The 1,153,433-nt window shown below is 38.4% G+C and overlaps 13 protein-coding genes across 24 annotated transcripts; 6 read left to right on the top strand and 7 right to left on the bottom strand.

Moving 5' to 3' along the window:
• The first annotated feature begins 11,613 nt into the window (after positions 1-11,613).
• Positions 11,614-99,138, top strand: LOC146001287 (dolichyl-diphosphooligosaccharide--protein glycosyltransferase subunit 4-like). 2 transcript variants are annotated; one of them, XM_083138588.1, is made up of 5 exons: positions 11,614-11,845; positions 14,190-14,344; positions 47,566-47,621; positions 97,120-97,259; positions 99,041-99,138. In XM_083138588.1, the coding sequence occupies exons 3-4, from the start codon at positions 47,614-47,616 to the stop codon at positions 97,235-97,237; spliced, it is 126 nt and encodes a 41-aa protein (XP_082994714.1). In that variant the 5' UTR covers positions 11,614-11,845; positions 14,190-14,344; positions 47,566-47,613; the 3' UTR covers positions 97,238-97,259; positions 99,041-99,138. The 2 variants fall into 2 exon arrangements, 1 of the variants encoding a protein (XP_082994714.1); XR_014443559.1 differs by lacking the exons at positions 11,614-11,845; positions 14,190-14,344; positions 47,566-47,621; positions 99,041-99,138 and adding an exon at positions 86,100-86,330 and having other exon boundaries at positions 97,120-97,257.
• An 18,748-nt stretch (positions 99,139-117,886) lies between these two features.
• On the bottom strand, positions 117,887-281,655 carry Src42A (Tyrosine-protein kinase Src42A). 3 transcript variants are annotated; one of them, XM_083139362.1, is made up of 8 exons: positions 281,063-281,655; positions 154,495-154,616; positions 146,331-146,494; positions 128,196-128,364; positions 125,575-125,733; positions 123,867-124,045; positions 121,540-121,696; positions 117,887-119,814 (listed from the first exon to the last, which is right to left on the bottom strand). In XM_083139362.1, exons 1-8 carry the CDS (start codon positions 281,461-281,463, stop codon positions 119,606-119,608), a joined length of 1,560 nt encoding a protein of 519 aa, XP_082995488.1. In that variant the 5' UTR covers positions 281,464-281,655; the 3' UTR covers positions 117,887-119,605. The 3 variants fall into 3 exon arrangements, with proteins under 3 accessions (XP_082995488.1, XP_082995489.1, XP_082995487.1); XM_083139363.1 differs by lacking the exon at positions 281,063-281,655 and adding an exon at positions 253,647-253,741; XM_083139361.1 differs by lacking the exon at positions 281,063-281,655 and adding an exon at positions 191,482-192,543.
• A 19,975-nt stretch (positions 281,656-301,630) lies between these two features.
• LOC146001703 (BAG family molecular chaperone regulator 2) lies at positions 301,631-330,563 on the bottom strand. Its single transcript, XM_083139364.1, has 3 exons — positions 330,118-330,563; positions 319,044-319,390; positions 301,631-303,129 (listed from the first exon to the last, which is right to left on the bottom strand). The coding sequence occupies exons 1-2, from the start codon at positions 330,326-330,328 to the stop codon at positions 319,056-319,058; spliced, it is 546 nt and encodes a 181-aa protein (XP_082995490.1). The 5' UTR covers positions 330,329-330,563; the 3' UTR covers positions 301,631-303,129; positions 319,044-319,055.
• Positions 330,564-346,226: 15,663 nt separating this feature from the next.
• On the bottom strand, positions 346,227-700,103 carry Rab23 (RAS oncogene family member Rab23). 4 transcript variants are annotated; one of them, XM_083139367.1, is made up of 8 exons: positions 699,867-700,103; positions 603,587-603,674; positions 526,820-526,944; positions 429,343-429,464; positions 380,163-380,325; positions 371,920-371,999; positions 353,992-354,167; positions 346,227-349,487 (listed from the first exon to the last, which is right to left on the bottom strand). In XM_083139367.1, exons 3-8 carry the CDS (start codon positions 526,850-526,852, stop codon positions 349,357-349,359), a joined length of 705 nt encoding a protein of 234 aa, XP_082995493.1. In that variant the 5' UTR covers positions 526,853-526,944; positions 603,587-603,674; positions 699,867-700,103; the 3' UTR covers positions 346,227-349,356. The 4 variants fall into 4 exon arrangements, with proteins under 4 accessions (XP_082995493.1, XP_082995494.1, XP_082995496.1 ...); XM_083139368.1 differs by lacking the exon at positions 699,867-700,103 and adding an exon at positions 699,803-699,823; XM_083139370.1 differs by lacking the exon at positions 603,587-603,674.
• LOC146001706 (10 kDa heat shock protein, mitochondrial-like) lies at positions 368,183-369,477 on the bottom strand. The gene has a single exon (XM_083139371.1). It carries the CDS (start codon positions 369,283-369,285, stop codon positions 368,965-368,967), a length of 321 nt encoding a protein of 106 aa, XP_082995497.1. The 5' UTR covers positions 369,286-369,477; the 3' UTR covers positions 368,183-368,964.
• Positions 668,680-715,989, top strand: LOC146001704 (acid sphingomyelinase-like phosphodiesterase 3b). Its single transcript, XM_083139365.1, has 9 exons — positions 668,680-668,767; positions 703,536-703,664; positions 707,012-707,080; positions 707,919-708,078; positions 709,401-709,663; positions 712,195-712,358; positions 713,556-713,742; positions 714,876-715,003; positions 715,558-715,989. Exons 2-9 carry the CDS (start codon positions 703,565-703,567, stop codon positions 715,933-715,935), a joined length of 1,449 nt encoding a protein of 482 aa, XP_082995491.1. The 5' UTR covers positions 668,680-668,767; positions 703,536-703,564; the 3' UTR covers positions 715,936-715,989.
• Positions 715,990-719,147: 3,158 nt separating this feature from the next.
• Usp14 (ubiquitin specific protease 14) lies at positions 719,148-808,983 on the bottom strand. The gene is made up of 12 exons (XM_083139372.1): positions 808,850-808,983; positions 795,531-795,709; positions 768,225-768,332; positions 763,290-763,404; positions 760,105-760,277; positions 759,084-759,175; positions 750,544-750,700; positions 746,577-746,642; positions 745,616-745,798; positions 728,586-728,703; positions 721,414-721,596; positions 719,148-719,429 (listed from the first exon to the last, which is right to left on the bottom strand). The coding sequence occupies exons 1-12, from the start codon at positions 808,863-808,865 to the stop codon at positions 719,329-719,331; spliced, it is 1,491 nt and encodes a 496-aa protein (XP_082995498.1). The 5' UTR covers positions 808,866-808,983; the 3' UTR covers positions 719,148-719,328.
• LOC146001764 (uncharacterized) lies at positions 799,938-802,328 on the top strand. The gene is made up of 2 exons (XM_083139482.1): positions 799,938-799,974; positions 801,496-802,328. The coding sequence occupies exons 1-2, from the start codon at positions 799,938-799,940 to the stop codon at positions 802,326-802,328; spliced, it is 870 nt and encodes a 289-aa protein (XP_082995608.1).
• A 695-nt stretch (positions 808,984-809,678) lies between the features above and the next one.
• Cdc2rk (cyclin-dependent kinase 10) lies at positions 809,679-858,612 on the top strand. Of its 5 annotated transcripts, none has more exons than XM_083138591.1 (9): positions 809,710-809,764; positions 815,861-815,886; positions 818,816-818,955; positions 825,817-825,889; positions 849,650-849,824; positions 851,167-851,369; positions 852,735-853,181; positions 854,762-854,898; positions 858,456-858,612. In XM_083138591.1, the coding sequence occupies exons 3-9, from the start codon at positions 818,839-818,841 to the stop codon at positions 858,489-858,491; spliced, it is 1,188 nt and encodes a 395-aa protein (XP_082994717.1). In that variant the 5' UTR covers positions 809,710-809,764; positions 815,861-815,886; positions 818,816-818,838; the 3' UTR covers positions 858,492-858,612. The 5 variants fall into 5 exon arrangements, with proteins under 5 accessions (XP_082994718.1, XP_082994716.1, XP_082994717.1 ...); XM_083138589.1 differs by having other exon boundaries at positions 809,711-809,764; positions 818,793-818,955; XM_083138592.1 differs by lacking the exon at positions 815,861-815,886 and having other exon boundaries at positions 809,679-809,764.
• A 6,640-nt stretch (positions 858,613-865,252) lies between these two features.
• Positions 865,253-866,094, bottom strand: mRpL42 (mitochondrial ribosomal protein L42). The gene has a single exon (XM_083138595.1). It carries the CDS (start codon positions 865,861-865,863, stop codon positions 865,438-865,440), a length of 426 nt encoding a protein of 141 aa, XP_082994721.1. The 5' UTR covers positions 865,864-866,094; the 3' UTR covers positions 865,253-865,437.
• A 35,010-nt stretch (positions 866,095-901,104) lies between these two features.
• Positions 901,105-975,673, bottom strand: LOC146001708 (uncharacterized). The gene is made up of 8 exons (XM_083139373.1): positions 975,613-975,673; positions 939,268-955,978; positions 936,747-936,939; positions 935,580-935,763; positions 934,083-934,219; positions 927,558-927,935; positions 918,103-918,195; positions 901,105-910,512 (listed from the first exon to the last, which is right to left on the bottom strand). Exons 2-8 carry the CDS (start codon positions 955,713-955,715, stop codon positions 910,303-910,305), a joined length of 17,643 nt encoding a protein of 5,880 aa, XP_082995499.1. The 5' UTR covers positions 955,716-955,978; positions 975,613-975,673; the 3' UTR covers positions 901,105-910,302.
• Positions 975,674-975,696: 23 nt separating this feature from the next.
• Positions 975,697-1,005,911, top strand: LOC146001709 (lipid scramblase CLPTM1L). The gene is made up of 12 exons (XM_083139374.1): positions 975,697-975,779; positions 976,426-976,607; positions 985,211-985,311; positions 986,410-986,611; positions 988,196-988,332; positions 989,884-990,027; positions 990,628-990,769; positions 993,518-993,706; positions 997,948-998,144; positions 1,000,359-1,000,494; positions 1,001,180-1,001,295; positions 1,004,855-1,005,911. Exons 2-12 carry the CDS (start codon positions 976,452-976,454, stop codon positions 1,004,934-1,004,936), a joined length of 1,602 nt encoding a protein of 533 aa, XP_082995500.1. The 5' UTR covers positions 975,697-975,779; positions 976,426-976,451; the 3' UTR covers positions 1,004,937-1,005,911.
• Positions 1,005,912-1,012,397: 6,486 nt separating this feature from the next.
• LOC146001291 (rifampicin phosphotransferase-like) lies at positions 1,012,398-1,093,893 on the top strand. 2 transcript variants are annotated; one of them, XM_083138596.1, is made up of 29 exons: positions 1,012,398-1,012,499; positions 1,023,954-1,024,097; positions 1,028,148-1,028,311; positions 1,029,725-1,029,863; positions 1,030,482-1,030,599; positions 1,032,774-1,032,839; positions 1,033,891-1,033,998; positions 1,034,615-1,034,839; positions 1,036,306-1,036,430; positions 1,038,227-1,038,380; positions 1,043,022-1,043,205; positions 1,047,416-1,047,561; positions 1,053,912-1,054,175; positions 1,057,093-1,057,240; positions 1,058,336-1,058,453; positions 1,060,842-1,060,993; positions 1,061,264-1,061,391; positions 1,064,173-1,064,341; positions 1,068,384-1,068,554; positions 1,069,312-1,069,446; positions 1,071,209-1,071,293; positions 1,072,292-1,072,380; positions 1,073,617-1,073,772; positions 1,075,420-1,075,580; positions 1,077,708-1,077,935; positions 1,079,701-1,079,782; positions 1,089,650-1,089,878; positions 1,091,151-1,091,225; positions 1,093,760-1,093,893. In XM_083138596.1, exons 2-29 carry the CDS (start codon positions 1,023,968-1,023,970, stop codon positions 1,093,807-1,093,809), a joined length of 3,999 nt encoding a protein of 1,332 aa, XP_082994722.1. In that variant the 5' UTR covers positions 1,012,398-1,012,499; positions 1,023,954-1,023,967; the 3' UTR covers positions 1,093,810-1,093,893. The 2 variants fall into 2 exon arrangements, with proteins under 2 accessions (XP_082994722.1, XP_082994723.1); XM_083138597.1 differs by lacking the exon at positions 1,012,398-1,012,499 and adding an exon at positions 1,017,754-1,017,816.
• The last annotated feature ends 59,540 nt before the right edge of the window (positions 1,093,894-1,153,433 follow it).

The following is a 1,153,433-nucleotide window of genomic DNA, read 5'->3' on the forward strand; positions in this document are numbered from 1 at the left end:
CTAAATATTCGTGATTTAATCATCAATCTAATAATATTTTGCAAACAAATATAAATTATGTACTTCTAAATTATGTAACCTTCACCATTCACTTGTTTCTTTATCCGTTTTAGGCTAAAATATCTTCCTAAGGATCTTATTTTCAAATACTCTCAATGTCAATGCAAGGGATCAAGTTTTCGCATTCACAGGCAAAATTACTGTTATTGTATATTTTAACTTTTAATTTCTTAGATATTAAACGAGAAGACAGAGAAAAATAACATGCATTAAGCTTTCTTTTTTCATTTCTTCTTTAATATCATTTTCATTTGTAAGTATTACTTAAATTTAAAAACTAGATTAAACAAGTTAGTTTCGACCTGTACTTTTCTCTTTACTAACTTTCTTACCTGCTTTTAAAAAATATTTTAGCATTATTCTTAATTATATTTACATCATCTGCATATGCTAAACAGTTAAGTCACATTACTTCGTTAGTTTTTACCTTCCCAACAGCATATTCTAAAGCAAAATTAAAAAGCAATAAATATGATGCATCTTTGTTTTATAACCTTTCATAAATTGTACATTTGTCAGACATATTAACAAGATTCTTAGGTATTCCAAATTCAAATAATTTATCTTTTTAGCATCTTTAAATTCAATCAAGTTAGTTTCTGGGACTATAAGTTCTGCTTCATTTATTTCTGATTTATCTCCTATATGAACATTTAAAAAATCATTAAAACAATTCTTCCATCTATTTAAAATAGTCAGCCATTTTTCATCAAGTTTACTTTAGTTTTATAATACTGCAGATTATAAAAATGTACAATGCTATAGGTTAAAGTTCATTATGTAGAAATACATTTCATTTTTTAAAAAGTTTATTCTATGCCAGAAATTGTATTTTTTTTTATAGTGCCATGTGATTTCATAACTAACTAACTCTCTAGTCTTCTTAAACCCAAAAGTTCGTAGCTGCAGCAACACAGGCCTTCCATCTATATATTCTTAACCATCCCTACCAATTTCTTTTAGATCCATCTCAATATTGTCCTTCTATCTTCGTCTAGAATTTTTTAACTAAACAAAATAAGTTGTTTGTTATTTCATGTGATGCATGTTTGTCGTCCGTGTTGATGTTTTTTTTTTTGTTTTTTTTAATCGGATTCGATTTCTTGAAGAGAGGTTACATTTTTCGAGAATATCATGCATTCCATGTTTATAAGTAATTACATTTTTAATAGAAAGCATATCTTTTATCAATATTTCATAAGATTTGGTTGCGTGCAAAAATTAATCCGTTTATCTCCTTGTTAGTAATAGTATTTTATTTATATATCATGTTAGGTTAGAAAAAAAGTTCGCGCCTCAGTCAATGCGATAAGTTGTGTAATAATATTATCTGTTTCCGCATTTGACTCATACCAATCGTCCGTATATCGTCTCCTTCCTTCCCTCATCTCATGAAGCTCGTCCATCCTATCAGCTAACTTTTTGCCTGCAGCCCGAAAAAGAGACTCGGGATTCTGTAAGTTTTTCATACCACTTATTTTGCGTAGATTATCCATAAAAATCATCTTGCACGGTGGATAAAATTCAGGCACTATTTTGCTTAATTCAACGAGCCTCGCAACATCCTCACCTGTATATTCAAAAATCTTGTACAGCAGTTCAAGTGGTAAGTCAGTTATACAAGTTGTCATTTTTACAAGATATTATTTAAATAGAAGTTTCTCGGTATTTATATATAAATTTTCTCGGGAAGAAATTCAAAATTCAAGAATACAATTTAAAATCACTAATGTAATCACATTTTTAGAACCTTTTTTTTACCCTTTCCCTATACTTATCAACATCTAAAACCAACACATAAGCATACATCTGATAGCAAATTTCCTATAACTATTCTATGATAAAAACTATGCTGTGCTGTATTAGGAGCCCCACAGATAATTACTCCCCAACTAATCCGAGATCTGGGTTCATGCGCGTGGAAGTGTGTTAGACCCTTTCTTGAGAGTAATCCTCGAAAACTACATGTTACGCATTTGCATCTCTTATTATTATTATATCTTCATGTTTGTAATTTTGTTATTTTACGTCACCTTTCTTTCGATTTTGGCTAATCGCGACAATAAGAATAAAAATAAAATTGGATAAAAAACACTTATAAAAATCTCCCATGCAGGGATTCGAACCCGGAAACTTCAGTATATCAAACCAAACAGAGGTATAATATGAGGAGCACTGGAACAACACTTCTATACACTTCAACTATTCTCACAATATTAACTGATCTGTAATACGAAAACCCTTTAAGTAGCCTAAGCGCGGACCATATTTGAAACAGTGAGCCAATCAGAAAACACCACAGTTACCCACAAGTGTCTGTCAAGTAAACCGGAAGTAGACCGGAAGTAAACCGGAAGTGGACCGGAAGTGGACCGGAAGTGAATATGTGTGGGTAAGTATGTGTGGGTGGGTGGGTGTGGGTGTTCAGATCTGAACCGAATAGATGCTGGGGTATTTTGCTAAAATTTGTAATAATTTATAATATTTTTAACTTAGCACTTCGCTTTAATTATTGAAAAATAAAATTTTAGCAAAAGTTATAGAGGGATTTTCGAAAATTAGCAATTTTGCACTATGAAAATTGGAATTTGAGCTTTGACTTTTTTTTTGCGCTTGTATTGTATCACTTTTGTAACAGTCAAAGTTCGATTTTGAGTATATTACTGTATAGGTGTACACAATAAAAGTAAACCAAAATTTTGGGGGTGGCCCAGAACGAAGAGTTTACCCTACTTTTATTCATATATGCGTGGTTTCTTTCTTCTATAGTGAGAAGGTGTTTAAAAGTGAGAAAACAATTTCTTTTCCCGCGATCGTAAACCATGTTGCGGAATGTGTGAAAATTAATTTGAAAGAGCAAATTTCTTTCATATTTCTATAATTAATAACGTGCTGTGTTATATAAACTGCACGCCGAGTCATGTGTGTGTTGTTCACGGAAAACAAGAGTGGCACATACAGTCGATGTTTGATAATTTTAGTTTCAAAGCAACTTTTGTTGCATTCCTCACTTGTGTTGGCGCTGCAGTCGAAGTGCAGTTCGAAAGCTTTCCGCTTCCAGGCTTCAAGACCGCACTGCGAGTATGCTCTCGAAGTATGCTCGCTTCAAGTATGGTCTTCCAGCATTCTGACACAGCCTAAATATCTCTGGATCTTAAGAAAGTATTGACATTCCATTAAATTAATATTCTTGAAAGCCTGCAAAGGAATGGATTTAAAGATTTTCTTGCTCGCTTCGATCACAATGATATGTTACTATAGTGCGCGTCAAATCTCCTGCATATGGCGATAGCCAACAGCAGCGCACTGCAGCGGTGCCATGTCGAAATCTCACACGGAAAGAGACAGCGTGGTCGAGCGAAACGCCTTGTCACGGAGAGCACGGAACATTAGATAATATAACATATAATAAACTTAATGGGAGAAAAGAACATACCTGATTAGGGACTGCATAATTCTTTCAATATTCTCAAGGTGGAAGTTGTAGAGCCTTTGTAAGATATTTTGTCCCGTAAAGAGTACGTTATCTTTTTGGTAGTAGAAAATTTGCCACGATCGTAAATTTCAAAGACTGTTCTACGAACTACGTCTTTTTTCAAAGTCATCTAAATTTGTCGTTCTTTTCGGTATGTTAATGTGCTTTCTAGTCTAGGTTATTGAAACAATGGAGCAGGCCCCGATCCACATTGTTTTGCCCCCGAACATATCCGAGAAAAGGTAACTTGATTCACACCACACGCTTGAGCTGTTAGATCCTGGCACTGCTTAAAGTCAATTTTACTTCTTTGTTCGTCACTCGAACACTTTTTTTTTTTTTTTTTTAATTGTACACCTGAAAAATCACCTGTCGTGCCTGGCTTCGTACAACACTGTATTTTTCCCTCTTCTCTCGCCATCACTACCACTTGGTTTACTCAACGACATGCTGCACACACCCACTAAACACATGAAAAAAATAAAAAAAAAACGAACAATGACGGTATCCTCTTCGTCAACTTCTTCTGCCATCACTGGGAACGAACGTGCCCTGTTCCCTTAGCTAATCGGAAAGTTTCAGAATGCAACAGGAAAGAAGGGAGAGCAAAAAGGATACAATGCAAATACGTTTATAATAACATTGCTTCTACAGAGGGAACGGTATAAGCTACAATCACGCTTGTTTTTCGTACATACTCGCAAATTCATTATCTTTCCATCTGTTGAACTATTGACACTTGAAATAATCTATTTATATCCGAGCGCCAGGTACACGATTTAGTAGCGAGGTGAAACAGCTTCTGAACTAGGCAACGCCGCACGTCCGTGATTCGCTGGTGCTGTTCAGTCGTTCAAGGCCATATGCAGGAGATTTGACGCGCACTCTAGGATGCGTGTTTGACGCTTGAATGAGGTGAATGTGAAGTTTATATACTATAGTTGCATTACAAGACAAGATATATTCTCGATTATGATGAACAATTTTAGGGGTGGTCTTGAGTGATGGGCACCCCTGTTTAGGAAGGAGGTGCAGATCAAGTATAGTGTTCAGTAAAGCTAAGAAAGAAGTTACTTTCAGTAGACACGCTGTCGTAATTTAATGCGTTGTGGGGATTACGATATGGTTTAAAGGCACAAATTATATGATTTAGACGGGATGCGCCATTGGCCTTGGGGGGGGGGCACGCCTGTATTTAGTTCATTTCAATAAGAGTTGAATTTTACTTGATCTATTGTATTATATTACGATGGGTATGGGAGGGGGGTGTCACCTGTTCCCCTGTCTGATTTAGCACCGCACGCCACTGGTCTTGATACATTTAGCACCAGATATAGTGTAAGTTGATTTGTCGCTCCGGATTCCACCCACAGACGCACAGTTTCTTTCATTACTTCAGACGAGGAATGCTTACAAGGTTAGGTTAGGCCTGTTAGGTTAGGTTCCAATAGCATAAATACAATGAAAAATGTTTTTCCTGCTACTAAAAGCAATGCATTTCTCCATTCGTTCGTGTCCATATTGTTTACGCACAGTTTCTTTCATTATTTCTGCGAGGAATGCCTACAAGGTTAGGTTAGGCCTGTTAGGTTAGGTTTCATTAGCATAAATACAATGACTAATTATTATTTAGGCTAAGTGAACTAAACCTAGCTACCTAACCACATAGGCATTTTTTGCTTTCGCTAGATTTGTGCAGGAATATGCCTTTTCCTTCGTTGCTACGATTTCAATACCGCTCAACCTGGACACGTTTTTCTGTTTTTTTTAAAGAAAAAGAATTTTCCGCACCTTAAAACTTACTTTCCCCGATTACTAACTACAAAACGTTACCAACAAATTATGAATCGCATTCCTCCTAAGCAGCCCATATTCTGCAGTCTTACCATAAACCCCTCGGTAAAGGCATTTCAGTCCTCATAGACACATAATTATTTTAGTTACAGTAAAAGTTTGGCCTTATACAATTTCTCAAATGCAAATAGTTGAAATGTTAAACATTCCGTGTACTTTATCCAGTAAGCCTTAGCTAAAAATACAATAACAATGTTACAGACATAAAAATTAAGCAAGCTTTGATATTCTAGTGGCACATAATAATTATAAAATATCCTTTAAAACACTCTTGACAGATAGTTGTGGGTTATCTGAGAACGAAAATTTCAAGCCCTCTCTCCTGCATAAATAGGCTCAATAAAATTGGGTACATGGAGTAAAAAGCAGTTGGAGAGTGGTGCTGATCTCATAGGGTAAACATGCCAGTGAATGAACAGCCCCCAGTGCAAGGAATATAGAGATTAGGTAAAGCCATCCGAAGATTGCCGATCTTGCACGAACGCGTGACGTCACCGGAGAAGCAGTGAGCTCGGCTGAAGCAGACGGCCCCTAGCATTTATATGGGAGATTCAGAGAGCCAAAGTATATTATTACTTTTAGGAGGGGGAAAATGAAAATTGTCATCCCCAAGATGGTATTGAGGCATCCTTTTAATGATTAGTAACATAATTGAAAACGCGCTACTTTTAAAAGGGGGCAAAGTACATGTGAAAATATGTATTTTGAAAATCCATATTCCTGAAACTTTCTGACCGATGCGCTACAAAGAAAGTTGCGTGTTCTCCTTTAGAATTTCGTCATTTTACAAATCGTAATATAATTTTAACAAAAACGTAGCATGCTAAAGAAGAATTAAAGAGTTTAAAAAAATAATTGATTAATAGACTTAGTTTATTTTACTTCGCTTATCTGTCACATATGGCTAAACGCAAAGATGAGGATGCGTGATGATATGATGAAATTGAAGAAAGGAAAGTAGACCCATGCCCGGGCGGGGATTCGAACCTGGGGGCCCTTGGCATCGTAAAGCGTTGTGCTAACCACTTCGCCACGGAGGTCAGCATTACAAGGAAATAAACAGAAATTGGCATCTATGTTTTAATATGCGAGAAACATTTGCGAGGAGGTTATTGAAGTAACAAATAATTATTACAAGACGTTGTGATAAAAATTATTAATATATCTGAAATATCGAGAGTTGACCTTGCAGTCTCTAAATGTACTTTTAGAGTTACGCAAAACCTTTACTCAAAATTGCTAGTGTAAATTTATAAGCTATTAAAATTTAAAACTTATTCCTGTTCGAAAAGAGAAACTGCCAAGTCAAATTAATATTTCGTAGAAATACATATATTTGTCTTTCATGAGGCCAAGAGAGTATTTGGAGGGGACAGGGGCTGGGGAAGGCTATAGCCCCGGATCTCGATCTGCAAAGGGACTTCCAGTGGGAAAACATTCCTATGAAATAGTCCAGAAGAAGGGGTGAAATGATTTTTTTTTAAATGGCTCAAGAATACAAAGATATAAGTGGATATTTGACAAGCTTAGTCTAAAACTTACAACTGAAGTCGTACGTGTGCGTGTGTGTGTGTGTGTGTGGGGGGGGGGTTTGGCTACGTGAGGTACCACAGTGGAATATGATTCACAATACTAAAATTAAAATAAATATGTGGGAACAATAGAAATCAAAATATGTTGTAGCTAGTGACAGCGCAATAGTAAGAATGGAGGGGTAAATCATATTTTCCCGGGGCAATCATTTTTATTATTCCGTTACACACGACACAAAAATGCATATTTTGGCTAAAAGAGCATTCATTCATTTATTTATTTTGTCGTTTTACTGGGGGCAGATAAGAGAGAGAGAGAGAAATTGTCGAACGAGAATTGGGGGGCGTTCCTGTCCCCCCCCCCCCCCCCCGTAGTGTGGTCACTGCCTATAGCTATGCTGGAGAAGAATGCACCAATTAATACGCTATTAAATAAAACAGATACTTTTAAAACTTTTAATCAAATTATTTGTGAACTATGATTTAAATTTAGAGAGAGCACATATCTGTTTAATTTAATTTGGATGAGTTAACTTCTGAAGCCTGCCATTTCCGAGCCTTCTTCCGGTGTAACTGCACTGCCCTTTGAGCCCTAGCTGCTGCGTTCAGGTGGCGGAACGAGCAGAATATTAATTAAAACAAATATGTGACAAATATATATAAGAAAACAACGTTTTGAAGCTATTGACGGCGCCAAAGAAAAGACAGAAGAAGAAGAACGTGGAGAGTGCAGTTATATTTTACGGGAAGCAGCAGGCACGTATCCAGGAATTCCTTTCGGGGCAGCGGCTGAACACCATTTTTTAAAGGGGTATCACAATTGTATGTTTAAGGCCAGTGGTGGCAATTGGGTTCCAAAATGGGGGGGGGGGGGGGATGGACAAGCATTAAGAGGCCATGGTGTGATAGTGTGGAGGCAAAAGAATGGGGAGCAACTATCTCCTAAATCGTCGCCACTTTTTAAGGTTGTCATTTTAATCAGAACGTGCAATCGGGACATTTTCTACCACTCAACTCCTCTGTTTCCATGCATTAATATTGTGTGCCGGAACCATCTCAGTATGTGTGTTTGTCCATTTCTTCTCATCAGGCATCAAAACATCTGTGTACCAGAAGTGTTTTTACGAAGGTGTTACACATGCACGGAATGCACAATCCACTCGACAACGCAAGATTCAAACTGTGTGCTGGGAACTGGAATCAGACAGTTCACGAATATTTCTCTCTCATTTGAGCCTGAACACCACTAATGTGTCTTGTCCTCCCATGTTTGCAGCTCTTATAAAAGCCGAAACCCACCAAATTGTTCATATTCATGTCTAAGCACTCGCAAGTGTCCAAAATTGTCTGTTGAGTGTGTGTCGAACCCAGTAGCCTTAAACAAAAGTATTTTTTTATGCCATGAAATTCTCGGACTGAATACACAAAATTTGGTCCTGGCACAACCAAATCATCACTCAAAACTTTGATTTTCAGTTGATCTGTGCAGCTTATTTCTTTTTTAATAAATCGCTCCAATGCCCAGCCCGATACTGCCGAAATATTCACTTTAGAGAGAGAGAGAGGCCTTCGATCTCTTCGTCTTTCGACCCGAACTACTCGTAGCACTACTCGAAGTTCTGCTGTTGTCAATGTCTTTAGCTTTGGGACCGAACTGGAACTAGTGGTAGACTTCGTTACTTTACGGTATTTAGTCCATTTCATTTTCGAATCACTAGATCTTATAAAGCAACCAATGGACACTGACTGATCACTAATCGACTGTATGAATTGTCACTTACCTCTGAAGTCTCCACCTATTCTGTTGTACAGATCAACCGGGAAATTGAAGCCGCGTATTAATATCCTCATTATATTCTAGAACGTTTCGCAGATAAAACGATTCGTAAATATTGCCAGTAGTTCGACTCCTTCTCTTTTTCAAGAACGTTCCCTCTCGCGCTTTCCAGAGATTAAAAAATTACAATGAATCCGAATCGCCCTACCTGCGGCGCTACCTTTGTTGGGCAGCTTCCAAATGCTGACAAGTCTCTTCTACATAGTGTTCAAGTTCGTCGAAAAGCAGTCACGTTTATTACACCCTTACATTTACATACAATATTATAAAGTTCTGCTTTTAGATCTCACACAATGCCTTTTTCACAAAAATGGGCAATCTCGCATTTTTTTATATCAATCAAGCTGTGATATTTTAGATTTCTTCCGTTAGGTTTCTGATAATAGTTTTCACAGCTTTCCATAGCATTTAGGCATGATTTCAGTTGACAAGAACAAAATAATCTTATTTCAAAACATAGAGCAAAAAGAAATCCAACGCGCTTAAGTTAAAACTCCCTTACATTGGAAGCCTGGAGAGATCAAAACAGGGGTTCCTTCGTAACACGATTTCTTGAAAACCATTTTACACATTTGGATCAACTTTGTGATAAATTGATTAGAAAGGATGAATCTTAACAGTAAAAGTTGTAACTTTTCCCTTGCTACTATATTTTAGAAGATATTCGTTGTCAAATTTCTCAATATTTGCATAAGGAACCAGCCTTTTTCGTGCCGACTGTTTCGATGATGACGTCATGCATCCACGGACAACTGCGCATATGATCTGCGCCGCCGAACGAGCACCCCCTGCCCCCAGTGAACGAACGTGACACATATTTCTGTAAATAATAAGGTATTACAAACCCTCCAATCAAAAGGAACAACATATGTCCTTTCGGTAGCCTATCAGAAGTGAGATTATCCCTGATTGGCTGTTCTCGTCAAATGATCTCAGAAGAAGAAAATGGTCTACTTAAAAGTTTTATGGAACAGCAACACTTTATTGTTTTTGGCATGAACGCAGCTTTCAAAATGTGATAAATATATACAACTGCATACTGAGTATCTTGTATACCATTCATCTCAAGTTGGCCTTTAATTTGTTGCAGTGTTTGCAAATTATCTTAATCTGTTCAGTTACTGGGTCATCCTGTGTTTATTAACTGGGATGTCGTGTTCATTTACTTGTGTTTTTTAATACTCTATGTTTTTGTACATAAACCATTTCCAGCAGATCCATGGGAAGAAAGTCTCTATTATTTAAAATAAAGGTGGTATTTGGAATGTCAGAAACAAATTTCACTAAAATTTCTACCATTCCCATTACAGTTATACACATTTTTTTTCCTTCAGTGTGCTTAATTGTTCATTCACTGGCATGTTTACCCTATATGGAACCCTACCTCATATATTTAGGAAACATTACCTAGTATAAAAGTAACAAAATACTCAGCAAACTCTAAAATAAACAAACTTTTCTATGTAGCAGACATAACCTGCCCTAAATTGTTATAGAAATACAAAACCACAAATATCATAGTAGAAATCGGTAAACCCTAATAATAATAATGTATGCAGTGCAGTAATCTTTTTTCGCTTGGCATGCATGCAAAAAGCACATGTAAGGTAAAGCCTAGTTCTTCACATAATCTGATAACAGTTTCTATTCCATGTGCAGGCTTTACTCCTTTAGACTTAATATATACGTTACGCGTATAACGTAGAGAAATTGATAGAATACATTGCATCAATGCACGCGTATAACGTAGAGAAATTGATAGAATACATTCCATCAATGCAAGCTCCGACTGGCTACCTTTTATGAATCTAGTGCAATTTTCTCTATGCACTAATCATTCTTTGATTGATCTTTTATTCAGGGGCGGCCGCTCATAAGGACGATACGGACGCCGCACTGCCGTGTGTAATCACAAGTGAACAAACATTACTTTAACATTTATATATTATCTTTTACATTGTCTGAATTACAAATATTCCGTTGCTTATAGATCGTTGGTTAGTCGGTTCTGTATTAATTCTTCCGCGACAATTGCGAAGTTTGCAGGCCACCGTGCGGGGGAATACGGAACTTCGAGAGAAATCTGGCAGGGCGGCGTCCTCCCACCTTACGAGACGTAGAGCATTTTCAGGCGCTGCCGCGAGGGGTAAGAAGCGAGGGAACTGGCGGAATAACACGCGCGGGATCTGTGGCTGGGAATGGGCTGGGAGGACGGAGGGTTTGTCGTCCGAAACCAACCCCCTAGGCGAAACTGGCCCTCTCTCCGGAGAACGGTAAACAATGAAGAGTTGCCAGAAGCAATGAAGTTAACGTAAGAAAGAAAATTACCAACCGTCGAAAGAAATCATTCTGTATTCCATAGAGCAATAAATAATGCAATTTCCAATGAGGAAAGGAAATATCGGTAACTGAAAAAGTACAGACAGGTGCTTGATATTTGTTATTTACCGTCGCTTTCTGCTACTTTTCGGTAATCACGACGATGAGGATAAGTGATAATTAAATGATGGAAGGGCACTCACAAAGAACACCCATGTCCAGGCCGGGATTCGAACCCAGGATCCATGGCTTTTTATAGCCACGGAAGTCGGCTACAGCTTCGTGTTACTCACTAAATTAGATTTAATTACATGTTTTGATTAGCACGTTTTGAAAAAACCCTGATAGTGTGACAAAGTTTCACAATTTCTTTTCAAGCCGGCTGTTAAATAAATTAGAAACTAGTCATCTAAACTCACCAAGAGCCGCTACAGGAACCTGTGTACTACGAATTTCTGAAAATTTGGCAAAATTGTCTGGCAACCCCGAGGCAATAAAATGACTGCATGGGAAGACGATAGCATTGACACTTGTTGCAAAGAGAATACTCGATTCTCTTTGCTTGTTGTTTCTTCGTTTTCCATGGAAAAGTGAAGCTTTTTCGGTAGTGTGCTGTAGTTGTGCGTTTGTTGCGATGATCTATGTGGAGAACTTGTTGGTGCGAAGTTTTTCTCCCAGAAGTCTAGATGAATAAAATAAACATAAAAAACCTAGGCCGGCCTAGACCGAATTTGAATCTAGAACAAGCATGTCTGAAGAAGATTTCTGGTAAGTTTGAAGTTTTTACTGTAGAGCTTGAGCTTCTGGTAACGCAGATATCACCTTTCCAGTGAGATATTTACTTTGCTGCCCTATTTCATATATCAATTAGTCATGTTGGACAGGAAACGTTTTTTGTGTAACATTTTTACTAGAAATTTTCATGCTCAATGCACGTAAATATTCGTCATTGTGCTTATCAATTTTCCCCTCTGTTAAGTTAAAAAACAAACAACTAAATCTGTTAGAACTCTATTTCTTCTTCCATCTTTCGTAATCTTCGCATTACTGTTAAATAATTATTAATTTATCATAATATGTGCAAACGTGCAAAGCATGATATTCGGTAAAGACGAATATATCAATTTCTTATCATGTTGGCTGTTATATACGAAATTAATCAATTAAACTCACAGTACAAGTAGAGCAAGTTTATGAGCTGTCGCCCCTCCACTTTGGTTCACCACGAGCCGCCACTGCTTTTATTACGTGCCTCAGCCCAGGTATCAATTGTCATTCTGGTATGTTCACGATGCATTTGGGTTATCGAAGTAAACAAAATTCTATGCATCTGTATTACCACATACTGAACAGGTTTCTTGATTATTTTGTTTCGTATACAGAACAATTATTAAAATTTCAATCTCCGCGAAACGTCTCAAATTTGTTTATTTTGTTATTTATCACATTCATACTTCTGTATTCTGCATTGCTAAGGATTCTTGAAGGTGGAATTTCGCTTTTTTTCACGAAAACAATTTCAATTTTCCACATATCGAGTAATTATTGATCGTCTGTTTTCGCTTGCAATCTTGACTAGAGTTGTCTATCATCAGTGGGTATGCAGTCTTTCCAACCTTCTTCACCGAAAAATACCTACTTTCCACATACACCATTTACGGATAGCCCCACGAACCATTCACAGATAGCCCCACGAACCATCCATGGCAAGGTTAGGTTAGGTTAGGCAAACATAGTTAAAATTGTCATCTTCAAAATTGTCATGTTCTTGCAAAAGAACAGCGTGGTTGGAAACACTGACCGGGGTTACATCATCAAACGCATGCAACATTTGGTTATGTAGTGGAAGGACATAGAGGCAACAGTTTTTGTGCATCGGAGAGACATTAATCTTGAAAAATACATGATTTACCAGCCAAATAAATTAAACAATGGGAAAAAACACTTTCACGACCTTTCAAAAGTCTACAGAAACTCAGTTCGGTAAGTACTTTCTCCTGTAAATTTGAAGAAATATGTTTCCTGGAGATCAAAATTTTACCGTTCACAATCAAAAATTATTTAATATTTTCTGTTAACATAGTTAAGAATTGACAATCAAGGTCTCACCTCACACCTTTGAAATGATTAAACTAAAAACATTCATAACCCGTAGCGCAACAAACCATTGAGGACCTAGACCTACCTACCTACTATCATCTGCACTCCCACCTGATCCTACTCTTGAGGTGGGATATCATCCGACCAGTTACGGGGTGATGTGTGGTCAGCACAACAAACCCCCAGTCATTGTTCTAGGTTTTCATGATCGGGCTATGCTACTCGTTAGTAGCTCCCCAATTTTTTCACTATGGTGGGTGGCCACCTGTCTTATACACAGGCCAAAATCTCAGGAGAAAAGCTGTTACGTTTCCCCCAGGAGACTCAAACCTGCACGTGTTCCATAGCCGGAGCCCAAAGACCACACAGCCACAGTGCAGGACAAGTGATTAAACTAAATAAAATATTTGTGATCAGTTTTCAGAGTTGCATTGCAAAACTATACTAATACTTGAGAGCTGCGGTGGTCTAGTCAACCTCCATGGCAGGGTGGTTAGCACAGCACGTGTTTGTGTTTGTCCCAATGAGAATACAGAGAAAATTGAGAAAATAGAAAATTGGGGATACTGCTGCTTAGGGCTATTACTTCTATTTAAAATGTAAGAGAAAAGTCTGCAGGCTGTCTGACTGCCATACGGGAGATGATATATTTTTTTCAGATTCAGACCACCCTGATTTATTTTCGTTTGGGTGCTATATTCGCTTGTGTGTAGTCTTCAGGCTGTTCAGTTTCATTGTAAGGAAACACTTGAGGTAACAAGATGTACTTTACTTCACAATAACACATTTCTGTGAGCTGAAAGCAACTGAAAACGTTTATAAACGAAGCAACATATTTCACTTTCTTGAGGGGGTACCTTATCAGTTACTTTCATAGTTTATTAATGATCTTTTATTGGTGGAACATAAGTAGTGTTTCAAATTACCAGAATTCTTGATCCATATGAAATATGCATTGATTGTGAATTTGTTTTTGCAATAATAAGTAATTGCTTTTTAAAAAATTTCCCAGAGGATCCGAATTGACAACTTTGCAATAGAAGGATGACTGCAGTGAGGAAATGGATGAACCTGCCAACGAGCATCTCCTACATGGCCTCTGTGATGGGAACATAAGTTTGATTGACAAGGTGAAGGGACTGTGCAACTTCAAAGAAAATGAAATTGGTAAGTTTTGCATTTGCATAATATAGATGCAGGGTATGTTAGTGATTATAGCTGTCACTGTTCTCTGCAAAAATAGGAAAAGTGAACAACCATACAAAACGAAGGACAAACATTTCATGTGATGATATTTCTGCAAATAGTCTATGGGTTGCTTGCATAACTGCCAATTTGTTAACTGTCCTAAATTCGAATAACTTTCTATAGGAACCAACTTGTGGTAGTGGTGGCGAGAAGTTGACTAAGCAGCAGGAAATTTTGTGCAAGATTTGAACCTTCCAGAACTTTTCCATATGGATAGTCAGTGAGGCTAAATGAACGATTGGTTGCACACCATGTTCTTGAACTTACACCAAAGACAGTGCCACAGAAATTAAGGTTTTGTAAATAATGAGGTGGGCCACATGTACCATACAGAGTAGAAAGCACACCTGCTGAATACAGTACATTCTAGCATAATGGATGTAACGTTAGAAAAGACACTTTCACTTTAGTTAGTTCTCCATGCAGTCAATGATAATTTGAAACAAAAATTTACTCATCTGTACACCATGACAGGATGTTTATTTCGTGATAGATAAGTGGTTACAACTTGGCAACAACAAACAGATTGAAATTTGTCAACTCGGAAGTTGATAACAGTCACCTTTTTTCTGAGCCTTGAAAACAATGCTAACTCTGATGTCAGATTTATTTTTATTTATTTTATATATATTTTATTATACATTATTTTTATTTTGCATTTTTTGGCTTTTAGGTTATTTTTCAGTATTTTTGCTGTTTTTATAGCATTTTTCTTAATTTTTGAAGCTTTTCTTCTCCTCCCTTGTTTTTGTGAATTTTAAATGCATTTGCTAACATAACTTATATATTTAAATCTCCTGACATGATTCTTTTAGCAAGTTCGCCATTAATGGAAAATGCAGGACCTCCCCGATGGTGCAGTGGTAGCGTTGTCGCCTTGTAATCAAGGGATCCCAGGTTTGATACCCAATGGAGGCACAAGTGATTCGGATCCCACTTTAAACCCTAGGTCCAGTCCCAATTAGCCTTACTGTGCATAAAGTGGACTTAAAACAACAAATCAATCGAAAATGCGCTCAATGGAAAAGTTTGACAATGCACTTCAGTTGTTTAAACCACCAAACAACAGGTTTTATCGAAATTCAACTACTCTTGCAATTTATGAAAAAATGAAGCTACTTTTGACACATGTAACGATTAGAAATTATTAAATTTCCTGTGAAAATGTATCATGGTTTTATGCCTTAATCCAATGTGGCCCCCTTGGCAGAGTGGTTAGCACATCGCGCTACAACACCAGGGGTCTCAGGTTTGAATTCCAACCTGGGCATGGATGTTTGTGAGTGTCCATTCATCTTCGCAAATTAGCCAAAACTGGCACAAAAAGCGAAGTAAAATAAAAAATCAATCATCCAATGTGAGTGTGTAAGATCCATGGATACAACATAGCAATGTCTACTGCAGCAGCTTATCTACATGGTTCTTTCAACAAATCATGTATCTGGCCAATCATATAATAATAATAATAATAATATATCTTTATTGAGCGGGCGAGGTTCAGCGTACGCTGTTCTCCCACCTAACCCTTGTCAGAATACAGTCTAGTTACAAAAGGTATATATATCCAATAAGAAAAAGAAACAAAACCAAAAATAATAATAATAATATAAGTAAGAAAGATGAAAGAAAAACTTATGGACAATTTGAAATCAAATAAGAACTGTAAAGATATAATTAATGAGTATATGTATACACATAAAACTAAATTCTAAATACAATTTTAAGTATATATATATATATATATATATATATATATATACATATACATATATACACACACACACACACACATATATATATATATATATTTATGTACACGTAAATGCATATTTGTTAATCTTTGGTGGTGCAAAAATAGAAATATTTGACATGAAGTAATATCAAATTCTTACATTGACATTAATACATTGTGGGATGTATTTTTATTCGTGTGTGCTTCTAGATTCAAACTGTTTACATAGTAGATAGTCCTTTGCTGTGGATTTAAGAGCATGCAGTGTTGATTGGTTAGTTATTGTTATGGGTAATTTATTCCAGGTTGAAACTGCATTTACCGAGAATGATGATTTGAAGGAGGCGGTACTGTAATGACATGTAAAAAGTTTGTTATGTCCTCGCGTGAAGTGTGAGTGTATTTGAGTGCCTATTTTAAGTTTTCTAAATAGATAATCTGGTTTACTTACTTTCAAAATTTTGTTTATGAAGGTGATATAGTGCAGATGCCTTCTTCTGTCCATTGTTAATATTTTCTTTGTGTTCAAATGAGGCAGGATATGTTCATATTTTCTTATGTTCAATGCAAATCGTATACAAGAATTTGCATCACCTGAATTTTCCTTTTATCTCTGACTGAGACCCCAGGACCATAAACTACATCACAGTAATCAAAGAGTGACCATAATAAGAGCTCAACGACCTTCAGTTTAACTTTTCCTGTTAGATAATTTTGAGACCTATATAAATTTCTGAGAATGTAGAATGATTTTCTACACAGTCCATTGATGTGTTCTGTCCAAGTAAGAGAACTATCAATCACCAAACCCAGGTTTTTAGATGTTGTTTTATGTGGTATGCACGTCCCACGTATCTTCAAGACTATGTCATTATACTTGTCGTTCGTAATTGTTTGTCTGTTCCCCAGTAACATGTATGTGGATTTTTTGGGATTTAAAATCAGTGCATTGGAATCACACCAGGTGGAAATTCTTTTTAATTCATCGTTGAGGACCATAACATCACTAAAAGTAGATCATGCCGTACACTATCGAAGGCTTTGCTGAGGTCTAAGAGGACTAGTATGACTGCACTCCGTCCATCCATGAAATGAAGGAAGTCATCTACTACTTTTGTGAGTGCAGTGGCAGTACTATGTTTACTGCGAAAACCTGACTGTAATTCTGGTAATATATTGTTCACATCAACAAATTTGGTGAGTTGCTGACACACTACTTTTTCAATAATTTTGGAGACAACAGGCAGCAAGCTTATTGGTCTAAGGTCATCAAGACTTTGAATATTCTTCTTCTTTGCTAGTGGGATTACGTGAGCTTCCTTCCATATGGAGGGAAATTCTCCAGTGCAGATCAGTGGCGTAGCATGAGCATTTCGGATGGGAACGCCAAGTTAGAAGGAAGGGTAGGCCTTTTTTTTTTTGCTTAAGAGTTTACTTATGGAATTAGCCGACATATGTATTGTCTATTTAAAATCACAATCTCATTGTGTTTATTACATTAAGTCAGCCGGGTTCCGATAAAACATGATACATGCTTGTTTTATCTAGAAAATAAGATGCCTCAGTGTGCAATAAATGCTTGGAGCACTGGTGTTTTATACCATTTTTAATTAGATTGCTCAAGTCAGAAACACCGTACACCATTCGGAGTATTTTGCTCCACACGTAACACATGTGTAGCAAAACAGTATTTTATAATCAAGGAAACCTTTCGGCATGACGCAAGTAATTAAAAAACCTACCTGAATCACAAGCGCCTCTAGAACAGCAGTAGACTTCATTGTTGTGGATGATACAACATGGCCGTCCCCAGGATTTTTTCCAGGGAGGGCCAAGAAAGGTATTTTTTTCCAAGGGGGCAAACAAGTCTCATTTTCCCCCAAAAGAGTGTTGTTCCCTAAAAAAACATTGCTTAAATTTGAATTTATGGTGTTCATGCAATAATTAACGCATATTATTGTGGTTAAAATGAAATTTTATGTGTGAAGTACATAATTTTTGGTTGACTTTCATTTTCCGGGAGGGGGGCACACCCCCCCCCCCTTCCGGACGCCCATGGATACAAATTTTGATTGATTTGATTTATTTTACTTCGCTTTCTACCACTTTTAGCTAATCACAAATATGAATATGAGTGATGATATTGATGAAGTTGATGAAGAGACACTCACAAAGAACAAACATGCGTAGGCCGGAATTCGAACCGGAAACCTCTGGTGTCTTAGCGCGATGTGAAAAACACTGACACGAAGGTGGGTGGATGATCCACCAATCGTACACTCTACTGACGTAACAGTGCCTATTAGTAGTAATTCAGAGTTTCAGACCACTGTTTATTGTATCTTGAGAATGCTGATAAACATTTTAAAATAATTTTGTCAAGAGATCATACGATGTTAAGAGTTTTGAAACGAATGCTAAACATTTCCACTGGCACAATATTAGGCAGTTAGATACTAACGAAAAAATATTTTTTTAAATAGATAGTTTTGTGGGTTAGGTGGTAGAGCAGCCACAGGCTGAACTTCTACCACGAGGACTTTATCAACTTGTTTGACAAAAACTTTTTTCTTCTTTTAGTTTTTAATGCACTTCACTGTTCTTGGGATAAATTAATTACACGATGCAGTGGTCATTAAAGATACGTCAGTCAATATTGCGTACTGTAGCATCACACAGCACGAGCAGAGGCACGAGCGCGAAAAAACGGGTAGGAATTCTACTTCTGTCGTCTGCATCGGAAGTACAGCGCCTTGAATCGGAAGGCAGGAAAGTTCACATGGCCCCTAGAACCAATCAGGTGCTCCGTACGCCCGCGTATGGCGAGAGCATTTCGCCCGTGCTGTAGAGATCCAAGCCACAAGCTTTCCCTCCTTCTCTCTGCCTACAGGCAGGCATGGTCCTGTACGCCAAACCTAGCCGGCGTCCGGCAAGCAAAGACATTAGAGAAATGCTACAAGGAAAGCTGTTAGTGGAACATTGTAGACGGATCGCGAAAAATAGCTTTTATAATGCCATTATGCTCAAACATGTATATAATTAGTCACGTTTTACTTTATATTTACAGCATTTACGCATTTTTAAAATTTTAAATCAGGGAACGCCGGGCGTATGGGCGTATTAGGACGCTACGCCACTGGTGCAGATACAGAAATTGATGATTTGTGTTAGTGCAGGCAGTACAAAGGGAAGCGATAACTTTAACATTTTAACTGTGATTTTATCAGCTCCATGAACCATACTTATGCAATGTGTTATTATGACCAGTAGTAAGTTTAATTTTTTCATGTCCGCTCTCAGTGGCGCAGGAACGTTTTTCATTTGGGGGGGTACAAAATTCAACCTCCTATATTATATAGGTACCTCTACCTAGCAGGCACGTATCTAGAAATACATTTCGGAGGGGTCCAACCACGTGTCACAATAATAATCAAAATAAATAATAATAATAATAATTAGAATACTTATATTTAATTAAATTAAAATATTAATTAAATATGTAAATTAATTCATATTGTTTTGTTATTATTACATGACTAGGTAAAAGATAGTAAAAGAATAGAGCAGCACACCCTCATTATCTAGCTTACGTGTAGTTAATATCGCCAAGATATGCATAAAAACAAGAAACCCACGAATGTCCTGTTATTTAATGCAAAATTTGCATAAATATTTTTTCTTTGTTTTCTTAGATTTTTTTAAACATATTTTAAACCAGATAACAATTCTGAAATATATAAAGCTCTGGGCCTCGTTCTGGGTTTATCAGGAACGGAAAATCAGGAGTTCGAAATGTAAAAATTGCGAACAATGATAACAGTTGGGCTGAAAAGTTCATAGGCTGACTCATAGATGGCGTTACTAGAATTAAATCCATGTGATTTTTACTTAGTACTAACCTTCAAAAGATACGTGTATAAATTTCACAGCTGCCGGATAATTAGTTCGTGAGATATAGCATTGTGAGTGAAGCAGCTTTTGTTATTGTGAAAAAATGGATAAAAAAGAATTTCGTGTGTTAATAAAGCATTGCTTTTTGGCGAAAAAAAATACTGTTGAAGCCAAGGCTTGGCTTGATAAACATTATTCGGACTCTGCACCAGGAAAATCAACCGTTGAGAAGTGGTTTGCTAAATTTAAACGAGGCGAAATGAGCATCGAAGACGATGCACGCAGTGGACGCCCCAAAGAGGCTGTTACCGACGAAAACATCAAAAAAGTCCACAAAATAATTTTAAATGATCGTAAGGTGAAGTTGATCGAGATAGCTGAGACTTTAAAAATATCAAAGGAACGTGTTGGACATATTGTGCATGAATATTTGAACATGCGAAAGCTGTGTGCAAAATGGGTGCCGCGCGTGCTCACAATCGATCAAAAGCAACAACGTTTTGATGATTCGGAGCAATGTTTAGCGATATTCAACCGTAATAAACACGAATTTTTCCGTCGATATATTACAATGGATGAAACATGGCTCCATAAGACACTCCAGAGTCCAATCGACAGTCAGCCGAGTGGACTGCACGTGATGAACCGAATCCAAAGCGCAAGGTACCTTTATAAGGTATGCCATTCTCGAGGTTCCGAGATTTTCTCCCATGATTCTGTGCGCGCTATGACGTCATTAAGAGGACAGAATGGAACTTACTTCGTTATCGTATACGGAAGCTTGAGATAAATGGGTCGATTATTTACTTATACACACTTTTTCTTGAATGCCGGTAGAATGAGAACAAATCACCCTGTTTGTGCTCTTGCCACGTGCAATAATAATAGAAGAAAATCGCCTGGAATAAAGTGATCATCGCTTCCCAAAACGTTGCTGTAGCAGGATTGATTCAATTTGTTCCTCCAAATTTCGGACTTACTCAGTGGTGCAACCACAGGGGAGGGCAGGGGCATTGTCCCCCAACCTTCGACGGAAGTCAATTCTAAGGGGGGCATACATTGATGGCCAAAGGCACCTACAGGGGGCACAGAGGAGAAATTGCCCCCTTCTATTTCAAATTTTATACAAATAAAAATACATTTCGTAAAATTTTGTTGCTCGCTTCGCTTGCAGTGCCAGCTTTTCTCAGTCTCGTCAAGTTCAGAGACGTAGCTAGCAGTGGCGTCTCCTGACGCTGAACTTCAGGCGTTGGCAAAGAAGGAATGTTAACCCCTCCCCCTCTCATTTCTGTGAACCAATATTACAAATTTTCTCCGTACCTTTTTGGTGTAATTTTATAAATATTTAGAAAAACATTAAATTACATAAATTATTTTAAATGAAGTAAATACTTCATTTAAAGTATTAATATATTTGAAGGGTAAGGAGAAAATTAATATACTATGTTCAATACTTCGCCATACAATCAATTTTTAAAGCACGAGTTTGCAACCAGAGGGGTTGGTGGAACTCCTACCTATCACCCCTAAAAAACACCGTGGACATAAGAATGACCCGTTCATTGAAAAATCGCTAAAATGCACATTTCCGGTTTTTCCCCTTACCTTCATTTATCCTTCCAAAAAGTAAATTTTGAAAAATCAACTGCTCATTACTTATAGTTACTTGAATTCCAGTCTATTCTTCTTTTTTGAGAGAGAAATGCGCTGATCACCGCCTCATAAAATTTCGATTTATCCCCTTCTCGCAGCTTAGAAAGTAATTCTTTCTGGATGGAGATAAGACTTAAATTCGTCATCCGGTTCTGAGTTTGAGTAGATCGGCAGAGTGTGTGGATCCTCTTCAGTGATGTGAACGATCTCTCGACAGATGACGTCGTGGAAGGAATTGTTGCGATCAACATTGCTAATTTATACATTTCTGTAAACTCACCCACTAGATTCGTGTCCAGTAGATAATTTACAATCTCAATTGGTGTTTTCTCTGATCCTTCAGTGGAAGCATACCAAACATAAAGTTCATTCTTCTGCAGTTTGGTTAAATTAAACACCCTGCCATAAATTTCCTGCAATTTATGTACGAGATGGTGAGGAAAGTTTTCTCTTTTATTCAAGTAGCCCCGTTTTGTGGGATTTAGTAAATCAAAATATTGCAATTTTTCAAATGATGCGAATCTAATTGTTATCTGGTTGCTGATATTATCAATGATTTCTAAGTAAAGCCTCCGGCAGTGGTCTTTCTGTGATTTGATGTTCAGGCGCCTCCTTTTCATTTCAACAATCTCTTCCTCTTCTACTGCACCAGTTATAGAATTCCATAGTGTTTCGAAATTCTCACTTTCCTTTTTCAGCTGTTGTTGAAATTCAGTTATTTTATTACTGCAATACAAAATATCAACATTTTTAGACTGCAATACACTGAATAATACGTCAGAAAAGGCAAGCAAGTTGGATAAAGCCTTTTTTAAAAATATATTTTCGAAATCCTTCAGGAAGCTAGAAAATCCTCTTGGAGTCATTGCAGTCAAATGATCGAAGTCTCCACTTTCACTAACATGTTCAAAAAACGTAAGCAGTGCTTCTCTGTTGTCATTGACTGTCCACACTAGCCTAGAGGTAAAATTCCATCTTGTAGGAGCTAATAACGGGAGCTTTCTGGACATGAAAGCAGAAAGTTCGTGTAACCTCTTTGGAGAATGAGGTTTAAGTGATTTAAGACCACAAAATAACACCTTAAGCTCCTTGTTACATTCTAACGATTGTTGCAGCACCAAGTTCATGACATGAACATAACAATGCGTAAAAAAAGGCTTTCGGATAATTTTCCAAAACTTTACTTTGAAGGCCATTCAAATGAACACTCATTACAGAATATCCATCGTATGTCTGGGCAATTAATTTATCCCCACACTTATATTTATCCATTATTTCAGTCACGTGACTAAAATGAGCTCCTGCAGTTTCATCGGCGCTCATGTCATGAAATCCAAGAAATCTTTCAATGACTTTTTTCTGTGAGGCCGAAAAAAATCGTAACACGGTTGACACCTGAGATTTATTGCTAATGTCTGATGTTTCATCGTCCATGATAGCCACAAAGTCTGTGTTTTGAATTTCATTGTAGATTTCATCTCTCAGAACATCCAAAAACTGAATTTATTAAATCATTTTGAATGCCTGCCGAAGTACCGCGAAAAACTGTAGAATTTAATAAATGTTCTTTTAATGAGGGATCGAACTCGGAACTTGCAATAAGGAATTCAATGTAATTGCCCTTATTTAGAGAGGCTGCATTTTCCTCATGGCCTCGGAATGGCAGTTCTTGCTTTGCTAAATAGCAGACGGCGTTAATCAACCTCTTTAATATTTCCCTGTTCTCTTTTACTTTTCCATTTTGTAGCTCTATTTCAGCTTTTCGTTGAGTATCCAAAAGAACGTCAATTCTAGTAGGGGTGGCAACAAAACTACTAAATTTAAAGAAACTATAAAGACGCAATTCACACTCGCTGTGTTTTCTCACTGCAGTATTGAGATGATTCAAATCCGCATACCCTTGATAATTCCCAATACCTTTTTTAGTCTAGAATAATAAACATGTCTCACACCCGCAAAGCCAGTCTCAAATTTCATAGAGTTCTTTACGAAAATGTCTCTCAAAATCTTTTCCAGCACCACTTTTTCCTTTAACACATGTTGACATCGTGCGATTCGGACATGGTCTACCATTGTCAATCACTTGTTTCTTCTCTGAATAGGAAAGCCAAGAAAATGAATTATTTAAATATTTTTGCACAACACTTTCACTATTCTCCATCTTAAAATAATCACATCACTTCACACCACACGTTTAAAAAATAATGCACAACAACCACGAGCAAAACAACGCGGAACGCGTGATGAATGAAAGCCAAAGCGTTGGAAACAAATACAACGCCTTGAGAAGCTAACCATGGTGGTGGGTGGCAGGGTGCGCATGCGCGGTCATCCTATGTTTTGGCAGTGGTAAGACGTTGTATTTCCTCTCCAACGCCCTGGCAGTGCGGGACCGATCTGCCTGCCTGACAAGCACTGCGCGCTGCGCCGCGTTCGAAAACTACCGGGCGCTCGAGACTGACAATTGAAGAAAAACGTTCAAAATCATAATTTATAAAAGTACAGATACTTTCTTCTTTATTTCATTTTCCTTTGGCCGTTGACACACGACTTACACACCCAGAGAAATCGCCACTGGTAGCTAGGGAGCGTCGGGAGTCGGCCATGGGTGCCAAATAATCTAATTTTAAAAAAAATGTGAAAGAGAGAATGCCTTGGCGCCATGTGATATTATTTGTTCCTTATTAAATCAATATTTTTTTAAATTGCAAAAATTGGATCAAAAAATTTTCTTTCTCGCTTCGCTCGCAATATAATTGTTTTTTGTAATGTGATGTATTTAAATAATATGTCTTGTATATATATGTAATGAAAAAACTTTGAATACGTACATAATTTAGTGTTAGCATCTTGCATATGTATTTTCTTATTTTATGTCGCTCCATGTTGCATATGTGTAAAACGTATGAAAGTTATACATGTTATATGTACAAAAAAATATCTTCGGCATGCATTTATCATTCATTTTCTGCCATTCAAAAATACAGTTTGTGTGCTTGTTTTCAATTATTAGCTAATGTAAAATTCCTGGTGTTGAAAAAATATTTCAAATCGTTTGTTCCAAATAAATGCTTTAGCACAGACATCTACCTCCCTTTTGCGTAATTTATGAGGATAATAACGTCTTTGATACTACTACTACTACCACTAGTAATAATAATGCCATTATTAATGTTATTATTATTACTATTATTATTATTGGTACGTTTATCCTGGTACTTTCTCCCTCAAGATAAAAATTCATGGTTGCGCCTCTGGCCTTATCTTCCACACTCGCCTTCCGTATCATCACGTATGCAACTTTCAAAAACCTTTACACAATCGGAACTCAGTTTCTAAGTATTGCTTCATTGAATATTGAGTGCAAGATAAGATTTATTAGCTTTGAAGTTGAAACATCGTCCGCGAAAATAATACTTTGAACATCTCGTAGGTAGCGAACACTAATTAACAATTGCACTGTTACTTTACTTTATGTGCGTTTGTTGAGAAATTGTGCTGAAAATATAATGTACGACTTACAGGACAGGCGTTTCTCCCCTGCACATTCTTTCAATCTTCTTGTCAATCAATGAGAAGAGCTGTCATGTAAATAATGACCAAAGAAGCTATTCAATCAGGCCCGTAGCCAGGAATTCTTTGTGGATGGGGGGGGGGGGGGGCGAAGTCAATCCTAGAGGGGGCAAATTTTTAATATATTTTGTCGCATTGGCACATATTATGGTAGGGTACACAGAGGCACTTGTCCCCCTCCCCCAAAAGCTATAAGTAACAGAAAAGGGATGCTATCTTGAAACAGCAACGAACAAAAAAAAACCTTCGAGCAACATCAAATAGCAATATTTCGATAATGACCTTTCCAGGTTGCCAAAGAATATAAAGTTTAACATAAATAGGCTAATAGGGACTGTACATACTTGATATTGTAATTGATTTATTTGGTGTTTTAAGTCCACTTTATGCACACTAAGGCTAATTGGGACTGGACCTACAGTTTAAAGTGGGATCCGAACCATTATGTGCCTTCACCCTACTTCATATTTACAGGTCGATAATGTTAATTGATGACTAACAACAGCTTTGGGCCTCTCTGCAGAACTGATTAAGGGAGCGATTTATAAATCATGCTTCATAATGATTCCATCTAGTTTCCAGTATGCAAGATTTTTTACGCACAAAGGAATCTATCGAGAATCCAACAACACCATTGTGTTGTGTTGTACAAGCAAAATTGGATTAATTACATAATAATGATTAGGATCTGCACTTTGATGAATTGTGGAAAAAAATGTAATACTTTTTTTGACCTTGCTAAAACGTTAAAACATGGGTCCCTTAGTCCACCATGGACTCTATTTCCTTCAAAGGGGAGACTCTTGTATCACTACAGACAATGTTTGCCTACTGGTTACGTTAACCATTTTGCAAAATATTGTGTGAATTGTATTATATTATAGTTGAAATACATGTTTCGACACCTGACAAAAAATAGGAATCCCTTGATTGACCAATGACTTCTTGGATTACAATGTCATCATTAATATTTGATATTAAGTTTCATAGAAAGAAATTGTTTTAATAGCGCACAAATAATTTTACGGGGGCTCCCAGGTCCGACTCCCGCCGCCCCATATAGCTATGGATCTGAACTTGGACTATAAGAATAGGAGAAATTGTGAGCGAAGCGAGCAAGATAATTTTACGAAATGTATTTTTATTTGTATAAAATTTTAAATCGAAGGGTGCAATTGTCCTCTGTGCCCCTTGCAAGTACCCTTGGCCGTCTGGAAGAAAAATGCAAGGAACACGTCCTCCCCGATGGCGCAGTGGTAGCGTCATCGACTTGAAATCAAGGGGTCCCGGGTTCGATACCCGGTGGAGGCACAAAGTGGTTCGGATCCCACTTTAAACTGTGGGTCCAGTCCCAATTAGCCTTACTGTGCATAAAGTAGACTTAAAAAAACAACTCAAACCAAACCTACCTGTATTATTAGTAAAACACATTTTATGTGTGTGTTGAATATGGTATGAGATTTAATTAGGAAAAGCGATGGAAAATGTAATATTTATACAAAGTAAATTAATGTATTATGTTCTTACAACAAATGTAACTATTACAGAAAAGGAAGCCAGTGACGAAATTAGCCGTAAGTTTTTTTTAATTCCTCGCAGTAGTAAATATTGTTACAAATAAAATCCAAAAATTTAGATCCTCAACTCAGGTGGATAAGAGATCAAATTATAATTCTCAGCTTGCATTTACCTCCGATTATTAGAAGTATCATTCGACCGAAAAGCAATCTCTGACTGTTGGCTGATAAATGCGACGTGCCTAAAATACAGGAAAACGTAACAGCATAATCGTTCCATTATTTTTGTTTTGAATTTGTATTGCTTTTGTTTTATTTCAAGTATAATTTACCCCTTGGCTAATCGCAAAGATGAAAATGAATGGTGAGTAGATGAAATGGATGATCACAAATCCATGTGGATCACAAACAGTACAGAGTACTACACAGATTGTTGGCCCACATGCCAGAACCTAGTAAGCCCGCAAGATTGAAGTCCCTAGGATATATTACCTGGAAGAAATATTGCTATTTGAATGTTTCCCGAAAAGACACCATTTATGCAATAGCCATTATCTAATTCATTCACCGGCTCAGTAGCCGATGGCGTTAAGTGCTCAACTTTCGATTTCGCCTCCGAAGTTCCCAGTTCAAGTCCCAGCATGGACATAGTTGTTCTCTGCGAGTCAGGCACGTATCCAGGAATTCCTTTCGTGGGGAGGGGGGGTGTAAACACCATATTTTTAAGGGGTATAGATAGAACCTCACAATTGTATGTTTAAGGCCAATGGTGGCAATTGGGTTCAAAACGGGAGTGGGGGGTGCAAGAAAAGTTTTCTTTCTCTTCCCTTGGTATACAAGGGTTAGCATAAAGAGGTCATAGTGTGAAGGCACAAAAATGGGGAGCAACTATCCCCAAAATCGTCGCCACTGTTCAAGGCTGCCAAATTATTCAGAACGTGAAATCGGAACATTTTTTACCACTCAACTCCTCTGTTTCCATGCATTAACACTGTGTGCCGGAACCATCTCAGTATGTGTGTTTGTCCATTTCTTATCATCAGACATCAAAACACCTATGGCGTCTTCGAATGTTTTTACGAAGCTGTTACACACGCACGGGATGGACAATCCACTCGACAACGCGAGACTCAAACTGTGGGCTGCGAACTGGACGCAGAAATTTCTCGAATATTTCTCTCTGATTCGAGCCTGAACAGCACTACTGTGTCTTGTCCTTGCATGTTTACAGTTCTTATAAAAGCCGAAACCCACCAAATTATTCATATTGAGGCCTAAGCACTCGCAAGTGTTCACAATTGTCTGTCACAACTTCCGCAGTCTTGTCATATATTGGCACAAAACAAAGTAGGTCTTCTCGATTACAGTTCAAAACAATTAATTCACAATGAAAACCCTTCCGATCCCAACACATCTAGTGTTTCTTCTCCCAATATGATTAAATGCTTACTCATTTATCTCTAGTGACGTGCCCAAGGGAAGGTTGGTGATGTCATAACCCAATTTGACCAAGTATTCCTTAAAAAAAATGAACGTCAAAGAGAGGAAAAGATGGCAAAATGAGGACTGACCACCAAAAATAGTATGCATAACCCTCCACTTCTAAAATTCTGGTAAAATTTGGTCCGGGTACAACTAACTCATCACTCAAAGCTTTGATTTTCAGTTGATCTGTGCAGCTTATTTCTTTTTTAATTAATCTCTCCAATACCCGTTACTGCTTAAATATTCACTTTAGAGAGAGACCTTCGATCTCTTCGGCCCTCTACCCGAACTAGCACTACACTGAGGCTCCGAAATTCCGCTGTCGTTAATGTCTTCTGCTTTGAACCCGAACTGGAACTAGTAGCAGACTTCGTTACTTTATGGTATTTAGTCCTTTTCATTTTCGAATCACTAGATCTTATAAAGCCACCAATAGACACTGACTGATCACTAATCGACTGTATGAACTATCACCCTTACCTTTAAATACTCATTAACCGATTCTGTTGTACAGATCAACCTGGAAATTGAAGCTGCGTATTTTAACCTCATTATATTCTAGAACGTTCCACAGATAAAACGATTCGTTAATGTTGCCAGTAGTTCGATTCCTTCTCTTATTCAAGAACGTTTCCTCTCGCGCTTTCCAGAGATTAAAAAATTGCAATGTGTACAATTACAAAATTACGTGTGGCGCTACGTTTGCAGCTTCCAAATGCTGACAAGTCTTTGCATAGTGTTGCGACAACACCGAAAGCGCAAGAAAAGTTTTAATGCAATATTATCAACAACAGGGTTATAGAACATTCTCCGTGTTGCCTTGGTAAGTATTTCTCTCCTTATATATTATCGGCACACTATTCAAGAAAACAAAAACCTAATTTTGCAGGACCCTGTGGCTGAGTGGTTAGCACATCGCGCTGCGACGCCAAGGGTTCCGGGTTCGAATCCCGCTCGGCCATGGTTGTGTGTGAATATCAATTTATCATTTTCATCATTTCATCACTCATTCCCATCTTCGTAAATTAGCTAAGAGGAACAAAACGCAAAATAAAATAAATCAAATAAAAAGAAACTAATTTTATGTAGTGTAAACTGAAAAAATTAAGGGGGGGGCTCCAGCCCCCTGATCCCACCTTGGGTGCGCGCTATTAACAATAACAGGGTTGTAGAACATTCTGTGTCTTGGCTCGAAAATTATTTATCTCAAATTAGCATCACATTATTTAAGAAGCCATGAACCTAATTTTATGTAGCGTAATTTCCTGAATGGGGTGCCGGAGCCCCCTGATTCCCACCTTGCATACGTGCTTGACTCGATAATTATTTCTGTCCTTAAATTATCGTCACGTTATTTTATTTCACACCACAAGAAACCAAAAACCTCATTTTAACTATTGTAAACCGCAAACTTTCGGGAGGGCTCGAACCGCCTAAGCTCCCCCTTGGATACGTGCCTGCTGCGAGTGTCCCTTCATCAATTTAAACTAATCATCACTCATCCTGTTCGTCGCGATTAGCCAAAAGTGGAAGAAGACGCTAAATAACAAAAACAAATTTATCCTCATCGTGGGGATCAACTGGAGAATCTGAAAAGTAGCGTAAAAAGTATTAAAGGGAAATTCCAGGACATTCAGTAAAAGTTCATATCAGAATATGTCCGGACAAGAACTTTCCTTAGAATTAGACATTTAAAATAAATGCAATAGGTTAGCTGGAAAGAAAAGCTGGCAGTGGACTACAGCCTACAGGGACAAGATATCACGCATATAATGTATGAAAAATAAACTATGCATTGTTTCGGAATAATTGTATTCTTCTATCGCGTATTTGATCTCTTGTTGTCAAATTAAATTAACAGCTTTGGTGTATAATATCAAAAGATGCATGAAAACACAGCGTTTCATGGGCTTTCTGCTACATTCTACGCATAGCTTTCTTCCGCTCGTGTCCGCTTGGTGACGTCACAAGTTCTAGCCAATAACGTGCAAGTTGTTGGAGCGTTTAAAGGATGAAATCACGAAAAAACGGCCCCATTTGAAGAAGAAAAAAGTGGTTTCATCAAGACAATGCACCGTGTCATAAATCAATGAAAACGATGGCAAAATTATATGAATTAGACTACGAATTGCTTCCCCATCCACCATATTCTCCAGATCTGGCCCCCAGTGACTTTTTCCTGTTTGCAGACCTTAAAAGAATGCTCGCTGGAAAGAAATTTAGCACTGATGAAGAGGTAATCGCCGAAACTAAGGCCTATTTTGAGGCTAAAGAGAAATCGTACTATAAAAATGGCATCGAAAAATTGTATGACCGCTATAATCGTTGTATCGCCCTCAAAGGCAACTATATTGAATAATAAAATCGAATTTTGTCAAAAAAATATTTTTTACTATGTTAGCCTACGAACTTTTCAGCCCAACTGTTACATCTATTCATTTTAATGCAGGTTGAGATTAAAGGGTTTGATTGATTGATTGAGTTGATGATTTAAGTCCACTTTAGGCACAGTAAGGCTAATCGGGACTGGACCTACAGTTTAAAGTGGGATCCGAACCACTATGTGCCTCCACCGGGTATCGAACCCGGGACCCCTTGATTACAAGGCGACGACAGAGATTAAAGGGGGTGAGGAGGATCTTGAGTCACCCCAACCAGGAATAATCATCTCCCACCCACTGGATATAGAAACCACATTATTGAATATATCATAATTAATAGAGTTCCAGTTCAGTTCATTCTGTTTTTAAAGTCCCATAGCTACGCATAAAAATATCTTTAAACAATTTATGGCAGATGTGTACCACATCCAATGCCTTTTAGAAGCCATGTATTTGGTATTTTCTCAGACATCTATAGGGCGTGGTATTAAAAAATAAAAATAAAAAACTAAGTTGAGATGGTTCCCGATCAACAAATAGGATGTCTAACTTTGAAATATTTGTGAAACATTTGACAAAGGATTTATTTGTTATGTAATTACCTGTACCTAATGGCACTCAGAGGAAGCAATGAAAGCCATACGCTCAAAAGTTGTTTTTTTCCTTCTCAATCTTTGGTGGACAATGTGAAGACCCGACTAAGGTAATTTTTTTTGTGTATAGTGGTATCAAATGCAGATACATGCGTGTGTTTTAGAGTGACATGTCAATTTCTCGTTTATGTGAAAAGGTAAACTATAGTCGGTAACGCGTCTGACTACCATGCTAAAGGTCCCGGGTTCGATCCCCGGCCGGTTCAAATCCGGGAACTTTTCTAACGATGGAAGCGGCCCCGGCGCCCACCCAGCGTCGAATAACATGGGTACCTGGGGGAAACCCTGGGGGGTAAAGGCGGTCAGGGGCGTGATGCTGATCACATCACCCCCACTCACGACCGGATCAAGAAAGTGTGGGTCGTTACCCCCACACCCCCTATACGCCTTCATGGCGTGGTGCTAAGCACAGGGGAGCACTTTACCTTTTTTTATAATATAAGCAAAAGCATGTGCGCGTCACAGTTAAAGATTTTCGCATCTACAAAGAAAATCCAAAACACATTCCCACCTCGCCGGCCTCTGTGGCGGAGGGGTTAGCATAGCACGCTATGACGCCAGAGGCCCTGGCATGAGTGTTATTTGTGAGTGTCCATCAATTTCATCATATCATCACTCATCCTCATCTTCGCGAAGAGCCAAAAGTGGCAGAAAAACAAAGTAAAATAAACCAAATAAATCAATCAAACCTTCCCATCTCATTCAAAGACCATCCAATCCAAAATCTACCAATAGTTCCTGCAATGCATTTATCTCGTGCATTCATCTGACTAATGTAATTTTCTTACAGTTTGACTTGAGGGTTTTACTTAAAATGGTGTTGTGCTTGTGTTGCATTCGATATCAGAATTAGAGTTTAAGCAATTTATGTCCAATTATAAGTATACCTAATACATACGTAGGTAAAAATAAAAAAAAATCGCAAATTGCACCTTTTGTAAATGTCTAGGAAAAATTTCATTTCACCTAGGAATGATATCGCGATGCGATGAGTCGAGAATTGTCGCAGCCTCATCTCGTCTCCTGTGAGGTGAGGTCTTTCTCATCTTTGTTTGTGCTTATTTTTGTTTCGGTTTCCACTCTGAAGTTATTAAAACTTATTATAGATGCACTTCATGCTCAGATAGGCTATTCGAGACTCTATTTTTAAAAAAATGTCTTAATATGTAGATTTAAGTATAGTTTTCCGAACACCATTTTACAAAGTTATTAAAAATATGTGTGTGAGGTACAGGAATACATTGTCTCGTTCGTGTAAGTATTTCGTTTCGGAAAATTCCATTTTAAATATTCAAAAGATAATGGGATCAGTCATATACTCTTGTCATGAAGATTTGTATCTTATCTTCGAATCAACGCGACCACTTCATTACAATAGTGTACCCCCCTTACCCAAAGGAGCATTCGTCTGCAGCGTGATTTTCTGATGGCAAATCTGATTCAATCGTTCCACACACATTTTAAACCATTTTTATCTCCATAAAGAGGTTTCCAAGAACATAGATCAATGAACTAACTAATAGCAAGCACAATGTAGTAGAATAAGTTTACAATGGTTTGAATTTCTGTGGTAAGGAAGATAAACAAAACACGCTTTTTTTATTGGGCGAATTGAAAATATGTTCTTTTAACAGTAGCACCTTGCGTCTGCTATCAAATTACCAAAGGTGGGGGAGGGGGTACAGGGGGTACAACTCGATTTACGGATTTAGGGGGATACAGTAACCCCCTTCAAAAATTTGAGGGGGTACAACGTACCCCTGTCGTACCCCCCCCCCCCCCCCCCCGTTCCTGCGCCACTGTCCGCTCTCATAAGTGAGAGATCATAGTTCTGCTCTGCCAGGTCATTTTTTTCTGTCCTCCATAGGCCGAAAGCTATTTTTCTACACCCATGTAAGTAACTAACTAACTAACTCCCTAGCCTTCTTAAACCCGAAGGTTCATGGCTGCAGCAACACAGGCCTTCCATCTTTCCCTATCTTGAGCAAGTTCTATATACTCTTTTCCATCCCTACCGATTTCCCTTAGGTCCATCTCAACGTTGTCCCTCCATCTTCGTCTTGGCCTTCCTACAGGTCTCTTACCATCAGGTTTCCCAACAAGAATCCTGTAAACTCCTCTTTCCTCTCCCATTCGTGCCACATGGCCTGCCCACATAAGTCTTCTTGATTTAATTATTCTAATAATATCTGGACATGAATACAAATTATGTAGTTCTAAATTATGTAACCTTCTCCACTCACCTATCTCCTCATCCCTTTTAGGTCCAAAGATTTTCCTAAGGATCTTATTTTCAAATACTCTCAATTTATGTTCCTCTTTCAATGTAAGGGACCAAGTTTCACATCCATATAATAGTACAGGCAAAATTACGGTTTTGTATATTTTAACTTTTAGTTTCTTAGATATTAAACGAGAAGACAAAAGTTTATGAAGAGAGAAGTAACATGCATTTCCTGAATTAAGCCTACTTTTTATTTCTTCTTTAATATAATTTTCATTTGTTAATATTACTCCTAAGTATTTGAATTTGGAAACTGGTTCAAACGAGTTGTTATCAATAATTAGATTTTGTTTATTACCTAACACTTGTTTTCGGCCTGTAAGCATATATTTAGTTTTCTCTTTGTTAACTTCCAAACCTATCTCTTTAGCAGTTTTGAAAAATATTTTAGCATTATTCTTAATTTTATTCACATCATCCCCCAGTAAGTCTACATCATCTGCATATGCTAACAACTGAGTCACACCATTTAATTTTTGTCCTTCTTTAGTTTCTTTTACCTTCCTTACAGCATATTCTAAGGCAAAATTAAAGAGCAATGGAGATAATGAATCTCCTTGTTTTAACCCATCATGAATTGTAAATTTGTCAGACATATTAATACCCACACGAATTTTACTTTCTGTTTCACTGGTGCATACTTTTATCATACTAACAAGCTTCTTAGGTATTCCAAACTCTACTAATATATTATATAATTTATCTCTTTTGACCGAATCATATGCTTTTTTGAAATCAATGAATAGCTGATGGACATTTTGATTATATTCCCACTTTTTTTCAAGTGTCTGTCTGATGTGAAAAATTTGATCTGTAGTTGATCTGTTACGTTTAAATCCACATTGATAATCACCTATAATTTCATTAGCATATGGGGTTAGTCTTGTTAAAATAATGTTAGATAATATTTTATATGTTGTTGAGAGTAGAGAAATTCCACGGTAATTATTGCAGTTCATTTTATCACCTTTTTTAAACACAGGAACAATTATGGATTCTTTCCACTGTTGAGGGATTTCTTCTTTATTCCATATTAAACAAATTAATTTATGAATTTGACATATTAATGAATTTCCAACTCAGCTGGTATTAAATCAATGCCAGGTGCTTTGTTATTCTTTAGCCTTTTAATAGCATCTTTAACTTCAGTCAAGTTAGGTTCTGGAACTAAAGGTTCTGCTGTTTGGACTTCATTTACTTCTGATTTGTCTCCTACATGAACATTTAAAAGGTCATTAAAGTAGTTCTTCCATCTATTTAGAATATCGCTTGGGTCAGCTAGAAAATCACCGTCTTTATCTTTTATCAAGTTTACTTTAGTTTGCCACCTCTTTCTAAACTCATTTACACCTTTATATAAATCTCTGATATTTTTATTTTTGCTGTTTGTTTCAATTTCGTTAATTTTGCTTTTCAAGTAATCTCTTTTTTTACTTCTAAACGTGCGGTTAACTTCTCGCTTTATTCTATTATAATTGTTTAGATTTGTATCATCAGAGTTATTTAACCAACTAAGTCTAGCCTGATTTCTCATTTCTATTAGATTATGACATTCATTATCAAACCATGGCTTACTTTTTCTCAGTTTATGGTATCCTATACTGTCTTTAGCTGCTGATTCTATTGCATTACGTATGTGCGCCCAATTCTTATTTACGTCTGTTTAATTTAAATTTTCATCATCATTTAAATCCTGCAAAACATCAAATCTGTTTGACAGTTTAATTTGGTAATCTTTCTTAATTCTTTCATCAGTAAACTTTCCTGTATCAAATTTTAGAACTTTTAGATTTTGTTGCTTATGATTTATCACTGAGAGTCTTTCTCTTAAGTTAGCAATTACTAAATAATGGTCACTGGCACAGTCAGCACCTCTATGTGTACAAACGTCAATTATACTAGTATGCCTTCTCTTATCAATGAGAATATGATCTATCTGATTATGAGTTTTACCATCTGGAGAAGACCAGGTATATTTATGGATATCTTTATGTTTAAAAGTGGTACTTTTCACAATTAAATTCTTTGAGGTTGCAAAAGTAATCAATCTTATACCATTATCATTACTTAATTCATGAAGACTTTCTTTACCAATCGTGGGTTTAAATGTCTCTTCTTTGCCAATCTGTACATTACAGTCACCTAACAGAATTTTCATATCATACTGAGAAAATTTATCAAAGACCTGATCTAACTCTGTATAAAAATCATCTTTAGTATTATCATCTTTATCTTCCGTTGGTGCATGTATGTTTATTAAAATAATTTTACACCACCTACCCTGTAAAACTGCATATGATATCCTATCATTAATAAATTCTACTGTTTTAAGAGCCGAGATAATTCTATTATTTATGAAAAAGCCTATTCCAAAATTATGATTTTCAGTACCACCATAGAAAAAAGTATAATTTTTAGTTTTACAATTCCCTTCTCCTGGCCACCTAACTTCCTGGACAGCAACTACATCTAATTTATACTTAACTATCTCATTAACTGTACACTGAAATGCCCCAGGCCGGTAAAGGCTCAGAACATTCCAGGTGCCTAATTTAATATCCTTATTCCTAATGTAGATCTTATCCTTAGTCCAGGGACCTCCCAAAGTAGTCCCCACCCGGAGATCCGAATGGGGGACTATTTTACCTCCGGAATATTTTACCTTGGGAACATCCATGGCCTTATATTGCTGTTTCTTGACATTTTTTTTACAGTGCAGAGTTGTCAGCTCTACGCCTAACCCCCAATATGAATGGAGGAACTACTACACAAGACAAACACAAACACATTAGACAGCACAATTACTACACAAGAAATATAGCCTTTTCAAAATGAATGAATCATTTATGCTAGCCCTGTATTTAGAATCCTCCTAAAATGTTGTTTGTGTATTGATTGTTGCCACAAGATGATATGTGCATTGTGGAAAGGATATAATATCAAGTGTAACATGTTCTGTAGGCTGATTTTCACTTAGTGTATATGAGGCACATGTCAATTATTTCTCATCTATAGATTTAGGTAATGCCTTTTGGCAAATTGCTTTGGATGAACAAAGTAGAAAATACACAGTATTTTCATTCGAAGGCGTGTTATATTAATTTAAACGTGTTGTATTTGGATCAGTGAATGGCACCGCTGTCTTTGTAGATGCAATGAATAGAGTTTTGGCTGATTGTAAGGATTTTGTAGTGGTGTATGTGGATGATATCATTATAAGATCCAAAGACTTTGATTCTCATCTGACACATGTTGAAAGTGTATTTAATTGTCTACTGAAAGCAGGCATGACCCTTAAAATAGAGAAATGTAAATTTTGCTGCAGGGAGATAAAGTTTTTGGGTCACATCATTACCCCAGAAGGGTATCATAAAGATCCAGTTTTTGTCAAGTCTATAATAGAGTTACCGGAACCTATCTCAATTAAACAATTGCAAAAGATATTAGGTTCCTTAAATTGAATTAGTAAATACATAAAAAATTATGCAATGTTTGCCCAACCCATGTATGAGCTTCTCATAGCTAAACAAAAATGGTGTTGGAATAAAGAGGCATCTGAAGCATTTCAGCTTTTGAAGGAAAAAATTGCTGAACAAGTAATGCTTGCATTTCCCGATTTTGAACATAATTTCTTTGTTCAAACTGATGCTTCGATTATTGGAGTAGCAGGTTATTGTTTCCAGATCATAGAAGGAGGGTTCAAGCCTCTTGGATTTGTCAGCAGATTGTTAAAAGATTATGAGAAATCTTATACATCTACTGAAATGGAGGTGTTGGCGATCCTATATACTATAGACAAATTTGCTTCTATACTAAAAGGGAGGCATTTTGTCATTATTACAGATCATAAAGCCCTCACGTGGTTGGAAACTGCCCACACGTGGAATGCTCGTCTCACTCGCTGGATCATCCAGTTACAGATGTATTCATTTGATGTTCAATATTGCAAAGGCAAGGAAAATGTAATCGCTGATTTGCTAAGTCGATCTTTTCCTTGGCAGTTGGACATGCATTATCATGTCAACTACTCCGAGTTGGAATTAATGCTGCAACCTTTGTGTGTTTCTACACCCATGTTGACAACATAATTGGGAATGAAAAGATTCTCACGGGAATAATCTTTTCCGTAACTCACCTGGTTGGTAGCCCGAGAGAATCATTACGAGCTAAGGTTCTGTCCCAGGGCTGGTCCCTGGAGACACAATTGGGGGCGTTAAAACCTTAGTCGTGCATTTGAGGGTAGGACCCATTGACCAACGAGCGACAAGTCAGAGGTAGACCAGTTAATAAAGAAACACAAATTGAATAGTTAAGTGACAGAGTTTTATTTGGCAAGCACTCCAATAGATTATTAAGAGGGAGAAGTTAGGGGCGAAGGATTAGCACCATAAGGGACAGATATTTATCTCCAGATCGGCTGGGTGCTGGTCCCGCTGGCTGGCCTGAAGCATCTCGCCTCTGGACAGGCCCCGGCTTGGGCCCCACAGCTTCTGGGTGGCCCTGTAGACTATCTCCCCATCTGGCACTGTCATGCTCTCGCGACCCGATCTCGATCCTTGGCGTGCTCGTTGGCTTCTCCTGAGGCAGGTTGTTATTTCCATTTATAGTGGTCTTGGAAGTTGGGAAATGCTTACGATAGGTTTTCCGTTTATGGCCGGTAACGGAATCTTTTCATTATTCGTTGTCAGGAAAGCTTCAAGACTTACTTCATAATTTGGAATATAATTATCTGTTAGGTTTGTGTTAGTTCCTTCTTCCATTTCATACAGTTATTTTCATCACTGTTAGCCAAACCTTGTAGAAAAGCAACACCCCTGTTAAGCTTGGATTCTAATAAGCACCCTAGTGTAGTGGTATCAACTGAAACCTTGATTTGAATCTTCCATCAGATAGATTGGATTTTTGTAAAATTATTGGACGTATACAATTAATTTCCAGTTCTGAGAAGGGTTTAGATTGCTAAACAGTGAGTGGGGTGGGTGGAAATTTAGTAGGAATAGCTCCAGTGATCACAGATAAAGTTTTCACAGCATTGCTTCTTGAAATCAAACAGTTCTTTTACTAACGTTAAATAGTTTGTGTGTGTACAATGCAATAACCTCCTCAGACCCAGAAAATAAGTTTTCATAATTTGAATCAATTGAGTAAAATATACCTTGAATGTCAAAAACAGCATTTTTGGGGTCAAAATTTTTAGTGAACATCAGCCCCGGCCCTAGATAATTTTGCCGCCCCATGCAATTTTACTTCTTGCCGACCCACCCCAAAATACGTACAAAGAAAACGTAATGTATGAACAATTACTATCCGCGGCAATTTCACATGGTATAACCTTTTTTAACATAATAAAATGAAAGAATACATAATATGAGAAGATAAGTTATTCATAACTAAAGAAAATAATATATATTTAAGCCTAATAATAATAAAATATCTGTTGCATTTACTCACCATAGTTTCTGCTGATGTGCAGAACTCTCAGCTCTCCTGTTTTGTTTAACTATTTCTATGGCTATCAGTCATTCTATGACACTCCTCCAGTGCTGGCCCTCTACATCGAGCAATTTTTGTTTCACGGAATCAATCATTTAAGACGTGACAAAAATTCAACCCATTTCCTGTGGCATTCTAAATGATTTGTAGATCTTTTGTGTTTATTAAGGTACACATACAAGTGTCCTCAATCGTTATAGCCCTCAGTTATGAGTGAGAATTTGATATTACAGAACAACTTACAACAAAAGCAGAAGACAGAATTGTTTTCTATTGAACAAACCATCCACGTTCTGTCAATGTGTTCTTCATTACTTAATTTGCGAGTGAAATGTGTCCTACCATTAGAGCTGCGAGGGAAAATAAAATGAATTTTCGGTCTCTGAGGTGGACCTTTTTTAACGATCTCCACTCTTTTGGCATCACTCAAATGTGGATTCCATTTTGCTGGATCTGTATATTCTGCATACAGTTCCACTACATCCTGAGCACCGACAAAAGGAGATTCTGTTTCACTTTTTTGCTGAAATATACCATTATCATCATGATCGCAATTAGAACAACCTACCACGAGTTCAGAATCACCGGATTCGAATTCTTCGGCTTTCACTACATCGCTTGCCTCAAGTTTCAGAAATTTGTGCAAGGCTCCACTTTGTTTTTCTATATTGCACTCTTTTTCTCGTTTGTGTTTACGATATTCTGCACCCGAGAGTTTCTTCATTTTATCAGACATACCTTAGTTTACAATTACAAATGCAACAAATAATTCTTAAATCTCTTACGACGACCTGCCAAAGGAGTTGTTTTAATGACAGCACAAATACACAAGTCTCTCAATACGTTGTCACACTCAAATGCATGCACGTTCTAACACACGACATACACTAACTGCACTATCGTTACACCGTCAAGATCATAAATGAGGTGCAACCAGCAATGACAAAAACAGCGGATATTCATACTGCCTCTTTTTGCGCGATTCGGCAATACCTATCATCACCAACCACCTTTAGCGATCAGCACGTCAAAGAACAATGCAGCTCTTATTTTTAACTACCGAATGCGACATGTCAGTTTAATTCAAACCTCGATAACAGGGGGCGGGGGCAGAGGACTAGATAGGGTTGTAACTTGGCACTGCACACGCACAGTAGATGTTGCTTATCATTTTCACAGACAAAACAATAATAGCTGCTTCTGTATGAGGGCAACTAATATAAACTTTCAGCACCGCTTTCTTTCCCAGTTACTCTTTGCTTTTCTTATCAGTTTCTGCTTTATACTGCATATGCAAATAGATTTAATTTGAATTTTCTCTGCCCCAAGAAGACCAAACTGCCTCAAATAATGCAGCTTCCATTTTTTATACATTTTGCCGCCCCGTGCAAATGCACGTGTTGCACATACATTAGAGCCGGCCCTGGTGACCATTGATCTTGGAAAATAATGTCCCCTAGGGGACATTGGGTTCAAAGCTAAATAAAAGTACGGAAAATCCAGATATTTGGTATATTGCACTTTTTCTAAAAGAACAATACTTGATCATAGATAGTTACCTAACATTGCATATTTCCATAATAGTGTAGAAGACAGAGTAACTGGTTTATGTAGTGTGTTTTTTAAATATAATGCACATGGTATTTTGCGTGAAAAACATAGCTTTTTCCTTTTTAAGCAGAATTAACAAAATAACATAAATCAAATGTTATGTAGAAAAACACTTGTTTTGGACCCTTGAAATTGTTGAATGCTTAAAAAGAAATAATGACACAATTGGAAATAATTCCTGCTATCTTGCAAACAAAGGAAGACCTTGCACGTTCAATATCTAATGTGGGCTTTGCAACCTTGTAACTGACATCAGGTTTTGGTTGAAGAAGTGAACTCTGGTAAACATAGCACATTTTTTGTTCTTAAAGCATCAGGTGGAAGCGTAACTCTTGATTGTTTACATTTAGGTGCTGGATCCCTCAATTCATAATCAGGATTGTCACTGGACTCCATATATCCTGTTCCAGTGTGCAAAAGGGAATCTGCAAGTTGAACTCTAAATTGTAGATAGTCTGTTGAGTTTTGAGAGCTGCATAATCATGCAAACAGTCAATTTCCTTGTCCTTGTACTGATCCTACAGAAACTAATCTCATGATCCAAGAGATTGACCCACCCATGTGCTTGTATGATTTGCCTGTAGCTGGTTGAGTCACCTGATGTATTTACCATCCTTTTTGGACCACTGGGATGATGGACCATAGTAGTGTGACATCACACTTGAAGACTGAGTCTACACAAATCCGCATGTGTTTTTTTTCCTATTAAAATCCATTGAGTTTAGCATTGGAAAGGTAATTTTAAGAATTGTCACAGCAGTTAAAAAACAAAACTGTGATGTGTATCGTATGTCGATGTAAAGATGAGATTTCAGAGAATAGGTCTATATATTATAAAACAGAGGAGAATAAGAACAATAACTGAATTAGAAAATCGAGTAAGCGAATGCTCCTACAGGCTTCCGATCCAAAACATCAGCCAGTAGGCAGCATGACTGAAGTCACATGAGGCTCCTGGCCTTCCATCATCCTCAGCAGCAGCCTCACTCTTGTTGGCTACAAGTCGAGCTCGATTGTGTTCGGAAGCAGAATGGCTGAACTGTCTTTAAAAATGCATGATTTCCATTTTCCAGTTAATCTTTACCTTATGCTCTGTAAGGTAATATAATATATTAACGTATTCTCCTAAATCTATCTTTACATTGATGTATGATACGCATCACAATTTTGTTACTGCTGTCATAATAATTAAAGCTATCCCTTCTCATGAAAAATTCAATGGATTTGAATTGGAGAAAAACACGTTACCTCTTTGTTTAGACTCAACACGTACTCTGTTGTCTGCTGTGACGTCTTCACTAATATGGTCCATTGGTGTACCATTTCACAATAGCTATATACACATCACTTCTAAGGATCCAAAGGATGTCCATTGGTAGCTGCTGCAACAAAATTCTTGATACCACATGGATTGGGTGTGAATTGCTGTGCAGAGACATTGCTCATGAATGGCAACTTCCTTTGATCTTGGATTCAGCCTGCATCCATTTTGTAGTGTCTGAATCAATGGCTGTATCTTCCAAAATGTATTAGCTCTTCTTTGATCTTCGTGAACTGCCACATCGTTACATAATTTCAAATTTTCTCTGATCACAAAATATCTATTTTGAGCTATATTATCTGCAATTGTGAGTATTCAGGTAGTTTCTGACAATACATTATAACTAGGGTCCAGAACTTCGTCCTACCTAGGTATATAAACCTGTAAAATATGTATGTAATTGTCATAAACATTTAAAAATATATCATAAAAAATTTAAAGTGTCAGAAAAATGCAGAAATATTCCCAGTAAAGATAGAAATATGCACAACAGTGATTTTGAATTTCTCATTATACGGGAAGTCTGTATCTTCCAGAGAAGATCAACTAGCGTGTGCATGGGGTATTAAATGAAGTCAAAATCCCTTTAACCAAAGAATGTATTGGGGAAATACTGAAAATATCGTGAGGTTAACTGCAATTATCCTAAGTTTTATTTACTATTACACCATTCTGTAGTGGTGGCGATTGGGTCTCAAAACTTGTGGGGTGGCAGGACAGTTTACTTTCCCTTGGTATATTAGGTTTAGTATAGTGCGGGAGAAAAAGTGGCAGGGGGGGGGGGTAAGCCCCCTCCTATTCGCTGCAACTGCCATTCTGGAAACTAAAGCATAATTGGCAACTGGTATATCTAAGCAATCAATCCACAAACACAACTTTTTTAGGCAGATTTTAACTATATAGAATCTGAAAAACTGCCTACAATATTTTTGTCAGAACATGTATGCTTAATATTATTTCCGTTCCATCTTGTGGCAGCAATCAATACACAAGCAGTATTTTAGGGAGATTTTAACTATAGAATTTGAAAAACAGCCTACAAAACTTTTTTCAGAATAAGTTATAAGTTACCCTAAATACATTTTCGTTCCCAAAATACACTTGATATTAAAACTCCCATACTCGATTGCAGATAGAGTAGGAGTTGTAATGTGCTGAATGCTATTTTTACTTTTGACTGCTTGTTGTTAGAGGCAAAAAAAGGTAAAGAAATGAGAACAATTGAAACTTGTTTACTTAGGGCTACCATATTTTGAAATGCTAAAAAGAGGACATTTTCTTCGAAAACCACACACACCATCAATTTATTCACAAACACGAAAACATTACATAAATCACACAATTTATCACCATTAAATAAAATATTATTCTCCATGATATTATACTGCCACTAACCTAACCTGACTTTATAGTATTGACGTCCACCCTGTTATATTGAACTAACCTATTCTTATGATTGTGTATTCTGGATTAGTCTTTTTATATATAGAAACACAGTACCTCGTTATTTGTTTCCTTCCAACTGCTCCTTGTTCACATTAGCCCAAGCATACTTTTCTGTAGAACTTATCTTTTTCAACACTTCTTTTTCATTCATCAGGTAGGCATGGAATTCTTTACAGCTGATGTCCTTGTAATTGTACTGCACTTGCAAAATTCCTCGAAGTGACTCCACAGACAAACTGTTTCTTTCTTTTGTCCACTGACTCTGCATTAGGGAGAAGAGTCTTTCTACATTTGCATTGTGGGATGGAATGGCGAAGAAAAACTGAGCAATTTTCAGCAGTTCCAAATGCCAGGAAGAATGTTTGGACTTCTCAAAATACACAGTACACTTTTTATGAGCTTGAAGGTTAAGAAAATCATGGCCATGTTCAAGTTCTTTGCTTACAAATTTCTTGAGGTTGCATATTTGATCAAAACATTTTTCATCATCTATAGGTACACCTCTATCCAAAAGGTACTTAATAGTTGATTCCACATCCTTCCACTCAGGTGATTTTTCAAGAGACATCCACATAAAACCAGTAAAACCTTGCATGGGTGCCATCCATTTTTCCAGATATTCTATGCAGCTGTCATACAGTCCAACTGCTGCTGCCATGAATTCGTCACATTCAGCATCCAGTCCATTTTTACGCCTTTCTTCCAGCAGAATTTTCACCTTTATTGACATGAATTCACTGGCTTTATGTTCAGCGAGCATACGCTTAATGGACAACAATATTCCAAGAACTTCCACAAGTGAATTTGTTTCTCTCTCAAGTTCTTCTGTATGTGAATGAAACATACTCACCAGTGTTTTTAGGTGGTACAAATAAATTTCACTGAATTCATTTTCAAAGAATTTTCTTGATCACTGTAGGTGGCTTAGGTTGCGAAAGAAAGAAAGATTTGATAGCTGGGATCATATGGATGAGTCTGGTTATGCCTGAGAGTAATGACAACCATCTTGTCTTGCTATGTGACAACAACTTCTTATATTCAACATCAACAAATTCTGAGAACTCTTTACGTTGCTCAGTCCGGACTGTGTAGATGTTAAAATACTGATACAATTTGAAGATGATGCCTTCAATATCAAAATCCAATGTGTCTACAGCTTGATGTACACAATCATTCAAGATGTGTGCAGGACACCCCACACCAATTAATGTCTTGTTTCCTAACAATTTCTTCATTTTTGAGAAAACATTTTTCCCTTCTACATCCTGGTGTAGTCCTCCAAACATGGTATTGCAATTATCTCCAGTAAATGCTATGCACTTATCAAGCAGCCCCTTACCCTCAAGTGCATTCCTTAAAAAGTAAGAAATAGTGTCTGCAGTCTCATTAGGTTGCTGATCTAGTTCAATTAATTTGGATTGCAAGCCATCAATTTCCCAATCAAAATACTGAATAATGATTGGGAAGATTTTTACTGAACCATGATTACTGCCGTCATTCCACTCTTGGGTAATCGTGACTAGGAATGTGGGATGGGTACACAAAATGGATGGACAATCAGTTATAAACACACCCCACAGAGGAGGAGGGTAGATGTCTGTTCATCCAGACATAATGGCCTCGTTAGCCTGCAACAATGCAGTTTCCAGGGTGTGCTAAGTGGAAGAGATTTACATTATTTGAGTACCTTTGGGAAAAGGTCACCCGATCAGAAGAAATATGAATGTATCAGTTAATATACAGGGTTAGTCAAAATTGTTAACAATTAAATGGGACAAACCAATCTGTTAGTGTTAACATAATTTTGACTAACCCTATATTTAATCTACAAGCATTTTGAAAACTCATTCAGGTGGATATTGAAATATATTCTCAAATACATGTTAGAACAATGAGCGTACGGTGGGAAGGAAAAAAGAAGCAATGTTGCAGAGCAGAGATTTGAACCTATCATATGTGTTTGTGTACAATATAAAAATACATGAAAAGGTGACTATTCCATGGAGCCACTGACTGAACTATACAAATACGTTTTTCAAGAGACCAAGCTGAAAAAACTTGAAATCCACAGGCTTCCATGCACATGATCAGTCTACTATATCATTTTACTGAAATAACCTGTCTGCTCTTAGCAGTTCTTATCAATACAACTTTAACAGGGTGGCTACTCACCGAGAATTCCTTGAATTCCGGGAATTATGCGTGAATTCTACTTGAATTTTTCTTCGTAGACGTGGAAGATTACAACTTTTTATATACAAATCCTATTCACATTTTGTGCAAATAAAAATTATTTTCGTAAAATTTTCTTGCTCGCTTCGCTTCAATTACTCCTTTTCTTAGTCTTATCAAGTTTATAACCATAGCTAGGGGGCGGCGGGAGTTTGCCCTGGGCACCGAATTATCTAAATGAAAGAAATGTTGTAAAATTGATTGATTTGTGGTTTTAAGTCTACTTTATGAACAGAAAGGATAATCGGGACTGGACCTAGAGTTTAAAGTGGAATCCAAACTATTGTGCCAGGTGTTGAAAAAATAATTGAAATAGTTTGTTTGAACACAAATGCTTTAGCACAAACTTCTACCCCCCTTTTTGCATAATTTACGAGGATAATAACGTCTTTGATACTACTACTACTACTACTAATAATAACAACAACAACAACAATAATGTTGGTCCTGCCGGGTTCGAACACACTTATAGAAAATTGAAAGACATGCTGCTTCAGTGATAAATTGACATGTTGTTCTTCCATTATACATGTGATAACAGCAACAAATTAGGCTAAACAAAGATTCTGACCCACAACACTTGTAAAAGTGATAAACAAACAAAACATTGTTGAAATCGACTTAGTTGATCAAAAGATTGCTCATTTTTCCAATTGCATTATACACACATAAGAATAACCATGGAAATTCCATATTGCATAAAACAAGAACTAATATGAACATTTATTCCAACTACTAGCTGCTTTAAGGTTGAGTTGGTTCTTAAGAAAGAGTTCTTCGTAGGTATTTATTAAGATAAATCTGACTTCAGTAGTATGCATTAGAGTTCAGAAGAAATTCAGTTAAAAATGTGCTGTTTTTTCAATGAACTTCTAAATCACAGGAATTAAGAATTAAACTATCTATGCTTTGAGTCAATAAATGCATTTATGACATAATGGTTCCACAATATATGCAAACTTACAATTGGATACAATTCACCAATTGGAAATTGTCTTGATTTTCCAATTTGTTTCAGTTGAGATTCCAATTGAAACCAATACATTCTGATACCTAACTTATATTAGGCATCCGATAGAATCGGATTCATTCCAATTGAAATCAATTGGAATCAATAGAAAAATCCAGCTGGGCACCCAAGGGGGTTATGAGGGTTACCCCAACCCCTTTTGAATTTCATTTTACTGTAGAAATAATACAATATAATTATTCCGCACTGAAAACCACCATTTTCAGAAATTGCACTCCCATTTAAAGTTTTGTGGCTGAGCCTATGCTTAACATATCCAGCTATACCTTCATGGTATAACTCTTTCCAGAACCCATTCATACGCAACTATTTGAATTTCTTGAGCGAACACAGTTATTTGGCAACAAAAAATATATATATATTCTTGCGACGTTGCTTGTATAATTAGAAGTAATTTTCTACCCTAACTCTGCTCTTTTCCAACTTTTTTTTTTATGATCACACAGAAATAGGTGGTTTTCACCATGATTTAGGGAATGGGAATACATATGTGAAACATAACTCAAGTTATTGTTAGCCAGAAATAGTTGGATTAGCAGCAAAGTGGTAGTGGAAGCATCTGTGTTCCAAGCCTTCTGGTTGGATACCATTCCACAAAGGGTAAACTGAACAAAGGGGGTTTACTTTGTTATTGCTGATAACCACCTTATTATACTACCTATCTTTAGATGGATATATTGCATGAATAAAAATTATCAGCAGTTTTAGTAATAAATTCACGTTGAATGCCATATCAGTTGATATTCTTGAGTACGGATATAATCAGAACTACATGTTATATTAATAACAATTTTCAGTTGATAATCCCTTATTTAGTTGTGCTTTCCTTCCTCCACAGTTCTTCCATGGTTCCTGCACCTGCACTGGATGAGTGAATAGGACTCTAATGCTGCTGTAAGTTTGAAAATTTTGTCTTCACCATAATGCTTCAGATTCATGTTTTGAAAAACTAAAAAGTATTTGTGAAACACATACACAGTCCGACAATTAAATAAAGAGACTGATTTAATATTGCAAAAAGGAAACAAAATAATTAAACCTTGCCTGTTTATTACTCAAAGTACATCCCTCCTGCATCAATACAGTAATTGGCACTGTTGGCCAACGGTCGATACGACATCTGCAAGTCATCATGTGGTATGACTTGAAGATTGGATGGTCCTGTGTTCATTAAAACTGCGTAATGTCAGCAGCAGCTTCACTTTCAGGAACAGAAATTAATCACAGGGGGATAAATCTGAAGAGTAGAGAGGAAGATTCAACATATTCACTTGTTTTTGGACCAGGAATATCCAGACAAACAATGCTCCCTGGCACAGTACATTATCGTGGAGCATGAGTCAACTGCTCATGTCAGGAAACTGAGCTCGGAGAGGATCAGTTATCTTTCATGATCATTGAGCATGATAGCAACAGCCAATTACAGTTTCATCCTCGAACAAATATATTATGAATAATGGCTTTACTGTCGTAAAAACCACAATATTGTCTTCACCTTTGATTTTTCGAGCTGCATTTTCTCCCCTCTTGGGAAATTTAGTGACTTCTATCCTGCGATTAGTCGGTGTAGTAGTAGTGAATATGATCGGTTTTGTCCTCCGCAACAATAGAATTCAAGAAATGTTTATTCCCGCAAGCAGTTTTCAGACTTGTCAAGCGTGTGAAGTAGAAAAAATTGTCGTAGAGAGATGTAATCACCCAGGAACCCACACACCTGGAAATCTCGGGGAATTTGAAAAAGATAAAATTATCAGGGAAAATCATCTAGTTGGTTATTGAGTCCCAATGAAGGGCATCTGAAGAACTAAAATATAGTCTTATGCTAATAATTACAACTTCTGTAACTTGCATCATACAAACTATTTTGATATATGTTAATTGTGCATCACAGATTAATTGATATTGTAAACTTCTGTTGTCAAAAGTGTTCTATATACACACACCCAGTCTTACCATAGATACTGTCACGAGGTTTTGAATTATATGAAAGAAGATACTTTTAAGATATTGCAATATCCCATGCATATGTGTTACATGGATCTATTGTGAACACAAAACATTAATCATTGTTCAAAATGACCACATTTAATCCTTACACATGCTGTAAGTCTTTGTGTGGCCACTCATCACTTGCATTATACCAGTGGCATTTTCTCCATGTTACCACGTTTACCGCCAGTAAACAAACTTTTTCACATTTTTATACATATAGCTTTAGCACACAAGTGATTACTCATTAGATATTATGTAAACTATTAAAACAAGCTTCTAAACCAGAATTTATGTAAATTATTTAAAGAACTTGAACTGGTTTATTATTTCTCTTGTAGTCTATGGTTATTACAAGGATAAAAACACAGTTTTTCGTTGTTGTTTTTATGCTTGTAATAACCATAGACAACAAGAGAAATAATTATACAATGCAAGCAATGCGTACACACAAGAAAAATTGGTTTATGTATGTATGCCTGATTCTTCTCCATGGTGCTCTTCTGGCCACCTGGGTTCCTCCCCGATTGTATGCAGGGAAGGCAAGTAAGCCAAAGAGAGGGCTATTTAAAAACACACGGCCTGCATGGGATATTGCAATGCTTGTACCTTCCTCCCTCTGTGTCACACTTGGGTTGCTATGAAGAGATATTTCCCTTGGGGCAGGTAAATATAGGCCCAATTTTAGGTAAAAAGAGGAGACTTTATGAAAAATTTAGAAATTGCTGGAAAATTTGAAGATGTCAGACTTCTGTTATTGTTTTACTTGCATGTCTGCGTTGATGTTACCTTTATGTTAATCTTGATGCTTGAAGTTAATTAATATTGACGCAGTGTATAATATATACAATAAATAAGAATAGCTGTGGTAAACCAGGTCAATTTTTCAGAATACGCCAGTGGATTGCACACTGTATTGAGAGGGAAATCTACCACTGTCCTCACAAGAGAACACTTAAACTGGCAATACTTGAGTGTTGAGATCTGGACTGCCAGATGGCCAATCTGACACTCCAGAAGTCTGGCATATTTGTCTTAAGCCACTGCTGGGTTGCTCAATCCTTTTGAGCTGATGCAGAATCCTGCTGAAAACCCCACTCCTGAACATGAAAAAGAGAGTAATTATATGTAAGCAAGTTATCATTTTAATCCGCAAAACTTTCTTGTAGGGGGTTCTGTTAATTTTGGTGGTCTCTGCCTGTTGTTTCCCAACATGCCGTAAGGAGCGCTAGTATAGCCAGTTCGTCTGCTGCATGCAATGGGTTTAAGTTGCTGCAATAGCAGGAACCAGACCCCTGTCGATGTTTAGATTGTGCATAATTGCATGCATCTCTTTGATTTTGGTGTAAATCAGTGTGTGCAATGTATGCGTGACTGAAACTTTTTTCATGTGTTTCTTTAACTTGAGGTGCTTTGCTAGTCTGGTAGTGGATTGGGATTTTTTTGCTTAGGTTATAACTCACAAACAGGAAATTTCGATGCATCTGATCGGCACGGGGTTCAATCAGCCGAAAGTCCACCTTGTAAACTGGCTAAAAAAGAAAATCTCGGCACACAACCACAAACTAATGTACTTTTTCCATAACAGCACCAACGCCAAAGAACTAGTAACCCCCATAGTGCAAGCCAACCATGCCAAACTTGCAAGCCTTGATATAGTTGACACGTACAACTCCATCCCCATTGACCTAGCCCTCACCTCAGTTGAAAGATGGCTTGCTATCAACAAAATCATACCCCAGAAGTAACTGAGGTATCCAAGTTATTGGAAATCTGCCTCAGACACAATTACTTTCAGTTTGATGGTAAATACTTCACACAAACAGAGGGATTAGCCATGGGCAACCTTCTGTCTGCACCCATAGCCAATATTGTGATGCACTTAGCTGAGAAGGATAATCTTCGCTCACCAGAATTCCAGTACATAAGATATGGCAGATATGCTGATGACACCATCATTGTGTACAAAAAGGATGAAGAAATAGACCCACTTATGAAAAGCTAAGCAACATACTGGAAAGCCAAGGCAGCACCAACTTTCTAGATCCAGTATCAATGAAACGTTGGATAGTACGATACATGAACCACTTGGGAATTCAAAACTTCTGGAGGATCTTGAAAATTTCACCAGCTGACTTTCCTATCTTACAGGGTGCTATAGCAGTCACATGGTTTTGTAATCTCCATCATGAAAGCTAAACACAATTGTTCCATTACTTCTGTAGCTCAATTAGCACTCAATCACGTGTTCATTCTCTCTGGGAGAAGTTGTTGACTTTGAACACCATTTGAGGACCCATCCTCCAAATTTGTGACATAATTGATGGTCAGGCATGGTCAGATGTGATGTGCTTGAAATTTATTTTGTGTGCTATAATACAGTGTAAAACTCCCCACAAAAACGTTAGTCCTTCATTACATGCACAATTTTTTTTTTATTTGTGAATTAGTTTCTTGTTTTTGACTGATACTGATATATTAATGCATAAAATTAACTAATGTGCATATTGTTAACACAGTGCAATAAATTTGAAATTTGTGTCTTGCTGCAAGATGAAAGAAGGTGTTCTTTAAATCAAATACGCTGATTACAGAAATGAAATCAGAAATGTTCCATCACTTACCAATTTTTCTGGGAAAGATATGCCACATGTAACACTTAGCCTATTTCATATAGTTAGCAATATATTGTAATTAATGAAAAACAAAGTAGCAACTTTCGTGACACTTGGAAACGACTCCATTACAGTACAAGAGGAACCTGTAGCTGGATAAAATACAGATCATGGAACAAAATTAATTGTTTGTATTACAAAACATAATTAAAGGTTACGAGAAAGCTGCAAAAAGCTTGAAATGTACTTACAAGTAGAAACTTGTCCTGGAAACTTTCTGTTTGTGTGTGGATGGTAAAACTTCTTGGAGTGTCCAGCAGTAATCTGCCAAAAGGTTTGGTGACCATCTTCCCTTATATTGTCTTTCCATGGTAGCGATATCTTGGTGAAATCGCTCACCATGTTCTTCACTCACATCTCCGAGATTAGGTGGGAAAAAATCCAAATGAGAATGCAGGAAATGTATTTTCAAAGACATGTTTCAACCCATAGCTTTGTAACAGTCCAGCATGTGTTCTGTTAGCTCCCTGTAATTGTCAGACCTGACGTTACCCAAGAAATTGTTGCATACATCTTTGAAGGCAAGCCAAGCTGCCTTCTCAGTATCTATCAGCAACTCTTCAAAGGATGTGTCTTTCATCAAGTCACGAATCTGAGGCCCAATGAAAATACCTTCTTTAATTTTTACGGTACTAATCGCAGGAAATTTGGACAGTAAAAATTGAAAACCCCAGCCATCTTTGTCCATTGCTTTCACAAAATTCTCAATGAAGCCCAATTTCACATGGAGCGGTTGTAACAGCACACTGTCTTTGTCAACAAGGGGTTAAAGCAACATATTTTTTTAACCCGGATTGAAGCTTTCTCTCGAAGGCCACTGTTTCACTACATAATGGTCTTTCCTTGCCCCACTGTCCCAGTGACACAAGAAACAGCAATATTTGTTGTAACCAGTTTGCATTCCCAGCACAAGCCCCAGAACTTTGAGATCACCACAGATTTTTCATTTGTGGTTCAAATAGCCAATATACGTCAGAAGTAGTCTCATGTTCTCGTAGGTTTCTTTTAACTGAACGGAATGGGCCACTGGTATCGAAGGTTTCTCGCTTCCGTTATGCAAGAGAACAGCTTTGAGACTAGTTTTTGAGGAATCTATGAATAGGCGCCATTCTTCCGGATTGTGAATTATTCCAAATTCTGTAAGCAGCCCATTTATGGCATTACAATATACCAGACTCTCTGCCATTGAGAAAAAATGTCGAAAGACCAAGTTGTTGTTTACGGAATGATATACTAGTGTTTGGTTTTAGCAGGTTATTTTCTTGAAGACGAGACCCAAGTAATTCTGCTTGCCTTTTTGAAAGATTTAGATCTCTTACAAGATTGTTCAATTCTGCCTTTGACAATGGCTGTGGTTGGGGCTGTGATATAGATGGAGTGTAATCAAGATCTTCGTGATCTATTGCTTGGTCACTACCATTGTCTGTTTCATCTTCCAGTGTCCATTCCGCTGGTGGTTTTGAAACTGGGAGAAAATCAGAATGTGGAACTGGGCGCATTGCAAATGCCAAATTTGGATATGAAACTGTGTGTTTTGATTTACTTGAGATTCCTGTTACTTTCGTTAAACAAAAGTAGCAATCTGTTATGTGGTCTCTAGGTTCCCTCCACAACTGTGGTACGGCAAATGGCATAGATGGGTGGGTTCCATGCAACCAGCCTCTTAAATAGCAGGAGCAACAAGAGCAACAGTTCTGTGGTGCCCAACACTTAACCTCATCTACCTTTGATTCAAAATACAACCCGTATGCCTTTTTGATGAGTGGGGAAATGGGATGTCTTTGGGACTTCGTCGTAAACTCACCACACACATAACAGAAGAGGTTTGGTGAATTAACACTATTAAAACTATCGTAATCAGGGCACTGAACTCCATAGGAATTGCATGTTTTTGTTCTGCGGTAATTTTCATTGTCGATCAGTGTAATCAATATTCTACTATCTGATACAAAATTGCAAATATTCCTCGAATGTTCGATGAATGGTTCATTCATCTTCTTACTGAATGTGTGTAACTGGCTGATTGTGGTAGGTTTTTACCTTTGAAAAGGAATTGCCTATTTAGTAATTTACTTTACAAACCATGACATGATGTGTGTTTTTATTCATAAAAATAATAAAGTGGCAGAATATTTAACTAAATTACAGACTTTATAAATATATCAGATTGGCAACATTAGTGATAAAACGGATACACCAAACTTTATCGTTTCAAGATTTTTCCACAGCACCCATGTCAGAATGTAGGCCTATATAACACTTGCAACGCTCAGTGTTGTTAGGTGCTTGTATTAAGTTTAAAAAAAATAACATATTTCTCTGTGTAAAAAGTACTAAATAAGCACATATTTGGAATAAGTCATTTCAGTGAAAATATTGGAACATTTTGTGTTGGAAAAAATATCAGGATTCTGGAAAACTCAGGGAAAATGCAGTTTGAGTTCATGTGGGAGCCCTGTATACTGTACCTCCCAATAATAAAAGTTACAGGAAAGATGAAATTTGTAATTTTACAAAAAAAAAATGTTTGGCACATCCCTGTGGCCATCACAATAGAACAAAGTGAATGAAAAATGCAGCTGTGCATTCCTACAAAGTTGTGTTGGAAAAAGACAATGCTTCTTGAGGAAAAGAATTAACAATTCATAAGGAGAGTGGTGTTGCTAGCTTATAAAAAAATATCCGGCGTTTGCCCTATGGCTGTGCGATGGACCAAATTGAGGACTTTTAGTGCCCATCCCTCCAATTTTTTGAGAAAAAAACTGAAAATATGCAAAAAAAAAAATATTTAAAAACTTAATTTTTGGTAAATTTTCAAAATTAGATATTTCCTGCTGTACCCCTAATTATCCTAGTTGTGAACATGTTATTTTTGAGTCATTCCATGCCAAATCAACACAGATATGTGCAATTTTTAACCTGACCATCTCCGATTTTCATGAAATTTAGGGAGTTGAAACTATGCATAGAACTTAGTAACTATGAAAATTTTTAGTTTCGTGCGTCTTGTAATTGTTAAATTATTCAAGGTCAAAATTAGCATAAATTGCCCTTTTTGAGCCGGCTTAGCTATACTAAATCTGCTGTAACTCCGCCCCTATTTTGTCTAGGAAGCTCAAATAAAGCTTATTGTACAGTGAATTGAACAAGCTTTCCAGTGATATATAACAAGCCTACCTTTGGATAAAAATATAATTTTGTCACATGACCTTGACTTTTGACCTTGAATATCTCAAAACATGTCATCACCAAAAATCGTGAAAAAAATATATTTGGTCCCTCATTCCATACTATAAAACATATCAAAAAATCATTCTGGGACTGCAATGGGATCAGAAGATACAAAATAATATGTGTAACTATGTGACTGATAAAAGCCCCATTACATGAACTGTGAAGAGTCAAATGTCCCTTAACACTCCCTACAAAATGTGAAGGAGTTATCCTGGGTATAATTGGTCATAAAAGAAATAGGTTAGGCACAGGGAGATCTCTAGCTGTGTGTGTCAAGCGCAGATCCGGCATATTGTTGACCGCCATATTGAATTCAACGCAAAAATTTCAATGGAAAGGGGGTGATGTGATATATCAAATCAGGCTAGAATTTCACGAGAAATGAAGTGACGAAGGTTTATCCAACATATATTTAACCAGCAAAAATGTATTACTGCATGCTTGTAACCATTTTCTCCTTTTCGAGGTGTTAAAAACAAAGCATTGGAATGCTCCTAACGTGTTAGGAACTCATCGAGATCACGCTGACATCTTGGGAGAGAAAGAAGAATACGCACCATTGCATATGATTTTAATCAGCTACATTCACCAAATAGTTGAATAGTGAAGAATATTGGGAAAAGTATCTCAAACAATTACGCGACACTTCCTTCGGAATGAAAAATTCTTCAGTGACGAGGCAAATTTTATGTTCACGGTGAAGTTAATAAAATTAATATGCAATACCTGTGATTTGCTCAGTCGAATGGTTGTTGCTGGTAAGCTAATTATGTGGTATAATGTATGGCGAACGGAAATGGTTGGTCCATATTCAACAACGGAACCTTAAAAGGTGAGGGCACCCTTGCTTACGGGATATGGCACTTTTCGAGAGTTTTGAAACAGGACAGAGTGTGACCACACTATGTGGACATTTTCGCAATTTCTTTATGGTAATTTTCTAGGTAGATTGATGGGCACACGGGGATCTATTAAAAGGCCTGCACATTCCCCAGATCTAACATCTCAGGAGAACTTTTACCTTCAGAAACATTTGAAGAGAATGGTGCATGCACTAAAAGTCCCTGATATTGACCATCTGAGAGAAGGCATAGTTGCTGCTTGCGATGTTGTTGCACATGCTACATTACCAAATGTTCTATGCGAGTGTGAGAGACGTCAACGAGTGTGCTCACAGGAACATTGACAACATTATAATGTTAATATATCGTAAGTGAAAGATATGTGTATAACTTTTTGCTGGTTAAATATATGTTGGATAAACCGTCGTCACTTCATTTCTAGTGAAATTCTAGCCTGATTTGATATATCACATCACCCCCTTTCCATTGAAATTTTTGCGTTGAATTCAATATGGCAGTCAACAATATGCCGGATCTACGCTTGACACACACAGCTAGAGATCTCCCTGTGCCTAACCTATTTCTTTTATGACCAATTATACCCAGGATAACTTCTTCACATTTTGTAGGGAGTGTTAAGGGACATTGGCTCTTCATAGTTCATGTAATGGGGCTTTTATCAGTCACATAGTTACACATATTATTTTGTATCTTCTGATCCCATTGCAATCCCAGAATGATTTTTTGATATGTTTTAGAGTATGGTATGAGGGACCAAATATATTTTTTTCACAATTTTTGGTGATGACATGTTTTGAGATATTCAAGGTCAAAAGTCAAGGTCACGTGACAAAATTATATTTTTATCCAAAGGTAGGCTTGTTATATATCACTGGAAAGCTTGTTCAATTCACTGTACAATAAGCTTTATTTGAGCTTCCTAGACAAAATAGGGGCGGAGTTACAGCAGATTTAGTATAGCTAAGCGGGCTCAAAAAGGGCAATTTATGCTAACTTTGACCTTGAATAACACTGATAAACAATGAAATACTCCTTTAAATAAAACTAAGTGATCTTTATGTATTCAGATGTGCTGATAACGAATATCGCATCCGTTTTCCTGTATCACCTAAATTTTTTGCAGAACACCCACATTTTATAGTGTTATGGTTTCAGGTCTCCGCAGCCTGCTCCGTATCCAGCTTAACGTTTCGTTCCTAACAAATGGATAAGAACCTTTTATGGACCTTGTGTGTTTATGACTGACACTTAATATTTCATGAAGGAAACATGTGGCAGTAGAGTAATTTCCTGTTTCTCTGTTAAAATTTGTTCTTTTGTGGGTTAGTTGAGTCTTAACTTCCTTTCCGATAACTTCGCGAGTAGCCGTATTTTATGTTTGTGTATGTTCGTGAAATTGTGAATGTAATATTGTGTATAGTGAAGTGAAGTGTAAGTTGTATTTTAACAAAACGATCAGAGCATTCATAATTGTTTTTTAAAGAAATATATTATAACTCAATTAATGAGTTCGCCATGTCACACAAATGTGTGAATAACCCGAACTTGTTTTGTTATGTTTGCGGGGAATTTACTCCGAAGTCACAGAGAAATACTATCACTCCTATAGTGAAAAAAGCATACGAGTTGTATTTTGGAAGTAAAGTAGACGAGGGAAAAAGCTGGGCACCAGGTAAAATTTGTTGTAATTGTTCACGAACTTTACGTGGTTGGCTTAATGGCACTCACAAATAAATGCCATTCGGAGACCCTGTAATATGGACAGAACAGATGGATCATACTACGAATTGTTACTTCTGTTTAACAAAAATAGTGGGATAAAACATTCTATATTTTATCCTGATGTTCCTTCAGCTAAGAAACCTATGTGTCATGATTTTATACCAATTCCTAAGCCTCCTAAAGAATGGACAGTGGATGAAACAGAACCAAGCAGTGCTTCTCCAGATGACGAACCTGGACTATTTCTTCAAACACCGATCCAAATTTTCCTGATCCAAATATACCGCACTTTATTTCCGAATCCGAACTAAATGATCTAGTCAGAGACCTCAACCTTTCTAAAGTTCAAGCTGAATTATTAGGTTCTCGTCTCCGAGGGTGGAATTTATTACAAGATGGTGTTAAGGTGTCATATCGGAAACGCCAAAAATCACTGACACATTTTCTTTCTGTTAGTAATGAAGTGTTATCAGCGCATGGGGTGCAATATGTCCTTGGAAATTCACTTTTTACATTCGCATTTGGACTTTTTCCCCCTTAACTTGGACGCGGTTAGTGACGAATGCGGCGAGAGATTTCACCAGAATATTTCTATCATGAAGAAACTATATGCAGGAAAATCGGTACAGAACATGTTAGCAGACTACTGTTGGAACCTCAAGGAAGAGGTTTCTGGTGGCAGTTACAAACAGCAGAGTTCAAGAAAGAAATTTTGAAAATGTGAGTAAAAATGTGTTTTTTTTTTCCTTTTTTTGCATGAAATTTCTTCATTGAAAAGTCAAAATCAGTACTATATATATTTTTTAATTTTTTCATATTTCATAGTTATTCACTACAATATTTAAATCTTATTTCATGAGCAAACAAACAAAAATAATTTCAAATTTCGATGTATTATTACAAAGGGAATTAAATTTTCATTAAAAACAAAAAATGAAAATCCAGGGAAAACGATAGGTGATACAGCATTTCTACTTTCAGATTTGGATTCAGCGGGGTCGAATTATAAATAATCACCTACTTTCGTTCAAAGGAGCAAAAAAAAGTTTGAATTTGTTCATCAGTGTAATTTAACAATTACAAGATGCATGAAACTAAAAATTTTCATAGTTACTAAGTTCTATGCATAGTTTCAACTCCTCATATTTCATGAAAATCGGAGATGGTCAGGTCAAAGGCTGTGTTGATTTCGCATGGAATGACTCTTTTGTTTTTTTATTATTGCACATACGAGTAAATTATATCATCACAAGGTGGTGGTGGGTGTAGAGCAATGGATCTCAACCTTTTTCAGTCTGGGACCCACCTTGAAGGATATTACATTTCATGGGACCCACAAGCATGGGTGCCAGCAGAATTACTTGTAGGGGCATGCATCCAGTTTATAATCATATTTCTGCTAACATCGAGTACTTTAAGAAGTCCTCTTTTACTCTTGCTTAAACAAATTACACATACACAGTGTGTCTACTAAGTTTTTAGACTGGCAACACGGTAACAAGATAAATGCTGCAATGTGGCATTTGGTTCATGTATTACGTAGTGTCACATGTAGTGAGTGTGTAATGAAATTGGTGTCTGATTCAGTGCAATATTGAGCGAGTTATACTTTAAAACTAGTGCAGTGTTTTGTACCATCATCATGCATTTGAAAACAGAACAGAGTGACAATTAAGTATTGTGTAAAACTCAGTAAAAACCCTTCAGAAACCGTTGAAATGCTGAAAACTGCTTACAGCAATGAAGCCTTTTGTCATTCCAATGTTTTCATTTGGCATCGTCGATTCCATGTTGGTCTGGAAGATGTGGTGGATGATCCCAGTGAGGGTTGTCCCTCCACCAGTCGAACTCATGTTGAAGAAGTTCGACAAAAACAATGAAAACCAGGCTCAGCCACAGAGGATGATTTCAGCTGTGTGTAGATTTATTTTAGAGCTATTGCTAAAGAGATTATGACGAGTGAGACCAGAGGTTGTTGAATCTGGTGCTTGGTTCCTGTAGTACGGCAATGCATCAAGTCACAAGGCAATTATTTTCCAAAAGTTTTTGGCACTGGCTGATTACATTTTATTCCCCAAATTGAAATTCCACCTGAAGGGCCAACGTTATGACACCATTTTAGAAATTGAAGCTGTGATGAGGCACCTTAACACAATCCCAAAAGAAGATATCTGCAGGGGCATCCAGCAATTGTACACCCATGTCACTAAGTGTGTGGAATTAGGAGGGATGTACATCAAAGACTAACCAAGGCTTATGGCAAATTTCACGTATTTACATTTTTTATTAAGCCAGTCTAAAAATTTTGTAGACACATCGTGTACTTCTTTCTAGAAAACTAAATATGTAATTTAAAAGACTAATTTACTCTAGTACACACATGATGTAATTGAAAACATTTTTTTTAGTGATGAGCCGATACCACTTTGAACTGATACCGATGTCGATACTCTCACCGATAACGATACTTGTATAATTCCAAATTTAGAATAATAAAGGTTATATATATATATTATATGTGTGTGTGTGTGTAATTATTATTATTATTATTACATTTTATACACACGCATTTCTGACGAGGGGCGATGAATAAATTAATCCACGTCCTTAAAAGAAAATTATTCCCCTGCCACGTTCCTTGTGCTGAAACCCAGTCGGGACAAACAAAAGTCTAAAATGGGAAAGGAAAAGGTGGATTAGCCCAGGTATATGAATTTCCAGGAATATGCTATGCATTAATGTCTGAGATCCGTTCACCACTTTCATGGGCCTTTTGATTGTGGGAGTCACTAAAGAGAGGGATGTCTACAAACGCCAAAGAAAGTGGAAGGATTACCAACAGGTGCATCATTGGCTTTCGGGACCTCATTGGGGTTATTGTTACACAAGACCACATCTGTACGAACAAAGTCTGCTAGACTTCGAAGAGAACTGAACAGAAGCAGGGAACTCCTATGGGGACAGTGACGTGCACTGAGGAGTAGCTAGTCTAACAGACATAGATCAATCAATCTCACATGGTGAATTATATTCAAATCACAATATTTATTGTCTTGTTAAAGCCACCACAGCTCATAAGCAACACCTATTTTTCCACGCTCTCCTCGTCCATCGGTGTTCTCCGCGGGCAAAGCTGGCTGGATACCCTAGCTCGCTCTTCTTCCGCCTGACCAGTTTCCAGGTAGAAACGGCCGCCCAAAGGAAAGGGGAAGATTTTTACCTCTACCTCCCTTGCCCCCTCGCCCCCTGCTGCAATGGTTGAAAGCCCAGGCTTTCAGGTCCCCTAGTCTATCTACTATAGAACAGATAGGGGATTGGTTTCTCATAGATTTTTTTGTAAATCCTCTAAAAAACTCAGGGTAAAATTTTCTGCAGTACTTTTGTTCACTGTATTTCCACAACATTTTACACGTTGTACAATATGTATGTATAATATGGGATATAGTTTTATTATTTATGAAATGGGAACGTGTTATGTGCAGACAATAATGTTATGCTTTCTATCTTTTTTTTTTCAAGTATGGAATATATAATGATTAAATTACAAATATGTGATCGGGCTCTCTCTCACTCTCGTTTTAGTAGTGTTTTATTTTAATATACTATTCTTGGCCTCTAACAGTCATAAACACGGATGTATTTATTTGGGCAAGAGAATGCACGTTCATATTGTTGTTGGTTTGGTTTATTTTACTTCGCTTTTCTGTCAAATTTGGTTATCGCGAAAATGAGGATGAGTGATAATATGATGAAATTGATGAAGGGACCTCATATGAACAATCCAGGTCAAGATTCGAACCCGTGATGAGTGCGCATTCTTGTCCTATGTGTTGTACTCTGCAGTGAATAATGAAATAATTTGGAATGAAAAATGTATCTCTGAACTCAAAAAGCCAAATGAATATTATTGAAGAAATTACAAAAAAGTGTGTTTTGTTACCTGTTTTGTTTCTGTGCATAAAGTGTGCTTAAAACACCAAATCAACCAACCGTGGGGGAGTGGTTATTACAGCACGTTACGACACCAGGAGTTCCGGGTTCGAACCCCGTCCTGGGCATGGGTGTTCTTTTTGTTTGTCCTTTCATTAATTTTATCGTATCATCTTCGCAATTAACCAAATGTGACAAAAAAGCGATGCTAAGTAACAAAAATGAAATCAAATCATTGATTGATTGCTTGATTTGGTTTATTTTACTTCGCTTTTCCGCCACTTTTGGCTAATCGTGAAGATGATACGATAAAATTGATGAAGGGACACACACAAAGAATACCTATGGCCAAGCTGAGATTCGAACCCAGGATCTCTGGCTTAGTAGTCAAATCAAATCGTTTTTTGTTTTCGAATGAGGGTGGGGTTTACGTGTACTTTTTTTTAGTACTCATTCATCATTTTGCAATCTTTTCCTGTTATTGACATTCTTTTTTAGGAATACTGGGCCCTAAAGGGGAAGGGGTGTGACCCACACCAAACCCCACCCCCCTTTGAGCATGCCACTAACTGCTACCCCAAGTGTCGACGTCACCGCACGTCACTGTATGGGGATAATTTCACGTTACGCTTGATTTGCAAGATACTTGACTGTGAGTCTTATCTGCGTACAGATCTTTGTGTCTCACACTTGCTGTTCCCGGAAACTTGAGTACAGGTTCATTTAACAAATGCACAACTATTTTTCATTTTTTTTCAAAACCAAAGGTAAGGTGGAAAGGTGAATGAAACTTTGAAAGACAATTGGTTTTGGCCGCACCTCTAGCGACTCAAAAACAATGGTATCAGCTAGTATCGGTACAAAAATATCAACCGATACGTACCGATACCCCCGGCGGTATCAGCTCAGCCCTATTTTTTTGTTAGCTTTGTAATACAAGTAGTCTCGATAGAAATGTGAAATAATGACAGTTCAAACCTCTATACAACCGCCAAATGACACCTTTAAGTCTACATGCATTTGAAACACATAATTAAGAACGCATTGCTGGGACCGAAACGAAAATGACAGGAATTCAATTTCCTTGAGTTAAACATCAGAGATATGCCGGCAATAAGCAATGATAGAGCACCAATAAAAGAACTGTAGTGTTTAGACAACATACAGTGTGGGTTGAAATTAAAATGTTAAAACAATATATCTTAGTAATTTAAATGTAATAGGTTTCTAAGACAGAGTAAATACATTTTCGAGTCCGGCTTCATGACCCACCAAACCCATGCCACTGAGTTACTGAGCTGCCCTGGCTTTGCCTGATATTTTGCTTTCTGTTTTACCTGCATGGAATTGTCTGTCAGTGTTACTGCAACGGAATCTATCTGTAATGTTCCTGGGAAGGTGTAAATGCAAATTTAGAGCATGGTGAGGGCATTTGGGGAGATGTTATGGGAGTGTTGGGATGTGCATATATATAGTAGTGTCGATAGCAAAATACATCAAGGATGTGCATATATAGTAGTGTCGATGGCAAAATATGTCAAGAGTTTGAAAAATGTAACACAACAAATCAAGTGATAATAACGCATACAAACGAAATACTGTTCTGCATGTTTCTACCTAACTTCCCTGCTGCATGTAGGTCCGTCCTCTAAACCTAGTCTTGGCTTCCACAGTTGGAAAGTATCCCAAGTGTCCACCAAAGGTTAAAGTGCATATTTAGGGATAAAGTCTGATGAATTAATTACAAATGAAAGTTAAACAAAACAAAAAATACAACTTTTATCAATCTAAATCCCATTGAATGTATGCATATTTATTAATGACCCGAGGAAACTTTTTCATAGTTTTAGCTTTTAGTTTTATCGTGGGAGGAATAGAAAAGACAGCTGTATGGAAAATGAAACAGAATTTTCTCAATTCGTTTGCTTTGTTATTGCGTAAGCCACAGAAGGATCATAGCAGGCTTTGGTTAGTGTCCTTTGCTAAACAATCTATCTGACAGATGGAAGATTATTGCATTTGAAGTTGATTAGGTAAATTTCAGTTTGAAATTCTTATGCAATTAACTTTTTTTTCGCAGATTATATCCAGTAACATTTGTGACTTGTGTTTCTAAATGTATTTTAGCCTGAGTATGTGAAATGGCAAGTGTAAACTCCGCACCTTAAAATAAATATAGTATATACCGTTCAATTGAATTGAATTAGAATTTTTTGGATACATTGAAATCGCACAGACTGTGTATATTGTTAATATATTTGTGTGTGGTGAGAGGCAGTAATATTTAAGGTTGAAATGGAGAAAACATCTGCTTGTGCCCTTGAATTTTTGAAAGTTTTTTCCTTGGAAACCGGGAATTATACTTGAATCTTATCACGACCCTAGAGTGGCTGCCCTGAAAAAATAATAAGTTATCGAAGAGTGGTCATATGTTGTACAGGGTGGGAAATAACCTTTTGCTAGGGGTCCACAGTAAAAAGTAACAACAATTAAGAAATTATGGTAATACCAAATGTTTACTACGACAATTGTGGTTACAAAAACAAAATTAAAAGTTAGTATGTCCACCGTTTGCTTCTCTCACAGCACGAAGACGATCAGGGTAGGAGCTCAGAAGATTCACAAACAGTCTGTATTCCATTCCATGTCATGGAGGACTTGTTCCAGATGTGCAAGGAGTGTTGGCCGGGAATAGCGGTCCGGTCCGCGTTCCACTATCATCAAGGACTCAACTGCATCCTTCAGAATAGCCAAAAAGTGCTCCGCTGCATTCAGGTCCGGTGATGTACCCGGCCATTCAGAACTGCTGAAGAAGTCAATGCCACCTCGCCGAAGAAGGTCTTGGTTTTAGCATTTGCCTTGAAGCAAGGGGCTTTGTCGTGAACTAACTTTTAATTTTGTTTTTGTAACCACAATTGTCGTAGTAAACATTTGGTATTACCATAATTTCTTAATTGTTGTTACTTTTTCCTGCAGACCCCTAGCAAAAGGTTATTTCCCACCCTGTATGTGGCATTCAAATAACTAGATTGCATCACCATTGCTAGAACTACAACCTGCTGACAAGTAGTTAGCAACATTACTTTTTTGCTATTCCATAATACATTTTAATTGTTCTACGATAAACTGTGGACCAGTTTTCAACAATGCTTAGCCTAGTTTTTACGTACATTGCTGTCCCAAGTTTTGGAATTTCTCTCTTCACTTCAATTTAATGTGGGACTGCAGGAGTCCCCAAAAAAGTGATTTTCCCCTTTCCTTCCTATTATACCTGTTTGAAATGGAATGTCAGGATTGTATCTACTGTGAAAGCCCTAGCAGTTCCGTCCAAAATAAACCTAATTTATGATTTTTTAAAACATTTCTGTGCACTTGAAAATCCCACTCTTCAGAAACTCCCAATACTTGCATTACGTTGTAATTCCAGCAGGACTCGCTCCAGACAGGAATGGGGCCAGGGCATACAATATACAAGGGGACCAAAATTTTTCAGTTCTGAAAGAATTTGAGATTTTTGTTCCTTGGTCTGAAGTACAGGTGTTGTACACAAAGTGAAGTTGATTGCAATCAATAAACAATTTATTTATATACAACTAGCTGATTACCCGGTGTTGCCCCATTATTTATTTATCCCAATCTTGTATTAGACAGGAAAATAACTATAGTGTAAAATGTAACTAATTTAAATATGATCGTGAATGTCACCAATTAGCTTAGCGACTCCGAAAACTATGGATTCAACACTAATCTAGGTCATTTGTGGCATTTTATTTTTCACCCCCTCTCGCTCCCCATGTCGATAGGTGATGAAATTGGAGTTGAACCCCATTGGGAGTGTCACGAAAACTATGGATACCATTCGCAACACAGCCTGAATGTTAGACAACCCAAGAAACACTATCGTTGTGCGGATTGCATAGAGTGACGGATATCTGTTTGTGCGAAATTTAATATCGGTGGTTCTCAATTATTTTTACATGTCACCCCTTCCCACCCCACCTCTATGAGTGCCAGGTGTGTCTTACCCCAAAATATTATTTCCAGATTACAAATGATACATGTACGTACCAAGTTTGGTTGAAATTGCTCCAGGCGTTTGAGAGTTATGCCGGAACAAACAAAAATACACCTACACACCCACACATACATCCATTTATATATATATTTCGTGTAAGCAGAACATGTTGTAGGTTAAAAACCAAGGGTAATGGGAACCTAATAAAAGTTTCTAAATCAGAGTTTCTGATGCACCACTTATGCTACGTTTATTACCAGTATATTTAATTGCAAAACTGGGAATTCAATATCAAACTATTTTTTTATGTATAAAACTGACAATTTTTAACATATCCAATAACTCTTACCATAATTACTTTTTGTTTACTTTCATTGAATTTTAACATTGTACTGAATTTACATTGATTTATGTAAAACAATATTTTTGCTTGACTTCACTACAAACAGTACATATTAATTATTTTTATGAAAATTTTTGAACACAATTTTTATTTAATACTTTGTTTAAAATATTATTTCAGAAATATTTAATATCTTTAAGTATGTCACAGCAATACATTGTTTTATGTAAAACAATATTTTTGCTTGACTTCACTACAAACAGTACATATTAATTATTTTTATGAAAATGTTTGAACACAATTTTTATTTAATACCTTGTTTAAAATATTATTACAGAAATATTTAATATATTTAAGTATGTCACAGCAATACATGAAGTCAGAAAAAAGTCATGAATTGCTACAACCTTGTTATAAACCATACACAAAAAGTAATCTGGCAGGGGGCCTGGAGTACCTTCATATATGAATGAACAAGGTCGTCTTTAGTTTCGCAGAAATAACATAAGTTTTATCCAGCAATTTGTCTGACTATTTTCATTAAAATTTACTCTTGCATCATACATGCCCTTAAGGAGTGTATTTTTATGTATGCTGCTACAGAGGTTGCAGGCATGTTTGGCATGTTGTTTGTATTATTGAAGCCCTTGTTGCACGAAACAGAATAAACATGGTGGTGGATAATTTGCTTTGTAATACTCGTGCATTCCATTCTACTTAAAAAGGTATATACTGGAACCCAGATTTTCCATTTTCCCACATTTTAAGTGTTTTCATCTTGGTCCCCTGAAAAACATAAAATCGATGTTCCACTGTACTTTCATAAGCACCCATGTAAGATTCAAGCTTTTATCCAATGACACACATTCTCCCCCACTTGATTTTTTGTAATTTTATAAAGAAATCTTAAATTGTAAAACAAATAAAAGGGCCATTGAATCAGATTTAGTAGACAATATTGTACATTGCCTCCCTTTTCTTTTCAAAATTTCAAAGTCTAAATTAAAATATGGTAATACTAAGAAGAGTTACAATTGTGGGGATTGTGTTCATCTGTTTATTACTATCTCAGAAACTATCTTTGGTAGACGGATCCTCGCACACGTGTCTAGCCTCTCCAGATGGGACTACCTCAAATGTGTGCTTTTCAAACTTGAGGGGTTGTAGCTTGAAAACTAATTTTCGTAGAGATACTTTTTTTATTTTTTCCGGGATGACAGGACTTTTATAACAACCCCTGGCACTACTTCCCATTGAGAGCCTGGGCTTACCTACCAACTGCCAGCCTCACTCTTACCTGACCCTACTCACTCAACTCACCTGAGGTGAGATCATTCAACCAGTTAGGAGGTGATGTGTTGTCAGCATGATGAACCCCAGTCTTTGTTGTAGGTATATACAGTGATTTATCCACACACACACTCTGTAGGGGAGGGGGTGTAAATATGGCTTCTTCTTCTTCATGCCCCTATCACGCCATTGTAATTTTGGACATATGTACTGTAGGAATGTATCTGTCACAGATAACATCCTGCGCGACATCAACCTCTTCCTCCTATTTATAGAAATAAATAGGTTCTTCGGAATTAACACCACTCAAGACCACACCAACACCACATATGGCCGCCCCACACAGAAGCACAAGGCATATCTTTTACACTTGTGATAACACACTGAACACTGGTATCCCAACTATGGTAGTTTTTTTTTGGTTGTTGTTGTAATATATGTGTAGGAGTATGCATGTGGGTATGTAAAAAAAAATGATAAAGATATTGGTGGGTGTGAGAAAAGAGCAATGTTTAAAGGAGTATTCTACATCTCCTGGCATATCCATAGAGGATCCACATTATATGTATTGATGGATCGGAAATTAGTAAGATGATAGAAGTAGGGAATGGGACCTGACAATTGCGTAATCCTCTGTATAATTGATTGTTGGTGTTGAAATTCAGAACACTGAAAGAAGAAGTGATTAGTGACTTGATGTTTTGCCCCACAAATACATTGTGTTTTGGGTAGTATGTTCAGACGAGCTAGATGAGAATTAGTACGGACATGACCTGTCCTCTAGCGAATGATGAATGTCAAAACCGCTCATGGGAGGTTATATGCATAAAACCAGGGACGTGTGCATGTGACATCAGCCACCCATTTGTATGTGTGACCGACAGTCTGATGGCTTTTTATATTAACAATAGAATGACAATACTTCAACAATAACAGAGAGGAACTATTTATAGCTCTACATGAAGCGTAGTCCAATGGACCTTTCGATCAACTAAAACCAAAGTGTCAACGAAGGAGGGTGGAATGTGCATATAGGCATTTCCTGGGAACACTAGCTCCCTTCGGTCAGCTCTAGGGAAGGGACACTGCCATCTGGAAAATGTCAAACTGACCTCTCGCCGTCCTTACAGGAAGCACATACCGCACACAGTGTGACAGTTTAGCATTTGAATACCTAAATAAATATTTCTTAAATATGTTACAGATTTGTAAATTTAACCCCTGACTTCAATGAAATTTACATTTTGTTGCATTTTCCTTTCGATTCTTTCATGTGAAAAATGTACGATAAAAGTAAGGGAAGAAATTGAAAGATACAGGTTTAACTCCTTACAGTGAATTCTGTTAATATGGATAGCAACGTTAGCCCTGTTCGGCGGACCAGACAACTTCAAGTCGGCTTGAAGATCTAGCACGTTTACAGCCATCTTGCAGCCGGAGCAAGTTAAGGAAAAGTTGGCTTGTTTCATCTGCACAAGATCTTGCAAGATGGCGGCGTCCATGGAGACATATGTGATTTGGGATAATGTTATTGCGGGGATGGCTATACTTAAACATGGTGATGTCTGACAACATTATTTGTACTCAAGATAAATAAATGATCTTTGAAAATTTTGAAATATTGGTTTGAAGTGAGAAGTTCATTGTTTTATATGAACACCACGTTCACTGAATATCTCGTCTGCTTCAAAGAATGAAGAGCGTTACTTCGACACAAGATTTGAACAATACAATCTACTTTAATTAATGCTAAATATATATCCATAATGAGACCTAACGTGGTAACATTTTTTTCTTTTTAGAACAAATATTTTGATTGAACTTGGAATATTATGAAGCTGAATATGAAAATAAACTCAACATTGATTTTAATTACTTAAGTAAAATTAATTGTATGACCAAAGATGACATACCACATTTACCCCCTTTCCGATGATAGTAGCTACTTTTTTAAATTATTTCCTAAATATATTTATTCTCCATAATTTTCCCCTTTGCAGCTTGTATGTTAGTTGTTGCACTGACTAGTTTCAATGCAGACCACGTATGTCAGCCGGTGATTCAGCTAAGATGATCTTAAGCTGGAAGTTGGTAGTCACGTGTTTCCTCTCAGATACATCTTGCAGTTTCTGGCTCGCCGAATGCGGCTATCATCTTTCTGTAACTTTGGCGAGATGGATGATTTTGCAGTGGTGGAGAAAAGAACAGTCAAATGTCTTAGGTCCAGACCCGTACCCAAGGGAGGGGAGGGCCCTCCCTACAAAAATTTTGTTGATGGCTTTTCAAATTTTGCATGAATTTTGATTTTGTCCTTGCAGAAATGGATAGGTTGTTTCTGGACAGAGGCAGGCTGTAGAAGTCTGTAGTCTGCAATATTGGGCTATTTTAGTTCTATAACCATTGATGCAAGGCTATCAGACGTTCCGATTTAGTCGGGATAGTCCATTCCTTTTAATCCATGTCCTGACCTTTTCACCTCGGTTCGGTCACAAATGTTTCACATAATTAGAATAGAGGGGAATTTTCTATACTCTTTACATTATGGAAGAAAGGTTCCTCAATGACTGCAATACAAAACCAACCTATAAGGGTCATCCCACATCCACACCAGAAAGTCTGTGATCCCCTTTTGCCACCACTGAGCAGAAGGATAAAAATAACTTTGTTTCTTTCTCCGACATCAGAGTTTTTTCTGCAACTGATGTCCATTCTGCCACTCAATCGATGGCTTAGAGTTAATGAATATTATGTAAATACTAGAATCCACTTCACAGCAGAATCGTTGCTAGATTTTTGGGGCAAAATATTGCCTGAAGTACTTTTAACATATATTGTTATTTGTCCAAAACACTCAAGATATTAAGTACATTATTATTTACAAAATTCTGTCGATCGGAATTTGTTTTGCTGCAGCTTTTCTTCCTTTCTACATGTAATTGTCTTGCACATAAATACACGGTGGTGTGACCGTACAACAGACCACTTTCACAGTGTGCAGCAGTAGGTAAGCAGGATTTCGTCAAGGGGGGGGGGGGGGGTTATTTCTAAAACTTTCTCCAAATTCACATTACCTTTGATTTATTATACTTTAATTAAATAATAATAATCACAATTAATTAATAATACTTATAGTTAATTAATTAGCTGAATTACTACTAATAATACTACTAATATTACTACTAATACCACTACTACTATTATGTAGTAGAGATCTACATAAATATACCATTTATGAAAACAATAGAAAGAAATTACTTTCTAATCATTCAATTTTTATCAAATCCTGGGAGCATTTTTTTGTTTTTGTTTTTGTTTTTTGTCTGGTCAACGAGGTGAGACATTTTAAATGTGAAGAAAATCCATAAAACAAGAAAATATATTAAAATAAATTGAAATAATTAAAGTATGGAACTCATCCAAGAAGCTGCGGTGGTTTGGTCGGTAGAGCATCTGACAATTACGCGGGAGATCCGGATTCGATTCCCGAAATTGGTTGTAATTTTTCCGGCTTCTTCCCCGCATAAATGTCCCCGATAATTCACATCTGGATTGTCTCACTTTTCTTACCAACAAAACATTTTCCAATAGTTAAGCTTATTGTCGTTTGAATAATTGTCTAGTCAACAAGGTGAGACATTTTAAAGAGAGACATTCAAACGTGCTGCGGTAAATAATACAATGGGAAGGCAGACTGGTGACTGTATTCTTGTCCGCCTAGTCTTTGTCTATACATTAGCCTCTATAACAACGAACCAAGAACTTTCTTTAGTTAATTCTCATTGTTCACACAAAAAAAAGACATGTTCGTTGAACACTGGCGTACGTAGAGGCATGGCCAATGGTTAGAGGCACATACTTTTGGTAAATAAAAAAACAAAATTTCAGTATAAAAACAGAGTCAATTTTGGGTTCAAAAGCTGTAAATAAAATGAAATTTCGCTGTCATAGCGGTGAAAAAGCGGTATATAAAATTACATTTTGGTTTTAAAAATGTGAATATAATCCCAATTGATTTAAAAACTGCACTATTACACAAAATAAACATATCCCTTGTAATAGCACATTAAATCATTACCAGAATATTAAGTTTATTCCTGTATAGAGGAGTCCATTTTTGCTTTTCAAATATTTACAGCAAAATTAATCAATTTTCCGTGAATTGCATAACACACAGGATACTTCAGACTTCAGAAAGTGTCGCGTAGGTATATAAACGGTAAATTTCGTGTTTAAGAGTCTATTTCGCATTTTGCAGTTCATTTCGCATCATTTCGTGACAAAACAGGGTAGGAAAATACACCTCACACCTTTCAGAAACCTTAAAAATTAACATTGCAATGTGTTATTTCAAATTTCGTTTTCTTTTTGTCAAAAACGAAATATGCTGCCTCTACCGATGATGCTACAGCCCCTATCAAAATTTTGAGAAAATCAGAATTTTCAAATAAAAATCCGTTAAGAACTTTAAAAAATCAAAATGTGTAAATATGAAACCTCTTTTTAAGTGAGTCCCGATTACCATTTTTGTCTTTGAATACAATTTTAATAGATTGAAAAGCTCCAAAAATACGAAATATTTTATTATGCATCCTGCCCTCCAAAACGAAGCCATGTGTTATCCACATTTACTATTCCGGCCCCTCCCCCCCCCAAAAAAAAACTGCGTACGCCAGAGTATTGAACATTGTTGCAACTGAAATACAAAACATTTTATTTATCTTTTAAATCATAGTTACCCTCATATTTCACTTTCAAGAACTTGTGCAAGGCATCACTCTGAAAGACGCATGTGCTTAGAATGCTGTGCTTTTCTCCATGCTACATGGAAATAATAATTCAAATTATTATTATTATTATTATTATTATTATTATTATTATTATTATTAGTGGTAGTAGTAGTAGTAGTAGATGTAGTAATAGTAATAGTATTGTCCCAGATCTTTGACTGGTAAATTGGCCATTTAATTTTTTTTCCACAGCATTTTTCATAATATTTTACAATCTCAAGGGGGGGGGGGGTTAAACCCCGTAACCCCCCCCCTTGCGTACGCCACTGGTGTGCAGAGGACATCAAGGCCAAAAAATTTGATGCTACGATCAGTTGATAATGGCATTTTCTATCCCACATGTATGCATCCCCATTTAATAGCTTCTTGGTTGCCACTGGCTTTTATTTTTACTGTTGAAGAGATTCTAAGAACAAAAATACACAATATTATGCCAGCAGACACACTGCCAGGGTGAAGTCACTTAGCCATTCCCTTCAGATAATTTATTTACAGGGTTAGAACTGACTCCAAAGTCCTTGACAACTGGAGGAGTCAGGAAAACAAGGCTAGGACTGAGATCATTGGAAACAAATTATTTTTTAAAAAAACTATCAAAACCTGGAAAAGTCAGGGGAATTAAATGATTTTTGCTTGGCAGAATTTGTAACCAGAAACACTTTTCATTTTATCTTCCCAACAATCTTCTTTTTTGGGTAATATTGCTTATAAAAAGGTTCTTTCATTTTATTTGTCATTTATTTTCAAAAATGTTCAATGAACTTGATTCATTTGATTAACTTACAAAGTTGAAGTGTAACTCTTATTTTTTAGCATGTTAAATCATTACACAGTTATGTAAAATACCTGGAAAAGTCAGGGACGTTGCAAAGTGGGTGGAACCCTCATCTATCAACCCCACACAAACATATGTTGCTTTTCATAGGATATTTTAATTGTTTCCATTATGCAATTGTTTTTTTCGTTTTCTGACAGAAACAAATGTCAGTGTCAACTGCAAATATTTGTCACGTGGTTGCATACATATAGGTTAGAAAATGCTGTTCTTCAACATTACGTAACAAAATGAGCAAATTTCTACCCACACACACACACACAAACATACATACATACATATATGTATACACACATACACATACACACAGTGTATATGAGAGAAAATTTATTTAAAATTTGCCTATGGGTCTGCCCCCCCCCCCCTCAAAAAAATCCTGGGTTCGAGCCTGCTTAGGTCAATCTCAGTGTAGCATCTCAGTTCGTGTGTTGTCGTTCTGCTTAGTGTAACAATGTCTGAAACTTTACTGCAAAACTGGCTGAAGAAAGTAGAGAAAATTAAGCCAGACAGAAAGAAACCGAAAGTGGTGAGTAGAACAGCAGTGACACTATATGTAGGTATAATTTCTTCCAATGATATTCATATAGTACCAATATAAAATTTACTGGCTGAGTATTTGATATAAAATCGCAAGTATTTCATAAAGAACCTAAGTGATTCATTCACGTCTATAGTTGAAGTATGTGACCATTTTGTGGCTCTAAGATTTCTTACCTTTGTAAAAAAAATTATATATTAGAAAGAGAGTTGTAAAAGGGGGGGGGGGTCCGCATGGGATAGTTGCCTGGTCCCTAAGGACAAAATGGGGTGCCGAATAAGGAAAACAGATAAAAATAGAAAAGCGTTAACGTTGTAGTGCCCTGTAAAATTACTAGTACCCTATTAAATTAAAGTTATTGTCAGTTTGCAAAGATATAGATTTAGTAAAAATTGTCTTCCTCTTGTTATCTAGTCGGTTACCTGACATAATGACATATTTAATTTTTTCCAACTTTTCAGAAGAAGCAAGGAAGTATAAGGCATTAAACAAAAAAAAAAAAAACATTTAATTTATGTTAAGTTCCAAATTTACATCTGACCATAGTAGGGTTACCACACATCCGGTTTTTCCCAGACATGTCCTACATTTTAGCCTTATGTCCGGCGTCCGGGAGGAATTTGAAAAATATCATAAATGTCCTACATTTTGAGTATCACATAATATTAATTAGGAAAATATGTAACAGAAAAAATCATGCAATTTACAAGTCTATGGGCCGCGCTTCCAAATGCAATAGTGAAATTTATTTTGATTGTCCTGCTATTAAACAAATGGGAAAATGTAAGCAATTAATGAACAAAGTTTTGGGACCACTTTCTGATAACGTCACTGTTCAATGCCTGAGCAGAATTTCTTGCCTTAGAGTTTATACTGATGGAACAAGGTGTTGCCCATTCTTATTCAATATAATTTGATTGTAAATCAGGGGTATAGAGAACAAAGTTATTCAGGATGTCTGCCAGTCAAGAAAGACATGGCAGTCAAGAAAAAGTAAAAAATCAACAAGTAGGTCAAGAAGTCAATAAAAAGGCAATAAATTATTCTTGTGATCAATAATTTTTGCTATTGATTGGTTGATTTAGTTCATTTTACTTCATTTTTCTGTCCCTTTGGCTAATCACGAAGATGAGGATGAATGGTAGTAAGATAAGATGGATGAATGGATAGTCATAAACATATAGGGACGGCCGACACAAGCCCCACATAGGAGTATACTGGCTGCGAGTCCAGATGCCAAAGCCTCGCTTATCTGCCAAACACAGTTCAGGATGCATTAATACGAAATAGCAGATCTAATTCTCTTCTTAAATTCAGCTTCAGTTTTCATCTTAACTATCCCTTTGGTAGGGATTTTCATTAAATAAATATTTATTTTCTTAATTACTAATTTCCAACTTTACCTAAGTAGGGGTCTTAAAAGTCCAGAATAAGGTCAAGATTTCTGGATGTATTATTTTGGTATACACCCTGTTATTGAACTAAAAACTACCCAAGATGAAACTTCTGGAACCATTTTAAATTACGGTAATTGCTGAATATTTGTTTGCCATTACAGGTCATAATTCAAATGTTGAGAGAGTACTTTCATTACCATCAGCACAACAGACTCACGAGAGAAATTATTTTTTTCATAAAGTCTGTAAAATGTTTGGTATTGGTCCCTATAATTTCAAGGTGTTTGACTGTCCACTCTAACATAAATATATATTTTGACTAAACCTGAAATTTTGATAAAAATTGCCTCCTCTGAGAAGTACCACCTCAAGTAGTAAGAGGTGCATTGATTAGTATGATTGCAAGTTTTGAAATTTTGCATTTAAAAATTCATTGAGAATTATTTTTTTTTAAAACTGAAAAGTGTCATTTTTCAACTACTTTCTAACGTGTTCTATAGAAATATGTATTATTTATTGAGAATATGTTGTGTCCTACATTTTGGGACAGCATGTCCTACATTTCCCTTACAGTGAACTGGTAACCCTAGATCATAGGCGCACCAGTTTGGGCATGACGTTGCTTGCCACTGCCTGCTGGAAAATGTGGAGAAGAAAGGATTCGTTTTGTTCATTGTGCTCTTTGTGTTGAAAAGTGAAAGAAATGCTATTCAATATTTAAATAATTGAAAATAGAGTATTACCTCAATTTAGAAGTGAAAATTACTTGCCTTTCCTTTGCAGTTAACATGCCATGTGTTTATTTGCACATGTTATTTAGTTTTCTTTTAAGGCAAAGAGGCACATGACTCCTAATTCCCTAGTCTCTTGTTCAGCATTTGAAAGATACACTCTCAATAGCACCAAGCGTATTTTCCAAAGTTTTGTAAGGGTATAAGACTTCAATATGAAATTCCTTGACCGATTTCGTTCAAAAGCAATAGCAGGTATCTTATCAAACGTACATCCCAAGTTCCCACTATATTTTAAAGTCTTCATGGCCATGCTCAAAATATATAGAGAGTTTCATTACTTTATTTCAGTTTGTGAATCATTGTTTAAACATAGATTTGAAAACACCAGCGGAATTTGGAACTCACTCGCTACATGGAACTATTAAAATTATATATATGCATATTTTCTAACTGAAGCTAGAACAGGAGGGGGCAGGGGGCATGTGCTGAGGTAAAGAGGATGCTGAACGAGCAAAGCAAGATTGTAAAGAGTCAACATCATGTGATACTCTCTGTATGTTTAATTAATAATATGCATAATCAGTTTGCAAGGAAATACTTCTAAAAATTTTCTTGCTCGCTTTGCTCACAGTAGGATATTTTATTCAAGAGTCATATTATATCTGTACTTATTACTACTACTTCAGATAGGCGAGCGCGCACACATCCATGCACTGATATTTCATCGATGAATTGGACACCCCCCCCAAGATAAATCTGAGTTACACCTACGACAAGAACCATACAAATACAGTTAAAAAATATTGCGCAAATGTTTTTAATTTCTTTATAACTAGCTTAAGAATTGCGTGAAATGATTCCTGGTAATAATATTTTAAACTATGTGTTTTTGAATGTCATCTGTTGCGTTTTATCTAACAATTGATTAAATCAAGTACTGAACATTATCGAAAAGCAATATTTGAAACGTTAGCATTTAACATATTTTTTCTTCTGAAATGTTACATGAAGGGAAGGGGGAGGGGGTTAATCTCTGGAAACATCTATGAACAAATTGAATTAGGGCAAACATTTTAAAAATTGTCCAAAGTATGCACTTAACATCCCCAAACTTACACCCCCCAAAAGTTTCCAACACCCCCCAAGGGAAAAATCCTGGATAAACCCCTGGGTATACATCGAAGAGCTTATATAACAATCGGGCTCGAGAAGCATCGTACGTAAATCCCTAGTAGTTTGGCATTTACCCAACAGATGTCTCTCTCTTAGACAAAATAACCTTTCTGAGCGGGACCTCAAAAATGGGTGATTGAATTCACCTACTGCTTCTTTTATCATTGGGTGTAAAATTACGATACATGTTTCGAACCAGTTTTGAGCACCAAAAACATACGAGGGGGTATCCAAAAGTTTTAATTATCACCATGAAATAAAAAACATACAATAGTCACTTGCAGTGGTCAAAGTTAGTTCTTCTTCACGTAGTCTCCCTGCAGAGTCACACATTTTTGCCAGCGTTTCTTCACTTGTTTTAAGCTCTCTTTGTAGAAGTCCTCCGCTTTGCTCGAAAACCACTGTTCCACTTCGAAAATAACATCCTCTCTGTCGTCAAATCGCCGACCACGAAGTGGTTTCTTTATCTCGGGAAAGAGGAAGAAGTCGCTTGGTGCAAGATCAGGTGAATAAGGTGGATGCTGCAAAAGTTCATAGCCTAACCGGTGGGCGGCGACAACGGATGCTTGGGCCGTATGGACGCGTGCATTGTTGGTCAGGAGACGGACGCCTTTGCTGATCATGCCACGATGTTTTTGTTTCAATGCATCACGCAGTTTCTCCAGAAGGTTGCAGTAGTAATCGCTGTTGAGGGTCTCGCCCTTCGGAAGGTAATCTGTTAAGATTACCCCGCAGCTATCCCAAAAAACGGACCGCATCACCTTCCCGGCAGATTTCTGGACCTTCACCTTCTTGGGAGGGGGGAGGATGGATGTTTCCACTCCTTGCTCATTTCTTTGGTCTCCGGATCGTAGAGGTATACCCAGCACTCGTCCATAGTGACGAGACAAGCAAAAAAATCGTCTTCATTCCGCTCCAACAGAGTCAAATTCTGCTGGGAAAAGTCATGGCGAGTTTGCTTTTGAAGAGGTGTCAACAAGCAAGGTACCCAGCGTACCAGACACCTTATTCATGTGCAGTTCCTCATGAATAATCCTCCACGCACTTCCGTAACTTAGTCCAGTCTCCGCCATCACCCTTTCCATGGTCGATCTTCTGTAGTCGAGGATAACGGCCTCCACTTTCTTCACCATGGCAAGATCATCCTTGATTGAGGGTCTACCCGCTCGTGGCTCGTCTGTCAGGGACATGTGACCACTTTGAAAGTTCCTCTTCCACCTCACAACCGTGTCATATGATGGGCTTTCATCCCCATACATAGCTTTCATTTCATCGTGGATTTGGCGTGCGTTGTTGCCCTTCAAATGGAGGAACTTTATGACACTTCGGGCTTCAATTTTGTTCATCATGCAGATTGATGTCTTCTACAGCCTTTGGAAAGAAAACTACGTTAGACAAAGATTTGATATTTGCACAAGTATGCATGGCAATGACACTGATTATGCACAAAAAGTTTCATGTAAATATCTCTATAACTTCTTTATTATACAGTAGAGCGTCGATTATCCGAACGTCGGTCAACCGAACGACCGCTTAACCGAACTGTGTACTCGCTCGCACCTGTTACTCTCCCACCCTACCGTCCATCATCCCCCTCACTCCCAAACCAAGTTTCCCACAGTAGTCGCCGCACTGAGCCACCGCTGGCGGAACATTGCTTCTAATGGGGCCTTCATAAGGCGCTGCTGACCGGCCAAGCCGCCAGTCGCTGTGTTTCAACAATCAGCACACTTCTGTCGGTGTATGTATTGTTCATGCAAAATGCGTATGTAATATGTACATACGTATTTTTGTTTAATAAACTGTACCACATACTATATATTCCTACTAAAGTTGCCTTTGTACGTTACTTTGTAATACTTAAAGAGATGCCTGTTTTTATGAATAAATTTACTGTACAGTACTTCTTTTTGGCAAATAAACATGTACAGTTCGATTATCCGAACAAACCAGTTTTCCGAACACCCATGTCCCCCAATTACTTCGGATAATCGACGCTCTACTGTAATTAAAACTTTTGGATACCCCCTCGTATATTGTCAATCTGCTGCACCTGCTAATAAACTACGCAAACACAGCTCTCCTTTTGCAGCAGCGACGATTGTGACCAGCGGCAGTTGGTGGTTCTGAATTAGATGAAGGGCTAGTAGGAATCAATTGGGGTAATAGAGAAAATTAAATCAATAGTTATACATACGAGGGGTGGCTAGAAAAAAACTGGATTGATGTTGCTGTCGACAAATGGCAAGCGCTTCAAGGTCAAGCATGATATCTTGCCTATCGACTGTGTGATTGCCCAGGGTGCACGGCACTCAGTTCCTCTGTAGCTTGTGGACAAAGTGATCCCTACATCTGGGCTCCGTCGAAAAAAAAATTAAGTGTAAAAGTGGAACAGCGTATCAATCTGAAGTTTCTTATGAAACTCAGAATATCCACCACAGAAACTTATGATTTGTTGAAGGAAGTGTACGGAGATGAGTGTTTATCATACACTCAAGTGTTTGAGTGGTTTCAAAGGCTTAAAGAGGGACGAGAAGTGATCGCGGACGACTAGCGTCCTATACGATCTTGTACGTCAAAAACGGAATCAAACATTGCAAATGTCGGTGAATGAATTCGAATTGTGTACCCGAAGGTCAAACTGTCAACCAACATTATTTCATTACGGTGCTGACGATCCTTCGTAGGCGAGTAAGATGACGATGACCTGATTTGTGGAAAAGCAAGTCATGGATTCTTCATCAGGACAATGTTCCTGCCCATGTGGCATTGTCAGTCAAGGCTTTATTGGCAAAGTATGGGATCCCAGTGTTAGAACATCCACCCTATTTGCCGGATCTCATTCCGTGCAACATATTTTATTCCCAAAGGTCAAATCAGCACTGAAAGGAACCAGATTTAAGATTGTAGAATCTGTGAAAACAAAAGCGACGGAGGTGATGAACATGGTTTCAGAAAATGATTTCCAGCAGTTTCCAGCAATGGAAGATTCGTATGGAGCGGTGTATCGATAGTGCAGAGGAGTACTTTGAAGGGGATAATGTTCATATTGTACAAAATAACCAATAAAAGATTTTGTAGCAACAGTCCGGGTTTTTTTCTAGCCACACCTCGTATGTATTAGAAAATGGGGTTTCTAACAAAAAAACACAAACAATTTTTTATTAAGTGCTATGTATAACTATTGATCTAATTTTCTCTATTACCACACCTTACTACTAGCCCTTCACTTAATTCAGAACCACCATCTGCTGCTGATTACCAGACTCTCCGGTAGGTGCCATTTTGAAGAAAAAGGTATCAGCCAATCGCATTTGAAAGTTTAGAGCCAATCAGAAGCAGCCTCCCGCATACTACTGGAAGTAGTTTGGCACTTTACCGAAGGTGGCAGGACTGTGCACATGATATGATTTGATATATGTTTTTTTTTTTGGCAAATGAGGACTTGTTATATGCGCTCTTTGGTATACATGACAAGGTTACGCTATTCATTCGTAGCTTCTCAATTTCCTCACAATGATGGGTGGCCACTAGTTCCATCACAGGAGAAAAGTTGTTATGCTTCTCCCAGGATACTCGAACTTGCATGCCCGAAGCATGCAGTCTAACTGCATGGCCACAGTGAAGGTGAAATTTAAACATTGTGCCCCCAGTAATGAGTGTGGTGCTCTCCAGGCCTGGAGGAAGAAGAGTGGCGAGAAGCATGGAGGGACACCTACAGGCAACGACCTGATGGATGAGCATGACCACTAACTACAAGACCTGAAGAAAGGAGAAATTCCAAGTGAAAGAACTGTGGATATGGAATGCAAAGTGCATAGACATTCTACAGACAGCATTATTTCTACTTATGTGGATAACTTGATGTTGCTAAAACTTCCATTGTCATCAGATTTTGTACAAGAATTCTTGCAGTGCCTACTTTGGAACTATGCAAATGCATTATTGTCTTTTTTTCATTGTGTGTGTGTGTGTGCACGTGCACACTGTTCAAATAAAATGACACTGGGGAAAGTTCAAGTCCAGGTTTGGCAATGATTGTGTGTGGTGGTGCGCCAAAGTAAAAGTTCTGCATGCAGAACATTTACTTTGAATGTACTATCACACTCAATCATTGCTATAACTGGACTTTAACTCTTCCAAGTGTCACTTTATTTGAAGAGAAGTTCACACTCCTTGATCAGTCTTGTATGTTTCTTTGAATTGCTCATAAAGTGTTCCTTCTGTACTTGACTCTCTTATTAAGATTTAGCAAAAAGTGTTTAGGTGGGGGAAGGTTCAGATTTTTCTTAAATTGGACTTAGGGTGATTTTAGGCATGTGGTGAGTGTATGCATAAAATGTCTACAGTTATGAATCCAGTATAGAAAGATTCAGTTACTCAACCAGTTGTTGCCTTGTTGCTGCACAATATAAAGAATTAAATTTGATCAATCATGAACTTTTATCACTAATTTTAATTTTATGTGTGGTATTTGAATGTAACTTCACATCAAATATTTTCAAGATGGCTTTTTTTTATATTCAAATAAGAGCTGAAAAAAATTCTCAAATACTTTACACCTGTTCCATGTTACTTCAAAGTAGTCCCAAAACTCAGTAGGATGTGGAGTAGAATTATTCCTTTGCCCTAAGGGTTCACAGCGTATGGGTTAACTGTTACCATTATTTGGGGGCATTTTGTGAAGTTCATTTTTCTTCCATATTGAAATTCTGCGGACATTTCCTTCTTTCCAGTGTGTTTTTATTTTATGCGTATGATCTACAGTGCTCGAAGTGGAAACTCCTATAGCTGGTATGCTTGGTTGAGGAGGATCTTTGTGTAGATCAGCATGGAGACAATGAAGAAGTGGGGGATGCTTATGCAAATTATCCTAGCAAGAGGGGATGGTTAATGAAAATTTACTTAACTGGGGGAAAAGCACCTCTCTGCAGTCCTTCTCCACACCCACAACTCCAGCACTGATGATCTATTAATATAAAAAAGTCTTGTTTCATGAAATATATCGAAAAGAAATGCTATTGTTGAAATTATTATTAATAATGTCGACTATTATTAAAATTGAAATCCTTTTCGGAATTCAGTCTTTCCAATCGACTTTCATTGAGTGACGAATTTTCAGTGAATGAAGTCCCATCACCGCCATATTACCCGTCTCTCAAAGCTGGAGTCCACCATATTTCCTTCTACTAGATTCCAATTGATCTTGTGATGCTGGGTTAACACTGGAAATCTAGAGGTCCAGTTCAACCCCCAAAACAGAAATGGGAACTTTGTTGAATACATTAGTTACTATTAGTATTAGAAGGCTAATGTGAGGGGATTACTTTTTATCATACATTTTAGTCCGATGAGAAGGTCCGGAAAAAATGCAGATAGATACCTCAAAAATTTTTAGATCCAATTTTTGCAATTGAAAACAATATTGATTTAATAGTGCACAATTAATTTCACTGGATGCCATGGCATTCTCTCTTTTACAACTTTTTTTAGATCATTCTCCCTCCGCCCCTACCTACAGCTCTGAACTTGACGAAAACAAGAAAAGCAGATAATGCAAGCAAAGCAAGCAAGAAAATTTTACAAAATGAATTTTTATTTGCATAAAATTTGAAATCGAAGGGGTAATTGCTTACAATGATCCCCTGCACCCCCCTGTAGCTGCGTCACTGTATAATACAGACATATTTAAGCAATATATGTTTACTTTGGATACTTTAGGCTCACTGCCATTGTTAGTCAACCTTATTCTGCACAGTTGTTCGACTAACCTTGTATTAATGCGAATACCACGCACCCTCCCCCCCTTCCATCCAAACCGATTCTAAAGGCATAAGAGGTAATGTTTTATTTCAACCCTATTGCCGCGATCACCCACAGGTAGGTAGAAAAACTATACATAATAACCAAAACTAAAAATCAATAAGTCAATCAAACGATAGTTTAAAGTGGGATCCCAACCACTATGTGGCTCCACCAGGTATCGAACCCGGCTCTCCTTGATTACAAGGCGAAAACTTATTCACTGCGCAATCGATAAGGCAATTATAAATATCTGATACATAAAATAATATCAAATAAATTCCCTTGTATGAATTTAATACTAATGTATTTTTACATATTTAGTAATTTACTTTTATATTTAATAACATTATAAATATTAATCATATAGGCAATCTTCTCAGTTGCTTGGTAGAAAATTTGAAAAAATATAACCTGTTTAACTCTACTATTCTCTAATTATCATGCACATACATAATATATGTATACATGGACGTCCGCAGGATTTTTTCCAGGGAGGGGCAAGGAAAGTATTTTTTTCCAGGGGGGGCAAACAAGGCACATATTCCCCCATAAAAGTGTTGTTCCCTAAAAAAACATTGCTTAATTCATGCAATAATTAACACATATTAATGTGGCTAAAATGAAATTATAAGTGTGAAATACATAATTTTTGGTTGACTTTCATTTTCCAGGGGGGGCCACGGCCCCCCTTGCCCCCCTTCCGGACGCCCATGTATGTATAGTTTGTGTGTGTCTGTCAGTGATTTATCCACACACCCCTAACACCCTCCCAAATTTTGACGAACACCCCCCCAAGCAGAAAAGTGGAACACCCCCCCTGCAGGGGGGGTGTAAATATGGATTTTTATATGAACAATAGAATGACAATACTTCAACATAAAGGAACCATTTGTAGAGCTACAAGAAGGGAAGTCCAATTAAATGAAGGAGGGTGGAATGTTAAGCATGGTCATTTTCTGGAAACACCAGGCTCCCTTGACAAGGCTTCGGTCAGCTTTAGGGAAGGGGCACTGCCATCTGGAAAATGTCAAACTGACCTCTCGCCCTCCTTCCAGGGAGACATACCGCACACAGTGTTGACAGTTCAGCGTTTGAATACCTAAATAAGTATTTCTTAAATACGTTACAGATTTGTAAATTCAACCTCCGAGTGAATGAAATTTACATTTCGTTGCATTTTCCTTTCGATTTCGTCATGTGAAAAATGTACGCTAAAAGTAAGGGAAGAAATTCAAATATAAAGGTTTGACTACTTGTAGTGAATTGTGTTACTATGGTTAGCAACACTATTTTCTGTAACTTGGGCGAGATGGATGATTTTGGAGTGGTAAAGAAGAGAACAGTCAAATGCCTTAGAACTTAGGTCAGTCTTAGTGTAGCATGTCAGTTCGTGTGTTGTCGTTCTGCTTAGTGTAACAATGTCTGAAACTTTACTACATAACTGGATGAAGAAGGTAGAGAAAATGAAACCAGACAGAAAGAAACCGAAAGTGGAGAGTAGCAGTGACACTATATGTAGGTAGAATTTCTTTCAACGGATATTCATAAAGTACGAATATAAAATTTACTGACCGAGTATTCGATATAAAACGGCAAGTATTTCATGAAGAACCTAAGTGATGCATTCACGTCTATAGTTGATGCATGTAACCATTTTTGTGGCTCTAAGAGTTCTTACCTTTGTAAAAGAAATTATATATTAGAAAGAGAGTTGAAAAAAGGGGGGACGGTTGGTCGCGTGGGGTTTGCCTGGTCGCAAAGGACAAATGGGCTTCCGAACAAGCAAAACAGATATAAATAGAAAAGCGTAGTGTCCTGTGAAATTACAGGCACCCTATTGAATTAAAGTTATTGTCAGTTTGCAAAGATATTGTAAAAATTGTCTTCCTCTTTTAATCTAGTCTGTTCCCTGACATAATGACATATTTAATTTTTTCCAACTTTGCAGAAGAACAAAGGAAGTATAAGGAAGTAAATATAAAAATAAATTTTATTTACATTAAGTCCCAAATTTGTATTAGACCACAGGCGCACCAGTGGGGGCACGACGGTGCTTGCCACTGCCTGCTGGAAAACGTGGAGAGAAAAAAATAGCTTGTTTCATTGTGCTCTTTGTGTTGCAAAGTGAAGTTTTTAAATAATTGAAAATACAAGCATTACATCAAATTAGAAGTGAAAATTCCTTGTCCTCCCTTTGCAGCTAACATCCCATGCGTTTATTTGCACATGTTATTTCGTTTTCTTTTAAGGCCCTAGAGTCTCTCGTTCAGTATTTGAAAGATAAACTCTCAACAGCGCCAAACGTATTTTCAAAAGTTTTGTAAGGGTATAAGACTTCAATATCAAATTCCTTGACCGATTCCATTCAAAAGCAATACCAGATGTCTATCAAACGTACATCCAAACTTCCCACGATATTTTAGTCTTTATGGCCGTGCTAGAGTTTCATTACTTTATTTTAGTTTTGTGAATCATTGTTTAAACAGAGATTTGAACACACCAGCAGAATCTGGAACACACTCGCAACATAGAATTATTATTATTATTGTTTTATTATTATATATTCATATTTTCTAACTGAAGCTGGCCTCTCCGATGGCGCAGTGGTAGCACCGTCACCTTGTAATCAAGGGGTCCCGCGTTCGATACCTGGTGGAGGCACAAAGTGGTTCGAATCCCACTTTAAACTGTAGGTCCAGTCTCGATTAGCCTTACTGTGCATAAAGTGGTCTTAAAACACCAACTCAATCACTCAATCAATCTAACTGAAGCTAGAACAAGAGGGGGCATGTGCTGAGGTAAAGAGGACGCCGAACGAGCAAAGCAAGATTCTAAAGAGTAATAATACTGTGAAATGAAAGTATTGTCGCTATGCTTAATTAATAATATGCCTTATCAGTTTGCAAATAAATAGTTCTAAAAATTTTCTTGCTCGCTTCGCTTGCAGTGTTGTAATTTATTTAAGAGTCATATTATATCTGCAGATAAATGCACTTATTACTACTACTTCAGACAGGCAGGAGCACACGCACCCATGCAATGCATTCTCACCGATATTTCATCAATGAATTGGGCACCCCCAAGATAATATCTGAGTTGCACCTACGATAAGAAGCATACAAATACAGTTAAAAAATATTGTGCAAGTGTTCCTAATTTCTTTATAACCAGCTTAAGAATTGCATGAAATAATCCCTGGTAATAATATGTTTAAATATGGTATTTGTCTAAGGATTGATTAAATCAAGTACATTATTGAACATTATAGGAAAGCAATACTTGAAAAGTTAGACTGAAATGTTAACATTACAACAAAAAATCTATTTTCCATCTTTTCCAGCATTTGACATTTTTTTTCTTCTGAAATGTTACATGAAGGGAAGGGAGGGGGTTAATCTCTGGAAACATCTATGGACAAATTGAATTAGGGCGAACATTTTAAAAATAGTCCAAAATATGCACTTAACATCCCCAAACTTACACCCCCCCAAAAGTTTCCAACACCCCCCCAAGGAAAAAATCCTGGATAAACCCCTGGACTGTCTGTGTAGACCACAATCTTTTTGCCCCCCCCAAAAACATCAATCTTCAATGATTTCGCACCCTGGTAGGGTATGTAGCTGCCTAGCAAAGTCTTCACTCCGTAAATTCACGAACTGCATGAAATCAGAAAACGAAATATATTCCCCCCTCGTTTTCAGAAAACCTGTTTCACAACCCAGCCCCGTCCTTCTGTGGTGAAGAAAACTCCAGTTGGTCAATGAATCTCCCTCCCTATTTTCTGTGAGCAGCAAAAGAAGACGGCCGCGCCATCTATTGTCCGCCGACGGAAATGCAATTTCCAAGCGCAGTGACGTTTAAATATAGCTTCCCCTTCTATAATCTAACTATTCTATGGTACAGGTCAACGAATTTACTAAATCGGTATCTTTTATACAGCGTATATTGATGCACTTTTTCTTTTCACTAATTTTTGCTCACAGTTAGAAGCTTTTTCATCTTCACTAATCATAATGAAAATAGATTGAAGGGAGGTAGAGAAGTGTGGCTTTATCCCAGTCCAACCATGAAGGTTGCAAATATGTTGTATAATGTTAATGTATATAAATCAACAAACCTGCCGAATCCGCGAAATGAACGTGGCGCGGTAGAAGAAAAAGAAGAAAGTGCTGGCGTGTAATGGATGAATGAGAAGAGAAACACCGGGCTAGATTTTGTTGATTGTAGTAGCAGATTACTTGTTTAATTTCACACTGGGAGCTTAATTTCTGAGGTGAGATAATGCTCTGTGATATTTTGTAGATCCTATTAGGTGTCGAAAAAAATAATTGGCTGTAATTACATAGAGCCAGATAGTTTGAAGTAAAACGACGATAAAAATCTTACTTTTGAAACCACTAAAAGAAAAAACTAGCAGGTGTTCTTTTTTAGATTCATATTCATCACATATATATAGGAATGAGCATACTTTCCACCTGCATGATATATAAATTAGTGTGTAGGATTCCGATTCGGTACTACTTTACTATACCGGAGACACCTATCAATGATTTATTTTGCCATTTTATACATTGCTAACGTACTATTCTGCATTGCGGAACATTTTTTTAGGTGCAATAATGAATTTCTAACGAAAATAATGTATATTTCTTACATTAACGAGTACTTACTGTTCCTTATTTCCCACAAACCATCCACGGGTAGCCCCAAAAACCATTGACGTCAGCCCAAAAATTCACGATTGCCTCCCGAACCATTATGGGGACGAGGTATGCCTACTAGGTTAGGTTAGGCCTGTTAGGTTTGGTTCCATTAGCACTCCTTTCGTTCAATTTAGCATATACGGACAACATCGGCTTGTAGCAGCACAACAATAGCGCGTCGGAAATAGATTTTCGTAGAAAACCACATGCATTCGCATTAAAATGGATCAAAACTACATTCCCGAACATCAACAACGCTACAGGAAATGATTTGTGTAAGTAAGTAAGTTTGTGCGGCATTTATCGGTTCATAAGTTTGGAGACAACGTGAGTCAAGATTTGCCCGCCGAATTAGCAACGACCAATAAATAATTATGATGTTAAAAATAACGCTTTTTTCATGGAAAAAAAAGTGATCCAAAGTTGAAAAATGTTCCGCTATGCATATGAGGTAAGTAGAAATGAATTTTATTTGAAAATAAACGAGTTAAATGTGTCTCCGGCATATCTAACTGGTAACAAAATTGATCCACAAACCATCCACGGAAGGTTAGGTTAGGCAAACAGAAAATTTATTGGAAAAGAAAAACCGCTCACACGTGTGGTTGTTACACTAACACTTCTTAACCGAAAAATGATTATTATTAATCCACAAACCATTCACGGAAGGTTAGGTTAGATTCCAGTTTACCGTAGCGGTGGTTTTAACGTGTTTTATTGTGAGTTTTAAGGGTTTTTAACAAAGGTAGTTTTAATTCTGTAGATGTCAAGCACTATGAAGTGTTTTCAATCCAAACCTTTCACCCAGTATCCTTACACTTCTCTGACGTGGCTTGATATTCCGAGCCGAAAACGACAACCTGAGGAAGGAAGCAGTAAAGCTTCCGAAACGTCGTTCACATAAGAATACATACTCACTTGCGTAAGTAGACCAATTTGAATACTCTAACGTATTTTTGTTTATTGTTAGTGAGTAACATGCACGTAACCAATATGCTATAGGTTAGACAAACATAGAAAATTAAATTGGAAAAAAAATCCCGCTCACACGTCATCTTGTAAAACTACTGCGTGGTTGCTACACGGAGGGAGGGGGGGTTACGTAATCGAACGCACGGAACATTTGATTCACGTAGTCGACGGTAATGGTGGCACGAGCTATCGTGCAACGGAGATACATGAATATCGAAAAATACCTTATTTACAGGCCGAATAAGTTGCACGATTCGAAAGAGTACTTTCCCCAGCTTCAGAAAGTCCACAAGAACTAAATTCCGTATGTACTTTCTCGTCTTTTCTCCTGTAAATTTCAAGAAATGTGTTTCCGGTTTATCTAATCGTTACCGAAATCTTGACTAGCGTTGTCCATGATCAGTGGTTTTGCAGTGTTGCAACCTTCTTCATCGAAAAATACCTACTTTCGTGTTACTAATTTTGTATTTTTTCCAGGTTCGAAAACCCCACGAACCATTCATAAAAAGGGTAAGAGTCTAGTTTACGTCCTTTTCCTAAGGAATATGTGTCATATATTGTTGGAAAGGTGATTGTATAAGGAATTCAACAAAGTAAATTCCAAGGCGAATAAAGATTTCGTGGAGGAGAAAATCGAGAAAAACTGATCTTGTCCGGATATGCATGATTGAACGTACTGAGGACATTTTTCGATGATGAAGCACATATTTAGGAGTGAAATGAGTGCTAATGGAATGTAACCTGACAGGCCTAACCTAACCTCGTAGCCATACCTCGTTCCCGTGAATGGTTAGTGGAGCTATCGTGAACAGAAAGTGTAAAAAGAAAAACTTACTTACCCTAAGAGATGCCGGAGCGCCGGCTGTCTGCTAGCACGGTTTTGAACGATGCACTGAATGATCACTGGGGGTAAACATATTTTACACTATCTAGAAGTTTTTGGAACCTGTTCTTCTTTAACACGCATTCACAACGCGGAAACAAAGACGAGCATGCCGTGTTGTTAACTCCCATCGTTTACCACCAAAAGGCAAGAAGGACACAAACTAGACTCTAGCCATAAAAAGCCCCGCGAACCATTTCCGGTAAGGTTAGGTTAGGTAGGGTCACGTATAGGTTACAATAGTTAAAAATTGGTTTCGAAAAAAAATATACGTATCCCAACACAACATTCTCGCAGAGCTCCACACACCATTCTCGCATAGCTCCACGAACCACTGACACATAGCCCCACAAACCATTTGCAGAAACGTACCTTCTTCAGTTACAAAAACACATGTTTGGAAATACTGACCGGGATTGACCGTGATTACGTCATCACACACAGGCTACATCCACCTGGAAGTAAATGGATGCAAGACCTTTCGTGCATCGGTCACACATTTATATCGAAAAATAGATGATTCACCGGCAAAATTCAATGAACGATGCGAGAAAACCCATCCCCGAACTTCCACAATTATAAAGAAACTGCATTCGGTAAGTAATTTCTCCTGTAAAGTTGAAGAAATACGTTTTGCGGATACGAAAATTTTACCAAATTAAAAATCTTGCATACTGGAATCTCTAGGGAATCATTATGAAGCATGATTTATAAAGGGCTCCCTTAATCAGATCCGCAGAGAGGCCCAAAGCTGTTGGTACATATTAATCATCTATTAACATTATCGACCTGTAAATATCAAGTAGATACAGTCCCTATTAGCTTATTTTTGTTAAACTTTATATTCTTTGGCAATCTGGGAAGATCATTATCGAAATATTGCTATTTCATGTTGCTGGAAGTTTCTTTTGTTTGTTGCATTTTCAAGATATCATCCCTTTTCTGTTACTTATCTCTTTTGGGGGAGGGGGTAAGTGTCTCTGTGTACCCTGCTATATCTGCCAATGCGACACAATATATTAAAAATTTGCCCCCTCTAGGATTGACTCCCCCCCCCTTTACAAAGAATTCCTGGCTACGGGCCTGTGTAGCAAGTAGATATTCTGCCACGTTTGTGGGAATTTCAGGCGTAATCACACATTCCCAGCAACTACAACCTTGGTGACAATGAAGTTCGACCAGAAAGGAATACGTGATTAAATGCACAGAGGCATAGGCGGTGGAATGGGTGACCCGCAGAAGTGACGCATGTGTGTAAGAGGAGGCGTGTGAGCAGGCAAGAATCGTGATCCCAGCATGTTGCACCCAAGGTCACGTAAAGAACGAAAACGGGGAACTATACGCGTGACATTGAACTTCGACCAGGCACCAGACCCATACGGAAAATTATAGATAGTGGCGCATTCGACGGAAGCATGACGTCCCGGACACCATAAGGGAGTCCGCCGTATATAAGCGGGTGCTGTGCACCGAGGAACCGCTGTGCATCATCACCATGGCCAGGGACAAACCTATTGACAACACCGTGAGGAGAAGAGTGGTGGAGTTGCAACGGGATGGAATCAGTGAACGGGAAATAGGGCGCCAACTGAATTTACCCAAGTCAACCATCCACTGCATCATCAAACACCACCAAAATACGGGTACTACAGAGTCAGGTAAGGCCCCCGGTCGAAAACGCCTGCTGAGCGTACGTGACCTATGGATATTTAGGCGCTATATCCAGACCAACAATCATGTTTCTGTGGCCGAATTACGACTGTGGACTCGAGAACGCTTTCACATTGAAGTGTCAACCAGAACCATTCGCCGTTACCTACAGCGATGCGGTTACCGAGTGTACAAGGCGAAACGTAAACCCTTCCTTTGCATGTTGAACAAAGGCAATCGACTACGGTGGGCACGAATGCACCGGGGATGGACATTTAGGCAGTGGAACAGGGTTTTGTGGACGGACGAATCCATTTTCAATGTTGTGTACGGGAAAATACGGAAAACAGTCATTTGTCGGAAGGAGGAACAGAATGAAGCAAAATGTTATGCTCGTCGGGTACAGAAACCTGCGTCAGTGATGGTATGGGGATGCATGACGGTATCTGAGGTTGGCCCACTACAGGTCCGTGAGGGCATTGTGAATGCACACGCCTATACACGCATACTGTAGCGGCATCTTCCCACACTGCGAAGGCACCTGTTCCACAGGCGGCGTATCATCTTTCAACACGACAATGCCAGGCCTCATACAGCGCGGCTGACAAGAGGATGGTTGACTCACCATCACGTGCGAACTCTGTCATGGCCACCATCGAGTCCCGACCTCTCGCCCATTGAGAATGTGTGGCGTGTTCTTAAGCGACGTGTGCAACAGAGGGGACCCACGACAGTGGCTGCTCTTATCGCCTGCCTGCAGGAGGAATGGCACCGCATCGATGTGGAATACCTTGAACGACTCGTCCGCAGCATGCCCCGACACATTGCCACAGTTATTCGCCGACGGGGCGGCGTCACACCATGGTAAACAGGATCCCCTCTAACAGTGGTCGAACTTCAATGTCACGTGTAGATGGACGAAAATGTTTTATTTTGTGTGGACACCATACATTGCTGCGTTGCAGCGGAAATTTATGTTTTCCTTTGTTCCATGTAGCCTGCTGAATAAAATATGTTCAGCATATGCATGTGTTCTCCTTCTTTCACCACGCACTCCTATATTTGTGACTGGTCGAACTTCATTGTCACTAAGGTTGTACTAATGTCTGCTCTCACAGTAGGGTCAATCCATATGAAGTCATACAACCTGGTTGCTTGACCATTTTTAAAAAAGTTTATTTTTTGTGTGGTGTGAGCCTCATATGTTGACAGTTCAGAACCACTGTTATTTTATTTTTACTATCACTGATTTGAAGATGGGGGGATTTCTTTTATCATGGCGCACGTCATTTTCTCCATTCGTAAGCATCAGCAGCAACTTTTTTTTCTCAGCTCTGGTAAGTCCTACGACAATGAGACAAAATCTGTGATGCTAAGCACATTATAGGCTACAATTATATTTCTGTGTAATTTTCTAAATATTATTCCTTCATAATAAATTTGAAGGTTAAAATTGTGTATTTTAATCGCTCAAAATGACATTTTCGGACTTTTTTTTTAGGGGGAAGGCAGTTTGTTTGACACTTGAATTTTTTTGTGCAAGTACCTGTGTACCAATAGTGTGTGTCAAAATTATTTGAAGCTTGAGACTTTAATCCTTTTTCTTCTACAGCGTCATAAACATGTACTTTTTGTTAAAAAATTCCAAGTTCAGGGTTAAATATATCTGGTGGGCAGTTGTTTAAAAATCTGAAATTCGTACACAATACAGTACTCCATAATAAGTAACTTCAGTAAAAATTTTGAGTTTGAGATTCAATTGGTTTAAGAGATACAAAACTCGTGAAAAATTCAATATTTTGCATTAAATATGGCATGCCTAATTTCATTTCTTATTAACATTTTGTGTTGAAATTCTGCAAACTGTAATTTGGAATGTCAATCAACAACATTACAATCCTGAAATGGATCTACAATAAAGTATATATACGAGGGCGTGCTGAAAAGTAAAGCTTCCTACGTTTTTATTTTCATTGTCACCTTGTAAATTTGGGTTTTGAGAAACCACACATTGCACTTATACGACTTTCCCACTTCTCCGTTGAAGGTTTCAAACTACTATCGCCAGGGGGTGCTGAACTATTGCGAGGAAAATGGCAGCATGTAACCATGCAATATTGGTGAAGCACCTGAAGTAGCGTGCAGTGATCAAGTTTCTAACCGCAGAAAATGTGCTACAAATTGACATTCATCTGAGACTCAAGACATTTTATGGGGATGAATGTGTAGACATCAGTACTGTGCGATCTTGAGTTTATCATGCTCTTAAAGAAAAGCTGAAGAAATCTCAGCTATGTGAGAGAATGGAGTGAAAGGCCACGAACTGCAACTGATGGAGATCATCGGAATCTTGTTCAGCTTGGGTTTTCTTTACGAACATGAACAGTGTTCAAGTGTCAAACAAACTGCCTTCCCCCTAAAAAAAATTTCTGAAAATGTCATTTTGAGTGATTAAAATACACAATTTTAACCTTAAAATTTATTATGAAGGAATAATATTTAGAAAATTACACAGAAATATAATTGTAGCCTATAATGTGCTTAGCATCACAGATTTTGTCTCATTGTCGTAGGACTTACCAGAGCTGAGAAAAAAAAGTTGCTGCTGATGCTTACGAATGGAGAAAATGACGTGCGCCATGATAAAAGAAATCCCGCCATCTTCAAATCAGTGATAGTAAAAATAAAATAACAGTGGTTCTGAACTGTCAACATATGAGGCTCACACCACACAAAAAATAAACTTTTTTAAAAATGGTCAAGCAACCAGGTTGTATGACTTCATATGGATTGACCCAGTAGCATTATAAGCAACACTTTTATGATGCAAAATTTTTCCAATTTAAAATTCTACAATAATAGTTATGTGGACTTCTTTTGGGTTCTATATATGGTTGCATTGATTCTAGTAATCTCTTGGAAGTTGTATAAAAGAAACCAAGCAAGTTCTGTCGGTTGTGACAGTCAATGTCTCATAACCTCACACTGAGAGTTCCAAGGTTAAACAAATAAGACGATAGTCAGTTGTTGGTAACAGTTAGATATAGTGAAAACAGATTTCTTCAAATTTACAGGAGAAATGACGGGAAAGTTCGTACGGAATTGAGTTCCTGTGGACTTTGGAAGCTGGGAATAGTGTTTTTTCCATTTGTGCAACTTATTCTGCAGGTAAATAATGTCATTTTCGACATTCATGTATCTCCATTGCACGATAGCTCGTGCCACCATTACCGTCGACTACGTGAATAAAATGTTCCGTGCGTTCAAATATGTAACCCCCTGTCAGTGTAGCAACCACACGGTAGTTTTACAAGATGACGTGTGAGCATTTTTTTTTTCAATTTAATTTTCTGTTTGTCTAACCTAACTGAACCTAACCTAACCTTCCGTGAATGGTTTGTGGATCAATTTTCGCTTAAAAACCTTTTGTTAATAGTTTGTGCGGCATTTTGCGGTTCATAAGTTTGGAAACACTGCATATCAGCTGACGATAGACAACATGAGTCAAGATTTGCCCGCTATATTGTGTGTAACGAAAGCGAATTAGCAACTACCAATAAATACTTGTAATGTGAAAAATTACGCTTTTTTCAGTGAAAAAAACATAATCCCAAGTTGAAAAATGTTCCGCTATGCATACATAAGTACAAATGTAAATAATTCAGAAATAAACGAGTTAAAAGTGTTTTTTCTGTATCTAACTGGTACCCCTTAAATTGTGTGCATAAAATGTCACATGTAACTCTGGAATGGTCCTTCTGTATTAATGCAGTTGGTCACCCATCATCAGGGCGGCGCTATTCATTTTGCCACCCTTGGCGGTGGCGGCAGATGTCAATCTCTTTTGAACCCTCCACCCCGTCATTACGCAGCAACAGGAAATTGAAAATCAATATATTCCTAAGTAAAACATCAAACTATAAAATAAATAATGAGACCTGTTACGCTATTTCAATACTATTAAGCACAAAAGGATATCTCGCTCGACCACAGTTAAACTTTAAAAATTGCGACACTAATTTTATATTACGTTAATGTTGACTTTTATAAGAATAAATTTATTTTTGTTTTGGTAAAAGTTCGGTGTATCGGAGACACATTAAAATCGGATATTTTGTGTTTTGCATGATTCATACTTACCTATTGTGTATGCGGAACATAGTTCAAGGTGCCATTATACTTTTTACATGAAAACAAACACAATTTTTCACATTTACAGTGATTTTTTTATTCCTTCTTAGCTTCCATGACACAATATGGCAGGCACATTTTTACTCACGTTGTGGGAATGCCGTGTTTGAAACCTTCTTCACCGAAAAATACCTACTACGGTGTTCGTCATGTGTACAAATTGTACATTATGCACGGGTAGCTGACAGATAGCCCCACGAACCATTCACGGATAGGCCCATGAACCGTTATGCACTATAGTCGACGGTGAGCCCCACAAACCATTTCCGATAAGGTTAGGTTTGGTTTGGTTAGGTTAGGCAAGCATAGTGAAAAAAAGGGGGCAGCATGCAGTTCATGTAGGCGAAGCAAATGAAAGCAATGGCAATTGTGTGTCGGTGAGATATTTCTTTTGAAAAATACATGATTTCCCGGTCAAATATATTCCACGATGAAAGAAAACACCTCGACGAATGTTGTAAACCTTGTAGAAACTCATTTCCGTAAGTAGTTTCTTCTGTAAAATTGAAGAAATGTGTCTCTGATATACCAAACTTTTACCTTTGTTTTATTTATTTTTTGAGGGATTATGTTGATTGTTTGGTTTAGAAATTAATGGAATAAATTAAATTAAATTAATTTACTCTCTCTTAAACTTATCTTAAATGTAACAAGTATTAGAAAAGAAATGAAGACTTGACTTCATATGTTTACCATTGTAGGTCTGTAATATATGATTGGATTTTTAAAAGAATTACAAGTAATATTCCCAGGTCTCCTGCGTGGGTGTTCTGAGGTCTGAATTCTTTCCTAAGTTGTACCTGCATAAAGCGGCTCTGGGGTTCACCCAGCTTCAAATTAATAGGTACCTGGGGGCAACCCTGGGAGGTAAAGGCGGTCGGAGAGTGGTTCTGATCTCATCACCTCCAAAATGGCCTAGATCGAGAATGTGTGTGGCCCTACCCCCACATCCCCTAAGTGTGCCTTCATGACATGGTGCACAGGGAACTTTACCTTTGTATGTAATATTCCTCTTCGTATAATGCTATCTTGCATAAAATGGAAACAAGCATGTTTCAGACATAATTGATCCAAGATAGTATTTTTATTAGCCTTAATTTCCAAAAAAAAACTTTGTTCGCCACTTTCCACAGGTAAATTAAAGTTTGAAGGTCTACACTCACATTAGGTGGAAAACCATGACTCTTTTATCAGTTTAAGGTCTCCTTTGGTGTAATTGTTTTACTATAGCCAAAAGCACTTTTAGTTCATCTTTTAATTCAGTAGCCTTCATGTGTTAACATTCCGGGAGTTTTCTACACTTTTCAGACAAAGATCAAATGACATATCTTTATGCTTACTAATATAAAATAAATTGAAAATTCACTATGATTGATTTATTTTACTTCGCCTTTTGTGCCACTTTTGGCTAATTTACGAAGATGGGGATGAGTGATGACATGATGAATTTGATGAATGGACACTCACAAACATCTATGCCCAGGCCAGGATTCGAACTTGGGACCCCTGGAAATTCACTGTGATGTAAGCTGCTTAAATCTTTCTCTTAGAGCTAAAATAATCGTCTAGGACCTGGTAATAAAGTCAACTTTGTACCTTTTTTGTGGATCTTCAACAGTTTCATCGTACTGAAACTGCTTCTTCTTTCGATTTCGGCTCTGTACAGTGTTGCCTGTCTTTGGATCGTCTATATCTAAATTCGATGCCAATTCTTTCTCATCAACCGGGACTCACAGGTTGCCGCCCCAACCGGGACTCACAGGTTGCCGCCCCCCGACACTTCCACGAGTGGAGGTAGGGATATCCTGCCAGGCTGCCAGGTGGCGTCTAAGAAACTTTGAAATTTTTCATCACTCCTGCTTTTTTTCAAAGCGCTGATATATTTACAAGAAATCTAAGAGCATCTAACAAATCGTAGATTAATGTTTTGAGGACATTTGCTCATTACATTACGTGGAGTAAAAAGTCACACCAGATAACTAGTGAGCACAAGAATGAAAAGCCACACAACTGGTTTGGAATAGACTGAGCCTCAAATGCACCATTTGGACAGTTTTACTGTTGCCAATTATTTGAAGGAACGCATGATAGATATCGAATCTGCTACCAACCTTGTGACACTCAGTGGTTTTAAAGTGAGACTACTGATATGTTCATTTAAAATGGTGGGTTGGCATATATTAACTCCCAAGTTATATATTATTATAACTTTCAAGTTTTCAATAGGTTTATTTTTTTCTTCTCTTCAAATTTTGCCACCCTGAAAATTTGCCACTCTGGGTGGTGGCACGGTTCGACCCTCCCTCATGCAGGCCCTGCCCCATCATTCATATGTTCTCAATCTTTCAGCATTCAATTAGCACAAAGATCTGTAAATAATGCACACCCTGCACATACTCAATTTCTTCTTTCTCAAATTATGCATTCACAATATTGGTATTTTGTTTGACTTTTTTTTTTTTTAAATCTAAATTAATGATTCGGGGATAATGTTTTGTGAATTAATCGATAACAGGTTTTATTCATATGCTATATTTTAACCGGTCAAGGTCATTTCGTTGTCTTAGTTTTGTTAAATTGCATTCACATCTTGGTCATTGTATGGATGAAATGTGTTCCATTTATATTTGTATTAACATGGAAATTTTATTCTCCAATTGCAGAATGATTACAGACATACAGTTGGCAGTTTTCTCAAATGTCCTGGGGGTGACGCTGTTTCTTCTGGTGGTCCTCTACCATTACATTTCAGCAAACTATTCAAAAGGGAAATTGGATTGAGCAGCTTCTGGATGAGTGTGTGGTTAGTATTCAGTATAATAATGTTGTTATGTTTTATATCATTCATTCTCTTCATCACAATTAGCCAAAAGTTTCAGCAGAGTGATGATAAAAGAGGGGGAGAAATTGTGGAAACCACTTCATTTTGCATGGAAGTAGAATTCAATTTTTTTAAAATTATTTTATTGTCATTAAGTTTGTACAGCAATGGACAATGTCAAGAGTGGTTTTTAAAGTAGGTGATATTGTGTAGGTCCTTTTCCATCGCTGTTCCACCAGCAGTGGTTCTTAGGCTCACCCAGCCTCTTGTTAAAAAACTGTACAAGCCCAAAGATATGTGTACACAAATGGTCCATTATCATTTTCATACAGTTTACATGAATTGAATGATGGTTTTGTTTCAATTCTTACATTATGCAAAACAAACAAGACTGCTTGTGGTGATAGGACAATTTGGGTACACATACCTTTGACTTTTATTTTACTGGTAGAGTAAAAGTGGTCAGAGCACAGTGTGAATTACATTGAAAATGTGTTGGGACATAATTGCCATCATAGGAGTGTTTCCAGACATCTTATTTAAAACAGCTCCTTTCTTGTTAAGGTTTGTTCCAACAAAAAAAAAGTCATCAGGACAGGTTTTTGGCCCATGTTTCTGTGTCTGGAATTGAATCAACTCTGCCTGTATCTAGAGAAGGTACAATGTATATATTCCATAATCAAAATTTGAAGACAGCCGTGCGTTTCACAGACAGAATGTTATCTCAATAGTTGTACTACAAGGCTAGTTTTTGTGTGACTGAATTTTTATAATTCAACTCATAATTAAGATAATTCATCATTTTTTTCTTTTTACATTTCAGTACCTAGGAATTATAGTTTTTGAATAGTTTCAAGGTAAACATTAATTATGAATTTCGTCCGTAGCACTCAGTCTCGATAAAAATATTTATGTAAAACCTAGTGTGATTACATTGAAATTTAAGTTTTTGCTTGTTAAATTCTCAAATGGTAAAATATTGGAGTAGGAATTATGAATGTACAGTATACGCCAAAATATACAGTACTGAAATTAAAAGACGAACATTACATTGTTGCCATCTGTGAGTTTATTTATCCTGAAAGAAACACTAACATAGAGTCCAACACAGATATTTCTGCTGTGCGATGCGCGACACAACTCAAGAAGCAGTGTTGCTAATGGAGCAGATAGAAAAATTGCTGTAGTGCGCCGATGCACAGCTGTTACGTACAACAAGAAAATTAGAGAATTTAGGTGTAACGTTGAGTTTTAAACATCATGCATTATACCAGGACTAGGATTAATATGTACTAACTAGTGGCTTTGTATGTAGCTCCATACATATGGACTAAAAATTCACAAAATATGAACTAACACATACAATGATGTTTGCGTGAGTGTGTCTAGGAATGGAATGACAATATGGCAAGAATAGCGAAGGTTGGCAAGCAGGGTAGAACACGTGATGCTAAGAGAGAGGGAGACGAAAGGAAAATTGGTATCTACGCAACGGCAAAGATATGTGTGTTGTACTCTACACACTATTAGCGAGTTTACAACTTTCTTTTCACTACTGAGAACACGAGCGGCATGAGCTATGCCCCATCGACAAATGCACATGCACGTTCGAAGTCCGCGAGTTTCAGTACTGTATATTTTGGCGCATACCGTATGTAGTTTTCACACTTCGTTGTCAGATATATATACATTGCCTGCTGTTAGTGTAATGTAACAGATGCATTGTTAACATTTGAATTGATATTGAATGTTTTCCTTTTCAGATGCTGTTGCGGATGAACTGATGAGTGAAAACCAAGATGTATAAATTGTATTTAAAATTTTACACTTAAAAAAGACCAAAATAAATATGTAACTAGAACTTTGCATGATTTTTTTGTACAAATTCAAAACAATTAAGTAGGAATTGAATCTTCCTAGATGATTTAACTCAAACAGGTGTACTTGCATGATCTGTCATGAAACATTTTGAGAATTGATATAATTCTCAACTTGATGGAATGGAAAATTACTTGGTTATTGTAAAATACGAGGTTTGTCCAAAAAGAAACCGAACTTTTTCAAAATAAATTTATTTACTTTGTGTACAGCCTTTTCAGTTTTATCACTTTCAAAGTACTGTCCTCCGCTGCTAATACAGCGCTTCTTCCACTGTTGGAATGCATTCTGGAACTCATTTTGGGAAATAACCTACAGCTCTGCAGCTGTATTCTGGTAAACTCAACAACATAATACTTCTAAAGGATCCCTAAACGCAGTGCTAGTAAGTTAACAAAATTGCCAACATTGTTGGGCAAATTTGAAAGTTTGGTTTCTTTCTGGACAAACCTCGTATGTATGGTGCAAACCAACCTCCATGGCAGAGTGGTCAGTGCAGCAGGAGTTCTCGGTTTGAATCCCAACCTGGTGTTTGTGAGTGTCCTTTCATCATATCATCACGCGCCTTCATGTTCGGAATTATCAATGTGTGGTGTGTGTATGTTGACCTGAAATCTGAAGTCTTGTTGGCTGGACATTTTTTTAATTTGAACATGTAAGTCCATTTTATGCACAGATAGGCTAATTTTGACTGGACTTACAGTTTAAATGAGATCCAAATCACTATGTACACTTCGCAACATCTTATTTGATCGCCCCGAAAGAATTCTAAGTTCCGAAATCGTAAACTTAGCAACATTGCACTTCAGCTCCAGGTGAGAGTAGCCAACTTTGAGTAGGTCCTTCCACTAAACGAAAAACGCTGCGGTGATAGGTTTTCAATTTAACACTTTCCATGAACTTAGAAACTATAAACAGCTATTATAATACACAAACAGAAATAATAAATTGGAAAAAGAACCTTGAAGGATATTTACGGTTCTGCTTGCTCGACTTGAAATTTTGGGGGTTTGAAACACTGAATAGAGTTTTTCTCCACCTGGAGGAAATTGCCATCAAGTTTGTGCAGAAAGAAGCAAATTTGTGAGGAGTTTATGCGACATTTTATTTACAATACCTTGCATAATATCGAACAGTTCTCAAAAACACATATTTTACATGACTTGTCGAGAAAATGTGCTTGAAACACAGGAAGGTGGGAGTCTTCATAAACGTCAACATGTTTTTAAGGGTATAACGTCATTAAGTTAACGTAGAGTTGTTGGTTAGGCACTGCTATTCTTATTTTTCATCAAGTGTGAAAGGTCGCGGGTTCAAATCCCACCCTCTCCTCTTTCTTATTTTTCTTTTTTTTGTTTGCTGAACAGATACCGTTGATATTAGAATATTTAAAAAATGAATCCGATGCACACTTCTGCGCATATTTCCCCTTAGAAGTTGCAGATTTCCAGGATTTATAGTTAAAACTTTTAGTTTTAGTTATTGTTCATAAGTTGTGTTAACACACACATCATGATTAATTCACAAATCACATATATGTATTCAGGATGCAAAATGTAATGTTATTTAAATTATGTATTATTTGATCTTCACTGACACCTAAAATATTGATTATTTGATTTCGATATACTAAAAAAAGATACAGTTATGTTAAGTAGTGATGTAGTGCAGTACTGTAACGAAGGAGAGCGTTTAATGAGTTCAAATTCCTAACATTGGTAATTTTATGTCCGTTCCTTCGTAATGACTGTTGTCAATCCCCTCACCACAGTCTTACCATGCGTCTAAAACTAATAGTAAATCGCTAATTAACATAAATAAATTGTTATTGCGACGAAGGCCGATTCGATAAGAAACTACTAATAAGTATTTATATAGTGAGTGACAAACAAAAAATTCAAAACCTCATAATGATCGTTGTATCTAAAATGTTTGTCTTCTTTGAACAGAAAGTACGAGAATCAGATATAAGAAACTTTCCCCACTAACTTTGCCATATTCGAAACCACCATTACAGACTTAGATCTATGTAACTTGATTCTGCGCATTCCACGTGGCATGTGACTTCCTCCTATCATCGAAATAACTTTCTCTTACTATTTCCTTTCCTCTCATGAAATACAGAGACCAATGTTAACTTCTTAGCACGGTGGATAAACTTTACACCCAACGATATACTCCTGAAAAAAATCCTGCCTAGGTGTAGAATCGAACCTATTACCTTCCTCGTAAGAATCAAGCACGCTACCTCTCCTCCATGTAGCTCATGTTAAATTTTGCTACCAGTTTGAAGAAACCAATTCACACATAATGTCATATCTATAATTTCCTCATGGCAATTTTCATGAGGAAACGAATTCAGATAAAATCGAGAAACGCTGAAAGGGAAAAATGATGAACATGTCTATTGGCGTTTTGTCATATTTTGTAAATTGTGTAAAAATTACGTGTTTTGAACAAGCAGTCGTTTAGTTACGAAGTATTTTGTTGTTTGTTTAAAGTAGGAACAGGAGAGCGAAAAGGAGTCATTTGAACCAGACCCTCTTGACAAGAAACATCATCTTTTTTCCAAAGACTGTATGAAGAGAGAGAGAGGAACGCATGAAATATAAAATATGTGTGAAATTAAAACAATGGAAACCTTGAAAGATAATACTAAGGAACTTCAAACTATGAAAAACATATTTTCGTGGTGGAAAACTCCCAAGTCATTTTCGAAATATGAACTTGATGTTTTTCTTTATTATGAAGTGGAGATATGGGAGGATACGATCCCTCAGCAAGAAAATTTTAAGTAAGCTACCTCCAACTTCTTCAATGGTCATAATTACTAATTAGGGTCCGGAAGTTGATGAAAAATCAACTTTTTTTCTGACCCTTAAAAACAATGCTAAACCTGATTTCAAGTCCGTTTCTCTTCAGTTAGAGCCGCAAAACAGTTTATTTTACATTTTTCGGCCTTTTTTTGGCTTTTAGTTTATTTGTCAGTATTTTTAACAGTTTTTATTGCATTTTTACTTATTTTTGAGGGTTATTTTTCTCCTCCCCTGTTGTTTCGTGCATTTTAAATGCATTTACTAGTAAAACTTACATATTTAGATTTCTTGACATGGTCCTTTTAGCAAATTCACCATGAATCGAAAATACGGTCAATGGAAAAGCATAATATTATTCTTAACTGAAATGTTTGGCAATGGATTAAAATACTTTGTGTGAAGATCTTCTTTGAGGTTCTTTTTCTGGACACTATTATCGCTTTAATCTGTAGTTTTAAAGTAAAATTAGTCACAATATTAAATGCAATTACACTCTGGTATACGCGAAGCAGAACTGTATTTTCGGATGCTGGCCGACTACAGTATCACAGAGACTGGACCTACAGTTTAAAGTGGGATCCGAACCGAGTGCATAAAATAACGTGAACCGTGTGGTGTAGGGTAATCGTTTGCTTATGGAATGCAAGGTCATGGGTTCAAACTTACTTCTTTGCAAAATCTTTTTCGGGAAGTAAACGGCTTTGGACGAGAATGCTTATCTACGTTTCTTGGATGTTACCGTTGATATTTATGCGATTTATGTCCAGCATTTCCGGATGCAGAAAGTTGACATGCAAGTTCTTAATATGTGTTAACTTATAACAGCTGAATGAAAGGAAAAGTATTTCCTAAAATCCTGCCAATCACTGAAAGATTAAAAACATTAGTAGAAGCATTACTTGAGGCATGCACAGTGGCGACGATTATGGAGTGTGGAGGGGCAGATGACCCAGCACTATGCTAAACATTATCTACCAAGGGAAAGAAACTGTCCTTTCCCTCACCCCTCACCCCTCCCCCCACCTTGCCTCATCAGTTTTGAAACCCAATCGCCGCCACTGAGCATGAATCGCATAAATATTTACAGTAATATCATATAATCTTATAATACGTTATTAGAACACTTCGTACTCGGTAAATAAAAAGGAAAAAATAATAAGGAAAGGGTGGGATTTGAACCTACGATGTTTCGATCTTCACGAAAACAGTAAAAAAACGAAAGTGCTGTCATCTAACCAACTACTCCAGGAAATTGCTAACAGAAAGCTCTGTAAAACATGTTAATCTCAGTTGAAGCAACATTGTGCCGGAGTTTCGAACCATTTTTCGCCAAGAACCAAGGAAAAGACACACTTTGCAGAATCGTTTGGTGTTGTGCAAGGTATCTTTACTGAACATTTTGCATAAAATCATCATAAATTTGCCTTCTTGCATTCAAATGTGACAGCAATTCTTTCCAGGTGGATGAGAACCTGTTCAGTGTTTCACAATGCACATACATTTTCCTATTTTCAAATTCAGAACGAAGAATCTTGAAATATTTTCAACATTCGTATTTCTACTTAACATTTTTTTGTCTACTCATATATTTTACTACTGCTTTAGGGTATCTTTACTTTATAGAATGTGAAAGAATGAAAAAAAAAATCACGAGTGTTTTCATTCAGGAAGAAGAAATGTTGCAAAGTTGGCTACTCTTAGTTGGCTCTGAAGCGCTGTGCTGCCAAATTTACAAATTCCGGACTTTGAAATTTTTCAGGGCGGTCAAATAAGATGTTGCGAAGTGTACCTTGCAATTACAAGGAATCCCGAGAACATCTTGAGAAAAAATTAAATTGTAGTTTTTTAGTAGTGACAGTAGTATGGTCGTGTGTGCAAAGACCATAGGAGGCAAATTGTACATCACAAAGTTCATGAATTTGATACATGCAAAGCTCAAATAGTATTAATTCAATGCTATTACAAAAAGTTAGTATTTGAAGCCACATGTCACCAGCATGATGAATACTTAGATATAAATCAGAATGCATATTGATAGCTGATACACCGCTATATTTGTATCTCCGCCTGCAAGAAGATGCTTCTCAACCATCACTCTTGGTCAAGCTGCTACTATTTAATTTTTTTCTGTTCTCAGGCTTCCTTGTAATCAAAAGGTTCAACGTACATAGGAATTCAGATATCTCAGCTGCTCCATTTGTTCCATGTTAAACCTTGTAAAACTTAAAGGCCCTTATCATGCTGAACTGTACAAGCCATAACCTACTGGTTGAACATGAATAAGTCAAACAACAACTGACTATAGTCTTATTTGTCTAACCTTGGAACTCTCAGTGTGAGGTTATGAAACATTGACTGTCACAACCGACAGAACTTGCTTGGTTTCTTTTATACAACTTCCAAGAGATTACTAGAATCAATGCAACCATATATAGAACCCAAAAGAAGTCCACATAACTATTATTGTAGAATTTTAAATTGGAAAAATTTTGCATCATAAAAGTGTTGCTTATAATGCTACTGTGAGAGCAGACATTAGTAGTTGATGGGGATGTGTGATTACACCTGAAATTCCCACAAACGTGGCAGAATATCTACTTGCTACACAGTACCATAGCTAGGAATTCTTTGTAGGGGGGCGAAGTCAATCCTAGAGGGGGCAAATTTTTAATATATTGTGTTGCATTGGCAGATATAGCAGGGTACACAGAAACACTTGCCCACACCCCCAAAAGAGATAAGTAACAGAAAAGGGATGATATCTTGAAAGAAACTTCGAGCAACATGAAATCATAAATAAGCTAATAGGGACTGTATCTACTTGATATTTACAGGTTGATAATGTTAATAGACGATTCATATGTACCAACAGCTTTGGGCCTCTCTGCAGAACTGATTAAGGTAGCCCTTTATAAATCATGCTTCATAATAATTCCCACGAGTTTCCAGTATGCAAGATATTTACGCACAAAGGAAGCTAACGAGAATCCAACAACACCATTGTGTTGTGTTATGCAAGAACATCGAATTAATTAAATAATAATGGTTCCATGTTATCTACACTTGGATGAATTGTGTAAAAATTTGTAATACATTTTTTTGTACTTGCCAAAACATTAAAACATGGTTCCCTTAGTCCACCATGAACTCTATTTCCTATTTCCTCCGTAGACTTGCATTACTACAGACAATGTTTGCCTGCTGGTTACGTTGACAATTTTGCAACCAGTTGCCCTGTAGTTTCTAATAATTTTTGACACCGCTGATTTCCCAACACCAGCCACTTCAGCGATTTGTCGCACAGTCATGGATGTGTTCTCACTCAATGTAATAATTCTAGAACGTTTTCTGGGTGTTATACCCATACTGAAAACACGTAGGAACACGGAGCATAACAAATGCATGTTTACTACAGCCAAGCACTCACAGAAGTCTGTTGGTTAACAATTGGCATTGCACCACAATGACAGTAATGAAACAACAAAAATGCTTCAAACCTTGCAATTGTTGTAAACATTATCAAGTAGGCATCAAAAAGTTAGCTGATACTACTAGTATAAGTGTATGTTACGTATTTATTCGATTATCTCACATAAAGAGTAAAAAACTAAAAAAATGATTTTTCTCTCTTTGTCCGCATTAATTTGCAAAGCACTGTATATTATAGTTGAAATAAATGTTTTGACACCTGATAAACAAATAGGAATCCCTTGATTGATCAATGACATTTCATATTAAGTTTCATACAAAGAAATTGTTTTAATAGGGGGCAAATATTTTTACGGGGCGCCATGGCATTCTCTTTAATATATATATTTTTTTCATATAGATTGTTTGACTCCCGCCGCCCCATAGCTATGGCTCTGAACTTGGACTATAAGAATAGCAGAGCGAAGCGAGCAAGAAAATTTTGCGAAATGTATTTTCATTTGTATTTGAATTGGGGGGAAGGGTCAATTGCCCCTCTGTGCCTCTTTCAAGTGCCTTTGGCCATCTGAAAGAAAAATGCAAGGAATACGTGAAAACTAATTTCATCATGAGTATCGAATTATCCTGCTATTCTTAGATTCTCCTAGTCTTGTTTTTTTACTTCAATGTTTGCTTCCCCTAGAATGGACTTCCGCCCAAGGGGGGGGGGGGACAATGTGGTTGCGGCACTGTTTATGAGGGTCTCTTCATCAATTTCACATCACTCATTGAGACGATTAGCTAGAAGTGGCAGAAAAGCAATGCTAAGTAAGTAAAATCAAATATCCACTCCCTCTCTCTCCCACATGAATCACTATTAACTAAAGGTAGGAAACAAAAATTTAAGCAGTTCAAACTTCATAGCAACACATCCAAGAAAAAACATCCGTACAAATTAGGCACCTTTAATACAAGACTACTCAAAATGTCACAACTATTCTAGATACTGAAAATTGCAAAAAATATTTCCCGAAGTTTGAATCTGGATGGGAATTTTTTCCTGATTCGACATTATACGGAATCCCACAGACCTTCATAAATCACAAAATCAATGTGTCATTGTTACGTTGCTAGAGTAACACATGATATAATTGTAAAAATTAGTGAGAATTCCAGGTAGGAATGTGTTCTGTATTTTTCACAGGGGGGTGGGGCCGTTGCCCCCCTGCCTGCCTTCTAGCTACGGGCCTGTTGCTACACATCATCATCATCATCCTTCGCCATTTCCTGCCCTTGGTTGTGTCAGCATAAAAGTCAAGCTTCTCCATTTACTTCAGGTCTTCCACTCTCTTTCCATAGTGTTCCAATCTTGCCCTCTTCTCCTAACACTCTCCACTATCTGCTCTTTCCACCAACATCTTGGCCTTATTCCCACTCCTTGCGCATTGTAAGCTCTTACTGGTAGTCTTTCTGCATCCATCCTCTTAATGTGTCCGAACCATCTCCAGGCCTGTAGCCAGGAATTCTTTGTAGGGGGAGGCAAAGTCAATCCTAGAGGGGGCAAATTTTTAATATATTGTGTCGCATTGGCAGATATAGCAGGGTACACAGAGGCACTTGCCCACTCCCCCAAAAGAGATAAGTAACAGAAAAGGAATGATATCTTGAAACTGCAACGAACAAAAAAATCTTCGATCAACATCAAATAGCAATATTTCGATAATTACCTTTCCAGATTGCCAAAGAATATAAAGTTTAACATAAATAGGCTAATAGGGACTGTATCTACTTGATATTTACAGGTCGATAAAGTTAATAGACGATTAATATGTACCAACAGCTTTGGGCCTCTCTGCAGATCTGATTAAGGGAGCCCTTTATAAATCATGCTCTAGTTTCCAGTATGAAAGATTTTTACGCACAAAGGAATCTTAACGAGAATCCAACAGCACCATTGTGTTGTTATGCAAGAAAAGTCAAATTAATTAAATAATAATGGTTACATATAGACCAGGGTGCAAAATTTCCGGTTGCCAGGTTGCCATTGGCGACCAAAAGTTTGGGGCTTGCGACTAAAATTTTGTTGTTTCAAATATGTGTCAAACGTGCCCGAACATCTCAATCCAACGTTCGTACATGGTTTTGGAAAGCAAGCCGATTGAAAATCCTGTGTCCACTCAACGCCTCCACCATCTAATCGGACCTCCGTGTCCCCCATTGGAGGCAAAACCACAACTATAAATCTTGGGGTGCAGAACGCACCGACAAAGAAAGGCTAGTTAAGAGTTGCCAAGCATCTGCCCACCCACTCTCCCCCCACTTAAACAGAACAGGGAGGAGAGCGTTCTTCCCTGGTTCGTTCGACTGCTTCTTAATTTTTTTTTTCCAAACGTAGCAAAATGTTTATTTCGGCTTTCATTACGTCTATTGATTATAATCATTATTATTATGCATATTCAAACTTACATGTAAAAAATGTAAACCAATATCAAGTTCAACGAAAGATTGTTTTTATAAAGTTCACTTTATGCCCAAAAAGGCTAATCGGGGTTGAACCTACAGCTTAAAGTGGGATTCGAACTACATTGTACCCCCACCGGGTAAGGAATTCTGCTCCCCTTGATTTCAGAGTGAGGTTATCACTACATCCTGGAGGAGGCCCAGTTCAATTAGAGAGATTCCAAAATATAAAACTTAGGTTTCTCAGTGGTTTGATTGATTGATTTGCTTTATTTTACTTCGCTTCTTGTGCCACTTTTGGCTAATTTGCGAAGATGGGGATGAGTGGTGATATGATGGAATTGATGAATGGACACTCACAAACATCCATACCCATGTCAGGATTCGAACCTGGAACCCGTGGCATTGTAGCGCGATATGTCAACCAAACCGCCATGTTGCCGGCTGGTTTCTCAGTGGGTTAACACTTTTAACTGTGAAGAGTACTGGATCCCTATTTCGATATGCAGTGGAGATGCACTACATGCTGGTTCATATATTAAATTGATTGATATTGTTTTGGCATTTTAAGTGCACAGTAGGTTAATCGGGACTGGACCTACAGTTTAAAGTGGGATCCGAAGCACTATGTGCCTCGGTGCCACCATCATATATATATATATATATGGGTAACCAGGGCAAGAGTGAACATCGGGGCAAGAGTAAACATGGCATTTTTGTAGATTTGGCAACACCGCAAAGCAAATGAATAGCCTAAACCAGGAAGTCAACATGGCTACCGAGTGTTAACAGCATCAGAACGGTCAGCCTGAACTGTGATGCCGAGGAAAGTGGTATAGTGTTGAAAACTCCCACCCGAGCAAAGTTTTTGCAGGTATGTGTTACATCTGATAGCGTAGTATATACGACAAGTGGAAGGTTGTAAATGTTCGTGCGAAAGGCATCATTCCTAAGTATTATTTGGACATGGTGTAGAAAGAAAACACGTGCCCAGCCAAGAGCTGGCATCCGCGATTGTAAAGGACGACAATTCCGGGGCAAGAGTGAATGGGGTAAGAAGGAACGTTCACTCTTGCCCCTCCTCGTGAGATGTTGACATGCTTACATAGTAAACTCTTGAAACAGGGTATAGAAATGCGATATTTTTATTGTCGTCGAACCATGGACGAACCCAAGAGGCAGGGCTATGGGGGGTCGGGAAACTGCATTACCCTGTAAACATGGTAATAAAAGTATTGAAATTCCAATTTCCTATCGTGAATCGAAATTCTATAATGTCAATGACTTTTCAGCAGTTGAACCACTTTCACAATGTTCTGGTTACGCCGATGCATAAAACAATACTGATTCTCATTTCTTTCACATTCTATCAGGAATTCTCAAATATGGTGCGAAACTACAAGAAAAAGACAACCAGAGGTGTCTACGGAGAAGACAATATGGAGGCAGCGATTGCTGCAGTGAAATCGAAGGAGATGACTCACAGGAAAGCAGCAGATAAGTATCATGTGCCGATATCAACAATAGTGAAAAGGATTCCAGAGGCAGCTTGTCGACAAGATGATATCTCAGATGGCCAAGTAACACAACAGGTAGTCCGCCAGGGAAGCAATGAACCAGTTCCATCCACTTCAGCGCAAAGTATTTTAGATATTTCTCCACTTCCTCTCTTACAGGCATCTAACACAATGGCGAGGGGGAAAATCAACTGTTCTTACATCGTCATCACATAAAAATATGCTTATAGAAAGAGCAAGGAAACGAAACTGTGCCGGTCGCGCCAAGAGAAGGTCATCACTGGAGCCAGCAGTGCCAGGTAAACATTCCAAGAACATACCTTCGTTTCATGGATCCGATAATGAGATATCTTCTGTGCAAGCGGACGAAACAACACCTCATGCTTCCAACACCAGTCACAATGCACCTTGCCAGTTCTGTGGTGAATTGTTTGCTGAAACTCCCGAAGGTGAAATGTGGGTACGCTGTGCCATTTGCCAGCAATGGTCTCACGAGCAGTGCTCAAACTTTGATCCTGCACAGCCTCTGTATGTGTGAGACTACTGCAAGTGATTTTGTTAGTGTTTCATTTGTGTTTCATAGTTATTTTCTGCATCACAGTTTCTTTCACATATGTTCCAACTACAATATTTGAGCTCTTATGGTGTAATAGTTTTGTATTCCATTAAATGTATATTGTTTACTTGTGTGTTCCTTCTTGCCCCGTGCTCTGTTTACTCTTACCCCACCCACCGGGGCAAGAGTGAATTTTTGCAGAGTTTGGAAATATTCCTTGTGGCACATTTGTAGTTTGCCTAAGTACATAAATGTGACATTCCTATGATACTAGAAACTTGTACTTTTCATGTAATACCATTGTCATATCTTTACTCTATGTGTTTCACTTCAAATATGTGTTCCGAAAAAAAATGTTCACTCTTGCCCTGGTTACCCATATAACTTAATTTCTGCTTTGCTCAAAATGCTACCTTTTACCGACCTTCTTGGCGAAGTCGTTAGTACAGTGTGCTAGGATGCCAGAGTTTCTGGGTTCAGATACCAGCCTGGGTGTCCCTTCCTAACTTTCATACCATCACCGTGCATCCACATCATCGCGGTTGAATAAAAATAACAGAAACATTTATTAACGTCGCCCAAGAGCTAAGACTATGAAAAGTCTACTGAACAGAAATAAAATTATTAAATATATTATTATTATACACGTCCTCCTCCGTAGTCGAGCGGGTTAAGGCGTTCACTCGTCTTGAGATCGTTCGCTGCGGGACGGCGTAGGTTCGAATCCAGCTCTGGTCGGAATTTATTCGGCCTGCGTATAGGGCCGGTGGCAACCCACCATCATGAGAAAATTGGGGAGCTCCGAGTGAGTGAGCGTAATCCGGTCGAGAAGACCTACTATAACGGCTGGGGATACGTCGGGCTGACCCCCCGACTATTCCAATACTGGTTGAAGATCTCCACGCTTAGAGGTGATGCACGTCAAGCGTGGGAGGGAGACTGGCAGTCGGTAGGTATGCCTTGGCCCTTCATGGGCTGTTGCGCAATGGATTATTATTATTATTTATTATTATACACTGAAAAAGTAATTCGCGGATGTTACTTTTTTAAAATGTGTCAGCCATAAATGTGTTTGATTACATCGATTTTAAGAATAATTTTTAAAAATATTGTTATTTTAACGTACTTGTGTTTATTACGCGTATAAAGCTAAGTGAAAGAGAATGTAGGGTAGCGGCAATCTTTAATTATTTATTATCGCAGATTTTCACCTTCTGCAGGTGTTTTTTTTTTTTTTTTCCAAAACGATGTTAAGTAAATTATTCCGCAGGGCAGGGCACATTTTTAAAAACAAAAACAATACTATTCCCTTAAAAAAAATGACTGCGCAAATTTAAAGTTATCTTGTTCCAGTGCCAGCCTGCACTGCTCTAAAACCCAAAGTTCTGTGATTTGAATAAGACTGTGTATGTGTTGTGTGTGAAATACATACTTTATACATTGATGTTTAATTTATCTGGGATGAGCATGGGTCCAAGGGTTTTTCTCAAGGGTTTTTCTCAAGGGGCCAGCAGAGCTTCAGTCGTAATTCTTTACAAATCATAAAATTGAAATTTAAATTAAAATAACAATACCTACATTACTGCTAATTTGGGAAACAACATTTTAACAGTGTGTAACTAGAATATACATCTCCTAATTGTAAATATCCCTCGCATAACCCTACTCCTCGCTACGGGCCTGTCTTCATCCCTCCCCCAACATGTCGCTGGGCGATCCAGTGACCATAGCCAGAGGAGGGCTGGCTGCTGACACCAGAGAAACGCGGAAAGATGTGGCAACGTTTCGACTGTCAACGGAGATACGCGTTGAGATTTTGGCAGCAAGAGGGGTGAGTGAGGTAAGGTTGTGAAGATGTGGCGAACAGAATATGCATCGTGCACCGTGCGGACTTGAGGGGTAGAGTGGAGCAGACCGTGGCTCCTTGCTTCTGCGTGGAAAAAAAAACTCAGTTTTCACAGTTGTGAACTGCTCTCGCGCGCTTAGTGTCCAGTCTTAGTTTCGTTGAAAAAAAGAATGCTATAAATGCACTCGTGAGTGTGTGAGTGTTAGTTGACGTGGTAGTAACGTTCGTTCTGTTTACCTCGTTCTTTTTGGTTCGGTGGTAGTTGCCTGTGAGTGAAGTGGTTCCAGATAATTAGTTTTAAGTAGTTCAATTACTGCTATGGAGAAGAAGCAAACAAACATAGGATCCTTTTTCGTTACGGGTGATGTATCAAAATTGGCTAGTAAAGTAGTAAAAGGAAATGTGATAGTGATTTAGTGTCATTTCCAGTTAAAAGGAAATTTAATAAAGAGTGGTTAAACCATTTTGAGTGGTTGTTGTATGACGAAGCAACAAATGTCGCATCTTGCAAATATTGTAAACAGGTGCCTACCAGTAATGTTGATAAAAAATGGCTCAATGGGTTTTCTGTACCTTTTAAAAAGGAGTCCTTTTTAAAGCATAGTCAGAGTAAAGTCCATAGTGAAAATGTTGCCAGTACAAAGGCAAAAGAATGCCCCGACAGAAACACAGATGGCAAAATGCATTAAATAAATGGATCACCAGATGTTTTCTCATCTTACAAATTTATTTAATGTAGCATACTATGTAGCTAAACATGAGAAACCATTTAAAGACTTTGTAGATCTGCTGTGTTTGGCAGGGAAATTAAGTGTGAGTGTTCTACATAAGTATGGCAATGAAAAGCAATGCAGAGAATTTATTCATTTCATAGCTGAAACTTTGAAGTTAGATCTAGTGGAGAAAATAAAGAAAAGTACATACATCAGCCTTCTGATTGATGGATCCACAGATAGATCATCAGTCGAGCATGCAAATGTGTATGTTCGATACGTGGATGCAAATGATGGTCACATCAAAGAGGACATTTTAGGAGTAATAGAGCTCCCGAACTCTACTTCTGCTGGTTACTTCACTGCCGTAACTGATTATTTAGATAAGACAATAGGTCCAAATAAATACAGAAACAAGTGTTACATTGTAGGCTTGTGTACTGATGGTGCAGCAAATATGGTCGGGCACAAATCAGGATTGGCTGTGCAAATGAAAGCTATTTGTAATAAAATGGTAAATATTCATTGCCTTGAACACCGTTTGCAGTTAGCTGTGTTGGATGCGTGTGGTGAAGTTGAATATCTTAGAGCATTTGATTCCGTGATTAGGAATATTTTTCAGTTTTATCATGGCTCTGCTAAAAGACTTCACCTCTTGAGAGAAACGGCAGAAGTTATTGGAGACGAAATTCTAAAACTGAGTGATATCCACACTATTAGGTGGTTAGCCAGCAAAGAAAGTGCTGTAAGAGCTCTATTGCAATCATGGAAAGTGTTGTGACCCATCTTGAACAGGTGGCCCATGGAAAAGACAATGATGGCGCTAAAGCTAAGAGTTTACTGAAAAGTTCGAAGCAATTCAAATTTGTTAAGCTTGGATTTCTACAGGAAATTGGACCCTTTAAGCGTGGCACTACAAAATAAGAATCTTTTGACTTCATCTCTGAAAATAAGAATTGAACACTGTATTTCAGTTTGGGCTGACCTGGAATCTAATGTTGGACCAAGCGAACATTTCTTGGACCATGTATCCATTTCAGGGCAGATCAGGGATGTGCAGATCACAAACATTCAAAATGGAGAGCGAGAGTTTCAGACTGTTAGAGGAAACTTAATTAACAATGAGAAGGTGTACATCACAGAAAGACTGCAATCTATATCAACAGATTTGATTGCATCTCTGCATGTTTTCGACACCTTGGGTTGGCCTCCTGAAGAAAATATTCTTGTTTGGGATAGAAGAAATAAAGAAGCTCTACATGTACTTGAACCCGAGCCTTTATAATGAGAAATTGGATGTTCTGTTAGCAGAGTGGGATGAATACAAACTTTGTTTCCTTCTCTGACTTTGAATCAGATGCTGGAGAAGATTCACAGTGAGGAGTGTTCAGCAAGATTCCCCAATTTGCTCCAGATTTTGACATTTTGTGCTGTTCTACCAGTGAGCACAGCTTCATGTGAGAGAGGTTTCAGTTGTCACAACATCCTTAAGACTGCTTACAGGAACTCACTGAAGACTGAGACCACTAGATGATTTGCTCAGAGTTTCTGTAAATGGACCCCTTCTGTCAGAGTTTGACCCAGCAGTTGCGATTGATAAGTGGTACTTTAGTGCAGAACGACAGCGCTACACAAACATTAATTCCTAAGGTATGTTCTTTTTAATAATCGCTCATATTTGTATTATTTATCAATATAAAATAGTGGCGACCAAAGATTTTAGACTGGCGACTGACTTCAAACTTGAAATTTCATGGTCTGATATAGACACTTTGATGAATTGTGTAAAAATTTGTAATACATTTTTTTGTACTTGCTAAAAGATTAAAACATGGGTCCCTAGTCTAGTCCAGTACGGACTCTTTATTTCTTTCAGAGGGGAGACTCTTGCATGACTACAGACAATGTTTGCCTACTGGTTACGTTGACCATTTTGCAAAATATTGTGTGAATTATATTATATTATACAGGGTGGCTCAAAAAGTCACTTAACACCCCCGATACAAGGCCACTGCAGCGCGCAACATGGAAATGGTGATGACCAATCGTTATCAGGCCAAGGGGGAACCAGATTGACGCCACCCGCATGGTCGATGGCCATCTAGATGTCAGCCATCTTGAATTCAACTTCAGAATTTTAAATGGGAAGGTGGTGATATGATACATCAAATCAGGATAGAATTTTGCGAGAAATGCAATGGTGAAGGTTTTTTCGATGTATCTTTAACCAGTAAAAAGTTATGACTGAATTCTTGAACCAATTTGCTCTTTTCGAGGTGTTAGAAAAATGGCTTAAAATTTGTTTATGCATAGAGATCAAAGTGATGTCTAGGGAGAGAAGTTCGCATGCCATTGCACAACATTTTAATCGGATACATCTATAAAGAGCTGTGCATTATGAATGGTTGTCACAAATAATTACAGTGTGACGCTTCCATTAAATGAAAAGTCCTTCACAGTGAAAAGGCTAATGTTTATGTTGATAAGGAAGTTTATAAACAGAATATTCGATGCTTTTTATCTGATAACCCATTTTCGACAGATCAAAGCTGAATGGTTAGTGCTGGTAAGTTAATGGTGTGTCGTGCTGTGTGGAACACGATTGGTTAGTTAATTTTTCATCATGGACAAACAAATAGGAATCCCTTGATTGATCAATGACTTCTTCTATTACAGTGTCATCATTAATATTTCATATTATGTTTCATAGAAAGAAATTGTTTTAATAGGGTGCAAATATTTTTACAGCATTCCCGACTCCCTACTTCAATGCTTACTTCCCCTAGAATGGACTTCCATCCAAGGTCAGGGGGGGAGACAATGCCCCCTGTGGTTGCGGCACTGTTTACGAGTGTCTCTTCATCAATTTCACGTCATTACTCATTGTTGTGATTAGCTAGAAGTGGCAGAAAAGCAACACTAAGTAACAAAAATCAAGTATCCATTCCCTCTCTCTACTACATGAATCATGATTACCAAAAGATAGACTTGGGAAACAAAAGTGTAAGCAGTTCCAAGTTCATAGTAACATATCCAAGAAAAACATCCGAACACATTAGGCACATTTCATACAAGACTACTCAAAATGTCACAACTGTTCTAGATACTGAAAATTGCAAAATCATTTGCCGAAGTCTGAATCTGGAAGGGAATTTTCCCCCAATCCTCAAATGACATTATACGGAATCCACACACCCTAATAAATCACAAAATCAATAACTGTCTTTGTTATGTTCCTAGAGTAACACATGATATAATTGTAAAGATTAGTGAGAATTCCAGGGAATGTGTTCTGTATTTTTTCACAGGGGGGGGGGGGGCAGTTGCCCTCCTCTAGCTACGGGCCTGACCATCTCATCTGTGCCTGATCTATCCTCTCCTGAAGATTCACCACACTCTCTGTTGTATCTCCTCATTCTAACCCTTCTAGTCTTACCCAATATACTCCTCAAGAATTTCATCTCCACTGCCTGCACCTTTCTTTCATCTCTCTCTGTCGTTGTCAAAGTCTCTGCTACATACATAATTATTGGCACATAGTATGTTATATATATTACTAGGGTCATTGCATTTTCGCGATGCGCGAAATTGCGAAAAGTGAAAAAAAGATGCAATTTTGAACATTCTGCATGTAACTACACCCCCAATGATGAAATATGCATGAGCTTTATTCGCGAAGTAATGCGAAATGTGTGCTTTTCCAACAAATTAACGCTTTTTCGTGTAATAACAGTGAACTATCATCAAATTAAGTAGAAAACACGCAAAAACCAGCAATCAAAACCTGGGATGGAAATCATACGCGATAACGACATAGCTACCGTGGCTCACACAATGTGCATACACAATACTTTTTACCATGTGATGTGTCTACTTGTACTCATCTAGTTGGTATGCGTAGTCATTTATATTGAAAATACTTGTTCATGGGCTTCATGCCTGAATGTTTTATTCTCTGTATGACGATCACATGCCATGTCATCTACATCTGCACTCTTAGTCAAACTATTGTCAGCTGGGCTGAATCTTCTGGTTCCCCTGGTGTGTGAATCCAGGCATGGAAGGCAGACAGTGCCTGATTAACCTGCCATCCACAGCAGACCTTCCCAAGCACTTGGAAGTGAAAAATTATAGTTGGAGGGATGCTTTGCGAAAATTTTGCTAGCTGGGGGGTTATACCATCCCCTCTCACATCGAGCACTGCCCCGCTCACATAAAATACATAAAACTAAGGTTTACGCATAATAATCAATGGTGATGAGAAGACGTTAGCTCTTCTTGAAAGCTCAGAAGCATACTTAGAACTGATATGGCTGATATCCTGACAGAATCTATTCACTTTCTGCCAGAAAAGATTCAAGTACATTCATGACCAAAAAATTTCAACCTTTTAATTTTTTTACCATTGACCTAAGCTTTAGACAGCCGAGCAGGTTTACAAAAGTAACCCCCCATTCTGGCCCAGGCTTCTCGGTGGGAATTTTAAATTCGAACACTCTTGGGAGGAAAATTGTTATAACTCTGGCACTATGGGAGCAATCTACTTCGGATAACTTTTGTTTTGCAGCTAAGACATCAGCACATGTAACAGTGTACAATTCAGAACACCGGACCGAGGAAGGGGGGCACGATCCCCAAATTTCAATGGAAAAAAAAATTCTGGAGTTTGCCCCCTCTTCTCCTGCTATTTTGGGGAGAAGGCTCAAACCTTAGTATTCTTTTAAAAGAATGGACGTTTCCAAAGATAATGAAACATGTTTCATGTTCCTGGGTGCCATACAAGTTGAATAATAAGCCAAAATGTGAAACTCTGTTTTTACGAAAAATAGGTAATTTGCATATGCACAGAAAATTGTTATAACTCTGGCACTATGGGAGCAATCTACTTCGGATAAGTTTCTTTTTGCAGCTAAAACATCAGAGCATGCAACCGTGTTCAATTCAGAACGCTGAACCGAGGAAGGGGGGTTGGGGTGGTGCCCCCCCAATTTCAATGGAAAAGAAACAAAAATTTGGAGTTTGTACCCTCTTCTCCTGCTATTTTGGGGAGAAGGCGCAAACCTTAGTATTCTTTTCAAAGAATGGACGTTTCCAAAGAGAATGAAACATGTTTCATGTTCCTGGGTGCCATACAAGTTGAATAATGAGCCAAAATGTGAAACTCTGTTTGGAAATGTGGCATGGATATTTTGCGGGAAGGGGGGGTCATCAATGTGAATTTCCCAGGCTTGCTCCAGAACTGTGTCAGAGTTTCCATCCAAACATAAGAGTATGAAGGTCCAAAAAGCACATCCATTTCATAATCAGCACCATGGTACCATATGGTATCATCGGGCCAGTAAAGGTTAAGACCTAAAGTACATGTGGCACATTGAAAAAAAATAACCACTGAAAATGAAGTCCATTAAAACCAACTTGATGAAATAATTGTTTTAATAGAATCAATACTCAAAATCAAATCTACACTAGGAATTTTGGCTATTGAATAAACATGGTATTGAACAAAAGTGCCCAAAACAAATTGCATACAGGGTGATCTTGGAACTGTCCAAGAAAGAAACATGTTTGGCATTACATAAATCATGTAGATACTCTACATGTCACATGCTTATTAAATTAAGCTATTTACACAAACATTTACACAGTATAAACAATGGAATCAAGTTCACAGGAAATTAAACTGTAAAATGATCTCAAAAAAAGAAAATACATGACAGTCACGTAAAAACGTTACATGTTGTATTTAATACTATGCAAAATAAGCACACGTATATTTTACAATCCCAAAAAGGATCTCTCACTCTCTCTCTCTCTCTCTCTCTCTCACACACACACACATAAACATTCTTCATGCACCCAATCAAACTTAGAAATTATTTCATTGTAAAAATTGCAGTATAATGGGAAAACAAGAGTGGAGTTTACTTTCAAAATCAGGTAAGTCATTGTACATTACCAAAATGTGGTAATTCTCGAAAGAAAGTCACCACATTTATGTGTCCTTTTTCCTATATTACTTTCGAAATTATGCACCCTGTTTCTTACGTACAAAAAATATTATGGATCAACATAAGACGATATAATATTAAGCGTATCACTGAATCATGATTTCACTGAACAGAAAATTGCATACCACCACCATAATATATATAATATGCTAAAAGTGAAAAACAAGTTTCAAAGAGCACAAATAACTACATTTATATGTATATGTATATAAATGTGACCATTTTTTTTTAAACAAATATGTAAAATGTCATGCATAATATGTCACAATCAATATACATCGTTTTTATACACGTTTCTTTCACTAAAAGAAGATTATGGAATCGTTGCATTGTACTGGATACATGCTATGGCTAGAGATTTTTTTTTCCACTATCAAATATTGTATGTAACAAACGTTGCATGTTTAAGGAGCTGAAAAAAATGCTGTCTTATCTACAAGCATGTGCAGTGTCCACACAGCATACATGCACACACACAAACACAAGTGCACCTAGTGAGATATGTCCTGGAAAAACATTCATAATAAAAACTAACAAAAATATGGGAATGTTTTCTTCGTAGCTTTACGTCAAAGAATGCAACATCGTTATAACAAAAGTTGAAATACATTGCAAAAGTATTACCTCAACAGAGAGCAGAACATTCCCAAAAAAAAAGAAACGAAGTAGGATTCCTTGTGACTTAACAGGCAGTATTTACTGTACAGAGAAACGCAAGAAACTACTGGTTCTTCACCGATAAGAACTGGATGGTAAAGAGAACCAACCAGTCTTATTCTTGTTTTAATTCACTGGTACAAGACATGGGTCATACCATTGCAAATGAATCCCACCATACCCGAAATCTTCCTCTTTGACATGGTTTATTATGCTAAGCGTAACAATAGCACATTTCACTTCACTTCATCTTCCAGCTGGCTTCTGCACCGTCGATTTGCACTCGCACACACGCTCTCACGCTGAAAATGCAAATTGTCCATCAAAAAAAGATGTCTCCGTGCGCTACATGCCAACTATCTACTCTGCACAAGCTTGTCAGATTCAACAGACACTACACTGGTATCGGTGGCAGAGGAAGGTGGAAGTGAATGGATGTAAGAGGCCATTCCGGGAGGTGGGTCTCCACTCAGTATGCCGAAGCCTCTTTGTACTCAGATCCTTCCATGGTGAAGAAATCTTCCAGCTTCCACTGCAGAGTTTCGAACGTCGGCCGCTTCATCGGGTCCTTGTGCCAACATTCGAGCATGATGTCGTACAGTGTGCCTGGACAACCTGGTGGACAGGGCATCCTGTAACCGTGTTCCACTTGATGCAGCACCTCGGCATTTGTCATCCCTGAAAAATTTAACATACACTTTTGTAGATATTTACACTGGAACATTATTGTTGCAATTTATTTAATTACAATTTATTCAACAACTACAGCAGTGACTGCTTTGATAACATGATTCAAAAACCAACCATAAAATATATTTAGCATATTTTCTGCAAAAATAGATTTGTTATTAACAGGAGTTGAAAAATGCAGGGTAGTCAGTCATCAAGGTCCCTGCCAATTTGCACCTGGCACCTGAATTTTCAAATTCAGTTCTTAAAAAATATATATTTTAATATTTTGAGGTCACATATTGAAATGTCCATTCCCTTTTTTAAAAATAACTAGTACAATATGCGTTTTTAATGTTTGTGTGTTTTTTGAATAATTAAATCGGAATAATGAACATGACATTTACATTTTTGCACTGTTGCCAGCCGAATTTTAAAATCTGCGACAATATGGTAGAGTCGGTTATATATAAAACTTCAAAGGAGCAAAGTTTCATTTTAACAACAGGCCAAAGTATTTCTGAAACCTCCAATAGTTCTTTGCATGCTGTGTGGCACTTTGTATTTGGGTCTTGATTAACATAGGTAATTTAATAATAATTTTATGTAAGGCTTACGATATTGTGAACAGTTCACACAACAAAGACAAGTTATATTTTTCATGACTTGCATTATTTGGGGGGGGAGGGGGTTAGAAGCAGAAGCATGGTTAGCATTCACATTGTAATTTCCACAAGACTACACTGATGAGTCATTACATTATGATATTTAGTGTGCCTGGAGCATGGAGAGTAGCACGTGACATGCTGGCAGCATGGTATATATTTGGCAAGTCTACAGGCTTGCTGTTAGTAGTGTGTCTGGCGTCAGAATGGGAAAAGCAGCTGATCTCTCCCAGTTTGATAGAGGTCAAATTGTGATGGCACGGCACCTTGGTACCAGCATTTCTGAAACGGCGTGGCTTGTTGGCTGCTGTCGTGCCGCTGTTGTGAGCACGTATCGAAAGTGGTGCAACAATGGGCAAACAACGACGTCCTACAGCCGTGAGTCGACATCCGCTCATTGATGCCAGAAGCCAACGGAGGCTGTCACACATTGTTCGGAGCAACCTCAGGGCCACAGTGCGAGAAATCGCCCACAGGTAAAACAGTGGTGACCAGGACAATGTTCCACAGCACACTGTTCATTGAACACTGCAACACATGGGACTACGGACATAATGTGATAGCTCATTAGTAGGTGGTCATAATGTAAGGCATATTGGTGTAAATGAACATTCAGTATTACAAGTGTGATCTGAATTACTTAATTAGAACTCTTAATTTGTAACACACTGTTTCCTATTGATCAATCATGCAAGTTGCATCAAGTGTATATTGGCCACAATTATTCGCCTATTGCTGGTGCTTGAAATTACATGTGAATTCTTCATGAAAAAATTGCACAGTAGCTACTGTACACAAATCCTACAAAAAGTACATATTTATGAAGATTTGAAGATATTCCACTGAAGTAACCCTATAAAAACAGCTTATGACACATGCCAGCATGATTCCTCATTGAACGACAATTTTCATATAACGTTTCATCTTTATCGCAGTTGTGGAAAACCTTTGTTGCCAAGAAAATATGAGAATGAACAGTGAAGTGATGTGAATAACTGGAAACAAGCGAGTTCGACAATATATGTATTTAGAAGACTTAATAGCATAAAAACTGAAAGGCATTCATTACCTGGATATGGAATCCTGCCATATGTGACCAGCTCCGTAAGCAGGATACCAAATGACCAAACATCAGATTTAATGGAGAACTTGCTGTAGTTAGCTGCTTCTGGAGCCGTCCACTTGATTGGGAACCTAGCACCCACTCGAGCTTCATATTCATCCTCCTGCAAGAAAAAAAAATGTCAAACATTACAAATGGTTCTTTAGTACTCACGGCACAGTGTCATTTTTTTACATGATTTGATAGCTGAGCTGCATTTAAAAATGTATGTACCTACTATATTTTATTTCCTACAAGTAACTATGGTGCTTCCCAAACATTTCTCTTTTGATATAACATTTACATATATGCAATGACCCTTTTCACACACAACAAACACAAAGCAGTAGTAGTTTGGCAGCACCTCTTAATGTGGTAACTAGAGCATACGTTATTTTACTTTCCTTTTAGCATAGGCTCTATGTATAGAGAAGTTCCAAGCTTGCTTTTGTGTATGTAATATAAATCGTATATTTGGCACAATCATCTAGCACGTTACCATATGAAGGATGATCAATAAGTTCAAATTATGAGGTGTAAGGAATCAATTTAAGAAAATATATTTTTCATAATTTTCTTTCACTTTTAAGTGAACCTACTCAATTGTTAATGGAACATAAAGGCACTAACCACACAGAACACCCTAAGGAAGTGATCTACACCATCAAAAATACAAACATTCCTGGGAAGACTATGAATGTCAAACTCAAGTAATTACCATACCTGCAAGTGCCGAAATTAGGACTACTGAATTGGGACGTTGGAGGAGCCTGGGTTTGTTTTTACTTGAAATAAGCTGAGTTTCATTCAAATAGAATGCCCCTGCACCAGATGGTACATAATGTATTTCGATTCTTGTGTAGTAACGTTTATAATGAGATAAGTGTATCTAATCTAATGGGAGACAGGGCTTGGTTGGCTCACGATCTAAACCATTACAATTAAGCAATTATTTCACATATTTTTCTTTTATGAGTAGCGAACACTTTAGGGCTCTCACGGAAATTTCATAAGACAAGTTTGAGTTTTATGCAAAGATAAGCTAAATGGGACTGGTCCTACATTTTGATGTGGGATCTGAACCCCTATGTGCCTCCATTGGGTATTGAACCTGGGACCCCATGATTACAAGGTGAGGATGTTACCACCAACACCATCAAGGGAGTCCCTCTCTCCAGACTAGTATACATATATGGAAGATGTAATTTTTTGATGGCTCCTAGCATCAAAACAAGGACTCAACAAGCACACTGTTACCAAGAAAAGTTGGTTGTCTTGATGCCATCTGAGAGATGTGAAACTTTACCACTGTTATAGTGACCAGAGCCTTGAATTTGGACCAGTTTTGCTTACTATGCCCACCTGGTCTGCAAGACGAGTTTCCCTCCTTCTCCCACCTTGCACATAGGCGAGTAAGGACTATGTGCCTGGGTTTTGAGGTTGCAAGCATCGAAAGCCCACAGGTAACTGGCAGGCCTTGCAAACCCTCAAGACCCTTTTCTACAGCGAACACTAATTCCAGTTTTGCACCGTCTCCAGATGCACAAGTCATGCAGTCACTGTTGCCAACTCTTAGATTCTAAACTGTTCAAGGAGCACTTGGAATGTTCATCACGTTTATCAATTTCAAATTGCAGAGATTCTTCTGTGGTAGAAAAAAATTGTATTACCGACACCTGTAACCGAGTACAAACCAACTCAAGCAAAAAGTGCAATTGTAAATACATTTTTGGAACATTGTGTGGCTGATGGTTCTTCTACATTACACTATTTTTCAAAGTACTTTGAAAAATGTTCCTACAGATTCTCTCTCTGGAGCAATTTTGCCAATTCAATACTCGAATTAGATGCTCAAAATATCTCCTCCGCTTTCTGAAAAGTCTTCCGGGTCTTGCGCAAGCCTCTGATAGTAACACACTGTACATCCAACTTAATTCAAATCAACAATCTTCTTCAATTATAAAAACACACAATATTAAGAAGCATGATATACCAACATGAGACATTTGTTTCTGCATGCTTGTAAAAATGAAGTCGCATGACAGTGATTCAAGAGGAACCTTGAAAACTTCTAAATTTCTAAAACTAGAAATTTCAGCGAAAAATGCAGGCTTGAAAAGGACTCGAACCTGGGTCTAAGGCATACCATGCCACTGCTCTACCTGGATTCACCTGTTTTTTAGCTCTCAGTGTTTTGATCAGGTGGAATTTCTGCATAGTACATCTCTTAAGTGTGCCATTTCTCTTTCTCTCTCTCACACACACACAGACACTGAAGGAAGTGAGGTTCGTACCTTAATAAGGCGAGCCAAACCAAAGTCGGCTATTTTGACAATATTGTTGTCACCAACCAGGACATTTCGTGCAGCCAGATCCCTGTGAATATAGTTCTGCGACTCCAAATACGCCATCCCTGCTGCTATCTGGGCTGCCATGTCTATCAACTGTGGCAGTTTTAGAGTTCGGCCCTTTCCTGAAATTGTTGGTATACATAAACTAAAGTTCAGACCACGTTCAACAGAAAAATTATGCAAGAACAAAAACCAAATAAATATAGAAATTAGGGCTGAGCCGATACTGATGTATCAGTATCAGCCGATACCACAGGTATTGGTATCGGAAAGCATTGGTTGGAATTTATTTACCGATATTGACCAATACTTTTCCGGCATTTTGGTTTTTCACGAGCTCCGCAAAAATGCCTCTTGACACTTTCGCGGAATCTAATTACCCTGCAAAATATGCAAAATTAAAAGTTTCTCTTCATTTTGAACAAGTTGTGCATGAAAAAACTTAATTTTGTGATGACGTAACATGTAATTTAATATTCTATTGCATATTTTAAGCAAAAATAAATTGGTGCATCTAATTACAGTGGAATTGAACTTACACACTATTGATAATGTTTTGAATAACTTTTAATTATTACAATTTTCAAGTATCGGTATCGGTTCAAAGTGGTATCAGCACAGCCCTAGTAGAAATGTATATTTTCAGACTGTCTACTAGGAATGAGATGATTCATTGACGGTAGTGAAAATCTGTCAATACTGGTGTAACAGTAAATTAACAAAGAACATTACCAATCAGGTAATTCTATAAATAGCGCATTACATTTACCCGCGATACTTGTGTCATCTTGAATTCTTCATGAATATGAAACCAAAACTGGGAGTATACCAACTGAACGCGTTTAAGATTTTTGGCAGTGTTAAATTGCTCACACAAACAATTCAGCTTCATGAAAAGCCCAAAAAGGAATATATTTCATGAATAATTCCACAGAGAACTTTAATTCTTCCATTTGATTAATAACATGTACTCTGCCAGCTATGCCAAAAAGCCTCAACTTTATTTCAATAAATTTTGAGAAAAAGAGCGAAATACGTTTCACCTTTGGTTGCACCATGATCGGTTTAGACCTTCCTAAATTTTATTTGAAGGTGCAACTAAGGAAAAATGTAATTATCACTATGGAAGGGATTTTATGGTTCAAAATTATGACCAGGAAAGTGAGGTTTTGCCACATTATCTTGGGAACTAATGGGGCTGCAGTACCATTTTATAGCTCTTGTTCTCCTGTACAAAATGAGACAATAGGATTTTATGTAGCTCAAGAAGAGTGGACATCATTTATTTTTCTATCCACTTTTTTAACAAAACATGAAAGAAAAGGAAGGAAAAAGATGCTGAAGCATCAAAGAGAGGGTAAAATGGTGCACAAAAAGGTGCACCAAAGTGTGTTCACTTTACTTGATTCCATGTCCTAAAGCAATCGATTGGAAAACAGCTATATTTTGGGGAAAGTGCTGCACCTTAAAATCCATCCCCTAATTATCACCTTTTCTCAACATTTTCTGAAATAAAGTTGAGCATTTCTTGCTTAGCTGATCAATATTATACACTGCAAAAGAACTGTCTTTCTATCTTGAAAATAAAAAAGTTGTTGGCATTAATTTTCTCATTTTGTCATACTGTCAACAGAGAATGTAAAGGACTTACCTTGCAAAAATTCCAACAAGCTACCGTTCTTCATTAATTCTGTAATTATATAGATAGGCTCTTCCATGGTGCAAACAGCATAGAGTTGGATTAACTTTGTATGTCTTAATTTCTTCATAATCTGGGCTTCTGCTAGAAAATCTTTGGGATCCATTGTACCTTGAAAGAATATTATGACATAAATGTACATCAGAAGGATTAACAACCATTAATTATTATTTCCTACTTTGCTTAGATTGTTGAAATTGTAAATAAAATACAGAAAAGCAATACTGTGCTGGCCTCCTCCTATTAAAAAATTAAAAATACAGTTGAGACTGCTTTATACGTAATTCAGTTCTGCACAATTCTGTTTTATGTGTAAATTACTGTAGGTAACTAAACCTTATTTGTACGTAATGCATTCATACATGATTTGGTGTTTTACATACTAATTTTCATAAAATACAGTTGATTTGTGTGTAACCAAGTCACAAGAATGTCACAGAAGTGACGGTTTTCATGAGCTACTGGTCGGCCATAAAGAACAGAAAGAGGAAAAGTTACATGCTTGACCAGAAAGTAAAATTTATACACGAAGTGATGCTAATTCACATAAAAATAAAACTGAAATAGCTGTAGATTTAGGTATTGCTTATGCCACACTTTGCACATTAGTAAAGAAATGCTATTCTAGACGATTTTTTAAAATTGGGTAGTAAAACTATAAACTACAGTGTTTACTATAGTATTTCAGTGTCAAAGTGTGCACTAATAAAGTGGCAAATGTAATGTATTTAATTTACCACTTTATGACAGAAATAACCTGTATCACACATATCTTGTTCCTCAAAATAGATACAATTACAGTATTATAATAATGATATGACATGGTATCTAAATCTGATCTGTAAGTAATTCTCAGTTATATACTGACATACGTATAATTCAGGTTCAACTGTAATTGTACACAATATAAAACAAAGAAATAAGTAAGCCTAAGCACAATAAAAAAGGTAAAGTGCTCCCCTGTGCTATGCACCACACCATGAATGCATATAGGGGGTGTGGAGTTAGGACCCCCACACTTTCTTGATCTGCTTGAACAGGTAGAAAAAATCCTGGTTCTCCCCTGCCGGGATCGAACCTGGGTCTCTTGCATGGTAGTCAGACACCCTAACGACTGAGCTACCGCTGTTAATAGTAACTGATCTTCACAATTATGATCTAAAAAAAATAACCATTTAAAAATCAATAGGTTAAAATAATTAATATATACTAAGTATACCACAATTAATATTAATATAAAGGTATAACTTCTCATGGAAGATCATAAAAAAAGAAATTACTCCTAAAAATAGATATGAATGGACATGGCTGTATATAAAGAGAAATAATTGGGATTGGTTTCAACTTTCATAACCAAAAGATAGTAACATTTTAATAGTTACAGACCATTAATGAAAACAGTAATAACTATTGTTTGATGTTAATGATTATATTTGTAAAAGGGTTACTAATTATTATTATATGCATTGAAACAGTTTACAATGAATCAATAAAATATTTCTATTTAAACAATTTAATTGTATATATGAATCAAGATTATTATTCTTCATCATGTTTATTGTAGGAGTGAGTGCACTGATATTTCTATTGACAACTTTTTAAAAAAATGTATCAAAACATGTCTGAATTTTCACTTCTTGAGACTACATACAAATAATTCTTTGCCAATAGAAGGGTTTGCTGCAATTTGATAAATTATTGGCAAAGTGAAAAAAACGTTTAGAAATCTGAAATGGAGAGTTATTTGAACAGAAGTTATATCAATATATTCTGTAGGTCTTCTTTCAGAATGGGGACAATATCTTCACCCAAAACATATGTTCTAGATGACCTGGCACATGTTTTTTTTGGTGGAGCTACCTCTTTTTTTTTTTTTTTGCCACAAAACGGATGATCTGCTGATTTCTAGGGAAAAGATTGGTGCAAACAAGTGATACCATGTGTAATGTTGTATTGGAAATAGATAAGAATACAGTTGTATAATGAAGTCAGAACAGAAAATAACTATTTTCAGTCATCCAATTCCCCTTCTGTAATATCTGGCTCATCTGGTGCATTGTCCGATTCTTCTTTACCAAATGAACAAGACAGTCAACTCCTTCTTGTGAGTAACGTGAGAACTACCGCTTGGAGCTACATCTTTCTTGCACCAACTGAAAGCGGCAGTTTTATTGGACACAATAAGGTACAGAACACTAAAACCTCCAAAAGTGGAGATACCTCCTTTTTTGCAGCAAACCCTTCAATTACAGAATATGTTTTCCATAAATTTTGAAACATGCTTAGGTTATTAAGACAGTAACATTATTGTAACTTAAGAACATGTGACAATCCATCATCAATTATTTGTTTTGCAAAATTCCTCCAAGAAATATTATGAAATGATTAATTGTTAATTTCATAATATAATTAATGCAAAATGTTCACTTAACATTGAACCCGTTCAACTCTCCCATTGAATGGTGACTGAAAATACACGATGTATTTCTAATGCTTTTAACATTTTAATTGCCTTGTGGATGGTTACACAAAAATTATCCACATCCCCCGTTTGAAATGCACAAATAAATTACCTGGTTTAAGTGTTTTAATAGCCACTGGTGTTGTGTTATTCCATAAGCCTTCCCACACCTCTCCGAACTGTCCATGACCTAATTTGCGTACAAACTTGAGAGATGATCGATCAATCTCCCATTGGTCCCTTGTGCTATGCGATAGGCCTCCAGTTACAGGCTTCTCAACCTAGAGGAAAATTTTCTTGTGGTAATAAATATTTTACTCACGCACAGAAGGAAACAACACACAAACAGTAATCCACACATTTAACAGAAACATACTAGAAAGGTAGAAAGCTGGGTTTTGAACTGTAGATACCAGAACAAGCATTACTAGTGAAAGCATAAGCAAAATACATTTGGCAATAGTGACATTCAAAGCATTGGGTTACATCTACAACAGATATAGGATATTTAAAGTATATATTACACAGCATCTACTTAAAATTTATACTTATTCATTTCTATGTTGGGCTAAAAATATAGTGTGATGGAATAGTAGATATCATTTAATATATACTTTCTTCTAATAGAAATGTAATGAATAATTGTAATATTACACAAATTCTACACATGAAACTTTTGCACTAAAGTATTTTTTATTGTGTTTTAATTTCCAAAAATGCTCAATATTGCACATGTCAATGGTTTACTATTTGTAATTCACTAATGAACACAGCATGGTTAAAATAATTATTTTATTGGTCCTAATTGAATAAAAATATCTTCAATGGCACGACTGTATATGCATAGATGAAATTAACTTCATATCAGAAACAAAAGTTCTGATAACGAACAAATATATTTATGATAATAGGAAGGTTTTTATTTTTTAAAATGAACTTATGAAGTTATCATCTTCCCTCCACTCATGATGTTATATTAAAATGCAAAGATGTTAATGTACTCAAGTGTACTGATCTACACTCATTCTCACATCGAACACTAATACATTCCTGATAATAAACGGTAATGTAACTGTTTTACAGGTTGTGGACTCTATCAAGAACGTTACTAATGCAACATGACTAACTGTAAAGTGATTAACTATAACGTATCTTTCAACAGATGAAATTAGGCTTGAAGGTATAAAACAACTTTACTAGTACATTGATCATGGGACATTCATTACAATGCAAGCAAGTTGTTATTTGTCATTTTTAAATTGAAGCACTGAAAAATAGTTCTGAACCATGGAAAATTAAATGGCATTAACAGTGAATAATAGAATGCACACAGCAATGCCTGTAACAATTCTTAGCATACAAATAATAATAATAATAATAATAATAATAATAATAATAAGTGTACCCTTACTGTTTAGTACATTCAAGCCCAATTACACTGGCAGTAATTTATCTTCTGTTATTCAACAAATTACAAGAGAAAATTGACGTAACTCTTGGGAGTGGAGAAGGAGAGCATATTTCAAGTGAGAATATTATAAGAGTAACGCAGTATATCACTGAACTACATCTAAATTCTGACAAAGCTTTTGACTGCTGGAATACCATATTAACATCGCAAAAGTATATATTATTCTGTTATCAATAAGATTCTTAGGGTAAAATGTAAGCTGTATACTTTTACATGCTATTTTAACCCCAAATACTTACCTGAACTTACTGCAATGCAATAAGATTGAGAAACATGCCTTGTCAGTCTTAAACTGTTGTTAACAAAAACTGGCAATGTACACTTATGTCAATAATCAGTTCAATATATTAATGGAACAACATATCTTACTATACATATTCATTAGTAATTAAATATAGGATTGCTTTCCATTACACAATTATTCTCTTAAACTGAATGCTATTTGTAAGAATATGCACAAGTTGTCTTTTACACCTGAAAACACAAACATGCAGACACAAAGGAATGACTCTCCTCTGGTACTTCATAATGTGTGCTTTCAAAGGCATATTCTACCATTTATAGTATAAGCTTTATGAAACATAGTCTTGTGCTCTTTTTATTTGTACAAAAAAAATCATGCAGTCTGGCACTGCCAATCACAATAAAGTGTAACATTCACTGCTCCCCATATTAAACAAGAAATAGAGAAAAAATAAACACGAAAGACATCATAAGCAATGTATGCAGGTAACATTGATGCAGTAGTCCACAGTTGGCTTCTCACAATAGAGAAAACACAAGCAATGAGGGGAAAAAACATTCTTATAAGACTTACCTTGTAATATTCATACAACACTAAAAACAACCTTTTAACTATATTATGTTTGAGATGTATACATACACAAAAATATAATAACAACAGTAATGAATCTGAAGGAGAAATATATTTCGTAGAGCCATTCATTTTAACTGTACTGTAAAGACACACACACGCATGAAACTACTTACATTAAACTAAAAATTACATGTAAGATTGCATACAATCAAGACACCTGTCATCTGTTTTATCAGAGGAGAAGTTCATGAAAATATTGTTCTTTGAGAGATTTAAAAATTCTGAAGGCTAATAAATGTTACACTTTATATGAGAAGTACCCCAACGCATGCTGTATAGAGAAAGGATGACAGGAAAGGGCACTTTCAATTATATCTATATCCGTTGCACACGTACTTTGCAATACTATAAAGATGATACATTGTAAAAAATATATGAATAATTTAGTCCAAAAAAGTGGCGATTTCCTTATCCAACAAAAATAAAAATAGTCTACATTTCATAAAGCAGACAGACAATATGAAATGATGAACACAGTGTTCTGATATATCAATTGTGCTTTCAGAAACGTCAACCTCAAGTCATTTAACTGTGTTACCCATTTTGTGATTGTATCTGTGAAGCTAAAATTTAATCTACGAAGTTTCATTTTCTGAGCACATTTGTAATGTACAATTTATATCTATATATTGAACACATTTTTAACTCTGCATCTTCACAAACAAAAAAAATAATTAAAAAATAAATAAATAAAAACCAACTTTAGACTTGGAAAGTTCAATTGCTGAAGATGTACAAATAGTATATTCAATCGCATTCTAGAATGTGTTCTTTTATGAAAGTACCTTCATGCATCATCCTAGATAGGCTCAAACCATTTAATTATCAAGACTGTTTTTAGACTAACAAAACACCACCCACACACATATGAAGATACATGCATTCATTTATTTAATCATTTTATAATTTGTTAATGTGTACAAGATTAAAACTGTTGTGGAGACTTATATGAATACAAATAAAAATAGGTTAGCAAAATGTGCTACAATGTCAGGGGTTCTGGGTTTGAAGCCCAGCCATTGCATTTTTTGAGGGTGTCCCTACATCAATCTCATCACATCATCACTCATCTCATTAGCCAAAAATGGCAGAAAAGTGAAGTAAAATGAACTGATATAAATGTTACTGTAGTGGTGATGTAACAGCTATCCCTTTTAATAATTGAGCAGCTTGGGAGTAAAACTTGATAACCCACATCAAATGACACAAATTACATATGAGCTAAAGGCTAAAAATACTCAGACAAACTCTAATAAACCACCTGTTCCTCCAAAAGTATGAAACCGAAAAAAACGCAGGTGAATGTTCATCCATTACATTGTGGCTTATGGGTTAACCAGATGTTTCTGCACGTTTCTGACCATGACCAGCTACCAGCGGCGTATACTCTGGGTCATCTAGGTAATCGCAGATGACCCGGCTGTATTTCTTTTTTTAAATATATATATATATATATACACACACACACACACATTTCTTCGCAATATTCTTCCAAACCAATTTCGATGCATACATTTCTTTGCTTCCAGCGCGCGAATGCTTCCAACCGTTTGCCGCGGAACGTCGGGAAATTTCTCCAGCCGGTGGAATGACTTCAGGGAATCTCACCCTGATGTCATTCCTCCCGCTTCCCTTACAACCCTTGGCGAGGAGCGAGGAGAGAGGAAAGAGGAGGAGGAAACACTGCTTCTCAGGCACGGTGATTCTGTGCCCAGGGTAACCTCCTCCTTGTGAGAGTCCACTGGTCCCACTCTCAACCTTCAGAGACTTTTCCGTTCCCTCCGCTGAACTAGGGAAAACATACCCGGTAGAGTGCGAAGAACAGGAAAATTGAATAACATGGGCAAACCAATTCTACGCTAATTTTCACTTTACATTTGCTTCTGTCTTGCTGATTTCTGTTACTTGAACATAAATTTATCAAAAGGAAAAAGCTTAAATATTGAAGATGAAGCAAACTAAATTAAAATTCAAAGCTTAAGCAATTAAAGCACCTATATGCTGACTCCCCCCATCCTTGTATTTACAAAAATAGTGATTGTTTCTTCTCTTTAATCTTCAAAAGCAGCGAGAATACTTCTTTCACGGAACTGAATATTTTTTTAAAGGGAAAGATATCAAAAATAAATTATATAAAAACAATCAGGCAAGTAGCCAGGTGGAGGACTCGGGGGGGCTGAAACCCCCCTCCCCGAAATCCTACAAATATCTAATTTAAAAAGTGTATAGTGGTAATTAATTTTACTTCATTAGCAGGATTAAACACCTTGCATAATACGTTGTAATAATCTGAGATTCATCTTCAGGACTTCTAACCCCACTGTTTCAACTTTATGTGGCGGCTGCTAATAAGGGATAGTCCCCATCCGGAAATAAAATTCTGGCTCTGGCCTGCAATGATTCGCACTTGTAAAACCTGTCATTTCGAGCTTGGAAAGGGATTTTTTTTATCATTCATAGGGAATTTCATTCTGAGCCAGGAAAACAACAACTGAAGTTTGGCATGTGAAAATGAATGCGTGTAGTCGTTGGCCTCGTGCTGTGCTTCGTGTTTATTATTTATTTAGGTGTTAGTGTTTGTCGTGATAGTGCTGTGTTAAAGGGTAATGGATGTGATACAAGATTTGCTGGTGAAACCTTTTGGAACAAGATCTTTTCTGGAGAAGTTGCAAATTGTTAATACATGTAGACCAGTGTCATCGCTTGAACTTATTTCTACACACAAAGACAAAAATCGGGAATATGTGAGGCATTTTCGCAAGCAAATTATGACAAAACACCATGGTTGACAGGAAGTGAAAGTGTTAATAAGCTTTGCTATTTTGTTGGCCGTGCTTACTTTTCGGGGCTGAAAAGAATGTATGGATGCGTGGCGGATACTGTAATCTTTGCAACGCTTGTGCCAAACATGAAAAATCCAAAAGTCACATAACTTCCTATGTTAAGCTGCAATCTTTTGCACAGACACATATTGACGTGCAACTGGACAAACAGCGTGCCTTGGATGTGCTACAGCACAAGTAATCGGGTCCTGGAGTAAGTTGAATTTTGCACTTAAATTAATATTGCGGGTTTTTATTTCACTAGTGCACGTCTTTCATTTTATATTTCACAGGTTGTTTTTTTATAGCTTTATAATACTGTCTTGTTTTATTATTTGAAATTCTACACGTATATTAAACTGCAATAATGAGAATTAATTGATTGTGGTCGTAGCAATAAGACAAACATCCCGACACAATATTCCTAAATCCAATATGGATCCTGACATAAATTGCACGGAAACTTTTGGAGTTTGAGGATCAAGGGTCGGATATTACCCACTTGTTAGAACCAGCATACGCCACTGCCAGTTACTGAAGGAACTTCTTTCACTATTGTACGGCAACTGAATCCCATGTTAACTTAATTTTGAACAGAGTGTGGTTATCAAGTTTTACTCCCGAGCCACTCAATTATTCACAGGTAATGTAACAGTAATTTACTGTTATTTTGCTGCTTTAAGTTACACAAGGTGCAGAATTCATCATATCAAGGTACAGTAGAAACAATTGAACATTACAAACTTGGTGCCACTTTTATATTGCACACTCCAACAAAGAGTATATAAAGAGTACAGCTATTCATACATTACTATATTTTTCACTTCTTTTCATCAGAAGGGAAAATGATGTGAAATTCCCTTACACCAGTAGAATATTGAGGAATAAAACCTAAGTGAAATTTCTAGTATCCTCAAATTGTGCAAAAGAATAGGAGTGTAGTGCAGTGAAGAGTGCTATCTTCAAAAGGTAACAATAAAATTCAATAATTCATTGTATAGCTTGATTTGATACATAAATATCTGTGATTTATATAATGTTATTGATGAACTCTGTGTAAATAGCAAGAGCTCTAAAGTGATATATGGAATGCATTATGTGATTTCATTTTAACACATACAATTTCCTATATCTATTTAACACATTAAATAAATTGGTAGTATTTACTTTTTATACAAGTATTCATAAGTATATCGGAACTTTATTTCTTTCACATGGGAATATCAAATAAATATTTGTCAGAACTACGCGTGGCTACCTTGTTGGCTGAGCATGTTGCTCTCACCACTGAATGTGCCAGGTTTGAATCCTAGCATGGGCTGTAGGAGTTTCATTGTGAATGCTCCACTGATTTAATAAAATCATCATTCATCATCATCATGATCAGCTTGGGTAGAAGAAAAATATTTGGCTTTACATATGCATGCAAAACACAGAATTCAATGGTTAATAAATGGTTAAGGTTCCTGTATTACAAATATACTTCTCATGAAAAAGCATTGCAAAAAGCTCTATGCATATTACACACACACACACACACATCAAGAATTAACAGAAATGAAAGTGACAGCATACCCTAGCATATGGGGTAAAGATAACACCTGTGCCATTAAGATGGTATCATTATGTGAACTCTACATTCCCTATAATTTTTCAAGATGCACGAGAACATTTGCTTTGCATGAAAATAGCAAAGTATCCTCAGAACATATACACAACTGCAGTATTTACATGGTGAAGACTGATAGAAGTTGAGAAAAAGATAAAGAATTTAAGAAGATATACTGTGAACAAGGCTAGTTGGAGATAGATTGTCTTTGTTGAATGTCTTTCATGTAGTTTTTTAACATGAAGTTATAAGTTAAATAAATGTTGTTTTTTCTGTTAACGTTTTGCCTAATTGAAGATCATTACAATTGGTAACAAGGATAAAAATGGAGAGAAGGTAACAAGAATAATGTGTATAAGAAGATTAGTCTTATTATGAATAATGGAGGTTAGTAATCATGTACAGTTTTTTGAACAGTTCGATGTGGAACGTGGCAATATTCAAACATACATTGAAAGGTTTGACCAATTCTGTTTGGCAAATAATATTGCAGCAGATAAAAGAGTTTGTAGACTAATTTCCAGAGCTGGCGGAAGAGTGTACAATATACTAAGTGATTTAGTAGCACCAGCAAAGTGCCACACGAGACATATGAAGAATTATGTACTTTGTTACCAACTCATTTTAAGCCTAAAAGAAATGTCATAGCTGAAAGGTATAAGTTTCATTTATTGAGACAGGAGGAAGAGCAAACAGTATCTGAATATGAAGTTTGAAGCATCAAGCAGCTAATTGTTCATTTGGTACATTTCTTAATGAAATGATGAGACCAATTAGTTTTTGGCATACGTAGTGAAGTAACAAGAAATAAATTATTAGCTGATTTTGTGAAAGCAGTATCCTTATCATCAACCATGGAAATGGTAGAGCAAGATGTGAGGTTGTTTTATCAAAAAGATAAGACTGTATTTAGTAATGTACATCATGTACATAAAGATAGAACAGTTATTCAGCAAAGTAAGAAAGTGGCTTTTTAATGTACAAGGTGTAATAACGTTCATGATAAATAAAAATGTCCAGCTTGGAATGTACATTGTTTTAAATGTGGATTAAAAGGTAATTTTCAACAGTGCTGTAAGAATAAAAATAGCAACGTTATTAGAAATGAATCTGCAACTAGGGTTAAATCAGATGATGATACATCTATGAAAAGTTTATTATTGAACGTTGTAAATGTGGAAGCTGATCAACCAGAGTACATTAATGAGAAAAGTAGATTAGACATTGTGAAGTTTAATAATAATTGAAGTGAACCTTCAAATGAGATTAAGGTTCATAAAAATCAATTATATGTACAGAAATTTGATATTGAAATGAGTAGCTCTAGAAGTGAAGCTGATATTTGTTTGGTTAGGTTGATGTGCAATGGCAAAGAGGTCCAATTCGAAGTGCATACAGGTGCAGCAGTTTCTGTTTGGGATGAGGAATTCCATACAATGAATTTTAGGAACATTCCAGTTATAAAGAGTGTTCTCACTTTACGGAATGCAGGTGGGAGACCACTACCAATAGTAGGGAGAGTTATGCTAGATGTGCAGTTAGAAAATAGAGGATTAAAAATGCCCTTGTACATTTCTCGAAATAAATTGAAAACACCTATTTTAGGAAGGGCCTGGTTGGATGGATTATGCCCAGATTGGAAATCTTTGTTTCAGTTAACGATTTCTAGGGACAGTTGTTTGTTAACAGTATCTAAGCAACCAACTTTTACTAATCAGAAAGTTGAATACTTAATAAATAAGTACAAAGAAGTTTTTTCTGGTAATATTTGTGAGCCTATTAAGCACTTTAAGGCTACAATACCAATGAAGGATGGAGCAGTTCCAATATTCAAAAAGGCATACGATGTTCTATACAGTTTACAACCGAAAGTAAAGGCTGAATTTGATAATTTAGTTCAATTGGGAGTTTTGTCACCTATTCAGTATTCTGATTGGGGTACACCTTTAGTGGTAGTAAAAAACATTAAGGTGATCTACGGCTGTGTTCCGATTTTAAGGTAACCGTCAATAAAATGGTAGAAAAAAGTAACTTATCCTTTGCCACGAGTGGATGATTTACTTAATTATTTAGTGAATGCAGACATGTATGTAGTGTTGGACCTGACTAAAGCATATCTTCAACTATTACTCGACGAGAGTGCTAAATGGAGATTGTTTACTTATAACAGGTTACAAATGGGTTAACAAACGTTAAAGGGTTGAAGTCATATTTAGAAATGATTTCATTTTATCATAGAAGTATGCCAAAGTTCGCTATGAAGATAACACATCTTTATGAATTGCTAAAGAAAGGAGCAGTGTGGTCGTGGAATCCAACGAAGCATTGAGAAAAGCTGAGATATTAACTCCATACAATCCAGATCAAGATATTGTACTGATAGTAGATGGAAGTGGTGTAGGAGTTTGGGCTCAGTTGTATAATAAGACGGAGGGTGAATTGAAAACAATTGCCTGCACTTTGGTGACACTAGCACCTTCAGAGAGAAATTACAGCCAATTTGAAAGGGAAGCATTAGCTTTAGTGACGTGCATAAAGAAATTTCATAAATATCTTTATGGAAAACATTTTATAGTTTATAGTGATTCTTTACCTGTAAAATATATTTTTGGCGAGGCAGCAGCAATTCCATCGTTAGCATGTTCACGTTTACAGAGATGGGCCTTGTTATTATCCCAATATTCATACACAATTGTTTACACAAAACGTGTTGATGTAGCAGATTTTTTATCGAGATTGCCAATAGAGGAAGACACAGGGGATGCTGAGGAATCTTTAAATTATATTGACACCTTTGAAATACCAGGTGTAGAAGTATGAAACCGGAATTTGTTTGCAAGAAGTAAATGGCTGGTGTTTGCAACTGAGAAACAATATTTTATTCAAAGTAAGCTCCATTGCTAGTTACACATTTCTCCCACCATTCCGGCAGGTTATGAATGCCACGCCAAAAAAAACGTTCTTCTTTGAAGCGAACCAGTCCGCGAGCCATGTTCGTACATCTTCATACGAATTGAAGCGCTGTTCTGCAAGAGCGTGTCCCAGTGAGGCAAATAGATGATAATCTGAAGGAACCAAGTCGGGAGAATATGCCGCATGCCCTAGTATCTCCCATTTGAACGCCTCGATCGTTTCCCAGACCCGTTTTGCTGTGTGTGGTGAGGCGTTGTCATGGAGCAGGATGACCTTGTGTTGCCTTGCTTCATATTCCGGCCGTTTGTCACGTAATGCTCGATGTAAATTGATCATTTGCTGTTGGTAGCGATCTGCGTTAACGGTTTCACCGGGTTTTAGCTTGCAATTCGTTGTCTTCGAACTTTTTCGGAGGTTTCGCACGTTCCTCGTTTCGCAAGTCAAAATCGCCACTTTTGAATTTCTTGAACCACTCGAAACACTGTGTTTTCCCTAGAGCATGTTCGCCGTAAGCTTCGGCGCGCATTCGATGCGATTCTGCGGCGGTTTTCTTCAAATGATAACAGAACACCAATGCTGTCCGCAAATCGTAATTCGTAGGCACAAAACTCGACATGTTCCGGGTGTGCAACACCTTCCTCTGTCTGGCACTCGCGTTACTGTGTTCCGATATAACGTCCTCGGGAGTGGCGGGCATCAGCTGGCGCTGCTTACGCGATCTTCCGGGAACTCCACTGCCGGCTAGCACCATCTATCGGCCAATTCCGGTTTCATACTTCTACACCTGGTAGAACCTCTATTGTTAGATAACATAGTAAAGAAGACAAAAGAAGATGACATTTTACAAAATGTTGTACAATGGGTTGATGTTGGGTGGCCTGATTCACTTCCAAAAGAGTTTCAAAATATTGTGATCTTACATTATTATAGAAGGAAGGATGAAATAACAATTAATAAAGGATGTCTTATGTGGGGAAGACGTATAATAATTCCGAAAGAATGCAGAGAAACAGTGTTGAAGCTGTTACATGCAGAACATGTGGGTACACCTAAAATTAAAATGATGGCTAGAGTGTTTTACTGGTGGCCTTTAAAAGATGAAGATTTTGACAGATTGGGAAATCAATGTCTAAAATGCAATAGTTTTCAAAGAGATGCCTCCAGAAACAAATATGTCGGATGGAAACAAACAGAGATTCCTTTTCAGAGAATATATGTTGATTTTTTTAATTACGGAGGAAGGAAATTTTTGCTATTCATTGATAGTTGCTCTAGGTGGACAGAAATATGGCAGGTGCGATCGACAACTGGAGAAGAAACTATAGAATGTTTAAAGAGAAATTTCCAAATCTTTGGGTATCCTTCTGTTGTGTCAGATAATGGACCACCTTTCAGGAGTAATCAATTTGAGAAATTTTGTGAAAAGCATGGAATAAGATTGGTACATTCACCGCCTGGGAATCCGGAAAGTAATGGTTTAGCGGAAAGGTGGGTGCAGACTGTTAAAGGCTTATTAAGAAAAAAATATTTTCAAAGTGGAAATGAGGGACATAGAATTGACTGGGAAAAAATGATAGATAGTATCTTATACTATTTAAGATTTTCGAAGTGGCGACGATTAGGAATGTCTCCAGCAGAAAGAGTTATGAGTTATCAGCCGAGAAGTATATTCAACTTACCAAATTGCCAAATAGATGAAAAGATAGATATTAATAAATATGAGGCAGAATCTTGGATGCCTAGGTCAGGAGAGATAGTTTGGATAAAAAATTTCCATCCTTAGTGCCTAAATTTATAAAAGCTCAGGTGATGAAGAGAGTAGGAGCAAGGCTTTTAGAAGTGAAACTCAGAAATGGATTGACAAAAAGAGTGCACAGACATCAAGTGGGAAAGCTTAAGAACAACTATAAAGGTCACAGAGTGGAGGTTGAGAAGGAAGAAGAGGAGTTGGATGATTTTTGGACGTTTCCAATGTATACAGAGGCAGCACCAGGAAATGGGGAACCAGAGGCAGTAAATACACAAACGAGGAACATAGAGAATAGAGAATTTCGAAGATCTTCTAGATACAAGAAAGAACCAGTTAGACTACAACTTACCTTTGGTAACAAGACCTATGAATGATTTTTTTTTGTTAGAGGGGGAGAATTGATAGAAGTTGAGAAAAAATAAAGTATTTAAGAAGATATGCTGTGAACAAGGCTAGTTGGAGATAGATTGTGTTTTGTCTTTCTTGAATGTCTTTGATGTAGTTTTTTAACATGAAGTTATAAGTTAAATAAATGTTGTTTTTCTGTTAACATTTTGCCTAATTGAAGATCATTACAAAGACTAGGAAGTTGATTAGCAGAAAGATTCCTGTGTAATCATGTGGAAAAGAAGTGAATAGTAGTAGAGCCCTATTGTTAGTTTCTCATTTAGGAGAGAGGGTTAACAATGACAACCCAGTCATATTCTTGGCTTGTTCTCGAGGCCTGAGGAAGCAGCAATCAGCAGATGACAGAATTCTGTGAATGTTGAATAGGCAACAGCATGCCAAATGTAGGGAAGAAGGTTCAACCATTTTCTAAGTTGACGAGAGTTGTGGGTTTAATTCACAAGTAAAATCGGTTTAGAAAGAATACTGGACAAGAGTTGTACATGATAAATCGAAAGTATAATCATGGAGACTTCTATGTTGTAATGATTCCAATGAAAGTTAATGGGATTGTTACAACCCAAAAATGTTTGCGTTATTACAAGAACAAGCTACGGACATTTTTCCGCATCTTAAATGATTGGCACAGGCATCCTCCCTGCGCCTACAAATTGTGGTGAATAATAAAACTTTAGGGTATTCATTACATTAAAGCAGACACTGTTAGGTCCCCTGCCCCAAAATCAAGCTTCAGGCAGAATACCCCCAATTTAAACATGAAATTAAAAAAAAAATCACAACAAATCTGGCAAAGGAACAATATTCAATACGGCAAAATGTATCAAATGAGAAACAAAGAAGTCGTCATATCACACTGGCATTCTATGAAAACCTAAGGAAGATAATGAAGAAAATATTCTTTCTACGTCCTTACAACACAAATCAGAAAGAACTCATGACATATTTCTTAGTTGCTGGCTATGATGTGCATTTACTTCATGTAACTTTGAAGGTCCATCTTCAGGTCTTTGCGAGAAATAATTACTCCCCCCCCCCTAAAAGAAACAACATTGTCGACAATCACTGACATACACTGTTTTTTTCTTCTTCTTTTTTTAAGGCAGGGTTTCAGTTACCACTTTGGTTTTTCCTGAGTTTTTACTGCCTTCATTTGAAAATTTTGATTTTCTCAAAATTTCGGGACACACCAATGTAGACAACTACTACTGACTTTAATCAAGTTTTATAACATCTTAGTAGACAAAAACACATTTTTTGGGTATATTTTACAATATGAAAAGCTTCTAACCATATATGTATATGTAATACTCAAATGGAAATAGTGCATAACAAGTATCATGCTACCTTGAACACTGCATTTGTAAAACAACCAACCAAGAGCAAAAAACGAATGGCACTACAGAACATAATTTCTTGATTGTAATATACATTATTTGAAAGTAACAACTGTGTAAGAAGCAGGGTTTGTGAGAACATTTCCTTTCTCAGCTGAAAGTTTTTACCATGTCAAAAGTCTTATGTTCATGATTATAAAATATTCGGAGAATGAATGTGCCCAAGAAAATAAATTTGTACCATGAAGAATACATCTGAATGCACAAATTGTGACTGAAATTTTCTCAACTCACCAGTGTGGGCATTTTAATAGGCAGAGGTGTAAAGAAAAAAAAATGATAATGTTTCATCACCACCATTATGGACACCAACATTTTACATTGTATGATGTATGACAACCTTTCTTTTTCGTAAAGAAAAAAATCCTTAGCATGTAATGCTGAAAAAGGAAAAGTTTCTCGAGAGCAAATGCTAGTTAAAAATATTCTCTAACTTGAAAAGAAGAAAAGGATCAAAATGGTATAAATTCACCTTCTGGTTCCACAGCCACATTATCACTATATGAACTTGGGTTTTCAGGGGGTTACATGCAAGTAATGAAAAAACAGTCTCTACACATCACAGCAAGATGCCATATAAAACATGTCTACACTAAATACACAATCATTTACCAAAATATCCATTTAGGGAAGCAGTGAAAAAATAAAGATGATTGGCCAATCAGCACCGAGTAGCAAAAAAACACTCACACGATCACTATGTGTTTCATTTAGCTCATGTTTGGTATGATTACAATGTAAAAACTCTTCTCCCCTTCCTTCAATTTGTACCAACAACATTTTATCTATCAACTATGCATGAAACTGCTCTCCTGCCTACCATGAAATTCCTTACCACCACGTACTCAAGTAACCAATGTTTACCTGCTATTGGGAAGAAACTGCAAAAAGCTGCATGTATTAAGGTACAAACACCATCTTCTACAATGTACCAATATCAGACCAATCAAAACAAATTCTAATGTTATGTCCAGTACTTGAAACAAGAGAATATGTGCATAACAAAATTTGCATAAAGCATCTCCTCCCATTCAAGAGCAGGTGAAACTCATGAAACTGAGGAGCTCAGTACAACAATAATTTCTAAAGTTTGAACAGTGACCTCCACAGAGTGCTAATAGGCCTCTTTATTTCTATTTTTGCATGCCATTTCTCTACCTCCGAGGTTAATTACAACAATGAGGACGAATGAAGTACAGATGCTGGACCTCTGGTACTGCACCCACATGTTACGCTGAGCAGTTCACCATGGAGGCCAGTAATATAGTTTTGTAACTTTCTTACATATGAATTTGAGCGTTAATTTATTCAAAATGAGTTTCCTTTTAATGAATTTATGGTACTAACTTGGACAATGAAGGAGAAAAGTCCATGGAGTGCAAAGATGCAAGTAATAGAGATGAAATTTCTTAGGGGAAGGGGAAAGACAAGATAGAAACATAATAAGGATGCCAAGAAAATGTCAAGATTAGAAAAATCGCAAAGAAAGAATGGAGTGCACAGGAAAGAGGTTGGTCTGGACATGGGAAAATGGAAACTGAAAGATGAAGATCATGGAGTTCCAAGGGACTGGTGGCATCTTATTCCACTAAATGCCTTCATCGAGTATTTAACCAAGGACACGTTGATTACAAGGCAACATTACCACTACACCATCAGGGAGGTCACGAAGACCATGGGAAAGAAAATGGAAAGGACATTACATGAGAACCATAGGAATGTGCTCTAAAAATGCAGTGCTCAATTCTTATAAATGTATCTACTCACTTTGAACAGGCTTATTTCGAACCAGAATGACATATCTCCAAAAAAAATACATGACTCTATTGCAAAGATTGTTGATCTGACTCGCTTCAGAGCGAGTAGATATGTTAAAAAAATTGAACACTGCATTGTTGGAGTTATGTTCCTCTGGGTCTCACACCATGAGGAGCAGGGAAACGTGAAACCAGAAGAATGGTGGGGAGATTGGGGGAGGGGGAGTCTGACCTCAATGTTGAGTGACAAATCAGTTTGTGCGTGCATGTGTGAGCAACAATACTGCCAAGTTACAACCAATGACTTGGATTATACGATTATATTTAACAGCAGATATGTACTCTACTTTCATTGTCTACATTCTCCTTGACATCTTACTCTGGCACAGCACTTGCAGCCATTTTCTGGATATCTGATGTTGGTACACCAAAACAAACAATATCAGTATACAATTCAGCATGTACAAAATAACAATGATCACCATACAAAAAATATACAGAAAGCATATAAATATGTCACTTAATAACCGCATTTACACTGAATGTATTACTTCAATCTTGATTTTCCGCTAACGTGCATTTGTATAACTATTTGGACTAATTGGTAATGTGTCCAGGGCAGATGATAAGAGGTTGTAATAAATCCTCCATCAGTTCTACAGAAGAAAATATAAAAAAGGCTGACAAATATTGGCTGATGGACTCTTATTTCCTTATGATTTGGGCACAAATGAGCTTCATCTGCCTAAGACACAACTATGCCCAGTAATACACATTTTGAAAAATCCAAACACAGTCATTATACAGACAATGGCCACACGATAGTCATATCAGTCAATCAACATAAGAACATTGGAATAAGTTACGCACTAGGACTGCAGAAATATGCACATTTGATATTAACAAAGTTAACCCCTGAAAAAATGCCCCCCCGTCTTCTTTCTCCTTCAAACAAATAAAAATAAAAGAACAAAATTTATGAAGAAAGCTAAAAATGTATTAAATATTTTATCACAGCAGGAAAAGTAACATGGAAGAAACTTTTGGAATTGAAATTTTGATTACATCCTGATTTATTTATTACTTTTACGCCTACAATTTGAGTACTGCAGATTAGGGAATATATTTATATACTTGATATGTTCGATGCAAAAAATATTTTGAAGAATTTTGTAATGTGGTGCTTTTTCCTACTTTAGAAACTGTCTAATTACCTCATTCACTTAACAATGTATTTGTTTCTTTTCTTAATTTTTGAACTATAAGAAATTTGTAAAGTTGTGCACAGGTACACAATTCATCAAATATATAATTCACTTTGGAAATGCACAAAAATAGAAATGCATGCTTTCATCTTGAATGTTATCTAAGATCATAAAACTCAGATGATCATACATGCAATAAGTAGTGGTGATTGGGTGACAAAATTGGGGGAGGGGGGAGAACAGTTTACTTTCTCTTGGTAGACAAACCTTAGCATTATGAGGCCATGGTGCGAGGTGGTGGGGGCGCCTGCCCCCTAATCGCCGCAGCTGCATGCAATGACTGCAATGGTGAAGATGAAAGTACAACTGAACCACAACAGAAAATTAACGAAAAATGTTAATTAAAAAAAAATGCCCCAAATATGCATTTTCCATGCAATAAGAATGTTTATATCAAATGAGACCACCTCCAAATATTTCTACCCCTCTCCCATTATATTACCCCGTTCGGTTATCTCCACCCACCCCCTTTTCCACCAAACTAAGTGACTTCAAAACGGAACAGCATCAAGAGGCTAAACACGTTGAGCATGCCTTAAAAACGAGCCTCTTAAATCAGCATTTTAACGTTACTTTTTTTTCCGCACTGGAATACCTAACCGAGAAAACTTGTCGTGATTCTAATTATTCCTGAAACAACCGTTATCATCAATTTGCCATAAAATGTTAGTGGGTAACCTTGAAGTTGTAACCGAACGTTTTCCTGTTCCTACATACACGACCAGAAAGCGAAGGGAGGACTACCCGCCAAACAAAGATACCCTGACACCTGACTACAAACGAACAGGATTGCATTGATAAATCTAATCTCGACATATCTTGCTCATACAACAGTTTCACTCGCTTCCTTTGTTAAAAGCAAAACAAGATTTAACCTACTTTTCTCAAAGCTAAAACAGTGTACAGTAAACATTACACATTCCATTTTGCTTTTGTCCATCACCACAGGACTGACGTATCATTTATATGAAAAGTACGATTCCCAAATTACATTATCTTGCCTTACTTAATTGCTAAAAACGTAGCCAATGTTTGCCCAAACTATGGCCCGCGAGTCACATCAGGGTTTCTTATATGGCCTGCCTCAGTACTAATAAAACCTATAATTTTTATTACGAGCCGTTATTTTTGATAAAATATACACGGTTTGCTAAAAATGGCTGAAGTAGCAGGTTAGCCCTGTATATACAAAAGTTTGAGAATCTCAGATATAACATAACCAGCTTCTCAGTTGAGGTACTTCTTTGTCTACAACTGAAGTGGTGGGTTAACGATTTCTTTTTAGTTGTCATCCAATGATCTTCAAAGAAGATTTAGTGGTTTTTAGACAATACTTAACGACCTCGAATGCCTTCTGGGAGAGCATTTTATTTTTCCTTCTTCGTTTGTAGTAGGCAGTGAGGGGGCGGCTCCCTCCCTCACATCGCCTCAACCGATATTCCTAAATGAATATAATGGGATCTGTTAAAAAGATGGAATGGACCCTCCAGAGAAGGTTGCTATTTCGTCACTATTATCGCATATGACGTAGCCATAAAAAACACTCTCTCAAGATCACCCCCCCCCCCTTCCGCACCGACTCTTTTCTCCACTACTACCTGTATCAAGCAAACATTGAATCCCGGACTCCTAGTGGCCGCGCATAACGGCTGAGAAGGGGAGAAAGAGAGTGGCTCGAGCAAAGTAGTGCACGCTAAGTAGCTGCAGCCGCGTTTTGTCCTCCATGCACTCACTCCCCTCTTACGAGTCACTACTTGCGCAGACATGTTTTCGTTATCTTGCACCAGAGATTCCCAGGACATAGTGTACACGTAAATATGTGGCTAGAAATTGAGTAAGCGGACCTTTCTTCATGGCTTTACCTAGCATACAGGAGACCGCAACAACTCAAGGCAAGAAGAGCCTGGAATCATTCCTGTTCAAACAAAAGTTTCGTGAAATAAATAAGAATAGAAAGTAAGCTTTATGTTTTTGTACTAACCTGCACGCAAGGCTTTCGAAGATTAACGCACAAACCGTCAGCATCTTTACTGTAATGCTCCACCAATTCCTGGAGTGTCCTAAATGTTGTTCGCCGAGCAATGAAGAAGCCACCTTCGTCCAGCTGGCGAATCCTGTAGTGCTTCACCGTGTCGCCATCTCGAACTGCCGAGAGAACGAAGGAACACAATGTAAGAAAGATTCACATGCCACAAGACGTTAACAGTTTTCTTTATAATAAATATATAAAACAAAAAACACACAATTGCTGCAAGTTGGCATGGTAAACGTTTTTCTTCAATCAATCTTCAAACAATAACATTTACATAAATACAGGGTGGTCCAAATAAAACTGTGTCCATAGTGGTCCAAATGCAAATGGGGCCTACTTGTGCCTTCGAACTGAGGGCCGTTATTTCGAACACCTGCTGTAGGCAATGTCTTGGACACTATTGCAGTAAATAAACTGTGCTTACTTGCTCTTTATATTTGGTATAGTTTTGCTTGAGCCAGTATGGATATACTTTTATTTGAGCCACCCTGACGAAATATAGCAGACTCTTTCTAATACGGCCATTACTTATCCAGTGGGGCGTCAGATTACCGAGACCGCCGGATTACTGACTATGCTTAAAGATTTTGGTTTAGTTTTTTATTAAATTTCATATTACAATAAACCTTCACACGTGACACAGAGACAACTGGTCTAAAAATAACCCTTGTCCAACCTCCGCGGATTGCGCCCTTTTCGCGATACTCTCTCGTGACGTCACTCCATTGCTCTCACATGGGAGATACCGGATTAGCAAGTGTCTACTGTACATCAAAATCAGTCCATTTTCAAATTATCTTCTTGACTCATCTACGAGATAAAGTATAAATTAATTCCTGTGTATTCTTTATTCGCAAGTTGCCAATCTCCTTTTACGTCTAAGTGACCACATAACTAATATTTTATTTTTTACCTCCCTTATTATTATTTTTTTTTAAAAAAAGCTTTTCTCGCCATCAAGTGGGAGTCAAACTACGATGAGAGTTCCTTGGTCGACCCAGTCGCGAAAGGGTCAAACGTGCTTGGTTCCGGGGCCTATAAACTTGACTCCCTCCCTTCGCGTTCAGCGTTCGTGTCTGAATAAGCATGACCTCAGGCAAGATAATGACCAGTTTCACCTTTCGACCACCGCTTTCCTTGGTTTTCGACACTGAAGCTGTTGGTAGATCAAGTTCTATTCAAGCCGGACATATTCCATTATTTCTTTGTTGCTTGTTGCAGTCACCGAGTAGAATGCACGAATTATTTGCCAGACATACATGTATTGTCTTTAACGATGCGACCTAGTTCGTGTGTGTGTCAACATTGAACTACAGCGCTAAAACTATGAGCTTATGTACAGATTTGGATTATTGTATATTTCACGTAGGAACCTGAGTAACCATCCGTACGGGCTATATTTCGCTTTCTTGTGCATAGGAGAGGATATATAATAATAATAATAATAATAATAATAATAAATAATAATAATAATAATAACAACAACAACAACTCCTCATGGCTCTCCAGCCCTGGAAGGGCCTTGGCCTATCTCCCGACTGCCAGTATCCCTCCCACAATCTTATCAGGTGTAGAGATCTTCCACCGGTAATGAGGTGACGTGGGGTCAGCACGTCGAACCCTCAGCCGTTACAGGAGATTTCAGACACCGGGTTACGCTACGCACTCGTAGCTCCCCAATTTCCTCACGATCGTGGGTTGCCACCGGTCCTTTACACAGGCCGAGAACCCAGGCGGACTCGAACCCATGCCGTCCCTCAGTCGGGGTCCAAAGCACAGCGCCTTAGACCGAACGGCCACGGAGGAGGATCATAGGAGAGGATGGATGGCGATATTCCATGCTGGCTCTCTTTCTTTCAGGACGAAAATATCACATACAAGACTCATTCCAAGAGATTTTTCAATAAAGCGATCCCATCCGCTTTGTATCGTTCCAGATCATGTTAATGCAAGGGTCTCAAGCAGAACACGCATGTGGATATATATTGAACACGCCTCGTAGATGAAGACCACCGTTTTTACAGTCCGTTATATAAGCTCTCATTCACCCCGCCTAATTAAAAACAGTTGACTACTGAATGAAACATGTGCACTAATAAAGAAAAAAACAAGTTCTGCTAAAAATAAATGGAACTTTCGTGACCGCGGAAAGCAATGGTCATAACTCGGAAGAAAGTGGACTGCCAAAGTATGTCGCCTGTTTATTGTTTCGCAATACGCTTTAACCAAAATACCTAGCAAGGGTCAGCATCGTTTTCACCTTTGTGCCGTGCATTTAATCGTGACCAAACCCTCAGTTCATTCCATGTCGTGTAGCGTTGGGCGGATACGGACGTATCGGTCGATAGTTTTTTTCTCAGGCTCGGTCATCCAGTGGTTTGATATAAAAAATGCCGATGGAAACTTTTTGACAGGCTAAATATCCTGGGAATTACGCAAATTGCGAAACTTTTAATTAAATCTGTGCTGATATGGTTTGGCCATCCCATCTCATAATCCCTGAAAATTCTCAAAGCAAAATGCCGATCGACTGATATGGCATAGTTAGCAACACCGAAATTTACTAACAAGCATCTGCATATAGGAAAACTTGGAACAGTCTCGTGGCATCCTGTCTCCTAGTTCGAAGCCGGCCCTCGTGGCGGAGTGGTTAGCACGATACCAAGGGTCCCGGGTTCGAATCCCGGCCTGGGCATGGGTGTTCTTTGTGAGTGTCCCTTCGTCAATCATATCATCACTCATCATCTTCTTCGAAACGAGCCAAATGTGGCATAAATGCAAAGTAAAATCAATCAATCAAAATCCTAGCTTGAAATAACAGATGTAAAATTAAAAACAAAAACTTGTAAAGAGGTGTTCTAGGTATATCAACCAAGTGATTTCTGAGCTTTCGAGTGCTAACGTCACTCATCTTCAAGAGAAAACCTCTTCGCATTATTCGCCGCAGTAAAACTTCCAAGAAAAAAAAGTATTTTATTACGTGAAGATGATTTTTTGATTTGCTTTATTTTACTTCGCCTTTTGTGCCACTTTTGGCTAATATGCGAAGACGGGGATGAGTGATGATATGATGAAATTGATGAACGGACACTCACAAACATCCATGCCCAGGTCGGGATTCGAACCCGGGACCCCTGGTGTCGTAGCGGGATGTGCTAACCACTCCGCCACGGGGGAACTTTTGACGAGATGGTCCCGACACCACGAATCTGGTATTAGAATAATGCTTATTTTACCTAACTACGTGATTATTTATAGATATATTAATTGTAAATTAAGTCCATTAGTGCTAATTGTGAACCTGTGTTGCGTGGTTGAATATATCTTGAAGGAAAAAGTTCCGTCTATCGAGAGCACATAGTGTTGAAACAAAGCGCAGAACAGGAAAACTTTATTAAGAGAAGTTGTTCGCCTTGCCGACCTCTATACGCTGTGAGAGTTTCTACAGACGCGAATGGGAGATTTACATCTATAGAGACTGAGAGGTCTCGTCTTGTTTCTGCCTCTTTACGCTAACCACGACGATGAAAGATGATTATACCGAACTTACGGAGCACTTACAAAGGATCACCCATTCCCAGGGCGGGACCCAAATCCGGAACCGTCCATGGCGAGAAAGGGGCTAAAAATTACTTACTGGAAAAAAAAAACTCAACGTAAGTTTGGGCACATAACACCAATATAGCCAGGCAGTCTTGTTTGTTTCAAATGAGACGCATAGTAAAACGATTTTGACAAAACGTTTACATAATTAGCATATTTCATAGCCTAGTTTCGAGCGAGTACTCAAGACTGTACGTCTCAATTTTTGAATGTGGGTCTCTGTACCATTGGCTCGGCTCAGCTCTGGCATCTTCCTTTGTCACGATTTCCATTGCACAGCCAACAGGCTCAAACTTGTCTCACCACTCGTTAGGATAGAAATTTGGCGTCTCAACGCTACAACACGGAAGATTACACTTGCAATGATATTCATTACATTGAAGACAGTTCGGATCAAAGCTGGAGAGGAAATTCTCGACGAAGAGAAATTATAACAAACGCATCCACTCCACCACCCGAAGCAAAAGAGAAAGGCTGCATCTTTCTTCCTTGTTTGAAAGTCCCCGCTGCATTTTATGATTGTGATAACCTCATTCAGCCAACTACGCTGCCGAGTACAGACATCGAGAAATTAACTAGAAAAGTGCCTTTCTCTAGTGCACACCCTTGTACAGATAGCTACCATCTTGACACAAGCACAGGATTAGCGACGCTCCAGTCCAACTGTTACATTTAAGCAGCAGAGAGAATTATATAACAGGTGAAAATCATGCCATGGATACTCGTAAGTGCACGTACAATAGCACTTGCACGATACACCAATAAAAGCAATCCGTAAAACATAAAGTGCACTGTTACAAGTTGCCGTCAAAAATTTAACAATATGCCCGTTAATAATAATAATAATAATAATAGTAACAAAACCCCGAACCTATCTGTGTGAGTGTGAATATTTTATCATGCGTACACACAGATAATAATTATAAATTACTGTTGCATACATCATAAATGTGCTAGTTTTTTTAAAAAAAAACTTAATAATTAAAATTACATATGTAATGGCTTGGATAGTAGCGAAAATTCGACGGCCTTAGACAGCTATTTTTCCAGTCCTCTTTACAGTGCGATAGACCTACGTGTATCGACAATACCTTTTCACTTGTGTGACTGAGTACTTTTTACATCTATCTGTTATAGTATTAATTATTGAAATATTTAGTAGAAGAGAAAAATATAATTGAATACTTGTATCTATCACAGTCGTCGTAGTGTACCTTTTTGTTTGATACAAGGAAACTCATGGTCATTGCTAATTGAGGAATTTTTCTTTCTCTAGATTGAAAAACGCGGGTATACAGTGCCAAAAAAGTAGTTGATAAATTGAAAGTTAAGGTGAAAGAGAGTGGGTCAGGTCAAGTTTTGCGGGTTACGTGGTACAGTGGTTACAGCAAAAGACGAATGTTCAGATGGTGAGACTGGACATACAGTTTGAAGTATGGTGCTGAAACGTGAATCTAACTCAGGATTTCTTGATTAACACGATGATGTATACCAGGTGGTTATAATTAAAGTGACGGTGTTCAGAGTGGTACAGCACGGGCTGTAATGAGAGTAGCAGTCTGAAACTTCGTAGATATGCTAATGAAGCAATGCGGTCGCGAATTATGCAAGAAAAAAAATAGTTCCAATTCTCGCCACCAGGGTAAAAAATGGCGCTGTAAGCAGTCAAAACGTGGAATTTTCCGTAACTCTGACGTCGAAGTCGGTGACATTGCCTAACCATTGTGTGAGCTCCCTGGTTGTTCTTGGTGATGCTTGTTGCTTTTTCCTTTAGTAGTGTTCATGTAATTTGAATAGTGAAATTGTAGCGATATTTTATTACAAAGAGTATTGTTTTCTGCGATTTATAGTGTTTTTCCTGTAACTATACCAAGTTTTGACTGCTTACAGCGCCATTTTTTACCCTGGTGGCGAGAATTGGAACTTTTCCTTTTTTGCATAATTCGCGAGCGCATTGCTTCATTAGCATATCTACAAAGTTTCAGACTGCTACTCTTATTACAGCCCGTGCTGTACCACTCTGGACACCGTCACTTTATTTATAACCACCTGGTATATACAGTGTGTCCGAGAAAAAATATACCAATAAAGAATTGAAATAACTCAACAATCGTTAACGATAGAAATGTCAAATAACGTTTATTTGGAAGAGAAAACCATAGAATTTTTTTAAACCAAAGAACAAGAAAAAAAATTCACCTTAGTACATCTCAATGTGTGCTCCTTTGGTGGCGCGACAAACATCAAGGCGGTACTCAACCTCCATCCAAGTGTCCTTCAACATTTGATGAGTGACGGAGCCACATGCATCGATAATTATTTCACGGAGATCATTGAGGTTTTGCACAGGTGTTTGGTGAACCATAGTCTTCACATAACCCCAAAGGAAAAAGTCTAAAGGAGACAAGTCTGGTGACCGTGGTGGCCATTTAATGGGTCCACCCCTCCCAATCAAATTACCAGCGAAATTGTTATTAAGGAAGTTAGTAACACAACGGGCATAATGTGAGGGGGGTATCCTGCTGAAACATGTACCCATGAGGTATACGAGGTACAGCATACTGTTGCAACATTTGCAGGTAACTTGCACCTGTAACTGTAGCTTCCTCAAAGAAAAAGGGCCCAATTACGGAATCTAGTGTCAAACCACACCACACATTCAACTTTCGACTGTCGCGTTCATGTTCAATAACTGCATGGGGATTCTGCTCACCCCATATTCTACAGTTATGCCTATGCACTTTTCCGGAATTGTGGAAGGTAGCCTCATCTGAAAATGTTACGGGTGTCAGGAATTCATTGTCATCATCAATGCGTGATAGCACTTCACTAGCATAATCAAACCTAGTGGGTTTATCACTGCACTTTAGTTTCTGAACAAGCTGAATCTTGTAGGCTCTAAGCCTTAACCTTTTATGTACCATATCATGCACAGTAGAACGTGGAATTTGAAGTTGAGAACTAGCACGTCTCACAGATTTACGCGGGCTTCTCTGGAAAGCTTCCTGAACTGCAACCACTTTATCCTCGCTCACACGCTTCCGACCACTACCTTTCTTCCTCAACAAAGACCCTGTTTCCAGCAATGGTTTATGCCATTTAACAATGTAATGACGTTCTGGTGCTTCCTGTCCATATTGTTCCCGGAATCTTCTTTGTACCGTTACAGGAGACTTCAATTCTGCAAACTAAAAGCAGCACTCAACTTTCTGATGAACAGTAAACGGCGCCCTTGTACAGACTACTCATGAACAAAGCCGCGCATGCGCTTATCTATGTTACGATTTTTTCCATTCTGGTGGTAAAAAAAATTCCTTTCTTCCCTCTTCCAAATAAACGTTATTTGACATTTCTATCGTTAACGATTGTTGAGTTATTTAAATTCTTTATTGGTATATTTTTTCTCGGACACACTGTATTCAAATAAAAGTCCATAAACAAAAGCGTGTATTGTGCAAGTCTATCCTTTTAACGAAAAATCTAACCAGTCAGAAATTCAATTACGTAGAGTACATGTAGATTTGAGTTCCCTCTTGTTTACCTGCACGAGTCATTAATTAATATCTTCATTACTAATCTCTGGTAATTACTCGTTCAGACAGAAAAAAAAGCCTTAACATGATTACTTTTCCTGAGTGTCTAACAAAGTGGAAAAGCTGATCTGCATCAGGCTACATGGATTACATGAACTTACTACATGCAGATTATGCTTTGAGGCCCCCGCAGGAAATCGCGTAAAGTATTAGTTAGTAATTACAGTTTTTGTTTCGTCAAACTATCAACAGCAAGAGAACCAGATAAGCTTTCCGACGATGTATGTAATATCATCATTTTTAAAAAAAACACAACGACTATATTTTAATATTCTTTTTAAAAATGTCCATCCTAGTGTTCGACCCAAGAACCTTCGAAGTAGAGACCGTTGAGCAGAAAACACGAAATCTAGTGGCATGAGTATGTTTAAAACGAGAACAACGAATACTGGTAACAGCGTTGCATATACTGTGTTTTCACCATTACATACACATGCAGAAACTGTCAGAAAACACGTGAGAGTGATCTACCACTGACTACATTTCAGATTCCTCACTAAGTTTTCACCAATCCAACATAACCATATTTTGACAATATAAACACACCACTAACAATGCTCTTGTAAGTAATCCTCTGTGCGATCCCTGCTGTGTCCTGTCCATGCATGCTTGTGACTGTCCTATCATTAATTTCATCTTCTCACCACTCATCCTCGTCTTCGCGATTAGCTAAAGTGACAGAAAAGCGAAGTGAAATAAAACAAATCAACGACAAGTGTGACGGTTTTACAAAATATAGTTCTATTAAAGTAACATGTCACGAAACAGCATTTGGAGGTACCTGCTGAAAACTTCACTACTGTCAAAATGAATTCGCCTGTCGAAAGGTTCTGGGGTAACTGCGTAGCCAGGAGAAAGTAAAAAAAATCACTTGTAATTTTGCGAATTATAAATAAATAAGCAATGCGTAAAATTACCTGACAGGGAGTAATCGTTTCGCCTGCTCTCGGAGTCCCTGATGAGGAAGGCCCCGTGCTCGTTTTCTGGCAACAGCAGTTTCTTCTCCGCTTCGATCCTCTTGATTTTGCCGAAGTACCATCTGGAAAATGAGGAAAAACTCCATTACATATTGCAAAAATAAACTTTTCCTCTCACAATTACATTCGTAAACTACCCAGTTCTATGTATAGAAAATACGACATTATAGTATCTACTACCACTTCTACCTATAATCAGTACTGTGTACTGGAAGGCTATACACAACGTCACAAACGTATCTTCAATATTCAGATCAAGCTCGTATTTGAATTTTTATTTAGGGTTGCTTTTCTTCAACTTTTGGCTAATCGCGACGATGAGGATCAATTATGATATGATGAAGAGACGCTCATGAAGAACAAATGCCCAGGCCATGATTCGAACCTGAGACTCCTGGCGTCGTAACGCGCTAACCACTCCACCACGGAAGATCACGCTCGCGAAAACGACAGAAAATAAATGTCTAGTGTAGTTAGTCCTTGTGAACCAGTCTAAATGTGAGCGATAAAACCTTGTCCGGTGCTGAAGTTTAATTACCGAAAATTTTCATATCGCGGAAAACTGTCTTTTATACATATTGAAGCTTTGGTGGCGAACGACTGAAGAGATTTTCTCCTCAGGATATCTATACTCCATCCCAGCAATCTCTGGAGTAAGCGTACGAAAACAAGTCTCTGCGCTCGACCAATTAACGCGTGAGAGGGGTAGTGAGTGCACCAAGAGGAAAATGCGGCTGCAGCTACCAGCTGTTGGCAACAGCGCGTACTGCCTCGCTCCACCCACTGACATTCTCCCCGTCTCTACATTTATGCGCGGCCTTACTCCACATATTCCCGGGACAGAGTATAGGACGCGAGTTGTGGAGAGCTTCGGAGATCTGACGCCACTCTCGTCTTCAATCTCTGAATTTGAAAGTGGCGCTAGCTCTCGGAAGCCTTACCCCACCCGCCCGACATCCCTAGAAAAAGTTATGGTTATCACTTTCACGTGAATGTAACTCTCTTTTTAAGTTGCCAGCCTCTGTAATGGTAGATATTACAGGGTGGCTACAAACAAGCAGAAATTAAATTCCCTGACTTTTCCAGGTTTTCCAGGACAAAATTTACATTTTTCCCTGACAATTACAAACTAAACTAAATCGATGTTTTTGCAAATGGAAATAATAAACTCATATAGATCCACGTATGGTTTTGCCAAGTACCAATATTATCTTCTATTAAATTGACTTAATTTCTCTATTCTCTATGATTTGAATTCAAACTGCAAAATAGTGAATTTGGAAAATTATTAAAATTCACAAGCTAAGAAAGGATTATGGAATTTTGTCATACACAGTAAGTTTAAAATAAAATACTTGATTATTTTTAAAGTTACGACTAAATGAGATAAGAGTGAAGAATGATTGATTAAGAAAAAAAATTTGTAATTTATCATTCTCCTTATACATTCTCGGTATTATATGTTGATATTTCCACTGAGGTTTGGAACCCTCTGCTTGCAAAAACTATGAGTGCGGACTCATTTTTCAATGCATAAAGCTACTTCTCTCTTCTCTGTAAAGCAAACAACTTAACTCTTGCATATAAGTGAAACAACTGAATCGAACAAAAGAAAGTGTCATATTTCCTTGCATTATCGATGGGATTTCTGCTTCAGTACAGTATATCCAAGTGAAGTGCTGTGAAACTGACAACATGCAGTTATACCAATAATGCTGACGAAAAGGGTATGTAAGTATTAGAAATTGAACGCAAGGAATTTATAGAATTGCATTGTATAGGTACTTGATTTAGCTAACCACACACATTAAAACAGGAACACTCTAATAATAAAAGCTTCTGAAAGTTCATATACGAGGGGCATCCTGAAAAAAGCTCCAATGGTGCCTATACGCAGCACTAGTGGTCGGAGAGCGACACACACACATATGCAGGCAGGAAGAAGTGGCATGTAGCTGTAATCTTGTACAGTTGCAATATAGCCGGTTTAGGACAGTTCTAGGTTAAAGTTTGCAGCTCTCATCAAGTCTCCCACCGACTGCGGTGTAGCCTACATTGCACGCTCTGAATTTGGCACAGAGCCACCAGCAATCGTGTGAGTTGTGCAGACCGGACGTCGTGAGTGATAGTATGGTCAGACGATGGTGCAGACAATTCACGGAAGGCCAATCAAATGTGCCCAAACCCCTAACAGCTGAGTACACACGGGCCCTTGGCATCACTTCAGGTGAGAGATCTTAGACCACTCCCTGTACAGCCCTGGCCTTGAATGTACCGACTTTCATCTCTTTGTTTAACTGAAGAGGTTTCTGGCAGGGCAAGGATTTGACAGCTACACTGATATAGATATAGTTCCAGTCTTTGCTGTCAGACATATACCATGAGCATACAAAATTTAGTGCCATGCTACGACAAATGACAGAACACGGTGGTGATTATGCCGAAAATTAGGTTAGGACTCACTGTTACTAATGCAATAAATTACAACTGATATTCTGTTTTATTTATGCCTAATCGGTAGGGACCTTGATATTTTGTTATTTTTTTTTTCAAATTGGTGTATTTTCTTATTTTTTATTTTTTACTTTACGGTGTTATTTTTCCCAAAATTCACATTTTCATTTTAGCGCATTTTCTGGCGAATATCTGAAATTATACCTTCATGGTGTTTTTAAACTACCGTTTCAAATTGTAAGTCACATGGCTTACGCCTCTTCGCGAGAGTTTGATATCTTGAAAGTTATTTTGGGAAAGTTATTTTCCATACCCCTTTATTAATTTTTAGGTAAGGATTTTAGATAATGGAATTTTGGTGTGGAGTTAGGGCCCCACACTTTCTTGATCACGGCTGAAGGTGGGAGTGATGTGATCAGCACCACACTCCTGACTACCTTTATCCCTCAAAGTTTCCTCAAGGTACCAGCTTCATATGATGCTGGGTGGGCGCCGGAGCAGTTTGAGTAGGTGGAAAACATCCCGGTTCTCCAACGCAGGGGATCGACCCCGGGTCTCTGGCATAGTGCGCACTTAGCTTGGTAATTCAAAACATATCTCGTGCGACAAATATGAAGATGTGGCTCCAGTGTGACGGTAGATACGCAGTCGATCTCCTGTTAGAACCCTGCCACTTTGCTCTGTGATGCAAATGGTTTTGATAGAAGTTGAAGAAATCGTGGGAAATAAATGATTTAATGTGGCTGTCGGAATTATTCCACGTACGTATAACTCTATAGTTTAGTCTTGAGTAAAATGTTGGAAAACTTGCATGATCTATGTACACAAACATGGCCTACAAAAGACAAGGATGTTGAATTTCATGGAATTTTGTTTTAGGACATTTCTTTAAAAAAAAAATCGCTAAAAACGCCAACAATTCGCATTTTTTGCCAAATTGGCATTATTTCGGTATTTCGAACGGGCGAACAATGTGTCCAGATATCCCTGCACATTCCTAAATATAATTTCGCAGCAATTACCATTTTTCACGGTTTTGGCGTTTGCGAAAAATCAATGTACCTACTAATTGGAAATTACTTTCTGGCCACCCCTCGTATAAATCAGTAGATGGAAAGTGAAAATTTAGCAGGGCTGGCAGAGAAAAGTCAATTCTTGACGGAAGTGATTTGCTGTTATGATTGAATGATTCGAGAAAATATGATATTAAAATATTTACGTATTTATTATTAGTATTGTATTTCATAATATTGGACATTAACTTCACTCAGTGAGAGATTTAAGACCATCTCTCACGAGATTAAACAGACAGGACAGAGAGTGGCGTTAATTTCATTGCAATACTAGTGCTGCAGTAAATTTGAGGTTGGGAGCATGCACTTGCCAATTTTTATAACGTTCACCAATGCAGATTTATGTTTCACTTTTTCGTGATAGTATTCAATATATATCCCGTTTGGTTGAATTCTTCTTGATATCTAAGAATAGTGCAATGCCATTGTAAACGTATGTTAACTTGTGTGAAACCAGTAATACGTCAGGATGATGAAAGAAAACCTTCGTAAGCACTGCTACATTAAATAAGGTGAAGTGAGTCAGAAGAGTAATAAAATTCCAGCAGCTCTTCTTGTTTATGCATGCGATTTTTGTTGGATGTTGCAGTCCATGCAATTTCTGTCGCATGTTGTAGTGACATACTTTGTCGGGTGGCGATATTCGACAAAAATCGTATGTATCAATGGAACCTATTTGTTTCCATGTTCCTTCAGTTTGCCCAACAAAATGCCTTACTACGACGTCCGACAACTATCGGACGGCGCCACCCGCTCTTATCCCCTCTATCTGTTGACAAGTCCCCTTACTATTCCCATACGGACAAGAAAAAATGATAATTCAATGCATTTTGCACGTAATATTTAGAGGCTTAACCTTTACTCCTCCGATGATACCAACCATATGGTATCATCAGAGTAAGATCGTACTGGCCCGATGATACCATATGGTATCATGGTGCTGATTACGAAATGAATGTGCTTTTTGGACCTTCATACTCTTATGTTTGGGTGGAAACTCTGACACAGGTCTGGAGCAAGCCTGGGAAATTCATATTGATGACCAACCTCCCCCCCCCGCAACATATCCATGCCACATTTCCGAACAGAGTTTCACATTTTGGCTCATTATTCAATTTGTATGGCACCCAGGAACATGAAACATGTTTCAATCTCTTTGGAAACGTCCATTCTTTGAAGAGAATACTAAGGTTTGCGCCTTCTCCCAAAAATAGCGGGAGAAGAGGAGGTAAACTCCAGATTTTTATGTTGTATTTTTCATTGAAATTCGGTGGTCACGCCCCCAACCCCCCCCCCTTCCTCGGTTCGGTGTTCTGAATTGTACACGGTTGCATGCTATGATGTTCTAGGTGAAAACCAAAACTTATCCGAAGTAGATTGTCCCATAATACCAGAGTTATAACAATTTTCCTCCAAACATGCAAATGACCTATTTTTTGTAAAAAAAAAAAAAAAAAAAAAAAAAATCACATTTTGGCATATTATTCAACTTGTATGGCACCAAAGAACATGAAACATGTTTCATTCTCTTCAGAAATGTCCATTCTTTCAAAGGAATACTAAGGTTTGCGCCTTCTCCCAAAAATAGCGGGAGAAGAGGAGGTAAACTCCAGATTTTTATGTTGTTTTTTCATTGAAGTTCGGTGGTCGCGCCCCCGAACCCCCCTTCCTCGGTTCGGCGTTCTGAATTGTACACGGTTGTATGCTCTGATGTTTTAGCTGAAAAACAAAACTTATCCGAAGTAGATTGCTCCCATAGTGCCCAAGTTATAACAATTTTCCTTCAAAAATGCAAATTACCTATTTTTCGTAAAAAACAGTTTCACATTTTGGCTTATTATTCAACTTGTATGGCACCCAAGAACATGAAACATGTTTCATTCTCTTGAGAAATGACCATTCTTTGAAAATAATACTAAAGTTCGCGCCTTCTCCCCAAAATAGCGGGAGAAGAGGAGGCAAACTCCAGATTTTTGTTTTTTCCATTAAAATTCGGGGGACGTGCCCCCCAAAGCCCCCCTTCCTCGGTCCGGTGTTCTAAATTGTACACCGTTGCATGCGCTGATGTTTTAGCTGCGAAATGAAAGTTATCCGAAGTAGATTGCTCCCATAGTGCCCGAGTTATAACAATTTTCGTCAAAAGAGTGTTCGAAGTCAATGAAGACGAAATTCCCTGACATTTCCCTGACTTTTTTTGATACCTCAAATTCCCTGACTTTTCCCGGTTTTCCAGGTTTTCCAGGTCTGTCGCCACCCTGTATTAATATTATGATCAGCTGAATTCCACTCTTAACTATTTGATTAAAAATGCAAACCACACGTAAATAACTGAACTCACCGCACACAATCACGGATGTAAACTTCCTGCTTATAACCCCTTAAATTACTTCCTATTAGTGGCAACCGCACGATTTCTTACAGGGGGAAGTAGCATGGAACGCAGTAACAGTTTTGCCGCTCGACTCACTGGAAGCTCCGAGATCGATCCTTGTTTCTTCCTCCGCCAATTTTATCTAATTGTCATTCATCCACAGCTTCGTGAGAATTTGGCAGACTACCCCCATACATCGCCAGTAACTCCGATGGATCCAAGTCGATATCCTTGAATCACGAAATAGTCGCTGCATCCAGATGGTTGCAAGCGAAAGCCATTCCAACACGGGCCGATGCAGGTCTCGTCACGCTTTCTCAAGGGGCAAAAGTTGTTTACGTCTGAAGGATTCATCAACCGCTGAATACATAGTCGAATCGAAACTAACATGTTCTGCCTCTGTCTGGCATCCGGTTCACCGAGAATAGCAAGTAATTTTCAATCTGCTGTATCCGACCGATCCAAATTAATCGTAATATTGCCACTGCACGCCAAGTGACGCAAAACGAAGGAGTGTGCGGTCCAGATACTGGACAGACGCACATAAACAGAAGTTTTTGCAGGAAGAAAATCAAAATGGAGAAATAGTTGCTGTCGACACAGGAGGTCGTCGAACATGATATTCACATCGTTATTGCATCCATACAAGAGACGTTACATTCATGTCCATCATTACGTATGATTTTATTTAATTTTTACCATGAAATTTGCCCATAACATTTTACCAGGATGAATCCGATAGTTCGATAAAACCAGCCTTGCCGACGCCCCTGAGGCAATTGGTGTTTCTGTCATTCGTCAAATCCTGCTTTACATTTTCCCCACTTGATATTATAAAACCTTTTCCGCAATTTCTAAAATACTGTACCAGGAAACCCATTCTTTTTGCAAAGTTTAATGACTGTTAAGTCTACATGTTAATGTGGTAGTCCAAACACATTATTGTAGTATTGCTGCTTGCCATAAATGATCAGTCACATTAAACATGTATGGAAAAATAACAAGTTTTTTTTTTTTTTTTTTTTTTTTTTTTTTTGCTATTAAATAAAATAGGCGAAGGTATGAACACGCATGGATTAATAAACGGAACAATAAACATCTTTCCAAGCTTCTGGGAAAACGCCACTAGCTAATGATATGTTGTAGAAGGTTGGTTGTAAGTGATGGAAACAGAACTTCTTGATTGGAGATCTCTTTTTACAAATTGTCTTTGACACATCATCTAAAATTAGTGGTGTATCAATGTAAAAAAAGTAAAGTACAGTGTTCCCCTGTGCATAGCACCACGCCATGAAGGCGTATAGGGGGTGTGGGGGTAACACCCCACACTTTCATGATCCGGTCGTGAGTGGGGGTGATGTGATCAGCATCACGCCCCTGACCGCCTTTACCCCCCAGGGTTTCCCTCAGGTACCCATGTTATTCGATGCTGGGTGGGCGCCGGGGCCGCCTCCATCGTTAGAAAAGTTCCCGGATTTAAACCGGCCGGCGATCGAACCCGGGACCTATAACATGGTAGTCAGATGCGTTACCGACTGAGCCACAGTGTATCAATGTAGTTAAAAAATGTATTAATCCTAACATTACTTACACCTACCTTGGATTTTGTTGTAAATGCTTTATGAAAAATATCTTTGAAAGCATTGGCTATATAATACTCTTTGTGGAGTAATTCATCCCCATAAAGTATCTTGTTAAGGTATTTCGTCTTTTTTACTTGTTAAAGTGTACCCAGAAGAAATTTATACTTTCTTCAATGCTTTCTTCTAAAGAGAGAGTAAGTATTGTTTCTTTGTTGTAATGTATTCATTTTTTACATCTCCTTTGATTAGAAAAAATATTCAAATTCATCAGTTTCTGTATATTTGTTTTTGTTCATCATTAATTTAAGTATCTTGGTCATCCAAGGGAAACTCTCCGATTCTCGTCTAACTTTTAGAGGTGTATTATTTTCTAAAATTAATTTAACAGCATATAAAAATTCTGAAAAGATTCATCAACATCAGTATAATTTAAAAACATATCAGAAATATTTTTAAAAATCCGGATAAAGACTATGATAATAACCTATTGCATATCTCAAATCATTGCTTGTATTACCTTTATCCAGTATGTTACCCTTCTTGTTTCTTTGAACAATGTTGAAAATGAATAAGAAAAGTTGATGACTAAGATAATAATAATTTGGAATAAAATTTGTTTATTTTTATTAGTTATAATATCTATTATTATATAATTATATTTCTTCTTATTATTATTATTTGTACTATTCACGTTTTATCATTGGACTGACGCCCTCGCAAAAAATTCTGGCAACGACCATGATTGGACGTTATCTTCTAAGAAATGTTGAGCCAAAGGAGAGGTTGGTTAAATCTTTACCAAGCCCCTTTGGGCATGACATTGCTCTTGCTTCTCTGACAAAATATTACGTAGAAGAATAAATCTTGAATACAGCACCGTACTACAGCGATTTCACACAAATCGAACAAGCAATTCTGGATTATATAGGGTGGGCATATAAAGTCTAGAACAACGGCGGAATTGTTCTCGGATTACATGCGAGCTGTAACACTAACGAAAAACGAGAGTGGAGATGGTTCTTGTGGACGAGAGGTGTCATCTGATCACCTTAAAATTTAAGGTGTATGCTGTTACAATATGAGAGCTGGACAATTTCAGGGAAAGGACAACAACTACAACGGCTGTTCCCTTTGAAGAGAATTCAAGGAAACATGCTGAAACAGGGTGTCTACCAAAATTATTGACTTTTCATAGCCTTTTCTTGACCTTTTTTTCCGTTTTCTTGACCTCCCCCCTTTTCTTAACATTATTTAATCGCCCGCTGCTTAGGTATAATTGCAAATTAAGAAAAATGGATATGTACGAGGTGTGGCTAGAAAAAACCCGGATTGATGTTGCTCTCGACAAACGGCAAGCACGTCAAGGATAAGCGGTGCATGGGTGTATAACGTGATATCTTGCCTACCGGCTGTGTGATTGCCCAGGGTGCGCGGCGCTCAGTTCTTCTGTAGTTTGTGGACGAAGTGAACCGTACATCTGTGCTCCGTCAGAAAAGAAATTAAGTGTGAAAGTGGAACACCGTATCAATCTGAAGTTTCTTATCAAACTCGGAATATCCGCCACAGTAACTTATGGTTTGTTGAAGGAAGTGTACGGAGATGTGTGTTTATCACGGACTCAAGTATTTGAGTGATTTCAAAAGTTTAGAGAGGGACGAGAAGTGATTGCGAATGACAAGCGTCCTGGACGGCCTTGCACGTCAAAAACGGAATCAAACATTGCAAATGTACAACAATATTTCAGTACGATGCTGACGACCCTTCGTGGGCGAGTAAGATTTGTGGAAAAGCAAGTCATGGATTCTTCATCAGGACAATGTTTCTGCCCACACGGAATTGTCAGTCAAAGCTTTTTCGGCCAAGTATGGGATCCCAGTGTTAGAACATCCACCCTATTCGCCGGATCTTGCTCCGTGCGACTTTTTTTTATTCCCAAAGGTCAAATCAGCACTAAAAGGAACCAGATTTAAGACCGTAGAATGTGTGAAAACAAAAGCGACGGAGGTCATGAACATGGTTTCGGAAAATAATTTCCAGCACTGTCTCCAGCAATGCAAGATTCGTATAGAGCGGTGTATCGATAGTGCAGGGGAGTACTTTGAAGGGGATAATGTTCATATTGTTCAAAATAACCAATAAAAGATTTTGTAGCAACAGTCCGGTCTTTTTCTAGCCACACCTCGTATATCCTATGAAAACCCCCAACCACAAGACCGGTTAAGATGAAAACTGAAGCTGTACTTTAACAAGAATTTTAGACTTGCTTCAATTTTTAATGGATGTAAAAGTTAATGCTTCAAATTTCATCCTACATGGAGAATGGCCACATTACGTTATTTAATATTTTTACAAAACTTCACGCATAGAAGAACGTAATTCTTGAACAAATTTTAACCACGACTCAATACAATTTTATATTTCCAAATATTCAATTTTATCATGTCCCAGTGCAGGTATATAACAATGAAAACTCACTATACTGTAAAAAGCAGCAAAATTCTTGACCACAAGCATAATTTCTTGACTTTCTTGACCTACCGGTTGATTCTTGACTTTTTCTTGACTGGAAGACACCCTTTGAAACGTTTGAGTAAGTGTCTTCGGAGTGGTGGCGGACATGAGGAGCATGTTTTGCATTGAGGAAATGTGCTGTTTTTCATAAGACTTCCCACTGGATAGACTTTATGAGCAGCCTGCACGTGAAAGAAAACTACAGCTCTCCTTGACCCGGTCGTGTAGTATAGTGTCCTATGCTATGCTACGCATTTCACCGTCAAACTTCTGATAATTTAAGTGAAAGCACCCTAATTAATTGTAGAAAAGCATGAACAAAAAAAACCACTCTTCCCGGGCAAATTATGCATTAAGTGACTAACTGGGTGTGGGCAGCTCACGGGTTAAAGTGAAGGCAAAAGAAAGTTAAAAGAGGAAAGTATAATGGAAGGTCTCCATTTGCGTCCATCTGTGCGCTGACAGATAAAAATTACTGCCGTAGAAAAATTACACAAAATGAATATCTTTCCTGGGGTAGGCAAGGAAAGACTGCAGGCTGCGCTATGGAGGGGTCTGTGTGTGCGAGATGGGGTAATTTCCATTTTCAATAAAAGAAGGTTGATGATCGGCGACACACTGACTCGTTACCGCTATTATCTTCCGTATTAACAAAAACGAGGGCGTGTTCCATTTTCGTATGAATAGAGTCCTAGCTCGAGTGGTTTCCAACCTAGCGACTTGTCATAGACAAAACAAGTTTCCTTTTAACGTTTGTCCAAGCGCAGTAATTTGAAATGTTGAGTTGTTCAAAAACAGTAATTTCACTCCTTGCTTTAACAATTTGGGATATGCAAGGCTCAGTAAAGGAGTGGTTAGCACAACGGACTACGAATCTAGGGGTCCCGGATTCGAATCTCGGCCTGGGCATGACTATCTTAACGACTAGCCAAATATAGCAAAAAAAAAAAAAAAAAAAAAAAGGAAGTAAAATAAACCAAATAAATCAATCAATTTGAGATAATTTGATATATCATTAACATGTTTTAACCAAGCAGTGCTTGGCACCTTTTCTCATGAAAAGGATAACAATTAATAACAGTTTGTGTTAATGAATGAAATATAAATAATCAAGTACAAGCGTGTAATTATCAAGATGAATTTAACTTTGAATGTTATCATTTTTATCGTCAAACTTATCAACACCTTTCTACAAAATAAAACAGTAACAAGGAAACGCTACTTGCAAGTTTGATGAAAAGCAACAGTTCAATCCATTTGTACTAAGAGGTCACAGAGAAATGCGATATATGAACTTACCTGAAAAGAAATGTTCACCACATCGCTCTGTACTGTTGGCAAGATTTATTCTCGACCATGACGGCATATTCTAATCAACAATCGGAAAATTCTGTGCCGTGAATTGTGATTAGCACCACGCTCCGACCGGCTTTACCCCCCACCGGGTACCATTTGATTTGACGCTGGGAGGGCCTGTAGCCGCTTTATGCGGGACAAAGCCGGAAAAATTCAGACCTTTGATCACCCACCCCAGATTTCCCGAGTGGCAGTCTGACTAGAATCAAATCAGGCTAGAATTTCACGAGAAATGCAGTGGTGAAGGTTTCTTCAACCTATCTGTAATCAGGAAAAAGTTATGACTGTAACAAATGTATCATTTTCCAGGTCTGAGAATTCAATATGGTCCGCTTGGAACACACCAATATGGTTCTCCCTAAGCCTACCTAACCAGTCTCTATCATGACCAATTGTACCCAGCCTAACTCGTTTGCTTCTTATAAGAATCACCCTGTAGGCCCTTGTATGTGACTTTGTCAACATTAGATCAAGAATTACACACGCATACATTATATATGTGTAATATATACATTGTAGCGTGATTTCTACTTTCATGCTCCCAATTCCTTCATCAACATATAAAATGTGTGTGTGAAGGTAGGTGGGGGTAGAGGGGACACTTTGGTAATATTTTACGGGGGGGGGGCAAGATTTATAGATCTGGGACTGTGGGCAAGCGAGCGGTTCTTAACATTTGGCACAATCCCCATAAAATTTCTCCTTTTGCTGTGAACCCTCTCAGGAGCTTACTCAACATTTGAAGCCATAAATTACATCCTCTCTCTCTCTCTCTCTCTCCTCATTATATTTACTGCAATAACAACAGTACTGAATAATGAGTGAATATGCCAACCTTCGTGGCGGAGTGGCTAGCAGAGCGCGCTACGACAGCAGGGATCCCGGGTTCGCATCCCGGCATGGGTGTTCTTTGTGAGCGTCCCTTCAATTTCAACATATCGTCACTCATCTTCATTTTCGCAATTAGCCAAAAGTGGCAGAAAAGCGAAGTAAAATAAACCAAATGAATCAATAATGAGTGAATAATGTATTTGTATTTTTGCTATTTACGTCACTTTTCTATCACTTTGAGCTAATCGCGACGATGAGAATGTGTGGTGTGAAATTGAAGACACAAGGAACATTCATGCCGAGGCCAGGACTCGAACCCGAGAACTTCGGTGACGAAATCGAAAGTTGACCACTTAAGGCGAGGAGGGACAATTACGCACTTGTTGTGCATTTATTTTAATATCGTCGGATTGGGCAGTGCTATTTAAAAAAGGGTTTAGTATGCAAGAGAGTATGAATTTCTCTCCATGTTGCAAGTGGAAACTGTTTTTCAAGTTGATTAGTGAGCTAGACACGATGTTTGAAAAATATGATTAATAAGTATTTACGGAACCCCATGTATTCCTTATGGGAAATCGTGAAGTTACGTCTAATCAAATGGGAGTTTCGACTTTTCCTACTACTATGCCATAGTTCAACGTGTCCTTTTCCCGTCCATCTACTTTTCTACGTCATTGGATGTTTGATATTCCCGAGAGAGAGAACGAATAAAATAATGGTCCCATAAACCTAATGCATTTCTCCTTGCCTCATATGTAGGGTGACCAGACGTCCTCTTTTATCCGGACATGTCCATCTTTTTAGGTGTCTGTCCGGCGTCCGGGCGGATTTTTTAGAAATCCGTAAATGTCCTCCTTTTTTGGAAAGAGTATACTGCATCGGCATGTGCTACACAAAGAATGTATCCCTTCATAAGGATTATCATTTGTTTTTTTCACATCAAAAGCTTGGATGTTTTACATCGCTTGGAGCCCGTTAAATATTCGAGCAATGCTCACTGAGCATCTGAGAGCTGATCTACCATCACTTTATCCAAACATGTCATCAGTATCATAAGAGATCATACTGTTATACAGTCTCTACGTTTCCGTTATGAGTCATACATACGCGATATATGCCGCGCTTTCCAGAATCCACTGGTGGACGCGCTGGTACACCGATGATGCACGCATTGGCTTTCCGTATTTCACCGGGGCTCGCCAAAGCTTTCACCAGGTTAAACATGACGTCATCAATTTACACCAGGCTCAAGAGCTGGTGCGGCTGGTGAATCAAATTGGCGTCGTCTGCACAAAGAAGCTTCTTCTGATTCGTGATATGCTTTCTGTAGGCAATAGTATGAAATGTTTCGCCGATCTTGTTGCACGGATGGCGAGTAAACTGGATGCATGCATAAACTGTCGACATTTTAAATACTACTACTTTTTCACTTCGACGCAAAGTGAAATCAAGTATGCCGATGCATCAAAACATGCGTCCATCTTCTGCTGCAACATGCAGGAAAGCATCCATTTGCAAAATTCGATATCATTACAAAAGAATACTGCATATGCAAAATAAGATGTTAAGTTAAAATATATAATATTTAAAAAACTCAATATGCTGACCAAGGCAGAAATTGATTTTATTATAAAACAAACGTTTAGTTTATGTTTTATAATAAAATAAATTTCTGCCTTGGTCATCATATTGAGTTTTTCATATCATGGAAACAAGGCTTAATGGTGTTATAATATAATATTTATTAAATATCTTCTGTGATTTAGTCACAATCAGTGATTTTTTCCCTAATAAACGTGAATATCCCTAATAAACGTGAATATGCGCGCGTAATCTGAATTTAGCATGCATGAAGCTTTCCGTATTTCACCGAAATTGACGTCATTTTTGATGCACCAGTCTGATGCACGTTGGTGAAATCTGAAATGCGCGGTAAGGTTTTAAAGATGGGAGAAATTAATGTGAGACAGGATGTAAAGTAGTCAGTCACTTTCCCCTGTTAATGAAAGAGTGCCAGAAATGTTCATGGCAATAAAATTATATTTTTTGTCCCAACCTAAACCCCATAAAATATTAGTTCAGTTTTGGAAATAGGTTAAACAATCCCTAACAGTCAGGATTCCAAATGGACATTTTAAAAAGTGATAAATTATTGGTGGTTTCTGAACTGTAAGTGTCTGAAACTTCTTAGAATTTAATATTTATTTCAGAAAGAAAGAAACAAAAGAAAAGAAGAAAAACAAAAACAATCACTCAATGGGAAATGACGTGTAGAAATTGAGATTTCCGCAGTGTCGGAAATTTTGAACATTTTCCGTCACGACCGCAGGGATTTAAAAACATTTCCCGTGCCGATCCCGACCCGACCCGACCGACCACAGTTCACAGTCAAACGAGTGCACAAGAGCCAGATCTGGCTCCAAAAGAGCGAAGTTGGCAACAGTGATCGGCAGCTGCCCCAGCGAGAAAGACCTAGGGAATGATGTGTCGAAGGCTGTGGCTAATGCAGAGGGATTGTACTTGGCTTATTGGCGATCTGGAAATGTGGATTTCTATATTAAGAAGTTTTGCATTTCTGCTGTCAACGAAAACAATAAACAATATTGTCATGTTTTTATCTCCAGGAAGCCGTGAAACATACTAATTCTTAAATAGATTTATTTAATAAATGAAAGTCTTTTCTCTCTCGAACATTTCTTCAAGCTTTGAAGGCACCATCGCGGCTCCGCGAATCATGCTTTGTTTAAAAGCTTGTTTTGAGCTCACCTTGTGTTAAGGTGGGCTAATCGGAACTGGATCTGAGTTGTAAAGTGGGATACGAACCACTGTGTAATGTGCCTCCATCGACAATCGAACCTCCTCGATTATAAGGACTCCACAACAACACAAAAATGAAAATGAAAAAGTGAGCATACGCTCTACAGTGGTGGAGGTGGTCTGTACGTGAGCATATTTCCAGTGCTTTCATTCACATGAAATGGAGTAAGAGTTCTGTATTTCGTTGATTAAATTAATTCTAGGCCTATTCAGGCTCCATATCATGAGGTGGAAGAAACAAAAAGGAGGGTTCCTATTGTGAGGGCCAATAGGATATTTTGGGGGGGGGGTTGTGAGCATTAGAGGGGGGAAGGATTGATTATAAACCTTCCTCATATGTGGGATATGAGCCCTCTAGCTTAATTATCTTACCTTTCTATACTATATTTTGATTTACGATGTACTATAGGGTTTGATACCATTTAATTCTTTCAATTATAGTATAATAAGAACATATTAGGTTTTCATGTATATTTTACCCTATCATGGTAATCCTTTTTCAGGTATCCTATTTACATATTAGTTATAACATCCTGTACGCGCCAGCCGTTGTGACTGGACCACAAATTCAACCTAACTGATAAATTCATGAACTATCAATATTCCTTGGACATATCCGTTGTCTAGTGCTTAAACTATACTTATTCTAGCACTACTTTTCAAGAGAGCACCTCTTCTCTCGTCTTCAGACGAAATTTCTTTTGCCGGTGGTGGGAATCGAATCTACGACAGACCTGCTGTCATTTTACTACAAATCTCTAACCACCTACACAAAAAGCCCACCGCTCAGGAGAAGATCCCTGACGGAAGTCAAGTGACGTAGCGGCAGGCGACTGCACTATTAGGGTTGGGGGAGTGCACCCTGGGTCAGAAACTAGCGATGTGGTCTCGCTGTAAGCTTTAAGGCTTGATTCACATCTACGCTCAAATCACTATCCGCGCACGGTCAGGGGGTATCCACATTAGCGGTGAAGATATGATCATCGTCAATCTGGTGTTGATTGTACACAGATTTTTCTATTTTTTAAAAAATAAAGAGCCTGCAGATTGTACTAACTACAATGTTTAAGATATTTTCAACGACGGAATTGGCTGTTACAGTACTGGCGTTCGAAGCAAATGGCAAAGAGAAAAAGATCAAAAGAGTTGCGAAAGCGGAGAACGTTTATTTGCACTTACAATGTGCAAAGCTACAAATGTCAACAATGGTAAACATTACTTGGTTTGGTATGAAAATTCTCGGGATGATTGTTTAATATCGACACTGTAGATCATTTATTTTATTCGAACGTTTCCGACACAACACGGCTAAATAATGTACAACTACCATAACTCTTACAACACCACGAAAACCACGAAAAATCCCAAAGAAATCACAATTAAACACCCGCGCTGAAGCACTTTTCAACGACAATGACCGCAGCGGAAGACTTCCTTCTACCTAAAATCTGCAAATAGACCGGTCCTCCCCTTGTCCCTCTGCACGCCCTCTACCCGCATTTGGAGATCATCTAGTGAGCGGTGAGCTGTACTTCACTAGAGCACCGGATTTGTAGTAAAATCACGGCATAGTGCGGTATGACGCCAGAGGTGTCGGGTTCGAATCCCGGCCTGGGCATTGGTGTTATTTGTGAGTGTACGTCAATTTAATCATATCATCACTCATCCTTATCTTCGCGATTAGCCAAAAGTTGCAGAAATACGAAGCAAAATAAACCAAATAAATCAAGACATTCCCATTTCACTCCAAATATCTTGTGAATCCAATCCAAAATCTACCAATAGAACCTGCAGTGAGTCTCATTTACCTCGTGCTATTCATCTGACTAATGTAATTTTCTTACAGTTTTACTTTAGAGTTTAACTTAAATGGCGTTGTGTTTGTGTCGCGTACGATATTAAAATTCGACTTTAAGCAATTAATGTCCAATTATAAGTATACCTAAACCATAGGTAAAAATAAGCCCCCTCCCCGCTCTGATAATATCGAAAATTGCACCCTGTTTAAATGTCTAGGAAAAATTTCATTTCACCTAGGAATGATATCGCGATGCAATGAGTCGAGAATTGTCACAGCCTCATTTCGTCTCCAGTGTGGTGAGGTCCTCTCGTTCTTGTTTGTGCTTATTTTTGTTTCGGTTTCCACTCGGAAGTTATTAAAACACATTCTAGATTCACTTCATGCTCACATAGGCTAATCGGGACTCTAAATCTCTTAATATATAGGTTTAAGTAGAGTTTTCCGAACACCCTCTTACAAAGTTATGAAATATATGGGTGAGGTACAGGAGTACATTGTACCCCCAAGTTGGTCTGTCGTGTCTCGTCTCGTTCGTGTAATTATTTCGTTTCGGACAATTCCATTTTAAATATTCAAAAGAAAATGAATGGGATGAGTTATATACTATTCTGATGAAGATTTGTATCTTATCTTTGAATCGACGCGACCACTTCTTTAGAAACTCCCGTTATGCAAAGGAGCATTCGTCTGCACCGTGATTTTCTGAGAGCAAATCTGATTCCATCGTTCCACACACATTTTAAACAATTTTCATCTTCTTACCGAGGTTTCCAAGAACATAGGTCAATGAACGAACTAGTAGCAAGAACAATGTAGTAGAATACGTTTGCAATGGATTGAATTTCTGTGGTAAGGAAGATAATGTTTATAAGTTATAAACAATATGCATTTTTTATTGGGCGAACTGAGAATAGGTTCTTTTAACTGTAGCCTTCTAACAGTAGCACCTTGCGTCTGCTGTCAAATTACCAAAAAAGGGGGATTGTACAGGGGGTATAACTCGATTTACGGATTTAGTGGGTACATTGTACCCCTGTACCTTCCGTTCCTGCGCCACTGCTTCCAGATGTGTAAAAAAGAAAGAAACGAAAATAGAGTCTTGGGGTTGCGAGTTGCCCTTTTGCCAGTCGCTTTCTGTTACCAACACCCACTGCAAAACATGTGTAAGAAACAAACACTGCTAAATGCAATAGTGACATTCTCACATTTCAGAAGCAAGCACTTATGGTTACTGGCCGTCTGCGAACCAGCGGCAACTAATGATTTTCAATTTTCCTCCCCGCCTGGCAATGGAACCCCCTGCAACCCCCTTTTTTGAACTCGACCTCCGCAACCCAGACTGACACAGAAAGCTGCGCTAAAAGATAAATCAATGTAACGCAGCGAAATTCTCTAATTGTCCTCAAACCAGGAAAACAGCATATTGCTTCTCTCCCGTCTGATTCTGGCAGGTTGGAAATTCACCTGCTCGTCACAGAACGATTTCGAGTTAGCGTTTTCCAACACGACCTGCAGCTCTTCTGACGGAATAATTTAGCGTCTTTGCTGAACGCTCGAGAGCTCTTTGGCTCTTGTAAAGTTTTAAAGCTCGTGAATTTTTGAAGGCGAGAGGAGGAAATGCAGTGGAGTGATTGAAGAATGCAAGAAAACGCTTCGCAAACAATTAAATTGTCGCTGTGGGAGATCTACGTTGAATATCGAACTCGCAGTCAACAGTATGGTTTGAAAACAACTTGCTCCAGATCGGGGGGAACCCCCATTCATTTATTACAAAAAAGCAGAACGCCAGTTATTTTTATTTTTAATAACCCAATTAAAGCATTCGAACAGAATAGCCAAAGTGAAAAAAAAACCTATGATCGAAAAATACAGTGTAAAATACAATAACCAGGTTGTGTTCGCAAATTCTATTATTTAATCCAAAGAATAAATTGTTCCACAGTTTTCAAAATTCAAAAAATTAAAGTTTAATGTGAAAAGCCTAACAACACAAATTTATGGCTAAATTTCCCCCCTAACATTTAAAGCTCTTTCTCGATGTGTAGAAGTTAATAAATAACAGTATAGAATAGCTGTGCATTTCAGTATACTGTAAAAGAGACAGTAACAAACAAATGTGCTAGATTATTCACTCATCTGGCGAAACGAAACGTTGACCTCCGCGGGAGTGGTTAGCACTCAGGGGTTCCGGTTTCGAATCTCGGCCTGGTCGTGAATGTTTTCTGTGAGGGTCCCTTCATCAATGCCATCATATCGCTCATCCTCATTGTCGCGATTATCCAAAAGTGGAAGAAAATCGACGCTAAATAACATAATCAAGTAATCATCTGGTAAATCGAGCACAGACGTTTCCACAAGAATATAGTCATAATGAATTTGGAATAAAATTGGTTTATTTATTTTAATAATTTGTAATAATAATTAATCATAACCACGATACTAATTGTAAGCATTAGTGCTATTATTTCTACTATTCATGTTTCATAGTTGGTCTGAACCGCGCCCATCTTTACATGTCCCAGACCTTGTATCATTCGTAAAAGTGGACTTAAAACACCAAATCATTCCATTCCATTGCATCATTCGTGGTACAATGAATGCAGAACGACACTCGGATGTGATGCAGTGATATACATGTACGGAATATGGAAATCCTACATTTTACAAAGGCTAAAAAACATTCTTCACTGCGCTTGGAATATACGAGTGTAACTCAGCTATAAATTTCCCAAGGGCAGAGTCCACACCTTGCGAGGCGGGCGCAAGAAGAGGTTTAGAGAAAATAAAAAACTTTCAAAATCTGCATGCATTGGATGAATCCCGTACCCCTCAATATGCTGATGGCATAGCTAAAAGGCTTCAAAAGTGTGAAAAATGGGGAACACTGTGTTGAAAATTCAACCTCGCAGCAAAGATCACTAAAGATATTTTTAAAAAAATCAAAGCAGAGAGTGACTTATTATACATACACTGTATATAACCAGTTTTAAAAAGGCAAAACAAATTCGTGTTCCCGACTGAGCATTGGCAACTAAGTCGACTTTTAATCAAGGTGATCCGGGTTCGATTCCCGATGGGTTGATTAATTTGGCTTGTTTTACTTCGCTTTTCTGTCACTTTTGGCTAATCGCGAAGATGAGACTGAAATTGATGAAGGGACACTCATAAAGAGCATGGATGCCCAGGTCTGAATTCGAACCCGGGACAAAAATCAGTAGTTTGGATCTCATTTTAGTATCGATGGGTCCAATACCGGTTAGCCTACCTATCTATTCAAAGAATTAAGCAATTTTCTCTTAGAAGTAGAACGTCAGGTTAAGTATATCAGCGATTTTCCGGATATGGCTTTTTCTGCAATTATTCTGCCCAACGATTTTGGAGGGACATCTTAAACTTGCGAAACTTGAACTGTGACTGTTTCTCCGTTCCTTCTAGCCTCTTGCACGGCTTGCTGCACCCGAGGAATGTGGCCAGATTTTCTCCTGACCAAGACAATTGCTAGGATGTGCAAGCCTTTGTTTCGCTTTTTTCTTAAACCTCCCACTCATTTCCTTTGCCTGAGGCTTTCCCACAACACAGGGTTCGTTGTCACAACCCATTAGCGGCGGAACAGGGTATTTGCGCCGGGATGTGTGTAATTTACAAAGCGGAAATCAATTACACTCCTTTCATTGATTGTCCGTACGAAAACAATTCGCACACGGTTAGGAGAGGTATAATGAATGTGTATCAGAACCACCTTATGCAACATGGTATTGAAGAATGTGAATCAATTAGACGAAAAAAAATCTCGAAATTCAGGCTGTAGTCCATTCTTTATAATTCTACACGTTTAAGAATCTTAAGAACTATTATTGAACATTTACACATGAAAGGCCTAACCTTACGTGGAGGTGACACCTACAGTATATGTGTCGGACATTTATTGATTAGCAGTTTTTATTCTAGAAGTGATGGAAAAGATTTTTTATTTTTATTTTTGTTATTTCGCGTCGCTTCTTTTCTGCCACTTTTGGCTATTCGCGACGATGAGGATGAGTGATATGAAATTGGGGGATACTTATAAAGAACACCCATGTCCAGGCAGGGACCCCTGGGGTTGTAGCTAACCACTCCGCCACGTAGGTCGGCAAATGATCGATTGATTGATTTGCTTTTTTTTACTTAGCTTTTTGTGTCACTTTTGGCTAATTTGCGAAGCTGGGGATGAGTGATGATATGATGAATGGACACTCACAAACATCCATACCCAGGCCAGGATTCGAACCCGGGACCGTTGGCGTCGTAGTGCGATGTGCTAACCACTCCGCCACGGAGGCCGGCAAATGAGGAGGAACAGTGTGCAGAATTCGAGATTTCTACCTTGGCGGGAAATTTCGAAAAATTCCCGTTCCCCAAATATCCCGGCTTCATCTGGAAATTGTGAATTATTCGTCGGAATTAAAAAAAAAAAAATTACGTTCCTATCCCGTCACACACAGCCCTAGTATTTTTAATTACGAAAAGTAAATTTTAAGACACAGTTTTATAACTTCATATTGTGATACTTTTGATTAGTGTGTCCCAATGGTTTATATTCGTTAACCAATTGAATAAACTTTTTAATGTCCACTATTTTCACCCAAACGCCGCAAGAAATCAAGCGCAATCATTTGGGTGGTAGGTGACACACGGCCGTCCACGACAGAGTAGTTAGGTGCCAGTGTGAACGCTCACATTACATTTATTTATATTGTGTTCTTCGTTCTGCTGAAACCGGACCCAAATGTGACCATACTCTATCTCGTTGTAGATTTCATTTGATTTGCTTTATTTTACATCGCTTTATGTGCCACTTTTGGCTAATTTGCGAATATGGGGATGAATGAAGAGCGATGACATGATTAAATTGATGAATTGACTCACAAACATCCGTGCCCAGGCCGGGATTCGAACCCGGGACCCCTGGTGTCGTAGCGCGATGTGCTAACCACTCCGCCACGGGAGCAGGCTATCTATCTCGCTGTAGAATAATTCAATCAAAAAGACTTTGGTGGGCAGGCCATGTGGCGCGTATGTGAGAAAGAAGATTTTACAGGATTCTTGTTGGGAAACCTGATGGTAAGAGACCTATAGGAAGGCCAAGACGAAGATGGAGGGATAACGCTGAGATGAACCTAAAGGAAATCGGTAAGGATGGAAAAGATTGAATTGGTCTTCCGCAGGATAGGGACACATGGAAGGCATGTGTTGCTGCAGCCATAAACCTTCGGGTTTAAGAAGGCCAGAGAGTAAGTAGCGTGACGCTCGCAGTGCCAAGATCAAAGTGTGGCAGAACTCGACTGTCTAGTTCGTGAGGAGGAAGTTGGAGCAAGGGAGTAAGACGGGAGCTCAACATCCTCACGAAGAGTTTACATCCGGAACTGTCACATAATACAAGGAAGCAACTGGTGCTCCATAAAATTTCCTCCTCCTCACTGCAAAAAACGCATATGACGCACAGGCTTGTGTTTAAAGAAGAGGAGCATCCGCGGCTTTGCATTCTTAATGATCCATCAAGGGGTCTCCTGACGCAGTTCTGCCGAACTACAGAAGTCAGATTCTCAATGTGATCACCGGACCGGGTATTGTACTCGTACAGTCACGGACACTTCTGGGTTGTAACAATTCCATTGTAAGTTAAAAAGTAATCGCCACAACCCAGAAGTGTCCGTGACTGTACAGGCTGAAAATGTATGAACCTACACGATTTCTACGCAACTAAGAAAATTAACTGAAGCTATTCTGTTCCCCTTAGCAATGATGTATCTTCCAGACAGTGCTGAACAACTACCTGTCGTTCAAAAGATGAAGCCATTGAAGAGTAAAGATTCGTGTCGCAAAATATAAACGGAGATAAATTGAAAGCCATTAATATGACAGTATTTGTAGTTAAATTATATTTTTGTTATTTAGCGTCGCTTTTCTGCCACTTTGGTTAATCGCGGCGATGAATGAAAAAATTACTTTTGGAAAGCAAAATCGGAACAGTCAAGAAGTATATGCCGAACACTTAAAATGGCATTACAGACGGACACATCGCTCTTGTACAATCAAGAAATCTAGCAGAAGGCATGCATGTACTGTCGTATTACGGGCTATCCACATATTGTTTTATACGTCACGTTCATATTTCACTGTACAGATTTCCTAGAAATCCTCCATCAAATCTGTACTACCCGGATATCCGAGTTTTGTGGCCATCTCGAGTGCAAACACATTTTCCCGCATAATAATGTTGCCCCCTCAAAAAATACTCCTTCAGCTTGGAATTTTCGTGTTCCTGCAATGTCCTTATAGTAATTTACAAAAATTACTGTGACTGTAATGAAATTATTCGTGTGAATATATAATTTAACTTTCATTTTCCCCGGGAGGGAGGGAGTCTTGCCACCCCTTCCAGACGTCCAGGGGAAAACACTTTTCAATCAGCTATATATGCACGTTCTATCATGCGAGACATTACGCTTTTGCCCTCTGGCATGCAACTGACTTATCAATTTATGACCTGAGCTCAACAAAAACTGAAGTACGCAAGATTTACACAATGAGAATCCAAGACATGCAAGAAGTGAATTTTTAAACTTCCCCCCGTGCTACATACATAATACCTACTCAAATAGCCGCCCCGACCTTAGCACATTTTTGACCTGTTGTCGATCACGAAACTAGAGCAGGTCAAATCAATACTCACCATCTGGGTCACCCTGTTATTTACGGCTAGATACAGCTACCTTCCATTGCAAGATACTTACCTAGAAAGAGAGAAAAAAGAATATTATTCTTTTGAATAATCACACACCGCATCATGCTTAACTTATTACATTAGCATATTGTACTTGATTTATATTACAAATTGCAATCTCAAATTTTCCACTATCATGTTGGGTGTTATTACAATAAGTGTAGTGTAAAACTGTGCACATACGCAAATATTTTACAAGTAACTGTAATTATGATAAAGAGGATATACCGCATTGCTACTATTTCACAATGGACCGTTCAGTACTTATGGGTTAAGTTGTCAATAGCAACAGCATCAATGAGAGATACGCCTAAGAAAGCTATTAATTTGCTTATTGCAAGTGAAAGATACGTTCCCCAAATCTCCACATATTGGCCATTCATCTCACAACTAAAGTGTAATCCATAATAACTAACATTGTAGATAAAATACGCAAAACAAAGCTTTTTCTACACATTTAGAATGGTACTCAGTATAACATACCGAAGTCTTCAACAATCAGAATTATTTTTGGACTCCATATTGGAAAATAGAAGGACAAATATGTACATTACCGCTGCCGATATGGAGGAAAAAGTTTCAAACAAAAACGGTTCCACTTGACGAAATGGAGTTTCTTTTGTTCCCAAGAACAAAGTTCATGTTTAGCTTCTTTCAGATCTTTCCACAATAGCGTGACCCGATTATACCAAATTGTTGGAGTGCAAGATTTAGTCACGTGGCAGGTACTGCATGCATAGTATGAGAATACAATAAATTTTGGGAATTAAGTCAGGTAAGTGATTGGCTGATTGATTTGCTTTATTTTTGAAAGTCTTGCATACCGGAACAAGAGGTATTATCCTGTTTTGATTGATACTGATTATTTCGACATCAGAGAGCAACTGGCCACCATACGCTGTAGCACATTAAAATTACACAGCTAGATAGCTGTCACAAAATGAAAATTATGCCACTGAATGAAAAAAGTTAAAACAAATGGAAAATAACAGCACGTGATCGTTAAAATAAATTTTCCAAACTTTATTAAAATCACTCGTCAAAAGGAAGCATTAGGACCATGTAGTAACAAAGATCTTAATTTTATTTATATTCTTTAATTTAATTACGGTCTACGTTGTCTTATTAAAAAAAATAACGAATATCTGAGCGATAGTATACATATATATGGTAGAACAACAAAGCAGCTACGAGTAGAAAACGAAAAATTACATGCATCTGTCAAAAACTGAGGGCCGAAAAGAACAGCTCCACTTGAATGTACTGTTATGTGCATCGGTTGGCAACATTCCACCGAAGGCCACAGGCGAGAAGCTGATTTCAAAACTAGATGTTTGCCTAGTCAACATCTCTTGCCAAGTTTATCTACCGCTCCAAGTTTCCGTCTTTCAAATCGTCTCTTTTCGGTACGGTATGTCTCTCCGAATCCCTCCCCCATTCTCAAGTTATTTGACTATATCAATCAGCTCTACCACGTGAAAGGGAATTCAATATCAAGGCTGGTATGGAGTTCCTTTGCCAAAGTATGAAAAACACTTTTGCCCTATTTTACGTAGGATTCTCGATACTCAACTCAAACTTCGACAACATTAGCATGCCCAGGAATTTTGCTAGGATGGGTATGACCGTGAGGAGGTTGTGTTTCTGCGTCTTCTTTATGTTTAGTAGTTAGCCCCCATATCTTGCAATGTTTTTCTGAACTGGGCTTTTTATTTATGTATAGATGGGACAGCCTCACCAACCCCATACCCTGAGTCACTGGCAACGAAGTTGGTATTTGTAAAGTTCGCACGCAAGTCCAGTCGTCAAAGTTTGTTGGCAATGCTCTGTTCGAAGTTATCCATACTAAGAACTAATAATGTCTATGTATAAAATATTTTGAAATTGCTATAAATCGACATTACTAGAGTGTTATTGTAATTGTTGTTGTTGTTATCGTCACTGCAAATTTCACACTTGTCAAAGGAAAATTGCTCCCTCAGATTCTGAGCATATAGAGTGAGCGCACGAGAAAGAATCTTCGGCCAGAAGCCATCGCGCATCTTCTCCTCCATCCATCCAACTCGGGCCATAAGGAAGCCTGCTCCATTGTACAGTGGGATCCATGAGTATTACCGTGCAAATTGTCCATCAGCATGTTCGTGCACTTCATTTGATCCAATAAGAGCTTCCGGAATTAAAAGAAAACTCAAAACAAGCTGTTGACAACTTCTGCACCAGCGTACATAAACATCCATCGCTTAGAAACACACAGGATGTAAGAGAAAAATTAATGAAAATAGTCATGGACAATTTGTACGGTAATACTCATGGATCCCACTGTACCCGTCCCCTCCCGCGCGAGTACCATGCACTGGATAAGCGGTTCTGGTGCAAGCTCTTAATCGTAATTAATAAGAATTAGATTAAGGAAAGCTATGAGGCCAAATGTGAAACACAAATGGACGTTCCAAGTCGCAGTTTCAATGTGGAAATAGGAAAACCAAAATATTAATCATACATCTAAGAGGAAGACATCTACGAAAACAACAAATGTTGTTTATAAATAAGGTGTGGATTCTATTGTAGCAAAAAGAAGCGAAAAATGTACATAAATATGTGAGGAAAATCACTGAAATATACGTATATTAAAATGTAATAACATTTTTCGTAGTTTTCGGTAATAAAATGATTATAATTTGTTTTAATAAGTCATTTTGGAACAATTACATTGTAATGTGCTAAATAACATTGTAAAATTCATGATCGTGAAAATTTAAAAAAATGAATGACAACAATTCTGGATACAGTTCAGTAGGAGTGCGGAACCAGTGTTCACTTCCATAGATGGATCTGAACTTCTACAATACACAAAAATATTTTTATGAATGAAAAATGTGGCAGCAGTGAAGGAAAAAGTAGACTCATATGTAACACGAAATTCACGTGTATCATTCCTAACGTTGCAATTCACCGAAGTTGTCATCTTTCCTTGGTTGCATACAAAGTAGAAAAAAAGTGCACAAATCAGGGCTCTATTTATAACTAACACCGCAGGATACTTTCAATATCCGTGTTGAAAGCCATTAAGACCGGCATGCGAAGCACATACGCACAAAAGGAAAGTGACACTAGGAAAAGAAGGAAAGAAAATATCATGCAAGGATTCGAATATTCCAAGAAATGAAGAAAGTTCCATCACCGCCGACGACAAGTGCGATTTTATGGTTCTTCCTCATTAGACGTTTGCACTACAGGACAAGTTATGTTTCGCTTACCTTCCCTTGCTCTGAGGTTGCTATTACTAAGATTTAAGGTTTCACAATGAGCAACGCACTCCGAATCTCAGACAGGAGAAAGTCAGCTCAAGGCGTAAGTGACGTAAAAAAAGAAGCACTGGCGTCAAACTAGAAACTAACCTTATTTCTGAGTTATTTTTAGATGGACATTTTTTATTTCTGCACGATTTTATATTATACGTATAAAATGAACCGGACATCGCAACAACTTTTTCTCCTAATCATAAATCCACCAGACACGCATATCCAGAGCAATAATATAAATATAATATTTTTATTATGATGATTTTAATAGGACTACAATTAAACCATACAGTATTTCTTTTAAACAATATTAATGTAAAGTAATGACCCTGTATGGTAAAAAGTAAACTATTTCCAATAAAAGATAGATGAATTCTAAAGTACATGAATGCACAGAATGTTATTTTGTAGCAAAGTTAAAACATGTTTTCAGATGAGAAAAGGAGGTGTACGGGATAACCCTTACCGAAGAAAGACACCCAAATGTCAACTTTCATTCCACGTAGTACACTCTGGTAAAGGCAATATTGAGGTCCTGGCCTCTAAACTCTCAGGCAGTATAATCACAGATAAACGTATTAGCTGTGAGGCTCATGTGTCGCCCCTGCACAGGGTGCCTCAAAAGTAATAGCGCAAAATGGCGTAAAATGGCACGTGAAAGTACACGATAATAGAAGCAACAAAGTCTCAGTAAACATGGGTCTGCACACGAGCCGTTGTTGAGATAATTGCGAATGTGTGGTTACAAGCCGCTACTGGCTTCATTGTTTGTAAACGTCGTCCTAGTTCGTAAAATGCTTCCGTACACCCCCGGTCCATTTCGGAATTGGTCACAAGCATGTACAATTCTCCGTACGGATTGTATCCATCCTGTTTGATTGCAACGTCACCTCTCGGGAATGTTCTGCTTTGCAAACAAAGAGCAAACCTCGGAACGCAAGGAGTAAAGCACTCTGTGTTTACAAAATGCAATCAATGACGGCTTGTAACCACACATTCGCAATTATCTCGAAAACGGCTCGTTTGCAGACCCATGTTTACTGAGACTTTGTTGCTTCTATTATCGTGTACTTTCACCTGTGTCAGTTTGCGCTATTACTTATGAGACACCCTGTATATTTGTGATTGTCCCTTCATTCATCCCATCTTATCACCATTCATCCTCATCTTCGCGATTAACCAATAGTGGAAGGAAAACGAAGTAAAATTAACTAAATCAATCAGATGAGAAAAGATTCATTACAGTCTCAAAACATTGTTGCGTAGCACAAAAACCTAAGAATCAAATTATTAAAGACATTAACGGAACACCTTCGCTCCAAAATAAGCTGGTAAATTGGAAAACTGACATTAAAGAGAGCGGGGGTAAGGGAGGAAGATATTTAAGATATTTATGTCTTAGGCATAGTGAGCTTTATAAGTAACAAACTTCCAACCTTAAGGCGCGACTGGATCTTTGGCAGCCGAATGGGCGAATTTTTAAATTTTTTTCCCTCTATTCGAAAAACCGCTGTGATATTCCAAAATATGAAAAATCACTTAGAATTCTTTCTAGAGCATTGACATGAATTTCCATGTAGTTTTCTTTCACTATTGTCTAGATATTATCAAAAGTTTAGCGATTATGTAAGTCTATTAAACTTTTGATATCATCTAGACAACAGTGAAAGAAAACTACACGAAAATTCACGTCAATGCTCTAGAAGCAATTCTAAGCGTATATCATTTTTCATATTTTGAAATATTCAAGAGATTTTTCTAATGGAGGAAAATTTTTTAAAAAATCGCCCATTCGGCTGCCAGAAAGCCCTTTCTGATCCCCTCGGCAAATATTCACTCAGTTTACATTTATTGCAAACGAATTGAGAGAAATGTACACACATATTTTTCTTTTTTTAAAAATTAAGATGTTTCTGTACAGCACGTATCCGTGTAGGATCTCAACGAACTTACACATCAGAGGTTGATTACAACGTAATACTGTCTGAGAAAAAAAAAACGGAAAATTTAATACGTTCAGGAGGCTCATTTTTTAGTAACTGTAATTGCCATACTGTTGTAGGTTCTATATAATGCCGAACATGCATACATACATAGATTTTGTCAATCTTCGCTCTCACCTTTAACTAAAAATAATATAAATTAACGAATGTGAAAGAAAAAAATACTTTGTATTCGGCCAATTCAAGTACCAATGACTCTAACCAATTGGAAGCAAAATATCACATAAGGAAATCTTTGGTGGCCGAAATTTTTACCTCATCACACGAATAACAATGACATCCACTTTATCGGCACATCTCAGAGATAAGTATAGACTATATTACGATTAGGTACAGATATGTATAAATCAAACAACAAATTTAAGTACTGTGAATACAGACACCCACATCGAAACCCGCAGCTTCTCGGCACTAAGAATGACACATTTTAGCACGCGAATCACATCCTTGTCCACAGAACCTCCCAATCGCCATCCGTGAGTTCTCCTACGCTATATTGTTTGTTAATGAGTCGGCGGCACGGATTTTGACCTCATATCATGGCGAAGGTCAAATACATCCAAGGCAGTCATAAGAACAAAACGTCACCTCCTTAATCAGGCGGTACCACTGGCGAAATAGACTACTTGCTCAGCTCGACTAAAGCAGGAGGTATTTCTGCAAATCACTTGCATGCAATAAGCTTGCAGTCACATTGAGTGTATCTGTCGAGTAGTTTACAGGTTTCTTCCCCAGGTTTAGAAATTAGGTATACAAAAAATATCACGGTGACATTAATCTAAATAAGAAGGCACTGAAGTGTCAGCCTCACTTCTGCGTAGTGTCTAGATTCACAGCCAATATAATCATTCTCTGTAGGGTTTGTGTTGAGTTGTCCACATGTTTGTGATTGTCCCTTCATTACTTTCAGTTTATCACCATTCATCCTCATCTTCGCGATTACCCGTAAGTAGCAGAAAAGCGAACTAAATTAATTAATCGATTACTTGCAAGTTTTATCGTCATACGCACAGCAACCACTTAAGTTTCAATGTCTAAATACGTGTGCAGTAAGACGTTGAAGACCAGCAATCAGAAGTGCAATATCAAACTAACATATTTGGTAATTTTGTTATTCTCCGTCGCTTTTATGATTTTCTGAAGTTGAAGATGAATAATGATTATATGCAACAAATTATATCCATCCCTACACTAGGACTTGAGCCCGTCACTTGGTCGAGAGTTCAACCCTTAACGAGCTCGGCTTGGCCATCGAGCATAATGGAAACAAACATGTACTGAACTCCAAAGAAGTTTTGGCCCAAAACATCAATATGACATCTTTCCTCATCAACAATGACCATTCACATCCGATGGTACAATCATCAATTATGGGATAAAAGATCGAACGTCAGCCTTACTTGGGAAAGTTCTTCGAATGCAAAGTATTTCTTCACAAAAGGGAATGCCGGATGCGCGACCAATTCCGAAATACCCCCAACATTCCTAGGTCACAGAATTTCCAACAGCTGGATACGCGAACATAACCGAATTCCAACGCAAACGCCGTAAATTGCGCAATGACCCGGCGAGAATTTTAAAACCATCCGCTTCAGCAAGTGGTGTTACACAACTACCGCGTCTAGCCCATTGAGCCAGAACTTCCTAGAAGAAATTCCAGCTGATAACAGCGCGACAAGGATGTGGAGTGGCTCCACACAGATACTCCATTATCTGAAAAAAGCCCTAGAGACGACCAGACGAATGAGTTTTTAATGTGAAGAGGAAACACATTTTCTGTGCCTCAACTGAATGGAACGAGACGTGACAACAGTATCTACTTCAGCATGTAGGCAGACCATACCTTAGAATGTCTTTGTTGATCCAATCCAGTTTTCAAAACTAACACCGATATTTTGAAGATGCATCATTCACAGAAGTGTAAGAGATCTGTATTTATTTTCGGTATTCAGAGAATTCGTCTACAGAAATATTATTCGCCTTCTTGTAGAGTGTGGTATCGGAGACAACTTGAGGAACCGCGTCAAATGTTGTAGACACCTTACTATGTGATGGTTGAGAGCAACAGAGCACTTTAATCACACCGTGTTATTTAATTTGCTTCTTTGTTGTAAAATATCGCACTGTGTAGGCTAGAAAAAGCAGAAACTTTGTCGTTGACAGATGCTCTTAAACCACTGGGATATAAAACAATGATATGTATGGGTCTGAGCCTCCCCGATGGCGTAGTGATAACATCGTCGCATTGTAATCAAAGAGTCCTGGGTTCGATATCCCGTGGTGGCACGTTGCACAGTGGTTCGGACCCCACTTTAAACTGTAGGTTCAGTCCCTAGTAGGACAACCACAAACACACAACCACAGCACACAACACGAGCACCACGAAAGATTATACTGGCCGCGAGTCCAGACGCCAGAGCCTCGCTAGTCTGCAAAATGAGGGCCAAGCTGTACTACGTGGAAGGGAGGCTGACGCTTGGGTGTGTTTTGGAAAGAGTCACCCATGGCTGGGACATGTGGAGTGAATGGTAGAGAACTTGGTACCTAAAATATTACAACAAGGAAGTACGAGGGTGTTTCCAAAATAAGAGGGATGGATAACGTAGTTAACGATTTGAAGGAAAGCAAGTTTCATTGCGGACCGTAGCGCCTGATACAGAGGGGATGGAAGTATACACGTAAAATTTTAAGAACTTTATCACATTTCACCAAATTAAACAACTCTTCAAGGCCAAGACTACGACACAGGAAAAAGCACACACCCTTTCTATTACACAAAATTCTCTTAAAAGCACTTGACCAGTAATGAAAGAAAACACGTGCATCTATTCTGCACAACAAATAAGTAACGTAGTAAAACATGACTTTGGGAATTTGAACGAACAACCTTAAAAAGCCAGACCGCATTAATGACAAACGTTTGCCTGTACAGAAGAAAAAAAATCGCACTGGACTAGACTACAAATGACAAAGCTAAATGTAAAACATTTAATTTAAAATGGCACTTCCCGAAGTTTTAGAATTATTTTAACCTATCCCCAGGGGTTCCTGAAATGCCATCAACCTCCGAACCTTTACCTTTCACGAGTTTGATACCGACTTAACCATGAGATCGAGTATAATTACCTGGAAAGTAGCACGAATTTAGAAAATATGCGTTAATTGCTGTTCTTGGTCTACAAGTAATTCCGAAAATCCGCTCGCAGCTGTGTAGGAAAGGGGAAAATGACGGAAAACCACTAACAAATTCAGTAATGGCAATGACACGAAAATGTACTCGTCCTTGCTTTGTGCCGATGCTTGCTGAACGTCAAGCAAGCGATTTCCTTCTGTCGCCTCGCATTATAATTATAGTGAATGTGAATCTATAAATCACCCGACCGGTGTACCCGGTACCCTGACGTAATCCAAGGTTGACGGCAAGGAGAAAGTCTGGCGTGAAATTCGGTTTCCGTTCCTTATTTCGACAACCGAATTTGGTACAGATATCCCGATTCTGCACCACCTACCTACCGGGTACACTACAAAAAATAAAAAAGTTTCAAATTGCAAATTTGAGTTACGACAAGCTATGTAGATTAGCGCAGTCCTATTCAGTATTTCCGGATTTTTGGCAGTTAATTCGAATCTGTACATATTCGCAATAAACGAATGTTTCTTGATCGGTAAGACTTTCACGATAAAATATCAATTATTCCACTCACAGATTAATTTTCCAGAATGTTTACTTTGCAACCAAAACAATCCTGTTAACAACAAAAAGTTCACGATGAAGAAATACACATAATTTTAGCCTATTTCGCATTCATGAGTTTAGCATGAGCACAAAACAGTAATTCACATTAATAATAAAGATAATTTGAAATTATTACTGAACCTACTTCCTTCTACTTCTTTTTAATTTTGACCATTTATATGTATACTGTTACGCTTGTTAATGTAGTTTAAATGTCTGTAATTATTCTAATTAATGTACGAACGTTATCGAGGTTTGTGTGGTTCCCTTGTTTGTTAATATATTTGATGTGGAGTACCAACCGTATAATTAATGTTATGAGCGCTCAATTTCAGAAAATTTTGTTAACAATGGCGGCGATTAGGGAGAGAGTGGGGAGAGCAGTTGCCCCCGCACTGTCCTTGTCCCCCTCCCCCCTGTTTTGGTACAAAAATCGCCGCTAATGTCTGCAAACGTAACCTCACCGTAACTAATTATAATACTAGTACTACCAACAGCATCTCGAGAGCCGCTGTGGTCCAGCCTGACTGGTACACCAAGGGTTTTAGGTTCGATTGGGGAGGGTGATTTCAGGTGGCAATTCTTCATGCAATGATGCTGTACGAAGCGACTCTGGGGTTTACCAAGATTCTACTACATGAGTACCTGGGGGAAGGAGGTAAGGGCGACCAGAGCGTGGTGCTGATCACTCCCCATATGCCTTCACGGCATATTGCAAGGTGCACACGGTAGCTTCACCTTTTTGCTACCAGTATCTTAATTTATGTTTCTAACATCACAAAATATATCGCGTTTATATATGCGAACAACTAACTTGGTTACTAAATAAGTGTCTACTCCCACGTCATGAAAATACGATGCCACCACATTCCATAACAAAAGGCAAAGAGTTAAAGATACGAGTGTGTTGCAAACGATGAGGATGAGTGGCACTATGATGAAATTGAACTCACAAAGAACACCCATGCCCAGGCTGGGATTCGAACCCAGGACCCACGGCGTCAGCACGCTGTGCTAACCACTCCACCACGAAGGAATGCACCTGAATCACTCGGGGGGGTAAAGGCGGTCAGGGGCGTGATGCCACAACACTCCGTAACTCGATAATAAATACAAGAAGGTGAACAGTTTTGAAAATTCAAAATAGCCATTACTGGACGACTGTTTATTGTGCCACGTGCCCTCGATTTATTTCACGAATTGTGCACAATTCTTTATTGATGGAAACAAATCATTGAAGGAGGGTATGTGCCCGAAGGTACAAGCGTGAAATAAAGAGAAACCTCCTTGAACCTCCAGAATTGGAACCCTCGAAATTAATAGGCACACATCTAGGGCAGTATGGCAAAGAATCAGAAATAACGATCAATATTCAAATTTTGGCAGTGTCTGCTGTAACCGGTATTCAACAATGCTTCGTTCCCACCCTCATCGTGATTTACATTACATCCATATCCATCGCCTCAAGAAATTTAGCGAGATAGCAAGCCGTGGCACACTGGATACGAGTGGAAGCTAAAGGACCACAATTATGCAGTGATACGCATATAAATCTACGTATCTGGCTATCTGATTATACGTCGTCCTCCCCAGACTAAAAATTACACGTTGGACCGATCTGCATGCAGAAGCAAAAACACAACTCCTGGTTTCCGGCGCTATGGTTATTGCTAGTTCACGAAAGCATCCGGATGCTATTAAAAGAAAAACAAGGCAGGTCGGCCGACGTGACGACTCGAAATTAAAAATCAGCTTGTTTCCAAGACGTTCCTCGATCGTTTCCTTCTCGTCTCATGGTCCACTTTCTTAGGCGGAGGAAAAAAAAAAGTGTGCGTTGACTTTTCACACGAAATAATAATCAAATACTAAACAAGGACTACCAAGATTAAACGCACGCTAATAGCAGTTATTTATGGATCTTTGCATGCTTAATATGTAGAGCATTGGCCTCTTTTTCAAATACAGTTAAATTGTGGCAGTCCTTTTGGTCTCAAAGTAAGGTGGATGGCTGTAATAGGGACAACCTGGATTGGATCCCACAACAGCCGGGGACATTATTAGGCTGCTTATTGAAATCTGCTTTAGGCAAGGGGGATGGGAGTAAATAGTGACTTATTCAATCGCCACCCGTGAATGTCAAGTTCTGAAATGGTTGTAGGTCCATTTTCAAAAGCAAGTAATAACTAAAGCTTCTATTTATTTTACTTCTATAGGTTGCATATGTCAATGGGGGTGTGGGGGAGGGGGAGCTGATAGAATATCGTACTTGAAGGAAAGAGTCTTCAGCCGACTCGGTGGTTGAGAGCGTTAAGTGGTCGACTTTCGGTCTTGCCACCGAAGTCACAGGGTTCAAATCCCGGCCTGTGTGTTATCTGCGAGTGTCATCAATTTTATCACTCGTCCCTCTCGTCGCGATTAGCTAAAAATGGAAGAAAAGCGACGCTAAATATAAAAAAAATACAAAAAAGAGTTTCTCATTTGGGACTCTGTTTTCGTATAGTTGAATTCTAAGTTTGCAGCGGAAGCCATCAATAGAAGGCTGACAATTCTCTCCCGTGCAAATCTACGTTTGATTCGTTACATAAGCTTGGCGCCAACTTCTGATCAGTAAACGTTCACCTAACGCAGGAGGCATATTGGATTCCACCCATCGTATTTCTCCAGTAAATTAAAAACGTTACATAAGTAAAATAAGATATTATTAGGAAATAAACGGAGTTATATGCATCTAATAGATTTGGTATTAGTGAGACACACATCAATCGGAAAATGAAACTGTGTAAAGATCATTACAAGCAGGCGATAATTAACAAAGTCGTTCTATATGTAAGTCCTTGCTGGACAACTATGTGTAAACAGTACGTTAAGATTTCTACTTGTGCAACATTTTCGATGCCTTTAAAGCTTCTAGTGCAATAAAATACAGCTGGAAGAAAAGAAATACAGGCTTTCGCCCATCCCAGGTACTTCTGTCTCCCAATCTGTTAAATAATAATTACGTAATTACCTTCTTTCCTTAACAATGCTTCGCTTACAAATCACAAATTCAACCGCTCAAGTTGCAAGTAATTCTGTTGAAATCTTGGTTGCAAGAAAGTAAAAAATACCAGTTATAATTAATAATAATAATAATGCAAGCCGACTGCATGCGTTTCAATGCACATAAATCATAGGGAATCTACAGAATGACACATTCAGAACGATGAGCCTACGAGTATGTTAATGGAGTGAAAGAGATTTTGTATTGCGAAACACGCATGACGCGCTTACAATAACTAAGCTAGTCTCGTCTATCGTAACGTGCTACTGTGCTAAATGTCCTAGGTTCGAATTATATGTAAGACACTTATGTTTCATTGTCCTTGTCTAGTAATCTAATTCAACAATGCACCTCTCTTGTCTCTATTAACCTAGAATTGTAGAATAAATCAAGTAAAATAACTAAATATACAAATACCAGCATGATGTCAAGTAATTCGAATGAATTTGAATTTGAATTAAATATTTTGGGTGCGTCACCACTTAGGCAATTTGCACCCGTCACGTTATACGGGGTCCAGACCCTTACCATAACTAAAATAACGTAACCGTAATGCCGTACGACAACTAAAATCTTAAAATATTCTGACTTCGGTTAAAAGCTGGGCACTCAGCACACACAAGGACAAAACACAGGACAACACACACAGAGTCCTACGAAGATTATACTGGCCGTAAGTCCAGACGCCAGAGCCTCGTTAGTCTGCAAATGCAGTCCAGGGTGTACTACGTGGAAGTGAGGTTGTCAATTGGGTGAACTACGTGAAAAGGTCACCCCTCAGACCCCTAATTCCCATGAAAAACTAGTACTGAAGCTATTGCTTACTAAAAAATTAAACGTTACGAGTGGATAATTAGAAATATATCGTGAAATATTTACCTACGCACTAATCTTAATAGGAAAAAGTAAATTGAGATATAGGTCGACTCGAACTTCATGTGAGCTTCCACAAGCAAAGTACAGTCTTCCGATGGTGTAGTGGTAACGTTATTTCCTTGTAATCAAGGTTCGATAGCCGGTGGAGGCACATAGTGGTTCGGATCTAGTCCGGTGTAGATCTAGTCCGGATTCGCCTATCTATCCATAAAACGGACTTAAAACAACAACTCAACAAGAAACCATGAGCAAAGTACCAAATTGCCGTTTTCTGTCAAGAGTGCATTACTTAGATGGGACAATGCATTAGTCAAACAAAAATACCAAGTACGGATTTAGAAACAATTGAAAACTTCACTAAGGGAATCTGTAAAAGCAATATCAAAATACTCGAAATAAAGTATACTCACTGGAAAGCCGATAAAATACAGTAAGAGCTGCTAGAACCGCTGCTTAGCTTCCTGGTGTGAGTAGGTTCTTTTACGTCCTCCTGCGTGTGTTGTTTTAGGTATCTTTGTTGTTGCAACGACAACTTGCGGTGACGCGGTTGTTGGTCCACTTGCTGGCGATGGTCCAGCTGGAGAGAGAATTTTCTCAAACGTATAGGTTTCCTTCTTGTAAACGGTTCATGAGTGTATACGCGCAGGTCATCGTCACCCGACGAGTTTACCACACAATTACTACTATTATTATTACTACCACTACACAAAGTAGGTTCTTGTTTCTGTTCCCTATTACATAGCCTTCCTTGTTCACTGTCTTCTATATTTTTCGTAGAGGATTCTTCTGGTTGGGGAGATCGGCTAACGTGTTCTTGCCGATCTTTCGGTGTTTGGGACACATTGTGATCATTGTCTACAAGATTACTTGTCTGTAATTGTCTTTCTCGCAACAAAAGCTGCAATTCTTGCCTCTGGCGCAGGTCGTATTCTTTTGGGGAGTTGCTACACAGCTGCTCGCTTGACACCAGTGCTTTTTCTTCGCTGTCCGTTAATTTAGCTGGAAGTTGCGTTGACCCGTCGTTGAGTACCACTTGACTACCCGCCACGTGACTGCCGCACACCGTGTGCTGAAATATTAACTGTTCTCGAGGACTAGTTTCTAACGAGACACCTTTTAAGCCGTCGTTTATCTGCGTTAATAACTGTTCACTCGGATTATTTCGCGGAGACTCCTGGCACTTTGAGAGAGCTTCTTCTTCGCTGGAATGCGTCCGGAGCTTCTGCTGGAGGAACAGCAACTCCTGCTGCTGCTGGAGCGAGATAGGCTGCTGGTCCTGGATGCCCTCCCGAAGAACAAGCCTCTGGGACGTCACCAACGCCAAGAACTCGCTGACGGCATCCCAGTGGGCTTTGGTCAGATTCCCGAAGAGTTTGATGGACGATAGCCGAAGGGGCACCCACTGGCCGTCTCGCAAGCACCACACCAAAGAACCCGCAACCATCGCGGTCCGCAGACACCAACTGAGAGATCGCTTCGACGGTAACCACGGCAACGTCCTCTTTTTGCTCTCTTCTCCCGGAGCGATGGACTTCCCAGAAGAAATACGTAAGTGCCGGCCGCTGCCGAACAAGACATCGACCACGAAGTAGGTTAGGTAACGTTGCACTGTCGCCAAGGTGTCGGCAACCGTTCTGCCATAATGGTAGGTAGCAGTGGTCTTGAAATGGAGAAAGAGGGAGGCGGCAGAGGGGGGCGATGCCCACGGGAGGAAGGAGAAGGGGGACATGGCTGCGAAACAGAGAAGTCGCACTGATTTATTTGTTATTTTTCGAGCGACGATACAGGGATCCTCTCGGCTACCGTTGGCCCAGTTTCCTCATAGGATAACCTCCAGCCACTGTTATAATTACTTAACTTGTGATTCCCTTACTATTGCTAAAACGGTCCAGATAGGTCAATTACAAGGTTGCCGTCGCAGGTGTACACAGGGAAGCCAAGGATCTTTCTACCACGTGAGATTCACGTGACGTGACGTACTCCCTAGAAGGCGGATGAGAGTTTCTAGAAACTTTAGGATCTTTGAGGAACTCGACCATTTCTCAATTTTTCCTCCTTTATTTCAGAGAAGTGTTGTCAGCTTAGGCAGTTTCCAATATGCAAAAAATTCAGAAATTTCTATTTGCATGTTTTAAGCCTATGACCACCTAATATAATTAAATTGAAAGTCTCATTAGAATGAAAATAGCAACACAATGTACAGTCACTGACACTTCTGGGTTGTAGCAATTACACTGAAAGTCTTAGAAATCGCAGATCATTTTTATTTAAATAATCTTGTATAACTTACAGTTAAAAAAAATTTCAATAGGGTTCCTACTAATTTTGGGGAACCAGTTTCCCCAGTTTTCCAGTTTCTTTTGAATAATAAATTCCCAGACTATTTTCAAATAACAAAGTGGCTACGTAAGCCTATTAGACTATTGCAAATCTCTAAACAAAGGCGAAAGCAAGCCACACGAAGATTCACGTGAATGCTTAAGAAGGAATTCAAAGTAGATTTAAATTTTCAGAATTTCAAATATCTTATCGGTTTTCTAAACAAGAGAAAAAATTCGAAAACGGCTTCCATGGTGTAAACAAAAGGTTTAATGAAGCGAATGAAGTTTATTCAATAGCATTGAAAATAAATAATGAAAAAAAAAATTTACAAAATATATTCCCAGATAAACCAACTGGAAAGGAAAAGTAAAACATGTTTTCAGCTTCCAATTCTGGAAGAAAAAAAATCCCGAACTTTTTTATGACCTAAGTTGATTTCCCTGACTTATCCAGTTTTTCCAGACCAGTGGGAAGGAGCTGTATACTGCAAGCTGAGGGAAAATGTTTATAAAATTCATGTATCAAGTGAGGTTTGCAATAATTTTCTGCCTCCACAATTGAAACCAATGCGCCACCTAACACACTACATATCCGATATCAATTCGGCCGAAAGTAGCAAAATTGCCTTAAAAAAATGTCAGGCCGTAAGGGATACGAAAGCGTGTCCGAGACAGGAAAGGACAAACACAGGAAACGGAGGAACGAGTAAACAAGAGTTAAGTGCGGTCATATCGTGATGAAGAAACAGGCGAGTAGAAAAGAACGGTACTTTTACAGGCACGTCACAGGAATACACTTTCTCCCTCTGGACATGGCAATCAGAGTTTCCAACTTCACGTATAGGTAAAAAACACAACTGACACCGATCGAAATTTCGGTGCTTTATTACGCATCGTATCTGCGGGAAATACTCTTTCTAATAAAATGTGACACTGAATGGTACACACGAAGACATTGCAATAATTACATTGCTTCTGTGACTATGGAGACAAGCTCCGTGAAAACGAAACATTTTGACCATGATCCAGCGAAAATTAAAAACATTAAGGGTGACAACAGGGCATTAAATAAATTACAATGTTTTAGTGGCCAAGGTGTAATATGAGAAGTTCTGGGTTTCGCATGCTTTTGGAACAGAACGCACTTTACCCTTCACAAGATTGCTTACTCGATACCAGAAGATTGGATTTCATTAACATATCTGATGGATTCCAGAGCTACTACATTTGTATTATTTTACGTCATTTTACGTCGCTTTTCAGCATTTTAAGGCTAATCGCGACGAAGAGGATGATACTTAAATAGATTAAATTTGAAAAACATTCGCTAGGACACACCCATTCCAGGGGATTCGAACCAGGAATCTTTAGTAGCAACAACGTTAGCCGACCACCCTTGTGTTACTCACAGTTTAAAATTGTTCAACCGTGACAGGACCAACAACTTAAAAGTGGTGAATATTATTCATAAATTATGCTTGTACAATACGATGGGGTCAACAAAATATTCCTTAAAGGAACTGATTGATTTGGTTGTTTTCCGTGCCTTTTCTGCCACTTTTGGCTAATCGTGCCGACAAGGATGAATGGTGATAAAATGTAATTGATGAAAGGACAATCACAAACACACATGCACAGAGGATTATAGTGGCTGGCTGTGAGTCCAGACGCCAGAGCCTCGCTAGTCCACAACAATTCAGTAGAGGGTGTACTATGTGGAAGAGAGGTTGACATTTGGGTGTCGAGTGGAGACCGCTTATTTACCAGGGATCACATTAATGTGTTATACTCTCTAAGATTGGGCTGGATGTTCAAATAGACCAGAGTACCTGGCTTACCAGGGCTGGGGATGACATTACCTGTAGCACGTTAGATACGGGGGCCAGTGGCGCAGTGGTAGCGTCGTCGCCTTGAAATCAAGGGGTCCCGGGTTCGATACCCGGTGGAGACAAGTGGTTCGGATCCCACTTTAAACAGTAGGTCCAGTCCCGATTAGCCTTACTGTGCATAAAGTGGACTTAAAATAACAAATCAATCAATCTTAGCGCCACTGCTTTGCGCTTGGCAACGCTGCTTGGAGTACTATCACATGCAGACTTTGGAAACAACACTCACGGAAGTTGTGCTAGTACATATGCATGCGCGCGCATAAAAATAGGAGGATGCAGAGAGAAAGAAACGCTTTTACGAAGATGGCCCGGAGGACCGTTATTAAAAATAGTTTCCCTTCTTTGAAATGACCAATTAACGTTCCTCGTGGTGACGCTGATGAAATGGCCAGTTTCTCTCGCCGCTCTCACGAACAGTCGAGAAACACCGCAAGTAGAAACGATCGGAGCAAAGTCAATGACACTGTTCTACCGTCCCGCAGTCGATGACTCTGCTTGTTCGTGACTGATATTCAAAGAGTGCCTATTGTGATAATGGGATTACTTCATGCTAGAGACTGGTCATTTACAATCTGATGGGTTCAAGTGACACCATACTTGTACCTTTATGTCGCTCTTCAGCCTCTTTGAGCTAGTCGCGACGATGAGAATAAAAGATAATTAGATTAAATAGTTGAGACATACTCACGCTTATTCCCGGCCGAGACTCGAACCAGGAACCTGCAGTAGTTACATCGTGAGTCGGACGCCGATGCATTGTGTATCCCTCACACCAAAGTTTATAAGCCCAATTTTTTGTTCGGATAAGCTACTTGTACTTGACCTACAGTTTAGTGAGATCATAAGAGATTTACAATGTGACTTTGGGTCCCGGGTACGAATCGTGGCATGGGTATTATTTGAGTGTCCCTTCACCAATGTCATCATATCATCACTCATCCTCATAAACCAAATCAATCAATCAATAAATGTGCCTACCTCGGGGATCGAACCTGGGACCTCATCATTACAAGGCGACAGGGTTGCTGCTACGCCATAGAGGATATGGGTTAATCGGATCTGGTAGCCCTTGAAATGGGCCAACAACGAAATAAAAGGTAGTTTCGACACGGCCAAGTATATTATGCTCGATATCATGTATAAACGTTAAGTTTTGTGATGATAACAACGGTAACACACTAATATTGAGGGGAAAAAACGGTCGATAAGCGTGTAACGAGTCCCGAGGTTCAATTTTCAGACTGCAGCTCTTTACATAGACGCTGGTGGCCGTATTTTTACTGTCGTTCTTTACGTAGACATTGGAGAACGAATGAATGGATCCATTCTACTTCGCTTTTCTGCTATTTTTGACTAATTGCGAAGATGAGAATGAATGGTGATAGGATAAAATACATAAATGGACAAACACAACTAAGCAGCACACAACAGAAATCACACAGGATTATAGGTGTGTTTCACCTACGTCACAAACTGTTGCATTGTGGGATTAAGCAGCCATGATTGTGGGGGGTTCTATTAAACATTCGGAATTCAAGCGGGCGGGGGGATTTGAACCTTGTCTAAGATGGTATACTTTGTGCAATATTAGTTGTTTAGGTCTAACAGGAACACACGTTTATTCTACAATTTTCCGAGAAAGAACAGAAGGTGCAATTCACGGCACAGAATTTTCCGATTGATTAGAATATGCCGTCATGGCGAGAATAAATCGTGCCAACATTAATGAACAAAACAAACAGTACAGAGCGGTGGGGTGAACATTTCTTTTCAGGTAAGTTCATATATCGTATTTCTCTGTGACTTTTTAGTACAAATGGATTGAACTGGTGCTTTTTATCATACTTACAAGTAGCGTTTCCTTGTTATTGTTTCATTTGGTAGAAAGGTGTTGATAAATCTGACGATAAAAATGATAACATTCAAAGTTAAAATCATCTTGATAATTGCACGCTTGTACTTGATTATTTATTTCATTCATTAACACAAACTGTTATTAATTGTTATCCTATGCATGAGGAAAGGTGCCGGTAGTAGGTTTTGTGTACTGTCAGAAAAAAAGCACTGCTTGGTTAAAACATGTTAATCATATATCAAAGTATCTCAAATTGATTAATTTATTTGGTTTATTTTACTTCGTTTTTCTGCTACATTTGGCTGGTCGTTAAGATCAGTCATGCCCAGGTCGAGATTCTAATCCAGGACCCGTAGCATCGTAGTGTGTTGTGCTAACCACTCCGTCACTGAGGCCTGCATATCCCAAATTGTTAAAGCAAGGAGTGAAATTACTGTTTTTGAACAACTCAACATTTCAAATTACTGCGCTTGAACAAACGTTAAAAGGAAACATAGAACATAATGGCTGAGTCTTGGAATTTTCAGCTAATCTGTACTCAAGGTCGATGACCACTTTCTCCCACCCCGAGCGGGAAACATAGGTTACTTACTGGATGTAAATATTTCAAGCAGAATCCGAACCACTAATAAATATGAAAACAAACTGATTCCATGTAGCTGGTTCAAGTAAATAAACACAGGTGAACTAGAGTTGGCCTTTTCGTTGCATTTTTATGCAATGTTACCGACATTTTACACAGTACTACCAACAAACGTGCACTTGGCGCATGTGTAACGAACGCTGCGTTGTGGGTATTTCCTTGCAGACGACAAACAGCTTTGCCATAAACATGGCAGCGGTGCGAATCCTGACGTCAAATGAAACCTACCTATACTGGCATGGGTCCAGATGCCACAGCCTCGTTAGTCTGCAAAATGCAGTCCAGACGTTGACACTGGTGCAGCCAGTAGAAGAAAAAAAATAGTTGCGAATTTACGCTCAGAGTTTTGTATTCACGCATTTTCAAGAAACAGATATTTCGCTATGGTTGCTGGCCATCGAAGATCGTACTGGTTTATTTATTTGTAGATTTCTTTATGATGAGAAAAAACTGTTACAAGCATCATAAAGCAGCGTTAAGATTTCACCATGCAACCATAAACACTATCAATTTGACATCAAAATGCAACAATACTAGACATTTTGTTTGTAAAATGTCACCAACCTCGAAAACTTGAGATGCAGAGAAACATTTTTCATGCAAATTCTTTTCGGGAACGCCTTGTCCCAATATTTTCCAACATTCTTAACATTAAGGATTGTAGCAGTTCTGGATAATTCGCTGGATCGAACAAAAAGTTACACCTTGAAAATGTACTTGTTACATACTGACCAACCAACGGCACTGACTACACTCTCATTAGAGATTCCGATCTTGCAGCCTCCCCTCTGTAGCTCGATGGACATCTTTATGATTATTTTCTTCAAGGCGAACATTGTTTCCTGACGATTTAAGCCTAATGTAATCCAGACCTTGTTCTCAATCTATTCTAGAAAAAAAAATCTGACATTCTTCTCTGTTAGTTTATGTAGAAGGTGGCTACATACGTGGACTTGCAACCGATCAGTTAAAAACAAGTCTTTCTGATGTTGAAATACGAAAATAAGACAGGGACGTCCCGAAGGGGGAGACAAGGGGGGCCGCGGCCCTACCCTGGAAAATGAATGTCCACCTGAAAATTATATATTTCACACATAATCTCATTTCAGCCACAGTAATTTATGTTAATTATTATAATACCTTGAAGGAACATCATAATTTCAGACTGAAATAGTGTCTTTAGAGGGGGCATCACTATAATGGGGAAAAATATGCCTCTTTTGCTCACCCTGGAAAAAAATTACCTTGCTTGCCCCTCCCTGGAAAAAATCCTGCGGACGTCCATGAATAGAAAACATACGAACGTGTGTTTCGCAGTCGGATTATAGTGATAGACTGGACCTACAGTTTAAAGTGGGATCCGAACTACTATGTGCCTCCACCGGGTATCGAACCCGGGACCCCTTGATTACAAGGCGACGACGCTACCACTGCGCCATCGGGTAAGCCCTGGCATTCAAATCTCAACCTCTCTTCCACGTAGTACGCCCGGAGCTGCATTTTTGCAGGCTAACGAGGCTCTGGTACCTGGTCTCACAAGCAGCATAATCCTCTGTGGGGATTTGTGTGTGTATCGTCCAAATGTCTTGGTAATTGCCTTCTCATCCATTTCATCTTATCACCATTCATTTCCATCGTGGCGATTAGCCAATAAATGATAGAACAAGCGACGTAAAATACAATCATCATCAAACATTTATTCTCCCTTTTCAGCAAGTATGAAGTTCATGTAAACAAAGCCACGGGACCTGTGAACAATTCTATTAGTTCATTTTGACAACTGTTCAGCAGAAACAGTCACTAACTCTATGGACGAGCTGCGTTGAGGATTAACCAATGAAGCAGCTCCCAAGTCACGTGCTTTTGTTTATAGACTTCGCTCTTGTTCTTGACAGAGAATAGTATTTGTTTCATTCTGTTCCACAATTCAATTTAACACATTTTCTCCTAAGGTTTTCTCGTACTTTGGATATTGAATGCCTCGTTTCCATCTCTCTGTATTAATTTACACGATGAGGTTGAATGACAAATAGATGAAACACAAGTCATCACGATTCTATGCCCACGCCTGGATTAAAACTCACGTCTTCTTAGGGTAGGACAGTAACTATGAAAGCGCTTGGCCACCGAAGCAAATATTCGGTACGTGCTTTCCAATCTGTAAATGTAAATAGCAAAAACCAGAAAGTTTATTTGTTGTTAAAAATATTCTCGACAGATATTCGTTCCAATTTAACATTTACTTCTATTTATAACATAGGACGGCGTTTCTTACGTCTACAGATAAGCTAATTATTACTATTTTAAAGTGTTACATATTTATATTACGTCATCAAAGACTGCAAATACGTAACTGTCAGCAATTATACACATTTCGAAACTTAAGACAATCACGTGACATGAAGTGATTGGATATCTCGAGGGAATAATTTCCACAAGACCGGTGTAGAAGTAATTATGCACCCTATTTGGAACATTGAAGGTACTGCGACTATCTCTATTCCTTGAACCCGCAATCAATGCTGCGGACATTTTCAATATCAACTCGTTTCAACGATGAAGACCTTTTGCTTCATATGGAAATATCGCCAAGCGCCGGTCAATGACGTAGCCATTATGTAATGGAAAGAGCCCTTGGTCCGTGCAGTCTCTTTTAGGTCCTCGCATGCTCACCCTCCATTGGAAGCAGCATAATGGCTGCTTTAATTATCAACATCGAAGAAGTGGACCCAGAACACCTCGTCGTGACCCTTACGGGGCAGCCTTGCAAGAACTTCGAACTTGTACAGCACCGTCTAATTTGCGCAGGAGGACGGGGAGATAATGCAGCGAAGTAATTTCTCGTTGACCGGATTCAAGGCTGGTCGCTGCTACAACTCATGTTCGTTGTAATTTAAATCAAACTCTCTTTTCGAAAAGCAAGGCTGGCAACGCTCTGCCTTCTGGTTTTGAGTCATTGCAACTATTAGCGACACGCTAAAGAGACATCAGCTTTTGCAATTGCTGTGACAATTCAAACTGACCGAACAGTGTTTCCAACGTTCGGAATTATTGTTCGACATGCCAAAAAATGTGACTGTAATTTTTAGTTTGTCCCCATATGTGTCACCCAGTAATGGTAGTGGTAATGGTAGCTAGAGGGTGATACTTGAATTGATCAATATTGATTGAGCTGGTGTTTAAGTCCACTTTATGCACAGTAAGTCTAATCGGGACTGGACTTGCAGTTTTAAGTGGGATCCGAACCACTAAGTGCCTCCACCGGGTATCGAACTCGAGACCCCTTGATTACAAGGCGACGACGGAATTGATCAATATAGAGAGAGTTTTAGTTTTCTTTATAGTCCACTTTATGCGCATAAAGTCTAATCGGAACTAGATCTACAATTCAAAATGGGATCCGAACCACTATGTGGGTGTATGCCTTTGCAAATTATCTTAGCTGGTGGGATGATATATTAAAATTTTCTAACTCTCGACCACTTATAGTGTCTGCTCTTATGCTTACAACATGACGGGAACTAACAGCTTGTTTGGATCTTTTCAATCCAGGTGTTTCTGATGAATGGATAGTAATTTTACATAAGTTTCTTTGGTCAAGCAATTTGCATTAGGTTCTTTGTATTTCGGTTATTTTCTGTCGACTTTCTCTGCTTAACGCAAAAGAAAGAATGAGAACGAAATGATAGATGAAAGGACGAGGTGTCCACTGGAGTCACAGCCGTTTTACTCGTCTGACCTGGCACCCGCGAACTTTTTTTGTTGTTTCTATTCTCACGGTCAGTGGAGGCGATTAGGAGGGGGTGGCAGTTGCCCCCCCCCCACTTTTTTCCACTTCTGCCCCTTCACTATGCTAAGCCTTATCTACCAAGGGAAAGTAAACTGTCCTTGAGTCCCTAGTTTTGGAACATAATCGCCGCCACTGCTCAGGGTGAACGGTTCTATCAAGCGAATGCGATAGCTAGTTTGCAGTCAATATAAAATAAGTCGTTCCAAATGCTTCCAGCAATAGTAAGGTCGTTGGAGTAAGTGTGTGAACGGACAATACTTTTTACGTTTGAAGGGTGAATTAAGGGGAAGTATTGATACCAATCAAGAAAATAAAGCATTTCTAACTCTCTACATAATTGCAACGATGAATATGAATGAACCATGGTGATGCCATAAAATATAGAAAACACGCACTAAAAAGCAACGAACTTTACGTCTCTTTGAAATTGGAAGTAATGACTCCAATCTTTACAGCATATGACGTTCACTGCTGCATTCTAGTCTAGTCAGTCAGTGCACAATCTACTTTGCTTGGTATCTGCTAATTGCTTCAATGATAAACTACAATGCACATTGTGGACCAAAAGTCACGATTGGATACTATTTATAGTGCACGAACGTGACGTGAAGAGTTGTCGTACATTGAGAGAAATGTTTATCTTGCTCACATATGTTGTGTGGTAATAAATCGTCTGTTTTCCGATAGAGGTTTCCCGCCTTGTTTCCTCCACTGACATCAATCTTACAGGTATTCTTGTCTTTAATGTATCTTATCAATACTGAACGGATTTTAAGGTGCAGAACTTTTCCAAAAATATAGCTGTTTTTATACAAAGAAATGTATTTTAGGACATGAAATTAACTAAAACGACCACACTTTGTTGCGCCTCTTCGTGAGATTAGCACCTTTTTACCCCCTCTTTGATGCTTCAGCACCTTTTCCCTTCTTTTCCTGTTAAAAAAATTGGACAGAAAAATAAATGATTTTCACTCTTCTTGAGCAGCTACATAAATTCCTACAGTCTCATTTTGTAGAGCAGAACGAGAGCTATAAAATGGTATAATCCAAATTATAGCATGTTTACCATAAATTATATTATTTTCTACAACAAAGAATGTAAATGTAACTGGTTCAGACTTAAATAAAGGCATTTTATCAGCACCTTTTTGAAAACCTGAACCTTCTTTTCCCTTTCCCGACCATAACTTATCAGTTCAGTAGTATCTGCAATGAATACAGCATTTTCTTTCACAATAATAATGTTGTATCTATATCCGACCCTGACCTTTGGTTCACCCTGTACATTCATTATACGTGAGCTGTGAATGAAGTCATGAAATGGCCAAGCACATGGTGTCACGCAACTAACTTCTTCATTCAAAAAGGAAATATTATCACTCAGTGGCGGCTCGTGGTCTGACTTTATGGGTGTGCACTTCAGACTCGTGCCCACTCAAATACTCGCACTCGTTTTTGTGTACATTATGATGCTAAATGTATTGGCAACCCAAGTTATGACCATCTTTTACTGAAAATGAGGCTATGGGAGAGTTTTATTTCATGAAAAATATAAAAAAATATTAATATATATAAATTGGAAATACTTCGGTGAATTTTCCGTCAATCACGAGAAGAGCGATGATATTGGGTATAGATAATTCAACATTCGATTAACCTGACAAAATCACTATAAACATAGAATTACCGATCTGTAGGTATTAAATAAACATATGCCTACAATAAACGTGTTCTTGAACATTATTAAAGTATTTTTAAAATAAGGCTATTATTTTTCGTCATTAAAACCGTAAATATATAACATGGCTATGATTTATATTGGGAGAAATTCCAAAATTCCACCTCGCCCGGGTGAAAATTTTATCTCGAGCCACTCCTGCAACCGATCAGAACGACCACATGCACAAAATCAGTTGTAATCTATCTATTGGTGAGCCCAACTTAAGAGTTCAGTATGGGGCTTATGGGGACAGTGTTGCCGCATGGTGCGCAGTGGAAGAAGGCTCCGGCGTGCATCGAACTTCTGCTGTAGTACACGCCGCAACAAAAGTTAGTGATTAACGGAACGGGTACTGTTCAATACAAGAATGCAAATCCTATCGCCATGATTTGATGGGAAGCTGTTCTTTCATGCGGCTGTGGTACAGAGTAATGACGGTCCATGGAGGGAGATTTGCAAATAACTGTTCCCGAATATACTTGTCATACGTCTTGCTGTCCATTTCATCGTGTACGTTGGCCGTGTTTTTTCCCTTTAAGTCCACTTTTTGCACAGAAAGGCTAATCGGGACTGGACCTACAGTTTAAACTGGGATCCGAACCACTATATGCCTCCAAAGGTTATCAAACCAGGACGTTACCACTGTGCCATCGGGGAGGCCTGTTTCACATTTATCGGCACACTGTCTTGTTTGAGACAAAACCGTGTTCATTACCGGCATGCACCAAAGCAAATCTCTCCCCCCGACCTGTAAGTGCTCGCAAACAACTCGTAAGGCCGCACAGAAAGTCTTGTTGTGTCTTTATTGTTTTGTCCCTCTATTCGTTTTGCACAGCAGCAGCTCGACAGTCATAGGCGGGTCTAGATTATTTTTTTCTGGGACGTGCACAGAATATGCTGTAAGCATTACGTAATATTGGAAATATAATGTGCAGATTTGCAACTTATTCGACACATCAAAGAGTGCCCTTATATCAATGTTGTGCCCATCGTTTTCGAAGGGGGAGGGGGGTATTACGTATTCTTTTTAGTAGCTGGTCCTCATATGCCATCTTCTCCTGCTGTTGATCCTCTTCTTTTAGGAATACTTATCCAAGGGGGAGTTATGACCAGCATATACGCCCATTGGACACGTCACGTCATTCACATCAATATAATTGCAAGGGTTCGTTCTAGGTGTAATTTGTGGTCAGATGAACTAATCGGAACTGAGCCTTCAATGTATAATTCATCCTAGAATGTACCTCCGCCAGGAAACTGAACCCAGGGTTCTTTGATTATAAGGGGATAACATTAGCAGAATTTCCGTCGTCGCATTATAATCAAGTGATCCAGGGTTCGATACCTGCTGGAGGCACATAGTACTTCGTATCTCACATAAACTGTAGATCCAGTCCCAACTAACCTATCTGCGCATAAAATTGGACTTAAAACTCAATCAATCAATTATTAGTAGAGGTATGAAATAAAAGAAGTTCTATTGTATTTTTACTCATATGAAGGATAATTACAGAAAGGAGACTGACATTCTTTTAACTATCTAGGAAAAATGGCTCGATCATTTTTTTTATCTTTTAATATAACGCTCTCAATACTTTTCATAATACTTAGTCATCATTTTGGGAGGGGCAAGTGAACCTCCTCCCGAAAAATCCGGCAATGTATTATATACAATGTGCCTGGGAAGTTTCGCCGCACATCGCCTCGTATTAAAGTTATATTCGAAGTCGTTGGATTTTGCGTACCTCTTGACGTTTTTTCTGCTCGTTTGGTGTTGCAAGAGGACCTTTAATCGCTTCGCTATTAATTTTGTAAACAGTTTTGAACGAAATTCCAGTCGTTTCAGCATTTTCGCTTGCAGTCCAACTAACATTTTTACCGGGATTTTTCTGCTTGAAGTATATTTATATTTATTACAATTTGTCTCTCTTTACTTGTAAGACTCTGGACACTTTTATGCTTGATAATACCACCCCTTGCCATTTTGCTGTTGTAGAATAATTATAATAATAAATTCCTTCAAGAAATACCCAAAATGAGAAAGCGCGCACGCAAACAACAAACCACTTGACCCCCGACAGAAGCCTATTCACGAACTTTTGCCTGGCTATTCCCCGCCCCCTTCCCTCTTCCCAACACGTGTTTGCAGCAAGTGGCAACCGTCGGACGGTTGTTAGTTTTAACTCCCCAAATCGCGGTAAACACAAGAAAGGAAAACGTCTTGTTTTGATCGTCCAAATTGCAAAAGAAGGTGTAAACCATCAAAGCCTTACATTTCCTCTGGTTTCTGCTTATTTATTATTTTCTCTTCGAATGATAACGACTTTTGTTTCTGACAGAAACACACTTGTTTAGGGGTGGTGATCTCAAAAGTAAAAGCCCATAAGGGCCCATACTGAACTCTTAACTTGGGCTCCGCTATAGAAGTTGTTTACTTCTAATGACCGACAGAAGCAAGCGAAATCAATATGATACTAATACATATTAAGGAAAATAACAGTACTCAGTCAGTCCACTGCCCTCTTCGTAGTTCAAACTCTTCCTTTCTCTTCCACCGTATCCGTATTATTACTGCAGTCGCTACACGCTTTGTAGCTAACTTACCTCCAAAATTCAACAACGTTAAATATTACAACTCTGCTTTCGCTATGTACAGTTTCTCCTTTCATTAAGAAAGCAAACACTTCCCACTGAAACAGGAAGGAGCTTTTGACAGTGCAACAATTTTGCAACGCACTACCAGGCGCAGCTGATTGATCCACGGTTCCCCATGCGCGGGTTGATATGATAATTAGACTACAGCGCCACAAGGGCAGTTCATTTTGACCAAGCTGCACTAAGCAAAGACAATGCAAGACATAGTTTAAAGCACGCCTTTCGCTTTCAGTTGCCCTCCTCCCATTCCGTCTTCCCTTCTTTCTTTCCCTTTCATGCTCGGAACAGTGTGGGCGAAGATACCATAGAAATTCCCTTTTCCAAAAAAAAATCCCTCGATTTACGACGATGTGTGGGTTGCCTCTACTCCGCTACACGATCTCAAATGGAACAGGATTGCAACACTGCTGTATCGTGAACACACCGCTAGCAGTGTGCGTGAAGCCCATAATACCGCGATCTAGAAAAGGGAATCCCTTCTCTTTTCTTACGTCCTGCAAACAGCGGCAAACGAGCACAGGGCGACTTGTGTTCCGAGCGAACATATCTCAGCGGCAGGCGCTGGTAATGCGAACTCGATGGGGCGATTGGGCTTCGGAACGTTTGATATTTTGAAGGAGATAAGTGTCTAGTGAATAAGTATAAAAAGAATTAATGCATTGCAGATTTATTTGGGTGTGCACATGCGAATAGGCAGAAGCCGCTACTGTTATCACTAAACCTCAGATTTTTAGGTTCTAAAAGTGCTTTTAGGTTCCTAAAAGTGCTTTTAGGTTCCTAAAATAGGCTCTAAGAATCATAAAATAGGTTCAAAAAACCGTAAAACAGGTTCTAAAAATCCTAAAAATCATGAAGTAGGTTCAAAAAACTTAAAACAGTTCAACATTGCTGAAAAATGTTGATTAGGTATAGTCACCGTCAATGAAAATGGGACACACATATCGAAATACGCACTATCTTGCGTAACGTTGTGTGTGTTGCCTAACCCTACGGCAATGGCAGAACTTATCATTGGAAATTTGCTACTAAAATTCACTCTTCGCAAAAATATTTTATCATGTTACTCACAGTCAAACTCCGCAATTTTGTCTGTGAGGATCATCTTATCTTATATGCTGAAAATAATCTTTCAACAAAAACAGTCAGTGGTGCAAACTTCAATGCTGAAATGTTAGTTTGGAAGGAGTGAATGCCACAAAGCACCGGAGTGACGCAAAAGTGAGCAAGATTACACAGATCAGATCGCTTTGGATTGCACAGGTAAGAGTGGCATCAGACATTTTGCTTTGTTTAGAGCTTTGAAAAATCACCATGGACTTGGAGGAAGGGAAATCGACAGAGTACGTTTCAAACACGTTCGTCATTGAATTTTTTCGTGACCAAACAAAGCAAATGCCTCTGTGTGACATAAAAATTCTGTAAAACCTTTAAAAATATATAAAAACCTAAAAAAAGGCTTGATTTAAGCGCATAAACCTCAAATAGGTTCTAACAAGCGAAATAGGTTCTTTTAGGCACTATAAAACTTCCATCAGTTGTTGCGTTTTTTAATGAAACGCTGACATAACTTATTATTTCCTACATACCTGTAAAGGGAAAAATCCGAGGTCTAATTATCACACTAAAAAAATGAAGAAGTCTTTGACTTCACAAAGAAATTTCTTCTTCCTGCCATATTTCACACGAACAGAAAGGAAGAGTAGAATAAGTAGGAGTACGGTGAATGTATAATGGAAAAACAGAGCTTTACAAATAGAAAGCGCAAACATTGCTTCTTTCACTTTCTTAAGTGTAAAAGTAGTCTCCTTTTGTCACTTCTGAAGGCGACAAATCTAAATAGCTTCTAGTATTTGCCGGACCGACGTAATTTGGAAATTCTTGAGTGTTCTTAGAAACTACTCCGGGCAAGCATATTGTACAGAGTGTCCACATGAAACCTCCCTGATTTCAAATTATAATTGTGAGGAAACTATTCGACATAGAACCTTGAGGTTTGCGGCATCATGTAAAGCAATTCAATTTTTTTTTAGGGGCTGAGTAATTAGCAACGATGACTACAGCACAAGAGAGAGCGCAGTGCGTGGTGTGGTATGCGGAAGCGAAATCGCCAAAATCAGTCCAGACATTTCAGACGTGATTTTGAACGGGAGACACCAGACGTAAAGACAATTAATTAAGGCTTGGTATGACAAGTTCCTAGTGACTCAAAAACTTTATTATGAGTTGCTTTACACGATGCCGCAAACCGCAAGGCTCTATTTCGAAGCGTTTCCTCACAATTGCGATTTGAAATCAGGGTGGTTTCATGTGGACACCCTGTATTTTATAACGAACAGGTGCACTGTTTTTGTTATTATACGTACATACACGTACCTTGCTTTTCTAGATATCTACATTAATCGCGACGATGATGGACAGTTCACACACAACCACACACATACACATCCACGTCGTAGTATTCGAACCTGGACATCTGACTCGTTTGGCATTATTACTCTAAGCAGGGGTTCATCCAGTTTTCTAACTGGAGGCGGGGGTGTAAGTGCATATTTAGAGGGTGAAAGGGTAAATTTATAGCTGAAATGAACATAAGTTCGTCCTTTGTCAAAAAATTTAGGGTGCTGAGGAAATGTGGAGCGTGTGTGGAAAAGTCACAGACTCTAACCACTACCACAGAGCCCGGAAGCAACATTATCAGAAAGAAAGGTTTCCTTGTTGCCTGCCTGACTAGTTTTGTTTGAGTTAGAAGTCCTCTTTTATGCACATATTGGCTAATCGGGACTGGTGGATCTACAGTATAATATGGGATCAGAACCACCACTAAGTACTTCCACTGGGACCCCTTGATTCCGAGTTTTATTTAGCATTGTCGCGTTCGTCAATTGATGTAAATATTTACTGGGAAAAGACAGTAACATTAATCACACAAGCAATCACTACTTGGCGATGCGTTACGCTACCACTCCGCCAAAACGGCCCAAGGAATCTCCGTCGATGATTCGAATCAGTTCGGTGTGAATGTGAAAGTTGAGGTAGATCTTTTCATTTCTCTGAATCATGGTGAATGTGTAATTGTTGTTTTGAAGTCGTATTACATACAAAAGTATAAGTGCAAATCGCGAAGAAGAAAATTCTAATTTCCCAGTTCCTGCAGAGCAATTCAGACATATCTAGCTATCCGGAACCGGAAATAACAATAGGCAAAGCCTTTCTCCTTTCTCCAAAGAGGGAGCACAAAACACAACGAAATAAAAACGTCTCTCAATCTCCGAACAGAACTTACTACAAGCAGGCGACAGATGTCAGCACCGATCGGTGCAGTAGCTCGGGCACAGAGTAAGGACGAGAACGAACGCCTTGGCGAAAGTCAGCTTGATCCTACGAAATCAGGGACAAATTAAAGTTCTGGTAAGTAATTAATCAAGTGCAAGATGCCCTCGGGTTAAGCTGAACTAGTTTAGCATTTACCAAAGGAAATTACCCTGAATGAACGTAAATTTGTTTCCGAGGGGAAAAAAAACACAATGTTTTCATTTTCGAATTCTTAGAAATGAAACTTTCACACCACAAGAAAAACCAAACAAGGGAGTAAAATGGTAAAAACAGCAAATATTAAAGATAGACTCAGAGCACTGATAAGCTATAAAAAAGATAAAAGGAGGGATGACATATATATAATCTTTATGAGGAAAATGATAATGAGGGAAAACAGTCTACACACACAATTGGACGCAACTAAAAAGGAAACCTTACATCTGCATTCAAATAACAATCACATTATAATAATATTGCATTTCCACTAATTGCAGCAACTTCGGCACATGGTTAGCAAATTTAACCGTCGTCATTCGAAGGATTATTTTATGGAATTGCCCGACCCTTTGGCCGAGTGGTTAGCACATCGCGCTGCGACGCCAAGGGTCCCGGGTTCGAAACCCGGTCGGGCTTGGTTGTTTGTGAATGTCCATTCATCAATTTCATCCTTTCATCACTCATCCCCATCTTCGCAAATTAGCCAAGAGGCACAAAACGCGAAGTAAAATAAACTAAATCAATCAATCAATCAATTTTATGGAATTACACAATACTGAGACGCCTACTGATCTATCCGGTAAGGATCTTTCCCATTAAGTCCCTCCCTGTGAATTTCATAATTCTCAAAAGAAAGAAAAAAGGGGGAGGCGACTTATTACCTATCTTTTGATTGTTTTATTTGGTTTATTTTACTTCTCAGCTAATTGCGAAGATGAGAATGAGTGATGATATGATGAATTGATGAAGGGACACTCACGAAGATTGATTAATTTTGCTTCGCTTTTCTGACACTTTTGGCTAATCGTGAAGTTGATTAACGATGGACACTCACAAAGAGTACCCTCAACCAGGCCGGGATTCGAACCCGGGACCTCCGCTACTGATGTCGGCACATATCTATCTACAGTTACGAAACTCGGTAGAAATTACAACATAACAACTGCACACAAACTCGTAACAAAGCTATATGTAAAAAAAACTGTCGGGTAAATAAGTCTTGTGAAGCAGATAAATCACTAACATTTTAAAATTTCCATTAACAAATATCATTTTTGTAAGAGTGGAATACACGAAAACTAGGGAAAATACAGGACTGACAAGCTAAAAACTAGCGAAAGTTAATTCTACATCTATATTGGGACCCATCATTGGTTCCACCAGTACACCTCTGAGAATAGTAAAATCCAGATGATACAACTCTCACACAAATATCAAGTCAGTGGTACGTTTATGTTCTAATGGGCCAATCGGGACTGGACATAAAGTTTACAGTGTAATCTGAACCTATTAAAATGCGCCTTCCACAAGAACTGATTACAAAGCGACCATTTTGACCACTATATCATTCATCAGGGGAGACTCCGAAAGCACAACTGATACTTATAGGTAGAGCCATTCACGTATAAATTCAAGTATTGATTGCCTTGTGAAAAATCATCATGCAAATACACACACACGTAAATCACTGAAATATCTGCTTCTCATTACATTACAAAAATTGAACGATGTAAGGTGCTTAACCGGTTGGGTTATTTAAGTTTCTATGATGCATTCTGTTAATGGGGTAGGCTACACACTTGTCCTGTGTTGCGCGCGAAAAGTTCTCACGATTACGGTGTACGGAGTCTCTGGCTTCTACGGTTAAGACAAGAGAGGGAGTGGGGTGGGAGATCTTGACCTAACAGAAACGCGGCTCATCAACATGCATTACGCACGCAAAGGGCGTGGATTCTCGGCTGGACGTGAATGACTTTCACGACAGACGCGCAGCGCCATTCAGCGGCGGAAATCCAAACTACCATGACGAGAAGGCATTGCAAACATACTCTCAGGTTCTCAGGACTACAGAATTTGCGTACGAAGGCACGCTGAATTTCGTGAGTAATGGCAGAAGAAACAAATATATGACGAAACGAGATTCTACGCAAACTACTGCGTGTAATACAAATTTACTCAATGGAGTAATTCTGCGAACGAGTGAGGTAGTGTTTGTAGACGAGCAACGTGCCAACAATGTTGACACACACTCACAAAACTCCACAACGCTCAAACCACTAGTGCTTCAGAAAGGAATTTAATTTTCAGGCACTTTCTTGGCTCCAAATTCAAGCCTAGCAGGGAATGTTTCCGTGCTGGCGTCCACACTGTATACAGCGGATGTTACATTTTTATTATTTCCTCAAAGAAGGAAAAGGAAATAGAATTCCTTTCTGTCTTCCCCTGTACGATACAGGAAGATACATTTTCCGGTAGAATAAAACGTTGTATTTCCAACACATTGTTACACACCACCAATTTCTTGGGAAAGGTGCATTGTTCTACTCTCTTCCAATGACTTTCCCATGAACCAAAATAGCCGCGTTGAGTGGTCGACTCACGATCTTGCTTGGTCCCGAAGTTTCCGGGCTCGAGTCCTGGCACGGATGTTGACGTAATTCTACAACAATGTCATCCAATCATTGCTCATCCTCATCGATGTAATTAGCCTATAGTGGCAGAAAATGACAAAACAGGACAAACACAAATGATACTGGGGTGTAAGGGATAATCCTATCTGAAGACACTCAAGTGTCAACCTCCCTTCCACATTGGACTAGCGAGGATCTGGCGCCTGGAATCACTCTCTGTGGGGATTTTGTGCTGTCCTTATGTTTGTGATTGTCTCTTCATGTATTTAATTTTATAACCATTCATCGTCATCTTTTGCTAGGGGAGAGGGGGATTTTTTATTTTTGCCTTGCAGTTAGCTGGGATTCCACCGTCCCATGCACTCTCTTATCGAGCGGTATCGTCAAATGTGTTTGAAATAAATACCCCCCACCAACACACACACGGGTTGCGATCATACAGCCCAGTTATCCATTAGGAAAAAACAATTTGTGCAATTTACTAATCTTTGCTCCAACACCTTCTAAAACACTTGGCAGCCGCTATCAGGCGAATACCGACAAGAAAAAAATCTATCTATAATACCCAATCAGCGACGTTCATTATCTTTTATCGGCTTCTGTCACGGAATCATTTGCGTTGTACACCATAAAAAAAAAGGGCAACTCTAGTCCCAAATTTAAGGCGGTACTGCAAAGCTATCAACAGCCAAGAAACAATTTTTGGAGAACATTTTACGCTCTTTCGATCACGGGATAGGAGAGAAGACAACGAACGCACTATTCTTTTGTACTAATGAAAGCTGGTAATAATCAGCACATTGAAAATATGTCACGCGCTGAACATATCAGGAAGAGCATTGTTTTTTAATTATCTCTTAACTTGAAGCACTGTCGATACTTCACTTCACCACGTTCAATGTCATTAATCCTAGCCTACCTGACGGGGGAGAGGAGGCGCCAGCCCACCTCCTCTTCTTTATTTTACTTTTCAATTGTGAACACTTTTATTAAAAAAAATTAAAAATAAATTACATTGTTCCCTAGGGCGTTTCAAATGTTTCTGTACCATCTTTGTTCACAAAATCATAAAGGTAACGTACGTAAAAGGTAAAAATCATGCGGTGGGCCTATAATATAGGTATATATGCTATACCGGGTGTCCCACGTAAACCCGGCCCGCCTGTTCTGCAAGGACACCCGGTATATAATATTATGTTCTGATAAGTCATTTCAGTACACGTCTCGCCAATAATGGACGAAAGCAATACAAATAATATTTACACATCAATATTGATCAATATTTTGAACAAATTTTAATTATTGCAATTTTCAAGTGCCGGTACCAGTGGGTATTGGCAAGAGTATCGGAATCGGCTCAGCCCTAGTTTTTATCATTTATAATAAAAGTTCCCTTGCCACACGAACCAGATGATAATACGAAGTGACACCAAAAAAGCGGGAAATTTAAGCTCCCGGAGTTTGTATTCCGGAATCTTACGAAATAAGATTATACCGCATTCAACACTATTCCACCAATGGGAAAGGCTTAATTGCCAAGACCTTCCACACTCCCCTTCTTCAGCTATTATTTTCGAACTGTAAACGTCGAACGTCCATCTGTACGAAACGACATAGCGTTTGCTATGTCACGACAACACAATTCTGAACTTATACGAAGCGACATTAAATTAACTTCCTGGATGTAATCGTGGGGAACTCCATCGATAGCAATGATCTACAGGGGAAATTAAGCACAGTCACGACAACGTCCATAAAGTTAATAGGAAAGATACATCGACCTTCGACTTCATTATGATGAAAGTTCCCTCAACCCATGCCTTTCATCTTTCCGTACAATTTAAGTCCAGCGAACGGGAAAAATCAAATCTGGACGCACGCATTAATTGAATTTTCCAATTTACTTCTCACATGCTACTAAGGGCTTCCGCTCTCGTCACTGAACGAGTGTTCGAGGTTCGATCTGTGGTGACGAGCCCACACTTTCGTTATTGACACAGGTCGATTGGGAACGAAGCTAGAGGTCTCTGTTTCGAACTCTGGGTAAAGTATGGGCGTATCATTGTGTTTGTCCCCTCATCCTTTTAGTATATATTCATCATCATCGTCGAGATTAGGCCAATAAGTAGAAAAGCGATGTAAGTAACCGAAATATAAAGAATGAAAAGGCAATTAGGGAACTATCTGAAAAGAAGTAGAGCCCTCCAGTCCAGAAAAGCAGAAAAAGCGGCGATGGGAGGGGACACTCAGCGCTGACCACGCGTCACCCAATGAGAACGTCACTCTGCAGACTGGCTCTTCCTATGCTCTTGCCCTACGAAGTTCAGCCTTTACTAACGTTTTGTAGACTCGATCAAATCAGGTACACCCCTGTTCAGATAAAGAGTGCCACTTTAAGGATTTTCAACATCTCCTCAAAAAATTAAAGTTTGGTGTAGAATAAAAAAGGAACGGTGCAAAAAAATATAACAGTTGCGAACTGATTGATTGACTGGATTTATTTTAGTTCACTTTTCTGCCACTTGTGACTAATCGCGAGGATAGGATGGATGCCGATTACTAGGGCTCGAATATTTAGGTAAATATTTTTTTTCTGCGAGTAGATATGACCTCATAAGTGAGTTACAAATTCCGATCATGTTAACTGGAGCCTATATACCAAATTTTATTTCACATAAAAACACATATTTTCTATTTTTTTTTAATGCAAATACACATTTCTTAATAAATGTATAAAATGCATGTTTTGTCGCAGAAATTCCACATAAAATTTCATTATTATTATTATTTTTTTTTTTTTTAAGGATTTCCCAGAAAGAAATCAAGTCATTTTTTTAGTCGCTGTACTTATTTTCGCATCTTATAGACGGAAAAATTTCTGTAAACTTAATGTACTGTGAACAGGAAGAGAATATTGGATATTTAAGTGTGAATGAAGTTGACTTCGTGTGACGTGCAACGAATATTTTCGCAGTATAAGGCACTGTTTCAGGACAATCGTCAGTCCACTGTGATGGACAATTTAAGGATGACAGTTGTGGTGTTCACCATTATTCACCAAAACACGCTAATTTCATCTGGTGAGTAGAGCTGTTTTAAGCAGAAATTGTCATTTTTAGCACATAAAAATTCATATTTTCCATATTTTGAGCACATAAAAAATAAATATTTTTCTGATGATCACATGAAAAGGATGAAAGAAAAATCACAAACATAAACGGACAGCAGAAAAATCAGGTTCAATGGAGGATTATACTGGCGATGTATCCAGACGTCACAGCCGCGTTATTCTGCAAAATGCAGTCCATGGTGTACTACGTGGAAGTGAGGTTGACATTTGGGTGTACTACGTAACCCCTTACACCCCAAAAGTTGCGAACTGTCTATGTGTAACCAACAGTGAGAAGATATGCTAATAATGACATTAAAACTATATCCAGGGGTACGTAAACCTTGGGACAGTGTGAAGTTTTGGGAAAAATTACAAATCTAATAAAACTTCATGGTACAGGAGCCTTTTGAGGGCCAATGGCTACCATGGAGCTTGTCAGTAATTTTAGCACCAAGGTTAAATTTTCTTATTTTCACTTGAAAATCACTCAATAATAAATGTACATTAGTTTCGAATTTCGAGTTAATCGACACCTTCACACAACCACTTTCCCCGAGTCATTCTTATTGAAACCATTCGTGAGGTGGAGACCACAAGCAACAGATATTAAGTCAACTAATGGTTCACGCACGCGATAAAACCTATTTGAAAACAAGGTTAGGACAGCTTCCGGGTATGGCTGCGTTACTTCTTCACAAAAACAAGCCTCCAAGTAAACAGGCCACGCCCCCAGCAGCAGCTGCCATGGTTCCCCGAACTCTTCTTGAGAAGACCGATATCAAACCGCCTCCTTTTGACAATCGCAGATGTGGAGCCGGAGTCTTGACCATAGCAACGCCGCTGTCATGGTAACGGGGCGCCTTACGGACACAAACAAGTGCGAAAGTCAGGAGATAATTACTAACACACAAATGCTAATCTCTAAAAACGCTATCCACTTTACACGAAATATCGATTCGCTTCGCGGGTTCCAAAGGAAGGAAACTGAAGCTATAATATTGCTAAACAAACTCAACTAATAGGAATAGAAATTATAAGCGCTTGTGCGACAAACAATTCATTATTTGACGCTTAAAAAGTATCTGACATGACTTTAAGCCTGGTAATACATGTACATTAAGCTTTGTGAGAGAACTGGAGGGCATACTAAAATGGAAGGTGTGCTAACAAGAGTTGCGGTAATGTTTCAGCGTTCACTGTTGAAAATAATGACATTAGTACTAAGTTTATTGCAAAGTTAAACAGAAAAAGAGGGGGTGGAATGGAAACTATGTTCTATTGGCAAAATAAAACTTTGTATTTGTAATATGTACGTAGGAAGTTAATAGAAATGCTTCCTGTTCTTGTGGCTAACAATCTCCGACGTTCTCAAACTAAGATGGCTCTAATCCAATATACGGTCACCGGTAGTAAAATGGGACACCTAGATTCTGAAACACTCGCTTCCCTGCCTAATTCTAAGGCGAGAAGTGACCTTCAATAGCAAATATTCAATGGCAACTTCTACCACCGCCGTAGAGTTAGGCAACACACATAACGTCTTGCAGAGAAGTGAGCATTTCAGGATATAGGTGTCATATTTCTATTGCCAGTGACTGTACACTCCTTCTGTGTTCATTCCGTGCCAGGCCAGGATTTGAAAAGAGACACAAAATGAAAATAGATATTTCAAATGTCACACAAATATAATCCTCTGACATAACTTGGCCTAGTTATAACTAGGGCTAGGAATTTTATGGCCTAAAAATCACCAAAATATGCAAAATAAAATATGCTCTTATGTAAAGTAAAAGTAAAGTGTTCCCCTGTGCTTAGCACCACGCCATGAAGGCGTATAGGGGGTGTGGGGGTAAGCCCCACACTTTCTTGATCTGGTCGTGAGTGGGGGTGATGTGATCAGCATCACGCCCCTGACCGCCTTTACCCCCCAGGGTTTCCCCCAGGTACCCATGTTATTCGACGCTGAGTGGGCGCCGGGGCCGCTTCCAACGTTAGAAAAGTTCCCGGATTTGAACCGGCCGGGGATCGAACCCGGGACCTTTAGCATGGTAGTCAGACGCGTTACCGACTGAGCCACCGCGGCCACAAAATGCTCTTATGACCTAAAATTTTACAAAATATGCACTATAACTTGAAAAATATGCCCTTATAACTGGACTGTTTCAAACAATATCTAAATGCTGAGATATTTTCACATATGAACTATTTTTTGTTCACTTTATAGGCTCTGAGTTGCTAACCACAATGAATACTTTCTCTAAATTTTCAAATAAAAATGTGAGTAACAAGAATCCACTTCGAAAATGTCTGACTGTATATTTCTTGAAAAAGCGAAAATATGCTGGATATGACCGAAAATCCATCAAAATATGCTCATCACGCAGAAATGGCTAAATATGCCAAAATATGCCCTTAATTTAATTAGTTTCTTCATAATATGTATTTCTATATATTCAGGGAACACATCACCCTTACCAAAATAAATATGTTAAGTCATGAAAATCATAGCTCTAGTTATAAGTAATATATAAGAGCTCCATAAGTGAGCTCACGATGATACCCTGAGGGTAACCACATGGCCTATTCAGTATCAGAAATTAAAACAAAACAAAGAAACATGGATGCGAACTGTCAGCTATCCTTCACTCGGCGCATCCGAGTCGCAGGGAGTGCCCAGAGGTGAAGAATGCATCACGTTACGCATGCCTGGGCAAGCAGGCAGTCATAAAATCCACAAGCTTGACAAACCCGGTCACCTACAGACCGATCTGAAACATCAAAGTAGTAAAGCGTGTGTGTACAGTTTTCACATTTGCATTTTAAACAACGTTTCAGTATTTTCACCTGCGTATAAAACAGAAGAGAGACATGAAAAAACTTGTTTACTAAGGCTTGAGTAACGGAGAACGACTGGATTTGTGGAGTATTCCTCATAAAAAATCTCTTTTCCTGCGCATTACAAAAAAAAATGTACCAGTATACTTCTGACAGCAATTCTGAATTCGAATGTCTTGTGTACCGGGTCCTGGACCAAATTTACAATTACTGTTCGGCCAGGAAACTACACACACATTTGTATGTACTGCCTTATCTACTTGCTTACCTTAGTACAGAACAAATATAGAAAGGTTTGTTTCTGAATTCGTACCAAAGACCTCTAGTTTTGCGAATAAGAACTTCAAATATATGTTTTTTTGCATGGTGCTCCAATGTTACGACAATAAATTCAAACCCAAGAAGATACAGCTACTGTTAGGGGTCATTTCGTCCACTTATCAATGTTGCACCTCTTAAATTGAGGCGAGCACTGTAATGCCCTTTGTAATTGTTTTCAAATTTCAAAGCTCATAGAATCGATTGATTGATTGATTTAGTTTATTTTACTTCGCGTTTTGTGCCTCTTGGCTAATTTGCGAAGATGGGGATGAGTGATGAAATGATGAAATTGATGAATGGACATTCACAAACAACCAAGCCCGACCGGGATTCGAACCCGGGACCCTTGGCGTCGCAGCGCGATGTGCTAACGACTCGGCAAAGCTCATAGAATCGATTGATTGATTGGTTATTTTACGTCGAATTTCTGCAACCTTCGGGTAATCGAGAGATGATGGGAATGAGTAATGATAGCATAAAATTGATGAACACTCACAAAGATTTGCGATCGATTTGGTGTTTTAAGTCCACTTTATGCACAGTAAGGCTAATCGGGACTGGATCCGAGCCACTATGTGCCTCCACCGGGTATCGAACCCGAGACCCCTTGATTACAAAGAGAAGACCACTGCGCCATCGGGGAGACCACAAACACTCACAAAAAACATCCATCCCCAGGCCGGGGTTCGAACCTGGAAACCCTAGCATCGTGGTCCGCTGTGCTAACCACTCCACCACGGAAGTTGTCTTCCTCAAAGAATCGGTATAAGATGAAATTTCACTGGTATTGCTTACACTTGTGACTACGATAAGAAAGATATCTTCCGAAAGCTGAAATATTAATGAAATGTGTCCTTTACAACCGCGCCCGTACATATACGAAAACAACAAAACGCCTCCACGATGGTTTAGTAGTAACGTCGTCGACTTGTAATCAAGGGGTCTCGGGTTCGATACCCGGTGAAGGCACATTGTGGTTCGGATCCCACTATAAACTGTATGAACAGTCCCGATTAGTCTTACTGTGCATAAAGTGGACCTGAAACAAAATCAATCAACCTAAATCAACAATAATAAAAAAAAAACAAGGTTTTGAACTTGTTCGTACACAATGAACTTTATGAAGGGAAGAACAAACATTTCAAGTTTCTTTCTATGAATAATCTCGATCTAAGAGTCATATGCAACTTGTGTATTATTAAATTCAACTCTCCTTTTACAAATGTAGGATGCGCTGTAGGATGCTTCAAACAAACGTTTGCCAAGTAAGCGAATTCTTTCATATTCCAGACTGCGCCAACAGAAAAACTTCAGACATGACATGCCGGAGCAATCGCCGTTTATTACATTCCAATCGATGAGAAGCACTCAAGCACGTGTGAAAGGCAATGTAGCTGTCAGTGCTCTTCCGGTATTCAAATCGTTAATTCAAGGCTGGCGATTAACTTTTCTACTCTGTTCCTATCTGCATAGAAACTTGCGAAATTGTTTTTTTTTCCCCCAAGGACACGAAAGCAGAGGGCAACCTCCTTTACGTATATGCAGCTAATTACTTAGCTTAATCGGATTCGTTTGTCCTGTTCTCATTCGTGTGTTCCTAGGTGCCTGGGCTTGCCCATGATACATGTTTCAGAAAGTTGTTATGTTCGTTTATGTGTGTTACGATCGACTGTTACTCTTGGAATTATAAACCATTAGCATTGCATACTATTAAGGAACTCATGACTGACTAACAGAATTGTGACTGTGCTATAGTGCAAATAGTCCGTATCTACTAACTCTACTTTCAATATTTTTTTGTCATGTATCCAACTTATTTTTAAGTATTGTATTTTTACTTACACTGATGCAAGTTGCAAACAACTTGTTTGGCGTTTTGTTTGAATTCTTGAAGCTTTCATTGCTTCAAGAGAATAAAAACAGTAATGTACAATTTGCTTGATAATACTTATGAATCCCACTGTACTATACGGGCGTGCAACGTAGTCACTTACTCTAACAGACATACATAAAATAAGGAGTTGATTGAGCATATCATCTTTGGTTTACGTCGGTTTTCTGTCACTTTTAGCAAATCGCGATGACCAGGATGAGTGATGAGATGATGAAATTGATGAAGGGACACTCACAACGAACACCCATACCCAGGCCGGGATTCGAACCAGGAACACCTGGGGTCATAGCGCGCTATGCTAACTACTCCGCCACAGAGGTTGACTCAACTCAAAAGGGATAAAGAATAAGGTGACGTGGAAGGGTACATAATACGATATTCGCTTGAGTTTAATTGACTTGGTAGTTTAAATAGAAAATTAAGTTGTGGACTTGCAGGTGGTATAAATATAATTTATCCTTGATTTTAAATTAGTATTACAATTGTAAGTTCGGCAGCATTCATCTTATTATTAATAGCAGAATTAAATTAGGAAAACTTCGATGAGCAGGCATGGGCGACGAATGATTGATTTGGTTTATTTTACTTCGCATTTCTTCCACTTTCTGGCTAATCGCGAAGATGACGATGAGTGGTTATATGATGAAATCGATGAAGGGACACTCACAAAGAACACCCATTTCCCAGGACAGGATTCGAACCCGGGACCCCTCCACGGAGGCCGGCACATGCACGAACAGTTCACCGGATCCTACTTGAGTAGGTAGGAGACCTGTAGGAGCGGTATTTTCATTAATTTAGATCGATGAACATCTTGGTGCAAATAAAAACCATTCAAAGGGCGAAGCGTTTCTGTCCGGGTTTCGTTTGATGGCCATACCTTTGGGCTTTCAAGACCGGAGCCGGGCTACAATTTCGTTCATAGACAGCTCCACAACTGGCCTCAAAATGCTGGGTCGATACCGACATCTGGGCCTCGTCTGGACGTACTACAGCTTACAGTTCATTCACTTAGACTGGGTTCACTCGCAAGGAGCGGGGAAGAGCATCTTCTGCTCGGTCATGTGGTCGACGCACCAATGATTCAGCTGTAGTTAGCAGAATTTCATTCATATCCTTCCAACTTGTTATCGGAAAGAGCCAGCAAACTGTTAGCACAAAACTTTATCGCAATATGACATCAGCCTTTATATCGTTCCCCGCTTCCGGGACTAATGGTTAAAATAAAACACTAGTTCTGTTTTCAGCGGCCACATCAACGCGCATATCATAAAATCAAGGCAAAAGGAAAACTGGACCAGAAAAATTAGTTATCATCTCTATTTCTAAAGTATACATGGCCCTGGTAAAACCAGAGGTCCTAGATCTGAATCCCGACTAATATAAGACATGGTTGATTGACTGGTTTCGTTTATTTTACTTCGCTTTTCTGCCATGTCTGGCTAATCGCGAAGATGAGGATGTGTGATGATGATATGACATTGATGAAGCTAAACACTCATGCCCAGGCCGGGATTCGAACCAGGGACTCCTGGCGTCGTAACTCGATGTGCTAACTACTCTGCCACGGAGGCCGGCTATAAGGCACGGTGTTCCGATCCATTTCGTCCGTTTATCATTAACTGATATTGTCATGATTAAGTTAAAAAAGCAAAATAAATACTTTTTTTTCTTGTGCATTTTCTTGATATTTTTGCCCTTTAAATAACTCGAGCAAGAAACTAAGTTTTCAATTCTGGCACATATGTGCTACATTTTGTATACTTAGTTCTGTCTAAATGTAACAGTCCAATTTCGACCCCTGGTTTGACATACATGTCTGTAAGAATTGTTTAATTCGGTTTATTTTACTTCGTTTTTTTTGCCACTTTTGGCTAATCGCGATGAGGATAAGCGATGATATGATGCAGTTGATGAAGGGACACGCAGGAAGAACATCCATGCCCAGTCCGGATTTCGAACGCGGGATCCTTGGTGTCGTAACGTGCTGTGTAAACCACTCCGCTAAAGAGGTCGGCATGTATGTGGAAACTTTGCGCCCTCAATAATGTCAACAACCTTGCTTAGCATGAGTTAACTCGTCACGATTACCCCAAGAGGAAGAAAAGTGACGCACAGTAACAAATAGAGATCAGATACTGAAAATTGAATCATTCAAAATATAATATCTTTACAGCAAAAACAATGCGAAATTATGTTTTGTGTAACACACAAAGTCAATTAAAACAATATTCTACTGTTTTTTTTAACATAGAAATATATTTAGAATAAAAAAAACTGATGTTGGTGAGGCGACAAACAATTATTCATCAGGGACAATGCACTTTTGATTATGTTTAACGAAGAAGCGTAATCGAATGTTTCTGTTTCAAAACACATCAGATTTCTGTGTATGGGCCATACGACAGTCTTAACTAAATTCTCTGCGAGTGTTAGAACTCCCCTCAATCACGAACACCATGTGTAAGCTCATGAATCGATGTTCCTACCATAGCTTTAGTGCTGCATATTGATCTTTCCAAGTTTCTTGGAATCATCCCAGAATGCACAACCAGACCAACCACTTCCGGCAACAAGACAGTGACTGTCGGAGGTGATGTGATTCAACATAAACTGGAGAATCGGAGCCATGGTACATATTCCGGCGAGCAGATAGGCTACATCGGGACTAATTTTACAGGTTCTTCTTGAAGCATAAATACAGCCGTTATCTTCGTAAAAATCGTGAAAAGCTGCTCTGGTTGCGTTGTCCTTGCTACGTGCAGTTACCTTGGAATGTTTCAGTCTGCTGGTCATACTACTGACACATTTCACGGACATAGTATTAATTCCAATTCTACGTAGGATCTCTCTCTCCCCAACTTTCTTTTGAGGATTTGTGACTTACAATTCTGCACTAGGGATGACCAGATTCAGATCCTGGCGGATCCGGATCCTAAATTTTTTCGGATCCGGATCCGTTTTGCCATCCCACATGCGCTTCTTTGGAAAGTAAGAATGTGTTTATAACATATTGTTACCTGCTAATATACATATATATATATATATATATATATATATATATATATATATATATAATATACATACATACATACACACATATATATAGTGTGTGTGCTCGCGTGCGCGATTTGTAATTAATTAATACGCTTACAAGGGAGGTCTAAGTATCCCCCTCCGATTTCCATGAAACTTGGCAGGTGTATAGAGCCCCCTCCCAAATGTCAAGATGAGGAGAAATTGAAGTGACCCCAAAACCATGTAAATATGGCATAGGAAGAAACAGGGGGGATAGGGCCTCTCTATACACCTGCCAAATTTCATGGAAATCGGAGGGGGACACAGGGGTCAGATCCTTACTTCAATTTGTCCTCATCTTGACATTTGAGGGGATTTTGCCCCCTAAAACAGTTTTTAGCTGAAACAAAAAAAAAAAAAAAAAGTATTTCTTCCTTTGGGCCCCTCTATACACCTGCCACGTTTCATGGAAATTGGAGGGGAACACAGGGGTCAGATCCCCACTTCAAAATCGGAGGAGGACACAGGGGTCAAATGCCCACTTAAATTTGTCCTCATCTTGACATTTGAGGGGGGTTGCCCCCTAAAACAGTTTTTTAGCTGAAACAAAAAAACACGTATTTCTTCCATTTGGCCCCACTATACACCTGCCAAGTTTCATGGAAATCGGAGGGGGACACTTACGTAACCTCCCTTGTTAGTCTTACACTTTGTAATTATGTAACACTGCATATATTATAATGTTTTATTTTAATTTGTAAAACTGTAACTGTAGAACAATTGTATAATTTTTGTATAACATTTCTATCTTGTTATATGTGTTAAAGGTTTCATCCTGGAATGAAATGTCTCACATTTATGTGTGTTTATTCCGTTTGGCCATCCCTATTCTGCACTAACCTATAAAATAATCTTGCAATTATTTTTAAAAATTACCTATAAAGTTATTTATTAAGGTTAGATTTTTATGACATAACATCGGACTGGTTGACTTCCATACCCCCTGAGGCACAGAGCTAAAGGATGCCCCAAAAGTAATGCAGCATTTAAAATGTGCGCCACTTTTTTCCCGCAGGGTTGGTTCTGCGGTGTCACGTTGTAGTAAAAACGTTGCGGTTAGTCAAATGGAGCGCTACATGACGGAGGAGCGAGTGACGAACTTCCTCCTTCCATGACGTCCATCACTAATCGCAACAGCTTCAAAGACAAACTAAAAACTATCGTTAAATGAACAATATCTGTGTTCCAGCACTCACGAATAATAGCTCTCATTTCTGAACCAACTTCCTAAAAACAAGTATCTTCATTTTGCTTGTTTACTTTCCCCCTTACATGTTGCCAACCCTTGACGATATTTTGTCCTTTCTCGTATATTAAGAACATTTCTATGTTTTTATATAATTTGTATTAATCTTAATCACACCAAGCAGAATTGTATCTATTAATTTGTGTATCCTTTGTGTATTTGTTTTCAATCTCTTTATTTTTTTAGTGTGTAGACGAGCCTTTGTTCTCAATTTTGTATTGTTATTTTTGTGTCTTCTTTATGGTTTTCTTCTTTCTTTGTTATTGTACAAACATTTAGTATGTAGAATATGTTTAGTATGCATATGTATCCATCGGGGTTAGGTGGTAGAACAGCCGCAGGCTGAACCTCGCCCTTTAAAAAAGGAAAATTGAATTGAAAATTCATTACAAGTGCGGAGACTGTGGGTAAATTACCTGACATTTTCGGTAGGACAATTCCTGAATTGAAAGCAGAAATTCAAAGAGTTATCGACGGCAATGAGCCGCAGTTATGCGAAAAAGTGATTCAGAAATTTGTCAAAAGAATTCGAGTGTGTCAAATGCGTCGTGGAGGACATTTGTCAGATATCCTCTTCAACATTTAATGGCAGTGTTTACCCTTTCAAATAATGTAATAACTTTGTCAACTAATAAATATATAAAATGTTTTTTCTCAAATTAAATCATGCGTTTCACTTGGGACACCCGTTATTTTCCACATATGAAAATATATACCAATGGTGGTCCCAATTTTTTATAATAATTTCTTGGGTCATGAAAAGTTTATCCCTTGTTATAACTTTTAATACATATTAAAACACTATGCAGTAGTTATCCATGTTCTTATGTCTGTTTCTCCTCTTTGCACTTGAGCAGAATTAACATATGTATTTTCCATTTTAAAATCTGAAAAAAGCAAATACGACCGAAAGGCACTGAACAACCAAGTGGTAAAATGCAGTAAAGAAACATGACTGGCGATTTTAAAAAATGCAATAGAACTACAAAAGTAGTAAAAACTGCAAAAACCCAAGGCTTCCTGTTTTTTCCCCTTTGGACTTTGGGATCCGAACCACTACATGCCTCCACCGGGTATCGACCCCGGGACCCTTTGATTACAAAGTGACGACGTTACCACTACGCCACCGGCGTGGCCAAGGTTTCTTCCCTGTTCTAACTGAAGGGAAACTGAATATAATTACGTTCAGCGTCATCTTCAAGGCCCCGAAGATGAAAGATAAATATGACTTTCCAACTTCCGATTTACTTAGATTAGCTCAAGAGGAGGTGTCACACGATAACCTCATCTAAATGCGAGTTTCGTGCTCACTTTCTTGAATCCAACCCACACACATCCACGATAACAGAGAGCACATGTGAAGAGAACGAAGGAATGCATTGTTAGAACATGATAAAAGCAATTTATTTCTGTTCACGTGAAAGGAAACGTTCTTAGGGAAAATGCTTGAAGAGCATTGAGCTACACAGCATCACCCAGAGAAAATTATTTTCATCCTTTATCTTTCATCTCCTTTCCTCATTCCGTTTCCTTTCAGCTAAGATTGCCCTTTTAGATAAATTTCTGTCGGGAAATCCAACGGTAAGGTTTGCGCGATACAAGTAGGAAATATGGTCTTCGTATTCCTCTAAGAAACGTTCATAAAAAACTTCACAAGAGCTAGGTTTACCTTTTCAAAGAAGGTTGCTCTCAGTATCTGCCTAACGCATTAAGGTTTCATATCACATGTGGGATGGTTCCATGTTCTCTTTCTCTGATCGAAATTGAATATGCTTTCCGGAAGGTAAAAGGAACACACGTCATTAGACGGGTGAAGCACATGACATATCACGAACGTTTGTTTGCATCAAATGTATGCCATGACACGTACATTTTCGTTGACAACAACGGGAAATGAATGATCCACGCAGTGTTTCAACTCATGTGAGTGGGTCGTGCTTCAATCATGCAATTCTTAATTTACATAATACATGGCTTTTATCGAAGTTTCCAAAAAGCAAAGTAGGGGGAGGGGCAACGGAAAATTTTAGCTACATTTCCAATAATATTTACCTATGTCCCTGTCAAACGTCCAACAGTTCAAAATCTTTATTCCAGGTCAGAACTTTGAACTAGGGATGGTTCCGGAACCGAAAACCTAGTAACTGATACAGTATAACCAGGGATCTGAGAATACTTTCCTGACAAAGCAATTATGCAGATGGGCGGTTGTACACACACATTTTAAATGTGTTTAATGTATGCTTTACAGTTGTACACACTAACTTCAATATGAAACCATTTAGAACACGGGAGGCAGTGGTGTGCGCACCACACATAATACAAGCTTGCGGGCTTCCCCGATGGCGTTCGATACCGGGTGGTGGCACATAGTGGTTCGGATTTCACTTTAAACTGTAGGTCCAGTCCCACTTAGCATTACTGTGCATAAAGTGGACTTAAAACGCCAACTAAATCAATCAACCAAGCTTCAGTTTGTTTTTAAGCCCACTTATGCACAGAAAAGATAATGAACTCTGGACCTACAGTTTAAAGTTGGATCCGAACCACTATGTGCCTCCACCGGGACCACCACCCGAGAACCCTTGATTACAAGGCGATGACATTAGCACTAAGTCATCGGGGAGGTCATTATCCAAGCCTGGGTTTAAAAAATGATCGGATGAAGAATCGGGGGTGGATTCAAAAATGCATTAATGGCTGGAAAAGAGCTGGAAAAGAGAAATTTCCCCAAGAAGCATGCAAAAAAGGCACCTGAATTTTTATTCATTCGAAAGGAAAACATTCGTGAATTCAGTTCATAAATCATGCGATATTCATAAAGAACGGGGGGAAATGAGCACAGGTCTTTAGAACAGAGTGAATATTTGAACGCATCTGTTCGAACATGCATAAAAGTTGCCTGCCGATACGGCTAGCATGTTCGTATCTTCACAAACACTGGCTTCTAGCTCCCCCCCCCCCCCGTAACGGCCCCCACGTGATCCTAATGCGCACGAACGCCGGATATAAGCATGCACACAAAAGAACGCTGCGAGAAATAAAAGGTACATGCTAAGTATGGGAAACCTGTGTAAGTGCACGATTCTACCGTTATCTCTTCCTAATGACATACGAAGTCTGCATATTAACAACGAGTGTGGAGACCTGCGACCTCAAACTCGAGGGAGGTTGTCATATATTTCACTGTATACGCCCTGAGGAATTATCGAGAACGATTTTTCCGTCACGCATTACTCAATTTAGTGATCTTTTGGCGACCATGCGTCGCAGCGTTTCTTAATGAACAGGTAATGGAGTAGGGGAGACCGGGGTAATTAGAACAGGAAACAACCTGTAGAAGTTCCACTGTAAATTACTCAGAAAGTTACTGATGGATTTTTTAAAAAATTCTACCATTTAAAAGGACATCTTTTGCATATTTTTGAAAAAAATAATGACCATACCTGCATTGCAAATACTCGTCCAAAAAAAAAAAAAATTGTCATGACACCATAAAATTGTTCCAATTACCCCATTTGGGGTTAATGGAACATAAGTTAGAAATTTCAACTGAATAGCTTTAGATTGCTGTTGGGGTAATACAAACATCATATATAAATGTCCCATTTACCCTGCAAATTTGAACACAATAGCTCTACTTCTTCTGGAGTTATCAATGCTTGTTTAAATAAAATCCCAAGTTAACGTCTTTTTTTTCATAAAGTTCAATTTCCCAGCTGTGAAGCAAATATGTGTGAATGAAAATCAGTGTTCTATGATTTATTTGAAAGGTTACAGGCCATTCTACAATGTAGTAATGAAAAAACTTCTGATAGTTACATGTACAATCTAGTATACCCAAGCGAAATCAAGCAAATTACGCAATGTTCTAATAACCCATTTGCAGAAATTTTTGGGGTAATAAGAACTTTGCTTATAAAAACCAGGCAAATTGCCCATAGACAACCGAACTCACATGAAATTATGTGTGCCTTTATGTTTTATTATAGGGGTGAAGAAAATTTTGAAAGGGTTCTTTCATTCACATCCAGTATATGCAGAAGCAGAGAAACACCAAGCATGCGTCACATCATTTTTGCAGGTGTATAATAAAAGTCAAATAAAACTTACTTTTGTGTAGTTATTCCAATAACAAATTTTCTGCATGTAGGTTTAGTGTAGGTACATAGGTATGAAATGTTATTACACCAGTCTTTTTGTTTTAAATTATTCTACATTAACATGTTCCAATAACCCCATGTTCTAATTACCCCGGTCTCCCCTATCATGTTTGCTAATTTCGTTCCGGGTTGCATAGTTTCAAAGCCTAAAATGTTGCATGTCAAAACAGTGGATTTGTAATTTCGGTCCTTGATTGATTGATTTGCTTCATTTTACTTCGCTTGTCTGCCAGTTTTGGCTAATACCGAAGATGAGGATGAGTGATGATATTGATAAAGGGACACTCACAAAGAACACCCATTCCGGGATTCGAACCCGGAACCCTGTTTGGTTACAAAGACTAGATAGGGTTCTTAGCAACCAATTTTCACGACGTATTCCAAGTTGCGTGTGTACGTAGACGGACCCAATCCTGTTTTTACGTTGCCACAATGTGGGACACTCTTCAACCCATGATCGTCATCTTTATGCACTGCCATCATGAAGGCGAAAAACCATACACAACGAAAGTAGAGACGCGACATTTAACAATGTTGACATTTTTGTTTTGAAACAAATGAGGGAAGTTGTCTCCTTATCTTGTGAACAGATGCACTTTTGTCCTTGCAGAATATCATCATCAATGATACAGTGGAAAAGTTATTGCGATGGTCAGGGTTCCCCAAGAGAAATACGTTCTAAATATCTCTCGAGATTTATGTGCGAAAATGCTGGTTCGTTTCACAGATTCTATGCAGAAAATAGGTACATCAGTTTTATTTTCTCAGCTACGACTTCCATATATCAATCACGATGCCCCTCAACACCGTCAAAGACGTTACCAACAGTTTACCCTTGGATCTTTTGGCTCCCAGAAAATCCTGATAACACCTGACAAGAGCAGATGAAAGAGATCTCACGTTTTCTCCGTAACGCAACGTACTGTGGCTGCATCAAACGGCACGATAATGAACCCGAGTCAAAGCCACCGTTACGATAAGATAATGGAATCCTGGTGGGGTATGCTGAGACGGGCAATTTCTGCACCGAACGCCGGAAGATCACAGAATACTTTCAATTTTCCATCTTTGTCTCCGATGCCATTCACAGTGGTTTCCTCCCCATGATGGGAATTCCGACTCTCTCTGCATCTCAGGATGCTTAGGCGCTCATGAGCAGCGAAGAAAGCGAGCGACCCAGATAAGGAAGACATGGATCGCGCGTTCTGAAAAATGGCTGTAAATGATATTACAACGGCAGTGTCACGAAGCCACTGATATCAGACCGATATGAACTTCCACAACAACGACTGAGAGGAGAGAAAAACTTCTCTCTCTCTTTCTTAAACAAACGTAGGGTTAAGGACACGCACCACCAACACACACACACATAAGCCACGGTGGTTCAGTAGGTAGACCGACTAGTGGTCATGCGAGAGACCTGGCTTCATATTCCTGTCGTGGCTCCCTGCATTAAGAATTAATGCCAATGTTACTTTATTTTTCTTCTCTGATGACACCTGCTACTTTATTCTCAGAAAACTGAAACTTAATGACAACTGCAAAAAATGCTAGACTTTCAGCTCGGAAAGAAATTGCTTCATTTTTGGTCTGAAAGTATATTTAGTTGAAATTGAATTAGCCAAAGAGCTAGTCCAAAGAGAAACCAGATATTTTCTAACTGTAAGCTGTATTAAGTAACACTTCTACGCAGTGAACACTCCCTCCGAAACAGGGGTGGTCGGTGCGACAAAACACCTACCCACCCCTTCATATTTCAAGTATGTACGTGTGCATGGAAGGGTGGATATACGTATGGATGACAAAAATGTTCAATATCCCACCCCACGGAGTGTTCGCCACTGCTTTGACTGATTTATTTAATGAGGGTATTTTATGTCGCTCTGGCTATTCGCGGATATGAGGATCAACGATGATCAGACGAAACTGATAAAGAACACCAACGTTAAAGGTGGGGCATGAAACCTGGACCTTCGGTGTCGAGATCGAAAGTGAACGCACACAGGCACGAACACTCCTACGCAATTTAATGAACACACATCCAGCAACTTTCATCTTGCGATTAATGCAAAACTCGATTAAAAGATACCTGGTTGTTTGCCGGAATCTCCCACTCGTGTCACGAGTAGCCTCTTCTGTGCAGAAAATGAACGTCAGCTCAAATTACACAGCGACATCTGGCCTAATCAGATTCTGTTTCCCCACGACACTACGGTAGTTGGATGAAAAGGGGGGGGGGGTGTTGAATAGAGCTACGCAAATCATATTTCACATTGAGATCGCAAAAAGGCTAACGCCCAACGAGGCATTAAACACAGGAAAGCCTTCGAATCAGCCTGACAGAACAAACAGCTGCCACCCACAGGAGGACCTTTCACTTGTTACGTGCACGCTTAGCAAGGTCTCATGCAAACCGCCCGCGTGGAGGCTGCGACTGAAAGTAGCCTGTCCAGTGGCGACTTCCTTCGAGTGAGCGGAGAGGATAATTGATCTTATCCTGCCGCAATTTTTTAGCATTCCACGAAAATTCCACTCTGATGAATGCCTAAACGGAGTGACTGGTACATCTCATCCCAGGATAGAATGTAAGCTTGCATAACGTATGAGTTGAATACGCTCACATTCCGTAGCTACTCGGGGAAATGCAGGAAAAGAACCCCTTCAATGAACTTGACTGATAACACAATAACGACGAACCTCGTTTTCATTGATCATAAAATAAAGTACCTTAGGTCTATGTGGTGGCATCAACAGCATAATTATTTCCTTGTGGGCCCACACACTCACACGAGGTGTTTTAAAAAGAACATTTACTTTCCAAGTTACCTCCTGAAAAGTTCTATATTACGGTTCAGCCAATCACTTTAAACCGATACCGATGCTTGAATATTGTAATACAGTAAAACCTCGTTAATCCGGACTAATGGGGTAATAAGTTGGCCGGTTTAACGAAAGTCCGGATTAACTGAAATAACCTAAAAGAACAGAAGAAAATGCATTAAAACTCAGTTTAATTAAGCGGATTTTACTGTAATTCAAACTTGTTCAAAATTTTCAATACTAGCGTGTAAATATTCTACTTCAAATATATGATCAAATTACCAGGAATTTTCTTTAAAATATTCGAGAATTTAATCAGAATATTAAAATACATGTTATGTAATCACAAAATCCAGTTTTTCACGCAAAATTGGTGCAAACTAAAAAGAATGTTCGAATTCTGCATCATTTCCAGAATATTACATTCGGCGAAAGTGTAGCACGGCATTATTTGTGAACCCCTGGAAAGACCAAAATGTCGCTTAACCCCTGGTATAAGTATGTGATTGATTGATTTGGTGTTTTAAGTCCACCTTATGCACAATAAGTTTATTCGGGACTGGACGTACAGTTTAAAGTGGAATCCGAACCACTATGTGCATAAACCGAGTATCGGACCCAGGACCCCTTGATTACAAGGCGACCACGCTACCACTGTACCATCGGGGAGGCCCTACTATTAAAAATACATGTATGTATGTATATGTGTGAGGGGTTGTGGGTGGGCGTGGTGGTCCAATCGGTAGAGTACCTGACTGTGACACAGTCGTATGGTGGACACACACTGACCCACATTTGTTCATTCACCAAGAATTAAGTTGTATTCCTTTTGGTACTTCAATGTCTTGTACACTATCTACACTTGTCGCCGTTCGAGGTATAGAAGAGTGAAAGCACTTGAACCACACGTGGAAGATAACGTGCTGATTGGACAGGCCGAACACTAGATGCATCCTGGTACCGTATGTACGCATCCACGTGTTCGGATAATTATCAAAGGGGAAGAACTGGATTTCAAATTTACTTTAGCGTAAGCGACAATTAAATATTACATAAGCTCGCGTGGCGGCAGAACCTGAAATGTGGCACTACCACAATAAAAATAGATCCACGCACTTGAAATTAAAGAATTTGGTAAATAATGCAAAGAAAAAAATCAAATATGCCTGACAATCATCAAATGAAGAATAATACTAATTTTTATATTCTCATATATCTTATTTTACGTAACATATTTACGCTAATTGAGGCGGTGACGTTGAATGGTGATCAGAAAAACAATCAATAAATGGATACTCGCAAAGGCTATGGAAATCATTCTTGAGGTGGCATTTGATTTCTGATTCTGATTTGGTTTATTTCACTTCGCCTTTCTGCCACTTTAAGCTAAACGAGATACATAGATTGGTTGACTGATTGATTTGCTTAATTTACTTCGCTTCTTGTGCAACGTTTGACTAATTTGCGAAGATAAGGATGAGTGATATGATGAATGGACATTCACAAATATCCATGCCCAGGCCAGGATTCGAACCCAAGGACCTCTGGCGTCGTAGCGCGATGTGCAACGTGGGCCGGCAGGCTAAACGAGAATATGTGGGTGAGTGATATGATGAAATTGATGAAAGGCCACTCACAAGGAACACCCATGCCCAGGCCGGGATTCGAACTCGGGACTTCTGGTGTTGTAGCGGGCTGTGATAACCGCTTCGCTACGGCATTTGAATTCACAAAATTATAATAAATGATTAAAAATTACATTTAAAATCACACAATCTGAGCATTTCATGGCTACTTATTTGTAAATAATTCCAGTTCCGTTGAAAAATCACGCAAGCACACACTGATACAGTTGCATACTTGACTCGAAGTTTCTGGATTTATTGAAAATATGAAATTCGTGGAGAGAACAAGGAGACGGTTTCACTGGCATTGAAGGAAACAAGTAATAACACTCCGGAAAGACGCCTGACCTACTTTCTCAACATTGCCTTCAGCGCCCTGCTAAATGCACTTCCATATGTGCGAAGAGAAACTGCTTGTAATGTAAGCCCACGAGCATTTCCACGCTTCAAATGATACTAGTACAAACATAAGATATCTCGCTAATCTTTCGCGGAGAGGTTTATATTATATTACTAGCCTAACACTGCCTGTCGAATAAAAAGCTGAAAAGATTAAATGTAACGCCCATTTTTATTAAAATGACAATGACCCAATAGATACAATGAGGTTATGGTAGGTAAAGTTCCCCGTGCACATTGCACCATTCCATGAAGGTATGCATGTAGAGGGATGTGGAGTTAGGGTCCCATCTAAGCCATTTTTGAGGTGGTGATCAGCACCACGCTCCGGCCGTCTCTATCGTCCCGGGAACCAATTTATTTGAAACAGCTTTATGCAGGAACAACGTCCGAAGAATTCCCAACCTTTGGATTATACACTCCGGGGATCGCGGGTAGCAGACGCCCTACCCACTGGACTACCGCGGCCTCTCTCTATTGGTATGTATCACTCCATTTCCTTTGTCACGTTTTCTAGCTTCTTCAAAACCTCTGGAAATACAAATTTCGATGTGCCTGGTATGTTAACTCGTTATATTTTCCTTATCAGATGCTCCATAATATCGAAATAAAAGTATTAAGGAAAAAAATGTTCAAGAATAAACAAACTACAAAAAAATAAAAAGTACGAGTTTGTAGCACGAAGAGAACAAAAATAAGTTTCAGTTTAACTTCTTCCAATAACTAACTAATTAACTCTCTAACCTTCTTGAACCCATAGGTTCATGGCTGCAGCAACATAGGCCTTCCATCTGTCCCTATCCTGAGCAAGATCTATATACTCTTTTCCATCCCTAATTCAAGAAGATTTAAAATCTCAAATGAACTCAATATCAATGACTTAATATATAATAATAATACTAATAATAACCCGTGGCTCGACAGCCCTTGAAGGGCCTAGGCCGATCTCCCGACTGCCAGTCTCCCTCCCATAGCCACAAAGCAAGATTGTCATACATTCCTGTTCTAATTTAAAACAGATATATCAGCACTTCTACATGAAAAAAAAATACCTCACATTCACATTCATATGATATGTTGGATTTTGCACGAAAACTGCTTTGTCTCTTATACTGAGGAATCATTGAAATTTATTTTGCCACTTCCAACAATCATCTTGTTTCATGTACTTTGGTAGCTTCACTTCGGCCACACACCATTATGGCCTTCCTTCCATTCCATGGATTTTCTTGAATACGTTGAAATAACTAACTGCCGTTCTCCCATCATGACTAAGCGTTATGAAATTTGCTACTTTCTTCCTTGATGGTTTCAGGCCACGTTCTCGCTTTCGTGTTACGTGGAAGGTATGGCAACTACGACACTTGCCTTTTGACACAATAAGCTTTAAATTTAAAGCCGACGGTTGAAGTTTTTCTGGCGATAAATGCCGACGAGATTTCAATCATGTGATTACTGGAGATTAATGCTACTCTCTTTTCTCTGACCTAAAAATTATGAATTCATATTGTACACTGATTTGTATTTTATGGAGATCTGATGAACCTAAATGTGATTACCAAATGGCAGCTCCGATCTCCGTAACGGAACGAAGCCAGGTTCGAACCCTGGTTATGCATGAATGTTCGGTTGAATGTATTTGTCCTGTCCCATCACCAGCTTTATCATTCATCCCCATCGTCACAATTAACACACGGGATAGAAAAGCGACGATAGAAACCACGAGCTAGCACTCTGCACCCTTACAGACAGACAATCCACACTATAGTGGAACCACAAGGGGGTGGGGGGGAACTGCGCAGACCCGCGACTCCTGTCCTATGCACCGTACTCCCGCGTGAAGGGGGAGTGTGGAGCATGCTTTCTGATGACCCGAGCTGAAAGGAGGAAGCGAAAGCTGCGCGGAGACTTTTCGCTGAAGGTTCTTTTCCTTGTGGTCGCTCTATACACTGTCACTATGCAGGTTTTCTATCATTCAAGATTGATTGAGTTGGTGTTTTAAGTCCACTTTATGCACAGAAAGGCTAATTGGGACCTGACCTACAGTTTAAAGTGGGATCCGAACCACAGTGACATGTGCCTCCACCGGGTATCGAACGCGGGACCCCTTGAGTACAAGGCGACGACGTTACCACTACGCCATCGGGGAAGCCCTAATATAGTTAATGAGAAAACTGATTTGATTTTTCTACTGCTTAACTACCAAAAGTGTAAAACGATTTTCCTAAAGTTGGTTGGTTGGTTGATATCGTTTATTTTACTTGGTTTTCAAGCACTTTTGGCCAAAAGCGAAGATGAAGTGATGATATGATGAAATTGATGAAGGGGCACCCTCAAAGAACATCCATGCCTAGGCCGGGATTAGAAAGCCAGTATCCCTGACGTTCCAGCGCGCTGTGCTAACCATTTTCTTAAGTTGCTTAACAGAAACTGGGCCTAAAGTAGAAAATGAAAATACATCGTGCAATGCGTTATACAGAAAAGAAAGTGACGAACATCGCACTACGACGCTAGGGGGTTCAAATCCTGCTGTGGGTATGCGTGGTATTTGTGAGTGTCTCTCTATTAATTTCATATTATCCCTCATTCTCATTGTCGCGATTAGTCAAAAGTAGAAGAAAAGCAAGCTAAATAACAAAATCAAAATGAAAGCAAAGTAACCCACACTTCGTGGCAACATCTTCCAGCCCAAGAACGCAATAATAATTCACCGTCTAGCTCAAGAAAGTCGTACACAACACACGTGTACCCATAAAAAACCCAGCCCTGATTACAAGTGTGTTTTCAAGCGCTTACATCGTACTTAATAATACCTTAGAAATCTCGGATGCCATCAGCAATTTACAGCTCTCGGCTATCACGCACGAATCGGGCGATGCTTACACTATAAACAGCTTCCTCGAATACATTCCTCGGTGCATAAAGTATGCCGTTCCCTTAGCATACATTCCATGGAGGAGCGGGAAACGAATAAAAATTAACTTACCGAGCGTTAATACCCGCTCTCGAGGCGGGAGTGTGAACACGTAAATGCTGCTCTTTGAATTTGATTTTAAAAAATTTGGGTGCGTCAGCACTGAGGCTATTTTGCACCCATCACACTGTACGGGGTCCAGCCCCTTATCATAACAAAAATAAAAGCGTGTCTGAAAACTAAAATTTCCTTACCTTGGTTAAAAGCTGAGGCTAAGAAGGGCGCTCAGCACAAATAAAGACAAAACACAGGACGCCACAGAATTATGCAGTCCAGGGTGTACTATGTGGAAGTGAGGTTGACTATTGGGTGCACTAAGTGGAAGGAGCACCCCCTTACACCCCGGTAAATGCTGTTCTGAATGAATGTTGTGTACTACTAGACAACGCACTACACGCGAGATGTCTGCCGTCTCATCCACGAGTCTCCCTTGTCGCACAACAGTTTTGCTACCTTTGTTCTGACATCAGACGAGGTATGCCTACGAGCTTAGGTTTGGTTCCATTAGCATAAATTCAATGAAAAATAATTATTTAGGCTAAGAGAACTAAACTTAGCTAGCCTAACCTAACAACGTAGGCATTTAGCCTAAAATGAAAAAGCTTTCTCCCGTGACGTCAGAACACAAGGTTGCTAAAGTGTTGTGCGATAAGTGAGACCCTCCATCAACATGCGTATAAAACTAACTTATCACAATTGTGAGGGACTCCCCGATGGCATAGTGGTAACGTCATCGCCTTGTAATCAAGGGGTCCCGGCTTCGATACCCGGTGGAGGCACAATGTTTCAGATCCTCCCTTTAAACTGTAGGTGCAGTCCTGGTTTGACTATCTGTGCAAATCTTTAACAAATCAATTCTATCACAATTGTGTTCTAACAGAATCTCGAATTGTGACTTTTAGTTGTGAGGTGTATACGAGAAAGAGGAAGGTTCATATTTAGCTTTACAATTACTGCAAAACTGCACGAGAGACTACCTGAAGAAAGATGATTAATATATTAACCTGGAAAACTCGATTGGAAAATTAAGCAATAGGTTTGTAAGTTTGAGTTTTTGTTTGAAGTCGTTTTATGCACAGATAGGCAATCGGGACTGAACCTACTGTGTAAACTGTGCCTAGATCGGGTATCGAGGTCCCTTGATTACAAGGCGAAGACGTTACCACTACGCCATCGGGGAAGCCTGAAGAAATATGTCTCTTAGGGGAAGAAAAATATTTTTAATTTTCTTGCAGGTCATTAATTTTGTAATCTGTTTTAGGTTGCTGATTTTCGACAATGATTTATACACTAACCTCTACGCTCCTAGCAGTGGTCTCAAACATATTGTTGATGGTCTACAACTTCTCGGCTCTTTCCTGAAGGATAACTATGTGCATTTAGTTTTTAAATACCTCTGGAATATGTACAGTGGGATGCACAAGTATTACCAATTAAATTGTGCATCACCACGTTTACTCCCTATGTTTTATGCAATGAGAACTTCAAGAACTGACACAAAACACCACGCAATCTGCTTACAACCTCTGAACCAGAATAGGCTATGTAAAAACACAGTCCTTAAAAATACGTACGATGAAGATAAAAACCAACGAAAATAGTCATGGACAATTTGTTGAGCAATACTTATGGATCACTCTGTACAACATACTTAGTAATGTCATGCTTTTTCTCTGTGTATAATTTATTTTGACTGGATTCATTAGGTATTTTATTCTTCTTCGTAAAGCTGACGATTTATCTATCAAGTTTGGATATAAATAAAGATGACAATAAATCACAAACTACTTCGAAATTGTTTTACTTTATTGTTCCTTGATTTGATTGGCAACACGCTGCGGACATCTAAATACGGACTTCGGGAAAGCGGGTTAAACGGATCAGCTTGGCTCAACAGGGTATCGTGGAGCCAAGATTCGCTGCGCCTGTTTTCGTTGTTTCGTTGTATAACAGCACATCGCTTTTATCAGGTTTTCTAGACCCGAGTCCCGAGGGTCCGCCACTAATTCCCTGAAGTAATCCCTCAACCTAACATCGAAGTTCTTGGACATCGCACCGTGCAACGAATCCGGGACCGCTCATAAAAGGGCATAAACGCTAACCACTCAGCTAAGCGGGATTTGTTGGGGGAACCGAAATACGCATTAGAGAATAAACATGTTGTTAAAGTAAAGTTCAAGTGGGTTTTGTCAGGGCATGGCGTTCAATGCTCCCTTCTGAGAAAGAGATGTTGCAAGTGTAACTCCCCACAACACGCATTGTTAAGCGATAAGGTACGATAGCCTAGGCAAATACACTTCTGTTTCAAGGTCTCACAGAAAAATTGACATATTTATCAAATATCTACTGCGTTACAAGTAGTATTCAATTATTAGGCGATAAAACACTTTTTTTATCTTCGCTGAAACCACGAGTAGGCTATCTGTTCGAAATAGGTTTCTTTCTCTCTGCTCAATGCATGGCCAACCTTTAACCAGAGGCGGTTTACGTAAACCCACAGAAAAACACACTGAATCCATGCTTTGGTTATATAATCCCGGAAGATCTGAAAAATTCAAGAAGCAACTCCCGTTTCATTCTCCGTGGACTATTTATAGGATCTCCACATGAAGCGCACGGACTGTGCCTCCCTTTTAACTCAAACACATTACATCATGCATGGACCTCCAGTTATAGCTTCAACCGAGACCCAGAACCACACATTCGCCCACCACTGCTACTGTCAGCGCAGAAAAAAGGGTGGGGTGAAATCGATGACGTCCTCATTTCTGTTAGGGGTTTTCTCTCTCTTGGGTCAATCGAGACTATGAGGATGAACTGATGCAGGGGCTCAGCCAGGATTCTTTCTTAGGGAGGGCTTCACGGATCTAGTTCAAATCCAGCATCCAATCTACCAGAGTTGTTAAAGGTCCATGAATTGCAAATAAATTCAATTCCGGACCGGGAGAGAAAATCAGGAAGCGTAAATGGGTTCTGGATCGTAAAGAACCTTTTTGTCTGCAAAGTATTCAAATTCGGTCCAGGAACCTTTTTTCAGGATCAATTTAAATACGATTCAGGAACCTTTTTTTCCGGGGCAATTTAAATACGGTCCAAGTTCGGTATTGAAATGAAACAATACACAACTTGGACCGAATATAAATTGAGCGAGAAAAAAAGGTTCCGACCCAATAGAATTTATGGGTTCCTGAACCTTTAAAAACCCCTGCAATCTACCCCTAACTCTATCTTACACTAAAACATTATTTGACATAAAAAGAACATGAAAAAATTAAATAATTATATCTGCGTTGCCAAACTGATTGAGAAAACTGGCTTTACTTTACGAGACTATCCTTGATATATTAGTATGGTAGAATCTGAAGTGTTTATTTTTCAAAAATTGTTTAACATTCCTCTTTTGGATTCTCGCAAGGGCTTCAGCCCCAAAAGGCAACCCTATGGCTGCGCCTATGAACTGATGAAGTGGGTGATGAGACAAACACAATATTACATTAATGCTTGACCAAAGTTCGAACCTGGGGTTCTGGCTTCAAAGAGGGATCGAAGTGGAAACTGTTAGGTGGGGAATGTTTTCTTGAGTCTTGGGGCTAGCTTGGGGGATTAATATGGTGGCACTGAGATTACTGGAAGATATCCTCCCTCACATCGAGCATTGGGCTTCGAGGGAAGTATCAGGCATGGTACAAAATTATCTTTGCGGAAATTCTTACCAAAATCAAATATTAAAAAAACAACAAAAAACAGCAGCAACACAGTTTGTAATAAGAAACTGTTGCTTATGAAGAATCTAAAGTTTACCATCGTTGCTATTCACACACACATTGTAAAAAGATCAATGCGTGTCTATACATTGTTTGGAAACATTTACAAACACACACAGAACCTCTTGCTTGTTAGATAAATTTCGCTAACATGCACGTTACATGTGAGAATGACCGGTAATTGCTGGCTACCGATAACCATGCAAATTACAGCTGTAGGCCCGACGAGAGTACCGTGAGCGAAGTGAAAATGTGAGCAGAGAAGTGGAAGCTTATGAATTAGGTTAAGTTGTGCCTTACCCAAACACCCAATATATTGTAAGCCAACAAGAGTTAATTTCAGGTACAGCGTAAGTCTCTACGGATGATAGCAGTGTATCTCCTGAGTCCTGATCGTTTTGGGAGAAGAGATATCCACAGTTTCCCAAGTATATGACAATGAACTGTTGTAATGTGCGTGGCTGAAGTGTGATAGGGAGAAGTTTTGGAAAATAAGTAGCAAGTCATCATGTAAAAATGAAGACGCCAGGAAAATAAGATTGAAAAGAGACTGTGGTGCAGTGTAGTGTTTATGTTACCATTATATAAATGCCAGGTGTTGATATATCATATGGTTATTTGATCTAAATAATATTTGAGCCGACCTCCGTGGCGGAGTGGTTATCATAACGCGCTACGACGCCAGGGATCCCGGGTTCGAATCCCGGCTGGGCATGGGTGTTCCTTGTAAGTGTCCTATCATCAATTTCATCACTCATCCTTATCTTCGCTACTAGTCAAAACGTGGCAGTAAAGAGAAGCAAAATAAACCAATCAATCAAATGTAATATTTGCGAGAGAATTTGGCACCATGGCGGAGTTGTTATCACAGTTGTCTGGGTTCGAATACCCGCCTAGGCATGGGTCTTTGTGAGCGTCCCTCAATCAATTTCAACATATCCATCATCCTCATCTCCTCGATTAGCCAAAAGTGGCAGAAAAGCGAAGTAAAATAAACGAAATCAATCAATAGTGAAGTGGTCTCAAAGTAACTCAACATCCAAAGGCCTATAGTGTAATTTCAGTTTCATTTACTTGACATAACTGCACCAAACTTCTGATTTAGTTCAACTGACATCAAGAAATGACGAAAAGCGAAAACCAGATCAGCACAAAAGGTAAATGAGACAGAACAAGACACTTTTAACTGTTCCTACCGTTGCAGGAAAGTTTTCTTTTCAACTGGTAATAAATAACTCGGCAATATTTTATCCTCAAGCAGATGCAAGAAGCAATCTGAATAGTAAACACTTAACTACTTTCCATTACCTCCTTAGAAGAGCTCCCGTGAGCTCAACTTAGAAGTTTCATCTTGCAATTCAGCTTCTACCATGATGACTACAGGATCATTGGCGTGCCCAAAGGGGGTTTGGTGGGCCATACTCAAATAAGCAACCCGCATTTCGAAAATACTGGGCACGCCACTGTATAGGAAAATAGATCAATGACACTAATCCTCATAAATCGAGACGAATTGGTTTCTGAAGTCCAGTGGTTAGTGCCAAACACTGCGAAATCGAGTTTTAGTCTATTATTATCAGATATAGCAAGGTGGCACTGGTTCTCGGATAAATTTCATCATTCCCATCGTTACTACAACTAAAACAGAACAACTAAAAGACAAATGTAGACGAGGCTTAGGCTATAACCGTTGTTCCAATCAAGACTTCAGATTTTCTCGATAGCGTACAGTCATGGACACTTCTGGGTTGTAACGATTCCATTGAAAGTTAATGGAATTGTTATAACCCAGAAGTGTCCGTGACTGTACAATGGGTGCCAGTTAGATTAGCAGCGAGAGTCACATTTCAGTGGTTCAAAGTCTGCATTAAACTGTCAATCCAGTTCTGGGTAGAACATCCGTGCATGACACGAGTTCACGGAGCTTGAACAAGCATTTTCCAAATCTAGATCAGGTATGTTACAATTTATAGCCACAGCATAAGCTCTTATGTATAAAAAAAAAAAAAAAAAAAAAAAAAAAAAAAAAAAAAAAAAAAAAAAAAAAAAAAAAAACTTAATCATGGTTGTTTTAGTATTGAGTATAATATTCATTATTTCCATATTGCGTAAATATGTTGGTTATTTTTTAATATTTTCATGTATCTGTGAACGTATGGTTGGTATACAACATGATCAAGTTCTTTCTCAATCCGATTGTGTCACTTATATCTTCTGTACTTTAAAATTTTCTTTGTAGTCCATTTTGCAATTTCACTGTTATGTTGCATATTGACAATGATCACATTTAAGGGAGGGTTCAATTTGAAAATATTTGGCACAAATTTTGCAATAACATAATCAATCACACGAAAACTGAATAGCGATAAACATAGCAATGTTCAAGATTTAGATGACCAACATACACAAGGCGAGCATAATTCCTTCTAATTAGAGTTAATGCAGCATGATTTTGATGCCAAATCTACAATTTGCACACAATGAAATTCATTTTTGAAGTGCTTCTTCTTTCAATTTTAATTTGGCAATTTTCGTCAAAACCTCATAAATATATATGTCTAAATGCTAATGTATTTTGATAGATATTTTTTATAATCCAAAAAGAACAATAAATAATATTAAATTTAGAAAGAAAAATTGTTATGTATATTAAAATTGATATACATCAAAATTCAATGTTTAGAGTGTTTGGCATTATATTATTTAATTGTAACCTCATTAATAGTAATAACGACAATAACTTTTAACATTTTAGCATTTCTGGACAACAGAAAACTGAATATCTCTCTCATTCTTTATGTATATAAGTATATGTAACCATGATATTGACTTGTGTTTATATCTAAACTGCAATTACTCAAGCGCTCACATAAGTTTGATTTACTAGAAAATTGTTGTAGCCTAATTTGAATGCAATTTAGAATTCAAATTATGGTTAATTTGAAAGAATGTAAAGTAGTTTTGCTTTCACAGCGCAGATGTTGAATTAACAAATCATTTAAGTCAAATCAAGGCCTGGGATTTGCATTACAATACTCTGTGGAAACATCCTTAAATGTGAATTATACGTAATACGCTGGACAATGACAGGATTTACAACACAATCGTTCCAGCAAAGTGTTCGGGCCTTATAAAAATCCGCGTGACCGCATGCAAGTAGGTGACTTTGCATTCCTTTCAGACATTTTCTCGCAGATCCGACCCCGCACTGCTCGAGAAAGTTTGGTCTCGAAACTTTCACTCGCACATCAGGAATCCCGACATCAACCATCCAAGAGAAATTTCCAGTTTTATTACGGCATAAAGTGCAGGGCCGACAGTCAATGAATCTGAATGTATGCACAGAAAAACTACATAATACGAACTCGGTAAGGCTATGAAATCGGCATGTGACCCTATAAAGCAACGCGTTATTTATAGTGGGCACCCACATTAACGTGATGCAGTTTTGATTATCTTAGGCTATCGCAATAGCCGAATAGAGCTCAGCTACTCTTGGTCTATCAAAATAATGGCAGCCTAAACAGGAAATAAAACAGTCATTACTCTCTCTCCCTTATTCCTAATGATCTCGGATGGTTATAATTAGGGCTCAGAAGTTGAAGACCTATAAATTGCCAAAAAAAATACCTAAAAACGGAAAAAGGACGTATAAATGTGATCCAAATTAATTAATAACTTCAGTTTTAATTACATATTTAATGAATAAAAAAATACAAAATTCTGGTGGTATGGAACACACAGTGCGAAAAAACTGAAAGCTTCAAAAACAAGAGAAAGTTGCCACTTACAGCGCGACCTTCCAGACAAGTTACGGTTAAAGGACCTTGTACCATACCTGCTTCAGTCGTCCAAAAATGTTTTTCTCTCGTTTCAGGGATGGTTCAAATATATTTATTTATTTCTTTACTACAGAAAGGATGTTTAAGAAGTGGTGAACTGATGATGATTCGAATTGAGAATGGGCAGTAAAAACGTAGTCGAATAAAGTTGAAGTTGCAAAAAAAAAAAAAAACCGTTAAGACCTTAAAAAAGGCTAAAAAAGGACCAATAAGCCAAAAAACGCCGGAAAAACAAAAAAGGGCAAATAAAACCCACCTTTTTCTGGCCTACAATGACCCAAAATGAACATATATTATGTTGGGCCTAGTCTTCGGACACTAGGAAAAAAAAGGATTTTTCCTCAAATTCCGAGCCCTAGTTATAATTAACTAGACGGCTCTAATTTATACGCACTACAAATTACAGAAATAGGCACAAATCTGGCATTAACCCTTCTAGTCCCGCTGTTCCCAATTGGAACTTTTGAAGAAAAAAAAGTAAAAGTAAAGTGCTCCCCTGTGCTTTGCACCACGCCATGAAGGTGTGTAGCGGGTGTGGGGATAGGGCCCACGCTTTCTTGATCACGGCCGTAGGTGAGGGTGATGTGATCAGCGCCACGCCCCAGGCTGCCTTAACCCCCCCACACCCCCCAGAGTTTCATCCAGGTACTTTTATAGGACGATGGGTGAGCGCCGGACCCGCTTGAAGAGGTGGAAAAAATTCCGGTTCTCCCCCGCCGGGGATCGAAAACGGGTCTCTCGCACGGTAGTCAGACGCCCTAACGACTGAGCTACCGCGGCTCGGGAACTTTTCAAAAACAATATTTAAAAAAAAAAAAAAAAAAAATCACATAGGGAATCTTGCGCTAAACCTAGATCGAGTTGATAATGTACATGTCTCAGAAGTGCAAAGGTTTGTTGTAGTAACGTAATGTAATTGTCATTGTTTATAATTATATCAAAATAAATACTAAAAACTAATATATGACTAGGAAACCCTGGACAAAATAAGTTAAAATGTAAAGTAACACTAATTGGCACTAAAACAAAAAATTACCCCCCCCCCCAACAGGATTCAACTTGTTATTTGCGAGTATGAGCCTCTCCGATGACGTAGTGGTAACGTCGTCACCTTGCAATCGAGGCATACGGGAGTAGGCATACAGTGGACTTCAAAGCTGAAACAAACTCGATATTGCAAATAATAGGAATCTTTCATCTCGTTCATCAGAAATTTTTCTCCATAACAGGTGGCTGAATATTGTGAGACTTTTTTTTTTAAACAGAAACAATACCTATACACAGTGCTCGAAAAATTTTCTTCAAAGCTAGGCGCCAGCTCTGAAAATCAGGCGCCAGAAAACTACCTACTACCAATTGTGCATACTACATTGTGTTTCAAAGTCGCACAACCCAAACTTTGGAAAACCTCTTGCACATGAGTGTAAGAATGAGTAGTAAAATACTCTTCAGCAATGCACACGTGCTGCTCCAAAGAATATGCCATGCTGAATCAATTAAAAGAACAGGCATAGTAGCTTCGAAAGTGAGCGAAGAGAATTCAGTGTAACCAGAGGCAGACTAGGAGTCCAATTTTGGCACAAAATTTTGGTTTATGATTTTTCACGTAAATGTATAGCCAATACTTAGGCACATGTGGCGTGCGTCTGTTGGCAATATTTCGACCTGCTAGCATTGCCATATATGTCCCAAAAATGGCACTTTTTCACTCAACCCATAAAATCGCCAATAAAAAATCCATCAAATGTTGCACATGATCAATATTGGTCGCAAATGACAGATTGACATGGCATCAGTCATGTAATTATGACCCTTCGATAATTTCTTACGTATTTTTCTCATTCGAAAGTGTATTTCTGGAAAAATTTTAACGCTGCCTTCCGCCAGTTATTAATTTATCTAAATTTTCTGTATGGAGAAAACTGATATGTTTAAGCATTGAAATAAATCTCAATGGATGAGACTTTATATTGGAGAAAACCCGGTGTAAATATATCTTACGGTTTTCATGATATACATTTTCAAAGTTTGGGTTGTGCAACTTTTGAAACACTCTGCATAAGAAGCTGAGCATCACGGTATTGAAAACATCGCTAAATCATTCGAGAAAACAGGAAATGGGGTGTTGGGAGACAAAGAGTAAGAAATTATTACTGACCCTCCGGAATGTTCACAACGTTGATTAAAAAAAAATCATTTGCTAACTTACGCTGTACTGCAATTTGAACTTAGAATCGTCAACATTTCGTACATATTACAGCATAAGATCACAGTCGCCAGGCTGAAATTTTTAGTCCCCCTGGCGACCGGGATTTTTCGAACCCTGCCTATACACAATATCTGTTGATGAACATACTCCTCCCTAACTTCCTGAAATATTAAAAGTTACAGTGTACAATAAACAAGTGCTTGACGTTATCAAGAATGAAGTCCATTGAAAATTTTCTTTCACGTCGATTAAGAAATTAGGTACGAAAGATCGAAATAGTAATTTCTACGAACATAACCATGAAACATGCTTATGTACCGATCGGTCCACAATAACCAAATTGGGTTTTACGCAAAATTCAAGCCCTAACATAATGAACTACATAAACCAATAATTCTCATTATCGCCTAAACGGTCCAACCCGTCTCCCGCATGAACTGAATTAGGCAGCCAAAGTCATACAAGAACGCATTTAACCACGGTGGAAATCCTAGTGCTGTGGTGAACAGCTGTGCAGATAGTTTGTTTTAAATGTTTTATCATATCTAAATAAGACTTCAGATATCAAAATGGCGCATTTGCAATCCCGTTGCGACTCCCAATGCGGTGTCGGGAATCTCTAGCGGAAAGGGTAATTTGCAGCTGCACAAGCTGATGGCTACAGACAGAGTTATTTCGCTTCTAGCAGAAATACAGAGCACGGCGTTGTCCTCAATTTGCTTCAACAAAAGCCTGTGATTTCCATCTTTTCGCCGCTATCCTATTCACCCAAGAGCTAATTAATTGGTTGATTTATGTTATCTCGCTTTTCTGCCAGTTTTGACTAATCGCGAAGATGAAATGGATGAAAGGATAATCACAAACACAGCACACAACACGAAGTCAGCATTATGCTGGCAGTAAGTCCAGACGCCAGAGCCTCGTTAGTTTGCAAAATGCAGTCCAAGGTGTACTACGTGGAAGAGAAGTTGACATTTGGGTGTCTTCGGAAACGTTCACCCCTTTCAGCCTATGTTCTTCCAAGAATAGACGAACTGAACAACGTTATCAGTCAATTACAAAAGCTATTTACTCTTTTGGCAAGAACCAAATACCTAGCGACATTGTGCATATAATAAGCCTTGATTTTAACTGTACCTAACACAGGTGACACGGAAATCTTTCAATCTGGCTTGGAAAGAAACACAACACAAACGTAATATTTGGAAAGCTTGTGTGACAAATGTGAAAAACTCTTAAGGAATAGTTCCATGATTAAAAATTTAAATCACCGCGATACTGAAGGGAGACTATTAAACAACAATAAGTCCTCCACTTTCGCTTTTACATGTTTCAAAATATGCAGCTTAAAGTAAACAACCCTTTCCCCTGATCAAATTTACTAGCCATCCGCTGCACGCAAAGTACACATTTCCCCAGAAGAATTCGCATAAGCATAGAAGGATTGCACAATTGCCAAATGGCGACTTAAAATATCATGAAGTTGCGACCGACCACATTGATGCTGTGGGTAAAGCTCTTCCGAAGAAGCTCAACACAATCGCCAATTCTATAAAAGCAAGTAATCTTTCTCTCGCTCTCAATATCTGAACTCATTTGCCGTTATGACTTTCATATTTAATTCGTTTCCGTCGCCTTTCACTAGCAAGTTCTGCAGGGAAACCTCACTAATGAGGTTACACTTGCTTATCCCATCCAGATTTATGGGAATAATGAGTCTACGCCTCCAATTGTATGAAATCAATCATGTATGCTTTCGAATCAAAATAAAAATTGCAATTATTAATTAACTAATATTAGGAAGTTTGGGAATTAAATATACAAAAAACGCACATTGGTAGGTGTATCAACTGATGGAAATTGCTATGACAGGAGGAAATATAATATACATCCTCATAGGAACTTTGTAATACTTCGTAAATCTCACGCTTTAAGAATCTTAATTTGAAATTGAACGAATTTGGCATTCAAGATTAGTTTGATTTCATGTATTGTCTTATGGGTCATTACATGCCATTTCAACGAGGTCATGTCACCCACCAACTCCGATTTCGATTAAATTTGGTATACATTCTTCCTTTATGGTTGAAAGAAACCCCCTAATTTTTTTTTCACTCTATCTCAAACGGTTTTCATTTTACAGCACTTTGAAGTGTCATAGATCAGTTTTGTCTGTCACTCTCGAGACCCTCGACACAAGATACCTTTGCTTATATTTTATTTATTTTCTCCTTAACCAATGATCAGATCTCTTTGAAATTTTACACATAGTTCAATGAAATAATGAGGATTTCAGAAAAAAAATCATCAGCACTGAAAATTCTTTTACAAATGCCTATAAAAGGCTAATAATGGACTTTTTGCCTAAGTTTTGAGGTGGGAAAACTAGGTTACGAAAATCTGAATTTTCATCATGTGGGTATGATGGAACCAAAAGCTTTTGATGTTGAAAATCATTGCAAAGACATGCTCTTTCTCTACAAAAAATATTTTTTTTTTTTATTCCTTCTAATGACAATTTTACATTTTTCGAACATTGCCTAAAATTTCAGGGTGAATCCGTACTAAATGCTCCAGCACTGGTCGCTCGACCATTTTTAAAACTTTTCATTTGTTTGTCGTTGTAACCCCTGTACAAGGGTAGTTCAAAACATGCATAATTTTTCTAAAACTAGACTTAGTTTGAAAATGGCGGCCATTTTTGTTTCATGACTTGCAACATTTTTGGACTATGCAGACAGTTGGGATAATTATGATAACTAAGCTAAGAAAAATTATAGAAATCTGTGGTAAAAAAACATTGTTTTCAGTATATATATATATCAGGCTACATTTTATGTTCCCTATATTTTTTCACCACATCTAATGCAAATGGCTGAAACTTAGGGGCCAAAACTGACTGATATTCAATTTTGAAGGGAAATCAATGTATAGAATATATATTTTTCTAGTAGGTAGGCAATGAAATATCAGAGGTATAATCTTTTTAGAGGAAACATATACATCCAAAATTTTAACCGAAAATATTTCCGCTCGTTACTGGTTTCCTAATTGAGTTAAAGGTCTTTGAAATGCTCATTTCTCTCAAAATTTTGGCCCCAAATATAGTATGTCTGGTTGGAAGGGTCTTCCCGATGACATAGTGGTTACGTCGTCCTTTTGTAATCAAAGGGTGCCGGGTTCGATACCCAGTGGAGGCACATACTGGTTCGGATCCCACTTTAATGAACTGTAAGTCCAGTCTTGATTAAACTTCCGTGCATCAAGTGGACTTAAAACTGAAATCAAGCCAAAATCTGGTTGGGAACCTAATAAAATTTGTTATTTACAGCATAAAAAGGTACCTGTAAAAAATCGAGATTGATATTACATTGATAACAAAGTTACAACAGCGGGAATTTTGGAAAAAAAAGATAAATTTACGTCTTTAGTTACAATTATAAATATTTACTTTTAATGAACTAACATGCAATTACAATTATTGTGCGTATTAATTAATTGCAAGATATGAATGGCATAGTAAGCCCGTTAGTAGCTATTATCAGTGAAAAGGTGTGTCAAATATTTTCTGCTAACGCTTTGGATGTATATGTTTCCTCTAAAAAAATTATAGCTCTGATATTTCATTGCTTACCTACTAAAAAAATATATATATCATATACATTGATTTCCCTTCAAAATTGAATATCAGTCAGTTTTGGCCCTAAATTTCAGCCATTTGCATTAGATGTGGTGAAAAAATATACGGAACATAAAATGTAGCTTGACATGTACTGAATACAATGTTTCTTACCACAATTTCTATATTTTTTCTTAGCTGAGTTATCATAATTATCACAACTGTCTGCATAGGCCAAAAATGTTGCATGTCATGAAACAAAAATGGCCGCCATTTTCAAACTAAGTCTGGTTTTAGAAGTAATGCATGTTTTGAACTTTTGTACAGGGGTTACGACAAACAAATGAACATTTTTGAAAATGGTCGAGCTACCAGTGCCGGACCATTTTGTACTGATTGACCCTGAAATTTTAAGCAATATCCAAAAAACATAAAATTGTCATTAGAAGGAATAAAAAAACAAATTTTTTGTGTGTAGTGAAAGAGCATGTAACCAAAAATTTTATTTTTTGTAGAGAAAGAGCATGTCTTTGCAATGATTTTCAACATCAAAAGCTTTTGGTTCCATCGTACTCACATGATGAAAATTCAGATTTTCGTAACCTACTTTTCCCACCACAAAACTTAGGTTAAAAGTCCATTATCAGCCTTTTATAGGCAATTGTAAAAAAAAATGAGTGCTGATAATTTTTTTCTGAAATCTTCATTATTTCATTGAACTTAGTGTAAAATTTCAAAGAGATCTGATCATTGGTTAAGGAGAAAAGAAATAAAATTTTAGCAAAGGTATCTTGTGTCGAGGGTCTCAAGAGTGACAGAGAACACTAATTTAATGAAATTTCAAAGTGCTGTAAAATGAAAACCGTTATAGATAGAGTGAAAGAAAATTAGGGGGGTTTATTTCAACCATAAAGGAAGGGTGTATACCAAATTTCATCAAAATCGGAGATGGTGGGTGAGAAAAGCTTAGTTTTTTGCGTTTATTTATTTATTGAAATTTCCAGTAGAGCAGAAGCCATTTTAAACCAGAAAGAAACAACAGTAAAACAATAGACTTAGATTAAAAAAAAACACAAAAGAAAGGATAACATAAAATAAACAAAAATAAAACAAGCCAAAAAAAGTACCACGGTAAATAGATCAGTTTCACAAAAGCATTACTTATGTACAATTGTTTCTATGTTGCTGATAAAAAATTGATATGAAGTGAATATATCTATTTGGTTTGAGATCATATTGAACTGATTCGGTAGCTTATGGAATAGTGAAAGTTGTATGAGTGAGAGTTCGTGGAGTGGGATGCTGGCTGCATCTTACGTTTCCATTTATGATATTATATAGCAATTACATATCTGCAATGTATCTACGAGTTTCTGGAGCATTAATATGCAGATTTACAAGCAGATCTCTCTTAGGCAGGTGTTTCAGGGCAGGCACTCTATATCGAACGATTGAGAGGAAAAAGCTGAGAACACTGTCGATCTTGGAGGTATGAGAATGGGCAGCCATGTTCCAGATTGGTGAACAATATTCTAGAATGGGGGACACAAATGTCTTGAAGTAAATGGAAAGTGTTTTCGGGTTATTGATTTCGTTGAATCTGTAAAGTAGGCCTAGCATACGCATTGCCTTTTTTGTGATTGTTGATATATGATTATCGAAATTTAGTTTTGAATCTATGAGGATACCTAGATCTCGGTATTGTGCTTCTTTTGCTAGAGGGAGGTCGGTGAGCGTATAGGGTCAAGTGCCCATATTTCGAATAGGTTCCTAATTTCGGATACCAAGAAATTTCCACCTTACAACAGCAGCGTCGAAGTGCAGATAGTGCCAACTAATACGCTACTTCGTCCAAAGTTTCGTCCCTTGTGCGTGACCTTGAGCAATGTTTCTTTAGTGTGTGGCTGATATTTCTAACTTTTCCGGAGTTTTGATGTAATATTTCACCATCCAAACTTAAGGCCTACAACTGGAAGGTTAGTATTTACTCACTTCTGTCTAAATTTTATATAATCTTGAGAGATTCAGCAAACATTATTACGTAGTTTCAGTCACATTATTTCAGAGGGGGAACGCACAGAATCGCCATATTAAATATGCAACTGGGTTTCCTAATTTCGGATGCTGCACGGGCACCTAATTTCCACTATCCGAAATTGTGCACCCTTTCCAAATACTCATTAGTAACCCTATCCGAAATTAGGAAATACCCTATCCGACATTAGGCAACCTTTTTGTCACACAAAAAATATGCATACAATTCTTTGTTTCATAAAATATACCAAGTATTTCTTATAAATGTTAATATAACTTTCAGAAACATTAATAAATTTATGTTCAATGTTTATAAACACATTTATGGCTTATTTTGTTTACATTTAGGTACTGAAAATCTAATTTGAAATTAAGTATCCGAAATATGGGCACTTGACCCTAATTGCCTTCAAGAATATTTTGTTTCAATGAAATTATTATGTAAGAGCATTTAGAAGGGTTTGTGGACATTTCCATCGCTTACACCATTCAGAGAATCTGTTAATGTCATTTTGGAGAATTTGCATGTCTGATGGCTGTTTTATTTCTCTCATAATCTTGCAATCATCGGCAAACATTAGAATTGTGCTTGAGATGGGGGAATTAAAGAGGTCTGTGAGATCATCCAGATATAATACAAATAACAGAGGGCCAAGAACGCTTCCTTGCGGCACACCAGATATAACAGGAAGCCAGGAAGTATAACGCGTTGTTGTCTATTTCTTACGTCTTTCACTAATTTTAACGTGTTTCCAGTGATGTTAAATCTGTTAGATAATTTATGCAGTAAATAATGGTGATCCACTGAATCAAAAACTTTGGACAGATAATAGTAAACAACATCTAACTGATTACGATTAGTAATTGCGTTTATGGCACAGGATTGCATACAAGACAGATTGGTAAGAATTTGGAAGAAAGCCGTGTTGTACTGGGTTAATGTAAGGGGATGTGCATTATTTGATGTGGATTATGATTAAATACTAAACTGCGTGGCGCAACAGTTCTCTGATGACTAGGGCCTGCCAAGTCGCTGTTTCCATTAGGTACTGCGTGGTCAGAGCGTCGAGTCGCATGGCCCACGATTTCTGGCTTTAGAGAACGGTGCCCGCTAGCTCAAGTCGCTCTTCAATGGTGCTCACGGTTCTGGTTCAACACAGACATTTTTCTGGGAATCGAACCCGGGGCTGCTCGCAAAAAAAAAAAAAAAACATGAGCGCTAACCATCTGGCTAATCCGGAGCCCTACGTGATTACACAATTTTAAAACATCACACTTCAGATGAAGTTACATACGGTACTACTGGGGGAGAGGAGGCTGGGTCAGTAAACAGTTTGGTACTTCCTCGAGGCGCCGGGCATCGTGACAAAACGCAGGGCATGTCCGGGAAAGGAGAAGGTCTGCTAGCCCTAATAAATATGTATGACATGTAATAAACTTAAAACACTAAAATCGACCCAAAACGAAGATGGACACTGCATAACGTGATCTATGTGGAAAGAGGAAATAAATCACTTAAGCATCAATGTGTATCTTGGCTACAGAGTGAGTTCTTTACATTCACCTTTCAAGGCGCAAAAAAGTACTTGAAAACAATGTTAAGATGAGAATTCTGCGAAAAATGCATGGTATTTGTAGAGCTTAGAAGCACTAAGCATTCCAACTGTAGACACATACACGAACGTCTTACAACACAACCCCTACGTAATCATTTCTGTCGTACTTAGCACAGCACAACTTGCGATGAAGTGATTACACACACATGCACCTACTGTTAGATAAGAAAAAATGGTCTTAATATAATACAGAAATAAACGTTACTAACTTGGGTACACTTCGAGATGCATCGACAAACATTCTACCATAGCTCCCAAATCCGCACAATTCGTCACATTTTCAATTTCACTACGCGAACACCGGGAACACTTTCCTAAAGTTACGACACGACACTGTCTTTCTACATACTGACAGATTTTATCAAGTAATCTATGGAATAAAAAGAACAAAAGCAGATAAAGCTACGATCACTGACTCGCATGAAGACGAATTGAAAGTGATTACTCTCCAACGCCGTATCATATCATCTTCATATCTTGTGACCTAACAACTGTTAACATTCAACCGTTAAATAAACAGCAAAAATTAACTCGACAGCAATTAAAAGCAAGGCCAGTGTAACTCTCTACTGGGGAAAAATACTGCGTTAATATTTTTAATTGTTTTACAAAATAAAAGCTGTGGAAATAGGGAAATTTAGTGTATTTCATTTATTGTATGCACCAAATGATTATTCACAATCAAGCTTTCAGTGCAGCCTTATAGCCGCGTTTACACCGGGGTTGCTAACACATAAATTCGCTTGTGAATTTGTTATCAACATCTCATGCTAGCAACAGATTTCCCGTGTTGGCAACAGAAATTTTGTTTTCCACGAGAAGTCGGTAAAGATCAAGGAATGTTAGCAACATTTGTTACAAAAACATGCTAACAGAGCCTTTTCGATAATAGCAACATTTTCCCCGCCCCCTTCCGTCACCATCACACCAGTGACAGCCAGCCAGCGAATGCGAAAGCGTCGTTTCGTACAACACATCGCGAGGTGTGTTTTCTTTTGTAATTTATTTATGATGGGAAAACCTTTTGAGTGAGAGGGAGTGGTCAAAGGATCAAGTGCTGAACTTAGTTGAATTGTTCCGCGAGAAGCCTGTCCTTTGGGACCAAACTTGTCCACAATTTGAAGACAAAAAATAACAGGTCACTTCCGCTATAATTAGTTCTTGCCCGCAGTGAAGGGCTCACCCACAATCTTCTTGGTCTTTTCTCTTGCGGCAAAATGACACATAATGCCACAGAGAGTACAACTTCCTCCACAGTCGGAATCTTGCAGCCAAAATGTTAACAAAAGTTATTAACGAAAACAAAGTCAAACTAGTGTTCTGGTTACCAACATTTGTTGACAACATCTGTTGTTAATCGTGTTGGTAACAAAAAGTTGATAACATTCGGTGTAAACGCGGCTTAATAAAGTCTCACTACTTGTAACGTTTATGTAACATAACTGCACCCAGCTTGAAAACAAACACTGCCACAACAAAGTTTCATAATCCAAGACACATACAAAACCCACCTGTTTCCTCACTAACCGCATAGTACTAATAGTAATTCAAATTGCCCACGTTTCTTGACTTCAAATTGTTCAGTGATACCACTGAACAATAAAAATTCCACAGTGCCTAAGGCCTGGGCATTTGTCCTGCGGCAACAAAGTCGTATTCGAAAATTCCTTCCTTTCGATAAACCTTTATGGTATTCGACATTCTGGAAAATTACATCCGTTTAGAATTCCTCCTAGAGCCTTCAAGATAATCTTTGTGTGGTTTTCTTTTCTGTTGTTTAGATACCTGATGGAAAATATCTAAACAGAAAGCAAACAAGAAGATTAGCTTGAATGCTCTGGGAGGAATTCAAAGCAGATGCATTTTCTTCTAAATTTTGATTACTAAAGTGGCATATCGAAAGGAGGGGATTTCGAAAACGAATTCGCTGCTGAAGGGCAAAGGTCCTTCCTGATCACCGGATTCCCCACACCCTAAAAACACGATTGATTATTTTACTTCGCTCTTCTGCCACTTCTGGCTAATCGCGAAGATAAGGATGAGTGATATGATGAAATTGATGAAGGGACACTAACAAAGGACACTCATGCCCAACCATGGATTCGAACCAGGGATCCCCTGGCGTCTAGCGCACTGTGCTAACCACTCCGCCACGGAGGTTGGCCTACAAGCAAGATGATATCTTCTTGGTTTGAGCAATAGTTGCAACCTGATTCGTGAGGCAACTTTGATCAACCGCTTCTTACAAATAATTATTTATAACATACCTTAAAATGACCGAAATTAAATGAAATGCTGTTCATCTCAACATCAACATCAGAGGTGCCGTACAAGGAGGTCTTAGATTGAAGGAAGAATGGAAGTTTTCAAGTAAGTGTTCTTTATCAAGGTGACTATTCACTGGGAATTTTTTGAATTTACATAATTTATAAATGACCTGAGGCAAGTTTTTCAGTTTAGCTTTTATTTAACAAAAAATTAACGTTAAAATGTGTTATTTCACGGAGCTTACCGTAGGCTTCATGCCTGTGTGAAGGCAAAAAGTGGGCATTTGAAAACTAATTGGTGTTATTTGTGCGCAATATATGTAAGTGTAACATACTAAAAGAAATTTTAAAAATCTGCTGTCTAATGTGTTTCTATTTGTCTTGTGTAGTATCGTTGGTGTGTATGTATGTGTCTTGTGTTGTAGTTGTGCTGTCTAGTATGTTTGTGTAGTAGCTGTGCTGTCTAGTATGTTTGTTTTGCGTAGTAGTTGTGCTGTCTAATTTGTTTGTGTTTGTCTTGTGTAGTAGTTGTGGTGTGTTTGTGTTTATATTTTGTTATAGTTGTGATGTGTTTGTGTGTGTCTTGTGTAGTAGTTGTGCTGTCTAATGTGTTTGTGTTCGTCTTGTGTAGTAGTTCCTCCATTCATATTGGGGGTTAGGCGTAGAGCTGACAACTCTGCACTGTAAAAAGCCATGTCAAGAATCAGCAATATAAGGCCATGGATGTTCCCAAGGTAAAATATTCCGGAGGTAAAATAGTCCCCCGTTCGGATCTCCGGGTGGGGACTACTTTGGGAGGTCCCTGGACTAAGAATAAGATCTACGTTAGGAATAAGGATATTAAATTAGGCACCTGGAATGTTCTGAGCCTTTACCGGCCTGGGGCATTTCAGTGTACAGTTAATGAGATAGTCAAGTATAAATTAGATGTAGTAGCTGTCCAGGAAGTTAGGTGGCCAGGAGAAGGGAATTGTAAAACTAAAAATTATACTTTTTTCTATGGTGGTACTGAAAATCATAATTTTGGAACAGGCTTTTTCATAAATAATAGAATTATCTCAGATCTTAAGACAGTAGAATTTATTAATGATAGGATATCATATGCAGTTTTACAGGGTAGGTGGTGTAAAATTATTTTAATAAACATACATGCACCAACGGAAGATAAAGATGATAATACTAAAGATGATTTTTATACAGAGTTAGAACAGGTCTTTGATAAATTTTCTCAGTATGATATGAAAATTCTGTTAGGTGACTGTAATGCACAGATTGGCAAAGAAGAGACATTTAAACCCACGATTGGTAAAGAAAGTCTTCATGAATTAAGTAATGATAATGGTATAAGATTGATTACTTTTGCAACCTCAAAGAATTTAATTGTGAAAAGTACCACTTTTAAACATAAAGATATCCATAAATATACCTGGTCTTCTCCAGATGGTAAAACTCATAATCAGATAGATCATATTCTCATTGATAAGAGAAGGCATACTAGTATAATTGACGTTCGTACACATAGAGGTGCTGACTGTGCCAGTGACCATTATTTAGTAATTGCTAAATTAAGAGAAAGACTTTCAGTGATAAATCATAAGCAACAAAATCTAAAAGTTCTAAAATTTGATACAGGAAAGTTTACTGATGAAAGAATTAAGAAAGATTACCAAATTAAACTGTCAAATAGATTTGATGTTTTGCAGGATTTAAATGATGATGAAAATATAAATAAAACAGACGTAAATAAGAATTGGGAGCACATACGTAATGCAATAGAATCAGCAGCTAAAGAAAGTATAGGATACCATAAACCGAGAAAAAGTAAGCCATGGTTTGATAATGAATGTCATAATCTAATAGAAATAAGAAATCAGGCTAGACTTAGGTGGTTAAATAACTCTGATGATACAAATCTAAACAATTATAATAGAATAAAGCGAGAAGTTAACCGCACGTTTAGAAGTAAAAAAAGAGATTACTTGAAAACCAAAATTAACGAAATTGAAACAAACAGCAAAAATAAAAATATCAGAGATTTATATAAAGGTGTAAATGAGTTTAGAAAGGGGTGGCAACCTAAAGTAAACTTGATAAAAGATAAAGATGGTGATTTTCTTGCTGACCCAAGCGATATTTTAAATAGATGGAAGAACTACTTTAATGACCTTTTAAATGTCCATGTAGGAGATAAATCAGAAGTGAATGAAGTACACACAGCAGAACCTTTAGTTCCAGAACCTAACTTGACTGAAGTTAAAGATGCTATTAAAAGGCTAAAGAATAACAAAGCACCTGGCATTGATTTAATACCAGCTGAGTTAATTAAATATGGTGGAAATTCATTAATATGTCAAATTCATAAATTAATTTGTTTAATATGGAATAAAGAAGAAATCCCTCAACAGTGGAAAGAATCCATAATTGTTCCTGTGTTTAAAAAAGGTGATAAAATGAACTGCAATAATTACCGTGGAATTTCTCTACTCTCAACAACATATAAAATATTATCTAACATTCTTTTAACAAGACTAACCCCATATGCTAATGAAATTATAGGTGATTATCAATGTGGATTTAAACGTAACAGATCAACTACAGATCAAATTTTTCACATCAGACAGACACTTGAAAATAAGTGGGAATATAATCAAAATGTCCATCAGCTATTCATTGATTTCAAAAAAGCATATGATTCGGTCAAAAGAGATAAATTATATAATATATTAGTAGAGTTTGGAATACCTAAGAAGCTTGTTAGTATGATAAAAGTATGCACCAGTGAAACAGAAAGTAAAATTCGTGTGGGTATTAATATGTCTGACAAATTTACAATTCATGATGGGTTAAAACAAGGAGATGCATTATCTCCATTTCTCTTTAATTTTGCCTTAGAATATGCTGTTAGGAAGGTAAACGAAACTAAAGAAGGACTAAAATTAAATGGTGTGACTCAGTTGTTAGCATATGCAGATGATGTAGACTTACTGGGGGATGATGTGAATACAATTAAGAATAATGGTAAAATATTTTTCAAAACTGCTAAAGAGATAGGTTTGGAAGTTAACAAAGAGAAAACTAAATATATGCTTACAGGCCGAAACCAAGTGTTAGGTAATAATCAAAATCTAATTATTGATAACAACTCGTTTGAAACAGTTTCCAAATTCAAATACTTAGGAGTAATATTAACAAATGAAAATTATATTAAAGAGGAAATAAAAAGTAGGCTTAATTCAGGAAATGCATGTTACTTCTCTCTTCATAAACTTTTGTCTTCTCGTTTAATATCTAAGAAACTAAAAGTTAAAATATACAAAACAGTAATTTTGCCTGTAGTATTATATGGGTGTGAAACTTGGTCCCTTACATTGAAAGAGGAACATAAATTAAGAGTATTTGAAAATAAGATCCTTAGGAAAATCTTTGGACCTAAAAGGGATGAGGAGACAGGTGAGTGGAGAAGGTTACATAATTTAGAACTACATAATTTGTATTCATGTCCAGACATTATTAAAATAATTAAATCAAGAAGACTTAGGTGGGCAGGCCATGTGGCACGAATGGGAGAGGAAAGAGGAGTTTACAGGATTCTTGTTGGGAAACCTGATGGTAAGAGACCAGTAGGAAGGCCAAGACGAAGATGGAGGGACAACGTTGAGATGGACCTAAGGGAAATCGGTAGGGATGGAAAAGAGTATATAGATCTTGCTCAAGATAGGGACAGATGGAAGGCCTGTGTTGCTGCAGCCATGAACCTTCGGGTTTAAGAAGGCTAGAGAGTTAGTTAGTTATGATCCATTAATGGAACGACGTACTTTGTATGTATGTTTCTTTTAGGTTGGCCACGACGTTGATGTTACGATTAGACGGAAGAGATGAAAGAACAGAACACTGAAAATGAGCATAATTACTCAGACAACATACAGTGATAGCAAATAAAACCGCATTATCGTCTAGCTTAGCAGGATAAAGAAAAATTCACTGGACGCACCCAAGGTCAACCGGTCCGTTGAATGCTCCAGGCAAAGAATCCTTACGTGCCACTAAACCAGAGAGGTTTACGATATGCTTGGACTCGATTTGCGGATTTCAAGTTACCCACGACAGGTGCTGGCATTCACCATACACCGGCTTCATTCGAGGAACCGTTTGATGGTAGGATCGGGCCGAAAAACCTGTAGCTTCTTATGACCTTTTGGTAGGAACATGTTCTTTCTTGCCACCCACTGCTACTTTTTTCATTCTGGCTGCACTTCTCTTGTGTGTGACTAAGTACCTTAAATACTATCCTCGTAGCCAGCAAATTAACTCCCCCGTGCCAATCTGGAATAATCGCGCGTGCATAAAAGCAACAGAGTTGAGAAAGCAAGTGATGTTTAACCATATTAGTACCGCTATAGCGGCATATGACATTAAACCATACTCTCGTATGTAGTCTATACTGTTTCTGGACAATTACGAACAATAAAAAATGGGAAAGATGTATTTCTTCCCCCAACATTATGAAAACAGTCTCTAATTACTGTCCCGAAGTGAGAGTAACTTTTCACCTACTTCACTAAATTTTATGTCGAAATTGAGCTAATATGGTTATTTTAGGTTTGATTCAAGTTCAAAATAATAGAACTGCTTCATGAAAGATGCGAACCACATGTCATTCTTGGAAAGTCTACTTGGAAGAAGAGTCTCTTTTGTATCGTTGATAGAACGCTGATAAATCCCTAAAGGCTCGCAATTCAACTAGTTGTCTATCCATAAAATATAGCCATAACGCTCTAATCTATGTCAATAAACGAAAAAAATAGCGTGATGCCACCATTCTCCAAACACGCCTGACCAAATACCAACTGATTAACCGTTATCGCGAGCTCTTTATCAGAGAGAGGATGAAAAGAATCTAAGACGGCAGTAAAATTTCTGGATTTAATATGACAGATGACGCAGATTGTGCGGTGATTATGCATCGTATTTCTTTCACTCAGTGGCGTATTCAAGTTGGGGACAGCAAACATTCGTTTTAAACGTCCACTTTTTGCTCAGATGGGCTATTCGGAAAGGACATGCCGATTCAAGTTGAATTCAAACGACTTTCCTGCTCCAGCAGGAATGGAACCCGGGAACTACTGATTACAAGGCGACAACGGTAGACACTACGTCAAAAGGAAGGCGGCTGTAAAGCTTGAGTCACTTGAAATGCCCTCGCACACAACAAAAAACCGTAACTAAATGTTGAATTCACATGCGCTGAAAATAGAAAAATAAGCACTTACAAAGACAGAACATACACTTAAATATAATATCATGGCATATTTTCGAAATAGGGTACATGGGGTGTGTGGAGGCAAGGCCTCACACATTGTAAAGGAAGCAAATGTTAATAGTTAAGATGTGAAGAGTGTTATGATAATCATTGAGTAAACGTCTTGCAGGGTATTATTATCCTCTCTAACTGGTAGAATAAAGTTGAATTCTTATGGTTCGAAATTTTATTAAAGAACTCATTCCTTCCATAGAAAAAAAATAGAAACAAAGAAACTTAGATTATAAAACTCATCCCTTCCACAGAAGAAAAAAATAGAAACAATCTCATAGCTAACCGGTACAAACTGTTAGGGTGGAAATAATTTCCAAAAATATTTCTTTTTGCAGGGCTATCGTCCTCAGAAATTAACAACAAAATTAGATAGAATTTCAATACGATGCAAAGTCGACAGCACCGCTAAAACGAAACCTAATTAGCCCCGAAATAATACCGTAAATACGCCACTGCTCGCACTTGTTCTGTGTCCATGGGTACATTTTCAATTCAACCTGTGGTTTCATACGCAACTTTGCACAAATGAATATTTCAGCTTTAACATTTGGAAAGCAGTTTGGCGTGTGCATTAGAATCAAAATAAAACTACCAGTGCAGTATAACTGCAACTCGAATAGAATTCCCGTCCGTATAGTTGCGACATTTCCCAAGTTACGTCTTCAAAGCGGGTAAATATCCACATGGATTAAATATTACGATCGCTCTTGTCGGTTACTGGTAAAAAAGATTGGCACAATATATACGTTTCTCTTTTTGTTTATGCAAGAATATTTATGAGGTAGCGAGCATCGGACGATATGGAAGGTGCTAATTGCTCAATAAAGAGGAAGAAACTCCGTCATTCCAACATTACTTGAAAGTTTTCTTAGCCGGGACAATTCAAATTTAACGTCGTGACTACAATTTTATTGCATATTTTAACAATAATGCGATGAACAAATGCCTGATATAAAACTTAAACACGTAAATCATTACTCAATATGCAAATCTCACATAACTCTGCATATTCAGGATATTGCTGGATCTCTATTTACTTTTAAAACGTATCAGCATTCGGTACTTTTACCACAGGCTTGATTCCGATCAAGTTCTTCGTCATCAAGAATACTTTTCTGATTATAAGACCTGACAGATCTCAAGAGAGTGAGAAAAATAATCATTATTCCAAGAATATTCGAAAAGTGAAAGTAGCTGGAAAAGGGTTTGGAGTGGTATAAAACTGCCACTTTTAGTATCATGTGAATATAACGGACTATAAACAGAATTACGAATAGGCCATAACATATGAAGGTGTAATCTGCGACCAAACTGGAAATTCGATACCGGCTCCTCAGTCTTACACAGTGTGTTGGAAAACAAATTTTATCCATTATTTATGTAATATTGTAATCGGTACATTAGCCTATTCTTAGTTTACGTTTCACCAACTTTTTGTTTGTGTGTGTGTGTATTATCAGCAGAGCCCGAATTTCTAGGCACTTAATACTGCCCAAGTAGGAACGCAAAAAGGCAGTACAATTTTGGGAAAACAAAAAGCGCGACAACATGTATTAAAGGATATAATTAGGTTAAAATCTCGAAAGAGAAAAAAAAAAAATAAATAAATAAATAAAAATTAAAATCTCTCATCCAAAATGCAATACTTATATAAAGTAATAATTATAAGTTTCGCTTTAACAGAAACAGTATTATACCTATATTATTTATTGAAATTCGAAGCGCTTTTCTTCTTCTTTCAACTGAATTACCTCCTGTAAAAAGGAGGAATATGCTGTTCCCGATGTTACATAGTGAATAAAAAGGCTGGGAAATTTTTGTAACATACACCCGTTACGAATATTTAAAGAAATAATCATACATGACCCATTTAACATAAAAAATATAAAAACAGGAATGTCCAATGCGTATAATGATCTGAAATTTTCCATGCAATTGTTGTATTTTATCAATAATTATTAGAATATTCATGGAAATGCAATGTTTCTGCTTTGCACGATGAACATACTGTGAGAGACTCAATATGTATTCAAGCCAGCGAAATAATGGGTGATGGAAATGTGTTCAATAAGCTCCGAAGATCTCGAACCTCACGGATTTTTTGATTACTAGATTACAGCCATAATCCATCTGGCTACAACGTAGATGGCCAGCCAAACAACAGCACTTTGTAAACAACTGTAACAAAGCTCCCAACGTAGTTTAAGGATTTGATGAATAGGGCTACAGCCAACATATCTACAACGGTTTATTTTTACTTCGACTGACACAAGATGTTTTTTTACTAATTAAAAAAGCTAAAATATGCTTAACGTAACCGAAAAATGGTTAAATATGAAGTATCCCTTCACTAGATTTTTATAACAATTACTCATTTCAGGAACATATGACACTGACCAAAAAAAAAAAAGTCATGAAAATCTACACCTACTGATGAATGTTCTTCGTCCTGTCACACAAAACGGGGGGGGGAGGGAGTGCAAATTCGCTAACTGCATTAGGAAGGGAAAATCCCGGGATTGTTTCGCTGAAGGTCAACAAGGGAGTTACCCTAGAATTTCCATCGCAATGGCACAGTTATCAATATGACTGAAGGCGAGAAGTGCGTCAATAGCATTGAGTACTGTCAATCTCATCCACTTTTTGTTTTCTGGATAACTTCGCCAACTGGATAGAAAATCGTTTCTCTCTATGTTATGCACTACTTTCATTGATACTGTAAAGGCTTCAGGCTTCCATGTAATAATGAAGTTAACAGAATGTCATGCGATTATAATCGGAATTTTAGTCACCAAATATGTAGTGTCCTCATTGTTATTCACAGCTCAGAGCCTCCTCAATGGTTCCGGGTTCGATACTCGGTGGAAGCACATATTGGTTCGGATCTAACTTTAAACTGTAGGTCCAGTCCCGATTAGCCTGTGTGCGAAGTGGACCCAAAACAAACACCCACCCACTCACTTATTCTCAGTTCTATTTGGAAAACATATTACCTTCGAATTGTCACTCTTCTCGTTAGGTAAATATTCATTGCCTCAACTTTGTAATTTCCGCAGTCATAAAGCTAATAAACAAACTTTACATCAGTCACACGAACACTTGCTACTTTATCATGATCATTTTAGGCCGCTTCTATACGTCTCTATGTTAATCTTGGCAATTAGGGTGAAGAGTTCTGTTCATATCGGTTATTTTATGTTACCTATCTACATCCTGGTTAACGATGAGGGCAAATTATCATCTGATGAAATGTATAATGAGACAATCATGTCTTGCCCAAAGTTCGAAGTGCGTTGCGCTGACCACTCCGCCACGCAGGTTGGCCCAGGACGAAATAAACATTCATTGCGCGTCACGCTAAGAACAGTATTGGTCAAATTATTGGGCTCATTGTAAAAAAAATAATTAAAAAATCCATTGTTTTGAAAGTGTTCTAACTAAATATATCTGACGATTGTTATAACTTTTGTGGGATTAAACTGTTTGTCAGCTTCGATATAATCTTGTTTCCCACAATCCTCTACTGTGTACCAAGAATAGATGGCAGGACGATTCTTGCATAATCGCAAAAATGCCTGGAACAATACGTTTATTGTTTACCGTTTTATTTATGCTACTTTTTTGTTATGACAAAGAAAATAATATAAATTCTGGTTGTTGAAAGGGTGTTCTTTCGGGGGAACGCGTTATTTCATAAACCACGTCATTTGAAGTTTAGAAAAAAGAGCCAAAGGTGGTCATACGAAGTACTGACAGTATTTGTAGTGTGTATAACAATGCAATGTGCATCACAAAACATTAAATCTATCAAATTTCGCTACATAAAGTGAGTTAATCTGCGTTTCATTTTTTCAACTAATGAGTCCAATAATATGGCAAATACTGTATATCTCATAAAATAAACTGAAGAAAAAGACGAGAGTGAATATAAATAACGATGCATTTTTGTTTCTTTAGGTAGTTGTACGTGTACGGTGCAAAGTGCATTTCAAGTCCTGTTTTCGGAATCCGATGCATAATTTTCTCGATCTCGGTGAATAAAAATCGCATCTCCACTTCTCGCACGACAGGAATACTCTACTGCCATCTTGATCTCCGCATCAACGGCAGAGAAGACGAGAGAAGCGAGGGCAACTTGATTATTCATTCGCCACATGACGTGAGCTGCATAGGCATCCGACAGATGGCACCAGTCACGCTACCTGCGACGTCAAGGGGCAGAGCAGCGCCCGCTACACATATTCAGGGCGTGGGGATCGAGACTCCAGCTTGGCTACCAGCCATGACCCGCCGACCTCATTCTGCTCACGTGAAAAAATGGACAAAATTCGCACGCCGGGCCACCCAGGACATTCTGCCCCGCGAGATTAATCCGACGCGAGAACAAGAATATGCTGCGCGTTAATCTCCCCGAGAGATATATATTCCCCGCATCGCATTCCACACACCATGCGAACTGTAAATGTTTAGTATCCGTTACGCTTATTTGCACAAACCAACGCTCGCTCTGGCAACAGGCAACTGCTATGCATATGAATTGCCAGGCATACTTTCGCAAACCACCGCCGCTACTTAGACCAAATTGGCCGTGTCCAAAATTGTGATAAAGCGTGTTTTATTTTAACTCAAATGTATCCATGTAGGACGACGCTGGTTCAGTATCACTGGCATATGGCCCCAAAGGGAATTCAATTATGAACGTAGGAAGCCGGAATAGCACGTGAGACCCCCGGATGATTGTCAAGTCCAAAATTTCTGGCCAATGGTCATACACTAAGCGGCTCTGCATTGGAGTGTAAGGGATAACTTTTCCTTAAGCACTCAAATGCAAAGCTTCCTTCCTATGTAGTACACCCTTGACTCCATTTTGCAGACTAGCGAGGCTCTGGCATCTGAACGTTGTATGCTGTCCATTTGTGTTTGTACTTCTCCTTTCATCCTCATCTTCGCGATTAGTCAAAAGTGGCAGAAAAGGGAACCAAGTCAATCAATCATTCGAAACTGCTCTGCCGCCCACCCAGCCTCTAATCACTGGAGCGCATGGAGATAAAGGTCGCTGGAATATGGTACTGATCACATCTTGACCATGACCAAGATTGAAAATTTGTAGGGCCAGTACATCGGTGGATCCCGAATATTTATAGCATACCAATATTGGTGATGATTATTGTGTTATGCGTATTACGTTTATTTTACCTCTACAAGCTACCTGCGACCATGAGAATGAATCATGAAATGCTGTTCTTTAAAATGCAGTAACCGGGAATCCAACCACGAACCTTCAGCAGCGATTCGCTTTCTACTAACCAACAGTAACTAAAATGCCATTGGTTGTCACTATTCAAATCTCAGCAAAGCATACTGACTGAATTATGTTAAGTCCATTTTAAGCACAGAAAGGTTAATCGGGACTGGACCTACAGTTTAAAATTGGATCCGAACCACTGTGCCATGTGCCTCCACAGGGTATCGAACCCGGGACCCTTTGAGGGCCTCCCCCATGGCGCAGTGGTAGCGTCATTGCCTTGTAATCAAGGGGTCCCGGGTTCGATACCCGGTGGAGGCACAAGTGGTTCGGATCCCACTTTAAACTGTAGGTCCAGTCCCGATTAGCCTTACTGTGCATAAAGTGGACTTAAAACACCAACTCAAACCAAACCAAACCGGGACCCTTTGATTAGACAGTGACGACGGAAAAGCATACTGAAAACATACAAAGTTTAGAACTTTACCCCAGCATGCCATATATGGAATACATATATATTATATGTTCCAAAACAGATTCTAAACTGCGTTGCGAATGCTCTACGAGACTACATGCCGCGAAACTTGCACAGAAAACAGAGTTGTTGACCCCTGGATTAAAGCATCAAATACATTACATGTTTGCCCGATCTCTGTCGTCGGCTTGTTGATGGCCAATGTGCAGAACTTGTTTCAGGAAAACAGCGTGTGGTTTGGTAATGAGACTAAAAAGTCCACTTTCGGACGACAATTTCCAGTTGAAGAATGAATAAATTTCCTGGAAAGGCTGGCTTTCAATAAAACAACGAAGGCATACGTGTACACGCGACTCATCTTCCAGAACACGATAGTTGGAATCGAATCAGAAATTCAGGTCATGGGAATGCCGTGTGTTGAAAGGTTAGCAACCGCGAGTAACACAGGTTACGGCAAAAAGACGCCCAAAACTTAAAAGAAAAATGCAACGATAGCGTTCAGATTATACAGACGTCGAAAACGAAATATGCACCTGGTATCAGCTGGCATCTATCATTTATCATCCTTGAACGCAAACATGACTAAATTTATGTGCAGTAAGGCTAATCAGGAGTGGACCTACAATTTGCCGAACCATTCTGCGACATGCGAAAAACCCTTGATTATAGGCCGGCAGCGTTGGAATATCAGTGACGTAAACGACAAAACGTTATTGTTTATTGATTTAGTTTGTTTTACTTCGCTTCACTTTTCTGCCACTTTTGACTAATCCCGAAGATGAGGATTAATGAAGGGTCACTAATAAACACCCATGCCCTAGACGGAATTCAAATCCGGTACCCCTGGGCAACAAAACCTGGCGAATATACAATGCGACTTGTATCTCACTGTTTTGCAATAACATTCGATCCGATGACTTCGGAATTTCACTGGGTCTGAAATTCACGCCAAACAGAAATAAAAGTCACAAAAAATATTCCTAGATTTCCTCGTCCATCACAGGGAAACAAACCTTGGTTTGTGCGCAACATGAATAACACCAAGCAAGACGGTATTTCAGGATCTATTTTATTGCGTACAACTGTACACTAACATTTTCTACTCCACAGTATGAGGTTACTTTACCACTGAGCTGCTACGTAATTAAGCGTTAGCGTTAGCGCTCTTGCATATGCTCCGATCAGGGGTTCGATGCCGGGTTGGAGAGGCAAAAATTTCGGTGGTGACAATTATGCGGTCTTGGAGAGCTACATGAAATAATTAGCGGATTCCGGTCTCGAAGGGTAGAAAACAGCAGCGGTGGGAATCGATTCTCCCAATCGAAAATTACTTGGAAAGCCTTTGTTGGCCCTCAACGCATTCTAATTACTTTAGGTATTAAAGTTAAAGCTTGAATTTTTCATATGTAACGAAATACTTACTTGCTGGTGAATATTCGAATAATTCGACACAACTACTAATTACGTGCCATTGTAGCTTTATATCTGCAGCCTACAACGTAAAGTTTACCCCTCCCATGTCTGTCGTAACCTGCGAGAGATTCATCTCTCTGCACTTTAGTAGCAGTTAAAAGATGGACTTTCCAATGTCGTAGAATTTTGGGATGAGAATGGACAATGCGTTCGCGAAGGGGCAAAATGTGGTTACGAAAGAATTGAAAAATTCCCAATAAGCAAATAGAGTGAAAATGCACAAAAGTGAAAATTTAAAACCAGGTCTTCCTGGTTCTAACTGAAGTCCGAAGTTTGTTTCAGGTCACAGATAAGGTAATCGGGACCGAACCAGCGCGTCCTTTCACAGAACCTGGGGCCCTTGATTAAGAAGCGACGATGTTACCACCAACGAAGCAGAACTACTGTCATGTTTCACTGACTATACCGATTCTGATAATTTGAAACTGCATACACTGTTCATGAAGAACTAACACTCTGTGGTAATTGGAGATTTATAATCGCTTTTAGACTATTGCCTTATCAAAAATACAGCGTTGATATTTCCTTCTGAAGGAATATAAAGGAAGGGGTGGGGACCCACTGTTTCCTTACTAGCACCACATATCTCGTGCCTTATGAAATCCAAATCCAGGAAAAAATTTCTCCTTTTGCCAGGAAGGCGAAATGGATTGAAGGTTTCTATATATATAATATTTTCTGCCAATGTACTGTGCTGATGCTTCTTAACTATGCATTTAAAACAGGACTTCACTGAAGAATGCGCTTTCACCATAGGAAGCCGGGAGCGAATGTCTACCCGTACACCCTACTACCGTTACTGTCGGTATGAAGAATCCAGCATAATAAACACTGATATGGGTAAAAATGCACATATTATGTTTAACGTTTCCACAAAATCCGCCATTATAATACACTAGACCTGTTTTCGCGAACAAGCCTTTTGAGGTCGCAAGATGGAATTACTCGAAAAGAAAAGAACAATTGTGAACCTTTTCCCACAAAACGATGTTCTGCTTGCAAAGAAAAGACATGTAAACGAAGAAAATGTCGCTGACGCCGTGTACTACATTTCTTCTCATAACCTTTTCCAACTCAACTCTAGCACAAGAGCACTTTAACAACGTTTCTGAACCCATTCTCTGGAAAACAAAAAAAATCTGTCTATTCTCTTACAGCCAATGACCTACAATGACCTGAACCATCTGCTGAAATATCGATCTCGCGTTATGATCATGTGACATACGACAAAAAAAAAAAAAAAAAAAAAAAACATTTTGCCCTCATTACACGCCTTCTCGCCTCGAGCAAAGGCAACGGTGTTTAATTCGATTATGTCACCACACCACCAAACTCACACAACGCAGCGTGACACAGTGACTGATTTCTGAGCAAGGCTGATCTCTGGGTTGTCTGTCGTATCCCAACACCACGTAAACCAAATCCCGAATCTAAACTGTATTCGATATATGTTCAGTGAAGCTATAAAATTATTTGACCTTTTTTCACTGGATACTGGGTGTATTTATAAAATGCATATTAACGGTGGTTGTTGACTTAAACCACTGAAATCGAGAACAAGCTAACATCGCATGTATGTACACTCAGGTCACTTGTACTCCAGCAGTCTGTTTCTTTATACAGCATATTTGCAGAAGATACAATTAAACCTACCAGTGTATCAATATACGCTGTATAAAACTCACCTTGTTGTCCGTACAAGTGCATGATCATCTTTCGCAAAAGTTACGAGAAAAATCATCCTTTAATGTCACCATTAAGAAAGCCAAATCCACATTCGATATTTTCTAGATATTTCCGCCATAACTCTCGAACGCCTAGCGCGATTTTAACCTAACTTGGTATACATATCACTTGCAATATGGAAAGAAATACTGTGGGGGTAAGACACCCCTGGCACCCCTAGGGATGGGGGTGGGAAGGGGTGACGTAAAGAAATCGAAAACGACCGATATTAGTGTGGAATCCATAGTTTTCGGAGTCGCTAAGATGAATAGTGACACTCCCAATACCGTTCAACTCCAAGACACCTCTGGCACCCCTAGGAGTGGGGTTGGAAAGGGGGTGACATGTAAAAATAATAAAAAACGACCGATATTAGTGTGGAATCCACAGTTTTCGGGGTCGCTAAGATGAATAGTGACACTCCCAATGCCGTTCAACTCTAAGTTCATTATTTTCCTGTCTATTAGAAGATTGGGATAAATAAATACCCGGGCAACGCCAGGCAATCAGCTAGTTGGTTCAATAAATGAAGGCTCTGATGAGGGGATGTAAGGGGAGTCCCTTCACAAGACGCCCAAATGTCAATCTCACTTCCATGTAATACATCCTGCACTAAATTTTGCAGACTGACGAGGATCTGACATCTCGACCCACAGCCAGTATAATCTTCCGTGGGACTTGTATTGTTGGTGATGGTCCTTTCATTTATTTCATATTATCGCCGTCCATCATCTTCGCGATTAGACAAAAAGTGGCAGAAAAGCGAAGTAGAGTAAAACAAATCAATCAACTACACTGATGAAATTATTGGAATTGTTGTTCTAATGATGTGATCACATACTTCACGAAAAGTGGAATCATTGATTCACTGAACATTCATTTAGATCAATAGCATTCACAGGAATGTTTCCCCTATGAATTGAATTGTAAAGGTGGATATTACAAAACTGCGTTCTAGAATGTAGGCGTTAGACATAAAATATTACTTAATTGCCGTTTTAACCGTTGCTTCGAAAGTTGTTTAAAAAAATGCAAACGGGGTTATTTTAAGGTGGGTTTGCATTTCCAACTTTGGTTTTACCCGAGATCTTTACTGCTTTCATTTGACAATTTTGATTTTATCAAAATTTCGCGAAGGGCTGTAACCCCATCATCTCCCCCCTGCATACGCCAGTGATTTACATGACGGTTTTTCCCTTACATATGGAAATGCCTTCGCAACTTTTCTGTTTAAAACACAAACCCTCCTGAAGCTCAATACAATCCTCAATCAGACGATCGACAATGCTTTCGTATACGTACAGTAGGATCCATGAGTATTACCGTGCAAACTGTTCATGCTATTTTCAATATTTTTTCTCTTACATCCTATGTTTCTTTAAGCGATGGATTTTTATGTATGCTGGTGCAGAAGTTGTCAACAGCTTGTTTTGAGTTTCCTTTTAATTCTTGAAGCTCTTATTGGGTCAAATAAAGTGCACGAACATAGTGATGGACAATTTCCACAGCAATACTCGTGGATCCCACTGTACATATAATTGCACATGTTTTCACTGTCATGCTGCTTACGAACCTAGCTTGCCACGAAAAAGGGATATCTCGCAAATTATCCACATGGAACTACTAGGATCAATTACTGGCAAGAGAACGGCCCAAAGCTGTATAACTTTTTTTTTTTTTTTTTAAATAGAAGTGTCCATAAAAATATTTCCGATGAACAGCAACGCCTACAATGTGCTAACCTACATGCACGGCAGCTAATTGTATGTTCAAATGTAGTTTGTTCTACTTTTCTTGAGTATCCTACGCCCGCAAGGAATATATTAAATCACACACGGCCCACATTGACTGCACGCCTCGAGGTGCTCTTGGCGTTACTAACTACACGCAAAAGAAAACCCGTCATAACTTCAGAACAAAAGAACTGCCAGACTTGAATCCTCGACTCCGCACAGCATACGCAAAAGAATGCTAAGTGTGACTTGTTCTTATTTTACGTCACTTTCTTGACGTGATAACAACAAAATGAAACTAATGAAGGGACAGCCATACAAGAACGTCCATGTTTAGGTCAGGTACTCTTAAACATCTTAATTAGCAGGGAACGGGTTTATATGTAGTAAAAATGTGCTATTTCACCAAAACATGGACTTAAAATATACACACTACTAGAGTTGCATAAAATACATTGATTGATTTGCTTTATTTTACTTCGCTTTTTGTGCCAGTTTTGGCTAATTTGCGAAGATGGGGATGAGTGATGATATGATGAAATTGATGGACACTCGTAAACATCCAAGCCCAGGCCGGGATTCGAACCCGTGACCCCTGGCGTGGTAGCGCGATGTGCTAACCACTCCGCCACGGGGGCCGGCTTACATAAAATTGAGTATGGTTACATTGACATTAATTGTAAAAATCACAATTTCTTTTTCATTTTCTGTTTCTAAAACAATGAATAACAAACTTTTGTAAGTGTTCGAACGTGAATTTCCTTCTGTTGTATCTTTAAGATTGTTTTATATTGACAAAAACTGCGTTCAATATCGCAAGAAGTAATGGGAGTGTATTTCAAATTTGTCACTTATTCGCAAGAAATATACCCACGGGAGTTATTGCACGAACAAGGAGAATAACTTGAAGAATGTTTTTAAATATGGAAAGCATAAGCAAAAGTAACTATGTGAAATATGAGGACAAACCTCATATGTACAAATACGGAAAACAAAAACTGAATTTTTCGAGTCTACATACCAAGGTGCGCAAAGATATTACAAAATATAACTGATTTCAGCTTCATACATGAATATGTATTTGCTTATAAATCCGTTCCCTGTTAATTAGGAATGAATACTCGCGCTGATAGTTAGTGACATTTCAATTTCGGTTATTTGCCGTGGCTATTGTTCAATTAAATGTAGGTGATACATTAGACCACATTTCAAATCTCGGATCTCTGGCTATTAGTCCTAGCTTACCCGAGGGATAATATTCAACTGTGAATATTTTTGAATAAATTTGAAAATAAATTTACATTCTTCCCTAGATTTGATTGGTTTAGTTTGTTTCGCTTTTCTGCCACTTTTGGCTAATCGCAAACATGAGGATGAGTGATGACATAATGAAATTGAGGAAGGGACACCCACAAAGAACCCAGGACATTTGACATTCTTTCCTAGTGTGTTTCCAATGTTTATGCATTACTTTTGTTCATAAAATCATAAAGGTAACATACAAACTTCATTCACGTGGTGGGCCCTTCCCCATTGGGATGTGTATTACAACGTACATGTCTGTAACAGTTTTACAATCGGTTGGTTATAATGGTAACTATTGTCATTAATACAATTACTATACAACTGCACATATATGAACAAAAAAAGCCCTGATGCAACATTAATAACAATGATTTTTTTTAGGTTTAGTGAATGATAAAAAGTGTGTGTGACAATAGTTGGTTCTTATTTTTATTAATGATTGTATTTTTTATATAAATGTTATATAACTGCACATATATAAACAACAAAGGATGCAGTGATTCAATAACAAAATAATTTCTTGAATTTTAGTCATAAAAATGTATGGGCCTCTGAGCAACCCCACCCCTTCCCACAGTAAGTACCTTGCATGGATGGGTAAGCTAGGGTTAATATTGCATGTAAATAATCTAAACACATCAAGTTTCTTATAAATGTAGAGAAACAAATCTGCATTGCTTACAAATGGCCTATCTATATTTGCACCAAACTCTTTAATGTGATATGCTGTACCGGAAATATGATAATATGCATAAAACATTCCTCATCTGCTTCACTGTATGCACATTGAACCCCACAAGCAACCAAAAACTAACGTTTTCCACTTTACATACTTTTACACACACACACACAGCACTATTGTTACTTTTCCAAAAGTAGATACTCAGCTGTTGATTATTTATTAAAAAATTTTGCCTATCTTTTCAAGGTTTTCAGAAAATTTTGAGCAAACAAATTACATTCTTTCACAGTAAACTGATTGGAACTTTTATTATTAAGCATGTTCCCCATAAGCAAACCTGACATAAGGCGGAGGATGGGTTAATCCATAGCTGTAAACTGGAAAAGGGAATTATCCTCTACATCCAAGTGATACAATTGTATCACATACTTGTCATAAACCAAATAGAAAGACAGCATGACATTTGCTATGCAATGACTGTACAGTCTAATGTCCCTTCACAATTCCTAGATCAATGATTTCCTGTAGTTACTATTTTCTTACATATTATTAGAACTTCCTATACACATCGAATGTTTACTTGTCTCACCACTCCCTATCCATATTTAACATCAACTGTTGGCTAAATAAAAATGGCTTTGGTTGTGCTATCAGTGTGGATTAAAAGTTATACAACATAACTTGTTTTTATTCATATGCATTAACAAGATTTGATAACTTTTATTATATAGATGGGTTAATCTACTGCTGGATAAGTACATGGTTATCCAGTGTATTATTGGCACTGCTGATGACCAGGCCTTGGATTCTATGGGCCAGAAACTACGAAAATATGCATGCACTCATGGTCTAAAATAACAAAATTTCACCTTAATAAATTATATCTATTAGAGAAATCAAGAATTGCATAGTAACCAAAAGAGCCAACTTAAGAGATTGATATAGGTTCCAAATTGAAAATGGTAGATTTTGGTACAAAGCCATTTGCGTAACAACAAGCATATTACTGGTGTCTAACAAGACAAATCCCATCATAAGAGATAATAAATTATAGGTTTTAAAATTTTTACTTGCCTCCTGGTAGCTCTACAATAAATTGAAGGAACTTGTGGTTATGTATGTTGTGTTTGTGTGATAATTCTTAAATGTTTATTTCACAAATTTTAAATTTCTCTTATCACCCATTCCTGAGGCAGATAAAAGAATTACTAGTGTGGTTATGATGCACACAGAATATGTGAACGACTGTATAAGAGACATACAGTAGGCTGGCATAGAAACATCTGTCGTTCGGTGAATATGAATACAAATAAATTGAACAGGTCCATCACTTCAACATTACACTATTTTTCTGTTTGGATGGTTTTGTAAGATGCTTCTCTACATATTCTAAACTGTGACATAAATTATAGCAATGTAGTTTCCATTAACTACCAAATAATTCATTGCTGCATGCCAAATTTAAATGGTAACTCACAGGCTATATTCATTATCAAGCATTTTTTTAATGCTACGCAAATTTATAACCTAAATTATACCACAATTATAGTAATCTATATAAAAAAAAATCAGGTCAAATCAACCTTGCTCATGTATATGCATTATTCATTTCAAACATATACTAAATTTGTATAGTAATCGGGGCCGTTTACCCACTGTACCCCCCTTGAAAATTACGTTGATTTTTTTTAAATCGACAGATTTCAATGTTTTACGTAATGTAAAAATGGTTCCAGCATTAGGAAAGCACAAACAACGGAGATATTTGATCCCAAAGAATGGCCCACGTTAGTTAAAACCTGCAATTTCGGAGTATTTTCGCCGCTTTTTGTTAGTAAAAACTTTGTATGCACTCTAAAATAGCGAAAGAACACATCGAAAATAATTATCAGTACCAAACCTAACAATCCTAACCTAACTATGTAAAATTATAGCTGCTGTTGTGGAAAGTCGTTTGGGTGCTATATTCACTTGCGTGAAGCCTTCGTGCTGTTCTACTACACAGTAGAGTAATACACTAAAACAACAGACGTACACTACTTCACAATAACACATTTCCTACAGCTAAAATCAACAGAAAACATTCATAAACAACAAAATCTTCATAAACCATGCAAAAATATTTCACTTTCTCCAGGGGGTACAGAGGGTCAAGGGTAGTGCTTGAAAAATTTTCTTCAAAGCTAGGCGCCAGCTCCGAAAATTAGGCGCCAGGAAACTACCTACTAGCAATTGTGCATACTACAGTGTGTTTCAAAAGTCGCACAACCCAAACTTTGAAAATGTATATCATGAAAACCTTAAGAGGTATTTACGCCAGGTTTTCCGCACTAAACTAATCATGTATGGTATCACTGGGTTAATAAATTTATGTTAGCATGTATCCAAATAAAAGCAATTACATTATTTTAAAAAAATATTGTTAATTTGCTGAAAACATCTGAGAATTGATTTTCAACAATATATACCAACGTAGAAATTTTCAGCGAAAAATGCACATTCGACCAGGACTCGAACACCGGTCTCTGATATACCGTACCATTGCTCTAACCACTGAGCTACTGCGCTGCCCTGGCCTCGCCTGATTTTTTGCTGTCGCTGTTTTACTTGCGTGGAATCTTCGACGTTGCCTGGTTCCTCCCAGTGTAGAGATGTTAATTATTGAATATCAGGCACACACAGGAAATGTACTACGTAGAAATTTTTAGCGAAAAATTCATTAACATCTCTACACTGGAAGGAACCAGGCAATGTCGAAGTCTACTGTATTTCAAAGGCAACAGATTCCGTTGCGGTAGCACTGGCAGAGACGATTCCACACAGGTAAAAGCGACAGCAAGAAATCAGGCGAGGCCAGGCTGGCTCAGTAGCTCAGTGGTTAGAGAAATTGTATGGTATGCCAGAGACCCAGGTTCGAGTTCTGGTCTAGCCTGCATTTTTCACTGAAAATTTCTACGTAGTACATCTTCTGTGTGTTCCTAATCTTCAATAATAATACCAATAATACCAACAATTTGTGGGATCATTTGTTGGTGTTTGACTAGTCGTAAAACAGTTGCTTTGTGAGGTACAACAGAAGCAGGGGATTTTTCTTGGAAAACCTCTTGCACATGAGTGTAAGAATGAGTAGTAAAATACTCTTCAGCAATGCACACGCGCTGCTCCAAAGAATACGCCATGCTGAATCAATTAAAAGAACAGGCATAGTAGCGTCGAAAGTGAGCGAAGAGAATTCAGTGTAACCAGAGGCAGACTACGAGTCCAATTTTGGCACAAAATCTTGGTTTATGATTTTTCACATAAATGTATAGCCAATACTTAGGCACATGTGGCGTGCGTCTGTTGGCAATATTTCGACCTGCTAGCATTGCCATATATGTCCCAAAAATGGCACTTTTTCACTCAACCCATAAAATCGCCAATAAAAAATCCATCAAATGTTGCACATGACCAATATTGGTCGCAAGTGACAGATTGACATGGCATCAGTCATCAGACATCTAATTATTGACCCTTCGATAATTTCTTATGTATTTTTCTCACTCAAAAGTGCATTTCTGGAAAAAAAATAATTAATGCTGCCTTCCACCAGTTATTAATTTATCTAAATTTTCTGTATGGAGAAAACTGATAATTTTAAGCATTGAAAAATATCTCAATGGATGGGACTTTATAATGCAGAAAACCCAGTATAAATATCTCTTACGGTTTTCATGATACACATTTTCAAAGTTTGGGTTGTGCACACTGTATAAGAAGCTGAGCATCACCGTATTCAAAACATCGCTAAATCATTCGAGAAAACAGGAAATGGGGCATTGGGGGACAAAGAGTACGAAATTATTATTGACACACTGGAATGTTCACAACATTGATTTTTTTAAAAAAAAATCATTTGCTAACTTACGCTGTACTGCAATTTGAACTTAGAATCATCAAAATTTCGTACATATTACAGCATATGATCACAGTTGCCGGGTTGAAATTTTTAGTCGCCATGGCGACCGGGATTTCTCGAGCCCTGGTCAAGGGTACCTAGTAATGTACTGAAATGCAATATTGAAGTTTGTAAGGTCACAACGAACAGGTGTTCACTATTATGACAGACCTTTAACGTAATGTTTAAGTACTTGTTCAGATTCTGAGCCATGGCTGTATCTGGTGTAATGAGCCAAATATGTTAATAGACCCAACAGATATAATATAAGATTTATGTTCTAGGTTACTCACCAAGAACGGGGTTAAGTAAAACTTGAAGTCGTCATAAACAACTTTACATTGCTCCACCACTATTGGCTATTTGTGACAATGTAGACGAATGGCTGCGATGAGATGGTGAATGGGCCATCACAAACACAAGCTGGCCTCCCCAAATTTGAAAATTACTAGTTTTATTATTATTGTTACGATTTTATAACTATTATGGCATAGTAGTAGCATTGTCACCTTGTAATCAAGAGGTCCCCAGTACAATATCCTTTGGATACACATAGTGGTTTGGATCCCACTTGTGATGGTCCTGTGGATCCACACAATATAATTATATGTTTATTGAAATTATTAATTTCAACTTTTACAGGTCACCTTCTTTTAACGGTTTAAAAAAATGAATAATGACTTTGTACAATATTAATGTTTTATGTTATTTATTGCGCTAAACGCTGTATAAATGAGATAATATTTAGAATTCTAACGTTACTATAGCAACGAGATTCAATGGTCGTATGTAGCAAGGGATGTAATGGAATTGGAAATACAAGTAATCATGCAAATGATTGACCAGTGATCGTCACACACTGTAGGTGCAGTCCCAATTAGCCTGTCTGTGCATAAAGTAGACTAAGAACTCAAACATAAGCTCTAAAAAGTATTTTCCTGACCGTTTGGCCCACACAGAAGTCTCTTCAAATTAAAAAAAATTCAACACAGGGAGTACTACTTGGAACAGAGGTTGATATTTGAGTATATACCACCTATATTGTGTATTAATGCATAATAGCTTTGAAATACTTCCATTGCTTTATTTCTCAATATTGTTTTCTTCAATAAGAAATTCAAAAAAGCTGATACACCAATGGTGGACAGAAGTACCATTGACCTCAACTGCTGTGTAAAATTCAACATCCCCTTTCCCTTAAAGACCGATAGCAAGAAATCTTAGATTATATAACTATTCTTAGTTGGACCTTGTCTCAGCTATGTGTGTAGACAGTTTGAAAAAATATATATAAATTTGATTCAAACCTGATAAGCAAGCATTACCAACATTTGTAACAGAATTTCATATTACCACCATTTTCGTCTGTGAATGTGTGACACATACTAGCCCCGTCTAGTTGGTTAGTGTGTTAACTAATCAAATGAACATTTAAAGAAGCAGACACGCATTTGTTGAATCTTCTGAACTTGAACATCGCTATTTGTCTACTTGGTTGAACGTCATTTCCTTGCACCAGACTGACATCGGGGTATACCTGCACTACACCAAGTGTCAACAAAAGTGCAGCGAACTAGATGGGGCTACTGTACTCTTATATGCCATGGCTAGGGTTATGGCCATAAATACAGAAATAATGGGAGCAGCCCAAGGATAGTAATATTTTTATAATACCATTAATAATAATAGTAATAATGTAACATGACTACATGTCATGTAATTAATATCCTCTGATCACACAGCTCAACATCACCTACATTTTCTCACAATGGTCCAATAACTAATATGTGATGTTACTGATTATGTTTTAAAAGGATTACTAATTATTATTATCCTTAAACAGTTTACGATTAATCAATAACTCAATTTTTACTATCTCATTGTTTACATGAGATTGTGCACCTATCAACAGCATTACTATTCTTCAATATGTTGATTGTAAAAGTGCATTATATGTTTCTATTTTAAACTTTTGAAAAATCTGCCAAAATATGTCTGAATTTTCACTTTTTGAGACTACATACAATAAAATATTGCCAATGACAGTATATTTTTCCACAACTAATTCTGAAACATACTCTGGTTTATGAAGACAATAACATTATTGTAATTTTAAAATGTGGCCATCCATTACATATGAACTATAAATATTTTTTAAAAAATCTTCCAATTAATACAATGAAATGTCAATTTGATTTGCAAAATGTTTACTTCCCTTGTATACAACCATGATTATTGATTGATTGATTAATTTTACTTCGCCACTTTTGTCTAATTGCAAAGATGAGGATGAGTGATGATATGATGAAGGGACACTCACTTAGACAGGCATGCCCAGGCCGGGATTCAAACCCGGGACCCCTGGCAACGTAGCACGCTGTGCTAACCACTCTTCCATGGATGCCACATCTATGGTTATGACGTTGGGAAGTAATTCTACTTGTTGGTTATCATTTCAACTGCTACAAAGTGTGGCAAAATATATTAATTAATCTTTAATTCAGCATTTCAATAATTTACTTCATTTGCTAACCAAATTTTGATACTTATATTTGTTTTAACATTTATCTTAAATAGCAATGATTATGAATTGTTAACATATTAGAAAGGCTGAGAATTAAATACACCTCAAAAAGGCTTTTCCCAACTGCTTGTACAGTGTTTGGGAGGAAAAATTAGGCCAAACGCAGAACCTACAAGATACTGCCACCATAGTAGAATTAAAACTTGCGTGCACTCTCGTTGGGCAGTAAAAAATTATTAGGATGACAATTAACCTACGCATACATTTTTCGATTACCATGACTCATGGTTTGGTGACATTGTTCCATGTCTACATAAAGCAAATTTTACAAGTAATTTATATCCTCTGGTCATTCCGCATTTTGGTTCCAAATTTACCCATACTCCCCCTCCCCAGATGGAAATTTGGAGATAAATCCCTGGGTTCGCTGTCTTACAAAATCGTATATTCTGGAGGAAACATATCCGAAGTTTCTCAGAGGATCTTAAGACAACTTAAAATATGTGGAGACGGGCACGAAAGAAATCTGTCACAAAATAAAATCTCCATCTATATTAAAATTACCACTAGAAAAATGTTTGCATACATCCTACATCCTACTATTAAAACTAATTCTACTAGTCTTTCACGCATAATAGGAACAAATGCGAAAACTTACTCTATCACCGTATTTTGCAGTGAAAATTGTAATGCTGGAATATTTTCTACAATGCAGATCATCATTTTGTAATTAAACCCAACATGTATTCGCGAATAGCTACAGTCTGATATCATATAATCCATCACCTATTTATATTGTAATACCACGCCTACTTCTAAGATCATGTTCGACTGATTTCACCACCACTTAACATGTAACTTGACATATACGTTTAGTAGCCCATATATCCATGACAATAGCAACTTATGTATGGATTTTCGAAAGTAAACAAATATTGTACTTACGGTTCTGCTTCTATAGATTTCAATTTCGCGACATAATTCGACGGAATATATCCTTCTTGTTTAGTAGCCTTGCTGCGAGCTAACCACCAGTCCCCTTGAGTGTCATTAAGAATTTCTAAATGTTCTCCTTTCCGGAAACTTAAGTCTTCATCTGTGCGAGCATCATAATCGTACAATGCAACAAATATTTTCGCACTTGAGCTCCCCGATCCTTCAGGATCTGGTAGAGGTGGTAGGTTTGGTCCATTTCTAATTTCTCTACTGTGTCCAGAAGGATCGTGAGGTGGTAATGATAACGAAGGAATTGGAGTACTAGCTGTCTGTGTATCCTTGAGAGTTGGTGCTGGAATTCCTTCCTTCTTTGTCGTATTGTTCCTTGAGCGACTAAAGCAATTCCCCATCGTGACAACACACTGAGCACAAAACAAAACTACTACACACTCGACGAAAACATGAGATATTCATCTACAAGATAAACAACTCTTAAAACACATCACAGTTGACAATACCGCAACGATTCAAAATAAACTAACAAGGCTACACACAACATCTTCTGGGCAATCATACCCGCGCTTTGATTTACACGAGCCAGCCATATCAGTTTTAAGCCTATTTGCCCCGTTATGTCGCTCAACGAAATAGTCCGCAATTTGATTAAATTTCTGCTCGTACATCATGTGAAATTAGCATAAATATTGCATTCTCATCTCTGAAACGTAATTACAAAAGTATTTAGACGCAAGGTATTTACAGGGACCAAAATATTTTGCAATCTATAATGTATAGAAAATAGTTCCTGACGTAAGAAATTCCCAGCCTACGGGAACGAGCATGATTCTGCCATCTAACAAGAAAAAAAGAAATTAAAAGCAAAGATACTTTCTGGTGAGGTTATGAGAAATTTCTAAAATGCAAAGCGAACGAAAATAAACCATTTGCATTTCAATCAAATGTTAGAAATTTTATTCGAACTATTCTACAAATACAACAAAATAATATTATATTTTATTAGGTTGATTTGTGTAATGAAAAGGTCCTTATTGTCTCTCAAATCTGTTTCAAAAAGATATCTTTACAGACATTTGATTCATATATTTTTCATATTCTCCAAGTAGGTTCAACCAAGGAATATAGAGATTAGGTAAAGCCATCCGAAGATTGCCGATCTTGCACGAACGCGTGACGTCACCGGAGAAGCAGTGAGCTCGGCTGAAGCAGACGGCCCCTAGCATTTATATGGGAGATTCAGAAAGCGAAAGTATATTATTACTTTTAGGAGGGGGAAAATATTAATTGTCATCCTCCAAGATGGTATTGAGGCATCCTTTTAAAGATTAGTAACATAATTGAAAACGCGCTACTTTTGAAAGGGGGCAAAGTACATGTGAAATAATGTATTCTGAAAATCCATTGAAACTTTCTGACCGATGCGCTACAAAGAAAGTTGCGTGTTCTCCTTTAGAATTTCGTCATATTACAAATTGTAATATAATTTTAACAAAAACGTTGCATGCTAAAGAAGAATTAAAGAGTTAAAAAAATAATTGATTAATAGACTTAGTTTATTTTACTTCGCTTATCTGTCACATATGGCTAATCGCAAAGATGAGGATGCGTGATGAAATGATGAAATTGAAGAAAGGAAAGACCCATGCCGTGAAATCGGGACATTTTCTACCACTCAACTCCTCTGTTTCCATGCATTAACATTGTGTGCCGGAACCATCTCAGTGTGTGTGTTTGTCCATTTCTTCTCCTCAGGCATCAAAACATCTATGTACCAGAAGTATTTTTACGAAGGTGTTACACATGCACGGAATGCACAATCCACTCGACAACTCGAGATGTGTCTTGTCCTCCCATGTTTGCAGCTCTTATAAAAGCTGAATCCCACCAAATTGTTCATATTCAGGCCTAAGCACTCGCAAGTGTTCAACATTGTCTGTTGAGTGTGTGTCGAACACAATAGCCTTAAACAAAAGTATTTTTTATGCCATGAAATTCTCGGACTGCATACACAAAATTTGGTCTTGGAGCAACCAAATCATCACTCAAAACTTTAATTTTTAGTTGATCTGTGCAGCTTATTTCTTTTTTAATAAATCGCTCCAATGCCCAGCCCGATACTGCCGAAATATTCACTTTAGAGAGAGACCTTCGATCTCTTCGTCTTTCGACCCGAACTACTCGTAGCACTACTCGACGTTCCGCTGTCGTCAATGTCTTTAGTAGTAGACTTCGTTACTTTACGGTATTTAGTCCATTTCATTTTCGAATCACTAGAACTTATAAAGCAACCAATGGACACTGACTGATCACTAATCGACTGTATGAATTGTCATACTTACCTCAGAAGTCTCCACCTATTCTGTTGTACAGATCAACCGGGAAATTGAAGCCGCGTATTAATATCCTCATTATATTCTAGAACGTTCCGCAGATAAAACGATTCGTAAATATTGCCAGTAGTTCGACTCCTTCTCTTTTTCAAGAACGTTCCTCTCGCGCTTTATAGAGATTAAAAAATTACAATGAATCCGAATCGCCCTACGTGTGGCGTTACATTTGTTGTGCAGCTTGCAAATGCTGACAAGTCTGTACATAGAGTTCAAGTTCGCTACAACACCGAAAGCGTAAGAAAAGTTTACGTGCAATTTTATCAACAGCAGGGTTATAGAACATTCAATTATCGTCACATTATTCAAGAAGACAACAACCTAATTTATCTAGTGTAAACTGAAACATTTCCTTAGGGAGCGGGGGGGGGGGGGGCTCGAGCCACCTGATCCCTACCTTGGATACGCGCTATTATTAATAACAGGCTTATAGAACATTCTCCGTCTTGCCTAGATAATTATCTCTCAAATTATCACCATATTATTCAAGAAGCCAAAACTAATTTTACCTAGCGTAAACTGAAAATTTTCTAAAGGGGGGTTTGAGCCCCCTGATTCCCACCTTGGATACGAGCTGTTACCAATAACAGGGTTATGGAATATTCTCCGTCTTGCCTCGATAATTATTTCTCTCCTTAAATTAACGTCATATTATTTTATTTGACACCACAAGAAACAAAAAATCTCATTTTATCTAGTGTAAACCGAAAACTTTTGGGGGGCTCGAGCCCCCTAAGCCCCCCCTTGGATACTTGCCTGGGAAGCAGTCACGTTTATTACACCCTTACATTTATATACAATATTAAAAAGTTCTGCTTTTAGATCTCGCACAAAGCCTTTTTCACAAAAATGGGCAATATTGCATTTTTTATATCAGTGAAGCTGTGATATTTTAGATTTATTCCGTTAGTTTTCTGATAATAGTTTTCACACCTTTCCATAGCATTTAGGCATGATTTCAGTTGACAAGAACAAAATAATCTTAATTCAAAACATAGAGCAAAAATAAATTCAACGCGCTTAAGTTAAAACTCCCTTACATTCGAAGCCTGGAGAGAACAAAACAGGGGTTCCTTCGTAACACGATTTCTTGAAAACTATTTTACACATTTGAATCAACTTTGTGATAAATTGATTAGAAAGGATGAATCTTAACAGTAAAAGTTGTAACTTTCCCCCTGCTACTATATTTTAGAAGATATTCGTTGTCAAATTTCTCAATATTTGCATAAGGAACCAGCCTTTTCCGTGCCGAGTGTTTCGATGATGACGTCATGCATCCACGGACAACTGCGCATACGATCTGCGCCGCCGAACGAGCACCCCCTGGGTTCAACATCTGTAACTGTTACTGTCGGCAGCTGTAAACCCTTCCAGATGGTGGTGGCACGCCCATTTTTTGTAGTACTGAATCTTTTGATTCATTGAGCAAAAAAATAAATTAAAAATGCTCCGAAACCCACTTATTGCACGTTCTTGACTTGATTAAATCCAACGGATACAACTTTTATCGGAGCACCTACTCTGCTCAATTTTAATAAAGGGTTTAAGTTGCCCGTTAGGAATTTTATCACGGAGGAGCACGTATTTTTTCTAAAACAAAAAGAAATCTCCACCAAAACTCTGAATTTTAAACTCTGGCAAACTTGTGACGAAAAATCAGTGTTTTTCCTAATCTTTCTTTATTTAACGTCGCTTGTTTTTCTAACATCGGGTTCATCGTGACTATGAGGATGAATGTAGGGTTACCAGATGACAAACTTTAAAAAAGAGAACATTTTAAGATTTCGCAAGAGATTTTACAGAAACGCTATACTACATAAATATACATGGACGTCTGCAGGATTTTTTTCCAGAGAGGGTCAAGGAAGGTATTTTTTTTTCCAGGGGGGCAAACAATCCGCATTTTCCCTAATAATAGTGTTGTTCCCTCAAAAAACATTGCTTAAATTTGAATTTGTCATGTTCGTGCATTAATTAACGCATAATATTATGGCTGAAATGAAATGATATGTGTGAAATATATAATTTTTGTTTGATTTTCATTTTCCAGGGGGTAGAGATGGACGCCCATGTAAATATACAGAATACAGATAATATTGCAGAATTCTGATGTCATGATTTATTGATTTGCTTTATTTTACTTCGCTCCTTGTGCCACTTTTGGCTGAATTGCGAAGATGGAGATGAGTGATGATATGTTGAAATTGAGGTATGGACACTCACAGGGCCGGATTAACCTATGGGCAACTGGGGCAATTGCCCCGGGCCCCCCACCAAAAGGAAGCTGTGAAGGGCCTCCACCAAAAAAAAAGATAACCAGCTGGCTATGCTTGTGAAAAATTACATAAGAAGTTGTATTTGAAAAATAAAAAATCAATATTGTCGTATGTCTACACTCTTCTGGATCCAATTGCAGCACAGCTCTCAGTCGATCTTTTGTAGATATCTGAAGCTCAATATACTTTATACCATGCAGGGGTGCCCATCCCTCCAAAGGCCAATGGCGCAATCCCCCCCCCCAAATCGTGTCATGCGTCCCCCTCCAAATCATATCATTCGCGCCCTCAAACCATATCGTAAATCCCACGAAGTATTAAATTACGACATCATGTCTACCGGAAGTAACTTTTTCCTTAGTTTTATTGAACACTATACTTGATCTGCCCTTCCTCCCTAAACAGAAGTGTTACACAACTTAAGAAAATTCAACCTTGGCAAACCAAATAACATGCTCCAGCCGAATGACCGATTAAATTATTGTTTCACGGGACATTACAGAACCCTAGCTAGAAATTCTTAAGCTCAGGGCGATTATACAGGGTGTCATTTTAATGGCGCCCACGGACCACAGATTCGTATAGAGGACATCAAAACAAACAACTTTTCCCAGTAACATTTTTCTCGTTGGTGCATCGATTCGACGCTACAGCCGTTCAAAAAATACCGTTTTGCCGCCTGAATGCTGGCAACCACACACAACCTTTTATAGTACCTGTGACGTCATATCTGCGGCGAAACAGCGCACGGTAGGGTTGCAAGGAACACACAAATTTTGTGAAAAATGACAAACTACCAACCGCTTTATTAGCTGTAAAACGAAGCGAGAAACGCGTCCAGCAGACCGAACATCATAGCCTACCAGCCAGAAGATCAGCAGTCATCTCAGGGGAGGGCGAAGTGAACCAATGATATGAGAAATGGTAAAAAACGTATTCAAAATGAAATGTCAATGTCGGATTTTGTCTCAGCCTACATCTAAAATATCAACAACAATAAATTTTATTGGACTTACAGCTTACACGTGGCTGTTTACGCCCAACTACATGTCAAATATTTGCAAATTTCGTTGCAAGGTTGATATCTACAGGTTTGTGTCCAGATGCCATGCGGTACTTTTGTGCTGATAACGGAAGTATCCGAGGTTCACGTTGTTACATTACGGCTAAAACACGTACAACCACAGTAACAACGTAATGATGAATCAGTAACGAATATACTGCCCTGTTCACATTTGCTAACTATTACATGTGTATCCGGTGCATAGATAAACACATAGTCGTCTCAGAGCTTGTATTACTACTAGTTATATCCCTGTATTTTCAATCATTTTTGCCACTTGCCTCATAATGCTCTGAATATACATTATATTATGTGTTGCTTATCTTTGGAATTTTGAGTTCTTTCATTTCTATTTTGTCATCTGTTCAGTGTGTCACAGACAATTACCATCAGAAGGACGAAGTGGATAGACTAAATTGTAGATACCAACTTGGTAACTAGATTTGCAAATATTTGACATGTAAGCTGAGACAAAATTCGATATGACCACTTCCACTTGAATTCTATTTTCTTTCTACTATTTTTCGTATCGTTTGTTTACTTCCTGTTAGGTTACAGAACGTGTTTTTTCCTTTAAGTTTTACGGTACATAATGTGGCTGATTGTAGCTATGTCATTTTTCACAGAATATGTGTGTTCCTGGCAACCCTGGAACGCATCGCTTCACGACGGGATATGACGTCACCAATGCAATCAAATGTTGTGTGTGGTTGCCAGCATTCAGGCGGCAAAACGGGCTTTTTTGAACGACTGTAGCGCCGGCACAACGCACCAACGAGAAAAATGTTACTGAGAAAAGTTGTTTGTTTCGATGTCCTCTATACGTTTCCGTGGTCCGTGGGCGCCATTAAAATGACACCCTGTATTTGCTATTTCAAAGATCTCCTCCCCGTTTTCTTGGGGTAAATATAATTATTTTATTATCCCATAACAATAATTACGTGGATTTTACCTTCAGTGCAAATTTAACTTGTTAAAGTAAAATTTTCCTGTGACAAGAAGTTAGAAATTCAGATTCGATATATTTTTGTTCCAAATGATGCACCTGCTTTAAATTAAGCAGTATATTTTAAGAAGTGATGTTATTAATGAATATCAAGAATATCGCTTATGTCTTGTAATGCAAGTGTAGTATAAAACTTCACATTCACCTCAGTAAAGCGCCAACCATCTCGCAACAGATTATTTCGAGCGAAGCGAGCAAGAAAATTTTAACATTTATTTCCTTGTACGCTTTCAAGAATATTTATTTAATGGAGTGTCAATACCTTCTTAGGATCCCGAGATATTTAATCTTTTCCAGCTTCTCTTTTGTCATGTTCGAGGTCGAAAACGTGTGGATTCCATATCGCTAAATACAGTCTCCAAAATTTAATGTCCGAACTCTCTCTCCACTACAGAAATCCCTTGACAATCTAAGATCTATTTAACACTCTATCAAGAGCTTCCTATCTCCCCCTTTAAATTTACGACCACCAAAATTTCCATGCCTTTTAGACTTACTGTTGATATTGAAGAGTGAATATTACCTACTACTACTAAAAAAAACAAAAAAAAACAACAGAATTTTCGCAACAGCCTAAGACAATACAAGAATTGGATCCCCCCCTCAATTTAATTTTTAATCCTCCTCTAACTAAATTACTCGCCATAATCTAAAAACCTAGAGTTGGATACTGTCCACCCCGACGTTTAATTCAGATTCCCCCCTAAGAACCCACGTGTCAATTAATGCCTAAAATGTAATAGTTGGATATTTAACCCCCCCCTCGATAATACCCTTAAACACATTCTTTTCTTCATCTAATAGATTAAATTCGGTGCATTTAAGGTGTAAAATTTGCACATATATTTTGGAGAAATATATAATGTTGAATTTTATATTATTTAAAGGGGAAATCCCCCCCAAATCTCGATGTCGCAACCTGCGCCATAATCCCCCTGTGGGCACCGCTGATACCATGGATTGATTTGGCTGTGGTGTGGAAATAAGGCACACTTATTCAAACTTGTGAGCATCTACGGGGAGTATCTGGAACCCTCGCTAGAGAATGAGCTGATACAGTTTGCACACCTAGTAAGCAGTAGCAATGTCAAACATCAGGAAGACATCCCAATGGAACGGTCTATGTATACTATTGTACGTAAGGATCCGTTCCGCAGTACATTTCCTAATGTTGAAATTCTCTTAAGAATGTATTTGGTCTTAATGGTAACAAACTGCAGCGGAGAAGGATCTTTCTCAAAAATTAAATTAGTGAAAAACAGGCTTGGTGCTGCCATGGGACAGGATCGCTTATCCAATCTTTGTTTACTAAGCATTGAACATGAACTTCGTGAATTGGACTTCGGCGAAAAAGGCAAGAAAAGGGTGTCTTTAAGTGTTACGCCTTTGGGAATTTTCTTGAAGAAAGTGTAGTTACTACAATTTACACAATTAACCTGTCGGTAATTGTCCAGTAGATGGACCGTGCATATGTAGTGACATATTTACTCTTAATTGTAAATAATATGATTTATAATAAATTATGTACGTAAGTACAGTCTACTGCTCAGTTCTCTGTTTCCGTCTGAACCAAGGACGTATTTAGGGGGTCCATGGGGTCCGGACCCCCCAAAAGATTTATCAAGTACTAAAATTAAGTAATGAATAATTTATACGTTTAGCCGTTGTTATATAAAATTCCTCTGAACTTATTGTAAGACAAGGATTATATTGGGATCTTACGGCTTTGAAGGACACGAAGGATGTATTTCGGGGGTCCGGACCCCCCCCCCCCCACCCAATAGACTTATTAAGTACGAAAATGAAATTCGGAAAATATACTCGTTTAGCATTTGTTATATAATTTCTTCTGAACTTATTGGAAGACAAGGATTACATTGGGATCATACGGCTTTGAAGGACAGGAAGGACGTATTTAGGGGGGTCCAGGGATCCAGACTCCCCGAAAGACTTACCAAGTACTAAAATTAAGTAATGAAAATATTAGCATTTGTTGCATAATCGATGGTTATTAATTTCCTCTGAAGTTTTTAGAAGGCAAGAATTATATTGGGATCATACGGCTTTGAATCACATTACAAAGAAGATTTATATACACTACTAATCAAATACGCATACAATTTTAATCAGAAACTTACATTTGTCCAAGTACATGTAACATTATTTTTGTTATTCGATAAATATTTAATTATTCATCTATTTGACATTAATTTCATTGCCAGGGCACTTGTTTTTATGTAAGTTATTCCGATCATAACTACAGGTAAGCTACGTAATGAATATGCACTGTTATATCTCTATTCTTATACAGTCTTTTTACCTAATCGTGTGATAATATAATTTTAATTTATGTATTGTAATTAGTATTAATTTGATTTAATATAATTATTTTAATTTAAACATTATTTTTTTATTATTTATTATTACTATTTTATTATTATTGTTATTATTCCTGAGACACTTGGTTCGAACCCCCCTCCCCCGAAACATATTTCTAGATACGTGCCTGGTCTGAACCCCCTAGTATTTACTATGTATTGTAGTTACGGTGTTCACTCTTCATAATATACTGTAGACATTTAGACGCAGAATTTTACTGCTGCTATAGCGCTACAATTTTTGTCCTGTAACTTTATTTTACTGCGCTATTCTCCCTGCAAACCTATCTGCGATATGTTTCTATTGTGAATAACTACTGATTCTAAAATCAGGCCTACCATTTTAACTGCTGAAAATTGGTGGTTAACATATTGAGCTAATAAAGCTCATAGTAAAAAATAATTTTAAAAAATTGGGGGCCCCACCAAACATTTTGCCCAGGGGCCTCCACCAACCTTGATACGACCCTGGACACTCACAAACATCCATGCTCAGGCCAGGATTCGAACCCAGTACCTCTGGCTTCGTAGCGCGATGTGCTAACCACTCCGCCACGGGGTCGGCTTCTGATGTTATGAAACTCGCATATTATTACCTATTGTCAGGAAGCTGCGGCTCACCTCGAGCCACGGTAGATGTCGCAAATACTTTGAAATCAAAACCTCTTGCGTCGCGCCGGCGACAACAGAAGATACGCAAAAGTCCAACAATTTTTCTCTGTTGGAAGAAAAGTTTCTTGTCTTTGCGCTTGCAACCGAGTGTGTTGTATTTCCTTACTTTGAAATTCACCACGGAAACAATATTAACAATTATTTACGAATATAAAACAACACACGTTTTTTCCGAGAATGGGGCACTCACAAAAAACATCCATGCCCAGGCCGAGATTCAAACCCAAAACCTTCGGTGGCATGATTGTGAGTGGGGATGGACGATATCGAAAATTTCATATCGCGATATATCAAGAAAATATCGTCACGGACGATACGATACGATATTTTTCTGTATCGTTATATCGGCGATATATCGCAGACGCGATATATATCGCTAAAATATCATGATGATATATCGTCGACACGATATATATCGTCAAAATATCGTGACAATATATCGTCTAGTTGATATTGCTTGGACTATATTTTTTCAATATTGCGATATATCGCCCAGCACTAGTTGTGAGTCGATCACACAAAATGCTCAGCTACCGAGGTGGCAATTAAACATTAAATGTTCATATTGCAACAGTTTTGCAGTTATATTTTTATTATACAGGGTGTCATTTTAATGGCGCCCACGGACCACGGAAACGTATAGAGGACATCAAAACAAACAACTTTTTTCAGTAACATTTTTCTCGTTGGAGCGTCGTTTCGGCGCTACAGTCGTTCAAAAAAGCCCGTTTTGCCGCCTGAATGCTGGCAACCACACAAAACATTTGATTGCATTTGTGACGTCATATCCCGTCGTGAAGCGATGCGTTACAGGGTTTCCAGGATCACACATATTCTGTTAAAAATGACATAGCTACAATCAGCCACATTATGTACCGTAAAACAAAACCAGAAAACACGTTCTGTAACCTAACAGGAGTAAACAAACGATACGAAAAATGGTAGAAAAAAAATAGAATTCAAGTGGAAGTGGTCATATCGAATTTTGTATCAGCTTGCATGTCAAATATTTGCAAATCTAGTTACCAAGTTGGCATCTACAATTTAGTCTATCCACTTCGTCCTTCTGATACTAGTTGTCTGTGACACACTGAACAGATGTGAAAATAGAAATGGAAGAACTCAAAATTCAAAAGGTTCACATAATATAATGTATATTCAGGGCATTATGAGGCAAGTGACAAATATGGCTGAAAATACAGGGATATAAATAGTAGTAAAACAAACACTCCGACGACTGTGTTTATCTACGCACCGGATACACATGTAATAGTTTGCAACTCTGAACAGGGCAGTATATTCGCTACTGATTCATCATTAGATTGTTACTGTGGTTGTACGTGTTTTAGCCGTAATGTAACAACGTGAACCTCAGATACTTCCGTTATCAGCACAAAAGTACCACAAGGCATCTGGACACAAACCTGTAGATATCAGCGGCGTATACTCTGGGTCACCTAGGTAATCGGAGATGACCCGGCTATAATTTTTTAAAAAGTTGTTTTTCTATTTCTTCACAATATTCTTCCGAACCAATCTTTGTCACATATTTCTTTGCTTCCAGCGCGAAAATGTTTTCAACCGTTTGCCGCGGAATGTCCGTGAGGCTTTTTCTCCAGCTGGTGGAATCTGGTGACGTCATGGTGAGATTCCACCGGCTCCCTTTAAATCCCTTACGGGAGGGGTAGGAAACACTGCTTCTCAGGCGCGGTTATTCCGTGGCAAGGGTAAGCTCCTTCTGGAGAGAGTCCATCGGTCGCACTCTCCACCCCAGAGCCTTTGCCGTTCCCTCGGCTGGCAGTGGCGCCCTCTTCTGCCATTCTTCCCCGATGGCCTTTGTATCGTAGGAGCTGTGTTGTTTACGACAGGGAAATTTCTCGGGAAAAAAAACAGAATTCTGGGTTCACAAATTGCGTACTGAAAAAGAAAGTAGAGAAAATACATCTGAAAATGCGCGAGAAACAGGGAAATCTGAACAACATTTGCGAACCAATTCTATGTTAATTCTCATTTTACATTTGCTTCTGTCTTACTGATCTCTGCTATTTCAACAGATATTGTAAAAGGAAAAAAAACTTTAATATTGAAAATGAAGGTAATTAAATAAATTAAAATTTGAACTAGAAATTCAAGAAATTACACCGACCTCCGTTGCGGAGTGTTAGCACAGCTCCCTACGACGCCAGAGCTACAGGGTTCGAATACAGGCCTGGGTGTTCTTGGTAAATGTCCCTTCATCAATGTCATATCATCACTCGTAGTGATTAACCAAAAGTGGCAGAAAAGCGACGTCAAATAACAATTTAATCAATCGATTAATGAAGTAATTAAACTATATGCTTACTTTTTTTCATTTTTGTATTTTAAGATGCGTGATTACTTTCTTTGTAGCCTTCAAAACCAGTACTTCTTTCACAGAAATGAATAATTTTTAAAAGGGAAAGCTATCAGAAATAAATTATATATATATACGTACACATAAATTAGTTAATTTAAGTTGTTTTTCCCCCGCTTTAGATTAATAATGATCATAAAGATAAAAGATGTATGAATAAAATATATAAACAAAAAAAGCAATGATTCCAACTTATAAAACCTTGCGCATCGCAGGGAATTTAAAGCTGGGAAAGGGAATTTTTCAGCATCCATAGGGAATTTAATTCTGAGTCAAGAAGTAAGGAACTACAATAGAAGATTGGCGCAGGGAATTGAATGCGTGTTGTAGGTGGCTTTGTGCTGTTGTTCCTATTAGCGATTCGAAAATGTAATATTTGTTTAGCTGTTAGTGGTTTAGTATTCGTGCTAGTGCTGTGTTTACTGAAGTTAAAGGCAATGGATATAATACAATATTTGCGTGTGAAAATATTTGGAACGGGATCTTTTCCGGAGAAATTGGAAATACTTAATGTAGGTAGGCCAGTAACATCTCTTGTACACAGGTCTTGAACTTAAACTTGAATGTATAGAAACAAAAATCGGGAATGCACGAGTAACTGGACACTGGGGTAACTTGAATTTTAGACTTCAATTAATATTGACGGTTTTTATTTCACTACCGCATTCCTTTCATATTCTTTGTTACAGGTTTTTTCTTATAGATTTATTATATTTTCTTGTTTTATTATTTGAAATTCTAAACGTAGATTAACTGCAAGTGCAATCACAACAATTATTCGACAGTGGTCGCAACAATAAGGTAACATTTTTATCACATATATTCATAAATCCTGTATGGATGTTGAGGTAAATTTGCAGGGAGACTTGAGGAGTGGGTGGATGAATCAAGTGTCGGAGATTACCCACTAGTTAAAACCAGGATACGGCACTGGTAGATATCAACCTTGCAACGAGATTTGCAAATATAATTGACATGTAGCTGGGCGTAAACAGCCACATGTAAGCTGTAAGTACAATAAAAGTTATTGTTGTTGATATTTGACATGTAGGCTGAGACAAAATCCGATATTGACACTTCATTTTGAATACGTTTTTACCATTTCTCACATCTCTGGGTCACTTCCCCCTTCCCCTGAGATGACTGCTGATCTTCTGGCTGGTAGACTATGATGTTCGGTTTACTGGACGCGTTTCTCGCTTCGTTTTACAGCTAATAATGTGGTTGGTAGTTTGTCATTTTTCAAAAAAATTGTGTGTTCCTTGCAACCCTACCGTGCGCTGTTTCGCCGCAGGACATGACGTCACAGATACGATCAAATGTTGTGTGTGGTTGCCAGCATTCAGGCGGCAAAACGGTCTTTTTTGAACGGCTGTAGCGTCGATTTGACGCACCAACGTGAAAAATGTTACTGAGAAAAGTTGTTTGTTTTGATGTCCTCTACACGAATCTGTGGTCCGTGGGCGCCATTAAAATGACACCCTGTATACATAAAAAGATCACAGCCTGAAAAAAATACATTAGAGGCAATAATTTTTGCAGAAATATCTTTTAATTTACTTTCCACCAGGGCAGTGGCGTGGCGTGGGATTTTTAAAAGTGTTACCGGTTATCAGTAGGACATTTAAGGGAGGAGCCGAAAGACGGGCGCCTCCCCACCTCATGCCCCCACCCCCCCCCCAATGTCTTCCAAGTAGATCATATAATATTAATCTGGTACGTCTGCAATTCAATACTAGATTTTGGTAAAGTTATTAATCAGGAAAAAAAATGTTGACATAAGGACTGAAGTGAAATCGCAAACATTGGTTGTTGACACAATAATACGTAATTTGATACTTACAGAAACATCGAAGGCTACTTATAGAGCAGATCAATCCGACGACTCTTCTTTGAAAATTGTTATATGATGCTGTGGTCCCGGGTTCGATTCCTGGCTTGGGCATGGACATTTGTGATGTCTAATCATCAATTTCATCATATCATCACTCATCCCCATCTTCGCAAATTAGCCAAAAGTGGCACAAGCGAAGCAAAATCAATCAAATCAAATCAAAAAAGTTCTATGATTCTGTCATAAACTGAAGTTTTTCATTTGAATTTGAATTTTTGGGCGCGTCATGATCATGGTCCATGTTATCCACACCTCAATTCCACACTTTTTTCACCCGAATATAGAGTACATGGCCAACAAAACAGTTTCGACAACTGCGCACATCCACATAACCACGGATAGTCGTTATACCACGAAACATTGAAATGTCGGTCATATCCAGCAGACGACTTGGTTTTTAAATCGTTCAAAATAGGCTTTTGCCTCCCTTTCGCCACAATTTCGCTTCTATCTGCAAAAGAACAAACCGAAAGATTGCTTCAAAATATCTTCTATCGCACAATTACACACACTTTTCAGATAGGATGACCTTGCCATAAAGACGAAAGACACCACTCACATAACTCGCACTGCACAGTCCCTCCCGCAAACCGTTGTTTACTTTTGTAACACGTGAAGCACACTTCTTACCCCCTCCCCTCTCTGCATCGGGGCTTCCCCAATATTTCCTTCGGAACCTGCAAGAAGTTCAGTTCAACTACAGTTGCCATCTTAGTTCTTTTGAAACCAATTTGCCCAAATCGCGAAAATTTTCGTTTCAAATAAGACGTATGTAGATGTAGTCTTCATCTGTTTCCTAACTACTCCCACTCCCATGTTTCGCTAAATCCACTGAAATCTCATTTCTGACACCACTACTATTTCGTATATTTTACGTCCCTTGCTACCTTTAACGCTTTCGCTTTATAGGATAATCGTGACGATGAGGATGCATGGTGAATTATTGAAATAAAAATATTTATTTGTGTATGTAATTATTATTTTTTATAATTATGTAAGTAAAATAATAACAACAAACATTGAAATAACCATTTCTTGCTGAGGATTCGAATCTGCGACACCTGACACTTCAGAGCGTGCTAAGATAACAATCAGGAAATTATGCTTGTAAGTAATGTTTTCACCCAAAACCAGTTCTACCACCTCAAAAACATTGCTTCAATCCGAAATTATCGCATTCCTGCGACAACGTATGTCAATCTCAATCGGCCCTTTCAACAATTATAACAAATTCCTGTAACCGAAATAATATTATGTGTGTGAAATATAGAATTTTAGGTTGACATTTTTAGGACAGCGGACCCCTCTCCTCTCCTTCTCGCCCATGATGTCGAAGAAGGACAAAGAGGACTTTCGTAATCACTGATATTTAGAGTAATATTTATCTTCAAAGAATTCAATTTGGTTCCGGAACCTTTTTCCCCATCAATTCAAATACAGCCCAAGTTCGATATTGGAATGAAACAATACGCAACTTGGACAGAATAAAGGTACTATTCCTGCTATGGAACCAAATAAAACTCTTTAGAATTTATGGGTTCCTGGACTTTTAGTAACCTTGATGCTATCCCTCAGGAAAATTCTGATAAAGCATTCCCTGCTAGGATAATTTGCACTTTATTTAAATAGAAACTGGATTTGATTTGCATCCTTTCCATAAACATCTATCACTTTGCTGATAAACAGTTCTTTGAGTACTGCATAATCCAAGGGGAAAAAATTACTAAAGAAAACTATGAAATATCTTCGCTGTATTGGAGACAGCAAAGTGCTACATAGAACAGCAAGAGGCATATGTACCAACAATTTGCTGATATTGCTGTTCGGTAAGATTGGAACCTTCTGAAGCAGAAGACACGACCATTTCTTTAAAATATAAGTTCAATATTGTTTTAAAACATCACTGTTACTGATGTACTGATAGTCCTTACCTCATTCCTCCTCTTGCCGAAACCACAACACATGCCATGGTTGACAGTTGAAAGCATTGCCATATATTTTCCCTCTTCTCATCTATAAGCTACCAGCCCTTGTCTGGGTATCATCACTGAAGCGCCCATCAGCATGCATGTGAGGGAGGGATGAAGACAAAAGATTAGAAAAGAAAGGGACTAAACTGAATCTTTCGCGACTCGAAAAACACTCATGGGAGCAATGGAAGAATGCCCACCTGCACCACCATCTCCCTGTCTTGTTTTAGGGACAGGGGAGGGGGAGGGAGTGGCAGGAAGCTTGACAACTCCGAATTAGCCTTCCTTTATTGGTGCAAACTGCAATCCTAGATTCATGGCTGTGGGTTTCTCTCCAATTTGGGCAAATGAAGAATGCTATACTGTGGCAAAGGGATTAGGTATGATATTGAACTGTTGTTTTAAGCCCACTTTATGCACAGATAGGCTAATCGGGACTGGACCTACAGCTTAAAGTGAGATCTGAACCACTGCGCAATGTGTTTCCATCGGGTATTGAACCCAGGACCCTTGATTACAAGGTGAAGACATTATCACCATGCCACCAGGGAGGCCCTGGGTACAATATGCATAACGATACTGTACATCACATTTTTCACATGTTATGTAGTTCTTGTTTTCTTTTGCCTCTTATGGTTTTTCCCAGGTCCGTGGTTCCCAAAGTGTGTACTGTGGCATCCTGGGATGCTGTGGCTTGCTTACACCGGGGGCACCGTGAAATGTTCCAATATTTTGACTGAAATGACACTTATGCCAAATATGTGCTTATCCAATACTTTTTACACATGTTTCTGAATTTGAAATATGTTTTAAGGCAAGCAACCTAACCACACTAACTGAACATTGGAAGTGTTAGACCTTCATTCTGATTTGGACACCATGAAAAAATCTTGAAACAAAAAAGATTGAGAACCCCTGCCCTACATTATTCGGAGTTTTCTTTTCTTTTTTAAATCTAAGGTAGTCTCAGTCCTGTCCACCTTGAAATTATTGGGACTCCACTGTATACCTTTTGTTCATTGTCGTCCGCAGATTTCTCTCTGGGAAAAGGGGTGGGGGTTACAGTGTTTAAAAGTAGGAGAAAGGTGGGGTGATGCTTTCCCCCCGTTAACAGATTCCTCATAAAGCATCCCCAGTACTACGATAATTTGCATAGGCACTTAATCTGATGTCTTTCAGGGATGTTTTCATGCTACAATTTCAAAAATATGTAATCTTTCCCGTACTAATTTACTATTCATCGGACAGATTTCTTCATTTTTACAGAAGAAACTACTTATGGTAAGTAGTAATAACTTCTTGTAGCATTGTCTAACATCTGGAAGGTATTTTGTGTGATGTGGGAATGTATCATAGTGGAAATTCATGTTCTTTGTTGAAAATTAATTCTCCGACGGACAATAGCCTTTGGCCCGTACACCTTCGTACATCATCACGCGTCGTGATTGTGTTTTGTTCATGTTCATTGGGTATCCAGTGTTTCGAACTGTCTGTGTTTGCAACGAAAGTTAGAAACATGAAGTGTTGTGGTGCGTGGTGAAATTCGTACCGGGTGTGGAAGATCCAGTGGATTTTTTAATTTAATTGAACATGGGATCGAGAAGAAAGGAAAGAAATGTTGAAAATGTGGCACTGAATGTAAGCTACTCGTTAGAAGGAATGGGCTGTGGGTATATGCCTAGTATGACGTGTCGTGGATGCGTGGTGAAATTCAGGTAAGTTTTCGTATCCTGGAAACAGATTTCCTCAAATTTAAAAGTTTGGGGCTCATTTGGGGGCAGGTGACTCCAGCCAATTTCTAACATGCCTTTAACAGGGACTCTATAGAGAAAGCAGGGTAGCCGGAGCGGAGGCAGGTGGTAGGTGAATTACCCCAGGGGTGGAGCCAGGAATCGGTGGGAAATCTGGACTCAAAAATTTCAAACGAAAATAATTTTTTAGTTTAAATTTCCCACCGATTCCGGGAGGGATAGCCCCAAAAACCATTCATGGATAGCGCCACGAAACATTACAATTTTCTTCGTAAAACAATGCGAAAAACTTTAAAAAAAAATTAGATGAGATGAGATAGGTAAGTATGAATGTCAAAAATTGACTAAACGAAGAAGTTATAGGTGTCCGACAGATAGTAAATTTTTACCATCTTTCCAGATATCTTGGGAGGGGGGAGTGTACCCTCTACAGGTGCCCTTGCTTTTATTAACATATGTACACAGTGAATTTCAGCACACCCAGCTTCAAATGCACAAAACTCTATTTTTGAAGGCCAAGATGAACTTTATACATCCTTACAAATAGCTGCTTGCTTGGTTCCATCATCCAAACACCACCACTAGTCTTTCTCAACCAATGGATCAGGGTGCCATTAAGAATGTTCAAGTGCACTATCACAAATTATTAATGCAATATTTGCTCATCAACCTTTGAACTTGCAAAAACTGTCTTGGTTATAGGTGTGGTTATCTTTATAATTCAATCTGTAAAGAAGTTGTTACCAGAAACAGTGGAGTGGCAAAGTGTTTTCCAAAAAGCAGAATTTGTTACACATGAAGTTATGAGAAAGACTAGCATGACTTACAACACTGAATGAATGCTGGGAAACCCCCCCCCCCTTACCTCCTAAAAAAGTCCTTGATTACACCTGCATTAAATGGAAACATGTCCTGGCTCCTTCCAATTCCATTTAAGGCAGATTTCACTGTAAATGTTATTTTACATTTGAGTAATTAAGTATAAATTCGAACACAACAATCTATAAAGTTTTTGACCATTCCTTCCCAATTGGAAACTTAAGAATGTAAATTATTATTTAATTGTTTAGTCCTTTCTTAAATATTATTTGATTCAGCGGACACTGATTTTCATTCTTTACATAACTCTTGAATGAGACATGTGAAATTGTGTCAAAAAGTGGAGTAATACAAACTTTAGTCACTACAAAGAAAAAGTATAATTGTAATTTGAGACTACACAAATGTGACTGCAAGGATAATCTGTAAGCATAGGACATATATATACATATTTTTATGAGAACCCACAATGAGAAAACTTATTTACAATGGCATTCTAATACCAGGTGTGCCGGTTAATATTTCTTAATTTTGTCGCTAGATGGTGCTGGAAGCAAGGGTTGGTGCACAGTCCCAACTGTAACGTCAGTGTGTTGCCAGGATAGTACCTGTCAAAATGTCGTGGATGTGGAACCGAGTGCGAGTGATCGTGATATTGGGTTTGTGTGGGGAAACATGTTGACCTTCAAACCAAATAAGGAGCATGTGAGGCACGTCCTGCTTTTCTTGTTCAATCAAACCTAAGAAAATCGCGAGTGAAAGCCATCGTATCCTTGTGGGAACGTACGGTGACAATGTCCTAACGCAAGACGCGTGTGTGTGTTGGTTTCGACGATTCAAAAGTGGTGATTTCGACTTGAAAGACAAAGATCGCCTGGGCCAACCGAAAAAATTCCAAGATGCCAAATTGCAAGCACTGTTGGATGAAGACGATACGCAAACACAACAACTGGCAGAGCATGCCATGGGAAAGATCCAGAAGGCAGGAAAATGGATCCCACATCATCTGAACGACAGACAAATGGAAAAGCGAAAAACTGTGTGTGAAGTGTTGCTTTCTCGGCATGAAAGAAAGTCTTTCTTGCATCGGATAGTGACTGGGGATGAAAAATGGATCTACTTCGAGAACACAAAATGCAAAAAGTCATGGGTTGACCCAGGACAACCTTCAACATCGACCGCAAAACCGAATCGCTTCGGAAAGAAGACAATGCTGTGCATTTGGTGGGATCAGAAGGGTGTGGTGTACCATGAGCTTCTGAAACCAGGTGAAACAGTGAATGCCGTTCGTTACCCGTCAACAACTCCTCAATTTGACCCATGCATTGATCGAAAAGCACCCAGATTGGGCGACAAGACACGGAAAAGTGATTTTGCAGCACAACAACGCCTCATCATACACAGCGAAAGGCATCAGACACACCATTTCTGCACTTGGCTGGGAATTCTTGTCCCACCCGCAATACTCACCAGACTTATCCCCTTCGGACTACCACTGGTTTTCATCAATGTCTCACTCACTTTCCCAACAACACTTCCAACAATTAGGAAGATGTCGATCAATGGCTTGCTGACTGGATCACCTCAAAATGTGAACAATTTTTCTGGAAGGGCATCCACAATTTGACGGACAGATGGGCACAATGTATACCTAACGATGGCGCATACTTTGAATAAAGCATTTGTTACCTTTCTCCCCAGATATACTTGTTTTCTTTCGGATCAATTAAGAATTATTAACCGACACACCTGGTAGTTGATAACTAATTTTATATCCAATGCAGAGAAATGGAATATATTTTTTAGTCAATTCTTTAATGGCATTGTCCATAAAAGTACTCAAATCTCTGAAACAATGAGCCTTAATAAAAACAGTACATTATTCAAAATCTATAGCATTCACATATTTAGTAACACATTTCAAAGGACTAAATAAATTAACATAACTCTTCAAAAATCAATTTATTCAACAGAAAATTGGCAAGATATGTCAACAACACTGAAAATCTATAGAAACCTGAAATCAACTTAATACTGAGTATCACAACTAACTGCCACTTAATATACTGCTTAAAAAGAACTTACAGTGTTCAAATCCCATGTGTGTTTTGAATATCAAATTATCACTAGGTGTAGGAATACATCTAAGTTTAAACAGGGGGAAAATAAAACAACTCTTTAAGTAATAGTGCATATTATGAACTAGTGGTGTTCATTACTGTGTTAAATTTGATGCTCCAGTAATCTTACAAAAACGCCAAAGTTCCAATCAATCTGCACATCTTGTATTGTATTCCTTGTGGACAATAAAATACAGATTAGGTTATGTAAGTAATTAGTTTCAAATATATGAGGTCTTTCATTGCAAATAAGAAAGAACATTATATTTTAGGTTTATTAATAAAAAAACACAACCTGTGATTAAGTGCACATTTGCCTGGTGAGTCAACTCTTACAAGGGTGAGTCAGATGAATGCCTTAAATTGTAAACCCAAAAGTATGGCTTCAAAACGCCATTTTGTAATTTTAAAGATGGAGGTGTCACCATACACTTCCATACACTACACTCCTGTCTACCACACCAACAAGTTTACAAGTGCTGGAGACAGTTTTATAATGGCATCTCCTCGCAGAAAGGTAGCAGGGAAGACTTTCGTAGTGGTGCATAAGATTATTTTTCCCAATGCAATGAGGCACTTAATCGGCACTTGAAAATATACATATATCAAAAACTGGTGTATGATGAAAATTGGTAAACTGGTGCAATCTTACATAAAAAAAAACTGCAACCAAAGAAACAAAAACTAAATTACAGTTTTGAGTTGACCCAAACTCATTCATATAATTTTCGTTTAAGGAGGAACAATAACATTTTTGTTTATGAAATGATTATACACATATATCATTCATTAATGAGTTCCTACCCTATCCTATGAAATCACACTACCAGTGAAATTATGTTCAATTTGTATATTATAGAGAGCATTTTACATAAAAAACATGATTAGTTTCCAAATCACAAACATTTCTGCTTTTGTTGGTGGAATGTATATGAAAATGAACATGTACTTGGAATGCAGATTCCCTGAAATAACGGCAAGAACATGGCAACAATAACAATTTTGTAAAATCATTTTCTCAAGTAAATTTTTACTTGCATCACAGCGCCTTATACATGCATATATAATTTACTATGAGGAAAAAACAACTAATTTTCACCATTTCTTTCTTGTTATGAACAATTATGACTAATCACACTCATTTCACTTATTGCAAGATTAATTTCCTGAAATTTACTTTACTGCACTGAAGTTTGTCACATCACGACACAATCTGAAATCTTAGTTTTCATCATGGGTTCATCCATCAATGATTACTTACTGAATGATCTACTGAATCCAAGATGAAAATTGGCAGTAAACTTAATTCTTCAGAACTCCTTCCCTATCATAAAAATAAAGAAAAAAATCACAATATGGCAAGAGGGTGAGATTAGAGCATAATTTCAGATTAAAGAAATTCACTTTTGAATACTCTCAGAAACAAAGAAATTTTTCAATTTGTTGCAAACAGTATTTGTGTCTGCATTTTTATGTATGATTATGTGCATTTAAGTGTTTGAATTGGTAATTCATTTTTGTGTCTAAATGAGTGTGTGTGTGTGATCTTGTAAATTAGTGTTAGTTTAATTTCAACTGTAAATATATTCTGTAATTCTTGGTTCTCCCATGGGATCTCAAGTGTGTTTAAATTAGCCAATGGAATTCGAACTTCTTGAAGGAGGGAGTATAAATATGGCCCCTTTGGCAGAGGGGGGATCAGTGTGTGAATTTGAGATTCGGAGAAGCAGAGTGTGGAGAGAGATTCCTACGGACTTCAGCGATCATTTTGTAAAGCATCAGGTACGAGGGCCACTATTTATATTTTGAGCCTTGGCAACACTGATTGAAGTTAGGCGCGATTTGACGTTTGCACGGAATCGTCTGGCATTATTGACCATAACGTACTTCAAATGTTTTGTCAATAGCTTCATTTGTGTTGTTTATGTTGCCTTGGAGATTGCGCGGCAACAATAAAATGGAATTAACTCGTGAACATTTTCGTGCGATGATTTTTTATGATTTTCGACGTAGATTATCACGACAAGAGTGCATCGATCAACTTACTTCCACATTTGGCGATGAAGCCCCATCCTTTGCCACTGTGAAACGCTGGTATAACGAATTTAATCGTCCCCACCATTCGCTCACCGACGAGATTCGCGAAGGTCGTTCAAAATCAGTTGTTGTTCAAGAAAACATTGATGCTGTGCAAAACCTAATACTGCAAGATCGTCATGTGACATACTGTGAGATTGAGGCAACCATAGGCATTAGTTCCACCAGCATATATAAAATATTACATGATCATTTAGCTGTGAGAAAGGTATGTTCTCCTTGGATCCCACACAATTTGACAAAAAGTCAAAAAGACGCTCGCGACAATTGATGCAAACAAATGCTCAATAAATACAATCGTGGTGCTTCAAAAGACGTATATAAGATTGTAACAGGTGACGAATCATGGATATATGCATATGAGCCGGAACGTACACAGCAGTCGACTGTATGGGTGTTTCAAGATGAACCCAATACAACAAAAGTTGTTCGCGCTCGAAGCACATCAAAACAAATGGTCGCCTGTTTTTTCGGGAAAACTGGTCATGTGGCAACTGTGCCTTTAGAGGAACGTAGAACGGTCAACTCTGAATGGTACACAATTTGTTTGCCAGAGGTCTTCGGTCAAATATGGAAAACAAACAAACGCCGTCGGATCATTCTTCATCAAGACAATGCCAGCTGTCACACATCTCGTCTAACAACCGACTTTATGAACAGTCAAAAAATCGAATTGATGGGTAATCCGCCATACAGTCCTGATTTCGCACCCAATGACTTCTTCTTGTTCCCGAATGTCAAGAATAAATTGCGTGGACAACGATTTTCGTCGGCGGAAGACGCCGTTGATGCGTTCAAAAACCATATTATGGAGGTGTCTCAAGAAGATTGGAAAAACTGCTTTGACAAATGGTTCGAACGAATGCAAAAGTGTATTGACCATAAAGGAGAATACTTCGAAAAACAATAAAGCAGTTTTCAATGCCAAATTCCTGTTTTTTCATTGTTAGGCTCAAAATATAAATAGTGACCCTTGTAGTTCCGTTGATGTTGACTTCAACAGGCAGTTCCACCAAGGGGTCACATTAGAATAACTATGTGTAAAAGGTAAATCAGAGAAAGCAAATGAAAGAATCCAAGACCTCTTTACAATGTAAATAAATGTATAAAGCCCATATTTGTGACTTTCAGTCACACCCTGCGACATTAATTCTGTTATTCAGTTATAGCCTATGTCATCTTATTCTTTGGTTCCGAGTTCTCTGATGGGAAAAGGGATGGGAACCCAGGACTAGCAAGCGGAATTACTTGTTTATTTGGGTTATTGCTACCAGAAATGGCCTGGATAAGGGTGGTGTGTTAACAGAACAAATTAGGAATTGTTTTCATTACTGTTCTTCGTATTTTTAACTTAGAATCAAGGATGTTCAATGAACTGAAAAAATAATGTAGGAAGGTGCAGATTATAACATCTACACTAGAGTGCTACATTGAGGCTTTTTTGCTCAATCGTCTAATAGTTGGCACAGGATGCTAGATGGCTTACGAATCTACTGTTTCCTCGCTCGAGCGAATAATGTTCGAACAGGCAAACGGTCAGTATACGCTCGAAGCCCAGTAGCAACCGTACTTTTTTTTGTAGTAGTGGGCCTTCAAATATGGATCGTGAAGTGAAAGACACAGTCAAATTGAGACTATAAAGTGAACATAGTCATCATCTACATGTTAATAATTTAGTCTATCTTATCAATACCACAGACAGCCAATACATATCAATATATGAAAATGTATGGTTGATTATGGGCTGAAACTACCAAGACGAATTTTTACACATATATTTGTATGATTATTGTCCAATTGAAATTATATTTGAGATTCGATCGAGTATTTTCGAGTGAAAGTGGTCCAATGCAGTACTCTAATCTAGACCATTACTGCTTGCAAATATTAATGCAGTTAAAAAAATCATACATACACCAGCATAAACAACACCATAATTGGGCACTCAATTTTAAATATATATAAAAACCAAGATTGTTTACAGACATTAAGATTTAAATTTGATCTTTTCTCTCTGATCCTCACATAAAAATAAAAAAAAAGTAGAATTGTCTGATATTGCCGATTATATACGAGAGCAAATGTGCTGTGAAAAATGAAAAAGTGAGTTTATTGAACAAGACATGTTGGTTTCATAGCTTAGTCTGCTGTAAGGAATTGGTATGGAAGTCCAGGGGTTGCTGTTTAATCCCAATTGAGCTATAACTTTCCAATAATTTACTTACACATTTAATATGAAAGGATCTTCAAGAGTTCAGTACCAAATTATTGTATTTTGCATCATGTATTCTAGTTCTAGAACAGTCATTTGCTTGAGATTTCCTGTTCCAATCATGAAGACCACTGTCCTTTGCTTGACAAAAATGAATGAATATTATAGACGTAAACTGTGGGGAGGGCAGAGGTGAGTTGGTAGCTCAGTGTCAGAACATTGATACAGAATGCCACGGATTCAAGTTCAATCCCTGGATGCACCATAACTTATAATCTATCTTCTACGTGTCATAAGCTATTCCATATAACTGGACTAATGTTAAAGCATGGCTTTTGCCTATAGCTGTCATGTGATAATTCACATCTTAGATTTTTCTCATAAACTTTATTTTTGAGTTTATTAGTTTATATTTGCACAAACACTTTTATATAATGCAGAGTTTATTTCTGGGTAACTTAGAGTTACGTTTGTAAAGAAGTGCAAACATAATGTGGCAAATATTTTCTAAAATAATATGACAAGCTAAAACAAATACAAAAAATATGTCTTCGAAAACTAGTTTCAAAAGCACTCACTATCATAATGAAAATTTATTTATCACCCTGTCTCTCATCCAAGTGAATGACTGCAACTTCTTTATGGTAGCCAGAGACTCATCAAGTAGAAGTAAAATAAGAACTCATGCTGTTTAGGAAATATCTAATAACGAACATTACTACCAACAGGCTTGCCTAGATTATATGAGAGGTCATCCACAAAAAATGGAATGTCTTGGTGTAAAACACAAAACGACAACTGATGTGTGTAAAAAATTTATGGTAAAGAAACTACATACCTTACTCTAATTTTCCACATATTCACCATACTCATTCAAGCACTTATCGTAGCGTGATATCATCATTGTACTCGGTTGCCGCCAATGCATTCAGTTATGTAGTGACAGCATCTATGAGTTCATCACCTACGACCCCTCAGTTTGAGCTAAGCAGCGAGATGGTGCAGACATGTACACATGTGTATGAAGCTGACAGCCCTGAACATGTGTGACAAAATTGAGAAACCTGCCAAGTGTGAGGTGTGGAGTGTGATATGTAGAGTTGGAAGTGGCCGGAAAAAAAAAGGCTTTTTTTTTGGGGGGGGGGGGAACTGTTCTTTTCCTTGGCTTTTTTCATTGGGCTTTTCTCCCCAAAGTGATTCAAATCGATGGAAATATACTCCTCACAAAAAGTTTGGAATATTGTTCTATTAGGCACAAGTCTGGAATATTGTTAAATTAGGCAATAGGTGATAGGAAAGGTGGACATGTCGGTGAAAACACAAGAATATCAAGCAGACAGAGAGATACCATGTGTTGTTGCATTCCAAGGCTGTGTCTATCACCTAATGCATAATATAACAATATTCCAAACTTTTTGTGAGGAATGTACATTACTTGACTGCACTTTTCTTGTTCCACAGCTTTCATTTACCTCTCTACTATGAAAAGACATTCATATCTAAATTTACCTCTCTACTATGAAAAGACATTCATATCTAAATTTAAAGTACAACTCTCAACATGGATTCATAGCTAGACATAAGCAGTAGTTAAAAAAAATGCAGGCTTTTTTGAATTGATGATTTTATCCAAGTGTTACCTTCATATTTCAGTAGGCTTATTAAATATATCTTCATAGTATTTACACACCCACATAACCTAGAGTATAAGGGGCATTCCATAATGATTTACACTTTTATTTTTTTTTTGCTCTCACACAGAATAGTTACACCTTGGTAGCTATGTTCACCATTTCAATGTAATCTTTGATCTTTGAACGCTATTGTCTCTGTGCTGCATTCAGAGCTTTTGGAACGCACTCAGCACACACCTTCCCCAGTTTAAGGTGTTGGTGAATGCTGGGATGCGACGTGACTCTGGCATGTACCGTGGCCGCCTCCATTTCCAAGAACGTTATGCTCCTGCTCTCCTGAATAGGCAGCTCCAGTCACGACATGATGACTGGCATCGTCACTGTCACTTTTTCATTCCGGAACTGGTTCCCTTCTCCGTTGTTGTGCGGCACTGTTTCCAGCCATCCACCCAGTTATACACGGTTTTTCGTGAAGGTGCATGCTCTCCACATACTGCTACCAATCTCCTGTGAAATCTGTTGTTGTTATCCCCTCCTTCCACAGAAACCACGTCATCCAGCACTGTCCCTGCTGATCACTCTCCATGCTGTCCACACACGTACTGACAGCTGTTGGTGAAATGCACTGTGGTTCACAGGTATTACACCCCTCTGCCCTGTGCTGACACCTGGCAGCAGACTTATGCACTACCTATCAGCGACCATTATGACAAGCCAAATGGCAGAACATGGATAGTGGAAATTTCGAAAGTGTAAATCAATGTGGAACGCCACTCGTACTTATGTATGTATTTTGTAAATAGAATCTAATAGTATACTAATATAATTTTCAATGTTTGAATTTAGCATACAAATGTGCACATAAAGGAAATAGAAAAGAAGAAAGAAGAAAAATGTTGCCACATCTTTTAACATACTTATCAAATATAGGTACCCTCAGTGATACCATTTTTTTCTTGAACTATATTTAAAATAAAAAAAAATAGTATCAAACTCCTCTACATTTGTATTTAGCATAAAATATTTGTATTCTGGCTTTCAAGTGCATCATGTATAATTTGATGTAATAGCTACTAAACCTGGTCACAGAGCAAGCCTTGTGTGGTGGCCATTGTGAGGCCAGAGAGCGGTAAATTCATCGTGTTAATTAAACCTTATTTGTAAATTTATACGTACTAATTTAAATAAAATAAAGTTGATTTGTAAGTAACCAAGCTAGAACAATGTCAAAGAAGTACACATTTCTTGTCGTTGCACAAGGTGAGCTTCAAATATAGAACAGGATAGGTAGGCATGGCGGCGATCTCGAGTTGCGAGAAAGGCGGTGTCACAGAGAAGGCAATCAGAGGGGAAAGATTTGCTGCAGTTCTTCAGAACATAACATGCATTTCCTTTTGTAAGTAATCATGATACCAAAGTACACACGTTAAAAAGATGCCAATAGCTAGGGACATTGAATTTTCGCAATGCGCGAAATGTGAAAAAAAGATGCAATTTTGAACATTCTGCACGTAACTACACCCACAATGATGAAATATGCATGAGTTTTATTCACGAAGTAATGCGAAATGTGTGCTTTTCCATGAAATGAACGTTTTTTCGCAAAATAACCGTGAAATATCATCAAATTAAGTAGAAAACACGCAAAAACCAGCAATCGAGGTTGTGCACGCAAACTGTCGATTTGTAACAAAACGTTTGCCTAAAGTTTCCTAACACTAGCAGCTGAAGAACGTTTTATCTTCGATCACATCAGGAAGACGCTGCAAATTGGGATTTCCAATGCACATAATCTCAGTTCGAAAACTTCGCTCCCTGTCAAGCTGCATTCCTTTCTTCCCCCGAATGTCTACTCAACTTCCAGTTTCATTGAACTTGCTAGCTGTAGCAGCGATAAGATTAGTCTGTTCCCGCACATCAAGGGAAACAATGGTGTCATTTGTGTTCAGTTATGAATGAATTTTGTTTATCATCATGTGATTTTCAACATGTGTTTGTGTATGTGTAGTAGTGATTATTTTATTTGTTGGACAGCAAGGATATCCTTTAAATACATACAATGAATAAATCACTTGAGATATGCAATTTAGAAATGGAGTGATTTTGTGTTGATGTTTTCTTTTTGGTTGGACAGGTAAGTACTTGTGTATGTGTACAGTATATAAAAATGAAGTAGTTTATCAATTTATAGTTCTTATGTATGCTGTTTCCTCTCATGATGAAAAAGTGTGTGCCAATTTTTTTTTACACCGCTGGTATATACTGCTGATCTAACATTTTATTTACCGCTCTCCTCAGTTTTTATTTACCATAAATTTGTCTCCCTACCAATAGCTTACGTTTGTCTTATTCCATAATAAAAGCAGAACAGCTGTTCCTTCAGTGAACATTTTCATTTGCTACTCGTCGGCCATGGAGATCAGAAAGGGTACAAGTTACACACTTGACCACAATGTAAAATTTATATGGGAAGTGGACACTAACCCACATAAAACTAATGGAGTGGCAAATGCAATTATTTAAGAATCATACTTTTAGATTCGTTAATTTACCACTTTATGTCAGAAATAACCCTTATTATACTGTATCTTGTTCCTTAAAATAGATAGATGATATGGCAAGGTATCTAAATCTGATTTGTAAGTAATTCTCAGTTATAAGTATTATATTCTCTTCACCTTGACATACGTATAACTCAGGTTCAACTGTATATGCACATGTAGTTCTGCATACAAATTACAGATAGTAATGTTTTTTATTGTCCTCAAACATCTAATACGTAGTTTAATATTAATAATTTGCTTCATTTTTTATGATATAGTTAAGTTTATTTTACACTTTGATAGGCTAATCAGGACTTGATCTACAATTTTAAAATGGAATCCAAATCATTATGCCATATGGTTCCACTGAGGATCAAACCTGGTACCACTTGATTACAAGATAACAGTTTTACCAATATGCATTTGGTAGGCACATACACAAACTCAGGAACAACAAAAACAAATTAACAACTACAGGGTGTTCAAAAAGTCATGCAACGTACATAACTTTCATACAAAAAGTGATAGACATGAACCTTGTATTGGGTATTGTCTTTGACTATGTGGATATTTACAAAACATTAAAGAAGAAAAAGATTCTCTGCAAGAACGTTCAGTATGCATAAAAGTTACTAATGTGTACAAAGTTTTTATACAAAGTAAAGAAAAACATGGAAAAATTGCAAACATTTTCAATGTGAGTCAATGGTCTCTGTGGGTATTTATGAAATTGGCAAAAGAACGGTAATTTTTTATGCACTACAGATGATTAATGGGGTTATTTATGGCATATTCATAAAAAGTAAGTTTTTAGAAATTATGAAGTGTACAACATTAGTCGTGTCAGAGGGCAGTGTCATGTGTGCCCGACATCTGGCTATGTCATGCAATCAACATCTGGATGAAAGAAAATATTTGAGATTTATCAAACAAATACACAGAGGTACGTCAGCTTTTTGTATGATACATTTCTATAAACCATGCTGCGACTTTATGCTTGAATATGTTGGATAGCAACCTAATACAATGGTGGTATCAACAAACTGGTATCACACCATGATTAGTGCTTGAATGGGTATGGCAAATATTTGGAAAAGAAGAACAAGGTATGTAGTTTCTGTATACTAAAAAAAAATGCACACATCATTTGTCGTTTGTGTTTTACATCAAAACGTTTCTTTTTTTTCCTGGATGACCCTCGTAAATGACAGTTGAAACATGGTAGAAAAAATTGCCAGGACATCAACCCCATATCCTCAATAGCAACATATGTAACAATAAATTCATGATTGTTGTATTTCACCTGACAGTACAAAACATTTTACATGCTGTATTCGCTGTCATCTTTATACTTCTGGTTTCAAATAAAACTTCAAGGAAACAATCACGTCAACTCATTAAATGGCAGTTTAATGATGTGACAATTACATCTAATAGGCAAACCACAACTACCCCTACCACTTAGTAGATGAAAGCATGTGACCCCCAACAGAGTTCATGTAATGATATTAATAGTTAATTCATTTCACCAAAAATATTACTAACATGATCTAAAGACCCTTTCCCATTAGTAAATCTGAAATGATGCATTCTGAAATTCTTAACTACATCAGCATAAGCATGCTGCTAATCACTCATGCACATAATACACATACTATTTGCATGCGAGTTATGTTCAATTTATAAATTACAGTTTACCAAAAGTGTGAACCATGGAAAGGCAGAACAAGTGTTGACCATGTAGATTTTACAAAATTCTCATACATTATTTTTATGTACGTGGGTAAGTCAAAAATTATCTACACTTTTGCCACAACTTTTCTCAGGTTGCCCACACTGCCTTCAGCTCTTGTGTGCTATAAGGTTGTACTTTTGTGGTCATGTGGCCGAGGTTTGATCTTAATCGCTCCATTTTTCTTCCTTTTGTACAAGATTAAACGTGGCCACTCCACTGGCAGTGTGCACCAAGGAAGAACAGCGAAGAGTGATCCGATTTCTCTGGTCTGAAGGTGTGTCAGGGACTGAAATTCATCGCAGGTTTTCAGTACATCTGATGATGTCAGAATAATCTCTTTGGATGATGGGTGACCATCGGTTCATCAGAATCATCTCTCAAGCTTGTTGAATATTCCCATCAGTGGTGGAGGTTAATGGGCATACTCCCGCTTCGTGTTTCATGCTTGTCCAGCCATTTTTAAACCTCTAATCAACTTATACACAATTCTATGTGGTAAAGCGCTGTCCCTGTATTGTACTGAAAGGCTGTGATGAATTTCAACCCCTGACACATCTTCAGACCAGAGAAATCGGAACACTGATCGCTGTTCTTCATTGGTGCATACTGCCAGTGGAGCGGCCATGTTTAATCTGTAACAAAAGAAAGAAAAATGGAGAGATTAAAATCAAACCTCAGCCACATGACCACAAAAGTACAACCTTATAGCACACAAGCACTGAAGGCAGTGTGGCCAACCTGAGAAAAGTTGTGGCAAAAGTGTAGATAATTTTTGACTTACCCTCGTATTTCTTGTTTTCTGCATGTTCTATGAAAGGGTAGTGTTGTGAAAAATCTTTCACCATGAAAATGTTTTTTGGGTTTCGAGTGTTTTTTCCCCATAATCCAGAATGAAGAAATACACAGTCAAGTTACATTATTATGACCACCTTCTACATTTTACTTCGGCAGTGCATGCATAACCCATGACATACCATCACATGACGTGAGCTGGTTGTGGCAGCTAAATAAAGTGAGTGATTGGCCATCTGCACACATATAACTCATTGCTGTCATGAAGGGGCGATTTATCTGATTTGCAAAAAGCCTTTCGGGACAAGGGTGGCAGTATTTCTGAAACACTGCATATTGTGAACTGTTCGGATGCTTCTGTGGTGACAGTGTATCATGACGGGACAAATGGCAGCATTGTCAATAACCGACGTGGAAACCTTGGAGCACCAGGTGTCATTGATGTAAGAGGTGAACGTCGGCTAAGATGCATGAGGTCTGACCAACATGCTCCAGTGGAGCAGCTTACAAAAAAAGTGAACCAGGGGGTTCCCAGACATGTGTCTAAAATGATAATTCAGCGAACCCTACTGCGTATGGGGCTCCTAAGCAAAAGGGAGGGTCACTGCACTTGTGCTAACGAAGGTGCATGAGCAGAAAGGCTTGAATTTGCATGGCAGTATCTTCTGATTGACAAAGGGTTGCCTTCTACGATGAGTTGTGTTATATGGTTCATCGAACATATGGATGTTGGCATGTCAGGCAAGAAACAAACACCCTGCAACCATTGCTAGAGGAACAAAAGCTGCTGACAGAAGAGTTATGATCTGGGGAATGTTTTCGTGGCATTCTCTGGTAGCACTCCTCCATGTGGAAGGCACTCAACCGATTTGGTTATGAATCCATCATTGCAGATCATGAAACCCATACATGATGATTGTATTTCCTGGGGCGAATGGGATCTTCCAGCAAGACGTCCAGAAGGGAGCGGGGGGAGGGGGGCAAGGGAAATGAATGTCCACCAAAAGAGCATATATTTCACACATAATTTCATTACAGTCACAGTAATTTATGTTAATTATTATAATGACGTTGAAGGAACATGAATGATAATTTTAGACTGAAGGAGTGTATTTTGAGGGGACATCACTATTATGGGGAAAATATGCCTCTTTGCCTCCCCCAATAAAAAATACCTTGCTTGCCCCTCCCTGGAAAACTGTCACATGGCTAGAAATGTCCAACAGTGGTTTGAAGAACATGACCAAGACTTCCTAGTGCTCCCTTGGCTCACTAATTCCCTGGTCTTGAATACAATAGAGCATCTGCGGGACCACTCTGATCATCCTGTTTGCTCTATGGATCCTCCAGCAGCTGTGGGATGCACTGCAGGCAGCATGGACAACCTGTGACAACGAACCAGCACCTTCTTGAGTCATTCCCAGCATGTTTGGCTGCTGTACGTGCTGCATAATTGGTGGTCATAATAATATGACTCGACTGTGTAGATGAACTTATGCAAATAAATCAGTATACAAACGAAACTTCTCATCAATTTCAATCAGTGACGGGCACTGAGGAGTAGCTAGTCTAGCAGAGATGGATCAATCACTCTCACATCTCTGATTACTTTCAAATCACAATATTTATTGTCTTGTTGAAGCCGCAGTTGATATGCACTTTTCTTTTCACGAGCTTCTCGTCCCTCGGTGTGATCAGCAGGCACGCAAGGCTGGAAGGAGTTACTCTAGCTGGCTTTTCCTCTGCCTCACCAGTTCCAGGTAGAAACAGCCGTCGGAAGGGAAAGGGAAAATGTCTGCCTCTATGTCCCTTGCCCCCACGTCCCCTACTGCAATGGTTGAAAGCCCGTGCTTTCAGGTCCCCCAGTCTATCTCCTATAGGACAGATAGGGGATTGGTTTCCCCTCGATTCCTTTGTAAATTCTCTAAAAAAACTCAGGGGAAAAAATTCTGCAGTACTCTTATGTTCTCTGTATTTATACAACTTTTTAGACGTTGTACAATATGTATGTATAATATGGGATGTAGTTTTATTATTTATGAAATGGGAACGTATTATGTGCAGACAAAAATGTTATGCTTTCTTTTTCTTTCAAATATGAAATATATACTGATTAAATAACAAATATTTGCTCACGCTCTCTCTCGCTCTCATTTTAGTAGCATTTTATTTAAATATACTAATTCCTGACCTCCAATAAAAAAAATGGGCACGCTAAACAGTCATAAATACAGATGTATGTATTTGGCAAGAGAACGCGTATTTTTCTTCTTCTTCTTGGTTTGCTTAATTTTACTTCACTTTTCTGTCACATTTGGTTATCACGAAAATGAGGATGAGTGATGAAATTGATGAAGGGAGCTCATAAAGAACAATCCAGGCAGGATTCGAATCCATGACGAGCGCGCATTCTTGCTCCTATATCTTGTAGTCTGCAGTGAATAATGAACTAATTTGGAATGAAAAATTTATCCCAGAACTCAAAAAGCCAAATGAATATTATTGAAGATACTACAAGAAAGTGTGTTTTGTTACCTGTTAATCCCTTTTGATATATCAAATTTTTGCCACCTCCCATCACTTTTTCCAGCTGTATAGATTTATTCACGATAAATAGCTAATGAGCTTATGGAAGTCATGAGGAACAATTATAAACAGAGAACTCTGGACTCCTGATTTCACAGGTCCCTGCAGATGAACTGGGAGGAAATTATTTGTACTTCTTGTACTTGTATTTCTTTTTCTTTTAGCATTGCTCTTCCATCACTTTACCTAACTTCTGCCATGACGATGAACGTTGATTAAATTAAACAGGTAAAGAGTGGTTACAAAGAAACAGTCATGCACAGACCAGGGCTCGAGTCTGGATCCTTCAGTAACGAGATCGTGAGATGGAGAAATGAGTGACATCAAGCAATGCAAAATTTTTGAAAAACGTTAATCATGTACAAATATGGTGTTTAAAAAATCCAATTGAAAATTACCACTCAGGAAAAATTCAGTTTGCTTTACCAATACCCATGTATCCGAATGGTTAGCGCATTCCTCTCGTCTTTGTTGCCGACCTCCGTGGAGGAGTGCAAGTGGTCCCATAATCGGTACCCGGTGGAGGCACATAGTGGTTCGGATCAAACTTAAAACTTTAGGTCCAGTCCCGATTAGCCTTTCTGTACATTTGGTAGACTTAAAGCACCAAATCAAACAACTGTGGGAGCGTGGTTATCACAGCATGCTACGACACCAGGAGTCCGGGTTCGAACCCCGACCTGGGCATGGGCGTTCTTTGTGTTTGTTCCTTCATTCATTTTATCGTATCATCTTTGCGCTTAACCAAATGTGACAAAAAAGCGACACTAAGTAACAAAAATCAAATCAAATCATTGATTGATTGGGTTTATTTTACTTTGCTTTTCTGCCACTTGGGCTAATCGTGAAGATCAGGGCTGCCATTTGGGGTGTGCGATGCGTGCCACCGCACAGGGCCTCGCGCTTCGAGATATTTAATATTATTGACTCTTTCATTCACATTCATATCTCGTGAAAAACTGATCACATTAGAATAGATAAAATAAAATAAAAGAAGCCTACAGTAGTAATACAGCTTCATTTGCAATCAGCATACACACTGTAGAAATGGAAACTGAAATCGAAAACGGGGACAGAGTGTCTGATGTGGAAAGAGAATTTCAGCACTAACAGTGGAGTTTCTTGTTTGTGGTCCCAACCTTCTACCGATTCTCTGTCATAAACTCTTTGTGATTTTTCGCATTGAAACCGAATGTCCAGGCCCCAATTTGAGGATGGAGAATTTACGATGTAGGTAAATTGAGAACAGATGTCAAGAAGAGGATAGACCATGGCAGGGAAACTTGTCCCGGTTGGCATGTTGCTTTTTGTGTGAAACGTATCCACAGACAACTAGAAATAAAGATTTAGAGATACTTTTGTTTCTACTTCCTTGAAATCCAGAGAAGGGGCAGGGTGTTTGCAGATATCGCAGATTTTATCACTAACTAAAAAAGGCTAACCCCGGAGACCATGGTGGTATTTGAAGAGCAGATGAGGGTGAATTGCCCTTTGGGTTTTTCCATCCACCTGTAGTCAAAGTTGACCTGATTTCCACCAGCTTCGGAGGAAAGTAGAGGTCTAAGAAGCCTAAGAAGCCTGTGGTTGCTAATGTTTTGCTGTTATTGAGCAAATGAATGTCCTAATTTTTATTATGTCCCGATGCTTCAGGAGCAGTTAACTGAAATTCCTCACATTGGAAAATCTTCAAATAGCACAACGGCCTCTCCTCCCTAGCCAGATTGACAGAAACTTATGTGGCGTCAAAATTTTACTTCGATTATGCGATTGAGCAGGGCACGGACCACATCGTCAAAATATTTGGAGGTGATTTTTTTCTTAAAATAATATAAAATTAAACAGTAAACATTTTTCTTGAATATATGAAATATTGTAATGTGTAAAATAAAGATTACATGTTTGTATCATGTTGCAATATATGCAATGTGGTAGGGAGGGGGAAATCAGAATATAGATCCTTAGTAATCCATTAACTTTAGCTGGTTTCAAATCACTTTTACTTTACTACCAGGTGCACCATATTTAGTCCGTTAGGTGAAGAGAATGAAGAATTAAAGTGTAAAGCACAAGTGATTTCAGTTACAAAATACTTCAGTTACACTGTCCTAATTAAATGCTTTATGAGGATTATGACATGATGTGGGTGAACGCCATTGTCCTCTGGTAGGAGGAGATGGCTACTCCTGGGATTGACGACTACTACACAAATGGCGAGGGATAAATTTTATGGGAGAGTAAGCTACATTGTGCTCTTTAAAAGAATTTCTCTCGACTGTATCATGCCAAATATTTATACTTCCACAACACATGTGTAAAGAATAGCACTTGTAGTGGAAAGTGTTAGGTGGGGGATGTTGTTCAAGTCTTGGGGGTAGCTGGGGGTGATTATTTACATAAGCAAAGGGACTTAGCTGGGGAATACCATTCTCTCGTACCGCCTACCTCGCCATGTTGGTTTTAGTGTAGAATTTTCTGAGGAGTTGAAGTTGTATACATTTTCATTTTTCAAAATATAAGGGCCTCGCGGGTATAGTTTGCACAGGGCCTCACACTTCCTAACGACGGGCCTGGGGAAGATGATACAATCAAATTGATGAAGGGACACACACACATACAAAGAACACCCATGGCCAAGCCAGGATCCGAACCCAGGATCTCTGGCTTAGTAGTCAAATCAAATCGAAAGGGGGTGGGAGTTACGTGTATCTTTTTTAGTAGTCTTACCTCATTTTGCAATCTTTTCCTGTCTTTGACATTCTTTTCATATGAATACTGGGCCCTACAGGGAAAGGGGGGAGTTATGACCAACACCAACCCCCTTGGGCATGCCACGGAATGCTACCCCAAGTGTCAACATCACTGCACGCCACCGATTTCAATCACTCAACCTTGTCTTTGCTATTAGCTAAAGGTAGCAGAAATGTGGAGTAAAATAAACCAAATCAATCAATCAACTCTTTCATAACAAACAATTATTAGAATTATTCTGTTATAAGAAAAAAGCTAACAGTGTGGCCACAGTTGATGTATAACCAGCTAAAAAAGCAAGTGTCTAACCTTGAAACAAACTTATGCCATTGCATTTTATATTATTTTATAAAAGTTGTATTGAGCAAGCCATCAAGATATTTACAAACCACACTATCTTAACACGCAAATTTACAATAACATGCCATGTCAGAAAACAATCTTTATTTATTACAAATGGTTTTTCCACGAGAAAATTATGCTTTACTTTTTTATTTTATAACTTCAGCTTTACTTACAAGCCCAAATATAAAAGAAAAAAAAGGGGAGGTCTTACACTTCCAGATAACGCACATTTCCTTCCTTATTTCAAAACCAGAAGTTTAAAATTGACAGCTGTGACAATATAATAATAATATATCTTCATTCAGCCAACAAGGTTCATTCCTTCGCTGCTCAACCACCTAACCCTAAATCCATTCATTCATTAATGTAAGTTGTTACAACTGCAACATATAAAGAATCCTGTACTGAACCAAAAGAACAGTCTGAGATCTTTATTCAAAGAAGAAAAAATCACTTCTAAAACCTTAGTTGCCAAACAAAATTGGTAACAATTTGAACACACATTTTACTCAGTTGTGTAACCAGAGAGAACATTGTTCGACATACCTCTATTTTTCTCTAAAATGGCGATTTGTCTATATAGTCGAGTAAACCTTGCAATCTCTTCTTAATCCTCTTCTGATCGTCTAAAGTACAGCCAAGGATAGCAGTCTCAAAGTTCTTGTCCGCAGCACCTTGATACTGAGAGGAGCAGGCATTCATGTACATCACACAGCGGGTTTTCGTTCCGTCAGGATCCTCTCGCAGCCCTATCACCAGAGTGTCAATGAACCTATTCACTTGATGAAGGGCATCCTCTTGGGTCTTGTCCCGGTTGGTCTTCACCATCACATCCACCGTAAGGCATCTGCTAGTCAGGCTTTCTGCGTAATATAAGACATCACTCCTCTCCCCTGCATGGAAAGAGAGATTTGTTTTGATCAGTTGTTAAAAGAACGAGATAAATATTTTTTTAAAAAAAAGAACAGAACACAACAGAATGAGAGATGTTTAATGGAGTATGTGTACATCAGCAATAAGCAGGGTCATGCTCAGAGATTTTGGCATGGAAATGAATGTAACATTGGGTAGAAAAAACTAACAATAATTCAGGAAGGTACCAGAGTTTTTTTCGTTTCTCCCTCCCCACCCCTATTTCTACAAATACAGGCTAAGAAAACCATGAATCCAACTAAGATAAAGCTACATATTTTGAAATGTGACCTAAGTTATTCATTAATACTAGATTTGATTAGAAGTAATTATTCTTTTAAAAGACACTTATCGAAATAGTCACCAGTCAGCTCCCAGTCAGTCTTACGAAACTGCATTATGTGTGTGTATTTGATTTTTCACCAAAATACAGAAAACAGGCAAACAACAAAAACATTTACTGTACTCTGCCAGGGGTCATTGGTTCAAATCCCAACCTGGGCATGGTTATCAATTTCATTAATATCATCACTCACCCTCATCTTGATGATTAGATAAAAGTGGCAGAAAAGTGAAGTAAAATAAACCAAATTAAATCAATATACTGTACTCATTATGTAAAAAAGAAGTAATGAAATTTCTATAAGCGAACTTCAAATATTAATAAAATATTCTTAGAACTTATTTTGAAAATTGAATTAGAATACCAGTAATAAATTTGGAATATTTCCTTCCTAAAATGAAAGGTGAGTGATGGCTCATATTTTGTTTAATGAAACATTCACTGGTGTCATTAGCTGGGGGGGGATAGGAGATGCAACCACCAATAGTGCGGAAAAAATGTACTCTGTTTACACAATATATTGGCGTATTATACATCATTTCCCTTTCAATAACTGAATGGTACCAGCTCCGATAATGTTATCATAATGCTAATTCATTTAGAATAATTCACATATATTTATCAACATCCAAAGTTAATATGTGCCATGGACTCACGATGCAATTACAAACAAGCATATACATATAAACTAAGTATTGAGTTTTTAGCACAGTACATACAACAAAATTATCAATAAAAAATCAACATAATTTTCCAAAGATGCAACTTTACTTAACAATTAAAATAACAATACATGTTTCCCAGCTGAAATAATATATAAATTCTGGGACACAGAATGAATTATGATTATTCATATATTTAATTAATATGTGATACTTGTACTATTTGAGATCTATCTATTAAATAAAACTAAATCCAGTTATTGACAATGGATAATTAATAATAATAATAATATATTTTCATATACCTAGAATATAATGCATGAGAAGCATCATAGTTTATATTGCAAAAATAGAAGTAGCTCTACAACACATTGAATATTAATATTATCAAAACCTGCATAAAAATACACATATTACTATCAATTACGTACTTGTCTGAAACAATACGCGTGGAACTTGTTTCACTATTTTTGATTCTGAATAATAATGCTGTAAAAATGCGGTAGAAAGAATATATCCTTGCTAATATCCATTGTGAGATTTATAGCATTCGGTATAACATTAGGTAATATATTATGCACACATATATGAAACTAGGATTCATAAAGGTACTCAAACAAATAATTACGTGAAACAAAGAAATCGGAAATGTATAATAAATAACATTGGTATAGTATCAAATCTCAACATGTTGAACCACCAAAATGTTAGTACATAACAGCTAGTATCTAGATGTCAGTTACGTCTTCCATAAATTCAGATAAACTGTACAGTGTCTTGTTCAATAAATATTCTTCAACAGTTAGTGCCTGTTTATGAGTTTCATAACCTTCAGCAGATTGTTATAGTACCACATGACAGCATTTAGTGGAGAATTGTTCGTTACTTCGTTTTTTATGATAATCATTGTTACTTCTTGTGCTGTGAGTATGGGTAAGATTATTTTTGGGCACCTCAGTAGTATTTCAATTACTTTATCAGGGTTGCTACGGTCTTTTGATTATAAAATCCCCTGAAATTTCAAGGATTTCCAGTCTAAAAATGACATTTTTTCAGACATGTATGATTTTTGCTACAGAACTGTGAGTTTTCAATTAAAATTATTATGAATATTCACTTTCACCACCTTTTTTAAAGCAAATTTCATTCCACATGCACAAAAACACATGAAAATTTGAAGAATAATATAAAATTTCAATCACTATCCAACGTGTTGGGTGCTATAATCACTTGCATCTACCCTTCAGGCTAAGGAAACAGAGGCACATTATTTCACCATAATGAATCTCCGCGATCTAAAAACAGCAGAAAATGTTCCTAAAGTACATAATCTTCACAAACCATACACAATTTTTCACCTTCTAGCAGATTTGCTACAATTCCTATATGCTATTAAAAAAAATCTCCAGATGCTGTGTGCTTATAAATGTACTATTACGTAGAATCAACAGATAACAGTCAAGCTAATTAATGTTCATCACGTAAAGTTGCACAATCTTGCAAACAAAATTTATTTTCTTGCTACACCACAATCAGATTGGCTACAGACAAGCCAAAATGAAATTCCCTGACTTATCCAGGTTTTCAAGGACAAATTTTCTATTTTTCCGCTGCCAATTTTGAACTAAATCCACGTATTTGTACATAGAAATAATACAACTTATACAGCTTACAAGTATGGATTGTATTCTCGTACATTAGCTTCCAAGAAATTGACTACATTTCTCTACGATTTATATTCAAACTGGAATTTGGAAAATTATTACAATTCACAAGGTAGGGAGGGATTTTTCCATTTGCAAGCACCTTTAAATAAAATGTTTGTTTACTTTTCAGGTTAAAACTAAATGAGATTAGAGTGAATTAGTTGTATTACCTATATCCTATCACTAAAATAACTTCAATTTCTGGCATTAACAGTTATTATTGTTCTTCCTTTATTCGCTTCCTGAACACACAATATGGCCGCACAGCTTGACTTGCATAGTGGATAAGCAGTATTTCCAAACTTACTAACCAAAAAATGTCCGACACACCATTCACGGATAGCCCCAAAAAACATTCACAGTATGGTTAGGTTAGGTTCATTTAGGTTAGGCAAACAATTAAAATTTTTGGTTATAACTGAAAAAAAAAAACCACACCATTCACGCATAGCCCACACATTTCTTAGTAGGTAAACGAGGGTTACTACCATAAAGGCAGGTCCTGTGCTGGGAGATAGCTTGTCTTGACTCTAGGAGAAAGATGGTAGTTCTCATATAATCTCCCACTGACTGTAAGGCACGTGCCATAATCAAATTTTTTCACACTCAGAAGCGGAGGCTAGCAGAGATTCACAGGCAATTGTGATAGTTGTAAGTACTGAATATCATGTTACAATATGGTCCAACAATAGTGCAGCCAATTCTCACCAGGCCAATCCAACGTGCACAACCCCATACAGCTGAGCTCACGCAAGCTCTTTTGCATCACTTCAAGTGAGAGACCCCACTTCACCTGTACTGACTTACATTTCTTCCTTGAGCTGAAGCGGTTTCTGGCAGGACATACATTTTGATAGTACCGCTGCTGTACAGATGGTTCCACTTTTTGGAGGCAGACACATGACATGGGCATACAAAATTTAGTGCCACATTACAACAGTTGTGAATATGTCGAAAAGTAAGTTAAGGGTCACTGTAATACAATAAATGTCAATTACTACTGATGTTCTTGTTTTAATTTATGCCTAATTGTAACTTACTTTCTGGGTGCTCCTCGTATAAAGTTCCAGCCTATTAAATTCAATAACAAAAGATGAAAAGTGAAAATTCAATAGAGCTGGCAGAAGAACATCGATTACTGAGGAAAGTGATATGTTTTTAGGATTGAACGAGTAATGTAAATATCAATATATTAAAATAATAATCTATTTATTATTACTTTATTCCATAACATTGGGCACTAACTTCCCTCTTTTGTAGATTAATAATCATCTCTCATGAGGTTAAAAGGACAGGGGAGAGGAGGGCAACATGCAATGAGAGTGTAGCAGAAAACTAAAGTTATCAACTTTTTATAACCTTTACCCATGCAGATTTCTGTTTCACTTTGTCGTGATATTATTCACCAGAAATATCCCGATTTGTTGGTATTCTTGATTTCGAATAACATGTCAGTTATAAGTGTCATTTTAAATGTGTGTTCATCTGTGCAAAACCACTAACATGCTGGGAAGATACCTTCATGTGCATTGTTATATTAAATAAGGTAAAGATAGGCGAAAGAATAATAAAATTCCAGCGACATCTTTGCAGTGTCCAATGTTGAAGAATGGCAAATATCGACTGCTATGTCTGACAAAAATCATATGCATAAACGGAGCCTGAAAGTTTGTCCAACAAAATGCCATACCACAACAGCCAAAAAATCGGATGCATAAAAGTGTCATGCATGCGTTTTCATGTCGTAGCGTGACAATTTGTTTTCGACATCAGTCAAATGGCAGTATCCGATAAAAATTACATACATCAATGGAGCCTACATATTTGTCCAACAAAATGACGTACCACGACATACGACAAAAAATCAGGTTGCATAAAAGCTTTCATTCATTTCCATGTTCCTTCAGAATGTCTGACACAATGCCATACTACAGTCCGGACAGTGCCAGAGGGAGTGTGTGAACCCTTCCTTCTGGTGGACACCTCCATCCCCTTATAGCTCCCATACAGACAAGAAAAAATTATAAGTCAATACATTTTATATGTGACATTTAGAGGTTATCAACGTGTCTAGCCCTCTGGAAATTTCTCCTTCTCCACCTTCCATCGTTTGTTTCTGGCACCCTGGTTGTGTCGGATGCATAATAGGGTCCTAAAAGTTGACGGCAAGGGCTGGCAAGAAGATTTCCCATTCAAGTGCAGCACTTCATTATGGCATCTTTAAAGTCAAATGTCTGGCAGGTTCATTGCTTTTCATCTACAATTCAACAAAGAAACATTTGTCATTCATGACAAAATTCCCTGACTTTTCACTGTTTCCCAGGTCTGAGGCCACCCTGAAAATGTAAATGCCAAGACCAAGATCTGTAAAATAATAGATGATAAACTCTTCTTCACCAACCTTTCTGATAATTATATCACATTGTCAACCTGCATCAGTTATCAATCAGCATAGCTGAGTACAACTTTTACTCTGATATTCTTCCTAAAACCTAGTATAAAAAAGTGAAAAATTAAATGTATTACCTACGAGTCTATGTAGAACATCAATTCAAAGGAGCCATAATTTTGTACCAGACTGAGAATCATAAGGACGATAGGAACAAGTTTCTGAACTGAATCTTTTTGGGGAATGGAATTACAAGAACTTAATGCAGAAGTGGAAATAGACCACTTATTCATTTTGCAACTTTTCCTTTTGCAGACTCTAAAATGCATGTAAATTCCAGATGACCTGCAAAATTACTTGACATTTTTGTTTTCTAGATGCACAGCAACCCTGTTTATATAGATAAAAAGAATATACAGTCACAATTCTATCTCCTGGAATATTTCCTTGAATGATTACCTACATCCTAGTTTATACATAATTCTTAATGCTCTTTTCTGTAGATTATTCTAACAGTTTTAATGCTCACTCCCATGCAATAATGTCAAATTCAATATAAGTGTTTATTTACTACTCTTCATAGCCTATTGTGTCTTGTTTATTTATAGTAAATGTTCGATCTAGCACAAACAGATTTCTTCATTTTTACACAAGAAACTACTTACGGAAATGACTTTCTATAGCATTGCGGGACATTGTGGAAGTGTATAACCAAAAAAAAATTGACCATTCACGTTAGCCCCACAAACCATTCAGGTGGTGTTAAGTTAGGTTAGGCAAACATGGTAAAAAAAATTGATTTTGTTGCTTAAATTTGCAACCCTTTACTGAACAATGGGGCTCGCTCGGACCATTTCAATCACAGTATTTACAAAACAAACAACAAAACTAAATGTTTGCCTAACCTAACCTAACACTACGTGAATGGCCAATTTTTTTTTACTATGTCTGCCTAACCTACCACTACGGGAATGGTTTGTGGGGCTATCATGAATAGTCAGTGTGGCTATCTTGAATAATGGTTTGAAAACTAGAAACACTACATACCCTAAACAGAAAAAAAAAAAATATTTTCCTGTAGTTTAAGGTTATTACAAGCATAAGAAAACACTTTTTCCTTGTGACGTTTCAGGAGAACACACACTCCCTTCATCAGACATTTATTTTCATTTTGACTAAAGATACAGTTATAACAATGGTTAGCAACTTTTTAAACAAAAAGAATCCCTTATATAAGGGATGTTGTCAATGTTACATTGTTGTAATATAGCAACTTAACTGTGAAAAGAAGTAGTCTGATTTATTTTTATTTCAGATAAAAAAAATTTGATCACATTATTTTTTTATTTAAAATTATGAATCCTAAATATCATCAAGTAATTCAGTCATCATTGTTTTCACAAAGTATCTTGATGTTTTCTGTTACATTAAATTTTAAAGATGGTGGCTTACTCCATGTTTTGCAAGAAGAAAACAATGATGACTTTGAATTACCTGATGATATTTAGGATTCATAATTTTAAATAATATATATAAGTTAAATAATAAATAAGTTATACTCAAATGAATTATCTTGAACTTTTCTAATGTTAAATGACAATTTGAACTATGTTTGCCTTACCTAACCTAACCTTGCCGTGCATTGTTCGTGGGGCTATCCATGCATGGTTCATGGGGTTTTCGAACCCGGAAAAAAATACAGGTTCTTATCTGATATTCCCCGGACAGATTTCTTAATTTTTACAGAAGAAACTACTTACGGTAATAAGTTCCTGTAGCATTGTCTAACATCTGGAAGGTGTTTTGTGTGATGTGGGAATGTTTCATAGCGGAAATTCATGTTCTTTGTTGAAAATTAATTATCCGACGGACAATAGCACAGAAAACGTATGAAACATGCAGAGGACAGTAAATTATTGTATGAGAGAACCAGGAAAATGTCAAAATCGTCGATAAATAAAGCTTATTTTAATTACACTAAGGAAATGGAGGAGAACATCAAACATGATACACGCTCTTTTTGGAAATTTGTTCAAAACAAAAAAGATAAAAATAGACACAGTAATAGTGCTATGGTTTTCAATGGGAAAGTTTTCGATACTAGTCAGGATATTGCAGATACCTTTGCACACTACTTTAAATCTGTTTATGAGGATTCCCCTAGTTCATATAGAGTATCAGGAAATGATGAGCTAAGAGTTCCACATTCATTATGTATTGAAAAAATTACTGAATGCGAGTTTAATAATGCTATCAAGAAATTGAAACCTAAAAAAGCAGCTGGTCCAGATGGCATACCGCCTTACGTATTAAAGGGATGTTCCGAGGTCTTGAAAAAACCTTTACTGGTGATATTTAATTTAATATTGGAATTACATACCTTTCCAAATATGTGGAAATTAACACGAGTGTGCCCAATTCTGAAATCTGGAGATAGTAGTAACATGGAAAATTATAGACCAGTTGCAATCCTCAGTGCTCCAGTCAAAGTACTAGAACAAATTCTATATACTAGAATTTTTAATCATGTAAAAAGTTACATAAATAGTAACCAACATGGATTCTTTCCTCATAGATCCACTGTAACAAATTTAGTAAATTTCATTCAAGATGTTTATAATGCAATTCATAATCGGTCAAGTGTTGACACTATTTACATGGATTTCTCCAAAGCTTTTAATAAATTAAATCACGATGTATTACTATGTAAACTTGAAAACTTTGGTTTTACGAGTGACGTGTTATCTCTCATTATTTCGTATCTTCACAATAGGAAACAATATGTGATTTACAAACAATCAGATTCACATCAATACGTTGTAAATTCTGGAGTCCCTCAAGGTTCGAACCTTGGTCCACTTCTGTTTATTATATTTATAAACGATTTGCCACATAAGCTTCAGCACTCCAAACTTCTCATGTACGCAGACGATGTTAAACTGTATAAAGAAATTAATTGTACTCAAGATATGTTAGATCTTCAGAATGATATAAATGTACTCTATGATTGGAGTATGGATAACGATCTAAGGTTTAATATTAAAAAATGTAGCTTTATGGTATTTTCGATGAATAAACACCCATATGAGTATTCATACAGAATTAGTAATGAAAAGCTGGAAAAAGTGTACTCTGTCAAAGATCTTGGTGTTGTTGTTGATTGTAATTTATTCTTTGAGGAACACATTTCGAATATTGTTAAGGATGCATATAGACGACTAAGATTTCTCATAAGAAGCTCAAAGAGCCTAAATAATTTAAATGTTATCATGCTATTGTATAACAGTATGATAAGAAGTAAACTCGAATATGCGTCGGTTGTATGGTCTCCTGGGTTTATATCTTATAAAAATAGAATAGAGCAAATTCAAAAAAGATTTCTAAGGTACTTATACTACAAGAAGAATCAAGTATCTGCTTACGAGATGAAATTATCTTATAAGTATTTATTGAAAGAATTTTATGTAAGCCTCAGTAGTAGGAGAGAATTAGCACAACAAATATTTCTTTACAAAACAGTAAATGGAATTCTGGATAATAGTAACTTTCAGTTTAAATTTAATACTAGAAAATCTGATCTTTGGATGCGACACCTTTTCCTCTGTGATATCCCGAGAACAGAAAAATACAAATCATCACCTATATTCAGACTTTGTTCAGCATATAATAATATTTCTACAAAGCATGAAAATCTGGATTTTAGTCTGCCACTTTCCTTGTATCTAGAAACACTAAAACCAATTTTTGAAAAAGACTAGATATACATCTGTGAATCCATTCTACTGTGTATTTTTCCATTGTGCTGAAATTATTTTACCTTCTATGCTATTATTATTATTATTATTTTTTTCCGTTCAATACTATGTAAAGGCTATGTTCTGAACAATCAATATTTATGTATATGGTTGGATGTATATATGTTTCTTTCCTGTAGTACTTCACTTATAATCTTGTGTGTATAAATGCGTTTGTGTGTGTGTTTATATGTAATCTACACTTTTATATGTTTATTATTTGAATTATGTAAGCTTTCCTGTAATTGGAGATTCTCTCTGTAGGAAGCAAACGAATAAACGAATAAATAGCGTTTGGCGCGTACACCTTTGTACATCATCACGTGTCATGATTGTGTTTTGTTCATGTTCATTGGGTATCCAGTGTTTCGAACTGTCTGTGTTTACAACGAAAGTTAGAAACATGACATGTCATGGATGCGTAGTGAAATTCGTACCGGGTGTGGAAGATCCCATGGATTATTTAATTTAATTGAATACGGGATCGTGAAGAAAGGAAAGGAATGTCGAAAATGTGGCAGTGAATGTAAGCTACTCGTTAGAAGGAATGGGCTCTGGGTATATGCCTAATATGACGTGTTGTGGATGCGTGGTGAAATTCAGGTAAGTTTTCCGTATCCTGGAAACGAATTTCCTCAAATTTAAAAGTTTGGGGCTCATTTGGAGGCAGGTGACTCCAGCCAATTTCTAACATACCTTTAACAGGGACTCTATAGAGCCGGAGCGGAGGCGGGGCCGCAGTAGGTCAATTACCCCAGGGGCAGAGCCCGGAATCGGTGGGAAATTTGAACTAAAAAATTTCAAACCCACCGATTATGGGACGGATAGCCCCAAAAACCATTCACGGATAGTACCACGAAACATTACAATTTTCTTCGTAAAACAATGCGAAAAAGTTTTTTTAAAAAAAAAGTATATCAGATGAGCTTTGTTCACGGGTATTTCTTGGGTTCCGAAGGTTGAAACACTGTATAATGAATGAAAATCGACAAAACACAAGCACGACGCGCGATTATGCAGGAAGGTGTACGCGGCATATTGTGTCTCAGGCAAGCAAAAAGACTACGAGAAAGAAGTACTCATAATGTGAAAAATTACAATTACTTTCATCAAAAAAATGTGAATACACCTTAAAGAATGTTCCGCGAAGTAGATAGGTAAGTACAAATGTCAAAAATTGACAAAACGAAGAAATTATAGGTGTCCGGGGAATAGTAGATTTTTACCAAAATACAAAATCAGAAACATGAAAGTAGGTATTTTTCGGTGAAGAAGGTTGGAAACAATGCACCCACTGATCATAGACAACGCTAGTCAAGATTTGTCCGCCATATTGTGTGTAACACAACCGAAAAACCAACAAACAATAATTACTCGATATGTGGAAAATTGAAATTATTGTCGTGAAAGAAACGAAATCCCACCTTCAAGAATCCTTAGCAATGCAGAATACGTAAGTACGAATGTGAAAAATAAGAAAATAAAGGAATTTCAGACGTTTGGCGATACTAATGTTTTCATAAATTCAGTAAGCCAATGTTAATATCGCACAGCGCAATTAATATAGTTTGTGATTTGGTGAATATGCTAACATATTTCAAATTTGTTTAAAAAATATTTTTATGTTGTTGTTTGGACATCTACACACTGCTATTTTATTAATTGTTTTTGTTCCTACCTTGAATTCAATTCAAACTAACTCCTCTAGCAGAAACGTTTTCTAACTTCTGGAGTAATATATTTGGATTCTAAAACCAGATGCATCCACTTGTGTGCAATATATTTGTTGTCAGTTATGTTTTCTACACACCTACCTTCTTCAAGTTCTGTCATCATGTCCGAATTCTTGATGGTATCAAGAGTTGTCAACAAAGTGTCTCTCTCCTCCTCTAATCTTAAAGCATCTCTGCGAAACCTATCAACATGTTTTTCGACTTCATCCAAAATAGTTAACATCCGTTCCTTTGGACTTCTTTGGGGCTCCTCTGGATCCGATTCTATTCCAAGTCCACCGGCGTTATCCATGTTAACAACTTTAGCAATGCACGAACACTTGGCACCAAAATTTCGTCGTATAGTTGTTTCTATATCTATAATTACAATTTCAGCTTACTGTGATACGTACGTGAAGAAAATATGACGATAAACAATGCAAATCACTCGCGACAAAAGAAAAGTTTAGCATTATTTACCCCTTACACAGACATGGGATGAAGAAATGGGTTCACGAGTTCATCCTGCGCTATTGCGTACTTCAAGTTTTCACTTTGTGACTGTAGTTATAAGACTGCTCATAGATGTCACCAGAAATTACCAGAAGTTCGAGCCTTCCTTCCTTCTTCTTTGATTGGCACACACCGCCTATGAGCGATTTCTTGCCAGGGGTCCTATTTGGTTTGTTATGAGAAAGTTTGTTTACATTCCAAGTGTCCGTTTGTTTATGTTACAATGTTGTTTTTTCGTGCAAAGCTGTACAGTATCCACATGACATCAGACCGTGGCTCGTAGAGTAGAGTCGAAAGGGACATCGGAAATGGAATACCCACACGTTGTAACTGTTTATATAGAGTATTGCGATGTTGTTGTCGAATTGGGCATTGTAAAAACAAATGTGTGGTTGATTGAATGGGTTCTCCACACTGACAGGAAGTTGCAGGCACGGTATATGAATGTATAACAACGTGACCTGTACGCATTCGCATGGTAAACACTAAAACTGCACGGGGTAGGTTAATGTGTTGAAACCAAGGACGTTTATTGCCGACTTGTGCATGCCATCTATATGTATTGGTATTGAGGAGTTGCTGGGTGCACCAATCGTCCCATTGTTGTTCTATTTTGATTTTTACCCGTGGGAGGAGGTCAGTGTACGGCAGGCGCATCGGGGTAACAGTTTCTTTCGTTCTTGCTTGTTTAGCCATTACATCAACGCGATCTTGATATTTATTAAGGTCACTGTGGGCGCGAATATATGTGAAGGTCGCTGACAGACCCTGCTGTTGAAGGTCTAACATGATTCGGAGAATAAGATAGGGGAATACCGTTAATTTATATGCTGCCCGACCTGTTCGTGCTAACGTTTGAAGTACGCTCAATGCGTCCGTAAGAATTAACGAATGATCGAGTCGTAACTGCAGGGCGAATTGTAGTGCTTTATAGATCGCATAACATTCCGCCGAGAAGATCGACATATCGGATGGGAGGGAAAATTGTCGAGTGATGTTATGAGATGGTACGTAAAAAGCGCATCCCACACCGTCTGCAGACTTCGATCCGTCAGTATAAATAAAGGTTGATGTGGGCCACAATTCTCTATAATTTTCATGTCTGCCATGATCTTCATATTGTATCTCTACTCGGGGTTCTGTGGGAATATTCAGTTGATATAAAAACGGGTCCGGATGGGTAAAAGTTTGGTGGTAAGCTTCAGGGTCAATATTATAACATTGTAAGAAAAAAAAACTTTTAGTGGGGGGAGGGGGGGTCGGGAGTCCAAACCATTGTCGTTGTATCGCAAATGTTTTATTAAAGGGATGAGCGTGTCGCGCCCACGATTTGAACAAATATTGCACAGTGAGTTTGATGCGTCTGTGTGACAAAGAGGATTCATTGCTTTCTAAATATACACTAACATTGGGACTGGACGGCATGAGTCCTAGACATGTACGTAAGGCTCGTCGTTGTAATACGTCTATAGACGTAAGAAGTTTTGGATTGGCCTCACCATATGCTGGTGCTCCATAATCAAACAATGCACGAAAACAATTTTTATAAAATAATAGCATTGTATGGGGGTGTCCTCCCCACTTGGTCGTGGAAATACAGCGAAGTAAATTAACAATTTTTAAACCCTTTTTCTTGAGATATTGTATATGCCTTGCCCAATTCAGTTTCCTATCGAAGTATACACCCAGGTATTTGACATTGTCGACTACTGGAATGTGCTGTATTTCTGTGATATTGTTAGGGTAACTGCTCATTTTTCTCGAGTTAAAAATTATGATTTTGGATTTCGGAATGGAAATTGTGACTGTTTTCTTTAGAGCGAGTAAGCCTTGCGTGGCGTCAGGAGTGCATTTATAGCAGCACAGGTCGTCGGCGTATTGTAACAATTTAAAGCCGTGCATATTTAGGTGATGTATATGGTGGGTATAAATATTAAATAATAGGGGCCAAAGGGCGAACCCTGAGGGATTCCCGTGCGAGCTATACGGGGGCCTTCCAACCTATCTTCAAACCAGAATTGTAAATTTCTTTCGTGATATAAATTCCAGATTATGGTCCCTACTATGGGATGTATGTTTAGTTGTACCATCATTTTATATAAGATCGGGATGTGAACAGCATCATAAGCATGTTCTATGTCAGTGAATAGGCCAAAGCAATAATCATGAGTAATCTGGCTATTTTGGATTTCAACTGTAAGGGTAGCTATGGCATCTTGGCTTCCATGCTGCATGCGAGAACCCATTTGTGTTGGCGAAAATAACTTATTCTTTTCCAACGCCCAATTAATGCGATGTTGAAATGTTCGTTCGAAAAGTTTGGCAACTACTGGTATTAATACTATTGGTCGGTATGACTTTGCCTCCGCGGGAGGTTTGTTAGGTTTTAATATGGGGAGGACTATGTGGTGACGCCACTCGATAGGGATTCGTCCTGTGCGATAGACGGTATTGAATATGTGAGCAAGTAATGGACATTTCACTTTGACATGAAAAACGTTTTAAATCCATTCATTTCACAGATAATGACACAAACATGAGATGTGCAAAATATCTCGGAGATATTTGTTTCGGTTCTCGAGAAACACGCCTTCAAACACCGCTGAAATTCACCTACTACGTCACGGATTTCAAAACGTCCTCTCCACAGACAGGAGGTCCTCTGACGTCATCACTTAGAAATGCGTGCAGGCGGGGCTTCTGCTCGTCCCGTCAATTTAGCATGAGCCGCGGAAGCGACAGAAAATTCACTTGTTACTGTGTAAAACGAAAAACAAGTATCTTGTAACTTCCAGTGCAAAAATCTGCGCTCCATTTCTTGGAGATGAATTATGCCCTAGCAGTTTAGCAGTATTTACTATAATTCAGCCACTTGGTAGAGGGTTTTCCCATTAGGGTGACAAAGCAAAACTTGTAACAGTGAATGGCTGAACACGTGAACAGCCTTGTTCATTGCGAATACATAGGTTGGTTCTGACTGGCAAGAACTTAATGTTATAGGAATGGCTTTTCTGGAATTACAATGATTTTCGTCATAATATTTTCTTCACAAATGTTAAGATAATACTTTTAGAACACACTGGTTTTCACGCCAATTTCTGCAATATAAGAGGTGACACGGTATAAAAATTTACGGTGAGTTTTTTAATTTCCTGCAGTAAATGACAGTTTTCTTCAGTTAATATATATATTGCAAATTTTTGTATTTAGCCTACTTTTACGTCGCTTTTCCGTTCACTTTGTTTAACCGCAACGATGAGAACGAACGCATGGTTAATTTATTATGTATCATCTCTAACATCACATTTCTTCCCACTTTTGGCTAATCGCTACAATGAAGATGAATAACTACAAGCTGTATTCGCAGTCGGGGTGCAGGAGTACACCCCCCACACACACACACTACCACCAACTGCACAATCTAAGTATCACCCAACCTGCCATGATAAAGAGACGAAATTTTTCTTCTGTCCCATCTCATTTCGAAAACATTCACTTGTCCCCCAGATGGAACATGCCTCGTCTAGTGAGCAACACTAACATTAACAATAGAAACATCCCCCTAGCTGTCTCCAAAGTCTCGAGCAAGCATCCTCCCATGTAACAATTTCCAGTTCAATGAAATGTCACTCACAAGGAAACAGTCATGTCCAGGTCGAGAGTCAAACCTGGAACATGTGACTTCCTCAGATAAATCATGAATTTTGTGAATAATAATTACAACGCCAGTTCATTCCTGGCAATTCTGAATCTGCAGTTTAGTTTGCATATATAAGCAGGATAATATTTAGTTTTCGAGGGCTGTACCGTCGAAACGAGGAGTCAAATAATAATAATAATAATAAATATTAAGAAAGTTTTTTTTTCGTATTTATAATGATAAGTCTCTGCATACGTTGTTAATTCTATATTTTTCTAGACTTGAGACGAGAACGAGAATTGCCCTCCCAAACCGAGACGGATGTTTATAAATTGAGACGAGACTGTTAATGAGACATTTACAAATCAACACGAGACAGACATTTACAACTCTCAACGAGAACGAGACCAAGGCTGCCATGTCTCGTCTCGATATGATCTTAGTGGTGAAGTTGTGAACCAACCAATTAATGCGTTCGGAGTAACGAGATGAGGCTCCTTTTTTCGCAGTACAAAATTCAAAATAAATATATCGTACCATTTCAGTATGGGATATTGTTATACACATGGGCGTGTGTATATATAGTTCACGGGGGGAGGGATTGATCAACTTTTGGTATGATTAGGGTTGCTTTATTTCGTGAAAATCCAGGACACTGCTGGCCGGAAGCTTGTTGGGGAGCATGGGGGAGGGGATGTTGGACCCAACAAAGTTGTGTGTTTGTAGTCACGAAGTATTGATACTTTTCTCTTCATCTTGTGTCACTACGTTTTTAAGAACCAAATTTCTTTAATATGATTCGAGGGAGAAAAAAATAACTGATTTGATAGTCTCAATGCAGTTTCTTATCGCAGAAATTCCGAAACTATCAGGAAATTGGAGATATTGGTCTGCAGTCCCATCTGGTGTGTGGAATTACCGAAATTTCCTTCCCATCCGTATCCCGTCCTATACGTCTCTAATTTAAGAGAATGAAATAAGTCCGAAGAAATTTTTTATGAACAAGCGGATAGAACAAGGAAACTGGTAATTTTAGTGAACCAAAAAAAGAAGGGGGTTGGAACCGTTGAATCCCCCTCAAATGCGCCCATGGTTATACACATTATTTCCTTGTAATAATTATACATAAACTAAATATAGATATGTACTGTACTGTGTAATCTTCCCAGTGTATTTTCTCTTATCTGCACGAAAATATTTTATCATAATTTGCGCAACAGAAATGGAACACAAACTGAAATTGCTTTATAGAAAAGAAAGTTAAATAGGCTTTATAAAGTGAAGAATGTGAAAATTCCTATTTTGCACTACATAGGTTACGGTAAATATCAATAAATATAAGTTTAAAAAATATTTTTGAGTGTCTTGTCAGCAACCAATTTTATAAGCAATATTTTTCGCATGGCCTGAGAACACACGCAGCTGAACCCTTTCATTTATCTTGCACGTGAGCAGCACGGATATTTCATAGAAGAATGATCATTACAAAGCATAGCTTTCCTTTCTCCTATCGCCCCTTCTTCCAGTATTTAAATCGGTACAGATTTGTAAAACTGTTGCACGTGTTCGCTACCGTGGGCTACCCATCCGGAACTGAAAGCTCGAAGCAGACGACAAACGAGCTCTCCCTAAGGAGTGACGTAGTAACATGGCGGCGGCGTGTTTTCAGCGCAACGCTAGCCTCGCAACTTTGGAAGTCTCGTTTCTGCCTTAAACTGGACGCAGAGAAACGCGAGAACTTGCAGGGGTAATTTTTCCAGGGTGTAGTATTTAAATATGCTGTAAAAAAAATTGAGTGGAAATGTCCATTGTATACCTTGCTGTGGCAGATGTTTGAGCATGTCATAAGTGAGACCGTCATATCCCGGGGAAGTGTTCGGCACAATTTCTAAAATTTGTTGTATTTCGGTAGCATTAACAGCCGGTAAATCGGCAGTGAAATCGAAGTTCTGTGCAAAGGATTTTGCCTCTCGTGCGCATACAGAGGGTGGCGTGAGTATTTGCATGAATTCTGCTTCCCACTGTCTATCGAGATTTTTCCGTTTTGGGTGGGCCGGATTCCTAATAGAATGAAATTTATTCCATATGGAACTAAGGCTATCTGTGCAATCAAGAGAATTACAAAATGAATGCCACGCTTCTCTTTTCGCTTGTAAATATATTTTCTTCGCCTTAGCTTGCAGTCGCCTAAGTTCGATTTTCTTCCCCGGCGAGGGGTTTCGTTCGTATCGTTTTAATTGATTTTGTTTTGACATTTTATTAAAGCACAGTCTCGGGTCCACCAACTGAGGGAAGGAAATTTAATTGGACTACTATATTGACTTCGATGGGCACTATTGTCTATTGCAATGGTAATCATACGGAGGAAATTTTGGTATGTTATATTTCCGTCATTGTGGGGAGTTGTTTGATCATAAATGCTTTTAAATTGTGCCGTAAATGCGTCCCATTGTATGGAAGCTTTGGTCCAACGTTTCACTGGAACCGACTCCCTATTTTCTCTTAACAAGCATGTGGAAATCGATCTACGGGCTATAAGTAAAATGGGGGAATGATCACTGCCACGGAGATCTTGTTCCTTTACCCAATGAAAACTATGATACAAGCGGGGAGAAGTAATTGTGAGGTCAATACAGGAGGGTCGATTGCCGTTTAATGGATAATGAGTAGGACTGCCATCGTTAAAAAGTATAAACCGATTGTGTGTAATCCATGCATCTAAATTTTTCCCCAAACGGTCCGCGTACGGATGTCCCCAAGAGGGATGATGGCCATTAAAGTCACCGAGAATGAGATAGGGGCCCGGAGCAAGGGATATGATCTCTTGTAACTCGTGAGAACGGATTCTTTGGGAGTTGTTTGAGGAGGGAATATATAATGAAATGATAACTATATATCGGTCATTAATGTTGACTCTGATAGCCACTAACTCTAGTTGAAAGGTCTGGACGAGGGAAAGGTTATGTGGAATTTGGATTTCTGTATGAGAAAGGGTTTCATGAACATATATGACAGTACCACGCTGATGCGTAGGGTTGCCGTACAAGTGATAATGGGCGAGTCTATAATTCTCGTGCTTCGTACCTTTAACTTCCTGCAAGCAAAGAATAAGCGGGTGGTATTCAGCAATTAAATCTAATAGTTCGAGTTTACGTGCGAAGAAACTATTCACATTCCATTGTAAGATGGTACCCATTTCCGACGTCACCTTAGGCATTGTCTTCGAGTAACGTCAAAAGTTTGTCTGTCAAAAATTGAATGTGCTGGATGAGTCGAATTCGATGGGCGTTGTCCCGTATTTGTCTAACAGTATCCCACATGCTGGGAATCATATCTAATAGAGCTTGATACACCTCACTGTGTTCGGTAGGTTGTTCAGTAATGTGCGAGTGTGGATTATCATGCCTCTTGATCGGGTGCACATTTGGTTGTCGTTGGAAATGCTTGGAATGGGAAGGAGTGTTATTTATCGGGTATGCGTTATTTCCTACGGGTTGGGATGTCACTTTCTCTGGGTCGGTAAGGGTCGATGAACTAGCAGGGGACTCTATTGCGACGTCATCGTCTTCCCATCGCGGACGGCGATGTATTTCTTTCCTCGGAGAAGGGCGGATTTTGGATTTCTTAGTGTTTCGTGGTTGAGAAGTAGTCTTAAATGATGGAACCTTAAAGCGAGAAGAATCAATTGATGTTTGAGAATCCTTAGTTTCAGGAAAGTCTCTGTCAGGTTGATTACGTAGCGGGGAAAATATATTGGCATATGTCCTGTTTGAGGAGTGCCAAGTGTGATTAGTAAAGAAAGGTTTTGTGCGGGAGGTCTGCAAGTCAGGGAATGCCTCTTTTGTCACTCGGGGTCGATAAACATCATCGCGAGTGGGAGTGGGGAGGAAGATGCCTTGCAGCTTGAGTTTCGCCTCCCGATATGATATATTGTTTTCAGCCATGCTGGTTTGGACAGCTGATTCCAACCGCCAGCTCGCACAGTTACGGTCTAAGGCTGAATGTGGCAACTTGCAATTGATGCAACACAAAGTACTGTCACAGTCCTCTGGGTGGGAGTCCAATCCACACTTGGCACACTTGGGTTTTGATTTACAAACTAAATTTAAATGGCCGTATCGGAAACATTTGGAGCATTGCTGGACTGAGCGTATACGCGGTCGAACCTCGAATATTTCACTGTTAATGAGAACTTTCTCCGGCAAAATATTACCGCGAAATGTGATGCAAAAGAGTTTAGTGGGAACTAACTGGAAAGATCCATCCTCTTTCCACAGTTTTTTGTTCATGCGCTTGGCCAAAAGGGCAGGGATAGGACTCTCGAAACCATCGAGAACGTCCTGTTCTGACACGTCATGAGCTATGCCGAATGTTTCCTTCCCGTTGAATTAACGATAATGGAATTCTCGTTTTGACTCCCATATCATGATGCATTGCACTACGCGTGAGAAACTCATTAGCAGCTTTAGCGGTGGGGAAAGTCACCCGAACGCGATTACGACCGCATTGTTCCACTAATTGTACTCGGACTTCTTTCTTACGGAGATAGTTACCAACACTTCCAGCGGCAAGAAATTTCTCGTTATTGTCTATACCGTCAAATAGGACTATGTATGGACCCGGCATATCCGTGCCATACCAATATGTAGGTGGAATCTGGGGGGACACATTAAGTGTATCACTTCGGGAGATTTTATCGGGATGAGTATCGTCCACTCCAGAAGTTCGAGCGTTGCGTTGAGAGAAGTTGCCTACTTACACATACTTAGAACTCAAGCTCGCCTGCGATGTAAAATTTTTCCACGATCCGAGTGTTTTCATTAGTTTTTCATTTTCATTTACATCTTGCGTGTCTTAAAGGAACAGATTTTTACGAATGCTGATTCAAAGGATGTTAGCAGCTTGTCTGTCATTTTATTTCAATTATTGAAGCTCATGTTGCGTAAAATAAGGAGAATACACATGGTACTGGACAATTTGTCTAGTAATATTTACGTATTCCACGAAAGTTCCGTCAGGAAGGGGGCCAGGGGGGCGTGACCTTCTGCAAATTGAAAGTCAACATTTAATACTATATTTCACACATATTTCAATTATCACAGTAATATATATTTCAGTCATAGTAATTTATGTTAATTATTGAAAGGGCGTTGCAGGAATATGATAACTTCAAACTGAAGCAATGTTTTGTGAGGGGACAACACTATTATGGGGAATATGTACCTTCTTTGCCCCCCTGGAAAAAGAACTTGCTCGCCCCTCCCTGGAAAAAATCCCTCGGACGTCCATGAACACACCCCTAACGATACTTAAAAAATAAAGTTATTGTTCAGGTAAAGGGTGGGGTTTGCAAGATTCCGAAAAGTCAGTACCACAGATTTACTACCGTGATGGGGGGAAAAAATCATCCTGATCCCGACTTCGGGAAATGATTTCCTGGCTATCGGGATCCTCAATAGTCAGGAAATTTCAAATGATCGTATTTGGAAGTGATTAATCTTAAAAAGCTTCCTGTACCTGATCGGGAATCCCTTGTACACCCAACGGCGAAAGAAACAGTAGGCGAATTGTCCACCACCATTTTCATTCGGTCTGTATTACACGATGGGTGCGTTCCGAAAGTCTTAACGAAACGAACGCATTCAACGAAAATAACTGGGCTCGTGAATCTGGTGAAACCAGTTATTTTACAGACTTATGGGACACTCTAGGCGAAAGCGCAGGCGCAGCGTTTTGTTTAAAGAAAGTTTCCGCATGGCGTCAGCAGAAGGAATGTCCTTATGGCAAAAATAAACTCTACTGTGGACACTGTTACTCATTTTAATCACATTCTAAGAACGGTCAAGGCATACTCATCTTGTGCACGTTGCTTCATATCGGTCTCCGTAAAAATTATAATACATTTTCCGAACTAGTGCAGTTTGAATCCATCAGCACGTGCTTTGTCTGCAAGGAGCAGACGATTCTCACGGATCAAACCAGCCTCCTGGCCCTTGCGTTTGGTGAATCTCGTTCTTGCACAAAACTCACGGGATGTGACTTTCGGGACAGCATAATGAAGCTCACGAAACGCACGGAAGCACTTATGGGACAGCCAGTTACCATAATTCGTTTAAAGCGTTAAACTCGTGTGACTTTCGGAACGGGCCCAATGTGATGACAATGAATTGAAATAATGTCAATAAGCAGAGAACAATGGCTGCTTCGAACCAACATAATTAAATTCCTTAAAACAACACAGGATGTAGAATATAATAGTAATGAAAATAGAGGTGGACAATTTGCCTACCATTATTTTTGCCGTTGACTACTTCTCCCACCCACTGCATTTGGCACCATCTCATCACAGATGATGGCCGGCCCCGTGGCTGAGTGGTTCGAATACCAGCCTGGGCAAGGATATTTGTGAGTGTACATTCATCAATTTCATCATATCATCCCCATCTTCGCAAATTAGCCAAAGTGGCAAAGCAAATCAATCAATCATTACAGACGTAACAAAAAATGTATCATCATACTTGGTAATGCATCATCCTTTGCATTGAAGTGAAATAACAATAAAATCATATTTTATTTTATTTACAAAATTGTGTCAGTACTTCTAATAAAGGATTTTCAATGTAAGTATCAGTGCGTTATAGTACTGGAAAATTACTGAGGGGTGGGGGATTCCATTAACTATTCTTGAAGGATCAGGATATTACACACACACATACATACAACTGTTGTAGAAATTTAACTTGAATAGACTGATAGACAGCAGGTAAATTTTAAAAGCAAGTAAGTGCAGAATAAAGCACATTAAATGCTTCAAAACCTACCAGTAAAATTCAAAAATTGCACCATGCATAGTTTTGTTATACATAGTCCTTAGCACTTAGCTCAAAAGGATTTTCTTTCTTTTTTTAAGAAATTGCTATTCTGTTTGCTCTCTTCTTCTAGCATTTAATTCCAAACCACAACTGATTCAAATCTTTGGTAAGCTGCTAGTTCCAAAAGTTTTTGTTTTGGGACCAGGAAAGTGCAAGATTATTGTTGTAATGGAGATAATAGCAATCCTGAATTAATACATGGCGAATAAACACCGCCATAAAAGTGTTTGCATCCACTGCCTTGTGGGCCTGGAGGAATCCAGAAAGGCTAAGGGAGTTGGAACCCCAACAGAAAAACAAGGGTGTACCTGAGACCCCACGTGGCAGCCCCACCACCCAGGTATAGGCTGTGACAGGCCCGATTAGCTGACAGCGGAAAGCATAAAAATTCGAGAAAAGAGAGAAGCAAGCCTGACTGGAAATTGGAGACAACGCAGGCTTCAATAAGGGACATTAAATATTAGAGCACTGACAGGAAGGACTGAGGAAATTGCGGATCTAATGGAGGGAAGAGAAATCAACATCTTTGGAATGAGCTAAACAACATGAAAAGGAAGAGGAGAAATGCAATTGAGGAAAGACTATACATTGTACTGAGCAGGTACCAAAGAGGGCAGGAAAAGTGAGGTTGGAACTGTAGTCAAAAGTGGACTAATTAGAGAGGGTAAGGGTAAGATTAAAGGAGAAATATCATGAAATATTGCAAACTAAAGTGCCATGAGATGAATCCAAAGGAGTAAAAACAGAATGGATAAGATTTAAAACATAATTAGTAGAGGCAGCCGAAAAGATATGTGGAAGGAGAAACACCGTGGTGGAATGAAAGAACTAGAGAGGCAGTGAAAAACAAAAGTGATGCATTTAGAAAATTGTTTAGAGTTAAATCACAAAATGCACGAAAAGAGTACATGGAAAAGAAGAAAGAGGCAAGAGCAGTAGTAAAGGATGAAAGAAGAAAGTGGATGGAAGAATGGGCCAAAGTGCTAGAAGATGTAGATGGGAACCAGGCACGTATCCAGAGGGGGGGCTCAGGGGGCTCGAGCCCCCTCCGAAATTTTTCGATTTACACTAGATAAAATGAGGTTTTTGGCTTGTGTGTGTGAAATAAAATATTGTGATTATAAATTAAAGAGATCGAGGAAAAGCGGAGAAAATTATTGAGGAAAAGCGGAGAATGTTCTAGAACTCTGAGGGATAACCCTGTTATTGATAATATTGTATGTAAACTTTTCTTGCTCTTTCGGTGTTGTCGCAACGAACTTGAGCATTATTTAAAGATTTGTCAGCATTTGGAAGTTGCACAAGAAAGCACTATTGAAGGCAGTCGGGTGATTCGTTTGATTACTAATTCTCTGAAAAGTGAATAGGAGGTGGAGTCGAACTACAAAACATTTTATGTGCGGAACATTCCAGAATATAATATGGATATAAATACGCGGATTCAATTTCACGGTTGGTCTGTACAACAGAATCATTCAATAAGGTTTCAGGAGTAAGTGTGACAGTCGGTTAGTGATCAGTCAGTGTCCATTGACAGTTTTATACGATGTAGAGATTGGGGGGGGGGGGAATAGTGACACATTTTGCTGGAAAGTGCGGAAGTCTACCACTATTACAAGTTCGGGTCCAAAGCTGAAGACATTGCCGACAGTGTAGTGCTATAGTACAGGGGGCCTTAGAAAGAGCGTTTCGCGGGCTAACAGCAGACGTCGCTCGCACACTATTGCCGATACTCTCGTGTCGTCTGCTCTTCAGCCGAACAAACAGGCCGAGGTAGCAAGAGGCAGAGGATTATTCACTTTTCCAGAAGGGTGCAGCGAGCTAGCTGTGGCAACCGGGCTCGCTCATTCGCGGACCTGATTGGTTCTCGCAGACACACACCCATATTGTCGTCTGCTGTAAGCCCGCGAAGCGATCTTTCTAAAGCCTCCTGCACTATAGTTTCGGGTCATGAGCCGAAGAGATCGAAGGTCTCTAAAGTAAATATTTCAGCAGTAATGGGCATTGGAGCATCATTTTTTTAAAAAAAGGAAATAAGCTGCACAGATCGACTGAAAATCTAAGTTTTGAGTGACGATTTATTAGTGACCGGACAAAGTTTCGTGTATGCAGTCCGAGAGTTTCGTGGGTTAAAATAGGACTTTTAAGTCAACTGTTTTGGAAAAACACTCAAACGCTAACTACCACAAAGGGGCAGCCATGAAGGCCGAAAATTTTATGAATGTCGAGAAGAGAAAGCAAGAAGATGTTGCATATGTGGAAATTTTAGCGGAAAAAGCAAGCTCGACCATGACTCTGGCATATACCGTGCCATTCTTTGTTCTACTAAATGAGCTACCGAGTCACCCTTGGCTTCTCTTGATCCTTTCCTGTCGCTGTAGAGCAATGGCACAGTATGCCTGGTGGAGCCTGCATTTTCCCCTAAAATTTCTGCATGGCACATCTCTTGTGTATGCCCAACCGTAAGATGTTGCCTGTTTAATTAACAAGCACAGAAAAAGGATATAGAATAAAACTAAGGGACATTAACACCGGTTGACAAGATATTTTTCTTCTGTGGTCAACACGAGCTGCCGTTTCAAGGTGACAATGAGATTGACCCACCAGGTTTCACACCGAAGCTACAAGCTATACGTGTCGCTTGAGGATTTCAAAAATCGAACACAGGCTTGTGCAGCCTGTCGTGCCGCTACGGTGTGAAAAGTCTCTGTTTATTGGGTCACTCATTGCAAACGACGTGTGTGTGCCTTCGGTCTGAATTCTTCCTAAATCTTGAAGATCCAAGTCACAAGGATGGAATCAAATCAAATCAAAACATTAGAATGGATTGTCCATTACATACCAGCTTCGTGAAACGGACACATACACATACTGAGATCGAGTGATAAAAAATGTCCCGATATCACGTTCTGAAGAGAGAAAAAAAACAGCAGCTTAAACAGTGGCAGATTTAGAAGACAGTTGCTCTCCATTTTTGGCCCCGCACTATGGCTTTTTAATGCTAACCTTTGTCTACCAAGAGAAAGTAAACTTTTCTTGCCCCCTCTCCCCCCCCTACCGTTTTGGAACTGAATCGCCACCATCGACCTTAAACCTTGCGAGGTTCTATCTATACCCCTGTAAAAAAAATGATGTTTAGCCCCCCCCGAAAAGAATTTCTGGATACGTGCCTGATGGGAACACAGATGTATTGTATGGATTAGTGAGAGAAAGAAGAAGAGAAAGAGGAGACAGCTGCAAGCTACGGGATGAACGGGGAAACGTTGTAGAATAGGATGAAGAAATAAGAAGAATGTGGAGAAATCATTTCGAGAAACTGCTGAACGTGAGAAAAGGAAATGGACATGAAGAAGTGAAGGTAAAAATGAATATCACATGGAGAGAAGTGGAGGAAGCACTGAAGAGAGGTAGAGCACTTGGAATAGATGAAATGCCTCCACTGCCAATGGAAATGATACTAGGAGCTGGAGTGATTGGTGTGCAGTGGCTGAGAGTAATGAAAACAGTGTGGCAAGAGAGAGATGTGCCAAGTGATTGGACAAAAGGACTAATAGTTCCCATATTCAAGGAGGAGGACAGAAAGGAATGTAAAAACTACAGAGGAATAACACTACTGTGACACTCAGCAAAGGTGTATGAGAAAATATTAGAGAAAAGAATAAGGGAAGTAACAGAGCTGAACATGAGAGAGCAACAGTATAAATTTAGAAGAGGCAGATCAACAGTAGATCTTATATTCACCATAAGGCAATTGCAAGAAATGCATTACGAGTATGGAAATTATTTGATTATGGCAATCTTAGATATATAAGGCATATAATAGCATGGACAGAACAAAGATTTGGAAGGCTGTAAGAAAGAACGGAGTGATGGAAGAGATAGTGTGCAATGAAAAGAAAATCATTGTTATCATTAATGAAAAACTAAACTATAATGAGCACATTGCTACTAAAAGAGCCATGTATCATCTTGGTATTCTGTACAGGTTCACTGAAGTCCAAAACGAATCATCCATTAGCATATTTTTGAAATTTTTTAATCTTCTTCTCATGAATATTGCTCCCCAATCTGGAGCATGGCTTCTAAAACGAATCTTACCAGGATTGATTGTCCTCAGCTTTTTCCTCACCACAGAATGTTTTCTTTGAGACAACTCCATAAAGTAGATATTACTTCCATTTTGAATATCCAGTCACCACACACTTGTCACAAACTAGCAGACATGAAATTCTTGCATAAAATCATCATTGCTAAAATTAATACTGAATTTCTAATCAATCAATTTCATCTTCAAGTATTCACATAACCAACGGATGACGTAAAGCTTTCACAATCCCCTACAAAGGCTCTCCCTTCTACAATAATCTCTTTATAATAACTTGCCTCCAAATGTTGAAATTTTCTTGCCAGAACACAGTTTCTGAAATTCAGTGTAACTTTTTAACTTTTTCCTGTACCATCTTGTATTGTTATTATTTTGTTGTTGTTTTCCTGCTGTTACAGTTTCAGTATAAAATGGCGATTTAATGCTGTATCTGAAAATAAATGGGCAGAGAAAAGTGTGATGTTCATTTTGAGTGGCATAATTCTGAAATTGTGGTTGAGTTCTTGGGCGGTAGTGCATCAATTAATTATTTAACAAAGATTTTTATTTTTATTTATTTTTTTCTTATTTAGTGTTGCTTTTCTGGAACTTTTGACTAATCACAAAGATGAAGGTGAGTGATATGAAATTGATGAACACTCACAAAGAACACTTCTACCCAGGCCTGGATTCGAATCCAGGGCCCCTGATGTTGTAGCATGCTGTGCTAACTACCAGCTCATGAAATAAGTCAAGCAAACCGCACTTGATGGTGGAAACCCTATCACTGGTGCATATATTTATTTAGACTTACCTATAAATATACAGCAAATTCATAAAGGCAATTGGGAGCATTTTTACATTATAATTGTCTCACACATCCATTGTTTCCTCATATCCATCTTTTAGATCTTCTGATAAAGTCGATTTATTCATGTTTCACTATAATAATGATAATAATAATAATAATAATATATAAAGTTCCTCGAGATATATTCATACAGGATAACACAGCAATACAATGAATATAAATATTCTTACACCAACACTTGTAAAATATATAGGTTTTCATTAGGTCAAAAATTTTAGCTATTTCTTGCATTAATTAATTTATTTCTATTTTTTCAATTACAAATCTTGCCACAGTACACAAGGTAATAATAATAATAACATTAATAAGAAATATGTTCATTGGTTACCTTATAACACTACCATGAGTGTGTTCACAGCAATACACCACAATAATTTACATTTTTATTTTGAATACTTGCATTTCAACTAGTGTCCAACCAATATAGATTTGGATAACAATTCACAGAATTTCTAGAATTGTCTTCATTAGCTACACAACTTGCCAATATTTAATCACACAAGGCTCAACTATAAACCAACATTTGATCTTTGATAGAATGCCCGATGTTTTAAAATTTAATTTGTAAAGCTTTTTTTTTAGGCTTAGAATAGGGAATATTCCACTATATATGTAGAAACATACAAAACACACAACTCTCAAACAAACACTCATTCATATAAGTTCTGTATTTGTTACACGCTACAAATTTGTGATGTTGACTACTGCATGTTGTTGCTTCTGGCATGGAGATACATGGAATGCTTTACACCTGGAAAACACCTAATCCATTTTAATTGAAGGGAACAAATGGTTTAGTTTGAACGTCCTCATACATACACATGCTGGCACTATATCATTGGGGAAGTTGATGGAATTATAATCAAAACAGGGAAACATATAGAGTTCTCTGTGTAATTCACATATACATGTAGTGGACAAAATATTTCCTTCACTGTTTTGACACTTTACACAAAACAATGTCAATAACTCTTAAGACACAGACAAATCAAGTGGGTCAAATGATAAAAAATATGTGTATTTAGCCTCTACAAGTATTATTTTTAATGTCAATGTGACCACATCGAAATTTTACATGAACAAAATTAAAATCATTAAGATCTTGTCCGTCAAATGGAATTTGCAATTTATTTGTAGCTGCATATAATTTTTTTCTTAGGGAGACTTCAAACCGAAACGACAAGCAGCACGTGTCATTTGTTGCTTGAGGATTCCACCAAACGAACACAGGCTTGTGCAGTCTGTCATGCCGCTATGGTGTGAAACGTTGCAGTTTATTGGCTTGTTCCAAAGCGATATGTGATGCATGTTGCTTCTGTCTGAAATCTCCCTAAGTCAATATCATTAGTTCTATAAATTACCTCCATGTTGTTTCTATTTGAAGGGCTCGGGGGTAAAACATGGTAAGTGACATTTTGGTAATTTCTGAGTTCGTTAAGGAAAAAGGTTATTAGAAGCTATACTGTAGATAAATTGTTTTCGTGTTGGGTTTACCAATTTCTGAAGGCTTCACTGAGTCTAATGCAAATTGTATGACATAGCAATTTCACTCGAAAATTGATAATTGCACATTTTACTTTGTAACTCAAAAATGACCAAACTGTCACTTATCATGTTTTACACTTGAGCCCTTCATTTAACATGGAAAATTATTTCCAGATTACTGAAAGAGTAAACACCTGCATATGATTTTTGATTAGGGTTGCCACACACACTGATTTACTTGAACTGCAGCAGTGTTGATAAATTGAGAATCGATTTAAATGCAAACTATAGAGCCCTTACTTTTAGTTTTAAGTTGGTAGAGCATCATGGGACTTTATTTTAATCTTTAGAAAAATATTATCTAACTTCACTTTATTTTCCTATGCGGTAACCCAGCTGACGGTGATATTTAAACATTCTTCAGTACAGTACTTTCTCTTAGATCTTCCGTGTTTTTAACTGTCTTCTTAAGTTGTAATTAAGTTACATTTATACTTCTAAAATCCCAATTTCATTCAGAAAAAAAAAATGGCAACCCTACTACTGATATTCATCATTGATGGAGGAAAATTACAGAATGCCATAAATGTATTTAATAAAAAATAAGATCATGCTATTTACTATTGTAGTTGCTGACATTTGAATTAACAGATTTATAGACAAATCATTCATTTAGATCTAATGCCTTGTATGTACAAATTTCATAACTCGCATTCAAAAATAATGGTTATGTATCATTCAAAGATTTCTGGATGCATTGCATTATCTGTAAGTTTAAGTAAGCACCAGTATTATTACTTATAATTAATTTCTACACTATATAGACATCAATTTTTAACATATACCTTACATATTAAATGTCATGGTCAATGATTCATGAAGTTATCACCAGATTTCTACAATAAATATGTCAAATTCACTACTTCAGCTGTTAAAATGAAGGCAAAGAAATGGTTTAAAAAGTGAACTGCATTTACATCTGAATTCAATTTCAGATTAGACAGAGTTGCATCAACATACATTTCGTATCAGTTTTGATATTGTGTTTTCACCAATGAGGAAACAGAAAACTCAAATGAATTTTGAAAAATATATTTGTCACAAAATTTTCCACATTCCAGAACTTATTTCTTAGCGTTGCTACATCTCAGTTTGTAATAATCATGTTATCCAATACCTCATTTTGTGAAAATTGTAAGTCTTTTAACGAGACTGACAACATACAACTGTGTTCAAATGCTAGGGCTCAAAATACCTGTTCTGAGATTTATCTTATACATTTATATTATTGATAGCATTAGACAATTGAGCATGTATTGTATCAGCTTTGTATTATTTTTGTAATCAGCCTTGAATGTTCAACAGATACAAACATAGTGTAAAGGTTTCATCAAAATCTTACTGAAGTACAACTTGCTTCAATTTGATGTGAAATTATGTACGATGTTGCTACATATTACTAGTTCTCCATTAGAAATACCAGTGTTTATCACAACATTATTTGTAAACAAAGACATTTCTTAAAGATTTAAGTCTTAACTTTATCAACTATACCTTATATCACAATGAATCTACTAGTACTTCTTTGATAAAAGTTTATAACATATTTTAATATGTATTTCTCTCTATAATTATATATATATTCTAATTTTATGGTTTTTAAATAACCACCTGGCTGGTAACACAGATCCTGCCGCAGTAGATTTCATCAAAACATGGACGGAATTCATACATGCACTCTGAACACTCACAAACGAACATACAAAAAGGGGGCTGCTTTATTATATGCACACTTGGAATACTTGGGGCAGAGTTCAACTCTGGAAGTCATCGTAAACAGCCATTTTATTTTTCATAAACTGTAATATTTGAATCATCATAAGATTCTGCAAGCGTTCTTCAGCACATTCTTCTTCTTGTGGTTCTTCTGCTTCCCTCCCGGCTGCAGGATGATGGTTCCGTTACCGTTGTGTGCTTTTCCATTCTGAGCTGCTGTACTGAAGGCACCTGTGAAGAGGATTTTAAATTAGCATTTCAGTGTGTCATATAATAAAATTTGTGTGGTACCTGTAAGTATAGTTTCTTCTTTATGTATCGGGTTAGTCAAAAAGAACTAGCAGATTTCAAAATGTTATTTCCATCAAACCATACACGACATGCACATATCTGTACATCATTGGACAAAGGAAGGTTCCAATTTTGAAATTTGCTTCTGATGAGGCAGCTGTTCGTTCAATTTACGGCGGAATTCACGTTGCTCTTGCACAATAGATTCACACTTCGAAAATTTTAGCACCGATGTGGCATCGTCGTTTACCCGCAACAAGGAAAAAAAAACAGTCATTGTTAGTGCACGAACAAAACGAATTGTCGTACAACAAAACTTTGAACCTTAATCTATCAAATGATGTGCAGATTATGTTTCTGTCGTGTATTTTTTGTTGGAAATAAAAGATAACAGTTGGGCTGAAAAGTTCGTAGGCTAACATAGTAAAAAATATTTTTTTGACAAAATTCGATTTTATTATTCAATATAGTTGCCTTCGAGGGCGATACAACGATTATAGCGGTGATACAATTTTTCGATGCCATTTTTATAGTACGATTTCTCTTTAGCCTCAAAATAGGCCTCAGTTTCGGCGATTACCTCTTCATCAGTGCTAAATTTCTTTCCAGCGAGCATTCTTTTAAGGTCTGCAAACAGGAAAAAGTCACTGGGGGCCAGATCTGGAGAATATGGTGGATGGGGAAGCAATTCGTAGTCTAATTCATATAATTTTGCCATCGTTTTCATTGATTTGTGACACGGTGCATTGTCTTGATGAAACAGCACTTTTTTCTTCTTCAAATGGGGCCGTTTTTTCGTGATTTCATTCTTTAAACGCTCCAACAACGCTATGTAATAATCGCTGTTGATAGTCTGGCCCTTTTTGAGGTAATCGATGAATATAATACCATGGGCATCCCAGAATACTGATGCCATAACCTTGCCAGCCGACTGTTGCGTCTTTCCACGCTTTGGATTCGGTTCATCACGTGCAGTCCACTCGGCTGACTGTCGATTGGACTCTGGAGTGTAGTTATGGAGCCATGTTTCATCCATTGTAATATATCGACGGAAAAATTTGTGTTTATTACGGTTGAATATCGCTAAACATTGCTCCGAATAATCAAAACGTTGTTGCTTTTGATCGATTGTGAGCACGCGCGGCACCCATTTTGCACACAGCTTTCGCATGTTCAAATATTCATGCACAATATGTCCAACACGTTCCTTTGATATTTTTAAAGTCTCAGCTATCTCGATCAACTTCACTTTACGATCATTTAAAATTATTTTGTGGACTTTTTTGATATTTTCGTCAGTAACAGCCTCTTTGGGGCGTCCACTGCGTGCATCGTCTTCGATGCTCATTTCGCCTCGTTTAAATTTAGCAAACCGCTTCTCAACGGTTGATTTTCCTGGTGCAGAGTCTGAATAATGTTTATCAAGCCAAGCCTTGGCTTCAACAGTAATTTTTTTTTGCCAAAAAGCAATGCTTTATTAACACACAAAATTATTTTTTATCCATTTTTTCACAATAGCAAAAGCTGCTTCACTCACAATGCTATATCTCACGAACTAATTATCCGGTAGCTGTGAAATTTATACACGTATCTTTTGAAGGTTAGTACTAAGTAAAAATCACATGGATTTAATTCTAGTAACGCCATCTATGAGTCAGCCTACGAACTTTTCAGCCCAACTGTTATACCTGCACAAGACAGTTGAATTCTCATTTATGTTTTAAATCAACACTCGTGATTCCTGAGCTATTAAACCTTGGACGATCAAGCAGGGCACAGAGATAGATCAACAGATAGATATTATTCTTATTTAGAGATATTATCTTTATTTAGCAGGATTGGCCTCTAGGGCTACTTTTACAACTGATCCTTGTCATAGATTTGAGAAAATCATAATAAAAATCGGTGTGTTCGGGAAGTCCCCACACCCCTACTTGAAGAATGTTTTCTGTTGCAACCATATTGAGAAATGACCAGTATTCGGTTGCCTAGGAATGATTTAGTTTCGTAGTTGGTATCCCTGGTCACATGGAACGCTCCCTCAAATTCTTATGTCAGTTGTTGTACCATATGATGTGAGTGGACATAGTGATAGTGATAGCGCTGAGGAACGGCTAGCAGCATCTGTGTGGGTGCATGAATGACAAGGCAAACGATGTACTGCAACATAATGTAAATAGATACATATTTTATAAGTAGGGAACGGATTTTAAGGTGCAGCACCTTACCAAAAATATAGCTGTTTGCATACCGAACATTTAAGATATGTTTGGTTTGAGTTGATGTTTTAAGTCCACTTTGTGCACAGCAAGGCTAATCAGGACTGGACCTACAGTTTAAAGTGGAATCCGAATCACTATGTGCCTCCACCGGGTATCGAACCCTGGATGCCTTGATTACAAGGCGACGACGCTACCACTGCACGATCAGGTAGGCCCATTTCAGATATGTATTTTAGTACATGAAATCAAGTAAAATGAACACACTTTGTTGCACCTTTTTATGAGATTATCACCTTTTTACCCTCTCCTTGATGCTTCAGCACCTTTTTCCTTCCTTCTCTTTCATATTTTGTTAAAAAATTGGACTGAAAAATACATGATTTTCACTCTTCTTAAGCAGATACATAAAATCCTATACTCTCAATTTGTAGAGCAGAATAAGATCTATAAAATGGTATAATACTGGGTGTCCTACGTAAAACCGACCCACCTGTTCTGCATGGAAACGCACACAGACCGGTTTTACATGGGACACCTGGTATAATCATTGCAGCCACAATAGTTCCCAAGATAAAGTAGTTTCTCAACACATAAGGATCTCCTGAGCTCAAGGTGTCGGCGACTTACATTCGATAACATAACAAGTTGTCTGAAACCCAGTAAATGCCACTTTTACTTTCTACATAGTGGTTACTTTATATAATTACTAATTATGTTCTTTGCTATAGTATTGAGTAAAGAATGTTAATGTAACTGGTTTAGACCTGAAAAAAGGCATTTTATCAGCACCTCAGAACCATTTCTTCCTTTTCCCAACCATAATTTTGCATTTTAAAATACTTTCCCTAGCTATAAGAAATAAATGTGGGATATATAAACGGGTACAGGAACTTTTCAGACATTCTGTACATCTTACAAGTTGTGGATTTCTAGTTCAATTCAAGCGTGTTGCTTGTTTAAATGTTATAAAAAAGTATGGTAACTCATAAACACATTTATAAATCTCTAAAAATGATTTCATGAATATTCCAGAAAAGCAGTGGCAAGAATATTAACAGCTGAAAGTAATTTGGAGGGTTTCTTCATCCCCCACCTTGCACTTGGTAGGCACTCCGAGTAGAGTACACATGCATCCCCCTCCCCATTAATTCTTCACTGGGACAGTAACTTTCAAAGTGTACTTTGACAAACTCTCTACCTTTGTAATGAAATGAAAGTACCTTACATTACTGTGTGACAACAAAAAAAAAGCATGGTTGCCTATTTGTTTTACATGAGATTGGTCTGAAAAAACATTTTAGTATATTTTCTTTCCTTAATGTTTGTGTGATTCTTTTTGGAAGATTGACCTGCTTTTTCCTTACACTGAGAGGGTGATTTTGCCAAAGATAGGTCACCACCTTAGGTGCTGGCTGATGCTGAATTATCTTGACTCTGGCATAATGACATCTCAATAACTTTCTGTTCATTGTAATGAATTCTCCATAAGAAATACAAGCAAGTCGAAACACATTTATTATTGACATTTATAATACACTATATCTGGCTTAATAATGGAATTAAAGATTCACTTTTAACTGCAACATGGTGAGAAATCCATAAAGAGCATTCACAGTATTCTTTTTCCCAATACTTGCGCACCTTTTGACAGAATTGAAATAAATGTACAATCCTCAGCAAAAATAACTATAGGTAATTTGTTCATCATTATTGTCATTAGTTTGTGTTTTACATCATGTAAACACCTTACATGTGTTTTCATGGAATTAAATTTTACTGATGCTAGAGCAGAGGTCATTCTCGGCTTATGTTTCAGTTCTTAAACCTTACACTGCGGAAAACAGAGAGAATTAACATAATGGACAGTTTGCTGATAATTTATCTTTTCTGTCAGATGTGCTTTGCCAAATAAATAAACATAAAGAATCAAGAAATTAATTAAGAACATTTTTTTTAACATGTTGTGAAATGATTTTGTCATTGTAACTATGGTGAAGGTATATTGTGAGATAAGATTGCTTTAATTAACAAAATTAGTATTGAAAAAAAAATGTGAAAGTTGTTCAGTTACATTACTTTTTTCAACAAAACAACATGAATATTTACAGACTATTGAAGAAAATATTAAATTACTTAGTTGCATCAGCTGCTTGCTAAAATATCAAGTTTGTGTCTATTATAATTGTAAATAACAAAAGTAAAATTTAAAATAAAATACATACTTATTGTAAGAGCTCTGTTGCCATTGCCTATGGCACAATCATCCTCATATCCATGGATGTCCGCTAGGCATCGAGTTGCAAGGAAACGGAATACAGAATTAACATTAATATCTTCCTTTACAGAAGTCCTATATAACTTGCAGCCCATAGCACGGGCCAAGCAGTCTGCTTCTTCCCTGAAAGAAAAAGTGAATCAAATAATAAAATCATGATTGCACAAATGTATACAGTTCAGTTTAAATGATATTACTCCAATTATTGTACATGATCATTTATTGAAGTGTAGTAAACAAGATCCCACAAAGACGTATATGTAGCATTTACCTAACTTGGTATGGAGGTTTACTGAATGTGGAATTCAATTGGGACATGGATGTAAGCAAGGATACCTCATTTTGAAAACTGCAACTGCAGTGCTTGAAGTGGAAACTCCTATCTGGGGAATTCTTGGTTGAGTTTGAGCCGATGCAAATCATACTAGCTGTAGACTAAAAAAATAAAGATAACCCGTGGTGTAACAGTACATTTGGTCCAGGACTACCTACCAACTGCTGGCCTCACTCTCACCTGCCAAGGTGTTAGATCATCCAATGAGTTACGAGGTGAGGTGTGGTCAGCAAGGCGAACCCCGAGTTGTTGTAGGTTTCCATGACCAGGTTACACGAGCATCCTGTAGCCGGAGCTCAAAGCATAACACTAGCTGGGGATTGCTGCATGATTTTTCTAACTGGGGGGATAGACTGCCCCTGCTTTCCCTACTTGTTCTTTGAGTACTGATTGATTGGTTGAGTTAGGTTATTTTAAATCACTTTTCTGCCCCTTGTGGCTAATTGCTATCTTGAGGATGAATGATGATTTGAGGAAATTGATTAAAAGAAACTCACAAAGAACTCCATGCCCAGGCTGAGATTTGAACCTAGTACCTCTGACATCATAGTGTGCTGCGCTAAGCACTCTGCAATGGAGGTTAGCTACTTTGAGCGTGAGTCACTTGGCTTTAGACTTAAAATTTTTCTCAAGATATCAGCCAGGTGATTTCTGGATAGTGACGTTAGCTCTCGAAAGCTCGGAAGCCTATCCAGAAATGGCTGATGATAACCCGTGGTGCAACAGTCCGTGACAGCCACGGCCTACCTACCAACTGCCGGCCTTACTCTCACCACCAAAGGTGGAAGATCATCCAACCAGTTAGAGTTTGATGAGTGGTCAGCACGACAAACCTCCAGTCGTTGTTGTAGCTTTCCATGACTGGGTTATGCTACTCATTCAAGCTCCTCAATTTCCTCACGGTGGTAGGAGGTAGAATTATTGTTGATAGAAACAAGTGAAATGCAGAATAAAAGGGGAGAAGCAAGAGAAGATCTAAACAGCCATGATGATGCATTGAGCTAGAAACCATATTACCAATTTCATCATGGAATGTAGCTAATTGACTCTAGATACAGCATATATAGTTCTGCACAAACTTAAAGGAAGTCAAACCTTATCTACCTGATAATTTTGATGGGGCATGTAGCCATGTGGTGCCCTTATAAGAACTGGCAGCATAGAAGGAACATGTGATGGCCACATTACTAATTGAGATTGACATGAAGATGAAGTCCAACTTCCTTTAAGTTTGTTCAGAATTGTTGCTGTTATCTTTGTCAATTGTGTAATACATAGATTGTATTGAAGTATTAGCATATTGCTTCTGTCATTTTTGGATCATCTTCCAGTGGTGCCCGGTGACAAGTCAGCCATGCAGAGATATTTTCCCATCCTAGACATTTATGTGTACAGTCCTAGTGTACACACTACACAGCTCCACTTCGACATAAATCTGACAAGCAAAGCAACTGCTTAATTTCTCCCACATGGACTGACTGATATAGCAACATGCATGAGCTTGATCAGTTACAGCCACTATGCAGACAAACTTGGAACTATAAGTTTATCCATTGGACAGTTGAATTAACAGTGAACCAAGTTCTATATCAGGGAAAATGGCTGAACTGATTAATTTGTTCAGCATGTTAAAATACAGGAAACCACTAAGTTCCTTGAGGTATTGAATCAAAACGAATTATATAATTCATGTAGTGGCTGGTTTTAGTTCCTGTGATGCAAATATAGTTCAGTGGTTCATACGAGGGGCATGTAAAAAAAAAAAGGGCCGATTGGTTATTACAGAAAATAAAATCAAGCAAGAAAATTTTTATTTTGATGCTATACAAGTGCATACCCTGGCTATTTTTCTACATAGTCACCATAACGCTCCAAGCATTTTTGGTACCGTGGAACAAGTTTACATAGACCCTGTGCATAGAAATCTGCCACCTGGGATCTCAGCCAGTTGAGGACTGATGTCTTGAGAACTTCACTATCATGGAAACGTTCCGAAGCAAGCCACTTTTTGAGGTGAAGGAACAGAAAGTAATCACTCGGGGCAAGATCGGGACTGTATGGTGGGTGATTAAAATGTTCCTATCGGAATTTTTGAATTGTCGCAACAGTACGGTCAGCTGTGTGTGGGTGGGTGTTGTCATGAATAAGCACAATTCCAGATCGTAACATTCCTCTTCGTCGGTTTTGGATGGCATGTAGCAGATTAGACAGTGTTTGGCGATACACATCTGCTGTGATGGTTTGTCCTGGTTCCAGAAATTCCACCTTTTTGGTCCCAAAACACGGTTGCGATGTGATGGTGTTTGCTTGAATTTCTTCGGTTTCGGTGAACCGGAGTGACACCATTGCATGGATTGCTGCTTCGACTCACCAGTGACGTACGATATCCAGGTTTCGTCTCCAGTGACTATGTGAAAAAACAAGTCATCCCCATCCTTCTCCCAGCGGGCCAAAAAATCACGTGCTGATTTCATTTTTTCATCCTTGTGAGTGTTTGTCACCATTCTTGGCACCCACTTCGCACACAGTTTGTGATAACCCAGATTGTCCGTTACAATTCAGTGCAATGTTTTATGAGACACTTCAAGAAACTCCTTGCCTAGATCAGTAATGGTGAAATGGCGATTAAACCGCACTTTCTCAACAACATGTTGCACAAGGTTGTCTGTCTGAACACGAGGCCTGCCGCTCTGCTCGTCATTATGAACATTTGTACTCTCATTTCAACTTCCTGCTACTCTCATGTATGCACCTCCACACTGAGAAATATACCTCTGTTGGAGGCACAGAATACTAAAGTATGCTCCCACGCATGTGCAGCTTCGTCAGTATTGCCAGTCCCAAGTAAAAAATTATCGGAACTTTTTTTTTTACATGTGCCTTGTACAATGTTGACAAAGAAGCAGATTAATAGATAAAACCCTGTAGCATGGACAGTGTCTCCAAGTTTAATGACTGATACATAGTTCCATGTTCACTGGCAACAATTCTTTTTTTCTCTCATTATTACTAATAAATCAGTACTTTTGTGGAATGTCTGCGAGTGCAGATATGAATCTCACAGGTAAACGTCTGGTCACTGCCGGCATGAACATTGCGCGATTGCGGAATACACACAGGACAAAAAGGGACGGCAGTGATGAGAAAAAGGCCAGATTGTTAGAGAGGGAAGCTGTCGATCATTGAGAGGGAGAGAGTTAGAGGTTTGAGACTCTGCGTGCACAAATTGGGCAAGTTCCATCTTTCCTTGTATCTTAAGCTGCACTGTTATTCTAAAACACCATGATTTTTGGCTTATAAACATATTTCATTTTGGTTATTTGGTCAGGTTCGTACCACAGTCCCAGTCCTTGGGGAAGGACTGGTGTCCCCATTAGGGCTATGCATTTTTATAGTGCATGCTTGGCCTATCTTCCTACCACAATCATACCTAGAGCCGTGGAGTTCTCCAACCTGTAATGGGGTGATGTGGGTTTGCACGTCAAAACCTCAGCTGTTATAGATTTCCAAGACTGGATTACTCACTCATAGCTCCACAATTTCCTCACGTAGGGGAGTTGCCACCGGTCCTATACACAGGCCGAGAACCCATACCATACTGCAGAATCCAAAAGTACAGCATCTTAGACCACACGGCCAATATTCCCCGCATGCAATCCTCCACTGCTGACTCTCCTGATTTGTCATTTTTGCTCTCATTTCTTTTTGCAACATATATGTTAGTTATTCTTTCACTGTGGAACAAATTTAGCTCCTTTTGATTGATTTAGTTTATTTTACTTCACGATTTGTGCCTCTTGGCTAATTTGCGAAGATGGGGATGAGTGATGAAATGATGAACGGACATTCACAAACAACCAAGCCTGAGCGGGATTCGAACCCAGGACCCTTGGCGTCGCAGCACGATGTGCTAACACTTGGCTGCAGGGTCCGGCATTTAGCTCCTTTTCTATCACTTTTGCAACACCAGGGATGAAAGGTGATGAGATGATATGGTTGAGAGATTAATCACAAACGCACAAGGATGATACAAAACGGTAGATTGTACTTATACTAGCTGTGGGTCCAAGCACCAGAGCCTCATTATAGCATACAGGGCATACTACAATATGGAAAACACTCAAATGTGTTAACAACTATGGCACATTGTGCAAAATACTTTTTCAAGTTAGACTGTGCATGTAAGCATATGGTAATTGCATTTCAGTCCCAAGTTCATTATCGAGGCCAGTGGCAAAAACACACTTGATAATACCGGGTATTTGATAAATAATTGAGGGGTTACAAAAATTTATTGCAAGTAAAGTATTGAACGTACGCTAATAAAACCAGTCCAGAACAAACGAGGAACTCTATATTTTTTTTGTGCAGTGCACCATGGGTGACATGGCAAACATCGACAGGATAGTCTAGGTCTTGCCATACTTGCATCAACATGGGCCTGTTCATAGTGTCTTATCACTGCATCCATTAGGGCTGCGATATCACGATCAGCGAGATGAATACCCTATCTATGATGGAACCCCCCCCCAAAAAAAAGACTTCACACCATAAAGAATCATACACGCACAAACTGTTTGCATTCCTCGATCGTTCTGGACTGGTTTCATTAACATAAGTTCAATATTTCACTTGCAATAATTTTTTTTAACCCAACTATTTATGAAACACCCAGTATAAGAGAAAGGAGTTGCGCTCCATTCTAATTGTCATCCACTCTGTTTGAACGTCTGAATGGATATAATGTAAAATTTTGCACTTTGTGTTGCATGCATACATACTTGTAACATTTGCAACTACACTACAGTCCAGTTTAACCGAATCGCTAAAAAAAGCTGTTACTCTTGTGCGACAGTGTTTTACGCGGGAGCACCGAAGAAGCACTTTCGTCTCTGTTTTGGTCTAACAGTTAGATATCAAAGAGTATGTTCATTGTTATGATGTGTTGGCTGTACTCATCCACTCCCCCATTCCAGTCTATTTCTAGCATTCATACTGTGCCCTATGCTCAATGACAAGACACACCTGGCAGTTGAGATTTGTAATTCAGTTCAGTGCGCCTGAAATCTTACTGTTAGCGAGCGTTATACTGTACATAGTTTTATGGCATGGCGTTGTGTTGTGTTCAGTGAGTGAAGTGTTCATTTAATCTTAAGCAAAAGAAAACATTTTTTTTACAAGCTGAATTAAAATTTATTGTTTTAGTTGTATGGCTTTTTGTACCAGAGCCTTAATGTTACTGTGATCCGCGTTCTTGAGTTAAATAACTATGTATTATTGTAAGCTTTTTGTTTATGCCTACACGTTGAAATACATATGTACTGTATATCAAAAACCTTTATTCCGGTTTAACTGAATTTTCGTTCAACCGAAGCACCATCAAATTCAGTTAAACGGGACACTAGTGTGCATGCCAAGTATATGTATTAAAGTACTGCATTGGACCACTTTCGCTCGAATCTCCAACGCTCAAATATATATAATATCAAATATAATTTCAATGGGACAATAATCGTACAAATAGGATATGTGTAAAATTTTGTTTCTGCCCAATTTAATCTATTCATTTTCATATATTGCTATGTATTGGTAAGATAGACTATATTACATTTTAACATGGAGATGATGACTATTGTTCACTTCAGTTTCCATTTCACTGTCTCTTTCACTTCACAATCCATATTTGAAGACTCACTTCTACAGACAAATTACGGTTTCACGTGAACTAATGGGCTTCAAGCGTATACTGATCCTTTGAATGTTCGAGCGAAGAAACTGTCCATTCCGTAAGCCATCTAGCTTCATCCGTGCGAACTATTAAACGATCAACCAAAAAGGCCTCGATGCAGCATTCTAGTACATTTAGTTAAATTACTTTTTCAGTAGTTGCATTAACATCAAATTGACATCAGTAATTGTAATATTGCATCACTTTTTTTTTACAAATGAGTATGGTTACTATGTGGAGATTTTATTTGCCTGGACAAATGTTGAAACATACTTTGTTATTGATGGTTTTACATTTCTGGGAATTCAACAGGAAACACTGACCTTGATATTGACATAACGTGGGGAGAATTTCTGTTGCTTATCTTGGGTATATCTGTCCTGTCAATCACCCAATTAGTTGTGACCTTTCCTGCTTGTTGCTATTTTCTCTGATTGCTTGCGACATGTAGCACAAATACCTTAGGCCACGCTAGATGTCTGATGAAGGGAACTTCTTGCCAATATTGCAAAGAACTCTCTTCATTCTTGACCAATCATTTAGCAGTTAGCTTTGTTGTAATTTGTCTATTACATTTCCAGTTAACTCTAGATGCAAGTTACATACTTTACAGGATATACGTGATACTGATGAAATCAGTTATGTATTTTTATTGTAGGCTAGACTTCAATTTTTAATAAATGAGTGGGCATTCTTTAACATTGCGAGTGATTCAGTTTGAGTCCAGAGTTTTCGTACCAAGGGCAGTGTAAAATTATTCGCTTATCGTTAACTATACGGTATACACTTTTAGAAGGAACATGAGTTCAGCCAATACACAGCCAGTACTATTGCCAAACTAACTGCTAGCGGAAGGGAAAGACACAATTCGCTGTGTCGAATATTCTACTATTTTTTTTACAATGCATAAACAGTATATATGAGTACAGTGAAATAATTTAGTGAATACACAGGATTATAATATCACATCACTGCAGCATATGAGAACTCACACTGACTCACCTACTCACAATGTTGGAGAACACCCATGACAATAAAGGGTCATTGTGTGTATTGAGACTAATTTAACACCCATTGCTTTCCCAAGACAAAACAACTCAGCTGTGTTAACAAAAAAACAGACTGAAGTAAAATTAAAGGTTATTGTGTGTGTGTGTGTTGAGACGTGCTGTTACCAGTGTTTCTTCCAGAAACGATAACTCCGGCTGTTGGGGACGGATATTTATGGGATTTGGACAGTCAGGTTCGAAATGTCTTGCCCCATCTTATGATGAACCTTAAAATAGCAAGTTTTATGAAAACTTCTTGAGCGCAAGAAATATACAGAACACAGTGTTTAACTTACGTGCCGCAGTTTTCTACTGTAGAACGATGCACTCCTGCCATTGGCTGGTGGTCACGGACATGCTCTGTATGACCCTGTCCTATATCGATTCTAAAACCGTACGTCGTATAATGTTCCACAAAGAACAATTGTGAGAGGATTCCATACAGTCCCTTGTGCAACAGTGTGTGTTCCGTGAGTGTTATTCAGTAATGTCATTCTCAACACCTAGCACCAGAAGTACAGGAACCAAGGGTAAAATAAAGCATTCACAAGGCAGAAATATCAATATTAAAGCATATTCTTACTTCAAGGAATTGGCGTTGGAAGATGTGCATGCTAAAACTGTTTTCTTGGAGTCTACAACTTACGGCTAAAGCGTGTGGTGTAGGTGTGTCGTGTATTTAAAACATTGCTAACAGTGTCACATGGGCACAACACCTTGCACTCGTTTATTTCGGCATTTTTAACATTCGTACTTATGTATTCTGCATTGCAAAAGATTCTTGAAGGTTGCCTTTTCCACAAAAATAATTTGAATTTTTCACATTAACAGTAATTATTGTTCTTGATTGCTACCCCACAAACCATTAATGGTAGCCCCAAGAACAATTTTTGGTAAGGTTAAGTTAGCATAGTTTAAAAATCTTGTTCGAAAACAACGGTGTGGTTGGAAACACTGACAGGAAGTTACATCATGAAACTTATGTAACATCCGGTACATGTAAAGGAAGCAAATAAAGAAACGTCTTGAGAGATATATTTCTTGAAAAACACATGAATTCCCAGTCACATAGATTCCCCAACGAAAGAAAACACCTCCAGGAACTTTCAACATGCTACAGAAAGTCATTTCCGTAAGTAGTTTCTTCTGTAAAAATGAAAAAAAAAAAACATTGTGCCCATACGACACTGTTACCAAAACATCTACCTCATAAATCTATGAACCCCCATACAAATCTGCTGGGAAACATACTAGAAATCAGAAAAGGGTTAGTAGCTTAGATGACTTTGAAAAATATGTACTCCGCCATTCTGCGATCCTTCCCTTCTGCTGGCAGTTAGTTTGGCAATAGCACTGGCTGCATATTGGCTGAACTTGTGTTCTTTTGGCAACGGTTCCGATTGTTTTATGATTTCTCCTAGCACAAAGACTAATTATTGTAGAATTTGGAAATCATTGTGTCACAAAATTTGAACCTTCCTTAAAGTAATGAGCACTGTTTGGACTCGGGGAAAAAAGTTATTTATGTTGAAAGAAACAACTTCAAAATTACCTTACGCACTTCTCATGGACAAGATATTCTCAGTCGACAAGAAACAGTAAATATCGTATAAGCGTGGGAATGAATGTAGAAGTAAATCGGAACCTTAGTATAAAGCATTTAGGGACTTTACTTTAATGCTAAGGGAACCAAACCTAACCACGAAATCATATATTGAACAAAATCTTAAGTAATCGCTAAAACTCCGCTGTATGTGTTAACAGACATACACCGAAATCCAACCATGTAAAAATTGCATTCGTAGCATGATGAAATCGCAATGAAACAAAAGGAACTTGGTCCGTTCCTTCTGAAAGCGTATGCCGTATAATGGTCAATCAGTGAAGAGTGAGAATAAGTACAACTACCAACAAAATTAAGGTGACGTAAGCTACACCTCGCACCACATTCACTGTGTCTATTGAGCAATGATTACAAATGTCTCATGATTTTTCACAAGATTTATTAAGAGTATTTGGAAGTTAGGTATGACTGAAGATGACCGGACCCCTCTCAGATTTTCTTCATATTTGGCATACTTACTGAGGCCTGCTAATGACGAATCTTAAGTTAAAATTTGTCTGAAACTTCTAGAAAAATAGCAAAATAATTGTGAATCATTGACATGTGGTTAGGTTAGTTTCGGTTAGGCAAACAAAGTTAAAATTTCGTGTCGTGGTAGTATCAGGATCTAGAAATTGCAAAATAATTGTGATCCATTGACCCTAGCCCCACGAACTATCGACGTGTGGTTAGGCAAACACAGTTAAAATTTGGTGTCGTGGTAGTATCAGGAATATATATTTGCTTGTGAAACAAAAAAATTCGCGAAAATAGACTGTCTCCATTCCGAAAACTAATGACTTATTTTCGCTTATTTTGCAATTTCTAGAAGTTTCCGAAAACTTTTAACTTCAGATTCGTGATTAGGAGGCCTCAATTAGTGAGTATGCCAAATATGAAGAAAATCGGAGAGGGGTCCGGTCATCTTCAGTCGTTCCGGAAGTTATTAAGGATACAGAGAATAAATATCAAAGAAGTCTGAAGCTTGGAGAAAATAATTAGCATAGTTAAAACCTTCACTAAGAAATTATGTGGCGCAGTGGTAGCGTCATTGCCTTGTAATCAAGGGGTCCCAGGTTTGATACCCGGTGGAGGCACAAGTGGTTCGGATCCCACTTTAAACTGCAGGTCCAGTCCCGATTAGCCTTACTGTGCATAAAGTGGACTTAAAACAGCAACTCAAACCAAACCAAACCAAGAAATTATGATTTGAAAAGTAGTTTACGTGATTATCCGCACTTGGAGGGGAGCAAGCGCTCTTAGTTTATGGTCATATCAGACATGCAACTCCCGGCAGATTTTCTTGGAAGGCTGAAAGGGAATTTGATGGTTGCACCCCGATATTACATGATCAGGTGTTAGGAAGCATTTACAGACGTAACACACCTTTGCAGTTCATGCACATGAAGTTGTTGGTGGGAGCAGTAAACAAATGGCTTCTCGCAAAGAATTTTATAAAGGTATATGGAAAGGAAAAAATCATTCGGCTGAAGTTCCTTTTGTTTTATTTGGGATTTCATCATGTTATGAATGCAATTTTAGCATGGTTAGATTTCAATTTATTTCTGTTAACCCTCGGATGCATGTGTGGGGTCATTTTGACCCCACTGTCTGTTTATTTCCTGGTATTATAATAAAATCTAAATAAATAATTCTGATTTTCTGTGACATCTTACCATGCTACTTCAGCAATAGGAACATGTATAAATACATTTCTTACAATTTATTTTAAATTATATTTTTAACGTTTTTTTAACAATACCCCTCCTTTCCATGTGTGGGGTCATTTTGACCCCAGCCTGAAAACAGCAGGAAAACATTCATAAAGGGTAATTGATCCTGCATATTATGATCAATTATGGCCAAAACTAACTAAATCATCTCAAGGTTAACCACCCACCCTGCCATGACTCACTGCAAAGTGCGCATGCGCAGATGTATTTGGCACGGATCGAGGCCAACTGTGAGAAGTTGGGATGGGATGTTCCTGTTCGTGAGCTTTTTCTCAACAAATTCTCCAACCCGAAGTACAAAGCAACCTTTTGAGTAAATCGTTTCGATGACATCAGAAGACTGCTCTGATCTGATGACACATACTGGCGCTGCACATCTGGAGACTGATCACATGGCTGCATTTCGATATATCTGGACACTTTTTATCAAAAACTGTCGCAGAATCATGGTACGCGGAGCCTCTCTTACGATTGATGAACAGTTAGTGCCTTTCCGTGGGAGATGCAAGTTCGTGCAATACATACCAAGTAAACCGGCCAAATACGGCAGCAAGATCTTCTGGTTGTGCGATGCTCATAACTTTTACGCCAAAGACGGTCTAATCTACTTGGGACGACAGCCAGGAGAGCCAGTTCAAAGAACCTCGTCAGCAACGTCGTGAAGAAACTGTGCTACACACTGCGGAACTCTGGAAGAAATATCACAACTAACCAATTCTTCACATGTCATGACTTGGCTAACGATCTCCTGTTACAAAATGTAACCATTGTCGGAACAGTAATGAAAAACAAGCGTGAAATCCCACCTGCACTATCCAATATCAAGACAAGACAGCCTTGCACATCACAATTCGGCTTCCATGAAAATGAGATCCTGGTAAGCTACGTGCCGAAGAAAAACAAGAATGTCATTCTACTCAGCACCATGCATCATGGCATACACATTGATGATGATGATTCTAAGAAGAAGCCAGAAATCATAAAGTTGTACAACCAAACAAAGAGTGGAGTGTGCGCCATGGACAAACTGGTTGAAACGTACACCTGCAGAACACAAGACTCTTCGATGGCCAATGGCCCGGTTCTATAATGTAATCAATGTAGGCGTTCTCAATGCATACACATGCTACTTGTCACAGCATTCTGATTACCAATCAGGCGTCAGTCACAGACGCCGTATGTTCCTTATCGAGTTTGCGAATGAGTTGATTTTTCCTCACATGCGGGTGAGGTGCCAAAGCTTGTACCTGAAGAAACCAGTAACCGAGGCAATGAAACTTTGCGGCGTAGTAAGGCAGGCACAGAGACTGGAGGATAGATCTTCAAAGATAAGAGTAAGATGCCAGGTCTGCACAAGAAAAGAGGACAGGAAGACCACGGAACGTTGCCGAAGATGTAGAAAACCTGTGTGCAGGTCCACAGCAGTGTGACTGTGGTGTGCTCAGAATGCGAGTGAGGTGTATTTAATTGCCATGAGAGGCCGGCGCATTCTTTCTTATTTCTTTTTTATTATTTCTTTAAATTTATTTGTTCTAGATAAAATAATATTTAGTACTGTATTGTGTTATCTCTAAAATACTGTTTCTCAGGTCAACTGAAGTTCTGATAATTGTGAGCGAAATGTAACTACCATTAATATGTAGAACAGTGAATTGTCAATACATTGTTATTTTTTGGGGGGCTTAAATAATAATAATAATAATAATAATAATAATAATAAAAGGGTAAGTGTTTCCTATGTTATATTCAGATAAATAATTGATCAATAAACCATATTAGCTGAACTATTTACTCTGTCGTACTTATTTCAATGCATAATTGCATTGGGGTCAAATTGACCCCACATATGTAAAGTTGTAAAAAAAAAAGTGACATGCATCCGAGGGTTAACACATACCGTGGAGTTTCAGCAATTACTTAAAATTTTGTTCAATATATGCTTTAGTAATTAGGTTAGGCAGGCCAGGTTCTCTTAGCATTAAAATAAAGTCCCTAAATGCATTCTACTAAGGTTCCGATTTACTTCTACATTAATTCCCACTAGTCTACGATACTTACTCACTTGTCAATGGAAAATCTGTTGTCCATGGGAAGCAGGCATGCTTGTGTAAGGTAATTTTTAAGTTTGTTTTTTTTCAACCTAAAAAACTTATTTCAAAATCCAAACAGTGCTCATTACTCTAAGAAGGTTCAAATTTCGTGAGACAATGATTGCTAAAATTCTATAATTAAGTCTTTCTATTAGATTTTTTAAAAAAATCATAAAACATTTGGAACAGTTACCAATCATTCTCCGGTAACATTATCGTATGAGGGAAACTGATTCCTTCAAATTTACAGGAGAAAGTACTTACAGAAATCATTTTCTATAGTGTAGTGGAAGTTCCTGAATGTAGATTTGATCCATTTTAATGTGAATGAGTGTTGTTTTCTGCGAAAATCTCTGTCCGACATGCTGTTTCTGCTCCCGCCATTCGCTTTCTGCACGAGAGTGTAATGTTCCATGTGTTAAGATGATGCAACCCCGTAGCCAGTGTTTCAGCCTCGCCGTGTTTTCACTAGAATGACGTGTCGAGTTTTAATTTTTTTTTAACTATGCTTGCCTAACCTAACCTTACGGAAAATGGTTTTTGGGATTAAAGTGAATGGTTTTTGGGGCTAACGTCAATGGTTTGTGAGGCTATCGTCAATGGTTTGTGAGGCTAACGTCAATGGTTTGCGACGTATTAGCATAATTTCAAATCTGGGCACGAAAGTAGATATTTTCCAGTGAACGAGGTTGCAACACTGCATAAATCGAAAAAACTCTCTCAGAACGCCTCCTAAACCAGTACGTTATTACAGCCATAATGTGTTACAGAATCGAAACAGCAAGTAACAGTAAGTACTCGTAAATAGAAGAAATAGACATTATCTTAGTTAGAAATGCATTATTTCACCTTAAGAAATGTTCCGCATTCGAAAATAACACGTTAGCAATGTAAAGTAGTCTGAAATATATGATTCGTAGGTGTTTCCCTCATACGATAATAGTACCCATTCTCCAGCAAGCAATTTCTAGGACACTGGAGTATGTGGTAACAGACAACTACAAATACTGCTGCCATCTGTTTACTAATAGTTCTGGATGGTTCACATTTACATGCCAAGACAACATTATTATAAGAAAATTCAAATTGTAGCTTTCCTGGTGGCGTGAGTAATAAACAAGTGTTCAGGTTAATTCGACGTCTTCATCCAACGTTTTGAGTGCATCCATTACTCTCATCATCCTTCTGCGTGTGTAATAATTAAATTAAATTAAATTCCCCGATGACAGCACTGAAATGTGCTCAAAACATTGGATGCAAACATCGAATTAACCTGGCATACTTGTTCATCTAAGAATATTCTTGTTTAACACTTCCACATAGTTACTCAAGAACCCAATAAAAGTAGATGCTGAATGGAACAGCAGCAAGAGCATTTTAAATCAAGTTTTTTGTTTTCTTTCATAGCATACATACGGTCAGTATCAGTTGTTCTTTAGGATGGTAATTTTATAAGATGTTCAAAAATGTAATAATATTAAAACCTTGTACCACCATATTGATACGAGACCATGAAAGATGAAGGAATTACATCTAGCATAGCCTATAACCACAAAATACTAAATTATTGTAACCTATTAGTACAAATGAAACAAAAGAAATTGAACTTTCAATCTGTAACTATATTAATGTACAAAAGAAGTCAACTAGGAAAAACTTTTCAACTAAATAGATTTCAGAATAAACTTCCATCTAAATATTCCCAAGCAATAAAACATGGCAAATGCTTGCTGAATTAAGAAAAAAAAGTATCTGGATATTTTGATGATGCTTGTCACAAGCCAGTTACAAAAATTGACCAGACAATTGTATAATTCCCACCTAAAATCTAAGCACATTACATTTTGCAGCTGGGTTCACTTGCGGTGTTCATAAGAACAGGCAATTAGCATTAACATAGCAATAACATTATGTTCAACTTCTGACCTTGGCAACTTAGAACATATATATATAATGCATGGAATTTCTCATACTAAAAAAAATGGAATGGACATCAAAATTAGGCTTATCGAGCAGAAGGGATAATTGGGGTATACCATAATTGGATACCCTGTATTTGTGTTGAAAAAGTTGAATTTTGCTCGTTGTAAATAACAAGACGACGCTTTCTTACTGCGAAATAGGATTGCACCACAAACCAATTCAATGTCACTATTCAAGTAATAGCATATATTCTGGCATTAAACATATTTTATATATTTCCAACTCATTAACACAAATGAACGCCGCAAAATGTTTAATGATGCTTACAACTTTACATTCGTTCAATTGTCTTCACTTGGTACGAGTTTATTCATTTTTCCCCACAAGACAAGCACAACTTAAACGGACACTGCTACGTTTGGCTAATCATTGAAAAGTCACCACTGCAGTCTACGGGAGTTCACTGGGCAGCAGCATCTACCTTCGCTAGGATGTCAGATTCTCTAAAAAGCGTGTACGCATTTTCATCTTCCAGCTCGATCTTCGTACCGCCGAATTCTGGTAATAGCACAGTATCTCCTACTTTCACCGCCAGTGGAACGTGATCTCCTTTATCATTTCGAGCTCCTGGTCCAACTGCAACAACAGTCCCATGCAAAACTTTTGCCTGAGCTTTTTCTGGAAGAACAATTCCACCTTTCGTTTTCTCGATTGCAATAGCTCGCCGAACCAACACCCGGTCGAAAAGTGGCTGCAAATTCTTCAATGCAGCTCTGGCCATGTTTTACCTGAAGATATGTAATTAGACCTTTCGAAGGACAAATGGAACTGTAGCACAATGACGAAGCGTAATGTAGAGCACAGGGGAGATAAGCAAGAATATTCCTTCCTATCGATTCTCACGTGTGCAGACCGGTTGCATCGAAGTTTCCAGAAGAATCGTCTAGCTTCCACACAGACTACTGCCAAGCAATGTTGCCAGAACAGATGTTTCTACGCTGCGATGTACGACTAACATTTCCACTATTACGAATACGAGAACATTATGGATGAAAACGTAATACCTGCACTGAAATTAGAATTCCAATCATAATGATAATAAATAATCCACACTAATAATCAGCGATATGTGTGAGTGGGATGCAAGAATAGTGTGTGGGGGGTCTGTTTAATGTTGCGATGGAGTGGGATGCACATGCTGCCATCTACCTGCATTCAACTCAAGCTACCAAGAACCGATTTTTAGCTGCTGCCATCTCGCTTCGGAATCTATAACTATAACTTGCTGGTTGATCTGAAGTTAACAGCAAGTGTGTTGGCACACCCTGAATGCAATGTAAAGTTCAATTAGCGTACAACAAAGCAATATTGTTATATTTTCTAAGTTTTATTACCATCTTAACCCCTGTGCAAATTAATAATATAAAACTGCAGTTTCTAGGACTGTTGAACCACGGGTTATTATTATTATTATAGATGAAGCAGTCAGTTTTTTTTTTCACATTTCGAAGAGTCAGTTACAGCCGGTTTATATATAGTTACAGCACGTCAGATACATGAATATATTATAAAATACGTATATCACTAGCTAAGGGAAGATGAAGAAATTATCCTACTTTCGTAGAATTTATTGAACATAAATATTCCAGTATTCAATGAGAAAAATAAAACACAATAGGCAGCCTACGTATAATATACAATATGGTCAACTAGAACGCCCAAAACATGCATACATGAAAACAGAAAAATCCTGTTTTCTGGCCTCCCCAAATTTCTGGGCACACAGCATATAATATACATTAAATTTACGTTAAAAAAATGTGCAAAGAACTATCACCCTACAGCCTGTATCGTCAAAATGATTACCTTCTAATAAGCCAAGGCTCGACAGCCCTTGAAAAGGCGTAGGCCTATCTCCCGACTGCCACTCTCCTTCCCACAATCCTACCTAGAGGTGTGGAGTTCTTCAACCGGTAATGGGGTGACGTGTGGTTAGCACGTCGAACCCCCAGTCGTTGTAGGAGATTTCCGAGACCGGGTTACGCTACTCACTCGTAGCTCCCCAATTCCCTCAGGATGCTGGGTTGCCACCGGCCCTATACACAGGCCGAAAATTCCCGGAGACTGAACTCATATACATTAAAATTACGAATGTGCAAAGAAGTATCACCCAACAGCCTGTTTCGACAAAATGATTACTTTCTAGTTATATATAATCTCATAATTTTCGATAAAGGATTTCGTACCTAGGGGTTTGGGTTCCATTGAAATCTTATTTTCGTCTAAAATGTCACATTAGCCTTTTTAGGACCAAGCCATATATTTTATTATTTTATTGGAATTCCCTGGAGGCAGAGTGTAAATTATATTGCTCTGTAAACAAGGGGTCCCGGCCCTCGGGTTGGAGGCACATCGCACGGTGGTTCGGATCTCACTAGGTTCTATTCCGATTATAGTGGAACCACGAGCAAAAGAACTTGCGCAGACCCGCGACTCCTGTGCACGGTACTCCCGCGAGTAGGGGAGGGGGAAAGTGGACCATGCTTCCTTATGGCCCGAGGTGGAGGGAAGAAGGGAAAGCTGCGCGGGGACTTCTCGTCCCAAGGTTTTTTTCCCTTGTGGTCGATCTATAGCTTTTCTGAACTTAAAATAAACGTCGACAAATTTTATTTTATTTATCATACTTGTGCATATCGCATGTTCTAGAGACCCACTATACTAAGGAAGGCTATATATTTACATGCCACATATTGATACTCTTCCAATGTCACGATTGCAACAATGAGAATTGAACTCAGCAGCATAGGCGCACCGAAGGGGGGTTATGAGGGCGAGATTCCCCGTCTGAACAAAGTTCTGTTTAAAATATAGCTTAATATAGTTTTTAACTCTATTTTTCTGTACCGTTATGGCATTCAAAATGCTTTTTAAGAGCTTGAACTTCTCACTAAAAACTTATTCGGTGCGCCTATGCTCAGCAGTGCTAGAACAGACTTAATAAAATTATTATTCTTTTGACATACACTGTAAGTATTTATTTTTACTTAGATATTTTAATATGATCTATCTAAAAAAAATCAAATGAAATATGGACACTTCAATCGCAATTGGAAGAAAGACTATTAATTAAGACATATTCAATAACACCCACTGAGCAATTTTGTGTGAGCTTAATTTACAGTTTCAAATCTTCCATTTTCAAGATTTGTCATACCAATAGTATAATTATCACCTTCGCAACTTAAAATTGAGTTCTAATAACGAAAATGTATTTTTGAATAATATAAAGTAATTTTGCTAAAGTTTTCTTTCCCTGTGTGGAACGTATTAGTATTTAGAGATGAAATGTTAGGAAGGCTATTCTGGTGCACATATAAATAGCTAACTAATAATTTACAATGTAAGAAAAACTTACGGATCCACAACACTCTGGTCCAGGAGATCTATCTTGTTCTGCACAAGAACAGTCGGTATTTCTCCGCACTCATCCTCCACCTGGTGACAAAAAATGAAATTAATCCCAGAACATAATTCAACTAAAAGTTATTTAAGTACAGTGAGATGCACAAGTATTGCTCGGCAAATTGTCCATGGCTATTTTCATTAATCTTTCTCTTACATCCTACATGTCTTTAAGGAATGGTGATGGACAATATGCTTAGTAGTAATTATGAATCCCGCTGTACTAACATAATCCACGGTGCAGGTTATCTTTTCATGGCGGTTTACAGCGGTACTCCACCCGCCCCCCCCCCCCCCAGTTGATGATAACAAAGCAGAGTAACTCTAATAACTTCGCAAGATTTCCATAGAACAAGTTCATTCAAAAAACCTACTTTTGAGGAATACAGGTAAAAACAGGGTGCGAAATCCCGGGGGGGGGGAGGACAGGGAGGAATTTCCCCACCAAGATTTTGTCATGAAATTTCCCCACCACATTTCCGGTAGGGGGAAGAGTTTTTATTCTCACAACAAACATAAACAATTAGTTTAGGAGTCGAATATACTTTATTGGAATAATATCGAAGACATACGCAAAGAACGGACTACAAAAAGCATCATCTCTAAAGACACTGAACCCAGCAAACACCAAACACAGAAATTAGCTGGACTTGTTATTTCTTCTCGATTTCTCCTCGCCTTTCGTCAGCTACCGCAAAATATATAAATATATTAATAAAACATGTAATAGCATTTAGATGTGAATTTTATTTAGGATTCTCTTATTTTTTTAATATCTCTTAATTTTTGCCCCTCCTTCCGTTAGTCAAATCATCATAGCATATTAAAATCTTCAATTTGCAATCAAATTTTGAATGAAGGACAGTTGATATATTGTATATTTTATAATATAATTTGATTATTTAATAATAAAGTGTGGGGCGTTACCCCCACACCCCCTATATGCCTTCATGGCATGGTGCTATGCACAGGGGAACACTTTACCTTTTTTTAATAATTGATACATAAATATTTCAAGACCCTATGATACACACACACACATATATAATGTGTGTGAGTGTGTGTATATGTCTGTCTGTCTCTCTGCTCCTTCCCCCCCACCAACCTGCTGTGATTTCGCACGAACTAGTAAGAAAAAACTTCAAATTTCTTCAGGTAAAAAAAAAATATGTTGGAGTCAGATAGCCTCAAGGGAAATAACGAATGGTTGATTTGCACGGGCCAATACATATATATTACCAGGCAAATTAGCCACCATTATTTGCATTAATATTTGTCTTACATCCTTTATGCTTTCAAGGAATGAAATTGTAAATTGTCAATTGTTTCTTGGTGAATTCTTTAAAGTAAGTCTGGCATTGAGTAAACCAAAGTATATGGAAACAACAACTGACAACTGTCCTGGTAATACGTATTTATACACTTCACTGTACGTTTCTCTATAGACAACCAGAATAGTACATTCTTTTGACATCGCCCACGAATATGATATTTATGCCCCTGCGTCTTGGAAAATTGTAAGCGAAAAATAGCACTGAAGTAACTTACAATGTATCTGTAATTTTGTGTATCAATTGTTATTAGCAAATTACAACATGCTAGCTAAATGTCATGTCACACTAGCTCGAATGCGAATATGATCACCAGTAAAATCGAGAAGTTTTTTTAAACTGCCAGAAGATACTGTAAAGATTACCTTTTCAAAAGTTATGATAAAGCATAAACAAACATGTTGATGCAGGAAAGAATATTTATGCTAATTCATGTAGGTTTTGATGATTAAAAAACAAAACAAAGCCCTGCTCTCCACTGTACATAATATGGTAACCTTGCATTTGGCAAAATTTAGGGAGGGACCCGGTAAGACCTTGCCTGGCCACGCTAGTGACTGTACTGGAATGTAACAAATAGTTACGGAATCTCATTTCTCCTCACTCCCCTATTTTACTGCAATTTCACCTTTCCAGTGCCCTATCGTAAATGGAGGTTGGGGCTTAAGTCCCCTGAACCCCTCCCTGAATCCGGGCCTACCTTAACACCTCGGGAAACATGTGGGAGTAATTGTTGGTAAACTAAAGTTTCATTCTTGCTTGGGGGAAGGGGGGGCGTATATCAGTGATCTTACTCATAGCGCACCTATATTTCTCTTATCTATATCGGCATCACAACCGTGTATCTTTTTGCCATTTTGAAGTGCACGAAAAAACAATGGGGGGGGGGGGTATATTCAAGAGCAGCAACTGATTCGATATGCTATTCTAGAGGGCTCCACCATTGCATAATAACAGGCTCAGCTTCAGCCACCGCCATTTCACTCGCAGGCAGATATAGTCTGTGGTACAGATCGTAATCACTTTTCTTAAATTTCCCTCCTACAAGGCAAAAATTATTTCCCTTTTCTCTACAGAAATTCCCTCGCTTTACTAACAGTATATTATCCACTTGAGTTTATTTATTAATTAAAAATCTTTATAAAACATATATAGTATCAAAAGGAATTAAGAGGTTATAATACATTTATAATTAAAATATTGGATAGTAGTAGAAAATTTTAGTTATACACTTTAAAATAGGGAGGCTACAGCCTCAATATTTTTCAAGTTGTCTCCACTGAGATAAAAACTGCTTTGAAATGGGCCATAAAATGTAAAATATCAGATATTGAAATGCGGTATGAATGTGTGTGATTGTTTATATACCGGGTGGCCAGAATTAAAGGTACCCAACTCAGAGCCCTCTGTAGCCTGTTTGAGGCATCGTAGAACTCTGAAATTAGGTGAATCCACTATGCAGACCATGGGGAAGAGGATGGCGATAAAAAATTCAATTTTCCGCCACCAGGTTGAAATGTGGCGCTGTACTTCCATGATGGGTTGTAAACTGTTCCAACTGGTTGTGGATTTGCCTTTACCTTGGAATCTTGCAATAAACGAGAGATTATTTTCTCGCCACTTCCAGCCACTAACAAATGTCTTTCTAATTAATAACTCAGCTAAATGACGTAACCCATCATGGAAGTACAGCGCCACATTTCAACCTGGTGGCGGAAAATTGAACTTCTTTTATCGCCATCCTCTTCCCCATGCTCTGCATAGTGGATGCCTCAAACAGGCTACACAGGGCTCTGAGTTAGGTAACATTAATTCTGGCTACCCGGTATAACGACCTTCCTGATGGCGTAGTGGTAACGTCGTTGTCTTTTAATCAAGGAGTACAATACTCGGTGGAGGCACATATTGGTTCGGATCCCAATTTAAATTGTCGGTCCAGTCCCGATTCGTTTATTTGTGCACGAAGCGGACTTAAACGGCACGTGACGCTTGTCGCTCGGGTTCGGCCGTTTTCTCAATACCGTGTGTCGTGTCGCCTTGGTCTGTTGTTCGTGCATGTACGGCACGATGAATGTTTTGCTTTAGACCGAAGCGACACGGAGAATTTACACCGAGACGGCAAGCGACACGAGGCCATTCAGTCCAAAGCTAAACATTCACTGCGCATGAGCGAACAGACGGAGGCGAGGACAGTCCAGCCCGAGCGACATGAAAGCGACACGTGCAACTTGTCGCCTCGGTCTGAAAGCTCTCTTACACGATGCCTTCACAAACAGGCAAAAACAACCTCTCAAGTACCAAACTCCTGAGTCTGTAAATTTACACTTATCCGTATCATTCTATGTCCGTATCCTTCATACCAACTGTGCTTTCTTTTAGAAGGTATCAATGAAGGGAGATACTAGAAACCAATTATCAATAAGGTAAAACTCCCCTTCTGGTTGTATTTCTAGAAGAAACATGAAGAAGGGTGAAATGAAAGAATCAGTGCTTGTGTGATGCTCTCCACTGTTGCCACCTACATTGAGAAAAAAATCCCTATATCCCTTCACTGAAATTGCTTTATTCCCTCCAGTTACAGTCACTGGCGTGGAGGGATCCACAGAACTTCAGTTGAACGCCCAACTGTTCTCAATGCAGAAACCTTCCTCCCACAACCGCAAGGTCCGAAGCACTAGCAACATGAAGGGCAAGGTCCTCATTGCAACGATTTTTCATCACTCACTCACTCATAAAAAAAAGGAACACTGCAAGGCAAAGAAGAGGGAAAAAAAAGCGTTGAAAAACCAGTATGATAAAAAAGCGGCGATCACAAGCAAAAACCGTCCTTGTTTTATAAACCAATCAGACTTGCATGTGGTAGCGCCATGGGAGACAGTGAAACATGGTGTACGGACTAATTTCACCAGACCTGCATTCAGCTAACGACGCGAGGAAGTTAAAACCAACCAAGGCACTTTAATTCCACGTTTGGTAGCAAACTCACGTGCGCCTTCAAACCACAAGCCAAGCGGTAGGAGAATAATCCGTCCAGGAAGAATTAGTTGCTATCAAAATAAGTTCACTCATGGGCAGTGGTGCCAACCTTTGAAAAACATTGTGTGAGCTCAACCGAGAGATTTGTTTTTTTTAATGTTATGCAATGATATGTCATAAATAGGCTCATAATTTGTTCTAAATTCCTTCTTTGTTCATTGGCCAGAAAATGTAGGCTTTTCACTCAAGTGCCTATTTCGAAGATAACTGCTTCTTGAGTGCCTAATCCTGGAAAGTAACGAAAAATCCATGTGCCTATTCTGTATTTTTCGGTGCTTTCTTGCCTGTCTATTTTGAGAGTTTCTACTGTCTATCCTTATACTTGTTATAAGATCTTGGTCCGGAAAGGGGGAAAAAAAAGGTTCTGAAAATGTTTTTAAAAAGGTACAAAATAAGATGCTGAAAAAATGCCTTTATTCAATGCTCTCTTCTTCTGCGCCTTCTGTATATAATTCGCGCGGACCGCAGAGAGAACTGTGTTTCTGCCGAATAGGTTTTGTTGAAGTTTGTGTTTTCTCTCGCGGGTTTTCCTACATGATCTTGGGAACTATTGGGGCTGCAATGATTATATTATACCATTTTATAGCTCCCGTTATGGTCTACAAAATGATACTATAGGATTTTATGTAGCTGCTCAAGAAGGGTGAAAATAATTTATTTTTCTGCCCAATTTTTTAATAAAACACGAAAGAAAAGGAAGGGAAAAAGGTGATGAAGATTCAAAGAGGAGGTAAAAAGGGGATAAATGTGCTAATCTCATGAAAAGGTACAAAAAGGTGCAACAAAGTGTGTTACTTTTACTTGATAATATGTCCTAAAATACATATCTCAAACGATCGGTGTGAAAACAGCTACTATAGCCTATTTCTGGAAATGCACTGCACCTTAAAATCCGTTCCCTACTACGTAATAACGATGTGACCGAGGATAGTGTAAATAAAATAGAATACACGATGCCTGCACAAACAGGCTTTTGTGTATAAATGTTAAGTAACAAAGTACGTAGAATAATTATACATCCAGTACATTCACTGCATGAAATGTTAAATGAAATATTTATGTAACAATCAGAAATCTTTACGCGTATAATGATGAAATATGTTGTATTCTTAAGCGCGGGAACTTTATTTCTAACATAAAATATAATAACAGGTAAATTGTTGGGTGGGCTCGAGCCTGAAATGACCATATAAGTTGCCGCCACTGCTCATGGAAAGCGTATTAACCGCACAAAGTGTGCTTTCCAAACTTTTTTTTAGAGTTTAAACTCTTCCATCTTGAAATGGGATGGCCGTTTTCACAATCAAGGTATTTAGCAGCTGGATAATACCAGCTAATTTTACGGCTGGTATCCTGGTGTGTGTGTGTGTGTGTGTGTATATATATATATAAATAAATAAATGGCGACCATTAAGTCATTGCCAATGCATGTGTACTTGTGCTTATCTTATTCAGTTTCTTCCTCAGCTTGCAATTGAAAAGCACCAAGTGGACGGTACATTTACAGCAGGGCAAGAATCATGTGGTGTCATTTTTCTAGATACCGTATTCGCATAATCGTAGCACTGTTTTCAGTCCAGAAATTACTTTATAAACTTTAATCGTTGCGTCACATAACGAAAGCAATGATAAGCGGTGCAAAATCTTCGAATACAGAATATTAAATCTTGTAAGTCCGTACTTCGTAATGCAGTAAATTTGCACAAGTGTAATATTTTAAATATAATGCACAAATGAATAACTACTAGCGTGTTAACTTTTCTTTTCAGACCGGAAAAATGTTCCTAAACTGTCACAAAGAAATGTGCGTCAATTTCGACTACCGTATTCAATCTTAAAGTATATTTACGATTATTCAGTGCATCCTAATCTTTCATCAAAGACAGTTTAGTAATAAATTATTTTTAAGTACTGGTAATACCAGCAATTTTTTTAAAAAGAGAAGATCTTCACATAAAGGTCGAGCTACACTTTTTTGCAAGAAAAAACCATTATGCTGACAAACAATCAGGCCCGTACCCAGGTTTTTTTTTAGGGAGGGGTCAGATCTGGGTTATATATATACACAGCGGCAGATATTTTAGGGGACCTGGAAGCAGCTGCCCCCAACTTTTTGTCACTTTTGCCCCCGTACTATGGCCTCTTAATGCTTGTCTACCAAAAGAAAATAACAGTCCTTGTCCCCCCCCTTCCCTACCCAGTTTTGGCGCCCAAGCGCTGATACTGGTCAGAAGTATTCGGATAGTTGAAAGTTCGCAAACTAAAAATGTTTTCAAATTTTCCTTATTTTCCTATACCAGAACCATTGAACAGCCACGATAATTATATGTTTAGAAAAATATATTTATAAATTAAAATATACGCATTAGCATTATTATAATAAAGAATTCCAAATGTGAGTTAACACATAACCCGCTACGATGGTTGGGTGCCAAAACTGGGGGGCAAGGACAATTTACTTTCTCTTAGTAGACAAGTTTGAGCATGCGTTTTTTTTTAGGTCCAATTTTATGCACAGATAGACTAATTGGGACTGGACCTACAGTTTAAAGTGAGATCAGAACCACTATGTGCCTCCACTGGGTCTGGGTAGATAAGGCTTAGCATTAAGAGGCCATAGAGCAGGTGCAAAAGTGGAAATCGTGGAGTGGTGGGGCAACTTCCCCTCATGACCTAAATTTGCCGTCACTGCCTTGCATCAATGGTTATAAAACTAAAAGTACCCAATATCGCAGACGGCAGACTTCTGGAGAACAAACACATTTATTTATGCAAGGACAAAATTGAAATTTTTACAAGTTTGGAAAATCGTTGATGTTATTTTCGTAGCATTTTATAGGTTCACATTTAAACATTTCATGGCTCGAGGGGGGGGGGGCATGGTCCCTCCCCTGAGTACGGGGCTGCAAACGGTATTTAGTGGAGAGGTCCTACTTTACATTTCATGCTCTTAAAACAGCAGTGCACTGAACTGAAGATTTGGATCTGAATTTTTGAAATGATGAATGCCAAGCAATATTAGGAGTCTACTGGTCATTTTTCTTTTACAAGTTCACATACGGCGTTAATGTGCAACTTTGGCGCGTTTCCAAAACGTGGGAAACAACGGATTAATGTTACTTGGGGTGCAGTCTTAGCGTGCAAAATGCAAGGGTGATTGATGGGTTCTATTATCAGCTCTTCCTTCCTTAATCTCATATTCACGTTCTGCACGATCTCTGAACAGCTAAACTTGCAGGAAAAGCTATATTTCTTCAAAATTAAATTATTTTTTTTCTCTCCAAAGCATGGGCGTCGAGAGGGGGAAGTACATCGACACCCCTCCGTGGCATCGTTCATTTCAAGTTGCAATAAAGAAGAAAGCTTGTTAATACCAAAAAATAGGGTTCAGTTAATATTCGAACAGAATAATTAAAGTAAAAACTGTAATACTGTAGATAGTGTAAAATACAAGAACCAGGTTATATTGTCATGCTCTACCATTTGATTCGAAGAATAAATAGTTACAGTTTTCAATTTTTTTAAAAAAATAAACTTTTTATGTTAGTACGCATAACACAAACTTTATGATTAAAATTTTCCTCTAGCTTTTGTGTATAAATGTTAAGTAACAAAATACGTAGAATACTTATACATCCAGCCAGTACATTCACTGCATGAAATGTTAAATGAAAAACAGTTTTGCTTTCATCTGGTGGATCGATTAGAAGAGTCGCCCCATGTATAATAATAATAATAATTATTTCTACATTCAACGTTTGTCTATGGCCTGATCTCCCAGCCCTTGATAAAGAAAAAATCTGGCGACGCCCATGATTGCAAGTCGTACCTTCTTTTTCCATGACCTCGCCGCCTCGAAGGAGTCCCTGTCCGTCGTGGAGAAGGCGAGGACGCAGGCCTGAGCCCCTCTGTAATAAGCTTTGGTGATGGCGTCGAATTCCTCCTGTCCCGCCGTGTCCCACAGCATCAGACGGACTTCCTCACCGTCGACCCTGAGAAGAAAAATGGGAAACAGATTTAGGACTTGCTACAGATTTCTTGTAATAAGTGTGACTTCATTGAAAGCGACAAATAAATCAATCTTTATGTGTCTTTCTATTACTAGATGCCTGTGCTAGAAAAAATATGTAAGTAACCACGAAACTACTTACAGATATGTAGACAGTGAAAGCAAACAACACGAAGATACACTTGAGTTCTCTAAACACATAATACTTTAGTACAAGAATAGTAGCTTTTCGAAAGGAAAGGGTTATCAGGGGTAGAAAAACCTAAAACTAATTCAGCCGCCAGCCCCTTTTTATCAGAAGCCAGTTGTACTCTCTTTTTGAGGGGGGGGGGCAAATATGGTTTAAGAAAGCCATGAATCCAACTAAGATAAAGCTACACATTTTGAAATATGATCTTAAAACATTTAATTAATTAATAGTAGATTGGATTAAAAGTAACTATTTCTTGCGCCAGAGTGGCATTTCTACAGAAGGCTCAACTGGTGAAAGCATGAATAAATATGCTGTACCGTACACTCGACTCTGCCATATTGTGGCAGATTTTAAGATTAGCAACAGTGAAAAAAAAATTAATGGCACATTTAGTATTCTGATTTAGTGATACACGTGATACGGAAAACACACAAACCTTAAAAAACACATACTGTACTCGTATTTTTTTTTAAAAAAATGCAATGGAAATTTCCATAAGGAAATCGAAATATTTTTTAAAAATATTTCTTTTAGAACTGAATTTGAAAATACAGACGCCAGGTTGAAACTTTCAGGCGCCCTGTATTTTTCTCCCTACCTACGCATTTGTGGCCGAAATATGTCAAAATGCAGATATGTTCAAGATTAAATTGCGAAGCGACTAGCAAAGTCTTCATATTCCAACTTTACAGTATTTATAGACATAAACTGCATTATATATATATATATATATATATATATATATATATATATATAATAAAACAATTTAATACAACTTTATGAACAAATAGACAGAATCTACAGTTTAAATTTAGATGTGGAACACTGAATTATGCCATTGGCTGGAATCTAAACCAGTCGTCGATATCCTCCAAATTATACTTGCAGTCAAGGACGTAATCGAGAGTTACCGAACTTACTGGAAGGCAAGAATTTCATTGGAATCATACGGATTGGAACGACAGTACCAAAGAAGATTTATGTACAATACTACTTATAATAATATGCACAGAATATTAGTCAGGAACTTTATGCTTCGTCAACTGGTGGATCTAACATTCTTTTTTGTTATTCAATAAATATTCAATTCTTTTTCTTATTGACATTAATTTACTTGCAAGGACAGTTGCTTTTAAATAAATTCGAGCGATCATAACTACATGTCAACTAGATAATGATTGATTTGGTGTTCTAAGTCCACTTTATGCACAGTAAGGCTAATCGGGACTGGACCTACAGTTTAAAGTGGGAACCGAACCACTATGTGCCTCCACCGGGTATCGAACCCGGAATCCCTTGATTACAAGGCAACGAGGCTACCACTGCGCCATCGGTGAGGCCAAATAGATAATGAATACGTGCTGTAATATCTCTCTTCTTATATCGTCGTTTTACCTATTCATGTAATAATGCCAATACAGTATTAATTAATTTACATATTATAAATAGACCAGCAATTATATTAATGTATTATTTTAAATATTTATATCATTATTATTTCTGAGCCACTTCGTCCGACCCCCCGTGTATATTTCTAGATACGTGCCTGCTTGCAGTAAGCGTTTGGAAAGACAGATTAATCTACCGTTTTCGAAGGAGATTCTTATCTAAAAATACTCATTGTAACTGTTTTTCGAAGTTAAACGCTATAGATTCCTCGCCGGTTCATTGTCTTCTGTTGCAGCCCTTGCACAATCCATCCGTCAACTTGCTTGAATGGTCCACAAGAATCGAGAAACAGCAAAGCTCAAGAAATCTCCCATCCATCATCGATCACGAAGCCATTAGTCAAGACTACATTTTAGAAGCTCCGCCTTCGCGATATACGATGACAACCACCGCTCAACTTGCTCCAGTCGTTACGTGTAGTTCTGCTCCCTTAATAACTTGTCTATTTTTAAGAGTTCCTGTCCGGTCCCCTTCTTGAAGTTTTTCAAGACTTCATTGGCAGGCTTTTTCTGTTATTCACTTCTGTTTGCAACTCTTGAGATTGACATTCTCTTCGTTCTGAGCCCTTCTTCATGCTTACACCCTCTCTTCTTACTCATTTCCTTTTTTCCAGTTTCCCTGCTGTTTCTGCCTAGTTCTCTTTCCACACTTTCTCCTTCATTGTACAGTCACGGACACTTCTGGGTTGTAATGATACCATTGAAAGCCAATGGGCCAGAAGTGTTCGTGAATGTACATGGTATGCTATTTCATTTCATTTTCTCTCTCTCTCTCTCTCTCTCTCTCTATCTACTTCTTTGACTCGCTTCCTTATATAACTTGTTCTCTCTATTTTCTCTGTTTCTCTCATTCCTTATCACTAGAGTTAGGATTTTTATGACCTAAAAATCACCAAAATATGCTATTACGATCTAAAATTTTACAAAATATGCACTAAAATTTAAAAAATATCCCCTTATAACTGGTAAAAGGTAAAGTGCTCCCCTGTGCTTAGCACCACGCCATGAAGGCGTATAGGGGGTGTGGGGGTAACGCCCCACACTTTCTTGATCCGGTCGTGAGTGGGGGTGATGTGATCAGCATCACGCCCCTGACCGCCTTTACCCCCAGGGTTTCCCCCAGGTACCCATGTTATTCGACGCTGGGTGGGCGCCGGGGCCGCTTCCATCGTTAGAAACTGGACTGTTTCAAACATCAATATCTAAATGCTGAGATATTTTCACATACCTATTTTTAGTTCACTTTATGGGCCCTGAGTTACAATGCACAATGAACACTTTCTCTAAATTCTCAAATAAAAATTAAAAAGATTCGGCTGCAGTAAAAAAAAAAAAAACTCTCGAGTAAACATGGGAGTAAGAACGAATCCACTTCGAAAATGACTGCATATTTCTTGAAAAGGCGAAAATATGCTGAATATGACCGAAAATCCATCAAAATATGCTCTATCACGCAGAAATGGCCAAATATGCCCTTAAAAAGCACCTTAATTCAATTAGTTTCTTCACAATATGAATTTCTATATATTTAGGGAACACATCACCCTTACCAAAAAAATATGCTAAGTCATAAAAATCCTAACCCTAGTTATCACTGTCTTCTTTAGTTTTTCTACATGAAAAGCTTCCCATCTTATAATGACGTAGACATGCCAATATATCCCGCTTCTTCACCTAAGGCGACAACCGGATCATCCCGTTGATTAGGGACAAAACATTATTTCTGATTACATAAGCGTTGATATTTTTTGAGTTTATTTCTAAGTCCACTCTATGCACACAAAGACTAATTGGGACTGGACCTATAGTTTAAAGTGGGATCCGAACCACTATACCGCGTTTGTTAGAACATGTCCCGTTTCCCGCGCTAGCGATCGCCCGACAGTTTCGGTGCCAATTAGAAACGAGGAAAAAAATCGTCTGCTGGGCATCGAGGAGCGAATGGAAGCCAGAAGAGAGGCGCTTACGTAGACGCTATTGTGACGTTGCGTATTTTAATTGGCTGCCTGGCTTTGACTTTCCCCAGCACGGAGAAAAGCCAGCGATCAGCTAGCGCGGGAACCGGGACAGGTTGTAACAAACGCGGTATATGTGACTCCACCGGGTATCGAACCCAACGATTACAATGCGGTGACGTTACCACTACGTCATCTGGGAGGCGAGTTGGATTTATTGTTGACAAGAATTAATTGAAGTTACTGATGCCTAATATAATAAGTGTATTGCAAAATCATGTAGCAATTTAAGCCAAGAAATTTATATTATTTTGATGTCATTATGTAGGTTCCTCCAATTTATGTACTCTTTAACAGCAACAGTATTTTAAAAATAAGGCTATTATTATTCGTCACTAAAACCGTAAATATAAAACATGGTCATGCTATTTAAAGGAGGAAGGTGAAAAATATGGGAACCAGGGTAGAAAGAGGAGGCAAGGGTGCAGGGTGGAAAGCAGAGGTCGCCAAAAATCCACCTCGCCCGGATGAAAATTTTATCTTGAGCCACCCCTGCTTAAGCACTCGGATTTTGGATTTTGGGACTCCTTAGAGAATTTTCTTGCCGACGCCCATGGGGAGGAACGACCTAATTACAGCCACTGACCTTGTGGTTTACAAGTGCAGGTTATGGGTAATGAGATTTTTGCAGGTTTGTCTAACCAATGATTGTGTTTGTTTCTAAGACCGCTTTATGTACAGATAGGCTAATTGGGACTGGACCAACAGTTTAAAGTGGGATCCGAAGCACTAAGTGACTCTACCGGGTATCGAACCCTGAACATCTTCATTATAAGACTACGACGTTACCACCAAGCCAACGTCTAACCAATGAGCCACAATTTATCATAACGATAGAATGAACCCTTCATTTATGTTAACTGAAGAATAATTTGTAAATAATGAAGGCATTTCCCTCTATATATTCACATTAAAAAAACAGACAGAGGATGAAGGACTTTGCTACCCACTGTGCGTTACTGTGTGTCTGCAAGTCATATTCATCAAGGAGCTTTGAGTTACGATTAAATTAAAAAATAAATTCGCCCCACAGGCTAACCCCGTTAGCATAGAGCAGCTGTAGCCTTGTAATCAAGAGGTCTCGGGTTCGATTCTCTGCGAGGACACATTTCAGCGGTTTAGATATAAAATGTAGGTGCTGTCTGTATTAACCTATGTGCACATAAAGGGAGCTTAAAAACAAATTCAACAAACTCTACTTTACTCCATATGATAGCGTGCATTGTTTGTGAACAATTAGAAGTATGGGGTTAGCACAGCGTGCTAAGACGCCAGTAGGAATGATTTTCCTTAAGACCTGCTGTCTATTGTTCTCCGGTGTGCAGGTGTTATCAAAAGTTGTAAACAAGTGCACCTGTGTGCACACGGTTCACAAATTTGTAAGTTTGATATGTTTGACACATATATAATATAAACCTTCTTTCTTTTTGTATAAATATTCAAAATATTTCTTCTCATTTACTTTTCACCTTTCGTTCTTTTTGTTAATAACAAACGAACATAATTTACTCACTCTCCATTTCAATTCACTACATGTCAAACTTGTTTACAACTTTGTGAACACATGTGCACACAGGTACACTTGTTTATAACTTTTGTGAACACCTGCACACCGGAGAACAATAGACAGCAGGTCTTAAGCAAAATCATTCCTACTGACTCCAGGTGTCCCGGGTTCGAATCCGACATGTTGTTTGTGAGAGTTCATCAATTGCATCATTCCATCATATTATCACTCATCCTTGAAATTAGCCAAAAGAGGAAGAAAAGCGAAGTAAACTAAACGAAATCAACAACAATTAGAGATGTAACAGATAATGAATAATGAAGGATTCCCCTGAAGTGCTTTCGCATTCAAGGAAAGGAGTTACGACCCAAGTTCAGGAAACAAATGATGAAAAGCCAAGCGACCCGTTAAATTAAAGGGCATCGCTTTTATCTTTCCGTGGAATCGCCCTGCCTGATCAAGATATCCAGCGGGTTGGGCGACTCCTGCAAAAGAACGCCCGCGCACGAGAAAGAAATGACTCCAGAAATAATGATACACTCGGAAAGGCTACCGGAGCGATGTTAATAAGGAAGAGCTCTTTGGCAACCAGAAGCCCGAAGACCGCGCACGGAAGAACCAAGCAGAGTTTTCCTCCGCAGAAAATTCCCTCGTCGACAGTAAAAAATTCCCACCTTGTACTAAAATTTCCATAAAAAGGGTAAAAAATCCTCAAAAAGCCAAAATTTGCTTCCATTCTCCAACCAAAAAAATCTTTTCTAAATTTCCCCACACAAACTTCCCATTTTCGGATAATAATTCCTTCCCATGTCTCTAACATTTTCTTCATCAGTGGGGACGTGGCTTAGAATCCCGTTTAAGACATGGATGTTTGTGTTGTTCATGAAAATTGAGTAGAAAAGGGAAACAGATATTAAGTGAAATAAAATTGACACACAGTGGAAAAAGCGATTTAAGTAGTCGATTTTCATTCTCGCTACAGCCGTTCGGGGGTACGGGTCCCAGCCTGGGCAAGGGTGTTCACTGTGAGTGTCCATTCATCAATTTCATCAGATCATCACTCATCTTGTACTGTAGTATGTTTTTTCTTTCTTTTGTGGGTTTAGGATGTAGATCTTTATCGTCGTGATCAGCCAAAAGTGGCACAAGAGCGACGCTAAATAAAAAAAAATAGAATTTTTCATCAATCGCAAAGTATCAATAAAAAGTAATAATAAGTACTTCAACAAAACGAGAAATTTCTCAATTTTTACACATAACTTTCAAATCTAAAAAAAAAAAAAAAAAAAAAAAGAATGCCTATTTTGTATTTACTCTCAAAAGTTACAAATCCCCAATAACGTTGATGGTCTTATGCTATTTGAAACGTCAAGTCTTATGAATGATAGCCCCGGTAACAGTAACAAAACATCTAATATCTAATAGTTATCGCGAAGTAGAATAAATTCATTTCTTCTTTTACATTCATCACAGGGAGATTAACTCTTTGTAAAGAATTAATAGTAAAACTTGTCGGAGGACAAATTTAACTCGATTATGCTAACGTCACACAGACGTACTCAGGAAACGCAAGAGCTGTGGTTCCAGTCGTCAGAGCCTCGTTAACATGCAAACATGAATTTCCAGGATGCCGTGGAGGAATAGAGGTTGACACATTCTCATATCCTGGAACTCTTGATTACAAGTGATTAACTTACCCAGGAAATTACACCAAATTACACTTCTGGCATTTAATTTGCCAACTTTTTTTAGTTGTCATTGATTGATTGATTTGCTTTTATATTACTTCGCTTCTGGTGTCACTTTTGGCTAATTTGCGAAGATGGGGATGAGTGATGATATGATGAATGGACACTCACAAACATTCATGACCAGGTCAGAATTCGAACCCGGGACCCCTGGCGTCGTAGCGCGATATGATAACCGTCACGGGGGCCGGCTGATGATTTGATTTGATTTTTGTTATTTTGCTTCGCTTTTCTGCCACTCATGGCTAATCGCGACGATGACAATGAGTGATAATATAATGAAATTGATGAAGGGGCATTCGCAAAGAATACCAATGGCCAGGCCGGAATTCGAACCCTAACCTCTGGCTTCAGTTGTTTTAAGTCCACTTTATGCACAGATAGGCTAATTGGGACTGGACCAACAGTTTAAAGTGGGATCCGAACCACTATGTGCCTCCATCAGGAATCGAAACCGGGACCCCTTGATAACAAGGCGACGACGTTACCACTACCCTCTGGGACCTCTGGCGTCGTAGCACACTGTAACAACCATTCCACCATGGAGGTCGACAGTTAACAATCTGATGAAGATACTTCTCCTCCAATCCTCTGTATCATCCTCTTTCAACATGTCTCTCAAAGGCAAGAGATATTTCCCTATCTAGAGGGAAATTCCCTTCTGTACGGCTAAGGAACATGGGGGTCAACGGCCCCTGTTATTGAATCTCAAACGACGCAGCGGTGTTTATAACCCAAGCCCACACGCGTGCTTCGGGAGGGTCCCCGCTGAATACCGAATTCGATAATTCCTCCCTTTAGCAGAACCGAAGCGAATCTGGAGCACTTCCTATAGACTCGTTCTCCCACCTCGCATCCAGCGGCGTATCTTCTTCCCGGTAGGAAATGTTTGGCATGCAGGCTGGTCTACCTTAACGACGTTGTCCTGCGCTGTTATACAAATATTTGAGCTCAGCATCAAAGCTGGTTGAACCCATTAAAGCATCCACATTTGCGGAGGGGGGGGGGGGAGGTTTGGTGGCAAAGGATAAAACATATTTGAACAGGAAATACCATGTAATTGTTCAAACATGTTTCGTTTTAAAGTATTAGGGAACAATGCTTGAAAAACTAGTACCATTCTGTACAGATTACATCGACAGGTACAATCACGGACACTTCTGGGTTGTAACAATTCCACTCAAAGTCAATGAGATCCTTAAAACCCACAAATGTCCGTGACTGTACAAGCAAAATGAAGATAAAAATCTTCCGTACCAAGTTTTGAGAAAAAAAATATTTTGCCTATACATGGTGTTCTAAAAATGTGGAAATGTAGTTATGGAAGGTGTTCGAAATGTTATTCCAAACATACAGATTCAGTCGATTCTGCCATTCCATTAACACTTCGTTGATGACAGTAGGATAAATTGGGTGACACCACGTCTCATACCCTTAGGTATGGGGGATATTTTGGGAATGTAGCTCACTAATCATCATTCATCCTTGATGGTAAGCACTCGCTTTGCATGGTTAGCCTAATGGTAAGGCGCAAGAGGTACTAAATTTACACACTTCAATGGCAACACATGACACATGTGTTTCACACCCCTAAAGACTGGATCAGCATGGCTAATGTAAGGATATACATGTCTCTGTACTCCAACTGAATATCTGTCGTGAGAGGTTATGCTTGTGACTGTACGTAGAGTTTGACTTGCGACTAGCGTTAACACGCTCTCCCTAGAACCTCCTTCTCTCTCTCTATCCAATCGTATCTTGCTCCTCAATAACTGAATTACTGACCTCTCTCCTCCCAGACATTTATTCCAACTCAATTTACTCAATATCGCCGACTCAGTTATCTTACGACTCTTCCTTGATCGCGGTTGTTTGCACCTCTTTGCAACAATCGCGATCCAGGAAGCTCGGCAATGTCTGACAAGGCATTCCTTAAATGTTTCGAGCTATTTCCTGACTGGAAAGGTGACGGCTACATGTCTGGGGTTCGGAGGTCTTTGTACTTTACATTTCAACAATTCTACAGATTGTTACGGCATACAAAAAACACAGTTTTTTAGAAAATACAGAAAATAATAAAAAATTAAAACGTATCATTGTTAAGCTATTTCTTTTGTAATGCCAACTTTGCTTCCCTTTTTTTAATCATGCCCTTTCCCTTCTCTCATTTCCATTCCCCCTTCTGTGTGTGTGTGAGAGAGATCGAGAGAGAGAGAGAGATGGGTGGGGGCAGAGAGAATACGTTTTCATATTGCCGTACAGTTAACAATGTGTTCACTCTGATGAAACAAAACAAGGTTTCAGCTTTTTTTTTACATTTGTTTAGCTGAAAAGTTGAATTTAGCCTTTTTTAGGATCTTAACTCCTTTTAGCCGTTTTTAGGACCTATAGAATTCATGTATTTCATTGAGAAATTGCTAAAACGAAAATATATGTTAGAATAGTGACGTTACCAAGTAAGGAATAAAATAGGTTATAACCTGAGAATCCGGGACCTAGTCATTACATCAGCAACATAAGAAGTTTCTCACAATTAACTTTCTCAACACTATTTGGCTTGCCCTAAGTCATATCCTTATATGATGTGCAACCCGCACACTAATGATGCACACCGGGTTGCCTGTATACAGCGCACATGTTCGATTTTCTCTGTCTGCAAAACGACCACTTGCGACGCGAACTGTACGTTACATATAGAAAATCGAATGATGTGAGAAGGCAATGACCTTACACTCGAACTTGAGTAGCGGTCAGATCAATAAGGTTGAACCCGGAACTTTTGAAACGTGTGAGGGAGGGAGAGAGGGACGAAGGTTTAAGACAATCTCCATGCGACGGTCATCGGTCGATTCTATGCAAGTAACGAAGGAAATAAAAAAAGCACACGCCGACACCGAGAAGTGTTAGTAAAATATAAAGGAACAACAAAATTTAATGCAAAGCAAAGCTTTAAATTATTCAAGACTGAACAATCGTTGTTTACAGAAAAAAAAGTTTGTTTGCGACAACCAAATATTTGCTTAAATAGGGACAAACAAATGATTGTTCACGAGAAACAAATTGATTTAGTAAAGGGGCACATTTGCTTCGAGTTAACAAAGAAAAAAGTTCAAATTACAAAATTTAGTAAAGGCTACGGAATTTCTTGATGACGTATCCATCTTCCTTGTAGGGCTGCGCGATATAGAATTTCGACATCGTCTGAATATCGATAACAACATTGGTATATTAAAAATATCGACTCGATATCGATATACCGCATAGTGTTACTTCCTGGCAACAAGCAATAAAGAGTTTCTTTTTGAGGATATTTACCAGACGAGGTTAAGAAAGGTCTCCTATTCTTCGAAAGAGTGACTTAGCTCAGAAAAAAATCACATCTTAGCTGCTCGATATTCCGACAAATCCTATTCATGTACTAGAGAAGATGCAAATCAACGTAAAATAACCTAAAAATAGAAATATACGTACAGTGGGATTCATGAGTATTACCGTGCAAATTGTCCATGACTATTTTCAATAATTTCTCTCTTACATCCTGTGTGTTTTTAAGCGATTAATTTTTATGAATGCTGGCGCAGAAGTTGTCAACAGCTTGTTTCGAGCTTTCTTTTAATTCTTCAATCTCTTATTGGGTCAAATAAAGTACACGAATATGGTGATGGACAATTTGCACGGTAATACTCATGGATCCCTCTGTACAATACCCGCTTATCTAATGAGGGTATGAGAAAAACTACTAAAAAAATCTTATTTTGGCAAAATAAATAATCTATTACGGCCAGTCTAGTTACTAAAAAAACAAAAACGAACCAGAAGTTGCATAGAAGTGACGCTGGCACGAGTATTCAGGTTACAAGGACACTTTCCAGCTCCCAATGGGCAACGATGAACCGAGCGTGAAATATTATAGCTTGGAGGTAACTGTGGCGTGCTCAAATCCGGAAACGACGCTCATCTCGCATAACATGTATGCTCCTACATATTCTGTGATTCTAAATATAAATTCTGAAACAATTTGTGCATTTAAAAAGGTTCAGAAATATGGGATTTCATGTGAGACATTAGATGCTCTGCCGAATTTTTGTATGCTCACATATTTGCTCATTGAAATCGAGAAACAAATGATTGATAGTATTGTCGTCAATGTTGTTTGATTTAAATCGCGATTTAAAACAAGATTTAAATTGCGTGAATTAAAATAATCACTGATTCAAATCACTGTATGAAAATAATTCATAGAATAATGTACATGAGAAATTTGTAGATATCAGAATCACTTTTGCTAAAGGTACATTAATCTCGTAATCATTTATTGGTGTTTATTAGCCTCTAAGATATTCCAACATTTGGTAAGGAAAAGCAAGGGAAACAAATACATCTACTGATGAAGCTCATACGAAAGGGAAATGCCATGTATAAACTGTAAACACAGTGAAATTTCTCTCCATTTAAAATTATATAATTATTATAGGCAAAAATGGCAAAATTGTTCTGTAGGATAATATACAAAATGCTAATCATATTAAACTGTAAATAGTGTAATTATTATTAAGCTGTAAATAAACATGGCAGCTGATATTTTGCAAATCTTCATTTAAAAAATTGGCAAATTTCAACTACAAAGATTACAATTACATCTAGAATATCGTTTCTCAACCTATGGGGCGTGAACCACTGCTGGGTCCTGAAGGGATGTTTGGTGGGTTGCAAAGTCGGGCTCGAAAATCTATTTACTGTATCTTAAAAACCTGCGTGTGTGTGTGTGTGTGTATGTCTAGATTTCTGTTATTCGTGCTGTACCATTGCTTTTTATCGGGTTCGAATCTCGGCCTGGGCATGGATGTTTGTGAGTGTCCATTTATCAATTTCAGCATATTATTACTCATCCCCATCTTCGCAAATTAGCCAAAAGTGGCACAAGAGCGAAGTAAAAAAACAAATCAATCAATCAATCGATCATTGCTTTTTACCTGCATCTCTGATGTTTAACTCAAGAGAATTCAGATAACAGTAATTCGCAGCAATGACTTTTTTAATTATCTGTGCGTCACATGCATGTCGAACTAAGGTGACGCTTGATATTTCCGACCGCATGTGCGGTTGCCGAGAGGTGTCAGCTGTCATCATTTCACATTCCTATCGTGACTGCTTGGATTACAAAGCTAACCGCATAATAAAGAATTGTTTTCAATTTCAGCATCTGTGTTTAGTTAGACGTTAGACTAGAGTAAATTAGTCTTTTAAATTACATATTTACTTTTCTAGAATGAAATATGTGTAATATGTTTAAGCAAGGGTAAAAGAGGACTTCTTAAAGTACTCGATGTTAGCAAAACTACGATTATAAACTGGATGTACACCCCTATAACTAATCTGATGGCTCCCATGCTTATGGGTATCATGAAGTGCAATGTCCTTCAAGGTAAGTCCAGGACTGAAAAAGGTTAAGAACCATTGATCTACTATTTTCACTGGAAGTTGTTAAGTTTCATTAACATATTAAACAAACTAGTAGTGCAGGTGGACGGGTTGAACGCCCTCTTGTGGTGAGCTGAAGTGGTGAGCTTGCCTTAATGGATTTTTCTTGTAAGGCAAGAGCTCTATTTGATGGTGCAGTGTTGCTAGCTTCTTACTTGAAAAAATCACCAAGGTTTTTGGGGTAACCTAACCTAAAACAAGGAGCTGGCAACCTTTTTCTCGCAGTGTTACCAGCTTCTCACTCAAAAAAAATCACCAAGGTTTTTGGGGTAACCTAACCTAAAGCAAGGAGCAGGCAACTTTTTTCTCGCAGTGTTGGCAACACTACACCCGAAAGTAAAGCTCTGTGGGGCTTGCTTTAATGGTTTGCTCTTGTAAGGCATAACCCCCCCCCCCCATCTTACTCCAAAAAATTACCAAGGTTTTTTGTCTAACCTAGCCTAAAGCAAGGGGCTGGCAACTTTGCTTGAGGTTTGCTTTACAGTGCATAAAGCAATGTTGCCAACCTACATATACTAAACAAGGAGAGCCGACACTGCCGTAAAAGAGAGAGAGGGATGGATGGATGGTAGCACAGTATGTGTGTGCGTGTGTGTGTGTATAATATGTAGCATTATTAACTAGAGTGTGTTGGCAACTCGCTTATAACTAAAAAAATAGAGATGCCAATGTTGCTGTAAGATGAAGAGAGAGACTAAGCTGGCAACAGTAACGAGCGAATACGTATTATTTCCAAGTCCCGAGCGCCAATGTATATCATGATTTTTGCAAACCTCTCTCGCGGCAACGATGCGCCACACACACACGTACGTACTTCTCTTTATTTCTGTATTTTCATCTACTGAAGTGACTGAAGGGCAAGCTGAAAATCTGTAGTCAACTCAACCATGTAAAAACTTTGGGTGGGTGACTGCGGGAAGCCATCAATCACAGCCTATCTACAATTTTCATCGACTGTTGGGGGTGACTGACAGGATAAGCTGAAAATCTGTGGTCAACTCAACTGTGTTGTGTGGAAACTTGGGCGGGTAACTATGGGAAACCATCAATCACACAACAGGAAACTGTCAATCGCCTGGGGTGTGACTGCAGGAAGCTGTCCATCGAGTTGATGGTATCATTACTCGACAAAAATCAAGATTATTTGTTACTGCCGGAAACTGTGCAAATTCTCAGCTTTTGCGACGGCTATGTGATTGACAGCTTCCTGCAGTCGCACCCAGACTGTGCGATAAACTCAACGATATTTTTTTTCTGGATTGCACTAAAGGGCACACAAGATTCAAATCTACTGGGTGACTACAGGAAGCAATCACTCACACAGCTGTCATAAATTGTGCACGAAACAAGTTCTACTTGTTTCCGCTAGAATACAGCTGGGCGTCAACGATATTTTTTCTAGGAAAGGGCGTTCACGCATAGCTCGAACCAACCTTGAAAGTTTAGCTGCCGGCAGGTATAAGTTTCTATTAGAAACCTCGCGCACATCAGTTGCAGTCGAGTATTGCTACTAGATAGTCGTATAAAAGTGTTTGCTATATCAAGTGGAATATCAAGTGTAATAGAAACCGAATTAGTTTGGTCTGTCAGGTGTGTACCATATCAGCATAAGTTATATACACACAAGTAGCTTGACCAGCTATAAAACTAAAATTTACGCAATTATACTACTGTTTCGTGTGTGTTAAATTGCTAGCAGCTTTTTGTAGGTAAGTTTTGTTTTTTTTTATTATTTTTTACATGTGTATGTGTTAATAATAATTGCAAGTGGTGTCAGTGAACAGAAAGTGTTGTTTTTATTAAACAACGAAATTATGCTAAACAAAAAATATGAGCATATATAACATGCGCTTAAAAAAAAACTATTCTTTATTGCGAATAACATAACTGTTAGTTATGATCATGTTAGTTTACTTATAGTGGATAGTATTGACGCGTGTACACTGGGTTGGATTTGATGTTTTAAGTCTATTTTATGTACAGTAAGGTTAATCGGGACTGGACCTACAGTTTCAAAAACCACTTGTGCGGATATTAAACTTTCAATTACAAAACTATTACAGTACTATTGCAGAGGCTAGTGGAAGTACTGATAGATTTGATGTTTTAAGTTTATTTTATGCACGTAAGGTTAATCGGGACTGGACCTACAGTTTCAAAAACCACTTGTACGGATATCGAACTTTTGATTACAATGCTACCACTACACTATTGCAAAAACTAATGGAAGTACATAGTTATTCGAATCTAATTTATTTAAAATATTTAGTTTTTTTTTTTTATGCAGGCTTATTAATTTTTAAACCTAATGTTAAATAAAATCCGACAATTATATCCAAATATACTTATAGCTACAACGAGCATTCGCAAAAAATGGCTTGAGATTTTTTTTGCTACGTAAACAAAATGGTCGACATGCCAAATATGAACAGGCTATATAGATTTGAGAGATGGATAGGAAGAAATTAATTAAAAATTAATTTCATGATTACAACACGAACTTAATGATTGATTGATTTAGTTTATTTTAACTTCGCATTTTGTGCCTCTTAGCTAATTTGCGAAGATTGGGGATGAGTGATGAAATGGACATTCACAAACAACCAAGCCCGACCAGGATTCGAACCCGGGACTCTTGGCGTCGCAGCGCGATGTGCTAACTACTCGGCCACAGGGTCGAACAAATGTTGGTATATACATAGACCAAAGTTACATGGTTCTAGGCCCCACAGGAGCCGAGAAAATCAATATCTTGGAAAACGTCTTAAGATTTTTGTCTTAAGAAAATTTTCTTGACAGACCGGAAGTAACATCTTGAAATACCGGAAGTCGACTTTCTTAAAGATTGAGATATTTGTCTTAAGACGTTTTCCAAGATATTGATTTTCTCGGCTCCTAATTGAGCTAGGATAATGATTTTAGGTTTGTTGGATAGGATTCGACGAGAACTATTCGACTAGCAAATAAAATTGTTTCTACCCCCTCAAGTTTCGGAAATACAGACAATTTTTTATTTTTTTGAGAAACTTGATTTGCTGGCTTAGTTTTTACTCTAATTCGAAAATTTTAATAGCATTCAATACAAAATTAGAAGTACTCTACAACTTATTGGAGGGATGATGACTACTGCCTGCTGTTTTCGAGTTATTTTGGATTAAAATTTCAAGATGTAATTTCTAAGATGTTTTGTAATTCATCAACTATGGGTTGTAGGAAAACGATTCTTGCTCTATCTGCTATCGCTCGACGAATACTATAAACATAAATAATGCTTATGGTTTGATTTTTTAAAAATGGCGAGCGGAAAATAACCATGTTTTCTGAAATTATGATTTATACTTCATACGCCAAGAGGGCTGAGGGTTAGAAAAAAAAGATTGTTTGGTAGAATTATGCACACATAATATTTTCGTGTTTTCTATACACAAGCTTAACTATTTTTTTTTTTTTCAATTATTTACAGGATTCATTAAGAAGCAAGAAGTAGCATAAATAGCACACTCCCATCAAACCCAACACTATTGTGAATTATTGCACAGTATTTATTTTGTGGCACTCCACTATATATATATAATAACATACCCACAAATATTTTCAACAAGATGCAATCTGAGAAAAGTTGCCCTGTGTGCAAGATAGCCATATCAAGCGCACATTTTGCAAGACATTGTCGTACCTGCGCACCTGGTAAGCGTGTAACCGCTAAAAAACCATGTCCCAGGTGCGGTATACCTATTACCATTAATAATTTGAAGAGGCATATAACATCATGCAAAGTTGTCGTCGGAGCACCTGTTCCCCAACCGTCGACCAGCTCGACCAAGAGGAAAGCGGAAGCCGACTCGCCACCATCCGCCAAACGCGTCAAGCCTGTGGCGAAAGCTAACCAGTCTGCTTTCGAGCGGTTGTTAGAGGACTTTGTTATTACTTCGGAGGGCTCATGCGACGTGCGTACCTTTTTGGAGAACGTGCAAGCCGAAATTATTTCCATCCTCGGTGATGCGCTTGCAATGCACTCCACCAAATTCTACGCATCGCTACGTTGCCAGTACAAGAAGCCGTCTGACGAAATTTACAGCTTCTGCCACAACACCAAGGCGAAGACGCTGCATCTGGCGGATGTCGACAACCTCGAGGTCATCTACAACCAGTTTACCGATGAGCTGGTGGCAAAACAGGAGGAACATCAAGCTAAAGGCTCGGGGGGTTCGCTGTGTGGCGAGCCTCACGAACTGTGCGTCAAACTTTGTAAGTTCGTGCCTCTCTCCGCCTCCAGCTACGTCCCCTTACCACCTACCATTGTGGCAAAAAAGGCCGTCCTGAACATTCAGAACGGTGACGCCAAGTGCTTCGTATGGTGTGTTCTGGCAGCGTTGCACCCAGTTGAGCCAAAAAACCATCCACACCGAGTTAACCACTACATACCCTATGAGGCAGAGCTGGAAGTTGCGATGGCTGGGATCGACTACCCGGTAGAGGTCACGGACATTCGAAAGTTCGAGGCCCGTACACACAACCCTCGGTTGGCCATCAACGTTTACGGTCTCACTGACGAAAATGCGGTGTACCCCATCCGGGTGAGCGACGTAAAGGACGATGGTGCGCAGGAAATCCATCTCCTACTTATCAAGGACGAGACCCATCACCACTACACTCTTATTCGCTCGCTCTCTAGACTTGTTTCGAGCCAGCGGAGCAAAGACAAAACCCACGTCGAGGTGTGTCGCAGGTGCTTGTCAACTTTTGACAATCGAGAACAGCAGGACTACCAGCGCATCAGAGGTCCCAACATCGCTGCAGAGAAGCTTGCCAGCCACAAGATCTACTGCAATGCCAACGAGCCTGGTGTGGCAGTCTTGCCCAAACCTGGCACCGTGGAGCGTTTCCACATGCACGGTGCCATGGTGGAGCATCCCGCTATCATCATCGCGGATTTCGAGGCCTTCCTCAAACCCCTGTCTACTTGCGATCCCGACCCTGAAGTTTCTTCCACCACCCCTTACCAACTCCACGAGGCTTCGAGTTATGCATACGTTGTGGTGCGACGTGACCAGCACATTGCCCCCGAGCCCTACGTGTACCGTGGTCCCGACGCAGCCAAACACTTCCTCGAGAGGATGGTTGTCGAGGCCAACGAGATAGGGAAGGTACTGTTGGCCCCCAAGTCTATGCTCCCACTGTCCCCCGACGATCAGCGTAGACACGACGAGTCCATCGCTTGCCCTGTCTGCGTCAAGGAGTACACCGCCAACAACCGTAAAGTCCAACACCACGATCATTTTGACGGTAGGTATGTTGGCCCTTGGTGCAACGGATGCAACCTCATGGCTCGGGACCCGCGATTTATCCCTGTGTTTTTTCATAATGGCTCGGGATACGACTTCCACCACCTCGTCAAGCATCTTGGGTACGACGACATGCGAATCAACATCCTGGCGCAGAACGAGGAGCGTTACATTAGCTTGAGCAAGTGGGTGCGAATCTCAGGATCACACTCTACCGTCGAGCTTCGCTTCCTCGACTCCCTGAGGTTCCTCCCGGCCAGCCTCGATGCTCTCGCAGGGAAGCTTAGCGACGAGCAAATGCTTATTACCTCCGGAAACTTTCCGAACTTGGACGCCGGCCTCTTCAAGCGTAAGGGGGTCTATCCCTACGAATACGTCACAGATCCTTCCAAGTTCGCGGAGACGACGCTACCTCCCCAGGCGAAGTTCTATAGCAAGCTGCGAGGCTCGGGCATCTCTGAGGATGACTATCACCACGCCCAGTCCATGTGGCGCGAGCTGGGTTGTCGAACTCTCGGGGACTACCACGACGCCTACCTCAGACTTGACGTGACGCTCCTCGCCGACGTGTTCCAGACGTTCCGTGCGACCGCAATGAAGATCTACAAGCTGGACCCCGCCTACTTCTACAGTCTCCCCGGACTGGCGTGGTCGGCCATGTTTCTGGTGACGAAGATCAAGCTGGAGCTTCTTTCAAACGTGGACATGATGCTGTTTGTGGAACGTGCCGTGCGGGGTGGAATGGTCCAGGTGTCGCAGCGACACTCGCGCGCCAACAATCACCACATGGCCACCGGATGCGACCCCTCACAACCGTCCAGCTACATCATGTACACGGACGTCAATAACCTCTACGGACACTCCATGATGCAGCCACTCCCCTTTAGAGGCTTCGAGTGGGCTGACCCTTCCAACTTCGACGTCGAAAGCTTCGACGATTCGGAACATGGGTTCTTCGCCGAGGTGGACCTTGAGTTCTCCGAGAAGCTGCAGGATTTGTTCTGCGATCTTCCCCCTGCACCCGAGTTCAAGTGTCCACCCGATTCCAACCAGAAGAAGCTCGTCATGGATTTCGAGCCCAAAGAGCGTTATGTCCTGCACTACCAGAATCTCCGGTGGCTAATGCAGCGAGGGGTCACGGTCCGCGCAGTTCACCGCATCCTCAAGTTCGAGCATTCTCCATGGTTGAAGCCATATATTGAAGTCAACACCAAACACCGCACTGCAGCCACGTCCGAGCTTGATAAGGATTTCTTCAAGCTTATGAACAATGCGGTGTTTGGCAAAACTATGGAGAATGTGCGGAATCGCATGGACATAAAATTGGTAACGAGGAAAGCACAATGTCGCAGGCTCGTAGCGAACCCGTTATTTAAATCGAGGACTATTTATAATGAGCAGCTTGCTCTGGTGCATATGAGGAAGGGTGAGGTAAAACTCGACAAGCCAATTTATGTTGGTGCCTCAGTATTAGACCTGAGCAAGCTGCACATGTTCGAGACGTACTACGACATATTACGTCCACATTATAGCCACAACATCTCGCTTCTCTACACGGACACGGACAGCTTGGTGTACCACGTCCACTCAGCCGATGCATACGGGGATATAGTCATGGTACCAGCTTTGGTTAACCTCTTCGACACCTCGGGCTATCCCCAGCCGAACCAGTACGGCATCCTGCCCCGAAACAAAAAAGTGCCTGGCAAACTCAAAGACGAGAAGGACGGTGATGTAATTCTCGAGTTTGCAGGTCTTCGCGCCAAGGCCTATGCCATCAAAGCCGAGGGCAGCATTACCAAGAAGGCCAAGGGTGTCGGCAGACAGGTGGTTCGGGAGCATCTCGCATTCGAGGACTTTGTCGATTGCCTCAAGACAAGGTCGTCGGTTCTAAGAGAAGAACAGCGCATCCAGAGCGTCGACCATGAGTTGACCACAAACAAAGTTAGAAAAATTGCGCTGGATCCCAACGACGACAAGAGGTGCGTCCTCGAGTGTGGTATTCACACATTGCCGTGGGGGCACTATCGCTTAGCAGAAAGCAAAACCTGCAACATATGTCCATCTTCAACAGAAGATTCATAAAAACAAAACAAAACAAAAAAAAAAAAAACACTTTGACTGTCATTACAAAAAACTTTGACCGTATTCTTAAATAACCAGCATGCCTATGAATTTGTTCGGTTTCAAAAAACAGATTATTATGGAAACCATACCAGATCATGAAGTCTTATCTTCCGTGTTACCTAAACTCAACGGTCTGTTGATCATTCACCTCAACAGCATTTGGACGAAACTGAATGACGATGTGGGCAAGATGTTTTACATTTTTAATAACAATTTACATTTCTACGAAATTCCGATCGACGGGAAACTTCAAATCACCGTGAATCCGGAAAACGCAGGCGAAATCAAAATTTCTACCGGCAAAAACATTTTTCGAATCAAGCACGACAAGATGCTTTCTAACATTACGTACGATGTGTCCGCAGGAGATTATCTTTACATGGAACTCCTCGGAGATTACGACAAACTTATTCCTCTCTTCGTAGAATTACGAATCGTCTATCCTATTATAAATAACCATTAACAAAATGCCTAACGACATTTTCGGCAACACCAAGCGTGTGGACCACGCAGAAGAGATTCTCATGTTGGACATTCGAGTTAAGAAGTTGAGGACCGATTTGATCGCTTTGCAGGAAACCTTAAACAAAAGTTTAGAGTCGGAAATCGCTACGCTCCAAACGCAATGTCTCGACCCCATTCTGAAAATCGATTCCGAACTCAAAACGCTGATAAAAAATTATGTCGACGTACCTTCTTACGACAGCGTTCAAAATATACAGTTGAGCGTGGATTCGCTTCAAAATGATTTGGCCAAATTACAGCAATTTCAATCGAAAAATGAAGATTTGGAAAAATTGAAACTCGAAATCGAAGAACGAACTTCCGCAATAGAAAAGAATTTCTCTGAACTTCAAACCGTGGTGAACGATATAGACGCAGAACGCTTGCATGTCGTCGTTTCCAAATTACAAGAAGAATTCACCAGCACGTTGGAAGAAATTAAATCCAAGTTGCAGACTTTGGAAGATACAATGACGAACCTACCATCGTCGGACGAACTGCAGGTCATCGGTAAAAGCGTCGCGAACATAAAAATTCAATTGGAGGCCTATCAAGATTTCGAACACATTCAAACCACCATCGCTACGCTTCAGGCGTCTCTGGAGTTGATCAACGAAGAAATTAAAAATATTCACGCTGAAGCGAGAGCGTTGACGAGCATTCAAGACACGTTGAGCACGGTTCAGCATAGAATCCAATATTTAGAAAATTTGAACGTCGAAACGAATCTCGCTCATTTTCATCACGTACTGGACAACATACAGGGTGACTTGGAATCGTTACGGACGAGCGTGCCTTCGAGCGAAGATTTGGAAAAATTGAAAACGGCGGTGACGGCACTATCCGATTCGAACGACATCAAAAGTTCGTTGAGCGATCTCGAGAGTAAAGTGGCCAATCTCCCCACCTCCAAAGAATTGCACGCTTTGAAAAGGAACATATCTCGAATGCTGAAACGACTAGAAACGGAAACGGCGAACGTGGAACAGATTCGAGACGAACTTGCTTCGCTGGTGTCGACGCTGCCCACTTCGCAGAGCGTCGCCGATCTTCACACGCAGTTTACAGAGATGCGAAGCATCGTGAACGATCTTACCGAGAAGAGCTCGAAATTGAATCAAGTCGAGAACCTTCAGAGTATTGTCGTCAACATCAGAGATCAAGTCGGAGTGCTGGAATCCACGCAGGAATCGACGCTGGCCTCTTTCGGTGCCAAGTTGCAAGAACTCAACGAAAGCTACAAGCAGTTGAACGTGGAAGTGAAAATCAAACCGTCATTTTCTACCGTAACAGATACCATAGTCGAGCATTTGGTGCCCGTACAAAACACACTGGGTCAGCTTCACAGCAACCTCGTTAGCATCGATACTAAATTCGCTAAACTGCATTCTCTGCAAGCCATCGAAATCAACAGCATTCCAAATCAACAGAGAATCTCCACGTTCGTCGAAGGTAACAAACTGTACATGTTGCATCCTTATCATCCGTACTACAAGTTTCTCCTCGATGGCACGATTCAGATAAACGAATTTTCGTACTGGTCTCACGGTAGAAAAGCTAGCGTTCCTACCATGACTTTGATATCGAATCGTGGTGTCCAGAAAGCAGGAAACATTCCTCTGGCACGTTGGAACGAAACGCGCAACATATATGAAATACACGAAGACGAAGATCTCACCGTTTTCGACGTGAGTGCCGGCGATAAGCTGATCATTCAAAACACGAGCGAAGTGCCACCCTCTTTGAATCCCATCACGCTGGTGCTTCTCTTGAAACGTAATCTCTAAAAAATGTCTAGGCAAGCCATCGTCGAAGAATTGCATAAACCTGCACGCCGCAACTACGAACGTTTGGCTGTGGTAACCAAGGGCATCGACGACCTCTGGCAAAGCGACCTCGTGGAGATGAGTAGCGGCAATTTGAAAAACGTGCATAAATTGAACAAGGGCAACAAGTATCTTCTCACCGTCATAGACACGTTTTCGAAATTCGCATGGGCTCTACCTTTGAAGGCGAAAACGGGAACATGCGTCACGGAAGCATTCAAGACAATTTTTCGCGAAAGCGGCGGCAGACGACCACGGTTTTTGCAAACGGACAACGGTAAAGAATTTTACAACGCCGTATTCCAAAAGTTTATTCAAAAACACAAGATTCGACATTATTCGAGCTTCAGTCACATCAAAGCCAGCATCGTGGAAAGATTCAATCGAACCTTGAAAACACACATGTGGAAACGATTCACGCTTCGGGGAAATTACAAATGGGTCGACATCCTGCCGGAACTCGTCGACACCTATAATGATACAGTACACAGAACGATAGGCATGAAGCCAGCCGACGTTACGAAATCTGACGAGCAGCGTTTAATTGCTACCGTTTACTGTCCAAAGTACACACCCACGACAAAAAAAGCTAAATACAAAATTGGAGACCAGGTGAGGGTCAGCAAATTCAAACGCACCTTCGAGAAGGGATTCACAAAAAATTGGAGCACGGAACTTTTTACGGTGGTTCGAGTTTTACCCGGAAACCGACACACGTATATAATAAAAGATAGTAGCGGCGAGATTTTGAAAGGAAGATTTTACGAAGAGGAACTCTCTAAAACGAAACACCCCGACACGTACCTCATCGAGAAAGTATTGCGTAGGAAAGGTGACAAACTGTTTGTCAAATGGCTGGGACTTCCGGAAAAGAGTTGGATCGACGCGGACGAAGTAATCTTGTGAGTACGTGGAACGTGGTGAAGCGTCTACCGGATCCGGAAAGTCAAACGAAGAAAAAGAACGGCGAGTTGCTTCCCGACAGCATCCGCTGTCTGATCGTAGGTCCTTCGGGGTGTGGGAAAACGACACTGCTCGTGGACAATTTTCTCCTCGCACCGAATTGGTTAAATTGGAAGAACAGGCACCTGTACGTGTTCTCGAAAAGTTTGGAGCAATCCAAATACCAGCAACTGATGAAACTGTACGATGGTCTGGACATTGCAACATTCGCCTCGGAAATAAAACCACTCGACGATTGTCGTGAAAATTCAGTTGTTGTGTTCGACGACGCCATCCTGGAAAATCAAAATGAAATTCGCAACTTTTTCACGCAAGGTCGTCACAAAGGAATGGATTGTTTTTACCTAGCTCAAACGTTTTCCAAAATTCCAAAACAGTTAGTGCGCGACAACGCCAATTTCATATGTTTGTTTCGTCAAGATCACACCAACCTCAAGCACGCGTACGATGACTACGTAGGCGGAGACATGAACTACAATCAATTTTCGGAAGGCTGCTCTACTTGCTGGAACGGTGACGATTTCGGATTTGTGACGATCGACATGACGAGGAAACCCAACGACGGAAAATACAGAAACAAAATCAACGACTTTCTAAACGTTGCAACGTTGTGAGAAACGACGTATATAAATAACGTCATGACGAAACGAAAAATCGAAGACGAAAATCTCAAGCTTCGCGATTACCTCGCGAAACGCTTCAAAGGGTGGAAATCCGAGAATCGCGGATTCTACGAAGAGAAGAAACGTCAGGATCAACCCGTGATCGATGCCATCAGCGGTCTAGGTAAAGAAATTAAAAGTGTCACGGAACAAAATAAAAATTTGATTAATGAACTCGTACCGCTCGCAGCTAAAAGTTACGCCGTACCCACGCCTATTTCGAGCATTCCTTCGACGCCGTTCGAACTGAAGGATGCACCTGCACGACGTCGAGCCATAGGTAGCACGTCTTCGGATAAAATCGAGTTGGGACCTTTGGCACGAGACTACCTGAGCACAGGGAAATTCGACAAGGATGAAGTGTTCGGATTGTATCCCAGCATGGAAACCAGCGAGGGCGGCGGTGTGGTGTGGAAGATTGGGAAATCGAAGGTGACCTTCGAAGGCAACGACATTAAAGTCAATTTAGGCGACAAGGATAGTTGGACCAGGTATCCGGGTACGGTGGGACTGTGGGAACTCGTCGCCAAAAAGCAGCCGAAAGATTACACCGACGAAGATTACCAGAGTTACAAGGAAATTCTGATCATGACGGATGCCTTGTATCAGAACAACGACGCCTCGCAGAATAGGGTGAAATCGAGCAGCGGCGAGAAGTACAGGAATCTCATCAAACCGATTTGGAACCAGGTCAAAACAGGCAGCGGCGTCAAACGCTACAACACGTTACCCAAAGAATTCGTTTGGGTGGACGACGTTAGGAAACTCGTGGACCGATTGTTGGTGATAGCCGGCGAAGAGAATGCAGGCAACCGTAATTTCTACAACGAGAAGGTTGGCATCGTGGACATGATCAGCACGAAACTTTCCAACTTCATCGTGAACGACGACAAGGGCATAGGTTACCTGATCAAAATCATCAACACGCTGCCTCCGAAATTCTGGAACGTGGCCGAAGGAAAGGGACTCGTGAACGACATCATCAACAAGTTACCTTTCGAGATGCATCTACCTGGCTACCAGTACTGCGGACCGGGTACCAAACTCGAGAAAAGATTGGAGAGAGGAGACAAGGGTGTGAATCCGTTGGACGCCGCATGCAAAGATCACGACATCGCCTACAACACCACGCAGACGGATCTGAATGCACGTCACGAAGCAGACAGAAAGTTAGAGCACGCAGCTTTCGAAAGGTTCGTGAGTAGAGACGCATCGTTGGGTGAACGGGTCGCCGCACTGGGTACCACCATCGCCATGAACACGAAACAAAAATTGGGGTGGGGTATATAAATAACATACAGTAAAAAAAACAACATGGATTACATAACTAATTTACCACCCGAGCTACTATCTAAAATATTCAAGAAAGTAGTAAACGGAGATGTTAATAAACTTCTAATCATGGCAAAAACAATGCCGGAATTTCGCATCCCTTGTGAAATGGTTCTCAAGGACCTTCTTCGGGAGATCAGCGGCCTGAGGTGCGGTGATCTCAACATTCTGCTTTCGGCTGCAGGGGAAAAATTGGAGGAGAGGTCGGACGAACTGTACGAGGCGATGCAGGGAAGAAGACGGTATACTGATGATTGGTACAAGTCTATGCAGGAGAAGGAAGATATCACTACGCACATCCTCGCGTTTTCCGAAGCACGAACTTTCTTCCTCTGTTAAAAAAATCTTCGATACAAATCGTGAAAAAAAACTTGATATATATAAATAACACACATCGTGAAAAAAATAATCTTCGGTATATATAAATAACACACATCGTGAAAAACAATTAAATTTCTCTCTAACACTTTGAAATTTTTTTTGATATGACGACCGAAAAAATAAGTGATCTCCAAGCATTAAAACAAATGCTAAATTTGTCAGTCGAGTATGTAAAAATTCAGGAATTGGAAGTCGACAAACCTTACACGATAACTTCCGGTTCAATCGTTTCTACCCAGTATGGTCCCAAGGTACGTCTGTTGCTCAACGCACAATACAGTCTATTTTTACCAGATCGATACGCTAACATGTTATCGGATGAGAAGCTATCTATTTTAATCGAGAACAAAACTCGAATCGTGTACAAGGGGACAAAGGAACTTCTTGGCAAGAAAACAAAGCACGTAATAGAATTTGTGTAACGACTGCGAGGCCTTGAAAATATATAAATAACATACCGTAAAAAACTACACAAGAAAAAATCTCAGAATATATATATAAATAACATACCGTGAAAATAACACATAGAGCATCAACATGAAGCCCAAGGGTGTCGTGTACCAGATACCATACTCCAATCTAAAAAATCTAGGTACCCTCGATGGGTTACTCACCAAGAAACAACGCGAGAAGAAACGTTCTTGCTTGTCGAAAGGACATGGAATGAAATTGCTGCTCAGCACACCTCAATTGAAAAGATTGCAGCGTTCGCGGAAACAGCAAAAGATCGGAGGTTTCATATTCAGCATCCCGGCCATCCTGGCAGCATTGGGGGCCGTTGGAAGTTTGGCCGGCGGAAGTGCCGCCATTGCGAAAACCGTCATCGACTCGAAGAAGAACAAGGCGGAATTGGAAGAACAGAAACGTCACAACCTGGCCATGGAGAAGAAGGGGAGAGGTATAACCAAAAAACAAAAAAGCAACCTCGATGCTTTGAAGAAATATAAAAAAAAGAAACAGAGGCACTCACCAACCGAGACATTGAATCTCTGATCGAACCGTTACGAATCAAACACTTCAGAGGAGTTTTCATGTCCGACTCGTTACCTTCAATCGTCAAAAGAAGAGAATGCGGCGTAGTCAACTTGGACGGTCAAGAAAATCCAGGCACGCATTGGATATGTTACCACAAAAATGATGATAAAGCATTCGTTTTCGATTCTTTCGGAGGTGTTCCACCTACAAATTTAGTTTATTATCTGAAAACAAACAAAACCTCCATATACTACAACGACGAACGCATTCAAGATTTCGGAGACGTGAACTGCGGTCATCTCTGCCTCTCCGTGCTCGCGTTTCTCTCTAAAATAAATAACCCTACGGTCGAAGATTTCCAGAAAGTACTGTGGAACCTGAAACAGCATCACTAGGATGGGCGTGTTCCATCTCACGAGCGAATCTTCGATCTTGAAACTCACGCTGCACGACGACATCGTCTATCCTAAATCCGTGGCTCTGCGTGCATTCTACAGCATGTACCTCATACCTAACGTCACACAGCACAACAACAAAATTAGCGTCGGAAGCGAACACATCGTCGTCACGCCAGGCCAATACAATCTTTCCACTTTGCAAGCTCAATTACCCAAAGGCACATACCTTTCTCAAAATTCGGTCACGCACAGAGTGGAAATCCTATCCGCGACGGAGACCGTAGACCTAGGCACCATGGGAGAACTTTTAGGTTTCGAGAACGACACCAAACTCGAAGCTGGCATCAAGCACGTGGCAACCAACATTCCTAAATTCTTGGCCTTAGAGACTCTGAACGTACACTGCAACGTGGCGGAAGGTATGATCACGAAATCCTCGGACGGATTGTTAGGAAGTCACAAGCAGACGGGAATCATAGCCACTTTCAAACCAAGTTCCGAATTTATGGAACCGATCATCTACACGCCCTCTTCGCCGATCTATTTTCCAGTATGTCGCAACCGCATAGACGACATAGAGTTGGTGGTGACGAACGAGAAAGGAGACGTGGTGGATTTCGCAGGTGCCACTACGACGGCCATCGTGGAGATCAACGTATAATAAATAACCATACATGTAAAATGGAGCAAATCGAAAGTTACGAATTGCAATCTTTCCCTCCCAACCGTCGCACGTTCGCCAATCTGAACGAAGCGAACAGGGAGATCGAATACGACGTGGACGTAGGCGATGGGTTCGTTCATCCTCACAGAGCGGACCTCTACCTTCAATTCGACGTGGTGAAGAAAGAAAGCGGAGACGCGTTTCCCGCAGCAGCAAACTTGATACTCGTGGACAACTTCGTGCCTCACCTGTTCTCGCAGGTGGAGGTGAGGAAACACAACACCGTCATCGACAGAATCGATTATCCAGGCATCACGTCGACGGCAGTGGGAACTTTGAAATTATCCAAAACGGACGCAGCGTACTACCAGGCCGGGGGATTCGAAGCCGGGACCAAAATATCGACGAGAAGTCACACGGTGCTCTTTCCCATGCGTCTGCTGCCTGGTTTCTTCTCGGATTACAAGGAGATCATGTGGAAGGGAGGACTGCGCGTTACGTTTCGAAGAGCGGCCAACGACAACGACGCACTGATGCGATACGCTACTTTGGGCCCGGACGGCACCACGCCGATAGCCAACACTTTACCCGAAGCAGCGAAATGCGTCATCCGGAGCATGGAATTGAGAATGCCGGTGGTGGAATACGAAACAAACTACGCCCTCAAGTACAAAGCGGAGATCTTGAAAAGTCCGCAGGTGCCGATTCACTTTCACGGTTACCAGTGCGTGCAGAAGATGGCGTCGGGAAGTCACATGGAATTCGACGTGACGACGCAGTTCAACAACATACAGTTCGACATGCCAGATTTCGTCGTTGTGCTTTTTCAGACCGGACGCGATAACGATCAGGAAAAAGATTCCAGCAAGTTCGACGACTGCAAGATCAAGAACGTTTATCTGAAGAACGGTAGAAACGAAGTGTTCCCGCGCGAGAATTACAACCTCGACGTGACCAAAGACGATTACCTCAAACTTTACGAAGCTTACACAGCTTACAAACGCGTGACCGAGGGAAGCGTGGACATGTACTACACGCCCAGCGAATTCAAAATCCGCAGGCCGATGTTCGTCATCAACACATCTAAGAGGAAGAAGGTTGTGGTCAACGATCGAACCAACATCAAGGTCGTCTGCGAGTTCCACGACGCCTTGCCCGAGGATACCCTATGCAGTGTCATCCTGATTGCGGAGAAGTCCTTCGCCTACGACGTGAAAAACGAGAGGGTCACAGAGCAGTTTTAACAAGTTTTTTAACATCTTTTCTTGCACAATAAGAAATTTTCTGCACTAGCACAATCAGTTACAATGGCACAATACGAATTTCACTAGTTCAGATCAGTTACAAATGTCAATTTCATTAGCTATCAGCTACAATATCTTTTTTGCACTATAGCACGAGACAATCAGAAATTGCATAAAAAAATTTGTTGTTGTTTTTACACGTGAAAATTAACAATAAAATTTTTTTTTATCGTTTCAGATGCTGTCGAAACATCAAAAACATATACACACACACTAAAAAAATAAGCATGCAACTTTATTTGTAACACACACATACATTCTCCATCTTCATCAAGAAAATATTATAATAAACATAATTATTTTTATCTATATCTCACAATAAAACTCTATATCCAAAAATATCACAACATCAAATAACACTAGAGTCGTTAGTACACGTTGCATGCATTACGGAGGTCCTCTGTAGGGTTTCATGGAAGTTTGGGGGAAAAAAAAAAAAAACACGTGAAACCCTACAGAGGTGCGGTAATCTATAACCGCAGCCATTAGAAAACTTTTACATTTTTGGTTGGGCACCACGCACCCTGGCGAGGTTATAGGGGCCAGGCATTCTAAAAAAACAACAATTATTATTTGTTTGTTTGTTTGTTTGTGTTACAATACATACGCGCGCGCGTGCGTGTGGCACATCGTTCCCCCGAGAGAGGTTTACAAAGGTCACAATATATATAAATATTGGCCTCTCTTTTTTTTTTTCCTTTTTTTTTTTTTTGGGACTTGGAAAAAATTTACAATAAGGTGCATTCGCTCGTTACTGTTGCCAGCCATAAATCTCTCTCTCTCTCTCTTCATCTTACAGCAAAGTTGGCATCTCTATTTTTTTTAGTTGTAAGTAAATTGCCAACACACTCTAATTAATAATGCTACATATTATACGCGCACACGCACACACATACTATATTACCATCCACCCATCTCTCTCTCTTTTACGGCAGTACATATTTGTTGTCGGCTCTCCTTGTTTAGTGTGTGTAGGTTGGCAAAAATTTGCTTTATGCGCTGTAAGGCAAGCCTCAAGCAAAGTTGTCAGCTCCTTGCTTTAGGCTAGGTTAGACCAAAAAAAACCTTGGTGATTTTTTTTTTTCGAGTGAGGAGTTGGCAACACTGATTTTTACTTGAGGGGCGGTCAACCGGGTTGATTGCACAAGCAAAGTTGTCAGCTCCTTGCTTTAGGCCAGGTTAGAGTAAAAAAAAACCTTGGTGATTTTTTTTTCGAGTGAGGAGTTGGCAACGCTGATTTTTACTTGAGGACGGTCAACCGGGTTGATTGCACAAGCAAAGTTGCCAGCTCCTTGCTTTAGGTTAGGTTAGACCAAAAAAAAACCTTGGTGATTTTTTTTTCGAGTGAGGAGTTGGCAACACTGATTTTTACTTGAGGGGCGGTCAACCGGGTTGATTGCACAAGCAAAGTTGCCAGCTCCTTGCTTTAGGTTAGGTTAGAGTAAAAAAGGCTGTGGGTAAGTTGTCGGTTGTTTAACTTTTCCCTCTCTCTTTTTTTTCTTGTAAAAAGCTATGGCAAAAGTACCAGTGGGTTGGCAACTTTGCTTTATGCACTGTAAGGCAAGCCTCAAGCAAGATTGCCAGCTCCTTGCTTTAGGTTAGGTTAGACCCAAAAAAAAACCTTGGTGATTTTTTCGAGTGAGGAGTTGGCAACACTGCGAGAAAATACCTCAAGCAACGTTGCCACCTCCTTGCTTTAGGTTATCTTAGACCCAAAAACAAAAACCTTGGTGATTTTTTTTGAGTGAGAAGCTGGTAACACTGCGAGAAAAAGGTTGCCAGCTCCTTGTTTTAGGTTAGGTTACCCCAAAAACCTTGGTGATTTTTTCAAGTAAGAAGCTAGCAACACTGCACCATCAAATAGAGCTCTTGCCTTACAAGAAAAATCCATTAAGGCAAGCTCACCACTTCAGCTCACCACAAGAGGGCGTTCAACCCGTCCACCTGCACTACTCAAACTTTTCCAAAGTACGTTCATATATACAGCATCAGAAACCGAAAAATATATATTTATGTATATATTTTTTTTATTTGCTTTAATCAAAATGTTCAAACACTTTACAGGCCCAATTATACCAGAAAAACAAACAATATCTATATATATATATATATATATATATATGGGTACGGTGCTGAAAAACATACAAGCAATTTTAAGCATGCTTTTTAAAAAATTAAATAAAATCAATTTTAAAAAGAAATCCTATTTGAATAAAAAAATATCAATAATGATATTTTTAAATAAAAACCATGATTTTCATCCACCCTGATTGTCGTACAGCTACTGGCTAACATTACGCACCAGACCTGAAATAACCATCAAGCTCTTGTCATTTGTTTATATTTCATCTACAAGTCATCGATTGTCCATCATGACTGTTTTAAAATGCAAGTAGATGTAATACTTTCGTGTTTGCCATGTTTGTTTGTTGTCTTGCATTCGACAGTTCCGAAGCAAAATATACATACATGTTATTTGCAAATATTGTAAAGAGTTCTTACTTTTAGTTCTCGTGCGACTAAGAGACAGGTATCGAGATTGCTTGTATTTAAATCGAGAACGTAACGTGGTCAGAGTCATCGAGACAGTGTCCGACACGCAAAAACTGTAGGCCCAGTCCCAATTAGTCTATCTGTGCATAAAAGTGGGCTTAAAACGAAACTCACACTATGGAGTTATTCAAGGACCAACACACCCTATTGACATCTCTGAAACCTCGTCACTAGGAGAATGAAGCTACATCCACTATCCGCTACCCATTAACTTTACGGGTAGCAAATCAACTAGCAAGGTGAGGCTTTCAGGACACATCATGCACGATGAAAGCTGATTAATGAATGAACGGAAATATGGTACTTTCTTTTCTGGATTCCATCCATGTCTTTCATGACCTTTAAGAGGTTAAAGCTCTCGTCTTCTAACAAATGATTCCAGTTAATTTTGACACTATTATTGTGCGACATTCAACTCGAAAGTACAAGGCTTTGTAAAGTCTGTGTTGAAATAGTGATGTATCTTTCAGGTGTTCAATGGATTTCAACTTATACTGAATGATCCGCACTCATGATTTATCCACACACTTCTAAAAAAACAATCCCTCCCCCCTCCCAAAGGCCGAATTTATGGTCATTTTGGCTCTAAATTTGCCCTTACCCTCCAGATGTCAAAATTCTGGCTAAACTACTAGTGGGACTTTTTACTAATATACACACAGCTTGAAATCATACATATGGAAGAGAAGAGAGCACTGCCGACCTCCTTAGGGGAATGGTTAGCACAGAGCTCGACGACTCTCAAATCCCGTCTTGGGCATGGAGGTTCTTCGAAAGTGTCTCTTCATCAATATCATCAATCATCATCGGGATTAGCCAAAGGTGGGAGAAAAGCGAATTAAAATAAACCAAATCAATTAATGAAATCAGACAAACCCTGGGAATAAGAATGACATCGGAGCTTGAAGGGAAAAACTACCCATGTCCAAGAACGTGTCCAGGGGTTCCGGACCTCGCCCCGAAAGACTTACCAAGTACTAAAATTACATAATGCAAATACACTTGTTTAGCATTTATTGTACAATCAATGGTTATAATTTCCTCTCGTACGGCTTTGAAAGACAGTACCAAAGATTTATGCTTGCACACTACTATTTATGATAATATGCATAAAATACGTAGGTATTAGTTCGGAACTTTACTATTAAACAACCCGATCTAACATTATTTTTTTATTCAATTCTTCATCTATTTGACATTAATTTCTTTGCCAGGGTACTTGTTTTTTATACAAATTATGCCGATCTTAACTACAGATAAGCTATATAATAAATACGTGCTATTATATCTCTATTCTTATTCTGTCTTTTTACCTATCCGTGTAATAATAATATAATATTAACTAATTTATGTTTAAATTAGTATTAATTTAATATAATATTATTATAATAATAATTTTAATTTAAACATTATTATTATTATTATTCCTGAGACACTTGGTTCAAATCTCCTTCGAAATATAGGGTGGTGCAAAAGTAGGTTGACAGTCTTTCTTTTGTATTTCACATTGAGTGGTAGCACTGAGTGGCTCCCCACGATCCCCAGACATTACGCCCATGAATTTATTTCTCTGGTTTGTGCTGAAAGAAAAGGTAGTCCAAAGAATACTAAACGTACTTGGCATATGCCAACTGTGAACTGTCAACCTACTTTTGCACCACCCTGTATATTTCTAGAAACGTGCCCGTATCCGCTTTCGGTACATGCTAACCAACAAGGAGCAAAGTAGATGCAGAAATGCTTCCGACGTTCTCCGGACCGAGACCTTGCAGTGCGTAGTGGCCAACGACCTTCATTCCTTACGTCACGGCGTGTGTGCTGCAGACGCCCCGGGTGAGAGGAAGCGCTCTCGCCCAGTGGGACGGCCTCTTCCGACGCCAGGCGATGCGAAGGCCTCCTTTTTCGCTGAGGAATTCAGGGTTGAATCGTAGGTCCAGTCAAAGATGCTGAAAAACGAGGACGCGATGCTCACACGCAAGGCAGATCCACATAGGCCAGTGCAATTAGTGATCTGCGATCGTAATTATTCTGGTAGTTTCAAGTTTTTAATGTTTTATAAACTGGTCCCCTGTTGTAAAATCTAAGTTTTCGACCTTCGAACTAAAAAATGTTAGAAAAGTGCAGAAATATTCCCAGTAAAGTAAAAAACATGCACAACAGTACTTTCGAATTTGTCAATATACGGGATGTCTTCCAGGGGAGATCGATTAGGGTGGGGGCGGGGTTTTAAATTAAGTCAGAATCCTTTTAACAGAAGAATGTAGTGGGAAAATACTGAAAATATGGTGAGGTTCACTGCAAGTATCCTAAGTTTCGTTTACAATTATGTCAGATACTTTTGTGAAACGCTGTGGCTCAGTCGGTAACGCGTCTGACTACCATGCTCAAGGTCCCGGGTTCGATCCCCGGCCGGTTCAAATCCGGGAACTTTTCTAACGGTAAAAGCGGCCCCGGCGCCCACCCAGCGTCGAATAACATGGGTACCTGGGGGAAACCCTGGGGGGTAAAGGCGGTCAGGGGCGTGATGCTGATCACATCACCCCCACTCACGACCGGATCAAGAAAGTGTGGGGCGTTACCCCCACACCCCCTATACGCCTTCATGGCGTGGTGCTATGCACAGGGGAACACTTTACTTTTTTTTACTTCTTTTACTTTTGTGAAACCTAAAGCATAATTGGCAGCTCGCTACAGCTCTGCTAAATCTAGGCAATCAATACACAAACACAACTTCTGTTTAGACAGAATTTGATGTTTCGACGTATCTAAATTCAGCAATACTGAAGTTCTCTTCGGGGAGAAAGGGGGGGGGGTACTACTTGGTAAGGAAATAGGGCATCTACTTTTAATTTCTTAGTCCATAATTTCCTTATTATGCCATCGATAATATAAACTATCCGTTGCGCTAAAGGTACGAAGAATAAATTATAAAATAACCAATTATATGCAGACGATATTACACAGAAATATGACTTATTACGAGAAAATTGAAGAAATATGTTGTAAATACGCGAAATTGGTAAAATATGTCAAAATATGCCTTATCAAGTTCATCTATAGCTGATTTCCATCAGATCGTAAAGATCTGAGCCCAGTACTTCTGTATTCGATCCGATACCAAATGAAAAATATGCTGTAGCATAAAGTCCCGGGTGCGTATTTCACATGTGCACTTTGAAATAGAGATTGGGGGCGTGGTTTGTGCATGAATGCTCCCTATTGGCTAGCAGACTGCCTCAATGATAATCTACATTATTATATATTATTATCTGTATTATAGGATAGGAAAATGGCATTTTTTTTCATTGACTTGGGCGAACACTTGTTGTAAACCACAAACTACTATGCCCCAGCACAAGCAGAACCATCTGGTCTGGGAAGACAACGCACTCGAATAGTAATCAATATTCGGAAAGCGAATAGACTTTCTTATTGGAAATAATAAAGGAAATAATTTTTAAAAAGTTGCGTTTGATGAAAATTCTTATACAATTACTAAATATATTGGGTCATTTTCCGGTTTTCGTCACATTCAATCAAGAAACATTTTGAATTCTTACTTTAAAAATCTGTCAAACCCTTGATTAGCGCCAAAGCCTTAATTTTGACAATATAAGCGCGCGCCTATTTGTTTTAAAAAGAGTTGTTACAAACCAGATATAACAACACAAAATGAAAAGAAAATAGTTTCGAAATAGAAAAGTAGCTGGCAGCACAAGGTGAAAGAATGTAAATAAATCGTTGGAGGATAAGTATGGATTTAGTGAAAGTGAAGCTGTAATAGAAACATGTGGCGTATTTCTGATCTTATTTTGGGAGATAAGCTTATTTTTGGGGGTGGGGGTGGAAGTATACAAATTTGTATACATGTTACCAGTCGGTAAAGTAAACTATTGCCTTGCGGTTCTGAGTAACTTAAAACATTGCTTCTAAGCTTGGTCATTAAATCTTATGATTAATATTTACATATAATCCAGAAACACTTAGTACATTTACATCTAAGAAAACCAAAACTTATACACAAAAAGAGCTATGGAACTAGTAACACCAAAAACTTGATCGAATTTCTATTTCCAAGTTCAAACCTAACGTCCATCAAACCAACCTACACGTTTCTTGTGAACACTTTAATATACATGTACATGAAAAATATCAGCACTGTGCGACGAAAACAGCCTGCTGTTGTCTGAGCTCGGCGAGGTTGGTCATTTGCAGAATGGTGTTCTTCTTTAATCCACAAGGCTGCATACTTTTCGACAGGGAGATCTTTGATGACTGGGCCATTAATGGACATAAATGATTTTCCAATTGTGCTTTTTTACAGTTAAGAAATAGTATACTGTATGTACCCTTTCAGTTCCATTTTCTTTCAGGGAGATAAAAAACATCCCTGGCAGGTATAAAAATAATTTTATTTTGCCGGGGATATTTTTTTTTTGTTTGGGGGAAATCCCGGCACCTTCCGTTAATTCGTGCCCTGGTTAGGAATTTCAAGGCACATAATTTTACATATTTTAAGGTTCAGACTATGCCAAGGTAAAAAAAAAAAAAAAGGAAAGATGCCTCCTGCACTTTGAAACATGCTGTTGTGGATACAGGGTCCACAATCACAATACCGGTCAGTTCTGGACCTGATGTGATCAGCACCACGCTCCGGCCGCCTTTACCCCTCTGCGGGTAGACAGAACCTCAGACCAGGTCCATGCAGGAGCGTGAAATCAGCCACCCCAGGAATCGAATCCGTGACTCCTGCGTAGCAGGCAGACGCTATACCGGTTGGACCACCGCTGTTTTCATGTTAGAATGTAGGATCGTGTAATATTAGCTAATATATTTCAGTTCTTATTATTATAGTTAATTAGGTGTGAATTTATTTTGTAAAATCGCATGTTACATTCCTTTCTCTTGTATATTGCTTCTTTTTTGTGATGCTTTGTCGTTATTTTATCCACTTATGTTAAATGTGACGATGAAGATGAATTATTTTTTAGAAGAAAGAAGGAGCTCACGTTCGGGTTTAGGAATGTCAGGGGCAACACAAGATTCTGGATCGAACTGTCAAAACATTCGTCTCACGAGGTAGCTATAGGGCTGCAAAGCGGTCTTTCATGGGAGACGCGTGGTCATGGCATCGAATCCCATTGCCGCTGCCGACCTCCGTGGCGGAGTGGTTAGCACAGCGCGTTAGGACGCCAAGGGTTCCGGGTTCGAATCCTGATCTTGGCTGTTCTTTGTGAGTGTCTCTTCATTAATTTCATCATATCACCACTCGTAGCTATTAGTCAAAAGTTCAAGAAAAGCGACGCTAATTAGCAGAAATCAAATCAAAACCCATGGCCGCTGTTTCCGGGCTTTCGAGACCGGAGCTCGCTACTTCTTCTTTCCAAGGATCTCCCCAACTGTCCCCACGATGCCAACTCCGAGATTCTGGATCTTCCACCAGGGATCGAACCATGGACAGCTCACGCACTAAAGTCGAGAGCGAGCTGTGAACTGACATTTCATTCCAACTATTGGTGAACACTGTACGATGAAATCTGATCCCTGACGCACAGAAACCGCTGTAGAACACCGTGCAATAAATCTGGGAACAAGGAGATTTAAATTTACGTGTTAAAATCCGGCGAGGAAATTTGCTCCTGATAAAAGTAATTAACTCCATGTTACTCCCATCATTTCGTGTGCAATTTGCCACAGGCAGTGCGAAATGCAGACCTACTTATGAGACTCGCCCTGCATATTAATTCCTTGGTAATAAGCTTTGTGACGTCAGGGAATTAAAAGTTTTCTGGCTCCTTCCATTAGAAACTAATTCGGAAATTTTAATTACCGGTACTTGTAAGATCGTACAGTGGGATCCATGAGTATTACTGTGCAAATTGTCCATCACCATGTTCGTGCACTTTATTTGACCTAATAACAGCTTCAAGAATTAAAAGAAAACTCAAAACAAGCTGTTGACAACTTCTGCACCAGCATCCATCGCTTAAAAACATATAGCCTAAGAGAAAAATTAATGAAAATAGACATGGACAATTTGCACGGTAATACTCATGGATCCCACTGTGGGATTTGTGGAACAAAGTATTGTATTATAAAGGTATACGTGGGTACAAGTTGTAGTTTGCCTTATGATGTTGAAGTTTGTCTTAGAACGAAGCAAACAAAATTATTTCCCCCGATTTTAAAATATAAATTATGTTTTAAGTTAAATCTTAGTCTCTTAGATAGAATATTATCATATTTAGACTTATTTTCTTCGTGTTTTGGAGAAATTATTTGAGGAATATTTTGAATATTTGATAATTCTTTTGTATAACTGCAAGTAAGTATTTTCGTACACACATTTCTTCTAACCAGCGTTATGCAGTTTGTGCCATTGTGGAATTTTACCTGCTAACATGCTCAATCTCTCTTACTTGGTTAAAGAGATCAGGAAATAATGATTGTTTCCAAAAGTGCACATAGCGCAGCAGTTTGACTACGGTTCACTAAATATGTCTAACAAACAAACGAATACATTTATAAACTTATAAAGTTTTAGTTACAACTCTCTAACAGCTTTTGGGCGTGAGCGTGTAATTTCTTAGCATGATAATTTTATTAAAATGAAAAGCTATGTGAACATAATCGGCACGAAATCACATGAGGGTTGCCTCCGCGTGGATGTGGGTGGGTTCTGACCCACTGTAAATAGTTTCCCCTTCTCTCAAATAGACTATATGAGAAATTTTCAGAATCATTTATAGTAAGACAAGGACCCAACTCAAGGAAGGTGCCAGGGAGTCCGGACCTCATCCGAAAAAGTTGACAGGAACTAAATTAAGTTAGGAATATACTTGTACGCAGTTTGTTGAATAACATGAAGTATATTTATTTCCGCGAACGTTCAGTAAGATGTGATTCGATTAGAATGAATTAGTTTATCGTCTCTACGAAATTTAGTGCATAATGATAATAAAAATACTTAGGTTAAACAAAACCAACTGGAAGTCTTGGGAGAGTGAATTAATAGAACAGAAGTTTAATAATGTAAAGAGTTATTTGGTTACTATTTATTTTTATTTATGGAATAACTCAGTTGCTGATTGTCAGTTCAGGTTCATATTTTGTATAAATACTACTACTGTTGTCTAAAGCCCGTCAGGCAAAATGTCAAATAAACCTCATATTAATACAGCCCTTGTGTATTTTTTTTCGCAAAACCTACAATTTTACGGCTTAAATCTAAAATTACTAGTACTCCACTGTCTTAGTTGAGTTAAGTTTCTCTGATTGGTTATTGGTTAGTTTAGTTGTATTCCTTGTTTCCTTTCTAAAATTAAAAAAACACTAAAGGTCATACAATAAGAAGCTAGCTAGCCATATCATAACCTGCTCAGCTTGAAAATATTCCGTCCACCCTTGAGGGCTGTTCTTTGGCGAATTCTTTGCGGAGCCTTTGCACACTTTTTCTTTCTTTCTTCCTCTTTCCTAAATGTTATCATCATTCGAAGTGAAAATACGAAGCTATGACAAGTGGACCAAAAAAATGAGACCACGGAACCAGCTTCCCTATGTCAATGTCAGAAAAAGAAACCCGTTTTTGAGAGTTACAAACGACAGAGAAGCAATTGATATATTTATCGGCGAGTATTTACAAGCTGTGTCACGGACGTTCCGTATATTTTTTTAGTGTGTCACGTCAGACTGGCACTTGTTGAACATGTCTTTTCACCTCACATTTCTGTCTTTTTTCTTTTTACTCGGCTAAGAAGGGACACTCCAGCGTCCTTATTCTCGCACCCAGGACCATCGACTTGAACGCGTAGAGGAACCGGTTCGATGGACATCAATTACTGTCACTCAACGCCATCACTTATCTTGGGACCGAGCACCTAACGATGTCGACTTTACTCATTAGATCGTCAGCCCCTAACGGTCAACGCATGGATTGTATATCCAATTCCAGGAACAGAGGTTTTGAAGTGGATGGAGATCTACTGCACAAACACTACTGGTTTAGTAATTTCATTTCCTGATTATTTTTCTTAATTGGGTTCGTAACTGTAACGGTCATTGTAAATGCACTGATCAAGAAGGTTCAGTTCAGGGGTGGGTATTTCTTGTAAAAAGAGTTGTCATCAACCAGATATTTCATATTGGAAACAATAACACGAGATGCAAAATAAGGAGTTTCGGAAAAGAAACACAGATGGCAGCACAAGATGAAGGAATAATACAGCGTTGGAGGCACTGGCGTAGCAAGGGGTGGGCGAAGTGGGCCACCGCCCGGGGCCTCGCGCCTGAATGGGACTTGCGTTTCATGGGGTTGATACAAAAAAATGTATTAAATAGAAGTGAGGGGGGGAAATATGGAAAAGGTTAATTTTTGTAGGCAATAAAATTAAAACCTTCTGTTTTTATCTGGCTTTAAATTCTTGTTAAACGTTATAATACGACAAATCAGGGACGTAACATACAGGTGAACGGACTCTAAGGCTAAGGAGGCCCAGAAAAAGTAAAAATTATTGTCATCTTTCTCGTGTGAAACCTTTACGCAAAAATTCACGATAACTTGCGTGGACATTTTTTTTCTGGAATATAAAGCAATTTATCTTGTCTTTTCTTCTTTCTCTCGATCTTGCACTCCCGATTGTAATATGTTAACAATAAAGCACCTCCAACTGCCACGAAGCAAGTGCAAGGCATTTAAATGCTTGGGTTGTTTGCAACCCAAGAAGGCAATGGATGATATAAGCAGTTCTTACTTCCTCCCTACAGCTTCATATTTCAGCTCCCGGAATAAACGAAATATATTTTTAGGGTGATTAAAATTATTAAATATAATTTTCTTCAGTAACTTATTATTATTTAAATATAATCATTTGCTGACGTACTCCTGCAGATTTTGTATCGATTCACATTGAGATTATTTCAAATTTAAAACTGATGGGGGGGCCTCGCATTCTAATCTCGCCCAGGGCCTCGCGATATGTTGCTGCGCCACTGGTTGGAGGATAAGTACCGATTAGAGATACGATAGGAAAATGTAGAAAAAATGAGAGCGATGTATAAAAGGTAGATAATAGATGGAAAGGAAAATATAAGTAGTTTTCATCATTCAATAAGTTCAAGCCTGTAGTCAATTGTTAGGCACGCATAAAGAAGTATTGTAAAAATTCAGGGAGACATGAAGCACAGTTCTCATCACTGCTGGCTTCCCTTAAAGAACTTTTTTTTTTAATTTGCTGCTACATAACACGATACATACACTGCGAAATCGTGTAGCATTTTAACTAAAAGATTACTGTTATTTTGATGTAATTATACTACAATAAACGTATTATTTAACAGTAATATTTAAAGTATTTAAAAATATGGCTATTATTTTTTCTTATTTAAAACCGTAAATATGTAACATGGTCAAGGCTTCCATTGAAAGTGTAAATTTAGGGATGGCAGGGTGGAAAGTAGGAGGGGGGGGGGACAAAGAATCCACTTCGTCCGGGTGAAAATTTTATCTTGAGCCGCCCCTGTTTCAGTTTATATTTCTCTGTTCTTTGCAGAGGAGAATAACTCTATGGCGTAACTTTCCTTTCATGGTCTGTTTTTTAGTGACTCCTGTGCCTATGTTTTCTCGAGTCCTTTCCTATTGTTTGTAATCACCATACTGATGTACGCATGTATTGTGGGCTCATGTTGACCAATTGGGAAAATATATACATTTTTCTCGGAGCATTTTCAGAAATCTCTGTAACAACTTCTGTGACATGTTTTATTTCAACTTAACGTGTGGTACAAGATGAAATTTATGCAAGTGTATCCGTCCTGTATATTAAAGGAACACAGAGGCGCTTGATGAGCAATATTATAATAATTTTAACAGTTTGATGCACTTAATTTCCTACATATATTGCAATTCATGTTCAATTATCACAGGAAAACCTTAATTGGAAGAAAGGCGATTCACAACGTTTCTTTGGCGAAAAATTGTGAGCCAACATCACACGAAATTTCCCGAAAACAAGAAGTGTCCGACAGGCCCACCTCTATGAATCCAAACATTGCATTTACTGGAAGTCTTGAAACTTTCCTGGCGATGAATGATGAAAAGATTCTCTCGGGCTATCGACCAGGTGAGTTGTGGAAAGGATTCCAAGCTTTCGAGAGATATCGTCAATCTTTTCCATCGTCACTTCTACCCTGAAGATGAATGAGAGTGACGTTCAGTGCCGGATAAAAGACATTCTCTCGGCGGGGGCGGACACCCCTTACGGCGCCCCCCCCCCCAACGTTCGGCGCCCAGTACACTTCCCTCACAAACTACAGTCCTACCACATATGTCATAAAATCACTGTCGTAACTAAAACGTTGGAGGCCCAGCCATTTGTCATGTTTTTGTCCCCCCACAGCCATAGTATTTCTGGCGCTAAGAGGTGAAACCAGATGTCCCGTTTTTTCCCGTACAGGTTTTTTTTTTCTTTTAGTCTCTGTTCCAATTTTTTATAACGTTAAACGGGACGCCAAAATGTCCCCATTTTTGTGACAACGACTTATCGCCATAGAATTACTACGTAACGCCAGAACTATTGGAAAAACGAAAACTGGAAAATACATCACCTAGCGATTATTGCGTATAAATTATTTCAGATTTCCAATTTTATCAAAATATTGGAGTTTCTTCTCTGTTTACTAATGCCCCCACTGAACGAGTGTTTTCCTACATGAATAATTTGTGGACAAGTGACAAGAACGCTCTTTCAATACAAACTTTGAAAATTAAGGTGATTAGAAAGGTGAACATTAATCACGCTTGTGTAAACTTTTACAAAATATTATTCGAAAGAAGAATGTTCTGAAGAAGATCCATTCATCGGTAAAATATCAATGAATGACTTCAAATTCTAAATGACTGATTGGAGTGCAATGCACATCACCATGTTATGTAAGTTATTTACACAGTATTTATTTTTTAAAATGAATTTTCAAACACAAGTGTTTTTGAAAAATAGTTATTTTTGTTGAAGTGTGGACATTTTGACGTTCCGCTTTACCTAAAGGAAAATATGAAAATTGTCCCGTTTTATTGTTTTAAATATCTGGTCACCTTACTATGAGGGCGGTTACAATTATGAATTGCATGCTTGTAATGTTTTTAAGTCAGAAAATCTACATCGCGTGGCTGGTGTTTATTGAAAGAAGTTTGCATTTTACATCAAAACAAGTAATGAATGTGTACTTAACACATATCGAACAATCAAGATACAAGAAATAAGTAACGATATTAAATTCACCGTAAAACAAAGGACAAAGAAACGATTTTGTTAAAGGCTCGCAAAGCCTCTATTCCATCTTGCGGCATCCTGCTGCACGTGCTACTTAATAAGTGATATATTATTGTTTTCTCCAATTCCATCTGTATTTAACTGTAGAACAAAAAAGAAAGGTATATTCATTCAAATTTTTTTTTAAAAGCTGGGGCTCGCGCCCTAAAAGCTTGAAGCGCCACTTGCATTGCACCTCCGGTTTATTTATTATGCGATGCCATGTTCTGTGAGACATTTTCCGCAACATAGCAGGGTTCCCATCCATGTGTTATTATGTTATGTTATGTATTCTTCGGTTCGTCTCATTATGCCCTCCGCATGCGTGAATATCTCAATGACACTTTTTCTAACAAATGGATAGGTCGTGGTTCTGAAATATCACCGGCGCCTATGAAATGGCCTGCAAGAAGTCCGGACTTGACAACGTGTGATAACTCTATTTGGGGATACATAAAGGACATTGTGTCGAAACAACGTTATACGGTAATTCCAATGATGAGTTGAGGGCAGCTGTTACAGCGGCATTTGGAACAATAACACCTGCTATGTTACGAAAAATGTCACACAGAACATGGTGTCGCATAATATTATGCAGCGAGAATGAAGGACAGCACACAGATGCACTGGACACACAAAATATGTGAATGGGTAGGGACTTACGGCCACCCTGTATAAAATACTACAACGTTTGCTGAGCACACCAATCATTCTACGTTTTTAACTTCAATAAAAAAGACTGTAATACACTTCTCAAAAATCACAATAAATTGTTTTATTATTACAATAGATGGGACTGTCGGGAACAGTGGAGCAGCTTAACCTATGTCTTATCCCAGCAGGCAAGAAAAGCACTGCTGTGTCACCTCCCATGGTTGTTAATTTTTAGCTCTTGGGTATGTCATAGAATGCCGCAATGTTTGATGTATTTCATTCAACTTTGCAAATTTATCAATAACTAAACAAAAAAAAAGCCCTTGTCAAGGGCGCAGGGAAAGAATGATCACCCCCTCAAACCTTTAATTCGCCCTTGCAGCAAACTACTGAGATTGATATTTTTTTTTTCATCATCAACCTAGTGGCGCTGGGGTACATGTCAGCTCCTCTCACTCCCTGGCCTGGCTACGGCTATTCCATAGTGACTGCGCATAAAAATAATGAATGAGGAGGCAGAGGTGGTGGGTATCTTTTCAAGATCCTCTGTGAAGGGGTGGTCGGACACCTCACGACTCCTTTGATTCACCCCAGTAATATTATACGTCCCTTTAAGTTCCTTTCGTGCTTATCTTTCGTCACCCCTCCGCCTTCCTTCGTCGGCCTTACCTTTGTTCGCCCCCTTATCATTCGTCGCTTCTTATCTTTCGTCACCCCCATCTTTCATCATTCTTATATTTGTTCTCCCCCTTATCATTCGTCGCGTCCTACCTTTCGCCGGCCCTATCTCTCGTCATTCTTATATTTGTTCGCCCCTGCCTTTCGTCGCCTCCTATTTTTCGTCGCATATCTTTCGTCACTCCCATCCTTCGTCATTCTTATCTTTGTTGGCCCCCCTATTATTCGTCGCTTACTAGCTTTCGTCACCACTATCTCTCGTCATTCGTATCTTTGTTGGCCCCTTGCATATCATCGCAACCTTGTGATTCGTCGCCCCTATCTTCCGTCGTCCTTATCATTCGTCGCCCATATTTCAGTCACTCGCCGTTAAACTCCCTGCTCCCCCATGACGGTAGTTCATCGTAAAATATTACAATATTTACCTTATTGCATTTCAACCGTGCATATTATTGAAGAAATAAAATAAGGCCCCTGTCGCCCCTCAGGTAGTGGAGCACCCTCTCCGTCTTCTTTTTCATTCTATGTGAATTATTTATCAATTTGTGAAAAAAATGAAATAAGTCCTCGGTGGAAGTCGCCCACGACGCCCCCCTTTAATCCGCCCTTGGTGACGTTAGCTCTCGAAAGCTTGGAATACTTTCCACAACTCATCTGGCTGATAGCCAGAGAGAATCTTTTCATTGCATTTACTATCAGCCGTACAAAATGTGTCTCAAACAGAAGATTACAAAGTAAAATTTCAATGAGAATGCTGTGAAACTTGAAATTTCCTTTTCTACAAATGTACGCAATCAGTTAACGATCCTGACTGCAACGTCGTGTGGTTGCCGGGGCGCACTCGTGATTGTGGCAAGAAATGGCTCGTTACGAGACTATAAAGCAGCAAATGATGGCAAGAAGTTCGGCTTTACAACCGAGGAGCGGAGAACGCCTGCAAAACGGTGTGAACTGGAAGATCCCTTTCCACCACATGAAAACCCAGAGCTCGACCAATGCCCTTGCACGCTAAGATTTTGCACATTCACTGGAAAGTCGATCTGAAGTGTTTGTGTGTAAGTGCAAGGGCCGATTGCTAAATTACGTCCAAACTTCACAAGACTGGCGAAAATTCCGCAATGTATCGTATCGTTCTCCAAGATCTACTGTTTTCAATCTGATGTGCTTGAAGTTTCAACGTAGAATGTGCATGTACAATAACAAAATACAAATACAGATGAGAGACTTGGCCATATTTAACCAAAGCTAATTCCTCATATCAACTACTTAACATTTTTTTATTCTTGATTCTACTTTGCTCTTTTCTTGCGGCTGATATACTAGGCAAGGAGTTAGTAAAATACGATAATGATTTACTAAGTGCAAATATTCTTTCTGAAATGTCGGTTGATAAAATTTTGTTTCGTAGAGAGGAAGCTCTCTGCTCGAGAAATAGAGGGATTCAAAATTAGTTTATAGGACATTCCACGAAAAGTGATCCTACTCCATGTAAATAACAAAACGAATTAATATGGAAATTATTATTGTTTTTAATTGAATTAAGGTTTAGATCTTTATGAATGTATATAATTTGCACATTTCACCAATGAAAGTTAATAACATATGCTGCCTATTTGCTTTACAGGAAAATAAAGTCAAAATTTGATGCATTGTCACACACGTAACACACTTTTGTTAATGCTTTTCGTGCACTCAGCCTACGTTATTATACTCAAGTTTTTTTAAATTTGTTAGCAGACACCATAAAGTGCTTTATAATGCTATGAAAACAGTTCATTATGAATATTTTAATCCAATCTCATGTCTAGAACATTAAATTTGGCGTGTAAAATGTCACACACGTGACGCGGGAATGTTCCTTCTATAGATTCTTAACGACAATACGAAACTCACTGTGATTTCGCACAGGATATGAACAGAAAGAGGTAAGGTTGGTTAAGTAAACCTTGCATTCAGAAAATCAGTTCAAGAAATGAATGTGAATCCGGAAATAATCACTGAGTTCATTATGGAATCTCATTTTGCAGATCAATAACTAACTTGTGACCTTCAACGTAAGCAACAAGTCATTATCTAGTTATTCTCAAGTGCCCTCATCCAAGTCCATCTTGAGGTTCAGGCCACAGCGCTCAGTCAAGACGTCATCATCTGGAGGCGATCGTCTTAACGCTGTAAACCACATATCGTAATTTTACCGTAGATAATTAAGGTATATTTATTTCTTTTGTGAAGTTAAATTTTGACATTTACCCTCCCGACGAAGATAGAAGAAAAATGTATAATATTGAATATTTACACCAAAATTTTCATTCAGGTCACCACAAAAATTGCTACCATAGCACAAAGAAAGAGTTGATAACCGTCAGAAACTTCCTGGCGGAACAATTTAAACATTATATATCTTTGAAAAATATTATCGGGAATATTTGTCAGCTACAGTAAAACTCGTAACTGCTTTTGTATGGTCTTTTGTATGTAAAATCAACTGACTAAATAATAATAATAAAAAAAACATGTTAGGTTGACCGTAAACTTTCCAAGTTACCTAATTAATTAAACTGTCTTTAACTCTACCCAAAATTAATCAACCAGATAATGCAGATATTCTGCTTAGCTATACAATCTCAATACAAAAGCTTAATTTCTATATCCTTGCAGCAAAAGCGAAACAAATTGGTACAAGGGCAATGTTGCATTTCTGTGAATAAAGACTAAACCTAAATCATTTATCATATTGTAATTTCGATCCTATTGACTTTATTGAACGAAAGATAATATACAAATTGAATCTTTTCATTGTCGTTAGTAAGATCTGTGACAATAACTTAAGTGTTTCATTAAAAAAAAAGCAAATTAATATTTCGATATAAACATTTCTAATATTTCCTTACACTCTTTTTACATTCTGCTAATAACATCGTGAAGAATGTTAATAAATTATGAAACAATAAACATTATCACTGATTTAATAATCAAAGTTACGAACATTGAAGCTTCACAAAGACAAAAATAAAAAGCAGTTCACATGAAACAGTTTTATAAAATTTAATACATTTGTAGTTCATATTAACATACCTAGGTAACATAATGATTTCTGTGTGAAAACATTTGTATTTGAAATATAAGTAATATATTCTTGGATAGTTTTTCACACGAATATTTCATCGAAGTTCTTGTTACACATCGCACCCTTGTATTTGAATGTACAACATATCTTCCGATTAGCATAAAGAACCATAAAGCGGGATAGAATAAGAATGTAAATGTACACATGTATCAACTTTACCCCGTTGTATAGCTTTCTTTCATTAAGCACATTTTGAAACTGAAAATTTGTGTAAATAGTATGACAATTTTATCGAATGCTTGCATAAAATTTTCACTAAAAAATTGCTTTACTAGACACGAACGTAATATTTTAAACGTTGGCTAAATCTTGAAACAAATTAATTTGCAATCATAAACAATAGCCTAATCTTAACGTTAACAAACGTTTGTAATTCAGGATAAATTATTTGATATTTCTAAAAAAAATGTTGACGAGATAAAACATGACCACATTTAAGGTTATATTAGATGCCTATTCCGTACACATGAAATGTTTACATCATGAACTACTGCTCTTATTTATTTATGTGTATAAAACCTTTGTTACTTAACTTGTATCTTTTCGTAGGGACCGACCGAATCATATGGAATTGCCCTAAACATCTCATTTTCAGCAACATGTTGAATAAATGTGTACGTTACTCTTACCTTTTTCATCATAATTGCCTCTGTAATTGAGCACACAACACTTATACACCATACCTCTTGCACATTTAAGCATATTTACAAGTCATGTAAACTCGATTACAGTTCCTAAATTTGCATTACAATTCAATATTCACTAAAAAGGTCCAACATTCATTCCGAAGAAGCAAATCAGACATGGCGGTTATCTCGTCTCCAGTTGATGACGATTAGTCACGTGACCGAAGCAAGCTATGAGGCTTTCAGATTGAGAAGGTAATGCCTCATCCAACTCAATACCTACCCGAATGTCTACAACAGTCGAAAGGGTAATGGGTACCGAACATGAGACCTTACAATCACAAGACGATGATTTTAATTCTGGTCCAGCAGACCTACCATAGAGCCGAAATTAGGCAACATTTGCATAATTACGACGTACTGAAATGGTGCTAACCATCTGTTGTATTGCGCATAGATTGTCTAAAGGCGGTGCGGTTATGTTTCATCTTTCTTGGGTAATTTTCGACGAGTCGATCAAGTTGTTTCATGCAGCCTTCAGCTATCTTGAGTTCGAATCGTGTACTGGCGAATTTAGATGTTTCCCCCTTGAGGACTTGATGTAAGGTAACATTTTCAGTCCAGATGGACGTACTGATTGCTTTGTGAGAGAATACCCTGATACAAACTTATCTACTCGATAATTTTCTTATCATCAAACTATAGTAGTGCCTGAGGTATGGTACACCGTACCGTTTGATAAATACACCTTTAGCAGTACATACAGAAATTCCGCTGGCATTGGATGTAAGGGAGCTGTTTTTCATGGGCTGAGTAACATGAAATGAAAGGATTTGATTGTTTAGTTTATTTTGCTTCACTTTTCTGCCACTCTTGGCTAATCGCGAAGATGAGGATGAGTGATGATATGATGAAATTGATGAAGGGACACTCAAGATAACACCCATGCCCAGGCCGGGATTCGAGCCGAGACCGCTTGATCCATAGAGCACTGTGCTAACCACTCCGGCACGGAAGTCGGCTAAAGGTGGCGAAGGTAACTAGCAATTAAAGGGAATGATAAAACCCCGCAAGCAAAGAAACCCTTATTCTAGGAAGAAAATAAAGGAAACAAATCAGGACTCTTGATAATTCTCACTTCGCACAAATGACCTCTTGTTGGGCTTTGGTTTTCACTATGAAGTTTTAGATTTTATATATTTTTTATAATAATAATAACAACAACAACAATAATTGTACTCACTCTATTTGTCGCTCCAAGAAGTCGACTCCAATTGTCTTTTTGTAGTCTTTGGTAAATGTTCCTTTACAATAACGTTGTATCATACTGGATTTCCCTACAGCGCCATTCCCCACAATCACCACCTGAAACGAAAGGAAAAAAAAACGTCAGCCGCATTGATTTACGCAAACACTTATAACAACGTTCGTCAGCAACTTTAATGTCACTCTCCGCGCACACACACACACACACACACACACACACACACACACACACACACACACACACACACACACACACACACACACACACAGACATACATACATACATACATACATACATACATACATATACACACACACACACACACACACACACACACACACACACACACATATATATATATATATATATATATATGAGAAATCGAAACAACACTACAGGCTCCTCTTTCGTACAGCCTGTGCATCATCGAGAATGTGTATACCATAAATGGTTAAATGAAGGCTGCCACTTCTGAAAAGTATGCAATGCTAGAGCGACGAAAGACAAAAATTGATGTTACTGCTGCTGCTAAGAGAAGAATTTACAAAGATGGGGCCGTCTATGTAGCGAAAACTGGGTTGTGGTACAATAATAAAGTTCTATCTGACTTGTCAATGTAAATAATAATAAACAAGATACGATATAATATCAACACTAGCCAGAAACGTTATGAACACTACAGTAGATATTCAAACAAATTTGTGAGGACTTTCAATCTACGTCACAAGAAAATTCTTGAACAGAAAGTACGTCTGAAATCAAAACACGTTTAAGCTTCCTTTCAATGGAAATGCTCATATTAAGTTCAAAGATCGAAATGTGCAAGAATACATCCATATAAAAATAAGCAGAAACGTACCATCAAAATTATCTGTGTCAATTAAAAAGTGTAATACTCTCTAGGCATAGTTTTTATCGAAGACTGATTAAATTCTTGAACAGAAAATATGTCTGAAATCAAAACAAATCTAAGCTTCCTTTCAATGCAAATACTCAAATTAAGTTCATCGATAGAAATGTGCAAGAATACATCCATATAAAAATAAGCAGAAACGTACCATCAAGATTATCTGTGTGAATTAAAAAGTGTAATACTCTCTAGGCATCGAAGACTGATTATTATTTAATACGTACGACAGCGAAAAAAAATCATTTTAGTCAAACTAATGTCAGTTTTAACATTGTCACAGATTACAATTCCCAAGAGAAGCGTTATTCCAACAATTTGGCTAACCGAGATGACAGTTACGTTTTATTGGCCTATCGGAATACATGTCTAATCCTGTAGCAATCTACACTAACCTCTACATCACGGTTGGCGGCGAAAAAACAGGACTATTAAAATAGAGATTAGTGTCTGTTTTCAGAACAAATTACTCTGTTTCGTGATATAAGCGAATTATTCACGCGCCTAATAGCACTGGTCCATCGATAAAAGTTTTCCCCAGTCTATTGATCCCGACTATAGAGTGATCAATACCCTGGCTACATGAATAGGAACGTAGGGAGGAAGTTCTGACACACTTCGTTTAATGAGGTCAAAGTGACGTAACATTGGGAGTAAAGAGCAAAGTTGATATTGGGTGTAGATTATATGACATTGAAGTTCCATCGCCCTAGAAGATTACAATTATTAAGACAGGATTCCTACTAATTTTGCAAAATCAATTTCCTCAACTTTTCCAGTCACTTTTAAAATTGTGCGGGCCACTCTATAATAATTTAACGTACAAATAAATACGTGTTCTGTTTTAAAATTTATATTTTTCTGAAATCAAGTAATTTGATATAATATCCAAAATACAGGACAGAAAATGAAAAAATAAGAACATTTTTTCATGCGAAACATTCGTCCCAAAAACCAGTTGAGAGTAATAAGAATAAAGTAATGACATATTTCGTAATTACCATATTTAACCTTCGTTTTAAAAGTTGTTCAAAGACAAAAATAGTAATTGGGGCTCATTTTAAGGGTGGTGCGCAATAACCCAGGCTTTTCCAGATTTCTTCAATGCCTTCATTTTAAAAAATTGATTTTATCAAAATTTCTGGAGGGGCGTAGCCCCATCAGACAGTGGCAAGGGTCTCGGGTTAGATTTCGCTCATAGATTTAGGTGTTTCGTTAAGAAAACTAGGGACCTACTCCGGTCTAAAAAGTAAAAAACAGCGGCGATGGGACTCTATGCGCTGACCACGCGTCGCTCAAAGAAAAGTCGCTATGCCCGCCTTGCACATGCCAAATCTTGAATATGCTAATAGGAAAACCCCGTAAACTCCTGAAGAAAAAACATCTAATTCACACAATGTGTCAGTTGGCGCTTTACAATCTGAATGAGGCTAGAAAGAGGTTAATATTGTCGAGAATTTAGCAACAATTGCATGCTACGTGTTCACAGTAGAAAAGAAAAGGAAGGTTCCTAATTTCAATGGCGAAAGGGCGTCGACTATTTCTCGAAAATTCTTTCTCTTCTGTGAAAGAGATCTCTACGATTTCCATTCTTATGCAAATCATGGCACAAAAAGCTCCCTTTGCCAACAAAGAAAGCCGATGTAAGCCGAGACGTGAGTTCGGAATTCAAGGATAGTAATGGTGGAAACGGGGGGAGGGGGGGTGCATTATTATATGAAATGTTCCTGTCATCCCACAAAAAAATACCGAATTAGGGAGAAAATTGTTTATATATGTACAGATTCATTGAATTATTTTACTTCGCTTTTCTGCCACTTTTCGCTAATTGCTAATTGCACCTCTTCTATATACAGGAATTGAACGACGGTCAACCATGCACTACCGAAAAAGATTAATAGAAATAATTATAATTAATTAATACTAATAATAATTTCCGTGTAGATGAACGAGCTCTTGCCTTTGGTGTAAATGGTGCGGAGAGTAATCCCGAAGCCCAAAACCCTAAAAATTCGGTGTTGACGAGACATCGTATTTTTTGTTATCTGCAAAACTGTCATTCAACATTGCATACATTGGGTTAGGTTAAGCCAATTACAGAATAAAAATGTTAGTAGGGATAAGTTCCCTTCATTACAAATTAACCATATCAGTGAAGAATTTATCAACAACTTGTACTTCCGGATCATCCAATACCAATTCGTATTATATTACTTCAATCCAGATGAACAACTGAATATTCTACATTCTGAAAATCGAAGGAGCGACAGCATATTTGTAGACCCACATGCGTAGGAGTAGTCGAAAGGGGCACTTGACGCCCCTTCGAAAAGGGGATCGATTGATTTATTTTACTTCGCTTTTCTGCCACTTTTGGCTAATTGCGAAGATGAGAATGAGTGATGACGTGATGAAGGGACACTCACAAACACCCATTCCGGCATTCGAACCCGGGACCCCTGGCGTCGTAGCGCGATGTGCTAACCACTAAGCCACGGGGGTCGGCTCGAATGGGAAAAAATTCTCCACTTATACTCTTTCATATTAATATTTTATTTTACTATCTTTTCTCTTCCGACTTATGTTTTGTTTTCTTTATCCTTTGACAAGTTCTCTCCTATTTTCCCCGATTGTTTCCGCTTATATTTCTATTCCCCCTTCCTCCTCACTCTGTCTCTCTCTCTCTCTCTCTCTACTCTATTTCTCTCTGCATTTCTCGAAATATTTATACCTTGCCTCATTAACATTAAACAAAATGTCACACAGGTTTCAATATAAACATCACTGCCGAATATTTTTTCGATATGATTTTAATTTGATTTTTATTATTTAGCTTCTCTTTTCTGCCATTCTTGGCTAGTCGCAACGATGATATTGAGTGATGATACAATGGATTGGTGAAGGAACTATGCCCAGGACGGGATTCGAATCCGGAACCTCTGTCATAGTAGTGCTCTGTGCTAACCACTACGTCACAGAAGTTGACACAACTTTTTGATTTTGACTAACTTAATAACATTTTCTTCGTAGTAAGTGGTCACATTCTTTAACCTTTATTTCTCAGACAAACGAAAACTGAAAAACACAGCATGGCTCGACCTTATACGAGGTACTTGTGAGCTTTCAGAAACCTCATCTAATCAAGTCAAAGGGCCACCGAATGACTGATATCGTGCTCAATTCTTACAACAGGTGGTGGAGTGAGTTTCGCATCAACCAACAGCGAAGAAGAACAACAACCAGGCTTCGTGACGATCTGTGAACGAAAGAGACAGGAACCACGCTGGAAGTTACCTGGAATGCTGTAAAAACTCCAAGAACTCAACTACTCTTTTTTATTCTTCTCTGACTTGTTTACTCTATTTGTAGTATTCCACCATAACATGGTTGCCAGATCTTCACAAAACTGAGTTGCATTTGTATTCGCCAAGCTATTGTCGAAAAGAAATCTGTGTCCTAAACCCGCTGAAGACAGTAAATATATCTGCCACGTAATTCAGCTGACAAGATGTAACTTCACTTCTCAACAACAAAATATGACAAGGCTGTCCTACTTCGCTTCATAAAGTAAACCAAGCTGATGTAACAGATGTCTTGTATCGCTAGATATCTCAGCTACAGATTACGCAGCTATGGATTTGTAACGAATGATGTACTACAATTTACTGACAGAGCCCGGATTTGAATGTAATTACATATTCTATTCCTTTCTACACACATACCTTGAACATGTAAATGTCAACGAATTATATAACTGACATGATTATGCATAATTTTTATGTTACATATTTGCCAGGATATTACATATTTTACATATTGCCAAATTGCTTTACATAAAACAACATATTTCGGTATTTTTTTACTATCTTGATCCTTTTCCCTATATTTTCGATCTCTGAAACATAAAGAAAATTTGTAGCTCATGTGATGTATGTCATAATTTCTAAATGAGATGCATAGTGCTTGCGATCAATTAAAGTTGACTGCCAAGTCGAAAGACAGGCTGAAGACCAAAAAAGTATGGGAACTGTTATTCATCGAAAGATGCTGGAGTTGCTCCCCTTTCTGGTTACATATTTTCGTCTTGCATTTAGGTGTAGGCAAAGCTCCTAGAAACATGTCATTGGTGGACAAGAATGGTGCTTTCCTGTACGTACAAAGCGAGTTACACAATATGTTCCCTTATACTTTCATTCGATTGTTCTTTGTGTAGATGCGCTTCTTCTTCTTCTTTTTTTGTTACGAAAGATACAAAGAGCCATCTTACATATTTACATAGTCTACAATCATTTGCGATGTGAAAAGAAATTCATATTTGACAAGATTGGTTTCTTAAATATGTATATGTTGCTGCGCTTTTTTAAGTTTATAAATTTGATACAAATTCTAAAAGTCCTTAAAATTATGTTGAATATGTTCAAATATAATAAATATCTAGCAGAATTCTAGAAATTGCTTGGATACTCGATTATTATTAATAATGCATATTCTTTGAAACTACATATCCTTTTGATAATACATATTTAGGTACATATTTTATCAATTGTTGTTACATATTTATGTACATATTTTGTACTTTGATATTACATAATAATCCGGGGTCTACTAATAACGCTGCATACACTAAGCTAGATACACAACTTCTTAACGAGATCTAATGAAACCTGTCAAGCTACGTTATTTTGAAAGGAAAAAACCGTAAACTGAAATCGAAAAAATGCATATTGAAGGATGCAACTTCTCTTGCCTTGCAGTTAAACGTATACGTAATAAGGAAAGGTAAAGTTCCCAGTGTACATTGCACCGTGCCTTGAGGGGGGATGTAGGAGTATAGCCCTACACATTCCACGAAGAGCTAGCTTTTATTTCTGATAAATCAAATAGTAACTCGACTAAAATAACCAACAAAAACATCCATTTGCAGATAACTCAGAATTCTTAGTTGAATTCTTACATTTTTCCCTCTCCCAAAATTGATAAAATTCCGCCTAGAGCTAGAATATTTAGGTTAATTTTGTTCGTAGCATAAAGACTCCGTAGATGGTGTAATAACGTTGCTGAAAAATGATGCGATGGAACAAGTGAAAGTGCTGCTCTCTTTTGGGAGTAAGCATAAGCTAAAGTAGCCATTATTCTGAGAGCATCCACCAGAATAGCTTTAATTATCCTAAAAGGTATCGTAAACTTGCTAACACTCCATATGTTTTTCTAAAACATTTGTATTTTAATCTTCCTTTCAGAAGATTTGTCAAGACTGGCATTATGGCAGGTTTTTCTTCCAAATCTTCTCGCCACACAGACGCATTGCATAAAATGAAGATAACATCAAAAACAAATAAATGCAAAGGAAACTTCTTTTGGTCCACGGCCCGTGGGAATAAGAATAACATTAATTCTCCGTGAGATACGAGATCTCAACAGAAATTTGCAACCTGCTACTGAGAAATTTGCATTGCAATTTTGAAGACTCACAGTGCCAAGAGCGTACAAGAAATGAGATGAACATTTTCTCCCAGTATTTTCGCAATGGTTCACACACTTACACACATATTATAGACATTTGTAAGCTTTTATCTTCTTGTTACATGTAAAAGAAGGACTCCTTGCTCCCAACCTTCAGGCTGGTGTTATTGTCCTCTATCACCTGGCACAGAACAGGCCAACAAGAGCTCTTTATGTGCCCTTTTAGTTGAGAGTCTGGACAGAAGATGATCGGGCGTTTCCTTGCTCTCAAGTTGTTCCTTTTAGCAATTTCCTTGAGTCCTAAATATGTTTAGACGGTTCGCACTGTAGAAATATTTCCTTTGGTAAGAACACCTTTTGAAAGAGTTTTGTACAGTGTAACGTTGGAATAGGCGAAATTGAGGTTGCAGCTTAATAGTAAAGTGAATGGAAGGATTTGGATTATTTGATTGTGTATTGTCGCCTATTTAAGCGTCGGTTAACATATAAATCGATTACTGAGAGGACCTAAGCTTATAAAGTTACAATGTCACGATGATGGGTAAGTTTTGTATTTTCTTTATTTTTATTGTATGTCCATCTTCTAGTCACTTTTGGCTACTGCAACACTGAGAGTGAATGATGATTAGATGAAATTGATTAAGAGTAAGTAAGTAAAAAAAAAAAACGCGACTGCCACGTAGGTATGTGTTTTGATGATATAGGGTTTATTGAAGGGCCAGGGGGAAAAACGATGAATGTTCATTCGAGACAATTTGCCAGGAAATGAAAAACAAAGTATTTCTTTCCATAAGAACGTTAATATATGCCAAAATAATAATGCGTTTTTCAGGCACTTCTCATCGTTTCCCAACCAAGGCCGTTCTCATTCTTATAGTACAGCTTCTGAACTATCAGATGGCGTTGCGATCTCAAAATGGGCGAAAAATCGACATTCATCGTTTTTCCCCCTGGCCTAGTTCGTACCAGGTAATAATTATCATATATTCGTTTTCTTAAAACCGTGAGTAGAAAGCAAATATTACCGCCAAGCTTTTATTAATAAAAAGTCTTCTATAGTTGCAATACCACTTTATGGCAATTCAACTGCCACATACAAGTTTGTACGTGAAACGATAATTAATCTCGTACTTGAGATAAAATTAGTTTGTGTATTACATACACTGCTACGATTAATCAAAAAGTGCCAATTTCATGCTTCTGTTCATTATTAGTAGCTAAAATTGCAACGTGGTCCAGCGGGTTTATGCAATCAAGCACGCTGTATATTGGAACGTGAGCAGGTTACAGCGTGATTGAAGTGAGTTCTACTACAGAAGGTTGTTTCACGTTGATGGTAACGATTTCGATCACCAGGGAGCAGCACGTAGGCACAGCACAGAGCAGCCAGAGCCAGTAGGACGAAAGTACTGTGTGTTGACTTTCAAAGACGATGGTTGGTGTGTGAGTGAGTGTTTATATGGCACCAAAAATTCCAGTCTTTTGGGAGGGGTACATCTGTGCCCTTTCCGACGTTGGTTATAGTTATAGCTAGATAATTAAACAGTGCCACATGAAAGCATTCCATGTATGAAAGAAGGGCATCAATGCAGAGTTGAATCGCCATAAAGCTTGCACCGTACCTGTTGCTCGAACCAGTCAAAGTGGGCCTCGGACATATCTGAAGCCCAAGCGTCCCTCCGATGTTGTGCGGAAAGTGAGATCCTTGGTGCGATGTGAAAACCCTGCAACGCAAAGAGTGATTGCACAGGCAGTGCAATGCTTCCCTGCAACTGTGAATCGCATCATAGCCCAAGATTTACAACTTGTGTGGAAGCACAAGGCTCAAGTTCATAAGTTGCGTGCCTCACATGTCCAAGAGAGGAAGACCAACAGTCGGAAACTCTACGAACGCCATCTGGCAGGGGACCGCTGGAAGTATGTGGTGTCCCTGGATGAAGCATGGGTGTATCTGTCGGGCTGTGGTAAAAAAAAGGGCCATCTACTATCGTCGACGTGATGCAAGAGGTCGATCTGAGTGGGTACGTGAATGTGCTGAAAGTTTTCCACGCGGGTTCATGGTTGTTGGTGGTTACTGCCATAACGGCAAACTTCCAATGCGCAGAGTGGAAAAAATGGCTAATATAAATGCAGCCTATTACCAGACGAATATTTTGGAGCCACTTTACAGACATGATGTATCTTCTGTCTATGGCAGCGACACATCTCGTGTTGTCATCCACCAGGACAAGGCTTCCAGTCATACGGCAAAGTCCACGCAGGCATACATGGATCGGATGGCACGTGAAACGGGCATTCATGCAATCCCCTTTATAGACATCCCTGTGAAATCCCCCGATGCCTCTTCCATGGATTTTTGTTGATTTCCGTTGTTGAAACGAGCCTTGCGAAGCAGACGGCCCCGCACAATTGAGGGTCTTTGGAAAGCTTGTCAGGAGGAATATGATTGTTTGGACCAATGTGTTCTTCAACGCAGTCTCCTCCAATGGAAACTCCGCTGCAGGGCCATTGCTGCAAGACAGAGGTATCACGTGGAGCACCACCGCTCGTGACGTCACGGTTTTTCTTAAGGTGAGGTGGGTTCTAACTTTGTTACCATGGACGTGAAACGACCTTCTGTAGCTGTTCGCAGCAAGTTGGATGGCGAGAATTTCTAGTCTGCTACCTAGTCCTGCTGTCAAAAAGATCGACCAGTAAGAAATCTAACTTCGTGAGAAACGAGTTTAAAATCCTTAAAATAAAGCATTTGTTTACCTCACTTCAACACGCTCAAGTATTTTTAATAGACGCTTGTCTATGTAAACATTTTTTGTTTGGAAAGTCACAGTAGAAAGTTTCTAGCATGTGTGGCTACAATCCAACTTTAAACTGTAGGCCCAGTCCCGATTAGCCTTTCTGTGCTTAGAGTGGACTTAAAACAACAATTCAATCAATACAATCAAAGGACTGCATACATCTGGAAATGTCCTTTTACAATCACGGACATTTCTGGGTTGTAACAATCCCGTTGATAGTTAAGGGTCAAATGGACTTTTGGCAGTCGTAAGGGCGAATATTTTCAAATTTTCCTCTTCATTCGAAAAACAGCTGTGACATTCCAAAATATACGCTTAGAATTCCTTCTAGATACTCTCAAAAGTTTCGCGATTGCGTAAGTCTATTAAAATATTGATAATATCTAGATAACAGTGAAAACAAACTACAAGAAAATTCACGTCAATGCTCTAGAAGGAATTCTAAGCGTACATAATTGTTCATATTTTGGAATATCGAAGAGGAAAATTTGGAAAAATTCGCCCTTTCGGCTGCCAAACTTCCAGTCGAGCCTTAAACTTAATGGGAGCGTTACAACCTAAAACCATAGAAGTATCCGTGTTCCGTGACTGTATAGAGCCATTGTCACGGGTGGACGCACAGATCCCATTTTTGTCATTAAGTAACTATTCTACTAACAATTAAGTAACAATTTTCGTACATTTTCTGTGCGATGAATTATGAAAGTAACACTGTTAATTAAACATAACTAACCACATTTATAGCTATAGGTGAACAATTTTTTTGTCACTGGTAGGACACTTAACTCATAAGAACCTTAGCCTTACTTTATTTTCTGTGAATGTTCAAATGATGAAAAATAAATTATTTGAGACAAAGATAATATTCTAGTAGAGTTGAAGGGGGAATGTAACAGTTAAAGGAGAAATTAATTGTTGTTTTTTTTGTCAAGGGTGGAACACAATCCACAAAAGTAAATAGGAAATGTTAAAATAAACAAAGAATATGTAAAATGCCTTTTACTATTAACTAATTTATACATAATAATTGAATTTCTATCCAAAATGACAATTTTAGATTGTTGACTCACAAGATAGAATATAATTACAGTATTGTACTTATTTTTAACCTTCAAACGGTAAGGTGCGGGTCGGATCCGACCCAAGCGGAAGTTGCTTGGTTACTGTTTCCCCCTCCCGTATTTGCTGGTGACATAGCTTCAGGTAACCTTCACCTTACTCATGAGGAACGCGTCTGAGTGACTGCACGTCCTAGGTACGTCACTGTCCGGTTTTATTCTTATTTATATTAGCCCTTGTCGCTGTCTGGGTCGGATCCGACCACACCTTACCATTCACGGTAGACATTCTCCCTGTAATTTCACGTCTTTTTTTTCAGTTTGTCCCAATTGTTGTGCACCATGGCGTTCAGGAAGTTTATCTGCACTGGGGATGAGAGAGATTAGAGCTGAGTTGCAAAGACAAGAAGAGGACTCCGAAGGAGACTGGGATGATGAAATAAGTGAAGACATCTCCGAGTCAGAAGATGAAACTGCGAACAGTGACGATTGTGAAGATGTGTTTGATTGTGTTGGTGGGGACGTTTCAGACTGGGAGGATCGTGATTATCAAGTTGCAGTGGTAGAAAATGGTGATAGACAATTTGAACTAGGTAAAGATAACGAAACAGTTTGGACCAACAAGCTGCTGCGTTCAAAATTTTCAAAGACACCACCTTCGAATATCATCACTCATTTGCCTGGACCCAAAGGAAATGCACGTGGAATTACTGATGAATTCAAATTATTTTCCTTATTTATTAGTGATGAAATCATCGAAACAATTGTATGCCATACTAATGAAGAAATAGAAATGTCCAAACTCAAGTACAATTCAAGTCTGTGGTTTATATCTCCTACTGATCCGATGGAAATCAGAGCTCTGATCGGACTGTTGTACGTGAGTGCTCTACTAAAAAAAATCTGGTTTGAGACTTAGTGACATGTTTTCTCCCATATATGGCCCTTCAGTATTCCGCTGCACAATGTCCCAAAAGAGATTTGCCTTCCTTCTGCAAAATTTAAGATTTGATGACAAGGCCCCCAGAAATACACGAAAATCTACGGACAAATGTGCTGCGCTCAGAGAAGTGTGGAATGCTTTTGAAAAAAATTGTGGAAAGTATTACAGTCTTCCTGAGTACGTCACAGTGGATGAGACTTTTCTAATTTTCCGGGGCAGATGTCCTTTCAGGATGTATATTCCATCGAAGCTGATAAATATGGCCTGAAAATTATCTCCCTCTGTGATGCGAGAACCTTTTATTTTCTTGGAGGCATTCCATATATCGGTCAAGAGCTTCTCAGCACAATCGTTCAGTTGATGGGGAAAGAACTTGAAAGCGACAAGGAAGCAAGAAAATCAACAGTACCAGAAGCCCAATTCCAAAAGAAAAGAAGAAGGTGTGAATTCTGCAATTCTTCAAAAGTCAGAAAAGGGAACGAGTTCTGTAGGATGTGCCATCGTTGCTTGTGTGGTGAGCATAAAGTAGTATTGTGCCCTTCTTGTGCTAATGACTGTAGTGATGAAGAAACCAAAATGTGTTAAGTTTGTTTTACAAACTGTGTTAATGAATACTTTTCCACTACTAATGTATTCATTCGTAGTGATAACTGTTTGTAGTTTGAAAAGAAAGAAATCTAGACTACACTACACTTCACCTGTTCAAATGCTGAAACTACAATTTCGTGTTCTGTTAATATGGATGTAGTTTTACTAATTTTGCATTTAGTTTTTCAAGATTTTTATATGCATTTGTTATTTATTTTTTAGACAATCTCGTTTCACTTTACAGTTGTTTTGAATCCGTCCATTCTGTAAATGAGATAAAGAAAAGTTGCTAGTTTTGGAAATCAGTGGGAATCAGTGGACGCGGGAAGGTAAATACTTTTCTTTTTTAGAAAATTTTGTAATCAAATAGTATTAAAGGTGTTATTACTAAAGTAATTTTAAATCTAAACAAGTTATCATGCTTTACCTTCCTTTTCTTGAACATCAAATTGACAAAATTTCAGATGGGTTGGATGCGACCCAACCTTACCGTTTATGTTCTGAGAATTCACCTTACCGACGAAGGGTTAAAAGAATGCCCTGTGTGCGTTTTCTCTTTATTTTAATGGCTTTTCTACCTCTGTAGGTTAACGCCTATGAGTTTGAATGGAGAATTAATTAGTAACACAGTTGAAGGACTGCAAATTCATAACATTAATTCATTTCTTACAAATGGAATCAAAGCAGTTGAATCACAAACACAGACAAATTACCAGACTTTAATAATTCTGAAATAACCGTTTACCTCATTATGAAATTTCAAATGAGGAACGAAACACTCAAAGAACAGCATTAACATAGCCTATATTACGTACAACTCATATACTGTGTGTGTTTCATGCCTGATTTTGTAAGTGTAGGACTGTTGTACTGTTTTCAGTGGCGCAACCACAGGGGTGAACAAGGGGCATTGCCCCCATCCTTCGACGGAAGTCAATTCTAGGAGGGGCAAGGGGGGAAGACATTGGCGACTAAGAGCACCTGCAGGATGGGGCACAGAGGAGCCATACCCCTCGATTTCAAATTTTATGCAAATAAAAATGCATTTCGTAAAATTTTCTTGCTCGCAATTTATTTGTTTTCTATAATGTATTGTATTTAAATAATATGTGTTGTACGAGATTGAATAAACTTTGAATGCACACGTGCACAATTTAGTATTTTACTATTTTATGTCGCTCCATGTTTCATATGGGTAAAACATAATGATGTACATGAAAGTTATACATGTTATATGTACAAAAATAATTATCTTTGTAATGCATTTATCATTCATTTTCTGCCATTCAAAAATAAATACAGTTTGTGTGCTTGTTTTCCATTATTAGCTAATGTGAAATTGACGGTGTTGAAAACATATTTCAAATCGTTTGTTCCAAACAAATGCTTTAGCACCGACTTCTACCCCCTTCTTGCGTAATTTATAAGGATAATAACGTCGTTGATACTACTACCACTAGTAATAATAATAATAATAATAATAATCATAATAATGCTATTATCATTGTTATTGTTGTTATTATTGGTAAGTTTATCCTGATACTTGCCCCCCCCTCCCCAGACAAAAATTCGTGGTTGCGCCTCTGATTGTTTTAGAACTATAATTTCGCACTTCCTGTGGGGTGTAATCTCACATCAGAACTGGTGAAGCTATACACGTGTTGAACATTTTTGGAGAGAGTCCTAAGTTATTGTGTTTATTAGTTTACTTGCATGAAATTAAAGTACAATTAACACACACTATACCAATATACAATAATGCCATAACAATTAAGATAAACCATGTTAAACTGTCGGACACCTACAGGACTGATGTCCTAGTTGACTTAGAAACGCAGTGTGAAACGCCTGCAAACCAACTGAGTAATCTGTACATCGCAACGTGAAAGTGAAACATAACTTATTCTCAACGTTCTTGTTGAAATACTGAGCCACCTCAGCCATATTTCAGCGGAATGGAGCTCTGGCGACAATTTCTCTGAGAATTCGGCGATAGATGAAGGAGATGAAGGAGAAAGCAGCTCTGATTCATTCATCCGTCAATCTGGGATCTTTAATTCGCGTGGGCGAGAAAGAGCCATGTGATATTGCGCCTGAATATTTCCATGATAACTCGCACATGAGAATTTTTCGAGTGACTATGCCACCTGCGTTGAGGAATCTTCCACGGTAAGATGGCAGTTTTACTTCCACTTGGATTTAGTGCAACCATATTATGTCACTACCGTGCACTTTCCCTACAAGATAAGCACCAAATCAGTACGGGAAGGGATCTTTGAACACTTAGGCTTTCTCTTTCCTTCGCTTCTTGATATTTAGACGCATTCTTTTTCGACGCGGTGAATTTTAGTTTAACGAGTTCTTAATTCTTTAATTGCAGGTATATTTCACCACTTCTGACTGTAATCCTCAGGTTGAATACGACGTGTTGAGGCAAGAGGACAAAACAAAGTACCTTGCTATGTGTCATGTGTACACCACATCTGTACGGTTTAAAAACGGAATCAGTAACGTCGTGTCATGAATCGTAACCCTACAACTGTCTTTGTTGTATCTGATTGCAAAGTATCACAGTATTTGAGTCTGGCATAGATAGAAATGGCCAAGATTCTCATACCAGGAGCGTATGTTCCAGGCTAGCTACGCTATCTGCGAAGCCTGAAATCTAGAAAGTAAAATCCTGAGGAAAAATCGATTAGAAACTGTGGATTAACCTGATTTCAAAGAGAAGATAATGGCGACTCTGAAGGTCCTAACTTGAATTCTTAAGAGTTGGCAACCTGAATTCTTACGAGTTGGCAACCTGAATTCTTACGAGTTGGCAACCTGAATTCTTAGAAGTTTGCAACCTGAATTTTTATAAGTTTGCAACCTGACTACCGTTGGAATGGCAACGTGGCTTCCTTGAAGACGTCAAGAATGAGTCTCGTCTGCTCCCTTCCTCCATAGCCTAGAACCAGGTGTCATAGTGAGCTAGTCTAGGACTTAGACTCAGCATACGCCACTGTCTCCATGGACGTCCGCAGGATTCTTTCCAGGAAGGGGCAAGGAAGGTATTTTTCTCCAAAGGGGGCCAACATGGAATATTTTCCTCAATAATAGTGCTCATCCCTCAAAAAACATTGCTTAAATTTGAATTTATCATGTTCGTGCACACACATTATTATGGCTGAAATTAAATTATATGTGTGAAATATGCAATTTTTGGTTGATTTTCGTTTTCCAGGGAGGGACCATGGCCCCTCATTGCCCCCCCTTCCGGACGCCCATGACTGTCTCATACATAATATTTGTCTTAGGATTCGAACCCCCATCCCTAATCTATATATACTTTTGAAAGCAGCTTGTCGAGCCCAACCACACAGTACTGTCAATGTGGTAACTCTGTCGCCCCAGGTTCGATTGCCGGTGGAAGGACACTGTACAGTAGTAGTTAGATTCATTTGGTTTATTTTACTTCGCTTTTCTGTTACTTTCAGCTACTCTCGGAGATGGGGATGAGTGATTATGATGCAATTAATGAAGGGACACTCACAAAGAACATCCATACCCAGGTCTAGATTCGAACCTAGGATCTCTGACGTCGTAGTTCTAAACACTCCGCCACGAAACTCGGCAACAGTAGCTAGGATCCCACTTTAAACATTACATGCAGCCCCGATTAGCCTATTCGTGCATTAAATTGACTTGAAATATACAAACAAAGCAGATTGTCTATTCACAGAGAAAACTACTGGTTTGGCATAAACAAAAAATTGTTTACGGCAATCAATTTTTTGTTTAAAATGGGCGACTAACAAATGATTCTTCAACAGAACCAAATTATTTTTGTAATCGTGCACATTTGTGTAGAGTTGCCAAATAATTTGGTCAAAATTACCAAATTTACTAATGATTACCGAGAAGCTTAAACAAACGTGTTTCTTTCTGTGTAATAAACAAACTATTAATTAAATTATGATTGATCCTTATCTCGATCTAGTGGTGTAAGGGTGACCCTTTCCCAGGACATCCAAATATAAACCTTCTTTCCATGTATTACACCCTGGACACCATTTTGCAGGCTAGCAAGGCCCTGGCGTCTAGATTCACAGCCAGTATCATCCTCTGTGGGGTTCGTGTTGTATCGTCCCTGTATGTTGTGATTGTCCTCTCATCAATACTTTATCACCATTCATCTTCATCTTCGCGATTATACAGAAGAGCGAAGTAAAATATAATCAATCAACTGGAAAGTGATGGTTTTAAAAAAAATCTTAATCCATGCACGATATCACACACATACCATTGGCGGATCCAAAAGTTACAGTTCTAGGGGCGAATTTAGTCGGGTACCTAACCTACACGTGCACTGTTTCATGTAAACAGGAACGAAGTTGACTTCCATGTTAGAGATTAGCATATTATTTTGCAACAATATGGCTGGAATAGATGGTTCTTATTGTATGTCGTTATCATAATTTCTCCCATTGCCACGGTAAACTGAACGATAAGACGAGGAGTAAAGTGACAAAAACTTATCTCAAGGGGTTTCGGGTTCGATTCCCTTTTCAGGCATATTGCACATTGGTTCGGTTCCAAATTTAAACTGTAGGCGCAATACCGATCAGCCTGCATGCAAAAGCGTGACCGTTGGGAGGGGCGATCGCCCCTGTCGCCCTCCCCTTGGCTACGCGCCTGACAAATACGTACACTTGTTAAAACACTACCATTTTATACTTTCCACAATACAGTAAAACCTCGTTAATCCGGACCACGATAAGCCGGACTTCGCTTAATCCGGACAAGCAAAAGGCAAAAGAAAAAAAAAGGAGAATGCAAGGTTATAAATATGGCTAGAAGTCAACAAGAGAACGTTCCAAAGAAAAGGCAGTCAACCACAGAGGAAATTCTGTTTCCCGCAGACTTTGTACTGTACTGTATAGTGTATGTAGGCCTATGCCCTTTAAATACACCATAATAAACGTGTTTTGTTTCTATGAACGGAGTTTGAATGCACTTTCTACTGTTCTTTTAGGTTATTTCAGTTAATCCGGACTTTCGTTAAACCGGTCAACTTATCCCCCATTAGTCCGAATTTACGAGGTTTTACTGTAATTAGGTTTTGCGTGTTTCTAATTCGTTAAATATTGTACACTTTACCAAAACGGAACGTGAGAGTTTCGAACATCCTTCCGCAAGTAAGCCGTCTCCATCTCCTTCCTCAATTGTACCCTCTCTCTATGCAGCTGAAGACTCTGGAAGTGAGCTGAAGAACACCATCATCCGTAACTATTCCATGGAACCATGGCTTCGGTTTCCAGAACCTGTTTTCTTTTATGGACTCGCCAAAGACAAAACGTCAATGAGCTAGACGGACATGGCTTTCAATGCGAGGCGATAAAACTTATTCTCGGCCCTAATTACGTGATGTCACTCTCAATCCGATGCGATCGTTGATGGACAAGATCCAGTCTGTCTTGTCGTCTGAGGAAGTCTGGTCAATTACTTTCACCACTCATTTCACTTTCGATGTGCCCAAATGAGTCTTAATTATTCTTAGTTTGCAGAATGTACATGTTTTTGTTTCTACTCCCTTCCACAACCAGTTGTCCTCGAATTTTCTTTACTTGCGTACCTCTGGTTCAAAACAATACCGAAATTTAATAACAACTATTACATCAAGCCCGCTGCTATTTTTCCGGCAAACAACATGCCGGGTAAGCATTGTGCGTATGGTATTTGCTGAAGTGATACAAGGTATAACTATCGTGATCATGTGTACGTGTAAAATATCGCAAATCTTTCTCTGTAAGAAGGGTTCTTATACGCTTTCCTTAACATTTGCGAATCTGTTTGCCTGATTTCATTCTGTATCTTCCCAGAGTGCACTGGATGATGACGTCAAGTTGAATATCATACATTTTTTCAAGTATAATAGGATTCTCCGTATATCAAGAAGGTGTCATTCCCACAGGTTGACCCGTCTGGGGTAATTAGCGAACACCATTGCATGATGTAAAGTAGGTGTCCTTGAAGTTCTGCAGAATAATGGTATTATAATTTTAAGTTTCATGTATTTAATTTCCCACATATACATTGATTTGCGTTGAATTATTCTCAAAAATTAATAAAATACATGAAGTGTACTTTTCGTAATGTACACACACACACACACACACACACATGTGTCACCAATCTTACAACAAGCCGAAGCTTTTCTGGAGTAGGAATGAATATAAAATTCAGGAGAGTCAACCGATTTAATTTCTATTCGACTACTCTTTAATTATTGATTGATTGATGGAGTTGGTGTTTTAAGTCCGCTTTATGCACAGTAAGGCTAATCGGGACTGGACCTACAGTTTAAAGTGGGATCCGAACCACTCTATGCCTCCATCTTTCATTATTGAAATGTATTATTAGTGTCGAGAAATAGAAATATATAGCAATAAATACATACAAGATTTTACACTTAACCTCAGTAATAGTGGAGATTTATTGAAGGAAAATATATACAGAATATCTATCTATCTATCTATTTATTTATATATATATATAATGTCAAGGACCAGATAGTAGATGGTAATTGCCAAGAGAAAAGTAAGTGAAATTAAAGACAATTGCACCGAGATCCATCTTGTGACATCACAAAACGTCATGACAGTGATGAGATCGGAACTTGCTTGCTTACAAACATCGATTTCAAAACAAATGACAAGCGAATCGGATTCCATTAGTAACTAGAAAGCCAGTTTCGATTACAAGAGAGGTAATCTAGCTACAAAAGAAAACTAATTGACCGTTTTCGAAGCTTTCCAGCATACATTTTCCATATTTCAAGGACAAAAATATTAATGGTGTACACAATCCCCCTTCTCTTATTTTCAGAACATCTCTTGCAAACAAAATTTCGAAAATGTGACATCCTAAGCGGGAAACGAAACCTTTCTACTTTGCTCTTCTACTTCTCTCAGTTAGTCGCAACGATGAGGATGCACTGACGAAACAAATGAAGGCACGGTGAAAGGACCAGCACGGCGTGGGGTCCTCGATTCGAGTCCTGTTATGTCTTTCAAATTGTTCATTACTTCTACATCATTCTGCTTTAACTTTGCGATCCCGGTCAAATGCATCAGCGAAAGGAGCTCAGTTGGAATTACAAATGCAGAATCGCCTGCGGCCAATCTTCAAAGGAATCCATACCTAACCGGGCCACAGAGAGACATTATAAAAACATGACACTATTCGACCGCCGGGTCACGGAGCTTTTAACCCCTGATGCCGATTTCAAAGTGGTTCAGAGAGGAGAGACAAATCCTTTCTGCTACCGTCCCGGGACAAGTGGCAATATAAGTACACGATTTTTATTGTTATGATCTTTTAAATGTAGTTTAATGTTACCTGAGAGCAGTGGCGGGTCCAGGAATAGCGCTTTGGGGAGGCAATTTTCAGTTGGAAATCTGCCTATCCAACAATTCCACAGTTTTTTAAAAAATACATAAGCCAAATAGGGCTATAACATTGCTGGGTCCCAAGGAGTAGTTTGGTGGGTAGCGAAGTTGGGCTTGAAAATTTATTTACTGTGTCTTAAAAACCTGTTAGATTCAAATTACTAAGATATATTATTTTAACAATTTAAATTCAATCCGTGTTGTACTTAGTCTAAACTTTACATTTCTGTTATTCTCGCTCTGGCATTGCTTTTTGTCGGCATCTCTCATTATACACAGCAGAAACAACAGAAAATTAAGGAAACTAAGTATTTAGTGAAATTTCTTTCGAAATATGACTAATTACCACAAGAACATTTGAGACGTACACAATAAAATTAGATTCACAATAATTATGCACGTTCTGAAATTCAAAATTAACTCATACAGGTAAAGAGCAACGATGTCAAAATGTCTATACTAAAAAAAAAAAAGTAAAATTAGGTAAGTCCAGATACTAAGTTTCAATATTTACTTTCTTTTAAGTTCGAAACTTCTTCCTTTACATTCTACAAGATTATTCTGTAAGTGAACGTGACCTAACACAAAACAGCACAACAATGTTTAACATGCAACAGTTATTGTTCATTGTTGAAGCTCGTTACAGTAGCTATGAAACTACCTACTTCCAAAAACTGACGACCAGACACGCGTAAGAACTATATCGTACTAAAACTTCAACATCGGATTTCCATTCAAAAGTGGAGAGAAGCTGGCAGCTGCTTGATAGTACGTACATTTTTGAATTTTATTATTTTCAGTAGCTTTTCTGTAATTTCTGGCTAATAGCGACGATGAGAATTTAGTGATGTGATTAAATTTTAAAACAATCACTTCCAAGGACACCCATGCCCAGATCGAGTCCACTTTTCTGCCACTTTTGGCTACTCGCGAAGATGAAGATGATGGGACAGTCACAAAGAACACCCATATACAGGCCGGGATTCGAACGGACCATTATTAATGCTATATGTTCAAAGGTGTTTGTCGGTAAAATAGATCAACCCTGTGGTCAACAGGTCTTAGAGTGTCAAAGCCTGTCAACCAGATTTCAGTTATAGATGGCGCCTAGTGAACTCATAGAATCCCATCGCCACTACCGTATACAACTTGATACAGGGTGTTCCATTTACAACGCAACCCGGAGTTGGGGATAGTTCAACTTTTGAACTTGAAGTGGTACACACATAATCCTTATACCAAATTGAAGCCTTGTTCATGCATATATTTTTAAACAGGGGAACAATGATTGGATTTCATTAGTGTCCACGCAGTGTTGCCAGATGTAACGGGAAGTGTAAATGATTTTTTTTACAAAGCATGAAAATGGGAACATAACACACATGTACAGACATGCCGTCGGTAATTTTCAGTTTGGTTAGGTGGATTAGCTCGACATCTATGGCAGTGAAAATAGAAATGTTCATTTCTACCGACAGCCAATCGGATGAGGCGTCTTTAAGGGGGAACTAGGAAAATCGTTGTATTTAGAAATTAAGACTGTGCATTGGCAACACTGCTGGTGTTTCAGTGCTACAAAAGGTGTGTTTCGAAACTGTACACATCATGCAATTACTATATATAGATTAGATTGCAGAATGAATGCTAGTTATTCTCTTTATCGGCTATATTATCTACTAGTTATATCCTGTGTGTTATATTATGTGTTAACAAAATATAACACAGGATTTTTTTTAAGTAACTTGGATTATGCTTTTTTTCCACATTAAACACACTATAGTTGATAACCAAGGCAGTTTTTTTCTTTTTTAAAATTAAAAGCACTATACACGTTACGTTTCCACCCTATATCTCATGGATTCTTGTTATTCGGATGGCAAGTAAACTGTAGGATCTCTCCTGATAAGGTTTTTCTCTACCGTTTAGTAGGAGACCTCGTGGAAGTTCCACCTAGGACAATGGGCCTGCCTCTGCGTTGGTGGCCCTATACTAGGTGTGATAGTACGTACATGAGGTTTTCCGACCTAATACGAGTTCGTCAGCTCTGGAATATTGCTGGATCGGGAAGGTCCTACGTTTGCTCAGCATCCACTGTTGTTATGATGGGGTGAACTTGACCAGCTCGCCACAATACAATTACAGTTATAACAGTAATCCCTGAGATTTTCCCATATCACTTCAGGAAATGTAGGTGTGTAATGAAGTAAGTCTTGATAGTCAGTGCGTAGCAGCGGCGTATACTCTGGGTCACCTAGGTAATCGGAGATGACCCGACTATAATTTTTTAAAAAAGTTGCTTTATTTCTTTGCAATATTCTTCCGAACCAATCTTTGATTCGCATATTTCTTTACTTCCAGCGCGCGAATGTTTTTCAAACGTTTGCCGCTGAATGTCCGAGAGGCTTTCAGCCACTTTCTCCAGCTGGTGGAATCTGGTGACGTCAGGGTGAGATTCCACCGGCTCCCTTTAAATCCCTTGACGGGAGGGGAAGGAAACACTGCTTCTCAGGCGCGGTTATTCCGTGGCAAGGGTAAGCTCCTTCTGGAGAGAGTCCATCGGTCGCACTCTCCACCCCAGAGCCTTTGCCGTTCCCTCGGCTGGCAGTGGCACCCTTTTCTGCCATTCTTCCCCGGTGGCCTTTGTATCGTAGGAGCTGTGTTGTATACGACAGGGAAATTTCTCAGGAAACAGAATTCTGGGTTCCCAAATTACGTCCTGAAAAGGAAAGTAGAGAAAATACATCTGAAAGTGCGCGAGAAACAGGGAAATATGAACAACATTTGCGAACCAATTCTATGTTAATTCTCATTTTACATTTGCTTCTGTCTTCCTGATATCTGCTATTTCAACAGATATTATCATAGGAAAAGAAAGCTTTAATATTGAAGATGACGGTAATTAAATAAATTAAAATTTTAACTAGAAATTCAAGAAATTACACCGACCTCTGTGGCGGAGTGGTTGCCACAGCTCCCTACGACGTCAGAGCTCCAGGGTTCGAATACCGGGCTGGGCATGGGTGCTCTTTGTAAATGTCCCTTCATCAATTTCATATCATCACTCGTAGTGATTAGCCAAAAGTGGCAGAAAAGCGACGTCAAATAACAATTTAATAAATCGATTAATGAAGTAAGTAAACTATTTATATGCTTACTTTTATTCATTTTTGTATTTTAAAATGCGTGATTACTTTCTTTGTAGCCTTCAAAACCAGTGAGAGTATTTCTTTCACAGAAATGAATAATTTTTAAAAGGGAAAGCTATCAGAAATAAATTATATATATACGTACACATATATTAGGTAATTTAAGTTGCTTCTCCCCCCTCTCTAGATTAATAATGATCATAATGATAAAAGATGTTTGAATGTAAAATATATAAACAAAAAACGCAATGATTCCAACTTATAGAACCTCGCGCATCGCAGGGAAAATGAAGTCTGTGTCAAGCAGTAAGGAACCACAATAGAAGATTGGCGCAGGGAATTGAATGCGTGTTGTAGCGATTCGAGAATTTAATATTTGTTTAGCTGTTAGTGGTTTAGTATTCGTGCTAGTGCTGTGTTTAAAGTTAAAGGCAATGGATATAATATAATATTTTCGTAAAAAAACTAAATATGCTGACCAAGGCAGTAATTTATTTTATTAAAAACATAAACTAAACGTAACGTTTCAACCTTCTAGCAAGAAGGTTGAAACGTTACGTTTAGTTTATGTTTTTAATAAAATAAATTACTGCCTTGGTCAGCATATTTAGTTTTTCATAATCATGGAAACAAGGCTTAATGGTGTTATAATATTTTCGTGTGAAAATATTTGGAACGGGATCTTTTCCGGAGAAATTGCAAATAGTTAATGTAGGTAGGCCAGTAGAATCTCTTGTACCACAGGTCTTGAACTCAAACTTCCGTGTATAAAAACAAAAATCAGGAATGCACGAGTAACTGGGTACTGGGGTGACTTGAATTTTACACTTCAATTAATATTGAGGGGTTTTATTTCACTACCGAATTCCTTTCATATTCTTTGTTACAGGTTTTTTCTTATAGATTTATTATATTATCTTGTTTTATTGTTTGAAATTCTAAACGTAGATTAACTGCAAGTGCAATCATAACAATTATTCGACAGTGGTCGCAACAATAAGGTAACATTTTTCATACATACATTCGTAAATCCTGTATGAATGTTGAGGTAAATTTGCAGGGAGACTTCAGGAGTGGGTGGATGAATCAAGTGTCTGAGATTACCCACTAGTTAAAACCAGCATACGCCACTGGTGCGTAGGTATGTAATGTAAGATCACTAACAGTTCTTCCTTTTGGGTCTGCGAAGTAATTCCTTAAGCTTGTAGGTTAGGTTGAGTGTGAAATGTATTTCAAGTGCTTTATGCAATTTTTAGTGCCTTAGATTTATGTATGTCAGTATTTGCAGACTCAAAAGGAAGAATGGTGTATTATAAGAGATCGCTGTGTACATAAAAGCGAGATCTTGTTATACACAGATGCAATCGACATTTATATCGAGTGTATTTGCAAGCGATATATCAAGTCGATTGCAGTTGGTTCTCCTGTGCAAGGCTGTAAGGTACAAATGGCCTTGCGTCCCTCTTCCAACTGAAATATAGAGGCCCTCACAGATGGTAGATACGTTGGTCGTTATGAGGCTTTGAACTGACATCTACCTGTACCGACGCTAGTTGGCCCCGTCTTTTCAGGACCTTGAGAGACATAGATTGTCCACTAACCATATCAGATAGAAAGCACATCAGGTGTCTAACTTCACGGTCTCAAAATCAACAACGGATGAATCCATTCTAGGTCCCGAATTGTGGCATCTAAACTTGGGAGCCATCTCTAGAAAAAATAGGAAATATTTTGGAGATCAAAAGCATAATAGACTTTGCGGATCACGTAATAATTGTTATGGAAGGTAATTCAAGAACAGAGTTGGAAAGATAAACTCTCTCGAGGACTTGTGTGATAAGGCGAAATTGACAATTGCCACCCAGAAGACCCAATTTATAATGCTAAAGGGTAGCTGAATGCTAATAAACACCCACAGAAAAACTCAGAGAAAATCTAAGAAGAGTAAAGGAAGCTAAATATCTAGGTGTGAAATTACGAGAAATGCAACGATGACATGGATTACGTAACTTCAAAAGCTGAACCTGTAATGAATGAATTGGTAGCAATAGGTCCGATCACATTCAGACGCTTACAAACCCATACATCTTCATAATCTACAACGCGATAGTTTCTTTCGACGGACCAATCTGGGAAGATTACCTAAAATATACAGTATATGCAACAAAAATAACATCACACCACAAATGAAGACCAAATAATCGAACACAGAACAGTCATATACTCATACAAGGAAGGTCAAGAAGAGAGAATTTACAAAGAAATTGGCAGAAATGCCCCTACCATTGCAGAATTAACTCCTAGATCATCCAGGAGTGGAAGGAAGCCTCCACGGAAGGAAATTGCTGTCGTTGACGTCTCCAACGACGAACGGACACTTCACTTACGGTAAATGTTCGACCGGATTCACAGTTTCCAAATTCCTCCGCACACAAAATAACTTTGTTTAAGAGCTGCATCATACCTATGAGTGATGCTTCTGTCTCTCCATTTTTAATGTCCGTTTGATGTGCACTTTGCAAAGCTGGCTCACTGACTACCTATTTACAGGAACATGAGCATAAGAACAAATCACAGAGCTCACTACTAAAAATAGACTGACTCTTTGATGTGAAATGTTGATTGTTCTAGCACAACGAATTTAAATGAAACAACATTTCGTTAAGAAAACTTGATTAATGACATTTGCAAATACTTAATTCTATATTACATGGTACATTTACCCACAGGGTTAGAATTCAGGCGTCAGCCCTTTTTCCTCAGGAGTCAGGAGCCAGCTCTTTTCTTATTTCCAAATATGGTTTAAGAAAGCCATGAACCCAACTAAGATAAAGCTACACATTTTGAAATATGATCTTAAAACATTTAATTTATTAATTGGATTGGATGAAAAGTAATTAATTCTTCCTCAATAAGGCTGAACTGGTAACAACATGAGAAACTACGCAATAATTCATATATATGGTCGACTCTAGCATATCTCCATATTCGGCTAGCAACAGTGTAAAAAATATAATGGCATGTTTATCATTATGATGTAATGTTACACGTCATACAGAAAACACACAAACATTAAAAAACACATACTGTGCTCGTTATTTTATTTTTAAAAAAAAGGTAATGGAAATTTCCATAAGCGAACTAAAAAAAACATTTTTAGCACTGAATTTGAAAATTCAGGCAGCAGGTGGAAATTTTCAGGCGTCCTGTATTTTTCTCTCGTGTTTATGCATACATACTCTGATCAATACGCCATTGAATCCAAGGTTCACCTAAATTTTTAAGAACAAAGACCCGAGAAAAAGGTGCGCCTGGAATTCGAAGAAATACGGTGCCTGAAGATTTTGTATCTATTCACTTTCAGATGTAAATTTTAAAGAATGGATTGGGACTTTGTATTCTGATCTCGCCCAGGCCTGCAATATGTTGCTACGCCAATGGATAACGATGTATTATAACAACAAATCTATTCCGCCCTGGTCCCCTTAAAAGAGCTAATCCATGAAGCATAGTTGTTTGCTGCTAAAAGAACCATATAGCAGGTCCTGAATTCAAAATTAGGAACAAATGATAATGATGAGGATAAAAATAGTGGACGCTTTTACACTATACCCCGGCCCTCATTCACAGCGCAGAACGGTTTAACAAAAATATCCTGTTCTCCTTTTGGTCGCTTCGGGAAAGATGAATTCTAATGTTGCCGCTTGTTGCCGAAACAGGGAGCAAGCGGTAGGCCTAATTGGATGTTTGACAGCAAGTTTCTTCGTAGGTAAACGCGATCACAGCGGGTCACTGCCATATAAAGGCGGTCCCCGTGCCGGTTGTCAGCTTGGCCGGAATCTAATAGACCAAACGATATACATTCAACACCAAGACCAGCTTAGACGAAAGAATTTTCCTTAACATTTATGCCATGACCAAAATGCTACCGCGTAAAGTGAAAAATCTTAAGCCATTTCAGATGCCATGACATTTCTCAAGGATAGACAGAACCCGTACTATTTCCGTAGCATTTTTCGTAGCATAACCAATCAGAAGCGACCTCTAGGTCACGAGTTGTAATGGCTGCCGCGTGAGATGTAAACGATGTATCACTTCACAATTTTAAAAGCCGATAACTATTGAACTAAGAGAAATAACATTGCATATAAAACGGTATTAGGTACAAAACAATGGCGCTGTTTAAATACATACTTTACAACGTGTTCTGTACACGTATGGAAGAATATTCTAGTTGTTTCAATTTGTAAACACCGTACACTCAGCATAGATGGTGTAACTCGACGTGCTTTTCATGCTGTATATGTTATACATTGTAATCGCAAAAACTAGCCGAAAAGTTACTTGAAATGCTTCCGTGTAAATTACTATCTGCTGAAAGGTTTTTGGAAGCATTTGCATATCATTTATGCTAGCAAAAATGTTAAAAGGAAATGCTTCCGTCTAAATCCGGCTTAAGAAACAAGTGCTGAAGCATCGATTTAATTAGTAAAAATGTTCGCAAAAATATGGTCTGATTAGTTGAGACAGACGCTACACTAACAGCTTAGCGAGCTGTCGATAAAGCATATGGGCTACGTTAGCACCTGCCACAAGAACAAATAGATGTCATGGTTACAGATAACCACATATTTGCTCACTCCTGACCATGGGAGAGTAACAACTGCACATCGGCTTCCGCAGAGAAAAGAAGAAAAAGAGTAAGCGAAGAGAATCAAGTGCTTTGCAAATAGAGGTTTCATTAACCGCGCTTAAAACAAATTGTTTTAATGGATGTCTGTGCGTTAGGCATTAATGCACTTGACGGCATATCGATAACACATCAGTCGACAATTTGGCTTCGAGATTCCAGTAAAATTTGAAGAGGCCGGTGGAAGAGCATGTCAAACCGAGAGCCAATTTGTTCGCAAGTACGTTAGCTTGAGCGATAGTCGCTCATGCATTTGTAATCGTTTCTTGCGAGCACAGATCTGAACAAGTTGAAATTACCGTATAAGTTTATATTGCCGGACAGACTAATGGTCTCGAAGCTATGAAGTCTAATTGTTTCAGAGAATGAACAAGAGACATTAAGTCTCATAAATGAATGTCGCAAAAACACAGGTTGCAAAAGAACAGGTGACAAAAGGTCAAGTCGCAAAAGAACAGGTCGCAAAAAACAAATCGCAAATAACAGGTCGCAAAAAGAGATTTCGCGAAAGAACAGGTCTGATTCATAGTTGTCCCATAATTGAAGATTACGGGTAAAGGTTCCTCTTGGATGATGTTTTCCAGTCCTTCACCGCAATTGTCGCAGACAAGTGAGTAAAAACTTACTTCACAATAAAACCATTAAAATAAGAGAATTGCTACGTTGTTCTTATGCATAAATGCAAATAATTAGTATTGTGAGTTGAAGGAGGTTGTATTGGTAATCGAGTCTGTGCTCGGGAGAAGGATAAGTGCTGGCCGACTTGTGGAGGAGTTCTGTGCGATTTATAAACTGAAAAACACCTTCCTTACAACGTGATTATTTAATATTATAGTAAATAATATCACATTTTTTGGAGAGAGAGATAGCGGGACATCTGAAACGAAACTTTTTATTTGACACGGATATTAGAGTCACTCGGGGAAATATGCCCATCCCCTCGTATCTCGCTCAACGTTAATGTTATAGCAACTCTCCGACTCTTGTTTCAAAGCGCCTTCCGTGGTGAGACGAGGCAGCAGGTTTGAAGCTTGTGAGAAGAATCTGAAGCCATCCAGGGTTAATTTCATGAGGTAAGAAGACAATTTTTGAGATAATAATTTTTTGGACGTTGCTGTATTAACAGTGTGCAATAATATTCCCAAGAGAGAAGGAAACTGAATTATATTAGGTGTAAGGATCAAGTCAGGGAAACATATGTGCAGAGTGAAACTGCCGCATGGTTTTCAGAGTTGCCAACCCAGTGATTCAATTTCCTGCTGCTCGTAGCTGAGGGGTGATTTTCCCATAGAAATTAAGTCCAATATGCCCATGGGCATTATTATGATAAGAAAGGACCACAATGTGACTGGATCCAGTGTATTCGTTGTAGTATGTGGATACATGAAATATGTACCAAATTCACGTCCATGTGTCCAAAGTGCAATGCAATTCCTCACAAATGTAAACAGTAAAAGAGGCTATGGTAAATTCAAAATAAATGTTGTTAGAAACGCTATGCTTGTCTGTACAAATGATGTAGGAAACATCATTTACTGTTTACATTTGTCTGTTTACGAAACAAACGTTAATATAATCTTCCAGTTAATGCTTTAAATATGGCATGTCAAGTATTACAACAATTGTTTCTTGTTTTTACCCTGAACATGGGGTGATTTCCCCAAATTGACATTCATCTGTTTATTTTTTTGTCTTTTTTTTGCTATAAGACTTACATTAATAAAACTTATAGGTAACAATAACAAAACATGTAGCTTTCATTTGACATCCTTTTCATTTCGACACTCCTTCATTCCGCGAAGCTATAAACCGCCAAAGTTGGACGTATTCCCCCAAGTGACTCCATTTTCATTATTTAATTAGAAGTTTCTACATTTTTGGAGGACATCTCCGTGTGCATGAGTGTTTTCTCAAATTTACTGGTAAGTCTCAATTTAAATTTGTTGGTTAAACTGAGATTTGTTCAGGACTTCCAATTGGAGCAGGCGTTGTAACAACATTTTTAAGGAGGGCAAAACGAAAGCAAATTTAGCACCAAAACGATGCTGCAAGGAAATTGGAGGTGGTGTAGAAAAGTTTGAGGTTTGCTTGTCAAGGGTTAATGTGGATAAAACTCCAGGCGCAGTCAAATCCTTGAGATTAGTTAAGCAAATTGTACATCTTTGCAAAGTAAGGAAGACGTCGAAGAAGAGAACGAGAACAAGGAACAGACAAGTGTCGCGGATGACTCTCGTAGCATTCTCTCGGAAATCATACTGTTACGCTCCGACGGGCAAGGTCATCCCGCACCTTGCCGGACAACAAAGAGAAACAAAGACGAATCGGCTGAAGAAGAGCGGAGACCACCATTTCCCTACTTGTTTCATTTTTTTCTTCTTTCGTGCGCGATGCGACTTTGTGATGGACAAACAAATAGCCCTGCGTTGTATTCCTTTTGTTTACAGTTACATCTGTAGCAGCCGCGTTGTAAACAGACGATGAGGTTTTGTCCTCGCACGGTGACCATTTTATTGTTTACCTCGAGGATCCCATGAAACAAATATAATTGAGAAGGATTGTCCTTCTCCATTCATTACGGAAATTATAGTATATTGCGCAACATGCTGTAATAAAAGCGCACATGACCTCAACTTCTGTAACTGTCATCTGCACACTGGCTCATGAAGATTGACAAAAAAATACAGTAGTACGTTACAGAAAGGTAGTGATTGCTGCTCCAACCGTTTCAAGCATTCCCATTAGCTGGTAGCTTTCTGAGGTGGTAAATAATCTGTGGTGGTTAGGTTAGGCTTGTTAGGTTTGGTTCTCAAAGAAGAAGAAGACAACGAAAATGGTTGGAGCAGCAATACCGACCTATTAACAGTGGCACACGGCTTCAGAGGCCTGCAAGTAAGCTGTGCTTCCCCTGTACCATTTCCCACTTCAAGAATATATTGACTTTGGCTAGACTATCAGATCATTATAAACAAAAGTAGGATACACCGTCGAAAATTGAAGTATTCCACCGAATAACTCTGTATGGCACTTTAGGGAATGTGCTGAGTTATCAGTGAAATCATGCTGTGGCCCTGCTTCTACAGGCTACAAGCTGGCCAGTCATAAGGTCGGATGTTGCCCAAAGATTGCTACTGTGTTTGCATAAGGTTTTATGTTGTTTCTACTGTGGTCCAGTAACATACAACAGGTTTTATCCGTTGTTCTGGCTTTCACTGAAATGTGCCATACAGCGTTATTCGGTGGAATGCTTCAATTGTACGACTATAAGTTAAATGTAAGAGAATCTACAGTAAATAATATATACTAGCGCGTGAAATGGCACAAATGCCAGCATTTTCGTCCCGTAACGTCTCGCTTATTTACGCACATATCTTTAGCATGTAGACAATTATATTTATATTGCATAACGAATACTAACCTGTGTTAGAAGAGTTGTTCAAAGTTGTTCACGCGCTATCTCGGCCCAGAGCCAAAACGAACGCACTGTATTAGTAAATAACATGAAATTGAAACATTCTCACTTCAAAAATAATGGAGGTTTAAATGAATTTTAGTACAGAATTCCCCCAAATTATAATGAACAACATTTCTACATGTGTTTTTCAGGCATACTCCTCCAAAGGGACAATTTTTCTCAAAGTTTTCAGTTTCCGTCAAAGGATAATTATAAAATTCTGAACAGTTAACATCTTTGCAATAGTATTAACACCAAACCTTATACAAAATCCAAGATAAGAATACAAGGAAACCTAATTGTAGTCTAAAGACGTAAGTTTTCCCCATATTAAATCAGACACAATATATCTTTAAAATCAGACGATGAGAGTGGCTACAGTGATTCATTTTCAAATCAAATCAAAATACGAGATGCATTCTTGCTGCTTATAACGTTATCAACGCTAATGTATTTGACAAAAATACATGCTTCGGATGGAACACATCCAAATTATGTATTAATTTAATAACGAGGTTCACTTGGTATGATTAAATATAATACAAAGTCATGCCCTGCTTGTAGTGTAATGTGCAAGTAGTTATTTATCAAGGTATATAGAGTTACTAGCTTGCTGTATACAGGCTAGTAGAAGATAAAACAGAAGTAAACCTAAGTAAGAGTGCACGTCACTTAACACTTTCTATGGAACCTAAGAAAGTTTTAGGTTTCAAACAGGTGCACTAAATTTAATAATCATCGTGTTGTTATTTCTTTAAGAGTTTCATTACAACTAAAATACAAAATAAGTTAGACAAATCAACCGTTTTCGATTGTAAATATGCTACTAGTGACATCTAGTAGCGATTTTAAACAACAAGAAAGACGAGAATCCTGTTGATCAACAATTTGATGATGGGCTGGTTTCGAATGCTAACAGAGATACCCTATCTACACTCCAAAGGTATAAATAAAGAAACCGGAGAAACAGAAGTGTAATTTCAACATAATTTAAAAATAAAAGGTTAGTCTTTCCACATTGCAGTAGGATAGAAAAGAACTCTCTGTCTAGAGTACAGATCTTATTATTCTGAAGTGGCATATATGACAGGTTTTTTTTTTTTTTTAAAAAAAAAAAAAAAGTTGTGGGTATTCTCGAGATGTCAGATGCCAGTATAGGGAATCAGAAGAAAAAAAACCTCAGGTTCACGAAAGTGAATTAATGTAAAAACTTTCGTGTAACAATTTTATTTTTACAATCCTCTACTTCTATACTTTTGACTTATTAATATTATTTGACGCATTATATGTGAGGATATCAATAAATACAAATGCAATAAATAAAAATATATGTAATAAAAAGCAGTGCAACAATTCATCTCTCACATTTGGGACCTACCAAATACAAGGAATCTTGTATGTAAATACATATTTAGTTATTTTCACCAAAATATGGAGTTAAAAATGGACTTAAAATTTACCTTTTTAACAATATAAGACACTACACGAGCTACATACAGTACGCTTACGTTGACATTAATTGTAAAACAACACAAAATATGTTTTCATTTTCGGTTTCCAAAACAATAAATAAAAAAAATTGCTGTAAGTGTTCGAACGTGAATTTCCTTCTGTTGTCTCTTAAGATGAATTTATATTCACTAAAACTGCGTTCAATATCGCAAGAAGTAATAGGATTGTATTTCAAGGTTGTCAGTTATTCGCAAGAAATTCAACCACCAACTCTTTTGGTCACACGGGAACATGTAGTATGGGCGAATATGGAGAAATCTTCTGAAATATGGAAATAATATGTAGAAATATCTAAAATATATAAAATATGAGGCAAAACCTAATATACGTAAACATTTGGAAAATAAAACTTATTTTTCAAGTCTACATGCCATGATGCGCAAAGATAATACAAAATACAAAGTATTTCAGCCTCATAAATAAATATGTATTTACATATAAATACGTTACCTGGGTATGAGTTTATGTCGGTTCACAAGTGTTCAATGATAGCGTTTCCCGAGATGATGTCCACTGTGAACCAGAATTCAGCGCCACATTTCAACCTGGTGGTGAAAACTTTAACTATTCTTTTCGTCAGCATTCGCTTCCCCATGGTTTCCATAGCCTCTATACCAAGTTTCAGCATAATCTGTTGCTTCGACTGAGCTCCAGATGGTTCAGAGTTGGGGAAATGTAATTTGTGGCTACTCGGTATTATGATCGAGCAATCAGTAGTTGTCATATTGCTATTGTTACAAGTATAATGGCATTTTACAGCCACCGGGAAAGATAATTCAGTTCTGTAGTAGGCAAATTGCCCATTGCTAATTTCATTTTTTTTTTAAAAAAAAAAATATATATATACAATCTGCGTTATTTTGAGCAATGGAAATCTGTTGATGCGAAACATATGTTGTTCTCTGCTAATTTACGTTTTCACTTCAATACTTCATCATCACATTGTGGAAAACGGGTTTCACTTTTTGCACAAGGTTCAACCAACCTCCTCTCTGCAATTTTTAGAAGCTTGACCAACAATGCATAATTTATGCTAAGAGAACTAAACCTAACAAAGAAGGCATTTAGGTAGACGTGAGAAGGCGAGGAGGTTGGTTGAGGCTTGTGCGATGAGTGAGTGAAAGAAAATGGTGATGGGACTATTCGCGTGGTACTTTTCCCGTTGGGTGTACCTGCTTGCAAGTTAGAAACAAAAAAGAGAAGGTTTACACATGGATGGTCATTATTTATCAACGCAGAATAAGGTACACCAGAATTCTGTATTCATCCTAGAATGAACACATAGCTACATAATATTTGATGACTATAGAAGATACAAACATACATAAAATGCAAATTAAAACATGTACATAAAAAAACACTAACTGGTAAATTGGTAAAATTTTAGTGGGCAACTTATTAATGACCAAGAATTGCTTTGTGGCCGCTTTACTCCAATGTCCGAAAATCACAGAAGAAACTTGTGAGTCAAATTATTGACACGGTCGTACCAGATTCAACCATAGAACATTAATAGTCATAAGAATATATTTATCTCAATACAAATTGAGAATGAGCAACATGAGACTGTATATTGGTATACGCGTGATACCTCCCAGGGCACGGGAAAACATTAAGATTTGCAGTAAATAGAAACAAAAACACAGAACTTACGTTTTAACATATGAATTCAGAATCTATTTATCTTCATTATGCAATTTAAAAAGAACCAAAGTTGTACATCATAACAAAACTCACAAAAAAATCACAGTAAAAGCACAATCTATCTCTCATGCACTTTCATTAATCTCGTAACTTCCAGCACAAGATTCATATCTATCAGGCGGGATGGTGTACTTCAACAGTCTGTTCATACGTCCGGGAAGGACATGTCACTGTCACCGCTTTACTCCAATGTCCGCAAATCACAGAAGAAACTGAAATTTGACGTCACACGGCCACGTTAATGGCAAAATTAAACTGAGAGCGAGTTGGCAAACAGGTTGGGACAAGAATTTCAATAGGAGTCCACTTTGTCATCTCAAGGAGAAGACGAGTAGAAGAAAAGAAAAAAACAATGAAGTCTTATTCAGGCACTTAAAAAAATAGAAAAAAAGGAAGTTTTTGCCAGATATGGTCGTGGCTGTCGTCGGTCGGTGCACGTGGCCGAGGCGAGAGTCACGTGAGCGCGGTTCTAATTCGTTCCACGTGGTCACGTCAGCGAATCCACCCACCTCCAAAGACAGCGACTGGGGGAGGGAAGTCCTTTAACACTTTCGGTGTCGATGACTTTCGCCTGCCAAGACACAGGGGGGCGAATACATAGGTGTCAATTTGGACAGAACGTCACGGTCGAACTAATAATAATGTACATTCTCGTGGGTCAAGGATTTCTCGACCGGTACGAAATGCAAAAATCGCAATGGAAAACGTATTTTTCCCCCTTTCTCTCAACCCCACCCATCAGCATTTACTTTCATGTTTATGCAGGGTGTCCCCGTAAAATACAGACAAACTTTCACAGTGTATAGAGAACCAACAACTTTTCTTCACAATGTTTTGCCCGCGACACTGGCGTACGCAGAGGGAGGGAGGGGCTGATGGGACTAAAGCCCCTCAGAAATGAACATTTTCAAACATAAGGTGTGAAGAACTCGAGAAAAATCTGAGTAGTAAATGCAAACTCGCCTTGAAATGAGTTCCGATTGCCATTTTTAAGACTGGAAAGTTTTTAATACACGAAATATCTTATTATTATGCCCCCCCCCCCCAAGAAACCAGCTATGCACTATCCACCTTTAGGCCCGCTTTGGACGAAAGCATTTTCCATAGCATTTTTCTTAACATTATGCTATGACCAAAAATCTACCGTGTAAAATGAGAAATGTTATGGCATTTCAGATGCCATGGCATATTTTATGGCATTTCTTAAGGATAGGCTCGGTCCGTAGCATTTTTCGTAGCGTAACCAATCAGAAGCGACCTCTAGGTCACGAGTGCAAATGTAATGGCGGTCGTGTGAGATGTAAACAACGTATCATATCACACTTTTAAACGACGATAACTATTCAACCGAGAGGAATTACGCTTCGTATTACATGGTTTTAGGTAGAGAAGAATGGCGCTGATTAAATACATACTTTACAACATTTACTGTACACGCATGGAAGAATATTTTAGCTTTTTCAATTGTAAACACTGTGCACATAGCATTGACGGTGTAACTCGACGTGCCTTTCGTGCTGTATGTATTGTACATTGTAATTGAAACAGCTAAGAGGAATGTTCCATAAAATGCTTTCGTGTAAAATACTATCTGTTATAAGATTTTTGGAAGCATTTACGTAGCATTTATGCTAGCAAAAATGTTAAAGGAAATGCTTTCGTCTAAAGCCGGCTTAAAAGTCCAGCCTCTTTAGAAAAAATCCTGGGTACGCCAGTGCTCGTTCAGGTCCCTTCTTCTACGCTATGAGTCCTCGAAATTGGCATTTTCTAATCTTGTATGTATGTGTACTACAGATTGATCGTTTCCACTGTCCTATTCCAGAAAATAATATTCGGAAGGGAAATACATGATTATAAAACAAAGAGATAGTCAAAACTTAAGATTCCTAAGCACACACTAATACATTTCGAAACATATTTTACTTATTCGGCTGTATTTTCATTTCAATAGGCTCTATTCTTGGGCGAGATTCAGCAAATGCTACCACCTAACCCCACAAAAGAAATAGTGCAGAGTGCATGAATATATAGAAAAAATATAAGATACTAGATAAATTAAATGAAAAAAGGAACTTACATAAAAAAGCCACTACTACACAATTGAATTGAATTTTAAGTCTACTTTATGCACAGACAGGCTAATAGGGAATGGACCTACAGTTTAAAGTAGGAGGAGAACCACTGTGGCTCCACTGGGTATCGAACCCGGGACTCCTTGATTACAAGGCGACGACGTTACCACTACGCCATCGGGGAAGGAGACTACTGCACAAAGAAATGACAAAAGAAAACAGGTGTAGTGGGCGCGTGACACAAATGACAGATATATATAATAATAAATATAGCCTATTACTTAGTTTCGGTCCAGTTTAAGGTAAGATAATTTCTAATAATTCACAGGAATTTTCAGTTTTAATCAAATGTGGTCTTACATTGCTTCAGATCATCAATCAGAAGAACATGAAATGAACTTTATCTTTCCATAAAGTCCCTCACCAATAGCAACAACTTCAAAAACAAACTCAAAAATTTACTTTTAGATGATTCCTGGCCATGGGCGTAACTTTGGAGGAGAGGGAGCAGAATCAAAACTTTTTCATCCCCAAAAATAGCATTAAGGATTATTGACTAAACAGTTGATGGATTTGCGAAATCACATACTTTAGCCCTCGGGCCCCAGGAGGTTAAGAAAAGTAGCATGATTTGTAAAGTTTGATTAAACCGAAAATTTTGGAGGGAGGCAAGTGCTGTCCTTACCCTGCCAAGCAAGGACCTATTTAGGGGGGTCCATGGGGTCCGTACCCCCCCCGAAAGACTTACCAAGTGCTAAAATTAAATAATGAAAATATTCTTGTATAGCATTTATTGTACCATCAATGGTTATAACTCCGGCGCCCACCCAGCGTCGAATAATATGGGTACCTGGGGGAAACCCTGGGGGGGTAAAGGCGGTCAGGGGCGTGATGCTGATCACATCACCCCCACTCACGACCGGATCAAGAAAGTGTGGGGCCTTCATGGCGTGGTGCTAAGCACAGGGGAGCACCTTACTTTATATATATATATATATATATATATATATATATATGATGGTTATAATTTCCTCTGAACTTATTGGGAGGCAAGGATTATATTGGGATCATACGGCTTGGAAGAACAGTACCAAAGATATATGCTTGCACGCTACTATTTATGATAATATACATAAAATATTATTCCGAAACTTTATTTTTCGCCAACTGGATCTTTATATCCCTTACATATATTACATTCAAATCATCATCTATTTGACATTAATTTCTTTGCCACGGGACTTACTTTTATACAAATTTCAATTATAGGTAAGCTTGATAATGATTATGTGCTGTTGTATCTCGATCCTCATTCAGTCTTTTTACCTATTCATTTAATAATACTATAATATTAAGTAGTTGATATATTTTACTTAGTGTTCATTAAATTCAATACATTATTATTATTCTTGAGACATTTAATTCGGACCATCCCCCGAAATACATTTCTATATACGTGCCTGCTGCCAAGTTACTCCCATGTACAGTCACGTGCAATAAAAATGGGACACCTAGATCCTGAAATACTGGCTTTCCTGCAAGGCGTTATGTGTGTTGCATAATTCTACGGCGATAAGTGGATTTTAATAGCAAATTATCCATGGCAACTTCTACCAACGAAGGATCTAGGTGTCCCACTTTTATTGTCGGTGAGTGTACAGTGTCTCTCAAAAGTTTTAGGACAACGACATTTTAAACTAGGCAACCCAATTTACACAAGCCGTTGGTGGGTTGCGTGCAGAGTTAGGCTCAATTTCAGGGTTGCCACATGCACAATAGATATTTATAAAATACGCGAAAGAAATATAAACAAGTATTATTGTATAAAATTATTAAAAATATCACTATTATATCGCAAATGACAAAATTCTTTCTGAAAGAAAAAAATAGTTTTTCTAGTATTTCATCGCTGATGAGTCTACAGTAAGGAAAAGAGGTGAGAGGAAACGAAAGGTTACAAAAGAGATGAGAAAGAGAAAGCGAAAGGAGAAGAGGAAAAGTAGAGGAGAGAAGAAAGATAGGATAGATGAGGAGAGGAGATGTAGTGAGGAGAATGGAAAAAGATTCGAGGAGAGATGAGGAAAAAAGAACAAAGAAGAGAAAAGAGGAGGAAAACGAGAGGAGAGGAGAGGAGATGACGAGAAGACGGAAGTGGAGAGTAGAGTAAAGGAGAGAAAAAGAGAAGAACGAAAAAAGAGAGAATAGTGCAGTGGAGTCGGAAATCTAAGACAGGAAAGGAGATAAGAGGAGTGGAGAAGAGTGGGATGGAGATAAGATGCGAGAAAAGCAGAACGGAAAGAGGGGAGAGAAGAAGGAGAAGGAACTGGACAGAAGAGGTAGTTGCAGAAAATATCGTCTGAGCGTCAAAAATGGATGCATTGGTCAAATTATCGACATGAAACATTCAATAACATTTACTGGAGAATATATTAGATCGGTGCGAAATACCTTTTGGCTGAGTTCAGAGCAAATTAAAATCTTCCATGTAAGATCTTTGATTTTACCTGCGATTACACCACTAAAAAAATGAATGTATTTTTTAATATTTATAAGAATTATTCAATTTTTCTCCACTTCTCGGTCCGTTGAAATGGAGATTTTGTAATTCAATATTTCCCCTCCCCCCATCGTTAATTCCTAACTGAATCATTCCGTTTCACACGGCGTGGACAATGAACACAATGGGATATGACTAAAACTTACGAAAAGTTTCTGCTACCGGAAGGGTTTGAACCTAAGACCATCAGATTGACAATCCTGAGCGGTAGTCACTCCCCTACAAGCTTTAGCTCCTTAAACCAGGTAGAAGAACCACTACACCACGCCTTTACCTTCGAATGAAACAACAATTTTTTTTAAGTATTCTGTCCCTTAAATATTGTAAATGTCATTTGGTATACGCGTAGTTGAACTTTACTTTAATTTTGATTTGCTTTCTTGTAGTATAACCGATATCTTCGAGAAATAATTTTCGAAGTGATTAAAAACGAGAATATTGGTAGTTGTGAAAATGCGAGTTATTTCTTCTAACTTATTATTGTGATTAGACATTACTAAGGAAAATAACTACAGGCTTGAACATTACAGGACGATGTTCTTTTCCTGTGATACTGTAACAGACAAAATGCTTGTTTACTGATGCAAGTCTTGTGTCCAGAACAATCTTATGAAATGTATTTGCTGTTGCGTAAGATAACACGAAATAATTACACCGTTTGCGAACTACCAAATCTATGCAACGTTATACGTAAACAGGCGGAAAATTTTAATCATAAAATCACTTCACATTTGACAGTGTTAGTCAAGAGAGACTCGTGGGACACTGTGTTAAGGTGCTGGACTAAATCCTTCTAATTTTTCTTCCTCGAAGAACAACAATTTCTAAGGAAGAGCAACAGTGATGATCTTTCTTATTTCTTTTAAATGCTTACACTTTCCTTTCATTGGGTTAAAAATAAATAAGAATATTGCTTGCATTTCTGTCATTGACGTAGACCAGAGAGAGAGACAGACAGACAGACAGATATTACAAAATAGTTCATATAGTGCGAGCGGAATTAAAAGTCATGATAATTCTATGTTGCGTACTTAGAATTATTCATACAATAAAGAACATGTCTAATTGTGAGTTAACAAAAAAAACAATAATAAAGAGACATTTTCGCATCACGATTGCAGTTCGAAAAAGTCGGGACAGGGATTGAAAATAACGTACTGTCCTGACTAAATCGGTGAATCGGACGTCTGGTAGCCTTGCATCAATGATTATAAAACTAAAACCACCCAATATTGCAGCTTGAAGACTTTTGCGCAAGAAAAAGATTCATTTATACAAAAGCAAAATTGAAATTTTTACTCATTTTAAAAATCCACGATGTTATTTTCGTATTTATTTATTTATAGGTTCACATTTAAATATTTTAGGGTTCGAGGGGGAAGCATGGCCCACATGGCCCCTCCCCTGGGTACTGACCTTACGTAGACAGTGGAAGAGAAATTTTGGAGAACCTTTCTAGTAAATTTAGTATTTACATTCACCTTACGCTCAGATAGGTTAAACCGTTTTTTGACAATCGTGAACTTTTCGTTTAATAGATAATATTTGGTTTTAAACGACGGGAAAACATTGGTCGAATTTCCTTTCTTGCTCTTTTGAGAGAATATATACTTCTACAATAGCAATCGAGTTCCGAAACCGTGAAGAAAATGACTTGGTTATCAATGGCAGACAAGCTTGGTAGTCTAGCTTGCTCGCGATCAAAGTGACTCACTCACGCTATTCAAGGCCGCTTCTTATCGCAAAACACTGTGCTTTCGATGCACAGTGTCTGCACCCAGCACGTTACAAGTGACCAGAGTCGAATTTTAAAGAGAATCTGAAGAATGGTAGATTTCATCAGAGGCGGCTAGGTAGGCACCAGCTCAACATGCAATATTTTAAGTGATAATTCCTGACAAACAAAAAACCGTATTGAATAATTATTGGGATAGTAATACGTGTATCCGCTCCTTTTTAACAATGTAACCTCGAAGACAATCTGTATTCCATTTATTTATATTGGCAACTTGGTCAACCGGAGGTTATTTTATCGCCTTCGATAATCGAATTGTCTGATCGATTATTTTTTGTTTACCCAGGAACATGCCCCATAGGAGATTTCCGAGACCGGGTTACGCTACTCACTCGTAGCTCCCCAATTTTTTCACGATGGTGGGTAGCCACCGGTCCCATACACAGGCCGAGAACCTAGAGAGTGAGCATAGGCGGACTCGAATCCATGCCGTCCTGCAGTCGGAGGCCACGGAGGAGGACTTTTCTAATTTTACCTTTGGATAATCGCGACGATGAGGATGAATAATGAATATAAAAATAAAGAAGGTCACGCACAAAGTAGAGGACGATCTTCAACCTCTTAAGTGACGAGTTCAAGCCCTAAATATGAGGATTTCAACCTTAGACGACCTCAATTTCAAAATTATAAACAAAATGCCTGCTTACACTAAACTTCTCATAAAGGCCAAAATAGTTTGTAACTGTGAAACTACCCCTGAATACAAATTGACATTTTTTTCCATGTGAGTAAGTATTAAATGTGTGGTATACAGAGATAGATGATACCTTTTGAGAAACAATTAACTGTACCCTGTCCCAGCATCTCTGGAGCAAAGCCGCGCATAGAGGAAGAGAAGTGGAGAGAGGGGAGAGGGGATCGAGTGGACAGAGCGAATCAGTGCACGCTGCTGGGAAGGCTGGTAATTGCAGTGGCTTTCCTCCCTCCACGCAATCCCATTCCTCTCACGTGTTCATCGCTTCTCAGATACTTGTTTTCGTTCACCTGCTCCAGAGATAAGTGGGACAGAGTGTAGTTCGCATACATGTAGCAAGTAAAGAAACTTATCCCAGAATGAACATTCCACATAGTTTTAAAACGTTTGTTTAAGCAATGAATAACTGGAAACGGATCACACATAATTCCCTTGCCAAAATCTAGTGGTCGAAAATTAATTTCAAGACATTTCATATCTATTCACCATATTCCAAGTTATAAGGAACTATTTCGTAGATGTTCATGAAACCGTTATAAAATTACAAATAAAATATATTCACAACCTTAGATATACTAATACGAAGAAAGAAATTCAGAGTTAAATTTCAAATGCATGTGTATAAAGTAATTCTAGAAGTACAGAGCTATATCTGAGTATTTAACTTCTTTTTTGCAGATAACGTTTACAATATTGAGGCGAAAGAATAATTAGGAACAGTAGCTCCAAGAAAACAAAGGGCGTAGTGTATTGGTTAGAGTTCTTGAAAGCATTGCGGTCCCACGTTCGATCCTCCATACTAGATCCCTTCTATTAATCAAGAGCATGGTAACATTATTTGTAATAGCAGTATATAATGGCTACATTGTTCTGCATATGGAATTTATATAAAAAAAATAAACAAATAAATGAATTGACACGCGTTCAACGGGATATTTTTATATATAAGATCATGGATTATGATACTCTAACGATAATTGTGTACTGCTTCAAAGACATTGACAAATATTAATGAAATAACTACTTATATGTGTGGCAATTCAGGACATGCTAATTTTACCCCTTTTCCCACTTGAGTTCAATACAAGGATGTGTAAAAATTTCAATTTTGCTTTTGTATAAATGAATCTTTTTCTTGCGCAAAAGTCTTCAAGCTGCAATATTGGGTGGTTTTAGTTTTATAATCATTGATGCAAGGCTACCAGACGTCCGATTCACCGATTTAGTCAGGACAGTACGTTATTTTCAATCCCTGTCCCGACTTTTTCGAACTGCAATCGTGATGCGAAAATGTCTCTTTATTATTGTTTTTTTTGTTAACTCACAATTAGACATGTTCTTTATTGTATGAATAATTCTAAGTACGCAACATAGAATTATCATGACTTTTAATTCCGCTCGCACTATATGAACTATTTTGTAATATCTGTCTGTCTGTCTGTCTCTCTCTCTGGTCTACGTCAATGACAGAAATGCAAGCAATATTCTTATTTATTTTTAACCCAATGAAAGGAAAGTGTAAGCATTTAAAAGAAATAAGAAAGATCATCACTGTTGCTCTTCCTTAGAAATTGTTGTTCTTCGAGGAAGAAAAATTAGAAGGATTTAGTCCAGCACCTTAACACAGTGTCCCACGAGTCTCTCTTGACTAACACTGTCAAATGTGAAGTGATTTTATGATTAAAATTTTCCGCCTGTTTACGTATAACGTTGCATAGATTTGGTAGTTCGCAAACGGTGTAATTATTTCGTGTTATCTTACGCAACAGCAAATACATTTCATAAGATTGTTCTGGACACAAGACTTGCATCAGTAAACAAGCATTTTGTCTGTTACAGTATCACAGGAAAAGAACATCGTCCTGTAATGTTCAAGCCTGTAGTTATTTTCCTTAGTAATGTCTAATCACAATAATAAGTTAGAAGAAATAACTCGCATTTTCACAACTACCAATATTCTCGTTTTTAATCACTTCGAAAATTATTTCTCGAAGATATCGGTTATACTACAAGAAAGCAAATCAAAATTAAAGTAAAGTTCAACTACGCGTATACCAAATGACATTTACAATATTTAAGGGACAGAATACTTAAAAAAAATTGTTGTTTCATTCGAAGGTAAAGGCGTGGTGTAGTGGTTCTTCTACCTGGTTTAAGGAACTAAAGCTTGTAGGGTAGTGGCTACCGTTCAGGATTGTCAATCTGATGGTCTTAGGTTCAAACCCTTCCGGTAGCAGAAACTTTTCGTAAGTTTTAGACATATCCCATTGTGTTCATTGTCCACGCCGTGTGAAACGGAATGATTCAGTTAGGAAATAACGATGGGGGAGGGGAAATATTGAATTACAAAATCTCCATTTCAACGGACCGAGAAGTGGAGAAAAATTGAATAATTCTTATAAATATTAAAAATTACATTCATTTTTTTAGTGGTGTAATCGCAGGTAAAATCAAAGATCTTACATGGAAGATTTTAATTTGCTCTGAACTCAGCCAAAAGGCATTTCGCAGCGATCTAATATATTCTTCAGTACATTTCAAAATGTTATTGAATGTTTCATGTCGATAATTTGACCAATGCATCCATTCTTGACGCTCTGACGATATTTTCTGCAACTACATCTTCTCTCCAGTTCCTTCTCCTTCTTCTCTCCCCTCTTTCCGTTCTGATTTTATCTCATATCGCCTTCCCTACTTTTCTCGCATCTTATCTCCATCCCACTCTTCTCCACTCCTCTTATCTCCTTTCCTGTCTTAGATTTCCGACTCCACTGCACTCTCTCTCTTTTTTCGTTCTTCTCTTTTTCTCTCCTTTACTCTACTCTCCACTTCCGTCTTCTCGTCTCCTCCTCTCCTCTCCTCTCGTTTTCCTCCTCTTTTCTCTTCTTTGTTCTTTTTTCCTCATCTCTCCTCGAATCTTTTTCCATTCTCCTCACTACATCTCCTCTCCTCATCTATCCTATCTTTCTTCTCTCCTCTACTTTTCCTCTTCTCCTTTCGCTTTCTCTTTCTCCTCTCTTTTGTAACCTTTCGTTTCCTCTCACCTCTTTTCCTTACTGTAGACTCATCAGCGATGAAATACTAGAAAACCTATTTTTTTCTTTCAGAAAGAATTTTGTCATTTGCGATATAATAGTGATATTTTTAATAATTTTATACAATAATACTTGTTTATATTTCCTTCGCGTATTTTATAAATATCTATTGTGCATGTGGCAACCCTGAAATTGAGCCTAACTCTGCACGCAACCCACCAACGGCTTGTGTAAATTGGGTTGCCTAGTTTAAAATGTCGTTGTCCTAAAACTTTTGAGAGACACTGTACCTGGCATGGCCACTCCTGCCTATCCTGCTCAGAATGTCTTGCGCTGTCCCTGAATTCAAACATGGCGTCAGTGATTGCAACTCCTGCTGTGAGAAACCACGGTGAACAGGACGGCGAGAGAGAACGCATACGTAACGGGAAGGCAAGAGTCATACAATAGCTTATTAAACGCTTTTCCAGAACGAGGCCTCGGACGTCCTCGTGTGCGCTGCGAACAGTTAATGCGAACAGAAACATTTAGCGGCGACATGAGAATAGGGAGTGATTAATCGACCATTTTTTTCCAACCCTTTTGCCCCAGAGTGCATTGCGTGACACGGGGCCCGAAGAATTATGGGAAATTGTGTTGAGGACATCTCTTTTCAAAGGAGGAAAATTACTTCTCACGCCTTCAGCGTCAAGAAATTTCAGAGCCCGGTTGCTACCTTATAAGCTCATTACGAGAAGGTGTTTACGTAATCTCTGGATGCCACACTGGAATAACATTAATAATTATAATAACTCGTGGCTCGGCAGCCCTTGAAGGGCCTTGGCCTACCTCCCGACTGCCAGTCTCCCTCCCACAATCCTACCTAGAGGGGAATAACATTAAGATGGGTACTTCTTACATGTATCGACTTATACAGTATATATAAAAAAGTTTATATTTTGTCAAACCTTCAATTGAATAAATCTCTGAATTTTAGTGACAATCAGTGGCGGCGATTAGGAGAGGGCGTGAAGGGCTGTTGCCCCCAAATTCTTCCACCTTTCACCCACCCAGCACTATGCTAAATCTTATGTACCAAGGGAAAGTAAATTGTCCTTGTCCCCCAATTTTGTAACCCAATCGCCGCCACTGGTGTCAATGGTTCTTTATTAGCGTAGAACGTTAATTGAATCGATCAAAGGAATAACTGATTTGACGACAGAGGCATAAGTTGGAGAAAAATTGTTTTTGGTGTCAAGAATATAGTAGTGACACTTTTTGTGAACAGATGGAAGTTTTCTGCACCGTGGAACGTCTTAGTTAAGGAATAACATATAAGAGAACGCAACATGGCTGATTGGTTTGCTGTTTCTGTGGTATGCGGTTTTTGTTAGATCCAACGCTGTTCGTGTAACCGATTCAATTGTACATTACCTAGTGCTATCTATACATCTATTCTCACATTATGCTTCGAGAGAGCACCTTTTCTCGTCTTCGTGTGAACTATTTCTGTATTGCGGTGGTGGAGATCGAATCTACAACAGACCCGTTATTTTACCATAAATGTCGTGAGGTAACCAACTGCTCCACGATGCCCCACGAATTACACACTACTTTTTGTTCCATTTAAGTTACTATTTCTATTTTCTGGGTATTTGAGTTACTACCAACTAAGCCATACCGTTTTCGAAAAAAAAGGGGGAATGTCCACGAAAACTGAACTACAAGTGTAAGTCAATAGTGGAACCAATTCTACTATCAGGGTTCCTACACAAAATCATGCAATTTTTTCCAGGACATTTCCCGGACTTTTCAAGGATTTTCTACAATTGCTCCAGGACAAGTGTAGAAAGTAAGCATGGCAAAATACACATCATTACATATTTTCTTTCATTAAGAAAAAAAAAAGTTCTAAATTTGTTTAATGCAGTTCCCAACTCCCCTACACCTGCTCCTTTCCACACCTTTCATTTCTTAGTATAATGAAGGTTATTTAATTTTTCCAATACAGAAAAAATACAAAGGTAGAAAAAATAAACACAAGTATATATAAGTTTATAAAAAATTACCATCTTGTATTACAAATAAACAAGAATAATATCCTTAGAAAACTTGGAATATTTAGGATAGCAAACCCTTTTTCTTAACCATTATTATTATTATCATCATATTTTCTACCTCTGAGCTATCCAAAAATAATACAAAAAAGCGGGGCATTATACTTCAATCACAAAAATAAAACTTATCATAAAACTATGACTACAGTACACAGCAACGTGACATAAGTAAATAAACCACTGTCATGACACTGGCCTGTTTTAAATGAAAACTTATTGTAATTCATACAAATAAAACGGGGCAAAGGAATTTCAAGGACAATTTCCAGGTACAGCTTGGAAAAATGTGAAATTTCATAACATTTCCATGCCTGGAAGGAATATTTTAGAATTCAAGGTTTTCAAGGACGCGTAGGAACCCTGACTATACGGAAGTGAAAGCTGGCTAGTATGAGGAAAAGAAGTAAGACAAATAACGACAGTTGAGATGAAATGCTTCCGTAGAATAGTTGGTAAAACAAGAACAGATAAAGTACGAAATGAAAGAATCAGATTAAGAATTAAATCAGAAGCCAATAGAAGAGAAACTGACACAAAGACAATTAAAATGGTTTGGACATGTGGTAAGAATTGACGAAGATAGAAAAGCAAAACAATTAATGGAAGCTAGAACAGAGGGAAGGAGAACAAGAGGTAGACCTCGGAAGACATTCGAAAAAGGAATAGAAGAAGTAGGATAAATGAAACGGAAAGTAATAAGAGAAATGAAGAGGATGGCAAAGGAACGGGAGAGATGGAAGGAGTGATTAGAGGCAACCCCGACGCTATGAGGCAAATGCCGAAAGAGGAAGAAGAAGAAGAAGAATGTATTTGGTTGATATCTTCACTGGGATGGCTTACAGGGTTTTGGGCCAGCGCTAGGAAGGCTGTTTGGTTCCGTGTGTCTGATACTGGTATGTTCTTCCACTCAATTTTATGCGATTCATTCCATGCTGCCATATAGAAATTGTTCACCTGAAGACGACAGAAGAGATGATCTCGAGAAACGTCGAGCTAGAATACGTATAAGTAGACAATGTGTAATATCCAATGAACATAGCACGCTAGTTGTCCAGGTATTGCACAAATAGTATATTTCACTTTCATTAACAGACTAATTAATAAACAAGACAACCTACCATAAAAAGCGAATCTGATTTACTGATTATGAAGCTCATACTTGCGCAAATTTAGAGCCTCAACAATTAAATTATCTAAACAATCTATCCTATTAAAATACATCTAAACCTGTGCCACTATAGCCTTTATATCGCCACGATGTGACACATGGCTTTTAATTGGACGAGCCATGGTCACCCCATTGCATCTCATGTCAAGAAAAAAATTGGGATTCTTGTCAAGGACCGAAGTCGAGAATGCATCTGAGATGTCCAATAATAGCTGACATATTTGCTTAACGCATATTTTCTACATGTTTGGTTACGGTAATGTAACCGTAATATTTCATAAATATTAATGAGGCAAAGTGTAATGGTATTACCGTATTTCGAAAACTTCCGATGATAATTTCCTAGTTTGTTCTGCATATTTTTCAATCTTCCACATTGCTACCGAACTATGAATGCATGCGCCGCAGTGGCAGAAATATGAACTTCACTACAGCTTCTGAAGGGCTTTGCCAACATCGTAATTATACTTCAGTTTCGATTACGTATTTCTTGTCTGTGAGAAGCTCAATATTGTATTCTCACCTTTTTTGAACCACAATCCGAATGATGAATGTCTCTTTTCAAGAACATGCCAGGCAAGGCGGAAGAGCCACAGTTATAACAAGTTAATATTTTTTATCACAAAAAAATGAAACAAGATTTCTCCTCACGTACGCTCTCTTTACACGCCAGTCAGTACTTGACGTGAAGGATGGAATTCTCTATTTAATATCTATTTCCATGTAATTACAACGAGGAAAATTATGCCGTGTACGTCCATTGGAAGTACTTGAACAAAGGGTGGAGTCAGAAAAAGTACGTACAACGCTCTTCATAAGTATCGACCTCTATAAACTCTAAACATCAACCGAACGAAATACATTTTCTGCCATATGTTTAACGATCAACCCGATTATTTGCATCCGAAAAAAAAACTTTCTTTGTTGTTTCTGTTGTTGGTGATATTCTGTCAATGATTTCCATCTGTGTGGATGAACCGTGGCAAATACACTTTTAAAATATTATTTCTTTCTATCTATGTGCTACGTGTTTTAAAATGTGTAGGTGTGAAGCTCGCATGGAGGGGCAAGCAAGGTATTTTTGCAAGGGGGTACTTGACCCCCTGCAATTTTCAGGTTTGTTAAAATTTACAAATTAAGGATACTCTTGTTAACATCCTAAGACCTGAGGAGCTAAGTAATAAATAATAATATTTATGATTTTGCAAATCTAACAGTTATTTAGCAAATAATTCTGAGACTTTTTGCTTCTATTATCGTGTACTTTCAACTGTGTCAGTTTGCGCAATTACTTATTATGCTACACCCTGTATAATTTTAGTCTGACATTGATTTTGCAGAGGTTCCCTTGCCCCCTCCTTCCTTTCCGGAAGTCCATGAATCTCAACGAATAGAACGGTCTGGACGTAGAGAGAATGCTAAAGTCGTTTTCACGTCCTGAAGGCGCAATGGGCTCCTATGGACAATGCTTTTCTTATGGAAAAACAATGCTCCCTGTTGCCAAATATGTCGATTTTCAAATTTATGTGAAGTAAAAAAAAATAGAGGTACGATTATCTGAAAGAATATTGAGAGTATGACTGAGAAATGTGGATGATGTAGATGAAGATTTGATGACTATGAAGAATAGAAGCGAAGGAGAACTTAACATAGAAAAGTTAGAAGAACAAGCCTGGGTTTACAAATGCGTAGGCGAGGATCTAACATCTTGAGGACCCCTATTTATAATTTTAGTTGTACCTGTACGTAAAGTTGTTTTTTTTACATATCATTGTTTTATTTGTAACCATTGTCAAAACAATTTTGTCCAGTAGAGGCAGAGGAGCAGCGAGGCCGTAGCCCCCTCCTCTTCTAAATCCGGACCTGCTCAAATATGACTGTAAAGAAGGGCAACGTCCATCAAGTTCTGAGAGTGAGATGTTATCACAGAATAGAAACCCTGAATTCCTAGATACTGTTATTTTTCATCTGAAATCAGCAATTCCTTTATATCTTGCCCTATTTCAGAGGAAATGTCAAAGATACACAAATAGTTCAAGATAAGCTTAGGTGCAAATAAAGTTTTATGGCAATTGGATATTTTACAAGACAAGCTACAAAAAACAACTGGAAATACAATATAACATTGTTCACTTCGAACAGGAAATTTAGCTTCTCAGCCATTAAAAGTTCCAGATTGGCGCTTTTTCTTCCTTCACTTATCGCAAACACATGCCATTCATCTAACAATGGCTGTCAGTCCCTACATGATTGGCTTAAGTGACAACAATGCCTCGGGCATAACTTCGAATGACAAGGAACTCGCTGCTAACTGGAAGAGATGACTTCACAACTTTTAACTTCTCGCGTAAGTCGACGCCTGATTTATACAGTTACACAGGAAAATCATGCAATTTCACATCGTTTCTGCACTTAAGCCTCGATGTAATAACCTGCAAGAATATTTAAACCATTCTAGAAAACCACAGTGTCATGGCCTCATCGTTAATCACTTTACTTATGCCATGTACGATTCGTAATAAAATAAAATTATTTTTTCATCTGCCTCCCATACTTCTGTTTCTGTTTTCACAAACTTTCCGAGTGTTTTCAACGATTTTCATATTTTTGCTCATTTCAATCTCAATATCCCCGTTCATATAGAGCAGTTTTCGACCAGGTCCGCGCTCTTACATGGATACTTTGAGTTTGGAGTTGTTCTTTTTGCTTGAGGGCCTATTTTATGCACAGAAAGACTAATCGGAATTGGACCTACAGTTTAAAGTAGGATCTGAACCACTATGTGCCCCCACCGGGTATCGAACCCGGGACCTCTTGATTACTATGCGATTACGTTATCACTATGCCATCTGGGGGCCATGAATACTTTCTAAGGCGATTTAGATAAAAGAAGCATTAAAATAAGAATGGTAGACTGTCCATCTATTTTTAGACACCCCGTATGAGTTTCATTTTGAGTTTTTGTAGACTTTATGCACAGATAAGGAATTCCGAAGTTGGTCTACAGTTTAAAGTGGGATCAGAACCACTATATGCCTAACCCAGGACTATGTATATCAGCCACGGTGCTACAATCGGTGATGACCTCCACGACGAAGTGGTCAGTATAGCACGCTACCATCCCAGGAGTCTCGGGTTCGAATCTTGGGTACGATTTGGCTGTTTGTGTTGTTGATGAAACTATATAGATTGGAAAGGGTAGATATTACGATAAACTTAAATGCATTGGGGAAAAGCTACATACATTAACACCTAAGATCACCAACTCCAGGAAATGAACCCAGGTTGTTGGCCCCCGCAATGTACTCGGATCCAACATGGCGGCCAAGACATTTTTCTTTATATTTGCCAAGTAGGTGTTGGCAACACTTGTCTTCGAGTGCGCAGCAAGTATGGCTGCAGGACGTCGTTTTGTGTCTACGGTTTTCTCTCTTGTCATCTGTGTGACAGGGAATGTGTAATGTATGTAAACATATGTGTGTGTCATTAAACATGTAGTTTACATATGGTGAGTGTCCTTTGCAAATTCACCTATCCAACCACCGAAAGTTTTTGGATACAAATCGGAACGGGGCTCGCTCCCCGACATGGTCCTCCATAGCCGGATTTGTGACATTCTGTGAAAGTGATTCTAGTGACTTTGTGTTTTTCTACATGCATATTTGTGAACTGTGACTGTGAGTGTGCATTTGTGTGACAAAGACAGTCTCTGTACAGAACTTCTTATCACACTTTTCGTATTTTCCGTTCGTTAGTTCCTCGCCCGCGAGACGCGAACAAAGAAACTGACGTCATCAAGGCGTGGTGCTGGCCTAAACAAGCATCTTTCGTTACCAGCGTGTAGTGCAATCCGGTTTGCCAATTTTCGGTCGGTTCGCGGTTCGTGAACGCGTAAAGATGGAGCGAATTCTCGCAGCAAAGACAGTGCTAAAACGTGAGATTACGCGTCTCGAGAATCGTGTCAATTCCGGAACTTTAGACAATGCCACGATGTCTTTGTGTGGTGATAAAGCGACGCAACTATCAAGTGACTGCAAACAATTATTAATTGATCTTGCTGCAAGGGACGCTAGTGACTTCGAAAGATATGAAGGTGAATTAGGTCTGGAAGAAGACAGACTTGATCAAATTGTCTACAAGCTTCGGTCAGAACAATTAACGGCATCAGGAAGTCTTACATCAGTGACGTCATCCTCACGTGACAGCCCACCCCAGCAACAAGTAGGTGAAGTTAAACTACCAAGATTGGAAATTCCTTCCTTCAGCGGATCGCTGGAGGACTGGCTAAGTTTTCATGATTTGTTTAGTGCAAGTGTCGATAAAAACGCGAACTTAAGTGGTGCACAAAAACTTCAGTATTTGAAGGCTTCTCTCAAGGGCGAGGCTGCCTTGCTTATACAATCGTTAGCAGTGACAGATGAAAACTATAAACATGCGTGGGAGTTGCTCAATAACCGCTATTCTAACAAGAGGGAATTAGTTAGCAACACTGTCCAGCGACTGGTGAATCAGCCGCAAGTGAATGAGAACTCGCACACAAGTTTACGTCGTCTTATCGACACTACAAATGAGTGCATTCGTGTTTTAAAGGTGCTCGGTGTACCTGTTGAATCTTGGGACGCAATTCTTGTTTATCATACAACAAAAAAGCTCGATCCTGAGTCAAGAAAACAATGGGAACTCTCTCTCACGTCGCAAGAAGTGCCTAGTTTTTCCGAGTTGACCCAGTTCCTAGATCAGCGTGCGCGTGCATTGTCGTCAATGGCAAGTGAAAACAACAATCGGCGGAAGGCGGTGAGTCATAATAAGCCTTCAACCTCTTCCTTTGTAACATCAGCTGTTTCCTTCTGCCCGAAATGCCGCACCAAGCAACACAAACTACACAAGTGTGAAGAGTTTCTTCAAATGTCCGTGCAACAAAGGCACAGTTTTGTGAAAGAGAAGGCGCTTTGCTTTAATTGTTTTGAACAGCACAAATTAAGAGTATGTACATCAAACGGGTGTCGCGTCTGTGGAAAATATCACCATACTTTAATTCATTTTGACAAGGCTAACAAGAATGGGCAGTCGACCAGTTTCTCTCCCCCACAAGTGTCGTCTCATGTTGCAGAAAACAAGTTAGTTAAAACCTCTGGTGTACCACAAGTATTGTTATGTACTGCTATTGTTAATGTTAAAAACAAACAGGGTTACTTTCAGCCTTGTCGTGTGCTCCTAGACTCCGCATCGGAAGTGTCCTTTGTGTCTGAAACATGTTTACAAAGGTTGCAGTTACCTAAGCAACGCACAAACATAAATATTTCTGGCATAACTGAAAGGGCTGTTTACACAGCCAATGCTATAGCCAATGTTCAGTTTCTGTCAAAGTGCAAGACACAACTGTACAGTGTCAGGGCTGTGGTAGTGAAGAAAATTACAGGTAATTTGCCAAGGGTGCAAGCACCAGGGGCATGCACTTGGTCACACATACAGGGCTTACCCTTGGCTGATCCTACATTTAACGTGAGTGCTCCTGTGGATATTTTACTGGGCTGTGATATTTTTCCTTTATTGTTGGGAAGTGGACGCTGCGTGGGACCTCCTGGTACTCCATCAGCTTTAGAAACAGTCTTCGGTTGGGTGTTATCAGGGCAAATTGATGGTAGTGTTGGTAATGCAAATACCAACTCAGTCTCATCTTTCCATGTGTCATGTGATTTGAATACTAACGTACGTAATTTCTGGGAACTTGAAGCATTGCCAACCCTTAATCATTTAACGTCAGAAGAGAAAAGGTGTGAAGCACATTTCATAGCTACTCACCAACGAGAGAATGGTCGATATGTAGTTAGCTTACCATTTAAGAATAATGATGTGGTGTTAGGGTTTTCAAGAGAAACAGCAGTTAGGAGACTTAAAAGTCAAGAACGCAGACTTTCTCACTCCCCTGAACTTCGTAAACAGTATAATGCTTTCATGACTGAGTATAGAGAACTTGGACATATGGAACTCATCCCCCCTGAAAAAATACATAAGGTGCCTAGTGAAAGCTATTATTTTCCTCATCATCCTGTATTTAAAGACAGTACGACCTCACCTATTCGTGTAGTTTTTGATGGCAGTTGTAAAACGTCTACAGGTGTTTCTCTTAATGACACTTTAATGATTGGCCCTAAGTTACAAAGTGATATCATTAGTGTGATATTACAATTCAGAATACATCAAGTAGCCTTAACTTCTGACATCTCAAAAATGTATAGACAAGTGAAAATCAATCGACAGGATACAGACTTTCAGAGAATTGTGTGGAGAGAGGATCCTAGTGAACCATTTCAAGACTTCAGATTATTGACTGTCACTTATGGTACTGCTTGTGCACCATACTTAGCTACGAGGTGTCTGCAACAATTACGTGAAGATGAAGGTGCAAATTTCCCCCTTGCTTCAAATGTGTTACTTAATCATGTGTACATAGACGATTTTTTAAGTGGGAGTGATTCTACGGAGGGTGCTATAGAACTGTACCATCAACTAACCCAACTCCTGCTTAAAGGTGGTTTTGAACTTCGCAAATGGTCCTCTAATGATCCTAAGGTGTTAGACAGTATTCCAAGCGAATTGCTTGAAAGAAACATGCCGTTTCAATTTAATGACAGCGACTGTAAGAAAACATTGGGGATTCAGTGGTGTCCTTCCTTGGATCATTTCTCCTTTAATGTAGTGAGTCCAATTGTGCATTCTGTGTTGACCAAGCGACTTCTCCTCTCTGAGATATCTAAATTGTTTGATCCTTTGGGCTGGCTATCACCTACCACAGTGAAAGCCAAATTATTGATACAAGAACTGTGGAAATTAGAACTTGACTGGGATGATGAACTTCCAACTAATGTAGTTGATAAGTGGGTTAGTTACTGCAGTGATTTACCAAATTTGCAAACTATCAGAATTGAACGCTGCATCATTCCAAAAGACTGTATCGAGCTTCATTTAGTCGGGTTTTGTGATGCATCTGAAGCAGCCTATGCAGCGGTTGTTTACCTTAGGTGTGTGTGTGCTGATGAACAAGTCCAGGTTAAACTTGTTGCCTCAAAAACAAGAGTGGCTCCTCTGAAAAAGATAACACTTCCACGACTGGAACTTTGTGCTGCATTATTGTTGGTTCGCCTCATTACTTATGTGCGAAAAGCATTGCCAATCAACTTCACAACTGTTACCTCCTATTCGGACTCCAAAATAGTTTTAGCTTGGATAGCTTCATGTCCTAGTCGTTGGAAAACTTTTGTGGCGAATCGGGTCTCTAAAATACAAGAGGAAGGTGATATAAGGTGGTGTCATGTCAGCAGTAAAGACAATCCTGCTGACTGTGCTAGTCGTGGGATTCCCCCTTCCAGCTTAGTGACACATTATTTATGGTGGCAAGGGCCTCCATTTTTACATGAGCTACAATTGCTTGAAAACAAGTGTGACATACAAGAATGTAGTGAATTGAGTGTAGAACAGAAGCAGTCTGTTGTAAGCCTTGTGTCAACACAAGACAACCCATTATTTGAGAGGTATTCTTCTCTAAATAAACTGCAACGTGTAGGGACCTGGTGTAAACGGTTCATTTTCAATGCCCGCAACAAAACCAACAAGTTGCATGGTCCACTGAGCACAAAAGAGTTGTGGGACACACTTCTGGTGTTAGTGAAAATTGTGCAACAGAGTGAATTTGCCAGTGAAATTAATGCTCTTAACAATGGTTTACCCATATCTTCAGGGAGTACCTTGCATAGTTTAAATCCATTTTTTGATGAACTAGGTGTTCTCAGGGTGGGCGGCAGATTGAAACACAGTAACATTCCATACAGTGCCAAGCATCCTATTTTGCTACCCAAAAAGCATAGATTAACAGACTTAATTATTGCATATGAGCACATTATTCTGTTGCATGCAGGGCCACAACTGGTTCTTGCAACGCTACGCCAGAAATTTTGGATAATTCACGGTCGTGACAGAGTGCGTCAATTAGTGAAAAAATGTGTGACGTGCCATAGATATAATCCCACCACATCAAAACAACTAATGGGAAACTTACCATCACCAAGAGTAACAGTTAATAGGCCATTCTTACAATGTGGGGTGGATTACGCTGGACCAGTAATTCTTAAGGAAATGAGTGGTCGTTCTCGTCGAAGTTACAAAGGCTACATCGCATTGTTTATTTGCTTTTCCTCTAAGGCTATTCATCTTGAAGTAGTAAGTAGTGCAACCACATCAGCCTTTTTAGCTGCTCTTAGAAGATTTGTGTCTCGACGAGGAAAGCCACGTGACATGTACAGTGACTGTGGTACTACGTTTGTTGGTGCAAACAAAGAGCTAAAAGACATCTTAAAAACTGTGAACAATTGCAAGCACAATGAAGAAATAGCTAATAATCTGAGCAGTTTGGGAATACAATGGCATTTCAACACACCTCTAAATCCTCATGCAGGAGGATTATGGGAAAGTGGAATAAAATCAGTGAAATTCCATCTTAAAAGAATTGTGGGAAATACGTTGCTCACATTTGAAGAATTGTGCACTGTATTAGCACAGATTGAAGCGTGTTTAAATTCGAGACCACTCACAGCCATTTCCAGTGACCCAAATGATATGCAAGCTCTTACTCCAGGACACTTTCTGATAGGAGATGCATTGGTGTCAGCTCCAGAAAGACATCTTATCACATATAAACTTAATAGACTTTCAAGGTGGCAACTTACACAAAATTTGATGCAACATTTCTGGAAACGTTGGTCTCGAGACTATCTCACCCAGCTGCAACAACGTTCGAAGTGGAGAACACAACAGAAAAATCTTCAAGTTGGTGATTTGGTTCTCATCAGAGATGATCAGCTTCCTCCACAGCAATGGAAACTTGGAAGAATATGTGATGTTCATCCAGGTACTGATGGACTCGTAAGGACTGTTACAGTGAAAACCAGTACCGGCAATTACAAAAGACCAGTTGTAAAGCTATGTCTTTTGCCATTTAATAATGATTGTGAAAATTGAAAAATTGAACATTTGTATTCAATAATTTCAAGTAGTTCTAGTGTACAATATGTGTAAAATTGTTTTTCATATTTTTTGTTTGCAGTGTACCATTTATTTTTTATTTTTTTTGAAATTATATATTTCAAGGTGGGCGGTATGTTGGCCCCCGCAATGTACTCGGATCCAACATGGCGGCCAAGACATTTTTCTTTATATTTGCCAAGTAGGTGTTGGCAACACTTGTCTTCGAGTGCGCAGCAAGTATGGCTGCAGGACGTCGTTTTGTGTCTACGGTTTTCTCTCTTGTCATCTGTGTGACAGGGAATGTGTAATGTATGTAAACATATGTGTGTGTCATTAAACATGTAGTTTACATATGGTGAGTGTCCTTTGCAAATTCACCTATCCAACCACCGAAAGTTTTTGGATACAAATCGGAACGGGGCTCGCTCCCCGACACAGGTCTTTCGTGTAGGAGTTAGATTGGGTCACCGCGGACTCTAATAGAAAAAGATACGGCAAACCGGGCAAAGGGAGTGGAAAGAGGAATAAAGAATTGAATTCTCATACGACGACTACTTTGATTGTTAAATTACCTGAACAAAAATTGCTCAAAAGATTTTAAATGTGGGAAACCTTGGACCATTTCAATCTCTCATTTGGCTACAAGGAGAAATCCCTCAAAAGGCAACAACACCGCAAGATGGTCAGGTCAGAGAAAATAAGATCGCAAGACACGCCCTCGGGTTGGTCCGCGATGACGTCACTCGTCTTAAACTATTTTCGGTGGAACAACTCTCCAAGGTATCCATCCCAAAGGAAGCACCAGTCAAAAAGTGGAGGAAAACTCGCGAAAAAAAAAGAAGATACCTGGAAGCGGGGATTTCTGCGTGACCTGCATATCCCAGGAGTTAATGACAACATGATCATTATTTCAGAGATTACAGGCGCTCCAGATAGAACGGATGTTGAGGAATGGTGCGGGTTTTAAAATCTCGCTTTCCATCTGTCAGAGTCTCTTCCGAGGAACGGCCATTTCTTCTCTTTTTTCCTCTCTCTCTTTATCTCCATCTGCCGGATATCCCAAGCATGAAGAGAGGTGCCATTGTGTTCCTGGCGCGGTGAGAGAATTCCCACGTTACCGTAAGAACTGTGCAGGGTTTCCAGATAATTTGGGCAGAAGGAGAACCGCTCTTGCGACTCGTGCCTTAAACCAAAGATCCCCGCCCTTGCGTCAAATTTCGAAATTTTAACCTTCTCTTGTGTCTTGAGTAGGGATGGCATCGACACGAGACACTTTAAACTGTAGGTCCAGCCCCGATTAGCCTCATAGTAGGGCGACAAACTGGCCAAAACTTGTCACCTCGTGGGAATGTCACCGCCACAAGTGGCAACACCATTTTCCTGAAAGAGGTCATCAGGGAGAGTTAAAAATGTGATGTTGCCAACTTCGCAACCTGGGACGGTGGCCGCCACATTGGATTCAAAATGGCGACAGGTGAAATACACTCAGCCTACTATTTATCATGATAGAAACATTACTATTTTACACAGATTTGCAAAACTGGCGCCATTCGAAAGGGAAAGCTCCAAGGAAGAATAAAATGATCATCAAACTAAGTTTTCTTATTATGCCTTCAATATAGAAAGAAAAAAAACATTCAAATATATATTTTTTCTTTATCTTGAAATTGTATTTTGTCTCATAACTTGGTAAATATCAATCAGATCGAAAATATAGTTCTGATAAGAAATAATGTGTAGTTTCTTGTGATTATGTTGCAAATTGTTTGAGGATATTATCTTTCTTAGTTTCGAAGTTATGAATCAAAACATATTTGTCGGCGTTGTGTTATAACGCAGATTTTTCGGACTCTGACATTTCGGACTCTCTTATTAAATTTACCAAGATATGACGAAGAAGACACATGTAGAATTTGTATACATGTCTCATTCGTAACTATTTAGAGTTTTTAGATGATATTACTTTAAAATGATGTGCGAGTAGTGTTCAAAAAGTAAAGTTACCACTTTTCTATTGCGATGTATAAAATAATAATAATAGAAAAATTACCTGTTTTGAAGATTATTTTATAAATTACGACAAATTAACTGACACTGCCGAAAAATTACACAGCACCTACTTCTGTATCACGTCTACTGAGGATCAAAAAACTATATAAATATATCTGCTTATGACCATTGCTTACGGAGATACAGGTCAGGAACTGACTCTGCGAAGTCAGTTCATAAGGGGAGTTTCTGACTTTGCACTCCTAGTAGAGTTCTAATAACTGACCAAAATTCAGCTTTTACGGAATTATACCGACATTCGAAGTTTTTCCCCTTCATTGATTGTACTGTCTAATCAGGGTGGCTACAAACAAGCAGAAATTAAATTCCCTGACTTTTCCAGGTTTTCCAGGACAAAATTTACATTTTCCCCTGACAATTACAAACTAAACTAAATCGATGTTTTTGCAAATGGAAATAATATACTCATACAGCTCTACGTATGGTTTTGTTAAGTACCAATATTATCTTCAATGAAATTGACTTAATTTCTCTATTCCCTATGATTTGAATTCAAACTGCAAAATAGTGAATTTGGAAAATTATTACAATTCACAAGCTAGGGAAGGATTACGGAATTTTGTCATACGCAGTAAGTTTAAAATAAAATACTTGATTATTTTTAAAGTTACGACTAAATGATATAAGAGTGAAGAGTGATTGATTAAGAAATACAATTTGTAATTTATCAGTCTCCTTATACATTCTCGGTATTATATGTTGATATTTCCACTGAGGTTTGGAACCCTCTGCTTGCAAGAACCATGGGTGCAGACTCATTTTTCGATGCATAAAGCTACTTCTCTCTTCTCTGTAAAGCAAACAACTTAACTCTTGCATAGAAGTGAAACAATTGAATTGTACAAAAGGAAGTGTTATATTTCCTTGCATTATCAATGGGATTTCTGCTTCAGTACAGTATATCCAAGTGAAGTACTGTGAAACTGACAACATGCAGTTATACCATTAATGCTGACGAAAAGGGTATGTAGGTATTAGAAATTTAACGCAAGGAATTTATAGAATTACATTGTATAGGTACCTGATTTAGCTAACCACACATTAAAACAGGAACACTCTAATAATAATAGTTTTTGAAAGTTCATATACGAGGGGCATCCTGAAAGAAGCTCCAATGGTGCCTATACGCAGCACTAGTGGCCGGAGAGCGACACACACACATGCAGGCAGGAAGAAGTGGCATGTAGCTGTAATCTGGTACAGTTGCAATGCAGCCGTTTTAGGACAGTTCTAGGTTAAAGATTGCAGCTCTCATACAGTCTCCCACCGACTGCGATGTAGCCTACATTGCACGCTCAGAATTTGGCACAGAGCCACCTGCAATCGTGTGAGGTGTGCAGACCGGACGTCGTGAGTGATAGTGTGGTCAGACGATGGTGCAGACAATTCACGGAAGGCCAATCGAATGTGTACAACCCCATACAGCTGAGTACACACGGGCCCTTTGCACCACTTCAGGTGAGAGATCTTGGACCACTCCCCGTACAGCACTCGCCTTGAATGTACCCACTTTCATCTCTTTGTTTAACTGAAGAGGTTTCTGGAAGGACAAGGATTTGACAGCTACACTGCGGTAGAGATATTTAAAGTCTTTGCTGTCAGACACATATGCCATGGGCATACAAAATTTAGTGCCATGCTACGACAAATGCCAGAACAACGGTGGTGATTATGCCGAAAATTAGGTTAGGACTCACTGTTACTAATGCAATAAATTACAACTGATATTCTTGTTTTATTTATGCCTAATCGGTAGGGACCTTGATATTTTTTTTCAAATTGGTGTATTTTCTTATTTTTATTTTTTACTATACTGTGTTATTTTTCCCAAAATTCACATTTTCATTTTAGCGCATTTTCTGGCAAATATCTCAAATTATACCTTCATGGTGTTTTTAAACTACTGTTTCAAATTGTAAGTCACATGGCTTATGCCTCTTTGTGAGAGTTTGATATATTGAAAGTTATTTTGGAAAAGTTATTTTCCATACCCCTTTTTTTAATTTTAAGGTAAGGATTGTAGAAAATGTAATTTTCCCCGTATATACTGAAGGGTGCATAATGACCATAAGTGGTGACGGACCCAAAAAATTAAAATCAATGGCAACGCACCCAAAAAAATAAAATCAATCAATCTCACGTGACAGATACCGATATATTATGGCACCAAAAATTGGCATTATCATTTTTGACTTGTTAGTGTTACGTTTCCCAAAATTCGCGTTTTTGTTTTAGAACATTTATCTGCCAAATATACCGAAACTTAATACTCCATTGTGCTTTTAAACTATTATTTTAAATTGTAGGTTACATGGTCTACTTATTTTCGTGACAGTTTGATATGTTGGAGCAGATTTTTGAGGAAGTAAAAGTAAGGTGCTCCCCTGCACTTTTCCATGAAGGTGTATAGGGGTGTGGAGTTAGGGCCCCACATATTCTTGATCACGGCTGAAGGTGGGGGTGATGTGATCAGCTCCACGCTCCTGGCTACCTTTATCCCTCAACGTTTCCTCAAAGTGCCAGCTTCATATGATGCTGGGTGGGCGCCGGAGCAGTTTGAATAGGTGGAAAACATCCCGGTTCTACCCCGCAAGGGATTGACCCCGGGTCTCTCGCATAGTAGTCAGACGCCCTAACAACTGAGCTCCATTATTACTCGCTCGACAAATGCCGATTGTGCACACTTAGCTTGGTAATTCAAAACATATCTCGTGCGACAAATACGAAGATGTGGCTCCCGTGTGACGGTAGATACGCACTCGATCTCCTGTTAGAACCCTGCCACTTTGCTCTGTGATGCAAATGGCTTTTATAGAAGTTGAAAAAATCGTTGGAAATACATGATTTAATGTGGCTGTCGGAATTATTCCATGTACGTATAACTCTATAGTTTACTCTTGAGTAAAATGTTGGAAAACTTGCATGTTCTATGTACACAAACATGGCCTAGAAAAGACAAGAATGTTGGATTTCATGTAATTTTTCGTTGTTTTAGGACATTTCTTTTAAAAAAAAACGCTGAAAACGCCCACAATTCGCATTATTTCGATATTTCGAACGGGTGAAATATGTGTCCAGATATCACTGCACATTCCTAAACATAACTTCGCAGCAATTACCATTTTTCACTTTTTTGATGTTTGCGAAAAATCAATGTCTCTACTAATTGGAAATTACATTCTGACCACCCCTCGTATAAATCAGTAGATGGAAAGTGAAAATTTAGCAGGGCTGGCAGAGAAAAGTCAATTCTTGAAAGTGAAAGTGATTTGCTTTTATGATCGAATGATTCGAGTAAATATGATATTAAAATATTTACGTATTTATTATTAGTATTTTATTTAATAATATTGGACATTAACCTTACTCAGTGAGATATTAATGACCATCTCTCACGAATTTAAACAGACAGGACAGAGAGTGCGTTAATTTCATTGCAATACTAGTGTTGCAGTAAATTTGAGGTTGGGAGCATGCACATGCCAATTTTTATAACGTTCACCAATGCAGATTTATGTTTCACATTTTCGTGATAGTATTCAATATATATCCCGTTTGGTTGAATTCTTCTTGATATCTAAGAATAGTGCAATGTCATTGTAAACGTATGTTAACTTGTGCGAAACCAGTAATACGTCAGGATGATGAAAAAAGACCTTCGTAAGCACTGCTACATTAAATAAGGTGAAGTGAGCCAGAAGAGTAATAACATTCCAGCAGAATATTTGCAGTCTAAAGTTCTTCACATTGATGACCAACCTTCCGTCTCTCACCCCCCCCCCCACTCCGCAACATATACATGCCACATTTCCGAACGGAGTTTCACATTTTGGCTCATTATTCAACTTGTATGGCACCCAGGAACATGAAACATGTTTCATTCTCTTTGGAAACGTCCATTCTTTGAAGATAATACTATGGTTTGCGCCTTCTCCCCAAAATAGAGGGAGAAGAGGGGGCAAACTACAGATTTTTGTGGTTTTCTTTCATTAAAATTCGATGGTCGCGCCCCCAAGCCCCCTTCCTCGGTCCGGCGTTGTCAATTGTACACGGTTGCATGCACTGTTGTTCTCTCTGAAAAACAAAACTTATCCGAAGTAGATTGCTCCCACAGTGCCAGAGTTATAACAATTTACCTCCAAAAATGCAAATTACCTATTTTTCGTAAAAGAAATATCGCATTTTGGCTTATTATTCAACTTGTATGGCACCCAAGAACATGAAACATGTTAGTTACATTCTCTTGATAAATGTCCATTCTTTGAAAAGAATACTAAAGTTTGCTCCCTCTCCCCACAATAGCGGGGGAAGAAGAGGCAAACTCCAAATTTTTATGTTTTTCCATTGAAATTCGGGGGTCGTGCCCCCAAGCCCCCTTTCTCGGTCCAGCGTTATGAATTGTGCACGGTTGCATGCTATGATGTTTTAGCTGCCAAACAAAACTTATCCGAAGTAGATTGCTCCCATAGTGCCCGAGTTATAACAATTTTCCTTCAAAAATGCAAATTACCTATTTTTCGTAAGAAAAATATTCACATTTTGGCTTATTATTCAACTTGTATGGCACCCAAGAACATGAAACATGTTTCATTCTCTTGAGAAATGTCCATTCTTTGAAAAGAATATTAAAGGTCGCGCCTTCTCCTAAAGCAGGGTGCAAACTCCAGATTTATATGTTTTTTCCATTGAAATTCGGGGGACGTGCCCCCCCCCCAAACCCCCTTCCTCGGTCTGGTGTTCTGAATTGTACACGGATGCATGCGATGATGTTTTAGCTGAAAAACAAAAGTTATCCGAAGTAGATTGCTCCCATAGTGCTCGAGTTATAACAATTTTCCTCCAAAGAGTGTTCGAATTTAAAATTCCCGCCGAGAAGCCTGGGCGAGAGAAATTTCTCTCTCTATCTCTCTCTCTCTCTCTCTCTCTCTCTTTCTCTCTCTCTCTCTCTCTCCTCCTGTCATCACTGGTTTCTGGCGCCGTGGTTGTGTTGCGCATAAAAGGGGCCTAACAGTTGAGGCCGAAACTTACAAACAAGATTTCCTGTTCCCGTGCAGAATTTCATAACGATATATTTAAATAAATATTTTTTTTAAAAAAAAAAAGTCAATGAAGACGAAATTCCCTGACATTTCCCTGACTTTTTTTGACACCTCAAATTCCCTGACTTTTCCCGGTTTTCCAGGTTTTCCAGGTCTGTCGCCACCCTGCTAATACTATTGTCTCTGAATATTCCTATGCAAATTTGGGCTTAATAAAACTTTTTTATCGAGCAGGCCTCATTTCCAGGAAGGTATCAATTCGGGGCAAGCCCAGGCACCTACCAACCTGTTGGCTGAGAATGAGTCAAGGCAATTGGATAACAAATCTTTTCCTGCTCCTCCGAAGATAGTCAATATTGAAGCTGCACCGCACCATTTATTGAACTCTAACTACGCACTACTTTAATATGCTTTAATATCTGGGTTATTCAAACAGAGCAGGACGGGTAGTTACATGATTACTGATATACTACTAGTAACCCACCCACGGCTTCACTTGCGTTGTATTATATTTAAATGTTTTATATTTTAAATGTTAGGTGTGTTTATTAGTCCGTTTATATAGATCTTCGCAAAACACACCGATATCGAGATGTATAATACACACAACGTCATCTGTTGAGAACTTTTGTTTATAAGTATTTCCATGTTTCTAGGTCCAGGGGTTTGGGGTAAGCGTTTGTCTTTTGTTTCTTTTTTGATGTGTATAGACCCTGTACTGTGTGGGTGTGTGTATAATATTATGGTTGGATCTTTATTTCATTTTAGTGTGAAGAAGAGCCTGTTAGAGGGTGGAAACGTTACGTTTGTAGTGCGTTATTTTACAATAAGTTCTGCCTTGGTCAGCACTTTCAGTGTTTTATTAAAAGTTAACACTCATTTTTAGTATTTAGGGGTTAAATTTCTGAAAAACACTCAGTGCTTACATCACAAGAAGAAGATATCCCATTTTACTTAGCTCGTATGCCACTTTTGGTGGATCGCGACGATGAAGATGAATGGTGGTAATATGAAATTGGTGAAAGGACAATCACAAATACAAATTGACAGAACACAACGCAAGCCTCGCAGAAGATTATACTGGCTGTGAGTCCAGACGCCAGAGTCTCGTTAGTCTGAAGAATGCAGTACAGGGTGTACTACGTGGCAGTGAGGTTTGTAATTGGGCGCCACCCTTTACACCCAAGTGCAGAGGAATTAATAAAGATAGAAGGGTAGAGAAACAGAGAGAGAGAGAGAGAGAGAGATAATGTTGGTATCCATGACCACCAAAACAAATACCAACTGCTAATCTTCCGTCCACCCATGAGCCAATCCGAAATTCCATTGCGATTGTATAGGGTGAGGCAAAAGTTAGGTTACATAAGTGAATGGCCACCACAGTTGCCAGACCTAACATAAAGGGATTTTTAACTGTGGGGACACGTAAAGGCCATCCTGTACGCTAACAAAATTAAGAACAGGACCACCTCAAAGAAAGAATCGTAGTCTGTAGGTACCATCTGTCAAATGACCCCCACCTTCAAGCAGATGGTTACACATATTGAACATGTACCGTCATTGTAACCACTGTCAATCATGCGTGTGTATGAATACACGTATTTGGTTGATTTGGTGTTTGAAGTCCACGTTATGCACAGTAAGGCTAATTGGGACTGGACCTACAGTTTAAAGTGGGATCCGAACCACTATGTGCCTCCACAGGAATACACTATTTGTTTTCCTAGGTAACCTGACTTTGCCTCACTATGTAGTACCATAGATCCATGCTAGCTGCTAAACCACGGAAGCCCACAACTCATGCCACGCGGGACATGGCATGCCATCCTCCCATCTAGAACAATCCTCAGCACCTATTACGATTCCTGGAACATCCAATGACAACCAACGCCAAGATACCGCACCGCCTATTACCGCATAACGGCTGATGGCTATATAATTGTCGCCGCAATCATACAGGGGAAAAAAGACCACAGCTATTAAGGCCCGGTCACACCAAGGAATGTTGATAACGACAGCGTAATAAATTCGATTTCTTCCCCCCCCCCAACAACCCAACCGCCCGCACGTATAATAGTAATCGCTACAAAACTGCAATCGGATCTGGGGCATCACAAAGTTTGCTTTTTTGTGTCGTTTGCTATTACATTTACTTCTTCTTCCTCGTGTTCTTTCTGAGCTGCTTCCAAAAATGGCCGATGGAACCGGTTTTGGCTCTGATCTCGGAACCCACCAAACATGCCACCACAGACTATAAACTGAGGTGGTATTGAAACCACACCGTTCTGTGAACGCGCACAGTAAATTTACCGAAGCGAGGAACTAAACTTAAAAAGAAAAAGAACGAAGTTAATGGACAAAAGAAGAAGAAGAGCGAGATATCCAGTTCAAAGTATTCATTAGTTCTGAACGAAGAACTCTCAAGAGGAAAGGTGTAATGAAAAAGACGAAACGATCGGCCTATTGGCATTTTCCGTTCCAGGCGATTTCATTTATTTCAAGAGCTAAAGTAATGGTCATTTGCACTTTAAAATAAAGCAATAAAAGAAGAAGTTACAGAGAAAAACTTCAAATAAAACCGAGTGTCTACCATGACAATGGCAAAAGATGGAACAAAACCTGAATTCAGATTCAAAATGATTTGGGATTCAAGGTGCCTTTAGTTTCGCGATTTACGATTTGTTTATAGGATGATTCAATAAAAGACGAAAAGGCCTCCCCGATGGCGTAGTGGTAATGTGTTGTAATCAAGGGTTCCCGGGTTCGATACCCGCTGGAGGCAGGCACCCAGTGGTTCAGATCCCACTTTAAGCTGTAAGTCTGGTACCGTTGGACTTGAAACAAACTCGAATAAAAGAGAAAATGAAGTATTTCTCAACAATTGATTGAATTGGTGTTTTAAGTCCACTTATGTAAGGCTAATGGGGATGGACCTACAGTTTAAAGCGAAATCCGACCACCATGTGCCTCCACCGGGTATCGAACCCGGGACACCTTGATTACAAGGCAACGACGCTACCACTGCGCCATCGGGGAGGCCCTATATTTATTTCTGAACAAGATCAGGCTTTCTTTTTCAATACCTTCTGGAGTGAATTTCTGCATCAAGTGTTAAATGATTGTTTAAAATCTCAATGTAACTGTGTATAAACAGAACGTCTGCCAACCCTACAATTACCCATAGAACAGAGAAATGAATAATAAAAATATGCATTTCGAATTTTTTGTCGCGGTAACACAACAATTTGCACAAGTAAGCTAGCTTTACTATTCTTTTTGCCACGAATATACATCCTTACCCCATCCCTATTCCTGCCGAAACCACAGCGCGTGCTACGGTTCACGCTTTCTCCTCTTCACGTCTGTCAGCAACCAGCCTTCGTCTGGTATGATCACTGCATTGACCAGCGATATGTACAGTCACAGCAATAAAAAGGGGGCACCTACATCCTGAAATACCGACTTCCGTGCAATGCGTTATGTGTGTTGCCTAACTCTCCGGTGAAAGCAGAACATCCTATTGAAAAGTTGCTATTAAAGTCGGCTATTCGCCGTACAGTTAGGCAACATACATAGCGTATTGCAGGAAAGCCAGTATTTCATAATCTAAGTGTTCTATTTTTATTGCCGGTGACTGTACATGAGGGAGGAATGAAGACACGAAGGTTAAAAAAGAAAGGACTGAATCTTTCGGGGTAATCGAAAAAGCGCTTAAGCGAACAAGGGAAGAACATCCACCTTGTCCATCCTCTCCCTGTCCTCTTTTTTTTTTGGGGGGGGGACGCTTGGCAGCTCTCCGAACTGGGTCTGCCTTGTTTCACTTCACTTCTGCAATCTTGTGTTCTGACGTCAGACGAGGAATGCCTACAAGGTTAGGTTAGGTTCCATTAGCATAAATACAATGAAAAATTATTATTTAGGCTAAGAGAACTAAACCTAGCTAAACCTAACAACGTAGGCATCTAGCCTAAAATTAAAAAGCTTTCTCCCGTGACGTCAGAACACAAGGTTGCTCAAGTGTTGTGCGATAAGTGAGACACCCTCCGGACTAGCCTTCCGTTGACGGTGTGTACCACATCCCAATATTTCTGGATGTGATTTTCCCTCGGATTGGGGAAACGGAGGACGTTTAAAAAGGTAGAGGATTATAGTCAAAGAGACAAAAGTGTCTTGTAGAGCAGGTCGCACATAATGAGATAAAACTGATACAATGTTTGCTGTTTGCACGGGAATATTAAATAGGGGTGTAAACTAGAAGAATAAGAATATTTTACTCAGGGGGTGTTGAAATCTCCAGCTCCATCTTTTCCCATAACGCCATCCATCCTGCGATCATCCACAAGAACAATGGCAAGAAGAAGCAAATGTCAGATACGGAAAGTGCCGACAAGACTACAGCAAAAAGGTTCTTGCAAATTCCACTAATGGCACCTATCGGGTTATGAACCTCACCTGGCATATCTCATCCACAGCGCACAGTCGGAATAAAATCGAAGATTTATGTCAGAATCGTGGCTCAAACGCGACTCCGCCCTCTTGAAAGGCACAAAGAATAAGCCAACAAGTGCTGGAAGTTCGCCACGTGCAGCGAGTCATGATTTCAACGAGAGCTTTTCTCCTGCACCCGCAAGCATCCTTTCTCCGGTCGTGATTCGAGAGCCGACTACAGTGGGTGTAGTGGCTAGCGCGAGAATCATCAAACGCACAATCCATAGATTCTATTTCAGGTCGGAAAGTTTCATGGTTTAATGTAATGTCCCTGCACGGTGCCTCTAACACGTAAATGGGTACCCAGGAGCAATTCTGAGGGTTAAGGGCGGCCGGAGCTCGGTGCTGATCACATCTTCACCAATGGCCGAGATCTTGTGTGTGGAAGTAGGATCCTACAATGTGCAGGGCATATTTCATTGATTTGATTCATTTTTACTTCTGCCAATTTTGGCTAATCGCGAAGATGAGAATGAATGGTGACGAGGTGAAAGTACCATCGCAAACATATGTGGATGACACATCACGAGCCCCACAGAGGATTATACGATACAGGTCCAGAGTCTCGTAATTGCAGAGTGAACTATGTGGAAGCGAGGTGTGTTTGACTTAAAAGCTAACACTACTGAAATAACAATGGTACTAATAAAGTTGTTTGTTTTCACTTTTTGAGACTGGGATCTTGAAGTTCAATCTTTATACTAAGCACGATTCCGAATCTGGAAAAAAATGGAAATCACATTGCCATTAAATCGTAATCTCATTTTATATTTATTTTACGTAACTGAACTCTGTAACGCTTCAATAGAAGAATAGGTATCCGTATCGTCAAACAATGGATAAAATTGTCCTTGTAGTTCATTGATTTAGTTTGCTTTACGTCACTTTTCTGCCACTTTTGGCTAATAGCGACAATGTAACGAATGGTGACAACAAGAGATAAATAAAGGGACAAAAACATATGGACAACAGAACCCCCAGGCACCATAACCTCGTCAGCCTGGAAAAGAGGCAGAGGCATGGAAGAGAGGTTGACATGAGTACTTTCAGCGAAGGTAACTCCACACCTCCGTTGTTATGGAATCATTAAACCCCCACAAAATTCCTACACAGAAAAACGGATTTGTTTGAATGACAAAACAAGGTTGGTTATGTCTTTAGCTTAATCGGAAACAAAAAAAAAATGGTACCATTTTACTAAAATTGGTAATTATGACTAAATTTCTTGGTAACTGTAAGCAAATGTGCTCGATTACTACACAATAATTGTTTGTCAACTATTTAAACACAAATTTGTTTACGAGAAACTATTTGGTTATTCCAAACAGTTACAGATAAGCCACGTAATGGTAAAAATGAAGAGGCAATACACGAATGTTGATTGTCATAAAGGGTACAAGTTACAGGAATTCCAGCCTGTTCTTCAAGTCCCTTACAATGAGACTTTTCTGCATGAATAGTTTTTCAGTTTATTCCTAACTACTTTCTTCTTTCTGCAATTCCATTCAACGGCCACGTCCAAAATGAAGCGACGAAAATGAAAACGAAATGCAAATGACCGTGACCAGGTTTCCAAACCGCTCCGGATCAAACGTAAATGAACCATGTCAGAGCTTGTAATGAGATTACATACGATAGCTACTTAACCCGCAAAACGCCGTAGCAGCACTGGGGTGCTCTTAGTCGCGTCAGTCAGCTTTTACTTGACATGGTTTTGTTATCTTCATCAAAGCTACCGCATGCTAAGATTTTCCATTATATCACCTGATAATGCATATATACTTTCTACGTTTGCCCTTGCACAATGTTTACTGCAAACGGCTAAGTGGTGCAAACGACCTACTAGATAGCAGAAGGCAAAAGAAAGTTGCTTGTATTACTAACTGCCGTATTTTATTGACAGAAATATCTGGTACAGTGGGATCCATGAGTATTACCTTGCAAATTGTCCATCACCATGTTCGTGCACTTTATTTGACCCAATAACAGCTTCAAGAATTAAAAGAAAACTCAAAACAAGCTGTTGACAACTTCTTCGCCAGCATACATAAAAATCCATCGCTTAAAAACACATAGGTTTAAAAAAAATAATAATGAAAATAGTCATGGACAATTTGCACGGTAATACTCATGGATCCCACTGTACACTGCATCATGTACGCACCTTCAATAACGTTGGTCATCGAGAAACAGCTTATCACTTACCTGTCACTCCTGAGTGCGACTGAAGGATAGAAAAAAAAAGTTCTCTTTTGTCACGAGCGCTTATATGAGCATTAACAAGCTGACCGATCTGGTGAACTACTACAACGCGGAAGAATACTGGTAGGAAACCAGCAGAAGCTAGTACTGCTCCATCTGTCTTCAATTAATTCTTCCACTTCTATATTTTCCTTTGCGGTTCAGTTATGAGCGAGTGCAGTTGCAGGTGTTTTATTGCAAGTAAGCAACGCAAGTGGCGCTGTTGGCTGAACGAGGAAGAATAAGACAGCTGAACTGTTATCATTAATTCTATTGCCTCTGTTCAGGCTTACAGTTAAGCTGTGCTTAGGGTTGTCTTCACACGTTGAATGAAAATGAAAAATCTCTCTGTAGTTATAAAATTCAACCGATGGTAAACACCATAATTCTAATAAAACGACAATTAAAAGATACACAAAACCTGGATACCTTTGCCAATCTTGCCTGAACTACAGTCAAGGACAATATTGGAAACAACAAGTTGATAAAGAAATCATTCACATTTCAATGGATACTTATGAGCCGTAATGTAGAAAGCTTAGGCTCTTTGAAGTTTTCTTACTTTGCGATGCTTTTCTGCTTGGTTAATCATGACCTTGAAAACATGATGATTACATGAAAATGAGAAGGGATGTTAAACCCTTATGTCCAAGCTGTGAATCGAAGCAGCAACCTTCGGTGATTAAATTATGAGTCGGTCATTGAAGGCTAGAAATCATGGCAGAGGTAAAGGTACCATCTAAATATTAATCCAATAACTTAGCTCATTCGGCGCTGAGGTCGGAAGTAAAAGCTTTAAGAAAGAGGTATCCCATTTTTCTAATAAAAAACTGTAATTTATAGCTTGTAAACTTTTATACTAGTATTATGATTATATAAAAAAACTATTAACTTGTTTTGCTAAAGAAAGACAAGGACAAACTTTCATGCAACATCAAACTTATAAATCAACAGTTGTCATAATTTTCAACTACACAAATACTTGTAAATAAAAGTTTGCAATGCAAACGAACAAAGCTCAGTACTTGTAACATGCTATCCAATAAGAAATCATTTTGCCCTTGGGAAACATTTTGAAATAAACGTGCAAACGGTGACAACTGGCTGAAATCCGGTTGTTATTTCGCGAAAAAGGAAATCAGGGGAAAAGCAATTCTCGGTTTATAGGAGCCCGGAGAAAAATCACATTCTTGTCATGTCTATAATTGCTACAACAATAAACGAGAAGCTCGCCGTTTCGAGGAAACACCAATACGAAGACAGCGTGCAGAACAGTGCCGGATTCTAATGGAGGATGGTTTGTATGTCGAGGTGCCGGTGACTTGCATACGGTAGCAGGGAGTTGCTTTCTCCTTCTTGGTCGAGGAACAAACTACGATTAAGCAGGGATGACACTGTTGCCAATTCAGTTCTTTTGGAACCAGATCTGGCTCTTTTATACACTCGTTGCGCTCCTAAAATTTCGAAATACTCCAAGCAGATTTTTAGCTCAACGAGGATAAATTCAGTTCCAAATCTAGCTCTTCTAGTATTATACCACAGTTAAGGGTATATAAGCAGATCTGGAACTAAGGCAGGAAAACCAGTGTACGTACTGACCTCCCGCTGAGAATCGCCATTCGCAAAAAGTTTTGTAATAATCCACTGAGAGGCATCACTCGCACTCTTGCTTCTACTTATTCTGGCAAAAAGAATAAGAGATAGCGCTGTTTAATTTCACCGCTCTCGAGGTCAAAAACTGACGTCACCAGACTCCCCCCTCCCCGGAGGAATGCGAGTTACCGATAAAACGGTCCCCTGCGGTTCTGCGAACCCTCAATGCTCCAGTGGCTTCGCTATTAAAAATTGGCGTGAAGACGTGACTTTTACTAGCGGTAAGGTAACAATAGAATGATTTACATCTGTGCAAAATAATAGATTCTGGAGAATACCTGTATATTATCGTCATTCCTCACAGTTACTGAAGAAATAACGTAATAAAATCGGGCACTTTTTCCAGGAACACTTTAGCAATTTACCACAGATAAATCGTTTATATGTGGTTTTATTGAACTTGAGTTTCTTTCATCTTCTACATAAATACCACCTCAATAGATACAAAAGACGTTTCTGAGTGAATTTAATAATCGCAATAATAATACGTATCTCTGGAAGGCAGCCTTTAAACCCTTTTCGAGAAACTGCATGGCGACGAAATAAAAATTTTGAATTACTTTTGAATGAGGTACAGTTTGGTGGTTATCTATGATTATGCTGTCAATAAATTCGTATCCACAGTATGTTCTTCATACCTATCACCCTTCGTTCCAGAGCTGTGAGCTTACGAAGATTCATTTATTCTTTATTGGATTTAGCTTTTTTACCAGCTCTACAAAGTGTCCTACAAAATTAGGCCATACATGATATTGTTACATCCATTTACAAATTTTGAATATAGATAGTTCTTATATGTTTACATTATTATCATGAAAATATCTAAAAACGTTTGAATACAATTGTTATATCTTGTGCAATTAAAGAGGATAAAGAAGTTGGGAGAGGTAGCTATTCCTTTTTTTATTAGATTCTTGAATAAGGTCTCCCTTTGATTAATAAAAAGTGGACATTGAAATATAACATGATGATCATCTTTCTGGTCTAGTTTGCATTTGCACAAAGGTGAATTAACTAAATTAATTTTATGTAAATGCTGATTTAATTTGAACTGGGGGTGCCGGTCCCCTGTCCCCCTATAGCTCCGGTCCCATAGACCAAGAAGGAATTGATAATAGTAGATGAAGTGGGCCGGTTGAAGATCATCATGTGGGGTTCACCGAAACCTCAAAAACTCACTTTCTCTCCACGTTCCGCGCCTCATTTATTGCGCTAACGATGTTTCACAGCGAAGAAAACAGCACCAAAACATCAAAAATTCACTCTACTCATTTGGGGTTCTGGAACCTCAAAAAACTCATTTTTATTAATTGAGGTTCACCAAAAATCTCAAAAAAAAAACCTCGTTTTCTCTCCACGTTCCGCGCATTTATTTGTTGCGCTGACACAGCGTAAATAATGCACTCTCTCTCATCCTTGAAGGATGAATGCATTTTATCGTAATTTTCCAACTCCGGGACCAAATGTTTGTATATCGTGACCTTTGCAAACCTCATTCGGGAACGATGTGCCACACACACACACAAGCGCGCGCGCTTGTATTGTGACCACTTTCTCTCCACGTTCCGCGCTTTTATTCGTTGCGCTGACACAGCGTGATGAGCAAATAATGCACTTTCTCATTCTTGAAGGATGAATGCACCTTATCGTAATTTTCCAACTCCGGGACCAAATGTTTGTATATCGTGACCTTTGTAAACCTCATTTAAAATTCAAAAATACCTCAAAAACTCCACGTTCCGCGCTTTTATTCGTTGCGCTGACACAGCGTGATGAGTAAATAATGTACTCTCTTATTCTTGAAGGATGAATGCACCTTATCGTAATTTTCCAACTCCGGGACCAAATGTTTGTATATCGTGACCTTTGTAAACCTCATTTAAAATTCAAAAATACCTCAAAAACTCCACGTTCCGCGCTTTTATTTGTTGCGCTGACACAGCGTGAGGAGTAAATAATGTACTCTCTCTCATTCTTGAAGGATGAATGCACCTTATCGTAATTTTCCAAGTCCGGGACCAAATGTTTGTATATCGTGACCTTTGTAAACCTCATTTGGGGAACGATGTGCCGCACACACACACGCGCGCGCGCGCCTGTAACGACAATTTTGTTTCTTCTCTCTCTGCGTGTGCTATCAACGTTAACACAATGACACAAATTCAACAATACGTAGGCCTTGGGACGACGGAAGTTATACTTCCTTGTTTGTTTTTTTCAATAGCCGAACAATGGAATTCCCTACATACACATGATGCTTAGGTTACAACAGTTGTTAACATCAGGTCTGGCAACTGTTGAGAAATAGTGACGTCAGTTAACAGCATTGGTAGCAGTGATGCGATGCGATGCATTAACTTGTGAATTTTCGAACTCGCAAAATGATGTGGCTGAAATGTGGGGAAGAATGTTCTAGAGAAGATTGTCTCGGATTTCTATTGGTCCACGTTGCGTTGGCTAACATTTCACTTTTGACGTCATTAGAAAACCGTAAAAAAGCTTAAAGCGCTAGTGTGGAAAGTTCTATTTTATTTTGAACGTCAGTGAATGAGCATTTCCGCAGGATTTTCCAAAAGTAAGTAATTTTGTTTCTTAGCTTGCATGAGTTGGCTTTGATTTATAAGTATGGATGGTATTGCTTTTGTGGAAGAAAATATACTCACAAAACATGCAAAAAGAGAGAGAATATAGAAGGTGTTTCATGTCTCTCTGCTTTTATATATTTGAAGCATGCATTTTGGTAGCTGGAATATCTTTTTTTCTGTGCGCCGTTGTTGGTAGGTAGGAAATATGTGTGCGGGGCATATTTCAAAAAAATAAATGTGTTAAATAGTTAGAGGAAGGCAAGAAAAAATGGAGGAGAGTTGCGTGTTTTTGATATCTAGTGGAAGTACTGATTGATTTGATGTTTTAAGTTTTTTTATGCACAGTAAGGCTAATCGGGACTGGACCTACAGTTTCAAGAACCACTTATGCGGGTATCGAACCCTTGATTACAAGGCTATCGCTGTGCTAACGCAGAGGCTAGTGGAAGTACTGATTGATTTGATGTTTTAAGTCTATTTTATGCACAGTAAGGCTAATCGGGACTGGACCTACAATTTCAAGAACCACTTGTGCGGGTATCGAACCCTTGAATACAAGGCTATCGCTGTGCTAACGCAGAGGCTAGTGGAAGTACTGATTGATTTGATGTTTTAAGTCTATTTTATGCACAGTAAGGCTAATCGGGACTGGACCTACAGTTTCAAGAACCACTTATGCAGGTATCGAACCCTTGAATACAAGCCTACCGCTGCGCCATCGCAAAGGCTAGTGGAAGTACATAGTTATTCGAATCTTATTTATTTAAAATATTTAGTTTTTTTTTTTATGCACGCTTATTGATTTTAAACCTAAAATTAAATAAAATCCGGCAATTATATCCAATTATACTTATGGCTACAACGAGCATTCGCAAAAAAATATGGCTTGAGATTTTTTTGCTACGTAAACAAAATGGCCGACATGCCAAATATGAACAGGCTATATAGATTTGAGAGAGAGATGGATAAAAAAAAAAGTTAATTAAAATTTAATTTTATGATTGCAACACGGAACTTAATGATTGATTTAGTTTATTTTACTTCGCGTTTTGTACCTCTTGGCTAATTTGCAAAGATTGGGGATGAGTGATGAAATAGACATTCACAAACAACCAAGCCCGACCAGAATTCGAACCCGGGACTTTTGGCGTCGCAGCGCGATGTGCTAACCACTCGGCCACAGGGTCGGGCAAGTACTGGTATATACATAGATCAAAGTTACATGGTTCTAGGCCCCATAGGAGCCGAGAAAATCAACGTCTTGGAAAATGTCTTAAGACAAATATCTTAATCTTTAAGAAAGTCGACTTCCGGTATCTCAAGATGTTACTTCCGGTCTGTCAAGAAAATTTTCTTAAGACAAAAATCTTAAGACGTTTTCCAAGACATTGATTTTCTCGGCTCCTAATTGAGGTAGGATCATGATTTTAGGTTTGTTGGATAGGATTCGACGAGAACTATTCGACTAGCAAATAAAATCGATTCTGCCCCCTCAAGTTTCGGAAATACAGACATTTTTTTATTTTTTTGAGAAACTTGATTTGCCGGCTTAGTTTTTACTCTAATTAGAAAATTTTAACAGCATTTGATACAAAATTAGAAGTACTCTACAACCTATTGGAGGGATGATGACTAGTGCCTGCTGTCTTCGAGTTATTTTGGATTAAAATTTCAAGATGTAATTTCTAAGATGTTTTGTAATTCATAAACTATGGGTTGTAGGAAAACGATTTTTGCTCTATCTGCTATTGCTCGACGAATACTATAAACATAAACAAAGCTTATGGTTTAATTTTAAAAAATGACGACCTTAAAATAACTCTGTTTTCTGAAATTATGATTTATACTTCATACGCCAAGAGGGCTGAGGGTTAGAAAAAAAGTTTGTTTGGTAGAATTATGTACACATAATATTTTTGTGTTTTCTATACGCAAACTTAATTATTTTTTTTTCAATTATTTACAGGATTGATTAAGAAGCAAGAAGTAGCATATACATAAATAGCACACTCACACCAAACCCAGCACCATCGCGAATTATTGCACAACATTTATTTTGTGGCACTCTACTATATATATAAATAACATACCCCACAAATATTATTTTTTTCAACAAGATGCAATCGGTAAAAATTTGTCCCACTTGTGAAACTGGTGTTTCAACTAAACATTTCCAAAGGCACTGTCGTACCTGCGCACCTGGTAAGCGTGTGACCGCTACAAAACCATGTCCCAGGTGCGACAAACATATTACCATTAATAATTTAAAAAGGCATATAACATCATGCAAAGTCGTCGTCGGAGCACCTGTTCCACAACCGTCGACCAGCTCGACCAAGAGAAAAGTGGAAGCCGACTCGTCACTATCCACCAAACGTGTCAAGCTTGTGGCGAAAGCGAACCACTCTGCTTTCGAGCGTTCGTTGGAGGATTTTGTAATCACTTCAGAGGGCTCATGCGACGTTCGTAGTTTTTTAGAGGAGAAGCGAGCAGAGATAGTTTCTATTTTTTGTAATGCACTGGCTACGCACTACTCCACTAAATTCTACGCATCGCTACGTTGCCAGTACAAGAAGTCGTCTGATGAAATTTACAGCTTCTGCCACAACAGCAAGGCGAAGACGCTGCATCTGGCGGATGTTGACAACCTCGAGGTCATCTACAACAAGTTTGCCGAGGAGCTGGAGGCGAAACAAGAAGAACATCAAGCTAAGGGCTCGGGGGGTTCGCTGTGTGGGGAGCCTCACGAACTGTGCATCAAACTTTGCAAGTTTGTGCCTCTCTCTGCCTCCAGCTACGCCCCCTTACCACCTACCATTGCGGCAAAGAAGGCCGTCCTGAACATTCAGAACAGTGACGCCAAGTGCTTCGTATGGTGTGTGCTTGCAGCGATGCACCCAGTTGAGCCAAAAAACCAACCACGCCGGGTTACCCACTACCTACCCTACGAGTCGGAACTGGAAGATGCTATGGCTGGGATCGACTACCCGGTGGAGGTCCCGGACATTCGCAAGTTCGAGGCCCGTACACACAACCCTCGGTTGGCCATCAACGTTTACGGCCTCACTGACAAAAATGTGGTGTACCCCATCCGGGTGAGCGACGTAGACGACGATGATGCTCGAGAAATTCATCTTCTGCTCATCAAGGACGAGACCCATCACCATTACACCCTCATTCGCTCGCTCTCTCGGCTTGTTTCGAGCCAAACAAGCAAACACGAACACCACATAGAAGTTTGTCGCAGGTGCTTGTCAACTTTTGATGATCGAGAACAGCAGGATTACCAGCGCATCGGAGGTCCCAACATCGCTGCAGAGAAGCTCGCTCGCCACAAACTTTATTGCAATGCCAACGAGCCGGGTGTGGCAGTCTTGCCCAAACCTGGCACCGTGGAGCGTTTCCACATGCACGGTGCCATGGTGGAGCATCCCGCTATCATCATCGCGGATTTCGAGGCCTTCCTCAAACCCCTGTCCACTTGCGATCCCGATCCCGAAGTTTCCTCTACCACCCCTTACCAACTCCACGAGGCATCCAGCTTCGCATACGTTGTGGTGCGACGAGACCAGCACATCGCCCCCGAGCCCTACGTGTATCGCGGTCCCGACGCAGCCAAACACTTCCTTGAGAGGATGGTTGTGGAAGCCAGCGAGATAGGGAAGGTACTGTTGGCCCCCAAGCCTATGCTCCCACCGTCCCCCGACGATCAACGTAGACACGACGAGGCCATCGCTTGCCCCGTTTGCGTCGAGGAGTACACCGCCAACAACCGTAAAGTCCAACACCACGATCACTTTGACGGTAGGTACGTTGGTCCTTGGTGCAACGGATGCAACCTCATGGCCCGGGACCCGCGTTTCATCCCTGTGTTTTTTCACAATGGCTCGGGATACGACTTCCACCATCTGGTGCCTCACTTTGGGTACGACGACATGCGAATCAACGTCCTGGCGCAGAACGAGGAGCGTTACATTAGCTTGAGCAAGTGGGTGCGAATCCCGGGATCACGCTCTACCGTCGAGCTTCGCTTCCTCGACTCCCTGAGGTTCCTCCCGGCCAGCCTCGATGCTCTCGCGGGGAAGCTTAGCGACGAGCAAATACTCATCACCTCTGCGAATTTTCCGAACTTGGACGCCGGTCTCTTCAAGCGTAAGGGGGTCTACCCCTACGAATACGTCACAGACCCTACCAAGTTCGCGGAGACGTCGCTACCTCCTCGAGCAAACTTCTACAGTCAGCTACGAGGCTCGAACATCACCGACGAAGAATATTACCATGCCCAGTCCATGTGGCGCGAGCTGGGTTGTCGAACTCTCGGGGACTACCACGACGCCTACCTCAAACTTGATGTGACGCTCCTCGCCGACGTGATCCAGGCGTTTTGTGCAACTGCGAAGACCATCTATAAGCTGGACCCTGCATACTTCTACAGTCTTCCCGGACTGGCATGGTCGGCCATGCTTCTGGTGACGAAGATTGAGCTGGAGCTTCTTTCGGACGTGGACATGATGCTGTTTGTAGAACGTGCCGTGCGGGGTGGAATGGTCCAGGTGTCGCAGCGACACTCGCACGCCAACAATCACCACATGGCCACCGGTTACGATCCCTCACAACCGTCCAGCTACATCATGTACACGGACGTCAATAACCTCTACGGGCACTCCATGATGCAGCCACTCCCTTTTAGAGGGTTCGAGTGGGCTGACCCTTCCAACTTCGACATCGAAAGCTTCGACGATTCGGAACATGGGTTCTTCGCCGAGGTGGACATTGAGTTCTCCAAGAAGCTGCAGGATTTATTCTGCGATCTTCCGCCAGTCCCGGAATTCAAATGCCCGCCTAGCTCAAACCAAGCAAAGCTCGTCATGGACTTCGAGCCCAAAGAGCGTTATGTCCTGCACTACCAAAACCTCCGGTGGTTGATGAAGCAAGGGGTTACCGTCCGCACAGTACATCGAGTTTTGATGTTCGAGCATTCTCCATGGTTGAGGCCATACATCGAGCTCAACACCAAACATCGCACAGTCGCCACTTCTGATTTCGATCGCGATTTCTTCAAGTTAATGAACAATGCGGTGTTCGGGAAAACCATGGAGAATGTGCGAAATCGTGTAGATGTGAGGCTAATATCAAACAAAGCACAATGTCGCAGGCTCGTAGCAAACCCGTTATTCAAATCGAGGACCATTTACAATAAGCAGCTTGCTCTGGTGCATATGAGGAAGAACGAGGTGAGGCTCAACAAGCCCATTTATGTTGGTGCCTCAGTATTAGACCTGAGCAAGCTGAACATGTTTCAAACATATTATGGGATACTACGCCAGCACTATAACGACAACATCTCGCTTCTCTACACGGACACGGACAGCTTGGTGTACCACGTCCGCTCACCCGATGCATACGGGGATATAGCCACAGTTCCATCTTTGGTTAACCTCTTCGACACCTCGGGCTATCCCCAGCCGAACCAGTACGGAATCCTGGCCCGCAACAAGAAGGTGCCTGGCAAACTCAAAGACGAGAAGGATGGTGATGTAATTCTCGAGTTTGCCGCTCTTCGCGCCAAAGCCTATGCTATTCGGGCAGAAGGATCCATCACGAAAAAGGCTAGGGGTGTGGGCAGGCAGGTCGTCCAAGAGTACCTCAAGTTCGAGGATTACGTCAAAACCCTTCAAACTAGGACGTCAATTCCAGGAGTGGAGCAGCGCATCCAGAGCGTCGACCATGTGTTGACCACCAACCAGGTGAGAAAGGTTGCCCTGGACGCACGCGACGACAAGAGGTGCGTTCTGAAATGTGGGATTCACACGCTCCCATGGGGCCACCATCGTCTAGAAACTAGTAAGATGTGCCTCAAATGTAGTAAATAGTATGTATGAAAAAAAAAAAACAATTCATGTAACAGATGTTCTAATTTAATATAGCCAAAATACTAGAACAATAGTGTTTATCTTCAAATACAAAAAAAAAACAGGTGGAGGTTTGGGATTTTTAGCGGGACTAACTCCCTGCCGCGCCCTACGGGGTGAATATGGGGCACACGCAGGGCCAAAGGGGAAGTTCCTTTGTGCGTTCAAGTGTGATTTATTTCTAAAATGCATTAAAATTAATTTTTTTTATTATTTTTTTATTCCAGATTATTCTCACAAATGTAAGAAGGTGTTCCTCGCAGTACATCCTAAACATTGCGTTGCAGGTTAATCTAATGTTTGAACCTACGATCAGTATAATTTTTTGAGAATTATGTGATTTTTTTTTCTTGTACTTAAAACTGTTCGGTCACTCTTTCATTCTTGACATCATACACAAAAGACTTCTCTGCAATCAGGATGACGCTGCATAGAGTATCCTCGGGCAAGGCATCGTGGAACTCGCACACGACCTTGATGTTGGTGCGATCGTTGACCACCACTTGCTTTCTTTTCGTGGTGTTGATGACGAACATCGGCCTGCGTGTTTTGAATTCGCTGGGCGCGTAGTACACGTCCACGCTTCCCTCGGTCACGCGTTTGTAAGCCGTGTAAGCTTCGTAAAGTTTGAGGTAATCGTCTTTGGTCATGTCGAGGTTGCAATTCTCGCGCGGGAACACTTCGTTCCTACCGTTCTTCAGATAAACGTTCTTGATCTTGCAGTCGTCGAACTTGCTGGAATCTTTTTCCTGATCGTTATTGCGTCCGGTCTGAAAGAGCACAACGACGAAATCTGGCATGTCGAACTGTATGTTGTTGAACTGCGTCGTCACGTCGAATTCCATGTGACTTCCCGACGCCATCTTCTGCACGCACTGGTAACCGTGAAAGTGAATCGGCACCTGCGGACTTTTCAAGATCTCCGCTTTGTACTTGAGGGCGTAGTTTGTTTCGTATTCCACCACCGGCATTCTCAATTCCATGCTCCGGATGACGCATTTCGCTGCTTCGGGTAAAGTGTTGGCTATCGGTGTGGTGCCGTCCGGACCCAAAGTAGCGTATCGCATCAGTGCGTCGTTGTCGTTGGCCGCTCTTCGAAACGTGATCCTCAGTCCTCCCTTCCACATGATCTCCTTGTAGTCCGAGAAGAAACCGGGTAGCAGACGCATGGGAAAGAGCACCGTGTGACTTGTCGTCGATATTTTGGTTCCTGCTTCGAATCCTCCCGCTTGATAGTATGCGGCGTCCGTTTTGGATAATTTCAATGTTCCCACTGCCGTCGACGTGATGCCTGGATAATCGATTCTGTCGATGACGGTACCGTGTTTCCTCACCTCCACCTGCGAGAACAGGTGAGGCACGAAGTTGTCCACGAGTATCAAGTTTGCTGCTGCGGGAAACGCGTCTCCGCTTTCCTTCTTCACCACGTCGAATTGAAGGTAGAGGTCGGCTCTGTGAGGATGAACGAACCCATCGCCTACGTCCACGTCGTATTCGATCTCCCTGTTCGCCTCGTTCAGATTGGCGAACGTGCGACGGTTGGGAGGGAAAGATTGCAATTCGTAACTTTCGATTTGCTCCATTTTACATGTATGGTTATTTATTATACGTTGATCTCCACGATGGCCGTCGTAGTGGCACCTGCGAAATCCACCACCTCTTCTTTCTCGTTCGTCACCACCAACTCTATGTCGTCTATGCGGTTGCGACATACTGGAAAATAGATCGGCGAAGAGGGCGTGTAGATGATCGGTTCCATGAACTCGGAACTTGGTTTGAAAGTGGCTATGATTCCCGTCTGCTTGTGACTTCCTAACAATCCGTCCGAAGATTTCGTGATCATGCCTTCCGCCACGTTACAGTGTACGTTCAGAGTCTCTATGGCCAAGAATTTAGGAATGTTGGTTGCTACGTGCTTGATGCCAGCTTCGAGTTTGGTGTCGTTCTCGAAACCTAAAAGTTCTCCCATGGTGCCCAGGTCCACGGTCTCCGTCGCGGATAGGATTTCCACTCTGTGCGTGACCGAATTTTGAGAAAGGTACGTGCCTTTGGGTAACTGAGCTTGCAAAGTGGAAAGATTGCATTGGCCTGGCGTGACGACGATGTGTTCGTTTCCGACGCTAATTTTGTTGTTGTGATGCGTGACGTTAGGTATGAGGTACATGCTGTAGAATGCACGCAGAGCCACGGATTTAGGATAGACGATGTCGTCGTGCAGCGTGAGTTTCAAGATTGAAGATTCGCTCGTGAGATGAAACACGCCCATTGTCGTGATGCTGTTTCAGGTTCCACAATGCTTTCTGGAAATCCTCGATCGTAGGGTTATTTATTTTAGAGAGAAACGCGAGCACGGAGAGGCAGAGATGACCGCAGTTCACGTCTCCGAAATTTTGAATGCGTTCGTCGTTGTAGTATATAGAGGTTTTGTTCGTTTTCAGGTAATGGACTAAATTTGTAGGTGGAACACCTCCGAAAGAATCGAAAACGAATGCTTTATCATCATTTTTGTGGTAACATATCCAATGCGTGCCTGGATTTTCTTGACCGTCCAAGTTGACTACTCCGCATTCTCTTCTTTTGACGGTTGAAGGTAACGAGTCGGACATGAAAACTCCTCTGAAGTGTTTGATTCGTAACGGTTCGATCAGAGATTCAATGTCTCGGTTGGTGAGTGCTGCTGTTTTTTTTTTTTAAACTTTCTCATCACGCCCTTTCCTCCTTTCTTCTCCATGGCCAGGTTGTGACGTTTCTGTTCTTCCAATTCCGCCTTGTTCTTCTTCGAGTCGATGACGGTTTTCGCGATGGCGGCACTTCCGCCAGCCAAACTTCCAACGGCCCCCAATGCTGCCAGGATGGCCGGGATGCTGAATATGAAACCTCCGATCTTTTGCTGTTTCCGCGAACGCTGCAATCTTTTCAATTGAGGTGTGCTGAGCAGCAATTTCATTCCGTGTCCTTTCGACAAGCAAGAACGTTTCTTCTCACGTTGTTTCTTGGTAAGTAACCCATCGAGGGCACCTAGATTTTTTAGATTCGAATATGGTATCTGGTATACGACACCCTTGGGCTTCATGTTGATGCTCTATGTGTTATTTTTTCACGGTATGTTATTTATATATAAATGTTCTGAGATTTTTTCTTGTGTAGTTTTTTTACGGTATGTTATTTATATACCCCACCCCAATTTTTGTTTCGTGTTCATGGCGATGGTGGTACCCAGTGCGGCGACCCGTTCACCCAGCGATGCGTCTCTGCTCACGAACCTTTCGAAAGCTGCGTGCTCTAACTTTCTGTCTGCTTCGTGACGTGCATCCAGATCCGTCTGCGTGGTGTTGTAGGCGATGTCGTGATCTTTGCATGCCGCGTCCAACGGATTCACACCCTTGTCTCCTCTCTCCAATCTTTTCTCGAGTTTGGTACCCGGTCCGCAGTACTGGTAGCCAGGTAAATGCATCTCGAAAGGTAACTTGTTGATGATGTCGTTCACGAGTCCCTTTCCTTCGGCCACGTTCCAGAATCTCGGAGGCAGCGTGTTGATGATTTTGATCAGGTAACCTATGCCCTTGTCGTCGTTCACGATGAAGTTGGAAAGTTTCGTGCTGATCATGTCCACGATGCCAACCTTCTCGTTGTAGAAATTACGATTGCCTGCATTCTCTTCGCCGGCTATCACCAACAATCGGTCCACCAGTTTCCTAACGTCGTCCACCCAAACGAATTCTTTGGGTAACGTGTTGTAGCGTTTGACGCCGCTGCCTGTTTTGACCTGGTTCCAAATCGGTTTGATGAGATTCCTGTACTTCTCGCCGCTGCTTGATTTCACCCTATTCTGCGAGGCGTCGTTGTTCTGGTACAAGGCATCCGTCATGATCAGAATTTCCTTGTAACTCTGGTAATCTTCGTCGGTGTAATCTTTCGGCTGCTTTTTGGCGACGAGTTCCCACAGTCCCACCGTACCCGGATACCTGGTCCAACTATCCTTGTCGCCTAAATTGACTTTAATGTCGTTGCCTTCGAAGGTCACCTTCGATTTCCCAATCTTCCACACCACACCACCGCCTTCGTTGGTTTCCATGCTAGGATACAATCCGAACACTTCATCCTTGTCGAATTTCCCCGTACTCAGGTAGTCTCGTGCCAAAGGTCCCAACTCGATTTTATCCGAAGACGACGTGCTACCTATGGCTCGACGTCGTGCCGGTGCATCCTTCAGTTCGAACGGCGTCGAAGGAATGCTCGAAATGGGCGTGGGTACGGCGTAACTTTTAGCTGCGAGCGGTACGAGTTCGTTGATCAAATTTTTATTTTGTTCCGTGACACTTTTAATTTCTTTACCTAGACCGCTGATGGCATCGATCACAGGTTGATCCTGACGTTTCTTCTCTTCGTAGAATCCGCGATTCTCGGATTTCCAACCTTTGAAGCGTTTCGCGAGGTAATCGCGAAGCTTGAGATTTTCGTCTTCGATTTTTCGTTTCGTCATGACGTTATTTATACACGTCGTTTCTCACAACGTTGCAACGTTTAGAAAGTCGTTGATTTTGTTTCTGTATTTTCCGTCGTTGGGTTTCCTCGTCATGTCGATCGTCGCGAATCCGAAATCGTCACCGTTCCAGCAAGTAGAGCAGCAGCGTTCCGAAAATTGATTGTAGTTCATGTCTCCGCCTACGTAGTCATCGTACGCGTGCTTGAGGTTGGTGTGATCTTGACGAAACAAACATATGAAATTAGCGTTGTCGCGCACTAACTGTTTTGGAATTTTGGAAAACGTTTGAGCTAGGTAGAAGCAATCCATTCCTTTGTGACGACCTTGCGTGAAAAAGTTGCGAATTTCATTTTGATTTTCCAGGATGGCGTCGTCGAACACAACGACTGAATTTTCACGACAATCGTCGAGTGGTTTTATTTCCGAGGCGAACGTTGCAATGTCCAGACCATCGTACAGTTTCATCAGTTGCTGGTATTTGGATTGCTCCAAACTTTTCGAGAACACGTACAGGTGCCTGTTCTTCCAATCTAACCAATTCGGTGCGAGGAGAAAATTGTCCACGAGCAGTGTCGTTTTCCCACACCCCGAAGGACCTACGATCAGACAGCGGATGCTGTCGGGAAGCAACTCACCGTTCTTTTTTTTTTTCTTGTTTGACTTTCCGGATCCGGTAGACGCTTCACCACTTACCACGTACTCACAAGATCACTTCGTTCGCGTCGATCCAACTCTTTTCCGGAAGTCCCAGCCATTTGACAAACAGTTTGTCACCTTTCCTACGCAATACTTTCTCGATGAGGTACGTGTCGGGGTGTTTCGTTTTAGAGAGTTCCTCTTCGTAAAATCTTCCTTTCAAAATCTCGCCGCTACTATCTTTTATTATATACGTGTGTCGGTTTCCAGGTAAAACTCGAACCACCGTAAAGAGTTCCGTGCTCCAATTTTTTGTGAATCCCTTCTCGAAGGTGCGTTTGAATTTGCTGATCCTCACCTGGTCTCCAATTTTGTATTTAGCTTTTTTTTCGTGGGTGTGTACTTTGGACAGTAAACGGTAGAAATTAAACGCTGCTCGTCAGATTTCGTAACGTCAACTGGCTTCATGCCTATCGTTCTGTGTACCGTATCATTATAGGTGTCGACGAGTTCCGGCAGGATGTCGACCCATTTGTAATTTCCCCGAAGCGTGAATCGTTTCCACATGTGTGTTTTCAAGGTTCGATTGAATCTTTCCACGATGCCGGCTTTGATGTGACTGAAGGTCGAATAATGTTGAATCTTGTGTTTTTGAATAAACTTTTGGAATACGGCGTTGTAAAATTCTTTACCGTTGTCCGTTTGCAGAAACCGTGGTTGTCTGCCGCCGCTTTCGCGAAAAATTAATTTGAATGCTTCCGTGACGCACGTTCCCGTTTTCGCCTTCAAAGGTAGAGCCCATGCGAATTTCGAAAATGTGTCTATGACGGTGAGGAGGTACTTGTTGCCCTTGTTCAATTTATGTACATTTTTCAAATTGCCGCTACTCATCTCCACGAGGTCACTTTGCCAGAGGTCGTCGATGCCCTTGGTTACCACAGCCAAACGTTCGTAGTTGCGGCGTGCAGGTTTATGCAATTCTTCGACGATGGCTTGCCTAGACATTTTTTTAGAGATTACGTTTCAAGAGAAGCACAAGCGTGATGGGATTCAAAGAGGGTGGCACTTCGCTCGTGTTTTGAATGATCAGCTTATCGCCGGCACTCACGTCGAAAACGGTAAGATCTTCGTCTTCGTGTATTTCATATATGTTGCGCGTTTCGTTCCAACGTGCCAGAGGAATGTTTCCTGCTTTCTGGACACCACGATTCGATATCAAAGTCATGGTAGGAACGCTAGCTTTTCTACCGTGAGACCAGTACGAAAATTCGTTTATCTGAATCGTGCCATCGAGGAGAAACTTGTAGTACGGATGATAAGGATGTAACATGTACAGTTTGTTACCTTCGACGAACGTGGAGATTCTCTGTTGATTGGGTACGCTGTTGATTTCGACGGCTTGCAGAGAATGCAGTTTAGCGAATTTAGTGTCGACGCCGAGCAGATTACTGTGGACGTGTCCGAGTTTATTTTCGATGGGCAGCAAATGCTCGACTATGGTATCCGTTACGGCAGACAACGACGGTTTGATTTTCACTTCCACGTTCAACTGCTTGTAGTTTTCGTTGAGTTCTTGTAACTTGGCACCGAAAGAAGCCAGCGTCGATTCCTGCGTGGATTCCAGCACTCCGACTTGATCTCTGATGTTGACGACGATGTTCTGAAGGTTCTCGACTTGATTCAATTTCGAGCTCTTCTCGGTAAGATCGTTCACGATGCTTCGCATCTCTGTAAACTGCGTGTGAAGGTCGGCGACGCTCTGCGAAGTGGGCAGCGTCGACACCAGCGAACTAATTTCGTCTCGAATCTGTTCCACGTTCGCCGTTTCCGTTTCTAGTCGTTTCAGCATTCGAGATATGTTTCTTTTCAAAGCGTGCAATTCTTTGGAGGTGGGGAGATTGGCCACCCTACTCTCGAGATCGCTCAATGAACTTTTGATGTCGCTCGAATCGGATAGTGCCGTCACCGCCGTTTTCAATTTTTCCAAATCTTCGCTCGAAGGCACGCTCGTCCGTAACGATTCCAAGTCACCCTGTATGTTGTCGAGTACGTGATGAAAATGAGCGAGATTCGTTTCGACGTTCAAATTTTCTAAATATTCGATCTTCTGCTGAACCGTGCTCAACGTGTCTTGAATGCTCGTCAACGCTCTTGCTTCAGCGTGAATATTTTTAATTTCTTCGTTGATCAATTCCAAGGACGCCTGAAGCGTAGCGATGGTGGTTTGAATGTGTTCGAAATCTTGATAGGCCTCCAATTGAATTTTTATGTTCGCGACGCTTTTACCGATGACCTGCAGTTCGTCCGACGATGGTAGGTTCGTCATGGTATCTTCCAAAGTCTGCAACTTGGATTTAATTTCTTCCAACGTGCCGGTGAATTCTTCTTGTAATTTGGAAACAACGACGTGCAAGCGTTCTGCATCTATATCGTTCACGACGGTTTGAAGTTCAGAGAAATTCTTTTCTATTGCGGAAGTTCGTTCTTCGATTTCGAGTTTCAATTTTTCCAAATCTTCATTTTTCGATTGAAATTGCTGTAATTTGGCCAAATCATTTTGAAGCGAATCCACACTCAACTGTATATTTTGAACGTTGTCGTAAGAAGGTACGTCGACATAATTTTTTATCAGCGTTTTCAGTTCGGAATCGATTTTCAGAATGGGGTCGAGACATTGCGTTTGGAGCGTAGCGATTTCCGACTCTAAACTTTTGTTTAAGGTCTCCTGCAAAGCAATCAAATCGGTCCTCAACTTCTTAACACGAACGTCCAACATGAGAATCTCTTCTGCATGGTCTACACGCTTGGTGTTGCCGAAAATGTCGTTAGGCATTTTTGGCTAACGGTTATTTATAATAGGATAGACGATTCGTAATTCTACGAAGACAGGAATGAGTTTGTCGTAATCTCCGAGGAGTTCCATGTAAAGATAATCTCCTGCAGAAACATCGTACGTAATGTTAGAAAGCATCTTGTCGTGCTTGATTCGAAAAATATTCTTGCCGGTAGAAATTTTGATTTCGCCTGCGTTTTCCGGATTCACGGCGATTTGAAGTTTCCCGTCGATGGGAATTTCGTAGAAATGTAAATTGTTATTAAAAACATAAAACATCTTGCCCACATCGTCATTCAGTTTCGTCCATATGCTGTTAAGGTGAACGATCAGTAAACCATTGAGTTTAGATAACACGGAAGGTAAGAAGTTATTGAAATTTGGCGGTGCAGTCTCCATGTTGATCTGTTTGCGGAAGCCAAAAAGATTCATTGTCCTTGTTAGTTATTTAAGAATGCGGTCAAAGTTTTTTTTTTTGTTTGCTTGCGTCACAATACAAGCGCGCGCGCGCGTGTGTGTGTGCGGCACATCGTTCCCCAAATGAGGTTTACAAAAATCACGATATACAAACATTTGGTCCCGGACTTGGAAAGTTACGATAAGGTGCATTCATCCTTCAAGAATAAGAGAGAGTACATTATTTACTCCTCACGCTGTGTCAGCGCAACAAATAAAAGCGCGGAACGTGGAGTTTTTGAGGTATTTTTGAATTTTAAATGAGGTTTACAAAGGTCACGATATACAAACATTTGGTCCCGGAGTTGGAAAATTACGATAAGGTGCATTCATCCTTCAAGAATGAGAAAGTGCATTATTTGCTCATCACGCTGTGTCAGCGCAACGAATAAAAGCGCGGAACGTGGAGAGAAAGTGGTCACAATACAAGCGCGCGCGCTTGTGTGTGTGTGTGGCACATCGTTCCCGAATGAGGTTTGCAAAGGTCACGATATACAAACATTTGGTCCCGGAGTTGGAAAATTACGATAAAATGCATTCATCCTTCAAGGATGAGAGAGAGTGCATTATTTACGCTGTGTCAGCGCAACAAATAAATGCGCGGAACGTGGAGAGAAAACGAGGTTTTTTTTTTGAGATTTTTGGTGAACCTCAATTAATAAAAATGAGTTTTTTGAGGTTCCAGAACCCCAAATGAGTAGAGTGAATTTTTGTTGTTTTGGTGCTGTTTTCTTCGCTGTGAAACATCGTTAGCGCAATAAATGAGGCGCGGAACGTGGAGAGAAAGTGAGTTTTTGAGGTTTCGGTGAACCCCACATGATGATCTTCAACCGGCCCACTTCATCTACTGATAATTCAATGAAGTGTTGCTCTGTATTTTACAGGAGATGTTTAGAGGTTTATTGGCTGTGTCGCCCCCTCCCTCCCAAGCATTTTTTTCTAGCGCCGTGGCTAATGTGTAGATGACACAATATTGATCTCCGGGAATTCTTACTTTCGATTTCATACGACCATCAGTGGATTATTGAGCGGGGTGGTACCGCCCGATGTAAACGGTGAAAACTAAGAATAAATTGTCATCATTTTAAAGTTAATGGCAATATCAGCGTCCCCCTCCTTGATACCTAAAATCACCCTAGGAAGGTAGCTAGCTATTGTACATCCGAAAATTAAGTCATGTTAGCTCCGTTTGCGGATTTATGCGAATTAGGTTTAGCAACACTGAGGGATATACGTTTGCCTGCTTGCATACGTGTGAACCCATTTTCACATGCAAATAAGGAAGCGCCGTGTTCCAGATAATTCACAGAACCCACCGTCTCGGGGTGCAAACAACAATTAATGCAACTTGTCTGGCACAATAATGTGAATGCCGCTTTGATTCTTCGTGCGGTCTAATTATTCCACAATAATGACTTGCATTCAAATAAGCTTGGGACGGTTAAGAAAAACGGTGAATGTTCATAATTCATGGCGTGGGCAGACATAAGTGCGTACCGTTACGTCTGAAATTTTCTCAAATCAAGCCCAGCCGGTGCGCTGATTCTTTAAACGAGACAGCTTGAAGTCTAGTTGCTGTCAAAACCCACTATGGACTGGGAACAGTGGTTAATCGCACCAGAAAAACAGAAAATATATTCATGGTGCTAGCATATCTGTAAAGGTCAGATGAAACCCATAAAAACCTGACATTTTGTTATACTCAAAATATCTCAGATAACAAAAATAATACTATGAATGAAGTCCTAAAATAATAATTTATACATGATAACTCGTTATAATAAGAAATAGTTACTATTCACTGATTTACTGAATGATACCATAATGTGAAATGTAAGTGCAAAAGTCTAAACATTTGAGGGGTCTCTGGTTCGATACCCGGTGGAGGCACATAGTCATAGTGCCCCTCTTTAAACTGTAGGTCCAGTCCCGAGTACCCTATTTGTGCACAAAGTGGACTTAAAACAAAAACTCCTACTCAAACTCCAAACAAGCAAATTTACTCCAAGGCTTCATGTAAAAACGTCCGACAATCAAACATAATTACCAAAGAAATAGCGATTGGATGCGATGATAATTACTTGTACAGCATGCCAGAAATCCGGGGGGAAGCTGCCTATTCTTTTGTAGTCATTTTGTTATCATTTTCCGTATTGGTTCTTCTTTTAGCAAAGTTGGGACAAAGTGTGAGAGGATACGTCCCTCACTAACCTTATCAGGACCACACCGTAGTGTGATGGAGTGTAATAACGAAATGTTACAAAAAAAAGATAGATTTTGAAATTGAACATAACGAACAGCACGTCAGTGATGCGCCGGAAATGGAAAGAAATGAATAATTTCCGAATTTGTACAGCATTTGTTATATCTTCTCCCCGCCAATAAAGTAAATAAAATTGAAAACTAAAATTGGTAAACGCTGTAAGTGCCACAATAATTCAAACACCGTTTTCCACGTTAAACTGTGAAATGTGCCATGCTTTATAATGTGGTAAACGTGAAATGTGGCTGGTAGCCCTCTTAGTAGTTCAGAGGGTGTGTAAAGAGGTCACTAGTGTTCACGTTCTTACGGGCTGATGTGCGGAACGATGCGATTTCCCAACACTTTCGCTTTTGGCACTTACAACGTTTACTACTCTTTAGTTCGACTTTCTTCTCCTTCGTTCAACAAACGACGTCACTTGTTCTCCTTACTCGCTACCCGCAATAAATATGATACTTCTAAATCCTAACTCCCTCAAACGCAAGTTCGGACATCGCCGTACAGATAGGCAACACACCTAACCCCATGCAGGAAAGCGATGATTTCAGGATCTACGTGTTCCATTTTTAGTCCGTGTCTGACTACACTTGCTTGAAAGTTGGCAACTTCCATCACCGCTGTAGAGTTATGCAACACACATGACGCCTTGCAGGAAGCGCACTTTTTAAGATTTAGACGTCTCACTTTTATTGCCGGTGACTGTACAGGAATACAGGAAAATATATACGTAAATGAAAGAATATAAGTACGAAAATGGTGTACTTTACATTAGAAGCTTCTAAAAATTAATCACGGAAGAGAACTGACATTAAAATATATTTGTGGAAAGGCAAAAATGTTAAGTATGTATGTGAATAACAATTATGGAACAACAAGGTTATCGTACTTTAAATTGAAAAAAATCACAAGGATTGCCTACCACAATGTATGGCAGACATTCTCCTGCTAACATGCCCTTTTATTTCACGTCCAAGAAATTGAATTAAGCCCAATTCATATTCACTCTCGGTGGGAACTTGGTCCTTTCATTCTCATCATTTATGGTCGTGTAAGCTAACGATGATTGTGGCACGTATATTTTTATTTTCGTTTTCCGGTTTTCGGGTTTCAACATATACCGTACGTTGTCCTTCAGAACAATGAGGAATGGTTCGTTCTTAAGTACCTTGGACACCTTCAAAGGCGCCATTGTATTAAGAAGATGGAGCATGCATTTCATTGTCTTGTTCGTGGAAAAGAAACAAGCTCATCGTGGCGGCCGTGTGTTGCGAGCTTCTTCGCACACTTCTTGTCATGTCGCGAATTCATGGAGTGGAATAGTTATGTAATACGTTCCATTTGGGGATTTGGAAGTACAACTTTCAGATCAGTGTCTCTCAATCTTGGCAAGACCGTAGCCCGGTAAATTATTTTTCCAAAGTCGATGCCCCTGTCCAGGGCCATCTTTATTCCGAGCAGGCCGGAGTCTTAATTTGGCAACCCTGTTTAACGTCACATCAGCCGGTCCTTGGAATAAAGATGGCCGTGCCCGATCGCAACAATTTTACTCGTGAATACCTTTCTAATTATTAAACTTTTACACATTATTACGTGCCCTTGAAGGTAAATATTAAATAAATTACGAGATAAGTAATAGTTCGATTATGTTCTAGGCTTGTTGACAAATATGAATATAATGAAAACTTCCGCGCAAACTAAAGCAAAAAATTTCAGGAGGACCTCTCGCCACCCGGTACAGTTGATGCCAGATAACAGTTACGGTTGGGATACACTGTTCTAGGTGATGTCTTAAAACCACAATATTTCTGAAAAACTATAGTTATCTACACTTAATTTCGACTTCCGGTCTGTGCATGGGTGTTCTTTGTGAGTATCTCTTCTACAAGTTCATCATATCATAACTCACCCTCATCGTCTCGATTAGCGTAACGTAATTCAATCAAACTACACTTAATTACATAAAATATAATTATGTAAACATTTTATAACGCATAATTCATGAATCATAATATTTCCAATTCCCTGATAAAAAATAAGAGTTTCCATGTATCTCAGAGATGGGACAATTCATGCCCCATCTAAGCGACGCCAATGGTGTTGGATTTTACCACGGCCCACGGAATAAAGCTTGCCGTGATTTTACACAACGAGGCACCATAGCAAGCCACGTGTTTCCTGGCAGTACGACGCATACTATTCATTTTCAAATAAATGAGGGTATTACATTTAGGGAGCAAGTACGAGATCGTAGATCCTAGCTAACCGAGGCACACAGGTAAAGGAAAAACATGAAGAACGAATTCAGTCTTGTAAGTATGAAGAAGAGCTGTCATCGATAACATGACACAAGGAAGCAAACAAAAGTTTTAACATATCTAATATTTTTTTGTATTTTAACTAATTTTTTCTCGTCCATCTTTCACTTTAAATTCATCAAGGCGAGGAAGAAACAGTGACCTGCATGAACATTAGTTGGTAGAGACATCTATCGGCCTCTCTTTGCTACTGTTCTAAAAATATGAGATGTCATAACCTCCCTCCTCTTAATGAAATTCCAAAGCCCGGTGTATTAAAGCAAGATGAAATGTTGAAATAAATGATAGACCAAGCACAAGGGAACATTCATGCCTCACACGGAAATCGATTGATTTGATTTTCTCATTTAGAGCGGCCACACACCGGACGAAACTTTTGACTCGAGACACGTTGCGACGGTTTGCGACAAAACAAGGATGGTCCGTGAAATTTGGTATTGTGTGGAGTAGCTTGTAAAAAATGATCTGCGCATGCGCAAGAACATTCACTTCAGTCGCAGATTACAGACAGGAAGCGGGGGCAAAAAAATCTAAGGGCAGTAGCAGTATTACATTGATTCAATTTAAAACACATAAATTGATACATTAATTTTTAATACACATTGATTCTGATGCATCGATACCAGCTTCCCAAATTATAAAAGACAGACCTAGACTTATTGGGTACATGGACTCAATCTGCAACTGCCACTTTTTGGCTGATCGTGACGATGATGATGAGTGATATGATGAAATTGATGAAGGGGCATTCACAAGAAACAGCCATGCCCAGATCGAGATTCGAACCCGTGACCGCTGACGTCGTAGCGCTCTTTGCTAACCACTCCGTCACGGAGGTCGGCGCGAGAATCGAATCCGAGAACTCAATCTTTGGAAGCCATTACAGTAACCGTTACATCACGACGACCGGATAATTAATTGAGTTTGCAGCAACACTCCACTAAATTGGAAATGAGATGGCATGAATCACGACACATCACATGACACTCAGTGTAAACACTTGAAGAAGTGGTGACTACCAAAAGGAAGAAGTCTGAACTGTTTTTTGTGTTTGTGTCGACTCTGTCACGCATTCTTCTCCCGTAATATATAATTATGCATTAACGTAGATCAGAAGTTTCATTTCTTAATGATCTTTCTCCCTCATCCGTTCCTAAAAGAAAAAAGTCAAAATAATTTGTACCTACACGTTTGTGGACAGACTACTTCCAAGTCGAGTTTCTTTTCTTTTTGTTCTGGCTACAAAAACATCATTGGTCACCCTTCGCTTGCTTCCCACCAGGTGGAGCTACTGGTCGTTCTGATCGCCATCAGGAAGCACACTCGTTGCCACTGAGGTTATTATTTTGAAGCCTGAATCCTGTCCAGGAAAGAAAAAGGAAAACAAGGACCTTCAAGCATTGAAATATTGTTCTGCTCGGCAACGCATGGAGCTTAAAAATTCCCCCTAGTGAAAACGCAATTATAAAATGAGGTTAACAGTATGTGGAATAATCTATATCTTCTAAAGAAAGTTGAAGGTTTGTTTGAAGCGCCAGATGCATTAAATTTGTGTTTATTTAATGTCGCTTTTCCAACCATTCGGATTAGTCGGGACGATGAGGATGAATGGTGATAAGACAAAATAGATAATGGAACGAATACCATGTCTTATCCAGGATTCAAACATAGGATCTCTGATATTGCAGCATACTACGACAATCGTTATGTCATGTATAAAATTGTTTTTGTATTGCACAGTAGTTCTTATCACAGGCGTACCCGGGAGGGGGGGGGGGGTGATGGGCCTACAGGGCCCATTGAAATTTTGAGAAAATTAAATTTTTAAAATGAGAGCAGTAAATAATTCGGGAAAAACCAAAGTGGTAATTTCAAACCCAGCTTAAAATGACAGCAGATTTCCATTCTTGTCTGTGAACAACTTTTAAAACAAACGTTAGAAATGGGAATTACGAAATATTTTGTAGTGTATTTTGCCACCCTACCAGAACGTACCTATGTAATATCTACCTCTACATTCCAGCCTCCTCCAAGAAAAAATCCGCGTATGCTAATAGTTCTTATATTTGTTTTTTTAGACTATCAAGAAATTCCAATGCTATAGTGAGCCACAGTGTCAAGTAGAGATGGAAAAACAGCAATGGAAAAGAAGAGGTGTAATTGAGAGCAAAAGGGACAGAGAAAAGTAAGAAAACAGAGAGAGAGAGAGACCGACAAGAAGAGGTGGAACGGCGAAGAAGAGAGAAATAGACACAGGGAGGGAGGAAGTGAGAAACAAGATCAGCTAACTAGTAAAAGTGTTTTCTCCATTTTCTTTGGTATCGAAACTTCTGTCAATTCCAAGGATGATTTCCGGAATCCTGGACTCTCACTCCGGTAAATCCTGGATTTAGCAACCCCATTACATCCATATAAGTAAAAAAGTAATTTATGGGCATGGTAATACTAATCTAGAAGGATATATTCAGTCACAACGATGCTTACAGGGTAACAGTAAGCAAAAGTCAACAAGAAAAGCAAGCGAATATGTCTTAAGTAGCGAGTTCGTAAAGCAAAAATGATAAATATGAACAATTTATTGAGGAAAGAGTGATAAAATATTGCAATAATATGAGTCAGAAAAGTTCCAGGACTGAGCTCGTAAAAAATAATTGATTCAACTTAGGAACTAATGGTCCTAGGTTTTGTCAAAATAGTCCCCTCGGCTATCTATACACAGCTGCCACCTTTTCAGGAGGTCATGGAAGCAAGCAGAGAAAGCTTCATCTAGGATGCTTCTCAGCACATCTGCCACAAAATCGTTTGGATTGCTACCAATATCTTCATGATGTTTGCCTTTCAGCGGTGTTTGCACACGGGGAGACATAAAATAATCACACGGTAACTACATACGATGCTTGGCCAGATATTCCTGGACTAATAAAGCAGTATGTGGCCTTGCATTGTCGTGCAATAAGAAACCACTACCCAGATCCCCACAAATCAGGACGGCGCCGCAGAATTGCTTGACGCAAATGTTTCAGGACGTCAATATAAAGGTTTTTGTTTATCGTTTGTCCTTCAGGCAGATATTCATGGTGCACCAAACTTTTAGCATGAAAAAATGGGATCAACATTGTTTTTGGATCATCTTGCACTGAATCGCTGCCCTTCCGAAACCTTTTGTGTCATTCAAAGATACGGCTTCTCTATAATGCCTTGTCACCAAATATTCATATTCCTTGTTTCACTGGGGGTTTCTCAGCTTAACACAAAACTTAATGTTAACTCTGCTCGGAATGCACGTCCATCACGACACTCACTTGTGTAACTTCCAACTAAACGCGCCAACAAGCCAAACAGTGGGCTGCTAAGCACAGCCCTGCCACCTAGTGTGTTTACATGGAAACACTTCCAAGGAAATTTCTATTCAGAACACATATCAGGTGACTGAATAACACCCATTTCTTGTGTTTGAATATCACAGGTAAAGAATAAAAAAATCAGTCCTGGAACTTTTCTGACAAAGGTTGTAATATTGTGCTGGGTGTAGATTTGACTCAGTTCTCGAAAAATTTTCAAAGACACATGAACATCACTGATTTGCACAAAATTAATACTATTGGAGCTGCATTTCATTGCAAAATGAACTTATAAGAGAAATCTGAAGAAGGAACAAAACAATTGAAGAGCAAAAAGTATGCAATTAGTATAATTGAATCATATCATGAAAAATTGTACAAAGTAAATATATATATATATATATATATATATATATATATATATATATATATATAAATTTACAACTCGGTTTCTAATGAAGTTCATTATCTTGTAATCCTTCTAATCGTTTCACGAGATTTTAAAATTTATTTAAACATATTTTTCAGTTTTTGAGTTTTTATGATTGAACGCAAAGAAATGTAAAAAGTCAATCTAAACTACTATAACATGTAACTGAACGATGTTATGTGAAATTGGTGTAATATTTTTTTTTATGCTGCGTGCTACCACTGCATTAGGAAAGCATTTTAGAAAATATAACAAAAGAAAAAGTAGCCAATAAGAAGTAATGGTCAGTAATATTAGATTTTTTGTTCTTACATCTATCTTCACACCTATTTTCTGCAAAGAGGTTCCAATCTTGTAAGAATGAAAGAAAAGTACAAAATTCAATAAAGAGTCCTAAACGGATATTTCCTGGACTGAGTTTCTTCACTTTTGAACGATTCAATCTGTCCATAACTGTAGTTGATAGCCCTTAATCTCTTTCACGACAGGTGGTCCGACGTTCAACTGTTACGTTCCAGGGAAGAAGGGCGCAGCACTGAGAGAAATTGGAGGGAATGACGGATGAAATTGCACTCACCTTGATGGCCACTTCCAATTCTTCTTCCCTCATGTTGCCAGGTCATCCAATTACACTGCACCGCAAAATGACGTCAATGTTGATGACGCGTTCATGTCGTCCACGTCTTTTGCTCAAATCCTATGCTGGAAGAAGGAGAAAAGAAGACATAAGTGAACGTTAATTGTCAAGAACGTGATGAAAGCAAATATTCTAAGAAAAAGCATGTAACATTCTCTACTGAAATCTATATCCAACCGTCCTCCGTGGTAGAGTGGTTACGTTAGCGTAGCGCACTGCGAAACTGAAAATCCTGAGTTAGAGGTGGAACAGTGCAGATGCAAATGCTACATACAGTGGTGTATTTAATTGTGATTGGTTTATTTACATCGCTTTTCTGCCACTTTTGGCTAATCGCGATGATGAGGATGAGTGATGCTACGATTAAATTGATCAATGGACACTCACAAAGAACACCCATGCCAAGGCTGAGATTCGAACCCGGGACCTCTGGCGTCGTATGCGCTGTGATAACCATTCTGCCATGGAGGTCGGCTTAATGGTGATTCCATCAGCCTTCATCCACTCACGAAGTGTCTTTAAAAGCTATTACACGAGATACGTGCACATTCTTCTCTGAAATTAAAAAAAAAGAGTTATAAATGCCTTACGCCTCCGTGCACACACACACACACAACACACCTATTAACTTAGATAAACACACAAAAGTCTTTTCTCAAAATAGAAGTCAATTGTACATTGTTTACAAGCAGCCAAGAAAATTTAAATCTAATCTGGTGCACTTGCACTGAATACGATAGCAGCCTTCCTGAAAGTGAAAATACTTATGGCTTGAAGACCCGAATGTAAGATTATTGAAGACGAATTTATACAAGTAGTACGAACATTAATGTATATTGCTTATCAAGAATACAAAAAGGCTACAGCCACTGGCGTACGTAAAGAGGGAGCTGATGAGGCTACAGCCACCTCCGAAATTTTGAGAATATCAAAGATTTCAAGTGAAAGCATATAGGAATGGGGGGAACTTAAGTAGTAAATGCAAATTCCCCTTAAAATAACCCCGATTACATATGTTTTGAACAACTTTTAAAACGAAGGTTAAAAAAAGGTAATTACACAGTATTTTATTGTGGAGCCTGCCACCTATTCACTTTCACAATGCAGCTGTGTATTATCTATATTTACAATTCCAACCCCTCAACGAAAAAATCCTGCGTACGGTAATGCCATGTTACTTCAGCATCCACCGCTTGAAAGCGAAAACCAGATTATTCAATTAAGGTATTATATAAAGCTTCATGAAATTTCTTTGATTTGCGCCTTCATAAAGTAATCACGTGAAAGAAGCATTCATGCCAAGTGGGGGAGTTATCCATTGTCTGTAACTTTTGAGAGAAAGCTACTTGGGTTGTAAAACGGTTGTGCAGGTGTAAAACAGAGAACAAATGCAGGAACAGTTCTGATTTTGCTAACAGGGTTCAATAAAGGCCTGTCAGGATCCAGCACCAGTCACTTCCTTGTTCCCGCGAACCACCCACCAAGGAGAAGAAATAAAGGACTTGGGAGTGAACAATGTATACCTACACCAAGGAGAAATAACCGCCTATATGAGGTGAATTTGTTTCGAATATTGAATGACATCACAAGCAGGATCTTGCAGAATAATAGTGTATTATAATTTTAAGTTTCAGGTACTGAATTTTCCGCATACATTACATACATCCAACTCTTCTTGGAAAGTCTTCATTGTTGTTTAGTGCAGAGGACTTTCAATCTACGTGACCCGAACACAAAAGTCCGACGGATCCACCTCTATCTACTTCACTTTATGCTACTGGCGTGGTAAATTAATAGTCGTGTTGAACATATACACTGGCGTACACCGGATTTCCTTTAGGATGAGGCGGAATACACAATAAATTATTTCGTAATTACTATTCTTAGGCTTCATTTTAAAAGTTATTCAAAGACAAAAATCGTAATTGGGATAATTTAAAATGATTTACATTGATCACTTTATTTCAAGTTCCACAGTCAATATTTTGATTTTTCTCAAAATTTCGGGAGGTTCTGTGGCCCCATCAGTTCCCCTGTGTACGCCAGTGAACATATGTGCTGAGTTTTAGCAACGAACAGGTTCAATTTTTTTTTATATAATTTATAAAATGCAGAGGTCTACCATATTTTATAAAGTAATTCATTCAAGATTTACTATTAGTTTACTGGTTATTTATTTATTTATTTATTGCGTCTTGTTTATCATGGCGAAGTTAAGGCTTTGTAGCCTTTTCTACCACTTAACCATGTTTACAACAACATTTAAACCATTACATAGAAAGGTAAATTTTAAAATATAAAAAGAGAAATATAAAATTACAAACAAAAAATTACAGAAAAAAAAATGATAAGAAAAAAAACATACGAGAATAAAAACCTAACCTATACTCACGAGCATACAACAAAACACACACATACACACACACACACACACAATCAGATATTCATGACAGTAGTCAGGGATTTGAAATATTAAGGTGAATAAGGATTTTCAGTGTTGTTCTGCGCTTAACTGTATGCAATTTATCACTAAAATATAATGTGCTAACTATTTGTGCCCAATAAAAAATGTTTTAATTGCGTCTTAAAGACATATACTGAAGATGAGTTTCGGATTTCGAGGGGCAGTGAGTTCCAAAGACGAGAAGTAGAAACGGTGAAAGATTTTGAATAAAAATTTGAGTTATGAAGGGGGATGAGTAGTTGAGTTCTCCCTCGCGATCTGGTGTCAAGGCTGTGTGATTCGGAAAGCACTGAGAATCTGCTCGAGAGATAAGCCGGTTCCTTTGAACTGAGGTTGTGTACCTTTCGCCGATCAATTAATTTGAGCCAATTTAGCTTTGTAAAGAAAACGGATAAATGGTCCCTATATTTCAGATCGAAAATAAAGCGGACGCAGGTGTTTTGTACTCGTTGAAGACGTTGAGCGAGATCATCTGGTACTGTTGTTTATACACAACTTTAAAGTAAACATATGTTTTAAGCGTATCTGCTAACTTGTAAGATATGTGTTGGTGAATAAAGTCAATAAAAAGTTCAACTTTATTTTCTTGAAGGAAATATGGCAAAATAATTATTTCGCTTCATTTTCCTATTCCAAATTGTTCTCAAAATGTTATTTTTGTTGTTGTTGAACCTTTCTCATTAAAAATACCTGGTGCGACTAGGAACAACCTTTGTAAATTTTTTCCTTGTAGTACATCACTGGCTAGAATGTAGTCGAGCCACTTTCTGAATCGCCGGGAACCCAACGCTTCCTCGCTATCCTCACCATGGGGGACAGAAGCAGGAGTTTCTTTCGGCTGACCTCAACAACTGACGCATATTGATGCACTTGCATCTGCCATGCTGAACCCAATGCATTTTCCTGCAAGTCGACATTACCCTGTACACTAAACAGTTCACTCGACCTGCTGGAATGTGTTCAACTCAACCGCTAGGGCAATCTTTTTGTAAAACTGTAAGCTCGGAAAACTTTAAGGCAATAGCAAGCACCCTTTGCCGAATAATGAAACAATACCATTGGCTTTCAACAAGCCAGAAGTGTCCGTGACTGCACAACGACTGGAAACTGTGCAGCAACTGAATCCAATGTTAACTCAATTTTGAACGTAGTGTGGGTTATCAAGTTTTACTCCAGAGCCGCTCTTATTTTCGGCAAAAAAGAATTGTATTTCTACATACTTTCTCTTGTCTTTTCTGGACAGAAACAGTAGTTTGGTTATTTTACATCACGACATAGGATGAATAATAATTACACGAAACAGATGGATGAACACACTAAGGAATGATCATACGTTGGCCGGGATTCAAACTCAGAACTTTCAGAGTCGAATTCGAGGTAGTCGGACTAGTTGATTAGGAGGTGGCCACATTAAAGCTCCCCCGTACATTTCTGGCGCTGTCTTTGCTCATGCCAATTATATATCTATAAATAAAACACGATTGTTCGATCCCCGGTGGAAGTTTCAAAATTTCAGAGTTGACTCAGTATCGTGAGGAGAAATGGGAAGCAGCTAAGTGAAAGAAATATGGCCTCGAAAGCCAGAAAACAGCGGCGATGGGATGGATGCGCTGACCAAGCGTCACCCAATGAAAACACGCTTTAAAGGTTCTGGTCCTTAAATGGGCCGTTGTGCCACGGAGTTGTTTTTATTGTTAAGCCAGAAACTATTGCGATGCCAGTGGAAACGTCTGTGGCCATTAAAGAACAGCTACTCCGTTTTTAATATTTAACTGTGACCTTCAAAGTTAATCTCGAAATGAGTTAGTTACAGGGTCTCCCGATGTAATCAAATGGTGCGGATTCGATTCCCGGTGGAGGCACATAGTGGTTCGGATCCCACTTTAAACTGTACGTCTAGTCCCGATTAGCCTTACAGTTCAAAAAGTGGACTTAAAACACCAACTCAATCAATCAATCGAAATGAGTTACTTTTCTCGAAACGATTTCTCACTTAAGACTTTTGAATTGTGTAATAACATTTAATAGAAACCCTTCTCTCATCTACACCTTCTTACAAAAATATACAGCTAAATCTATCAGCGTTCTTCTGAAATAACGCACGAGGCATTTTTTTACGATTCCCTTTTGCTTATGAAATTTACCACTGCACATTTTAAACACAGTTTTACGTACCACATGGAAACGGGTGCTTCAAATAGTTTCTTTTAATTATCTATTACTCACAAACCAAATGAAAACACAAATTATTCGTTATCCACATTTGCTTCGCAAAACATTATTGGACTTTCCCATTCTCATAGCCCTTAAATTACGAAGTTCAACGGATCCTCAGAATACCATCGCGTACACGGGGCAGCATTATTTTCGGCATAGTGAATAATTTTGACGTGCAGTGGACAACATAACCGGTGGTTTCGAGATGAAACTTTCTTTCTCAAAGTGGAGTTCACCGATGTCTGTTTTATGTCTCATAAATATTCATCTGAACTCGGACCGAGATTAAAATGTTGGAGTTGCAAAGACACGTCACGATTATCAAAGCTTTCTTGTTTACTGTGTCACGGAATTCACGAAACCCCCTAACCGCTCCTCAACCTTCTTTCTTGTATTCTTTCTACCCGGGAAAATAGATCGAGAAGCACTCGTATGCATGGCTCATGTTCTTTTACTTTTTAAGATATTGTATACATACAATATATTGCTCTTGCACAGAGAAAAAAGTTTGGAATAGTCAAGGAATAGTTTCTTGTAATGAAACATTTGTTTAAATAAACAAACAAATGCTTATTCTTCAGAACAAAAGTATTTCAGTAATCGTGCATATTTGTTTAGTTACCAAATGATTTTGTCAATATTATCAAATTTAGTAAATGATACCTAATTTTTAGTTCATTGTTACAGAAAAGCTCAATCAAAGGTGTTTTGTTACTCCCTCTGTCCCATAATTATTGTCCGGTACACCTTTGTATGTTGTCTCATAATAATTGCCCGATATTCAAACTGTGAGATTGGTGTATACAGAAGAAGAACATAAAACAAGGGAATGAGTCATACAACTTTACTACTCAAGGATAAGTACAAATTGTGCTTTCCATCTGCCTCTTTGTCTGTCATTTCTCTACCACCATTTTGGTATACCGGACTATAATTATGGGACAGAGGGAGTACTAATTTAAATAAATAAGTTTTCTGTGTGTACTGTAGTATGTGCATTGAACCAGTCTTGAATTGCTTTTAAATATTTAGACTGTGAAGTTTGTTTTACGTAAATCCGTATTATCTGAAGCGCAAACTTGACAGAGTATTAGTACATCAATTCCGAACCTCTTGCAGAACATTATAATTTAGAACCTTGCCGAGTTGAGAGAGAAATAAATTAAAGTTTTACATTCGATAAGTACTGCATGTTCATTAACAATCAGTATTCTTGTTGACAAATTCTTGTCCAAAAACGTGTAGGTTCTACGAGATTGATATTCAGGAATAAGAATTAAGTTCCTGTGCTCGCCTCTGACATCTAATTAATTTCCGGTAGAAACTGTGATCGCGAAGTTATCTTAAATGAAGGAAAGAAAAACTCTTTGTCACGTCACGGAGCCCAATTTCGTTCAAGAACAAAAGATCCATAACACAATGCTTCCTTCCTTATGTGCATTTAATGACACCTCGTGTGTTGCAGATTTTTGCCCACGTCTCGTACAACGAGTAACAACCATTAGCACTTGATTGTATAGCATTATATCACAATTACAGGACATTTATTTGCACCAAACTTTAACAAAACTAATTATTTACACTTCACACCCACAAAAATCACATAATTGCAGGTCAATGCCAATAAAGAGACTATGCACGTGTGCTGCAATTTTTGCAAAGGAGACACATTGGCTGCGTATGGATTAAAAATTAAACAGTAGACATTGCCCGGTAGACAATACACGGCTTTCATTTTTCCTCAAACAGTTCCTCCTTTAAGTTGCAGGTTTTCAACTCGCTCTGTTACTGCTAGAAAGGAGTCTAAGATCTTGCCTGAAAGGAGCGAATTGCTAGAGCAAACACAAGTAACCGTGCTAATATAACGATAATCACGTTGAAGGGTGTGGTAATGTAGGATGTTAGGTTATCGTCTCTCGAGTCTAACGTGTTTTGTTGACATTAAATAAAAATGGAATTAATATGTTTCCTCTCCTAATCTGCAAGGAAAATAAGCTCAATAAACGGACAGTGTAAGAGATCCATTTCACAAGCCAGGAAGTAAACTGTGAATAAAATAAGCATAAAAACAATGATTCTACAACACTTGATGAATATGAGAATGTCCAGTATATATAGGTATATAAAAAAGTGCCCAAAATAGAACGAAATTGTAATTTTGCGAAACGGGGCTAAATTTAGAAAGAAAATATTCCCAAAATTCACTGTGCCCCACAATGTGCTCCTCAAATTGTATATAATAGCAGAAATTCCACGCTTAGTGTCGCTTACAAAAAAAAAAAAAAAAGAAAGAAAAGAAAAAGAAAAGTCGATTAGCGAAACAGAAATCTGGTTCCCAGTCACATCATGTGACGAGCAGTAGAGTATTGGCTCAGCCAGAGAGGCCCGAGAAACTTATATGGGTGTCCTCCGAAATGTAGAATTAACTTACTTGCTCCGGATGTCAATTGCCTACAGTAATGAATCCTGCAGAAGGATTCAGTTGCTTAGCCATTCGATTCCTTATTGTTGCACAATAAACATCAAACTTGGTAATTCATGACCTTTTACCGCTAATAATTATTAGTGTTACACGTGACATTTTAAATATTACTTCACGTTCAATATTTTCAAGGGGGCCCCAAGCCTTTTCATATTGAAATAAGAGCTGAAATGAATTTCCCATATTGTCTACATCTGTGGGCCTCCTCGATGGCGCAGTGGTAGCGTCGTCGCCTTGTAATCAAGGGGTCCCAGGTTCGATACCCGGTAGAGGCAAATAGTGGTTCGGATCCCACTTTAAACTGTAGGTCCAGTCCCGATTAGCCTTACTGTGCATAAAGTGGACTTAAAACACCAAATCAACAATCTACATCTGTTCCTTTTTACTTGAAAGGAGCCCAAAAACTCAGTAGGAGATGGGTCCAGGGGCAATTACCTCTTTGTCCTGAGGGCCATTATTCCCTCCTCTGCTACGCAAGGTTTTATTTTCTGAAGTGCATTTTTAATTTCTATTGAAATTTTATGGACATTTATGTCGAACTAGTTCTTTTCCAATATGTTACGATTTTGTGATCTGCATAGTTCGAAGTGAAAATTCCTAGCTTGAATTTCCTTGTTCCAGTGTGGAGATAGAAAGAAGGATCATTGTATGGATAAGCTTGATGACAATGCAGTATACTCTGTTCCTAATATCTCTGGAGCAGACGAACGAAAACAAGTCTCTACGCAATTAGTGACACGAGACGGCCCCACTAATGAACACGTGAGGAACTGGATTACGTGGAAGGGGGGGGGAGGGAGCGACTGCAGTCCGCTCTGCACACTCGATTTCGCCTCCCTTCTCTGGCGCTATGCGCGGCCTTGCTCCAGAGATAGATGGGACAGGGTATAGGTGGAGGAGGATGCTTATGCAATTCGAGCACTGTTGATCTGTTAATGAAACAGTTCTTGTTTCATGAAAAAGTCTTTAAGAAATATATGATATTGGTCTATCGAAAAGAAGTGGCAGCGCTAAATTATGAATAATGATATTGAGGTCCACTAATACCAAATTAAACATAGAGTCTGTGGCAACCTTCTTTTTTTTTGGGGGGGGGGGGAGTTCAGTCCTTCCAAGCGGCATTTCATTGAGTGACAAATTTTCAGTGAGTAGAGTCCTATCACAGCATTATCTCTCAAGACCGGAGACCGCGGCCATTTCTTCGTACCACACAACAACTGACTTTATGTAATGTTAGGTCACCACCGACAATCTAAATGTCCGGTTCAACCCCCATAGCTGCAGTGATAAGTTTGCTTGAGTATATTACTCACTATTAGTATTAGAAGGCTAAGGCTAATGTGAGCGACTCTTAGATTGAATCTTGGCCTGGCCCAGCCAGAGAAAGGCATAGAAGTTTAAGGTGAACCCACCTCAAAGTTCAAAAGAGCAGTTATTACTACCCTTTAACAATTCCCCCAAAACAGTATTTTCTTAAAAAAATATCTGTGTATTATATGTAATCTCAATAGAAAAATGTTTCAAGCCAAAGACACAAAGGATCACGAACAAAATATTTGTCAGTGGGATGCTTCCCCCTCCTCCAAAATAAAGATTCCTGGCTGTGCCACTACGTTGAAATAAAGAGAAAATATTTCCAGATTATTCTTCCAGATATTTATCAGAGATTCAGGCCGTCCAGATTTAGTTCAAGAGGGTATTGCACTGATATATAAGTCGATAACAAAAAATGGGAAGACAGAGTATTTGGGATAAAAGTTAATTTCTTGTACAATTAGGGGGGGACTAGCTAACTATTGTACGCTCGTCCCACTCCAGCATCATAATTTTTTTTGTCACTAAGGGGGCCCCCCATATTTTACTTGCAAGGGGGCCACAGAGAATTGCGCTACGCCACTGTCCCGCACACATACACACGTAGCATATTACCACCAACATTCGATAAGTGTAGTGCATCCACAGCGTTCATTTAGATTAACAATGTACATGAACATGTATCTAATTCCATCTCTCTCTCCTCCCTCTCTCCCATGTATTGCTAATTTTTAGAATAAGTTTTGTTTATTAACCAAAGTCGTATCTTGATCTTGTATTAATCTCGTTGCCATCACTATTGTGGTGGCCCATTACTTACTTCATATTCACCTCTCTCTGTCCTCCTCAATCGTATCACTAAACTGAAGGAGATCTTCAACAGACACATTTTTTTGTGTCTTGTCTCCACTCACAGGATACGTTCACCATTGAAGCATCACGTGACTATAAAATATTGCCAAGACCATCAAACCCATGCCTAATCTCTTACACGCAATTATGTATAGTTCTAATAATGTCTACGTGCGTAAGTTAGGAGGGTCATGTTGTGGGCTCTTAGTATCCACTTTTCGCGACGTGTGCATCTAAACGAGTCCCATTTATTTTTACCTTAGTATTATTTTACTACTTTTCACAACAAATATCATCATTCAAATATATATATCATGGGTTCAAAAAAAAAAAAAAATTAAAAATGCTAGGGTGAGTTATAAGATCTTCAAGTTCAGATTCTTCAAGATGTCTTAACAAGCAGCTCGCGGCTACGGATAAACAAAATATGACAAGCAATGAATCCATTAACTTACATTAGCTATATGACCCGTCACGGGGACAAGACTTTTAATTTTAAAAACACAAAACAAAAAAAAAAAACTTAGGGCTACTCAGTGTGGACAATAAGCGAAATAAAGCTCAAGGGCAAAGCAAAAACAGAGTACTACTGTTCACCACAGGCTTGTTAGCCTACAATTGTTACTGTTTACAGACTATACTGATAAGAAGAGTACGGGTTCCTTCAAATCTCATTGTATGCCTGAGTATTAGCAAACAAAACACTATTTCTGCTACAAAATCCTATGCTGGAACCTAGAAATAACGATGAGTTCAACAAAACACAATCAATTTCGTTTGTGCAGTACTTACATGCAAATCTTCCACTGCAACTCCTTGCGACTTGTTACACTACAAAATTTCTTCAAGGGCACTTAAACTTACACAAACAGAACAAGGAACACAGTTTGTTTAACGAAGAACCTAACTCACAACGTACACTGGATAACGAGCAATGAAAATAATGCGTGCAAAAGATAAACACACGAAGACTATTATTTAACAACCTTGCCTCTCCGATCTTTCAGAATGAACTACACCGCATTTCTTAACCAAAAAGACCTCATGTACGCATATAACGTCGGTCGAGTAATAACTAACGCTGTTAAGATTTTGTGTGGGTACCAGAGAGAACAAGTTTCCCACCATTTTCACTCACTTTTCACATCAGATGATCCGAAAGGGGAAGAGATTGTACCCCTTACCCATGATCCTACAGAGACCCCTACCGTCAAAACAGAGAACTAGCTAGCTTATCCTTACATTACACCCCACGTTTTTGCATAACCAACGTTCGAAAGAATTTGAACACAATTTCTGTTGCATGGACACCGAAACAATTCAAAGTACTTTTACGCAAAGAAAGGCATTCTCGTAACTGTACACTTAAACGAAAGAAGAAGGAAAAAGGTCAGGGATAACAGGAAACGGAGGCGTATTATGAATTGCGGAAAAGGGTTCGGCGTATCCAATGCTTCACGCGTTATGGCTAAGGAAGCGGAAGTAAGGTTATTTAGCCATCAATATGCGATATAAGTCACTTAAGTCTGTTATTATGACGAACTTTATTAGACTTTCACTTTTATCAAAACATTTCCATCGAGAAACAAGTTACACATCTTATACTTCGTCATGATAACAATCTAATAAACCAAATAATAAATATAAAAACCAGTGAGGAAATTATGGTTAAGGATGTGTAAAACTTTACGGAACGCCTCAGTACATGAAGTACTTTTATTATTTTATTTCTTTGTTTGCATATTTGTCTGAATAAAAACAATGGTTGCCAAATTTCCAAAACAAGCTATTTTTAACTACATGATATGTTTAACGATTTTCAGTTCAACTGCATGTATGAACGACAAAAAATATGCACTTAAAATACCCTAACTTTATTTAAAATCAAAACGTTCCTAAAGAGAAAATTCGATGAAACGCGTTCATGTAAATTTTAATGAAGACACATTTCGAAATCCATGACCAATTATAATCGACAAAAATGTAACATGACAAACAAATTGCAACAAAAACATTCTCGGTACTTTTAACTTACAGCTAACATTTTGTTGTGTTACTAAAGCAGATTTTCTGAATGTGACAACTAGACATTTTTGTATGTGCAAGAGTATTAACTTATTAGAGAGAAAATCTCATCTTTTGGTTTTTCTTTTTGCCAGAAAACTAACAACATAAACCTATATTCATAAGAATTAAAATCACTCTTTATCGAATTTGAGTTCTCTATGCAGTGTGGTTACATTAAATTTGTCTGGGGAAAACCAACTGAATTTTAAAAACATATTCTGGCAAATCCTATCACGCTAAATATGTGTAGCGACTTATCATTGAATTAAATATGGCTTTTTGCTCTGAAAAAAAAAAAAACAACTTTGAATATACAAAACAATGGGGAAAGGAATTTTATCCCGCACACTTACAAAAAATCTTGGCTTCGTTACGAATGCGTAGCATATAAAAATTCTGTTTAATTTTGTTGTCAAAATGTGCATTAGAAAATTGACAACCAAAATAATCCTTATGTACCAGGAATTTTCACTGTATAAATAATGTGGGAAAACTTGTATTTGAACGTTTCCCCTCGAGTAGCGTGCAGACGAATTTAGTTAGGCAGAGGACACGATAGCGGCATTATGCTGTCTTAGAAGTCAGTCCTATATTTTGACAAATATTCCTGCATCCAACTTTATTTATTTTCAATGTAAGTTGAGCCAAAAGATATCCTCATATCTTCTGGTCTCCTTTTGTGGTTGTAATACAAAGATCTCGGGTTTAATTCCCGGTGGAGTCAAACTGGCGTATCCAAATTTTAACTTTGGGTCCAATTCCGATTAACCTATCTGAGCACAAGATGAACTTAAACGAACCTTGTTGGTTTCTTGCGGGACTCAAGCCCTTCCTCTAAGTGTGCAAAAAATAAATAAAGTATCAATTATCTAACAAGGGAAAGACTCGTTAAAACATGGCCTTGCACCTGCATCTGCAGAAGATGAGAGTTGGTGGCAGTTTATTCTACAAGAGTTAACTCGATGTTCAGCTTTCTCTTCGCTTCACGCTTTGTCGCAGGAGATAATTGAATGTGTGCTCACCATAGAGTAGGAAAGTCAAACCACCAATCACCTGATAGGAAGCTGTCAGCTCTCGTGTTCTCTTAAAACTGTTCCTTTTGTTGCGATTAATCGAGTCTTCAGTTATAGCTTCACTTATGCACGGTTGTTACAAGAGGCTTGCAACCAAGTTGTACGGCTCGCAAAGCAGGAAGGTGTTCCAACACACCTTCGAAGTCAGATGGTATGGTCCGTCTGGTGGAATAGTAGCGGAGGACGGTTGTTTCGTGTTTGTATTATTTACGTGTAAACAGTGCTAGAATTTAAGAAAATGTAGTTTTATGTGGAGAGGAGGCTTCAGAATATCCTCCGTTGACACCTCGAACCTTCGTAAAAGAGTGTGTAGCGGAGTTCCCTTCAATCCAGTAGAAGGCATTGGTGTTGTTCCCTCGCCATGTTTCACCAATTCACCATCCGCAGACCTCAGTTTTGGAGTGGTTAGCACAGCGCGCTACGACGCCAGGGGTCCCAGGTACGAAACCCGGACTGGGCATAAGTGTTCTTTGTTGAGTGAACCTTCATAAATTTCATCGTATTATTAGCCAAATGTGGCAGAAAAGAGACTTAAAAAAATCTAATTTAATTAATCAATTCACCATTCACAGGGTCGCGATTAACCTAGAGATGTAGAAAAAGCTACGTGGAATAACCGAAATACAATACAATACAACAATTTCCAACTTTCTCAAGTAGTATTGTTCAATTAATAAATGCCCAAAAATCCATTAGGAATGTTTCAGCACAATTAGCAAATAAATTAATATTTTGTTCATAATTGTAAAACTCCACAGGTCATTTCTTAAGATTATTTTTATGCATTTCTAGATTTTCACATTCTCAAAAAATTTGCACATGAAATCCACATTGTAAAAAACGTCCGTAACTTGACGCTGATGACACCATAAAAGCCACTGATAGTTCTTTCACCTTAAATATCAGAAACTTAAAATAAAACACTGAATCCAACTTGGAAATTACAAATACTGTGCATGAAAACAAATAATTTTAAATGTATAACTGTCGGATAACGTTTATTGCTATCATGAGGGTTGCATATTGGTACTAAAATGTAAAATAACTAACGTAAAAGTACATAAAAGTAGATATGGAAGTAAGAACCCCGAATGCAAACAAATGAAGAGCGAAGAACGCTCAGTCATTGCTTTTCCTGTGCTTGCGGTGTTTGTTGTCTCTGCAGTTAGTGTTCCTTTCTCTTCTTAACGTTGGAACAAATGTAATTTTACAGTAATATCCCTGGTGTGCTAGCTGCCTGTGTTCTGACAGTACATTACTGTTATTTTTAAGAATTCAATATATTCTTCATTTAGATTCAGCACTAATATTTCAAATGCCACTACTAATAATAAAACAACGACATAACATTTCCTTTCCCGGTTAGGAACGAACTTTAACATTCTAGAACTTGACAAACGACACAGAATAACCTAACTTCCTCTCTTCAAATTCCGAAACCACCTGAGTAAGCCTTCTATAGGACAGTATAAAGGCCAAACAAAAGTGTTCTTTTTCACAATGTAATATAGTTTTGTTGCGGCCATATTGCTCGATCCAAATAAGCTCCGCCCTCGGACACATTATGATCTCTTCATTGCCGCTCTGGCAGTAGATGTCTGTGCCACGGCAAAACAACGATAATCAAGTCCTTGTGAGGCTCCACGAGTTCCAAGAAAAGAGAAAGGTGGGGAATAAAACGAAAAAGGAAACTAGGTTTGATGAAGCGGTGGAGAATAAAGTTACTCGCTAAACGAGTACTTGGATGCATTCATTACGTCTGCTTCTTAGAAACCCAGACGTACGGTAAAGGGGATGGGGCGACACACCCACACAGGAGCGCAGAATCAATATTGGCAAAGTCCATTTAGGCGTTACTAACAGAGAGCTGTCCAAACATTGCATACGAAAGTGGAGTGTGGCGACGAATTGCTTGATTCCACAACCCAGCAAGAAATGGGTAAATTATTCAGTCATTATCAACATATTTGAAAATACATACATACATACATATATATATATATACACTGAAAATCACTCCAATCAGCAGTGTTATTGACTGCTCCTTCAGTTCATTAAGGGAAATCACCACACCCAACAAGTTTCGAACCGCTCCCCCCTTTTCTCTACAACTCCACAAAACGAACGGCGCCTTGGTTCAACTTTTTATTACCTTCAGAAGCTGTTGACCTCTGTTCATAATTGGCCCCGAGTTCAAATCCATGCTCGCGAGTATTAAGCCCTGTCTCAGTTATCTCTGGAGCAAGGCCGCGCATAGCGTCGAAGAAGGGGAGGAAATCGAGTGGGCAGAGCGAAGCAGTAAACGCTGCAGCGAAGGCTGCAGTCACCTTCCCCCCTCCACGCAATCGAGTTCTCTCTCACGTGTCCATTGGTGGGACCGTCTCGCGTCACTACTTGCGCAGAGACTTGATATCGTTCGCTTGCTCCAGATAGCTTGGACAGGGTGTAGGAAAAGAAAGCATTGAGTTATGGATTTCTTCTCATATTGCTGTTGTGAGGGGATCACTACGTTGATTACTAAGCTACATAAAGCTTATTAAAATATCGGTCATAAATGTGTTTCTACTACCATGTTCTTCTTAAGGAGAATAAAAATAAACTCTTACTTTATAAATTAAAGTTTTCACCAATGAGAGCAATGTTTTTGCAGATAGTTCTTCTTTACTTTTTTTCTGCTCGCGTGCTTTGTGCGCATTATTAAAACATGTTCCAACAGCACTTTAAAGAGTAAGAGTATAATCCTGCTCGTGGGTAGATGTCTCTTTTGTTTGTATCTTCAAGTTCGCTGAAGGAAACTGTAGTACAGTGACGCAGTGTGAAGTAAATTATCCATGGCTATTCTCATTAATTTTTCTCTTACATTCTACATGTTTTCAAGTACTGGATTTTTAAATACGGTGGTGTAGAGGTTGTCAGCAGCTTGTTTGTGGTTTTATTTCAATTCTAGAAGCTCTCCTTGCGTAAAACAAAGAGCATAAACATGGTGATGGACAGTTTGTCTGATAATACTCATACATCCCTCTACAATCCGCGACAAAGGTAAGAATAGGCAACTTGTCCCTCGTCATTTTCGATTTTCTTTGGTACGTATATCCTGTAATGAAATTATGCTGAAGTTGAAGTAGATATTGTTCTTTGCTTATTTGCGACTTTGTCTCAATCCACTTTACACTGCAGAAAATAAAATGGATGAACATGAACAATTTGCCTACTATTACCTCTGTTGTCAGCGAAAGACATCAACCATTCGTCTTCATCGATGCGATTAACATAGAGCTGTAGAGTAGTAAAGCGGCGTAAAAACATATAACTTTTATTATTTAACAACTCGGAAACTCGGTGTGAGTTGGTATCGGGGTATGGGGGTCTAGTTACTTCGTTGGGTTGGATGTAATGTAATATCCTATTTTTTAATTTTACTTAGTATTTAAATTATTTTTTTGATAATGGTAGCTAGAGATAATATTATCTCTAATTATTTTTATCCTTGTAGATTTATATTTTTATTAATCATCTTATTGTTATTATTGATATTAACTTTTATGAGAATATTTTTTTTGTTTTATTTGTTTTTTGAGGGGTCATTAGTTCATACTTTGGAACAGGGGAAAGTAACAATTTAAAATTAAAACCAAGATCAAATCAATTGTAAGAAAACAGGCACTCGTCCGCCACTGTTGCTCCCTGTACTCATTGATGGGAGGTCCCGGGTTCGATACCCGCTGGAGGCACATAGTGGTTCTAATCCCACTTTAAAATGTAGGTCCAGTTCCGATTAGCCTTACTGTGCATAAAGTGAACTTAAAACATCAAATCAAACCAAATCATTGATGGGAGCCTGGGTGATCCTCGGGACACTGCCGCAAGAATTTGAGATTACCTACCGCCTCTCTCATCTTTACAGAAGTGACACATGGCTGAGCCTAATTGCTAATTGAACTCATTCATTATTGTTGAACTCACTTGGTATGCGGAAAAACAAGTTAGAAAAGTACATTGTGATTCTCTTGCCAGGAAACCCAAAAATTCCTCAATTTTTGGATGGATTCCTAGCGAATCACCCTGTATAATAAAATGTATCTAATAGGTCCGAACAAAAAGACGCAGTGGATACATCGCTCATATAAAGGCTGAGAACCTTTGGTCTAAAAAGAACCTCAAATCGATGGGGACCACATTCGCCGATGCTCAAATTACAATTGTTGAAGTACGGGAAGATGACGACAGAAGAGAAGACATGAAAAATTCCCTATTTCCTGAAAAGACTAAACTATCTACTCGTTCCAAGAATATAGGCAAGGGCTTTTGTTTTTGTTTTTGAACACCAGTGTGAAGTCTGGTTGAGTGAGACGTATCGTTCGCTTCCGCCGACAGAGACGAAGATTAAAAGGCGAGGACTAAGATTCACATGGACTTCCGAAACTTCAACGTGGAATAGAAAGCGAAAGGGCATGGAAATAAAGCATGGCTATAATATTACAGGAAGTAAGATATAATGAGGCGATAAATCTATGACAGAATAATTTATAGACAAAGCTACCAGAAGAAATATGGAATAAAAAAGATACAAAATATGGCACTAAAGCGCTTGGTGGCTTCTCTACAACAAGTTCTTCTTCTTCAGCTTCTAATCTTCATTCACCTCATAATGAGATAACTTTGTAATCCTAGTTGAATTCAAATTATTTCAACCAGGATGATAACACCCATGAATGACGGCAGAAAATTTCTTAGAAAACGAGGGAAAGAAGGGGCTATGGAAAAGTTGTATCGAATATAGTGACGTCATGTTTTCGTGTCCTCAGATAAAGAAATGTTTTATAGGAGAAGGAAAAGAAGAGATACTAAAAGGAAGAGGAATAAATAGACTAAGACGAGAGAAAGAACGAAAGAAAAGCAAATATAGAAGCAAGCCAAACAGACAGAGATAGAGAGTGTGTGTGTAAAGAAGAAAATGGGACAGAAAACGTGAAGAAAAACTGTAAAATAAATGATTAATTGATTTAATTTTGCTTCCCTTTTCTGCCACTTCTGGCTAATAGCGAAGATGAAGATGAAAGGCGATAAAATGAAGTGGACAGAAGAACTACAGCAAAGACACATCGACAGAACACACGTCCTTGAGTCAAGTCGTCAGAGACTAGTCAGTCTGCAAAATGCAGTCCAAGTCGTACCTACAACGTCTAAGAAAGGTTTAAATTTTGGTGCATTCAGGAAGGATCACACTTGTGCGCCCCAATGTACGTACAACTGCAATGCGATCGTGGGATTTGCAAACGAGTGCACCGCTAAGACTCAGTTCCACCCGAAATGAAACCATAAGTGCGTCACTGGGACAGGGGACATGATAACATTTTAATGTAGTCGTTCCAAGAGTACAGTTAGGAGCAGAAAACCGCTTCGGTCTCACATCAAAGTGGGAGCAGAGCGAACGCAGGCCTCTCGTCATCCTTCATCATTAAAAGAGTCGGGGAGGCACCTCTTCCGTCATTTGGAGGAACAATTTAGGTCTAATTTCACACGTCCGATCTCGAGTTACGATCCAAGCTTGATTGTTAACTGACTTTCCGGGACAGTTAAAAGTTCCGTGGAAGAATTGAAGAAAAAATTAGAAGAATGCAAAGGTTACCTCAATCGATTCGAATCAAAATGGTGCCAGAACTGACAAAAAAATGTCTGTTTCTGCTAATGCACTGTTTAACTACTGCATTGTCAAGACTCTTGCAGATAAAGGTGTGAACTCGATAATGATTTTTTCTCGCGCGGCGCCTTATGTCTCGTTTCTTCTCTTCGTTAAGGTGGAAATATGAGCGCCCCCACAGTGACAATTAACACCATCTTGCGATGTATTATCTTTCGTCGGTTTTACGTCCCTCTTCCATTCCGTTTATGGAAAACCGTGAGACTTGGAATCCATCTTTGCTCTCAAGAACAACTTCTCGCAGTTGCCACTTCTCAAACCCCTGAGAGAGAAAGAAATATGTTTTCCTCCTACACCAATGGCTCTTTTCGGACGAAGGTTTACGAAATGTTGTCCATCAAAATGGCGACAATTCTTAACATGCTTTAGTCCAAACTGTTAAGAGTATAAAGATGGCTAAATGGTTGAAGAAGCGAGGCCAGATTGAAACTAACAGGTTTATAGTCTGTGGCTTCGTTGATATGAATTTGTGAAGCAATGGTGTACACGTTGTACAGTTGTAACAAATCGTTATTTTAAAAATTAAGTGTTAAAAGGATCAATTGGGATTATACAGAGTGTCCGAAAAGTCACGCAACCCGGTGTTTACGACCGTATAACGAAATGAGAAGAAACCCTTAATTCCAAGAGAATGCCCTGTATATTGGGAAAATTTAGAGATAGACAAACATATGTAAGAACATGCATGCTTTAATAACAAATAAGCAAAGTGTTGCCAAAGGCTTTTTTTTTCTTTTTTCAAATCGTGTGTATTGATGCACAGAACTCACTGAGGTAAATTATATATTTTCACAATACCAACGAACAATTTGGATGGCCATCTATTGAATTTGACAGAAAAAGAACTTTGACGAAGTTTCAAAAACATTGCACAAGGGAATAAATGGGCTGTTCCAAAGATCGATGTTTTCACAATATTACGAGGGACACTGGCAACACTGTTGCTGTCATGTGTCACTAACAGACGTGTTTCACCTCAGGCTATCACACTAAGGCACTTTTAATGACAAAGGAGAAAGTTGGTTATTCTCGAACATATGCAATAAATTACATACACCTTGCAACCCTGAAATGATTTCGTTTTCTGACATTATATACACATGTATATCATCTTACGGCATTGTTTAATTTTTTAAAGCAGATGTAGTTACATCTTACACAAACCGACCGAGCCGAGTGTGTAATTCTTTGACTAGTTTTCCCAGCCACTCCAAGTTAAACTAACGAAGGCCACGGGTGAAACTTCGGTCACTTCTTTCGGTCATTCCTCCTGCTTTCTTGTGACGGTTTCATTTAGCTGCATACTACACTCAGACGTGCTAGTCGAGACTGGACCTACAATTTAAAGTGGGATTTCATTGATCTGATTTGTTTAACTTCGCTTTTCTTCCACTTTTGGTTAATCGCAAAGCTGAGGATGAATGGCGATATGATGAAATGCAAGAAGGAACAACCGCGCACATATATGGACGACACAACACGAGCCAGGTGCCAAAGCCTCGCTAATCTGCATTTGCAGTCCAGGGTATACTACGTGGAAGGAAGGCTGGCATTTGAGTGTGCTCAGAAAGGGCACCACTTACACCCTCGAATCACTGTACAGAGTAGTTGCAGCAGGGGACGAATCCTGGACCCTTAATTGCAAGGTTACCACTACTGCATCGAGGAGGGTCCAGTGTTTTTTACATTGCAAACCTTGAAATACATATAATCGACGTTGTAATAAATCAACAACAAGACTATTAACTTAATAGGTATCTAATACCGACGATTAAAATGATCGAACAAGTAAGTGCTGAGGAACAGAAGTACCACCTTTCTCCTGTAGGTATTCTTTCTAGCTTTTTACAATTGTTAGAAAAACAGTAAAGTAGCTATAAAGCATAATGACTGCTGCGTGCAAGTAACGGGCATTTAGGTTCAGATTCATTCTGATGAAATCGTGCCCAGTCTCATTGCTCGGCTGTTATTGTAATGTCAGTGCCAGAAATGTCAACGTTGACCATGACGGCGGTAGTCAAAGGTGCCACAAGAGAATATAGCTTCAGTGCTCTGATGGTGAAAAAGAACTTGGGAAGAGTAGATCACAGGGAAGTAAAGACTTGTTCTTGCAATAATCAGTACTATATTTTGTACTCGTTTCATGGATTAGGCGTCTCTCTTTTTTGAAGGAAAGATGGACCAAACGAGTTTACAATAACCGAACAATCTCTCTGTGGACAAGCCACTGTTTGGAAAGGATGGGACAAGGAAAAGAGGAACATCTGAAAGCGTGGAAGGTAGTGAAGGAGAAGCACGAACCAAATGCTCAAGTGCCGACTTTCGTGGCGGAGTGGTTATCACAGCAAGCTACGACGGCATATAACTGTGGCCACTCAAGGGAGATCTCTCGATCTCAAGTCTATTTATGTCTATCTTTGGGGTATTGTGAAAGATTTAACGTAGTCCAACCCCTCACTGTTACCTTCAAGGACACACGCCGACCTCCGTGGTGGAGTGGTTAGGGATTATTAGTACACCCGGCCTGGACATGGGTGTTTTTTGTGAATGTCTCTTTCATCCCAATCTCATCACATCATCAGCCATCCTCATCTTCGCGATTAGTCAAAAGTGTCAGCAAAGCGAAGTCAAATAAAACAAATCAATCAATACATAAGTATTTATTTCATCATCTCTAGAACCACAAATTATGGACATTTCTTTCCGGGAAGAATCTTAAGGTAGTTTTGCGGAAGACGTATCCTCAAGATCATTAATATTTGCGTAGTCTATTTGTCATTTTTTCCCGGTTTGACGTGAGTAGGAACCCGGCTCGTAAACTTAATAGAAGACCCGCAGGCAGGGCTGGGCTTTGGTGGGAAGATTTATTAGGGAGCACCATACGTGAGCGACTGACGCAACGCACTTCCGTATAAGTCTATTTGCATTGGAATTCGCTTGAGAGCTGTAGCACTAGCAATTAGGACCACTAGAAACTTTTTTATTATGGAAATCTTTCTAATTTTTAGTAGCGGTGTTAGCTAACGCTGAGGACGCAGAAATCGCTTTTCGAAAGGTTGGAATGTGCATTGAAAATAGTACGGCTACACTAGCAGGGAGATGAAAATACACTTCACATCAGTCCTGCACAGAACTGAGCACTTTTATTAGTCGTTACGTTTCAGATACGTGTTCGAGAGGCTTTTCATACAGCGTTTTTACACCTCATAAATTACAGATGCATACCTTTTACTTTCCGCCATATTTTTCCTTTAAATTCATATTAAAATGTATATGGAAATTCTTGCAGCACACTATAAGCTTCTATTTAAGAGGTAAAATTATAATTTCAGTCCTAAAACGTTTCGTTCTTAATCATCATTACAAACCAGAGTTATTTCTTCTTTCACTTTCCATTATTCTCTGACTATCCAGAAACATTTAGGATGCTCCAACCAATCAAAAGCATTCAAAAATTCTTCCTCTGCAGCTATAGTTTTATTGGCTAGAAAGTATTCGCCATTAATGCTTAACCTATTTGTTTCTTCTTCCTAGATGTTATTCTGGACCGTTTCTCTCCAGTTCTTCTGAGTAATTGCTTTCATGTCTTCTTTTCCACCTTTAATTTTCCATCTAATATCATATCTAAACACCATACAGGTTACGTTTGCTTTATACCCTCAAGATCCATATTTCTCATTCTTACAGCAGTACACTCTGCACTTCTCTAATATCTAGTTATCGTGATCGTGAAGAAAGTATTTTTCTTACCGAAATCATCCAATACCAATCTCTTTTTCAAATCTCCGATTCTTTCTCACCGTGGCCACCAACATTTCATACACGTTTATATGTTTAAAAAAGTTTATACTAAAAAATGCTATATACTATCTCTTAAACTTTCATAGTTATCCCCTACCATCTACAAATTCTACAAAATTTTCTCACATGTAAGCTTGCTTTATCTATTTTCAATTAAATAATTATACACTTCTATCACAATAAACATTTTGAGTTCTCGACATCGTTTTGAATAACCTTTCTTAACACTGCAAAGGCTTTTTCAATCATTCTTACAATTTTTTCATTTGGAATTCCATGAGAACAGGCATTTGACCATTCCTCAAAGATTCTGTTCTTCCAACGTTGAGCATCTGAAGTGCGTGTTTCTCGGAAACATGCGATATCGACAGGTCACTGGCAGAATATGTAAGCAGCTCGTTCCCAGAGGCAAAACAAATTAGAAAGAGTTCGATGCGGACACCGCTAGTTGTCTGTGTTATTATCTTCTCGCGACACGATCTGCACAAGTGAAACAGCGGCCGTAATATTCAATTATTTGTTTTACTTTATTTTCTCTTCGTTATTCCAAACAGCGTATTTCTATTGGTTCTAGTTTAACAGTAGCAGTTAAATGTTGAAACAACAGAGCAGTGTAGCAAACTACGACCTTCTATTTGACAGTTGAAATCATTGATTATTTTTATGTATTTTTATCATACATATTTATTAATTACTTTTAATTACACCGACATGTTTTTAGTTTGATTTTGATTTGATTTTCGTACTTAGCGTCACTTCTTTTCTTTCACTTTTGTCTAATCGCGACGATGAACACGAGTGATGAATTGATGAAAAATTCACGAAAAACACTCCGGTCCAGGTGAGGATTCGAGTTAGGTTCCCGGAGTGACTTTTTCCAGGTGTTAATTTTTTCAGCAAGATGTGGCTCTGGGGTTCACCTAGCCTCTCATATATGGGTCCTTGGGGGAAGGGGTTAATGGCAGCAGGAGCGTGGCGCTGATCACATCACCTCCACGAATGGTCAAAAGTGTGAATGTGTGTAGCCCTACCTCCATATGTCTTAACGATATATGGTAACGTGCAAGGGGTAGCTTTACCTTTTGTAATTATTATTATTTCTTTTCATCACTCATCCTCATCGTCGCGATTAGTCAAAACTGGCAGAAAAGCACTGCTAAATAATAAGACAATTCAAAATCAATTTGAAGTATGTGCCACTTTATCTGAATAGAAGTGCAAAACAACATTTTTGTATAATATCATAGAAAAATGTCACAGATTGTGACTTTTAATATCATTTTATAATTTTTCATATTTTTTGGTATTGATAATTTTGTATCATCCATTGTCATACAGTGCATAATGGCTTAAGTGGTGCATTTGCAATATAGTTAAAAGAAACAAATAAATGCATGTGTTAGTAAGTGGACCTTCCCGATGTCGTAATTGTGACGTCGTCGCTTTGTAATTCAAAGGATCCAACGTTCGATAAGCGGTGAAGACACACAATGGTTCGGGTTTCACTTAAACTTCCAATTAACGTATCTGACCGTGGCGGAGTGGTTACCACAGCGTTCTAAGGTGCAAGGAGTCAGTGGTTCGAATCACAGCCTGGGCCCGACCCTGTGGGCGAGTGGTTAGCACATCGCGCTGCAACGCCAAGGGTCCCGGGTTCGAATCCCGGTCGGGCTTGGTTGTTTGTTAATGTCCATTCATCAATTTCATCATTTCATCACTCATCCCCATCTTCGCAAATTAGCCAAGAGGCACAAAACACGAAGTAAAATACACTAAATCAATCAATCAATCAATCAATCACAGCCTGGGTGTTTTTTGTGAGTGTTCTTCATCAATTTCATCACATCATCATTCATCTTCATTTTCTCGATTAGCCAGAAGTGGCAGAGAAGCGAAGTAAAATACAACAAAAAAATCAATATATCTATCTGTGCATAATAGTGCACTTAAAACTCAAACTCTACTATTATGCACAAATTGGTTGATTGATTTTGTGTATTTTACTTCGCTTTTCTGTCACTTTTGGCTAATCGCGAAGATGAGGATGAGTGATGATGTAAGACTTAAAACTCAAACTCAGGCAGGGCCTCCCGAATGGCGCAGTGGTAGCATCGTCACCTTGTAATCAAGGGTCTAGGGTTCGATACCCGGTGGAGGCACACAGTGGTTCGGATCCCACATTAAAATGTAGGTCCTGTCCCAATTAGCCTTATTGTGCATAAAGTAGAATTAAAACTGAAGTATGTGTTAGTACAAGGATGATCCGTGAAAACGGTATCGTCTTTCATTGTCGTAAATTCCTAAAAAATTACACAAAGTGCATTGCGACCCGAGTCATAAGAGTCAAGGGGTAATTAAATTAGTTAGAAGGAAAAGTGGGACGGCTTGTGTCCTCTTTATTCCTGGAAGCTGGAAAAAACTGAGTTCCCATGCAACGTCCGTGCCAAATTCCCCAAGAGCCGTTTCACAAAGCCTGGACAATCGTTGGATTAATTAGAGATTCTACGAATAAGCCATCCTTTCCTCGGAAACAAGGCTTATCCTGTTAATCGCTCTCAATTGTGCAACGCCGAGAGACAAAAATCCCGCGTGCTTACACGGAAGCCGCGAATGAGAGGCCTCACTTCCTCAACAACACAGGAAGAAGAGAAGGGGGAATAGGGAGAAAACATGGGAATCCGCTCGGCCAATCCATTCTGTATTATTTCGCTTGTTCCGGCGTGGAGAGAAAGACGCCTACGAGCTGAGTACACCTTCCAGCATGACCCACTTCTTGCATTGGTATTCAAATTGTAGCGAGCGATTTGCATCTTGGATCACGGCATCGTCTCTCTTCCTTTTTAATTTCGGGTCTGCTACCTGTTATGTTCCTTGACCTTCGAGAGTGCTTTTATTTCCCTGCAAGGGTCGCTAAGATGGTTTTTCATACCTGACCAAGCTTCCGAAGTGGAGTCTTCTCTGTATTCCGTGGAGAATGGCTCAACTGTCGAGCCCAGTGGTATTCAAGCTATGCGGCGTGACTCCATGTGAAGACGCGAGAACTTCCGAAGAAAATATTTTCATTTTCTGATAGTTTAAAATGTGTTAATTAAATAAATATCAATATCTTATGGATTATTGCAACTCATGTTGTTTGTGCTTCGGTATTAACTATCTCCCGCGTCGTGATTTTCAACTGAGACAGGAACTGCAATCGAACGTTGTCGAAGAGAACTTTGCCAATGCTCAAAACTTCATTGATAGTGTCTTTGTACAGAAATTGGCGTATCTTTTTGATATTTTCCACAAATCGAATGTTCTGAATGTATCTCTACAAGGGAATCCTGCCAGTGGCGCAACCACAGGGGGGGACCATTGCCCCCCCCCCCTCAACCTTCGACGGAGTCAATTCTAGGGCGGAAAACGTGGACGGCCAAGGGCACCTGCAGGGGGCACAGAGGAGCAATTGCCCACATCGATTTCAAATTTTATGCAAATAAAAATACATTTCGTAAAATTTTCTACCTCGCTTCGCTCGCAATGCCTGCTTTTCTCAGTCTCGTCAAGTTCATAGCCGTAGCTAGGGGGAGTCGGCCATTGACGCCGAGCGATCTAAATAAAAAGAAAATGCAAAAGAGAAAATGCCATTGCGATCCGTGAAATTATTTGCGCCCTATTAAATCAATATTGTTCTCAGTTGCAAAAATTGGATTTAAAAATTTTCTTGCTCGCATTGTAATTATTTACTGTAATGTATTTAAGTAACATGTGTTGTATATATGTATTGAATAAACTTTGAATACGTACACAATTTAGTGTTACCATGTTGCATATGAATTTTCTTATTTTATGACGCTCCATGTTGCATAAGTGTAAAACATATCTTGTACATGAAAGTTATTCATGTTATGTACAAAAAGAATTATCTTCGGAATGCATTTTCTGCCATTCAAAAATACAGTTTGTGTGCTTGTTTTTCTATATTAGCTAATGTGAAATTGAACGCGTTGAAAAAATATTTCAAATAGTTTGTTCAAAAAAAAAAAAGCTTTAGCACTGATTTCTACCATTTTTTTTCGTAATTTATGAGGTTAATCACGTCTTTGATACTACTACTAGTAATAATAATAATAATGTCATTATTATTGTTGTTATTAATATTATTATTGGTACGTTTATCCTGGTACTTGCCCTTCCCAGACGAAAATTCGTGGTTGCGCCTCTGAACCCTGCACCTATCAGACAAGATGTCAGGTTTCAAAGGAAGTTCCTGCTTTGTAAGAGAAAGATTAAAGATGAAAGCATTGGTGATTGCTTTCGTAAGAAACAGGACTACAATTAAATGAAGAAATCCAAAAATTGATGTACCTATGCCTGTTAGGGTGTATCGAAAAAAACTTTTTTTCGAAATGTTAACGTGGCTAGTGCGGAAAAGTGGCCATTTGTGACCAAAAACACGTATATTTTTTTCCAGATTTTTTGGAGGTCGTTTAGGTGGCGCGCATCGACCTTGAAGTTTTGATAGTGATTTGGTTATGCAACACGCACAACAATTTCACAAAAATGTCATTATTTGGCTATTTCATGTCTTTTTTTCTGCATTATGGTCATTTATTGTTTTGTTTATGGCAAATATGTTACATTCGTGCCTTAGGGGTGGTTTCCTATGCTGTTTACGTATGCTTTTGGTCAAAAATTGTCAATTTGAGGCTAAAAACTCCATTTTTTCTATTGATGTTTTCCAATTGGTTTCGACTGTGTTTTATTCGAAAGTTTTCCGATATAAAAGACTAAATAAAATATTTTGGCTTTCTAATTGCTAACAGTTACTCAATTACTGTCCAGCGCTTCGCTTATTTTCCGGTGCGTACACCTTCATTATGTAGTATGTGTGGTTTGGGATCAAGAAGGAACCATCGATAACTGACGGAGCCCGACACCTCTGGAATTTGATCCACTTGTCCCGATTTCTCCCACACCACTTGAGAGATCTGATTAATAGGGTCATTCAACAAAACGCATTCTTCGCCCATCCTGAAAATCTCCTGCTGGCTTTAACAACCGACCAAAACCCAGAAATAAGAAGTCTTGGTTGGCAAAGAATTAAGAAAGCAAGTGGATTGAAAAAAGGCAAAAGAATTCGCACTTTTGTTTTACCAACCATCAATTTTAATGCAGACCAATACTATGACATGGTTGATTGGGCTTCGTGCTCCCTCCACGAGCCTCCGTTGACCAATAATATTACAAATGAAGAAGTAGATGGCTACATTAAAAGCAAAAAAATAGCGGAAATTCATGACTTCCCCTGCCACACACAAGGAGTGGAGCGACTTGTGAAAATCATCACAGAGGCGGCGGCTTCTTCCGTTTTCGGCGCCAGCGCACGTGATGGCTACATCAAAGCGAAATTGGAATCTAGAGAACATATGTCGACATTTCGCACAAAAAGTGACTATAAAGTTCAAGGAGAAAACTAGAAGAAAATCTTGGCCTGCCCCTTAGTAAAATTATGTTTGCCAACATAATTTTTGTGGGTGGAGCTCGCAGTCCAGCCACCTCCTCGTGGTGAGCTCTGGGTTATTTTCAAAGCATAATAAGCTATGAAAATAAGCGAAGCGCTGGACAGTACCTGAGGAACTGTTAGCAATTAGAACGCCAAAATATTTTATTTAGTCTTTTATATCGGAAAACTTTCGAATAAAACACAGTCGAAACCAATTGGAAAACATCAATAGAAAAAATGGAGTTTTTAGCCTCAAATTGACAATTTTTGACCAAAAGCATACGTAAACAGCATAGGAAACCACTCCTAAGGCACGAATGTAACATATTTGCCATAAACAAAACAATAAATGACCATAATGCAGAAAAAAAAGACATGAAATAGCCAAATAATGACATTTTTGTGAAATTGTTGTGCGTGTTGCATAACCAAATCACTATCAAAACTTCAAGGTCGATGCGCGCCACCTAAACGACCTCCAAAAAATCTGAAAAAAATTAGACGTGTTTTTGGTCACAAATGGCCACTTTTCCACACTAGCCACTTAACATTTCGAAAAAAAGTTTTGTTCGATACACCCTAATGCCTGTATTAAGTTCTTCTTACTGTCTGTATTTATTCTTATTGTCTCATGAGCAGACCTCGGATTTTTGGGTTCTAAAAAGTGTGCTTTTAGGTTCCTAGAATAGGTTGAAAAAAACCTAAAATAGGTCCTAAAAATCTTAAGTTAGGCTCGAAAAATCTTGAAGTAGCTTAAAAAAAAACTTACTCAAAAATCTTTCTTCATGTTATCCACAGTCTGACTCCGCAATTTTGTCTGTGAGGATCATCTTATATGCTGAAAATATTATTTCAACAAAAACATAGTCAGTGGTGCAAACCAATGCTGAAATGTTAGTTTGCAGGGTGTGAATGCGACAAAGCACAGACGTGACGCGAAAGAGGGCAAAACCACACAGATCAGACCACTTTGGATTTTACAGGTAACAGTGCCACCAGACATTTTGCTTTGTTTAGAGCTTTGAAAAGTCACTATGGACTTGGAGGAAGGGAAATCGACAGAGAGTATATTTCAAACACGTTCGTCATTGAATTCTTTCATGATCATACAAAGCAAATGCCTCTGTGTGACATAAAAATTCTGTAAAACCTTTAAAAATATATAAAAACCTTAAGAAAGTCTTGATTTAGGCTCATAAACCTAAAATATTTTCTAACAAGCTAAAAAGTTTTTGTAGACACTATAAAACTTCATGAGTTGTTGCGTTTTTTAACGAAACGCTGACATAACTTTTTATTTTTTTTACCTGTAAAGGAAAAAATAGGTTAAAAACCTACAATCCGAGGTCTACTCATGAGTAACGTATCGCTTAATGAAGTGGCACCAGCTTATACACATTAAAAAAATGTACATTACCTGTATAAATTACACACATTATATTTTCATTCCTTGTATGTACGTGTACCAACAGAAATGAAGAAGAGAATGTGTTGGTCTTTCACGGTCACATCACATGTATTTATCCATTAATATTGAGAGGAGGCGCGTGCGGAGTGGAGCCACGACAGCTAAAAGTTTGATTGATTTGGTGATTTAAGTCCAGTTTATGCACAGTAAGGCTAATCGGGACAGGACCTACAATTTAAAGTGGGAACCGGACCACTATGTGCCTTCTCCGGATATCGAACACAGGACCCCTGGATTACAAGGTGACGACGCTACCACTGCGCCATCGGAGAGGCCCCAGCTAAAACTTTGAGGGTCCGGGACCCTCCCGGCCTGGGTATTCTTTATGAGTCACTTCATCAATTTCATCATATCAGCACTCATCTCCATCTTCGTGATTAGCCAAAAGTGGCAGAAAAGTACAATAAACCAAATCAACAAGTAATAATTCCTTTTTGGACGAATTCCAACTCCAACTAGTTACTTTTAAAAGTAAGTAACTATAACTGCAACAGAGTTACTCTTTTGTAAAATTAGTTACTTTGCGACAATTAAACCGTTAACTTGATGTCAGGAACCCCCTCCTAAGAGCTGCTCACAGGTACCCATTTATTAGAGGCCGATGAACCACAGCCGTTGTTAAATGTCCAGGGACACTTAAATTCTAATGGGTTCTATGGGGTTGCGTAATAGGACCGGAACCTTTTTTTCCCGCACGCTTTAAATTCGGTCCGAGTTGTATATTATTTCATTTCAATACCGAACTTGGACCGTATTTAAATTGATCCGGAAAAAAGGTTCCGGGACCGAATTGAAATACTTTAATGATAAACAGCTTCTTGACGATGCAGAACCCATTTACGCTCTCTGATTTTTCTCTCTCGGACCGGAATTGAATTTAATTACAATTCCTAGACCTTTAACAACCCTGCCCTTACCTTCCTAGATTGAAGACCATGGCTGTTTTTCCAAAAGGAATAAAAATTTCATCCCCAGCGATCGATCTTCCTGTCGTGTACTTCCTAAGAGCACCCTCGTTCGCTTCGATACATGGTGGTTTAAGGTAATACATTGCACAGAATAGACGACGTCTGCTGAATAATTCAAGGCTAGCGACGCCAATGGACACCCCTCCCCCCACGAATTTACGCCAAAAATCCACAGAAATCCTCTCTCCTTCCTCCTGGTGGACGCTTTATTGAAACTTGTTTCAAGGTCGCAAGTGTTTGAAAGGCAACTCAGTTCACTGAATCAAAAATCTCGTTCATGAAAACTTGAGTACTTTTCATTCTGGAAAAGTTGATGGATTTGCTTTATTTTACTTCGCTTTCTGTGCCACTTTTGGCTGATTTGCGAAGATGGAGATGAGTGATGATATGATGAAATTGATACTCACAAACATCCATGCCCAGGCCGGGATACGAACCCGGGACTCCTGGCTTCGTAGTGCGATGTGACAACCACAACGCTAAAAAGTTTAGTTATAGATACCTGCGCGGAAAATCAGATATTCGTTGTTTTGGCTGGGTATGTACGAGAAGGAGAAATAAACGTTCCACGTTATGTTGATTCCCTTGCCTGAACCACGGTTTTGACTGACACTCAAGTCAAGTCAAACAATATCGACGCTAAAAAAATGGCGGACTGAAACAACTCTAGGGTAGTGATACTTTACGTATCTTCATTGGTGTTGGATTGGATTGATTTGGTTTCCTCTTCTTCGCTTTCTGCCACTCTACGCTAATCGCAAAGATGAGAATGAGTGATTAATTTGACGAAGGGACACTCACAAAGAGCACCCATGACCAGCATGAACCCGGGACCCCTAGAATAGTAGTGCATTGTGCTAGCCACTCTGCCACGGAGGACGGCTCTTGATTGGTGTGTCTGAATGCGAGCAAACGAACAATACCATGTGATCTATCTGTAACTCAGAAATCATTTCAAATGCAGAGATAACGCCAGATTAAAGTTGCGTAAGTTATATCGATTTGTATTCTGGTTATTTAATGCAGCTTTTCTAAGTTAATCGCGACGATGAAGATGAAGTGACGGAATAGATTAACACAATGGAATGTGAATGTCCTAACCAGGACTAGAACCCAGGATATTCTATCTTCGCCAAGGATGTTGGTGTACGTTATCTGGATTGGTGAGTGGAACATACTGCAGTTAGGCACCTGGAATTTACGTACTGCCCTTACCAAGTAAATAAATCGTGAAGGTTTCAACAAGAACCAGTCTTGCAGAAGGAAAGACTTCGATATTGACGGCAACCACAGACATGTGAACAGATGTAGGGAGGCATTGATGCCGATCAGTTGGAGATTTCCCCATCTCTCGCTCCACTGATAACCATACGCACGTAGCATATGCTTCACGGACCAAAGGGCTTCTAACAATCAATTGCGGCCAGCAGATGTGGTACCAGGTGGTGTGTAACAATCGGCGTCAAGGTTGCTACTTCCGGTTTCCTATCGATGCATGGACGCCTTCCTGTACGATATAAAAGGGCAATGTTATGGAGGTTCTGCAACATAATCTCTTCCTGGAATGTGTAAGTGTGTATGACAGTGAGCGTAAGCGAGGGTCTTATGCAGAATTTCAAATCTGGGAGTATAAATACGTTTTAAAGAATATGTAAAATATGTAGTAGGTAAGGACACAAATGTATCCACAATTTTCAATCTGAATGGTTCTACAATGACCATAAATTGGACACTGGTCAGAAATTTTTAGGGTGGGAGTTGAGGGTGTGTGGATATATCAATGGATGGGCGGATTCGAATTTATATGGGCCTTCCCGATGGCATGGTTGTAACGTCGTTGCCTTGTAATCAAGGTATATCGGGTTCGATACCCGGTGGAGGCACATAGTGGATCGGATCCCGCTTGAAACTGCAGTTCCAGTCCGGATTTTCCTAACTATACATAAAGTGGACTTTGTAAATAATAAACTAAAACTCGAATTTCTAAATGGATTCTGATAGCGAAGACAAACTTCGAGGTTCGACTTCTAGATCCAGAAAATGGAAATCGAATACTGAATCGAGGATTCGGTATTCTGACATCGAATCCGAAATTTGATATCGGATATAGCATTCTATTTCCACAAAGATTAGGATTAGGACACCCATCAACAGTGGAAAAGCAAATTTAGCACCAAAAATGGACTTGAATTATATCTTTAGCATTTCTTCTTTTATGGTGAGTATTTCAAACTTTGGGGGTATGTCCTTGTGTGGATAAGTAACTGGGTTAATCATTAGAATGTGGTGCTGTGGTGTTACAGATTCTTGGTGTCTTTATTTCTTTCAGTACCGTATCAATTCATAAGATTATTCTTTCTTTTATTTTAACTTTCTCTGGAAGCTTCAATTCACCAAGGTTCTTTCACTTGTTTACAACAGCTGTCCACTCCTCTCAGGTATTTGAATTATGCACAGTCGAGCGTTAAGCAGACTTCCAGTTTCTGATATACTGAGGCTACAAGGTTTACAACTGGTAAACAAGTAGTAAGCTGTTTAGAATAATAGGAAGGTAAAAACTCACGTATCAGCGTATAGGAAGTCTCTAGAGACAGGGGTTTAGAGTAGCGGACAGACTGGCAGAGGACTTACTTTTGGATTTGATTAGAGACAGGCAAGAGCACTTTGGGGAGGAGAGGAGAGGAGTCTTCCTGATTTAGGTGAACTATCTACCAAGCCTGGAGAAAGGATAGTTTCATTTTACTCATCGATATTAACTTCATCATCATTCTTCTAAGTCCTAATCCTTACCACGTATGATTCGGGTTCAAGGTTCTAAAATCCAACGAGTGACTATTTGCCATTTCTAGTTATTTAAGTTATTTTATTTCAGTTGTGCCTTTTGCTGCCAAGCAAGTGCCCTCATCATTTATGAGGATGAATGATGATTAGCTACATCACCCATTGGGAGTGGCAGGTTCGATCCCATCATTCGTTAGAATGATACGGTACACCAATATACCGATTACAAATACACCAGAAAAAAAACAACCTTCTCTAGCATTTTGATGTCCAAAGACCCTTCTAGGAGTTAACTTTGAATGAAGTATAGTATAGCGTTGTAGCATTCTTATGTAAATCAGAGGCGTTGGCAGGAATTTCGCAATGAATAGAGGGATATGTGTGAAAAGGGAGTTAATAGTCAGGAATATATTCATTCTACCATGGTTGATTGATTGATATTTTTATTATGTTTTCGCCCGTGACCAAATACAGGGATAAGTCTCTCAACTAAAACAAAATTGAGGAGAGCCTCCCCGATGGCGTAGTGGTAACGTCGTCGCCTTGTAATCAAGAGGTCTCGGGTACGATACTCGATGGAGGCACATAGTGGCTCGGATCCCACTTTAAACTGTAGGTCCAGTCCCGATTAGCCTATCTGTGCATAAAGTGAACTTAAAACAACAACTCAAAATTAGGACAGCCCCTAACAAAGAAATAAAATATGTCTTAAAAACTGCACTCGATTTTCAAAACTAATTCATTTATTCATTGTTTAACAAGAAATAAAACCGTTTCCAAGGATACAATCTCATCTATTAAATGGTGAGGCTGTAAAGGCACACTCAGCACACACAAACACAGGGCAACACTACTCCACACGACTCTCGTCGTGGATCCAGACGACAGAGCCTCGTTACCGGGGTGTACTACGGAGAAGTGAGGTTGATATTTGGGTGCCTTCTCAAAAAGTCACCCGTTACACCCCATCATCTCTTCGTGCATCCGACGTTTCTGAGCACACCATTGCCTGAGATAGAGCACAGAACGCTTTCGCTTCACCTGAAATTAACTCCACATCATATACGTCAGATGTTGGGTTGAAAGCTCCCTTCAGCCTTATATTTTAATGCACCCTCATGAAAAATTAGCAGCAATTGTACGAGGTGAGTGGGGGAAGGACAAATGAACGAAGAAAAGATGGACGTGCGATCTTCAAGGGGGTTCTCATGGGAATGCACCCGGCGTGTGAATGGTGAGGCTCTCTTCACTCGTCGGGAGAAATCTGGAGCGAAATGGTTTATCTCAAGAGAATGATCGGTTCATCTCACATGACCTCTAACTGTTCCATACCCGAGGCACACATGAGCATCAGACGCTCCTACTGGGAGTGGAAATTTCGCACTTGTATTGTTAAGCAAGTAAGAACAGTTTTTTTTAAGAGCAGGACTTGCATGTCAATCTGGCCTTGTACTTCCTTCCATTCATGGTGACCGCTATCGAGGACTCGGCTGATTAACTCTCTTGTGGAACGTCACAATAAGACCAGCCAATGAGAAGGCAAGATGTTTTGAAGACATGCTATCGATATTTCCTTGAACTTTCGTGTTTCTACCTGCAAAATATCACATGATCACGCAGTACATCATTGAGCGATCATGCCTGCTGTTTACACAAAACAATTGAAGTGATAATGTGAAGTGCAAAATGCAATATTCACATAGATTTTAGGAACACATGCAAACACACGAACACATTTTCATCACACGAACAGCCAATTCTATCTACACGCTCATACATCTTTGTATTTCTGTTTTCTACTCAAACAAAATATTTTCATAAACCCCCATTTTCATCATTTTTACCATGTTGCTACGCGTCAATAACATTCTACTATTTGTTCCCGTACTTTATTGCAATTAATTTCATTTTACTTTTGAAATAGTTTTATGAATAGATTCCTTTACTATGTAAGGCATCAACTAATTATTTTATTTACAAGAAAATCTGTACTGCTTAATTGTAACCCTATTAATTGACGGATTGATTGGTTTATTTACGTCGTTTTTATTCCACTTTTAGCTAATTGCGACGATGAGGATGAGTGAAGACATGATGGAATTAGTGAAGGGACACTCACAAAGGACATCCATGCCCAGGCCGGGATTGTATTCGTTTCTGTACCCTTCAGTAACTAGGTTTATTTTTTACATATGCATATATACGAACCCTCTACTATGTCAATGGCTGAGGGCCCCCTAAAGGCTTACTTGTCCCCCACCCCCGCAGCACTGCGGGTTTTTCAGGCTTGTAGATCCAGCACTGTTCAGATGGCAGGACCATAAACGAGCATGCAAGAACAAATTGTTTCTAATTCTAAGCTCGAAATGTGGTTAAAGAATACACCAGCAAAACCACATCTGCTGCTTAAGTAAAGATACAAGATTACTAACTTTTTGAAAGGAAAATGCGTGGTTAGTATCTTCAGTGCCGAGTATGTAAAATACACAGATTTTAACAAAAATTATATTCTTGTTTGTGCTCATTATTAAATGTGCATGAAAAAATGTTTTGCGCGTAACTTGATATATAATTACTATGAATTAACACCTATGCAATTTTCAGAATTGGGGAGTATAAACCAACACCTTTTAAACGTTATACACCTTTCAGAAAAAGTTATTTTATTTTATAAATGGAAAAAACATTAATATTGAAAAATTCAAGTAAGTTATCAGCTTGATAAATCTGTACTGGGTCTAGAAAAGCTTATTAATGTAAAATTATTTACAGTATAAATCTCCTGCTAAAGACCGGGACAGTTTAACGAGAGAATTGTCAACTAAAAACACTAAATTACACGAAAGGAAGATTAAGACGGATTTAGATTCTGGCAAACGTTGTCCGGCAGAGAGCTGATAATATCAAATTAACACGAAAAGTATCAGAAGCTTGTAAGTGAACTTGAGTCAGATAAAACATATCAAGTTCTTATGCTAATGGGATATGTGGACGACCATACTGGTTAAGACCGGAGCGCTTATATCAAGTCATCGCCATCGTATGTAAAAGTAGTGAGGAATATCATTTGGTCGGTTTCAGCTTCAGGCCAAAACCAGTCCATTCCGGACCCTAACATGTTATTTCTTCTCGTATGACTGCGTTCAGAATTGCCTTTCTTGGTAGCCCCTGAGCACATGACCCAGACCTTAACGAAAGTAGTTCTTTTTTAGGACAATTTCACCTTCCTCGGTTCAATATTTAGTCGTCGACTGTTGCTTTATATATTCTATATACGGTGTATATATTCCTACGGTGTAATGTACAAAATGACAAATCCTATAACAAGGAAAGAAGGAAGCAATATAATACATAAGCCATGAATTGATAGCTTTATAACATGTTTAGTAATACGACAGGTGGAATAATGTCTATGGAGTGTCAGTACAGTGTGATGCATAAATATTGCCAAGTAAAGTGTCCATCACCGTGTTTATTCTCTTTGTTTTACGCAATGTGAGCTTCAAGAATTGAAGCAAATCACCAAACAAACTTCTCACAATTGCATCAGCATAGTACAAATCCCTTTCTTAAATACATATACGATGCAAGAATAAGTAAGATTAATGAAGTCATGGACAATTTGCCAAGCAAGTTCGGTAAGTATCAATGCGGCCTACGTATTCAACGTGAAAGTATCAGAAAGATTCAATAGAGAATAGATATACCGTCCTATTTTTCGAAAACATAAAATAAATTTATCGCGTAACTCACTTCTTTGGAAGATATGTATGTATGCTGACAGAATCATATGGATTGTCTTTAACGTGTCTTATACAATGGAAAGCCTAGAAAGAAAATGTCAAACATGTTCTATTCGGCACAAAGAAAGTTACAGTAAGTTTAACTGGAAGAAACACAACACCGTACATTAAACATGGTGGATCTTTCGTTATGGAAGCGAATTAATATAATTAGTGCAAGGAATCCATTATTATGTCATTAGTCTCCCTTCGTTCACTATGAGAACTTTGCGCATTCGAAGATGCACACTTCAATTACACCCAACGTGCTTGTAATATCAATGTGAATTACCCCCTAATCCCAGCTCCCAGTTTCCCACGAAAAGACAAGAACGAGGAGAAATCTAACTGGGAGATGGAGAGAGGACAAAGAGCGAGTTTCGCCTTCAGTGGCGGGCTGATGTGGACAAGGAAGGAAAATAATACAATTGATTAAGGAAGGAAGTGTAAATAACGTAGATTTCTAGATCTCTGACGGAAGAAAATTCGATGGTCTGTTCTTGGCTTTGTCAAACTAGAAGAAGCAATTGGATACTAATCCAGATATTCATTACATATTACTTTGGGTTTATCAGGAACGAGACCAATGTTTATATCTGTACGAAATTGACATGTCACTCTCCGTGAGAGCGTGTTTCAGTCTCGAGCACCGATCTAGAACATCACTTGCTGAAGTTGATAACACTGGTCAACAATGATTTTCGCTGATTCTTATGTTTCTTGGTGTGCTGATTCTGAATATAAAGTCAGAATTTCTCTATCGGGCTCCATTTTTTTGTAACGCGTTTACATTTCTTTTCTCCTTGTAGCCCATTTTTACCATTAAGCTCCATTAAATAAGTAAAAGTACAAGCACTATGAGTTCCAAAACATGAATGAAAGTGACTGACTTCCTTTGCTTAAAACGTTTCTGCCCAAGCCAGTCACTGATGACAACAAAGGCATTGTTGACAGCAATGATAAAACACTGGTTTATTACCATCAGGATAAACAGCAATGGTAACATTTAAATTGAAATCCAGTTCTCTTACGTTTGTGACATAAATAAGTTTGTTGGTTCTAATTTGTGGACGTTACGAAGTGAGGAAAAGCGACCAGTAGCTTTATACTGAACGCAACTCCAAATGGCGGCTGGAACAGCGAATCAGCGATCAGTTGAATTTTCTTCGACTGAGATCGGGCATTTTCGAGTCACAAGGTACCGAACGTTGTTCGCGGGACGAAACAAATGAGCGTTGGGTACACCACATGTTGCCAAACGTACTGTAAAGCGAGAAAGAGTCTTCTCGGGCAACGGTATTGTCAGCACCAGAAGGAGTTAATGGTACAACGACGTTGAAGGACCACCCACAGTCGGAATGCAGGCGTATAAAGACAGCTGGCAAAAACAGAAGTACGCTTGGTAACGTTGCTTCGGGAGAGCGATGTAACACCTTCAGCTTTTACTTCGCAACTGAGTTTGTTGCCACCCATCGGACCACACGCCCCAGAAAATGACTGGGGAACAGAAAGGGCCAGAAATAGCCATCAAGGTCAGCCGTCAGTTGGAGTTGCGTTCAGAGGGGCTGAAGAGGCTAGAGCCTCCTCCGAAATTTTGAGAAAATCAACATTTTGAAATAAAAGCAGTGAAGAACTATGGAAAAACCATAATTGTAAATGTAACCCCTCTCTTTAAGTGGTCCCCGTTTGCCATTTGAACCTCCCCCTATAAACCAGCTGTATACTATCCATCTTTACAATTCCAGCCCCTCCCGAAGAATAATTCTGTGTACGCCAGTGTCATGGCGAAGAATAGACACATAAAATGAGAAATGAAAATGCTGAAGAGTGTTAGTGAAAGAAGAGCAACGCTGGAATCAAGTGCGTATTTAGGGGGTGTCCAGGGGGTTTCGACCCCCCCCGAAAGACTTAACAAGTACTAAAATAAAATAATGAAAATGTACTTTTTAGAATTTGTTGTACTATACTCGATGGTTAGGCCTATTTATTTCCTATGAACTTGGAAGACAAGGATTACCATTTTGGGTTCATACTGCTTTGAAAGACAGTACCCAAAGAAAATTTATACACAGTACTACTTATGAAAATATGCATAAAATATTAATCAGGAACATCATTTTTTCATTATTCAATAAATATTCAATTAATTTCCTTGCGTTAATACAAATTTGGCAATCTTAAAAACACGCAAACTAGATAATAAATCCATTACATTTATATTGTTATATCATATTTTTAAGTATCCATGTAATAATAAAAATGCAATATTAATAAATTTACATATGTTAATTAATAGTAAATTTAATTGTATTAATTTAAACATTATTATTATTATTTCTGGTACACTTAGTTCGGACTCCCACGAAATTTATTTCTAGATACATACCTGGCTGGAAGTGCGAGAAAAGAAAAATAAATTGGACATTAGGATGCTGCACTCATCGCCTGAGCTGCAATATTTCATTATATTACGTTAATGCAAGTTAACAAAAGTTAAATATCACTAAACATAACTACCACTCCAGAAAATGCAGGAAATGAGAAGAAAGTTTAATTATTGCGAGCACCCCGACCGGGTATATTGCTAATTGATGTAATTGGTCCAGTTTGGATATGATTACAGTGTTTGATAGCACCATGCAGGCCAATGTAACTTTCCAATGTGGTGGCGCGTGAAATGGGGTGTTAACACTGCACGTTTTCAGTCACTTTGTCGGGCGAAGAGGAATAGTGAAAGGTTAACAACACTTTTCCATCGCACGGTCAACCATCCGGAAGCAGAAGCGAGTGTCGCTAGGAAGAAGAGCAAGGCAAAATCAGCAGATTACGACGAACACGCGTCTTTTCTCTTTGACCATATTATCCGAAATTGCCATTTTCCGCGTTCAAAACGAGTAATTGACCCCGAGGGGGAAAGCTTCCCTAAGTAGAAAAACGTTTCTTAGTTAACCTAAGCAATCACGGGCCTGGTTTCTTGATGAGGAATTGCCGAACGACAGAAATCAGCAGTCAGGTGCTCTACTTGGATATCGGCAGTAACATGGCAGCCAATATCATTGCTTTCCAACGCTTTCGCAACGTTTCACAAAGAAACCATGTAGAAGCTGTGGTTACGGCTACAGGTTTGTAACCAGTTCCACAAATTTTGCCGTTCTTATAACGTCATGGAAAACAGTCTAAAATTCCTAAAATTTATATTCTTGTTTGACAAAGAAGCCAGATAATGAAAAAAAAACACGATGTAATACACGACGCAAGATTTTTTCCCTAAATTCAGTGGCGTAACAGCCCTCTGAGGCCCAGGCCTGCCAAGTGGCTTGTCGTTGTATGTCGCATGGTCCCCTCGCCGCAGTTTTCTGAGTTTCGAAACCGGAACACGCCACTGCTTTTCAAGCAGCTCCCCAATTGTCCTCACAATGCTGAAAAAAAAATTGGGGTTTCCCACCGGAAATCGAACCCGGGGCCTCTCACACCAAAGGCGAGAGCGCTAGCCATTTTTTCTTTTCACTTATCTCTCAAGTTTTACATTTCTCAGTTTTTCTCATTTGGACAAACACAAATATCGATGTCTTACCCGGGATTCGAACCCGAACTCCTGGCGTAGCAGCGCACGAGGTCGACGCCATTTGGCTACGGAGGAGTTTTAGAAACTTCAGTATGTTTTCAATCCCTAACAATGACAATCTACCCCTAACTGCAAAACGTTTCCTATTCATAAACATTCTACCTGCCCCCTGCCCCTCCCAAACGACGCATTATAATTCTAGGGTGTTCGGGAAAGGGCACGTAAGTCACAAACTGTTTTTCTACTGCTTTCATATGTCACACATAATCAATGAAAGATAATATTATAAGCATAATTTTATATTGCGCATGTGTAAAGATTCTAAACAGTGATAATCCAACATGTACATCATATGTACGCGTAATGTTTGATGTTTCGTTTTCTAAACTCCAGAAATATAGTCTAACCAGTCAAACTTTAAACATTCATGTTTAACATCTCAAGATCGAATCGTACATTAAAATTAAGATATGTAGACAGTAAAAATGTACATTAACTGTATCTCTCATTCATTTCATTGGCAAACTGAGCATTACAGCCGACCTAATCTTTCTAGATGCAAAGGTAAATACTACTTAAAATTGATGATGGCTGAAGAACCGTGCAAAGCGAAGCACGCGTATTCTCACTCAGACACGACCAAGAAGGACATCGCGACGTACAAAAAAGTGACAAATTGTGACAAGGGCACTTATGCATCTTTTAGCACACCTACTCTCACGGCTTCTGTGTGAATTGGCTTTCAAGTTTCCACGAACCTGCCACTTTTCTTTCTCACTAGCCATCTGCGGGAAGAAATTTAATTCAAACTGGTAATTGAAAAAGACAAAAAGATTACGACACTACTTTATTTGTAATTCTCATTACGGTTCGAACTATCTCTTTTTTCCGTTGCAGAAGGTATTTTTTTATTTCATGTTAGGTTTTCAGAAGAAATATTGTCTGCTTTGATTGAAACGCCAATGTAAAGCACCAAACATAGGTCTTTCGGAATGAAAATACAAAACTTTTTAAGACTACGTACCAAGTTGCTGGACTATAATCCTTGTATAAAGACATTAAGGAAATATTTTAACAATTATCTGACTTAAATAACATTCAATCTATCTATCATTTAGAATTCATCCACTTTAAATCTTAGTAGTTTAGCTACGAGTGTTAAAATAAAACCAATAAGTCTGATTTACATTGAAAAATTTCTAAGAATCGTCCATGATTTTTCGTGACAATTGTATCGTAAGTTTGAATTCTTCCTACTCAGTGAATAAAGCGTTTTATCAATTCAAGTCCCACTTTTGGTTTGAACTAAACCTTCTCTTCAGTTCATTAGTCCATTCCAATGTTTCTTCGAGCATATATGTTAGCATTATAGGCTACAAAATTCAGCTATTGTAAATAAAGTTGATGCTTTACACGATAACATATTATAACTAGCGCGATTGCAAGACTTCTCGTTACAGACTTTCACTGACAAATTTTATTTCTCTATTGTATTTTTGGTAGATCTATCAGATAGTTTACTACTTTTGACGAAATATTTTATGCTTATTATATTGTAACACTGCTGTGCTCTGACAAATTAAACTGAACTCAACATTAACATAATTAATTAATAATACATGTAGAATCGCAGTGCCAAAGTCAACGTGTGTGGCGAATGCACAAAACATACTTTATTACATTCCCATGAATACACCTTAGTAATTCTGGTGTTTCCGAGCGGATAAATGTCATGTAGAAGTCTTTGCCAACAAGCTTCGCTTAATTGGAAGCAAAGATTATGAAAACAAGATTAAAAATTCACACATGTTTTTTGCTTTGATATAGAGATATAAGCGTATTTAGAAAAAAGAAATCCTTGTAATGGCGTTATTGATTACATTTCCTTGCTACAAGTCACAGATGTTCCCAGGGGAAAAAAATCAAGAATAGATATTCCACTCTTTTACTATATAATGGATAGCTTTGCGACTTATAAAATGCTAATTGAGTTTGACTGGCTGTGCACGAGAATAATTAAAATTAGATTTCTACGTTGTTGATTATTCGTTACAAAAGCTTATTTCATTATAATGAACTCAAACTAGGCTATATGCATTCTCCACACAATACGGAAATCAGTACTGTAGCAACTACGAAAATTATTTCAAATCTGTGTAATAAAATAACATGTTTCGTAACTAAAACAAAATCTTAGGATTGAAATACAACAAAGGCTAAAAAATTATCAGTGCTCTTGGAACATAAGGAGAGAGAACACAACAACACGAAACACCACAGAAGATTATGCTTATCCTTAACGCGATTACAGGCGCCAGATACTCGTTAACATGCAAGAATGCAGTTTTCCAGTATATTACATGAAATAAAGGTGCTGAAAAGGTCATCCTTTACGCTTCAGTTCGTCCAAAGTGGGTGAAGTTAATGGTTATCAAACGTTTTGTTCAGTTAAAAAGTCTGGATTGAGTGATGTGAGCACACACTATTTAGTTTTGCCCGGAAATACACCAGGGTGCCTAGCAAAATAACAAATCCAAAATTGACTTTTTAATGCCTTTTTCTTAACATTTATTAAAAGGTTATCTAAGTGTCCCACTCCGATTTCCATGAAACTTGACAGGTGTATAGAGGGGTCCAAAGGAAGAAGTACGTGTTTTTGTGTTTCAGCTAAAAAACTGTTTTAGGGGGCAACCCCCCCCCCTCAAATGTCAAGATCAGGAAAAATTGAAGTGGGGATCTAACCCCGAAACCACGTAAATATGGCATAGGAAGAAACAGAGGGCATAGCGACCCTCTATACACCTGCAAAATTACATGGAAATCGGAGGGGGACACAGGGGTCACATCCCCACGTCAATTTGTCCTCATCTTGACATTTGAGGCGGGTTTTGCCCCCTAAAACAGTTTTTTTAGCCGAAACAAAAAAACACCTATTTTTTCCTTTGGGCCCCTCTATACACTTGCCAAGTTTCATGGAAATCGGAGGGGGACACTTAGATAACCTCCCTTGTGAGTAGAATTTTAGATTTCGAAATATTCAATTTTATCAAATCCCAGTACAGGTACATAACAATGTAAGTTCACTATATTGTAAAAAAATAGCAAAAATTCTTCACAAAAAGCATAATTTCTTGACTTTTTCTTAACATTCTTGACTGGTAGATACCCTATACACAGGTGCTTGGAACGACGGGACGCTTACAAGAACTGACTGCTTTCCTCCCATGTAATTACTCAACACGCGACTGAGCAAGAGGTCGCCTCGAAATGCACTTTGAAGGAGAGGAGGAGGAACTGCACAACTCGATTCGCTATGCATTTCCGGAAAGCTTGAAGTCAGGCATCAAGAAACAATAAGCTCTCATTATGCATTTCTACAGGCAGATAGATTCACGCTAAGGGGCACAGGTCGAATGGATACTACTATTTTCATCTAGCACTTACGGTATACTTAAAAATGTCACTACTCCGTGATGTAGCCGTGTGTGCCAATTGTGTGAGACATGCAAGTGTTATTCAAGAAAGAACTGTAAAGAGAGTGTAATAAATGGAAGCATTAATGATTTTTCTAACCCGAAAATATATAGGCTGCGTAAGTTACTAGTGGTAACTCTCTCGCCTTATGGTCAAAGGGTCCCGGGTTCGATCCCCAATACAGACATAGGAATTGGGATCACACTTTAAACTGTAGATCCATTTCCCATTAGCCTATTTGTGCATAAACTGGATTTAAAACAAACTTTGGCATATAAGTTAAAAATATATATAATTCCTTAAAAAATTAATTGAAGGAATTTTCGAATTCTTCCTCACGATGACTACTGATTGTCAACATTACTATAACTCATTGTATTTACCAATGCTGTGCTTAAATCTTATCTCAAAACTGCAATATTTAAGCTCTATTTACGTATGGCTCGTGTGGCCAAATAATTTGACAATCCCCCCCCCCCTTTCACTGATGACTTTAGGTTAAGGTAAGGTAAAGGTCCCCATGCACATACCACCGTGCCATGAAGGCACATTTAGGGGATGAGGGGGTAGGGCCCCACACATTCTCGATCTCGACCATTTTGGAGGTGAAGTGATCAGCACCACGCTTCGGCCGTCTTTACCTCCCCCCCCCCAGGGATCCCTTGATTTGAGGCTGGCTGAGCCACAAAGTCGCTTTATGCGGGGACAAGGCCACACCCCGGGTCTCCCGTGTGGTAGTCAGACGCCTTTTCGAGCAGACGACCGCGGCTGATAATATTTTCAAGTAATTAATAACGGATTTTTTAACATCTGACTGATAAATAATATTATTGTCATATTTTTTAGCTTTACGAGATTCGCAAATAAAGAAAGGCTCGCAGTTTTAAATTAAAGTTGTGTACTTAACATTATACATATAATATATATAATTGTTGCCCAAATTACTACTTTGTATGTGTGTGGGGAGGTGAATTTTACAATTTACTCATTTTAGAGCAGATACATGTATGGATCTCGAAAGTACCTAATTACTTTACCTTCAGAGATGTATTTTGCCTATTTCACGTCGCTTTTCTATCTCTTGGTGGTAAACACGACGATGAGAATAAATTATAGCTTTATGAGAAAGACATGAGGACAGCCATAAAGAACAATCCACTCCTTGCCGGGCACAACGCTATACCCTAACGACTACATCACGGAGACCGGCCACAAAGATGCTACAACGTTGCAAGGTATGCTTCGCAACGGATGAAAGCGAACGTATGGGCACAGCAGGTGGAAAGTTAAGAGTAATTTCTTGCTCCTACATTCCGCCATCCACCGTCCTTATGCAACGCGGTCATTGCACTTGGCGCTGTTCTGCTTGCTTCGTTGTTCGCCACGTTCGGACGTAAAAAGGATTCCTTCCACTCGTTCACCCTCCTTGTTGGACAGGCCCGTCGGTAGCAGGTGCTAATGAGTGGGCTTTTCCTCTTCGCGTACAAAAACGACACCGCAGGAAGCGGTTATGACATACGAGATGCGTGTTCTCGTTTTCAGAACGAGCACATTCACAAGGTGTTGCCGGCTTCCGTGGCGAAGTGGTTAGCATAGCTCCTTGCGCAGCCATCAGTTCTAGGTTAAAATCATAGGTAAGACCTGGACATTTCCTTGTTTATAGTGATGCCAGACAACATCGTTCCATTAAGGTACGCATGGTACAATTTTGTGCATTATTGAGCTTATTTTTATAAACATTTAATCTTTGTATTAGGATTTTGATTTAATTTATTTTACTTCGCTCTTTGTGCTATCTTTTGGCTAATTTGCGAAGATGGGGATGAGTGATGCCGGGACTTTATGTCCTATAAAACTGTAAAATATGTAGGCCTATGTAATTATGTCATATAAATTGGAAAATATGTCATGAAAATTTACAAATATGTCAGAAAAATGCAGAAATATTCGCACAACAGTACTCTCGAATTTCTCCCATACCCGATAGAGTAGAGTAGGGGCTGTAATATTCCGAATGTTATTTTTACTTTTGACTGATTTTTGTGAAAAAGCGAAAAAGGCAAAGAAATGAGAACGAAACTTCTTTACTTCCCGTGCAACAATGAGAGAGAACATTTTTCCTGAATAATGTTTGCATGGCTTTCAATTGTCGGCGGGATAAAAAAAAGTGGGGTATTATATTGTTCTGTACTAAGAAAAGACGGCACCTTTCTTCCTCCGTAATTTCCATATCCTGCCGTCAACAATATGAACTATCCGTTGTGCTAAAGATACGAAGAAAAAATTATGAAATAACCGATTATGCGCGAGAGAATTACGAAAATACACAGAAATATGTCTTATTACAACAAAATTGAAGAAATATGTTGTAAAAACGCGAAATTGGTAAAATATGTCAAAATATGCTTTGTCAAGTTTGTCTATTTCGGCTGATTTTCATCAGATATGTAAAGATCTCACCCCAATATTAGATCCAAAGCCAAATGAAAAATATGTTATAACATAAAAGTCCCGGGCCCTAGTGATGATATGAAATTGGTGAATGGACACTCACAGGCCAGGCCAGGATTCGAACCCGGGACCCTGGCGTCGTATCGCGATGTGCCTTTGTATTAGGAAACACTATGCGAACGAAGTTTATTTCCTTCCTCCACTCTATGTAGCTCTCACTATATGGATTTTAATTGTATTTGAATTTCCAACTCACGGAGTCGCGGCCTGTACGTAGGTGTTATTTGTGAGTATCCCATCAATTTCACCTACAGCAATACCAGTGGTAAAAGACTAACACTTTATAAACAGTTACATTTATATTTTATTTCTCTGTATCAGGGTTCTTAAAGGTCCAGGAATTTAAAACAAATTCAATTACTGCCCAGGAGAGAAAATCAGCAAGCGTAAATGGTTTATGGACCGTAAAGAACTATTTTATCTGTAAATCATTTGAATTCCTCAAAGGAACATTTTTTCCGGATCAATTTAAACTGCAATTACTATGCGCAAAAATCCAATTTATCTCAGCACTTTCACTGGTCTAAAATGGTAAAGAAAACCTCTCTGAAGTTAAAAACATATTGGTTGATGCTGGCTACACCAATGCATAAGTTTAGTTTCAGTAAAAAGGAAGAACCTCTTTTTCAAAGAAACAATATGCAACTTGGACCGAATTTAAATTGTACGAGAAAAAAGGTTCCGTTCCTGTTGCGGAACCCAATAAACCAATTACAATTTATTCTGTTCCTGGACCTTAAACAACCCTGCTTTGTATGCAACTCATGAAACTTATAATGAAAATATATATTGTTGTTTTTTTTTACTTCGCATTTCTGCCACTTTTGGCTAATCGTGCAGATTAGGATGAGTGATGATATATGCTGGATGGAATTGATGAAGGGAAGCTTACAAATAACACACGGGGCCTCCCCGATGGTGTGGTAGCGTAGTCGCCTTGTAATCAAGGGGTTCTGGGCTTCATACCCGGTGGTGGCACATAGTGGTTCGAATCCCACTTTAAACTATAGGTCCAGCCCCGATTAGCCTTACTGTGCATAAAGTGGACTTATACACCAAATCAACCAACCAATAAATAACACCCATGCCCAGACCGGGATACGAACCCGGGTCCACCCAGAAATTTACAAATAGTAGTATTTCTTCTTGCATGCCAAAATGTCTTCAAATGTATTCTGCAAGCACTATATAAAAATAAATTTGAAGGTAACAGACTGACACAATTCGGAGCCTATGAATCTGGATTTTCTGAATCAAAGTTAGTGAAATAGTAATGAGGTAATTTTTTACAAGCAAATTTGACAGATACATTGCTCTTCGCTGATATATTTTCTTTACCACCAAGGTTGAAATTTTCTGAAATTGCTCTCTAATCGCCATTCATCCTCATTGTTGTCATTATAAGCAAAAGTGAAAAAATAGAGACGCTGAATAACAAAAATACAAACAATACAAATACAGAATAATCTATTCTTGTATTTTGTATTTTATGCCTCTTTCCTTCCACTTGATAGTCACGACGATGAGGATGAATGATGATAGAATAAAATTGATACAGGAAAAATTACAAAGGAACACCAGGACTCGAACCTGGGATCATCGGCGAGGAGATCATGAGTCAATCACTCAAAGGTTACTTAATCCAATCATTTTCATCGTCGCGACTAGCCACAAATGGCACAAAAGCGACATAAAAACACAAGAATGGATGATTGTATTGTTTGTTTTTTAAGCGTCGCTTTTCTTCCAGTTTTGACTAATCACGACGATAGAACTCCCTAACGAATTTCTATCCTGAAATATGTTCCGCAACTCCAAATAATTGGGGAATCACTTATATAGGGATCTACACGATCACAGAGCCGCTTGATGTTGTGTCTTATATCTAGGGAAAAATCCTTTTTTTAACTAGTGTCCGAAGACGAGGCCCAACATAATATATGTTCATTTTGGGTCATTGTAGGCCAGAAAAAGGTGGGTTTTATTTGTCCTTTTTTTGCCTTTTTCGGAGTTTTTTGGCTTATTGGTCCTTTTTTAGCCTTTTTAAAAGGTCTTAACGACTTTTTTTTTTGCAACTTCACCTTCTTTCGACTACATTTTTACTGCCCATTCTCAATTCGAATCATCATCAGTTCATCACCTCTTAAACATCCTTTCTGTTGTAAAGAAATAAAGAAAAAAGAATGAAAGAAATACATTTGAACTATCTCTGAAACGAGAAAAAAAACATTTTTGGACTGAAAGAAGATGCATTTCATTCATATAGTTTTTTCGCACTGTGTGTTCCATACCACTAGAATTTTTTATTTTTTTTATTCATGAAATATGTAATTAAACTGAAGTTATTAATTAATTTGGATCACATTTATACGCCCCTTTTTCAGTTTTTAGGTATTTTTTTTTATATTTTTAGGTCTTTTTATAGGTCCTCAACTTCCGAGCCCTACTTATATCGTTCATCAGAGTACAGAAGCGATTAGCATAGCATTTGCCTCCGTATATTTTCTGACAACCTCCATTGCACCCAACACAATGTTTGTTATTGGTTCTCGATCCAAGAAGGGCACCTTAATTTTGGGTACGCATTGACGTACGGGAGCAAGTGTGTAAGAAGTGGGAAGGTTAGACCAGCGCGGCAACTGGTCAAACCTGTCTTCTTGGGTGCAGAAAAAAAGTAGCAGAAAAAAGGCGACTGAGAAATCCGGATCTTCCCAAACATTGATGATCACTTTTTAAGAACCGATACAAAAAAAGGGAAGGGCGGGCAAACCGTTGGATGTATTTCGCAGCTACAGGTACACATTACGCAAATAAGACATGTCGAAACACAGAGCATAGCGTCGGAGGGGATAACTAATACGTGTGGATTTGGAAATCACGGTTTACAACGGTCCCACAGCAGTGATTCGACGAAGTGTGAATCACGTGGCCATTAACATCCAAGCAACTTCTTTTTCTTATGAACCTCGAGCTGAATTATAAGTTCTGATCCAGATCTTCGGAAGCTTATAGTTCTAGAGCGCCGTCCGGCTGAAGACTGAAAAAACGCTGATCTAAAAAGATCATTTTTTTTAATAGCCACGCTTGCAAAACTTAAAAGGATAAGATGTTTTCATCTTGTGAACAAGAGCTTAGTTCAGTGATGCACGATATTGCCAAGTTTTCACTCTAATTTGCATATACATGGGTTCTTCATGTCATATTCTGCTCATCAGATCTGCTACAGAATATTATAAGTAAGTTTACATAACTCGTCAGATGTTAACCCATCTCTTAATAATGTTGGTGTCAATGTTTTCTTTGAAGCGGTTTCTTGTGCAATTTTTTTTATATTATTCTATCCTGTGCTTTCCCCACTTCAAATCCAGAACATGTACTTTCAAAACATATTGCACAATCGTCCAGATTGAAGATAGCTGTTTATATTCTGTTCTAAACAATATGGTTACTAATAGCCAATAAAAATTTATTCATGCGCATATGCATGTGTGTATACAGAAAGAGGCAGAGAGAAAGAGAGAGATTTGTATCTATAGTTCGGGATTATCGTTTGAGATGCCATTGTGAGCTGGAACAGAGATTATCAACAGAAACTACTTTTTCTCAATAACATTTTTCTCTTTGATGTCTAGTTCCGACGCTACGAACCCTCAAAGCGGAATTTTATCCTGTATATGTGAAACAATGAAGCACAGGTTAACAATAAACACTAATGTGTTGACTTTGTGAACATACGAAGAATCTGCACAGGAAATTTGGCTCAGGTTAATTTTTCGAATGCCATACGAAAGTCACGAACAAGTCCAAGGGACCAGTCCAGGCGCGAATCCACGGGGGAGAGGGCGATGGCCCTTCCAAAATCGAATGCCTAGAGGAGGTTCTTGCATACATTATATTTAATCTATATTTTATTTGTATATCAGTAGCCTATTGTATATGTAAACTTTACATTTATTGATGTAACCATTATGGATGGTTATTATGTATATTTTGTAAATATTGCAATAGCGAATGTTTAAATAAATAACGCTCCTAATGCTTCATGTACATTTTTACATTACCCTGGCTTAACAGGGACAACATAATTCTGCAGAAAAGGTCATTGTTTCTTTGTTTCTCCATTTTTCTTCGTGTCATTATATCGTTAGCTATATCAAGATAATGGAGAGATGTAATAATGATGGAATAAAATAACTAACATCCGTAACTTATCCTGGATTCGGACCCAGTATTCTTATGTTTATCCTGTGCACGTTAATCCCTATACAGAGTAATGCTACATATGGTTTACATAAATAGAAACTCTATAAATATTGGTTAGAATGGATTTCCGCGGGAAAACTGCCCATCCCAAGTGCAATTCCTCGATCCGCCACTGGTCCAGTCTCGTTATTCTCCCCATGTTTACAAGGTGGTCGGTGCCATCCCTAATCTGAGGGATGTTGCATGTCTACTTTTGGATTGGAGATATCTTCCCCTGTACCATCCGTACACTGAAGATATTTACATTTACTGCCACCAATCTTTCAAGCCGTTTTCTTTATTGGCGAAAGCATCCTCGAACCATCAGTCCACGAGAGACCTTGGAAGTCTCTCCATAAAAGAGAACACCACGCCCATCTCATGAACTTGTCCGATTTCCATTTCGTCTCTTCTCAAACTGCTCCATCTCGCTCTCCATTATCCGAATATCGTATCCGTCGAAGCTCACAGAGAATTATGATGATGCTAAGAAGCTCACGTCGGGTCCTTTGAAAGGTCATCTCCGCAATCCGTGAGTTAAAAAAATGGATAAATATGCAGCTGCATCCGTCACAACCAGTGCTACCGGATTAAAAAGCTCTCGCCGACGATCCTGGACGTCTGATAAATCCAAGTTCACTGCTTCTTGTACTCTCTTCTCATGTATATTGTATGCTTAGCGACTTGTTCCGAGAGAAGGGTGTGCGTGCAGATTGTAATCCAATACCAAATTCGCACTTAGAAAGTACATACCACTGTACTTGTCACATGAATACTAAACATATCTTGACAGAAGGGAAGTAGAGTAGTTGAATATAAGAGCAGGACCTGCATGCATTAGCCAATTACGTTCCCCTTCGCCAGCGGTCCCGGGTTCGAATCCCGGCCTGGGTATGGATGTTTGAGAGTGTACATTCATCAATTTCGTCACATGATCATTAATCGCCATCTTCGCAAGTTAGCCAAAGGTGGCACAAAAAGCGAAGTAAAATAAAGCAGATCAATCAATCGTTCCTCGTATGTGCTGTCTGATCATTTGCTCTAATCCAGAAACATCAAATGCACCACCTAATGTCTTCTACGATAATATACTCGTGTCTATCATCTATGAGCAGAGCACACAATTGAATGGGTGAGAGAGAGAAGGAAAAAATTCCACAGAGTGAAACTTTTGGGGAAAGTTCTGGGGCTCAAAATACTTTATTCATTAAAAAAAAACTTTATATTGTGAAATTATAATTCAAAACTCTGACGATAATTATAAAGCAATACATTTTGTAAATTGTACATACGTAAATAGACACAGTTATAAAAACATCGTGGAACGTTTTCCTTTTGGTTCTCACTTTTTTTAAATATTACAGCCCAGTTATTAGTTGATATAACATTACTATGAATGCAAAGTAAGTGTTCTGACCAAACAAAATGTTTACATTAACAATTCTCGATAATAAATTTTAAGTAACAACATTTTCTTCAAATACGGGTGAATCTGCAACATGAATATTAATTTGAACGATACTATCTGCACAGTACTGCTAGTCACTATTAGAATGTTCATACATGCAGACTGCATGGATGAAGGCCATGATAAAATGATGTCATGCAACTCTTTGCAGTCGTCTGGTACTTACTGCAAAATTTTAGCCACGTCCTCAATTTTTTAATTTCTATTTTTAAAATTATTACTGTTTTTTGAACTTTCCCACCTTAAGCATTAGTAGTAGCAAGCACAATCTCACCGTCTTTGTAGAACTTGAATACTTCTCCTTGTGCAGTCTATAAACTCGTGTGCTGTCACATATCCTTTTTCTTCTTCTTTTTGTATGAGATGACTATACTTGCTAATTTGAAACACTTCTCTGCTTTGCAAGGTTTTAGTGCTCTTCTTGAACAGAGTAGGCCATCATTGCTTAAAGTTGATATTATTTGTTGATTTTCAACACTAAAAGGCACACATTCCAGGAATGTTTTCCTTCTTCCCCTCAATGACATTTCCTACTGACTACTACTACGTGTTGAGAGGGAGAATGTTTTCTTTCTCTGTGTCAGTTGATGCAGCTTAGATAAGTAAAACAAAATGGCTATCTCAGCTCAACATGACCAAAATGTGGAATCTTTACCTTCTTTCTTCACCCATTCAATTCAAAGTCCCTACGTTAGTCTCACCATTCTATTTCTTCATCCCTGTATTTCTTGCTGCATGAAACTCTTTTCTTTCGTGGTTTCCTTGTAATGTGAACAGTTATTTCCTAATATTTACTTGGATTTGTAAGGAAACGTTCCGTCAACAATATTAAATTTTCTTATGATCTTTTAGATTTGAGCAGACCATAAGTTTCAAATTTTCTCCGATCGTTCAAGGAAATGCTTCTTACTTCAATGTTTGTCCCCTCTTGCCCCCATATAATTGATTTCCTTTCAAGGAAAGGAATGCCACCCTGCCCCCATGGACACTACTGGTGAAAGGGTACTTTATGGAGCAAAAGAACAAAGTGAACTGGTTTGGTGAGAACTGTATCTGCCGAACAGAGCTGCAGTGTAGTAGTCAAAAGTGTCTGCTTGAAAATCTAGATAGGAGCAAAACCGAACCCTATCACTCCGAACACTCCCGTTCGCTTCGTTCCACGTATCTTCTCTCACATTTAATTTAATTTCTTCCTGCTTTACAGCATAAAGTTAAATGTTCTAATTTTACCGTGTTCTCGCGTAGCCAACAATATGCAAACGTAATATTTTCCACAAGATGGAAACAACCTCACCAAAACAATCAACATTTACAATTATCGGAACAGGCAGTCTCTTGAAACATATTAACATCAATGAATGTGAAATAATTCTTCACACACAACGTATTAAATTTTCTGAAACTAAAAAACCTAGGACTGATCATGAACCAGCGGCGCGATTGGTCTGAGCAGGTGATACAACAATGTGGCAAGGCGTATTCGATATTAAAAAGCCTCTATCTTCTGGTAGACTTTCTCTCTCCTAAGATAAAATTAAACCTAGTGCAGTCTCTTATCTTCCCCCTATTTGACTATTGTGATGTCGTTTACGGGCTAAGAATAACAAAAAAAGCTTGCAATAAAAATACAGAAAGTTCAAAACGCATGCATTAGATATGTATATAGAACAAAAAAGTGTGAACATATTTTCTCCCTGTGCTTAATGAGCAGGGAATCCTTTCCATGGCACGACGGAGAAAACTGCACTTGTTTTGTACACTGCACAACATAATTAATAGCAAGAGCCCAAACTACCTCTTTTCGAAATTAAACTTCAGAAGCAAAATTCACTCGGATTCAACCAGAAACGCTGCCAGTTTCAGCTTACCTCGTTGCAGAACTTCAGCTTATCAGGCCTCTTTCAGCTACGCAGCACCCAAGGCCTGGAATGCACTACCAAATCTAACCAAAAATCAAAACTTCAGACGTTTTCGCGATATGCTCCGTGAATCACTGATCAACGATCAGAAGCAGGGTAAATCAACTTATGAATAATGATAAATACTGTGAGTTGCCAGAATTTATTCTTTTCTTACTATCAACTTTCTCGACTTCAGTTACTTTATTATCTAATTCACTGCTAATATTGTTCCAATGTATATGATTTTATTCCTATTGTATTTTATTGTACTTTCTTGATCAATTTCTTTGTAATCTGAATTTCATTTTAATTTTTAGTTTTTATCTGTTCTATTGTATATGATTTTATTCCATTTGTATTTTATTGTACTTTCTTGTTCATTTTCTTTGTAATCTTGAATTTTATTTTATTTTAATTTTTAATTTGTACTTTTTGGGGTTAGGTGGTAGACCAGCAACAGCTGAACCACGCCCAGCAATAAAGTCAATTCAATTCAATTCAATTCAAGTGTACTGGAAAGTGGAAATTTGGATTTCACGAAGTTTTTTTCACTGATACTAAGTTAATTTTGTTCCTCTTTAGAAATGGAGATGCGTGAAACATGGCATCAAATAATTCACATGGAATGACTGAAGAATACCACGGAAAAACCTGCAAGGATAGTCGGTCGCGAGACATAAAAGCTTATCAGACAAAGGACGTAGCATCCCTGAGGTAAAGCTAGAAACAAGGTATCCAAATGTGCGCCACAACCTCAGCTCCAACACGTTCGCAGTTATCACCACCTTCTTCCTGTTTGTTATAGCTGGTCAAACAGGGCTTTTAAAAAATATTTCTCATAAGCACTCGAAGTGGTGTTTTGTTGCAAGTAAGTTTAAAAACCGGGAATATCTATTAAGGTGGTAATTGTCGGTGGGCTGCTTTCGTTCGCCACCAACGTCTCACGAACGGTGATTTTTCAAGCGCAAGAGAAAACAAGCGTGACTGGATGCACGCGGAACTCATGACTATGTAAGATGTTTTGATTAGCAATCATACGACGACCGTCGAAGCTTTTGGTGGAAATAAACAAAACTTGTCACGCACTAAATAGTTATTGTATAACTTGTAGAAGAAGAGTTGGCGAAACTATTCTACGACACATTTTTTTTTGTTTGTTTGTTACAGAATTCATCGATGACAAAAACTCAAACTCATCACCATTTATCCTCATCTTCGCGATTAGCCAAAAGTGTCCGAAAAACGAAGTGAAATAAAACAAATTAGTCAATCTATCAACCAAAATAGGCGGCGTTCTTCAACAGATGCATCACCTTTAATATCAGTGCCAAGACAATTGGATTGGATTGATTTGTTGTTTTAAGTCCACTTTATGCACAGTAAGGCTAATTGGGACTGGACCTACAGTTTAAAGTGCGATCCGAACCACTATGTGCCTCCACCAGGAATCGAACCAGGGATTCCTTGCTTACAAGGCGACGACGCTACCACTGCGCCATCGGGGAAGCCCAGTGCCAGGACAAAGATGGACCTAAAGGAAATCGGTTCAAGATGGAAAAGATTGGGTTGATCTTGCCCAGGATACGGACAGATGGAAGGCTTGTGATGCTGCAGCCATAAACCTTCGGGTTTACGAAGGCTAAAGAGTTAGGCTGCAAATAAGAATAGGCTGAAGGCTCTTTTTCTTTTCTTGGTCAAGTTTTGTATGCTTTAATACAAGTGTTACCCAAGAAAGGGAGGAACCACTAAAGCAAGAATGCACAGCTGTTCCTGGTGCCTATAAAAAAACGAGAACGTCTGTAATGCATATTTCGGTTCCCCCGTTTTTCTTTTCTCTTTTCTTTATTGTGCGATTCTTACAAGTGGTCATGAGTCCACAAGTGTCTTGTGCAGACATTCTACAAGCCCTGATGTCGACATGATTGGCAGTAGTTAGCCTATCCTGTTGTGGTCTCACTTATCGTACACTTCTCAAGCACCTTTCTTGGTCTATCCTCGCCCTTCGACTTGACCAAGAAAGGTGTTTGAGAAGTGTGCGATGAGGAGACCCATTTCACAAGAACCAATACACCCAGAGGAAATAAGGACAGAGCGGTTCAAGGAGGCGAATAAAATATATTACGGCAGGAAACCAGAAAGGACATGCAAATAGCATGCTTCGTAGTTGCGTGTTTGAGAAACATCAATCTTGCAAGCATTGTTGGCCGACCGTAATTGTTACTGAGGGGAAGGAGGATAGTATGGGAAGCACTGAAGCAATTGAAGAACCGGCGCATTTCTTTTATCGCTTCTCGCTTGTTTCATTAATCTTGTCTATGGGGAGAACTGATAAATCGTCTACTGTATCAATAGTCTTTGGTAGCCACACAAAGAAGGTGGTGATTTTCGGAGAAGTGCCTTGTTCAAACATGTGATTTCTTGCCGCAAGTAATGATACTGTGAACAATAGTAACGACTTACTGGTCTTCAAAACTTACAGTTTTATCGCATAATGGACTGTCAATATATATGCAAGAAGACATTAAGAGCCTCCCCGAAAGAGTACTAGTATCGTTGTCGCCATGTAATCAACGGGTCTCGGGTTCGGCGGAGGCACAGTGGTTCGGAACCCACTTTAAACTGTAGGTCCCGTCCCGATTGGCCTTTCTGTACATAAACTGGACTTAAAAACGAACTCAAACAACAAACAAGCAAAGCAAGATACGGGATACGGATGGATATTATTTGCGAATGAAATTGAGAAATACTACGAAAATTATGCTAATTTTAATGGGAAGATGACAGGCTTGGGCATAACCAGAATGGATTGTAATTTTCTAAAGGGAAATGTTAATTTTCGCATGTTTCCTGAAGCAAAGCAAGGATATCTTGGCTATGCCTTATATCTCTTGGATCTGATTTTCCCAACATCTTTGAACGATGTACAGTGTCTCTCAAAAGTTTTAGGACAACGACATTTTAAACTAGGCAACCCAATTTACACAAGCCGTTGGTGGGTTGCGTGCAGAGTTAGGCTCATTTTCAGGGTTGCCACATGCACAATAGATATTTATAAAATACGCGAAAGAAATATAAACAAGTATTATTGTATAAAATTATTAAAAATATCACTATTATATCGCAAATGACAAAATTCTTTCTGAAAGAAAAGAATAGGTTTTCTAGTATTTCATCGCTGATGAGTCTACAGTAAGGAAAAGAGGTGAGAGGAAACGAAAGGTCACAAAGGAGAGGAGAAAGAGAAAGCGAAAGGAGAAGAGGAAAAGTAGAGGAGAGAAGAAAGATAGGATAGACGAGGAGAGGAGATGTAGTGAGGAGAATGGAAAAAGATTCGAGGAGAGATGAGGAAAAAAGAACAAAGAAGTGAAAAGATGGGGAAAACGATAGGAGAGGAGAGGAGGAGACGAGAAGAGGGAAGTGGAGAGTAGAGTAAAGGAGAGAAAAAGAGAAGAACGAAAAAAGAGAGAACAGTGCAGTAGAGTCGAAAATCTAAGACAGGAAAGGAGATAAGAGGAGTGGAGAAGAGTGGGATGGAGATAAGATGCGAGAAAAGTAGGGAAGGTGATATGAGATAAAAGCAGAACGGAAAGAGGGGAGAGAAGAAGGAGAAGGAACTGGAGAGAAGAGGTAGTTGCAGAAAATATCGTCTGAGCGGCAAGAATGGATGCATTGGTCAAATTATCGACATGAAACATTCAATAACATTTTGAAATGGATTGGAGAATATATTAGATCGGTGCGAAATGCCTTTTGGCTGAGTTCGGAGCAAATTAAAATCTTCCATGTAAGATCTTTGATTTTACCTGCGATTACACCACTAAAAAAATGAACGTAATTTTTATAATTATTCAAGTTTTCTCCACTTCTCGGTTCGTTGAAATGGAGATTTTGTAATTCAATATTTCCCCTCCCCCCATCGTTAATTCCAAACTGAATCATTCCGTTTCACACGGCGTGGACAATGAACACAATGGGATATGTCTAAAACTTACGAAAATTTTCTGCCCCCGGAAGGGTTTGAACCTACGACCATTAGATTGACAATCCTGAACGGTAACCACTACCCTACAACCTTTAGCTCCTTAAACCAGGTAGAAGAACCACTACACTACGCCTTTACCTTCGAATGAAACAATATTTTTTTTTAAGTATTGTGTCCCTCCAATATTGTAAATGTCGTTTGGTATACGTGTAGTTGAACTTTTAGTTTAATTTTGATTTGCTTTCTTGTAGTATAACCGATATCTTCGAGAAATAATTTTCGAAGTGATTAAAAACAGAATGCGAGAACTTATTATTGTGATTAGACATTACTAATGGAAAATATCTAGAGGCTTGAATATTACAGGACGATGTTCTTTTCCTGTGATACTGTAACAGACAAAATGCTTGTTTACTGATGCAAGTCTCGTGTCCAGAAGAGTCTTATGAAATGTATTTGCTGTTGCGTAAGATAACAGGAAATAATTACACCGTGTGCGAACTACCAAATCTGTGCAACGTTATACGTAAACAGGCGGAAACTTTTATTCATAAAATCACTTCACATTTGACAGTGTTAGTCAAGAGAGACTCGTGGGACACTGTGTTAAGGTGCTGGACTAAATCCTTCTAATTTTTCTTCCTCGAAGAGCAACAAATTCTAAGGAAGAGCAACAGTGACGATCTTTCTTATTTCTTTTAAATGCTTACACTTTCCTTTAATTGGGTTAAAAATAAATAAGAATATTGCTTGCATTTCTGTCATTGACGTAGACCAGAGAGAGAGAGAGACAGACAGACAGATATTACAAAATAGTTCAAATAGTGCAAGCGCCATTAAAAAGTCATGATAATTCTATGTTGTGTACTTAGAATTATTCACAATACAATAAAGAACATGTCTAATTGTGAGTTAACAAAAAAAAAACAATAATAAAGAGACATTTTCGCATCACGATTGCAGTTCCAAAAATGTCGGGACAGGGATTGAAAGTAACGCACTGTCCTGACTAAATCGGTGAATCGGACGTCTGGTAGCCTTGCATCAATGATTATAAAACTAAAACCACCAAATATTGCAGACTTTTGCGCAAGAAACAGATTCATTTATACAAGAGCAAAATTGAAATTTTTACACATTTCAAAAATCGACGATGTTATTTTCGTATTTATTTATTTATAGGTTCACAGTTAAATATTTTAGGGTTCGAGGGGGAAGCATGGCCCACATGGCCCCTCCCCTGGGTACTGACCTTACGTAGACAGTTGAAGACAAATTTTGGAGAACCTTTCTATTAAATTTAGTATTTACATTCACCTTATGCTCAGATAGGTTAAACCGTTTATTGACAATCGTGAACTTTTCCTTTAATAGATAATATTTGGTTTTAAACGACGGGAGAACATCGGTCGAATTTCCTTTCTTGCTCTTTTGAGAGAATATATACTTCTACAATAGCAATCGCGTTCGGAGAACGTGAAAAAAATGACTTGGTTTTCAAAGGCAGACAAGCTTGGTAGTCTAGCTTGCTCGCGATCAATGTGACTCACTCACGCTATTCAAGGCCGCTTCTTATCGCAAAACACTGGTCTTCGATGCACAGTGTCTGCACGCAGCACGTTACAAGTGACCAGAGTCGAATTTTAAAGAGAATCTGAAGAATGGTAGATTTTATCAGAGGCGGCCAGCTCAACTTGCAATAGTTTAAGTGATAATTCCTGACAAACAAAAAACCGTATTGAATAGTTATTGGGATAGTAATACATGTATCCGCTCCTTTTTAACAATGTAAGCTCGTAGACAATTTGTATTCCATTTATTTATATTGACAACTTGGTCAACCGGAGGTTATTTTATCGCCTTCGATAATCGAATTGTCTGATCGATTATTTTTTGTTTACCCAGGAACATGCCCCATAGGAGATTTCCCAGACCGGGTTACGCTACTCACTCGTAGCTCCCCAATTTCTTCACGATGGTGGGTTGCCACCGGTCCCATACACAGGCCGGGAACCTAGAGAGTGAGCATAGGCGGACTCGAATCCATGCCGTCCTGCAGTCGGAGGTCACGGAGGAGGACTTTTCTTATTTTACCTTTGGCTAATCGCGACGATGAGGATGAATAATGAATAGAAAAATAAGGAAGGTCACGCAAAATTGAAATTTTTACACATCCTTGCATCCTTGCATTGAACTCATGTGGGAAAAGGGGTAAAATTACCATGTCCTGAATTGCCACACATATAAATAGTTATTTCATTAATATTTGTCAATGTCTTTGAAGCAGTACACAATTATAATTATAGTATCATAATTCATGATATTATATATAAAAATATCAATTCATTTATTTGTTTATTTTTTTTTATAAATTCCATATGCAGAACAATGTAGCCACTAGGCTATATACTGCTATTACAAATAATGTTACCATGCTCTTGTTTAATGGAAGGGATTCCTTTTTAAGGAACATCTAGTATGGAGGATCGAACGTGGGACCGCAATCAATGCTTTCAAGAACTCTAACCAATACATTACGCCCTTTGCTTTCTTGGAGCTACTGTTCCTAATTATTCTGTCGCCTCGATATTGTAAACGTTATCTGCAAAAAAGAAGTTAAATACTCAGATATAGCTCTGTACTTCTAGAATTACTTTATACACATCCATTTGAAATTTAACTCTGAATTTCTTTTTTCGTATTAGTATATCTAAGCTTGTGAATATATTTTATTTGTAATTTTATAACGGTTTCATGAACATCAACGAAATAGTTCCTTATAACTTGGAATATGGTGAATAGATATGAAATGTCTTGAAATTAATTTTCGACCACTAGATTTTGGCAAGGGAATTATGTGTGATCCGCTTCCAGTTATTCATTGCTTAAACAAACGTTTTAAAACTATGTGGAATTTTCATTCTGGGATAAGTTTCTTTACTTGCTACATGTATGCGAACTACACTCTGTCCCACTTATCTCTGGAGCAGGTGAACGAAAACAAGTATCTGAGCAGCGATGAACACGTGAGAGGAATGGGATTGCGTGGAGGGAGGAAAGCCACTGCAGTTACCAGCCTTCCCGATCCCCTCTCCCCTCTCTCCACTTCTCTTCCGCTATGCGCGGCTTTGCTCCAAAGATACTGGGACAGGGTACAGTTAATTGTTCCTCAAAAGGTATCATCTATCTCTGTATGCCACACATTTAATTCTTACTCACATGGAAAAAAAATGTCAATTTGTATTCAGGGGTAGTTTCACAGTTACAAACTATTTTGGCCTTGATGAGAAGTTTAGTGTAAGTAGGCATTTTGTTTATAATTTTGAAATTGAGGTCGTCTAAGGTTGAAATCCTCATATTTAAGGCTTGAACTCGTCTCTAAGAGGTTGAAGATCGTCCTCTACTTTGTGCGAGGCCTTCTTGTTTTTCTATTCATTATTCATCCTCATCGTCGCGATTAGCCAAAGGTAAAATAAGAAAAGTCCCCCTCCGTGACCTCCGACTGCAGGACGGCATGGATTCGAGTCCGCCTATGCTCACTCTCTAGGTTCCCGGCCTGTGTATGGGACCGGTGGCAACCCACCATCGTGAAGAAATTGGGGAGCTACGAGTGAGTAGCGTAACCCGGTCTGGGAAATCTCCTATGAGGCATGTTCCTGGGTAAACAAAAAATAATCGATCAGACAATTCGATTATCGAAGGCGATAAAATAACCTCCGGTTGACCAAGTTGTCAATATAAATAAATGGAATACAGATTGTCTACGAGCTTACATTGTTAAAAAGGAGCGGATACATGTATTACTATCCCAATAACTATTCAATACGGTTTTTTGTTTGTCAGGAATTATCACTTAAACTATTGCAAGTTGAGCTGGCCGCCTCTGATAAAATCTACCATTCTTCAGATTCTCTTTAAAATTCGACTCTGGTCACTTGTAACGTGCTGCGTGCAGACACTGTGCATCGAAGACCAGTGTTTTGCGATAAGAAGCGGCCTTGAATAGCGTGAGTGAGTCACATTGATCGCGAGCAAGCTAGACTACCAAGCTTGTCTGCCTTTGAAAACCAAGTCATTTTTTTCACGGTCTCCGAACGCGATTGCTATTGTAGAAGTACAGGGAGGTTATTTCAGTCGTTCACCGTCAGACCGTCGGCCGTCGAGCGCCTCCTTCATGGAACAGTTCCCGGCAAATTGACTTACAGGAAGTCCGTAACAGAAACCGCTTGCTTTGTAATGTTTCCACTTTTCACAATTACAGTTACAATTACAATTGAAATAAGCACGTACCTTGTCGCAAGGATGCTGGAAAAGGTGTATTCCCAAATACAAATATTCCTGGCACCTTATTTCTGACATCTAATCTTGGATTAGACATCGCTATTTTATCCTCAGTTTGACAGAAATGGAAGAGAGCATCCCGGCAAATAAAGCAAACCGAAAGCGTAAAATGATATTTAAAAGTAATAATAATGATGATCACTAACCTCCTGTGTTATAAGAGATGTTTCAACAGCAATACAACACGTTTCTTAGGTTCAAGAGATCCTGTCTCTCGTAATTGCCTGACCACTTTTCTGCAAGAATTCGTTTTCACGTAATTATCGTACATAAAAACTCTTTGTTCAAGACTATATTTGTTTAGCGGCATAACTAATGAATGAATAACAATTAACACACAATAAAGCACTAGCACTGAATAAATGAATAAAACAGTATAAAAAACACGCGTACTGATAAACGCAAACAGAAGTGTGCATGAGGGTACGGTACACTCACTACGTCTGGTAGCCGACAGTGTTGCTAACCATTTTTCGGCAATGTCCCTACAACTGACCAAATGTCCCTACGCCAAGTAAAGCGACTAAAAAAAAACCACCTCATGAGCATGCAAAACAGAAGATAAAATATACACATTTACTTACCAAATCTTTCTGCTCGGTGCTTCCACAATTAATGAAGGAGCGAATTTACAATACAGGACCCCTCCCTGATTTTTGTAATATTTCGCATACTCACTAATTGAGGCCTCCTAATCACGAATTTGAAGTTAAAATTTGGGGGTCACGTGTAGAAATTGCAAAATAAGTGAAATTGAGTGGTCCGCGATCGGCACGATTGCTCATTGTTTACTGGAAGATTTTGTGTTTCCAATACTTAAAAACTAAATATACATTCCTGATATTACTACGACCCCAAATTTTAACTATGTTTGCCTATCCTATCCTAACCTAACCTTACCTGAATGGTTCGTGGGGCTATTCGTCAAACGTTTGTGGGGCTACCTGTGCATGGTTTTTCGACCCCAAATTTTTAACTATGTTTGCCTTGCCTAACCTAACTTAACCTAAACTTACCGAGAATGGTCAGTGGGGCTATACGTGAATAGTTTTGGGTTAATTGTGATTACGAACCGATAAAAAAAATCTTATTTTCGTAGCACTTTAACGGCAAACGTTCATCATCGAAGATGCCATTTTCGTATTCTGAACTTTTACGATCGATGCACTATTACCAAACTTACCTGTAATCAAATCAGTCCACACTCCACATGTTCTTCTACATCGTGATTGTCGCTGTCACATGTAAGCACCTTCTTTCGGCAATATACCGAAATCCATAAGTTTATTAATTAGCCCACGGCCATCCTCCTGCACACTCCACCTAACAATCTGTACAACATTAACAACATTTTTACTGTTCTCTTCCGCCATTCTTACACGATCCATGCTCTCCAAGTATGAAATCAACAGTGTGGCAACGCTGTAGACATCGTAACTAATTGCGAACGTCGTCAATTGTTCATATCAACAAATATGGCTACCATACTTGTATACTGAGAATCATTGCGAGAATGAAAAAGCTTATTTTACAACTTATACACGTTAATGACCCAATTTTTTTTACCTCACCCCAACATGTTAACTTGAGATAAATCATCACGACTAATTATTTCGTGAGTATAAGACGTAGCATAGAAATTACAGAATGGTCCGGTATTGTAAATTCTTGCCTTAATGAATAATAAGAGTGTGCGGGACAGAATTTTTTGGGTCGGGACGAAAAAATTTGCTTTTCACTTAAAGTGATTGTTTTGGCATTTCTAGAATAAAAACTTACAATTTCCGATAAGTTACAGAAACTTACAATGCAGAAAACGTCGAAAATTAACGACTTCTTAAAGTGACCATTCGGTAGCTATTTCCCGACTGTTTGGGATCCCGAAAAGTCGGGAAGTCATTTCCCGAAGTCGGTATCGGGACGGGAATTTTTTTTCCCGATCCCGGTCCTGACTTTTCGGGATCCCGCACACCCCTAATGAATAACGTTGAGTCGTTTACTGTTGATTATGTTATTTGAAGTCATACATGCTGCTGCTGCCAAGAGAGTGATGTTGGTTGGTGATGCTGTATTTCCTTCAGTCTTAAACAATTCTGGTCCCATTTTATTTATCTTTTTATTTGTTTTTGTATCACTTAACATTGAAAATATTCTTTCCGTTTCCGCGTTAGAATGTGGCAATGTTAGCACTATTTTCGCGAGAGTGAAAATGTTTTCAAAAAATAACTTGCCTTGAAAGTTCTTGGTAACCGATAACATGTTTCAAAATTCTGATGGAGATTTGTTGGTTAGTTCTTTTTTCTCCTCCTCGCTAAAGTATCCAGATAAACTAATCCATTCATTCCAAACCGAGCACGAAGAAAGTGCAACTGACTGGCGAGTAAGCTTTGCACAATAAAATGTTGTTTTCCAAGATTGAAAAAAGTCCCTACGTTTTCCCTTATTTGGTAAAATCTGTCCCTACGCGGGCGAAATATAGTGAAAGTCCCTATGCGTAGGGACATGTCCCTACGGTTGGCATCACTGGCGACAGGTGTCGCGTTTGTTCAGTATGAAGCGCCTTCTCGCGGCTGACAACTCCCCCGACCCCCGATAAGCTGCCGGCGCTGTCGCGACAACTGAGGATAAAGTAGCGATGTCTAATCTAGGATTAGATGTCAGAAATAAGGTGCCAGAAATATTTGTATTTGGGAGGACACCTTTTCCAGCATCCTTGCGACAAGGTACGTGCTTATTTCAATTGTAATTGTAACTGTAATTGTGAAAAGTGGAAACATTACAAAGCAAGCGGTTTCTGTTACGGACTTCCTATAAGTCAATTTGCCGGGAACTGTTGCATGAAGGAGGCGCTCGACGGCCGACGGTCTGACGGTGAACGACTGAAATAACCTCCCTGTATATATTCTCTCAAAAGAGCAAGAAAGGAAATTCGACCGATGTTCTCCCGTCGTTTAAAACCAAATATTATCTATTAAAGGAAAAGTTCACGATTGTCAATAAACGGTTTAACCTATCTGAGCATAAGGTGAATGTAAATACTAAATTTAATAGAAAGGTTCTCCAAAATTTGTCTTCAACTGTCTACGTAAGGTCAGTACCCAGGGGAGGGGCCATGTGGGCCATGCTTCCCCCTCGAACCCTAAAATATTTAACTGTGAACCTATAAATAAATAAATACGAAAATAACATCGTCGATTTTTGAAATGTGTAAAAATTTCAATTTTGCTCTTGTATAAATGAATCTGTTTCTTGCGCAAAAGTCTGCAATATTTGGTGGTTTTAGTTTTATAATCATTGATGCAAGGCTACCAGACGTCCGATTCACCGATTTAGTCAGGACAGTGCGTTACTTTCAATCCCTGTCCCGACATTTTTGGAACTGCAATCGTGATGCGAAAATGTCTCTTTATTATTGTTTTTTTTTTGTTAACTCACAATTAGACATGTTCTTTATTGTATTGTGAATAATTCTAAGTACACAACATAGAATTATCATGACTTTTTAATGGCGCTTGCACTATTTGAACTATTTTGTAATATCTGTCTGTCTGTCTCTCTCTCTCTCTGGTCTACGTCAATGACAGAAATGCAAGCAATATTCTTATTTATTTTTAACCCAATTAAAGGAAAGTGTAAGCATTTAAAAGAAATAAGAAAGATCGTCACTGTTGCTCTTCCTTAGAATTTGTTGCTCTTCGAGGAAGAAAAATTAGAAGGATTTAGTCCAGCACCTTAACACAGTGTCCCACGAGTCTCTCTTGACTAACACTGTCAAATGTGAAGTGATTTTATGAATAAAAGTTTCCGCCTGTTTACGTATAACGTTGCACAGATTTGGTAGTTCGCACACGGTGTAATTATTTCCTGTTATCTTACGCAACAGCAAATACATTTCATAAGACTCTTCTGGACACGAGACTTGCATCAGTAAACAAGCATTTTGTCTGTTACAGTATCACAGGAAAAGAACATCGTCCTGTAATATTCAAGCCTCTAGATATTTTCCATTAGTAATGTCTAATCACAATAATAAGTTCTCGCATTCTGTTTTTAATCACTTCGAAAATTATTTCTCGAAGATATCGGTTATACTACAAGAAAGCAAATCAAAATTAAACTAAAAGTTCAACTACACGTATACCAAACGACATTTACAATATTGGAGGGACACAATACTTAAAAAAAAATATTGTTTCATTCGAAGGTAAAGGCGTAGTGTAGTGGTTCTTCTACCTGGTTTAAGGAGCTAAAGGTTGTAGGGTAGTGGTTACCGTTCAGGATTGTCAATCTAATGGTCGTAGGTTCAAACCCTTCCGGGGGCAGAAAATTTTCGTAAGTTTTAGACATATCCCATTGTGTTCATTGTCCACGCCGTGTGAAACGGAATGATTCAGTTTGGAATTAACGATGGGGGGAGGGGAAATATTGAATTACAAAATCTCCATTTCAACGAACCGAGAAGTGGAGAAAACTTGAATAATTATAAAAATTACGTTCATTTTTTTAGTGGTGTAATCGCAGGTAAAATCAAAGATCTTACATGGAAGATTTTAATTTGCTCCGAACTCAGCCAAAAGGCATTTCGCACCGATCTAATATATTCTCCAATCCATTTCAAAATGTTATTGAATGTTTCATGTCGATAATTTGACCAATGCATCCATTCTTGCCGCTCAGACGATATTTTCTGCAACTACCTCTTCTCTCCAGTTCCTTCTCCTTCTTCTCTCCCCTCTTTCCGTTCTGCTTTTATCTCATATCACCTTCCCTACTTTTCTCGCATCTTATCTCCATCCCACTCTTCTCCACTCCTCTTATCTCCTTTCCTGTCTTAGATTTTCGACTCTACTGCACTGTTCTCTCTTTTTTCGTTCTTCTCTTTTTCTCTCCTTTACTCTACTCTCCACTTCCCTCTTCTCGTCTCCTCCTCTCCTCTCCTATCGTTTTCCCCATCTTTTCACTTCTTTGTTCTTTTTTCCTCATCTCTCCTCGAATCTTTTTCCATTCTCCTCACTACATCTCCTCTCCTCGTCTATCCTATCTTTCTTCTCTCCTCTACTTTTCCTCTTCTCCTTTCGCTTTCTCTTTCTCCTCTCCTTTGTGACCTTTCGTTTCCTCTCACCTCTTTTCCTTACTGTAGACTCATCAGCGATGAAATACTAGAAAACCTATTCTTTTCTTTCAGAAAGAATTTTGTCATTTGCGATATAATAGTGATATTTTTAATAATTTTATACAATAATACTTGTTTATATTTCTTTCGCGTATTTTATAAATATCTATTGTGCATGTGGCAACCCTGAAATTGAGCCTAACTCTGCACGCAACCCACCAACGGCTTGTGTAAATTGGGTTGCCTAGTTTAAAATGTTGTTGTCCTAAAACTTTTGAGAGACACTGTACAGTCACCAGGAATCATAATGGGATACCACGATCCTGAAATGCTCCCTCCCGTCATTGGCGTTGTGTGCGTTGTCTAACTCTACAGCGATTTAGCTGTCCCATTTTTATTGCTGGTGACACATTGGCAAGTTATGTGATACTATATACATGCAGTGGCGTGCCCAGGATTTTCGAAAGGCAGGGGTTATGTACACTTTTTCTGGTAGTCAGCCTTCATTTTGCCATCTTTTCGTACCTTTGACGTTCTCTTTTTCTTTAGGAATACTGGGCCAAAGGGGAGGGGGTTATAACCCCCACCAACCCCCCTTGGGCACGCCACTGTATACATGGTATAATGGATATCCATGTGTCTCCTTCCCTTAGTTTCTCTCGGCCTCCAATCTAATCTGTCTCTATTTCTTGTCTATTCCATTCTCTTTCTTTCTACCTCCGGCTCTCGCCATGTTTCTTTACGCCATCTTTCTACTCTTCTGTCTCAGTCTCTCGCTTTCTGTCTGTGTGTGTGTGTGTGTGTACATACATACGTATATCTGTGTGTGTTGAAGTGTCTCCCTCCGTCTTTAGGACTACAAATTTCCGTCTCTCCTTTACTATCTACTCCTATTTTCTTTTTCGCTCTATTTCTCTCTGTATTCGTCCATTTCTTCCGCTTTCCAAGACTACATCTCTGTTTTAATTTATTTGTCTAACCTTAACAACAAACGGAACTTCATGTGCTAAAACACTCAGAAATATTTATTCTTTTATGTCTCATAAATGTTGAAAATATGTGATAAAAACAGGAAAATATGTGACAAAAATAAAAAAAACATTCGGTAACAAAAACAAAGTATTACATGCATTTTAAACACATGAAATCAGTTTCTAAATGCTTACCTCTTAGTGAGCTAGTTTTTGGAAGAGTTGCAGTGGATCATCATAGTTTGTTTTTTTTCCAAATTCTCCATTGTAAATCTGTGACGATTATCTCTAAAAAGGATCTTATATTGTGAGAAAGATCGCTCCACGTCACAAGAAACAATTCTTGCATTATTTGAAGCACGAAATGCCACTAACGGTGAAGTTTTCCAAAGCTTCCTCTTCCTCTACTTCACCTCCTTCCAAAACACATGCAATTTGGCACAACGTTTGAAAACCTTGGTTTTCCCCAAAAATATCTGTACATTTAGACATTAGCACTTGTGCGTAATATTTTCCCCCAATAGGATCGTAGGCGAGCGTAGTCTGCCAGCGAGCGTGTTCAAAGACAAAATAAACCTAACACTCTCGGTATGAAAAAGGTGCAGAGAATAAACCTTTTTTCCCCGAGGATTTCGAGGTAGCTGAAGACAATGAGCGATTTTATGTATTTAAAATGAAAATTCGCAAAATATGTATTTACATGCGGAAAACTGGAAAATATGTGTTTTTATGTAAAATAAAATTTGCTGTGTTGACATATAAGGCTATGATCAGAATTTTGGCAAAAAGGAGGGTCTCCATCTTATCGCAGAAAAAAAACATTTATTTACCTAAACTTCCGTTCCCTATAACAGTGGTACCCAAAGTGTGCGGCGCGGCGCCCTGGTGCGTCGTGGCTGGATTACAGGGGCGCCGCGAAATTTTCAATATTTTCACTGAAATGACACTTACTTTTAGTCTACACGTAGTTTTGATGCTCAGTTTTCCCACTATTACAATTGTAAATCCAAATATGTGCTTATTTAGTACTTTTTACACATAAAATGTTTCTGAATTTGAAATATGTGTTTATTTTTTAACTTAAGGCAAGCAACCTAACCACGCTAACTGAGCGTTGCAAGTGTTAGATAGTCCTACATTCTGACTTGGACGCCACTGTTAACATCTTGAAACACTAAGCGAAGAAGTTTGGAAACCACTGGTATATAAATCAATATGAGCTCAGTCTCCGATTTGTTCCAGATGCAAGAACCATTTATTATTACAAACAAAATGATTTCTTAACATTAGTTCTAAGTGCTCACTCTAAAAGCCCAATGTGAAGAGTTACAAATAATTTTACTGACAATCACTGAACAGAAGCTGTGGATTGTGGAATATAACAAACATTGACTCACACATTGTTGAAGCAAGTTACATATTCATACTTGAAGAAATTCTTACATATCGATTTATTCATAATTAACGAAAAAGCCTAGGCTTAGCTTTAGTGGTACTTTTAAACATAAAACTTTTTTGTATAATTATGTAAGCGGGTGTGTAGCGAAATCGGACGCGGTTAAAAAAAAATCGAAAGAGGTCGAGACCTAAATAGGCATCCAATGCAACAATCTATCAGGATATGTCTCAACAATGCACGAAGACAAAAGCAAGAATCTTCACGCTCCGTGAAGTGTAGAAACGATGTAATATTGTGACAACTACATGTCAAGGATATAAGTTAGCTGCACAAAAGCTAAGCTCTCCTCATTACAGGGTTACAACAGTATAAAACCATTGTCACCATTAGCGGCATTGAATAACACTACATTATCAGGACTACAAAACCTTACCAGTATTCTCAGTACTTTCATAAAACAGAGAGAAAGAGGTGATATTTTCAGCTTGTCATCTCTATTTCTCCAATTTTTCATGTTTCCATTTTGTTTTGTTCAGAAAATTTGAGGCAATGTAAGATTTAGGCCGTACCAACTCGTCTCTTCCAGAGCATGTCATTGTCACATACACTCGAAAACAAAATGAAGATATTTTGTTAAAAATTGACATCCGATAACAAGTGCATATATAAATTCAACCGTGATGTAATTATTAAAATGACATAAGTAAGTTCACATTAATTTACTTCAATACATTCCATTCCATTCACGATTTTTTTAATGAAATACTCTATATTTTGAGGAAATGGTACATGGTGTCTTGTCGTTTGTGTGTGTGCGTTTGAGAGAGGGAGAGAGAGCTCCGTGGCCTACCGCGTTGAGTGATTGACTCTTGACCCCGCCACCGAAGTTCCCTGGTTCAAGTCCCGATCTGGACATGAGAGTTCTTTGTGAGTGTCCCTTCATCAATTTATCTAATCGTCACGATTAGCCAATAATGGCAGAAAAGCAAAGCTAAGTAACAAAAATACAAACACACAGAGAGATAGAGAGGGTGGATGGGTGTTTTAGATAAGGCGAGAGAAAGGTAGATATAGACAGATATATATATATATATATATATATATATATATATATATATATATATATATATATGTATAGAGAGAGAGAAAGAGAGAGAGAGATAGGTAGATAAAGACAGAGAGGGGTCAGGGACAAGAAGTATTGTACAGGGTGAACCAAAAGTCTTATTACCCCCTGATTTTTCTCATATTGATAAATAATATTCATGGTCCAGTATAGTATAACAGGAGATACATTTGATCAGATAAGGCTATAGACAACAACTTGTTCCAGAGTGTATCTGTGTATGCCATCATTTTCATAACATAGAATTATTCGCCTCCAAATGCAATGAGAAATTCTCCTCAGCATTGCTGGAGTGATTGAAGCAAATGCATTAAGAGTGGCTTCTTTAAGTTCGTCAGTTGTCTCGTAACGTTTGCTAGTCACCTTCTGTTTGATGTAACCCCACAATGCATTATCACACTATGGCAGACAGATACGGACTTCTGGGTTGCCACTTCAGAGGTGCTGGCAAATGTTCAGAAACTCTTCCAATCCATTTGTTTCCAAACCCTTAATTGAGATATTCTCATACGGCAATACCATAATGTGCTGGTGCATCATCCTGCTGGAGCCAGACTCAACCGAGAAGTCCTCAATTTTGCCGTTCAGGAATAAACCAGTCATGTAACATGGTGAGATTGTTAAATTGGTTTAAAGCACCTTCAAAGAAATATGGACCGAACAGAGATGTGGTAGACATTGCAACCCACATCATCACGTACTTGAAGGCGAATAATTCTCTGTTATGAAAATGATGGCGTACACACAGACACTCTGGAATAAGTTGTTGTCTATAGCCTCATCTGATCAAATGTATTTTCTGTTATACTATACTGGACCATGAATATTATACATCAATATGAAAAAATAAACAGGGGGTAATGGGAATTTTGACTCACCCTGTACAAACAGGAAAAACTAGGCAGAATAAGATGAGGCCAAACAGAAAGAAAAGGTAAAGAAAGGCCGCCAACTTGGAAACTGGAACGTTATTTCAACAAGCGAATTGCAACAGGAGCGCAGGCTTGCGTGTTGGGAGCAACACACCAAGTGATCTCGGAATCCCAAAATTCACCGGTTCACCGTAGAACTTTAAAAAGGCTAACGGTTCTTCCCTCTCACATGATCCGAACAGTGACACACACATGAAACTGGGACGAAAATTGCGTGACGAAGAATTAAGCAGAAGTAGCTCTTATCGCGAAGTTTTCTTCTCCTTCTAACAAAGCACACAAAATGGAACGTTAAGAAAGCTTTTCGTTTTCTGAATGGCGCTGTGCTCGGCTTGCATGCTTTTATGAACAATAGACGTGGGCTGCTGCATCGTCAATGCGCTGAAACACGTTTCAATTTCAATGCATAAAGGCAATTAAAGTTGCTCAGTACACCTGATTCTCGTATCACCTTGGAAAAAGTTTGCGTTTGCTAATTGAGACGTAAACGGGACCTTGACGAAAGTTCAAATGAAGGCGTTTTAAAAGGAACGGTTTAATTGCACAACTCACTACGTTACAAAAATGTGCAAACTTCTAGGATTTTTTCAAAACAGATTCTGAGATGCCAGGATCGATTTCCTTTCAAATTATGTTCGCCTACTAACACTGGAAATATTTGATGGATATTAGAATAAAAATAGACAGCATTTAACAAGACGTCATTTCGCTAAAACGGCAGGGGTCTCGGGTTCGACACCCGGCCTGATCATGGGTGCGTCCTTGTGAGTGTCCCTTCATAAATTTCATCGTATCATCCATCACTCATTCTCACCTCCGCGGTTAGCCAAAAGTGGTAGAAAAGCGAAGTAAAATAAACCAAATCAATCAATAGAACAATTAATGAGAAGAAAATAGAGATTTCGCCTGTTTGGGGATGCCTGGAAGTAGCTATTCGACCACGATGTACCGGGTGGCCAGAAATAAAGTTACCCAACTCAGAGCCCTCTGTAGCCTGTTTGAGGCATCGTTGAACTCTGAAATTTGGTGAATCCACTATGAATGGGGAAGAGGATGGCGATAAAAAATGTTCAATTTTCTGCCACCAGGTTGAATTGCAGCGCTGTACTTCCATGATGGGTGGTAATAATGACGTAAACTGTTCCAATTGGTTATGGATATGCCTTTACCTTGCAATCTTGCAATAAACGAGAGATTATTTTCTCGCAACTTCCAGCCACTAACAAATGTCTTTCTAATTAATATAATAACTCAGCTAAATCACTTAACGTGATTATTTGTACAACCCATCATGGAAGTACAGCGCCACATTTCAACCTGGTAACGAAAAATTGAACTATTTTCGTTTTATATCCTCTTCTCCATGGTCTGCATAGTGGATTTACCAAAATTCAGAGTTCTACGATGCCTCAAACAGGCCACAGAGGGCTCTGAGTTGGGTAACTTTAATTCTGGCCACCCGGTATGTACATGGAAGTCAAAGTTTCTTCAACGCCTCTCTCTAAACTTACGCAATAACGACGGATAAACGCTTATAAAAACTATAGCTCTTGGAAAACTGGGCCCACAGTTCCCCAGCAATACAAACCATTGAACAAACACTTTGTATGAATATGCTCCAGTTATCTCTTAATTCCTCTGACATATTTAATATTGTGTACCGGGTTTGATACCCGGTGGAGGCACATAGTGATTCGGATCCCATTTTAAACTGTAGGTCCAGTCCCGATTAGCCTTTCTGTGCATAAAGTGGACTTAAAACATCAACTCAATCAATCAATCAATATTTAATATTGTGTATATAATTCTTTTGAAAGTTTCCAAAATATCAATTGAAATTTGCTATATTTTTTCTTTAACCATGATTACAATACACAATATTCTGCATTAGCCTTTAACCATGATTACCATACACAATATTCTGCATTAGCTTTTGAACTTCTGATAATTTTTGTGTTCCCCACAACTGCAAGGTTGCTTCGCCCCCGGCTTCCTATTTACTTTTATCTCGTGCGGCTATTGAAAGAACTGTTAAGAACCGGACATTTATAATTCTTGCTTGAAAACTGGTTTATTTGCTATTCTCACGACATTCGGAGTTACGCAAACATCGGGAAGAAAGAACATAGGCCATGTCAACTCGCAAACATAATATTTATAACATCCATTGTTTTTCGACTTCCATTAACTCCGCTGCATCTTAAGTGTGTTTACTTGAGACCAGTGAGTGTTATTGTTGATGTATCTTCAACAATAAACATACTTGCACAAAGTTGCATAATTCATATCCTGCAGTAACTGAGGTTAATGTGCACTTCATAACCGCTTGCACTTAATTAACTATTTAAAATGTACACAATATACTTAGGTAGTTAATTAAGTCATAGATGTAACTTCAGGTACTTGAATGGAAGTGATATAACGATTTACCAGTTCAACGACTATATCATAATGTGAAGCGTGTAATCCACTACCAACTAGGGTGACCAGACGTCCTGATTTTCGCAGGACAGTCCTTTTTTTCAGGGTCACGTCCTGCGGTCTGCGATGGTACTTCAAAAAGCCAAATATGTCCTATTTTTCAATACTGTTCTGCGAAATGTCCACAGGAATTGTTTACTTATGTGAAACTGTTAGTGCCTTTTAAATTAATAGTATTGTTAGTTTGCATTATAGAAATACTTGTAGACCTAAACATTTTCACGCTCGCTTCGTTCCCGACCTTCATTTTACTGTAAAGCTTATATTTATTGCTTAGAAGCAGATATTGCATGCAGTCTGTTCGAATATGATATGCAAGGTACTGAGTGATGACTAAAAGTATATGCAGGGGCGCTTTGAAAATTGAAAATAGAGCAATATTTGGGATTTGCATGTTTCATGCATTAATGAGATGATTACTGCAGCTGCGGAAAGATACAAATATATTCTCAATATTGATTAATATTTTGATGTTATTTCACAGTGTATGAATGTTTTATGGTAAGAAAGTAAGGAAACCAACAACGAAAAAACCCAGTAAGAACGAGACAGACAGGAAGCTTAATCTGCAATTAAAAATATAGGCAAAAGGAGGAACGAAAAAGTGGTTGAACGCTAGGACGCTCGGGGTCATGGGGTTGAATCCCGGCCTGGGCATGGATGTTCTTTGTGAGTGTCCGTCCATTCATGAATTTAATCATATCATAACTCATATTCATTTTTGCAATTAGCCAAATGTGACAGAAAAGCGACGTTAAATAACAGAAATCAAGAAGAAAACATATTTGTGTAATATTTCAGCAGACATGTAAGCAGCATGACTTTTCCTTTGCCGGGGGGTGCATTGACCCTGTGCTCTTTTAGTTATAGCTGGAACCCCCCACCACCACCACCCCCCTTACGGATCCATAGATGTCCTGCTTCTCGTTTCAGAAAATCTGGTCACCCTGAACAGTTAATCCACTCGTTCATTTGACATCTTTGATCAGTCGAGTATAATTGAATATACTTTAAAAAGCCTTAATATCATATCTTATTGTTAATATTCAACTGTAATTGCAGAACGCACGGAAGCAAAAAAACATTCTGCACGTTGTAACTAACGTACGCATCAACATCAAATTATTTTCCTTATGAATTCGCATGAGTGATATCTAACCAACCATTCGTAGGAAACAAACTAAATTTTGACTGATGATCATTTTTGCTTTGCACTGTGAGATATCCTAATAATTTTTTTTTTCAATTTCAGAGAATGAACAAAACCGCATTGTTACTTTCTGAATACGGCAAACTATAGCTATTACAAAGTAAATAGCTAGTCAAAGCACGTGCTTATTGTACCTTGGAGGCAGTATCACATATTAAATTGCATATTAAACCTTACTCTGCATGAACAAGTAAAATACAGTTAAGTTCCTTAGTAAATTTTGCCTTCCAAAATAGGGCAGATTCATGTCAGGTTGTTAGCATCAGATATCTAAGAGAATAATGTTTGACAGTAAGTAGATCCAGTATTCTCGATCAACAAATGGGACAAATTCGTGAGTCCCATATAATACTAACGTCCTCCTTTGTGTTTTCTGATTTATGAGGTGAAACATAACAGCTTGCTTACACGATTATTTTACTTTATTATTTTACACTTCTTTCACTAGTTCATTAATACTTAGTATATCTATTTGGCACAGTTTCAAACACGCCACTGTTAAGCCTGTTCCTGTCTATATAAACAAGCAAACTTTAATATTAAATATACATACGATGAATATTTATTATAAAAGCTGCACGATAATGGTTTAACATCTTCCAACAAAGTATGTGCCATCAATGTAGCACATACAGGTTCAATTATGTATGTTATATTCGAAGTTCACAAGTAAATTCAGGAACATTAAGATTCCTTGAATTAAAAATAAGATTTTGATGCTCATGAATAAGTTACTGAATATTTACATGAGAATGGTTTCTGTTCGGTGTCATTCATTATACTAATAAAACAATCCGCGCCTTTAAAGTATAACAATAAAAAACAAGTTGTTTGTAACTTTCTATGCGAAATAAATCACGACTGTGAAGAACACATCGACTGGGTGGAACTGCTTCATAAATTCGCATCTTTTGTAGTTTACCGATGTTTGGAATATAATTGAAATAAATGTAATTTTGTTAGTATGGTTTATTGTACCTATAAAGAAAAGCTTAACGGACTACATTTTCATCAGAAAAGTATGGGCCTTTTAAAAATACTAATTATTATTGTAATTGGAGCGTCCATTTAAATCCGCAGCTTATAATTTATGTAGATTTTCAATATAAATAACAATGCATAAAACTATTTTCTTCGGGGGTGCATATACTACTCATGTAAAAGCACACACGAGTAGTTTCAGATAGTGTTGCCCACGAGACGAGACTTTGGCCTGTCTCGTCTCGTGGAAATGCTGTCTCGTCTCGAAAATATTCGTTTGTCTTATGACACATGGTCAATCTCGTCTCGTCTCGAATTTTTAAAAGCCTGTCCCGTCTCGTTCCGTGGGCAACACTAGTTTCAGACCGTAAAAGATAAGTTTGTAGTTGAAACAAAACATTTTGATTTCGCATAACAAGGAGTGATCAACGATTCATTCTAAATAAATAGACAGTATTTATGGAAATCACAGAATAGACTGGTAATTTGTAGCTTGAAATTGAGTAATGGGAAAGGATACGCTTTTCCGGTCTGAGAACCATTTTGAAAACTGACCTTCCAACTTCCTCTAAAGTACAGAGAAGACAGAGGCTAAACCGGAACCGGAAACCCTCTGCTGTGTGACACTCCTCGACATGGAACCCTGTGAAAGAAAAAGAGAACGGATTCTTTTAAAAAAGAAACATTGTCCTGGTTTGAATCGTGACTCATTGTCCTGCACATTTTTTACATCAGACATGAGCTCGGAAGAATAAATAGGAAAAACACTGGAAGGGGGAAAAAATCTTTTTGTTTCTTGTACGTAGAAAGCGAGAAGAACATGACATAAAATAATTAACTGTTGTTGAATTCTTCTTTCCCGCTTCTAGTGTTTTCTGTAGAAATGGGACCGAAACAAATTCAATTTCATGATATTTCCTTCGTGACCGCACGTCAGGGGCGGCGCCACAGGCGGATCAGTGTGGGCCCACACTGTCGAAATGAATTCTGGTTTAATGTTGTTTTTTTTCATATTTCCCATTAACACATTACGCTATTAATTAGTTTATAATAATTAAAAATAGAGGTTACTAGGGGGCGCTCCAAAACTAGAGATACTGGATCAAATCAAATCCTCCTCATATTCATTGCGCGATATCACGCCCGCCGCCATATTTCGGCAAATAGATCAGATACTGCGTTGAAAACATGCCAAGTAAGCTTTGCGTATGTTGAAGAGATTGAAGTTCTTATCGTTATCATATGAGAAAACGCAAATTATCTCGTTATAAAGGCTTCTCATACGCTTCTGTTTGCCGGACTTCTTGCCAGAGTGCACTGCGGGATGACGTCGTCATTAACATCCATTAACGATGGCGGTGAGAACAGATGAAGAGACATGACAAGGAAAATAAGCTGTGTCTTTCATAAAACTAATAGCAATAATTTCAGCATATTTGAAAACAATTGATAACAGGTACCTAGATTCATCTGCAATTTAAATACAATAATAATCTACAACGCATTACAAATTAAAACGCTTTAACCGATCCTTACTGAAGCTAATTTTTGACAAAAAACAATTCGGTCAATGAATGTCAAGCATTTGGATATACTTCTTTTGTCTTAATGGGCAATTATAACGGAACATTTTTATTATTAAACAGTAAATGACATTTGTATCGCTAGGCTAGCTTTGTGACCAATAATTAATTGCCCTTGCACACCAGTCCATACACGGTGACAAAAACAGTTATACTATAGAAGCTATTAAGTACGTGAGAATGTAAGATCCTTTGATATTAATTTCTTAGTTTCTGGTAGCCACTAATGAGACTGTAACGCAGTAAGTAGCTGAAGAAATGAATGGGACAATGGAAATGTTTACGTTATGAATATGGAGCAAAGTTTGCATCACAAAAAAACAATGGTTGCGCAACATTCTCAGAGCACGTAATTGCAGATTTTATCGCAACGGAGAATTTAAGAAAGCTGTAGGTGGTCATTAAGTGAACGTTTGACAACATGGATGATACAAAGCAATTCTAAATCGCCATTTTCTTATCCTCTTGCCTCAATGAGATAATGTTATTTTTTTTTCATTCTGAACATACACATCTAGAGAGTCTGGCCGGAAAGAATGCGTTCATATTGGGCATAGCAATGGAAGAAGCAAAGAAGACGGATATATGCTTTTCGAAACAACAGAAAGCATTAATAGAAACAAAGATTTCTTGGAAATGACCAACGGAATCCTGACAGAATTGAGATCTTGACATCATCCAATCAAGTAGTCTGGGTGGCTTGAAGTTGACAAGTGGTGAAAGCGGGGGGGGGGTTTCCGATCTAATACTGGATGACTATGATACCGATTATTGTGTACCAGAAACTGTTTAATAATAAAAATGTTCAGTTATCTCTCTGATATTAAAAAAAAAATGTTGATCTTAAGGAGTGTTAAACACATACAAACAAAAGACAAAAACTAGACCTGTGTGAAATTTGTTGGCATATTCTATGAATTCTGTAAAGTCCAAAAAATAGATCCAATGACCGATCTAAAAGGTTTGAAATTGAGGAATTGGGAGACTTACCTAGGTATATCGGAATTATCAAAATCTCAATAACGTTACGGGCTATCAACATAAAAGACAAAATACACAGTTTCACATAAACAAGAGCTACAAAAATAAACTCCTCTTTTTAGGGATGCCCATCTCACTAGATACATCAGGCTAGAACGCATGAAATTTTGAACTAGTAGAAATTAGTGCTAAAACTGTACGTTCATCATTCCTTTAAATATTTCATACACAGTTCAAACTCCTCTAAAAACTTAAAATATTCAACAACAAATGCCTTTCAAGATAAAACCAGTTAAATTTAGTATACTTCTCAATAATAACACGTCTTTAACCGAAAATGTAACGTGCTGTCGTGCAATTTAAGTACAGAGAAGTAGTGGTATTTGTGGTATTATAAACTCAAGAAAGGAAGAGCCCCCCCTCAAGCAGATTTGCTACACTTAAAACTTGCTCAACATGCCCATATGAGTTTTTTGCTCTAGTGTAGCACCCCGTCTAATCCAAGATTTTTGTAAAAATGCCCTCGGGAATTTTTCAGAAAGGAAGAGCTCCCTCAGATTGATTTGTCTATACTTACAAAAGGCACTTCTGTGAGATTGTTGTCCATAAACTTGTCAAAAATATGCCCCTCTTGATATTTTTTTTGGCCACACCTAAAACTAAGCCAAGATGCTTATAAGAGCCACACCCATACCCACCCACACCCATACACACCCACACCCACCCACACATATTTACTTCCGGTCCACTTCCGGTTCACTTCCGGTCCACTTCCGGTTCACTTCCGGTTTAAGTTCAATTGGACACCAGGCTCATCTTGCATATCTAGTACTAAGACAATGCAATATGCAGAGACCCTCTAGAATTGCTCTGTGACTCTCTCATTTCTTACATCATAAACATATGATTTTTCTCCTATGAGAATGACACTACAAATGGTGTCTTCAGGTAATGCCTCATGGAATTCACAGATAATTTTAATGTTTGTCCTGTCATTCACCACAACCTGTTTTCTTTTTGAAGTGTTGATTACAAACATGGGTCTCTGTGTTTTGAATTCATCTGGTGTGTAATACATGTCAGTATTGCCAATAGTGACTCTTTTGAATGCTGAAAATGCCTCATATAATTTCAGGAAATCATCCTTGGACATGTCTAAATTGTAATTTTCTCTAGGGAATACCTCATTTCTGCCATTTTTAAGATATATGTTCTTGATGTTGCAGTTATCAAATCTACTTGAATTTTTTTCCTGATTATTGTGTCTCCCAGTCTGAAACAGTACCACCACAAAATCAGGCATGTCAAATTGTATACTGGAGAATGAATTTGTAGCATCAAATTCATAATAAGAACCAGTGGCAACCTTCTGTACAGATTGATATGTGTAAAATTGCAGAGGAATCTGTGGATTTTTTATTATATCAGCTTTGTATTTAAGAGCATAACTGGCCTCATATTCAACAACAGGGATTCTTAACTCCATAGTCTGAATAATGCATTTGCCTTCATCAGGTAAGGTATTAGGCAGAGCTTCTCCTGTAGAGTTTAATGTGCTGTACCTCATCAATGCATTATTATCATTTGCAGCTCTTCTAAATGTAATTCTTAACCCACCCTTCCACATAATTTCTTTGTAATCCGAGAAGAATCCTGGCAATAGGCGCATGGGGAACAGCACTGTGTGGCTCTTGGTTAATATTTTATCACCAGCCTCAAATCCACCGATTCTGTAGTAAGAAGCCTCGGTTTTGGATAATTTTAGTGTGGCCAAAGCTGTGGAGGTAATGCCGGGATAATCCACTCTGTTTATAACAACGCCATGTTTTCTGATCTCAATTTCAGAGAACAGATGCGGCACAAAATTATCTACCAATCTTATATTTGAATTTGCCGGATAATCTGTTCCATCGAGCTTTACAACATCAAATTTGATGTATAGATCTGCTCTGTGAGGGTGTATAAAGCCATCCCCTACATCAAGATCAACCTCAATTTCTGTGTTGGGTTGATTTAAATTTGCAAATGTCCTCCTATTTGGAGGGAATGATTGTAGCTCATAACTCTCAATATTTTCCATTGTATGTATTTTTATTTAAATGTTAATCTCTATGATAGCAGTTGTTGTGGCTCCAGCAAAATCAACTAATTCTTCTTTTTTATTAGTGACCATCAATTCAATGTAATCTATTCTATTATGGCACACAGGAAAATATAATGTTGGGGATGGATTGTAGATGATTGGCTCCATGAATTCGGAATTAGGTTTGAATGTTGCAATGATGCCGGTTTGTTTGTGAGTGCCTATGCCATTTGATTTGGTGATCATACCCTCCGCCACATTACAGTGAATATTCAGAGTCTCTATGGCTAGGAATTTAGGTATATTCATAGCAGTGTGTTTGATGGCCGCTTCAAGTTTTGTGTTGTTCTCAAAGCCTAACAGCTCTCCTATAGTACCCAGATCCACTGTTTCTGTAGCAGATACAATCTCTACTCTGTGAGTGACAGAATTTTGACTTAACACTACACCTCTGGGATATTGAGCATTTAGAGTGGATAGATTATATTGCCCTGGAGTGATGACAATTTTTTGATCCCCTACTGCAATTTTGTTGTTGTGGTGCGTAATATTAGGGATCAGGTACATGCCGTAAAATGCTCTGAGAGCTATTGTTTTGGGATACACTATGTCATCATGCAATTTGAGTTTCAATATTGAATTTTGGCTGGTGAGATGGAATACCCCCATGATGTTTTAAATACCACAAGGCTTTTTGAAAATTTTCAATTGATGGTTTATTTATTTGAGACATATATCTGAGAACAGATAAACACAAATGTCCGCAATTAACATCTTTGAAGTTCTGAACACGGGCATTATTGTAATAAAGATTAGCTGAATTTAAATATTTTACTAAATTTTCAGGAGGAACACCTCCAAATGAATCAAACACAAATGCCTCATTGTTTAAATATTTAAGATAACAAATCCAGTGAGTGCCCTGATTTTTGTACTTATCCAAATTAACAATGCCACACTCTTTCTTGAGTGGTTGCTCTGGCAAAGAATCAGACATGTACACACCTCTAAAATGTTTGATGCCCAGTGGCTTGATTAAAGCTTCAATATCTTGGTTTGTAAGCGGCTCTTGTTTTTTTTAAACTTATTCATGGCTCTCTTAACACCTTTGCCTTTTTTCTCCATGGCCAGGTTATGGCGCCTCTGCTCATCTAATTCTGCCCTATTTTTCTTGGCATCTATTACTGTTTTTGCTATGGCAGCTGATCCCCCAGCCAAGCTCCCAACAGCCCCGAGAGCTGCTAAGATGGCCGGGATAGTAAATATGAAACCCCCTGTATGCAATTTTTTCCTGGATTGCTGTAATTTTTTTAATTGGGGGGTACTAAGCAACAATTTCATACCATGTCCCTTTGCAAGACAAGAGCTTTTTTTCTTGCGCTGTTTTTTGGTTAAAAGGCTATCAATAGTTTTAAGAGATTTGAGACCTGCATAAGGTATTTGATACATAACACCCTTGGCCTTCATCGTAGGTTTATTATATATATATTCACAACCCCCACCCCAGTTTTTGTTTGGTGCTCATAGCTATGGTGGTTCCCAATGCTGCTATTTTTTCACTTAAAGAAGCATCTTTGCTTACAAATCTACCGAATGCAGCCTCTTCCAATTTCTTGTCTGCAACATGTCTCTTGTCAAGATCAGAATGTGTGTTGTATGCTATGTCATGGTCTCTACAAGCAGCATCTAGGGGATTTACACCAGGATCCCCTCTGTTAATCTATGATCCAATTTTGTGCCTGGACCACAATACTGATAGCCTGGAATGTGTAGTTCAAATGGCAGCTTGTTTATAATGTCATTAACCAAGCCCCGGCCCTCAGAAATATTCCAAAATTTGGGGGGTAGAGTATTAATAATTTTTATGATATATCCAATCCCCTTAGGGTCATTCACTATAAAATTAGACAATTTGGTGCTTATCATGTCCATAATTCCAACCTTTTCATTGTAAAAATTGTGGTTGCCAGCATTTTCCTCCCCAGCTATCACCAATAACCTATCTACAAGTTTCCTGACATCATCAACCCACACAAATTCTTTAGGCAGGGTGTTGTATTGTTTGATTCCACTGCCAGTCTTGATCTGTGACCATATGGGCTTGATTAAGTTGTTGTATTTTGCCCCACTGCTAGACTTGACTCTTTTTTGTGTGGGATCATTGTTCTGGTATAGAGCATCTGATTTTATTAATATTTCTTTGTAATCCTCATAATCTTGCTCTGTATAGCTGCCAGGCCTTTTCCTAGTCATCAGTTCCCACAACCCAGGTGTTCCGGTGTACTTAACAAAACCACCTTTTTCTCCGAGACGAGATTCTGAATATACAATTATATCATCCCCCATAAATGTTACTCTGAAATTGCCAATTCTATGTATGATGCTACCATCAAGCTCTGTGTCAGCATATAAGCCAAACACCTCATCTTTGTTGTCTTTAGGTGTGGTTAAATATTTTTGAGCAAGAAGACCCAATTCAATAGGATCCTGAGTAGCTTCAATTCTTCGAGGAGCAACAGGACTAGGTGTATGAATACTGGAAAGTGGGGTGAATGGATAATCTAATATGTTCCTTGCAGCTACAGGTACAAGCTCTGTGATCAAATCTTGATTTTGCTCTGTAACAGTTTTGATATTCTTACCTAATTCACCAATAGCATCAATTATGGGCTGTTCTGTTTGTTTGTGTTTTTCATAAATTCCACGGTTCTGTGATTTCCATCCCTTGAATCTTTTTACAAGATAATCTCTTAATTTAAGATCGTCAATGATTGGTCGTTTCATGGTTGTTTATATACGTCTCTACGTCTAGAAAATCGTTGATTTTACTTCTATATTTTCCAGTATTGGGTTTTCTTGTCATATCAATTGTGACAAACCCATAACTGTCCTGATTCCAGCACCTGCTGCAAAACTTGGAAAAATCATTGTAGCTCAAGTCCCCACCTACATATTCATCATGTATGTGTTTGAGGTTGGTATGATCTTGATGAAACACACATATAAAATTGCTGTTGTCTCGGATCAGCTGCTTCGGTATTTTAGAAAAAGTCTGTGCCAGGTAGAAGCAATCAATGTTTTTGTGTCGGCCCTGTGTAAAGAAATTTCTAACCTTGTTTTGATTATCCAGTATAACGTCATCAAACACAACAACAGAATTATCGAGACATTCATGAAGTGGCTTAACATCTGATTCAAAAGTGGCAATATCCAATCCATCATATAGCTTCATCAGCTGCTGATATTTTAATTGTTCCAAGCTCTTAGAGAAGACATACAAGTGCCTGTTTTTCCAGTCTAACCAGTTGGGTGCCAATAAAAAATTATCAACCATTAGTGTAGTTTTACCACAAGCAGATGGCCCAACAATAAGACATCTAATATTTTCAGGCAGCAAGTTGCCATTTCTCTTATTCTGTTGTTCAGGTTCTGGCAGCCTCTTTATAACATCCCAGGTGCTCATATTATCACTTTGTCTGCATCGATCCAGCTGTTTTCCGGATGACCCAGCCATTTGACAAGTAACTTGTTGCCTTTTCTGCGGATGATTTTTTCTATGAGATAAGTGTCAGGCTGTTTAGTTTTGCTGAGTTCTTGTTCATAGAATCTGCCTTTGAGAATTTCTCCTCGATGATCTTTTATTATATATGTGTTAAGGGTCCCGGGTTTAACTTGAACCACTGTAAATAATTCGGTGCTCCAGTTTCTTGTAAAGCCTCTTTTGAATAAGTGCTTATATTTGCTGATTCTTACTTGATCACCCACCCTGTATTTGGCCTTTCTTGTTGTTGGCTGGTATCTAGGATAATAAACAGTGCTGATCAATTTTTGCTCATCAGATGAAGTTACTTCAGAGGGTTTCATGTTGATTGTGGAATGAACAGAGTTGTTATATTTATGTAGAAGTTCTGGAAGAATATTAACCCATTTATAACTACCCTGCAGTGTAAATTGTTTATACATAAGATTTTTTAAGGTTCTGTTGAATCTCTCTACAATTGAGGCTTTGAGATCACTGTAACTCGAGTAATGTTTTATTGACTGGCTTTTAATAAATTGTTGAAACACTGAATTATAAAATTCTTTGCCATTATCTGTTTGCAAATAGCGCGGGGATCTTCCACTCTGATTGATGATTGTCCTGATGGCTTCTGTAACACATTTTCCAGTCTTGGATTTGAGTGGCACAGCCCAGGCAAATTTTGAAAATGTATCTATTACAGTGAGTAGATACTTGTAGCCCTTGTTGATTTTGTCTAAGTTTTTCAACTGTCCACTTGCCATCTCAATCAAGTCGCTCTGCCATAAATCATCTATGCCCTTTGTGACTACTGGGAGTCTCTTAAAATTATGTCTGGCTTGTCTGTGTAGTTCATCAACAACTAGACATAATATGTAAACAAGAATATTGCAACTATAGGGTGTTCAGCAGCTGATACTGCAGGATTTTCTAAATATAATTTGTCTCCTATTTGTATTTTAAATTCCAAAGTGCCATCATCTTCAGTATAGGCTGTTTCTAATGTATTGGGGTCTGTAAAATCCTCTAATTCTACACTGGTGATTTTCACTTTGTTCTCAGCATTTGCTATTGATAAGGTAGGGTAGTGGTGTGCCTGTGGTTGATGCCAATATTTGATCTTGATTGGTCTCAATGTGCCCCCAACAAAAAATTGGTAATAAAATTGAGCAGGGGATAGCATATATATTTTGCCACCTGGTGTAAATGGTGAATCATATTCTTTGTTGGGGATGCTGTACAATTCAAGAATTACTGAATGTTTTGGATTCTCGATTATGCCTGTTATTTCTTTTTCTGCTGTAAGCAATCTGCTTGTTACAGATTCAAGGTGCTCATTGATGGTCCTAACAACATCATCATAGCCTGGCTTGATTTTTATGTCCACAATAAGTTTCTTGTATTTTTGCACAATCTCTTGAAGCTGCGTGGCAAAAACAGACAGAGCATTTGCTTGATTGGATTCCATGGTCCCTAGCTGTTGCTTGATATTGGCTACAATTTGCTGTAAATTTTCAACAACTGCCAATTTTGAATTTTGAGCAGTAAGATCATGGACCTGTCTTCTGATATCCTCAAACAGGGCATGCAATTCATTAATATGTTGATTGGTTGGTAGAGTGGCCACTGTCTGAGTGAGTTGTTTGATCTCTGCTTGGATATTCTTGATATCTTCTGATTTCAATATCCTATTCACTGCTCTCTTAATATTTTTAAGTTCCTGTGATGTGGGAAGATTTGATACTGTATTTTGCAAAGATTCAAGTGCCAATTTCACATTATTTAATTCAGATGCATCAGCCACATTTTGCATAGCATTTTGGAGCAGGGCTATATCTGCCTGAGAGGGTGTGGATTGTTGTAAAATTTCAAGCTTTGTTTGAATATCATCGATCAAGTGATGAAAATGTGATAGTTCAGATTCAGTGTTGAGGTTTTCAAGTTTTGTGATCTGTTGCTGGACACTAACAAGGGTATCTACAATCCCAGGCAGGCGGGATTCTTGTACATTTGCCAAATCACTTTGCACTGCTGCTATTGTACCCTCAAGATGGGTTATGGTACTTTGAATTTTTCCAAAATCTTCATATGTTTCAAGTTGCAGCTTAATGTTGGCAACACTCCGAGTTATTGCACTCAAAGCATCAGAAGATGGCAAGTTGTTCATAAAATTTTCAAGTGTCTCAATTTTTTCTTTAACCTCGGCTATGGCATTGTGCAGAGGATCCAGATTAGGTATTTGGAGTGATTGAATCTGTTCCTTTAGAGTGGAAATCACTAGATCAAAATCTTCTTGTGATTTTATGCTTTTGACAATTGTTTGGAGCTGTGCCTGGACATTATTTATTTGCTCTTCCAATTGTTGTTTCAATTGCTCAGAGTTGGTGGCCTGGGTCTTAAATTTGGCTTGAAGAGCTGCTACAGCTTCTTCTAAACTTTGAAAATTATCTAATGTGGCCAGATCAGTATATTTTTGAAGCAACAATTTGAGTTCAGAATCAATTTTAAGAAGAGGGTCCATGCATAGTGATTGTAAATTTGTAATTTCTAATTGAAGACTGGCATTGAGTGTGGTTTGTAAAGCTTGTAAATCACTTCTTAATTTCTTGACTCTGACATCAAGCATCAGAATCTCATCACTGTGATCTTCATGCCTTGTATGGCCAAATATATCATTAGGCATTTTTGTTTTAATGGTTATTTATTATAGAGTATCTGATTCTTAATTCTATAAAAAAGGGTATAAGCTTGTCATATGATCCAGGGACCTCAATATATAAGCAGTCACCAGCAGAAACAGTATATACAGTGCCAGAAATCATGTTTGAGTGCTTAATTCTATAAATATTTCTCCCTACTGAAATCTTGACATCACCCTCAGGGGTTGTAATAAATTGCAATTGCCCACCTACAGGTAATTGGTAATGATTTAAATTATTGTTAAATATGTACAATATTTTACCTGTTTCTTCATCAACATCTGTAAGTATGCTGTTCAGATGAATAATTAACAAGCCACTCAGTTTAGACAGCATATCAGGAGAGGGTTGTGGTGTTGGCAGGTCCATAATAGCCTGTTTTTTGAACCCAAATAAGTTCATAGGCATGTTTATTTATTTCAAATCATGCTCTGTCATTGGGCATTGTTTGCCACTTCTCAAATCACAATGCCCCCATGGTAGAGTATGTATGCCACATGATAAAATACATCTCTTATCATCATGTGGGTCCAGGGCCACTTTTCTTACAATATTTGAAGTCAATAAGTGATCCTCACTCTGAATTCTGGATTCTGATGTTTTGATTGAATTCTGGGATTTGAGGCAATTTTTATAATCTTCAAATTCAAGATCTTTGTCAACAGCTACTTTGCCAATGCCCTTGGCCTTTTTGACAACAGCACTACATGTTTTAAAACTGTACACCTTGGCACTTAACCCAGCAAATTCCACAATAACATCACCAAGTGTCTCATCTTTTAACTTGCCAGGCACCTTTTTGTTGTGGTGGTGTTGAATCTTTGTATGTTCACTGGTATCAAAGTATTGAAACAATTCAGGCTGTGACATATCTTGATAAACATCTTCTGTTTGAATATCAAGAATAAAACTATCCGTGTCCATGTACAATAATTTTACACGATCACCATAAAAAGGTTTCAACACATCATAATACAATGTTAACATATGTAATTTGGCCAATTCCAATATCACAGCCCCTACATAAATAGGTTTATCAAACTTGATCTTTGTTTTCTTCATGTTGAAAAGTGCCATGTGCTCATCATAAATTTTTCTGTAATTGAAATTAGGCTTTGCAACCAATTTTTTGCTCAGGCTGGGGTCAGTAATTATTTTAACATCGGTATGTTTTCTGACATTTTCAATAGTTTTGCCATACACTGAATTCACCATCAATTTAAACAAGCCCTTATCAAATTGGCTCTTTGCAGATGTTCGAAGCTCCGTGTTTGTATCAATGTATGGTTTCAACCATTCTGAGTGCCTGAACCTTAAGACTTTGCCAACTTTGGTCACTTGAACACCATGTTTCATCAGGAACTGGAGGTTTTTGTAATATGTGACATATCCCTGTTTCGGCTCCAGTGTCATCATGAGCTTCTTCTGTTTAGAGCCAGGTGAGCACTGAACCTCGGAAATTGGGGGCAGATCAGAAAATTTGTTGTGTAAATGATCTGGAATTGTCAGATCAACCTCTAAGAAGAGGCCATAATCACTGTCATCAAAATCCTGAAGATCCTCAATATTGAAATCTTCAACCCATTCAAGCCCTGCATATGGCAGTTTTTGCATCATGGCGTGACCATAGAGGCTGTTTGCATCTACATACGTTATATAATTTGATGGCCGTGCTGGATCATAATCAGGCAGCATAATATGCTTGTTATTTGCTCTGGCATATCTCTGGGAACATTGCACCATCCCCCCTCTTATACATTTATCCATAAACAGATACATATCTTGATCGTGGATCAGATCCAATTGCATTTTGGTGTTCAAAAACGTTGCGGCCCATGCTAGACCCGGGGCACTGTAAAAATACACTGGGTCCAGTTTATAATTTTGCATAGAAGATTTTCTGAATGCCTGCAATATATCAGCTAAGAGGGTGACATCAAGTTTTAAATATGCCATGTGATAATCACCAAATGTCTTGCATTTTAAATTGTTCCACATCAACTGAGCATGGTGATAATCATCATCAGTGATTCCAGATCCTCTGATTTTGCTGTAAAACTCTTCTTGTGGTGGCAGGGAACATTCATCAAATTTAGAAAAATCTGTAACATAGTCATATGGATATACACCCTTCCGCCTAATTAATTTCAGGTCCTGATTTGGAAACAATGCACGTGTGATTTTGAATTGATCATCAGATAATTGAGTGGCCAGTGTAGCCAGGCCAGCAGATAAAATTCTGTAAGAATCAAGAAATCTTATGTGAATAGGAACACCATCAACTTTAATTATCTTGCTAATAGATATATATTTCTCATCATTTTCAGCTAAAATATTTAAATTCTGCTTGTCAAACCCCTCGTACCTGATCAGATGATGAAAATCATAATTGGATGCTCCATGGCAAAATATGGGGACAAATCTTGGTCTCTTGATCTTAATATTACAGCTATTACACAGGGCCATTAAGAATTTACCATCTGTATGAGAATGGTGTTTCACCTTGATATTTATATCTGAAAATTCAGAATCACATACCGGGCATTTTTCTGCATTGTTGAAATCTTCAATCTGTTCCTCTGTTAAAGGCAACATAGGCTTTGATTTTAATAAAATTTTATATGCTATGTCACGGCACTCATTTTCTATTCTATGTGCAAATATTTTGATGGCATCTGGTCCCATGTATGAATATTCTTTAGTAACAACACCATCCTGTACAACCATATAACAAAAACTGGAAGGTTCATGTTGCTGGTATGGTGTAATTGAAGATTCTTCAGGATCTGGATTGCAGAATTCAAGAGGTTTGACGTTCGATTCAAAATCACAGACAATATATACTGGGTGTTCCAACAAGGCTTCATACTTTTTGAATTTGCAATTTTCACTTGGATTGGGCATCACCATATGAACAGGTTTATGGTTCCCACAGTATTTCAGATGCTCAATTAACTTATTTTTTGCAATTTCTGCACTCTCTTCCCGAACCCCCTTAACCATTTTCCTGCCATCAAATACAGTTAAACATCTTCTGCACAACTTGAATATTGTATGAGTTTTGTCTAGTTGTGTTCTCACTAAAGCTTCAAGATTATGTATCAGAGTATAATGATATGTGCCATCCCCTTCAATTAAGAGCAGATCAATCGGAACAGCAGAATCATCATCAATTGTACTGATTCTGAGAGGTGCTATCGGGCAATTGCCAGTGGAACAAATAAATACATTAATAGATAATTGTTTGCCATTGATGTGCCTGGCCTTTTTTTCAAATTTGTCAATATTCTGAACAGACATTGGATATTCCAAACCCTCCATTGCATCGTCAAAAAGATGTTCATGCTGTTTGTAATAACTTATTCTCTGAGGATTCCTTGAAACTGGATACAAAGCAGCTAAAATACACCACAAAAAGCATTTCTGGTCGGTATTTTCTATATTAACCACTGCTCTTCTGTTTTTAATATTGGCAGGTAATGGCAGATATGTAGAACCTTGTAATGGGCAGAATTCAGAAATATTAACATATAACTTGTGTGATGAACCGCATAGGCTCCATCCAGACTCTTTTGCTGCAAATTCAGAGTGTTTGATATTTAATTGATCTATCAATCTGCTTATTATTCTGTCTAAATTTGCATTTGAATATACCGGTACAGTTTCTGTTATGTGGGGCTGTGTAAATTTTGTGCCATTTGGTTTCTTATATTGTGCAAACAATTTGAGGGACAGCTTATAAGAGCCATTTTGTGCATTTAGAATTGCCTGGAGATCAGGATTTATACTGTTCAAGAAATTCTCAATGCCACATCTTGGCTCTGATACAAAACAGTGATCCCTAAGTTGGGCATTAAAACTGCTATGGATGGGTGCATGGCGTGGCTGCTTTGCTGCTCTAGCATTGACAGGTGCTTCGTGCTTTCTTTTCAGACCAGATGTAGATGGTTGTGTTGATGACTGTGCAGAGCAAGTATCTTTATGTATATATGTGAAGTATTGCATGTTATATTTTCTATGGCATTTGGGGCATATTTTTGTGGGAGTTCTGCATTTGTCTGGGTTACAAATCTTTTGGTGTCTGGCCCAATTAGAGCTAAATATATTTTTATTGCATTGATTACAATGTTTTTGATTCGGCATTTTTGTTGTTGTTTATTATATATAATTTCTTGGGATTCAAATCAAAATTCTATGCTGGATAAAAATATCAGCTGGGTTCAACACTGTCCTTTGTGTGTGTGTGTGTATGTGTGTATGTGTGTATACACTTAATATTTTTGGCTTTGGTATTTATATACAATTTCTTGGGATTCAAATCAAAATTCTATGCTGGATAAAAATATCAGCTGGGTTCAGCACTGTGCTTTGTGTGTGTGTGTATGTGTGTATGTGTGTATACACTTAATATTTTTGGCTTTGGTATTTATATACAATTTCTTGGGATTCAAATCAAAACTCTATGCTGGATAAAAATATCAGTTGGGTTCAGCACTGTCCTTTGTGTGTGTGTGTATGTGTGTATGTGTATGTGTATGTGTGTGTGTGTGTATGTGTATATGTGTGTTGATATTTTTGACATTGGTATTTATATACAATTTCTTGGGATTCAAATCAAAACTCTATGCTGGATAAAAATATCAGTTGGGTTCAGCACTGTCCTTTGTGTGTGTGTGTATGTGTGTATGTGTATGTGTATGTGTGTGTGTGTGTATGTGTATATGTGTGTGTGTGTTGATATTTTTGACATTGGTATTTATATACAATTTCTTGGGGTTCAAATCAAAACTCTATGCTGGATAAAAAAGCAGCAATAGGCCACAACTTGGCCACAAGTAGACCGGAAGTAGGCAAACCGGAAGTGGACCGGAAGTGGACCGGAAGTGAACCGGAAGTGGACCGGAAGTGGACCGGAAGTAAATATGTGTGGGTGGGTGTGGGTGGGTGTAGGTGTGTATGGGTGTGGGTGGCCTAGTTTTAAGTATGGCCAAGAGGGGCATATTTTTAACAAATTTATGGACAACAATCTCACAGAAGTGCCTTTTATAAGTATAGGCAAATCAATCTGAGGGGAGCTCTTCTTTTCTGAAGGGCATTTTTACAAAATCCTTGGGTTAGGCAGGGTGCTACACTAGAACAAAAAAACTCATATGAACATGTTGAGCAAGTTTTAAGTGTAGCAAATCTGCATGAGAGGGGCTCTTCTTTTCTGAAAAATTCCCGAGGGAATTTTTCCAAAATCCTTGGGTTAGGCAGAGTTCCACACTAGAGCAAAAAACTCATATGGGCATGTTGAGCAAGTTTTAAGTGTAGCAAATCTGCATGAGAGGGGCTCTTCCTTTCTTGAGTTTATAATACCACAAATACCACTACTCAGAAAAATGGTAATCTTGTAAACTTGAAGTGCAGTTCATTTGCGTATCTATCAGATCTCTCTCCTTTTCCTTCTTGAACCACTGGGCAGTTCCGTGACCTCCAGAAGTAGCCCGCTTTTTGTTGCAGGCACGCAATGTCCTCAGCTGAATGGACAAGAGTTATAGACCTCGGAAGGTCACAGTTTTATTCAATAGTAGCATTCCGGGCCACTTGTAGACTCGATGGTTATTAGTTGCTTTGTTTGTATTGATTCACTGTAAAAGTATAATTAATTTATAAATAAATAGACCTGGCTTGTTTTCACAAGGTTCCTGGCCAGTGTTGCCACAATATGAGTGTTACCCCCTTTCCAAGGGGCAAAATTTTCTTCTTCGGACCATTTTTTCACTTCACCTAAGCAAATCATACAATAATAATAATAAGTATTAGTAGTGGAAGTAGCAGTAGCTGTAATTATTATTATTATTAGTGGTGGTGTTGGTGGTGGAAGCAGCAGTAGTATTATTTCCGTTGGTCCATGTCCGTGTGAATAAAAAATGTTAAATATTTCACATGCATGTCACTTTCATCGCTTCCTGACCAGATGTCCCGGTTTGAATCCTGGTCAGGAATCTATTTAATCGTTAATCCTCATCGTTACTATTATCCGAAGGTGCAGAAAAGCGATGTACTTAACAGAATTAAATATATGCAGGCTATATTTAAGGGAGCAAAAAAAAAAAAAATAGAAAATTTGAATATGAAATTGGAACTTAACATAAACTGTAATAATGTAGTCAGATGTCTTAAAATTTCCCTGAAATTGTGGTTTTCTTAATCGAAAGTCCCTTTTCTCTTTTGGCTAAAATTTCGGTCCGATCCCTGCAAAAGGGAAATTTCCCTTCATGTGGCAACACTGTTCCTGGCCACATTAACGATTGTTGTTGTTGACTGATTTGGTTTATTTTACTTCGCTTTTCTGCCACTAAAAAATGGGAAAATGTTAACAGAAGAAACAGAAGTTATGAATAGGTGGAAGGAATATTTTATGGATTGTTAGAAGGTACAAATATGGAGGAAAAAGCTGATGAAACAAGTCTAGAAGTTATATTGGAAGAAGATGACACAATTAAGGAAGAAGAACTTAATAATGCCATAAGAAAGGTAAAAATCGGTAAAGCTGCAGGTCATGACAGGATTACACCAGAAATGGTTAAATATATGGGAAGTACAGGAAAGAAATTATTACTCCATACTATTAACCTTGCTTGGAAATACAAAAATACACCAAAAGACTGGAGAATTGCAGTGATCACACCAATATTAAAAAAAGGAGACAACCGATCATGTTCAAATCACAGAGGAATTTCATTGTTGAGTGTCCCAGGTAAAATCTATGCAAGAATATTGGAATACAGGCTCAGGCAAGAAATTGAACACCAACTAGAAGAAAGCCAAAGTGGATTTAGACCAAATCGAAGCTGCCAGGACTTAATTTTTACACTAAGACAAATATCAGGAAAAGTGATAGAATATAATAAAGAAATTCATATGTGTTTCATAGATTTGGAAAAGGAATTTGACAGGGTACCTTGGATTAAATTATGGGAAGTGCTGCAAAGAAGAAAAGTGAATGATAACCTGATCGCTAGCATACAGAGATTTTACAATAACTGTTGTAACTACATCCGTACAAGTAACATAAAATCTGATGAATTTTATACATCAACTGGAGTAAGACAAGGCTGCATTTTAAGTCCACTTCTGTTCATAATTTTAACTGATGAAATTACAAAAATTTGCAAAAGAAAGATGAAACCCTTTACTGTTGGGAATTGGCTCATGAGACCTGTACTAATATCAGAACTAGCTTTTGCAGACGATCTCGTTTTATTTGCTAAAACTGAAAAGGACTTACAATATAATTTAGATGTATGGAACAGAGAACTACAGAAGGTAAATATGAGAATTAACACCAGTAAAACAAAAACAATGATAATAAGTAGAGAACATAGAACTCATACCATTAAGATAGAAGGCGAGAGCTTGGAACAAGTAACAAAGTTCAAGTATTTAGGGTCTATAATAAGCAGCAGTGGGAAAATAGATGAAGAAGTAAATAATAGAATTGCTGCAGCAGGAAGATTATATCATGCTCTAAATAGACACTTCATAAATAAAAAGGAAATTACGAAGAAAACAAAGTTGACAGTTTACAAAACAACGTATGCACCTACACTAATTTACGTGTGTGAATCATGGCCACTAACAACTAATTATTCTAGCAAACTTGAAGCAACTGAAATGAGATACCTAAGAAGAATAGAAGGAAAAACAAAACGAGATAGAGTAAGGAATCAGACAATTCGAATGAGCCCTAAGACCCAACCTTTACAACAACAAATAGAAGCGTCGCAGTTGAGGTGGTTTGGTCATGTTCACAGAATGAGTGAAGAAAGGATACCTAAAAAGATATGGCAAGCTAAAGTAGATGGAAAGAGACCAAAGGGAAGACCAAGGCAGACCTGGGACGGCTGGATGGAAGAAGTTTTGAGGAGAAGAGGATTGGATACCAACAGGGCAAAAATGTTAGCCAGAGACCGAGAAGGATGGAGAGCTCTTTGCAAAACCTCTACACCTGACGGTAGAAGAGGATCGACTAAGTAAGTAAGTTTTCTGCCACTTTTGGCTAATTGCGACGATGGAGGTGAGTGATGATATATTAACATTAATGAAGGGATACTCATAAAGAACACCCATGCTCAGGCCTGGATTCAAACCCGGGATCTCTGGCGTCGTAGCAGGCTGTGCTAACCACTCCGCCACGAAGGTCGGTGCCACGTTAACGAGTTTACTCAATGTATAAAGTAGTGATTCTCATCCCATAGTACAATGAGGGTTAGAAATTTGTTCAGGATATATTATCTTTGTTCATGTTTGCAGCAGTTATTATCAACCTGACGTCACACTTAATATGGTATAGGTTCTTCTTAAATGTGTGAATAGTCCCTTCTAACAGGCACACCTATTACCATGTTCTGTGTTGAAACTTGACAACAAGAAATGCTAACTTTTCACAAGGAGTTGATACAGTGAAGACAAACACATTAAACTGACGCATGTAAATTATTGTGGCTAATTCAAAATGTTATGGAAGTATTTTGTTTGTAGTGACAACGGTTCTCGAATATGGAACAAAGTAGAGACACGAGTTTGGATCTGATTATAATTAGTGAACAAAGGAGAAAGGAGACACGAAGATAAGGAGAGAAAAAAGTGAGAAAGGCATTGGCGTGCGCAGACCCTTTGATTATGAGGGGCAAAGGCTTGATGAAAGTTCAATTGGGGAAAGAAAAACTTCATTTTATCACACTGTTTTATTGTATTGATGTGTACGAAACAGGTGCTTACATAGTGTGTGTCCGGACCTATCGAAAACCACTGTATTAGAAGAATTCTAACTTCCGTGGAACTAATGTTCTTGTGCCCCTACTTTATTTTCCCTCTCTGTAGTTCAGAGACTAATTTACATATAAACATGGTTTCGTACAGCAGATTCAAAAATACATACAATTTATTCACTTCCAACAGTGACTGGCATTAGAGGAGCGTGAAGGAGGCGATTGCCCCTTCACTTTCCTTCCACCCCTGCACTATGTTAATGCTAAGCCTTGTCTACCTAGAAAAACTAAGCCCCCCCTCTTAATCACGTAAACGCCGGTACTGATTTCCCATGTATGAGCAATTTATTTTGCAAACACATAGATGTAACACAACTAACGAATAAAGTGTGTGGAAGTGTTAATAACAAGAGTACAAACTTGGATAGTTCAATTACATAGGAAATAATGAACCTCTTCCGTAGATGGAACTTTCGTTGGCTTGAAAATACTTAACTTTTTAAGAGTATAATATTTATTGTTTAATAACGGTGATAAGATTTCTCTACACTAAATTTCTAAGACAGTATTGGGGGGGGGCAACTGCCCCCTCTGGCCCCTCCCGTGCGCACGCCTATGGGCAAAAGGCAAATATATTGTTATAAACACAGAGACAAAGAACAACAGAGACAGAGAGAGAGATTCTGCGGGAACAAGAGTGGTATTACCATAGGCGTAGCTACGGGGTGTGCCGGATGTGCCTAGGCACACCCTAATGGGCTGCTTTATCAAAGACAATTAAAGACAAATATTTCAATAAGAAAGAAAATAAGCGGCAGTTTGTAAGAAGTTGAAAATGTCATTACTTGGTACGTACAAACGTGTGCATTATCGCCGATGTCTATAGATTTTCGATTTTTTGATGCTATTGGAGAAAGAAGATATTTACTGCATTCTACTCTGTACTGCAGCGCCTGTCTTCTATACCTGTCACAAGCTGCACGTGTGAGAGAGAGCTTTCTCTAAGCTTACCCAAGTTAAAACTAAATTAAGAGCAACTCAGAAGCGGGATAGATTGGAAGCCCTGCTCTTGCTATTTGTGGAAGAGGAAAATGCTTAGTCTATTGATGTAAATGAAGTTATTGATGAGTTTAAGAACATTGTATCTTGTGACAGACGTCTCTTGTTATAGATGACGTGTATTTTGATGTATTTGTTTGTAACATTTATGAACATTTTGTGTGTGTGTGTAGTTTCTATGCAATTTGATTTTTTTCTACTACATATATTCAGAAATTTTCAAAACCGTCATTTAGTGAATTTATATTCCTTTACAAACATCAGTGCAGTTAAAGAGCCAAGTGATTGTGTTGCAAAATATGCTATTAAAAAGGTACAAGACCGCATTTTTTCCCCTTGTGCACACCCAAATATAAAGTTCTACCTACGCCTATGGGTATTACAGTATATTGACAGAAAGAGAAGAAAGTAAGTGAGGAGAACAGACGTAACGACAGAGAGATTGAAGTACTCTACAAGGAAGATAAAGAAAGAGAGACAGACAGACATTAAGAAAGGGAAACGTATTTGATCAGAAACTAGCAAATCAATATTTCATCCCTTACCTATTTCTGAACACCTCACTGTCGACATTACTACCTTAGTGCAAAGTATGTTACGCGTACTTAGGCTGCTAAGACTGGCCTCTCCTGATAGTCGACAAGCAACAATCCAAATATTTACGTGCCAAAAAGTTGCTGCTTACAGAGAACGTGTCATAACTTCTCAAAACCTTTCAAATCGGACACTTTTTTTTTAGCCACGTTCACCGTGAGTACACGATTTTCACTGAATTCCTTCATGGGGTATCTTGAATAAACCTATCAAATTTTGAATTAACAACCTAGTAATAACATTTTCCTATCTCAATAATGAATGTGTAGTGGAAAAACCGGCCGGGAGAGAGGCTTTCACCAGGTCGCGCATGCTTGGAGACGATGCTTGCGTCAGAAACAGGTTAAGGCAAATTGACAATGCAAGTGAAGCAGAATGGCTAATTAGTCCCCGCAAGGTATTATCTGCCTCCATTGTGGAAGGTATTCCGTCACTGCGACCTCCATCAATCCACTGCGGTTAAGGAACTGTTATCTTGTTGATGCTGAGACCCACAGGCACAGCGAAAACCAGTGGGAAGCGTAATTTGGACCACCATTTTTGCCTATTATACCAATGCCCATAATAGGCTTCTACGGTGTATTCGGAGAGAAACTATTTCTTTTGTAAGTTACGCAAATGTGTGTCTTCACTTCACAAGCAATCGGATGACACCGTGACGGAGTGTTCAGCGTAACGTACATGAAGCCAAACGTCCTAGGTTCGAACCCTGGCATGGACATGTCATTGTGTTTGTCCCATTTGTCCACCGAGATTTCCTGCTTCGAGTCCTGGCCAGGGCATGGGTGTTCTTTGTGAGTGTCCTTTCATCAATTTTATTACATTATCACAAATCCTTATCGTCGCTATTAGCCATGGGTGACAGAAAAGCGACGCTAAATAACAAAAATACAAATACTGGGTGAGTCTTTTAAAAGAGGCCCCGTGGAAAATGTGCTCCTTGCATGTAGGCAACCCTGGTACACCGAAGAGAGGAGCGGGTTAGAGAACAGTCCAGGATATACCTGTAGGTGCCAAGCATATTCTTCAACATGACATGACATATCCTGGACTGTTCTCTGCCCCGCTCTTCTCTTCGGTGTACCAGGGTTGCCTACAAGCAAGGATCACATTTTCCACGGGGCCTCTTTTAAAAGACTCACCCAGTACATTTCATCAGTTCATTATTCATGCATGTCATCGCGATTAACCGAAGTAAAGTAACCGAAATAGACATTTGATCTGATGATGATGATAAAATGATGATTACATGAAATGGATGAAGTGGTACTGACTGACCAAGGACCCGAATCTGAAACTATCAGTAGTGAAATATAGTGAGTTGAGCGTTCAACATGCTCGTTAGGAATTTGTCCACACGATTCAGTGTTAATGTAACCTTAGAAATGTGATTCAGAGGTGCTGGGAATCGAACCCAGGATACCCAGGATACTCTAACAGTTACAGCAAGTCTGGCGGATGGGCGTCATTCAGTGGCGCCAACTTACAAGGGCCTGTGGGGCTCGAGCCCACACAATAATTTGTCAATTATTATTATACGTGTATTATATTTCAGAAATATAGTTCAGCATTTTACAAAACAGGTTTAAAAATTATACTATTAAAGAATTCTCACACCTTAATTTCTGAGTGAGTGCTATCAAAGTATTTCATTATAATTTATTAGATCTCCAATTTGATATTTTTCAGTGTTTCATCCGTAGCCCTATAGATGTTATGAAAATAAGGGAGATGAGGGCTTGTGTTACGTGTTGAATCCAGTGCTCGAAGTGAGGGGGGACGAGGGGGTGGTATCCCCCAGTCAGGATTTATTTTTCTAAAGCATCCCCCAGCTGTATCTTGTCACCGTGTTAAACCATAGTGGCATTCCCCCCCCCCCCAGCTAACCCCAAGGCTCCACCAACACCCCCCTCTCCCCAGGTAACACTTTCCACTTCAAGCACTGGTTGAATCAATTTACACAACAAATTTCTGAGTCCAGCCCACCCAATATTTTGAATAGTTGGCACCACTGGCGTCATTTGTACTTGAATACAATTCCACATTAATCGTTGGAGTCATTAGTAACAAAGAGCATAGTTCTCATAATCATGTTGTTATGCACAGCTCGTTTTCAGTGCAGAAAGGGCGGTTACCTTGATGATAGTAAACTTTGTTTTCAAACGGAACTTTTGCACAATGGACACTTAAGAGTAGTTAACAGTCAGAGAAAACAAAGCGAGAATTAGAAAGAGAAAATGCTGCGTTGGTTCTTACTGGCAGATTCAGTGGAAATGCTCAGCCTTCTGGCCATGTCGCTTCCAAAAGCGTCATGAGGGGAGGCTATTGTTCAAGGAGGAAAATTACTGAGAAAATGTGAAGTCTTGAACTTAACGAATCTGGCGCGTGAGTACCTGGGCGACTCAATCAAGGCTGTCTTCACCATTAGCCCTGAAAAATGTACCCACGTAATCGTCCGATTTCACTGCAAAGGAAACAATGGCTCATCGCAGTTTCGCAATGGTATGGAACTGTGTGACCCATTTTGCCAAATAAACAGACAACCGATTCCTTTCGGGCGTGCAACTTAATACGGCCTTTTGATTTGTCGGTAGAAAGTTTAACTCTCAAGGTCCATACCCAAAAAGGAATCACAGGATTGTGAAACAGAAGAAATTATTGTAAAGTGTCTTTTCGACGGACCAAAACTAGGGTCGTCGCCACTAAAGACGTATTTAGAAGGGGTCTTGGGGGTCCGGACCACAATACTGCACTCGATTGTACTATAATCTATGAATATTTATTTCCTATGAACTTGGAAGGCATATTTATATATAATATTTATTATTATTATTATATTTGGATTCTACTGCTTTGAATGACAGTACCAAAGAAGATTTATGCACACTACCACTCACGACAATATGCATAAAATATTAATCAGGAACTTTACTTTTCGTCAACTGGATCTAACATCATTTTTTATTAATCTATAAATACTGAATTCTTTATATATTTGACATTAATTTCCTTGTTTTTATACAAATTTTGGCGATCTAAAGTACACGCAAGCTACAAAATAAATATATGATGTTATATCTATATTCCTACACCATATTTTTAGGTATTCATGTAATAATAAAAATGCAATATTAATAAATTTACACATTTAATCAATATTTAATTTAATTATAACTTAATTATTTAAATTTAAACATTTATATTATTATTATTGAGACATTTGGTTCGGACCCCCCCCCCGAAATGTATTTCTACATGTGTGCCTGGTCGCCACTGACTGGGCGAGGAGTCTCTAGTGGCCCGTGAATAAGTCTTAGCCCCTTTCTTCATATTCTGTTATTTATCGTCGCTTTTTTTCCACTTTTGTCTAATCGTGACGATGAGATTGAGTGGATTACATGAACTTTATGAAGAACAAACCCTTTTTAAAAGGGTTTGTTGTAAGAACGGCCCGCGAGGCCGAAACACGCCCTCTCAATAAAGACGATATTATTATTATTATTATTATTATTATTATTATTATTATTATAATAGGGGGGATCCGGGGGCACTGGATCTCACAAAATTTTGCCGTGACCTCTTAAAATTTTGTGTGGCTTAAAAGAAATTTTACTTTTAAACATTTATTTTTAAAAATTCTGCATAAAGATCGCAATTGATTTAATCTCTTTAGCTACTGTACTTCTTTGGATAAAGACTAAGTTAAATATAAATGTAATATATATTCTAAAAATACTACTATGTAGTAATGGAAACTTAATATGGTGCAGAAATTGTGTGTGTGGTTCATATATTATGTAATGAATTTTATTAATGTATGTAAAAAATATAGAAATTTGCCTCCCCGCTAGGGCCACCGATCTAGCCACACCCTTTCGCCCCCAAAACAGGTATGAGAGATTTTTTCAAATAATGCCAATTAGCATTAGTACCATCAATCCCCTTAGAAAGGAGCTAAGTTCACATACACAGACAGACAGATCAAAAACAAAAGTAAATGTAATCCAAGACAGAGTGGCGAACACATTCTTCAAAAGAGGGGTAGCGAGAAGTACAAAACAGCCACTCAACCTTTTACACATCAAGTATGTATGTATTTTCTGTATTATGCCAGTATGAATGACACTTTGTCTTTCTTTTCACACTTTGTTGACAAAAATATTCAATGTGACCGCCTACCCTAGATAGGGGTAGCACGCGCCACCCCTGTGCATATGGAGAATAAGCCACTGGCAAGACATAATAAAGAGACAGGAGAAAGAAAAGTGAAACGGAATGAGAGGAAAAGAAAGACAGAGAAATGGAGCGAGAGAACGAGTCAGAATAAGTAATATAGATTGGCTGGAAGAGCACATCGGTAATACTTTTTGTTCAGGCAAACTGAATCTCCATCCACCATGATATGAGCGTACAAAACACAGAAGTCCCACATTAATTGCTGCCTGAGCATACGGCGGAAGAAAATACAACAATGTTGTGGAGGAGAACACAAGTCATGTACTTGTTCCCAAGCATCCACTAAATTAATTGTACAGCTGTTCTTAGAATACGCACATCTTGACAGTTATCCAAACTTCACAAAACAACCTGGAATTAAAAAAAGCATAATGGATTCAAAGCATTTAAACAAGTGGGAAACAAATAACTTTAAACATAATGTAGATGTCCAAGGAATGGGTTAATGACACTAAAAATTACGGGGAGAATTAATAGCCACCAACATGGTCCTTAAGAGCATGTAATTTAAGAATTTCTCAGGAATGTTTTATTGTCAATGCTCTCGCTTTGAGAGAAACAAACACAGGAAGTTAAATAAGGCTTTAATTCTGAGAATCACGGCTTGAAAAAAGGCCTAAAACAACACAATAAGCGTAAGCCGTCCGTTTTATTAAATACTTTGAAGACGAAGATATTGTGCGCTGTACCGTATTAGTGAGATACACAATGATTATGCAGAAGGTTCAAAAGATATAAGATATGTCATCATCATGATGTCTTGTTAAAATTTCAGATACTAGGCCAAGATTGTCTTCAAATGCGCTCCAGGTAAACTAACGCCGTCATATGGTTTTAATTAACAATCTAATTTTTTGAAAGGTTACTAGCTTAGAAGAGAGGTGTGAGGTTTCATTCAGCACGTTTTAAACACTTAAAATATATTTTATTAATGTTCAACTTCAACCAATTATTTTGAAAAGACAATATGTTAATTGATCAGCGTGAAAAGTTCACATTATTTGAGTGAGATGATTTACGATTGTAATTCCAACATATGAATTATACTTGTTTCCAATTATTACAATTCTCGATTAACTTCAGAAAATAGAGACACTTGTTAGTGTATAAATTCTGGTTCATTTAAAGCACGGTGCCACTTAATTTACTGACAACATACTTACATTTAATACATAGAAAAACAAACAGTTCATGTCTGATTCAAAGGAAACGGAATATGAAGAAAAAAAATCAACCTTTCATTTGGATTGACTGACAGCTTCAATAATTATACCCATCTCTAGAATCATGTTGTTTACACTCGTCACAAGACGAGGAAAACATTGACAAAGGAGTTGTCCAAGAACAATACCTCATCACACAAGATTGCAATTTTTTAAAAAAATACTAGCAGCGGTATGAGATGTACGTGATTGTACTCGTGAAGAGGTATAGAAAATCCAAACCTCAAGAATATATCCGGTTGCAAGAAAGCAGGAAGGAAAGCCATTGGTGACACCTGGACCTACATGCTTTCATACTAGTCACCACTTTGAAGTAGTACGGAAGTTGATATCTGAGCATATACAAAGAATGTCTAGTATGTAATTCACAAGGGAAAATATATGGTTCGTTTTGAATTGTGGATATTTTGTTTTTTTTTACACATATACAGCATTCCTTTACTTATATGCAGTCGTGTATACACACATCTTTTTTGTGCAAATAATGTTTAGTCATGATTATGTTACCATATGCAGAAATCTAGCAAACACAAATCCAGGTTGGGAATATTGTGTTCAAAATGTTCTATGAACTATGGAGATCCATTTACATTGAGAATTTTTCTTCTGGTACGGCAAATTACAATGTATTCATTACATTTTGTTCCAATTTTCTTTTGAGTGCATTGTGAATGTTAGTTTGCAATATGAAACAGCAGTTAGTGAGGACTTCATAATGAGAGTGTACTTAGAATGCACATGTACAGTGGGATACACAAGTATTACCAAGCAATTATCACCACGTTTACACTATTTTTTTACGCAATGAAAGCTTAAAGAATTGAAACAAAATGCCAAAAAAGCTGTTGACAACTTCTGCGTCACCATACGTAGAAATCCAGTACATAAAAGCACGTAGGATGAAAGAGAATAGTTAATGAAAATAGTCATGGACAATTTGCCGAGAAATACTTGTGCATCCCACTCTACAGGTATTATGTGTGTGCTTGTGTTTATGCACAAACAGCACAATTTCTTTCCAAAACATTTATTCACTTCAACACAGTAACTTTATACATGTGTGTGTAAAATGCCGGCCCCGTGGAAGAGTGGTTAGCACATCGCGCTACGGCGCCAGGGGTCCCGGGTTCGAATCCTGGCCTGGGCATGGATGTTTGTGAGTGTTTATTCATCAATTTCATCATATCATTATCACTCATCCCCATCTTCGCAAATTAGCCAAAAGTGGCACAAGAAGCGAAGTAAAATAAAGCAAATCAAATCTATGTGTGTAAAAGGAATTGAAAGTCTCTTTCTGCACATGCAAGCAACGTTATCTTAAAAAGTATTAACTCCGGTTTAAGTTCAAGTATTAATGACCACATAAAGGTTGTGTCTGTAATTCGACCAGGCTTACCAACCGTGACTTGCCCCTTCTTGTTTCTGTCGTGACAGATGTTACACCAGGGACACCCCAGGCGTTGGAATTCGCAGCTACATTGGTCATTCGGCGACCCACATTTCCGAAGAACAACCACACATGGAGCTTCGTTCTGAAATATGATGTCGAATTACAGACTCGTGACTCGCAATTACATTCAAGCGTATTTCCCGTAGAACGAATTCCGTCACGTAGCTGCAATACGCACGAATTATCCCTAAACAAAAGCTTACCCAATGTTTTACAAGTGTAATCCCGTGCATTATTCGCATGGCCTAATACGGTTTTCTTCCTCTCGCACCTTAACAACGCACAAAATTCTGGTGATTACTTCAGTTATTGCCTCCACAGATGATGCTACGAAAGATTGCTTGAAAACGCCCTCTACGTGGCCTCCCAAATGATGGATTCAGCAGAGAATCTGGTGTCCAGCAGGACATCAAAGAGTTCAATACCACAAACAATCCATTTCAACCCACATTTCAATCCAGCCTTCCCTTGTCCATTCCTTGCTTCTTGAAACTATCGAACAACTATTGCAATCACATATTCCTTGTTTTGGGCAGTGTTTGCAAGTAACTAGTTACTTACGCAGTTACAAGTAACAGTTACAAGTAACAGTTACTCTTTTTAGGAATTCTAACAGACAGAAATATAACATTATGGTTTGTTCATTTGTTGAAAATTACGTATTCGTATCACTCATCAGCGAACCAAGAACTCTAGGGGGTGTTACATATTGAATACCATTGCGAATAATAACATGAATCGGGATAATTATATTGTCCAATTTTCTTCAGGGAAATGAAGTCCAAAGGGGTGTTCTGACCCCCATAGCCCCCTCCCAACAGTGCATCCCTGTTATCACCAAGTACGTACACCCATAGTGAAGATGGCAGTATATTATGAGGGAACTCAATTTGATTTGATTTGTTATTTAGCGTCGCTTTTCTGCCCCTTTTGGCTAACCGCGACTATGATGATGAGTTACGATAGGACACTTACAAAGAACACCCATGCCCATGCCGGGATTCGAACCTGGAACCTCTGGAGTTGTAGCGCGTGAGGGCACTCAAGTGTTTGCAGAAATACAACCAGCAGAGTTTCGAACCGAAGAGACTTAGTTTGCATTAGCAGATGCAAAATGATGGGAAAATATATTTCTGTTTCCCTCGTCCCTGAGAAAGTCCTGGGTGCTGTGCTAATGACAACAAAACAGGTAAAGGAGAGTGAACACTTAAGTAGCAAATATCATGAGACACGTGTTAGTGTTTTAAGAATCATTAGGAAACAGCGAAAGAAAAATATGTCAGGTCCTCACTTAGCAGTTTTGGTCTCATGGCCTTTATTTTTTTTTAACAATTATGCATTTATGTGCGACGTTCCGTTGTTATGAGCTTGTCACGAGCGATTTCACAAAGCTGCCATAAGTCTGGCACGTTATTATGTTTTATGCTTAAAACACGTTGCTTTTAGGAGTGACTATCTTTTCCACTGAGCCCAAGACATCACCAAACTGGATGTAACGATATTTCCTCACACATATTCACGTGTTAACTTCCCTATAATCCATTTCCTGTCATTTTCGTTTAACCATTAATTAAAGAAGTGTGCAAGACTATGGTAAAGGCACCTCGGAATGTTTGCGCTTGCTTAGTTTCATTGACGTGAATGAAATCGGTTCCGTGTTTCCCGTTTATCAAGAGAATTCTTGAAAAATTCATGTTTAATTCCCAATGTCAATAAATCCCCGTACAATTCTCAGAATTAAAAAAAAATTCTCGGTCAATAGTACCTTGATATTCATTTATATTACAAGAAGTCAATACTTTCATCATGATTCCACGAATTTAATAAATCCAATAACTTGACACTTTATATGAAGGCGAATTTCAGTTGCTTTGTTCATTGTAAATTAATCTCAGAAGAAAATAGTTTTATACTCCACCAAGAACATGGCATACTTTAGTGAACATAACTAATAAGTGGACAAATTAAGACAGCAAATAATCATCCATTTATAAGTTTCTACTATTAATATATTCCATTTATTGTTCTTTCTGACGTACAAATAAATATCTTATAAAACAGTAAAACGTATTGTTTTAGAAACTAGCAACAATTTTAACGAAATGATAAGATGTAAAGACAACGAGTTCTTACTTTTATCTTTATTAAGTTTATTTCCAGTCAATTTATAATTTTCAATATAAATTCGCTTTGATCGTAATAATCCGTTTTTTTTTGTTGTTTTTTTTTAATTGATTGCGAGTGTTTGACATGACAGTATGATATGAATAAAGTTGTGACGTAACAAACGGGGCCATTAATATATCATTACATTACGTGACTAGTTTCAAACGCGGACACGATAATCTACTAGATTGGGAGCCTCGATTGGTATGTAAAACCAGGTCTAGTCTAAAAATAGCTAAAAGATCGATACAGGAAAATGTGGTTTTTATATACCATTTAAGAGCGTTGTAGCTTATTTCATAACAATTTCAAGTTCCTGCTGTAAAAACAAACGAAGATAAAGCAAGAGGCATGATCTGTATGAGATACAAGAATTGATAAAAATAATAAAATAACTGGAACGTACTAGAAAAATTGACATATCAGTAGCTTCATGGTAACAAAATGGTGTAATCTGAAAGGAGAAACGTGTTATTCTGGCAGAAGAAAAAATCATTCCATGGATAAAAAATGAAAAAAATTGCAAAAATTAAATACGAGAAGGTATTTTTCTGTGTAATTTTTTTTAAAAAATAGAAACTTATGAATTCCTTGACTTTTCACCTACAAATACAACTCAGGCTTGCACGCGACACCTTAGAACATCTCACTAAATTAAATTGTTCATAATTTAAAGTAGATTGGGATGCATACGTATTACGAAACAAAATGTCCAGCACTTTGTTAATTCTCTGTTTTACGCAATGGGAGCTTCAAGAATTGGAACAAAACGACAAACAAGCTGCTGACAACTTCTATACACCATACGTAAAGTCCATTCCTTAACAACACCTAGGATGCAAGAGAAAACTAATGACTATTTAGTCATGGACAATTTGCCAAGCAATATTTGTGATTCCCGCTGCACAACAAAAAGCCAAGTTAATGTCATTAAACTTTTGAACTAATAAAAAAATAATCACATTTCAAATAGAAATCAGGAATTCCCAGGAAATTTAAGGTATATATATATGTAGGGTAACCATAAGTCCCGTTTTGACCAGGACAGTCCCGTTTAAGAGACTGTCCCGGTCTTCCCGTCGATATTATTAAAAACCTCTATTGTCCCGTCTTATAAGTCTAGGAGTTAGCTTAAAAAAACAATTCCAAATTTCAGAGACATTTCATGCTAAAAAAAAGTTGTATTGTTTTGTGTGTGTTCCGTTAGGCCTATTTGTATAGCAGTGAATAAGCATTCAGTGGCAGCGATTAGGGGGCGAGGAGGGGGGCAGTTGCCCCCAACTTTCGCCACTTTTGCCCCCGCACTATGCTAAATCTTATCTACAAAGGGAAATGTACTGTATTTGCCCACCCTAGTTTTGGCACCTTGCCCCCCCCCCTCAGTTTTGGGACCCAATCGCCGCCACTGAGCATATTATACAAGAAGCGTACATGCAGTTTCAATATGTAAATTCCTGCGTCTTGACACAAACTCCAAAGCCAAATCTCAAATTAAAGGGGTTAATTTTTCGGGGAGTTTTATGAACGACTGGTGAAGTATAAAGCTGTACTCATTCACTGCTCCACAAATAATAGATACTTCTGACATTCCTCAACTTCAGCATAGCACAAACATTTAAGGTTGTTCAGAAGGGACCAGTTATACCGAAATAATAATTAATACCTTTTGACAACGGGATATCATATTTCATTCATTGTATGTATCATCTATGAGATCCATACTTTAATAAATAATAATGCGTTAATGATAACAATAATTTTATAATTAGACGTAAACAAACTTTCAGGAGGTCGGAAACTGACCTCCTTGGGATGTCCCGTTTCTGGGTCAAAATATTATGGTCACCCTAGGTATATGGTTTGTATCCCGTTGAAACAGGAATTATTTCCAGTCCAAGATACTCTTGTATCAACTTGGGTATTTCAGAGAGAAGCGCTAATTTCAACAAATTTCTTCTACGGATGAGATCGAGAGGGGCTTACCTTCCCAGACACTATGTCCCTCATTATGCAGAACTAACAGATAACTTTACATTTTCTTTAATTTTAAGAGGTTTTAAGAGGTTTGCTCAAGATTAAGTGTACAACTGAAAAATATGAAGGCAATAACTTCTCAGGCAGTAGAGATCTTGCTTGAACGCAAAAAAAAAGTTCACAGGAACTTGAAAATTCCAAATTTCATAAATATCATCATAAAATTAACATAAGGTAGAATCTTTAAAGGGTGATTTTATTAATATTAATTAATATCATTTAATCGCTAGTATTTCAAAATACATACAATTAATTTATGAAATAGTGCTTGAAGCTTTCCTGAAGGTGAATGATGAGGTTTTTTTCGGAATATCAACCAGGTGATTTCCGGACAGGCTTTGCAGCTAGGCCTATCCGGAAATGACTTGGTTGATATACCGGGAAAACCTCTTCTTCACAAATAACCTATGTTTGAAGAATGTTCTTATATGTTGGCACAGACAAAATACCCCGATAAATATAAGCCCACAAATTTAGAGAAACCCAAATTTCCCATCAATCGGAATGCACTTCAATTATGAACTACTGAGGTTGTAGATGTTTGTGATCACACGGCCTGTCGGGCAGTAGCCTCAGTTTTTACTTTGCACATATTACCTATCAGGTTTAATTTCCAGTTGAAACATTGAACGTAAACCTGGGATATATATATATGGAAATAGCATACCTACCTCGTTTTTGTATCGAAAATAAGCTGTGTATAATTTGATATGCGAACAAAAGTAAGGTATCATAATGAATTTTAATGTGACAACACTTGTACTTGCATCGATAAATCTATGAAAAATAAAGTTCATAACAAGAGTGTCAATTTCACAAACTTCTCAGAAATGTAAGAATACCTTCGTGAACTGATTCTCTTGCACGAGTATCTTATGACCTACCCAGAATTCAATTGGTACTCCTGGCACATGAGCTTCTCACGACATGTGCGTGTCGTGTCAAAATGGAAAAAATCCGATTCGCATGGGAGAGATAGCAGCTCGCGGTATCGAAATAAGCAACTGCCTTAAATATTAGCACGCCAATGCGTTGCATAATGGTAAGTTTCACGGCGTAACAATTGAATAACGGAAACTAGAGGGAGCAATTTAGTGCTTGCAGATGTAAATCCAAAAAAAAGAACTAAGGGAATCTCACTCGGTTAATATCGGACTATATTTTAAGTAAGTAAACATGTGGATGCTTCAAAAATGATAATTGCTACATGAAAGTATTTAATATGTCTGCTAGAACACTCCATGGGACCACATTCGCTCGCTCGTACTCGTATATTAAGTTACCTTGCATTCGAGTCTCTCACCCTCAAGTATATACATTCATTATTGGATTTAACTGTTATACCAGCTCTACACCAAGTGTCCTACAAAATTAGGTCATACATGATATTGTTACATCCAATTACAAATTTTGAATATACAGGGTGTTTCTGTGACCGTGTTACAGACTTGTAGGGATGATGGAAGGGTACAAACGCAACAAAATGAGATAGGGAACCCTGGTCCGGAAATGCTCCAGGCAAAAGTTACAAGCCAAAACCTTCGAATGGCAGGCAACCACGCACAATACGGAGGGGAACCATAAAAGATGTCTGGGGAAGTGGAAAAGAAACACAGAAGAATCACTGTAATGGTTTTAATGAGTAGTAACTGTAGCCATCATTACAGCACTTGTTCAAAGTGACGCCCCCTGCCTCCAGACAGGCATGACAGCGTCGCAATAAGCTCTGTCGCATCCGCTCTAATATCCCAGGAGTCGTTCCGACCAGATCACAGGCTGCAAGGATTCTTGCCAAGAGTTCCTCTACATTGCTCACAGGTGTCTCGTAGACAACATTCTTGACAGGACCCTACAAAAAAAAATCAAGTGGGGACACATCAGGTGAACTGGCAGGCCAAGCAACAGGCCCGCTTCTCCCTATGCACCGCTGTGGGAAGGTCTGCGTCAAAATATCACGAGTACCAGCTACGAAGTAGGCTGGAGCCCCATCATGCTGAAACCACATGCGTTGACAAACTAGAAGTGGGACATGTTCCAATAACTAGGGGAGGATGTCTCTCAGAAACACAGTGTACACTGGTCCAGTTAATCGTGGCGGTAAAAGATACGGACTCCAGGGCATGCACGGTGGATTCTTTCCCCTTTCTTTTATGGTTTTGCTCCGCGATGTATGTGTTTGCTTGCCCTTCGAAGGTTTTGGCTTGTAACTTTTGACTGGGGCATTTCCGCACCAGGGTTCCATATCTCATTTTGTAGCATTTGTTCCCTTCCATCATCCCTGCAAGTCTGTAACATGGTTACAGAAACACCCTGTATATAGTTTTTATACAGGGTTATTATAAATGATTGACCCGATTTCATAAATTCATTGTAGCTTTATTATTTGACATATTGTCAAAAACTTTGCAGACGTATAGAAAAACTCAAAAAGTTTTTTTGTGTTGCAGGTTCGCTTCTGATTTCTGCCACGAGAGCGCAGCAGTGAGCATTTATTCAATATGGCGACAGGCAGAGAGAAACCTTATGTTGTGCTCGAGTTTCATTCACATCAGTCTGTCGTAACAGTGCAACGACACTTCGGAACGAAGTTCAACAAATATCCACCAACTGCCAAGTCCATTCGGCGATGGTATGCACAATTTACAGCTTCAGGATGCCTCTGTAAGGGGAAATCAACTGGTCGGCCTACAGTGACTGAAGAAACGGTTGAGCGCGTACGAGCGACTTTTGCACGAAGCCCACAGAAGTCGACGAACAAAGCAAGCAGAGAGCTGAACATTCCACAGCCTACCGTTTGGAAGATCTTACGAAAACGATTGAAGCAGAAGCCTTACCGCTTGCAATTGCTACAAGCCCTGACGACTGATGACAAAGTCATACGCTTCGAATTTTCGGCACAGTTGCAACAGCTTATGGAAGAAGAAGATGAGTTTTGTGAGAAACTCATCTTTAGTGATGAAGCAACAGTTTTTGCGAATGGAGCAGTGAACAGACACAATGTGCGTATCTGGGCGACAGAGAGTCCCCACGCTGTCGTGCAACACATTAGAAACTCACCAAAGGTTAATGTGTTTTGTGCAGTCTCAAGGTGTAAAGTTTATGGCCCCTTTTTCTTCTCAGAACAGACCGTGACAGGACACGTGTATCTGGACATGCTGGAAAATTGGCTCATGCCACAATTGGAAACAGTAGTGTGGACTTCATCTTCCAACAGGATGGTGCTTCACCCCACTTCCATCTCGATGTTCGTGAATTCCTAAACAGGAGATTGACAAACCGATGGATCGGTCGTGGTGGGGATGATGATCAGCAATTCCTGTCATGGCCTCCACGCTCTCTGGACCTAATCCCATGCGATTTTTTTGTGTGGGGTTATGTGAAGGATACAGTGTTTACGCCTCCGCTACCAACAAACCGAACAGAACTGAGAGCTCGTATCAACAGTGCTTTCCAACGGATTGATAGGGACATGCTGCACCGAGTGTGGGAAGATCTTGATTATCGACTTGATATTTGCAGAATTGCTAGGGGGGAACATATAGAGCACTTGTAATATGTCACAAAAATAACTTTTTGAGTGTTTCTATACGTCTGCAAAGTTTTTTTGACAATATGTCAAATAATAAAGCTACAGTGAATTTATGAAATCGGGTCAATCATTTATAATAACCCTGTATATCTACATTAACGTCTTGAAAAATCTAAAAATTAAAAATAAAACTGCTATATCTGGTTCCAATATTAAAGAGGATAAAGAAGTTGAGAGAGGTATTCCTTTCTTTAAAGATTCTTGAATAAGGTCTCCCTTTGATTGATATAAAGTGGACATTTAAATATAACATGATGACCAACTTCCTGGTCTAGCTTGCATTTGCACAGAGGTGAATTAACATAATAAATTTTATATAAATAGTGATTTAATTTGATGTGACCTGATCTGTAGTATTAAAATTAATAACTTTCTAGATATATTAAATTTGTAAACCCATAGATTCTTACGACCATTTTAATGTGACAACAATCGTAGAAACATATATGTAAAATATCCACCTTGGTAGTTTCAGCCCACAATCATCTATTTCATTTTCATACATCACTGTGTGTTGGTAAGATAGACTAAACTTCATTTTAACATCGAGATGATGACTATGTTCAACTAAAGTTTCAACTTCACTGTGTCTATCGCTTCACGATCCGTATTTGAGGGTCTACTACCACAGACAAATTACGATTATACATGTACTACTGGGCTTCGAGTGTATACCGCTCGTTTTACGAAATCCTCTCCTTGCAACACTCTAATGTCTGCGATGAAAATATCAAAATGTATCAATCCGAACGAAAATAGGTTCCGTCTCTTCCATGCTTGTATATTAGTATGGTACAGTCTCGGACACTTCTGGGTTGTAACGATGCCAATGGCTTTCAATGGGATTGTTACAACCCAGCAGTGTCCATAACGGTACAACATTCGTGTCCACTAAAAAATGCGAAATTTTGTGAAAATTAAGGGTGGCTGGATGCATCTTTCAACCGTCTTCACTCACACTTCTCCAATATAATTGCAACTGATGAGAAGCCTTCGGATTTTCTTATTTGACCCATCACCTGACTTGAAACTCTGCATTTTATTGCTGAGTTTGTTTCAAGTCACTATATGTGCAGATACGCTAATCGGGATCGACACTGGATCTGCAGATTAAAGTGCCTCTAGCGGGAATCGAACCCGGGAACTCTTTGATTTCGAGGCTCCTACGCTATTGGAGACGCTCGTTTATTGTAATCATGATCCAATCATGATCGACAAAGAAGTATTGTGTGTAGATAAAATATTTAAAATGACGGTAACGTGTAATTCGTGTAGAATCTGTGAAATAATGAGATCACACGTTTCTGTATTACTTCATTCATAATACATGTAATACAATATATTTTTCATTATAGCACATATGATTACAAGAAAACCAACCATTTATTTGCCTTATATCTAGTAACTTCAAGTACGTACACTAATGGTAGAATTTATCCTTCTGATGATAGAGATCTGTGTGTCTGAGACGTGCTGTGATTTGTCTGTCGTCAAGTGCACAAACCTCGATGTCTGTGGTCAAGTTATCGATACGTTTGTAATTTTGTTCAGCGATCCTCACTTGTGCCTATTTCTTATTTCGCAGACGGAATTTGATTTAATTTCTCATGGTGGACAATTATAATTTTCCTTGATGGACCCAAAATCAGTTACATCTTCAGAAAACTTGAAGAAATCGTTAAAAATGAGAGAATACTACAGCTTAGACACAAGAAGAAAACATAAGGAAGTAACTTCCCTCAAAGCCTTTGTAAATGGTTTTGTCATCTTATCAGTGTTGTCCATACTTCTCTTCTGCATCTATATATTTCTGCTTGAACTGAGAGATTTCTGATGCAATCAAGATCTTCCATATTTCAGTGATCAGCAAGGAATATTTAATTGCTGTGATGAACAAGGTGCGCAATGAATCTGTTACCACAGAAAACTAAACTTATATCATTCCATTACACACAAACATAGCCAAGGTTCGTTATTACACTTAGTAGAATAATGTTTATATGACCATATTGATTTTCTGAATGTGATGTTAATGCTCTGTGCAATGTTTGTGCTTATTCCACCTGTTTTATGAAAACTGTCATCACATTGTAATACCTTGATTGCTTCATACTTTAAAGATTAAAGTAAAAACCAACTTGTTCTTCGAGCAGTCAGTAGTTACTGAGAGAAGTATAATTTGATATATATGGCTTAAATAGTTGTGTTATGCCTATTTCCTAAGCATGGCATTTGTTACATTGAATAAATAAAGTTAAATCTATCTGTTTGTAAAAATATTGCCCGTTTTCAACAATTCGACATCAGTTTGCTGTTCTACAAATTTTACTTGTGTGTCATTTTCTTGCAGTAAGACGACAAAATTGATAACCCAGTCTCACGAGTGTGAATAACAGAATCCCTTTATTGTTTCGGAAATTAGTGTTCAAACAATTAACGTTTCGCACCATGAAGTAATGACTTCTCTCACCCTTGTATGTTTTGTTAGATAATTTCACCTGTTCTGATGATATGATTGTCTTACTAGTGTCAGTTAACACATTGTAATTATTTCCTATACAAGGATGATTTTTTTTGGTTAATTTGATTTGCAGAGAAACTATTTTTTATCACGAACAAAATAATTTCAAATATCACGAAACTCAACCATAGGTGAAGGTGAGGAATACCGTTTAAGATTAAATTAAACTTCATCATGTGCCACTGAATGTTAGTTTTATAATGTGATTTAAGTTTCTCACAAATATGAGATCGTGGATACATATATAAAGTTATTCGATGTAACACAGCCGGTTTGAGTAATTATCTATAATAATAATTGTATTTTTCGCCTCAGTGCCTCCAAGTACTGTAGAATAGGCTAAGCTAAAAATGGTGACTTGAGATGGGAAAATACTATCTGTACATTCAAGCTGTCATTATTTGTGAAAATCTTATTTGCATTCCAATAATTACAGAAGAAAAAACTACTATTGGAACGCTGCATGAAATTATTTTATCTCAACTTTAAATGTAGTTAAGAACAGTATGGACAGACATTATATTCGTATTTTCGATCCCAGTCTGAACTTCTATTCTTACCTTTGACTAGGACGATATTAATATTCCATTCTATAAAATGAATTAATTCAGTAAATAATATACACTACTGTTAAAATGATGCGAACATTAACTTGCATTCAAAAACTTAAGGAAAGGCGGATGATGATTTCGGTAACTATTTTTTACGTAAATTTTTACTGACTCTTGACTAAGAAGACTAATTACAGTATAACCTAGGTAATGTGAACTAATTGTAATAGTTTTATGGATTTGTGGAAGTCCAGAATAATTGAAACCATCTCTGAAAAATGGTAAAATGCACTTTAAACAATAAACCATGTTTCTTATATGTTTTAAATAATGAAAAATGAAAAAAGTGCAAGGCAGTATTAAAATAGATACCATAACATGCTTTCTCAAGGTGGCTATTCTAAGTTCATGATAAAATTCAAGTACAATTCCCGGTTTTTAAGGGGAACTTTTGAAAAATTCAAGAACACAAGTAAGGTTTTCTCTATGTCAACCTTACTTATTACCGCCCCCTACATACAAAAATATTTAACAACATAAAAGGTCATTGTGATTCCAACGTATCCAGACAGACAATGAACGGACGCTAAATGCAGTTGAATTTCCGTCAAAAAGGAACTCGTAGCTTAAAATCTCGAAAAAGGTTATACCTGGGGCCATCCCATGACTTGCTATGTCTGTCAGAGATATTGTTATGCGAAGAACGTTAAAGTATACGGGCTGAGAGAAATCTCAAAACAAAAGCTAAACTGTGAAAAACATACCCCAGAGCATTTATAAATATGTATAGATTAAATAGGATTTGGATTAATAAAAGTAAAATTTCCGCAGAATTCCCGGAGCCAATAATTTACGCAGAATTCCCGGTGAGTAGCCAACCTGCTTCTACTTTACTATGAGTCCCTTGTGATTTTGCTTCCTGACCTTAACGCTGTATTGGAATTTAGTTTTGTTTTTTACTCTAAGTTTTTCGGATTAAGAGTCGTAAAAAGCTTTACTGTCATTACGGAAGACAAACATGATGGTGTTGCATGTTTATTTAAAATATAACACCTTTTCAACTTGAAATTCGCTTATGGATAATAAATGTAACTTTCTCTTGCGATAGGAAGTGTATGGGAGAATTGAAAAATGTTTCTACCAGTAGCTTTGTGAAGTAGGAAGTGGTTTGCGTGCACAAACGATGCATTGTTTTGAATGAAACATTTTCACGTCATGAGGAATTCGTCGCAATGCCGTGTCGCTGTTAGGTCCTGCGTCGTCGTCGTAAAAAAAAGTTACTCACGCTATAGGTTGGACTGACACGAATTTCAATGTCGTCGCATTAATTTAGTGACTGCGATTGATGGTCCCTCGTTTCGTCTGCCGTTGCTTATCCAACGGTATTATTGCATATTGCCATTTGTCATTCTTCACATTCTGTAACAGTTAAGGGGGTGGTAACGTCCAAGGTAGTTAATTTCTCACACAATAGATGGCGTACTTGTCGGTCTAAGCATATAAGTTATTCTAGGCTATCAAGCCAGACAATCTTCTCTCGTTCCCTCCCGGTTCCATTTTCAGTGTTGTCAGTTTGTAGTGATTCAAATGATGCCACACTTTCTCAATTTTCCTTTCGCAGTAACTAAAGTCGTTCCATTTTGTTCCTCACATCTAAATATGACATTTTATTAATGCCTTTCCGTGCGTTATGTTACTGTTTTTATCAAATAAATGTTGCTTCTTCTCTGCCTTTTTCGTTTGGACATACTTATTTTAGTAGTTAGCTAAAACATTCCTAATTCACGTATGTTGAAACCTACTGGACATTAAAATCACTGAAAGCTTTCCTCAAAAAATGTTTCCTTACCGTCAAAACCGATTGTTTGCTCTATCGTTACAAGCATTTAAACAGATTTCTGATGTAATGTTTTGGGAGAACACACGCTTCTTTCTTTCATCAGACATTTATTTCTAGTTTGATTAATGTTACAGTTTTAACAATACGATGTATTTAACATAAAAACAAAAATAAGCAGTTTTACAATGAATATGATAAATAATGTTACCTTGTTAAAAAAAACAACAGATTACTTGTTTCAAAGTTGAGTTGTTAGGTTCCAACAACGTTATTCACAAAATTCATTGTATAACTGCTTCTTTCTGTTAAATATACACCATTGTAAAACTCTAATATTAATCAAACTAAAAATAAATGTCTGATGAAGGCAACGTGTGGTGCCCCGAAAAGTTTCACCAAAAATGTGCTTGTAACGACCGTAAACTACAAAAGGAACAATTCATTCTTACAGTGGATAATAGATTATAGACTTTTAGTAAAAAGACGACACAATAAATGAATTAATGAGTTAAATTTTTAGGGGTGTGTTGGCAAGTATGACCATTTAGCACCCTTCAAGTGAAACGAGGAAAACGTGTAAAGAGGCCCTTGAGATAGGTTAAAAGTGCAAGGTTGTAAAGGAACCAGCACACAACACATTAAGAAAATAAGGAGAGACTTAAAACTTCCTCAGAAACAATGTGAGCTAAAAGCATTGTTAAAACACTGTCATCATTTCCCAACAATGATGATAACCAGTTGGGAAGATTAAAAGTTAGAGGAAAGTAAAATCGGTACATTCAATACAGAAACGAGAACAATGTGCACTAGAACCCAAGACCCTCATAAGAAAATTAATAGAAGAAAAAGTTGGAATTATTATCGTTTTAAGTTCACTTTATTCACAGATAGTCGAAGATAGATAGAAAAAGTCGAAGAAGGGCTTAGAAGAAAGAATTAGTTGACCAAACCAAAGAAGTTCCGAATTTCCATAGCTACAACTGAACCAAGTGGAAGAGGAGTTGCAGCCAGTCACGTAGCCAGGGGGAGGGCTAAGAGGGCTGAAGCCCCCCCCCCACAAAATCCTACCAATGCTATTTTTTTTGTTAATAACAGAAATAAAGTTATAGCCACAGTAAAAACTGCATTACATCGAAAAACTGTTAGTGTATAATAGAGGAACCAGGTTATATTTTCTATTCTACCATTTAATCCAAAGAATAAATGAATCGACAGCTTTCAAAACTTATAGTTTCTTTGTGAGAGGTCACACAATATAAAATTTATGAGTAAAATGTACCACTAACTGCTGAAGCCTTTCTTTTGAACGATTGTGAAAAAGTTAATAACAAAATACAATAACTATGACTTTCAGTACACTAACAACAAAATATAAGAAACATAATGGACAACAATTGTGTTAGATATTCAATGATAACGGTGGATTGAGTAGCAAAGTCTATTTATGTAATAAGAGCAATAAATTTGGATTGAAATTGGTAAATTTTTAATAACTTATAATAGTTATTATTGTAAAACAACAATAATTATTATTGTCATTATTATTTGTACTAATCAAGTTTTATCTATGCTCTGACCCCCTCTACAAATATTTCTACGACGCCCGTGCTGATAAGGGACGACCCCACCCCCCCAAAAAAAAAAATCTGGCTAAGGGCCAGGTTGCAGCCAGGAAAATATTACTCCCAATCTCTCTACGCTTTTTGCCAATGCAGAAATGAGCGTTCCGCACAGCCACCGAACTACATATTGAGCAGTCCAGAGCAAGTGCGTCTGTAAGTTCAACGACCCCGACTCAGGAATCGAACTCCCCATTGCACCCAAACAGGCCGGCTGTTCATGTCAGCTCTGACAGGAAACGGATACGGCAGCGTCCACACACATCATTCCCCTACGCGTCCTCTCAATCGATTTTATTTCACTTCCAGACGGAAATAAGCATATGCATTTTTAATCGAGTTGCTGGGAACAGAAAAACAACCCTATAATGGATTCTAAGGCAAGAAGTTATGGGTGCAACCTTGTACGATCACACACAGACGTGACTCATTGATGGTTTTACTACAATAATATTTTCCTCATAACCTTAACATGTCTCAGAATTTGTTTTGCAAATATAAATTCATATTGTCAATAATGAACAAAATTTCCAAAGTTGAAAATACAATAAAATGTACGATAAAAGCAATAAAAATAACGTTATTTTATTGATGTATATACATAAATATTATTTAGAATGATTTATTGATTAATTGTAAACAGGTTCATGGTAATAACAAGAATAGAGGTAATTCGTTAGTAAAGATTAATAAATTAATCAATTAATTAATAAAGATTAGTATCAGCATGCCCCTTCTCGTATTTACTTACACAATTAACATTACATTGCCATGTTTTACTTGTTACGGTTTTTGTTTACGTTTTCCTACATCATTTTTGTTTCTGTTCATATCTCCTTTATCGTTCAAAATCGCACCCATGTTCATAAGAACTTTTTTTCTTAGAATCACCCATACTACCAATTCCCAAAGTATTGCCGCTTCCTCCCGGAACACCCTGTATATATAAAAATATGATTATAATCAATCCACGGAGAAAAAAGGTTTGTTTGGAATAACCAAAATAATAGTTTCTCGTAACCGAATATTTGTTTTCCAGGTGACCAACAAATGATGAACCAAATTGTTTTAGTAATTCTCGTGCACATTTTCTTGGAGTTTTGAAAGAATTTAGTTAAAATTACCAAAAAGCTTAACCAAACGTATTTTGTTAATTCAAAGAAACCCCGTTCTATAGTGTAGTTATTACTATTAATAACTATTAAATTCTTGCTATCGTTGGGCTAATGAAAATTGAACCCTTTCCACTTTTACTCTACATACAGCCGTGATATTAACTACGAAAGAAGTTGGTAATAAATGCAATATTTACATTTAAAGATATATTGGTGATTGGTGAACTGAAAATTAAGAGCATATTACGGACTGATAAACGATAAATTTGATTTATTTAGTGTCCTTTTTCTTCCACTTTTAACTAATCGCGACGATGTAGAATGATTTTATAAAACTGATGAAAAGACACTCACAAAGAGCACTCATGCCCAGGCCGGGATTCAAACCAGGGACCCATGACGTCTTAGCCAATTGTGCTAACCACTTCTCCACGGAGGTCGGCGACAAAAGCAAAATACGTGTATCTCTTTGCAAGGCCATTAAGAGATTCTCGTATTGAAGAGAAACTCTAGTTGGAGCATCCGATGAAAGTCTTTCAAGTTGTAAAATAACCTTTCTCACATTTGAACATTCTTCCCTTGCACTTCACTTTGAATTGAGTAATTGATAAATCCAAGAGCAGAAAAGAAAGATTTCTCCGATGGATGTCGCCTTCGTTTGACACCCGCCCGAGAAGTAGGCCTAAGAGGAGCTTTCGAAAAGAGTAATTATCACATCGAACTCTGATAATTGTATAATTGCGGTTCGTCACATGATCGTTGACATTTGGAACGTGACACTCTTCCCATCTTTCCTCGATTTCCATTTCCTGTTAAGTCGCAAGGCTCGCCGAAAGAGGGATCCTACACGAGCAGATTGAAATTGAGGTGTTCTCCTTTTCCCCCCTTCAAGTGCGAAACATCACGTGGTTTGGCAACGGTTCGTAGGTTTGACAACTCGGATAAGATGATTGATGATACGCGTGTCTCAATAATTGTGTTCTTTAAACAAAGCGGGTTTGTTTTACAGAATACCCAACACGACTATCTCTCTCCAGGGGTCCCAGGATCGAATCCTGGCCTGGGTATGGATGCTTGTGAGTGTCCATATTCATAAATTTCATTATATTATCACTCATCCCCATCTTCGCAAATTAGCCAAAAGTGGCACAAGAAGCGAAGTAAAATAAAGCAAACCACTCAATCAATAAATCAACATGACTCTTATGGCAACACTGTTTATCTCGATGTCTAGAACGAGATTTGACAAATATGTAACTTCCATATTTAACCAAAGTTAATTCTATTTCCCAATTCCTAGATTCTAGTAGATCCATAAAAGTTCTAAGCTATGTTTGATAAACCTATAATGCAAGTTTATTCATGTAAGAACAGTTTAACAAGACATACGAGTGCATATGATACTCAATTTGTATAGTGCAGAATAACATCACGAGGCACTACTTAGGGAAGGAAGCTTTGTCTTACACATTTCCTTGTAAAATCGGAATACACGAATTATACCTTTATATTCTTAAAAACAAAAGGTAGATTATTTATAGATCGACAAAGTTATTGGCAAATTTATAACGCATTGGTAGATACGATAAAGTACCGATTTATCTGTTACATCCTTAACACCTAGAGAGAAAACAAAAGCAGGAAGATGTAATTGTAATGGGATAATAGGATCCTTTAAATGTACAAAAGAGGCTTAAAGAACTTCCATCGTCGGCTAATCTGTAATCCTCAAAACCTACCACGTAGACTTTATACCGCGTCGCTCGAACATTTCATTTCCTGTGTTACACAGAAATGGAATTATGTATGCCTTTCCCCAAAAATGGCGAAAGAAATAATGATAACACACGAGCGAATTTACTATAAAACAAGAGTCGTTATCTCTGGTACAAAATCCGAAATACTGTCACACATACAAAGGAATTTCAACCATATACGCTACATAGGATATATTCTAAAAACAAACAGAAGCAATATAACTGTATAAATGCCTATTAGACACGCCACCCCAATATATAATTTATAAATACGATCCGAACTTCAATAATATTGACTTACCTTAGCGAAACAAACCCAACATATATGTGGATAAATAATGGCAACATTACCCTCTTTCTAATGTTACTTTTTAAGGAGGTTTGAACAAAGAAAACTGTCCAAACGTTTAAGAAAAAAATATCCAGGAAGGATTCAGATACTTTTAATTTTTTTGGCTAGCCAGAGCTGCGTGGGGATAATGCAATACGATACAGCAGCGTGCCTCGCTGAAGAAGGCGGCCAGTTCAATAACTTCGGTCTTCGGAGCCTGGGGCGCTTTTCTGTGCCTCCGACGCGAATGGCGGTGGGTGTGTCCGCAAGGAGATGCCTCACAAGTAATGGACGACAACCGTAATTACGGTGTGTACTTTATCACCTGCAAATATACACGCGTTTCTCTCCTCCGAGCCTGCTTTTTTGCTCCTGTGCATCCAGGTAAAGATGGAAACTTTAAACTGTCCGAGGAGAATGTGAAACCATCACTAGTTCTTCACCCCTTGCGCTTATCCTTGCGTTTCTTCCCATGCATTGTAAACGTGTTTCTTTCGAACTATCACCCGCTTCAATTACTCTTCGTATTTTCTTTGTTTCTCAGTGAGGTCATCAGGAAATTTCGCTCGGCTAGGATTCAGGATGGTCGAAATATTTTCTTAGGGTCTCTCTCTTTCTATCTCTTCCCTGTTGCTCTTGGTCTCTTTCTCATCTATACATTCCACTTCCTACCCTCTTCCTCTCCGAATCTCTGTCGCTTCCCCTCTGTTTCTCTCATACTTTCCATCTTGCATTCCATTCTTTTTCCCTCACTCTATTATCTGTCTCTCTATTTCATCAGATCTCTCTGTCTATGGGCTGTGTGCGAATCTAGCTAGTGTAAACGACTATCAAATTAAAATGTTTATTGTGTGAAAATATCTCATGTCAATTATTGGGGTGTGTGTAAGGATGGAATTGGTCTATTTTATAGCACACCAGCCATCCTCCGCGGCGGAGTGGTTAGCACATCGTGCTACGACGCCAGGGGTCCCGGGTTCGAATCTTGGCCTGGGCATGGATGTATGGGAGTGTTCATTCATCAATTTCATCATATCATCACACATCCCCATCTTCGCAAATTAGCCAAAAGTGACACAAGAAGCGAAGTAATATAAAGCAAATCAATCAATCAATAGCACACCAGTGTCACCCTATACCCCCTGTGGTGAGCATAGCGCGCTATGAAACCAGAGGTTCTAGGATTAAGCTATAGTGTTGCCCACGAGAAGGGACATGCTTTTTCAAATTCGAGACGGGACGAGACGGCTCCTGAAAAGTCTCGTCTCGTGTCGAAAGTCTTGAAAAAATATAAACAAAATAACTAATCAATTGCAAATATTTATTTATTCGGAATAAAGCATTTTCTTTGGAAACCCAAAACAGCTTCTATTACATGAATAGAGATCTGTAAGATTCCCCCTCGAAAAATCCTAATTCGTCACACGTTGTCCGTAACGAATTTGCCCAGACTCTAGCCTCGTGTCCTTGTATCTTTTCAATCTGGCAACTATCTGCTACCCCAAGATCTCTCTTCCATTCATCCTTGCGCAAAACGATCCTTAGGTAGGTAGTCACTGCCATTGTTTACTACGGCCTTGTTCCAGCCATACTGGCGACAATCGTCATAAAGTTTCTCGCCCAAACCGACCCTTCTTTCATTTGCGACCCTCTTCTCAAAATCCACAGTTGCCTCGAGTGCTGGTTGCAAACTTCAAAGATTTCGCACTAAAAACCTAGGTAAAGGTAAAGTTCCAAGTGCATATAACACAGTGCTTTGAAGGCACATTTACGGGATGTGGGGGAAAGGTCATTTTGGAGGCGAAGTGATCAGCATCAGACACCGGCCGCTTTTGCCCTCCAGGATTGCTCCACCCCTGCACCCATTGATATGAGGCTGATGAGCCCCGGAGCTACTTTATGCGGGGACAATGCGGAATAATTCCGAACTTTATTCACCCACTCCGGGAATCGAACTCGGGTCTCCCGCCTAGCAGCCAGACGCCCTAACGACTACACCACCGCAGCTCTAAAAACCTAGTAAAAAGCTAGTGCAATTAGATACTCTGCTTTGACGTAACGAACACATAATTGCCTGAAGTCATAGGAGTAATAAGTGACAGGCGACAGTAACAAGTGTCGCTTGGAAATGAACCCACAGTAATAAATGCAACCTTCCGGACGGAAGCGACTAGACCGGCAAGCAGCACGTGTTGCTTTGTCGCTTGCGTGTCGTTCGGACTGGGCCGTTTTGTAATAGCGTGCATTGTGTCGCCTCTGTCTGTTGGTAGTGAATTCACAGTGAAAGCTTGCTTATAGACTAAGGGAAATTTCACATCGAAGCGACACGCGACCCGTGTATCGCTTCAGAATTTCACTAATCGAACGCAGGTTTCGTAACAGGTGACGAATCATGGATATATGCATATGAGCCGGAACGTAAACAGCAGTCGACTGTATGGGTGTTTCAAGATGAACACAATCAAACAAAAGTTGTTCGCGCTCGAAGCACATCGAAACAAATGGTCGCCTGTTTTTTCGGGAAAACTGGTCATGTGGCAACTGTGCCTTTAGAGGAACGTAGAACGGTCAACTCTGAATGGTACACAACAATTTGTTTGCCAGAGGTCTTCGGTCAAATACGGAAAGCAAACAAACGCCGTCGGATCATTCTTCATCAAGACAATGCCAGCTGTCACACATCTCGTCTAACAACCGACTTTATGAACAGTCAAAAAATCGAATTGATGGGTCATCCGCCGTACAGTCCTGATTTGGCACCCAATGACTTCTTCTTGTTCCCGAATGTCAAGAATAAATTGCGTGGACAACGATTTTCGTCGGCGGAAGACGCCGTTGATGCGTTCAAAAACCATATTATGGAGGTGTGTCAAGAAGATTGGAAAAACTGCTTTGACAAATGGTTCGAACGAATGCAAAAGTGTATTGACCATAAAGGAGAATACTTCGAAAAGCAATAAAGCAGTTTTCCATGCCAAATTTCTGTTTTTTCATTGTTAGGCTCAAAATATAAATAGTGACCCTCGTATAAACTTATAAACTGAAGTGTCCCTGTCGTCCGTTGCTTCAGTGTGATACTTCCGTGTCGCTTGTCACATTGAACAAGCCACAGGAGAGAAGCGACAAGCAACATGTTTCGCTTGGATACGAACCCTCAGTAAACGTAACCTTCCGAACCAAAGCGCCACGTGTGTCTTGTCTCTTGCGTGTCGCTCAAATTGGGTAGAATCACCTCGATCTGTTGGTACGTACTGCCCGTGCGGTGAATACGTTTATCATAGACGGAACGGAAGGGTATCCTGTCGCTTGTCACTTCAGTGTAAACCCCCGTGTGGCTTGTCGCCTGTCGCGTGTCCCTTCTGTCTGAAAGCTCCCTGCGTGTACGATGGATAAAGAGTGAATGGGAGCTAGAAAAACAAGGCAGATTCTATACAATATCTAGCTATTGATAATCAATAAACCTTATTTGATATATTCATGTTCTTATGATTAAGGAATCATATTTATTCTCACTATAGCTACAGTGAGCAAAGTGATTACAGGTTTAACCCATTTTCGAGAATAATATTTTGTGATGTCTCCTAGTTATAACTTTTGTTGGCATAATATCCTGCATTACTTTTACGAGACGAGACAGGACGAGACAGAACCCTTCGAGACGAGACACGAGACGGGACAAACTAATATTTTCGAGACGAGACGAGACAGACCAAAGTCTTGTCTCGTGGGCAACACCTAAACATTATCGTGTTTGCTCCATCTACTTCATTAATTCACCATTCGTTCTCATCGACGTCATAACCACAAAAAATCCCAATTTCAGACTTATTTTGTAGAAGCTTTGCATCGAGTACGCTGGTCACTGAGCATGGGCATATCACCACACAACATTGTTATTTCCTTCACGTTCGAGAATGGTTCGTTACTTCGAGCCTTAGTGAAGGTGTGTTTTACATAGCCAGGGTGTGTTGCACGTCCCTCTACGTGCACGCTTTCCCAAGCAAGCACTTCCTGTGCCACCGTCGCCCTTGAACTTCTCAGTTACGCCTTTCGACAAAGTACACTAACCCCATGACACATTCAGTGAGCTTACTCTCTCAAGGGGATCCGAATCGAAATTTCCCACGACAATATCCACACGGCGAGAGCTTCTTCGTTTCATTTCCACAAATTCCTAAGCAAATTTGTCAAGTTGGAAATTTTAACACTAATGCGCTGCGCTTCTCCTTTCCTTCGAGGATAACAATAGTTTTTTCTTCAAATTAGTTCTGCCCTGTACGCAAGATTTCCGGCGGATGTACTATAACTCTGACTGAACTTAGTTCCGTGCAAAATGTCCAACTTTAAATTCCTTCTGCAAGATTTTGAGAAACTTCACATCGTCTTCATATTCAAACCACAACTCTTCTGAAAGTCTGAAAACATTGTTAAAAGTAAACAGAGAAAGTGGAGAAATTTTCTTGCTGTACGGTCAACGAAGTTGTGTTTTATACATCGTATATTGATACTCTTGTATGTTGAATTGTATCTTCTGCAAATATGCTGTATAAAGAAACAAACTGCTCTAGTACTAAGTGAGGTGAGTGTACTAAGTGCTTGTACACTCACGAGCAGAAGTTATTTAACGGTACTCACGTGTCATAACAAATGTGTGTGTATATACGAGGGTTGGGGATTAAGTCATGGCAACCCAGTAATAATTCGACAATCGAAGGATGTATTAAAAATTTGTTATATTCAACTGAAAGAGTATCCATTATGGATACACATCGATGGCAGCGTGCTGTGGACAATGCGGAAGATAATTTCGAAGGTTTGTCATCATCAGACAAGTTTTGTAACATGTTCACATGTGTATGTCACAGGATCAAACAGCTTTTTGTAACTTGTACATTAATACATGTGTATATTACAGGGTTGCTTGGGTTTTCTTTCATGATTCCTACCAACAAAATATCCATAATGGATACTCTGTCAGTTGTATATAACGAATTTTTAATACATCCTTCGATTGTCGAATTATTGCTGGGTTGCCATGACTTACTCCCCAACCCTCGTATATATGCCAAATATGCTATTTGAATTTTGAATCGGGCCGAAAACCGTAAGTTATGCAACCAGAATTACCCAACGCGTTGAGTTGTGTCAACGAAGTTGTGTTTTATACAGCGTATATTGATACACTTGTATGTTGAATTGTATCCTCTGCAAACATGCTGTATAAACAAACAAACTGCCGGAGTACTAAGTGATGTGAGTGTACTAAGCGCTTGTATACTCACGAGCAAAAGCTATTTAACGGTACTCACGTGCCATAACAAATGTGTGTGTATATAAACATGCCATTTGAATTTTGAATCGGGCCGAAAACCATAAGTTATGCAACCAGAATTACACAACGAGTTGCCACGTTGCATACAGTCCAAGTATCTCAGTTAGGAGGAGCAAAAATAAAATAAAAACTTTGACAAAGTACGCTCTGTCTTGTGTTGCGTCCGAAGACGCCCTCCTTTGTATTTACGCACAGATTTAACCACAATGACACACTTGAGAAAAGTTGCACCTTTAACTCTTGTGGTGCAACCTATCGCACGGCATGAAATTAGGCGGGTGGCAGAAATTCGCGCTGTTGCCACATCGAAGCACAACCCCGTGTGTTCCCAGATTTAAGAGCAGTCCGACGTGTATATATGGGACTCCATTTCTTCGGCCTGTAACGAACTTTCAATTCACACGATCACCAGCTCTGTATCGAATGGAACTCGAAAGTGCCCCGGAGAGAGCCAATGCAGCCCGGTTGACGTTGTCACACATTGTGGCTTATGGGTTACCCAGATGTTCCCGTGTTTCTGAGCGTCATCGGCTACTGAAGAAATTTCATTCACTAGCGTACAGCAACTTTAGACTGTTAACCTGAGACGCCCATATACAACATATTCAAAGATTTTCTACGGAATTATGGCCATAAAAGATGCGAGGTTTTAGTTCTTATCTTTCTCTCGTTTTGCATAACAAGCATTGTTTTCATGGACGTCCGGAAGGGGGGCAGGGGGAGCATGGCCCCCCTGGGAAATGAATGTCCTCTATAAAAGTATATATTTCGCACATAATTTCATTTCAGTCAGAGTAATTTATGTTAATTATTATAAGGGCGTTGAAGGAACACTGATGCAGTATTTCTTGAGAGGACATCACTATTATGGGGGAAAATGCCCTCCTTTGCAAAATTACCTTTCTTGTCCCTCCCTGGAAAAACCCTGTGGTCGCCCATGACTGTTTTTATCAATAGCATTTGGTTGAATGAGGGCAACACCTTCCCCCGCATTTCATCGGAACTGAATTGAACATATCCCGAAAAGTTCAATTTTATTATTTTTGCTGGGTTTAAGCTTAAATGCAATGGATTAGAGAGAATCTTTTTTAAAAATTTGGATGATCTGATTGTCCTCTTCAATATCACTGTGCCTTAAAACACACCATAACAATTCTTCCTGTGCATCCTCTATTGCAATATCCAGTTCAGCTTCTGCTGATGCATTGTCTTTACAAACAAGGAAGTCACATACTTGAGGAGTGTCGCATGTTGTTTTAATTGCATGCATAAAGACAGTCGACCAGTCACCCGTGTCAAGTGTGATATCACGCAACACACGCTTCCCCTCCCACTTGCACACACACCGAAGGACATAAGATCTTCATAAGAGAGTTTCTCTGCCAGTGACCTCAACAATAAGTATTGGATTTTTGCTCTCTCGAGGTGTACGACCGCATCAAGGCTGCTGGGATTAAAAAGGAACTGCTTGATCATGCAGGTTGCGGAAGACTCTTGAATATGCAACACAAACATGGCGTCAATCTTGATGCTTAACCCCCCTTCCCCGGTCTCCTTCCCCTTCCCTCTGTGCATTATTCGACTGTCCTGTTGCGGAATGGAGACTTTTGATGCTACAGAATGATACTCCAAAGTGTAAAACAAAGCAGCGCAGGTAACATCAACATTACGCAGCATCTTCGCTGTTTTATCTAGTCATGTCCGCAGACATCAGTGCTAGAGCGAGAACTTTACAAGTAATCTACAGAGACGCCAGGTACAAGGACGTACCGAATCGGCAGCCCTGCTTTCTAATGCATGAGCAAAAATAATAAAATCTTGAGGAAAAAAATTATGAGAAATTACATGTAATTATATGAATGCATGGAAAAGTATAAAAAATATTAACGAAGATACTTTTCTTTGATTTATTTGGTGTTTTAAGTCCACTTTATGCACAGTAAGGCTAATCGGAACTGGACCTACAGTTCTAAAGTGGAATCCGAACCACCATGTGCCTCCACCGGGTATCGAACCCGGAACCCCTTGATTACAAGGCGAAGATGTTTTCTATGATTGTCTGATTTGGTTTATTTTACTTTCCTCTTCTGTTATTTTTGGATAATCGTGATGATGAGTGATGATATGATGAAAGGGCATTAATAAAGAACACATGCTCAGGCCGGGATTCGAACCGGGGATCCCTAGCGCTGTAGCGCGCTGTGATAACCACTTTACCGCGGAAGCCAGCTTTTCTAGTTCAACAAATTTGTTCCGAATCATTCAATTTTGCTATGCAGCGAGGTTTCACCAATTAACTACTAATTGTGTGAAAAGAAGTTTTTACAAATTAAGTATTAACCGTTTGTGAGAGAGAGTGAACAATTAACATTATTTTTAGAATGTTTTCAAAATCAAAACAAAACATATTTCCCGATAATCCAAATCAAAATTTCGACACAGTCAGAGGAAATGATAGCAGACCAAAAGAGGCGCTAAATTGGAACCCACAAAATAAAAGGAGAAGATCAATGGCCAGAGAATATATAAAAGTTGTGGGGAAAAAAACAATATGAGAGGGAGGAATTTCCTCAGTGCCCTATGCTCCATCTAGAAGATACAGGAAAGAAAACAAATAATTTACAAGTGCATATAGAAACAATATGTGTGACTGCACAACGCGCTTTTATCAGAAGCGAAGTAATAAAATATTAATTCCGGCAAGTGAGCGGTCGATAATCTGGAGTTGCCTTTTCGCTTAAACGCACCGTTTCCAGCAGGGCTGCATTAGATGGTTAATAAATGAACAAATCAAATAGTGGATAAAATCATATAAAAGATTATATCGTGAAAGAAGATGTAATTAGTTTCGCTACGCCGCTACCGTGGAGGTTAAAAATCATGCAATGACCGTGAAAACGGAACGTTGGCGTCTGAAGCAATGTAAGGAATAGTTTCCGGTTGTATTGTTCAGTGGAGCGGGAAAACAATAATTTATCTCTTCCTCTTTAAGTGAATAACAAGCATTCCAATGCCTGCAATAGTAGATGGGGCTCTTCCAATACAATCCACCAAGCAAATGGGGTACACACAGAACCCACAATGCGTCATCTGACACAGTAATATTGAGTCCGTAACCTGCCAGTGATGCATCAGCTTCTTCTCCATACGGTGCGCTAAAAAAAAGTAACGTTTGAGATCAGACGCGATCATTTCAAAGAAACCAAAATTAGACGTTTTACTGGGCCAGGCCCGTAGACAGAATTCTATTTCGAGTGGAGAGGCTCATCCTTTATATTACAACTTATTATACAAAATATATCCTGCCAAGGAAGTATAAATTATTGCCACTACACACTATTTAAATTTAATTTTTTGTAGGATTTCTGGGAGGGTTCAGCCCCCGAGCCCGCCCCGCTGGCTGCGTCGATTCATGCACCAAAAGTGTAACAACCTTGATTTGATGCATTTCGAGTTCTGTGTATACAGTGTCTGCGAATTATTACAAATAATATTAAGTATTGATCTGCATCATTAAAAGAAGTGGCCTTTTGAAACGAACGTAAAAACCAATTTTTCAACATTCAATCGTTTACGGAGTCCCAGCAGAGCGATCTGTTAATCTCGTTGCTGCGGTGAGCATGACGTCAAAACTCTCGATCAGTTTCACTCAGGATCACGAACTCTGCGAGTCGTGTCTCTCAATGCGTGAACTATGTGGGAGTAATTCACGGTCGACCAGTGCTATCTGATCCTCCACTTGGCCATTCCCCTTCCCCTTCAACCTCTTCACTTGCTTTCAATTGTTCCAATGCAAACATTCCTTTCGACACTTCGCGAGATTCACTCCTTATATAATAGAACCTCTTAATATATTTTGTGAACGTATGTTCATACAGGCCAGGGACTTAACTAGACTCTAGACTGATATTTTAGGGAGATAATTTGGAGATATACAGGGCAATTCAAAATGAGTGGTGCTACTTTACACAGTTATTATGACGTTACTATGTATGATAGATAATCAGGCAAGACATCAATACGATATAAAGAAGAACACTGGAAGTTTTGCTCACATGACTCACATTATAAAGATTCAACATGGGAACAACGTGTAACGTGGATTCCAAACGATAATCAAGTACTTGCTATGTACGTGACAGCAAGCCGTTGTCAACAGTTTCGAAGGCACTAACAATTCGCAGTTGTAAGTTTGGCAAATCTTTCGAAAGGGTGAAACATGCGCATTACTACCGAAACTCATGCGGAAATGTCTTGCACCATTGTAATTGAATCAGTTCTCGATAGCTCCAACACACAATACGCCTTCTACTGGTCATTAGACAGACATTTTGCGACACTGGCGATCCTGGTGGAGCATCGGCTAAGCAGGATAAGCCCGCTAAACCTTTCAGAGTTCTTTATATTGATGCCTTGTCTGATTTTCTATCATAAATAGTAACGTCATAACAACTGTGTAAAATTGCACCATTGATTTTGAATTACTCTGTATAATTAAAAACAAAATTTAATAGAGCTTGTAAATTATATATTTTACATATAGTCGTACCAGTGACAAAACCATGAATGTTCAAATTGCATCTTCTTCACCTAGTGCAGTTTCTGAGACTTTATGTTGATAGATTCAAACTTGTATTAGCTAATAAATAGCCATACGTAGGCGTGGCAACATTTATCCAAAGGTAAAACCTGTTTTTACCTCAGGATCTTGAATATTAAAATGCTTTTATCTCAAAGTAATATTTAGCACATTTGTGGTTTCGGCATTGGTGCAACGATATGTAACAATAATAATGTATGAAACACACATATATAAAGTAGTGCCACGTTAAGTTCCGCATCGAAAATTAATTCAATTCACGTTTTAAAATTGGAGATAGCTATACACCGCATATTTTGGAAAAACGAGTTCAAATATTTCTCGTGAATTTTGATTTCTTGTTATATATGGGTAAATAACTTATGCTCTGGCATTCCTAAACCCGGTAAGTTTTGAAACCACAGTAGTATCTGCTAAGTTCTCGATTTTGAAAAAAACAACAAAAAAAAACGTTTGATTTCTTGTCTTTTCGCCCTTTTGCTTCCTTGTTTTTCCGATTAGTAAAGTCAAAATGCAATTCTATGAATAAATATTTGAATTTTTTAGAAATATATTAAGTAAAATTTCCTACAAGCCATGCAATATTTGGGAGAAATCAAACGATGTCCCTGATCCACGGAGTCCAAAAAAATCGTTGAAGGATGAAGCGACTTCCCCAGAAGCGAGGCTCTGGCGACTGGACCCACTGCCAGTGTAATCCGCTGTAAAGTTTGAGTTCTAAGTCCTATCCATACATGTCCTATCCCAAAATGTAATAACTATTGAAATGTTGTTGTTGAGTTTGTGTTTTAAGTCCACTTTATGCACAGTAAGGCTAATCGGGACTGGACCTACAGTTTAAAGTGGAATCCGAACCACTTGTGCCTCTACCGGGTATCGAACCCGGGACCCCTTGATTACGAGGCGACGACGTTACCACTGCGCCATCGGGGAGGCCATAATTATTGAAATGGGATTAGAAACTGTCACAGTTAGCAGTTCATAATTCAAGGCCCAGAAGCTACTTCTAGTAGTTGTAAATATTGTTCAAGAACCTTGTAGAATCTTTAATTCTGAAAGAAAAAACTTGCTACACAAAGGAACGGAAGGATTTATGTAGATTTTTTTCCTGCAATTTCATGCAAATCCAGTAAATCCAATCTCGCTACTCAACTGTGATACATAAGTTGATTTGCAAATGCAAATAATCTGGCCCCAAGAGAACACGATCTGCCATTTTCCCAGCCAGTACACGCGATTCTTCCCATGTCAATTGATGGGATGAAGAAATGGAAATGTGACAGGAAACAAAACAATAACGCTGCGTAAATATGTAACAGCGAACGCTAGCGTTACGTGCTCTCGACTTTAAACTGCAAGTTACCAGCGCATCTGATTATGCAAACTACCAGCTTCCAACCGGCAGGTTGATTCTCCTCCTAATCTGTGAAGTTTGCACAGGGTGATCCGTTTCGCAACGCGGATGAAAGTGGCAGTTTAAAATAATAATTTTCTCTGAATTGCGTTCATAAATGTAAAGGTATGAACTTCACAAGAATCTGAATACCAAAAGGTGTGGAGATGATTACACAAGTTTCTCACAGTTGAAAAGGGTAACAACAGAACGAAATGCAACATTCGTTGCGGATTTGTTTTTTATATCACATTGTAACACAACCAGCTTTCGAAGTTTAAATTATTAGGTGTGGGATGCTTTGATCGAATTTTCTGTTTAGGCGATACAATTGGTCCTTTTCAGTTCTGGAAAAACTTGATGTCACTAAAGGAGACGTCCGACATAATTTGCGGTGTTACCATATCGGTACAAGCGTATTTGCTCACAGCTGAGCCTGGGGTTTTATGTCATATAAAACTGTAAAATATGTATGTAATTATGTCATAAAAATGGAAAAATATGTCATGAAAAATTAAAAATATGTCAGAAAATGCAGAAATATTCCCAGTAAAACCAAAAATATGCAAACAGTACTTTCGAATTTCTCATTACACGGGATGTCAGTATCTTCCAGGGTAGATCGACTAGGGTGGGAGATAGGGTATTAAATGAAGTCAGAATCCCTTTAGAATGTAGGGGAAAATACTGAAAACATCGTGAGGTTCACTGCAATTATCCTGTTTCATTTACTATTATGTCCGATTTAAACTTTCGTGGAAACTAAAGTTTAATTGGCAGCTCGCTATGAAAAAAAGGTGGCCATTGTTCTTTACTTTTTGTGAAGAAAAGACAGCATCTTCTATTAATTTCTTCGTTCGTAATTTCCTTATCCTGCCATCGATAATCTGAACTGTCCGTTGCGCTAAAGGTACGAAGAATAAATTATAAAATAACCGATTATAGCAAGACAATTATGAAATTATTCAGAAATATGTCTCATTACGAGAAAATTGAAGAAATATGTTGTAAAAACGCGAAAATTGTAAAATATGTCAAAATATGTCTTATCAAGTTCGTCTATTTCGGCTGATTTTCATCAGCTATGTAAAAATGTCACCCTAGTATTCGATCCAATGCCGAATAAAAAATGCTGGTGTTTATGACAATGTATAGACTATTCTTGTTTTACAGTCCATCTACATGATACATAAATGGCATTAATGTTTGTCGGAAAGATCAGACAATGGTATATTTTCCTTTGGAGGAAAGATTGACGCTTGGAGGATCGCCGTTAGGGGTGTGCGACGCGTGCCACCGCACAGGGTCTCATGCTTTGAGGGGCCTCGCGCTTCTAAATCAGTAATTCATTAATTTCTTGTCCGTGCAAGCAACATTACATTCGAATAGAGGGAACAAAAGAGACAGAAAACATAATTCCTGTGAAACGAAAAATTTCACCATAACAAAGTTGAATATTTCGTAACGGACAACAGTGTCCATTCTTGTCAAGCCATCAGTCAGAATTCGCCGACAAGGAACAGGTATTTGTGAATCCAACTTTCCTCGATTTCCTGTCATATATTATTGCTCGATAGAGGTCAGGCACCATAAAATGGTTATTGTCTACTCTTCAAGCCAAGGGACAACACGTTTGAGGATGTGCCGCCCAGCACTTGGAATTTACAATCTGGCAAATTTGAGAAAAGATTAAAAGACGAGGCGGCATCAAAGTCCTGAAGGACCATCCGCTTGGACTCTTTTCAAGCCACACCGTGTTTACAACCACAGCAAGGTTTCTCTGCCGGTAATATGAAACTGTCTTCGAGTGTTTGGTACTTCAAGTAGTGCACAGCACGTAACGCTCTCGTTTCAGAAAGTATTGAGTATGGGTGCGGATTTGTAGGCACCATGGGCGTCCGAAAGGGAAGGGCAAGGAGGGGGGGCGTGGCCCCCTCTGGAAAATGAAAGTCAACCAAAAATATGTATTTCACACATATAATTTCATTTTAGCCACAATAATATGTGTTAATTATTGCCTGGACACCATAAATTCAAATTTAAGCAATGTTTTTTAGGGAACAATACTATTTTTGGGGAAAATTTGTCTTCGTTTGCCCCCCTGGAAAAAAATACCTTCCTTGCCCCTCCCTGGAAAAAATCCTGTGGACGTCCATGGTAGGCACTAAAAACGCCTAAAACAAGTACGCAAATGGGCACCAAATGATAAGAAGACGCACTTTTCTGTTCTTTGGGCTGATTGTGACGACGATGGTAGTTGAAATTAGAAAAAAATTACTTTAGATAAATAAAAAATAATAATTTAAACATACCTATTACTGTGAAGATAGCTCCCGCGTAGCATAGTGGTTAGCGGTCTAGTTAGCCTCTCAAGGCAGGCGGTGAGTAGGTCAACGGGCCTTGGGTCGGCATGTTCCCCCGCAGATGAATAGAAATAAAGATCTGGAGATATTTTATTTTTATTTCCTGACAAACCCTCCCAGAGAAGGGGCGTTTGCAGATTTTGCCAGATTCTACAACTATGCGTAAGCCCCAACAAGTTTCAAGTCAATGAAATCATTCTCTACCTTCCTTGTCATTCTTGTTTGAGACAGTAGTGCGTGCGGGTATTTAGAATCGCGAATGTTCGAAATGACATATCTTGGGAACGAGACAGATTTCGTAAATTTTAATCAGGATTCCAAAAGGCTATAAAAAAGAAAAGAAGGGGGGCGCGTTTTTAAAAAGCCAGAAGGGTGACTTCGAAAAAATGTTACTACCTCTAAATACAGTTTGCTTCAAATTCCGCCGCGATGGATAAACGGAAATAATGGCAAAATCCTGGGGTTTAGTGTTAGCGTTGTTGTTGGTGATTAGTTGCAGCCGTGAGTGCCAGTGGCAGTGTTGATCTTAAATTTAACTCTTCTATGATCCAGGTGGCAATATAGTAAAAAAATTGCGAGGAAGAGTGTATTTCATCTTCTGCACCAGATGATAGATTAGTTCTGCTTCTGCTTCTAGACTCAGGTGAGTGACAGTCGGTTTTAAATACGAGTAAGGTAGTGTCTGCTGCCACGTTCTTTTTCTGCTGTTACATAAACTTGCATTTTTTTGGCAAAATGACACTGCAATTAATATAAAATAAAAATACTGGTACACGCATTATGTTACACGCGTTAACTCATTTTGGGTTGTCAATTTGTGAAACTTAGGTCACTCGTCTGTCGTTGGTTAGCAGACGAATTCCGTGACAGGAGTAAAATTGACGCTTATTCTGGTTTATTCTTGCTCCTGACACGTGCTTGGCAGCAGACTCGGCTTTTAAATAATAAATTTGCAGTACATGACTGCAAACACAAAGGATATTTATTCTAGGGTTTATAGCGCAAAAACGAGGTCTCAATCAGCAAAAGTCATTAAGAAAAGTTCTTTACCGCGTGGGTATAACAATAGATAATGATTACATGATACTATTAACCATGCTTGATTTAGCGTAGAATTTTACGAAAAACAAATGATGTCGATATTTTCAATTTTCATAATACAGGGGCCTCGCGGATACAATTCGCACAGGGCCTCGCGTTCCCTAACGACGGCCCTGCTGGACGTCCAACAGTGCATGGTGAGCGTTACCAGACATGCTTCAATTACTTGCTTTGTCATTCTCGTATGTGGCACCCGCTCACTTCTGTCCAGCTCTCTAATTTCATGGCCTAATGGCTTAATTAAAAGCTCAGAGCAAGATTACAAATGTATTTTTCATCTCTTCTGAACCCATAGAAGAATACATATCTCTCATAATCGATCAAAATACATAATTTGAAACACTGCCTCAAGTGGCAAGGAACAGTATTTTTTCTTTAATCGATACTAGGGAAATTACAATGACAAGTTTACGAACTGAAAAATATGACAAATATTAACTTCAAGCGATAAAGACAATTTTCACAGATTGATTAGCAGTCTTCAGTGTTATATATCAGAAATATCAATATTATCTAAATTTAAGAGATAAAAGTTTGATTGATTCAAATCCTAGCTTCGTGCGATACAGATGTTCTCTCTCAGAGACAATACATTTTCCTTTATTTTCCAGCAACTAATTTGCTATTACAGATAATTAGAAATACCTTTTTTACTCAAATACCATGTTCAAACTATTATCGATCATTAGCGCCATCAAGCGAGCTAGCGTATAAAGTATTTTGTTTACAGTACTTGATATAAAAAGGTCATGTCCTCAAATTGTGAGGCACTATTATATCATTCGGGATTGCTCTAGCCGTACTGCTTTAATATTATTATTATTAAACTATTAATAATACACAAGTGCTTCATGCTAGATAGTTTTGAGTGAACACTACAACATATTCACAGAATGCATGTTTACCTCTCTCGAAAATGCATTTTTTTAAATTTATATTTTCTTCATTGTAAAATCAACGCAGCATCATCGTTCCTACGTTGCTACTACCTTCACCTTGAATATTTCAGACGAAAAACTACAATTAAATCAAGAAAAAATACTCTGTAGATCTCTGTGTAAATATAAAAAAATAATATAAATTCTCATATAAATGAACTAAATAAAACAAATGTATTTGTAATCAGGTCAAAGATATGGAATGACGAATATCTGTTGCCGATACTTTCTATGGTGCCGCACAATAACGACGAAGAATTGTGGAAGTAGCATTGTTTTTCTTGTCTTTTTTTGTTACGGAATGAAGAAGTAATTAAGGTAGATGTACATAACATGTTGTTTAAATGGTATTTCAGATATACTTTTATTGTGTGCAGTGTGGTATTTGGAAAATGTTCAATGAAGTGGTGGGTGGATTGTAACTTTACTTGAAGTATCGGGATATTACAAAAATTGAATATATAGTCCTCCCCCGTACAAAATATTAACAACCAGAGGGGGGAAGATTCTCCCTCATCCTCCCTTCAAATAAATTAATAAATACTACCCGGAAAACGCAAGATAAAATCCAGTTGATGTCTTCTTGATGTGCTACGACAATCAGCTTTAAGCCTACAACAGTATATCAAGCACCATCGGGCCAGGTGCAATCTTACAAATTACAAAAAGCTGCATTTAGATGTACCTCATATAGCTGCCAAGAAATCCCGAGAAATGTGGATATTATATAGAATGCTATATTGAAGTTGAAGTTATTTCTTCCGTTTGCGGAAATTAATTGACTCGAGGTTTATTGAAGCAACTTCGCTATGTCCGGCAATTAATTTGTACAAGAACGTCATTAACTAAAATATATTACTCGAGATTGTTGACATAAAAAGTTCGAAGTTATCCGGTTGAAATCTGTTAGTAGCGCAACTAATAGAAGAATCAGAACAGAAAAAATGTCTGCCACAACCACCAACAACACGTTGATATTTCAATGTACAGCCTTATGGGGCTTTAAAAAATAGCTGCCCGTTCGTATGATGCATCAAAATTCGTCTGGAGCACTTTTTGCCTTAAGTGATGTTGATATGAATAATCAAAGAGGATGAACCTCAACACCTTCGAGCATATTAATCAAGCTACGCGACCTCTGAGCACCGTATGCGGTTTGACTGCTTTTTTCTTCCTTGACTGACAAACTGAACATATGTTGCCCATCACTCCATTATGACGACGGATCCAACCATCTTGCTATAATGCCGGCGACATACTTCCTTTCCTTGCGCTGTAACGGAGCTCCAATTTAGAAGTCCTCAATTTGCTATGAAGTTTCTTTTCTTCTTTTTTCCTCTCCTGCAGCGGAATACAGGGGAACAGCCTGTGTGTAATTAAAGGTGCTTTCTAGCAATTAACTTGGAATGCCTTTAAAGCGATTGAATTTCGTACTTTAAGAGCCCATACTTAATTCGATTTATGTTGGCACCAGCACCACAGGCTAGCAGACAATAAGCGAGAAGTTGGCTATTGAGCCTTGCACTTTCCAAACCAACAAGAGAAGTGTTGTCTGCCTTGTTCTGTTTGAAATCAACAGTTCAACCAACACAGACACCTTCAAATTTCGTATTTGCTTGTAGAAAATATACTCTACAAAAACACAGATGTGATACTCGGCAAAATCATGACATTAACAATGAGAACACTACCTTCTACACATGCATCTCGGGCTTCGAGCAGGAAGATTTTCTAATATTTTCCCTTCTAAAACAAACTTGGAATATATCAGTTAATATAAATAGATTGGTTGGTTGATTTGGTGTTTTAAGTCCACTTTATGCACAGTAAGGCTAATTGGGACTGGACATACAGTTTAAAGTGGGATCCGAACCACTATGTGCCTCCACCGTTAATATAAATAGGAAGTGAAAATAATTCACTCTGAGTCTTCTTCAGATGGAACATTCACATCGTGTCTTACTTTTTTTGGTCTTTGTCAGTCAGTTCAGGTGAATGATGGAATTGAACCTTTGATGAAGGTCGGTAGCTAATCTAATAATACAAAAGCAATCAAATCAACCAAGCAAGGCGTGTTTCTATATCAGAATAACAAACAGAAAAGCTGCCATGTGGATACAATTGTATAATTGAAGACTGAAATTGGTAAACGCTGTAAGTGCCACAAGAATTCAAACACCGTTTTCCACGTTCAACTGTCAAATGTGCCATGCTTGATAATGTGGTAAACGTGAAAAGTTGCTGGTAGCCCTCTAAGTAGTTCAAAGGGCGTGTAAAAAGGCACTAGTGTGAATGTTCGTACGGGATGATGTGCTGAACGATGAGATTTCCCAACACTTTCGCTTTTGGCACTTACAACGTTTACCACTCTTAGTCCTCAATTCGTTTTGTCAAGAATACCAGGATGTTCTACAGATGCGTTCACGACCTGCTTTTCCATTAGATTTTTCTCAACATTCTCTGGATAATATTAATTTCCCTCGTTATTCGCACATATCGGAATATTTTACTCAATAGCAAAGTTTCTATTTCATATACACAGATGGATCTAAAAGTGAGTCAGGAGTTGGATGTGCAGTGTACGATCCACAACATAAAACAGACCTATTATTTCGTCTTCCACAAGACTTCAATATTTACAGCAGAATCTTACGCAATTTACCAAAAATTAAATTTCCGAAAGTTCTTAATACTAACTGACTCGCAAGGTGTATTACAGGCGCTTAAATCTTCTTACAAGAGTCTTTACAAATTATCCCCTTATATTAATAATTGTATACAATTAGTCCAAACAATACAAAAATTTGGAAAAACCATTGAGTTTACTTGGGCCAAAAAGGTAAAAGTAAAGGTAAAGTGTTCCCCTGTGCATAGCACCACGCCATGAAGGCGTATAGGGGGTGTGGGGGTAACGCCCCACACTTTCTTGATCCGGTCGTGAGTGGGGGTGATGTGATCAGCATCACGCCCCTGACCGCCTTTACCCCCCAGGGTTTCCCCCATGTACCCATGTTATTCGACGCTGTGTGGGCGCCGGGGCCGCTTCCACCGTTAGAAAAGTTCCCGGATTTGAACCGGCCGGGGATCGAACCCGGGACCTTTAGCATGGTAGTCAGACGCGTTACCGACTGAGCCACCGCTTGGGCCAAAGCACATAGTAATAATACATATTACAGGCAATTGTCATGTAGATGAATGTGCAAAGAAAGCAGTGTCTCTTCCAAATATTACGAACTTAACATTATACTATACGGATCTTCTCCCAAGAGTAAAGAAGAAAATTTTGAATGAATGGTTTGATTGGTGTCGAAATGAACTTACAACAGCTGGAGAATCATACAGACCATTTGCTGAATTCAAAATACGCAAACCATGGTTTCATCATGTAAGTGCTACATGAAATGTAATTGTATTAATTAATAGACTGAGAACGGGCCATTTGTGTACTAGGCAACATTTATTCAGAATTGGAATAACGAACAATAAGAAATGTGAATGTGGCTGGGAAAGTGCTGATACCCAACATATAATACTGGAATGCTCAAAACAAAATAGAGAGAGAAATATCTTGTATAAAACTTTATATAATCTAAAGGTTCAGTTTCCAACAAGTTTGTTAAGTTTGGTTGTTAATCCAGATGTGCGGATTGGTTATAGTTTGTTATCGTTTTTAAGGAAGTGTAACATACAATTGTAAAAGGCAAAGTCTATTCTTTTTAAATCTAATATAAGTAAAATAGGGGGGAAAGACTGATAATTTTAATGTAAAACAATTATGTACATTTTATATGAGTATTGTAATGGACAAAAACGGCATTAAAGCTGTTAGGTTCAAAATAAAGGAATGAATGAATTCTATATTAGAACGAAAAACTGTGAAGTGACCTCAGTTTGGATTACAATGGACTAATTGCATGGAAAGATTTAGCACGATGCCTGGCAATATTTCATTAGGATTGTAGTGTGGAAGAATAAATACTCGCATAATACTTATCATTCCCATAATTACTTTCCACATATTCTATGAAGGTATAAAATCAGGTATATTGCTGCATGGTTTGCGTTGTCAGTTTATAAGGACCGAAGTTTCAAAGCGCTTGCTTCTTTCCTAAGCCACAGCAGGCAATGTTGACGTGCCCAATGAGGGTTTTATGAAAGAACTATTCACCTCTTTAGAATATTGGAAACAGACAACACGTTCCCGTAGCGGAATACTTACGATTACATTTCGAGATGATGAGAGGTTTACTCTATGCATTTATCATGGATTTGTGCTCAAGTTGAGTGTTTCACACACGTTAGGTAAGTGGACATCAATTACATCACACATGTAATTGTGTGTCATTCATTCTAATTTGCGTTAATTATTATAAGGCACTGATCATTACAAGCGACCCTGGTAGCAGGAACGATATAACTTCAAATTGAAGCAGCTATTTTTAAATGACAGCACTGTTCTGTGGTAGGGCGTAAAGTACCTTACTTGCCTTTCCTCTTTTTAAAAAATCCCCTACTCGCTCCATCCCTGGAACCTATCCAAACACCGCAACTCTTCACCCATTGGTATGTAGAGCGGCAACATACAGTGGCGGCGATTAGGGGGGGGGGCAGTTGCCTCCATCCCCCTTTTGCCACTTCTGCCCCCGCACTATGCTAAACCTTATCTACCAAGGGAAAGTAAACTGTCCTTGCCCCTTCAGTTTTTTGCATCTTGTCCAGTTTTGGAACCCAATGGCCGCCACTGTCAACATACAAAACCACACATGAGTGATTCTTCTAATAAACTCCCTCACCGGGCAACACTGAAGGTACAGCAATTTAGGAAACACAAACAAGTTATACAAGCTTGGAGAAAAAGATCTCACGAAAACCTGGCCTCCTGGTAGACTTAATTTCAACCGGTGAGTTTTAACGGTTATTGATTGCCTCAATAAAATGCCGGACAGGTTGTCGTCTTTGGCGTGTGCTGTGAAAATTATTCAAGAGTCCAAATAGCTTGATGGCCCGACCGTTCCAAATAACAAATACCTTGAGGACAACCAAAGCCATGGTGGATGGGTCCACGGTTCCCAACTCTACTTCCCATCCATGATCCTATGTGATTCCCAAGATTGACGACAAGCAGTAGCGACAGATTTCGTAGGTTGATTCTCTTCTTCGGTAGGAGGGTTATTTTATATTACATTCCCACATCTTTCTTTTGTTTTAGGAAAGCTAGGCCAAAAGGTGTTATAATTGGAGAGTGTACCATGGCATCCATGAGTATTACCATGCAAATTGTCCATCACCATGTTCGTGCACTTTATTTGACCCAATAAGGGGTTCAAGAATTAAAAGAAAACTCAAAACAAGCTGTTGGCAACTTCTGGACCAGCATACATAAAAATCCATCACTTAAACACGTAGGATGTGAGAGAAAACTTAATGAATATAGTCATTGACAATTTGCACGGTAATACTCATGGATCACACTGTACCAGGACTGAAGTCAGGGGTAAAAGGCGGTACATGTTGCGAAATCCTGGAGTGGGGGACAGGGGGGATCTTGGACTCAACCCCCCTAAAAAAAACAATTTCGGGGAAGAGCTTTTCTTAAAACAACAAATGATAAGGAATTAGTTTTGACTTCAAACATACTTTACTAAGGATAATATCGAAAACACACATACACAGTAGTGTGGGTGGTTGTGAGTGTGAATGCTTTCTGTCTCCCCAAGAGACCATTAACAGACTTACAACAATACCAATATACGTGCAATAAAAGCAAAACAAGAATGCAAGACAATGTAACTATAGTTGTAGTTGATTGATTGATTTAGTTTATTTTACTTCGCGTTTTGTGCCTCTTGGCTAATTTGCGAAGATGGGGATGAGTGATGAAATTATGAAATTGATGAATGGACATTCACAAACAACCATACCCGACCGGGATTCGAACCCGGGACCCTTGGCGTCGCAGCGCGATGTGCTAACCACTTTTTTTTTTTTTTTTTTTTTTTTTTTTTTTAAGGAAAGCCCCCTAAGCGGAAACTTCCCCCATCACATTCACTCACATCATTTCATTCACATTTCTATTTCAGGACTTTTTCAGGACAGACAATCACAAATACCCATGCCTTACCCGGGACTCGAACCCGGAACCCCTGGCGTTGTAGCGCGCTCTGCTAACCACTTCGCCACGGAGGTCGACACCACTCGGCCACAGGGTCGGGCAATGTAACTATGGGATCTAACTGATTTGTGTTAATGGAAAGCAAATACTAAACTAAAATTTGAACAAAATAAGACTATTTCAACAATTTCGTAATTTATTAACATTTTTAACCATTAGAAAAGAATTAGTTTGCTACTTTACTATAGGTATAATATCTGAAATAACAAATTAATTCCTTTCATGTATTTAATAATAATTAAATTAAATGTAATTCTTTCATATTTAAATATAAAACATTATTGACATACGACACCATACTTTATTTTAAAAATGCCAACTCTATTGCAACATGAGCCGGCCCCCGTGGTGGAGTGGTTAGCACATCGCGCTACGACGCCAGAGGTCCTGGGTTCGAATCCTGGCCTGGGCATGGATGTTTGTGAATGTCCATTCATGAATTTCATGATATCATCACTCATCCCCATCTTCGCAAATTAGCTAAAAGTGGCACAAAAAGCGAAGTAAAATAAATCAAATCAAATCAAATCTATTGCATTATGCTTCTTTTCTGCTAATTATGGGCATATCAGTATTCTACTCTGAATGGCATTTTTTGTTGAAGTTAATTGACTTCACCCATGTATCAAATGGAAACATAATAAAAAAATAATCAAAATCATGGTTTTCACTTAAAGTTTCACGAAACTTATCGTATACCCTATGAAAATATTGGGACTACAGCACTGGATGGTACGTGCAGAGACCAAAACGGACTTGTAAAAATCGATACAAAAACGAGACTTAGTATCAGAGTTTATTGGTCTTGTTCCAAACTTTGGTACGATATTTGAAAATAATAATAATAAGTAATCAATTTCGATATTTGAAAATAATCATAATAAGTAATCAATTTCGATATTTGAAAATAATAATAATAAGTAATCAATTTCGCTGGAGTGCAAGGACAGAAAAATAGAAGTGCAGGGGAAAATCAATATAGGGTAATTTGAGAAGGTATTCGGACTGTATTTGATGAGTTTCATGTATTATAACGCTTCGTACGAAAACACAGCACTGTGTCCACAGACAAATTAATACTAGAAAACATTAAAAGCTTATATATACCCATTAAAATCATATACAATAATTCAACTTTTTACCACTAAACTGAGGCTTATCTAGAATTTTCCAAATGCATAAGTTTATGTTTAGGGGGTATAAGGGTAAATTTAGAGTCAAAATTATTATCTTTATAAAACATTGCCACTAAACAGATCAAAACTACAAACCCGAATAAACAAAAAGCTATCAATAAACAAAAACTGTGTACAGAAAGGTTATTATATTACACTAACCACTACACTGTTAAGGTTGATAAACCTTTTCTCAAATTTATAACAGGAAATATTCTCATCAACAGTTTACTAAAATGAATGCCCAATAGCATTTATTGGATGACGAAGTAATAAATCAAACTGTATGACGAAAATACAACATATTAATTACATTTAATTAAACCAAAATTAGATGCATTTCGTTAAGCTCTATTTTGAGATCCACAGGCTCTCATTGGACAAATTGAATATAGCAATTCTTAAAATACGAGCATAGAAAGAAAAAGTGACATATAATGTGGAACAGTGGTGGAACTTAGGTGTGCCCGTGGGGCTCAAGCCCACCCAATAATTTGTTGTTGATATTATGATTACGCATTTGTCATCATGATTCGTGGTGGATTGCTTATTGAAATCAGTAAATAACAGACTCAAAAAACAGTCAGGATAGATAAGTAAGCATCTCTGTGTGCATCATGATACACAGAAGGAAGGATTTATAAGATTTTTGTCAACTTTTAACTAAAGTGTTTGAGCCCACTCAATGGTTTACAAAAGTTGGCGCCCCTGATGTGGAAATCTCTGATTGATGAAGTAACAGCAGTGAAAAGACAAATACATAGTTCACTTACACGAGTTGGATCTGATCGATAATGCTAAAGTTCGATTTTCTTGTGGACATTAAAAAGCTGCGAAACATAAAATTTCTGTTTGAATAGCCAACGAGCACGGTGAAGTGTTTTACGAATGGTTTCCGCTGATAAAAATCGCATTTTTATGTCGCCGATACAAGTTGCGCTTTGTTATGTGCGCAAGGCCAATAGTTGCCATTTGACCTGTATGTTATATTTCAGCAAGTAGTAATCTCAATGTATTTGTGTTCATGCGTAATTTTGAATGTAGTTATATGTTTTTTCAATCATATGTTACTGATGTATTATGCACGTATGCTCGTTTTCAGCAGTATAAAATAAAAATAATAAATCCTGAATTCAAACCTCAACTTGTGTCTTCCCCTTAAATCTTAGGCTTAATTTGGCTGTACTATATCCATTAAAAACAATAAATTTAATATTTAAAGTAATAGCCTCATGTGCTTCTTCTTCTGAAAAAAACAGCCCTCAATGAAGTTCCGCCGACCTCCGTGGGGGAGTGGTTAGCACAGCGTACTATAACGCCAGGGGTACGGGTTCGAGCCCCGGGCATGGGTGTCCCTTCACAAATTTCACCCAACCTCATAATCGCAATTAGTCAAAAGTGGCAGAAAAGCGACGCTAAATAAAATCAAACAAAATGAAGTTCTTTCCTGGAGAAGCAGCATGTGTGATATGGTTAAATCCACGTGAAGAACTCTTGTCAGGAACAGGATTCAATCAACTTTCCCATAGGGAACCCCATGCAGAGAAGCACATGGGGAAGTCGTTAAGTATAATATCGCCATAACTTGCATGTAATTACTGAAAATAGATACCATGCCCGTTCAATTATTGTGATTCAACACAAACATAACTTTCTCTGAAGATCAAGGACAAAGAAAAAATTGCAGGAAAAATCAATACAGGGAAATTTGAGAAGGTATTCTGAAACTGCTTTTGATGAGTTTTGTGAGGATCGACTAGCTTCCTAACCAGACAAACGAGATGTGTGTGTTTTTTTTAACATGATGTAACAATACTTCGGAACACAAGGAAACCATTTTTATCGCATAACACTCCATGCAGGTGCATTCTACTTTCGCCTCGACTGGCGAGTCAGCATGTTGTGGAAGAGATGCATTAAATAGCAGTAGCAAGGACTGTGTGCAGCTGCAATGCAAACAGAGGGCTCAAACAAAACAGAAACAGGATCCGCGACTCATTCGATATGCTAAACCAAGAAGTGGCTCGTCCTGTATCACCAAGGCAAGATAAGTCTGGGTAGAAATGCAGTCCGAAAGAATGGTGCTACACACACACGACTTCTCTGTTCTCTCTAGTAAAATTTCCCGTCACTACAGCAAATATTTCACCATTTAACCCAAAACCTAGATCTCGGTAACCAATAGCTGAGAAAACAGCTATGTGGTTTATTTTCACGAGGGTGTAACAAATATCAGTGGCCTCCCCGATGGTGTAGTGGCAAGGGCGGATTAAAGGGGGGGCGCCTTGAGGGGGCGTCGTGGGCGACTTTCACCAAGGACCTACTTTATTATTTCACATATTGATAAATAATTTACACAGTTGAAATGAAATATATCACACATAGTGTCAATTGAGAAATATACAAGACTGGAAAAAAGGGGGACGGAGGGGGCGGCACACCCTTAAGGATCTTATTTTATTTCTTCAATAAGGCAAATATTGTGGTATTTTACGAAGAACTACCATTATGGGGAGCAGGAAGCTTAACGGCGAGTGCAACGAGTGACTAAAATAGGGGCGACGAGAGACGGGGGCGAACAAATATAAGAATGACGAAAGATAGGGACGATGAATGATAAAGGGGCAAAGAGAGACAGGGGGTTAACAAAGATAAGAATTAAGAAGGATGGGTGCGATGAAAGATTACAGCCGACGAAAGATTAGAGGGGGCGAATAAAGGTAAGGATGACGAAGGAAGGGGGAGGGGCGACGAAAGATAAGCACAAAATGAACTTAAGAAGGTGAAGGTATTAGGGTGGATCAAACTCGTGAGTTGACCACCCCTTGACAGAGGATTTGAAAATATTCCCGCCACCTCTGCCTCCTCACTCATATTTTCATGCACAGTCACTGTGGAAAGACCATAGCCAGGGAGAGAGAACAGCTGCACTAGTAGGGTGACAAGGAAAAAATTTAGGCGAACTATCAATCTTAGTAGCTTACTGCAAGGGCGAATTAAACACTTGAGGGGCGATCATTCTTCTCCTGCGCCTCTCACAAGAGGTTTCTTTTTAAAATGTATTGATAAATTCACAAAGTTGGAACGAAATGTATCAAACATTGTGGCATTTTATGAAATACCAAAGAGCTAAGAATTAGCAACCATGGAAGGTGTCACAGCAGCGCTCTTCTTGCCTGTTTGGGGCAAGACATAGGTTAAACTGCTCCGCTGTTCCCGACGGTCACATCTATTGGAATCAAACATCAACGCATTTTGATTTTTGAGAAATCTATTACAGTCTTTATTTTATCGAAGTTAAACAACTTAGAATGATTGGTGTGCCACATAGTGACGTAACCACAGGGAAGGCAGAGGGCATTGCCCCCCCCCCCGCAACCTTGGACGGAAATCGATTCTAGGGGGGGGTTAGGCGTAGAGCTGACAACTCTGCACTGTAAAAAGACATGTCAAGAAACAGAAATATAAGGCCATGGATGTTCCCAAGGTAAAATATTCCGGAGGTAAAATAGTCCCCCGTTCGGATCTCCGGGTGGGGACTACTTTGGGAGGTCCCTGGACTAAGGATAAGATCTTCATTAGGAATAAAAAAAAAAAAGGTAAAGTGTTCCCCTGTGCATAGCACCACACCATGAAGGCGTATAGGGGGTGTGGGGGTAACGCCCCACACTTTCTTGATCCGGTCGTGAGTGGGGGTGATGTGATCAGCATCACGCCCCTGACCGCCTTTACCCCCCCAGGGTTTCCCCCAGGTACCCATGTTATTCGACGCTGGGTAGGCGCCGGGGCCGCTTCCACCGTTAGAAAAGTTCCCGGATTTGAACCGGCCGGGGATCGAACCCGGGACCTTGAGCATGGTAGTCAGACGCGTTACCGACTGAGCCACCGCGGTAACTCATTAGGAATAAGGATATTAAATTAGGCACCTGGAATGTTCTGAGCCTTTACCGGCCTGGGGCATTTCAGTGTACAGTTAATGAGATAGTGAAGTATAAATTAGATGTAGTAGCTGTCCAGAAAGTTAGGTGGCCAGGAGAAGGGAATTGTAAAACTAAAAATTATACTTTTTTCTATGGTGGTACTGAAAATCATAATTTTGGAACAGGCTTTTTCATAAATAATAGAATTATCTCGGCTCTTAAAACAGTAGAATTTATTAATGATAGGATATCATATGCAGTTTTACAGGGTAGGTGGTGTAAAATTATTTTAATAAACATACATGCACCAACGGAAGATAAAGATGATAATAATAAAGATGATTTTTATACAGAGTTAGAACAGGTCTTTGATAAATTTTCTCAGTATGATATGAAAATTCTGTTAGGTGACTGTAATGCACAGATTGGCAAAGAAGAGACATTTAAACCCACAATTGGTAAAGAAAGTCTTCATGAATTAAGTAATGATAATGGTATAAGATTGATTACTTTTGCAACCTCAAAGAATTTAATTGTGAAAAGTACCACTTTTAAACATAAAGATATCCATAAATATACCTGGTCTTCTCCAGATGGTAAAACTCATAATCAGATAGATCATATTCTCATTGATAAGAGAAGGCATACTAGTATAATTGACGTTCGTACACATAGAGGTGCTGACTGTGCCAGTGACCATTATTTAGTAATTGCTAAATTAAGAGAAAGACTCTCAGTGATAAATCATAAGCAACAAAATCTAAAAGTTATAAAATTTGATACAGGAAAGTTTGTTGATGAAAGAATTAAGAAAGATTACCAAATTAAACTGTCAAATAGATTTGATGTTTTGCAGGATTTAAATGATGATGAAAATATAAATGAAACAGACGTAAATAAGAATTGGGAGCACATACGTAATGCAATAGAATCAGCAGCTAAAGAAAGTATAGGATACCATAAACCAAGAAAAAGTAAGCCGTGGTTTGATAATGAATGTCATAATCTAATAGAAATAAGAAATCAGGCTAGACTTAGATGGTTAAATAACTCGGATGATACAAATCTAAGCAATTATAATAGAATAAAGCGAGAAGTTAACCGCACGTTTAGAAGTAAAAAAAGAGATTACTTGAAAAGCAAAATTGACGAAATTGAAACAAACAGCAAAAATAAAAATATCAGAGATTTATATAAAGGTGTAAATGAATTTAGAAAGGGGTGGCAACCTAAAGTAAACTTGATAAAAGATAAAGACGGTGATTTTCTAGCTGACCCATGCGATATTCTAAATAGATGGAAGAACTACTTTAATGACCTTTTAAATGTCCATGTAGGAGATAAATCAGAAGTAAATGAAGTCCACACAGCAGAACCTTTAGTTCCAGAACCTAACTTGACGGAAGTTCAAGATGCTATTAAAAGGCTAAAGAATAACAAAGCACCTGGCATTGATTTAATACCAGCTGAGTTAATTAAATATGGTGGAAATTCATTAATATGTCAAATTCATAAATTAATTTGTTTAATATGGAATAAAGAAGAAATCCCTCAACAGTGGAAAGAATCCATAATTGTTCCTGTGTTTAAAAAAGGTGATAAAATGAACTGCAATAATTACCGTGGAATTTCTCTACTCTCAACAACATACAAAATATTGTCTAACATTATTTTGACAAGACTAACCCCATATGCTAATGAAATTATAGGTGATTATCAATGTGGATTTAAACGTAACAGATCAACTACAGATCAAATTTTTCACATCAGACAGACACTTGAAAAAAAGTGGGAATATAATCAAAATGTCCATCAGCTATTCATTGATTTCAAAAAAGCATATGATTCGGTCAAAAGAAATAAATTATATAATATATTAGTAGAGTTTGGAATACCTAAGAAGCTTGTTAGTATGATAAAAATATGCACCAGTGAAACAGAAAGTAAAATTCGTGTGGGTAATAATATGTCTGACAAATTTACAATTCATGATGGGTTAAAACAAGGAGATGCATTATCTCCATTGCTCTTTAATTATGCCTTAGAATATGCTGTAAGGAAGGTAAAAGAAACTAAAGAAGGACTAAAATTAAATGGTGTGACTCAGTTGTTAGCATATGCAGATGATGTAGACTTACTGGGGGATGATGTGAATACAATTAAGAATAATGCTAAAATATTTTTCACAACTGCTAAAGAGATAGGTTTGGAAGTTAACAAAGAGAAAACTAAATATATGCTTACAGGCCGAAACCAAGTGTTAGGTAATAATCAAAATCTAATTATTGATAACAACTCGTTTGAACCAGTTTCCAAATTCAAATACTTAGGAGTAATATTAACAAATGAAAATTATATTAAAGAGGAAATAAAAAGTAGGCTTAATTCAGGAAATGCATGTTACTTCTCTCTTCATAAACTTTTGTCTTCTCGTTTAATATCTAAGAAACTAAAAGTTAAAATATACAAAACAGTAATTTTGCCTGTAGTATTATATGGGTGTGAAACTTGGTCCCTTACATTGAAAGAGGAACATAAATTGAGAGTATTTGAAAATAAAATCCTTAGGAAAATCTTTGGACCTAAAAGGGATGAGGAGACAGGTGAGTGGAGAAGGTTACATAATTTAGAACTACATAATTTGTACTCATGTCCAGATATTATTAGAATAATTAAATCAAGAAGACTTAGGTGGGCAGGACATGTGGCACGAATGGGAGAGGAAAGAGGAGTTTACAGGATTCTTGTTGGGAAACCAGATGGTAAGAGACCTGTAGGAAGGCCAAGACGAAGATGGAGGGACAACGTTGAGATGGACCTAAAGGAAATCGGTAGGGATGGAAAAGAGTATATAGAACTTGCTCAAGATAGGAACAGATGGAAGGCCTGTGTTGCTGCAGCCATGAACCTTCGGGTTTAAGAAGGCTAGAGAGTTAGTTAGTTAGTTAGTTAGGGGGGGGGGCAAACATTGACGGCAAAGGGCACTTGCAGGGGGGCAATTACCGCCGTTTTCAAATTTTATGCAAATGAAAATACATTTCGTAAAATTTTCTTGCTCACAGTGTCTACTTTTGTTAGTCTGATCAAGTTCAGGACCCTAGCTAGAGGGCGGCGGGGATCAGCCCTAGGTGCCGAGCATTCTATTATAAATGAAGAAAGTTGTAAAACAGAGAATGCCATGGCGCGCCGTGGAATTATTTGCGCCTCAATATTGTTTTCAGTTTGCAAGAAAATGGATCTAAAATCTTCTTCCTCGCTTCGCTCGCAATGTATTTTCTTTTCTGTAACGCATTGTAATTTACCAGAGAGAGAAGTAAGACTTCTCTTTATTGATTTTGTCTAAAATGCATGAACAATGTTTGGAAGAAAGGGAGAGTGCACTTTTGAGAGAAAATTTATGTAATTTAGGTTACACATGTTGCGTGTGCATTTTATATTTCACGTCGCTCCATGTTACATCAGTGGCGCAACCGCAGGGGGGTAGGGAGGCATTGCCCGCCAATCTTGAAAAGAAATCGTTCTAGGGGGACAAGTATTGACGGCCAAGGGCACCTTCAGGGGGACCCAGAGGGACAATTGCCCCTTTCGATTTCAAATTTTAAGCAAATAAAAATACAGTTTGTTAAATTTTCTTCCTCGCTTCGCTCGCAATACCTCGATTCCTTACTCTTACCAAGTTCCGAGCCGTAGTTAGGGAGTTACTGGTCGAAAAGGTCGATACTGGGTGAAGGCTTACCTATATTGATTTGTATCCTGAAGTCCAGTCCTATTAGCCTGGGCTTTAATATTTAAGCAATGAGAAATAAAACGAAAATTTCATAAATGTGGAAAAAAGTTTCTTTCTCGGTGACAAATAGTGCTTTTATTATTATTATTTTGTTCAGCAGCGGCATACGACGCCAGGGGTCTCAAGGTGTTCTTTGTGAGTGTCCCTCATAGACGCTGACTCCATAAGGCTTGGGGGGCTCGAGCCCCCCAATGTTAACGATGTGGGGGCAGAGCCACGCAAATATTTTTGCTTAAGAGTATCTAATGTATTATTTTGTTTCTCTTGTAAAGTTTACTCTGAATTGTGCCACATGAACTTAACTTTAAAGTAGTGTGTTTTGACCTATAACCAGGACGAGAAATGATGAACCCCCCTCAGGCAGATTTGCCTACACTTAAAACTTGCTCAACATGCCCATATGAGCTTTTTGCTCAAGTGTGGTACTCCGTCTAATCCAAGATTTTTGTAAAAATGCCCTCAGGAATTTCCTGTGAAATGATGAGCCCCCTGAGATTGATTTGACTACACTTGCAAAAGCCACATCTGTGAGATTGTTGTCCATAAGCTTGTCAAAAATATGCCCTTCTTGATATTTTTTTTGCCCACACCTAAAACTAAGCCACACACACCCACACACACACACACACACACACACACCCACACCCACCCACATTGACCTTGAGATGACCTTGACCTTGACCTTGAGATGACCTTGACCTTGAGATGACCTTGACCTTGACCACACCTACACCCACATACACACCCACACCCACCCACATACACACCCACACATATTTACTTCCGGTCCACTTGTGGCCTATTTCTGGTTTATTTATATTGCATCATGTTTTGCAACAAATTATTACCTAATATTATGCAATAAATTATTAGACATGTGTTGTTATCTGATTGGTTGGTTATCACATAATGTGATGATGTGTTATATTCTGATTGGCTTATTGTTTCAGATGTTTTCAATGCGGTCTGTGCTTAGGCTATATAAAGAGATTTTGCATTGCATATCAGCCAGTATTGTGAGAGTTGTTGAAGAGTAAGGGTGTGTTGTTGCAGTGCTGCTCATATTTTTTTTTAAACACAAAAATATTGCAGATTTGTATAAATTGAATTACAAATCTATTTGATTTAATACACAGAATTTTTGACAACCTGTCATAGGTTTATTAAGTATAGAGTTTTGATTTGAACCCCAAGAAATTTTATATAAATACCAAAGCCAAAAATATTAACACACATACACACACACACACACACACACACACACACACACACACAAATCACACTACTGAACCCAACTGATATTTTTTATTAAGTATAAAGTTTTGATTTGGACCCCAGGAAATCTTATATAATAAACAACAACAAAAATGCCAAATCAAAAATATTGTAATCAATGCAATAAGAATATAACCAGCCCCAATTGGGCCAGGCATCAAAAGAATTGTAATCCAGACAAATGCAGAACTCCCACAAAAATATGCCCTAAATGCCATAGAAAATATAGCATGGAATATTTCACATATAAACATATAGATACTTGCTCTGCACAGTCATCAACATTGCCCCCTCAACCATCTACATCTGGTCTGAAAAGGAAGCATGAAACACCTGTTAATGCTAGAGCAGCAAAGCAGCCACGCTATGAACCCATCCATAGCAGTTTTAATGGCCAACTTAGGGATCACCGGTTTGTATCAGAGCCAAAATGTGATATTAAGAATTTTTTGAACAGTATAAAACCAGATGTGCAGGCAATTCTAAATGCACAAAATGGCTCTTATAAGCTGTCCCTCAAATTGTTTACACAATATAAGAAGCCAAATGGCACAAAATTTACACAGCCCCACATAACAGAAACTGTAGCTGTATATTCAAATGCAAATTCAGACAAAATAATAAGCAGTTTGATAGATCAATTGAATATTAAACACTCTGAATTTGCTGGAAAAGAGTCTGGATGGAGCCTATGCGGATCTCCACACAAGCTCTATGTTAATATTTCTGAATTCAGCCCATTACAAGGATCTACATATTTGCCGTTACCTGCCAATATTAAAAACAAACAAGCCGTGGTTAATATAAAAAATAATGATGAGAAATGCTTTTTGTGGTGTATTTTAGCTGCTTTGTATCCAGTTTCAAGGCATCCTGAGCGAATAAGTTATTATAAACAACATGAAAATGATTTTGATGAAGCAATGGAGGGCTACAGCTTCTTCTAAACTTTGAAAATTATCCAATGTGGCCAAATCAGTATATTTCTGAAGCAATAATTTGAGTTCTGAGTCAATTTTAAGAAGAGGGTCCATGCATTGTGATTGCAAATTTGTAATTTCTAGTTGAAGACTGGCATTCAGTGTGGTTTGTAAAGCTTGTAAATCACTTCTTAATTTCTTGACTCTGACATCAAGCATCAGAATCTCATCACTGTGATCTTCATGCCTTGTATGGCCAAATATATCATTAGGCATTTTGTTTTAGTGGTTATTTATTATTGAATATCTAATTCTTAATTCTATAAAAAAAGGTATAAGCTTGTCATAGGATCCAGGGACGTCAATATATAAGCAGTCACCAGCAGAAACAGTATATACAGTGCCAGAAATCATGTTTGAGTGCTTAATTCTATAAATATTTCTCCCTGTTGAAATCTTGACATTACCCTCAGGGGTTGTAATAAATTGCAATTGACCACCTACAGGTAATTGGTAATGATTTAAATTATTGTTAAATATGTACAATGTTTTACCTGTTTCATGATCAACATCTGTAAGTATGCTGTTCAGATGAATAATTAACAAAGCACTTAGTTTAGATATTATATCAGAAGAGGGTTGTGGTGTTGGCAGGTCCATAATAGCCTGTTTTTTGAACCCAAATAAGTTCATAGGCATGTTTATTTATTTCAAATCATGCTCTGTAATTGGGCATTGATTGCCACTTTTCAAATCACAATGACCCCATGGTAGAGTATGTATGCCACATGATAAAATGCATCTCTTATCATCATGTGGGTCCAGAGCCACATTTCTTACAATATTTGTAGTCAACAAGTTATCCACACTCTGAATTCTGGATTCTGATGTTCTGATTGTGCTACATGATTTGAGGCAATTTTTGTAATCTTCAAATTCAAGCTCTTTGTCTACAGTCACTCTGCCAATGCCCTTGGGCTTTTTGGCAACAGCGCCACTACATGTTTCAAAATTGTACATCTTGGCCCTTAACCCAGCAAATGCCACAATAACATCACCAAGTGTTTCATCTTTTAACTTGCCAGGCACCTTTTTGTTGTGGTGTTTAATTTTTGAATGTTCAGTGGTATCAAAATATTTAAACAATTCAGGCTGTGCTATATCTTGATAAACATCTTCTGTTTGAATATCAAGAACAAAACTATCTGTGTCCATGTACATCAGTTTTACACGATCCTTATAAAAAGGCTTCAACACATCATAATACAATTTTAACATGTGTAATTTGGCCAATTCCAATATCACAGCCCCTACATAAATAGGCTTATCAAACTTGATCTTTGTTTTTTTTCATGTTGAAAAGTGCCATATTCTCATCATAAATTCTTCTGTAATTGAAGTTGGGCTTTGCAATCAATTTTTTGCTCCGGCTGGGGTCAGTAATTATTTTAACATCAATATGTTTTCTGACATTTTCTATTGTTTTGCCATACACAGAATTGACCATCAATTTAAACAAGGTCTTATCAAATTGGCTCATTGCAGATGTTCGAAGCACTGTGTTTGTATCAATATATGGATTCAACCATCTTGAGTGCCTGAACCTCAAAACTTTTCCAACTTTGGTCACTTGAACACCATGATTCATCAGGAACTGGAGGTTTTTGTAATATATGACATAATCCTGTTTCGGCTCTAGAGTCATCATCAATTTCTTCTGTTTAGAGCCAGGTAAGCACTCAACCTCAGGAATTGGGGGCAGATCAGAAAATGTGTTGTGTAAATCATCAGGAATTGTCAGATCAACCTCTAAGAACAGGCCATAGTTACTGTCATCAAAATCCTTAAGATCTTCAATATTGAAATCTTCGACCCACTCAAGCCCTGCATATGGCAGTTTATCCATCATAGCATAACCATAGAGGCTATTGGCATCCACATACAGTATATAATTTGATGGCAGTGCTGGATCATAATCAGGAATATATTTGTTATTTGCTCTGGCATATCTCTGAGAACATTGCACCATGCCTCCTCTTATACATTGTTCCATAAACAGATACATATCTTGATCCTGGATCAGATCCAATTGCCTTTTAGTGTTTAAAAACATTGCAGACCATGGCTCTTATAAGCTGTCCCTCAAATTGTTTACACAATATAAGAAGCCAAATGGCACAAAATTTACACAGCCCCACATAACAGAAACTGTAGCTGTATATTCAAATGCAAATTCAGACAAAATAATAAGCAGTTTGATAGATCAATTGAATATTAAACACTCTGAATTTGCTGGAAAAGAGTCTGGATGGAGCCTATGCGGATCTCCACACAAGCTCTATGTTAATATTTCTGAATTCAGCCCATTACAAGGATCTACATATTTGCCGTTACCTGCCAATATTAAAAACAAACAAGCCGTGGTTAATATAAAAAATAATGATGAGAAATGCTTTTTGTGGTGTATTTTAGCTGCTTTGTATCCAGTTTCAAGGCATCCTGAGCGAATAAGTTATTATAAACAACATGAAAATGATTTTGATGAAGCAATGGAGGGTTTAGAATATCCAATGTCTGTTCAGAATATTGATAAATTTGAAAAAAAGGCCAGGAATATCAATGGTAAACAATTATCTATGAATGTATTTATTTGTTCTACTGGCCGTGGCAATTGCTTGATAGCACCTCTCAGAATCAGTACATTTGTTGATGATTCTGCTGTTCCGATTGATCTGCTCTTAATTGAAGGGGAAGATACACACCATTATACTCTGATACATAATCTTGAAGCTTTAGTGAGAACACAACTAGACAAATCCAATACAATATTCAAGTTGTGTAGAAGATGTTTAATTGTATTTGATGGTAGAAAAATGGTGAATGGTGTTTGTGAAAAAAATGCAGAAATTGCTAAAAACAAGTTAATTGAGCATCTGAAATACTGTGGCAATCATAAACCTGTTCATATGGTGATGCCCAGTCCAAGTGAAAATGCCAAATTCAAAAAGTTTGAAGCCTTGTTGGAACACCCAGCATATATAGTGTGTGATTTTGAATCAAACCAGCCCGACCCTGTGGCCGAGTGGTTAGCACATCGCGCTGCGACGCCAAGGGTCCCGGGTTCGAATCCCGGTCGGGTATGGTTGTTTGTAAATGTCCATTTTCATCCATTTCATCATTTCATCACTCATCCCCATCTTCGCAAATTAGCCAAGAGGCACAAAACGCGAAGTAAAATAAACTAAGTCAATCAATCAATGAATCAAACCTCAAACCCCTTGCATTCTGCAGCCCAGATCCTGAGGAATCTTCAATTACATCATATCAATTACATGAACCTTCTAGTTTTTATTATGTGGTTGTACAGGATGGGGTTGTTAGTAAAGAAGATTTATACATGGGAGCAGATGCCATCAAAGAATTTGCAGATAGAATAGAAAATGAGTGCCATGACATAGCATCTAATGTCTTATTAAAATCAAAACCCATGTTGCCTTTAACAGAGGATCAGATTGAAGATTTCAACAATGCAGAAAAAATGCCCGGTATGTGATTGTGAATTTTCAGATACAAATATCAAGGTTCATCACCATTCTCATACAGATGGTAAATTCTTAATGGCCCTGTGTAATAGCTGTAATATTAAGATCCAGAGACCAAAATTTGTCCCTATATTTTGCCATGGTGCATCCAATTATGATTTTCATCATTTGATCAGGTACGAGGGGTTTGACAAGCAGAATTTAAATATTTTAGCTGAAAATAATGAGAAATATATTGCCATTAGCAAAATAATTAAAGTTAATGGTGTTCCTATTCACTTAAGATTTCTTGATTCATACAGAATTCTGTCTGCTAGCCTGGCTACACTGGCCACTCAATTATCTGATGATCAATTCAAAATCACATGTGCTTTGTTTCCAAATCAGGAGCTGAAATTAATTAGGCGGAAGGGTGTATATCCATATGATTATGTTACAGATTTTTCTAAATTTGATGAGTGTTCTCTGCCACCACAACAAGAGTTTTACAGCAAAATCAGAGCATCTGGAATCACTGATGATGATTATCACCATGCCCAATTGATGTGGAACAATTTAAAATGCCAGACATTTGGTGATTATCACAAGGCTTACTTAAAACTTGATGTGACCCTTTTAGCTGATATACTGCAGGCATTCAGAAAATTTTCCATGCAAAATTATAAGCTGGATCCAATGTATTTTTACATTGCTCCGGGTCTAGCATGGTCTGCAATGTTTTTAAACACTAAAAGGCAATTGGATCTGATCCAGGATCAAGATATGTATCTGTTTATGGAACAATGTATAAGAGGAGGCATGGTGCAATGTTCTCAGAGATATGCCAGAGCAAATAACAAATATATTCCTGATTATGATCCAGCACTGCCATCAAATTATATACTGTATGTGGATGCCAATAGCCTCTATGGTTATGCTATGATGGATAAACTGCCATATGCAGGGCTTGAGTGGGTCGAAGATTTCAATATTGAAGATCTTAAGGATTTTGATGACAGTAACTATGGCCTGTTCTTAGAGGTTGATCTGACAATTCCTGATGATTTACACAACACATTTTCTGATCTGCCCCCAATTCCTGAGGTTGAGTGCTTACCTGGCTCTAAACAGAAGAAATTGATGATGACTCTAGAGCCGAAACAGGATTATGTCATATATTACAAAAACCTCCAGTTCCTGATGAATCATGGTGTTCAAGTGACCAAAGTTGGAAAAGTTTTGAGGTTCAGGCACTCAAGATGGTTGAATCCATATATTGATACAAACACAGTGCTTCGAACATCTGCAATGAGCCAATTTGATAAGACCTTGTTTAAATTGATGGTCAATTCTGTGTATGGCAAAACAATAGAAAATGTCAGAAAACATATTGATGTTAAAATAATTACTGACCCCAGCCGGAGCAAAAAATTGATTGCAAAGCCCAACTTCAATTACAGAAGAATTTATGATGAGAATATGGCACTTTTCAACATGAAAAAAAACAAAGATCAAGTTTGATAAGCCTATTTATGTAGGGGCTGTGATATTGGAATTGGCCAAATTACACATGTTAAAATTGTATTATGATGTGTTGAAGCCTTTTTATAAGGATCGTGTAAAACTGATGTACATGGACACAGATAGTTTTGTTCTTGATATTCAAACAGAAGATGTTTATCAAGATATAGCACAGCCTGAATTGTTTAAATATTTTGATACCACTGAACATTCAAAAATTAAACACCACAACAAAAAGGTGCCTGGCAAGTTAAAAGATGAAACACTTGGTGATGTTATTGTGGCATTTGCTGGGTTAAGGGCCAAGATGTACAGTTTTGAAACATGTAGTGGCGCTGTTGCCAAAAAGCCCAAGGGCATTGGCAGAGTGACTGTAGACAAAGAGCTTGAATTTGAAGATTACAAAAATTGCCTCAAATCATGTAGCACAATCAGAACATCAGAATCCAGAATTCAGAGTGTGGATAACTTGTTGACTACAAATATTGTAAGAAATGTGGCTCTGGACCCACATGATGATAAGAGATGCATTTTATCATGTGGCATACATACTCTACCATGGGGTCATTGTGATTTGAAAAGTGGCAATCAATGCCCAATTACAGAGCATGATTTGAAATAAATAAACATGCCTATGAACTTATTTGGGTTCAAAAAACAGGCTATTATGGACCTGCCAACACCACAACCCTCTTCTGATATAATATCTAAACTAAGTGCTTTGTTAATTATTCATCTGAACAGCATACTTACAGATGTTGATCATGAAACAGGTAAAACATTGTACATATTTAACAATAATTTAAATCATTACCAATTACCTGTAGGTGGTCAATTGCAATTTATTACAACCCCTGAGGGTAATGTCAAGATTTCAACAGGGAGAAATATTTATAGAATTAAGCACTCAAACATGATTTCTGGCACTGTATATACTGTTTCTGCTGGTGACTGCTTATATATTGACGTCCCTGGATCCTATGACAAGCTTATACCTTTTTTTATAGAATTAAGAATTAGATATTCAATAATAAATAACCACTAAAACAAAATGCCTAATGATATATTTGGCCATACAAGGCATGAAGATCACAGTGATGAGATTCTGATGCTTGATGTCAGAGTCAAGAAATTAAGAAGTGATTTACAAGCTTTACAAACCACACTGAATGCCAGTCTTCAACTAGAAATTACAAATTTGCAATCACAATGCATGGACCCTCTTCTTAAAATTGACTCAGAACTCAAATTATTGCTTCAGAAATATACTGATTTGGCCACATTGGATAATTTTCAAAGTTTAGAAGAAGCTGTAGCCCTCCATTGCTTCATCAAAATCATTTTCATGTTGTTTATAATAACTTATTCGCTCAGGATGCCTTGAAACTGGATACAAAGCAGCTAAAATACACCACAAAAAGCATTTCTCATCATTATTTTTTATATTAACCACGGCTTGTTTGTTTTTAATATTGGCAGGTAACGGCAAATATGTAGATCCTTGTAATGGGCTGAATTCAGAAATATTAACATAGAGCTTGTGTGGAGATCCGCATAGGCTCCATCCAGACTCTTTTCCAGCAAATTCAGAGTGTTTAATATTCAATTGATCTATCAAACTGCTTATTATTTTGTCTGAATTTGCATTTGAATATACAGCTACAGTTTCTGTTATGTGGGGCTGTGTAAATTTTGTGCCATTTGGCTTCTTATATTGTGTAAACAATTTGAGGGACAGCTTATAAGAGCCATTTTGTGCATTTAGAATTGCCTGCACATCTGGTTTTATACTGTTCAAAAAATTCTTAATATCACATTTTGGCTCTGATACAAACCGGTGATCCCTAAGTTGGCCATTAAAACTGCTATGGATGGGTTCATAGCGTGGCTGCTTTGCTGCTCTAGCATTAACAGGTGTTTCATGCTTCCTTTTCAGACCAGATGTAGATGGTTGAGGGGGCAATGTTGATGACTGTGCAGAGCAAGTATCTATATGTTTATATGTGAAATATTCCATGCTATATTTTCTATGGCATTTAGGGCATATTTTTGTGGGAGTTCTGCATTTGTCTGGATTACAATTCTTTTGATGCCTGGCCCAATTGGGGCTGGTTATATTCTTATTGCATTGATTACAATATTTTTGATTTGGCATTTTTGTTGTTGTTTATTATATAAGATTTCCTGGGGTCCAAATCAAAACTTTATACTTAATAAAAAATATCAGTTGGGTTCAGTAGTGTGATTTGTGTGTGTGTGTGTGTGTGTGTGTGTGTGTGTGTGTGTGTGTGTGTGTGTGTATGTGTGTTAATATTTTTGGCTTTGGTATTTATATAAAATTTCTTGGGGTTCAAATCAAAACTCTATACTTAATAAACCTATGACAGGTTGTCAAAAATTCTGTGTATTAAATCAAATAGATTTGTAATTCAATTTATACAAATCTGCAATATTTTTGTGTTTAAAAAAAAATATGAGCAGCACTGCAACAACACACCCTTACTCTTCAACAACTCTCACAATACTGGCTGATATGCAATGCAAAATCTCTTTATATAGCCTAAGCACAGACCGCATTGAAAACATCTGAAACAATAAGCCAATCAGAATATAACACATCATCACATTATGTGATAACCAACCAATCAGATAACAACACATGTCTAATAATTTATTGCATAATATTAGGTAATAATTTGTTGCAAAACATGATGCAATATAAATAAACCAGAAATAGGCCACAAGTGGACCGGAAGTAAATATGTGTGGGTGTGTATGTGGGTGGGTGTGGGTGTGTATGTGGGTGTAGGTGTGGTCAAGGCCAAGGTCATCTCAAGGTCCAGGTCATCTCAAGGTCAAGGTCAAGGTCATCTCAAGGTCAATGTGGGTGGGTGTGGGTGTATGTGTGTGTGTGTGTGTGTGTGTGTGTGTGTGTGTGTGTGTGTGTGTGTGTGTGTGTGTGTGTGTGTGTGGGTGTGTGTGGCTTAGTTTTAGGTGTGGGCAAAAAAAATATCAAGAAGGGCATATTTTTGACAAGCTTATGGACAACAATCTCACAGATGTGGCTTTTGCAAGTGTAGTCAAATCAATCTCAGGGGGCTCATCATTTCACAGGAAATTCCTGAGGGCATTTTTACAAAAATCTTGGATTAGACGGAGTACCACACTTGAGCAAAAAGCTCAAATGGGCATGTTGAGCAAGTTTTAAGTGTAGGCAAATCTGCCTGAGGGGGGTTCATCATTTCTCGTCCTGGTTATAGGTCAAATCACACTACTCTTTAAATACACCTTTGAAATGTTCTAGACCATCCATCAACTTTGGGGGGCTGAGACCGCTAAACCATCAACTTGGGGGGGGGGGGCTATGACCACAGACAGCAAAAACATGACTTTAGTGTTGTCCACGAGACGAGACTTTGGGCTGTCTCGTCTCGAAAATATTCGTTTGTCTCATGACACATGGTCAATCTCGTCTAGTCTCGAATATTTAAAAGCCTGTCCCGTCTCGTTCCGTGGACAACACTACATGACTTATTACTATATACTAAGTATGTAATTATGAGTATTGTTAAAATTTTTACTAAAAGAGTTTCAAAAGACGATGTGCATGAACTAGGGTAGTTCGGGCTACAAATGGCTCTCACATGACATTCAGAATGAGATCATTGATATATTAGGGAGATCTGTTTTGCGCTCCGTGGCAGCAGATATTAAAAGTCGGGAATATTTTGCTATTATGGTTGACGAAAATTGTGACATATCCATCCATGGACAATTAATATTCTACATTCGAACTGTGAATAAAAACTGATATTTTTTAGGAATTCATGGGCTTTTATGAGATTCCGAAAACTGAGGCCAAAACTTAAAAAAGGGAGAGAGTGAGTCATTCATTAATTTATTTCAGTGATCAGAGCCCCCCTCCAATAATTTTGGCAAGTCGGCGCCCCTGGTGTCCCTTCATCAATTTCATCATATCATCCCTCATCTTCGCAATTAGCCAAGAGTGGCAGAAAAGCGAAGTAAAATAAACCAAACCAAATAATTTTGTTCAGGATCGTAAAAAAGAACATTTTTACTTGTAGGGACAGCGTAAGGCAACGAGAACAGAGAAGGACGATAAATGAATTGCGTTTTTTGGCATAGTATCAACAAGCATCAATTTTACATTGTTTTAGAAATAGCGAGAAAAGCAACTGAGATGTGGAATAGAAACAAATGAAAAGGTTTCCGTATTTTATATGCGAAAAACAAATGACTATCAGTGATGTATTAACTTAGTAGCAGCTGATGAACTGCGTTCTTCCGTTCTGGAAGTGCAGTCCCTCGAGGGAATACTGTTGTAAGTGATGCAATGGTAACGACATTGAAGGACAGGATGACTGGAGTCAGTCACGCGAATCATTGAACCGGATCAAATGGAGGCACACGAGGAAGCATGCAGAAATCCTGATCTCGCTCTTGCCAAAGGGACTTCCTCCAGACTTTTAAAGAATGGATAAAAAAAGGTAATAATTTTGGAGACTCCTTTTGGCTGTAAATTTCCTTTCCAACATAGAAGTGAACACTGAGAGTACACGGTATTATACTGTCGTTTCTTATGAAACAAATAAATACTATATATGCATAAATTAAATTTTAAAAATTGAGACGTGAGTCTGAATAAGGGATGACCCTTTCCGAGGACACTCAAATGTCAACCTCCCTTCCACGTAGTACACCCTGGATTGCATTTTGCAGACTAGCGACGCTCTGGCGCCTGGAATCTCAGGCTCATGTTCTGTCGTCCACATGAAAATTTGCGATTGTCCTTTCATCAAAGTCATCTTAATCTTTCATCAACGTCATCACTAGGACCAGGGACTTTATGTCCTATAAAACTGTAAAATATGTATGTAATTATGTCATATAAATTGGAAAATATGTCATGAAAAATTACAAATACGTCAGAAAAATGCAGAAATATTCGCAGTAAAGCCAAAAATATGCACAACAGTACTCTCGAATTTCTCCCATACCCGAGAGTAGAGTAGGGGCTGTAATGTACGGAATGTTATTTTAACTTTTGACTGACTTTTGTGAAAAGAGAAAAAGGCAAAGAAATGAGAACGAAACTTCTTTACTTCCCGTGCAACAATGAAAGAGAACATTTTTCCTCAATAATGTTTGCATGGATATCAATTCTCGGCGGGATAAAAAAAGTGGGGTATCATTGTTCTGTACTAAGAAAAGACGGGGGGGGGGGGCAATCATCTAATCATGGACGTCCATAGAGTTTTTCCACGGAGGGACAAGAAAGGTATTTTTGCAGTGGCGTCGCGTGGAGTAAATCCTTGGATGTTCACAGCCAGCCTAAAATCAGAGAAAATTTACACCCCCGTCCCCCCAGACCGAAGGGGCTACAAACACACAGAGAAATCAATTATTGATCACCATCGCAGAGAAGAGAACAGTGAATCTAAGTGACATTGGTTAATCGAGCATACAAAATACGAAATTTCAGCCAAGAATAGATACTAAGATTTCTCTTCTTTTTGCTTCCAGTGCCTTTGCCAAATGTCGAAGAAAAGCAACATAAAAGTACGAATATAACAGCACGTGTTTTATCGAGGATACGAACCTGGGACCGTGTATTTGTAGTGCATTGTGTAGACACTCCGCCAGAGTGCTTAGCGAAAATACTTTTACAAAATACAGGCCAATTTTCATTTATTGCGAATTATTGTGTCTGCTTAACAACCCCCCCCCCCAATTGCCCGTGAAGACTCCCTCAAAAACATGGAAAAATTACATTGCAAGAATTATTTTTCAAATTTGGTTCGGATCCCACTTTAAACTGTAGGTACAGTCCCGATTAGCCTTCCTGTGGACTTAAAACAACAAATCAATCAATCAATCTTTTGCAAATTTGAATTATTGAAATTCCTTTCTTTTCTCCTCGCCGAACTCTGTGGCAGTGTTGTTAGCACAGCGTTCTACAACGCTAGGGGTCCAGGGTTCGAATCTCAGCCAGGGCATGGATATTCTTTGTCAATGTCCCTTCATCAGTTTCATCATGTCATCATTACCCATCCTCATCTTGGCGATTAGCCAAAAGTGGCAGAAAAGCGAAGTAAAGTAAACCAAACCAATAAACAATTACTTTTCTCTTTATTTTAGTTATGGAAATTCCTTTTCTTGCTCCTAAGAATTGACCCTCCCTCTCATTTTAGCTAATCATGATACCGTCGAATATATGACTTTTTTAATAGCTATTTGTAATTACACGGCAGCTTCCCTATATTTCATTCCTAAGTCTCTGGCAATGCTCAAATTTCATGATGAGAATTACAACTCGCGATACTTAAAAAATTATTGTTTTAAAGCTTATCTGTAGGAGTTTATAACAATTATAATATCTTTCCAAAAAATGTAACAGGTAATAATTCACACTCGTTTTACATGTACCAAGATAAATATTATTTTCTGCTATCAGTGTCTTAATCATCTTTCGTTTCGACTCATGTCCATTATCTAAAGGTTTAAGCAACACATTTTAGCTATCGATGTAAGTGTAAATCTGCTCATTTTGGTGATATAGTGTTTTAGAACTTACAACGTTCGCCATGAAAGGTTTTGGTGCGCGACAACTATTTGCAATGGAGTGTTGAGTAGGTTTGCCGCCTTAATTTTTGGTGAAATGTATTGGAAAAGAAAGATATTAAGCTAAAACATGGAAGATCCTAGGAATTACTATAACAATGCGAACAGTGCTTGCATTGTATCTTAACTACTGCTTACTTTTCCCCAATACAGAAGCTAAACGAAAGGAAAAATAAAATACCTTGTCCCTCTGCCGCTATCGGCATTCTCCGAACAGTTGCTGCCATCTGTTGACAGTGTTCTTTCGGTGCACGTGCTCCGATCTCCAGTTTTCCCCCTTGGTTTCTCTCGGCTCCTTCGGTAGAGCTACAACACAGGAAGAATACAGCAGAGGGAGTTCATTGCGCAGATGTGTCCCGGGCTCTCGCTGCCTAATCTAGCGAGTTTTCTTGTCAACAGTTGGGGAAATTGGGATATTTGAAGCATTGTGAAGACTTTATGAACGAAAAAACCTGCTTTGTAAAATAATTATATTGAAATGTAATGTTTTATTGTGCAGAAAATAAAACAAATTGAAAATTTTCCGTTTTCGGTTGGGGGTTCGTGTGCTCCGTGAACACCCTTCAGGCGACGCCTCTGTATTTTTGCATAATGTTACCTCCTCAAACACGACTTGAATTTGAAATTATTGCATTAATGTAAATTATTATCACTGAAATCAAATTATACGTGTGAAATATATACTTCTTGGTTGACATTCGATTTCTAAGGGAAAGAAAGGTGTGGCCATCTTTGCCCCTCCTTCCAGACGTCCCATGCTCCTACATTATTATACTTTCACCTAGAAATTTAGTGTAGAGGAATTTTACAGCCGATACTGAACGATAATATACTCTTATTGCCCCTCCCCAACATTGGACGGAAATCAATTTGGAGGGGGGCAAACATTGAGGTAAAAGAAAGCAAGACTACTAGAACCTTAGATTAGCAGGACAAAAATATACTCAAGATGGAATTTATTTTCACATCTTTCTTGCATTATTTCTTCCAGGCGGCCAAGCGCACCTGCAGGGGAGCACATAGGGGCAATTGCCCCCTCGATATCAAATTTTGTACAAATGAAAATACATTTCGTAAAATGCTGGTATACCACTACAGTGATCTTTAGGGAAACTTTTGCATTGCTCATGCTGGTTGCATGAGGTCGCTACTTGGAGAAACAATAACAACGATAATTCTCGAATACACTAGAATCAATCTTAAATTCACCTGCGATTGAACTTTCACATTAGTGACACTTGCGTACCGATAAAATTTGAGATACCGAAAAATCACTCATCTACGTTTAGGGTATTAATCATCACCCGTCCTTGTCAGTTAAAGGAATCGAAAGATCAGCTAAGTGATCGTCAAGACCTCAGAAACTAGTAAATAAAATGTAAAGATCTAAAAATTTTCTACAGATTTGTAAATAGAAATTCAATGGGACATAATTATTGATTGCCTTGCTTGTCTATTTATTGATGATAATAATTCCATTAAATATTTAAGTTTTTGTGAACCAAAAAATTATCATAAGAATCAAACCAAGCATCTCTTTCGGAGTTTAACCATCTCTGTTCAAAACCAATAAATATATTAGCCTTCCCAATATTACCTTATAATCTAGGAGTCCTAGGTTCGATACCCGACGAAAGCACATAGTATAATAATTCGGATCCAGAGGCGAAGCGTCCAGTCATCGGGAGATGCGATGATGACAAAGCAAAATAATAAAAAAATAGCTTTTTAAATATTGTAGAGAAGAAGTAAAAAATAAGTCAGAATACTCGCATATTTGAGCGAAATTAGTCACTCGACGCCATGAAACAGCTAGAAATACGCAAGAGATTCGCTAAGTTTAGCGAATCGAAAGGAGAGCCCAGTTCTACCCCCCCCCCTGCCCAGCTGTCCCACTACGTTTCATGCTGAGTGCAATGGTGTCAGGCGGGCCAACTCATCGCAGCAGGTCTGCGAATCCAAGGTCCTTCGACCGCTTTTCCCCCGCTCTTGAAGGTCTGGTCATAAGAGGCCTTTTTTCAGCCCCCTTGTTTAGAGACACGGCAGGCTTTCAGTGACGTGATAAGTAAGCAAAAGCATAAATTTCACCAGAGTTAGTGCTAGAAAGAGCTGGGGGGGAAAAGCAGTTCTGGATCCATTGTATTTCCTTCACAGTATTTCTCTTTTCAATTTTTTCTTTCTTTTCATCCTGCGGTTCAAATATAGTTTTCTGAAAAAAATGTTCTTACTTTACAAAACACGAAGTACTTCAATGTTGTTTTGTGTTTACTATGCTTGTCAATGACAAGAATGATCAAGATTTTTGTTCTCGAGGTGAAAAGACATACTTACTTAGACAGAACCTTTTCCCTAACATATCTTACTTTCACACCAGGGATGGTCAACAACATCAGGATTCCGGAAAATTTAAAATCTCGATTCGGAAATTTTACTACCCGGATTTCGGAGAGAGACGTTTAACAATTTTTCCATTTTTCGGGTAGAATTTAAGAAAGTTTAGTCTTCCTTATTTTACGATCATATACAACGTAGAAGAAAATGAATTTGGCCATCTCTACTTCACACGTCTGTACGAACACTGTTATCATCATTATCAATGTTGAAATCCCCCCCCCCCCCACACTCACCGTCCTAGGTTGAAAGATTGACCCTGACGTTTGGCAAGTCTTGCGATGACTACGTAAAAATGTCACGCTTCGCCACTGTTCGGATCCCAGCTTAAACTGTAGGTCGAGCCCCGATTAGCCTGTCTGTGCATGAAGTGGACGTAAATCAAAAATCAAACTAAACCAAAATCATTCTACTTGGTTTTTTAAGAGTAAATAATCATTCACCTCGCACGACCTTTATGCCAGGCATCAAGGGTGTTAAAACTTTATCGTACAAGCACTCTTTTTAACTTGTTTCCAGATAAGTATATGGTTGATTCAGTAATTAAGGTCTTCTTATTTCTCTGCCATCCCTATATACTATAAAGTTATTGTAAAAGAAATTCAACAAATGAAAAGTTGTAATTTGAAACACACCGCTATAAAAAATAGGACTTTATTACAATACTCATATTCGTGCTGTTTTGGTAGAAAAGTCGGCATGAGCGTAACTCGGGACCTGCGCAGAATCATAAAGTTTTATATCCCATAAAAATAACGCCCAGGACTACTTTGCTAAATAACTGTTAAATTTGCGAAATAATAAAATTACTCATTACCTCGCTTCCAGGTCGAGAAGCATCATTAACTTATAAATTTCAATAAAAGTGCTATTTTTTTGGAAGGGGCAATGAACCCTTGCTCCCGTCAAGTTCGCCTATGGAAGTCGGACTATATTTAGAAAGAACGTGCATTAGTCAGATGGGCAATTAAATTTAGATAGCGTAACACGCTACATGCAGAGATAAATAATTTAATCATAAGCACTATTCTGTATGTATGTAGCACTAGTAACAGCAGACGCGAATCCAAATGATCGAACGTGATTGAAAAATTGATTTTCTGCATTAATATTCGACTGTCGTTATGTCAGCCCGAAATCACGAATCTTCTGTGAATCGATACTTTTGGGAACTATTAATAGGATTTTGGATCATATTATTTTGGAAGTGCAAAGAGTACGATTCTATGTCTCACCCCAACCCCTAGGGGTGCCAGGGGTGCAGGGGAAAAGATTGCACACTATAGCTGCAGTTTGTCGCGAAATACAATGATGAACACAGGCACTAAATAAATGCTTGTTTAGGATTTTACAAAGAACAAAAATATGATTGTTGTGAATGTGTTGCATGCTTCTTACTACATGTAGCTTCACTGCCGTGGCAAAGGGGGGTTATACCTCCCATTTCCCCTCACAGCATTTCTAAAAAAAGAATACACCCCCCCCCCGCCCCAGGGCACGCAACTCTGTAGCCCGTGGGAATATGCTGTGATTTGCTTTTTCAGAGGCAATTTCGTTAAATAATCACACTTGCGCGCAAGCTAGAGTGATTAAATGCTGTACCGGACAATGACGAACAGTGCGCTTCAGAGAGAGGTATAGCGGAAGATAGGCGACAAACAACCACTCCCTAATTTTCCACATATATACAACTTTTATGTAATTTTTGTCGGGTAGCACCCACCCCCTAGACAGGGGTAACGCGACGTACCCCGCCACTCGCACCATATAGATCGTGATGTTACTACAAGTCAAAATCTCATCACCTGCAACGAATAGAAATATTAAACTACGTGTAAAGATACATGGCCAAAAAATGGAGTTTTCATAAGGTGTAGATTTCTATGCTCGGTTTCGGGTAGTATCTCTACATCGAAATAAGGAACGTGGTATTTGGGATCTTTTTCCTTCCTCTCTGGCTGAAAATTTTTGACCTGTGGGGTGCTTAATTTATTTATATATTACCTATACTTCTTCCTGCTCCTGGAAATTTTTCAAATACAGTAGGGTCTCGTTTATCCGACATTCCGTATTATCAGACATACCAACGGAAGAAAAAATCATCGATCGGCAACAAGAACTGCAAGTTGCGAGCGTGAGAGTAGTCTATTTTTAGTTTCGCCCGACCCTGTGCCCGAGTGGTTAGCACATCGTGCTGCGACGCGAAGGGTCCCGGGTTCGAATCCCGCTCTACTCTGGCTTGGTTGTTTGTGAATGTCCAATCATCCATTTCATCACTCATCCCCATCTTCGCAAATTAGCCAACAGGCACGAAACGCGAAGTAAAATAACTGTGTTTAACTTCAAACAATTCTGTAACTGTAAGTTCATTTTTCCAGTTAATTTTTTCTGTATTGTTGCAAAACATGATCACTGTATTAGGTTCATGTGTAAAATTATAACATTAGTTTGACGTTTAATAGGCTTTTTCTTAACAACTCCCTATTATCCGACATTTTCGCTTATCCGACGTTCTGCCGGCTCCTTTATGTCGGATAAGCGAGACTCTACTGTACCACATTTGAGATAAATATATTTCCATAGACACAGCTTCACCTAATTATCTTACAAAGTTTCTTGATTATAACCGTAATATTGCGGGAGAGGGGTGGGTGGGTGTATTTGCTAAATTTGAAACTAAAGGAAACATTAAATGATTCCTATATCAATTTCTATTATTATTCCATTTATCACGTTTGCATCATCAAAATATTGTTTAAAACTATTTCTCTAGTTGTTCCCAATAATTAAAAGGCAACTTGATTCTTAACGAAGGGGGAGGGGGGACAGGGTGCGAAATCATTTAAGACTGGTGGCGGGAGAAAGATCTTAATCTACAAACCCCCCTTCCCACAAACATACATATAAATTATACGATATACATATTTATAATGTTATTAAAAGTAAAAATAAATTTGTTACTTTTATGTATATAAGATATTATAATGTAGCAAACTACTTCCTTTACTAACTCGTTAAAGATGTTAATAAATTATGAAATAGTTGAAGTGGTTTTATTATGTGTAAGATTGTATTTAGATTTTGCTTTATGTTAATATAATAAATCAATTAGATTTCATAGTTATTATTGTTTTGCATTCTTGATTTACTTTTATTGTGCGTATTGATGTAGATTTGTTAATCATCTCTTGAGATTTATTCGATATTATTCTTAGTACAGTAGCTATATTTGAAATTAAAAGCAATTGCTTATCTTTTGTTTGTTGTAACAAAAACTCTCCCCCCTGGAATTTTTGGTGGAGGGATTTTTGATGCAAAGATTGTTGGGGGGGAAATCCCCGTCCCCCCAGGATTTCGCACCCTGGGGGGGGGGGCTATATGTACCGTACTACATTATAAAACTGTAGAACTCGGATGATTGGCCCTTTCCAAAAATAATTCAATACAGTACACACACACTTCGCTCTCACATTTTTATCTGCCCTCAAACTTAGTTTGAACGTCAAATAATGCTAGTCTTTGAGAGATATATATCGAATGAAATGCGTTTTACGCTTCCACGAAATATATTAATGTAGAGCCTTGTCGCCCTATCTTAAACAGGCTACCGCTGCTTTCTTTGACATTTCTCTCCAGTGCTGTAAACATGTCACTCCTGGTTTCGTCAGTTGTCATGTCAAATATGTCGTTCTAGATCATGTACTCAAAACATTTTATTCGTGCATTTTTGTTTGTTGGTACTTTTATAGCAATTCCACTGACATCTATTCGCTCGCTAACGATTCATCACTCGATTTATAGATCAAGGCACTGAAATCTCCAAGTTTTGAGTACAGTCAAACCCTAACTTGTAATAATATTCCGAACACAAACTTGTCAATTTCATAACTCGACTTTGAAATGCGGGTCTTACCTATTTTTCTCAGCTATATATTATCAAAATTCTATTCGGCATAATGTTACTAACTGCTAAAGAAATAAAGTGAGCGCGCGCCAAACACTTGATTACGCACCTGCTGTTTCACCGGGCACCCCACACAGTTGTTTAGGTTCAAGTTCAAAGTTTTCTCAACTTACCTACAGTAGAAACCTCTCCATTATTTCCCACGCGTATTTTGACAGAAGTTGTGTCTTAATCACACGATTCACACATAAATAAGGAAACTCGAGGTTGCTCCTAATATTCGGAAGCACACACACGGGCGTTAATTTCTTTTATCGCAAACAATAATTTCAGATGTAGCACTTACACACACATCATTCACAACGGACAGTATTCAGCGAAATCTCATGCCGACATTCGGAACACCTGGTCGTTTACCTGTGGCAAGCTTGCAGTTACTTTCAATTCCCCTCGCCAGAGTGAAGCACCATCTGTAGCAGAAAGCGAAATGTTTATTCATTGCGATCATTGCCTTTTTGCTTTACAACAAAACAGAAGGGGTGAGGAATCCACTCTTTTTATGAGAATAAATCGATGAATGTATTTCCAATTTCCTTTGACTGTATGGAATCTTCAGATTGATCTGAATGAAATGACGATATTAGGAGGCAGTGGCGTGCCCAGGAGGGAGGGGGGGGGGTCAAACCCCTTGGCCCCGTATTCCTAAAAAATGAAAGTTAAATGCAGGGAAAGATGACAAAACGAGGCCTGAAATACTAAAAAGTAACAGCGGATCGTCCCACAGCCAACATCTTTACAAACAAAAAAAATGTAACTAAATACTCTGTTTTAGACCAAGGAAGGAAGAATTTTATGTACGGGATACCTATATATTTAGGGATATACAGGGTGTCTAGAAAAGATCTGACACATTTTACTTGAGAATGAAACAGAAAAGAAAAAAGATTCAACGAATCTAATTGCAAGGATGTGGATAATCTCAAAACGTTTTTAATTCTTTGTTGGTACATTTGTATACATGTTCCGTTTATTGTACAGAGAATGTCACGATGAAAGTTCATTCCTTGGCAGGTTACAGTCAGAAGTATAATTATGCAGCTTATCCATTTCCTCAATAATTCAAAGGTAACAAAACACTACATGAAACTAGTAGACAACAGAAAAGAAGAGTCGTCTGCCTTCCGTGAGAGGTCCTTAATTTGCCACTGTGCAAATCCTGCATTCTAGATCTCAAGAAGATATATTGTGCCAAGTGTTACATTTTTTGTAGTACCAATCAACACTTCTCTTTAGGTTGTAGGTAATCCTTATGAAATATGTGACAAGTTCAAATGGAATTCTATTTGTAAGGATTAATTCTGTTTGCGATTCTTTTGCTAAAATTAGTACATTACCAATCTGACTCTAACCATTGATGGTATTAAATTATTCATATGTGACTAGAAGTAATTGGTGAGAGTGGGAAAGGGATGGATTTAATACGAAGTATTTTAAGCTAGTATCTTAGCTGATTCCATATGATATGCTGTGAGAGGAGGAAATTGAAGTGTTTACAATTCCAAAATTTCTCGTGTAACTTGAGTTGTCTATTTTTTTTTAAAAAAAAGTACCTAAATTAATATATTTACAAATGAACCATTCAATAATGAAGCATGAAGCATGTGCAAAGAAAGAAATTCAACAGGAAAATTCATTATTCATTTGATGATTCATTTCCTATTCAAATCAAATTTTCTGTGTATAGTTTTAACGAAAGTTAAACATTGGATGTGAATTGATTACAAAATCTTTTGTATCCCCAGCATGCTCATTGTTTTGATTAACAGTATACTGTAAAGAAATTTGTAATTTAGTCCCCTAACAGTCATATTACCTTGATACAATGTTAATTATTACTTTAATAACTACGATAATTATTTTTTTTTATTCTTAGAAAGAAGTATAAACAGGCCCGTAGCTAGAGGGGGGCAGGGAATGCCCCCTGTGAAAAATACATTCTCACTAATCTTTACAATTATATTATGTGTTACTCTAGCAACATAACAAAGACACTTATTGATTTTGTGATTTATTAGGGTGTATGGGATTCCGTATAATGTTGTACCAGGATTGCGGGGGGGGGGGGATTCCCTATCAGATTCAGACTTCTGGAAATGATTTCGCAATTTTCAGTTGTGACATTTTTTGAGTAGCTAGTCGTGTATTATAGGTGCCTAATGTGTTCGGATGTTTTTCTTGGATGTGTTGCTATGAACTTGGAACTGCTTAAATTTTTGTTTCCCCAAGTCTACCTTTTGGTAATAGTGATTCATGTGGTAGAAAGAGGGGGTGGATATTTGATTTTTGTTACTTTGTGTTGCTTTCTGCCACTTCTAGCTAATCGCAACAATGAAGGATGACGTGAAATTGATGAAGAGACACTCATAAACAGTGCCGCAACCGCAGGGGGCATTGCCCCCCCCCCAACCTTGGACGGAACTCGATTCTAGGGGAACCAAACATTGAAGTAATAAAACAAGACTAGGAGCATCTAAGAATAGCAGGACAATTGGATACTCATGATGGAATTAGTTTTCACGTGTACCTTGCATTTTTCTTCCAAACAGCCAAGGGCACTCGCAAGGGGCACAGAGGGGCAATTGCCCCCACTAGATTTCAAATTTTATACAAATAAAAATACATTTCGTAAAATTTTCTTGTTCGCTTCGCTCGCAATGTCCACTATTCATAGAGTCCAAGTTCAGAGCCATAGGTATGGGGTGGTGCGAGTCGGCCCTGGGAGCCAAACGATCTATATGAAAAAAAAATGATAAAGAGAATGTCATAGCACCCTGTAAAATTATTTGTGCCCTATTAAAACAATTTCTTTTTATGAAACATAATATTAAATATTAATGATGACACTGTAATCCAAGAAGTAATTGATTAATCAAGGGATTCCTATTTGTTTGTCAGGTGTCAAAACATGTATTTCAACTATAATACAATTCACACAATATTTTCCAAAATGATTAACGTAACCAGTAGCCAAACATTGTCTGTAGTGATGCAAGAGTCTCCCCTTTGAAGGAAATAAGAGTCCGTGGTGGACTAAGGGACCCATGTTTTAATGTTTTAGGAAGTACAAAAATATGTATTACAAATTTTTACACAATTCATCAAAGTGTAGATAATATGTAACCATTATTATTTAATTAATTCTTTTTTTCTTGCATAACACAACACAATGGTGTTGTTGGATTCTAGTTAGATTCCTTTGTGCGTAAAAATCTTACATACTGGAAAGTTGAGAGAATTATTATGAAGCATGATTTATAAAGAGCTCCCTTAATCAGTTCTGCAGAGAGACCCAAAGCTGTTGGTACATATTAATCGTCTATTAACATTATAGCCCCGAAAATATTAAGCAGATACAGTCCCTATTAGCCTATTTAGTTAAACTTTATATTCTTTGGCAATCTGGAAAGATCATTATCAAAATATTGCTATTTGATGTTGCTTGAAGTTTTTTTTTGGTTCGTTGCAGTTTCAAGATATCACCCCTTTTCTGTTACTTATCTCTTTTGGGGGAGGAGGCAAGTGCCTCTGTGTACCCTGGTATATCTGCCAATGCGGCGACATAATATATTAAAAATTTGCCCCTTCTAGGATTGACTTCGCCCCCCCCCCTAAAAACAATTCCTGGCTACAGGCCTGAGTATAAACCTATTGCAGATCAAAATTTAACAAATATGATAACTGATATTACTGCTATAATGTTGAAAACACAAAAAAAATATAAATCGTAAAATAACAATATTAATAAAAATTGGTACTGAAATGCAAATTATTCCTACTTGCAGTGCTCAATATTGTACAATGCTGCAGCACCATGAATTCATCAAACAAATCCATGAGCTTTCTAATGTTGCTGCAGCTTGTGTCATTTACAATGGGATTAGCAACCAGTGAGAAAAAGAAGCCACAATTAGGTAAGTACTTGAAAAATAGTATAAATGCACAATAGTGGAAGGTGGAGCTATTATATGATTTCTCATAGTTGAGCATGCAATATAGATAAATAAGTTATAAAGACACTGATAGAGGACATCATCTAGTGCACTTTCAGTTTGCCATACTTTTCCTTGTAAACAAACAATATTCTTTTTTTAAAAAAAAATTGCAAAGACAATTGGTAGAAGTTGTTTATCGGAAGTCTGAATGCAAGATATTTATTCTTGCATCATGTGCAGTCCATAAAAAAACAATAAAATCCAGGAAAAGACAGAGTGATGCATAATAATAACCCATGGCGTAACAGCTCAAGAGGGCCTGTGCCTACCTACCGACTGCCGGCCTCATTCCCACCAGAGTTGGCAGATCATCCACCCAGTTATAGGGTGACATGTGGTCAGCACAACGAACCAAAGTTGTAGGGTTCCATGACATGGGACACTGGTCCCATAAACAGCCCAAATCTCAAGAGAAAAGTTTTTATGCTTCCTTTAGGAGACTCGAACCTGCATGCATCCTGTGGTCAGAGCCCAAAGCTTGCACCTTAGATTACACAGCCTCGATGCAGGACAGAGTGATGCATGAAAAATGATTTTAAAAAAGTTAATAATTTTCAAGAATGCAGGTCTTAATTTTTCCGGTAAATAGCTCCTAGAACATTCTTTACGATTCCATTCATCACACGAAACATCTGTAAAACAATCTTCATTACCTCGGCCAATTTAGTTGCAAATGTTAAAGGTTCAACATATTCAATGAGTAATCAATAATGATGTCAAAATTCTCGATGAGTCATCATCAAGTCTCTGTATATCAATATGGGGGGTCATCAAATGTACCTTGGACCTATCTTGCTCTCTTTTTATATACACTACTCTGCTCAAAACAATTAGGGATCATGGAAAATATCCGTAAGTTTATGTGTCATCAATGACATGAACGAAGATGGGCGTGAAAGTGCTCCTTGACATGAAACATCAAGATTGGTGTATGAAGACACGTGACTCAGTTATTTTGTGCTGTCTGCAGGTGGGTACCCCATCCGAATGGTGGTAGATGGGAGAAATGCAGTTGTGGGAATGCCAGTAGCCAGCCAACAGACAGTGTAGGAGTTCGTGAAGGAATGTGGGCAAGTGGTACAATGTCACAACAGCACGATTTGCCAGAAACCATGGCATGGAGGGCCATAGGAAGGATGGAAGCTGGACAGACACAGCGAGTGATAGCAGCTGTCCTTGGAGTATCACAAAGTGTCATTTCCCACCTGTGGACTTGGCTCCAAAGGACAGGAAATGTGCGATGAAGGCAAGGTCAAGGCCATCTGCAAGCAAGAACACCAAGAGATCGGTACCCCCTGTTGACAACCCGTCGAAACAGACTACAGAATGCAACGCAGCTGCAACATTCCCTGCTCACAACTACAGGAAGTAGTGTCTCATGTCAAACCATCCACAATCATCTATGTGTAGGTGACCTCTATGCACGTAGGCCCATGTGCCATTAACTGCATGACACCGAAGGGCCCGTAGAAACTGGGCTAAAGTTCATCACAATTGGGGGCATGCCGAATGGAGGAGGGTGCTGTTCTCTGATGAGTCACAGTTCAATTTTCAGTGACAATCAACATGTTTTAATCTAGAGGGAACGTGGAACATGCTACAACCCTGTACTTGTCCAGGAAACATCCCAGTACAGTGATTGTGGATTGATGGAGTGGGCTGGAATCAGTAATGGTGGAAGGACAGATCTCCACATCATCCGAAATGGCAGTTTGACAGACCTTAGAACTCATGTCATTCCATACACAGGCGCAACTGGTGATGGGCCCCTTTTATGGACGATAATGGCCATCTGCACAGAGCTCTGTTGGTGGACAACATGCTAGAGGATGAGGGAGTCAAGTATATGGAGTGGCCTGCATGCTCACCGGACTTAAATCCTATTTAGCATGTCTGGGACTCACTTGGCAGATGCATTGCAGCTAGGCTGTCACCTCCCTCACACCTTCCAGTGCTAGAGGTTGCCCTAAATGAAGAGTAGCGATAAATCACCCAAACTCTCATCGAGTCCATGCTACGCAGGTGTCTTGCGGTGTTCGCCCTTAGAGTAGACCAGACTAGGAGCCAGTTCCTTTCAAGGGCATGTCCATTTCTGTTGCTACAAACATTGCTCTGTAGTGACCCACATCACGTGAACATTGTGCCAAGTGACTCACATTCCTTTCTGTTGCCAGTAATAATGCATCCTCTACTGTATCTTCTCTTCCAATGCTCATTCACGAACATAAACACCGTTTGTACATAATTTTCATCTATTTTTTTTTTCGGTTTCCCTCTGATCCCCTAATTTTTTTGAGCAGTACATACTGTATATATAGAGAGAACTTATTGCTTGTACGCTTCAGAGGAATACGTTGCTGATTTAAGGTTTTACACCTTTTGTTTCTTTATTATAATCACTAGTGCCCAGGACTTGATGTTATAACATATTTTTTATTTGGCATCGGATCGTGTACTGGGGCGAGATCTTTACATATCTGATGAAAATCAGCCAAAATAGACCAACTTGATAAAGCATATTTTGACATATTTTACCAATTTTGCATTATTACAACATATTTCTTCAATTTTCTCATAATAGCACATATTTCTGTATAATTTCGTAATTGTCTTGCATATACTCTGTTATCTTATAATTTTTCTTCGTATATTTAGCGCAACTGATAGTTCATATTATCGATGCAAACATTATTGAGGGAAAATGTTATCTCATTGTTGTGCAGATTTCTGGCTTCATTTAATTCTCCACCTCCACCCTAGTCAATCTTCCCTGGAAGATACTGAATCCCATATTATGAGAAATTCGAAAGTACTGTTGTGCATATTTTTGGATTTACTGGAAATATTTCTACCTTTTAATGACATATTTTTCAATTTTTATGACATAATTACATACATATTTTACAGTTTTATAGGACATAAAGTTCCAGGCCCTAATCATCGCTGTCTGGGTATGCTGAGTAGTACTCAAGTATGATATATTTCCATGACTTTATGTGATATAGCAAATCAAATCCATCAACTAAGACTATCTCAAATGCTTTGCAACAGTGTCAGTTGACTTTATTCTTTAAAACTGAAATTATGCTATGAAGTTTCAAGCATAATAAAGATTCACATGTATGTAGCTGCACTGTAGCTAAGTTAAACTGAAACTGCATTTAATAAAATTAAGAACAATTTACAACATGCAAGAGATTTTAAGATGTGATAAATATGTTACTTTTGATTTATATAATCAGTTTATTTCTTACCTTATTTTCCAGATTACTTTTGGCATGTAACAGATATTCATTTGCATGAAATGTACGACACTTACGGTGATGTTAAGAAAAGTAAGTACTTTAATATAAATAATATAATATAAATATTGTGAACAAATAATGCACTGAAATAAACTCTTTACTTATGGTTGATAGAATAGGAGAACATAAAGCCAGCGTTACATGTTTGGATACCAACATTCACGAAGAAAGCAGTATTCTTCTTTATGGCAGACAATTGTGGCAGAGTTAGCACAGCATGCTACAATGTCAGCGGTCCCAGGTTCGAACCCTGGCCTGGGAATGGGTGTCCTTTGGAAATGTTTCTTCATCAATTCCATCGCATCATTATCTTCATTAGGATAAAGTGGGAGAAAAGTGAAGTAAAATACACCAAATCAATCAATCTTCTTTGTAATAAATGTAATACAACACAGAACGGAAAATTGAGGCTGGAGTCAGATATTTCACAGACCAAATTTAAGTTTCAGGCTTATGCACAACACTAAAATGAGAGATGGAGGTAATTTTCACACATAGTTCTACGAAACTTTCAGACCAAAGTGGCAAGCAACACTTGTCATTTTCAGACATGACCGGCTGCATATATTGCTTGTTGCTTGCATATCACTCACACTAGGCTGTTCACTCAATACTGTTGTCTTGGTCTGTTGGTGATAAATGCACAGTGAACGAATTTTTACAAATTGAGGACCCCATTTTGGTGTGAAATCCCCACATTACATGTCACTTTCGTCTCAAAGTCCCTTAGGGAGAATTCGCATCAAAGCATCAGGCGACATGTATCGCTTGAGAATTTCACCAATCGAATGCATACTTGTGCAGGCTGCCATTCCAGTACGGTGTGAATTCTACCTTAGTTGTTAATATTAACTTATTTTTGCTTTAGATTGCAGACCTGTAAAAGATACAAGGCGTGTGTCTCATTCAATTGAAGCACTGGGGAAATATGGAGACTACAATTGTGATTCCCCCAAGGCTTTGGTACTTTCTGCACTAAAGCAAATAAAGAAAATTGATGGAGTTCCTGCATTTATATTATGGTCAGGGTAAGTGTCTACTTCCGATATACCTAAGTAGTTACATACATATATATGTGAACAAATATAACTTTTTGCAGTTCTTAAGACAGGTGCTAAAATCAATGTAGCACATGCAGGACTACTAAGTTTATTATAATAATAACCCATGGCTCAACAGCCCTTGGCCTATCTCCCAACTGTCAGTTTCCCTCCCAATATTGTCATGAAGGAAATATGTGAACTATGCATAGAGTACATGACATCCACAACTTGATATAAAGTTTTAGTTTTATGGCTATAAAATGTTATGGTGTTGACAATGATAGTCTAATAATATTTCAATGAACTGGCAAAAATAGGATTCAGTTCACATTTTTTCTTTATTATTTATCTGCATTTTGAGCTTTGGAAATACCTTGATGGAGAGTTGAGTCAAGATAATTTGTTAGGTCTTCTAGCTCAGTAAATTATAGTTTGTGATATATTAATAGTTATCTATATATGTAATATATAATACTATACTAAACACAGATGTGTGTGATTACACCCTTAGTACCAAAAAGCTGAAATACATAGCACCACAAAAAAACTCCTAGCATCTAGTATAAACATTAATTAAGGATGTTAATAGATAATATTATTTGTAGCATTTGCAATTTTATCTCTGATCAGTAGAATATTAGATATCGACAGTGCATTTTTCTCGGAAGGAAGGTTCCAGCACACTACAGGTTGGTTTGTTATTGCATTCATCATAAGAACTACTCCAAATATTGTGGCACATTCATAAATAATTTTGCATCTTTGTAGTTACTCACACATTAAAATATGTTATTAGTTTTATTCTTGCCAGTATGGCATACCATTGTCAAATACCAGAAAATAGAACTGGTTATCGGTATGTATAAATTTTATATGGGTACTTGATCAGTACCAGCAAAACTTTCCATCCTGAATTTATTTCTACCAGCTACAGTTCAACTGTGTACACATGCTTTTCTATTCTGCTTGGAACTTCACAGTGTAATTTCAGTTGAAAACAAGTAAGTTAAATGACACCATTACAAAGAACTGGAGGGCAATGACCTTCAGCTAAGACTATTTACTTCCAGCTTTGTAGCATCACTAACGGAGATTTCACAACAAAGGAACAAAACATGTGTTGCTTGAGGATGTCACCAATCGAATGCAGGCTTGGTGGGCTACTGTTACGGTGTAAAACAATGCCACTAATTGGTTCATTCTCAAGTGTCATGCACTGCTTGTCACTTTGGTGTGAAAGCTCCCTACAACTTTCAATAATGATGATGGTAATTAATAAATTAATAAAAAAAAATTGCACATTCCAGAGGTACAGTTCCATCAGACAACGATGAGCAGCCTGAAATGACAAACAGGAAAACATTTGAAATTCTTCATTACATGAGAAGCCTCTTCGTCAGTACCTTTCAACCAGACGATGTTCCTGTGTTTGTTTCCCTTGGGCGAGGGGATTTCTACCCAGCAGGCAAACATACTCTCAACGACACTGATGGCTCCTACAAGGGACTGTCAGAAGTGATGCAGTTCTGGTTTCAACAAAAAGAACAAACAATGAAAAAATTTCCTTTAGGTTTGTACCAGTTAAGTGTTCTGTCATGATGTGTCTGTGCATTCTGAACATTACAATCAATTACAAATGTGATTTGTAACAATTTGCTCAAGATTCACTATTTACGGCTGAGCTGATACCACTTGGAACCAATATACATAGCAACACTGATACTTAGAAGCATGCATATTTTGTTTTTGACGACAACACAAAATGTGGAGATAACATATTGTAGTGTTCATTTTCAATGTTTCTGAAAGATGTGAGGTGCACTTTGCTACCATGCTTTGTCACGAAATGAACTGCAAAATGTGAAATAAACTCTTAAACTGGAAATTTTGGGTTTATTTTCCGACGCGACACTTTCCGAGGTCTGAATTATCCTGAGAGTTGTGCAAATCACAGAAAAATTGATACGTTCTGCTGAAAATATTTGAAAAGCAAAAATGGACTCCTTTACACAGGAATAAACTTAATACTCTGATAACTACAGCGTATCCGGCATAAAAGTACAATAAAAGAAAAAGTCATTACCTGTAATATTTAAACAAGAGAACTTTAAGCCTTACGTACTTTGAAAGGTAATCTCAAACTGTTTTTTTTTCCTGCGCTTGCACTTGTTGGATTGCACGCGCGCGTGTGCAAACTGAACTGAATTGAACAGTCGTAGCATCAGTAACCATGTGGACTCTGGAGATCACCGGATATTATTCCTCTTGATTTTTTCTTTGGGGTTTTGTACAGTCATAAGTGTACCAGACACGAGTTCGTGACCTTCCTGATCTACAACATCACATTTGTGCTGCAATCTGAAATGTGACCAGTAATGCTGAACAACACATGGGCGGAGCGTGAATACAGGTTGGACATCTGTAGAGCAACTAATAATGGTGCTCATATTGAGGTGTACTAGCTATGTAAAAAAAAAAAAACTTTTTGAGTTACTCTATAGATAGAAGAAAACTCTAAGGAAATATCTTAATAAACTTATAAAATTTTATTTTATTGAACTTTTAAGCCCGACACACTGTATATAACTGTACTACAAGAAGTGCAATGTTCATTTTGTGTAATAAGCAGTGCTCGAAAAATCTTCATCAGAACTATGTGGCAGCTTTGAAATTCAGGCGCCGGGAAACCACCTACTGGCAATTGTGCATACTATAAGAAGTTTAGCATCACCGTATTCAAAAGATTGCTAAATCATGTGAGAAAGCAGAAAATTTGGGGTTGGGGGACAAAAAAGTAAGGAATAGTTACTGATTCTATGAAATGTTCACAACATTGATAAAAAAAATCATAACACCATTAAGCCTGGTTTCCATGATATGAAAGACTCAAAATGCTGACCAAGGCAGAAATTTATTTATAAAACGTAACGTTTAAACCTTGTAGCAAGGTCTTTTGTAGACCCAACTGCGAAAGAAACAGTAGGCAAATTGTCCACCACCATTTTCATTCAGTCTGTATTACACAATGTGATGACAATGAATTATGAATTGAAGTGAGCCGCGGTGGCTCAGTCGGTAACAGGTCTGACTAATATGCTAAAGGTCCCGGGTTCGATCCCTGGCCGGTTCAAATCCGGGAACTTTTCTAACGTTGGAAGCGGTCCCGGCGCCCACCCAGCATCGAATGATATGGGTACCTGGGGGAAACCCTGGGGGGTAAAGGCAGTCAGGGGAGTGATGCTGATCACATCACCCCCTTTATGAATTGAAATAATAACTTAAATAAGCAAAGAACAATGCGTGCTTCGAACCAACATAGTTTCATTCCTTAAAACAACACAGGATGTAGAATAAAAAAGTAAATAAAATAGCGGTTGACAATTTGCTTACCATTATCTTTGCCGCTGACTTTACTTGGTGCAGAGTCTGAAGAAGACCTTGCTAGACGGTTGAAACGTTACGTTTTAGATTATGTTTTAAAATAAGTTTGAGTTTTTCAAAATAATTATTTGCTAACTTGCTACACTGCAATTTGAACTTAGAATCTTCAAAATTTCATACATGCAAACTTAAAAGAACGGCAACATTACAGTAAAAGATCACAGTCGCCATGGCGACCTGGCGACTGGGATTTTTCGAGCCCTGGTAATAAGTATAGTTTTTAGATCAAATTTTGTTTCTTTATTCATCATTTTACATACTGCTTTGGATCCCGAAATATTTCAAAGTTTTTGTACTGAAATCTTAATATTTTATTCACCATAAATATGTGGCTTTACCAATAACCGATAATCCACCGATCAGATGTAAAATTTCAAATGGTCCTTGAAGAACCTGATTGGTTCATTGACCTCCTTAATAAATGTATGTTATCAGATGGGCCAAGCTTTTGCAATGAAAAGAAGCTGCATAGACATTTACATTGTAAGATATTTATAGATATATCAGATCGGTAAAATTATTGGTAATTTTATTGATAAATCAATATGCCAATAACAAATGAATACCAATCCAATCTGTCTGATTCCTACTATATTCTTTAAAGTATTAAATCTTGCCGCAAAGGGGCAAAATAATAATTCATTATGTATCTTATTTCAGGGGGATTTTTTGACATAAAACTTCCAAAGCTTGATTTAAGAATAGTCTCCTTAAATACCAACTTTTTCTTGAGGGACCACATAGCGTCAACCCTTGATGACCCCGATGGGCAATGGGAATGGCTGACTGACGTTCTTCAACACTGCAAGGATAGAAGCGAGAAGGTATGGGACAAGTGCTCAGAACTTGTTTCAGTTAGTGTAGAAATTCTGGTAAAACCAGATCGTGTTGATCGATGATCTCACATGGCAATCTAAAGTGACATTGGGACTCATCCAGCCTTTAAACAATGGGTACCAGGGGGAAGGTGGGAATCAACCCTGGGAAGTTAAGGCACAAGAATCTGGTCTTGATAACTCACCTCATGTATGGCCTAGATTGAGAATGCATAGCACCTTATCCCCATGCCAACTATGCGACTTCAAGGCATGGTGTAATGCAGTAACAGTAAGTATATTATGTAGTTTAGCTTGATGGTAGAAAATTTAGTGGACTCTTCTTAATTTGAACTCCAAAGGAGACACGGAAAAATGCACTATTAAAGAAACTCGATGAAATAAAACTACTGTACTACAGTACAAACAAAAATAATGAACATGCAGTGGACCTTACAGCAAAAAATTTCATATTTGTGCATGGTTCTATAGTGCAAACCAAAAACAATTTCTTTCACAACAGTAATTAAGCTACTAGTAAATGGAAAAGAAGCTTGTTTTTTTTGATTGTTTATTTTTACACGGTTAACAAAAATCTTCAATTTCATTTATTGCATGAAACAAGTCATCACTAACGTTTCCTTCCAATTCAACATGCCATGCACAACATTGGGAACAAGCTATTGACTAATTACAAGTGACAATTGAGGGTAGATAATAATATCAAAAGGGGTGGGAAATCCCATGTTACTGAGGAAAGGGCAGAGGCTGAACAGCAGCAAACAGAAGCTTTTTTTTTTCCTTCGGCTGTCACTGGATAGCCACCTTCGAATTATACAGTTAAAAGGTTCGAAAATTCAAAGTACATATGAATTTTTAACATGGGTTTCAATAGAAATTTTGTTCGAATTATCCAAGTTTGAATTAAAAAGAGCCAAGCGTATTTCCATATCCATTACTGAAAAACGCAGTAGAACCTCGATTTTACGTTTCTTAGGGGAACAAGCTGTAAAAAACTTAAAATGGGGGAAAATGTAAAACCGAGGAAAATTTTGTAAAATTTTGCTATGTAGGGACCATGAAGATTGAATGCATAATGTGGGAAAATGTAAAATTAGGGTTCCACTGTTTTTAAAAATATGTTGAGGAAAGAAAATTTTGACATGGGTAGATATGGTGTGATAATGAGGAATTTTTCCCCCACAGGCAATTCTCTTTTTCCATGTACCACCTGGAATCTATGAGAAGGTTTATAAGCCACCGGGGCATTTCTTTTTCCATCCCAAGCACAACAAACGCTATTTAACAATCATCAGAAAATACCATGATGTTATAATGGGTCAGTTTGGAGGACACCACCATGAAGATGTATTTAGAGTGCTTTACAGCAATGGTAAGCATTTATTGTTATCTGCTACCTTATTGAACATTGTCTATAGTGAAGAAAAATTATTTTTGCTTGTAATTACTTTGTTAAACAATTAGTGAAAACTGAAAAAGGAGAACAGATTGACAGATTACAGGACAAATATAAAATAAACTAAACATTAAAATAAATACAGAGAAACTAGTACTCACTATTTCTGAAGAACGCTAAGCAACAGTGCAAGTTCCGAGGATGGTTGCAGCAGCCACTGAAATTTATACAACTACGAAAGAAACAGTATTGAGGAAAAAGTGAGTACTTGATTTGATTTGATTTATTTTACTTAGCCTCTTGTGCCACTTTGCGCTAATTTTGAAGATGGGGATGAGTGATGATATGATGAATAGACATCACAAACGTCGATGCTCAAGCCAGGATTCGAACCCGGGATCCCTGGCATCGTAGCGTGATGTGCTAACCACTCTGCCACAGGAGCCAGCAACAAGTGAGTACTGTACTAGTTTCTCTGTATTTATCTACTACTGCATCTCTCATTTCCCAAATATGAAAACATTAAAATGTTGAACATTATTACTTTTAGGTCCTCCTTGATGGTGGTGGTAATATCATCGCCTTGTAATCAAGGTGTCCTGGGTTCGATACCCGGTGGAGGTACATGGACAGTGATTCGGATCCCACTTTAAACTGTAGGTTGAGCCCCGATTAGCCTTTCTGTGCATAAAGTGGAATTAAAACAACAAATCAAATCAAATTATTACCTTTAGTGTATGGGAACCTCCCCGGATGGCAACTTTTAACATCTGTGCTTTTCAAGTTTCCCACAATGTAACCCCCCCTCCAAAAAAAAAAAAATTGTAGCAATTGTCATACAGACATGAAATCGGTCTCTCCCCCGGAATGCCAGGGCTTAGCGGAGTTGCAAATTTATACATTTTTACCATTATACAATAATGGAAGTTCAAGAAAGAAGAAAATTGCAATTTTACGCAAAAATGAGTGTGAACAAAAGAAGACTGAACTGAATAGTTTTCACTAAATGACATTTTAATTGCTGTCACATGGTGGTGGTTCCATTTGAAACCAGCCATCTGTTAAAGGTTAAACAGGTTTTAATTTCTTCTTGCATTTTCTATCCTTAGATAATAAGCCAGTATCCTGGATATTCATCGCACCTTCCCTGTCACCAAGGTTTCAGGAGATTTTCAACAAGAGTTTTCCAACCAATCCAGCTATACGAAGATATACTTTCACTACAGACTCTCTGCAGGTACTTATTTTTTTTTTAGAATAATTACATGTAAGTTCATGATTCAACTTTGTCTGTGCTGTTAATTTTTCAAACATGTTACAAACAAGAAAAACAATAGAAGTTTTGTAGAGGTATCACTGATGCCGCATGCCATGATTTTAAAAATTATCCACAAAAACAGTCGCATTTTCACATAAGTAACCCATCACTTTTGGTAGATACCTCTAGCATTCACCACATCATGTGGCTTCAGTTGCCAACCACACATTGAGAGGGCAACAGTTTCTTGGATTTGATTAGCCAAATTTTTACCTATTTTAACCTTTCACCATGTTTTTAACTTGTCCACTGTCTTTACAAAGCCACATAATGTGGTGAAACTGAGAGGCAAAAATACAGGGATGTGTGAAAAGTTACTCATGTGAAACTGTTAATCTTGGCTGCTAAATACGAGGCGTATTTTTAAAGTAAGTACCGTTTTGAAATTCTGCTGCTGCAGCGCAGAGAATATTCCATTTAATAACTACATTAAATGTCTGTCATGATTCATCTACTCTTATTTATTTTTTCAGGTAATAGATTATGAGCAGTACTACCTTAACATTAGAAAAGCTAGAAGCTTAGATGAGAAAAGTGAGCCTGTTTGGGAAAAGGAATATTCTTTCAGAGACTATTTTGCCATACCTGATATCACCCCAGGTTCGCTGAACCTGATGGCCTTCAGATTGAAAGACAACCCAAAAATGTTTGAAAGATATTACAAAGCAAGCTTGGTTGGGAATTCTCAAGAACCGTGTAAGGAGACGTGCACAACATTTCACATATGCGGAGCCTCACACTTGGATTATACGAAATTCTTTGAGTGCATTTCAGAGAGTAACAAGAGCTCCCCTTTACAGCCAAGGTTTCTGTTATTTGTTTGTGTTTTGTTAATCCCAGTAATCACGTAAAAGAAAGTCAAATGTAAGTAACTCAAATATATATACAGTTATGTCTCTCAAATGCATTTATACTTTTCCTTCATTGCAGATAACGAGTCATTTGCATAAAAATGAGAGAAACCAATGGTGATGTATTGGTATCGGTTAGATTTTATTTACCGATCCCAGGCGATACTTTTCCGGCATTTAGGTTTTCCACGGGGTCCCCACAAATGCAACACTTTGCAAAGTCTAACTAATCCAGTTGAAGTTTCTGCTAATTGTGGTATAATTAGAGTGAATTCATGTTTGAGGCATGTGCGACTTACTCGCGTTATGTATATTAGAAGTATAATATAAAAATATATATACTATGAAATACTTACGTTTCGTGAGTATCTACTTTGCGAGAAAACAACGTTTCGGGATCCTGCTGTTCCCTTCAGGCTTTCATCTAGGTCAGTATGATCACTCCACAGCCGCGTCAATTAAGGCAAGGATTGAGGTGGCAGGTAAGACAGGTTAAAAAGAACAACAACCCAGAACCGATTATTATCCTTTCTAACCTGTCTTACCTGCCACCTCAATCCTTGCCTTAATTGATGCGGCTATGGAGTGATCATACTGGCCTAGATGAAAACCTGAAGGGAACAGCAGGATCCCGAAACATTGTTTTTTTCGCAAAACAGATACTCACGAAACGTAAGTATTTCATAGTATATATATTTTTATATTATACTTCTAATATAATTAGAGTGAAATTCAGTATTTTTAACAACTTTTAATTATTACAATTTTCAAACATCTGTATCGGTATTGGTGGGAATCTGTGAGAGTCTCGGCATCGGTTCAAAATAGTATCGGCTTAGCCCTAGTGAGAACCTTCTCATTTCTCAACCTGATGGAACATGTACTCCATATTTTCTTTTGGTTCACATAACCACAGTTTGCAAATTATTAAATAAAAATAAAAGTTTAAAGGTTCCTCTCTAAAACAGATGTTTTGAATCTGTTGCTGGGTTCGTCTTCAGGGTTATCCAATAAGATCATATTAAAAAGGTAAAAACAATCATAAAAATGGATAAAAAAATCAAATCATTCAAGACTGCCTCAGGGTCATCAGCTGTCTTGTGTTAGCAATGCAAGTCACTGGCAGAAAGAAAGAAACCTTTTAAACTATATGTAAGTAAAACTTGCATTTTTATTAGGGCTGAGCCGATACCGATGCTCATACCAGTGGTATCGATATCGGAAAGTATTGGTTGGAATTTATTTGCCGATACTTTTCTGGCATTTTGGTCTTTCACAGAGTCCTAAAAAATGTCATGCGACACTTTCGCAGTCTAATTATCATGGAAATGATGCAAAATTCGAGTTTCTCAACAATTTTCACTAGTTTTGTGCCCAAAAAAAAGAATTTTATTACAACACAACATGTAATTTAATATTTTGATTAGGGATGGGACCGATTAATCAGTACCCTAACGGTATCGACCAATATAGTCATATGGGTGTATCAGTAAAATTACCGATCCGATATATCGATAAATATCTTATAATTTAGTGCAAAATTCTGCCATTTTGTCGTAATTTTTATGGATAATCTCCATGCCCTTTTTTCTAAAAAAGTAAATGTCCAAATATTCAACTTATTTTTCACTGCAGTCACCTTGAAACACACATTTATGAAGGAAATCAATGAACATTTCAGGTTCTTCAAGGACCATTTCTAATTTTATATCGGATCGGTAGAATATTGGTTATTGGTAAATTTTATATCGGTACTTTATCGGTATCGACCAAAATTTCATATCAGCCCATCTCTAATTTTGATGTTATTCACAACTATTTTAAAGCAAAAATCTTTGGAAATGGACGTATATAATTATAATTAAGAATGGAATACTTATACACCAACATGAAAATATATTTTGAACAACTTAATTTTTAGTTTTCATGCATCGGTATCGATGGGAATCGGTAAGAGTATCAGTATTGGTTCAAAGTGGTATCAGCTCATACTCCATTTTATAGGAATAAAAAAGGTGAGAGAAAAGACTCCGAGCTTCTACTTACTTTGCAAAATCCAATTCCCTGACTTCTCCAGGTACTTTTACATAACTTTCCAGACCAATGATTGATTGATTGAATTAGGTTATTTTACATCACTTTTGTGCCACTTTTGGCTAATCATGAATATGACGATGAGTGTTGATATGATGAAATTGATGAAGGGACACTCACAAAGAACATCATGCCTTGGGCAGAATATGAGCCCAGGAGCCTTTTACCGTAGCGTGCTATGGTAACCACAAAACCACAATGAAATTAATCTAATTTATTCAATACTGTTGCAATAAATGTCGAAAAACACCCAAAAGAAACCAGTTGTAAGGGAAAATTGAAAATCTGATTTTGGTTTCCAATCCTGGCAAGACAAAAATATCTGATTTTTTCCAGTTTTCCACATGAATCTGTAGTTGGAACAAGTGCCATGCATTTACAATCATCACAAACATTGGAATATGCAATTAATAACATAACACCAATGCAAGTAACTTGCTAAGATATTGATCCACAAATTTAACAGATTTGAAAGTACTGCATTTGCAAATTTAATTTGCAAAGTAATGTGATAGGAAATGTGTGACTGATTTAAACATGTAGGTTCCTTCTACAAGCCTTTAACATTGTGAGATATTACATCCATAACAGAAGAGCGAATTGTATGGAGACACTTATTGTACAAGTAAAAGTTAACTTTGCATTTCTTCATTTTAAACACAAGAAATAATTTACATTTCTTTTCTTCTTCTTTTTACAATTATATGCTTTGAAATGTGAAAATCAACAAATAAATATAAAAAATGCCACAGAGAGGTCCTTCACACATTTTGATATGACAACAAAGAATTTTGTTAACATTACATGAAAAACATTACTTTCAATAAACAATAAACTATGTTCTTACATCAATCGTAAATCACATCTCTATATTATTAAATTAAAGATTCACAATTAGAAAAATGTCCTAAATTTTATCAGTCTTTGTAAAAGGATACAACTGTGAACAATTCAATTTTAATTTAAGGATTTTCAAACATTAGGACAAATGAAATAATAACATGGCTTAGATCATGTAGCAACTAAATTTTTGTGTACAAATCAATGAAATTGTTTTTTTATGCTGTAAGAAACAAAAAAATGTTATCAGCATACCTTGCAGCAAAAGAAACTAGTGATCCATTTCCACTATTTATTTATCACTTTAGCTCCAACCAAGTAACCAGTAAACAGTTTACGTATTTTGACAAGGAGCTGTTACACTTTGTTATGGAAGAGCATGGTTAGCTGGTCTGGAAACGCAACAGAGATCGCATAAACAATAATAAAAAAAAAACAGACAAACCAATCCAATTGTTATTAAGATGACCCACTTTCCGCTCCAATTGTCATGATTTCGTCCAATGGAACTTCTAGCACCTGAGGTCCATACAGAAGAACATATGCACAATGCCAGTCACCTGAAACATGAAAATATATGATTTATTACAACTACAAATTTTTTATAATGGATATACAAATGTTACTGCATATGTGAGAGGATATATTTTAGGATGGGCTGATATGAAATTTTGGCCGATACCGATAAAGTACAGATATAAAATTTACCGATAACCGATATTCTACCGATCCGATATAAAGTTAAAAATGGTCCTTCAAGAACCTGAAAGATTCATTGACCTCCTTAATAAATGTGTGTTTCAAGGTGACTACAGTGCTAAAGAAATTGCATATTTAGACATTTACTTTTTTTTAAAGTAGGGAATCGAGATTATCCATAAAAATTACAACAAAATGGCAAAATTTTGCACTAAATTATCAGATATTTATCGATATATCGGATCGGTATAATAATCGGTAATTTTACCGATAAACCAATACACCGATATGCCTATATCGGCCGATACCGATAGAGTACCGATTAATCGGTCCCATCCCTAATATATTACATTTTTGAAAACCCATTATCAAGAATCAGTACGTTACAGATTATTTGCTACTTTAATTCTGGTAGATTTAAAGCAAGAAAAACACATACATATTAAAATTTATAAATATTCTGAGCTGCTGTAGCTTACAATTTTTAAGTATTCGTATTAATGAAAATCAACTCTGAATGGCTGTGACTGAGGACTTCTTTTCTTTATAAATGGTCTATAACTGAGAGTTATTGTATATTAGGGATGGGATCGATTAATATAGGCATATAGGTGTATCGATAAAATTACCGATTGTTTTACCGATCCAATATATCGTTAAACATCTGATAATTTGGTGCAAAATTCTGCCATTTTGTTGTAATTTTTATGGATAATCGCAATGCCCTACTTTTTCAATATGCAATTTCTCTTGCACTACAGTCATCTTGAAACACATTTATTAAGGAGATCAATGATCATTTCAGGTTCTTCAAGGACCATTTCTAATTTTATATCGGATCGGTAGAATATCAGTTATCAGTATCAGTAAATTTTATATCGGTACTTTATCAGTATTGACCCATCCCTATTGTACATTAAATATTTTGTAATTGTATATTAAAATGTCCTGTACAGTGGCCGCACAGTCTAAGGCATAAGACTTTGGGCTCGGGCCGCATGCTGGTTCGAGTCTCGTTGGGGAAGCGTAACAACTTCTCTCCCGAGATTTCACTCAGTGTATGGGACTGGTGACCACCCACCATTGTGAGGAAATTGGGGAGCTATGAATGAGTAGCGTAACCTGGTCATGGAAACCAACAATAACCAGTTGGATGATCGTCCACCTCTGCTGAGGCATGTGAGAGTGAGGCCAGCAATTGGTAAGTAGGCCTTGGACCTCAACGGCTGTGGCATCACGGGTTATTGTTAATAAAATGAAATGTGTGTTGAAGACTTAGCACACACAGGAGATGTACACATAGAATATATCTTCAGTGCCAAATCTTCATATAATACACTGGGAGGAACCAGGCACTGTCAACGTCTACAGTGTTTCAAAGGCAACAGATCCCTTTGCACTGACAGAGATGACCCCACACAGGTAAAACAGCAACAGCGAAAATTCAGGCAGGCTCGGTAATGCCACGGACCTGTATTTGAGTCCTGGCCGAGCCTGCACTTTTTGCTGAAGATTCTACGAAATGTGTGATGTTCTAAAATATCAAATTTTGGATCTAAAACTGTTTCCCAGAATGTATCAACCTAACCAATTTAATTCACGTTAATGGTACAAAACATCAAAGATGCTACACGAGAAGAACGCATGATTTTTATGTATTTCCACTCTTGTAGTTTTACATCACTTTTTTTCCATCATGAAATTGAAGAGACACTCACAAAGAACATCCATGCCAAGATTCAAACCTGGGAACTTTGATGGTGAGATCAAAAGTTGACTACTTAACGTGCTCTGCCACAGACCAGGCATGAATCCTGTATTGCAAATAGAAGAAATGTCACTTACCGCCACCGGATAATTTGAGTACTTCTTCTGACGTAATAGGTGACACTTTATCGTCATCACACTTGATCCAAGAGTCTCCCTTCTGTCGAACCCAGGCTACGTAGTGACCACTTGAACTTGAGCGACCACGGTGGGTCAAAACAGCTTGCAATGTGTAATAGCCTGAATTATTAGAACCTAAATCTGGAAATCACATTAGACAAATTAGTAATCCACAAGAAAGTAGGAGTTCAATGCAAGATGTAGTTTTAGGAAAGAGACACTGTTTCAAACAATTGTAGCAAATTAATGTGTTAGATAAGGCATTTGAAAATGAAATAACGTAATGCTGAAGCCTAAAAATTAGGGATGGGCCGATACCGATAAAGTACAGATATAAAATTTACTGATACCGATAACCGATCCGATATAAAATTAGAAATGGTCCTTGAAGAACCTGAAGGTTCATTGACCTCCTTAATAAATGTGTTTCAAGGTGATTGCAGTGCAAAAGAAATTGCATATTTACACATTTACTTTTTTAGAAAGGAGGGCATGGAGATTATCCATAAAAATTACACCAAAATGGCAGAATTTTGCACTAAATTATCAAATATTTATCAATATATCGGATCGGTAAAATAATCAGTAATTTTACCGATAAAGCGATATGTCTATATCGGTCGATATCGATAGAGTACCAATTAATCGGTCCCATCCCTACTAAAAATTCACTTTGCAATGTTTCAATACATTCAAGAAAATTGTAGATTTTTTTGCCACATAATCACATGAGAATATGTCAAAGTATTGTGAAACATTTCTAGCTACAAGACATGAAAGTCTGGCATTTTTATTATTATTATTATTATTATTAAATCTATACTATTTGTGTCTACATTGGAAAAAGTAATAAAATTAATTTCAATATTGTAAAGTGACAAAAGGTCCACCTATACAAGAGGTATTAGTCCATTTCTGAAAATAAATACAAGTAATAAATGTGTGTGTATTGAAAAATTTTGTGCAGAATTTATGAACTGATGTCGGTACTATACTATCAATTTTATATTCAAGTTGATCACGTAATCCATTCTAAACCACTTACGGTTCATATTTCTGAGCAGTTTCAATTTTGCCACCTGTCTGGTAGCTTAGTCAGGCATATACCTGACCTCTCTCCGCATAGTCGACCAATGGATATCTTTAAATACAATGTTGATCAGGTTGTGATGTCAGCAAGCAGCGTTGCTGAAAGATTATGAGCCTTGCACTCATGCATTTGATTCCTGGTTAGTGCCAAGAGAATTTTATACTTGTTCTTTAGTGTTATTAACCTTAATGTCATAATGGAGGTTCCATGGGCTACTGAGTCGAGTATAATACTTTAAATTCTTAGTTAGTAAACTAAATATAAAACAAATTAATATGTTCTTCCATGGGGCTAAAGACAAGAAAACCTATCTATTTTATAATTAATTTGTTTTTTTATTTGCTTTATTTTACCTTGCATTGCATTTCTGCTACTTTTGTCTAATCACGAACATGATGATTAGTGATGATATGATGACATTGAGGAAGTGACACTCACAAGGAACACCCATGCTCAGGCTAGGATTCAAACCCATAGTGCTAAAGAAGAAGAAAACTACTTTTCTTATATTAAATAAAAATTTCTGTGTAAAATTATGAATTCATTTTTCGTAAATTCTGCCCCAGATCACCTCAATGTAGAATTATCTTCACGTAAACACTGAAGAGCAAGTTGAAATTATTTTATTTTAAATTTATGTAGTCTAAACTTGCCTCTCATATTTATGCAAATAAAGTCACACTAAGTGAAATTCCTTGCTGTATTTCTGAGTTGACAAATTTTCCTTCATCTCACCTCATGCTGCAAAGTATCCACTATACGTTAGGATAATATGCATAACTGTTAGCTGTACAATAAATTGAAACTATCCCTTCCAAGGACACTGAGTTCTTCCCCATGCGTTTATACTTTCCTAATATATGGCACATTCTAGTACTTACATCAATTGAATTGGTTCTATCAAATAAAGGAAGAGGATGCTAGTTGTCACATGTCTGAATGGAATGGACGTAAACTTTATACAGAGATAACTGTAGGAAGATTGCAAGTTGGCTAGGTAAAGCTTCGTGGCTGAGGATTGGTATGGGATACTAAAGAATAAGGCTTAACTCTAAGGCACAACTTTCACAAAATTTGCAATAGAAAATATATTTCAGTTAACGGTTAAGTGAAGAATTGCATGGTACTGATTTATACAGTGCTGGTAAAAAATGTCAGGGATTCAGGTTCAATAAGGGTCATTCCATGCCATTTTAATGAGGTCATGACACCCACCAACTCCGATTTCGATGAAATTTGGTCTACACCTTTAATTTATTGCTGAAAGAAACCCCCTAAATTTTTTTCACTCTATCTTCAACAGTTTTCATTTTACAGCACTTTGAAATGTCATCAAATCAGTGTTGTCTGTCACTCTTGAGACCCTCGACACAAGATACCCTTGCTTACATTTTATTTCTTTTCTCCTTAACCAATCATCAGATCTCTCTGAAATTTTACACAAAGTTCAATCAAATAATGAGGATTTCATAAAAAATACATCAGCACTCAAAAACTTTTTACAAATGCCTATAAAAAGACTAATAATGGATTTGTAGCCTAATTTTTGTGGTGGGAAAAGTAGGTTAAGAAAATCAGAATTTTCATCATGTGGGTATAATGCAACCAAAAACTTTTGATGTTGAAAATCATTGCAAAGACATTGCTCTTTCTCCACAAAACATAAAATTTTTGGTTTTTTTATTCCTTCTAACAAAAATTTTACGTTTTTTGGAAATTGCCTAAAATTTCAGGGTCAATCCGTACCAAATGGTCCAGCACTGGTCGCTAGACCATTTTTAAAATTCTTCATTTGTTTGTCATAATAACCCCTGTACAAGGGTAGTTCAAAACAAGCATTATTTTTCTAGAAATTTGTTTGAAATGGCAGCCATTTTTGTTTCATGACTTGCAACATTTTTGACCTATGCAGACAGTTGTGATAATTATGATAACTCAGCTAAGAAAAATTATAGAAATCTGGGGTAAAAAACATGGTTTTTAGTACATTTCATGCTACATTTTATGTTCCATATCTTTTTTCAACACATCTAATGCAAATGGCTGAAATTTAGGGTCAAAACTGACTGATATTCAATTTTGAAGGGAAATCAATGTATAGGATATTTTTTTTTTAGTAGGTAAGCAATGAAATATCAGAGCTATAATTTCTTTTAAAGGAAACATGTACATCCAAAGTTTCAGCAGAAAATATTTGAGGTCTGTTACTGGTTTCCGCATTGAGTTAAAGCTCTTTGAAAATGCTAATTTTTCTCAAAATTTCGGCCCCAAATATATGTCTGGTTGGAAAGGTCTTCCCGATGGCATAGTGTTTACATCGACGTTTTGTAATCAAGGGGTCCTGGGTTCAATACCCAGTGGAGGCACCTACTGGTTCGGATCCCACTTTAATAAACTGTAGGTCCAGTCTCGATTAGCCTTCCATGCATAAAGTTGACTTACAACTGAAATCAAACCAATATCTGGTTGGGAATGTAATAAAATTTGATATTTACTGCATAAAGAGGTATCTGCAAAAAATTTCAAGATTGATATTACATGGATAACAAAGTCACCATTATGATTATTTACTTTTAATGAACTATCATGTAATTACAATTATTGTACATATTAATAAATTGCAACATACGAATGGCATAGTAAGCCCGTTAGTAGCTATTACAATGGGGAACAGTGAAATTGCGGCACAGTGTTTGAGAGCTAATTTAGGGCGATTTCATGCAGCTGAATAATGATATAATAATATATTTCCTGAATTGGCTCTAATTTATGAAATAAATGCAACTAACCCAAAATGGCAGAAACATAAGACATACATATAAATGAACTTCCAACAACAATTTAATATTTCTTTTTGTGATTACAATCATTATTATAAAAATAAATTTATATAGGCCTATGATCATAATAATTAAGAAAATATGTACACAATGAAGTAACAAACTATGTGAAATGTTTTCTATACGATTTCCTGCTGTATTGCTTTTTAGGACAATTCCTCTGTAACCTCCAACAGTAGTCGGCCATCATGTGGCGATCCCACCGTCCCTGGTACCTTTCTTCCATTATCCTTATATCCTGATGGAACCTTTCTACCTGTTCTTCACTAAAATCACCAAGGTTCTTAGGGAATCTGTCAATGTGGCTATGTAGAAAATGTATCTTCACACTCATATTAGCTCCCAATTTCTCAAAATTTTTCAACATATTTCCAACTATATTGCGGTAGTTTTCTGCTCTGTGATTCCCCAAAAAGTTTTTGACGACGGACACAAAGCTCAACCAGGCCTCAGATTCGATGTAAGTTGTAAAATTGGCATCATTTATAAGTGTACGAATTTGTGGTCCGTCAAAGATTCCTGCCTTCAATTTTTCAATACTTAGTCCTGGAAAAGTGTGGCATATATATTTGAAACAATCACCACTAGTATCTAAGGCCTTGACAAACTGTTTTATCAACCCAAGTTTAATATGCAGTGAGGGAAGGATGATTTTGTCCCTATCTATCAGCGGTTCATGAATGACATTAGCTTTTCCCACTGTAATATTTTCCCTTGGGGGCCAAACATTTATCGTCCAATGCTTTTCTCTAGCCCGACTATCCAACAAACATAGCAAACAGGGATGTTTTGTGTATCCACTTTGCTGTCCTAGTAAAAAAATCACAATCTTCAAATCCACACACACGAGCCACTTATGTTCAGCATATTCAATTTTTTCTAAAACCATTTTTATGTTTTGGTATTCTTCCTTAAGCTTTGTTGAGTGTCCGATAGGAACTGAACAATGTTTATTACCATTGTGTAGTAAAACACATTTCAAACTTCTTTTAGAACTGTCCAGAAATAAACGCCAATCCTCTGGGCGATATGTTGATAGACCTAACAGCAGCAAAAGCTCAGGAATATTGTTACAATACACAAGACCATTGTCTTCGCTAAAGTAAGGAAGAATATTGTGTTCTCTTGTTCTATTTGATGTTACAGTAACACCAGGCTGAAGACAATGTTTTTCTCTTAGTCGCGATGCTAGAATCTCAGATGATTTTTTTGACAAATGTAGGTCACGAATCAAATCATTCAGTTCACCTTGGGAGAATTCTTGCGGTGTAGAATTACATCCTTCAAAATCACTTTCATTTTTATTGTCATTAGCACTTTCATCTGATATCTCAACGTCATCGTCGATATTTTACGAAAAGGTACATACTTGTAAAGGTAAATTTTCACTGTGCAGTATTGGCGGCTTTGCTGACTCTACATTAGGGTATACCCAATTACGCTTTTTTAATCTATTCATGCCTTTAACATTTACAGCAAAAAAAATAGCAATCATTAACATGATATTTTGGTTCACTCCATGTCATGGGCACTCCAAATTTGAGTCCCTTTCGTCCGCCATGGCCCAAATAACGAAGTGATTCCAAACAAGTTTTGCAAACTATATGTGGGACCCATTTTCTATTCTGTTGTCCCAGATTTTTGGCAAAATAAACCTGACATAAATCTCTCACTACATCCATGATATTTCTTCTCTGTGATGGTAGACAATATATTCCACATATATAGCAAAAAACATTTGGGTTATTGAAACACTTACTACGTGAGGAACTCATATTTCCAATGTATTCACATTAAACGCATTTCGCTTAGTTATACTACAAAATTCAACATTTAGAGATATATTGCCTGGCAATGCTTCATAAGTTGCCTAGGAACAATTTACAAATAAATAAATAAATAAGTTTCTTAATGGGAATTTCAGCAAATTATCAAATTTTGATATTACCGAGAAAAGTGTGGAGTAATTTTACCTCCTACATTTTCCATGGTGTGCTTATTTTTGTAACTGGAGTCAATTCAACTGAACCAATCATACAATTGGCAATCACAGATGTTTTGTGTGCTGAAACTGTTATTAAACTTTATGCCACACAATAAAATATTTTTTTTTGTTCCCCAGTGTTATCAAAGAAAAGGTGTGTACAGCTGTGTCTCAAATATTTTCTGCTGGAACTTTGGATGTACATGTTTCCTCTAAAAAAAATTATAGCTATGATATATCATTGCTTACCTACTAAAAACATATTGTATACATTGATTTCCCTTTAAAATTTAATAACAGTCAGTTTTGACCCTAAATTTCAGCCATTTGCATTAGATGTGGTGAAAAAAGATATGGAACATAAAATGTAGCCTGAAATGTACTGAAAACAATGTTTTTTACCCCAGATTTCTACAGTTTTTCTTAGCTGAGTTACCATAATTATCACAACTGTCTGCATAGGTCAAAAGTGTTGCAAGTCATGAAACAAAAATGGCTGCCATTTTCAAACAGTCTAGTTTTAGATAAATAATGCCTGTTTTGAACTACCCTTGTACAGGGGTTACGTCAAACAAATGAAGAATTTTAAAAATGGTCGAGTGACCAGTGCTGGACCATTTGGTACGGATTGACCCTGAAATTTTAGGCAATTTCCAAAAAACGTAAAATTTTCGTTAGAAGGAATAAAAAAAAAAAAAATTTTTTTGTAGAGAAAAAGCATGTCTTTGCAATGATCTTCAACATCAAAACATTTTGGTTCCATTATACCCACATGATGAAAATTCAGATTTTCGTAACCTAGTTTTCCCACCACAAAAATTAGGCTACAAATCCATTATTAGTCTTTTTATAGGCATTTGTAAAATTTTTTGAGTACTGATGTATTTTTTATGAAATCCTCATTATTTCATTAAACTTTGTGAAAAATTTCAGAGATATCTGATGATTGGTTAAGGAGAAAAGAAATAAAATGTAAGCAAGGGTATCTTGTGTCGAGGGTCTCAAGAGTGACAGACAACACTGATTTGATGACATTTCAAAGTGCTGTAAAATTAAAACCGTTTGAGGTAGTGAAAAAAATTTAGGGGGTTTCTTTCAACCATAAAGAAAGCTGTATACGAAATTTCATCAAAATCGGAGTTGGTGGGTGTCAAAATCTTAAGTTTCTTGCGTTGATTTGATGACCCATAAGTCATTATGTACTTCTTCAACTTACCATCTTCAAACCAATATTGCATAGCTTTCGTCTTTGGCTTATCATCTCCATCACCCTTTTCTGCCTTGTCAATTGCTTTATCCTTCTGAGCCTCTTCTACTTTTTTATCATCATATTCCTAGAATGAAAAGGAAACTTCAAATTCAAGTCAAGATACCGACTTATGGCCACTGGTAAATACATTTTTGTTATCATTGTAGCGAAAACATTACACTGGCAACATTTCTAGTTTGCATTAAAAGACCTGTTTGTGGGTTACATAAAATCATCCAATTATCGTGTTCTTTGTGTTTTAATGACAATAAAAATTTCAAAAGAAGAAACTACAATTGGCCGAATTCAAAACTACAGATACCAATATAAAACTACAGGTGGATCAATATGAAAAGTTTTGCTGATTCTGTTACGAACAAATAAAAAATGTACCTGTACTGCTGCAGGGAGAAGATTTTGCTCGAGTGCCAAATAGTTCGCATGGATGACGCTAGATAGCACACAAAATTTAGAGCTGCTTCGCTCGAGCGAATAATGCTGGAACACGTAAAACGAGCAGCATACACTGGAAGCCCAGTAGTATGCGTATTACCTTAATTTGTCTGTGGCAGTGGGCCCTCAAATATGCATCGTTAAGTGAAAAATGCAGAGAAATTGAAACTTAAATGAACAATAGTCATCATTGAATGAAATACCATGTATTCTTATCCACTTTGCCACACAAGAACGTTAAAAGATATCCATCCCATCCTTTTCACAACCCAGGTGGTGTTATAAATCACACTAAGTTTCACAGTTGAACAATAAAGGGAGCCAATAATTGACTTTTTTTCCATCTAATATTTGATAACAACTGAACGGGGCCAGGCAAGTGTGCACAGCGTATGGATTTGTGCACTTTTTGCAATGCTTTCAAACAATATTTTTACTGAGACATTTTCTCCTTTGATGAAAAGTTTCTCTCGGGTTAAAGATTCCAAGCTTTCGAGAGCTAACGTCACTCTCCAAGCTTTCGAGAGCTAACGTCACTCTCATCTTCAGGGTAGAAGTGAGAGTGACGTTAGCTGTTGAAAGCTTGGAATATTTTGGGCATTTACTGAGGAGAAATATTGTACACCCCCCCACAACCCCTCTCTTCCAGGTTGGAAAGATAGACCCTGACGTTTGACAAGTCTTGCGATGACTATATAAAAATGTCATGCTTCTCCACTACTTACAGGCTAGTAAAGTAACTTTGTTTTGGGAACTAACTGCAACAGAAATGAAACCAACTACCTCTATAGTAAAAAAAATGTGAAGAATCCAATTTTGAAGTTTCACTCTCTGACCTGTAGGATCATCTTGAAAAATGGCACCAAAATTCAACTTTAAAAAATATCTTGAAAACGGTTAATTGTACACCTAAAGTGAAGATAACCGAAATGTTAGAGCAGAAAATTTGCTAAACTGTGGTTTTTGTTTGATGGAGCTACCTTAATCCTAATTGAATTAGAAAGCCCCAATTTTTTCCTTAATTTTTAGAATTAGCGTAAAACTTGGTTTCCGACGCAAATAACAGCAAATATGTAACAAACTATGTGATTTATGTCCTAAAGTCACTGGACCAAATTTATAGCTCATGATTTCCTCTAGAAATTGGTTATTTTTCGTACCAGTAGAGTCATGGGCTTTAATGAAATTCCGAAGAATATCATCTACATTTGCTTCAACTCTGAAAGATAACAGGATAATGCTGCTCTTTGGTTTCAAGACATTAGGGTGCTCGATATTCTTTGAAAGCTGAGCATATGTGAAAGTAGATTTGCATCTGCGATCAGTTACGGATATACTCCCCTTTTTAAGTGCACGTCTGTATATACAGGAAATGATGATACGCTTGAGTGTATACAATCAAATCTCATTTTAATGTGACAATAATTGCAGACACTAGAGCGCTGCATCGAAGCCTTTTTGCTTGATTGTCTAATAGTTCGTACGGACGACGCTAGACAGCTTACAGAATGGACAGTTTCTTCGCTCGAGCGAATAACACTCGAACAAGCAAACAATCGGTATCCACTTGAAGCCCAGTAGTTCACGTGTAACCGTAATTTGTCTGTGGTAGTGAGCCCTCAAATATGGATCGTGAAGTGAAAGACGCAGCGAAATTGAAAATTAAGTGAACATAGTCATCTTACTCATACATAGCAATATATGAAAATGAATAGATGATTATGGGCTGAAACTATCAGGACGAATTTTTACACATATATTTGTACAATTATTGTCCCATTGAAATGATATTTGATATTATATATATTTAAGCATATCATGCTCGAGCGTGGGAGATTCGATCGAGTATTTTCGAGCGAAAGTGGTCCAATGCAGTACTCTAGTAGACAAATGTATGTAAAATATGCACCTTGGTAGTTTCAGCCCACAACCATCTATTTCATTTTCATATAGGGTTATTCCATGGCAAACCCGACCATCTCAGATTTTCATGAAATTTGGTAGGATGGTAGAGAACATGAAGTAACATACACATGTAAACTTTTAGCCCTCAGTGACACACGGTGTTCGTACAGCAGGGTTACCAACTTCATAAAAAATGTCAAATTTGTTATGCTTACAAAGTCAACAAAAAAAATTCATAACTTTTCTTCTAATTATGGTATAACTTTCATCTTGGGCTTATTTTGAAGCTAACGGAGCATAGTTTTCATAAAAAGTAGTCTCATATGGAAATATTGAAATGATGTGACCTTTGACATTGAATACCTAAAAAAAAAACGTTATGTTCAATTTTTGTGGAAATAAGGTATGTTATACAGTTAAATGTAATCTTTGTTTGGTGTAAGTTCCATTTTGGGATGGCTTTGCGAACAGGAATAAAAAAAATCTGACAGTAGTATATGCTGCATTCAGTGAACACCTTCCAGGCAAACCTCCGGTCATCGGCGGATGTGGCGATGACTTAGCAAAATAATAAAAATACTGCATTTTAAATATTTTAGAGAAGTAAAATATAAGTCAGAATATTCTCATATTTGTCCAAAAGAAGCCAAGCGACACCATGAAACGGCTAGAAATATGCAAGGGATTCGCTAAGTTTAGTGCATCGGAATGAGAGCCCAGTACTATTCCCCGTGGCCAACACTCGCTTATACATTTCCTATTGAAGGCAATGGTGTTCGCTGGCCCAGGTCATCGCAAAAATGTGAGAATCTCTCTACCTGCTTGGAAGACACCCAACGACCGCTTCACAGTCTGGTCATAAAAGGCCTTTTTTTTTCCAGCTCCCATGTTTATGGCAGGGTTTCTCTGACGTCATCAGGATTACAATTTTTCCGAGTGCTATTTCCATCATTGTAAAGCATGCAATGCAATGATCTAATATACGCAATTAGTGATGTAGTGAGTGATTTTTTTTTTTAAATAAACTGAAAATCAGACTTTATTTTCAATTATGTTAGACGAGCCATCTAATGTTAACAGTAGGTCTCAATTGTTAACTGTCTTGAGATCTGTGCATAAGGAGGAGGGTTTACTGGTTTTACTGATGTGAGTATCGATTCTATATCTGACGGGTTATTTGTTCATGTAAAAATTGTTAATAAGTAGAAATTGGAGGATAAATTTATTATTGCTCAAACTTATGACGTAAATATGAATTGGGAGCACATACGTAATGCAATAGAATCAGCAGCTAAAGAAAGTATAGGATACCATAAACCAAGAAAAAGTAAGCCATGGTTTGATAATGAATGTCATAATCTAATAGAAATAAGAAATCAGGACAGAATTAGGTGGTTAAATAATTCTGATGATACAAATCTAAGCAATTATAATAGAATAAAGCGAGAAGTTAACCGCACGTTTAGAAGTAAAAAAAGAGATTACTTGAAAAGCAAAATTAACGAAATTGAAACAAACAGCAAAAACAAAAATATCAGATTTATATAAAGGTGTAAATGAATTTAGAAAGGGGTGGAAACCTAAAGTAAACTTGATAAAAGATAAAGACGGTGATTTTTTAGCTGACCCAAGTGATATTCTAAATAGATGGAAGAAATACTTTAATGACCTTTTAAATGTTCATGTAGGAGATAAATCAGAAGTAAATGAAGTGCACACAGCAGAACCTTTAGTTCCAGAACCTAACTTGACTGAAGTTAACGATGCTATTAAAAGGCTAAAGAATAACAAAGCACCTGGCATTGATTTAATACCAGCTGAGTTCATTAAATATGGTGGAAATTCGTTTATATGTCAAATTCATAAATTAATTTGTTTAATATGGAATAAAGAAGAAATCCCTGAACAGTGGAAAGAATCCATAATTGTTCCTGTGTTTAAAAAAGGTGATAAAATGGACTGCAATAATTACCGTGGAATTTCTCTACTCTCAACAACATATAAAAATATTATCTAACATTCTTTTAACAAGACTAACCCCATATGCTAATGAAATTATAGGTGATTATCAATGTGGATTTAAACGTAACAGATCAACTACAGATCAAATTTTTCACATTAGACAAACACTTGAAAAGAAGTGGGAATATAATCAAAATGTCCATCAGCTATTCATTGATTTCAAAAAAGCATATGATTCGGTCAAAAGAGATAAATTATATAATATATTAGTAGAGTTTGGAATACCTAAGAAGCTTGTTAGTATGATAAAAGTATGCACCAGTGAAACAGAAAGTAAAATTCGTGTGGATATTAATGTGTCTGACAAATTTACAATTCATGCTGGGTTAAAACAAGGAGATGATCTTTAATTTTGCCTTAGAATATGCTGTTAGGAAGGTAAAAGAAAGTAACGAAGGACTAAAATTAAATGGTGTGACTCAGTTGTTAGCATATGCAGATGATGTAGACTTATTAGGGGATGATATAAATACAATTAAGAATAATGCTAAAATATTTTTCAAAACTACAAACAGAAAACTAAATATATGCTTACAGGCCGAAACCAAGTGTTAGGTAATAATCAAAATCTAATTATTGATAACAACTCATTTGAACCAGTTTCCAAATTCAAATACTTAGGAGTAATATTAACAAGTGAAAATTATATTAAAGAGGAAATAAAATGTAGGCTTAATTCAGGGAATGCATGTTACTTCTCTCTTCATAAACTTTTGTCTTCTCGTTTAATATCTAAGAAACTAAAAGTTAAAATATACAAAACAGTAATTTTGCCTGTAGTATTATATGGGTGTGAAACTTGGTCCCTTACATTGAAAGAGGAACATAAATTGAGAGTATTTGAAAATAAGATCCTTAGGAAAATATTTGGACCTAAAAGGGATGACGAGACAGGTGAGTGGAGAAGGTTACATAATTTGTATTCATGTCCAGATATTTTCCTGTAGTTTACGGTTATTACAAGCATAAGAAAACAGTTTTTCTTTGTGACGTTTCAGGAGAACACATGCTCCTTTCATCAGACATTTATTTTCATTTTGACTAAAGATACCTTTATGCTTACAGGCCGAAACAAGTGAAAATTATATTGTTATCAATAATTAGATTTTGATTAATACCTAACACTTGGTTTCGGCCTGTAAGCATAAAGGTATCTTTAGTCAAAATGAAAATAAATGTCTGATGAAAGGAGCGTATGTTCTCCTGAAACGTCACAAAGAAAAACTGTTTTCTTATGCTTGTAATAACCGTAAACTACAGGAAAATAATTCTATAATGCAAGCAATGCGTACATACAAGAAAAACTATGTCCAGATATTATTAGAATAATTAAATCAAGAAGACTTGGGCAGGCCATGTGGCACAAATGGGAGAGGAAAGGAGTTTACAGGATTCTTGTCGGGAAACCTAATGGTAAGAGACCTGTAGGAAGGCCAAGACGAAGATGGAGGGACAATGTTGAGATGGACCTAAAGGAAATCGGTAGGGATGGAAAAGAGTATATAGATCTTGCTCAAGATAGGGACAGATGGAAGGCCTGTGTTGCTGCAGCCATGAACCTTCGGGTTTAAGAAGGCTAGAGAGTTAGTTAGTTAGCAAACTTATGACGGGTTTGTAGTTATGTTGGGGCATTTAGCAGATTTGCAAAAGAAGGTCCAGGACAAGTATCCGAAGGCGTTAGTTATGCATTGCTTTGCTCAAGTATAGATTTTGTTTTCTTCTATTTTGTCTCTTTCCTCTCTTGCTACTATTTTTGGTTTCTACTACAGCTAGAACTATCTCATCAAACATCTGTGTGACTATATACGCCACAGCAAATCAAATATAGTTGAAACAAACATAAAGCGTATATATACGCCTTCCACACTACAGCAGCACAATGCGGAGGGCGTATACTGAATTTGACGAAAAACCTACACTTCTCAGCAAAAAACCTAAATTTTCCAGTAGCGACTTGTTCAACAAATTCCACACTTAAGGGGTTAATAACTATTCTAAAACACTAATTACACCAGTGTCCTCTTAAAAAAATTCAGCCAATAATTTATTTTGTGCCTGTTCCAGAATGTCTGTGTGATTAGATTATATACAAATTGATTTTTTGTCATTTACTTTTCTGAAACTTTTGGCAAACTGCATTGACAAGGATGAGTGATGATATGATGAAATTGATGAAGGGACACTTATAAAGAAAACCCATGCTGGAATTTGAACCAGGGACCCCTGGCAAGTGCTGAAATCAATATGGTTCGTGTGGATATCAAACATAAACATTAGGTAAAATTTGTTGAATGTGCACATTGGTTCACTGTATGGATAATGCAAAAATATTTTAAAATGTACAGTCAACTCTCGATTCAACGACCTTTCACAGTTCCCGGGAAAAGGGTCGTTATTTCGAAGGGGTCGTTATTGGAATTTGCACCAATTTGCAGCTTAAAGGGAGCTCAAACGGACACAAAGATGCCTAGGAGATGGTAACACCATTTATCCTGGTAGTTATACAACCTGTTATGCACAGGATGCGTGTTGTGAGAAGGAAAATAGAACATGAAAAAGTTTTCACAAAAGAGAATTTAAAATAATGTTACTTTATTTCAATTGTGCACAGTCGTTGCTTTTCCAGGAAATTCTTACAATTCTAGTTCATGAGAAACCCGTTTGCACTGAGACCAATGGAAAGGAAAACAATCTCTCGCTTATTGCAAGCGAAACTCCAAGAATATTGACACCAGTCAGACTGGTGCCAGCAAAAGTCGGGAGATAATCGGGCAGAATGAATGTTGGATTTTAAACGTGTCTAGTAGAGCATTGTCTGTTACAAGATTAACTGGTAAGATTAGATCTCTCGGGAGAAACAACACAACCTCTCTAGGTACCATGTGACGTTCACTAGTCTATCATTTGCACGATTACATTTCGTTCATAAATATTTGAAACTAAAACGCGAAGGTGAAGGTACAACTTCTATGGGTCTATATATTAGTGAAATAACTGAGAAATATGCAGTTCACTATTACCTATATTTCCATTTTTTTCAGACACACTACCACACAATGACTATTGATTCTCGTTGCTATAGCAACGTTAGAATTCCAAATATCTCGTTTATACAGCGTATAGCGCAATAAATAACATAAAACATAATTAACGTAGTACAAAGTAATTATTATACATTTTTTTTGAACAGTTAATATAAAGTGATTTGTATAATATGAAATTAATAATTTCAATAAACATACAATTATATTGTGCGGATTCACAGGACCGTCACAACATTCCCCTCCTCCTGGAAAATGAAAACTACCAAACAGCGAGGAGGAGTTTTCATTTACAAATCAGTCCGTTGTTTATCAACATAACTAAAACAAAGTTACAAATGGACAATATTATCTGACATTCGACAACAACATGCACATAAACAGATTTGTGCCTAACAGGTAATAACAAATCAGAACATAATACAACATTCAATTGTACAATATGATAAACAGAATGGTTTCCCTTTTCCAGTATCTACTCTCATAAATTTAATTCTCAGACAAGAGTTGATTCCTCTTTTCTTCCGAACAGTTAAACACTCGAAGATTTGAAAAGTTCACCTTGTCATAATATTGCTGGTTCATTGTGTAAAGAATTGCATTATTGTCCTTAATTTCCTTGACAAGGAATGGCCCAATATACAAGTTGAACAATTTATGAATCTGGCTGTTAATTTTAGAACTAACTTGCCTATTTCTTATCATAACCAAATCTCCTGTTTGAAGTTTAATCGAGTTCAATGCATTCTTAATCTTTCTACTTCTTCTAGATTGTCTAGTCCTGATTTCCGCTAAAAACAATTTGCGTTTCCATGGCAAAGATTTAATTTGCTCCGGCCAGCCGATTTCTTCAAATATTGAGTCCTTCATATCTTCATGTAAGAAAAGTTCACTAGGAGATAATCCGGTAACTGAAGAGCAAGAATGATTTAGTAACTGAATAATATAATTTATTTTTGTATACCAACTGGTGTGATTATCATTGCAGAATAATCGCAGTAATCTAACAATCTCCTTATTGTACCTCTCAATAGGATTAGATTTCGGATTGTATGTAGTGGTAGTAATATGCTTAATTTTCCTTGAATCCATGTAGGTTTTCCACTCATTTGATGTAAATTGGCTCCCACTATCTGATAATAATATATTACATACAGGGTAATGTTTAAAATATTGTTCTTCAAAACGATTGATAATTTCTCTGGCAGTCGCTTTTCTTAACGGATAAATCATAACAAACTTTGACATAACGTCTACAATTGTGAGAAGATATTCATATGTATGTGATCTTGGTAATTTTCCGATTAAGTCAATAGAGAGGAAATCGTGCGGTTGTTGAGAAACGACGTGATATTCATCTCTCCGCAATGGCCGACCTACAATCTTGGTTCGTGCACATTCTAAGCAATCTTTCAGGTAATTTCTAATAGATTTCCTCATGTACGGCCAAAAATATGCCCTTCTACAAGCTGATAAAACCTTCTGATAACCAAAATGTCCATTTAAATCATGCATTTTGTGCAATACCAAAGGTATAAGCTCACGTGGCACTACAAGTTTACAAATTTCTTCTGAATTGGGTTTATAAAAAAGAATTTTGTCGTGAAGAAGATACTTTGAAAAGTCTTTATCAGTTGTACTATTTTCCAGGTGAGAAATTATATTATTACATTTTTCATCTGCTCGTTGAGCTTTTAGCCAAATAGAAGAAGTACCATCTTGTGAATCTTCCACAATTACTTGATTGATATATAATTTATCATCAAGTGCACAATAAGTAGTACAAGGCGGAAATCTGCTCAACGTATCAGCAATATTATTCGAAACTCCTGGGACATGATATAACGTGAAATCAAAACACTGCAGTTTGAGAGCCCATCTCGTAAGACGAGAATTAAGTGATTGTGCAGTTTTAAGCCAAGACAACGACTTATGATCCGAATATAAGTTGAAATCAGTTCCTTTAAGATATATAGCAAATTTCTCCAGAGCAAATAATATAGCTAAACATTCCAATTCGTGTGTACTATATGTAATCTCTGCTCCTCTAAGAGCACGACTGCCGTATTGTATTACACGAATTTCACCATTATCAACTTGCCAAAGTACACAACCCAATCCTTTCTGGCTTGCATCAACAGAAACACAAAACCTCAACTCGAAGTCGGGTTGACTCAATGCTGGTGCTGAAATTAGAGCATTCTTTAGTAACAAGAAAGCTTCTTGACACTGAGGTGTCCAATAAAAAGGCACATTCTTGCGTAAAAGATGATATAATGGACTAGCGATATCTGAAAATCCCTGTATAAAACGATTCCTCCAATTTGCCAGTCCTAAAAATTTGCGAAGTGACTTCTTGTTTTGAGGAACAGGAAACTGTAGAATAGCTGAGTCCTTATCATGATCGACCTTAATCTCGGAACCAGACACCACATGACCCAAAAACTTAATTTCAGTTTGGAAAAATTTGCATTTGGAAAATTTTATGGACATGTTCGTCTTCTGCAATGTCTGTAGAACATAATCAAGATGTTCAAAATGTTTCTCTATTGTTGGGCTAAATATTAAAATGTCATCCACATATATCATCAGAAATGAATGAGTCTCTGGTCCAAACACCTTATTCATTCTCTCAACAAAAACAGAAACAGCTGATTTTATACCAAATGGCAAGTAACAAAACACGTGCTGTCGTCCTCGATACGAAAAAGCTGTGTACTTATACGAGTCGGACGTAAGTGGTATTTGAAAATATCCACAGGAGAGATCAATCGAAGAAAAATATCTTGCACCCTTAAAATGTTGAAGTAGCTCGTTTATCGGTTCAACATGGGTAAGTGGTGAAATTACATGTTGGTTTAGGCGACGAAAATCCACCACTGGACGCCACTCACCGTTAGATTTTGGTACGATATGTACAGGATTTAAATAAGGCGAAGACATCTCTTTAATTATTACCCAGGCTTTCCATTTTTCTAGTTCCCTTTCTAACGATGCTCTTTTGGCGAACGGTACCGGATATATAGGTGCCTTAATTGGTTCCTTTGTGTCTAGTTCAATTTGATAAGGTTCTACGAATGCAGATCGGGGTCGATCAGAAAACAAACTATGATATTCTATTATTAGATTCTCAAGCTGAGACTGCTGCTCCGTGCTGAGTGATTCACACGACCGTACCTTCGTTGTGATCTGATCTAGAGAAACGATAAGTAAATTTTCTGCTTCTTCGACTATAGTAACTTCCTGCATCTGGCAGCGATCCCTATCAGTTGTGCTTTTGCTAGAGTTAAATGGCTGAACTAGTTCGGAACCAGTAGACGCCATCAAACTAATTTCGTTTCTTCTAAAATCGAGTACAGCTTTGTATAGCCTTAAAAATGGTATTCCGAGAATTAATTCAGCATGCAGTTGCTTCAATACAAACATCTCCAAAGAAAAAACTTCCGAGTTAATTGAAATACTTATAATCTTCCGACCAGCAACACGAAACTTCTGATGTCCTGCAAACGGCAATAACTTAAGTTGATCCACTGTATCCAGTTTGGCACTCGGAATAATTGATTTTATACTGCACCATAATTCATAACTGACTAAATTACACTGGCTTCCACTGTCGATGACACACTGTATTGTAATACCGCAAACTGTTCCTGTGATCAGAGGTTGATCAGTAATAGGAGTAGGTATGCCAGTATCATTTAAAGTCCAAGTAGGTTCATCTTCGTACCAATCTAACTGGAAAAATATTGAAAGTGGATAACAATGATCAACTTCAGATAAAACGGAATTACTTAATACAGCATACTGACAAGTTGTGCTTATATTATCACTACAATATGATTTAGACGGACCCTCCATTATGTTAGTGCGAGCAAACTGGTCCACGTTCACCCGCGACGTTCGTTTAATGTTGCTTCAGGGGCAGAAGAAATGAACTGTTTACAAGAAGTTTCTCTTGGATCGAAAGATGGAGCATTTTCATTCAATGGAGTATTCGCCACTGCAGTTGCATTGCAACTGTTTCCCGTTGACAACTGAGAAGACGAATATCCGCAATTGGCACACACACTTCATGGTTGGAAATAGTGGAAATTATTGTTAGAGAACTGAGAGTTAGGACGCAGTGTAAATTGCTGTTGTTCTTGCTCGTTTCTGGCATTGAAACTGTTGCTCATAAATCTACCATTATTGTTGAAGTATCGAGAGCTTTGTGGACTTCTATTTTGCCGGAAATTTTGAGTTCCTGCACCATTACGTCTGTAACGATTATATGGTCTGTTAGTTAGGTTAGGCTTCCCAAAATTATTATTTCTATTAAATATCATCGTCTTCTGGCTGGAGTTTGATTGTTGGTTTTCAGCAACAAACGGAACATCTGTACGTGGAATCTTAATTCTTTTATTTTCATCGCTAGAAGAAACAAAATGAACACTATCATTAGGTCTTACGTTACGTCTTGAACCTTAAAACTCTTGTTCGATCTTGAATTCACTAAATCCAACCTCTTTAGTAACGCAATTACATCATCCATTTTAACTAATCTAGCAGCTAATATTGTTTGTGCAATAGATGTGGGCAACTGATTGATTAAAATGTCAATAACTTCTGCATCATTCGGACGATCAACTAAATTATAATATGCTGAATGCGTACGAATAGCAAAAACTTCCATACTACTCGTCGATTTAGGATCATATTTACGACTTCTAAGTTCAGATAATTGAGCCTGAGTTAACGAATAAGACATGTAGTGATTCAGAAATTCGTCAACAAACTGTTTGTACGATGTAAACGAATCGACATGAGTATTATACCAACCTTCTGCAGGTCCTTGGAAACAATTAGTAATACATTCAAGCCTTTGCATGTCAGGAACTTGCAGTAAGTCTAAGTAGGACGATAAAGTTTTAATAAACTTACGTGGGCTTGATTTTTCAGGATCTCCAGAATATTTAGGAAGAACAGTAAGTTCATTCAATCTTACCAACCGTCGAGGTTCTTGAGTAAACGAACGCACACAATTGTCAGGATAATCACATCGATGATTCTGCGGGTTTGATGACTTTTGGTTAACTTGCCTTTTTCTTTCCTGCCCAGAACCATCAGAATATAAAGAACGGGTTGATTGACATAACTTGTTAGTATTACTAGCTCTCATGCGATTATTTCTAGAACGTTTGTGTCTTTGTGAAGCAATGCGATTGTGTTCGTCATCAGAAACATCACACGCTGAAGAATTAGATGATTTAGGAGAGGTTAGGTTCCGTGCAGGAATACCAGGTTGACAGTTACCATTCACATGAGAACTGTAAACTTGTACAGGATTACTTGAGTCAACATTAGTCGAAATATTTGATGTTAACTTAGTAATCTTTTCCTCACATGCTTCTACGCGCTTCGTTATTTCGTCCTTGCTCACAACGACTTCAAGTCTATGAACTTGCCGAGACAACCCTGAAACATTGTTCAGGCATTCTGTAATCTGATTATTCAATCCAGCAAGTTTATCAGAATTCTCTGCACAAGTAGTGTTGACTTCCTCGATTTTCTCTGTTAGTCCTTGCACTTCTCTTTCCATTTCCTGATGTAATGAACGTGTTGCTAATTTGCAGGACTCGGCAACTTCAGCTAATTCCTTCCGTAACGATGTACTCAATTCGTGGAAGTCAAGGTTGAGTAGTTGCTGTGAATTTTGAATTTCCTGTTGAGATTCCCTGATTTTTGTAAACTCAAGCTGTTGAGACTCTTGAGTTTCCCTCATTTTTGTAAACTCAAGCTGTTGAGACTCTTGAGTTTGCCTCATAGAATCTTGAGTTTCCCTCATTTTTGTAAACTCAAGCTTTTGAGTTTCTCTCATTTTTGTAAACTCAATCTGTTGAGACTCTTGAGTTTGCCTCATAGAATCTTGAGTTTCCCTCATTTTTGTAAACTCAAGCTTTTGTGTTTCCCTCATTTTTGTAAATTCCACCTGTTGTGACTCGCTGATTTTCCTTAACTCTGCAAGTAGATCAAACATTTGAAAAGGAACATTACTTTGCCCCATTGACGTCTCTGCCAACACAGAAGGACGAATGTCAATTTCTTGAACATTCTCTTTACTTCTTTTCCATTTCACGAAAGCTTCAATACTGAACGGGTCATAAGATGGATCACAATCTTTACAGAAATAATTTTCATTTAACTGGTATAACTCCCAATGCTTATCTGACAAACCCAAACATTGTAAATGATACCAATGGCCACAATTTTCACAAGCTACCAACCTTTCCTTATCGGGATCTTTGCAGCACTTCACCATATTTATGGCACCATTCTTATTTTGTGATTCATCAGGATCGTCACCACAATTGATAGATCTTGCTGTAAGACTTGTTTTGGATCTCAGATTATAAGGATTACTTGATGCGTACATAATAGAAATTTATGTACAAACTAGATTCACGAAAACAATGGTGTAAGTTAACACATACGCAAAACACATCACTTAAGATCGTGCTGATAACGTTCCACAATACTGGACCACCAATTATACTGTGACGTTCACTAGTCTATCATTTGCACGATTACATTTCGTTCATAAATATTTGAAACTAAAACGCGAAGGTGAAGGTACAACTTCTATGGGTCTATATATTAGTGAAATAACTGAGAAATATGCAGTTCACTATTACCTATATTTCCATTTTTTTCAGACACACTACCACACAATGACTATTGATTCTCGTTGCTATAGCAACGTTAGAATTCCAAATATCTCATTTATACAGCGTATAGCGCAATAAATAACATAAAACATAATTAACGTAGTACAAAGTAATTATTATACATTTTTTTGAACAGTTAATATAAAGTGATTTGTATAATATGAAATTAATAATTTCAATAAACATACAATTATATTGTGCGGATTCACAGGACCGTCACAACCAGACAAAAAAAAAATAAAGGCAGGGCTGTAATTTTCGTTCTGGTTCGGCTGTGTAAAATACATCGTAAAACAAAAGTCACTTTTCTTTGCTTCACCCAACTTCATTCACCCTCCTTCCCCATTCAAGGGACCAGTCAAAACTCCTTCCTTGACTTGCATTGTAATCCAGCGTGTAAAAGGAAACGCGCAACTTGCGACCTGTCTTCACCCAATGCTTCACCCAATGCGTATTCTAGGACAAGTCATTAAACAGCGTGGCAGTCGATAATCATTCGGGTTTGGAATTGAATTTCACTTTAAACTGTATATTTAGTCCCTATTAGCCCATCAGCATAAAATGAACTGAAAACAAGCTTTATGAAACTGCGCATTTTCACATATGGTAGATCCTTATTTACTCTCACGTTAATCGACCGGACGATTTAATGTTGGATTTAGGAGTATTCTCGATGTCAAACACCCACCCTTCCAAACGTTTTCCCCTTGAATAATGTCTTTTTAATCAGTCTCAGCGAGCATTCCTACATTGAACACACTTTTTTTTTCCTCCACATTTCCTCCACATGAATGGTTCTGAAGAAAAGCGGATGCAAATTAAATTTACAGATTTGCTTATCAGAAGGCGCAGAACATGAAGTTGTTTTAACTCTTGTTTTCCTTTGTGGAGATCGAATTTCGTTGTCAAATCAAAACAGCTTTGCGATTCAAAACAAAAACAATAACATTTTCCTTCGCGCTGGATGAGTCATCGCTGTTATCGGCAAGCAAGAGCTTTGCAGACGCTAGACAAAACACTGGCGCCAGCTGCATCCTAAAAACAAGGAGACCAGCTGGAAGTTCGAGCAACAGGTGGCGGAAGAGAAAAGTCCCAGCATTTTAAAGATAACGCAACTGTCGAAGAGGGAACTTTTAACAGCAGTGTAAAGAAGAAAGAAATGACCCTTGCTTTACATTTTACCATGCAACAGACAATAATACGGGCAATATTTCCTATGCAGACAACAGCATTAAAAAATAATAATAATAAATAAATAAATAAATAAAAACTGAAATCTGCAATTATCAACATTGCCGTGCACACCAGTGGCGGAGAATGAGCTGGGGAAAGGGTAGAGGGTCACTTTTTTTTTTTTACTTGTTCTATGGTTTTTGTTCGTTTTCAAGAATATAACCAGAACTGGTTGCCCCATTTTAGACGTCAAAGGAAAGGAAGAGGGGTGGTTCCTTTTCCACCCTCGCCTGTAATCAGCCTGCATCAGCAAGAAAATCCTGGCTGAAACAATCTGCATCGCCCCCCCCCCCCCCACGTTTGCTGACAGGAAAAGAGAGAGAAGTCAGTCGTTTAATGGAACACTTTTTTGGCAGATATTACGACATCGACACAATTAGGAAAACGTATGAAGTGGGAAACGGGAGTTATGATGCACATAAGATCGAAGTAAACTTTTGTGCAAACCTGGATGACAACGCATTAAGCGGGTTGACGATCTTTAGTTCACCTATGTGGTTTTGATTATCTCCAACAGTTTCGCTTTTTTATGAAGTGTTGCAGGGAACAAAGAACACGTTTTGGATGAAAGCGGTTACCGGAAGTTGTCGGCTACAAAGCCGAAAGTTGCTCACTCACGGGAACCTGCTCAACTCTAGGTCAGAGCTGGACATGATTGATTGATTTAGTTTATTTTACTTCGCGTTTTGTGCCTCTTGGCTAATTTGCGAAGATGAGGATGAGTGATGAAAGGATGAAATTGATGAATGGACATTCACAAACAACCAAGCCCGACCGGGATTTGAACCCGGGACCCTTGGCGTCGCAGCACGATGTCCTAACCGCTCGGCCACAGGGTTGGGCGTCAGAGCTGGACAGATGGGCCAGACTGTATTTTCGAACATTCCTGCGATCTTATCTCTCAAGGTGGTGTATTTATCGATGAAAGAGCTTGACCTGCCATACACATTGGCAAAGACTGCAAGTCCAGCAGTCATTTCGGGCTGCTCCCACCCTCCCCCGCGAGTTTTCAGCAGCTCTTAGGACAAGGAAACAAGTCAAGTCGATTTAAAATAACATCCAAGCACATTCGATCTTCTCTTCTCGCGTATCCAAGAGCAAGCGTGGCAAAACAAGCCTGGCGCTTTGGGTAGCGGCAGTCGGGTGCGGGGTAACATTGGTGCACTTGAGGGAGGGGAGGGCAGAGGTCAAGTGCTATTGGATATCACTCAAGCATGGTGTGGTGGTGTCTATTTTTAGTTCAGACCTAACTGTGAGCGGTAGAGCGCTCGTAAAGGGAATGAGTGGAGGAAAAAAACAACGCATTTTTCGGCCGATTTCCTTCAATTTTCCAACTTTTTTTTTCCAAATCTTTCTATTTTTTTCTAAATTTTTCACGGTTCCCGGGAAAAGGGTCGTTACTTCGAGAGGGTCGTTATACCCGGGGTCGAAGAATCGAGAGTTGACTGTATTTTCAATTTGGAGCCTCCTCTCTTGCCAGTTACCTAGTTTCTTTCTTTTCTCAAAGCTTGCTGGTTGCATGCTAAAATTCCTCAGCTGTGAATTTTAATGTTAGTCAGGGGCACCTCATGATAAAAATTATTAACATTACAATCACAAACACGGATGGTTCTTGCCAGCTGGATGTAATTTTGCTCACCTTAAATTTTGTTCGCATTGGTGTTAACTTTTGCTGCAGCTCAGGGGTGCAAAGTTCAAAGGCATCAAAGTCCATAGGAAATTTGACATCCTTCAAAATTTTAGCATTGATAGACTCTCTCTCCTTGTAGTAAAATCTTACAAACTGAACCGTCAAATAGGCCGGCAAACGATTTATTTTACACTGAAAATGAAAAACAACTAATTAAGATAAACTTTCATCTAAAAAACACAAATTAAAAAAAAAAATCTTGTGCGATCTTAAACATTGGTTACCATTAAAGCAAAGGTCCTCCTCATTCAGCATGCACAAAGATGCAAATAAATATGCACAAAGATGAAACAGAATGGACATAGAGCAACAAGATGGACAGAACAAGATAAGGAAGGAGTAGAAAGTGATTTTGACTTTGAATAATTTGAAATAGGCAGGAATTTCAATTGTCAAATAATTTCATAAGGTGTAAGTTAAAAAATACGACTTTAAAATACATAATAGCTTACAGTCAAAGTACATTTCTTACAGTACATATTTATTTCATATTTAAATAGACCACTGCTTCATTATACCAACTTAATCATTACATGACTGGTTCTGGAATCAAGTTCTGACAAAGGTAGCACACAAGACATAAAAAAAAAATGTAACTTCTTATGATATGCTACACTGACAGAGGTTTTTCTACAGTTTTCCTCAATCACTGCTAGCAAATAATGGAATGGCAACTTTACTAGAGATCACAAGATGACTCTGTCTATTGCATTTCTATTTCTTTCTGCTCATTCTCCATCTCACCCATTGACAGCAGTACATCAGTTAACTTAATTCAATTAAGTAAATCAACCAACCACTAAAACCTAACCAGATATAGTGCTTATAATAACCACAGTTCTGTGGGGAAAAGTTAATCATTGAATGCAGCAATATTTATTTCAATGAGATTCAAATGTTATATACCCACCGTTTTCATATATACAGCATCACGATCCAAAGTGGGTGAGTACTTTGTAATTTGTTCCTGCATTTTCTGGAAAATTAAAAAAAATAGTATTACCAACATTTATTGCCACAGTGTACACACACATACCAAGGAGGTTGCAGGGTTCTCCTTACAGAAACCAACAATATACAGTATATGTAAATAGATTAGATGCAAATATTCAAATGAAAACTCATCACACATCTATTATTGGTGTGGTGAAAACAACTTGACAGAGAATATGTGAGGGGTTAAAAAAATAAACCGTTACATTTCTTTTAGCATCACATCGCTGTCAATAATGATCAACTTTTACATGACGTTCCTATTGTATTTTATGAATGGTAAAACCGCAGCTACTCACATACCATGTTTACTTGAGTACGGAAAATTGATTAATTCTGCTGTAAATATCTGAGAAGCAGACATGATTCCTTTACACAGGATTAAACATAACACTACGGTAACTACATATATGATATATTAGAAGGGATATGTTTAATTTATGTAATAAGTGCAATTTTTAAATCAAATTTAGGATTACAGGAAAACCTCGTTAATACGAAGTTCAAGGGACCAAAAAATGTAAATTTTGAATTAAACAACTTCGAGTTATCCAAACTTTTTAAGATGGTGCCTGTTTTTCACGTATAAATTGCCCCCATAACGGATGTTTTAAAGTTGGCAAAAACTCATAAAATAATCTTTATATGTACTATATAATAATATTGTAAGTTTTAGAGAAACTAATAAATGTTGCACAAAATGCGGGCATGGAGCATACGTGGAAACAAAAGATTCCTAGGAGACGGTAACGCCATTTATCCTGTATAGTTATAAAACCTGTTATGCACATGATGCATGTTGTTGAAAGGTAAATTGAACATGAAAATGTTTTCATAAAAATGTCTTTTACAATTCTAATTTATGAGAAACCCGTTTCCACTGAGACCTACGGAAAGGAAAACAATCTCTCATTTATTACAAACGAAACTCGAGGAATCTTGACAGCAGTCACAATGGCGCCAGCAAAAGTCAGGAAATAATCGGGCAGAAAGCAACCTTTCTTGGCACCAGAAAAAAAAAACCCGGGGCTGTACATTTCATTCTAGTTCGGCTGTCTAATACATTGTAAAAAAAATCAAGTCTTCTTTGGTTCAGCCAACTTCATATTAACCCCTACCCTTTCCAGGGAGCAGTCCTAACTCTTTCTCGCCTTACTTTGTAATCCGTCCTCAAAAAGAAAATACGCAACTTGCGATCTATTTGCACTCAACTTGGATCCGAGGACACATTACATAGTCCCGCACTCAATAATCAATTGGGTTTGGATTTCAGCTTAAAATGTATATTTAGTCCTGATTAGCCCATCAGCGTAAAACAACCTTTACAAAATGGGTGATCGTTATTTATTCTCACGTTAATCGATGATTTATTGTCAGATTTAGGAGTATTCTAGAGGTGAAACACCCACTCCGCCAAAGGATTTCCCCATGAACAGCTGCTTCTATTTTTTGATCGGTCTCAAGTGTCCATTCCTACATTGAGGATTTATTATTGTTATATTTTATAGCAAGTGAATGTTTCTGAAGAAAAGCAGCGATTACATTGCATCGAATTTTGTGTGCATTTCCTTCAAGCACTGCTCTGAGTGTTGAAGATGTTTATTCTTTTGTCAGGTGCAAAATAAAAGTTACAGTCTTGTTTATCAGAAGGTGCAGGACATGAAGTTGTTTTTACTCTTGTTTATCTTTGTAGAGATCGAATTTCGGTATCGACAAGCGACAGCTCTGCCCAGACACTAGAGGAAACACTGGCAAAGAGAATTCTTTTTGACACAGGAGTCAGCTGCAGCGTAAACACAATGAGACTGGCTAGAAGTTAGAGCAACAGGTGACGGAAAAGAAAATCCTCGGCATTTTAAAGTTAATGCAATTGTCGAAGACTGAACTTTTATCAGCAGTGTGAAGAAGAAGAAAAATGATCTTTGCTTTACATTTTACATTAGTACAGACGTTTCCTATGCAGACAGCTGCATTCAAACAAAAAATAGGGACCTGAATTCTGCAATTATGTCACTGCCATGCACACCAGTGGCAGAGAATGGGCTGTTGTAGGGAAGGACTTTTCTTTTTAACTTGTCTTACGGTTTTTTGTTCATTTTGAAGAACGTATCAAGAGCTGGTTGCTTCATTGTAGACATCAAAGGAAAGGATGAGGGATCCACTTCCACTCTCAACCATAACCAGCCAGTGTGCGCACACGAGCAAGAAAATTGTGGCCGAAACAATCTGCATCGAACATTCAAGTAGGGTCAAATCGAATGTTTATTTAAACTTTTTCATAAGGGCTGAGAGGTTATGCAATAATGCCATAGAAAAAGAAAAGGAAATATTGTGGATAATAGAGGTAGGAATGAAGAATGGATTTTCCGAATATGAAATGAACCTGTTAGCTAGGAGAGCAAGGAAGAATATTTCAAAGGGGAACCCCGATTCTGATAGCAGGTTAGAAAAGGAGGAAAATGAGGAGGGAGGGTTGGATAGTAAAGTTAATTATGTTGGGATACCGTACTGTAAAGGGCTCACGGAGAAAATTGAAAAAAACAGTGAAAAAGTATGGTGTGAAATGCGGGACGAGAGCACCTAGAAATATTGAAAAGCATTTCACGGATTATAAGAGGGGGGTAAAAATTCGAGATAACCCTGATGAACAAAAAGGGGTGTATAGGATTGAATGCAATTGCGGGATGGAATATATTGGACAAACCGGCCGGAACATGCGTATTAGATGGGGCGAACATGATAAGAACATCAAAGAAAGGGATCCGAAAACGGGGCTTGCAGAGCATATAATAAACAGTGGGCATAGAATAATAAAAAGAGAGGTTATCAAAAGAAGTAATAGTAAATTGGATAGGAACGTATACGAAACGGCATTTATATGCGCGGGACACAGAAATAAACTGAACCGGGACGAGGGCAATTTAGATGACGTATGGATTAGCTTTTTTTAAAAAGTGGGACAATTTGAATAATAAAAGGGCCCCAATAGGCTTCCATGTCACATCGGAGGTAAGGAAAGCAGCCGAGGTGGAACGGGAATTCTCCTTGGATTGGTGACGAGGGGAAGAAAAAGAGAGGGGAGGGATCTCTCGTGGGAGGGGAAATACCATTCCGCTGCGCGGCGCCATCTGCCCGCTCGCTTCACTTTGACAGGGAGTTTAGGCTCTCAACGGCCACTCCAGTTTACCGTAGCGGTGGTTTTAACATGTTTTATTGTGAGTTTTAAGGGTTTTTTAGCAAAGAGGTTTTAATTTTGTATAGGTCAAGCACTATGAAGTGTTTTTAACCCAAACCTTTCACCCAGTATCCTCACATGACACTTCTCTGACGTGGCTTGATATTCCGAGCCGAAAACGACAACCTGAGGAAGGAAGCAGTAAAGCTTCCGAAACGTCGTTCACATAAGAATACATACTCACTTGCGTAAGTAGACCAATTTGAATACTCTAACGTATTTTTGTAACGCACGTAACCAATATGCACATATGTCTTGTGGTTAATACTTTATTTGTTTCCCAATAGAGGTTATTGGACCTTCGCAGAATTCACATGAACTGGGTTGAGGATTTGAAATAAAAATTACTCATGTCTTCAGAACATGTGTGCAGACCGGCACACATGACGGTGAATCCAACTGCACACCAATAATGAGTCAACATACTGAGAAGTTCAACCATTGAGAACTACACTGGCATTAATCTTACAGGTATTTTTATCCCATTTCACTCTTTAATGTATCTTGCTTAGTTCAACACAGTTTCTGCATTGATTCTCGCATTTTCTTTCACAATAATATTATATCAATGTTTGAATGTAATTTTTGGGTAACCCTGTATGCATTAAATACATGGAACATTAAAAGAAGTAAGAATGTCAATACTTACAGACCTTAGTCCAGACTGCATATACCTAACATCTTGGGATATAAAACAACTAAGTTGTAGAAAATTCTCAGTGCTGTATGTTGGTTTTTCATCTTCAGATTCTGTACACTTCAATTCAACATTAAAAGCTCCACCAAAATATTGGTCTACAAAAGAGCTGAAAACAAAACAACCTTGGGTTACAAAAACGAAAAAAGAAAACATGGCAGAAGGCAATTTTATAAGAGTATTTAATAAGCAATAAGAAATTAACTAGCACATTGATGTATATTACATTTGTTATCACTAGGGGGCGAATGTATAATGACTAAAAAAAGGCAAAATATGCACAAAAAGGGCCAAAATATGCACTAAAATTTTTCAAAACAACCTATTTTAAGGTTCTGTATGCCTTACATGGGAAGTAAATGTATCATTTACTCACTGAAAGCACAATTATAGAAATGAGTGTGATAAATTGTGCTATTTATGATCACCAAAAAAATACTAATTTAAAAATGTTTTTAGTTTCATGTAACAAAATGATTATATTACATGCTTTTCTTTGTCTGGATGCTTACTCTAAAATCTGCAATATTGCAATTACTGTATAATAATATACATATCTTGTTGGAAACACTATGCTCTTTTCATTGCATTAACCAATATCTTATTCTTTTACATTAGCATTTCAATACACTAGACATTATTTATCGATGTTTTCAGGTAGCAGATTCTTGTGATTGTCAGAAACTAAGTCTTTGTATTTTGAAAATGTTCTTTCCATTTCACAAGATGCCACTGGCCAGTATTTGTTCGTTTAATTTATCCTGATGCAAAATGGATTTTTCTGTATTCAGAATTTTCAAATAAATAAATAAATAAATTTTAGTTGTGGAATACTGCAAATAAATCGTATCTAGTACGAGGCGCATCCAGAAAGTAAGTTTCCCTATTTTTTTTTAAAAAAAAAACCAACACAGTTTCAGGAAACCATTTATTGGCAACAGGTACAGCAAAGGTTCAGCTATTTTTCAACATAGCAACCACCAGAATTGAGACACTTGTCGTATCGTGGCATCAACTTTTGGATCCCACTGTCGTAGAACTCTGCCGCCTGTGAATGGAACCAGCGTGTGACAGACGTCTTCAGCTCTTCGTCGTTGCCAAAATGCTCACCGGAGGACAGGAATTTCTTGAGGTGCAAGAAAACGTGAAAATCGCTGGAAGCCAGATCAGAACTGTAAGGTGGATGATCAAACAACTCCCAGCCAAATTCCATCAAAACAGCTGCTGTGCGCCGAGCCGTATGTGGACGAGCATTGTCATGGAGGAGCACAACACCTGCAGTAAGCATGCCACGCCTCTTGTTTTGAATGGCACGTCGCAATTTCCTTAGTGTTTCACAGTAATGGTCAGCGTTCACCATTGCACCTCTGGGGAGGAAGTCAATGAGCAAAATGCCCTTCCTGTCCCAAAACACGGTGCACATCACTTTCTGTACCGACAGCGTCTGTTTGAATTTCTTCTTGACCGGAGATCCACTATGCCGCCAATGCATTGACTGCTGCTTGGTTTCCGGGGTGAAGTGCGAAATCCACGTCTCATCGCCCGTGACGATCCTGTCGAGGAAATCATCGCCGTCATCATGGTAACGTTGCAGGAATGTCAGTGCTGATCCTGAACGTTTCATTTTGTGTCCGGGTGTCAGGTTTTTCGGCACCCACCTGGCACACAATTTTTTGAACAGCAGGCACTGCGTGACAATCTCATGCAACACGGATCGCAATATCTGCGGAAAAAGGCTACTCAACTCCGTAATCGTGAAGCGACGGTTCTCTACGATGCGCTGCCGCACCAGCTCAACCAGATCATCAGTGATGAGGGACGGATGCCCACTGCGCTCTTCATCATGGACACTTTGACGACCTTCCGAAAACTGCCGACACCAGCGACGCACCATCTGCTTACTCATAATGTTCGGCCCATAGACCTCACAGAGCTGACGATGAATGTCAATTGGCACAATGCTTTGTGCATTCAGTAACTTTATCACCGACCGAACCTCGCATGCGGCGGGAGAAGGAATACGAGCTTCCATTTCGGACCACTGCTGCCTCGCTACTGGCATGCGGCGGGAGAAGGAATACGAGCTTCCACTTCGGACCACTGCTGCCTTGCTACTGGCGCCGGGCGGGATCTGTCCACCTGGCATATGATTGATACGTCTTAACTCTGCTGCGCATGTGCAATTTACACGGCTCATTATGTTTACTTTCACGGGGAAAAAATAGGGAAACTTACTTTCTGGATGCACCTCGTACTTCCTTTTTCTACGTACTTCTTTCTCGTTGGGGCTATTCTTTGTGTATAGCAGTGTTTAAACTTTTATTTCGTCAGGGACAGGTTCCCCCTGCAACACCACATTCACCCATCCCAGGAACTGCAAACTTGGGTTTTTGGAAGCTATTGCTAACTGCTTCTTCAATTCAGCTATTTCAACTTCTCCTAGTGCTATTTTCTTTTGAACAATATCGAAGAGATTGAATGGTGTAACGTGATGACGAGAAAGAGTATTTTAAAACATCGTTTCAGTCATCCTGCTACATTAACTTCAAAATTTCCCATATAAAATTTTCCCTCGAGGTTATTTTTGTTTTGAGGTAGATTTCTCCCAACAGATGGCTCTGTAATTGTCGTGCAAGCAACTTCATCCTCATGGTTTGTGCAGCAAAATAGAACTCAAGACTTCGTCACACAGAACACATTTCTCTGAACACTTCGCCATCACAAGTATTGGGAACATCATATGTAGTACTTCCTTCTTCTACGTACTTCTCGTTAGGGCTATTCTTTGTGTGTAGCAGTGTTTGAACTTTTATTTCGTCAAACTAAACATTGCTAATGTGTGGATGAAATGGATGGATAGTTATATCGTATGGGAATTACACGGAAGAACACGATTACGGATTGCTGCAAGGCCTCCCGATTTTTAGTGGATTTATGGATGCTATGAAGAAAGTCAAGCTGTTGCCTTTGCCGAGATACCATTTAAAACTTGATTGCGTCAGCGCAGATAAGAAGGAAGCCCGAAAACGGAAGATGACATGCCACGAGGTAGTTTTGACCGGCCTGTTTTGATTCGTAAGTATTATACATCTGAACCGTCAACTACGACAAGGACTTAAACTGAGGTATGTAAAGGATTGATATATTATGTGAACAAACAGTATATACGATTTCTAGTGCTTGATATGAGTTGTGTTGCGAAATGGTGCCACGTTTTGACTTGACTAGCTAACACGTAAAGATAATACATTACTTGTTTAATTTTGATAAGAAGCAAGCTTGTAAGTGGATTCAACTCACTGTTGATTTGATGTTGTGATATTATCAGTAAAGCTTGTATTGAGATTGAAATGGTGATTTATAAGAACCAACTGCCACGTTGCCAAACTGTTGATTCGTGTAAAAAAGAGAAGAAACAAGTGAATGAAAAGAATATTCTTCAAGAGGTGCATTTTTGCGAGTAAATTTTCCATCCTCCTTGATATGTACCTTTATTCTTAAAATCTAAAGCCAATGCTCCTTTTAGGCAGAAATTAAGTTAACTGTACATACATATATTTTAAAATAGAAGAAAGTTTTAATCAATTTTGGAACTGTTCTTTATTGCAGTGTTATGCACACTTATGGTGCACCTATCAAGATTTTTGTGCTCAAATATATATATATTAATAGTTTTATCAAATGATTACGTGAACCTTGTTACATATTTTAATGTAAATAATGAGTGATTGTACCAACAACCTTAAATTGAAAGATAATGTACTTCTGAGTGCTATACAATTTACTTGTCAGTTTTAACGGCACAATAAACCAATTTGTTAATCTTACTCAAACTATTTCCTTTCAATATTGCTAGCTTGGATATAATCATTATTCTCAAGTATCAAATGGTGAATTTTGGGGTTACGGTACTGCTTAATATTTTGTTGTTTCACGTAGTTGTTATTGGGGAAGCTGCAACATCTTATTTTACAGCAATTAACCTCAAGGCAAATATAAATTTGTATTCGTGGTTCCTCGACGTAAAATTTCATCACTGTGTATTATCCTTTGCGGTGTATTGGGGCAGTGCGACTTCCTACTTTCCAGCCACGCCGAGGAACGACGTTACAAAGGGCAAAGAAAGAAAAGAAAACTATCAATCTTTGTCTGTTCAAAGTTATCAACGAAATTTCACCATATTTTTAATACTTCATTAAAGATTCAGATTGACTGCATTTTCATTCAAACAACACAATGAAAAATTGCACATGGTACAACTACATACAGACCAAAATTGTCTGGATGGCCTATAGTACGGGATTCGACTTGCAAACACTCCGAATGTGAATACATTTAACGTGCGGTTCTGGTGGTGTTAGAGTTTGCACAGAGATAAATGTATTATAGACAGATATTGAACTCAGGCAGCAAACAGCCTGCACTATGAATCTGTGGTTCGCACCTACCATAACATGGGAGTCAAACAAACGATATATGTCGCGTGAGATTTAATTGAAAATAGGGATGGGACCGATTAATCGGTACTCTATCGGTATCGGCCGATATAGGCATATCGGTTTATCGGTAAAATTACCGATTATTTTACCGATCCGATATATTGATAAATATCTTATAATTTAGTGCAAAATTCTGCCATTTTGTTGTAATTTTTATGGATAATCTCCATGCCCTTCTTTCTAAAAAAGTAAATATGTAAATATTCAACTTATTTTGCACTGCAGTCACCTTGAAACACACATTTATTAAGGAGATCAATGATCATTTCAGGTTCTTCAAGGACCATTTCTAATTTTATATCGGATCGGTAGAATATCGGTTATCGGTATCGGCAAATTTTATATCGGTACTTTATCGATATCGGCCAAAATTTCATATCGGCCCATCCCTAATTGAAAATAATCCACAATGATAGACCAAAGAATAAGAAAAGTATAATTTTTTTTTAAAACATAAATTGTGATGCAGGTTATATAAGAGATATAATTGGGACAATTTAATTTATCAAAACCAGGGACTGTGTTACGCTGATCGATGGAAACGGCATTAAATATATCAATAAGGACACAAATATCACGTACGCTATTTCTATTTCAGTCTCTATAGGACATAGGACTGCCATATTTCTCCTTTCAATTACTTTAATAGTAAAATTAGCACTTCAAACCACTACTACTTTCGTGAGGAAAAGAATCCTAAAATCGTGTTTAATCCTCACCAGTATGTTGTTTGAACATTTAGCTGCAATCCATTGACAGACATAAATCGCAAAAAGTTATTGTATTTTTACAGTGCGATTCAAAAGTCCCCGAACTATCATTTCAAAAATTCATTGCCGTAAAACTAGAAAATATTTTGGAGTATTGTTGCTTGTGGTGATATGTGGAGTGTCCTTGGAAACTTGCTGCCTCATGAGATAAGTGCACATGACAGCGTGTGCAGGAGTTGGGAAGAAGTAAAATCCCGTGCATCACGAGTCTCGCGCAAGAACAGAGGGTTGCTATGATGGAAGCTTATTTTGTGATGTTATGGAGCCTAGTTTCATTTGGACGGGTTTGTTAACAGTCAGAACACACACATCTGGGCTTCAGAAAACCCGCACGCATTACATGAAGACCCACTTCACCCTCAAAAAGTTTGAGTGTGGTGTGCAATTTCTAGGTGGCAAATTGTGTGACCATTAAAAAGAAACAACCTGTTAATTGTACGAAGACATTATCCATAATTTCGTGGCAATGCTTGAAGAAGAGGACTGTTATGATTGATTCCAACAAGATGGTGCAACCTCCCACACTTGGAAGAAGACAATGGAGATGCTCCACGAGTTCTTCCAAGATCAGCTGATCTCATAAAAATTGTGGCCGCCTCTCACCCGATTTCAGTCCTCCAGATTTTTATTTAGGTGGGATATGTAAAAAATAGTGTAGCTCAATAACCCCAGGATGCAGCAAGATCTGCAGAACAACATAATTAGAGCCGTGAGGGGCATCCCATGCAACATAATGAAAAAAAAAGTCCAACATGTGAGGTAGCGTGAATTTGTGTATTCGAGAAAAAAGGGCATTTCCAACATCTTCTGTAAATATTGTATGGTTATATGTAAGCACAAATTTCAATAAAGTTATGGGTTACAGTATAAAATTATGTGAATTAAATTGTCCTTCACTATTTTCATTTTTTTTTTTTTTTTTTAAATCAGAGTTTGGGGACTTTTGAAGCACACTGTATTGTGTCAATTTAACAATAAAATATGCACACAGTGCATATCTTCATCATCTGAAAATCATTCCCTTAGTTTCTACTTATTTTGTACTCAAATAACAGTATGATCCTTCAGTAGGTTATACAGCAGCATTGTCGGCAAAAATGAACATAACTTTATAAACGTCACAGTGTCCAGGCCTATGCAAGACAAAATGAGAGTTCTGTTTAAGCATGGTAAATTTGAATTTCGGCAAATTTCCATTTAAGCTGCCAAAAACTGCTCTAAATACCTGAAATGTATTACATGTTTAGAGCATACTTGACAATAAATAACACTGCCGGCAGTGCTAAATGCATCGTTACCTTCTACCCACTGTTAGAGCAAGATGCTGTTACTTCTTCTCTCCTTCGGCATTTATTGTCATGCCCCCCCCCCCACACACACACAGAGAGAGAGAGAGAGAGAGAGGGAGAGAGAGAGAGAGAGAGAGAGGGAGGGAGGGGGAGAGGGAGGGGGAGGGAGAGGGAGAGGGAGAGGGAGAGAGAGAGAGAGAGAGAGAGAGAGAGAGAGAGAGAGAGAGAGAGAGAGAGATAGATATTTATCAAGATGTCACATTAACAGATAATCCTCAAGTAATGCGACCCCAGTGTTGTCACTGGAATTTGGAAATGCGACTCACATCTCTGAAAGGTCGTTCCTTAATGCAAGGGTGGGTTTTCTCTATCTTCGCAACCAAATCACCTACAATGCTATGGTATGAGGTTTGGAATATTCTTGGCCTAACCAAGTGCCCGTGACCAGACAGGATTAGGCTACCTTTTAATGCCGACACAAAGAATGGGGAAAATGAAACAGACAAACTTGAAACGAACAATTACATGAAAATTACTCCACACATATATTCAAATTAAGCTAAAATATGCACTTATGTCCCATATATGCATTTATATTAGGAATGGGACCGATTAATCTGTACTCTATCGGTATTGGCCAATATAGGCATATCGGAGTATCGGTAAAATTACCGATTATTTTACTGATCCGATATATCGATAAATATCTGATAATTTAGTGCAAAATTCTGCCATTTTGTTGTAATTCTTATGGATAATCTCCATACCCTACTTTCTTTTGTACCGCAGTCACCTCGAAACACACATTTATTAAGAAGGCCAATGAACCTTTCAGGTTCTTCAAGGACCATTTCTAATTTTATATCGGATCGGTAGAATATCGGTATCGGCCACACTTTCATATCAGCCCAATGCACTATAAAACTTTACCAGAGTAATCCACATCAAGTGAAATGAATGGATTCATTGAGAGCAAATGAATTTTCCTTAAGGAAAAAAACACAAATATGCAAAAATCCCTCCCTAGTTATCACATTTAATGTTCACTTTCCTATTTTACTGATGAATATAAAAGTTGTTTTTCTTTAACACACATAAAGTTACCCCCTGCTTATTACAACATGCCATGAAGACAAAGAAGGGAGATGTGGGGGTAAGGTGCCAGATATTCACAATGTTGGCCATTTGTGGATGTGGTGTGATGAGCACCATTCTATCACTGCTTTTACCCATTTATTTGAGGCTGGGTGCACCCAAAAGCAACTCCATGCATGGAAATTGCTGGAAATATTCCCTCCTGAAACCAGCCAGACTGGGAATCAGACCTACTTCTCATCTGGATCCAAATATATTTATTAATATGAATAATATAACAAATTAACATTATTAAACATTTACCATCCTCTAGTAATTCTCTGAATGTTAGTGACAAGATAGACACAACCGAATTTGGACACTTTTGATACAGAAGTGTTGAACTACAATGAAATTTGAATAGATGGTGAGGAAAGGGAAAACTAAAAATCTTGACTGATTGATTTGCTTTATTATACTTCGCTTTTTGTGCCACTTTTGGCTAATTTGCGAAGACGGGGGGGATAAGTGATGATATGATTAAATTGATCAATGGCCACTCACAAACATCCATGCCCAGACCGGAATTCGAACCCGGGACCCCTGGCATTGTAGTGCGATGTGCTAACCACTCTGCCACTGGGGCCGAACAAAACTTAAAGTCTGACATGTTGATTATCATGACCTATTTCAACTCAGGAAATCTGACATGCAAACCAGATAAAAAACCTGAACGGTCATATAATTTTAAGCAATACTGTACACCATAAGTAATAACCAAATAGTATCCACTACAAATCTCGCTAAATGCTTTTTAAAAAAAAATACAATATGTAAAAATAACAAAAAATTACACGTACTTGAAATTCATTGGTCTTTCATCTTCTGGTTTCTTTGGGGGCAATTTCTGTCGAAGCATTCTAACTAGTTCCGTCCAGCACTCGTTAGCATCCTGTAAAAATATTGATCACATTACCGGTATATAGAGCAAAATTCCCTGAAAACTACTTACCATGGTTAACAATAAACAAAAGGTAGAGAAACCATTCACCTGCAAACAGGGTTATGCATTTTGAGAACTTTGAGAAGAGCTTGAAGAATAATTTAAAACATGGTTGAAATTTTAACCACTCCAACTGGAAGTGGAATAAATTGAAGGGAGGCTATGGTTTTTTGATTATGTGAGTTATTGTTTGCATTAGGAATGAATCAATATGCAATTTCCATCAATATCAACAATCAATCTATATCTCTACCCATGACACAAAACTACAAATGAACCATGAAGACTGAATTGTTCATTCTCCTCCTCAACTTATGTACATAACCAGGTGAATCTAATGCATATTGTCTCAAAAGATCTGCATTTCGATATTTACCTTACAAATCGAGAGTATGAATAATACCTTGAGTTCTAACTCTCCAGTCTTCTTAAACTTGAAGGTTTATGGCTGCAGCAACACACGCCTTCCATCTGTCCCTATCCTGGGCAAGATCAATCCAAACTTTCTGCAGCAACACACGCCTTCCATCTGTCCCTATCCTGGGCAAGATCAATCCAATCTTTTCAATCCTTACAGATTTCCTTTAGGTATGTCTCAACGTTATCCCTCCATCTTCGTCTTGATCCTCCTACAAGACTCTTACCATCAGGTTTCCAAAAAAGAATCCTGTAAACTCTTCTTTCCTCACCCATTCATGCCACATGGCCTGCCCACCTAAGTCTCCTTGATTTAATTATTCCAATAATATCTGGGCAACCGTGAGATTATGAGTGCTAACAATTCAAATGTACTTCATTTCAATAAAGCGTTATTATTTAGAATTTTGCAACCACACAGTCCAGTAAATCACCACTAAGAAACAAATGTTAATCATTACCTGCTGCATGAACCCATGGTCATTCTTCTCAGCGAATCGAGGAAAAGCCATGTGCAAAACCTGAAGCAAGATAATTGGCGGGATAGTTGTGCCCTTGTCCATGGACTCGTACAGATCTCTTACGGCAGCTGTTATTGATTGAGATGGAACGACAGCTCCTGCCATGGTCACTCCTGAAGAAGAAAATAAATTCTCACACGACACGGCAAAATAAGGCTACAGACAATTCTTGGCCAGCTACTGCTGTGCTTATTTACACACAGAGTAAAAGTGCATCCCTTGTACCCAAAACTGCAAAACTTGGGCACTTCACAAAGAATAAACAGTGTCTCTACAATTTCACAAAAACAAAATTCTCTCACTTTTCCAGATCAAGAACCAAACTCTTCCACACAAAAGCCATTAGAACAATTGTGTGTAAGAGGATCACCATATTTCAGTTAACATAGAATCTCACTAAACCAAGTTTTTACAATTTTCACTTCACATGTAAAACAAATAACCGCAGGATTGACCTATAGGCTAGTTAACAAAGAATGATTTTAAAATCATAATTGTACCATAAAATAATACATAATTGTAGTAAAATGTATACCTTCAGTTAAAAAAAAGTACCCGGAATTTGGCTGGTAAAAGTCCCACATTGGAGGCATCGAGAATTCATTTTGTCCGTAGGATGGCAGCACTGTACTGAATGACCACGCAGAGGGGTAGAGTAATCTATCCGTCACTTTGTGCACAGCAGCTGTTTACGTTAGTTGTGTTGACGAGTGTCCTGCGATTTGCAGAATGAAGACAAATATTGAGCAAAGAATTTGTTTGAAATTTTGTGTTGCTAACGGACTCGTGTGCTGAAACATTGGAAATGCTACAAAAGGCCTTTGGTGATTTGTGTCTGTCGAAAACACAAGCGTATCCATGGTATAAGGCCTTCAAAGAAGGCAGAGAAGTTGTTGCTGATTTGCCCCGTTCTGGTCGACCTTCCATGTCGACAACTGACGAAAACGTTGAAAAATCAGGACAATGGTGCTTGAAAACAAGCATGCGAGTGAGGTGGCTCATGAGCTTGGCATATCACACATGCCTGTTCACAACATTTTGACTGATGTGTTAAGCATATAACGCATCGCAGCACGACTTGTTCCGAAGAAGCTGATTTCCTGCAAAAAGCACATCACAGGGATGTTGCTGAAGACATGATTTTGCGAGCCTCTAGTGACTCAACCTTCATGAAACGCATCATAACTGGTGATGAGACATGAGTGTATGAGTATGACATGCAAACAGGTCAACAATCTTAGGATTGGTGCTTCAAAAATGAACCAAATCCCAAAAAACAACGCCAAAGTTGCTTAAAAACTAAGGTCATGCTCATTGTTTTCTTTGATTATCGTGGTGTTGTGCACTCAAAATTCCTTCCAGCGGGACAAACTGTCAATAAAGAGTTTTATGTGACTGTTATGAGGCATCTGTGTGAGAATGTTCGCTGGAAAAGACCAGAGTTATGGAAAAACAATTCTTGGATTTTGCACCACGATAATGCATCGTCGCACACGTCGACTCTTGTTCGCAATTTTTTGGCCAACAACTCAACGCATGTCCTCGCACGAGCCGTGGATTCTTTTTTGACTCAAGTTACCAATTCAGGGAAGGCATTTTGAATCAATTGAAACCATTGAAGGAAATTTGCAGAAGGAACTCAGGGCGATGCAGTCTTCTGTGTTTGAAAAGTGTTTTTGAAGACTGGGTTAAGCGTTGGCATATGTGTGTTGCATCTGATGGGGCCTATTTTGAAGGCGACAAACTTAATGTTGTTGATTAACCACGTATTTTGTGTTTTATTCACAAATTCCAGGTATTTTTGGAACGTTGTAGTAAAATCTGTGTAGTAAAAAAAAAAAATCTTGTTCAAAAACCTACTTTTAGTGCACAGATGCAAAAATGTTCATTTTTCCAGAAACAGTAAATTTCCCAGACATTTTCATGACTTATCCAGAAAAAGTAAATTCCCGGACTTTTCTAGGATTTCCGGGTTTGCCAGACTGACAGACACCCAGAATAAAACTTATGGAAAAATTTCATGCGTTTACTTTGACAGATGAATTATTAATTTTTAAAATAAACATTACAATAGTAACAAGTATTTCTACAGGGTGTCTATGAAAATAGCAAATCCCAAATTCGAGACTTTTTCTTGACCATTCTATCCCTTTCCTTGACCTTTTTATCCTTACTTAACATTAATTTAATCACCTCCTACTCAGGTAAAGTTGGAAATTAAGAAAATATATATTTTTATTCAATGAAAAACCCTACCACAAGGCCGGTTAAGATGAAACTAAAGCTGTAATTTAACAAGAGATTAGACTTGCTTCAATTATTAACTCATGTCAAAATGAATGCTTCTGACTTCATCCTGGACAGGAAATGGCCACATTACTTTATTTAATACTTAAGGAACTAAGTGAACAAATCTTAACCAAAACTTAACACAATTTTGGATTTCCAAATATTCCATTTTATCAAATCCCAGTACATGTCTATAGCAATGTAAATTTACTGTACTGTAAAAAATAGCAAAAATTCTTGACCACAAGGATAATTTCTTGACCTAAGTGATGATTTCTGGTCTTTATCTTGACATTCTTGACTGGTAGACAGACACCCTGTTCTATTACATTAATATCAGTAGTGTTTCGGGAAATGAAAGATGCAGTAGCAGACCAAAAGGAAGCACTCACTTGTATGCAAAGTTGATTTAGTTAACAAAAAAGTTCAGCAGCAGCTAACAGATGGGAAAAAAATACCACCACCAGACTCACCAAACACAGCATTACTCACAAATTCAGGAAAGTATATAATAGGCAGGATGTTTGTGAGTGTCCGTTCATTCATTAATTTCATCATATCATCACTCATCCCCAGCTTTGCAAATTAGCCAAAAGTGGCATTAAAAGCAAAGTAAAAGAAAACAAATCAATCAGTACTGTACCTAGGATATTTTTTTTATTAAAGAAAGGTTGTGACCTTGCAAACACAGGTCGGTACACAGTAAGAACTAGTGGTACACCCTATAGTAAATCAAATGGCATACAATATTAAGGTGAGAATTTTGTGAGATGCACAAAAACCCATACAATCCATAGTCTACTAGTAATTCTTTCTCTATTATTAACAGCACTTACCTCCATCATATTTTCTTAGTGCATCTCTGAGCTCTGGAACAGTTTTCAGGCACTGAACAGTGGCATTCATATAACATGTATTTCCCAGATTCGTCAAGCCAGCAGGCAGATCCAGCTACATATAAAGAAAATCCATTTTTTTACATTTCATTGTATGATTGCATCAATAATAGTATATGGCTATCAGTATTGATACCCTAGCAATAGAAGACAATCCAAGTACACTGAAGTCATGGGATACCTACCTAATAACGAGTGGGACCCCCTTGAGCATGGCAAAGTGCAGCAATTCAATGTGGCAAGGATGCACCAAGTCGCTGGTAGTCTGCTGGAGGGATGTGCATTCATGCAGTTTCAATTGCCGTCAATTCGGTCATTGTTGCAGGTGGAGGATCCTGGGCATGAATTGTCTGTTTGATAACATCCCACATGTGGTCGATAGGGTTCATGTCCGGCGATCTAGGAGGCTAATTCATGCATTGGAAATTGCCAGAATGTTTCTCAAACCAATCACACACCATTGCAGCCTGGTGTAATGGCGCATTGTCATCCTGGAAAATCCCATTATTGGCAGGGTACGTGAAGTCCAGAAAGGGTTGGAGATATTCACCAAGCAGCTGAACATTGCGATGAGCGTTCATTGTCGGGTTCTCGAGGACCTGAGGACCCAAACCATTCCAAGTAAACATGCCCCATACCATGACGGAGCCACCACCAGCTTACACAGTGCCTTGTTGACAACTTGGGTCCATGGCCTCATGGAGTCTGCACCACACCCGGACCCTACCATCCACGCGTACCAATTGGAAACGCTACACGTTGCCAGTCCTCTAAGGCCCAATGCACGTGTTCCAGAGCAAATGTGCACGATGTTTCACTGCACTCACAGAAGTCTACCTGACAACACTGCAACTGCTTCGCGACGTTCGACTGGTTTGCAGCGATGTTACAGTGCCATCAACTAGTTCCCTCCCGCTATCCCATGACTTTTGGCACTTCAGTGTATATTCCAGCTTGTAGAATACATTTTCTAATTTTGAGGCTCTTTTTATGGCTTACGCATGACAAGTCTCTTCTGGCTGGTCCACATCTTTTGAAATAAATATTATGGACCATATTGAATATTTAATGTTTTCATTTGTCATATGTTTAGTTACTATTTGTGATTATGAGAGTTGGCTAGCTTCGCGAATGTTCGGAAAGTTTTGAGCGACGCTGATAAAGCAACGAAGCTGGCTCAAGTACTCCTATATAAATGGTGCAGCAGTGATATTCTGGCCAGTTGATAGTCAGATTCAGTAGGGTGCACATCGTTATCTGCAATCTTACCGCTCTGTGAGGTCTTAATTAGCTTCGAGATGAGGTTGGACCCGAGCTCTTAGTCATTGTGTTGCCATGGAGAACCGTGTTATGTGCTATTAGTAGTATTATTATTATTTTTTGTGTTTCTCTTCTAAATTATTTTGTTATTATTTAAAAATATGTTTTCTTAAGATGTTTTCATACTATGGGAATGAGAGATGCGGTAATAGATAATTAAGTTACCCACGTTTTCCACGAAGCTGTTTTACACTATTTTCTATTAATTTCGGTAGCCACTGCCACCATCCTCATTGGAATTTGATGTGTTGTTGCTTGGCACGTTTCTGTTGTTTTTTTCCTAAATCGCCGCTAGTTGTGCTGCTGTCGCCTGTATGTCTGCGTATATGTCGTCTGCTGTTCACCGGTGTTAATTGCTGCAGTAACAGAAGCCAGGCGTGGTGTGCCTGACCACTATCTATGTCCATGGTTGTAGTGCATGATTTTTGTGTCTATGAGAGTGTGTGCTTTGTATTTAACGTGTACTTTCTCAATTTTATGGTTATGGAATTTGATATGCTTGGTGGGTTGGGCGACAGCAGCACACCTAGCGGCAATTTTAAAAAAAACAACAACAGAAAAGCACCAAGCAACAACACAATGAATTCCAACAAAATTGGAGCAGTGGCTACCGAAATTAATAGAAAATAATGTAGAACAGCTTCGCGGAAAACGTGAGTACCTTAATTAAGATGTCTGTTTCCTTCTGCGTAATATGGCTGTGCTTCGTGGACTTTGACAATCACGTGTTTTATAGAATTGAGTCCGAGCATTGTTAGCCATTGGTGTTGAAGTGGCAGAGTAGCCTTATACCTTTGGGGTTCTTATTATTTTCTCGTTTCAAGTTGATCATTATGTTCTTTTGTTCCATGCAACGTGCCTGTGCTCTGTAGGACTTTGTGTGATCTCGTAATTAAGAATCGAGTCCGAGCACTGTTTAGCTATTGATGTTGCAGCGGTGGAAGTTTGTCGTTCTGTTCATTTTCTTTTGCATTTGTTTCTTTCCACGTAACGGTGCTTACATTTTGCAGAACTCTGTAATGGGGTTAAAAACCGAACGAATTGTTACATTAGTGTTGCAGTGGAGGAGTTATTGGTTTGTTGGACCCAGAGATTTTAATATGTACTTGCCATGGGTACGGGCAGCCTAGGTATCTCACGGATAGATTTCTGTCAAGTTTTTTTTCAATATCAGGAATTGTTTCTTTTTTCTTCACGTATGGATTTCCCTCATGTTTTCTAAATTACAATTATGAAAGTAGTTGTTCATCTACGACAGGTAGGCCTGTCGCAGGGCTCATTTTTACCTGTTCCTTTCTCGGCTTTATGCATAACTTTCGTCGATCAAGCATCGAACCGACGACCACTGGATTACCAGACACACAAACACTCTATATCTTTTACCGTTCGAGCTCGAGGAGAAAAGAAATGTCATATTTGTAAAAAAAACTTTAAGAAAGAAGCTTGTTAATTTCGTTTCACAACTGAAAGTGATTGTTGAGATTGTGAAGTTTATATTTATCAGTTTAAAATCCCATTGTTGTAACTTGTACTTTTCCTTAAGAAAAAAAAGAAGAGATATAAATAAAAGTAATTTAGATCGTCAGTAAAAAATGTGTTTGCAGTGTAATTTTTCGCATGCCCAGTGTTGTCAAATTGTGCATGTTCTCTTTCTGGTAAATGATCAACGTGACATTGCCAGGTTTCTTTAGTTTTTCGACCAAAATTATTTAGTTTCAATCACCCGTTCCTGAGATGGCATCACGGAAGATTCCATTAAAAAGAGTACCTCTAACAGCTCTACCCCAAGCTAGCTTCGGGGGCGAAGAGAAGCCATCTTTGGAAATATGGAAGGCAAATCAAGTGGAGAGAGTGATGGCGAAGCGCCAACATAATTCTAATTTGCACAACGACAGAGACATGCGAAGGAAAGTTCTTCCTCAGACATCAAAGCACTGCCCTCATACATTCACATTTGTTTTTCTTCTTGTTAATTATTAAATTGTCTGCGCCACGTGAGCGAAATTTCCGCACCTAAGTTGCCATAGATTAAAAGAGTTAATTAAGGAGATTTAGCAAATTTCGGGCTAGGTACTCTGTGGTTGTGTTTAGCAAACATTGAAGAGTCTTCGTGAGGATTGTATCTCCTTCTTCCTTTGTTATTCATCGTGCACCCATTTCTTCTCTCTCTTCGTTGTCACGACTTTATTAACGTTTCAATAATTTTGGTGTTCAACGTGGGGCTCGAACTGATACAACTTTAGGCTTGAACTGTTTGAATCTAATTTTTAGCCTAAACTGATTAAATCCATCGTTATGCCTTAACGAATTGAAACCTGCCGAATATAACAAGTACATCACTGGGGGTGAAAAGATGTATTATCATGATGTGATCATCACTTGAATTACGTTTCAAACATATAATCTTTATGGGATGTTTCTTTAAAAAAATCATCTGATTACAGCCAGATCAATGTTGAAACTAAATCTTATTCCACTTCCTTTGCTCTAACTCTAAAAAAGTAAACAAGGCTACTGCCAAGGCTAGAACTCAAAGACAGGAACTTGTGAGATTACTCCTGTAGTAATTTACAAGGAAGTCAAAATAAAACCTTAATTTGGTTTTGTTTCTTACCTAGTAGATTTCTGTATGTAGGGTGGCACAAGTTTGTTGCATTTTAGCACATACCTATTGCTGATCTACATATATTTTCAAGTTGGAGTTAGTGCCTGTATACCCTAAGAAGAAGTTGTCCTTGCAGTCACTTATGAGCCACTGCGAAGGCCTTTCCATCCATCTGCCTGCAAACTGAAGCCATTGTCGAAGTTTCTCCTCCATTAGTAAACTTGCTAATGTGGTAAGCATGCACAGAGATATTGAATTTTCATTTGCTGAGAAATTTCTGTAATTTTTAGGCTGACAAAGGGCAAGAAATGATTCCTCTTCACTGGTGCAGGTGTGTAGAGGAGGCACCATCTTTAAAAATAACAAATATGATATTTTGAAAAAGGTAAAGGTAAAGTGTACCCCTGTGCATAGCACCACGCCATGAAGGCATATAGGGGGTGTGGGTGTAACGCCCCACACTTTCTTGATCCGGTCATGAGTGGGGGTGATGTGATCAGCATCACGCCCCTGACCGCCTTTATCCCCCAGGGTTTCCCCCAGGTACCCATGTTATTCGACGCTGGGTGGGCGCCGGGGCCGCTTTCACCGTTAGAAAAGTTCCCGGATTTGAACCGGCCGGGGATCGAACCCGGGACCTTTAGCATGGTAGTCAGACGAGTTACCGACTGAGCCACCGCGGCCTTTTTTGAAGCTCACTTGATTAGTGTTGCAGCCTCGAGGTCATTTTGTAAATAACAGTTGATATCTCATGTAAATTTGAGCTGTGTACAGTTTGCCTTAAAATTTCCATTGGACTTTCAAGGTTTTCAATTTACTCGTGTAATACAATGCACAGAATTTAAAAGTGATATTGAAGCATTTTCTGCATCTCTTATGAAATCTTAACATGTATCTGTCTCCTAACATGGCTTGCGATCCAACGAAGAAATACAAAAAGGAAAACTTACTGCAGAGGCTAGCTCAGTCTCATTCATATCTTCAACAAACAGAGTCTTCTCCATTGGCTCCTTGGGAACATCCTCTTCTTTGCTGCCCATCATCAAAATAGTTACGCCCTTTCAAATAAATAAAACACACCCATTAATAATATATAACAAGGGGTAGACAAAAAAATAATAATTAAGGCACAAATCACTTTTTCTCAGGAGCCAGCGTATTTTTCCTTTTGGCAAATACAAGAAAGAAAGCCATTAAGCCAACTAAGATAAAGCTAAGACATTTTGAACCTAATTTATTAATTAATATAAGATTGCATTAAAGTAAGTAATTATTGTGCTGAAGTAACCTTCTTAAAGAAGGTCTATCTGTAACATCATAATTAACTATGAAATACATTAATATAATGCCGACTCCACCATATTGCTGCAGATTTAAAAATCTGGCTAGCAACTGCAAAAATTTATAAAACCTCGGATTTTTAGGTTCTAAAAAATGTGCTTTTAGGTGCCTAAAATAGGCTATAAAAATCCTAAAATAGGTTCTAAAAACCTTAAATTAGGCTCGAAAAATGCTGAAGTAGGTTGCAAAAAGACTTAATTTGGTACAAAATTCCTGAAAAATACTGATTAGATACAATCGTTAAAAACAAAATTTCACAAGAACCGTATTAACCAAATATTAATTTTCTAAACAAATTTTCACTTCTTTATATCATTTTCAAAATTATCTACAAATTATATAATACTGCAATTGTGCTGTTAGAGAAAGTTACTTGTTGGTATGAAAAATTAATTACGTATGTATAATTTGCTGCACAATATCAGGGTGGCTACTCACTTGGGAATTCCTTGAATTCCAGGAATTATGCATGAATTATTTGCTCTGCAAATTAATCATGAATTTTGGCAAGACATGAAAAAAGGTACAAATGGATGTTTTCTCTAAGTCCCATTTTTTCTCCGTAGACGTAAAATATTGCAACTGTTTATACATGCCCTGAGGAAAGTTTCTCTCAGCTTAGCTTTTATTTTTTTTAGGAAGAAAAAGAAAGCTACATGAAAAAAAATTCCCAATTCGTTAACTTTGTGTGTCTTTTGCAGAACGATCTACGTATCTGACAGACGGAAGATTTACAAAATAATATATCTTGAAGTTGATTAGGTAAATTTTTTGGTTCATTGGAATCATACAAACCCTTTACATTCTTAATATTTTTCTGTATGGAAGGGAGGGTGAGTCGGTAATACGTAAGGTTGGAATAGAGGAAACATCTGCTTGTATCCTTGAATTTTTGGAAAGTTCGCCTTGAAAACCAGGAATTATACTTGAATTTTTTCATGGTTCTATTGTCCACAATGAATCCTTCTGCGTTATCCATACTCAAACTCCACCTCTTGTCTGTGACGATCATTTCATGTAATCAAAATTATCTTTCAACAGAAATATAGTCCATAGTGGGATTGTAATCAATGGGTTCCGGGTTCGATACCCGGTGGAGGCACACAGCTGTTCGGATCCCAATTTAAACTGTAGATCCAGTCCCGATTAACCTCACTGTGCATAAAGTGGAATTCAAATATCAAATCAATCAATCAATTCAAGCAAATTTGAATGCTGAAACATTACTTCGCAAGGTGTGAATGCCAAAAAGGACCAAACTGACATGAGAGTGAGCAAGGCTGTACAGATCAGAAGTTTGCACTTGGGACTGTGCAGGCAGTAGAGACGATTGGGTACCAAAACTGAGAATGGGGAGGAGGGGGGACAAGAAGTTTACTTTATCTTAGTAGACAAGGCTTAGCATGAAAACTCTATAGTCTGGGGGTAAAAAGTAGGGGGGGGGGGACTGTCCCCTTTTGCCGCCACTGTGTGCAGGTAACAGTACATCAGACATTTCATTTTGATTAGAGCTTTGATAAACATCATATACTTGGAGGGAGAGAAATAGTCAGGAAACACGTTTCAAACATGCCAGTCATGGAATTATTTCGCTACCAAACCTAGTAAATACCTGAGAGATATAGAAATCCTGTAAAACCTAAAAAAAGGTTTAATTTAGGCACATAAACCTAAAATAGGTTCTAACAAGCAAAATAGGTTATTCTAGGCACTATAAAACTTCGTCAGTTGTTTTATTTATTATTTTTTTTAAAAAAATGAAACGCTGATATAACTTGTTACTCCCTCTGTCCCATAATTATTATCCGGTATGCCAAAATGGTAGTACAGGAATGACGGACGAAGATGCAGATGGAAAGCACAATTTGTACTGATCCTTGAGTAGTAAAGTTGTACTACTCATTCCCTTTTTTCATGTTCTTCTTCTATATACACCAATGTCACAGTTTGAATATCGAGCAATTATTATGAGACAACAAACAAAGGTGTACCAGACAATAATTATGGGACATAGGGAGTATTTCTTATTCACCTGCAAAGAAAAAAAAAAGGTTAAAAACCTAATAGTAATAGTACATGTGATACAGAAAAAGAAAAATACAATTAAAAAGGCACACTGTACTCATTATTTAAAAAAAAGGTGTTTATAAAGTCCCGGGGTGTGTGTGTGTGTGTGTGTGTGTGTGTGTGTGTGTGTGTGTGTGTGTGTGTGTGTGTGTGTGTGTGTGTGTGTGTGTGTGTGTGTGTGTGTGTGTGTGTGTGTGTGTGTGTGTGTGTGTGCGCGCGCGCGCGCGCGTTGGCATACCCGTCATTAGGAGGAACAAGATCAGAAAAATTACCAGCATTAAGAGGGACTTTTTCATTGTGAGGTAATTTTGGTGGTTCCTCGGAACGAGAAAGCACATTATTTAATATTATGGCCGAACCGGCAAAGGAAAATTTAATGTCGTGGAATTAATCGACGAAGGGGACCAAGATCTATATTTTGATAAAAGATAGAACAAAGTCCGACAATTGTACTCGGAGTTATGCTACAAAACAGTGCATTTTTCTGGTTCCTCTTTTCGGGGCATTGTGCCTGTACGTGTGTATCAGGTGTTTATCGGTTCCTCTCAACAGGGCTCTGTGCTTATCACCGACACACAACGTGTGTGTCGTTTGTGCGACGCCAGAGACATCTGCAGTGTGTTAAAAATTGCGGAACTACATCAGCGGTGACGTCAAGGCGGAGCGAGGAAGATCGTAGGGGGTGGGGCCTGCGGTTGCAGAGAACAGCGTTGTCGGATCTACCCCTCAACTTACATGACTCAGCATTTTTCACTGACGGCTCTGAACGTTGCATTGTCCGCAGTGCTGCATAAGTTGCAACGCTGGAGAATGCAGCGTTGCTACATCATTGCCTACATGGGAAATGTTAACGGCGCTTCACGATTGCGTTCCGAGAGGGTTCGTTGTGTGATAGTAGCCGTATTTAATATATCGGTTTGAGCTTGGGCAATTATGTCTCGTATTTCTCGGAAAAGATATATATCAACGAAGAATTGTAGCAATCTGCCGGAGGGTACGTGTGAGCGAGCAAAGAATATTGTAGGAAATGCTTGTGTATTTCCACATCAAGAAAGCAAACTAGTAGGATTTCTTCTTGTATTAATTAACAAAATATTCAACCAGAGTTCCTATGCTAGAATACTGGAAATGATTGCGCTTAATCTAACTAAAGCACAAAAGCCAGATACAGGACAATATAGTACAAAAACAACATACATATTTACGTTCTTAATTGTGGTCTAACTATTCGTTTTCTCCGTCTACTCCACTCGTTAAAAATTTGCTCCTCCTCTGTGGTGACAGTGGCGTATTTAAGAGTACGACTTCAATCTCCTTCCCGAAATACCTTCCACTCTCAAAATGTTTCTTTCGTCACTAGAATGCAGATGCATATGTTCAAAAATGGCAAAATACGTAGTTAAACATTAATAAGAATAGGTTCTTCACTAACATTTCAATATTTTTCGTAATACATGTCTCTAAAGTAAGGTAGAATTCACACCGAACTTACAGGCGACACGTGTTGCTTGAGGATTTCACCAATCCAAAGCAAGTTTCTGAGCCCTATTATGCCTGCCGCTACGTTATGAAACGTTGCTGCGGATTGACGCGTTTCCAATCGACATATGTCATTTGCACTTGCTGTTTGGAGTGAAATCCACGTGTTGCTTGACGTTTCGGTCTGAAAGTTACAGGCGACAAGCAACACGGAGATGCCAAGCAGCTTTCAGACCAAAGCGACACACAACACATGTCGCTTCGGAACTAAACCCTGCGACAAGTTAAGTTTGCAGCAACTTTTCGCCCATGTAGACCCAAACGTGCACGCAGAATATAGTTCCGCTGCAATACTGCCGATTTTCTCAATGTCTGTGATATGAACAGCTCGGCGGTCGAGGCAAGACTCGCACGGGAGATGCTGAGCGCCGTTCTCGCGCGGTTTAATACATAAAACCTGCTGCAAACTTAACCTGTCGCGGGGTATAGTCAATCAATATCAACGTTTCACACCTTACCGGTAGCCCCAGAAGACTGAGTTCGACTGGTGAGATTCTCAAGCACCACATATGTCTCTTCAATGTGAAATCCATCAATGAGAGAAGAGCCCAGTTCGAGCGACATGTAAAAGCTCACTAAAGCAACACATACACCGCGCACAAGTGAACAGACCAAGTCAATTTGATGCACGGCCCGAGCGACATGGTGATTTCACATCCAAGCGACACGAGACCCTTCAATCTAATGCAAAAGATTCATTGCGTATGCGGGAACAACAGAAACAGGTGACACGATGCACCGTATTGAGAACATAGTCCAGTCCAAGCTACAAATGCAGCTTGTGTCGCTTCAGTTCAAAATTTTTGTTTTCAAGAAGCACGTTACATGGGGATTTCACACTGAAACGACACGACACGCATGATTTTGTGCGAGCAATAAAGGTTTCGATTTTCTGTGGGGTATAGCACCTTGCACTGGCGTACGCAGGGGGCGCTGATGGGGCTACTGCCCTACAGAAATTTTAAGAAAATCCAAATTTTAAATGAAAATTTGTAAGAACTCACAGAAAGGAAAGATGTAAACGCAAACCTCCCTTAAAGTTAAAATGACACCCGATAACCATTTCTGTCTTCGAGTAAAGTTTTAATAGTGAAAAGTTGAAAATGTACGATAGCCTATATATTTTATTCGGTATCCCACAATTCTAGAACAAAGCTATATACTATACACCTTTACAATTTCAGCCCCTCCAGAACAAAAATCCTGCTTACGCCAGTGTCACCGTGAGAACAATTGGAGCAGACTATGATATCGAAAACCAGAAAACTACGGCGACTCAATTGTATTTAACTTAGTATATGGCACGTTTTCCCTCTTCTCGAGTGGCAGCAACGAATCGTCCCCTACGTATGGTCAGTGCATCGCCCACTGGCATATACATGAGGGAAGGATGAGAGACAGGCCTGCGGCAAGGAGTAGCAAGTCTACATTTCCACTTCACAGCCTAACAAAGACAACTAAAGGTGGCCAGGTAGGAAAATTTCCTTGGGCTCAGGATGGTGGTGTGTGTTGCAAGGCGTGCTGTCCATGGGCGTCCGGAAGGAGGGGCAAGGGGAGGCCGTGCCCCCCCCCCCCCTGGAAAATGAAAGTCGACCAAAAAATATGTATTTCACACATATAATTTCATTTTAGCCACAATAATATGTGTTAATTATTGCATGAACACCATAAATTCAAATTTAAGCAATATTTTTTAGGGAACAACACTATTTTTGGGAAAAAATTGTCTTCGTTTGCCCCCCCCCCCTGGAAAAAAAATACCTTCCTTGCCCCTCCCTGGAAAAAATCCTGCGGACGTCCATGGTGCTGTCGACAGTGGCGGCGATTGGGTTCCAAAACTGGATTGGGCAAAGGAACTTTACTTTTCCTTTATAGATAAGCTTTACCATAGTGGCGGAGCAAAAGTGGCTAAAAGTGAGGGACAACTGCTGCCCTACGCTCCCTCAGTCAGTAATGATTATTCGACTGTGAAATCAGTTGAAATATTGGAATCAGATTCTTTCCTCATTCATCCATAAACATTCTATTTCATTTCGCTTTGTAATAAAAATAAGCACTTTATAAATTTAAAAATAATATATTTTTAAAATTATTCTTAAAATCAACGTAATTAAACAGAATTATGGCTGACAGATTTTAAGAAAGAAGTTACAGTCCGTGAATTACTTTTTCACAGTGTTCAATAATTTTATTAGGAGGCGCTTTTCTGCCATTTTATTTAACCGCGACGGTGCGGATGTGTGGTGATTAGAAGAAATTTAGGAAGGGACACTCATGACCAGGCTGGGATTCAAACCCGGAAACCCTGGCGTCGTATTACACTGAACTAACCTCTCCCCCAGATTTTGGAGGACAGAAAGGAAGTTATTCATATAATATATAAGATGTAATATATAATATATTACATATTATATAATATAATATACGAACCAGTGTATAGTGCACCTCCACTGCATATCGCCAGTTTACAAGGCGATTCTCATATTCTGTATACTCTATACTATTCACAGTTACAATACAAGTGTTAACCCATTGAGAAACCTAAGTTTGCTATTTTAGAATCTCTCTCTCCAGGACGTAGTGTAATCAAGAGGCCCAGACTTCGTTACCCGGTTGAGGCACATTGTGGTTCCGATCCCACTTTAAACTGTAGGTTCAATCCCGATTACCCTTTCTAGGCATAAAGTGTACTTAAAAAGAATCTTACGTTGAACTTGATTGAAATTACGTTTTTGCTTGCAAGTTTGAATATGTATATTAATATTAATAATAACAATATTAACTACTTTAATTAATAGAGTATGAGATTTGATCAAATTGTCCTTTGATGTAGAGATGTTACTGACGCAAGTATTGATGGAATGAACTGCAATGAGTATTTTGCTACCCTTGAAAAAAAACGAACCAAAGGAAAACGCCGCCCGCCTCCCCCCTCCCTGTCCTGTTTAAGTGGGGGGAGAGTGGTCCGACGTTCAGGCCAGACGCTTGGCAATTCTGAACTACCCTTTCTTGTCAGTGCCAAGGGGTAGGTGCGAAGAAGTGTTTGCGCACCCTTTAATTTTCTTCCTCTCCCATTTTTCAACCAATAACACCAACTTCTAGAGTGCCATACCCGGTGGAGGCACATAGTGCTTCGGATGCCACTTTAAACTGTAGGTCCAGTCCCGATTAGCGTTACTGTGCATAAAATGGACTTAAAACACCAACTCAACAACAACAACTCTTAGAGTGCCATGCTGTCTCATGTCATATTCAGCGCCGAATGTTACGTTCTAAAGTGAGACCGCTGTTATTGTTTACATCAGGCAAACACTGATCCCCGATTTCTTTCCTGTACTGTCGGCAGTTTATAAAGGCAAGCCGCCATTGTCTTTCTTTCGTCAGCATTGTTGTTAAGAATTGTTTCTTCTTATGTTTCAAGTAGTCTGTGTTTGTCGATAAATGCCTATAGCTCAGTGTCAGGTGCTTTGTGTTATCCTTTGCATTGTTGATCCACCGTTTTTGTTGTCTGCCTACTATCGGATCAAAAGCTATGTATACTCGAGTTTTGGACTCCAATTAAAAATTAATCAGTAGACCTAAATAAAAACGAGTTACATCAAAATTTGACTGTTTCAATTCTGTGTTAAGCTATAGTAACCAATCATTTTCGATTTTTAGTCGTCTTGAGAATAAAAAAACTGCCGTTTTTTTGCTTTTTCCAAACAAGAAATAAAAAAAAATTAAAAAAATCGTCCGATCGTGATCAAATTTAAATATGCAGGTAGAAAGGTTGTAAATATAATTCTTAATTTTCAATTTTTTTATTGGCTAAAAAGTCAAATGTGTCTTATCAATTTTCTGAAACACATTCCCTCCCATCCCGTGGGAAAATACGTTGCTTGCCTTTCCTTGGAAAAAATATTCCAATTTTTTCATGTGTCATTGGCCTCCCTTCAAATTTTTGGCCTCTCCAATGGCGCAGTGGTAGCATCGTCGCCTTGTAATCAAGGGGTTCCAGGTTCGATTCCCGGTGGAGGCATATAGTGGTTCGGATCCCACTTTAAACTGTAGGTCCAGTCCCGATTAGCCTTCCTGTGCACAAAGTGTACTTAAACACCAACTCAATCAATCAAATTTCTAAACATGTCTTGTACTAAAACCGAGCAAGAGTGAATCAGTTGGAGTTTTAAAGTCCGCTTTATGCACAGTAAGTGTAAGTCTGGACCTATAGTTTAAAGTGGGATCCAAACCACTGTGTGCCTCCATCGGGTATCGAACCCGGGACACCTTTCGCTAGTTTTATCCACTTTCATTGGCATATTATTGGAATTTCAATTAGTGGCTAAAACATGCATGCATGTTTCGTGTTTTCTTTATTTTCAACATGCGCCCCTTAAATTTCATTCCACACTCTCTCAGCACTTCTACAGAGCATTCATTCCCCGACATTCGTTACGAGACTCGGCAGCTAACGGCCCGGCGTCAGCGCTTGTCTTTCCCAGTGAACGGGTACGCGACAGTCGCACGCTACAGTCTGTTTTTTTCGCTCTCCCTGCCTTCGCTCTCTTTCCCTTTCTGTTGACGTTGCAGACTGACGCCAGTATAATCCTCCCTCGGAAGTTGTGTTGTGTCGTGTCCATGTGTTGAAGATTGTGGCTTAATATGGCTCAACAAAAGTTTACATTGCAACAAAGAATTTACGTTGTCGAGTGTTACTTCGGAAAGAGGAATTGTGGATAAGTGCGACGACGTTTTGCAACGAAATTTCCTGGTGTTCCCATTCCACATAGGACCACTATATTAAACCTCGTAAAAAGTTTAGAGTAACAGGGTCAGTTCTGAATAAAAGTGGAAAGAAAATTGGGGAAATCTAAAAAATAAAGTATACAAAGACAATCCGCACACCATCCGTGAGTTAAAAGAGAGTATTGTACGAGAAATCCGGAGAATTACAGTAGTAAACGAACTTGCACGTGTAAATGCCAATTTCTTTCGGAGATGCCAGGAATGTGTTGTAGCAGAGGGACATCATTTTCAACACCTTCAGTAGTCAATGTTAGTACACAATATGAAAACTGTAATTTTAATAGCCGACTCGAGCGACTGTCGCGGACCCCGTTCACAGGGAAAGACAAGCGCTGCTACCGGGCCGCTTGCCGCCGAGTCTCGTAGCGAATGTCGGGGAATGCTCTGTATATAATTAATTGTGGCAACGCACCAAGATTTACGGTTGGGGTTTTCTCTCCGTTGGGAACAACTAGGACGTTTAAGTAAGCAAATAAATAAAATAATAATAATAAACAGTTGTGTTTATATACGTATGTATACGTATATAATTTATATCCCCTCCTCCACATTCACCTGAAAGTGGCAATAGTTGTGATTCGTGGGACCGTCTGCTCAGTTGATATCTATGTTTTGGCTTTTTGAGTGTGTGCAGTATTCCCCAAGGCCCTCTTCTCTTGTTGTTGCTGTGCAGAAACACAATAATCCTGAAATCGCTTGTATGGCTAGGAATTAAGTACAATGTAAGTGACAGCGTTGAAGAGATTAGAGGGAAGAAATGGTATGGCAATGAGTGAAGTTGCCAAACGAAGAATGTGTGTATGAGAAATTACTATTGTTTTTGCATGCATAGTTCGTCATTAACTTTTTTTCCTTTTGTTGCAACATATGATTTTTCCTTCAAGACTTATAATAGGTCTGTGTGGGCCTCCCTGATGGTGCAGTGGCAGCGTGGTCACCTTGTAATCGCTGGTCCAGGGTTCGATACCCTGTGGAAACACACAGTTGTTCAGATTCCACTTTAAAATGTAGTTCCAGTCCCGATTAGTCTTTCTGTGGATAAAGTCGACTTAAAACAACAATTCAATTCAATTATAACGAACGCTTTCATTATACTTTAATAATCCTAATTATTATGCATTGAAATATATATTGATACAATCAACTCCATAAAATGATGAAAATTGATATTGGAAATATCAATAGATTGAAGAAACAGGTATATATAACTTTACTCTTCTTGTTTAAAGTAATAGAATTTTGAAGGAAAATGTATCTCACTTCCCCTTTTGTTGTTTAGTGTCTAGTGGAGTGACCTACTAATTCTGACAGCAAATTCAATGAGTCATGATATTCATCTTGGTCAGGGTGTGGATGCCTTTAGATTGTGTTTCTTTTATCACATAATTAATAGTTCATCCTCATCGCCTCAATTAACCAGTATACATATAATTTTGACCATAAATAGCAAAATGCAAGTAAAAACTTCTTGATGTTTACGATTTTCTTCGCATCTAAATTGTGGACATACGCCTAGTAGGCTCCTGTTGTCTGCAAGAAACAATCTGGAATTTTATTGAATTTCTTGCGGCTTCTCATCGGGCTTGAAATGTATTACTTCACAAGAAAATTTTGAATAACTGTACTATCTTGCATTATGAGCTATAAAAGTAAGTAAATTCATCAAAATTTTCACAAATCGTTGGTTGATTTGGCGTTTTAAGTCCACTTTATGCACAGTAAGGCTAATCGGGACTGGACCTACAGTTTAAAGTGGAATCCGAACCACTATGTGCCTCCACCGGGTATCGAACCCCGAACCCCTTGATTACAAGGCGACGACGCTACCAATGCACCATCGGGGAGGCCCTGAGGACGCGTTAAGAATGACCGATAGTTCACAAGTTTTCTTTTTGGCGTTAAAATATATTTTCAACCAAACATGTATTTTTATGCATCTGCAACTGCAACATAAAATGTTAATCACTAGAAAAGTAGAAAGCGAATTACCAGATTAGAAGAAACATCTTCATTAGCTGAATATTTCAACCTCCGATTATAATACCCTAGTACTTAAACCGGACAGAAACGTCGTCGCCTTGTAATCAAGGGGTATCGGGTTCGATACCCGGTGGAGGCACACAGTGGTTCAGATCCCACTTTAAACTGTAGGTCCAGTCCCGATTAGCCTTACTGTGCATAAAGTGGATTTACAACACCAAATCAATGAATTAAACCGGACAGAAAAGAGAGATTTTGGTTACGCTACTCCTCTATTTTAGACGCTGTTTATTGTGTTGGTTGGTTTCTTGTGTTTATTAGCTGTTTACCAATAGGTTCGACAAACACTTTAATGGTGCTTGGTGTAAAGGTAAAATTAATGATTGGATAGGTTTAAGTAAAAAAGAAATCAAACACCAAACCGATATCACATGGTATATTTGGTGTTGCGATATTTTCGAAACTATTAGTTACAAGTACGAAATTTAGTGATTTGAATTAACTATGAATTATCAAGTTGATACAATATGATATCCTATTCTAGATCAGCCTGTTTGTTTGGGTGTTTTACTCTGCCCAACAATCGAACCCAATCTGAACGTAGCTGTCACGATCCACATTCGTTCATACGTAACTCAGTTCTGCGTAATTCGGTTTTATACGTCAATTACTGTACCTAGGTCTTGGGAAAATATAATTTTAAAACGTGTTAATTAACCTTTACTTGTACGTAATGCATTTATAGGTAATTCTGTGTTATACCTATAACATAAAATACAGTTGATTTGTACGTAACCAAGCTACAACAATGTCACACAAAAACACAAATACGCAACAGGATAGGTGGATATGGTGGCGGTTGGTCTGGAATTGCGAGAAAGGGGAGTGCGGCGCGGCGGTGTCACAGAGAAGACAACGAACAGAGGCGGCACGCGGCATGAAATCAGGGGAGATTTGACGCAGTTGTTCAGAACAAAATACCAATTTTATTTTGTACGTACACCAGGTTGACCAGGTTTTCTGAACAAAAAATCAGGACATCCATGGATGCGTACGGGGGGGGGGGGGGGGGGGTTGGGTTGTAGCTATAACTAAAAGAGCACAGGGTCCAGTACACCCCTCTTTGGCAAAGAAAAAGTCATGCTGCTTATATGTTTCCTGAAATATTACATAATTCTCTTTAATCTATTTCCCTTTTGATTTTATTTGATTTTTGTTATTTAACAAAAGGTATGTAACTTCATGGTATTGTACCATCTTCGCGATTAACCAAATGTGACAGCCACGCTAAGTAGCATAAATCAAATCATTGATTGATTGTTTAATTTGGTTTGTTTTACTTCGCTTTTCCTACACTTTTGGCTAATCGTCAAGATGGTACGATAAAATTGATGAAGGAACAAACACAAATAACACCCATGGCAAAGTAAGGGTTCGAACCCGGGATCTCTGGCTTAATAGTCAAATCAACATGTTTTGGATTTTCGAAAGGTGGGATTAACACGCGCTTTTTTTCAGTAGTCCTTCCTCATTTTGCAATCCTTTCCTTTCTCTGACGTTCTAGTTTTAGGAATACTGGGCCCTAAAGGGGGGAGGGGGATTATGACCCACAACAACCTCCCTGGGCACGCCACTGATTGCTACCCCAAGTGTCGATATCATCGCAGGACACTGGTATACACACTGGCTCCAACGAAAAATATCTTCAAACTCCTGTACTCGATTGCGATAGAGAAGGGGCTGTAATGTACAGAATGCTATTTTTGCTTTTGACTGATTGTTGTGAGAAGCGAAAAGAAGGTAAACAAATTAGAACAATTGACACTTGTTTACTGTGAGTCTTGTGCATGCACAACAATGACAGAGTACATTCTTTCCTCAATAATGTTCGCACGGCTATCAACTGCCGCGGGATAAAAAAAAATCGGGGGTGGGGGTATTATTGTTCTGTATTAGTTGGTAAGAAAAAACCGCATCTTCTTTTAATTTCTTTGTCCTTAATTTAATTATACTACCATCGATAATATCAACTATCCGTTGCGTTAAAGGTACGAAGAATAAATTATAAAATAACCAATTATGTGCAAGACAATTACGAAATTATACAGAAATATGTCTTATGAGAAATTTGAAGAAATACGTTGTAAAGATGCGAAATTGGTAAAATATGTTAAAATATGTCTTGTCAAGTTTGTCTATTTCGGCTGATTTTCATCATATAAGCGTAGATAAGTATTCGATTCGATGCCAAATGAAAAATATGTTATAACAATAAAGTCCCGGGCCCTAGTTATGTGTTGTATAAATTTGTAAAACAAATCTCAAGAGTACAGCCCACCATAGGAGTGGGCAAAGGAGTGGGGGGGGAGTTGCCCCTTAATACTGCCGATTAGAAATTTAGTGTAGAGGAATCTTATCGACAATATTATACTACTAAAGAAAAATGAAATATCTTCATGGCAATGAGAGTTCCAAGCAATTACGTTATTTACTATGTAATTGTACTTTCCCACTTTATCCTCTAACAAATTTATTGTCATTAACATTCCGGAAAATTTCTTGTTTTTAGCACTTCTTCATACTTAGGTGGTTGAATGATTCTGATACTACGTCAAATGCGACATGTACATTTTTTTTCTAAAATTCTGCAGATTAGTGGACAAGGGGGCAGTTGCCCCTCTACTTTTTGCACCCGGAACATTGCCTCTTGGAGCTAAGCCTTGTCTACTAAGAGAAAGTAAACTTTCCTTGCACCCCCAAGTTTTGGCATCCAATCACCGGTACCATTGACGTCCGGAAGGAGGAGCAAGGGAGGCCAACACCCCACTGTAAAAAGAATGTCCACCTTAAATTATATGTATTTCACACATAATTTCATTCAGACACACTAATTTTTGTTAATTATTATAAGGGCATTGAAGAATCATTGCTAATGCGCATAATTAAATTTATAAATATATTATTATCTAAACCTAGAATTATCAAGGTTGTTCAATGGTGCTGGTGTAAGAAAATTAATGGAAAATTGAAAACACAGTTTGCGGAGGAAAGTACTATAAGAATACTTCTGAGAATTGAGTGCAAAAATAATCACTCAGTTGTACGCTGTGTGACAGACTTTGTATGTGAGCGACTGTGCTGTTTATTGTCAGGTTGGGAGAGGGGGTGTCTATCGATGAATTGATTTTTTTCCGTTACTTTGGACCATAATTTCAACTCTACAATTATATATCTCCTTACAAAACCACCATAGCATTGCTGGTCACATCTAATACTCCAACAGCTTTTCGCCTATCACCGTGGCAGAGTGGTTAGCATATCACGCTCTGACGCCAGGTTCGAATCCCGGTCTGGACATGGGTGTTCTTTGTAAGTGTTTTTCATCAATTTCATCATATCATCACTCATCCGCATCGTCACGATTACACGATTAGCCAAAAGTGGCAGAAAAGTGACGTAAAAAAATCTAACTTAACTAATCCAACTGCATTTTCGGCCCTTCTCTTTGTTCCACATTTTAAAAAAAAACCTGGGTATGGGCCTTTGATATGGAATGAGGTTTTAATTTCCCCGACTGGATTCTCATCAGGGCTTTTGCCCCCCTCCCCCCTAATCCGAGTGTCTGCGCACTCCTGTCAAGCCCACATACGAAGTACCCATAACGAAAAACAAACACCGCTTCAAATGCCCTGGCTGTAGCTTGAACAGATAAAAGAAGGGAGGGAGACTTTCAGGCGGCACGGCTTTGATCAAAGGTGAGATGCCGCGATGGAAACAACCAGCTAAACTCTCTAATAACAGTAAAGGTGGGGGGTTATGTTACGATTGTTGTGTGGCATCTAATGTCTCCGAGAAATCTAGTTACAAAGGAAGCCTGCCGATTTACTTTGTCAGTAATCCATGAATCATTGTCACTGTAGTGCGGTGCAAATGTTTGCGTCTTTCTATTTCATGCAATATCTCAAAACTCAGAGTATTTGAGTAGCGCAAAAGGTGTGACGAAGTTTAGCATTAATATGGCAGTTAATTAATTAAGGAGAGGACGTTTCACGAAAAAAAACCTTGCGACGCCAAGGAGTTCACATTTAAGCTGATTTTATGCATCTGTTGGGAAGGCGGGGGGGGGGGGAGGGGGGCTAGTGCTGCATTCATAACTCTTACGAGTTTAACTCCATGAGTACATATAATTTGTCCACTTAATTTTTCCTGGAAATTGTTTCTTTGTTTAAGTTTGGTTTTAAGTCCACTTTAAGTAAAAACTATTGAAATTAAGAAATTAATGTATTTTCACCACAAGTGATTCTGATATCCACAAATTACTTATGTGCATTATTGTACATTTCTTTTATTTTAAAAGTGACATGAAACACTGATTTTTGTCAATCACACTATTTAAATAAATCAAACTGATTTATACAACCTTGAAATTTTGTAAGCATATCATGCAATTTGTCATGTAAAGGCTTGTTCTAAATTGTAAATGACTATTGACGTTAATGGTTTTTATATTTTTTTTGTCACGAGTAGCTTGTAGAGAGAAAAGGAAACATTGGGAGCTTCTCTGTACTTACATTTAAATTACGCACATAGGCATGGACATGAAAACTTGAAAGAGAGAATGTTTCCTTTACCAAGGAATCTTTCGATTTTTAAGCCAAGACCTCTCCCCGATTGCGCAGTGGTAACGTCGTCACCTTGTAATCAGGAGGTTCTGAGTTCGATACATGCTGTTTCGGATACATCTTTAAACTGTAAGACTAGACCTGATTAGACTTTCTGTGCATAAAGTGGACTGAAAACAAAAACTCAAACTCATTTTAAGCTGATAACCGCGATGATGGGAACAGGAGCACTCTGATTTCATTACATTATTAATCACGGAACTCCGTAAATTGTTACTTAGAAAACAAACAAATGTTTTAAAAAGTGGAAAGTATAATTTCCCTTTGCATTATGAAAAATTTCCATTTATCCAAGGAAAAACTAAAACACGATCACAAAACTTTATGAAGAAAATACGGTTTTCGCAAGTAAGAAGTTTGAAATATGTAATTATGAAAAACGGATAATTCGTGTCTCCATTCAGCTTGATTTTAATATGCAACGACTGTATCTTCAAATATCTTTGCAGTTTCGATCCCTTTTCACCAACGGCGGCGCCAGAATTATTCATCTAGGGTTGCAGAAAGAAAGTTAGGGGGTGCGATTCTGAAAATAAGGAAAACATGAAACACGCACGCAACCTGTCAAAACTGAGGGAGCCCGGTGCCAATACTGTGGGGGGAGGGGAGGGTTAAGGACAGTTTACTTTTCCTTGGTAGATAAAGGTTTAGCACAGTTCATGGGCAAAAATAGCAAAAAGCGGGGGGCAACTGCATCCCTAATCGCCGTTACTGATTAACATAAATTACTGAGTGAAATTAAAATACATGTGTGAAATATATAACTTAAGACTGACATTCATTTTCCAGGGATGCTACCCCCCCCCCACCCTGTGCCCTCCACCTGGACGTCCATGATGATATGTATTAAGTCTTCTACTCCAAGAAAGTGGTCATACCATGCAGTGTATACATTCAGATACACGTTGCAGTCTTATTGAACAAAGTAGTGAAATACAAAATAAATCCATCCTGCCCTTAAAAAGACAATGTTTGAACCTTCTCAATGTAACCAATGAAGGCACCGTCTGCCACAAGACAAACGCGAAGGGGACAGGAACTGTGTCATCTTTAAAATCCCTTCTGCCGCACTATCCCCAACAACGAATTGTAAAATTTCTTCGTGAACATTGGGCCTCTTCCTAACAGTCTTTGAAATGCTTGAAAAGGTAGGTTTACTGGACATTTTACGTGGAACAAATACACATAACGTATTAAGAAGAAAACTACCCTTCATGTTACAACTCGCATTAAATAATTTCCAGAGCACGACCTGATGAGGTGATACCTTAAAAGCACCTGCATTTTTTGCTCCAGTGTAAGGAAGAACAAGTAGGCGGAAAACAAACCGTTTATGAACAATGCAAAAAAGAAAAAAAATATAACTTACATTAAGCTATAGGCAATTATCAAAAACCACGAACAGACCACATGAAGAAACAAAAGAAGAAAAATTGATAACAACAATGCTGACGAAAGAAGAAAAACGACCGCTGATCTTTACAGAGGCTGCCGCAAGTACAGAAAAGTATTGGTACCTCTTTCAGTGCTTGCCTGTTGCATGCAATAATAACCTATCATTCGGCGCTCAATATGACATGACATAATATTACATATTAATGTTAGTGTTTTCAGTTGAACGTAGGGTGTGCTGAAGGGGGTGCGGAAGAAAATTAAGGGGCGCGCAAGCACTCACTCGCGCACCCCTGGCGCCGCCCCCTTTTCACCTAAAATCTTGTCTGAATTCTTCTGCCCTGAGGGAAGTTTACCTTCGCATAGCAACACTAAACTGCAACAATGATTTATACCACTTTGATGGGTGAAAGAAAACATTGTTGTCTGCTCATCTCTTTCCGACGACAGGAACGTACGTTTATACGTGAAAGTTTAAAGCCCCTCGCCACATTGTAATGGACGAATCCTGAAAGGCTGGCCTTCGTGGCGGATGGTTAGCACAGCACGCTACGTCGCCAGGGGTCTCGGCGTTCGAATCCCGCGGCCTCGTCATGGGTGTGTGAGGAGTGTCCCTTCATCAATTTCATTGTATCGCCACTCATCCTCATCTTCGCAAGTAGCCAAAAGTGGCACAAGAGCGAAGGGAAATAAACAAAATCACGAATCCTGAAAGTTCGAATTGCTTTGTAATTTTTGTGTGCATACTTCTTTCCAACGGTAAGGGACTAAGGGTATAAAATATATAGGATCACAGTTAGTCCAGTGGCTAGTGAGAAAACTCTAGGAAGGAATCTCTTCACTTACACCAACAGCAGTTACAGCATGCCATCACAGGTCGGACAACCCTAAGCCTGCGTTCGATTGGTTTTATTTTTACAAAACAAGTGTTTTCAATATGCAATGAATATTTTACAAGTATGTAAAAAACAATTTAATCAGCGATCAGCAAAAACAAGGTAATGCACACAATTAACAATATTGGTCTTTTTAGGTTGCACCGTGTCCTCAACGATTGTAAAGGTCGAAACTTCTCGACACTCTCTTTTTCTTCAGTTATTTTCGTCGTTTTTTATCTCTTGGGGTGACGATGAGAATGCATTTACGAGTGTACAATGGGACAAACACAACTATACACTCTCATGTCTCGCACAAAATAAAAAATAAAATTAAAAGGGACTCTTCTTTCGCGCCAATAAGTGCTCCTTGATAGCTTTGTAACGACTGGGGCAGCCAAGGAGACTAACTTTCCATTTTAGACCGTCAATTTAGGTTCTAATCTTGCAAACATTGTGTGAATCTGAAAATTTATACATCTGTTCTATTTGATGTCAAAACAACATATCAACAGTCCTGAAGCCCTTTCCGTATCCTGAAATTCCAGGCGGTGGTCAACTTGGGATGCTGAATGCTGGAGAAGTGCAAGTTATCACTGGAATGGATGTTACGTCCAAGCAGCTAAACCCACGGATTTGAAATAGGGCTCCACCGAAAGAGAAATAAGCGGGCTTTAACTATGACTACACATATTGTCTTCCAGGACCGCACAAAAGGAACAAAAACTACCAAAGTCGATTTTTTCTATTTATCATTCTTGACGCTTTGATATCGCAGATGTCGAGAAGACACTCCTATAAAAGGTTTTCATCAAGCTTTAAACTTTCCGTTGACATCTTTGTAGACCATGTGCAGAATTGTTACGCCACGGGATGTATTAAGCTCGTGTATTATTCTGGAAAAAAATCAAGAGGCTTCGTCTCTGATATATGCAGCAATAACGCTAGTGAAATAAAAATTAAGTGCAGAGAAACAAGAGGGAATATTCTTTTCTGGGTACTACGTCGCATTAAAACACTCGCTTTCGGAGTTTCCCCTTGCCTCCTCCACACCCCTGGCACTCTAGGGTTGCCTCGCTTGTTCTAAGCTGTTCAGTTGACACTTTGCACCTTGTACAGTCAGGGACACTTCTGGATTATAACAATACCATTGACTTTCAATTAAATCATTACAACCTACAAGTGTCCGTGACCGTACGTTTGCGGTTGGTTTCGTTTTCGATGTTGTTTTGTGAAAGGGCTATTTGGTTATCTATTTAGTATTAGTACAGTAGTTGCGATTAGGAGGGGGCGGGGGGCAGTTGCCCCCCTCACTTCTCGCCACTCTTGCCCTCACACTCACTATCTTATCTACAAAGGGAAATATACTGTTTTTGCCCCCCCCCCCCAAAGTTTTGGTATCTTGCCTCCTGGTTTTGGAACCCATTCGTCGCCACTGAGTATTGAGGATTGAGGAGCAGCATCTTACGTGTGGAACATTAGCCGGTGGAAGTGAAGCGTCCCGAAAGGACACTAGAAAGCAAAATAAAATAATCATTGCAAAGGTTAACAAGATTTTCAAGAATCTTGCACACAACGAAAAATTTAGAAAGCTACATTTACTTCAATGCGGTCTCTACAAAGATCAGCGGCTGCTGTATCTTTTCCGTCAGCATTGTTGTTAAGAATTGTTTCTTCTTTTGTTTGTCGCTTTCGATAATTACCTGTAGCTTAGTGTGAGTATATTTTCTTTTTCAGTATTGTTGATAAAAACAACACTTAGTTCTTTATGATTGTAACTTATAGCGTTGTACACAATATAGTATACCATGGCCAGCCTTGAACAAGATTTGTTCGTTTCGAATTTCATAGCCTGTGGTAAAAAGAAAAAACAACTTGCAAAAATGAAGTGCCTCCTCGATGGCACAGTCCAATAAGTGGTGTACTTTTGATATTGTCACTGAAGTTCAATGGTTAGAGCCCCGGCCTTCAGTTCTCTTTCATCAATGTCATCTAATCATCATTCATCCTCATCTTCCTGTTTGGTCTAAAGTGGCAGAAAAGCGATGCTAAATAACACATATATACAAAAATTAAGTTAGTTCCTACAGAAGTCTTCACTTTCATTGACATATTTTCATAGAAACATACTAAAAGTTGATTAGTATTTGATGTAGTGGCTAAAGGTTTCATGCATTCTATATTTTTAACATCGTACTCCATACATTTCATTCCGTACCCCTTCCGCACTCCTAGATAACTAATCGTCCGCCGCCGTTGTTAGAGAGAGAGAGAGAGAGAGAGAGTTGATTCTTACTGTGGAAGAGACAAATATAATGTTTTGTAGAGTTACGGGAAATATTTGCATCTCCAGTAAGTAAATGAAGCCTGGCAAAAGCCACAGGTAGCGAGCGCGCAAGATCAATGCGCAGCAAAATTCGTTCAAATGAACCATAAAGTATAGCTGACATCTTACGCTAAAAACGTTGTAGCCTATTTGTTTTCAAAATTAATTTGAATATTTTATTACAAACTTTTGTCGCTGAAAGTGTATAGGTGATCAATTAGAATGCAAGTTATAGTTCTTGTCTAATGTTACGGCGGGCGCTCTACATTCTGTCAAGAGAAGTGGGGATCGGGGAAGCGACCAACCCACAGCGATAAGAAACTCAGCAGCAGTGTTGTTAACTCTAGCGAGAAGTCGCTAAACCTGGCGGATTTGTAATGCTAGTTGGCGACAAAAGACGTGAAAAAGTGACGAGCGACTTTTCTGGATACTTCGTGTGCTCTTTAGCAACTAATCTGGAGAATTCACAAAATATATGCATAGGTACGTCTAAATACAGTTTCATAGTTATTAAATAAGCAGGGACGGCATCAGAAATTTTCGACTGGGTGGGCAGAAGCGCCATATTGATAGATTAGTGTGGGCAGTATAAATGTAAGACCATATATAGTAGTATATGTGTGCATGTAAGTCGTATGTATCATCCTCTCTCTTACACTCCCGATTCTCCTCTTACATCTTTTCCTTTTCCTTATCCTGTTTTCCTCTTTATTCTTTTCTAATCTATCCTCCCATCTTGTTCCATTTCCTTTCGCTTTGTCTCTGATGTACACAATTATTTCAAGGAAGTATTTAGCATGTGCAGCCATACATTCTAACCACATTATTTCAAGCATGTTAATACAGTGAAATAAATGTGAATTAGGTTTAAGCTTGTGTTGCAAATGCAAGGCACATACTTGATTTTATGTATTTGGCGACAGTGATAGATTGATTTGATTGGTTGATTGATTTGCTTTATTTTACTTCGCTTTTTGTGCCACTTTTGGCTAATTTGCGAAGATGGGGATGAGTAATGACATGATGAAATTGATGAATGAACACTCACTCACAAACATCCATGCCCAGGCCGGGATTCGAACCCAGGACACCTGGCGTCGTAGCGCGATGTGCTAACCACTCCGCCACGGCAGCCGGAGCGACAGTGATAGAAAGTGCGATGGTAGACAATCGTGAAATTTCTCGTAATTGAAGACATGTTCCTGAGCATAGTAGGCCATAGTACGGGTGCAAAAAGTGGCAAAATGTGGCGGGGGAACTGCATCCCCCACTTCCCGCTCCTCCTAATCGCCGCCACTGAATGTTTGGATTAAAATGAACGTCTTATTAGGAATGATTTAAAACACACACGGAAATCAAATTCTTTGTTCATTGTCAATGAAGTGTTCATAGGCTAATGAAAGGCTATTTTGACAAAATATCACTCATATGTAATAAACAAGTGAGATTGAAAAATCTGTTCAGAATTGAAGAGATTATTAGCTAAGTTGCTATTCGTTTTCTGAACTCTCATGTATCTAATGCGGGAGAAGCAACACAACACACGTATGGTTACATGAACTTTTTTGAGGTAACAAAATGATTTAGGACACAAGGAATTCATCGACGTTGATCACCGTAACAGCAATAATTCATCTATTTTTTATAGATGACTTGGGTTGTATGGCGTGACCATTTCGAATACACTAGAATGTCAACCTGTGCAGCATACCCTGGGCAACGAGTCCCTGGCGCCTGGAACCACTGTCAAAGTAATAATTTATGAGGGTTTATATTTTGAGTGTCAGAATGTATTTGTTTTCGCCCCTTCGTTACTTTCATCTAATCACAATTGAAATGACTTAAAATAAAACAAATCAACCACGACTTACTCTTCCAAAAATGGAGTTTCATTAGCTCGTACCTCTTATAAAGTTGAGGTGGTAGTTTCAATTGCACAGCGTTTCATTAGTGGATCAAGACAGCTAATTCCGTGAACAATGACGTTATTCTCCGAAAGTCTCAATTTGTCTCAGGCAATCACCTTCTCAAAATGGACGCATCTTCTGTGGTGATAAAATGACACGTTTGGTGCGAGTTCTGTCTGTATATTTTTTTTCCCCATGGCACAACGCTGTCGCATTATAATGAAGACGTCATGTGTTGAACTCCCCTTCTTCTGGTGGAAGCACAATGCACACTGGTTCGGACTACACGTTAAACTGTAGGTTTAGTCCCGATTAGCCCATCTGAGCATAGAAGTGGGCGTATAAACAAACTAACAAAATCGTCTTCTGGATACTTCGTGACATAACTTTTTTCTTTACTTCAGCTACATCTGCAGATTATGTCGACATTTTCGGCTGATTCGTGTGGCAAACTTTGTGTGCCGAAAGAGGATAAATATGATAAGCCAGTCATTAGCAATTGGATAATTCTGTAGCTTTTTCCATACATAAGTGGCATTTCGGTATTGTAGTGATTATTGTGATTCGTTCTTATTAGTAGAACGAATATAAAGTTGATATTTCGCATACCATATTGATATTTAAAGATAACAGGTATATAGAAATTGTAATGAAATAAAAAAGAAGTACACTTCTGGAATTTCAATGCAGAGCTAATTAAAACTATACTATATTCTTTAGCATACTTAAACCCGAAGGTTTATGGCTGCAGAAACACAAGCCTTCCATCTGTTTCTATCCGGGGCAAGATCAATCCAATCTTTCCTATCCTTACCAATTTGTTTTATGTCCATCTCAACGTTATCCCCCAATCTTCGTCTTGGCCTTCCTACTGGTCTCTTACCATCAGGTTTCCCAACAAGAATCCTGTAAACATTTCTTTCCTCTGCCATTCGTGTCACATGGCCTGTTCATCTAAGTCTTCTTGATTAAATTATTCTAATAATAATAATAATATTTCAAAAAGTCGAAATAATTAATTGTGTTGCTGGAGAAGTAACGCTTAGATGATATTTTTATTTGTTTATTTGGAGATTATTTTAACCATCTCCAGGTTGGGATTTATATACGTATGTGGAGGCCCGGAGCTTACAGCACCAAGGCCTCACTCCAATCCCCTCTACACAGTTTCAGTTATAACTTCTTGCCAAGTTACATGGTGTGGTTTGTTATTATATTTTTTACCACATCCGAAGTACCTATTTTTTTTTCATTATGTGGTACTTTTCAAAGCAGTCTTACCCAGTGAAGGCCCGGAGCTGCAGTCCTCAAGTTCACCCTAAATTCTGATATAATCTTGATCATACCCTGCAAACTTTTGAGCCTCCAAAGCCTACTAGCTGTTTTTAATCATGGAAGTATTCATTTGATTACAGTTTTTGTTTCAATAGCTCTAGTAATTACTTTCACTTTCTAATGAGAAAATTGGCTTTATATGGGATGATAATATGTGAACATTTCTAGCAAAGATAATATTCGCAAGTAAAATGTACATGTTATGAACACCAGAATACACTTATTTATTGAATCATTCATATATATCCAAGTATATGTACTTATTGAATTTGATTGGGTGGGAAATCGGGTGGGCACAGGAATTTTTGGGTGGGCGCTTGCCCACCCGTGCCCACCCGTCGCCGTAAACACCCTCACAATTCGCTTCTGATGCGCAAAGAGAAACCGAAGCAAAGCGTATCCCCTTTTCCAGTAAGGTTTGCGATGTTTGTAAACATCACTGCTCACAGCTCATTGTTATCCGATACTCCTCCTGGCTCCGTTGAGGCTGAGTTATTATAAAACAGAACGTTTGACTTCGCGGTCGCGTCGTGTGTGGCTTCAGATTGGAGTTTTTTGTGTAGTGTGTGGTGACAAAGGAAGTGCTAGTGTAAATTATAAAGTTCGTGTGTGGATTTGTGCGCAGGCCAGGACAGGGTAGTGTCCAGTATGAGAAAACCGCAATACAAGCAACATTACCGGAAGGAGTGGGGAGAACTCTATAAATGGTTGGCGCCTGTCGATAGTGACACGGCGAAAGCGTACTATAAGTACTCCAAAGTAGAACTATCTGTATGCCAAAGCTACTGATCGAAAAAAAACTTTCGGAAACACAGAAACATAAAGTCAGATCTGGTTACTTCTGTTCTGCAAAACAGCAGAAAAACAGTTCAAACCGGAAAATTTAAATACTTCTAGAGCTGAAGCTGGTGTAGCTTTATTCGTTGCCGAACACTGTTCTTTGCTAACCGTGAATCACTTGTCCGAATTATGTATGAAAAGGTTTGGTGACAGCTGCAGTGCAGCATGCATTCGTCTGCATAAAACCAAGTGCACAGAAATAATAAACAACGTTCTTGCAATGCATTTTCTCGTTGATTTAGTATCTGACATCGGTAATCAGTGTGAAGTGCAGTGTTCAGAGGAAGAGGAAAGTAACGAGGAAATATTGTTTTTATAGGCAAGTACTAGATTTTTTTTCACCTTTTTGCTATTTTTTAAAAGTACATTTGATTTAGCGACTTTTTCTAGAGCATTTACATTTCATTTAGCGACTTTCTAGTGGATTTTCTAAGGACTTTTAGCGACTTTTACGTTCAAGTTGTTGGCAACACTGCGCAGCAGCCTTGTGTTAAGCTGCTGTAGTATGAGGTGCGTGAAGCACCTCCTCCCGCGACGTCTTAAGTCTAGGCGCATACGCTGTGGCCGGGTTGGTCTGCTGAATTTTCCTCGCTTCCCACCTTTCTTGCCAGCATATAGATCGTCCGCCGTAAGAGTAGACAACCTTAAATGGCCAGAATTAAGATATAGTTTAAAACAGTTTTATCTAGACATCCCAACTGACAATACTAACAGCAATCAGCCTTAAACGCATCACAATATCCATCGAAATAATAGTATCTGATGCCATGCAATGGTGGTGGTAGATGCACATTGCAAGGTGGTTCGATTTCCACTTTAAACTGTAGGTCCAGTCCCGATTAGCCTTTCTGTGCATAAAGCGGTGTTAAGAACTAATCCAAACAAGTAACAAGTCCATGTGATGAAAATTCAAATATATTCTTTTTTATAAAAATAATTTTTCATTCTACCACAATTTAGTCTATCTCCCTAAGATACAACTCCCCATTTATTTCCTTTTATTTCCCACACACCTCATTAAATCACAAAATCAATAAGTGTCTTTGTTATTTTTCTAGAGTAATACAGGATATAATTGTAAAGATTAGTGAGAATACCAGGTAGGAATGTGTTCTGTACATTACGCAGGGGGGGGACAGTTGCTCCCCTGCCCCCCTCTAGCTACGGGCCTGCATTTATTTCCTTTCACCTTACGTCGACTAATTGCGCGAGGTAGAAAATGGCAACCGTACGTTCCTTGCCTGTCGTACCGCTTGCACCGTTACTAAGCCATCCGAAACCAGCTTGTTCCACCCCTTTTGGCGCGGAGATGCTCTCGCACATTGTTGCAACATTTATTCCCATATGTTATGCTATGGAGGGCGGTGCTTGGGTTGCCGCGTGATGGACGGCAGATTACTGACAGCTAGCGCAGCCAATGCGGGCCGAGTTATGACCGTCAAACACCAGCGCGCGCTTCGAATCAACCGCCAATCATCATGTAGTTCCTCTCTATTCACGTTTTACGAACACTATTGTGTTTAGTTGGTTCCTCGCTTCGGGGTTTGGTGCTTGTAGATTCCTCTTACATAACGTTTCGTCAACACAGTGTGTGACCTAAGAAAGAAGAAATGAATAACGATTCCTCGCAATACTCTTAAGTTTGCACGTTCCTCTCTTGGGGGTGCTGTGCTTGTCCGCACATTCTTTGTCAATATCTCAACTTCCGTGGAGTGTATAGCAGCCACACCCATATTCCCAGTATCCTCGGGAGTAGCTCTATTACGTGTAAAAATCTCAGTCCAATCAGAGCACTTTTAAAACTTCCTCGCTTTGGCGTGAAAAGTCGAGCTTCCTCTTAATGGAGGGTGGGAAAACAGTGGGGGTGTGTGTGTGTGTGTGTGTGTGTGTGTGTGTGTGTGTGTGTGTGTGTGTGTGTGTGTGTGTGTGTGTGTGTGTGTGTGTGTGTGTGTGTGTGTGTGTGTGTGTGTGTGTGTGTGTGTGTGTGTGTGTGTGTGTGTGTGTGTGTGTGTGTGTGTGTGTGTGTGTGTGTGTGTGTGTGTGTGTGTGTGTGTGTGTGTGTGTGTGTGTGTGTGTGTGTGTGTGTGTGTGTGTGTGTGTGTGTGTGTGTGTGTGTGTGTGTGTGTGTGTGTGTGTGTGTGTGTGTGTGTGTGTGTGTGTGTGTGTGTGTGTGTGTGTGTGTGTGTGTGTGTGTGTGTGTGTGTGTGTGTGTGTGTGTGTGTGTGTGTGTGTGTGTGTGTGTGTGTGTGTGTGTGTGTGTGTGTGTGTGTGTGTGTGTGTGTGTGTGTGTGTGTGTGTGTGTGTGTGTGTGTGTGTGTGTGTGTGTGTGTGTGTGTGTGTGTGTGTGTGTGTGTGTGTGTGTGTGTGTGTGTGTGTGTGTGTGTGTGTGTGTGTGTGTGTGTGTGTGTGTGTAAAACTTGATTGAAAATTCAAGTGCCAGGTGATAATTTTCGCACCATGGCAACTGGACATCCTGCATTTTTATACTTCTGCATATTACCATAAGGCAACCAAATGAAACTAGCATGGTAAAAGCCATAAAAAAGTGCTTCACACTGATCTCAGTGAAACTTGGTAGAGTGACTTCAACAGGTAGGAAAAAATAACCAATGCCTACATAAAAGTTTTGACTTAAATAGGGACCTGATATAAAATGACCAGTATTTATCTTGCAAATCATTATCACTTCATTAATAACTGTACTGCATTGTATTATTTGTTGGTTATTTAATATCACTTTCCTACACCCTCAGGTTAACTGTGACAAGAATAAAAAAATATTAGATGAAGGGATGAACACAAAGGTATAGCAATACTCTGCTCGGGACTGCAATCTGTAAGTTTCAAAAAGTAGACTGCATGTCAAACACCCAATGCTTGACCACCAATGCAGCTTATGGTTGAAAGGCAATAAAATTAAATTGATTACAGGACAATCACAAACACACATCAACAGGACAAAACAACCTCCACAGATGAATATGCTGGCTGCAGGTTCAGACAGTACAGCATTGTTATTCTACAAGATGCAGTCTATGGTGTACTACATGGAAGATATTGACATCTGAGTACTTTCTTAGAAGATCACCCCTTACACTCCTGGGAATATGGGGTAACAATTCTACATTGTAAAAAGCTTATAAAACTACAATCAGATATGTAAAAATATGACAATCCTACTTACATTTTTAAGTTTCATGTTGCTCCAGTCATCATCTCGTAATGTTGTGCCTTTCAGCATAACTTTCTGCCTCTCTGGCTGGACACCAGTCAAAGCAAAGAGTTGTGCCTTGAACACAAGAGGATCCTCGTCTGTATTAACTTCCACATCAGGATAATTCTCCTTGCCCCACTTCACTTTCACTGAAAAGATTTTACAATTTCAAAACTTGCTGGAAAAACAAATATTTTTTTTATTGCATAACAATAATGAATTGTTTAAAAATGATGACTGCAATTTTAAACTTACCATCCCAGCACTAAATAATCACTATTTTTACACAAATGATGTGAGGGCTACACAAGTAGACAAATTGCCAAAATACTGGGGATGCATCATACTAGAGAATTGCATGGTGTCAGTGTCTCTACGAGAACTCTGTGGCAGAAAAAGGAAAAAAACTGCATGGTTGGATCGGGAGATTATTCATTTCACTTTATCGGATAGAGCTTCCAGCTCCAGGGAAATTGCAGCGAGTGTCTCTTCTAATGCAGGTTATATGAGCTGTATGACTGTTGCCAGCTAACTGAATAAAAAAGATTTTACGAAGAAAAGTCTGCGAAAAAAGCAATTTAAAAGTGTTAAACACTTTCAGAGTGAGCAGAGAATTTGTAAGGAAGCATGGTTCATGGAGTGAAGAACAGTGGTGGAATACGATTTTTTCAAATGAAAAGACTTTTACTATTGTTGGATATGATGGTGGAGTGAAATTATTGATAAGGAAAGGAGCAAAAAAAAACGGGAGTTTTCTTCTGCGGCTTTTCTCAACTTTTTGCACAAAAGTGTCTCAAATCAATAAAAATACAGGAGTGGGCAGTATTTTTCCTCTTCCATGGTTTTAGTTTATCCCCTACTGTAAAATAGAAAATACAATTTGCAATATGAAATTCGTGGCCAGACATAAACAGTGTTCTCAAAAATGCTGGCTTTTTTGAATGGGCGGTTCTTTCCGAGTATTATCTTCATATTACGGTAGGCTTATTAAATATATCTATGTAGTATAAGCATATTCACATAACTAGAGAAGTTTTGTATGTGTTTTTAATAGAACCTAATATTATGATATGATTTTCAATGTTTGAATTTGTTACACGAACTGTATATGAAGCAAAAAATAAAATACTGCTCGACCTTTTGAAAATCTAGTATTAAATTTCTTTACATTAAATTTTATGTTCAGTGAAACATATCTTTAACCAGGCTTTCCAGTACATCATGTATAATTCGATTAATTGACCGCTAAATCTTATCACGGAGCAACTAGTGATGTATTTTGGTTGCTTGTTCCAGTGGTACTCAACCTTTGTGAGACCACAGCCCAGTAAATTTATTTCTTACAAGTCGGTGCCCAGATCACAACAATTTCACTCATAAAAACATTTCTGATCTTTAAAGTTTATATGGAAATTAATATGCACCCTTAATTAATATTGCTCAATTATGTATAGACATGCTGTCAAATATAAAATTAATTTAAATTAGTCGTCAACCCCTTTGTGCAACGATCCCTTTGCAGGCTGGCGGTTGAAAAACACTGGCACTAAATCCGATGCAGAAGCAATGAGACTGGCCACAAACTGCAAAAAAAATCTAAGAAATCTGGAATGGATCTACAGTTTGAAATGAGATCCAAATCACTCTACCTCCACTGAGGATTGAACCTCAGACCCCTTTTATTACAAGGCAAAAGCATTACTTTATTCCACTCCAGAGGCCCATTCATGATTATAAAAGGAACCTTATATCAAAAAGCCGGCCTTTTTCCATCAACAGTACTTGCAATTTGTTTCCTGTGATTTACAGGCTAAATTAAATCTCAATGTCTGATGAAGTAGTAACACATGACAATGGGGGGTGTCACATTGAAGTGACATAGGCCCCTTCAGTCTGTGAAGTAAGCACAAACAAGACCGAGGTGACATGATGCGCGCCATTGAAGGAGCTTAGAGCAACTCTAGGTATTTTCCACGTAATTTCGATCATTTTCCACAATTTACATATGAAAAATGAAGAAAAATGTGACCTAACGTACAGTAGGGTGAACAGACCAGTGAATGACTGTTACATGGAAATAGTACTAAAACAAGACTAAGTGAACTCATCCAATCAAAATCCACATCACAACCTGTTGCCTGGACATCTGCAAGTAAGCTAGGCTCTGATTGGATCCAGCAGTCACATGGTTATAAGTGAAAGATGGCTGACTTGGAGTGACTGCTACTTCACCTGCTGCTTTTACTGATTTATTACTAACTAACTAACTCTCTAGCCTTCTTAAACCCGAAGGTTCATGGCTGCAGCAACACAGGCCTTCCATCTGTCCCTATTTTGAGCAAGATCTATGTACTCTTTTCCATCCCTACCGATTTCCTTTAAATCCATTTCAACGTTGTCCCTCCATCTTCGTCTTGGCCTTCCTATAGGTCTCTTACCATCAGGTTTCCCAACAAGAATCCTGTGAACTCCTCTTTCCTCTCCCATTCGTGCCACATGGCCTCCCCACCTAGGTCTTCTTGATTTAATTATTCTAATAATATATGGACATGAATACAAATTATGTAGTTCTAAATTATGTAACCTTCTCCACTCACCTGTCTCCTCATCCCTTTTAGGTTCAAATATTTTCCTAAGGATCTTATTTTCAAATACTCTCAATTTATGTTCCTCTTTCAATGTAAGGGACCAAGTTTCACATGCATATAATACTACAGGCAAAATTGCTGTTTTGTATATTTAAACTTTTAGTTTCTTAGATATTAAACGAGAAGACAAAAGTTTATGAAGAGAGAAGTAACATGCATTTCCTGAATTAAGCCTACTTTTTATTTCCTCTTTAATATCATTTTCATTTGTTAATATTACTCCTAAGTATTTGAATTTGGAAACTGGTTCAAACGAGTTGTTATCAATAATTAGATTTTGATTATTACCTAACACTTGGTTTCGGCCTGTAAGCATATATTTAGTTTTCTCTTTGTTAACTTCCAAACCTATCTCTTTAGCAGTTTTGAAAAATATTTTAGCATTATACTTAATTGTATTTATATCCCCTAATAAGTCTACATCATCTGCATATGCTAACAGCATATTCTAAGGCAAAATTAAAGACCAATGGAGATAATGCATCTCCTTGTTTTAACCCAGCATGAATTGTAAATTTGTCAGACACATTAATACCCACACGAATTTTACTTTCTGTTTCACTGGTGAATACTTTTATCATACTAACAAGCTTCTTAGGTATTCCAAACTAATATATTATATAATTTATCTCTTTTGACCGAATCATATGCTTTTTTGAAATCAATGAATAGCTGATGGACATTTTTATTATATTCCCACTTTTTTCAAGTGTCTGTCTGATGTGAAAAATTTGAACTGTAGTTGATCTGTTACGTTTAAATCCACATGGATAATCACCTATAATTTCATTAGCATATGGGGTTAGTCTTGTTAAAAGAATGTTAGATAATATTTTATATGTTGTTGAGAGTAGAGAAATTCGAAGGTAATTATTGCAGTTCATTTTATTACTAAAATAAGTTAAATGGTTTGAAAGCTTAAAATATAATAATTAGTACTAATTAGCTAACTTTAGTGGTTTTTGCTGTTCTGTTTGTAAATGTAGGTCCTAAAAAAACAGAAATCTTGTGTTATTAGGCTCAACCATTCCCCGAGCATGGGCAGATGGGGATGGTTATATAACTGGTAGCGTATTCTGATAGGAGTCCAGTGAATGACCACCATGGTCATTCACTGGGTTAAATGCAGTTTGCAAGATAGAACAGTAAGGGTGATTTTAATGTTGCATTACAGTTTGTCACTGGAAATGGTCTGCGAATGTTCCGAGCCAGTAAATGACCACTATGGTCAGTTACTGGTCTGTGACCAGTCATTTACTGGGAAAATGGTATAAGCATTATAGGCCCTAAATATAAAAATTAATAAGGCTTAGGGTGCCTTATTTTAATTACCATAGTCTTAAAAAATACAAACCTTGCACATAGGCCTATACATACTGAATAATCTCATTAGGCTAGATCAGTGTTGTAAGCTAGGCCCATACACAAATAGGCCCCTACATGATTTTTATTTTAACAGACCTATGTATAAACATATACTATTAAATAAACACAAGACTTATTACTTTGTTTTATTTTTCTTGCACATGATGCTGAGGAACAGCAAAATGGCAGTTGGCCTAAATGCAGGGAATACAATCGCTTCTGCTACACGGAGAAACAATTAGCTGATGCTCTGGAGGCAGTGCAAGAAAAAAGACTAAGTGCAAACAAGGCATCCCAAGTGTATGGCATTCCAAAAGGTTCACTTATTAACAAGCTACATGGGAAGGGAGGTGAGGGAAGAAAAATGGGTCCACCAACCATTCTTACAACTGCAGAGGAAGGTAGATTGGAGAAATGGATCATTGGGAAGGCAAAAATTGGATTTCCTATGCACGCAGAAGAGGTAAAAGATGCAGTTTAAAAAGTCATGGTTGAAACACAGAGAGAAAACCAATTTACTGACAACAGACCAGAAGACAAGTGGTTGAAACTTTTTCTCAAACGTAAACCTAATATCGTTAAGAGAAATGCTGAAGTCATATCAAAAGGACATGCCAGTGTTACAGAGCAGCATATTCGTGAATGGTTTCATGAGCTTCAACGTTATGTAAACAAAAAAGGATGTCCCGACATACTTTTAGATCAGGGCACGAAATTTCCGGTCGCCAGGTTGCCATCGGCGACCAAAGGTTTTGGGCTGGCGACTTAAATATCGTTGTTTCAAATGTGTGTCAAACATGCCTCAAGACTTCACCTCTTGAGAGAAACGGCAGAAGTTATAGAAGAAATTCTAGAACTCAATGATATCCACACTATTAGGTGGTTAGCCAGCAAAGAACGTGCAGTAAGAGCTCTCTTGCAATCATGGAAAGCTGTTGTGACCCATCTTGAACAGGTGGCCCATGAAAAATACAATGATGGCGCTAAAGCTAAGGATTTGCTGAAAAGTTTGAAGCAATTTAAATTTGTTAAGCTTCTGTACTTCCTTTTGGATTTCTCCAAGAAATTGAACCCTTTAAGCCTGGCACTACAAAATAAGAATTGAACACTGTATTTCAGTTTTGGCTGACCTGGAATCTAATGTTGGACCAAGCGAACAAGATTTCTTGGACAATGTATCAATTTCAGGGAAGATCAGGGATGTGCAGCTCACAAACATTCAAAATGGAGAGCAAGAGTTTCAGACTGTTAAGAGGAAACTTAATTAACAATGCGAAGGTGTACATCACAGAAAGGTTGCAATCTATATCAAAATATGCGATTGCATCTCTGCATGTTTTCGACACCTTGGGTTGGCCTCCCAAAGAAAATATTCTTCAGTTTGGGATAGAAGAAATAAAGAAGCTCTACATATACTTGAACCCGAGCCTTTATTATGAGAAAATGGATGTTCTGTCAGCAGAGTGGACAGAATACAAACTTTTGTTTCCTTCTCCAGCTTTGAATCAGACGCTGGAGAAGATCCACAGTGTGGAGTGTTCAGCAAGATTCCCGAATTTGCTCCAGATTTTGACATTTTGTGCTGTTCTATCAGTGAGCACAGCTTCATGTGAGAGAGGTTTCAGCTGTCACAACAGACTCAAGACTACTTACAGGAACTCTCTGAAGACTGAGACACTGGATGATTTGCTCAGAGTTTCCGTAAACAGACCCCCCCCCCCCTTTTCCCTGTCAGAGTTTGACCCAGCAGCTCCGATTGATAAGTGGTACTTCAGTGCAGAACGACAGCGCTACACAAACATTAATTCCTAACTTTTTAATAATTGCTCATATTTTTATTATTTATCAATATAAAATAGTGGCGACCAAAGATTTTAGTCCGGCGAATGATTTCAAACTAGAAATTTCATGCCCTGTTTTAGATGGCAGCAGAATATTCAACGCCGATGAAACTGGTGTTCAATTGTGCCCCAAAACAGGAAAGGTGCTTGGACCCAAGAGTTTCAGAAATGTTTATGAAGTAGCCGCAGGACAAGAAAAGTACTGCATTAATGTGTGTAATATTTCTGCTCATGGAAAATCTGTGCCGCCTATGATAGTTTTCCCTTACCAGCATGTTCCCAGAGACATTGCTGCTTCGATACCAGATGACTTTTTCATTGGTCCCAGTGATTTGGGTTGGATGATAGCTGCAACATTCTACGAGTACGTTGCTAACTGTTTCTACCCATGGTTGGTGAAAAACAAAGTCACATTTCCAATTCTTTTCCTTCTGGATGGCCACAGATCCCACATAAATATGGAACTATGTGACTTTTGCATTGAAAAGAGAATTCTCTTGTTCAGCTTGCTGCCCAACGCAACACATATATTACAGGCTTGTGATGTGGGACTATTCCGACCCCTTAAGGGAGAATGGAGAAAGGCAGTGCGTCGTTTCAAACAAAAAACAAACACGTCTGTGACACGAGTGACATTCACTCCTATATTTCATGAAGCATACAACACAGGTGTTAAAAAAGAGACCATTGTGAATGCATTTCGGGCATGTGGTATTTACCCTTTGGATGTTGAGGCTGTAGACTACACTAAAGTCATCAGCAATCGCCATCAAGAATTGGTTTGTGCACCTGAACGGATGACAGAAGAAGCCCTTTCATTTCTGCAAGTTCTTGAATCTGATATTCCACCAGATCTTCTTCGGATTTTCAAAAATGAAAGTGAAAACGCAGCTCAAAATGTAGATTGCCCTTAGAAGGTCTTGTTTAACATATGGAAAAATATCAAAACATGAAAGAGCAGCAAGAAGTTAGGGATGCAGACCAGAGGAAAAATATTACTCTACCAGATACAAGTGCTACTGGTGAACAGATGTTAGGTCAAGATGTACTGCCTGTGGAAGTCGCACTGCAACAAGTAATTGGTACAGACCAAAGCAAAAATGTTTCTTTGTCAGACACAAATTCAGTTGTTCAGCATATCCCAAGTCAAGATATAGACTCATCTGTGGAAGATGACATGTTGGTTACACTACATGACAACATCAGAATTCTACCTTCTCCTACACTTCAACTGACACACTACCAGATAAAACTGTGACCCCAGAAGCACCTGAACCACTGGCTGGAACATCAAGACGTTTGGGACAAGCATCTCCATTGGCCAAAGATTGTAAACTCTGAGAAAAAAAGGAAGCGCACAGTAAAACGAGCACCCTTTGCAACAACGTCATCTAAATGGAAAGACTACATGAAGTAATACAAAATGAAAAGATGAAGAAAGAAGAAACCAAAAAGATGAAAAGAGAAAAGCGTGAAAATCAAAGGATCTTTCCAGCAAAGGAGAAGAAAAAGCCCCAACAAAGGAAACGGAAGATGACACTGGAAGAACCAGAGACAACTACAGATAAAGATAATTATTCACTTCATAGCAGTCTTTCGAGCCTCTGCATTGAAAACTCAAGTGAAGATGATGAGTGAACCACTAACTTGTTACCTATTGACATCAATCAGTATGTGATTGTTGAGTATGAGAGTGAATTCTTTTCAGGAATTGTCACTGCAAAAACTGGAGAAGATGTAGAAGTCAGCACAATGACAATGACTGGTGCTAAGAGCTGGAAGTGGCCCGAACGAAGTGCAAGATCTGGTATAATATTCACAAAATAAAGGAAATCATAATGGCACCACAACTGATATCTGCACGAAATAACTATAACGTCTCAGAAATTGACAAATATCAGAAGTGATTCATTATTTATTGTAGACTAGCTTATATATGCACAAGGAAGACAGTTGATTTCAGTTTTGAGTGTCGGTTCATTATGAGGTTGATTTAGTAAGAAGTGTGGGTTTATTATGTGATTAGTTGTAGCCTAGTATGACATGTGGATTTATTATGAGATTGATTTCAATATGACTGCTGTTTTTATGAGATTGATTTAAGCTTAACAGTATTATTTTTGTCTGTCACATGTGATGAGAAGTAGTATTTTGTAGGCACATATGCCTATGTCTGTGGCATAACATGATGCCAGACTGACTTATAGAACACTAAGCATTTGTTCCATTATTGTTAGTTGTTCCAAAATTTAGAGTACAGGCCTTGGGCCTATTAAATTTTTCTTGTAAGTATAGTTTGCCATAGGCCTATGTGGTATTCGAACTTTTGCATTAAGTACAATTATAGTGTATCTTCTAGCTACATACAGTTACAACATGTCTGTCTACCTTTGTTTATTTGATCTTCCATGTAAAGCTTGTCAAATTAGGCCAACTGCATCTGTACAACTTAACACGTTCAGTGCCACACACCATGTGTCATCGGCTTTTACCGAGAGAAGCAGACGTAACACGGTGTGTGTCACTGACATTGTTAGTTAGCATTTGCCAGTTGTGAGTCGGTTATTGGCTTGGGAGGTTGTATTCGTTCCAGCCTCTGAGGGACATACTACTGCATTGATTTACACGACTGGTTTTGTGGATACGCGTTTTGTGTTGTTTCTATGAAACCATATGTTGCAGGGCCGTCGAAGGCAAAGGGACAATGTACTAACAGGGTAAACAAGAGGATATTGATAAAAGGAAAGTTACCTAAAATTGCCCAGGCATCATTCGACATCTCCAGTGAAAAACCCTAGCCAGGATTTTGTTTTGGAGCAGGGGGGGGGTGGGCTCATCCCTTATCAGTAGCTGCCATCTACAGGCGAAGAACTAGAGGTATAGAAGCATTGAATATGAGAATTTCTCAGTATATTACAACCTATTCTTCAAGATTCTGCTAATGGAAGTAAAATTAACTACCACAGTACACTATTTAAATTTGATATTTTAGGATTTCTGGGGGAGGGGCTTCATCCCCCCCGAAACCTCCTCCTGGTTATGATTTGGAAGACTCTTGGCATAGAATGTATGATGCACTGATATAACGAATGACTCAAATGGTGAAGATGATGATGGTGTCGGTGATACTGGAAACGATTCTAGTGATGGTGGTATTATCAGAAAGAGCCTTACCTCCTACAACAATGCCGAGGCTTATGGAACATCTTCCATCCAAGCTTGACAGAACACACAGAACAAGATGCAGAGTTTGCAACCAAAACAACATTCGGAAGACAATCGACTCTGAAGATCAACCGAAGGTGGGGGTGATGTGATCAGCACCATGCCATGGCCACCTTTACCACCAGAGTTCCCTCCAGATACCAACTCTATACGATGCTGGGTGGGTGCCAGACCCGCTTGAACAGGTGGAAAAAATCCCAGTTCTCCCCTGCCGGGGATCAAACCTGTCTCTCTGAGACACTTGATTCCGACTCCCCTCCCGGAACATATTTCTAGATCCGTGCTGACTGTATGAAAAAAAAATTGCCAATTAGCATGTCCACTGGTTTTGAAGTTACAGACTTAAATTTTCAAAATTTTATCAAGAAATGAGCAAGCTACATTTACTAACTAATTTCCCTTTTTCGCTTCTGTAACACACAAAATGGCGGGCAGAGGTTGACTACCGTTGTAGGTATGCAGTGTTTCCAACCTTCTTCACCGAAAAATACCTACTATCGTGTTCGTCACATGTGCAAATGTTTACAATATGCACGGGTAGCTGACTGATAGAAGGCATGAGGGTGATTTGGAGGTATATTTTTTTAAACTAAAAATTTTGACATGTTGCACAGTGCTTCAGATCCCACTTTAAACCGTATCTTCACTTAGCATCTCTAAACACAAAGTAAACTTAGAACAGTCTTTCATGAAAACATATATATATATATATATATATATATATATATAAAGTATCTGTCGGAGACAGATAGTAACATTTAATAATAAGAAATCTGATGAGCTAGACGTTTTGTCTGGTGCCCCTCAAGGATCAGTATTAGGTCCATTTTTGTTTTTAGTTTATATGAATGACCTACCTAATTGTCTACCGTATACAACAGCTATCTATGCTGATGACACTACCTTTATTACAAATGATCATACTATTCTTAACCTTAGTATCAAAAATAAAGAAATGTTAAATGCTTCCCCTTTATGGTTTAAAACAAATAGCTTGGTGTTAAATAAGACAAAAACAGAAACTCACTTTTTCTACTTAAATAACCCACCATGCACCTTAAATAATCAGGATTATGTAAAATTGCTTGGCATATATTTAGATACAAAACTAAACTGGTCAGTTCATACCCAGGAACTATGTAAGAAACTTGCCTGCGTCTTATATGTATTGCGGAAATTAAAAAGGTCTGTAAGTGAGGAAATGATGATCTCTGTGTACTACGCTCTATTCCATTCACATGTACTTTGGGGAAACTCTACAGGTGCAAAGGAAGTCTTTAAATGGCAAAAGAAGGCTATACGTTGTATTAAAGGAGCACAGGATATGGAGTAATGTAGGGAATTCTTTAAGGAATACCGTATTATGACAGTAAAAAGGTAAAAAAAAAAAGGTAAAGTGCTCCCCTGTAGCACCATAGCATATGACAGTGCCCCCTGTAAATATTTATCATAGTTTAATGTACATAAAGGAAAACCTCCCCAGTTTTAGGTTGCGATCTAACGTACATGACTATAATACAAGGCACAATCTGAATATAGAAATGCCATACGCTAGACTATGCAAGATTCAGCAAAATTTTAAACATAATGGAATGAGATTATTCAATTTGCTACCTGCTTCTATACGTAATTTGGAAAACAAGCAGTTTACTACACACATTAACAATATATTAGTACGAAATTGTATATATAGTGTCACGGAATTTGAAGAACACTTCCGCCAGGGCCTGTAAAATGTAAATGTCTACTCATAATGCATCACAGAGCTGTAAAATGGCTTGCATTGTAATCAAAATAGAGTACTATTTTTCAATTGCATTCGCTGTAATGAAGCATGTTGTTTAATTTGCAAACTGTATTGTCGAATGTGTAATATTTTAATATGTATTTTTAATTTTCCTTTGTTTTGTAATTTTTTATATTAACATTTATATACTTATTATGACGAAGTCTATTGCAATCATGTTTTCTAATGACTAATAAAGTATTCTATTCTAAAGTGCTCACCGTTGCTTGCACCATGCCATGAAGGGGTATAAGAGATGTGGAGTTAGAGCCCCACACTTACTTGATCACGGCCGAAGCTGGGAGTGATGTGATCAGCATCATGCCCCTGGCTGACTTTATTCCCCATAGCATTAACCCACTTTAGCTATACAACGCAGGGTGGGTGCGGGAGCAGCTTGAACAGGTGCAAAAAAATCCTGGTTATCCCACACTGGCGATTGAACCCAGATCTCTTGCATGGTAGTCAGATGCCCTAAGGACTGAGCTACCGTGGCATCCATTAATATAAAATTAACTGTGTTAGAGAGGAACCACTGCATCTTTTTATTTTTAGGACGTGACTGCTTTCACCATGTGGTGAAATAGAGAATAGCAGAAAGTGCTGAAGTCCAGCCAGAAATCACATGATCAGGTAGGTGTTGGAAGTATTTACTGAAGTAATTTTAATGCTAACAGCCCTAAATCTAACCTAACAACAAAGACATTTACAATGAAATGATCTGAGGGTACGTTTCGGCTCCGGTACCCCTTTCTACACCCTCATTTCAGGCACATTTCAAATATTTAGTTCCTCATAACAAACAGTGTTTGCAAATAGCGCGGAAGTTAATTTTTTAGATCTACGAGCTACGAAACTTACATTTTTTATGAAATTAAAATTTCTTGCGTAATGTCAAAAATGTTTTTCAGAACTTCTATGATGGCGAACGATGGATTCATGTCACAGACGCAAGTCTGAAGATTTTGGATCATCGATTCATGTCACAGGAGCATGTCTAATTTATTTATTTTTCTTGTTATGATTGACTTGTGCAATGGGAACATTTGCGATTCCGATATGTTATTTCTGGGATACATTGGCGGATTGGACATTTCAGACATTGGATTTCATTTATGCGACTTCAGAAATTGGAAATTATTATTTATTTTTGGAAACTGCAGGCCGTAAAGGGGAGGGTTGTTTTTTCTAAATGACTTGTGGGATGGGATAATTTGAGACTTCAAACTTTATGATGGGAAGGGAGTGGAGGTTGGTATTCTGTGGAAAAGGACAACAAGGACTTTCAACGTAGGAGTTACTTCATTTTTGGACTTACAAATTGAACTTCGACCCACAATTCAATACATGGCCTTGGTAAAAAGAGGTAAGTAACCTTCTTAGGTTTAATTTTAGCCTTCATTTTTTGTATCTTCATGTGTCAATGCGGAAAACAGTGAGAAATAGTGTTGGGGCAGGTGACTCCAGGCCAATTTCTAACATGCCTTTAAAAGGGACTGTATAGATAAAGGCGGGTAGCCGGAGCGTAGCGTAGTGGAGGTGGGGCTGCGGTAAGTCAATCACCCCAGGGGCGGAGCCCGAAATCGGTGGGAAATGTGGACTTAACAATTTCAAACGACAAAATCTCAACTTTAAACGGCTGTACAGTCGTAAATACTTCTTTCCATGCTCCAATTGTTTTTTATTCACAATTAGGATTTCATAACCTTATTAATGAAAGAAAAAAAAATGAAAATTCGAGGGTACCCGACCCCACGTTTCTTCCAGTTTCCCAATTAGGAAGTTGACAAATGGGTACCACAATTTGCACATCAATTTTCATTAACAAAATACTGAAGAGAAAATATTTTCATTAATTACAATTTTTCGGTGTTTGAAATGGTACATTCCAATCAAAATCATCTTCCAAATTGCTTTCACTATGTTGGCCAGAGAAACTAAAAGATTCCATTAAATCTTCGTTATTGTCAAATTATTTAACCTTTTTCCTTATTTTGTCAAAAATCTAGATATAATCAAACTATCTCTATGATTATCAATGACATAATTTACTCCTTAATATTCAATTTCAAGGGTAAATATTAATCACAAGATATTAAGTAAATTCTTGTGTAATATTTTATGCACATTGACCTGTGTATAAAGTTGCAATGCTTGACATGAAACATGACACCTTACAGATATCGTTATTATAACAATTGTATAAGGATCGCAGAATTATGTGTATGCATATATCAATATAGGTGTATACATACGCACAAATTCAAACGTATCTAGTAATGTACTTCAGCCTGCAGTTACGTATTTCTTTTGCTGCCGGTGATAAGATACGATGAACATTTTTGGACTTCATGACATGCAATTTCGATTCAAAAATACTCTTCATTTTAAAAAAAGAAACACCATAAACAAAATCCTACTTACCTTTATATGTTGGCATCTTTATAAGTTTACAAAAAAGATATAAAAGTTACACAAAATAAATAGTAACAGAATGTGTTCCAAAACTAACGTAAACAGATCTTCGCACACTTGCTTCTTTCAGTGATGGGCACAATCGAAATCATCTAATCGATTCTAGCGATTATTTCAATAATACGATATATTCGAACTTTCTTATTAACAATCGATTATTATACCGATACTACAACGACACAACAACCAGAACGAGTACGTACGAGCCATGTGCTTGTCAAATGAAGGGGTGTGCGGGATTCCGAAAAGTAGTGACCGGGATGGGGGGAAAAGAGACTTCCCATTTTTTCGGGAAATGGAGAATCTTTCCCGTCCCGAATGTCGGGATTAAAAGAAATTCCCATCCCGATCCCGCCTTCCCGACAAATGATTACTTAAATGAACTACGTTAATAAATATTTATTGCCCTTTAATAAAGGAAATTGAAAATTGAAGACACTAACGACGGAATTTATATTAACTTGCTCAGATCCAATGAATTTATTATTCGCTCTCATCCAGTGGCGTGCCCAGGATTTTCGAAAGGGAGGGGTTATGTATACTTTTTCTTTGTAGCCAGTCCTCATTCTGTCATATTTTCCTACCTTTCACGTTCTTTTTTTTTTAAAAAAAAAAAATACTGGGCCAAAAGGGGTGGGAGTATAAACTCCACCAACCGGCTGTTGGACACGCCACTGTTCTCATCTCATCTCAACAATGATAGTGATGAATCGTTCACGACAACGATTCAAATGATTCGATTCGTCGTCTCTATGTAGTATTCTGTATTGGCAACACAACCCAATTGCAATTGAATAATCTGTGTTTGAATTGCAACATAAACTATAGATAAACAAACAAAGCGTTAAATTCTTTAAATCAGGGGTAAGAATATTGTACTGAAATTATTGTATATAGAGTACTGGTAATATTACAAATTATTTATTCAAACTAGTAATGATTATTTTCCTTTAATGCACCCTAGATAGAGAGCACGACCCACAACTTTGCCGGTAGATTTAAGACAGTAGCTTCTACTATGCAATTTGTAGCATATGTAAAGCTGGTTCTTGTGGAGAAAATGCTAATGGGGGTTGTTTGTTGGAATCCGGTGTAAAGCATTAATAAGTATAAGTCCTCCACTTACTTAATTGATTCTACATTCGTTATCATCTTCGCGATGAAAGATATATTGACAAGTGGTGAACTGTTCGTAGATTTGAAGGGATAGAAAAGCGTTTTATAGATCAGAAAATGAGGTAAAATTTTCGTATCCCCAAAACGTATTTCTTCAATTTTACAGGAGAAAGTACTTACCGAAATGGGTTTATTTATACTTTAGGAAGGTCTTGGAAGTTTGCTTTCACCTCGTTGAAATTTTTTTGCCGATAAATCATGTAATTTTCGACATTAATGTCACTCCGATGCACGAAAGCTGTTCCCTTGATGTCCGTCTACTACGTGAACCAAATATTTGCGAGCGTTTCATGACGTAACAATCGGTCAGTGTTCCCAAATGCGCGGTTTTGTGTAACAGTTCTAGAACGTAAGTAAACGTGAGTTACTGTTCATCATTTCTGATTGCGACAACATGACGTGCACAGGATCAGTGGCGTGCTCAATGTGAGGTTGATGGGGGTTGTAAGCCCCCCCCCCTATCGCCCAGTATCTCTAAGGCTATTTATGAATGGTTCGTGAGGCTATTTATGAAAGGTTCGTGGGGCTATTTATGAATGGTTCGTGGGGCTATTTATGAATGGTTTGTGGGGCTATCCATCAATGGTTCGTGGGGCTATATATGAATGGCTCGTGGGGCTATCCGTGAATGGTTCGTAAAAATTTCTAATTTTGAAAAACAAATTTATCTTTCCTAACCTAACAGAACCTAACCTAACCTTGCCGTGCATGGTTCGTGGGGCTATTTATGAATGGTTCGTGGGGCTATCCGTGAATGGTTCGTGGGGCTATTTATGAATGGTTCGTGGGGCTATCCATGAATGGTTCGTGGGGCTATCCGTGAATGGTTCGTGGGGCTATTTATGAATGGTTTGTGGGGCTATTTATGAATGGTTCGTGGGGTTTTCGAATCCGAAAAAAAAAAAAATTTTGAAAAACAAATTTAACTATGTTTCCTAACCTAACAGAACCTAACCTAACCTCGCCGTGCATGGTTCGTGGGGCTAATATTTATGAATGGTTTGTGGGTCTATCCGTGCATGGTTCGTGGAGTTTTCGAACCTGGAATAAAATACAAAATCAGTAACACGAAAGTAGGTATATTTCTATGAAGGAGGTTGCAACACTGCATAACCACTGATCATGGACTACGCTAGTCAAGATTTCTCCGCCATATCGTGTGCAACGCAAGCGAAAGCGACCAAAATAAAAATACTCGATATTTCGAAAATTGAGATTATTTGCGTGCAAAAAACGAAATGCGAAATAGAAGAATCCTTACGAATGCAGAATATGTAAGTATCAATGTGAAAAATACGAAAATAAGGGAATTAGAGACGTTTGGTGGTTACCGAAATTTTAATAAGACAATTGGGGACATCTACTATTTTCTTCTGTGTTTTTATTTTGTTAAAATTTAAGTATCCCCGAAACGCATTTCTTCAAATTTACAGGAGAAATTACTTACCGAATGCAGTTTCTTTAGAATTGTGGAAGTTCGGGGAAGTGATTTCTCGCATAGTTCATTCAATTTTGCCGGTAAATCATCTATTTTTCGATATAAATGTGTGACAGTTGCACGAAAGCTCTTGCATTCATATACTTCCAGGTGGATGTAGCCTGTGTGTGATGACATAATCCCAGTCAATCCCGGTCAGTGTTTCCAAACACGTGTTTTTGTAACTGAAGAAGGTATGTTTCCGCAAATGGTTGGTCGGGCTATGTGTCAATGGTTCATGGGGCTATGCGAAAATGGTGTGTGGGGCTATGCATATTTTTTTGGAAACCAATTTTTAACTATTGTAATCTATACATGACCCTACCTAACCTAACCTTACCGAAAATGGTTCATGAGGCTATGTATGAATGGTTTGTGGGCTACGTAGGTATTTTTTGGTGGAGTGTAATGGAAACACTGCATGCCGACTATGGTAGTGAAACTGTGACCGCCATTTAGCGTGTTACTGAAGGGAAAAAGAAACAAACAAAACTTACTTCATACGTCGAAAATATAGATTATTTTCCTGAAAAAAATGAAATGACACCTTCAAGAATTCTTAGGAATGCAGAATACGTAAGTACCAATGTGAAAAAGAAGAAAATAAAGGAATTTCAGGCAATTCAGGGATACTTAACATTTAATTTTTTTGTTATTTTTTTTACTGATATAGATGATGGGACAAACACAATGACATATCTCTCATCCTAACTTGAGGATTGAGTTCGTAATTGCGTTTGATTAACAGTAGATTTTCAAACTTGCAAATTTGTTTCATGTTGGTGCAAAGGGACATAAGACTGTGGGGTTTCTCACAGATTTGTGGATGGAAACTATTCATAATCATGCACTCAACACTCTGTTGGCTCCATGCCACTTTTCCCTTCAAGTTTACTCAGGGTGCGAAATCATTGAAGACTGGTGAAGGGGAGGAGGAAGATATTATTCTACACCCCCCCCCCCCCACACACATATATACATATACATACATACTGCGTGAGGCACCTAAACGTACCACCTGAAATAGCGAAGAAACCAGAAACAGTAGCGATGTGAGGTTTGCGGGAAACAATAATATCAAATGGGGCTCGTAAATCGGAGGTATGGGGTGGGTCGAAAAATATCGACAAAGTCATATTTTTTTAAATGGAACGATATACAATAACATTCATAATATAAAAGAGCACACACAGAGAAACACAATGCCGTTGGTCTCATGCATCTACTGCACATAGGAATGAAGATATGGCCATGTGAAAATATGTAAACAAAGTAACAAGTGGCCCACTTGACCGTCAGTACCACGGCATGTACAAGTATGAGATGTCGGAAGCCATTGGACAAGATGAAGACAGAACGTGTTAAAGGAAGAAAAAAGACAGTAGACATCGTCAGCACCATGTATTTGACAGTGTTACAGCATAATGAAAATGACCATGACAGTATGTCGAAGAACCACTGTGTAAGAAGCGAAAACCTGTCAAAGTGTGTGTTCAAAGTGGTGGCCGTCAGCTGCGATACAGGCAACGAGGCGCCCACGCAAAGATCGTTGCACAGAATGTAGCATCTCGTAGGGAATGTCCCTACAGGCCGCAGTAATGCGGTGTTGCATATCCTCTGGAGTTGTTGGCACATCCCGGTAGACAATGTCCTTCAGCTTTCCCCACAGGAAAAATTCTAACGGTGTCAAATCTGGGGAACGAGCCGGCCATTTGACAAGCCCTCCACGTCCAATCCAACGATTTGGAAATGTATTTTCCACACATGCTGTAGCGCGTCTTGCACTGTGAGCTGGGTACCCGTCATGTTGGTACCACATTTCCCTCCTTGTCTGAAGTGGTATGTCCTCCAATAGTACAGGCTGTTCATGTTGTAAAAACTGTATGTGTCGGTCAGCATTCAGTGTCCCTTGTATAAAAAAAGGGCCAATGAGATGTTCACCCACTATACACCACACGTTCACACTCCATGGGCGCTAGCGTTCCACTTGGCGAAGCCAATGTGGATTTGTCACCGACCAATAGTGCATGTTCCTTAGGTTGACATTTCCATGATTGGTAAAAGTTACCTCGTCAGTGAAGAGGATACGTGAGAAATCGGGTGTGTCGTGTCGTAACATCCATGTGCAAAACCGAACACGGTCCACAAAATCATTCCCGTGAAGTTCCGGATGGAGGGAGATATGATATGGGTGAAACTTGTGTGTGTGCAGAATGCGCAATACACTTCGCTGACTCATCCCAGCATCCCTGGCAATTTCACGGGAGCTAACGTGCGGATTCACAGCAACAGCGGCGAGAACATTCGTTGCACCTGCCTCACCTGTAGTTGGCTTGTTCCGCACACGTGCTCGTGGTGTTACACTTCTGGTGTCTCTTAATTTAATAAATAAGTTACCAAACAGACGTCGAGATGGCTGTCGTCTATCCGGATATCTCTCTGCGTACACACGGTAGGCTTGTGAGACATTCTTTCGGCATTCCCCATAAATCAGGATCATGTCCGCTTTTTCTATGTTTGTGAACACCATAATCTTCGCTCTTACCACTACGACTGCTTGCTATGAACTAACACGATCTCGTGGACCTGCTATCAAAACTTGCTCTGCGTAAAGGCAGTTCTGTCAGGCACCTGAGAAGTCTTGCATGCCGTGGTACTGACGGTCAAGTGGGCCACTTGTTAGTTTGTTTACATATTTTCACATGGCCATATCTTCATTCCTATGTGCAGTAGATGCATGAGACCAACGGCGTTGTGTTTCTCTGCGTGTGCTCTTTTATATTATGCATGTTATTGTATATCGTTCCATTTAAAAAAATATGACTTTGCTCCAGATGCCCCATTTGTCGATATTTTTCGAACCACCCCATACCTCCGATTTACGAGCCCCATTTGATATTATTGTTTCCCGCAAACCTCACATCGCTACTGTTTCTGGTTTCTTCGCTATTTCAGGTGGTACTTTTAGGTGCCTCACGCGGTATATATATTTATATATATGTAATACATATTTATAATGCTATTAACCCTAGAATGTACAGGTGAATAAAAAGAAACGTAAGTGGATTTGTTAGGTCTCTCAGACCCAAATTGAAATATTCGGTTCAGAGGTTATAAAAAACTTTTTTTCAATTTTAGTACTACAAGTGTATAATATAGAGCATAATATTCTTTTAGAATGTATGTTTTAATAAAATAAAGTTTTTAGTACCTCTGAACTGAAAATTTAATTTGTGACCTGTGAGAGTCAACCTGTTCGCTTATGTTACTTTTTTTTTTCACCAGAAGTTGTTCTCCAAAAGTTCATCAATTTCTTCTTCTGTCAGGTGATGCGCCATTGTGGAGAAAACGTATCTTGTAAACACCAATTACAGTTCACAATATTTACAAAATACCACTGACAAAATGTAGCCTATGAAGCAAATGGGTTGAATGTTGATTTTACAAAATGAGAAAAAAAACACCTTATGTGAGTGGAGAAGCAGGGTCTTCTAGACCTGGACAGAGTTTCAACACGTGTAACAGAATGGCTGATGCAATAGCGGTCTCAATGATACAATTAGTGACACCTACAGAATTTAGACCGAAGGTACTACCGTATGTTGAAAACTTTATCGGGGATTCAGATAAATATTACCACCTGGGTTTCAAAGACCCAGCTAGGGTTAAATATAAAAGTAGATTACTAAATATTTGAAAGTACATTATTATTAAATGTACATATAAAGGAAATGATTTGTTACTTTTATACACATTAGATATTTATAAAGTAGCAAACTAAACCCTTTAAACCTACTGCTTATTGAATTACGAAATAGTTATATAATATATAGAGCTAAGTTTTTGTTTAGTCTGCTTTATATTAAATTTTATGGTTACGTTTGTATTGCATCCTTGTTTTATTTTTATTGTTATTGGTGTAGAGCTGTTAGTGATCTCTTGAAGGAGAGAGAGAGAGAGAGAGAGAGCGAGAAAGCATTCAACACTCATAACCACACTATTCGATATTATCCTTACAAAAGCATATTTGAAGTCAAAACAAATTGCGTATCTTACGTTGGTATAACAAAAACTCTTTCCCTCAGAATTTTTTTTTTTTTTGTGGGGGGAGGTCCCCAGATTTCGCACCCTGATTTTATCTGTACTTAAAGTATTCGGTTTCGCAATACTTGAAAATGGAAAATTCAATTAAGGCAGTATGAATGTGTATTCATAACTTTTAGCATCAGGTTTGTGATTAATTTTTATTCTTAAAATACCATTAATGAAATTAATTTTTCTTAATGTTGGTTTTTCTTCGTGAACAGGTTGGCAATTAATTCAAAATGCGCAGGTATGTCATTCTTCAGATGTATTTTATGGTGCATTTTAAACACATTGTGTTCACTCTGATCAAGTAAATGATTCACAATTACAATTAACCTGTGGGAGCACTTTTTGTAAAGAGAAATATTTTGAGCACAGTTTTCATATACACAAATTTGCATAATGCTGTTTTTTATTTCTTGTTTATGTCTAGTCAAGCAAAAGATTGTACAGTGGTTGAGGTAGCTACAGTTATCTGCAACGATTTCTGTATAATGTGTAGTTTTAGGGACTTGGGTTTAGGATAATAGTGATAAATCTGCCAATCTTCATCGGATACACTATTTGTTGTGAAGGAAGAGTTTCAAGCTTAGTGATATACAGGAGAATGGCAGAAAGTCGGTTGGGTTCCAGGTTCATTTCTCTACGAAATTTAAATACATTTCTTCATTCTAGCTTGGCATTCGTCCCATAGTAAATGTATGTATTTGTTCATTACCCTGTTACTGTGACGTTTTCAGTTACAATTCAATAATATACAAGGTGCATTCAATAAATAACTGGAAAAGTAGTATAAAAAAAACATGATTGTTATATGTTTGTTATTTTGTGAAGGCATCTGTAAGCTATTCATAGCTCAGGCTGGCACACCAGCCTCACACGCGGAATGCTGGGAAACAGTTACACAAGATGGTGGTACCCTTACAGAAGTGCTCCAAGCTGAAGCATCAAAGTGTGGTGAGATTGTTGTTGAGTGAAGGCATGGAACCGATAAAAATTCATCACCGCATGACAGTTCAGTACGGTGATGACTGTATGAGTCGATCACAAGTGTACGAGTGGGCTGAGTTCAAACAGGGCATAACCAGTTTTGAAGATTCTCCACGTACAGGTACATTTCTCAAGTGGAGGACTTGATACGGGAGAAACGGCATTTGTTTTTAACTTTGTTTTGGGTTCCGCAAGGGGGCAATTCTTGAACATTACATGCCCAGAAGTCATATTGTAAACAGTACCACATACTCCAACCTTTTGCACGAGTGACTGCAACCAGCCATTCTGCAGAGACGACGTGGTCAGGTGTCCACTGGTATGCCTTTTGATCCTTGACAATGCGAGACCACACACTGCCAATGTCACATTGTCTACCATCGAGGACCTAAAGTTTGAGTGCTTACCTCACCCTCCATATTTGCCCAATCTCGCACCTTCCGATTTCCACACCTTTGTCCCACTGAAAGGTGGACTAAGTAGATCAAGGTTTCAGAATGACGACAAAGTCCAGTCAGGAGTGCATGAGTGGTTACGCACGCATCCAAAATAATTTTTTTCCTGCGGAATCAGTACCCTTATCAAGCGCTGGCATAGGTGCATTGAACTGCGGATGGGACTATGTTGAAACATAGTACTGTAGTTCTTTTGGTGCTTGTAACGTGTCATTCTAAAGAATGAGGGGATCTGAACCAGTTGTTTATGCAATTAATTGCTGGGGTGATATAAACTACTCATCATTCATCCTCTTGATGAGACCACTCGTCATTGGCATGGCGAGTTAATGCTTGGCAATGCGAAAGGTACAAAATCACACTAAGGAACTAGACTACAGAAAAGACAATGGTCACTCGTTGGGTTTTATGAACCATTGAACCTGAATCATGGCTGGGTGTAGGATAATTACCTGTCTATCTGAAGTCTTTAGCTGAATCAAATAAGCGAAGTCCTCTGTAAGCTTCTCCAATTCGTCGACCAGAGCGTCGTTCCACCTCTGACCTACTGCCTTGCTGACCACCTTCTCTCTCTCAACTCAATCCCAAAAGTCAGTCCCCTCTCAGCTTCTCTCACCTCTATATTACTAGGCCATCGAGCTCTTCCTCTATGCCGAATCGTGTTATTTAATTGCTACCATGCAAAACCGCTGACTATAACCAGAAGTATTACCTGTTTCCTGAATGCTCAGGAGGTTTGCATGGCACAACACAATGCATTGTAAACATGCCTCAGAAGTTGAGACAACTGAGAAAAACAAGTGAATGCCCTGATCAACGTGAAGCGTTCAGAGAGACTTTAATAAAAATAAATATACAATCTTAGGGATTGATACGGTAATACATATGTTGTTACAACATGTTTCCAGTTATATATTGAATGATCCTTATATTAGAACTATGCCAGAAATTGAGTTTGTTTAAAGTAGCTAGGCTCAAAATTGTCATAACAGTGCTGGGTTCAGTAGAAATTTAAACTACAAATGCGTACTCCTCCAGGTCTCTGGCATACTGTGCCACAGGCTATTTATTTATCCTGTGTCACCAGTGTTTCAGAAGCAACAGATTCCAGAACAGCGGGAGCAAAATATCTGGTAAAACTAGGGCTGGCTTGATAGCCCAGTTGTTATATCAAGGGCTTGGAATGATGGAGACCCTAGTTTAAATCCTGGATGAGCCTACGTTTTCCACTTAAATTTTTACATACCAAATCCCCAATGTTGCATCACAACGTAAGGCAAGGATGGATTAAGATGGTAAAATTTGTGATCCTGACCAGGAAGTACCTAAGCATGATCTTTTCACACCATGGGGCTGTGGAGTTAACTATTGTATAATGCATAGTACATTACCATTGTTTATGTGTTGAAAATTGTTTGTTATGGTTTAGGATGTTTCAGTAAGTTAACTGTTTTTGACCCCATATATATTTGAAGCGAGGAATCTATTCCGTCATGGTTGCAAATGATTGTACAATAATTATGTTGTGTAATTCTTATTTTCTTAAATATATTGCACAAAATCTATCTTTTAGATGTCACAGACGTGATTGTGTGTGTTCTTATTGTGATTGTTATGCACAGTTTCAACTTTTGTCTTGTGTGTCAAAGTCCAAAGAAAAAATGATTAGATTTAAAATTTGCAGTTGGCAACACTGTTACTGTTACAGGCTGATGAAGTGGTATGTTCCAGGAAGGGACATACAGGGATCAGGCATGGATGACAAGAGTGCAGGGGAGGCAGGACCAGATCCGTCAGCACCTGTCACCAGGCGAGGCGTTCTCACATCATTCCTCACAGGCAAACCAATGGACATCCCTGAACAAGATGTGGTAGGAGATATTTTCGCAATAAGCATATCTTTTCTTGTGAAGGTTGCAATGTAATTTTCATTTGACAAACTCTTTTTTTTTTTTTGTCTTTCCTTGTTTAGCACTGATATTGTTTTTTTTTAAATCTTTTCTCTTTAACTTCTTCAGATTCTGTCTTACTTTTTGTTCTTGTATGAATGTATTGCTAGTAATGTAGAATTATTCCTCTTGTAGTTACAGTTCTCATTTAACCCTTAAACAGAAACATCGTACCTCCACACAGGCACGTATCCAGAGGGGGGCTTAGGGGGCTCGAGCCCCTCCCGAAAGTTTTAGGTTTACACTAGATAAAATGAGGTTTTTGGTTTCTTGTGGTGTGAAATAAAATAATGTGACAATAATTTAAGGACATAAATAATTATCGAGGCAAGACAGAGAATGTTCCGTAACCATGTTATTTATAATAGCACGTATCCAAGATGGAGCACAGGGGGCTCGACCCTCTCCCCAGGAAATTTTTCAGTTTACATTAGATAAAATTAGGTTTTTGGCTTCTTGATTAATGTGAAAATAATGTAAGGAGAGAAATAATTATCGAGGCAAGACGGAGCATGTTTACACCCCTGTTATTGTTAATGGCACGTATCCAAGGTGGGGATGAAGTGGCTCGAGCCCCCTCTCAGGAATTTTTTTCAATTTACACTAGATAAAATTAGATTTTTGGCGTCTTGAATAATGTAAAGATAATAAATTTATAAATCTGAGAGAAATAATTATCGAGACAAGACGGAGAGCGTTCCATAACCTTATTATTGTCAATAGCACGTATCCAAGGTGGAAATCAGGAGGCTCGAGCCCCCTTCTGGAATTTTTTCTGTTTACACTAGATAAAATTAGGATTTTGGCTTCTTGAATAATATGATAATAATTTGGGAGAAATAATTATCGAGACAAGATGGAGAATGTTATTTAACCCTGTTATTGTTAATAGCACGTATCCAAGGTGGGGTTGAGGTTACTCGAGCCCCCCCCCCCCCAGGAAATTTTATATTTTACACTAGATAAAATTAGGTTTTTGGCTTTTTGATTAATGTGACGATGATTTAAGGAGATAGAAAATTATCGAGGCAAGACGGAGAATGTTCTATAACCCTGTTGTTGATAATATTGCACGTAAACTTTTCTTACGCTTTCGGTGTTGTCGCAGCGCACTTGAGGACTATGTAGAGACTTGTCAGCATTTGGAAGCTGCACAACAAAGGTAGCGCCACACGTAGGGCGATTCGTTGTAATTTCTAATCTCTGGAAGGCGGGAGAGGGTATGTTCTTGAATGAGAGAAGGAGTCAACTACTGGCAATATTAACGAATCGTTTTATCTGTGGAACGTTCTAGAATATAACGAGGATATAAATACGCGGATTCAATTTTTCGGTTGATCTGCACAAAGAATCGGTTAATGAGATTTCAGAGGTAAGACAATTCATACAGTCGATTGGTGATCATATCAGTCAGCGTCCTCTGGTAGCTTTATGAGATATATAGTGATTCGAAAATGAAGACATTGACGACAGCAGAACTTCCGGGGCCTCAGAGTAGTGCTAGCTCGGTTCGAGGGCCGAAGAGATCAAGGCCTCTCTCTCTCTAAAGTGAATATTTCAGCAGTACCATATATTTGAGTGTTTTATTAAAACAGAAAAAACTGCATAGATCAACTGAAAATCAAAGTTTTGAGTGATGATTTAGTTTTGCCAGAACTAAATTTCGTATATGCAGTCCGAGAATTTCATGGTAAAAAAAAACAACTTTTGTTTAAGCCTACTGGGTTCGAAACACATTCAAACACTTAACTACCATAAAGAGACAGAAAATTTTATGAATGTCGAGAAGAGAAAGGAAGATGTTGCATATGTAGACATTTTAGGCGGAAATTGCAGGCTCTACCAGGACCCAAATCAGGGCTCTACCAACTGAGCCACCTAGCCATCCTTGACTTCAACTGATTTTTCGTTAAAATGTCTACATAGTACAGTACATGTCCTGTGTATATCAAATCGTAATGTGTTGCCTGTATAGTGAACAAGCACAGAAAATATAGGAGAGAGAAGAAAACTGAGGTGCATTCCCACCGGTTGATGAGAATTTTTTTCTGTGGTCAACAAGAGCTACTACTTTGAGGTGACAATGACAGTGGCCTAATAAGGGAGATTTCACACCGTGTCGCCTGAGGATTTCACAATTCGAAATTAGGTTTGTGAGGCCTTTTGTGTCGCTACGGTGTGAAACGTTGCTCTTGATTGGCCCATTCCAATTGACATGTATTGCGTGTCCCTTCAGTCTGAAACCTTCCTAAGTCTTGAAAATCCAAGTCACAAGAATGGAAAATTAGGGCCTTGTTAAGGTTAGGTGTGAAGGCAGGCAGACGACAGCACCCTAAAGGATCATATCCAAACCTGCAGGAAGAACGCATCTTACTTCAATCTCCAATACGGAATGATAAAAACTTCTGGTGAGTTGATTTTAAAAAATGTGTCCGAGATAAGGAGAGGCGTGCCCAGGATTTTCAGAAGGGAGAGGGGTTAGGCATACTATTTTTGGTGGTCAGTCCTGATTTTCCCATTTTTTTCCTGTCTTTGACGTTCCTCTTTTTTTTTTTTTAAAAAAAAAAAAGGAATACTGGGTCAAATGGGGTTGTGACCTCACCAACCCTCCCTTGGGCACGTCACTGGAGATAAATGAGTAAGCATTTGATCATACTGAGAAACGAAACATTAGATGTGTTGGGAACGGAAGTGTTTTCACTGTGCATTAATTGTTTCGTGATCCACCTGTATTCGAGAAGACTTCCTTTGTTTCGTGCCGATATATTATATGACAAGACAGCGGAAGCTGTGACAGGCATTTTTGAACACTTGTGAGTGCTAAGGCCTGAATCTGAACAATTTGGTGGGTTTTGGCTTTTATACAAGCTGCAAACATGGTTGTGTAACAGCTTCGTAAAAACTCTCAAAGACACCATAGATGTTTTTATGCCAGATGAGAAGAAATGGACAAACACACATACCGATTTGGTTCCGGCACATAATGTTAATGCATGGAAACAGAGTAGTCGAGTGGTAAAAATGTTCCAATTTCACGTTCTGATTAAAATGACAGCCTTAGAGTGGCGACGATTTAAGGGATAGTTGCTCCCCATTTTTTTATTTTCTTGCCTCAACATTATGGCCTCTTAATGTTAAGCCTTGTCTGCCAAGAGAAAGTAAACTTTCCTTGCACCCCCCTTTGCACCCCCCCCCCCCTTTTGGAACCCAATTGCCACCACTGGTCTTGAACATACAATTGTGAGGTTCTTACTATACCCCTTAAAAAAATGGTGTTGAGCCCCCCCCCCCCAAAGGAATTCCTGGATACGTGCCTGCCTCCACAGTACCATATTATGAACCACTTGCCTACACTCTGCACATGTTACTGCTCAGTTTGTGACTGTTTGTCACAAGAGACTTATTGTTGTTTGAAAACGTGCAGGTCTGACAGACCGGGTGTTTCGCATTACATATTCAATGCCAAGGTTGGAAGTGATTTACATAATACATTTTCTTAGTTTTGTTCCCATGTAATTTTAGTTTTCAATAAGTTGGAGTTATTAATCATGATTTTGCTCTTTTATTGTCTAAACAAAAATTTTAAAAAAAATGTAATAACATATATTAAAAAATAAGGTCTCTCAGACCGGATGTTTCTAATTATGAAGTAAGTATCACATGTGCAATATCAAATGAGTAAAAGTTGGATGTGATTTACATAATACATTTTCTTAGTTTTGTTCCCATTTAATTTTAGTATTCAATAAATTTGAGTTATTAATCATAATTTTGCCCTTTTATTGTCTAAAAAACATTAAAAAATGTTAATAACAAATATTAAAAAATAAGGTCTCTCAGACCGGATGTTTCTAATTATGAAGTAAAGACCTATGTTTCTGTTTAAGGGTTAAAAAATTTAAAAAAAATATTTGTTTTTGTTAAATTTATCACATTGTTATAACTGTAATATTGATGAAACTACAAACAAAGGTCTGATGAAGGGAGTGTGTGTACATCAATAAACTTAGTTTAAATTCTTGTAACAACCATAAAATACAAGAGGAATAATGTCTTTTATTTTGAATATCTTGTTTGGAAGAATCAGCTCTTTCTGGTGTTTTTTACCTGCAATTTTTGAGCACATACTTGTGTTTTCTTGTCTTGTTAGCTGTGTGAAATATTAATGTTAAAAAGCAGGCACTTCCACAGAAAACTGTCATCATTAAATGGTGGTCCAGTTGGTACAGCATGTGACTGCCAATGGGAGTGCAGGGTTTGTTTCCCAGGGTGGGAATTTTTTTCAGCAAGGTCTCTGCTTAAAATGACTCTGGGATTCATGTAGCCTCTAATAATTGGGGGGTGGGGTGGGTGGTGCTGATCACATCACCTCCACGAGTGGCTGTGAGTATGGGCTCCTACCTCAATATCCTCCATCCCCCTTCATCCCCAATATGCTTTCAGGTCATGTTGCAGTGTGTAGCCGGTAGCTTTTATAAACAAGTAAAACTATATGTTGTATCCCATCAACAACATTACTAGGGCAATAAGTCAGGATATGTACAATTTTTTTTTTTACTTAACTTATTCAGGAATGTGGAGAAAATACAAGGGTCGTTCAAGGTTGACCGGGATTTTCGTACGTAAAAAATCAATGAATAGCCGGATCATGATGAAACGTGCGGGTGACGTAATGTATTCCTTCGAGAGTAACTAGCGCCCGGCATGACGTATTTCGCGCATGCCCAGCAGTTGCAGCGAACATGGCGGCAAGCAGTGTGTCTGTGGCTGTGGAGCAGCAGTGTGTAATCAAATTTCTCGTGAAGGAGAAAGTGAAACCAGCTGAGATTTTCAGACGATTGCAAGCACAGTATGGTGAACAAACGATGTAGCGGACAAGAGTGTACGAATGGTGTGAACAGTTTCGCGAAGGACGGGAGCTGGTGACAAATGAAGCGCATGGACACATTCGCTTCTGGGACATGAAGGGCGTTATCCATGTGGATTTTCTGGACAAAGGGAGCACGATTAATGCCCAATATTACTCCACATTGTTGAGTGGTGCTGTACGAAAGTCCATTCGCAAGAAAATACCTGGGATGTTGTCTGGAAATGTCATTCTTCTCCATGGCAATGCCCGCCCTCACACGGGCAATGTGACAACAACAACTCTGGCCGACATGCGCTGGGAAGTTCTGCCCCATTCCCCCTACAGTCCAGATTTAGCCCCCAGTGATTATCATTTGTTTGCACCCCTTAAAGACCATCTGGGAGGGAAGAAATTCACGACAGACGATGCACTGCGGAGCGATGTCCTCCAGTGGCTACGACAACAACCAAGTTCTTTCTACGCCAAAGGAATTCGGGAGCTGCCAGAATGATGGCAACGGTGCCTCGGCGCGCACGGAGAATACTTTGAAAAACTGACATAGTTTGGTGTTTCTTCTGCTACCTATTTCCTCTGCAGAAATAAAAGTCCCGGTCAACCTTGAACGACCCTTGTATATATCCTATCAAATGTAAAGTTAATTAATCTCTTCGGAAGTCGATTAAAACTCAAAAGTACATACATGTGTCCAAGTAAACTTGTAACTTCTGGAAGTCCACCTTCCCCCCCCCCCTCTTTCTGCTTGAAATGCTTCAGGTATCCACCATTCAAACTTCCCAGTCAAGATACTCATGAAATATTAGACCAGCTTATGAATCATCCTACAACGTAAGCAGACTGATAGATTTGGTGTTTTAAGTCCACGTGCACAGTAAGGCTAATCGGGACTAGGCCTACAGTTTAAAATGGGATCCAAACTATTATGTGCCTCCACCAGGTATCGAACCTGGGATCCCTTGATTACAAGGCACCACCATTGCACAATCAGGGAGGTCCCTACAACGTAAGAAGAATCATCTTGTCTATTATATTTGATTGTCAAGGTACCTGTATTACTTTTATGCTGCTTGTATAATGAGTAAGCCTATTTCTATTACAAAGATCTATGAATCTGAATGAATGAATTAAAATTGTTGGGTGCTTCGGCACATATGGCCATTTTACACCCTTCAATGTGTATGGGGAAATGACCCCCTATCTAAAAATTTTTACCTATGAGTTAAAAAAGGGGTGTAAAAGCTCCTTGGGAAATGTTAAAAGTGCAAAGTTGTAAAGAGACTTGCACAGGAAAACACAACACGTTAAAAGGGTAAGAATACACTAGTGTTGGCGATATATCGTCCAGGCGATGTTAACTAGACAATATAATCATCACAATATTTTGATGATATACATTGGTGTCGGCGATATATCATCATCATATTTTAGCGGTATATATCGTGTCAGCGATACATCATCATGATATTTGACAATATTTATCATGGAGACACTATATCTCTAATATCACAATATGGAAAAATATCATATCATATTGTCTGTAACGATATTTTCTTGACCATATATCGCGATATCAAATTTCCGATATTGTCCATCCCTAGAATACACTAAAAACTTCTCATAGATGGTGGAAGAGACCAGCACTTCTCAAGAAGCTAAGAACATTTGGTAAAACACTGTCATTATCTCCCACAATTCACACAAAATGTATTTCATAACAGTGTGTGAACATTTTAAACCAGATCAATTGGTTTTAAAAAATAAGTTTTAACGGGCTTCTTAGAAAAATTTCAAAGATAAAATGTTCGTGTAGACATTTTATTCAAATTAGCATGCAAATTTTGGAAATAGAATTATTTTCTTGTATTTCATGGATAATACTTTAGCCATACATCTTTATAACTCAATTTCTTTTACAGTTGGGTCGCTGCCGCTTTGTTTCTGAATTTGAGAAGTTGAATAGGATAGGAGAAGGAACTTACGGAATTGTGTGTAAGTACTATTTTAAGAAAATGTTTTCTCTGTGCTGCACAAAAGACAAAACTGATTTTTATGCTGAACATTTTTGTATATTTGTAATCGATTATTGTTAAGCACACGAGGTATCAAAAATCTGCACGATACTGAATGAATCCTTGTGTTAATGAGTAATTTGATTATTTCACTGAGGATTTGAGGTAAGATTTTAGGAATTGGTGGTGAACATATCCCGAATGTGCAAGCTATAATTTTTTTAAATTGAAAGTTAGACAATGAATAGCATGTATGAGGTAAAGGCTTAATTTCTGGCTGTGTATCTCGATTGAGATACTTTCCTGTAACCCCCAGGTGCCCAAGTATCTCGATTGAGATACCTTGTTGTGCTCGTAGTTTTTACGTTATAATGTCGTTATTTTTGGCTGGAATTGCGATTTTCTTCTTTCATATTTTTGTTAGCACATATATTAACCTTTTGCTGCCCAAGCATCTCATATGAGATACCCAAATGTAACCCTCACTGTTCAAAGCATCTCGATCGAGATGCTGTGTCAAGGTCGTAGTTTTTACGTTATAACTTTTCTATTTTTGGCTATAATTTCGATCTTATTTTTTTATATTGTTCCTAACACATGTATTTAACAGAAATGGTTTTTTGCATTTTTTTTGTCTTCATGAAAATGGAGGGGAAAAGGTGGGAAAAGGTACTTCTCTTTTCAATGTTAAATTTTTGCCGATAAAGGAAGACGGGCTCTGTTGTTCTAAAGCAATGCTTTTCACTCCCGTCTGTTAACTGCATTCGAAGGAAACTTGTTTATCAGTATCCGATGTCAAAATGAAAGTTTTCCGTGAGGGTGCATGCAGGGGGTGTGGGGTGGGGGAGGGGGAAGACTGGTTGTTGAATCTGCGTTGTGAGAATGGAATTTCGAAGCACGCTGAAGGAAACCTTTTTTTTTTAGCACAAGTGTCCACAAGTTGCGACAGGGGTTACCCTGCATTGTCTAAAAATAGAATTTCAAGCAGCTGCAAGAATCGCTGCTCATTTTTCACTGCGTTCTAGCTTTTCGTCCGTGAATGTTGTGCGTAGGTGTCGTTTTGTGCCCAAGTGCGAGGACATTTTTTGGGTGAAGTGACAATTTTTTAAATTAATTTTTGGGGTTTTTCTCCCTTCCCCCTCCATATATACACCAAATTTGCACAAATTTTGCATTTTGTGCATTTTGACCTTTTTTCGGGGGGGCCGGGGGGAAACACCATTTTTTTAAGAAAAGTATTTTTGAGGGGATTTCCCCCCTTTCCCCCTCCATATGTACGCCGAATGTGCATACATTATATATCGTCTGAATCTGTGATTCATTCTGCGTACAACGGTTTATCTTTCATATCTCTAGGGCATTTAGTTTCTGAGCTATAGTCATTTCAAGGTACCGCTGCATTTTGAAGCTTGAATCAGTGGCATGCCCACCATTCCTTTTGGGGGTACAACTCAAGTTACATTGGTCATACGACAATGATGCAAATATTTTTCTGTTTCTTACATTCCAGCGATAATTTCTATGTGCATTTTGAACTTTTCATATCCTTTTTTTCAGTGGGGCGAAACCCCATTTTTTAAAAGAAAAAGTATTTTCAGGGGATTTCCCCCCTTTCCCCCTCCATATATACGCCGAATGTGCATAAATTATATATCGTCTGAATCTATGATTCATTCTGCGTACAACGGTATATCGTTCATATCTCCAGTGCAAATAGTCTCTGAGCTAAAGTCATTTCAAGGTACCGCTGCATTTTGAAGCTTGAATCAGTGGCGTGCCGACCATTCCTTTTGGGGGTACAACTGAAGTTACATTGGTCATATGGTAATAATGCAAATATTTTGGTGTTCCTTACATGTCAGCGATCATTTCCATGTGCATGTCGACACTCTCATGTACTTTTTTCTTGGGGGGAGGGTGGGGGAACCAAATTTTTTTTCCGAAATTTTGGAATTTTGAGAGTTAGCCCCCTTCCCCCGCCACATATACGCCGAATTTGCATAAATTTCATATAGTCTGAATCTCTGCTTCATTCCGCATACAACGGTATATCACTCATCTCTCTAGGGCAGTTAGTCTCTTATCTACACTCATTTAATTGAAACTCTGCATTTTGCTCAAAATCGGCTCGGTACCGAGAGGCTTACATGTGAAAATGGCCTTGGGCGCCAAAAGGTTAAACAGTAATTACTCTTGCACGTCTTGTTCTTCCATAAAAAAACCCATTCTTTTTAAAAACAAATTCTTGAATTTTCCTGTTCCTCCCCTCCCTCCCTCCATATATACGCCGCATGTGCATAAATGTTATATGGTCAGAATCTATGGTTCATTCTGCGTATAACGATATATTATTCGTCTGTCTATGGCAATTAGGCTCCGATCTACAGTCATTTTTATCAAACTGCATTTCACTCAAAATTGGCCCGGGTACCTGGGCCTTAACTGGCGAAAGAGGGTTGGGTACCTAAAGGTTAATTTCAAAATTGTGCACATACGTGGTTGAATTTATATTCATGATTGCATACTCAAACTGAATCATCATGATGATGTGTTGTACAACATAATGGAATATACAAGAAAGTCAATGCCATCAGGCACCATGTCGTATCCTCAGGTGGGTTATGTGATGTCTGGCTCCAAACATACTCAACATGCATACGGTCTCAGCTGCAGCTGCCATTTCAGACAATGGTAGCAATAGAAAACATGTTTTTCTTTAGCAGTCATGGAGCGACGTTCCCATAAGCACCCAAAATGTCAGCCTCACTTTCACGTAGAACACATTTTGCAGATTTTGATTAGAATTCCTTCTAGAGCATTCAAGTGAATCTTTGTGTGGTTCACTTTCCTTGATATCTAGATCTATGTAATACTTTTGTGGCACTATAAGCCTATTTTATATCACAGATAACTAGACAACAGGGCAACAACCACGCAAAGACACTTCAATGCTCTAGAATGAATTCAAAACAGGTGCAAGATTTTAGTATTTAGAATTTAATGCTGCAATGAGCATTTTTTGCTAGAGTGGTAAATAGTTTGCATGGACGACACTAGATAGCGAACTGAATTGACAACTTCTTTGCTCGAGCGAATAATGCTTGAACAGGTAAAATGATCGGTATATGCTTGAAACCCAGGAGTTTACATATAACCGTAATTTGTCTTGTGAGCCCTCAAATATGAATCGTGAAGTGAAAGGTGCAGTGAAATTGAAACTTAGTGAACATAGGGTAACGTTCTGCTTCGTTGTGCGACTACAGGGCCCGAGGGAACCATGGATGTTAATTTGAACAGGTTACAGAATGTACAAATCTTTGGGTTGAAGTATATGCACCAAGGTTACGGCACACTTCAAGGTTCTAGGAACCTCTTTGACGAATCTGCTCGAGAGTGCCAATGACACTGATTCAAGGACATTTATATTAAACAATAATCCTTTGAACCCTTTTTCCAAAACAATAATAAAGCAATACTCAAGATTGCAGTTCAAATAGGTAGGGAATAAAATCCTTAATGTTACAATCATGCACTTAAATTAACACACACAACATATATCTACCATTTACAAATCATACTTTCACTTCTATTGTGTACCAGAATATGCAATGTACTCTGTGATTAAGAAATCCTTTTCGTAACTTTAGGTTACAAAGAAAGCGGGGAATTAGTAAAAATGTATTGTCTAGAATTTTAAATTTCTAAGAAATGATTTATTCACTCAAACTTCCAACAACAATATCAATTATTCGAGTAGTACAAGTGGCCGGGTTCTAAGCCCTCATTTGGGGCTCGAATCATCATGTGGGGCTCGTCGTAGCCTTTTATGATGTATATTTTGAGGACAGAGTTGGCAACACTGTGGGCCCACTGTAGCCTTTTATGAGGGGGGTCTATTGCCCTCTGTTTACATCTGGCAACACTGCCGTAGATTGACAGTGTTGTTAACCTACTGGGTTTTTTTCACTGAGGCTCGAATCATCATGTGGGGCTCGTCGTAGCCTTTTATGATGTATATTTTGAGGACAGAGTTGGCAACACTGTGGGCCCACTGTAGCCTTTTATGAGGGGGGTTTATTGCCCTCTGTTTACATCAGGTAACACTACCGTAGATTTTTTGACAGTGTTGTTAACCTACTGGGTTTTTCACTGTAAATTTTCATCAAAGGGCCTGAGGGGTCCATGTACTTTTTATGTCTGGCAATACTGTTGGGGGCCTAGTGTTGGCGACCTGTGGGTTTTTACTGTAGCCTTTTATGAGGGGGGTCTATTGCCCTCTGTTTACATCTGGCAACACTACCGTAGATTTTTTGACAGTGTTGTTAACCTACTGGGTTTTTCACTAAATTTTCATCAAAGGGCCTGAGGGGTCCATGTACTTTTTATGTCTGGCAATACTGTTGGGGGCCTAGTGTTGGCAACACTGTGGGCTCACTGTAGCCTTTTATGAGGGGGACCCATTGCCCCCTTTTTATATTTGGCAATTTTATTGGATGTTTTTTTTGAGGCTTGGGTTTTGCCAACCCATCCGAAGAAAATTCCACTATATGATCTTTCACTGGCTAAGCTAACCTACAAATAGGAGTTGGCAACACTGACGAGCATTAAATGATGATTTCGAGCCTCAAATGATGATTCGAGCCTCGTCGGTGTTGCCTACCCACTCTACAAAAATTCCACTATATGATCTTTCACAGGTTAAGCTAACCTACAAATAGGAGTTGGCAGCACTGACTTATAAACCCATTGGGTTCTTTTGGCATGTTTTTTCATGATGTGTTGCTAGGCTATTGAGCATCTTGGCGTATACAATGTATATATTTTGAGAGGGGCGTTATGGCTTTTTATGCTGTACGAATACTGGAAGCTTGACAGTGACAACCAGCAGAGTAGGTAAACCTACATCCAGGAACTGGCAACACTAGTTTCTGACAGTGAATTTGAAATAAAATATTAAACAAAAATACATGAGTAAATACTGTGGGTACAAATAGTACCAGTGTTGTGCCCCCCAACTCCAACTGGGCAACTGGGGGAAATAATTGTACAACAATTTGTACCTAATTGTACAATACTTGTACCTAATTGTACAATACTTGTACCTAATTGTACAACATACATATACACAGACATAAAAGAGAGAGCCTTCCCGCAACTTACTTCATGTACAATTTATATGATTTTACAACTGTGAAAAGAAAGCATATGTGTTCTGTATGCACACATTTATTCTTATTTTTCGAAGTTGAATGAAAGCACATGTTTTTACGCTCTCGTAATACTAACCTTGCTCCACTGATTTTAAATTGCTTCCATCCGCTTTTTTTTTCTGTGTTATTTCCGTATGCACGCAACATTCGCTTTCAATAGTATAATGAAACACAGAAGGAGTGTTAGTATAGCAGGCTTCGAGTTTACAATTTATTAAATTAAACAATAATTTATGTAAGAATATACTTGTACTTACCGAACACAAAATAATAAAAGCACATGTGAATGTTTGCGTGTGTTCATGTTATATGACGACTGAGTAAAAAATAATGTTGACTCCCCGAAAGATAAAAGTTCCTAGTTCGACATCAGATGCATGCAAATTTTATGTTTTGCTCTCCAAAATCTTGATTTTATGTTTGTGCTATTTGTCATACAGCAGAGGAGAAGAGGGGAGAGGGAGGGGAGGGGGTACTATTAGCGCCATCTATTAGCAAACAATAGAAATAAAAAGTAGGGTCCAACTTTTTCAACACCCAAACATTTTGAATGTTTTCGCTTAGTAATACGATCTAGCTGAAGACGTTTAAAAGAGTACTCTTAGTCGACGAAGCTAATTGCTAGGGCCCTTATATTACTAAAATATTCTTTAATTTGCATATTTCTCATACCGCCATATGTTGTTCTATTTGACTTCTTCCAAAAAAATGCTAATTAGCGAGAGTTAATTAAGCAAGGCAAGTAAAAGAAGCAAAATAGGACAACATATGTGCCGGCGTGAAAATATGTAAAAAATTCGATTCAGAGGTGGATCGAATTAGAGTTAGGGGATATTTTGCATTTTTTCCCTATAATGTACAAAACATTTACCATACATAATTCTTTCCATTTACAACAGTATAAAATAAGAGGAATGTGTGACAATATCCATATTAATTAGGAAGGTATGTTGTATGCTAGGTTAGCTAATTGTGTCTTCTACAGCTTCACTGTATAGAGGGAAGATGGAAAAAGAGAGCTCTACGGAAACTGACGCTCTTAACAATATTGTACGTCCGTGAAAATTATATATAAATAAGACTTAAGCGTATTATCTGCTTTCATGTCAGATTTTACCAACCTGTGAGCTGTAGTGTTTAGGTGACAAGCGACCTGCTCAAATATGATACTGTTGACAATATTGTACGCCCGTGAAAATTATATATAAATAAGACTTAAGCGTATTATCTGCTTTCATGTCAGATTTTGCCAACCTGTGAGCTGTAGTGTTTAGGTGACAAGCGACCTGCTCAAATATGATACTGTTGACAATATTGTACGCCCGTGAAAATTATATATAAATAAGACTTAAGCGTATTATCTGCTTTCATGTCAGATTTTGCCAACCTGTGAGCTGTAGTGTTTAGGTGACAAGCGACCTGCTCAAATATGATACTGTTGACAATATTGTACGCCCGTGAAAATTATATATAAATAAGACTTAAGCGTATTATCTGCTTTCATGTCAGATTTTACCAACCTGTGAGCTGTAGTGTTTAGGTGACAAGCGACCTGCTCAAATATGATACTGTTGACAATATTGTACGCCCGTGAAAATTATATATAAATAAGACTTAAGCGTATTATCTGCTTTCATGTCAGATTTTGCCAACCTGTGAGCTGTAGTGTTTAGGTGACAAGCGACCTGCTCAAATATGATACTGTTGACAATATTGTACGTATATTGTATTGTATAGGAGACTAGAAGCATATAATTTGGCGAAAAAAACAAAAAACAAACCCAAATAAGGTCATAGAAAATAGTTAAAAAAAAAGTGAACAATTATATTTTGCATTGCACAGCATTGGATATTAAATAACATACCCCCAAAAAATTTCTGCATTATGCGTTCTGTAAAAAATTGCCCTACGTGCCAAATTACTATGTCAAGTAAACATTTTCAAAGGCACTGTCGTACTTGTGTGCCGGGAAAGCGAATATGTGCGACCAAACTGTGCTCTAAGTGTGGAATAAATATTTCTATTGCCAACTTCAAGCGACACCAGCTTACTTGCAAGAGCACTGGAACATCTCTACCGCAACCTTCCAAGCGAAAGGTAGAAGTAACCTCCCTCGATGCATCGCCACCTGCCAAACGCGTCAAGCTGGCGAAGAAAGCAGACCGATTTGCGTTTGAGTATTTATTAGAAGACTTTAACATAACATCAGACAGCTTCTGCGATGTGCGTAGTTTTCTGGAGAGCGAGCGAGCTAAGATAATATCCATCCTCAACGATGCATTGGCTACATACTCCACTAAATTCTATGCTGTGCTATGCTGCAAGTATAAGAAACCGTCTGATGAAATATATACATTCTTCCATGCGACAAAAGCAAAAACACTGGATCAGGCAGATGTCACTGACCTCGACAGCATCTACGACAAGTTTGTCGAGGAGTTTGTGGCAAAGCACGAGGAGCATCAGGCTAAAGGCTCGGGCGGTTCGCTGTGTGGCGACCCCCACGAACTTCGTCTGAAACTTAGCTCGTCATGGACTTGGAGCCCAAAAAGCGTTATGTGCTACACTACCGGAACCTCCAGTGGTTAATGCAGCAAGGGGTCTCGGTCAAAGCAGTTTACGACGTGCTCTTGTTCAGGCAGTCTCCATGGTTGAAGCCGTACATCGAACTGAACACCAACCATCGCACTGCTGCCACTTCGGAACTTGATCGCGATTTTTTCAAATTAATGAACAATGCGGTATTTGGGAAGACCATGGAGAATGTGCGAAATCGCGTTGATGTGAGGTTGGTGACGAAGAAAACACAGTGTCGTCGACTTGTTGCAAGCCCGCTGTTCAGGTCTCGAACAATTTACAACGAACAGATGTCTCTGATTCACATGAACCGGGGCAAGGTGCTACTCAACAAGCCCATCTATGTGGGAGCTGCAGTTTTGGATCTGAGCAAGTTGTGCATGTTCGAGACATATTACGGCATACTACGTGCACACTACAACCACAATATCTCGCTCCTCTACACAGACACAGACAGCTTGGTATACCATGTTCGCACGGGCGATGCGTATGGTGATATAGCCAAAGTTCCAGCTCTTGTCAAGCTCTTCGACACATCGGGCTATCCCCAGCTAAACCGGTATGGAATTCTGCCCCGGAACAAAAAAATACCCGGCAAACTCAAGGACGAGAAAGACGGGGATGTGATTGTGGAGTTTGCTGGACTTCGTGCCAAAGCCTATGCGATCCGGGCTGAGGGTTCTGTAACAAAAAAGGCAAAGGGTGTAAGCAGGCAAGTGGTTCGGGAGCACCTCAAGTTTGAGGATTACCTCGAGTGCCTCAGAACAAAATCGCCCATTCTACAAAAAGAGCATCGTATCCAAAGCGTCGATCATGTGCTTACAACTAATATTGTCAGGAAAGTTGCTCTGGATGCACACGACGACAAGAGGTGTATTCTTGAATGTGGGGTCCATACACTTCCGTGGAGCCACTATCGCCTCCAAACTAGTAAGGCCTGCCCAGAGTGCAACAAAAAGTAATAGGCAATGCGAAAAAAAAAACAATTTTAATTTACTTCCACTTCCTCGATTACATGCATGCATGGCACAGCAAAATTAAACTTCTGGAAACTGCTAATTGCAATTTGTACTTATATATATAAAATTCCACATTTCTTATTGTGTGCTATTTTTTTTTTATTTATTTAAAACTGTTCAGTCACTCTTTCATTCTTGACGTCATACACAAATGTTTTCTCTGCAATAAGAATGACACTGCACAGAGTATCTGCAGGCAAGGCATCGTGGAACTCGCATACAATCTTGATGTTGGTACGATCGTTGACCACCACTTGCTTTCTTTTCGTGGTGTTGATGACGGTCATGGGTCTCCGTGCTTTGAATTCGCTGGGCGCGTAGTACACGTCTACGCTTCCTTCGGTCACGCGTTTGTAAGCCGTGTAAGCTTCGTAAAGTTTGAGGTAATCGTCTTTGGTCATGTCGAGGTTGTAATTCTCGCGCGGGAACACTTCGTTCCTACCGTTCTTCAGATAAACGTTCTTGATCTTGCAGTCGTCGAACTTGCTGGAATCTTTTTCCTGATCGTTATCGCGTCCGGTCTGAAAAAGCACTACGACGAAATCTGGCATGTCGAACTGTATGTTGTTGAACTGTGTCGTCACGTCGAATTCCATGTGACTTCCCGACGCCATCTTCTGCACGCACTGGTAACCGTGAAAGTGAATCGGCACCTGCGGACTTTTCAAGATCTCCGCTTTGTACTTGAGGGCGTAGTTCGTTTCGTATTCCACCACCGGCATTCTCAATTCCATGCTCCGGATGACGCATTTCGCTGCTTCGGGTAAAGTGTTGGCTATCGGCATGGTGCCGTCCGGACCCAAAGTAGCGTATCGCATCAGTGCGTCGTTGTCGTTGGCCGCTCTTCGAAACGTGATCCTCAGTCCTCCCTTCCACATGATCTCCTTGTAGTCCGAGAAGAAACCAGGCAGCAGACGCATGGGATAGAGCACCGTGTGACTTCTCGTCGATATTTTGGTCCCGGCTTCGAATCCCCCGGCCTGGTAGTACGCTGCATCCGTTTTGGATAATTTCAACGTTCCCACTGCCGTCGACGTGATGCCTGGATAATCTATTCTGTCGATGACGGTGTTGTGTTTCCTCACCTCCACCTGCGAGAACAGGTGAGGCACGAAATTGTCCACGAGTATCAAGTTTGCTGCTGCGGGAAACGCGTCTCCGTTTTCCTTCTTCACCACGTCGAATTGAAGGTAGAGGTCCGCTCTGTGAGGATGAATGAACCCGTCGCCTACGTCCACGTCGTATTCGATCTCCCTGTTCGCTTCGTTCAGATTGGCGAACGTGCGACGGTTGGGAGGGAAAGACTGCAATTCGTAACTTTCGATTTGCTCCATTTTACATGTATGGTTATTTATTATACGTTGATCTCCACGATGGCCGTCGTAGTGGCACCTGCGAAATCCACCACGTCTCCTTTCTCGTTCGTCACCACCAACTCTATGTCGTCTATGCGGTTGCGACATACTGGAAAATAGATCGGCGAAGAGGGCGTGTAGATGATCGGTTCCATGAACTCGGAACTTGGTTTGAAAGTGGCTATGATTCCCGTCTGCTTGTGACTTCCTAATAATCCGTCCGAAGATTTCGTGATCATGCCTTCCGCCACGTTGCAGTGTACGTTCAGAGTCTCTATGGCCAAGAATTTAGGAATGTTGGTTGCTACGTGCTTGATGCCAGCTTCGAGTTTTGGGTGGTTGTTCTCGAAACCTAAAAGTTCTCCCATGGTGCCCAGGTCCACGGTCTCCGTCGCGGATAGGATTTCCACTCTGTGCGTGACCGAATTTTGAGAAAGGTACGTCCCTTTGGGTAATTGAGCTTGCAAAGTGGAAAGATTGTATTGTCCTGGCGTGACGACGATGTGTTCGCTTCCGACGCTAATTTTGTTGTTGTGCTGCGTGACGTTAGGTATGAGGTACATGCTGTAGAATGCACGCAGAGCCACGGATTTAGGATAGACGATGTCGTCGTGCAGCATGAGTTTCAAGATTGAAGATTCGCTCGTGAGATGGAACACGCCCATCCTAGTGATGCTGTTTCAGGTTCCACAGTACTTTCTGGAAATCTTCGACCGTAGGGTTATTTATTTTAGAGAGAAACGCAAGCACGGAGAGGCAGAGATGACCGCAGTTCACGTCTCCGAAATCTTGAATGCGTTCGTCGTTGTAGTATATAGAGGTTTTGTTCGTTTTCAGATAATGAATTAAATTTGTAGGTGGAACACCTCCGAAAGAATCGAAAACGAATGCTTTATCATCATTTTTGTGGTAACATATCCAATGCGTGCCTGGATTTTCTTGACCGTCCAAGTTGACTACTCCGCATTCTCTTCTTTTGACGGTTGAAGGTAACGAGTCGGACATGAAAACTCCTCTGAAGTGTTTGATTCGTAACGGCTCGATCAGAGATTCAATGTCTCGGTTGGTGAGTGCTGCTGTTTCTTTTTTTTAAACTTTCTCATCACGCCCTTTCCTCCTTTCTTCTCCATGGCCAGGTTGTGACGTTTCTGTTCTTCCAATTCCGCCTAGTTCTTCTTCGAGTCGATGACGGTTTTCGCGATGGCGGCACTTCCGCCGGCCAAACTTCCCACGGCCCCCAATGCTGCCAGGATGGCGGGGATGCTGAATATGAAACCTCCGATCTTTTGCTGTTTCCGCGAACGCTGCAATCTTTTCAATTGAGGTGTGCTGAGCAGTAATTTCATTCCGTGTCCTTTCGACAAGCAAGAACGTTTCTTCTCGCGTTGTTTCTTGGTGAGTAACCCATCGAGGGCACCTAGATTTTTAAGATTGGAGTATGGTATCTGGTGCACGACACCCTTGGGCTTCATGTTGATGCTCTATGTGTTATTTTCACGGTATGTTATTTATATATATATTCTGAGATTTTTTCTTGTGTAGTTTTTTTACGGTATGTTATTTATATATTTTCAAGGCCTCGCAGTCGTTACACAAATTCTATTACGTGCTTCGTTTTCTTGCCAAGAAGTTCCTTTGTCCCCTTGTACACGATTCGAGTTTTGTTCTCGATTAAAATAGATAGCTTCTCGTCGGATAACATGTTAGCGTATCGATCTGGTAAAAATAGACTGTATTGTGCGTTGAGCAACAGGCGTACCTTGGGACCATGCTGGGTAGAAACGATTGAACCGGAAGTTATCGTGTAAGGTTTGTCGACTTCCAATTCCTGAATTTTTACATACTCGACTGACAAATTTAGCATTTGTTTTAATGCTTGGAGATCACTCATTTTTTCAGTCGTCATATCAAAAAAAAAATTTCAGAGTGTTAGAGAGAAATTTAATTGTTTTTTTTTCACGATGTGTGTTATTTATATATACCGAAGATTATTTTTTTTCACGATGTGTGTTATTTATATATCAAGTTTTTTTTTTTGACACGTATATATATTATTATTTTTTTTTTAACAGAGGAAGAAAGTCCGTGCTTCGGAAAACGCGATGATGTGCGTAATGATATCTTCCGTCTCCTGCTTAGACTTGCGCCAATCTACTGTGTACCGTCTTCTTCCCTGCCTCGCCTCGTGCAGTTCGTCCAACCTCTCGTTCAATATTTCCCCTGCAGCCGAAAGCAGAATGTTGAGATCACCGCACCTCAGGCCGCCGATCTCCCGAAGATGGTCCTTGAGAACCATTTCACAAGGGATGCGAAATTCCGGCGTCGTTCTTGCTATGATTACAAGTTTCCCTACATCCTCACAATCTCCGTTTACTGCGTGTTTAAATATTTTACATAGTAGCTCGGGCGGCAAATCAGTTATACGAGACATGTTGTTTTTTTTACTGTATGTTATTTATATACCCCACCCCAATTTTTGTTTCGTGTTCATGGCGATGGTGGTACCCAGTGCGGCGACCCGTTCACCCAGCGATGCGTCTCTGCTCACGAACCTTTCGAAAGCTGCGTGCTCTAACTTTCTGTCTGCTTCGTGACGTGCGTTCAGATCCGTCTGCGTGGTGTTGTAAGCGATGTCGTGATCTTTGCATGCCGCGTCCAACGGATTCACACCCTTGTCTCCTCTCTCCAATCTTTTCTCGAGTTTGGTACCCGGTCCGCAGTACTGGTAGCCAGGTAGATGCATCTCGAAAGGTAACTTGTTGATGATGTCGTTCACGAGTCCCTTTCCTTCGGCCACGTTCCAAAATTTCGGAGGCAGCGTGTTGATGATTTTGATCAGGTAACCTATGCCCTTGTCGTCGTTCACGATGAAGTTGGAAAGTTTCGTGCTGATCATGTCCACGATGCCAACCTTCTCGTTGTAGAAATTACGATTGCCTGCATTCTCTTCGCCGGCTATCACCAACAATCGGTCCACGAGTTTCCTAACGTCGTCCACCCAAACGAATTCTTTGGGTAACGTGTTGTAGCGTTTGACGCCGCTGCCTGTTTTGACCTGGTTCCAAATCGGTTTGATGAGATTCCTGTACTTCTCGCCGCTGCTCGATTTCACCCTATTCTGCGAGGCGTCGTTGTTCTGGTACAAGGCATCCGTCATGATCAAAATTTCCTTGTAACTCTGGTAATCTTCGTCGGTGTAATCTTTCGGCTGCTTTTTGGCAACGAGTTCCCACAGTCCCACCGTACCCGGATACCTGGTCCAACTATCCTTCTCGCCTAAATTAACTTTAATGTCGTTGCCTTCGAAGGTCACCTTTGATTTTCCAATCTTCCACACCACACCGCCGCCTTCGCTGGTTTCCATGCTGGGATACAATCCGAACACTTCATCCTTGTCGAATTTCCCCGTACTCAGGTAGTCTCGTGCCAAAGGTCCCAACTCGATTTTATCCGAAGACGACATGCTACCAATGGCTCGACGTCGTGCCGGTGCATCCTTCAGTTCGAACGGCGTCGAAGGAATGCTCGAAATGGGTGTGGGTACGGCGTAACTTTTAGCTGCGAGCGGTACGAGTTCGTTGATCAAATTTTTATTTTGTTCCGTGACACTTTTAATTTCTTTACCTAGACCGCTGATGGCATCGATCACAGGTTGATCCTGACGTTTCTTCTCTTCGTAGAATCCGCGATTCTCGGATTTCCAACCTTTGAAGCGTTTCACGAGGTAATCGCGAAGCTTGAGATTTTCGTCTTCGATTTTTCGTTTCGTCATGACGTTATTTATACACGTCGTTTCTCACAACGTTGCAACGTTTAGAAAGTCGTTGATTTTGTTTCTGTATTTTCCGTCGTTGGGTTTCCTCGTCATGTCGATCGTCGCGAATCCGAAATCGTCACCGTTCCAGCAAGTAGAGCAGCAGCGTTCCGAAAATTGATTGTAGTTCATGTCTCCGCCTACGTAGTCATCGTACGCGTGCTTGAGGTTGGTGTGATCTTGACGAAACAAACATATGAAATTAGCGTTGTCGCGTACTAACTGTTTTGGAATTTTGGAAAACGTTTGAGCTAGGTAGAAGCAATCCATTCCTTTGTGACGACCTTGCGTGAAAAAGTTGCGAATTTCATTTTGATTTTCCAGAATGGCGTCGTCGAACACAACGACTGAATTTTCACGACAATCGTCGAGTGGTTTTATTTCCGAGGCGAACGTTGCAATGTCCAGACCATCGTACAGTTTCATCAGTTGCTGGTATTTGGATTGCTCCAAACTTTTCGAGAACACGTACAGGTGCCTGTTCTTCCAATCTAACCAATTCGGTGCGAGGAGAAAATTGTCCACGAGCAGTGTCGTTTTCCCACACCCCGAAGGACCTACGATCAGACAGCGGATGCTGTCGGGAAGCAACTCACCGTTCTTTTTTTTTCTTGTTTGACTTTCCGGATCCGGTAGACGCTTCACCACGTTCCACGTACTCACAAGATCACTTCGTTCGCGTCGATCCAACTCTTTTCCGGAAGTCCCAGCCATTTGACAAACAGTTTGTCACCTTTCCTACGCAATACTTTCTCGATGAGGTACGTGTCGGGGTGTTTTGTTTTAGAGAGTTCCTCTTCGTAAAATCTTCCTTTCAAAATCTCGCTGCTACTATCTTTTATTATATACGTGTGTCGGTTTCCAGGTAAAACTCGAACCACCGTAAAGAGTTCCGTGCTCCAATTTTTTGTGAATCCCTTCTCGAAGGTGCGTTTGAATTTGCTGATCCTCACCTGGTCTCCAATTTTGTATTTAGCTTTTTTTTGTCGTGGGTGTGTACTTTGGACAGTAAACTGTAGAAATTAAACGCTGCTCGTCGGACTTGGTAACGTCGGCTGGCTTCATGCCTATTGTTCTGTGTACCGTATCATTATAGGTGTCGACGAGTTCCGGCAGGATGTCGACCCATTTGTAATTTCCCCGAAGCGTGAATCGTTTCCACATGTGTGTTTTCAAGGTTCGATTGAATCTTTCCACGATGCTGGCTTTGATGTGACTGAAGGTCGAATAATGTTGAATCTTGTGTTTTTGAATAAACTTTTGGAATACGGCGTTGTAAAATTCTTTACCGTTGTCCGTTTGCAGAAACCGTGGTTCTCTGCCGCCGCTTTCGTGAAAAATTGTCTTGAATGCTTCCGTGACGCATGTCCCCGTTTTGGCTTTCAAAGGTAGAGCCCATGCGAATTTCGAAAATGTGTCTATGACGGTGAGGAGGTACTTGTTGCCCTTGTTCAATTTATGTACGTTTTTCAAATTGCCGCTACTCATCTCCACGAGGTCGCTTTGACAGAGGTTGTCGATGCCCTTGGTTACCACAGCCAAACGTTCGTAGTTACGGCGTGCAGGTTTATGCAATTCTTCGACGATGGCTTGCCTAGACATTTTTTTAGAGATTACGTTTCAAGAGAAGCACAAGCGTGATGGGATTCAAAGAGGGTGGCACTTCGCTCGTGTTTTGAATGATCAGCTTATCGCCGGCACTCACGTCGAAAACGGTAAGATCTTCGTCTTCGTGTATTTCATATATGTTGCGCGTTTCGTTCCAACGTGCCAGAGGAATGTTTCCTGCTTTCTGGACACCACGATTCGATATCAAAGTCATGGTAGGAACGCTAGCTTTTCTGCCGTGAGACCAGTACGAAAATTCGTTTATCTGAATCGTGCCATCGAGGAGAAACTTGTAGTACGGATGATAAGGATGTAACATGTACAGTTTGTTACCTTCGACGAACGTGGAGATTCTCTGTTGATTGGGTACGCTGTTGATTTCGATGGCTTGCAGAGAATGCAGTTTAGCGAATTTAGTGTCGACGCTGAGCAGATTACTGTGAACTTGTCCGAGTTTATTTTCGATGGGCAGCAAATGCTCGACTATGGTATCCGTTACGGCAGAAAACGACGGTTTGATTTTCACTTCCACGTTCATCTGCTTGTAGTTTTCGTTGAGTTCTTGCAACTTGGCACCGAAAGAGGCCAGCGTCGATTCCTGCGTGGATTCCAGCACTCCAACTTGATCTCTGATGTTGACGACAATGTTCTGAAGGTTCTCGACTTGATTCAATTTCGAGCTCTTCTCGGTAAGATCGTTCACGATGCTTCGCATCTCTGTAAACTGCGTGTGAAGGTCGGCGACGCTCTGCGAAGTGGGCAGCGTCGACACCAGCGAACTAATTTCGTCTCGAATCTGTTCCACGTTCGCCGTTTCCGTTTCTAGTCGTTTCAGCATTCGAGATATGTTTCTTTTCAAAGCGTGCAATTCTTTGGAGGTGGGGAGATTGGCCACCCTACTCTCGAGATCGCTCAATGAACTTTTGATGTCGTTCGAATCGGATAGTGCCGTCACCGCCGTTTTCAATTTTTCCAAATCTTCGCTCGAAGGCACGCTCGTCCGTAACGATTCCAAGTCACCCTGTATGTTGTCGAGTACGTGATGAAAATGAGCGAGATTCGTTTCGACGTTCAAATTTTCTAAATATTCGATCTTCTGCTGAACCGTGCTTAACGTGTCTTGAATGCTCGTCAACGCTCTTGCTTCAGCGTGAATATTTTTAATTTCTTCGTTGATCAATTCCAAGGACGCCTGAAGCGTAGCGATGGTGGTTTGAATGTGTTCGAAATCTCGATACGCCTCCAATTGAATTTTTATGTTCGCGACGCTTTTACCGATGACCTGCAGTTCGTCCGACGATGGTAGGTTTGTCATGGTATCTTCCAAAGTCTGTAACTTAGATTTGATTTCTGCCAACGTGTCGGTGAATTCTTCTTGTAATTTGGAAACGACGACATGTAAGCGTTCTGCATCTATATCGTTCACGACGGTTTGAAGTTCAGAGAAATTCTTTTCTATTGCGGAAGTTCGTTCTTCGATTTCGAGTTTCAGTTTTTCCAAATCTTCATTTTTCGATTGAAATTGCTGTAATTTGGCCAAATCATTTTGAAGCGAATCCACGCTCAACTGTATATTTTGAACGCTGTCGTAAGAAGGTACGTCGACATAATTTTTTATGAGCGTTTTCAGTTCGGAATCGATTTTCAGAATGGGGTCGAGACATTGCGTTTGGAGCGTAGCGATTTCCGACTCTAAACTTTTGTTTAAGGTCTCCTGCAAAGCAATCAAATCGGTCCTCAACTTCTTAACTCGAATGTCCAACATGAGAATCTCTTCTGCGTGGTCTACACGCTTGGTGTTGCCGAAAATGTCGTTAGGCATTTTTGGTTAACGGTTATTTATAATAGAATAGACGATTCGTAATTCTACAAAAAGAGGAATGAGTTTGTCGTAATCTCCGAGAAGTTCCATGTAAAGATAATCTCCTGCAGAAACATCGTACGTAATGTTAGAAAGCATCTTGTCGTGCTTGATTCGAAAAATATTCTTGCCGGTAGAAATTTTGATTTCGCCTGCGTTTTCCGGATTCACGGTGATTTGAAGTTTCCCGTCGATCGGAATTTCGTAGAAATGTAAATTGTTATTAAAAACATAAAACATCTTGCCCACATCGTCATTCAGTTTCGTCCAAATGCTGTTGAGATGAACAATCAGTAAACCATTGAGTTTAGATAACACGGAAGGTAAGAGGTTATTGAAATTTGGCGGTGCAGTCTCCATGTTGATCTGTTTGCGGAAGCCAAAAAGATTCATTGTCCTTGTTAGTTATTTAAGAATACGGTCAAAGTTTTTTTTTGTAATGACACGCAAAGTTTTTTTTGTTTGCTTGCGTCACAATACAGGCACGCGCGCGCGCGTGTGTGTGTGCGACACATTGTTCCCGAAAGAGGTTTACAAAGGTCACGATATATAAACATTTGGTCCCACAGTTGGAAAATTACGATAAGATGTATTCATCCTTCAAGGATAAGAGAGTGCATTTGTCACAATACACGCTCGCGCGTGTAAAAATTATACACCGTGAAAAGCTACGACGAGTTGGAAACACTGCTGGTAGGGTTAACATACACCATAAAAGGCTACGCCTCGCCCCAAGTTGGCAACACTGCTTGTGAGGTTAACATACACCGTGAAAGGCTTCAAAATATCATATAGTAGAATTTTTGTAGAGTGGGTAGGCAACACCGACGAGGCTCGAATCATCATTTGAGGCTCGAAATCATCATTTAATGCTCGTCAGTGTTGCCAACTCCTATTTGTAGGTTAGCTTAGCCAGTGAAAGATCATATAGTGGAATTTTCTTCGGATGGGTTGGCAAAACCCAAGCCTCAAAAAAAACATCCAATAAAATTGCCAAATATAAAAAAAAGACAATAGGCCCCCCTCATAAAAAGCTACAGTAAAAACCCACAGGTCGCCAACACTAGGCCCCCAACAGTATTGCCAGACATAAAAAATACATGGGCCCCTCAGGTCCTTTGATAAAAATTTACAGTGAAAAACCCAGTAGGTTAACAACACTGTCAAAGAATCTACGGCAGTGTTGCCAGATGTAAACAGAGGGCAATAAACCCCCCTCATAAAAGGCTACAGTGGGCCCACAGTGTTGCCAACTCTGTCCTCAAAATATACATCATAAAAGGCTACGACGAGCCCCACATGATGATTCGAGCCTCAGTGAAAAAAACCCAGTAGGTTAACAACACTGTCAATCTACGGCAGTGTTGCCAGATGTAAACAGAGGGCAATAGACCCCCCTCATAAAAGGCTACAGTGGGCCCACAGTGTTGCCAACTCTGTCCTCAAAATATACATCATAAAAGGCTACGACGAGCCCCACATGATGATTCGAGCCCCAAATGAGGGCTTAGAACCCGGCCACTTGTACTACTTATTCGCAACAATTATTCTTACAGGTATGCGGAACTCCTGTGCATTTTCTTCACATGCACGTACCTGCATAGAAATAAGTTTTCAATTTTAAGTCGCGTCAGATTGAGACTGTGTTTACTCAAATACAGCAAAGGTACAATCAAGCACTGCAAGACATACTTTCTTATGCATTAATTTGACCAGGAACAAATTTTAGCAATTTAACAATTCAAAAAAATATATTTACAGTCAAACTACTTCACAAACTTCCATCAAAGGGAATTGCATTAAGACTTTCTCACACATATTCGTTTAGCCAATCACCTGCTACTTACTCGAATTCTCAGATACATCAATTGAAATTAAAATTAGGAAATGAAAGGACGTGGTGGAGAGTTTCCGAAAATGTTGCTCTTTTAATGCCGTTAATTTCAAATCATGAGTTGCACTCAGTTTTACTTTACTACAAAATCCGTCGCAAGCTAACTAGGTCGTTATCATAATGGCCAGATTATTGTACTTGCTTGTTCAACAACAATTTCACCATTTAAGTTTTATACAATTTGCCCCTTTTAATTAGTACGAAACTACTGTGAAAAACGACGCACTTTTTGGTACACTAATGTACTTATTAGAATTTGTGCACTTGTCACGTACCTGTATATTTTGCTGTTCGTCACCATGTTGTTGTATCCATTCTTCGACGTAATCTTCCTGCCTGAAGTAACACGCGATAATCTCAGCAATCCTCCATTTTTACTGGAACCACAACTATGTTGAATGAGGTAGAAGGTGTAAGAAGGAACCCCTCAGAAACTTCTATCTCCTTCGACCATGGGCAGACTTCAGAGAAACGTTCGGCAATGACATTTCGGGTACTTCTAATTGGCTTCACACACCGAAAAAAGCATCGTCAAAACTTGGAGTACTTCAACTTGTCGATCAACGTACGACATTCTTGATACTTGTCCTTCTCAAAAATACGACGACTTACTTTTCTTCCTTTCTTCACTTACGCAGAATTGCAAACATTTCCATTTTACCTCCTTTCGTTACAACTTGAAATCCTACACGCACATAAGTAAAGGGTGATCCATAAAGAACGCCGGATTTGAAGTTCCTATAAATGAAATTTATTTTTGGAAAAAAAAGCACAAAACACATACCATTCTCTTCAGGAGATATTAAGGTTTAAACATGGAAAACAATATCAGGCATATGACCCCCCCCCCCCTTACTAGCCCTACACGCAATCACTCGGTCCATGAAATTCACCATGAGCCGATCACACATTTCCCCATCTAGTGTGTTGAGGACATGTCGAATTTCTTGCTTAAGTTCTAACAAATTTCAGGGTTTATTCTGGTAAACTTGTGACTTGGTGTACCCCCCACAAGAAAAAGTCACATGGTGTCAATTCACAAGATTGAGGTGGGAAGGTTTGGTCTCCTCGCAATGAGATTATTCTGTCCGGGAACTTCTCACGCAGCAGATTGATTGTTTCTTCTGAAGTGTGGCAAGTTGTAACTCTTGTTGGAACCATACATTTTTGATGTTCATTTGATCCAAACGAGGCCAAAGAAAATCAGTTAGCATTGCACGGCAATGAATTCCATTCACTGTCAGAGCATTTCCTTCTTCGTCTTCAAAAAAGTAAGGACCAACCAAACCCCCACTCCAAATCCCACACCAAACCGTAACTCTCTGAGGATGCATTTCCTTTTCCTGAATCACTCTTGGGTTCTCAGATCCCCATATTCGGCAATTCTGCTTGTTTACGAACCCGTTTAAATGAAAATGAGCTTCATCGCTGAAAATGATGCGCTTTGCGAAACCCTCGTTCTCTCGTTCCCTTTCAAGGATCCAGTCAACAAATTGCCGTCGTTTTCCATGATCCGCTGGTTTCAGTTCCTGCGTTAACTGCACCTTTGTACGCGTGCAAGTGCAGATCTTTCGTCAAGATTCTTTGCATTGATGTTGGCGATACGATTTTGCAGGACTCACAGCAACAGAATCACGCACAACAGCAACGTTTGCTTCACTCCGGCGACTTCGAGGGCGTCCAGGGCTTTTGATGTCTTGTGTTGATCCAGTTTCTTCAAATTTCTTGATCAACCTACGAACAGTTGATTCGTTCGGTGCATGAAGATGACCAAGTATCGTACGGAGTTTCCGAACAGTCACCGCAAAACTTTCACCATTCTTGTAGTGCGTTTTGACAATCAAAACTCGCTGTTTCTTACTGTACCTTTCCATGGCGTTAGCAACACACACAAACAGTAGAACAACTGAAACGCTTCTCAACACAAAACCTCAATGATAACTGATAACAACAATCGCACCAACAATGCTGCCAACCAAACAAAAAAAATATGGCGTCCTTTTCAAATCCGGCGTTCTTTATGGATCACCCTTTAGTTCACAACGACAAATAGTCTATAATCACGTAGACCATTTTAACTTGCATGCATCCGTTTCCTTTTGACAAAACGTGGCACTACATACAACAGCAAGCGCCCACCAAATATTCCAGTTCGTAAAATAAAGTACCTGGATAATTACTAGAGTTCAATTGGCACATACATCTCCAAAAATCGAAAAAAGGGGAACCTTATTTCTTGTTCCAAAATCACATGTACTTCCTTTTGGAGTTCGGTAAGTTTCTCGTCATGGTAGAGCGATCATATTGAGAATCCAGTTGCTTCATCCATTGTGCTCGCCAGGTGTCTACACATGTTTGTGTGCAGTTTAGTTCTCTTCTCTGCAGCGAAGGTTCTGCTCTCACTCTGCGTCGAGGTTCTGCTGTCACTGTGCCGGAGCACTTGCCAGGCGAGTAGCGTGGGCGGAGCCATGCTACCATATTGTGTACTGCTGTCACAACATTTATCACCCAAAAAAGAAGCATCAAAATGGCGTAATCAAAAACAGGGGCAGAGCAACTGAATTGTGAGGAAACTTGTGATAAATTTATTTTGATATAGATTACATTTGTCACAATGGTCATCATCTCCATGTTAAAATATACAGGGTGAGACAATCAAACAGGAAGATTTAAAAAAATTTAAAAAATAGAGAAAGCAAATATTAGTTATTTTTTTTAACATGAATGTACTGTGAGTGGAAATTACTAGTGTACCTGAAAAATGTTCACTTTTTTAAAATATTGTGTCGAAGATGTGTCCTTGGTGTTACACACATTGTTGGAGTCTCCGAGTAAATCCACCCATGACGTTGTGAGAGGCAGTCAAACAGGAAGATTTCAGGAATGGCTGGCGGGCGTGGTTGGGGGTTATGAGAGTGTGGGGCATGACCTTGGGTGTCTAGACAGCCGGAAGCTTCAGTAGCGATGGTCGAGAGTGCAGTGTGCGTTTGCTGTAAAGGCATATTACAAAAACTCTGATAGTTTTGTTGGAGCTCAGCGTGCTTTCCATTGAGAGTTTCAGTTAACCCCCTGTGCTCCCGTGACTTCTGCTAACGCTATCGGCCTTTGGGTGAGCACTTTTGAAGCCACTGCTAGCACAACAAAGAAAAGAGGTGGTAGTGAAAAAACATGCCGGACCCCAGAGAATATTGATCAGGGGGGAGGGGTGCATCCTTAGGACGACGTCCTCAAAAATCAGCTAGACGACACAGTGCAGAACTTTGTTTCAGCAATCGAACAGCGAGAAGAATTTTGAAGAATGACCTCCACTACAATCCATACGAGGTGCAGGTAGTGCAAGCCCTGACACCTCAAGATTACGAGAAACTAATACGCTTTTGCCAAGAGATGTTAAATGTTATTGGAGAACATGAAGAAAGAGTTCACAACGTATGGATGAGTGACGAAGCTCACTTTCACTGTAGTGGCTTCGTCAACAAGCAGAACTTTCGGTATTAGTCCGAAAATAATCCACACACTCTCCATGAAACACCTCTCCATTCAGAAAAAGTAACAGTTTGATGTGCATTATCATCTCGTGGAATCATCTGCCCCTATTTCTTCGAAAATGAACACTGTAACACGGTGACGATAAACGCTGTACATTATGTTGACATGTTGTAACCTTTTTCCTGCCTGCCCTCGATGACTATGACCCAGATTCCGTGGCCTGCCCATTCCCCCGACTTGCTGGCTCCTGACTTTTTTCTTTGAAGTTACCTCAAATCCAAAGTATTCAAGGACAACCCCCAAGATCCAGGGATGATTTGAAGGAGCGAATTTGGCAAGGGATCCACAGCATTCCGTTGGAGATGCTACGGAACGTCATGGGCGGATTTACGCTGAGACTCCGACAATGTGTGTAACACCAAGGATGCCATCTTACTGACACAGTGTTAAAAAAATGAACATTTTTCAGGTACACTAGTAATTTCCACTCATGTACAGTACATTCATGTTCAAGAAATAAATAATATTTGCTCTCTCTATTTTTTGTTCATTTTTTAATCTTCCCGTTTGACTGCCTCACCCTGTAGTTTAGTCTATCTTACCAATACATAGCGATATATGAAAATGAATAGATGATTATGGGCTGAAACTACCAGGGTGGATTTTTACACATATATTTCTACGATTATTGAAATTATATTTGATTCTATACACTCGGTTGTGGGAAACTCGAACGAGTATGATCGAGCAAAATTGATCCCATGCAGTAGTCTAATTTAGAATATTAAAGTAGTTTTTGTTTAAATAAAATATTTTAAAAAGTTGGCTGAGATGGGCAGGTCCAGCAGCACTTTATTTATCTTTCGTAGATCAACTGATTGATTTGCTATTGTGGCTATTTTGTACTTACAGACAGGGCACGTGACACTAAGACTGATCGGGTGGTAGCACTGAAAAAGGTCCGAATGGAACATGAAAAGGACGGCCTTCCAGTCAGTGGTCTACGTGAAATATCTGTTCTCTTACAGTGTCGCCATGAGAACATTGTCCACTTGAGAGAGGTCGTCGTGGGCAGAAGCCTTGAGAGGTAAGAACTTATTGTTTGTATTTGTGTTTTAAGATAATGAAAAGAGTCTTCTTCAAAGCATGGGATAAATTAGTTGTAAGTTGGGCTTAATACTAACTAGAAATATGGGGGTTGTATTAATTACATGACATTTTTTTAGATTTACATGTAATATCATACAAATTTTATTGGCAAACAATTCAAGGTGGGAGTGTTTCCAATGCTTCCCCTGCATAAAGCAGATCTGGGGATCAGACATTTCCATTATTGGGTACCTTGGACAGATAGAGGCTGATCACATCAACTCCAGTATGGCTATCAGTTTTATGCACCATAATTTTTAATTATTTCTCTTGTAGTCTACGCTTATTACAATCATAAAAACACAGTTTTTCGTTGTGATGATGTTTCAGGAGAACACACGCTCCCTTCATCAGACATTTATTGTTAGTTTGACTGAAGATACAGTTATAACGATGGTTAACATTTTTTTTAAATAAAAAAGAATCGTTTATACAATGGATGTTGTCAATGTTATATTGTTGTAATATAGCAACTTAACTGTGAAAACAGTAGTTTGTTTTATTTTTATTTCAGATAAAAATTTTAATCACATTATTTTTTATTTAAAAACTATGAATCCCAAATATCGTCAAGCAATTCAGAATCATCATTGCTTCCACAGAGTTTCTTGATGTTTTCTGTTACAAGCAATGCGTACATACAAAGAAAACCATAATTTTTAAACTGTAAGTGCTGACATCTCCATATTCTCTGAAAAGTTTGACATGAACAGAAATATTCTTTTGTGACATGTTTGAACAGATGAAGGATGATGTGAAACAAGGTCCTTTTGATAAACGATGAATTTTATGAATATTCTTATTAATATATAAAGGTCAAATGTTCATTTGAATTCTGAAGTTGTATCCACTGGGGCATGCAAGGGCAGGGGAGGAGCTAATGGGGCTACAGCCCCTCCTGAATTTTGAGAAAATTAAATTTTCAAATGAAAGCACTAAATAACGTGCAGAAAAACCAAAGTAGTGAATGAAAACACCCCCCTTCCCTGCCGATTGCCATTTTTGTCTTTGAATAACTTTGAAAACAAAGGTTAAAAATGGGAATCACATAATATGTCATGTATCCTCCCCCGGAACCGCAGCAATGCAATACTCATCTTTACAATTCCAGTACTGTCCTTTAAAAAGATCCTGTGTATGCTAGTGGTTGAACCATTTACTTGGTGCAGCCACATGTGTTGTTTTTTTGTACTAAAATTACATTCCCATTAGGTCTTCCTTTCTGATTATTAGATATTTCAAGTTATTTCATTCATCAGTCTTACTTTTATTTTTTTCAGCATATTTTTGGCCATGGAGTATTGTGAACAAGATTTGGCAAGTTTGCTGGACAACATGCAAGCCCCTTTCTCGGAGTCCCAGGTCAAATGCATTATGCTGCAAGTTCTTCGTGGATTACGCTACCTGCACAGAAACTTCATTGTGCACAGGGACCTCAAAGTTTCAAATTTGCTGATGACAGACAAAGGATGTGTCAAAATTGGTAAGTCCAGACTATTGACTTCTTTACTCAACAGCAGTTTACTTTGTGCACTCTGCTGTCCATGTGTGCTTGTGATTGTCCTTTCATCCATTTAATCTCCAACCATTCATTCTCATCTTCACAAGGGTCCCGGGTTCAAATCTCGGCCTGGGCATGGATGTTTGTGTGTATCCATTCATCAATTTCATCATAACACCACTCCTTCCCATCTTCACAAATTTGCCAAAGCTGGCACAAAAAGCAAAGTAAAATAAAGCAAATCAATCAATCATCTTCGCAAGAGTGGCACAATGCAAAGTGAAATTAATCTTGAGGTTTTTTTTTATGTTTTAAGTCCCCTTTATGCACAGAAAGGGTATTTGGGACTGGAACTACAGTTTAAAGTGGGATCAGAACTACTATGTGCCTACCAGGTATCAAATCAAGGACCCCATGATTGCAAGATGACAATGCTACCACTTCGCCATCGCGAAGGCCATTGTGAAATAAATCAAATCAATCAATCAGCCAATCAACTTTTTATCACAAAGGGGAAATAAACTATAAATGATGTAATGGGTTCACTCAACAACAAAGTGCATATAACTGACAGCTATTCAATGAATTTTGATTCTTATATATTTAGATGCTGCTATAAACTTAAGTTAAGAGCATTATTCTATGTACTAGGAGTTAATTATCATTTAAAAGTTTTGCCACAAACCGGTAGACCAACATTTTAATGAAAAATGATATTGAACCTGTCTGATATGAAATGCCGTACATTTCATAAGGAATCAGAATGGTTTAGCCACTTCCATAAGGTGGCCAACTCTCCCATATTTCCCAGGAACTCCCGTATTAGAGCTAGTTTTTTTAATCCTCTAGGCTCCCTTATTGATATTCTATTTCTGCTATATTTTTCATTAACAATTCATTATCAAGCAACACGCGAAATTTTATACTCATTCAGAGTTCGGTGAGCCATACAAATCTTCAAGTCGACTGCAAGAGCTTGCACATTTAACCTTTGGCAGGTGGAAGTGATCATGTCTTGTAGTAGTTGATTGATGCTTAGTTCTGCTGCAGCAGTGGACAAATACATATGGGTTAGCACTACGAAAAATGCAAATTTGTAAATTTTTATTACCTATTTTGACCTGTATATCATAAAATTTAAATTCATTCTTTTGTTTAATGTTATCCATTCCATAAACATTTTGTGGGATGATGCAGCACTGCTAAAAATGCACAAAATTTGCCTCGACTAAATTCAATGCTGAAAGTTTGAAATGTCCTTAAATTCATGGCCGAAGGTTGGTCACCCTACATTTCCTTGTTGATGAATACGAATATGGTTACATGAAGAATCGTCCTCTTTTGCAGCTGATTTTGGTCTTGCAAGGTGGTTTGGTTTGCCTCTACGTCCGATGACTCCTCGTGTGGTAACCTTGTGGTACCGTGCACCTGAATTACTACTTCAAGCGCGGACGCAGACTACTTCGGTCGACATGTGGGCAGCAGGTTGCATATTAGGGGAGCTTCTGGGTCACCGTCCCTTGCTGCCTGGGAGGTCGGAACTCCATCAACTGGAGCTCATCGTCGACCTGCTGGGAACTCCTTCGGATGCAATTTGGCCAGAATTTTCAAATTTGCCAGCGCTCCAGAGTTTCACGCTGAAGCAGCAACCTTATAACAACCTGAAGCAGAGATTCCCATGGCTCTCTGCTGCTGGGCTTCGCCTTTTGAACTTCTTGTTCATGTATGACCCAAAGAAGCGAGCCACTGCCGAGGAGTGTTTGCAGAGTTCCTATTTCAAGGAAGCACCTTTGCGTAAGTCTACAGTATATAGTTTTATTGCTTTGTGGTTCCTCTGGTCATAATAAATAGAGCACATGTTCATGTAAATCCATAACTTACTTCAGTAGCTAGTGTAGCTATGGAGATCTAAAATATGTGAACAAGTATATTTTGACTTTAAATTCCTTATTAATGCAATGTCAAAAAACATGTAGGAATGGCAATATCCAGATAACATCTTATATCGTTATTGGGTATTTTATTGTAGATTTCAGAGATCTGGATACTTGAATACTGAATAATGTGCATTGTACAGATTCAAAATAAGTGCCCAGTTCATGGTGCCTGAAAATTTTCACATGGCACCTGAATTTTCAATAGTTAATTCTGAGGTAGAAAAGTATAATGGCATGATTGTTAGGATGGAAATTTCCATTACCTTTTTTTTTAAAAAAAATAATAATGAGTACAGTATATTTTTTTTATATATATATTTGTGGGATTTCTGTATCATGCGTACCATTAAATCAGAATAATAAACAAGCCATTATATATTTTGCACAGTTGGTAGCCAAATATGAAAATCTTCAGCAATATGGTAGAGTCGACATTGTAATGTATTGCATAATCATTTATGCTGCTCCACTGAAGCCTTCTTTAGGTTGACCCCTTCAGTGCAAGAATTAATCTAGTCCTGTATTAATTGATAAATTTAATGTTTTAAGGTCACTTTTCAAAATGTGTAGCTTTATCTTAGTTGGATTCATGGTTTTCTTATCCTGTATTTAATATATATTCTGTTACAAAATAACTGCACCACCTCTAAAAATTAGGGGAATATTGAAATATGTTTAAATTTAAATTTCCATTGTAATAATGTGCAAGACAATGGAAAATTGCACCTGGGATTGTTCCTTGGTGCATCTTGATTCATTTTTGTTATTTTTGCACTGCTGTCTTTCATTCCGCTCTCTGCCAACAGCTGTATCTGACGTCTGTGTGCAAATGGCTGCTGCCTGTTCCTGACGTTCCGCCATATTTACTGGTGGAAATCATGTGAATATCGGGTGGAAAATCTGTGTAATGGATTGTTACAAACTGCTAGAGATTACTTCTCAAATGAGAATTTAGATTATTTCATCTTCCAGGATGACAATGCTCCCTGCCACAGAGCCCATACAGTGAATGAGTGGTGTTCTGTCATGGGTATTAACCGATTGTGGTGGCCACCCAACTCGCCAGATCTGAACTCGATTGAGAATTTGTGGCACCTCAGGCTTTAATTATTAACAGACATATAAAACAGGGCCCAGGATTACTCCAAAGTAAATATGAGTGGCGTAATTGCCTACATATCACCTAAAACACAGTTTGCATTCCATTGTGTTAAGTTGTGCAGTTACTTTGTTACAGACTGTATATAAAATAATGCTGGTTCCTGAGAAAAGTGCGTAGCGCCTGAATTGTTTTTAGTTTTGTCTACCTTTCTCTACAGTACATTTACAGATAATGTAATTCACATTCAGATGCATAATTTGAAATCCAAAATCCATTGTATAGATGTCATGTTATCCATAGTTTTATGTAATAATGGCAAATTTTTACCTCCCCAGCATGTGATCCCAAATTGATGCCAAGCTTTCCACAGCATCGGAACATGAAGTCAAAAGCTCCACAGGCTCCAGTCCCTCCAGTGGAGACTGCCACAGCCGGGGACCAATCTCTGCACCTGCCGGCTATCTCCGATTTGGTAAATATTTCACTAAAATCCCTCAAGACTTTCAGAGTTGCTTTCCAAGTTGATGCTGCTTTGTGTTGTTTCATTTCCTGTTAGCTTGCTCCTTCATTGGTTTTGAAGTGAGATCTGTAATGAATTGCTGGTTTGTAGGACTGAGCTGATACCGATGCCAGCGTATTGGTATCAGAAAGTATTGGTTAGAAATCATTTACCAATACTTTCCCGACAATTTGTTCCTTCACAGGGTCAACAAAAATGGGAACAACACTTCATGGAGGGCTTCCCCGATGGCGCAGTGGTAGCGTCGTTGCCTTGTAATCAAGGGGTCCCAGGTTCGATACCTGGTGGAGGCTCATAGCGGTTCGGATACCACTTTTAAACTGTAGGTCCAGTCCCGATTAGCCATCCTGTGCATAAAGTAAACTTAAAACACCAAATCAATCAACCAATCAAAAAACACTTTCGTGGAGCCTAATTATCTTGTAAATCATGCAAATTTCAACGTTTCCTTTTACTTTGGACCAATTTTTGATTTAATTCTTGAATATTTTAAAGGAAATTTCTCGGTAAGTCGATCCACATAATTGGAGAAGCATATTTCCACACAATATTTTGAACAACTTTTAATTGTTACAATTCTCAAGTATCGGTATCGGTGGGAATCGGGAAGAGTATTGTCATCATCATTGGTTCAAAACTATATCGGCTCAGCCATACTGGTTTTGTTTTCCTTCAGCTGTCTTCATGATGGCTGTAACATCCTGTACAACACTATAGTTCATGTAACTTTTGGTATGATTAGGGTTGCTGTATTTCATAAGTAAAAATCCGGAACACTGTTGACCGGAAGCTTGTTGGGGAGCAGGAGGGAGCTGCTGGACCCGACAAAGTTGTGTGTATGTTCATATCCATTATCATATTATTTACACTTCTTAAAAAAACAAAACAGAAATCCACTTTGAAATATATCATTAATCTTGCAATTCCTTTTTGGTGCCATAATGAACTAAGCTGCTATCACACAATGTCGAAACTTTATTTGAGAACTGCGGACTGAACAGCACTGACTGTTTACAGAAAACAGCTTACTATGCATTGGAACTTAACTTCAGTGATGCTAGCAGACTGCAGTGCTATCATGAAGTTCAATATCTTTGCAGCATCTTCTTGTAACTTGATAACTCTTATATTATCGAGAGGGAGCGGTTCAATGTACAGTTAGATTGTTTAGTAAAATGAGTATTTTAATATTACGCATTTAAATATAAATAAAGTTGAGGAAAGTAGTCTTAATCGTTTTTCTTTCCCACCCGATTCCAGGACATTTGTGCATCCCAAAGATACTAGGACAAATGATATCATTCCAGGATTGTCCTGAAAAATCTTGGGACGTAAAGCAGACCTAGGTATGATGAACCTATCAAAATACAATCTATCAACCAGGCCATCCAACATACTGACACACTGTTCCAATGAATGAAGGATATACATTTCACATTTTTGGAATAAGTTGTTGCAAGTTTGCAATGTGTTCAGAAAAACGTGAGTTCAATTCTACTACAAAATGGTTAAAAAATGGAAGATAATGGTTTACTTTGTGATATTCTTTTTTACTCTCAGATGGTGCATATGTTCCTCCCATTTGACGGCTGGGTGTTCTATGTTCCTTCATTTCTTCATCATAGTCTCCTTGTACTTTCTCTGCTTTGGAATAAATTTCATTAAAGTTCTCAGAAATCTCTCGTCGAGTTTTTTTTTTTTTTAAAATATCTATTAGAATACTGGCATATTCACAGTACTGAACAGTCCACCTATTGAGGTGCACAACATAATCTTGCACTGCATGAAAACAATTTCGTTATAACAAGTGGATATACACTATGTTGCCATTCGTTACCGGACACCCCATACCAGTACGTTAATCTGGTCGAACCCTTTGAGGACGACTTTCCACCAATTTGCGATACGTGTCGACGGGAATCTTCCCCATTCCTCCTGCAAAGTGGCAAACAGCTCAGTGGTGTTTTTTGGGCAGCATGGCCTGGCGCTCAAGCGGTGCTCCAAATCGTCCCAAAGGTGTTCAATTGGGTTGATATCTGGACTTTGGGCTGGCCAATCAAGTTTTTGCACACCCATGTCCTCAAACGATGTGTTGATAATGTCTGCCATATGACATGAAGCATTGTCGTGCTAAAACAGGTATGGGCCAATATTGAATTGTTCCCACAAAGTCGGTAGCGCAGAATTGTCCAGAACCTTTTGGTACACATCGGCATTCATGTTTCCCCGAACTAAAACAAGAGGACCTCCACCGAATTTCACTGTGGGTATGATACAGTCCTGTAAACAGCGTTCACCGGGCATACGCCACACACACACACATCCATTGGATCGCCACATCTGGTAGCGCGATTCATCACTCCATAGGATGGATTTCCATTGTTCGAGAGTCCAATGGCAGCATTCCTTGCACCACTGTAACCGACGGTAGTAACCGCAATATTGGACAATTTGTTTTGTTCAAAATCATAGGAAATCCAGATTTTATAATTTCTCACAGAATATATTAAATAATCATGGTTGTGGTAAAACAAAGTGTTAAGAATTCTTTCCCGGACATTTTTAAAACCTTTAAAAGGACTTATAGTAATGATTTCAAGAAAACAAGCAAGTACATAGCAGCTCTTTATACACACGTGTATGAAGAAATTCATAAATCAGTCATGGAACTCTGACAGAGCAGATTTAGATTTTTTACAATATACCACAATGTACGAATATAAGATTTGGTTTTAAAATTGGGAAACAATACCATGATTTTAAGATTTTAAGATCTACATCAGAACGTTTTGAAATTTGAACATATTGCAAGGTAGGGTCACATATTTATGGTGAATAAAAAATTTGGATTTCAGAATAAAAACGGCACATTTCTGTTATAATGTTGATTTTAAAAACTACACTTATTACGCAAATGAAACATTTTCCTTCAAATAGCACATTTATGTAGTTGTCAGTTTATTGCTGTGTAAAGGAGTCCTCTTTCGCTTCTCAAATATTTACAGCAAAATCAACTTTCCATGATTTGCATAACTTGCAGGATATTTCTGGCTTCAGAAAGTGTTGCTTTGCTAAGTAAATCCTAAGTTTCGTGTTTAAGAGTTGATTTTGCATTTTGCAGTTTATTTCGTGACAAAACATAGCAGGAAAATGCACCTCACACCTTTTCAAAAACATGAACATTAGAGTGTGATTTCATATTTCCGTCAAATATGAAATATGCATGGCTGTGTGCATTGGTAATGTAATAACAAGGGTAATCTATCACTGACAAGAAAATCTCTGGGAAAGTGCTGTGTTTCTACAGAAAATGTAGGCATGTTATGTTTAGCCTGTGGCGTTAGAAGCTATCTGCAAAGAAAATTCGTAACGCTGGTAAAGTAGTCTTATTTATGAAGAGACAACAGCAATATTCTAAAGCATATGATATTTGTGCTGTTGACAAACTTTAGACCTTTTCTGATTCTGCAAAGGAATGTTTGTAAGATATCAAAATTTGTTTCTTTCAGCTTGGTTCTTTGGTGAAGAAGAGGCGAATTGAATGAGAAAGTGGATCCAAGATCATTTGATTTGCATTTCAAAATGCACTGTACAGTGTTGTGTGTTACACATTGTGTTCATAAATATTGTATTACATTTTTGTAATAATAAATTAATAAACAATGATACCTGTATTTTTATGTGGTCCTCAGTTGACAACCTCTATCACTGAGCAACAGGAAGGTGGTTATTTACACGGAAATATGATAAGGTGAAGGTGGCACATTGGAATCTGCAAAAATGCCATTTTAAAAGTGCATTCTGATATTTTACTTTCTAACCTCAAAAAAAATTGTCATACAGTGTCTACCAGTCAAGAAAGTCAAGTAATTATAATCTTGTGGTCAAGAATTGTTTGCTACTTTTTACAGAATGGTGAATTTACATTGTTATATACCTACACTGGGATTTAATTAAATTGAATATCTGGAAATCTAAAATTGTATTAAGTTGTGGTTAAGATTTTTTTCACTTTGTTTCTTAAGAATTATATACTTGTATGCATGAAGTTTTGTAAGGAAGTAATGTGGCCATTCCCATCCAGGGTGAAGTCTAAAGTATTAATTCTGACATGCTCTAATAATTAAAGCAAGTCTAAATCTCTTGTTAAAGTATACCTTTAGTTTTCATCTTAATGGCCTTGTGGTAGTGTTTTCTTAATATAAATATATTTTCTTAATTTCCAACTATACTTAACTAGAAGGTGATTAAATAATTGTTAAGAAAAAGGAATAAAAGGTTAAGAATTTTGGATTTATTTTGGTAGACACCCCGTCATAGTGCATACCTGTTGCGACACAATTTGGGCACAGTTAAGGACTTACCTAGCTAAACCTAGTTTTATTGAGATTTTTTTGCAAGGTGCACAATTCCCTACATATTCGCATAAAACAATAAGAACAAAATGATAATCTTTGTTTCAGTTTTGGTTATTTATTAAATGGTATGCAGTTGTGATTAATTTACTTTGCTCTTCCATCTCTCTAAGTTAATTGAGACAATCAGAATAAATCAAGATGTAGTAATACAATTGATGAATGAACAATCACAGTAACCCTTAATAATTGTAATTGCTCCCGGTGGAGGCACATAGTGGTTCGGATCCCACTTTAAACTGTAGGTCCAGTCCGGATTAGCCTTACTGTGCATAAAGTGGACTTAAAACACCAAATCAATCCAATCCAATTGTAAATGCATATCCCACACCATAAAACATGTGACTTAATTCTCTTTCCAGATATACAACCTTGGTGACAATGAAGTTCGACCAGAAAGGAATACGTGATTAAATGCACAGAGGCATAGGCGGTGGAATGGGTGACCCGCAGAAGTGATGCATGTGTGTAAGAGGAGGCGTGTGAGCAGGCAAGAATCGTGATCCCAGTATGTTGCACCCAAGGTTACGTAAAGAATGAAAACGGGGAACTATACGCGTGACATTGAACTTCGACCAGGCACCAGACCCATATGGAAAATTCCAGATAGTGGCGCATTCGACGGAAGCATGACGTCACGGACACGATAAGGGAGTCCGCCGTATATAAGCGCGTGCTGTGCACCGAGGAACCGCAGTGCATCGTCAACATGGCCAGGGGCAAACCTATTGACAACACCGTGAGGAGAAGAGTGGTGGAGTTGGAACGGGATAGACTCAGTGAACGGGAAATAGGGCGCCAACTGAACTTACCCAAGTCAACCATCCACTGCATCATCAAACACCACCAAAATACGGGTACTACAGAGCCAGGTAAGGCCCCCGGTCGAAAATGCCTGCTGAGCGTGCGTGACCTACGGATATTTAGGCGCTATATCCAGACCAACAATCATGTTTCTGTGGCCGAATTACGACTGTGGACTCGAGAACGCTTTCACATTGAAGTGTCAACCAGAACCATTCGCCGTTACCTACAGCGATGCGGTTACCAAGTGTAAAAGGCGAAACGTAAACCCTTCCTTTCCATGTTGAACAAAGGCAATCGACTACTGTGGGCACGAATGTACCGGGGAAGGACATTTTGGCAGTGGAACAGGGTTTTGTGGACGGATGAATCCATTTTCAATGTTGTGTATGGGAAAATACGGAAAACAGTAATTTGTCGGAAGGAGGAACAGAATGAAGCAAAATGTTATGCACGTCGGGTACAGAAACCTGCGTCAGTGATGGTATGGGGATGCATGACGGCATCTGGGGTTGGCCCACTACACGTCCGTGAGGGCATTGTGAATGCACACGCCTATACACGCATACTGGAGCGGCATCTTCCCACGGTGCGAAGGCACCTGTTCCACAGGCGGCATCTCATCTTTCAACACGACAATGCCAGGCCTCATGCAGCGTGGCTGACAAAGAGAATGGTTGACTCGCCATCACGTGCGAACTCTGCCATGGCCACCATCGAGTCGCGACCTCTCGCCCATTGAGAATGTGTGGCGTGTTCTTAAGCGACATGTGAAACAGAGGGGACCCACGACAGTGGCTGCTCTTATCGCCTGCCTGCAGGAGGAATGGCACCGCATCGATGTGGAATACCTTTGTTCCATGTAGCCTGCTGAATAAAATATGTTCAGCTTATGCATGTGTTCTCCTTTCACAATGCACTCCTATATTTGTGACTGGTCGAACTTCATTGTCACTAAGGTTGGAAGATTGAACTAAAATACACAGTATTATGTAAAATGCAAATAATAAAACTCTACAATGCAAATTTAAGAAATTTAGAAAATCATTTCACGAGTTGCACATCAGCTGCGGATGAATCACAATGGACATGATCAGGACAGAGCCGCATTACCTGTCCAAACTTTTGATTGCGTTAATGTCTACAGCATCCCCTTTTCCATATAACATCCTTATCTTGAGATTGTCCTTGTTCTGGTATTTAATTTCCACATATTGCAACACTGTCATTCCACCCTTCCACATTCCAGTGATACATTTACTTTGTTGCCAGTAAGTCATTGGGCACAACAAACTTAAGGCCGAATCACACAGAACTAGATTTCCAGTAGGAATGCCCTACTTGGTGCTAGACTGGCTACCTGACTAGAAATGATTGCTGCTAGATGCTGTGGAAACAGTCAACCTGGTCATGTAAAGATAATCTGCGAGTTTGTTGAGCAAAATGGGATTTTGTCTGTGTTCACTGTTGGATGGGAAAAAAAGTAATTTAGGAATTCATAGATAGCAATGAGACTTATACCCAACAGATGTGATTAGCCGATAATGAAAACCCTTATTATTAAAACTAAAACTGTGAACAAAATATTTTTTCAATGAATGAATCTTACAAATCTCATGTATGAATAATAGGGGTGTGTGGGATGGATAATCGGGATGAGATTTTTAAAATCCTGATGTTTGGACAGGGAAAATTCTCCATTTCCTGACAGTCAGGAAATTTTAAGGAGGGAAATATTTGCAATTTCCCCGACACTAAAAATATTGCATTCTACACACTATTCTCCCCTCAAGCTATTATTTGTACACTTCTACGAAAAAAAAACTTATAATCTGAAAACTTTTCGGACACACACAGTACAGAAAACAGGAGAATTGTCCACTTTTAAACACTATCATTTGGAATTTCCTGACCTTTTAAAAGCATGTTGAGTACACCTTAACTACCATCTTTTTTAAAGAATTTCTAGCACATGCTTTACTTTTAAAATCTGGCAATTGTAACAAAAAAAGGAACAGTAGCTCTTCTCCTACAACGTTCTTCCTCAAGTTGCTCGTCTGTGCAATGCCTTGTGGGAAGCAAATTCTACCAAGAACGGTAACGAGTATCGTGAGAGGCAAAAGATAGATGAGCAACACAGAACTAGTCCCAAGTCCAACTGAAAAATCCAGCATGAAATATAGCCTCATGTGATTCAGACATTAGTGGAGATAGGCCACAGTTGCATTCCCATGTAGCTTATTTGTAGTCTGGTTCTTTTAAAATGAGAAATCATTAAAATCGAAAACAAGTGGAAGGGCATGGAATTCTTTCACTGCACAATAGTTAGACAAAACTATTGTTCCAAGATTTAACCCTCATATAGTAACAAAGATGGTGAGATATAAAATCTTTCCTCCCCTTAATTTAATTAAAAATATGTGACCTCCATTAAGGATACTGCAAATTCAGTGTTGACAGTGCACCCTAAATACATACTCTACTTCTATTCGAAATTTCAAACTTTAACTGGACATGATGGAGCCTTAATTTCTCCAGGTGTTTCCACTTACAAACATGGCTACATAAACACAACCACTTTCTGCCCCCCCCCCCCCCCTCACAAGAGTTCAAGTCTCAAATGAAACTGAAAAAGCTAGACAGTCCAATTCTCATCCATGTTTACTTGCATGACTATAAAAATTAGGGCTGTTTAATTTTTCCTAGCGGAATCATAGATTTTCAGTGGCTAGAAGAGCAGGCAAAAGCAACAGTTCATCTCAACATTTGTCCTTTTTAAATGATGGTTCACTCTTTCTTGTGACAGATTGGGAGACTGGAAACACTGGATCATAAACCCTCGCCCTCCTTGGGAAGCAGATGACAAGATCAAAGGCATGGGTAAGTTAAAACTGAACCCAAACAGGATTGTGAAGGCATGGAACTGCTTAGTTAACGCTGTGGAAATAAAATAAAGGATCCATAGCCAATTCTTGCTTGAAAGCTCGTGGGGGTAAGTAAATCACACACCGTGCTTATGCCGGGTCAGGTAGTTGCGGAGTTCCTGTTGATGGGGGATGAAGGTTGCTGTGAAATTAGCTTTGTTTTATCTAGTTCAAGTGGGAAGTGGATTCAGCAATTTCATCTTGTCCTCTTCCCTTCTATGCCAGTCTTTTGTGTGACTGCTAGTATCAGTATGAGTGTAATTATTTCCGCCGAGATTTGATTGCGACCATACAGCTTTGAATGACTGAACTAAAGAAGACTAGAGTTTGAGTATAAGTTTTTGTTTCAAGTCCACTTTATGCACAGATAGGCTAATCGGGACTTCACATACAGTTTAAAGTGGGATCCGAACCACTATGTGCCTCCACCTGGGGTCTATTGGTTACAAGGTGACTGATGTTATCACTGCACCATTTGGGAGGTCCCTCTAAAGATTTATGGAAAAACTACTTACAATAATGGGAACGACTGAAGATGACCGGACCCCTCTCAGATTTTTTTTCATATTTGGCATACTCACTAATTGAGGCCTCCTAATCATGAATCTGAAGTTAAAAGTTGTAGGAAACGTCTAGAAATTGCAAAATAAGCAAAAATCAGGTGTTAGTTTTCTTAACGGAAACCGTCGATTTTCGAGACATTTTTTGTTTCACAAGCAAATATATATATATATTCCTGATACTACCACGACACCAAATTTTAACTGTTTGCCTAACCTAACCACACGGCAATGTTTCGCAATTTCTAGGTGTTTCCGACACATTTTAACTTCAGATTAGTCATTAGCAGGCCTCAATTAGTAAGTATGCCAAATATGAAGAAAATCGTAGAGGGGTCCGGTCATCTTCAGTCATACCCAATAATGCAGATAAAATGTTAATCAAGAACTTTACTTTTCGTCAACTGGATGCAACATCACTTTCTTGTTGTTATTCATAAATATTCATTTTTTAAACTTTTTTTACATTAATTTCCTTGCCAGGAGAGTTGTTTTTACCCAGATTTTAGCGGTCTTAACTACACATTAGCTAGATAATGCATACGTGCTATTATATCTATATTCTAAAGCATCTTTTTACCTATTCATGTAATAACAATAACAGTATTTTTAGTCAAAAAACAAATAAAAAAATAGGTATTAACGTTGTCTTTCCTCAGTTTCTTAGTGTGTGGTTACATATACAACATTATTCCGTACGCATCGCAGTAACTAAGCACTAATTAATTTATAATTATTACGGGCAATATGTATTATGTTAACATATTAAATAGAAACACATTTATTATTATATTTCTGAGACACTTGGCTCGGACCGGCTCCTTATATTTCTAGATATGTACCTGGTGATGTGTCAACTAGGCTTTATTTTATACTGGAATTATACAAGTATCGGTAGAAATGGGTTAGGGCATCAGTATTGACTCAGCCCTAATAAAAATATCAACTGCTGCTCCCCTACACAAACTCATGCATTAGCAATGAATAAATTTCTTGTTTGAAAAATGGGTACTAGTTTACTATCCTTTGGACAGATTTCTACAGAAGAAACTACTTACCGTAATAAGTTCCTGTAGTTTTCTCTAACATCGGGAAGGTGTTTTGTGTGAAATTCAGGTAAGTTTTCCGTATTCTGGAAACTGATTTCTTCAAATTTAAAAGTTTGGGGCTCATTTGGGGGCAGGTGACTCCGGCCAATTTCTAACATGCCTTTACTAGGGAGTGTATAGAGAAAGCCAGGGAGCCGGAGTGGAGCAGAGGTGGGGCCGCGTCAGCGGTAGGTCAATCACCCCAGGGGCGGAGCCCGGAATCGGTGGGAAATTTGGGACTCAAAAATTTCAAACGAAAATATTTTTTTTGTTTAAACTTTCCAACGATTCTGGGATGGATAGCCCCAAAAAACCATTCACGGAATTTTCCGTGAAGCAGATAGGTAAGTACGAATGTCAAAAATTGACGAAACTAAGAAGTTATAGTGTCTGAAGGATAGTAAACTGTTACCGAAAAATGCTCTAACTCGTACAAATGCACTTATGTGGTAAACCATTACTAATAAAATACAAATAATGGTAGTTCATTTCTGTAGTAATTTTTATACAATCTATACTGAAGTTATTGAAAAACATTTATTTATCAAACATAAGTCAGTACATAAATTGCTCTAACAAAACATAATATAAAGAATTCTCTGAATATCTATGCTAGATATTCAGCACACTAGGAGCTATAAAGTCTACTGTTCTTAGCTTATATAAGCTGGAAAGATGCTAACACCTAACAAGCATTAGATCACAAGTATTCCCTATCTGGAGGTGTTTTCTTCGCAAACTTTCTCTGTGGTCGTGGAAACCAACGGTGTTTGGTTGTGTATGTTAACTTCATCAATTCTTCTCGTACCATTTCTTCAGGCATATTTCTGAATAACTTTTTGGGGTCATCCCGTATTTCACTTTTTAATATGCTGGGATCTTCTGCAGGACTTTCAGGTAGAGGCCTACTACATTCATATGGGAAAGATTTTTCTGGATGCCAACAAACTATCATAGAGTTGTCATCGGTAACTGCCATTCCATCATATCGTTCTTCCTGCTTGAACCATGCGGGGGTACTTGAAAAGTATTTCACACACCGTAAACTGCAATTAGTTTCAACAACTCTTCTAAACACACCACACAACCTTACTAAATGACTAGCCATCGGATACAAATTTATCATTCAGGCAGTCAGTTCCAACAATCTATTTACCCTTAAAACATTTTCCAATGCTTGATGAACAAGTATATTAGTTCATGAATAAGTAGCGTAGGGAGGCAAGACAACGGAACAACCGTAACCAGCAAACAGAGATGTTCACACACACGAAATAAATAACAATGTTGATGTTGAACCCATAGACAACCACAGGTTCAACTGTTCAACTTTTCGGAAGATTACAGAATGTCACAGATTATTATGCATCATACGCACATTTTCACAGATTCTCGACATGGTTCAATCTAATGATTCCAAGTAAGCGCTCCGTCCAGTTCTCTCCCGTTGCTCTCGCGTGTCGTCGAAGTCGTGTCCAAGTCGTCCGAATCTGCATGTCCCCTTGTAGTACGGTTGTCACTTTTCCCGCCAGGTGTCAGCTCGAACTTCACCCACCGCGCTCTGGGGCGCAGGCGCATCGCACGGAAGCAGAAGGCAGACGCCAAACAAACATGACAATGATTTCCACCTATTTACTACTCATATTAAAAATGTAACACGCTATTTCATCATTTACAATTTTTCTGCATTCAGTATTATCGATAACATGTTAAAGTATAATTGAGTTTTACATGTTGTCTGTACAAAGTGAAAGTTAGAATATGGCTGCCAAGCGCAGCGTCACAGCGAGTTCAAGCGTGCATCTGTCGCTCCTCTCTGCTCTCCCCTCCGACTCCACGTCTGCCGCGAATTCGGACAACGGAGGTTGGCTGAGTCCCCGGATGGAACGGTGCTCTAGGTGACATCTACTGCCGATTCGGACGCGGCCTATGAATCAATTCCCAACACCCGCACCGCAACACCTACTCCCAAATTTTTTGGCCGAGTCTGCTGCCACGCACGTGTCAGCAGTAAGAATAAGCTTCAAATTTGCACCTGCCACGTAATTCGTCTGCTAAAAGAATGTTACAAATCTGAGACGAGAGAAATGCAAGTTTATGATTAGTGGGAATGAATGTACAGGTAATTTAGAACCCTTTTCTTTAGAAATCATTTAGCGATATTATTTTAATGCTAACAGAACCTAATTTCTACCTAGAAAGTCAGTTCATCGCCAACTAGAAATCCAGTTCCGTGTGATAGGGGCTTAAGCTAACTACGAGAGCATCTAGGTTTATTATTAGAAGAATGCTAAGGGACATAATCTTAAAACATTTTTGTGAAAGTAATCGCTACAACTTCACAATATGTGTTACAGACGTAATTGCATACATAGCATGATGAAATCACGATAAGACAAAGACCGAGTCTGCTGCCACGCGCATCTTTTTTGAGGTTCCAGCAGAAAAAGAACGTGGCAGCAGACACTACCAAATTTCGTGACGTCGCAGGATTAGTCAAGTATAGTCCATTTTTACAACATTTAACAGTGCATTGTAAGAGTATAATGTTTAGTTTTCTGAGTCTTATTCGTTCAGAACGTTGCTTTCACCTGAAGAACGTTTCAAATGTTATATGACATTGGAAAATACTTAAATAATATTGATAATATTCATATAAGTAAAATCAAATCTTTTAACGTTCTGCATAAAGTACCTTAATTTTCAAATTACCAATTGAAAAAAGGCGATATAGATAAAATTTCATCCTACATTTGGAACTTACTGTAAGTTCATAAAGAATTATCGTCGTTAGTATATAATTGCTATTTGCTGGGGAATGAGAACTTACTGTCCAAGTTATGTATGCAAGATAATTTTGTAAAAGTTTTCGAACAGATTGTTGAGGAAATAGCTTGTAATATTACAATTCCGTAGGGGTGTGTGGGATCACGAAAAGTCGGGACTGGGATCGGAAAAAAAAATCGCGTCCCGATCCCGACTTTCGGAAATGAATTCCGGACTTTTCGGGATCCCGAGCAGTCGGGAAATACCGAATGGTCATTTAAAAAAGTCGTCCATTCTCGACGTTTTCTGCATTGTAAATATCTGGAACTTATCGAAAATTGTTAGCTTTTGTACCAGAAATGCAAAAACAATCACTTAAAGTGAAAGTGACGTGTAGAATTCGAGATTTCCAGAGCTTCGGGAAATTTTGAACATTTCCCGTGTCGAATATTTCCCGACTTTGTCGGGAAGATGCAGTTTTTTCCCGTCCCGATTGTCGGGATTTAAAATATTTCCCGTCCCGACCCAAAAAATTCTGTCCCGCACACCCCTAGAATTCCGTATTAAATAAGCTTTACAACATTCGAAACTCAATTCCTGTGTCTAATTTGATAAATGTTTAATTTTCTATATAAATCTGGCCGCGGTGGCTCAGTCGGTAACGCGTCTGACTACCATGCTCAAGGTCCGGGGTTCGATCCCTGGGCGGTTCAAATCCGGGAACTTTTCTAACGATGGAAGCGGCCCTGGCGCCCACCCAGCGTCGAATAACATGGGTACCTGGGGGAAACCCTGGAGGGGTAAAGGCGGTCAGGGGCGTGATGCTGATCACATCACCCCCACTCACGACCGGATCAAGAAAGTGTGGGGCGTTACCCCCACACCCCCTATACGCCTTCATGGCGTGGTGCTATGCACAGGGGAGCACTTTACTTTTTTTTTTTACTTTATATAAATCTGGTAAATATTTGGATGCACAAGTTCCCTTGGTTTGGGTGTAGGTCACATTTTTAAAAAAAATCCTTTTTCGCATCAAAATCTAAACGTGCAAGCAAAGAGAAAAAGTGTACAAATGGTAATGCAACATACGTCTAGCGTAACCTATTCGCATTACTGATGAAAACAAGCACTTTTTTTTTTACTTTATATAAATCTGGTAAATATTTGGATGCACAAGTTCCCTTGGTTTGGGTGTAGGTCACATTTTTAAAAAAAATCCTTTTTCGCATCAAAATCTAAACGTGCAAGCAAAGAGAAAAAGTGTACAAATGGTAATGCAACATACGTCTAGCGTAACCTATTCGCATTTGTAGTGCCACCCTAAATTTATTATTATTTTAATTTTTTGTTATATAATTTTGGCTTTTCGTTTTTCTTTTATCAGTTAGTTTACCAGTTTTTTTCTCAAAGTCGCACCCAGTCCCTTGCTTGGCATGGCGAGAGGGAGAACCGGGCCCTTTAGGCAAGTTACACTGGCTAGGGTGTCCTTTCTTTTTTTTTCTTAGTTTTTTCTTCCTTTTGGGTATTTGTGTGTTTGTGTGTGTGTGTGTTAGAGCCACTGTACAAGGCTAAAACCGGCAACATTGGAAGAACACAGGGGAAGTTTGGGCGTCTTTGGGGAAAGAAAAGACACAAGGATATAGAGGTGAGAGGAGTGAGGAGCTGTATTACGAAGTGTTGCTAAACTTGGCGTATGTGCATATAGCGATGCACATAGACACGTTACCAAAGTAAGTGAAGTGTGATTGTTGAGCAGCTGACAACACCGTGCAGCTGAAGGAGCGGTGTTTTGTTCCCGTGTAATTTGAACTACTCCCGCGTGTTAATCACAGCATGTCGCCGGAGCATCGGCCACCAAAGTAGGTGAAGTGCGATTTGTGACAGTCCACAGTACAGTGCAGCAAGGAGAGCTGTGTTTTAATTTTGTGTAAATGGAACTACTTCCGTGTGGTTACTGAACAATACGTGAAACAGATCACACGATGTGACTGGAACGTCAGCCAGCCTGACATGAAGCCGTGAACAGTCCTCTTTTATCCCCTTCAACAACGAACCACAGCCATCCCATTCAATCTAAAATAGGAGCAGTGTGTGTGAGGAAGTGCATCGCATAAGTGACAATAAAAGGTAAGGGATCCCAACAAACATTTACTTATGGCCATAAGATACATAAAGGTTATTTTGTTACTTGTGTTTGTATTTGTATGAGCTATGCCGGGTTAATATACATATTTTCTTAAGATCAATAATAATCTTCCTAACAAATTTCATGCTATTTACATATTGCCCCACCACAACTAGCAGCCCAACTAAGGGGCACGATTACCACCGATGTTTAGGCTTAAACAAAAGAAAGGACAATTTTTGTTCAAAACTTTATCAGTAAAATTAGCATATTTTCATCTTGATATCAGCCAGTGGCGATTTCTCTGGGTGTGTAAGTCGTGTGTCAACGGCCAAAGGAAAATGAAATAAAGAAGAAAGTATCTGTACTTTTATAAATTACGATTTTGAGCGTTTTTCTTCAATTGTCAGTCTCGAGCGCCCGGTAGTTTTCGAACGCGGCGCAACGCGCAGTGGTTGTCAGGCAGGCAGATCGGTCCGTGACGGGCAGGGCGTTGCGAGGAAATCCAACGTCTTACCACTGCCAAAATATAGGATGACCGCGCATGCGCACCCTGCCACCCACCACCATGGTTAGCTTCTCAAGGCGTTGTATTTGTTCCCAACGATTTGGCTTTCATTCGCCCCGCGTTCCGCGTTGTTTTGCTCGTGATTGTTGTGCATTATTTTTTAAACGTGTGGTGTGAAGTGATGTGATTATTTTAAGATGGAGAATAGTGAAAGTGTTGTGCAATAGTATTTAAGTAATTTATTTTCTTCGCTTTCGTATTCAGAGAAGAAACAAGTGATTGACAATAGTCGACCATGTTCGAATCTCACGATGTCAACATGTGTTAACCCTAGAACACTACCGTACGTAAAATTTACGTATGCTTGGCGCTCAATTCCCTCCCCTGCCTCCCACATAGCACCCACCTACCCCTCGCCTATGGTATTCCTCGGGCATTCTGTCAGGTGCGTGGCAGCACTGTGGTGAGGAGGGCGGAAGCAGTGAACGTCTTTAGTTTGTGCGTTATGTGGGACTCTGTACGTCAAAAAAAAACGTAGCGATAGTAACAGAAGAAAAATCTTGCACGTAAGATTGACGTGCATGTAGTAATAACGCCATTTGTATTCACGTAAGATTTGCGTGATTTTTTCTATAATATCTCATTTTTCTATAATATGATCAACATCGCAGCGATCAATGGATACATTATTCACACTCACAACTTCTACAACAATCAGGGCAACTCAGAAAAGAGACCATTCTCACGAATTCAGTTCATGCTTCACCTCCATGAGAACTTGACCAAGATCTGGCTAATAAATCCGGGACTGTCACAGGAGTTAAGAAAGTTAATTTTGAAGGTATTGGGGAAGGAAGAGACAAGTACAGTAGCAGCCACGTCGCAAGGGAATGAAAGTATTGCAGATTCTGCAACTACAAGAAAAGGAGGATGATAACTACGTATTGCTCCTGTGGGAAGCCAATTTGTGGAACTACCGCACGTAAAATTTACGTATGCTTTGCGCTCAAATCCTTCCCCTATCTCCCACCCACTCACCCCTCTGCCTAGCAGTGCCTCAAGTTGTCTGTCAGACATAAGGCAGCACTGTGGTAAGAAGGGTGCAAGCGCTGATAGTCTTGATTTCGTTTGTTATGTTTTGCACTGTACTTCAATTTTTCGTAGCTGTGTAAAACGAGAAGTATCTTCCACGTAATTTTGACATTTGTAAATTCGATTTGGATACTTAGATTTTGAAAACAAAAGTTTAGAAGCATGCACTATTTTCTTGTAAGACTTTAAAATTACATTTGTTCCTTATTTACAGCGTTATGAATATTATTATTGTTTGCTTTTCATTGTTCGAACTTCTCGCCTTCACTCTTAATGTACGAACGGGCTTGTCAAGCAAGACCTTCTCTTAAAATATTCTATGTTTAATAAATCCATGCTTATACATTTTAAAATGAAGAATAAAATTCCAATATAAGGAAAAATAAACAAAATAATGTTCACAATGAATAGAAATTTGTTTTCATGATGTAGAGGTTGTTTTAAAAATAGATTTCTTCATGTACGTAAAATTTACGTAGCGGTAGTTATACTGTAATATTGGAACACGGTAGTGTTCTAAGGTTAAAGGAAAAAGTTGTGCTGGAAAAGGTTTTGAGAGACATTTTCGAAAAGAACTCTATGAAATTTCAGACTCGCTTTGCAGGTGTGATGTGGAGAATAAATTTTACTGTTGGACATGTTTATTATTCTAGACTAAAAAAGGTGTTGGGAATTATCAAGTGTATGCGGATTTGAATCATCTCAATACTGCAGTGAGAAAACACAACGAGTCTGAATTGCATCTTTATAATAAAGTTTCTTTAAATTTAGTAGCTTTGTTGCCACCCCTACTAGAATTGACGTTCTTTTGGATACTCCACGAAAAGCTGAAATAGAGCTACACAATGAAAAAGTAAAAGAGAACAGGGAAATATTAAAGAGGTTGATTAACGCCGTCTGCTATTTAGCAAAGCAAGAACTGCCATTCCGAGGCCATGACGAAAATGCAGCATCTCTAAATAAGGGCAATTACATGGAATTCCTTATTGCAAGTGCCGAGTTTGATCCCTCATTAAAATAACATTTATTAAATTCTAGTTTTTCGCGGTACTTCGGCAGGCATTCAAAATGATTTAATAAATTCAGTTTCGGATGTTCTGAGAGATGAAATCTACAATGAAATTCAAAACACAGACTTTGTGGCTATCATGGTCGATGAAACATCAGACATTAGCAAAAAATCTCAGGTGTCAACAGTGTTACGTTTTTTCTCACAGAAAAAAAGTCATTGAAAGATTTATTGGATTTCATGACATGAGCGCCGATAAAACTGCAGGAGCTCTTTTTAGTCACGTGACTGAAATAATGGATAAATATAAGTGTGGGGATAAATTAATTGCCCAGACATACGATGGGTATTCTTTAATGAGTGGTCATTTGAATGGCCTTCACAGTACATAAGGCAGCACTGTGGTAAGAAGGGTGCAAGCGCTGATAGTCTTGATTTCGTTTGTTATGTTTTGCACTGTACTTCAATTTTTCGTAGCTGTGTAAAACGAGAAGTATCTTCCACGTAATTTTGACATTTGTAAATTCGATTTGGATACTTAGATTTTGAAAACAAAAGTTTAGAAGCATGCACTATTTTCTTGTAAGACTTTAAAATTACATTTGTTCCTTATTTACAGCGTTATGAATATTATTATTGTTTGCTTTTCATTGTTCGAACTTCTCGCCTTCACTCTTAATGTACGAACGGGCTTGTCAAGCAAGACCTTCTCTTAAAATATTCTATGTTTAATAAATCCATGCTTATACATTTTAAAATGAAGAATAAAATTCCAATATAAGGAAAAATAAACAAAATAATGTTCACAATGAATAGAAATTTGTTTTCATGATGTAGAGGTTGTTTTAAAAATAGATTTCTTCATGTACGTAAAATTCCTTATTGCAAGTGCCGAGTTTGATCCCTCATTAAAATAACATTTATTAAATTCTAGTTTTTCGCGGTACTTCGGCAGGCATTCAAAATGATTTAATAAATTCAGTTTCGGATGTTCTGAGAGATGAAATCTACAATGAAATTCAAAACACAGACTTTGTGGCTATCATGGTCGATGAAACATCAGACATTAGCAAAAAATCTCAGGTGTCAACAGTGTTACGTTTTTTCTCACAGAAAAAAAGTCATTGAAAGATTTATTGGATTTCATGACATGAGCGCCGATAAAACTGCAGGAGCTCTTTTTAGTCACGTGACTGAAATAATGGATAAATATAAGTGTGGGGATAAATTAATTGCCCAGACATACGATGGGTATTCTTTAATGAGTGGTCATTTGAATGGCCTTCACAGTACATAAGGCAGCACTGTGGTAAGAAGGGTGCAAGCGCTGATAGTCTTGATTTCGTTTGTTATGTTTTGCACTGTACTTCAATTTTTCGTAGCTGTGTAAAACGAGAAGTATCTTCCACGTAATTTTGACATTTGTAAATTCGATTTGGATACTTAGATTTTGAAAACAAAAGTTTAGAAGCATGCACTATTTTCTTGTAAGACTTTAAAATTACATTTGTTCCTTATTTACAGCGTTATGAATATTATTATTGTTTGCTTTTCATTGTTCGAACTTCTCGCCTTCACTCTTAATGTACGAACGGGCTTGTCAAGCAAGACCTTCTCTTAAAATATTCTATGTTTAATAAATCCATGCTTATACATTTTAAAATGAAGAATAAAATTCCAATATAAGGAAAAATAAACAAAATAATGTTCACAATGAATAGAAATTTGTTTTCATGATGTAGAGGTTGTTTTAAAAATAGATTTCTTCATGTACGTAAAATTCCTTATTGCAAGTGCCGAGTTTGATCCCTCATTAAAATAACATTTATTAAATTCTAGTTTTTCGCGGTACTTCGGCAGGCATTCAAAATGATTTAATAAATTCAGTTTCGGATGTTCTGAGAGATGAAATCTACAATGAAATTCAAAACACAGACTTTGTGGCTATCATGGTCGATGAAACATCAGACATTAGCAAAAAATCTCAGGTGTCAACAGTGTTACGTTTTTTCTCACAGAAAAAAAGTCATTGAAAGATTTATTGGATTTCATGACATGAGCGCCGATAAAACTGCAGGAGCTCTTTTTAGTCACGTGACTGAAATAATGGATAAATATAAGTGTGGGGATAAATTAATTGCCCAGACATACGATGGGTATTCTTTAATGAGTGGTCATTTGAATGGCCTTCAAAGTAAAAGTTTTGGAAAATTATCCGAAAGCTTTTTATACGCATTCTTATGTTCATGTAATGAACTTGGTGCTGCAACAATCGTTAGAATGTAACAAAGAGCTTAAGGTGTTCTTTTGTGGTCTTAAATCACTTAAATCTCATTCTCCAAAGAGGTTACACGAACTTTCTGCTTTCATGTCCAGAAAGCTCCCGTTATTAGCTCCTACCAGATGAAATTTTATCTCTAGGCTAGTGTGGACAGTCAATGACAACAGAGAAGCACTGCTTATGTTTTTTTGAACATGTTAGTGAAAGTGGAGACTTCGATCATTTGACTGCAATGACTCCAGAGGATTTTCTAGCTTCTTGAAGGACTTCGAAAATATATTTTTAAAAAAGGCTTTATCCAACTTGCTTGCCTTTTCAGACGTATTATTCAGTATATTGCAGTCTAAAAATGTTGATATTTTGTATTGCAGTAATAAAATAACTGAATTTCAACAACAGCTGAAAAAGGAAAGTGAGAATTTCGAAACACTATGGAATTCTATAACTGGTGCAGTAGAAGAGGAAGAGATTGTTGAAATGAAAAGGAGGCGACTGAACAACGAATCACAGAAAGACCACTGCCGGAGGCTTTACTTTGAAATCATTGATAATATCAGCAACCAGATAACAATTAGATTCGCATCATTTGAAAAATTGCAATATTTTGATTTACTAAATCCCACAAAACTTGAATAAAACTTGAATAAAAGAGAAAACTTTCCTCACCATCTTGTACATAAATTGTAGGAAATTTATGGCAGTGTGTTTAATTTAACCAAACTGCAGAAGAATGAACTTTATGTTTGGTATGCTTCCACTGAAGGATCAGAGAAAACACCAATTGAGATTGTAAATTATCACGAATCTAGTGGGTGAGTTTACATAAATATATAAATTAGCAGTGTTGATCGCAACAATTCCTTCCACGACGTCATCTGTCGAGAGATCGTTCTCAACCTCAGAACCGGATGACGAATTTAAGTCTTATCTCCATCCAGAAAGAATTACTTTCTAAGCTGGGAGAATGGGATAAATCCAAATTTTATGAGGCGGTGATCAGCGCATTTCTCTCTAAAGAAAGAAGAATAGACTGGAATTCAAGTAACTAAGTAATGAGCAGTTGATTTTTCAAATTTTACTTCTTGGAAGGATAAATGAAGGGTAAGGGGAAAAACCGAGAATGTGCATTTTAGCGATTTTTCAATGAACGGTCATTCTTATGTCCACGGTGTTTTTATGGGTGATAGGTAGGAGTTCCACCAACCCCTCTGGTTTCAAACTCGTGCTTTAAAAATTAATTGTATGGCAAAGTATTGAACATATTAAATGTCTCCTTACCCTTCAAATATATTAATACTTTAAATGAAGTATTTACTTCATTTAAAATAATTTATGTAATTTAATGTTTTTCTAAATATTTATAAATTTACACCAAAAAGGTACGGAGAAAATTTGTAATATTGGTTCACAGAAATGAGAGGGGGAGGGGTTAACATTCCTTCTTTGCCAACGCCTGAAGTTCAGGGTCAGGAGACGCCACTGATATCAGCAACTAACTTATGTTGTCAGTAGCCAGTATCAGTCATGCTTTGTTTAGCTTTCAAACTTATTTTCCGGTTTGTCTTTTGTCAAGCCACCCAAGCGACTGGATTGATGAAATTTTATTTAAATTGAAGGGGAAGTTCCTTACATTCAGGCACATCATTTGGCCAATTTTCTTAAATATTATTTTTTCCTAAATAATGCTGGTTTCTTTTTTCTTTTTTCTCTTTTTTCTTCTTAACGAAGGGGAGAAATCCACTAAAAACAGTAATGCTTTGTGAGTCATTTTCTTTTTTTTTTTGTAAATTTCGTTTATCATAGTTTTTTTTAGGCATTTATAGAGTTATTTTATGTTTTCTTTGTATTGTTTGGGACAATCATGGTTTTAACGAGGGAGCAAACGCGAATTTCTAGTTTCATCGAGGCTAATCAGGTCACAAAAAATTTAGAAGAGGATGTACAAAATTTAGGGAATTTAGAACGGGATACGGAAAATACTGGGGACAGGAGTATGGAGTCTGAATCTGAAAGGGGGGAAGCTGCCCCGATTACATTAAATGACCTCGCAAGAATGATGATGGATTTCAAGCAGGAAATGAGAGAATTACGGAGAGAATTTAGAGAAGGGATGGAGGAACAGGCGCGTCGGTTCGAAAAGTCGCAATCTGAAATGGAAAGAAATCTGACCCGTAGGATAGATAATGTGGCAAAAGGTAGCGCAGGGACACGGAAAATTGTGGATCAGCTTGTCGTAAGAACCAGTACTTTAGAAGAAACTGTAGGAAATTTAAGCGAGGGATTGGCGGCTGTTTCTGGGTGCGAACCGGAGGTATGTAGGCAAAATGCGGCCGAAATAAGGCAGTCTGTAGCAGAGCTTCAGGAAAATGTAGCAGAGGAAGTTCGACAAAATGTTGCGCAGCAGATTAATGGGGTTTTGCAGCGTCATGAAAGTCGACTAAAAAATGATTTAAGGGAAGAAATAGAAGCATTAAACGCCCGCTTGAACGAAGTCCAGGATTCAGGAGAGGCGAGCGAACAGTTGCTCGCGCCATCTCCTGCGGCGAGCAGCGATAGTAGTACAACCCCAAGTAATGTGTACTTGCACAGGGACATGCGCTTACCAAGCTTTTCTGGTTCGGAGAATGAAGTGAGAGCCAGCTCTTATCTCATGGAGCTGGAAACTTACATAAACCTGGCTCGAATCCCGGCTGAACAGCAGGTAGGCGTGGCGAGCTTGTCATTAAAAGGGGCCGCACTCAGCTGGTTCAACGTTAACAGAAAGCAATGCAGAGATTTTGCCACCTTCAAGGAACTGTTTGCGTCGTATTTCATATCGGAAGAAAAATTATTGCGCCTGAAAGCTGAGATTTTTACGAACCGCTATGTTGCCGGGGGCGGGAAGACTTATTGTGAGTACTACATGGAACTCATCGAAAGGAATGCCATCCTTCCCGAACCCCTGAGTGAAAAGGCCTTGGTTCGATTGGGGATAAAGCAACTTCCCCCGTTTGTGCAGAGGAGTTTCCTTGGGTTGACCATCGACACCAGCAGTCAGTTACTCGGGTTACTGAAAGAACTTCAGGAAACAATGAACTGCGGTGTTTCGAGTCAGTCATCCCCACGTCATCGTCCAAGACCCATAAATTTTATGGAGGCGAACCCAGGCTCAGGCAACTCCGAAAGGGGAGCTCGGTCACGGGGCAATTACAGCAACGGACGCAGGAGAGAATTTGACAACCCTCGCAACCAACCTTCTCGGGGGAGGGAAGGTTTTCAGCGAGGAAGACGGAGCCCAAACCGACAAGTAGGTTGGATGTTTGGCAACGATGGTGAAGGCGGTGGATGGAGTGCTCGAGGGGAAGGATCACCCCCAAATTTCCCTAACATAAACGCCATGACTTTTGAAAGTCAGAGTGGGAGGGGGCCTCCCCCTCCTGACAACGAAGCATGACAAGGGGAGAGCACGTTGAGCGGGGACTTTGCGAGTCAGGTTGAGAGTTGTTTACGTCAACCCGAAGAAAGCGAGCCTCAGGATAGCCAAAGGGATGCCGACTCGTGCGAGACTGCTGAAAAAAATGTATGCTCGGTTTTAAAGGAATTTGTAGAGGAACCCCAGACCTCGAAAAAAGAGACCCCAAGATCGTTGCCTGAAATTAATGTGATTATAGAAGGAAAGTATTATGAGGCAGTCGTGGATACAGGGGCTACACATTCATGCGTTAGCGACAGTTTGTGGCTGGAGTTATTGAAAATTAACCCACGGTTGCCCTGCCTCACCGTAGGCGGATTGAAAGTTGTTTCGGCATTCGGGACTAAAGCTTCAAAAGTAATCACACAGACGTATTTAAATATGAATTTTGGAGGGACTGGAATAGATGTAAACTGCTTAGTGATAAGAAATTTAGTAAAGCCGATTTTGTTGGGCACTGATTTCATGGAGGATAACCATGCAATCATGAATTATGAGCAGCATTTTTTAAAATTAAGAACTGAGAAGGGGTACACAGAAATAGAATTTTCAACATTTAATGAGCCAGCGGCGTGTCAGGAGTTGCACAATTTCCGAATAGTTTACTCTTGTATGGAGCCTATTTGTCGTTGTGGGGACGAAGTTATGTCAACCATGGTTCCTGTGGGTCCGAATACAGGAAACGTGTGCGGGGCTGAAGGATGTAGCTGCCGGCATGAGGAGGAGCCTGCGTTTTTAGTAGAGGGAGATCAATTTTGTGAAGAAAATCACTCGGTGGTTAGGGAGAAAGGAGGACGAGAATCTGTCGAGAATGTAATGGAGGGAGATGTACACAATGTGAATGTAATTTCAAATGAAGCTTTATACGAGAGGGACTCCGTGAATAAAGATCAGCCGCCAGATTCGTTTAGAAGGTTTGAGAGAGGGACCAATGAATCACAGAGCCACGCGATAGAAGAAACTAGGGCTACCAACACCCAAATTTACGAGAGCGTAGAAAGGGCGCAAGGGTTGAGTCCTGAACAAAAGGGAAAATTAAGAGAGCTGCTTTTCGAATATCGCGAGATATTTGATAACAAACCAGGGTTGGTCCGTGGATACGAGCATGAAATCGACGTAATAGATGATAAAGCTTTCACTCAGAAAGTGTATCCCATTCCTTACCAGTACCGGGAGGATGTAAGCAAACAAATTAAGCAGTGGTTACAGTGGGGGATTATCAAAAGAGCAAAGGCACGATTCGTGAATCCACTTGTTTGCGTGAGAAAACCGGGAGGAAAATCAGTCAGAGTTTGTCTCGATTCCAGGGGTACCAACTTGAGAATACAGCCAGAATACGACTCCCCCCCTTCCATAGTAGAAGTGCTTCAGAGATTTGAAGGAAAGAAATATATTTCTTGCCTTGACCTATCGCAATTTTTTCTCCAAATCGGCCTTAAAGAAGAACACCAGCAATATGTGGGTTTTATGTACGAGGGCATTGTGTACACATTTCAGAGACTCTGCTTTGGGTTGAAGACAGCGTTAGCGAGCGCTATAAGGTGTTTGCGGCAAGTGTTGGATGATGAAACTTGTCATTTCATGGCGGCCTACTGTGACGATATTTCTCTTGCCGATGATGATTTTTCGGACCATTTGCAGCATTTGCAAGTCATTTTTTCCAAACTGAAAGAAGCAGGGTTAACGCTAAAATTAGAAAAGTGCCAGTTTGCGAGGCAGGAAGCTTCGTTGTTGGGATGCAAGGTGTCGTCCGACGGGATAAGGAAGGACCCAGAGAAACTACAGACCGTCAATGATTTTCCCAGGCCAAAGAACGCAAAGCAACTGAAGTCGTTCTTAGCCCACTTGCAGTTTTACAGGATTTTCCAGGTGAATCATTCAGAGCTCACGGTGCCCCTTCTCGAACTCCTTCGCAAGGGAGCGGCGTACGTCTGGTTGCCTAAGCACCAGGAAGCATTCGAGAAGATAAAACGTGCGTATTTGCAGGATGTGATAATCCGTAGCCCTCTCCCTGGAAAGACGCTGTATCTGGAGACAGACGCTTCCGACAAAGCTATCAGTAGTCTGCTGTACCAGTTAGAAGATGGAGGGGATCCTCGGCTGATTGCATGCCACAGCCGCGTCCTCAGCGACTGCGAATCGAGGTACACAATAACGGAGAAGGAGTTATTAGCTATTATTTATGGCATACAGAAAAACACCGTGTATTTACTGGGAAGAAAGTTCACTGTCAGAACGGATCACAAGGCGCTACAATTCTTATTCACATGCAGGTTAACAAACCCACGAATAGCGAGATGGATATTGTTCCTACAGTCGTTCGATTTTGATGTCCGGTACATCAAGGGTGAAGAAAACATGGCGGACTTCTTTTCGCGTTACCCTAGCGGCACAAGGAGCGCTACCGTTTACGAAATAAAGGAGCCGCACGAGGTGATAGCGAATATACACTTCAAGCCATCGCCTGAATTGGTAGAATTCATGCGAGAGTTGCCAAATCGTCAACAAGAGGACCCTGAACTTGGGAGAATAAGAGATGAGATAATGAAATCGGGAGATGAAAAAAGGGCGAGAAAGCTCGAAGATTATGCCTTGAAGGATAGAATATTGTGCAAAAGAGAGCGAGGAACCTTTAAAGTGTGCGTTCCGAAGCAAGTTGCCAAAGAGCTAATCGCATTTTATCACGGTCGGGGCCATTTCGGACAAAAGAAGACACACTGGGCTGTTGCTGAACACTTCACGTGGAAAAAGATGAAGGATCAAATTAAAAGGTTTGTCAACGAGTGCGACCTCTGCTTGAGGACAAAGCACCTTAATTACGAAGTGAAGGGAGCGATGCATCCCGTGATCGCCGACAAACCGGGAGCGGTGATCTCGGTGGACCTGTACGGGCCGCTGCCAAAGGCTAGGTACGGCTTGGAATATTGCCTCGTTATGTGCTGCTTGTTTAGCAAATACATCGCGATATACCCTCTGAGAAAGGCCACCACCAAGGCCGTTTTGGGAAAAGTGAACGAATTTTTGATAATGTGTCCCAACGTGAGAACTATTCTCACAGACAAGGGCAGTCAGTTCACCTCGAGACTGTGGAAAGAAGAGCTTCAGTCGAGAGACATCGAGGCACGCTTTATAAGCGCTAAGCATCCTCAGTCGAACCCCGTCGAGCGATGCATGAGAGAGATCTCACGCTTGTTTAGGCTGTGTATAGATGGGAGCCACAAGAAATGGCCGGAACACATCCCGGATATGGTAAAGTGTTTAAATCTGGCGGTTCACACCTCCACAGGCTTCGCTCCAGTGGAATTGTTTTTCAACAGGAAACCGGACGACGAGATCAAGAAACTTTTTAAATTGCCCTCATTGAATGATGACCCACGCTATGAATGGAAGCTGCTGAGAGCAAAGGAAAACGTAGAAAGAGCGGCCGAGAACCGAAAAAAACAATATGACAAGGCAAGGCTCACCTATTTCGAGGCAGGAGATATTGTTTTAAGAAAGTCATTTGCGTTCTCGGACGTGCAAAAGGGAATTTGCAAGAAATTTGTGCACCTTTACGTGGGCCCATTCCAAATAAAGAAACGGGTGGCACCAAATGCATATTTGTTGTGGGACTTTCAATGTAACAAAGAGGCTGGAGTGTATAATACATCGAACCTGCGACCTTATGCATCGGCAAAGGGACAAGGACAACCTGCTGTTCCGAATACAAAGGGACCCTCGAGAGCGTGAACCCAAGTGGTTGGGGAAGAAAAGGCTCTGGCCTGCAGAAAGGAGGGGGAAAAAGGTCGAAGGTAAAACCCCTCCCCTTTTTCCTTGCACCCTGTCGGGCGAGGTTTACCAGGCAGGGGTATAAGAATTAATGGAGAAAAGGGAGGCTGTAAATAATAGGAGTAAACATATTTTAGGAATGCAATTATATAATATTTTTTTGGGGTCATTTTAAGAGTGATTATTGCTATTGTGAATGCTTTCAGTGGATTTGTTTATTTTTTATTTTTTTGTTTTTTTTGCGTAGCCGGGGGGAAAGAAGGGGCATTACCCCGTTTTAGCCTTTATTTTAAGTTTAAGAAAATAGGTTCAGATAATTATGATACTATTTTCATACTCGTTATCCTAATTATCTGAGGGGGGGATGTAGTGCCACCCTAAATTTATTATTATTTTAATTTTTTGTTATATAATTTTGGCTTTTCGTTTTTCTTTTATCAGTTAGTTTACCAGTTTTTTTTCTCAAAGTCGCACCCAGTCCCTTGCTTGGCATGGCGAGAGGGAGAACCGGGCCCTTTAGGCAAGTTACACTGGCTAGGGTGTCCTTTCTTTTTTTTCTTAGTTTTTTCTTCCTTTTGGGTATTTGTGTGTTTGTGTGTGTGTGTGTTAGAGCCACTGTACAAGGCTAAAACCGGCAACATTGGAAGAACACAGGGGAAGTTTGGGCGTCTTTGGGGAAAGAAAAGACACAAGGATATAGAGGTGAGAGGAGTGAGGAGCTGTATTACGAAGTGTTGCTAAACTTGGCGTATGTGCATATAGCGATGCACATAGACACGTTACCAAAGTAAGTGAAGTGTGATTGTTGAGCAGCTGACAACACCGTGCAGCTGAAGGAGCAGTGTTTTGTTCCCGTGTAATTTGAACTACTCCCGCGTGTTAATCACAGCATGTCGCCGGAGCATCGGCCACCAAAGTAGGTGAAGTGCGATTTGTGACAGTCCACAGTACAGTGCAGCAAGGAGAGCTGTGTTTTAATTTTGTGTAAATGGAACTACTTCCGTGTGGTTACTGAACAATACGTGAAACAGATCACACGATGTGACTGGAACGTCAGCCAGCCTGACATGAAGCCGTGAACAGTCCTCTTTTATCCCCTTCAACAACGAACCACAGCCATCCCATTCAATCTAAAATAGGAGCAGTGTGTGTGAGGAAGTGCATCGCATAAGTGACAATAAAAGGTAAGGGATCCCAACAAACATTTACTTATGGCCATAAGATACATAAAGGTTATTTTGTTACTTGTGTTTGTATTTGTATGAGCTATGCCGGGTTAATATACATATTTTCTTAAGATCAATAATAATCTTCCTAACAAATTTCATGCTATTTACATATTGCCCCACCACACATTACTGATGAAAACAAGCACTCATTTCTTACTTCGTATGCTTGTGAATCTGCACTGGCAACAACGGGGACTGGCCTAAACCGGAAGTTCCGGGGGGACCGGTCAAGACCTCACCAATGTTTATGTTTACATTTTTAACACGGTCTATTAAAAGGGATTTTCGATCACACGGAAAATGAAACTCGTTGAGAATATTAATGCAACATGCAAACAACCTAATTAAGAAGCCCAAAGCAAAAAGCAAGAGAATACAATAAACCTCATGCTCTATCAGGAGATTATTGTTAAAATAATATCGTATTATAAAGTCCTTATAATTATATTCCTTTTTGGTAAGCATGCTAGATAATGGTAAAAACCTAGAGACAAGTTAGCCAAGTTATTTTTCAGGTAAGGCTTAAGATTTAATATATATCAGCGTGTTTCATTCATCCCTAATAACGACAATTGAAGACTAGAATTGGTAAACGCTGTAAGTGCCACAATAATTCAAACACCGTTTTCCACGTTCAACTGTGAAATGTGCCATGCTTTATAATGTGGTAAACGTGAAAAGTGGCTGGTAGCCCTCTAATTAGTTCAAAGGTCGTATAAAGGGGTCACTAGTGTGAACATTCTTACGGTCTGATGTGCGGAACAGTGAGATTTCCCAACACTTTCGGTTTTGGAACTTACAATGTTTACCAGTTTTAGTCCTCAATTTCAGTGGCGCAGGAACGGGGAGTACAGGGGTACAATGTACCCCCCTAAAATTTTGAAGGGGCGATAGTACCCCTCCTCTAAATCCCTGATGCAGGCTGTACCCCTCTCACGTAATTTGACAGGAGCAAGGCGCTGCTGTTCAAAGAAACTGTTTTAGAAGCTGTTCAAGGAAACTTTTTTTTAGTAGCTAAACACAAAAAGTTCTTTGTTTTCAAACATTATCTCCCTTTCGAACAGAATTAAAACCACTGTAAACCTAGTTCACTTGACCTGCACTGCGGGAAAACCTTTCTAAGGACATGAAAATGAGTGTAAAATGGTTGATTATGATAAAGTTTGGTTTTAGGAAACTAATCCTCAGCTTCTATGTGTAGGGGGGGTACACAATTCTAAAGAAGTAATTGATTGGAAGAAAATATATAAATATGCTTCAGAAGGGTAGCGCTGAGCTTCACTTCAGTGATTTATCCACACCCCCCACAACACCCTCCCAAATTTTGGTGAACACCCCCCCAAGCAGAAAAGTGGAACATCCCCCCCCCTGAGGGGGGTGTAAATATGGATGTTTATATCAACAATAGAATGACAATACTTCAACATTAACAGAAAGGAATCATTTGTAGCTGAAGAAGCGTAGGCCAATGGACCTTTCGATCAACTAAAACCAAAGTGTCAAGGAAGGAGGGTGGAATGTGCAGCATGGCCATTTCCTGGAAACAGCAGCTCCCTTGACAAGGCTTCGGTCAGCTCTAGGGAAGGGACACTGCCATCTGGAAAATGTCAAACTGACCTCTCGCCCTCCTTCCAGGGGGAACATTCCACGCACAGTGTTGACAGTTCAGCGTTTGGATACCTTATATATTTCTTAACCCGAGAAAGCCCAATGTCACCTGTAGGTGACAGCTTTTTAATATTTTTTTTATTGTATGCTGTGGCCGGGCATATATTTTTTCTATGTCAAACTGTTCATTCACTTTTTCTCAACTGAATTGTTGCACTTTTGAACTGAGGGACATCTTGTGGAACTTTCTGGAACTATTGAAGTAAAGATGGCTGCCCTTAGGAAGGACATTCAAAAACATCAAAATGGTAAGATGATTAGAAGTTTATTACTTTTACTTACTCTTAAAGATTTAAGGTTTATGTCTGGTAAATATAAATTTTATCCCTGAACAATTAGTTGGTGTAATTGTTGATTAAATTTGTAGTGTCACCTGTAGGTGACATTGGGCTTTGGAAGTTATAAATGTATAAAGGACTAGGACATAATTGCATTGCAGAGTTACCTTTAATAATTATAATTGTAGGAATAATATAATTACAATATAATATTGTAACAATGATGTAAAAATAATAATAATAATAAAATATAATTTTAATAATTCTAGTCCTCCAGTGAGTAATGATTTATAAGTATTGTAAAAACAAGAACTTGAAAAATAAACACAAAGAAAATGCTTTCCTCATCAATAATAATGATAAATCTTGGGGAAAAACAATGTTATAGTACCTTATTCTGATATTCTGGTATGTGTATTACAGTCTAGTACTAATAAAAAATTAATACAAATTTTTGAACTTGGAATCTACTATCATTTCAGGTTGAATTTGGATGAAGCATTACAACTTATTGAAGAAAATGATGATGACATTGATGAGATTATTTTCCCACCTGATGATGATGTATTCACATATGAAGACAGTGGGGATGAGAATTGCACAGATGTCAATCACCTTCCTCCACCAATGCTTCTCACAGAGGCGGAAGTTGTCACAAGAAGTTATCATGATTCACAAGAGACCGCAACAATTGAAGAGACAACAATTGATGCTAGTGGAATCGGGAGGGCATGTTCATGGGTGGTGTGGATCGTTTCGACCAGAACATTCACTCCTTGAGGGTCAGTTTCAGGGGTAAAAAATGGTGGTTCTCCTTGTTTGCCTTTGGAATAGATGCAGCATGCCAGACTGCATGGTTGATTTTCCAGAAAGTGAATGGCAAAAATGTGACATATTGTGATTTCCGACTATCACTGGTGGAATCATACTACCGTTTACATGGAAATCCTCCTTACAGAAGTCTCCAAATTGGTTCTGTGTCCTTGCGTGTACCAAATGAAGTCAGACAAGACATCAACATTGCTGAACACGTACAGGTAGAGTATTCTCAAAGAACATGTGAACACTGCCACAAGAAGACACAGATAATATGTATGAGGTGCGGTGTAGCATTACACATACTCTGTTGGTACGAATTTCATGCACATACAAGAACAGGAAAAAGTGTAAAGTGTTATGTCAAGTTCTGACTTTGTTAATATCATCTGTGTTACATAAAAATTAAAAGGGAGGTATAAAAAAGAGATGTTCCATGGTATAAGTTTCACGTTATGTTCATTTTGGTACCTTGAATGCCCAATGTCACCTACAGGTGACACCCCTGTATTTTCGAGCAGGATAATAAAATCTTTATTTTTTCTTCATTTTATTCCATTTTGATGCAAAACCAATAAACCCTGTTAATATGATCACAAAACTCACAGAAATAAAGTCATGGGCTTTCTCGGGTTAAATACGTTACAGATTCGTAAATTCAATTATTCAACCCCTAAGTCAATGAAATTTACATTTTGTTGCATTTTCCTTTCGATTCTTTCATGTGAAAAATGTACGATAAAAGTAAGGGAAGAAATTCAAAGATACAGGTTTGACTCCTTATAGTGAATTCTGTTACTATGGTTAGCAACACTATTTTCTGTAACTTGGCGAGATGAATGATTTTGGAGCGGTCGAGGAAAGAACGGTCAAATGCCTTTGGCCTTACGTCAGTCTCAGTGTAGCATCTCCGTTCGTGTGTTGTCGTTCTGTTTAGTGTATGACAATGTTTGAAACTTTACTACAAAACTGTCTGAAGAAGATAGAGAAAATGAAAAACCAGACAGAAAAAAACCGAAAGTGGCGAGTAGAAAATCAGTGACACTATATGTAGGTACAATTTCTTCCAACCGATATTCATAAAGTACCAATAAAATTTACTGACCAAGTATTCGATATAAAACGGCAAGTATTTCATGAAGAACCTAAGTGATTCATTCACGTCTATAGTTGATGATCATTCTTGTGAGCCAAGAGTTCTTACCTTTGTAAAAGAAATCATATACTATTAGAAAGAGAGTTGTAAAAGGGGGAGGGGTCCACGTGGGGTGCTTCCCTAGGCGCTAAGTACAAATGGAGTGCCGAACAAGAAAAACATAAAAATAGAAAAGCGTTAACCGGGGGGTGTCCTGTGAAATTACTGGCACCCTATTAATTAAAGTTATTGTCAGTTTGCAAAGATATAGCTTTAGTAAAAATTGTCTTTCTCTTTGTATCTAGTCGGTTGCCTGACATAATGACATGTTTAATTTTATTCAACTTTTCAGAGGAAGCAAAGGAAGTGTAAGCAGGCCCGTAGTTAGAGGAGGGCAGGGGGCAACTGCCCCCCTGAGAGCCTGCTTTGCCCCCCCGGTGAAAAATACAGAACACCTGGAATTCTCACTAATCTTTACAATTACTCTAGCAACATAACAAAGACACTTATTGATTTTGTGATTTATGAAGGTGTGTGGGATTCAGTATATTTTCGTATCAGGACTGGGGGCGGGGAGAAATTCCCTTTTTGGTAATAGTGATTCATGGGGTAGAGAGAGGGAGTGGATATTTGATTTTTGTTACTTGGCGTTGCTTTTCTGCCACTTGTAGCTAATCGCAACAATGAATGATGACGTGAAATTGATGAAGAGACACTCATAAACAGTGCCGCAACCACAGGGGCCATTGTCCTCACCCACCCTCCCGACCTTGGACGGAAGTCCATTCTAGGGGAAGCAAACATTGAAGTTAAAAAAACAAGACTAGGAGAGTCTAAGAATAGCAGGACAATTGGATACTCATGATGGAATTAGTTTTTACGAGTTCCTTGCATTTTTCTTCTAGACGGCCAAAGACACTTGCAAGGGGCAATTGCCCGCCCTCCACTCGATTTCAAATTTTACACAAATAAAGATACATTTCGTAAAATTTTCTTGCCCGCTTCGCTCGCAATGCCTTCTGTGCTTATAGTCCAAGTTCAGAGCCATACGATCTATATGAAAAAAAAAAAATGTTAAAGAGAACGCCATGGTGCCCCGTAAAATTATTTGCTCCCTATTAAAACAATTTCTTTCTATGAAACATAATATAAAATATTAATATATTAATGATGACACTGTAATCCAAGAAGTCATTGATAAATCAAGGTATTCCTATTTGTTTGTCAGGTGTCAAAACATGTGTTTCAACTATAATATAATACAATTCACACAATATTTTGCAAAATGGTTAACGTAACCAGTATGCAAACATTGTCTGTAGCGATGCAAGAGTCTCCCCTTTGAAGGAAATAGAGTCCGTGGTGGACTAAGGGACCAATGTTTTAGCAAGTACAAGAAAAATGTATTACAAATTTTTACACAATTCATCAAAGTGTAGATAATATGTAACCATTATTATTTAATTAATTCGATTTTTCTTGCATAACATAAAAACAATGTTGATGTTGGATTCTCGTTAGATTCCTTTGTGCGGAAAAATCTTGCATACTGGAAACTAGAAGGAATCATTATGAAGTATGATTTATAAAGGGCTCCCTTAATCAGTTCTGCAGAGAGGCCCATTAATCGTCTATTAACATTATCAACCTGTAAATATCAAGTAGATACAGTCCCTATTAGCCTATTTATGTTAAACTTTATATTCTTTGGCAATCTGGAAAGGTCATTATCGAAAAATTCCATTTGATGTTGCTCGAAGTTTTTTTTGTCCGTTGCAGTTTCAAGATATCATCCCTTTTCTCTCATTTGGGGGAGGGGCCAAGTGCCTCTGTGTACCCTGCTATATCTGCCAATGCAACACAATATATTAAAAATTTGCCCCCTCTAGGATTGACTTTGCCCTCCCCCCGCTACAAAGAATTCCTGGCTACGGGCATGAGTGTAAGGAATTAAACATAAAAGAAATTTAATTTACATTAAGTCCCAAATTTATATCTGACCATAGGAGCACCAGTGAGGGCACGGCGGCGCTTGCCACTGCCTGCTGGAAAACGTGGAGAGAGAAAATTAGTTTGGTTCATTGTTATCTTTGTGTTGGATAGTGAAATAAATGCTATTCAATTTTTAAATAATTGAAAATAAAGCATTGCCTCAATTTAGAAGTGAAAATTCCTTGCCTTCCTTTTGCGGTTAACATGCTATGCGTATATTTGCACATGTTATTTCGTTTTCTTCTAAGGCAAAGAGTCACATAACTCCTAATTCCCTATAGTCTCTCATTTAGTATTTGAAAGATAAACTCTCAAAAGCGCCAAACGTATTTTCCAAAGTTTTGTAAGGGTATAATGCATATGTATGTTATTAATTAAACATAGAGACAGTATCCCCTGATGCAGGCACGTATCCAGGAATTCCTTTCGGGGGGGGCTCAACACCATTTTTTTAAAGGGGTATAGTAAGAACCTCACAATTGTATGTTTAGGACCTGTGGTGGCAATTGGGTTCAAAAACGGGGGGGGGGGGGGGGGGCGGAGGGCGGTGCAAGGAAAGTTTGCTTTCTCTTGGTAGACAAGGCTTAACATTAAGAGGCCATAATATTGAGGCAAAAAAATGGGGAGCAACTATCCCTTTAATCGTCGCCACTGTAAGGCTGTCATTTTAATCAGAACGTGAAATCGGAACATTTTTTACCACTCGACTCCTCTGTTTCCATGCATTAACATTGTGTGCCGGAACCATCTCAGTTTGTGTGTTCGTCCATTTCTTCTCATCAGGCATAAAAACATCTATGGTGTCTTCGAGTGTTTTTACGAAGCTGTTACACATGCATGGGATGGGCAATCCACTCGACAACGCGAGATTCAAATTGTGGACTGCCAACTGGACGCAGACAGCTCTCGAATATTTCTCTCTGATTCGAGCCTGAACACCACTAATGTGTCTTGTGCTCCCATGTTTGCAGCTCTTATAAAAGCTGAAACCCACCAAATTGTTCAGATTCAGGCCTTAGCATTCACAAATGGTCAACAATGCCTGTCGCAGCTTCCGCTGTCTTGTCATATATCGGCACGAAACAAAGGAAGTCTTCTCGAATACAGCTGGATCACGAAACAATTAATGCACAATGAAAACCCTTCCGTTCCCAACACATCTAATGTTTCGTCTCCCAGTATGATCAAATGCTTATTCATTTACCTCCAGTGACGTGCCCAAGGGAGGGTTGGTGAGGTCATAACCCCATTTGATCCAGTATTCGTTTTCTTTAAAAAAAAGAACGTCAAAGACAGGAAAAAATTGGCAAAATCAGGACTGACCACCAAAAATAGTATGCGTAACCCCTCTCCCTTCCGAAAATCCTGGGCACGCCACTCTTTATCTCGGACACAATTTTTAAAATCAACTCACCAGAAGTTTTTATCATTCCGTATTGGAGATTGAAGTAAGATGCGTTCTTCCTGCAGTTTTGGATATGATCCTTTGCGGTGCTGTCTGCCTGCCTTCACACCTAACCTTAACAAGGCCCTAATTTTCCATCCTTGCGACTTGGATTTTCAAGACTTAGGAAGGTTTCAGACCGAAGGAAAAGGCGATACATGTCCATTGGAATGGGCCAATCAACAGCAACGTTTCACACCATAGCGACACAAAAGGCCTCACAAACCTAATTTCGAATTGTGAAATCCTCAGGCGACACGGTGTAAAATCTCCCGTATTAGGCCACTGTCATTGTCACCTCGAAGTAGTAGCCCTTGTTGACCACAGAAGAAAAAAATTCTCCTCAACCGGTGGGAATGCTCCTCAGTTTTCTTCTCTCTCTCCTATATTTTCTGTGCTTGTTCATTATACAGGCAACACCTTACGACTTGATATACACAGGACATGTACTATGTAGACATTTTAACGAAAAATCGGTTGAAGTCAAGGATGGCTAGGTGGCTCAGTTGGTACAGCCCTGATTTGGTTCCCGGTACAGCCTGCAATTTCCGCCTAAAATGTCTACATATGCAACATCTTCTTGCTTTCTCTTCTTGACATTCATAAAATTTTCGGCTGTCTTTTTATGGTAGTTAAGTGTTTGAATGTGTTTCGAACCCAGTAGGCTTAAACAAAAGTATTTCTTTATACCATGAAATTCTCGGACTGCATATACGAAATTTAGTTCTGGCAAAACTAAATCATCACTCAAAACTTTGATTTTCAGTTGATCTATGCAGCTTATTTCTGTTTTAATAAACCACTCCAATATCCGGTACAGCTGAAATATTCACTTGAGAGAGAGAGAGAGAGAGAGAGAGAGAGAGAGAGAGAGAGAGAGAGGGGGGGGGGCCTTGATCTCTTCAGCCCTCGACCCGAACTAGCACTACACTGAGGCCCCGGAAGTTCTGCTGTAATCAATGTCTTCATTTTCGAATCACTAAATCATCACTCAAAACTTTGATTTTCAGTTGATCTATGCAGCTTATTTCTGTTTTAATAAACCACTCCAATATCCGGTACAGCTGAAATATTCACTTGAGAGAGAGAGAGAGAGAGAGAGAGAGAGAGAGAGAGAGAGGACGCTGACTGATCACTAATCGAAAAATTGAATCCGCGTATTTATATCCTCATTATATTCTAGAACGTTCCTCAAATAAATCAATTCGTTAATATTGCCAGTAGTTGACTCCTTCTCTCATTCAAGAACGTACCCTCTCCCGCTTTCCAGAGATTAGAAAGTACAACGAATCGCCCTACCTGCGTCAGCTTCCAAATGCTGACAAGTCTCTACATAGTGCTCAAGTGCGCTGCGACAACACCGAAAGCGCAAGAAAAGTTTACGTGCAATATTATCAACAACATGGTTATAGAACATTCTCCGTCTTGCCTCGATAATTGTCTATCTCCTTAAATCATCGTCACATTATTCAAAAAGCCAAAAGCCTAATTTTATCTAGTAAAAAATTTAAAAATCCTGGGGGTGGCTAGAGCCACCTCAACCCCGCCTTGGATACGTGCTATTAACAATAACAGGGTTACAGAACATTCTTCGTCTTGTCTCGATAATTATTTGTCCCAAATTATCATCACATTATGCAAGAAACCAAAATCCTAATTTTTTCTAGTGTAAACAGAAATAAATCCTGAAGGGGGGCTCGAGCCTCCTGATCCCACCTTGGATACGTGCTATTAACAATAATAGGGTTATAGAACAGTCTCCGTCTTGTCTCGATAATTATTTCTCTCAGATTTATAAATCACACTATTCAAGACGCCAAAAATCTAATTTTATCTAGTGTAAATTGAAAAATGTCCTGAGGGGGGCTCGAGCCACCTCATCCCCACCTTCGATACGTGCTATTAACAATAACAGGGGTATAAAACATGCTCCGTCTAGCCTCGATAATTATTTCTCTCCTTAAATTATTTTCACATTATTCAAGAAGCCAAAAACCTAATTTTATCTAACTTAAACTGAAAAATTTCCTGGGTAGAGGGTCGAGCCCCCTGTGCCCCAACTTGGATACGTGCTATTATCAATAACAGGGTTACGGAACATTCTCCGTCTTGCCTCGATAATTATTTCTCTCCTTAAATTATTGTCACATTATTTTATTTCACACCACAATAAATCAAAAACCTCATTTTATCTAGTGTAAACCTAAAACTTTCGGGGAGGGCTCGAGCCCCCTAAGCACCCCCTCTGGATACGTGCCTGCCCTGATGTTTACTCTTTACAATCTTCCTTTGCTCGTTCGGCGTCCTCTTTACCTCACCACGTGCCCCCTGTCCCCTCCTGTTCTAACAGTTAGAAAATATGCATGTATAATTTTAATAGTTCTATGTAGCGAGTGAGTTCCAAATTCTGCTGGTGTTTTCAAATCTCTGTTTAAACGATGATTCACAAACTGAAATAAAGAAATAAAGTAATGAAACTCGATATATTTAGAGCATGGCCATGAAGACGTTAAAATATAGTGGGAAGTTGGGATGCACGTTTGGTAGATACCTGATATTGCTTTTGAACAAAATCGGTCAAGCAGGAATTCCTTTCGGGGTGGGGGGGGGGGGCTCAACACCAATTTTTAAAGGGGTATAGTAAGAACCTCACAATTGTGTGTTTAAGACCAGGGGCCCGTTCCGAAAGTCGCACGAGTTTAACCCGTTAAACGAGTTATGGTAACTGGCCGTTCCATAAGTGCTTCCGTGCGTTTCGTGAGTTTCATTATGCTGTCCCAAAAGTCGCATTCCGTGCGTTTCGTGCAAGAACGAGATTCACCAAACGCATGGGCCAGGAGGCTGGTTTGTTCCGTGAAAATCGTCTGCTCCTTGCAGACAAAGCGCGTGCTGATGGATTCAAACTGTACTAGTTCGGAAAATGTATTATAATTTTAACAGATAGCGATATGAAGCAACTCGGTACTGGGCAACATTCCCAGGAGCAGAGCTCTATGCTGCCGAGCGCATCCCCAGGTTGCGGATAGGGGAACGGCCTACAGATATGTAGGCTAGCTGCGACAAATAAGCAGTTGCGGACAAGGAGCGTCAGTGTCAACAGGATGTGGAGAGAGTTATTTCTGGCAGGATAACTCTCATTTAAAAACCACAAAAATCCAGCGACGACACAGACATGGCGAGTAAGTGCCGCCATTAAATAAGCACTGCCCCTGCTGCCTTGCAGGTAAGAGAGGGATCTCTAAAGGCTAAGGGAAGGAAAACCCTAACAGAAAACCAAGGGCGGGAGGAGCTCAATAGGCATAGAGAAGCCAATCTTCCTAAGGAAAACAACCCTAAAAAAAAATTCCTGGTCCTCCAAGGTATGGGGGTTGGGCGCGAGGCCAGCACCCTAGCACCATAAAAATACCACCCGCTAAAAATTCTCAACAAGGAAGAGCCGGACAGATTCATGGATGCCGAAAAAAGCATGTGAAAAGGACTAGGAATACGTTAAACATAGGAACTTGGAATGTAATGACACTTCTGAAACCAGGAAAGATGCAAGAATTGTCTGAACAAATAAAGAAAACACAAATTGAAATAGTAGCTCTGCAAGAAACCAGATGGAGTGGATATGGTGTAATAAATAAAAAGGACTACACAGTATTCTATAGTGGTGCAAGAGATAAAAGAGGACTGGCTGGTACAGGTTTCATTGTGCCCAGCGACAGGTTAACCTTGCAGCACCTTTTCACATATATAGGCCCAAACATGCGCGTAAAAAATAGTTCTGCTGCAATACTGCGGATTTTCTCACTATCTGTGATATGAACAGCTCAGCGGTTAAGGTGAGACTGGCATGGGGATGCTGAGCGCCGCTCTAGATTGGACTGACACATAAAACCTGCTGCAAACTTAACCTGTCGTGGGGCTTACTACTTCAGACAGGCAAGTGCGGCCACACCCATGCAATGCATTCTCACTGATATTTCAATTGGGCACCCTCAAGTTGAACTCCGAGTTACACCTACGGCAAGAACGTTACAAATACAGTTAAAATATTGCTCAAGTGTTCCTAATTTTTTTATAACTAGCTTATGAATTGCATGAAATGGTTCCTGGTAATAATATGTCAAAATTTTGTGTCTTTTAATGTCATCCTTTGTGTTTGTCTAACGATTGATTAAATCAAGTACTGAACATTATCGGAAGGAAAGCGATACTCGAAATGTTAACATTAATCTATTTTCTATCTTTTCCTGTATTTGACATCTTTTTTGTTACGTGAAGGGAAGGGAGGGGGGGGGTTAATCTCTAGAAACATCCATGAACAAATTGAATTAGGGCGAACATTTTTTAAACAGTCCAAGATATGCACTTACCTTCCCCAAACTTACAACCCCCAAAAAATTTTCCAACACCCCCGCAAGGGAAAAAACCTGGATAAACCCCTGCTTCACTTTCGAATTTTTCAAATGGAATTTTCAGACACTATATACTTCCACTACAAAATAAAGAGCTTAAGTGACATTTTGGTCATTTCTGAGTTCATTAAGAAAAAAGATTAGTAGATGCTCTGCTGCAGATAAATTGTTTTCGTGTTGTGTTTATCAATTTCAGAAGGCTTCACTACGTCCAATGCAAATTGTATGGCATGGCAATTTCACTCGAAAGTTGAAGGGTGGCAACATTTAACCTTGTAACTCAAAAATGACCAAAATGTCACTTACCATGTTTTACACCCGAGCCCTTCAAATATTTGTTACATTTTATCGAAACTATACAGTAAAGTTTGAAATTTGAAATTTTTGTCCAATAAGTTTCAGGAAATAAAAGTTACATCGGAATGAGTAAATGAGAAAGATCCTTTTTAACAGAAAAAGAGTAGGGAATCATGGCAAAATTTTAACATGCTCTAAAATGTTATCAAGTCGTGAAAGTATTAAATGTTCAAAACTTAACAACTAAATACATGCCTATGCCTAATTTTGACAATTTAGGCATGTGGTCATGCAACGTTCTTCTACACAATTACGGTGAAATGGAGAAATATAAGTGACTGTTCTTGCATTTTAATGCAATTCCCTGATGCCAGAAAGTTGTTAGTCTCAAATGAGACTGAAGCATCACATGATCACGGACATCAAGGACGGTAGAGAGAGCATGTTATTTTGTTTTCTAACTTCCATAAAACCATAAGATAGTAAAACACACTAACTATTTAATAACAAAAATTCATTTTTCAAGTCACTCTTGGTCAAAATTTTCTTTCACCCCTCTTTGTCACAAAAGATGTGGATTTTTAATACTTTCGAAACAGATAAAAGTAAAGTAAAGTGTTCCCCTGTGCATAGCACCACACCATGAAGGCGTATAGGGGGTGTGGGGGTAACGCCCCACACTTTCTTGATCCATTGTTTATACTATATATTTCGTGACTTGAGGCAAAATAAAGAGTCTCTTCATCCCTCAAGCAGTCCTTAGATCGATTCAGGAAAGAGGCACATATACAGTGGTTCCCAGTGGCGTCGATTGGGTTCCAAAACGGGGAGGGTGTTATGGACAATTTACTTTCCCTTGGTAGATAAGGTTTAGCATAGTGTGGGTGCAAAAGTGGGAAAATGGGCGGTGCAAGTGTCCCACATGCATCCCCTAATCACCACCACTGGTGGTTCCAATCCCAATTTAAACTTAGATCCTGTCCTGATTAGCCTATCTAAACATAAACTGGACCTAAAATAAACTTTGACCAACTTTTGAGTCAAGACCGAGACAAGAATGAGAACAAAGATTTACAACAGGTTTAAAAATCATATATTTAAAATAACCATAAAATTATAAATATCTGTATATAGCTTAAATAAAAACTGTGTGTGCAAATTTTGTATTATAGAACAGGAAACCCATGTTTGTTGTTCTAAAATTGCATTTACGATGCTCACCCCCCACACACATATGTAAACACACACACTTTACAAAGAAGTCTACAACGCGCCTTCTCCGTTTTTTATTCAGATTTTTCCCCCAGCCCCGTGTGCCAGTTGACAACATTTGTATCTTTTTGGAGAGCTTATGAAACGAAGTTTTTTTCCGTAATTTTTACGCTAAGTGAGTTACCATTTTATCGAGTAATCCTCTTAGATTTAAACGATAATTTCCAAATTTCTTCATGACGTGTGCTCCAATGACTGTTTCTTTCTGTGGGTATGGTAATTTTGGGCATGAATTTTTTTGCCAGTAGTCACTCATTCGTCAGCTGTTTGCAACGTGTCAATTAAGTGCCCAGGGTGTAGTAGTTTTTTTCAAAATTATTGTTTTTTTGTCGCAAGTCGGAATATGTCACGAAAATCTACAAACTGCAATAACTCGAAACCCATTGATTTCCGACCCCCGGTGGATAGGGTCAAATTTGTTGTAAATGTGCTCTAGTATTACCCCTTTCCAGGAATAGGTCGAATTTCCAATCACCCTGTATATATATCACATCACCACCAGTGCTGAAACAGGGAGGGAGGGGCAGAGCGGCCCGGGCCCATCCATTTCTCATTTGACCCCCATATAAGGGGCCCAATGCATATCTTCCAACATATTACATAACTAGAGCCCGGAAGTTCAGGCATTTATTTTCGTTACGAGGGCCACTATTTATATTTTGAGCCTTGGCAACACTGATTGAAGTTAGGCACGATTTGACGTTTGCACAGAATCGTCTGGCATTATTGACCATAACGTACTTCAAATGTTTTGTCAATAGCTTGATTTGTGTTGTTTATGTTGCCTTGGAGATTGCGCGACAACAATAAAATGGAATTAACTCGAACATTTTCGTGCAATGATTTTTTTACGATTTTCGACGTGGATCAATCTACACAGTAAAAATTGTTTGTCATATTTGTTTTAGCTTAATTTTGCTGAGTTGGCACCACTCGTACTCTCAAGGCCAGACTAGTACTAGTAGGTAGAAGAGTGGTGGGGAGGATGATGTAATAGGAACTGCTCCGCAGCGATCTGTGCATATCGGGACTTAACTTGTCAGGCTATAGTAGGTAACATTTCTCAATATGGCGTATATCAACTTCCCCTTTACATTACAGGTCCCTACCTTAGACTAAACAGCCATGGAGGAGAAATATTTTTTTTATTTATAATTTCATTAAATCATGTATAATACATGAAAACTGAAATTTTAGATTTTGTGATAATTACCACAAATTTCTATCCCTGCCCGGTACTCGATCTTCGCATGTGAGGGCCTCAGCTGGTCCCGTAACATCTCGCATACTTCATGCGGGAAGTGTAATTTCAGGGGCTTGCACATCTGTAATATACAAGATGAGGCCAGCCTCATGGCTCTTTCCAAGATTACTAAAAGGAAAGACACTGCAGTCAAACACACCTCCTTTTGCATGTAGTGTTTGTCTGACGTCACAGCACAAATAAGAACCAGATGGAAGGAAATATGTTTACGGTTTTGAAATGTTGTTTATACTTTTGAAAAACCTTTTTCTTTTATTTCTGACTAGTATGATTGAGGGTGTTACTGTATATGAAATGCCTAGAGTATGGTATTGCAATGTGTAAAAATAATTAAAGAAACAGTAAGAATATAATTTTTCACAATTCCAAAAATATTCTATTGTTTGTGCTTTGTGGGTTGCGCAATTAAAATTTAAGGACCTGTTTAAACCTGAAAACAGTACAGTTTGTTGGACCATTTTTGTGAAAGAAATTTCCAATGTGAAAAATTGCTAGGACTTCCAATTATAAAAAAGTTTTATAATTGGCATTTTACCTTCAATGAATTCTCCTCACATTACCTAATCTACCATTAATGACCGATAGAGGAGCCAAGAAAAATGAGGAAATGCAAGCAGTTGGTGTACGATTGTATCTTTTGAAGAAGCGACGCACACGTGAGCCCTCCCTGTTACAATGAAGTTCCATTCAATTTTGTACAGGAGGAAAATGCACAATTACAAGCTTAAAATTGGCTTTCTCCAAGTACATTTACCATTTAAATTACCATAAATGTATGATAACGTGCCTAATAATTACTTAAGGTATCTTTTAGTTTGTAGGGGCTATATTTTTCATATTTTAACACATAAAACATTGCTGCTTCTAGAATATCACAGCCATAAACCACATTAGCTCCCCCCCACCACACCTGTGTCAACCCATTCAGTGACAACATGCATTGCCACTAGTTGTAATATGCCAGATCGTAGTTGACTTTCTATCTTGTCACCCAAGTTGCCAGGTTGTGTCCCAGCCTGCGCATGGGTGATCTTTGAGAGTGTCCCTTCATAAATTTCATATCATCACTCATTCTCATCTTCACGAATAGCCAAAAATGGAAGAAGAGAAGTACAAGTATATTGGAATATTTTTCTATTCTCCTCAAAATTTGCTTTTGTATTTCTTTTATAATATGAGTAATTTGTTTCCGATTGTTTATTTTTATCAGGAACTGGGGTGTAAAAGGTGACCCTTCCATGTGGTACACCTTGGACTACATTGTGCAGACTAACGAGGCTCTGATGTCTGGACCTATGGCAAGTACAATCCTCTAAGGAACTTGTGTTGTGTTTGCGATTGTCCCATCACCTACTTCATCTCATCACCTTTCATCCTCATCTTTGTAATTAGCCAAAACTGGTAGAAACACGTCCCCCCCATCTCGGTGTCACCATGTTAAACCATAGGAGCATCCTCCCGCTAACCCCAAGGCTCGACCAAACACTTTCCCAGCTAACATTGAGACAAGTTCTCTTAACCCGTAAGGTTGGGTACAAAAAATACCCCAGCAAATTTGAAATGTACAGTATATATTTTTTTAATATTTCTAGGTTAAGTGCCTGAACCTAAACTCCTCAGTGCCTTTACAGTGAACTCCTTGTCTGCTCCTTGAATCAGACGTCAGTTAGTTCCTCTCACAGGGCAGTAGAAGTACTGTCTGGAAAATTTGCACCCACATGTATGATGATATGTTTCAGTTTGGTATTTCAACATGTTCTTTCTTTCTCATTTCTATCAATTGTGTAATACAATGAAAATGTTCAAAATTAATAAAATTAGTTTAATCAATAAAGATTTTGTTATTTAAATGCTTTAAAACAACTATAATTCGGATGAATGAAGTAATTTTGTTTGTAATATTTGCCCAGCATGCATTCTTACATCCTAGTGGAGAACGTCCGGACGTCCTGCTGGTTAAATTCTACATGAATGTTACTGTAGTTCATAGTTTTGAGATAAGAAATCAGTCCTAATGAAATAAATTTCATTTTTAAGAGAATCCATTGTTTGCTTGCAATTAGATCTACCACGTAAAGCGAAATCATAATAATTTTGGGTACCAAAAATACCCAGGTTAGAGAAGTAGTATGAATAAAATTTAACAATCAGATACATGGAGATGATTGTATGGCTAACGGCACAGACATAAGGATGTACAAACTGCAGTGAATTTGAGAAAAAGGGAAGAGAAATGAACAAGACATTGGCAGATAGAAAGGCTACAACTGATAAACAATAATTTCCAGATATGTTTATGAATCTAATGAGAACATGATATAATTTGTACGGAAAAATCAACCATCACATTCATTCACAGGTTAATGGTGCCAGGCCAAGAACAATAGGAATGCATTAAGCCAGGGGCTCCCAAAACTTTTTCACGGCACCCTTGGTGTTTCAAGATTTTTCTACGGTGCCCAAGTAAGAATGTAGGCCTATCTATGCCTAGGCAATGCTCAGTTAATGTAGGTTAGGTTGCTTGCCTTAAGTTAAAAAATAAACACGTATTTCAAATTCAGAAACATTTTACATGTAAAAAGTACTAAATAAGCACATATTTGGAACAAACATATCTAAAACCATGTGTAGAGTAACATGTAAGTGCCATTACAGTGAAAATATTGGAACATTTCGTGGCACCCCTGTAAGCCAGTAAGCCAGCCATGGCACCCCACGTGCCTTGGTGCACACTTTGGGAACCACTGCATTAAGCAAACACCTGGAATACATTCATTGTATTAAAAGCCTAGAAGTTTCACAGGCACAAAAATAATAAGAGTGTAAACACTTCAAAATTAACTTCTATATTTCCATCCAAAGTGCACAATGTTTAACATTCATATGTATGAATTTCATATATATATATATATATTTTAAAATTTTCAACCATTCTACAGCAGCTATATACAAAAGAGGAACAAGAAAATATTCCCTAACATATGACCTGAAATGCATAACACTTTTTTTTGCATCTGATTTTTTAAATATACAGACTCTGCGATGCATAGGCAAATGCTAATAGCAATATACATCTACCCTGTTCAAATATAACACTCAGTATCACAGAACACTTGGTGTGGATAAATACCAGAACACAAGCAGTGCTTTTTATATCTTTATCATTTTGAAATCCTGGCAAATTTGTTTTCGATATAACCAAAATACCCAGAAATTCAGATCCCTACATTGAAATAAAAAGAAGACGGAACAGATAATTAAGACACATTCTAAGGAAAGAGAGATAAAATTATTCACCAAACGAATATGTAAAACGAATATGCACAAAGCACACAATCACATGTGACACATCACGCAACTCTTGTAATGTATTTCTTAATACCACAACACCATAACTGGAAAAGGAAATCAAGCATCAGTAATTTTCAATTAGTCAAAATGAATTTCCAGTTTGTTTAACATTTTCATGAAACATCAGCTGACGGATTTCTACATTTTTCAACACAATTAGGAAACATTGTATAATGTATTTGAACACATCACTGATAATGGGTGATTTTATTTTCTTGGAAGTATGATTTCAATTTATTTGCTTTTGCGAAAACTGAATCTTAACTTGAACTGACAAAATATATGGAAATTTGGTATAATACAATAACTATGTAAAACTAGTCTGTATATTCAAACTTTAAAGTAGGCTTGTGATATTGGAATGAAACAAAAAGCTTGAATGTCATGCAGAAGTTTTGATTATAATTTCTCTTTAAATGGAATGTACAGTTTTTTCCACTGCATTGGTTACCATCAAGCTTCTTCAACTATGATTTCACTATTCACGAGAATAACTAATATGGCTACAAATCCACAAGATGGAAATAAAATTTGAAGATAATCCTTTCACTACTCTTCATAAAAGTACATGATATGTACAAAATCTGGCACATTTTTAGGCCATGAAAAGAACAATGGAATAAGCTTATGTCAATCTATTAAATCTTACGTTCGATTTTTCTCCTTCAAACATTTTGCTACAACTATTTCTATGTATAATAAGCAGTTAATTTGTAATACATAAACTTAGAATGAATATAGTTTTACATCTAAATAATTCCAGAGATCAGTATGAATGTTTCCTGCTACTCATAACCATCACCTTCAACATGACCTACGTATCACTTCCATTAGCAATGTAAATACGTACATTTGACTGGATTTTTAGTTAGTAATTGCAATAATATATATATATTTTATGTAGACATATGTTTTTTTAAAAAGCAGTCATATCTATCAAATATCTCTCTATAGCTCTAAATATACATATATTGAATCCTTTTGTATATGAAAATATTGAAAAAATTAAAACGCTAAGAAGCTATAACATTTTATAAACTAATCTGGTTATGTATTTAACATCTATAAACCTCTTAATAATCTTGAAACGATAACAAATATTAATATTCTTTGCAACAACAGTTACTAGCAAGCCTATACCAAGATACTGGCAATAATTCAAATTCTAATGCTTCAGGTACATGTTATACAGCAAAAAAATTCCAACTGTCACCTGTTCAATCAAAATAATAAAGAAGGGGAGCAGATTAAGAAACTCGTTTCAGCAATATTTCATTGGACTTTACAAGAACTAAAAAAAAAGTAAAGCAAATAAGGCACCATTTACAGAGGCATATTTTTAGGATTGAATACACAAATTTGAAATATGAAAATTACTTTTGAATATCACGAAGTTTCTCCCACTTTGTCAAGTTTATTCTCCAAATTACTAAGACTGATTTTAAAAAAATAATGCCTGCAGCACAGTTTCAAATTGAAAACTACATACAAATTCAACCATGATAGTAGTCTTCATACCCTGAAGACAAACGACTTCATTTTTTCCCATTTTTCATCCAATAGACCAAAAGCAATTCCTAAACTCTGATCAAATGAACGAAAAGCAGTTTGGGTCTTCCCACTGGCATAGTGGCAATGTCCTCACCTTGTAATTAAGGGGTTCAATACCAAGTGGAGGCACATAGTGGTTCCGACCCCACTTTAAACTGTACGTCCAGTCCCAATTACCCTATCTGTGCATAAAAGTGGACATGAAACAAAACACAAACCAAAAGGATTCAGCTTCTGCCGTAATTGCGAAGTTTTCTTGTTTAATGTCTTTAGCCTCAAGTTTAAACACAAACTACAATAATGATTTCAAATATAAATACTACATTACTCCTACATTTTTTCCAATTTTTTGAATTGCTGTGATTACTGTTTTTTCAATAAGAGTTTTGAAGGGGAGGGGGATTGTTGTTTATCAGGTTTCTTTTTTTATGTATTCTTTTGCAAATGCTGATCATTTCCATTGTAATAGACAACAAATTCACTGTCTATTGCTTTGACTAGAAATTTCACAGATTGGACGCATGTATTCCAAATCGAGATTAATTTTTTCTTTAAACATGTCTTTAAAAGGTAGTACTGTTATATCTTTGCAATTACCTCAATATTAACATGAATATTGCTCCACCAAGCTATTGTCATTGAATAGAAGATGAAAATAGAAAGGAACTCTTTTAGAATATTGATGATATAATATCTATTTTTTAAAGAAAAAAGAGGAATTAATATGACACTTATACATTACTTGTCTAAATGTTAAAAACAATGGGTTTTCTTTCTATATAGACTGAAATATTTGACTTGACAATAATTCTAGTACATCTTGCTAGTAATTTAACAAAATTTATATTTTACACGGGTGATGTTCTTTGTCAAAATTAGCACATCTTAAATTGACTGTGAACAGCATAGGATGACTGATTTTCTATGTAAATATATGACTGTAAACTCTTAACTATCATGGTGAACAAAAAATATTCAAAAAATTACAAATATGCAAAACTGAACACACTAATTTTCTTATATTATGCGTTATAAAATATTTCAATTTTGACCACTAGTGCATTATATGCCACTTACAAACGTCAATAAACACTGTTGTGACCTACATGTAAATTCGAAGTCTCATTTTTATGTTTCTGCTAGAAACAAACTAGTAAGAACTGAAATACTGTTACTATTTAAAAAAAAAAAAAACACTTTACAGTTCATTAATGTCCATATGTGTAGACTTTGAAAATCTTGAACACAGTACTATTTTTCATATCAGTCAATAAGCTTCAAAACGTTTATTGAGAGGCATTACAGGTAATGATCCATAAAATTATTTCCTGTTTATTGACATATTTTTTCCAGTCGTTTCAAAAACAAGAATAATTATTTGAATAAAGGCACATATCAACTTTAAATGATGATTCCAATTCAATATTGGAAAAAAATATTGAGCTTTTAAGCATTTTTTTTGTTGCAAGCTGTGCTTTCCATATGTATTCTTGCCTTCAGCAGGTAAACAGCAAAAAACTAGGTATGTTACCATTATCAGCAGGGCTAGTATGAATTATCATTGTCCATGATGATTATTACAATGTCTTCTCCATGCATCTTTCCCTTCTTCAGTAAAAGTGGATCCACTGTGTAAACAAAAAATATCACTTTTTATCACTTATAGTCCCTATAAAATGCACCTATAGATTCATTAGGACAATGGAACTCTTCACTTCCGACTTATTTCTTACATGATGGTTCACCAACTATGACTGGTATCTTGCACATCCCATGTGTATGAGTTCACTATAAATTCTTTCTTCATATCACACATCGTAACACACTCGCAGAAAATTGTTTTACACCACTATAGAACATGCCTCTTAACCGTGATGATGTTAAGAATTTACATGAAGATCACAACTGTGTTTTAGAGGATTCATTTTGCTAGTGACACATAACCAACTTGCCTTATTCATGTAGAGAAACACAACCTTATGAGCGAAAAAACACACTTTCTGTCATTAACATTACAAGTATACCACTGCAAGTTATTTTACACCAGAAGCAGAACACAACAGCCATAATTTTTTTACGCACATTTAACAATGCTAACATGGGAGGAAAAATTAGCATAATTCAAACTCCATGGCCAAGATGATAACTATCCACAATTCCATATGGTAAAAAGAAGAGTACGCATAATATATAATGTGTATCATAAGCTTTACATAACAAAATAATTCACATCGTTCTGCTTTTGGAATGTACTACTAGCATAAAATTCAAATTTGGTGTCAAAATCTGAAAAATTAACCAAATCAATATACACACATGCATATAGAGTAACACATACTAAGCTTGGTTTTAAAACTTTTACTTAATTTTGAACATAATTCTTTCTGAAAATTTAAATACATTGCAAATGATTATGTTAACAACAAAAGTCACAGACACTTCTGGGTTGTAACTACAACATTGAAATTCAATTATGCTTTTACAACCCAGAAGTATCCGTGGCTGTACATGAAAATTAGTGTGTTAAAAAGCAAGCCTCAATTTCTGTGTGTCATAAGATAGGAGACAATTACCAGTATACTTAAACCAGTATAATTTGAGGTATAAATGGGATAAATAAAACTTGGTTTCTTGACTGAAAATTTGAAAAGAAGGTCATTTCATACTTTCGTTGCCTACTTCAGTTAATAAACTATCAATATACACAGATTCGACAAAGGTTGAACAATATGCAGATTTCTTTGGTTAAGGCCTGAAACACAGTTAACACTTTTAGTATATCAATAACAGTTTTTAGTGTATATATTACTCTGAAAATTTGCAAATTTCTAACCAGCATATATTCAAATAGCTTTAACCAGTTCTACTGAATGACAGTTTTTTTTTACCTGAACTAATTGTATCAAAATATTCCATATTTTCTAGGAACTGTCATGTCAAAATTTGGCTAAACATTTAATATATGAATGCTAGTGTTATATAAATATTTCAATAAAACGGATGTTGTGCACAAGCAACAAACATACCTTGCCAATTCTAGTAACTCAAAAGTTATAATATATCGTAATTTATAGCTTACACTCTTTGATTTAATTAAATATAAGCTTTAAAATACAAGGCTGAAAATATTTCATGGTAAAATTTGACTTTTTCACTATACAACATTCAGTTCAGGTATTTCTGCTTGTACTGTAAAAGTTGATAGCCCCCTCTCCCCCTCCAACTTCCACAATATATCACAACATTGTGTTAGTAAAATAATAGCTTCACAATAGGAGATACAACATATCTTACATATGCTAAGCATTTGTTTAATATGACTGCAATATTATTAACTCTAACAATGTTTCTGTCTCATGAATTGAAATATCACATTTTACATAGGCCCACTACCATTCGATACAAATGTAATACTTGAATTTTGGTCCCTTAAAATTTTTACAAAACAGCGCTTCAGTAAAATACTTCATTAATTTTTCCTTCAAATACTGTTCTCAAGTATATTAATAATTTATCAATCTTCATTTACTATGAAAGTTCCAAGTAGTAAACAAATGTAGGTTTTTACAGAAATATATACATAATATAAATTTTACATCATCAAATTTCTCATTCATTTTTCATGTAATTAACATCACTATCACTGCTACATAAAACAAAAAATTCAATTCTGCCAGGAACATCATATTATAGCAACACTAATTCAATGTGCCAAATCCTTTGCAAGCAACTTTATGAATAGTGCACATGATGCAGTAAATTTTTCATTTGTATTTCTAATTAGCACTCTATTTAACCAACAGAAAAGTTGTGGAAACTGTGGCTAAACAAAACACTGAACCTTGATTATAGACACTGTATTTATTCATATTCAAACCTCTTCTTTGTTTCTTAGGTTGTTTTATTTTCACACGCTGTGTCATTGATTTTAGCTGTAAATTTACACAGAAGCACATGCATAAAAATATGTATGTTGCCAATGACTAGTGACTAGACTATGTTCATTGCTAAAACTGAAGTTTGAGTCTTGAGTTGTTAACAAAATAATTTTTGTTATACCTATCTGCTAATTGTACATGATATTCAAATAAATGGAAAAATGAATACTTTGAATTGTTACCGATGTACTTTAAACTGTTTTAGGAGTATTTCACTGACATAGCAATCAATAACAAAACAATAAAAATTTGTAAATTTCGAAGAGATTATATTGGGGTCAATAAAAATTTGTAAATTACAAAGAGATTATATTGGGGTATCAGTCTGGTCAGTTCTGGATATTCTTCCGAACTTTCGAGAGCTAACATTACTCTCATCTGCACAGACTGAAAAACTAGTGGACACACACATCTCTGCACTTCAATCCCTAAAGACGAGAGTGACATTAGCTCTTGATAGCTCGGAAGCCCGTGGCGTGCCCAGGATTTTTAAAATGGGGAGTTACTTTTTAGTTGTCAACCCTCATTTTAATTTTACCATCTTTTCCTGCCTTTGATTTTTTTTTATTTTTTTTTTATTATTTTTTTTAAAGACACTGGTCCAAAGGGTAAGGGTTATGACCCCCACCAACCCCCGCTACTGTTTCAAGCATACACATGGCTGACATGCCATCTCCTTATTACTTGCTACCAGGAAAGGGTCAAAAATTATGTAAATTATGTTCAGCAAGTACTGTTTCTTCTATAGGTAACATTTCAGCATTGATGTTGCTACAAAAAGTAACAAGAGTGCTTGCTAAATGTATTTTACATAATTTGTATTATTTTAAACAGTAGATGTAATAAGCGATGGCCACAATTAAGAATGATTACATAATATATGTAGACTAATTTCAAATTGAAAGCTAATGAAGCAATATTTTACAACAAATCAAAGCTATGTCCAGTGCACTAAAAAGGCATTGTTTAAACTTACTTTACATTTCTCTTTCTGATAGCACTAGTAACTGTGTGTTATGTTGCAGCACAAAGCTTGTATTCTCATACTGCTGATATACAGCAAATTCATTTTAATAATATAATTTAAATTGTGTCACTTTGCAAGACCTCTCAGACAGATGCGACAAGTCAGATGACTGCAAGCTGCATGTACTGGAATATACACTTTCCTCTCAATCAATGACGACCAGACCGAGTGACATGCAAGTGAGAAGCAACGTGTGTTGCCAGTCATTGCAGGCTATGCATGACCAATGTGAAAGGTTGCATTAATTTCTAAAGGTTCATTTCCAAAGACACATGTCGCTTCAGTCTGAATGCTCCCTAAGGTTATTCTGGAACAACAATAATCTCACCAATAACCTTAAAAATAAAAGTTTAAACAAATCTAATTTTAAAATACTACACTGATATTCTAAATTCTAAATTTGAAATACGGGATTTCATTCAATGTACTTTAGAAACTTAGGGGAGGGCTACAATTTCTGAGACAGACCTTGACAAAAACTTAAAAAACTTTTCTACTTAAATTAGTTGGCTGTATGAATTCATATAATAAATTCCTATTCCCATTGTATTTTTAAAATGCTGCGAAGACTTGGCACAATGAAATAAAAAGAAATACATCTGCAAAAAGTTCATTATATCAACATGCAAAATTGGCTTATAAAAATTACTGCTTTTTCAAGGAAAAAAAAACCAATGGACATAATTGTAGGCACCTTTGCACACCAAAACTATAAATATTTTCCATATAACATAATCTATATTCTCAAACATATGTATATACATACACATACAGGATGTCACTGAACAACGGCAATAAACGTTCACAGCTTGTAGAGAATGCCAAGCTTTTCTTTATGATGTTTTGGTTATTGAGATCTCGTTTTGGTGCCATGTGCATTCAATAAAAATGGCATTTTCTATCCTGCAATGTTGAATCACCAATTCATGGTTGCCACAGGCATTTTATTTTGTCAGTTCACAATAAAATTAATAGTACTATGGAAACAATTATTTGATGCTTTGTGAGTTTTGTACCAAGGCATTCACACTGCACAGGATTAATAACATGTGCGGCCATTCCATACTTTGTCACTTTCCCAACAGAAAAAAATACATATCAGTGGCAACACTGCATGTGTACTACATGGTTGCATGTAGGATAAAATTGTATCTCTTGAGAGTCTGTAACATCCAAACAAGACCTCAATGAGCAACATTTGCCTTCGTGTCCTCTGCACACTGTGGAAGTTTGTTGCTATGGTACAGCTACATCCTATATGTATTTTTGTATTGCAACATGAAAATAACAACCAGAGCAATAAATCTATTCTAACTAAAAAAAGAAAACCCTCTACATAATTTTTTTTAAAAAAATATTGGTGAGCAAAACAGGACATAACAAGAACACGAGCTGCTTTATGCAACCACAATCTTTAGGCACAATTTACATAACAAAAACATGAGAAAAAGATATTAATGTATGTATGTACGTATATACAGAATGAACATATGCCACATATTTACTTGTAAAATGATTTACTCTTATTGCATTAACAAACACGGATGCATTCTTATGTAAGAACCTTTAAACATATTCTTTTCTTGCATAGAAATCTTAAACTTTTCTTGTGATAAACAAACAACATGAAAAATAAACACACATGCACGAAGATACACACATATATGGACTTACCTATAAAAACACAAACCATTAAAAAAATGTTGCCTAAGTAAATAATGTTTTTTTTTAATCCACTGGAATATCCTCCAAAAAAACATTTCGTATGAAAAGCCTTATCCAGCATGGCAACATTCGTCGAATGTAGTCCTCAATACTGACACTTTAACCAGTACATATTTTTGTGCCTTTAGAGAAGAATTTTTTTATTAACATTTGTACTTTCACATTAATCTTCACAAGGCACAACGTTCTTTTTTCCTTTTGAAAACTACTGGTCCGTCCATTTTTCTGACTGGAATGTGAAACTTTCCAGTTCTCTCCCACAATAACAATTATTTCTTAGGCGAAGGCAATGCAGTTCCATGCATTTATACACAGCTGGAAAACTGTTAACAGCTTATAAGTTCGCATGTTGAACACTCATCATATTGTTGAAATGTAAATGCAGTGCTAGGCAGAATCTAATCTGCAAATTCATCAGCAACACTGCAGATATTACAATAAAAGTCTAAGTTTCTAAACAATCAAACACACAAAAAAATACAAAATACAAAACAGTGATAACGCAAGTGATATGAAAAAAAAAGATATGTGTGACCAGTTGAAACATCTCTTATCAACAATAATTTTTTTCATTTTCCTATTTTTCACACATGTAATGAAACACTAAATTGCATATGCAAAACTATGAATCATATTTTGACTTGGTCCAACATTATCTACTAGGAACTTCTTTAATCCCAACACTTAAGGATTTTTATACTTTGTTGAAGCATATAATATGGTCCCACATATTGAGCACATATCTTTGGTAATAAAATTTGTATATAGATAACGTTTTCTAGGCTATATTGTCAATAATAAAATCTTTTTTAAGAGGTTAATCTATAGGAACCACTACGTATTTTTAGTATCAATGGTAACACGTGACAATAGAAAGTTTCAAGGTTTTATATTTGTAATGCCCAACTGTTAATACCTTCTAATCTCAGACTAAGATCAATTACAAAAAAGAAGGCAATATTTTTAAAACCATGTCATAGTTTTGCAAATGATTAACTGTAACATGTTTTTTTATCTACACAAACACACAAAACAAAATACACATGCGAGCATAGAAGCTCACATGTTTGCATACTTATGCACACACAGACACACACATCTAATAATGTAAACAACTCATGTACATTGTCCAGAACGGTGGATATGTAACGGTAAAAATAACTCTGCACTTAGCCCTACCGCTGGATCCGGACACTGTTGGTTAAGTCTAAGAGATCAAGGGAGGGATCCTTGTAAGACACTGCAGACACTGGTGGGTCTACTCTGTGGGCCTGGGGGCCAACGGGATCAAAGCCCAAGGCAGAATTGGATTCGTCAGTCTGTGCCATCAACAGCCTGGGCCACAAGTCAGTGGAACTGAATGTACTGGCATTTTGGTCATTCTCCTGTAAAGAGAAGAATTCAATCACACACATACCATGTCATGTACTAACATGTGTTCAAAATGTAATATACAGGGTGGTGTACTTTTCTTCAACACATGCCATGTCTTGTACTAATATAGGTGTTCAAAATGTAATATACACGAAATGTCAAACCATTGAAATATCTCATTAACCCTCTATTACTGGGTTCTTCTTAACGCTTCGCATAACCACTTTTGTAGATGTGCAATACTATAACACTGTAATTTTAAGTGGCTCTTATTTTGCTTGCGATGTTTTGTCCTCAGAACTTCCTCAAGCTTACACCAAGAGAAACACAAACACACAACCTTACACAACACTCTTCTTTGTTGTGTGTGTGTTTGTCTTGGTATAAGCTTGAGGTAAGTTCTGGGAAACCAGGACAAAATGTTGCACGAAAAATGAAAACTACTTAAAATAAATGCTGTTATTATATTGAGACTATTACTGGACTATCGGTGCTGCAACTCAGCGATCAACTGCTGTACTTCATGGAAATTACATTAGGTGACATCACAAGTCAGAACTGGAAAAGATGAAAACACACACTCCCATGCACAGCCACTTGTGAGATGGCGGACAATGGACAGTTTACTTGTGGGATGATTTTTCACAGGAACAAACTGTGGCAGAGATACAGGAAAGTTTCCATACTTGCTTGCAAGCCCCCGGGCAGTATTTAAAAAACATGAAGGAAATGTTTTATACTAAAAAACGAGCTCACACCTGTAGCTTTCTTAGCCTTAACACTTAGAGTGCTAATCACATATATATACGGAGTTCCCAAATTTCTCTAGTGTGCGGATCACGTATATATACGGAGTTGAATTCAAAATTTATTTCAACGGTCATTTGCCATACATTTACAGAATTAGCAATCCTGACTAATGTTTGGACATCATACTTCCTCACACTGCCACTAGATGGCAAATGCTTATAATGGTTCTGTTTGTGTCGTTGTCTGATAGCGATATGCTTGCTTCCCTTTTCTAGTTCCAGCGATTAGGGGGAGCGAGGGGGGCATTTTTGCCACTTTTGGCCCCACACTATGATAAATCTTATCTACAAAGGGAAATATACTGTGTTTGCCCCATAGTTTTGGTACTTGCCCCCCCAGTTTTGGGACCCAATCGCCGCCACTGCATGGGACCCAACTTGTCAATGTTTTATTTTCAGTACATATCATATCATTTATGATGAAACATCCAAGGTAGCCATGTGGTTATAATGTAACATATCATATATCAAAATAAAGAGGAAGAATCCAACTTTTCAACAGTGTATGATACATATATTTTACATTTTTAGTTTTTGAGATATGATTTTTAAAAAAAAACAACTTAGAGGTCAGCACTGTAAGTGTTAAGATGCATGAGAAGCTTGATTCAAAATGTCACCAAATTACCAGTCTCTGACTTGATCATGTTATCTTTCAGACAACTTTTTGTGAAACATTTTGTGCACCACCCTGTATAACAAAAATTCAAGAAAAAGAGGTGATAGAGAGCAGACAAAAAAAAAAAAGCTGTTACTTCATTTTGCGACTCGGCTGCATTCTCACTTTAGATGGAAAGTCAGTAAGGAGGTCACCAATAGTTAATAGTTTTGTAAGTTGCCACTTTGATACGAGTTTTGATAATAAATGCCAAAAATTTCCTGCACATGTGCAGTTCAGTTTTGAAAATGGCAGCTGTGCTTGGGGGAGTGTACAACCAAAGAGTAGCATGGTGTTGTGTGTATTTTATTAGCAAAAAGTCTACCAAAATAACAAATCCAATATTCTTGACGTTCTTTCATTTTTCTTAACTTTTATTTATACGACTCCTAGTCAGGTGAAGCTGGAAATTAGCAATTAAGAAAACAAATAGTCATTTAATTAAAAACCTCTACCAAAAGGACAGTTAAGATAACTGAATCTGTATTTAGCAAGAGAATTAGACTTGCTTCATCTATTAATGCATCACTCTGGCTAGTATAAATATAATCTCACATGCGGGGCTCATGTTGCCATCCCAATACATTTGTGATTCTCCCTTCATTCATCTTATCTTACCACCACTCATCCTCATCTTCCATATTAGCCAAAGGGGCAGAAAAGGAAGTAAAATAAACTAAATCAATCAATTTTGTGATAGCAAAAATCCTTGACCGCAAGCATAATTTCTTCTTGACCTATGTGAATTTCTTTACTTTTTCTTGACTGGTTGACTCTCTATGTGCAAAGTACATCCATAAAGAAATGCTACCTGTTTATGACGGCAAGTGTTTCTTCGCATGAAGTAGTACACAAATGGGTCAATATATTCTCAAGAATGTTCAAAAGTTACATGAAGATGAATCAAGGTAACAGGAGAGTAACAACAGACATGAGGATGAGTGATGATTAGACGAAATTGATTAAAGAACTCTCACAAAGAAAGAGAGATTGAAAGTTGAATGAATAAAATACTTTTTTTGGGTGCTTTGACATGTACAGATGAATACGGGGGAAAATTCCCTTATCTAAAATCCTTACCTGAGAGTTAAAAAAGTGAGCACTTCATGTGATTTGCCACTGAGACAAATGAGAGTAACAACATTGATATATAGCATATTCATTGTTTTAGTATTCAGCAAGATGGTTTGAATTCTGAAAAAGTGTTCACATGGCAGGTGTCAAGCAGAAGAAATAGTTAAGTGTGATGTATGAACTTGGCCGAAACACCAGTCCAGAGACTGTTATTGTGGCTCCGGAACAGGATGCCATAAATACAGGGTGGCTCAATAAGTCACTTAACACCCCCAGTACAAGGCCACTGTGACATGGGACATGAAAATGGCGATGACCAATCGTTATCAGGCCAAGGGGGAACCACATTGACGTCACCCGCATGGTCAGCAGCCATCTTGATGTCTGCCATCTTGAATTCAACTTCAGAAATTTAAATGGGAAGGGGGTCGTGCGACATATCAAAATGGGCTAGAATTTCACCAGGAAAACAACTGTGACATTTGTTTTCACCTAACTTTAATCGTTGCAGAGTTAACAATACCACAAAGTTATGGCTCAATAAGTCACTTAACACCCCCAGTACAAGGCCACTGCGGCATGGAACGTGAAAATGGCGATGACCAATCGTTGCCTGGCCAACGGGGAACCACATTGACGTCACCCGCATGGTCGGCAGCCATCTTGATGTCCGCCATCTTGAATTTAACTTCAGAAATTTAAATGGGAAGGGGGTCGTGCGACATATCAAAATGGTCTAGAATTTCACCAGGAAAACAACTGTGACATTTGTTTTCACCTAACTTTAATTGTTGCAGAGTTAACAATACCACAAAGTTATGGCTCAATAAGTCACTTAACACCCCCAGTACAAGGCCACTGCGGCATGGAACGTGAAAATGGCGATGACCAATCGTTGCCTGGCCAAGGGGGAACCCCATTGACGTCACCCGCATGGTCGCAGCCATCCTTGATGTCCGCCATCTTGAATTCAACTTCAGAAATTTAAATGGGAAGGGGGTCGTGCGACATATCAAAATGGTCTAGAATTTCACCAGGAAAACAACTGTGACATTTGTTTTCACATAACTTTAATTGTTGCAGAGTTAACAATACCACAAAGTTATAACACATGCTCAGTATGACGTCCCTCTTGCGCAACACACACGTGTAATCGTCTCTCCCATGACCTTACCACATTCTGAAGAACCTCAGGAGTTATTGCAGTACAGGCATCCACAATGCGTGTGCGCAAGTGGGCCAGATCCCTGATTTTCGTAGCATACACCATGGCTTTCAGGTGTCCCCAGAGGTAAAAGTCCAATGGTGGCAGGTCAGGTGAGCATGCAGGCCATTCCACAGTCACTCGGCGACCAATCCACTGGTGAGGGAATTGTTGATCCAGGTACTAATGGACTATCATCCCATAGTGCGGTGGAGCACCATCTTGCTGGAACCATTCAGGATAGCTCCCATCCTCGGGACAGTAAGGATGGTAAGATCTGCTCCCGTAGCAGAAGCAAGTAGCTCTCTGCATGTAAGTTGCCCTCAATGAAAAATTGACCAACAAGTCGGGAACCCCAAGTACCACACCACACCATTAGCTTCCCGCCTCCCGTCATCTTGCTGGGATCTGTCCAATGTGGATTTTCAGGTGACCAGTACCGCAGATTTTGCTTATTCACCTCTCCCGACACATAAAAATTAGCCTCATCACTGAACAGAATCTTGCTACCGAAGGCAGGGTCACGTTGCAGTTGTGCTATAGCCCACTCACAAAACTGCAAACGCCTGTCTGGATCGTCCTCACTAAGGTGCTGCTGCAGCTGTATCTTATACGGATGCCAGTGGTGGTCACATACAATCCTTTGAATTGAACTCGTACTGACACCGCTTTCCAGCGCCAGTCTCCGTGTGCTACGGGTTGGGGACTTTGCAAATGATGCCAACAACGCTACAGCAGTACCCTCATCCGTGGCTGTTTTCGGACGTCCATGTCGCGGCTTGTCATCCACAGATCCAGTATCTTGGAACTTTGCCAGCAACTGGCTGACGGCCACATGTGACACCGGTTGTCTTGCAGGGTTGCGGTTATTGAAGTCTGCGGCAATGTCACGCGTACTTCTATCCCCTGACATCGATATGATGGCAATCCGTTCCTCACGTGTTAGTGGCATTTTCGTTCAGATCAGTGAAAAAGGAAATATGCTACTCTTGACACGATCAATTCACATCATCACTCTTTTAAACTTTTATGTAAAGACAAAACACAATTGTAATTCCCATGACAACCAATACTACAAGATATGTACATACCGGTAAGTCAATATCCGGACATTTTCAGTGATTGGTCTAACAATAAATACCACATAATCACATACTAACGATTATTTGAACAATATTCATTTAAGCAAAAAGGAAAGGACGTGTCACTCTCCCATGCGGAAATCGCCCTTAAATTTAAAGTTAGGTGAAAACAAATGTCACAGTTGTTTTCCTGGTGAAAATATAGACCATTTTGATATGTCGCACGACCCCCTTCCCATTTAAATTTCTGAAGTTGAATTCAAGATGGCGGACATCAAGATGGCTGCCGACCATGCGGGTGACGTCAATGTGGTTCCCCCTTGGCCAGGCAACGATTGGTCATCGCCATTTTCACGTTCCATGCCGCAGTGGCCTTGTACTGGGGGTGTTAAGTGACTTATTGAGCCACAACTTTGTGGTATTGTTAACTCTGCAACAATTAAAGTTAGGTGAAAACAAATGTCACAGTTGTATTCCTGGTGAAATTCTAGCCCATTTTGATATGTCGCACGACCCCCTTCCCATTTAAATTTCTGAAGTTGAATTCAAGATGGCGGGCATCAAGATGGCTGCCGACCATGCGGGTGACGTCAATGTGGTTCCCCCTTGGCCTGATAACGATTGGTCATCGCCATTTTCATGTCCCATGTCACAGTGGCCTTGTACTGGGGGTGTTAAGTGATTTATTGAGCCACCCTGTACATTATAAGTAGAGATTATGTGAGAAATAAGGGGTATGTACCTGTAATAATATGGTTTTAAAGTTTCTATGTTTTAGTAACTTTTTTCAACCATATGTGATGTATTTACTGACTTTCCCTTATATATAGAACTATGGTGAGATTATAATATAGGCTACTAGTTTTGCTCCACACAAAATTCTGTTTATTAGAAATTTACAAAATTGGGGTACATGAATTTTAATCATAAGAAAAATAACAGTGACATGCTACAAGTTTAAAAACTCGCATTAGAACATGTTTGAGTACATAGGCATTTTAATAACATCTCAGCACTGGAAGAAGAACATTATTTGACGTAGAAAGGCAATTAGGAACTTTCCCTCCATCTTTTGAATAATTATTTGTAATCTAACTATAATTTTAAAATTTACTGCAAAATGTTCTCTTTTATGCATGCAATATAGATTACATGTAAGAATAACTAATAGTTTTGGTGATACATTTTTCAATATTTACTTATGAGTAGGGATGGAACAGATTGATCGATACTTTATCGATATCAGTTGATATTGGCATATCGGTGTATTGGATTATTGGTAAAATTACCGATAATTTTACCGATCTGATATACCTACCTTCAGTAAAAAAAGTACCCGGAATTTGGCTGATAAAAGTCCCACATTGGAAGTATCGAGAATTCATTTTGTCCGTAGGATGGCAGCACTGTACTGAATGATCATTTAGAGGGGTAGAGTAATCTATCCATCAGTTTAGGCACAGCAGCCATTTACGTTAGTTGTGTTGACGAGTGTCTTGCGATTTCCAGAATGGAGATAAATATCGAGCAAAGAATTTGTTTGAAATTTTGTGTTGCCAACGGACTGACGTGTGCTGAATCGTTGAAAATGCTACAAAATGCTTTCAAAGAAGGCAGAGAAGTTGTTGCTGATTTGCCCCGTTCTGGTCGACGACTGATGAAAACATTGGAAAAATCAGGACAATGGTGCTTGAAAACCAGCGTGCGAGTGTTAGAGAGGTGGCTTGTGAGCTTGACGTATCACACATGCAACTTTTTGACTGATGTGTTAGGCATAAAATGCATCGCGTCACAACTTGTTTTAAAGGAGCTGAATTTCCTGCAAAAATCACATCGCAGGGATGTAGCTGAAGACATGATTTCGCGAGCCTCTAGTGACTCAACCTTCATGAAATGCATCATAACTGGTAATGAGACATGGGTGTATAAGTATGACATGCAAACAGGTCAACAATCTTCGGAATGGTGCTTCAAAAATGAACCAAAACCCCCCAAAAAAAACCATGCTAAAGTCGCTCAAAAATTAAGGTCATGCTCATTGTTTTCTTTGATTATCATGGTGTTGTGCACTCAGAATTCCTTCCAGTGGGACAAACTGTGAATAATTAGTTTTATGTGAACGTTATGAGTCATCTGCATGAGAATGTTAACCGGAAAAGACCAGATGTCCTTGCCCAAGCCCCATATTCTCCAGATATGACTCCGTGTGATTTTTTCTCTTTCTGCGACTCAAGTAACCACATCGGGGAATGCGTTTTGAATCAATTGAATCCATTAAAGGAAATTTGCAGAAGGAACTCAGGGCGATACAGTCTTCTGCATTTGAAAAGTGTTTTGAAGACTGGGTTAAGCATTGGCATATATGTGTTGCATCTTATGGGGCCTAATTTGAAGGTGACAAAATAAATGTTGATGATTAACCACGTATTTTGTGTTTTATTCACAAATTCCGGGTACTTTTTTGTACGTAGCGGTATAAATATTCTATATTCTGCCATTTTGTTATAACTTTTATAAATATTATAAACATATATGTAATCTCCATTCCATACAACTTAAAAGTAAGTGTCTAAATATGCAGCTTCCTTTGCATTCTGTTAACACACATGTATTACGGAGGTTAATAAACTATTCAGGTTCCTCAAGGACCATTTGGAATTTTATATCAGATCGGAAGAATATCAGTAACCGGTATCGGGCAAAATTTCAAATCTGCCCATCCCAAATTATGAGTTTCACAATACTATATTAATATTCCGTGATCAACTACTTACCGATAATGTTTTTTCAACGGATGTAATAAACTTATCCATCAAATCCGTTGCTTTTCTTTTCATTGTATTTTGTGTTGATCGGTCTCCAAGAACCTAAAAATGACAAGAAAGAACACATCTAAGGAAAGGTGCTGAACGTTCCTCTGTATCATATTTAACTTTCTCTCTCTCTCTCCCTTTCCACTCCCTAAAAAAAATATTCTCTCTCTCTCTCTCATTCACTCACTCGCTCGCTCACTCGAGGTGGGAGATCATTCAACCAGTTATGGACTGGCATGTTATCATGACAAATCCCCAGTCGTCATCGTAGGTTTTCATGACTGGGTTACGTTATTCCGTAGCTCCCCAACTTTCTTATGATGGTGGGTGGGCACCGACCGGTCCCATACACAGGCCAAAATCTCAGGAGAAAAGTTGTTACGCTTCCCCCAGGAGACTTGAACCTTGGCATGTCCCGTAGCCAGAGCCAAAAGCATGATGCCTCAGACGGCGCGTGACCTAAACTATGTTTACAAGTGCAAAACATGGATATTAGTGACTTTACAAAATACTGTACTCTCCCTTTTTCATATGTTTATTTGACCGCAATAGGAATATTAAAACTTACAAGCAGAACAAGCAAAATTCCACTGTAGTTAGTCTCTTAAAAGTTTTACATTTCTACTCTGATCAAAGAATGTCTGGGAAGAGAAGCATGTGATCTAAAAACACCACCTTTTCAGTCCTATGCTGAAGTTGTTCTTACAATTTGTTACACTTTCTAAAGACAAACAATAATAGCAAACTGGACACACAACATATATTCGGATGCACTGGGATTCTTTGGGATTGGAAAAGGATTTTTAGAAAGAACAGGTTTAAATAGGAAGAAATAATATACTTTGTAATAATGATAATCATGCTATGTGATAGATGACTGCTGGGATAATTAGAGAACAAGGTAGCCAATTTTTGAAGATTTTCTCTGAAAGTTACTGATAAAGGTTCTACATCATCACGCAATGTTTATTGGACATTATCCCATGTCTAATACTTTTAACTACACTTATTCTAACACTATATTTTGAGAGAGCACCTCGTCTCTCATCTGAACAATTTTTTTTTGCCGGTAGTGGGGATCGAACCTACGACAGACCTGTGATTTTCCTAAGAGGCCGGGCGTACCCTAATATATTTGTCTATTACGGATTACTTTATTACTTATAATTTCATTCAACGATGCTTAATAAAAGCAAACTGAAATTCTAGGTCTTCCAATAATTACCGCAAGTTTCCAACCCTGCCTGGAACTCGATCTGCGCATTCAGCGAGGCCCGCCTGAGAGTGCCTCAGTTGGTCCCATAACACCCTAATGTGATTCGTGCGGGAAAACATAATTTCAGTGGCACATTCGCCTGTAATGTATACGGTGAGGCCGGCATCTTCCTCCCAAAGAGTGCCGATTGTGTATGAGCATGTGACGAAGCACGCAGTGGACACACAGAGCTAGTTGAACCAGCGTTCAGTGTGTACCGAGAGCGGGGCACAACCAGCTGCTAACACGTCGCAAAAATGTGTTGCTAACACCTCTAAACCTGGCCTCCTAACCTATCAATGTAGGCATTATTAGAATTCTACTTGCAAGTAATGCACGTAAGTTGGTTACCAGTGTTAAGTTTGGCACTTTCAGCTATTTTGAGGAACTGCTTCTTTCGAAGTGTTAGCTGCTGGATGTGCCCCACACCAATTTCGATTCACAGAGGGAAATTATTTTATTACTTTGAGGAAAGGGATATTGAGGTGAAATTTTCTTTTATGATTAGTGACATAACTGAAAACGTGCTACTTTTAAAAGTGAGCACAGAACAGTGCAAACGTATTGAGAAAATCCATCTTTCTGAAATTTTCTGGTTCATGTGTTACACAGAAAGGTGTCCGTGTTCTCATTTAGCATTTCATCATTTTCTAAATTGTATTATAATTTTAAAAAAAGTCGCGTGTTGAAGAAGAATGATATGCATAAAAGAGTTAAAAAGAAATAATTGATCGATAGATTTACATTGTATCTAAAGATAGCAGTTTGGCAGTTACGCGGAGATAGGTAATTAACTCTGATACACTTACTATTCATTTTTCTGTGTAAGATTTTTTCAGCGATCGATTTCGCCACTCGTCTGGTGGCATGAACTGTCTTGCTGTGGCTGGTGTGGTTCTTTCTTCTTCCGCTTGCACTTATAGCAGCAACAAGAAAACAGACTCCAAACGTTCTCAAAAAAGCCCACCTACGCACGCATACAGCCGCAGCAAGAAGTTCACACCTGACGAAGCCACCAGACGAGCGGCAAAATAGATTGCTGAAAAATGAACAGTAAGTGATAAATTTAGTTTATTTTACTTGTTTCTGCCATTTTTGGCTAATTGGGAAGATGAGGATGAGTGATGATATGATGACACTGATAAAGGGACACTCACAAAGAACATCTATGATCAGGCTGGGATTCAAACCTGAGACCATTGTCATAGCAAGCTGTTATAACCAATCCGCTGCGGAGCTCAGCATTAAAAAGAAATAAATACTAAGTGACGATCAGGTGATCCATTTCTTTAATGCGAGAAACATTTACGAGACTGTTATTGAAGTAGTAAATAATTTTTACAAGCAGCTTTAATATAACAAATGTAAGAGGGCTAGGGCCTGATAGAACAGCTTTTTCATTGAGTGATGCGTGGTCAGAACATCGAGTCCCATCGTCACTGTTTTCTGACCTTCGAGACAGAAGCGTTTTTCTTTTATCAGATATCTAATCGAGTGTAGATTAAAGTAGAATTTGAACCAATGCTTAGCACGGGGAATCGAACCTTCTGCGTCTTGATTATAAGGCGAGAGCGTTAATCACTACATTATCCCTTACAATACCTATCCCGACTTTTTTGAACAGTAGTAGATGAGATTCAGGCAATATGTTCTCTTATTTTCTAGGGGCTATATTTTAACATACTACTTTTTTAAAAATTCACACCTCCACCCCCCACCTGCTTCATCCTGTGCCTACCCTTCCAGACACAGCACGCTTCGCCACTGGTGATTTTTACTATAAATCTGGTGCTCTAATAAATTACTCCATGGTAACCCCAGAATTCTCTACCAATTTTTGCTCCAATTTTGCTACTACTTCTAATTTTTGAGGAGAGGGAACCACATTTCGTTAAATTTTACGCTGGGATGACTTACAGGATTTTGGGTCATTGCTATGAAGGCTACTTCTTTGATTTTCCTGTTTTCAAATTGTTTTCTTGTGTTGCACTGTTACGCTGTTCCACTGAATTCTACGGAATTCACTTCATGCACGTTTGGCTATTTTCAAAACCTATTTTGCCTTTGTGTGTGTGGTGCTTGTGTTCATTTATCATCTTCTATAGCAGGCATTTAAATTCTAATATGTAAGCTTGCCAGCATTCACATGGTATGTTCTATATGCAGTTTTTGTTAGTATGATAGTATGCTTCTTAGTGTCTTCTTACTGCTGAATAAAGTCTTAAGTTGGAATTTTTGAGCCAATTCTGCAGAAAGAAAAAGTGTCACGTGGAAAGATCTATACTGACGACTCCTAGGTCCAATTCGTAAAACCTGGTTAAAACTTAGATATATAGTATAACTTAACATTCATCACCATCATCTCTCGCTGTTTCCTGCCTCTGGCTGGGTCGGCATAGAACTCAAGCCTCTATATTTTCTTCTGGTCTTCCACCATTCCTCTCTCTCTAGTGATCCAATCTTGTCCTCTTCTCCTAACTCTCTCCACTATCTGCTTTCCACAGACATCTTGGTCTCCCCTTTGGCCTTATTCCAACTCCTTGTGAATTGTATGCTCTTACTGGTAGTCTCATTCCACCCATCCTCTTCATGTGTCCAAACCATTTCATCTGTGCCTGGTCTATATTGTCCTGAAGCTTCACCATCCCCTAATCTGTCGGATTTCCTCATTCCTTATTCTAGTTTTCCCTAATACACTCCTTAAGAATTTCACCTCCACTGTCTGCATCTTTCTTTTGTCTCTCTCAGTCATTGTCAATGTCTCTGTTCCGTACATAATTATTGGTACATAGTATGTATTATATATTACCTTCTTCCATTTCATAGGGACATCCTTAACTTAACATTATCAAATCTAAAATGCATTTTGCCTGACCGATCCAAGTGTTTTTTCATATGCATTCCAATTATACTGTGAGTTACCCATCTTGAATACATTTCACTTGTCCAAAGGAGAGAGTGTATGTGTAGGGTGACCAGACGTCCTCTTTTATCTGGACATGTCCTCCTTTTTAGGTGTCTGTCCGGCATCCGGGTGGATCTTTTAGAAATCGGTAAATGTCCTCCTTTTTTAGAAAGAGTATAGCATCGACCGTAGCAAATATTCTGCATAGAGAATGCTTCCACACATAATGATATTCATATCACTTGCACCGCGTTAAATATTAGAGCAATGCTCACCTAACATATGGGAGCTGAACATGATCACTTTCCCAACCAAGTCATTAGTAGGGGTGTGTGGGATCCAGAAAAGTCGATAAAAAAATTCCCATCCTGATCCCGACTTCGGGAAATTAATTCCCAGACATTTCGTAACTTCCAAATGGTCGTTGTAAAAAGTGGTTAATTCTTGATGTCTTCTGCATTGTAAGTGTCTTGACACTTCTTGGAAATTGTTAGCTTTATTTCAGAAATAGAAAAAAGGGGGAAATGACGTAAAATTCGAGATTTCCACAGCGTTGGGAAATTTTTATCATTTCCCGTTCCTGAAAATTTTCCTCCTTGGTTGGGAAATTGAAGATTTTACCCATCCCGAACATCGGGATTTAACAAAAATTCCCCGTCCCAACCAAAAAAAGTTCTGTCCCACACAACCCTAGTCATTACAATCTGAGACTTGTGAAACACATGTAATTTGAGCAGTTCCTTTTTGATTGACTGATATGGTTTATTTTAATTCGCTTTTCTGCCACTTTTGGCTAATCGCGAAGATGAGGATGAGCGATGATGATTTTGATGAAGAAACACTCACAAAGAACACTCATGCCCAGGCTGGGATTCGAACCCGGGACCTCTGGAGTTGTGGCACGGTGTGCTAACTACTCCACCACAGAGGTCGGCCAGTTCATTTTCGAGTCAAATATACACGATACAGAAACGCGTAGTGAGAATTTTGATTTTTAAGTCATATTTACTTTTATGACATAACGAAGCGAAAGTAAAAATTCATCAATGATCTTCCAATAAAATATCCAGCTCTTAAAGGATGGAAGAAATGAATATGAGGTACAGCGTAAGGTGATTGTCACTTTCCCCTGCTGTTGAAAGAGTACTACAAATGTTCGTGGCATTAAAATCATATTTTTTAACCCAATCTAAACTACCAAAAATTTAAATTCTGTTTTTGGAAATAAGTTAATGCGAAGCTTACTTGTTACATTTGCATTTAATTATGGTGATATTGCATTCTAATATCTAATAATAAAGAATAAAATTCTGTGTTTCAAACTATAGATATTCTTAGTTATGATTGTCATGTGTTAAATAATAGATTATGATGAGATTGCTTTCGTTGCTTAAAGGTAAAAGGAAATTAATTTTAAAAAATCATCAGAATTATATGTGAGCAAAGTCTTGGTAGGGTTTCTCCATAATGATTAAATTATGATTAATGGCAAATGAGTTGCCATTTCTTGTAGTGTCCCCTTTTTAATGACTTTCTCCTCCTTTTTTACATGTATGTGTCTGGTCACTCTATGTATGTGTAAAAAGTAGTTGATATTGGTGGCAATCAACACTGCTTCTAAAATTATTCTTTTCGATTTCCAAGAGTTACCTCAATGGCCTTACTGTTTCTCTCATTTTTGAGAGTTTTATCCAATTTTAAAAAAGGATAGGGCAAGATCATCAAAAGTATTTCGGAGTATGTCATGTGACTCCCTTCCCTTAAAAGACTTTCAACATCAGAAAAAAATAATGCACAAAAGTGTCACTTTCCATCACCATGCCGACTCAAACCAATACTACAGAAAAATCATGTAAAACGAACATGGAGTTATTTCAAGAGGTAGGGTTAGGGAATACCACTTCTCAGAGCTAACATGTAGTTATTTGAAGAGGAAGGGTTAGCAATACCACTGCCTAGAACTTGTGGAGTTATTTGAAGAGGTAGGGTTAGGGAATACCACTTCTCAGAGCTAACATGTAGTTATTTGAAGAGGTAGGGTTAGCAATACCACTGCCTAGAACTTGTGGAGTTATTTGAAGAGGTAGGGTGAGGGAATACCACTTCTCAGAGCTAACATGTAGTTATTTGAAGAGATAGGGTTAGCAATACCACTGCCTAGAACTTGTGGAGTTATTTGAAGAGGTAGGGTTTGGGAATACCACTTCTCAGAGCTAACATGTAGTTATTTGAAGAGGGAATACCACTTCTCAGAGCTAACATGTAGTTATTTGAAGAGGAAGGGTTAGCAATACCACTGCCTAGAACTTGTGGAGTTATTTGAAGAGGTAGGGTTAGGGAATACCACTGATCAGAACTTACGAGGAGTTATTTGAAGAGATAGGGTCAGGGAATAACACTGCTTAGAACTTACGTCGAGTTATTTGTAGAGATAGCGTTAGGGAACACCACTTCTCAGAGCTAACATGTAGTTATTTGAAGAGATAGGGTTAGGAATACCACTGCTTAGAACTTGAGGAGTTATTTGAAGAGGAAGGATTAGGGAATACCGCTGCTCAGAGCTAAGATGTAGTTATTTGAAGAGGTAGGGTTAGCATTACCACTGCCTAGAACTTGTGGAGTTATTTGAAGAGGTAGGGTTAGGGAATTCCACTTCTCAGAGCTAACATGTAGTTATTTGAAGAGGTAATACCACTTCTCAGAGCTAACATGTAGTTATTTGATGAGGGAATACCACTTCTCAGAGCTAACATGTAGTTATTTGAAGAGGAAGGGTTAGCACTACCACTGCCTAGAACTTGTAGAGTTATTTGAAGAGGTAGGGTTAGGGAATACCACTGATCAGAACTTACGAGCTATTTGAAGAGATAGGGTTAGGGAATAACACTGCTTAGAACTTACGTAGTTATTTGAAGAGATAGGGTTAGGGAATACCACTTCTCAGAGCTAACATGTAGTTATTTGTAGAGGTAGGGTTAGCAATACCACTGCCTAGAACTTGTGGAGTTATTTGAAGAGGTAGGGTTAGGGAATACCACTTCTCACAGCTAACATGTAGTTATTTGAAGAGATAGGGTTAGCAATACCATTGCCTAGAACTTGTGGAGTTATTTGAAGAGGTAGGGTTAGGGAATACCACTTCTCAGAGCTAACATGTAGTTATTTGAAGAGATAGGGTTAGCAATACCACTGCCTAGAACTTGTGGAGTTATTTGAAGAGGTAGGGTTAGGGAATACCATTTCTCAGAGCTAACATGTAGTTATTTGAAGAGGGAATACCACTTCTCAGAGCTAACATGTAGTTATTTGAAGAGGAAGGGTTAGCAATACCACTGCCTAGAACTTGTGGAGTTATTTGAAGAGATAGGGTTAGGGAATAACACTGCTTAGAACTTACGTCGAGTTATTTGAAGAGATAGGGTTAGGGAACACCACTTCTCAGAGCTAACATGTAGTTATTTGAAGAGGTAGGGTTAGGGAATACCACTTCTCAGAGCTAACATGTAGTTATTTGAAGAGGTAGGGTTAGCAATACTTCTGCCTAGAACTTGTGGAGTTGTTTGAAGAGGTAGGGTGAGGGAATACCACTTCTCAGAGCTAACATGTAGTTATTTGAAGAGATAGGGTTAGCAATACCACTGCCTAGAACTTGTGGAGTTATTTGAAGAGGTAGGGTTAGGGAATACCACTTCTCAGAGCTAACATGTAGTTATTTGAAGAGGAAGGGTTAGCACTACCACTGCCTAGGACTAGTGGAGTTATTTGAAGAGGTAGGGTTAGGGAATACCACTTCTCAGAGCTAACATGTAGTTATTTGAAGAGGTAGGGTTAGCAATACCACTGCCTAGAACTTGTGGAGTTATTTGAAGAGGTAGGGTTAGGGAATACCACTGATCAGAACTTACGAGGAGTTATTTGAAGAGATAGGGTTAGGGAATAACACTGCTTAGAACTTACGTGGAGTTATTTGAAGAGATAGGGTTAGGGAATACCACTTCTCAGAGCTAACATGTAGTTATTTGAAAAGATAGGGTTATGAATACCACTGCTTAGAACTTGTGGAGTTATTTGAAGAGGTAGGGTTAGGGAATACCACTGCTCAGAGCTAACATGTAGTTATTTGAAGAGGAAGAGTTAGCATTACCACTGCCTAGAACTTGTGGATTTATTTGAAGAGGTAGGGTTAGGGAATACCACTTCTCAGAGCTAACATGTAGTTATTTGAAGAGGAAGGGTTAGCAATACCACTGCCTAGGACTAGTGGAGTTATTTGAAGAGGTAGGGTTAGGGAATACCACTTCTCAGAGCTAACATGTAGTTATTTGAAGAGGTAGGGTTAGCAATACCACTGCCTAGAACTTGTGGAGTTATTTGAAGAGGTAGGGTTATTGAATACCACTTCTCAGAGCTAACATTTAGTTATTTGAAGAGGTAGGGTTAGCAATACCACTGCCTAGAACTTGTAGAGTTATTTGAAGAGGTAGGGTTAGGGAATACCACTGATCAGAACTTACGAGGAGTTATTTGAAGAGATAGGGTTAGGGAATACCACTTCTCAGAGCTAACATGTAGTTATTTGAAGAGAATACCACTGCTTAGAACTTGTGGAGTTATTTGAAGAGGTAGGGTTAGGGAATACCACTGCTCAGAGCTAACATGTAGTTATTTGAAGAGGTAGGGTTAGCAATACCACTGCTTAGAACTTGTGGAGTTATTTGAAGAGGTAATGTTAGGGAATACCACTGCTTAGAACTTACGTGGAGTTATTTGAAGAGATAGGGTTAGGGAATACCACTGCTTAGAACATACGTGGAGTTATTTGAAGAGGTACGGTTAGGGAATACCACTGCTCAGAGCTAACATGTAGTTATTTGAAGAGGTAGGGTTAGCAATACCACTGCTTAGAACTTGTGGAGTTATTTGAAGAGGTATGGTTAGGGAATACCACTGCTTAGATTTTGTGGAGTTATTTGAAGAGGTAGGGTTAGGGAATACCACTGCTTAGAACTTGTGGAGTTATTTCCACTGCTTAGAACTTGTGGAGTTATTTGAAGAGGTAGGGTTACGGAATACCACTGCTCAATACAAATGTGTCCTAAAACTTACGCAGAGGCAGAGGCACACTTCTTATTAGACACACACTGCAACAAACGTAACAGGGAACAAGAAAAAGGAATCTAAAAGGATCTTGTATCACTTATTACGTAAACTCAAGTCTTTTTTTCTTTATCATAACTTACAAAATCTACTACGTACCCCAATGCCAGTAAAACTGCTCACTCCTGTGGAAGTGTATGAACTGTCCTTAGTCACCGGAGTTGGACAATTTACATTTACTGGGCCATGTATCACTCCACTACTAGTCACATGTATATTTGGCATCTGAGGTAGTGACACGTCACTACTAGTGTCCATATGCACCGATCCAACATCTTCATTGCCAGACGTGGTGTCAGACACACAAGAATTGCGGGAAACTGAACTTCTGGTGCTTTCTGATGAGGTGCATGCCCCAGAGGTATACACGGGTGAATCTGTCATGGGTCTTTCGAACCGGGAACCACTTGGTGCCTCTCTGAACCTTCTTGGTTTCAATCCAATGCCACCACACTGAGCACGTCTCCAAATGAGATCCTAAATATAAAGAATGATTCGCACTGTGATGGAAGAAACAGTTTATGAACATATTCATCACTACTTGACCAAGACAAAAATATGTGTGTTCTTTCTATTACTTCAAACTCTGATCTAGAAGCTTAATGCACTGACCAGGTATCACCTAAAGGACAACCACTAGGCAGGAATGTTACATGATCTGAATATGAAGAATTATTGCACAATTAATAAAAAATAATAAATACGTGCAGGTATTATAAAACTTGAAAACTTTTTAAACATGACAAAATGAATTCATGGTGGGTGCAGTAAATGTGGTTTTAGTATTGTAGAGGTGATAATACTATATTTTCATGTTGCAAATTTAATAGCTTTTTGATTATTTTCGAAGAACCACCACCTTCATTAACGAAGATTACAGATTTCGTCCCTGTTTGTGAATGACGTAACTGCTTTACCATAGTGATCCTACATGAATGCAGTAGATGTTGTATATTGTGAAATCTTTATATTTTAGGAATAAATGTTAAATACGCAAGATTAAACATACTAGCACTAAAATCATTCAACTTACTGTCCTACGGACAACGCAAACACACACATCTTGTTTGAGTGTGTCTCACTCAACATGCTGCTTCACTGGTATACTGCAAGTCCCACCAAAAAAAAGCACACTTTTAACAGTTGGGCTGAAAAGTTCGTAGGCTAACATAGTAAAAAATATTTTTTTGACAAAATTCGATTTTATTATTCAATATAGTTGCCTATGAGGGCGATACAACGATTATAGCGGTCATACAATTTTTCGATGCCATTTTTATAGTACGATTTCTCTTTAGCCTCAAAATAGGCCTCAGTTTCGGCGATTATCTCTTCATCAGTGCTAAATTTCTTTCCAGCGAGCATTCTTTTAAGGTCTGCAAACAGGAAAAAGTCACTGGGGGCCAGATCTGGAGAATATGGTGGATGGGGAAGCAATTCGTAGTCTAATTCATATAATTTTGCCATCGTTTTCATTGATTTGTGACACGGTGCATTGTCTTGATGAAACAGCACTTTTTTCTTCTTCAAATGGGGCCGTTTTTTCGTGATTTCATCCTTTAAACGCTCCAACAACGCTATGTAATAATCTCAGCTATCTCGATCAACTTCACTTTACGATCATTTAAAATTATTTTGTGGACTTTTTTGATGTTTTCGTCGGTAACAGCCTCTTTGGGGCGTCCACTGCGTGCATCGTCTTCGATGCTCATTTCGCCTCGTTTAAATTTAGCAAACTACTTCTCAACGGTTGATTTTCCTGGTGCAGAGTCCGAATAATGTTTATCAAGCCAAGCCTTGGCTTCAACAGTATTTTTTTTTCGCCAAAAAGCAATGCTTTATATTAACACACGAAATTCTTTTTTATCCATTTTTTCACAATAACAAAAGCTGCTTCACTCACAATGCTATATCTCACGAACTAATTATCCGGCAGCTGTGAAATTTATACACTTATCTTTTGAAGGTTAGTACTAAGTAAAAATCACATGGATTTAATTCTAGTAACACCATCTATAAGTCAGCCTACGAACTTTTCAGCCCAACTGTTATGTGATTAATAGAGGCACATATTTTTGGTAAATAAAAAAGCGAAATTTCAGTACAAAAACAGAGTCAATTTCGGATTCAAAAGCGGTAAATAAAATGAAATTTTGCTCTTATAAATGACATTCTGGTTTTAAAAAATGTGAATATAATCCCAAATTTGATTTAAAAACTGCACTATTACACAAAATAAACATATCCTTTCTAATAGCACATTAAATCATTAGCAGAATATTAAGTTTATTCCTGTATAAAGGAGTCCATTTTTGCTTCTCAAATATTTACAGCAGAATTAATCAATTTTCTGTGAATTACATAACTCACAGGATAATTCTGACTTCAGAAAGTGTCCCGTCTGTATATAAATGGTAAATTTCGTGTTTAAGAGTCTATTTTGCATTTTGCAGTTCATTTCACATCGTTTTGTGACAAGACAGGGTAGGAAAATGCACCTCACACCTTTCAGGAACATGAAAAATTAACATTACAATGTGTTATTTCACATTTCGTGTTTTCGTCAAAAACGAAATATGCATGCCTCTAGTGAAAAACTCAATATGCTGACCAAGGCAGAAATTTATTTTATTATAAAACCCAAACTAAACATAACGTTTCAACCTTCTAGCAAGGTCTTCATCACACTCTGTACCAAGTACAAGTTGTATTGAGTTTTTCATATGGAAATAAGGCTTAATGGTCCAAGACAATAGAAATGTCTGTGATGCAGTTGTAATCCAAAATTAATTGGGGGTGAAAAATTGCAACATGGAAATAAGGTACATAACTTATTCATCACAATGATACAAGGTTTAAAATGCTATCTTGGTAGGTTTTGATATGTGCTCCACTTCCTGCAGAGAATACTTCAAAATGGTATTCAAGCTTGTGACAAGTCAAATGTCTCTCACATCCACTAAAAATTAGGTAGATTTGACACTGAAGAAACACCACACTCAACCTCACCAATCAACGCAGTCTTGTGCAGTTTGTCATTCTGCTGTGGTGTGAAATGTAAATGCTGATTGGTTTGTTTCCAAGCAACATGTACCACGTGTCGCTTCTGTCTAAAAGCTGCCTTAAGTTCTTTCACTCCTATTTAACACTTGAATCATTTTGAATTTTTACAGCAGATTTTGAGTAGCATGTTCTCACAATCTTAGTGTTCTTTTTCAATACTTGGATTATGAACTATCAGTTACGTGTCCATTTCAGTGTAATCTGACAGCACTTTTGTCAAGCCATGTAAATACACATAGTGCTTGTGAAAATTGTAAGGAGATCAAGGGTGACCTGATAGTGTATTGACACACAGTGCTCAAGACCCACGTTCAATTCCTGGTTGAACATAAATATTCAACAAGTTATGATTGTAGAATTGTTTGTGAACTGTCAAACAAGATTTCAAAATGTGCTTTGGTGTTTTGCATTAGATGAAGATTCAATAATTATGATTGACATTTAGACATTTAACATAATGACACTTAGATTCACAACTATGACACAACTATATTGAAAATAATCTGTTTACTCATGTATAATGCACACTTTTTTCCAAAATTTTTGCCCTCAAAAACTGTGGTGCTTATTATGCACGGAATAATTCAGACACCCAACATGAAACTGTACAAGGTCATTCCATGATTTTGTGACACTTGCATTGATTTATCATCATTATGGAACCCTATCATGTTATATATCATTGTAAAGCTTAAATTCTGCAGTTTCTGAATATGGCAACAGTATTCCATTCAAGATGGTGACAGTAATGTTCAATGCTATTGAAATAAGTTAATCACAAAATGAAGGAACGTTCTGATTTTTATGGTACTTTGAATGAAAGAAAAGATAGGGAAAAAGAAAATAATAATTAAAATGTATTACTGACCAAACAATATGACATGTATGGAGTGTGTGTCTTAACCCTCGGATGCATGTGTGGGGTCATTTTGACCCCACTGTCTGTTTTTTTCCTGGTATTATAATAAAATCTAAATAAAAAATTCTGATTTTCTGTGACATCTTACCATGCTACTTCAGCTATAGGAACATGTATAAATAAATTTCTTACAATTTATTTTTAATTATATTTTTAACGTTTTTTTAACAATACCCCTCCTTTCCATGTGTGGGGTCATTCTGACCCCAGCCTGAAAACAGCAGGAAAACATTCATAAAGGGAAATTGATCCTAAATATTATGTTCAATTATGCACAAACTAAACGCAATCATCTCAAGGTCAACCACTCACCCTGCCATAACACTGCAAAGTGCGCATGCGCAGATGTATTTGGCGCGGATCGAGGAGATACAAGCCACCAGTTATTGTGTAACGAGGCGGCGTGTAAGTCTGTCGGTACTTCTACAGTTCGTCGTTTAGATTTCATTGTTGCGTACGAAGATTGATTGATTGATTGATTTAGTTTATTTTACTTCGTGTTTTGTGCCTCTTGGCTAATTTGCGAAGATGGGGATGAGTGATGAAATGGATGAAAATGGACATTCACAAACAACCATACCCGACCGGGATTCGAACCCGGGAACCTTGGCGTCGCAGCGCGATGTGCTAACCACTCGGCCACAAGGTCGGGCTTGCGTACGAAGAGATGCCGACAGCGTCTGGTAGGGCGTCGCATTGTGTTTGTGACCAGGTACTTTCTTAGAGCTGTTTTGTACCACTCTAAAAGCGTCTTTGTATTATTACATTGAAAGTGACACTGACAGTAATGACCACAAGAGGATTAATTCTGAATAAAATTCACGAGCTGCTAGAAGAAGACGATGATGGTGTTGCCAGTTACACGGACAGCTTTAACGAAGAGGATGGTGTTACAGAAGCGGAAGAGATTCCGAAAGAGAGCAGTGATGTTGAAACAGACATAAGCAGTGAAGACCGTGAAGAGGATGATGCAACAGATGACCAAGGAACTTTCGGCATGATCTCAAAGAATGGAATTCAGTGGAAAAGCTAGCAGTCAAGCTCTTATCAGACTGCTGCACACAACATCATACGAGAACCTACACTTAACAATATCAAGACAAGACAGCCTTGCACATCACAATTGGCCTTCCATGAAAATGAGATCCGAAGAAAAAAAAAATGTCATTCTACTCAGCACCATGCATCATGACATACATATTGATGATGATGATTCTAAGAAGAAGCCAGAAATCATACAGTTTTACAACCAAACAAAGAGTGGAGTGGACGCCATGGACAAACTGGTTCAAACATACACCTGCAGAAGACAGACACGTCCATGGCCAATGGCCCTATTTTATAACGAAATCAATGTAGGCGTTCTCAATGCATACACATGCTACTTGTCACATCATTCTGATTACACTTCAGGCGTCAGTCACAAACACCTTATGTTCCTTATCGAGTTGGCGAATGAGTTGATTCTTCCTCACATGCGGGGGAGGTGCCAAAGCTTGAACCTGAAGAAACCAGAAACCGAGGCAATGAAACTTTGCGGCGTAGTAAGGTAGGCACAGAGACTGGAGGATAGATCTTCAAAGAAAAGAGTAAGATGCCAGGTATGCACAAGACAAGAGGACAGGAAGACGACGGAACGTTGCAGAAGATGTGGCAAACCTCTGTGCAAGGTCCACAGCAGTGTGATTGTGGTATGCTCAGAATGCGAGTGACGTGTATTTAATTGCCATGAGAAGCCGGCACATTCTTATTTTTATTTCTTTTATTATTATTTTTTTATTCTTATTTTTTTAATTTATTTTTTCTAGAAAAAATAATATTTAGTTCTGTATTGTGTTATCTGTAAAATACTGTTTCTCAAGTCAACTGAAGTTCTGTTAATTGCGAGCGAAGTGTAACTACCATTAATATGTAGAACAGTGAATTGTCAATACATTGTTATTTTTGGGGGGGGGGGTTAAATAATAATAATAGAAGTGTAATTGTTTCCTATGATATATTCAGAGAAATTTTTGATCAATAAACCATATTTGCTGAACTATTTACTCTGTCGTACATATTTCAATGCATAATTGCATTGGGGTCAAATTGACCCCACATATGTAAAGTTGTAAAAAAAAAAGTGACATGCATCCGAGGGTTAATGGAAGAAATTGTGCGCTGCTAACTGTTAGTTTGAAGGTCCTGAATGTGCCTCGAATAGTTGTTAACGTTAGTCACGGAAATAGCATATTTTCAAGTTTTTATTAGAAAAAGAAAAGAAGGAATGAGCAAAAGTCTTACACTAAAGTTAGAGCCTAAATATAACCTATAAATGACCTCATAAAGTACATTTGGAAATATCACTCCAAAGCACAAATAGAAGCTGTGAGTAATATAACCACATCAATGTGGCTAACATGTAGGCCCTACAACATTGTTATGTCAGACACATTTGGTGGCCTCTTGATCGGCATAGCGCAGCTTTAAGACCTACAACCAAGAAAGCCATTTCTTGAACCTGAATTGTACTGTACATTATATATATATGTTAGTCACTTTTCCTCATGAAAAACCAGGGTGCGCATTATACCCGTGTAAATATGGCATATTGCAAACCATTCTTGAACTTAATTAAATACACATTCTAACATGCCACCTACCTGTACTGCAAGTTGCAGAGGTGTTGCCTGATGATACGCTTGTGAATTCGGAACATTGGAAATAGGATTGTATTGATACTGGTTCAGGAGTGCATACTCCTCTTCAGTCAGTGGTTTCAATGAAGAACATTCTTCACCTGGAAAAAAAACAATTACGGATAAAAAACATTTTGTAAAACATGTGCATATTCAAATTACTCAGATGATATTATTTTTTCACTAAATGGATAAATTGATGTGATACAAATTTGCACTAAAGGGAAACCTAATTAATTCAATGCTTTTAAGTAATCGTACAAAGAACAAATTTCAGCATGTTTCAGTTGGTGTGTGTGGAGGGGAGGGGGGCACAGTTGCCATCCTTTGATCATGAGGGCGGAGTCAAATTTTTCCTGCCTGCCAACATTGCACATGCCTGAACCTTTGTTTGAACCAGGGTCTGCCTTTTTTTATCACAAGCAGTGTAGAGGTTTGACTTGACATGGCATGAGATTTCGAAGTATTGAAATGTTTTTGTTTCGCTTTTTTACAAGAATTGGTGTTGGTGGACTACAAAGGCTCGTTATTTCATTAAAATATGGAAATTCAGGTGTTGTATTTCAATTTTTAACATGGAGGAGGGAAGGAGGGGGAGGGAGGGAGGGGGAGAGAGAGGAGAGAGAGAGAGAGGGAGGGAGGGAATGAGGGGGATAAATCACAACTAGCCACTCGGCACTCTGCAACAGTATGCTGGAATTGACCTCAACTTGACGTCATCTCAGCCTCAAAGAACCTCTGTTGGTGGGTCTTTCTCTGTATATCTCCTCGAATGAGTCAGAACAGGATATTTATACCTCCAAGAAAACTGGCCTCACCACACTCACTGGGGTGAAGGCCCTTTTGTTACATTTTAAACCAGAAAGCCATTGGGGGAACACTAACGTTTCAATTTCTGGCTACCGAGCAAAAAGCAACCTTGGCAAGACCATTTACAAGCATATAAAACATACTTTCCTACAAAGCTTATTCCATTTTACGGCTGTCTGCACCTAAAAACCACACAGCAATGTTTAGCAAGAAGAAAATATGCATCATAGGTTGGTAGCCTGGGGGAAAAGAAGATAATGTAAGAAGAATAAGGTGGCAGCATTAGAGGTGTTAGAAAATTTGGAAGTTTAATATGCTGGTATGAACATAGAAACTGAGAGAGGAATGGATAGGTAAAGATGCTGGCCTTAGGTGTTGACTGAAATCAAGAGGAAGTTGCATTTGGCTTATTACTGGTAAAATGATAATGATAGGAACCAAAGAACACCCCTACCCAGGATGGGAAATCTACTAACAAAATTACAAAAAGTTTGTTCATTCTTGCTTATTTCAGTTAAATTAAACTTACACCATACAAATCTTGAAAACTTAATACTAGAGAGTGACTTTAATTCTTCTGTGCTATCAAAGTTCTACAGACGTTTTGAAACTGAAAGAAACTTTGACATTATAGTACAGATTTAAACATACCTGTAAAAACCACAAAAAGTGTCTGGATTGTTCGTCTTTGGGTCTTTTCCAACTGAAGGTGTTCACGGCTTTGTAAATGCTTCTGAAACCAATGCGCCGAAGAGAAGCTTCTTTCGCACAGCACACAGTAATGTTGTTCTTTAGTTCGAGGATGATATGTAGCGAAGTGGGACATCATTTCATCCTACATGGTAATGCAAAGACACAAATTAAAATAATGCAATGAATTTAAATCTAACATACAACTATAAAATTAACCTTACAAAAGACTGAAAAGCAAAGCAGTAAGATCAGTAGTAAAAATACTGTACATTATTACAGGTGTGTGTCATCTATGTCACAAACTGTTGCATTGTTGTTTCGAGCAGCCATGATTGAGGCCAGTTCTTGTAAACATACGGAAGTCAAGCGGGCGGGCAGGTGATTTGAACCTTGTTTATAATGATACATTGTGCAGTATTCGGTTGTTAAAACAGAAACTCACCATATTTCCTTGCACACAACAAACAAAATTGGTTGCAAACATGGCAGCTGTGCGAATCCTGACGTCATACAAAACCCACTTATATGAAAAGTATCCAATAAAATTTTCAGACCAGAATATTAATTGAATTGGAACAGAAGATATTCAGTTGTTACCAATCCAGGGCTCCCACACTTTCGTAAAACAAATTCCCGACTTTTTTTTAAAAATCAATTTCTAAATCATTAAGTCCTGCTTTTCCATCCCAATACTCAAGTTTTAAGTGTTAAATTCTACTTGTTATTCAAGAGAATACAATTTATTCAACATTGCTTGACATAAGTGAAAAAAAAAAATAAACTACAAAAACATTTTTGTATAGAATATATCTCATCAAGATGATGATTCAACGAAAACAGAAATTTCATTCCCAAATCCTAAAAAGTACAAAAACATGATTTCCCCTCCCTTTTTCAGTTTTTTTTGGGTCTATTTGCACAATCACCTTACTTGTTCATGCATAGGTAGATTTTCTGGACATTTCCAGGTTTTCTAGCTCAATGGCAACCTTGCAATCATCACTGATGTTGATGTTGATGATGTTGACTACCATACAAAGTCATTTACAAATAAAATAACAGTGTTCATATTACAAAATCAACAAATAGATTACAAAAATAAAAAGTACGGTTACAAGCACTGACCTGAGAATGGAAGGCAATAATACAACGTTGGCAGTGAAATGGATGCTGCCTCAAGTGCATTATCTTCTCGGTTTTGGTTGAGCAAATATAAGGACATTCTTCACACATTTCGCTTGTAGATGATGTTGGGGTTGCTTTCCGTTCCTCGTATTGCTCCCTCCATCTTCTCGTCCAATCATAATCGCCATGGAGTCTGGATTGGGATAAAGCAAAATTTTAACTCCACACTTTCTTTCTCTTTTAAATAACTACAATTTACCATGAAATTACAACTTTCATATATATATCGGAATAAACCATAACGATATAACCATAATGGTTATATCGGAATAAAGGCCAATGGACTGAAATTACCTGGGTTAACATAAGATATACTCTGTGCAAAACAGCATGTTGTTTGGTTTGTCTTGGTAATTTTTTTGACGAGGTAGTATTAAATAGGTAAAAAGGTAAAGTGCTCCCCTGTGCTTAGCACCATGCCATGAAGGCATATAGGGGGTGTGGTGGTAACGCCCCACACTTTCTTGATCCAGTCGTGAGTGGGGGTGGTGATCAGCCTTTAGCCCACAGGGTTTCCCCCAGGTACCCATGTTATTCGACGCTGTATTAATTAGGCTGGAATGGATTTAACACTACTATGTTGTCATTGGTGTAACAGTTTACATAAAACTGCTGATAATTTTTACCTATCCAATATTTCTAGTGCAAAATTTTACTATTTTGTAAATATTTTTATGGATATAAAGCTGTCATTCCTGCACCCTAGGTCAAAATGTAAAATCTCAGGATTTTTTTAATATTAAAATGCCTTTACCTCAAATATAACAGTTGGGCTGAAAAGTTCATAGGCTGACTCATAGATGGCGTTACTAGAATTAAATCCATGTGATTTTTACTTAGTACTAACCTTCAAAAGATACGTGTATAAATTTCACAGCTGCCGGATAATTAGTTCGTGAGATATAGCATTGTGAGTGAAGCAGCTTTTGTTATTGTGAAAAAATGGATAAAAAAATAATTTCGTGTGTTAATAAAGCATTGCTTTTTGGCGAAAAAAAATACTGTTGAAGCCAAGGCTTGGCTTGATAAACATTACTCGGACTCTGCACCAGGAAAATCAACAGTTGAGAAGTAGTTTGCTAAATTTAAACGAGGCGAAATGAGCATCGAAGACGATGCATGCAGTGGACGCCCCAAAGAGGCTGTGTCCGACGAAAACATCAAAAAAGTCCACAAAATAATTTTAAATGATCGTAAAGTGAAGTTGATCGAGATAGCTGAGACTTTAAAAATATCAAAGGAACATGTTGGACATATTGTGCATGAATATTTGAACATGCGAAAGATGTGTGCAAAATGGGTGCCGCGCGTGCTCACAATCGATCAAAAGCAACAACGTTTTGATGATTCGGAGCAATGTTTAGCAATATTCAACCGTAATAAACACGAATTTTTCCGTCGATATATTACAATGGATGAAACATGGCTCCATAACTACACTCCAGAGTCCAATCGAGAGTCATCCGAGTGGACTGCACGTGATGAACCGAATCCAAAGCGTGGAAAGACGCAACAGTCGGCTGGCAAGGTTATGGCATCAGTATTCTGGGATGCGCATGGTATTATATTCATCGATTACCTCAAAAAGGGCCAGACCATCAACAGCGATTATTACATAGCGTTGTTGGAGCGTTTAAAGGATGAAATCACGAAAAAACGGCCCCATTTGAAGAAGAAAAAAGTGCTGTTTCATCAAGACAATGCACCGTGTCACAAATCAATGAAAACGATGGCAAAATTATATGAATTAGACTACGAATTGCTTCCCCATCCACCATATTCTCCAGATCTGGCCCCCAGTGACTTTTTCCTGTTTGCAGACCTTAAAAGAATGCTCGCTGGAAAGAAATTTAGCACTGATGAAGAGGTAATCGCCGAAACTGAGGCCTATTTTGAGGCTAAAGAGAAATCGTACTATAAAAATGACATCGAAAAATTGTATGACCGCTATAATCGTTGTATCGCCCTCATAGGCAACTATATTGAATAATAAAATCGAATTTTGTCAAAAAAATATTTTTTACTATGTTAGCCTACGAACTTTTCAGCCGAACTGTTAGTTTAGCACATTCATGGTTTTGGCATTGGAGCGAAAATGTATAAAACATATATTAACACAATGTGTGAGCAAGATATTGAAAGCAACCCTAAAATCAATTCCACAGCAGATTTTATACATATGTGACTAGTAAGTTTGAAAAATTGGCTAACGAATTGACTTAGAGATTGCTTTCATCTTGCTCACAAAGGTTGCGTTAATATATTTCTACCTATATACATGTTATACTTTGGGAAAGTACTTTTCATTTATAACTTGATATTTAATTTGATGTCAATTTTACGCTCATGTAAGGATAGTATCAACAACCGACAAAAAATGAAAGTAAACAGCTGACATTCTCACCTGTTGATCGTACATTTCACATATTAAGATTACGTAGAAATAACAAAAATATCTTACCTGTAATTGTAAACATCCCATGGGGCCTCAATTCTATTCCTATGAAGCTTCATCTTCAATCTTCCATGCTTTCGGTGCTTCATCCTAATTTGCTCGCCTTCAGTTGTAAATTCACTGTCATTATCCATCTTTTGTTTCTTGTCGACCACACAAAGAGCAAGTTCATCTATGTCCCCATCTCTCATTATGCGGACAACTGGTTGCCATTTGTGGCTGTTAATGTTTCCATACGGAGGTAGAAAACTTGTGTTGTGTTCACCTACGATATTCTCTCCTTCCATATTGTACTCCTGGTCAGAAGAACAAGAATCTCTGAGAAAACTTCTGTAGCTGGTACCGTTAGTTTTTCGAATGATCACCCTTGGCAAGATCTTTCTGGACTCTTCTGATAAGTCAGACATGCAGGCCTGATTCAGTGGTTGCATCCCTGGACTCCAGTTGCAACCTCCATCCCTGTACTGATGTTTGTCGTCCATGGAACTCTCGCTGATGGTACACGATACAGCATCATCTGCACTGACTTCGGACATTGTAGGAATTCTTTCAGTGTAAGCTTTCTGTGACATCCACTCACCTGCTCCACAAGTACTTTCCATCTCAGTGTGTTTTGAAGAATCTGCATACCTTGGAGAAAAAGTAGTAGCACAATATTCCTTTCTCTCGCCAACATATTTTAATCCTAAGTGATGTATTATGCTGCTATCTTTTGGATACTGCACCTCCCACTTTTGAACGTCGTCATCCTTCTTCCTGGCATTTTCTTCTTCACAACAAATGGGGGCTGTTTTGCTTGTTGTCGTGTCATTCTTTGCAGCAAGCAATTCTGTTTGCTGATGTAAGTCTTCTACAAGTTCTTCACAATCACTTTTGACAGAATGTGTGGATTCAAACATAGTTTTCTTGCTGATGTGATTTCCGGAATCATTTCCAACGCCACTCTCTTCAAAACTTCTTTTAACAGCACCTTCTTTCTTATTGGTTAAAGAAGAAAATGGCCTTTCTTCATCCTCCTGATGTCTATTTGTTCCAGAAATTTCTGAATCTTGATGAGTTTCAATGGACATTTGTGCAGAAATTTCAACACTTCCGTCATCTTCAAAAGTAGTGGGTATATCAGTATTTTCTTTCATAATACACAAGGTTTCTATACCCTTGTTCTGTTCTACAGCTGCAGCATCATCCTCAGTTGTACACAAGTTCTCACTGTTCTCAACAGTTGTTGTTTTTCTGTACCCGTCACCTTTCTCATTTTCTATGTCTCTTTGGTCAAGCTCATCTCCAGATTTATTCGTAATGGAGACCGTACATGGTAATTCATCATCTTGTGTGATATTAGAACTGCACTTAACATTCTCCAAAACACTTTCTTCCACATTGACAAATCTTATGTCACTATCTACGCTACACTCCAGTTTGTTATCATTTTCAAATGAGTCTATATTCAGGATATTCTCTTCTACATCTTGAGTCAGTGGAGGTGAAACATTACATTTTTCTACATATTCCTCTGTTTTATCATTAATTAAATCATTTGGTACTGCAACTGAATTCTCATCGTCCATCTTGAAGCAAAGTTGTCTATTCTCACAGGTCTTGTCTTCTTCATCTACACCTATTTCTATCTGATTTTCTATTTCCGGCACTTCGTTGTTTTCACATACAATCATTACAGAATCTTGTGGCACATTTTCTTCAGAAACAGTTTCATATTTTTCAGAATCTTGATTTTGTTCCAATTCTTGAATTTCCGTTTGTGGTAGCAATCCTTCAGTGTTTTCATTTTTACAAGTTTCTTCATTTACAATTGACAATATATCATTAATTACTTCTGTATCTTCCACCATTTCAATTGTGTTTAAATTAGGAGTAATTTCATTACATCGATCTGAAATATTAGGAACATGATCTTCTTTCAAGTTTACAGAATCAGGTTCAACAGATACCACACTCTTGTCGTCAGTTTCAACAATGTTATCGTAACTTTCTGCTTCTCTCTGGGACTCTGACCTTAATTGTTTTGATCTGTTATCAATGAGGCTATTCTCTTCTGTATTTCCTAATTTGATTTTGCATTTTTGTTTTTCCAGACTTTCTTCTTCCGCAGAATTTCCAATATCATCACTTAGTATTTCTATTTCATTATCTTGGCATTCTTGAACTCTCATATCCTCCGATTTTTTATTTTCAATGCTAATTTCTAAGATCTCACTTTCTTTTTCCAATTTTAGTACAGGAATTTCATCCAATTTGCTTTCTTGTGGTTCACTTATTGAAGTGGTGTCATCTACAAAATTTTCCAACTGTTTTTCCTCAACTGAAGACAGTTTGGCTGTTTCAACCACGTGCATTTCAGTTTCACTGCCAACAGAGAGTTTCTCAATATTTTCTTCATTCACCTTATCATCTTCCAGTGAACGTAAATCATCTTGGTGTGGCAAGGGACGGTCATCGTCAATGTCCTTCTGTAAATCAGCAACTAGCTTCTCTATTGGCTCTATATCTGCAGTATTATTTTCTACTGATTTGTTACCTACATTTTCATTAGCAACATCGGTTTGTCCCTGATCCTCCACCAAATTTTCATTTTGCTCAACATTCACCTTGGATATATCTACATCATTTTTCATAATGTTTTCCATGGCATTTTTAAAAGTAATCATCTCAGAATCTGGTTCAAATATTTCTTCAGCATATTCTCTTGCATCTTCTGTTTCAACATTTTGATCTTCGCTCCATGCATTTTGTGCATCAACCTCGATTTCATCTTGATCCTCTGAGGAGTTTACTGCATCACTACTCAAATTTTGGGATGGAGATACACAAGATTGCATACATAAATTTTCAGATGCATGTAGTTCTACATTTCTTCCTTGCATATTGAAAACTTCCTGGGGTATTCTCTCAACTGAAGAAATAATCAAAGACATTATGTTATTTTCATTTTCGCCTTTTGCAGAATTAGATGCATCCATGCTTTCGTCCGTTGAAATGATCACGACACTGTCCGTCTCATCTTCATCTGCCATGCTTTCGGTTGCCTCCTCAATCTCATCTGTAAAACTCCAACCATCTTCCCCATAACTTACAGATCCAGAAGTGTAATTTGACTGTTCCTCGTCATTTGAGTTATTCCCAAAGAGGTCATTCATCGTACCACCATACCCAGGAACTCCTGTTGAGCCTTTGTCTGAATCGCCATCTTCACTAGTTTCTTCAAGGTCGATAACTTCGATTTCATTGCACTGGTCAAATTCATTTACTATATCAGGAACTGATACATCAAATTCACTGTCTAACTCGGTATGACTTGTTCTGGGCATCTTCGTTACAGGTTCATTTTCTGAATCACCATCCTCTTCAATACTTTGAACTCTGAACTTACGTTTAAGAGTACTGTAATTATTACATGAAGTATCATTCTCCACGTGATTTTGCAAGCTTATATAGTTTTCACTATTCCTATTATCACTAGGCTCGTTACACTCATTTGATACCCTTCCAATAAACTGCAAACTGTTTCCTACATGTTCATCATCGCTATGTGCTGTATGACTAGTTGGTTCAATTATATCAATTTGAAGATCTACATTGTTATTAGACAGTTTTTCCTCTTTGCTATCAATATTCACTGTACCATCCTGTTCCGAACTTTGAATTGTACACTGTGGGGTCTCCATATTTACAGAGTTGTCCTCAAAATGTACAATTTGTGGCTGTTTTTGACAGTTTGCATACTTCTTCGTAGTATATTTAGAATCAGAGAGCAGAAGCTTTCTCCTATTCTTTCTTACTGGTTTAGACTTACTTTGTTCTTCCTGTACAACTTTTTCTAATTTTGATACTACATTTTCGGGAGTCACGGTGTCATCTAGATGTCTACTTCCTTTTCCTGACTGCGCAATGACTCTCAAATTTTCTGCATCCTCTGTTCTCTGAAGACACTCTAATGACCGAGGTGTCCTAATTTTCTCAATTTCATCCTCATCTACTGCTTTGTCTATAGGCTGATTGTCAGCTTCTGCTATGCTGGATAGAGAAAGTTCCAATTTATCATCTTCTTCAGTCTTCCCCACTTCATCAGCATGTGTAACCTCCTGTTCTATTTCTGGTGAATGAACTTCTTCATCTTTTATTTCGCTATCAACAACTACCTGAACGGTATTCTCAGCCACTTGAGGACTGAATGGAGATTTTGCTTTCTCAGTTTGTTTACCAATCTCAATATCATCTTCAATTTTTGAATTGAGTGTAACAGAAAACCCATCTGTTTCAGTTTCTTTGGCAAGTGTGATTGACGACTGTAACATGTCATCATTCTTTTCTTCTTCACTGTCCAACCCTCTTTCCACTTCAAGAATAGCACTATCTGTTAGTTTTGAAGAAACTGTTGACTGAAAATTTGTATTTTCTTCAACAATTTCACTGTTATTCTTAGCAACACTGTCCCACGTAGTTGACTTTTGTAGATCTGTTTCATCATCATTGTCATTTTGAATATAACCTTCTGGTGTAATAGGTGGTGTTCTTTCTTCATCCGGTTCATTTTCAATACTAATTGTATCATCATCTGCAAAATTTTCATGTGAAACTGCGGATTCCAAATTTGTATTGCCAACTGTTGTACTTGTAGGAGACGAAATAATGTCAATCTTCATTTCAGATTGTGTTGTCAATTCAAATTCTATACTTTCTGTTGCTTCCTCATTCTCAATAATACTCACATCATCATCAGTTAACATGTTGGATGCTATTGGTGACTTTTCTGGTTTTGCATATTTCTCTTCTCCCTGAATTTCACCACCAATTTCAATACCTAAATCTGGAGTGTCCGGTAAATTTGAAATCACACTTTCTTCTGCTGCACCTTTTTTATTTGCAACATCCACGTCATTCTCTACTGTAATTTCTTGTGGTTCTGCACATTCCTCTATCTTCCCCATATCAAGAAAGGCAGATGAATTAGTATCAATTTCAACTTCCTGCATGGGAGAACATTGTACATCTGCTTCATGCAATCTGTCCATTATGTTAGTATCTTTTGGTGTCAAATCAGGAGTGATTGTTCTCAATTTTGCATTCTCTTCTGATTTATCAGCAATTACAAGATTGCACTCACTTGGAATAGCAGGCTGAAAGTCTGCACTTATGTTTTGTATAGATTCCTTATCCTCACCAACAATGACAGTTTGACTCTCATTCACTGTTTGTTGAGGAATCGTTAGGCCAGATTCCGCACTTATACCTGCACACAATTCTCCCTCCTGAAAATTATCCGACTGAATATAGTCTTCTACAGTATGGGCAGCTTTAGCATCATCTTTCAGTAATATATTTGGTGGCAGCAGTTCACCAGCTGAATAGACTTTTGTTTCTAAATCATCATTCTTTGTTAACTCTTCTTGTGGAGTTGATGTTTCTGAATTGAAATCAGAAGTCTCGTCTCTCTGTTGTTTCGGCTCTGGCAAAGTAATGCAATGGCTACCATTAGCTTCAATGTGTAGATCAATATTTTTACTTGTAAAAGGTTCAGTCTTTTCAATTGCAGTATTATCTGGCACATTACATTCTCTACTTTCTGAAGAGTGATTGCTATCTTCAATACTCTGAATTGTGTTGCTGTCGCTACATTCTTCTATTTGTTCCAAGTTCTCTTTACAAGCTACTACATTCTTTCGTTCACTTTCATCAAGGTTATTACTATGACTAGAAAATTCATCTAAACTTAGACGTGTAAGGTTTGTACTTTGTAATGCACTTGTTAATTCTCCTTTTTCTTCTGGAACATTATTGGTATCTTCCATCTTTGCCTTTAAGTTACTACAAACATTTTCATCTCCAACACTTTCCTGTGTTTCCTTTTCATCTTTCTCGCACTTTGTAGCATCTAGGTTTCTTTTTGTTCCTTTGTATCTTTCAGCCCAAGGCATAAATAAAGGAGAATCTTGTGATTTTTCAATGCACCTCATAGTAGGTACTGGATGTGTGAATCTTCTCCTTGCATTATTATCAATAGAACTAACTCGAGACAGTACTTTTCCAATTTTGAAAACGGCACTACTGGATTCACTTGCTTCACCTGATGCTTGAACATGTTTCTGAAATGTTCTAATATCATACAGAGATTTACTATCTATCCTCTTAAATTTTTTACAATTTGGGCAAGTGTAAAGGGTAAGCTGTTTTTTCAGGTTGAGTGCAAAGTCCCTTGCATTCTTGGTTTCAGAATTTTTACTTCCTATGTTTACAGATGATTTTGAAGCAGAGTCTCTGGATACATTTGTGTCTGTATTCTGAACTTGCATTACTGGGATGCTTAATTCTGGCTTTTTAATGGCGAGTTCAAGATTTTCAGAATGAAACATTCTAAATTGCTTTTCTGAAGTCTTATGTTCAGTACTTGTGTTGTGATTCTGAAACATATTCTGTTTGAAAACTGACGCACTATCTTTGGCATGTGTGCCATCACAAGTTAAATCCAGTGGGGTATTTGCATTCCTTTGTACAGACATCACAGATAAACTTGACTGTTGATCTTTCAAAGGAGTAGATGGTACATTCTCTTTTGCTTGCTTCTTCTTTTGTACATCCTGACCACAACGAGAAGCTGCTGTTGATTGAATTCTCCTCCATGTAAAATACCTATTCACAGTTTTCCAAAACTCTTGAGATATTGCACAACCAATAGCATTTATTTCTCTTAATTTTATCAAGACTGCCAACCTATGCCTTTTTTTGAACCATTTCTTGGTAAAAGGCTTCACAATAATTTTCCCAAATTTATCAAAACTGGTATTTGACTTCCTTCTTTGGAGTTGCTTCATTTTTTTTTCAGACTGTGCAACGGTTCTAAGATACATTGCTGTATTTTTCAAGTTGTTGTGTGTTCTTTTCTTAGAAGTTTGCTTCTGAAGATTAACATTACTAATTACTTTTCTTCCTTTCTGCTCCACTTCTCTTTCACTTTCAATTTTGACAGAATGCTTAACTATTAATTTAGAACTGTCGCTTGAGGATGTACTTGCAGTTTTAATGGTCACATTATCTTTGAAGTAACCTTGCCCACGAGCTGTTTCTTGAGAATTAAGTTTCATTGCCACAGTGCCTTCTGAAAGAACTCCATTACCATGATTTAGACATTTGTTTGTATTTTCCCCATTACTTTCTTTTGTTGCATAATCAGATGCACTCTGGTTCACGTATTGTCCTGGGAAACTGCTATCATCAGTAACTCGATCACAAGGTCTGTGGTTTATAATTTTCTCACCAAATATTGGTATACTATAGTCTGTACTTAATGACTGTGTTTCTTGTGCTGTGTTTTCGGTAAGCTCGTCATGTGTTTCACCTTGTGAATATTGAATCCTTTGAATATCTGCATTCTGACGTTTCTTGTCAATGGCATAATCACTTTTTGAAATAAAAGTAGAATCTCCTTCTAAATATTCATGAGCAGAAAGTAACATATCGATTCTTGTGTTTATATTTGGTAGGCACCTTTTTTTTGTTATATGTCCAGAAAACGAGTTGTCTTCTTCTGAATTGCGTTTCTGAAGGACGTCATGACTGAAAATTCCATGTTCAAATTTTGAAGTTGCTTCATTTTCAGATTTGTGCATTTGCACATTTGTAACAGTTTCCTCTGGTAAATAAATCTCTAAAAGCGGTGGAATGTCATCAATACTATCATCAAGCTCTTGGGGTTTCTTCATTCCATTCTGTAATCCATGTGATGTGTGAATTTCATTGGACAGTCCGCTCTGCTTCGTAACAGCTGTCAGAATAGGCATCAATTTTTCATCTTCTGGTTCTGTCTCATCACAAGATGCATCAGACGTCAATGCTGGGATGAGTACTGGCATGTCTATTTTATCGCTTTCTTCATCTGTCTCCGATGCTTTCTTTTGTGTTATTTTTGAAGGTAACGTTTCTGCATCCAATTTGGGCATGACCTTATCCTCCTCATTGTCAATGACAACTTCTTCACTTGACACATTACTTTCCGAATTTACTTCTGCCATTTCAACCTGTTCATTGTTTTCATCATCTATGATAGTTTGTTTCTCTTGATTAACATTTAGGTCGGCACGATTCAATTCCAAATCAGATTTTGGAACTAAACTTGTGTTGGAGTTATCTTCCTTGAGAGAGCTATCTGTAACTGAGAAGTTAATTTCTGTTTTTACTTTCAATTCATGATCTACTGAACTATCCAAATGTTTATCACCTGTTTCCATTCCCATACTTGTATTTCCACTGTTTTGGATTTCAAGTGAAGCTTGATTAGGTAGAACATTCAGAGACAAAATAGCATCGTCATGAAGCTTTTCAGTTCCTACTACATCCGTGGATACAACTGTTCCATCAGATTTACATGAAGACTGTGCAGTTGGTCCACTACTATGATCATCAGTACAAATTTCAGGGCTAATTTCATCACTATTGTTTATAATTTCAGCCGGAGCATCATCATCCTTGTCTGCATCTTCTATAACTTCATGATCTTCAAAAGTTTCCGTGATGGAATCTTCAGCAGAAGTATTCTCATCAACACTCTTTAGCTCTTCAGAAACATATTTTGCTTCGTTCACAATTTCTGGAAAAGTACCATCACTTGTTATTTCCTTTGTGGTGTCCATGTTGTCATCATCATATTCCTGTTCAGTACTCTTTTCCTCTGACTGTGAACTTTGAATTTCACTTCTTACTGCAGATGGTTGATGTTCAGACTTCTCTCTAATATAATCTTGTCCATCGGTAGTATTCTGTTCCTCAAATTCAGTCACTTTCCTTTCCAGTACATTTGCTTCTTGAGAGCTTGTCAATTGTATATTTTCTAATATTGGTTTTGAGGTGGCCACTGCATCCAAACACTTATCTTCATTTTTGCCATCGCTGTTTTGTTTTACAACTTCTTCTATTAGCTTCTCGTCATTGCTTCCACTCAATTGACAAATTTCTTTTATGCCATTTTTCTTGAAACCTTGAGGAGAATTGCTAATGTTATGCTCTTCTGGAGTGTTATTTATGTCACCACTTTGTGCACCATTATCCTTATTTTCTTCTACATCAGGTTCTGATTTTATATTATATGCTTCAACAAGTGATTTGCTTTTTCCTAATGTGGATTTTTCAGATTTCTCTTCACTTGCTTGGTCATTAATTCCTGTATCTGAATGTTGAATTTCTATAGTCTCAATGTTATCCTTAATATTTTCTTCAAGTATATCAGAAATTTCATTTGGATTACAAATGCTATTTTTGAAAGTATTATTTTTTACATCATCAGTAAAATTATGGGTTCTCTGTAGTGTGCTTTCTGGACAAGAATTCGTGATTTCAAGACTATTACATAACGCAGGGTACGTATCTGTTTCTTTTTCTGTTACATCTGTTTCAATCACAGAAGGTGCATCCTTCATTACATCTACATTCTCTATTTGAGGAGATAACATGCCACTTCCTTCGTCACTGCTAATTTCAAGATCATTACAAAGTTCTGTACTTTGTTCCAAAGGCTTTGATATTTGTGCTTGTGCATGATCAACAAATATTTCTTCTCCGGCAGACTGTTTTTCATGGAATTCATTTGCATGCTGAAGTGAACTGGATCCATCTTCACATGTGACAACATTGTCTTCACTCAATTCCTCCTCTTTCAATATTTCTTCATGTTTGTTTACTGAGTGTACATCTTCAGTACTAATGCGTGCAGTTATAGTTGATTTTGTCACCTCAATACCACTTTCCTCTGTTTGAAGTTCTGAGTGATGACTATTCTCTATTTCATCAGATTTGCTTTGCATTACTGAACATGATTCAGATTGAAATTCGCTTAAATCTTCTGATTGGATTTCAGAGTTTTCTGCATCATCATCATCATCATATGTGGTCAAAGGAAAACTAGCAGTGTTTTCAATGAGAATTTTACAAGTTTTCTCAGTTTCCCGTCTTTCAAACTTGTATGATTCTTCTTGTTTCTCGGACTCTTCTGATTCAGATTCAGACTGGTACTCGCTTATTAGATTCATTGCATTAGTTTTGATAGCTTGGTAGACTTGAATATGTTGCTCAGGCTGCTTGGAAGTACTCTGAACAAACATGTCAGATGCTGTGTTCCTGTTACTGGAACCTGGTGTTTTGTTCTGGTGTGGTGTTTCCGAACTTACACTCAGTGCTGGATTTGCTGTTGAGGTTATGTATGTCCTTTCCTCATGCATTTCTTCTTTACATGCATCTTTTCTGACTTTTCCAGGTTGTATAACCAGCTGATCACATGTTTCCACTGGCTGATCGATTTCTCCTCCACGTTCTGATGTGTGAAAGGTGCTGCTGAAGATATTTTTATCCAAAGACTGGAAATCACTCTCTGATGATTGCTCACTTTCTTCGGTCTCTGAACTAGAAGTATAGCTCTCTTCAGTTTCTGCATTTCTCTCCGCATCATCGGCTTCTGGTAACTTACTCTCTGATGATTTGCTTTTAGTTTGAGTTACGACATTTTGAGATCCATGTTCATTCTTTGGCACCCCTCCCATGATAGTACTTCTATAAACTCCACCTTGATTCATGATCTTGATTTTACAAACTTGACCAGATGGTTCATTTTTGCTGCTTGTTGCAACAGGAACTGGAGACTTGCTACAAGTATCTGACTTCTTTACTTTTCTTTCCGATTCGCAAGGAATCAATTTTTCCATATCTGCTGTTTTATTCTTCTTCACTGCACTTTTGGCATCAAATGTACTACTTGCTATTATTCCATGCTTGTCCCTCTTTATTGTATGCAATGCATCACCTTCCACATTATCATCTGTACGTTGTGGACTCCTTTTCTTCAATAATGATGCTTTGGAGTGACCTTTTGAAGATTGTGATTCTTCACCTGACGAAGCATTCCTCTGTATCTGTACCTTAATTTTTATCGCAGCAATTGGTTTCCTTTGCTTTGGCGGAATGCCAAATCCTTTCCTTCGCGAATATTTGAAGGGGTTAAATTGCAAATATGGTGTTTGTTCTACAACAGGACTTTCAGAACTGGCATACATGACCTCCCTGAGTTCTTTTCTTAGCTTTTCCTCATTTACAAAGGATTGTGGAACCGAAGTGGTGTTGGTGCTCATGCAGTTTCTTATTTCTGCTGCTATTGAATCTGCTAATTTATCCGGCTGAAGATCCACTGGGTCAAAAATTGATGGTTTGACCCACCTGTGGTTTGATGGACCACTCACAGTAACTTTGTCTTGCTTGGAGTCAAGTTTCTCACCTGAAGATGAGTTAGTACTTTCTGGTTTATCAGCATTCCTTGTATTCACCTTGCATAATGAAGATTCAGACAAACCTGCATTTTCTGTTCTAAGAACTCTGGAATTGCTGGTGTCAATTCTTTCATTTTCTTGGTTTCTTTCAAGTGGGAGTGGAATTGCGAACGCATTCATGTCGGAAATATCATGTAACAGTATTTCACTACCTATTTCAGGAACATAATCATCAACAGATATATGAAAGGAATCACAACTTTCGCGGTCGCTATCTTGAGCACAGCTGGTACTGATATCAGAAATGGTACTATTTTCATCTGCGGTGGGCAAATAAATATCATTAATAACCTCCGGGGCACCGTGTTGGTTGGAGTCGTCTGTAAACAAGAGCTCACTTGCCTTCAAATTTTCATCACTTCCACAATGCACTTCATTCTCATAATTCTCTTCAAAATTTGAGCTAGAATCATCAACACACTGCTCACTATCTGTTTCGTTCATGTTAGGTGGATTTAAATTTGCATGTAAAGAGTCATCTAATTCTACAGAGTCAGCTTCAAGAGCTAGAAGAATATTACCTTCATGTTCTTCAGCATTTAGTTCAGGGTCTAACTGCAATACAGTGTCTGAATTTACATAAACTATTGACTCCTGATCACCTGTTGAGGTCTCACCCTGAGTAATGTTATTAATGTTCTCTTCTTTTTGTGGAGAATCTTCTCTGGGTGTACAAATGTCTTCAGTAATTTCGATCTCAACACCATCACTGATCACCTTTTCAACTCCTTCTGTATCTTCTGTCAAGAGTTTATATTCTTGTATTGCAGTCTCCTGGTTGTTCTCTGCATCATACATCACTTCCTTTGGTACTTCACTTTCTACTTGTGTAGCTGGACATTCTTGAGAACACATTTCTCCTACATCCTCTGTTGAACTTGCATCACCAGAGGATTTCTTAACAATGGCCACATTAACAGGGTCGGATTCAAATCCCTCACCTTCTAACTTTCCTAGGTTCAACGGGTTGTTGGCTTCAATCAAGGTCTTCGCTTCAATCAAGGTCTTCCCAGGAATATCTCTGAGTGTTAACTTCTGAGGTATATTACTTTTTTGCAAATCATCAAAACTAACTGGATTGCTCATTGGAACTCTATTATGTTTAGAGTGTGTGAAAGATGTCAATAAATTCTCACATTTGCTGTGCTTAAATGGCTTTGAACATTCCTTAATTTTCTTTATTAAGGCATCCTTCATGCTTCTGTAAGTTTTACACTGTTCAGATGGATTTTCACAAATTCTCATCACTGTTCTTTTTACTTGTACTGTCCTTGGTACAATTTTTTTCAAACTCACAGGAGGAGGTAGTTTCGTTTCATTACATACACTTCCCATAGCTGTAACTTTATGTTCACTGTTAGAAAGTTTTTCTTTCCGTATACACTCGCCAGGCCTGTTGTGTCTTGATATACCTTCTTCAGGAGCATTTGTGTTTCCCTCAACAAAATTGGGGTCTTCCCTTTTCTGTACATAATTTTTAAAAGAAGCAATTTGTGTTTCGCTCTCAACTGCATCTAGTGCATTCACTCTCTCTGAAAGAGTAGTTCTCTTTACAAAAGGCTTGTGAGTGGGGACATCACAAGAGTCAAATTTCTCCTCACCATCATCTATTTTTGGTCGATCAGAGTTGGTAAAATCCGAATTAGAAATTTTGTTACAACTTTCTAGAATTTCTTTCTTTTCACTTCTTCGATCTGTGATCCTTTCATCATCTTCATCTTCCTTTTCTTCTTTTAAGGATTTCTTTTTCTCAGACCCTTGCAGAGTCTTGGTTCCTTTTAGATGTTCTTTCTTTACCAAATCACTTAGTTCTGAAAAATGTTCAACCGTCTTTAAACTGTGCCTTCTTTGTTCAACCATTTTTATATCAACTGCAGAATCACTAAGTGAAGTAAGTGATTTTGATCTATGTTTCAGTCTGTTTTTTATTTCAGGCTGTTCATCAGTGGTAGGATTATGCAAAGGCATATCTGCTATTTCTGACAATGTTTTCAAAATCCCCTTTTGAATAAAATTATCATAATTATCACCGTCTTTTTGTTGCAATTCCTGCCTGTTAATAATCTTTGAATTATCTTCCTCCACAAGCACATTCTTACCTTCAGCAAATGATGTAGATATGGTATTACAATTAGTCGCTGACTGAGAGGTTTCATCACTTAAATTGTTAGAACCACACTGATCTTTGGCTTGGATGTTAAGTTTATCTTCATAATTGATGCATGCTTTAAAATCTGGTGTATTACTACTCGGTTGTGTTCTTTCTGCGTGGTTCTGTTTTAGGCTCGTGGTAGTATAACCAAAAATTCCAAATGAGGTGACATCCTCCCCATCTTCGTCTTCAGTTAAGGGAGCTATAATGGGCATATCTTTTGGAATATTTGGTTCGGATGAGTCACTCTCCATATTTCTGTCGATATGTATTTCATCTGTATGTTTATCACTTAATGTGGGAATCACATCAGACTTCCTGTTTTCTGATAAGTCATCGGAAACTGCCAATAGATCATCCTTCTTTGGTAGATTGTCCACTACTGAATTATCCTCTTCAACTGATGATTTCTCCGCTGGGCATTTTAATCCATTACTAACATCTGCATTAATTTCCTTATGCACGGCCCCTTCGGTATGACTCTGCTCATTTATATCTGGTGACTTCTCTTCCATATGCTCAACTGCACCAGTTGCATCGAATACCAGTGCTGACTGCTCTACATCTACAACTTTCTGATCTACTACTTCCTTAAGCTCAGTTGTTGCCTTCGAGACAATAACACTTGTCCTATTTGCAGTGGGTGTATGGATGTCTTCATCCTCTTTTTCTTGAGAGACAATTGCTACTTCTTTCCTAGTATTGGCATCGTTTTCTGAATCGGTTTTACTTCCACCTGGTTGTACAGGAACAACCACGGCATGAGGCTGAACTGAAGGGTCACCTGCCTGTTGCTTGTCCGAGGAATTTCCAAGTACAATTGATGGACATACAATACTAGAGTTTATTTCTGTATGCATGTTATTTGCATTCTCTTCTGCTTTAAGCTCCTGATAGAACTGAATCACCGGTGATTCTGCAGAACTTTGATTGACAGATTTATCACATATATTATCAATAATGTTACCATCATCTTTGGTTACGACACCGCTGATAACAAATATTGGTGCATTTGTAACATCATCTATTATTATCTTGTTTCCTTGTGTTACCTCTCTGTTAGTGGATTCGTGGCTAACAATGTCAGGTGTACACTCTCGACCTTCATCCCACGTTGCCAAAAACTGCCTGAGATCTTGTACAGCACATAGACCATGTCTTGACTCGGTAGTTGAACAGTTTTTGGAGCTGATTTGGCATCCTGAATCATTAGGTAATCCAATATTTCCCTGCGTCAGCATCCCAGACGCAATTGTGCCTTTTTGCAAAGCTGCGGCATCTGTCGGCATTCTCTCCCGCAGTGCCAGGTTCGTACCCTGCACGCGGTTGCCGTAAAGCAGACTTTCACTGCCGTTTCTGACTCCTGGGTATGAGTTTAAAGATGACATAACCTGGGTCTCCATGCACATGTTCTCTTGTGCATGCTCGTAAGTCCTAACCTCGGATCTCCTCCTTGCCACAAAGCATGCGCTGCCATCTGGAAACTGTTCTTGCAGGGCATAGCTTCTGTTCATACCCATTGACGGAATATTAGGACGAGAACCATGCGCAGATTCTTGCAACTTTTTGCAAGTGTTGTAATCGGTGTGGGTGGTTGAAGTAGGAGGAGGGGGTGGGGGAGGAGGTGGCGGAGGGGCTAGTAAATTTAAATTGGAGTCTCCGGACGGGTACAATGAACCTGTCTTACTCAAATGGATTGTATTTTTATACATGTCAGGATATCTACTGCAAGGGTATGCCCCACTGGGTAAATCTCCGCCAACAGGAAAGTTGTTGTAGTAACTAAACTCAGATGGGTAGCTTGACATATTCAAATGTTGGCTTCCTTCATTTTGTGGATTCGACCCTGGTTGGACGTCTGCAGTTCTCATGTAGTTGCTCACATGCTGACTCTTTCTTTGAACCCACACGGCATGCATCATTACTTCACTATGACTTGAATCATGATGAACTACCATTTGATTCACTTCGTTACTTCCTTGTTTCGACCCCTTAAAATTCACATCTGGTGCTTGCACATTATGAGGCACCATGGTAGGATGGGAGTAGTTCTTCATCTGTGATCCCGAAGCATCATCTTTATATGAAATATCCATCCACCGACACGGGTTGGGTGCACCGTTAGAACAATGCCCTGTCATGTGTCTTTTGCTGCCCTTTATGAAGTCCATTCTTGCTGGGTGAGACAACATTGATGACGGCACGTGCCTGAAATTAGCGTGGACTGGGGGACCCCTCTCCTGCAGGTGTGGGTTATAATGTTGCCATTGCCAAGGGTATGGAGAGGCTGTTGGTACCTGAGTCTCTTCGGATTGTTGGTGTCCATTCATGTATTCTCTCCAGTGGGGAAAGGCTGTCATGTTTTCTTTGGCTGTACCACTAAACTCCGAAGCCGACTGCATTGTACTTCCAGGAATGTTACTCGCTAATGACGATGGATACCTATAGTTGGATGGATGATACACATTTGAGGTATGATTTTCAGAATGACAGCTTCCGTATGAATTTAACATGGGATTAGGAATACTTGCTATGTGATGTGAATTTGAATACGAGTTAGGCACATTGGTCCCTGAATGAGTGTGAGAAGTACCAGCGTAAGCTTTACAGTCTTGGATTGCGGTATTGTATGACTGAGGCAGTTTATTTGATACTGAGGTTCTATTGGGTGGAAGAGGATACGATGGCACATTACTGTTGTACGGTGGTAGCATTTCCGGGTTGCTCTGCGTGTTCCAAAGGTTGGGCTTAGTCCCATCGGATGGAATGTTGCCTGGCACGTATGCAGAAGCCGAATGGTTTCCTCCCAACTCGTACGGCGGAAACATTTCCCTGCATTGGTCCTCCCCCCTCTCCTGTTGACTCCCGGCTTCGGGAAGGTAAGGGGCAGGTCTTCTACCGGGATACGAGTCCTGACAGGAAGCCATTCTTCCTTGACCCCTGCCATAATGCTGAGACATCATGTCAGAATAACCAAACATGACAAATGAACGACACTATACCAGTTCTACCTTACAACAATAAGCACTGGTTTCCATTTTCTCAGTGAGTTATCAACAATATTCGTACACTTTTATGACAATTATGTTCACTAGCTGGGAAAATATCACATTTTGGACAACTTCGGTATGATTGTAGGATTTGTTAATTGACATATGCACAATAACTGTGTTCATGCTGGTCACATTGAGGACTGAGTCTTGATTTTGGAGATCGACATCCACTCCATCTGCTCACCGACCACCTACAAAAGGACGGAAAAGAAAACATGACACCAAATGTGACTTTATACCTACCACTTGAATAAACCAGCAAAAAGTTACAATTATATGATCACTAGACTGAGAACTTGTATGCAAATGCAAGTTTTCATTCAAAAGGTAAAAAGTGGAACCTTGATTTTACGATTTTCGGGGAACCAAGCTGAAAAAACTTGAAATACGGGAAAATGTAAAATCGAGGAAAATTTAATACCATTTTGCTATGTTGGGACCATCAAGATTGAATGTATACTGTGTAAAAATGTCAAATCAGGGAACATAAAATCGGGGTTCCACTGTATTTAAAAAATAATTCTTTTTCCATGCATTCTGACAAAAATTTAAGTAAATGAAACCATATTTATGTTGCATATTTTGGCAATCTTGCCTCAAATGCATATTTTCAAGAATTTGTGAACAATTGAATACTTATTGAGCGAGCGTGTTTTGGCCTCATGGGCCGCTCTTACAACAAAACCTTTTCAAATACATATTGCAATTGGTTCTTTACATAACACTTCCTGAAAATCAATTTTACAGTAGAGAAGTTAAAATATACAAAAATAAAATATATATACTTATAATATAAACTATTGATGAGCTGAATACGCAGAGGGTTGTTATTTCTTTTAGCAAAATAGCTTTTTTTTAAGTAATTTATACAACTAATGTTAGGTCTCCTCAAATAGCCACTAACAACCAACCACCATTAAATCAAGGTTGAAGAGTCATCTTCAATCAACAGGGGGAGTCTTGGAGGAGATTACAGGATACTGCTGAAACCTTCCCATTTTAAAATAATCTTCTTGCTGATTGTTTCTTTTATTTACTTGCATGACTATTTTCTAGAACACCAAGGAAATTGTCCCTTGAGTGCAAACATATGACAGTGAACTGACTTATAGTAATGGCTCCAAAAGATATAAATATGACTGTATGTGTGGGTAGAGAGGGGGAAATGCAATTGTGAGGTAACATTTCTTTACAAAGTTTTCCTTTCCTGCCTGTTGAGGAAGGCAAAGAAAAAGCGACAGACTGTCAGAGTGGAGGAATGGATGTCCAATGCTTCGATTCCCATCTGACATCTTCACTGTGAGTACATACTGCTATACTACCAAGGTAGATTGAGTCAAATCACGTTGATTTAATTTGCAATTTTAAACCAAGGGATTTAAAAAAAAAAAAATCACTGATTTAAATAATTTACAGAATAATGTACATAAGGATTTTTTATACAGGGTGTCTCAAAAGTAATAGCACAAACTGACACAGGTGAAAATACATTATAATAGAAGCAAAAAAGTCTCAGTAAACATGGGTCTGCAAACGAGCCGTTTTTGAGATAATCGCGAATGTGTGATCAAGCCGTACCACCTCTCGGAAATGCTCTGTTTGTAAACAAAGAGCAAACCTCAGCCAGCGCAAGAAGAAAGGAACTCTGTGTTTACAAAATGCAATCAATGACGGCTTGTAACCACACACTCGCACACATTATTAGCATTTTACCAACTAGGACGATGTTTACAAACAATGAAGCCAGTGGCGGCTTGTAATCACACATTCGCGATTATCTCGAAAATGGCCCATTTGCAGACCCATGTTTACTGAGACTTTTTTGCTTCTATTATTGTGTACTTTCACCTGTGTCAGTTTGCACTATTACATATGCAACACCCTGTATATGAGAATCACTTTAGCTGAAAGTATATTAATCTCCTAATTATTGAATGGTGTTTATTAAGTTCTAAGAAAGGAAAAGAAAGGACCATAATACATGTACTGATGCTCCTAATTATTGAATGGTGTATATTAGGTTCTAAGAAAGGAAAAGAAAGAACCATAATACATGTACTGATGCGGTGAAGCTCATACGAAAGGAAATGTAATATGTAAATTGTAACCAGTTTAAATTTCTTTTGATTTAAAATTCAATAATTTTTATAGGCAAAAATAGCAAACATGTTGTGTAGAATAATACATAAAATACTAATCAAAACTGTAAATAGTGCTATTATCATTAAACTGTAAATAAATATGGCTGCTGATATTTTCCAAACTATCATTAAAAATTGCCAAAATTCAGCTACAAAAAAATACTGGAAGTTACAATTATATAGAACATCCAGAATGTTTTATTTTCACTGGAAAAAAAGTCGCTGAAATTATACCACGTTTGTTACAACCTGTCCCAGTTCCCGCGCTAGCTGGTCGCTGGCTTTTCTCCGTGCTGGGGAAAGTCAAAGCCAGGCAGCCAATTAAAATATGCTACGTCGCAACAGCGTCTACGTAAGTACCTCTCTTCTGGCTTCCATTCGCTCCTTGCTGCCCAGCAGACGATTTTTTCCTCGTTTCTCATTGGCACCGAAACTGTCGAGCGATCGCTAGAGTGGGAAACGGGACAGGTTCTAACAAACGCGGTATATTGTAGTTTCATGAACACACTCAACAAACATTTCCACAGAAGGTTCATAAATATACAGAAATTTATATGTAATATTTTATTTGCTATAATCAAACTGTTCAAATATTATATTTTACATGTCTGTTTACCAGAAAAAGAATTTATATAAAAAATATACATTTATATATGTATGGTGCAGAAAACCATACAAGCAATTTTAAGTGTTTTTATAAATAAAAAAAATCGATTAAAAAAATTATCAATTTAAAAAAAAATAAAAATCATGATTTATATCCACCCTGTATATTATCAATGTTCAAATCATATTTTGTAATGTTCGAGTTTTGTCCTCTTTATGCACAGGCAGGCTAATCGTGACAGGATTAAGTGGGATATGAACCACAAAGTAGTGCTTCCACACTGTATCAAACCTGGGATCCCTTGGTTACATGATGACGACATTACCACAACCCCATCAAGGACGCTCTTCTAGTATGTGTTCAAATGAGGTGACAATACCTATTCACTTCACTTTCCAGCCGAACTAAAGGAACCACATCTAATGTTTCTAACAAGCAATTCACTCCTGGACACCACATATGTTAAAGATACCTTTCTCGGACCAAAGACTAGCACCTTAAATATATAGAATTTTCAGTAAAAATTTATAACTCTCTGCTTTCATCTGATGCACACATACAACCAATATTGATATAGTGAGTGTTTTTTTGGTCCATGTACAGAATTTGGAAGCAGAAAATGTCAAGTCCAACAGCAACTGAAACCTTACGATACTTTCCTCAACCAACCACAAGGGCCATCAGAGTATGAGATAAACCGATTGCATTCTAACCTCAGTCACTTGTGGGAACAGCTTAGCAATAGTAATGGTCTTCAGTTCTTACTTTTGTTGTCCACAGAGAAAAATTCTGAATAATAGTGGAATCACAGTACTTTCTACTTCCCAAAATATGAATTATTTATTTTACTTTGCTACCGAATGACAAATTTATAATGAAATGTATTCATCTCCATCTTGTTTCCAGAATGCAGTATTCTATCTGGTAGAAAGAACATAACATTGGCACTCTCAAATCAAAGGTAGTGTTGAGTGATATTGTTCTATCTGAAATTCAATTATTAATAACAGCATAAGTACCTAACATAACAACTACTTCCTTTTAGAGAGGTTTCAACATACATTTCATGTCAAACTTTAAAAAGCTCTCCTGATAAAATTGGACATAGAACATTTACATTTTCAGTATAAATCCCCAGTCTAATAATTACACACGTATTATTGCTGGAAAAAAAGTAATTTCAGACAACAAATATAAACACGGAAGCAGATATTCCTTAAAAATTAAATCTGTTTTTCTTTTCCTTGTGCATTAGGTTCGCCAATAAAGAAGAACATCACCTATATGTGAATTGAATAGCTTGTCAAAGTTTTAAGTCCACATTATGTTCATGTAGGCTAATTAGGGTTGGGGGTCGAATGGGTCGGTGGGAAAGCCGAAAGTTTGTTACTCTTTTTGTTAAGAACAGAAATAAAGCATTTGGTTAGCATTCAAACAGAATAATCAAAGTAAAAATGCATTCGATCGAAAACATTGGAGTGAAAAATACAGGAACAAGGTTATATTCTATAATTTCATCCGAAGAACTAATGCTTTCACAGTTTTCAAAAATCTAATAATTACAGTTGTAGGTGAGAGACCACACAACACACTTTATAAAAAAAAAAAAAAAAATCCCCTCAACATTTAAAGCCTATTCTTGAACGAGACGTGCAAAGGTTAATATCAAAATGCACTCAGATACTAACTGCATAAAATGCAAAAGAAATAATGGAAAATAGTTGTACTGGCATTCACTCGTTTGGTGGATCGAGTCTCCCAATTTACATAATAATAATAATAATTATTATTATTAAGTCGAATAAAATTTATTTTTGTTAGTTCGTAATATTTACTATTGATAATAATAACATTTATACATACTGGTAATGTGCGAATTACTCACAATTAAATACAAACTTTAGGCTAAAAGATTAAAAATCGGCAACTTACGTGTGTGAGTATGAGATTTTTCGTACTACGTTTCGGAGGTTACACTACCTCCTTCTTCAGGTTTAAAAGATGTTATTCAGACACCTGACATGGTGCCTCGTCGTGAAAGTGAAGGTTAAGGATTTAGGTTAAAAAGTTGCTTGAAGGACACTTTCTAAAAAAGAATATAAATTACACATCTAAAACCGCGCAATACTATAAAAACAAAAGAACATCCAAGGCTGAAGTTGGCGAACTGCTGACCAATGCTCAGGGTAGGCGAATGCACGGTGTCAGCCCGTACCTGGGGAAAGAGAACTTCCCCTCCTCAATTCTTCCAAACTGGGGCTCGGGAGTCACCAATCCAAGGAGAAGTCGACCTCCACCTCGGCGGCTTTCCTGACCTCAGGAGTAACATGGAAGCCCATCTCGTTCCTAAACACTGCGGCTTTATCCCATTTTTTAAAGAAATTAACCCAGCCGTCTTCTAAATTCCCATCGTCCCTATTAAGTTTATTCCAATTTTTCGCGCATATATAGGCAGCTTCATATACGTTTCTGTCCAATTTATTGTTAACCTCCCTAATAACTTCCCTTTTAGCAATCTTATGTCGGTTAACCAATATGTGTTCAGATAATCCAGTTTTGGGTATGCCCTCCTTTACGTCTTTATCATGTTCTCCCCACCTAACTTGCATACTTCTCCCGGTTTGTCCCACATATTCCTTTCCGCATTCACACACAATCCTGTATACTCCCTTCCCCTCTTCAGGGTTATTGCGCTTATCCCCCCTCCCTTTCTTATAGGATGTAAAGTGCTTTTCAATACTCCGGGGCGCCCTTACCCCACATTTTATTCCGTAACCCCTCACGGACTTTTCAATTTTCTCTGAGACCCCCTTAAAATATGGGATCCCGACAAAATGTGTGTTTTTTTCACCGTTTCCTATCTCAGTTTTTTTATCCTCTTTGTCATTTTGCGATGTTTCTTGCCTAACAATCCTTTTGGCTTTCCTAGCTACTTTTTCCAGGTCGCGGATAGTGTACCCATTCTTTACCCCCACCTTCCTTATCCATTCCCCTTCTTTCTCTTTCTCTTTCTCGTCATTGCACAGTCTTTCGGCGCGAATGAAAAAGTTAAGAAAAACATTTAATTTAGTCCTATTCGAATGTTGGGATCTCTTATGGAGGTACATCTCTCCAGCTAACGGTTTATGGAAGACCCCGGTTACGATCCGTTGTCCGGTTTTAGTAAGGCACAAGTCAAGAAAGTGGATCTTTCCGTTGGCCATATCTTCCCTAGTAAACCCAATCCTGGGGTCCTGCTTCCCCAATTGGTCGAAAATGCTGTCAAGTTTGATTTCATTCCCTATGATGAGGATGTCATCTACATATCTCCCATAATATTTTACCACCCCCCTCCCCCCTGCATGCTCCATAGCGGCTTTTTCGACGTAGTGCATGAAGATGTTGGCCACAAGACCAGAAATGGGATTGCCCATGGCCAACCCTTCTTTTTGTCGGAAGATTTTATCGTTAACGTAGAAGTAATTGTACCCCGTAATGAGAAAAAACCATCGGACGTACTCCCAGGCGACCAAGATTTCAACGTTTTGGTCGATCAACCATCTATACAAACAATCCCCAGCTTTGTCCCGGGGAACACTGGGGTACAGATTAATAACGTCGAAACTACAAATTACGTCCCCTTCTCCTATGGTGAGTTTCTCAATAGTTTCTTTGACCATAAGAGAGTTTTTGACGCTATACGGAGTGTCCATATTCATTTTTCCCATCCTCTTAATCATTTCTTTAGCTAAACCATATCCTGGATGTGCATACATGGGGATGATGGGTCTGAGGGGAATCCCCTCTTTATGGGTCTTAGGTATCCCAAAGGCCGTAGGAATATTCCCTTCCTTAACCCCCTTAAGTAATTTCTTTTTTTCCGCGCTTCCCAAGGTAAAACTGGTTTCTATGCCTTTCCTGATTTCTCGTTTGATTTTATTAATGGGGTTAACTCCCTAAGGGGAGTCTTCATAACATGAAAAAATGGGTTAAACAAAGTGACGTATACTTGGTTAGATCGGATAAGGAAAACAAAATGGTTATTATCGGGAAAGAGGAATACCATAGTAAGTTGGAAGATAGTTTTAGAAGTAATGACTACGAAGAAATCAAAGTTAACCCCATTAATAAAATCAAACGAGAAATCAGGAAAGGCATAGAAACCAGTTTTACCTTGGGAAGCGCGGAAAAAAAGAAATTAAGGGGGTTAAGGAAGGGAATATTCCTACGGCCTTTGGGATACCTAAGACCCATAAAGAGGGGATTCCCCTCAGACCCATCATCCCCATGTATGCACATCCAGGATATGGTTTAGCTAAAGAAATGATTAAGAGGATGGGAAAAATGAATATGGACACTCCGTATAGCGTCAAAAACTCTCTTATGGTCAAAGAAACTATTGAGAAACTCACCATAGGAGAAGGGGACGTAATTTGTAGTTTCGACGTTATTAATCTGTACCCCAGTGTTCCCCGGGACAAAGCTGGGGATTGTTTGTATAGATGGTTGATCGACCAAAACGTTGAAATCTTGGTCGCCTGGGAGTACGTCCGATGGTTTTTTCTCATTACGGGGTACAATTACTTCTACGTTAACGATAAAATCTTCCGACAAAAAGAAGGGTTGGCCATGGGCAATCCCATTTCTGGTCTTGTGGCCAACATCTTCATGCACTACGTCGAAAAAGCCGCTATGGAGCATGCAGGGGGGAGGGGGGTGGTAAAATATTATGGGAGATATGTAGATGACATCCTCATCATAGGGAATGAAATCAAACTTGACAGCATTTTCGACCAATTGGGGAAGCAGGACCCCAGGATTGGGTTTACTAGGGAAGATATGGCCAACGGAAAGATCCACTTTCTTGACTTGTGCCTTACTAAAACCGGACAACGGATCGTAACCGGGGTCTTCCATAAACCGTTAGCTGGAGAGATGTACCTCCATAAGAGATCCCAACATTCGAATAGGACTAAATTAAATGTTTTTCTTAACTTTTTCATTCGCGCCGAAAGACTGTGCAATGACGAGAAAGAGAAAGAGAAAGAAGGGGAATGGATAAGGAAGGTGGGGGTAAAGAATGGGTACACTATCCGCGACCTGGAAAAAGTAGCTAGGAAAGCCAAAAGGATTGTTAGGCAAGAAACATCGCAAAATGACAAAGAGGATAAAAAAACTGAGATAGGAAACGGTGAAAAAAACACACATTTTGTCGGGATCCCATATTTTAAGGGGGTCTCAGAGAAAATTGAAAAGTCCGTGAGGGGTTACGGAATAAAATGTGGGGTAAGGGCGCCCCGGAGTATTGAAAAGCACTTTACATCCTATAAGAAAGGGAGGGGGGATAAGCGCAATAACCCTGAAGAGGGGAAGGGAGTATACAGGATTGTGTGTGAATGCGGAAAGGAATATGTGGGACAAACCGGGAGAAGTATGCAAGTTAGGTGGGGAGAACATGATAAAGACGTAAAGGAGGGCATACCCAAAACTGGATTATCTGAACACATATTGGTTAACCGACATAAGATTGCTAAAAGGGAAGTTATTAGGGAGGTTAACAATAAATTGGACAGAAACGTATATGAAGCTGCCTATATATGCGCGAAAAATTGGAATAAACTTAATAGGGACGATGGGAATTTAGAAGACGGCTGGGTTAATTTCTTTAAAAAATGGGATAAAGCCGCAGTGTTTAGGAACGAGATGGGCTTCCATGTTACTCCTGAGGTCAGGAAAGCCGCCGAGGTGGAGGTCGACTTCTCCTTGGATTGGTGACTCCCGAGCCCCAGTTTGGAAGAATTGAGGAGGGGAAGTTCTCTTTCCCCAGGTACGGGCTGACACCGTGCATTCGCCTACCCTGAGCATTGGTCAGCAGTTCGCCAACTTCAGCCTTGGATGTTCTTTTGTTTTTATAGTATTGCGCGGTTTTAGATGTGTAATTTATATTCTTTTTTAGAAAGTGTCCTTCAAGCAACTTTTTAACCTAAATCCTTAACCTTCACTTTCACGACGAGGCACCATGTCAGGTGTCTGAATAACATCTTTTAAACCTGAAGAAGGAGGTAGTGTAACCTCCGAAACGTAGTACGAAAAATCTCATACTCACACACGTAAGTTGCCGATTTTTAATCTTTTAGCCTAAAGTTTGTAATAACATTTATAACTGTAAAATAATACTTATTATTTATCTACTATTCAACTTTTATCATTTGCCCGACCCCCCCTGCAAAATTTTCTGGCGACGCCCATGGCTGGACCTAGAGTTTAAAGCGGGATACAAACCAAGTGCAATATTCTTCTTCCAATGAGGATCAAACGTGGGACACCTTGATTGCAAGATGAAAACATTACCAGCCCACAGGCGCAGAAAAAGAAAAATACAGTGCACCCAGTTGCCATGCCACCTGGTGTCTCAATTTTTAAATTCAGTTCTATTTTCTTTTAATATTTCAAGTTCGCTTATGGAAATTTTCATACCTTATTTTTTTAAAATAACGAGTACAGTATGTTTTCTGTATCGCATGCACAATTAAATCAGAATAATAAACATGCTATTATAAAATTTTGCACTGTTCTTAGCTGAATTTTAAAATCTGCAGCAATATGGTAAAGTCAGACATGTAGGTATTAGAATGTATCGCATAGTTATTCATGCACCAGTTGAGCCTTCTCTATAAAGGCCACTCCAGTCTAATCTAAAACAGTGCATATACTATCTCTCACAATTAATTACTTGTAATCCAATTTTGTACTAACTAATAAATTAAATGCTTAATATCCCATGTCATAGACTATCTTACTTGGATTTATGGTTTTGTTGACTAGTAATTTAAAAAAAAAATCCTGGCTCCTGAGAAAAAGGAGCTGACACCTGAATCAGTTTTGTCTACATCTGCCAGTGCGGCTTCAAGGAGGTCCTAGATGTGGATCGACAACAAAATAAGTTCTAAATTACTTCTTTTTAAATTAGGTGTGTCATATTTAGACTGTTAAGAACCTCTAGAAGACGACTGGGATAACTCCTGCCACAATTTCACATGATTACAGTATTCACATCATTTCTCCAAAGCACCTGTTGATATTTTACTCATGTCTTTTTCTTTATACACATATGAATGTGATACACTTGTATTACAATGTAATATGAGTATTGTACGTTGATCAAAAAGTAGTTAAAAAAACAACTTATGGGAAAGTTTTCACACATGTCCACATACACACCAAAAATTTCAGAAGGGAAACTATCCGTCATGTAGTTTTTTAGTGTGTGGCCAAGGACCAGGTATTCACGGAAAGTCAATTTTTTTAACATGCCACCCCATTATAAGAAAAATGGGCTTTTTACCCCAAAAGTTTTTAGGTGAATCATTATGGCTAGGACAAAAAAAAAACAAAGTGAATAGGAAAAAAATTAAGACATAAGACTGGCATGTGCAGCTATGTGAAAATGGTTTGACATCTCATGCCCCTCCCCCCAAAAAAATATGCAACATAAAAAAAGAATCATTTCTAGTACTGAGGCTATGTAAGCCAAACATTTGGAAATAAGTACCAACAAAGAAAAATATTTGTCACGATTTTTCGAAGGAAGAAAATCTAAACATTGAACTTTTCCAGGGAATTGTGAAATTTGACCTGCCTCTACTTATCACTTATTTCGCACATGGCAACCATCTGCGTCACATACCATGTACCTACAATAAAGGAAGTGAAAAATACAAGGCCCTACCATATGCTCAACCAGAAGCAGTTGTTGACACATATAATGTTTTATTTTTAGGGTTTCCTGATAGTTATTAAATTATTTTCAACATAACTTTTTGCATGATTGTGGGCTCATAAAAGTGATAAATTTTAAATCTTTTTGTAAAATTTAAATTCTCTTCTTCTAACTGTGCTTCACAAGAAGGAGTTTTGATAATTTTATTTCCCTATATGTGGCCAATTCTCCCCCCAAGCAACAATTCAATTCTCTATGGCAGGGGATCCGAACTATGTTAGTATGATAAAAATATGCACCAGTGAAACAGAAAGTAAAATTCGTGTGAGTATTAATATGTCTGACAAATTTACAATTCATGATGGGTTAAAACAAGGAGATGCATTATCTCCATTGCTCTTTAATTTTGCCTTAGAATATGCTGTTAGGAAGGTAAAAGAAACTAAAGAAGGACTAAAATTAAATGGTGCGACTCAGTTGTTAGCATATGCAGATGATGTAGACTTACTGGGGGATGATGTGAATACAATTAAGAATAATGCTAAAATATTTTTCAAAACTGCTAAAGAGATAGGTTTGGAAGCATGGGCTTCCTGAAGAGGGGCAAGGGGGGGCGTGGCCCCCCTGAAAAATGAAAGTCAACATAAAAATATGTATTTCATACATATAATTTCATTTTAGCCACAATAATATGTGTTATTTATTGCATGAACACCATAAATTCAAATTTAAGCATTGTTTTTAGGGAACAACACTATTTTTGGGGAAAATTTGCCTTCGTTTGCCCCCCTGGAAAAAAATACCTTCCTTGTCCCTCCCTGGAAAAAATCCTGTGGACGTCCATGTTTGGAAGTTAACAAAGAGAAAACTAAATATATGCTTACAGGCCGAAACCAAGTGTTAGGTAATAATCAAAATCTAATTATTGATAACAACTCATTTGAACCAGTTTCCAAATTCAAATACATACTTAGGAGTAATATTAACAAATGAAAATTATATTAAAGAGGAAATAAAAAGTAGGCTTAATTCAGGAAATGCATGTTACTTCTCTCTTCATAAACTTTTGTCTTCTCGTTTAATATCTAAGAAACTAAAAGTTAAAATATACAAAACAGTAATTTTGCCTGTAGTATTATATGGATGTGAAACTTGGTCCCTTACATTGAAAGAGGAACATAAATTGAGAGTATTTGAAAATAAGATCCTTAGGAAAATCTTTGGACCTAAAAGGGATGAGGAGACAGGTGAGTGGAGAAGGTTACATAACTTAGAACTACATAATTTGTATTCATGTCCAGATATTATTAGAATAATTAAATCAAGAAGACTTAGGTGGGCAGGCCATGTGGCACGAATGGGAGAGGAAAGAGGAGTTTACAGGATTCTTGTTGGGAAACCTGATGGTAAGAGACCTGTAGGAAGGCCAAGACGAAGATGGAGGGATAACGTTGAGATGGACCTAAGGGAAATCGGTAGGGATGGAAAAGAGTATATAGAACTTGCTCAAGATAGGGAAAGATGGAAGGCCTGTGTTGCTGCAGCCATGAACCTTCGGGTTTAAGAAGGCTAGAGAGTTAGTTAGGGGATCCCGAACTTTTTTTTCATTTCACGGCAGCCTTAGTATTTCAAGACTTTTCCATGGTGCTCAAGTTAAAATGTAGGCCTATCTAACACTTGCAACGTTCAGTGTGGTTAGGATGCTTGCCTTAAGTTAAAAAATAAACACATATTTCAAATTCAGAAACATTTTATGTGTAAAAAAATACTAAATAAGGACATATTTGGAACAATCATATCGTTGATTGAATTTACAATTGTAATTAATTGTAATATCTGAACATTTCATGGTGCTCCTGTAAACCAGCCATAGCACCACGGTGCACACTTTGGGAACTACTACTCTACTGTGTAAATAGTTCAATGATTTTTCCATCCACCCTTGTAAATTTTGAAAACCTGCACAAAAACCTCCTGAGCAAATAGGGTTTACAGCACAGGTCTCCTCAACTAAGATTATTGAACTTGAATGATGACAAAACAGCATATTGAAATCAAGATAACATATTAGTGCAAAGCATGGTTTACTTCCACACTAAAATTTAGTGTTAAGGCTAAAGTTCAATGACAGGGTGATACAATAAATGTTATTATCAGTGCTGAGGAGACAGTTTTCCAGAGTCTGAGTGTCTCACAAAATGATGCATAACACTTTTCATAGTCTAACGATGCACTAACATTTGGCACCATTTTGGTGAATATCGGAGAAGGTATAAATGAACATCTAAATATTATTTCTTTTGCAACAACAATGTGGAGAGAAATGGGTTTTGTGGTTAAATGATTGTCTTATCTGAAATTATCAATATTTTAAAGCAAAAATCTAGTAGCTTGGTTCCAATGGAAAACTTACATGCTAAAATTTATAAATATCTTGAACTACCTTAAACTGTTCAATTTCAAAGTACCAGCATGAACTTTGGTAGGGAATCTCTACAGGTATTGACACAGGGTCAACATTGTACCAGTTCAATACAGAAATATTTGATGCTATCTCTATATTGATGTAGATTTACATTTTACACTCATAATTACGAGAAATTTAAAATTGGCAAAACATAGAAGTTTGTGGTGGATTGGTGGAATGAGATGTTCTAATTTTAATATCTACAAATTTAATGCACAACAGCAAAGAGGATTGCCTGTATTAAGCTGTGTTCAGTTAATTGGAAAAAAATATTACTTTTACACTGTCACACTTTTTTCACATTCCTGTGGTTAATTTTCATTATGGACATAAAAAAATAGAAAAAATTAATGCGACACTCAATCATAACTAGGACCATTGGAAATCCCCATTAAAGGTAGATTTATTTCTAGAAGGGAAAGCATGAACTTAATGAATAGTCAACACCATTAATTCTCTGACCTTGTACAATGCAATGTCTATTAACAGAAATTATCTGGTAACATCACATTGAATTTCATTTTTTTTTAAAAAAAGCATTTTTAAACATAATTCCATCATGTTGTTGACAAAGTAAAATCGAAACAGGTTTAAAGAAATGCTCCAAGTTTGTCAATCAATTGTAACAGCTCCACCCATAAATTTCAATTAGCAAGAGTGGATCTGAATAAGCAATCTTTTCTCGTACATGCAATGTGACATCTTTTCTCGTACATGCAATGTGACAGAAGCGATGGCTGCCAAAGTCTTTCACTAATGTACAAGCACAAAATAATACCACTGATATAAACAATCATTGTCTTTCAAATTATTTTACAAGCAAAACCATTTATTGTAAATTCCAGCATGGCACAAAGTTCATTTTATCAATTATTTAAAAATCGCACAGATAAAGACAAACTTGCTTCCTTTCTCATTCCTGTAAACTAACGTAACACAAAACATTTGAACAATGTTTGATCAATGCCAAGTTGACGAAAGTGTACACAATGCACAGCAGATTTCTAATAACACAGCACACAAGGTGTCAGCAGTCAAAAACAAATTATAATACTGCATTTATTAGGTCTGAATGGCGTTCACTGTGCATTAACAATTCTTCACAACAGTGTGCCAGGTCTTCTTATTACAAACAATCCTGTCTCTTTGTACTACCATGCAAGCTTCACATGTTGAACATTTCTCAGTAACATAATTTGTTTGATAATATAGTTTTTATTCGTAAATGCTCAGTCAATTAACCAATGGAAATATATTAAAATTACTTCGTATTCTTTTGTTCGCTGTGCATTTTCTATAAAAAATATAAACAAAAATGATTCTGTTTCAATTCATGTCAGGAAAATAGTTTGGACTTCAATCAAACTAAAGTTTCGATTCAGTTAGCATATCTCTGCAGAATTTGCACTTAAAATCTTTTGTCGTTTACAAAGTACAGTAGAGCGTCGATTATCCGAACGTCGGTCAACCGAACGACCGCTTAACCGAACTGTATACTCGCTCACTTTCAGATATCTGTAATGAAAAAAGTACGTGACTTAGCTGCTCGTAAGCGTGTAGGCTTGCTTAGACAGACCGAAATAAAGGATTTTTTTAAACGTTAATTTTGTGTACTGTGTGTACTGTTCATGCAAAATGCGTATGTAATATGTACATATTTTTGTTTAATAAACTGTACCGCATACTATATATTCCTACTAAAGTTGCCTTTGTACGTTACTTTGTAATACATACTTAAAGAGATGCCTGTTTTTTATGAATAAATTTACTGTACAGTACTTCTTTTTGGCAAATAAACATGTACAGTTCGATTATCCGAACAAACCAGTTTTCCGAACACCCATGTCCCCCAATTACTTCGGATAATCGACGCTCTACTGTACTCACATGAAAACTGCCAAAAATTACATACAAATGTAATAGATACATTAAAATGTGATTGAGAACAATAAGTACGGGCCAATATTGACACACTGATAAAATTGTACAGTTTCTTCAGTTTTTTTGTTTTTAAATGAAAATACATTGTGCTCCTCATAGAACAACTCTAACTATATATTAGATCAGTTGAACAGAATATCGGTTGCCAGGGCAATTTGACAGTTACGGACATAATATTTTGAAAGTTTGAACTTGCAAAGGGCTACCAAGCATTCTTATGAAAATTATCAAATTACTTTTAGTTTTACACATCTTTTGGGTGATTACTAGAGCCCAAATAGGCATTCAAAATAAAACAAAGTACTTTTTTTTTTTACTAGTATCAGAGTAAGTGATTAACACTTATTCTTAAATTAATTTTAAACATGTCAATTGGTAATCAATTTATGTTAATCACCATAGGGTAAAAAGGTAAAGTTCCCCGTGCACTTGCACCATGCTATGAGTCATACGTAGGGGGATGTGGGGGGTAGGGCCCCACATATTCTATCGATCTCGTCCTGGTTGGATGGAATGTGATCAGCATGCTCCGACCAGCTCTACCTCCCAGGTACCCATTTAGTTGAGGCTGAGTGAGCCCCAGAGCCAATTTATGTACGGGCAAGGTCAGAAAAGTCCCAGCCTTACACCACCCACCCTGGGAATCGAAGCCAAGTCTCCAGCATGGCAGTCAAATGCCCTATCGACTAGGCCACCGTGGCTCCAATACATCATAGGGAGGCCTGTTTAAATATCACAGTGGGGACACCTACTACTAAGTGTTAGTTTTAGACATTAGGAATGAGGTTATTTTTGTGGTAATGCAAGGGGAGAGGGGCAATCAACTTTACATACCTCAGAGGAGGTGAATTACCACTTATGTTAATTGACAATTTATTGTTAGTTTTGGACATATCAGGACCAATCACTTAATTTTAGACGACAAAGTGAGAGTGACCACTGTTTAAGGTGAAGGATGACAGTTTCGCATATTTGTTTCAATATTGTTGGAATGGGCAATGTTACTGATGTTGCAAAAGTCAGAATTTGGGTCCTAGCACTCTTAGAAATTATTTGTTTAAATAAAATTCAAAGTGAAAGCCTATATCACACCTCCAAAGATTTTTGAAGAAAAAGTACATCTTTTGAACATTAGTCTGCACAAAAATACTCTCTGCCTCTTCTGTGGCTGTACAGTAGTATGACACAACCTTTCTTTTTAGTAAAAAGTGTAACATTCCATGGAAAAAACCTGAAAAATTTCCAATGGGCATCTATTTTTCAAAGGCAGAACTCGTCACAAGTCATTGCTACATAAATTAATTAAGAAGATCCATGAATCATTCAGATTCTGCATTAAATATGCAAACTTCGAAGCACCCGTACCGATCGATGTATGTCGAAGGCAGTTTTTCATGGCTGTACCCCAAGAAATGTCATGAAAATTGCTGTCAAAATTTCCCGCCGATTCCAGGCTCCGCCCCTGGGGTAATTAACCTGTCGCCTGCAATTGCTATCCCGGCAAGGCCTCCGCTTCGCTCCAGCTACCCGACTGTCTCTATAGATACGTTGGTAAGGAATTTAAATATTAAAAAAATGTAAGTTTCGTAGCACGTACAACTCCAAAAATTACTTTCCGCGCTCCAGAATTTCTTTCTTCACACTTAGTAACATGTAATCTTCATAAAAAGAAAAAAAAATCCTTGCAAAATTGACGGTGGGTTCTATGACCACGGAGCCAATGCTGTGTGGAGCAACCTGTATATAAGTAGTTTTACAACCCCAAATTTTTTTAAAAATCTGATAGTCCCCGGACACCTATAACTTTTTCGTTTTGTTAATTTTTGACATTCGTACTTACCTATCTGCTTTGCGGAACATTCTTGAAGGTGCATTCACGTTTTTTTGATGAAAGTTATTGCAATTTTGCACATTACGAGAACTTTTTCCTCGTAGTCTTTCCGCTTGCCTGAGACACAATATGGCGTGTACACCTTCCTAGATAATTGCGCGTCGTGCTTGTATTTTGTCGATTTTCATTTGTCACGCAGTGTTTCAACCTTCGGAACCCAAGAAATGCCCGTGAACAAAGCTCGCAATAATTTTTTTTTTCTGCATTGTTTTACGAAGAAAATTGTAATGGTTCGTGGGGCTAATTGTGAATGATTTTTGGGGCTTTCCGTCCCGGAATTGGTGTGAAATGAAAAACCAATAAGGTACTAATCTGATAGTCCCCGGACAGATTTCTTCATTTTTACAGAAGAAACTACTTACGGTATTAAGTTCGTGTAGCATTGTCTAACATCAGCAAGATGTTTTGTGTGATGTGGGAATGTTCCATAGCGGAAACTCATGTTGTTTGTTGACAATTAATTCTCCGATGGAGAATACCCTTTGCCACGCGTACACTTTCCTACATCATCACGCGTTGTGATTGTGTTTTGTTCATGTTCATTGGGTATCTGGTGTTTTGACGCAGTGTTTCTACCCGTCTGTATTTGCAACGAAAGTCAGAAACATGACATGTCGTGGTTGTGTGGTGAAATTTTTGTGGGTACATGCGGTATTTTTTAGTATGTTTACGTAATCTAACCTGCTGAAATGTGCATGATTATATTGAAACTATGTTTGCCTAATATGACGTGTCGTGGATGCGTGGTGAAATTTTGGGGGCAGGTAACTGCCAATTTCTAACATGTCTTTAACAGGGAGTCTATAGAATCAGCCGGAGCGGAGGCGGGGCCACGGTAGCGGTTGGGGGCGATAGGTCAATTATCCCAGGGGCGGAGCCCGGAATCAGTGGGAAATTTGGACTCAAAAATTTGAAAGTAAAATTATTTTTGGTGACAGTTTCATACATCAGAGACACATTTCTTCATTTTTACAAAAGAAACTACGGTAAATGTCTGTTATATCGGAGACACTTTTCTTCAAATTTACAGGAGAAACTACTTACGGAAATGAGTTTCTGTTGCATTTATCAAACTTCGTGGAGGTTTCGGGAATGGTTTTTGGAGCTATCCGTCAATGGTTTGTGATGACATAATGAACACGAAAGTAGGTATTTTTCGGTTAAGAAGGTTGCAAAACTGCATGCCCACTCCAAATCGACAAAACACAAACACGACGCGTGATGATCCACAGCTGTGCGCGAAATATTCTATGTTCCGCAACGGAAGAAAGGACCCAAAAGAATTACTCGTAATGTGAAAAATCAAAGTTATTTTCGTGTAAAAAGCATAATGGCAGCTTGAAATAGGTTCCGCAATACACAATTGGTAAGTCCGAACCATTTGAAACTGAAAATATGCGTTAGAAATGTGTGTCCGATATAACAGACATTTACTGAAACTACTTACGAAATGAGTTTCTCTAAGGTTTCCAACGTTTCATCGTGGTATCTATTTGACCGGGAAATCGTGTCAGTGTTTCCGATACCTTTTTTTTTAACCATGCTTGCCTAACCTAACCAAACCTTACCTTATTAGAAATGGTTCGTGGGGCTATCCGTCAGCTACCTGTGCATAATGTACAATTTGCACACGTGACGAACACGATAGTAGGTATTTTTCGGTGAAGGTTGGAAACAATGATATTCGAAAACAAAAGAAGTGATACCATTCGCAAAGTAAGTGATATGGCACCGTTACGTGTGTTCGGTAGCACTTAGAAAAATGCGTTGTTTTAGTAGAAAAAGTGTTTGTTTTCATGTAAAAAGCAAATTGCCCCTCGAACTATGTTCCGCAACACACAATTGGTACGTATGAACCATTCGATACACAAAATATCCGATTTTAATGTGTCTCCGATCTATGAAACTGTTACCTCAAATCAACAGTGGCAACGCTGTAGACACAGTAAGTCATAGCGAACGTCAATTGTTTATATCAACAAATATGGTTTCCATACTTGTACACTGAGAATGATTGCGAGAATTGAAGAACTTCTTTTACAACTTCTACATGTTAATGATCAATTTCTGCACTTGACAGCAACATCTAAACCTTAGAACAACCGCGACTAAGTATTTCGTGAGTATAAATAGTATTATGGAAATTAAAGAAGGGTCAGGTATTGTAATTTCTAGCCTATATTTGCATGCAAAATTTAGGTACTGAAGCACAATGTTGCACCTTTGATGTGTTCACTAGACTCCCTGAATGGATGCATTTATTTATTCTTGAACAAGGACATAAAAAATAATAAATATGTATAGCACACAGTCCAGCTGGTGCATCCCCTAAAATCAATGAACTAAAGTAAACGTTAAGATTCTAAATACAGTTTGTAAATATTTTAGTGTCATCTGTTACTCTTCTTTTCGGACTATGTAAACAGAAACACACTTCAACATATGTTCCATTTTTGTCTTGTAAAAAGTAAACGTCTCGCCACGGGAATTCACAACTTCTCGTAAATTTATCAGTACGGAAGACTGAAGTGAAATAGGTGGTTGTCACAATTTGTATTTATATTTTATTGGTATATCTTGGCTGTACATCCACACTACTTCGATCACAAACACTGTGAATGTGCATAATGACGGTTAATTTGAAATATATTAACTGTAAACGCACACTTAATCTTTCCAGTTACCCAATAGCAACGGCAACATTCTTTGCGTAGTTTCACAAGTTACGTTTTATCCATACGATAAATATAAAGCTGCTTGATTATAGAAAGACATAATTAAATATTACGTCGTCTACTTACTATTTCGAATATTTAATGCTTCACTGCTGTTAGAGCCCAAAGATAAATAAAATTGAGTAAGATCGTACCTGTTATTGATGATGATCGAGATATGCACTGAGCTTACGTATCAGGCAAGTTGATCTTCAGCATATTCGCATTCATTTCCTTGTAAACAACTTCGTACACAAAATAACACAAAAGAAATACTGGGTAGATATGTACAAATACTGAAACAGGAATTGTAACATTTATCACTGTAAAACACGTAATATAACATTTTACCAGCGCTTACTTACGATGACTAGGTTTCTTCTCCTTCCACTAAGTGCAGCCATTTTTGAAACAAACGACGAATGTAAACAGGTGATGTGGCGTGCGCTGCTGCTGCGAGTGCGAGCGAACCAGCGACAACGAATCGGTGCCACTTGTGTCATTGTAGTGTGGCATAAAGGCATTGTACCCGGTAAGAAAATTATGAAAGTAAAATATTGGCAAATGATATCATAACATAGTTTTAGAAAAGCCTTTTTCTTACTAATGATAAAACCAAAGGTTATTTAATCGAATTTTTAGGCTGTTGAATGTAATTTTCTATAGATGCTTTTAGACGAATGTTTAGGTTTATTTTACAAAAGCAATACACGTATAAAAATTACAATTTAGTTCATACATTGTGCAGCTCAAATTGATTCGTAATATCGATTTTGGAGGTTCAGTAATTTGTATTATTATTTATTTTTTTGCGTCGTTTGCGTGAATAATGTTCACTTGCATTATACACGGTTTCATACATGTGCAAGGACAATTATTGATACTTGGATTTTGTGTCGCAGTTCTTGCAAAGAAAACTTAAAGTAAATAGTGCTCATCAGCATCGTACCATGAAGGAAGTTAAAGAGCAGACCGAGCCAATTTCGATCCAAATTGTTGATGAAAGTGACACCGCCCCGATAGACCGAATTCATTTTTGGATAAGTAAAGGTAGTTTTTCTGCACTCTGATGTAGTAATGGTAAAGAATTTTCTTCTTTTAAGTAGTGGATGAACCAAATCTCAAATGTCTGCACGAGTTATTTTTTTAGAATTAATGCATGTATTTTTTTATTCCAGGTATAAGAAACACATGTACGTAAGCAATGAAGTGGCCTTCATTTAGTCTTATCGTGAGTGGACTATTTGTAGCATACATTCTACATTCGTTGTGGGTTGTTTCACAGCTTTTTATTCCTCCGTCGTGCACAAGAAAACACTTTTGTATTAAATCGTTTCTTAAAAACAGCCCGAAGTTGCAGGTAAGTAATAATATATTCAGTACTTTTATCATTAGGCTATTGAGTTAGGGTGACCAGATGTACTGATTTTCGCAGGACAGTCCTTTTTTTCAGGGTCATGTCCTGCTGTCTGCGACGCTACTCCAAAAGACAAATATGTCCTACTTTTCAACAGCGTCCTGCGAAATGTCCTGCAAAATTTCCAGACGAATTGTTTGCCTCTGTGAAACTGTTAGTTCCTTATAAATTAATAGTATTGTGTTTGCATAGAAATACTTGTAGGTCTAAAAATTTCACGCTCGCTGCTTTATTCTTACTGTAAGGCTTATATTTATGGCTTAGTATCATATATTGCATGCAGTCTGTTCATGATATGTAAGGTACCGAGTGGTGACTAAAGGTATATGCAGGAGCGTTTTGAAAATTGAAAGTAGCCCAATTCTTGGGATTTCCATGTTTGATGCATTGATGAGATGATTACTACAGCTGCAGCAAGAGACAAATATATTCTCACTGTTGATTAATATTTTATTTTTATTTCACAATGTATGGATGTTTTTTGGTAAGCAAGTAAGGAAACAGGAAAAAAAAAGTTAGATAGGACATAAGGTTAATCTGTTAAATTAAAAAGATAAACAAAAGGAGGAACGAAAAGAGAGAAATGAATAAGGAAATAAGAGAAGACCTCCGTGGCGGAATGGATGAATGTCAAGGGTCCTCAGATTGAATCCCAGCTTGGGCATGGATGTTTTTGTGAGTGTCCATTCATGAATTTAATCATATCACTCACATTCATTGTTGCAATTAGCCAAAAGTGACAGAAAAGCGACATTAAATAACAAAAATCAAATCAAGAAGAAAGCAGATGAAAGAGAATTGTGTAATATTTCAGGAGAGCAGCATGACCTTTCCTTTGCCAAAGAAGGGGACGGGGTTTCCTTCACCCTGTGCTCTTTTAGTTATAGCTGTATCCCCACCCCCACCTCCCCGTACGTATCCATGGATGTCCTGCTTTTCTGTTCAAATAATCTGGTAACCCTATATTGAGTACATGTAATTGTGATATATATTTCAAGAATTAAAATTTTTTCCAAGTTATACATATTTAAAACTCGCATATTGATCATAAATTTAAGAACCACTTCATTTCTTTGATTTTTTTTTCATTGATCATAAAATTAACTTCAGACCTTTGTCATGATTGTTGTATTTTTAGTTATTTTAAGTCTCTTCTCTCTATTATTCATAACAATAAGGCAGCAACTTGGTGCAAAAGGTCGGACACCTATAACTTCTGAGTTTTCGTCAATTTTTGACATTCGTACTTACCTATCTGCTTCGTGGAACATTCCGTGAATGGTTTTTGAGGCTATCCATCCCGGAATTGGTGCGAAATTTAAACAAGAAAAATATTTTTGTTTGAAATTTTTGACTCAAATTTCTCACCAATTCCGGGCTCCGCCCCTGGGGTAATTGACTTACCGCCCCCAACCACTAATGCTGCCTCGCCTCCGCTCTGCTCCGGCTCCCCGGCTTTTTCTATAGACTCCCTGGTAACATGATAGTATAGGGGTGACGAATTACTTCAAATTTACAGGAGAAAGTACTTACAGAAATAATTTTCTGTAGCATTGTGGAAGTTCGTGAATGTAGTTTTGATCCATTTTAATGCGAATACATGTTTTTTTCTGCGAAAATTTCTGTCCGACATGCTGTTTCTGCTGCTGCCATATGCTTTCTGCACGAGAGCACAATGTTCCGTGTGTTAAGATGACGTAACCCAACTCGCAGTGTTTTCACTAGAACATGACGTGTCTAGTATTTTAATTATTTTTTTTAACTATGCTTGCCTAACCTAACTTAACCTAACCTAACCTTATGGAAAATTGTTTTTGGGGTAAGGTGAATGGTTTTTGGGGCTAACGTCAATGGTTTTTGGGGCTAACATCAATGGTTTGTGAGGCTAACGTCAATTTGCGAGGTATTAGCATAATTTCAAATCTGGGCACGAAAGTAGGTATTTTGCGGTGAACGAGGTTGCAACACTGCATAAATTGACAAAACACTCTCACAACGTGCCTTGAACCAGTATGTTATTGCCTGCCATAATGTGTTACAGAATCGAAATAACAAGTAACAGAAAGTACTCGTAAATGTAAGAAATAGACATTATCTTAGTTAGAAATGCATTATTTCACCTTAGGAAATGTTCCGCATTCCAAAATAGTACGTTAGTAATGTAAAAAAGTGCGAAATATATGATTTTTAGGTGACCCCCCTGTACTATAATAGTACCGACTCCCTGTTAAAGGCATGTTAGAAATTGGCCAGAGTCACCTGCCCCCAAATGAGCCCCAAACTTTTTAATTTGAAGAAATCCGTTTCCAGGATACGGAAAACTTACCTGAATTTCACACAAAACACCTTCCCGATGTTAGACAATAGTACAGGAACTTATTACGGTAAGTAGTTTCTTCTGTAGAAATGAAGAAATCTGCCCAATGGATAGTAAACAAGTACCGTGCAAAATTCAACACCAAGTAAATTTCCTAGTATGTTTTGAAATGTACTTTTTCAAGGAAAATTTAAAATTTTCGTAGCTGTCTCTTAATCGACATTGCCTCCATGGTAAGGTGGTCTGTGTAATGCACCTTGAAACCAGATGTCCCAGGTTCAAACTTGGTCAAGGCATTGATTTGTATCATTGTGTTTGTCCAATCACCAATTCATCATTCATCCTCATTGTTGCAATTAACCCAAGAGGTAGAAAAAAAAATGTAAAATAACCAATTTAACAAACATAGAAATACCTGTTTTTATGTACATGATCTGATTGATTGAATTGTTGTTTTAAGTCCATTTTATGCACAGAAAGGCTAATTGGGACTGGATGTACACTTTAAAGTGGGATCCGAACCACTGTCCATACAGCACATACATATCTAGGAGACGTCTAATCAATGTCTTCTGGATATTCGTTCTGAAAATCTGTATATTCATAGGATTTCTCGGAATGTCCAGTAGACATCCATAGAATGTCCCCTGGATATCCATTCTGAAAATCTGTATATTCATAGGATTTCTCGGAATGTCCAGTAGACATCCATAGAATGTCCCCTGGATATCCATTTGTCAGTCCAGTGGCCGCGGTGGTTCAGTCGGTAACGTGTCTGACTACCATGCTCAAGATCCCGGGTTCGATCCCCGGCCGGTTCAAATACGGGAACTTTTCTAACGTTGGAAGCGGCCCCGGTGCCCACCCAGCGTCGAATAACATGGGTACCTGGGTAAAACCCTGGGGGGTAAAGGCGGTCAGGGGCGTGATGCTGATCACATCACCCCCATTCATGACCGGATCAAGAAAGTGTGGTGCGTTACCCCCACACCACCTATACACCTTCATGGCATGGTGCTAAGCATAGGGGAGCACTTTACCTTTTTTTTTTTTACCAGTCCAGGGGACGTCCATAGGATATCCAGGAAGGATGTGTTAACAGTCTTGTCTCTGGAGTGAGCAGTTCCAGATTCAATCCCCATTGGGATCTCCAAAATTTCAGTGTTGCGAAGTCAATTGGTGGGGAGGGGGAGGAGTAGTAGCTGCTTGAAGGGAATAGAGGCAAACTGTGGCCAAGAATGTCCTAAAACAGTGGCGATTTGATGCAGTGTTTTGACCACCCAATGAAAACCTGTTTGGCAGGCATTTGGCCTTACGACCATTACCCAATTTACTTATTTTTAGTTGTTGCAGGCAAATGTCTTGTTTTTGTTGACAAATCTTATAATTTATAATTGAAATTTTTAATGAAGACAGTCCTCTTTATTTGAAAAAAAAAACTGTAGGTATTGCATCTTGTGATTTTATTGCAGTAGTTATTTATATTTACATGCACACGTGTTCATTATTTTATATCATTTTTCATTCCTGTACGTCATTGAGATTAGGAGAATGAATGATTACCAGGATACATTAGACCAGGGCGCGAAATTTCCGGTCCCCATTGGCGACCAAAAGTTTGGAACTGGCGACTAAAATTTTGTTGTTTCAAATGTGTGTCAAACATGCCCGAACATCTCAATCCAACATTCATACATGGTTTTGGAAAGCGAGCCGATTGAAAACCCCGTATCCACTCAATGCCGACCCCATCTTACAAATTATTTAATGTAGCATACTACGAGGGTCACTATTTATATTTTGAGCCTAACAATGAAAAAACAGGAATTTGGCATAGAAAACTGCTTTATTGTTTTTCGAAGTATTCTCCTTTATGGTCAATACACTTTTGCATTCGTTTGAACCATTTGTCAAAGCAGTTTTTCCAATCTTCTTGAGACACCTCCATAATATGGTTTTTGAACGCATCAACGGCGTCTTCCGCCGACGAAAATCGTTGTCCACGCAATTGTTCCAGCGCGAACAACTTTTGTTGGATTGGGTTCATCTTGAAACACCCATACAGTCGACCGTTGTTTACGTTCCGGCTCATATGCATATATCCATGATTCGTCACCTGTTACAATCTTATATACGTCATTTGAAGCACCATGATTGTATTTATTGAGCATTTGTTTGCACCAATTGACGCGAGCGTCTTTTTGAGTTTTTGTCAAATTATGTGGGATCCAACGAGAACATACCTTTCTCACAGCTAAATGATCATGTAAAATTTTATATATGCTGGTGGAACTAATGCCTATGGTTGCCTCAATCTCACAGTATGTCACATGACGATCTTGCAGTATTAGGTTTTGCACAGAATCAATGTTTTCTTGAACAACAACTGATTTTGGACGACCTTCGCGAATCTCGTCGGTGAGCGAATGGCGGCCACGATTAAATTCGTTATACCAGCGTTTCACAGTGGCAAAGGATGGGGCTTCATCGCCAAATGTGGAAGTAAGTTGATCGATGCACTCTTGTCTTGATAATCCACGTCGAAAATCGTAAAAAATCATCGCACGAAAATGTTCACGCGTTAATTCCATTTTATTGTTGTCGCGCAATCTCCAAGGCAACATAAACAACACAAATGAAGCTATTGACAAAACATTTGAAGTACGTTATGGTCAATAATGCCAGACGATTCCGTGCAAACATCAAATCGCACCTAACTTCAATCAGTGTTGCCAAGGCTCAAAATATAAATAGTGGCCCTCGTATGTAGCTAAACATGAGAAGCCATTTAAAGACTTTGCAGATCTGCTGTGTTGGGCAGGTAAATTAAGTGTGAGTGTTCTACCTAAGTATGGCAATAAAAAGCAATGCAGAGAATTTATTCATTTCATAGCTGAAACTTTGAAGTTAGATCTAGTGGAGAAAATAAAGAAATGTACATACATCAGCCTTCTGATTGATGGATCCACAGATAGATAGTCAGTCGAGCATGCAAATGTGTATGTTCGATACGTGGATGCAATTGATGGTTACATCAAAGAGGATATTTTAGGAGTAATAGAGCTCCCAAACGATACTTCTGCTGGTCACTTCACAGCCATAACTGATTATTTAGTATTTAGATTGGCAATAGGTTCAAATAAATACAGAAACAAGTATTACATTGTAGGCTTTGGTACTGATGGTGCAGCAAATATGGTCGGGCACAATTCAGGATTGGGTGTGCAAATGAAAGATATTTGTAATAAAATTATAAATATTCACTGCCTTGCACACCGTTTGCAGTTAGCTGTGTTGGAGTTAAATATCTTAGAGCATTTGATTCCGTGATTAGGAATATTTTTCAGTTTTATCATGGCTCTGCTAAAGACTTCACCTCTTGAGAGAAACGACAGAAGTTATAGGAGAAGAAATTCTAAAACTGAATGATATCCACACTATTAGGTGGTTAGCCAGCAAAGGAAGTGCTGTAAGAGATCTCTTGCAATCATGGAAAAACTGTTGTGACCCATGGAAAAGACAAACCTAAGGGTTTGCTGAAAAGTTTGAAGCAATTTAAATTTGTTAAGCTTCTGTACTTCCTTTTGGATTTTTACAGGAAACTGAACCCTTTAAGCGTGGCACTACAAAATAAAAGTCTTTTGATTTCATCTCTGAAAATAAGAATTGAACACTGTATTTCAGTTTTGGCTGACCTGGAATCTAATGTTGGACCAAGCGAACAAGATTTCTTGGACCATGTATCCATTTCAGGGCAGATCAGGGATGTGCAGCTCACAAACATTCAAAATGGAGAGCAAGAGTTTCAGACTGTTAGAGGAAACTTAATTAACAATGAGAAGGTGTACATCACAGAAAGATTGCAATCTATATCAATAGATGTGATTGCATCTCTGCATGTTTTCGACACCTTGGGTTGGCCTCCCAAAGAAAATATTCTTCAGTTTGGGATAGAAGAAATAAAGAAGCTCTACGTGTACTTGAACCCGAGCCTTTATAATGAGAAAACGGATGTTCTGTTAGCAGAGTGGACAGAATACAAACTTTTGTTTCCTTCTCTGACTTTGAATCAGATGCTAGAGAAGATTCACAGTGAGGAGTGTTCAGCAAGATTCCCCAATTTGCTCCAGATTTTGACATTTTGTGCTGTTTACCAGTGAGCACAGCTTCATGTGTGAGAGGTTTCAGCTGTTACAACAGACTCAAGACTATTTAGAGGAACTCTCTAAAGACTGAGACACTGGATGATTTGCTCAGAGTTTCCGTAAATGACCCCCCCTCCCCCCCCCCGTCAGTGTTGACCCAGCAGTTGCGATTGTTAAGTGGTACTTCAGTGCAGAACGACAGCGCTACATAAACATTAATTCCTAAGGTATGTTCTTTTTAATAATTGCTCATATTTTATTATTTATCAATATAAAATAGTGGCGACCAAAGATTTTAGTCCGGCGACTGACTTCAAACTTGAAATTTCATGCCCTGCATTAGACATATATATAGACTATTGTTTTTGCCTGTCAAAGATTCAAACTTAGAACCTTGTTGCTGAAAATAATAAAAATGTTAAAGGAAATGCTTTCATCTAATGCAGGCGTAAGTGTCATTTCAGTAAAAATATTGGAATATTTCGCGCACTGGGAACCACTGATTACTTGTTACCTTACATAAAGTCTATATTTCGAGGTTCATACGTTCTATGCTTATTGTCCATAGCAACTATAAATTTTGTTGTGTGTATATTTCGATATCAAGTATCCAACACTACATAGAAATTGGAATATTCGAGACAACACTTGGGCCCTCATTCTTCTGAGATCTTTTGCTATTTTGGAAACAGGAACAAAAGCTAAGTTGCTTACGTATTTTCATCATCTCTTAACATGAGATCATCTAAGCAACATTGAAAGATGCAGTAAATTGTGATTTTTTTTGATTTTTTTTTGTTACACTTCTCTTCACATAAAGTGGCACACTTTGAAGGGTTGAACATTTGAAGAATGTGCCACTTTATCTGAACAGGAGTGTACCAAAAAACAAAAACTCTCACGTGTCCCTGGTCTAGATAGGTGGTGAGCTATGGTTGTTGTGTCCATTAGAGTATTGCACGGAACCACTATCGCTCACTTGTACTCGTTTGAGTCTCCCACCCTCGAACATGCTACGCTCAATGGAATCTCATTTTTGTGTGACAACAATCGTAGACACATATATGTACAATATCTGCCTTGGTAGTTTCAGCCCCACAATCATCTACAGTAAAACCTCATTAATCCAGACCCCCGATAAGCCGGACTTCGCTTAATCCGGACAAGCAAAAGGCAAAGAAAACAGAATGCAAGGTTTTAAATGTGGCTAGAAGTCAACAAGAGAACTTCCCAAAAAAAAGGCAGTCAACCACTGAAGAAATTCTGTTTCCCGCAGACTTTGTACTGTATAGTGTATTTAGGCCTATGCCCTTTAAATACACCATGATAAACGTGTTTTGTTGCTATAAACTGAGTTTTAATGCACTTTCTACTGTTCTTTTAGGTTATTTCAGTTAATCCGGACTTTCGTTAAACCGGTCAACTTATCCCCCCCCCCCATTAGATTAACGAGGTTTTACTGTATTTTATTTTCACATATCACTGTATTGGTAGGATAGACTAAACTTCATTTTAACATTGAGATGATGACTATGTTGACTTAAAGTTTCAATTTCACTGCATCTTTTACTTCACGATCCATATCTGAGGGCACACTACCACAGAGAAATTACAGTTATACATGTTCAACTGGGCTTCGAGTGTGTACTGCTCATTTTGCCTGTTCGAGCATTATTCGCTCGAGCGAAGCAGCTCTAACCTTTGTACGCTATCAGTTATGTCATGGTTATCTCACTTCTCGACATTCTGTATTAGTTAAGAAAATGTTAGAAACATATTAAAGAATCATATAAGGACCAAGGTCTGCCAGGTGACTTCTCGTTGTGTGATGTATGGTCAGAACTTCAAGTTCCATCATAATTTTTCAGGATTTGAAGACCGGTACCTGCCACTGTGGCTCTCGGGTAGCTTCCAGATCATAAATACTGAAATTTTGGAGTTCCCACTGGGAATCTAACCTCGGAATACTAACCATTTGGTCTAGAGAGTTGGACAAACGTATTTTTTATAGGACTGAGTAGATGTGAATGTAATTACTCTTTTGTCTCCTATTGTAGTCTTATTTTATTTCATTTTTGTTTCAGTTAGTGGCATTTTCATCATTGAAAGTAAGTCCAAGATATACCAGTGAAGTTACATTAGTGGATCATGTAGAGGACTTTGACTATGTATCATCATTTGAAAGGTAAAACTTAAGTTATTTGCATGCATTGACTAAAACATGTCATTTTAAAAAGTACATTCGCAGTTATTTATTGTTGTATTTCCATTAAAAGTTAAAACATCTAATTGTAATGAAATGTTGTGGTGAATCAATATTTTGTAAAGTACAGTTAAAATTGACAGAGTATATTTTATGCCTCATTTGAAATTAGGAAACCTTAAAAAAAAGCTTAAAAGAAAGTACAGTATGTTATTGCAATTCAGCTAATTTTTTCCAAAAGAGCCACATTTTGTATGTGCATGTGAGGAAGGAAGAGATGTTGGTTTACATTCTTATATTTTGCTATTAACATTATAAATCACCTCTATCCCTCGAGTTTTGTTCCTGCTCCAGAGTTTTTCGTAGTAATTCATTGTTCACACAGGAACTTTTTTTTTTTAAGGAAACATTGTGTTTGGTGTTTGTAAACAGCATACATGTGCTGAAAATTTTTAACCTGAATGACTCAAAATTAGATGAAACCCAAATTTCATATTTTTTTGCCTGGTTTCACATTTTTAATATTATAATTTCTTAGTAAGAGGTTGATGTAGGTTTAATTAAGATTTGTTTCGTATTCAGATAACATCAGCAGAACATTTCATTCATGTGTGTGTGTGTGTGCAATAAGAAAGTAAAAGTCTTCCTTTGCATTGCACCTAAAGTGGACTTAAAACAAATTTACACTTTATTGAAATGTTTTCTTTTTATCGTTTTTGTTGTTGCAAGTATAACAGAAATATGCATCATATGTAATCAAAAATCTAGAAAGGTAGCATACATAACTAGAAAGGTAGCATACATAAACTTACTCTAATGTTTAGGACTTAAAACATACAACACCTGCATGTATTATCTCTAACTTGAATACAAGCTCGTAGTTGAAGATGCATTTGTTTGAAAATCATTGTAATCATTGGTGCCATGTGAAAGTTTCTGCCAAGAGAATCTGTCTATTCTCTATACCTTTACAGTTTTCATTTCACATATATTGTAGCTATATCATAATTGTTACCTTGCCCCAAGCTGAGTTCATTTAATGATTGTCCCATTCAAAGCTTTTTTTGGCTCTATTTACAGGGAAATATCTGTCTCTATACCCGAGAAAACTCGAAGAAATGGCACATTGTACCTTCACGTGTGCGCCACACCAAAAGAAAATAGAGTAAACGATTGGTTAAAGTTAACACGAGACCCGTTAACAGTATGTTGCAGAGTAAAGCTGACAAAGTACCATGTACCTGAGGCCGAGACGTTTAATTTGCTAGGAAAGAAAAAAGCTGTAAGTATTCTGTAACCTTTTTTAAAGCCCAAGGGATCGAATTATATATTCATTAAGGTTGTGAATTAAATATTGCCATTTTGTAATTGTCTGATGCACTGTCTGTATTGGTAAATTTGAGGCATGGGACGGACTAATCACTATATTATTATTGGGCCTCCCCCGAGGGTGTAGTGGTAACATTGTTTCTTTGTAATCAAAGGGTCCCGGGTTTGATACCCGGTGAAGGCACATGCCACAGTCGTTCGGTTCCCACTTTACACTGTAGGTCCAGTGCCGATTAGCCTTCCTGTGCACAAGGTGGACTTTTTTAAAACAACAAATCAATCAATACTACTTTATTGGTATCAGTGCTACAGTAGTTCAGTTGATGAGGTATCTGACTGCCTTGTGGGAGGCCTGGGTTCGAGTCCTGTGGTGGGTGGTCTAAGGTTGGATTTTTCTGCCCTTGTCCCTGCATAAACCAGCTCTGGGGACCACCCAGCTCCAAATAAAAATTGGCACCTGCGGGCAACCCTGATGAGTAAAGTCAGGGGGAGCATAGTGCTGATCATATCCAAATATGGCCAAGATCGAGACTGTATGAAGCCCTATCTTCATATTCCTTGGTGTGCCTTCAAGGCACAGAGTAATGTGCATAGGGACCTTTACCGACCTACATTATTGGTGTCAGCCATATAGACATAATGGTTTATCAGAAACAATACTCATAATTTTACTAATTCAATTTCAATAAAGTTAATGCAATTTAGTTCAAACAAATCTGCCATTTTTTTTATTGAATACAAGGTCAATTCACCGACTTCCATGGCAGAGTGGTTAGCACATCATGCTATGATGCCAGATGTCCCAGGTTCGAATCCCAGGCTGTGCACGTTTGGTTGTGAGTGTCCATTCATCAATTTTATCGTATTATCACTCATCCACCTTTGCGATTAGCCAATAGTGGCAGAAAAGTGTAGTAAAGTAAACCAAATGAATCAGTCAATCAGCAAGCTCAATTCGTGATCTTTTTTTTATGTCTAAAATGCAGGCATGTAAGGGGTGATCTGGGAAGACCAAATGTCAACCTCCCTTCCCTGTAGTAAACCTCAGCAAACAGCAGTGTGGCACCTGGACCCGCACCTGAGTGAAGATGGTTACATTACACTGAACTGCATTATCTCTGTTTGTTCCTTGACATTATTAGAATAATTCAGTCTGCAAGACTGCAGTGGACAGGTTATGTAGTATGCATGGGAGAGTAACAAAAAGGATCCGTATTAAGAAACCTGAATATTGTATGGATAGTCAAGAATGAATTTATCTTGGTCGGAATATGGAAAGATGAAAACCTTTTGTTGCTGCAGCAATGAACCTTCAGGTTTAGTAATGCCAGAGTGTTAGTTTAGATAATTAAAAAAGCTGGACTCCACTCTAGAAAACCAGGGGAAAATGACAACAGACACAGATATTCTGGCCATAGTTTCCGAAATACAAACTTCCTTGCCAGTTTTTGTCTCCTAGAGCTCCGTGCACTTTGCTTAACTGTTGCTATATGTTTATGTGTGTCTTGTGTGCGAGTAATGTAATTTGTCTTTGCAGAATTTAACAGCAAGGAAGACTGTTCACACTCAAGTGCCTGTTTCTCATTTCAAGAGTAGAGTAGTAGTAACCATCATGGCAGATAATATCTCTCTTCCGAGGGACAACTTGCCAATGGAAATTGGACATGTTTTGAGGTAGGTTTCTTCATTCTGTTTCCTTAGTTACTGTGAAACATCAAATTATCATTACGACATTACCAGTGTCATATGAGAAAATTACTTACCTAAAGGGGTCACCTCATAGATGAAGAAATCATTTTGTTATTAAATTAAAGCCTCCTTTTGTTGATTATGTAAGTGCAGTTATTTATTAATTATATTAATAGAAAATAATAACGAATTATTGCATGTTGTTTATATAGTTGCAGTTATATATTAAATAATTACAAAAGTTACCATAATTACCAACCAACTGTCACTGACTTGTTTCGAATTACACACATCCAAAGAGGGTGCCTGATAGGCGTACCAAGTGAATTTTGCCTCCTACGTACATTACATTTATGTTTTTATGTACAGAAATATTGGAAATACCCTACGGAGCAATGCCATATATTTAAAAAAAAATTATAAGAAATTTGCAGTTGAAAATCTAGAGCTTTTGGATGGACCTGGCAAACTCCCCCTACTCCCTTTACTAGGGTTAAAAGAAAAAATGAAGGCGAGTTTGTGCTTGTGTGTGCTGTTATAGAATAACCTTAACTTGTATTCCTTGATGGTACATAAACCTCTTTCATAAGTTGAACTGAATTTTTTTTTTTTTTGCTCCCTCCTTTGCCACTAGCCATTGTTAAGAGTATTGAAAGGTTGTGGATATATGTGAAAATAAGTGCTACACTATGCAGATGAGTCTCTTGGGAGTCACCTCAGTGGCTGCAGCTCACGATCTCACCATGAAGTTTTCATGTTCAAGTCCTAGCCTGAACATGGGGTTTTAATTGTGATTGTGCCTTTATCAGTTTCATCTAATCATCACTCCCTCATTGTAGCAATTAGCCAATAATGGCAGAAAGGTGATAGTACATACATGCAAGTACTTGGTGGACTTACTGTGGAGCATTTATCAGCTTGTGCATGATGTACTATAATAATAAACATTATCTGCAAATAGCCGACCTCCATGGCAGAGTGGTTAACACAGCATGCCATGATGTCAGGGGTAATGGGTTCAAATCCTAGCCTGGGCATGTGTGTTCTTTGTAAATGTCCCTTCATTAATTTCATTACATCAATACTCATCCTCGTGTTTAGTCAAAAGTGGCAGAAAAGTGAAGTAAAATAAACCAAATCAATCAATCATTTCCCTGCAAATAGTGTTTGTCATGTTTTTTTACATGTGATGTCTGTTTGCATTGGATCACTTTAATGATTTGATATTCCCTTTCCTAAAGTATGTAAATAAAAGTCTGTCATTGTGTAAGAAGTTTCTTTCTGGTATTCATTTTTTGTCACGGAATTAGAAACTTCCCATGTTAGAATATCATTATACAGTCAAACCTTAATTCAGACACATATTTACGTATGAAATGTAAATTAAATTAAATTTAAATCCATCAAATGCAAACCTTGCTTACTCTTTTTGCAGCAAACTGCTAGTCATTTTGGGTGTTACACTCTTCTATTTTTATATCTTTAATTTAGATCTGATAATTATTGTTGTCATAACTCTTAAACTAATAATTCTAGGTTCTCTCCAAAAGCCGAATTTTTGCCAATACTGTTGTATAGCACTATCAGTGATCGTCTCCGTGATTTGGTTGAAATCAAGGAAAGCTCAACAGTGATGAATGCAACCTTTATTTACTCACCCATTTCATTTGGGAAACTGAGGTAAATATCTTGGAAGTAAGATGGCACTCAAAAATTTGTCGTTTACTGTGGTATTATTTATGTCAGTGAAATTGAAAATTTTAATTATTATTTTTTAAAATTTCATGTTCATTTTTATTGTGTCTGTTATTGGTTAAAGAATTTGTAGATGTAAAATAGTTAAACTGCATTTTGCTATTAGAGCTCATGTAAATATAAAATTGTTTATAGACTTATTTTCAAATGAAATGCCTAATGTAACCATACTTCATCAGATTGTCATTCTTTCAAGAAATATCAGAACTCTGACAAATTATGTTAAAGCCTAAAAGACACTGAAATCCATTAACTATTTATCATGACCGTATGAACTGTATTACAGTGACACCACGATTATACTTTCTTGGATTTTTTATTTTCCTGCATTATAAGTTTTTCCAGTTTAGTCCCTTGAAAAACGTAAGATCGAGGTTCCACTGTACATCATATTGCTATATTAGGACCGTGTAGATTGAATGTGGAATGCATGAAAATGTAAACTCGAGGAATATAAATTTATGGTTCCACTGTATGTAGTTTCTGTGTAATAAAATTTATAGAAATCTGAAATTCTCATTTCAGGTTTTGGCTCAATGTCGAAACAGCCCTTTCTTCGCTGCACTCATTTGGTTTTACTGAGAAGGACACTGACGAAGTGAAGGGAATATTTGCCGACACAAATCTCTACTTCTTGTGTGTGACTGTTATTGTGGCTGCTCTCCATGTGAGTACATTTTAAGATTTTGTTTTAAGAAGTCTCAAAATAAAAAAAGTGATTTCATGTAATGTTCCCTGGAGATATGTTATACTTAATATGCTTGAAGAGAAAAGAATGCTGACAAGCACTGGCATTTTTCACAAGAATTCAAACACCAAACACCACTACTTGCGCAGAGACTTATTTTCATTTGCTCCACAGTTAGCTGGGACAGAGTATAGATGTGATAGTAACATTTCTGCTCTTTTAGGTAATATTTAAAATGTGCTACTTTCATCAGACTGCTAAAGCAAGGGATAAATTGAATGATTATGAACAGTAGTAGAGTGGAACCTGGTTTTTACATCCCAGGACTGTACATTTTTTGGATGATACGTCCAGCCTATAAGGTTCCAAAACACCATCAAATTATAATACTTCCTATGATTTTACATTTTGCGTACATACACAAATATTTATCTGTACAAAAGTTGAAATACACTGTTTTCTATTTCACACCAAAAGTAATTGTTTATGATATAAATGTTTATGAATACATACATTCAATGTAATTTTTGTGGCAATTTTTTTTTAACACTAATACAAATACTATATTAGTGTTTATTTTATTTTGAAGAAGATTAAATGATACACATTTAGAAATGCCCATATTCATGTAAAGCATCTGTTTTACACACAAGATATTTAAGTACATTCATTTGTATCCATGCAAAGGTTTTTTCATGTGTTCGTTTTTATGTGCTAGTGTTTAATATTATATAACTAACTCACTCTCTAGCCTTCTTAAACCCGAAGGTTCATGGCTGCAGCAACACAGGCCTTCTATCTGTCCCTATCTTGAGCAAGATCTATATACTCTTTTCCGTCCCTACTGATTTCCTTTAGGTCCATCTCAACGTTATTCCTCCATCTTCGTCTTGGTCTTCCTACATGTCTCTTACCATCAGGTTTCCCAACAAGTATCCTGTAAACTCTTCTTTCCTCTCTCCATTCGTGCCACATGGTTATTATACTTAAATTCTTTATGCACCATTAATGAATGACTTTAAAACATATCCATGAAGATTCTACGTATCTTTGATTGGTGATGTTTCTACCCATGTAAAGAATGGGTTAATGGGAAAATACTATTTATATTAGGGCTGAGCCGATACTGGTGCTGATGTATCGGTATCAGCCGATACCATAGGTGTGGGTATCGGAAAGTATCTGTTGGATTTTATTTACCAATACCAACAATCTTTCCCAGCCTCTGCAAGAATGCCTGACTATACTTTTGCGAAGTCTAATTATCTTGAAAAATGTGCAAAATTAGAAGTTTCTCTTTATTGTGTACCAGTTGTGTGTGAAAAGAAATGTTATGACATAACATGAAAGTTAATATTGTAATGTATTGTAAATTCTAAATCAAAAAATCTTGGTCAGTTGATTCATGTAATTAAAGTGGGATACTTACACACTATTGATAATGGCTATTTTGAATAACTTTTAATTATTACAATTTTCAAGTACGTATCAATATCGGTGGAAATCAGTGAGAGTATCAGCATCAGTATCGGTTCAAAGTGGTGTCGGCTCAGCTCTAGTTTATATTGTTATTATATGATTCACCTTTATCCTCTGAGAACATAAAATCGAAGTATAGGGTGGCCATAAATTTTTTCCCTCATTACAAAAAAATATTTAAAAGAAACTATTACAGGTACCGTCCTATGGTTTGCTGCAAACAAAAGAGAAACTCATTATGTTTTCTTGACAATGTCAAAACACTTCCACATGTGTACCTTTTATTGCCCCCAGAACATCTAATTGATATTCGATTTCTCGCCAGGTATTGTCCAACAATTCTTGGGTGACACCAGCAACAGATTCAGTTATGCTTCTTCTGAGTGTGTTCATATCAGGTACAGGTTTTGCATACACTCTGTCCTTCACATAACCCCCAGAAAAAAATCCAGTGGCGTTATGTCCAGTTAGTGAAAGCTTTGAAGCCGGACGACGTCCCTGTCGAGCTGATTTTGCGACCGAGATTTTGCAAAGGATCGATGACGACAATAATTACCTGCAGCGTGTGTGTTTCTCAGAGAAGGCTACTTTCCACATGTCATGGAAAGTAAACTGGTTTCTCCCAAGAATAGTAGGAGAATACATGGGAAGAAATCTAATATCGATTAGATGTTCTGCGGGCAACAGACGGTGCACATATGGAAGTGTTTTGACATTGTCAAAAAAACTTAATGAGTTTCTCTTTTCTTTGCAGCAAACCATAGGACTGTACCTGTAATAGTTTTTTTTTAAATAAAATTTTGTAATGAGGGAAAGACTTTATGGGCAACCTGTATAATATACTTGTATTTGTATTGTAGCCAATATTCCTCTGACCTAATGCCTGGAGTTGAAGTAGGTTCTGCCTGTTACTGACGATTAAGTTCTAAGTGATATTTTATGATATTATCTAAGAGGAAATTTAAATCAATACCAAAATTGATCAACACACACCATATCCAAACAGGATTTTCAGTTATAAGTGCATGCTCAAATTTAGTCTGTACTACATGACAGCAGCTTTTTCTGTAAATAGTAAGGCTATCTGTTCGAGCATGCCCAATTTTTTTTTATATACCTTAACTGGATTACTACTTTAATAATACATCATGTGAATAATTGATGTATTTACTTGATTTTCACATATCCCTTATAAAAGAATTTTAAATGCGCAAACATGTAAACTGTGATTATCATTATATATTCCAGATGTTGTTTGACTTCCTGGCATTCAAGAATGACATTATGTTCTGGAAACGCCGAAAAACTTTGGTTGGTTTGTCCACCCGTACAGTTGTGTGGAGAGCGTTTAGCCAGTCTGTAGTGTTTCTGTACTTGCTGGACGAGGAAACATCCCTTCTTGTTTTGGTGCCCAGTGGAATAGGAGCACTCATAGAGGTAAGTCTATTTTATTTATTTCTTAGTACTATTGCGAGATGAAAAGATTTGTTACGACACAACTTACACCACATGCAATTACATTTCACTAAGTAACCGAAGTAACTGACGGAGGACTCCAGCCAGAAATGGAATAGGAAGCACTCTGCATTTTTTCCTTCTATTTTTAACGTTTTTTAACCCACTGACTTTCATATGTTAAAATTGGACTCCTGAAGAAGCCACTCATGCCAGTTATAGACTTAGTTCTGCATATTTTTTCTAGGATAATAATTAGATACTGGATTTTAAAGGGAAAAGCTTTCTTCTAAAAAGGACAAAAAAAGAGAAAATTATTGCCAAAGAAAGGGGGAAAAAGACTATAGTTTTTTTGCATTCCACTAAAAATACTATTTTATATGAAAGCGCAATATATACCATTCATATATAAAAAGGAGATGCATTAATTTTCGTATTGTATCACTAGAGGCATGCATATTTCGTTTTTGACAAGAACACAAAATGTGAAATAACACATTCTGATGTAAGTTTCTCATGTTTCTCAAAGGTGTGAGGTGCATTTTCCTACCCTGTTTTGTCACAAAATAATGCAAAATAGACTCTTAAACACGAAATTTACCGTTTATATACCGGCGTGACACTTTCTGAAGTCTGAACTATCCTGCAAGTTATGCAATTCACGGAAAATTGATTAATTCTGCTGTAAATATTTGAGAAGCAAAAAATCGACTCCTTTATACAGGAATAAACTTAATATTCTGGTAATGATTTAATGTGCTATTTGTCTTTATTGTGATATGTTTATTTTGTGTAATAGTTCAGTTTTTAAATCACATTTGGGATTATATTCTCATTTTTAAACTAAAATGTCATTTTATATACTGCTTTTTTACCGCTATAACAGCGAAATTTCATTCGGTCTCTGTGGGGGGGATCGGTGTTGCGGGATGTCACGTGAGCTAGGAAACCCAGCTAATTTGCCTCCGAACCTTTGGAGTGTGTAGGTTGTGCCTGAAGTGAACGTGTGTTTAGTTGCTCGCGTCGAGAGTCAAGATGCAGCGAACCATCGAGCATCATTAAACTGAACAAATCTGCTACGGAGACTTTTGATGTGCTCTGTGAGGCTAACAAGGACGTAGTCATGTCCAGAACACGTGTTTTTGAGTGGCATAAACAATTCAAAGTTTGCCGGGAAGATGTCGAAGACGAACAGCACGCTGGACGTCCAACATCGATCCGAAACTCTGAAAATGTGGCCAAAGGGCGAGAACTTCTGAGCAGTGATTGCCGGTTAAGTGTTTATTTGATACCACAGGAGTTAAATTTACAGAAATCCACTTTGCAGTCAATTGTGACAGATTCCTGGCTGCTGCATCACGACAATGTGCTCAATCACATGTCGCTAATTGTGAGGGAAGCACTGGCCAAACATTGTGCACACTACCTTACAGTCCAGATATTGCTCCCCCGACTTCTTTTTGTTCCCTCGGATCAAAAGGAGCCTGAAACAACATCGTTTCGGGATGATTGAGGCAGTTCGACGGGGTACCTGAACAGCTTTGCGGTTGTCGACTTCCAGGAGGCGTATGAAGAGTGGAAAAAGCGCAGGCAGCGGTGTATTGATGCAGGAGGGTCATATTTTGAAGAATATTAACACACTGTACATATATCTTCAATAAATTTATTTTTATGACTTCAGTCCCGATACTTATTGAACAAACCCTGTATATTGTACTTTCATTTAAAATATTTTTTTAGTGAAGTGCAAATATAAACTATAGACCTTTTTCATTTCCTTTTTTTTTTTTTTTTTAAGGTAAAGTACAGTATAATCTTGTGGCTGCGGTGGCTCAGTCGGTAACACGTCTGACTACCATGCTAAAGGTCCCGGGTTCGATCCCCGGTCGGTTCAAATCCGGGAACTTTTCTTACGATGGAAGCGACCCCGGCGTCCACCCAGCGTCGAATAACATGGGTACCTGGGGGAAACCCTGGGGGGTAAAGGCAGTCAGGGGCGTGATGCTGATCACATCACCCCCACTCACGACCGGATCAAGAAAGTGTGGGGCGTTACCCCCACACCCCCTATACGCCTTCATGGCATGGTGCTAAGCACAGGGGAACACTTTACCTATCTTTACAGTATAATCTTACCATCTGTTTCAATTAAATCTTCCTTGCAGCATCTTACTGCATTCCATAGCTTGCTGCCACTTGTAAGTGCCTGGCTTCGCCGTTTCACTCACACTCAATACTGTCGTCACTGTCACACAGTTAAGTTAAAACTATTCTAAAAACTTCACAATAAAAGTCTGAATCTAGCAGACAAGTCCACATTCGACTGAACGGGCATGCCGCTTACAATGCGTTTGTTGCTGCGTAAGCCCAGATCGCATTGTTTCAACAATTGCTGCAATGTACTCCCAACACTCATGGAGGGAAGGTAAGGTAGAAGGTGCTTGCCCTTTCTTTCCTCTAAAGTGCACCAAATAGACAATTATTAAATGTTTTGCTTAGGGAAAGAAACAGTTGTACGAAATATTTGATATTTTGTCAATAAAGGAACCAGAAAGGAAAATGTTTTAAAAAAGGGAATGTGGGCTGAAAAGGGGGAAAGAAGGGAAGTCAAGACTATGTAAACTTGTTGGTGGAACATAATTATCAACACTGTTGTTATTTATTCCATGATCTGCGTTGAAAAATAAAAAAGGACTTCCCTTTATAATCCAGTCTCTAATAATAATGTAAGAAGGAAACTGCTAACTGCATTTTCTTGAAAACTTACTAACTCAACACAGCCCATATACTGTTACTAGTAAGTTGACTGCAGAATAAATAGGCAGTGATCATATATAAATCATACAATATATAAAATTGGGCATGCAGTGTATGTTAACATGAATTTTGGTGAACTAAAGTACTCATTCTGAATTTGTCACTTACTACCGTGTTGATGTGGTCAGTGGAATGCACCATGAAGCCAAAGGTGCCAGGTTTGAACCATGGTTGAGGCATTGTTGTCTCTTTGTATTCATCCCATCATCCACTTCATCAGTTTATCATTCATCATCATTAGAGAGAGGCACACTTTTTCGTAAATAAAAAAGCAAAGTTTCGGTACAAAATCAGAGTCAATTTTGTTTTCAAAAGTGGTAAATAAAATAAAATGTCGGTGTTATAGTGATGAAAAACTGATCAAAAGTGATATATAAAGTGACATTTTGGTTTTAAAATTGTGAACTTAATTCACATTAAAAACTGCACTTATTACAAAATAAACATAACTCTTCTAATAGCTCATTTATGAAGTTACCGAAGTATTAAGTTTGTTCTTGTATAAAGAGGTCCATTCTGCTTCTCAAATATTTACGGCAGAATTAATCAATTTTCCGTGAATTGCGTAACTCGCAGGATAATTCTGACTTCAGAAAGTGTCGCATCGATATAAACTGTAAATTTCTTGTTTAAGAGTCTATTTCGCATTTTGCAATTCATTTCGCATCATTTTGTGACAGAACTGGGTAGAACAGAACTCACACCTTTCAGAAACATTAAAAATTAGCATTAGAATGTGTTATTTCACATTTTGTGTTTTTGTCAAAAACTAAATATGCATGCCCCTAATCATCATCATTGCAATTGACTCAGGAGGTAGAATACGACGTAAACTAACTGAAGTAGAAAGGTTTCCTATTTGTATTTATTTTACCTATTAAATTGGACATACACAGTGCATTCATCTGCATATATTGTTCTTGCCCGTCAACCTTTTCCTGAAGATCTTTATATGGAGGGTATGTACAAAACTTCCTCCAGCCTCAATGGTATAAGAGGTTTAGTACAGTGCACTCCAAGGCAAGGACTTGTTTCTTCAGGTTCTGGGTAGAATGTGGGTGGTTCCTTGTGGTTGTTCTGTAATGTGTTTCATCCTCACTGTCATAATTAGCTGCCTTGAGCACATTGAGTGGTTGACTTGTGAAGGTTCCAGGTTTGAATCGAAGTCTGGACATTGTGTGCCCATTCATCAATTTTTATCTCTTCTTCATATATCCTTGAGTTGTGGTTTTCCAGTCGGTAGGACATCTTACTGTTGTCCTTACTGGGAGACCTTGGTTCGGCTACCGAGGTGGGTAATTTCAGGTTGAAATTTTTCCAACAATACATCAAAATTACTTATGTACTTTTTGTAATATTTCTCATGATTGAAGTCATTTTTTTCTTCTCTCTTACTTTCATGCTAGATGTGGAAGGTGACCAAGGTTCTGCGTGTCCAGGTGAATTTCAGGGACAAGAGGTTTATCAGATTTGGCTCTGCTTCAGCAGACGAAGCAAAGACAGAAGCATTTGATGCTGAATCAATGAAGTACCTGATGTATGTGCTGTATCCACTGTGCATTGGAGGAGCTGGCTATTCTCTGCTGTACATGCCACATAGAAGGTAGGAAACCATTTTTATGACAGTTATTATGGCGTGTTCTGTACTTTTTGACCAATATGGATTTGTAAATTTGAATATATATTTTCCATTACGGATACGACTTTGAAATCATACCCATTCTGACAAAAATCCTACTGATTGCCACCAATCAAATGTGTGAACCTTGTAACAATAAAAAATTGTGTTCACAATATTATATAAGTACCTCATTTGCAGTTATGACACATCAATCTACCATAGTTTTTGCTTCAAAACATTTTAAGATTGCGTAAAAGTAGGGCTGAGCTGATACCGATGCCAATATTCTTACCGATTCCCACCAATACCGATACTTGAAAATTGCAATGATTAAAATTTGTTCAAAATATTGACCAATATTTGTGTGTAAATATTCTTCTCCCATTATCATCAATTACAAATAAATTTGCTTTAGACTATTCTAGAATTAAATCAGAATATTAAAATAGATGTTATGTAATCACAAAATACAGTATTTCGTGCAAAATTGTTGCAAAATAAGAATAAAGTTCAAATTTTGCATAATTTTCAGGATATTTAGACTCCACGAAGGTGTTGCGCTGCATTTTTGCAAACCCCGTGAAAGACCAATATTCAGGAAAAGTATCGGTTGGTATCGGTGGATGAATTCCAACCGATACCGATAGATACCACTGGTATCGGCTCAGCCCTACGTAAGAGTTAATTGGAATATTCAATTATCTGTCAGGGCTTCTCTGATGACGTTAGGGTAACATTATTGCCTTGTGATCAATTAGTCCTAGGTTCGATATCTGGAGGATACACACAGACAAACAATTAGCTATCATTTAATTATGAAACTCACATAATGTTAAATATTACATACAATTATGCATTTTACATTATTTACAATATAAGTACACTTTGCAAAATTGTTGCACATCATTTTTGCAGATTGCACAAGATACTTAGACTTTTAAAAAGTGTCAGCCAGTAAGGTTGATTAAATTTGAATCGATACTTTCTGATACCGATACATCAGTATCAGCTCAGTCCTAATTAGAATATTAAAATACCTATCACTGAATCACAAAATTAACTTTGTAATGAATGGAAAAAACTAACACGTTCCATAATTCTTGGAATTGAAAAAATCCAGTGGCATGAGGTCTGATGAACACAGAAAGTGTGCAGTGCTACCACTTCCTGCAATTTGTCTTTTCTCAATAAAGGCCCTCACATGAAGGTAGTGGGGAGGAGCTTCATATTTAAAGTAAAATTCCTCACCATTCGTGACATATGCCAGAGGTTCCATGTTCAAATTTTGACGATATTCATGGTTTCATTGTGTTTGTCTCATTCATTTCGACTGTTCATCATTCCATCCTCATTGCCACCGTTAACTCGAAAAATAGAAAAGGGGTGTAAAATAATTGAAATTGAACTGCAAGGCTTAACAGAAGCTTTCAACAAATGTTTTTATTGTTGGTAATTTATGCTACTTTTCTGCACCTTTGGCTAATTGTGATGATGAGGATAAATGATGATTATATGAAGTTGATGCATGTACATCCATACCCACTTGAAGACTGGAATCTGGTTTGATACCTTGTGGAGTCACATAGTAGTTCAGATCCTACTTTAAACTGTAGGTCCAGTTTACGATTAACTTGTCTCTGCATAAAGTGGACTTAAAACATAAACTCAAATACTCCAGACTGGAATCTGGAAACTTCAGTGTTTATGCAAATAAAATTGTGCATAAATGTTTTGGAACACCCTGTATCGAGCTGCTATTTTTTTATAGTAGCAATGCTAGCAATGGAAACGAGAAAGTTCTCAGTGCATATAGCATTGTGCTATGAAGGCATATTTAGGGGGTGTGTGGATAGAGCCAGACACAAATTCACATTCTCGATCTCGGTCACCTGTGATCAGCACCATGCTCCGGCCACCTTTTATCCCCATGGTTGTCCCCAGGTACCTATTGATTTGAGGCTGGGTGAGCCCCGGAGCCACTTTATGTGGGAACAATTCTGGAAAAACCTTATATCACCCACCTCGGGGAATCAAACCTGGTGGTCTTCCTTGTGGTAGACTAGAGCACCACGGCTCTAAATTTTCAAATTACGGAATATTTGGAATTTGTAATAGTATTTTTGTTTAAATGTAAACAAACTTTTGGTGTTATTCACCACTCTTCGCATTATTATTGTGTTTTATTTATTGTTTCAGCTGGTACTCCTGGACTATAAATAGTTTGGTAAATGGAGTGTATGCCTTTGGATTTCTATTTATGCTTCCCCAGCTCTTTGTGAACTACAGGCTTAAGTCTGTTGCCCATCTACCATGGAAAGCCTTTATGTACAAGGTAAGAAGCTCAGCAGTTTGTCTATATCATGTAGACTTCTAAATAAGCCAGTAATAATGTTCTATAGAAGTAGTCTGCTGCTCTCCTGAACAATTTTTCTGACATTCAGATTAGTGAGAAATGACAAAGTAAGGATCTGGGCCTCACCAATGGCATAGTAGAAATGCTGTTGCTTTGTAATTGAGGGGTCCTGGGTTTGATACCTGGTGGAAACATTCTGGTTTGGATCCCACTTTAAGTTGTAGGTTTTATCTCTTATTACCCTATCTGGGAATAGAGTGGACTTATGAAACAAAGCAGGAAATTTACTGATTCAAAGTGACTTGCTGATTATTATTATTATTTGGAATTGAATCAGTTCTGATACACATGATTAATTAAACAAAAAAATCCATAAAAAATTCTGCTCGTGTATTATAAATACTGTGGCACAGGAACAGTTTTTCCAAGTTTGTGAGGAATGAAGTTGTGGAGTTTGAAACCAATTAAATTTATTTAAGATACATAGTTATGTATTACTAGAAATTTTGCTAATATGCCTGTATCGGCCAATATGCATAGAATAGGTACTAATCTGTCCCATCCCTAATAAAATATAAATTTGTATTTTTAAAAAGTGTTGATTCTTACATCTTTCTGTAGTACTAGTAAAATTGAATATGTTTGCTTTACTTTTATTTTTCAGGCTTTCAATACATTCATAGATGATCTCTTTGCATTTATTATCACAATGCCTACAGCTCATAGGGTGGCTTGCTTCCGAGATGATATTGTGTTCCTTATATACCTCTACCAGCGATGGTAAGTTCATTTTTATCACACCTTAACGTTTTGGTTCTAAGACAATCTCATCCTGTATTATGTAAATTTATCCTTGGCTAACAAAACTTTGTAGTTTCGTTCAAGAATGCATTCTGGTCTTATCTAATATGTAACTTTGCAGTGTGGAGAATACCAGTTGGCATTAGGAAAAGGAAAAGTTTGCAAGTTGTGTGTTTTTGCTCAGTGTTGTCAAATTCTTTACCCCTTGCCCATCCATATCATTCCAAATACTAATTTTTCATCCTTACTAATGATCACTTTCAATAATTTTGTTCACTCACACAAACTGAATAAAGAAAAATATCACTCAAACATGAACATTTTTAAAATTAGCAAATCTGGACAAAATGGCAGTGTATTACTTACTGTAATACAGGGTGATTCTCTCGCTAGAGGCCCCAAACTATTGCCTATAAATATTTATGTTATTGAGATAATGGCAAAAAAATTTATACATGCATACCGGCAATGGTGCAAAACAGCATTGGCCCCCTGTGATATAATGGATCCATCTAGTGACTTTCATTTGCCTTTGTTCCACGACCCTGCATCTTGGCAGTTGTGAGTCTAATGTTGCATGAGTAACAATATATACAGTCAAACAGCGTGTGTTCTTCGTTTGTAAAATACTGGTAAACAGATACATTTAAAGCATGCCAGATGGCATTTTGAACTGAATTTGGTAAAGGATGTGCACCATTGAAGCATTGCATCCAGAAATTGGTTTAAAAAGTTGGAGTCTGTGGAAGTCTTCTCGCACAACATGCAGAAGGCTGCAAAATGTCTGAAGAAACAGTATATGATGTAAAGGCGTGATTACTGGCATCATCATCCACTATGAAAACTTTTCCAAGAAAGTAATCTGTCATATTCTACATGTCAAAGAGCTGTAAAGAAAGCGAAACTACGCTATACGTCAAGATTCAACATTCAATTTAACATTGACACTTTGAGAAAAGTATTCTACATTTTCAGCATGTTTATCAGTAATAGTAACTTTCTCCTGGGTTATTTATCTTGTAGTTTTTGACTGTTACAAGTATATAAACACAATTTTTGTTGTAAAATTTTGGGAGAACACATACTCCCTTCATCAGACATTTAGTTTTTATTTAAAAGATTCTCTTGAGAGTACAGTGATAAATGTTTTAATACTTAAATGAACATAAATACATTTTCGTGGATTCATATCCCTTCAAAACATTGGCTGCAAGGTGAAGCATGTTAAGTTCAAAGAGAGAGGGAAATTTATTTCAGTCCATATTGCATGTGCATTATCTTGTCAACAGAATTTTTGCATAGTTGTGTTTCAATTATATTATATCTCCAATGACTTTCCCCATGTACAGAATCTTACTTTTAATGAACTGATCACCATTCATGTATATTATCTTCAGTGTTATGTGGTATCATTGTCACAAGGGGGGAATGAAATTATGAATGAGTAGTCAATATACAGGGTCTCCCAGAAATAGGTGGCATAACTTCAGGAGCATGTTCCTTACATGTAAACAATGAAAAAAGTTTACAGTATTGACATCTGCCAAACTATACATGAAGTGCATATCTGCTCGTTCCTGATTGGTGTACATGGTCTCAACAACGCCCACTCAGCATGTACCATACATCAAATACCTGAATGTGTTATGGAAACCACCTGTGGATGATAGTCAAATTCCAGTGAGCACGTGTTGTGACAGCCTATAACTCGGAAACCAAACATTTCCGAACCTATGTTCAGATAAACTTTTTTCATTGTTTACATGTATGGAACACGCTCCTGAAGTTATGCCACCTATTTCTGGGACACCCTGTATAGTTATTAAAGTATGACTTTTCTGTTTCTCTATTTCATTGTTTCCCCCTTTTTAAGTAATACCAAAGGATTGATAATTTCAGATTAAGGAATTTTTCATATCCTTGTTAATAATGTTAATATCATGTGGTTGAGATATATTTTTATGTTAAAAAAACATCTGATTTACCATACAACACAGTTATAATTCATATGTAGAGGAGATGTCAACGTTGTGTTTGCCCCTTTTTATAGTGCAGATAATTATAATTCATCCTCTTTGTTTTACTGTTTTCCTAAATGAGATAGGAAAGCAACATGACAAACACTAGGCCTGATGTCAGTGTGGAATATTAATATTCTGTGTTGCAAGCAAATCAGGTTTTGATAATTCCATATGATAAATTTACCAGCAAATAAATATATTGATTTAGTTATTCATTTGTGGCAATGGCTATTTTAATTTGCTGTGCAATACTTACACAATTTGATGGAACTATATGTATATCCATAATAGCATAATTATCAGTAATGGAAAGTGATGAGTTTTAATATTTACCGTTCAATGTTCTTCATTATCTTCTTATACTAAAAGGCAGTGGAAATTAATAGGTCACATCAATAAGAATATATAAATACAAGGTCTGTCAATAAAGTCATGAGAATGGTAACACTGCACACCATCTGCAGGCTCACCGATCAGGGGAAGGCTAGATAAACATCTCATTGACCAGGTTACTACTTGGTAGTAATGTCAATAGGTAATTGTTAGGTAGGCTTCTTGTGAAGCAGTTGTTTATCTTGTGCCATGGGAATGGAAAACATTTGAATAAGTGAAACAGGTCTATGGGGAATATGTTTTGTCGAGGTCACGAGTGTTCAAGTTCGAAGGGCCGTTAATCTGCTAAAAATGAACCCCACAGTGGAAGACCTTCAGCTTTGAAAACTGATAACAATGTGGAAAGAGTGTAAGGCTCTTCTGCTGTCCGACCATCGACTGACCATAAGAATGATAATTGATGAGTTGAATTTGAACCATACCACCATCCATCAGATTTTAACACAGGAATTGGGCATTGTCAACACTTGGATGCATCACCATGACAATGCCCCATGTCATACAGCGATCTCTGTGAATGAAATTTTCGCTTAAATGCACATTTTGTGGTTCCTCAGTCCCCTGATTCCCTGTGGCGTTTTGCTGTTCCCAAATTGAAGATCCACCTCAATGATGCCAGTTTGAGACAATGGTCAACATTGATAAAGCTTTAACCGATGATTCCAGTTACCAACTTCCGATGCTGCTATGAAGAGAGGGAGCAACATCTCCGTTGGTGTGTGCACTCCCAAGGAAACTATTTCGAAGGGTATAAAGTTGATTTGTAGTTTGAACATATAGGTATACAGAGATATGTTGAAACAGTCTCCGTACTTTATTGACATAGCTCGTATTTTAAATAAAATTCTGAATATCATTCTGAGTAAGTTGAAATATTTCAGTCAAACTTGAAAGAGTAAGCTATCTTGAAAACATAACCCACCATAGCTTGACCAGTTTGGAGAACAGTATTTCATATTCCATAAGAAAGTGATCTGATGTTGTTGAGAAAACTTCTGTGTAGTTTATATAACGTTTAAGGTGTGGGTTACGTTGTAGAGTATATATTAATGTGTTCACACCACACTTGTGTGGTCTTTTAATGAATTTTCGATACCATCATTTTATTTTTTTTTAAATTACAGGCTCTATCCAGTTGATAAAAGCCGTCTCGATGAACTGGCAGCTTCACAAGGTGAAATAGATGACAAGGTGAAGAATGATTGAAATAATATATATTTTCAAAAACATTCCAGTCTGAGCAAAAGAATGTTATTTGTTGCCAAGGAATCAAGGTTATTACAAATTACTGTTAAATTATTCAGAAGATTGTTGTATAAAGTCAATCAACGTGTTATGGTTTTATTAGTTAATCTGCCAGTTTATTGCATGAAAATTGTTTTCAATGCGAGTACACTATCTGATTTATGTTCAACTGAAATGTTGCAGATGAATGTTTTTTAGATCTAAATATAAAAAAAAGTATGTATTTAGGATTTGATAAACATTAGACGTATTTTTTGACTTATGTTGAAGAGAGTTGGCATTTTTTATTGCAATTTCTAGCACCAGCATGAAGCAAATTTGTTTATGAATTCCAAATACTTTGTATTATTTTAGTATTTTTTTAATCTTGAGGAACAAATCTTAGCTCACGGTAGTTCGTTAGCACCTAAGCTCTTTTGGTGTGGATGGGCATGTGGGTAGTACACAATAATATGATATATTTTCTAATAGTAAAGTTGATGGCCAAAGGCTTTGATGAAGATATTGTATGTATGTATGTATGTATGTATGTATGTATGTATGTGTGTGTGTGTGTGTGGTTTACAGTTTGCATTTGTTGATTGGATTGTTGGTAAGCTGGTTTACAAAAGACTTTTGAGATTGGAATGAAAGGTTGACAACTATTGTTAGTAGTAGCTAGTGGGTGAGTCGTTTGACTGTGTTTTGAGAGCATAAGCATTTAATTTTTTAATTAAAGTTGGATGTTCCTATTTATTACACTGTTGTTGAGATTGGTCACATGTATACCTGTTACTTGTCTTGTATTTGAAAGGCTTAAGCGAGTGGTAGTCTTTGTTGTTCTTTTGTGAGTTTAATTTGGAAGTTGTAAGTTATTTTACTGTAAACGTTATTGTTAACAAGAATGTGAAATTAATGTAAAGAGAAAAATATAATAATAAATGAGTTTGTCAGTCTTGTTTTAAATTTTATGCGAGTTGAATGAGCACCCCTATCTGTATTTGCATTAATTGTTCGGAGAAATTAGTGTTTTGTTGATCCCAGCTAACCATCGGGCATCTTCCAAAGAGCATGTGACGTCTACCGTGGCTTGTGATTGTTTACCCAACCATTGGATGTCCTATATAAAATAATGCTCTCATTTTCCTCCCCTTGCACCTAACTGTGAGGAATAAATTGGATGATCCCTGTCAAAGGTCCTAACTTAAAATAACTTTGGGGGCAAGGTTGGCATAAACAATGTTTTATAATAATAATAATCCGTTGCGCAACAGCCCATGAAGGGCCTAGGCATACCTACCGACTGCCGATCTCCCTCCCACGCTTTCCTTCGTCACCTCTAAGCGTGGAGATCTCAACCAGTATTGGAATAGTCGGGGGGTCAGCCCGACGTATCCCCAGCCGTTATAGTAGGTCTTCTCGACCGGATTACGCTCACTCACTCGGAGCTCCCCAATTTTCTCACGATGGTGGGTTGCCACCGGCCCTATACGTAGGCCGAATAAATTCCGACCAGAGCCGGATTCGAACCTACGCCGTCCCGCAGCGAACGATCTCAAGACGAGTGAACGCCTTAACCCGCTCGACTACGGAGGAGGACAAACAATGTTTTATACATGTAAATATACAGCGTTATTCAAAAAGAATGGTACAAAAGTAAGGTTAATTTATTTTTAAGTGAAAAGAGATACAAAAGCAATTCTGATGGGAAAGAAGAATGGAAGGTTGTAAATTTATAGCCTGTGGTTGTAGTTGATGTAAAATCCACTAGAGGCGCTACTTGTTGATAGCTAAAATGACAGTGAAGGTAGAGCAAGCATATTGCGTAATGGAGTTTGCACGAACAGGGGCAGTTGTTACAGTTCAGAGAGACTTTCGTGTGAAATTCCATAGACAGTGCATTACATGCTGGGTGCAGAAGTTTGAATCAACTGGATGTGCAGTAGAGCTGATTACCGAGGACTGGAACGCGTCTGGCAAGAAATGGATTATCGTTTTGACATCTGCCATATTACCCAGGGTGCTCGTACCCAACATTTGTAATTGCCCAGGTAAAATTACAACCTTCCTTTCTTCTTTCCCACCAGAATTGCTTTTGTATCACTTAAAAATCACACTTTTGTACCATTCTTTTTTAATAACGCTGTATATAATATCTGCTCCTGTGTGTGAATTGGTGGTGCCTTGTTCCCCTAAAGCTGGTGCCTATGATCCCTGCCCTTCCTTTTAATCAAGACCTGAATTGCAGTGATCCAATTACTAGGGCTGAGCTGATACCGATGTATCGGTTGAAATTTCTTTGCTGATACAATCCGATATGAAGGATTTTGATTGGCTAGAGCGGTGAAGAGAGAAAGCTCATTTGTCCTTGTCAAAGATCTGTTCACTTTGCTTATTTTCACTGGCTTTGGGAGGGCGAAGTTTAAACAACTAAGAACTACCCTGTGGATAAAAATCAGAGGCTGTATATACGTATTGTACAGTGGGATCCATGAGTATTACCTTGCAAATTGTCGATGACTATTTTCATTAATTTTTCTCTTATATCCTGTGTGTTTTTAAGCGATAGATTTTTATGTATGCTGGTGCAGTTGTTGTCAACAGCTTGTTTTGAGATTTATTTTAATTCTTGAGGCTCTTGTTGGGTCAAATATAGTGCATGAACATAGTGATGGACAATTTGCATGGTAATACTCATGGATCCCACCGTACACATATGCTAGTGTGTCAAGCAATAATGTCATCAGGAAAAGTGAGGGAAGGGACATGCACACCCTCTGTCCTTCCTCCATGGCATAATCACTGCTAGGAATAGGGTGATCAATGCAGCACCTGTAATTACATTCATGTGTACAGTGGGATCCACGAGTACTACCATGCAAATTGTCCATGACTATTTTCATTAATTTTTTTTTACATGCTATGTTTTTAAGGGATGGATTTTTATGTATGGTGGTTCAGAAGTGTCAACAACTTATTTTGAGTTTTCTCTTAATTCTTGAAGCTCTTATTGGGTCAAATAAGGTGCACAAACCTGGTGATGGACAATTTGCATGGGAATACTCATGGATCCCATTGTAAATAGGAGGAGATTAATTTTTCATGGATTCGAGAAAAATAACATGTCAATGCTTTTTTAAACACTGAACTCGTACAGCTTTTATTACCTTAACGATTTACTCTGAAAATTGTCCAGGACTGTTTTCATTAATCTTTACTCTGCCAATGGGTCACATGTGAGCCATAGAAAATATAGGCGTAGTTGGCCTGATTAAAAATTTCATGTGCTTTTAGCACCTTCATGCTTGTATGTGAGGTTGTAAACGCTGACAGATGAGATAAAACTTTGAAATGTCATGTGGAAGAAAACCCACCCACCCAGGACCCCCGACTCCAAAGTTATGTATGGAAGCTGGCGCGAATTTGACAAAAAATGTTATAACTTGTAGACTATTTGACCAAACTACTTCGGGTAACTTTTGTTTTGCAGCTAAAACATCAGGGCATGCAACCGTGCAGGAATCAAAACGCAAAAGCCAATAAGAGGGGTTGGGTGGGCCGCGGCCCCCAACTTTCAATGAAAAAAAAATTGGGAGTTTGCCCCTCTTTCCCCGCTATTTTGGGAAGGGGAGGCAAACTTTAGCCTTATTTTCAAAGAATGGTCCTTCTCAACCGAATGAAAGTCATTTCATGTTCCTGGGTGCATTACATTATCGAATATGTGAAAAAAAAACATTTTTATGATTTTTTCATTGAAAGTTGGAGGCCGCGGACCACCCAACCCCTCTTATTGGCTTTGGCGTTTTGATTCCTGCACGGTTGTATACTCTGATGTTCTAGCTGCAAAACAAAAATTACCCGAAGTAGATTGCTCAAATAGTCTCCTAGATATGTTTTTTTTTTTTTTAAAATAAGTGTAAAATTTGAAAATCGCACGCAAAGGCAGTGTCATCCTACATGTTTTTAAAGAATTGCTTTTTATTTAAGCTGATGCAGAGGTTGTCAGCAGCAGCAGCTTTGTCGTTTTGTTTCAATTTTTGAAGCTCTTATTGGGTAATACGAAGAGGAAAACATTGTGATGGACAATTTACTTGGTATTATTTGTGCATTCAACTGTACTGTGTAGAAAGGGTCTCCTAATTTGACGTCTGAACCAGGCGCGGCTCGTGCATTATTTACCCGGGGGTTCACTGAAGTGATGTGACATATATTCACTTTCCGCAAAATATACTTCCTTCGCCCAACAAAAGGATGGGGGAGGGTTTAAAAGCTTTGTCAAGAATTCTTTTTATCTGGGAGTATAAGGTTTTGTTGTAGGGGTGTGCGAATAAATTTAGGGCTGAAACTACAATAAATTGTGCCTTTATGAAAAAAGTTGAGTTTTGTTGGAATATCATGGACATCCTCAAGTAGGGGCAAGTAATATATTTTTTTCCCCACGAGGAGCAAAAAACACTCCTTCAGTCTAAAGTTACTGCAACGCTTTTATAATAATTACCAAAAATTACTGTGACTGAAATTAAATTGTATGCTTGTAATATATAATTTTTGGTTTACATTCAATTTCCATGGGGGGGCGGCCCCCTTTTCCCCTTCCGGACGTCCATGCTGACTAATCAGAACTGGTCCTACATTTGTTAAAGGGAAATGGCAACTAATGGCATGCGCATACTAGAAATCGAACCTGAGACCCTTTAATTTATACGCGACAGGTTTGTTCAAATTTGGGGCTGGTCGACCAGCACATGCTTTTTTTCAGTGGACAAGGAAGTTTGTTTACGTTAATTATGTGCATTTCTATCGGTCATTTCTTACCTGCGCGGACAGCAACGCCTACACTGCATCAAATGACATAACCTAGGTAAAGTCCATCCCTCGTTTCACTCGCAGCATCACTTAATACTTTCCAACAAGTATCCAAGCACTTCAAAAACTAAAAAATTTGAGACTTTGGCACCGAGCGACAGCGAGTCACGTCTTCGCGCCATTCTTTCTCTTTCGCGAACCCGAAGTGTTTCCACCTTTAAGGAAAAACCTCTGAATGCATGCACAAGGTATTTTGTTAATGTATCTCCTTTATTTTAATTCATCGCATCTACTTCCAGCTTCTATTTGTTTCCACTCATCCATCTCTGACACAATCTTGCATTTATTCCAAGAAGTTCGGTGCAAAAATGATACAAGAGAAGATTGAATATGTAATGTGTGCGCTTCAAACTTGAACCGCACGCAGCAACACTGGAAGGGAGGAAGCAGCGAGAAAGGAGCCTTGTCCCGCGCCTTCTGCGAGAGAACGAACTGCGCATGACCGTTGGGTTGAACATAGGTTCTGCAAATCTCATCTCCCATGTATTTTGTCCTATACCCTCCTCGCGCTTCTGCTCCCGCACGAAGCTTTCACATTGGCACGAGCTGTCCTGTGGAGGTTCAACTGAGGGTCTGTATCAGGGCGGCCGATTCGCGGTTTCTTCTTCTCAGCAAGAGAGTTCGCCGTGTTACGGGCACAAATACATGACTTATTGTGTAGAATTTTTAGCGAAATAATGTGAAAATTTAAAGACATTGTTCATTGTTCATTCTCGAGGTGATTATCGTATATTACTGGGGGTTCACTGATCCTGTGCGCTATAGGGCCAACCGCGCCTGGTCTGAACGCAAGGCTGCCGTGGTATTGGGCGATAAGGGAGATCATATCCAAACCTGCAGGAAGAACGCATCTTACTTCAATCTCCAATACGATGATAAAAACTTCTGGTGAGTTGATTTTAAAAAATGTCCGAGATAAAGAGAGGCTTGCCCAGAATTTTCGGAAGGGAGAGGGGGAATACTGAGTCAAATGGGGTTATTACCTCACCAAACCTCCCTTGGACACGTCACTGGAGATAAATGAGTAAGCATTTCATCATACTGGGAGACGAAACATTAGATGTGTTGGGAACGGAAGGATTTTCACTGTGCATTAATTGTTTCGTGATCCACCTGTATTCGAGAAGACTTCCTTTGTTTCGTGCCGATATATGACAAGACAGCGGAAGCTGTGACAGGCATTTTTGAACACTTGTGAGTGCTAAGGCCTGAATCTGAACAATTTGGTGGGTTTCGGCTTTTATAAGAGCTGAAAAACGGGAGGACAAGACACGTTAGTGGTGTTCAGGCTCGAATCAGAGAGAAATATTCGAGAGCTGTCTGCGTCCAGTTCGCAGCCCACAATTTGAATCTCGCGTTGTCGAGTGGATTGTCCATCCCGTGCATGTGTAACAGCTTCGTAAAAACACTCAAAAACACCATAGATGTTTTTATGTCTGATGAGATGAAATGGACAAACACACATACTGAGATGGTTCCGGCACACAATATTAATGCATGGAAACAGAGGAGTCGAGTGGTAAAAAATGTTCCGATTTCACGTTCTGATTAAAATGACAGCCTTACAGTGGCAACGATTTAAGAGATAGTTGTTCCCCATTTTTCATTTTTTTGCCTCAACATTATGACCTCTTAATGTTAAGCCTTGGCTACCAAGAGAAAGTAAACTTTCCTTGCAACGCCCTCCGCACCCCCTTCCCCCCGTTTTGGAACCCAATTGCCACGTCTGGTCTTAAACACACAATTGTGAGGTTCTTACTATACCCCTTAAAAAAATGGTGTTGAGCCCCCCCCCCCCTCCCCCCGAAAGGAATTCCTGGATACGTGCCTGTCGTGACGATATATCGCCGACTCGATATATAACGTCAAAATGTAACGATATATCGTCTAGTTGATATCGCCTGGACGATATTTTTTCCAATATCGCCCAACACTAGTGTAAAACGATCATGTAAGTTCAAATCTACTGTTTGGATCAAAGAAAATGGAAGTTATGAATTTTTAAACTTCACACAATAACATACGAAGCATGTTAAACGCCCCCTCCCTTTCTTCGTCAAACGTTTGTGTGGGCACAACGTACAAAACTTAACAACTTTTTACGAGCCAAACTCGTTGAAAGCCGTATCGATTTGTGTATATTACCTCATGTTTTATTGACTTGTTGATCGATTTTGTACTCGACATTAACGTAAGGATTGCGATAACATGCATGTCATGTGTAATTTCTAGAATTGAAACGGGTATAAATTGTGACAAGCTGTTTCTAACAATTGCTTATTCAATAAAGGAAAGAGGTATAGGTACGTTTCCATTAGTAAAAATAGAGTGCATTAGTCTCCACGAAATATTACAAATTAACAGAGACTTAAGACTTTTATTTCAGTTGATGTAATTGCAATGTATGTATTGAACGTGTTGTAAACCATTTACTGAAGTACTGCGTTTCTTGCCTAAGTGATAATATAGACAGAGTTCTGATAAGCTGATACGCGTATCATACAAAGGCAAGTGGGGCGAAGTTCAACGCAGTAGTGATGTGGAACAGGCCTTGCATTATATTTATCTGATTGGAATCTGAGGGACTTGCTCTCAGAATACGATCCTCTTTGGAAGGTAACGTGTCGGAACATATGTAGATAACGGTTCATGCCGAAACAGATGGAGTAACAGTTTTGTGTAAGTACTGTAGCCTACTTCTGGTTAAATGCGTACTATATTCTCAATGCATCTTATCTTCAACTGTAACACATACGTTTAGAAATGATCATGAATTCGGGAAGTCGTGAGTTCAAAACTAAGCCCAGCTGTCACGTTTTCCAGGATATTCCACTCACGTGAATGCTGGTATGATGGAATCGTGTAGTTCGAAGGGGTTGTCGCCCTAGCACCGAGGCAAAGGGTGAGAGACGGGGGAGAAAGTTGGAAATGAAATGCCTTAAATGCCCATGTAAGTATTTTTGCCCTATTAAATTGTCAGATGCATAGACACAACTACAGCTGGCAAAGAAAGAGATGTAATTTTCGTATTTAGGGGCTTTACGGGTAAATGTAGTCAAAAGGATGATAATTTACGTCTTTGTAAAAAAAAAAAAAAAAAAAAAATGGTGCTAAGGAAATTTGGGTTCGGGGGGTGTGGATAAATCCTTGCCTAAAAGCCGTTATTGTATGCGATTTATTTGTGATGGTGTCACAGGTAAACGTATTTTCCCTGATCGTGTGATGCGCAGGCTGCCACGTGGTATGTGCCGGGGTGTTTTGAAAATCGGAAACGGTCAAAATCAGGAAATACGTATTTGTGCTCTGATAAAGTGATTTTGAAGGTGGTGTTAGTAATATAGCTGCATTATGAGACAAAAAATACACTGCACAGTAACGAATTGTAATTTGCGTGATAAAACAGAGAAATGAATAAATACTGCAACTTGCTCGTTTCGAGCTCATTTTTTATTATTACTATTTTCAGAACAATTTTATTTTAGTGTCAAGAGTTGTGTTGTAGAGGAACGGCGTACCATAGAGATGTTGATATGGGTTCTTTACCGGCTTGGAAGTTGTTTACGCGAAAATATTAGTGGGGCTGATCTAGGAGACCAGCAATTGCCTGGAACAAAAGGGAGAGGTGCGGACGAATTCATTCGCAAAAGGGTACCAAACTCTTCTTTAGCGCCGGGGCTCATTAATTTCTAGCTACAGCTCTGAATGAAGGTAACTGGGCCTGGGACTTATTCTATTTTTTTTATTTCTTTTCATCTCCCTCGTCGCGGTTACGTTAAAACTGTAATTACCCGTAACCGACGTTAAATAAATCATGGAAGAAATGTTAAAACTATGTCCTCTGATCAGTGAAGGGTTGAACGGTCTTCTTCGGTAGTATTTGTTTAAGTTCATTGTCTTGTAATTAAGGAATTCCGAGTTCGATTCCCGATGGGAGAACAGTGGATTATTTCCCATTTTGGTATCCGTATGTGTGTGTAAGTGTGTTTGAACTGGATTTCCATGTGAAACTCTTTTAAACGTTTACAGGACAGCAATGCAATCATCACAAAGCTTTAGCTAACTTCAAAACTGAAGACAACTATGGCCAGGAGTTTATGTAGAATTTTCCATCTAGAAGGGGTGTAAGTTCGTATTTAGGAGGTTAGGGAAAGTAAATTTGGAGCCAAAATAACCATAAATTGGGTATTTGTGGGAAAATGAGTCTTTTTAGCAGGCTGTTGGAGGTTTTGTGGATAGAACACTAATTTCGTAAGTGTATTACTCTTGTCACTGGTAAATAGCAATGGATTGAATTCGACTTGGGAGATATATATACTCAGTCCAGACCTTTACGTGAACTTCGAATATACCAGGTATTTCAAAACTTGAAGAGTACTTGATCAATTGCCGACTTAATTTATCTTACTGTAGGTAAGTGTCAAACCCATTTCGTGAGGATAAGCAGTTTTATGACGTGAATAACTTATGATTGCCTATTCAGTGTTTCTGACAGCAAATGGTGTGCAAATGCTAGTAAATCGAATTCTCGTTTGTTGCATGATTTCTATAAATTAAGTAAGAAGTGAGCTGATAATCGTGAATTTGTGCTTTTGGATTGTATAAATACAGGATTAAAGCGTAGCCAGAATCTTTGGAGTCGTGTTGACTGTTGGCACTTACTTATGCTGAGTGCCCCTTTACAGTCTCAGCTTTTAACTCAGATTTGGAGATTTCATCCTTGGATGCAGTGTGGTTATAGCTGGTAAAGAGTCTAAGACTGTATTAATTTTAGAAATTGAGTGAGTAAGTTTTCAATAGACATATTCTATTTTCTTGTTAAGTTTCTGCTCTCAGTTTTGTTTTAGTTAATCGGTTTATCCATCCCTGTGTTGTGTGAGGAGCACAAATAGCCTTTGTACTGACGTGCTCAACAATCAACTGAACCTGGATCACATTAACGTGTGTGGGGATCAAACCGTGAACACATTGGTTACCTAATCTTTCATTTATCACATTTACTCTGGACCAAATGTCGTCACAATGGTTGCATGTTGCGAGTCATACCTTGGAGACGTTTTCAAGGTCCTTCAGTCATTATGCCGAGAGTATACGTCATGGTGATAAATGATGATGGCGGAAGAATTGAAGGATACCGTGGTTCTGTTGTAGGCAGCTGACAGACTGGCGTCAGCTACACTACAACACGTGGGCGACTGGATAAACAGTGCCTTAGCTCTACCACTAAAGTGAGGGAATGGATATTGACTGTTTGGGTGCGAGGTAGGACGAAAGTAACACGGTTCAATGAGGTCGTAACATGACCACTGACATGCCAACTCCCCCACCCTACCCTCATTGTGTAAATATGGGTTATTCACGACAACATGTATCGATTGGTAACTGAAACATATTAGTGACCTTATGTGCACAACAAACACGTCCAAACTTACGTCAATATTCCTGTTTTTATTTTCCTCTGCTTTCTGTGGAGCTCTGGTGCAGAACTTTCGAATTAACCATTTATCTTTGTAGTCTGGCAACAGAATGTAAAATTTTGGGTGAAAGGAACAATACTCAAAGTTTGAATGCTCCGTTTTCATCTACAGGTTGCACGAGTGTAAATTCCAGCAGGTGCCAATTTGTCGTCCTTGGGAAAATTTCAGTGTGACATCATCAATATGGCTGCCGCGTGAAACTCTCGTTTTAACTATTAAGCATGCAACTTCGCATAGAGTTATGACAAAGACATATTGTGGTTTCATTTTAAAGAACATGAAAATAGACTTGAATTTTTCTTATGAAAATGAATAGGTTTGTCACTATTCGCCTTTAACATTCCTATATTATAGGGTATTATGCACATTCATAATCCCATCGATGTCATCTTTCTCACTGGTTATTTCATCACTTCAATCACTGATGGATTCATCACAGTCCACAATCACTCGTAGACGCTGACGAATGCGTTGGACTGAGGGAATCATGGGGGGGAAATATGGCGCCACGAGTGCAGACGACTCGTCGATTTAGTTTTTGTTTAAAAAGTATCTTCTGGTCTACCTATTCTGCCTTGGTCTAGTTGAAGGAATCTTTCTTTTTATAATCCATATTCCTCTTGCAATGAGGATATAGGGATTGACACTCCATATACCTAGGGGAAGCGCACGCTATCTCTGTCTATGGGGTGGGTGGTCAGTTCGTATTGAATATTTTTGTCAACATAGTGTTAAAAGAAAGTTATAGTATATAATACATAAAATTCATACATACTTGATACTTGAAGGGGTCAATAGGTGTTCTCCCGCTAACTCTCTTTCTAAGGAAGTGTTTGCCACTGGTTGTTGATGAATGTCATGAACCCTCTATGACCTGCATCCCCCCCCCCCCCCCGCCCAAAGAACACCAAATGCTGGAATAGATGGCAAAATATCGGACAAATTACTGAAAAAGAAGACACGACTCCCGTTACCGCTGTATCCCCCACGCCCCATCGAAAATACTGGGGACGCCAATACCTTAATACGTTCATTTTTTTTTTCACGAAACGCCAATACATGTTCATTACGGCACTGAATTTACCCTAGTTCCCCATAGAAAATACCTTACAGCCCTCAAATGAAAAATCCTGGATAAATTCCTTTTGGGAAACCTTTAGAAATCAAATCACAAGTTGAACTTTGAACTTTGAACTTTCAGCGATTGCTAAAATAAACTTGCTTTCCAATTTTACTTTCAACCCACCAAGGAACAGTAAAACTTGTTTTCACTCGCCTGAATATTACTGTACTTAAGTAACTAATCAAATAATTAAGAATGAGGTTGCTTTTTCTGAAGGTTCTTACTCGAAGAACCAAATTTTGTGAAAATAATTTTCAATATATTAAGGAGATGGGCCATCGCCCCCTCTGCCTTCCCTGTTGATCTACTTGTGATACAAGAAGGTAGCTGACACATAACTTATACCCTAAGTGGAGCCAAGATCTGTTGATTTGTTGTTGATTTAGTTTATTTACGTGCGTTTCTGTCACTTTTGGCTAATCGCGACGATGGGGATGAGTGATATGATGGGATGGATGAAGCGACAATCACAAACACACGTGAACGGCACATGAAAAGGAACACATGGATGATTATCCTGGCTGCGGGTCCTGGCGCCAGAGCCTTGTCAGCCTGTACAACGTGAAAGACAGGTTGGCATTTGAGTGTTTTCAGCTTCGGCATAGGGAGTTGGGTTGAACAGGGCCGGTGACCGTTTCAAGTTACAAAAAAGAACAGAAAACTTGATACTTTTATTATTAACAACAAAAATAAAGTTCAATTAGCTATTCGAACAGAATAACAAAGTAAAAAAATGCGTTAAATCGAAAAAATGAGTGTAAAATACAGGAAGCAGTTTATGTTTTCATTTTCTGCCATTTAACCAAAGAATAGTTTTATATGAGAGGTCATACAACATAAACACTATGGCTAAATTTTTAAGCTTTTTCTTCAACGAGGTGTGTAAATGCTAATAACAAAATATAATAACTGTGCATTTCGGTACAGTAACTATGTGAAGTGTAAAAAAAATACGAAAAAGAGTTGGATATTCACTCACAATATAATTTGTTTTATAAGTTTATAATAGTTATAATTTTATAATATTTATCACAAACATAATAATGATAATAATAATAATTGTTATTATTTCTACTATTCAAGCAATTGCCTGACTGCCCCAACAAAACTTTTTGGCGACGTCCATGGCGTTTAGAGAACCCTTTACAACCCTTGCCCCTCTGGGAACTGGACTTGCCCCCTTCTTTGATTTACAATAAGATAACAATGACTAAATATTTAAGGAGCACATTCGATAAGCTTGATCATGTGTAGACAATTGAACCAGTTGCGACCAGTTGGGAACAAGCGCATTGAAGTATTTAATCTTATCCGCATATATTCAAGCAGGCTGGATGATAAGGCAGTGCATGAGTTGGCATTAGACTCTCTCTCTCATAAGACTCATTTGAGAGGGCAGGTAAGTTTTTCACGGTAAAACTTGTTTCCAATATGTCACGGATATAATGTACTGTAAGAGAAATTTGTTATTACGTATACACATGAACTAACCGGAAATGGGCTGCTACCTGGTTTTGTTTGTTTGTGTTTATTTTCAAGTCCACTTCACGCACAGAGAGGCTAATCGGGACTGGACCTACAGTTTAAAGCAGGGTTGTTAAAGGTTCAGGAATTTTAAATAAATTCATTACAGGGCCAGTTGAGAAAATCACCAAGCGTAAATGGGTTCTGGACCGTAAAGATCCTTTTTATCTGTAAAGTGTTTCAATTCGGTCCAGGAACCTTTTTTCCAGATGAATTTAAATGCGGTCCAGCAGTTTAAATAGGGTCCGAGTTCCGTATTGAAATGAAACAATACACAACTTGGACTTGGTCCGAATTTAAATTTTGTGAGAATAAAAGGTTCCACTTCTGTAACGGGACCAAATAGAACTCATTAGAATTTATGGGTTGCTGGACCATTAACAACCCTGGTTTAAAGTGGGATCTGAACCACTAGAGTCCGGCCAAACACTCCTGGAGCGGGAAGCAACTTCGCAAACTCTACATAGCGAAGCAGTTCCTACATTCTTATTCGCTACCGCTGAAGTGACGTCACACCAAGGATGACGTGGCTTTGCGTATTGTCTTCGGCTCGCACGTCTGAGTGCAAGGCTAGCCTACGCTACGAAGTTCTATGGAATGTTTTTTTTAAATATTTTTATTTGACAAAACCGACAAATGATGCATGAAATTAATTATATGGAAGCCCTTTCATTAGCGTCACATACAGAGATAAATGCATTCAGCCGAACAACACACGTTAGTCGTTGCATCGCACGTGTAAAGGCATTCCTCTCCTGTATGAAAGAAAATTATGTTGGCATCGTATTACATGAAATTCATAGGCACACACCATAAACTGTAAGTTTACCGTCCCGAGAATTCAGCCATCTAACCTAGCTATAATTTACATTTGGCGTTCCCAGGATATTTGAAAGGGAGGGGTTACGTATACTTCTCGTAGCAGTCAGCTCTCGTTTTGCCATGCATTCCTGCATCTAACGTTATTTTTTTTAGGAATACTTGGCCAAAGTTGGGTTATGACCCCCCACCAACCGTCCCCTCCCCCTTGGGTACGCCCGTACTTGTTTCGCTCATTGTATTTTGTATTGGTCTTTCCATTGACCGAGATAAAATTACAGCCTATCAAATCGAACTCTTGATATCTTCTCTTCAAAAGCTAGCAATAATAAACGCGATAATAGAACCTTTTAGATTCGGCGATAAAGAAAAACACAGTTCACAGACTGTGATTATGATGTAAGAGGTACTTACGTGCCGAACGTGATAAGGGAATTATAACGTAGGGAGTGTTAAAGATTACACGATATCCAGGAATGTGTTCATGTGTCGTTCATAGAGGGCAAAGTGATTATTTCTCATCGATCAACCGAACTCATGCGGAAGATTCCTGCGCAGTGATTTTCGAAGTGTTGCGGAGGAAATATCAGGCTCTTAATATTCTTCCTGATACTTCATCCGGCGCCCAACCAGCGTCGTATAAAGTGAGGTACCTGGAGGACACTCTGGGGGGTAAAGGCGGCCAAGGGCGTGGTGCTGATCACATCACCCTCATCTTTGGCCGTGAGCAAGAAAGTGTGGGCCCTAACTCTATATCCCCTACACGCCTTTACACGTCGCTGCTTCTAAAGAAATTATTGGAATTTTACCACCCTCGCCTCATGTAAAATTTTCGAACATCGCACTGAGTTTTTAAGAAAGGTACATTGCAATATGTCGTGAAGGTGAAGGTTGGGGGTTGGGGGGGGGGGGTGGAGGTAGGTCGCTACACGTTCACAATCTCGGTCATTTGTAGAGGTGATCTGATCAGCACCATGCTCTTGCCACCAGTATAATTCTCTATGGGCTTGTGCTGTGTCCTGTCCACTGGCGTACGCAGGTTTTTTTCTGGAGAGCTGGAGTTGTAAAGGTGAATGCTACATATCTGCCTTCTAGGTGGGCGGCATACACAATAAAATATTCCATATATTTAGAGCTTTCCACTATCAAGAATCAGTTATTTTAAGAAGGTTCTTCACTGGTTTTATTTGAAAATGTTGATTTCGGAGGTGGTTGTACCCATCAGCTCCCCTTTGCGTACGCCAGTGGTCCTGCCTAGGTGTGTGTTTGTGATTGACCTTTCATTAATTTCACCTTATCGCCATTAATATTCATTTCGCGATTAGCCAAAAGTGGGAGAAAGACTTAGTAAAATAAAGCAAATTAATCAAAACATGAATTTGTGGAGATATAGAGTTTCTGAAATAAAGATTTTTAAATGTGGTTACTCGTGGATAATATCAACGTGTCTATAACTTGAGTTATAACGTTTAGGTCAAGTTATGTCAGATGTTAGCCATAATTCATATTTCTTTTTTTTTCACGTTGGGCCCTTTTTCAAAACAATCTTTTTTCCCAGTGAATGCTCCTTTGCAGGTGGAAGGTCGGGGTAGTAGCAACTTCCCCACAAACCCAGGCCTGCTTTAATCAAGGGATCTCGGGTTCGGTTCGCGGTGAAAGCATCGGATCCTGCTTTAAAGTATGGGTCTAGTACCAATTAGCCTATCTGAGCATGTGAACTTGAAAAACACGAAACGTATGTAGTTAATCTCGGTATAAAGTAATGAAACATAATTGAATAATATATTGTATTAAGTTACGCCCGTATTTATAATACGCCAGTCTTTCTCTACACAATTTCCTGCTCCCGTAAGCTTAATCTCAGAATAACTGCATTATATTGCCGTTATGTATTCTTGAATAGACACCATGCTTCTAGGAAGAACAAGCAACCAGTTGAAAATTGATCGCTTTTCTGGTTGATATTGCGTGAGGCACCATAATAGTCTATTTGCAACTTCTTTGATATCGAAGAATCTGGGTGTTGAAATATGAATGCATACGTTACATAGCGTGAGAGGAAATGAAAAATAAATGCATTGGCTGCAATCCTTTGACTGCAATCTGAAAGTGACCTCGTTATAAATCGAAACGGTCTTCCTTTTACCTGCGACTGTTATGTACGAACGTCCATTCAATCTTGTTACGAACCAGGGGTCCCGGGTTCGAATCCGGGCCTGGGCATGGATTTATTTGAGTATCCATTTATCAATTTTATCATATCATCACGCATCCCCATCGTCGCAAATTAGCTAAAAGTGGCACAAAAAGCCAAGTAAAATGAAGCAAATCAATCAATCAATCTTGTTACGAGCCCAATGACACTTTATTCAGTGGCGTTATTACACATTTCATTTGAGTGGGCTCAGGTAGTGCGGTGTTTATGACTAAAATGCTCCCTCTCTTCTCTCTCTCTCTCTCTCTCTCTCTCTCTCTTTCTTTCAATCTTCTTCTCCCTTCCTTTTCTTCCTGCCTCTGTATCTCTCTCTCTCTCTCTCTTCCTCTCGTCTCTATCTTTTTCTTTCGATACTCATTTCTCCTTTCCCATTTTTCATTCTTTGTATCAATATTTCTTTATTTCGTTTAATTTTCCATGGCAAAGTTAATGCTTCTCTACCACGTAACCATGGTTACAATCTACAATTTCATCATTCGAATGAGTGAACATAGCGCCGGCCTCCTTGACGGAGTGGTTAGAAGAACGCCCTGCGACACCAGAGGTCCCGGTTTGAATCTCGGCATGGGCATGGGTGTTCTCAATGTATCAATTTCATCATATCATCCCTCATTCTCATCTTCGCGATTAGCCCAAAGTGGCAGAAAAACGAAGTAATATAAACCAAATCAATCAATCATTAACAGTGGCGGCGATTAGGGGGGCCGTTGCCCCACACTTTTCGCAACTTTTGCACCGTACTATGCTAAACCTTATCTACAAAGGGAAATAAACAGTATTTGCCCCCCCCCCCCCGTTTTGGCAACTTGCCCTCCCGGTTTTGGAACCCAATCGCCGCCACTGAGCATAAAATACTCGCTTTCCTGCAAGGCGTTATGTGTGTTGCATAACTCTACGGCTATGGTAGAAGTTTGCCATTGAAACGTTGCATTAAAATCCACTTACTCCCGTACAGGTAGGCAACACACACAACACCTTACCGGGAAGCGAGCATTTTAATATCCAGATGTCCCATTTTTATTGCCGGCGAGTGAACATAGCAGAATTTTTTGCCCTCTCTTTCTCAACATTTTATTTATTCCTATTTATATCTTTCTTTTTACTCTTTCCTTATTTACTCATATCTCTTTAATTCTTTCTGTCTTACTTTCTCCACTTATCTCTTTCTTTCTTTATTTTCCTATTTATAAATCTCTCTTTTCATTTCTTCCTCCTCTTCTCTGTCTCTTTCTTTATCCCCTATTTCTCAATCACTATTTTCCTTTATTTCTTCCTCTGCTTTTCTATCTCTCACTCTTTTTATACCTCTATTTCACAATCTCTATTTCTTTCTGTTTCAATTCCTCTAACTTCTCTGCCTTTCTTTGTCCTCTGTTTATTTATTTATATCTCCTTCCTTTCAATCTCTCTTTATTCCTGTGTGTGATTCTTGCTCAACTACAAAATGCTCCTAAAAATCTCTCACGTACCCTGTTTAGAGGAGGGACATAAGACTATTTACCGGTACGAAATCCCTGATCTTGTGTTCGAATCCTAGGTAAAGCTTCAATAAGTTATTCATCCTTATGATTGAAATTAATCCAGGAAGTTTACAAAACAACGTAAAAAAGAACTTTAAGTTTCTTGGTCCATTTTCTGCACAAATATACTCTGTCCCCACTATCTCTGGAGCAAGGCCGCGTATAGCGACAGAGAAGGGGAGAGAAATCGAATGGACAGAGCGAAGCTGCAGAGGATGGTAAGTGCTGTCGCTTTCCCCCCGCCACACAATCCCATTCCTTCTCACGTGTTCACGGATCGTCTCGCCTCACTATTTGCGCAGAGACGTATTTTCGTTAGCTTGCTCCTGATATAGCCGGGACAGATTAAAGGTTAGTCGGGACTGGACCTAGAGTTTAATGTGAGATCCGAACTATTAAGTGCCTTCACCGGATTTCGAATCCGAGACTTCTTAAGTACAAGGCGACGACGTTATCACTACGCCACAGAGATGCTGCAAAACAACGTAAGATAACCAACCAATACAAATGCATACTACTTAATAAAGTTCAATTCTTCTCCTAATTTTCTCAAAGATATCCAACCAATGACGAAATACTCTTTGTTGGAAAGAAATGAGCTGTACACTGAAGAAAGTTAACTGGATTGATTGATTTGGTGTTTTAAGTCCACTTTATGCACAGTAAGGCTAATCGGGACTGAACCTACAGTTTAAAGTGGAATCACTATGTGCCTCCACCGGGAATCGAAGACGGGACTCCTTGATTACGAGGCTACGACGCTACCACTGCGCCATCTGGAGAAACCTCCATCTAAGTCCGTCAATTTCCACTGCCATCCAACAACACCATTTTTATAGTATTAGTCTAATTGCTATTACATTTTATCCTAATTAATATATTTTTAATTATTCAGGTTCTTAAAGTATATTTATCGTTCACGCAAGTGTAATTTACAATCATTATCTATTTTTTTGTACGACATAATAATCAAATTTAAACAAAAACGGTTCGGTCGCATTTTTTGTAAATTAACTGTTAGACGGTTAAATTTTAACGGTACAGTGTTGAACATTTTACGATCGCTTGTAACAGTGCTCGGTTTAACAAAATTTATCACTAAAATTCTAACCTGCATTCGTACTTGACGCATTGGACACACTTAACAAATGCGGCGGCGTGTCACAAGTTTGTCTATGCATCCTTGAAATTTTTGCATAAGACTTGTGTCGCATATACAATATACACAATTAAGAAAAGGATGATAGGATGTAGGGGTAACCTTGTCCGAAGTCACTGAAATATCAATCTTCTACGTAGTGCAACATTGGCTGTATTTTGCAGGCTAACAAGCCTCTGGCGCCTTGACCACAGCCAGTATAATATTCCAATTAAATGTCCTGTATGCAACATCCTTGATATGCACTCCGAGATTTTTGTGATGAAATTATTTCATTGCTGTCAATGTCTGTTTTGCAGGAAGGAGACACAATATGGAGTTGCTAGTGTTTTCAGTGGAGTACGTCGCTCTCTTTACCCTTCCGTGGATCTTGTTAATTCTACTTTCCCACGAGAAGGATCCAAACGCTGTGAGGAAACCAAGAGAACACTATCGAGAGCCTGGTAAGTGAAAGTATAATAATATTGCCCTATGCTCTATAGGCTAATATAGATACAGGCGTGCGTAAGGAAGATGTAGAAAATGCAGTAACGAACCCGTTAAGGGCTCTCTTAAGAAGATACGAGGTGTGGCTAGAAAAAAACCGGATTGATGTTGTTGTCGACAAACAGCAAGCGCGTCAAGGCAAGCGGTGCATGAGTATATAACGTGATATCCTGCCTATCGACTGTGTAATTTCCCAGGGTGCGCGGCGATCAGTTCCGCTGTAGCTTGTGGACGAAGTGAACCGTACATCTGTGCTCCGTCGGAAAAATGTTAAGTGTGAAAGTGGAACAGCATATCAATTTGAAGTCTCTTATGAAACTCTGAAAATCCGCCACAGAAACGTATGGCTTGTTGAAGGATGTATACAGAGATGAGTGTTTTTCACGCACGCAAGTGTTTCAGTGGTTTCAAAGGTTTAAAGAGGGACGAGAAGTGATCGCGGACGACTCGCGTCCTGCACGGCCTTGCACGTCAAAAACGGAATCAAACATTGCAAATGTCGCTGAATTGATTCGAAAAGATCGTCACTTCAGTATTCGAGCTATTGCAAAACAACCATCATTATTACATTACGGTGCTGACGATCCTTTGTGAGCGATTAAGAAGACGACGGCCTGATTTGTGGAAAAGCAAGTCATGGATTCTTCATCAGGACAATGCTCCTGTCCACACGGCATTGTCAGTCGAGGTTTTTTTCGCCAAGCATGGGATCGCAGTGTTAGAACATCCACCTTATTCGCCTGATATCACTCCGTGCGACTTTTTTTTATTCCCAAAGGCCAAATCGGCACTGAAAGGAACCAGATTTACGACCGTAGAATCTATGAAAACAAAAGCGACGAAGGTCATGAATATGGCTTCAGAAAATGATTTCCATCACTGCTTCCAGCAATGGAAGATTCGTATGGAGCAGCGTATCGATAGTTCAGGGGAGTACTTTGAAGAGGATAATGTTCGTATTGTACAAAATAACCAATAAAAATTTTGTAGCAACAGTCCGGTTTTTATCTATTGGTTGTCCAGCGAAAAGAATAGACTGTTGGGTATATGAGAACAGCGTTGCCGCTTGCCGCAGGGGCGAGTAACGGACCTGCTGGCAGTGAAAGTACAAGACCAAACAAACGTGCGTGGCGCTTAAATCGCAGGTACCTACAAATTGAAGAAATAAGTTCACGGTGAGCTATTATTAAAAACAAGAAACAAATTCACAAAATTACATAAACTGAAAGAATAATTCTTAATGAACTCTCGCTGGAATCTTCACCCAAGTGGATTATTATCTGATCAACGTCATCCTGCAATTCATCTGCATTCCACATTTCCTTCTCTATGTCCATGACATGTTTTACGTAATTTTGCCAGTTTTCAACTGTTACTGTCTTAAATGATTCAGTGATTAAATTTTCAATGTCTTTAGTTTTGAATGTAGTGTGACCACACAAGTTCAATCGGCTTCAGTTTGTAATGATATGGAGGCAAACGAAGCACCGTATGACCCATCTGTTTTGCCATCTCATCGATCTTATACTTATCGCACTTAATTTTATGAATATTTCTAAGTTCCAGAAGATCTCTCCGTAACATGTCGTCATCATAACGAATGCCATGAGATTTCAACCATTCTCTTAAATCATTCTTCTTCCACGAGGTTGTCGGGCATTGGCTGTTGCTTGTGGCTATGATAAGAGGCATTGTCAACAACAATAGCAGATCCCGGAGGGAGATTGGCGAGCAACTGTTCCCGAAAATACGTCTCGTACGTTTCTCCATCCATTTCATCATGGGCATCTGCTGTATTCTTTTTGCACTATAACATAAGTTGGGCATTTTGCAGAAAACCGCGTTCGTTACCCGCATGCACTAAAGCGTATCGCGCTCCGCGAGATGTTGGATTTTTTAAACCAGTGGAAAGACCTGCCAGAAACGCTTGTTTTGCAGTTGTAATTATCTTGTCTTTCCATTCATAATTGACTGAGGTTCCGGTGTTCACCCAGGATTCATCAGTGTAAACAATATTTCTATTTTCACGCCTAAACTTCCTAATTTCTCTTAAATATTTATGGCGAAGAGAAATTAAATCTTCTCTTTCCATTAACATGGATTTGTTGCCCCTTTTCTCATACGAAAAGCCAAGTTCTTTGAGTAAAAAATATATGAAACGTTGATCTTTTAAAATTCTGTAATGTGGAGTCAGAATTAACAGCAGCAAGAACAGAATTAAGTGTTGGGGGTTTGTTTTCAAAAAGAATTCGTGAACTTTACGTCGCACATCACTTTTGACAAAATCATTATATTTTACATTTCTACTTGTAATTGGCGATCTTTTTCTGGGTCGTTTCTTACCTGGTGTTTCAAGAGGACCTTGAGAAACCTCGCCCCGAATTTTATACACAGTAGCCCGAGAAACTCCAGTTGCTTTCGCCGTCTCGCTGGCTAACCAACTTACACTGCGATGCGGATTTTTCTGTTTTAAATAAACAAAAATATTCATTACTATTTGCCTTTCTTTACTTTTGAGAACCTCACCACGCCTTCTCTTCTTTACACTACTTTCGCTCATATTTCAGTATTAAAACCAACGGTTTTTTACAGCACAACACAACACAACCCAACACACAGATCCGCCACAGTCATTCCTCGTCGAAACCAACGGTCAGTCACCCTCTCCTTCCGTGAAATTTTGTCTACCGCGGTACTGGCTGAGGGGGTGGGGTGGAAAGCAGTCGACAACGCTGGGCTCGCCGTTTCCCTCCGTTCACGTGCCCCTGCACAAACAAAATTAAAAACACGCGCTACTGGAAGGAAATTTTGCTGTTCTGAAAGCTTAACCAGTTCCAGAATAGCGTTTTACATTCGAAACAAAAGCAAGTGTGTTCACCTTTGCGCTCAGTAGTGAAAACAATATTTAAAAAGAGGGAGGATGTAGGGAAAGTAAAAGCCCATTTGAAGCAACAGTCTATTCTTTTTGCTGGACAATCTATAGCCACACCTCGTATTAAGGGCACGAGGAAGGGTTTCCGCAATGTTCTTCCTTCAGCGGCAGCAGCTGAGTACTGTTGCCAACTTAGCTCTTTTGGAGAGAGATCTGGCTCTTTCGTGCACTCGTTGGACTGTGAACTGGGGCGCCGCCCCCTGCGCCACTATGATGCCTCATTCTCCGGTCCACATAGACCAACGGGGTCGCCAGAAAATCCGCGAAAGGGATTAAGCGCGAAACTGAAATTTTCGTGGTCAATCCGTTTCACGCTTAATCTTTTTCGCGGTTATTCCACCGCCCCAAACGACATCTTCGTGAGCTTGTGTTCAGTTCGCAAAAGATGTCTAACCTTTGGCGCATGCTTAGTCTTGTAGAATGACGTTGGCGAAATGACAGAACCAATAGTGAGCTTTCAGATGAAAGCGACACGCGACAGGTGACATGCGACACGTTTCGCTTGGAAACGAATTCTTAATGATAAATGTAACCTTCCGAACGACAAGCTGCACTTGTCGCATGCGTGTCACTCTGACTGGTCCATTAGCTTAGGGAGATTTCCAACCGAAGCGACACACGACACATGCCGCTTGGGAACGAGCCAATCAGCAGCGTCCTCACAGGCCTGCGTTTAATTGGTGAAATCTTCAACCTGTCGCTTGCCGCTTCGTTGTGAATTCTCCGTGTTGCTTGTCGCCTGTCTCTTTTATGGAGATTTCACACCGAAGCTTGGGAACGAGCCAATCGACGCAACGTTTCACACCGTAGCCGCATGAAAGGTCGCACAAACCTGCGTTGAATTGGTGAAATTCTCCCGTACGTCAAGGAGAGATTTGGCAGAAATACATTAGGTAAATGTTCGGTGTTTCAAATTAAGAGACTTAGATCTCCAATGTTTTCTATATTTGTTCAATTTATCTTAGCAACTTTGGTCGCTGGCTTCATTTAGCAGCTCGTCCTGTTCTCAACAATTAAACACATGATGCAATTCCTTAATTGAAAACACTGCTGCAAGATTCAAACTTTGTTTCAGGTTGGAACTTCTGCCTGAAAAGAGCTTGGGCCTCCTGGGTTCTTAGTCGTAAAAGGCGAAAACGTCCAGTGCCAAAAGACCATGGCGTGTGCGTCGACGGCGGACTTGTGCCGACAGAAGAGGAAGCGGCAATGGAGAGGCCGAAGCAACTGGAAGAAGAGGAGGTGAGATTAACCGGATATAACTTACGTAGTTGATGATATATAGTAGGGCCTGTTCATGTCCCGAACGGATAACTGTGGGGCTGCAATATTACCTTTCTTAAAGCACTGGAGCCCTTCCTCGAACCAATCCTGGAAGTTGAATTCCTGCAAGTTCAACGAAATTTTCATGTCTGGATGGAATCACATCGGGGTTCAACTCCTGAATAGGGAAATGGAGCAAATAATTATATTGCCTTGTTTCCTTCAGTAAAATCTAATCCAAATGGTGTGGCCTATGCTCCGGCACCCCCTTCGGTGTAGTGGTGGACTCAAGGATGGACGAAATATATTCAAGAGGACTCTATTCCTGTTGTCGTGACTACAAAGACAGTATCTCAGTGTTTCCCTCTGCTTCACTATCTATGTTCACGTCTGGTCATGGTCTTTTGTAACTCCTCCTTTGACTTTTAACCTTTTCCCTTAAACTAAAACTTCATGAAAGAGTTCAAGAATCATTTCCCATCCTGATTATAAAATCGATATGGGCCATTTCATTGCCATGGGTAGGACGCACACACTACATTTTTGATACTAATAGTTATGCAACATTTTTCTTACAGTTTCTGTGCAATGAATTATGAAACTAAGCACTGTTGATTAAACATAGCTATCCTTAGAATACTTTCCCAGAATTATTGCTAGGTGAATAATATTTGGTCATGGGTGGGACAGAAAGAAAAACACTTCCTCTTTACTTAATAAGAACTTTATTTTAATCTCTATGAATTTTCAAATGATTATAAACAAATTATTTAAGACACAGATAGAACGTAATTAACCTTTGAATATTCTAGTGGAGTTGAAGGAGAAATGTAACAGTTAAAGAAGAAATTTATTGTTTTTTGATGTTACGGTGGGACACAATACACAGGAAAAGTAGATCAAAAGTTAAAAGAAACAAGCAAGAAGTAAAATACCTTCTGCTATTAACTAAATTATGTATAATATGTACTTGAATTTTTATCCAAATGATATTTTTATTGTTGACTTAGAAGATAGAATAAAACTATAGCATTGCATTTGATTTTTTAAAAATAGAGATTCAGGGGGCACTTTGTTACGGAATGCCCCATATATATTTTGAAACTATGCTTAATGTTACATATTAATTAATTTGAAAATTGGGCTACAAACATTTATACAAACATACACAGACAAAAAGTACAAACGCGGAACCAAAAATACTTTCAGACTCTGAGGACTTCAGCCCTTCCCTTGGTTGCGCCCGTGTTTTAAGATACGCCATGCTATGTTTAGCATAGAGCTTATTAGAGTCGATTCAAGAGAGACTATTAATAAGTATGTACTTGTCTCACATAATTTATACTATTGTTAGTTTTAGAAATGAAAAAAAAAAAATGTTCATCATTGCAGTCAATGGACAGTTTAATGTTCTTCGGGACAGACAACAAAAGGAATGCAGCTGTTTTCAGGATCAGAAAGAAACGTCATCGGATCACAGAGGCTTGGGTTCATATCCACATGGAGGACGGAACTATCTACCAGCTACCAGGTATGATAGTTAAAATATTCAGAGATATAATCAATAGTCCTTTGAACTATATGTGTGGAAGTATCAAGCAAGAAAGAAATGAGGATATAAACATTATCTGAAAGCTTCATTCTTCCCCCATAGCCTTGTTGTCAAGTGGTTTCAAAGTCGATTTCCTGTATGAGGAACATTCCAATGATCTGTTTTAAACTACAATCCCATTTACTCAATGTGTGTGTTGGCTTAAAAGTTTCAAAATTGTAAGTAGATATGTACGTGAATATACATTTTATATGCATATTATTTGTCAGTAGTATATAATTGCATTGTAGTACCTAACATTATAATACAAAATTTAAATAATATAATTAATTTTGATTACAATTAAAAGCATATTGTAAATATTATTAGCATATCTGGAGTGCGGCAAGTGGCACCTTATAAGTGTCAGAAATGAAGAAATGATGAAAATCAAACACGCTATATTTCTAATATCTAGTCAGAACTAAAATGTTTAACTTGTAACTAAGTGAAGTGTATGTGAAAAAACATAAATATCTTTGCCTCCCCTTTGAAATAAAAGTGTTGAAATCTCGACATATACAGTATCATTCCATGCATCGAAATATCTCGTTATAGGGCATCCGGATACCACCCTATATAATGCCCCATCAAAGGATTTTGTGGGCGGTGGTCTCAAATTTCAAGTTTGTGAGCCAATGAGAAGATGGCGAGTGACATTCAATGGCATACTGAGGTAAGGCTTCCCACAAGGAGTTACATAAGAGAGTTTCGGAATTATGTTCCCCTTCTTTGAAGTTTGTCCACATCAAGATCATATTTATGATTTATTAATGGACGATGGATATCTGGCATTTCTGATGCTCCACCGCAGGGATACTCATATTCAAAATATAAATACATTACTTTGTAAATAAGAAATACTAAATTTAAATGGTTATGTACATTCGTTATGTTATGACAACACTAGTAAAATAATTCATTTTAAAGTGTGAAGACATTTTTAATGTGCAGTGGAGTGAAATTGTAGTGTGTTTCATTATCGAGTGCATAATACTTGCAGAGTGTAATCATAAAACACGACCTTCAAACTTTATATGAATGCTTGAAAAGAAAACGCTGCATTTATTATTCTTAATCGTAAAAATCGCTGGGGAATGACTTGTTTTGTGATACGTGTAGTTGATAAGCTTATCTCAGTAAACTTTAGAAAAATAATCGTATTTTTTTTTGCTGTTGATAAACGAGAGTATATTTCTAATGACGTTAACTTCTCAGAACCATACAACGTTCTTATCGCCTCAAGGGAAAACACTTTTCACAATTATGATTGAAATATACAACAAATTGGTAGTTGGCAACGTTGAATCTCTGCCAAAGGAATAAAAAAACAAGCTTTGCTCGTTACATTTATAATTTTTTGAAATTTAGTTTAAAATCTAACGAGATAGACAGTAAAAGCAAATAATTCTTGAATACAATGGATACAATTTCTTTAATTGAAATTAAGCAAGAAGAAAATATTATAGAACATGAAGCAAAGGACAAAAAAGAAGATGGAATAAATCTGTACAACAAGAAATGGGAAAGTCCTAAAGAAATGAAATCAATGTATAGTGAACGCAAATTGTGGTAGTACCTCTTATTCGCAAAAAAAATATTACAACGTAAACTGTCGATCCATGAAACAGAAGCTGTGTAATATTTTCTCCCCCATAGTTTTAAACCTTTAAAAATTGGTTTTGAAGCAACTAAAGAAAAGAGGTTTAACATGTCTTCGTCTATCATTTTGGTCATTTTTTAAAGTTAACGGCTATTGGGCAATTTTTTTTAAAAAAGTACGTACTTTATCATACGTTAATAATCTGACAGTATCCTCAGCAGAACTGGGATAGCAAACTAACGAAACAGTAACGTTTTTGGAAGCAACTTAGCGAAAACTGTAATGCGTTACTATTTTCAGTAACTTACTCAACTCTGGTCCGAGAAAATGTGAAGACAGTTTTATTGACCTCTTGCTTTAAAAAAGGAATTTTAGAAATGAAACAATACTGTAATTCTGCGTTATATTTACAACTCTGGGCAGGCAGCAGTTGGTTCCCCTTGGCACAATCTAAACCCCTCTTTGATCACTTTAGTTCTTCCGAAATCACTTGATCGCACAATGCATATCTTACTACGAGCATCGTCATGGTAAGATAGTGGAGGAGGGAGAACCCCTTAAATAATTCGAAAAAATATGTATATGTCAGATATTGGTTTATTTTATAGCATACCTCCCTCCTATAACTGAAAGTGTGATGTTGAGGAAGAATTTGGATTAGACAGCTCACTTAGTGCAGTATATTTCAATCACTAATTCTTCGGATAATATGCAATGTATCCTTAAATATGTCAAATGTCGTTGTACTAAGGTTAGCGTAATGGGTTGTGAAGTCAAGTTTCATCATATCATCATCCGTCTTCACATGATAATGATCGTAGTGAAAGCTGTATTATAAAATCACAACAGATTGATTGATTGGCTTTAGTTTACTTCGCTTTTTGTGCCATTTTTGCCTAATTTGCGAAAATGGGGATGAGTGATGACATGATGAAATTGATGAATGGTCACTCACAAACATCCATGTCCAGCCCAGGATTCTATCCCGGGACCCCTGGCGTCGTAGCGCAATGTGATAACCACTCTGCCACGGGGGCCGACCAAATCACAACAGAATAATTCATACAATTCCTTACATTAGGTTAATATATACTTGTATTCCTTTTTGATGATACGTAAAAAGTGGTGGTGCACTTAGGTGGTATAATACACAATTACAATGTAATTTAGATAAATAAATAGATCAATTTTAAAACACTGTAAATATTTTATTATTAGCGAATTTTTACAATACATGTTTATTTCAGGAAAGGTGTTCGAGGAGAATGGAATGAAGATAATGGAGAATGTGTACACGTCCAGTTCAATTTCTTGTAAGTTAAAATTAGATTTGATTGATTGATTTGTTGTTTTAAGTCCACTTTATGCACAGAAAGGCTAATCGGTACTGGACCTGCAGTTTAAGGTAGGATACTAACCAGTATGTGCCTCCACCAGGTATCGAACCCGGCACCCCTTGATTACAAGGCGAGGATGCTAGCACTGCGCCATCGGGGAGGCCCGTAAGTTAAAATTAGAAAAATGGATTCACGCTACAGTACTGAAATCCAACTATTAATATATAGTGATTCTATTAAAAGTAGGTAAGAAATATGTTCATTCAGGTTAAAAGCAATCTGAACATGTGATCAACTGTTTCCATGTAAATTAGTGTAGATTCTACTCGCATAGGCGCACCCATTAAATTTTCAAGGGGGAAAAGGGGATTCTCTTCTTCTTATTCTGAAAAAAAAATTGGTAAAATTATGAGAGAAATATTATAGTGTTCTATTTTATTATGGAAATGAAGTCCAAAAGGGGATTCTGTTACTGCTTATGCGAGTACTTTCCATTCTTTTAACAAATATTCAGTTATTGTGCTTACATAAAATTCAAACAGAATTCTTAATCTAAGCATTTGCATTTTCATTCTTACCAGTTCTTTTTTCTGGAATGTGTCGTTGTTTTCTTCATATTCATTGTTGATGATAAATTTTGTGTGTAAATTCAAATTCAAACATTCAAATCACACAAAATAAAATGGTACAAAATAGTCAACATTTTTGACGAGTAACATTGTTGTGTCTAATTTCAAATTCAAATTTTGAAATCATATAAAATTATAAAAATGTCTTATCAAAATTTTTAGAAGATAAAATTTTGTGTGTAAAATCAAATTCAAATTTTTGATTGCTATAAGAAACAAAAATATAAAAATAAATTATCAATTTTTTTTGACTGTCTAATACAGAAACAAGCGCATTTAGTGTAATTCCCATGTTCACTGCTTCTCTATCATCTCTTAATATTTATCCCAAGGTTTCAAGGCCGTAAATTACAACGATCTCTTTACAATGATTACGAGCCTCTGTTTTAATTTTACAGATGGAGAGCATTCAGCAGGCCTACTGACATACAGGAAGAAGCCAGTTCGTGCCTTCTAGGAGAAACGTTGGCGAGAGAAGAATGGAAGAGTTCTTGGATAAATATGATGTAAGTGAGAAGACTGGTAACTTTGACATAAAGTTCGGTAAATAGAGAAGATGCAAAACGGATTGTAGCGTCCTGCATAGCCGCCAAATGGTTAGTGTTCTCGCCTTTGGTGATTTTCCACGGTCGCTGTGGAAGCTTGAAAAATTTCGGTGTTGACATAGCTTGAATAGAAGTAGCGGATTCGGTTCTAGAACAGTAGTCCTCAACCTTAACCGCTGGTAAATTCTTTTTCATTTTTCTAAATCGATACCCCGACCCCATCGTAAAAAGTACTCTTGTTATTATTAGGGGTCTGAAGTTGATGACAAGTCATCTTTTATTCTGAACCTTGAAAACAATGCCAAACCTGATATCAGCCCGTTTCCCATAAGTAAGAACCAGAAAGCATTGACTTTTTTTTGCATTTTGTTTTGCACTTTTCGGCCTTTTTTTACTTTTTGGTTATTTTTCAGTATTTTTTGCCGCCTTTATTGCATTTTTCTTCATTTTAGAGCTTTATTTTTCTTCTCCCGTTTTTGAGATTTTTTAGGTCATCAACTTCCGAGTTCTAGTAATCCATAGTGTTTGTGACCTTATAAACAGGCGAGATAAATAATCGGTGTACCATCTTCTCCAGAGAACATGATCCCAAAGGTTACGACCAATGGGGGGAGCTGCATGGAACAATCGCCGTGGATGACTGCAAGGACCAGAAGGTGCTCTTCTTGAGAGGGATACGCCAACGTCGCTGGGGACTTGATGACGCCATGTTCTTGCACCGGAGAGCAACTTTCATCGGATGCGGACAGGACGGGACGTTCTTCTGTACTGGTGCTGCCTCCCATCTGGACGGACTATCACAGTAAGTATCATTTCTTCACTGTCTGTTAACCTTACGGAAGGAACTTCAAGACTTCTAATCGTAAATTAAAGAAAATAATATAAAAATGACGACGCAGGGTCTTGTATGTCCCTTCTAAGTTTTACAAGTTGCTTGTCTGCTTAGAGTTCAATATAATAAAACATGGAGAGAAATAGAATGGCTTTAACGTGTAATTTTTATTTTCTTACAATTTTCATGCGCAATTGAACTTTTGTCCTCTCTCTACAAAATTATTTTACATTTATTTGCATAGTATTACAGAAAACTTCTACTACACGGCGTAGTACACTTCTAGATACTTTGCCGACCTCCCTGGGCAAGTGGTTAGCAAGACGCGGCACGACATTAGAGGTCCCGGGTTCGAATCCTGATCTGCCCATAGAGTGTCCCTTTATCAATTTCATATTATCATTCATTCTCATCGTCGCGATTAATCAAAACGTTCTAGATATATTTCTCATATATGTTCTACAAATTTCAATATTGATTGATTGATTGAATTGGTGTCTTTAGTCCAATTTATGCACAGAAAGGGTAATTGGGACTGGACCTACAGTTTAAAGTGAGATCCGAACCACTATGTGCCTCACTGGGTATTGAACCCGGAAATTTCAAAACTTTGTACAACATTTTAGGATTCTTCACTTCATCGCTAGTCAGTGATGAATATGTATTTATGGGAAAATCAGTACGGTTTAAAATCAAGTTAAGAATTACATACAGGACAATTAATTAAAAATATAATTGGTTTAAATGACATGGACTACATATAGGTGAGATTCACTACTTTACTGAACAATCAAATATTTATCTAACAACCAGTCTCACACAGAAGAATTAAAAAATAATATAATTTTTATTTCAGTTATCAAATACCCTACTGTTTCAGTCGAAATATATTTTTATTTACTCATAGCTAAGCTTAACAAATCCCATTGCAGACATGACCTAGTACTGAGGGAAAGTCGAACATCAGCACATAGGGCAATAGAATATTTGGTATTATCGTTTAAGGCAATATTATTTAGAAAACATTAGGTAGAACATGATTATTTCTAATCTGGTACTAACAGACAGTGCTTTAAAAGAAGCTAGGAGGAAATATCCCTGTATGTCAGTGACGAGAAATTGGAAATAATAATATTGGCGCGTCTCATCCTGTACCTGAAACTGGTTAAATTTACCAACTGTGGGAAACAACCACAAATTCGAAGCGAATCAAACAGCCAGGAAATCAAAACAGTTCAAGATTTGAATGTTGCAAGTCCTAAAATAAAGAGAGCCAAATGAATACCTTATCCATAGAGATCAAACGAATAAACTAGGGAGAAATAATTTCAAGTGTGTTTGCTTTTGTGATGTTTTACTTTCCTAACATGAAAGTTTTAGATAATGCAGATTTAGGCAACAAATTTAATCAAACTTGTACTTGTTTTCTACTTCAGTATGAAGTTCGGGCACGTTCGTGATCGAGTGGGACAAGTATGGCCAGTGGAGTCCAGCGACATTTTCTTGCCGCAAATTGCAGAGCACAAAGTCATTCCACAACAGATATCTCTAATATTCTCAGGTTAGTTGTATGGTAATTTGGTTCATATCTATAAGCTGTTCGGAAAAAAAGCCCTTAAGTTAAAAATGCAATTTTAAAGCATACACTTTATTTATGTTTATTATTTGAATAGCAAACATTGCAGACATGATATACACTGTACATTACATATGTTGGATTATCACTGTTTAGAGTCTTTACACAAAAAATTACACTTATAATAAAGGGTGTCTCAGAAATATTTTTGTTTTTGAATCCGTCCTCTGGGGCAATTCACACATTACGGAGAAATGAGATAGATAGCAAACGCTTGGCAACATTGTTAATACGAGGTGCATTCAAGTCTGAGGTCTCCTAATTTATTCTGAAAAATATACTCACCTCAGAAAGCTGAAACTGTCGTCAATTCTCAACATAATCTCCCTCTAGACGTACACATCTTTCAATATGCTGGCGCCACGATAGCATGTCCTTTGCAAACGCTTATTTAGGAGTCTGTTTTGTATACTTAAAAATCGCTGCTTGTAAGAGCGGAATGGCTTGGAAATGTGTGACAATGGAGACTGTCCTTGTGTGCAGGAAAGAGCCAAAAATCGCTAGTTGCGAGGTCAGGTGAGTATGGACGTGGAATCACTTAAAAAAATAGGAGATCTTAGAACTTGAATGCACCTCGTATTTAGTTGCCATGGAGCGCTTTACGGGGCAGCAACGTGCTTTTTATGTTCGTGCGTTTTATAAAAATAATGATTCTTATGTTGTGCGTCGTTTGTACCGGCATCATTATAACCTGGAAGGAATGAGAGACGTCCCAAGCGCAAATTTAATTAAACATTGGGTGAGAAAGTTTGAAAACACTGGAAGCACTATAATGAGTTAACCGCCGAGACGTCCAAGGTCATGAAGATCGAACAGAATTGAAGCATAGGATTACAGATGAAATCAAAGCTATTCCTTGTGCAATGCTTCGGCGACTGATCGAAAACTTTAGTTCAAGAATAATTGAATGTGAAAACATGAACGGTCACCATTTGTCGAAAACTCTTTTCCTCAAATAAAAATTTAATGTTTAAGCTTTCTTTTGGTAATAAATTTATCTTTATACAAAAAAATTAAGTATGTATTTTAATAGTTATAAAAACGAAAATATTTCTGAGACACCCCTTATTTTCTTTAATTCATTCGGTGTGATTTAGATGACAGCAATAGCAAATTGTGGTTTGTGACTTACGTGCTTTTTCCTACAAACCCTAGATATAAGGTTGCCATATTTTTCCTGTGATAATATAGGACACAAACTTAAAAGGAATACAAAAAAAACAGTGTTACTCACAAGAAACTACAATTAGAATGAAGTTTATTAAAATTATAATATAACCATATATAGATATAGTTTATAAATTTCACAGAAATCAAAACATATTGTGGAATACAAGAACGCGGACAGTCCTGTAAGAATTGGACATCTAGCAACCCTATCCATACGCATTAAACATTTTTTTAACAAAATGGCGAGATGTTCAATCAGTCCATTCTACGGAGTAGTATAAAAGTTCTCTCTAGATTTCAGATGTAAGATATATGGTAAGATAAATCTTAAGAAACTGGTCACAAATGAGATATCTAAGACTTTTTTAAATCTCAGAGTGTGTATGTACTGAAACAATGTTAAAAAAAACTAAACAGAATTTCCATTATTCTGTTATTACTATATCTTATTTTCGTGGGATAGTTTAAGAAGATTTCTGTAGAGGGCAGGAGTTGTAACATTTCGGAGTCACTGCGTATAGTACATGTTTTTGTTTTTACTCTACTCGCAGCAAATGGAAAAACATACAACACAAGCATTCAGACACTCAATGGCGGAGCCATGCTGTACGGAAACAGGCCTTGGACAACGGAGAATGTCCTTGTACTCATTGAGTTCGGCGTGAACTCCAAAAGAGGCTACGGTTTGGCTGAGTTTTCCTACAGGTTTATGACTTTTCTGTTTTTTATGTTTTGTCAATTTCATAGGAATGTTTTGTCTCGAAGAAGACAAACATGAAGTAGGTCGAAAGAGCGACGAGTATAAGCAACATTAGTAGTACCTAAATAATAAACGCTCAGGATGGCAATTATTATTAGAAAAATTACAGGAGAGATATACAGCATTACAGTGCTGAAACTCAATACGTAATAGCTTTATTAACATTATACAGGGTGTCATTTTAATGGCGCCCACGGACCACGGAAACGTATAGAGGACATCAAAACAAACAACTTTTCTCAGTAACATTTTTCTCGTTGGTGCATCGTTTCGGCGCTGCAGTCGTTCAAAAAAGACCGTTTTACCGCCAGAATGCTGGCAACCACACACAATATTTGATTGCATTTGTGACGTCATATCCCGTCGTGAAGCGATGCGTTCCAGGGTTGCCAGGAACACACATATTCTGTGAAAAATGACATAGCTACAATCAGCCACATTATGTATAGCTCGACCACAAGGAAAAAAACCTTCCGTCCAAAGCGTTCGCGCAACTTCCCTGCCGTTATCGGTGTTCGGGGCAGTGTTGCCAGGTCAGATTTGAAAAATTCGGGAGATTGTTCCTTGGAAACCAGAAGTTCTGCTACAAAATACGATGATCTAATAGAAGAGGATGAACGACGTTCTTGGGGGGAGGGGAGGGCGGAATAGTTGTGCGCACTGGGGGGGGGTAAGGGGGAGTGGCGCGCATTGTTTACGGTGTAAACGTCACAGATACTTTTGTAACAATGGTGCTAAACCCAGCACCTTGTGTTTGGCGAAAATATACCGAACATCTCCATTTCAGGAGTGGACATGTTTCAAACAAAAGAAAGTAAACCGCCCGAAGGAACCGACCAACATCTTTCATCTCTTCCGCATTTTCCGGTTAGATGGTGCGTGGAAAACACCCTCAAATTTGCCCTTTCTCAGCATCGACACAAGGGGGTTGGGATGCCTCTATTATCGCGAGGAATTTTTATGACAGGAAATGGTAGAAAGTTGTGTTCACAGATGAAGCTAACGTGCCGCCTTTCGTTGTCGGCGATTTTCCACAATCTTTCAAGTCGAATGCTAACAATAACAAATCAATTTGCCTTCTGATGGTGTTCGGTGTACAGCTATCGATAGGGGTGGGCACGCGTCCTGCACCATAATGAGAAAATGCATTACGTATGTGAAATATATTTGGTGAATTAGACAGCATGTCTTCCTCAATAATTCAAGATAGCAACGCTTATGCTAGGGTGCCACGCATCCTCCCCCATCTGCTAGAAATACACACACACACCCACAAACACATATATGTATAACATAATTTGCCCACGCTACGAAGTCAGTGTTTCTACCTAGTAAGGCAAGGACGTTTTTCACTTCATCCATTTCATCAGTTTTTCATTCATTCATATTGTTGTACTTACCCGTAGAGGCACAAAAGCGACGTAAAATAACTAAAATAGAAATAGAGTTTAGGGTGGGATAAAATACAGCCATCTAAAAATAGTAATGTAGTAAAAGTAATAAAATAATGTCCTAGCACAATTGAGTAGCGTTTGACATAATTTCACAGTTCAAACAGCACTTTTCACGGCTGAGTGGAGTTGCACTCCACCTCTCCCTCCATGTTCAAGTAAAGATGAGCAGGAAACGTGTTTTTGAGCTGGCCGTTGGAGGTTCCATAGCAATAGTTTATTAAGGAATTCTCCCGAGAAATCAATAGGCCTGGCAACGCTGACGTGAGCCGGCTGAATGTTCCTTCCCCCCTGCCCTTTCCCGCACCCGCCGGCGCGATGTGCTTCTGCGCAGGTTTTTTTGCTTGTGGTTCCACTATACCGTAAAACAAAACGAGAAAACACGTTCTGTAACCTAACAGGAAGTAAACAAACGATACGAAAAATGGTAGAAAGAAAATAGAATTCAAGTGGAAGTAGTCATATCGAATTTTGTCTTAGCTTACATATCAAATATTTGCAAATCTAGTTACCAAGTTGATAACTACAATTTAGTCTATCCAGTTCGTCCTTCTGATACTAGTTGTCTGTGACACACTGAACATATGACAAAATAGAAATGAAAGGACTCAAAATTCCAAAGGTAAGCAACACATAATATAATGTATATTCAGGGTATTATGAGGCAAGTGACAAAAATGATTGAAAATACAGGGATATAAATAGTAGTAAAACAAACTCTCCGACGACTGGGTTTATCTACGCACCGGATAAACATGTAATAGTTTGTAACTCTGAACGGGGCAATATATTCGCTACTGATTCATCATTAGATTGTTACTGTGGTTGTACGTGTTTTAGCCGTAATGTAACAACGTGAACCTCAGATACTTCCGATATCAGTACAAAAGTGCCAAAAGGCATCTGGACACAAACCTGTAGATATTAATCTTGCAACGAGATTTGCAAATACGTATAATTGACATGTAGCTGGGCGTAAACAGCCACATGTAAGTTGTAAGTACAATAAAATTTATTGTTGTTGATATTTGACATGTAAGCTGAGACAAAATCCGATAATGACACTTCATTTTGAATACGTTTTTTACCATTTCTCATATCGTTGGTTCACTTCCCCCTTTCCCTGAGATGACTGCTGATCTTCTGGCTGGTAGGCATGTTCGGTTTACTGGACGCGTTTCTCGCTTCGTTTTACAGCTAATAATGTGGTTGGTAGTTTATCATTTTTCACAAAATTTGTGTGTTCCTTGCAACACTGCCGTGCGCTGTTTCGCCGCAGGAAATGACGTCACAGATACGATCAAATGTTGTGTTGGGTTGCCAGCATCCAGGCGGCAAAACGGTCTTTTTTGAGCGACTGTATCGTCGAATTGACGCACCAACGAGAAAAATGTTACTGAGGAAAGTTGTTTGTTTTGATGTCCTCTACACGAATCTTTGGTCCGTGGGCGCCATTAAAATGACACCCTATATATTCCTGTTTTTATTATTGATATAAACTATATATTGCACTCGAAATATTAGAATGTAACAAAAACAATGTGAAAAGTATTAGAAAAAACAAAAGAAGAAAGAAATGGGAAACAGTGTATCGAAACTAACCTATGATGAGTCCAAATGATATCGCATCAAAGGTAGATGAAACTTTTCAGAAAGCTATGCTTCGGTGGTCTAAGGGGATCTTTCTGAAGCGATAAGCTTATTCCCTATCAATAATAAGCATTTGGATTTATCTTCTTATTTGCCATAGGGGGACTCACTCGGGGGTAAGGAAATTCATTTCTAGATATTATATTACATGACACAGTAGTACACTTCCACTATGTTCTATCTTTAGGGTCAGTATTCGCCATTATTGCAGTTCTGATTCACTGATACCCATTACTTACAGAGACAACAGGGACAAGAGTCTCTTGGAAACCAACCTCCAAAAATAAATGCAATTTTTCGAACCGAAGGGACGCGACAAGCTGCACGTGTCGCTCGGACTGGGCAATTTTCCCAATACCGTGCATCGTGTCGCTTTGGTATGATGTTCGCGCATGCGCAGTGAATGTTCTGCTATATACTGAAGGCGGTGAGTGTCATTTGAAGCTTGTCGCCTACTGCTTGTCGATTTGGTCTGAAATCTTCCTTTCAGAGGCGACAAGCGAAAACGACAGGTGCGTCTTGGAAATAAAGCTTAAAAAAAATTAATGCAACTTTTTTAACCGAAGCGACACGTCAAGCTGCACGTGTCGTTTCTCTCTTGCGTGTCACTCCGAATGTGCCGTTTTCTCATCGTGTCGTCTCGGTCTGTTGTGACGCATGTGTGGTGAATGTTTGCTATAGGCTGAAGGCGGTTGAGTCGCTTGTCGCTTCTGTGTGAAATCCGAGTGTGGCTTGTCTCTTCTGCCTGAGAACGCCCTAAGATCCTTCTGCTCTCTTTCTACTCCCTTTCCCCCTCCCTTTTGCTCTATCTTTCTTTATTTCTCTCTATCTGTCTCTTTCTTCTTCTGCCTCTTGCACTCCTCTTTCTCTCTTTTCTGTTATTATCTAATTTCACTTTTCTTTCTTACTTTGTTTCGCTCTCTTCCTACAACTTTCTCTCTCTATTTCTCCATGTAAATACAGTACTGTAAATAATTCTGAAGATTTCTCATGTAGGCTAGGTTTTGTGGGACAAGAACGAAGGATCGATAGAGCTCATCCTAGCCTCCCAGTGTCGACACCTACAGGTGTAAAGAAATACTTTCATTTTTCACAAATCATGTTGGCACAAAGCTATGCTTTAATGAACGTGTTTGTACTGATGTATTACTAATGTGTGGCTAACGTAAATTTTGCAAAAATTCAAATGAAATCTGAAGATTTCTCATGTAGGCTAGGTTTTGTGGGACAAGAACGAAGGATCGATAGAGCTCATCCTAGCCTCCCAGTGTCGACACCTACAGGTGTAAAGAAATACTTTCATTTTTCACAAATCATGTTGGCACAAAGCTATGCTTTAATGAACGTGTTTGTACTGATGTATTACTAATGTGTGGCTAACGTAAATTTTGCAAAAATTCAAATGAAAGGAAAAAATGCTCACAATTTGTTATTTTAAATATGCAATGTGCTACATCGTAAGATTTTTGTAAAAATCAATTATAGGTTTACTGGATCAAGTGGTGCCCCAGTTGGAACACTGCTACCGTACCTGAATCCACCCGATGTGCAGTTGACAGAATCCAGTCCCATCACAGTGAATTTCAAGGACCCACAGTGCCAGAGCAGTATTTTGGTAGGAGGGAAGGGGTTATCATTGGCCCTCATGTCTTCCGTGATCGACGACAGGGTACGTTTTAATGCCGTTTCCGTGTCACGAAAAAAATGTATTTCGATTCGGTACCGAAGGCCTATGTACAATCATGGAGACTTCTGCATCGTAACGACACCATTGGCTTTCAGTGGAATTGTTACAACCCAGAAATGTCCGTGACTGTACAAGGGCTAACTAAATTCTCGTCGCCATGTATAAATCTCTGTCGTGTATTCACACGCAGAGGTTAATTGGTTCGCACACGTAGTACTTCACAATATAAAGATAAAAACGAGGAAACAAAATAACAATGATTTAATACTAAACTTACAATAACCATTTCTAAGATGGCTGAACACACGATTCTATCAATAACAACTTTACAAACAATTGAATATCGATTCAGATATTATGCACACTTAACAGGCACCCCCAGGATTTTTTTAAGGGAGGACAGAGTAAGGTTTCTTATCTTCAGTCACACGAACTTATATTTTACTTTCTATTATTATTCGTAGTAGTCAGTGGCGTAGCAATATATCGCGAGGCCTTGGTGGAGATTAGAATGCGAGGCCCCTATCCGTTTTTTAAATTTGAAATTTCAATATAAATTTATACAAAATCTTCAGGGATACATCAGCAAATTATCATATTTAAATAATAATAATAATAATAAATTACTGACGAAATGATATTTAATAATTTCATTCACCCTGAAAATGTATTTCTCTGTTTTTCGAAAGCTGATATCTGAAGCTGTAGGAAGGGTGGAAGATCTGCTAATATTATCCATGTCCAAAGGCGCCGACTCCATGGGACTTGGGGGGCTCGAGCCCCCCAATGTTAACGATGTGGGGGCAGAGTCCCCCAAATAATTTTGCTTAAGAGGATCTAATGTATTATTTTGCTTCTCTTGTAAAGTTTACTCTTAATTGTGCCATTAACTTTAAATACACATTTGAAATGTTCTAGACCATCAAATTTGGGTGGCTGAGACCGCTAAACCATCAACTTTGTTGGGGGGCTATGACCGGAGACAGCAAAACATATAACTTATTACTATATACTAAGTATTGAGTATTGTTAACATTTTTACTAAAAAGAGTTTCAAAATGACGAGGTGATATGACAATTATAGAATCCACGACTTTTGCGACACCGTCGTATGCGACACTAGCATTTCTGCCGTCATATGCGACACTGTATGGAAAATATATTCCATGACAGTTGCGACACCGTCATCTGCGACACAAAGTGTAAATAGCTTCCCTTCACACTTTATCCAGGCTTAGGACTGGCAGCATCATGGAAGCTGTTGTGTTTTTGAAAACCTTTATTAGTTTTCCTTCACACTGGCATCATGGAAGCTGCGGTGTTTAAAAGCTGGATGTATTTATCCTTCGTTAATGATGGATTGTTTAGATCCCTTGTCAGTATAGGAGCAGACTGCAATCCTTTGTCAATGTAGAAATGTAGAATCCGTCGTTTCTCTTGTAGTTAAACCAACATCTTACTATTTTCATTCTAATTTCTGAACGTACGCCATTCTCCTCAAAAAGCGCTTAAGATCTCTATGCATTTCATAGTCGGCCAATGCTCTTTGTATTCTCTCATCTAATGTAATGTACTGACGTCGTCTACGTTTCCCTTTAAGATTCAAGGCCCTCCTCTGACATAAGTCGTCGTTGTACACAGCTTCTAATCTCAAAGTCTTCACTAATTGGTACACGTTAGGACTTGACTTTTCCGTCAATACATTAACTGTATGGTTTGATCCCTCGACTGCATTGTTAGTCCTGTGTCGCCGTTGGGAGCAGTTCCACATGGAAATGTCGAAAACAGAGTTGTTCATCCACTGTTCAACGAAATAATCCCAAAATTTTCTCAATATGTCGTGGTTTGGCGCATCTTTCAACATATTAACATTGGTTAAAGTAATAATTACAACCACTGATCTGAGCCCCGGGAAATACTTTCTTCAGAGACGCTATTGCTGCTGCACGTATGCAATTGTCGCTAATTCTGGTAAACAAATTAGAAATCGTAGGGGAAAATCCAAGCAGTGTCGCTTATGACGGGAAAAAACCAGTTTTTGCCTTAGTGTCGCAAATGACGGTGTCGGAAATGTCGGAACTCCACAATGATACCAGTATTTTGTTTAGTGAATTCTGAACAATTTGAGGTCGTAACCACGACTTTCAGGCAATACTGGTATGTACGATATTTAGTTATCCTCGAAATCTCTTCCTCTAGTCTAAAGAATAAGGGGAAAATAATTCTAAAGTATTTGAGTTTATTTAACACTGGCTTGCGGTAAAGTACGCAAGGAAAGCTTATGAAAAGTCTGTATTGCGAAAGCGGGAACGAATATGATCAAAGGCTATTTGCACCCGTTACATGTCCCTTCTTTACAGGTCTGTTGCGGACGTTCATGAATATTAATAATGCCTGAAGAATGATGATATAATAATAATGTAATAAATAAGAAGAAGAAGAAGAAGGGAAGGAGGAGGAGGAGGAAGAGGAATAAAATAGGTGAAATTAAATAGTAAAAAATACATGAAAAATGGTAATACATAAAAATTACAGAATTAATAAAAGTGACAATAATAATCACAAAGAAAGTTACATATAATACTAATAGTGGCATTATTTTATGGTATAAATAATAATGATGAGAAGAAGTAATAAAAGTAACCAAGTGTAGTAAAACATTTCCTTTTGCGGTCACTTGACTAGTTTTGTTCCCCTTGTTGATCCAACAGGTATTGCTTGAGGTTTATTTTAAACGTGGTATGTGTATTTACAGATGAAAAAAGCATAACGTATTCCAAATAGGAATATTAACGTAACCATCCTGCCCGCTGTTTGCAAATGGAAAACGCATTGCACAGTAAAGAGGAAACCAAATAACAGAGCTATTCACAGGCCGTAAGCACGCATAATATTGACGGAAACAATCTGAAGCAGGTTTTCCAGGTAAAGGTCGATACCCTTTATTATTTCATGTGACTAGTGTCACAGATAAACGTGATACTCTACACGGAAACGCACATACGGAACAATTCATGTAATCCGGATATAAACCACAAAAGCCACTCAATAAACAAGCTCATATATCCTTCACCACGAACACGACAAAGAATTTGAAATGCGGAATATTAAAAAGAAATTTATGTGGTTGCTGTCGGAATTTCCAATTTCATGTCACGAATAGTGGATTCATTGTTTAGTGGCACAAAAAACGGAACAACAAACCAAAAATTGGTTACCAAAAATTACACAGTAGAGTGTGGAGTGTGTCAAATATTGATTTCATTATTTTAAAGATAATGTATAGAGAAGAATAGTACAAAACATAGTGAGTGAAAAGCTACATAATAAGCAGGAAAGGGATTTTTGGTGGTGAATTACTAATAATAAAGATACGGTGAATAAAATATAAACACACACTCACACATGTATGTGTACATATTTGTGTGTGTGTGTCTAGATAGTATATACTCGAGTTCACAAACCTGTCCATACTTCGCCGTAACATGTCCCCATCAACAGTTCCAATGGCATTGCATACTTTGGTCATTGAATCATCAAGATTAAGGCTAGATTGGACCTTTGGCAGCCGTGAGGGTGACTTTTTTTTTTTTTTCAAATTTTCCTTTTCATTCGAAAAATCTGATATTTTCGTGTATTTGCTTTCGCTGTTATCTGGATATTCTTAATAGTTTCGCGATTACGTAAGCTTATTAAACCATTGATAATATCTAGATAACAGTGAATGCAAACTACACGAACATTCACGTCAATGATCTAGAAGGAATTCTAGGCGTATGTAATTTTTCATATTTTGGAATATCAAAGAGGTTTTTCGAATGGAGAGAAAGTTTTGAAAAAAAATCGCCCTTTCGGGTTGTCCTTGACAAACTCCACAATAAGGCTAGGAACCAAGGAGGCCAAACAGTTGTACAGTTGTACCCATCCAATGCAATGGAAAAGTTGCGTTCAGGACATCTCTCCCAATCATGGCCTAATGTGGTGGTGCACTGCCTTGCTGGAAAATCGGACACAACAACTTTTTTGAGTTGATGCTTAATATGAACTACAGTATGCTTTTGTATGGGGTTGGAATTGCAAGCATAATTTAGGGACACACTGTATGTATTCAATTACAGTTACGACTACTGATAGAAATTTACAAATAATATTTTACCCCAAAATCAGTATTAATATATATCGTTCTGTACAGTTTACAGTGCCTCCAGGATTTTGCATCACAACAGTTGGCTTCGAAAAACAGTTGAGGAGCGACGAGAAATTACAGGCTGCAGTTAGAATTGTAGAGACTGTTGCTGCTGGAACAAGCGACAATGAACTAAAGGACGCGTGTAACAGGTAGGGTGCTATGGCGTTGAAACAGAAGGCATTTTAAACCATTGCTTCCATATTCTTGAATGTACTGAAGATATTAGATTTATTTGTTCAAATTTTCTGTTAGATACGAACCACGTTTTTAGATCGAGTGCGCCGACTCACGATCTCGATACCGAAGGTTCCAGGTTTGAGTTGTGGACTGGGTATGAGTCTTTCTTTGGTGATCTAAAGTTGGAATTTTTCCTACCCCCACGTCCCCTAAATGTGCCTTGATGGCACGGTGTTATATGCACGGGAAACTTTACCTTTAATAGAAGATATTTTGGAAGGGCATTTAGACCTACAACCCATTCTAGCGTTGTTTTCTTGGACAGTGGTTAGATGCCAAATGAAGCAATGGGTTGGCCGATATTGGTGTGGGAATTGACTTCGAAATACGAACAGAGAATGTCTTTAAAAATATCTTGTCAATAACGGTACATGTTTTATAAGTTCTCCCTAGTTTGTGTTCACTATCATGCAAATGTATGTGAGGTATGTAATCGATGCGGGAATCACAATCGTACTGCATGAGCTCTTTCATGTTGTGTAGTACTTATGAATAAAACTATACATTTTCCTCTGGATGTACGCAAGCATGTGTGTGTGTATGCATGTACAGTCAACGGCAAAGATAATGGTAGGCAAATTGTCGACCACTATTTTCATTACTTTCTTATTCTACATCCTGTGCTGTTTTAAGGAATGAAACTATGTTGGTTCGAAGTAGGCATTGTTCTCTGCTTATTGACGTCATTATTTCAATTCATTGTAATCACATTGTGTAATACAGACCGAATTAAAATGGTGGTGGACAATTCGCCTACTGTTTCTTTCGCCGTTGGGTCTACTTGCACACGCCCACACACATTACGACGAGCACTTGCGTACGCAGATTTTTTTCTTTAGGAGTCTAGAATTGTAATTGTAGATATTACATAGCTGCGTTCTAAGGGGGAACGTTATACATTATATAAATCTATATATATATATATATATATATATATATATAAATGGATGTATGTGTGGGTGTGTATATTTGTTTGTTCCTTCATAACTCTCTAACGCCTGAAGCAATTTCAACCAAACTTGGTACACGTATCACTTGCAATCTGGATAGAATATTTTTGGGGTAAGACACCCCTGGCACCCCTAGGGGTGGAGTGGGAAGGGGTGACATGTAAAAATAATCGAGAACCACCGATATTAAATTCCGCACAAACAGACATCCGTGACTCTATGCAATCCCGCACAACGATAGTGTTTCTCGGGTTGTCTAACATTCAGGCTGTGTTGCGAATGGGATCCATAGTTTTTGGTGACACTACTAATGCGGTTCAACTTCAAGTTCATCACCTATCGGCATGGGGTGAAAAATAAAATGCCACAAATGAACTAGATTAGTGTCGAATCCATAGCTTTCGGAGTCGCTAAGCTAATTGGTGACATTGACGATCACATTTAAAATTAGTTACATTTTACACTGTAGTTAGAATTCATTATTTTCCTCTTTAATACAAGATTGGGATAAATAAATACCCGGGCAACGCCTGGTAATCAGCTGGTATTTTATATTTTCCAGTATTCACCTTCGTTTTGAAAGTTGTCGAATGACAAAAATTGTAATTAGGGGTAATTTTAAGGGGTGCTTGCACTTACCACTTTGGGTTTCCCAAAATTCTTTATGGCTTTCATTTAAAATTTCTAATTTTCTCAATTTCTGGAGGGTTTGCAGTCCCATCAGCTCCCCCTGAGTACGCCAGTGATTACAAGACATAATCTTGAGTATTTGACTCAGCAAAAGGCATCTAGGACAGGTATTTCGTTTACAAAATATAATTTACGTGAGAAAATTTACCTTTGCCAGAAATGTCCCAAGAAATGTCAACCAGTGCATGGACGTCTTCACGATATTTTCAAGGGAAGGGCAATCAAGGTAAGTTTTTACAGGGAGAGGGGCCAAACTAGACATGTTTGTCTCCATAATTGTTGCCCTTCAAAAGGAACTCTACTTCAGTCTGAAGTTATGCTCCTGCAACGTTCTTACAATAATTGACATAAATGACTGTGACTGAAATGAAGTTATATGCGTGAAATATATAATGTAAAGTCAACAGTCATTTTCCAGAAAGGCCAGAAGGATGCACCGCCATATTTGAATTTCTGAACTGAAGCAGCGTCTTATGTATATGTCATGGGAGAAACTTTCAGTTCGCATATTATCTGAGTGCACAGATATCGTGGCTCCACTTGTTCTATTATTCCTGTGACGAAGGCAGCTCTGATTGATTGATTTGGTGTTATAAGTCCACTTTGTGCATAGTAAGGCTAATCGGGACTGGACGTACAGTTAAAATGGGATCGGAACCACTATGTGCCTCCACCGGGTATCGAACCTGGGACCCCTTGATTACAATGCGACGACGCTACCACTGCGCCATCAGGAAGGCCCTGAAGGCAGCTCTGATTAAGGCTAATTGTAACTCAAGTGCATTCTAGAACGAAGAATTCTTAATAATGAAATAGTGATAACGAAAAAAGTTCCTTGATGACAGAAGTATTTCAGAAGTCTGGAAAAAAATATATACGTAGTTTAATTACATGACCTACCTTTTAAAGAATTGATTTAAACATTTAAAGCACAGTGTCTCGAACATATATCTTTTTACAATTGCTTAAAGCACATTTTGATTCTTGATATTTGATAATCTATGGTTACTTGTGTCTTGTGTAACTTTGTCATTATTCAATCTGTGTCGCTTAGTTTACCGTGCACATAAATACGTATGTTCAGTGGTCGAAAATGTATAATCAGTTCCTTAGTTTAAATGACTATGTTTCGCCTTTTGTGGCCGCACATAATTCCGTCCATTTTTAAAGTGGAAAGGAGACACCGTTAAGTTGCAAAGATGCAAGACAAGATTCATGCTTCAGGAATCCTCTATTTCCTGTTGTATGGGAAATCGTTTCTGAGGGGAGACTACCCAGTGATGCCTAATCTTGCGTCACATCCATGAACCCACTTCAGAGAGATCCCAAAAACTTCCATTTTAATTTCCCACCTGACACTAGAGCGAAAAGACCCATTACATCGCGGAATCCATGAAGAGGGAAACGTTACACAAAGGGTGCACCATTCATACACATACTGATATTTCCATTCAAGCAGACATGCATATTTGAGGTGACACGTCTTGAGGAGGAAATTCAATAACCGTGGCGCAACAGTCCTTGAGAGCCAAGGCGTACCTACCTCCTGCCTGCGGAGCAGTGGAAAAACCGCGAAAGGGATTAAGCGCGAAGGATCACAACCTGGAAACGAAAACAGGATTAAACGCGAAAGGAATAAGAGCGAAACGGAACAAGAGCGAACGGAATAAACGCGAAGGAAAAAGCGCGAAATGGAATTAGAGCGGAAGGAACAACCGCGAAACGGATTAATCGCGAAACCAAAATTGAACACCGGAATAAGCGCGAAAGGAAAAACCGCGAAACGAATTAAGAGCGAAAAGATTAAGCGTGATACGGATTAAACGCGAACGGAATAACCGCGAAAGGAACAACCGCGAAATGGATTAACAGCGAAAATTCCTCTGGCGGTTGACCTTGATGGCTATTTCTGGCGCGTCCTGTCACCCAATTATTTTCGGGGGCGTGTGGTCCGATGGGTGTAAGCCGAAGGGATCGCATCGCTCTCCCGAAGCAACGTTGCCACGCGTGCCAAGTTGTGTTTATATGGCTGTGTATCCGCCTGCATTCCGCCATGTTGGTGGTCCTTCCGGAAAGTTCATCGTTCAGGACCGCTTGTGCAGTTGTACCATTAACTCCCGCTGATTTCTGGTGCTGACAATACTGTTACCGAGAAGATTCTGTCTCGCCTTACGGTACGTTTGGCAACATGTGGTGGACCCAACGCGCATTTGTTCCGTCCAGCGAACAACGTTTACCTTGTGACAAGAAAATGTCCGATCTGAGAAAATTCAACTGGTCGCTGATTCGCTGTTTCCCAGCCGCCAGTTGGAGTTGCGTTCAGTATAATCCTTTTCGCGGTTGTTCAGGCGACCCCTGCCTGCTTCACTTCCACACGCTTCAGCAGAGTTAGAGGATCATCCAACGTACGTCTGGTTTAGATGTGGTCAGGACGATAAGGCTCCAGTCGTCGTTATATGTTTTCCTTTTTCCATGATCATCTTAAGCTACGCATTTGTACCTCCGCAATGTCTTCACGATGATGTGTGGCTACCGCTTCAGTACACTGGCCAAAATCTCAGAGAAAAAGTTGTACGTTTCCAGCAGGGGACGCGAACCAGAGAGCGTTCCTTAGTCCAAGCTCAAACGCTGACGTCTTAGACCGCACGGCCACCATGGGAGGACAGTTAACAATAAGAAGGAACATAAACATTACCATTAGCTCGAGTATCGCCTGTCAGGAGGGTTGCTTTAATGCTTATATCTTAGCCAGAGAAAATTTCCAGCGTGCCACACAACGATACTTCACAATGCAAAGTTATAAACACTTGGATATCGCTAAAATGGCAACCGTCGACTCGTACACTCAGCTCACTTAGTACTCCGGCAGTTTGTTCCTTTAATCAGTATATTTGCAGAAGATACAATTGAACTTACGAGTGTATCAATACACGCTGCATAAAGCACACCGTATTACTAACTTCGTTGTCCGTACAGTAAAATTCAAATGCTGGTCAGGATATCAACTCTCCAAGTATCCTGAGTTCAAGACAGGCTAGTGGGAAACGAGTTATTGTGCATTAAGGAGCAAGTCGCATGCACACTTTTTTTTAATCCCAAGAGAATTTCAAGCCTAAAGGTTTGCATATATATATTTCCGAAACGCATCATAATTGCTAGCGGGCTTAATATGAGTAGTGTGAGGTAACACACTACTGTAGTGTGAGGTAACGGTTCCTATTGGTACGACTTAAAAGGTTGCGTTACTTTCGGGATATCATTAAATCGAGGGTAGGCCGCAGAGATAGTTAAGTAGCAGAACCACAGGTACGTTTTGTTGATACAAGAAAGTTTGTGGATTTGATTTACTTATGGAAACTCTTTGTAAATATGTAAATAGAGACAGCATATAATAAACCGATGTAATCCTCCAAGATAATGCTTTGATTTGATTAAGTAACTCCCTGAGCTAAAGTACAGTAAAACCTCGTTAATCCGTATCCCGATAAGCCGGACTTCGCTTAATCCGGACAGGCAAAAGGCAAAGAAAACAGAATGCAAGGTTTTAAATGTGGCTAGAAGTCAAGAAGAGAACTTCCCAAAGAAAATGCAGTCAATGTACTGTACTGTATAGTGTATTTAGGTCTATGCCCTTTAAATACACCATAATAAACGTGTTTTGTTGCTATAAACGGAGTTTTAATACACTTTCTACTGTTCTTTTAGGTTATTTCAGTTAATCCGGACTTTCGTTAAACCGGTCAACTTATCTCCCCATTAGTCCGGATTAACGAGGTTTTACTGTACTGCCAATTACCAGAAGTTTATTCACTTTCTGTACTTTTGTATTGCATTATAAACCAACCTAGGGACAGATATATAAATATTGTATGTATGACCCCTTTCCGAAATTTCGGCGTTACTGCTATTCTGCTCTCGAGACTCCCAGGGAGAGGTGTGAGAATAGAGAGATTGGATGAATGAATAAATACAGGGCCGCATTAAAGAAGAGATACAACACAAGATGGATATCATAGCTGCGTTCCAAGGGGGAACGGGATACACAACAAAATATCTCGTAATTGCCATTTTAACCGTTATAAAAGTTGTTGAAAGACAAAAATGATAATGGGGGTTATTTTCTTACAATTTCGGAGGGGGCTGTGGTCCCATCAGCTCCCCTGCCTAAGAACCACAGGGGTTTCCTTGAAACATTTCGTCCACACTACATTAGTAGTAACCCCACTGCATCACTTCTCCTTCATGTACAGTCACGGACACTTCTGGGTTGTAACAACCCCATTAACTTTCAATTGAATCACTACAACCGAGAAGTGTCCGTGACTGTACAACAAAGACATTGGTTAATGTCAGTCAATAGACTACTTCGACAGTGCGAATGTGTAAATTTTTCGTTTGTGTATCCTACTTACTTGTTAATTTACTTATTAGTACTTTTATAAATTAAATTTAAAATAAGATTTAAGCATAATCTTATTACTATGAGTTTTGTTACTAATTTCTTTCCATATTAAGATATAAACAGTGTCGATTGATGCAGTGGTGGAGTAAGTTACGGAAGTAACTGTGTAAAAGTTCAGTCTAGAAGAAAGCAACAATGAACTTGTGTATTTGCTTTCCAGTGCTGTGTCAACATTCGCTTCCACCTCGGTCACCGAATGCGTTTGCCAAGCGGTGGAGAACAGTCTGTTCCACCTGTTCCCTGAAGGAAGCTCCAATCTTCTGTTCGCTGTTCGATCTTCGGCCGTTGGAGAAGACTCGGAGGAACTGTCGGCCGCGGGACAGAACGAGACCTTCTTGGGGTGCAAGGGGTTGCAGGGAATCTTGGAAGCCTTGACCAAATGCTGGGGGTCGCTCTATGCCTACCAGTCGGTGCAGTACAGAAGGTATGCAATCACAGTCTTTTATTGACAGGAAGGTATTTTCTTTCTGGTAGCAGGGGTGCTCACAGCAGAGATTAATGGTGCGGACCGGAACTCCATGGGAACACGAAAATAATTTTAATTATTCAAAATTCGAATTAACAAAATCATGTTTTATTAAAGAGGAGGCCGCGGTAGCTCAGTTGGTGTCGACTTCCGTGGAGGAGTGATTAGCATAGGGGTTCGAATTCCGGTTCGATCATGGATGTCTGTGTTCTTCTGTCCTGAATGATAAAGAAAGAGAGTTGAAAGATATTGATATGAGTTTGATGTATTTGGAAGGCTGCCGCTTAGGGATCTTTATTTTAAAAATAAAAAGTTCGTTGAGCATCTGGCTACCACACGAAAGACCCGGGTTCGAATCCCGTGAAAGGTGATCTGGACCAGGAATTTGCAGTAATTTCCAAGTTTCTGCGTGGCTCTGGGACCCACCCAGCCTCGTGTCAATGGGTACCTGTGGACAACCCTGGCTGGAAAAGGCGGCCGGGCGTCATGGTGATCACATCATTCCAGCTATGTACGAGGATAAGAATATGTGGAGCTCTACCCAGGGTGCGAAATCATTGAAAACTGGTGGGGGGGAGAAAGTTCTTAATCTTCAACCCCCCTTTCCCCATAAACATATGTGTAAATTATACAATATACATATTTATAATGTTATTTTCAGTCAAAATAAATTAAATTGTTATTATTAATTTAATAAATAAAATTAATTTGTTACTTTTATACATATCAGATATTGTAATGCAGATAACTAATTCCTTTAGTAACTGGTTAAAGATGGTAATAAATTATTAAATAATTGAAGTGGTTTTACTATTATGTGTAAGTTTAATCAGTTAGTTTTCATAGTTATTATTGTTTTGCATTCTTGTTTTACTTTTATTGTGCATATTGATGTAGATTTGTTAATGATCCTTGAGAGAGAGCATTCAATACTCACAACTACACTAATTTGTGTTTTCGATATTATTCTTAGTAAAGTATATTTAAAATTAATAGTAATTGCTTATGAATATGTTTGTTATAACAAAACTCTCCCTCAGAAAATTTTTAGTGGGGGGATTTTTCAGGCCAAAATTGTGGTGGGGGAAATCCGCCCTGTCCCACCAGGATTTCGCACCCTGGCTCTACCTCCATATCGTCCCATATGCCTTCACGGCATGTGTACACATGCACAGGGGTATATTTAGCTAACTTAATATGTATCATTAAAGATAATTTCAAAGGGAATAAACGTTTGTTCGAATTACCGAGTAATTCGAATTATCCGAAATTGAATTTAAAAAAAGAGTCCGTTGTAATAATTTTTCTAAAATATATGTATAAAGTTTACACATTGGCACCATGCTGCAATATGTGCGATGAGGCAGGGGAATCCGAATATTCAAGTTATTTTCAGTCTGTCTCGGGAATCTATGGAGGAAGCGAACGAAAACCAGTCTCTGCCCAAGAAGGACTCGAGACTGCTCGGCCAATCAACGCGCGAGAGGGGAAGTGAGTGCATGGAGAGAAAAACGGGGATGCATCTACCAGTCGTTTGCAGTAGCGTGCAAGGTTTTGTCCTAATTGCGAACAGTCCTAGTTGCGAACAGTCCTAATTGCGAACACTTCCTGCTTAAACAGGATTAACCTCGGAGAGCAGTGTCCTAATTGCGAACACAATTTCCGCCTTTGGACCTACAACTTTCTCTTCCACTTCCTGTGCCTTTTTAACGATTTTTTTCAGGGACTTTGAGACTGGTAAGAGCCTTGTTCTAACATAGATAATTCGACATGATTAAAGTCGTTGCGTAGTATAATTTAATAATAAAACTGTGGCCTATTTTATACGACTACATACTGCACACTTCTTAACTGAAAAGAGCTTCGTCATTTAATAATATAATTATTAATTTCAAATTCAAATTTCAAAACATATGACACTGTACTTAAAATGTATGTATACCATCAATACCATCATCCCTGTTAGTGCTCCTAACAACTTTTTCATCCAAAAAAGAACGAGAATCATCCATCATGATAAGTCAATCAGGTTGGTTATTGTTGCTAGTCAAACCAGCTTCACTACCCTTATTAGTTTTCGAAAACAGGTTTTTCAGTTACATGTGTTCGCAATTAGGGCATGGAAGTATTTCCTCACTTTCATGTGTTCGCAATTAGGATGATTTAGGGACTGTTCGCAATTAGGACACAAGCAGCGTGCACTGCTTCGCTCCGCCCTCTCGCTTTCTCCACTTCTGTATCGTTATGCACAGCTTTACTCTACATATCCCGAGACGGAGTCTAGTAATTATTTTACTTTAGCTGGTTCCAGGTCACTTTTGCTACTAGATACACCATATTAAACCCGTTCGTTACATGAAAAAAACAAAAACGAAGCATTTTGGGGGGACAGATGAAATAGTGTTCAGTAAGCTAAAAAAAGTGTGACTTTCAGATTGAAACCCTGTCGTAACTAAATGCTTTATGGCTATTATGACGTTCTCTTTTGAGGTGATTCGTTATTGACCTTGCGGGAGGTGAGCACCCCTGTCTGATAACATGATATAGTAACTATCAGTACTGGACTGGAATTTTCCAGTAATTAGCGAATGTGAAGCTAATAATATTACTACAATTATCTGGCAATTGTAAGAAAGAAAGGGCACCAAATCAAGTTTTGATAAATACATTTTCTTGTAAAGTTTACAACTTATTATAGAAAAAAAACACGTTATTTAACATTGTAGATTAATGAAACATACACATTTGAAACTTGAAACAGATATGAACGATGAAAATATAAGAAACCTTGATTTGTGCTGTAAACAAGAGCGCTTGCCCTAATGGTGATTGTAGCTTCGCAAGCTTCTGACTAGAATTACACTTTAATTTTCAGGCAGCATGGACAACCAGTAAAAGCAGCAATGGGAGTGGTCGTGCAGATAATGGTACCTTCTGATACTGCCGGAGTGATGTTTACAAGGCACCCCCTGACAGGGGATCCCAGCCAACTTGTTATCACCGCAAACTATGGTCTCGGAGAGGTTAGTCATTAAATTATCCTGAATAATTCTTAATAGTTTACTCAATACAGCTGCGTGAGTAGACGCTAGACTCATGACCTCTCTGTCAAAAGTTCCGGGTTCGATTTCGGGCTTGTTCCATTGTGAGTATGCACTTGACTATTTCATATATTCACTATTCATCCTCAGCGTCATGATTAGCTGAAAGTGACAGAAAAGCGACGCTAAATAGGAAGAATTCAAAAACATTTTTAAATTTATTTTACGATCGCGAGAATGTAAAATCAGCATATTTGACGTAGTAATATTTATTTTAGGAGTATTTCTAATCGTCGTTCTTCCTTAAGTTAATTACGGTTTAGTTTAGTTTATATTTTGAAGCCGTAATTATATTTTAAATTATCATACCTATAACCAATCATAATTTGGTTACTGGAAAATTTCGCAAATGCCCTGTACAGAATATAAATTCGATGTCTCTTTGTATTTATTTATTTAAGGAAATTTCCAGTACAGTACAGATGACATTTTAATCCCTTAAGAAACAATATTAAAACAGTAAACTAATTAGTGTTAAACAAAAAGAAAACAGTACAAGATTAAACAGAGTTCAGTATGACAATAGCTTTACTTATCCACAATTTTTTATGAGTTGGCGAGTGTTGAAAATACCTATTTGGCGTGAGATGTTGTTAAACTGATTCCTTAGCCTATGGAATAAGGAACGTTATATTGATTCATTGATTTTGGTGTTTTAAGTCCACTTTATCCACAGGAAGGCTAATCGGGACTGGACCTACAGTTTAAAGTTGGATCCGTGCCTTGTGCCTCCACCAGGTATCGAACAGGAACATTATATTGAGAGTCTGGGAGTTGCAGTGTGGAAAGTCTCGTTGCTCTCAGAGGAAAGTTCGTAGATTGGGATGGTACATCTGTCATAGATCTGATATGCAAATATGTATGTTCTTTCAATAACTGTATGTTCACAATGTTGACCTAACGTTTTTACTAGTATTAATGCAAAACTCATAAACATCGTTTGCACAACCTACGATCGGCGCCACATTGGTCCAATAATGTATAATAGTCTGAAGTCTGGTGTTCTTATTTTCACAGAGTGTTGTATCAGCTTTAGCCGAACCAGACACCATCATCCTCTCAAGAGACTGGAACGACAAACTGTCACTCAAGGAGCAGAAATGTGGCAGCAAGATACACAGGATTACTATGCTAGGTCAGTATTTTGGTTATAGTTAGTCGTGAAGTTTACTGTAGTGCCAAGGTATCTGTGAGCTGCGAACTACAGGCTTCTCCGTGATTTAAACATTCGACACTAGCGCCACTGCTTTCAGGTCATAGCTACAAATATGGTGGCGGATAAGTATAGGCGCTGCTGGGAATTAGTTTTCTCACAAGAAAATATCAATAGTTCGAAGGATATTTCTAATCTCTACCAGGTACTGTAACAATATATCTGAAGGTTAATAACAACAAATAATTGTAAATATTACTATTGCCGAATGTGTCGCAAAAGTAAGTACTAAGAAAATATCAATTAGCAAGACTAGATGAATAAAACTAAGATATGGTCAGAAAAATGAGCGTATTTAAGGGGGTGATCAACGGGTCCAAACCCCCCTTTATGGTTCATTAAAATTACCAGATTATCTGTTCTATCAGCTTGTTCATAAAAATTTCTTCGGACTTATTATGTTCTCCTAAATTCGAGACGTATAGGATGGTATACGGATGGGATACGGATGGGCAGGATATACGTAATTCCATACACCAGATGAGACTGCTAACCAAATGTCTGCAATTTCCTGATAGTTTCGGAATTTCTGCGATAAGTGCATTGGGAAGGTCAAATCTGTTATAATTTTTCCCTCCAGTCTTTATAAAGGAATTTGGTTTTTAAAAACGCTGTGTAAGAAAACTAGAGAAACACCGTAACATTCTCAAGTTGTTTGACACAAGCACAAGATGAACAGAAAAAGTATCAATATTAGTAGCGTGACTTGTGGTTACCTGTGGTGAGTTTGAAACATCTCCACTTGTTCTAATCAAATTGTTTTCATGCAATGCAACATTATGTGTGGCACCTCAAAAGGTGGACAGTTCAGTACTGTGAACATGACAGTTTCTAATAGAGATATTTAAAAAAAAAAAAAAAAAAACAACTAAGAGAGAGTTCTGAGAACTTGAATGAACTTTAATCCAAAGCAGAGAAACTTCTTAGAGACTATGATGAAGAAACGAAGAGACCTAGAACACCCAGCCGTCAAATAGGAGGAACAATGCACCAGCTGAGAACACAAAAGAATATTACAAGGTAAACCTTTCGTTGTCCACTTTTGTAGTAGCTGGAATTGAACTCACGTTTCTCTGAACACAGTAAACACATTGTAAAATTGCAACAACTTATTCCAAAAATGTTGAATGGATATCCCTCATTCATTGAACAGTGTGTCAAAATATTGGATGGCCTGGTTGATAGATTGGATTTTGATAACCTGATGATACCTAGGCCTGCTATACGTCCCGGATTTTCCGGGACAATCCCCAAATGATATCATTTGTCCTGGTGTCCCGAATAGTTTCTTCGGGATTCACAAATGTCCTCGAATCGGTGGGAAAGAAGAAACGATTAAGACTATAATTTCCTCAACTTTATTTATATTTAAATCCGTAATATTAAAATGCTCATTTTACTAAACCATCTAACTGTACATTGAACTGCTCCCTCTCGATAATATAAGAGTTATCGAGCTATAAGAAGATGTTGCAAAGATATTTGACTTCACGATAGCGCCACCGTCTGCTAGCAGCACTGAATTTCAGTTGCAAATCTTTTTCCATTGCGTAGTAAGCTGTTTACTGTAAACAGTCAGTGCTTGGTGCCCGCACTGCTCAGTCCACAGTTCTCAAATAAAGTTTCGACATTGTGAGATGGCAGCTTAGTTCATTATGGCACCGAAAAGAAATTGGAAGATTAATGATATACATCGAAGTAGATTTATGCTTCTTTTAAAGAAGTGTAAAGAATGATAAATTTGATAATGGACATGTACATACATACAACTTTGTCGGGTACAGCAACCCCCACCCCACAAGCTTCCGGTCAGCAGTGTCCCGGATTTTCACTTATGAAATATAGCAACCCTTATCATACGAGAAGTTGACCCTCCCCTTACGTGAACTATATATACACCCATGGTCAGAACTATGGCGTCTACTTTTCGTGTATGTGTGGGGGGAGAGGGGGGTTAGTGGTGTGACACCATTCACGAATATTTATGATGATAGCTTTCTCTCCTTCCTCTAATCTCTCTTATCTGACATTCCTGCAAACTTCTACCTTCTTCTCTACTAAAGTATTTTCTATTATCGACTTCATAATCAGCTGATCATTTAAACTCAACTTACGGTGCTTCTAACTTGTTTGAACATTTGATAGTTATAGGTTAGAACAAGATATATATAACTTATGAAACATTATTAATTTTATTCGTGTAAAGATTAAGCTAGATTCTACTTTAAGGTGATTGGTCAGTCTACATGTTTTCGTCTTTTGAATCTTTGACAGCTTGAGTTTAAGGTGAAATTTTTCTACTTGTTCCAGATGATGGAGGGACAAAAACTGAGACTGTCGACCAGGTTGATGGAAGTCAACTCTCACTGACCTCATCGGAGGCCCTGAGACTTGGGGAAATTGGAGTGCTCCTGGAAACCATGTTTGGAAATTCCAGAGACATCGAATGGGCCATTGCTAAGGCAAGAAAAATATCCTGTATATTATTTATATGTTATATATTCCAGTTAGTAGCATCAGGTGTAGTTGTGAGCGAGTTCAAAAACTCGTCTTGACAAACTCCTTGTAGTTAAGTGTTATTAAAATAATAATAATAACAATATCTTCTGTATGGAAATAATTCTATCAACTAATTTGCAAGAAATTTTTCGCGAATCAGAAAGGAAATTTGTAAGTAGCATATCACATTTTTGCAAATGATTTTCAAGTTTAGTTTTTTTGTTTTGTTTCAGGACAGGGTCTATCTGCTCCAAGCTCGTCCAATCACGTCCCACGACGCTTGGACCGACTTTGAGCTCTTGCACGAATTTGACTCGCCGAATCCTACGGATAACGAAGTGTACACATTCGCCAATATTGGGTACGTAATGTACATATTAGGGATGGACGATATCGGAAATTCGATATCGCGATATATCGTCAAGAAAATATCGTCGCATAGACGATACGGTATTTTTTCCGTATCGTGATATCGGCGATATATCGTCTCCACGACATATATCGCTAAATATCGTTACAATATTAAAATATTAAAATAGAGAAAAGGGGTGAACCCCCAAAGTAGCCACCCCCCCCCCCCCGCGTACATTCAGGGGTATGCACTTAGTGCCCTGGTGCCTTTAAGGTAAACCAGGGCGTCATATCCACGGAATTTTACGGTTCCACGTTTTTTTTTTTTTTCATAGTTCGGTACAATCGTTACAATATATCGCCAAAATATCGTTACGATATTTCGTCTAGTCTGGATGATATTTTTCAATATCGCAATTTATCGTCTGGAAGATATATCGCTCAATAGTAGTACAGATGTAACAAGCTGCTTCTTTTCTAAGGATGTAAACTACAGGATGTTACGATTTCTGAAGAATTCAAATTTTCTGCGTAGTTGTCAACTAAATATGGATTGGATTGGACTGATTTGGTGTTTTAAGTCCATTTTATGCACGCACAGTAAGGTTAATCCGGACTGGCCCTACAGTTTTAAGTGGGATCGGAACCACTATGTACCTTCCTCAACTAAATATTCATTATTCCAAAGTATACCCAGGTGGTGTCCATAATTTGACAGCTTATTTGACGCTTTTAATATCAATCTAATATTTAAAAATGGATGTATGTGTGTGTGTGTTTGTTCTGGCATAACTCTCGAACGCCTGGAGCGATTTCAACCAAACTTGGTACACGCATCACATGCATTCTCGAAAGAAATACTGTGGGGATAAGACACCACTGGCACCCCTAGGGGTGGGGTAGGAAGGGGGTGACATGTAAAAATAATCGAAAACGACCGATATTAGTGTGGAATCCATAGTTTTCGGGGTCACTAAGATGAATAGTGACACTCCCAATGCCGTTCAACTTCAAGTTCATTTTACACTATAGTTAGAATTCATTATTTTCCTGTCTAATAGAAGATTGGGATAAATAAATATCCAGCCAACGCCGGAAAATCAGCTAGTTATATATAATATATCAGTTTCGGTAATATTATATATATATATATATATTTATATTTATATAGTTATTTAGTTTTGTGCAGTGGCGACTGTTAAGGGGGCGAGGGAGAGCAGTTGCTCCCCCCGCACACCTTTCGCCACTTTTGCCCCCGGAATATTCTAAACCTTATCTAGAAAGGAAAATATACTGTCTCCCCCCCCCGTCCGTTTTGGTACCTTGTCCTCCTGGTTTTGGAACCCAATCGCCGCCACTGGTATTATGTGTAGTATACTATGCATATATGGATGTCGTAATATTTCGACAACCAAAGGGTTTTTGTTGCAGGAGTCAGGGTTTCATTTGTATCTGCTCCTCGCAACGTATGCTATATACGGGTATATATAATATTAAATATTTCTTTCAATACAAATTAGCCACGGATGCAGTGCCGCAAAAATGTAAGTAATAATTTAGAAATCTTGGTATTTATTATCAGTTCATTTTTTACATTCTATTTTCTCTCAAAGATGAATTTGCATTTGAAGAATCAAGTGTAAAATATAAATATTTTGTTGTCGTCAACAAGCACAAGACAGGTGATTGAATATGTTTTAAAGCGGCAATAACTAAAGCACAGTTATTCTAAACTTCAACTACTTGTCTTACGTTCAACGGTTTAGTTAGTTTAAGTGGATGCAACAGAATGAACAAAATAATATTTTAAAATACTTTCTACCATAAATATTTAAAATTAATTCGTGTAAAATTCAAATGTATTACTTGGATTTTGACGTAAAATTAATTCATCTGATAAAGAATATTTTGTGGTTCAGTGACGGCGATTAGGTGGGGTCGAGGGGGGTTGCTCACCCCACAACCTACTTTTTACCAGTTTTTGGCCCTGCACTATAGCATTTTAATGCTTAGCCTTGTCTACCAAGAGAAAGGAAATGGTGTTTGCCCCCTCCTCCCAGTTTTGGCTCCCAATCGCCGATAGTGTGTGGTATATTTCAAGTTGGTGATTATCAATATTTGTAATTTGTTTCTTTAAACTTTTTATGTTTTCCTGAAATTATACATTCTCGGGAGGGTCTGTCAGGTCCACCACCTCTTTTTTTTTAAAAAAAAAAAAATTAAACTGTTAATATTTTTATAGAAAATTGAAAGTAAACTACATTGTTCCTTAGGATGTTCCCAACACATCTGTATTACTTTTGCTCAGAAAATCTTAAGGACAACATAAAAAGGGGCATAAATTATAGCCTATCAGCCTCAGGATGTAGGTTCCGACATGCACTCATTTTTTAAATGATGGTAATTTTTTTAATTATTTATAATTACAATGTAACTGAACGAAAATCAACAAAGAAAGCATTGATGCAACAGTAATATTTTTTTTCGAGGTTTGGTGCGTGATAAAATATGTGTGCAACACTTATGCAATAATTGGTTCTTATTTTTAATGAATGATGATAATTTTTATAACTTGTATAATTAATGTATAACTACATCTATGCAAACAACAAAGGAAGCAGGGATTATTGTATTTTAGTGATAAAAGAAAGCGTGGGCCTGTTCCCGTATTCGCTCAGGTAAATAAATTTCCTTACGGCACGGGTAAGCTAGGGTAAGTTTGCCTTATGTTTCTATGCAATTAGCCTAATTTGATTGCAAGTGTTTCTGCACATTCTCATATTATTTGCAGGGAGGTTCTTCCTGGCTTCGTGAGTCCTCTGACAATATCGTTGGTTACCAAGGGACTAGATCTAGTGGCGCAAAACTTCACACGGCAGATGCGCAAGATTCCTGTGGAACCTCACTGCAACAGAGGCATGTCGGTGACTCACAACAGATTAGCTGTCCACATGATCTACGTAAGTCCTTGTAGGCACTGGTTTTTATACTTATACAGGGTGTCTGTAATGAGACTGACAGTTTTGAGAAGTGTGTTATTTAAATATGGTAAAGGGTATCTAGAAAAAAAAACATACATTTTGAAGGCAAACTCGCCAAGTTTTATTGGAAGCAGTTACAGCTCAGTATAGCTTAGTATAGCTCGACATGAGCTAAGATTGTTTCGCGGAGAATCCCCACCCGGTATTCCATCTCCCTCCACGTGTTCTGTAGCATCGGAAGGGTTACAGATGGAATAGCATACCGAATACGGTCCTACAGTTCTTATAGATCATCTATCTTTTGGCCAGAATACACCATGTCTTTGACATACCTCCAGGGATAGAAGTCTAGAGGGATAACATCAATCTTCTGCAGAATGTCTTCTCAGACTGTCATCCGGCTTAATATCGTTTAACAACTGCACCTTGCATGCGTACAAATGTAACCTTTTGTGCACGACTTCCTTAACAGTGGACTTATCAACTCTTAGCTGCATGCTCGGCGCAAGCCTCCTGTATTGACTTCCGTGGGCTACGCGTGCCTTTTCCTGTACCAAAGCCATTTTTGTTTGACCGACACTAGCGCCGCCACCGCTAGTTGTACATTTATAAAAATTTACTAAACCAAACTCACAAATGTACTATTTATTGCCTTTGCAATGTTTTCTTAACAAAAAAATCTGTGTGTTGAAATGTAATACATAGCTATTTAAAAATTGTCAGTTACAATCCGGACACCTTGTATTTTAAGTGAATCAAGCATGCATCACATAGGCATGCGCAGACCCTTTGATTAGGGGTTCAATCGGAGAAAAAGAAACTCATTTCGTGTCAATTTTATTGCATTGATTGGTCTGGAACAGGGACGTATATGAGGTGTGCCCCAACACGCCGAAAATCACTGTATTAGAAGAATTCAAACTTCCGTGGCACCAATGTTCTTTCGTAGAGCAGATTCAAAACAACAACACATAATTTATTTATTTATTTCCAACAGTGACGGCCAATTGGTGGAAGGGTGGGGGGGGGGGTTAACCTCTCACTTTTTTGCACAAGAAGTAAACTGTCCTTGCTCCCCCAGTTTTGGCACCCAATTACCGATACTGATTTCCAATCCACTGTATATTCAATTTATTCTGAAAACACATAGAGGTAACATAAATGACAAATAAAGTGTGTGTGAGTGTTAATAACAAGAATTTTGCTAGAGAACGAAGTTGGAGAGTTTCATTACATAGGAAATAATGCACGTTCCTCCCCCTTCGTAGTTGCTTGGAAATTTCGTCGGTCTTGTACTTAATTTTTTTAGAGCATAATATTGTTTAAACGGTGATAAAAGGATTATACGGGAAGCAACTGCCCCCTCTTGCTCCCCTCTCGTGCTCACGCCTATGACACACTTTTAACAAACATTATATCTCCTGTTTTGGCGACATCTACATTGGGGAAAGATTAGCAATGCAAGGTAAAGAAAAGTTCCCCGTGCATATGACACCGTGCCGTGAAGTGAGATTTAGGGGATGTGGGAGTAGGGCCCCACATATTCTCGATCTCGGCCATTTTGGAGGTAATGTGATCAGTGCCACTCTCCGGCCGCCTTTTATTCCCTGGAATTGGCAGCTGGGCGAACCCCAGAGCCGCTTTATGCGGGGTCAAGGCCGTAAAAATTCCGACCTTACATCACCCACCCACTCCGGGAATCGTTCCCGGGTCTTCCACGTGGCAGTCAGACTTCCTACCGACTAGATCACAGCAGCCCTAGATTAGCAAAATGAAGATCTCAGGGGGAAACCTGAGTGGTAAATGCAAAGCCCCCTTAAAATTCCCCCTATTTTCATTTTCAGATAGGAAAGTTCTAAGAATACGAAATACGTTATTGTGTATGCATTCATGTACTATTCTCATTTACAATTCCAGCAACTGACAACAAAGAGCCTCATCTATAAGGACACTGAACAGCTATCCACAGAACACAGAAATAATACCGACTTGTTATTTCTTCTCCATTTCTCATCGGCTTTCGTTAGCAACCGCGAAGTATATAAATATATTAATAAAACACGTATTAGCATTTATATGTGGAATTTATACAAGAAACTATTATCTTCTCTTAATGTGTCTTAATTTTTGTCCATCCCTCCTTAGGCAAATCATTGTTCATAGCGTCAGTAGTAGCTACATTAAAATCTTCAATTTGCAATTACATTTTGAATGAAGGACTGTCGATATAATATATTGTATATTTTATAATTTAATTTCATTATTTAATAATTGACACATACTTAATGACATTATAAATACATGTGTGTGTGGCGGCGTGCGTGTGTGTGTATATACGTATATATACCTAGGTATATGCTTGACTGCTGATTCCCCCACCAATCTGCAGTGATTTCGTACCCTGTCTAAATGTATTGTTATTTTAAAAATTGCGAAGAGAATATGACGAAAATAATTGTAATTCCAGAAAAGACATTTTTCTAACACTAATTGCTCCCCAGTCAGAACGTATGTATTGGCAATGAACAACGCTGTTCACGTGTTCAGCCATTCACTGTTACCTTACCAGTATTGCTTTGTCAGCCTAATGAAAACCCTCTACCGAGCGGCTGAATTATAGTAAATACTGCTATACTGATAGGGTATAATTCATATCCCAAGAAATGGAGCACACATTATTTTTGCACTGGAAGTTATAACAAGATACTTGTTTTACGCAGTAAGAAATGACTGTCGCTTGCACGGCCCATGCTAGTTTACGGGACGAGCAGAAGTCCTGCCTACACACATTTGTAAAGGATGACGTCAGGCCTGTCTGGTCTGTGCAGAGGACATTTTCAAATCTGTAACGTAGGAGGTGAATTTCGGCAGTGTTTGAAGGCGTGTATCTCGAGAAACAAAACAAATATCGCCGAGATATTTTGCACATTTCAGTTTGGTGTCATTATCAGTAAAATGAATAGATTTAAAACGTTTTTCATGTCATACTGGAAATGTCCATTGGTCTATTTTCAATTTTCAAAGCGCGCCTGTATATACTTTTAGTTACCGCTCGGCACTAACAGACTGCATGCAATATGCTGCTAAGCCATAAATATAAGCGAAGCGAGCGTGAAAATTTTTTAGTTCTACAAGCATTTCTATGCAAACTAACAATATTATTAATGTAAAAGGTACCACTATGTGCCTCCACCGGGTATCGAGTGTGGATCACTTAAATGCTCTTGTTTTGTTTGTTTGTTTAGTTGAAAGATGGTAAAGAAATGGTTGGTGAGTCATTGACGCGCTTAAACTGACAACAGTGCTGAGGGCCTCCCCGATGGCGCAGTGCAGCGTCGTTGTCTTCTAGTCAAGGGGTCCTGGGTTTGATATCCGGTGGAGGAATCGGATTCCACTTTAAAATGTAGATCCAGTCCAGTTTACCTTACTGTGCATAAAGTGGACTTAAAACACCAACTCCACCAACCAACCAACAATAGTGCTGCACTCGATGGCGAAAAGAGCAAATAGTTTTACCAAACGTTTCATATTACAAATTCAATGCGCTAACAAACCTGAACAAGCTCTCCATGAAGAAACAAATTCTAGATGTATTTTTGCTAGAGCTGAGCGGATACCGATACTCTTACCGATTCTCATCGATACCGTTACCGATACTTGAAAATTGCAATAATTAAAATTTGTTCAAAATATTGATCAATATTGGTGTGTAAATATTCTTCTCCAGTTATATGCATCAATTTACCAAGAAATTTGCTTTAGAGTAGTTAAGAATTCCTTCAGAATATGAAAATAGATATTATGTAATCACAAAATATAGTTTTTCATGCTAAATTCTTGCAAAATAAAAAAAAGTTTGAATTTTGCATAATTTCCTATACTCCACGAGAGTGTTGCGTGACATTTTTGCGGATCCTGTGAAATACCAATATGTCGGAAAAGGATCGGCTGGTGTCGGTAGATGAATTCCAACCGATACTTTCAGATCAGCCCTAATTTTTGCATTATCTTCGCATTGCAGTTACTGCTTCAGCAGTCAGAAAAGGACACGGTGACGTCGGTGAACAAGGTGGTTGACTTGGCAATCTTCGGACACATCGTCACGACGTCGCAGCTCGTGAGGCTGGCCCTGGAGCGTTTCGGACCACCTTCGAGGATGGCAAAGGCTAAGATGATGGTACGACTGCTTCTGGTAAGTGTATTCCTGCATAATATGAATTATTTTCGTTAGTAGCACGGCTTTGTGTATTTTTCATGCATGTTACGTAGCTCTTCTACATCTTTGAGTTAATCGCGACGATGTTGATGAATCATGATTACTTGAGATTGAAGAAGAAGAGACAAATTCTCGGGCTGGTATTCGAATCTAGAACTTTCTGTGAGAGATCAGTCTGACTTAATTGCCTCAGTGAAATTATTCTCCGTGCTTGTTCGCGAGAATTGTCAATACGAAATGATTTCTCATTGTAGCTATGGTCTTAAATTACTTTCATATCTATAAAATATAAAGAATAGTAATTTAATATTATTGAAGTTTGTATTAATTACTATAATTACTATTAGGTTGATTGATTGAATTAAAATTGTTGGGAGCGTAGGCATATTATGCCATTTTGCACCCTTCAATATACACGGGGGAAAAAAATCCTTTTAGGAAATTAATGTTCTGTAATGTTTTATAATGAAGCACGTAGAATACGCTGTAACAAGCACTGTATTTATATAGGGCAAGTTAAATCTGTTTCCTTGTATTTTATTACAGAAGAGATACAAACACAAATATTATGCGTGTTCCCAAGGCACGAATATTTATTTACTTTTTCTTTTTATCTGTTTTGTCTAATTATTCTTCATTCTTTTCCCTTTCGTCTTCCACCTAGAAGTAGAAATTCTGAACGTCAATATTGTCAGTTTTGTTAGGTTCTTATTTAAATTCTTTTTCTTTTCAGGACATATTGTTTGGAAACCGTCACTTGAAGAGGTCTGAAAGATATTACAATAAATTTTCCTTGACGTACAAAGATGTGTCTTCCGCAACTGAGATGCTCGACTATATCCATTACAATTTGAACCATATTTTCATGGTATGTATTTTTCACATTCATATTCTCAATTCGCTGTTAGGTTTTGTTGTGTATGATACAGAAATGTCAAAAGTTTTGTAGAATACATCAATCTTCTGTTTATGTCATTCCATTTTGTCTAATTTGGCATTTGGGAAGTTGCAAACTGTTTTAGATTCAGTTGAGAACTGGGTAATCATATAACTGAGAATAACAATTCTCAGTTATATGATTACCTCATAAGACATGTTGACTACAAAAAAGATGTCGATATAATATAGTTGCACCAGTGCCAAAACCAGGAATGTGGAAATTTTGACTTTTTTCACCTAGTACAGCTTCTTCGTTTTGTTTGTAGGTTCCTGTGGTAACTTACATGACCTAATAAAGAAACATAAGTATGTACGTACGTAAAACATACTTTACCGATGACGTCACTTATCCAAATGTAAAACCTGTTGTTTTTTTCCTGCATCTTGAAAATTAAAATGCTTTTATCTCAAAAAGTAAGATTTAGCACATTCGTGGTTTTGGCATTGGTGCGAATATACTTGATCCCAGCTTGGAATTCAATGAATATACACAAGAGCGCCCGCAGGATTTTTTCTCAGGGTCATATAAATTTTTATTATTATTATTATTATTGCTATTATTACTGCTTTTATTGTTGCTCTTATTTTTGTAATTATTATTATTATTATTACTACTACTACCAATGTTCTTTTTTAAAAAAAATACATACATTTGTTATTTCCATATTCTGTGCATCTATATACAATTTGCATAACTGTATACTGACAAAATTCTGATTTTTATACTTTGATAATCAGCGTAAAATAGACTGTAAGATTAAATGTAACGCTACTTCAAATAATAATGATAACAATAACAGTTGCTGCTGTAACTAATGGTACAGAAAACGACAGTTTTTGTTATAAAATATCGCTACAATTTCACTTTCGAATTACATTAACTCTTTCCAGAAATATCGAGGCGGGGGCAAGTACCCTCCCTGGCCCCTCCCTGCGGGTGCCCTTGAATATACAGGGTGTCACCGCACAGCACCTACAATCTTCCACAAGGTGTAGAGGATATCAGGACAAGCAACTTTCCTTCGTAATGTTTTGCTAGTTAAGGCCTCATGCCTCGTCCTCAAAAAACAATTTCTATCCTGTGTGTATGGAGCAGTGCAATATTATTACAGCTTTCCCCCGTGGCGGAGGGGTCAGCATGTCGAGCTACGACGACAGGGTTCCCGGGTTCCTGGACAGGGAATCCTGGACTGGGCATGGATGTTTATGAGTGTCCATTCATCAATTTCATCATATCATCACTCATCCCCATCTTCGCAAATTAGCCAAAAGTGGCAAAAAAAGCGAAGGAAAATAAAGCAAGTGAATCAATCAATATTATTACAGTTCAATTTTTCACTTTTCCATATGAGAGGGCCTGCCACCATCTCCAATTTCAATGTTTGTTTATGCCATTACCTGAGAGGACATGTAAGTGTACACTCGCCTCAATTAGTAGTACCGCAATTCACTTTTTTACACAGCATTTTTTGTCCATTGTGCAGTTATTTTTTAGTAGAATTATCTATTACTTTCAATAATTAATCTGCTAATTCTTCTTACTATATTAGTGAAAGTAATAGAAAATCATATTAATTTTACAAAGTGTTAAAACGAGTTCATCGAAATTGTTCTGTATAAATTACATGTTATTATCAAAATCGTTGACTCTACATGGCAATCCAACTATCTTATCGGTTTTCTATCCACAGATTATGGACGATCACTGCCTTACTTCTCAAGTGAGTGTGTCGACACAGATGATAGCATTGGCCATGATTACGGGGGGATGTGAAGGTATGCTTCTTGTATAAGTTCTTATCACAATCCTGAATCGTATAGGCGATTGGGTGCCAAACTGTGTGTGTGTGTTGGGGTGGGGGGGGGGGCAAATAGAGTTTATTTTCTATTGGTAGACAAGGCTTAGCATTAAGAGACCTTAGTGCTGGGGCAAAACTGGCACAAAATGGAGGGCAGCTGCCCACCACACCCCCAATAATTGCCGCCACTGATCCTGACAGTAATGCGAATCTAACACCTTGTGCTATCATATTTATTGTAATACAACTTTCAATCACACTGTTAATATGTGTGTGTCAAAATTGATTTACTTGGTGTTTTAAGTCTACTTTATGCACAGTAAGGCTAATCGGGCCTGGACCTACAGTTGAAAGTGGGATCCGAACCACTATGTGCTTCCACCGGACTCCTTGATTACAAGGCGATGACGCTACCAGTGCGCCATCAGAGAGGCCATACTTTTATTTAAGTAAGTGTTTTCTATTGTTTTGAAACATAAAGGTAATGCATATGTAGTATCTAGTGAGTACATGGATAAAGTCAAATTTCAAAGACGGTTTCTTTTTTGTGAAGACTGATTTAAGTGTGACTTTAAAAAATAATAAAGTAATGTATGTTGAGAAGAAAACACTGTCACTTGTGTGAAGTGCTGCCTCTGGTGGCAGAAGTAAATAACTGCCCAAGGCCCAGCGATTTGTTGCTACGCCAATGCTGGCAATACTACAGTTACGAGGTGTGTCTAAACTACTTTGAGCAGTGTTTATTGGAACTGTTTTGTATAAGTTAAATTTTTCAGTACAAACGATGTATTCCGTTTTGATCTCTGCTTGAACGAAAACTTATCAATAGAGTTAAGAAATGATCTAACTTGGAAAATGTCAACGAAATGCAAATATCGTGAGAATTATCCAAACTTCGAGCAAATATTTGCCGTCGATAAAATTGTCAAAATTGTCTCTTATGCATTTTTTTTTTTTTATTTTCTTTATTTTTAGATTGGACTCAAGATCACTATTCAGACATTTCTCTTTTGTTTTCTTCCTGCAATAACGTCGTTTCTGCAGATGTTCCTTCTTCACTTAAGGTTTGCATTGTTAATGTTCTTTTATGCTTAATTTTCTAGCAGTAGTCCGAGGTGGTGGAAAAATAGTTTTGAGATTCGCAGGCCTCTTTAACACACATTTCTGGTTTGAAAATTAAGATAATATGTAGTCTGAAACCTTTACTAAAAATATAACTGTTTATGTGCCCCGTAGAAGCAGTGCTCCAATGTAAAGAAATCACATGATAAATCAGTCTAGGGCTGAGATGATACCACTTTGAACCGATACCGATATTCTTGCCGATATCGATACCGATATTTGAAAATTGCAATAATTGATATTTGTTGAAAATATTGGAAATATTCTTAGCATGAATTTTCAGAGAAATTTGCTTAAAATATAGGGTGGCGCAAAAGTCAGTTTACCCATACACAAATTAAAGTTTATACACAAAATTCAGGTATACATACAAAATACAAGTAGAATCACAAAATTCCAGTTTCAGTGGTTTTGTTCAAAGTGTTCTTCATTGTTTGCAATACATTGTGTGCAACAATCAACAACAGAATTGCAAATACGATGCAGTAAACTTGTATCATTGTTGATGACATGAAACGCATTGATAATTGAGTCTTTCAGTGCATCCAAATCTGTCGGTGATGATGAGTATACCACATCCTTAACAATTCCACACAAAGCAAAATCGCATGGGTTCAAATCACAAGAACGCGCAGGCCAAGCAATGGTAGCACGGCGTCCTATCCACTCTTGAAATGTGTCACCTAACAAGCCAGACACTCAACTGTCGACAAAAGAATAACGAGTGCACTGTTGCCAATGTCATACGACAATGTTCCCAACCATATACCTAAAAAATATTACTTAGCAAAAGAAGCACATACACTATCGTAATATTATTACCAATTTGCTTTTTGGGTAAACTGACTTTTGCGCCACCTGGTATTCAAGAATTACATCAGTATATTAAAATAGATGTTATGTAATAAAAAAAATAATTTCTCGTGCAAAATTTGTGCAAAATAAAATATAGTTTGATTTTTTACTATTAGACTTCGCGAAAATGTCGCGTGTCTTTTTTAGGACCCCGTGGAAGACCAATCAATATGCAGGAAAAGTATCGGCTAGTATCGGTAGATGAATTCAAACCGATAATTTCCGATACGGATAGGCTCAGCCCTATATATCACACATATATATCTGTCAGCCCCTTGTTAACTTCTTCGTCCATGAAAAATTTTTGAGACTTTCTGTTACAGGAATTGGCAGCTGCTATAGCTTCGACAGGAAACGTCAAGGAGTTTTGCAACATGTCAACATATCAGGCAACACTGTGGTTGCAAAACTATTCCGGAACTGCTGGGGAGAAATACAGGGAATTCCTGAAAAGGCACGGACATAGGAGCATCAAAGAGGTAATAGTCAGTTACGTAAAGCGCAATCACGCAATTATAAGTAACGGTAACTGTAATTCAGTTACTTATTTCAAGTAACGAGTAACAAAAGTAAGAGCTACTTTTCTGTAAGAATTACTTAATAGTAAATGACACCCCTGTGAGCTACTAGAACCAATTTGACATTGGAGCTGTAGATACGAGAGCTACATTTTCAGGTGAATGCAAGGTTTATAAAGCCGACCTCAGTGGCAAAGTGGTTAGCACAGCGCGGGCTCCGGGTTCGAATCTCGGTCTAGGCATGGTGTTCCTTGTGAGTGTCCCTTCGTCAATTTCACCATTACTCATCCTCATAGTCGCGATTAGCCAAAATCGGAAGAAAATCGACGCTAAATAACAGCTAAAATAAAATACAGTTTTTGGTGCAAAATTGGTGCAAAATTGGGGCAAAATAAAAAGCAAGTTTGAATTTTGCATAATTTCCAGGATAATTATACTCCGTGAAAGTGTCAGGCGGGATTTTTGCGGAGCCCGTGAAAGACCACCGGAAAAGTATCAGGTTGGTATCGAATGAATTTGAACCGATACTTTCCGATACCGATACCATTGGTATCGGTATCGGCTCAGCCCTAATATGTATGTATGGATGTATGTGTGTGTGTGTGGTATTGTGTTAATATATACATATACATATACAGGGTGTATCACAAGTAATAGCGCAAACTGACACAGTTGAAAGTACACGATAATAGAAGCAAAAAAGTCTCAGTAAACATGGGTCTGCAAACGAGCCGTTTTCGAGATAATTGCGAATGTGTGGTTACAAGCCGCCACTGACTTTATTGTTTGTATTGTAAACGTCGTCCTGGTTGGTAAATGCCAATAATACAGTAAGAAAAGTCATTGGAGATCTCATTGCTTTTATTGAACATTCTACTTACTTTAACAAACGTCAGTATGTTACATGTTACAATTACTGTATACTCGTACCTGTTAAAGGAGGTGTTCAAAGTGTCGTCTATCGTCCTTGCATCTGGATGCAATACTGTACGCGATTCCGCATTGAGTTTCGAATTCTTTCGAACACCCCCGGTTCATTTCGGAATTGGTCAAAAGCATGTACAATTCTCTGTACTGATTGTATCCATCCTGTTTGATTACAACGCCACCTCTCGGGAATGTTCTGTTTTGTAAACAAAGAGCAAACCTCGGAACGCGCAAGGAGTATAGCACTCGGTGTTTACAAAATGCAATCAGTGACGGCTTCTAACCACACATTCGCACACATTATTAGCATTTTACCAACTAGGGCGACGTTTACAAACAATGAAGTCAGTGGCGGCTTGTAACCACACATTCGCAATAATATAGCCCGGGTTCGATACCCGCTGGATGCACTTAGTGCTTCGGATCCCACTTTAAACTGTAGATTCAGTCCCAATTAGCCTTACTGTGCAAAGTGGACTTAAAACACCAATTCAACCAACCAACAATCGCAATTATCTCGAAAATGGCTCGTTTGGAGACCTATGTTTACTGAGACCTTTTTGCTTCTATTATCGTGTACTTTCAACTGTGTCAGTTAGCGCTATTACTTATGATATACCCTGTATACTTATATACATACATACATACATACATATACATATGTATATTAATTTCTTTCAGTTTGACCTTTATGTGTTGCCTTGGGGGAAGAAGCCAGACAACCTAGTGGCTATCTTGCAGAAGATGGTGCAAAGCGAGGAGAGCTATTCCCAATCAAGGGAACCAACCACCATCCAAGCAGCCATTGACGGTCTTAAGAGCAGTATTACGCCTGGAACGAAGTGAGTCCTTCAAATTTTTTACATTACATATGTATAATATTTATTTTACGCCATTTTAAGGTCAATTCAGATGATGAGGATGTTAGTGAAGCGAAATTTCGGATGGAATAAACAGAAACATGAACGTGGAGGTCGTGACTCAAACCAAGAACCCTCAGTGAGGAGCTTGGCTCTCGGTCATCGACGGCCAATCCGACCTTCGTAAAGGAGTGGTTAGCACAGAGCGCCACGACGCAATGAGTTCCGGGTTCGAATCCCTGCCTGGGTGTTTTTTTATTTTTTATGAATGTCCATTCATCAATTTCATCACAACACCACTAATCCTCATCGTTGCGATTAGCCAAAAGTGGCGCCAGATAACAAAAATAAAATCAAAGATAGAAGAGACCACGAGCGCATTACATAAACGACGTTTCTATGCCCGATTTCTCTGCTCGAATCTGTCTTTCTATTTTCATAACATCACGTCTTATATTGTAATAAATAGCGTCGTTGTTAGTTTCAATTTTAGTGTGAAGAAAATATCTTACAATATATTAATACAGGTTGACTTAGGCACAAATTTAACATTTCTTTTGTAGAAAATCAGATATTTAAAAAATAATGTGATATTCTAAACTGTAAATGAGTATGTGTAGCAAGGGGTTTGAACATTTTGCAGAAACTTCTTTCGAAGTATCAAGATATTATTATCGTGACACCCAGGACCTAAAAATGTACAACCAGATAGGGGGTGCAGTATCAAAATAGAGGATTTTTTTTTCATTCCCTAGAAACACCACCTTATTTATGTTAAATGTGTACGTGGGTAATATTGTAGCCTATATTCTTATTGTTGTCGCTAATTTAATATAATAATTTTATTTTTCATTTTTATTATAAAATGTTCCTTTTCGTGTAAGGGCAACACACACTTGCTTGCTATTTTTTGTATTTGTTTCGCTTTGACGTTTTTATGCTATAATTTGTACTATTTTAAATTGTAAAGAAATATTGTTAGGTACCAGAAAAGTCTAGCCTTAATTTGACCGTGGGAAATGACTTGGATTAAATTAATAAATGCTTGTTGTGAGGTTAGTATCAATCGCCTCTTGAATTGTCCACTTGTCGATAACCTAACCTTTCTTTATCTGCATTTTACCGTTTTTATTCCAGTTCTCGTCTTATACAAATCTTTAAAGGAGATTTACTACACCTTACTGATGTGCTAGCAATGTAGTAGTAAAAAAAATCCAGGGAAGGTATTCCAGATATTTTATAAATTTCATATATACCAGGTGGTTATAATTAAAGTGACGGTGTTCAGAGTGGTACAGCACGGGCTGTAATGAGAGTAGCAGTCTTAAACCTCGTAGATATGCTAATGAAGCAATGCGCTCGCGAATTATGGGAAAAAATAGTTTCAATTCTCGCCACCAGGGTAAAAAATGGCGCTGTAAGCAGTCAAAACGTGAAATTTTCCGTAACTCAAGTAAAAACTCAAGTTGAAAAACTTTGCCCCAAGGGCAAAAACTTGCAACCAGAGGGAGTGGTGTTGAATCCAGGGGGAATTGTCGATCTCTTACAAACACCATCCTGTACACAAGTGGTGAAGGTTGTGTATCCATTATAAATGTAGCCACTAATCAAAAAAATATGAACTAATAGATTTTGTTCATCTGCTTTCTAAAATAGGCCTCGCCAACCCGTCGTATTTGTGAAAGAGCCCTCTGGTATGCACTTGTGGAATCCAGAGCGAGAAACGGTACTGTAGCGTTGTAAAAATAGGGAACTCTCTCGTCTTCTGATTCGTGGTATTGTAATCATGACAGAAGAAACATCATGAAATGATATTCCCAGGGGATTATCCAGAATTTTCTATCTTGTGGTGGTAAGTTCGTATTTAGCGGGTGTTGACGGTATATTTAGCGAAAATGACCTTAAATTGGACCTTTGTGTAAAAACAAATAGACGGGTGTTGAAATTTTGGGGATTGGTTATGGGGTGTGTGAATAAATAAATCACTAACGCACAGTATTTTTTTTTATCTCGACGCAGGAAGCTCCTCAACTCCTGCTCTTCTGGTGTGCAACCTGCAGGTAAGATGCTGAAGCTTGTTCTAAAATCTTGATATTTATTTTGTTTTAGGCGCGTCTTGAAGTTTCTTCTTCCGTATTGTCGATCGGCTGTTGGCTACAGAGAAAACACGAAATCCCTCTTCATCCTTATAATAGACCAGTTTCGAGGGGCCTACAATCATCTGGCACAGCTCTTGGTGAAAGAAGGTCGCCTGCCGGACCCAGAACTTCTCTTCTTCCTCAGTCTTTACGAGCTTCAGCAATTGATCAAGACGAGAAGCCCGACTCTTGTCAACAAGTAAGCTTTTCACATTGTGGTTAATTCGTGAATAGGACGGCACATTTATACATGGTGATTCAAAAAAGATCTTGACACTTCCACAACGGCATATCTCTTTAACGAAGACAAATACAGGCACGTATCTAGAAATATATTTCGGAGGGGGGGGGGAACCAATTGTACCAGAAATAATAATAATAATGTTTAAATTAAAACATTAAATTATAATGAAATTGAATATTAATTAAAATATGTAAATTTATTAATAATGATTCTTTATTATTACATGAATACTTAAAAAGATGGTATAAGAATATAAATATAACAGCATATATTTGTTATCTAGTTTGCGTGTACTTAAGATCGCCAAATTAGTATAGAAACAAGGAAATTAATGCAAAGTTCCTGATTAATATTTTATGCATATTTTCATAAGTAGTACTGTGCATATATTTTCTTTGGTACCGTCTTTCAAAGCAGTACAATCCCAATATAATAATCTTTACTTCCAAGTTCAGAGGAAATAAAATAACTATCGATTATAATACAACAAATGCTAAAAAGTCAATTTTCATTATTTTATTTTAGTACTTGCGAAGTCTTTCTGGGGGGAGGGAGATTACCCAAAATTCACCACGCTGAGATAAAAAAAATTAAGAGTCGTATACACATTTTATGGGAATAAAAACATAGCATAACAATGCTAATGTCTTAGAGTTTCTAAAAAATATTACAAGTAGTGTTGCCCACGGGACGAGACGGGACAGGCTTTTAAAAATTCGAGACGATACGAGATTAACCATGTGTCATAAGACAAACGAATATTTTCGAGACGAGACAGCATTTCCACGAGACTCCACGAGACGAGACAGGCCAAAGTCTCGTCTCGTGGGCAACACTAATTACAAGAAACATGATTGAAATTGGTATATTTTTAATAACTTATTGTTGTAAAATAACGATAATTATTATTCTCATTTTTATTTGTACTAATCAAGCTTTATCTATGGACTGACCTCCCCTACAAATATTTCTGGCGACGCCCGTGTCGTAAGGGATGAGCCCCCTCCCCACGAAATTAAATTCTGGCTACGGGCCTGGTTAGGAAGTAGGTTAGACAGAATGCTAAACCTGATAGTGGTCCGTTTCCCTTAAGTTAGAATCAGAAATTATTGTTTATATTTTGCATTTTCGGTCTTTTTTGGGTTTTATGTCATTTTTTTAGTATTTTTTTTGTCGTTTTGGTTGCAATTTTAAAAATCATTCTTGAAGTTTCCTATCTAATACGCAATTAATAGAACATGTGGTCAAGGCAAACTTAAAATATTTTGCTGTGGTTTTAGTCACCACATAAAATTATAATCTGATGCACGGGAAAGAGAACAATATTATCAGATGCTGACCGAATACTATATCGTGAAAAGGAGGTGAATTACTTACACAGAAAAACCTTTTGGTGTATTTATGTAACCTTGAAGTAAAAGTAGAAATACTACATTAGCACTTAAACCACCAAATAATGAGTTCTATCGAATTATTCAAATACCTCCTTGTAATTTATGAAAAAAAGCAAGCTTGATTTTAGGAGCGAAAATTATTTTTAGATCATTTACAAAAATTGTCATTTTTTATTATTTTAAAGTCATTCTATAGGTCATTTTTTTTAGATTTTTAGCTCATCAGATTCCGAGCCATACTTATGAGAATATTTTGTAAATTTTGGAACAAATCCTTATCTTTACACGGTGACAAATTTAATAACCTGCTCATATTTCTTCACCAGGGCAATCAGAAGAAGAAAACTTATGAAGCAGTGGGATGCTTTGACGTTCCCTGAATTGGTCATTGGAATTCCACAGCCAATGGTAAGTTATGTAAATGTCACAGTAGTGGAAGAAAAATGTCAAGAAAGAAAGTTTTGAAACAAAAAGTTTTACCAGTTGTGTCTACAACTAAATATGTATAATTTTCACGTGCATGTTTTACACATATGCAACATGGAGCGACGTAAAATAAGAAAATACATGTGAAACATGCTAACAGTGTACGTAGTCAAAGTTTCTTTAATACATATATATATACAACATATATTATTTAAATACATTACATAATCAATTCATCTACCTCACAAATTGTCTGTCAAATGTGCTGCTCCTTTTCCTAAAAACAATTGTGCATGCATTTAAGACAAAGTCAATGAAGTTAAGTCTCACTGGTTATACGTCAAAACATCGACGCAAAAACATCGATAACAAAAACATCGCCTACATTTCATCGACAGTACAAAACATCGACAGCACAAAACATCGACACCAAAAACATCGACACCAAAAACATCGACGGCAAAAACATCGACACCAAAAACATCGACACCAAAAACATGGACACCAAAAACATCGACGCCAAAAACATCGATGCAAAAAACATCGACACCAAAAACATCGACGCCAAAAACATCGACGGCAAAAACATCGACACCAAAAACATGGACACCAAAAACATCGACGGCAAAAACATCGACACCAAAAACATCGACGCCAAAAACATCGACACCAAAAACATCGACACCAAAAACATCGACACCAAAAACATCGACGGCAAAAACATCGACACCAAAAACATCGACGGCAAAAACATCGACACCAAGAACATCGACGGTAAAAACCGACGGCAAAAACATCGACGGCAAAAACATCGATGCAAAAAAACATCGACACCAAAAACATCGACGGAAAAAACATTGACGCCAAACATATCGACACCAAAAATATCGACGGCGAAAACATCGACGGCAAAAACATCGACGCCAAAAACATCGTCGGCAAAAACATCGACGCCAAAAACATGGACGGCAAAAACATCGACGGCAAAAATATCGACGCCAAAAAGATCGACGCCAAAAACATCGCTATTTTTTTGTCATTAAAACCGTTAATTTATAATGCAGTCATGTTTTATTATTATTGAAAGAAGGCGGAAAGTAGGAGGAGCAGAGTAGAAAGACGGGGATGAGTAATAGAGTGGAAAGTAGAGGGGCGCTAAAACTCCAACTCGCCCAAGTGAAATTTATATCTTGATTCTCTCCATGAATTGGATTTAGAGTTGTGACCAAACTTGCCTACATTAGTCGATCTTGTTTTTAGATTTCTTATCAGCCATGGTTGTTGTACAAGAGCGGTATTTTCATTGATTCGATAATTTCGGGCTGCACGCGCACCTTCTGACATCAAAACAATATTATTATTAGCACCTGATTCTTGCCCCAAAGGTCAAACAATGGAATCGTAAACAATGCGAAGTGTCATGTTTCCTTCTGCTTTCTAGAGTCGTTTTCACGTTCAGAAGACACAACGGCGCTTATGGAGAAACCGCACAGTGTTGCCAATACAGCGCTAGCTCATGTCGCCGGGAAATGATGACCTTCCTTCACAATGAAGGTGTTACATATTTTGTATATATAATGATAATTATATGTAATTATTAATATTAATATTATACTGTGAACGTTACAGTTACCCTTTTTACTATGATCCATTGCGATCACTACACACGCGAGTGTAATGCACGAATATGACACTTCAGAAATCACTTATAAAAGTAAAAATCACTGAGAGCTCACACAACTGAAAACACTTTTTCGGGAGAGGGAAAATGTCTAAACAGACCAAAGTAGATTTCTCACTCAAGTAAGGGGAACCTGGCACATGGGTTAAATTCAAGTTGCAACCCAAACAAACAAATGAGTTATGGCCCACGTGAACTGATAAGACGTGAATGACTCAAGCAAGGCATGTCATATTTCTATCTTGAAGACCCATATTTTGTCACGTGTTGGAAAGCCTTTCAAAGGTTAATATGGTGTCTATGAATTTATGTGTACGTTGGAAACTGAAAGGTGATCTTCATTTCAGTATTAATGTCGACAGTAATGTAAACGAAAACAACGTGTATTTGCGACAGCACTAATGTTGCTCACAACAGCAGCATTGGAAATAATTGTCAATTATTAAATTTAAGTAATTTCAATTCTATTATAACAAACTGCATGAAGTTCATATTTTTACTGAATGGTTGATTGATTGATTGATTGATTTAGTTTATTTTACTTCGCGTTTTGTGCCTCTTGGCTAATTTGCGAAGATGGGGATGAGTGATGAAATGATGAAATTGATGATTGGACATTCACAAACAACCAAGCCCGACCGGGATTCGAACCCGGGACCCTTGGCGTCGCAGCGCGATGTGCTAACCACTCGGCCACAGGGTCGGGCTTTTACTGAATGGAAATAAAATAACAACTCGAAAACTTGGTGGTGATAGCCGGAATGCTGCGGTGAGTCGGCTCAAGATGGCCAGACAACGTCTCCTTACTTCGCGCGCGGTTCGGGTTAAAAAGAAACTCCAAATGCATGGAAGTAATATTTCTGGGAACCTTTGAGTGATTATAAAAAATAATTTCATTGTTTTCTCCACAACTTTGTCGCTGGAAGTTTTTACTTGGAATTACAGAACAAAAAATGGCCAGCGACGACATTTTCTACTGCACGAATATAAAAAATCTCCACATACTTTATTTGAATATTTTTTAATGCGAATATGCTTTAAAGTATTGATAAATTCTGAGTACCACCACCACCTATGACAATTAAAAAACAGTGTCAATTTTTTTAATAATGAATGCTTCAATTTTACGGCATGTTTCAACGTTAGGAATGAAAACAATGTAAAAATTGTGTTTTCAAGGAAAATTTGCGTTTTTAATTTATCTAAAATTATGTAAGCAAGTTACCAGTTTTTTGTGTTCACCATCGTATTCTCTACAAAATTTCATGCAAAACTGCAGGTACCGATTTTACTTAAGCTAAATTTGTAAATCCAGAAATTTCACAACAGCGCTCTCATATTTCCCATAAGAAAAGCATTGCCCATAAGAGCCCATTGTGTCTTCTGAACGTGAAAACGACTCTAGCAAGCTGCTTTTAACTTCATAGACGGGATAGTTGTATGCTCATTATATTGTGGATGTAGAAGAAATGTTCCTTGATGACTATGGTACGAAACCGACTGAGGGCCCCTTTGCTTTACCTCCCCCGCCCACCTTCACGCAGCGGTATCTGCAGACCCCTTGTGACAGCCACAGGACGGATTAAAAATACTTTCAATCACCAGTTTCTTTATTTGCAAAAGAAAGTAATTTTTCCAATTGTCTCTGCAATAAACGCAGTGTTACCCTGTAATCAATGGGTCCCGGGTGAAAGCACATGGTGGTTCAGATCCTATTTTAAACTGTAGGTCCAGTCCCGATTAACTTCTCTGTGCATAAAGAGGACTTAAACGATTATTATTATTATTATTATTATTATTTTAGGGGTGCACATGTAACATTGAAATTTTCGGTATTTGGAATAGCCTATTATTTATTTTGTACTGTATATTTATTTTTTTAAAACTGAAACATGCAATTCGTAGTTTTATACAATCTCAATTGTTTGCAAATATATTTATAACAAAAAAACAATATATATTTAATCGTAATAATTGAGGATTTGGCGTTTTAGACCTTTAATTTAACATATATTAAGAGCCCGGTCTCTGGCACCGTGACCGATCAACAAGGTAATTTTTCTCGTGTGACCCACGAAGGGTTAATCGGAACTGAACCTATAGTTTAAAGAATCCATACCACTGTGCAACTCTCCTCCACCGGGGATCGAACTTCGGACCCCTTGATTCAAATACAACAGCGGTACCGATACACAGTGACGGCGCTTCGTGGTGCGGCACCCAGGGAAAATGTCTGGAGGGAAAGGGGGCAAGACAATATTGCAAGGGGGCAGTTATATTACTTGCACACGTGGTATACCAATGCATGAACCGAAAGAAAGCCACTACGGAAATGTCAAGTTGTATTTGGTCCTTTCGGTCTCCGGCGTCTAATAAACAAGGAATAACAATAGTCGGTGATCTTTTCATCTTTCACACGGAGGAGCCTTCCTTTCCCTTTCCCCCGACCACAAACGCTGCCGGCGAGAAGTGATAAATGGTTACCAGAAACTAAACAATCACGTTCACTGCGCAATCTCATTGTTTGTAATTTTATCAATAATAAAAATTCAAATTCAAATTCAAATTCAAATTCTTTATTTGCGTGGGCGAGGTTCAGCCTGAGGCTGTTCTGCCACCTAACCCGTGTCATCGATTACATTTAAATTTACATTTCTTATGTTATTACAGTATTAATACAGTGTACAATAAACTGTATGATTTAGTTACAAAATCTATTGATAAAATAATTGTAATAAATGTATGAATAAAATGATACAAAAATTGTGAAAAGACAACTACATAAAAATAAAATAAAATGAATGACAAATAAATAAAAATAAAAACATGTAGACAAAATACATAACATAAACATACAAGTTACATCATAGTATTTGAACACAATCTCTGCTCTGCCAAAAGAAAATTCTTTACTTCATTTCGAAAAGATTCTATTTTAGATATGCTCGACATGGTCTTAGGTAGGGCACTCCATATTTTTGCAGCAAAATAATAATAATAACGTCTTTATTGAGAGGACGTGTTTCGACCTCACGGGCCGTTCTTACAACAATGACCATTGTACATTGGTAGCACGGTAGCACTGTAAGTTGGCAAATTGAGTTCGCTCATTACGCATTGTTCGTTTCACTGAAACACTTTATAATTTAGGGTAGCCATCTCAAAATATTCGGGATTAGATTTGAATTTCTTAGTGTGGAAAACTTTGTCAAAAAAGGATTTTCCCGTCGATGTTTTTAGTGTCGATGTTTTTGCCGTCGATGTTTTGTACTGTCGATGTTTTTCCCGTCGATGTTTTTGTACTGTCGATGTTTTTGCCGTCGATGATTTTGGCGTCGATGTTTTTGCCGTCGATGTTTTTCCCGTCGATGTTTTTCCCGTCGGTGTTTTTGCCGTCGATGTTTTTACCGTCGATGTTTTTACCGTCGATGTTTTTGCCGTCGATGTTTTGTGCTGTCGATGTTTTGTGCTGTCGATGTTTTGTACCGTCGATGTTTTGTACCGTCGATGTTTTGTCGGCGATGATTTGACGCTACACCAGTCTCACTTCTCTCTCTCCGGCAACTTACAATGCATTCCAGAAAACAATGAAAAATGCGAACGAAGCGAGCAAGAAAATTTTTGTACCCAATTTTTTGCAAACTGAAAACATTATTCATTTAATAGGGTGCAAATAATTTCACGGGGGTGCCATGGCATTCTCTCTTTTACAACTTTTTTCATTTAGATCATTCGGCGCTCAGGATCGACTCCCACATTAAGAAAATTAGGCACTGCTAGCGAAGCTGGAAGGAGCCGAACGGCACCAGCCAACTCTTGATAGTAGCTAACCTAGTCAATTGTACGTACATTGCGCTCATAATTTTATAACGCGCATTATTATTAAACTCCTAAATAGTAGGGAACTGGAAACAAGTCTAAATGAACTGTAGGAAATTCCCGACTCCCTACTTCCCCTGATGCTTCTGCTTCTGGATGCTTTCCTCATTTGATTTACACATCACTACATAATATTTTCGCCCTGGTGATATCCAACCCGTATGCCATCTTCATCTAAATCTTTCACAATGATAATCAAATCATCACATTCTGATGAAAATCTACATGGTGGGGATGATGTTGAAGGCACTGTACAATTTGTGCAACTTTCGATGGCTTTTGGGGAGGCTTCGTTGGACATGTTGGATGGTTTACCAAAACTTTGATGACCCTTGTATTGTGATATATCACATGAAGAGCTTCCTTGATGGTCACTATTGCTGCTTGGTGAGCCCGAAGAATCTTACTGGTTGTCAGTTTGTAAGTTGTGAATTCATCTTCTGCCTCTCCAATCGCTTCCGTTCATAGCCCTTCTCTTTCATTTTATCATAAAAACCTGTTTTCTTCTATCTCTGCCTACTCTTGCATTGACGTTCAACTGCTGTCTTAGCCATTATACTCCAGTAACTTTACAGATTAATCTGAAAATGAGTTAGCAATATGCAGATAAGAAGCTAACATTATGATACATTACAAACACCATTTGGAGCAATTTGTACATATCACTGGTAATTCCATAACACACAGTTGGTAATTGCGTCACAGTGATATACAGCCATTCCATAAAAATTGCTGGACATGTAAGTGTTAACGCATGTGAGTAGTACAGTGGGATCTACTAGTATTGCTCGGCAAATTGTCCACGACTATTTTCATTAATTTTTCTCTTACATCCTATGTGTTTTTAAGCGATGGATTTTTAGGTATGCTGGTACAGAAGTTGTCAACAGCTTGTTTTGAGTTTTCTTTTAATTCTTGAAGCTCTTATTGGGTCAAATAAAGAGCACGAACATGGTGATGGACAATTTGCACGGTAATACTCATGGATCCCACTGTACCAAAACATACCTTTGTAGGAAAAATTTTACTTCCGTGTATCAACATCCTTACATTCTTATGCGCAAAAAGTTGAAACATTATGACGGATTTACCATTTTGTTTTGCGTATGTACATCTCAGTTTACATACACACAATACAATAGTGAAATACACCAATTACTTTCTCTAGGGCATGTTAATCTTACCATACCATCCCATACTTTCATATTAGTTCCTTCTTGCCATGTACAGCAAATTCATGGATCGTTAAAATGCAGAATCAACATATCATATGCATGTCCGTGGCGGCCATCTTGCAAAATGGTGTTTCTAACCACCTGCCGCATTGATTTTAATGAAAGAACGGCATGTTCCATTAACTACAAGTATAACTCTAATCTGATATCATCTTCATTTTTACGTAAAAAGCTCTTGAGTTTTTGGACTGGAGGTTGACATTTCCGTGGAATTGCCCATATGTAGGGACTTGAAGTTTTCGTTTTATTTTCCCCTAAATTTCGTGGTTATCTTTTACTGCAATTCGGTGTTACGTATTTTTCGCGGTTTAAAGCAAAATTCGGTGTTATTAATTGAAAATCGGTGTTATTTTTACAAGCTTTTTTACTGTTTATTCTTCATTGCTTTAGTTATGGAAAATTAAGGGAAATTTTAGTTTTAATGACAAAATGAAATAAATTTAAGGCTTACCTTTGTGAGAAATGATCAAATTTCTTGCATTTGGAAAAATGTTTCATTTCATGGGTCACTAAATATGAAATATTTATTGGAGAATATCACTCAAATCTTTGAACATAATCATATTTCAAACTTTTCACTCTCACAGAATAAAATTTTCAAGAATTGTTTTCATAAATTCACTTTTCAGTTTACATTAACATTGATGATTTTCCACGCACAGTTGGTGCGTAGTAAATGTTCACAGTATTCACTCACCACACTTCCTATAAGAAAGCACTTCTAAATAGAAAGATAGCATTTTTTTTCCCATTCACTCCAATGGGATGATTGTTTAAGAAAGGCTTCCACAGTTCGAAGTGTGATGTACAACTTGGGCCTACCCGACGGCGTAGTGCTAACGTGGCCACCTTGTAATAACCGCAAACTGTAGGTCCAATCCCGATTAGCCTATATGTGCATAAAGTGGACCATTCAAACAAACAAACTTTTCTAATCCATGTGCCTCTCACTTTCATTGCGCTTAATCAAGAAATCCTTCCGCTCTCATGTTGCATTTTATTTTGCAATTGAATCAACAAAATAATATAGTTCTCTCTGAAGCGTAAGGTCCTTCAGAAGCAAACTAATGCATTTCCTGCTGGCTTTCTCATACTGTGAAGTACACCACATGAGGAAAAGGAAATTCAAGACGATACACAAACCATAAAGCCTCAGAAGTTCTGACTGAAATTTCCCTAATGAATCGAACATTAACCAGCTAGACTACAAATGACAGATCTCATACAGCTTCAGGTAGTTCTTTTTGAACAAAGGAAGTGTTATTCCCAGTTTATATTGCATATCTCGCGGCGTTTTTCGCGTTAAAGTGCAAATTCGGTGTTATTCTAAAAAATGGCATAATTCGCGTTATTTCGCGATTCCGAAACACCAAAAACTTGTCTCCTTTACCTACCCAAATACCTTTTAAACACTTAATTTTGCTTTCCTCAACCTTTCGGTGTTATCGTTAAAGCAAAAACTTCACGTCCCTACCCATATGCAGTGATGTGCGTCTACACATCGATACAACGATAGTCTACATTCTACACGTAGACTATTTGATACATGTAGATTATGTAATCTATGTAAACAACATGGCCAAAGGTGATAACTTAGCAAAGGGCGCTGTGGAAGTAAAATAAAATTATACTGCGTATCAGTTGCTGATGTGTGAGGAGGACATTTCATACTCTTTCTTCCAAATTCGAACAATTTCTCACCTAGGAAGATACCTACTATAGGATATATTCTAGTGTTTTATGGAAAAAAGTCAACTCTTGCCTCACAACTGCCATCTGTTTTTGTTATTTATCTTCTTCCATAGTTGATAATAGAAGAGAAGATAAATTTTGTTGTAAATAGGATTCTTTTCATTTCGTTAGGAACCAATATAGTTGAAAATGTCACTTTCCTTTCATTAAACCCTTGAAAATTAATTTTAAGGCACTTTAGATTGTCTACGTAGTATGTGTAAACTACAACTCAATGTATTCTACGCGTAGATTACGTGTAGACAACGCATGTAGACGTAAACTTATAGTCTACGGCACATCACTGCCCATATGTAATCAACAAGGATTTTCCTCTTAACGGTAATTTGATCCATATCTTTCCTTCATTTACTTTCACCCATACAACAATATGTGAAATTTCTAACCCCAAATGATATATTTTCTTGTACATTCTACTGATTACACATCTTTCACCGTTATCAATATGTATACGAGAAATATTAGTTTATTTGCTTCTTTACTGAATATATTTTACGCCTTGGTTTTGAAATTTGGTTGCAAAATGCGGATAGAAGCCTCTCCGATTGCTTAGTACTATCGTCGTCGCTTTGTAATCAAGGGATCCCGGATTGGAAAAAATATTTTCGAGCCTGTTATACTTGGTGATAAAGAGACAGAGCCTTGAAAAACTTTAGGCATACAGTGGTTCCGGCCAAAGAATGGACTTGGAAATTCTTTTTTTGTCTTTTCTGTCGAAAACCAGGGAGAGTCACATGAACTGCTGAACCAATCGGCTTTGTCCAGTTGCCGTGGTGAGAGGGAATTCCCGTGGTATTCTGCGTTGTCAAACTTTCGTTTTGGGTAGGTTTCGAAACAGGTGGCGCCCTCAAGTACGGAGAAGCCTAATGATTGCCGCCACGCAGCAAGCGAATGGGTCTCCGATTCCCTGTCTCTCTCTGAAATGTGAGGGAAGGGGGCATGATGACAGGAAGAGGTGTCGTGTACGACTGGACAAAAATCAGGCGTGTAGCAGCCGGTAGCAACACCGCTTTTCCTCTCTTGAAGTGGAGGCGGAATGTCCGTTTTCTTTTCAAGTCCATTCTTTGGCCGGGCGAACTTTAATAATATATGAAAACCTGGCAGTTGGAAGGGTCGATCGCCCCAATCACCCTCCCCGTGGATCCGCGCCTGATCACCCATCCTCATCTTCGGGAATAGCCAAAGCTGGCTGAAAAACCAAGTAAAATAAACCAAATCAATCAATCAATCAATCAAACACACACCTCAGAGAGGCCCTCTTGTCGTATTTCTAAATCTTCGACATTTGTTCTTTTTTTCCAGAACGACGTCCTTCTGCAGAAGCGAGACGGAAGCAGCATGCGCCTCGAAGGAACGCCAGTGTGCCACGGCGTGGTGGAGGCTCGCGCATGCGTAGTTCTGAACCTGGAGGAAACGCACCAGATTCAAAATGGAGACATCCTCATCACCCACTGCACGGACATAGGGTGGACGCCGTTCTTCCCCCTGCTAGGGGGCGTGGTCACTGAACTGGGAGGACTCATTTCACACGGTACGCTTTCTTATCCACAGCAGTGCTGCCACATGAAGGAAATTTCCCTTTTGCAGGGAAATTCGGACCGAAATTTTAGCCAAAAGTGAAAAGGGAATTTCGATGAAGAATACCACAATTGCAGGGAAATTTTAAGGTCATCTGACTGCATTATTACAGTTTATGTTAATTTTGAATTTCATATACACATTTTTATGTTATTTATTTATTTTGCTATTCCTACATGTTTCTGCTGCTTTAAGTTTATTGTACGTTGCTTTTATGCATCTTTGGATAAATAGTAACGATGAGGATTAATGATTAAATGGATTCCTGACCAGGATTCAAACCTGCGACATCTGGTCAGGAAGTGATGAAACTGAAATGTGTTTTTTTTTCAAACGAATAACGAATTCAACGAAGTACTTAACTACATACTACTACTGCTTCCAACACCACCACTAATAATACTGCTACTATCATTACTACTAATTATTATTATTATTATTTTATAATTTGCTTAGGTGAAGGGAAAAATTGATCCAAAACGGGAAATTTGGCCCCTTGGAAAGGGAAATTGTGCCCTCATATTGTGGCAACACTGATCCACAGTCTGTCTCAGGAAACTATGCTGCTAGGCCGCTCATAACGGCAGAGAAGGGGAGAAAGCGAGTGGGTGGAACGAAGCAGTGCGCGCTGCTTCAGTCCCGTTTTCTCCTCCATGCATTCCCTTCCTCTCTTACGCATTTATTGGTCGAGCCTTCTCGAATCACTACTTGTGCAGAGGACTTACTTTCGTTCACTTGCTGCACAGACTTCTCGTACAGACAGAGTATAAGGTTATGGGTGTATTAAGAGGCAGCAGTCCAGGGGTGCGGATCCCCGAAAAAAGTGTAAGCAAAATTATTATTTGTGGTTTGTTGTTTATTTGACGTATACTTATTTCAGCTTGTAATGACAAAAAATGCAAAAAATAATGTACAATAATAATTTTAATAAACATGAAAATAATAATCAGGGACTTTTCATAACTTGAAAAAAGATTCGTTATCCTGTAACTAATCCCTTTTTCTACTTATTTTTACACAAATTTCCTTACAGAAATGTTCGTGATCTTGACTATAAGGAAGCTACAAAAACGAATGTGTGTGTCCTATCCATTCTTGCACCATTTCTTTATTCATATAATAATAATAATGATGATAATGAAGTTACAAGAAAATTGTTCATTCCAAACATTGATAACTGCAAAGGTGTAATTTCTTATATTCTAATTTTGTTTTACTTTCACAGGAGCTGTAGTTGCAAGGGAATATGGATTACCATGCATCGTAGGAGCCGAATTCGCAACCCAACTATTCAAGACAGGTAAGCAATTAAATATTTGTGAATTGTTAACCTATTTAACACTAAATTCTTTTAATGTAACTATTGATGGGTGCCTGCAGAAAACGAAAAGTTACGTCAAAGTGGGAATATTGAGGCCATATGTGTGGCATCAGTGAACAAGACGTTGTAAAGAGGTATGAAAGAGAAAAGGAAGAAAAGAAACCAGGGACTTAAAGAGAGAATGAGAGAGAAAGGAAAATAATGAAACAAGAGATATGGAAAGAATGAAGAGAAGAAGGGAAATAAACGGGACAGAAAGAGGAAGGGAGTGCGGTGACAGAGGACAAAGAAATAAGACATAGAGGGAGAGAAGTTGAGAGAGAGAGAGAGAGAGAGAGAGAGAGAGAGAGAAGGAATCAAAGAAAAAGTAGTGTGACAGAGAAAAGAAGGAGAGACAGAAAGAGAAAGAGGGAGGAGGCAAAAAGATAGAGAGAGAGAGAGAGAAGAAAGAGATAAAGAATGAGAGAAGGAGGAAGAGAAAGAGAGAAAAAGAGGAGAGAGAGAGAGAGAGATAGAAAGGGTAAGAGAGAAAAGGAAAAGGAGAGGGAGGAAAAGAGAGTCAAGCAAGTCTCACACGGTAGATAAGTAGGTCCTCACTTCCCGACACACCTCCTACTCGAAACTACCATAAGATTTTTGACGTCTTTAGTTCGCGAAGGCAGCAAAAGGGGTCTCACACGATCCTTAAAATCGCATCTTTAAAAATGTCGACTGCACAAACACGGTATACCACTTCGCAAGTTTAGATGCTAATAACTGCTGAAGACTTGGGAAAATAATGTTTTCTCTTAAAAGAATAAGATAATAACATTGGCAGTGTTGAAAAATGCAGCACATGTAACCCGTGGCAGTGAATGTGATTATATAACATATGTTGTTTCAAGTTGGTGTACCACTTTACGGACACATTAGCTTAAAGTTGCATTACCCGTATATTGCGATAGAAGTTGCATATTCGAATGAAACCCTTCTCGTACGGTTTTGAAATATACTCCCCAATACAAATTAGTCAAATAAATTACATAAACTTCACAAAATTCAAAGTGCGAAAATTGTGGTGTTTACATTAAGTTACCATGTTATATATATATTTCATTGACACTTCTTTGCTCCTACTTATTGGGAAAATTACTTTGAAGTCCATGAAGAACTAATTACAATTCATAATTTATATATCATTACAACACTAGCAGATTTATTTACTGCGGTACTATACACAACACAGTCTATTTGTTACAGCCAACAAATCAAAGAGTACATACCTACGTATGTGGCTGTTCAGTGTTTACCTCAAAATAGTATTCGCGTCGGTTGTCAAAGTAAAACAACAGTATTACAGTAGGAAATTTAGACATACGAACTATTTATTTAAAACAATAATAATTAGTAAACTCTTCACCTCACTCAACAAATAACATATTTGCTCCAATATGTAGGTCTATTGGTCGAATCTTTTTCTTCTTTAAGCTGCCTTGAATAAACAGTCGAACATCTATTGTCTTTCTTCTTCATCTACTTCCTACTTCAGCTGGCCAGTGTGCTCTTCAATTCTGATTGGTAGTTCCATGGTATTAACGATGGATTTAGAGACGGTTTCTAATTCTGTCGGGAACTGAATAAGAGAAAGCTCTCACACGATGTTTAAGTGAGGAAGCTAGATTTCGATCGCGAAGTGGGGACGTACCTAAGTGCCGTGTGAGAGTGGCTTAAGATTGATTGATTAATTTAGTGTTTTAAGTCCACTTTATGCACAGTAAGGCTAATCGGGACTGGACCTAGGTTTAAAGTGGAATCCGAACCACTATGTGCCTCCACCGTGTATCGAACCCGGGACCCCTTGACTACAAGGCGAGGACGCTACCACTGCGACATCGGGGAGGGAGAGTGGCTTAAGAGAGAGATAGTAAGAGAAAGAGAAGGAAAGGGAAATTGAGAAAGGAAGAGAGGAGAGTGAGGGAAGGAGAAAGAGAAAAAGAGGGAGAGAGGGAGTAAAAGAAAGTACGAGAGAGGGAAAAATAGGTGGGAGAAAGAGGAAAAGCGAAGGATAGTGAGAGAGAGAGAGAGAGAGAGAGAGAGAAGGAAAGAGAAATTGAGAAAGGAAGAGAGGAGAAGATTGAGAGAGAAGGAGAAAGAGAGAAAAGAGGGAAAGAGGGAGGAAATAGTACGAGAGGGGGAAAATAAGGTGAGAGAAAGAGGAAAAGAGAAGGATAGTGAGAGAGAGAATTTAAGTAAATGTAGAAAGATTTACTACACTAAGACTGAGGAAAGAAACGAATAGTAGAGAGAAGGAAAACAGAAAGAGGAAATGACATTGAAATAGAGGAGGGAATACATGAAGAAAAAGAGCAATTCCTCTTATTCCAGCGGGAATCAAATGCCTTGTTCTTCAATGCGGGTGCCCTCGTATACGCTGTGTACTGTCCGTATAGTTTAAAGTGTCCGTCTGTCCGTCCGTTGTTAGTAGTTGCGTTCTCATTGGCCATTTTCTATTTACGCTGCTCGTGTTCCTTCAGGTGACATTGTACGCTTAGACGGGTATACCGGTTTGCTGGAGAAAATTTGAGAGGAGTGAACGAAGGGACACCTGGAGCTTCCATTGCATCACGAGTTGAACACCAGATTAAAATCATAATCAGTAATTACTTACCATTCCAGAATAGTGATGTAAATAAATGAAACTTTTCATAACATTTCTGAAAATTTTCTTTCGATTTGTGTTGTCTCAATATTTGTTAGGTCGTTGCTCAACGTAAGTATGGCCAAATTGATAGAAAATTCCTTATCTCTTGATTCGATACAGACTAAGTATCTGCTGAGGTGCAGAATTTATCAGCCGGTCCCCGTGGCGGAATGGTTAGCACATCGCGCTACGACGCCAGGGGTCCTGGGTACGAATCCTGGCTTGGGCATGGACGTTTGTGATGTCTATTCATTAATTTCATCATATCATCACTGATCCCCATATTCGCAAATTAGCCAAAAGTGGCACAAAAAGCGAAGTAAAATAAAATAAATCAAATCAAAATCAAATCAAAATTTATCAATATTTAGGTGCACTCTATGCCCAGACAGACTGTAAAGAATGATCCGCCGACTTCCGTGACGGAGTGGTTAGCACAGCCAGGGTCTCGGGTTTGAATCCCGGCCTGCATGGGTGTTCTTTGTGAGTGTCGAACAATTTCACCATATCATCACTCATCCTCATCTTTGCGATTATCCAAAAGTGGCAGAAAAGCGACGCTAAATAATAATCAAATCAATCGTCTACGAACGGATCTGCTACAAGCAGATTGTATAAATATCATGATTTTTATTTAAAAAAAATCATTTTTGATGATTTTCTGATTTACATCAGATCTTTTTGATTTAAACCGATTTTTTTAAAACCATGCTTGAAATTGCTTGTGTGATTTTTAGCATCATACATATAGATGTACAGGTTTGAGATGTCAGAAAAGTAAACCGTCATACCAGAGTTTTTGACATCTCAAACGGATCACCCTGTATATTTTTAATAGAAAGGCTTTTTCTAGTAAATGACTCTGTAAGATATTTGAACAAAAAATAAGATATTACAGCAAAAAAAAATGTAAATATACATTTTTCTGTTTCTGATTCTGTATGACCCTACTATGGAAATTATTGAGTGTGTTAATGAAACAATAATAATTTCAGTAACTTTTCGTCCACTGAAAATAGAACATTCTGGATGTACTCTATAATTGTAACTTAAAAATATTTGTATAGTCTTTGTAGTTGAATTTTGGCATTTTTAAATGATAGTTTGGAAAATATCAGCTGCTATGTTTATTTACAGTTTAATGATAATAACACTATTTATGGCTTGACATGATTATATTTCCTATGTTATGAGCTTCATACCATAGTGCATATTTTTTTTGTTTCCTTTCCCTTTCTTTCTTAGAGGCTAACCCAAGAGAGGCGCCATGGGGGTCATGGCCCCCCTCGAGCCATGAAATTTTTAAATGTGAACCTATCAAAAGCTAGGAAAATAACATCGACGATTTCTCAAACTTGTAAAAATTTCAATTTTGTCCTTGCATAAATTAATGTGTTTGTTGTGTAGACAGACAGTCTCCAGAAGTCTGCAGTCAGCGATATTGGGTACTTTTAGTTTTATAACCATTGATGCAAAGCTACCAGCAGTTTCGACAATTGAAGGGCATGGGGGGACAGTTCCCCTCCCACTATTTCCACTGTTGCTCCTACACTATGCCATCCTAATGCTAAGCCTTGTCTACCGAGACCCGATAGAGGCACACAATAGTGGTTCGGATCCCACATTAAATTGTAGGTCCAGTCCCAATTAGTGTATCTGTGCATAATGGTGGACCTATAACAAATACTCAAGCTGACACTTGTCTACTAATAGAAAGTAAATTGTTCTCCCCCCCTCAGTTTTGGTACCCAATCGCACCAACTGGCTACCAGGTGAAAATCTCTCTCTCTGTCACTTAATTAGTTAACCATAGCCCGCTACGATCCTTCCTCACATTTAGAATTCTATATTTTAATAATAATTGATAATGCATATAATTTAATTTTTAAATATAGTAGCTGATTAGCCGGCGTTGCCAGGGTATTTATTTATCCCAATCTTGTATTACACAAGAAAATAATGAATTCTAACTATAGTGTAAAATGTAACTAATTTTAAATGTGATCGTGAATGTCACCAATTAGCTTAGCGACTCCGAAAACTATGGATTCGACACTAATCTAGGTCGTTTGTGGAATTTTCTTTCACCCCCTCTCACCCCCCATGCCGATAGGTGATGAACTTGGAGTTGAACCGCATTGGAAGTGTCACGAAAACTATGGATTCCAATCGCAACTCAGCCTGAATGGTAGACAACCCGAGAAACACTATCGTTGTGCGGGATTGCATAGAATCACGGATGTTTGTTTGTGAGGAATTTAATATATGTGGTTCTCGATTATTTTTTACATGTCACTCTTTCCCACCCCACCCCTAGGGGTGCCAGGGTTGTCTTACCCCCACAGTATTTATTTCCAGATTACAAGTGATACGTGTACCACGTTTGGTTGAAATTGCTCCAGGCGTTCGAGAGTTATGCCGGAACAAACAAATACACACACACACACACACACACACACACACACATCTATTTTTATATATATAGACTATAGATTATTTGCTAAACATAGAATTATCGTGGCTGTTCAATGATTCTGGTGAAAGAAAATAAAGGAAATTTGAAAACATTTTTAGCTTGAGAAACTCAGAACTATTCGAATAGCCTACTTCTGACCAGTATCTGAAATTCGGTGCCAAAAACTGGGGAAGGGGAGGGGAAGGGGAGGGGGAGGGTGGGGGGGAAAGGACAATTATTTTCTCTTGGTAGAGAAGCATTAAGAGGCCATAGTTTGGGGCTAAAAGGGATAAAAAGTCGGGGGCAACTATCCCCAGGTCCCCCAAATACATATCCAGGGTGGCTCAATAAGTCACTTAACACCCTCAGTTCAAGGCCACTGCGCCATGGAATTTGAAATTGGCGATGACCAATCGTTATCTGGCCAAGGGGGAACCACATTGACGCCACCCACACGGTCGGCGGCCATCTTGATGTCCGCCATCTTGAATTCAACTTCAGAATTTTAAATGGGAAGGGGGTCGTGCGACATATCAAAATGGGCTAGAATTTCACGAGAAATGCAATGGTGAAGGTCTTTTCTACGTATCTTTAACCAGTAAAAAGTTATGACTGAATTCTTGTACCAATTTGCTCCGTTTCGAGGTGTCAGAAAAATGCCTTAAAATTTGTTTAGCGCTTCGGTAATGCATCGAGATCAAAGTGACGTCTATGGAGAGACGTTCGCATGCCATTGCACATTATTTTAATCGGATACATCCATGAAGAGCTGTGCATTATGAATGGTTGTCGCGAACAATTTACAGTATGACGCTTCCATTGAATTAAAAGTCCTTCACAGTGAGAAGGCTAATGTTTATGTTCAGAAGGAAGTTTATAAACAGAATATGTGACCCTTGTCATCTGATAACTAACTTTGGACAAAAACTGGTTCATAACGTTCCCATAAGTGTTCTGGTGTTCTTCCCTATTGAAAAAACTCTGTAAAAAGTACCTTCTTCCATAAGCAAGGATGAAAAAAACTATTTATTTAACAAATCCAAGTAGTCCTAAGCATTTAAGGTTCCGTTGATGGAAAATTGACTAACCAATCGTGTTCCACACAGCACGCCACACCATTAACTTACCAACACTAACCATTCAGTTTTGATCTGTCGAAAATGGGTTATCAGATAAAAATCATCGAATATTCTGTTTATGAACTTCCTTATGAACATAAACATTAGCCTTGTCACTGTGAAGGACTTTTAATTCAATGGAAGCGTCACACTGTAATTGTTGGCGACAACCATTCATAATGCACAGCTCTTCATGGATGTATCCGATTAAAATAATGTGCAATGGCATGCGAACGTCTCTCCATAGACGTCACTTTGATCTCGATGCATTACCGAAGCGCTAAACAAATTTTAAGGCATTTTTCTATCACCTCGAAAAGGAGCAAATTGGTACAAGAATTCAGTCATAACTTTTTACTGGTTAAAGATACGTCGGAAAAACCTTCACCATTGCATTTCTCGTAAAATTCTAGCCCATTTTGATATGTCGCACGACCCTCTTCCCATTTAAAATTCTGAAGTTGAATTCAAGATGGCGGACATCAAGATGGCCGCCGACCGTGTGGGTGGCGTCAATGTGGTTCCCCCTTGGCCTGATAACGATTGGTCATCACCATTTCCATGTTGCGCGCTGCAGTGGCCTTGTACTGGGGGTGTTAAGTGACTTATTGAGCCACCCTGTGTATATATATATATATATGAACACATGAACACGGATCTGGCCCCTCCCTCACAAAAATCCTGGGTACGGGCCTGAGATCAATATATTTACACCAAAAGTGATTCTGATATCTACAAAATGCTTATGTACATTATTATATACAGGGTGGTCCAAAAGTACGTATACAGTACCAGTGACTTTATTCATCGACAATTAATGCAGTTATTATGGTAGTACTACGACTGTGTACTTTCAAATTACCAGCCATCATTCACAGTATCAAGATATCTGAAAAGGATAATGAACTTGCAAACAACAATGCCAGGTCGAGGGTGGTATATTCTGTATACCTACTTTTGGGCCACCCTGTATATAATTTTTTAAAGTGACTTAAATCAGTGATTTTTTTTAAATCACCTGATTTTAATCGCGATTTAAATCAGCCTGATTTAAATCAATCCACCTTGGCTACAGCTTCTATACTCTGTCCCGAAAATTTGTGGAGCAAAGCCGCGCATAACGGTAGACAAGGGGAGAAAGCGAGTTGGCGGAGCGAAGCAGTACACACTGCTGTAGCCGCATTTTCGTACATTCACTTCCTCTTTAACGCGTTCATTGGTCGAGCCATCACGAGTCGTAGTGACTTGTTTTCGTTCGTTTGCTCCAGATTCCGGGGAGAGAGTATAGATCATTGAGCTGTAGTTACACGTCGACCGCTCAACCATGTGAACATGTGAAAATAGCTTACAATAGATACATTCTATTGGACAAGTCTCCGTGATCCATTCCAACAATTCCTTTGCACTATAGAGCTGATAACAATTCGCCCCTTGCCATTAAGCTGTCTTACGGAAGCCAATAAGCTTTTTTACTAGAATATTGTTGAAAGGAATTGACAGTCTGCACTTTCGAGCCCATATTTTTTCCAGATAGTTTCGATTTTTCAGACGGACGATTGTGAAGGAAATGTTGATTCAGTGGGCCTTGCACGTTTCGTGAGCATGATCAGATTATAGACATTTCTTTGCAATTTGTCCTTGAAACGGTGCACGATGTTTACTGTCGTGTTACACATTGTGGTTGTCATAGCACCATTTCCACGCATTGTGCAGAAAACAAGACCGCTTTCTGGGTCACTTTTTTCCATTTATATACCTCGCTTTGTGTAAACCATCCCTGCCCGTGTTAGCTTGATGGATTGCAGCGGCAGGTTGGCTGTCGCTGGGACAATTTCCTCCTTTGTGCTATGTTTACAAGTCAAACACGTCAGGCGATGTTATTTCGCGATCAAGCGCCTTTTGGGGACAACGTAATCAATGTAATGATAGGCAGTTATGTCGTATTTACTTGTATGTAAATTGTACGGCCCTTGGTCATTCGTGTTATTTCGGAATAACGTCTGCAGGTGGCGCTAAAGTATCGTCCGCTGGTAGCGACATCTCGTAGGGGAATTGTTAACTTTCTGATGTAGTATGTTTTCTCAGATTGTCGACAGATGGCACTAGCAATCAATCGCATTAGCAGCAAAAGTTTTAAAAATCTTTAGACATATGCATGTCCAAAATATATGACAATAGCATAAAAAAACTAAAATATAACCTAAAAATATTGCTAAAAATTACAAAGTATGCATTTTATTATTTTACACGTTGTTTACCCTTTCCACTAATTTATCATTTTCTCATCTACGTGACTTTCAGATTCTCCATCTTCCCTCATTCTTACGCATTCTTTCCCTCGCTTACTTATCCTTTACTTTTCGACTTTACCGCGTTCTCTTTATCTGCGTCTGTTGCTTCTTCCTCCTTATTTTGCTTTCCCATTGCTGGCGTACGCAGCGGGGAGCTGATGGGGCTTCAGCCCTCCCCGAATTTTTTGGAAAAGAGAATTTTCAAATTAAAGCAAAAAAACAAAACTAAATTGAATAAAAATGTAAATCCAAAACTTAAAATGACCCCCAAATACTATTCTTGTGTTTCAATAACTCTGAAAACGAAGGTTAAAAGTGGCAACTACAAAACATTTTGTCGTACAGTGGGATCATAAGTATTACCGTGAAAATGACTATTTTCATCATTTTTTCTCTTAAATCCTGTGTGTTTTTAAGTGATGGGTTTTTATGTACGCTGGTGTAGAACTTGTCAATAGCTTGTTTTGAGTTTTCTTTCAATTCTTCAAGTTTTTATTGGGTCAAATAATGTGCACGAACATTGTGATGGACAATTTACGTGGTAATACTTATGGATCCCAGTGTACATTATGCGTCAAACTTTTTGGAAGGGATTTCCTTTCCCCCAATTTGCACGGTAATACTTATGGATCCCACTGTACGTACATTATGCGCCAGAAACATTTTGGAAGAGGGTTTCCTTCCCCCCATGCTAAATCCTTTGATGCAAATTGCACAGATGATATGATCCACATTTTTATGTGACGTCACCAGTAGAAGATATGTCTCTAATGTATTCATTTTTGTAAAAGAAGGCGTAATTTCTTTGTTATTATATGTAATATTGCACCCTGTTTGTAATATATATCTTTTGTTTAATGTTTATTGTATTTTATGCTCTGTTATGAGTAGTTTAATGTATCTTCATGTTTGCAAGAGTGCACTATACGAATTTGTATTTCTAAAAATGTATAGATGTCAGTTTTGTTGATAGTATCCTTTTGTAGATAGTGAATGATTCATCTGTACTTTAATCTGTGTTCTCGAAAATAGTATAAAAGCGAGGATATCGCGTAAGAATCATCACACTTTTTCGCCACGGATCGACGAAGCTTTTAAACTTAAAAATAACTCCTCGGTGTTGTGCATACATCTTGGTATGGTAGTTCGGGGCGCAAGCTAGGCCTATGTGATCATAGGTACGCCGATAGCCATGCATTGATGATATGCACAATACTGCAACCATTCTACGTCAAATAATAAAGTTAGCCTAAGGATTAATTTGGAAATAAAATACTAAAGAGCAAATATTGGCTCAGTTATCATTGCATATCTCTTGGTGTGGTAGTTCGGGGCGCAAGCTAGGTCTATGTGATCATAGGCTTGCCGATAGCCACGCATTGAGTTTTATGTGTTTTAATTGAGTCAATTCATCGACAAAGCGAAATCCTCGCCTTCGTCTCAAGTATAGTTGCATTATAATTGCAATAAATAAAGAATAAAACTTTTCAGTTTATACATACGGCAGTAATGTGGTTTTATTTCTCTGTGCTGTGAATATTGTCTTTGCCTAACACTATCCCTGTACCTGAGAGGAGTCCGTGTACTTCACCGAGTCTCATCGTTCACCGCTGAGTATTATTAAGTTAATATTAATAGTATAATAATACGACGCGTGAAGTAATTGTGCTTAGAACGTATCACACCCTCAAATAATTTGTAAGATGCTGAGATTCAAAGAATCTTATTTTAATAAGCAGCAAGCAACATGTTCCTGTATACTGTGGTGACGATTAAGTTAAAAAAGGTTAATTTCACTCCGGAAAAGCTTTATAAATATGGTGAAAAAGAGTTTATATTTTATTTCATCGTTTTGCACGTATTTTGAAGTTCAGGATGCAAATCAATGTCATTCTGCATAGTTCTAAACACGTTGCATGTTACAAGACATTAAAAATCTGCTTCAAAAGAATTTTTCGCAAAGTGAATATTTCCACTATAAAATATTAATCAGAGTTTATTCAAATTTTTCGTAAAGATTTCAAATTTACAATTTATGTACTTTTTTGTTCGATTATATCAATGCAGCCATAGAAAATAAAGAGCGGAAAAGGAGGAAGCGATACACTGGCGTACACGCAGGATTTCTTTTTCGGGGTGAGCTGGAACTGTAAACGTGGGTATTAAGCTTGACGTCCACCGAGATGCTGAGAAACACGGAAATATCCGGCAACTGTTGTCTGCTTCTATTGAAATCAAATGGTGTAACGCCCACTACAGGGAAACTCGCGGAACCGATTCGCGGAATTCCCGTAATATAAATCTGCAGGTTATCTTATCTTAAGGGTTATCATCATTCACCGAGACGCCGGAAACGGGTCTGTTGTGTCCTGTTGCCGCGTTTCCCTCGTCTCAGTGGACGTCAAGTTTTACAAAGCTGCGTTCTGGGCGGGCGGGTTGAAGATTCGATTCACCAGACTTGTGTCTAGCCTACTTCTTCACATTTGGGACATTAATTTTTGAATGCTAATGCCATGTAGCATGTTTGTATATTTTCCAATTATCCAATATATATACACAGGGTGTCATTTTAATGGCGCCCACGGACCAAAGATTCGTGTAGAGGACATCAAAACAAACAACTTTCCTCAGTGACATTTTTCTCGTTGGTGCGTCAATTCGACGCTACAGCCGTTCAAAAAAGACCGTTTTGTCGCCTGGATGCTGGCAACCCAACACAACATTTGATCGTATCTGTGACGTCATTTCCTGCGGCGAAACCGCACGGCAGTGTTGCAAGGAACACAAATTTTGTGAAAAATGACAAACTATCAACCACATTATTAGCTGTAAAACGAAGCGAGAAACGCGTCCAGTAAACCGAACATGCCTACCAGCCAGACGATCAGCAGTCATCTCAGGGAAAGGGGGAAGTGAACCAACGATATGAGAAATGGTAAAAAACGTATTAAAAATGAAGTGTCATTATCGGATTTTGTCTCAGCTTACATGTCAAATATCAACAACAATAAATTTTATTGTACTTACAACTTACATGTGGCTGTTTACGCCCAGCTACATGTCAATTATACGTATTTGCAAATCTCGTTGCAAGATTAATATCTACAGGTTTGTGTCCAGATGCCTTGTGGCACTTTTGTGCTGATAACGGAAGTATCTGAGGTTCACGTTGTTACATTACGGCTAAAACACGTACAACCCCAGTAACAATCTAATGATGAATCAGTAGCGAATATATTGCCCTGTTCAGAGTTGCAAACTATTACATGTGTATCCGGTGCGTAGATAAACCCAGTCGTCGGAGAGTTTGTTTTACTACTATTTATATCCCTGTATTTTCAATCATTTTTGTCACTTGCCTCATAATACCCTGAATATACATTATATTATGTGATGCTTACCTTTGGAATTTTGAGTCCTTTCATTTCTATTTTGTCATGTGTTCAGTGTGTCACAGACAACTAGTATCAGAAGGATGAAGTGGATAGACTAAATTGTAGATACCAACTTGGTAACTAGATTTGCAAATATTTGATATGTAAGCTAAGACAAAATTCGAAATGACCACTTCCACTTGAATTCTATTTTCTTTCTACCATTTTTCGTATCGTTTGTTTACTTCCTGTTAGGTTACAGAACGTGTTTTCTCGTTTTGTTTTACGGTACATAATGTGGCTGATTGTAGCCATGTCATTTTTCACAGAATATGTGTGTTCCTGGCAACCCTGGAACGCATCGCTTCACGACGGGATATGACGTCACAAATGTAATCAAATGTTGTGTGTGGTTGCCAGCATTCAGGCGGCAAAACGGTCTTTTTTGAACGACTGTAGCGCCGAAACGATGCACCAACGAGAAATATGTTACTGAGAAAAGTTGTTTGTTTTGATGTCCTCTATACGTTTCCGTGCTCCGTGGGCGCCATTAAAATGACACCCTGTATATAGCCAAATCCCACCACTCACTGACATAAATGTTCTCCATGAAGAAAGCCCCCGAGGCGAAAAACAGCCGATTACGACCCCCCATCAAATTGTCCCAAAAGACCGAGAAAATTAAGAAATCGCTAAATTAGCCCTTCCTTAAGGGTGAAAATGCCCTTTTTTCACGCCCTAGGCAACCGCTGCCACGGGCATTTTTTGCAGCACACTTTGTATCCTTCAATTCTTAATTGTCTAGCTACATTATATTTCTCACAGATCACACACAGATGAATGAACTCGTGGTTTTGAAAAGGTACCTCAAACAAGGGTGGCATCTACATGAGAAGAAGATTCAGTTCAGATACAATTACATATATATTGTTATACTCAATGCGAAAATATCTACATTGTGCTTGCTTTAACTGAATGTTTAGGGGTATAATAACCAACAATTCTTTATGGCTTTCCGTGCTTGTTGTTGTCTATGGAAACGGACGTTCCTAGGGAAGTTATAGAAAGTTTATTTTCACCCCGAAAACTACTGTAAGGGAATTATGCTGGACTTTTCGAATTTCAAAACCTAAGCATCAGAATTTATTAAACAGGAGAGGTAGGCAATTTGTTGGGAATGACTGAAAACAATTACTTTTCAATTTTGTGTGCAAATGTGACAATGACAATAGACGTAAATATTACTTTTTCAACTTAATGTCGCTATTGAATTCGTTTATACAAAAAATCTAACTATCTATCTTGATACGGTTATTGCTTACTCACTTTATTATTAAGAAAATATACAATTTTTAATATTTTGTATATTTGTACCATATTAGAGCCCGTACACACAAAGTTACGTTAAAAACTTTCCAATAAGCGTACCACGTCGGTGAGCGCAAGAAATGACGGAAACCAATTATTTTTAAATTAAGTTTAAAAATGTAAAAATGACAAAAGACGTAAATATTGCTTTTACAATATAGTGTCGCTATTCAATTCGTTTATACGAAATATCTAACTAATTTGAAACGGACAATATTTACCCAGTTTATTATTATGAAAATAGACAATAATGGGTTGAATATTTGTACAATATTAGAGTACACATATAAAGGTATTTTCAAAACTTTTAAAATTAGCCAACTTATATACTTGTTCCCTTCATCCAATACAACATGCAGATAGTTTCAAAGTCATTAAGATCATTGAGGAACCCCATCTATAACGTGATTGCGTCCACAACGTGGCCGAAGGTCACGCATACGTCGAAAGTACGCGACTCATTGATATATTATCCTGATGATTATGTTGACATACTCATACATTTCTAGATGTATGCCTCTCCACAAGTATGTATGTATGTATCAGTGGCGTGAGGCGACTTTTTTCTCCCTTACCGATTGGAAAACTAACTTTCTCTCCATATAAAGTAGCCTTCCATTGGATGGTTCAAGGTCGCCTACTTAGATTTCGGACCCTGCTGTCTCTGGCTGCAGGTTGCAGATGTTTTGTCAACACGCCACAAGAGGGTATGGATGGGCCCATATTGGAAAAAGACGAACCTTGGAGGCTTGCAGGTTGATTTTGTTGTGGCAACAGGGAAATAATGAAAAGCTAAAAGTTAAAGAAGCAATTTTCTAACAGTTATGCTCTGGGCCAGCACTGCTGGCCTTGCTGTACTGGAGGGCACGCGCATGGTATGTATATACGATATATCGTATGTATATGTGTGTATAAGCTTCACAAGGGTTCACCCAGCCTCACATCAAGCAAGGGGTACTCTTAACCATTCCTGCTTGACAGTGTTTGGAAGTAACTAGTTACAAGTAACTAGTTACAAGTAACTCAGTTACAAGTAACAGTTACTTTTTGAGAAAATGTAACTGTAACGAGTTACTTTTAAAAGTGAGTAAATATAACAGTTACTTTTTACTATAGAAGTAACGTTTTAACAGTTACTTCTACAGTTACTTTGCGACACTTAAATTGCTCTGCAAGTGTCATAAATTATTGGCGATTTAGGACTCAAAGTAAGCTGGAATTTAGTTTCTACTGTGATATAAAAGCCCATCTTTGATACATTAATTCTTGCAAACAATAGATGAAGAGGAAAGAGAAAGTTGTTGTACTAAATTTGTCTCTTGGCGGTGGGGAGTCGGTAGGCTCCAGCCAGGTGCCAGGAATTTCAACGTTTATTGTATGTTTCATCTCTCGTTTGGTAGACCTGAATTCCAAAGTGATATGCACACCTCGGAAGAGAGGTGGATTTCCCAGAAGCGGGATAAGCTTCTAGGAGGATAATTCCTTTCTATTGCTGACAGATTGCCATTGTCAGTTGTGTGCTGTGAAGTGTCTCTTGTTTCTGTAGTTTGTTCCTAAGTGACCTAATAACTTCCCCCTTCTGTAAGCAGAATCCGATAGTTTCTTCCTTTGCTATAATATCGGATTATGCTGAAAAGGGACGAACTGCAATATTTCGGTGTTTTTACGACAGAATTCAACGATGCTGGTAGTATGAACGAAACTGAAGAAGGCGAGAGATAGCAATTGCGTATAGGAATGGAAAACAATCCAATAGTTTCCTCGTGATTTCATTTATCTCAGTTCCTGATAATGTAGAAACTAAAGTAAAAATATTTCCGGTTAGAATTCGCTTATTTACGATTATTCAGCATTTCTGGATATTTTGAAAAAAGTAATATATTTTGGTGTCCTCCGTGGCCGTGCGGTCTAAGGCACCTTGCTTTGGACGGCGGCTGCGGGACGGCATGGGTTCGATACCGGGTTCAGTAACCCTATAGCGCTACAGCCCAATATTGGGCCCTGGTTTAAGTAATCCTCTCAGAGAGAACTGAAGGGGTAAGTTTAAAATGCCATTTTCACCTTCATTGATAACGCACAATTATAGGCTACTACATTATAATTTTTATCATTTTCTGGTTCATAACACTTGAAATTATACGTACAAAAAATTTATTTCTCTCTGACACGCCCTTTCTGCGAAACAGACCTCCCTTCTTAGAAAATATTTTGTATGTGAGTAATATCTCTCTCTTTCTATACAGTTTCTAGAATCCCCCCCGCTCCAATGGATATTCCTTAAGAACAACAATGATAATAAAACAAATGTTTAAGTCGCAGTAGCTCAAGTCAACCTCCGTGGCGGAGTGGTTAGCACAACGCACTATATGTCAGGGGACCCGGATTCTATTTCTTTTCCGACATGGATGTTTGTATATGTTCCAATGAGAATATACAACCTCTGACAATAAAGTTCGGTGAATGATCCTGAATATCGAAAGTAGACGAATTCTTAATGAAACCTACCTTACTGTCCTTCGAAGTAGTCCCCTCCCATGGCTATGCACCGTTGAGAACGGCTGTACATGTCCTGGAAACGTTTAGAAAAGTCTTCTTTCGGGATGGTGTTCAAGACCCTCGTCACGTTCCGTTGGATGTTCGGAATATCCTCAAATCTCTGACCTTTCAAAGCGATTTTGAGGCGTGGGAAGACAAAGAAATCTGGAGGATTCAGATCCAAATTTCTTGCAATGCATTGCTACAGAGGATGAAAGCTGGTGTGTGAAGTACGGGCCTGAAACGAAACGCCAAAGCATGGAATGGCGTTCTCCTGCATCACCCCGTCGGAAGAAGGTCAAGCCGTAAAAATCACGCATCAAGACGATGCTTATCACTTTCTTTGACAGTGATGGCATTATCCACAAGGAATTCCTGCCGGAGGGAACAATAATTTTTCCGCCTTGGCCTTCTTGACCTCCATAATATGGTTTTTGAACGCATCAACGGCGTCTTCCGCCGACGAAAATCGTTGTCCACGCAATTTATTCTTGACATTCGGGAACAAGAAGAAGTCATTGGGTGCCAAATCAGGACTGTACGGCGGATGACCCATCAATTCGATTTTTTGACTGTTCGTAAAGTCGGTTGTTAGACGAGATGTGTGACAGCTGGCATTGTCTTGATGAAGAATGATCCGACGGCGTTTGTTTGTTTTCCGTATTTGACCGAAGACCTCTGGCAAACAAATCGTTGTGTACCATTCAGAGTTGACCGTTCTACGTTCCTCTAAAGGCACAGTTGCCACATGACCAGTTTTCCCGAAAAAACAGGCGACCATTTGTTTCGATGTGCTTCGAGCGCGAACAACTTTTGTTGGATTGGGTTCATCTTGAAACATCCATACAGTCGACTGCTGTTTACGTTCCAGCTCATATGCATATATCCATGATTCGTCACCTGTTACAATCTTATATACGTCTTTTGAAGCACCACGATTGTATTTATTGAGCATTTGTTTGCACCAATTGACGCGAGCGTCTTTTTGAGTTTTTCTCAAATTGTGTGGGATCCAACGAGAACATACCTTTCTCACAGCTAAATGATCATGTAATATTTTATATATGCTGGTGGAACTAATGCCTATGGTTGCCTCAATCTCACAGTATGTCACATGACGATCTTGCAGTATTAGGTTTTGCACAGAATCAATGTTTTCTTGAAGAACAACTGATTTTGGACGACCTTCGCGAATCTCGTTGGTGAGCGAATGGCGGCCACGATTAAATTCGTTATACCAGCATTTCACAGTGGCAAAGGATGGGGCTTCATCGCCAAATGTGGAAGTAAGTTGATCGATGCACTCTTGTCTTGATAATCCACGTCGAAAATCGTAAAAAATCATCGCACGAAAATGTGCACTAGTTAATTCCATTTTATTGTTGTCGCGCAATCTCCAAGGCAACATCTCGACCCTGTGGCCGAGTGGTTAGCACATCGCGCTGCGACGTCAAGGGTCCCGGGTTCGAATCCCGGTTGGGCTTGGTTGTTTGTGAATGTCCATTCATCAATTTCATCATTTCATCACTCATCCCCATCTTCGCAAATTAGCCTAGAGGCACAAAACGCGAAGTAAAATAAACTAAATCAATCAATTAATCAATCCAAGGCAACATAAACAACACAAATGAAAAAACATTTGAAGTACGTTATGGTCAATAATGAGAGACGATTCCGTACAAACGTCAAATCGCGCCAACTTCAATCAGTGTTGCCAAGGCTCAAAATATAAATAGTTACCCTCGTACTCTTATTATACGTTTCTATTTCAGTTATTTTATCTCACTTTTCAATAGCCTAAGTTCATCGTGACGATGAGAATGAATGAGAAACTGGTAGATGATAAAGAAGAACGCACCCATGTCTTGCTGAAGATTCAAACCCTACCCTTGGTTATTAATGCTCAAGCTCAATATCTGTCTTTCAGTGGTGTAACTGCAATTAAACATGTAATAATAATGAGGATTTGAGTTCGATTACAGATAAGGGAATATTTCAGTAATTCGGATATCTCTTTGAATATTGTTGGTCCAGTCTGGTAGCCTATCTTCATAATGTCATACGTGAATTTATGTGTCTATTATATTGCAAAACTTTGGAAAACTGATACGGTCGGTCACTCCTGCGTACATTGTGCCGCGTCACTCTCGCTTATAGAAGGCGTGGAATAATATAATTTTTTTAATAATAAAATAATAATAATTCATATTGGTATGGCTAGTGTTAAAGTAAATACTAAATCGTTTTGATCTATGGGAATGGGAATAACCCTATTGAATTATTAAATAAAATTATTGAAAATATGGTAATGAATTTTAATGTTCTTCCTTGATGATTAAATATCCCTAGAAAGGTTTGAATTCTTCATGTAATTTTCATGTTATGATATTATATAAGTCCGTCATTGTATTAATCAGAAGGGCGTGGGTATCATTACTCCTAGGAAAGTTCACTCATTCTAGAGGTTGGCCATATTGAAGGTGACCTTTGTTCACCTTGGTTGTCCTCGGGTGATTCATTGATTGGAGGCTAAGTGGCCTCTAAAGTCGCTTTCTGCTGGGGTTCGGTTATTGTGGGTGAAATCCGCACAGCTCACAAACCTGGAAAACGAACCTGGGTCCTACGTAGCTGCGAGATGTTTTTCAGACCGGATCAGCACTCTTCCAAATATGAAGATAAATCCATATTCTTGGATCATCGTTAGCATGTCTAAATTGTATAAAATCCAACATGTTCAACATTACAATGCACACACAGAATAGAGTGTATCAATTGAATCTGTATTGGGTTATTGTTCGCCGGCGAACATTTTCAGTCTTGCAACGATTAATTAAATCCTAGCATTCTTTATATCTCATAATACGTTTTTGACACACCTGGAATTGGTTGATTGAGTTGATGTTTTAAGTCGACTTTATGCACAGTAAGGATAATCGGGACTGGACCTACAGTTTAAAGTGGGATCCAAACCACTATGTACCTCCACCGGGAATAGAACCCAGGACCCCTTGATTACAAGGCGACGACGGCACCACTATGCCATCGGGGAGGTCACCTGGAATTTGAACTGATAACGTTTCAGTTCCCACTAATGGCCCATAAGGCCAAAATGGGTAATTTACAATAATTGTGTTCGGTTTAAATAATGATCAGCGAGTTCACTGTAGATTCTCGGGTCAATGATTACGGTGACACTGACTCTTGTTTTATATTATTTCCGATCGTTAACGTGCATTTGACAGTTTCGTGCCAAAACCCGTCTCCATTCATTTTTGCACGCGTAACTGCCATCGGCTCAGTGGAATATGCCGCTTGCGTGTATCTGTGCTTCCACCGTACCGTATCACCAGCCTTAATAAGGATTTGCAGGTGTTTTGGCTGCACATGAACATTCATGTCAAAATTAACAGTTTACGAGGCACAAGATCAGCGTCCTAATTCTTCCTGTAATGGGAAATTGTGTTGATGGCGTGTTATCAAGTTCACATTAAAGCTGTCAAAATATGGTGACCCTCCTCGCGCTACGCAAATGATAAATGCAGCCGAAACGACCGTAGAGCGAGCGCCGGATGATGATTTGCATCACAATAATGAGGGGATTCTTGCTCTTTATCCCGGATAATCTCAGCACGTTACACAGAAATTCGTGCGCCTGAAATGATAGAAATGCATTGTTGGGATGTGTTTTCTTTAAAGCTGGAAGATAGATGCGCCCATTTCAATGCGATAGCATCATATCAATCGCTGTTTCAATATATTTGATACTTATTACTAGTACTGGGAAGTTGAACACCTATAAATTTCCAAAAAAAAGACCTTTAAAAATACCTAAAAGCGGAAAAAAGGATGTATAAATGTGATCCAAGTTAATTATTAACTTCACTTAATTTCAGTTATTCTTATCTGACTTGAGATCTTTTCAGGCGCATGCTGTCTGGTCGTATACACCGTGCTGAAAGCTTCAAAACAAGAGACAGTTGCCACTTACAGCGCGACCTTCCAGACAAGTTACTGTTAAAGGACCTTGTACCGTACCTGCTTCAGTCGTCCAAAAATGTTTTTCTCTCGTTTCAGGGATGGTTCGAATATATTTATTTATTTCTTTACTACAGAAAGGATGTTTAAGAGGTGATGAACTGATGATGATTCGAATTGAGAATGGGCAGTAAAAACCTAGTCGAAAGAAGGTGAAGTTGCAAAAAAAAAAGCCGTTAAGACCTTAAAAAAGGCTAAAAAAGAACCAATAAACAAAAAATCGCCGAAAAAGGCAAAAAAGGACAAATAAAACCCACCTTTTTCTGGCCTACAATGATCCAAAAATCATCATTTATTAAGTTGGGCCTCGTCTTCGGACACTAGGAAAAAAAAAGGATTTTTCCTCAACTTCGGAGCCCTACTTGTTACATAAACTGTAACGTGCTAGCCGTGTTGTTCTCAGTTACCAATTATATGACTGACTACCTAACTCTTTGGCAACTCTAAATTTGAAGGCAAGCCTCTAATCTGTCCTCCTCACGGGCAAGATCAATCTAATATTGACCTTCTTACTAAGAACAGCTCCCCAAAATACTTATCCGATAAATATTTGTTCTCATAGTACATCGGTCGAACATGATATCCGCAAGAAACAATCTAAAATTTCCCAAACATAAAACCTCCACCAATAACATGTCCTTCATTGTTATGTAAACGTCCCCCCTTGCCCGGGAAAACAAAAGCTACCACTACCTAGATAGAGGCGGCAAAATCTCCCTCGGACAAGTGAAAGTGCTTAACGGTCCAGGTTGAGTTCGTGTATAGGGACGGTGACCAACAGTGCATAGCGATTAGCCATATTAAACAAAAACACATATACTTTCGATTACTAGACTTTTACCTGTAGCCGGGAAGCGGCTAGCTGCATACCTGAAAATCACGGGTAGCGACATACGTATGAAATGATATTGCCCAAATTAACATAAAAAATAAAAAGTATATTAAATTCATAACAAAAAAATCAATTTAGTACAGGTCCCCACTTTTGCATTCACAGATTCTCTCACAGATCCAGGCTACGGGGTCATAAAAAAAAATACATAAAATGCACAGGTTTTTGACGACGAGTCCTAATTATTGCATTCGCATTTACTTTTACATTGACTTTTGTTTAATCAGGTCATTTGTGAATTTGCTCCAGTGCTACTTCTAATCACTAGGGCATTCTCTAAATATCAATCGAGTTGGTACGTGTTGACATTCATACAGATGAATACGTTACCATCTCTCTGGTTCCACGGCGCATCCTGGTGTCTTCGCGGGCGATTGAAATCACTTGGTACGGACACGAAAGGTTTTCCTATTCTTCCTCGATCGCGACGACGAGTATGTGAAGAGCGTTCAGGCATCTGGTTCCTCGGCGGATCAGTGACGATGGGTCGTCGGCGTCGCTCGGGGAACGTCAAGGGTCTCGGCGTCTCTTCCTCTCGGGGTCGGTGAGCATCTTCGTGGTTAGGCGTGATTCGGACGTCGCATCTGGGCGGCGGGCGGTAGTTTATGGGTCGTCGGCGTCTTTTCCATCACCGTCGGACGATCTCAAGCGCCGGGACGTAGATATGGCAGCGTTCGACATCTCTCTCCCTCTCTGTGGCGGCTGGTAGGCATCAGGCGGCGTATCTCGGGTTTTCGGCATGATGTAGGCATTCGTCGTGGTGTCTCGTCTGGCATCGGGGCGCACCGAGGGTGGCCCTCCTTCTCTCTTCTACCGTTAGCCGGCCATGCTTATGAGCGTTTCACTTCACGAAAAGGACAAAATCTCGCTTACAGCCACTCCTCACAAACTCGCTCGGACGACTACCGTAGGCTGGCGCACTTCCGCTCGTCCTCACCAAAAGGTAACAACACACGACGAGTCGGCACAATGGTAGTCTCAACGTTCGGAGCGCGGGGATGTGTTCTCCTTGGAACTCGCGGTAAAACTGTGTGTCGAAATGGCAGGTCCCTTCGTTTTATGCGGATTTCGAAAAAGGACGCTTGGCGGTCGTTGAAGCTACGCTCCCCACGAGGTTATTCCACTTCGCTCCATTGTCTCCCAGCCTGGACAGAGCGTGCTCTGGTAGGGTACGTTCGGATTAAGTGCGGGCCAGGGTGGCGCCGACAGCTCAACCGCAATCTATGTCCATAAACTGATCGATTATAACCAATTCGATCTGGCATCCGTAATTCTTGCTTGATTGCGACGAATCTCCACACATCCGTCCTTGCATATATGTTGCTGCGCTGGTAAAAGTTTCACATCAGTCCGGCCGCTGGAACCCGAGATATTTGAATGGTTGTCGTTAAGGTGGAATTTCCTAAGTTTCAGACGCAAAACGTGACCTTTCTGGCGCTCGCCCGTCAGACTCGCGACTATCTTTCTTTCTCCCGTTGGCTTGGCAGATCAAATATATATATACATACAAATAAAAACACTCAACACCTTGATTAAACACATATTTCACGGCTAAGGATAGAATAATAATAATAATGATGCAGGTGGACGATAAATCTGACTGTGACAGTTACAAGGATTAGGAAATGGAACAAACTGCCCGGACCAATAAATAACATTATTTGCTATGATAATTTTGAGAAAAAACTGAAAAACTTACCATTGTCCCAACAATACATTAACCTACATCAATCTCAATAATTTCACTTGCACTTACACATCATATAACGCATGCCTAGCACTAGTAATGACTTATTACATATGTTTACTCCACAGTATGCATACTAATCATGCTTCCCAAAGCGCGCCGAGGCGCCCTGACCGGCTTATAGGGGCACCGCAAAATGTTTCAATATTTTCACTGAAATGATACTTATTCCAAATATGTTCTTACTTAGCACTTTTTACATATAAAATGTTTCTGAATTTGAGATAGGCCTATGTGTTAATTTTTTAACTTAAGGCAAGCAATTTAACCCAGGCGCGTCGCCTGATAATGTTCGGATGAGCACGTGAACACTCATGTATATGTCTTAAATTAGCTACGTACATATTAAATGAACACACACATACATATATTTATTCGAAAAAATACTATGTTTAATGTACGAGTATACATACACAATTTACTTTGACACGACTTCGTTCACGTCTGATAACTTTTCTAGATAGTTGGTAACACTGACTCCCACGGTGTTCCACGGAGGGCGTTGAACACAATTGCTGTGCGTGTTGCATAGAGCTGACAGCTAAGGAGCTGTTGGCCACTGTACCCCGAAGATGTTCACTTCGCTGTGCGAACGCTGATTAAAGCGGCAATACTTCTTACATTCGGCACCAGAGTGCAGCATATACAAGGAATGTCTAAGGGGACTCGAAAAAGTCTGTGCTACATAGTTGCAAACTTTAGAGAGACGCCACTGACCTAACCACACTAACTGATCGTTGCAAGTGTTACATAGGTCTACATTCTGACTTGGTCTCCGCGGAAAAGTCTTGAAACACTAAGGGCGCCTAGGACTTTTGGAACCCCTGCAGTAGTTCTAAGATCTGCAGTAAGAAGGCCGTCTGACTGCCACACGAGAAACTCGGGCTCGATCCTCGCGGTGGCGATCTTAGGTGTCCCTGCATAAAGCGGCTCTAGGCCTCACCCATTCTCCCAGGCATGGTGCTGACCAGATCGTCTTCACTATGTCCGAGATGGAGATTGTATGGGGAGACTTACTTCCACACACCTATGTGCTTTCATGGAATGATCGAAATTCACAGAAATAGCTTACCTCACATTTGGTATTGCTCATCTCAAATATTGCCCTCTAACCCCCCTAAGATATATATTTTCTAACAGAAGGCGGAGGGAAAACAAATATCTGAAAGACAAAATTTCCTTTCGACTTCAACCACAACAAATATCGCCAATAAATCACATTTCCGTCCCACTATTCGTAAAATGAATTTAAAACATATTTCATATAGTAGTGGAAATATGCATTGGTGACGTACCTTCATTTATCCCCGGCCCTCATAAACCACGCAACATATTTCAAAGATTTTATTTACAAACAAGTGATATCTTAACATTTCTCTGATTGACATTTTCAAAACTCAAATAAATATAGTGTACACAGACTTTTGATTGATTGATTTGTTATATTTTACTTCACAAAAATGTAAATTATTTTAAAGTGATCTTAATAAATTTCATGATGGCAGTTATAATTTCAAAAAACTTTCCACTGCATTGGAAACAAGAAACATTTAAAATATATATATATAATCTTTATATTAAAGTGGAATAACAACACTGGTCACGTAATATAAGCATTTTTGTTACATAACCATGACTACCAAAAAGACTGATAGAAGCATATGCAGACAGTTTTTATTTCAAATTTAAGGACTATCCATGCGCCAGGTAGAAGACAATGTGAAACAACCCACACAGGTACAATCTATATTTATTTTAGCGAATTGAATTTTGTCAATAATTAAGGTGTTGAAATATTGATACTACCTTCACGATTGTCAATTATATTATCATGAACATCAACAATGACAATGATATGCTCTATTTCCTCTTGATTACTGAGCAATTCTAGGAAAATGCCAACCTTGATGGTAAATGGTATATCAATGAAGAGCAATGTGCTGTATATTGTTTTAAAGAACATATTTAGATTGCGAATATACAACACATGTGTTTCTTGCGACTAACTTTGATTTAGAAACTCCAGATTCATAAGTTACCAATTATGTCAGTCTGTAACCTTCAAATTTATTTTATGAGGCGAATTGTTGCTTTTTTTCGTATTGCTCAATTTAAGTAATGTGGTGTCCAAAGTATTTTATTCTAAGTTTATCATATCAACAAGAAAATAAAATACAATAACATGCTGTACCATTTCCGGATTTAGCGGGGACACAAAGGGACACTTGCCCTCCCTCCCCAAAGAAAGCAATGACTAAGTAGTATTATGAAAAGAGATGACATGGTTATATCCCAAAGTACACACAAAAAGTTCGTACAACATAAAATGAAATCCTTCAATAGTATCCTTTCTAAACTGAAAATCAATAGAAATAACCAGCGCTAATGAGCTAATCTCTTCTGGACATATTTGACATTGGAATTCTTGACCACTGAGAATCGAATCCGGGTTCTTTAAATGTCGATGATATTAATATGAGCGTGGCGGGTGTGACAGACAAATTTATAATCATTTTTTAAAATTATTTTCTTAGCAACCTTCAAATATATGTAACTCTATCAATTCATGTAATTTCATTTTCCTTGATGAAAGTTATTTAATTTGAGAATATTTCTCCCCCATCACAATTTTCAGCTACAGATAATATATTTTTTGTAATTGTTACGGTAGTGACACTTCTGAGACTTGACTTTACGACCTTTCTCAGTCGTTCAGAAAACTCTGTGAAGTATATGGGTTTACTGAAACTATTTTATTTTCACAAAGCAAACGTTATTCGACATTTAGATGCTTTTCGTTCCTAAAAATATTACTGCATATATGATTTGATTGATTGATTTGGTGTTTTAAGTCCACTTTATGCACAGTAAGGCTAATCGGGACTGGACCTACAGTTTAAAGTGGGATCCGAACAACTTGTATCTCCACCGGGTATCGAACCCGGGACCCCTTGATTACAAGGCGACGACGCTACCACTGAGCTATCAAAGAGGCCAGTACTGCATATATGAAAATGAATAGATGATTATGGGCTGAATCTACCAGGGCGATTTTTTTCCTGTTTACAGTATTTCCATGTCATAGACCATCACTAAACACACCTTTTGTTTATCTTCAAACATCAACAGTGTTGCCACTGTACCTCATAATTTTTTAAAACACCCATTTGGACCGGTACGCCTTGACGAGGCATTTCAGGATTGGCTATACGCGAAAACGATCGGTTTTCTTCTCTGAACTATAGATGGCGAAATAGTCCACCTACCCAAGGTGGAAATTGACGTCCAAATTTCCGTACGAATGTTTCACATGCAATTTTCCATGCTTTGTGGAAAAATAAATTTACACTTTCACTTACATTTGGCAACACTGCATGAACAACACTGCACCCCGTTTGTTGTTTCTATGTTTAAAAATATCTACTTGGACAGGGCTAACATTTGGTGTATGACTTATGTATGTACAGGTTTCGGTTACAAAGTAACGCCGCTCTTAATTCCCAGTTGCGCCGTTCGTGGGACACCCGTTTGTCACATTGAAATGATGTTTGATTCTATAGACTAGAGCGTAGCATACTTGAGAGCGGAAGACTCGAACGAGTATAATCGGGCGACAATGGTCATATGCAGTGCTCTAGTATGTAACATTGTCCTAGTATCTGGTAGAACTTTAATCCACCAAATTGTATCGTCTGATCTTCTGGAAGTAGTACTTTCTGATACATTGATAGGATTGTGAAAACCTCGGTAGTTAAATCAGTGGATTCTCAGTCCTAGTAGTTATTCACCCCCGTAGAGTCCGATAAATCAATTGATTGGAAAAGATCGATCAAAGATCAATTGATGACCAAGCAGTGTGGGCAAGCAAGGGTGGGGGTTTTGAGCGTTTTGATTGGTTGATGAGGGAAAAGGGGCGTGGCTTAATGATATGGATTTCCTGTTGTTAATGAGGAGAGTGATAAGTGTTTCCGGTCTGGGGGCGTTTTCGGTTTGGAGGGTTTGATAAGTTTGGCGGGAAGTGTTTTCTGTTGTTAATGAGGACTTGATAAGGGTTTCCGGTGTTGATGAGATAGGTGGCTATTTTTGGGGGGCGTTTCCCGTTTGAGACCGTTGATGAGTCTGAGATTCCAGGAAATGTGTGTAACGGTTTTCTGTCTGAATAGAACATGTCCGAACATGTTTTGGGCGTAGGTTCGGATGAATTTGCAATTTCTGGGAGTCACGTGACTGTGACGTCACAAAATGGAAGTCACGTGACCAGATTATATTATTAAATTATTATTAATTTAAATATTATTATATTATTATTATGAATCGTTTTAATTTCTGTGACGCCATTTTGTTTTTGTTATGTTATTTTGGCGTGTGACGTCATATATAAATTGGAGTACGTGTTTCCGGTGTTTGAAAACAGATGGCGTTGATGAGTCTGAAATTCTCCCGTTTTGAGACCGTTGATGAGTCTGAGATTCCTGGAAATGGCTGTAACGGTTTTCTGTCTGAATAGAACATGTCCGAACATGTTTTAGGCGTAGGTTTGGATGAATTTGCAATTTCTGGGTGGTGTAACGTTTCTGTGTGAACATGCCCGAACATGTTTTGGGCGTAGCCTTGTAGTTTGAAGTCTGTTTAACGGAAATGGTGACGTTGGAGGGAAAAGGGTATAAATAGAAAGGAAAGAGGATCTTAGTGTCATGTGAGGATGGATGTAAGCGGTACACGTTTGTCTGATAATGGTGTGAATTTCTACGAGATCAGCTACGAAGAGTTCTGGGAACTTGTTCGGTCTTGCGGCGATCTGGACAGTGATCGAACGACCCTGGATCGGTTGCTGAGTTATTTCCCGTTTATGTATGTAGCGATACCTGAATCTCCCTGGTGTGGATGTCACGTGGTCAACGGCTTAGGAAAAACAATTCACCGTCGCTGCGAGACTTTGAAGGAGATAGAAGAGAGGAAAAGAAGAGGTGACGAGAGAACAGGATTTCCGAGTCACGGGTGTATCTGCGAACTACGTCGCAGGAAGGAAGAGTTGGGCGAAGCTTTGAAGAATAGAGTGAAAGAGTGGCTTTCTTTGTTGGCAGACAGAAATTCCGTGTGGTGTTCTGGCTGTGATCGTCCATTGTTACTTAACTTAGAAGGTCATCCTTGTTTCCCTGTGGTTCCTCCCGAAGGTTTCGATTTTCGCAGACGGCTGTTCCCCGACGATCCTGAGGATATTCTGGCTGAACCTTTATCGCCGATACCGAGGACCCCGTCACCTACAGTATCTGATTTTGAGAATATTCTGGCTGAACCTTCATACCCGATACCTACAGTATCATACGAGTTTTCTTTGTTCGACATATGAGAGTGTATACTTACCATACTCGTCTGATAGCAGGCGGTCCTTTTACCACCGATTATATGTCGGTGAATGCGAGATACAAGACTTACAGAAAGTGGCCAATAGGATTACGTCAGACTGCTGAAGAATTAGTCACTGCAGGTTTTTATTATTCAGGATTCAGTGATAGGGTAATATGTTTCCATTGTGGGTACGGAGTGTGTGATTGGACATCCGAAGATTGCCCGATTCTAGAACATTACCGGGCAATACCAGCCTGTAGTTACATACAGAGTGTTGCAGCGTTACACAGTGATTCGAAAAGTTGCAAATATTGCGACAGTGTGGAAACTACTGAAAAAACATCCGATAATCAGAGTGTGGATTCTGTGCTACTCTGTAAAATATGTTTTGAAAACTCTTGCAGTGTGGTAATTCTTCCGTGTCGACATTTTGTAGCCTGTGGTCTCTGTGCCTCTCAATTGGACAAGTGTGCCGTATGCCGGGGCAGCATTGAAGATACCTTAACTGTTTTCACCTGTTGAACAAAATGGATGCCTGTTTTTTGGACATTCAAGGTCTTCGCGGAGCAGGAGGAGAATTTGTGTGGAAAGAAGTGGGGATTTTAAAATTTCCTTTCGACAGCGCATTTGACTGTTTAGTGAAATCTCCATATGGTTTTCACTTGTTGAGTGAAAAGTATCGCCGGGTGAATTACTGGCTCCGTGCCAACAAACACGGTCTGAACTGGGGAGATGGGTGGCTACCGTATGAGAAATTAGGAGACGTTTTATATTTTATGCTTGTGAATCAGGAAGTGTACGTCAAAGGTATGGAGAAAATTAAATGGTTGGAAAAATTACTTGGAGAAAAACGTATGGGTAAAATATCAGTGCGCAACATCGAAGAACTTGAATGTCCAAAGTTGGATAGTGTGAAAAAGACTGCAGGAAAATGCAGAGAACATAGTAAATGTGAGAACGTGAAAAAAAATTGTGCAGTTGAAAATGTCTGGAAGATGTACAGTTTCTATTGTAATAAGTACGAGAAATAAAAGATTTTTTGAACATTTACAAATGTTTTATTTATAATTGTAGATATAGGTTAACAATATGATTCGATCACGATGTGAAATATATTTACATATGGACATCGATAATGGTAATTTTACATAATACATAAAAGTAACAATGGTTTATTTACAATATGAAATACAATGGATAGTTTACAACAGCAAATATATAACAGATTTTATTTACAATACCAATGTGTGTCCAAGATTGTTCTCAAGATATATTTCAATCATAAGTTCGTTGTACCAAAGTACATAAAAATAGTTCAATACATCGGGTACTTCTTTTTTTTCTGAAACCATATTGTTTTTTATACAATATACAAAAGCCTCCATTTCGGGTTGTAATTTATGATAACGTTCGTTCATTAATTTTTGCAGAGGTCTGAAAAGATTACACATAAATAAATGTAGTTCAGAGGATGTGAAAATGAAAGCATCCGGTGAATGATGTTGATACATCGAGATGCAACGTTTCCCGAAAAAATTTACACCACTAACGGTGATATTTCCAGTAACCAAATAATTGAATCGTCGACCAGTGTCGACGTAATTCAGTAAGTCAGATTTTAAAGCACACAGTTCTCTGATCTGTTTAGAATCGATGCGTACGGGTGATCTCCCCTGTTGCGAAAACTCCCACACTAAATTGAAAGGGGATTCCTTTTCGAATCCTATGGCTACGTACTTGTTTTTTTCCTTGTTCAGAAAATATGTGTTTGCAAGATAGAGATCTAAACATGCATCTACGTCATGTAGTTTAGGACACTCGATTTTGTCTGTGGAAAAACCAATTTCCCTACGTCTCTTTATGAATTCACAGTCCGTAGTCACATCCATTCCTTCGTCAGCCGCCTCGTTCTTGATAGTAACGGTTTCTAATTTAATGGGTTGCACACGTTTTCGAGGTTTACGTTTGGAAACATCATCCTGATTGGTCATGCGTGTCACAAGTTTGTTGTGTTTCTCCATTATAGAAACAGCAGAAGGTTCCATGATGTGTTCACTAGAACTATCTCGATGGCACTGAGAGAAAGATACGCAGCACACATTTTAAATAGATTTCTTCATGACACGAGCCTGGATCGTGTGGATAGAACAACACGCTTGTTCCCCTCTGGGACACTTGGAATGTGGTAGACATTTGAAGATCTGACGAAAACGGTGTAGGATATATCCATCTTTACTGATACCTGGTGGAAATGTCTGGATGAAATCCTTGGTTGTAACGTGACGTGCTTTGTAATAAGCATACACGCAACAGTAATGACCGCATGTTGTGGCCAATATCCCCTGTAAGGGAATACTGTTGTAAGTCCAGACCGAGGAATGACTGTTCAGGAAAGTTACGAATTCTTGATAGAAAGGATGAAATCCGTATGAATCGAAATACTCGGCCACATTGTTTTTGTCGAAATAGAAGGCCACCCAGTGAGTACCCCGGGAGTCGGACTTGTCAGTGTTTGCAATGACCAAGGCCGGCTTAGGAAACGTCCGAGGTAAAAGATCTCTCGGGTAAACACCGTAAAAAATGTTTCTGGTGGAACAGTTTCGAGATAGAATCTGTCTGATCTGCGACGTGTTCATGCTGCTTATGTTTTCAATAATGTATAATAATGTGTCTGTCTTTGGTCATTTCTATGCTTCCTGGGCTGTTGTCAAATAGTTCGGGAAACAATTGTATGTTCACAGGTTTTGAAGTTGTCACTTTCGAAGAAACACTACTATGCTTAATAGTACGGGTTATCACTTTGGTGGGTTTTTCCATCACAAGCAGTATAATGTTTACATAAGAGCTATTTCGGTAACACTGGGAGTCAAAAACACAGGCACACATATTTATGGAAAATTCGGTCTCACTGATGGAGGATGACACTTCTATCTTTAGGTATATCTACTGCAGATTCAAATTCAGCATACAAAAGGCATGTTATATTTTCCGACAGCTGAGGAGAAAACTGCATCTCGGCTCCGATGATGCCTTGTTCCTGGAGACTGGTGTGCGTGTCGTTTCCTGAAGAGTCTGGCGTTATGTCGTAAATCAGGAAAAAGAATCCGTTCTCGAACATTTTCCGTGTGATCTGGTGTCCGTAATTGGCGTGGTGAATGCCTGTACCGGAAAATAGAGTTTGATAGGCACGTGTTATCAATCCGCTGTTTCCTCCTGTGGTGATTTGTAAAGGTTCGGAAGGTACGAGTTCTCCATTTTTCACAAGATGGAAAGAAGATAGGTTAAAACTTCTAAAGTCGAACGGATTTTTCTTACTGTCTCCGAGAAAGCTGGCGGTGGATACCATAGCAAAAAGAACAACATTCGGAAAAGGACCTTGAAAAGCATTATCGATCGAAATCTGCTGCGTTCCGGCGACGTAAGAATAAGCTTTGATGACACTTCTGGTGAACGGATAATGAGCAGGAGCGTAAGTGAGTGCTCTGTCTATGGCCAAACTGGTGGTAGGAGTAGGAATGATGTGATTTATTTCGAGAACAGCCTTTAAAATTTTTATTCTTACTGTAGGTGATGTCTGGTCTCCCCAGATGTAAAAAGCGTCACGTGATCTAGCTAGATCGATGCGTACTTCAACACCGTTGATCAGGTATTTAGACTGGTGGAAGAAATCTATGTGAAGTTTTCCCATAAGGTCGACCACGGCTGTCACTTCCGTAGGATTACCGATCGTCGGAACATACTGGAAAATTTTTTTTCTTGTGGTGAAACCTGTGTTGTCGGCAGTGATTTGATCTTGATGTTCAGGTGTGTCCAAATACCACAGGGCATTCGTGAGATGCGTGTTTGCGGCATCGCTTCCGTAATTGATAGCTGCTTCGAAGATCGCTTTATATGCGTAATTGTTATCGGCGGTTGTTACAGCAATGCCGTTGAGAGTCACTGTACATTGGGAAAAGAGTGAATGGAGAAGATAATTCACGACCCCGCAGTTTTTTGTGAGGGCATTTTCTGTTTCGGAAGCACTCATGGGACTTCCATCCTGTTTAACCATTTGCGTTTGCAGACGAAGATAGGCAGATGAAAGATCGAGAAAATCAGTTCCTGCCGCCGGTATGACAAACTGAATTATATTCTGATTATCGATGGAAGCGATAGGTTTGTAGGTGGCTGTGTACGTTTTTTCCACATTTTGCTGAATAGGTTTTTTCCGGAAGAGGTCGAACTGCGAGATCATGCACATGTTATCCTCCATCATTATCCAAAAATATCTTTCCCTGAGACCTTCTGTTTGATTTTTCTTTTACGTGTTCTCCTAGATTTTGCGGATGTTTTCCTTCGTTTTTTGGATGCTCGTTTTTTACGGATCGTAGATGTTCTAATACGGGTGGCTGAACGTTTTAACATCAACTGAGCAATTCTTGTTGCAGGTTTGGTTCTTATACCAGAACCTACCAGAGAGTCGATTTTCCGTTGTGCTTTACTTTGAAGATTTTGACCTGCTTCACGTACCCGTTGACGAACAATAGTTTTCGGAGTTTGTTGGGTTGTTGCAATGTCGGTGATAATGTTAGCTCCTGTTTTTAAAGCTTCTCTTCCGATCGTTTTTGCACCGCTCCAGAGTAGAGGTTTCACCATTCTAAACAGTCCTGCGAAAAGTGACCCCAATCCTCTCCCTTTTTGATTTCTAGTTGAACGGTAGATGGGCCCAATTCCTCCACGGATTTGGTTACTATAATATTCGTTCTGCGAATTCATGATGATTCATTCGCTTTTCGACAAAGACTGAGAGAAATAGCTGTCTACTGTTTTTTAAAAGGACTTTGCTTTTCTACGAAAATGTAAAACAGCGATTGTGGGTACGGACCCAGTTCTCAAAGGTAAGAAATTTCCTTTTCTATCGTACAACGCAATTTCTATTGTTTCGAAAGAGGCTTTATCCAGAGGAACGTAATGAATCGGGTCGAATGTTTGATGGGCTACGGGTACTGTGCAAGACGTATTTGTGTCCGAACACTGTTTTCGGGTAAGACGCAAGAGACGTACCATTTCTCCCCCGACCAATTGTTGTTTCACCAGATCAGAGTAAATAAATATGTATGGGTTTTTATCCACAACACTATTGGATATTGCGTGCGTAGAATAAATAGATTTCAATATGTCATATCGAAATTTAGCATAGTCATCAGTTTCGTCTATGGGTGTAACGGTATTTGTTGGAGCATCGTCAGGTTCAGGCTTCGGAACCCCTATCACGGATAGATGTTTGTACACGGCCTGCTTGAAGAAAAACCTGAGATGAGTAGGAACAGCTACATTAGCAGGGTCTGTTTTCAGGAAATAAATCAGATCCTCTATCGTATATGTTGTTGCAGGAAAATAAAATGGTTGTTCGTTAATATAGAGTGTGTTATCCGTACAGGTAGTAGATCCAAATGTTCCCCATTGCGGTTCCGTCAAAAAATGCCAGAATTTCTCGAGAACGGATCTCCTTATTTCCAGGTCGTCGGGGAGAGATTCGATGATGGTAGAGACTAGGTCCTCAGCACTTGCATATGTCCGAACAGGAAGAGTTAACATTCCAGAATCAGTTTCCAAAACATTGTCGTATAGAGTTGAATAATGTAGTTCTGCCAATCCGACTTCCCACAATTCTGGAGACAGATCGATTCGTTTAGCAAGTTTTACGGTGAAATGGGTGAGTGTGTTGTCTGGAAAATATTCCTCCGATGCAGATGATAGAAGGTAAACGTAGAAATTATCATCCATTCTCGCCGAACACAGAAGACTCACTGGATCGCAGTACCGTTATATTTTGATATAAATATGTTTTGGAAATTATTTTCCCGATAACTGTTTTACGGAAGATGCCTTGATCCATGAATCGAAACTAGGCGGATATCCGAGCCAACGAACCAGGTATTCCAAATGTTTTCCTTTTCCCCGGGTGTTCAAAATTTTATCAATTTTATACTCTTCGTCAGGATCCGAATAAACTTTCTGCAGTTCATGTTTGTAAAATGTACCTTTTACTGGTTCTTCATTTAAGTCGTCTAATATGTATACAGGTACAGGTGTTCGCTGAACAAGGGCATGGATTTTGAAAAGTTCTCGTGACCACGTTTGTTCGTATCCTTTCTCAAAATGTCCTTTGACGACAGAAATTCGTACAATATCACCTACATTAAGATCTGAAGACGGTTGTGAAACATTTTTGTCAGGTTTGTTAAGACGTTTCCACACAATGTAAACGTTTGTTTCGTTGACATCTCGAGGGGCCATTCCTATGGAACTGTGGATTGCTGTATTGTAACCTTCGAGAAGTTGCGGTAAAATATCTACATAACGTCTTGTCTGTTTTGAGGTGAAATATTTCCACATCCGTTCTTTTAATGTTCTGTTGAAACGTTCCACTACACTCGCTTTCACAGGATAATTTGTTGCTGTCGAGAACCGTACATGTTCATTTTTTAAAAATTTCTGGAATGTAGAATTTGTAAATTCCGTTCCTTGGTCGGTCTGTAGTGTAACAGGTTTCCGTCTGTTTTCTTCGAAAATAGTTTTGAAAGCTTCGGTTACCGAACTGCTTGTTTTATTTTTTAGCGGTAATGCAAAGGCATATTTTGAAAATACGTCGATCACTGTCAGAAGATATTTGTATCCGTCGTTATGTTTTTGTATCGATGTCATGTCGTTGAGATCGGCTTCCCAAAGCATGTCTATGTTCCATACATTGTAATGATTTCGAGGAAACCTTTTTCTCGCAGGTTTGTGGAGAGTGTAGGTTTCCTGATGCATCAACCATTTTTTCACCGTATCGCGGGATATATTTTTATCCCGTACCGCTTTCCACAGACGATCTACAGATGAGAATGAAGCATGGTGTTGGGGATCATAATATATTTTGGTGAGAATTTTATCGTGTTTCAACTTAGAGACTCCCATGACCGATCTCTCTGTCTACGGCTTTTTCTCAGAGGAACCAGTTTGTAAGCGTCAGGTGTTCTCAGAAAAGGTGTAGTTTTCCTGGAAACACGGACGGTCACTTTCTTCTTCTTCTTCTGTCGATGAGACGGTCCAGGGCTTTCCGTTGGCGACGATGAGAAGTTCAATGTTTTCGGATCCGGAAGTGTTTTTTCCTGACGTTCGTCTATCAAATGTTGTGCCGTGGATTGGTACTCATCGATGATATTCTGTAACTGATGACGTGTATTACGGGGTAATGTCTCTGCCAGATTCTGAGGAAAGTACGTCGATTCTGGTGAAATAGTAGAAGAACCGTCGTTATCTTGAACAATAGGAATCTGTAATGGTTCTTTGGATTTTCGACTCAACCATAAATACTCGTCCAGTTCCTTTCTGTAAAGACGCCATTTTTGATCGTCTGATATATTTTTCATTTTTAGAATATCATTCATCTTCTTATCTAGAACGGATAATTTTTGAGTCACAGACAATTCGGAACCACGAATACGTGCTAACTGTTCCGGTGAAAGGACGATCATTTTTTTGTAAGAAGATGTCATTTCTCAATGAGGAATGAGAGTACCGAGAAGACCCGATAACAAGGAGCCTAGAAGTAAAGGTAGAAATCCTCCTTTCTGAACAAGAAGCTTTCTGCGTTTCTCGATGTTCACTTTCGGTTTCACTAGATTGCGTATGACCGACTTGTAAGGTGTCAGACGACGTTTTGCGGACGGTTTAATTTTCACGTTTCCTTTTAAAACGTTCAGGCAGCATTCGCTGATGAAACGTATCGTTTTTTTCGGAGCACTTTTCAATAATGATTTACGGATTTTGGGCGGCGAATTTTTCAACACGTGCAAGAAAGGTGAATGTTTCTTGAAAGAAGTGGAATGTCTATTCCTGTTAGAACGTGAGTTGGTACGTGTCTTCCTCGTTTTCCTCATCTCGATGTTTTAAACATTCCTGAGGAAGATATACAGTTGAGTAATTCTGGTTGAAAACGTCTGTTTGATAACGTAAAGGATCCGGTGTTGACTGTGAGAGATCAATATACAAATAACTGTAAGGTTGCGTGGTAGCATCTATATATACTTTTTCGAGTTCCTTCATGCGATGAGGATGAAGTTGTCTTGCAAAAACAGTGAATTGGTTCATATCTCGAGGATTTTTAAAAATAACAAAGTGCTTCACGTTCAACGAAATATCCCTGCAATTTTTTCCTTGGTGGAAAAGATTCTGTGTTATGAACACCACCGAAATGTTTTTGTGATGACTGCCTTTTGTGAAAAGGTCGGCGACTTTTTCCCCTTGTGCAACCATCATAAGATCATCCAGGATTATGAGTGTAGGAGTTTTTCCGTTCCACGACTGCCAATCGACGATACCTTTATGATATTGCACATCTCGAAGACTTTGTGGAATACTGTTCTCCTGATCGTAACACCATATGATTTTCTTGACGGATCCTTCTACAAGATGAACGATGGAATCGACCATGTTTGTCACAAAAGTAGTTTTTCCGCTTCCTGATGCTCCGCAAACCATCATGGTGAAAGGATGAGAAAGTTTAGGAATCATGCTGAAGAAACGTCTTACAGATTCTGAAGAAAAATGAAGGTCTGTCAGTCTGCGAACACGTTTTATATCAGCCCCGAAGGGTTCGAACTCTGGACCGTTACAGACATATTTTAGTCTGCACAGTATCCGAAAGGAAACGATAAATGTTCATGGTCGAATTGTCGTTTCAACAATACTGGCTGAAACAGCTTTTTTTCATTTGTACTGATGACTTGGAACTGTTTTGTTCTTCTGATTCTGAAAATATTTTCGACCATAACTTCAGGTTTCTCATTGTTTATCATGTCGCACATGGTATCGAAATTAATCAATTCTGATGTGGAGGTATTCAATGTAATCCCTTTCACTTTACAGATATACTGTGCTTCGGAGAACGGTTTTGTTATTTTCATGCTGTAACTTTTCGGTCCCGTTGAAACAAACTGTTCACAAACCGCATCGGTGCCGAAATCTGCCAATTCATCGGTGAGTTCTCCTAGTGCGTCACCTGTCTGGGGATGGTATTCCATTTCAGGACTATCTATGTAAATTACTGAATCTGTATCACAATAACATACCCTGTCACCCAATTTTTCTAGAAGTTCATAAAGTTTCAGACGAGCATGACATGTTGTGAAGGCAGCGATAGGAACGTTTACTTTTCTGTTCTGACTGACAGCCTCTTCAACATATTTCCAGTTCACTAAAACGGTGTCCTGATTGATGAATACGACTCCTCCGATTACGATATTTGGGTCAGTCATTTTATCGAGGAAATCCTTCGATTCCTTGATGATGGTTGTCTGGGAAAGATTGTCCCGTTGGCAGAACTTGCCCCATAAAGAATTAAGGCAGAGTTTAGCCAGAGTACGTTTCCCGGGATTGACTTCGATACTGTTTTCTTCCAACAGAATACCCTCCTTATCGAAATATTCCTGTATGTATTTCTGCTTATCCTCGTCGTTCTGACACCATGAAGGCCACCCGCTCGCTTCCTGTTTTATTTTCAAGAAGGTGTTGACATAACCAGAAAAAAGTCCTCCAGTTTTTGTGACAGGGTCGTACATCGATGTTTCATACTTCCACACTTCCGACACTGACAGCACTTTGTAGCCTAAACTGCAAGCTTTACGCACCTCGGCTATGACCCAAGTTCCTGAAAGTATACGCTGATCATCGGAATGGCTGCATGTACCTTCACATTTTAATCTAAAAGCACATTCCTTGCACAATACAAACATCAGTTTTCCGTGCATTTTTGTAGGTAAAACAGGATGTAAAAGGGTTTTCGGTGGCAGAATAGTACATTTGATGAGTCCCTCCATGTTCAAAACCTCATTTACCGGAGGAATAGAATTTCCTAGAAATATTGTAGGATGTCCGACAGGATAGGCACAGTATTTGTTCACATAAGGGTACAAACTTGTAAAATCGTTGTACTGCAATTTCTCGTTTTCCTTGATCTTGTAATAAGTCCTGACTGTTTCAACTCTTCCTCCATATAAGGCGTCTCGTGGATTCAAAGGAATGCAGCAAACAATAGGATGTGTCGATAGATATCTATTCAGTTCAGGATCTGCTTTCAATATTTTGTTGAAATCGCATTCCCACATAGTGACGACATGGTATCCTTCAGAACGTAAAGCCGCAAGTTTACGACATGTTGTCTCGTATCTGAAGGCTGCAGTGTTCAACATGTCACTGTGTTTCTGACTGTTACTATCCTGATCGGTTTCATCGTCATCTTTCGGATACATATCCCTGTTAACGGATATGCAACGTTGACAACCATGCCAGTAACAGCCCAGGGCCTCATACACTGTTTTCGTCTCCTCGTGATAACCGTCCACTCTGTAACGTCCTCCTATGACATATTTTTCACGAGTACGTCCGCCGTGAAGAAGTATTACATCATTCTGTTCTTCAACGTAGGTTAGCCATTTCAATGCAAACTTCGACATCTGATCTGCATGATGGTAACCTCCTTTAGGAATTATTCCTATAGTGTTAGCAGGCATAAATTTCTGTCTGTAAATTAGTGAACAGGCAGATGCTATTGTGAGACAATCCTTGAAAATGTCTATTTTGCATATGTCTAGGAAATTCTGTCTCAGCTTCAGACATCCTTGTCTCAACAGGGTAACATCCTTGATGCAGTATTGGAGAAGTTGGTTTCTGTTGTTGAAAGGTACGTTTCGCATGCATTCGACGTCATACCAAGACATGAAACGGTGTTGATCTTCAACTGTTTTCATGTATTCATAACCGTATGCAGAAGGAGGAGGCATCGGTCCAATGTAATTTCTGTTCTTGTAGGTGTTCCACAAATGCGGATAATATCCTTTCTGAACAGGCAAACCGAAAAGTTTCGAAAAGCCTGCAAGATTTGTCTGAACGTAGTTGAGACTGTCCACAAAATGAAGATTTTGGTATGTCATGCTGATGATTTTGGTACCATCTAAGATGACACGAGGTTTCATTTCTCTCTCCAACATTCTCCGTAATAAAAATGTACAATCGTAACCTCGTGCATTATGTGCACAGATAATTATGTCGGAAAACTTATGCTGCAATTCCAAATAGGACAGAAATGTGTCTACAGGGTCATCCCAGAATATAAACTCTCTTGTTCCACAAACAGAACACGGAACTGTTAAATCCTCTTTTTTGTAACATGCGTGACAGGCCGTCTGCACCACAATAAGATTCGGAACGTGAAGAAAAGTTTTTTCTTTCTCAAAATAAGGAATGTCAGTGTAGCATTCAAAGTCGTAAAACACAAATAGAAATTTTGAGTTCTGTTTAGGTTTCGGTATAGACATGTAACAGAAATGATTTACAGGTTTCACACAATTACATACCGTACAATATTTCATGTTGCATCTATGTACTTTCTCAAATCTATTGTTCGTGAGAATAATTCTGAAACATCGGGGACACTGTTGGATTTCGCTGCAGACAGTACCGTTTCGGAACGGTGTAGAAACATGATTTGTGAAGCAGTTCTCATTTTTGAAAATTCTGTTACATGTTTGACATATTCTACGAACACCCTGTTCAGGCACACACGGTGGAGTTGAACGGCACATAGAACATAACTGTTTACACAGATGGTTATGAGCTTTCTGAAATATGAGTTCGTTACACCCGCGACATTCTTGTTTTGCCGCAAATGCTCCAACACGGTTCACTATCACATCATAATGCTGTCTCAGGTTATCGTAGAGAAGATATATAAATTTGGAAGCGTTTTCAACCTGTCCTTCAAACAAAACATCTTTAACGTCACGAAGATTGTTGTATACAATAATTTTATATTCTGGGAGAACTTGCTGAAATTTTCTCAGTTCGGGAATTCCACTTCCGGCACACGTATTGTCTGTCAGATCTACATCTGCTTTTCGCATAATTTCGAAAACAGGTTTGAGAAGATTTCTGTTTTTTCTGTATTGAGTATAGGAAGGATCGTTATCAGCATAGGCTTTCCCTATGACTAACGCTTCAGCTAAACAGAGTGGTTTTTTTCTATTTGGCACACCGACGATACTTCTTTTTTGAGTGCTTAACATGTAATTAGGTAAACAATATGTTCGATTACCCCCACCTCCAACAGGTATATTGACATGGTCTGCTCGTAAAATTAAACGATCTGTAGCAGTGAAGGTTTTCGCACTTTGTAGTATTTTGTACATAATGTTCCACACCATATCACTATGCAACTGATCACATCTATGCCACCCGATGTAAATATCTTTCACAGTTGGGTCAGATATGTTAGACAAAGTTAAACCTATTTTGTCTTCATCCTTGGTGTCTTTTTTAACGTAGGTGAGAAGATTTTCAACACCTTCGCGAATCCAAGTGTGAGGATCGACATTTTCTGGTGGCTGTGAGAAACTGAATTCAACACGTCGTCCCTTGGAACGGAATTTAGGATATTCACGTTCTTGAATGTTATGTAATGTTATATTCCCTATCTGTTCACGAGACACTGAAGCACGTTTCCTTTTCTTACCTTTCCCATTTGATGGCTGTTCTGCTGGGGGGTCCGGTCTCCATGACGGTCCTGGCAAAGGCTCCGGGTGTGATCTGGATGCAGCGTTTGTAGAAGTTCCTGTGTCGGATGCCTGCGCCTCCCTGGTGACTCGGGATACAGAATCAGGTGTCGACGGGGGGCCTGGGGACTCTTCGGGAATATCTGTCCATCCTCCTCCTGAAAGATCGGATGCGGATGTTGTCACTGTCCGTAGTAAGTGGTCATACTCCTCGACCAAAGAGATACTTTCTCCCGCGATGATTTTCTGCGCAATAATCGCCAACACTTCCCGCAATTGTGCAGATGTTGTGTAATATCCGTCACGATATAGCACTAACAGATCGTCAGCGGATAACTGTACGTCCATGATCGTACAAGGATTATTTCACGAAGACTGTTTTGTGGAGAGAACGCCGTTCTTTATATACGCAAACATGACGCAACAGTTATCTCCGATCCTAACGGTTCTACTGACCCCATGTAATTATCCTGGAAATGGTTAACCGTCTTCACCACATGTTTTCCTCGTAGATATCGCTATGTAACGGTTTTCATGTTTATCTGTAAACACAGGATGTAGATAAATTCTTAACGAAGGAACGTCCGAAATGTTTATCTATCGACAAAGGAAGAAGGACGTAGATAAGGTTTATCTATCGATAAAGGAAGAAGGACGTAGATAAGGAAATAGCTCGGCTCCTAATTGAACTAGACCGGAAGTGATGACAAATTCGTAATCTGCAAGTCGAGACCTTTCATTAGAGTGGTCGGAAGGGGGGTCTACGATTGAAAATAAAGAAACTAGGAAACCGCTGGTCCTAGAACAATGAAACCTGGTTCACCGGAAAGAGGACTTCACTCCGAGTGCGACAAGCTATCAATCATCCTCCTAGCTCAATTAGGAGCCGAGTTACAGCGATTTTAAGTTTTCGCAAAAAAAAAAAAAAAAAAAAAAAACGGAATTTTTCAAAAGGCTCTAGCTCCTCCCCTAATCGACGTAGAGCGAATCTGATTATATATTCGTAATCTGCACGTCGAGACCTTTCATTAGAGTGGTCGGAAGGGGGGTCTACGATTGAAAATAAAGAAACTAGGAAACCGCTGGTCCTAGAACAATGAAACCTGGTTCACCGGAAAGAGGACTTCACTCCGAGTCCGACAAGCTATCAATCATCCTCCTAGCTCAATTAGGAGCCGAGTTACAGCGATTTTAAGTTTTCGCAAAAAAAAAAAAAAAAAAAAAAAAAAAAAAAAAAAAAAAAAAAAACCGGAATTTTTCAAAAGGCTCTAGCTCCTCCCCTAATCGACGTAGAGCGAATCTGATTATATATTCGTAATCTGCACGTCGAGACCTTTCATTAGAGTGGTCGGAAGGGGGGGTCTACGATTGAAAATAAAGAAACTAGGAAACCGCTGGTCCTAGAACAATGAAACCTGGTTCACCGGAAAGAGGACTTCACTCCGAGTCCGACAACGTATCAATCATCCTTCTATCTCGATTAGGGGCCGAGATATTCAAATTTGAAATATCGTACTCAACATGGGTGCATAACTACTCGACTCAACAGGGGTGCATAACTACTTATATAAATGCGAAAAATTTAAACAGTCGTCCTGCCGGTCCTAATTGAGCTAGACCGGAAGTTATGACTAGGGAACGGAACTTTATGTGCTAAAAAACTCAGAAATATTTATTTTTTATGTGTCATAAATGTTGAAAATATGTGATAAAAACAGGAAAATATGTGACAAAAATAAAAACATTTGGTAACAAAAACAAACTATAACATGCATTTTAAACACCTGAAATCAGTTTCTAAATGATTACCTCTTAGTGAGCTATTTTTTGGAAGAGTTGCAGTGGATCACCATAGTTTGTATCCAAATTCTCCATTGTAAATCTGTCACGATTATCTCTAAATAGCATCTTATGTTGTGAGAAAGATCGCTCCACGTCACAAGAAACAATTCTTGCATATTTGAAGCACGAAATGTCACTAACGCTGAAGTTTTCCAAAGCTTCCTCTTCCTCTACTTCACTTTCCAAAACACGTGCAATTTGGCACAAAGTTTGAAAACCTTGTTTTTTCCCAAAAAATTCTGTACATTTAGACATTTGCACTCGTGCGTTAGATCCAGTGAATTCTTTCAGTTTCGTTTCTACTATACGCGGACGATTCAAGCTTTCGTATGGAATTGGAGAGAAAGGACAGGTTTCTTGAGATGTATGCCAATTCGACTTTTAAGGAGGGCTCCATCAACAGTTCTTGCAGAATTCTTCTTTGTCGAGATCATTTACAACAGATACAATTTTTTCAAAGTTCTGGGCATAACATCTGCATCCAACCAAGTGCCCCATCGCGTAACTACAGGTGTAGGGGGAAGGGGAACTTCAGGACATTTTTGTTTAAAAATGTCTATTCTTCTAGGCGACTTGATAAAAACTTTCTTCCCATTTGAAACCAGTTCATCGACATTGGGATAAAGAGCTCTTATCTTTTCACATATTCTATGCAACGCATGAGCCACACATGTAACGAGCACCATTTTGGGGTAGCTAACAGCAAGGCCTACTGCATGTAAGCTGCAGCATCTGTCAAGAGAAGAACATTGTCAAATTTTATGCCTTCCGGCCACAATAGCTGCATTGCTTCATTAAAAAGCCTTGCTATCGTTACGTGTAGCCAGCCCCAGCTACTTACAGCTATTTTCTCCCAATAGGATCGTAGGCGAGGTGCCAGAAGTCTGCCAGCGAGGGTGCTTAAGGACAAAACAACCCTAACACTCTCGATATGAAAGAGGTGCGGAGAATAAACATTTTTCCTTCGAGGATTTCGAGGTAGATGAAGTCAATGAGCGATTTTATGCATTTAAAATGAAAATTCGCAAAATATGTATTTACATACGGAAAACTGGAAAATATGTGTTTTTATGTAAAATAAAATTTGCTGTGTTGACATATAAGGCTATGATCAGAATTTTGGCAAAAATGAGGGTCTCTATCTTATAGCAGAAAAAACATTTATTTACCTGAAGTTCCTTTCCCTAGTTATGACATATTCGTAATCTGCACCGCAAGCCCTTTCATCTGAATGTAACATCAAAGATCTCCGACCGGAAATAAAATTTAAACAGTCGTCCTGGCGGTCCTAATTCAGCTAGACCGGAAGTTATGACATATTCGGAATCTGCACGGCAAGACCTTTCATTTCATTGTAACATCAAAAGTCTCCGACCGTAAATAAAGAAAATAGAAAACTGGCGGAGGATGAAACCTGGTTCATCTGAAAGAGCATGTTTTTCTGAGTAAAATAGCGTTTGAATTATCCCTCTACCTCAATTAGAAGCCGAGATATTCGAATTTGAAATTTTCAAGGTCAAGGTCAGGTCAAAGGTCAAGGTCAATCCCAAGGTCAAGGTCAAATGTTAAGGCCAAGGTTAAGGTCAAGGTCGAAGGTTAAGGTCAAGGTCAAAGATCGAGGTCAAGTTCAAAAATTATATATATCATATATTATAGGTTATACTTATATATATTCCCTGTGAAAGCTTATAGAAGTTCGGATCCCACTTTCAAACTGTAGGTCCGATCCCGATTAGCCTTACTGTGCATTTCCCTGTGAAAGCTTATAGAAGTTCGGGTCCCACTTTAAAACTGTAGGTCCGATCCCGATTAGCCTTACTGTGCATAAAGTGGACTTATAACACCAAACCCATTATAAAACATATATAACCAATATTATAAAATACATCTTTATTATGTGAGACACCTGCCTCAGCTAATAACATCCATATTTGTAGACTTTTCCTGCCGATCGGTTCATAACATTACATTGGGAAAAAGAAAGAAGGAACTTTATATTAGAACAGTTTATCTCAACACTTCTCGACAGGGCTGTCAGAGAGCTGTATATTTAATTAGACCCTTATTATTTTTCTATCAGAGTCTGCAAAGCAATCAACCACATGCAGCAATTAGATATCTCGCAACTGTTGACACCAACTTGATATGATACTGCGATCCAAATTTCCCGGATATGCCAATTAGCCAGCAGTGAGTTCATCTCGCAAGTGTTGACACCAATTTGATATGATACTGCTATCAGAGTTTACCGGATATACCAATTAGCCAGATTCAGCAATCAACTTACTATCTTGAAAGGCGATATGATACTGGAATCTGTGTTTGCGGCAGCTGCATATGTTTCTCTACGATCATTTCACACTTTGAAATTGTTAACAAAGGATCAGAATGGAGAACGGGGACGATGTAAGTACCTTATATTAATTTCATTTTGTCAAATAATAAGTTCATATTTACACATCGCAACCTTTATTGGTGTCGATCATCAGTTTACAAAATATATACACAGAAATTTTTACACGTAATGAAACTCTACAGGTGAGTAATTATATAATATCAGTGTTGCAACAAATCAATAGTGCCGATCATCAGTTTACAAAATATATACACAGAAATTGTTACACATAATGAAACTCTACAGGTGAATAATTGTATTGCAACAAATCAATAAACTTCCCATCTATCTCTTCGCATGCAACCGCAGAAAATTGAACAGTGTGTTAGTGTATTAGTAATGTTAGTTCTAGCTGTTCAATTTTCTCTTTTTCAAAAGCTCCACCATTCTCTTCTCCATTCCTTTCTCCTCGTCCCCCATTTTCTCCTCTTCTTTCTGCTGTCTGACACCTTTAAATAACTCCATCAATTCAAAGCACACTCGAAGAGATAGATGGGAAGGTACATACTGCCCACGTTTTATATTTTCGACGAAATCCCCGAATGCCGCAGATTTTTCTTTTTTCCCGATTATACATGAAAACATTTTTATGAGATTGTCGATTCTTACTTCCATATCTTTGCACACTTCTTCCAGATTTTTTAACAGATCTTCCGCTAAGTTGTTTTCTTCGCAAAAGTCGACGTAACACGCAATATGTTTCTCCGCATGCTTAGCCTGGTTCTTATTCCATAGGCTTCTTCTTTCTCCCTTCTGATTCTCGTTCTTAAGGTCAGCATACAAAAGGTCGAAATCAAAAGGTAACAATGCCATCTGAAAATAAAAGAAAAACTGTTATTTATGCACACGTCAGTATTATACAATTTACATCGAAATATCTTTCTTTTCAGCAACAATGGATGAATTTCATAACAAATTATTTGAGACATGTAACAAGAACCGAAATGGAACAGGCCGTCGCAGACATACGTGCCACCATGCTGCGACACCTGGAAAACCAGGAGGCAATTAGCAGGCGTCAGCACGAGTTTGCTACTCAGCAGAGCACCAGAATAGTCGCTGCTGCTGAAACGCTCGCGGTTCGCGAGCTTTTTCAGCAGGGCGAGCTATTCCGTGCGGAGATGCTCCAGGATAGGAGACGAACTGCCGAGCAGATCGACGAGCATTGGAACAGGTATCTATTTTTATATTTTTTTCCATTTCATAATTTTTAACAGACTATTTTTTTCAGACTTCGTCGTTCAAGAAACATCTCAATACATAATATTTTATTTTTCTAATTGCTGTTATTATTATTTTTCAGAGTTCACCAAGCAACTCTTGATGCCGGTGCTCGTCTAATCGGCGACCTGCCCCGGCAGCTTTTCCAGCACGAAATCATCGTAGCTGCTGGGGCAGGAGTTCCTATTCCTGGAGCCGCTCCGCACGAAGAAGTTGCTGACCCTGCGCCTCCTGGCGGAGAGGTAGTGCCTGTTCCGTCTCCTCCACAAATCCCCCAGCAGGAGGAGGAGGAGGATTCACCGCCTTCTTCTCCATCTGTGGTGGATTTGGTGGAGGATGACGACGACGAAAATTTCTGACGTCCTCGTTCTCCTAAATAAAGAACATGTACAGAATACAGGTAATATTTTTTCTTCTTACCTTAGACCACTCTAGTTTTCTTCAGCTTCGGAAGTATCCGTCTCCTCTATGATGGTCGGAAATCGACGTGTCGGAGGACTCAAACTTCGACTGAATTGATCTTCAACCTTGAAGATGCTAGAAAGAAAATCATATTTTCTGCTTAGGTCACTCCTTCTTACAGGATTAACACTGTACTCTGATAGCTCCTCAGGGTCCAGAACACGACCTTTCACCCCCAACATTACGCCTGTCGGGTCTTCCAAACCTATGCCACTCTTGAACCATTTAAAAATTTCGTTCAACGTCAACACAGACTCTCGATAATGTTTTCGGAACATCTGCATCAACGTCGAAACATCGCAGTAATCTACAATCATGTACAGGCTGTGGCATCCTACCCGATAGAGACGTGGAATTTCGTCATTTAACAATTCTTCCAAATTTTCATATCGAACCAATTCGATTCCTGAAACAACACGATTCAGTCTCTCATCCGCCATCATCAGATATTTTTTTACCTCACATTTTGGAGGAACATGTAGATAATCTATATTTACATGTTCCGAATTTAATTCCGATTCGTTCTCTTGGCATATACAGTCAAATGACGAAATTCCTGACAATACGGCGAAAGGTCCTGCATTGTACCCGTGAGCAGCTATCTCATCTACCACACGGTTCGACCACACACCGTATGGTAGGTGGCAATATACCGGTGCTTTTTCGTAAATAAAATGTGTCTCGCATAATCCATGTCTACGGTTCTTGCAAAAATACATGTTGATCGGAAAACCGTCACTTTCCATTTCCATATATGTTTCCGATGGTAAATCTTTATTATAAAAAGTAACCAATAGAGACTCCCTGTACCTCACAGGAGCATCGAAAATTAATAATTTTGCACCGTTATTTACAGCCTTCTCTGGTTTAACAGACTTCATTTTTCCTCGACCAGAAACCGTAGCAGGATATGCCAGACACATCGTCTCACCTGGAGGACGTTCCGTATATCCATATAAGGGATTGCACGTTAGATTCTTGAACACAGACTGCTTCCTTTTTCTCAAAGGTTCACCAGCACCGTCGATACAGTTTCGCTTACGCTGTTTTTTTACTTTCTCGTATGTATGATGTGCCGCATTTCTCTCTTCCCACGATTTACGAAATTCTTCTTCACTGATCCAGCTCGGCACATCCGTATTCTTTTCCGTACTCACACCTGGACGTATCGGCGGCTCTGGTGAACATTGAGAAGTAGGTAGCGGCCTACCATCCGTTACCGGTTCAGGTGGGGATGACTTTCCAATCATCCCACCGACAAATGACAGCATCCAGGATACGAAACCCATCGTACTCACCTCGGAATACAGATTTTATACCTAGCTCGTCCAGAAACAAGTGGCAGCAAGGGCGTCCAGGAACAAGTATCAGCAAAATCGCAGATGATTACTACCTGATAGTGTACAGTCTGTCGAACTGTGTAAGTGAATCACGGTAAAACTTCTTATATACCTACCTACCCCTCCTCAAATTCCCTGATATTCTCTGCGCATTCTCTCGCGCAAGGCATCCAACGCCCACGTGCCTCGTCGGTCCTCCTCTTTTCCCGGTATACTATGAATCTCCACCTCCTCCGAGAACACAACTTTTTTTATTCTATTCACGTGCTGCCTCTCGGAAACTTTTTTTTCTTTTTGCCCGCTCTCCATTCCGCCGCCTACTAACGTATCCTGCACACAGTCATTCCTTATCAACGTTCCCACGAACTTCTACACGCCCATTCCAAGAAACATCCGACATGTCCCAACACGTGTTCCACAATCTCTCCATATCGCTTCAACATCCCAACACATTTCCTTTCCAACTCCTTTATCTTCTCAAGAGACCACTCTTATCAACTTCAACAGTTATTTATGCCCCCCAACGGAAACCCATATCACCATTCCCGGAAAACTAACCGTAGTCACCTCCTGATTAACAACAGGAAACCTCAACCCATATCAACATTCCCAGAAAACCGTCACCTCATTATTAACAACAGGAAACCATCTTATCAATTCCCCAACCGACTTTTCCTCCTCCCCCCAAACCGTCACCTCATCATTAACAGGAAACCATCTTATCAATTCCCCAACCGACTTTTCCTCCTCCCCCCAATCAAAACACTCCTCACAAATTAATCACAACCCATTCAATGACGTCACACCAATCAAATCACTCCTAACAAAATAAACCCCACCCATTTATGACGTCATCACTCAAAACACCCACCCTTGCTTGCCCACACTGCTTGGTCATCAATTGATCTTTGATCGATCTTTTCCAATCAATTGATTTATCGGACTCTACGGGGGTGAATAACTACTGTCCTGCATTTCTAAAAAAAATCACTGGAGGAAGAGATGGCAAAATATAGAATTGACTACCAATTGACTTTGATTTGAATCGAGTTTAAGGGGGTCTACCTAGATTTCTATCACGGTAGAACGCCAAAAACATATATTAAGAGTTTTGAAAATAAAATATTAAGATATACGTATACCTGAAAGAGATTAAACAATGAGGGGAATTGAGAACGTTACATAATATTTAACTCCGTGACTAAGTGGTTAGTACAGTGCGGGGTTCGAATCCCGGCCTGAGCATGGGTGTTCTTTGTAAGTTTCCCTTCATCAATTTCATCATATCATTACTCATTCTCATCTTCGTAATTAGCCAAAAGTGGCATAAATGCGAAGTAAAATAAAGTAAATCAATCAATCAATATTGAACTGCAGAATCTATATGCATCCCCTGATATTATTAAGAATTAATGAAGAAGACTTAGGTGGGTAGACCATGTTGTATGTATATGAAAGGATGGGAAAATTTACATAGTTCTTTGTTGGGAAACCTGGTGGTTAGAGAATTACAGGACGGAAATGAAATGGCAATGTTAAGCTGGACATAAGGAAATTGTTAAGGATGGTCAAATAACTTTTTTCAAAGTTTTAACCAAACAAGAAGAGCCGATTTCAGGATATGTTATTGACGCACAGGATAGAAACAGGTGGAAAACATTCGTTTGTGTATCAGTAATTGATTGATTCATTTGTTTAATTTTATTTCCATTTTCTGCCACTTTTGGCTAATCGCGAAGATGAGGATGAATGATGATAAGATGAGATGGATGAAGGGACAATCACGATATACGAGAAAATGACGTTGGCACCATACAACTAAATGATATAATTAAAAGATTGCCTGCTCCCATAATTAACAATCGTGAAATTATGGTATTTCCATTCTCAGTTAAGTAAAATTAATATCAAGTGTGTGCCAGGTAACCAAAATCCATGTATTCTTATACAATGTCACAAACCTGATCACCTATCACATACATGACTGGCACAATTTTACTACATTAAGAAACAGTAAATAGGATAATAATTCTACTAAGTGAAATTTATTTGTTAGTCCTTTAGTACTTTGAAAAAAAGTTCAAAATGCATGAAATTTTGTATAATTGACAGAATTGTAAATAGAAGAAATATATGTGAAATTAACTGCTATTATTTGTCACATACATGATCATAATAAAAATAGCAATTCAAACAGCCAAACATTCAATGTAATCTTTATCTCATATTATATACTGTTAATAACATTCTAATTTATGCAATAAAATACGTTTCATCTAATCTCAATACTTAAGTTGTGACCCAGATTAGCATCATTTGCGTCGGTATGCGAAGGTACGTATGTTTGTCATATATGTGACTGTGGAATGAGCCCCTACTCTTTTTATATACATTTTTTTGGCTCTGACGGGTGTGACAAAACTTTGTTACGGAGTGACACCATGCACATTATGATTATGGAAAAATTCAAAGGCTATGAAAATTATTATAAATAGATTCTTCAAACTGAGGTTTGTTTCAGAAATCAAGTAAGATACTTCAGAGCCTAAAATAGAGAAGGAATAAATGAGACAATTAGAACGAAATTAGAATTTATTTAATTTTCTTACGGTACAATACTATATCGTAATGAAACTATATTAAGTGGAGACATCAAGCATAAAATCCCATTTCTACTATAAAAACTAATTGGTTTGAAACAATATGTTATTTAAAAGTCATGAAACTAATGTTTGTATTAATAATTCAAAATTCTAGGAATAGTTCTCCTTTAATTTCATACACAATGAGCAGGGAACGCATTTATATGTAAATACATATTCATGTATGAAGCTGAAATAAGTTATATTTTGTATTATCTTTGCACATCATTGCATGTACACTCGAAAAATTCAGTTTTTATTTTCCATATTTTTACACGTATGTTAGGTTTCGGCTCATATTTTAGTTATTTGTACATATTATTTCCATATTTCAGAATATTTCTCAACATATATTTCATATTCGCGCAATAACGTCGTGTGACCAAAAGAGTTGGATGAATTTCTTACGAATAATTGACAAATTTGAAATATCCTTTCATTTCTTCTTGCGATATTGAACGCAGTTTTAGTCGATATAATCCATCTTAAGAGAGAAAAGAAGGAAATTCACGTTCGAATACTTACAAAAATATTTTGTTATTCATTGTTATGAAAAACAGAAAATGGAAACACATTTTGTGTTGTTTTACAATTAATGTCAATGTCATTTTTACTACATATAAATCCGTTCCTGATAATAAGTAATACTTTGAATAAAGAAAAATAACCTTGAATTAAGTCTTGAAGCTTTCCTGGCGACGAATGAGATTCTCTTGGGCTATCGTCCAGGTGAGTTGTGGACAAAATTCCAAGTTTTCGAGAGTTAACCTCACTCTCATGGAATCTGGGACACCTTCATTAAAAGACAATGGCGTTAATACTACGCCATCGGGGAGGTCCAAAATGAACAAATTTCTCCATGCCCTCTCAAAGATTACGGGCGATGTACGTACGACGACATCCTATATAACCACCCGCGCCAGCACCCACCCACCCACACGAACCCACATATAAATGTACATACATGTACTAGATACATATACAGGGTTGAACAGAACTCTACAAACAAACTATTTGATGCAATGAACCCATGGTTTCCGGAACCGCATTACAGAGTAATGTGATGTTGATATGTTACACTTGTATTAGGCTATGTCCTTTGGACATTACTATCACACTTCATACTTTAGTCAAAATCCAACTGTTAACTCTCTCACTCGATAAACTTCGTCTCCCTGCCTTATTACCTTTAATCGAATAACTTTCGCTCCCTTCACACACTTACACATGAACTCACCAAACAACAATACAACATGAAAACACGTCCAGGCAACGTCACATCTACCCACTCAACTCTTAACACTATCTCAGTCAAACAGACGTAATGAAACACACTACATACCTAAGAAAACAACCACGATCATATTAACATACTTTGTAAACCGGGTTTGGTCTGAACTACCGAACAACCCCGGTGCCAGATCCTGCGATTTACATTGCAACTTGCAGGAATGTATTTATATGTATTCTTTGAACCAAATGCAGTCACGAGGAAATGAAAACGGGGGAACCGATATGTGTGTATTTTTGCCCTTAAAATTTCGTAAAATATTATTTACCAAGAAAAACCTAACCTTCAATATGTTGCAATATATATCCCAAACAATCATGTAGGTATGTGTGGAAGGGAAATCGTTCTTCACACGAGATGCAGCAAGAAATCACCAGAACTATAAAGCATGTGTTAATACAGATAAAAAATCGAGCCGTGTAAAAAATACCATTGCACCATTAATTTTGAATTAAACGATCGGAAGTTGGACCGAGAAGTTACGACATATTTGAAACACCTCTTTTCATAATAAATTTGAAAGAAACAACCCTCCCTCTCCCTACCTTCTATGCAGTTAATAAAACTACCATCACATCTTAAAAAAATATTGGGCTGGACATTCATAACATTGTACAACTTTTTTCTTTCCTTTTTAAGTCTTGACGTTATTAGCTAATTTGGTAAGTGCATAGGTTTGTTTTATTTTTTCTTCCGAAAAATCCTCATGGAGTGCCACTCACATACATGAATATTATCTATTCGAATAAACTCACTATTTATTTTTCCGTGCAGTTTTACATTTATGATCAATTTCGACATTTGGGCAACTTCATAAGACAGTAAACAAACCACAATCGATTTTTAGGAAGATCGATCGATTCTTCGCGACTCTCGATTTTAATTCTCGCCATCTGATTGGTTCTTTGGGTGTAGCCTCTACGACAAACTTGTTTTGAGTGCATCACAGACTATATTCTCAGTCGTTAGCGAGAACTCGTAAGCCATCGAAGTCGGCACTCGTTAACGACCAGTCAGGACTACGATTTTCTCTCCGATCACGAGTTGGGGTGATAACGAAATGGTCGTTTCCGTGCTCACGTATTGAGAGTCGGGACTAAGCGCCCTGGTCTTTTTAGGTACCAGAATTTAAGCGCATACCCTCGAATGTATGCGGGTGGAGGCGGACATCTTACGGAGGTTCCCCCTTTTCTGTTTTGAATGTCTTTTGGACCGTAATAGATGGGTTCTGATCAGTAGCGTAACTAACACGGCCCCCCCCCCCCCGCAACTTACAGTTGTGCGCCCCTACTATTTTTTAAAATAATATTTTCAAAAATATCAATTCACTTCTGCATTTCTATTAGGTATTTACAAATGTGAAAATACATACATGTAATTTGAATCTATTTAAAATCTGGTACCAAAGGTTTCATAAGATGAACTGTAAAAAAATATATGTTACAATTATAAATGAAAATGCACTGTTACTACAAATAATACGATATTGTTAAATGCCCATTACCAGTCCTCTGCGTTTTTTCATGGAAGCAAATTCTTGCGTTAGTCTGGTCAAGTCCAGTTTTCGAGCATGATCGCTTTCAATGCTTAGCAGTGTTCTTCTTATGATTTCTGTTGACACTACATTCCGAAATGAAACAATTTCTGTAGCTATAGTGCAAAATCTTGTTCATATGTCTCCAAGAAATTTGTAGCGGATTCCACTACAACAAATTCAAAAGAAACTTAACAACAGTACAGTTTCACCAAACTTTGCTGAATCGCAGGCTGTAAGTAGGGGCGGGAAGGGGTGAAATCGTTTATAGCACATTTCCTTGCCTGTCGTCTACCCTCGGCGACGTAAACTATGAATTGAACTATCCAGCTAATGAAGGTTTTCTTCTAACCTGAAAATTCACTTTGTACTTTTCTAGTGATTAACGTTTTCTGCTTGCACTTGTAGGGGCATAAAAATATAACATGTTTGATTGAAAATATATTTTATTTAACGTCGAAACGAAAGCTTTTGTAAACTATCAGTGTTTCTCATCATTCTTACTGCACCCACCCTCCGCACCGCGGGGATATTATTTACGTCACTGGTTCTGATGGATTACAAACAAAAATTAACCAACAACTCATCACCTTCTGTAATATCATGAATAGCAATACAAACAATACAAAAATTACATGAGTAAAGAGACAAGCTTGGGACAAAACTCGTATTTGTTTGTTAATTAAACTGTACACACAGAGAACTAAATGCATCATATCGATTGATGCACCATAATGCATCGATTGATGCACTAAAGTTTGTTTTGTAGTTTCTTCGAAGAATCAGATTCACATTTGATGCAATATGGTGCATTTTTGTATGTCGTGAAAGAAACACCAAAGTGCATCATTTGATTCAAATGAGGATTTCTTTCAGTCGAGATGCACTTTAGTGCATCAATCGATGCATTATGGTGCAGCAATCGATATGATGCATTTAGTTCCTTGTGTGTACCGTACGTACAATACAGTGCAGTACATTGTGTATTCTTCAATACGCAGCTGTTCAAAATGGCGACTGTTATGATCACGACAAACTGTAGAGCGACACAGCAAATTGTACAATGTCGCACACGCTCTAGCGTCCCAGGAGATTGACGCACATCTTCAGCGGCTGCGATAATTCTAGCAACCAGGTTCATGGGAGTGTCGTGCACTAAGCTCTTCACATGACTCCAGAAGAAATACACAAAGGTAGTTTAGCTCGAGAAAGGAAACAAATTCCGTTTAAACACACACAAAGGTAGTAGAGTTTTATCAAACGAAAGAAATGCAATTACTCTGTAACCATGGGTTCCTCATATCAAAACACTCAGCCAACATCCCTGAACACCCTGTGAAAGTTTGTTGGTATAGTTCGGTTGCACCCTGTATATGCATGCTTACTGCATATGTGCTGTACTGTAACCTTTATATTTACTTGGTAATTCGTGCATGTCAAAAAGTTCTTCTTACTCGACTGCGTATTGGACACAGCCTTCTAACGCATGGTCACTTGCTGAAAGGGCTGAACCCTCCAATGTGTCAGTTTTGGGAGATGACGACAGTGTTTTATCAAATGCTTTTAGCTTATTGAAAAGAGCTGGTCTCTTCTACTGTCTGTGAGGAAGCGTTTAGTATATTCTGACTTCTTAAAGTGTTGTGTTTGTCTTGTGCAGGTTCTTTTACAACCTTGCACTTTTAATTTTTCCCAAGCGGCTTTCTACACCCCTTGTTTAAATTTTTAAGCCATAATTTTAGGTAAGGGGATATTTCTCCCTATACATTGAAGGGTGCAAAATAGTCTAAAATGCGGACGCACCCAAAACTTTAATTCAATCAATCAATGTCAATGTGTTATATTTAATTACGGGAAGAATTAAAATTAATCAACCTTCATAATTCTCATCCTATGCTATAGCATAAATTGTATTTTTGTAGTCTTGAGGTGTATGTTAGTGCAGTGAGCTTTTACATTGAATAGGCGATTACTGCGGACAAATATCCACCCACCCCCCGTTAAAAGTTCGGCACGTCTTGCCATGACTATGAAAAACTTCACGTCTCGTCACTGATTTTTATACAGGGTGTTTCCGTGACCTTGAATCAAACTGGCAGGGTTGATGGAGACTGACCCAAGTACCAATATGAGACAAGGAACACCGGACTTAACGCGTCATTAAGAGTTAAAGCCAAAACTATTTGGTGCTGCCTATGACAGTGGAATAAGACAACTGAAAGATGCGGCTTGTAGATATAATACGGATCTTACTACAGTGTATCGTAGCACTCTACAACGAAAACGTTACAGTAGTTTTTTTTAAAAATAGCGGCCTCCAGACGTCGATGGAGGCACGACAGCGTAGCAAGAAGCTCTGTCGCATCGTCTCTCACATCTCTACAGCAGTTCTGACAATATCACAGGCAGCAAGGATTCTTGCCAGGGAAGGGAAGATCGACACCAATTCGTCAGCAGTGCACTGTAAGTGTAAAAATTACATTATTAGATAAGTTATTTGTTTTGAATGCAACGTTCATGAAAAAGGAGGAAGTTTTTATGAAGGGGTCTGGTTCAAATACGTGCTGAGCCACAATTTCTTACTTAGAAATATAGCGACTTTCCAGTTTAAAATCAAAATTTCTTCTCTCGCTCGCACATTGTAATGTAAATCATCGAAAAAATGACGTCTCGATATTAACTTTATCTTAATTTCATATCATATCAATAGAAGTGTTTTGCAAGATTGTGTTGAAAATATGACTTAGCATTTCCTCTATCCAACCACTATTTTGCACACAATAAAACAAATTAAGAAATACATTACAAAAATTTTACACTAACTAAAGTAATTTTTTTCGATCAACTGAATACCAGAAACTGAAGATAAATCATAATCTAGGTGCCAATTGACAAAAGTAGAGCATTCTTCTCTTGCAAATGAAATATTTTCTAATTGTTACAGCGTTATCCCATATTGATAGCTCAGAGTTCTCAGACTTTTTGTTCAATTCAAACCCGGGAGCTCTTAACCATTTTGAGAGAGTGAAGATGGCGAAAACACAACTGCATCAATTGCTGAGAAATTGCACGATGATGCTTTCTACGTGTGGGCTATCTCTCATACCCCCCCCCCCAGCCCACGCCTCTAAAGCAGTCTTTCGATCTACTTACGGGGACCAGAAATTTTAAGACGAAAGCCTATTGATGGAAGGAGATAGTATTAACTCTCTCTAATTCATTATTCAAAAATATTAATTATTGCTTAATTTCAACAATAATATTCTAACAACAATTCTAAATACTGTAGATTACCATAACGCAGCTCATAAAGTATGCATCTCAACAAAATATTTTAATATTTTTTACTCAATACTCTGGGCCATCTGCCTTTGACTTCTCCATGATAGTCAATCCTTCGATCTACGTCTGAGCCACCTGCCCCCACGCCTCGAAAGTAGTCCTTCGATCTACGTCTGGGCAATCTGCTCACACGCCTCCAACATAGTTCTTCGATCTACGTCTGGGCGATCTGTCCCCACGCCTGGAAAGTAGTTTTTCGATCTACGTCTGGGCAATCTGCCTACCACACCTCGAAAGTAGTCCTTCGATGTACGTCTGGGCGATCTGCCTCCCACACCTGGAAAGTAGTCCTTCGATGTACGTCTGGGTGATCTGCCTACCACACCTCGAAAGTAGTCCTTCGATGTACGTCTGGGTGATCTGCCTACCACACCTCGAAAGTAGTCCTTCGATGTACGTCTGGGTGATCTGCTACCACACCTCGAAAGTAGTCCATCGATGTACGTCTGGGCGATCTGCCTCCCACACCTGGAAAGTAGTCCTTCGATGTACGTCTGGGTGATCTGCCTACCACACCTCGAAAGTAGTCCTTCGATGTACGTCTGGGTGATCTGCCTACCACACCTCGAAAGTAGTCCTTCGATGTACGTCTGGGTGATCTGCTACCACACCTCGAAAGTAGTCCTTCGATCTACGTCAGGGCGATCTGCCTCCCACACCTCGAAAGTAGTCCTCCGATGTACGTCTGGGTGATCTCCCCCCACGCTTTGAAAGTAGTCCTTCGATGTACGTCTGGGTGATCTGCCTACCACACCTCGAAAGTAGTCCTTCGATGTACGTCTGGGCGATCTGCCTCCCACACCTCGAAAGTAGTCCCTCGATGTACGTCTGGGTGATCTGCTATCACACCTCGAAAGTAGTCCTTCGATGTACGTCTGGGTGATCTGCCTACCACACCTCGAAAGTAGTCCTTCGATGTACGTCTGGGTGATCTGCTACCACACCTCGAAAGTAGTCCTTCGATGTACGTCTGGGTGATCTGCTTACCACACCTCGAAAGTAGTCCTTCGATGTACGTCTGGGCGATCTGCCTCCCACACCTCGAAAGTAGTCCTTCGATGTACGTCTGGGCGATCTGCCTACCACACCTCGAAAGTAGTCCTTCGATATACGTCTGGGCGATCTGCCTACTACACCTCGAAAGTAGTCCTTCGATGTACGTCTGGGCGATCTGCCTCCCACACCTCGAAAGTAGTCCCTCGATGTACGTCTGGGTGATCTGCCTACCACACCTCCAAGGTAGTCCTTCGATGTACGTCTGGGCGATCTGCCCCCACGCCTCCAAGGTAGTCCTTCGATATACGTCTGTGTGATCTGCACGCTACACCTCGAAAGTAGTCCTTCGATCTACGTCTGGGCGATGTCCCCTCCACGCATCGAAAGTAGTCCTTCGATCTACGTCTACGCGATCTTCCCATACGCCTTCAACGTAGTCCTTCGATGGACGTCTGGGCGATCTGCCCCCCCCCCCCCTTCCAGCCTCGAAACTAGTCTTTCGATCTACGTCTGGGCGGTCTGCCCTCCGAAATCTGAAAGTTGTAACAAAGCATTAAATTAAATTAAATATACAAAGGACTGCACGTACTGAGTGGAATGGAAATGTTCATAATAAAATCTTAATTGCAATTAAAAATTGCCTAGTAATCGCTGTGGTTAGAAATTGTGTTATTTGTGTTGGATAAATTATCTCTATATACTTTGGGGGGGGTCCACTTATCATTAAAAGTTTATCACTACTGTTAGGTAGGATATTTAGTTATGTGAACGGAATTCAGTTCGGTATTAGAATCATAAAAATAAATAAAATAAAACTGTTGTATTAATATTTCAATTTATGAAACCACACGCGCGAACACACATATATTTTCAGGATTTTTTCCATATTAATGCTCTTGAATTTGCAACTCTCTCATAATAGCTTGGCTTTTCTACTACATATAATGTGAACGAGCAGTGGACTAGGATAGTTTTTCCGTTAACTCGTGCACTTTCATACTATACCATTACTTCATTGAACTCAGTAATGTATGTTGTTAATGTAACACGAATATTTTTTTAGACATGCACTTTGTGAATGTAACGACACAAAATCACGCCTGTATGATTTCCCTGCTTCATTCTGTAGCATTTTCGAACTTCAAATTACATTAGTAAAATGTTAAATAATGGACTTCGATTGATTCCCCCGTATCCTTCAGGTGTGTCATACTGGCATTTTGACAGCTCAAATGATTAGGGAGCACTCAAATACACATGATTGGATAATAAATATTCACATATTAGTCCAGTTGTTGCATGCGTTTGAACAAATTTACTTTTCCGAAAGGAAATTATCAATTTTCTTTGGATTAAATTTTGGAGGCACGACATTTCAACCTGCTGCATCGAAATCAGCATCTTGGAAAATGTTGCATGTCACATGTCGCATGCCCGCAGTCGTAAAAAAATATAGTTATATCCTACATGTCTTCCATTTCAAATCCTATGAGCAATTTCATTTGTGATCCCGATATTACAATAACTTGAATAAGTTGATTGTTTCTACGGACGACCTCGTTTGATACCATAGCCTATTTGGACTAAAATTAAGCTATATTTTCATAACTTCTGGTGGATTTAGCTAATTCATAGGTGTAGCAAATCGTCTAATCATGCTACGAATTCTAAATCCTCGTACTATGATGACTAACATTATTGAATGTCTGGCTTGGGAATATTCTACTCCTTTTAAGTTATGCTCCAAACAGCATTACTGTCAGGTGGCTAGTCTCGTTTGAGAATAATGCCAAGGTAGTTCCTTAGATATGAAAGACTACTGCCTTCATGATTACTAGTATTAGATATTATTTTTGGGGTATTCTGTTTTGCTTCTACCTAAGGTAGTTTTCTAAGATATGCATAAAAAGTAAACATAACTTTAATTATATTTGCTCATATCTAGTAAATACTACAAGTTTGTTGCTTAGTAAAAACTCTCCTAAAAAGTACTGTTACAGATTCTTGAATTTACTTCTATTACTTAGATTTTAAATACTTAGCTTCAAGATTAAGAAAGGTGGATAATTAAACTTGTTCTGTGACTCTCTCATTCTACACATCATTATCAAAAGTTTTCTCTGCAATAAGAATAACACTACATAAAGTGTTGTCAGGCAGAGGCTCATGCAATTCACATACAATTTTGATATTTGTTCTATCATTGACTACTACTTGTTTTCTTTTTGATGTGTTGATGACAAACATAGGTCTGTGTGCTTTGAATTCGCTGGGAGTATAGTATACATCTATGTTTCCCTCAGTCACTCTTTTGTAAGCAGTGTATGTTTCATATAATTTGAGATAGTCATCTTGTGCTATGTCAAGATTATAATTTTTTAACGGGGGAAAATCTCATTACGTCCATTTTTCAGATAAATATTTTTAATCTTGCAATTATCAAATTTGTTAGAATCTTCTTCTTGACTGTTATCTCTCCCAGTCTTTAACAGTACAATTACAAAATCTTGCATGTCATACTGTATACTACTGAATTGATTAGTGGCATTAAATTCGTAATGTCCACCAGAGGCTGGTTTTTGGACACACTGGTAAGTGTAAAATCCAATAGGAACTTGTGGATTTTTCAGAATACTTGCTTTGTATTGGAGAGCATAATTAGTCTCGTATTCCACTACTGGTATTCTCAACTCCATGGTCTTGATGATACACTTGGCTGCTTCAAGTAATGTATTGGGGAGTGTTGTACCATCTGCATTCAAGGTAATGGAACGCATCAGAGCATCATTATCATTGTCTGCCCTGTGAAAAGTGACCCTCATACCACCTTTTCATATGATGTCCTTGTAGTCTGAGAAAAAACCTGGCAGCAGACGCATAGGGAACAGTACTGTGTGGCGTTTTGTCAGGATTTTGGTTCCTGATTCAAATCCCCCTGCCCGGCAATAGGTTGCATCTACTTTGGAAAATTTAAGTGTTCCTATGGCAGTAGGATACCTGGATAGTTAACTCTATTTATCACAGTATAACCAGCCTGCCTGAAGCTATCAAACACATTTCGGGTTATACAAATAAAAAAAATACAGTTGAAGTAAGATATATGTAATAGCTCGCTTTCATACAGCATACACTTACATTTCTGCAAACGCACAAGCAACACCTCGAAGCAACCTTGCACGTAGCTGGCTTCATACCGAACTATTTCCTTCACTTGACACTGGTACAAACGAAACAGGTAACCTCTCGCGCATGCGCGATACACAAAATCCTGTACGACAGGAAATGGTCATACATCCCTCTCCTTCAATGAAGAATTTCACGAAGGTAGTAAGTGAAATTTTACACTTTTGACATCTTCCATGAATAGTTATTACATGTATCAGTTCTAAATGTTTCACACTTAGGTAATTCAAAAATAAAATTAAATTTCCATGATACACAAAAAAAATAACTCAAATTTTTGTTTCTTAATTTTTAAAGATGATTGATTAATTCATCAAAAGAATTCAAGTCTTGTATCAACCCAAAAATAAATCATGATTATCATTATAACAAATATCTGTGTTTACAAACAAAATATCAAAATATATAGAATACATATCTGCATACAACATATTTATCTATACTTTCATTTGAATAAATGCTTGTATAACTCTGCGTTTAACTTTTCTAATTGTTTTAAATAATAATCTCTCTTCTCACTTGAACATTTCCATATTCTCAAGTTATCACTATGATGATTATCACTAATATTACCAGTTTGTAAGTCTATTAACTTGAAGATATTAGTTGCTTTGTTGCAAACTACTAAATATGGACCTTCATAAATTTCACAATATTTTTTGATACGATTCCCTAGAAGATTACTAAGGTAGTGAGTTTTGATAAATACTAAATCTGAAACTTTATTCTCAGCTCTATTCTCTTGCCTTACGTTATATCTTTCATTCCTTTTCTTTTTTATCTCTAAGTCCTTAACAGAAGTCATATATAATTTATTTTTCCATTGTGGAACTTCATTGAGGGGTACTTGAAAGTGATTCAGAGTACATGATTCCAGATTCCTATTAAGTTGTAATTCAGATGGAGCATACCCTAAACAAGTATGTATGCTATCATTGAGTAAACTCACAATTATATCAATATACTTGGGCCAATCTTGATGTTTTTCTTTACAAAATACACGCATTAGTCTGTTTAGTTCACAATGACTGCGTTCAACTAAATTAGAATTTGGATGGTACATAGGAGTGTATGTTAACTTAATACCTAGGTTAGTCAAAGTATTTACATATTTTTTAGAATGGAACACTGCAGCATTATCGCTTACTAACTTATGTGGAATACCAAAGTGTCTTATATATCCTTCTAAGAGGACTTTCACAATGCTATCAGCTGTACTAGATCTCAATGGATAGGCAAATAAATACCTTGTATTAGCATCCTGCAATGTTAACAAAAACCTTTCTCCTTTTGAGCTTCTAACCAAAGGACCTTGAATATCTAAAAATAAAACAGTTTCACCTCTGTTATAATGTAACTGAAAAGTTCCATTAGGCGGATGTCTGTTTGGTTTTGTTTTCATACAAATTTCACAGTCTTTAACATAACTCAAAATATCTTTTCTCATACGAGGCCAGTAATAAATTTTCCTCATTCTTCTAAGAACTTTATCACCACCAAAGTGGCCCATGTTATCATGATAA

This window comes from Lepisma saccharinum, chromosome 17 (assembly GCF_977018435.1).
Source record: "Lepisma saccharinum chromosome 17, izLepSacc3.1, whole genome shotgun sequence".
Lineage (NCBI taxonomy): Eukaryota > Metazoa > Arthropoda > Insecta > Zygentoma > Lepismatidae > Lepisma > Lepisma saccharinum.

What these genes read in the sequence shown, in the direction of transcription:
- Src42A (XM_083139361.1), bottom strand. Translation starts at nt 192,515, where the DNA reads ATGGTTGCGGGTTCTTTGGTGTGGTGCTTGCGAGACGGCCAGTGGGTG. An exon ending in TGTATTTTATCGGCTTTCCA is followed by an intron (nt 154,617 to 191,481) that starts GTGAGTATACTT and finishes CTCATTTTCCAG; the next exon opens with ATGGTACTTCGGCAAAATCA. An exon ending in TTCGAAAGCCTTGCGTGCAG is followed by an intron (nt 128,365 to 146,330) that starts GTTAGTACAAAA and finishes ATTTTCCTCTAG; the next exon opens with GTTGAGAAGCCTGTAACTGG.
- LOC146001703 (XM_083139364.1), bottom strand. Translation starts at nt 330,328, where the DNA reads ATGGATAACGCCGGTGGACTTGGAATAGAATCGGATCCAGAGGAGCCC. An exon ending in GATGACAGAACTTGAAGAAG is followed by an intron (nt 319,391 to 330,117) that starts GTAGGTGTGTAG and finishes CTTTCCATGCAG; the next exon opens with GGGAGAGGAGTGATGTCTTA.
- LOC146001706 (XM_083139371.1), bottom strand. Translation starts at nt 369,285, where the DNA reads ATGGCCAGAGCTGCATTGAAGAATTTGCAGCCACTTTTCGACCGGGTG.
- Rab23 (XM_083139370.1), bottom strand. Translation starts at nt 526,852, where the DNA reads ATGAGGGAAGAAGAATTGGAAGTGGCCATCAAG. An exon ending in AATTGGAAGTGGCCATCAAG is followed by an intron (nt 429,465 to 526,819) that starts GTGAGTGCAATT and finishes CTTTCGTTTCAG; the next exon opens with GTGGTGATTGTGGGGAATGG. An exon ending in TTCTTGGAGCGACAAATAGA is followed by an intron (nt 380,326 to 429,342) that starts GTGAGTACAATT and finishes TTTTCTTCTCAG; the next exon opens with GGTCGACGGTGAGGAAGTCC.
- LOC146001704 (XM_083139365.1), top strand. Translation starts at nt 703,565, where the DNA reads ATGAATTCATCAAACAAATCCATGAGCTTTCTAATGTTGCTGCAGCTT. An exon ending in GAAAAAGAAGCCACAATTAG is followed by an intron (nt 703,665 to 707,011) that starts GTAAGTACTTGA and finishes CTTATTTTCCAG; the next exon opens with ATTACTTTTGGCATGTAACA. An exon ending in AATGAAAAAATTTCCTTTAG is followed by an intron (nt 709,664 to 712,194) that starts GTTTGTACCAGT and finishes ATCTTATTTCAG; the next exon opens with GGGGATTTTTTGACATAAAA.
- LOC146001764 (XM_083139482.1), top strand. Translation starts at nt 799,938, where the DNA reads ATGGGTCCACCAACCATTCTTACAACTGCAGAGGAAG. An exon ending in TCTTACAACTGCAGAGGAAG is followed by an intron (nt 799,975 to 801,495) that starts GTAGATTGGAGA and finishes GCCCTGTTTTAG; the next exon opens with ATGGCAGCAGAATATTCAAC.
- Usp14 (XM_083139372.1), bottom strand. An exon ending in GCAACATGAAACTTAAAAAT is followed by an intron (nt 768,333 to 795,530) that starts GTAAGTAGGATT and finishes TTTATTTGAAAG; the next exon opens with GGCGTAACTATTTTGATGAT. An exon ending in ACCATGGGTTCATGCAGCAG is followed by an intron (nt 759,176 to 760,104) that starts GTAATGATTAAC and finishes ATATTTTTACAG; the next exon opens with GATGCTAACGAGTGCTGGAC.
- Cdc2rk (XM_083138589.1), top strand. An exon ending in TTTCAAGGAAGCACCTTTGC is followed by an intron (nt 853,182 to 854,761) that starts GTAAGTCTACAG and finishes TTACCTCCCCAG; the next exon opens with CATGTGATCCCAAATTGATG. An exon ending in TGCCGGCTATCTCCGATTTG is followed by an intron (nt 854,899 to 858,455) that starts GTAAATATTTCA and finishes TGTTTCTTTCAG; the next exon opens with CTTGGTTCTTTGGTGAAGAA.
- mRpL42 (XM_083138595.1), bottom strand. Translation starts at nt 865,863, where the DNA reads ATGATAAATTTGTATCCGATGGCTAGTCATTTAGTAAGGTTGTGTGGT.
- LOC146001708 (XM_083139373.1), bottom strand. Translation starts at nt 955,715, where the DNA reads ATGTTTGGTTATTCTGACATGATGTCTCAGCATTATGGCAGGGGTCAA. An exon ending in TGGGATGTTTACAATTACAG is followed by an intron (nt 936,940 to 939,267) that starts GTAAGATATTTT and finishes ATCCCAATCCAG; the next exon opens with ACTCCATGGCGATTATGATT. An exon ending in TTATTGCCTTCCATTCTCAG is followed by an intron (nt 935,764 to 936,746) that starts GTCAGTGCTTGT and finishes ATTACCATGTAG; the next exon opens with GATGAAATGATGTCCCACTT.
- LOC146001709 (XM_083139374.1), top strand. Translation starts at nt 976,452, where the DNA reads ATGAAGTGGCCTTCATTTAGTCTTATCGTGAGTGGACTATTTGTAGCA. An exon ending in AAAACAGCCCGAAGTTGCAG is followed by an intron (nt 976,608 to 985,210) that starts GTAAGTAATAAT and finishes TTTTTGTTTCAG; the next exon opens with TTAGTGGCATTTTCATCATT. An exon ending in GAAATTGGACATGTTTTGAG is followed by an intron (nt 988,333 to 989,883) that starts GTAGGTTTCTTC and finishes TAATAATTCTAG; the next exon opens with GTTCTCTCCAAAAGCCGAAT.
- LOC146001291 (XM_083138596.1), top strand. Translation starts at nt 1,023,968, where the DNA reads ATGGAGTTGCTAGTGTTTTCAGTGGAGTACGTCGCTCTCTTTACCCTT. An exon ending in ATTTGAACCATATTTTCATG is followed by an intron (nt 1,069,447 to 1,071,208) that starts GTATGTATTTTT and finishes TTCTATCCACAG; the next exon opens with ATTATGGACGATCACTGCCT. An exon ending in GGGAGGACTCATTTCACACG is followed by an intron (nt 1,089,879 to 1,091,150) that starts GTACGCTTTCTT and finishes TTACTTTCACAG; the next exon opens with GAGCTGTAGTTGCAAGGGAA.